This window comes from Delphinapterus leucas, chromosome X (genome assembly GCF_059928025.1).
Source record: "Delphinapterus leucas isolate spDelLeu-1000000601 "Yukka" chromosome X, BTC_Dleu_Yukka2, whole genome shotgun sequence".
NCBI classification, from domain to species: Eukaryota; Metazoa; Chordata; class Mammalia; order Artiodactyla; family Monodontidae; genus Delphinapterus; species Delphinapterus leucas.
The window spans coordinates 100579744-101733176 of NC_143150.1; the positions used below are offsets into that span (position 1 = coordinate 100579744).

The 1153433-nt window shown below is 38.3% G+C and overlaps 9 protein-coding genes, 1 non-coding gene and 5 pseudogenes across 11 annotated transcripts; 6 read left to right on the forward strand and 9 right to left on the reverse strand.

The window, feature by feature from the left end:
• Positions 1-91619: 91619 nt before the first annotated feature.
• On the reverse strand, positions 91620-92040 carry H2AL3 (H2A.L variant histone 3). The gene is given in 2 exon segments (XM_089904936.1): positions 91620-91836; positions 91838-92040. Coding segments are annotated over 2 exon segments (417 nt in total). The 5' UTR covers positions 92038-92040.
• Positions 92041-173626: 81586 nt separating this feature from the next.
• On the forward strand, positions 173627-175237 carry LOC111169582 (T-complex protein 1 subunit zeta pseudogene; annotated as a pseudogene).
• A 47363-nt stretch (positions 175238-222600) lies between these two features.
• On the reverse strand, positions 222601-769063 carry CFAP47 (cilia and flagella associated protein 47). The gene is given in 62 exon segments (XM_089904937.1): positions 222601-222839; positions 235987-236063; positions 236065-236159; positions 249340-249492; positions 252873-252967; positions 254649-254808; positions 295296-295394; positions 306261-306420; positions 310296-310400; positions 314372-314610; positions 317574-317754; positions 333981-334078; positions 340523-340663; positions 360125-360212; positions 366677-366904; positions 367656-367799; positions 368277-368473; positions 396318-396359; positions 399854-400028; positions 406072-406298; positions 407048-407159; positions 423444-423589; positions 425030-425100; positions 433265-433351; positions 445256-445344; positions 455817-455951; positions 455954-455975; positions 464442-464554; positions 468013-468147; positions 471021-471127; positions 473342-473534; positions 547467-547595; positions 548501-548587; positions 583534-583744; positions 589809-590004; positions 607330-607489; positions 613279-613373; positions 624739-624880; positions 638761-638855; positions 643181-643325; positions 646551-646628; positions 650638-650769; positions 652048-652170; positions 655202-655332; positions 666399-666629; positions 666632-666639; positions 666939-667155; positions 671992-672088; positions 672189-672372; positions 673006-673158; positions 675809-676022; positions 676760-676949; positions 747366-747601; positions 750206-750258; positions 750260-750328; positions 752357-752517; positions 752860-753088; positions 755255-755393; positions 760883-760998; positions 764646-764770; positions 764772-764798; positions 768532-769063. Coding segments are annotated over 62 exon segments (8487 nt in total). The 5' UTR covers positions 768727-769063; the 3' UTR covers positions 222601-222634.
• Positions 445719-445848, forward strand: LOC115802258 (small nucleolar RNA SNORA3/SNORA45 family). Its single transcript, XR_004022677.1, has one exon. It is a non-coding gene; the product is annotated as a small nucleolar RNA SNORA3/SNORA45 family (small nucleolar RNA).
• Positions 509695-510807, forward strand: LOC149744358 (melanoma-associated antigen B4-like). 2 transcript variants are annotated; one of them, XM_089903882.1, is made up of 2 exons: positions 509695-509815; positions 509855-510807. In XM_089903882.1, exons 1-2 carry the CDS (start codon positions 509737-509739, stop codon positions 510805-510807), a joined length of 1032 nt encoding a protein of 343 aa, XP_089760008.1. In that variant the 5' UTR covers positions 509695-509736. The 2 variants fall into 2 exon arrangements, with proteins under 2 accessions (XP_089760008.1, XP_089760007.1); XM_089903881.1 differs by having other exon boundaries at positions 509695-510807.
• Positions 539095-540141, forward strand: LOC111169586 (melanoma-associated antigen B4-like). The gene has a single exon (XM_022563898.2). The coding sequence runs from the start codon at positions 539095-539097 to the stop codon at positions 540139-540141; it is 1047 nt and encodes a 348-aa protein (XP_022419606.2).
• Positions 692635-693681, reverse strand: LOC149744359 (melanoma-associated antigen B4-like). The gene has a single exon (XM_089903883.1). The coding sequence runs from the start codon at positions 693679-693681 to the stop codon at positions 692635-692637; it is 1047 nt and encodes a 348-aa protein (XP_089760009.1).
• LOC111171090 (ubiquitin-conjugating enzyme E2 D3 pseudogene) lies at positions 702831-703353 on the forward strand (annotated as a pseudogene).
• LOC149744360 (melanoma-associated antigen B4-like) lies at positions 705074-706043 on the reverse strand (annotated as a pseudogene).
• Positions 710636-714086, reverse strand: LOC149744361 (melanoma-associated antigen B3-like). The gene has a single exon (XM_089904639.1). It carries the CDS (start codon positions 713900-713902, stop codon positions 712868-712870), a length of 1035 nt encoding a protein of 344 aa, XP_089760765.1. The 5' UTR covers positions 713903-714086; the 3' UTR covers positions 710636-712867.
• LOC149744362 (melanoma-associated antigen B4-like) lies at positions 730404-731431 on the reverse strand. Its single transcript, XM_089903884.1, is given in 2 exon segments — positions 730404-730447; positions 730450-731431. Coding segments are annotated over 2 exon segments (1026 nt in total).
• A 50285-nt stretch (positions 769064-819348) lies between the features above and the next one.
• On the forward strand, positions 819349-896990 carry LOC111169594 (serine/threonine-protein kinase MRCK beta-like; annotated as a pseudogene).
• Positions 896991-939960: 42970 nt separating this feature from the next.
• Positions 939961-941322, reverse strand: LOC111169581 (large ribosomal subunit protein uL4 pseudogene; annotated as a pseudogene).
• Positions 941323-965986: 24664 nt separating this feature from the next.
• LOC111169593 (melanoma-associated antigen B16-like) lies at positions 965987-967030 on the reverse strand. Its single transcript, XM_022563902.1, has one exon. The coding sequence runs from the start codon at positions 967028-967030 to the stop codon at positions 965987-965989; it is 1044 nt and encodes a 347-aa protein (XP_022419610.1).
• A 61601-nt stretch (positions 967031-1028631) lies between these two features.
• On the reverse strand, positions 1028632-1029431 carry LOC111169583 (small integral membrane protein 12-like). Its single transcript, XM_022563896.2, has one exon. The coding sequence runs from the start codon at positions 1029371-1029373 to the stop codon at positions 1029095-1029097; it is 279 nt and encodes a 92-aa protein (XP_022419604.1). The 5' UTR covers positions 1029374-1029431; the 3' UTR covers positions 1028632-1029094.
• Between the last annotated feature and the right edge of the window lie 124002 nt (positions 1029432-1153433).

Below are 1153433 nucleotides of genomic sequence, written 5' to 3' on the forward strand. Positions count from 1 at the left end.
GCATTTTCATTAAAGACCCTAGAGCATTTTAAATAGGCTTATTAAAATTTCCAGTTCTCTGCTCTGATTAGGGAAATGCTCACATCTTATGCCTGGTATTTCCCTCATAGTTCTAGAATAGTTACACAGAGAATTATAGAGCAAGTGAATCAGACCGCTGATTGTGAAAACAGAATTTTTCATTAGGATGACCATAGGTGAGGAATGTTGAATAAACCCAAAAATATACATACGAAATATATATTATCACCATCTGTTTTGTTCTTTGACCCTAAAAGATAAATCAAGTCTCCAGGAATGGAAAGCCTTTGTACAATGCTGTCTCTCTCAGAGTCAGCAGTCAAATGTTCTTCTAGCAATGAAAAAAAATCAGAGGACCGCCACCTCCACCCCAAACACTCAGCTCCAATAGAACATGTTAACATACAGTGTCAGAAACCCTAGTGCTCTTCCTGGTTGTGTTTTACTATCACAAATTGACACCACTATCACAATTTCTTTATCAATCACTTCTCCCTCAACTAACAAGTTAGTCTCTTGATGGCTTCCTTTGTAAACTATGATTAACTTAATTTTTCCTAGGCATCCATCTGTCTGAGGGGTGAGTGTTAACTGGTTACACAAGACTTAGGTAATATTCGTTCATTTTCTAAATTGGATTATGACACTAGGTGGCAGCCTTGCAAGACACGTATTATCTTTAGAGACTATTTTCCGAATCTTAGGCTATGAAGCATCAGCCATACAAAGCCAATTTATAGTTATTCCTTATGCCACTCATGAATGATTTTAGGCTCTTAAGTTGACTTCTCAATGGTACAAGGAAAATAGAGCATAGGGGGAGTTTAGAGAAATACTGCCCTTTTCTGGCTAAGAAATGATGTAAAGAGGAAGAAAAGAAAGGAGAGAGGAAAAGAAGGAAGCAGTCACCAATTACCCAGTTTATAGCTGCAGATTACAGGAAGGAGGTAGTTTTTAAAAAATTTAACTATAGTTGATTTACAATATTGTGTTAGTTTCAGGTGTATAGCTTCAGATTCTTTTCCATTATATGTTATTACAAGATACTGAATATAGTTTTCTGTGTTATACAGTAAGTCCTTGTTGTTTATTCTAAATATAGTAGCATGTATCTGTTAATCCCTTTCTCCTAATTTATCCCTCCCCCTCCCCTTTTCCCTTTGCTAACCCTAAGCTTGTTTTCTGTCTGCGAGTCTGTTCCCATTTTGTAAATAAGTTGATCTGTATTATTTTTTAAGATTCCACATATAAGTGATATCATATGGTATATGTCTTTCTCTTTCTGACTTCACTTAGTATGACAATCTCTAGGTGCATCCATGTTGCTGCAAATGGCAATATTTCATTCTTTTTTATGGCTGAGTAGTATTCCATTGTTTATATATACCATGTCTTCTTTATCCACTCATTTGTTGATGGACACTTAGGTTACTTCTATATCTTAGCTACTGTGAATAGTACTGCTATGAACATTGAGGTGCATGTATTTTTTCGAATTAGAGCTTTCGTCTTTTCCAGATATATGCCCAGGAGTGGGACTGCTGGATCATATGGTAACTCTATTTTTAGCTTTTTAAGGAAGTTGTATGCTGTTTTCCATAGTGGCTGTACCCATTTATATTCCCACTAACAGTGTAGGAGGGCTCCCTTTCCAGGAAGGTGGTACTTTTGATAAATAAGGATAACATTAACGACTGAGAAGGAGGATACTGCTTTTATTCTCCATTGAGGGATCTAGGAAAAGTCAGTTGTTGGGCTGTCCCTCTCCCAACAACCTTGAACAAGACCCTAAGAATTTGGCCCGATAATGAGATCTGACAGAGGGAAGCCCTGAAGTTTGCTTTTAATGAGCCAACCCTAATTCCCATATGGCACAGACTGAAATCTGAGTGGCTTGATAAGGGCGGGGGGGGGGGCACTGTAGCTGTCAAGCCAGCAGGTGTGAAGGGGCATCAGTTGCAATCAGTAACCTGCCACTGATGGAGACCAAGCTGAGGTTCACTTATTCTGACCAAGTTAAAAGAGACCAGATCATTAACTGAACCAATAAGAAATTTCTCCCACACTGTTAGCAAGGTTAACCACGCTCATGTTTACAAGGAACCTTGTCCCAGAGACCAGAGAAATAGAGGGCATCATATCTGAGGCCTCTGGATCTTTCTCATGTCAGGGAGATCCTTAAAACCCTTCTGTCCATCTATCCTGGCACCACCTGAGAGAGGGGAGCAAGGGGAAGGGAAGGCTCTCTGAAATATGAAATATTTCATTCAAAGTCTGATAATCTACACTTCTGAATGATGTTCCTCAATATTTTTGGATCACACTAATTTTATATCAGATTGAATACATAGCGATATTTTTTCTCCACTGACAAGCTGGTGGGGAAGGGGGCTCTTTGAATGATAAAATAAATTACGTTTTATTCTGAGCTACTTTACTCTGCCAGAAGAGTAGAGCACGTGTTCCCCTAAGCTGCCCTCTATAGAAAGGGTTCCTCCTGCTTTCTTCCCTATCAAGTCAGTGAGAAAGAGAGAGAACATTATAGGATCCCTGTGCTTCTGACATACTTTGTGAGTCTGAGTTGATGTGCAAATGTCTACTCATCTTGAGATACAGGAAAAGATAAGAGGCTCTAAGCTCCACCTTTAAAATAAAAAATTAGTTTTTAATCAGAGTACAGTCTACTGAGCGTGAGAAGCTGTGCTTGGGGCTGTAAATGCAAGTGTTCAGTACAGGATGTCATCCTCAGGGTGAAGACTGTCCCCTCCTTTTGTTCCCTGTCCAGTCTCTCACACACTAAACCAGTTCTCCCCCACTGCTGAGTGCTTCCTCTCTGGCCGACACGTCTATCAGTCCATCAGCTCCTTTCTAGTCTCATTGTGCCTTCCTAGCTTGGACCCCATGAGTAGCTGTGTTAAAGATGAAAGCCCAAATTTTATGCCCTAAGTTCATGCCCTCCAGAGAGAGACCACCAGGGACACTTACAGTCAACAAAGTTAAGTTTATTGTTGCAACCAGGGAGACTGAATCACGGGAACAGTGGGACACTCCAATAAGGAGCTGGGGGATTATGCTAGGATTTGGGTTTATGGTAATTGATTGTAGGGAGGCTCCAAGAAAGTGTGTCTGTTCTGGAGTGCATGTTGTCAGAAAGCAGGAATAACTTGAGGATTGGGTCACTGTAATTACTTTCTAGGTGGCAAGGAGGAAAGGAGTGCGGCTAAGGTTGTTATTGGGGAAGAAGCGGCAATTACTTATATTAGCTGAAAGAGGGAGATGTTTGTTTATTTTTGTGCTTGCATGATTATGGAGTAGGTTTGTTCTTGTCCTGTTCAATCACAGTCATGGAGAATCCTTATCTGATGATGATATCCTGTGATTTTATCTTCAGCAGAGGAACATCATGGCTTAGCTAGAAAGAACTAGACCAACTACGAGCTATCATCTCTCAGAGCTCTTATTTTCTTTTCAACAATGAAGCTTTTATGCTCTGAACCACCGGTTGGCCTTGCCACTTACCAACCTTTTGCTGTCAAGTTGATGTGAAGAAAATTATGATCATTTGCTTTGAAAATCCACTACAAATTAACGTTTCCTAACTCCAAGTGCCCCTTCACTTCTCCTTGACAATTAAAAAATACACTTCTTGTTGAATTTCTATTACAGTGACCACAGAAGCCATTTCAAACTCTTCATGCACTCCTCAGGGTATAATTTAATCACAGTATCTCTTACTCTTGATAAATGAATACATTTACAAACTACTGAAAGAATAAGACCATGTAATAAGAAAATCCTCTTTGTAATTACCTCCCTTCCTCATTGCCTGTAAATACCTCTTTGTATTCGAGTTCTTCTTCTTCCTCTCTATAAAGAAGAATTCCCACAATCCTGTCAGATCTACTGGAGCTTCTAATTCTATGTCATCTAATTGCTCATGTGACGCTGTCTAATCAGTCGTTTCCTCTCTGTCCACCATCTTCTTTTTCTTCTTTTATTTTCATATACTTATTATGGGCTGAATATTTTTGTCCTGCCAAAATTCTTATGTTGAAGCCTAACCTCCAATGTTACTATCTGGAGATAGGGCCTTTTGCGAAAGTAATTAAAGTTAAAATGAAGTCATAAAAGTATGGCCCTAATCTAATGGGATTTGTGTCCTTATAAGAGGGGGAGGAGAAACCCGAGAGCCCTCTCTCCACCATCTAAGATACAGCGACAAGGCAGGCTTCTGAAAATTGGCAAGAAAGATCTCAGCAGAACCCAACCATGATGGTATGCTAATCTTGAACTTCCAGCCTCTAAAACTTGAGAAAATAAATTTCTGCTGTTAAAGCCACCTAGTTTGTGTTATTTTGTTATGGCAGCCAGAATTAATACATACTATATACCAATATCCCCTTATACACATATATTCTCATCTTTCCCCCCCAACTAGAAATTAGCTAACCTATTCTTCCTTGTGCTCTCGTTTCTTAACAGACTCATTTACTCTCCTTGCCTTTATTTATTTTCTTTTGAAAAATGAAAAAGAAATCAGAAAATTACAGAGAAAAATAGAACACCTGTGTTTTTACTGTCAGGAATTAATAAGTATTCATGTTATGTTAAAGATTTTTTTAATCAAAAAATTTACAAAAAAATTATCAAAGTGTAACTGACACTTTGTTGTCTCATGGACACTGCAAGAATTACCCAGGCTGAAGGCCAATATAATGTTATAAATACCAAAATAATAATATAAAAGCAACTAAGTTCTTCCCTGGAATTTCTTTTTTTTTCTGTTATAATTACTTTGATCTTTAAGTCACTATAGTCTGAAATTCTGTTGTCTCCAGACGAGTTCTTTAAATCCTAATGCTTTTTCCTTCTCATAATCTCTCACAGTGGTACTATCTTTCTATGGAAAAGATCAATATCCAAACCCAAGCCTTATTTCATGCAGAAGCTAGTCCAATATTTTTCTTATTAGCCTCCAAGGTCTAATTCCAAATAATTTTAATGTGAAGTTCACATAACAAAATTAGCCATTTTAAATTGAACAACTCAATGTCATTTAGTGCGTTCACAATGCTGTGCATCCACCACCTCTGTTTAGTTCCAAAACATTTTCATCACCCTAAAAGAAAACGAGGAACCACTAAACAGCTCTTTCCATTCCCCCTTCCTCCTAGACCCTGGAAACCACCAGTTTCTTTCTGTTTCAATGGATTTACCTATTCTGAATATTTCATATATATGGAACCATATAATATGTGATCTTTTCTTTCTGGCTTCTTTCACTTAGCATAATATTTTGCAGATTCACACATGTATCCATGTATCAGTGCTTCATTCCTTGGTATGGCTTAAAAATATATATATATATATATATATATATATATATATATCTCAGGGCTTCCCTGGCGGTCCAGTGGTTAAGACTCCGTGCTTCCACTGCAGGGGGCACGGGTTCAATCCCTGTCTGGGAACTAAGATCCTGTAAGCCGCGCAGTGCGGTGCGGTGCGGTGCGTGTGTGTGTGTGTGTGTGTGTGTGTGTGTGTGTATCATAATTTATTTGCTCACCTATTGATGGATGGTTTCATTACAATGTGTCCCAGTGTATATCTTTCAATTTATCATATTTGGAGTTTGTTGAGCTTCTTGGATGGGTAGAGTCATGGCTTTCATCAAATTTGGAAAGTTATCGGCTATGATTTCTTCAAGTACTCTTTCTGCCATTTTCCTTCTCTCTTCTCCTTCTTGTACTCCCATAATATGTATTCTGGTATACCTGTTGATACTCCACAGGTCCCTTAGGCTCTGTTCATTTTTCTTAATTCTTTTTCTTTCTGTTCCTCAGACTGGATAATTTCAATTGTCCTATCAATTGCCAATTTTTTCTTCTGCTTTCTCGGATCTGCTGTTGAAACCCTCCAGTGAATTTTTCATTTTGGGTATTGTATTTTCAGCTTCAGAGTTTCTGTTTGTTTCCTTTTTATAATTTCTACCTCTTATTGATATTCTCTGTTCATACACTGGTTTCATGATTTCATTTAACTCTTGTCCATGGTTTCCTTTAGCTCCTTGAGTATATTTAAGACAGCTGATTTAAAGTCTTTGTCTAGATTGGGAGTTTGGGATTGACATCTACACACTGCTATTTTTAAAACAGATAACCAACAAGGACTTACTGTATAACACAGGGAACTCTGTTCAATACTCTGTAACAACCTAAATGGGAAAAGAATTTGAAAAAGAACAGATACATGTATATGTATAACTGAATCACTTTGCTGTACACGTGAAACTAATACGACATTGTTAATCAACTCTACTCCAATATAAAATAAAAATAAAATAAAGTCTTTGTCTAGTATGTCCCATGTCTGGGCTTCATCAGGGACAGTTTTTGGCAATTTCCTTTCTCCTGTGCATATGCCATCTTTTCCCATTTCTTTGTACACTGTGTACTTTTTTTCACTGAAAACTGGGTATTTCAAATATTTTATACAGTATGTCTGGAATGCAGATCCTCACTCTTCTCCAGTGTTTGCTGCTATTGATGGTTGTGGGCTGGAGCTGTCCATTTGTTTAGTGACTGCTCCAAACCATTTTTTCAAAGACTGAATTTTTTGTTATGTGTGGTAACTGAAGTCTCTGTCCTGTTATGAGTGGTCAGCCAGTGACCTAACAGAGATATCCTTAAGTTCCAGGAGCAAAAAAACAAAAACGTCTCCTGGTCTTTGCATATTGGCTCTGAGTTGGGGTACTCCTTCAATTTTAAGCCAGGATGCCTACAACTCTGTTTCAGCCTGAACCTCCTGTCTGTGCCATCCACAAATCAGCCCAAGGTACAAAATCTGCGTTCCTCTTACGTTTTCACTGAGCATGTGTCTTGCCCTGGGCATGAGCTTAACACTACAGCCTCTTCAGTATATACAGTAGTCCAACCGAGGCCTTATTCCCCCAAGTATCTTCCTCCTGACTCCTCCTTCCCAGACTTTTGGGTCTATCTGCTATGTGCCCTTTTATCCTGCGCTCTAGGTTACTATGAATAGTGTATATCTTTAAATGATTTCAGTAGATGCTGCCACACAGAAAGCCCCTCCAGCTGAAGTTTAGCAAAACAAAGGTCTGCTTCTGTTCTGGTCCCTCAGTGAACCACCAGACAGGAAAAACATACAACTACAGTTTTTTGAGAATAAGGTCTGCATTGACACCAGAAAGCCACACCAGGATCATGGGCTGCCATCTCTATGGACTGCTGATGCCCAGGGGAATGGGAGATGATTGGCTAGTAAGTAAAATCACCATGACACTTTTTTTTGGTTAATATTTAGCAGCCTGTTTCTTCATTAAGCACTTACCTGGTAGCTGTATCTTTTTATATTACATTCAAGAGCTCCAACAAATTTGATACTCACAATTTTTTGGACCTTAATGATTGCTTCAGTGGAAGGACTGATTCTCTGAGCCCCTACTTTGCCAATTTTTCTTCAACTCATTTTTTATATACCCAGATTGACCTTCCTGAAATACCTCAAAGAGAGTACCTCTTGTTTGTTAAAACAACAATCAGTTACTCTCAAAATGCGCCCATATTCTTTTAGGTGCCCATATTCATCAAATTTTATGAATTGCAAAAGAGAATTTCAAGCTGCTACTCTGGTGAAAGAACGCTAAAATCCAGCCAGACTCAAATACTCACCATTCTTCAATGATGCACGGTTTTTACTGTGTTAACTTCTGTTCCCATGTTTTTTATTTACCTTGTGTAGAATTCAATCTTAATTATTTCGTTATTAATATCTACCCATTCTTAAGGCTAGTTGGCTTCCTCCACCTTGGTGATTTACCTGCTTAGCCCAGGTCTTCTTAATTACAACTTGGTGTATGCCAGTTTGTGAGTCTGGTCACATACCATCATTCAGCAAAAGCAACACTAAGAGGAAATTTTATACCAATAAACATGTACATTTGAAAAGAAGAACTATCTCACGTAAACAATTTAACTTTACACGTCAAGAAGCTACAAAGAGAAGAACAAACTAAACCCAAAGTTAGCAGAAAGAAGAAAATAATAAAAATTAGATAGAGGGCTTCCCTGGTGGCGCAGTGGTTGAGAGTCCGCCTGCCGATGCAGGGGACACGGGTTCGTGCCCCGGTCCGGGAAGATCCCACATGCCTCAGAGCAGCTGGGCCCGTGAGCCATGGCTGCTGAGCCTGCGCATCCGGAGCCTGTGCTCCACAACGGGAGAGGCCACAACAGTGAGAGGCCCGCATACCGCAAAAAAAAAAAAAAAAAAAATTAGATAGAAATAAATGAATAGAGATAAGAAAAACAATACAAAAACTCAACAAAAACCAAGAGGTGGTTATTAGAAAAGATAAACAAAACTGATACAACTTCAGCTCAACTAACCAGCAAAAAAAAGAGAGACTCAAATAAATAAGAAATAAAAGAGGAGACATTATAACCATTGCCACAGACATCAAAAAGATCATAAGAGATTACTACAAACAGCTATATACTTACAAATTGGATACATTAGGAAAAATGGGTAAGTCCCTAGAAAAATACAACCCTCTAAGACTGAATCATGAAGAAACAGAAAATCTGAACAGATCTATAATGAATAAGGAGATTGAATTAGTAATCAAAAAACCGTCCAAGAAAGAAAATCCCCAAACCAGATGGCTTCATTAGTAAATTCGGCCAAATATTTAAAAAGAACACCAATACTAATCAAACAATTATAAAAAATCAAATAGGGAAAACACCTCCAAACTCATTTTATGAGGCCAGCATTATTCTGATACCAAAGACAGAAAAACACACTACAGGAAAAGAAAATTACAGGCCAATATCCCTAATGAACACTGATGAAAAATACCTCAACAAAATACTAGTAAACTGAATTTAACAGCACATCAAAAGGATCATACTCCATGATCAAGTGAGATTTATCCCTGGGATGCAAGGATGTTTCAATATATGCCAATCAATAAATGTGATGTGTACATCACATTAACAAAATATAGGATAAAAATCACAAAATCATATCAATACATGCAGAAAAATAATTTGACAAAATTCAACACCCTTTCATCATAAAAATTCTCAGCAAACTAGGTATAGATGGAATGTACCTCAACATAATAAAGGCCATATATGATAAGCCCACAGCTAACATCATGCTGAACAGTGAGAAGCTGAAAGCTTTCCCTCTAAGATCAGGAAAAAGACAAAAATGTCCACTCTTGCTACTTCTATTCAACAAAGTACTGGACATCTCAGCAAAAGCAGTTACACAAATAAAAGAAATAGCAGGCATTCAAATCAGAAAGAAAGAAAATTCTCTTTTTTCAGACAACATGATCCTATATGCACAATACCCTAAATACACACACACACACACACACACACACACACAACTGTTGGAACTAATAAACAGGTTCAGTAAAGTTGCAGCATACAAAATCAACATACAAAAATCACTGTGTTTTAGACACTAACAATCTAAAAAGGAAATTAAGAAAACAATCCCATTTACAATAGCATCAAGAAGAAAAATACTTAGGAATAAACTGACCAAAGAGGTGAAAGACTTATAAACTGAAAACTAAAAAAACATTAACAAAGAAAATTAAACGAGACACACAAAAGTGGAAAGACATCTTGTTTCATGGATGGGAAGGCTTAATATTGTTAAAATGTCCATACTAGTCAAAGTGATCTATAGAATCAACACTACTCCCAACAAAATCCCACTGGCATTTTTTACAGAAATAGAAAAAATACTCCTAAAATTCACATGGAACTACAAAAGACCCAGAATAGCCAAAGTGATCTGAAGAACGAACAAAGGTGGAAGTATCATACTCCCTAATTTAAAATATATTACAAACATAGTATTTAAAACAGCATGGTCCTGGCATAAAGACAGATATAGAGACCACTGAAACACAAAAGACAGACCAGAAATAAATCCATGCATATATGGTCAACTCATCTTTGACAAGTGTGTCAAAGAACACACAATGAGGAAAAAATAGTCTCTTCAACAAATGTTGCTAGGAAAACTGGATATCCACATACAGAAGAATGAAATTTGACTCTTACTTTACATCATAAACAAAAATCAACTCAAAATGGATTACAGACTTATATGTAAAACATGATACTCCTAGAAGAAAATTTAGGGGAAAGCCTCTTGACATTAACCTAGGCAAAGATTTCTTGGATATGATTCCAAAAACACAGGGAACAAAGCAAAAGTAGACAAGTGGGACAAAATCAAACTAAAAATCTCATGCACAGCAAAGTAAACAATCAATGGAGTAAAAAGGCAAGCTACAGAAAACATCTGCAAACCATGTATCTGATAAGGAGTTAATTTCCAAATTTATAAGGAATTCTTACAACGCAATAGCAAAAAAACTCAAATAATCTGATTAAAAACAGGCAAAGGACTTGAAAAGACATTTCTCCAAAGAAGTCGTATAAATGGCTAACATGTTCATGAATTGATGGTCAATATCATGAATTATCAGGAAAATGCAAATCAAAATTACAATGAGATATCGCTTCACACCTTTTAGGATGACTATTATTTAAAAAAAGATAGCAAGGTTGTGGACCCCAAATGTGACCTTCTTTTTATCAGGTTCTGAGGAAATACCCCAGAATGAAACAAAATGGTGGTACTAAACTTGGAAAGCCTAACTACAGCCTTGATCATGTGTGGACCACCAATAATCCCTGGGACTACCACTGTGTGGGCCACTTAGGAAGTTCACTGAAATTCCCACATCTTCCATGCTTTACTCTAGGAAGTAACCACAGCTCTGGACATCTCACCAAAACCACCAGCATCATCACCAGAGGACTGCAAGAACCCCAACGTGCAGTCCTTCACAATCATCTGGCATTGCAAATGATCTGGCTTCCCCAGAGGGTACTTACACAGTGGTTGCAAGTAACTGTTCCCCAGAATCTCTGACATCTGTACCATCGCTTAGCATATTCAGATCACAAACTGGGAAATCACTGCACCACCACAGCTGCCCTCATACCACTGACCTGAGATACTTTTGAATCCATGGCCTGGAATCCATTGAAAGATTGCCTCCTAATGTAAAGTCTTGGTTTTAACCTCTTATCCATCTACTAATCTTTCTCCTTCTCTTTATTTTTAAATGCATTCACTTGATAAAATGCCTCATCAAAGAACCATCCAACAACTATCAGTCAGGCAACACACCCAACAAAGGGTATGAATGGTCCTCCAGGAAGAAAAACACCATGTGCACTCTGGACCCGAGGACTGTTTCACTCAGCCATCCCCTACTTATCTGTGAGTTGTCCAAGAACAATCTCTTTGATCAAATGTACCCCACATAACCTTAGGCTGGCTTGAATAAGACAGCTTGACCCTAAACTCTTTACATGAACTTCCTACACTATAACCTTTTTTCTCCATATTGGGCCCAGACCCCAGCCTCACGTGCCTAAGAAAGACAACATTCTCTGCCTCGACTGTCCTGTTAATGAAATGCTTGATGCAGTTCACTGGCTTTCTAGAACTCTCCTAGCAGTATTTAGCACCCTGCTTCCTCTTTCCATACCTACTGTCTCTGAATATAAAAGTTTTGCTTCTCTACTCCTTCCATGAGATGTTTCTGACTCATGCACCACCAACTGAATCCTCACATAGGCTGGATGCTCTGACCACCCATCCACTTCCTACCTGATCCTTCCCCAGGATGACTGCTTCCTCCATTTATGCATGTCCTCCAAGTCTTCCCCTAGGTTGGAAGGCCCTAACCTTATGCACCTCATGCTGAGTCTTCCCCTAAGAGGAAGACTGCACCCACAGACATCAACTATGTCCTCCTCCAAGATCACTGCACACTCCATCCATCCACCACCCACCAAGTCCTGCCCTAGTCAAGATTCACGCTCTACACATGTACTTCCCATCAGGTCTTCCTCTAATCTGTCTGTATCCTCCACCTGTGCACTTTCTGCCAGGCTGTCTGCTAGGCTGGCTGGACCATCCACCCATTTACCTCTTGCCAAGACCATGTGTAGGCTGGATGCTTCCCACACACATGCACAGCCTGCTGCATCCTCCTTTGAAGGAATGTTCCTTCCACAGATGTACCTCCTACTGGATCCTCCCCTAGGCAGGATGCACCATTCCCTAATGAACATGCAGCAGGATCCTCCTCTAGGCTGGCTACATTCTGCATTTATGCACTCCCTGCCATTTCCACATGTGAGCTGGATACAACATGCACCCATACATCTTTAGCCATGTCCTTCTAGAGTGGATGTTCCTTAGCACTAATGGACATCATGCCATGATTTCCCATGGGATAAATATTTCTTCCTCTGGAGTCCTAACTTAGGATGACTTCACCCTACATTCATGAACCAAATGATTAGCCCTGACCCCTAGGTTGGCTGCATCTTCCACCCATGCACTTCCTGCAAGCTTCTCACCTAGGCTGAATACTCCATCTACCTACACACCTTCTGTCATGTTCTTTCCTGGGCTGGCTACACTCTCCACCCATATTCTTCCTGCCATATATCCCAAAGTGGGCTGCAACATCCACCCCTGCAGTTTCTGACAGGTCCTCCCAAAGGCTGACTACATTCTGTACCCATGCAACTCATGCTGGGTCTTCCCCAGCCATGTCCTCCCCAAGACTGGATGCTCACTCCACTCATACCATCTCCTGGCTAGTCCTCCACTAGGCAGGCTGCTTTCTCCAGCCATGTACCTTCTGCCATGTCCTCCCCTGGGCTGGATGTTCCCTCCATCCATTCACTTCCTACAGGATCCTCCTACAGGCTTTCTGCACAATTCCCCCATCCAAGGTCTGCTGAGTCCTTTGCAAGCCTGGATGCTCCTTCGACCAATCCACTTGCTGCCATTAACGCAACTAGACTAGCTGTAGCCTCCACCCATGCATTTCCTGCAGGACCTCCTCTGGGCTGGCTGCATTCAACACATATACACTTCCTGTCATATCCTCCCCTAGGCTGTATACCCTCTATCTCTGCATTTCAGCCAGGTCCTAGGATGACTGTACCATGCAGCTATACACCACCTTCCATATCCCCACCCACCAGGCTGGCTTCTCTCTCCACACAAACATCTTCTGCCAAGACCACCCTTAAGCTGGATGCTCCCTCTACACTTCCTGTTGGATCTTCCCCAAGGCAGGCCACAACCCACAAACACACACCTCCCTCCATTGACTCGACTAGGCTGGAAGCTAGCTTCACCCATGCACCCACTTAAGCTGGTTTCACTGTGCATTGAAGCATACCCTGACAAGTTCCCTCCAAGTCTTCTTGCACTTTCAACCTATTCATTTCAAAGTCCTTAGTCATTGGGGAAATGCAAATCAAAACCCAGTAAGACACCATTTCACACCCACTGGGATGGCTATAAGATAAAGAAAAGAAAAATAATAAAGTTTAAAATGGATATAGAGAATATAGAAATCTAATAACATTTCTTGGGAAAATGTAAAATGGTGCAGCCGTTCTGGAAACAGTTTGGTGGTTCCTGAAGCAGTTAAAGATAGAATTACCGTATGACCCAGCATTTTTACTCCTGGATATATACCCAAAAGAACTGAAAACAGGTGTTCAAATAAAAACTCGTACATGTCTGTTCATAGCAGCACTATTCACAATAGCCAAAAGGTCCAAATGTCCAAACAACCCAAATGTCTGTCCACTGATGAATGGATAAACAAAATGTGGTACAGATACTCAATGGAATGTTATTCAGCCATTAAAAAGGAATGGAGTACCGATTCATGCAACAACTTGGATGAACCTGAAAATGTGCTAAGTGAAAGGAGCTAGACACAAAAGGTATGATTCCATTTACATGAAATATCCAGAATAAGCAAATCCATAGAGACAGAAATCAGATTAGTGGTTGCCAGGGCCTGAAGGAGGAAGGAATGAGGATTAACTTCTTAATTGGTATGGGTTTCATTTTGCAATGATGAATATGCTCTGTTAGTAAACAGAGCTGATGATTTCACAGCATTGGGAATGCAAAAACATTCCCCCCAAATCCTAAAATTCAAGTGGATGAGGAAAAACCATCAAGAGACACATTACCTGTATGGTATCAGTGTCTGTATGTGAGTTAAAAAAAAAAAAAAAAAAGAAGCAATGGCACAGCATCTGACTAAGTTTATAATAGAGAATAGCAAACTAGTCACTAGGTACTCACTGGAAAGAACAGCTGCAGTTGGGAGGGTTTTGGCTTTTCCATAGCAGGCAAGTGCAAGGAGTACACCTCAAGAAGGACCAAAGGTACTAGAGCAGAAGACCACCGTGAACTTTCAAAACTGATACCTCAGTGTTTCCTTCTAGGGCAAGACTCCACGATTAGCAGAAGCTCTGGGGCTGGAAACAATTCAGGAGGAAATGGACAAGAGACATGAAGGAAAGGAGAAGGTGCAAAATTGTGTTGTCCACTCATGTGGCCATTGAGCACTTGAAATGAGGCTAGTCAGAGTTGAGATATGACGTAAGAGTAAAATATGTACCAGATTTCAATGATTCAGTACAAAAGAAAGAAAAATAGCTCATTAATAATCTTTATATTGCTTCCACATGGAAAATATAATATTTGGGATAGACGGAGTTAAAAACATATTATTAAAGTTAATTTCACGCTTCTTTTTACAAAGAATTTTGACTACTAGAAAACTGTTAATTACATTGTGTGGCCAGTATTACATTGCTCATGGACAGCACTCTATTATTACTGACATCTGAGATGCCTGTTAGACCTCAAGTGGAAAAACCGATTACACAGCTGTATGAATGGAAGTACAAGGGAATGAGTAAAAATGAACATACATATTTGAAATGCATCAACTTAAAGTGACATTTAAAAACACGAGTCTAGATAGGACCCCCTAGGAAATGAATGCGTGTAGAAAAAAATGACCAAAACCTAAAGCCTTGGAAATTCTAACACACAGAAGTATGGAAAATGAGGAAGTTCCAGGAGAATACAAGGTGAACACCAAGAGGGAAATCTTTAAAGACCAAGAAAGAACATGTATCAAGGAAAAGGAGTGATCAACTGTATTAAATGCTGCCAAAAGGTCAAGTAAGATGATGTCTAACATGTTTCCATTGGATTCTGCAGTGTGAAGGTCTGCTATGTGATGGTATTTGGTCCTTTCTTAAGGAGAGAGAATAGGTAGGTCTCAAGGTCAAAGGAAGGAAGAAGAGCTTGTGGCCAGCTGGGGCTATGTAGATTTTGGTGTGGAGGACCTGAGTTAAGGACACTGAATTCGTGTCCACACTCAGGCAGATCAAATGCCCAGGAGACCTATTAAAACCATAGGATGAAGTAGGATGGTTGGATCTTTGATTCCGCCTGTAATGCTGGCTCACTGAAGGAAGGAATCAGACCTAAGGCCTCAAGTACTGCTTTCCTCGGCCTCTCGTATATGAGGGGGTGTTCTGTGGTCAGGGCTACCTCCAGGAATAAAGTGTAGCTTCCTAGATATACATCCCTGGGTGTTTCTAACTCTCTGGAGCTGGGCTACAGAGCTAACGACACATACACACCCACCACTAACTTTTGCAGTGCCTATGACAAAAGTAAAATGGAGGCCACCAGCCCATGTCCTGGATCCCTTCTTCTCATGGCCATTATGTCCTACACCATGCAGTGCTTCACACCTAACACTAAGAGCACCTCAACCCACACCTCCAAGCTTTGTCTACCCCTTGCTCCCACAAACAGTGACCACCTAGCCACCTTTTGTGCCCAAGATTGAGCATATCATAGGCCCAGCTCTTCTTTCCTTCGGAATGACTTTGAGAATAGGACCTTGCTGGCCCTGGAAGTATCCTTAGGGAATTAGGGTACCTGATATATTTTCTACAAAAGTAACAGGGTGTCAGGAGCCTCATCACCTTGTCCCTGTGGACTTTTAGCTCTGGCATGAAAAGCAGATAAGGAGAGCCTAATACGGGGCTCAGCACTATGACCCTTCTTGACCAGGTCAAATGCCAGTACTGGCCATATACCAGAAAAGTAAAAAAAAAGAGAGGAGAACCTAGAGATTATCGTACTAAGTGAAGTAACTAAGAAAGCGAAAGACAAATAGCATATGATATCACTTATATGTGGAATCTAAAATATGACGCTAATGAACTTATTTACGAAACAGAAACAGACTCACAGACTTCAAAAACAAACTTATGGTTACCAAAGGGGAAAGAGAGCAGGGGATACATTAGGAGTTTGGGATTGGCAGATACAAACAACTATATATAAAAGAGATAAACAACGAGGACCAACTGTATAGCACAGGAAACTATACTCAATATCTTGTAATAAGCCATGATGGAGAAGAATATGAAAAAGAATATATATCTATGTATAACTGAATCACTGCTATACAGTAGAAACTAACATAACATTGTAAATCAACTATACTTCAATTAAAAAAAAACACTACTCAGAGTATATGTAAACCTGGCCACAAAAAAAAAAAGAGAGAGAGAGAGAGAGGAGAAACATGGAAAGGAGGGAAAGGGAGTTCATTTTACTGTTTTTTTTTTTCCACTCCACTCACTTCAATGTGGTTTCCTACCATGTTTCCACAACTTAAATTTTTGAAAAACAGCTTAGTCACATCACAGAAATGATGCTATGATCAAGGTGAAAAAACAACTGAATATATATCCTGTTCACAGCATGTTATATGCCCATCCAATTCTATACAAGTGTCTACACACACATACACAATCACACTCACATATCTGCTCACAAACTCAGTCACAACTATTTTTTTAAACGAGATTATCCATTAACATCCATTAATCTTAATATCCATTAATATTGAAGCTCAGGCAAAACGAATCATCATCACGGTACGACGGAAAAAATATTTTTTCGCTTAATATTTGACCATTTTAGCATGTCAGTCATTAACCTTGAATAGTTGCCCAGCCCCCTTCCTCCCCATCTTGTAGGCTTCAGAAGCCCCTGTTTCCTCCTCTAAAAACCAAGACCTTCCCCCCAGGCTCCTGACCTCTGTCTGCCGTTTCCTCCTTCTTGATTCTGAATCTTCCTCCCAGCCCTCCCTATTCCTATCTGGGTTATCCTCCTCTCTCATACACGTGATCATGCATTGCCTCTTCCTGACACTGGGTACCTCCATCACCCCTCCCTTTCTCTAGACACCTTGGGTTAAACTCTAGTTCTCTTGTCCAAGTTGTAAATTACCTATGCTAAGAGGGTATGAACTGTCCAAATGCGAATTTTATGGTCATAACTCCATTTCAAATAAAGGCCATAAATGATGACCCTTTGTCCCTTCTAAAGAGTCAACTAGCATGCTACTTTCTTTTAAACCTCCAAATATGACATAAAATTAACAATTTTAGAGACCACAATAAAAAAATTACATTAAAAAATGAAACCAACACTTCAAGCTTTATTTATTTAAAAAAATCATTCTATGAAGAAATAATTGCCTATAATTTTTCAAAACTGACTGAAGATATCAAGCTGCAGGATTAAGAACCCCTACAGACCTCAAGCAAGCAAGATAGATACAAAGAAAACCACACCTGGAAACATCAGAGTAAAACTAGTGGGAAAAGTATAAAAATGTCAATGAAACACACACACACACACACACACACACACATCGCAAGATAAATGGTAATATACACTATTTTCATGGACAAGAAGATTCATTATTACAATAATACAGACTTTGCAAAATAACCTATAAATTCCAAGCAATTTCAAATAAAACCCCAATGGGATATTTCATGCAATTTGACATATTAGTATGTATATGAAAAAGGAAAGGGTCATGAAATATGAATAGTATGAAAATATTCCTGAAAAAGAATGATGTGGGATATTTGCCCTACAACACAGAGGCTTTTTATAACAGTGTGGTATAAGTGCAAATAGAGACAAACGACCCAAGCTGTACAGAAAAGAGTCTAAACATAGATCCATGCATAAATTAAAACCTATTCCACTTCAGGGCTATGGTGCTAGATCATGGGAAAAGGAGGAAATTTTTATTTATTTATTTATTATAGATTTATTTATTTTATTTATTTATTTGTGTCTGGGATGGGTCTTCATTGCTGCGCGTGGGCTTTCTCTAGTCGCGGCGCGCGGAGGCTACTCTTCGTTGCTTGTAGTTGCGGTGCGCGGGCTTCTCATTGCAGTGGCTTCTCTTGTGGAGCACGGGCTCCAGGCACGCGGGCTCAGTAGTTGTTGTGGTGCACGGAAGCCCCCGAAAAGAAGGAAATTTTTAAATGCTACTGGACAATAGGTTATCCATATGGAAAAAAGGGAAAAAATGGGAATCTCTCCACTAAATTGTACACGGAAACAAATTTCAGGTAGATTATTCTGTGACAAGTAGGACTTAAAGCATATAGAAAAAAATAAGACTATCTTATATACATTGGGACTAGTAAAAGATTTCTTAGTTAAAATATAAGAAGCACGAACTATAAAAGATAGTCAAAGGGGCTTCCCTGGTGACGCAGTGGTTGAGAACCTGCCTGCTAATGCAGGGGACACGGGTTCAAGCCCTGGTCTGGGAGGATCCCACATGCCGCAGAGCAACTAGGCCCGTGAGCCACAACTACTGAGCCTGAGCGTCTGGAGCCTGTGCTCCGCAACAGGAGAGGCCGCGATAGTGAGAGGCCCGTGCACCGCGATGAAGAGTGGCCCCTGCTTGCCACAACTAGAGAAAGCCCTCGCACAGAAACGAAGACCCAACACAGCAAAAATAAATAAATAAATAAACTCCTACCTCCAACATCTGTAAAAAAAAAAAAAAAAAAAAGTCAAATTCAGCTGCATAATAATTTTTAAACTTTTAGTTATTAAAGGAGAGTACTGGGACTTCCCTGGTGGCACAGTGGTTAAGAATCTGCCTGCCAATGCAGGGGACACGGGTTCCAGCCCTGGTCTGGGAAGATCCCACATGCGGCGGAGCAACTAAACCCGTGCACCACAACTACTGAACCTGCACTCTAGGGCCCACGATCCAAAACTACTTAGCCTGTGCGCCACAACTACAGAAGCCTGCGCGCCTAGAGCCCGTGCTCCGCAACAAGAGAAGCCACGGCAATGAGAAGCCCGCGCACCGCAACTACAAGCAGCCCCCCTTGTGCAACTAGAGAAAGCCGGCGCGCAGCAACGAAGACCCAACGCAGCCAAAAATAAAATTAAAAAAAATTTAAAGAGAGTACTTATAAGGTTAAGGAACAAGACCAAACAGTGGAAGTATTTGCTCCACATGAACCAGAAAAAGGGTTATGCATAATGCACGTTTTTTTCAAATAATGAGTATAAATAGGCATTTTACAGAAACATAAATGCCCAAAGACAAGAACAAAAGAAGTGTTTACTTTTACTTGTAATTATGGAAAAGCCAGAATGAGAAACCATTAAAGAAAATTTCGTTCTATAAAAGGCAAATTGGAAAAGGGAAATTTCAGCTCAGGAGCAGAGGCAGGCCATTTTCAGGGAGCTGGGGGCTGTTAATCAAGGGTTAACAGCAGATTAAGTGCTGACTGCTGGAGCCATGGGGAGGAGATGCTTTTAAATTGCTCTGAATCTTGGTTAGAACTCTTGGAAACCTCACAGGTGAACACGAACAGGCAGCTCAACCACTGCAGTGGCTGGCTGGCTGTTCCACGTTTGCTTCTAGGAGGTTGCTTACAGAGGGTCACAGCACAGTAGGTGGGGGGTAGGGGTGTGCCTGCTCTCCTGGAGAGGCAGGGCTCGGGGCATCAAGTTCAGGCAGCAAGACGGGCCTAACTCTCGGAGGACTAGGCTTGGAGTTGAAGCTCAGGCAAAACAAATCATCATCACAGTACGACGGACAGCTGAGCACAGAAAACCCCATGAGGGAGGAGAGGGGCTCAAAGCAAGAGACCTGAAGGAGGAGATGCTCTCAACACACTGCCCAGCAAAATGAAAGGAGAATGTGCCACGAGAGCAGAAGAGGAGGCACTAATACGGATGGCATTACCACCAGGGCACAGGGGAAGAGCAGCCTTCCTCAGGTCAATCTAGGGGGGAAGCAGGACTCAGGCCAGCCGGCCCGGAGTGGAAAAAGGCAGCAGCGAAGCACCGTTCTTACCTGTGTGGCGGCTCAGGAGGGTCGGGCCTGGTGTGGGGTTGCGGCTGGGAAGACCAGGTTCTGGCCGGGATGCTGGACTCCAGACAGAAGCCTTGAGAAAGGAGTCTGCTGCTGGGCTCAGACTTTGGAGTAAACGGCAGCAAAAGCTCAGACCTCTGAGTCCTGGAAGCTCTAGGAAACGGAAAGCACGTTGGAGGATTCCGTATCCCGGCAGGCTCTTCCTGGTGGAGCTGCTTTTGGGCCCGTGTTTACCCTAAACCACGGTCCGAGCTCGTCCATGAGGGAGCCAGTGCCCCGTGTGGGTCGTCCCGTGGCGGCCTCGCTCCAGCGTGCACGTTCTTGATTCTGGTCTTTCTGGGCCCACGTACCTCTGAGGTCTGAGCGAGAACCCGTGCAGCCTCGTAGATCAGAACCTTGCCAGTCCTAAGGGTATCAGTAGCGGCAGAAACGACCTCGTTCTTAGGCCCACTGGCCACCTCACCCTGCATGAAATCAGACTGCTGCTGCTTCTCTCCTCCTCCTCGTCTGACCGGGCGGCCATAATGCCAGGTTCTCAGAAACAGAGGTACTCTGCTGCAAACGGCAGCTCAGGTAGTGCCAGGGTTAGTAGAACGAGGAAGATGGGCGGGCCCTGGTGGAATCTTCGCTTCTGATTGGTGAGCTGGATATCACATGACACTCATCTTCCCAGAGTCCAACCCAGATCCTTCTGGCAGCAAACAGGAGAGCGTGCACCACCGCTTTGGGGTCTGCCCTGGACTGGTCAGTAATATGAATTTCCTCAGTATTTAAACATAGCCCCTAAAAGTGTGTGACTGTGTGTAGGAGGGTGGGGTCTCTAGATAAACATTTTGAGTGACCCCCAAATCAGCGTGTCAGCATCACGCTGGTGGCTCAAACCGAAGAAATGACTTGAAAGAAATACCACACTGGTCAGAAAGAGATAATCCCCTAGCTAGGTCGTGCTCATGGAACTGGTCAGAACACTGGGTCCATGGATGACCCCAGACGGAACAGTCCTGGGACTCCTCCTGGCATCTGGATCACCCCACGCCGAATTGGTGTGGGTTTAAGAGTTGGAGCGTGGCTTTCTGAAAGGGGAGAAATGGGATGGGGCCCCACGCTGTTCTTGAAATGTTCAGCCCTGCTGCCTCGTGGTTCCCAGGTACCAGAGGGAGTTTTAGACAATTTCCCGGAAGACTGCTTCGGCCCACCTGGCTCCTTCAGGCAAAGGCAATGGTTGCCTGGAATTAAGAGTGGTACTGCCCTTAAATACACATCAGCATTTGTATAGGCTACATAGTAATCTAGTGATGAGTGTATGCTATGTATCTGACCTAGTCTTCATTCTTGGCCACCGATGTCTAGTTTCTGTTAATACAAATATGTTGTGATGCACAGACTTCAAGTTTAACATTCGGACATTTATTTTTAGTCATTATCACAAAAGGGTTGCATATTTAGTACCCCAAAAAGAAAAGCAAATGTAAGAAAACTTGAACCTAAATTTCCACACACCCATAGGTAACTACTGCAAATGTTTGATTATATGTTGGCAGAACAGCCATTCATTTATTTCGTAGTTTTTCTCTTGTTTTATAAAAGTAGAATTATTTATTCATACAAATTATTTTGTAACTTGTGATTTAGACCTAGAAAACCCAATTTCCATGTCAATTAATAAATTTACACAAGGCTATTCTGTAACTAGAAAATACTCCATTTACAGAAGAAACCTACATTTCTAAATATTCTTACATTGCCAACATTTGTGTTGTTTTCAACTTTTCACTCTAACACATCACTGAGACACACCCTTCTTGCTAAAATTTGCTCATAAGTTTGCCATTGTTATGCATAAATTCCCAGAAGTGGAAACTGTTTGTACATATGTAATTGTACCAACACATATGTACCAGGCACATATGTAATTCTTTGATAAAAATACTGGCAAGCTGATCTCCTGGAAGTCATTTTTATAACAATTTTGGCAAAATGGAATGGGATGTTTAATGGAATTCATGAACAACTGGAAACACAAAACAGAATGGAATGGTATTTGGAGTGTTAAATAATATGGAGTGTAAAGTGGATTTGAAATGTAGTATAGAAGGGGATGAAATGGAGACTGGTTGCAGAGGAAACTGGAATGAAATGAGGAATAGAATATGGACCTGAACAGGGTATGGAAAGGAAAATTGAATAGGATGGAAATTGAATGGAATATAATGGGAAAGTGGAACGGAAAGGAGAATGGAAATAAATACCTAATGGCATGCAGAATAAAAAATATAATGTCATATGAGAAAAGGAATGAAATGGAATATAGAATAAAATACAATTTTAAAGAAAAAGAACAAGGGCTTCCCTGGTGGTGCAGTGGTTAAGAATCTGCCTGCCAATGCAGGGGACACGGGTTCCAGCCCTGGTCGGGGAAGATCCCACATGCCGTGGAGCGACTAAGCCCACGTACCTAGAGCCCGTGCTCTGCAACAAGAGAAGCCACCGCGATGCATGAAATAAATGGACTGTGAAATATACACTGTAGACTTTTAAATAGATGAAATAGAAAAAATGGAATGGGATTTGGATTGAAATATAAAATACAACGTTTTGAAGGATGGAATAGAAATTGAATAAAAATGAAACAGAAGATGGAAAATGAAATACTGATGAATCAGAGTATGCATTAAAATGAAGAATAAATTAAAAGAATGTGTTTAAATCAGTTACTGCTCCATAATTTGGTGTTGTGAAATGACAATTATAGATTCTGTACATCTAGTATTCAGACAGAGCTTGTCTCTATTCCACTATATCTGGGGCCTCAGCTGGTAAAATTTGAATGGCTGTGAGGTCATGAGGGAAGAACAATCAGTGATGATGCCTAGACTTTGGCCAGAGAATCTGGGTGTATGATGGTACCACTTAACTGAAATAGGGAAAACTTGCTCAGTAGAGGAGCAGATCGGGAAGAATGGAAATTGGTGATTCTGTTCTGACCATGTTGACCACTACAGTCCGTGTGGTTGTGCTAGTCATTCAGAGGAATAAACACCCCCAACTTATCTCATAACATTCCATTAACTCTAGAGGGCAACTTTCACCAGTTTCATGGATCCAGTAGTCCTCTAGGGTATCATTTCAGGTTACTCTCTGATATCTATCCCTTTACTCCTTTCTGGAATCTGTCTGGGCCTTAGTTATGATCCTTGACTTACTAAGATACCTCCATTTGTCCTTGCTCTCATTTAAAGATTATATATATATATATATATATATATATATATATATTCCTATATATATATGTAAGGAGAAATATATAGAGAGAGAAAATATATATTTCTCCTTATATGTATATTTCTCCATACATATTTCTATATATAAATATATATATATAAATTATAAAATTATCTTCACATATATAAAGACAATTTTATTTTTTAAATTAAAAAAATATATATTTCTATGTTTTTGTATATAAAGAGAAACTTTATATATATTTCTCCTTTATGAATATATATAATTGCATTAAATATATACTTTTATATACTATATATAAACATAATTTCTCCATATATATATATTTCTTTAGATGAGGGCAATATATGTATTTTTTTCTTTCACTAATTGATTTGGCTAACCTCTAAGATCTCAAACTTTCTTTGATACAAGACCCTCTCCTCTTTAACTCTTCTGGTATCTTTAATGCTGTCTTCTTTCTCTTCCCCAACTGCTCCTGTTTAAACAGTATATATATATGCTTAAAGAAAAAGAAAATTCTGGAAGGAAGATTTTTTTCCTCTTCATACTTTATTTTCTGAATGTTTTCAATGAATATACATTACCCTTATATTCAGGAAAAAATACAGCTATTTACATTTTGAAAAAATATGAGTTTTAAGTGTTTAATTAGGTTTTAAGCTGTTGTAAGAAAGCAGACTCTCTCATGTACTACTAGATGGGGTTTTAAATTCATAACATTGACAGATGGAAATTTGACACTATATATTTAAAGTCATAAATATGAAATCCATTTGACACCATAATTCCTCTTCTAGACATTAATTCTGAAGGAATACTGATGTATACCCACAAAGTTGTATGCTCAAAGGTGATTATTATAGTGTCAATTTTTTTTTTTTTTTTTGCGGTACGCGGGCCTCTCACTGTTGTGGCCCCTCCCGTTGAGGAGCACAGGCTCCGGACGCGCAGGCTCAGCGGCCATGGCTCACGGGCCCAGCCGCTCCCCGGCATGTGGGATCTTCCGGACCGGGGCACGAACCCGCGTCCCCTGTATGGCAGGCGGACTCTCAACCACTGCGCCACCAGGGAAGCCCGTGTCAATTATTTTTAAAAGTCTGAAATTATCTCATTTTCCAAGAGGACCCTGGATGTCCATAAAATAAACTTACGCAGCTTCCACATTGTTGTTTCTAAGAAGTTTTAATGACATAGGGAAAAAGCTATATTATACATGTAAAAAACATGATAACTGTACATACTGATCAATATTTATATCTTTTATCTATCTATGTATCTGTCTACCTACTTACCTATCTATCCATCCATCTATCTATCTTAATTTCCTTTGGTTTCTGTAAAAAAATTACCGCAAGTTTGGTGACTTAATATAACAAATGTATTCTCTCAAAACCCTAGAGGCCAGACATACAAATTCAGTATCACTGGGACAAAATCAAGGTATGGGCAGGCCTGTAGTCCCTTTGGAGGCTCTAGGGGAAAATCTGTTCCTTGCCTCTTCCAGCTTCTAGTGGCTGCTGGCCTTCCTTAGCTCATTGCCATTATCACCCCAATCTCCACCTCTGTCTTCACATAATCCTTCTCTGTGTATTTGTATCAGATCTGTCTCTGCCTCTCTCTTATAAGAACATGTGGTTGCATTTAGGGCTTACCTGGATAACATAGAATAATCTCGTTACCTTAAGATCTGTAACTTAATCACATCTACAAAGTCCTTTTTAGCCATATAAGTTAACATTAACAGGTTCCATTGATTAGGACGTGAATATCTTTTGGTGGATCATTATTCGACCAACCACACTATCATCAATCTCTCAACCTACCTATCTTTATACCTACCTAGCTTTTCACATATATTAGGATCTCATTCCCTAAGGAGCAGTGGTTCTCAACCAGTTACATTTTGTCCCTGAGGAGACATTTGGCAATTCCTGGAGATATTTTTGGTTGTCCCACCTGGTGAGGGTGGAGGTGCTACAGGCATCTAGTGTGTAGAGAACAGAGATGCTGCTAAACCCCCTCAATGCACAGGACAATATCCTACATGGAATTATCTATCTGACCCATAACGTCAAGAGTGTCAAGGTTGACAAACCCTGATGGAGAAAATTTAGACAATTCAGAAAAGTTGATAACAAAATTTAAATCCCAAGCAATCGTGCCAGTGATTGATAACTATTGTTAAACACTTGATATGTCATCAGAGTGAAGTCACAGGAAGATGGCAGAGTAGAGAAATCAAAAAATCTATCCCTCCACAAGCAATGATTAAGTTGGCAAAACTATCAGTGTCAATTTGTTTTTGAACTCTGGAATTTAATTTTAAAAACTTAGAACAACGAGAGAGTGCTTAATGAAAAAAGATTTCTAATTTTGGTAAGAGATCTCTGTGGTGATTTTGGTTACCTGCCTACCATCCCCATTCCCCAGCTAGGCAGTGGCTATGTGGATGGCAGTCTGTATTCCTGGTTCAGCTTGCTGGTGTCAGAGGGAGAAATACAGACATAGTTCTCAGAATTGTGGTTGTGTATTTTGGCCTGTTTTGTGGTTCCCTGAGGAATCAGCTCAGAGATTTGTCTTTGCTTCACCAACCTTAGAACTGTTAGGGCTGGAGCAGCCTCCCAGGTGAGCATTTGTTGAAAGCATTTAAAAGCAAATAATACCTCTCACACAACTCAATATCTAAAGAACAACCAAACTGACTAAAAAATGGCAGAAGATCAGAATAGACATTTTTCCAAGGAAGACACACAGATGGCCAACAGGCACATGAAAAGATGCTCAACATCACTAATCATCAGGGAAATGCAAATCAAAACCACAATGAGCTCTCCTCACACCTGTCAGAATGTCTATTATCAAAAAGACAAGTATTGGCGAGGATGAGGAGAAAAGAGAACCCCTGTGCACTGTTGGTGGGAATGTTAATTGGTGCAGCCACTATAGAAAACAGTACAGAGGTTCCTCAAGAAACTAAAAATAGAACTACTATATGATCTAGCAATTCTATTCCTGGGGATATATTTGGAAAAGACGAAAACTCTAATTCGAAAAGATACATGCACCCCAGTGTTCATTGCAGCATTATTTACAATAGCCAAGATATGGAAGCAACCTGAGTGTCCATCAACAGATGAATGGATAAAGAAGATGTGGTGTATATATATACAATGGAATACAATGGAATACTCAGCCATAAAAAAGAATGAAATTTTGCCATTTGCAAGAACATGGATGGACCTGGAGGGTATGATGCTTAGTGAAGTAAGTCAGGCAAAGACAAATACTGTAGGTTATCATTTATATATGGAATATAATAAAATAAAATTAATTAATATAACAAAACAGAAACAAACTCATAGATACAGAGAATAAACTAGTGGTTACCAGTGGAGAAAGGGGTATGGGGAGAGGCAAGATAGAGGAAGGGCATTAAGAGGGCCAAACTACTACATATAAAATAAATAAGATACAAGAATGTAATGTACAGCACAGGGAATATGACCAATATTTTATAATAACTTTAAATGGAGTATCATAAAAGTGTCAAATCATGATGTTGTACACCTGAAACTAATATCACATTGTAAATCAACTATACTTCACTTAAAAAAAAATACTACCCACAAGCCCTTGAGGCAGAAGATGGTGGAAGGAGCATGGAGCATGCTGTGGATAGGTGACTTGCCCAGCCCTGAGGTAGGGAAGTCTCACTGCCAAGGAGACTGAGACTCCCAGAGCGGGCTGCTTGTTGTGCTGATGCCTGCCACCTTGGTGTCTCTGTGTAAGAAGAGTCTCACGCAGATAAAGAGGTTTCCGGGACCAAGTTGCTTGCCCTGACTGGGTCCCCTTTATCCTGTTCCTCTCCTGCCACACGCCCACCCCCACAGACCCCTGGGTCTCTGGGTAGGGAGGAGAGTCTTTGGCCCACAGGAACAAAGACTTCCTGGATCCGGCTGCATTTGTGACTTGGATTTTCACCCTTCTGATAGGCGTGCTGTGGGTCCCAGTTCACTTTTAACTACAGGTTAGTCAGACAGCCTTCATTAAAGCAGAACTGTTACACAAATGAAATCAAACATAAATGAAAAGTAAAATCTGCCAAAGGGCAAGAGCAATATTAAACATAGAATTTGGGGGTTTTAGGGCTTTTATAAGATCCCTTGAGGCTATTCACAGCCAAACCTCAAAGTTGGACCAAGAAGGAGCAAAGTCTGGGGTCTTAAAATTTCCTTTTTCCCATTAGGGAGAAAAAGCCATGTACAACTTGTATTGGAAGGTGTTTAAAGCATCCTGGAACAAATTTGGGATTTTCTGTTGTTAAAATTCACAAGCAGAGCAGGAAGAAGGTTGCGTAAAACATTAAAGGTGGGAAAAGTCAATGCAAGTAGAATACCTAGGCAGAGCACTACGGATTGTGCATATTTGGTAATCCTGGTATCTTTTTGAAAGGAAACAAAAGCTATTATAAAAGCCCTTTTTCTTTACTATAAGAGCCTCAATCTGCCAACAATTCATTCAGATGAGGTTAATTCTTCTTTTATGCCTAAAGCATCCAAGTAGGGCATTCCTGTATTTTCACCATGTAAATCCCTGTGATATTAATCTGATCAACAGTTGGGTCTACGTTGGGGAGTAAATAGGTCAGTGGGAAATCTTGAGACAGTTATGGAGAATAACGTATTTGACTCACCTGACTGAAGGATACAGGTGATACTAATTTGGGGAAACAGGACTTTCTGTATTTCATCTTTCCTGTCTTTAAAGTAGATTGGGCTCCACAAAGAGAACCTTAAGTTCTGCTGTATAATTTCAAATCTTTTTTCTATCTTCTTATTTTTATTTTGGCTGGTGAAACAGAGTCTCTGACTTTAAGGCTGCCTGAGTGTGAGTTCTAGTTTTACCTTTTAAAAATGCCACCCTGAATTCTGGAAAGACAGGTACAGCAGCCAAGATCTGCTTACATAATCATGGTTTTCCCTCCAGGAACCGCACTAAGTTCTCAGGGTAGAGAGTCAAGAAATATCCCTCCTGGCTTTGGCAGAGGGAGGGGAGACTAACCATCAGTAAACACTCCCATAACCTTCTCCATAACAAAGTCCTACTTTCCAGGATAAAATACTTCTCTAGAGCATAATTCTGAAATCTTATCCTGGCTGGAAGAGGGAATTCCTCCTCAATCCATCCCCTACAGTCTTCCTGGCCTCAGCTGTTGGGGCGAGGGAGGGAACTTTAAGAAAATGAATTGGGAATGTTGCAGTCTAAGTAGTAGGAAAGAGGCAAAAATGATATATCACTGGAGGAGGGACAGAAACCATTGTGAAGGCCACAGCACTGAATCACAGGCCCTGTAAAAGACTGACAGTTAATCAGAAGGTTATGGCATGCTTCCTGTCCTCCATACCCTACCACCAAATCCGCGAGGCTCCAATATAGTAACAATGGGTAACAACTGAAAAAGCTGTAAGATACACTCACTCTGAGGAGCAGTGTACAGAGAAGCCCCAAAGCCAAGATGGGGAACCAAATTAAGGATATTAGAGGAATCTGATGCTTCTAGTACACATAGTTATGATGAACATTTAAAACAGCCCACCTCTTAGCCAGATTAACACAACTCTTCACACTAAAAGACTATTTACCTCAATTTTATTACCCAAACATCTATCTTTCAACAAAAAAATGACAAAGCATATCAAAAGGCAAGAAAAAAAAAAAACCCACAGTCTGAAGAGACAAACCTCAGAACCATACTCATATATAGTACAGGTATTGGAATTAACAGACAATGAATTTAATATATCTATGAGTAATATGTTAAGGTCTTTCATGGGAAAAGCAAATAACATACAAGACCAAATGTGTAATGTAAGCAGAGAGACAGAAATGCTAAGAATCAAAAAGAAATTCCAGAAGTCAAAACAGAAGCAGAAATGGGAAATGCCCTTGACTGGCTCATAGTAGATTCCACATATCTGAGCAAAAATGTGAGGATAAGTCAGTGAAAACTTCCCAAAGTGAAATGCAAAGAAAATAAATATTAAAAAAAAAGTCAGAACAGAGTAACCAAGAACTGTGGGACAATATAAAAGAATGCAACATACATGTAGTTAGAATACCAGAAGGAGAAAAAAGAGAAAATGGAGCAGAAGAAATATTTGAAGTAATAATTACTAAGAACTTTTCAAAATGAAGGACAGGTAACAAATCACAGATCTGGGAATCTCCGAGAACACTAAGCAAGATAAATATAGGACAAAAAAGCTACACCTAGACATATTCAATCTGCACATAAACAAAGACAATGAAAAATTTTGAAAGAAGCCAGGAAAAGAAAGTACCTTATTTATAGAGGAATAAGGATAAGAAGAATTACAGTGGACTCCTTGTCAGAAAACATGTAAGCAAGAATAGAGGGGTATGAAATATTTAAAGCGATGAAAAGTGATGAATTTATCCTTCAAAAGTGAAGGAGAAATAAAGACTTTCTCAGAAAAGAAAAAAATGAGGGAAATCATTGCCAGTAGACCTGCCCTGCCAGTAATGTTAAAAGAATCAAATCTTTAGGTATATCTTATATATTTATATATCAGATGTATATATCTCAGAAGATTTGATTTTCATTGAGCAAAACAAGCATCTCAGAATAAGTGAAGATAAAATATTTTCTTTTTCTTAATTGACCTAAAATATAACTTTCTTTAAAGCATTAATAATAACAATGTATGGGGTGACTATATCATATAGGTAACTGAAACAAATAAATGCAAGGTTCCAAAGGAAAGCAGGCAGGAACTGAGAATATTCTGTTATAACCTTATAGTGTTATGTGAAGGTAAACTTGGACTAATTAAAAATATGTGTATTTTAAATGCTAGAGCAAGCACTGAAAATTTTTTAAATAAATATAAATAATATGTTGAGAGAGGATATAAAATAGAATAAAATAAAATGCTCAGTTAACATCAGAGAAGGCAGATAATGATGAGGAAAAAAGAAACAAAGAGGAAATTTAATAAATAGAAATCAGGGACTTCCCTGGTGGTCCAGTGGTTAAGACTCCACACTTCCAATGCAGGGGGTGTGGGTCAGATTCCTGGTCGGGGGAAACTAAGATCCCACATGCTGTGCGACACAGCCAAAAAATAAAAAACAAAAAAAGGAAATAAAAACAAATAGAAATCAGTAACACTGGTGGTAGATATAAATCCAACTATATAAATAATCACTTTATATGTGAATGGTCTAAACATCCCAACCAAAAGACAGATTGTCAGAGTGGATAGAAAAACTAGGCCGACTATATATTGTCTAAAGGAAATTCAATTTAAATATAAAGACTCAAGGAGGTTAAATATAAAGAGACAAAGATACCATGCTAACATTAATCAAAAGAAAGCTGGAGGGCTTCTTCCCTGGTGGCGTAGTGGTTGAGAGTCCGCCTGCCGATGCAGGGGACACGGGTTCGTGCCCTGGTCCGGGAAGATCCCACATGCCGCGGAGCGGCTGGGCCCGTGAGCCATGGCCGCTGAGCCTGCACGTCCGGAGCCTGTGCTCCGCAGTGGGAGAGGCCACAACAGTGAGAGGCCTGTGTACCGCAAAAAAAAAAAAAAGAAAGCTGGAGTACTATATCAATGTCAGATAAGGCAAACTTCAGAACATGAGAAATTCTCAGGGATAAAATGAGGCATTATTAAATGATAAAGGAGTCAATTCATCAAGAAGACACAGAAATCCTTAACATATATATACCTAACAACAAAGTATCAAAATTCATGAGGCAATACTACAAAGCTACAGGAATCAAGACAGTATGGTGCTGTCACAAAAACAGAAATAGAGATCAGTGGAACAGGATAGAAAGCCCAGACATAAACCCACGCATATATGGTCACCTTATCTTTGATAAAGGAGGCAAGAATATACAATGGAGAAAAGACAGCCTCTTCAATAAGTGGTGCTGGTTAAACTGGACAGCTACATGTAAAATAATGACATTAGAACACTTCGTAACACCATACACAAAAATAAACTCAAAACTGATTAGACAGCTAAATGTAAGACTGGACTCCTGATCAGAGATTGTCTGCTGCCCACATTATTCCCACTCCTCCCAGCCATAGACCTTTTGTCTCTTAATTCCTCTGGAGGCTGAGCCCTGCTCCCAGTGGAACAGACAGCCCAGAATCACCTGCCCTCCCCCTGATGGAATGTTCCAACTCCCTGCAGTCATCTCTTGACTGACCCCCATCATGGGATCCCTCTGATAGCAACAGCCCTAACTATGTAGAGTTCACATTGGACAGTAACTTTTAGACACGTGGTCATCCTCCATCAGCATCTTCATCACACTCAAGGCAGTTTTCAAATAGGCTGGTTAGTAGAGCATGATTTGGCACAGAACCTACTGGTTTCGACGATATAACTCTGAAGTTAGAAAGGGGTTTTTGAATTCACCTTGATATCTGCATTAGGATTTTAATCGAGTGTCTTATTTGAAACTGAACACATGTACCTATAAGTGAGAATACCTATGTGGTCAAAATCAAAGCCTCTTTTACAAATAGTTAATAAGGAAACACCATGGAAATCACTGTACAAGCAAACATCTAGAGAAGCTGAATTCCTAAAAATTCTGGAGTACTTCTAGAAGGTAGAAAATGGTTCCTTGGCAGTCACGTTAGCTTTGATTTAAAAAGAAAGAAAAATAATTCACCATCCTTCCAGTGCCTCTTATCTGTGTACTTTCCCCAGAAGAAAATGCTGGTTTTCAGGGTGTCTAATGGCACCTGTACAGGTGTTCCATCGTATTCAGTCAGGTGGTGTGTAGCAGGGACTCCCATGTTAAGATATTGACCACGCACCAAAAGGAAGGAGAAAATTCTCAGCCTACTGAGATTACAGAGGCTATTGCAAAGGGTAGTGTAGAGAGGTGCTACTGAGTGAAGAAGGGTGAGCCTTTCCTGCAGATATTTTTCAGGTTCCTTTTGAAAATGAAATATCGTCCTGTATTGGAAAGCACCTATCACATTTTAGGCTTTTGAAAAAGCTGGTTAATTGCAAGATGAATTTGCACTTCTCAGAAACCTCTCCAAGAAACAAAGAGGGTTGTTACCATACAAATTATATAAAAATTGCTCTGTATTGAGCACATATTATTTTAACAGTTTGTGGGAGAGACTGCAAATGTTCATCCATATCTTGGCTTCCTCTACCTCCTAGATTCCTGGAAATACTACATTGCCAAGTGCACTCATAGCTAGAAAAGATCGTGTGACTTAGCCCTTGCCACTGAAATAGAAGCGAAAGTAATATTTTTCAGTTCCAGGCTAAGACAGTTGAGAACCAGTTTGACACTTGCATGGTTTTTTGTCTATTTGGCAGCAAACATGGAGAGACTATCTTGAGATGGTGGAACTATAAAAGATGGAAGCAGCCTGGAACTCCACTTCAACTGAGAGCAGAAAGCCCCTGCCAACCACATCCACTTTATGTGCAGAATGAATAAATGTTTGTTGTTTTAAGCCATTCAAATTTCAGATTAGGAGAAACTTTATCTTATGGATACAAAGCTACTCTTTCTGGTGTCAGACATATTTAAATATTTCCATTACAAAGGTAACAGTACAAAAAGCCTTCTTCCAAAAGATAAAAAAATCTAACAAGACAGATAAATCACAATTCCACTCTTTACAAACGTTCCTCGAAAATTCAGCCCTTTTTCAGAGTTAACCACAATGAACAATCTGGTGTGTTAAAGCTGATTCTAGGCTTTTTTCATGTATAAGTATTTAATAAGCATATATTGTGATTTTTTTAACAGACATGGGTAGTGATGTATATAGTCTTCTCCCACTTGCCTTTGTTAATTAATAAATTAAATGATCAGCTAATAAAATGAAGTATTCTTCCATAGCAGGACATATATATCTACTTCACTTCTGTAACTGCTACCTGGAATTGCCACGTATGTGTGCCATAACATAACCATTCTTCCACTGATAGACACATAATTGTTTCCCACTTTATGCTATGATAAATAGAACTGAAATAAACATGTTTGAACATGAATTCTTTGGAAAATGTGCATGTTTTCTTAAAGACATAGCAGAGTGGAAACTATATTAAAGTAGAAAATGTTGTAATTTTCAAGTTCTATAAATATTGCTAAAATTTCATTCTAAAAATACCATACCAATTCATATCTGCACCAATTATTATATGTGAATACCTTACATTCTCACAGACATTTTATTTTGTCATTTGTCATAGAGTTATTTTAATTTATATATCCCTGTTTATCCCTGTTCAATCAATAAATAGATTGAACAGAAAATTAACATGGCTAGGCTACAGTTCCTGTATATTCAATCAAACAATTAATGTAGGTGTTGCTGTGAAGGTACTGATGATGGTTAATACTGTGGTTTTAATTTTATGTGTCAACTTGGCCGGGCCATGGTGTCCAGAAATGGTCAAACATTATTCTTCATGTTTCTGTGAGTGTATGTTTGGGTGAGAGTAAAATTTAAATCAATGGGCTTTGAGCAAAGCATACTGCCATCCATAATGTGTGGGGGCCTCATCCAGTTGAAGGCCTGAATAGAACAGAAAAATGACCTCCCCCGAGCAAGAAGGAATTCTGCCAACAGACGGCCTTTGAGCTAGAATGGAAACATCAGCTTTTCCCTTAGTATCCAGGCTGGTGGCCCACCCTGAATATTTTAAACTTGCCAGCTTCCATAATCACAAGAGCCCCTCTTCCTCTCTTCCTCTCTCTCTTCCTCTGGCCGGCCTTCCTTCCTTCCTTCCTTTCTTTCTTTCATCTATCTATCTATCATCTATCTATCTATCTATCTATATATCTATGTATCTATATCTCCTAGTGGTTCTGCTTTTCGGGATAACCCTTACCTATACAGAACTTTACAGATGTAATTAAATCCCTAATTAGTTGACTTTAAGTAAGAGAAATTATCCTGGATAATCTGAGTGGGCCTGTTTCATCAGTTGAAAGACCATAAAAGCAGGGTTGCGGGGATACATAACTAATTAAACATTTGAAATCAGTCAATGTAATCCACCATATTAACAGGCTAAAGAAGACAAATCACATGATCATATCAACTGATGCAGGAAAAGCATTTGAAAAAATTCAACACCCATCATGATAACAACTGTCAGAAAAACAGGAATAGGGTGTAACTTCTTCAAGTTGATAGAGACCATCTACAAAAAAATCTATAGCTAACATTATACTTAATAGTGAAAGACTGCTTTCCCCTTAACACTGAGAACAAGACAGGGATGTCTGCTCTCACCATTCTTGATCAACATAGTGCTGGAAATCCTAGCCAGTGAAATAAGGAAAGAAAGGGCAATAAAAGGCATACAGATCAGAAAGAAGAAATAAAACCATACCTGTTTGCAGATGACATGATTGTCTATATACAAAATCCCAGGGAATCTACAAAAAAAGTAAAATGCCCCCTTGGGCTAAGAAGTGTGTTCAGCAAGGTCACAGGACACAAGGTAAACATATATAAAACAACTGCATTTCTATACACTAGCAATGAACAAGTGGACACCAATATTACAAATTTAATGCCATTTACAATCACTTAAAAATTAGATACTTAGATGTACCTTTAACAAAACATGTACAGGACTTGAATGGTTAAAACTATTGAGGCTGAAATTCTGAAAGAAATCAAGGAAAATCTAAATAAATGGAGAGACATGCCATGTTCATGAATTGGAAGACTCAACATAGTAAAGATGTCAATTCTTCCCCAACTGATATATTTACTGTAATTCCTATAAAAATCCAACCAAGTTTATTGTAAAAGTTATAAGGAAATGTAAAGGAACTAGAGTAGCTAAAACAATTTTGAAAAAGAATAACATGGGAGGAATCTGTTTATCAGACTTTAAGACATTATATAGCCACAGTAACCAAGGTTGTGTGATATTGGCAGAGGGATAGACAAATAGATCAACAGAATAGAGAACCAAGAAATAGACTCACCTAAGTGTGCCCAACTTATTTTTGTCATCTGCAAAAGCAATTCAGTATAGGAAATATAGCCTTTTCAACAAATGGTGCTGGAGCATTTGGACATTCATAGGCAAAAAAAAAACTGACCTTGACTTAAGCCTAACATTATATACAAAAATTAACTCAAAATAAATCATGGACTTAAATTTGAAACTTAAAATGATACAACATTTAGAAAAAAAGGAAGGAACATTTCAGGATACAGGGTTAGGACAAGAGTGTTTAGACTTGACCCATAAAGCATGATCCATAAAAGGAAAAATTCATAAATTGGCTCACACCAAAATTAAAATCTTGTGTTCTGTAAAAGACCCTTTTAAGAAGATGAAAACACAATCTACATACTATAAGAAAATATTTGCAAACCATGTTATCTGAAAAAGAACTAATATCTAGACTATATAAAAACTCTTAAAACTCAACAAGAGAAAAACAATCCAACTAGAAAATGGGCCAAAGGCATGAACAGACATTTCACTGAAGAGGAAATGCAGATGTCAAATAAGTACATGAAAAGGTGTTCAAAATCATTAGCCATCAGAAAAATGCAAATTAAGACCACGATGAGCTATCACTACACACCTACCAGAGTAACTAAAATAAAATAGAGTGACCGAATGCTGGTGAGGATGCAGAGAAACTGGATCACTCATATGTTGCTAATGGGGATGTAAATGGTACAGCTGCTTTCAGAAAGAATTTGGCAGTTTATTATAAAACTAAATATACAACTACCACACAACCTAGCAGTTACACTCTTGAGCACTTATTCCTGGGAAATGGAAATGTCCTTTCACACAAAAATCATGCATAATTATTTATAGGAGCTTTATTCATGATAACCAAAAACTAGAAAAACCGCAGATGTCCTTCAATGGATGAAAGGTTAAACCAACTATGGTATATCCCTTCTACAGAACACTACTAAGCGATAAATAGGAATGAACTACTGATACGTGCAACAACCCAAATGAATATCCAGAGAATTATGCTGAGTATGATTCCATTTATTTAAATTTTTAAGATGATAACTTTATAAAGATGGAAAACATATTAGTGGTGGCCAGGCATTGAGAAGAGAATGTGGGTGGGAGGGGGGTGGTTGTGGCTGTAAAAGGAACAACATGAGGGATCTTTGTGGTGATGAAAAAGTTCTGTCCCTTGACTGTATCCATGTCAATATCCTGGTTGTGTTACTGTGGGTTTGCAAGACGCTGCTCTTCAGGGGAACTAGGTAAAGGGTATATGGCATCTCTCTGTATTATTTATTTATTTATTTGGCCACACCACGCAGCATACAGGATCCTAGTTCCCTGACCAGGGATCGAACCCATGCCCCCTGCAGTGAAAGCGTGGGGTCCTAACCACTGGACCTTCAGGGAAGTCACCTCTCTGTATTATTTCTACTTCTCTGGTTAAACCCTGACTGATGCACTGAGGAAAAACACTTAATAAACAAAGCAAAATGAAATAACAAGGCACTTAATTCAAGCTGTCTGTGTGAGGATGGTGAGGAGGAAACAACTTGGAGAGTTTGAGGTAGTCAGTGACTGTTGAAATAGTGTATGTGTGTGGGTGTCCATAATGAGAATTTTGTCTGACTAAATTGAAGTTATTCCCCTTAAGTGACATTTAGAATAGAGACTAGAGGAAACTGGGGATAGAGAAGGAGGGAGAGTTGGTGGCGATTTGAGTTAGAAGTAGACATGAGGAAGGGGGTGATGGTTGAGGTCAATGTGAGCCACTTAAGGTTCTGTGGGCTGTGTAGGTGGAGATGTCCAGTGTGCAGTAGAAAACATGGGTCTGGTTATCAGAAGAGGGGCCCAGGCTGTAGATTAGGCTTAGCTGCATTAGTAGAGATCGTTTAAGGCCACAAATTTAGGTAAAATCAAGTGTTGTATATATAGTAGCCCACATGCTATAGTATGTCATACTCTCTCCTGTAAACACAGTTGGAAACCCAAATTACACAGCTTATTAAAATTAAAAGCTTAAGAAATCCAGGAAGAACTTCAAAGGGGAAAGTACTCACCCAGAAACCCACCAATCAGAGAAACTTTTCCTATGTTTCCTTAAGCTTTCTTTTCTAAGCATATAACTGTGCCTTTGCATATGCCTGTGTATTTGTGGCTTATACATAAAGTTAACTACCCTGATTGTTCAATTTCACCTGTTCTACCTTGGGTGCCCTTTAGGACTCTACTCTTGACAGCCTTTGTCCAAGGTTGAGCTTACACTCCGCACCAGTACCCAGACACTTATCTGCTATCATTACTCTGTTTGTTTTAGTCAGTTAGTAGCTCTCCATTAACCCAAGTTTCTCTCCACATACAGAGCAGGGTGTTGAAAGCAACTTTGAGCACAGGTCTCTGAAGGCTGAGACTCCATGATGCACGCTGTATCTAACCGCCAGACAGTGGACATGAACATTTTTGACATGAGGCTGCTTATTCCGGCTGAAGCTTTCTCCAAAAATCCAAACTATGAACATAAGGAAGGCCGAGCAGTCTGGGTAAAGTGGGGACTGCAAGCCCACAGCCCTTTCTTCCCCCTGGGGACAGTGGGCCCTGACACCCACAGAACTCTTGGCTGCTGCCTGAACACTGCTGGGAAAGCTTGGTTCTAGAAGACCCTGCCTCAGGCATGGACTTCATCTAGGGTTGGCAGCCGTCCTGAACACACAGGACACATCCTCAATGTGATTTTGTCCTGCATTCTATATTGGCTTTGTCAGGACACCCTAAATGTCCTGTATTCAGCTTTTTCAATAAGTTACAAAAATTCAGCAGTTAGAGCTATTTTTCAACCACAGTAATTGGCGATTAAGTCACTTAAGGCAACACTAGCTGAGAAGCATACCTCCACAAATAAACATCTGGTCCCTTCTGCAGGTTTGGCTGAGGGATCAAAAGGGCGGGGGGGATTTAGAATTAAAGGAAATATTCACAAAAGAAAAAGCCTGTGTTTCTGGCCACCGTCCCAAGTTATGAACAGGTAACCACCATTAATTAGAATCAGCCCATAAATGACTGCCTTTCTCCAGTAATAGGCTTCTGAAAGACAGCAAATCAATGACAGAGCCAGGCTTCTAAAAATTCAGCCAATCACACTTCTAGTCAGCAAGTCCACAGCAGCCTTACTCTAGTGGCCACAAGATCATCCCTGAAAGTCTGTCAGTCCCTAAACGCTTCCGCTTCTGAATGATCACCAATCCTTGAATCCCCAAACTAACCAAAATCTTATACAGCATCGGCTCTGGATTGTTCTGGAAGACTGAACCTTGCAGGGACACTTCTCCCTTTAGGCAAGCAGGAAGTTCAACGTTTTGCATCAAATACCGAGTTCGGGACTTCCCTGGTGGTCCAGTGGTAAAGAATCCGCCTTCCAATGCAGGAGACACAGGTTCGATCCCTGGTCAGGGAACTAAGATCCCACATGCCGCGGGGCAACTAAGCCCACGCTCCACAACTACTGAGCTCGTGCGCCTCAACTAGAGAGGCTGTGTGCCGCGCCACAACTGCAGAGCCCACTGTGCGCGCTCTGGAGCCTGCGTGCCACAACTAGAGAAGAGAAACCCCACACGCCACAACTAGAGAGAAGCCTGCACACCGCACAGAAAGCTCCCATATGCCTCAATGCAGATCCCGCATGCCACAACTAAGACCCGATGCAGCCAAAAATAAATAAATAAAATAATAAATAAATCTTTAAAAAAAATACCGAGTTCAATTTATTTATACTTCCTAAGTTCACAGCCCTTTCAACCAATCAACCCTTGTTTACTTGTGAGTGACAGACACACTAACATGGCCTTGAAATTTTCAAATTCAGTCTTTTCAATTTTTGCAATGGTTACATTCATCTAGTTTTATCTGTGTATATTTGAACCTTGAAATGCCCAGACAAAAGTGTAAATATTGTGACGAATTTTATCAACAGTACACTTTTATTCAATGAGAAACAATTCCTTTCAAAGATATTTGTGCAGCATACAATTGTCCATTCAATATAGAAAATGGTGGAAAGTCGGTTATAGACCAGCAAATACTACAGCGCAGCATGAGAGATGGATGATTTCCTCAGCCAGTACCAAAGACAGTAAAACAAATAAACAAACAAACAAAAAAACAACTCTTTAATTAAGAGAAATTCACATGAAGAAGATAAAATAGTCACAGTGGAAGTTGTAACGGTCTTCTACACTATATATGAAAGATATCAGTCTTTCAGCTCAAATGACTGTTTGAATATACTACTACCAGAATTATTTTCTGATTCCAAAACTGAAAGCAAATTTCAAAATGCCAGGGTGAAATCATAAAAAATGTAATAGCTCCATTTACTATTACAAAGATTATCAAAGATCAAAATGGTAAATCTAAATCATCCATGCTAAGATATCTAAACCTTTTTACAGCATGGCCACAGATGCATGTGATGACAATGCAGGAAACGTTTTTTTCCTTGGCTTGTGTTTTTTTCCTTTTTCTTATGAAAAAGGCTATTGTGAGTAAAATCCCTTCCAGATGAAATTTCAGAAACAGATGATTTTTACAGAGACTCTACTTGAGTTTGGAGTGAATGAAAAAAAATGTACCGGTTTTTGTAGGGATTATACGAGTTTTGGTGGAGATTGTATATATCAATACTTGTATATAGGTGCAAAAAATTTATTCAAAGTTAAAGCAGAACATGAATGATTCTACAGAAAGTGTTGGCTGTACTTCTCATATTCTGCATAATTCTACTCAAACAGTATCTGATATCCTTTCTACTGACATTGAAATAACGGTCATAAAATTTTTCTCTTATTTCAGCATTTATACAATTTGAACATGGGAATTCCCTGGCGGTCCAGTGGTTAGGACTCTGCACTTTCACTGCCAAGGGCATGGGTTCGATCCCTGGTCACCTGGTTGGGGAATTAAGATCCCACAAGCAGTGAGGTATGACAAAGAAAAAACAAACAAACAAAAAAACCTGAACATAATGACTAAATGATTTTAGTGATTTTATTAGCATCCAGTATTTTTCAATTCTTTCTCATTCAAAAATCCATTGGCTCTCTTTGACAAGTACAATTGAAGGCTCTTCAGTTTGTTTTTTTGTTTTTTTTTTTAAACACTGAATCATACTTTAATCGTGAAGGAAAAAAAAAACCCAAATTCTTTTTGACTTATTAAATTATCTATTGAGGGAAGCCTACTTATTTCTTGTTTTTGTTTTTTGCGGTACGTGGGCCTCTCACTGTTGTGGCCTCTCCCGTTGCGTAGCACAGGCTCCGAAGGCGCAGGCTCAGCGGCCATGGCTCACGGGCCCAGCCACTCCGCGGCATGTGGGATCTTCCCGGACCCGGGCATGAACCCGTGTCCCCTGCATCGGCAGGCGGACTCTCAACCACTGCGCCACCAGGGAAGGCCCCTACTTATTTCTTGCTCAGAGTTTTCACTATCTCATTTGCAAATGGATTTTACAAAGTGAAAGAAAAACAGGGTTACTGAAGTACTCCATTGCTTAAAGGAACTTGTTGAATATGTTAAATAATTGATGAAAAAGTTCATCTCTTTAAGTGTCAAGGCTTTTCATAAAAGGGACAACATTACCTACGAAGGGGAAAGAAATTCTGACTTGAAGTGGATAATTATTATGGCACTTGCCATGAGTATCTTTTGAAATGGATTTCATTGCTTGAAGAATCTGCTTCTTTCACTCGGATATTACTATATACACTTCCAGCATGGGAACAAGTGAAATCATACGTAGCGCTAAAGAAAAAGGGGATTAAAAAATGATAACAATGTTCTGTTCTGTCAGTGGACAACAGCAAAAAAATTTGTGGATCAACAGGTACAACACAATCCGAAAGAAAGGAAAAACAAGTTCTATTATGCTTATATCAAATTTGGAGAAAAATTCTCAAAATTGTTAACTTTATGTCAGTACATGTTCAGTATGTGAACTAAAAAAGCTGCCTGCCATGTCAGTAAACAAAGGCTGTTGCAGCCATCAGCCACTATAGCTGCCCTCGACAGTGAGCCCTAAGGGAACTCAGGATGAGAAAACACAGGATTCTGTCCCCAGATAGCTGAGGCGCATATCAAAGGAATGATTTCAATGAGCCCAGACTCTTGTATCTTCTCATACACAGAAAAGCGCTAAATTATTTAACTTGAGATGTCTGGTTTTCTTTCATTAACAGTAAGCTTTTAATGTTCCCACTACGGGTCTTTGTTGCAAACACTCCTATATATCTTGGCTCCCCTAGTCGCCTCTTCAGAGCAGTCTCTCAGAGTTATCTGAGATGCTGTGTTCTGGGCTTAAGTCCTCACTTTTGTCCACCAAATAAAACATAACTCTCAACCTTTAGGTTGTGCTCTTTTTTTCAGTCGACAAGTATACTGGCTGATAATGCTAACACTGAATTTATGTTCTCATTAATGATTCTTCAATGAACAAAAGAATGAAATAAGTTGGCAGCGACCAGTGTAGAAGCTATGCTACAATGTAAATAGACTGTAGCTGTCAGGAATTTTATAAGCAAATTTTGCAAAACAAGGAACTGTTAAAGAGAAGCAAATAATCAGGGAAATATAATTAAAGAAAGCTATATAATGTACATGTTCATTATTTCAGATAACCAAAAGACAATTTTTATACATATCTTCCAAGCAATATTTTTCTTTTATCTCTGTGTATATATACACAGATGCAATTAAAAATTATTCAATTCAATTTTGAAAAAAAGAAGACACAAAAGGGCACATCCAGTTCTGTTCTGTTTATATAACGTTCAGGCTAAATTAAACAGTATATTCTTTATGATTTCGTACATATGTCATAAAACTAAAAGGAAAAGCAAGGAGGAAATTCAAGACTCAGAAGGTAACTCTAGTGGAAAGAGAAGGGGATACAGTAAGCAATGAACTCACATAGGGTATCTGATGTGTTGGTGGTCTCTTTTCTTACACATGAGGTTCACACTCTTTTCTACCTTTTAATTATTCTTTAAACTATGCATATATACATCTTCCTATACAAATATATATCTCAATAAATATTTTAAAAATATTATAAAGTTATCTCATAAATTCCAGGAAGTCTAAGAAGGAGATTTTTGAAAACTATTCAACTTACTATTGATAATAAAATGTAAAACTGCAAAACTTTGTAGACACAATCTCAAAACTTGGATTATTATCATACAGAAACTACTGACTGATATAAAACTACTGACTGGATTAATAAAGATGGGTTTTACAATGAAATATTGAATTTTAAAATAAAATCCTAAAGTTAGCTAGCATCCCTAGACACATTAAAGTTTGCCCAGCTTTACCTCTATGGAAGTCCTGGCTTTCAGAAAATTATAATGAACTATATAACTCATTATTGCAATGTGTTAATCCAACAAAGTATCCATGTTGCTGCCATAATTCTCTTTTAGTTTCACCATCACATCTTTACTCCACGCAGAGATACATTTTATTTCAATGCCTATATCAAATTGATAACTGGAAGTGATATGTCACTCTAAAATGAGGAAAGCTGTCCACAAGCAGTTGCTCGAGAAGCTAAAAATACATTTTCACAGCTGACGTGTTAATGGGGAAGTTAACTCTGCCAGCAACATGAAATGAGAAACTCAAGGCATTTTGAGCATTTGAGAGGCAGCTGATCTCCATTTCACTGGTATTTACCCTTGCTGCGCTGAGACCTCTGGCTGGGGACCAGCCTGCTACCTCTACTGTGACTGTAAGGCCCCCAGTCCATCTCTGTACTGAGGGCAGAGGACTGGAGGAACCAGCAGGGCTTTCAAGATACATCTTTCCTCCTACCTACCACGGAGAGAGAAAACAGCGCTTTTCTGTGAGGGGAAAACCTGCTACTCTATATATGAATGAGCTAGATGTTGTCAGTAAAGCCTTCGGAAAGAAGGAAGCCTAAAAATAATAACCAAATCACTTGGAAGATTTCCCAAGATATTAAAGCAGCATCCTCAGTTTCAAGGCCACCGTCTCCACCGATTTCTCCTGAAGTTCACTAGGTCAGGGAGCTCTAGTGCCGGGAGGAGCCGGTCAGGGAGGAGGAATGTGGGGGGAGAGTGAGGAAATGGCTACAGGACTCGAAGATACGAAGATACACGGGATAAGAGGCTCAGCCTTGCCTTCGAGTTACTACGGCTCTTTCTTCTTGGTCCTGAGTTATCCTTTTTGTCTATTTTCATTGATTGAATAATGGCATCCTTGCAAAAATTCACTCCACCCGTTGCTCTGTGATCACAGAAGGGCAGATGTATCGTAACTGGATCTTCATTCCTCTCTGAGGTGGAGCACACCACCGCTTTCAGAGTAAATGAAGAGGATATATTGAATTCAGAGCGAGAGTCTCCTATAAATGAGCACACCATAGTCTGGAGCACTGCCTAAGTGTAGATTGAGTGTAAATGGCCTTCGGTGGAGTATGTAAATAATTCATTAGGCAGGAAATGAGAATCGGCCATTTTACTATTAGAAACATAGTGAGACTCTTTTTTTCTTTATAAGAAAGCTTTTCATGACAGATGAGAATCAATCATCTGATCAAATGCCTTTTCGGCCTTTTGAAACAGCAGAGTGCTAATGCATTTTCCCTTCTTCCTCTTCATAAATGTGAATTCTTATTACACACAGTCTATTGTTGGTAAAGAGAAACTATCAGTCTGGCTTCAGAGTGAGCAGGACACTCTCGAGAGTTATAGCAGTGCCCCACCCCTTCTCCGGCCTGATCTGCCTCAATTTAGTTCCCTCTTCCAATATCCTGAGGTTCTGTAGCCCAACACTTCTAGGGTAGGATTTATTTCACTGTAACAGAGGATAGATTTTTCAAAGGACCTGACCTATGAAATCTGTACTTGAGCAGCACCAATCTCCTCAATTCTTCTGACAGTTTTTCCAACCAATAAGCAGTAGTTTCCCTAAAGTTCTCTGAAATGAAGTCTCACACACACACACACACACACACACACACACACCTGTAGATATTGTGGCGTAATAACATATTTCAAATTTAACTTAATTCCTGGAAGAGAATGTTTAATTGCTTAATAATAGGTTCTTATTCCTTTAAATTGAAGGGAGAAAAAGGTAAGAAACTAGAGAGAGAGAAAGAGTGAGAGAGAGAGATCAAGGTGGGGAAGACAGAGAGGTAGGGAGGGAGGGAAAGTGGAATTAGGAAAAGGTGATTTGAAAAAAATAAGTCTGAGAAAGGGGCAGCATGAAAGAATTTTCCTCTTTGGTCTGAAGAATCTATTATAGTGTTGCTGATGGTCTTGGATGAGATATTTCTGGGGAGATGGGGCTGGGAAAGTTCTGAGATGATAGCACTGCCTCTGTCTAGTCACCACCACACAACCCAGATGCATATGGTTCACAGGAGCCTCCTAGGAATTATATTACAACAAAAACGTAATGGTATCTGTCTTTGGATTTTGTGATTTTTAGCATTTTCTTTGTGCTGTTCTACACATTCCACAATGTGGAAACCATTCAAATATTAAATACTTTTAAAATGATCATTCAGACTCTTTTAGGTGTTACCATAGATCCAACTCTATGATCTATCCAACTCTTTGGGTCTAAGAGGGCCTCATCATTTAATGAGTTACTCCTCAGAATTATTAGAACCTTAAAAAGTAACACACTGATTTTTTTATGATTATACAGACAACATTATTATGGAATTTAGATAAGCTACAAGCATAAAAACAGAATTAAAAGACATACCTAAAACCTCATCACTTCATTACTCAGAGTTACTATTAATATTTTATGTATTTTAATCTTTTTTTAATATATAAAATTATTTACTTATTTTTGGCTGCATTGGGTCTTCGTTTCTGTGTGCGGGCTTTCTCTAGTTGCGGCGAGCGGGGACTACTCTTCATTGTGGTGCACGGGCTTCTCATTGCGGTGGCTTCTCTTTGTTGCAGAGCATGGGCTCTAGGCTCACGGGCTCTAGAACGCAGGCTCATAGTTGTGGCACACGGGCTTAGTTGCTCTGCGACATGTGGGATCTTCCTGGACTAGGAATTGAACCCGTGTCCCCTGCACTGGCAGGCAGATTCTTAACCACTGCGCCACCAGGGAAGTCCCCGTATTTTAATCTTTTAATTACCCAAATACTACTACTGATGATGATGATGATGATGATAATAATGGCTAAGGGCTTTCTTTGCGCTAGATCAGTTTTAAGTATTAAATGTATTAACTAATTTACCTTTCACCCAATTCCATGTGTAGATATATCATTATCTCCATTTTGCAAGTGGGGATATGGACACTTTAAAAAATTAGGTGACATGGCTAAGGTCCCAAAGTTAGAGATACAGCCAGAGTTTAACCACTCTAAACTGCCTTAATTGTGCGTGTGTGTGTGTGTGTGTGTTGGACATTTGACTTATGCATGCATCAAAACACAACTTGAGGCTTGTAGCTCACAGCTGTTTCAAAACCCAGTTAAGAGGGTGAGTGGGGGTAATCTTTCTTTGCTACTGGGTGAACATTTTGTTTATTCATATATCCATGGATGGACACTCTACCTCTTGGCTATTGTAAATAGTGCTGCTATTAACACGGGTATGTAAATCTCTTTGAGATCCTGCTTTCAATTTTTTCGAATGTATATCCAGAAATGTAATTGCTGGATCATAGGGCAATCTTAATTTTTTGAGCTGTTTTCCATACCTGCTGTATCATTACATTCCCACCAACTGTGCACAAGGGTTGCCATTTAACCACATCTTCACCAAAACCTGTTATTTGTTATTCACATATTTTTTTTAATGTTAATAGTAGCCATCCTAAGGTATGAGGCAATATCTGATTGTAGTCAGTTTAGTCTTTTGAGGGAGGCTTTCTCTCCTTCTGGGAACCTGACACTTCCATTAATCCTACAGTGTTTATAAGCGAATAGAAAATATAAACTATGTAAATTGTACTATCATTAGTGGCATGCAGATTTTAAGATAATCAGTAACAAATGCCACAAAGAGAGAACACATTAAATGCATTTAGAAATTTTTTGAAAGGAGCATATTCAGAATCTCCTATCTATATACTCCCCACAATCTTCAAGGAATCATCCACAACCAGATATCCTCAATTCTCAAGCCCTGAGATGATCTTTACATTTTAATTTCTTTCCATCCAATGAATAGCCAATTGCTATATCTAGTCATCTTTCTTTGTGGCAATGATAGATCTCATGCCAAGCCCCTTGTCTAAGTCTTGACTCTGACTTTCTCTAAACCAAAGCATAGCAAGCCCTAAATTTTAAATCATTTTCCATTTCAGATATACTGTACTTGCTCACAACGATTCAGGAGCACCCCAGGGTTAGATACAAATTTCTGACTAATCTTCAACATTTTCACCCAAAATTCAGTGTTATATGTGTCCTCACTTTTGAATGATCACCCCAAACTTATGGGTACAATTCCCACATTATCCCCAGAAAACATCTTCATCCATTTATTTTAAGAATACAATTCTGTACTTAGAATTATAGAATCTAGAATCCTTTAGAAGGATTAATAGTAGTTTAGTCCAACCATTAATATTTTATAATTTTTCTATCAAGCTTGCCCTAATCAAGCTTCAATTTCTCCAACGAGTAGAATTTTCTCTGCCCACAGTCTGCTAACCAGAGCTTCCTGTGAAGGAAATGACCTCTGATGGTAGGAATAGGAGAAGGTAGGGCTTGCTGCATGCCAAACGGTGTGGCACTACTATTAGTTCTAATTCTTGAAGCTCTGTACCAGAAGGGAAAACTAAGCCAAAACTGAGGAATCAGGAGAATAGAAGTTTGGAGGTACAAAAAAAAAAATCAAGAATATATCTTGAAGAAGTTAAGCAGAAGCAGGGAAAAGGAGAAGGGGGAAACTCAGTAATGAGGAACTGAAGCAAATTATGTACAGTGTAAAAAACTTTAGTCCTATATACTGCCCCTGTGTGCTTCACAGACTGAGAGTGGGGATGGAAAGGGGTTGCCCTCTTGTCTGGGTCTTTTGTGAGGTGCTTTTTCAGATCTGCCCATCAAAAGGCTGCTGGAGGGTGTCTATAGGCTGTCACTCCATGAGACATTGCAGGAGACCTCAGGAGTCCAGAATGGCCTAAGCATCCCTTCCTGTGTCTCAGCAGCTCTTCACTAATGACTGAGGTGGGCGGGTTGTAAAGAGGAGCCGCGCTGAACAGCTATCTGTGAGGGATTAGAATTAAGGTCCATCATCTAAAAAACAGTACAAATGAACTTATTTACAAAATAGAAACAGATTCACAGACATAGAAAACAAACATGGTTACCAAAGGGGAAGGTGGGGAGGGATAAATTGGGAGTATAGGACTAAAAGATGCACACTACAATCTACCAAACAGATAAACAACAAGGATTTTCTGTACATCACAGGGAACTATATTCAATATTTTATAATAAACTATAATGGAAAAGAATTGAAAACAATACAATAGATATATACATGTATATGCATAACGGAATCATTTTTCTGTACATCTGAAACTAACACAATATTGTAAATCAACTATACTTCAATTAAAGAAAACACAGGAAGCCATCCAGACAGATTTTTCTTAACGATGTATTTATGGAAAAGATTTCTGATTTTTCTGATTTACAGATTTATCTATAAAATATCATTGCTTATTAAAATCAAAGTTCTTCATAAAAAAAGAATTAAGGTCCATCAGGGCTTAACTGAAGAAAGGGAAACTAGCATGCAAAATAGAAAACCAGAAAGAGCCACCTCTTGTCTACAAAACTCAAAAGTAGGGAGCTGGGGCTTCCCCGGTGGCGCAGTGGCTGAGAGTCCGCCTGCCGATGCAGGGGACACGGGTTCGTGCCCCTGTCTGGGAAGATCCCACATGCCGCAGGGTGGCTGGACCCATGAGCCACGGCCGCTGAGCCTGTGCATCCGGAGCCTGTGCTACGCAACGGGAGAGGCCACAACAGTGAGAGGCCCGTGTACCGCAAAAAAAAAAAAAAAAAAAAAAAAAGTAGGGAGCTGGAAGCTTGGCAAACCCTTGGCACGTCAGATGCAAGGCTTTGAGGAGTATGACTGCCAGATCTGGGTATGAAGCTAATATGTTACCAGCCTTGGTCAAGATCTAATTAAGATCAGAAGTTAGGGACTTCCCTGGTGGCCCAGTGGTAAAGAATCCACCTTACAATGCAGGGGACGCTAGTTCGATCCCTGGTTGGGGAACTAAGATCCCACATGCCGCGGGGCAACTAAGCCCATGTGCCTCCACTAGAGAGCCCGTGTACCGCAAACTACAGAGCCTACGCACCCTGGAGCCTGTGCACCACAACTAGAGAGAAGCCCACACGCTGCAACGAAAGATCCGCATGCCACAACAAAGATCCCAAGTACCGCAACTAAGACCAGATGCAGCCAAAAAAAAAAAAAGATCAGAAGTTAGATGTGGCTTGAGCCTACAGTATGAGTGATCTCAGTGTGTGCAGCTGAATGAAATTTTGGTAAGAGAGTGATGGATATTCACTAATTAAATTGAGGAGCACACAGTGAATAGAATGATTATCGGTCAATATTCATTGGTAAACCAAATGAATACTAGCAATGTAATCACAATGCAAACTCTCCATTTTTTTTGGTGCCTTAAGAAATATGCCCTTAAAGGAACTTTTCATTCTTTTTTTTCCTACTCTCATCTCACATTTTGTCTTTTGGAACGTCAAGCTTGAGGATACCAAGTGTTTGCCTTTGGAAAGAATTTGAGTGGCTTAAGCCAGATGGGAAATTGGACCATCTGGGGTTATCTCTGCATGCAATGTAAGTTTAAATACCGTAAGAGGGACTGGCTAACTGCCCAGATAACACCACTGATTCTCTAGATTTATTGGGTTTTTCCAAGAGCTTCACTTCACCATGGGAGTTTATTTTCAAGCAGAGTACTGTTCTGATATCCTTGGAAGAAGAAAAAAAAAATTAAAGGAATGGATGAAAGAATAAGACTTAAAAATGCAATATTTTATTGTTATCATATATCTCATACTAGGCTTTCAGCTCCTAAAATTATTCAAATTAGCAATAATGGGACCTCATGAGGACCAAACCTTCTAGAAAGATATGAACACTGTAACCTTGAATATATGTAGTATCCCTTTTTCTTATCTGATGTAATATTTTTTTCCAACTAAGAAGATTCCTTTTGCAAGGTTGTCTCAGGATTGTATCAGGGGAATTCCCCTTGGATGCTGTAGTGTAGTAAAGAAAATGTGTTTCCTCTACTTTCTCGCCTGGTGAGTTCTCAAGGGGTATATAAAATCAACAGCAACAAGCACAACAAAAAAGAAGTGTAATACCTCTAGAAGGGATGTCACCAATGGGACTACTTTTGCCAATTCACCTTTAGAAAAATTCTTGCACGGTGACCCACAGGCACTTTGTCTCTTGAAAGAGTCAGGTTTTGTGATTCTAATGCATTGACCAGGTTGGATTTTAAGAGATACTCTAAGCAGAAGTCCAAATAAAAGACTCACTCAAGGATTTGTGGACAGAGACCATAACTTTCTTGTTCTTTAGCTTTGCTGAATACTTAATACACAGCTTGACACAGAGCAGTAGTTCAAAGATTAAGTGAACAAACTATTTTCTTATCTGTTCCTACCTCACTCCTAACTCCATATTTTTTATTTCTTTTGCCTAAACAACTCATTACTTTTCATTATATCATCATTTCTTTTTATTACTGTTTCTCCTGCTATATATGCTCCTAAACTTCCTGGGTGTCACATCAACTTTTCTCCATGTTTACTTTCATCTTTCCATTAGTGTTTGACACATTCATAACACTGCTAGGTAATTTCACCCTAGCCAGGTCCCAAATACTCCTTTCTGCATATGCTTACTAAAGGTTACCCCCTCCTAACATTTAAAGATTAAAGTATCGGGAACAACCTTATCTAGCTTCATAATTCCTAAAGAAGATTTAATTCTTATCGTTTAGGTTAGGGAAGAAATTCAGATTTATTTTCATATTGGGTTGGCCAAAAAGTGCCTTAGGTTTTTAAGTAAAAACAAAAGACATTTTTCATTTTCACCAAGAACTTTATTGAACAACGTATTCACCCTTTTGTTCCACTACCTTCTGCCATTTTTCAGGCAACTTCATAATTCCATCTTCCCAAAACTTTTTACCTTTTTGAGCAAAGAATTGTTCCAGGTGCCTTTTACAGTCTTCTGGGGAACTGAAATTTTTTCCATTAAGAGAATCTTGTAAAGACCGAAATAAATGGAAGGTGCAATGTCTGGTGAATATGGCGGATGAATCAGAACCTCCCATCCAAGCTATAACAGTTTTTGCCTGGTCATCAAAGAAACATGTGTTCTTGTGTTATCCTGAAGGAAGATTATGCGTTTTCTGTTGACTAATTCTGGACACTTTTCGTCAAGTGCTGCTTTCAGTTGGTCTAACTGGGAGCAGTACTTGCTGGATTTAATCGTTTGGTTTTCTGGAAGGAGCTCATCATAGAGGACTCCCTTCCAAACCCACCATACACATAACATCACTTTCTTTGGATGAAGACCGGCCTTTGGTGGGGTTGGTGGCGGTTCACTTCGCTTGCCCCACGATCTCTTCTGTTCCCCACTATTGTACAGTATCGACTTTTCATCACCCGCCACAACTGGTTTTAAAAACGGAACGTTTTCATTACGCTTCACTAGAGAATCCCATGAGTAAATACGGGGTCAAGAAGGTTTTTTTCACTTATGTGGAACCCAAACATCAAAGCGATTCACAAAACCAAGCAGGTGCAAATGATTTTTAGCATTTGATCTGGATATTTTGAGTATGTCAGCTATCTCCTGCATGGTGTAATGCTTATTGTTCTCAATTAACGCCTCGATTTGATCGCTATCCACTTCAACTGGTCCACCCGACCGTGGAGCATCCTCCAGTGAGAAATCTCCATCATGAAACTTTCGCAAACCACTTTTGACACATTCGATCAGTCACAGCACCTTCTCCATACACTGCACAAATCTTTTTTTTGCGTTTCAGTTGCATTTTTACCTTTCTTGAAATAATAAGGCATAATATGCCAAAAATGTTGCTTGTTTTCTTCCATCTTCAATATTAAAATGGCTACACAAAAATTCACCAATTTGATATGTCTTAAACGCACACTGATATGACAGCTGTCACATACAATCTAACAAAATTGTTTTGAATGAAGTTAAAGACAACTCAGTGCTACTAGAGCCATCTTATGGAAAAAAAACGGAATGAACCTTTTGGCTAACCCGATAAAATTCACTTTTTGTAATTACATAACTCCTCAACTAAAGCTAAGAACATATATGATTGAGGCCAGCTTTGAGACCCAGTGTCGTTTATTGGAACTGATTCATATGGTAGAACATGAAATGATAAATCAGCAAATGGTAATGGCCAACAATCTATGTCAGGGCATCCCTATTAATTTGCTGTTATATTTCAGCCTAAATCCTGTACATGTGTGAGTGTGGGAGTCATGGTTTATGTTGATATGAGTTACAGAAATCACACATCAGATGAATTTTCTATTGACAATTTCCTTGATCTCAGGCAAGGTAAATTCAGGCACCTTTTCAGAAATGGTTGTATCTGGCTATGTGTTGCAAATAACAGATATAAGGGAAGGATCATAGCAACAGAAATGTGTACAGAACTACCTGTTCTCTGAGTTATTATATTTTGAGATGGGGGCATTTCAGTCAAACTTATCTTTCCTTTAAGACGGAATCATAAATTCAGGCTTCTTGGTCAGTACCATGTAAATACAGGTAACCTGGTATATGCTTCATTCTTTTCTAGTTTTTCTTAGAACTAATCAGTAACTTATCAGTAACATTCTAACATCCATTTCTTTATCCATACATGGGGCTATAGTATATACTACATGTAACACAGCTAAGAAAATGACTATTGCTTTCGTCAAAAATCAGTGGATTTTCTCCACAAAGACTCCATTTGTGGAAAGACTATTCATGTGGATGGTTTTGAATAGCTTGGTTTCATACAGTGCCTTCTTCACTTTTTACCTGCTATAAACATATACGATGGCAAAAAGCAATTTATTAGTGATTTAATTAAATAAAGGTGGATCAGGAATATTCTCAAATGTTAACATGCTCTGTGGCTGACTCTACTCATTGGATGTAGTACTTTTAGCTTTGGGGCAAGTAAAAGCACAAAAAGCCAAATGCTGAATGAGAGAAGGTGAGGGAAAGGAGTTGGAATGAGAAACTGAGGAGCATCAAGAAGAATTATGTATCTGTTTGAGGAGGCCTATGGAGTGTCCCTGGATGACCCTATCCCTCTACTTCCATCCTTTGCCCACAGCTCACAATGACCCAGGCAGCATGGCGTGTCTCTGTGTGCAGTACAGCAGTGGTGCTAGACCCTTCCCCACCCACACCCCATCCCAATCTATTTGGTTTTGGAACAATCATCTGATTCATTTGTGACCCTCTTATGGCCTCATTAGAGTCAGCATATACTTTGATTCTAGGAAAAGCAGGCCAGACGGTACTGGAAATAGGTAGGAAGGGTCTCTCTACCCTTCTAAGCCATCTTCCTCTGTAGTCGACTGAGCACCCAGATGGTGAATTCCAGGAAGTAGACCAAGCACTTCTTGCTATCCCAAACCATTTATTTTAAATGACGAGCCTACTCATTGTTCAAGCTGACAATCAATTCCAGTTTTATACCAATAAATAGTCTAAAGAGGTGACCATCTGTCACCACCATTTTCTGTAATAGTCTACGCTCATTTTAAGTTTCCAGAAAAGTATCAAGTTAAGTATAAACAAAGCAAAATACTCTAAATGACTAGCTCCTTTTCAAATTCTGGTGGTATACACGCCCCTCCCCTAAACACACACACACACACACACACACACACACACACACACACACGCACGCACACACTATCAGTACCGGAAGCTGGGTAAACATATCAAGCATGTGAATGTGAGTGTGAGGGAGCCAGGGCACAAACAAACATAATCGTAATCAGTGACTAACGCGATGGAAGAATGCCTTCTCTAGACTTGAACTAGAGCGCATACTCTTTACATCAGTAGTGTCCGACCTTGACTGCCCATCAGAATCACTTGGAAAATAGTTAAAAATCCAGATGCTAAGGCCATGACCCAAACCATTAAATTAGAATCCCTGGATGTTGGGTCCAGTCATCAGAATTTTGTTTTTTTGTTGCTTTTGTTTGTTTGTTTGTTTTTGGCTGCACTTCGCAGCTAGTGGGAGGTGGGATCTTAGTTCCCCAACCAGGGAATTGAACCCGGGCCCTTAGCAGTGTGAGCACAGAGTCCTGACCGCTAGACCGCCAGGGAATTCCCTCACCAGAGTTTTATGAACTCTGCAGGTGATTCCAATGTGCAGCCAAGTTTGAGAATCACTGCTTTATACAACAGTTTGCAACTAGAAAAGCCTTGTTGAGGACTATCCGTTCATAATCGTCTATTCCAGTAGTTTGTGTTTCTATAACGGACATAGATCTGAATAGATGTGACATAACACAGACCTCCAAAGCTGCAAACTCACTTTGATAAGATATGAATTTGTGGCAGGTGTGATTCTTTCCTAAGTCAGATGTTTTAATAGGGGCTATGGTTCTAAGAGCACATGTCCTTTGTCCACAAACAGCTCTCAGAGCTAGGTGTTCTGATATGATGCATCTTTCCCGTGGTGCATATTAGCACGTGCAGTAAAAGTCCACAGAGGCAGGTGTCATTAGCAGGATGCCAGTGGAGTCAGGAGAAAAAATCAATGCGGCTCACTCACTGCCAGCATTGGGAGTATTTGATATTTAATATTCACTAAAGTGCATGCTGAAGGGCCATTTTCTATTGATTTTCACTCTGCAGTGAGGCGGTGGGAAGGCACAGCAGTCCTTTAAAGAGCTCTCACAAGCCCATCAGTGAGGTCTTCATGCTATTATAGTATTTAGTGTTGTAACTGGTTTTAGTCTTATATTCCCAAATTCTGATGGGGTTACACATGCTACTTATTACTGGAATATTAAATAAGAGTTCAGTTCTACTCCTCAAGAACCTTAGCACTTCTGTAAAATCTTTATTTCCCAAATTTATGCACTTCTGAAATCTGCATAACTTGAGATGAAGCACTGAATCATCCCAGGTGCTTACTCTGCCAAAGCAATTTCCCACTACTCTTTGCTCTTTATCCCTTATTTTTCATTTCTTTATTTCAGTGTTAGGAAATAAAGAAAGTAAAGGTGAGGAAGGAGATGGAATAGTATATTTCTTATTGACAACTCTCTTGAACACTTACCATATAAAACTTGGTTTAGCATGTAAAACACTGGTGGAGTTAGAATTTAATCAGTGCCCCATATCTCTAGAATTCATAAAAATCCCAAACTCTTACATTGCTTAGTTTTAAGGATTATAGGCTTTATTTCAGACCTACTTCTCAGGGCATGACTCAGATTCTAAACACATCATGTATCAATTCAGCTTGGGGAACCATGATTTAACCAAATGAGTTTGAACTCATTTTTCTTCTAAACTAAATCCATTCTCAACATTAAAAGGAAAATGGGGACAAAGTTGTAAAAGGAACTCTTTGTGGAAACATTTACTGTTTCCATTGTAGAGGAATAAATATGTTACAATTGGACTAGATCTCCAAAGTGTAAATGATCTTCATGAGCGCAGAAGAAATTTAGATTAAAATACATAATGTATTTCCCAAGTTTATGTTTCTGGGTCCAAAGCAGAAGTTCTTGGAAGATACACATGTGGACTGATTCAATTACTTTTGTCAGAATTATTCAATGAATACCTGGTATTTTCCAAAAATTGACCCAGGTGTGAGGATACAATATGTGTTCTCAGTACATTTCCAATATAGAGAAGAAGAAACACAAATAAATACACTCAATTGGGACTGCAACGGCTGTGTGTATGAGGATGCTATGGGACCACAGCAAAGGCCATCCCAACGCTTTCCTGATGTACTCATCAATATCTTTGTTGAGAAAAATTATATTTGAGTTGATTTTTGAAATGTGAAGGAATACAAAGGAAAGAAAGGGAAAAGGAAACTCTAGGAAGAGGGAAAAGCACATATAACCTGCAAACAGTGCAGGGGACCTGACAGAGACTCAACTCTCAGAATGAAAATTGGGGAGTTGCCTGTGATGAGGCCCAAGGAATAAGCCTTGTAAGTAAGGCTAAGGAGTCTGAACTTCATTCATTTGGGAAATCACTGCAGGCTAAGGCATGATCAGTTTTTCCATTTGAAAAGATAAATCTGACATCAGTAGGAGAGCTGGAATGACCCAAGGAGGAAAGACATTAGGAGGCCAAGGCAATAGTCCAAATAAGAATCTGAATGTCTTCAGCTAAAAACAATGCTGCATTTAAAAACAGCATGTTCGGGACTTCCCTGGTGGTCCAGCGGTTGAGACTCTGCGCTTCCAATGCAGGGGGCCCGGGTTCGATCCCTGGTCAGGGAACTAGATCCTGTGTGCCGCAACTAAGAGCCTGCATGCCGCAACTAAAGATCTCACATGCCGCAATGAAGATCCGGCAATAAAGACCCCGTGTGCCACAACTAAGACCTGGTGCACCAAAATAAATAGATAAATAAATATTAAAACAAACAAAACAGCATGTTGGGTGATGTCAGCAAGATGGCAGAGTAGGAGCTCCCAGCCTTTGTCCCCCCTCAGAAAAAGATTTAACAATTACTGGGATTTCCCTGGTGGTCCAGTGGCTAAGACTCTGTGCTCCCAATGTAGGGGGCCCAGGTGAGATCTCTGGTCAGGGAACTAGATCCCACATGCCGCAACTAAGAGTTTGCATGCCGCAAATAAAAAGATCCCTCATGCTGCAACTAAAAAGATCCTGCATGTCACAACTAAAGATCCCACATGCCACAACTAAAAGATCTCACATGCCGCAACTAAAAAGATCCCGCATGCTGCAACAAAGATCCCACGTGCAGCAACTAAGACCCGGTGCAGCCAAATAAATAAATAAATATTTTTTTAAAAAGTTAACAATTACCCACCAATGAGATAACTCTGGGAGAGTTCTGGAGTACAATGAAGAAGCTGCAGCAACCCAGGGAGCACAAAAACTGAGGATGTCCACATAGGAAAGCATAGGAATCATTTTACCTATGTCATCCTATCTCACAGCCCAGCCCAGCTTGGGGCCAAGAAGTATCACACTGGCCACGACCTCCCGTCATGGAGAATAAAGAGACCAGGAGGGCGCTAGCACCCTTTCCCACCTAGGAACTCAGCAATGCTGTGGACACTTAGAGTTTTTATCATTCAAGACCCCCTCTCAGTCTTTGACGATGCTGACCCCAGCTGATGGAGATTGCCTGGAGTCCACGCCACGGTGTCCTCCTCTGGCTGGAGATGCCAATCCTCCACTCCTTTTCCTGGTGCTGCTGCTGCTACACTCATACTAACACAACAGGCATGCAATTAACAGCAATACAATAATAGTGGGGGACTTCTATATCCCACTTACAATAATGGATGGAACATCAAGACTGAAAATCAATAAAGAACCAGCTGACTTGAACAAATTATAGACCAAACGAATGTGACAAACATACAGAATTTTCCACCCAACAGGAGAAGAATACACATTCTTCTCAAGTGCACACTGGACATTTTCCAGGATAGATCACATGTTAGATCACAAATGAAGTCTTTACAAATTCAAGAAGATTAAAATCATTCCAAGAATATTTTCTGGCCAAAATGGAATGAAATTAGAAAACAACAATAATAAAGTGGGAAAAATTCACAAATATGTGGAAACTAAACAACTCACTCTTGAACAACCAACGGGTCAGAGAAGAAATCAAGAGAGAAATTAAAAAGTGAAAACACAACATACCAAAACTTATGGGATGCAGCAAAAGCAGTACTAAGAAGGAAGTCCATAACAATAAATGCCTACATTAATAAAGAAGAAAGACCTCAAATAACTTTACACCTCAAGGAACTGGAAAAAAAGAACAAACTAAACCCAAAGTTAGAAGAAAGAAAGAATCATAATAAATCAAATGGAGAGAGCAAAAATAAAACAAATAGAGAATAAAAATAGAAAAAAATCAACAAAAGAGTTGACTTTTTTTGAAAAGTAAAATTGGAAAACCTTTAGCTAGAATAATTAAGAAGATTCAAATAAATAAAATAAAAACATGAAAGAGGAGATGTTACCACAGATGTCTCAGAAATAAAAAGGATCATAAAGGATTATTATGAACAATTATATGCCAACAAATTGGATAACCTAGAAGAAATGCATAAATTCCTAGAGATATACAACCTACAAAAACTGAATAAAGAAGAAATGTAAAACCTGAATTGACCAGTAACAAATAAGAAGACTGAATCAATAATCAAAAACCCTACAATAAAGAAAAGCAGAGGACCAAATAGCTTCATGGGTGAATTCTATCAAACATTCAAAGAAGAATTAATACTAATCCTTATTAAACTCTTTAAAGAAACAGAAGAAGAGTGAATACTAATAAACTCATTTGATGAAGTCAGCACCACCCCAATACCAAAATGAGACAAAGACACTGCAAGGAAAGAAAACTATAGACCAATATCTATGATAAACATAGATGCAAAAATCCCCAATAAAATTCTAGCAAACTGAATTCCACAATACATTAGAAGGATCATTTACCATGACTTAGTGGGGTTTATCCCTGGGATGCAGGGAAGGTTGAACATCCACAAATCAATCAATGTGATACACCACATTAACAAAATAAAAAAAAACAAAACACATGATCATCTCAATAGATTCATAAGAAACATCTGACAAAAATCAACATCCATTCATGATTAAAACTCTCAACAAAGTAGGTATAGAAGGAACTTACCTCAAAAGAATAAAGGTCATGAAAAACCCACATCTAACATCATAATCAGTGGGGAAAAACTGAAAGATTCCCCCTATGATCTTGACAAGGCAAGAATGGACATTCTTACCATGTCTATTCAGCACAGTACTGGAAGTCCTAGCCAGAACAATTAGACAAGGAAGAAATGTAAGGCACCCAAATTGGAAAGGAAGAAGTAAAAGTATCTCTGTATAAAGATGGCATGATCATATATGCAGAAAACCCTAAAGACTCAACAAAAAACTGCTAGAACTAATAAACTAATTCAGTAAAATTGCATGTCACAAAATCATCAAACAAAAGTCGCTTGTTTTTCTATACACTAACAGCAAAATATCCAAAAAAGGAATAAAGAAAACAATACCATTCACAATAACATCAAAAACAGTAAACTACTTGTGAAAAAATTTAACCAAGGAGGTGAAAGATCTATACACTAAAAACCATAAGACAGTGATGAAAGAAATTGAAGAAGAAACAAATAAATGGAAAAACATCTCATGCTCATGGATTGGAATAGTTAATATTGTTAAAATGTCCATACTACCTAAAGCCATCTATTAAATTCAATGTAATCCATATAAAAATTCCAAAGGCATTTTTCATAGAAATAGAAAAAACAATCCTAAAATTCATATGGAACCACAAAAGACACTGACTAGCCAGTGGTCCTGAGAAAGAACAAAAAGTTGGAGACATCACACTTCCTGATTTCAAACTATATTGCAAAGCCTAGCAGTCAAAACAGTATGGCACTGGCATAAAAACAGACACATAGACCAATGGAACAAAGAATAAAATCAATCAGTCCATACATCTATGTTCAATCGATCTTCAACAGGAGTCAAGAACACAAAATGTTATGGGGGAAAACTGGATATCCACATGCAGAAGAAAGAATTCAGACCATTTTCTCATACCATATACAACAATCAACTCAAAATGGATTGAAGACTTAAATGTAGACCTGAATCAGTAAAACTATTAGAGGAAAAGATGGGCAAAAGTTCTTGACATTGGCCTGGGATATGATTTTTTTGGATATGACACCAAAAGCATGGGCAACAAAACCAAAAAAGAGACAAATGGGATTGCATCAAACTAAAAATCTTCTGCACAGCAAAGGAAAAATTCCACAGAATGGAAAGGCAACCTATGGAATTAGAGAAAATATTTGTAAATCCTACATCTGATAAGAGATTAATATCCAAAGTATGTAAGGAATTCATGAAACTCAATAGCAAGAAAATAAATAACCTTATTTTAAAAAGTACAAAGGACCTGAAAAGACATTTCTCTATTAATGACATACTAATGGCCAACAGGTATATGAAAAGGTGCTCAACTTAACAAATTATCAGGGAAATGTAAACCAAAACCACAATGATATATTACCTCACATCTCTTAGAATGACTATTATCAAAAAGACAAAAGATAACAAGTGTTGATGAAGATGTAGAGAAAGGAAATCCCTTGTTGGTGAGAATGTAAATTGGTACAGCCATTATGGAAAATAGCATGGCGGTTCCTCAAATAATTTAAACATAGAACTACCATATGATCCAGCAATTCCACTTCTGGGTATATATTCAAAGGAATTGAAATCCGTATCTTGATGACACCTCTGTCAGGCCCCTGACCCCAGGAACTGTAAGATAATAACTTTGAGTTGTTTTAAGCCACTAAAATGATGGTAATTAGTTACAGCTGAAATAAGAAGATAATACATGTGCCATCGCTGGATCCTAGATTTGACTCTTACCTGAGATCAAGGCATCTCTACCCAACACCTGCTCAGAGTCAGAGTTTAATCACAAGAAAGGGATAAAGAGAGATATCTGTTGGACAGGCAGCCATAGTATCTCCTACAGAAACCTTCCAATAGCACTTATCATATATTATAAATTCATCTTTTCACATAACTGCCTCTTCCCTTAAACTATGAACTCCTCATAAACATGAACCAGGACATATTCATTTTGATATTCATATTGGCTGTTGTGGGAAATGGCCTGTTGTAGGTTTCAATAATTTTAAAATTAATGGATAGTAGAATGAATACATAATTATCAAAGTCACCATTTTGATAAACACTGGGCTAGAAAAATGGATAAATACAGTGGTCCAAAGTAAAAAATAAGCTTCTGTCAGTTATAGGTTTTCACTACTGTAGAGATATTAGAGTGCTTTTTTGTGTGGGTCTGTCACTCCTGGGCCCAATGCTCCCCATAGTCAATTGTATTAATTTTGATGATTTTTACAAGTGGACTTCTGAAATGACCCTTTATTTTACAAAGTTTAGCTGTCTTTAAGAGGAACCACAATTCAGTTTTAAACAACAAAAATGTCATTCTTCACAGTATCATCAAAATTTCATGAATATTTTATAAAATTGAGTCATGAGCACTGCAATTTTCTCTTCAAATGCTGTGAGACTGAGATACTGGAAGTCGTAATAGACTATTAAAAGTTTTGGCTTCATGTTTGAAGATCACCTAAAAGTTTACACCTTCCAAAAACTCTCAAGCAATTAATTATTCATCAAAATGTAAAACAGGTTTTTGCATGCAAAAAAGGTTTATGAATGCAAAAAGTTTTCAAATAATATATTCTTTACTTATCCTCAAAGAAACTAAACATATTAAGAATAAATCTTTCCTTTCTTCTTTGTTTTAGTTATAACCAAGGTAAATGTATAGTGTAGGTGTTATTCTGTATACACAATACCAAATTTACACTTTAGATGATCCATTTGTCAGAGAAAAAAACCTAAGATTTAGTAATGTAGTAACTTTCAATAGTTGGTTCTCTTAAAATAATTACTCAGTGAAATAAAGAATGAAATTAGAAAAGTTAGTGACTATTTTAGCACTATTTGATTTAAACTCATATTTCATTCTGGTATTGCAGGTATACTTCTCTGTTTTTCCTTTACAGCTAGTGAATATATGGTCTTAGAACACTTGAAATAATTCATGATTATTAGACCAGGAACCAACTATATCAATTAAACCCAATGGTTTAACAAACCTCTCGAGAACTTAGTATCGGGAATCACAGTGCTACTAGGGGAGCTTTCTATTTTCCAATTAGATAGAGAATAGTGGGGCCATATGTTGAAATGAAAAATTATACCATCAGTATAGTTTAAGAAGTTTTAAGGTATTAGTGATAAAGGATCTTGGTAAAAGAAAGCAGAGTAACCTCTTCCCAAAATTTTGTCACCCAAAAGAGGTAAAAGACAACAAAGGCCAATATCAAGGGCAATGAATCCAAGTGTCAGAATCAAAATTTCTGTTAGAACTAGAGTCTGAACAGCACTGAGGAGTTTGACTAGAATTCCATAGCCAGTGGGCATAGAGAAATCGTTGGATTGTCATCATTAGGAAGGATTAAAGTGTTCAGCCGCCAGATACTAGAACGACTGGATCTCGATAGAGGGGAAACAAACAGGTTTAACTGTGCCCATCAAAGTAGGCAGATATAGAGGAGGAAGCCATGCACCATGGGGTTGGCCTGGGAGTCCCAGTTTTCAACCCTGTCCAGTTTTGTGTCACTCAGTGCAGAGAAATGATTGTGGTAGTACAGCTGCCAGAGGTGGTACCCTGGTACTAATTCACACAGATCTGGTTTTCCAGCAGTATTTGAAGAACAACATTTTCAATGTGATTTTGAGAGCCAAAAGCAACCCCAAATCACCACAGTTATGTATCTATATCTATATCTATCTATCTATCTATCTATATATATATATATTTGTTTCAAATGGCTCTTTCTCAAGTATAGAAAAGTAAAATAATGTTAAGGAATGAGGCAGTTTTGTAGCATTCTGATGCCTTAAGCAAAAGTAGCCCTTTAGAATGATGGTTCTATTAAGCAGAATTACTCAGAATAGATCATTGAGAGTTGGAAAGAGAAAGTAAGAACATTTGAGTGAACACAGGAAAAGAATATTTTGAAGAGTGAAACTCTTCCTTAGTGGTAGAATCACTGGCTATGTGGAAACTACCATGGGATCACCACCCCAGTTCTCTGCCACAGTTTTATTGGTAACTTAAAGTAATGAAATACATATCAAATCTACAAAAATTCTTGTGGCCTTCAGCAATCCCTTTATTACTTTTGTGTCTCAGTTTCCCCAAATGGAGACAAAGGGCTAGAATCCAGTGATCTGTAACATCCATCAGTCTTAAACATTGTGAGCATCCTTTTTCATACTGCTCTCCCCCTTTCTGTCTTTTGTGCTCAAATCCATCTTTCTTATTCCCTCTACTCCAGTCTTGATAAATCTCCCTGCTGTTTCTTGTCACCCCTAATCTGAAGGAAACAGCTCTAGAGACTATTAGTCAGAATTACTACATGGTCATCACCAATACCAGACAAGCAGCCTTCATCAGGGAGAGAAGGGCTGAACAAGCATGAAAGCAACAGTCATTGGACTGGAATGAATGAGCAAGAAACACTGGGTATTGCACTGGATTGCCTCCGTATTCCTTTCTTTATATGCTTTTCTTTCCTGATTCTTTTTCTTTCTCATCTGAGAGTTACAGGAATGTTTTGCCCAAACTATACAGGAATGGCTAATCATAACAGCTTCCTGTTTTTTCCACCTTACCTCCTAGCTTGGAGGGTGAACACTAATTAATTTCCAATACACTGATTAGCTGGCTACACAGTGTGCCAGTTACCCCCAACCTCTGTGTTGTCTATAGAGCCTACTGCTTAAATACATACTAAAATGTGTGTGTGTCCACAAATATATATATATATATATATATATATATATATATATATATGCTTTTTTTTCTTTGTTTCAGCTTTAAGGAGAAGCTAAAGTTTTCCTGCTAGTGTGAAAAAAAAAAATAAATGATGGATCATGATATTTAATGGGTTTTTTTTTGTTTGTTTTGTTTTGTTTTGTTTTTGGCCATGCTGCATGGCTTGCAGAATCTTAGTTCCCCTACCAGGGACTGAATCCGGCCCTTGGCAGTGAAAGCACGGAGTCCTAACCACTGGACTGCCAGGGAATTCCCTAATGGCATTTAAATAGAGGAATCACTTATACTGGAGAGAGCTAAATGTAGATGATCCTAAACTTAGTGTGAATACTGTTGTTGTTCTTCCTTTTATAAAAGAAAAAAAAATCCTCAATATGCTTTGTTGTTATTGAAATGAGCCCAAACATTAACTGTGGTCATTTTCAGGAGCTCCACATTAGTCATTCCATTTAATGCCAGATATTTAGTGCAGATTAGAGAAAGATGACAAGAGGAAAAATATAGCTTTTTGTTTAATGAAAATGAGTTTGAAAGACAACCTATGAAATGGGAGAAAATATTTGCCAACAGGGCTTAATTTCCAAAATATACAAACAGCTCATACAGTTTAATATACATATAAAAAAAAACACAACCCAATCAAAAAATGGGCAGAAGATCTAAATAGACATTTCTCCAAAGAAGCCATACAGATGGTCAAAAGGCACATGAAAAGATGCTCAACATAGCTAATTATTAGAGAAATGCAAATCAAAACTACAATGAGGTATCACCTCACACCTGTCAGAATGGCCATCATTAAAAAGTCTACAAATAATAAATGCTGGAGAGGTGTGGAGAAAAGGGAACCCTCCTACACTGTTGGTGGGAATGTAAACTGGTGCAGCCACTATGGAAAACAGTATGGAGTTTCCTTAAAAAAACTAAAAATAGAGTTACCATATGATCCAGCAATCTCAATCCTGGGCATATATCTGGAGAAAACTCTAATTCAAAAAGATGCATGCACCCCAATATTTGTAGCAGCACTATTTACAAGAGACAAAACATGGAAGCAACCTAAGTGTCCATCAACAGATGAATGGATAAAGAAGCTGTGGTATATAGAGACAATGGAATATTACTCGGCCATAAAAAAGAATGAAATAATGCCATTTGCAGCAACATGCATGGCCCTAGAGATTATCATACTAAGTGAAGTCAGAGAAGGTATCATATGATATTGCTTATATTTGGAATCTAAAAAAATGATACAAATGAACTTATTTACAAAACAGAAGTTGGCTCACAGACATAGAAAACAAACTTATGGTTACCAAAGGGGAAAAGGGGGAGATAAATTAGGATTATGGGGTACATTACTACTATAAATAAAATAGATAACCAACAAGGACCTACTCTATAGAACAGGGAACTATACTCAATATCTTGTGATAACCTATAATGGAAAAGAATGTAGAAAAGAAAAGAATATATGTGTGTGTGTGTGTAACTGAATCACTTTGCTGTACACCTGAAACTAACACAACATTATAAATCAACTATATTGGTGCTGGGTTCTAAATGTCCTAACTACCTTTACCTTTTGCCACTCATGAGGTATTGAGGGCTCAGTTGTCTTGTTAAGGGTCTCCAATGAAATGCAACTTATGCATTAAGTAAGAAATCGTCAGGAAAATGGTCACTTAAGCCCGTGGTCTTCCCTGTTAGTTCCACATTTTCAAATTACTGCATTCTGATGCCTTACAGTACTTTACCATTTAGAAGTCATCTGTGACAAAAGCTAGAGTTAACTCCCAGACTCTGCCACTATCAATAAATCTGTTGTTTTCATGGATTAATAAAAGGAAAATAAAAAGATTAGCAAAAAACAAAAGTGGAAAATATGCGTTCACTCATTCATTGAGCAAACATTGCTAGATACTTCCATGTTCCATACAACTTCCTAGGGCCAGAGAGGAAATATGGTACATAGCTCCTATTCTGAAGGAACTTACAATATGTAAGTTGACAGAAGACAAATGTGTGAAAACGGGAGAAAGAACCAGTCAAGGAAGAACACAGTGCATTCATGTATTATGGGCACAATATTTGTAGTGGCCCAGTCTGGATAGTTAACATTCATTCTTGTCACAAACAAATCTGAGGGGTTTAACACAATAATGGTTTAATTCTCATTCATACAAAGTCTGGCCATGTGGTTCTTCTGCAAAGGTGATGGAAGTCTGTGTAGCTACATCCTAAACAAATGGTGTCAAGACTGCCATTACACCATCCATTTGGCAGCAAGCGTGGAGAGTGAACATGAATCACACCCACTTTTAAATGCCTCGATCCAGAAATAGCATACTACTGCCACCTGCTTTTCATTTGCAAAAACTTGTTATATGATTCCAAATAGATTCCAGGAGTCTGGGGAACACAGTTTTAGCAGCGTGCCTAAGAAGAGGGTATAGTTTTGGTGAGTATCTAGTCAGTTTCTACTAATCTACACTTCTGGTCATCATATGTCTCTTTCACTTCTTCCCCACATAGAAAACAGTCTCCCTTTCAGGGAGATACTTCAAGGTCCCTCTCATTGCTCCATTCAAATGCACATGTTCTAAGCACTTTCTGCAGTTTTGAGTGAAATAAATCTTCCCTTTGATAGCCTCATAAATTCTCCCCACTCTTCCAAACCCTTTATATCTCTTAAACATAAGGAGATTCTTTTAGTTTTCTTTTCTATTCGGATGAATCTATTCCTAATTTATGAACCCCTCGCCTCTCTAATCCAGTCTTTCTTTCTCCTGCTTTGAAAGGTGATCCTTTAAATACCTAAGAGTCTAGGATCTTATGAAAATTTGCAGTTGAGAAATGATCTTTCTTGTTGGTAAGGTAAATTATTACAGCTTCATGTACTTCTATTTACTGCTTAAGGGTTTTGCACAATCTTTCTAATTACAAACTGGAACTAAGTATATTTGAAGACTGTTGTGTTGGGGATTGATGTGGGAGCTTTATTGGCAGAGAATATTCCCAGGTGAAAAGAGAAGACAAATATCTCTAATCCCATGTTCCTTGGGCTTCACTTAATAGTACCAAGAAATTTCTCAATGACCTGCAAACCTTCCTTTTCTTAACAACTCTGTCATTTTGCCCTTTATTGCTCTTCTTATTTTTCTATATTAATTCCCTTTCTATTCTTTTTCCTTTTTTTATCTTGATCTTATATTTGAGCCAGGGATACCCATATCTTGTCCAAATTTCCTAGGAGAGAATCTAGATGTTCTGGAACAGGAAGCTAATATAATCTGGCATGGGGGACTCTTTAGGAAAAAGCATATAACATTATCATAACCAGTCAGAGCCTCGGAAGCAGCCTGCTCAAGTAAAGGGCCCTGAAGATTTAGCTTCATTAGTTTAATGGTAAATCTGCTTATCACAGTCCATCTCAGATCCGTTCTTCTTTCACATTCATTTCTTATTATATATTCACTAGAGGCTATATTAACAGAGTTTCTGCTACATTTATTCAGCATCACATTTTTACTTATTACGAAACAGCTCCTTCTACAAAGAAACAGCAGTGGACTTCTCAGAAACTCTCAGAGATTTAGTTCTTAACGTAAATCTGCCTATGAATAAAATTGGAGCTAGACGGGATTCTGAACTAGACAAGCAATGCAAATTTTCCTTTGAAGGAGGGGGAATTGAAGTTAGAGAAGCATAGATGGAGAGAGTTGACATACAGTTTTGTATTACTTATTGTGAAAAAGAATATTTAAATGCAAAGGGAATTTTGGAAGTAGTTGACAATAGTCAACTTTTTCTTTTGATCTTCAATTTCCTATTCCTATTGCTAAAGAAACACCGTGAATTGATAGAAAGTCTTCGGGCTTTAGAATTAAATAGACCTCAAAGCAAACCCTGGGTCTGACACTTACGAGCTATGAGATTATAACATCTCTGATGCACTGCTGCATCGAGTATGAATGTAGAGGAGAATATCCAGTTTGTTGTTAGGATTTCTTATAATATTTGTGGGTATGTGTGGTTACTAAGTGATACTAAATGAATCAAAGCCATCATGTAATTACTATCATTAAGCAATCAATATATGTGTATGTATATATACATATATATGATGTTAGGTATATAACGTATACATATAATTGATGATATAGTAGGCATTTAAGAAACATTAGATAAAGGTTTATAGATATTCATATTTAAGGCAGAACAATAAGCCTGTTATTTAAATGATTTTTCTCTGTAATTGAGTCTCTGAAGATTTTTTCATAAGAATTTTGCTTTATTATCATTGTAGTAATAACTTCATAAATTAACAAATGTGTCTTTCACTTCTTGAATTTCACAGCTTGAATCAGACTGCCACACCCCATCACTTGCCCCTCTCTCAAAGTTGCATGCCAGCAAATTTAAACTTATGTCCTTATTACACATTTGTTTTAGGAGAAATAGTCATCCAAGTGCCAACTGCACTTCCATTGTCATAAGCATTATTCTATTTAAAGTTACGAACCATCTTGAGTTCTGAGTCATAAGCAGAAACTGAGTTAGGCTGAGATTGAAAGGTAATTTAGTGGAATCCTATGTAGAGCTCACAGAATTGACAGCACCAGTACAGGAAAAGAAACAAAAATCTAGGTAACTCCTGAGGAATTAGCTGGAAAACCTGCATCAGAAATCCTGTATCGCTAGTAGTCTAGTCCAGTATTTTTCACACTTCAGGTAAGGGCTTATAACGAGATAGGAAGTCAATTTGTGAGTCCTGACCAGAATTTTAAAATGGAATGAAATGAAATGGAATAGAACGGAATGGAATAGAATAGAAAAGAACAGAATAGGATAGAATAGAATAGAAACAGGAACAGTACATTACATGAAAAATTGTAATGAACAGTCCACATCCTTGATGATTCACTAAAGATTCAATATACCAAGAGAGGGTCCAATTAGACAAACCTAAGTCATGATCTTGCTCTATAACATTTTCCAAAATTCATTTCATTCTACTGCAATAAACAATGAGCCCTGAATAAAGTCCAATACTACATTAAGAGGGCCCCAAAACATTGGGCTTCTGAACCAACATAACTTACCTATGCTTGGCACGAAACACACACACTGTTGGTCTGTATCCTTCATGATTCATTCTGCTATTGGAAGTTTAAAATTTTCAGCATGTATATCTGGCTGGGAAAATAACAAAAGTTCTCACTCTCAATCTCTCTTTTATTCCTTTTGCCCTATGCACAAATACTTGGAAAGTCCAAATACTCAGAAAGCTCAGCTTGTTTTGATATAGGCATTAACTAGGACTAAATGGTTTTCTTCTTCGGTCATTTAATCCTTGTGTTAGCACAGACTGCTTGGCTAAAAGCTAAGCTGATGTGGGCCAGGGTGAGGTCAACATGAAGCTCTGTTGTCTATGTTTACTGAGGCTTGTCCCACCTGAGCCACTTAAAAACCCACAAAGATCTAAAAAACAAAGAGTGGATATATGTACATATATGTATAACTGATTCACTTTGCAGTACAGCAGAAACTAACAAACATTGTAAATCAGCTATACTCCAAAAAAATTAAAAAAAAACAACCGACCAAGGTGAAAAATCACATGACTTATGAAAGCCTTGAAACCTGATGCCCCCTGCCCAGGTTGTGTCAGAAGCATGGATCTTTTCTTCCCCAAAATATCAGTTCAAGATTTCCAGCCAATGTGGCCAAGATGTTGGGGTATTAGGTTGCCGATGAATAGCACACTTATCCCTTTCACCCAAGTTAGAAACTAATTTAGTGACAGGCAAAGGAAACTAACGGAGAAAAAAAATCAAAGTAATTGTTTTATTACTGATAAGGCTGAAGGAAAGATTCAACTCCTAACAACAGAAAAATATACAAAGTATAAATTAACTTTAACAAATAGTGCATAAAAATTGAATGGATAAAATTACCAAATATTTTTAAGGTTCTAAGAACAGTTTAATACCTTGAATTATATATCACATTCTAGAAAAGATACCATATTGTGATATGTGATATCAGCTATCCCTCAATTAATCTATAATTATAAGACAGTTCCAGTAAAAATCCCATTGGTTTCTTTTTTCCATGAAACTTAATGAATATCATTTTAAACTTATTTGAAAAAGCAAGAGACTAATAATAAGACAACTTTAGGGAAAAAAGAACAATGACAGAGAATCATGCTTTCAATTATTACAACATATCACAGAAATTCATTGTGGTTAAGAAAGTAACGTTTTGGCAAAAGGAAAGAAAATCAGACAACAAAGAATACAGAGTACAGAAAGACACACAGAAATAAACAGGATCTGTACATGTGACAGAGATAGAATAATCAGTGGAACATGGGTTACTTATTTATCTGTATGAAATTAATTACCCAAATGAAGTAATAAAATTAAATTAGAATCATTACACCTTACCCATAAAGCAGTTACAGGCAGATTAAAACATGAATTTTTAAAAAAAAATCTAAAGAAGTACAGCACTGGACATGTATTTGAGACTTTAAGTTAGGGAAGGATTTCTTAATCAAGGCAAAATACGTACACTGTATCAAGGAAATCAATTTAAAATTTGACTCCCTTGATATTATACATGTCATAACAATAACCACAATAATCAAAAGGATAAAAGCTGGATCATTTTTCATGGATCACTTTTCCCAAGTTGTGGCCCACATTTCCCTCTCTGAGCTACAAACAAATTTTGGAGAGATGCCAATGGTAGACAGGAGCCACAGAAGGAATCCTTAGTGCAACTTAACTGCTTGAGAAGCACAATGGAATCGAATGCTATCCAAAACACTCCCTTCTCCGTCTCCAGAAGGATTTTTCAATTACTACTGGAAGATTCCCACATTTCTCCTGGCAAATCTACACACCTTGGATAATTTCTTATCACTAGTAACTACTGTATACTGATAATTTCTTATCAGTCTTAACTACTGCCCTTCTTTCTCAATTCCATGGATCCAAAGTGAGTTTTATGAAAATTTTTCTTCTAAAAATGACACATTAAGTTGGATATTTAAGTACAGTGAAAAGGTAGGGTTTCAAAAAACCAATAACCCCTATGTTTAATGCTCGTAGCAATGTTTTTGTCTTTTCTCTCAGAATGGTCACCTGTGTTAACCATTTCTCAGATGCTTCACCACTTGGCTGTATCCTAGTTCAACTCCCATGCGTTTGGAAGATTCATTGGAGTCACCTAAAATTTCCCCCACGGCAGCCATTGACAAATTGGTCAGGAAGCATACACTGATGCTCTGATCATTGGGATAAAAAAATGAAATCAATTCTGTGCTAAATTCGAACTTTCAAGAAATACTCTTCTAATCACATTATAGTAGAAAGAAGAAACCAGACAGCTCTTCATTTAGGTTCTAAAAGATTTAGTTCATTTTAATATGAATAAAAGGAACTCCCTTCATAGACATACATTACAATATAATCAATCCTTTACGTCATTTAATCCAGGAGAGAGTGGTAGGAAATTGGACCCTAAGGCAGTTTTCTTTTACTGTTGATGGCTGGATGATAGAGCAAACTACCTTGCAACTCTCAAAAATGATATATTAATTAACAGGTTATATACAACAACACAAAGACATGATGCTTTTCAAAGGAATGAAACAGGACATAAGAAAGCTGGAATATCCTCCCTCCCATGCACCCTCACACCTGCATTGAGCAATCTCCATTTGGGTGGTATGTGCAGTTTTAATAAGTAATGAAAGGAATAATGAAGCTTTCAATCCAGAGCATAAGAATAGCACCCATAGGGATTCAGCAGGGCCAAAGATAGCCCTAAGGCTGTGTATTATTCAATGGATCTGACTCTGTGATTACACACATGCAGTCACACTGCCTGTTACAGTTATAAAGGCTGACAGTCCTTAAGGTTAACCCACTCCATCCCCCAAACTTATTCTCCTTTCCTCCTTGAGCACCACCCCCCAGGTAAATATGTTTAAAAGTTTAGAGTTTCCAGTTGCCGCGATTGATTTGGCTTGCCTTTTTTCAAATTATTTTAACTTTGGCACATTTAATGTAGCACAGCCGTGTGGTGAGAGAGACAGCTGGCCAAAGAGAGGGCTCCATGGTGAACACCGTGCTTCTTCCCAATGTCAGGTCCACAACCTTGAACTCAAGGCAGCCCCTCCATTCCCAGAGCAGGAGGAGAAGCAGCCAGGAATGGTGAATCTTTCTGCATGTTATTCTGCTAATGTCCTGCAGCTCAGCCTGCAGGGATCGCCTCCAGGTGTAAGAGGATAATTCAGTGTTCACAGCCCGTTGATTTCCTGGCCACAGCTGCAGAAATGTCAATAAGGCGCAGACAGTAGCAGGGGTTGCTGTGTGATCCATTCTCTTTTCTGCTGAAACTCAGTTTGTCAGGGCTGCCAGATAGTCCAGGACGATGTTTTGTCACTATGGCCTGGGCTGGATTTGGGTCATCGACTTGGTTCCCACATTAGTTACCTAATGTTCTAGAGTGTAACCACTGTGCATATTTATATCAGGGTCTGTATCTTGGACAATTACGATGTTTGGAGATTTCAGGCCTCTGCTTTCAGAGTGTTCAATGATATATATTACAAGATACATGACAGGCTCTGAGCAGGACGGCAGGAGAACTGGTTTTCCAAGAACTACCTCAGTGGTGTCTGTCAGGTCCCATCACACGCTGGGAAGCAGATCGTCCATTGCGGATGAAATGCTTTATGACACTGTGACTGCAAATCACATCACACCATCTCGAAGGCATACGTGCAGTTCCCCAGGGGGCCCTGCAGAGCAGCGCTACAGCCCTTACTGACTCGGGAGGGGACTGCACTGCCTGCATCAGTGTCATCCCGGCTCTCCCCCAGGGGTCCAGGGGCAGGACCCGGGCCAGTCAGAGCGGGTAGGTAGGCGCCCCCCAGGGACTCCAACGAGTGCATGGGGCGGGGCTCCTGCTGGCTGCCTGTTTCCATATCCAGCCCAGTCTCCCCGTTGTACTAATGTTGAGGGGCTCCTATTTGCCTCAGAAGTGTCCCCTGTTAGACCCCAGCAGCCATGCTTCAGGGCTCCTCCTCTTTGCGCTGTCACACCCCCTCCCAAGTTACACATGGCCCCGGGGGTCCGCGCTGCTCCTATTCGCCTCGTTCACACCTTCAGTGGTTGCGCAGCTTCTACCTCCCGGGACAGGTCCACCATGGCCCTGAGGGGTCGCCCTCATCCTCTGGGACCTGGTCGCACCGGGTCTGGACCCATCACTGCGGTGAGTCTGGTTGTGCTCATCCTCGGCCCCGTCTCCCCTCTGGCCAAGCACAGTGACTGGGGGAGGCTCTTCCGCTTTGCTCTGCTCGCACTCCCTGTTCACTCACACAGGCGCACTGAGGACGAGCGGCTGCCCTCCTGGCAACTCTCCTTTCCCTTTGCGTCAGATTCTCCTCTAACCTGTTCACAGCCCGACCAGTTACGGAGTGCGGCGACTCTCCTCCTTGCGCTTTCACACGCCCCGTCTGTGCGCTCCAAGGTGACGCCGCCGCGAGGACGGCCCTTTGCTGCTCAGCACCCGCCGTGCACTTCCCCCGCTGCACCGACCATGCCTTCCTCTACCCGGTTCACATCACCCGCCCAGGGACCACGCTGCAGGCTGCTGCGCACACACGGGTTCCGCCCCGCTCGCATCCTGTGCAGCGTAACCACCGTGCTGGTGCTGCGGGGTTCCTCCTCGTGGCCCCGTTCACATAACCCCGCCACATTACATGGTTTGCCCTGTTCACGGAGCCTGTCACCTTCCGCCTCGGCACGAAGGGTGTGAGGATTCTCCTGTTTTGTCTGTTCATGTCCCCATGGAGGAAGGGAGGAACTCCCCCTCTTTGCCCTTCTCACCTCCCATGTCAGTCCTATCTGTGCACGCACGGACCAGGGATCACCCTCTTTCCCCATTCGCTTTTCTAGTCCAGTTGTCCCAGTGCACCGACTGTGTGGGGCTCTTTCTATTTGCCTTGTTCACATCCGTGCCCACGGACATCATGGTACTCACGGGTGGTACCTCATCCTCTTTGTCCTGGTCACATCCTCTGGCCACTGAAGCTATTATAGTTACGGTGCTGGGCTACCCTTCTTTGCACAGAATACCCTGGTCAGTTATGCCAGTGACACCAGCATATGGTTGAGGCAGGGCTCCATCTCTTTACCCCATCTGAATACTCTGCTCAGTGACATCAGTACAGTGATGCTGCCAGAATGCATCACATCCCCTGATCATACCCCTGGTCCAACTATCCTTCTACACTGATGGTGGGGGGGTTGCTCTGCTGCCCCTTTAATATTCTTGGCCAAGTCACACCACTGGTTACTGCTCAGGGCTCTTCCTCTATGCCTTGATCACATCTCTGTGCCCCGGGCCCTGTTCCCCCTCTGCTCTAGTGAGACATGGTGCTGGGTCCTTCTCTTTGCCGAGTTCACAGCGCCTGTACACTTGCAACACTCTCTGGTGCTACAGGCCCTGTTCACTTTGCCCCAATCACATACCCTGTCCATTTACAACACTGCACTAATGCAGTGATCCAGAGCTCTTCCTCGTGACCCCGTTAGCATGCCCTGCACTGTATTTTGTATTGATGAGAAAGGGAGGTTAATTCTCCTTGTGCCCTTCACATCCCTTGTCATTTATACCACCACACTGATGATGCTGGGTTCCTTTTCTTTACCATGATCCTGTTCCCTGTTCAGAGTCACCACCACATTGATGGTATGAGCATGTGTCTCACTTCCTGTACACCTCCTTCCATCCGGGAACTGATGGTGTAGGTGTCCCCCTTGCCGTACCCACAATGTTTGGAGCTTCTCATCTCTGCCCCTTTCAGAAAGCTCCTCAAGCTGCACCACTGCACTGATTGACTGGGGATCCTCCTCTATTCCCGATCACCCCACTGCTCTGATAGAGTAGGTTTCTTCCTCTTTGCCTGTCCACATCCCTTGGCCAGTTACTCCACTGCACTGATGGTGCATGGATCCTACTGACTGTCCTGGTCACTTTTCCTCCTGCCCAGCTGCACTAGTTCTCTAAAGGTTCAGGGAAGCACCTCTTTGCAGTTTCACATCACCTGTCCGGTTACATCACTGCATCTGGTTTACCCCACTCACTTACATGTCTTGTCTGGAGACCCACTGCATTTATGGGACAGTACTTCTACTACTTGCCACATTCATATCCTCTGTCCAGCTGCTCTAATGAACTGATGATGGAAGCCCCTTTTCCTTTCCCCTTTTTGCATCCCCTGGCCAAGTACATCACTATAGTGATGTGGGGGGCGGGGGCTCGTCTTCACTGCCTTGCTCATATCGACTGTTCAATTTCTCTTTGCCTTGTTCACAATCTGCCATTAATGCACTGATGGTGCACGGGTCCTCCTTGTTAGCCTGGTCAAGTAGCCTTCCTAGTTACTCCCCTGGACTGAAAGGATGGGCCTTCTCTTTCCCCGCCCACATCGTTTGCCCATTTCTGGCATTCTATTCCTAGGACAGGGCTCCTCCTCTTTGCCTTGTTCACATCCCCTCTTCCTTACAACACTGTGCACATTGGACAGAGCTCCGTTCTTTGCTCTGTTCACATACTCTAATTACACCAGTGCACTGATTGTGCAAGATCCATTTTTTCCCAATCACATCTTCTACCAAGATGCCCCAGGGCACTGATAGCACATGACTCCTCCTCTTTGTAATGTTCATATGTATTCCCTTCTTTCTTACTCCACTGCACCCATAGTGCAGGTATCCTCATTCATATTCACTGCCAGGATAAACCAATGTATTGATGGACGGCCAGTCGTCCTCCTGGCCCTGTGCACACAGTGTCATAACTCCAACACACTGATGGTGAAGGGTTCTTCTTTGCCCCCTTCACATTGCCCACCCAGTTCCTCCACTCCAGTGATACACTGGGCTTCCTCTCTGCCCTATAAAGAAATGACCAGGTGCACTCTGCATGTCATTAATAACCTCAATAATGGTTAAAAAAAAAAAGGGGGGGGTGCCTTGATGGACAGAACGACTGCACTGAGATGGAGATCATCTAGAGTTAGGTGTAATCTACACCCTAATTTGTCTGCCTTTAGCTATGGCCAGACAGGGCTATTAATAGGACAGATGGTAGGAACCATGACGTCAGCTTTAAAAAGATCTGAAGTAATGGGCCTCTGTCCAGCCGGACCTTGTTGTAACTTATCCTGAGACGTACTGACAATCTTAATGGGAGGTGGAAAGTCCACAGGTTCCCACCAAGCAAGTCCCACAGCAAGTGCTACCGATTTTGGCTTGTTCCACTTTAAGAGATTTCCCAAAATGGTGTCCATGCCTATGACTAGATGGACCAGAGACAGGGGCAACTAGCACTGGGAATTTAGTTAATTTGATAGATCTGATCATAACATTGAGCAGGACCTATATGCCCTGAATGGGGCGACATAATACGCCCTGGATTTTAACTGAGTTACCACAGTTTTTGAAAAGGGAGGAGTTACCCAGAATAACTGTGACCTGTGCCCCAGTTTCTAAAAGGGCCAGGAAAGGTTGGTTACTTTGTGGGATCCAATGGACCATAAGAGTAGTTTATGTGTGATTATCCCCAGGCAGTGGGACAAGCTCCAGGGAGCTGCCGTCATCCTAGGGGAGGTGATTAGGTGACTGCTACTGTCAAAGGGCAGGGCAGGGCATGGGGCATTAGGGCCCCTAGAACTAGGAACTGACACTGCCTCCCTCTGGCTGCGTAGGACTTCCCCTAACCAACAAAGGGAACTCCCTCCTGTATGAGTTCCAAAGATATCTAGCAGGTTTTTTAATTGTTGGATTTCATAGATGGATTAGCCCCAATTTTTTTCATGAGGGATACCCGTCTCCAAGTTGCCAACAGGTAGGTTTGTCGGGATGATAGCTGAGAGCCTCGAGGTATCTCCGCAGAAGCTGACTGTGGATTAGGAAAAGGTCCTAAATTAAGAGATGCCTCCTTTCTTAGAAAAGGGAACCCACCTACACTGTTGGTGGGCATGTACATTGGCGTAGCCACTGTGGAAAACAGTAGGGAGGTTCCTCAAGAAACTAAAAATAGAGTTGCCATATGATCCAGCCATCCTACTCCTGGGCATATAACCAGACAAAACTATAATTCGAAAAGACACATGCAGCCCTATGTTCACAGCAGTACTATTCACAATAGCCAAGACATGGAAGCAACATAAATGTCCATCAACAGATGAATGGATAAAGCAGATGTGGTACATATACACAATGGAATATTACTCAGCCATAAAAAAGAATGAAAGAATGCCATTTGCAGCAACATGGATGGACCTAGAGATTGTCACACTAAGTGAAGTAAGTCAGAGAGAGAGACAAATACCATATGATAACACTTATATGTGGAATCTGAAATATAACACAAATGAACCTGTCTATGAAAGAAAACCAGACAAAGAGAGAACAGACTTGTGGTTGCCAAGGGGGGAAGAGGTGTGGGAGAGGGATGAAGTGGGAGTTTGGGATTAGCAGATGCAAACTATTATGTATAGAATGGATAAACAACAAGGTCCTACTGTGTAGCACAGGGAACTATACTCAATATCCTGTGATAAACCACAATGGAAAAGACTATGAAAAAAAGAATGTCTGTATGTGTATAACTGAGTCACTTTGCTGTACAGCAGAAATTGATACAACATTGTAAATCAACTATACTTCAACTAAAAAACCATAATGGAAAAGAATATGAAAAAGAATGTATACGTATGTTTAACTGAATCACTTTGCTGTACAGCAGAGAGTAATACAATACTGGAAATCAACTATACTTCAATAAAATAAATTTTAAAAAGAGAAGAGAAATGCCTCCTTCTTTTCAGAGTTTGAGTTTTTGAAATGGCTGCCCAGCTATGAGGTCTTGGTGAACTACCATTACCCACTGATCCCCAAGGAGAGATTTATCTGGGGGTCCCTGAGGGAAACAGTCAGGAAGTAGAGGTCACCGCCCAGAGGGAGAAAAGACCTAGAGGGTCAAGCCAGCGCTGGCTCTGATAAACTAAAACCTGTTAATTGTTGTGTGAGTTGTTCTCAAGTCAACTGGGATAGCTATTCCCTCTAGGGTCTCCTGGACTGTGTGGGCTGAGCCATAAGAGAAACAAAGGCAGGTTTATAATTTGGTGGGAGGGGAGGGGCCTTGGAAAAGTTCCATGGACTGTGGGTCAAGGAGGGCAGACTCTGGGTTTGAAATGGCTTTATGATCTGCAGGGTCAGGGTTTTCTACAAAATAATAAACTGGCCCAACCATGCCAATTTTGTGTAATAATGTTTTGACCTCCTGTACTATTTGCCATTTATCACTGGCCTTAGCAGTGATGGTGGCTATGCTAGGGTAAGCCCATTCCCAGGCCATAAAAACCCACTGTAATAATAGAAGGGGCTTGCTCCACATAGCGATTTTCTAGGGGCTCTTCTGATCTGGCTGATCAGTGGCACTTTCATCTGTTTGACAGGTGTGCTGAGTACAGGTGCGAGTCTAGCCAGAGTGGACAGAGGATCCCTGAGTACAGTATGTATTTAGGGGTCTCAGGCTATTCCCACTGACTGCCTCATTTCTTAGACCATGAGTCCGAGTGTGCAGCCTATAGTAAAGACCCTTACAAACCATGATGTGCCCTTTTCCTGAACGCTCTGTACAAAGTCCCTTAAGATGGTTTGTATTTCTAGTCTTATGAAACTTCAACTCTCCATCTCAATTTCTTGCTCACTCCCAACAGTTTTTACCAGTTGGGTGTTTACCAGAAATACCTGCAGCAGTGGTTTGGTGTCGGCCTCCCGTTCTAAGGCATCCCAGTTGACCTCCACAGTGTTGGGGTCCGCCTGCGAGAGGGCAATTGTGGCACTGCCTGATCTGTTCCTATGCTTTGTTTCTAAAACCAGTTCTCAGAGTGCTGATACGCTACGGCACTGACAGCACTCCAGAGTGTTCTCGTGGTATTTCACAAGTAGTAATCAAATCGAGCACATCAGCAGGAGTTTCTGGAGGTGCCAGGACCAGATGTTCCATACGCTTCTGGTTTTTTTCATTCACTATTGTGCCAAAGGCCTCTAAGGATACAAACTCTTAGAGTCCACAGGGTCCGGGGACAAAGTACAATAACAGCAAAGTAGACAATAGCACAGGAGTTTGGGAGCGACACGGCAATGTTTGCAGGGAGCCATGGTCTCAGGGGAAGGAGCGGACCACATCACTGGTCACCAGGTCCTTTCAGTGTAAGGATATCTAGTTAGGCAGTTCCCTGCTACCCACAGAGATAGGCCCGTGGGCCTCACATGTATGAGGAAGGGAGTTGGTTTTAGCTGAGTAGCCTCTACGGCCTTCTGCACTAGTGAAGGTTTGGTGGATCAGATTCACTTGTTCCAGGAGAGCAGTAACCACTTCTTATTCCTTTGGGAGGACTTCCACATAGTATGATAGCTAATTGCCCTAGACTCTCCTAGGGACCGTGCCCAGATTAGCTGCATCATAAAGACTTAAGGGAACCCTCCTACACTGTTGGTGGGAATGTAAGTTGGTGCAGCCACTATAGAAAACAGAATAGAGCTTCTTCAAAACACTAAAAATAGAGTAGCCATATGATCCAGCAATCCCACTCCTGTACACATATTTGTACAAAACTATAATTCAAAAAGATACATGCACCCCCTATGTTCATAGCAGCACTATTCACAATTGCCAAAACATGGAAACAACCTACGTGTCCACTGACAGAGGAATGGATAAAGAAGATGTGGTACATATATATAATGGAATACTACTCAGTCATAAAAAAGAATGAAATAATGCCATTTGCAGCAACATGGACACAACTAGAGATTACCATACTAAGTGATGTAAGTCAGAAAGAGGAAGACAAATACCACATGATATCAATTACATGTGAATCTAAAATATAACACAAATGAACTTATCTATGAAACAGAAACTGACTCACAGACATAGAGAACAGATTTGTGGTTGCCAAGGGGAAGGGGGACGGATGGATTGGGAGTTTGGGGTTAGCAGATGCAAACTATTATATACAGGATGGATAAACAACAAGGTCCTACTGTACAACACAGGGAACTATATTCAATATCCTGGGATAAACCATTATGGAAAAGAATATATAAAAAAAGAATGTTTATATGTATATAACTGAATCACTTTGCTGTACAGCGGAAATTAACACAACATTGTAAATCAACTATACTTCAATAAAAAAAAATAAATAAAAACTTCTTTAAAAGACTTAAGGAACCAACTGGAGACCACTCTGCCCAGACCACAGCACTCTGAGCTAGACAGCTGCTCGGGGAGAACTCAGCTTTTTGGGCTCTGCTGCAACATAGACTGGAGAACCACAGCAAAACCAGACAAACATAACACAACACAATGGCCACTGAAGCACAAGCTGGCCCCAGCCACCAGTGCCTTCCCACATAGTATTTGCTGTCTAATGAATTCAGTTAGTAAACCCAGAGGCCAGGTCACCCCTGTCACCACTACCCTGCTCTCTGCACCAACCGTTTTAAAATACACTCAAGATTTGTTTTAATCGCATTTGGTAAACTATGGACATGAAGACAGCTGCCCTTCAAAGAACAGTGGATTACAAAGGGTTGCCCAGTGGACAGGAGGCCCAACATGCCACACAGGGCCACATGAGGTCATGTGCAGGGAGAAGCAGAGAGAGAGAAAGAGGAACTGGGGCTTTTATCACTACAGTAGTCAGAAGTAGCTCTACTGGGCTACTGGGCCAGAAGCAAAACAGGCTGAAGCTTGTTGTTGAAGGTTTGTAATAAGATTCCTTCATGCTCATGGAAACGCTGGGATGGTGGAGATGTAAACAACCTTGGGCCACTGGCACAGCCCAATGATTCCAAGATGTCAAATCATCAATTAGAGAATACCAAAAATAGTTAGTAAGTTATCACAGCCTGCTACACATGAACCTCCTGCTGAGTAAGCCCCTGGGCTGCATGCTCCTACCAGCCACAAATTTCCTATCAGGAACCCCCCGCCAGCTTCTCTGTACTCTCCACCCTTATACCTCTTGCTGACTGCTCCCTGAGGCTGGCTGAATCCTTCGCTTACACAGTCTTACATGATCCCCCCCTAGAATGGCTATTTCACCCATGCACCTCCCATCCACTCCTCCCATAGACTAGATGCTCCACCTTTCCATGCATCTCCCTTCTGTGTCCTTCCCTTGGGTTGGTGTTCCATCCACTGCTTAGGTCCTACCAAGTCTTCCCCGTTACAGTACTCCTTCCTCTCAGGCCTTAGCCAAAGGTATCTATCTACACCCTTCACTCAAGAACGTCTTGGAGGGTCATCTCCTAGGTTAGCTACATCGCCCGCTACTACACTTATTGTTGCATACTTCACCAGGCTGCTTTCCCTCTTCTCACTCATAGCCTAGAAGTCCTCCTGGAGGCTAGATGCTCCCTCCACTCATGCATAGCTTTCTAGGTCCTACCACAGGATGGATATTTCCGTCACTCATGAAACTCCTGCCAAATCTTCCTCTAGGCTGGTTTCTCCCTCTTCCCATTTACCTTCTAATCCATCAGCCTACAGAATGGCTGCACCTTCCACACACGCACCATCCTCCGATAGCTCCCCTAGAGTGGCTGCAGCCTCCACTCAGGAACTTCCTGGTGAGTCCTCACCTAGGCTGCCTGCTTCAAGCACCCATGCGCCTCCTGCTAGATTCTCAACTAGGCTTACTACATCTCCTCTGCCAAGACCTTTATTCACATAAAAAGTTACTGATTTTTAAATGTTAACAGATAACTAATTTTCTTTAAAAACATTTGTGTAGGACTAGCAAACCCATCTGTGGTCCAAATTAGATATGCAAGCTGCCACTCTGAAACTGGTCAGAATGGCCATCATCAAAAATTCTACAAGCGATAGATGCTAGAGAAGATGTGGAGAAAAGGGAAACTTCTTACACTGTTGGTGGGAATGTAAATTGGTACAAGCATTATGGAGAACAGAAAACTGAATACAGAACTACCATATGATCCAGCAATCCCACTCCTGGGCATATTTCCAGAAAAATCCATAATTCAAAAAGAAACATGCACCTCAGTGTTCATTGCAGTGTTATTTACAATAGCCAAGACATGGAAGCAGCCTAAATGTCCATCGACAGAGGAGTGGAAAAAGATGTGGTACACATATACAATGGAATATTACTAAGCCATAAAAAAGAATGAAATAATGCCATTTGTAGCAACATGGATGGACCTAGAGATTGTCATACTGAGTGAAGTCAGAGAAAGACAAATATATGATATTGCTTCTATGCGGAATCTAAAACCAAATGGTACAAATGAACTTACTTACAAAACAGAAATAGAGTCATAGATGTATAAAACAATCCTATGGTTAGCAGCAGAGAAAGGCGGCAGAGAAACTGGGAGATGGTATTGACATATATACACTACTATATATAAAGTAGATAACTAAGAACCTACTGTATAGCACAGGGAACTCTATTCAATACTCTGTAATGACCTATATGGGAACAGAATCTAAAAAAGAGTGGATATGTGTATATGTATAACTGACTCGCCTTGCTCTACATCTGAAACTAATACAACACTGTAAATCAACTATACCCCTCAAAAAAATTAATTAAAAAGGATAACTGTAAAATAGATAGCTAGTGGAAAGCAGCCACATAGCACAGGGAGATCACCTCGGTGCTTTGTGACCACCTAGAGGGGTGGGATAGGGAGGGTGGGAGGGAGGGAGACACAAGAGGGGGGAGATATGGGAACATATGTATGTGTATAACTGATTCACTTTGTTATAAAGCAGAAACTAACACACCATTGTAAAGCAATTATACTCCAATTTAAAAAAAAGATAACTAATAAGGAACTACTGAATAGCACAGGGAACTCGACTCAATACTCTGTAATGACCTATATAGGAAAAGAATCTAAAAAAAAGTGGAGATATGTATATGTATAACTGATTCACTCTGCAGTACCCCTGAAACTAACACAACATTGTAAATCAACTATATTCCAATAAAAAAAAATAAAGAGTCATAGCCACATGACTGTAGGACCTGTCAGACTTGGAGACCAGGGGAGCCTGGGCCTTCAAAACACCTCTCTTCTCAGAGGTTGTCTTCAGTGGGAGGCCAGCCTAGGTCCCAGGCCTCGTGTTCATGCCAACAGCAAACCGACGTTACTCTCCAAGATCTTTCCAGGCTCGACTCGTGGGCTCACGTCGTCCCACACGTGATGTTTTCCCGTGTGTTGACCTGTGTCTGGTGTCTGACCCTGGCCTGCCCTGACACTGCTTTTGATCACAGACCTCGTTTGGCAGCCACACCCTCCCCAGCCTCTGTCCCTACTCACGCCGGTTTTAGTTTTCCCACTCCCAACAGGGCACGGGTCGTTACTGGTGTTCTCTATGCAGGGCTCGCGTTAGAATAAATCCTTCTTCACCATCCCCCTTCCCACCTCTTCAAAATGTACAAAAAGCCTAAACCTGGTTGCCTCATGCTTTCCCAGGGGCAGTGGTTCTCACCCTCTGCCTGCCTTCCTCCCCTGCATGGACGATTCCCAGTCCCGTGTAGGAGGGGATTTGGCAGGGGGCGCAGTTAGACTGATGACGTGCTGGCCGGGGGGCCCCATGTCTCCTGTTAAAGCCACAGGCACAGGTGAAGCACGATTCTTAAAGGGATGGTGGTATAGCTCTGCCTGATTCTCCCATGTCCAGGTGACTGCAGAAGGTTTGCCAACACGAGGTCAGTAAAGCTCAACCTCCAAACTCGGACATCAAACAGAGAGTGTAAAAGAGCTCAGGAAGCCTGGCTCCCTGCAGGTGTCCCGGGGACCACTACTGCTGACTACGGCATGGACTGTAAGGGGACCCCCAAGCACACAGACCTGCTAATCTGATGTGGTTTACCCACCTACTATGACTTCTCTGGCCCTTAATGAATTCCTCTGGTGTGACTTCTGGTCAGGCATCCAGGAGACTATGCTTTGTGCTAAAACAAGCCACGGCCATAAGCCAAAGTAAACAGCCTTTCCTAATCAAATGCTATTTAACCAACATGGCAGGATTTGAGTATCATGATTGATTCCCTGGCACCACCCACCCTGGAGGCAACTCCCTGTTGGCTGAAGGTCACTGGAAGATGAGGAACCATGCCCTAGACACCAAGAGGCTCCACTTCAGGGACGGGGTGGCACTGTTGGTGCCATGATGTGACCAGCTGAAGGTGACTCTCCACCTGCAGTCGCTGGGGAGAGGCCTGCTGGCCACTCACGTGAGCAGAAGAGCAAGAGGGGGGTTTGGTGGAAGCCAGGAGGCCTTCACGGCTCCTCTAACGAGCCACAAATTTGTGCGGTGGACATCTTGGCAATGAGGCTTCTGTAAATATTTGGCTGAATGAGCACCAGGTGTCAAGAAAAGTGTCTTGGATTAAACAAGCACCTACTCCACTGAGCTCCAAGCACACCCGACACTGTTACTCTAGATAATGCTGTGAAGTTGGCAAAGGCTCAGTCAGCTCCAAGCTTTATTAGGTGGTACAAGGAAGCAGAGACGGTGAGTCACCGGGCAGAGGGGAGCAGACAGAGCGAGGGCTGTCTGGTTCCCGGATGCAGCCCTGGCTTCCCCCCTGCACGGAAGGCACTCTCACTCTCGTCTCCCCACGAGCTTCGAGCTTTGGCAGGCCGGGGTTTTCACAGCCAGAGGCCCAAGCATCCAGCAGTCACGGGAGAACCAGGCCTGGCGGCACCTTGGGGAAACCTGTCTGAGCATCTGGTACACGGGGAGGGAGACACAGGCAGCCATCTGTTAAGGGCGTGCCCTGTGCCAGGCTCTGTGTTAAGCCGCGGTTTACAGGCACACGGTGACTTCGTCTTTGGGAAAATCCCAAGATGGAGGAACGCTGAATATCCCCGTTTTACAGGTGAGGAAACTGCTGCCCACAGAAAATAGATGAATGTCCAAGATCATGTAGCCAGAAAGTGGGGAACTGGGATGGTGAACCCAGGTCCACTGATGCCACAGTTCAAGCCGGCTGCGCAGCCTCTGATCAGTCCTTTATGACAGGCCAAGAGGCAGCAGAGGGTGGCCCTTCAGCATATGATGCACAGGAGAAAATGCCAGATGTTGACACTGCTAGGGGAGCAATTAGTATACATCACTTGACATGACAATTTTTTTTAAACTTAGCACATAAGAGTGTTTATAAGAACTGTGTGCGCTTTCGAGTCCATCACTTGGATCAGAATTTATTTATTTATTGAATTTTAGAATTTTATTTTTTTATACAGCAGGTTCTTATTAGTTATCCATTTTATACATATTACTGTATATATGTCAATTCCAGTCTCCCAATTCATCCCACCACCTCCCCACCGGCCACTTTCCCCCCTTGGTGTCCATACATTTGTTCTCTACATCTGTGCCTCTATTTCTGCCCTGCAAACTGGCTCATCTGTACCACTTTTCTAGGTTCCACATATATGCGTTAATATATGACGATATTTTCTTTTCTTTCTGACTTACTTCACTCCGTATGACAGTCTCTAGATCCATCCATGTCTCTACAAATGACCCAATTTTGTTCCTTTCTATGGTTGAGTAATATACCATTGTATATATGAACCACATCTTCTTTATCCATTTGTCTGTCGATGGGCATTGAGGTTGCTTCCATGACCTGGCTATTGTAAATAGTGCTGCAATGAACACTGGGGTGCACGTGTCTTTCTGAATTATGGTTTTCTCTGGGTATATGCTCAGTAGTGGGACTGCTGGGTCATATGGTAATTTTATTTTTAGTTTTTTAAGGAACCTCCATACTGTTCTCCATAGTGGCTGTACCAATTCACATTCCCACCAGCAGTGCAAGAGGGTTCCCTTTTCTCCACACCCTCTCCAGCATTTGTTGTTTGTACATTTTCTGATGATGCCCATTCTAACTGGTGTGAGGTGATACCTCATTGTACTTTTGATGTGCATTTTGCTAATAATTAGTGATGTTGAGCAGCTTTTCATGTGCTTCTTGGCCATCTGTATGTCTTCTTTGGAGAAATGTCTATTTAGGTCTTCTGCCCATTTTTGGACTGGGTTGTCTGCTTTTTTAATATTGAGCTGCATAAACTGTTTATATATTTTGGAGATTAATCCTTTATCCGTTGATTCATTTGCAAATATTTTCTCCCATTCTGAGGGTTGTCTTTTTGTCTTGTTTGTAGTTTCCTTTCCTTTGCAAAAGCTTTTAAGTTTCATTCGGTCCCATTTGTTTATTTCTGTTTTTATTTCCATTACTCTAGGAGGTGGATCAAAAAAGATCTTGCCATGATTTATGTCAGAGAGTGTTCTTCCTATGTTTTGCTCTAAGAGTTTAAAGCAACTCTATGCCAATAAAATGGACAACCTGGAAGAAATGGACAAATTCACAGAAAGGTATAACCTTCTAAGACTGAACGAGGAAGAAACAGAAAATATGAACAGATGAATCACAAGTAATGAAACTGAAACTGTGATTAAAAATCTTCCAACAAACAAAAGTCCAGGACCAGATGGCTTCACAGGTGAATTCTACCAAACATTTAGAGAAGAGCTAACAACCAACCTTCTCAAACTCTTCCAAAAAATTGCAGAGGAAGGAACACTCCCAAACTCATTCTATGAGGCCACCATCACCCTGATACCAAAAACAGACAAAGATACTACTAAAAAAGAAAATTACAGACCGATATCACTGATTAATATAGATGCAAAAATCCTCAACAAAATACTAGAAAACAGAGAAGCATCAAGGTGAAGGAGGAGTAGGACATGGAGATCACCTTCCTCCCCACAGATACACCAGAAATACATCTACACGTGGAACAACTCCTACAGAACACCCACTGAACGCTGGCAGAAGACCTCAGACCTCCCAAAAGGCAAGAAACTACCCACGTACCTGGGTAGGGCAAAAGAAAAAAGAATAAACAGAGACAAAAGAATAGGGATGGGACCTGCACCAGTGGGAGGGAGCCGTGAAGGAGGAAAGTTTTCCACACACTAGGAAGCCCCTTCGCGGGCGGAGACTGCGGGTGGCAGAGAGGGGAAGCTTCGGAGCCACGGAGGAGAGCGCAGCAACAGGGGTGCAGAGGGCAAAGTGGAGAGATTCCCGCACAGAGGATCGGTGCTGACCAGCACTCACCAGCCCGAGAAGCTTGTCTGCTCACCTGCTGGGGCGGGTGGGGGGCTGGGAGCTGAGGCTCGGGCTTCAGAGGTCACATCCCAGGGAGAGAACTGGGGTTGGCTGCGTGAACACAGCCTGAAGGGGGATAGTGAGCCACAGCTAGCCGGGAGGGAGTCCGGGAAAAAGTCTGGAGCTGCCGAAGAGGCAAGAGACTTTTTCTTCCCTCTTTGTTTCCTGGTGCGCGAGGAGAGGGGATTAATAGTGCTGCTTAAACGAGCTCCAGAGACGGGCGCGAGCCACGGCTACCAGCGCGGACCCCAGAGACGGGCATGAGACGCTAAGGCTGCTGCTGCCGCCACCAAGAAGCTTGTGTGCGAGCACAGGTCACTCTCCACACCTCCCATCCCGGGAGCCTGTGCAGCCCGCCACGGCCAGGGTCCCGGGATCCAGGGACAACTTACCCGGGAGAACGCACGGCATGCCTCAGGCTGGTGCAACGTCATGCCGGCCTCTGCCGCCGCAGGCTCGCCCCACATCTGTACCCCTCCCTCCACCCGGCCTGAGTGAGCCAGAGCCCCCGAATCAGCGGCTCCTTTAGCCCCGTCCTGTCTGGGCGAACAACAGACGCCCTCAGGCGACCTACACACAGAGGCGGGGCCCAATCCAAAGGTGAACCCCGGGAGCTGTGCTAACAAAGAAGAGAAAGGGAAATCTCTCCCAGCAGCCTCAGGAGCATCCACAATCAACTTGAGGAGCCCTGCATCTGAGGAATACCTGAAGAGACAACGAATCATCCCAAATTGAGGACGTAGACTTTGGGAGCAACAATATATATATATAATTTTCCCTTTTGTTCTTTTTGTGAGTGTGTATGTGTATGCTTCTGTGTGTGATTTTGTCTGTATAGCTTTCCTTTTACCATTTGTCCTAGGGTGCTGTCTTTTTTTTTTTTTAGCGCTTTTTATCACTGGTGGATTTGTTTTTTGGTTTGGTTCCTTTTCTCTGTTTTTTTTTAATAACTTAAAGAGTTTTTTTAATAATTATTTTTTTATTTTAATAACTTTATTATATTTATTTTATTTTATCTTCTTTCAATCTTTCTTTCTTTTTCTCTCTTTTATTCTGAGCTGTGTGGATGACAGGCTCTTGGTTCTCCAGCCAGGCATCAGGGCTGTGCCCCTCAAGTGGCAGAGCCAAGTTGAGGACATTGGTCCACAAGAGACCTCCCAGCTCCATGTAATATAAAACGGCGGAAATCTCCCAGAGATCTCCATCTCAACGCCAAGACCCAGCTCCACTAAACGACAGCAAGCTCCAGTGGTGGACACCCTTCGCCAAACAACTAGCAAGACAGGAACACAACCCCACCCATTAGCAGAGAGGCTGCCTAAAATCATAATAGGGCCACAGACACCCCAAAACACACCACCAGACGTGGACCTGCCCACCAGAAAGACAAGATCCAGCCCCATCCACCAGAACACAGGCACTAGTCCCCTCTACCAGAAAGCCTACACAACCCACTGAACCAACCTTAGCCACTGGGGGCAGACACCAAAAAACAACGGGAACTATGAACCTGCAGCCTGTGAAAAGGAGACCATAAACACAGTAATCTAAGAAAAATGAGAAGACAGAGAAACACACAGCAAAGGAAGGAGCTAGGTAAAAACCCACCAGACCTAACAAATGAAGAGGAAGCAGGCAGTCTACCTGAGAAAGAATCCAGAATAATGATAGTAAACATGATCCAAAATCTTGGAAATAGAATGGAGAAAATACAAGAAACGTTTAAAAAGGACCTAGAAGAACTAAAGAACAAACAATGATGAAAAACACAATAAATGAAATCAAAAATTCTCTAGAAGGGATCAATAGCAGAATAACTGAGGCAGAAGAACAGATAAGTGACCTGGAAGATAAAATAGTGGAAATAGCTACTGCAGAACAGAATAAAGAAAAAGGAATGAAAATAATTGAGGACAGTCTCAGAGACCTCTGGGAGAACATTAAATGCACCAACATTCGAATTATAGGGGTTCCAGAAGAAGAAGAGTAAAAGAAAGGGACTGAGAAAATATTTGAAGAGACTATAGTTGAAAACATCCCTAATATGAGAAAGGAAATAGTTAATCAAGTCCAGGAAGCACAGGGAGTCCCATACAGGATAAATCCAAGGAGAAACATGCCAAGACACATATTAATCAAACTGTCAAAAATTTAGAAATCATAAAGATCACAAAGAAATCATACAGAGCAGATCAGAAATCAATGAAAAAGAAATGAAGGAAAATATAGCAAAGATCAACAAAACTAAAAGCTGGTTCTTTGAGAAGATAAACAAAATTGATAGACCATTAGCCAGACTCATCAAGAAAACAAGGGAGAAGACTCAAATCAACAGAATTAGAAATGAAAAAGGAGAAGTAACAGCTGACACTGCAGAAATACAAAGGATCATGAGAGATTGCAACAAGCAACTATATGCCCATAAAATGGACAACCTGGAAGAAATGGACAAATTCTTAGAAATGCACAACCTTCCAAGACTGAATCAGGAAGAAAGTGAAAATATGAACAGACCAATCACAAGCACTGAAATTGAAACTGTGATTAAAAATCTTCCAACAAACAAAAGCCCAGGACCAGATGGCTTCACAGGCAAATTCTATCAAACATCTAGAGAAGAGATAACACCTATCCTTCTCAAACTCTTCCAAAATATAGCAGAGGGAGGAAACACTCCCAAACTCATTCAACGAGGCCACCAACACCCTGATACCAAAACCAGACAAGGATGTCACAAAGGAAGAAAACTACAGGCCAATATCACTGATGAACATAGATGCAAAAATCCTCAACAAAATACTAGCAAACAGAATTCAACAGCACATTAAAAGGATCATACACCATGAACAAGTGGGCTTTATCCCAGGAATGCAAGGATTCTTCAATATACACAAATCAATCAATGTGATACACCATATTAACAAACTGAAGGAGAAAAAGCATATGATCATCTCAATAGATGCAGAGAAAGCTTTTGACAAAATTCAACACCCATTTATGATAAAAACCCTGAAGAAAGTAGGCATACAGGGAACTTTCCTCAACATTATAAAGGGCATATATGACAAACCCACAGCCAACATCGTCCTCAATGGTGAAAAACTGAAACCATTTCCTCTAAGATCAGGAATAAGACAAGGCTTCCCACGCTCACCACTAGTATTCAACATAGTTTTGGAAGTTTTAGCCACAGCAATCAGAGAAGAAAAAGAAATAAAAGGAATCCAAATCTGAAAAGAAGAAGTAAAGCTGTCACTGTTTGCAGATGACATGATACTATACATAGAGAATCCTAAAGATGCTACCAGAAAACTACTAGAGCTAATCAATGAATTTGGTAAACTAGCAGGATACAAAATTAATGCACAGACATCTCTGGCATTCCTATATACTAATGATGAACAATGTGAAATCAAGAAAACACTCCCATTTACCATTGCAACAAAAAGAATAAAATATCTAGGAATCAACCTACCTAAGGAGACAAAAGACCTGCATGCAGAAAATTATGAGACACTGTTGAAAGAAATTGAAGATGATACCAACAGATGGAGAGATACACCATGTTTTTGGATTGGAAGAATCAGCATTGTGAAAATGACTCTACTACCCAAAGCAATCTACAGATTCAATGCAATCCCTATCAAACTACCACTGGCATTTTCCACAGAACTAGAACAAAAAATTTCACAATTTGTATGGAGACACAGAAGATCCTAAATAGCCAAAGCAATCTTGAGGGAAACAAACAGAGCCGGAGGAATCATGCTCCTGGACGTCAGACTATACTACAACGCTACAGTAATCAGGACAGTATGGTACTGGCACAAAAACAGAAATATAGATCAATGGAACAGGATACAAAGCCCAGAGATAAACCCATGCACCTACGGTCAACTAATCTACGACAAAGGAGGGAAGGATACACAATGGAGAAATGACAGTCTCTTCAATAAGTGGTGCTGGGAAAACTGGACAGCTACATGCAAAAGGATGAAATTAGAACACTCCCTAACACCATACACAAAAATATACTGAAAATGGATTAGAGACCTAAAGGGAAGACGGGGCAGAATTTATATACTTACACATCTTAAAACATGTATTCAGCTGCTGATAACTCTGTTCCTCTATCAAATAAATGATCATAGGTTAGGTGTTTCATCTGAGAATGAGATTTATAATTGCATTTACAATGGGACACATTTAAGCATAAGTCTGGTAATATTTAGTAATCACAAGAACTGCTTGAATTGCATGTTTTAGTCCAGATGGTACGTTTATATAATATTACTATTTAATTTACCAGTGTCCACAAGAGAGGACAGAAGGATATATTCCACAGAGAGTATCACAGCACTATCTAATAAGCCCAGCCTCAAGTCCTTTTTTGGGATGAGGCAGGGTGTAAATCAACATGAAATCAACATGGCCGTAATTCCTTTTATGTGTAGGTCTTTTTGGTCTCCCCATCACTCCTCAATCTCCACGTAAAGGCCGTGTCCCATTAAGTTCACTGCCAACTGCTGTGCCACCCTGTCCACCCACCTGATTGCCATCACCTCCCACTTTTAGACATTCCCCATCATGATTAGAGCCTTCGGTTCTCCCATCATGGTTTTCAGCCCCTCGCCCATTACCACCATCATTCTGGGAATTCGACATGCTGGGGAGCCCCCGCCAACCTCCCAGCCTCCCAGGCCTGGACTCCCTCACAGCCAGTGAGGGACTAAGTCCTCTATCCCCACAACCTCGGCCAGCTACTCACCTCAGGACCCCACACCATCACCATGGGAATATGCTCCCTGAAATCAGGGGAGCAGCATCCCACCCTGACCACACCCTCCACCCCTCCAACACCCCCCCCATGAGACGGCCCCTCCTGGATGTCCCACAGGCACCTCACCTACAAATGACAAAAACGACAGGAGTCAGAAGCACAGCCATGCGTTGAAACACTTTAATAGCAGTGCTGAGGGCAGAAGGCCTCCCTCATCCGTGGGCAGTTTGGGGGCGAGAAGAGGCTGCTGATGAGGTCCGGCCGGGCTCTGGGGCCAGGGCATCACTACTCCTCCTTGGGCGGGGGCAGCTCAGCAGCGGACAGAAGGCGCCGGGCTCGAAGAGGCGGCTGAGGCACTTGTTGTTGTCCAATGCCCTCTGCACGTGCTCCAGGGTGATGCGCATATTGTGGTTGTTGAGGGCCTCCCTGCTCCACGGTGTTGACCGTCACATACTCGAGGTTGCTGGTCTGGAACACAGTAGTGGACGAGCTCAGGCATTGGGCATAGCAAGCCTCTTGCAGGAGGAGGTTCACGCGGCTCATGGGGAAATGCAGCTCGGCTCTTCTGGAGTGGAAGAGGTAGCGTTTCTTTTGACAATGATAGAACCAGAAGCTTCTTTTCCATGACATGATGTTGGCTGGGTTCTGCCCTGATCGGTCCACCTTGATTGTCCTGCTGGCCTGGGTCTCTCGAGAGGCCAGTGTGTCCTTCTGCCTGCCTATCCCTGCACTCCAGCCTTTTACTGGTCAGGGTGCTGCCTTTGTGACAGCTCAGACTTTGTGATGTCATCGGTGTCCACTGGGCCCTGATCAGGACTGGCCTAGAAATGTCTGTGATAGGAATCTGGTCTCTCTGCTGAAAGGACTCTCTTTTTCAGGGAACTCTTAACTTTGTATCAGTACTAGACTTCAGCATTCTACCTAAAAATGTGTTTCAATGGAAAACTGCTCCCTGTCTATAGGACACAACTCCCTGTTATTTTAGCCTCACACTATCTTGGAGCCCTTTTACATCCTTTTCTAAGTTGTAGGTCGCTGATAGATACCCACAACCTCCAGTGGAGGCTCAATTGTCCCCTTCACACGATAAACCAATTTTGCCCCTGTTTACATATTCATCTTACTATTCCTGATCAATATTCCTGTTTCTGTTCTTTGGTTTCTCTTGTCAACTAGTTATAATATCTGCCAAGTTCCTTATGTGATAAATAAAATGTTTTAATATGTGTTCCTATCTGGATAAGTGGTATGATTTTATACTTGTTTGATAATTATCTTTAAGTGTTTTAGAAGACACACCCATATGTCCAATTATTTCACCTATCACAGCCAGGTAACTACAATGACAGAGAAGTAACCCACATGACCATTTAAGGCCCAGGCATGTCTTTTCCTGGCTCTCCAATGTGAATTCAATGCATCAGTAACACATCGTTGACTCTTTTTATAATTTTTTGTTTTCTTCTCTACTGATTTAATGTTTCCGTTGTGTTTTTGGCTCATTTACAGCCAATAAGCTATTTCCTGCTATTGATAGCCATGGTTGGTAATTGGGTTTTCAGTTTTCTTTTTCTTTTTTTATTAAGGTAAAGTCCACATAACAAAATTCACCATTTCAGCCATTGTAAGTGTATAATTCAGCGTTTTTTAAAAAATATATTCACAATGTTGTGAGAATATCAGTTCAAATTCCAGAATAGTTTCATCACCCCCAAAAGAAACTCCATACCCTTTAAGCCATAAGGCCTTATTCCTCTCTCCCCACCAGCCTCCGACAATCTACTTTCTGTCTCCATGGGTTTACTTATTCTAGATATTTTACATAAACGGACTCATACAATAAGGGGCATCTTGTATCTGGTTTCTTTCACTTAGCATGTTTTCAAGGTTCATCCACATTATAGCATGTATCAGTACTTCAATTCATTTTTAAGGCTGAAAAACAGTCCATTTTATGTATATATCACATTTTCTTTATCTCTTCATCAGTTCATAGACATTTTGGTTTTTTCTACTTTTGGGCTATTAAAAATAATGCCGCTATAAACATTTATGTACAACTTTTTGTGTTAACATATGGCTTCAATTTTCTTGTACATATAACCTAAAAGTGCAATTGCTTGGTCACGTGGTGAGAATTTGTATTTATGATTTGCCATTTGAAGATCTCTCTAGATTGCTGGTTTGTACAGATCTAGTACCCATGGGGTGAGAGACAACACAGAATCTGGTTCATCAGTCTTTTTGTCTATTTTTGAGCTCACATCAATGAAGAATTTCATACCCTCTGGGAGGAGAAGAGCTATTTGATATCTGTACCAGGGAGGTTCACTGTTTCTGTGTTTATACTTGACCTGTTCCTGAAATTGTAGAATTGAAGCTATAAGCTCTACTTCTCCGTGCTTGTATGTCTATGTGCCTGTAATTCAGAAATGCCTTCACCTGATTGTGTATGTAAAGTTTTCCTACACAGTATTAATATAGTAGATTATAAATTATCTGAAATTAAAGGGGCTCTGTTCTGACTGGCATATCTAGATAAACAATTGCTTACATAAATTGAGTATTCCTAAAATTTCCTGAAAATAAGGAAACTGAATTTCTGACCCTTTAAATATACTCCATTATAAAAATGGAGTATAAAAAGATTCTTCCATAAAACAACTCAGATTCATTTTAAGAATTTAAACTCATATAATTTAAATATTTGGTGAAAAGGATTCGTTTCATCTTTAGTGTTTAATGAAAAGGAATATGTCCTCTCTCATTTACCAGTGTCAAGTATAATACAAACACCCTTTTTTTCTACTTGGGAATGTTTTTCCTTAACTTACACAGGTTTACTGATCAAATAAAGCAGCATTACTTTTCGTTACTATTTAACATTATGAAGATATAAATTCATTTTTAACCAAATTGAACCATCATTCAAGCCACCTTTTATTTCCACAGTAATAAGGTTTTGCAGCTTGCAGAAAGTTCAAGACAATATGAAAAGGAACACAAATCTGTGTTAAAATTTTGCCAAATCTGGCTCAGGTTTGATGGGTTCATTCATAAAATTATAAAACAGAGTTTGTGGTTCCTTTAGAATGAAATACTACAGTGATACAAACCTAAAATTTGGTGTCCTCTCTGAAAATAGTAAAGTCCTTGTAGTATTGTTCTGCTCTTAATAAGACGTTGTGAAAGTTCGCTCTTCATCTTATATGGTAATATGTTCAAAAAGAGATTCTATATCGCACCAAAATGACATTACACATTCTGTTTCTAATTTACAGGCTCACTTACCTCTTAAGATAAACAAATACCCTACGATACTGTAAGTGTTAAGGATTTGTGTTTATTTAAATACTGAGTTTATCAAATACTGTATTGTCCCTTTTATCAAAAGATAGCCTTGGTACAACCATTTGTGTTTACCTGGGTGTCTACTGGTGACTCCTCAAGGCCGGCTTCCCCTCTATCCATGTACTTCCTGCTCAATTCTGCTTTAGGTGGGATACTCCTTCCACTCTTGGCCCTCCTGGTAGATTCTTCCCTAGGCTGATGGACTGTACTCTCATGCACCTCTTGCCGTGCCCTCCCTTAGGCTGGCTGCACCTTCCACACCTGCACTTCTTGCCATATCTTCACCTAGGACAGATGCACACTCCACCTTCCACTTCCTTCGATGTCCTGCTCTAGGCTGAAGCATCCCCATCCTCTGCACTTAGCCTCTTCACACCTAGTTGCTCTCTTAACTCGTGGGGTACCTGCTGCATCCTCCTTAGACTGGCTGTCCCACCATGATGAACTTAGAACCGAGCCCTCCCCTAGCTGCACCTTCCAGCCACACACCTCCAGCTGAGTTGTCTCCTAAGTGAATGCTCACTCTCCCATACTTCTGCTGAGTCCTACCCTGGGCTGGCTGTAACCTCCACCCACGCATCACCTAACAAGTATGGCCCAAGGTTGACTACACCCTCCATCCATGCACCTCCAGGTCAGTCTTCCCCTAAACAGAATACTGCCTCCATTCGTGCACTTCCAGCCTATTCCTCCTCTAGACTGGCTGAAACCTCCACCTTTGCATCTCCTTCCGAATCTTCCTCTAGGCTAGCTGAAACCAACACTCATGCACTTTCTGCTGGGTCCTCCCTTACAATGGCTGCTTTCTGCACTGATGCCCCTCCTTTACTTCTCCCTCAGGCTAGATGCAACCTCTTTGGCTGCATAGATTGTCAGTTTATCCTCTAGGGGGACGTTCCAATCCTCACGCAACTCCTGCTGAGTCCTCCTTGAATGGATGCTTCCTCTACCCATGCAGCTCCTGCCATTTCCTCTCCTAGGCTGACTGCACTCTCCAACTATGAAGCACTTGCCACGTCCTCCCTTGGGCTAGCATAACCACCCACTGATGCACTTTCTATCAAGTCTTCCCTTAACCTAAATGAGTCCTCTTTTCATGGATCTCCTGCTTAGTCCTTGCCTAGGCTTGATTCTTCTCTCCCACTATGTACTTCCTGATGGCCTGAGCCTAGGCTGGCTCCACCCTGTGCCACACAACACGTGCTGTGCATCCTCAACCATACACACCCGGCCATATCCTCCTCTCAGCTAGGCAGTCCCTCCACCCATACACCTCCTGCCGGACTCTGCCTTAGGATGGGTTCACCTTTGTCCATTCATGCATCTCTTCCTATTCCTCCCCAGGTTAGGAAGTCACTAAAACCCTATACCTTCTGCTGTGTCCTCCACCAATTTGATGATACCCCTCACCCATGAGCCTCCTGCTGAGTCCTCACCTAGGGTGAGCGAGTCTCATTCTAGACTGGATGCTTTCTTCACTCATGCATTTCTTACAATGTCCTCCCCTCTGCTGTCTGCTGCTTCTGCCCAAGCTCTTCCTGCCTGGTTTTTCTCCAGGTTGGTTGAACACTCTATAACATGTAGTTCCTGCTAGGTCCTCTTTTACATGCCTGCGTTCCATCCATGCACTTTCTGCCAGGTCCTTCCTAGGTTGGCTGTACCCAAGTACCTCTGACTGTGTCCAACCCTAGGATGGATGCTCCCTGGACCCATGCACATAGTGCTGACTCCTCCTTGAGGCTGTCTGCACCCTCCACTCATACACTTCCTTTAATGTCACCCCCTAGGTTAGATGCTCCCTTCACCTATTTACGTCCTGCACCGTCCTCGCCAAACCTGGCTGTTACCTTGACTCATGCATTTCCTGCTGGGTCCTCCTTAAACTGGCTGCTCCCACCACCCGCGACCTTACAGCCAGATATGCCCCACACTCACCCCACCCTTGCAACTCCCGCCAAGACCTCCCCTAGGGTAGATGCTCTCTCCAGCCATGCACTTCCTGCCATGTCCTTTCCTGGGCTACATGTTCCTTCCATCTATGCACTGCCTGCCTATTCCTCCCCTTGGCTGGCTGCACGCTCCCTAGTGCATGCACCACTTGAGAATTCCTCTCCCTAGGTTGAGTGTACCCTGCTCCCTTTCACCTTCTGCCGAATCCTGTCTTATTCTTGCTGCGCCCTGTATCTATATACCTCCTAAAGATTCCTCCAGCCATGCACTTTCAGCCCGTTCCTCTAGCTGCACCCTCAATGTTTACAGATCTTTTTGATTCCTCCAATAATTTGGCTGCATCTTCCATGCACGTAGTACCTGCTGGATCCTTGCGTGGAATGGCTGCTTCCTACACACGTGAACTTCCTACCAATCCTACCTTAGGCTGAATACTACACTTCTGCCCATGAACCTTCTCCTCCCTCCACTGATTCTCATGCTGTTGGTTCTCTAAGGAGACTGGAATACTCCCTCAAGCCTTCTGCTTCCTGCCATTCCACGCTTTGACTGCATGCTCCCTCCACCCGTGCACCTCCTGCCTAGTCTTCCCTAGGCTTCCTGAATTCTCCAGATGTGCACCTGCTGATGATGGGCCCCACAAGCACTCATGCACTTCCTGCTGATTCTCACAGGCTCACTGCCTATTTTACCCATGCACTGCCTGCAGGCCTTCCTCCTAAGCTGGCTTCACTTTCCTATCTTGTAACTATTTCCATTTCTTCCTCTTGGCTAGATTCCCCCTTAACCAATGAATAGCCCACTTGATCTTACTATAAGCTGGATGTTTTCTCCACCCATGTGTTTTTTGTAATTTCCTCCTTTCTGCTGGGTCTTCCCTCTTCCCATGTGCTTCCATATATGTTGGTCCCTTGGATGGCTGCACTCTCCACCCATGGATCATCTTTCAATACCTCCCCTTGGGTGGCTGCGGTGTACACATCTGTGTACCCTGACATGTCCTATCCCAGGCTGGCTTCACCCTCCACTCATGAACTTCTGGTCTTCTCTTTGGCTGTATGCTCCCTCCACCCATGATCTGCCCACTTGGTCCTACCACAGGCTATATGTTCCCTCCTCCCTTGCATCTCTTGCTGAGATCATACTTAGTCTGGATGCTTCCTCTTCCCATGCACATCCTGGTGTATTTTTAACTCCAGCTACACGCTTCCTACCTGATCCTCCAATAGCCTGGCTACACCTTTCACCATGCACTTCCTGCCATAACTTTCCCTGTGCTGGCTGGAACCTCGTTCATGCATCTCTTGCTGGAACCCTATAAGCTAGCTTCATTCTATACCTATACCCTTCCATATGGTACATGATCTATCCACCATTCACTTCTTATTGATCCTCCCCTAGGCTAGCTGTACCATGCGCACAAGCAACTACTGCAATGTGCTGCCTTAGGCTGGCTGCCCTGTACAATAATGGGTCTCCTCCAGATTCTTATCCCAAGATTCAGGCCTTCTCCACCCATGCACATCTTACCATGTGCTCCTTTAAGCTGTCTGTAACCACCTTAACGAACTCCCAAAGCCTCTCCTAAACTGGATGCTCTCCACCTACATACTTATTGCCAGAAATCCCCTTTGGATGGCTCCCCCCACACCCCGCACCAAGCATGAAGGCTAACCTAGTCCCTCCCTAGACATAAAGTTCTTTACATCCGTGCACTTTCTACCTACTCACCCCCTAGGCTGCCTTTACATATCACCTCCTTCCAGATCCTTCACACATCACCTCCGTACAGAACTCATGCACCACTGGCCACGTCCTACCTATTCTGCCTGCACCCTCCGACGCACCTGCATCAGAATACTCTTCTAGCCTGCAATCTTTCTCCATCTATTCAACTCCATAGGCTAGTTCCAGGTTTTCCCTAGGCTAGCTACATGATTCACTCATGCACTTCCTGTGGCTTTCCTTACGCTAGATATAAACTCCCTGACTGCACCTGACGCCAGGTTCTCCACCAGGCTAGCTGCTCCCCTCTCCCATGAGCTACATTCTGGTCTACCACTTGGCTGGATGCTCACTCCACCCATAAACCACCTACTTGTCCTGCCATAGGATGAATATCCCCCCCACCCCCACCCAGGCACCTTTGGCCAAGCTCTCATCTAGTCTGAATATTCACTTGTGCCAGATCTTGCTGGTTTCTGACAGAGGCTGGCTGCAACCTCTAATGCTGCGTATTCTACCCGGTCTTACCACAGCCTGGCTACACTTTTAACTCATGCACCTTCTGGCACAATTTCCCCTACACTAGCTGAAACCTCATCCATGCATCTCATGCTGGAGGCATTCTACACCCCTGCTCTGCCTGCAATATTCTTCTATTTCAATTTTCACTAACAATACCACCAAGCAGGATGAATTGAGAAGCACATTCTCTGAACTAGAACAAGGTAGATGTTCCCAAAGATGGTATGAACCTAATTCCAGGCTTCCAGGCTACAGTGGCCAGCCGAACATGACACTTTTCCCCACCACAAGAGAACCAAACCATGAACCAATCATAGTCCTCTCCCTTCTTTCATCTACTCCCTCTTCTGCTTTATTCAAGGGCTTTACCTCCCAACTCATGAAACTCAGAAGAAAATAGCAGGAAACTAAAGGTGATTATTTGCATCCAAATACGTTTGGTTGCCTGAGAAACAAATGTGAACAAGGGCAGATATAAGAAAAGCTCTGAATGTAGTGCATGCTACAGAGGATAATATTTCATATATTTTCATATATTTCAAAAAAGAAGTGCATCTGAATTACTTGCTAATTTGTGAGAACCTGAAAATTCCCACTTCTGGATATTCCATATTGATCCAGGTGTCATACAACTCAACCTGACTTTTAGATTTAGTCCTCAGAAAGCTCACATGATTAATGTCAATATTCAGTTCACTTTGACCCAGGTCCAGGCTATGGGAACCTGTCTGAACACTAATGAGAGAGATGTTGGAGGAGGAAAGCTTAGAGTTCTAAAGCTCAAATAAGCATAGATTATAATGGAAAGGTTGTAGTAAAAATAAAAGTTACGCCTGGAAAGAGTTGGCCAAACTGTTAAAAGCATGAAACATATATAAGTTAAATCATTTTCATACATTGAGTATTTCAAAATTAAAAGCAGAAATAAGATCATGTAAAATGCCTGAGTTTACTTTTTTGAATTTTTATTTACTTGAAAAATAGAATAAAATTGTCCTCATTATAAATCTCTTGACTTTATATTACAAGATACTGTAGGAATCTGTTTATCTTAACCCAAACACATATGGAAATTTTAGACTACATTATATTGTAAGCAAAAAGAGTACTAGCTACAAGTCGTATACTTGCTTAGTTGTACGTGTGACTTGAGTCAAATCTGCGTCAGCTCCAGGCTTGGTTATGCGAGAAGGTGCCAGTTGTTATTGCAGATCTCCAGTGGGAGTGCCTCCCTTCCTAATCTATGTGAATAATGCTGCCTGCAGTGCAAATACATTCCCATATAAATGAAGAAATCAAGTTCCTGGGGACTTCAAAAAAGAAATCAGGAGCAGAAAAATGAGAAGGTGGCAGCCTAAATTCAAAAATTTGATTGACAAGAAAGAGAATTTCTGGACAAGGATTACAGTTCTAAAGAGATGGAACAATTTCCAAATGCCATAGATCTGCCCATTATCTTGACATCTTTCTTATAACTAGCCATTTCTAGAAATTGGGTCAAGCCACATACACAGTAAAATGCCATAATATGAAATATACAGCTCAACATAATGTTTTTGAGATTCACTCTTATTATTACCGAGAATTGCAAAAAACATAAAACAAAAACCCTCTTGGTACATAACTCAATTTAAACCCCTGCACTAAGAGAATTACCCAAACTCTAGCATGGCTTCTAAGAGCTTAAGGCCATGTCCCTAGGATGACTCCAGTCTCCCTTAAAATGCCTGCCTGAGAAAGCTCAAGACTGTCAGGAGAATTTACTGTTTGTTTCAGCTAAAACCTGGTAATAGGCAGATAGGCTCATAACCCTCCCCCCCCCCTTAGAGCAATTACTTTAGAAAGCTGGCAATTATAAATCCTTTCTCTGCTCCTTTGAGATATAAATCTTCCAACACCTAGAACTGTCTCCTCAATGACTTGAGAGCCATTTCTTTGAAATGCACACATTCAAGGAGATGAATTTTAATCCTGGTCTCAGTCTCCATGGGAGGGTAAGGTCCTAACTTTAGTGGGTACCTTGCTCCAATTTGTACCATTGGCTCTTTTCATAAAGGTATGAGAAGTTTGTTTCTCCTCTGGATGAGCCCCAATTAGTAAACCCTGATGGCCTCGTCGTACGGACCAAATCCCCCCTTAATGCCCTCAGTGCCTTTTCTTTAGCACACCCCAGCCTTTAAAGTCTCCTGCCTTTTGTTTTCGTGGAGTTAAATTCAGGTGACACTGTGTTCTCTCTCCTATTGCAATAGTTATTACTGAATAAAATTTGTCTTCACTGCTTTAACTAGTGCCTCTCTTTGTTCATCTTTCACCTGAGAATATTCGTACTTTCTATTTCCTTTTAAAGGGACAGTTCGTCCCATGATTTCTCCATGGCTCATTCCATCATTCCTTTAAAATTTCTACTCAAAGACCACTGTTTCAATAAGACTTTTCTTGCCTGCTCAATTTAGATTATCCTGTCCCATCCCCAACTAGACAGTGTTTTTCACATTATCCTTTTTTTGTTTTTTGCATGCATGCATCATTCTCTGGAATTAGCTTGCCCATTCCTTTGCTTACTTGTTTCTTTTCTGTCTCTTTCCACTAGAGTATAAACTTCATGAAACAAAGGCCCTTGTCTGTCTCTATCACTATTTTATTCTCAGTGCCTGGCTATCATAGCAAGTTGCTGAATAAATGAAGTATGTAGACTTGAATGGGGAATCATTATCACTTAAGTCTAAAACCAATTTATGTTTGATTTAAAAATCACTTTCCATTATTCTGCTGATTTAATATGATTATTTCTCTTCTCATATCTCAAAATGTGTTAGCTAAATCTCAAATCAGGAAAAGAAGGAAAAATGATCCATGGGTCTACATTCCTATGAAATAATCAGAAGATCTAAAAAACAAACAATAAGATATGGAGAGCACAGAGAAGGGGAAAGAGAGAGAACCCACTGATAATTTTTATCTTTTCATTTGCCATCAATAGGTGACATGAAAAGTTTTGCCAAATGATAATGTCATGAGTTAAGATCTACTGTGCTAGAAAGAAATGAAGCCTGCTATTGAAATTAAGGGTATTTGACTAGAGCAGAAGTATTCTTCCTAATTTTTGTCTACAGCTTTGAAAAATTAATAAGTTTATTAAAGCAAGGTGTGGTATAATAAAGAATATATCTGGTATTCATTTGCTACCACCCCATCCCTGCCGTTCCTGGCACAGAACTTGAAAAAAAAAAAAAAAAACCCTTGAAATTTCCTGAGTGACAGGACTGTCTTTGTGATCCTAATGAGGTGACTCACGGTGGGCCCCTAGGTAGCTTTAGGATGGGGGCTGGTCACCAGAAAGACCAACCACCATGTGAGTAGACTGTTGGAACTCTGGGCCAGTCCAACCTCCAGGGAAGGTAGTGGGCTACAGATTGAGTTCAATCATGTAGCTAATGATTTAATCAATCAGGCCTCAGTAATGAAACCTCAATAAAAACTCTGCAGTTGAAAGCTAAGTGGAACTTCTTGGCTAGTGAACACACTGATGTGCAGGGTGGGGGGGTGAAGAGCCCTTACTCCATAGGGAGAGGGTATGGAAATTCTGCGTTCTAGACCCTATCAAACCATGTCCTATATATACCCTTTATAATAAAACTATGACCATTAAAATAGAGCTTTCAGCAAGCTCTGTGAGCTGTTCTAGTGAATTATCGAACCTGACCAGGTCACGTGAATCCTCAGATTTATAGCTCGCTGCTCAGAAATGGGGTGGTCCCTGAGAATTGTTTGCTGGTGTTTGAATTAAGAACAATCTTATGGAGGACTGAACCCTTAAACCTGTGGAGTCTAATGCTAACTCCAGGTAGCTAGTGTCAGAACTGCATTGCAGTGTATCTGCTTAGGGTAGAAATAGAGCACAAAGGTTTTAGTTTTCTCTTAGACGTATAAGATGAAAAAGTCTATATTATCAGACATAATTTATGTAAATGATTCCCATTCAGCTTTAGAGACACCAAAAGTCTAGCAAGTGGTGACTTTCTTCTAAGATTCAGAATTCAGGGTACTTTTTAAGTAGTAAAAAGTACCCTGCCAGCTAGACTCGAACCCTGGCCTAAATAGGGACCAAAGTAAATAGCAGAAGGGTTTTCACTGCTATGTAGAAACATGGCACTTCTCTAATTTTAATTTTTAAAAAATGTACAGAAAAGATGATCCAGGTGATTTCTACCTCATAAAGCTTTTGGGTGTTGCCATTAAATTGTATGGCAAATACTCATGAAACAAGCTGAGGACTGGAAAACATCCATAAAGAGGGCTCACTGTGTGCAAGTTGGGCTTTATGGGACATAATCAACTCTTGGTTATTGCTCTGTGCTCCAATATTAGCTCCCCCAAAGCCACAGAATCTCGCTGAGTGCTATATCTGTAGACCTCTTAGGAGCTGGCCCGGACACATTCAGTAGATTCAGCAGACAAGCACTTCTTACTTCATCTTAGCCAAGTCCCATCCAGAGTTAAACGGGGATTCAGTTCCTTAAGAAAAATTATTTCTGTTGTGAGAGTCACTCACTGTTTTTGCTTTTGTTTTTGAATTTAGTAGATTGGATCAATGGATTGGTTGAAACAATGGGCTAGAATTATCAATTTAAAAAGACAAGAGCATTTCAGGAAAAGCAACTGACTGTTATAGAATTCATCTTGAACACAATTGGGAAGTGTAAATTTAGAATTCAGTCCTTCCTGTATTTGCTTTCATTGCTATCTCTTCTCAACTCTGAGGTTTAGAGATCTGAGTCTCCCAACACCCTCCTAGGAGAATTTATGCTCGGAACCCACAATTTTTCTCGTCATCCTCTTCACCTATCCATACTCTTGTTGAATTTGTGACTATTTCTCACTAACTGTTTGAGAAAAAAACCTTCCTGATGTACTAAATGACAAGAAAGTGCTTATTATATATCAGAAAAGACTTTCAAACTAATAGCCACATTTTGGGATAAGGGGAGAGATAGGAGGGACTTTGTGAGATTGTATCGTTCAAGTCAGAATTTCTCAAACAATAGCATGCAACAGAATCACCTGGTTTACAGCACAGATTCCTGGGTCCCACCCCTAGAGTTTCTGATCCAGTAGGTCTGGGATGGGCTTGAGATTTGCATTTCTAGTTGAGACTGATGCTGCTGATCCAGGGACCATGCCTTGAGAACCACTGCTTTAAATTAACCTGGCTCATTGCCTCATTTGTCTAGGCATACAAACGCCAGTGTAAGCAATACTTCAGCATTTTCTATCCAAACTTTCTAGCCAAAATTTGGGATTTTATACCCCCTTCATTGTAATAGTCTCAAGCTGCTATTGGGACAAGAGTATTAGGTTGGGTTAAGATCTGTATTTGGTGTCTGCTCAGCTACTCACCGGCAGTACTGTCATGAAAATTTTCTTTTAAATCTCTGAGCCTCTCTTCTGTATTGTAACAAGCAGAAAATAAATCGAGGCACTCAACTTCATTGTGGGGTTCAAAACATAAAACACATGCGAAGATGCTGGCTAAATTATCAAGTGCCCTACAAATGGTATACAGTTGGCCCTCTGTATCCATGGATTCAGAAACCGTGGGATAGAGGGCTAACTGTACTACACCAGTTTATATAAGGGACTTGAGCATCTGTGGATTTCGGTCTCTTCAGGGGTCCTGGAACCAATTCCCGCAGATACTGAGGGATGACTACAATTGTTCTAAAGTAAGTGGTTGCCCAAGTTAGCTTTCAGAATGAAAAGGCACTCTACCAGGTGCTGGGCATGTATCACTGAACAAAACAGGAAAAAAAAAAAATCCCTGTCCTCACAACAGTTTACTTTCTACTGGGTTTATAATCTGGATTTAAATCCAATCCCCAAATCTTTATTTTATATGGAAGAATGAAATGTGTTTATTCTCAGGAGGAATAAATTCTAATTAAGTCAAAATTTCTCAAAGATTTTTCTCAGAAAATCTCCATCAGAATCTCTTAACATGCTTGTCCAAAGATTAATGGGCTCCACAGCAGGCCCACTCAATTAAACTCTAGAGGGTGGGGCACAGTAACTTGAACATTCTTAGCATGAATGTCCCCTAACCTTTCAGAGGATCTGTCAAACTAAAGGGATTACATTCAAATAGTGCAGGAGATTCAGTTCTTTTGTTCAAGCTAAAGTTTGAGATCTGCTGTGCAAACCAAAGAGATAAGCTCACATGGTGGAGTTTCAGGCACCACCAGCTGCAGCAATGTTTCCTAAACTTCCTGATAAAATCACCCAGAGGCACATGTTAATACTGGAGTTTCCCAGACTCATTTCACACAGGTTCGGATCTAGTGGGTGTGGGATGCGCCCACAGGTGATTCTTGGGTTAACAGTAAAGTTTAGGAAATACAGCACTTCAGGATAAAAGAGCAAATCAGGGACATTTTGAAACATTCCATGCTCAGGGAAAACTATCCAGGAGTGATGTATTAGGCCCTCTTATTTTTTCCCCATTTTAGTGACGTTTTTTCCTAACATGAATTTGCCCCTTTGACCTCTGTGTTTTCTCTCTCTGCTGGGCATCTATTTAAATTGCAGCTATGTGAGCCCTGGGTACGAAGGATCAAGATTTCATCATAAGAGTCTTCATTAGATCTTCATGGGTGGAGACTAATCTTATCAACCCAGTACCCACCTAGGGCCTCTCCCCAGTAGGTGATCAATATATATTTACTCAATATTAGCCTGGTTAATAGTATTCTGAGGGGTTAGAAGGTGTTTGGCTCTAATTTAGACCACATCTTGCAATCCTCCTCTGACCCTGCAGTCAATTGTTTACCCTTCAGTGAATGAAGCACCAAGCATCAGTTCCTTTGCAGATCACCCTGGAACACCTCTTGATTCTCCCTGATGTCTCCTCTGCTCCCCCCACTCAACAGACAAGTACAGAGTAGAGCAGGTGGGCTGACAAATGGAGATCAGAGCTCTACTTGAAAGAGATTGTGCCTTTTAATCTGGGGGGCTGTTGATGTCAAGCTGGTTATGGCGCCATTGTAATAACATTTTACTATTAACTAAAAGTGTGCTGTTTGAAGCAAATACATTTATTTTGAAATTTCTGATACTTAAAAAAGTCAATAACCACCTCCTTTCCTCTTTATCAGTAGGGCAAACTGAGGTTTGATATTATACACGTGAGATAAATTTGGGGAAAAGATATAGGGTAAAAGACCAATACATCTAGCAAGTTCAGAAGAAGGAAACACAAAAGCAATGTGTGTTGAAGATACCGTTTATGAAAATTTCTCATGGTTTTTGTGAGCAGAAACCATGATTGAGCATACTGAGGGAAGATGCAGCTCAGATAAGGTAGGAAAGTTTGACAGGTGGGGACAGAACCTCTAAGGTAGTCAGTCCCATGAGAGAATTCAAGCTCTTACATGGAGAGACTATGTGATCTTCAGCAAGTCACCAATGCCTCAAACATTAACAAAATGTTTATATATACATGTAAATATTTGTGAGAATAAATGGCAATCCATCTTCCCTCCCCTTTAACTGAAAGAGTATCAGAGATGAATATTTGGAAAAGGAATAATACAGAACAGATATGAATTGCAAACTTTCCCCACTTAGTTCTTTTGGCTGGCAATTAAAACGATATAAGGCAGATTAACAGGAGAAAATCAGATTTATTACATGCACACAGAGAATCCACATAAGCATGAAGAATTCCAAAGACAGCAAGGCCAGATAAGGTATATATATTATTCTGGACTAAGAGAAGGAGGTAGAGGTCTGAGATCTCAAAAGGAAGCAAGCTAATTCACAGGAAGATAAAAAGAGTGAATGTTTGGTAAACAAATGTTTGCTGGGCATCCAAAGACAACGGGACACAGAGAGGACACTTACCAAACGGGCTTTGCTATGCTTCTCTCTACCAACTTTATTATAGTTACCTATGGGGATAGCTCCTTCCAGGGACAGGCCTCCTATCTTAAATTCTTTTAGGCAGTGAGAAGGAAGTACAAGGCTCTTCTTGAGTCTTTTGGGCCTTGCTTATTTTCAGCTCAAAATAATTCACATGCCAGAGTGGCACATCTGGGGGTGGCCTTCCCTGAGCCCCATCACTGGTCTACTAGCACAGAAAATATAGCCAATGTCAATCATCAGCAATGATTTCAGTTAAGCAAAGTAAACCAATCTCTATCCCAGTTGAAAATCGTTCAGCTATTAAAGTTACCATACATAAAAACAAAAAACAGAAGAAACAAGCAAAACAAAAACAAAAAAAACACCCCCAGACCTGTTTATCACAAAAGAGTTTTCTAAATAGGTTGTTTTTCACTGCATTTAGAATTAGAATTTAATTTGCATTTATCTCATGATTAAGCCTTTTGGAAAATACATTGACATTTCAATAAATTTTGAGTAGCCTTAAAGCAGAATTTCTTACACAGACTCTGAGGAGTTCATTAATCCATATCCTAAAGGACTCTGTGCCCTTGAGTAGAGACTTCCCTACATTTTTCATGCAAAAAGTCAGCAATACGTCCAAGTGCACAACGTATCAAGATGTAGGCTTGGCAAGAAAACATTGGTAAAACCCAGTCCCATTCACCAAATTTAATTTAATAGTTTGGTTTATGCTGGTAGGTGGGGGCAATTAACAGACAAAGGAATTGCTCAGAACCACACAGGAAATCTGCTTTATTTCAGTCATGTATTCCTGAATATGCTCTCATCTGACAAAAAACTGATAGGGAGGGTGGGAGGGAGACGCAAGAGGGAGGAGATATGGGGATATATGTATATGTATAGCTGATTCTTCACTTTGTTATACAGCAGAAACTAACACACCATTGTAAAGCAATTATACTCCAATAAAGATGTTAAAAAAAAAACAAACCTGACAACATAGTTCTACCCAGTTTTCTTCATTTCTGTTTTATCCAATACATTGGTAATATGAAGCACAAACAAAGGTGAAGGCTTATTTGCAAACATGAATAATTTCAAGTGAGTTGGGATGCAGGCTTCAAAGAATTCACATAAATTCAGAGTTCATAACTTGAATGAATGCTTAGCTCTGGTCTCTCTTTGGTAACTGTGATACATATTCCACCTTCACATATAAAACAGATAATAAGTAAGATTAATAGATTAGGAAGAACATTCATCTCTGCTAAATAGGTCAGTGTCATTCTGAAGACTATATGTACAAACAGGAAGTCAAAGCATGCATTTAAACAGGTAAAGCTATTCTGGTCACTAATGCCAGTGTGGTGGAGGGGAGGGGATGTGGAGCGTTTCCTCACACCAATAAGCAGCTCTCCAGACACCAGCTGGGTGTCCTACAACTCAACTCAATTCTGACACTACCAACCTTGAAATAGCATCAGATTCCACGGGTTAAGGGGTCAGTACTACAAGACTGCCACCCTCCCTACTTTGGATGTCAGTTGCAAGCCCACCTGTGCTTCTGACTTACTGGCTATAGATCTGAGGTTCCAGTGACCCCCTCCTTAGGTCCAATTAATTTGCTAGAATGGCTCACAGAACTTAGAGAAACATATTACTTACTAGGTTGCTGGTTTATTACACAAGGATATAACTCAGGAACAGCCAGATGGAAGAGATGCATAGAGAAGAGTAAGTGGGATGGGGCACGAAGCTTCCTTGCTCTTTCTAGGTGTGCCACTCCCACCACATCTCCACATGTTCTGGCTATTCAGACAGTCTTTAGTTTGCCTAGATGTGCTGTTCTTCCTGCCAGCATCTTTTCCACATTGTCCATGATGTAATCATCAAATTTCATTAGAATTTTTTATGAAAGAAAGGTACACAATGTCTATACATTGTCTTTGATTTGTTAGTCCACAAAACTAGCCATAAGGTTTTTGCGATGATTATTTCTTATAATCTAATGCCAACTCCTATTAGCACTGTCTGCTTTCATAGCTCTTTCTGTACCTGAATTTAATGTGCCCATGGTCACACACACACAGGAATTATTATATCACTTTAAGTAGTTGGTTTCAATCATACAGACATGTCTTTGTTTTCCTAGTTCCTTGGTTCCTGATGAGTGTGTGTGTGAAAAAGGACTTGAAACACTGAAAGAGTTTAGATAGGAAACTAATGCACCAGAGACATTAAATTGTGAAACAAGAAGTGGACTCTCCTCCTAATTCCAAATTATGTTGTTTTTCAAACTGAGCAGAATCCTGAGGGGTCACCCCAAGGACAAAGGCCCCTCCGAGTCCCCTGCCTCTTATTTGTAGAACAGCTGAACTCTTTCAGCTCCCCTGAGGCACAAAACAGCAGGTTCAAGCAGTTAATTATTAGGACCATAGAGTCACAGAATCTCTAGTTCCTCCTTAAAGGACCTAGGCAACAGTGTCTAAGGCACATTCCTGAGTTGTTCTATAGACATTATAACTACCACCAGAGGGAAAAAGCTAACCGCATGATGACCAGACTGTAGCCATGACATAAGCTGCTCCATCTTGAGCAGTACTAAATCTATGGCTAGCACAATTCCAAGAACTGGCCTCAAGATAAGAGAATTAACACTATTGCTCATAATAATCGGTATCTTTGTGGGCATCAAAAAAATTCTGATTTGCTCTGCGCCTATATGTAAGTGGGAAACTGATGTTATCAGCAAGGAGATGCTACACACCCATGTCGACATCCTCCGCTCAAAGACCTCAATGCCCTTTCTCAGCCTGAAGCAGCTACAGAAGATCAACCTTTGCCCCTGATCCCACAGAAACAGAATGTCTGACAGTGGGGATTTGTTAGCAGCCCCTAAAAGCTAACAGATAATAGACTCCACCAAGCCATATTTTAACTTAGCCTTCACACCAGGTGCCTCCATGCTTCACTAACCTCCAGCCCAAGCATACCTCTCAAATCTTTTGATCATACGATGCCTTGTCTAACCTGCTGACTCTTAGACTGAACAAGTAGGAATGATGAATAAGTGATTAATAATGGATGACTAGGCTTCTTCCCCAGATTCCGCCTCAGTAATCCTGTGAGCAGACTGTCTGAACAAGATAGAATATAAAGAAAGATCACAAGAAGTCAACAAGCTTGTGAATGGATACAAAAACAAGACCCATATATACGTTGTCTAAAAGAGAGCCACTTCAGACCTAGGGACACACACAGACTGAAAGTGAGGGGATGGAAAAAGATATTCCATGCAAATGGAAATCAAAAGAAAGTTGGAGTAGCAATTCTCATATCAGACACAATAGACTTTAAAATAAATACTATTACAAGAGACAAAGAAGACACTACATAACGATCAAGGGATCAACCCAAAAAGAAGATATAAGAATTGTAAATATTTATGCACCCAACACAGGGGCACCTCAATACATAAGGCAAATGCTAACAGCCATAAAAGGGGAAATCGATAGTGACACAGTCATAGAAGGGGACTTTAACACCCCACTTTCACCAATGGACAGATCATCCAGAATGAAAATAAATAAGGAAACACAAGCTTTAAATGATACATTAAACAAGATGGACTTAATTGATATTTATAGGATATTCCATCCCAAAACAACAGAATACACTTTCTCCTCAAGTGCTCATGGAACATTCTCCAGGAAAGATCATATCTAGGGTCACAAATCAAGCCTTGGTAAATTTAAGAAAATTGAAATCATATCAAGTATCTTTTCTGACCACGACACTATGAGCCTAGATATCAATTACAGGAAAAAAAATCTGTAAAAAAATAAAAACACATGGAGGCTAAACAATACACTACTAAATAAGCAAGAGATCACTGAAGAAATCAAAGAGGAAATCAAAAAATACCTAGAAACAAATGACAATGAAAACACGATGACCCAAAACCTATGGGATGCATCAAAAGCACTTCTAAGAGGGAAGTTTATAGCAATACAATCCTACCTCAAGAAACAAAAAACATCTGAAATAAACAACCTAACCTTACACCTAAAGCAATTAGAGAAAGAAGAACAAAAAACCCCCAAAGTTAGCAGAAGGAAAGAAATCATAAAGATCCGATCAGTAATCAATGAAAAATAAAGGAAGGAAACAATAGCAAAGATCAATAACACTAAAACACTCTGAATAGATAAACAAGATTGATGAACCATTAGCCAGACTTACCAAGAAAAAAGGGAGAAGACTCAAATCAATATAATCAGAAATGAAAAAGGAGAAGCAACAACTGACACTGCAGAAACACAAAGGATCATGAGAGATTACTACAAGCAACTCTATGCCAATAAAATGGACAACCTGGAAGAAATGGACAAATTCTTAGAAAAGCACAGACTTCTGAGACTGAACCAGGAAGAAATAGAAAATATAAACAGAACAATCACAAGCACTGAAATTGAAACTGTGATGAAAAATCTTCCAACAAACAAAAGCCCAGGACCAGAGGGCTTCACAGGTAAATTCTATCAAACATCTAGAGAAGAGATAACACCTATCCTTCTCAAACTCTTCCGAAATATAGCAGAGGGAGGAACACTCCCAAACTCATTCTACAAGGCCACCATCGCCCTGATAGCAAAACCAGACAAAGACAAAACAAAGAAAGAAAACTATAGGCCAATATCACTGATGAATATAGATGCAAAAATTCTCAACAAAATACTAGCAAACAGAAGCCAACAACACATTAAAAGGATCATACACCATGATCAAGGGGGGTTTATCCCAGGAATGCAAGGATTCTTCAATATACATAAATCAATCAATGTGATACAACATATTAACAAATGGAAGGATAAAAACCACAGGATCATCTCAACAGATGCAGAAAAAGCTTTTGACAAAATTCAACACCGATTTACGATAAAAACCCTCCAGAAAGTAGGCACAGAGGGAATTTACCTCAACATAATAAAGGCCATATATGACAAACCCACAGCCAACATCGTTCTCAATGGTGAAAAACTGAAACCATTTCCTCTAAGATCAGGAACAAGACAAGGTTGCCCACTCTCACCAATATTATTCAAGATAGTTTTGGAAGTTTTAGCCACAGCAATCAGAGAAGAATTAAAAATAAAAGGAATCAAAATTGGAAAAGAAGAGGTAAAGTTGTCACTGTTTGCAGATGACATGATACTATACATAGAGAATCCTAAAGATGCTACCAGAAAACTACTAGAGCTAATCAATGAATTTGGTAAAGTTGCAGGATACAAAATGAGTGCACAGAAATCTCTTGCATTTCTATACTCTAATGATGAAAAATCTGAAAGAGAAATTAAGGAAACACACTGATTTACCATTGCAAAAAAAGAATAAAATACCTAGGAATATACCTACCTAAGGAGACAAAAGACCTGTATGCAGACAACTGTAAGACAATGATGAAAAAAATTAAAGATGATATAAACAGATGAAGAGATATACCATGGTCTTGGATTGGAAGAATCAACATTGTAAAAATGACTATACTACCCAAAGCAATCTACAGATTCAATGCAATCCCTATGAAAAAACCATTGGCATTTTTCACAGAACTAGAACAAAAATTTCACAATTTGTATGGAAACACAAAAGACCGCAAATAGCCAAAGCAATCTTGACAAAGAAAAATGGAGCGGGAGGAATCACGCTCCTTGACTTCAGACTATACTACAAAGCTGCAGTAATCAAGACACTATGGTACTAGCCCAAAAACACAAATACAGATCAATGCAACAGCATAGAAAGCCCAGAGATAAACCCACACACATATGGTCACCTTATCTTTGATAAAGGAGGCAAGAATATACAATGGAGAAAAGACAGCCTCTTCAAAGAGTGGTGCTGGGAAAACTGGACAGCTACATGTAAAAGAATGAAGTTAGAACATTTCCTTACACCATACACAGAAATAAAATCAAAATGGATTAAGGACCTAAATGTAAGGCCAGATAGCATGAAACTGACAGAGGAAAATATAGGCAGAACACTCTATGACATAAGTCACAGCAAGCTGTTTTTTGACCCACATCCTAGAGAAATGGAAATAAAAACAAAAATAAACAAATGGGACCTAATGAAACTTCAAAGCTTTTGCACAGCAAACGAAACCATAAACAAGACCAAAAGACAACCCTCAGAACGGGAGAAAATATTTGCAAATGAAGCAACTGACAAAGGATTAATCTCCAAAATTTACAAGCAGCTCATGCAGCTCAATATCAAAAAAACAAACAACCCAATCCAAAAATGGGCAGAAGACCCAAATAGACATTCCTCCAAAGAAGATATACAGATTGCCAACAAACACATGAAAGGATGCCCAACATCACTAATCATTAGAGAAATACAAATCAAAACTACAATGAGATATCACCTCACACCGGTCAGAATGGCCATCATCAAAAAATCTACAAACAATAAATGCTGGAGAGGGTGTGGAGAAAAGGGAACCCACTTGCACTGTTGGTGGGAATGTAAATTGATACAGCCACTATGGAGAATAGTATGGAGGTTCCTTAAAAAACTAAAAATAGAACTACTATATGACCCAACAATCCCACTACTGGGCATATACCCAGAGAAAACCATAATTCAAAAGGAGTCATGTACCACAATGTTCATTGCAGTTTTATTTACAATAGCCAGGACATGGAAGCAACCTAAGTGTCCACTGACATATGAATGGATAAAGAAGATGTGGCTCATATATACAATGGAATATTACTCAGCCATAAAAAGAAAGAAAATTGAGTTATTTGTAGTGAGGTGGATGTACCCAGAGTCTGTCATACAGAGTGAAGTCATTCAGAAAGAGAAAAACAAATACCATATGCTAAAACATATATATGGAATCTAAAAAAAAAAAAAAAAAAAAAAAAATGTGGTTCTGAAGAACCTAGGGGCAGGGCAGGAATAAAGACGCAGATGTCGAGAATGGACTTGAGGACATGGGGAGGGGGAAGGGTAAGCTGGGACGAAGTGAGAGCGTGGCATGGACATATATACACCACCAAATGTACAATAGATAGCTAGTGGGAAGCAGCCGCATAGCACAGGGAGATCAGCTTGGTGCTTTGTGACCACCTAGAGGGGTGGGATAGGGAGGGTGGGAGGGAGGCAGACGCAAGAGGGAAGAGATATAGGAACATATGTATACGTATAGCTGATTCACTTTGTTATAAAGCAGAAACTAACACACCATTGTGCCTTCTGTGGGCAGACAGGGAAGGAATCCCCTCTCCTCATGCACCCCGGAACAGTGGTCTCTTGCCTCTTAGGCAGTTCCAGGCTTTTCCTGGACTCCCTCCCGGCTAGCTGTGGTGCACTAGCCCCCTTCAGGCTGTGTTCATGCAGCCAACCCAAGTCCTATCCCTGGGACCTGACCTCCAAAGCCCGAGCCTCAGCTCCCAGCCCCTGCCCACCCCAGCAGGTGAGCAGACAAGCCTCTCAGGGCTGGTGAGCGCTGGTCGGCACCGATCAGTGCAGGAATCTCTTCACTTTGCCCTCCGCACCCCTGTTGCTGCGCTCTCCTCTGTGGCTCCGAAGCTTCCCCCCCCGCCTACCCCCCATCCCCACCAGTGAAGGGGCTTCCTAGTGTGTGGAAACCTTTCCTCCTTCACAGCTCCCTCCCACTGGTGCAGGTCCTGTCCCTATTCTTTTGTCTCTGTTTTTTCTTTTTTCTTTTGCCCTACTGAGTTACGTGGGGATTTTCTTGCCTTTTCGGAAGTCTGGGGTCTCCTGCCCACATTCAGTATGTGTTCTGTAGGAGTTGTTCCACATGTAGATGTATTTTTGATGTATTTGTGGGGAGGATGGTGATCTCCACGTCTTACTCCTCTGCCGTCTTGAAGGTCCCCCCGATATGATTCTAAATGCACTTGTTTACAACAAAAATGAAGTTGTTTTTAAGAGTGAAGTTGTTTTGATCTAAGAATGAAGTTGTTTTTATAAGTTGTATTGATATATATATAAAATTGTTGTGTCAGGATGTCTTCACTGACATCTGTAGTTGCCAATAACCACTCAGTGGCTCAGCTTTTGATGGACACTGCTGGGGGTTTATCAATAAGAACATATGAAGTAGCAATTCTGGTGAGGGGACATTGAGACTATAAATACCCAGTGTTTGTGATGACTCTCAGAGTGCTTGGTCTGGGCAAGGCAACTCTTTGCTGATCTAAACAGCTCTTCAAAGAACTTGGGGCATTAGGTCCTGCTGTGGCAAGGCAGCCCTTTACCAGCAGTGGTGAAAACCTTGCAGCATCCACATGGAGATCATCTTGCCCAACGCTGGCACCTTCCTTCCCTAGCAACATGCTCTAGCCACAAGGAATGTTCACCTTAGCACCGGCAGCTGGACATCAGCTTGTGGTTGGCTAAACCCACTCTACCAAGAACCAACTAGAAAGGTCCACCTCAACTAAATTTGGACTTTATTCCTTTCATCTTCCCCTTGCCTGGAACAATACTGTGATTAATCTATCATTGATTTGGAGTATCTTATTTCTTTATTGGCTTATTAAGAGACATTATCCTGTATGCTACTGGATTGTGAAGTTATTACAATTCCTGCAGTGAACCTATGTTAAATAAAATGCTGGCAAAGACAATCTCAGTGTCTGAGTATAATTTTTTAAACAGAAAGAACAAAGTGTCACTCATCATCGCCTTAAACAAAGCGTTAAGTCGAAACCCACTGCAGTTGCCTGGCCCTCCAACAATGTACCTTGAGGGGAATTCAGAATGGAAAAAAAAGGATGAAGCATTCTGTGCTTTGGATATGGGCGTGAGAGAGCGAAGATGCACATCTAAGGAAGAATTTCAATGAACCAGATTCTTGCATCTTCCCTTACAGAGAAAAGCAGTAAAATCATTAACTCGAGATACCGGTTCTTTGTGATTAGCAGGAATCATTTTATGCTTCACTATAAGTATTTCCCAGCCAAAACCAATTCATATATATCCTGGCTCCTCCCCCACCTCTTCAGAGCAGTTCCTCAGAGCTACTGAGAGGCTGTCTTCCAGGCTTTAGACCTCAGTATGGTCCCTGAATAAAACTGAAACTCACTGATCTTACATTTTATGTGTTTGTGTGTGTGTCTTTTTTCTCAGTTTTGTTTGGGGCAGCAATTTGCTGCCCCAAACAAAACACTTTGGCTTGCTCTCTCTTGCTCTCAGAAATAGTCCATTAGCTGATGAAAACTCAAGTATTTTCCCTACCATAATATCAACTTTATTTTTGTTCTACAATCTAAAGCAAATATCAGTATACCCTTTTCTAATTAAGTAGAAAAGGAAATCATATAAATTCTTGTGACCTTTTTTGCTTAATAAATATGTTTTATCATATTTTGCTAGAAGGTATTTTATTTCTTTCTGAAATTCCAATTCCTTTTCTATCCTCTTTTTTATCCACTGAATATTATTAAATTTGTAGAATTCAAATAGATGAAATAGTGACATAAGATACAGTTCTATGTTCTACATCCATCCTTTTCCTTCTGCTGGATGTTTGTTCACTTTCTTCAAATACATACCACACACTGTTTCAGACTTCTACTGGGCCTCAACCACACACTTCCATAAACATGTGAGTTATCTTTATTTTCTTTTTACAAAGAGCAACACTATTTTTGTTCACAGTAAAATTTTAGAAATTAGATTTATTCATTGAGCACATATTTCCATCTACAATCTCTGCAACTTATAATGGAAATTGAAAACAAAGGGGTACAGAATTTGTCACCCCAAATATGTCCCTTTGTCATAAGGATTATTTTATGCTGATTGTTTTTAAGTAACAGCGGGCATAGGAAAAGCTCTGGAAAACTGAATAGAAGTTATCCTTTTATGAGAGACATTTACATCTATAAGGGCACTCTCCATTTGTAAGTGTGTCTCCCTCTCTGTACCAAGAAGAGAAGGATGATTATAAATCTCTAGAAATGCTTATCAGTGGAGAAGGCAACAACTTAGATCTGCAAAACAACCTTATCCTTGTTTACTGTGCCTTTGCTACTAACCTCCCGTAACTGGCCTTCTCCCACTACCCCCAGCATATTTTGTCTTTAGCTGGAGATGTTCGTGAAGGTGGCTTAGGCCATTTTGGAGAGTTACTCAGTTTTCTGGGGTATCTCCCATGTATACAGGAGGTATATATGTTATTAACCTTCTGTTTGTCCTTCTCCTGTTAATGCTTTATTGGGGTGGGGGGAGTCTCAGACAAGAACCTAGGAGAGTAAAGGGGAAATTATTTCTCTTCCCCCACAAAAATTATACAGTAAAATTCTGAAGCGGGATGCATATAAATCTAGCAAAACAAACCAAAGAAGAAGCAAACCAGAGGTTATAATATTTCTATGTTGCATTCTATGATAATTCTGGAGTCAAAGCATTCAAACAGATCTCTATAAAGATATTTCACATACAACTGTGAAATAAAATTCACATTTTATGGCAAGACAAGAAAAACTTAAACATAAAAAATTTTCTCTGCCCTTTGGACTACAACTTGGCACTTGCCATCTACCTCTATAAGGATTAAGTTGTGAGCCACTGTAGCTGCTGACCTTCAACACCCCCTGAAAGGAGTTCAGGGTGGAGGGCAGAGATGAGGCACTCCGTGCTCTGGGAAAAACTGGCAGAACAGTCTTCAGATAGTTAGATATTTTCCGGAGAAGATATGATGAGCCCAATTCTTGTATCTCCTTGTACCTAGGAAAGCACTAAAATCCTTCATGGTGACAGCTGCTCCTCGTGACTAGCAGCCACCTTCTGCAAAAAATATGTGCTTGGTTGCATGTACTCCCCCCCCTTCACCAAAATCACATATATACTAACCTTCCTTCCCTACCTCTTTGGAGCAGTTTCTCAGAGCTATCTGAAATGCTGTCTCCCAGGGTATAGTCCTCTTTTTGCCCCAAATAAAACTTAACTCACAACTCTCATGTTGCACATTTTTTTCAGTCAACAGTTATGGCGACCACAGATACGGGACCCAGAGTGGACTTCTCTGCTTTACCTGAACTGTACGAGGAACCAGAGCCTGTGCCCGTCTGCCTCCTCAGAGAGTCCAGACGAATTTGGGTAAGTCTCTCCTGGTTCTTGGATCTCCCACATTAGTTGATTATCCTGAGTTTTATTTGTTCCTGTATAACAGGTATCTGTCCCCCTCCCCCAGTTGAAAGATACCAGGGAATACCCACCCAGGTGAAACATACTGGGGGGGGTGCTTGGTTGAAAGATACCGAGGAATACGGACCCAGTTGAAAGATACTGATGGGGGGGGTGGTTGAAAGATACTCAGTTGTAGGAGACTGAGTGGTCTGGGCTGAGTGGTTAGGTAAGAGGCTGATCTGACACTTTTCCTCAACTTGGCTGCCTTAATAGAATTTGTTGGGATGAAAGTGAAGATATTACATGAGAGCCTTGCTCTGAAGAAAAGGGACAAGACTCCTCCCGGCTGGTTACGACTTTCTCAGGCGACTGAGACATTTACAGGAGTGGTGGAAGCAGAGTCCTCATACCGTGCAGTGGTCCCATAGGGAAACCCACTCATTAATTAAAAGACTTGCTAATACAGGGGTAACTATAAGAACTGGCCATTCAGTGATCCAAACACCTGCAGTGGTCTTAGACCACCGAAGGGAAAAACTGAGACACGTAAGAGGGCTGAAACCACTCTAGGGTGACACCTAGAGGAGTTAAGCTCACAAGCAGCACACTGGCGCACTACACAACTTCATTAGTAAATTTTATCCCCAAGTTCAACTTTAAAATAGGAAATAGAGCCTCTCAAACACAGAAAAAAGGGGAGTCAGAAAACCAGCCTCTGACTAACACCCCAGCCAGGTTTATGTACATACAAAACTCATACTTACAAATACCTACTTAATTTGGGAAATTATACTTAAGGAGATCTCATTTTGCCCCCAATAAAACTTAACTGACAATTCTCACATTGTGCTTTTTTTTTTTTTTTTTTTTTCAGTTGACAGTCTCCTCTCTCCCCTACACTGTGCATTGTGTTCTGCATTATGCATCCACCAAACCTCATCCAGGGGCAGAAATACCTGCTCAACCATAAAGAGCAACATTCTCCTAGCATCAACAAACCTCATCCAGGGGCAGAAATACCTGCTCAACCATAAAGAGCAACATTCTCCTAGCATCAACAAGACAACTCCTTAAGAGATAACATTCCTTCTTGATCTTGGAAGGGGCCACAATGAGGCTTAGATCTGGATTGTATAAACTGTCATTTAATGTACAGCCCTCTGTCTCAAAAACAAACAAACAAACATATAACTGTGCCCGGAGTTCTGACATTTCTTGGAGCTTTCTGAGATGCTGTTCTACGGTTATAATCCTCAGTTTGGCTCGAAAAAAGATTTCCACTTTTTTCTTAGCTCGACTGATTAAGTTTTCACTGACACAACTCACCTTCACATTTTTGTTAATTTTGTTCACATCATGTCAATAGTCCCTTATTAACTTTCCCGAGGGTGCTTACTAAAGGGGCAAGAAACCCAGAAATGGAGATGAATGGGGAACATCTAGCATGTAGCCTGCCTCTCAATTTTGCCCAGTCATGGCTCTTTCTCTCCACCTCACTGGGAAAATAATCTTCTAGCCACTTTTGTCCTCTTAACTTCAGCTAAAGGTTTTAGATTTGAACCCAGACAGGAACTGTTAAAAAAGAAATGACAGGTCCCAAAGGAGTCACTTGTGCTAAAACTAAGACTTAATACTTAACCTAACTAATTGCAGTTACAAACTTCCCCAGGAATGTAATCCTAAGTGGTCAGTCAGGAATTTTCCAGTCAGCACCAATGAGGTAACCCAGCTAATAAGACCCTTTTATCCCCAAAGGAAGATAACCTAATCAGAAATCAGTTTTTGTTTATGACTTGCCTTTAAAAACCTCTCCCTTTCTGTAGCCCTTTGGAGCTCAACTTCTACAGGCTAGTGGGGATGCTGCACAATTCATGAATTGTTCGATATAGCCAATTAGATCTTTTAAATTTACTCAGTTAATTTTTTTTTTTTAACATTTTTGATGGCAGTATCAGGATGCAAAGTGAACTTCTGGTGGTATTCAGGAACAACGAGAAACACAGGCATGGTACCTGAGAACCCTTTTTGAGTTCCCTATTTTTCTCACTGTTTCCGAGGGCTCTTGGTAAGTTTCTCTTGGTTCTGAGCTCTGCTCTCTTTGCATCAAGCTCCCAATCTAAATTGGCTTTCCAGTCCAGGGCTTGGTGGGTCAGCTTGAGCCAACACAAGGTTCCACTTGGAACCCAAGTTCCCTGGCCTTCATTCAGTCTGTAATTCCCCAGTTGTTTGGAATCCCTTTCCCCACTTCCAGTCTGCAGTCCCTATTTACTGGAGCCTGCTGGTTTTGTCCAGGCTGGAATTGCTGGTACTGTGCACAGCCTTCTACTGTCCAGTCCGTAGTAACATTTCCTTGGTTACTGCTGGTGTGTTAAGGTGCACATACTTGTTTGTCTTGTTTTGTGTCAATAAAGGCTACCTAAACGAGGTGGGATCTTTAATTTCTAAAGAGTCAAGTGCACTTACCTTCTAGCACACCTGCTTATTTTATGTCTAAGAACTATAGTCCCAGAAGCCATAAATATCTACAAAAATAGCAAAGTATTACTGAAAACAACCTAGAATTACAATGGCCATTATGGGGAATGTTCCAATTTGACAAGTTCATTTCACAAGTGTACTTGGAAATAAGGGTTCCAAAATTAAACAAACAGGATGAGATATCTATTTTAATTGGCCTGCAGGAGCCTCCAGAAGGCTTCAAAATTCCAAAATAGCTTCACTGAAAGTTTCATTGCAAAACACTAGTAAAAAATTAAAAAGGGCTTCCCTGGTGGCACAGTGGTGGAGAGTCCGCCTGCCGATGCAGGGGACGCGGGTTCGTGCCCTGGTCCGGGAAGATCCCACATGCCGCGGAGCGGCTGGACCCGTGAGCCATGGCCGCTGAGCCTGTGTGGCCGGAGCCTGTGCTCCACAACGGCAGAGGCCACAACAGTGAGAGGCCCGCGTACAGCAAAAAAAAAAATTAAAAAGATAAAGGTACCTAAAACAAAAGACTTTGAGATAGACCCAACCCCTACTAGTCCCCCTCTCCTCCTTTATTTGAGTACTCATACTAGCCATCCTCTGTTTTAATCATCTTTCCATCCTGAAGAGACTACAAGAGTATAAACAAAAGTCTTCCTGGAATTGAACAGAACACTGCAGCACGCCCCCGCACCCCAAGTACAAACTGAGCAGTTAATGCTTAGGACAATAGAGTCACAGACTCAGTGTCTGATGCTCATACCTTAGTTGTTTTACAGATATTATAATTGCCACCAGAGGAAAAAATGTTAACTGCATGATGACCAGACTATAGCCATGACATAAGCTGCTCCAATTTGAGCAGTACTGCATCTGTGACTGGCACGATTCCAAGAACTGGCTTCAAGAGAATGGAATTAACCTTATTGCTCATAATAATCTATATCTTTGTGGATATCAAAATAATTGTAGCTTGATCTGCCCATATATGTAAGTGGACAACTAAAATTGTCAGCAAAGAGATGCTACAGACCCATGTCAACATCTTCCACTCTGAGAATACGGCGCCCTATATCAGCGTGAAGAAGTTACAGAGGATAGACCTTCACCCCTCATCCAACAGAAATGGAATGTTGTCTGACAAGTGGGGATTTGTAAGCAGCTCTTTACAGGAAATCACCCACTGCAGGAAGCCCCTTTTCTTGTCACCTTAGTGAACCTATATTTTAACTAACTTTTAAACCAGGCACCCCCATTCTCTACTCATCTCCAGCCCAAGCACACCTTTCAAATCTTTTAATCACACAATACCTTGCCTAACTTGTCAGTACTTTCCGTAGATCAAAGTAGTAGAAATGAAGAATAGGTAATTAACAGATGACCAGATCTCTTCCCTTGCTCCCCTTCAGTAATCTCCTGAACTAACTGTGTGACCAAACTGTGTGAACAAGGTAGCATCTAAAGGAAAATCATTGTGGGGTCGACAAGTCTGCACACAGTGTGGGAAGGTGACGACTCTGATCCCTGATCTCAATGATTAACTGAGATTACCTCCCTGCTTCCTTTTAAAAGTTTCATGGCCAAGCAGAATCTTCAGAGGTGGTTTTTGGGGGACGCTGAGTCCACCATCTCCCCAGGTTGCCGGCATTCTGATTAAAGGCACCTTTCCTTTCTACCATTTGTGAGCAGTATAGATTCTGTAAGCAGTGAGCAGAGGGACCCCCATTCGATAACATGGCAAGTTATTGGCCTTACAGATACCTCCTGTATCTACCTCTGAAAGAGGGCCCCTGTATGGGCCCTTCCTAGAGTTGATGGGACACTGAGGAATTTTCTGTTAAATTGCTAAGTTATTCTCTTTCATAGCCAAGAGAAGGTTAAATTATAATTAACGAAAACCCTGACTCTGCAGAGGGAATCCTGGAAAACTGTCAGAAACCAGAGAAAGGTGAGAATTCTTACCAGAGTCAGCTCTCCCTAATCTCTGTCTGTAGTGCCTAGTTCAGAGAAGGAAACAAAATTTCACAGTGTACCCTCCTTTCCAAATCCAGAACCATTGCTTATTGATCCTTTCTCTCCCAAGGACAGCTACTGCCTTCTTGCTTTACATCCTACGTACCTGGACTGGCTCTCTGCCCGCCTGGGACATGCAGGTTGTGGTTCCTTCTTTGGGTTTTCTTTACGAGTGACTCTAGATCTTGTGAAGATAATACCTTTTGCACCCACTTTAGGGACACTGCTTAAGTCCAAGAGGTTTTTTGAATACTGGCAGAAATATTCACTGCTTATCCAGGTTGAAACCTGACAAGATATTTTAAAGGATTTAATAATTTTATAACCAGAAATTTGGTCAAATTTGAAGCTGATATTCAACGTCTGATAGAAAAAGAAAATGTTTATGCCAACGCCTCTAAGCTAAATGTAACCAGAGGGAAGCATTTCAACATAGGTGGATGGATGTGTCAGTCCTTTAACCTCCAGGTTACAGACCAATTCTTTGAGGAATTGAAAGCAATTGCCCTTACCTCACAAATCTTTGCAAAACTAAAAATACAGCTCTAGAGCAGGGGTCCCAACCCCCCGGCCACGGACCTGTACCAGTCTGTGGCCTGTAAGGAACTAGGCCGCCAGAGCAGGAGGCGAGTTTCAGGTGATCGAGCGAAGGTTCATTGGCCACTCCCCATCGCTCCCCATGGCTCTCATTATTGCCTGAACCGTCCCCCCAATCACCCCACCTCCTCACCCCGCCCCCGCGTCCATGGAAAAACTGTCTTCCATGAAGCCAGTCCCTGGTACCACAAAGGTTGGGGACCGCTGCTCTAGAGGACTGCAGGAAAAAGAAAAGTGGAGCGGGGAGAAGAACTTAAAAAATACTAACTGCTACAGAAGCACCCTTGCCCAAAAATCTAGTCCTAGTTCAAGGAAAATTTTTAAATGAAAACTATAAGGTCTCTGTTGACGTCTGTCTATAAGTTCATATGTGTCCATATATATATATATATATATATATATATATATATATATATATATGTCTTTGTGTGTGTGTGTGTGTGTGTGTGTGTGCTGTAAATGTATGATATTTTTCTACCTCTGGATGGTACTGGTAAAATTAATTTGTAAAACAGCTCTATTTAATTGGTTTAAACAAACAACCGCTTTTATAGATTTATTATTCAAACTAACCCAAATGCTTTTCAAGTTCATGTAATCTGGGATAATCTTCAGTAAATAAAAGCTAATTTAAGTTTGTTGGTTTAATTAAAATAGGTATGTCTTTAGAGTTATCAACACTGAATATAATGCAGACATAAAACTTTTTATTTCACCTGGGTTTATTAGTCAAACAAGTTCATGTTACCTCTTACAAAATTTGTTGGCCTGAAAAATAACCTAGGATGATGACTGACTTTGTTTAATGTCTCGTGAAGTTTTTGTTAATGGTCTAAACATAACTGTTGAAAATAAGTAAATTAAATGGATGTGAGATAAAAGTTTCTAGGTGAAATTTTAAAATAGTTTCCTAAAATCTTTCTGGAAACCTGAATCTTAAAGTTTTGCTAAATTAAGTTAAATGATGGATAGTCACTGAATATCTAGATCATTTCCAAATAAGATAAAATACTGAAACATTAAGCACGGAACATAGGTTTATCTACTTTTTGCTTCCTTTTACAGACTAATTAAAGGTATTTGGGTCCATTAGCAAACACATTTTGTGCCTCGCTAAGAAGCATGTTTCTAGAAATTATAAAAGTATTTATAAATCTGCCAATCCACAGAATGCTGATGCAAAACATAGTTGGTTTCTTCTTAGTTTTTATTAGAAATTAAAGGTTTCTAAGGGTTAAAAATTCTAATATGTAATTAAAACTACTAGAACTAATTAGGAAAAGGAATTTTATGTGTGAATAAGATTAGAATAAATTTAATTAAATAAATGAGTTTTAATTCAAAAGTCAGGTGGTGCAAAATTGAAATTTGGTTTTCTGCTTGTTAAAAAGACAAGGTTTTATTGGACTACTGGTCTCCTCTTGATACGAAATTGTGAAAGACTTTCTTTAGCTTTTAAAATAATTTGCCTAGAAAACAAAGATTCTGTATTTTGTTAAAATATTTTTTTTTCAGAAAACTGAATCTTCTCTGTTAAAAAAGTTTTGTTTTTTGTTTTTTAACTATTTACCTTTCTGTATTTGCCTTTAACATCTTCTATTGTCACTTTGGTTAAATGAATAACTAAGCACTGTTTTACAGTGACCTATGATCCTATTTGACTAGGTGTTTTAAAACCTTGTTGATAATTTTGAAAAACTTACCAAAATAAAATTCTAAATGAAGTCTTTTTTGACCTCCAACTAACTTTGAAGTTTTCCAGAGCCTCCCTGGAACATTTTAAAAGATTTGCTCTCTCTCTCCTTATAAAAAGGGAAGGTGTTAAACTACTTAGGCTTATTTGATATGGTAAATTACATGCGAAGCATTGTCAAGTAAGAAGTAATACAAAGCCTTTTAATGTTGTGCTTATATAGGTATATGTTATAAGTATTTCAGTAAATGTGTGAAATTCCTGGAAATCTATTTCCTGGTATAATGTTATCAGTCATAATTCCAGTTATTATCTTAAAATGTTGTGTGTCACAGAAATACCCAGATTTCCTTAACAATTCCACCATATCCTTAGTAATAGGCATTTTTAAGTTTTCTGTAATTTACAGAGAGTTACTGTTTTATTCTGATGCTCTGCAAAGGTGTTCCCACGAAAGTATTTCATCTTCAGAAAAATTCAGGAAAAGGACTTTTTGACAAGTGAAGGTTTCTGATAACTTTAAGATCATAAAACTGAACTGGTAAGAACAAAGACTGCCCTTGAGTCTTCTTGGAAGGGACTATACGAGGTCCTCCTCACTACCCAGATGGCAGCCAAAGTTCAGTAGTCAAGCCTTAGGTACACATTTCATAGCTAAAGAAGACTCCACTTGACATCTGGTGGCATACAAATGCTAAAAAGCGCAAATGAAATTGACTAGGAAGAGAAGTAGCTAACATTAAAGGAGACTGCTTCCTCCTAAGATGCCAGATCAAGACTTCATACTTTTATGAAACATGAAACTTTCTCTTTCTTTCCTCTACTTTGACATTGGCCTAGAAAGATACCACCATCATCTGTATCTCCCAAGCCACTGTTAAGAGGCGTGGCCTTTCAGACTGCTGCATTTGTCAACAAATCTCTTATCGATGGTATAGACTGCCTGGTTTGTTTTCCTGCCTCTGGTTAACACCCCAAACTTTGCAGCCAGGCTGTATTCAAAGAAAGGGACACAAGGCAAAAGTAACCAAAATAAAACTGCCTGTGTGGGCTACAGACCCTTAATACAAGATGGCATTCATAATTCAAAATTAGTTCCCTTTGACAGATCCCTACTTTCCTGCTTAAGAGGAAATGCAAATGAGGAATGTCTCCTTAACTCTCGAAGCTATTGCAGTTTCCGTTGCTAAGAGAACAGTTGACCAACAGAGATCCTTAGACTCTCTGGCCAAAGTTGTTCTTGATAATAGGACAGACCTTGATTATCTTTTAGCTGAGCAAGGAGGAGTCTGTGCTATGGCCAACACCACTGCTGCACCTGGATTAACACTTCTGGGGAAGTTAAATCTCAATTATATAAGGTCACTGAACAAGCCACTTGGCTTAAAAAGATGACTCCTTCATTAGGGTCTTTTCTTTGATTTTGATTGGTTTGGGTCTTGGGGACCATGGCTCCAAAATGCACTGCAAACATTGGGAATTATCCTGCTTATTACAATCATAGAAATCTCCCTGGTGCATTGTGTTCTTTCAAAAGCTTTAAATGTGTGTTTGCAGTCAGTAACCACCAAGCAAATGCTCTCCCTAAGACTAGAAGGTCAGAAGAGGAACAAAGAGAATGACCAGCTTAAAGATTATGAACCTGAAGTGGTGACCTGTGAATATGACAAGGATTAAGCAAAAACATGACCTGTGAATACCACACAGAGTATCAACAAAAGCTCTGAGAACTACAGAGCAGTAGCTGAGACTGGTGCTAACACCTTAACTTTTGATCACATCTCTCAGTTAATGTGGGAGTCTGATCAAAAGTGGGGAACTGTTCAAAAGGAGTCATGTGCTAAAACTAAGACTTAATACGTAACCTAACTGCAGTGGCAACCTTCCCCAGGAATAAGACCCTTTTGTCCCCAAAGGGAGATGACCTAGTCTGAAATAATTTGTTTCTGACTTCCTTGTCTTGCCTTTAAAACATTCTCCCTTTTTGTAGTCCTCTGAATCTCCCTTCTATTGATACTTGCTAGATGGGATGCTCTTGATTCATGATCACTGAAAAAAAGCCAATTAGATATTTAAAATTTACTCAGTTGGATTTTGTTTTTTAAAGGGAACTAAAAGGAAGGAATAAATTCTCTGGAAAAAAATCTCACTCTAAATTAGTTTGGAATCAGTCCTTAAAGCACAGTCCAACATAGCATCACTTGACCATCAGCTACTGAAGATGAAGAAGCTATTTACTCTCTGAAATTGAGATTTTTATTTGACCTTAACAACTGTCCTCTTTCTTTGAACTGTCTTTGACTTTCCAACCTAAATTTTTCTTCTATGGAGAAAAGGATAAGTAACCCAATAGAAGATCTAAAGACATGAACAGGTATTTCACAGAGGAAGAAGCACATACGGGGGAAAACTGTACAAAAGTGGTCAGCCATGAGTGTGAGCAAGGAATCACAAATCAATACAAGAATGAGGTGCCATTCCATACCCATTTTATTGGTGAAAGTGAGAAATCGGATAATTCCAAGTGTTGGGGAAGATCTGGATTGCTGTGATTTTTGGACATTGCTGGAAGAAGTATTGATTACTACAACCACTATGGAAAACACGTAGCAATATCTTGCAAAGATGAACATTCATAATCTCTACGGCCTATCAATTTCCCTGCTAATCATATATCCCAAAGAAACTTTGCACACATACACCACTACCACCACCATCATGAGATATGAACAGGAATGTCCATCGAAGCTCTTATATAGTTGTAAAAACATGAAAAAAACTCTCAGCAGGAAAATGGATAAAAAGTAATGTAGGAATGATTGAACAGCAGCTGTATGCAATAAGGATGAATGTTAGCACTATAATTTTGAATAAAAAAACTAATCCCTGGAGTTGCAGCCACTGTTGGCTGAGCCAAGTAGCTGACAGGGTCTTGGTGCTATGACCGGGTTTCAGGCCTGTGCCTCTGAGGTGGGAGACCCGAGTTCAGGACAATGGTCCACCAGAGACCTCCCAGCTCCACGTAATATCAAACAGCTAAAGCTCTCTCAGAGATCTCCATCTCAATGCTAAGACCCAGCTCCACTCAACAACCAGCAAGCTACAGTGCTGGACACCCTCTGCCAAACAACTAGCAAGACAGGAACACAACCCCACCCATTAGCAGAGAGGCTGCCTAAAATCATAATAAGGTCACAGACACCCCAAAACACACCACTGGACACGGTCCTGCCCAGGAGAAAGACAACATACAGCCTCATCCACCAGAACACAAGGCATGAGTCCCATCCACCAGGAAGCCTACACAACCCACTGAACCAAACTTAGCCACTGGGGGCAGAAACCAAAAACAATGGAAACTACAAACCTGCAGCCTGTGAAAAGGAGACCCTAAATACAGTAAGTTAATCAAAATGAGAAGACAGAGAAACACACAGCAGGTGAAGAAGTAAGGTAAAAACCCACCAGAGGAAATAAATGAAGAGGAAATATCAATACTCTGAAAGAGAATTCAGAGTAATGATAGTAAACATGATCCAAAATCTTGGAAACAGAATGGAGAAAATACAAGAAACGTTTAACAAGGACCTAAAAGAACTAAAAAAGAGCAAACCAACAATGATGAACAACACAATAAATGAAATTAAAAATTCTCTAGAAGCAATCAATAGCAGAAAAACTGCGGCAGAAGAATGGATAAGTGACCTGGAAGATAAAATAGTGGAAATAACTACTGCAGAGCAGAATAAAGAAAACAGAATGAAAAGAATTGAGGATGGTCTCAGAGACCTCTGGGACAACATTAAACACACCAACATATGAATCATAGGGGTCCCAGAAGAAGAAGAGAAAAAGAAAGGGGCTGAGAAAATATTTGAAGAGATTATAGTTGAAGACTTCCCCAATATGGGAAAGGAAATAATCAAGTCCAGGAAGCACAGAGAGTCCCATACAGGATAAATCCAAAGAGAAACATTCCAAGACACATATTAATCAAACTATCAAAAATTAAATACAAAGAAAAAATATTAAAAGCATCAAGGGAAAAGCAACAAATAACATACAAGGGAATCCCCATAAGGTTAACAGCTGATCTTTCAGCAGAAACTCTTCAAGCCAGAAGGGACTGGCAGGACATAATTAAAGTGATGAATGGGAAAAAAACTACAACCATGACTACTCTACCCAGCAAGGATCTCATTCAGACTCAATGGAGAAATTAAAACCTTTACAGACAAGCAAAAACTAAGAGAATTCAGCACCACCAAACCAGCTTTACAACAAATGCTAAAGGAATTTCTCTAGGCAGGAAAAACAAGAGAAGGAAAAGACGTACAGTAACAAACCCAAATCAATTCAAAAAATGGTAATAGGAACATAAATATCGATAACTACCTTAAATGTAAATGGTTTAATGATCCCACCAAAAGATACAGATTGGCTGAATGGATACAAAAACAAGACCCATATATATGCTGTCTACAAGAGACCCACTTCAGACCTAGAGACACATACAGACTGAAAGTAAGGGGATGGAAAAAGATATTCCATGCAAATGGAAACCAAAAGAAAGCTGGAGTAGCAATTCTCATATCAGATAAAATAGACTTTAAAATAAAGACTATTACATGAGCTAAAGAAGGACACTACATGATAATCAAGGGATCAGTCCAAGAAGAAGACATAACAATTGTAAATATTTATGCACCCAACACAGGAGTACCTCAATACAAAAGGCAAATGCTAACAGCCATAAAAGGGGAAATCGACAGTAACACAGTCATATTAGGGGACTTTAACACTCGACTTTAACCAATGGACAGATCATCCAAAATGAAAATAAATAAGGAAACACAAGCTTTAAATGACACATTAAAGAAGATGGACTTAATTGAAATTTATAGGACATTCCATGCAAAAACAACAGAATACACTTTTTTCTCAAGTGCTCCAGGATAGATCATACCTTGGGCCACAAATCAAGTCTTGGTAAATTTAAGAAAATTGAAATCGTATCACGTATCTTTTCCGACCACAATGCTATGAGAATAGATATCAATTACAGTAAAAAATCTGTAAAAAATACAAACACATCGAGGCTAAACAATACACTACTAAATAACTAAGAGATGACTGAAGAAATGAAAGGGGAAATCAAAAAATACCTAGAAGCAAATGACAATGAAAAGAAAATCTATGGGATGCAGCAAAAGCAGTTCTAAGAGGGAAGTTTATAGCAATACAATCCTACCTCAAGAAACAAGAAACATCTCAAACAAACAATCTAACCTTACACCTAAAGCAATTAGAGAAAGAAGAACAAAAAACCCCCAAAGTTAGCAGAAGGAAAGAAATCATAAAGATCAGATCAGAAATAAATGAAAAGAAATGAAGGAAACAATAGCAAAGATCAATAAAACTAAAAGCTGGTTCTTTGAGAAGATAAACATAATTGATAAACCATTAGCCAGACTCATCAAGAAAAGAAGGGAGAAGACTCAAATCAATAGAATTAGAAATGAAAAAGGAGAAGCAACAACTGACATTGCAGAAATACAAAGGATCATGAGAGATTACTACAAGCAACTCTATGCCAATAAAATGGAAAACCTAGAAGACTGGAAAATTCTTAGAAATGCACAACCTTCTGAGACTGAACCAGGAAGAAATAGAAAATATAAACAGACAAATCACAAGCACTGAAATTGAGACTGTGATTAAAAATCTTCCAACAAACAAAAGCCCAGGACCAGATGGCTTCACAGGTGAATTCTATCAAACATCTAGAGAAGAGATAACACCTATCCTTCTCAAACTCTTCCAAAATATAGCAGAGGGAGGAACACTCCCAAACTCATTCTACGAGACCACCATCACCCTGATACCAAACCCAGACAAAGATGTCACAAAGAAAGAAAACTACAGGCCAATATCACTGGTGAACAATCCTGATAGATGCAAAAATCCTCAACAAAATACTAGCAAACAGAATCCAACAGCACATTAAAAGGATCATACACCATGATCAAGTGGGGTTTAGCCCAGGAATGCAAGGCTTCTTCAATATATGCAAATCAATCAATGTGATTCACCATATTAACAAACTGAAGGAGAAAAACCATATGATCATCTCAATAGAGGCAGAAAAAGCTTTGAACAAAATTCAACACCCACTTATGATAAAAACCCTCCTGAAAGTAGGCATAGAGGGAACTTGCTTCAACATAGTAAAGGCCACATATGACAGAAACACAGCCAACATTGCTCTCAGTGGTGAAAAACTGAAACCATTTCCACTAAGATCAGGAACAATACAAAGTTGCCGACTCTCACCAATATTATTTAACATAGTTTTGGAAGTTTTAGCCACGGCAATCAGAGAAGAAAAAGAAAAGGAATCCAAACTGGAAAAGAAGTAAAGCTGTCACTGTTTGCAGATGACATGATACTATACATAGAGAGAATCCTAAAGATGCTACCAGAAAACTACTAGAGCTAATCAATGAATTTGGTAAAGTAGCAGGATACAAAATTAATGCACAGAAATCTCTTACATTCCTATACACTAATTATGAAAAAATTGAAAGAGAAATTAAGGGAACACTCCCACTTACCACTGCAACAAAAAGAATAAAATACCTAGGAATAAACCTACCTAAGGAGACAAAAGACCTGTATGCATAAAACTATAAGACACTGATGAAAGAAATTAAAGATGATACAAACAGATGGAGAGATATACCGTGTTCTTGGATTGGAAGAATCAACATTGTGAAAATGACTATAGTACCCAAAGCAATCTACAGATTCAATGCAATCCCTATCAAACTACCAATGGCATTTTTCACAGAACTGGAACAAAAAAATTCACAATTTGTATGGAAACACAAAAGACCCCCAATAGCCAAAGCAATCTTGAGATAGAAAAACAGAGCTGGAGGAATCAGGCTCCCTGACGTCAGACTATACTACAAAGCTACAGTAATCAAGACAGTATGGTACTGGCACAAAAACAGAAATACAGATCAATGGAACAGGATCGAAAGCCCAGAAGTAAACCCATGCACATATGGTCACCTTATTTTTGATAAAGGAGGTAAGACTATAAAACGGAGAAAAGACAGCCTCTTCAATAAGTCTTTCTGGGAAAACTGGACAGCTACAGTCAAAGAATGAAATTAGAACATTCCCTAACACCATACACAAAAATATACCCAAAATAGATTAGAGACCTAAATGGAAGGCCAGACACTATAAAATTCTTAGAGGAAAACATAGGCAGAACACTCTATGACATATATCACAGCAAGATCCTTTTTGACCCACTTTCTAGAGAAATGGAAATAAAAACAAAAATAAACAAATGGGACCTAATGAAACTTCAAAGCTTTTGCACAGCAAAGGAAACCATAAATAAGATGAAAAGAGAACCCTCAGAACGGGAGAAAATATTTGCAAATGAAGCAAGTGACAAAGGATTAATCTGCAAAATTTACAAGCATCTCATGCAGCTCAATATCAAAAAAACAAACCACCAAATACAAAAATGCGCAGAAGACCTAAATAGACACTTCTCCAAAGAAGATATACAGATTGCCAACAAATACATGAAAGGATGCTCAACATCACTGATCATTAGAGAAATGCAAATCAAAACTACAATGAGGTATCACCTCATACCAGTAAGAATGGCTATCATCAAAAAATCTACAAACAATAAATGCTGGAGTGGGTGTTGAGAAAAGGGAACCCTCTTGCAGTGTTGGTGGGAATGTAAATTGATACAGCCACTATGGAGAACAGTATGGAGGTTTCTTAAAAAAACAAAAAGAGAATTACCATATGACCCAACAATCCACTACTGGATGTATACCCTGAGAAAACCATAATGCAAAAAGAGTCATGTACCGCAATGTTCATTGCAGCACTATTTACAATAGCCAGGACATGGAAGCAACCTAAGTGTCCATCGACCGATGAATGGATAAAGAAGATGTGGCACATATATACAATGGAATATTACTCAGCCATAAAAAGAAGCAAAATTGAGTAATTTTTAGTGAGGTGAATGGACCTAGAGTCTGTCATACAGAGTGAAGTAAGTCAGAAAGAGAAAAACGAATACTGCATGCTAACACATATGTATGGAATCTAAAAAAAAAAAAAAATTGGTTCTGAAGAACCTAGCGGTGGGACATGAATAAAGACACAGATGGTGAGAATGGACTTGAGGACTCGGGGAGGGGGAAGGGTAAGCTGTGACAAAGTGAGAGAGAGGCATGGACATATGTACACTACCAAACGTAAAATAGATAGCTAGTGGGAAACAGCCACAGAGCACAGGGAGATCAGCTCAGTGCTTTGTGACCACCTAGAGGGGTGGGAGAGGGAGGGTGGGAGGGAGACACAGGACGGAGGAGACATGGGGATATATTTATATGTATAGCTGATTCACTTTGTTCTTAAGGAGAAACTAACACACCATTGTAAAGCAATTATACTCCAATAAAGATGTTAGAAAATAAATAAAAGTCAACTCAACGAAAAACAATATTTATTGCATATATTTGAGGAACGGAAGTAATCACAGGAAATAAAGGATTGATTTAATAAAAATAAAAGGTAGTAACATTTCATCAAGTAAATGTTTTGGATTCTACAAAAAACATTTCAGCTACGTTAATAGAAAAACTGAAAAGATCTTTGATTCAGAAAATTGATTTGGAGAGGAACAGCATCTACCAGAACAGTTTCTGTCTCCCTTTATTTTTTTTTAAAGTTAAACAAAACATCTTATTCTAATTAATTAAAAAATAATACCCCCAAGAGGGGGACAGAGGGACACAGAAGTTTGCATTCCTGCTTGCACCAAGAACCAATCCAAACTCTGTACACTACTGAAATGGAAAATGGACTACATTGGTTAAGAATAAATCAGTGAATATTTTTGTGAGTATATAGTAGGGTTAAGGCACTTTAATAATTACTGGAGGAAATGCACATTTGACAAAACTCTCAAAATTGCAAATGCACATATCCTTGCAATCACCAATTCCACATTTAGGAATTTATTCTGAAGATACACTTGCATACATTCATGGGAAATGTTACATGTAGAAGATTATTCCTACAGCATAGTTTGTAATAGCAATCTGGAAACAAATGTTCACAGATAAGGGACTGGCTCTGTAAATGACTCTGTATCCATAGAAGAAAATATTACTGAACAGAACGAACAAAGTCATGGTGTACGTGAAGGAAATAATTTCCAACTTGTTTTAGATGGAAAAGGAAATACACAGAAAATGGATGGGTAATATATGGATATAATATATATGAGTATGTAAAGATATACATGTGTATAATACTTTGTGTGATATCTTTATCTATCTATCGATCGATCTATCCATCGATCCATTCCCTGGTATAACTCTAGAAGAAACTTATGGCATTTGCTGCCTTTGATGACTGAGGGTAATGTTAGAGTAGTGTGACTGGAAACAGGTTAGAAGATAAACCTTGATTATAAAACTATTTTTTTAAATTACAAGCAGTGTGTAAGCTATTACCTATCTAACAAAAAGAGATTTAAAAAATATAAATTAGTGAAAATCCTGAAATCTGATGTGATGAAACAGGTTACTACCTCTTCACAAACTGATAATGCACAACACTGCGTACTCTCCTGGAAGAGGTTAAATTCAGCAGCTGCTTTCTGGGTGAGAACAATCCCTTTTGTTCTCTAATAGGTACCACTTCCTTTCCACTGGATATTGGCATTGCTGCCCATTGTGGAACTTAAATCTCGCAGACATCACTGATGTCAGCACTAACATCAGCAATAGCTGGCAATAAAGCCAACATCTGGGAGTTTGTTTGCAGAAAGGGAGCAGCCCACCTCAGGAAAGGAAGGCAGAGTTATTCGTTGTACAGGTCAAAATTCGCATCAAAGAAGGATGTCATATAATAATAAATGAATGAAACCTGGGGCGACATCATTAATCAGAGGAGTTATCAGACTGCCTCCCAAGTCCTTACGATCAGCTCTGCCAGAAAAATACACATATCATACAGGAAACACTGATAAAAATGCTGCATGAGCCTTGTCTCAATGTGTTTGGGATATAACATGAAGCCAGAAAATGTGAAGGTTAACCCAGAAGTCATTGCAAGGAGAAGACTCCACTTAGGCTACTAAGTGGAATGGCAAAATGCTCCATGTGACAATGACACAGAAAGGACTAACTTCATGTGGGAAGGGTGATGACAGGGTTACTTTGAAATATCTCTATCTTTTTTATAAAATTAATATGTAGAACTTCATAAAAACGTTTTACTTGTCCTAAATATATACTTCATAAAACTATACTTTTCTTTCCTGTTTTTCTGACCTGTTATCATAATAACATTTATCCCATACCCATCCCACGTGCCACTGAATGTATGGAATATTGAACTTCTCTGCAAAGGAATGCTCATTTAAAAAACTTTGACATATGAAATTCTGAAATCAAGTCATGCCAAATGAAGTCCCTTTTTTTCTGTGAATGAGTGACTTAGTTTACTACCTTATCTAAAATCTTGTAATATGATTTGAGTGTTTAGTTAAAAAAATCAAACAAGAAATAAAGCTGAAGGATAGAAAGAAAAACGGAGAACTGTACATCAGAAGATCTACGGTAAATTTAGAAATATACTGCCAAATAGAAAATCAGGACGAAAAAGTTTTAAGCATCTTGGATTGACAATTTGCAACTCTATTCACGTAATATAATTTTATCTTTAGTGAAAATAATCTGTTCACTACTGCAACAAGTTTACTGTATCAGGGTTGGTGAGATGGCATGTAGCTATACCATGAAATCACATATGAGTGACACCAAATATAATAATTAAAAACTGACAATGGTTTCCTCTCTTCCTTCCTTTTCTCTTTTTTCCTTCCCTTCCTCCTTCCGTCCTTCATTTTTTCCTTTTCTCCTTTCTTTTTTAATCTCTACTCTGAAGTACAGGCTAGTCTAGTTTATATACCATGATTTACGCAAGTAGTTTTTGGTAAGCGTGAATTAACCACCAATCCAATTCCAATTTATTTTAGTGGTGTTTTATCAAGCCCTCATACCTTGACACCCTCCAGGAATGTGTCTTGATGGGCCAATCCTCAATCAAATTCTGAGCAGTGAGAAGCATATACAGTGTTATGCAGCATGTGAGTGCTCTAATGAAGCTACGTGTAATATGCTATGGGATGATAAGAAAGGAGGCAATTGATCGAACCTGGGGGAATGTGGAAGACTTCCTCTAAGGAGTGACATTTGATCTTGCATGGAAGAGTAAATAGAAATTTGCCAGATAGACAAGATGGGGAGGCATACAGAAGGGAGTTAGGGAAAAATGCCGTTAATTCAGTCAATAACAACAGATTAGTTGATTTAGGAAATATTTTTTGATGTGAATTTCTATAGCCAGAGTCTAATCCTACTTGGTCCCTGCTGGAGTTAAGTGAGTTCATATTGAGACCACATTCAAATAATGCCAGACTTAGCCTGAAAGGACAAGAAAGTGCTGTTGACCATCTCATAATGTGGTTCGCACGGGGCTGTCAATGCCAGCGTGACCTAGACTGCCCTCAAGGTGATCAAGGAAGACTCTGGAAATGTTAGTGCACCATGATGACAAGACGTTGGGGAAACATCCTGAAAACAGGCTTCCATAAACGTATGTGCTCTAATTTGGGAGATTTCTGAAAAATCTGAAACTGTTTGCTCTCAGTCAGAATATCCAATGGCTTGTGCAGGGCACTATTTGGAGGCATTCAAATATTTCTTTGCACATCCAATAATATTGATGAAAACTCTTAACCATTTATGGAGTTTTCTTTTAGGAGCAAGGAAGAGATATTCTTTGTAGTCATATTAGACTTTTTATTTTCCCTAGACTATAGGCACCTTCATGTAAATATAATTCCCAGGTTGCATGTACTTGAGTTTATTTGTTGTATAAATCCATTTTTATATCTTTTTGGTTGTCTAAACTATATTTATCTATAAATATAGCCCAGAATTCTATTCACAGATGTGTAGGTATGTAAATTATAAAGAAAACTGATTTATTTCTATATTTTCTTTACATTGTTGATCTGAAACTTGAAAACTGTAACTTGATCCCAAATCATCTTTATGCAATGAGATTCAAATGCATTAAAGTTACAGAATTTTATAGCCTGTAGTCGTCTTAAAAATGATTTACTTCTGTCTCCTCATATTGAATAAAGGAGACTTAGGTCAGATGAGGTCATGGCTTGCTCCTGATTCCTCAGTTATTGTAAACATCCTAGAATTAGAATATCAGTTTCTGGATTCCCAGCACTTGTTCCTTCCCTTGCTCTATTATGGATACTCCTATACGCCTACCTTTTCTTTAAATATAATCATAAAATTAGAGATGTTGAGGGACACTCAAAGATCACTTAGTGCCTCTGTTCTTTGAGTGGACAGAACTACTGTGTTCTGCACAGACTTTAAGCTATTAATTTCTGAAACCGACATATAGTAAATTAGAGTATTATTCAAATGTCATCCCCAAATTATCATCTTTCTCTTTAAATAAATGAAAGTGAGTTTCATTCTTAAGGGGGATATTATTATATCTTGGCACAAATATTCTTTTATATTATAGAAAAATTCAATGGAAAATGGGATATAATTTGTCAGCAATATATCCATTCTAAAATTTTTAAAAACTCATTACTGTCTTCGAAAAAGCAGTATCATTAAAAGATGCTTATGAATTGTCTCGGTTGCCAAGGATTCATTTAATCCTAATGAGTCACTATGTGGTAGAAGGTTTTTTTGTTTGTTTTTTCTCTCTCTCTGGGATTTTTGCTGTGAAAATCAGCCTAGATATATTTCTGCAAAAGAGAAGCAGGCTACTCAATGATCTGGTGTCATCAGTTCCCAACAGTTTGTAAGCCAGCTAACAAAAGCACCAGGAACAATTTTGCTTATAAAACCAGTCATTCTCCAGGTACCACTGTGCACAGGCAGCATTACTACACAATTCAAAGGATCTACCGAGACCCTACTCCATGTGGAGCACTGTACAACAAAAGCACTTTTACAAATTGGGCCTCAGACTCTACCATCATGCTATCTTGGGCCACCCTCCCCTACGTCTTTGAGGGGGCTTTGAAAGCAGAGAATCTGGGTTCCAATCCCTGCTCTGGCACATGCTAGCTGAGCAACTCCTCTCTAATCCTCAGTTTCCTTATCTGTAAAATGGAAACAAGAATCCCTAGTTCATGAAGTTTAAAGGAAGGTCAAATAAAATAATACTTGAAAAATACTTAAGAAAATTGTCTAGTGTATATATAGTGTGGAATTGGAAATCACACCAAATATTGTGATTCACTTTGGTTAGAACAAAACCATAAACTAAATATTTCAATAGTATTTAATAAGAAAATGTTAGAGGAAATAATTGATTCTGATATAAGTGCATTGCGGAATGTACCATACAGGGCCCTTTGTTAATCTTTATTGAAAAGATAATAGAGAAGGCTGGGAAATATTTGCAAAACAATTATCATTAAGGCATAAGGTATAAAAAGCATTAGCCACGTACTGATTTAGCTTACTCTACATATATTCTTTATCCCAACATTGTAAAATTGATTTTTGGCCAAGTTTGTTGCAAATGGAAGAAACTCTCTTGTAACATTCTGTTTACTTTTACAGAGTTTTATTTTTATCCCTAGTGTAATATAATCTTTAACCTCAAGACTATAATTACAAGGGGCTTCTCGTACCTGTTTTCTATAGAAACTGTCATCTGTTAGCGTATGTATGACAGGAAATTGGATTTACTCAACAAAATTGTAAAGTACAGACTAGCCCTCTGATGTTTAACTCAGTATCTATGTGTGTCCTAGGTAAATGTGGTAACACATCTCCTATATATGTGGCATAAATTTACTTGTCCATGAGAAAGCTTTCTAAGGTTAAATTTCTCCTTTTGGGCCTGTCTGCCAAAAAAGAAATCTGTGACTCTAACACATTCATCTCAAAACAAAACACCGAGATTCTTTCTTCTACAATGAATGGTATGTACAAAGCCAATGCTGACTGTGGCTAGTTATACTTTCATTACTTGTTCTCCCTTCTACCATTTGACAACTGCTCTAAGCCTGATGGAATAATGAGAGCAGAGTCACCAGGACTCATAATTGAGTTAACTGTCCTGCTGGAACCTGGGGTTTTGTCCTAATCCTTGTCCCCACCTTTCTATAGTAATCGCCTACAAATATCAAGCCCCCCCACCCTTTAGAACTTGGGGCCGTATATACTCTCGCTATTTCACTTACTAAGTACTGGTGTCCTGACCAGAAACCCAAGATTATGGCTGGTGTCTGGCACCTGCTGAGAGTTCTCCGAGTCCCAATGTCTGCTAGTCTGTCTGCATCTCTGAACAAGATCTTCTCCAAGGTGCCCTGAGCACTTGCTTGTCAAAGAAATAACAACCAAACACCAGCTTTTATTATATTGTGTCTCGATCACATCCCACAGTGAATAAAAGTAAACATAAAATTCTGCAGTTTGAATCATGGACCAGGTGCTGCTCATCCCTTTGAGTGTAAGGATCATCCTAGGTAATGGCATCAAGACAGAAGCTGTCAGTTTAGTAACTGGTTAGCCTTGGGAACAGAAAGGTAAAGAGAATCTCAATTGGCGAAGAAATTTCTACACTCTGTTTTTTGTTTTGTTTTAAACAACGTTGAATTTTATCTGAAACTTGTGCTCCTGGAAAATACGGATGGTTAAAGAAATCTCTCCCATCCATTTGTGTTCAAGGAGATGGCTTACTGCAGAGAAATACCCTTCCCCAAACGACATGGAAAAGACTCACAATGCTCGCTTTGTTTCTGTAAGACAAGGCCAGACTCAGACCCTCCAAATTCCCATTCTCTGTCTCATAAAAGATGAGCTAAACTGATTTTTCCTACTGATCAATTAGAATAAAATGCTTGTTAACCAGACTTTGATTAAGCTTCTCTACTTCCCCAGGTCCCTAAACTTTGACCCATCCTCAGCCTGAGCTAACATATAATCCCTCCTGTGTTTACAATGGCCTCAGGGTAAAATATTCTCTGATCTAATGCCCGATTTCCCTTTCACCCAACTTCCCCACACCTAATTATTTCTAGCCATGTTTATTCCTCCCCATAAAAGAAAAACCCTTTGTGCCTAACCCTTGAGAGGCTTGCAGAGCCCATGATGAGAGCATTCTCCCTATTGCAACTGTATTCCCTCTTGCACTATCCCTTTCTTTATTCAACTTTATTCCAGATAAAGAAATTACCTTAGTATGGATTTTTTTTTTTAATTTGATGGTTTATTGGTTTGCTTTTTGGATGGGGAGCTGGGCATGAAGGGTAGGTAGGGAGTGGTTGGAAAACTAATAGAAGACAGAAGCAATGAAGGAAATGTGCAGGTTTTGTGTGTTTGTTTTCATAGACAATATTCCCCTTATGGGAATGAGAGGTGGAGTGAGAGCAGAGTCGAAGGAGGGTGCTCCAGAGGCTGTGAGGTAGAAGCTGGCTCTGGATCTCTTAGTTCCAGGTTGGGTTCTGCACTCAGATCTGTGACTATCAGGGCAATCTCACCCCTGGAGGTAGGGGCTGCCTGCAAACACTCCCCCTCCGCATCATTCCTTCCCTTGAGAGCTCAAGTGTAAATCTTCTCTAGGCTGACTTTCTGGGCAAAAATATTTCCTGTCAAAGCAGCAGGAGTCAGAGGAGAGAAAAGGAAATGAATCTTAAAACAAGCTGATTAAACAAATTTCAGCAAAGGTCAGAGGTGTACCTAAGGACTGTTTTTTTAAAATCCCAATGGCTCCTGGAGTTTATAGTTGTATTATTTTGAAATTTAGTTTTATCAGGTCCTTCTCACTTCCTGGGGAGAATATTATCTGAATAGACCATTTTCTATCGACACTATAATCACATTCTATTCTCATCATTCTTTTTACTCAATATGCATTGTAAAGACTTAACATTGACAGTGCACTTACTGTGCTCCAGGCACAACACACACAGTGTCCTATTCAGTCTTCACAGTAAATGAGGCATCAGTGAGGCATTATAATTTCCATTTTATAGATGAGGAAACTGAGATTCAGAAAAGTTAATTGCAGGAGATTCTAGATCTAGCGGGCAATGGAGCAGAAACTTAAATCCTCCAATTAATTATATCTGACTCAAAACATCCTACTATTTCTATTATACCATAACGCTTTACTATGTACCTATACATATCCTCATCTTCAGTATACACAAAAGATCTCATGTGTTACTTACCCACTTTATGAAGACTATTCACATATTTTGTTTCATTAGTATTTCTCACCAGTTCCGTGAAATAGGCCAAATTGTATTATTGTCTCCATTATAGATGAATTATTTGAAATTCAAACTGAGAAAGGAACTTTTATAAAGTGAGACCTACTAAAATGGCAGCATCTAGACCTGAATCTAAAACTTTGATTCCAAATCCATGACCCTCAAAAATACAGCACATTTTCTAGATCAATCCTGTGTATCTCTTTGTATACTGTGGTGTCTAAGGAAAACTTCATAATTTGTTAACAAACTATTTTCACTGTGAGGCAAAGTACATATCAGAAAGGAAAATACGTATGTTATACTCAACCAACAATGGAACCAGAGTAAAACTAGTATATCTAAAGAACATTAGACATAAAATTTAAAGTTATTCTTTTAAAAATATTTAATTTTATTAATTTTTGCATATAGAATTGTACAAAAAAACATAAATGTAAAGTTTAAGAAATGATTAAGGGCTTACCTGGTGGCACAGTGGTTGAGAATCTGCCTGCTAATGCAGGGGACACGGGTTCGAGCCCTGGTCTGGGAAGATCCCACATGCCGCAGAGCAACTGGTCCCGTGAGCCACAACTACAGAGCCTGCGCGTCTGGAGCTTGTGCTCCGCAACAAGAGAGGCCGCGACAGTAAGCGGCCCGCGCACTGTGATGAAGAGTGGCCCCCACTCGCCGCAACTAGAGAAAGCCCTTGCACAGAAACGAAGACCCAGCACAGCCAAAAATAAATAAATTTTAAAAAAGAAATGATTAAAATGTAAACATCTAGTCGAAACTGGAACCTTACCAGAACTTTCAGGCTAGGCTATAGGTATACTCAGAGAGGAAAAGGTTCCAGGTGGAAGATCCAAGAGGTAAGGAGGAAGAACAAAAAATAGTAAATACAAGTGTATTCACATTGACTGTGTTAAATTATTATTAATGTCTAATAGGTTTAAAAACAGAGTTAAACGTAGGGCAGCATTACATGTTAGGATGAGATTAATTCAAGTATATAAGCTTACTGTATTATCTGGGAAGATGGTAAAAATATTGCCCTTATTTTTAAATTAACTTTATTGTGAAATGTAGCAAACATATAGAAAATCCATAAAACGTTAAAGCATAGTTTCATGGAATATTGGAAGTGAATACCTGCATAACCATCCCATTTGCCTATTGATCACAATCCCTCCCCCACCCTCCCAACTTCCCCTACCAGAGTAAAGCCTTCCCTGACTTTCATGGTAATCACTTCCTTTGTTTGCTACTATAAAAATTAAGTTTGTCCACTTTGTGGTCAATATTTATAAATATTCTATGTGTGAGTGAAAATAACGTGTATCATGTTGTTGGTACATGCACACACACGCACATATCCATTAAGCTATGTTTGTTAATGGAGTTCAAATCTTCTATATCCTAATTGATTTTTTGTGTGACAATTACCAAAAGAGGCATATGTTAAAATGTCCCATCATCAACAGGAATGGATAAAGAAGATGTGGTACATATACACAATGGAATATTACTCAGCCATAGAAAAGAATGAAATAATGCCATATGCAGCTACCCGGATGGACCTAAAGATTATCATACTAAGTGAAGTAAGCCAGACAGAAAAAGACTAATATCACATGATATCTCTTATATGTAGTATCTTAAAAAATGGTACAAATGAACTTATTTACAAAACAGAAATAGAGTCACAGATATAGAAAACAGACTTATGTTTACCAGGGTGGAAATGTTGGGGAGGGATAAATCGGGAGATTGGGATTGACACATACACACTATTACATATAAAATAGATAACTAATAAGGACCCACTGTATAGCACAGGGAACTCTACTCAGCACTCTGTAATGGCCTATATGGGAAAAGAATCTAAAAAAGAGTAGACATATGTATATGTATAACTGATGCACTTTGCTGTACACCTGAAACTAACACAGCATTGTAAATCAACTATACTCCAATAAACATTTTAAAAATCCAGTAAAATACATCCTACCCCCAAAAAAAGTCCCACAGTGATTGCTGAGTTTACCCATTTCTCATTGGAATTTTGCATCTTTTAGATCTATCTGTCTATATATCTAATTTGTTTTATCTTCTTAATGAGTCTTTCATCTTTATGAACTGACTCTGTTTATTTCTCTTTATCTCCTGTAAATTTTTTTTTTTTTTTTTTTTTGCCCTGGCTAATTTACAGTAGGGCTGACTCATGACAATGTGTCCTGGATTTTTTTTTTGCTTTCCCTTTTTTTCCCACTCTGCTCAGCACCAAGATGACTTTTCTGCACCCACTGGGGATGAAATTAACTCTGGTTTACTTTAACACTAAGGTTGTAACCCTTTGGGATCCTGGACTTTCCTGCTTGGGCAGGCCCTGGGCCCTTACTTCTGTCCTTCCATCCTTCTTTCCTTTAAAGGGGGAACAGAATACATCATCGCAAAATGCACCACTTCGGCATGGTGACTGTATGGAGCTAAAGACAATGGAGACCCAGCAGACCCATGAAAAGCTTTTTACCTCTCCCTTAACTGCCTAAAAGAATTTAGATGGGGGGACCTGTACCAAGAAGAGAGCTATTACCAGAGGTAATTTTTACATCAGAAGGACTTACTGAAGAGCAGGGCAAACATTTGTTTACCAAACATTTGCTCTTCCCACCTTTCTGTGAATCATCTTCCTCCCCTTTGAAGCCCCAGACCCCTACCCCCTTCTCCTTAGCTCAGGATGGCATATAGGCCTCAATGACCTGACTATCTTTGAGTCTTCATGTCTTTAAGTTTGTTTTTCTCCTGTTTATCTGTCTTATGTCAATTAAATTATTAGACCAGCCAACAAAATGAGAAGGGAAGAAGGAAAAAAAAATTCTGCCTATGATCTCTCATCCCTACTCAAGCCAGAGAATCTAACCCCAAATGAAGGAAGCTCAAAGTCTTTGGGTATGAGGGAGGGGGAGGGGAATTGAGTGTTCTGTGTTCTGCTAAACTCCCTGGGTTCTCATTTTAAAGTATAACTTTGGCCTGGAAATTCTTCTATAGTCTTACTTGCTCTTTGATGTTTTTAAAGTGACGTTTTAAAATTTTTATCCAAAGTTTTCAGTTGTTTCTAGTGGGAGAATTCATCTAAATAATTTAGCCTACCATTACCAGAAACTAAAATTCAACAGATACAGCATTCTAGCATGGAACAAACAAACAAAAATACCTGTTTATCCATGGAATTTAAAAAACTCAGACAAAATACTCTTGATATCCAAGGCTTTTGAGTATAAGAGGTGAGCTCTCTGTATTGAGGAAATAATTAGAAACAAAATTTCCTACCAATCCAGAAAAACTCTCTACAAAAGTACAAGAGAAAGAAAACAGTTTTATTATTAAATAAGCAATAAATAAGACTGTGATGTGCATCACAGACATCAGCTCAAGTGATTAAAAAGACAGAAATCTTACCATTTTACATAGCCAAACAGATATGACCATTACATATATGTTCTTAAGATAAATGATAACTAATCCTTAAGAGGACATGACAGTGCCATTTGTTACACATAATTTATCCTAAGTTTACTTCGTAACTGAGGTGGCCATCTGTGTCAGCTAACTGCTTTTATCCAAAGAAATAATACAACTCCTCATACGTATATAACAGGTAAGTAGTTACAACCTGGTGTCAGATGCCTAGGTCAACCTCTCAGGGAGACTAGAAGATGGCGTGGTATCTTTCTTAATGCTTATATTTCAAAGAGATGTCTTCAGGCCTTGAAGAAAAATATCTCTGGGTTGTAAAATTGGCAAGAGGAATATTTAGCCTTTTTTTTTTTTTTGCGGTAAGCGGGCCTCTCACTGTTGTGGCCTCTCCCGTTGCGGAGCACAGGCTCCAGACGCGCAGGTTCAGCGGCCACGGCTCACGGGCCCAGCCGCTCTGCGGCATGCGGGATCCTCCCGGACCGGAGCACGAACCCGGGTCCCCTGCATCGGCAGGCGGACTCTCAACCACTGCGCCACCAGGGAAGCCCTATTTAGCCTTTTAAAAGCCTTATATATTTACATTTTGAAGAGCAGAAAAAAATATATACATATGTTTTACACAGGAAATATTCTAAGAAAAGGGATGGGAAAGTTTCTTTCCTTTTTTCTACCATGGAAAATTATTTTTTTCCTTATTTTGGGTTTGTGCTTACCCTAGCATTTCAAAAAGGAAACTTTTCCCCTGTCTTCCAAAATCTCCGCTTTGAACACTGAGAGGTAAGTCTCAAAGCACAGAGCAACAGGTATGGAAGAACGCATATTGATGACAGAGCGGGTCTTTCCTACCCTAGGAATATAACTCTTTGGAAGAGAAGATAGAACTGGGAAAGAAGAGAGTCACTGATGTAGGTCCAGAAGAGGATGCCACTAGGTGGAGCCAGAGCTCCCAATTCGAGATGAAATAGGCTCACAGACATGATTTATTCCCCACTTCCTACTTAGAACTCCAAGAGTGCAACATGCTAACATCTACAGCCTCACAGTAGAAATGGCCATAGGTCAAGTGTCATTGAGGAAAAATCCTGAGCCTGTCCCAAGTTGCTTGCATTCCCAAGTTTTTTTCAGTCTATGATGGCTATCTGAGAATGTTGCAGGTTTTGAACCAGAGATTTCTGGTGAACCTGAAAGGCGTATGGAGAGAGTCTGAGGAAGACTCGGTGGATGTGAAAGGACTCAGTGTTTTAGATGAGGAAGATGACGTATGCCCTTTGTAGATCTGGTATCAGAGAGCAGACATCAACATGTCTTCATGGGACTGATGACAAATTCAGAGGCATCTCAGCAGAGGTCATGGTGTGCAGGAAGTGACAGGGACAAAATACAAAGCCTAATATGACAGTATAAAGTATTCCACTGTAGGGAGAAAAAATAATTTTCCTTCTACCCTTCTAGGTTCTTGGTTGAGACTCCCCTATAATAAAAGACAGACTGACAGGAATAAAAAAAAAACAAATAGAAGTTTAATGACACGTATACTTACTTCCTTTATACATGGGAGATGCCCAGGAAAACCAGGTACCTCCCTCAAAAGGCCCAAGCCAGCATCTTAAATCCCATCTCCAGCTAAAGACAAAAGAAGATGTTGTGGGGGAGGAGTGGGGAGTCAGTTATGGGAGGTTTTGGGGGGTGAGGGGGAAGCACAGTAAACATGGATAAGATTGTTATGCAGATTTAAGTCATTGTCTTCTCCATTGATGAGAGTTTCAGAGATTTAGTCATCCTTCTCTTCCTGGTACAGAGAGGGAGACACCCTTACAAATGGAGAGTTCCCTTGTAAATGTCAATGTCTCTTACAAAAGGGTAACTTAGGTTTCACAACTTTTCCTATGTCTGCTATTTCTTGAAAATAACCAGCCTAAAATAATCCTTATGCCAAAGAGACATATGTGGGGGTGGCAAATTCTGCTCTCCTTTACCATCATCCACAGTGTAAGTATCCCAGAGGAAAAAAAGATGATGAAGGTTAAAATCCAGAATTTCCTCTCTAAATAATACTGATAGAAATCTAGAAGTGGTTGAGTTTACCATAAATGTTCAGGTTTGTTTTCTTTCCTTCACAAATTGGGAAATGGAAAATGAGGTGCACTGAAATGTAACACAAGTTGCATAAGTGTACACCAGATTTTATGATTTTAGTATTTGTAGTACCCTAAATGAGGCCTGGTCTGAGTTTCCAAAGAATTTTTATGCACTATAACAATACATCTGCCTCAAGGACTAACAGTAACAGATGGGAAGGGATGTGATTAGCTTGAGGCCAAACTCCCACCTTGTGAGAGAAATGAGACCCTCAGAAGTATTTAATGATTTGCAAACAATGGGTTGTAATGAGCCTGAGTGTAAGAGTATTGCATAATCCATCACATCTCCAGGGCTGACACAGGAATGTCAGCATAAGGAAAAACACTATGGATGGCTATGGGAAAATATCATGAAGGCCTCTATGTGAACTCAGAGTTGCTCCTGCAATTACTAAACTTCTTCTCAGAAAGGAAAAGACGTTTCAGCTCAAGGTACAAGTGTGTTACCTGACAACGTCGGTTTTCCAGGAAGAAGTAGGAGTCCACACCTGAGCTAAAAAGCCCAGTCAGTCCCTGGGTTGGGAGTTAAAGGTCTGGTCACCAATTCCAACATGTGGGTGTATGTGTGTGGGGACAGGTGTTCCCACACCAATAATCAATTCTCCAACACCAGCTGGGTGTCCTACAATTGAACTCAATTCTGACACTATCTAAGTGGGGGATAGTGTCATACAGCACAGGTTAAGGGGTCAATCCTACAAAACTGCCCCCCTCCTGCAACTGCTGTAAGCAGATAGGGTACAGGGTCCCTAGAGAAAGAGAAGCAGCATGGCTTTCTTGACATAAGAGAGGCCATTTTTGGTCTAAGTCATTTTGTGATCTAAGCCTGGCCACAATGCATGCCCTTGAACAGATCTCAGTAATTTATGATCTTAAGGGAACAAAGGAATGTGGGAAGGAAGTAAAAGCAGTCAAGAAACAATAGTTCAGTGATAAAACAGAGTCCTAGTTCCTCCTCAAGGGATATACGTAACAATCTGATACATATCTTTCAGTTATGCAGGAACAAAGGTCCCCACCCAGGTGGAGGATGGTAACTACACGTTGAGACCCCAGATTGGCCAGAATCTGAGGAATGATGATGTTGACCTTACTGATCCTCGTGACTTCAATCACCTAAAGCTTGGGCCCTGTCAACCTCTGCCCCAATTCTATGCTGAATTGTCCTCTGCTCAAGCCCCTTCATGAATATGCATGTACCCTTAGCTTAAAACTTCCCCAATTTTGCTGTTCAGGGAGACACTGCTTTGGGAAAGATCCACAGTGCTCTCTTTACTGGCTGTAAGTAATAAATCCTTCCTTTTCCTGGTCTTTGACTTGGTTGTGTCTTCTGGCTTGACACCCACCAAGAGGTGAACCAGTTTTTGGGTAATAATCCCAGTGGCAAGTCTAGGTTATCACCTGTGCTTCTGACTAGCCGGCTATAGACTGGAGGTTCCAAGGACCCCCTCCTTGGGCTCAACTAATTTACTAGAGCAGCTCAAAGAACTCAGAGAAACATTTATTGTATCACCAGTTTATTATAAAAGGATGTAACTCAGGACAGCCAGATGGAAGAGATGCACAGGACAAGGTATGGGGGAAGGATGTGAAGCTTCCATGCCCTCTCCAGAAGTACCACTTTCCAGCACCTCCATGGGTTTATTAACCCAGAAGCTCTCTGAACCCCATCTTTTTGGGTGTTTATGAAGGCTTTGTTACACAGGCATGATTAATTAAATCCTTAGCCATTGGTGATTGATTCAACCTCTAGTCCCTTTTCCCACGCCAGAGGTCAGGGTGATGAGACTAAAAGTTACAGTGCTGTAATCACATGATTGGTTCCCCTGGCAACCAGCCCCCCATCATTAGGTGCAGTTCAAAGGTCACCTCATTAGTATAACAAAAGACACCTTTATCGCTATCATCACTTAGGAAATTCCAAGGGTTTTAGGAGCTCTGCGCCAGACAGGAGACAAAGACCACACATATATTTCTTATTATAAATCACAATATCACAGAAATGGTAGAGCATTTCCACAACAACTGAAGCTCTCATTATACCACAGCACCCTACTCTCTGTATTCCCTTAAAAAAAAAAAAAAACAAAAAAACAAAAATTTATGTAATAAGCTATAACTATTAAGATAACATGACCAGTAATATGGAAGGTGAGGCAGGATTAGGAGGTCACTGAGGCCCAAGCGACTTCAGGAGTAGGGTCAACATATTACTGAGACAGCTTGAGAACTGTTCTTACCTATGTTTCTTTGGAGCCAGACAGTTAATGCCAAGAGACAGACCACAACTCTCCTCTAGACAAGAGAGCATGGCCAGAGATTTGTGTTTTGAAATCAGCTATTGTACCTGAACTTTCCAAACAAAGACAACACTCTATGCTGTTTTCTCAAGGCAATTTAAGACTAAACACTATTACCGGGATTAAAAATTCTTTGTTGAGGTGAGAGGAAGATGAAGCAAGTGCTTAGAAATGCAGTCTTCTGGGAGAAACAAATATTGACTTCCAATGGAAGAAGTTGAGAACATTCCTTCCCAGTAGAAGGAGTTGTAAATGGCACCCAGGATCCAGGCGACCTATATGATGACAGTGGGCAGGGGTGTTATACTGTCTACAATTTATTTAAAATTTTACACACAAGAAACTGAAGAAGACACAAAAAAATGGAAAGATATTTGGTGCTCATGGATTGAAAGAATTAATATCATTAAAATGTCCATACTACCCAGAGCAACCTTGGATTCAGCACAATCCCTACCAAAATCCCAATGGCATTTTTCACAGAACTAGAACAAATAAATCTAAAATTTGTATGGAATCACAAAAGATCCTGAATAGCCAAAGCACTCTTGAGAAAGAACAAAGCTAGAGGTATCACACTCGCTAATTTCAAACTTTGATGCAAAGTGATAGTAATTAAAAAGTACAGTATTGGCATAAAAACAGACACAAAGATCAGTGGAACAGAATAGAGCCCAGAAATAAACCTGCACATACATGGACAATTAATTTATGACAAAGGAGCCAAGAACATATAATGGAGAAAGGACAGTCTTTTCAATAAATACTGTTAGAAAAACTGGACAGCTACATGCAAAAGAATGAAACTAGACCACTATCCTACACCATACACAAAAGAATAACTTGAATGTAAGATTTGAAATCATAAAATTTATAGATGAAAACATAGGCAGGGAACTCCTTGACATTGGTCTTAGCAATGTTTTTGTGGATCTGACTCCAAAGGCAAAGGAAACAAAAGCAAACAAGTGGGACTATAAGCAGTTAATATCCAAAATATATAAAGAATTCATACAGCTCAACAACAAAAAGACAAATAACCTGATTAAAAAATGGGCAGAGGATCTGAATAGACATTTTTCCAAAAAAGACAACAAATGGCCAACAGACATATGAAAAGAGTTCAACATCACTACTAGGGAGACGCAAATCAAAACCACAGTGAGAAATCACCTCACACCTGTTAGACTGGTAATCATAAAGACAAGAAATAACAAGTGTTGGACAGCATGTGGAAAAAGGAACCCCTGTACACTGTTGGTGGGAATGTAAACTGGTACCGCCGTTGTGGAAAACAGTATGGAGATTCTTCAAAAAATTAAGACTAGAACTACCACATGATCCAGCTATTGCACTTCTGGGTATTTATATGAAGAACGAGAAAACACTAATTCAAAAAGATATATGAACCCCCATGTTCACTGCAGCTTTATTTACAATAGCCAAGTTATGGAAACAACCTAAATGTCCGTCAAGGTATGAACGGATGAAGAAGATGTGGTATATAGAGAGAATGGAATACTACTCAACATAAAAAAGAATGAAATCTTGCCATTTGTGACAACATGGATGGACCTTGAGGGTACTGTGCTAAATGAAATAAGTCAGATGGAGAAAGACAAATACCATATGATTCCATCATATGTTTAATGTAAAAAAATACAAAAGAAATGAATAAATAAAACAAAAACAAACTCATGGTTACAGAGAACAGAGTGGTGGTTACTAGTGGGGGAGGGAGCTGAGGAGTGGGCAAAATGGGTGAAGGGGGTCAATTGCATGATGATGGATGGTAATTAGACCTTTGGTGAAGATCACATTATAGAGTACACAGATGTCAAATTATAATGTTATACACCTGAAAACTACATAATGTTATATACTAATTTTACTTTAAAATATTCTACACACACAGATGCACACACACACACATATATTTTACATGTATTATTTTAAAAGTTAGTTCAAATACTAACTCGGGTCCAGATCTCGATGTACAGTCTAAGTATGGTCGGCTGGCACTCAAGTAGGAAGTCCATACACGAGAGGCAGCTACTGAGAGTGCCTTTGTTCCTTGTTTTTCAGTCAACAAACTACGCTTTGCAAATTAACATATTAAATGCCAGAAATGAAATTTTATTGGCGAAATGGGCATGTTGTCTAGAATGATGTTGTTTTGTAAATGGACTCGCAAAGGTGAAATAAAAAGTAATTAAGGTTTATGGACTGGCTGAATCTAGGGCGGAAGTTACTGCCCATCCCTGCACAAAGAGTTTTTAAGAATCTAATGAGGCTGATAGACTTTACCCTTTGGAATGCAGCCCAAGATCATTTCTCCTGCTACTTGTTTAGGAATGCAGTTCTTAAACTTGGCTGCACATTAGACGTACTTGGAATGCCTTAAAAAGCTGCAAATGCTCAAGCCACACCTCAGAACAATTAAATCAGAATCCCTGGGGGAGCAGTCCAGGCATTAGGGGTTTTTAAAGTTTCCTAGGTGATCCCCATGTGTACCCAAGTTTGAGAACCATGAGTCTGAGAGGATATATAGTGATAATTATTATAGTGTTTGCAGATTCCAGCCTCTGCAATGGTTTTGGATCTGTCTAGGACCCTTTCATGCAAGGAGGTAGCTGAAATACCTAGAGGGACAGAATTCTGGAATTCATGGAACCCACAGAATAGGCTGTATGAACCGTTTTATGTCTGCTTGATAATCAATGTTTGATTACTCTATGTTTGTACTTATGGCAGCATTTGTTCTAAGACTTAAGATATCCTGACAGAAAAGTTAAGAGGAAGCAATTACCCTTACCCACACCCAACTTTTGGGCAGCACTGTCTGTCAAAAATAAACTAAGCATTGGGCAAAACCCAAATAGGCCTAAGTCAGATTGCAGTGGGTGCTGGGGATGTAATCTGTCACCCAGGCAACCATGAGCTGTTTTGTCACTATTTTTTTTTTTTTTTGCGGTACGCGGGCCTCTCACTGTTGTGGCCTCTCCCATTGCGGAGCACAGGCTCTGGACGCGCGGGCTCAGCGGCCATGGCTCACAGGCCCAGCCGCTCTGCGGCATGTGGGATCCTCCCGGACCGGGGCACGAACCCGCGTCCCCTGCATCGGCAGCATCAGCAGGCGGACTCTCAACCACTGCGCCACCAGGGAAGCCCTGTTTTGTCACTATTAATACAGATAGTCACTATTTTAGGATACTAAATTATGGACAGAGACCTAATTACCATATTCATCAAAGGGTAGAGACATTAGATAATAAGTAAATAATTTGTCTCTAATGAGGAAAGTAATGCTGTCCTAGGGTAGAGAAATATTTATTGGATACAGTCACCAACCACAGGAGAGCAAACATGTCCCTATATTTTTGCCTCCGTAACTACACAAAATTTTGAACTTGCGCTTTCATTTCAACTCAGTGGTAGAAAATTTAATCTTTCAAATTCAAGGTACATTCAGTAAGTTCTGGTTTGAAACTCAGTCTCTCTTAAGGTAGAATTTCCTTTTTCCCCTTTCCTTCTATTTGTCCTGATCTATATTCCAGGGGGATTCATAAATAAGCTGGCATTTGGGATGGATGAATGGATGGGTGGGTGGATGGATGGATGGATGGGTAGATAGATAATGTATAACTTAACATTAGAATTAAGGACCCATGCTGGCTTTGGCTGAGATGTATAAGCTTAATCAATTTTAATGATTGACATCTATCAACTACCTCTGTGGCTCAAATGTCCATATTCTTTCTGCTCTGCCACGCCCAATTCATTACAAGCCGATGTGTGCCTCCATTTTCCTGTCATTTTGAGGCTTCTAAGTCTCCAGGCCACTCTTATTCATTTTTATATCCCTCTGAAGGGAAGATGCCGTTTTAGATGCTCTCTGACCTACTACATTGAGGGACATGCACTTACAACTTGCTACTCTATAGATTTCAGATGCCAAAGTGTCTTTGGGACTCCTCCAGGGGCCTTTCACTAACCCCTCTTTATGTTTGGATCCCACTAACTCTGTCTAGATTTCTCACACACACTAAACCCTGTTACATAACCCTGGAATATTTAATCCACAATTTAACTCCCTCGATTACCTCCGCCAAATACATGGGTTCTTTACCTGCCCATAGGCAGGAAACTGTTCTTACATCCTCATACAATCTTTTGAGTTAAATACATATGGCATAAAGTCTAGGTCTGCTTCCTTAAAGGCTGCATTTCTTGGCATTCCACAATGTCAGGTTTTTCACAACTTGTGTGTTCTATGAGTTTATAAAATCTACTCAGAAACTCACTTAACTTCTTTAATTCCCAGCTGAGTTAGCCCTTTCCTGACTCATGGAATACCGGCAACCCAACTGGGTGGTGTGCCCAAGATTGTTAAAAATAACAGGAAAAAGAAAACCTTGGTTATTATCAAAATATTGCCTCCTGCTATACCTGTAACAAAGACTTGTGCCTCTGAATGACTGGGATAAAATGGATAACATTTTATCAGAATATCTGTATTAGCTTGTATTTAAAGTGACTTCTTGTAAGAAAACCGAAGCTCTGATATATTAAGTGACATGTCTGAGATTGCAATGCTAATTAATAGCAACTCTGGGAACAGAAATGTGCAGTGTCTTTCTGTTGCTGGAAGCTCTAAACTTGGATTGGAGAAACAGAAAGTGGCTTCTAGCTGTACAAAATTAATAAACAGAAACCTCAATTAAATAGTCGGAAAACCAAAAGGGGACCTCTCATGCCCTACGATGATTGCAGAGTCCAGCAGGTAGAAAGAAGAAAGATTCCTGTTCTTTCACGGCAAGGACTCAGCCAATGAAAAGCCATGGACTCTGTTTACTATGGGCCTCCCAAGTTCTTTTCCCCCCCCTCTATAAAAGCAGTTTCCTTCCCTTGCTGGGCAAGCACTTGCACAAGGCTCACCATGGGTGCAGGGCCAGAATTGCAATTCTCTGCTGATCCTGAATAAACTCATATTCGCTGGAGAAAGACCTGGCAGTCTACTTGCTTTAGGTCAACACAGCTAGCTCCATATCAGTGATTCACAAACACGGCTGTGCACTAGAATCAACAACAGATCTTTTGCAAAATACATGCGACTCTGCCACAGCGTGCATGCAGTTTCACCAGGCGTGGGTTAGTTTCCATGCCTCTCTACTTAAAATCAACTTCCACAGATAATTTCTATGCTTTGTAAAATAAACAAAGCTGAAGAGCATGTGTAATACACATCCAATCGGCTTCAAATATTACCTTCCCTTGACGGCCTTCCAGTAGCTTTTTCTCAGTCTCTTCTAGCTCCTAAAGCTACATGTAAAAGAAAGAAATTAGAACATTCTCTAATACCATATACAAAAATAAACTTAAAATGGATTAAAGGCCTAAATGCAAAACCAGATACTATAAAACTCCTAAAGGAAAACATACACAGAACACTCTTTGACATAAGTCACAGCAGTATTTTTTTGGATTCATCTCTTAGCATAATGGAAATAAAAACAAAAATGAACAAATGGAACTTAAAAGGTTTTGCACAGCAAAGGAAATCATCAACAAAACGAAAAGACAACCTACAGACTGGGAGAAAATATTTGTAAACGATGCTACTGACAAGGGATTGATTTCTAAAATATACAAACAGCTGAATATCAAAAAAAAACAAACAACCCAATCAAAAAATGGGCAGAAGACCTAAATAGACATTTCTCCAAAGAAGACATACAGATGGCCAACAGGCACATCAAAAGATGCTCAATATTGCTAATTACCGGAGAAATGCAAATCAAAACTACAATGAGATAACACCTCACACCAGTCAGAATGGCCATCATTAAAAAGTCTACAAATAATAAATGCTGGAGAGGGTGTGGAGAAAGGGTATCCTCCTACATTGTTGGTGGGAGTGTAAAGTGGTGCAGCCACTATGGAGAACAGTATGGAGGTTCCTTAGATAACTAAAAATAGAGTTGCCATATGATCCTGCCATCCCACTCCTGGGCATATATCCAGAGAAAACTCTAATTCGAAAAGATACATGTACCTCAATGTTCATAGCAGCACTATTTACAACAGCCAAGACATGGAACCAACCTAAATGTCCATTGACAGATGAATGGTTAAAGAAGATGTGGAACATATATACAATGGACTATTACTCAGCCATAAAAAAGAATGAAAGAATGTCATTTGCAGCAACACGGATGGACCTAGAGATTATTATACTAAGTGAAGCAAGCCAGACAAAGACAAATATCACATGATACCATTTATATGTGGAATCTTAAAAAATGATACAAATGAACTTATTTCCAAAACAGGAAGAGACTGAAGGACATAGAAAACAAACTTATGGCTACCAAAGGGTATGTGGGGGAGATAAATTAGGAGTTTGGGATGAACATATACACACTGCCATATATAAAATAGGTAAACAACGAGGAACTACTGTATAGCACAGGGAACTATATTCAATATCTTGTAATAGCCTATAATGGAAAAGAATCTGAAAAAGAATACGTGTATATATATATATATATATATATATATATATATATGAATCACTTTGTTGTACACTCGAAATTAACACAACATTGTAAATTAACTATACTTCAATTAAAAAAAGAAAAAAAAAAAAGACCAAACAAGGGAGGGCTAAGGTAGTGATTAGCTCTGATGTAGGCACAGCTTGAGGCAGTGGTTTTAACACTGTTGTGTGCTTCAGGATCATCTAAGATGCTTGTTAAAAACGCACTTATCAGGTGCCACTCCCAAGTTGCCTGAACTGCTTTATGGACACTTGATAATGGGTAATTAATAAATGGGTATATACTAGAGTTTGATTCAAAGCTGGCTTTTAGTATGTGACCTGGAAGTGAGCTTTGGGGCTTCTTCAGCCGTCATCCACCTCAGAACTGTGCCTGCTCTTGTGTATCTACCAAAAACAAGTTAATAGCTGTGCGTGAACAAATCGGTTTAGGTTATAGGGTTTATTTATTCTATCATCTGTCTCTAATAGTTGAACCTTCCTTCCTTTGGAGGCTGCAAACAGTCTGTTTCCTGGTCTTGGCTTTGGAACATTGTCTGGCAGTGAGTAGGAAGTGAGAATTCTGTTGGGGAATTTGGCAGGATGGCACGTAAAAGCATTTCCCGAACTATTTCTGAGCCTGCTCAGAGAAATATCAACACTTCCAAATCTATAAAATGAGCTGTGATGTTTACTAAGTGGTGAGTTTGAAAGCACTGAATTTGCTGATTGATAAATGCCTGTTTGGAGAACAGAAAATACCTGCCAAGCACAATCTGCCACTCAGTAATTTTCAGGAAACACAGATGGCGGCGAATTTGGACCTTAACAGCTCTGGTGACCTAGAGAATTTGTTTGTAGTTTAATTACTTTGCAGGTAAAACAGAGGACAGATGTATCACACCAGGTCCAGCAGCACGATGAGCCTAGGTACTGGCCCAAACCATTCCTCCTTGGCTCCTTGCATGAATCCCTGGGAATACGGAGATAAAGAGTCCAAAAATCTGTGTGATGAGCTCTGCAGCCTGTGCTGCCAGACAAGGCAGGTGAGAACCATTAGGAGAAATGCCCCTGTTGGGATAACTATGAGGGCAGCCTCCTTACCAATAGATTGACATCCAGTGGGAGGAAAACCTGAGAGAATGGGCTGGGGGCAGGGTGGGGGGGAAGAGTAAGAGAAATAAGACAGAAAAAGAACTGGAAGATGAAACTGCAAAATTAAAGGTGATCCTGGCAAGGCAGTAAGGAAATCCTATTTTGGCCAATCTTATTTTGGCCTACTGATTTGCTTTGCTGTCTGCTCCAGATCCAGAGAAGCCTAAAGATAGCAGAGAAGTCAGAAAACATAAAAGATGTGATACCTGAAGAGCATGGAAAGGAAACAAAACAGAAAGTACTTTCTTATGGAAAAAAATGTCATCCTTTTTGTGACGGGTTTTATTCACAGAAGTGACAGCGATATAATTGTCTTGTTATATAAATTAATGTATATTACCCTCACTGCACTCTGAAAACTCTGAATGGAGGCAGGATGTGGTATTTATTGTGGTATTCCCAGCACAAAGCATAATGTTTACAAATGGTAGGTGTTTTTTAAGTGAATGAACATAGTGAAAATGTCTCTATTCAAGTGGAGGGGTAGTGGGCGGCTGGAGATGAGATATGAATTCTACGGGCACATGTAATAACACTCATATTTCAGAAATTGTGTCCCTTTCTTCCCTTATTGTTTCTTTCCTCTGTCCCTCTGCCATTTATTCCCTTCTCTTCCCTTCCCACATTTCTTTCTCTCCCCCCATTCATTTCCTTCCTTCCTTCCTTCCTTCCTTCCTCCCTCCTTCCCTTCCTCCCTTCCTTCCTCCCTCCCTCCCTCCTTCTCTCCTGAAATTGAAGGAACTGAGGCTAAAAAGGGCTAGCTGACATTTCCAACTTCCTCCATGAAGGTGATGATAGAACTGGGACAAAGATAATTCCTTTGGTCACCCAAGCCAGGTCTCTTGTCTCCACATCACACACACTCTCCCTAGTTTAGATTTATGTACAGTCGAAGAGAGCCAAGCTGTCACCATAACACTGAATGAAGCTCCTAATTACTCTCTCTACATGGCTCTGAAATTATGACATCAAAGGAAATTAGTGGCACTTCACACTCTGCTGTATTTCAGGCATAGGAAATACTTGGTTGTGATGGCCATTAAGAGGACAGACATGAGTGATAGGAAACAAATTTTGTTAATAAGTATGTGTCAAAAAGCACAATACGTGTAGATGATCAACACAGTAAGTGTTTTCTAAAACTGACTGCTCTGAATTTCAATTACTATCATGGGCTTTGTCACACTTCAGCTGTATGCTCACAACACCCAAATTAAAATGAAAATATGAAAAATCTGTCAGTTCGTATTTGTTTGAGTATACAATTCGATAAATGTGCATGTTGTTTTTCTAGCTAAATCCATCTGTTATTTTGGTATCGTGTAGACATATCCATAATTATAATTTTATTTTTGTATTGCCAAGTGAATATTTCAGGAGGCAGAAGACTTGAATACTCTAAGCCTCTCAGTAACCTGGAAAAAAGTTACTTAGCCATAGTCCTACCCACTAATATTAAAACTTGTAATATACACTCTTACACTATTTCACGGAGGATTATGAGCCAAATTAAATGACATTCAATGCATAGAGGAAGTTTTCCAAAGGCCAGTAAAAAGCATTATTCATTTTATTTTTTAAGTGGAGTGAAATGGTAATATTTGCCGAGGGAATAGGAAGCACTATGAGGAATCAACCAACTTTATTTTCCCTCATGCATATTCTTACTTTTCCCCAGAACTAATGAGCCCTGACTCTGCTCAGCAATAGTGAATAATCGCATCTGAAGTTCTACTGAGATTTTGCTCTAGTGTTGGTTTTTTTTCTCTTGCATTTGTACCTTCCATTTACATTTACTTTCTCATCTATGCTTTGCTTATTAGAAATTGTGCTTTAGGGAGACTTTTAATTTTTTATTCTTTTACCCTTAGCAATGACTATTACTTGATGCAATTTAATTTAAATGATTGGAAGGGAAGAAGCCGTAGGCAGGGAGGGTAATTTGGAGGCTGCTAGCTTGTGAATCAGGTATCCTTGATGAGTGATAATCAAGAAAGCCGTGACTTATAAATAAGAAACATAATATACTGTTTTGTGTGTGTGTGTGTGTGTGTGTGTGTGTGACCCAGATTTATCTTAGTTTTTATTGGATTTTTAAAAATATGATAAATGAGGTTAACATTTTTCTAAGTACTGGAACTTTAGAACAAGTATTTTACAAAGAAAATATCTGGCCAATACCCTTCAGCTTTCTCTCTCATCTTATACGAAGTGTAAAAACTGCAAAAACACAAAAAAAGAGAAAGCAAAATGAGTAATATAGAAAAAGTAGGTAGTTGAAGAAAATTTGTTGACATAATCTGCCTTAGAAATTGTTCTTATTGTTCCACCTAGGGGAAGGGTAAGAGGGAGGGATAGATTGGGAGTTTGGGATTGATATGTACACACTGCTATATTTAAAATAGATAACTGGACTTCCCTGGTGGCTCAGTAGTTAGGAATCTGCCTGCCAGTGCAGGGGACACGGGTTCAAGCCCTGGTCTGGGAAGATCCCTCATGCCGTGGAGCAACTAAGCCTGTGAGCCACAACTACTGAGCCTGTGCTCTAGAGCCCGCGAGCCACAACTACTGAGCCCGTGTACCACAACTACTGAAGCCCGCGCACCTAGAGCCCGTGCTCCGCAACAAGAGGTGCCACTGCAACGGGAAGCCCGCACACTGCAATGAAGAGTAGCCCCCACCCACTGCAACTAGAGAAAAAGCCTGCGCGCAGCAACAAAGACCCAACACAGTCAAAATCAATCAATCAGTCAATAAATGTTAAAAATGTATAAAATAGACAACCAACAAGGACCTACCGTAAAAAAAAGTACAAATATAAAAAAATTAAAAATATAAAAAAATAAAACTCATCCTGTCACTTTAAAACCAAAAAAAAAAGTAATTGTTCTTATTACTTGCAATAAAGAAAACATGGCAAAGTTGAATCTTGAGCACTGGAAGAGATAAAATTTCACAAATCACTGTGTACCATGGGAAAGTTGAATGAGATGTTAGTGAGGCGGTGATGGAACCAGCCTGTAGGGTTTTGCTGGGTTTTGGGGGGTTGAACATAAAGTTATCCTGGAGGGAGCTAATATGCCATAAATCCCTACATCTGACTGGGTTTGGAAAACTACCCCCTGAGCATGTATGGAGGTTTCCGTTGACTAAACAAATTTAGGGCTTGTTAATATGTTTTAGTCAAGGCTTTTCTAACGGGCATCTGGGATTACTTCAGAGACAGAATTATGATCCCATGCAAAAACTAGTGGAAATCAATCTCTCTTTGAATGGTATACTTAGCAGATTTAAATCAACTTTAGGTTAAACATTCTTCTTCCCTCAAAGTCTAAGAATTTCTGAAAATGTTTTGTATGTGTAGCTATGTTATTTAATGCTTTATTACCTGTGACTTTCTTGATTTCCTATGATGTTAAACAATAAAATTCATGTTAACTCACAAAACTAAATAACTTCCTGGTTTTTGTTTTGCTTTTTTGTTTGTTTGTTTTTGGCTTTTATATAATCCTACAGTTTCAAATTCTAAAGATTTTGAAGCAACTTGTTAAACCCATAGGCCATGGATTTAGATTGCCTTGGTGCAAACCCCATTCCTACTATTGACTAGAAAAGCACTCTTAGGCCACTCTCTTTTAGTTTTCTGATTGGGTAAACTGGGAGACGGAAGTGGTATTTGGAATCTTTATTGATACAGTTGTGAGAATTTTATCACACAGATCTTCCTTGACTCCTGATGGGGTTATGCCCCTATAAATCCATCGTAAGTTGAAAATATCATAAGCTGAAAATGCATTGAATGCACCTCATCTACGAAACATCATACTTTAGCCTAGCCTACCTTAAACATGCTCAGAACACTTACATTAGCCTACAGTTAGGCAAAATCATCTAAAAGAAAGCCTATTTTATAAGAAAGTGTTCATACCTCATGTAATTTATTGAACAATGTACTGGAAGTATAAAACAGAATAGATGTATGGGTACAGAATGATTATAAGTGCATTGGTTATTTACCTTCATGATGGTGTGGCTGACTGGGAGCTGTGGCCTGCTGTCGCGGCCCAGCATCACAAGAAAGTATTGTAGGGCATATCTCTAGTCTGGGAAAAGATTAATATTCAAAATTCAAAGAAGAGTTTCTACTGAATGCTTATGGCTTTTGCACCAACACAGAGTCGAAAAATCGTAAGTTGAACCATTGTTAAGTTGGGACCATCTGTATACCATGTGTCACCCTCATAGTAAGCATTAAAGAAAAGTCAACGATTATAATAATTATTCAGTATATAAAACTCATTTCTCTTCTTCCAGTGACTTGATCCTTATCATAAAACATGAATGAAGATTTAGGACTGATGTCAGTGAGATGGCAGAATAGAAACCCTCAGACCTTGCTCCCCACAGAGACACTGACTTACCAACAATATATGGCCCAGAAAGCCTTTATGAGAACTCCAGAAACCACTGAAGATGACTCAGTACCCCAGGAAAGGGGAAAGCCAAGAACAGTCACATTGAAATGGGTAAGAAAAATTGTTACATTTCACCCATGATAGTCCTTCCCCAAAGCCAGCACAGCTTGGGGTGACTGGAAGAAAACACTCAACTCAGTGCTTGTCCTTTGGAGGGTAAGAGAAAAGTGGAACGTATACCCAGTATTCCAGCCATTCAGGGGGCTGCCTGAGGGACTGGATTCTGTCTCCCCTCAGTTGGAGTGCTGATGGGGAACCAGCTTACTTTTGAACCCTGGGGGCTGCTGAGAACAAAGTAAAGCTTGGTGGCTTGTTGTAGCAACAAAGCACCTAGAGAACCATAATAGACACTGGAGGGAGCAAGACATTACAAGATCCTGAAAAGCAAACTGGAAAATCTGTACAGTTGGGAAATTATATGCACAAGCACAGAGAAGACACATCGTCAGAAAATGTTTGAGAGGTCCCCAGAACCTCTAGCCAGGTTGACTGGTGAAGGTCTTCTGTACAAAGCCAGTTTATAAAGACTGGAAGAGGTGGATTTTTTTTTTTTTTTCAAATACCCAAATCCCAGCAAAACCCAACAAGGCATATGTTGGTTTTAGGGCTTGTTAATATGTTACGGAAATATGTTAGGGAAACATGGCTCAATTAATTAAAAAAAAAAATCTCCAGAAACTAACCCCAAAGAAACAGACATCTATGAATTAATTGACAAAGAATTCAAAATAATTGTCTTTTGGAAGCTTAATGAGCTTCTGTTAAAAAAGAAAAAAAAAACAGAAAATGACGTGTTGGTGAGGATGCAGAGAAATCAGAACTCTTGTACACTGTTGGTGGGAATGTAAAATGGGGCAGCTGATGTGAAAAACAGTATGGAGGCTCCTCAATAAATTAGAAACAGAATTATCATATGACCTAGGAATCCCACTTATAGGTATATATCCAAAAGAACTGAAAACAGGATTTCAAAGAGATAATCTGCACACCTATATTCATTGCAGCATTATTCTCAAGAGCCAAGAGGTTGATATCTATCACAGATAAATGGATAGAGAAAATGTGGCACATACATGCAATGAAATATTATTCTCCCTTAAAAAAGGTGAAAATCCCGTCATATGCCACAATATGGATGAGCCTTGTGGATATTATGCTAAGTTACATAAGCCAAGAGGACAATTACTGCTTGATTCTACTTACATGTGATATCCAAATTAGTTAAATTCTTAGAAACAGAAAATAGAACGGTAGTTGCCAGGAGCTAACGGCATGGGGAAAAGGGGAGTTGTCTTTCATTAAAATCAAGACAACACCCCCAAAATGGAGTCGTTCATGCTAAGCCCCACGTCACCAAACTGAAACTTAACTGAATTATAGTTTTGGCTCTCCCACAAAAGGAATCTTAAACCAGTCAATCAGGAATCACCTAATCAGCATTAGTTAGATAATCTGCCTGAGAGACCCCAGACACTGCCTAAAGGAAAGAGACCTTGCAATAATCAACCCACTTTTTTTTTTTTTTTTTTTTTTGGCCTAGTATAACTTCCTTGTTCCCACTCGCTTCTGCCTATAAAGGTCTTTCATTTTGTACAGTTCCTGAGAGCTCCTTTCTATCTGCTGGATTGGGTGCTGCCTGATGCATGAATCATTGAATACAGCCAATAGGATCTTTAAAATTTACTCAGTTGAATTTCATTTCTTAACACTTTCAATGGGTATAAAGTTTCAGTTTTATAAGATGAAAATTTTCTAAAGATCTGTTGCACAGCAATGTGCTTATGGTTAACACTACTGTACTGCACACTTAAAAATGGTTACGATTTTAAATTTTGTTATGTGTTTTTTTGCTTTTTTTTAACACAATAAAAGCAGAAGATTTCATGCTAGGGTAAACTCTAAAAATTTATACTTCATGTATTCCCTTCTATTCCTATGCCAGCATTTTGTCACAATTTCTCTGTCTCTTCTCCTTGAACTTACCACTACTTTCATTTCCTTTGTCTTTTGAATTTTTCATTCAGGGCCAAATGTTTGAGAATAACAGAGTTCAAATTTCTTTAAGAGATGCTTATAAGAAAAGTACACAACTCTGAAGATTCAATCAACAGATGTGGTCTAAACCACAATTGTTTCTCCATGCTACACCAACCTGTAGCTATAATTAACTCTCTGAGTAATCTATTTTGGGGGAGGAAAAATAATTTTCTCTCTTCCTTTCTAGTTGCTTGGCTGTAATAAAAGACAGATTAATAGGAGAAAAATAAACAGAAGTTTAAAAACACGTATACCTGCTGTATACATGGGAAAGACCCAAGAAAACTGAGTAACTCCCTGAAATGGCCCAAGCCACCACCTTAAATACCACTTTCAGCTAAGACAAAACATATTGGGGGTGGGGTGAGACAGTTATGGGAGGTTATCAGGCAAAGCACAATAAACAGGGTATGTGTGTTCTGCAGATTTAAGTCATTCCCTTCTCTATCAATAAGAGTTTCTAGAGTTTTAGTCATTCTCTTACTGGTACAGAAAGGGAGAAACTCTTACAAACGGAGATTTCCTTTATAAATTTAAATTTACCTTACAAAAGGGTAACTTCTACTTGGTTTTCAGAGCCTCTCTTGTGTCTATTTCTTAATATTAAGCAGCTCAAAATAATCCTTATGCCAAAGAGACATATTTTGGGGTGGCACATTCTGGTCCCCTTCAGGATGCACCAATTCTAAAACTAGGGAAGGTATAGTAAAATGTACCTCCAGTGTTAGTAACGGCAAAAGTATATCACACAAAACAAAAACCAGATGAAAACAGAACAAAACATGAACTGAGTGTCCTCATCCTAACATTAGTTTCCTATCTGGGTGGTTTATCTTTTTGCCAATTGCCTCCCCTGTCTCTTTGAAGCCCATCTTGTAGATTTTCCTTATCTTGTGTGAAAACTTGCTAAAAAAGTAAAGAACGTAAGTCTGACCTTCCTTTGTAAAGTGGAATTTCCCATTTCCATTTACAAGTTATTGTTTTGCTGGGATTATCAGTGTATTTAGCACATCACTTTACAATTCATTAAAGAAAGAAGAGGCAGGGGGTCAGTATTTGAGGCCACTTTTCAATTTATTTTTTTTTTTTATGTTTTATTTTTGAGTTTGTATTCCATGCCAAACACTGTATTAAGAGCAGAAGATTAAAACAAGACAAAACAAAAAATACAGTCCATAGTTTTATGTTAAAGATCCTAGTCAGGGACTATCCTAGAAACTCAGCGTGAACAAATTGAGGCACAAAGGGACTCGATCTGCTGCAGTAACCAAGGGAAGGTGGGCAGTGGTGTGGCCAGGCCTCTGAGACAGTGGGAACAGTGGTGCTCTCTCTGCCAGGCTCTGTTTCTCTGTGGTGGGCTCCTTTATTTTCTGTAAGCCAGCGTCTTCCACAAGTTCTTCAGCCTGGCTCTCACAGCTCTTGTCCTCACAGCTTCACCATCAGAGAGGGGCTGAGCAGAGCCCAAATCCCAGAGAAGCGCTCTGACTCTCTGGCACAAAGTCTGTACCCATCACTGTGTCTAGGAAGATGCACGCCTGTAATTGGCAGCCTCTGTCAGGATCCTCTGTTGCAGTGAGAGCACAAATGACTGAGCTGTGTGTCTGTTTTGAATGTTAATAAGTATTTTGTTAGATCAAAAATAGATTTGGAAGAGAATCCCCTCCCCCAGGCCTAGGTTAGTTGAGCAAGACAAAAAGGTATGGATGGATTCATATATTATCCCCTGAGGCATTTCTCAAAATTATTTTTCACCCATCTGTTATTCTCTTTCAAAGAGAAAGTTTAAGGCAGCCTTGTTTGGAGTATATAACTACTTTTCCATCCGGACATAAGCATAACCATCTGTAAGCTCTTGGTTTAAAATTACTGCTGGTATCCTGCATTTTGCTTGTGATGTTTTATGTCTAGGCATCTATTTGGGTCAATTCTGTTAACTTACTTCTCCACAAGAAGAAGAAAACCATGTCCTGCCCTAGCACGTGGGAAGATTTTATCTCATTTTATAGAATGTTTTATATGGCATTCATTTAAATTTTCCTTCATATGATGGATTGCAGATCTCTCTTGTATAATGTCAGTTTGGTGCTAAAGTAAAATGTGAAGATTTACTGGTATCTTTCCAAAAGAAATATTATCCATGAACTCTAAAGCAATAAAAAAAAAAAAAATCCACTGGAGGATGTAGCAGAATGAGGGAGAAATCTGGACGGTGGGAAGAAAAGAATCCCAGAAATAGCATTCTGGTTTGTTTGACCGAAGGGGGATAATCTAAAATGCTGAGTAGCAGTGTGCTGAGGTATTTGCATGATGAAAGGGCACACAAAAAGGTGAAGCTCTGTATGACGGGTGTTTGAACCAGGTCATAAAGGGCCAACTTGGATGCTACAGATTGATTTCTGCATCATAGAAACATCCTCAAGGAGCTTGTGCTGAGGAAACATGCCATATAGGCTGAATCTGCAAATGCTTCACAGCTTTCACTTCTCCCCTCTCTAAGTATAATCTCTTGCGACCAATGAATCCCTGTTTTCTCCCTGGTAATCTCAAGTGGTTTTACCAGTGATGTTCTGTTACTTTACTCTTGATTTGCTACAGACGGTTGTGAAAAGATGAATCACTTGTGAGTGCAGTGAGGAGATAAAACTCAAGACTTCAGTGCCTGGTTTACTGATGACTGTACACCAAGTACAGCAGCCCCCGATGGCAGCAAATGTCCATGAGTCCTTACAGGGAAGAGAGAAAGCCCACTTCCTTCTCGATCTAGTAGATGTGAAGCTATCATCAGATGCCAACTACCAGGCTGCTGGTACCTGGTTAGGGTGGGAATTCTTGTTCATAAGAAGCAGTTGATGAATAATAAGTCATAAGAACACCCCTGCAAATACCTACCAATAAGTATGACCAGCAGATAAGGCTTCCTGTTGCTTTTCTTATAAAGACATGTAATACTCTATTCCTGGGGAATAAAACTGGATCTAAGCCTATCAATTTTGGAAACTTATGCTTTTACTTGTGTTATCAAGCCTTTTTTCCTGAAAAGGGTGTAGAAATTTAGTGGACTATCCCAAGCAAGTTTATTCGTTCCCTGTTAACTTTTTTTCTTCTTGTGGGCTTTCTGTTCCTTCATTCCAAGAGCACTTTGAAGGTTTCCCTTAACCTTCACCCACAGCTTCTCATTCCTGAGCATCACTGGCTCATGCACTCATTTCATACATATTAAAGGCCAGGCACCGAACACCCCTGACTTTCAAGATGCTCAGCATAGAGAAGAGGACATGTGGAAGAACATCAGTCATTGCCGTGCTGTATGATGAGATGAAAAGGGAGTGTCTCCTGAGTCAGCCTGAGAACTGTGAAGATACTGATGGGGACCCGTTAGCATCAAGTGAGCTGATTCTTGAGGGACAAGCAAGGATTAACCAGAAAAGTTAGCATACAGGCAGAAGAGGAGGAAAAGAAATTCCAGCAGGTAGAAGAGCATGACCAAAGACCTGGAGGTTTGAGGGATCTTATGACACTGAAAGAACTGAAGATAGACTAGCAAGTCTGAATCTGGGACCTTATAGGTCACCTGGCTCAGTACAGTGTTCAAATGTTTTCAGGGGGTAGAAGATAATCCCACTGCAAACAAGGCACAGGAAAACATCTATATTCTCCCATGAATGTGGGCATAAAATGGAAAAAAAAAAACTGAACCAAGCATGTGATTGCTTTTAAATAGGCACAAATCCAGAGAGAGATGGAAGAAGTTGAAGACTGAGGTAGAGGGGCAGTTTCTAAGCCCCTCTTGCGCTGAATCTTTTCAAGATAACTTTCTTCTTCCTCTTCCTCTTCTTCCTCCTCCTCCTCCTCTTCTTCTTCTTCTTATTATAATTATTTTTGAATTGCTGCATGTTTATACTGCTCTCAATGTCAACCCCAATATTCAACTAAAAATCCAACTCTAGAGACTGACTCCAATATGTAAATACATTATGTCCCCAAATCCCATTTCTAAATCAGCTGTTTTACTCACAATGTATTTGCCCACAGAATTAGTGTTTCAAAAGGCAGCTTTTGAAAATAGTGGTAGGTGGTGTATTTCAAGGAATTGGTCCACTTCATCCAAGTTATCAAACTTATGGGCATAGTGTTTTTTGTAGCGGTCTTTTATTATCCTTTTAATACAGGCATACCTCATTTTATTGGGCTTCACTTTACTGCACTTTGCAGATATTGCATTTTTTATAAACTGAAGGTTTGTGGCACCCCTGCATTGTTAGATGATGGTTAGCAATTTTCAACAATAAAGTATTTTTACATTAAGTCATGTACTTTTTTGGGGGGCTGCATTGGGTCTTTGTTACTGCACGTGGGCTTTCTCTAGTTGCGGCGAGCGGGGGCTACTCTTTGTTGCGGTGTGCGGGCTTCTCATTGTGGTGGCTTCTCTTGTTGTGGGGCACAGGCTCTAGACACGCGGGCTCAGTAGTTGTGGCTCGTGGGCTCTAGAGCGCAGGCTCAATAGTTGTGGCACACGGGCTTAGTTGCTCCGTGGAATGTGGGATCTTCCTGGACCAGGACTCGAACCCGTGTCCCCTACATTGGCAAGTGTATTCTTAACCACTGCACAACCAGGGAAGTCCCCAAGTTATATACTTTTTAAAAGACATAATGCTATTGCACACTTAATGGACTACAGTATAGTGTAAACATAACTTTTATATGCAGTAGGAATTTTAAAAAAAATTTTGTGCAACTCATTTTGTGATATTTGCTTTATTGCAGTGGTCTGGAACCAAACCTGCAATATCTCCAAGGTATGCCTGTATTCTTGGATAAGTAGTGATGACCTCTCTTCCTTTTCTTATATTGCTAATTTGTGTCTTCTTTTTTATTAACTTCTTCTCCAGGTAAACAGATCTTGGCTCTCTTTCTCTACATGTGCTTGTCTCTTCAGATTTAGGGGTAGCAAGTTGCCCTGTGACCTTAGTTCTTTGGTAGGTCCAAGAAAAGTCATTAATTTCCAATCTGTCCAGCTTCTTCTGATTGTAAGGATCGGTATGACAACTTGCTCTTTATGTGTTTGTGCTAAAACTAGGAGTGCAAATGTTTCTATGTATAGATTAGGCTATTTGAATCCACGAAGTCAGATAAAAAATGTATAATTTATTCACAAAATTAAAATTCAAAGTTAAAATATTTTTAGGAAGAATGTTTTACGTCCAAAGAAAACATACATGGCAGAGCTGAGATAAAACTAAGCTTGCACTAAATTTATGCTAGCATAATTGCATCTGTGTGAATTTGGTTCCCAGCAAAACACTTATATACCCCAGACTGTGTATGAAACATGATGCTGGGCTCCACCAATATAGGAAGCACAAGGATAAAACCACCAAACTCAGGGAGCTGACATTCAGTTGGAGATAGACCAGTGAATAAAGAATCTGACATATGTTATAAAAAAAATATGAGCATGGTGTTATGGGAAGAATGAGGTGATCCTCAATATGAAAGTACAATTTCAGAAATAATTTTCCATATATTCATGTAGATTTCTGTCCTCGGCACTCTGAAATGCAGTGAGTAATGGAGTTTGTCCCCTGGAGACCATGAGACTTTGGAGGATGCCAGGGACATATGTTAAAAGGAGTTCACACACAAATTGCATTAGCATCAGTGTTAATCCCCATTTCCCTAATCGGCTTATGGAAAGCCATCTCCAATACTGACATTTCTCTATTTTATCTTCTTTTCTGAAAACCTTATGATCTGGTTTTGATAGGAATAGACATATTTCATTCTCAAGAAAAATATATATGTTTGAGATTTCATAGTATTAAATGGTTTTTAAAAAAGGAGTATTATTGCATTCTTGGAGAACAAAATGCCATACATAGTCTCAGAAAGCAGAGAGAAACTCTACAAAGAATAATAGAATCACCTGACTGGCATCAGGACAGGCATTGCTTAGCAACTGTCTGTGATTTGCATTGATCAAGTCAGCAGGTTCCATGGTCCCAAGGAAGAAGGAGATCTCTACTATTCTTTAAAATATTTATTAATTTGAGGTCCAAAATTTATACTCAATTATTTCCTTTTGCTTTTATATCATCCTCCAGATCTGGGCATGGAGTGATATGTGAGTCTCCTTTGCATTTTGACAACACATACAGACCACCTGTTTACAAAAAATGCTACAACTCTGAGATATCTCTCAGGCCACTTAATAAAACTGTCATTTTCCCTATGCCTCTATTATTATTTTTAAAATTTTCCTTTTCTCACACCCTCACCTCACAGACAATATGTGCCTCATTTACAAACCACACCAAGGATACTGATTTTTCTTGATAACAGTACTGCCTCTTGGTTTTTATACTCTCTACAAGGCTAAGGAAGACTAGAGCTTAAAAGACAATACTGAAGTGCTTCCATAATTTAAACTGGAGTCACAACATCTTAGTTTTCATCTTTTGAGGGCCACCATTTGTTCTCTTGTGCTAGATCAAAGAAATGGAACAGAGATATGAGCCCAAGTGGATGATTTACTAGAGTCCTCTTCAGAGAATAGCCGTGGGCTTTCGGACTCAGCGTTCATGCCAAAGCCTAGTGAGCAGTGTCCCTTTCCTGCCCTCCCTTCTTACGGCCCTCTCATGAAGGCTGTGGAAAATTTGAGAGGACCAAACTTCTTATAATTCTCAGCACATGGTCTTCCCCTCCTGTATGTTTACAATCTTAAATGGTCTTTAAAATGTCTCTGTACCTCTGGCTTTTCCCTCTCTAAATACTCCAACATGAAACCTGAATGGCTCCCAAGGGGAGCCCTTGGCTTTGCCTTGCAAGCCCTGGCTGGCCAGCCAGTGTAGTTACAGCAGGGCCTGATGCTGGCCTCTGTGATATGCCATGCTCAAGGCTGTCACCTGTGAGCTCAGTCTCTCCATCCATAAGCACACTGGACACAGTTAAAGATGAGAAAATAAATCTTTACCTGTCAAGTTGCAAAGAGACATATTTCTCTCCTCCTTTATTAAAGGGACTTGCTCAGTAGTCCTGAAAATAAAACCCTGTAGTTCTAGTGCTTTACGCCTTGTCACATCACCACATATAAAATGAGCTAACCGTATGATCTGTTCTTCCACTGAGAAGAGAGGGCAGGTTTCCCAGTCAGAGCAGCAGAAGCCCTTCACTTTCCCTGGTGGAGTTAGGAATGGGCTAAACTCTGCAGTGAGCTCACTCCTGTTCTGTGGAGATCAGAATCGCCAATATCTGCTTCTACACAGTCTCCCTTGATCTACCAGGACATACTTGAAGTTGATTTGAAGGATGCTTAGGAACTAACATTAGCTTACAGCCTTAGAATACACTGTCTCTACCTGAGTAATTTTCTTATTAAAAAGTTTTTTGGAAGAGAGAGCACATGAAAAAAGCAGAAGCTGAATCTACCAAATGTTCACTGGGTTGTTCCAATATTTTCCTGTGAGAATAAACTAATGAATTCATGGATCACTGATATATAAGCTGCTCAAAAATCCCTTTAGTCTTTTGAAGGCCACAAAAATGAGAGGAGGACCACAATGATCCACTTATTTCTTTCATTTAGCATTCACTGATCATCTGAAACACGATACCCAATGCCCTAGACATGAGAAATACAAATACTACAAACAACTTCTTCTATAGTATATGCTTAAGAAATACACAGTCAACCAGAAACTGGCATATATTTCTCAAATCAAGTTGTAGATGTCAGTTTTCTATGCAAATTAATTCCCCGGGATGATTTAATTTCAAGTGCTTTTACTCATAAAATTACATATTTGGCTCTTCCCCACCCCATTCCACATTCTTAAGCTTATGTTATTTAAATCTGAAGAAAAAAATAAAAGTAAGTAAAGACACTACTTTCAGTAAGAAACATACACATCAGGGGAACTTGAGGGCTTGATCTGTTTCCACAAGTGAGCTACAAAATGGAGCATTTGAGCTGTTCCACACATATCAAGCTCAAAGACTATTTATCTGAAACATCCAACAAATGGAGGCTATGGTGCTTTCTTGGCTTATTTAGTCAAAGGATTTCCTCCACTTTCCATCTTGTTTTGCATCAACAGACCCAACCGAAAATCAGAGAGAAACCTCTTTGTTGCAAAGCATATCCTCCATGGTCACTGCTTCTATTGTGACTGTTGGAACTCATAAGTGCTAGTGAAGAAGGAGATAGATAGGCCCCAGGCTGAGCAGCTGGAATCTGTCCCCTATGGACAGATACTCCAAGATAAAGATAATGGCGGGAGCAAGGAGGGGCTGAGTCCTGCTTGGACAAAAAATAAAGAGACCATGTATTTCTTATTCTTGAGGTCAAGGAGACCTCCCCGACTACACATCCGCAGAAAGGCTCCTCGGGGGTCAAAAAGGGAGGGGGCACCACCCCATAATACGTGTGTCAACCTCCCCATAGTCCTCTGTGCTGAAATCCCTCTTGACAAAAGGATGCGCACGCATGTCGGGAAGGGATCTAAGACAGGTCAGGTGTGGAAAAAGAAGTGAGATAATTAGCCAAAGGTAAACAAAGACCAGGAAGAACTGCCCTATATGAGTGATTTGAGTCACCTCTCTGGTGCGCTCCTCCTCGTTAGGGAGGACGCCCACACCCTTTCTCTCTGGGTGTGTATCTCTGCCTTGCTTCTGTCTTAACCAAACAAACTGTTTCTCTGTGTGCTCTCCCACTTGTGCAGTGTCTCTAATTATAAACTCTGTATGTGTTTTTACAGTTTTTGCCTCCCTGAGAAATTCATTTTTCAACAGGGGCAAAGCCAGCAAAAGCCAACTTTGCTTCTAGCCTGTAGCCCCTGGTGGACTGGTGGCTAGGATTCCTGGTTTTCACCCAGGCTACCCAGGTTCATTTCCTGGGCAGGAACTAAGATCTCACTTCAAGCCACCACACACTGCTGTCTCTTCAAGGTCACTAGGATTGTTGATCGGGGCCATATTGTTTAAGGCAGGTTTGCAAAGGGAGATGTAAATGGTGGAAGAGCCATTTTCCTGTAGGTGGTTTGAACTCAGACTTAATTGAGGGCTTCAGAAAGGAGGGATGATTCCCCAGAGAACATTAAAAAGAACTGACCAGCCTGACTTTCAGTGAGATTAGAGGCATAAAAGATCATATTTTAAAAAATGGCACCATACTTATGCCTCCAGTCAAGATATATTAAAGGATTAGATTTACGTTTTCACATAAAACAAACTTAAAAAAAAACTGGCCAAAATAAATGAACTAGTTCTCAAGTCACCATGCAATAAAGGACAGTGATTACTGAGATTTGAAAACAAACTAGTCAACCTATTGATGAGATGTATGAGGTAAATATGATTAAAAAGTGGCAACAGATATCAAATGTTTGGAGATGGGACAGGTCATGAGCCATAAAAGTAAGGAAGGACTCAGACAAGCCAAGAATGTAAAGAAAGATGAAGGGTGATTCTTTAGTTTGGGTTTTTATTTTATTTTGATTTTTGCTTGTTTTGTTTCTGTTCTCTTCTAGACACATGCTCCAAGTTTAGAGGTGAGATGGAGAGGCCCTAAATACAATGCAATTTGTGACCAAAGTTCAGTAACTCAGGACCAAGAAAAAATGAATTAAAAAAAATCATATCGACTGGTGGCAGCTGTATTTAAAGGCGATATGAGTTCTGTAAGGGGTCTCAAACCAAAAGAATTGAACGATAAGACTGACCCATTTTCTCTACAGAGCTGTTGAGATGTATTTCATTTTATCTTATACTAGATCTTTAAAGCCCAAACTGTAGTGGAGGAGTGGCGACTGTCCACTGAGTTGAGGTAGTAAATGATTCAGCTTGAATCCTCATATGGCTTCAATTTTTACATAATAGAGGTGAAAAGCAAATGTCTAAGAAATAGTTCTCAGGGACTTCCCTGGTGGTCCAGTGGGTAACACTCTGTGCTCCCAGTGCAGGGGGTCCAGGTTCGATCCCTAGTCAGGGAACTAGATCCCACATGCATGCCTCAACTAAAGATCTCGCATGCCCCAACTAAGATCTCACATGCCGCAACTAAGACCCAGTGCAGCCAAAATAAACAAATATATAATAAAAAAAGAAGAAATAGTTCTCATTTGTCTGTATTTGGAAGATTTTCTTATTATTATCAGTGACCTAAGTAAAAAGAAATTTCACAAGCTATTAACACTATTTAAATATTCAAACAATAAAAAAGAAAACTCCCTCTCCAGAAGACCTGGATAGCGCCTCCCAGCCATGCTGAACTGGCTCTGGGCTTTCCAGACACCGGGTTCCCTCACTTTCTTCTGCTGGGTCAGCTATGGCGGCCGTGAAGACCCTGAACCTCAAGGCTGAGGTGGCCTGAGCCCACACGGCGTTGGCTGTCAACATCAGTGTGGCCTGGGGGCTGCAGTACGTGCTGAGGACCAACTTGGGGCCTAAGGGCACCATGAAGATGCTTGTTTCTGGTGCTGGAGACATCAAGCTCACTAAAGATGGAAATGTGCTGCTTCATGAAATGCAAATTCAACATGCAACAGCCTCCTTAATAGCCAAAGTAGCAACAGCCCAGGATGACATAACTGGTGATGGTATTACTTCCAATGTCCTAATCATTGGAGAGCTCCTGAAGCAGGGGGATCTCTACATTTCTGAAGGTCTTCATCCCAGAATAATTACAGAAGGATTTGAAGCTGCAAAGGAAAAGGCACTTCAGTTTTTGGAACAAGTCAAACTAAGCAAAGAGATGGACAGGGAAACACTTATAGATGTGGCCAGAACATCTCTACGTACTAAAGTTCATGCTGAACTTGCTGATGTCTTAACAGAGGCTGTAGTGGACTCCATTTTAGCCATTAAGAAACAAGATGAACCTACTGACCTCTTCATGGTTGAGATCATGGAGATGAAACAAATCTGAAACTGATGCAAGCTTAATCAGGTCTTATTTTGGACCATGGGGCATGGCATCCTGATATGAAAAAGAGAGTAGAAGATGCGCACATCCTCACGTGCAATGTGTCATTAGAATATGGAAAAACAGAAGTGAATTCTGGCTTTTTTTTTTTACAAGAGTGCAGAGGAGAGGGAGAAACTAGTGAAAGCTGAAAGAAAATTCATTGAAGACAGATTTAAAAAAATGATAGACCTGCAAACGAAAGTCTGTGGTGATTCAGATAAAGGATTTGTTGCTATTAATCAAAAGGGAATTGATCCCTTTTCCTTAGATGCTCTTTCAAAAGAAGGCATAGTAGCTCTGCACAGAGCTAAAATGAGAAATATGGAAAGGCTGACTCTTATTTGTGGTGGAGTAGCCCTAAATTCTCTTGATAACCTAAATCCTGATTGTTTGGGACATGCAGGACTTGTCTATGAATATACATTGGGAGAAGAGAAGTTCACCTTTATTGAGAAATATAACAATCCTCGCTCGGTCACATTATTGATCAAAGGACCAAATAAGCACACACTTACTCAAATCAAAGATGCAATAAGAGATGGTTTGAGAGCTGTTAAAAATGCTATTGATGATGGCTGTGTAGTTCCAGGTGCTGGTGCAGTGGAAGTGGCAATGGCAGAAGCCCTGATTAAATACAAGCCCAGTGTAAAGGGCAGGGCCCAACTTGGAGTTCAAGCATTTGCTGATGCATTGTTCATGATTCCCAAGGTTCTTGCTCAGAACTCTGTTTTTGACCTTCAGGAAACACTAGTTAAAGTTCAAGCAGAACATTCAGAATCAGGTCAACTTGTGGGTGTAGACTTGAATACAGGTGAGCCAATGGTAGCAGCAGAAGTAGGCATAAGGGATAACTATTGTATAAAGAAACAGCTTCTTCATTCCTACACTGTGATTGCCACCAACATTCTCCTGGTTGATGAGATCATGAGAGCTGGAATGTCTTCTCTGAAAAGTTGAATTGAAGCTTCCCTTGTATCATCTGAATCATAGACTCTACAGAGCGATCCTAAGAATATAGTTATGGAATTTTTGTCCAAGCTTCAAATGATTTTCAACGGATTTTTTTTCCCATATAAAAAAAGGAGAGAACACTGGCACCTATTCAGATTCTGAGGTTCTGAAATTATAATTACAGTATTTTAAAAATTGCACTGTAGTGTACACATACAGGCCATACTTGCCAATAAACAGGATGTTTTGCTTTAGCTTCAGTGATATAAAAATACATGTTAGATAAGCTACCTACCTTGTTATTAAATATTACTTGAAAAACACCACCACCAAAAAAAAAAAAAAACCTCCTTTAGTTTCAGCATAAACACACAGGCACTCCTTCCCACTAAATGCTCTCTCATCTTTATGACATCCTTTTGCTAATTTATAGCTGGGATTTCTGCCATGCTTCTAGTGAAATAAGACATGTTTATGACTAAGGCTTTCACACTTTCAAAATTTTTTCAACTAGATACTTGAGAAACTTAACAATATCTTCCTCCCCTAAAGTCAGTATAATTCATAGAGATATCAATATTGAGCAAGTTGAATTTCTTGTGGTTGTCAAACTTACAACCATATTTTACAGTGGATTAAGAACACCTTTAGTTCTCTCTTGAGTTTGTCAGAAGAGTAACTTGATTTCTTTGACCTGCTTTCATACTTTTCACCTTATGTTGTTAGACCATGGGATTTTATATCATTTCTCCCAATGGAAAATATAAGACTTCCATAAATGAGGGCTTGACATTTAAAACATTTATTGCTTATTAGGTATATGATCTGCAAATATTTTCTCTCATTCTGTAGGTTGCTTTTTCATTTTGTTGATTGTTCCTTTTGCTGTGCAGAAGCTTTTGAGTTTAATGTAGTCTCACTTGTTTATTTTTGCTCTTGTTGTCTGTGCTTTTGGTGTCATATCCAAAAATTCATTGCTAAGACCAATGTCAAGGAGCTTTTCCTGTACATTTTCTTCTAGGAATTTTATGGTTTCAAGTCTTAAATTTAAGTCTTTAATCCATTTTGAGTTGAATTTTGTGTATGGTGTATGATAAGGGTATAATTTCATTCTTTTGCATTTCTGTATACCATTTCCCAAACAACATTTACTGAAGAGACTATCCTTTCCCCGTTGTGTATCCTTTTTTTAAATTGAGATATAACTGACATAAAACATTATATTCATTTCAGCTGCACAACAGAATGATTCGATATTTGTATATATTGTGAAATCACCCACCGCAATAAATCTAGTTAGCATCTGTCATTATACATAGCTACAACATTTTTTTCTTGCAATGAGAACTTTAAAGATTTACTCTCTTATCAACTTTCAAGTATGCAATATAGTATCATTAACTACAGTCACCATTCTGTACATTACTTCTCCATGATTTATTTATTTTATAACTGGGTGAAATGGGTGAAGGTGGAAATGGATGAAGGTGGTCAAAAGGTATAAACTTCCAGGTATAAACTTCCCATTGTGTATTCCTGGTGCACATGACAAAGCAAATACTATATAATCTCACTTATATATGGAATCTTAAAAAAAAAGTCAAACTCACAGAAGGAGAGAGTAGAACAGTGGGTTACCAGGGCCTAGAGGGTGACAGAAATGGAGAGATATCAGTCAAAGTGTATAAACTTTCAGTTGTGAGGTAAATAAGTTCTGGGGATCTAACCTACAGTATGGTGACTATAGTTAATAACACTATATTGTATATTTGAAATTTGCTAAAAGAGTAGATTTTAAGTATTCTCACCACACACAAAAAATGGTAACTATGTGAGGTGATATATGTGTTAATTAGCTTCATTGTGGTAATCATTTCATACATATATATATATACACACACACACACATATAGACATATAAATATATCAAGTTGCAACGCTGTATACCTTAAATGTATACAACTTTAATTTGTCAATTATACCTCAAAAAAGCTGGAATAAAATAAAATAAAATACAGGTTCATTGCTTCATAATGTTTCCATTTGGCAGTGAGACCCAGGGTTGCACTATCAGTAGATATGCAATGTATTTGAATATAAAAATTTTCCTCAGCATGCACTGTCAACAGACATAGATAATTTGGCTTTGTTTTTGAACATGTTACAAACAGGATATTAATTCTTAGATGACTTAGCTCAAAGGTCAATTCCAGAATAGACTCTGGCAACACCCACATACTCCTATAATAGGTTCTAATAAGAAACACAAACATATCACACCTATAAACCCAAGTTTCAATCACTACTTTGGACCCAGAATTAAGGATGATGGTGAAACCAACACTATGGTGCTTCCATACAGCTTCTCTACCAGGCCTACAAACTCATCTGACAGCCCTAAGATCAGCCAGTATATCTTACTTCCTGATATGTATCAGGTATTTTAAAAATATTTTTATTGTAAAATTAATGATCCATGTAGAAAATTCAGAAAATCCAGAATTGTAAAGAAGAAAATAAAATAACCTATAGTTCTATATTCTAAAGATAACTTCCATTACTTTGGTGTGTTTCCTAGAAATAATTTTTATCTTTTTGTTATATTATCATGAACACCTTTTCATATCCTTAGACATTCTGTAAAAGGAATTTTAATGGTTGTATAATGTTTTACTGTATTCAGGTAATACATAATTTATTTAACCACATTGCTATAGTGAAGAACCTGTTTTAAACATTTTTTAATGTTGTAATGTGGTGCATGTTCTGGAATATAATCCTCTAACTCACAGGAGATACACACTTCATGCATTTCTCTTTTAAATCATCTAGCATCCTTGTCTTGGCTCACCAACACTCTCTATCACACTATCTTGGAAACAAAAATTAGTCATGGGGTGTTTTCATGACCTAAGTGCAGGTCAATCCAAGACATTTTCTGGTTTGATAGAGAGATGCTATGAAAATAGGGGAAGAAATGCTCTTTTATCTCTGGAGTTGCTAAAGCAGACAGGGTGGAAACCTGCAGCTGCTGGGGTTTATATTTTCTTCTTTGAGAGGAAACCTATCTGAAGAGTGAAGTCAAGTAAAACGAGCAGAGAGAAATGATAGATGAAGTGCAGGAATGTCCTGGCATATACTGGTCCTTGCTGCCTGAGCCTGGGCCCTGGGGATTGCAACTCCTCCTTCAATTTTGTGAATTTCCTTTGTAGTTTTTCTAGCTTTAGGAACAGCCACATTTCCACTTTTCATTTAAATTATTTTGGGCTGGGTAACTGTCACAATTGAAAAAACTTTTGTTTATTTTGGCATCTATAATTTCTTTCTGAAGACTACTTTTTAAAGTAGAACTTAGGGTTCAAAGAATAATATTTCAAAGCTCTTGATACATACTGCAAAATCGAATTACAGAGAATTAACATCAATTTGCACTGTCAGTAATGAATGTACACCATAGACAGGTTTCTGAAAAAACTCGAAATGATGATACAACTGTTGTTTTGAGGTTGCTTCTAATTCTGAATTTTTATTTTATTTATCCCACCAATATTTATAAAGCAGCTGCTACAGTGTGTCAGGAATTGTCCATGAATTAGAATGCAAAAAATGACGACACAGGCCTGACTTAAATGAGTTCACATCTGGCTGGGGAAGAAGAAGCCTTCCTATCCAAATATATCATGGACTTCCCTGGTGGCGTGGTGGTTAAGAATCCGCTTGCCAATGCAGGCGACATGGGTTCAATCCCCGGTCCAGGAAGATCCCACATGCTGTGGAGCAACTAAGCCCATACACCACATCTACTGAGTCTGCACTCTAGAGCCCATGAGCCACAACTACTGAGCCCACATGCTACAACTACTGAAGCCCGTGCATCTAGAGCCCATGCTCCGCAACAAGAGAAGCCAACGCAATGAGAAGCCCTTGCACCACAAAGAAGAGCAGCCCCTGCTTGCCACAACTAGAGAAAGACTGCACGCAGCAACGAAGACCCAATGCAGCCATAAATAAATCAATAAATCCAAATATATCATGATGCAGTGAGTAATATAACAATAACATGCTTGGAAAATGAGCAAATGGGAGGCTACCAGCACCTGGACTGGCTTTGTGGAATTGATAGAAGGTATACAAGTTTAAGAGTCTCCCCACAAGAGGGGATAAGAAGTGTGGAGCAGGCATACCCATAGAAAAGATCTGAGAAAGCTGCAGAATCCCTAATAGGGTTGAAGGAAGGTATTTTTCTCCTGAAATCAGTCAGTAGAGACTGCAGGAGGTGACTGCTTCTTCAAATGCAAAGTCAGTAATGTAAGACTTCAAGGAACATGAAAAAAATTGAGAAAGCATGATACTACCAAAGGAACACATTTTCCAGTAACTGACCCAAGAAATGGGGATATGCAATTTGCCTGATAAAGAATATAAAATACTTGTTTTAAAATACTGAACCATTACATTGTATACCTGAAATATAATGTTAAATATCAATTATGCTTGTATGAAAAAATAAAGCAAAAGAGTTGTTTTCACAAAACTCAGTGAGCTACAAGAAAACAGAAAGACAATACAATGAAATCAGGAAAGCAATACGTGAACAAAATGAGAAGGTTAATATAAAGACAGAAATAATAAAAAAGAATGAAACAAACTTGGGAGCTAAATATTACAATGAAGAAATGAAAAATGTAATAGGGAACATCAATGTCAGAGTGGATTAAGCAGAAGAAAAGAATATGTGAAGTAGAATACAAATCGTTTAAAACTATCCAGTCAGAAGAGAACAAAGGAAAATGAAAAAGAGTTCAGAAAGCCTACATGAGCTATAGGAAATTATTAAGAGAAGCAATCAACGATATCATTGAGAAATAATCTATACATTATTGGCGTCCCAGAAGGAGGAGATAGGGAAAAAGGAGTAGAAAGGTTATTTAAAGAATTAATGGCTGAGAACTTCCTAGGTCTGGGGGGAGATCTGAACATCCAAGTTTATGAAATTCATAGGTTGCCCCAAAATTTCAACAAAAGATAATCTTCTCCAAGGCACTTTATTAAAAACAAACAAACAAACAAAAAAACTGTCTAAAATCAAAGACAAAGAGAGGATTTTAAAAGTAGCAAGAGAAAAAAAATTACACACAAGGGAACTCCTGTAAGGCTATCTGCATATTTCTCAGCAGAAACTTTGCAGGCCAGGAGAGAACAGAATGACATAGCCAAAGTGCTGAAAGAAAAAAAGTAACCAGAATATTTTACCAGGCAAGGTTGCCCTTCAGAAATGAAGGAGAGACAAAGACGCTACCAAATAGACAAAAGCTGAGGGTGTTTATCACCACTACACCTGCCTTACAAGAAATGCTAAATGAAATTACCTCTGTTTGCAGATAATTTGATCTTACATATAGAAAATCCTAAAGACTCCATCAAAAAATTGTTAGAATTAATAAACAAATTACGTTGTAGGATATAAAATCAATTTAAAAAATTAGTTGCATTTCTATACATCAACAATGAAATACCTGAAAGAGAAATAAAGAAAACAATCTCAATTACAATAGCATCAAAAACAATAAAATATTTAGACATAAATTTAACCAAGGATGCAAAAAATTCATACACTGAAAATTATAAAATGTTTAAGAAAGAAATGTAGAGACACAAATAAATGGCACAATATCCCCTGTTTGTGGATCAGAAGAATTAATATTGTTCAAATGCCCATAATATTCAAGGCCATCAATAGATTTAATGCAATCTGTACCAAAATTCCAAAGACATTTTTCACAGAAACAGAAGAACAATTCTAAAATTTGTATGAGACCATAAAATCCCCAAATATTCAAGGCAATCTTGAGAAAGAACAAAGCTGAAGACATCATACTTTCTGATTTCAAAATATATTACTAAACTATAGTAACCAAAACAGTATTACTGGCAAAAGTGGACACACAGACACATGGAACAGAATTGTGAGTCCAGAAATAAATCCATTCATATATGGCCAACTAATATTTGACAAGGGAACCAAATATATTCAGTGGAGAAAGCATAGTCTCTTCAATAAATGGTGCTGGGAAAACTGGATACTCACACTCCAGAAGAACGAAATTGAACCCCTATCTTAAACCATTCACAAGAATTTACTTGAAATGGAATAAAGACTTGAATGTAAAACCTGAAACTATAAAACTACTAGAAGACAAAGGGAAAAACGTCATTGACACTGGTCTTGACAATGACTTTTTGGATGTGGTGCCAAAAGCACAAGCCACAGAAGCAAAAACAAAAAAGTGGAACTACATCAAACCAGAAAGCTTCTGCATAGCAAAAGAAACAATCAACAGAATAAAAAGGCAACCTACAGAATGGAAGAAAATATATGCAAACCACATATTGGATAAAGGATTAATATCCAAAATACATAAGGAACTCATATAACTCAGGAGCAAAACAACAAAAAACAATCCAACTAAAAAATGGGCAGAGAGGGCTTCCCTGGTGGCGCAGTGGTTGGGAGTCTGCCTGCCGATGCAGGGGACACGGGTTTGTGCCCCGGTCCGGGAGGATCCCACGTGCCGTGGGGCAGCTGGGCCCGTGAGCCATGGCCACTGAGCCTGCTCGTCCGGAGCCTGTGCTCCGCAACGGGAGAGGCAACAGCAGTGAAAGGCCCGCGTACCGCAAAAAAAAAAAAAAAAAAAAAAAAAAGGGCAGAGGACCTAAATAGACATTTTTCCAAAGACATACAGACAGCCAATAGGTACATGAAAAGATGCTCAACATCACTAATCATCAGGAAAATGCAAATCAAAACCATAATGACATATCACCTCACACATGTTAAATTGGCTTTTATAAAAAAGACAAGTGATAACAAGTGTTGGCGAGGATGTAGAGAGAAAGGAAGCCTCCTACACTGTTGGTGGGAATGTAAATTGGTGCAGCCACTATGGAAAACAGTATGGAGATTCCTCAAAAAGCTAAAAATAGAGCTACCATATGATCCAACAATCTCATTTCTGGGCATATATCCTAAAAAATGAAAGCACTATTAGAAGAGATAGCTGCACTTCCATGTTCAGTGCATCATTATTCACAATAGGCAAGATAGGAAAATAACCTAAATGTCCATTGATGGATGAATAAATGGATAAAGAAAATTATATATATATATATTATATTATATATATTATTATAATTACATAATATAATGGAATATTATTCAGCCACAAAAATGAAGGAAACCCTGCCATTTGCAACAACCTGAATGGGCCTTGAGAGAGCATTATGCTAACTGAAATACGTCAGAACAAAAAAGACAAATACTTTATAATCTCACTTATATGTAGGGATCTAAAATAGCTGAACTCATAGAAACAGAGTAAAATACTAGTTGCCAGGGGGCTGAGGGGTGTAGGAAATGCGAATATTTTGGTCAAAGGTACAAACTTGCAGTTATAAGATGAATAAGTTCTGGAGATCTAATGTACAACAGGGTTACTATAGTTAACAATACTACATCATATACTTGAAACTGCTGAGAGAATAAATCTTAAACATTCTCAACAGAAAAAGTGGTAATTACGTGAGATGATGGAGGTATTAAACAACCTTATTGTGGTAATCATTTCACAATATATATATTTACCAGAGCATCATACTGTACATGTTAAACTTACACACTGTTATATGCCATTGTGTCTCAATAAAGTTGATTTTAAAAAAATGCTAAAAAAGAAGTTGCATGACCCCTACTGTTTTTCCTTGATATGCTCTGCTGGAAAAAAAACGTGTCAGTAAAGCTCTTGGCAAGTTCCTTTTGAACCCCATCTCTTGATATCAGAAATGACTAGCTTGTATATTGTTCAGAATCTAGAACTCATCTAGTGAGAAAATGAACAATATTGTCTGCTGGGGTTTAAAAAAAAAACTTTTCTGGGAAATTTTCCCCAGCTGAAAATTTCTTTACTGATTTAACTGACCTGGTTATTTCTTTTGTTATTCATTTTATTTACTCCTATATTACATACCTCACCATTACATTTTATTTAACAGTCTTTCTGTGAGTAGTAGGCCTCAGTCTTCAATTTCACTGGCCTATAATACCTTTCTTTATATTTAATGTTACTAAAGTTCATTAAATTTCCAAATGAATCTCCTTTGTAACATCTCTATGTCTTTTTCTAACAAATATAGTCATTTTCCAAAATGGTAGCATGAAGTATCATTTACATATAATATTATTCAACAATTCTGTGATGCAAACATTTCATCAGCCTCCATAAATAGTGTATGATTTTTAAAAGTTAAAAAGAGGATGTCACCACTAAAACAGCAACACTGACCTCTATCAACCAAGCTTCCTGGGCAAGGATCCAAAAAGTCTAGGGACATTCTATCTAATAATACTGGCCTAATCAGAGATATCTGCACAAGAAAAGGAAATTCTATTTAGTGTCTGGTTAACACTAGTCCAATTAATGATATCAATTCTGTTTGTGAGAACAAAGAAGAACCTGGAGAGGAGGTGAGATAGGGAGGCACAAGGGGGCTGTGGAGGGGTCACCTTCCAACAAGGCTGTCACTCCATCCTCCCTCTTATCTGTCTACACTGGAGAAAGATAGGAAAGTAGTGAAGAGCCTGATACAGGACATTCACTATAAAGCTGTTGAGGCGTAGAGGAGTCCGTGAAATATCCAGCAGCAAAAACACAAGCTGAGAGAGAGAACGGGCTATTACATCCTCATATTTCCACTCAGAGATTTTCAGACAAGAAACTATTTAAGCCAAGTTGACTGTATTATTTTTTTACAGGATGAAGAAAAAAACCAAAAAAAAAAATACATATATATATATATATATATATATATATATATATAGTGTCAACTGGTTTTTATACCGTTTTCAAAATGGAGGCATAGCTCCCCCAAATGCAAACACTCCAAATGCAAACCATTTTTAGTCTTGAGGGTAATGGATGTGGAAGTATAATAGCTCCCATGGTCAGGGAATAACTGATAAAACTGAACACTGCAGTTTATCCCTGGCCCTGGGAGCAGTCTGTCTGCTCCAAGTGCCAGCATTAAGAAGATACATCGTCTGGAGATTTTAACAGAAACAATAACAAAACCAACTAAAAGTCTTTTACGTAAGCTGTCCATTATGTAGGATGGGCAATTCTAAATATCTGGGATAAAATATTCCTATCTGAAGAGATCTTCTATTGGTTGGTTTAAGTTCTGTGGTCATTGTTGAAATTTAATACTAGAGATGAAAGCTTTAAATTAAAACACTTTTCTTTCTTATCCTCTTATAAACATCGAGAGTTAATTGGGAAAATCCCCATTACACAGTCATCCCTCAAAAAACAGGGACTCAACTACACAGGTTGTTTGAGAGAGTCCCTAATGTTCTGAGCTCTGTGAGCTTGCTTTATTCAGAGCTCACGTCACTCATCTCCGTGCTCTTGCCTTTTCTTGCACATGAACAGGAGATTAAAATTGAACTCTGCAGGCACAGTGAGCAACCAAGCAAAGAAATATAACTTGAGTTACTTCAATTCCGTCATTTTAAGCTACCAGTTGGAATTTTCACATGTATTTAACATTTTAAACAGTGAAAAATAGTGTGAACTGCCAAGTATGATGATTTTCTTCTGTTAAGTAAACTTTTTTTTTTTTTTTTTGCAGTACGCGGGCCTCTCACTGTTGTGGCCTCTTCCGCTGCGGAGCACAGGCTCCGGACGCGCAGGCTCAGCGGCCATGGCTCACGGGCCCAGCCGCTCCGCGGCATGTGGGATCTTCCCGGACCGGGGCACGAACCTGTGTCCCCTACATCGGCAGGCGGACTCTCAACCACTGCGCCACCAGGGAAGCCCTTAAGTAAACATTTTGACTTGCACATGAACTATTTTTTATGAACTTAAATCTTTATTATTGAGATTTAGTCTTCTAAAGTTGTTCGTTCTTTAGCTTTAAAACAATTAACAAAAAATCAGTTCCCTAACTGAACTGATTTTCATGTTTCCGGATATGATTTGATATAAAAAATTCCAATAATAAGTATTCCATTCTCTGTTTTTCTATTATATATTGATATTTTTTGTTTTACGATGATTACTGAGAATATTTTTCTATGTAGATAAATGCGGTCTTAAAAATGATCTTTTCCACATATAAAATATATTAGGCATGCCACCATCTCATCCATATCATAGCTGATTTACTCCCTTTTACCTCTGTGGATTTTTGCTCATTTCTTCCACTTGTACTCCTACTGGTTAACGTCTGCCATCTTCTCTACACTCTGATGAAATCCAATACTTTATACTATATTGACACTGACTGACACCAACTGTCTGTGACACCTTTTTTTTCCCCCTTTTAATTTGGAGAATTTATGTTTGAAGTCTTGTGTTACTCTCTGATAAGTACAAACACTCTGATATGTTACAAACAAGTGAATAAACACAGTTCCTGGGTATGCTTATTCATCCAAACATTTACCCAACTGTACTTTCAGTACTTCTCTTCTGCCACTTCATCACAAACTCCCACCCTGAGACACAATAAACGGGCACCAGACCTGGTTATGGGTTATCTCTTCCGCTCATCACCTAGATGACAGCATAGCTTGTTTCTTGCTTCACTCAGATTCTCAAATGACAGTTTATCAGAAAGAATTTGTCTTTACCACCGATAAAAATAACTCCCATCCCTTTTACTCTGTTCCCTTTTCTCTACTGTAGTTTCTGCTATTTGTTCACTCATTTACTGTAATTTTCCAATATTCTGTGAGCCCCAAAGCATAAACATTGGCTGTCTTATTCACCACGATATTTGGTAACATTGCCTAAAATAGTGCCTGGCACTAGGAAGCACTCAATATTTGTTGAACAAATGCTCTGATCTCCAGGAGACTCTGGAAAGGAGGACAACTTGTAAAATGCATTGTAGGAGACCCACCTTCACCCCATTTTTGAGTTTGATGAGTGGGAAACTGGAACAAATCTTTTTAATTTGGAGATACAAAGGTAGAAAGAGAGTATAGGCCTCTGTATTAGTTTGCTAAGGCTGCTGTAACTTAAGTACCATAAACTGAGTGGCTTAAACAACAGAAATGTATTGTCTCATAGTTCTGGAGGCTAGAAGTCCGAGATCAAGGTACCAGCAGTGTTGGTTCCTTCTGAGAGCTGTGAGGGACAATCTATTCCAAGCCTCTCCCCTAGCTTCTGCTGGTTTGTGGGCAATCTGGCAATTCTAGCTTCTAAGAAGTATCACCCTGATCTCTGCCTTCATCTTCACATGGCATTCTCCCTGTATGTATGTCTGTCTCCAAAATTCCCTTTTTATAAGGATGCCAGTCATATTGGATTACAGCCCACCTTAATGACTTCACCTTAACTAATTATATCTGCAAAGACTCTATTTCCGAATAAGAACACTGAGGGTTAGGACTTCAACATATGAATTATGGGGCAACACAATTCAATGTGTAATAGCCTCCTTGGCAAATCTGAGGGAGATGGGAAGTCTTGTAGAAGGTCTCCTGAAGAATCATGGAGATCCAGCACAAGATTAGAAATGGTGGGGTGGCATGTTCCAGGCATAAGGGGCAACAGCCTTCCATTTACCCTCCTAAGGGTCCTATGGTTTCAAACAAATAACAGAACATCCAAAAGCTGAAGTGATACCCCAAGAGAATATTAGTTTAGAGAGAAATTGCCGGCAGACTTGTAAATGTCTTGAAACTAGTTCAAGGGAATGCTGCTACAGAGGGTGCATTTTGCACTGGCTTTGGGATTCAGCCAATTTTGTGAATTTCTGCTGATGGCAGGGTGAGCGGAGACAAACCCAAAGGCCAGACTGCATGAGTTATATCACTTTAGATGCCAGCAGGAGACTGACATAGAGCAAGATGGAGAAAAACGCTGACTTCCCACTGGTGACAGTGGCGTTTGTGTAAGCCAGTAGGATTTAACATCAATCCCAAAGAAAAAAAGAGTCCAAGTACAGAATTTTTCTTAGTTAAAGCTGAAATGACTGAGAAAAATCACCAAAGTAACTAGGCTTATCTGGAAGTGGTAAGATCCTAATAATAATAATAATAATAATAATAATGTTGTTATTGTATCAGAGAGAACCAGGGACTGGTATAGAGTATGTTGTGATAGAAATTAATTTGTGGAAAAGAAAGAAAAGTTACCTCTTGTCACATAAGGCCTAAATTTGTGGTCTATTAAGCCTGTACCCATCAAGTTTTCTTTAACCAAGGAGATTCTTTAACCAAGGAGAATATTGGAAGGATAACTTGCTATTGATGTACTATTATGAATAATACCTAGGCAGTACAACATAAAAATTAAAGGTTTCATATATTTTACTGGCTGGAAAAATACATATTATGGGTAAAATCCATATGTTTTTTTGGTGTCAACATGATCAATATTCCCACTAATCTCCATTAAATATCATATAATAAATGGATCACCTAAAATAATACAAGAATAAGACTTGTTCTTTTTTCTGTAATTTTAACTCCCTCTACAATATACCTTTCTAATGGTTACTTATGACCACTTGCTCACTCTTTAAGGCAGATTGGGTTCCTCTAGGAGACGTGACCACAGCCACCCTTGCATCCCACCTGCTGGTTCTTGGTCTTTCTCATAGCGAGCTGACTCAGGACAGGGTCAATTCTGCCCTCCTTTTCCTAGATGCCCTTCCAGGTTATGCACAGCCATTGTACCCATTCCCAGCTTATTGGTCATTTTTTTCCCCTTGACTGAAGTGAAAATGTTTTCTCCTGGAAAAAAACTGTGGAGGCCCTGGTTTTATAAGTTTGATGGCTCTTATAATAACATCATTTAAAACAAGCAAAAAAATGTCCTTCCTAAACCAGCTACATGCTTTACACTATTCATATATTTAGAAGTACCGCTCTCTTTAATTTTCACTTCTTTCATCCCTTCTGTAACAGGATCTTCTTTTCATTTGGGAAGTCTTACCTGCCATTTGTAAGGATGAGGCACACGAGGGTTACCGGAATCTCTCTTGGGGCTCCATGTATGCTTCCTTGCTTCAGTGCACCACAAATCAGGGTCCTGATTAATGTGCAAGTCACCCCTGACTGCTGAGTTGGACGCGCCATCTCACAGCCACCTGAGTAATAAGAACACTCTTGATGACTTGGTCCCTCACTGATGGTCCCTTCCTTCTTAGCCCGGGGGCCCATTTTGCTTCTTGTATTTTCCTAGGATATAACGACTACATTGAGGAATGTTTCCTCTCTCTCCTTATTCTCACTACCTTCTTGTAGAATTTATGGGAATCTGCACACTAAATCATCCCACAAGGATGTAAGACCCTCTCTTTCTAGGGTCTTTCTGCATTTAAAAATAAAGATTGGAACTTGTGATAGTAGTTAGGACCACTATAAAGGAGCAGATAGCCTGTGTTTACTAGACTGATGGGGCTCACTGAAGAGGTTTTTACACCAATTTGCAAGGGACAAAAGGTGCCTTTATTTTGATTTGTTTTTTATTCTTGTTAAATAAAATGAGAAATAACTTGCAAAATATTAACCTTAAGAAGAGGGTAGTTTGTTGGCAATATTTCAACATATATATGAATAAGCAAAGGTGACTTATAAAGAAAAATGTGTACTATTCTAATCAATAATTATTGTTATCATTCATACTGCCCTGCCACATAATTCTCAATTTAAGTATTTATGTACACACCCAGATAAAATTTAAACTCCTCCAAGAAAGAGGAAAGTTTTATCATGTATTATAATTTTATCTAGGACACCCAACAAGGGCTTTTCACATAGTGGGGCTTTCATATATATGTTATTGTATATGCAGAGATGTATATATACTAAATGTATCACATATATATAATATACGCATATATCTTATATATATCTTTAATATTTTCATATATTACACACATATACTAAAGCTACCACATTTATCTACCATATACTTACTCTATATCATGTATATATACTTAATATATATTTACATATTTTGTAATATACACCTTACATGTATGCATCTTGTGTAGCTTATGATATGCATGCATGTATTATAGTTCACATATATCTTATAATATCTTCGTATTTGGTGTGATTCTTATTTTAACAGACAATTTTTTTCCCTAGGAAGCGAAAGCCAAGTAAAAAGATTTGGAATCTTTAAAAGACCCATGTTTAGACTGTTAAATGTTAACGATGCTATGAATTCCTAAGCTGTGTGCTAACCAAACACATTATTAAAAGTGCTAATATTCAAATGTGAAAATCACCAGGTGGGAGCACAACAGAGGACTCTGGTTTGCAGAGGAGCCCTCATCCTGGGGACACAGGGTGAAATAAGGATGCTGGAGCAGAAGGTGATGTGATGTAATTGTGAAAATTCTTCCTGAAGCAGGATACAGATTCCTCCTTTCACTTAGTCTGATGCTGTAACAGGGTTCATTTCACCCAAACCGGAGGTCTCCTCATTATCCCTTCACACCCGGCAGACACAGCCTCTGAAGCAGTTTTCTGTGGTGCTTGCTGGTCTAGACAGGCATGATTTGCTCGGATGTTGAGAGGTGAAGGGGCAGAGCCCGGGAGGCTCCCTCGTGAATTTCGCAGGCAGGTCTCTTTAATTCAATCACTTGCTGGACCTGCCAACCGAAATGGGCGTGTGAGAGAGAAAGTCAGCTGTCCAGCAAAGGGGCTGCAGTGCCAGCTTCATCTCGGCCTTTATCAAGTGCGACTGTATTTTAATGCTGTGGCAGTAGTTCCAGAGGGAAAGATGGAGCTGTGGCAACTTGTTTGGATCTAACATGAGGCTTCAAGACGTGCCTGGAGAGACTCGTGCTGGGAGGAGCCCCCATCTCTGGCCACGGCCTGTGGAGACGCTGCGTTGGCTGCTCTCTGTGCATTTGCACATTCTCAGTAGTGCTTGTCAGCTTGTCATCCTCAGGTGTAATTGCCTCTTTTCTAGCTTATTCTCTGATCAGCATCACCTGCACTGCAAATCGGCTTCCCACTGCACGTGCTCCGTAGGCCTCTTGGTGATTTCAACACCCCAGGCGTCTTGATCAACACACTCAGAGCACCAGCATCCAGTTTCAACGCTGGACAAATGGGTTCTCCTCATCACTTTTCCCTCCCCTCCTTCCTTCTCATTTTGATGGGCTTCGTCCATACAAATACGGTCTACTTAAGGCTAAAACTACATTCCACAGCACACCTTCTGGCCCCTTCAGTATCAAAAGTGAATTATCTTTGCCTTAATTTTCCCCCTTTGGTAAGGGATAGGAGGATTAGTACAGAGAAGCCAGGCAGGACAAAAAACCAAATTCTTCCACAATCCACATTTTCCTAAATGGATTACTAAATGCATATTACCAATCACACCATTTTGTTTAGGCAAAAGAGAGAGAGAGAATATCAAGCTGTTGTTATACACTACTAATTACGGATGAAAGGATTAAATTGGAAAGAATCTGACTGCAGGAAAATGGCAAAGAAAAAAAAAAGGCTAATATTGTTATTATTCAACAGAGACAACACACAAAGAAAACAGAGTTTAAGCCTTTCTTCAAAGGAATTTTGAAGGTAATTTGATGGATTTTTACAATGCAATTATTATTAAGAATCAAAAGTACATTTTTAAACAAAAGAACTCATGGAAGGGCAAAATCTCCCCAGCATGGACAGGAGAGAAAAGGGTCTCAAAAATTTCATAGTAAGTGGTTCTTTACTATGAAATCCCTGATTTCTGTCCCATTTTGGCTACCTCCTGCCTAGTATCCTCTATTCCCTTCTAATATCGTAAGATTTACACCCAAGCCATCTAATCAGGCATACATCCCAGTATGATTTTGAAACTTCGTTGGTCAGGCTAAATGAATCTTAGCCTACAAGGTAGAATACACGTTCTCATGCCTCAGAAATGCATTTGTTCATTTCAGGTGTTTCAAGGAATAAATTACTTTGCTGCTTGATGCAACATAACAGTTCCGTGCCTCAGTGTTCTTTATGCTAATTGAACTAGTCTGCTAAGTTAACAGCCTCAGGCCTCCCAAAGCAGTGAATTCATATTATCTATCCCACAAACATGTGTGACCTGTGGAAATGACAAGGAAAAAACTTGGGCTAACTGCCAGGTTTTCAATGGATTTTCAATTTCTGTAAGTCTCCATCATTAAGGAATAAAATGATCCCTCTTTTAATTTAAACTAACAGTTTTAAAGTGGGATAGTAGAAAATAAAATTTTCTTACAATTTTTGAAATTATTTTGGCACACATACCTCATGCTTTACTTGATTTGTGTCCTATAATGTGTAATGCAGCTAGAGTAAGACTCCCATGATCCCGCAATAAATAGGGAAATATAACTAATTATGAATATTTACAAAAATGGAAATGTTTCTTTAGAGAAGTTATGATGAGCTGAGTTTTGTGGGAAAACAAGCAGAGCAAGCTAAACCCTAATGTGATGTTATTTTGTCTGCTAATGCAGATCAGTCTGCCCCTAATAAAAGCCAGAGGTTTACTGCAAAAAGCAGTGGCAGAGGAAAGTTGATTATGATTTTAGCTCAGAGGGGAAGCACAGGTAATAGAAGTCTTTAGATCATTTTCACACTTTAATTTTAGATATTCATCTCTACTTTTCCCGAAATAAATATTGTACCATATCTATAGTGTTGTGACTTTTCCATATAAATCTAATGGAAACAGAGCCACTTGGATTTAATTTCTTAGAACTGGTGATTCACTTGGATCATTTATTTCAAGTTAATTATTGAGCGTCTACTACACACCATGAGTGCTAGGGGGTTACAACTGTGATGGGACATTCACAACCAAAGCCCCAACAGAGATCACCACTTAGCGGTTTCGAGTTTGCACTATTTCTCTTTCCTCCAAGGCCGACAGTCATCCCAACCTCCTTGGACTCACAGCTGCCTCCATACTAGAGCTGTGATCTGTGGCTGTGGCACAGATTTTTCTCTTTGAGAAGAAGAGATCTTATTGGGGGTGAACAGGCCAAGGCTGCCAGCATCTCTACCCCAGAAACAAATGACACAGCAGATCCACCTGGGCAACTTAGAATACCAAAGTTTGGGCTTCAATTTCTCCTGAAGTTGGTTTGCAGGTCAGGAGGAGGTGCTAATATTCTAAGGAAAACCAAAATGCGTGTGCATCTTCCTCTTCACTCCATCTCCTTTCCTCCCAGCTAGGCTGTGACGTCCTCCCCCAGTGTTCTGCTGCAAGGCTTGCTGAGTAAGAACCTAGGTTTCAGAGGTGAGACGGTAGAAGTACTGTTCTGTTTATGTTGTCCTAGACAGGTTATGTAGCATTCTGTTTGTTTTTTCCGGCTGACATAAAATAAACTGCAGGTGTTTAAAACATAGTTTGATAAGTCTGGGCACATGTGTATATCCATAAGGCCATTATCACCATCCAGATAATAAACAAATCAATGACCTCGAAATTGTTTCCTCACCTCCATTTGGTACTTAGCATTCTAAGCCCCAGATTCTTCATCTGTAAAACCAGTATGAACATAGCAACCTCATAATGTCATGAAAAATTCACAACACACAGGTAAAGTGAACACTATACAGCAGAAGAGGGGTCTGTGTTAGGTCCTTACCCCCACTTTGCATTAGTGAATATTCATGAATTGTCAAATTCTTACTGATTCTACCATTTTATGCTTCTCATTCTTTTCCCGCAGTAAGTCAAATCTTTTCTCATGCTTATAACCAGAAATAAAAGATTCCTAGGTAAGCTCTACAGGAGGTCTGCTGAGCTAGTTGGGGAGAGGAGAAAGCTGGGCATTTTGAACTCCCCAGGCAGTGGATGGTAACTATGGACACAAGCCCTACTGCTGGCTGACAGCTGAGCAAATGTGTGTGAGAGAATCTGGAAGGGAGGGGGCACATCAAGGGCACTGATGTCTCTACCTGAAGGGAGTCTGATCTTACATCAGTAGCTGGCACCAGGGATGGGGATTCACAAAATTCTGTCAGCAAGGAAAGTGCTATCTGGTTGAACAAGATGGGGTAGAGAGACAGTTAGCTTACCTGAGTCCACATAGAATCAGTTCCTGTTTATTTCCACAGACATTCAAAGTAAAATGGCTGAGATGTGGCACTCATAGAAGAATAGATTGTTTTCCTGTACCTGTGTAGGAAAAGAAGGGAAGAAACTATCTTAAGGAATCCAGTTGCATGTGAGAAAAGGAAAACAGATGAGAACTATGTCATATTTTACAGACGTAGAAGGGAATCCATGGCTGACTAACCACTGCCTAGGTTGAAAACTGCCATTTAGAGAGTTATTCACAATTGATTCTTACTCCTTTTCTAACTATAAAAATGCACCTGTTTAAGTAATGTTTGAGCACCACATGACTTAAAGCAATAAAAGACTGTCCAAGTGGCATTTGGAAAATTTATTTGAAAAGCACCCTATGTTATTAAATGATTCATACCCCCAACACACACAGGCCTAGAAATTATTTTAATTCATTGTTTTCCAACTTGGGATCTCACATTTCTAGCATAGTCCATTTTGATACTTTTTAAAAGTCAGTATTCTGAAGAATCTTGGAGACTAGTAGAGTTGGAAATATTTTAAAAGCTTCGAAGACAGATGAAAAGCTATTCGATTCAACCATAAGAAATTGCCGGGGAGACCTTCAAGATGGCGGAGGAGTAAGAGATGGAGATCACCTTTTTCCATACAAACACATCAGAAATGCACCTACATGTGGAACAACTCCTACAGAACACCTACTGAACGCTGGCAGAAGACCTCAGACCTCCCAAAAGGCAAGAAAGTCCCCACGTACCTGGGTAGGGTAAAAGAAAAAAGAATAAACAGAGACAAAAGAATAAGGACGGGGCCTGCACCAGTGGGAGGGAGCCGTGAAGGAGGAAAGCTTTCCAAACACTAGGAAGCCCCTTCGCGGGCGGAGACTGCGGGTGGCTGAGGGGGGAAGCTTCGGAGCCGCATAGAAGAGAGCAGCAACAGCGGTGCGGAGAGTAAAGCGGACAGAGGATGGGTGCCGACCAGCACTCAGCAGCCCGAGGGGCTTGTCTGCTCACCTGCCGTGGCTGGCGGGGGCTGGGAGCTGAGGCTCGGCTTCGGTCGGAGCGCCGGGAGAGGACTGGGCTTGGAGGCGTGAATACAGCCTGCAGGGGCTAATGCGCAACGGCTAGCTGGGAGGGAGTCCGGGGAAAAGTCTGCACCTGCCGAAGAGGCAAGAGACTTTTTCTTCCCTCTTTGTTTCCTTGTGCGCGAGGAGAGGGGATTAAGAGCGCAGCCTAAACGAGCTCCAGAGACGGGCACGAGCGCGGCTATCAGCGTGGACCCCAGAGACGGGCATGAAACGCTAAGGCTGCTGCTGCCGCCACCAAGAAGCCTGTGTGCGAGCACAGCTCACTCTCCATACCTCCCCTTCCGGGAGCCTGTGCAGCCCGCCACGGCCAGGGTCCCGTGATCCAGGGACAACTTCCCCGGGAGAACGCACGGCGCGCCCTCCGTGCCCCTCCCTCCCCTCGGCCTGAGTGAGCCAGAGCCCCCGAATCAGCGGCTCCTTTAACCCCGTCCTGTTCCGGCAACCTACACGCAGAGGCAGGGCCAAATCCGAAGCTGAACCCCGCGAGCTGTGCGGACAAAGAAGAGAAAGGGAAATCTCTCCCAGCAGCCTCAGGAGCAGCGGATTAAATCTCCACAATCAATTAGATATACCCTGCATCTGTGGAATACCTGAATAGACAACAAATCATCCCAAATTGAAGTGGGGGACTTTGGGAGCAACTGTAGACTTGGGGTTGGCTGTATGTGACTGACAGGTTTCTGGTTTTATGTTTATCTTAGTTTAGTATTTAGAGTTTATTGTCATTGGTAGGTTTGTTTATTGATTTGGTTGCTCTCTTCCTTTTTTTCTTAATATATAGATATATATATTTTTTTTTTCCTTTTTCTCTTTTTGTGTGTATGTGTATGCTTCTTTGTGTGGTATTGTCTGTATAGCTTTGCTTTTACCATTTGTCCTAGGGTCTGTCTGTCCGTTTTTTTGGGTGTTTTTTTTTTTTTTAGTATAGTTTTTAGCTCTTGTTATCACTGATGAATTTGTTTTTTGGTTTGGTTGCTCTTTTCTTTCTTTTTCCTTTTTTACTACATTTTAATTTTTAATAATTTTTAAATTTTTTTAATTTAAAAAACCGTATTTCTTTTATTTATCTTTTTCCTTTCTTTCTTTTTTTCTCCCTTTTCTTCTGAGCCATGTGGCTGACAGGGTCGTGGTGCTCTGACTGGGTGTCAGGCCAGTGCCTCTGAGGTGGGACAGCCGAGTTCAGGACACTGGTCCACAAGAGACCTCCCAGCTCCACGTAATATTAAATGGTGAAAGCTCTCCCAGAGATCTCCATCTCAACACTAAGACACAGCTCCACTCAACAACCAGCAAGCTACAGTGCTAGACACGCTATGCCAAAAAACTGGCAAGATAGGAACACAACCCACCCATTAGCAGAGAGGATGCCTAAAATCATAAAAAGGTCACAACCACCACAAAACACACCGCCGTACGCAATCCTGCCCACCAGAAAGACAAGATCAAGCCTCATCCACCAGAACACAGGGACTAGTCCCCTCCACCAGGAAGCCTACACAACCCACTGAAGCAACCTTAGCCACTGGGGGCAGACACCAAAAACAACAGGAACGATGAACCTGCAGCCTGTGAAAAGGAGACCCCAAACACAGTAAGTTAAACAAAATGAGAAGACAGAGAAACACACAGCAGATGCAGGAGCAAGGTAAAAACCCACCAGACCTAATAAATGAAGAGAAAATAGGAAGTCTACCTGAGAAAGAATTCAGAGTAATGATAGTAAAGATGATCCAAAATCTTGGAAATAGAATGGAGAAAATACAAGAAACGTTTAACAAGGATCTAGAAGAACTAAAGAGGAAACAAAGAATGATGAACACCACAATAAATGGAATTAAAAATTCTCTAGAAGAATCAATAGCAGAATAACTGAGGCAGAAAATGGATAAAATAGTGGAAATAACTGCTGCAGAGCAGAATGAAGAAAAAAGAATGAAAAGAACTGAGGAGAGTCTCAGAGACCTCTGGGGCAACATTAAACTCACCAATGTTCGAATTATAGGGGTTCCAGAAGAAGAAGAGAAAAAGAAAGGGACTGAGAAAATATTTGAAGAGATTATAGTTGAAAGCTTCCCGAATATGGGAAAGGAAATATTCAATCAGGTCCAGGAAGTGCAGAGAGTCCCATACAGGATAAATACAAGGAGAAACATGCCAAGATACATATTAATCAAACCATCAAAAATTAAATACCAAGAAAAAATATTAAAAGCAGCAAGGGAAAAACAACACATAACATAAAAGGGAATCCCCATAAGGTTAACAGCTGATATTTCAGCAGAAATTCTGCAAGCCAGAAGGGAATGGCAGGACATAAAGTGATGAAAGGGAAAAAAATAAATACTGTATGCTAACACATATATATGGATCTAAAAAAAAAAGGTTCTGAAGAACCTAGGGGCAGGACAAGAAATAAGACGCAGACGTAGAGAATGCACTTGAGGACACAGGGAGGGGGAAGGGTAAGCTGGGACGAAGTGAGAGCGTGGCAGGGACATATATACACTACCAGATGTAAAATAGATAGCTAGTGGGAAGCAGCCGCATAGCACAGGGAGATCAGCTCGGTGCTTTGTGACCACCTAGAGGGGTGGGAGAGGGAGGGTGGGAGGGAGATGCGAGAGGGAGGAGATATGGGGATATATGTATATGTATAGCTGATTCACTCTGTTATAAAGCAGAAACTAACACACCATTGTAAAGCAGTTATACTCCAATAAAGATGTTAAAAAAAATTAAAGAAAAAATATTGCCATTTGCCAAGTGAAAATCATTGAAATATAGGTGATTTTACATGGCTCATCCTAAATAATTTGGATTCTTTAAGAGAATCTTAGCACAGAGTCTATTTCTAGAAAAGCACAATTTATACATTTTGGGCTTTTTTGTGAAGCTCCTATCGATTATGAAGGAAAGGCACATGAGCAAGTCCAGCGGTAGTCACACTAATTTAGTCCTGTGCAACTGTTCTTATGTTTTTTCAAGCTACTGAAATAATATCTGCTTATTTGCTTTTTCTATAATTAAAAAAATATCATTGTTATTTATGTTTATCTACATTGAGTGACATGTCCTAATTGTTATAAGACTAAAGTTTCCCAGGGATCTTGTTAAATGCTGATTTCTGGGCCATGTTCCAGACATACCGAGGGTGGAGGTGTTTTAGTCAGCTATAACAACATACTGAAGTCTGGTTGGCTTAAACAACAGAAGATTATTTTTCATAGTTCTGGAAGCTGCCAAGTCCAGGGGATCAAGGTCTTGGCCGAGTTGGTGTTTGGTGAGAACCCACTTCCTAGCTTTTAGACAACTGCCTTCTCGCACTATGTGCTCACATGGCCTTTCCTTGGCATGTAGAATAACTATGAATATCTCTCGTCCTTTTCTTGTAAGGGCACTAATTCCGTGATGAGGATCACACCCTCATGATGTAATCTAAACCTAATTACCTCTCAAAGACCCCATCTTTGTGAATTTGTGCAGATACAAACATTCAACCTATAACAGGGTAAGAACATGGAATTGCAATTTAAAACAAATTTCCTGAGTGAATATTAAATGCATATTTTTGAGACAATGTTATATACTTTTTATTTATCTTAATTTAAAATTTATAGCACTTAGATGTGGTGCATTTTACAACTGGAATTTTTAAAAAGAGGACTGAAAATTCAGCAAAGCTGAAGAATTTGCCAAGATCTGACAGCTGCAAAGTTCTGATTGATTTGAAATATGTGAATTCCCCTACATGTTTCAAGCCCTTTGTATGCCTATTAGTTGTCATCCTTGTGGAACCTTCTGCACATCAGTCTAAGTCAAATAACAGTAGCTTGACTGTATTAAGGCTGAAAAAAATATTGGCTACCTGAAAAGAACTGCTGTATTCTTGGAAAAATAGATGTGGTTGGTATTTCTAAGTATGAATCAAAAGTACAACAATAAGAAGTCACCAGGAACAACATAAGTAGAGCCATCTGGACAATCTATTCTTCATCATGATACTCTGTCTGTTAGGCATTGGCTGTTGATAGGAAGATCATAGTTCCTCTGTTTACAAAGGCTGCAGTAAACTGAACCTGGATTTAATGACATATAATTTAGTGAACTCAAATTTTTAAGGGGGGGATAAACTGGGAGACTGGGACTGACATATACACACTACTATATATAAAATAAACAACTAATAAGAACCTGCTGTATAGCACAGGGAACTCTACTCAATACTCTGTAATGGCCTATATGGGAAAAGAATCTAAAAAAGAGTGGATACATGTATAACTGATTCACTTTGCTATACACCTGAAACTAACACAACATTGTAAATCAACTATACTCCAATAAAAATTTAAAAAAAAAATCTGAACGTACACAAAAGAGAAGAACAATATTATGTGCCAATCTCAAGACTAAGGACTTCTAACACATGGTCATATTTAACTGACATAAAATACATGAAGAATTCCATCCCCTTTTGCACTGCCACAGATCAACTCCTATGCAAAGATTCTGGGGTAAACAATATAGGAAGAGAGAGCTCTGCCTGTTAGCCTCTGCTGATGATATTTGAGCTGTTTAAGAATATAATTTTTGGTATATTAGAGCCAGCACCAGGTAAAGATATGTAAGTTTATGCCCTGCACTGTTTGGCATCCAATAAGTCACCTCCCCTGACATATTTTCACTGTAAAACATGAGGGGATGGACCAGGTGATGTGTGGCATCATTTCCTGAAAAAAAAAATATTTTTAGCTATATTAAGAAAGAAGACTCAAGTTAATGAAATTAGAAATGAAAGAAGAGATTACAACTGAAGCCACAGAAATAAAGAGGATCATGAGACTATTATGAATGATTATACAGCAACCAACTGGACAACACAGAAGAAATGCATAAGTTACAGAAATATACAAACTGCCAAGACTGAGTCATGAAGAAATAGAAAATCTGAATACACCTATAACTAGCATGGAGGTTGAATCAGTAATTCAACAAAAAGAGCCCAGGACCAGAGAGCTTCCCTAGCAAAACTTGCCTAACATTTAGATAGGCATTAATGACTACAGTTAATTAAACTGTATTGTACACTTGAAATTTGCTAAGAAAGTAGATGTTAAGTGTTCTCACTAAACCAAAAAAAAAAAAAAGGTAACTATGTGAGTCTATGGGTGTATTAATTAGCTTGACTGTGGTAACAATTTCACAATGTACATGTACAGCAAATTATTCTGTTGTACGCCTTAAATATATATAATTTATATGATTTTTGTCAATTATACTTCAATAAAGCTGGAAAAAGAATTAATGCCAATCCTTCTCAAAATTTCCCAAAATTGAAGAAGGAACACTTCCAAACTCATTTTATGAAGCCAGAATCACCCCAATACCAAAACCAGACAAATAAACCATAAGAAAATAATTATAGGCCAATATCCCTGATGAATATTGATGCAAAATTTATCAACAAAATACTAGCAAACAAAATACTAGCAAAATACAGCACATTAAAAGGATCATACACCATAACCAAGGGGGATTTATCCCTGGCATGAAAATATGATTCAACATATCAAAATCAGTAAATGTGATATACCACATTAACAGAATGAAGGATAAAATTCACATGATCACCAGTAGATGCAGAAAAAGCATATAATAAAGTTCAACATTTTTTATGATAAAAATATCAACAAATTAGGTATAGAAGGATATTACCCCAACATAACAAAGGCCTTAAGTGAAAAGCCCACAGCTAACATCATACTCAATGATGAAAAACAGAAAGCTTTTCCTCTAAGATCTGAAACAAGGCAAGGATACCCCCTCCATTTATTTCTATTCAACACAGTGCTTCAAGTCCTAGCCGGAGAAATTAGGCAAGGAGGGGAAATAAATGGCATCCAAATTACAAACAAAGAAGTAAAATTGTCCCTGTTTGCAGATGATATAATAAAGAAACCCCAAAGGTTGTAGAAAAGATTGTTAGAACTGAAAAATAAATTCAGAAAAGTTTTGGAATACAAAATCAACACACCAAAAAAAAAAAAAAAAAAAATCAACACACCAAAGGCAATTGTGTTTCAATACACTAATAAACTACCTGAAAAGGCAATTAGGAAAACAATCTAATTTATAACAGTATCAAAATAAAATACTTAGTAATAAAATTAAGGAAGTGAAGGACTTGTACACTGAAAACTAAAAAACACTGATGAAAGAAATTAAAAATGACACAAATGAAGATATCCTGTGTTCATGGATTTAAAGACTTACTCTTGTTAAAATATCCGTACTACCCAATGTGATTTATAGATTCAATGCAATTCCTATCAATATCGCAATGGCACTTTTTTCCCAGAAGTAGAAAAAAAAATTCTAAAATTCATATGGAACCACAAAGACCTCAAATAGCCAAAACAAATCTTGAAAAATATGACTCAAGCTGGAGGCATCCCTGATTTCTATATGTTATAATGCTCTAGTAATCACACCAACATGCTACTGGCATAAAGACATATAAATCAATGGAACAGAATAGAGAGCCCAGAAATAAATCCATGCACATATGCTCAACTGATCTTTGACAAGTATGCCAAAAATACACAGCAGGGAAAGACTAGTCTCTTCAACCAACAGTGATGGTAAAATTGGTTATCTACATGCAAATGAATAAAATTGAAACCTTCACTTAACACCATATGCAAAAGTCAACTCAAAATAGATTAAAGATTTAAATGTAATATGTGAAACTATAGAACACTTAGAGGAAAACATAGGGGAAAAGATTCCTGACATAGATCTAATGATTTCATAGCTGTAACACTAAAAGCACAGGCAGCAAAAGCAGAAATAGACAAGACAGACTACATCAAACTGAAAAGCTTTTGTATAACAAATGAAGCAATCAACAAAATGAAAAGCCAACTTAAGGAATAGGAAAAAAATTTGTAAACCATGTATCTGATAAAGGGTTAATTTCCAAAAAACCATAAAGGACTCCTGTAACTCAGTAGCAAATAAACCCATTAATGTGATCTTAAAATGAGCTAAGAACCTGAATAGACATTTCCCCAAAAAAACATACAAGTGCCCAACACATATATGAAAAGATCCTTGACCTTGCTAATCAGGGAAACGCAAATCAAAACCACAATGCGGCATCACCCCACACCTCTTAGGATGGCTATTATCAAAAGAACAAAATACAACAAATGTTGATGAGGTTGTGAATCAACTGGAACCCTTTTACACTGATGATGGGAATGCAAAATGGTGCAGTGACTTTTGAAAACTATTTTTTGTTTTCAAAAACCTCAAACAACTTTTTGAGGTTCCTCAAAAAGTTCAAATTAGAAAAATCATCCAGCCATCCCACTTCTGGGTATTTATCCATAATAAATTGAAATCAGGGTCTTGAAGACGTATTAGCACTCCCATGTTTATTCTAGCTTATTTATAATAGCCAAAATGTGGAAACAACCTAAATGTCCATAGATAGATTAATGAATAAAGAAAATGTGGCATACACATACAATAGACTATCATTCAGGCTTTACAAAGAAGGAAATTCTGCAATACATGACAACATGAATGAACCGGGAGGGTAATTTTGCTAAGTGAAATGAGCCAGTCACAGAAGGGCAAATACTGCACAATTCCACTTATATGAGATATGGAAAACAGCCAAACCCATAGAAGTAAACCAAAGAATTGTGGTTTTCAGGGGTGAGTGGAGGGTAAATGAAGTGTTGATAATCAACAGTTATAAAATTTCAGTTATGCAAGATGGATAATTTGTAGAGATCTGCTGAACAATATTGTGTCTATGGATTATGATACTGTATTTTGCACTTAAGAATTTGTTGCGTTCTTAAGTTCTTACGTTAAATGTTAAGTGTTCTAACCACAGTAAAATTAGTAATAAAAAGAAACAGTCTTGCTGGCACCTTGATCTTGCACTGCTAGCCTCCAAAATTCTGAGAAAATAAATTTGTTGTTTAAGCCACCCAGTCTGGTCCTTTGTTAGGGCAGCCCGGATAGATTAATACACCAGGGAAATCACTGCCATGTTGTTCCTCAAGTCCCAACGTTCCTAGTCATCTCACCAGCTTTCTGCCTTTCAAAGTCTTCCTATGGTTTTCTACTGTGTCAGGTTTAGGACTTTTCATTTTAAGACTGAAGACCTAGAAGAAAGGGGGCTTCTCCAACTTGGCTGGAACCAGAAGTCTCCTGCTAAGGGTCACCAGGCAGAAGTACAGGATGACTACATTATGTAAACCCTTTCCAATTTGTAAGGATCAAATGAAATAGGCATGTGTCAGCTATGTGTCAGGATTAGCTGTTTCTTTTGTGACCCTCCTGTTCATATCACTATATGCTCAGCATGAATGGGAATAAAATAAGCATCGGATTCAGTCCCCACTTCACTGTTCTTCTCTTTTAATTTACTCTCTAAATAATACCCAACTAGAGACCCTGACCAGTTCAAACACCTAGACTTGTTTCTTCTTTGCTAGTTCGTGCATCCACGAGGATTTAACTTGCTTTACGGCACATCAATACTCATCTGTGCCTTTGTTATAAATCTCCATAGTGGCAGCATTGCAAGCCTTACATTTGCCCGTCGTGCAGCTTAATTCCAGCCTATTGCTGTCAGTATCTGCAGGGATTAAATACTGATTTTTTGTTTTTTTTAAAGTTAAGTATCTCCTTTATCTACAAGACACTTTAAATCTGTAAGTAATAGACCACTATGGGATGCAAGGTGCTTCCCGTGGATTTTTAAGGAGGATGTTTGATCTTTTTCTCAGGCCTGGATACTGTATTCTCTGGTCTCCCATTAAATTTTTGTTTAATATTGACTGAAAGGGGTGAGCAGTAACACTAAGAGGTGCCCTGGTGGCTCAAGGACTCCAGAAATGTTACTATCATCCATGGAGCTGCAGGATGTGATAACAAAGGAAGAGCTGGCCTTCTTCCTTTCAGCTGAATCACATCTGAGAAAATGAGCTTCTGGCTTCTCCTGCTTCCCAATGTGGCACTCAGCAACATACTTTCAAGTCCAGTATGCCTTTTTTATTTTTCCTCATTACTTTGCTGTTTTTAAATGCTTAGCCTCAAAAGTATCCTGGCAATTAATTGTGGCGCTTCATAGAAATTATTCTTAACCCTTGACCCCCCCCTCCCAGTTTATGTAATCTCTGCCCTCCCTAAAGATAACTCAGAGTGGCCAAAGTTTCATGACTCTAGTAAATTTTAACATCTTTTTTGTAAACCAAAGGAGGGTGATTGAATTGGGCAAATACCTGACAACGTTTGGGCAAATACCTGACAACGTTTGGTGCTAAAAAGTCCTTTATCAACACTTTGTAGATTCACAACAAACTCTTATCTATAGTTATAATTAAGAGCATACTGTTAGTTTCTTTCTTTTTTTTTTACATCTTTATTGGAGTATAATTGCTTTACAATGGTGTGTTAGTTTCTGCTTTATAACAGAGTGAATCAGCTATACATATACATATATCCCCATATCTCCTCCCTCTCGCATCTCCCTCCCACCCTCCCTCTCCCACCCCTCCAGGTGGTCACAAAGCACCGAGCTGATCTCCCTGTGCTATGCGGCTGCTTCCCACTAGCTATCTATTTTATGTTTGGTAGTGTATATATGTCCATGCTGTAAGGCCAACTGGCCCGAGGCAGGGGAACACAATCAGATTCACAGGTTGCATCAGACCGAAACTCTCCGGACCACCCAGTTCCAGAAACTGACCTGGAGACTTTCCGGACCACCCAGTTCCAGGAACTGACCTGGGGACTTTGAACCCGGCCCAGCCTTCCCGCCTTTTGAGGGGCGGGACTAACGGTCCCCCAGGATACCCGAAAAGACCACCAAATAAGGAATACCCTGCGCCTTCCCAGATTCACCACACCCCTTTCTCTTCTTCCCCTATAAAATCTTGCCCAACCCTCGCCCGGGTGCGACTTCTCTGGCCCCTTTCTCTCGGACCAGTGAACCTCGCCCGGGAGCGCTCCCTAATGAAGCTCACTTGAAGCTTTCCTCTGTTTCGCGGTGCCGTTTGTTAAGATCCGACCTTACACATGCCTCTCTCCCGCTTTGTCACAGTTTCTTAAATGTGTTTTGAAAGTCTAAAACCCTCCTCTGCAAATAGAACGCAAAGCTATAAAAACACAAGTAAATTACCCCACAAGTAAATTACCCCGTCATCTATACTTAATAACATCTAAACACCAATGACTACTGTAATGAAAAACATGAAATACTTTCTATTTGTGAAACAATATTTACACTTTCAAACTGTATTTGGAGATGAAGATGAACTCTCCCAGCTATACACAGAGAATCCATTAATTAAAGACAATTGTTTAATTATTAGCAGTTTGCATAGTTAACCAAGGCTCATAATTTTCCAAGTTCAGAGATCAGTTTCCCAGAAACCACATTTTCTCACTTAAGCTGTGTATACCAGACTCATCTTCAAAGGCCAAACTAGAAAGGGCTCAGGAGGCCATAAAACTCAGATTTCATTAAGAGGTAAGGAAACTGATGCTCAAGGTAAGTGGCTTGTCCACGGTTATAAAACCAGTTGATCCTAGACTCAAATTCCGACCTCTTAACTCCCGGACTGTTGGTTTCAAACCTTGGGCGTTCCCTGAGTAAAATGTGAAACTGGCCCCAGTACAGGGAGAGCAAAGAGAAACCAGAGAAAGAAGAAGACCACTCCAGATTGGTAGGTGGCAGGTTTAACAACAAAAAACAAGGGAACTTACATTTGAAGTTTCTCTCCGGTGGCCGCAAGATGATCTCCTCACCCGCCTGCCAGAATCTTAAGGGTTTATATAGAGCACTTCTGAACGTTTGAGAGGAAGACTCCAGGAATCTGTCCGGTGAGAGGAGAACACACGGCGTGCCTCAGGCTGTTGCAGTCACACCGGCCTCTGCTGCCACAGGCTTGTCCCGCATTCCAATTATAACTACTGTACCCCTCCCTCCCCCTGACATGAGTGAGCCAGAGCCCCCTAATCAGCCGCTCCCTTAACCCCCTCCTGTCTGGGCAAAGAACAGATGTCAGAGGGTAACCTACACACAGAGGTGGGGCCAAATCCAAAGCTGAAGTCCAGGAGCTGTGCGAACAAAGAAGGGAAAGGACATATATACACTACCAAACGTAAAATAGATAGCTAGTGGGAAGCAGCCACATAGCACAGGGAGATCAGCTCAGTGCTTTGTGACCACCTAGAGGGGTGGGATAGGGAGGGTGGGAGGGAGACACAAGAGGGAGGGGATATGGGGATATATGTATACGTATAGCTGATTCACTTTGTTATACAGCAGAAACTCACACAACATTGTAAAGCAATTATACTCCAATGAAGATGTTAAAAAAAGAAAAGTTTATATAGAGGCTTTCACGAGGTTCAGTCATGTATATGCCCAGATGGTTTCAATAACATATTATGATCTGAGGCTGCATCCTTGAAGTAGTTCCTCGGAGTGGGGGTGGGGTGTAAGGCGCCTCTGATTGCCCAAGTCTAGCCTCCATTAGGGCCAACCTCCAACACAGGCTAATCCTATTTTCATTATATTAATGATTTTCACATTTTAGTGGTATATCAGAATCACCTGGAGGGCATGTTAAAACACAGACAGCCGGCTCCCACCCTCAGAGTTTCTGATGCAATTTACCTGAGGTGGGACCCAAGAATATGCATTGGAAACAAGATTCCAGATAGCTGTTGATGCTGCTGGTCCTAGGGACCACTCTGAGAACCACAGCAGTACAGTGGTTTCCTCTTACGTTATGTAGTATTTTACTTTTAAAGGACTTTTAAAAACTTTTTATTTTGGAGAATTTTGTAAATACACAAAAGTGGACAGATATGTATAAGGAACCCTCACAAATCTATTGAGTATGGACAACCATCCAACAATGGGCCATCTAAAGGACTTCTTATCATGCCACTTTATTTTTTTCTGCACTTTCTCCTGGGAGACAGGCATTTTCATAATTTCCAAGATGCTAACAAAAATTGTTTTGTATCATTACTCTGCTAATGTTTAGTTTGCAGTGTTACTTAATGTACACTGTCTCCACAACTCTAAGTCGGAGACAGTGGTTTCCCAGCTTCCATGTTACAGTGAGGGAAATGGAGGCTCAGATGGTCATTAAGCAACTCACCCAGGACTCATACTTAAGTCCAACTCCAGAACTTATCATGACAGACACTATATTCAATTGTTTCAGTTAAAGTCAAACTTACCTGATTTTAAGGCAAAAGCACATTTCAGCTGCACTTACTTTCATATGTGTAGCCGGTAATGGTGACACAACCTAAGCACTTGTGGTCAAGTGGTAATATGGTTAGTGGCCCAGGAAGATTCAGACCTCCTGGTGGAATGGTACTGGCTGCATTTTCAATCAAACCCCCAGTGTGGTTAATTGCTATTAGGATTTAGACACCATCACCTGACTCATTCTTCATGCCAGAGTTGGAGTTCTTCCTTCCTTTAGGACCTGAGTTTCCCTGGGACTTGTCGAGGAGAAAGACATTTTCCTCTGCCCTTCGAGGTTCTTCTGGCTGTTCTAATAATTAAATTGACATGAGACAGATTAATGTGGGAAAATCAAACAAAAGTTTAATAACATGTCTAAACGGGAGAGACCCAGAAGAAATGAGTAACTCGCCAAAATGGCTGAAGCCCTCACCTTAAATACCATATTCAGCTAAAGACAAAAGATGATGTTGAGGGAGGCGAGAGTCAGGAGAGGTTACCAGGAAAAGAACAGTAAACAATCTTTATGCAGATTTAAGTCATCATCTTCTCCACTGATAAGAAATTCTAGAGATTAGAGTCATCCTCTTCTTCCTGGTACAGTAAGGCAGACATAACTTACTAATGGAGATTTCCCTTATAAATGTTCATGTTTCTTACAAAAAGGTAACTCCTATTTGGTTTTCTGAGTTTTTTCCTTATCTGTTGCTTCTTAAAAAACAACCAGCTTAAAATAATTAATGTGCCAAAGAGATATATTTTGGGGTACCAAATTTTTCTCACCTACAGACTCTTGCCTCCTGTTTTCAGAAATATGCATAGTTTTTGTCATCTGTGTGCCTCAGATGACTTGTGAGGCTCAATGAATTATTAAGAACTGTTTAGATGAATGCTCATTTATAGTAGCATGGTCTTGAAATAATTCTCTGCACTACATGTTCATATGCATATACATTATGAGTTATACATCTGCATTTATGACTCAATGCTCACACGAAATTTTAAAACATCTATGTATGTCAAATAAAATGCCACTGATCATGGTTAATGAAATCTTATCCTAAACTACTAACCTTTGCAATGTTCTAATAGTTATTACCTTTGAGACATAATTGATTTAGTCAGTGTTGTTACATGCGTCTCTATATGTGATGGACATGGTGCTCTGTACATTTTGTGATTAGAACAGAACAAACAGAAAAGGTAGAAAAAGCTCTGTCTGAGATAAAGCTTGGCAGTTACAATACTTTCTTAACACTGACCTGTGACTTTTTAAAAATGTGATTCCGGTTTCTTTTCTTCAAGTTTATTACATTGTAATAGTAAAGAATGGTTTTAGGGAATTTGTGAAATGACATCTATTTTTATCTAAGATCTATGAAGAAAAATGAAAATATTTAATTTATGATACATTTTTATTGAGATATAATTTACATATAACATTGTGTAAGTTTGAGGTGTGTTTATATATCGCAATATGATTACTACAGTTGTGTTATCGAACACCTTTATCATGTCACGTAATTATCATTTATTTTTTAGTTGAGCACAATTAAGATCTAGTCTCTTAGCAACTTTGAAGTTTATAATACAGTATTGTTGACTATAGTCACTATGTTGTGCATTTGATCCCCAAGACTTATGTATCTACTAGTTGCAAGTTTGTGCCCTTAACCAACATCTCCTCAATTTCCTCCCCTACCCCCCAGACCCTGGTAACTACAATTCTACTCTCTGTTTTTATAAGTTTAGTTTTTTAGATTATTATTTTATAATAAACCAGTAATCCAGTAAGTAAAATGTTTCTCTGAGTTCTGTGAGCTGTTCTAGCAAATTAATTGAGCCCAAGGAGGGGGTCATGGGAACCTCTGATTTAGAGCCAGTTGGTCAGAAGTGCAGGTGACAACCTGGACTGGCAGTCTGAGTTGGAGAGGGTTGTTGAGTCCTCCAGTTTTTAGATTGTCTGCCAGAAGTACAGGTAACAAACTTGGGCTTGTGCTGGTGTCTGAAGTGGAGGGTGGTCTTGTGGGACTGAGCCCTTTACCTGTGGAATCTCATTCTATTTCTGGGTAGGTAGTGTCAGAATTGAGTTGAATTCTCGGACACCTTGCTAGAGTACAAGAATTGCTTGTTGGTGTGGGAAAGCATCCACATACACACATTGGAATTGAGTCTGGGAAGCTTATTTAGCTGAATACACGACAGAAATGTCTATACATGTGCACCAAATGTCGGACAGGAATGTTCTTGGCAGTTTTGTACATAAAGACCAAAACCTGGGAACAACACAAATGTCCAACCACAAGTGAAAGGAAAAATACATATGATACATTCATACAATGTAATAATGTGATATATATAATGTGATTCATATAACGGGATATAACTCACAATGAAAAGAATAAACTACTGATAGATGCAAAAGCATGGATGAATCTCACAGACAAAATATTATGTGAAAGAAATCCAAACAGAAAAGAGGACAAACTATGTGATTCCATTTATATGAGGTTCAAAAGAGCCACAATTCTTCCATAATGACAGCATTTGAAATCATAGTGACCTAGAGCAAGTGACGCTGAAATGTAGATTTAGTATCATTTCTTTTCATTGTGAAATGTCACTCAGTCATATAACTCATTATTTTCTTCCTTTTTTAAAAAAAAATTATTTATTTATTTATATATATTTGGCTGCGTTGGGTCTTCATTAGTGCACGAGGGCTTTTCTCTAGTTGCAGCGAGTGGGGGCTACTCTTCGTTGTGGTGCGCGGGCTTCTCATTGCGGTGGCTTCTCTTGTTGCAGAGCACAGGCTCTAGGCGTGTGGGCTTCAGTAGTTGTGGCACGTGGGCTCAGTAGTTGTGGCCCACAGGCTCTAGAGCACAGGCTCAGTAGTTGTGGTGCACAGGCTTAGTTGCTCCGAGGCATGTGGGACCTTCCTGGACCAGGGCTTGAACCTGTGTCCCCTGCATTGGTAGGTGGATTCTTAGCCACTGCGCCACCAGGGAAGCCCCATTATTTTCTTTCTTACACACAAAAGTAACAACTTGAAAACAATTTAAAGCCTGTATACATCTATGTAGCCAGCACAACTTATACAACTCCTTGTAAGCTATTGTTTAAGTAACTGCAAAGGTGTATCTATTCTTGGAGGACTGCAGTATAAGTCTAAAAGAAGAGCTTTGCTTAAAAAAATATTTATCTTTTTTGAGATTTACAAAAATAAATGTCTAATAAATACCTTATTTCATAATTTTTAAATATATGCCTTATTTTCAGACACATTGTTGTTTCAAAGAATGATAAATAACATGCAGTCCTGGAAGAAAGCTACAGCCCCTATTTCCAAACCATACTCTGGATGGGACTATTTTCTACCCAAGCTGGACTATTCTACAAAGGCACACAAGGCAGGAAGGTGCTCCAGACACAGGAAATTCAGGCCACAAAGACATCTGCTGAGGTGTTGAGTTTTGGTTTTGCTAAAGTTTTGCAAAATCCTCTGTCATGGTTGTCCCAGATACAAAATTACACAGGGAATTAATTCTCAGGGAAGCAGCTGAAGTCACAAGTTTTGTCTGTCTTTGGAAATCTCAGGATTCTTTTTCAGTACTGCCTTTCTGATCTTGGAAATGGAGCAAACTTTCATACTCTGGAGATGATTTTTTACACCAGAGGACAAGCTTAAATATCATTTTTCTTTTGGGGAGTGACTTTTTAAAATGGTAACCTTGACATATTATTAAATGTGTCACCTCTCCCAATTAAAATATCCTTTTACAAGCCAGGTGCCGCTCTCAGCATTACAATGGCTGAACTAAAGTGGAATATGGAGGAAGATTTTTCACATCAGTGGAAGTGGTAAAGCCAGAAAATGAATTGGATTCCTTTTAGATGAATCTTTTATGGATCAGCAGATTTATTCAGAGTTACTTAAAAAGCAGTTAACATTCCATTAGCAACAAACTGTGATCTGTGTCAGCAATAAGACACTCTTCGGTCATTTATTTTAGCACAAGAAGTCACTTCAGAAAAAAATGCAATTATTGAATCTCTAAAAGGCAAATAAATACTGAGGCAAAACTAGGTCATTTTTCTTATAGAATTATGAACATTATGCTTGATTCTTTGCTTCATTTAATCAAAGCATTTGTTTTATTTTTGCAAGTTTATGATCAGGAAGGAAAGATAAATGATTTTTTTAAAAAAAAGAACAGTAATGTTAACATATTTTCACAAAGTTCATAGCAATGATTTCAGGAACAAATGGTTGGAGCTATTGCTTGAAGGGATGGGAGATGCTATTTGGAGTTTCCCAAGCCTGTGTTGTAGGACAGGGGTACTACCAGACATGAAGAGACGCCTGGCCTCAAGTGCTGGGGAAACTTGGAGAGGTTAGCGTTCAGAGGCTTATTAATGCAGAGTGCCCTTCACCTTGACTGCGTTGGGCCTAACCTCAAGCCCCTATACTTTAGAATCTCTTTTGGCATTAACAAGATGGAAGCAGATAGTAGAAAAATCCCAAAGGGGTCTATGAGTCATGCTGAAAGTTGGCGTCTCATAGAGGAGAGAGGTAAAGGGCCCTGAACCCCTTTTGACTTTTGAAATAAGTGGATGGCAAGGATGCTGGAATAAACTGAAAGCATTCATGTTATTTTTTTCTCTGAGTTAATTAAATGAATATGAAGCTAGATCTCCTCTTCTGGGAAAATGGAGTAAACGTATTTGTCCATTTTCCTCCCAATAAGTACAACTAAAACACACACACACACACACACACACACACACACACATATATATGTAAGTATATATATGTATGTATAAATATGTATATTACTCTAAAAGATGGAGAGAAGGCAGATGGACTAAGGACAACCTTGGAACTCAAGGAACAACATGGCTGTGAGTTCCCAAGGAAAGTCTGCTCTCTTTAGAGAAAGGACTCAGAAAAGGTCAGCCTAGCAGAGAGAAAACTTAAACAATAGCTTCTCTACTCCAGCCAAATACTACAGAAAAAACTATTGCCTCACACTCACCCTCACCAATAAAGGCCAAATGGGGGCCTAGACTTTCAGACTCACATTTGCTAGGCTGTAAGGAAGCGCCATAATTCCCCACTGGAGTGGTGTCAAAGAAGGTTGAGTAGGAGCCAGGGCTTTCATAGTCAGCCCTGCTAGGTGGTAATAAGGCTCTACCTTCAGGGGAGGTCTCTGTCAGGGAAGGCTCTGCCTTCAGGGGAGGTCTCTGTCAGGGGAGACCGCTGCGTGGAAAGCCTGAATATCTACCCACACCCTGCAGCAACAAGATGCTCCTGCCCCTCCCAACTGGGGTGGTGGAGAGACAAGACTTTCACCACCTCTCTCTCACTCATGATGAGGACACCAGCAGCACAATGGAGGGGGGCAGAAAAAAGGTTAGTGAACTGAAAGATAGAACAATTCTAATTCTAATCTGAATAACAGAGAAGAATCTAAAACATGAAGAGAGCCTCGGGGATCTGTGAGATTATAACAAAAATCTAATATTCATGTCATCAGAATCCCAGAAAGAGAGGGGAAAAAGGATAAGGCTGAAAACGTACTTGGAGAAGTAATGGAGGAAAACTTCCAAAATTTGGCAGAAGACATATACCTACAGTTTTTAAAAGCTGATACAATTCCAAATAGGATAAATCCAAAGAAATAACAACACACAATAGAGTCACACTTCTGAAAAATGAAAACAGAGTAAAAATCTTGAAAGCAGCTCAGAAAAATGACACCTTACCTACAGGGGAAAACAATTAGAATACAATGAATTCCTTATTAGTAACCATGGAGGCGACACATTTTTTTTTTTTTTCCAGTGCTGAAAGTAAAGAACTGTCCACCTAGAATCCTATATACAGTGGAAATATTGTTCAGAAAGGAAGCCCAGATATTCTTAGACAAAGGAAAATTAGTGGAATTTGTCACCTAGAGACTGACTCTAAAGGTGAGAGAATTTCTCTAAACAGAAAGAAAATTATAAAAGCAGGAATATTGGAATATAAGAAAGGAAGAAAGAATGCAGTGAGCAAACATGTGGGTAAATGCCAGAGACTTTCCTTCTTCTCTTGAGTTTTCTAAATTATGATTGATGTTGGAAGAAAAAATTATAACATTCTCTGATGTGGTTCTAAATACCTGTAGAGGAAATATTTTTTAAATTATATAATAAGCAAGGGAGCATAAAGGGAGGTAAGAATGCTGCACTCCACTCAAACTGATAGAATGACATCAGTAGACTGAGAAGTTATGAATATATAATACAATAAGTAAGCTATCGTGAAAATTTTATGCAGAGTTACTCTTAAAAAACACTTTAGATGAATCAAAGTGGGACTTAAAAAATCTACACGTAAACCACAGCAAGACAGGATCATAAACAGAGAAACAAAAAATGGAGTGAACAAAGACAAATTAAAAAAATAAAATGCTTAAAAATAGGGAGAAGATTGGCATTTTTCTATTAGGTAAGAAACGTGTTGTATCATTACAGCCCCTGTAGGCATCAGAAGGTTAATAAGGGAATAATACAAAAGTGTCTACACACATACATTTATCTACACAATTGGCAAGGATGTGCAGAAAGTGGAACCTTTGTGAATTGCTGTTGCAATCGTAAAATGGTGCATGGAAAATAGTATGGTGGTTCCTCAAAAAATTAATAATAGGATCACCATATGTTACAGCAATTCCACTTTCAGGTATATACCCATTAACTGAAAGCAAGGAATCATACACATATTTGTACACCCATTTTCTTTTTTCTTTTTAATTGAAGTATAGTTGATTTACTGGTGAACAGCACAATTATTCAGTACATATATAACATGTTCTTTTCATATTCTTTTCCATTATGGCTGATTACAGGATATTGAATATAGTTCCCTGTGCTATACAGTAGGACCCTGTTGTTAATCTATTTTATATACAGTAGTTTGTATCTGCTAATCCCAAACTCCTAATTTATCCCTCCTCTGCCCCCTTTCCCCTTTGGCAACCATGTTTGTTTTCTATGTCTGTGAGTCTGTTTGTATTTCATAAATGTTCATATGTGCCATATTTCAGATTCCACATATAAGTGACATCATATGGTATTTGTCTTTCTCTTTCTGACTTACTTCACTTAGTGTGACAATCTCTAGGTCCATCCATGTTGCTGCAAATGGCATTATTTCAGTCTTTTTTTATGGCTAGGTAATATTCCATTGTATATATGTACCACATCTTCTTTATTCATTCATCTGTTGATGGATATTTAGGTTGCTTCCACATCTTAGCTATTGTGAATAGTTCTGCTATGAACACTGGGTGCATGTATATTTTCAAATTATAGTTTTCTCTGGATATATGCCTAGGAGTGGGACTGCTAGATCATATGGAACTCTATTTTTAGTTTTTTAAGGAACCTCCATACTGTTTTCCACAGTGGCTGTACCAATTTAAATTCCTACCAACAGCATAGGAGGGTGCCCTTTTCTCTACGCCCTCCTTAGCATTTGTTATTTGTAGATTTTTTAATGATGGTCATTCTGACCATGTACACCCTTTTTCATAGCAGCATTATTCACAATAGTCAAAAGGTGGAAGCAACCCAAGTGTCCATCGATGGATGAAGGGATAAACGAGATGTGGTATATATATATAGACACACAATGGAATATTATTCAGCTCTAAAAAGAAGGAAATTCTGTCATATGCTACAACAGGGATGAACCTTGAGGACATTAGGCTAAGTGAAATAAGCTAGTCATAAAAGGACAAATACTGTATGATTCCACTTATCTGAGGTGTCTGGAGTAGTCAAATTCATAGAGGCAGAAAGTATAATGGTAGTTGCCAGGGGCTGTAGCGAGGGGAGAATAGGGAGTTATTGTTTAATGGGTACGTAGTTTCAGTTTGGAAAGGTGAAAAGTGTTCTGGGATGGATAGTGTTAATAGGTGAACAATGTGAATGTACTTAATACCACTGAACCGTAAACTTAATGGTTAAAATGGTATATTTTGTGTATTTTACCACACATAACACAAAAATGTTAAAATGAACAAAAGTACTTGACTCAGATACATAAATAAGGTACCACATAGTATTTATTTATCTCTATATCTGGTTATATACCTCATCTCCCTCACTGCAACTTGGTCTGACCTTGGTATAATGTGGAGGCCATCAACCTTCTACATCCCTTATTCCATATATCAGTGTTCTTGTGCTTTCTCTTTAAATAAGTCCAGAAGGAAATCCATCTGGCAAACACATTCAGAGTAAAGAATTAGTGCCTGAAGTTTAAGTGTAAAGGAGAAATGTCAGGATTCAGGTGTAACCCAGGGATAATCAATATAGACAGGCTTCCCCAGTGGTATGATCAAGCCACTTGAATGGTATTAGTAAGCAAGACACAGCATAGAAGCTCCAGTTTGTTTCTCTCTGTACATTTACCTTATTTCTCTATCTGGAGTTCAGCCTTATTGATGTTTTGTCTGCTGCATACACTGTCATACCTTGGCTCCCAAATTTTCCTAACTGAATAATTGAGACCGAAAGAGCTTCTCCCGTCCCAACGCCAAATTCCTAGAGAAAGAATCTGATGGCTTTTCCCAGGTGAGTTCTATGCTCTTTTTCCAATTGATTTGTGTGGTCATGTGGGAGGATGAATACGGATACTGAGGACTCATCTAGAATCCAGTGACATTTGTCTTTTGAAAGAAATGAAGCTATTGGTAAAAGAGAACCATAGGCATGAGTGAAGCAGATAACTTTGGATGAACACTTTCTTGGTGCCTCACAAATACCACTGCCTGGACAGCCTATGCATGTAGTGGGGATGCCCTCACCTCTGTGATACAGATGTCAACAGTTCCTACTTAAGTATTAGAGGATGGGAGTGATTCATCAGTTCCTGTTAGTACCTCTCCCATACTCATTCAACACTCACTGGCCAGTACATAAACGACCCTGATCCATTGCAAATTTCTGCTGAAGGGCTTTCTTTCAGATACTTGTGAATTAATGCCCTTAGAAAGTAAATGTTCCTATGGAGCAGCCCTTAGCAATGACAAATGAGTACTGGAGGATGAATATGGACCCCACTTGGCCTGAGAAAGAAGGGGGATTACTCTGAGGCATGATCTATCTTGGACTTCAGAGATCCTGAGGAGAAGTGATATCCATTTGGACACAGAACAAACCTGTTAATAACTCACCCTCTTTTGGGTTCCTCCCCTTCCACATATCATCTCACTATCTTCTTCCCCTAATGGTGCTTTCTGTGATCAACGCCCAAATAAACTACCTCCTATCACATACCATATAAAGATTTCCCTCTTTGGGATGCAACGTAAGACAGGGGCATAGGACATAAATTGCCAAATGCCTATCTTCAGGGCTGGCATGATGGAGGGAAACAGGAGAGGCCAGTCGTTGGCAAAGGTAAGAGAGAGAGGCAGGAGCCGTGAGAAAGCTTCAGGTCTAACGTGTACCTGGCTGAGTCAGGGTGCAGAGTGTGAATACAGCTTGAACACTGGAGGAAGATCTAATCTATGCAGAGAAGGGAAAAAGAAGCATTGGAGAAGAGGGGGTAACGTCCTCAGCCAGATCATGGCGCAAGATCAGTAACAGACCAGCTAAGTAAGACTCATCCCCTTGAAATCTTAGCAGATGGGAACACAAAGGGAGCAGGACCCTGCTGGCTGCCTGGAGACATGGGATTCATGTGGTCAGTGACCTGAGATGTATTAGGGAAACTTATCAGCTGAGATCCAGAGGAGTGAATTAACAATCCACTAATATATTCTTAGTTTTCACTTGAGTAATTAATTGTTAACCAGTCAATATAAAGATACTGCCTTACAAATGAAACCATTGGCTAATGTTTCACTTCAGTAAAGTGCTTCTTGTAAGAGGAAAGAATCCTTTCCTTGTAGATATAATTTTAAAAAGATAAGGCCTTCATTTGAAAACTGTATAAGACACCATATTTTAAGGCTTAAAAACAGAGAGAACTTCAGAGTTTTACTCAGGAACATGTTAATTAATAAGCAAACATATAAAGTTCCAACAATCTGATATGTATTCACTGAGACTACAGTAACTCTGACAGAAAAAAAGCATAGAAATTACTTATCTAATCCTGAACTGTAGACACCAAGGCTCTTTTCAGTGATAGCTGATGAGAAAGAACCAGTTCCAATATCCCTCACTAGTTGACTGAATTGCAAAGTTTTACATAAGTCTTTCAAAGCTAAGTACTTCCTGAAACAGAGAAAAAAAAAACAAAAAACAAACTTTAGTAACTGATTATAATCTATATAATTAAACCTCTAGAAACTCCATAGCTATTTCTACTTGAAAGTGATTGGATTTCCTTTATTAATTATATTTCCAACATTCTAATAAAATATGTAGTTAAAAATTAACCCAGAGACACTAGGAAAAAGGCACTCTGTTGCTTCTTTGATGTATACCCTTTGGCTCTAAAAACTTAGCAATATAAAAATACAGAATCAAAGAGACTTAGACAAATAAGCATTTTCGTACACAAAAGACAATATAGAAAGCTGGAGTGGTTAATGGAGCTGATGGTCTATATTCCAAAGCAGGCAGTGGGAGATGCAAATTTACCTCTTTGGGATAAGAAGGACTAGAGATCTTCCATGTGAAATGGAGAAAAGGAGTTGGCTTCACTGCTTAAATCCAGGGGCTATGATTTCTAAAAGTAGGGTGAAAAAATACTGGTAACTGCTGCTCAGAGCTGCAGGCAATGGAAGCTCGAGCTGCCTGAGGCTCACTAACCAGTCCTGTATATTTTTCATATCCCTACCAGGGAGGAGGCCCAAGCCTTCATATAAGAGCTACTTGTCAACTGAGGGCACCAGGACATTCCTGGAAGAAGCCTCATAACTCCTTGTCAGAGCCCAGAAAGTGAAAGAAAAAGAAAACAATGCAAAGCAAAAAAAAATACATATCCCCCTTAGATAAGCCTGTGATCCACCATTCCAAAATGCATGAAGAAACCTAATGCTAAGAAAGACAATCAATAAGATAAACATCAGAACAGGAATTATCTCCTCATGATATTAACTTTATGGAATATTTTGACAAATGCTTTATAGTAAACACTGCTATGATACTCAAAGATAAAATCTTATTAAGGAATGAACAAGAAAACATCAAACGAGAAGCTACATATATTTAAAAGGTGAATATAAAAAAAACTAATCAAAATACAAGAAATAAAAAACATCATCAAAATAAACAATAAAATCAATAGATAGGATAAACTCTAAACAGAACACCACTGAAAAGACTATTACTGACTTGGAAGATAGCACTGAACACTTCATCTACCACACAGCAAAGAGATAAAAAAGGTAAAATATATGTACAAGCTGTTAATATTCCCACAAGATCGATTGAGATCCTTTACACTTAAGCTTCAGGCCCTAAGCTCTTGGGATCTCTTTCCAGAATACAGAAAATGCAGGCAAGGAGGAATATTTGATAAGATATTAGCTGAGAATTTTCTGACATGGAAGAGAGATATAAGTATTCAAAATGATAGCACACTTTGAGTACCAAGCAGAATAATAACAATAACAATAATAAAATAACATAATAGACCCATTGCTAGATACATAATAGAGAAATTTTCAGGAAATCAAGAATGAAAGAAAAAAACCTTAAAAGTTAAAAAGGAAAGTCAGTTTACCTTTCAGGTAAACTTGACATAGAACAGATTTCTCATCAACAAGAAAAGTCATAGAAGATGGGGTAATAACTGCAAAATGCTGAGGGGAAAAATAGTTATGAACCCAGAAATCTATGCCTAGAGAAAGTGTAAATTGAGAGTAAGGGCAAAATGAAGACATCTCTAGAAATAAGAAGACTAAAAGAAATTGTCACAAACAAACCCTTACAATATTGATTTAGGTTAAAAGAAAAATCTTAAGTGAATGACAATTTTTTTTCTTCCTGATTGTATGTTTGAACCATGTGTTTTGTTTACAAGGAGGCTCCTCACAATCCCAGCTTAACTCTTTCCTTCCCAGGGTAAATACCCCATGTTGCCCAGTCTGTTCTCCAGGAACTATCCTTGCTATGTGGTTGTTTGGCTCAGTGGGGACAAGACCCGGGACTGCTGTACCCAACATCAGGAGCAGGATCTAGATATTCCTCTCTTTAACTAACTTCTTCTTAGTTTACACCACTGCCTCTTCTCTCTGCTTGCTACTTTTTAAATGTTTGTTTTTCAGAGTCATATCCATGGCCCTCTTCTCTTACTGAATATTTTGTCTTAACGTGTGAACATCAGAAGCACCTAAACACACGTTAAAATGTAGATTCTTGCATTTAGCCCCAAATAATGAATCAGAATGGAGGAGAGTGAACCTTGTAACTGCATTTTTAGCAATCAACTAAGACAATTCTAATGCATACTAGGATTTGAGAACCACTGCTTTTATAAGCTTACTATAAACATTATCATGCTTTCCTTTTGACTCATACCAATAAGTCACAAAATTATCAGAATCAAACCCATGTTCTGAGTTCCATATGCATATATTCACCTGCTAACTGGCCATTTCAATATAAATGTCCTTTATTTACCCATCTTCCTACCCCTTTACTCTATGTAGTCCCTTAGCTGAGAATGTGTTCCCACCAACATTTGTTCCCACATTTTCTGTTAATCCCCAGCCCATTAATCCTGAGCTCCAACCATTGCTTACTCCTGGACATGCTATGTACTGTCACATTTTTAGGCTTTGGCACATGTCCCTCCTCCCAGTCTGAGAGGCCACACTCTCCTTCTATACCCAGAAGACAACAACTCCATTAATATCCTGGTCAAATGTAATGTCTTCTGTGAAGCCTTTTCTTACTCCCCAGCCAGGTCCCCACCTCTGTCTTTCTACACCAAGGTCTCAATCACAGCATTTTCCATGTGGTCTGGAAACTACCTATTTACACCTGTCTTCCCCACCAGTCAGGGAGCACTTGCAGGAAGGTCTGACCAGTGCTCATTTGTTTTTTTTTATCTCAAGGCTCAGTACAGAACCTAGCTTGGAGTAGTACTCAGCATGTGTTTATTAAGTAAGGGCATAAACACATAAGTGAATTGATAGATACTTGGCCAACATTCACAAATTCCAAATCAGCATATGTATTTTTTAAAATGTACAGTGTCAGCTCCATATGGAACTTTCAGAATCTCAGAAAACTCTTAGATTCCATTCTTCAGAAAATTCACATACTAATGAGCAAATTGAGATCCTCAAATAAGAAACTCCAAGTAAAATCTTTTAATGCTTTTTCAGACTTCTTTTTAAATATGAAGCTACAAAAATCAACAGCATGTTCTGTGTCCTCTAGAGATAAGAAAGAAGTCTGTGGACACTGTTAGTTCTTTATCTGGTTACTCCCCCTACTCCTCATGTAACTGCTCTAGTCTCTGAATTGATTTGGTGCCCTTTGATTTTTGTAAATTGAAGTATAGTTGATTTACAATACTATCTATGATACAAAACTATCACTATAGTGATAGTTTCAGGTATACAGCATAGTGATTCAGTGATTGTTTTCTGAGTATATTCCATTATAGGTTATTATAAGATATTGAATATAATTTCCTGTGCTCTACAATAAATCCTTGTTGCTTATGTTTTATGTATAGTAGTTTGTATCTGTCCACTTCTGCTTTGTATGTAGATGCATTTGTACTATTTTTTAGATTTCACATATAAGTTATATCATGTGGTATGTCTTTCTCTGACTTACTTCACAAAGTAAAATATTCTCTAGGAACATCCGTGTTGCTGCAAATGGCAATATTTCATTCTTTTTTATGGCTGAGTAATATTTCATTTTATATATATATATATATATATATATATATATATACACATACACATTATATATGTATACCACATACTCTTAAGCCAATCATCTGTAGATGGGCACTTGGCTTGTTTCCTTGTCTTGGCTATCGTAACTAGTGCTACTATGAACATTGGGGTGCATGTATCTTTTCAAATTAGAGTTTTCATCTTTTCCAGATATATGCCCAGTAGTGGGATTACTGACTTATATGGAAACTCTTTTTTTAGTTTTTTAAGGAATTTCCCTATTGTTCTCCATAGTGGCTGCACCAATTTACATTTACATTTCCACCAACAGTGTATGAGGGTTTCCTTTCCTTCACAACGCCTCCAGCACTTAATATTTGCAGACATTTGATGATGGCCATTCTGAGTGGTTTGAGGTGATATCTCACTGTGGTTTTGATTTACATTTCTCTAATAATTAATGATATTGGGCATCTCTCTATGTGTCGTTGGCCATCTGTATGCCTTCTTTGGGAAAATGTCTATTTAGATCTTCTGCCTATTTTTTGATTGCATTGTTTGTTTTATTTTTCACACTGAGGTCCACAATTTATCTGGAGTTAATTTTTGGTTATGGTGTAAAGTAGAGGTTAAGATTTCTTTTGCTTAAAGGAACAAAACTGAGTTATTCGTAGTGAGCTGGATGGACCTAGAGTCTTTCATACAGAGTGAAGTCAGAAAGAGAAAGACAAATACCATATGCTAACACATATATATGGAATTTAAGAAAAAAAACGTGTCATGAAGAACCTAGGGGTAAGACAGGAATAAAGACACAGACCTACTAGAGAATGGACTTCAGGATATGGGGAGGGGGAAGGGTAAGCTGTGACAAAGTGAGAGAGTGGCATGGACATATATACACTACCAAACGTAAAATAGATAGCTAGTGGGAAGCAGCCGCATAGCACATGGAGATCAGCTCGGTGCTTTGTGACCACCTGGAGGGGTGGGATAGGGAGGGTGGGAGGGAGGGAGACGCAAGAGAGAAGAGATATGGGAACATATGTATATGTGTGACTGATTCACTTTGTTATAAAGCAGAAACTGAGACACCATTGTAAAGCAATTATACTCCAATAAAGATGTAAAAAAAAAAAAAAAAGAAGGAAATACATCAACATGATCATTTAAAATCAAATACTAACACAGGAGTGGGTTATGTGCAGCAAGTCTCCAGAGGCTTTATATTTTTATTACCTGTGTTGTAAGGACTCTAAGATGAAAAATAAAAATAATTTTCTCAAGCAATATCCAACATTTTTCTCTATTCATTAAAACAGTAACAACACATTTTTCTGCCAATGGTGCTGCTTAATTAATGTCTGATTCAGAAGTCTAGTAGACATTTTGGGATCAGTAGTTGTGTCTCAAAACAAGACTACAAGTCCCTTGTGCCTGTGCTACTGAAAACAGACAGTGGCAACAGGCATCTTTTCAGAAATAACTTGAAAGTTATCTTTAGCCAAAATGTTCCTAGTGGCATATATGTGGGAAATTTTATGGAGAAGTGTTGCTTACTGGATAAATTTTCGGAATTGTATTTACCTTAACTTTTAATAAGATGATCATTTTAACATTATTTTACATTAATGGTCCATTTCACATTCTTTTTTTCAATTCAAGATAAATTTTATCTTCTATTTAATTTTCTTCATTTTAGACTTTAACATTTTGACAACATCTTATCCCTTAATCAAAGGTTTCAAAATCTCTATCGCAAATCACCTAAAGTCTTTGAATAGGTTATTACAGAAAATAATATGTGACTATACAAATCACTTTACAGTCATTATTTATCTCTTCCACAATTCCTTAATATGGAAGAGAAATAATTTTCTATTTTCACTGGTGATAACAATATTTTTGGCTATACTTCACATTTAAAATTTCTTTATTGACCAAAAGGAAGTTAAAACAATACAGAACAGTTGAAATATGTTGACTTTTACAAGATAATGTTGCTATTCTTTATCTGTGATCATTGGGTGAAACCTTTTCTCCCAAAGTCATTTAATGACTTTTGTGACATCAAACATTCTTGACTACTGCCTTTGTAGAACTCACCTGTATTGCTAATGTTGCTTTGTATTTCCTGCTGTACATTTTGGGTTTAAAACCCACAACTATTAGAGTTCCTTCAGTGTCAAAAGGAAGAAGTTCTCCAACCTGAGGTTTTACAAAAAACTCAGGATCACTGCCAGGTAGGAAGTATGCCGTGAATGGCTCGGGATTTCTGGAACAAAAATATAATATCAACCTTTAAAATTGTATCATTACCCTGTTCGCTTTATGAGAACTTGATGGGTAGGGTTTGGTTTATATCCTGTTGCATAGGACTACAGTTAAACATTAATGCTGTTATGCAGCTGTGAGTCTGATACTTGTTACTTTATGGAATGCTTACAGCATAATAGTGAGGAGGCATTTTTTAAATTACCGAAAAGTGTCATTCTTTGCAGGGTGACAAAAATGGAATCTTAAAGATATTTTCAATCACATTTTATTTTTATAGTGTACAAAGAATACAATGCTGTCCCTATAATAACTGAATAACAAATGAAAATTCAATTATTTTTAAATAAATTAATATCTAAAATGCCTGACCACAGCAGCTATCATAAAGCCTTTGTTTTTACTATTATTCCAATGTGACATTTGCTCACTCTCCTTCAGTTTTCCACTTGCTAAGTAAGACATAAGTACTTTACAGGTTCATTAAAGATTCTTGGGCCTGAAGATGAGCTGCTATGATCTGAAGTGAACTGAGTGACATTTAAGATTCAAGTGACCATCTTGAAGTCAAGGTAGATTACATTTGAGATGAAGACTGTGAAAGAATTTGAGGAACTTCTTGGTAGAAGAAAGCAGGAGAGAGGCACAGTACATGGGAGGTTGTGAGGAATTTAAAATCTAAACTGACAGGGGAGATACAGGCAGAAGGTAAAGAACAGTTTCCTAGAAAAGATCCAACAGTGAAACATAGAAGAGCAGATGGGAGATTCAGGTTGGGACTCACTGATCCTTTCAGTAAATGTGTATTGAGTATCATAGTAGGTGGTCTGAGAAAGTGGACTATGGATACAGATGGCTTAGACTAGAATCTTAGCTCTACCTGGGAGCATGACTTCAGGCAACTTGCTTAGTCTTTTTGAACCTCAGTTTTCATTCTGTTAAATTAATAATACCCATAAAGATTATTATCTTTCTTGGCACATGGAAAGTACCTGACAAGGACTAATTAATATTAATATAGTCATTATGATTGTTATCATTTTAAAACATTTTATTACCAGTGCTAGGCAATGATGCATGATCCGATAAATTAGATATGTATAAAACAGAATATCCAGAGGGGTGATGTCAGGAAGATGGCAGAATAGGAAGCCCCAGATCAGTTCCATGGAGACACTGATTTAAAAATATGCAGGCCAATTTCCATTGTGAGAAATTCTGAAACCAGTTAAGAGGCTTCCGCCCTCCAGGTGAGTGCAAAATCAGCTGCTCTGAAGCTATTAGGAAAATTTGTGGATGCTGTCACCACAAGCTCTCCCTCCTGAGCACAGTACCACAGGATTAGGAGGGAATTCTCAGGTCTCACTTCTCCCAGGTGAAGAAAAGAGAAGAGTGGACCAGATGTCCAACATCTGGATATTGGAGGTGTGGGGCTGCTGGGGGACTGGCTTCCGTCTTGCCTATCTTGAAGTATTGATGAGACCTGACACACTCCAGAAGCATGGTAGTTTCTGAGAACAAAAAAGAGCTGGGCAGGGTACTGGTTCTACAGAGGTCTCATGGTATGGCAGACAGAAACTGATATAGCTCAGAAGGCTCTCCATAAGTGCAGAAAAAGAAGAGAGGAACATGCATCCAAATTTCTGGCTTTTCAGTGGGCTGCTTAAGGTTCTGATTTCTGTCTTGCTTGTCTTATGGAACTGAGAACATGACAAACTCTAGATGCCTAGAGGCTGCTGAAAAAAAGATCTGGGCAGTGTGCTATTTCAGAGTACTCACACTACAGAAGACAGACACCAGAGGGAGCAAGAGATTACAAACTCCTGAGAAAATAGAAGCTGGCAAGCCCCTCTAATTAGTAATCTTCATACACAAGATCAGAAAGACATATTCACAGAAAAGATCTGAGAGGCCCCCAGAGTCTCTAGTTGCACTGCTTGGTGAAGATCTTTCCCTGTATAAAGCCAGTCTGTAAAGAATGGGAGAGGTAGCTATTTTTTCAAATGTGTAGATACCAACACAAAGTTAAAAAGAAAATGAAGAAACAGAAAAAAATTACCCTGTTAAAGAAACAAAATAAGTCTCCAGAAACACACCATAAAGAAATGGAGGTATAGGAATTACTTGACAAATTATTCAAAATAACTGTCATGAAGATGTTCAACAATATCAGGAAAACAATGCATGAACAAAGTGAGAATTTCAACAAAGAGACAGAAAATATAAAAAAAGACCAAACAAATTTTGGAGCTGAGGAATGTAGCTGAAAATTTCACTGAAATGAAAAATTCACTAGAGGTTCAACAGATTTGATCAAGCAAAAGTAATCAGAGAATTTGAAGAAAAGTCATGTGAAATTATCCAGTCAGAGGAGCAAAAAGAAAAATAAATAAAATAGAGTGAAGAAAATCTAAGGGACTTACACAACAATATCAAGAGGACCAATATACACATTATGAGTCTCAAAAGGAAAAGAGAAAAATAGAGGCAGAAAGCTTATTTAAAGAAATAATGTCCAAAAACTTCCCAAATCTGGGGAAGGAAATGGACATCAGATTCATTAAGTTCAAAAGGCTCTAAATAGGATGAAACCAAATAACTCCACAATGAGACGCATAATCAAAATGTCAACAAAGCCAAAAAGAGAATTTGGAAATAGCAAGAGAAAAATAACTTATCACATACAAGGGAATCCTTGTAAGACTCTCAGCAGATTTCTCAGCAGAAACCTTGTAAGCCTGAAATGAGAGGGATGATATATTTAAAGTGATAAAAAACAAACTGCTAAACAGAAACACTATAACCAGAAAAACCATCCTTCAAAAATGAAGTAGATACTTCCCCTGACAAAGAAAAGCTGAGGGAGCTAATCACCATTAGACCTGCCTTACAAGGCATGCTAAAGGGAGTCCTTCAAGTTGAAATGAAAAGATGCCAAACAGCCACACAAAAGCATTCGAAAGTATAAAGCTCACTGGTAAAGGTAAATATATAGAAAAATACACAAAACTCAATAGCGTAACAGTGGTACATAAATCACTTTTAATTGTGGCATAAAAGTTAAAAAACAAAAGTATAAAAATAACTGTAATTATAAAATATATTAATGGATACACAATATAAAATATGTAATTTGTACATCACTAACAAAGTGTACAGATTTTGTATGCAACTGAAGTCAAGTTATCAGCTTGAAATGGATTGTTAAACTTATGAGGTGTTTTATGTAAGCCCTATGGTAGCCACAAAGAAAACACCTATAGAAGATACCCAAAAGAAAATGAGAAAGGAATCAAAGCATGTTACTAGAAAAAAAATCAATACAACATAAAGGAAGACAGCAAGAGAAGAAAAGATGGACAAAAGAGCTATAAGCCATACAGAAAACAACAAAATGACAATACTAAGTCCTTCCCTATCAATAATTACTTTAAATATAAATCAAACTCCCCACTCAAAAGAGACAGTAGCTGATAGAATAAAAAACAAGATCCAAGTGTATGCTGTCTATAAGAGACTAACTTTGGGTTTAAAAATACACATAAGCTGAAAGTTTTAAAGGGAAGAAAGATGGCAAATGGTAAACAAAAGAGCATGGATGGCCTTACTTATATTAGGCAAAGTAGACTTAATAAAAAACTGTCAGAGAAGACAAAGAAGGACCTTATATCAGATCAACTTGACAGAATGATATAACGATTATACATATTATAGCTATACATATGCCCCACAACAGAGTATCTAAATATATGTACCAAAGGTTAACAGAAATGAAAGGAGAAATAGAAAGCAATAGAATAATAATAGGAGATTTCAAAATCCCATTTCCAATAATGGATAGAAAACCGAGAAAGAAGATCAATAAGAAAAAAGAAGACAGGAACAATGCTATAGACAAATGGTTCTAACAAATATACGCAGAGTATTCCACTCAACAGCAACAGCATTTACATTCCTCTCAGGGGCACATGGAACATTCTCAAGGACAGACTGCATGTTAGGTCACAAATCAAGTCTAAACAAATTTAAGAAGACTGAAATCCTACCAGTTGTCTTTTCCCACCACAGTGGAATGAAACTAGATATCAATAGCAGAAGGAAAATTGGAAATACACAAATATGTGGAAATTAAAAAATCAAATTTTAATTTTAAAAAAAACAATGAAATCTTGAACTTCCAATGAACCAAAGAAAAAGTCAAAAAGATGTTAGAAAATATCTTGAGACAAACGAAAATGAAAACACAACATTGCTTGTGGAGTGCAGCAAAAGTAGTACTAAGAGGGAAGTTTATAGTGATAAATGCCTACATTTAAAAAAAAAAAAAAAAAGGAAGAAAGAACTCAAATAAACAACCTAACTCTATACCTCAAGAAACTAGAAAAAGAAGAAAAACTCAACCCAAAGTTAGCAGAAAGAAGGAAATAATAAAGAGTAGAGCAGAAATAAATCAAAGAGACAATAGAAAAAAATCAACTAAGAGTGAAACTAAGAGTTTGTTTTTTGAAAAGAACAAAATCAACAAAATTACCTAGACTAATTAAGAAAAAAAGAGAAGACAAATATATAAAATCATAAATGAAAAAGGACACATTACAATTGATGCCCCAGAAATAAAAATGATAAGAGACTGCTGTGAACAATTATATATCAAAAAATTGTATAACCTAGAAGAAATGAATAAATTCCCCCCAAAATGTAATCTACCAAGACAGAATCATGAATAAACAGAAAATCTGAACAGATCTATAAATATTAAGCACATTGAATCAATAATCAAAATCCTCCCAACAAAGAAAAGCCCAGGAACAGATGGTGAATTCTACCAAATATTTAAAGAAGAATTAACATTAATCCATCTTAAACTCTTCCAAAATATTGAAAAGGAGGGAATACTTCCAAATACTTCCAAGTATAATTTATCCTGATGCCAAAGCCAGAAAAAGACACCACAAAAAAAGAAAACTACCAGCCAATATCCTTGATGAATATAGATGCAAAAAATCCTCAACAAATGCTATCAAATTGAATTCAATGGCACATTAATAGGATCATACACCATGTCCAAATAGGATTTAACCATAGGATGCAAGGAAGGTTCCACATAAGAAAATCAATTAATATGATAAACCACTTTAACAGAATGAAGGATAAAAAACACATGATCATCTCAAGACATGTAGAAAAAAATCTGACAAAATTCAACACCCTTTTATGACAAAAAAAAAAACCTCAACAATCTAGGAATAGAAGAAAATTAGTTCAACATAATAGAGGCCACATATGCAAAGTCCACAGCTAATATCATCCTCAATGTTGAAAAAAAAAAGCTTTTCCTCTGAGATCATTATCTCTGTTAGCAGATGACATGATTTTATTTGTAGAATGATTCCAGGAAAAACTGTTATAACTAATAAATGAATTCAGTAAAGTTGCAGGATACAAAATCAACATACAAAAATCAGTTGCATTACTATATACTAACAATGAACTATTTGAAAAAAGCAATGAAAAAAAATCCTATTTAAAATAGCATGAAAAAGAATACAGTTGACCCCTGAACAACACAAGTTTGAACTGCATAGGTCCACTTATACATGGATTTTTAAAAATACATATACTACAGTACTACACGATCTGTGATTGGTTCAAATCTGTTGGTGTGGAGTCACATATAGGGAAGGCTGACTGTTGACTGCTGGAAGGTCAGCACCCCTAACTCCCATATTGTTCAAGGGTCAACTGTACTTAGACATAGATTTAACCAAGAATGTTAAGATCTGTACATTGAAAACTAACAGACAAGGATGAAAGAAATTAGAGAAGACATAAATAAATGGAAAGATATCTCCATATTCATGGACAGGAAGAATCAATATTGTTAAAACGTCCATACTATCCAAAGCAATCTACAGATTCAGTGCAATCCCCACCAAAATCCCAATGGCATTTTTTGAAGAAATAATAAAAAAAAATTGTAAAATGCATATGCAATCTTAAAGGATTCTGAATGGCCAAAACAATCTTGAGAAATAAAAACAAAGCTAGAGACCTCATATTTAGTAACTTCAAAATTTATTACAGATCTGCCGTAATCAATATGGAATGATACAGGAATAAAGACAGACATATAGACCAATGGAACAGAACAGAAAGCCTGGGGATAAATGCACACATATACAGTCAACTAATCTTCGACAAAGTTGCTGAAAATACGCAATGGGGAAAGGATAGTCTCTAATAAATGGTGCTAGGAAAGTGGTATAACCATATACAAAAAAATAAAATTGGACCCCTATCATATACCACTAACAAAAATCAACTCAAAATGGATTAAAGATATAAACATAAGACCTAAACCCTGTATAAATCAAAAGTAAAAATTTCAGAAGAAAACAAGGGAAAAGATCCTTCACCTTAGTCTTAGAAATGACTTTTTGGATATAACATCAAAAGCACTGGCAACAAAAGCAAAAATAAAGAAGTAGGACTACATCACACTAAAATTTTTCTGCACAGCAAAGGAAAAAATATCACCCAATGAAAAGGCAACCTCTGGACTGGGAGAAAATATTTGCATACCATATATCTGACAGGGGGGTAATATCTAAAATACATAAGGAACTCATACAGCTCAATAGCAAGAAAACCCACAAATAACCCTATTGGAAAATGGGCACAGGACCTCAATAGATATTTTTCTAAAGAAGACAGACAAATGGCCAACAAGTATATGAAAAGGTGCTCAACATCACTGATCATCAGGGAAATGCAAATTGAAACCACAGTGGGCCATCACCTCACACCTGTTCAAAGAGTCAAAAAATAAGTGCTGGCATGAATGTGGAAAAAAAGAAAACTACTGAACACTGTTGGTGGGATTTAAAATTGGTACAGCCATTGTGGAAAACTGTATGAAGTTTCCTCAAAAAGCTAAAGTGGAATTACCATATGATCCAACAATCCTACTTCTGGATTGTATATCTAAAGGAAATGAAATCAGTATCTCAAAGATATATCTGCATTCCCATGTTATTGTAGCATTAGTCACAAAAGCTAAGATATGGAAATAATCTAAGTGTCTGTCTACAGTTGAATGGATAAAGAAATCTGGTATATACACAGAATGGGATATTATTTAGCCATAAAAAAGAAGGAAGTCTTGGGACATTAGGGACAACATGGATGAGCCTGGAGGGCATTATGCTAAGTGAAATAAGCCAGATGAGAAAAACAAATCAGCTGCTACTTTAACCCTGTCCTGTCTGGGGAGGGAACAGACGCCCTCAGGCCATCTCCATGCAGAAGAGGGGCCAAATTCAAAGCTGAACCCCAGGAGCCGTGCGAACGAGAAAGGGAAATTTCTACCAGCAGCCTCAGGAGCAGCGGATTAAATCTCCATAATCAACTTCATGTACCCTGCATCTGTGGAATACCTGAATAGACAATGAATCATCCCAAAATTGAGGAGGTGGACTTTGGGAGCAACTGTAGGCTTGGTGTTTGCTTTCTGCATCTAATTTGTGTCTAGTCTTATGCTTATCTTAGTTTAGTACTTACAGTTTATTATCATTGGTAGATTTGTTTATTGATTCAGTTGTTCTCTTCCTTTTTTTTTATATATAATATATAGGGTTTTTTTTCTCCTTTTTCTCTTTTTGTGAGTGTATATGCGTAGGCTTCCCTGTGTCATTTTGTTTGCATTGCTTTGCTTTTACCAATTGTCCAATGGTTCTGCCTGTCGTTTATTTTATTTTTTTAGTATAGTTTTTAGCACTTGTTATCATTGGTGGATTTGTTTTTTGGTTTGGTTGATCTCTTCTTTCTTTCTTTTCCTTTTTTTTATTACTTTGTAATTTTTTTATTTTTAATAATTAAAAAAATATTTTAATAACTTTATCTTTTTCTTTATTTCTTTCTGTCTCTTTTTCTCCCCTTTCTTCTGAGCCATGTGGCTGGCAGAGTGTTAGTGCTCCGGCCGGGTGTCAGGCCTGTGCCTCTGAGGTGGGAGACCCGAGTTCAGGACATTGGTCCACCAGAGACACCCTAGCTCCATGTGATATCAAACGGTGAACGCTCTCCCAAAGATCTCCATCTCAACGCTAAGACCCAGTTTCCCTCAACGACCGCAAGCTACAGTGCTGGACACCCTATGCCAAACAACTAGCAAGACAGGAACACAAGCCCATCCATTAACAGAGAGGCTGCCTAAAATCATAATATGGTCACAGACACCCCAAAACACACCACCAGATGCGGTCCTGCCCACCAGAAAGACAAGATCCAGCCTCATCCACCAGAATACAGGCACCAGTCCCCTCCACCAGGAAGCCTACACAACCCACTGAACCACCCTTACCCACTGGGAGCAGACACCAAAAACAACGGGGACTATGAACAAGCAGGTGGTGAAAAGGAGACCCCAAACACAGTAAGTTAATCAAAATGAGAAGACAGAGAAACATACAGCAGATAAAGGAGCAAGGCAAAAACCCACCAGACCTAACAAATGAAGAGGAAATAGGCAGTCTACCTGAAAAAGAATTCAGAGTAATGATAGTAAAGATGATCCAAAATCTTGGAAATAGAATAGAGAAAATACAAGAAACATTTAACAAGGACCTAGAAGAACTAAACAGAAAACAAACAATGATGAACAACACAATAAATGAAATTAAAAACTCTCTACAAGGAATTAATAGCAGAATAACTGAGGCAGAAGAATGGATAAGTGACCTGGAAGATAAAAGAGTGGTAATAACTACTGGAGAGCAGAATAAACAAAAAATAATGAAAATAATTGAGGATAGTCTCAGAGACCTCTGGGATAACACTAAACACACCAACATTCAAACTAAAGGGGTCCCAGAAGAAGAAGAGAAAAAGAAAGAGACTGAGAAAATATTTGAAGAGATTATAGTTGAAAACTTCCCTAATATGGGAAAGGAAATAGTTAAGTCCAGGAAGCACAGAGAGTCCCATACAGGATAAATCCAAGGAGAAACATGCCAAGACACATATTAATCAAACTATCAAAAATTAAACACAAAGAAAAAATATTAAAAGCAGTAAGGCATAAACAACAAAAAACATACAAGGGAATCCTCATAAGGTTAACAGCTGATCTTTCAGCAGTAATTCTGCAAACCAGAAGGGAGTGGCAAACATATTTAAAGTGATGAAAGGGAAAAACCTACAACCAAGGTTACTCTACCCAGCGTGGATCTCATTCAGATTCAATGGAAAAATTAAAACCTTTACAGACAAGCAAAAGCTAAGAGAATTCAGCACCACCAAACCAGCTTTACAACAAATGTTAAGGAACTTCCCTAAGCAGGATACAAAAGAGAAGGAAAAGACCTACAGTAACAAATGCAAAAATATTAAGAAAATGGTAATAGTAACATACATATCGATAACTACCTTAAATGTAAATGGATTAAATGCTCCAACCAAAAGACACAGACTGGCTGAGTGGATACAAAAACAAGACCCGTATATATGCTGTCTACAAGAGAACCACTTTAGACCTAGGGAAACATACAGACTGAAAATGAGGGGATGGAAAAAGACATTCCTTGCAAATGGATATGAAAAGATAGCTGGGGTAGCAATTCTCATATCAGACAAAATTGACTTTAAAATAAACACTATTACAAGAGACAAATAAGGACACTACATAATGATCAAGGGATCAATCCAAGAAGAAGATATAACAATTGTAAATATTTATGCACCCAACATAGGAGTACCTCAATACATAAGGCAAATGATAACAGCCATAAAAGGGGAAATCGACAGTAACACAACCATAGTAGGGGACTTTAACACCCCACTTTCACCAATGGACAGATCATCCAAAATGAAAATAAATAAGGAAACACAAGCTTTAAATGATACATTAAACAAGATGGACTTAATTCATATTTATAGGACATTCCATGCAAAAACAACAGAATACACTTTCTTCTCAAGTGCTCATGGAACATTCTCCAGGATAGATCATATCTTGGGTCACAAATCAATCCTTAGTAAATTTAAGAAAATTGAAATCATATTAAGTATCTTTTTGGACCACAGTGCTATGAGACTAGATATTGTGGAGGCTAAACAATACATTACTAAGTTATCAAGAGATCACTGAAGAAATCAAAGAGGAAAACAAAAAATACCTAGAAGCAAATGACAATGAAAACACAATGACTCAACCCTATGGGATGCAGCAAAAGCACTTCTAAGAGGGAAGTTTATAGCAATACAATCCTACCTCAGGAAACAAGAAACATCTCAAATAAACAATTGAACCTTACACCTAAAGCAATCAGAGAAGGAAGAACAAAAAAAAACCCAAAGTTAGTAGAAGGAAAGAAATCATAAAGATCAGATCAGAAATAAATGAAAAACAAATGAAGGAAACAATAGTAAAGATCAATAGAACTAAAAGCTGGTTCTTTGAGAAGATACACACAATTGATAAACCATTAGCCAGACTCATCAGGAAAAAAAGGGAGAAGACTCAAATCAATAGAATTAGAAACGAAAAGGGAGAAGTAACAACTGACACTGAAGAGATACAAAGGATCATGAGAGATTACGACAAGCAACTATATGCCAATAAAATGGACAACCTGGAAGAAATGGACACATTCTTAGAAAAGCACAACCTTCCAAGACTGAACCAGAAAGAAACAGAAAACATAAACAGACCAATCGCAAGCACTAAAATTGAGACTGTGATTAAAAATTTTCCAACAAACAAAAGCCCAGGAACAGATGGCTTCACAGGTGAATTCTGTCAAACATTTAGAGAAGAGCTAACACCTATCCTTTCCAAACTCTTCCAAAACATAGCAGAGGGAGGAACACGCCCAAACTCATTCTACGAGGCCACCATCACCCTGATACCAAAACCAGACAAAGATGTCACAAAGAAAGAAAACTACAGGCCAGTATCACTGATGAACATAGATGTAAAAATCCTCAACAAAATACTAGCAAACAGAATCCAACAGCACATTAAAAGGATCATACACCATGATCAAGTGAGGTTTATACCAGGAATACAAGGATCCTTCAATATATGCAAATCAATCAACATGATACACCATATTAACAAATTGAAGGATAAAGCCATATGGTTATCTCGATGCAGAAAAAGTTTCCGACAAAATTCAACACCCATTTATGATAAAAACGTTCCAGAAAGTAGGCATAGAGGGAACTTACCTCAATATAATAAAGGCCATATATGACAAACCCACAGCCAACATCATTCTCAATGGTGAAAAACTGAAATCATTTCCTCTAAGATCAGGAAAAAGACAAGGTTGTCCGCTCTTATCACTATTATTCAACATAGTTTTGGAAGTTTTAGCCACAGCAATCAGAGAAGAAAAAGAAATAAAAGGAATCCAAATCAGAAAAGAAGAAGTAAAGCTGTCACTGTTTGTAGATGACATGATACTATACATAGACAATCCTAAAGATGCTACCAGAAAACTACTAGAGCTAATCAATGAATTTGGTACAGTAGCAGAATACAAAATTAATGCACAGAAATCTCTTGCTTTCCTATACACTAATGATGAAAATTCTGAAAGAGAAGTTAAGGAACCACTCCCATTTACCATTGCAGCAAAAAGAATGAAATACCTAGGAACATACCTACCTAAGGAGACAAAAGACCTGTATGCAGAAAATTATAAGACACTGATGAAAGAAATTAAAGACGGTACAAACAGATGGAGAGATATACCATGTTGTTGGATTGGAAGAATCAACATTGTGGAAATGACTATACTACAGATTCAATGCAATCCCTATCAAACGACCAATGGCATTTTTCACAGAACTAGAACAAAAAAATTTCCCAATTTGTATGGAAACACAAAAGACTCCGAATAGCCAAAGAAATCTTGAGAAAGAAAAATGGAGCGGGAGGAATCAGGCTCCCTGTCTTCAGACTATACTACAAAGCTACAGTAATCAAGACAATATTGTAGTGGCACCAAAACAGAGATATAGATCAATGGAACAGGATAGGAAGCCCAGAGATAAACCCACGCACATATGGTCACCTTATTTTTGAAAAAGGAGGCAAGAATATACAATGGAGAAAAGACAGCCTCTTCGATAAGTGGTGCTAGGAAAAGCTGGACAGCTACATGTAAAAGAATGAAATTAGAACACTCCCTAACACCATACACAAAAATAAACTCAAAATGGAGTAAAGTCCTAAATGTAAGGCCAGACACTATCAAACTCTTAGAGGAAAACATAGGCAGAACACTCTATAACATAAATCACAGCAAGATCCTTTTTGACCCACTTCCTAGAGAAATGGAAATAGAAATAAACAAATTCGACCTAATGAAACTTAAAAGCTTTTGCACAGCAAAGGAAACCATAAACAAGACAAAAAGACAACCCTCAGAATGGGAGAAATGATTTGCCAATGAAGCAACTGACAAAGGATTAATCTCCAAGATTTACAAGCAGCTCATGCAGCTCAATATCAAAAACAGAGACAACTGAATCCAAAAATGTGCAGAAGACCTCAAAAGACATTTCTCCAAAGAAGATATACAGATTGCCAGCAAACACATGAAAGGATGTTCAACATCACTAGTCATTAGAGAAACGCAAATCAAAACTATAATGAGGTGTCACCTCACACCAGTCAGAATGGCCATCATCAAAACATCTACAAACAATAAATGCTGGAGAGGGTGTGGAGAAAAGGGAACCCTCTTTCACTGTTGATCGGAATGTAAATTGATACAACCACTATGGAGAACAGTATGGAGGTTCCTTAAAAAACTAAAAATAGAACTACCATACGACCCAGCAATCCCGCTACTGGGCATATACCCTGAGAAAACCATAATTCAAAAAGAGTCATGTACAGGCTTCCCTGGTGGCACAGTGGTTGAGAGTCCGCCTGCCAATGCAGGGGACACGGGTTCGTGCCCCGGTCCGGGAAGATCCCACATGCCGCGGAGCGGCTGGGCCCGTGAGCCATGGCCGCTGAGCCTGCGCATCTGGAGCCTGTGCTCCACAACGGGAGAGGATGCAACAGTGAGAGGCCCGCGTACTGCAAAAAAAAAAAAAAAAAGAAAGAAAGAAAATAGGGGTGAAAGCAGGTTTACCTCAATGGTTTCTTTGGTGCAAATATCAGACTGAAGACCAATGTTACCCTTTCAGCCTTGATATTATAAGATTTTTTTTATGTAATATAAAGCCACGCAAGATTCCAAATTAGCCTTCACAGCTTCAGATTCAAATTGAATTTCATATTCAAATTCACGTTTTACAGGTATATCTAAGAAAATTAAGATTAAAATGCATTTTAATTCGATTAAATATGTATAGGTTGAAAATCAATTATGTCAGCATTAATCATGCACAAGTATTTAGAGGAAGGAAGATGGTATATGTTATTTAGCTTTGTGTTCATAATACCTATTGTATTACCAGATATATAATAGTACTCAGTATGCTTTTGTTAAAAGGTAAATAAATGAATGAACATAAAAAAAAATACATGCACCCATCATCCTTAAATCCCACTATCTTAAATCCTTAAAATTCAGACTTATAAAACAAGAAATAGCCAAGTGGAAACTAAAAATCAATATTTACTATAAAATAAAAATAATGACGTGCTCTCTACAAAAAATATATTAAAAGCCTATAGACTTGTAATTTATAAAGAACGATTTGAATTAAGTTCAAACAATATTAAAACTTCATCCCAGTCTATTAGGGCAGGATTTTCAAACACTGGTATATTTTATTTTTTATTTTTTGGCCACATTGCACGGCTTGTGGGATCTTAATTCCCGGACCAGGGATTGAACCTGTGCCCTCAGCAGTGAAAATGTGGAGTCCTAACTACTGGACCACCAGGGAATTCCCTGGTAAAGTTTAATACAAGAGAGAGTTCTTCATTAGTCTTGGGTTATTATAGACAATATGGTTAACTGTATTTTCTTAACCAATAGGTTACCAGAGGAAAGTTAATTATAGCAGGGTTTTGTTAGGTACATGTGAAAAATATCTTAAATTCAAGACTGGCATGTAGAAGAGAAGCACAATCATTTATTATATTTATGCTCCATGTCCATCTAAGGAGCCCAACTTGCAAATCAAGAAGTTTGTTGCATATAGATCATGGAAGAGAGCTCCAGAGAACCATAACTTGACCTGGTCCACAGCTGAGCTAATTTCTAAAGTCTGTCTCTAGTGTGTAAAGGTAAACGTGATCCTTGGATTCACAGAACTGACAGCCACCTCTAAGCAATCCTAACAGAAACCAGACCACCTTTCAGAAGTAACTGATTATAATTTCTGCCACAGAACTCTGAAAAATAGCTTGGCTGTAACAAGCCTGAGTCACATTTAATGATTACTCAGCAAACCTTATTAATGTAAAATAACTGACTGACCCACACCCTTACAAGATCTTTTTTTTTTTCCACGTGTAAAAATAAATCTCTGACCTCCTGAATTGCTAGTTCTCATCCTGTTGACAAAATCGGCAACTGTTGTTCCTATCAATAACCATTCTTTGTTGTAGCAAAATCAACATGTCTACTTTAATGTGTCTATTTGTTTTGGGGACAGGATATGGAAATGTATAGGAAGCAGCATTCCATACAGAGAAGCAGTATTTAAGAATTTTAGAGTGTTTAGTGGGAGATGAAATTTCCACTGCATTCAAATGACATATTTTTCAAAGTAAATACTGTATGTAGTTGAGATTTGCATCTGTTTCTGCTTAATTATTGAAGCCTTTATGGGAATGGCTGTGTTAGAATCAAGATAGGAAACGAGAAGCTAAATTTAGTTTCAGAAGCATTGAACTCCTTGTGGGGAATCGTCTCTATGGATGTCATAATTCCAATCATAAGAAAACCCACTGGTACAAAAAACAGAGATGATTATCTGCAAGGGACAGGGGGTGAGGCAACTAGGAATTTTTTCAAACTACACATAATTTTTTCAAACTACACATAATTTTTTCAAACTACACATATCCCCCTTACCTGTAACTCGAATATGTTGATATTGGCACCTAAGGGAGAGGGACAGAATTGGGTTGTACAAAATCGTAAACTGACATTCTGTATCGTGTCTTAAAGCTATCATAATAGAGTCTCTGCATTTTACTTGAAAAGTCATATTATCAAGTTAAAAACATGCCTTTTGCTAAGTGGAAGAGAATCTGTATAGTACTTTTATGTGGACATGGTTGATAAGAGCTAAATCAGTGAGGCCAGTGTAAATTAATTATCATCTGATTGTTGTATAAAATTAATCACTCATGACAAACATAGCTCATAACTTTGAGAGAGTAATTGCACATTTCTAAAAAAATATCTAAATAAATGTAGCTGCTCTTAATACAGTTTGTAATTTCAAAGTTACAGGTCAACAGTTCTTGGGACTACTGTAACAAATACAGGAGGAAAATTCGGTCCTTTTTTTAGCAGTCCCTTAAAAAGACACTTGATGATGGCCATTCTGACTGGTGTGAGATGATATCTCATTGTAGTTTTGATTTGCATTTCTCTAATAATTAATGATGTTGAGCATTCTTTCATGTGTTTCTTGGCAATCTGTATGTCTTCTTTGGAGAAATGTCTATTTAGGTCTTCTGCCCATTTTTGGGTTGGGTTGTTTGTTATTGAGCTGCATGAGCTGCTTGTAAATCTTGGAGATTAATCCTTTGTCAGTTGCTTCATTTGCAAATATTTTCTCCCATTCTGAGGGTTGTCTTTTGGTCTTGTTTATGGTTTCGTTTGCTGTGCAAAAGCTTTTAAGTTTCATTAGGTCCCATTTGTTTACTTTGGTTTTTATTTCCATTTCTCTAGGAGGTGGGTCAAAAAGGATCTTGCTGTCAAAAAATCTAGAAACAATAAATGCTGGAGAGGGTGTGGAGAAAAGGGAACCCTCTTGCACTGCTGGTGGGAATGCGAATTGGTATGGCCACCATGGAGAACAATATGGAGGTTCCTTAAAAAACTAAAAATAGAACTACCATATGACGCAGCAATCCCACTACTGGGCATATACCCTGAGAAAACCATAATTCAAAAAGAGTCATGTACCAAAATGTTCATTGCAGCTCTATTTACAATAGCCAGGAGATGGAAGCAACCTAAGTGTCCATCATCGGATGAATGGATAAAGAAGATGTGGCACATATATACAATGGAATATTACTCAGCCATAAAAAGAAACGAAATTGAGTTATTTGTGGTGAGGTGGATGGACCTAGAGTCTGTCATACAGAGTGAGGTAAGTCAGAAAGAGAAAGACAAATATCGTATGCTAACACATATATATGGAATCTAAGAAAAAAAAATGTCACGAAGAACCTAGGGGTAAGACGGGAATAAAGACACAGACCTACTAGAGAATGGACTTGAGGATATGGGGAGGGGGAAGGGTAAGCTGGGACAAAGTGAGAGAGTGGCATGGACATATATACACTACCAAACATAAAATGATAGCTAGTGGGAAGCAGCCGCATAGCACAGGGAGATCAGCTCGGTGCTTTGTGACCACCTAGAGGGGTGGGATAGGGAGGGTGGGAGGGAGGGAGACGCAAGAGGGAAGAGATATGGGAACATATGTATATGTATAATTGATTCACTTTGTTATAAAGCAGAAACTAACACACAATTGTAAAGCAATTATACTCCAATAAAGATGTTAAAAAAAAAAGACTTGAACTCATGAAATTAATAGGATAAATATATATTTAATTTCAATTGTGTTTTAACAGGTACTGAAATATTTACTAACCTTTTTTTTTGTATTTTACAATATATAATGGTTATCACAGGCTTGTCTAAAAGCACTTCCCATTTTCAATGGGCTCCCAAGATTTTCATAAACTGCTCACTAAGACCTGTAGAATTTGCCCCAGTAAAACTTCCTAGCTATGGCTAAATTCACGAATATGAGGCAGATAATTTTGTTTCCACAGCCAACATCTAAACAGACTTTAAAAACGTTTTTCTTATCATTTATATTTTCATTTCTTTATTCATTCAATGAATAATAATTGAAAGCTTTCCTTGAAATGACAAATAAGGTTCTTGTCCTCGTGGAACTTTATGATTGGGAGGGAAAAACTGCCAATAAACTACCAATTATATCACTAGTTTTTAAACGACTACTGTGATAATGGCTACTATGGAGAAGCAGAAGAGACTATGAGAGCAAAGGTCCTGGGAACTTGACTTCTAAGGTCCTGAGGAGGTGACCAGTACACCAAAGTTGAAAGGCGATAAGGGTTTCCTGCATGTAGAGAGAAAGTAAATGCCTCCTAGGCATCAGAGCAGCATGGGGAATTTTTCCATGGTGGAAACCACCTTGGCTCATTTGAGAAAGAACTTAAGCAGGTGGAGCAAAAGGGAGTAGGAAGAACTTGTCAAGAGATGAAATGGGCAAAATAGGCAAGACCATGCAGGGTACAGTGACGATTTGGGACTTCTAAGAATAACAAGAGCCTACTGAATGTTTTAAGTATGGAAGTGATGTGATTGTTGAATGGTAAATTGAGCAAAAGGGGATTAGGAGAGAAGGTAATGAAGTAAATTGAGCAAAAGGGGATTAGGAGAGAAGGTAATGAAGTAGTTCAGGCCATGTGGTGACTTTCACAAGGGTGAGAGGAAGATGTAGATTAAGCTCAAGCAATGCCCTGTGATGTGTGAAGTGGCAGCTACATGAGCAGTCCTGACTGGTAACTAGAATCATGAGCTTACCACTTCAGTACTGTATTCATACCCTTAACATATTGATACATACAAAATATTTAATCAAACAGGTTTCAGAGAATTGTAGAATATGAGATATCTATATCTATATCTTTCTATCTATCTATTGATCATCTACTGTCTCATAAAATAATGATGGTAACAATCATTTGGGTATGACAGCAAGGTCATTATATTGAATAAGAGGGGTATGTCTCCATCCAGATATTATGCCTGCATAATTATCATTCAATCTAATGCTTGTATCATGATGCCCATAAATCATGCAATGGGCACTATGTTGGCCAAGGGTGCCTATTACTTGGGTGAATTTTCTCAGGGCAATGACTGCATTTTATTCAATGTGGAAGAATATTAGTAATTTTTAAAAAGAGAACGCTTGATTAAATATGATAAATAATCAAAAATTACTGAATTTTAACCAATTTATTTGCAAAATGTACTTTGAAATTATGTATTTTATACCATATATATTTTAATCTGTAAGAAATACGTCTCATAGTAAACTGAACCAAAATGTCTCAATTATAGAGAAATGAATATCAAAGTATGAAGAACAATATTATTCATGCTCCTTCCCTAAATTTCTATAGTTGTCTCTTCATTAATAACAGGCATCTACATTTGTTTGAAAGAACATAGTAATCATACAAGGAATGAATGGAGTACTGAAGACAAATCTGAAATAGGATGACGACAACAAGGTATTCAAAGAAAAGAGGATACTGGATAAACTACCTAAAGCTATTTTCTTTGAACAGATAATGAAGAATGTGCCGTCTGCACATTCTTATTATTTTTTTACAAAATTGTGTACCTTTTTGAAGGGGTAGTTCATTTACATGCTTTACTGCACTTTCATAAGGTCATTTAATAGACCAAATATTTTGATTAACTTAAAATAACTGCATGGTCCTTTAATACAACTGCAAGCACAGTAAACTACAAAATGAAAATTGAAGAAAGTGGCCACATAGCTGATGCTCTTCTTACATGTTTCATTTTAAACAAGAAACCAGAAATAAAAGATAAAGGAACTTCTTGTAACATAAATATTTTATCTAACCTTTTAGCAATTAGCACCCAATTTCAGACTCTAAGATTTAGGTACCACATTTTTGTACTTTCTTTTTTGATAGAATATTCTTTTCTGTATTAATGACAAAACCCACTGAATGACATTGAAAGAATCATGTTTCCATCTCAACATGTCATTTGTCAGTGACTGAAGACGGGCCCTCTAGTTACATCACTGTCAGAGAATGCCCAAACAGAGCTTTAAATGATAATAATGGTAATATCTAACACTTCTGAGACACTTACTGAGAATCAGGCACTTTTAAGGATTCTATGCATTTGCACTTAATCTTAAAAAAATATCCTATGAAATAGATACCATTACTATCTCCATACTACAATTGAAGAAACAAAGTTTATAGAGAACTAAAGTAATTTTGTCAAGGCCCTACAGAGACTAAATGGAAGAACCCAAGCTGTCTGTGTTCAGGTGTCACAACCTAGGATACCAGGCCTGTCAAGTGGCACAACTGCTGAGAAGACGCCATCAGCAGCTGCATCTGGAAATGTGCAGGCCACCACCTGCGCAAGCGGGTGTGATGGCCCTCAGGGCAGAGGCCTGGGTCACTCAAACATTTAGATCCTGATCAGAGGAAGAGGAGCCAACAACAGAGATGGAGAAGGGAGAGATAAATAAAGCTAGTCATGAAAGCCAAGAACAGAAATTTCTTTAACTGGGTCAACTGGTAAATGCTGCCGATGCGTAAGCTCAGAACACAAATCTGACCACTGGATTAGGCATATTGGATAAGGTTGACAGTCTTGTCAGGGGTACTCTCATTAGAGTAGTTAGGACAGAAGGCTTAATGGAGTGAGTTGAGTAGAGAAAGCAAAATGAAGAGAAGCAGAGGAAAGGATCAAGTCTAGAGGCCAATGTGGGGTCATGGGAGGACCAATGACGAGCTTCTCAGGAGCTGTTTGTGATCACAGACCAAACCCAACATGGGTGTTTACACTCAACACGTAAACAACATGCAACAAGATGACTGGCCTGGGGGGTGAAATGGCTGCCAGTGTGACACATAAATCAGCAAATCAGGCACAAAAAAAGACAATAGATTAATCAAAGAAAAACAGCCTCAAGCTACTGAACACTGGGAAATAACAGGAAGAGGCATGAATCTGTTATGCAGTTCAATGGCAAAACTACTCTCACAGAAAAAGTCCCATAGAGAGAGCGTCACCGAACTAATCTCCAGAGAGGCACAAAGAAGGCACGGACTAGGAGTTACTTAGGAAGAATAAACACAACTATAGGGGAAATTCTGTCCACACGGTATAATTTGTAGTCTTATAGAAGTGACATTTCAAAATACAGTCTAAAAATACAAGTATTATAATATCCCAGTAGGGCAACACCAATTGATTTAAATAGTACAGGTGCATAAATCCAACATATTGGATAGATGTTTTTTGAATTCCTTCACAACAGTTTGTGTCTTGTTACATTTTGGCATCTCTGGGACTCAGCATAATACCTGGGAGCAAAGATGCTCCCTAGATTGTTGCTGAATAAAAAAGATATGAAAGCGATCAATCTTCATTAACTCAATGGTGTGTGTGAGGAGTCAGGGTGGAAAGAGAACAGAGAGGTCCTGGTATTTTCATTTAATGAGGTTTGATAGTTTTATTGGACTCTCAGGGAAAGAAGATGATGAAGATAAAGGGAAATAATGGGAAGGCAGTGGTGGGGATCCTTATTTCCTACTGATCATGTTTACATAGAGAGGCTTATTCACTCACTAGAAGGGAAAGGTATGGGAGGAAAAAAATTCTCAGCATCAATCTGTCTCCTCCATCATGATTTGCCATCCAAGGAAAAGCAACGTATCTGATCCGTGAATTTGGGTGAAGAAATGAAGCATGAGCAGATGAGCAGACCCTTTTTTTTCTTTCCCGATGTCCTGAATCCAGGATGTACACTTTCTCTTCCTTCTTCATGTGTTGGTTGTTTATTCCTATAGGGAGTCTACAACTGGCTAGGTTGGGGTTAATGCACTTGATTTTGGTGGAAGGTATTAATAAGCCCAAACAAATCCAAAGTCATTTTCCAGTTCACCTTTATATAAAGGTACCTTTTGATCTCCATCTGCTTTATTTCTACATCTATTTCTCAGATGCTTATAAATTCGGATGAGGGAATACAGGGTGTAATTAATGATCACACCTAAAAAAGCCCCATCAAAGTTCAAGCCACAGAGTGAAGTGCTCTAATTTCCACCATAAGGGATTTAAGAGACTACAGGAAGTACAAAATGGCTTAAACAACATGATTCTTTTGAATTCTATATAATGTGTTGAGTAAACTATAATTAAATGACACACGTAGGTGAAAGTAGCTGGTTTGCCTTTGCATAAAGTCTAAAATAGTATTCAGACTTGTGACCAGACTCGTCCCTCCATAAAGAAATAGGTGAGAAGGAAAGGGCGAGCAGGGAGAATTACAGAGAGTGCATGTAAGTTGGTTACATCTTTGGAATAACAGCAGTGAAAGGAATCCAGTTATTACCAGATGCTTTTAAGTAACTCAGAAAAGAGAGAGGTCAACTGATTTATTAAATATTCAGAGAAAAGACACTAAGACAGAGAAAAACATTAAAGTTGAGAGGGGACTGAACAAACGTACTTCTGTATAGCAAGACATGCTTCAGAACAGAAATAAACGTTCACCAATTAAAATGTCTTTTGCCAAAAAATAGATAGCTTCTCGCGTTCGGTGGTACTGAGCAGAGAAAAAGCTATTTTAGAGAGAATGATGGGAAGAGATAAGCCTGCAAGCCTTCCAAATAGTAATTTTCAATAGTAAGCATTACTTTTCATCATGAAAAGTAATGAAGCAGTAAAATATGAACCATATCAAAAGGTGTATTTTCAAGAGCTATTTGAGAGAGACTGTTTTCCTAACATGCCTTTCAAAGCTCTCAACATGATGTTGGCAGCTTCCTTATAGACCCTGCTTATCTATGAGGAAGCGGATTTTTTTCAGGTAATAAGATTTAATCAATTTCTATTATCAGAATTATAATTTCTTTAGCTTGCAACCTGACAAGAGTACAATTTAAGCAATTTAAAGTAGCAAGAACATAGTAAGATGAGTCCTGGATACAAGCATTTCTTTACCTTCCTTTCCACTTCATGTCATAGAAGCATCAACATTTTGCCTTCAACAGGATAGATTTCAAATAAAAATCAAGGCTTGAACACTAAACTATTAATATTCACTGAAGCGGACTTCCCTGGTAGTGCAGTGGTTAAGAATCCACCTTCCAATGCAGGAGACATGGGTTCGAGTCCTGGTCCGGGAAGATCCCACATGCCGCAGAACACCTAAGCCTGTGTGTCCCAACTACTAAGCCTGTGCTCTAGACCCTGTGAGCCACAACTACTGAGCCAGCAAACCACAACTACTGAAGCCCACGCACCTAGAGCTCGTGCTCTGCAACAAGAGAAACCACCGCAGTGAGAAGCCTGTGCACCACAACAAAGAGTTGCCTCCGCTCGCCACAACTAGAGAAAGCCCGCGTACAGCAACAAAGACCCAATGCAGCCATAAATAAATAAATTTATTTTAAATAAAGAAGCCCCCTTAAAAAAATTCACTGAAGCATAGCAGGATGACACACAAAACAATGGTTTCACTTCAGAAAGAAACTGGACATTCACTGGGGTACAATTATTATAGGTTGGCTGCTTACTAAAATTATTTTCTATTTTAATAAGAAAGTACTTACATTTATTTATCACTGGAAATTGGAAGATGTATTACACATCTGAATTCTGAGGTTAATCTACACTAATATTCTTATCCCTGGTATGTATAAACAATCAGAATTTCCTTTGAGTATTGTCTATCAGTTGAAGAAAAGAAAGCCAACAGAATTTCATTTAATTAAAGATTACATTTCCTACATTTGTCTAATGTCACTACATGATTCACTAAGGCAAAATCTATATCCAATTTATAATAACTTTTTTGAGATAAATGGAAATGCTTTATATCAGTCTGATTCCATTATTAATGGATAGTTCTTTGAAATAGAGAATAACTGAACAGGCACTGAAATGGAAAATTTCCCTCTCCTCATATAAATTTATTTCACTTTTTATAAATTTAAGCAGTTCGTGATTACACTGGCATTTTGCAATGACAAAACTAAAATTCAACCAAAGGGAACAAATAATAAGTTAATATAATTAAGAATTAAATATCTCATTGTGCAACCTAGTAACTGCATTACTATCTCCAACTCTCACATACTTCATACTCTCTATAACTAGCCAGTAAATAAAAAGAACACAGTTAGGGTGAACTAATATTTTTGGAATTCCAAAGATCTTTTGAAATACATTGGATACATATAACATAGATACTCATTTCATAATTCCATCTCCAGCTTTTCAAATATTGCCTTGCAAATTTTATAGTGAAAGTGTGTAGGGGAGATTATTCTGACATTTTTGTAATTCATTTAAGAAATATTTATTATTTCTAGTTCCTCTTCTACATTTACTCTCAGAATGTTTATTTGCAAATAATAGAACCCCAGTTTGGATAATCTTTTTTGGAAGACACCAAGGGTTTCATGAAGCAAATGGAAGTGTTGATTAAGCGTGATGGAGCCATGTGTATAAGTCAATGAGCAGGCAGAGAAAGGAGACCTGCAAAGAGAGGAGAAAGCAGGCCTGCATAGAAAAGCAGAGAAATAAATATTCCCTAGCTCTACATATTACAGTTTCAGCAAATAAAGATAAACAGGCTAGAATGACAGTAGGGAACAAATGGTGAATGTAATTCAAGATTATTTTATATAGATTGAATCACGTCAAAAACATTTTAGTAGGGCTTCCCTGGTGGCGCAGTGGTTGAGAGTCCGCCTGCCGTTGCAGGGGACACGGGTTCGTGCCCCGGTCCGGGAAGATCCCACATGCCGCGGAGCGGCTAGGCTCGTGAGCCATGGCCGCTGAGCCTGCGCGTCCGGAGCCTGTGCTCCGCAACAGGAGAGGCCGCAGCAGTGAGAGGCCCACTTACCACAAAAAAACAAAACAAAACAAAAACATTTTAGTAGGTAAAAGTGATCAAATATCATTTCATACAGAATAGATATTTTTATAGGTGAAAAATTGATGGGTATTGGTACTTTTATATGTTGCAAAGTCATTTTTTATTCAGCAAGCAATGTGTAAACACTACTACTGAAAAAAAGAGCAACAGGATAAAACAGGGTACAAAGTAAAATAGAAGAGAGTGTGATAATAAAGGGAAAGCTGAAACAACTCTTTGTTTATTGATTGGCCACTTTGTACCGGGCATTATACCTTATGCTAGGGAACCTCTTAGAAAGCTTTTCCCTTGTAAAAGTTTTTGATTTCTACAGGGCTTTAGAAGAAAAAGCAATTAGGTTAGGCCTGATGCCAATATGAATAGCTCAGAACCTACTATTTCATCTTTAGGTTTTAAATCTAAAGTATTTTTTAAAACGGTTTTAAAAAATAGTCAGGCCTGGATTCATGCATTATCCCTTCCACTGCTGCATTGTAGGACCCTGGACAAGTCACTAAACTTCTTTTACTTAGATTTCCTCACTTGTAAAATAAAAATACAGGGATACTATGTGCTTCATAGGGTTTCTTTGATGATAAGTTCTATAATAATACAATAAATACAAAACATAAAACACTTAGCACTGTTCTTGGAAGACTAAGTGCTTAATAAATAAACTGGCATGGATATCAGAAAGGTTCTAATCTGGGTTTGGGGTATGGTAGAAGGCACAGACAGAGTGACAATACTTTATATCAGATAGGTGGCTGAGAGAACTAGAGAATGGAGGGTGGTGCTCGGTTCACGGCAACAGCGGCTGTGCAGAGCCAGCCAGTTAAACCTGGATCCTCATCTCAGTAGGCGATTTGAGATGTTGACCAGAAACTGACTGGAACTCTATCCTACAGAGTGGGGATACCAGTCTGATGGTAGGAGAGGGATAGGGGTATGTGTGAATTTCCATGCCCAGGAAAACACTTGATGTATAATAGGTCCTCATTAAGTACTTTCGGATGGACTGATGATAGATTTTAACAGTTCACAGCAAATAAAATATGGCAGAGACTGCTAATTGTCTCCCCAATATTTACTTTCTCTCTTTTCCTCTTTTTTCATAATAGAATGTCCCCCAGTTTTATCTGGGTCTGTCAAGAGGCATTTCCCGGCCTCAAGTGCAGCTAGGTGTGCCCATATGACTGAGGTCTCACCAGTGGGATAGAAGTAGAAATCACATATGCATCTTCAGGTCATGGCTTTAAAGGGAACCAGCTTGCTCTTCACTGTGGACATGACTGTAGAACTGATCATGCAGATGAGGACAACTTAGTGGATGGTGGAGCAACAAGAGAAAAGGAACCTGAATCCCTGATAATCTTGAGGGGCAGAGGCACTATACTGCCTAAACCATGCACAAGTCCAGGCTTACATGTGAAAGAGAAATGTGCCTGTCTTGTTTGTCACTGTTACTTGGTCTTAGTTAAAATAACTGGTTAAATTCCTAACATGTTTCCATCACTCAAGTATGGCCGGAAGTATGAGAGGGTATATATCAAGTTTATTATAGTCTAACACCATCTGAGTGGGGCTGAATTGAGTTGAGGGGCTGCTATCCATATTACTTCAGGAATTTCTTGAACCATTTAAAATGAGCATCTATAACTTAGTAGAAATAGCTGCTATTATAAAATATTAAAAACTATTTTACTATCTCTTGTATATCCTCTCTATACTCTTGTATACTCTCTCTCTCTTCAGTTATACCTCATTTACATTCTCTTATCACTGAAATAATTAGATTAGACACAGATGATAGTAGTGAGATTAAAGTAAAAAACTATACATATAAATGAGAAAACTAGAGAAGATATTTTGTTTCTGCAAGGAATTTCATACTTAATTTTGTGGTTAATTTGCTTTTTAAATAATACATAAACATAGATTTCTCCCCTTGATTCTAATAAAACACTGCTATGGAAATTTCCCTTTCAGTGTGAATAGGAGCATTCTACTTTAGCTCATCTGGGAAATAGCTGAAAAATAAAGTTTGCATCATTGAGATTTGATTTTGCCAGACCATAATATTAACTTTTTGAAAAGTCTTATTTAAGACTCTAAATGTCAGAGGGGTAGTTGTACAAAGTATATGTGGGTATTACATCTAATTTATGTCAATTTTTCTATTTCTTTAAATAAGAAATATTTTATTCAAGGTTCTGCTTCCAAGTTTAAAGCTGAAGCCATGGCTTCAATCTTATTCCTTAAATCAGAAAAAGAGAGTAAAGGAAGAAATTAAAGTTGAAGGAAAATGAAAATTACAGTTACTGTAACTTTTTCTTTCCTCACTGATGACAAAATCACAACCTATTTTTATAAATCCACTGATAACCATAATTATTGTCGCTTTGGAGAAAACTGCTATGTGAAGAGAACAAACATAAGCGAACGCTCGTTGGGCACTATTTTAATGATATTGTATGTGAAAAATAAATGGGAATGGATTTTCATGCAACTGAGTAATCAGCAACCTGAAATTTAAGGAAAATTGAGTTTTTATTTATTATAATTTTTTATACCCATGACTGTGGTTCTCTTACCTTTGATATCTTCATAAGAATCATATGATTTTCTTTTTGGAATCACTACAAAGTCTGTCAGATCTAAGATAGGATTTTGTCCCCAAAAATCTCCATCCAATGTGACTTCCACCTCCTCTTCTACCCACTTCCTTGACTGACATTTTATGACAACTACAGGAGAGAAATACTTTCAGTTAATTTGACTATTGGGTTATATGATTGTTCTTGAGATAGAAAAAATGAATTATGTTATGAAAAATAAAAGTTCCTTTGGCATACTTTGACATGTCATTGCATCTGGTATTAACACACATACACTCATTCAGTATCAACATACATTGACACTTTGGAAGCAACATGAATATTAAATAATATGTAAAAATAGCATGACAAGAGATAAATCTAGAAGATACACACCAAAGTATAGAAGATTACATTAGGATGTAGAAATGTGATTCAGGGACTGGATTTTTCAGCTAGCTGTATACTCATTGTGGTAAATACCAAACTTTACTTATATAAAAATACTACAGCAAATACCTTCAAATAATTAAAAAAATAAGTTCTGTAATATTTATTTTGTAATAACACTTTTAAAATATATTTTATTAAAATATCTCCTAAACCAAAAATATTAGTTTATTTACATGCACCTTAAAATTCACTTAAATTAAGTAAAATATTTTGATTTCCATTTGTGAATTGCTTTTAAATTTACAAAATACACTATGTAGTAATTAAAAATTGTAATGAATTATTTAAAGTTAATATTAAAATGTTATTACATATTAATTTAGCATACAGCACTAAAACATTAAATATATAACTTTACATATTTCTCTCTATATATAATTCCAACATTTTCTTATATAAAGTGCAGAAGTTGTTAATGATCTTGTGAGCAACCAAAATATTATGTCTATATCAACTACTAATTATATAAAGGAATATTAATATATTGGCATTAGCTGTATAATATTATGGGGCCATGTATGCTAGAGTCCATATTTAAGAATATTATTTCTCCAAAATATATTAACTGTTATATTTGTATCAGTTCAGATGCATACAGGACATAAATTGAATATGAGATTAAAAAGGGAGTCATAATACTAAAAAAGCTTTGAAATGGATTACACTATGCTTTCGTGGCATCAATAATATTGATAATATGTTCATCTGAACAGCAAGATTGGATAATGTCCTCAGATTTATGTGTTTTCACAGTATAGACCACATTTATAGTAAAGAAATGTTTAAAATAAATTTATTTTTAATTCTTAAATTTACAGGTTAATACTGAACATTTTGGACTTAGAATATGTGAAATGTACAACAAGGGTACAAAGTTAGATGTAAATTAAGTGGGTTGAAATGGCTGAGGAAAATGTACAAGCTTTTCTGGTTATAATTAGCTTCAGTCCTAAAGCATTAAATTGGAAATTAGTGTGATCAAAGTTACAATTAGTATCATGTCATTGGTCTTGTCCTGTAAGTCCTTAGGAAATTACTGCCCTAGCAATGCCAGGATTACTAAACCACAATGGATTCACATTCCATTGTCTTTACACTGTGATAGGGAGTACAGTCCTTTTCTAATTATCTACCCCCAAAGGACAAGAGAAAAAGTGGTTCACAGAGCAACAAAAGTACCCTGGGCTTGAGAATAACCTGGGTTATAGATACATAGAAAAAAAAGAAACAACAAACATTGATGGTGACACAGTTGAGCAGGGAAAGCAATGGGTTATTTCTGATGTGTTCTTAAGAATGAAGAATGGACTGTACCGAAAGTAAATAATATTTACTTATAAAATCATACCCATCTGTTTCTCAAGGGCATTTGTAGAGAAAAAGAATTACTAGAATAGGTTTTAGACTTTTGGTAAAATGATTTAATAACTAGTACACAGTCTGTTCAGAACACAGATGTTACTACTTGGTTGTGCTAATGTAACACAGGCTATTTACAGAGCTCACATTTACTTTAAAAATCTAATAATTATGAAAAAAAGTGACTTGATAGAAAATTTCTATGTTTCTGGAGCATATTTAATCTTCTTTGAAGAAAACTGTGTAAGAAATTTGTTTGTATTTTCTCATAGGTTTTATTTTAGACTTTAAAAAATCTGCTTTAAGTCTTTAATCTGGGAAAAAAACAAGCAGTGTCTGGGGTAGACATGAGCAACACTGCTGTTAGAATCCCAACAGAGTAATGTCTAGGCTGTATTACATCACTTTGATCAGAAGACTATTATAAATTTTAAACTGTTCAGCTCTTTGGAAAGTATAAAAACAACTATGTTTTGAAGGAAATAAAAAATTTAAAAAAAGCATTTTGACATGTTTTTGAAGCATTCTGAAGATAATTTAGTATATATGAAATATTTATGTGTTGATAATTTTTTGTTGTTGTTGATAATTTTTTAACTCAAGAGTAAAAATATTTCAAGTAAAACAAATGACATTTATTGTCAAAGGTACTGTTAGTTATGTGGATTTTCACTCCAGTTAAAATTAAACTACACAAGGAAATATATAATCTTGGCCTTCCTTTATAACCAGTGTCTCTGGGGAAATGCTGTTATTCACAAGCAAAACTGACTATTTTCTCTTCTAAGTGTGGTGACATAATTTGTATCAGTAAAGACTAGCTCTTTTTCACTAGCAAAGATTGGTATTGGAGGGAGAAGAAAAATTCAAAATTTCAAGACTTCTTTTAGCTTATCTGTGTTGCTCAAGGTGGAGATCAAAAATAGATATCCCTTTGCTGTGCAATTCAGTGATTCTTAGTTATGAAAAACTATGCCTAGAGCCTGGTAAGAGGCTGGGATACTAAATTTCACCTTAGGGTTATCTAAGAGGAGTTGTGATTCTTACGCTGACCCTGGGAACAAAACGGGAAAATAAAAGTATGCAGAAGAAGTGAGAAGAGTGTTGAGGAAAGAGAACATACAGAAACTTGAGAGAAGCCTGGAGTATGTGGAGAAAAAAAGGGGTCATTGAGAGGAAAAAAAGGCATTTTAAGAGTAGGGATTTTACGTTGCATGTGTGGTGGCCAAGCCCACCTCCCTAAAATCTGTAGTACATTCTGACTGGTTTTTGGAGAACACCATAAAAGTTTTGTATCTGGGACAACTAATAGAGGAATCATTGCCCCCATGAGTTACACAGAAGCTGGAATATGGTGATTAAATGTGATCCAAGAACCCCAGTACCCAGGAATCTTACAGATCTAGTGCAGGGCTCTGAGCACATCAAAGAATATGAAATAAAGGGGTCTGAATTTAATGTTATTTCAATCTTAGTTGATTTGTAGGTTTTACCAACAAGGAAGACAACAGGAAACGGTATGGTTTTGTGGAAAGATCATTGGACTTATTGTTAAGAGACAAGATTCAGTCCTAGCATTTCCACCAATAGGGCTAGGTCACTTTACAACCTACTTTCTCTGGACCTGGATTTTCTTACTTGTACAAAGAAGAGATGGGATTAGAAGGCCTCTAAGATACCTAAAATCCTGGTGCTCTCTGACTCTAAGATATACCTACCCTGGGGGCATTTAGGATGTGGTGCCTGTGGGAATCCAAGAATAGGGTATATCCAGCATATTCCTGGGATTTCTTCACTGTCTATCCCCAAAGCTCTAATTAGAAATTAAATTATTAAGAGTGAACAAAAGCATAAACACTTTCAATATTAGCATGAAATGACATATTTTTTAGTAACCTAATGGTGTTTTAGCAAAGCTTGTGAATTTAAACTTTGGCAGAGAAAAACTAAGTATGAAATACAAAACATTTTCTGCAAATGTCGATTTTATAACCATTTCAAACCAAACCCTGGTAAACTGTCACAAAGAAAAATGTAACACAACCATTGTAAGATGCAAGTTAAAACTGAAGAACTTTTTTCTCTACATTCAAAGGTTAGTACAGCAGTTGGCCCTCCATATCTGTGGGTTCCGAATCCACAGATTCAACCAACTGTGAACTGAAAATATTAAAAAAAAAAAAAAAAAGAAATTCCAGAAAGTTCCAAAAAGCAAAACCTGTATTTACATAGCATTTACATTATATTAGGAATTATAAGTAATGTAGAGGTGATTTAAAGTATATGGGACGATGTGCATAGGTTATATGCAAATACTATACCATTTTATATAATGGACTTGAGCAACCATGGATATTGGTATCTGCAGGGGTCCTGGAATCGATACCCCATGGATTCTGAGGGATGACTGTATTGGTATTTAATGATGTGACTAAACTGATTAATCAGAAGTAATACAGTTTCCATAGGTTATGTTCTAAACAGGATGGGCAAAGCACAAAACACAAAAAATACCATTAAGTACAGGACTTCAGAAAGTTATCAGTAATTTACTTTTGGAGGCTATCAGTTAAAAGAAAAAGGGCATTTGTAAAATTATTCTACGTCCATCATACACCATCAGGAGAAAAGCAATACTAGAAAATGATTCTGCTCATTGTTGAAAACAGGCTTTTCTTATGAAAAATGGAACATAAGACACGACAGGCAGGACCAGCTTCATGGGCATGTGACATATGCAAGAACTCCACACTTGGAATTGCTCATGTTTGTTTAATGTCTTGAAATTCTTAATACTTTTTGAACAAGGGCCTCCTCATTTTCATTTTACCCAGATCACGTCGGCAGTCTTGATTGCAGGAGTGGTAAAAAGCATGGGAGAATGGACTCTGAGCCCACAGGAAAGAATTATTTGAACGTGAAGAAGAAATATGCACATACAGGACAAAGTAAGAATTTCTTCTTAATTAATAAGGTTTCTAGACAAGTATTTAATTAAAATTATAAAAGCAGAGAAAACATTTAAATTTTGCATCATCACTGGAATCTGCTTAAATTTCAGCAAAGCAAAGAGGGGACAAGTAACCTGCATTCTGGCAACGACAGCACACCCTAGTCATGGCAGTATCTCATCAGGACGTCATATACCTGGCACAGTGCCATCACTTAGTGAACGCGGGCATCAGAAGTCCTATGCTTTGCCCAGACAAGCTGTTCCAGGTTGTTCTCTAGATACAGACTCAAAAAGGAGTCCCTTTGCATGTATCTGACTATGATTCACTGATACGATACTTAGATTGACTTGTTCCTCACTCTGAACTTCAAATCAGCAACGATATATACAATCCCCATATATCAAATATATTTTCCCCCTCTGACCATGTAAATTTGAACACTTCATGAACTTCACATTGCATAACATATAAAAGAAACCGATCATATCAATGCCAGTCAAAATGAAATCATGTTCCTTCAATGTGCTATGTACATGTTACCTTTTCACCTCTGTGTGCAATTCTTTAAAATTGTCAACAGGCCACCTTTCTCCACTTGCCTTCTTCATTTGAACAATGACCATTGTTTTTTGTAATTTCATAACCTGGGGCATAAATAACACCTGGATATCTACAGTCCCTTTAGGAGGCAATGCAATTCCTGTAAAAAAGAAAAACACACACACAAAAATAAGTTTTAATGTGGTAAACGTTTTTAGAATATAATTTTAACCACAGAAAGTAACCTCTCCTTACTGATGACCTAAATTTTTCAAAATCACTCCTGAACAAAAAAATACATTATGCTAAATTATAAGTGCACTTCACTGGCTTCACTAATTTTCCTCAAATGTCACCAAAATTCTTTAAAAAACACATTTTATCCTGAGCCAAGGAGGTTCTCCTGAAGAGGCTGGAAGAATTGAAGAAATGTTGATAGTGATGGCTTGAGTTTCCCAGAGTGATAAAAAACCCCCATAAAACCCATGGATCTTTTCAAGTCTTACCACATTTTGCATAAGGCAAAGTACAGCAATTTCTGACCCTTCATTTCTTTGCATATTTTTGTTCTAGACCATAACAGCTCCATGTTTCTGCTTGGAGCCCCAGAATTGCTACCAGTAAACTGTTCATTTCTTTAACTGATTCACGAAGGAAGCCAAAGCTTATTTGTGAAAGAAAGGGGCATCCACTTCAGGTTGTAAAAATCAGAAGACAGAAAAACAGACAGCAATTTCTTGTGTTCTAGTGGATTAGAATTTTTCAACCTTTGCTTTGAATAAGTACCACCTGCGAAAAACTTGTTAGACATGGAGCTTGCTAAGGCCCAACTACAGAGATTCTGACTTGTTCAGTCTGGGCTGGGACCTCAAAGCTGCGTATTTAAGCAGCAGCTCATGAGATCCAGAAGCAGGTGATCATGAGACCATACTTAGAAAAAACCCTCTATCTACTGGACGAGTAGTGAGCTTCTAGCCATTTGTAACAGTGAAGATTTCCAAGTGATCGGTGTCTTCCTTTATTTTGAAGAGTAACACTCTTTACAAGAAAATGGGATTATTGCCTATATTGTTTTTTTTAAATTCTTTGTTATAAGATTGATGATATTCAAAGTCATTTTGTCTCAGATGAGAATACTGTACTAAACTATTAAGAACATCAAGAAAGAAAATAGAAAATGGCCCCTCTGCAAAATATCCCAACTCAAAATTCTTATAAATTTTCAAATTTTAAAGTTTATTCCTTCAGGAAATGAAAATTTTCTAAGGTGTACTGTCATACTTAACAATAACTAGTAATTAATATGATTACGAGTTAATATTTATTCACTACTGACTCTATGCCAGGCTCTGTGCTAAGTATTTTCCACACAATTATTTCATTCGCAGAAAATCACCATAAACAAGTGTTATTATGTTTCTCATTTTAGAGATGGAGATATTGAGACAATTTGGTTAAACAACTTCCCCAAAGTCCCAATGAAAGATCATGTTGTTTACTAAGATATCTGAAAAATTTCTATCTTCAATTTTGCCTTTATGAGTTCTGTATTTTCAACGAATCGCTGCATTCAAATAAGTAAAAACAGCAAGAGCCAGAATAAAATAGGATAAAGAGCTGGAATATGATAAAAAAAAAACGCAGAGCTGAGTCAAATAAACCATACATTGCATCTCCAAGGAAAAGTTTAGAAATGATCATTTACCCTTACAAAAGTATATTACCACTAAAAATAGATTATATAATAACTAAAAATAAACCCAGACATTTAGATGGTGTAAGGAGTCAAGACAAAGATACAAAAGGGTACTTCATTGCTAACATCATGCTTTCTTATAATATTTGAAATGAAAGATAATGCTATAACCAATAAGCCCATTTAATTAAAAATCTAGTAGGCTATTTGTGGCTGTAACTTTTTACCAGTCTACAAATAGAACTATAGTTCCCTATTGAATTCACCATACATTTCTTTAACTATTATTACATGCTTAAATAGTAAGTCACTGCAATGTTAATAAACTTCCAAGAAATCACTGAAACTTAGCAATGAAAAGAACTTTGAGAATTTATCAAATTCATTTCGTGTCTCACAAATAATTTATATTTTCTGTGGTTTTCCCATTGTCCTTTGCAACACTTTGAGTAGAGACAGAAAAGCCGTCCACACTTCTATCTTATAAAGAATCTAACCTATGTTTTCTTCTAATATCTATATATTTTCATCCTTATAGTTAAATACTCAATCCACTTGTAATTTATCCATATGTAAGGAATGAAGAACGTATCCAACGTTGTTGATTTTCTATATGAGACTAATTATCCAAAAACCACTTATTTAAAAGTTCAATGATTTGAAATGCCACCTACATGGCATTTCCTTATATATTTTGGTCTTTTTCTGGAGTCCCTAGATTTCTCTTCATGTGTAAGTACCACACTGTTTTAATTATAGATGCTTTATTTTCTACTAGAACTGTCTCCTCCCCCAGCTCATTTTTTAAAAAGAATTTTTCTAAATTTGGAATGAACAGTTAGCTCCAAGAAGGGGATGGCCTGGCAAACAGTTCTTTTAATGGGATTGCCCCACATTTACGCTTTAGGGATCACTGACATTTTTGTCCATTCACGATCTATTCAAGAGCAAGGATATGGCCTTTATTTTTCTCACTTGAGCATTATATTAGGCGCTTCTAGGTTCTTGGAATAGGTTTTCAGCCAGTGTTAGTGTTCAGTGTTGCTGGAGGCTCATTTCAGCATCTTCATATGTGTTTAGCAGGAAGCTGGGAGAAACCACATCAGTTGTTTCTATCTTCTGACTGGGAAATGTAGCTAGTGTGATGATTACTACATCTATTCGGTTAAACAATCTAGTAAAACATATTCTAAACTCAAAACATTTTCTAAGCTTATCCTTTTCTGTTTTACTCCATTTCCATATAGTAACTACACAAAGTAACTACAGATGTATTTACTTTTTTCTATTACAGTTACCATTCGGGGATTCAAAATGCTAATAAGCATCTGGGGGAAATATGCACATTTTATTTTACATAATTGATTTTAGGTACTTATATATTTTATGAGAGAAGTATACATTATTTATATAATTTTGAGACCCTGATAATACGTCATGTTTAGCATCTGAGAAATATTAAAAAGAGTGGCATTCAATGTATTATTATTATTGTTATTTTGCTTTTGAAATCTGCTATGGCCTAGCTGCACTTAATATTCAAATTTTATTCAGTGTATTCTAATACTGCTATTTTGACTGCTCTTTTGATCAAACGTAATAGAAATATTTATGCACTGATCTCCAATTTGAAATATAGAAATTGTACAATACTTTAATGGTATGAGGTTACTTGCCTTCTTAGAAGAAAATCTTCTCAAGAGCATAAAGTGAGCATAATACTCATTTTAGTAATGAAAATATTTCATTTGGAGAGATTAATTTTTAATCACTTTAGTGGTATTACACTACTGCTCCCCACAGCATAACTTCTAATATTTAGCATGGAATTAGAAATAGCCCATGTCAGGAAATCAAAGAGATACTTAAACATTCTAGCTCCCTAAGTGATGCTATTATTTTTGTTATAGTGGTTTCTTTAATTAATTAATTTATTTATACTTTTGTCAAATGTCTATTTGTTTGTTTTAAATGAAGTACAGTTGATTTACAATATTGTGTTTCAGGTGTATACCAAAGTGATTCAGTTATACGTATATATGTGTATATATCTATATTCTTTTCTTTGATTCTATCCCATTAGTTTATTACAACATATTGATTATAGTTCCCTGTGCTATACAGTAGGACCTTGTTGTTTATCTGTTTAATATATGGTAGTATGCATCTGTTAATCCCCTACTCCCAATTTATCCCTCCCCTATCTTCCCCTTGGTAACCATAAGTTTGTTTTCTATGTCTGTGAGTGTCTTTCTGTTTTGTAAATAAGTTCATTTGTACTATTTTTTTAGATTCCACATATAAGTGATATCATATAATATTTGTCCTTCTCTGTCTGACTTACTTCACTTAGTACGAGAATCTTTAGGTCCATCCATGTTGCTGCTATAGTGGTTTATTTTAAATAAGAAAGCAAGCTTTTATTTTTAAAACATCAAGTCATCAAGAATGTGACTTTTCATCAACCACTTTCACACATGAAATGTGTGCACTTTCTACTTGAATACTTTATATTTTCAATAACTGATTTAATAATCTTTAAATTATCACTAAAAAATAAAACAGAATTGTTAATGTGGTAGTTTGGAGAAGAGCCCTTTCATTGGTTCTTCAGAGATATTATAGGCTGAATTATGCCCCTCTCCCCAACTCATATGTTGAAGTTCTAATTGCCAGTGTCTCAAAAGTGACTGTATTTGAAGTTGGGGGCCTTTAAAGAGGTGGTTAAGTTAAAATAAGACTGTTAAGGTGGGCTCTAATCCAGTCGGACTGGTGTCCTTATAAAAAAAGGAAATTGTGACACACAGACAGACACCAAGGATGCCCACATACAAAGGAAAGACCATGTGAGGGCACAGTGAGAAGGCAGCCAGCTACAAGCCCAATAGAGACACCTCAGAAGAAATCAAATATCCTGGTCCCTTGATTTTGAACTTCCAGCCCCCAGAACTGTGAAAAAATAAATTTATTTTGTTTAATCCACCCAGACTGGTATTTTATTATTGCAGCCCTAGCAAACTGATACATGAAATTATCTTTCCTTCTATGTTATCTCAGAGGCTGAGGCATGGGATGCCACTGAACTTGCTTAGAGACTTTCTAATTCCAGGCTCTCAAAACAGGACAGATAGAGAAATTTGACTCTGACTGCCATTTGGCTGCTATGATCATGGAAAAGCTAGGGATGAAGCAGTATTCCCACCCAACCTGTATCTTGCTGACTGAGGTGCATGTATTGAATGGAAGCATCTATTGAAGAACAAGAAGGGCATTTCAGGGATGGAATTTTCTTCATGAAGGATTAGAGACTGCTGCTGCTTTACTCCTCCATCTTTTATAGAGCTAGCTAATGTCTGAGATTTAATAAAGAACTTGTCCAAAGAAGACACCATTAAAAGGACTAGTGTACGAAAAGTGAGCACTAAGTAGAAGGTCACATTTACTCGTATAGGTCATTGGGGAATAGATACAAATCCATGCTTCTTAGAAAAAAATGCTCAGTTTGAGACATATAATGCTTTTAAAGTAGATTTTTGGGATTATTCAACACAAATATGATTGCTAAGGTAAGTTTTACATCATGAACTAAGCACCTGTAAGTTAAAGTTTTATGTTTGCTTTTTTAAAAATCTAAGAATACATTAGCAAAAAATAAACAAATAAAACTTAAAGGAAATACTGATTCCAATGTAAACATTCCACTGCTGGGTCAAAAATGAGTGAAAAGTCCACTATCAGAGCCTCCTGACCAGAGACACAGTAAAGGACAGAGTTTTCTGTTATTGAAGGCCTTCAAGCACATGCTAATAACCACTGACAGTGATGACCAAGAGAAGGGTTTTGAGCTTTACATTAATATTTAGAATATCTTAATGTGCCTTCCAGTCTTAATATTCTGTGATAACATTTTTCCTTATAAATAGAAAAGATAACTAAGGTTTTAAAAATTAATGTCAGGAAATTGAATATTTTCTTGGAAAGTAACTAATTTTAATTTCAGTTAAAATAATATCCCTTATTGATCTATTACCATATCTTCCTTGTTCTCTGCACTGCTAAGTTATGTGTGTGTGTATGTAAAATCTCTCTCTTCACCTGCAGGAATACTCTATGATATAATGTCAAGCATTTGAGATTTACAAATTTAAATCTATGCTCTGATATTCATTAGTTCTGGGAAACTGGGAAAGTTATTTAAATTTCTAAGTGAGATTTTCCTCATATGAAAAAGGAAGCATATATATATATATATATATATATATATATGAATATAATATACATATCAAGATTTTGCTATGGCAAAGGTACTATTTCAGATCCATCCAGATAATCCCATTTTGTACAGTATACATCGATTGTACACTGTTTTATTCTTTCACTTATTCATTCAGAAAATACTCTGTGCCATGCATTGTAATAAGGGATAAAATAGTGAAGAAAATAAATCCCTTGCTTTTCTGGATCATGCATTCCAGAATGTGTTGGGGGTGAGAAGTCAAACAATAAATAAAATGTATTATATGTATGGTGTTGTTAAGTAAAACAATAAAGAGTTAGAGAGTGATGTGGATGTTAATATAGGGTGGTCCAGGAAGGCCTCTCTGATAGGTGTCATTTGAGCAAAGCACCTAAGGAAGTCTGAGAAGCCTTGTAGACATCCATGGGGGGAATACTAAGATAGCAGGTGGCTATATGTGTCTGAATTTAAGGGGAAATTGAGGCTGGGGCTATCAATTTAAAAGTTGTTTGAATTCACTTGTGACTGAATGAGAGCTCATCAGGAACAAGTATGGATAGAAATGAAAAGAGAAGACAGCGCCTCGGGCCTCTGGGAATTCAGGGGATAGGAACAGGGGAGAAAATGCAAAAAAGACTGAGGAGGTCTTACTAGAGAGATAGAAGGAGAATCAAGGGAGAATTGAATCCTGGAGGCCAATTGTTTCCAAAATGGTGAGAGATCAACTGTATCAAGTAGAGCTCATGAGCAAGATGAGGATGCACATAGATTAGATCTGGCAGTGTTATGTTACTGATGAACTTCAAAAGAGCAGAATCGGGCTTCCCTGGTGGCGCAGTGGTTGAGAGTCCGCCTGCCGATGCAGGGGACATGGGTTCGTGCCCCGGTCTGGGAAGGTCCCACATGCCGCGGAGCGGCTGGGCCCGTGAGCCATGGCCGCTGAGCCTGCACATCCAGAGCCTGTGCTCCGCAACGGGAGAGGCCACAACAGTGAGAGGTCCACGTACCACAAAAAAAAAAAAAAAAAAGCAGAATCATCTGTAGACTGATGGGGAATAAAGTAAGATTAGCTTTTGCAATAACTTATAAGGGAAAATAATCTGAAAAAGAATCTATCTATCCATATCTATATCTATATATCTGAATCACTTTGCTGTACACCTGAAACTAACACAACATTGTAAATCAACTGTACCTCAATAAAAAAAAAAAAGAAAAAAAAAGATAATGTATAAGAAATGAGGGCCATAAGTATAGACAACCTTTCAAGCTGTTTTGCCATAAAGAGGGATCAGAGAAATGGGATAGTACCTGGCAGGGATAAGGGGTAAAGAAAGGCATGTCTTTTAACATTAAGAGGTATTATTGCATGCTTGCTACGTTGATAGGCATAATCCCACAAGAATTATTACACAGAAGACAGAGGAAAGAGCTGGAGAGCTCCACATAGTTAAGTAGGCGTGGGATTCAGTGAACAGGTAGAGGGCTGGCCATAACAACACAAAGAGCTTTTCCAATGTAATGGCAGGAGAGGCAAGGCACATGGATGAAAATAAAATCAGGCTGGTCGAGGTAATGGAAGAACCAGACAATTAGATTCTGATTTGACTTTATATTCTTAATGAAATAGGAAGAAAGAATATCAGATGAGAGAAGGGGAGGAAATGCTGAATGTCAGTAGTAGTCATCAGGTTTCAATTCATTGCAGGAAATTTTACTAAAGGAAAAGAATGTGTCATCATTCACTCACAGTTTACTTATTTCTCTATCTCCCTTTCTATCTATCCATCTCTACATCCATCAACCACTTTACCTATTGTAAAAGCCCCAAACTCTCTAAATCCTAAGAAGACATTAGTCCTCTCTCTGTTAGAATATTTATCTGTATTTCTGAAGCTAAGAAAATTGTATAAAATGACAGAAAAGAGAAATGGTACTGTAAGCCTTGGGTTCCATTTTACAAGCCCAGACCATATAAAATATTTTAATTAGTTCGATTTTCATTCTCTTCATAGAAATATTCTAGTGGTAGAAGTAGGTCTAAATTTCAGGTTATAGAGATTTTTCTGAAGGGCAGGCATCCAGGCATCTTTGCATAACAAAAGCTATAGCTTTGTGTTTTACAATAAAATCAGCAGCTTCACTGACTAGCTTAGAAATCTGCTTGCTTTATGCTAAAAATCATAATTACAAATCTGTCTGATTGGAACCTGAGCTCCTGTGTGTGGAAAATTGGTCATCTGACATAATAGGAAGGGAAATTTTACAAAAAACATGAAATTATGCTCAGCTGCCAACATAATTTAATAAACATTCATGACAATTATCTGGAGAGCTGGGTATGCTTTACGTCAGGCAGCAGCACACATTAAATGCCACTAAACACTGAATTCTTGAAGACATTTTCCAATTCACAAGTAGCAACGTTTAAATTGAAAAAACATTTTTTTCTGCATACAATATTTTTATTACTCATTGCCAAACTGCATGATATATGTTAACTAAAATCAACATGAGTCTTGGGGTCATGTGTGCAAGGGTTGGGTGGAGACTGTTAAGAATTATATACCTGATTTTCCTTTGCAAATTCGGTCACATTCAATCTGTTCAATGTATCATATATTAACTTTATTTTACAACGCTAAAGTTAAATATCAGGACTAAACTATACATTAGTCAGTGATGTATTAATTAAGACTTTTGAGTAAAACTACATAATGTGTATATTCCTTTAAATTTTACAAATTACTGCTTCATTTTATTCTCCTGTATATCCTTGGTAATTGGTGTATAACAGTCTCAATAAGTGTTTCTTGAATAAATATAAGAAAAAAATAAAATAAAAAAATAAAATAAAATCAACATGAGACATAGCAATTATCTCTCATAAGGAAAAAAACATACGTCTCTTTTCTAAATGCTTATTTAGCTCTAATTATTAACAATCATATAAATTATGTATATTTTATCTTTTAAAAAGTAGATATTATAGATACCAAACACAGTGTATATCATTATCCTTCTGATTATTCTTATTATACTATGATATAATCCTTATCCATTATAAAAACATTTGAGATAATTATAAACATGCAGTTGTAAGAAATGAAAGTATGCTTTACCCAGTTATCTCCCATGGTAACACCTTGTAAAGCTATAATGCAATACAAAATCCAAAATATTTACATTGAAATAGTGAAGATATAGAAGTTTCATCACCACAAGTATCCCTCTGGTTGACCTTTTACAGACATCCCTGCCTCCCCCACTACTCTAACCCTGAATACTACTATTCTCCATTTCTGTAATTTTGTCACATCAAGAATACTCTATGAATGGAATCATATAGTATATAAATCTGGGGGACTGGCTTTTTCACTCAGAATAATACCCTGGATATTCAATCAAGTTGTTGTACTTATCAATGCTTTGCTCCTTTCTATTGCTGAATACTACACAGTGGTATAGATATAACACCGTTTGTTTAACCATTCACACTTTGAAGGGCATCTAGGTTGTTTTCAGATTTTGGCTATTACAAATACATCTGCTATGAACATTCATGCACATATTTTTGTATGACATAAATTTTTACTTTTCTGGGATAAATTCCCATGAGTGTAATTGTTGGATGGTAGGGTAATTGCATGTTTACTTTGATAAGAAACAACCAGTTTTCCAGAATGGCTATACCCTTTTACATTCCCACCAGCAATGTATGAGTGATCCAGTTTCTCTACATCTTTCCTAATACTTGATGTCACTATTTTTTATTTTAGCCATTCTGATAGGTTTGTAGTGAAAACTCCTTGTGTTTTTATTTTGCATTTCTCTAAAGATTAATGATGTTGAACATCTCTTCATGTGCTTATTAACGATCAGTATATTTTCAGTATAGGTGAAATGCCTATTCATATTCTTTGCCCACTTTCCAAAAATTGTATTTTTATTAGTGAGTTTTCAGTATGTTTTATATATTCTAGATACTAACCCTTTGTCACATATGTGGTTTGCAAACATTTTCTCCCAGTTTATAGCTTTCCACTTTATCGTCTTCTCATGGGCTTTTATGGAGAAAAATATTTTAGTTTGATGTCCAATTTATTAATTTTTCCTCTTATGGAATTTTTTATTGGTTAAAATCAAGAACTATTTGCTTAGCATTGTGTCAATTTTTGCATAAAGTCTGAGCATCCTGGCTGGAATTGCATTAAACCTATAAATCAAGTGGGATAGAACTGACATCTTTACTGTATTGAGTCTTCCAATTCATGAATAGAGTGGATCTCTCTATTTATTTAAATGTCATTTGATTTTGTCATTTTCAGCATACAAGTCCTGAACATGCTCTGTTAGATTTACTTCTAAGTAATTTATTTATTTGGAGAGATTACAAACAATATTAGATTTTAACTCTCAGTTTCCACATTTTCGTTGGTAATATATATAAATACGATTGATTCTTTGTGTGTTGTTCTTATTTACCATGACCTTGCTGAATTCACTTAATACTTCTACAAGCTTTTTTTTTTTTTTTTTTTTAAGATTCCTTGTGATTTACTGGTAGATAATCATGTGATATGAAGATAAGGACAGTTCATTTCTTTCTTTCATTCTATTTGCCTTATTGCACTGGCTGGGACTTCCAACAGTATGATAAATGCTGAGAGTGACATCCTTGTGTTGCTCCCTATTTTAGAGAGAAAGTATTCAATGTTTCATAACTGAAGGTGACATTATATTTTCTATACTGTGATTTTTTTCCTTTATTCTTTTTAAGAGAGTAGATTACATTAATGAAATTTCAAATGCTCAACCAGCCTTTACATTTGGAATAAATGCCATCTGCTCATGGGTATATTTTTTTGTTATATATTTTGATGGGTTCATTTTATTAATATTTGTTGAAGATTTTTGTGTCTAATTTCAGGAACAGTATTAGTCTGTAGCTTTCTTTAACTGTGATGTGTTTCTAGTTTTTGTATCAGGGTAATGCTGTCCTCATAGAATAAGTTGGAAGGTGTTTTTTCACCTTCTCCATCTTGGAATAATTTGAGAAAGATTGGTGTTAATTCTTTTTTACATGTTTGGTAGAATTTGCCAGTGAGGCCATTTGGGCCTAAAGATTTTGCCTTGTAAGTTTCCCAATTATTAATTTAATTTCTTTAATAGACAACTACTCATATGATCTATTTCATCTTTGGTGGATTTTGGTACTTTGGAATTTATGAGAAATGGATCAATTTCTCCTAAGTTGTTGAATTTATGTGTTTATAGTTGTTCATAATACTGCCTTATTTTTCTAATGTCTTAGGTTATCTGTAGTGATGTTGCCATGGGTTACTTGAACATATTTTAGGATTTTAACTGATTTACAGTGTTTTTGAGTCTATCACTTCATACAATTTTCTTAGTTGTTTAAAATGGTAATTCAATATACATACGCAACTTACTGCTTTCCATAGGTATCAATGTTTATTTTGAATGAAATGTATCAATATGTACCTTATGTTTTAAAATGTACTCAGGATTTGTTTTAATCAGGTATGGTGAGACATACAGACACAGAAATGACTGTCATGAAGAAAGAAGTTTTATACTCACATATCCCTAGGAATGGGAGGCATAGCTTGCCATGCAGGGTCACATGGGGAATCATCAAAATTAGTCATGGGGTGAGGGAATGGCCAAGAGCCTTTACTGTGGTTTTCATGGGAAGGCTAAGCAGGTTTAGGATAGAGGGTATTTTCCTTATGATAGATCACAAATTCTAGAAGATGGTGTGGTAAAGTTTTAGGATTTAGAAAGGAGTGAAAGTTGTGGTAAAAAAAAAAAAAAGTGGATGTACACTGCCACTGGGGATATGAATGTTGAGAATGAGGGATGACCTGGAAGAACAGGTGCTCATATGGTAACAGATACAAAGAAGGATAAATACATACTTATATACTTCCTGATGAAAGAAAGATAGATGGTGGTGGTAAGATCTCACACTCGCACTATGGGGATGAGACTTTAGAGGTGGAAAAGAACGGATAACTTAGCAAATATATATTACATATAAGGATTTTCTAATGGCTTGAAAATAATCCATCAATTATTCAACATTCTCTAACTACCTAAACATAGGCATATACTTTGCTATATATAAGCTTAGCATTCTTAAAACTCAGGCCTCATAAATAACAAACTAATGCCAAATGCTGAATTTGCTAACATACTTATGAATTGAGTGCTTGTCTGCAAGACAAATGTCTCAGCGTCTGCATTCTCCTCCTATTAGTTTCTTCCTGATAAGAAGTTTTTTTTTTTTTTTTTTTGCAGTACGCGGGCCTCTCACTGCTGTGGCCTCTCCCGTTGCGGAGCACAGGCTCCGGACGCGCAGGCTCAGCGGCCATGGCTCACGGGCCCAGCCGCTCCGCGGCATGTGGGATCTTCCCGGACCGGGGCACGAACCCGCGTCCCCTGCATCGGCAGGCGGACTCTCCACCACTGCGCCACCAGGGAAGCCCGATAAGAAGTTTTGATAAAGATTATGGCACCATTTATATTTGATAATAAGATAAATAACACTCAAAGTTGGCATCTTCTGCTGTTATCGAGGGGATAGGGATTTCAGAACATGCCCACTTGCTACAGGAAAAGAAATCAATTAGAGCTACAAGAATTCAGGAAGAATACAAGTGGCAAAAGGTAATGAATGGTTGTGCCTAGTCAAATTGGGGAAATCCTAGAATGAATATTTTCCTAAAATGCATTCACCATATTTCTTTTATGAGTTAACTGAAAAAACAGAAATCTAATCCTTTCGTAAGATTAAATTTTGACTTGTCCACAGAGCTGGTGACAGTAGAGTTTCGACTGTGTACTCATTTCCTACACATGGAGAACATGACAACTTATATCCATCTGATTTTCCTTTTAGGCTTAAATATAAATAGGGGTGTCAGCTAAAAGAAGAAGAAAAAATAACAATTTCAGTTCAGGTGTAATTGGATTTTTGACATAGAGCTCTGATTACATTTGACAGATGCATATTGATTTTCATTTTAAGCTCTTCTTCTCCAACACACTTGGTAATTTCTGGAATTTTTTGCTTTAAATTAAATAAAGGTTTGAAGTGATAGAAGATTTTAATTAACTTCACTGACAATGTAATACCTACTCTGGAATTGGAGTCTGATATTATATTTTTTCATACAAAATAAACATAATGAGAAATATCATATTTATGTAGCATAAAGCAGGAATTTTGTTTTTTAGAATGCACCAAACAGGTCATAAGGTATGGCTTAAAACATGTTCTCACTTGTCAGAGTCTAAGAATTAAAACAAAGATGTGAAGTCTACAAAACTGCATTGTTTCTCATAAGTGACCCAAATGTGCTAAAGCTGTCACCGCTGTTACTCTCTCTCCACACTGTATTTACAGCTTCCATCTCTTGAGGCTCTTGCATAGAAGCTAATGCATTGTACGTTTTTCCATACCCGTGTTCTGTGCCAGTGATCTTCAATAGTCTTACCCTGATTTCTTCTCTATCTCACACATGTGGATAAATGCCCAATGCTAAGCATGTTTTATGTTTTCCCCAAGACAGGCACTTGATACTTGATCCGAACATAATAAAAACATCATTAGATCAATAAAATGTGAAAGAGTATATTCCATTTACAAAACAAAATTTCACTCTCTAACTAACATCCTGTTGTATTCCAGAACTAGTAGAAAAGTATATAATTGACTTTTCATTTTACTTCTGAACACTTTTATCCTAAATTTTTCTTTTTTATGCCTTATCTAGCACCTAAAGAAAAAAGGGTTCCATTTTTTAAAGAAAATATTTTAAACTTAACATCAAAATTAGCATAGTTGTTCCAAAACAATTATCCTGATCCTATATAGATCAGCTTTTATTAATGTTACCAACATAGAATGATAGAATCTTTTGAGTTCTAACTTAATGGTCCTCACTTATAACCTCCCAATGAGTGTAGCAACATATTGTAAGAAGTCTATGCAAGACAGCCCCTCAGCAACCATTTGGACCCATCATCTGATGAGGAGTTCCTATTTCTTATGGTACTCAGTTCCTTCATGAAACAAAATTAGAAGGTTTTTCCTTGTTTGAGCCCCTAGTTCCACTGCTTAGAATTAACCAGTCTCTGGTTGAAGTTCTGCCCTCAGCAGGGATACAGAAAATTAAACTCTTGTCTTCCACACTTGGAGAAGCTATTTTTCCAAGCTCATTATAATTTATCCCCTAAAGCACTAGACCCAGTTCTATATGTTTGCCAGTATCTTGCTAGTTATTCAGATTTTCAAGGACTTAACATCCTGACTATCTTGTCTCTGCTGGGTCCTTTACTAGGCGGTCCAAAACCGGTAAGCTCAGCTACGTGTTACATTTCACCTATGATGAATGATTTCCTGGATCTCTAAATACTGTCCTTGAATTTCTAACTCCATGGACTACCTGCCCATTAGGACATCACCACTTATACCTAGATTATAACATGTTGTCTGTTGCTTTATCCTTAATGCAAGATTTTCCAAATTTCCAATTTCACTCTTTCCTAACAGGTATAATTATGTCTGGTTTCTGCAGCACCAGTGTAAATTCAATCAAGAGGTCTAGTTGAAGGTTTTGGCTACAAGTAGAATTGTCTAGCTATTTATCAGGTATTTACTAGCCATTTCCTAAGATATGACAAAGGATCCTTCATCAAGCAATATCTATGCAAAGAAGCAATCTATTTTCTAATACCTTAATAGATAGCATGTTTAATAGACTCAAATTATCTAGGTATGATCTAATTAGTTCATAGCAATTACCTATATTCTCATACCTGAGAAAAGCAATTTTACTATCATGATTGAAATTTACTTTACATTTGTAGATAATCTTACTACAAAGTATGTTATCAAGAATGAAGGGACCTCTCTGGTGGTGCAGTGGTTAAGAATCCGCCTGACAATGCAGGGGACACGGGTTCGAGCCCTGGTCCGAGAAAATCCCACATGCCGTGGAGAAACTAAGCCCACAAGCCACAACTACTTAGCCCACGTGCCACAACTACTGAAGCCCGTGCACCTAGAGCCTGTGCTCAGTAACAAGAGAAGCCACCACAATGAGAAGCCCACGCACCGCAACGAAGAGTAGCCCCCTCTCGCCACAACCAGGGAAAGCCCGCACGCAGCAACGAAGACCCAACACAGCCAAAAATAAATAAATTAATAAATTAATTAATTGAAAAAAAAGAAAGAAGTAAGCCAAACCCAACAATGTGCTCCCAAGCCACACACCACATATTCAATTTTTATGCTACTGGTGCTTTGAACCCACACGTGAGACATTCTGATCTCCAAAATACTATGTCTTGAAGACCAAAGTCAAACATTGTAGAATATTGAGATTAATTATACATTTGGTGTTCTAGCATACTGACTTTCTCCTTCTGTTTTTTGTAATACATAAAGTTGCTTAATAGTCTATGGTTTTACGTAAGACATAGATGACATGGACTCCAACAAGACTCTGTCAGCAATTTATTATAGCCATCAGTGCAGGTTAATTAATGCATTCACTTTTTCCCTTCGGTAAGGACTTTTCTAGCCACCCTATTCAAAATTGCACCTCCAACACTATGACTGCCTTTAACCCCTTCCCCTGCCTATTTTCTCCCCCCCATCCTATTTGATCATTGTCTGTCTCTTTCCATGAGCATGTAAATCCCAGGAAGGCAGAGATTTTTGTCTATTTGGCTCCCTGTGTATCTACAGAACTTAGAACGGGATCTTAGCATATGGTAGTTCTTAATAAATATTAGTACTTAAATGGATTCAGCAAGGAACTGTTCTAGTTGCTGGGGATACTGTAGGAAATGAGACAGAAAATATCTCTCGCATCATGGAACTTAACTTCTAGTGGAGAAAAAGAAGAGAATAAATAGATAACTGCATAATAGATTTCAAGTTAATTATTTAGGGAGAATTAGTGGAGTGTGCTTTCAGAGCAAACTTCTCTAAAGAAGTGATGTTTAGTGGAGGCTTCAAGGATTTGGAGAAAGTTAAACAAGAAGTTGGGTAAGAGTGTTGCAACCAGAAGTGTGAGCAATGTAAAAGCTTAAATAGGAATTGGCTCAGAATGTTGATACAGTCAGTAGCTCAGTGAAGGGTGGGAAAGAGTAGAGAAGGTAAGGTCAGAAAGAAAAGCAGGGACCAGATCACGGGGGACCTTTCTGACCTCACCTCCTAATGTTAAACTGGAAAACATGGGAAGGTTTTAAACAACATAGTGATACGACCCAATTTTTGTTTTACAAGAAATCGCTCTGTCTTCTGTGTGGAGATTAGAGTATGGTGTATACGACTGAAATACAGGAAGCAGTTGCAGTAGTTCGGGTGGTATAGTCTAGGGTGGAGGTGCTAAAAAGTGATCAGAATGAGATATATTTTTATGGCTTTGCTATCAGTATTTACTCAAGGGCTGGAAATTTGCAATGAGAAAATAAAAGAAATCAAGTATGACTCCTAGGTTTTTGGAAAGATAAACTGGATAAATAATGGTGCCATTGACTAAGATGAAGAATTATTCGGGGAATAAACTAGCATGGGTGAGGAGACAGGTATATCAAGCATAATATTTAGTAAGAGATACCTGTAATATATCCATGTGAAGATGAAAACATGCAGCTGAAACTCAGGAGGAAGTTTAGAGTTGGAGATATAAATTAAGAGGCCATGTATAGATGGTATACACAAGGCTGAAAAAAAAATGTCCAGGAAGATATTATAACTGGGGAAGAGACTGGGATAAGCCCTAAATCAAGCCAACATCTAGAATTCTGATAGCAGGTAAGAGACAGAAAAGAAGATTTAGAGGAACTGAACAATGACATCAGAGGAAAACTAAAACCAAGTGAATATAACATTTTAAGGAGAAAAAAAGACAACTACACCAAAGGCTACTGAGAGATAAAGTAAGATAAGGACATAGCACTGACCTACAGATAATGAAACATAAAAGTCGTGATTTCTTAGACAAAGGCAATTTCAGTCAAACTGTCAAGACTAAATCTTCACTGAAGTGAGTTTGAGAATTGGAGAAAAAGAAGTCAAGCCATTCTGTACAGCAAAGGAAACCATCAATAAAATGAAACTGCAACCTACTGAATGGGAGAAAATATTTGCAAATCATATATCTGATAAGGGATTAATATCCGAAATATATAAACAATCCATACACTCAATGGCAAAAACAAAAAACAAAAAAACCCCACAAACCCCAAAACAATCTGATCACAAATGGGCAGAATATCTGAATGGATATTTTTCCAAAGAAGACATACAGATGGCTAATAAGTACATGGAAAGATGTTGAACATCAGTAATGCAAATCAAAACCGCAATGAGATATAGCCACATTCCTGTTAGAATGGCTATCATCAAAATGATGAGATAACAAGTGTTGGTGAAAATGTGGACAAAAGGGAACCCAACACAGTGTCCTAAGTGCCCACTGATGAATGGATAAAGAAAATGTGGTATATACAATGGAATAGTACTTAGCCATAAAAAGGAATGAAATCTTGCCATTTGCAACAACATGGATGGATCTCAAGGGCATTACACTAGGTGAAATAAGTTAGACAGAGAAAGATAATACAATATTATCTCACTTATATGTGAAGTCTAAAACAAAAACAAAAACAAGCTCATAGATACAGAGAACAGATTGGTGGCTGCCAGAGGGGGGTGGGGGGGCAAAATGGGTGAAGGGGGTCAAAAGGTACAAACTTCTAGTTATATAATAAATAAGTCCTAGGGATGTAATGTACATCATGGTGACTATAGTTAATAGTACTTTACAGTATATTTGAAAGTTGCTAAGAAAGTAGATCTTAAAAGTTCTCATCACAAGAAAAAATTTATTTGTAACTATTGTGTGGTGACAGATGTTAACTAGACTTATTGTGGTAATTATTTTGCAGTGTATACAAATATCAAATCATTGTTGTACACCTGCAACTAATATAATTTTATATGTCAATTATATCTCAATTTAAACAAAGAAGTAGAGACAATGAGTATAAACAACTCTTTCCAGGAATTTTACTTCAAATAAGAAGACAAAAATGGATTGGTAGCTGCAGAGGCCAAAAGATCAAGGTGTTCATTTAAAATATATTAATATTATAACATGCTGGTAAGTACTGTGAGAATCTCCAGTCAATGGAAACACCGTAGATATAGGTGAGATGAAAGATAATTGAGAGGTAAGGTTGTTGTATAAATTAGGAGAGGTGGGATCTGGGGATCAAGTGGAGGGGCTGGCTTGTGACAGGAGCACAAACCATTTGGCCCTAGTAATGGGAGTAAAGTCAGAGTTTTTTTTGTTTTGTTTTGTTTTTTTCTTCTTCTTTGTCCTTCAGCGATAATCAGCTATATGTGTGCAAATGTAGAAAGGGCAGAGAGTTAGTGTCTGATGTAGCAGGCTAGATCATTTTTCCTGATAACTCTTTATTATAATTATATAATTATAATTCTACTCCTCTTTATTATAATTATATAATCACGGCCGTACTTTTATGTTTCCCATGTTAAGGTAGGGAAAATATATCTCCCACTTCCATTGATATTAAACATACATTAATTTGAACAGTGGAGTGTGGGTGTAGGTGAAATATGCAAATGAGATCTTAGGAAGTATTTTGTATTTCCACTTGCCCTCTTGTGCCTCTTCCAGCCACAATAAGAACATATTCTAGGTATGTTCCAGAACGAGTAAACCTATCGAGCAGTCCTGAACCTGAGGCACAATCTAAAGAAGAGCTGCCCAGCTGATCAGCAGATCCATGAGCAAGAAAAATAAATGTTTCAGGTTATAAGACATTGACATCATGGGTTTGTTTGTTATGCAGTTTTAATGCAGCAATCACTGACTAATTCACCATGGCTGTGGTTTTGCCTAGTGAACAGAAGGAGGAAGGTGGACAAAAGAGTTGAAAGCATAAAGAAGGAAGTGACTATAATGACAGACAGAAGGTTCTGACCCTTCACAGAAGTTTTGGCTGTAAGTGTTCAATATACGAAAATGCATGTACTTGTATCACAAAGATCTTATAATGGAATTTGTCCAATGCCTTGTGGAAAATGAAGAACATAATTATTACATATTTCTAAGATGTAAGAGTTTAGTAAAATAAAATTAGGTTAATGTGTTAGAACTTGCTCTTAATCTACCCATGCTGTTATTACTCTTCATGTTTGTTTTTATCGTAAATATTCTACATGATTTTAATGATATGTCAATAACTTTTTTAGGAATTAAAATAGCTGTCTAGCCTTAGAATTCTCCTTGTTCTACTTTTTGTATGGTAACAACCAAACTCAATTTATCATCACAATATCATCCTAAATTTACTTAACACAAAAGACTCACATAATCTTACAGAAATTATAAAACATGCCATAGATTTTTAGTAATAAAATTCAAAACTCTTTGGTGTTTGGAATAATTCCAGAGATTATATTATCCAACAGACTTTAAAAAAATTTTACTCAGAAATGCACAACTATAAAAACTAAGACAGTAACATTGGTACAATATGATTAACTAACCTACATACTTAATTCAGATAACATCAATTATTTCACTAATGTTATTTTATATCACAGGATCCAGTCCTAGATTCTACATAACATTTAGATCCCATGTCCCCTGAGTCTCCTTCAATTTGTGAGTCAGCCTTTCCTTGTCTTTTATGACCCTGACACTTTTGAAGAGTACTGATAAGTTGTTTCATAGAATACCCCTCAGTTCGAGTTTCTCTGATGTTTTCTCATGGTAAGATTGAGGATATATATTTGGAGGAAAATACCAGAGAGATTATTTTCCCTTCTCAGTGTCCAATAATCAGGGGATACACGGTGTTGATATATTTTATTACTGGTCATATTAATCTTTATTATTTGGTTAAGGTGATATCTGCCAGGTTCTCCAATGTAGACTTAGTATTTCCCCTTTGTTTTTAATAAACACTTTGTGGAACTACTTTGAGATGGTGCAAATATTCCCTTTTTCTTTGAATTTCACCTTCTAATTTGTTCATCCGTCAGTGGACCTTGTTTGTACCAATTATGTATTTAGTACTTCTTCAAGACCCTAAAACATCCATTTGACTATATTTGTTTGAATCTAAATCTGAGTTTTCTCTTCTGTTCATTTGACCTCTATGCCTGTTTAGCCAATACAAATTAGTGTAGTTTTTAGGTCCACAAAGGATAATTATTCAAAAGTTTCTCCAGCCTTGTCTGGAGTGCCAGTGAGTTTTTAGGGGGTTAAGCTTCTAAGAGGGTAACACTGTCCCTCTATCTTAAGCCCTTGGGATCTTTCTACTCCTTTATCAGTGCACATTCAGTATCCCAGTTCTCCAAACTTCTTAGCTGAACTCTTCTTACAAGTGTGCCACTGTAGCTTTATCCACAGATAAAACTACTTTGCCTCTAGTATCTCTCTGCAGGTACCCAGTCCTTGTTCAGATTTTGAGCCAACTGATTTCTCTGCGACTTTAACTCTGATTTTTTTTTTAAAAAATTATAACTTTTCCATTTTCCCGTCTTCATTGTTGCTATGAGTGTGAACAGTGCTTTCTTCCAATGCTAAACATTTAAACATTGCTGAGCAGACATGCAAATGCTAAGTGACAGATTTTTAAAATGAGAAAACTTAAAAGGTCTAGAAGACGTCTCTTGTCTAATTGGTGGCAGAGTAGAGTTCACAGTAACCATATCAGCAAAACACTATTTATATGAACCTTTTACTGGGTCATTAAAATATTTTATTACAAAGAAACTTTCTCTGAAACATATTTCTCTTAAATGGTATTTATGATAATGGAATTTTGTTTATACAGTGATACCTAAATATGTACTAATTTTTAATCCATTTTGGTCTGTTTCTCTTCTGGAAATACTTATTTTCTGAAGTCATATTAGTAAAAATCTGTTTTAAATGTAGCAGCTTTTATTTCTGGATGAAATGGATTTTAACTGACAAGAAATTATTTATATATTCTTTTAAGATACTGGTGTTTTATACTTCACTAAATATCCATGAATAATAACTGAGAAAACATGGTTGTTGTCATTAAAACTATTAAAATCTAAAATACAAATCCTTTGAGGATGTAACTTCTAGTGATTATAGCAAAAATTCCAAAATTAGAATAACTTCCATATTAATAATGAAAGCAGTAGCAACAACAATAAAAGCAAAATTATTATCCTATAAATTTGTATATCCTTCTACATGTATAAAATGCTTTGAGACAGAGTTTTGGCTTCACATTTATTATCTAGATTAATGCTGAATTAGAATATTGTCATAAATCATCACTAGTATAACTCATATTGCTTAAAGATATACTTTCTCATTTTGAGGATTATGCATAATACTTTATATAAAAATATAACAACATAAAAAGAAGAAAAATTGTACATTTTTATTCTGCAGAAGGATTTTGGCTTTCATTCACTGGCAATAATATAACTGAGTTGTAACTATGAAATCCTCTCTTGAGAATTTTGTGAAGCCATTATGTGAAAATAAGCATTTAAGGTGAATGGTAAGTGTCAGCATTTAAATATTATAGACTGGTAATATAACAAGAAAAATTAAATGACTTACCAAAAGCACATATAAAACTGTAAGAATTACGGTTTTAAGATGGATTAATATAGTCAATGATAGAATTGTGTTCTTACTTCCCAAATATCCTACGCTGATGATGGGCTATATTTTATGCAACATCAAAATTAATAATTTATATTGCTGGTTTCTATTGTGTCATATTGAGAATAGAGAAAGGGACTAGCCGTATTAGATATAAATACAATGCCACAAAAATCACAATTTTAAAAAAGGTACTGGCTAGTTATAACCAAATTAATTAATGAAACAACATATAGAATGACCATAAAGAGATCTGGAAGTATGTATTTATGAATATATTATCTTATTAACATATGCATGAATTAATTTACTAAAATACTGAATATATTAAAGTTAATATACTCAAATATGCATCACTATATTATAATCATCATAATACATCTTCAAATAAATTAACTTATAAATTATTATTTATTTATATAAATTTTAATAAGTAATATATAATATATAACTTATATATTAATGGTGTTTCCATTCAGTGGGAAAGGGCTGGTTTATTTCACAAATGATACTATCACAACTTGATATCTAGCTAAAGGAAAAAAACAAATGGGAAATTTTGCACACCAAATATAATACAAAGATAAATTCCAGATGAATTATATATTTAAATATATTTTTTAAACTCTACAAGTCTTGCAAAAAAATTTACTAGTCTATTTTCACAATGCTTGAAGGAGAAAATCTTTCTAACCAAGACAGGTGACCCAGGGAATATAAAAGACAGTACTATTTAATCATAAAATTGCAAAAAAACTTATGGGAAAAATGCTACAATCAAACATAATAAACAAATAATAGATTGAAAGAAATATCTCTCAGTGACATATCAAAAATGTTTTTTTTAATTGAATAGGAGGGAACACTCTCAAATTCATTCTATGAAGCCACCATCACCCTGATACCAAAACCAAAGAAACCAGAAAAAAAATTATACACCAATATTTTTGATGACTATAGATGTAAAAATCCTCAACAAAATATTAGCAAAATGAATCCAACAATACATAAAATGGATCATACACCATGATCAAGCTGGATTCATTAGGGGTTGCAAGGATGGTTTGACATACGCAAATCAATCAATGTGATACACCATATCAGCAAAAGAAAAGACAAAAACTACATGCTCATCTCAATAGATGAAGAAAAAGCATTTGACAAAATTCATATTTTTTATACTGTTAAAATGGCCATATTACCCAAAGCAATCTATAGATTTAATGTGATCCCTATCAAAATACCCATGACTTTTTTTTGTGTGTGTGTGCTGTACGCGGGCCTCTCACTGCTGTGGCCTCTCCCGTTGTGGAGCACAGGCTCTGGACGCGCAGGCTCAGCGGCCACGGCTCACAGGCCCAGCTGCTCCGTGGCACGCGGGATCCTCCCGGACCAGGGCATGAACCCGCGTCCCCTGCATTGGCAGACGGACTCTCAACCACTGCGCCACCAGAGAAGCCCCCCATGACATTTTTAATAGAACTAGTAGAACAGATAATCCTAAAGTTTATATGGAACAACAAAAGACCAGAATTGCCAAGGCAATCCTGAGGAAAAAGAACAAAGTTGGAGGCATAACCGTTCAGACTTCAGACTATACTACAAAGCTACAGTAATTAAAACAACATAGTATTGGCACAAAAACAGACACATAGATCAATGTAATATCAATAGAACAGAGAGCCCAGAAATAATCCCAACCCACACAACTATGATCAATTAATCTATGACAAAGGAGGCAAGGACATAGAATAGAGGAAAGACAGTCTATTCAACAACTGGTGTTGGGAAAACTGGAAAGCTACATGTAAATCAATGAAATTAGAACACTCCCTTACATCATATACAAAAATAAACTCAAAATGGTTTAAAGACCTAAATATAAGACATGACACCATAAAACTCCTAGAAGAGAACATAGGCAAAACATTCTCTGACATAAATCATAGCAATATTTTCTTAGATCAGTCTCCCAAGGCAAAAGAAATAAAAGTAAAAATAAACTAATGGGGCTTAATCAAACTTAAAAGCATTTGCATTGCAAAGGAACCAATCAACAAAATAAAATGACAACCTATGAAATGGGAGAAAATATTTCCAAATGATGTGACTGACATGGGATTAATCCCTAAAACATACAAACAGTTCATACAACTCAATGTTGAAAAAATAAACAACCCAACCGAAAATTGGGCAGAAGGCCTAAACAGACATTTCTCCAAAGAAGACATACAGATGGCCAACAGGCACATGAAAAGATGCTCAACATAGCTAATTATTAAGAAATGCAAATCAGAACCACAATGAGGTATCACCTCACACTGGTCAGAATGGCCATCAACAAAAAGCCTACAAATAATAAATGCTGGAGAGGATGTGGAGAAAAGGGAACCCTCCTACACTGTTGGTGGCAATGTAAATTGGTATAGCCTCTACAGAAACAGTATAGAGGTTCCTTAAAAAAATAAAAATAGAGTTTCCATATGATCTAGCAATCCCACTGCTGGGCATGCATGTGGAAAAGATACAAACTCTAATTCTAAAAGATACATGCACCCCAATGTTCACAGCAACACTATTTACAATAACCAAGATATGGAAACAACTCAAGTGTCCATCAACAGATGACTGGCTTAAGAAGATGTGGTTTAGGGGGCTTCCCTGGTGGCACAGTGGTTAAGAATCTGCCTGCCAATGCAGGAGACGTGGGTTCGAGCCCTGGTCTGGGAAGATCCCACATGCCGCAGAGCAACTAAGCCCGTGAGCCACAACTACTGAGCCTGCGCATCTGGAGCCTGTGCTCTGCAATAGGAGAGGCCGCAACAGTGAGAGGCTCGCGCACTGTGATGAAGAGTGGGCCCTGCTCGCCGCAACTGGAGAAAGCCCTCGCACAGAAATGAAGACCCAACACAGCCAAAAAATAAATAAATAAATAAATAAATAATTTTATTTTAAAAAAAGAAAAAAAAGATGTGGTTTACACACACACACACACACACACACACACACTAGAATATTACTCATCCATAAAAAAGAAAGAAATATTGCCATTTGAAGCAACATAGATGGATGTAGAGAATATTATACTTAGTGAAGTAAGTCAGACAGAGAAAAACAAATATATGGTGTCACTTATATGTGGAATCTAAAACATAATACAAATGAATCTATATAGAAAACAGAAACAGACTCACAAACATAGAAAAAAAAATTTACAGTTACCAAAGAAGAAAGGGAGGAGGGGAGGGATAAATTAGGAGTATGCGATTAATGGATACAAACTATTATACATAAAATAGATAAGCAACAAGAATTTACTATATAGCACAAGGAACTATATTCAGTATCTTATGATAACCTATAATGGAAAAAATATATATATAACTGAATCGCTTTGCTGGTACAACTGTAACTAACACAATATTGTAAATCAACTGTGCTTCAATTAAAAAGTTTTTAAATTAATGATATGGAAAAGTTTTACAAATTAATGGCAGATGTAAAACAACGTAGTATCATTAAAAATTGGCAAAAGTTATGAAAATACAATTTACAAAAAGTCAAATGTAAACATTAATGTTAGATCTGAAAGTTCTGCTTCCTGGAACCCAATGGACTTCTTACATTAGCCAACTGAATGGCTTCATGTTGACAACAGAGGCATTCATTTTCAAAGAAGGGGATGTTACCTAACATTTATCTATCTGTCTACCTACATATCTATATTTAAATAAAGCTAAAATAGAACACTGACATTTTTAAAAGTCACATAAAAATGACACTAACTAAAATTATATCTGATTAGTTTCAATTAGATATAGAAAATTATGTGGAAAAACAAAGGCCTGATGTTTTAAAGAAAAATATAAATAGAACAACACAGTTAAATGTATCTTCCCTATGTGCTTTTCTGCCAGGAATCTTTATCTAACCAGAAGTAGGATTCCCTAACATTGCAATTACTCTGTGGACAACAATCTAAATTAAGGCTCTAAATATTTTCTTTTAAATTGAAGATAAAATTTAATTAGCCCTTACAGAAATTATTTCACTGTGTAAAATGTTTTGAATAGTGTGATAATCCTTTTACCATTGCATCATGGAATATCAAGAGTACTAAAGCGATATGATAGTCATTATGTGAGTACTTTTAATTATATTACCCTTTCTCACTAAAATGACTAAAGGTTTTCTACTCTCGAGTAAAATGTTATTTTAAGCAAAGCCTTTTTTGTTATCTGGGAAGCAATAAGAGAAAATATAATAGTGAGCTGTTACACTTAAAATCAGTAATAAAATATTAAGTATAAATGATCATAAAGGTAGCTTATATTATGTGACAACAAATTGTATATTTTCTGTTGCTCTAATATCACAAAAAGAATGAGATATATTGCTAATACTGTCACTTTTTAAAAAAGGTGATCTAAAGTGGTTTTAAGCATGATTTGTCCATTAGAACACATGCAAAAAATATTTAAAAAATAAAATTTAAACGTTTTTGAAGGCACAAAGCTGCTGAACTAGTGAAAATACATAAAATGGCATTGATACAAAGATTCTCTATCACAGAAATGTCATTTCTTCTTATATGTATAGAGTTATAATTTAAATTATAAATTTAAAATAATTCCAGTAAATTTTCTATCAGGTTTTCTCTGGAGGTAGTCAAGTTTATTATAAGGTTCCTACAGATAAATAAATAGGGAAGAACAGCTAATAAAATCTTAGAAAGGAAAAGCAATATGCGAGAGCCATCTTCACCACGTATTAAAGCACATTATAAAGACTCTCTAATTAAAACAGTGTAGTTTTGGCTCTAAAAGACAGATCAGTAGAATAGTAGAGATAACCCAGAAAGGACCCAAGTACATATGGCAGTGTAGTCTATGATAATGTTGGCATGTCAAATCAGTAGGGATAAGATGGGCTTTCAAATAAATCTTGAAGAAATAGCCATTTGGGTAAATTAGGTGGAGAGAAACACCATGTTCTTGGATTGAAAGACTCAATAACTCAGTATTTCTAAGATGCCAGTTGCCCCCAAATCAAAGTATACTTTCAATACAATTCAAAGTCCTCACGGGGGTATGTGTGTGTATCTGTGTTCCTGTGTGTGTTTGGAAATTAACTAGCTGATTCTGAAATTATTATGAAAGTGCAAAGGATCTAGAATAACTAAGAAAATCTTGAAGAAGAGGAAAAATTTGAAGGATTTACGTTACTACGTGTTAAGACTTGCCATATAGCTATAGTAAAGACATACGGTATTGCTGCAAAAATATATGAATAGACAACTAGAAATGAATAGAGTACAGAAAGAGACTCATACACATTCTGCCAGTGGATTTAGGAGAAAAGTGTCACTGCAATTTAAGGAAGGAAGGGATGGCTTTTTCTTTAAATGGTGCTAGGACAATTAGGTATACATAATGAATAAAATGAACCTTGACTCTGATATCTTATCATATATTAAATTATTGATATAAGTATCAGGAAAAGTGAATAATGCTTCTAGTAAAAAGAGGAATATATCTTCATGACTTTATGTCCCAAGCTATCAAGATTATTGCCAGTATACAGTACCTAGATATCAGCTTTCTGGGAGAATTGCCTTCAGCTGAAGACAGTCACCTGACCAAGGTTAAACTCCTTTCCAGGATTAGACTACATTTCATGATGGATTGATGAGATGGGGGGTGGGAGGGTTGTGGGTGAGGAAATGAGATATAAAATTCTGGCTTCCTCATCCCAAATTGGGGAAACTCTGAAGAACTATCCTAGTTTCGGTGCTTGCCAGGGTGTGAAATGACACCTTTGTCCCCACCTCCCTCTGTTAAGCTTTGCTCCATCCTCTTCTTCCCCCAGTGCTGTGAGCCCTCATACACTTCTCCCTAATACAATTCCTGCATGCTAACCTCCTTGTCAGAGACTGCTTCCCAGGAAAACCTTTTTTGCAACAGTGACATTTAAGATACTTCTGAGTGAAAGCTGGACAGATATTTAAAATGTTTATTTTATTATTTACTGATTGACATTTTAAAGCTGTCTTCTATTTATAACAGTATTTTGTAGTTGAGTAAGAGCCCAAGCCCTACATTCAAACACAAGCTCCAGCACATACTGTGGGTGTGATCTTGGATATAACTCCTGCACGTCTCAGTATACTCATCTCTAACATAGGGTTATTAATAGAATGAATCTATCTCATAGGGTTGTTGTGAAGACTAAATGAATTAATATTTGTAAAGTGCTTAAAATAGTTCCTGGAACAGAGTACATTGCTACTGCTCATGACAAGTGACACTGCTTTCTACTAAAATACAATTAGGTAAATTATTATATAGGTGATACAAGGGAATGCCAAAATTTGTGAAAGTGGTATATGAATTTACTGATTTTTTAAAATTAAAATGTTGAATGAATAGAATACATAAAGGATTAGGGATATCGAAAGGAAGAACAAGGTTGCATTATTTTTAAAATATAGTTATAGATATCTACAAAGTTGGATACTCTTAAAATATAGATATAAATACAGAAATAGAGATCTACTGTCCTGTAAGATATCCTTTTCTAGAAAAGGTATTCACCAAGGTAACAAGAGTGTTTCATCAACGAGTAGTTGATGAAAATTAAAATCGTTTGTCTCATAACTGTTTTACCTAAAAAACAAATGGATTTCAGAAGAAAAATAACTGCTATTTATTTCTTTGCTCATTTTTCAGAAATATATTTCCTGGCATGTACTGGGAGTGTACTAGGTCTTGTTTCATCTAAAACTGAAGAAAATCAGGAATCCATCTTTGGGTTTACCTATTTTCACCTATACAAGTAATACTAATAAACAATACTTGTATATACCTTTAGTGTTTAGACATTTCTTCACATGCACAACTGTGTTTGTTCTTCAAAAAATATCCTATTAGGTGAAACTGATTTTCATTTTTTCTGATGTCCAAAACAGGGTCTAGAAAGTACAGAAACCAGCTCAAGCTAACACAGCTTTTCCACATCACAGTCAAAACCAGAACACAGATTCTCACACTGCAAGTCTAATGCCCTATCCCTGCAGCTTGACTCCTTTACTAAAGTCCTACGTCTAATTTTATACATATATAGATTTGTAAACTAGTACCTTACTCCCTAGCGCTACACCATGATATATAATAATGCTAATCCACCGCCCCCATTTTTTTAAAACTATCCCAGTCAGAGGACCCAGGAAAATGTTTCAGCTAAGACTGTTTTCTCAAGAGTTTAATCTTGATTTTGCTTCGGTGACATTTGATTACTTCCTAGTAAAAGAGAAAAGGAACACTGCAACTCTTATACATGTATCACCGTTGCAGAAGGATGGCTTCTGAGATCACAATTCACCTATACTCTTGTCTCATTTTTGGTTACTCGACCTAATTAGATGTGTACACAAGAATGAGCTTCAAACTGAAAACCTGGCAGGTTAAGATTCTTTGCTGACAGGAAGACCCTTTTTTAAAAAAATTTTTCTTTTTTAACTCCTGTCTAGTTTCTGTCACCAGTTTTGAAAGAAAGATAATGAAAAGAACAGTGAAACTACTAAAAACAAAATGAAGTATAGCCTAGTACAGAACTCATTCTAAGGAAGAAAAATTCTAGGAAAACAAAAATGTTTCCTTGGAGGAATGAAATGGACGTGAACATCTTTTTCCAATGTAAAAAAAAAGTGTCAATGGCTAGAGTTCTTGTCTTGGTATGTATGTATGTATGTATTTATGTATGTATCTATCCATCCATCCATCTATCCATCTATCGTTCCATCAACCCACCCACCCACCCATCCAATTTTTTTAAGGGATTTCAGCAATGCAAAGGAACTTAAAATTTCAGAAAGAAGTTAATATGAGGAGTATTTGCAGAAATTATTTTTATCCATGTCCTTTTGTCATATATAGAACAAAATGTTGGTAAAGTCAGCCTGTGACTGGGATGATGCATAGACTAGCTTACCATGGACTGAAGCAGCAGCATTCACATTTGAGGAATACATACTAGTCTTACCAGCTATCACTTGGTTTCCCTTTAATGCCTAGCACTTAACTGAATTGAACTGAACGCACTGTCACATTACTTGGCAAACTGGACGATACAAGTTTAGAACCTCTCCACTCAATCAATTCATCTGAGATCATGTAGATGCAGAAAGACTTGGTTTTAAGGATACAAGTGCTTTATATGGTATATGAGATTTTCCCTAGAAGCAGTTTTTACAACATGGTCAATGAATCCCAAAGTCTCTAAAAATGCCAATAGCAGTGTAAGAAACAGAGGTCCCATTTCTGTTGTACCCTTACTGTTTATGCTCCCCAAATCATCAGGGATATCCATAACACTAATATAATACCCTGTAAGAATACCAGAGCGAATAACAAATTTCTTGAAAATAAACAAACCCCTTTGGAGATTTTATTATATAGAGCAGCAGAGAATATATTTGGAACTGTCAACCCACTGCACAGTCAGGGTGGTCCATTGCTAGTTGAAAAATCTAGCAAAGACGGCATTAAATTTGAAAAACATTTGAAGACAGCAAGAACAATATAAATTATAATTAAGAAAGTACGCTTAGGGACTTCCCTGATGGTCCAGTGGCTAAGACTCTGCTCTCCCAATGCAGGGGGCCTGGGTTCGATCCCTAGTCAGGGAACTAGATCCCACATGCCACAACTAAGAGTTCGCATGCCTCAACTAAAGATCCCACATGCTGCAACTAATGATCCCACATGCTGCAACTAAAGACACTGCATGCTGCAACTAAAGATTCCGCATGCCGTAACTAAAGATCCGGCATGCCACGACGAAGACCCCGCACACGGCAATGAAGATCCCACATGCTGAACTAAGACCCAGCGCAGCCAAATAAATAAATAAATATTAAAAAATAAAAAAATATCTAGTACCAAACAGCATTGCCTTAAAATATACAAAGCAAAATTTTAAAAAGAGAAAGTACATTTATAATTTTTCAAATTTGAAGATTTTAAAATAAAACACAATGTTGGTCTCTGTGTTGCATAGAAATTACATTATATATAATTGCTAACTGGATGATTTAGTTTTTAATTTGAAAATATCTTAAAAATTACTTGCAGCAGAATAAAGAACCAGGAATTTAAAAAGAAACAAAAAATAAGCAGTCATTTCAATATATAAGTAGTCCAAAATTAGTAAACAAAGATGAAAATTTTATAAACTAATACAATAAGATTGTTGACTTTGGTAAAAGAAACAATAATTTCCAAAATTCCCATACTCTATGTTTAGAGTGGAAGATTCCCTGCCATTTTATTAATTTATTTACCCTTTGACCACCTTTACCCATTATTTGTATTATTTAAATAAAAGTACTGCCACTGGAAACTTTATGTTTTTTCATGGAAAAACGAACTTTATTAATATTTAGAAATACTGTGCTCAAAAATATTGAGGAACGGCTTCCGGGAAGATGGAGGAAGAGAAAGACGAAGAGATCACCTTCCTCCCCACAGATACACCAGAAGTACATCTACACATGGAACAACTCCTACAGAATACCTACTGAACGCTGGCAGAAGACCTCAGACCTCCCAAAAGGCAAGAAACCCCCCACGTACCTGGGTAGGGCAAAAGAAAAAACAATAACCAGAGACAAAAGAATAGGGACGGGACCTGCACCAGTGGGAGGGAGCCATGAAGGAAGAAAGGTTTCCACACACTAGGAAGTCCCTTCACAGGCGGGGACTGCAGGCGGCAGAGGGGGAAAGCTTCGGAGCTGTGGAGGAGAGCACAGCCACAGGGGTGCGAAGGGCGAAGCGGAGAGATTCCCGCACAGAGGGTCAGGGCCGACCGGCACTCACCAGCCCGGGCGGGCATCGCTGGGAGCTGAGGCTCGGGCTTCGGTTGGAACGCAAGGAGAGGACTGGGGTTAGTGGCGTGAACACAGCCTGCAGGGGGTTAGTGCGCCACGGCTAGCCGGGAGGGAGTCCGGGGAAAAGTCTGGACCTGCCAAAGAGGCAAGAGACTTTTTCTTACCTCCTTGTTTCCTGGTGCGTGAGGAGAGGGGATTAAGAGCACTGCTTAAAAGAGCTCCAGAGACGGGCGCGAGGTGCGGCTAAAAGCGAGGACCCCATAGACGGACATGAGATGCTAAGGTTGCTGCTGCCGCCACCAAGAAATCTGTGTGCGAGCACAGGTCACTATCCACACCCCACTTCCGGGGAGCCTGTGCAGCCTGCCACTGCCAGGGTCCCGGGATCCAGGGTCAACTCCTCCGGGAGAACGCATGGCGCCCCTCAGGCTGGTTCAACGTCACGCCGGCCTCTGCCGCCGCAGGCCTGCCCCGCACGCCGTGCCCCTCCCTCCCCCCATTCTGAGTGAGCCAGAGCCCCCGAATCAGCGGCTCCTTTAACCCCGCCCTGTCTGAGCGAAGAACAGATGCTCTCCAGCGACCTACATGCAGAGGCGGGTCCAAATCCAAAGCTGAGCCCCCGGGAGCTATGAGAACAAAGAAGAGAAAGGGAAATCTCTCCCAGCAGCCGCTAAAGCAGTGGATTAAAGCTCCACATTCAACCTGACGTACCCTGCATCTGTGGAATACATGAATAGACAACCCATCATCCCAAATTAAAGAGGTGGACTTTGAGAGCAATATTTATGATTTTTTTCTCCTTTTCCACTTTTTCTGAGTGTGTATGTGTATGCTTCTGTGTGAGATTTTGTCCTAGGGTTCCAAATGCTTCCACCATTTGTCCTAGGGTTCTAACCGTCCGTTTTATTTTTGTTTTTTTAATTTTTTTTCTTTCTTTTGTCTTAATAATTATATATTTATTTTAATAACTTTATTATATTTTATCTTACTTTATTTTATTTTACTTTATCTTCTTTTTTTCCTTCCTTGCCTCCTTCCTTCCTTCCTCCCTCCCTCCCTCCTCTTTCTTTCTTTCTTTCTTTCTCTCTTTCTACTTCTACTAATTCTTTCTTTCTACTGTTTCTCCCTTTTATTCTGAGCCACGTGGAGGACAGGCTCTTGGTGCAACAGCCAGGAGTCAGTGCTGTGCCTCTGAGGAGGGAGAGCCAACTTCAGGACACTGGTCCACAAGAGACCTCCCAGATCCACATAATAACAAATGGCAAAAATCTCCCAGAGATCTCCATCTCAACACCAGCACCCAGCTTCACTCAACAACCAGCAAGCTACAGTGCTGGACATCCTATGCCAAACAACTAGCAAGACAGGAACACAACACCACCCATTAGCAGAGAGGCTGCCTAAAATCATAATAAGTCCACAGACACCCCAAAACACACCACCAGACGTGGACCTGCCCACCAGAAAGACAAGATCCAGCCTCATCCACCAGAACACAGGCACTAGTCCCCTCCATCAGGAAGCCTACACAACCCACTGAACCAACCTTAGCCACTGGGAACAGACACCAAAACAACGGGAACTATGAACCTACAGCCTGCAAAAAGGAGACCCCAAACACAGTAAGATAAGCAAAATGAGAAGACAGAAAAACACACCGCAGAGAAAGGAGCAAGATAAAAACCCACCAGACCTAAAAAATGAAGAGGAAATAGGGAGTCTACCGGAAAAAGAATTCAGAATAATGATAGTAAAGATGATCCAAAATCTTGGAAATAGAATAGAGAAAATGCAAGAAACATTTAACAAGGACCTAGAAGAACTAAAGATGAAAGAAACAACGATGAACAACACAATAAATGAAATGAAAAACACTCTAGATGGGATCAATAGCAGAATAACTGAGGCAGAAGAACGGATAACTGACCTGGAAGATAAAATGGTGGAAATAACTACTGTAGAGCAGACTAAAGAAAAAAGAATGAAAAGAACTGAGGACAGTCTCAGAGACCTCTGGGACGACATCAAACACATCAACATTCCAATTATAGGGGTTCCAGAAGAAAAAGAGAAAAAGAAAGGGACTGAGAAAATATTTGAAGAGATTATAGTTGAAAACTTCCCTAATACGGGAAAGGAAAGAGTTAATCAAGTCCAGGAAGCACAGAGTCCCATACAGGATAAATCCAAGGAGAAATACGCAAAGACACATATCAATCAAACTGTCAAAAATTAAATACAAAGAAAACATATTAAAAGCAGGAAGGGAACAACAACAAATAACACACAAGGGAATCCCCATAAGGTTAACAGCTGATCTTTCAGCAGAAACTCTGCAAGCCAGAACGGACTGGCAGGACATATTTAAAGTGATGAAGGAGAAAAACTTGCAACCAAGATTACTCTACCCAGCAAGGTTCTCATTCAGATTTGATGGAGAAAGTAAAACCTTTACAGACAATCAAAAGCTGAGAGAGTTCAGCACCACCAAACCAGCTTTACAGCAAATACTAAAGGAAATTCTCTAGGCAAGAAACACAAGAGAAGGAAAAGACCTACAATAACGAACCCAAAACAATTAAGAAAATGGGAATAGGAACATACATATTGATAATCACCTTAAATGTAAATGGACTAAATGCTCCCAACAAAAGACACAGATTGGCTGAATGGATACAAAAACAAGACCCATATATTTGCTGTCTACAAGAGACCCCCTTCAGACCTAGAGACACATACAGAATGAAAGTAAGGGGATGGAAAAAGATATTTCATGCAAATGGAAACCAAAAGAAAGCTGGAGTAGCAATTCTCATATCAGACCAAATAGACTTTAAAATAAAGACTATATTAGAAGAGACAAAGAAGGACACTACATAATGATCAAGGGATCGATCCAGAAAGATATAACAATTGTAAATATTTATGTACCTAACATAGGAGCACCTCAATACATAAGGCAAATACTAACAGCCATAAAAGGGGAAATCAACAGTAACACATTCAGAGTAGGGGACTTTAACACCCCATTTTCACCAATGGACAGATCATCCAAAATGAAAATAAATAAGAAAACACAAGCTTTAAATGACACATTAAACAAGATGGACTTAATTGATATTTATAGGACATTCCATCCAAAAGCAACAGAATACACATTTCTCTCAAGTGCTCATGGAACATTCTCCAGGATAGATCATATCTTGGGTCACAAATCAAGCCTTGGTAAATTTAAGAAAACTGAAATCGTATCAAGTATCTTTTCCGACCACAACGCTATGAGACCAGATATAAATTACAGGAAAAGATCTGTAAAAAATACAAACACAGGGAGGCTAAACAATACACTACTTAATAACGAAGTGATCACTGAAGAAATCAAAAAATACCTAGAAACAAATGACAATGTAGACACGACGACCCAAAATCTATGGGATGCAGCAAAAGCAGTTCTAAGAGGGAAGTTTATAGCAATACAATCCTACCTTAAGAAACAGGAAACATCTCGAATAAACAACCTAACCTTGCACCTAAAGCAATTAGAGAAAGAAGAACAAAAAATCCCCAAAGTTAGCAGAAGGAAAGTAATCATAAAAATTAGATCAGAAATAAATGAAAAAGAAATGAAGGAAACGATAGCAAAGATCAATAAAACTAAACGGTGGTTGTTTGAGAAGATAAACAAAATTGATAAACCATTAGCCAGACTCATCAAGAAAAAAAGGGAGAAGACTCAAATCAATAGAATTAGAAATGAAAAAGGAGAAGTAACAACTGACACTGCAGAAATACAAAAGATCATGAGAGATTACTACAAGTAACTCTATGCCAATAAGGTGGACAACCTGGAAGAAATGGACAAATTCTTAGAAATGCACAACCTGCCAAGACTGAATCACGAAGAAACAGAAAATATGAACAGACCAATCACAAGCACTGAATTTGAAACTGTGATTAAAATCTTCCAACAAACAAAAGCCCAGGACCAGAGGGCTTCACAGGCGAATTCTCTCAAACATTTAGAGAAGAGCTAACACCTATCCTTCTCAAACTCTTCCAAAATATAGCAGAGGGAGGAACACTCCCAAACTCATTCTATGAGGCCACCATCACCCTGATACCAAAACCAGACAAGGATGTCACAAAGAAAGAAAACTACAGGCCAATATCACTGATGAACATAGACGCAAAAATCCTCAACAAAATACTAGCAAACAGAATCCAACAGCACATTATACGGATCATACACCATGATCAAGTGGGGTTTATTCCAGGAATGCAAGGATTCTTCAATATATGCAAATCAATCAACGTGATACACCATATTAACAAATTGAAGGAGAACAACCATATGATCATCTCAATAGATGCAGAGAAAGCTTTTGACAAAATTCAACACCCATTTATGATAAAAACCCTGCAGAAAGTAGGCATAGAGGGAACTTTCCTCAGCATAAAAGAGGCCATAAATGAGAAACCCACAGCCAACATCATCCTCAATGCTGAAAAACTGAAAGCATTTCCACTAAGATCAGGAACAAAACAAGGTTGCCCACTCTCACCACTCTTATTCAACATAGTTTTGGAAGTTTTAGCCACAGCAATCAGAGAAGAAAAGGAAATAAAAGGAATCCAAATTGGAAAAGAAGAAGTAAAGCTGTCACTGTTTGCAGATGACATGATACTATACATAGAGAATCCTAAAGATGCTACCAGAAAACTACTAGAGCTAATCAATGAATTTGGTAGAGTAGCAGGATACAAAATTAATGCACAGAAATCTCTGGCATTCGTATACACTAATGATGAAAAATCTGAAAGTGAAATCAAGAAAACACTCCCATTTACCATTGCAACAAAAAGAATAAAATATCTAGGAATAAACCTACCTAAGGACACAAAAGACCTGTATGCAGAAAATTATAAGACACTGATGAAAAATATTAAAGATGATACAAATAGATGGAGAGATATACCATGTTCTTGGATTGGAAGAATCAACATTGTGAAAATGACTCTACTACCCAAAGCAATCTACAGATTCAGTGTTATCCCTATCAAACTACCACTGGCATTTTTCACAGAACTAGAACAGAAACTTTCACAATTTGTATGGAAACACAAAAGACCCCGAATAGCCAAAGCAATCCTGAGATTGAAAAACGGAGCTGGAGGAATCAGGCTCCCTGACTTCAGACTATACTACAAAGCTACAGTAATCAAGACAGTATGGTACTGGCACAAAAACAGAAAGATAGATCAATGGAACAGGATAGAAAGCCCAGAGATAAACCCACACACATATGGTCACCTTATCTTTGATAAAGGAGGCAGGAATGTACAGTGGAGAAAGGACAGCCTCTTCAATAAGTGGTGCTGGGTAAACTGGACACATACATGTAAAAGTATGAGATTAGATCACTCCCTAACACCATACACAAAAATAAGCTCAAAATGGATTAAAGACCTAAATGTAAGGCCAGAAACTATCAAACTCTTAGAGGAAAACATAGGCAGAACACTCTATGACATAAATCACAGCAAGATCCTTTTTGACCCACCTCCTAGAGAAATGGAAATAAAAACAAAAATAAACAAATGGGACCTAATGAAACTTCATAGCTTTTGCACAGCAAAGGAAACCATAAACAAGACCAAAAGACAACCCTCAGAATGGGAGAAAATTTTTGCAAATGAAGCAACTGACAAAGGATTAACCTCCAAAATTTACAAGCAGCTCATGCAGCTCAATAACAAAAAAACAAACAACCCAATCCAAAAATGGGCAGAAGACCTAAATAGACATTTCTCCAAAGAAGATATACAGACGGCCAACAAACACATGAAAGAATGCTCAACATCATTAATCATTAGAGAAATGCAAGTCAAAACTACAATGAGATATCATCTCACACCAGTCAGAATGGCCATCATCAAAAAATCTAGAAACAATAAATGCTGGAGAGGGTGTGGAGAAAAGGGAACACTCTTGCACTGTTGGTGGGAATGTAAATTGATACAGCCACCGTGGAGAACAGTATGGGGGTTCCTTAAAAAACTACAAATAGAACTACCATATGACCCAGCAATCCCACTACTGGGCATATACCCTGAGAAAACATAATTCAAAAAGAGTCATGTACCAAAATGTTCGTTGCAGCTCTATTTACAATAGCCCAGAGATGGAAACAACCTAAGAGTCCATCATCGGATGAATGGATAAAGAAGATGTGGCACATATATACAATGGAATATTACTCAGCCATAAAAAGAAACAAAATAGAGCTATTTGTAATGAGGTGGATAGACCTAGGGTCTGTCATACAGAGTGAAGTAAGTCAGAAAGAGAAAGACAAATACCGTATGCTAACACATATATATGGAATTAAAAAAAAAATGTCATGAAGAACCTAGGGGTAAGACAGGAATAAAGACACAGACCTACTAGAGAATGGACTTGAGGATATGGGGAGGGGGAAGGGTAAGCTGTGACAAAGTGAGAGAGAGGCATGGACATATATACACTACCAAACGTAAGGTAGGTAGCTAGTGGGAAGCAGCCGCATAGCACAGGGATATCAGCTCGGTGCTTTGTGACCACCTGGAGGGGTGGGATAGGGAGGGTGGGGGGGAGGGAGACACAAGAGGGAAGAGATATGGGAATATATGTATATGTATTACTGATTCACTTTGTTATAAAGCAGAAACTAACACACCATTGTAAAGCAATTATACTCCAATAAAGATGTAAAAAAAATATTAAAAATAATGAGAAAAAAAATATTGAGGAAGTAAGTGGTCATGGATAAGAAGATTAAATATTGTAAAGATGTAGTTCTTCCCAAATTTGTCTATAGGTTTAATGTAATTTCAATCAAATGTTTACTGGGACTTTTCAGAACTTGTTAAAAAGTTGTTCTAATTTTTTTTTCCAGAAGGATAAATAGATGATAAAAGGAAAGAAATGATTTAAATGATAATGAGAAAATAGAAATAAAATAAGAAAACATAAACCTGTAGAATTTAAACCATATGGCACTGGAACAAGACCGGAAATACAGATCTATGTAACAGAGTATAGATGATTGAATATAGGATGTCACATTGCAAAAATAAATAACAAGAGAATAATAATTATTATTCAATTAAAAGATTGAAATCTTGCTAATTAATGGGGAATCAAATTAGATTGTAATTATAGAGCAAAAAAGCAAAATCTGGATGAATTAAAGGAGCAAATGAAAAAGATACCTACCTACCTATAACTCTTTCCCCATTATAAACAAAGGAGAAGAAAAAAAGAAAATAGAGGTGTAGTTTCAATTGATTCACATGTAGAAAGACTTTTAAAGTGCAGAATCAATGGAAAAAATGAAAAAAAAGAAAATGTCTCATATATTTAATGGATAAGTAAAATTAAAATATAAGCAGACATATAAATAGTTACTACAAATACAACAAAGTTGTTATTTGGCATTGAGGTGATTTCCAATTTTTTGCTGTTATAAATAATTCTATATCAAACATCTTTGTGGATAAATAATCCATCTTTTGATTATTTCTTGAAAAGATCTCAGTGGAACTGGAATTACTGGGTCAAAAAGGTGGTAATGTCTATGGTTCTTTATATACATTACACTAAGCGCTTTTCAGAAATTATGTAGTGATTTATACTCCACTAATCAGTGTTTGTTCCAATTTCATCACAGTTTAATTGAAATAGAAAAATTTTTTTTTAAAGGAAAAAGACAATTTAGCTGGCTATCATTTAAATCAAGATCTATTTGAATATTAGTTACTTTGAACATATTTTCTGTCATTCTTTGGCCATCGGTACTTCCTCTTTTGTGAACTGCAGTTCATACTCCTTTTAATACATTGCAAAGAAAGAGAAAACAGCGATGTTGAAATCAGACATATGGTAGTTTGGCTTTGCCAGTAAGCAACTGTTTTGATTTTGTGTAAGTTAATTTTTCTGAATTGCAATCTCCTTGATTCAATAATAATACTAATAACACCTATACAATGGAGTTGTTGTATCAAATGAAATAAATTAATGAGATTCAGGATGCTAATAAAAATGACTATAGTAAATATAAAAGAAAGTCATGAACTCACTTATATTGGAATGTTAGTAGTAGTTACTGATTTTAGTTATTATTGTTGTAATAATTATAATATATAATATATAATAATATATAATAATTATAATATATAAGTATATATATAAATATATATATTTATACATATTATATATAATATATAATTATTATTATTTTAAGATAATTTGTATTTTATCATATGTACAATAATTAGTTTTTTGTAATGGAAAGTATTTTAAGCAAATTCAAATTTTGTGAGCCTTAGATTTTTAAGCAAATTCATTATTTCTTATGCCTTAGATTTTTTTTCCTATTCATCAATATGCAGTTGGGATTACTAATACATGTACACCCTATAATACATTTTCAGGGAATTGTCAGCTTTGCAAAGATGGAATTATTTTCATAAGTGTGAGCAGCTTTAAAACACTAGGTTTTTTTTTTTTGTTTTTTTTTTTTTTTTTGCGGTACGCGGGCGTCTCACTGTTGTGGCCTCTCCCGTTGCAGAGCACCGGCTCCGGACGCGCAGGCTCAGCGGCCATGGCTCACGGGCCCAGCCACTCCGCGGCATGTGGGATCTTCCCGGACCGGGGCACGAACCCATGTCCACTGCATCGGCAGGCGGACTCTCAACCACTGCGCCACCAGGGAAGCCCCACACTAGGCATTTTTAATTTTCCAAAATATTCTTTGACTCACACAGTTATGTATTAAGTGGTATGACATTAAACCATTCACCATCTCAGAGATAAGATTTTCTGCAAGTTGTATTCATGTGAAAAGGAATGAAAAAAAAAAGTGAAGATAAAATGACTATATGTAAAGGTTACACTATCCATGTTTTTTTATCAACTTACTAAAATTTGTGTCAAAATTTTTAACTTATACATTTAATTTTCATTAAATATTTATTAAGACAACAAGACATATTTCATCATCTCTGAAATGTGATAGCATATAGAACGACAGAATATAAGGCAGAAATCCTGTACCTTTTGTGTGACTCTGACCACTAAGCTTGAAGGCAGAAGTCTCTACGAGGAAGCTGTCCCAGTATGGAGCCAGGACGAGACGCTTGTGCTTCCCCTGACCTAATCAAAATATAAAGAGATATTACACTTCAATGTCACATTCAAGAGGGAAAACATCAGTGGAGATTGAAATAGAATCAAAACTTCCTTCTAATGGGAAATTTCTGAGATGATCATTTTCAAAGTACATTTTAAGATGAGATTTAAATGGCATTTTTGAAGAACATATTCAACACTATTAATGATTTTCTCTATAATACTCAAAAAATATTATAAAATCAACTAATAAATTCTTGGGATTTTAATTTAAACTATTCAAATAAAAGATATTACTGAGAGCCTGTATGAACCTACCACATAAAAATGGATTGTAGTAGTTAATATTTACACATGCGCAAATATACCTTTTGCAATGTTAATAATTTAAACTAATATATGCAAAAATCAATTTTTCAAAACGTGCTTATGGGTTACATAACATGTACTTGCTTTTAGTGCTACCATGTATAAAAAGTAAAAAGCTCTGTCAGCACAGAAATTTTTAATTTTAAATATATTGAACTAGATATCAGCTGATGCCTTTGAAAGGAATGGGAGTGTTACAACTTCTAAGAAGGGGATTTTTGTAACATACAGTAAAATTGTATATATATTTACCATTTTGCCCATCAATGCAACTTGTAGAAATACACCTTAAATATACAAAGGCATTATTTGCATAGCAATATTTGTATAGCAAATTATTAGCAATAATGAAAAGATCTATGCACTGGAGACTAGATGTGTATAAACAATAGTGCAGGAAAAAAACTGAGGTACTAAAAAGTCATAAAAATCTATGAGAAAGATGTCCATTAACTATTTTACTAGGATTCCAGACATATTATTAGGTGAAGTTAGCAAGGTGCAAAAGAAATTATACAGTATCCCACCTTTGTGTAAGATAGAGGATGAAACAGAACCATGTGTGTACATACGCATTTATTCATATATACTCATTTTTGCAAAACTAAACACAGCATGGATAAATCAGAATCAAATGATGATGGTCATCTATATGATTGTTTGAGAAAGTGGTGGATGGTTGAGTTATGGGAATGGGATTTCTTTAAGTAGAACATTTTACATAGCTTTGAGTTTTGAACAATACATGTTTTACAAATTCAAAAATAAATTTAGAAAGTGTGAAAAAGCAAAGCTAAAACTGAATTCAAATTAAAAAGTAAAGAATCAATCTTTATATAAATTGACCACAAAACTATACAGAATAAAGAATTAATTAAAGAATATTTTGGCCATAGTTCTCTGACTGTTCTATTGTAGTACAATATATTCCAGGAGGAAAAATCAACTGCAAAGATAGCTTTAGATTTAGTAGTTTTCAGTTCCTTTTTCCTTTTCGCTCTCTCTCTCTCTCTTTTTCTTGGTAGTTAAGAATATAGTAATTTAGAAAATATAAGGGGTATATAGGTATTATAGAGCAAATGGGTACTGAATTGATGTGTTGGGAGTGAGGTTTTTCACATGGGAGAAGAGAAGTGAGGTGAATTGAGGAAGAACTCTATGGTGTAGGATCAGAATAGGAGGTATCAGTATGAGATAGTTGTTTTTAATAATTATTTTAATAATTATACTTCTTTGTTCTGTCCCCTGAAAGGAACATCCTAGCAGCAATGAGCACATCTAGTGCCCATATCTTGGACACTAAATACCTTATCTCTGTATAGCAAACCATTGAAAAATGCCGAATTCTAGTTTTTACAGCAAGTTGAGTGCTAGGTGAAACTAGAACATCTTATACTGCCAGAAAGTAACAAAATATTCAAAAACTAATGAAGACAATAAAAAGGACTTAGGGATTGTCTTGTAAAGCGTCCCACTGGCCAAATTTGGGAGTGTCCAAAAGAATAATAATAAAAATCCACAAAAATGAAGTAGCCCCATTCCTCCTAGGCTCCCCCTCTTACAACTAAAAATTGCCAGACATAATACACAACAGACAAGGATAGGGAGACTCTGAAATATGAAAGAAGAAGGCAGTCTACTTAGGGACCTTGGGACTTGAGGAACGACATTGTGGTGGGTTTCCAGGTTTCCATACTGCCTCTCATATATACTGGACAAGGCACTGAACAAGTCTCCAACCCAGATCAACTAAGAGGGGCAGAAAAATAAAGGCGAGGGGAGCTGATCTTCTATCTCTTGCTTGGTAGAAAGAGGTGGCACTCCAATTCTCTTGCTGGGGTAGCAGGCTGAGCGAAAGGGTAGCTAACCAGGGTAGAGTTGAAATATTTATATATAACATGGTCCGACAATGTTCTGTCTAAAATAGACTTCTCCAAATTTAATGACATAGGTAGTTTGAAAGAAAAAGGATGATAAAAGATGTACCATGAAAATGTTAATTTTAAAAAACAAAAATGGGGCTTCCCTGGTGGCGCAGTGGTTGAGAGTCCGCCTGCCAATGCAGGGGACACGGGTTCGTGCCCCGGTCCGGGAAGATCCCACGTGCTGCGGAGCGGCTGGGCCAGTGGGCCGTGGCCGCTGGGCCCGCGCGTCTGGCACCTGTGCTCCGCAGTGGGAGGGGCCGCACCGGTGAGAGGCCCGCGTACCGCAAAAAAAAAAAAAAAAAAAAAAAGGTTACATTACTATCATATAAAGCAAACTTCAGAGAAAAGAAAATTACTAGAGACAAAGAGGGGCAATACATAATTATAAAATATGGATACACCAGGAAGACATATAATACTAATGTATCTATAACAAATAACAAAGCCTCAACTTACATGAAGCAAAATTCAATAGAGGGGAAAGAAGAAATAAATACACCATTATAGTTGTGTGATTTAATATCCCCCTCTAACCAAGTGATAGGTAAAACTACTAGTCAGAAAATCAGCAAGGATACAGAAGACCCAAATAACAAAATTAACTGAGAATTTGAATGCCATATGTAAAACACTCCATAAAACAACAGCAGAATACTTATTTGTTTCAAGTCCTATGGGACATTCACCAAGAGAGACCATATACTGGGTCATAAAACAAACCTCAACAAATTTAAAATACTCTGAATCATACAGATTGTGTTCTTTCGACCATAAGGGAATCAGTAACAGAAAGAAATAAAAAAGAAAAAGGTCTGGAAATGTCTTTTCCCAGTCTGCTCTGGCACTACTCTTTTCTTTTTTCTTTTTTTTTTCCTTTTTGGCTTCATAGTAGGTCATGTGGAACTTCCCCCACCAGTGATAGAACCCATGCCCCCTGCAGTGGAAGCACAGAGTCTTAACCACTGAACCACCAGGGAAGTCCCTCTGACACTACTCTTTGAATGAATGTCTTTTCAAAAACCATAAAAATTTGCTATAATTCAAAAATGCAGCAAACAAGTTCAATAGTCTTCAATGCAAGAAGGAAAAGGAGAGATTATTATTTTCTACTGATATAATAGCTATGGATTTGTACAAATATTAGCTCTAGTATTTTTAATTGCTCGTTAAGAGCCACAAGTTCCTCCTAGAGATCTGGATACAGAGAAATCCAGAGAAGGAAGAGGTAGGTGTCAAAGTCATTTCTGTTAACATCTGGCTTTGTTTTTGTTTTTCCAAACTCAGGGACATTACTCAGAAATATAATGATAATGAAAGAAATCAAGGAGCCTCCCCTGAATAAAGAGTGGGCCATCAAACAGTACACATGCAGTGGTCAAAGAATCATAGAATCACCAGCTAGAAGCAAGCTCAGAGATTAACTGGTACCTCCCCCAGTGTTAGGAGATACAAAAGCCAAAAAAATAAAAGTTCCTTACCCAAGGTCACACAGCTTGTGTCTTCTGAATTTAGATCCCCTCACATTTTTATAAATTAAATGTTCAGTGATTAAATATGATAATGTGATGGGGATTTGAAAACAATAAATGCTGAAATATAAAAGATTTAAAAAATCCATGTATCTGTACTCGTACTTAAAAATAAAAAGAGTTGGGGGGGAGGAGAGAAGCAGAGAAAAAGCTATTTTCTTTAATTTAAAAATCTCAGCTAATAAAAAATAGCAAGGATAATGGACATAATAATTAATACTGGTAGCATATCTGAAAGGATACTAAAACCATCAAACGAAGGGTTGTAAGGGAAGAGGTTATTCACATTGTCTCAAATTATCACCCCCCACAAATTATTTATTAGTTATAAAGGGAAAAGATAATCTTTACAATATAAAGATCTGGCAGACACAATCTTAACCAAGTGATTAACTTAGTATCCCCACTAATGGGACTTTGTGTCTCCGGATGTGTTGCAATGAGAAGTACACGATATGTGATATTCTTACCAAAATGTTTAATCTGAATTGAATAATGAAGAAACAAAGATAAGGTAAATCAAAGTACGTCAATGCAGTGTAACATTATGGAGCTGTAAATATATTTAGGTAGTTTTTTATGTCTTAATATATGACTTCCAAGATATGCAATATGAAATAAAGACAAAGAAATTTTTGTACAGAAAAAAAAAAGAAATCCATAACATGCAATATTCTACAAGACAACTGGCCTGGACTCTCCAAAATACCAATATCATAAAAGACAAAACAAGGTAGAAGGGAATTTTTAGATTAAATGAGATGTAAGAGATTGGAAACCAAATGTAATGAATAATCCTTGATTGAATCCCAGACTGGAAAAAAGATAACATTTTTAAAAGTTATAAGGAACATTTCTGGGACAATTGGAAAAGTTTTACTGTGGATATTTAATATTTTAAAAATATTAATGTATCTAGGTTAAATCTTAGTGTATGATAATGGCATTGCAATTATGTTGGGGAAAGTCCTTTTTCTAAGGCCATACATACTTCAGAGACGAAATTATATGTCTACAGATAGAGATAGGATATAAAGCAAGTTCCCCAAAAGTTAACAATTGATGAAATAGATGAATCTGTATGAAAAATATAGGACTATTCATTGTACTATGCTCTTCTGTAGGTGTGACATTTTTCAAAATAAAAAGTTGTGTTTTGTGGGGAGGGGACTAAAGACTAAATGCAAAAAAAAAAAAAATTCCTATAGCTTTAATTAAATGGAAGCACATTTTGTTATCTTTAAAATGGGATTTGTGCAAGTTGAACTACTGCGTCATGGGGGAAACATTATAAATTATAGTTAATTCTTTATGGAAAGGAGATAAGCTTTACTGACATTAAATATATGAGGTGACGATGCTATATGTAAATATTTCACAAGTAAATATGCATACATTGAAGTGAATGCTGAAAAATATTTACTAATTGAGGTGTATGATATTAAAATATATTTCAAGACCATTGTGTAAAGAGCAATATTTCTGAAAGTGCTGTCTTCTGACAACCTACATTGGAATAACTTGTAATGGTAGGGTCTTACCCCAGACATAATGAATCAGAATAACTGTGAACCTGAGAATCTAAATTTTGATAAGTTTCCAATTACTGCTTACTGAATTTTGAAAGCTACTAAGTGAGAAAAAAGGAATTCCAAATATTAAGGCTCCCAAACAGTATCTAAAAATAATTAAAGTAATTATAAACAAGTTGAGTCTCAGATTACTTGTCTGAAAAGTGGCTATAACAATAATTTCACATCTACTTTTCCATAGTATGAGTGTTAGCTATTTGTTATGAGCAAACTAAGACAAATAATCCAATGAAACTAAGGTATAAATAGACTGTTATATATTTGATACTCCAACTTTCCTGCCCACCAATCTCAAATCTCCCAGTGATGTTTATTAATTCAAATATTTAAATAGACTATCTGAATTTGGGAGAGATTTTGAGAGCGTGGGACTTTTTCTTACACCTATTTATCTCTCTTATGTATTAAGCTATGCACACCTTGACTGGCAATGTACAATGATCACTACATATTTAACATAAATATTTATTCAACTCTGGAGGTACTTCAGATAAGATTCAGGGGCCTCCAAGGGCAAGATTTTCATAAACTAATTCAAACATGTGAAATCAAATGCACTGGGTATTGCCTCTCCACATCCCGTAAGTGTGATTAACTTATCGTAACTGTGTTATATTGTTTGCTTTATTACTATATTACTAGTGAACACCATGGTCATAATCAACCTGAGTCAACAACAATTCAACAGAGTACCTTGTTTATATTTTATCAACCCTCAAAATGGAAGTTGATATTTGTAAAACTAATATGTTAACTGGTATGCACACCTTTATCCCTGCTGTTATTCTGTTTTGCTCTTCAATAAAACTACTAATGTCTGGAAAAGAATCCACTTATACTTAAACATTTGAATCAAATCACTAATATTGCATTTAAATTTGTATTAAGTAAAAGGTCAAATAATCTCAAGACTACAGCTACTTTAACAGAAATAATCAAAACAACTACTCTGCATACATCTATTACTGCTTCATTCATTTATGCAACTTTTAGGTATATAACCTATAGTGATATTTCACAAGTAGAATACCACACAAAATCAAAATACAATGTGTATAAATTTTTGTGTGTACGTATATCCCACACATGAGGTAGCTTTGAAATGTGCGTATGACAGTTTTCAGCACAAAACAGATGCTCAATAAACAGTGACTGAATATTCAACTCCTGCTTTATCAATATACATGCCGACACTGAAATACTCATTTAGTTAGAAGCAAATCTATGAGTTAATATAACCCCTGACATTAGCAAGCATATAAAGTAGCAGGTGTGGAATATGGTTATATGAACAAGGGCACACACATACATATAATAGAGATGGGTCCTTAAATTCTTAATGTATACACTGGGCCCTAATTTCTAATGTTTCAACTCAGATGCTTGCTTCCCACTCACAGCTACCTTCCCTGTTTCCACTTTTACTTCCAGCTAAGTAGGAAGGAAACTTAAGAGTAGGGGGCTGGGGTGGAGGGCATAATTACTGACGAGAGAGGACTGTGGGAATTGAGTCCATGGATACCAGTCGCTGAGGAAGGGAACATGTCCTGGCCGAATAAGGCAGCCAAGATGGGAAATCCAAACATATGTGAGCTAGGGTCTGATGGCAATGTTAAAAAGAGAAAGGAGAGTCCTGAAGAGCTGAAAAAATGTGAAATGAGTGGTAGTCAGGGGCATTTCTTGAGGTCCTTTGATAGGATGCAGGGAGGCCTCTTTCCCTGAGATCTGGGGGGAGGAAGCAAAAAGAAGGGCAAGTGCCTTTCTTTAGAGGCTTATCAGTATGGGGCTTTTATTTTTTTATTTATTTTTTTAAAATTTATTTTATTGAACTATAGTTGATTTACAATGTTGTGTTAATTTCTGCTGTACAGCACAGTGATTCAGTTATACGTATATATACATTCTTTTTCATATTCTTTTCCATTATGGCTTATCACAGGATATTGAATATACTTCCCTGTGCTATATGGTAGGACCTTGTTGTTTATCCATTCTATATATAATAGTTTGCATCTGCTAATCCAGTATGGGGCTTTTAAAGCACCATCTGTAAGCAGACAACTTAGAAAGACAGTGAGGTGGTCCTGGAGAAGATGAGTTCAAGAACCTGTTCCATCACTTACCCACTGCATGGTTTTAGGAAATTTCTAAGCCTCAGGTTCCACACTGAAAAAACCTCCAAGAGTCTTTTTGTAAAGATTGGGTATAGTCACATTTATAGGGCTTAAGTGTGGTACACAGTGGATGCATAACAAATCCTAGTTTTCTACGCTATTTGAAAGCTTTTCTGTAGCATTCTGGTCCTCATGGGACTCATTAATGGTGTGCTTTGGACACATCTCTAGTACTCTCCAGGTGTTTAGGCCATCTCCTCTCTAGCCTCCCTATCTCATTACTTTTTTAAGTTGGCATAGATTCAGATATGAATAGATCCCTCAAATATAATCTTTTTGATACCTTGCCTTGCATAATGGTCAACTGAAAGAATGTATAGACAACACACAGTAGAATTAAAAGATTAAATAGAATTTAATTAAAGATAATAAATAGATTATTTGAATATCAAAGGGCAATATATCTGAGAGAAGTGATTAAAATGAAAACAGCCAAGATAGCAGAAGAAAAGACGTTAGAGAATTGGGCAATATAAAAGTTTTGATGATGAGTTTACAATTCTAAAAATGTTGCCTTCTTGGAAAAACAGTGACTTTTGAAAGATATCTTCATCTATATATCTTAAATATCTATAAAGTCTGTCTGTCTATCTATCTATCTGAAAGAGAGATGAGGAATGCAGGATCGGAAATACTGTGGGATCTCTCACACGCATCAACTAGTCTCTTGGGGCTATATTGAGTCTTCCTATCAACCTCCCTAAGGGGATTCTGTGAATTATGTAGCATCTGCAGGAACATTTACATGTTCTTTTGAAAGACAGCAAGGTATTCCATCGTCCTATCATGAAATAATTTTAAGACATTTACAAATATTTAAATGAGAAGGTATTAATGTAGTATTCTCTAATGAGTATATTTGGCATATGTATTAAATATTTTTATTCTTCTTGTCAGTCATATTTCCTTGTGGCCCTTCAACAATTCAGGTCAAATTATGAGGCCAGGTTGCCAAGAAATACGATTACAAGAAGACATGTACATGGTGGCTAGAAAAAAAAATAAGTCCACAAAAGAAAGAAGGAGGAGGTTATGACAGAGTGACAGAGAGACTCCATCACCAAGAAAAGGAAAGGAGGAATCTTTTCATAAACTAATGGAGAAAGTGGAAGAGAGAAAGATATCAGAGGTCAGTGTCTTTCTTATTCCCCAGACTCCATGGGTTGAAGGAAGAAGGAGGAGAACCTGAAAGTCTAAACATTCACCCAAGAGAGTGAGTTTACTTAAAAAAGACTGTTTTAAACTACAAGAGACTAATACATTTTTAATTATCAAGCTTACTGTTTTTTCCTGTTACATAGTAGAAAAAAATTTTGACCAATTAAAGAAAATTAAGAAGCCACAAATTATTTCACAGTTTATTTTAATGTTAAAATATTGACCTAATATGCTTTTATAACACTCTTATAGCTATGCAGCTGCCTTGAAAATTCCATTTCCTGGAAAGTTCCATTAATCAGCCTTGTGTGTTCCCACACCAGGAATTCTAAGCCCTACAACTGGTACAAAGTTTACAAACACGTATTTTCTTGGCGCCTACCTAAATTTGTGTTTTCCAATTCCAGCCAAATACAATACCTTTTCTATTTGAATTTTGTCAGTTCCACCTTCCTTTCCCTCCAGCAGTTATTTCAACCCACTGTGCCACTCTTCAAATCTCTTACTATATCTCCTTTTCTCAGCAGATGAAAATATAAATCCAACTGCTCTTAATTCCAAAGCCCCTCTACTACCTACAATTTATCTACATTCACATTTGTTTTAGCTTACCTCCACCTGTTCAAAAGTAGAAATGCCCCTGCTGTTCATAGCTCTTCCTTCTAACTCAACCCTGATACCAGTCCTCCCAGAGCCTTGGCCCATCGGTTAAACCCTATGTCCTTTATAGCTTTAACTCTTTCTCAACCCTGGCTTCTTCCTTCTGCTTATATATATGCTCAAGTCTCTTCCACATTAAAATACTGACTTCCTTGAGCCTGCAGTCAAGTTTTACTAAACAGCATGTCTCTCCTTCTCATCATAGCCAGAGTATTCATAAGGGAATTTTACATGAGATGACATTATGTTCTTAATTTTTCTTATTTCATACCACAAGCATGAAGAGATGATCAGGAAAGATGAGAACTCTAACAGGTAAATGATAGTGTTCAGCTTCAGCATTAATAAAAAATAGAAAATTTGCAATGATGATAAGATACAATTTTCCCACAATGAGACTGCTGGAAATTAAGGAGAATGCTGATACTCAGGGCTTACAAGGTTCAAGAAAATAAGTAGTTATGTCTGTAATATACTCCTGATGGCAGCATGAAGTGCAATAGGATAACCATTCAGGAGAATAAATTGGTTACTTATATAAAAAACCTTAACATATGTGTTCCTTTTAGCCCTGAAATTGAACTTTATAAAATGGATCACCGTAGTTGTAGCAGTAGTTGTAATTTTAGTAAAAGTAGTAAAAATAGTTGAAAAGTTAAAATTATTAATGTTCAACATTACATTTAAAATGTGTTTCAGAAAACTTATAATGAGTTGATTTTTATTTCAGACCCACATTATTTGGTCATTTAATACAAAGTGATCAAACATTTCACACAACTGAATTTAAAAACATGCATCTTCAATATGACACGAAAAAAGGAACAAGCTTGGTTGGAGCCAAAATTTAATCTAAATACGCTATTTATATAGAAAAGGGGCAAAGGAAACAAAATTAGAACACTGGAATTTTTATAAACTTTGAGGAATAAACATTGGCATATTTGAGTGATATCATAAGAATTGTACAAATTTACTGACTTACATATTCAGGTTTCCAGATAAAATTAGAAGAACTTGACTTGGTATACAGATTCCTAATTTCTGATCCTGGAGTTTAGAGTTGTGATTTTGGCCATGATACTTCATCTCTTACATGTATGCTTTCTCTTTAATAAAATGATGTTGTTGAACTAACAGATCCCTGAAGTGTCCACTACCTCTAAAATGCTTGGACTCTATAATAGAATAAGTGTGATTAATAATTACAAAATGGGCTTCCCTGGTGGCACAGTGGTTAGGAATCCACCTGCCAATGCAGGGGACACGGGTTCAAGCCCTGGCCCGGGCAGATCCCACATGCCGTGGAGCAGCTAAGCCCGTGCACCACAACTACCGAAGCCCGTGCACTGTGCTCCACAATAAGAGAAGCCACTGCAATGAGAAGCCCGCACACCGCAACGAAGACCCAACGCAGCCAAAAATAAATAAATTTTTAAAAATTACAAAATAACATATGTAAAGTAAAAGAAAAACAACTTACCTATTAGTATGATATCGATTAAAACATCTTCTTCTTCGGTGGGATTTTGGAAAGGTATAAGAACAGATGATTGAAGACGAAGGTATGTGGTCATTCTTTCTATTTCTAGAGGCTGGGGGAATAGTCCTATCCCAGAGATGTAGCATATCCATTCTTTAAACTATATAAAGATAAACATCCATAACATATATGTACTAATTACATACTTTTTATTTGTACCACTTAATAAATATAGTACACATAAAAATTTTGGCAGATAAGTTTTTTGTTAATATTTAACATGCACTGTTTTTATCTTTCCTTCCTTTTCCAAATTCCTTTTGATTTTATTGAAAAATCAATGTGTTTTTACACTGAAAAAAAGGCAAAAGGCCAATGTTCAAATATTAAACATATTTCAATACATACAAGCTTACTGATAACAACATAAAAGAGAAAATTTAATGAAAGCCATGCATTTCTGCTCAAGATTTAAAAAAAAATCAATTTGTCTAACAAACTGGGTACTAAATGCTCTATGAAGTTTCCAAAATATTTATCACAGGAAGGCAAAGAAGGTGAGACACAGATTGCAGTCCCATTAAAAAGAAGTGTATACAACTTATTGCCATATTATTTACGCCCATCATCTAGTACAGTGTATGTTTTATCACATGACGTGAAAAAATGGCTCAAAAATTATATGAAGAAGATTGAATGTGGCCATTGTTCTTATCCGTGTTTCATAAGCCTGCAAAGCTCTGTTTGAAAATGTTCCGTTTGTATTCATTTGGAATAAAAGTCCCTTGAGACTCTGTTCTACACCGAACACTTTGCTAATGTTACCGATGAATGACGAGGTCATCAACCAAAAACCAGCGAACAATGTCCTGGTTTATCACCTCTCAAACTACATAGATGTTTCCAAGCTTAAGTTCCAATAAAAAGAGGGAAACTTGCTTTGTTTCCAAAGTAGGATGGGTGGTGACAGGAAATTTATAAAATTCTATCTCAGTAAGTGAGGATGAAAAGGCAAGTTTTATCTGCATATGTCTTCAAATGACTGTATTACTTTTAGTTAGAGAGTCTACAAGCATAAATTCACTATATTTTCACTTATGATGTCTGAACTTGATCAAACGTAATTGACTGCTTGGAATCAAATGTCAGGGTTCAATTATAGTAACAACTGTTTTATGTAAATTACTTACTTTTTGGCTATTTTATAAAATAAATCGTGGATGACAGAAATTAGGTTAATTTAAACCACTGGAAATAAGCCAAACTACAAAAACAAGAAGGTCATGTTTTCATGTTTTGCCAAGTGGCCTGGAATACTGGAGGTTCTAAGTTAAACCATTTCCTACCATTCCTAGACACTAGTATCCAACAATTACCCTGGCATTGCTTACATTATCCACCTGGGTTCACAGAGGGAAATTAAAAAGTACCCCAGGGAACATATGCATTAAAAAAAAGGTAACATTTTTAGTCCATCTTCATCTCAAACTTCTTTGAAAGGAGACAGAGTAAAACAATTAAAGATCCAATCTCAATGTTTCTGAAAGAAGAAACAAGTGGAGGTAAAAGATAGTAGATCTGGCTTGCACACTGAGTAGAGCTCAAGGGCATTTGAGCTTGCTAAGAATCAAGAGAGTCTGCCATAGACACAGGCTGCAAGGACCATAGACACATGCTGGGTAATAAAATCACTCTGATTTTATCTCTTTTTCCTTTATTTTCACTGTTCTGACCTTTAGATGCAGTGAGTCCCACATCAAGTATAAATGAAATAAATAATGGCAACTATTTGAAAATAAAAATGAAACGACTGAAAACCAAGAGAAGATCTCAGAACATAATGTTTGATATCAGAGAAGGCCTGTTTATCACATTTGCTGCTTACTATTGTTCCTCTTATCCTGTTATGCAGTAACAATCTCATTGAGAGATTCTGGTAGCATATTATGAGTTTATGATATTTGCAGTTGTGATGCCCTAACCAAATTAATCTCAGGATTCAAAATCTATACAAACAACTTTAGCCTAAAGTTAGATTTTTTACAATGCAGAGTTCTTCACATGGATACAAACTGGAAACAAATGAAACAAATAATAAACCATAGCCATTTCCTTAAGTTCAGCAAAGAGTCATATTCAGAAATAGTTAAAACTTATCTTACAAGCACTACCACACTAGATTTTTGATTAATCAGCTACTCAGTTGTGTGTGTTAGTTCAGATATATTTATCAGTGAAATCAAGAGAGGGACAGAAATCTGTGTGAGTTTTTCCCTAGTGGTTAACCTAATTGCAAACTTTCAGACTTAGAAAAGTAAGCCCTAAAATTTTCTTCTTAAAAATATCTTCTTTAGATGCCTACACATACATAATATATACTGCATTTTCAAAAGTTCATTCAATTAATACTTTGGGATAAACCAGTTTTGCCTGCAAAGAATGTCAACTAGATGAATTAAAAGAAGAGGAAGACCTGAATTATTCAGGGATAGAAAGGAAAAAAAAATTAAAGGCAAAAAGAAAAGGCAAGAAAACCCACAAAGGTTAGGGCAACACATTGAAAAGGTTGAAGCGGTCTGGACTCAGTAGCTAAAAGAATGAATTACTGATTTAAGTCTAACCAGAGATAAAGCCTTGGAGATTTGCTACAACTTGGAAGGAGAGGCTTAGAGTGACTGAAATTAAGCCCCAGTGTTAAAGTGATTGACAAAAAGGTTTGAGTGGATTACTTACTTGTTTGAGTTCTTTTGTATTTGATAAAGAATTTTGAGTTCAGCCTCTAGGCTAGGATTTTCTAAATCTATTAAGATGGAGAACTGATCACTATCCTGCTGATGTGCCAGACCACCTTGAGTAGATGTAACTTCCACCAGAAATCCAAGCAACTAAGTTATCTCCAAGAATTAAGATGAAAGGCCTGACCCTGCTATGAAGCAATGATTTAAAAGATGAGCTGTGTTAAAATTATTTTTGTGAAAGAAAATCTCTCTACTATACCTGCCCTTCTTTATGAGAAGGATTACTGGTTTGTCTGTTTTCTTTAATATCTTTGAAAGTCAAGCATACTTCCATAGTATTGCTTCAGGTCATGTATAAGTCAGTAATCACGTAAAAAATTTATTAGCCTCAAAAACTTTTTTCTAAATTACACATTTTGGGGGAAAAAGAGGGTACTTCAGTTACATACAGGCCTTGCACTGACACAGGAACCCCTGTATTATATTTGATTTCACTCCCTCCCAGATGGCAGGATTTTGTAAGCTCCCTGGTGTCCCATAGGATATAAAGTATATACCTCGATTTACTTTACTCCCGCATCAACACCTGAAGAAGTAAAAAATAATAATAACTGTAAAATTTATGAAAAATTTTCATTGGCAGTAAGAGAGTTATGCCTAGGCATTCTGTCAGTAGCTGTAAGAACAGTCATGAAGACGGGTTGAAGCCAGATGTCCTGGGTTCAGGTCTGAGTTCGACCTCCTACTAGCTGCCTGGTCTTAATTTCTGTGTGTCTCATATTCCTGATGCATATAATGGGGTTGGCCATACTTCTTCCATAGGACTCTGGACAATGAATTGAAATAATTCTTAGAATGGCATGTACCGAGTTTAGAGATACTTAAAAAATATTTTTTTTAAATTCTTATTATTCAGATGAAAACAGAGTAAAAAAAATAACACAGTACTTGCAAGATTACATTTTATACAGTTTTATATTTAAGTTCATGAAAATTTGAGTAAGAAAATCCAAGTCAGAAAATTAAATGCTAGCAATTTAGCATTTACATTAAAGTCCTTACATTTTAAATCTGGGTGTATATTCTCTTTCAGTCAAGTGATCTAAGGATTTAAAAATGCCTTCTTAAATGCCTGCACATACATAATGCATACTGTATTTTCAAAAGTTCATTTAAATAATAATTTACAATAAATGTGTTTTGCTTGCAAAGATGTCAAGTGGACAAATTAGATTTACTTGTGTATTGACTTTAAAATTTAATTAACTTGTCTTGGTCCAAGAATACTCTATTGTACCTGAGCACAGTGGAAGGTGACAGAAGTCTGATGACCAGCTCCTCCAAGAGCAGAAGGACGAAAGTGAACAGATATGTCTTTGGTGGAGTGAGGTGGTATGATCAGCTGTGTAAATTAAGAAACAAGAAAGAGAAACAAAAATCAATACTTTTGTTTGAGTCAGCATCTTTGTGCGCTAAGTGTATACCAGGTTGATGTTCATGTGATTAACGTGTTGCCTTATACACATTAACCATTCTCAGTATGCCTGCTTGGGGAATATTGGTGAAACAGCCCATAGTAAACAGTGTTTATTAGTGCTCACACAATGTTCTTCCCCCAGGCAATAACCACATCGACCAATAAAAGGAAATCAGGATGAATTTTTTAATCTGAGTTGGAATCCCCAATAATAGAAATGTACATTTTATTTAAAGAACCCATAGCTTATTATCCATCCCAAAATACATGTCAAACCACTGGGAACCTAACTTGCAGTGTTGGCGAGGTCAAAAGAAATGAACTGAGTCTAAGTGCAGATGTAAGACATGCTTCTTTGTTGTACAATGAAGTTTTTTCTTTGTCCTATTACATAGACCCTCAAAGTGTGACCTACTAGAATAACTTGAGTCTGAAATGTATTAATCTGAGTTACCTCTTTAGAGATTGTGAAAGAAGCTAGAAACTCCATCATAATATAATGAAGGCTTGAAGATCTTAAGTAATCAAAAAGCTACACTGTGAATAATGTAATATTTATTATCAACCCTTATAGAATGACAGAATGAGTGGCACATTTGAGAAGTCAATTATTTTTTCACTAATGTATTTTGCCAGATAACTTTTGAAAAAGGACACTTGCAATTTGGCAAAGTCATTCAATCTTTGTAGAATACAGCACTTGCTCTTCAATAAACTCTGAAAACGACCATGAAAAAAAAATACAAAATTTTAGAACAGAGTTACCTCCTTATTATACATGTGGCTTATCTACAGCAAATATTTTTTATCTCAGGCTGCATGTCCCTCTGATACTTCATTATCAGTTTTGACATTATCAGTTAATGCATATTTAAGGAGTTCAAATTAATATCAGAATTAACTTTAGCAAAGAAAAAAACCAGAAAAGTTGCAGTTCATATGTTCTTTCAATTTAGCAAATGTGACAAAAATATCTCTCTCCCTCCCCCCATACATATATAAAAGAAATCAACCATTTCATCGGAAAAATGTATAATACTATATTAACTTAGATTTTTAACTCTAGTTCTACCACTGACTAATCATGTGGTTTAAATATTTTAGCCTCTCTGGCCTCAAATTCCTTTTCTATAAATATATGTCAGAGGCATGTGGTGAAAATTGAGGTAGTGTATACAACCAAGCAATAACTCAATTCCTTTATTTCCACCTAAAATTTACTGAAAAATGCATCTCCCCTGGTTTCAAGGAAAAAAAGATAAACACGGTTGGATGGAATTTAACTGTAGCAAACCTACTGGTTTAGTGTAATGGGATATATAAATAATATGTTAAACATATCAGCTTTTGAAACTTAAAAACATTTTATTACAAGCAAGTGTCATCAGGAGTACCAATTCCCATGTTTGAGCTTACACTAGATCCTAGTTCAATAGGGAAAGATATTCTTGCGACAGTTAGGTAAACTGAAATTTGGACAGGATATTAGATGATGGAGGAGACTAATATGCTCTTAAGAAATATAATCTAAAGTATTTACTGTTAAAATAGCATCTACAATTTACCTTTAAATTGAATAGTAAGAAATGTAAGAGAGAAAAGAGAGGAAAAATGTAACAAATTCTTACTATAAGAACCAAGATAGAAGGTATAAGTTTGTGCATTGTATTATTCTTTCCACTTCTGTATCTTTTTGAAATTTCTCATAATATATAGATGGAGGACAGTAAATTTTTAATATCATTATTTGCCTTGATAATCAATCTATGCTTACTTATTGAAGCATTTACATGTAATCATCAATATTTTAAAATCCTTACCTATGTAAACATGAATATTACACAACAAAACCAGGAATAAAGTTATATATACATATCTATATAAAGTATATACATATATATATAATATACTTTCCATTTATCATTACCATTAATGTATGTTCCTATTTGTTCTATAACATATAATAGTATTTTTCTCGCCTGTAAATTTATTTTTGAGTTGTTTCCAAATATTAAGTTAATTGCATATTCTGTGGTCAATAATATTTGATAAGTGTACAAAAGAATGAATGGACTAGAAAACCATGGTTGGAAATGTTAAAGCCGAGACCATCTTTTTCATTATGCAACGTTAAGATGGCATCTGTAATACAATGCATTTGTTTTCCCTTGGACCCCAGTTTACATTCTCTGTAAAAGTAGTGATACGAAGGATATGAAAACACCACTAATGAGTAATTTCTGTTAAATGTAAACTACAGCCTGAACATCATATTCTGTTTAATTTATGGAAAATATGGTGTTAAGTAATACAAACATACATGTATATTTTAAAATAATTTTTCTAAGATTGCACTATATACACCAATTTTAGCAATGTAATACTTAGCGATATCTGATTTGACACATCATGGCAGTTAAGAACTAATTTTATATCATATTAGTTGGCAACCAGTAAGTGACAAGAGACAGGTATTAAAATATAAATAAAGAAATCACATTGTAGATTCGTTAAACAATCATCAAACAGCAAATAGTAAAAGCCTTTTTCTAAATACCATGATTTACTGTGAGGTCCTCTGAAGAAAATAATCTATTGCAATTATCATTTCGAAGTTTACTTGAAAGCAGGGTTTTGGCATTCACTATACATATTTGGTATCGTATGCTTTGGAAATAGAGACAGGGATGCTGAACCTTCAGATCTTGTTTTGCTACTTGGGGGAAGATAAAGTGATTGAGGCCCATTGACTGGCTCTAGTCTCTCCCAGGAATGAAGGAATGAGAAAATGAGGTAGAGAAAAAGAGAGAGAGGCAGAGCTGTCAGCACTGTCTGTGGGGAGGGGGTGATGGGTAGGAACTAAGGAAAAGCTAAAAAGAACTGGCGTCCTGGGACCTGGACACATAGAATAACCATTGAGTCAAATCATATTCCTAAAATGCACCACTTTGGTGGGGACGTTGATAGCTGGGGAGACGCAAGAGGGAGGGTGGGTCTCCTTTGTGGACTCTTCTCACTCCTCTACACTTAAGGGTCAGTGAGGCTTGGGGTTTTCTACTTTTCTATATACACAGATCCCCCCCCCATATACTCCCCAAATTTCAGTTATCATTTTGGTGCAGATGATCCCCCAAGTCTTCATTTCTAGCTTAATATTCTACCCTGAATTTCAGAGCCACATAGCCAATTGCCTATGAATATTCCCTGAATTTATGTTCCTTTGAGATACTCTCCAAACTGTACATATCTTAAATCAGTGTTCTTAAAATGTGCTCTTTCTCCAGCTGCAGCAGCAGCAGCAGCAGCAGCAAGAGAACTTTTTAGAAAAGCAAATTCTCTGTGCCCCATGTACACTACCAAATGTAAAATAGATAGCTAGTGGGAAGCAGCTGCATAGCACAGGGAGATCAGCTCGGTGCTTTGTGACCACCTAGAGGGGTGGGATAAGGAGGGTGGGAGGGAGACTGAGGCAGGATGTATATAGGAAATCTCTGTACGTTTGGCTTAATTTTGCTGTGAACCTAAACTGCTCTAAACAATTGTCTCTTTAAAAATAAAAAAAGACCACTCCAATTAAAATCAGAAAAAAAATCATATTATTGGGAAACTATTGCAAAAACTGGTTACCAAAGTGGTCAGGAATAAAGCACAACCAATTTATTTAGGGTTCAGTGAAAATGAGCATGAATCTAGCATATATAATTTCAAAAATTTACATGAACATGATATTGATTTTCTTGATAAATTAAAATTGGCAATGCATATGTTATATTTTAAAATTTTAGCATTTGAAGCCTTATTAATAATTCAATTGCTAATACTCCATGGTGTCCCAAAATCATATTTGGAAAATGTTCTACTAGTGGTAGATTACTCGGCTTTCTGAATATACTTACCTGTGATCTGTCAATCTCCAGGACAAAATTATCAGGATTACTGTTTGTTGCTTGCAATTCTAAGGTTTCGTGTGTAGGATTATCTAAAGGAATGATCTGAGTGACAAACCTGGAAGGAAGAACAAAGGTAGTAAAGTTGTTCAATGATAATTTCACAAACTTGATGACTATTATGGGTTGAACTGCATCCCCCAAAAAGATATAGTAAAGTTCTAACACCCAGTACCTCAGAATGCGACCTTATTTGGAAACAGGGTCATTGCAGACGTAATTAGTTAAGTTGTGGTCACACTGGAGTAGAGTGGCCCTTAATCCAATATGACTGGTGTCCTTATGAGAAGATGATGTGAAGACACATGAGAAGGCCATACGAGAAAGGAGGTAGAGATTGGAATGATACATCTACAACTCAAGGAACACCAAAGATTGCTGGCAAGCACCAGAAGCCAGAAGAGCCAAGGAAGGATTCTCCCTTTTGGGTTTCAGAGGGAGCATGGTCCAGCTGAAACCCTGATTTCAAACTTCTAGCCATTCTAACAAGTGTGAAACAATATCTCAGTGTCTCCATATTGAAAGAGACCCCAACTACACAGAAAAATGTACGAAAATAGAGCCACACCAATGTATATCCTTAAGAATTTTGAGGACATTAGGTACAATTAAAGACCATGAAAACTTCAGAAGAGGAAAAAGACCCACAAGACTAGTTAGAAATACAGTAACTATCAAACATCTTTTAATATTATGCAACTTTAAATTATACACAGTATGACTTAGATAAAAAGTAGTTGTTTTAGAAAAATGTAAAGAACAACAAGAACTTGAAAGAAAAAAAGGCTAGCACTTTTAGGTAGAATGAAAAAAAACATGACTGTAAAATTGGTTGAGCCAAATATTTTCACAACACTGACTTATATTTATTAACAATTGTATATATATATATATAGTTTATAGTTTTATATATATATAGTTTTCACATATTGGTATATATTTAAAACAAGAAAAACTTAAATCTAGAAATAAATTTGTAAATAACTTGTAGCAGACACTGTCGGTGCTCCACCTAGTTTCCTGCCTCCATCCTCCAACTCCCGCATGCTTGCTGTTCATCTTCCACCTGAGACTTTCAGATGATTGCCTTGGGATCCTGAAGCCCTCAGCCCTAGAGCAGAAGTGGCTGGGAGTTTATAGCTCATCCAGAGGAAGCTTATACTGCCTAGTATGGGAGTTCAAAAGCCCAGAATCTTGGCATCGAGACAAGACAAACTCTGAGATGTGATTTATGCTCCAAAGCTTTCCACAGCAACAGACAAAGTCTGGGACTGTACCTGCAATCACATCCTTGCTTAGCTTCTTCCCTTTGCTTATTCTGCTTCCCTTGTTCTCTTACTAATTTTTCCTACTGGGATCACACCTCCTTAATAAATCACTTGCAGTGATGTTTTGGCTCAAGATCTGGCACTGGGAGACTTGAGCACTCTTTTGGTGTGCTGAGGGAGAGACATTAATGAGAAGGCACTGATTTGCCCACTGGTACACATACTCTTTAAAAGCAGGAAATGTGACTTGATTATCCCTATGCATCAGCGCCAAACTTGACCCCAGACATGTACTAGGAACTCAATCACCTAAATATAAAGGTCATATTTCAAGGGCATATGGTATTAACCAAATGACCAAGTATTCTCAATTGCCCAATGCTTACCCTCTGCTTTGCCTTGACCAAACTTTAGTCAGCTTTCTATCTTTCCCATAGGCCCCTGAATTCTGCTTGTCCCCAAGCCTGAGCAAGCACCAAAAAAGTAGAATGTGCCTCCCTTCTGGGCTTCTCTTGGGAATCAACTGACCACGGCAAAACCCTTTTTCCTATCAGTCCCCACTGGTCATTTTCCCTTCCTTGTCCAGCTTTCTCTCCAAAGATTCTGCTTATTTCTGCTTGCCCCTCCTTTAGCCTATAAAAGAAAAAGCTTGCTCGGTTTGATATTGAGTAGCTTGTAGATTTCTGAGAGGGGAATGTTCTCCGAATTGCAATAGTACCCCGCCAACTATTTCAATAGTCCCTTTTCCTCCCTTGCAATAATCATTTTGAATAAAAGCCTCTCCTTACTAAGTCCTGACTTGTTTTTCTTTTCACACAAGTTTTCCACAAGGTTGTTTAAATATCAAACCTCCCTGGAGAAGAAAATCAATTACTAAAAACATATTTATGTCTTATTTTAAAATACTAAATGCATTATAACAATATTCTTTTAGATAAACATTTTTTTCTTCCATGAAATAATTTTATCTATTAAATAGAACTTACTTTCCAAGGTCACAATGTATTTCTGTGTCTTTTAATGTATGCTGACAAAGAAAATCCAAGATTCAGTCTGTGTTCACAAAGCCTCTATAGTCACAATTCAGAGAGGAGACAAGCCCACGTTTCTAATGGTAATCTAGCAAAATAGGGTCTTGTATATACATTATGGTCTTAATTTTCATGCTTCACATTATAAAAATGTTTATCCTTTAAAATTTCACAAATATATTTATTTATTCATCATTCATTAAAATAAGAATTATTCTAACTCTGAAAGAGCATATAAACTAGCAAAAGACATTTTCATGGCGTAATGGAATGCATCGTACACACCAATACTAAGTACAGTCTTTATAACAATTGGATATTACTGTTAAAACAAAGAAAGTTGACTATTTTACTATAAACTGAGTTAATCGTGAGCATAGAGGCCATGTGTTTGTGTGTGTGTGTGAGAATACATAGTGCAAAGTTTTTCATAATTATGCCATAAGAACACTCGTCATTGCACTGTTAATATATGTGTGTATGTGATTTGCATTTAATTGAGAATATAAGATATAAATGAATTTTTATCATGAAAATTGAAAGTTTAACCCCTAGTCCTTACAGAATCATTTTCATTTGGTGCAACCCAGAAAAATATGGTTAACAAAAAGTGAAGTGAAAGAGAGTATATAGGGGCAATTTAGGAATTATTTAACTTGATATTCTAATAAATAATATCTTTGCATTAAAGAAAACAATGGTAATTCTAAATTAGTATATTTTACCAATGAATGGTATTAAACAAAGCTAAAACTATGAGCGAGTGTAATCTCAATGATTATACCATGCAAAGAAATAATTTTAAAGGTTAATTTCAAAGGATCAGCAATAAGTATAATGCCACACTCAAACCATACCTTTGTTCTCTATAGCCTGTAGTCGCTGGAGAATACCGTACAACACAGTTGAGAGAATCTAGTGGAAATAGTACAAGTTCCTTGAGTCCACTAACGGCAGCACTCGATAACTGCACATCTAAGTGAATAATTTTCTCTTCTGGATTAAAGAGACGTATTTCAATACAAACACTCTCCTAGAATTACATAAGAAATATAAAATTAGCTCTTAGCATCAGCATAGAGTCATTGTCCTATGGAAGCCATAAAACAATGGCCAAATGTATAAAAGTTTATTTTTCTCCTTGACCCACTACTGAATGTACCTCACTCTCTTTTAATCTCTTATATATTTTCTTCGTTTATCCTTGCTAAATGGTGACAATATTTTTTTCAACAACAAATGGTCCAAGAGATCCACCTAGCTAAATGCTAAGGAAACTGCAAAATTACATTTAAAATATATTTGTCTTCAGTACCATTATTATTATGAGGTCTGTCTGTCAATGTTTCTTCTTGCTGTGGTACTCAGATTTATCATCCGTAGAGGTTGCTAAAACATGGGTTACTGGCCCTCTTCCTCAAAGATTCTGATTCAGTACATCTGGGATGGGGCCCGAAAATTTATCTTTCTAAAAAGCTGTGGCTGCTTCTGCTGATTCCGAGGATACACTTTAAGTAGCTCTGTACATTAGCAGCAAATTCTAGAGAAAATATGAACTAAGAGGTCAAATTATGCTGATGACATGACTACCTTCCTGTTTAGATTCCTCCCTTCTGTAAGGTTTCTCCTGTCCTACATCCCGGGCTACATCCACTCAGCCATGGAAGGCACACTTCACATTCCAAGACATTTCCTGATTCTCATTCTGATCCATTCTGGCTAATGACTTATATCTTTTTTTTTTTTTTTTTTTTTGCGGTACGTGGGCCTTTTTTTGTGTGTGCTACGCGGGCCTCTCACTCTTGTGGCCTCTCCCGTTGTGGAGCACAGGCTCCGGACGCGCAGGCTCAGTGGCCATGGCTCACGGGCCCAGCCGCTCCACGGCATGTGGGATCTTCCCAGACCGGGGCACGAACCCGTGTCCCTTGCACTGGCAGGAGGACTCTCAACCACTGCGCCACCAGGGAAGCCCACTTATATCTTTTTTCTAAAAATTTTCTTGAAGTATAGTTGATTTACAATGTTGTGTTAATTTCTGCTGTAAAGTAATTCAGTTATACATATATTATTTTTCATATTCTTTTCCATTATGGTTTATCACAGGATATTGAATATAGTTTCCTGTGCTATACAGTAGGACCTTGTTGTTCATCCATCCTGTATATAATATTTTGCATCTGCTAATCCCAAACTCCCAATCCATCCCTCTCCCATCCGTCCTCCCCTTGGCAACCACAAGTCTGTTCTCTGTGTAGTGACTTATATCTTACTCCATTACAGCCATGATCTCCACTACAGTAAAAGCCATTAGTTGAAGGAAATGTGTAAAAGGTGATTAAATAGACAGGACATATCTCAATCTTAACAAAGACCAATTGTCTATAATGTCTTAACCTAATTAAATGGCGAATGTTGGACATTTTAGTCATAATTTAAAATTTGGTAATGGATGTACTTTGGGACATGGAGCTATTTTGAAATTTATCAAATCACATTAAAGGAGCTGGTGGGGAGAGGTGGTGATGGGGAGAGAGTTATTCACACAACGTATCTTCAAGATAGACATTACAGCTTTGTCCATGAACAAGCATTTGCTTGATTACCTCTGTATAAATAAATGAGTGGATAAGTATTATATTTTAGGGGGATGGAAAAAGCATTTAGTGTGGTGAACATCATCTGGCAAGGAAAGATGGAAATCAAGAATATACACAAGTTTATAATTACTAGATGAGAGAAGATATCATTTACTACAAATCAGATTTAATTATGAATGCAATTGAAAATGGCCATCTACAATAGTTTCAGGAGATATTAGAATCATGGATTCCTAAAATAAATGGCCATTAAATTCCTACAGTAAAATATCCATGCTCATAAAGAAGGAAAAATAAGATATAACATGCAAAAAACTCAACAGTGGCATTACATCACAAAATTTACTATTTCTTAGACAACCTGACATATTTTATAAGACTGTTACAGAACACAGACTCCTAGGAAGTTTCTGAGGGTCAAGCAAATCAACAACTAACCCAAAGGAATATGCCATGATAACAAATACCAACCACCATATATTAGCCTAGAAACTTTGCCCAGGTCTTTGGACAGAAAATTGAAATGAGACATTTCAGACTAGATATGTGTCCTGGTCTATTACTCAAATTTCTTCAGAGGAAGTGTCAGTTTAAGACACTGCTATAGCTTCCTTTTTTTTTTTTTTAAATTTTTGGCTGCATTGGGTCTTCATTGCTGCACACGGGCTTTCTCTAGTTGTGGTGAGCAGGGGCTACTCTTTGTTGTGGTGCGTGGGTTTCTCATTGTGGTGGCTTCTCTTGTTGCGGAACACGGGCTCTAGGCACACGGGCTTCAGTAGTTGTGGCACATGGGCTCAGTGTTGTGGCTCGCGGGCTGCAGAACGCAGGCTCAGTAGTTGTGATGCATGGGCTTTGCTGCTCTGTGGCATGTGGGATCTTCCCGGAGCAGGGCTCGAACCCGTGTTCCCTGCATTGGCAGGCAGATTCTTAACCACTGCGCCACCAAGGAAGTACTATAGCTTCTTCAAAGTAGTAAAAATGCTAAGATCTAAACCACTGATTATCACAGTAATTCATTTCTATATCACCATCAGCTCATCTACACATACTACTGAAAAGGAAGTTTCACAAAACAGTCCCTACTCTTACCACATGTGATTTCTATGATCTATTCTATTCTACTCTACTCTATTCTAGTCATCTCTTTAAAAAATAATGCTCATTTTTACCCAGTCACATTTTGAGACCTGTACATTGAAAAACTCTGGTCTAAAAAGGAAAAAAGTACTGGAATATGGAATTGCTTTATGTCTTATCACATGTAAACTATGAATACAAAATAAAACAAAACCACTTTAAAGCTATTGTTTCCTCTGTGAACTACAAGCCATATAACAGAAGCATGCTTTGTGTTACAAATGTGTGATGACATTCTACACAGTTGGCCAAATCTCTTGGGAAATGTGGATGGCAGCTAAGGGGCACCTCTGTCACAGCTCCTCCTTGACACATCCATTGCAAGTATCACTACCTGATCATTTCACTCTTATCCAGTAGGACTGGATGCCCCCTCAAAATTCTTCACAGAGCAGCCTTCCAGAGAGCAATCATCAATTGCTTACAAGCACTAAGTACCACTGCAGTCACTGGAGAATCCCTGCAACCAAATTCTCTGGAGTCTTGAAAATAGCAACAGACTCAATAGAAATGAAAATTTCATTATACTAAAATGACTGAAGTTTCCAATTAATTGTTCTGTACTCCTCCCATGGTAAAATATATGTCAAATTTAACTACAATATTATAAAAAATAATTTCTAACTTTCATTAAGGCTTGAATATTATTTTCTTCAAAGTTTAAACAGATAAAAATCCCTAAATGATACCTTTCATATATGGTATTATATAAATAATTTCTATTAAATATCCATCTGCCAAAATAATGTCAAAATTAATTTGGACAAGATTAATTTTCCAACTAGATTTCTTAAGGCCATAAAAATTAGATATTTCTTTAAATATCTGATGCATTCAGTAAGTTAAAGAAAGGAAATTTTTGTCATTCACCATTTTACCAAATGATCAAAATTTGTAAATTTATTCTTGGAACACCTCCTTTGAGTTATCTACGTAATCCAGAAATACATAACTATTTTGAGTAAATAACATACAAAACAAAATGTATAAAAAATTACTCTGCAAAAATGGTTAATAGTCTTGCTGCCTAAGGTATCCTACTACCTCCATTCCATTTTTTGATAAATAAGTTATTCAATAGGAAGTACAAAGTCAGTTAAATTTCTGTGAATACTTGATATATTAAAAAAGTTTGAAATAATGGGCTACTGTATATCTTGCCAATGGCATTTTACTCCACTTTGATGAGTGGATTTTTTTCAGTTTATGTTTAGAATTAAATATAAATCAGTTTTGACTGATTATTTTTTTTGAAAAATAGTAATGACTGTATATGGTGACTTCAAAAGTTGTCTTTCATCTCCACATGGCCTCTTTTAGGTTCAATGATAGAGAGTATTCCTTCATAAGTTGTCTAGTATTTTTCTCTTGATTGTACTTAAGGAATATTTTAGCTAACATAATGACTGTTTAAAGAAACTGCTTCCATTTCTCACAATCCTTTGTAGAGAGACCAAATTGGGTATATTTAATCCTGTGGAATATAGGTAAAGATTTTAAAGCATGAGAACATTCATAAGATGCTGAAATTTAGACTACTGAAAAAGTTTAAATACTCAGAGAAGTCTGGAATACTATTTTAAAATATGTACAAACAATTGAACTGAATTTTGTTAAGTTATAAACCTTTTCAGAGGGAATTTGACTGTGTTCATCTTAAAACAAATATAAAATACTTTCGGCATCTAAATACATGCTATATGTTTATTATTTTCTTAAAACAGAAGAAACATTTTGAGAGATTTAAAAACATAAATTAGATCAGGTCATTCCCTTCTTCACACCTCCTAGTGGCTTCTAATTGCACAAGGAATAAAAACTCTCATCTTGCCTTTTGAGGTCCTACAAGATGGTGTCCTATAGACACCTCTGATCGCAAATCATACCTTTACCATTTCTGTCCAAGCTCCAGCCTCACAAGCCTCTTTTCTGTTCCTGGAGTGCCTGGGCTCCTTCCTGGCAGGTCCCTTCCCACCAAGCTGATTTTGTCCCAAGGGCTTATACATTGGTTAGTCTCTCTACCTGGTTGTACTGCTTCAGTCTTTGTGTCATCCTCAATGAAACCTTGGACTATTTTCGTTTGTAGAATTAGTACTGTCTAAATTCATCTTGTCCATTTATTGTCATGGTAATGGGTTCACCTGGTGAACTAAACTTAGTGGAGTGTAATCTGAAAATGGTTTCTCTCCTCCACTGCTGCTCTCCAAACCAGGCAGGATCTCCCTTTCCCCACCCCTGTTGTTATCTTAGGATGGTTCGCAATGCTAGAGCAGTCTCACTGTCAGATATATAAAGAAATACAAAATCAATCAACACTTTCATCTCACATCCAACAAATACTTTTCCTGATTTCTCTCCCTGGCACACCGTCCCCACTTCCAGGACTATCTACTGATTTTTCAGACTGCCTGTGAAGAAGGTAGACATGATCTGTTCTTTTCAGTTCCCTGCTCTGACTTCCTCCCCTCCTGCAATCACTGTGCTAATATGGATCCTTCAGGTTACAGGATGTAGATGGGATGAGAGGTAAAAGAACAAAGGCCATTTATTTAATTGATGCTGGGTGATCTTCTCCAGCTGACTTGCTAGGTCCCTCTTTCTTACTCTTTCTAGCATTACCCCCATGTAGACTCTTCTGGGTTCTTCTCACTCTAGTAGAATGTACCTTGAGGCAGATTCTTTTAAAACAGTCCAAGCCCAGTCTCCTTCCACAGAGTAAAATCCATTTTGATCCAGAAGGTCTTATCATGTGTCAGTGGAAGTGTAGCTGCTTTCACTCTAGCCATTTTCCCTTTACATACGGTCCAATCTGTGGGCAGGAACGCACCAAAATCTAATGGGCATTAAACTGTCAGTTTCCACTCCTTAAAGAAAACACCGCCACTCTCTTTGTGTTCTGGCCGTGGCATACACAGGCTAGAAAGTGGATGATAGGCTAAAGATTTCTCATCTCCCTAGACACAGCAGAAATATCATTTCTCTAGCAAAATTCTGTGCTCCCTTTCATAATATAAAGATATCATTGGGTAGCAGCTATCCAATCAGAGGTTACATTTCCCAGACCCTCCTGCACCCAGGAATAGCTGTGTGACTAGTTCACTCCAATAGTATGTGAGTTGAAGTGATGTGTGCCACTTCTATGTGACTAGCGGGAATTCTCTCCTCTCTTTTCTCTTTCTCCACCCATGTGCAAGAACCTTTGAGTCCCTAAAGGATGATGGATTCACCATATGGGAGGAGTCTGAATCCTGGGATCTCAACATGGAGGGCGCCAGCCACTAACCAGGAACAAATGAACCACACTGTTACAATTATTAAAAACTTTGATTGTGTTAAACCATTGAAATTCTGGAGTTTGTTATATCAGCTAGAGATGCCCTAACTTATACATTTAGTGAGTCCTAATTAAGTGGCATAGCAAAACCTTTCACAGCATGGAGAAACAATTATCTATAGTTCTCAGGTTTGTATTTTACTTGAAAATCTAAGACAACAGAAAAACTTCACATAGAGTATCCCATTTCAATTTTATTTTTGTTTCCTTTCTAACGCAACTAAAATATTAGCTCCATGCAAACAGGAGCCTTGTTTGTATTGTTCATCACTTTCCTCAGCATCTAGAATAGTGCCAGGGATACAAGAGACAGTAAATATTCATTAAATAAGAAAATATGCAATTTTTAAGAGGCTTTACTGTTTGTATATAAATCTAGTTGTTAATACGTCTAATATTCTGGATAATCACAACACTGAACTAAATAATACAGCAAAAACACTCATAAAATCTGACTCAGGAGGAGTTTAAAAATATCAAGTTAACTCAGGCTGACCTCTTTCATGAAAGTTATTGGGAAAGAACAGCTACCTCAGATGGGAGAAAGACACTGAGTTAACTTTATCATTTGGTTGCTGGTTCACACCTTCTCTGAACAGGAATAATTTAATTCACTGAGTATTTCTACCGAAAACTTCATCAATTCCTATGCTTAATGGGTCATAGAAAATGAAGATTATTATTATTTTTGCCCATAAAAGCCTAATTGAGTCAATGACAATTCAATATGCACTAGCAGGAAGTATTTTTCACCATATCCTCTCCTAGAAGATAATCATGAGTTCATTATAAAAGGATTATTTCTGAGGTCCAAAACCACAATAATATTAATTTAAATAAGGCATATTATTGAGGAATTTTAATTTTATTCAACTTGAAAACATTATCAAGTCAATAAATAAATTGTACCAAAGGGGATTTTGAAGTGTACCATGTAATTCAGAAGAAGTGATAACTATAGTTTGTCCTAGTAATTTTTCTAAATTGAAAAGTCAGTGCTAGCAGTTCAGGACTCAGAGGAATCAGGTAGACAGCTGTAAACTACAAGCACCATTGTCATTCCTCTGCTACTGCCATCTACATGTCACTGTGTCTATGGAAGTCATGCCTCACATCCCCCCTCACCAACTCCAGTCCTTTGCCATCCAATCTGAGTCATACAGATTGCAGAGGTGCAATCAAAGTGGGAGATAATTCCAGGCTGGGAGTGATGTGGGGTGAGGATGCACTGACAGGCACTGAGGAGTTGTGAAAAAGCCAGAAACTCCTGCAGAGTCTATACGTTTGTTCACGTGTATTCAGACATTTCCCACAACCTTGAAGGGGGAAAAACTATGAAAAGCAGTGACAAATAGAAACATGTCTAATTACAGGGACAAATACCTAGGAAGTACCCTCCTGCTTAGCCTGTTCAATATAGGCTCTCTCTTGTCTCAAGATATAGATATAGAGGGGACCTTCAAGATGGCAGAGGAATAAGACATGGAGATCACCTTCCTCCCCACAAATACATCAGAAATGCATCTACATGTGAAACAACTCCTACAGAACACCTACTGAACGCAGGCAGAAGACCTCAGACTTCCCAAAAGGCAAGAAACTCCCCACGTACTGGGTAGGGCAAAAGAAAAAAAGAAAAAACAGAGACAAAAGAAAAGGGACGGGACCTGCACCACTGGGAGGGAGCTGTGAAGGAGAAAAGCTTTCCACACACTAGGAAGCCCCTTCGCGGGCGGAGACTGTGGGGGGCGGAGGGGGGAAGCTTCGGAGCCGCGGAGGAGAGCACAGCAACAGCGGTGCGGAGGGCAAAGCGGAGAGATTCCCACACAGAGGATCGGTGCTGACCAGCACTCACCAGCCCAAGAGGCTTGTCTGCTCACCCGCCGGGGCGGGCAGGGGCTGGGAGCTGAGGCTCGGGCTTCGGTCGGATCCCAGGGAGAGAACTGGGGTTGGCGGCGTGAACAAAGCCTGAAGGGGTTAGTGCACCACAGCTAGCTGGGAGGGAGTCCGGGAAAAAGTCTGGAGCTGCCGAAGAGGCAAGAGACCATTGTTTCCGGGTGTGTGAGGAGACGGGATTCCTTCCTCGTGTGCCCACAGAAGGCAGAGCACCACCTAAACAAGTTCCAGAGATGGGCACAAGCTGCGGCTATCAGCTCAGACCCCAGAGACTGGCATAAACCACTAAGGCTGCTACCGCTGCCACCAAGAATCTGGTTTGCAAGCACAGGTCACAACGCACACCCTTCCCAGGAGCCTGTGCAGCCCGCCACTGCCAGGGTCCCGTGATCCAGGGACAACTTCCCTGGGAGAACACATGGTGCTCCTCAGGCTGTGGCAACATCACGCTGACCTCTGACGCTGCAGGCTTGCCCCGCACTCCAATTATGACTACCGTAGCCCTCCCTCTCCCCAGCCTCTGAGCAACAGAGCCCTAATCAGCTGCTGCTTTAACCGCCTCCCGTCTGGGTGGGGAGCAGATGCCCTCAAGGCGACCTACACGCAGAGGCAGGGCCAAATCCAAAGCTGAACCCTGGCAGCTGTGCGAACAAAGAAGAGAAAGGGAAATCTCTCCCAGCAGCCTCAGGAGCAGCGGATTAAATCTCCACAATCAACCTGATGAACCCTGAGGAATACCTGAATAGACAACGAATGTTCTGAATAGACAACGAATGTTCCCAAAATTGAGGTGATGGACTTGGGGGCAACTGTAGACTTGGGGTTTGTTGCCTGTGACTGATTTGTTTCTGATTTTTATCTTTATCTTAGTTTAGTTTTTAGTGCTTGTTATCACTGGTGGATTTCTTTATTGATTTGGTTGCTCGCTTTTTTTTTTACTTTGTTATTTTATAATTTCATTATTATTTTAAAATTTTTATTATTAATTTTTTTTTTGATTTTTTTTTTTTTTTCCTTTTCTTCTGTGCCATGTGGCTGACAGGGTCTTGGTGCTCCAGCCAGGTGTCAAGCCTGAGCCTCTGAGGTGGGAGAGCTGAGTCCAGGATACTAACCACCAGAGACCTCCCAGCCCCACATAATATCAATCGGCGAGAGCTCTCCCGGAGATCTCCATCTCAACACTAAGACCCAGCTCCAGCCAACAGCCAGCAAGCTCAAGTGCTGGACGCTCATTGCCAAACAACTAGCAAGACAGGAACACAAACCCACCCATTAGCAGAGAGGCTGCCTAAAATCATAATAGGTTCACAGACACCCCAAAAAACACCACTGGAAGTGCCCTGCCCACCAGAAAGACAAGATCCACTCCCACCCACTAGAACACAGGCACCAGTCACTTGCACCAGGAAGCCTATACAAGCCACTGAACCAACCTTACCCACAGACACACAGACCAAAGGAACAGAATTGAGAGCCCACAAATAAACCCATGAATATATGGTCAATTATTTGATAAGGGAGCCCTCAGTGGGGGAAAATATTCTTCGCAATAAATGGTGTTCATCACTCCCAAACTCATACTACGAGGCCATCATCACCCTGATACCAAAACCAGACAAAATGTCACAAAAAAAGAAAACTACAGGCGAATATCACTGATGAACATAGATGCAAAACTCCTCAACAAAATACTAGCAAACAGAATCCAACAGCACATTAAGAAGGATCATACACCATGATCAAATGGGGTTTATCCCAGGAATGCAAGGATCCTTCAATATACGCAAATCAATCAATGTGATACACCATATTAACAAACTGAGGGATAAAAATCATATGATCATCTCAATAGATGCAGAAGAAGCTTTTGACAAAATTCAACACCCACTTATGATAAAAACCCTCCAGAAAGTAGGCATAGAGAAAACTTACTTCAACATAATAAAGGCCATATATGACAAACCCACAGCCAACATTGTTCTCAATGGTGAAAAACTGAAACCATTTCCTCTAAGATCAGGAACAAGACAAGGTTGTCCGCTCTCACCACTATTATTCAACATAGTTTTGGAAGTTTTAGCCACAGCAATCAGAGAAGAAAAAGAAATAAAGGAATCCAAATAAGAAAAGAAGAAGTAAAGCTGTCACTGCAGATAACATGATACTATACATAGAGAATCCTAAAGATGCTACCAGAAAACTACTAGAGCTAATCAATGAATTTGGTAAAGTAGCAGGATACAAAATTAATGCACAGAAATCTCTTGTACCCCTATACACTAGTGATGAAAAATCTGAAAGAGAAATTAGAGAAACACTCCCATTTAGCATTGCAACAAAAAGAATAAAATACCTAGGAATAAATCTACCTAAGGAGACAAAAGATGTGTATGCAGAAAACTATAAGACACTGATGAAAGAAATTAAAGATGATACAAACAGATGGATAGATATACCATGTTCTTGGATTGGAAGAATCAACATTGTGAAAATGACTCTACTACCCAAAGCAATCTACAGATTCAATGCAATCCCTATCAAAAAACCATTGGCATTTTTCACAGAACTAGAACAAAAAAATTCACAATTTGTATGGAAACACAAAAGACCCCCAATAGCCAAAGCAATCTTGAGAAAGAAAAACAGAGCTGGAGGAATCAGGCTCCCTGACGTCAGACTACACTACAAAGCTACAGTAATCAAGAAGTATGGTACTGGCACAAAAACAGAAATATAGAACAATGGAACAGGATCGAAAGCCCAGAGATAAACCCATGCACATATGGTCACCTTATTTTTGATAAAGGAGGCAAGACTATAAAATGGAGAAAAGACAGCCTCTTCAATAAGTCATTCTGGGAAAACTGGACAGCTACATGTAAAAGAATGAAATTAGAACAATCCCTAACACCATACATGAAAATAAACTCAAAATGGATTAAAGACCTAAATGTAAGGCCAGACACTATAAAACTCTTAGAGGAGGGGGTTTCCCTGGTGGCGCAGTGGTTGAGAGTCCGCCTGCCGATGCAGAGGACACGGGTTCGTGCCCCGGTCCGGGAGGATCCCACGTGCCGCGGAGCGGCTGGGCCCGTGAGCCATGGCTGCTGAGCCTGCGCGTCCGGAGCCTGTGCTCCGCAACGGGAGGGGCCACAACGGTGAGAGGCCCGCGTACCGCAAAAAAAAAAAAAAAAAAAAAAAAAAAAAAAACTCTTAGAGGAAAACATAGGCAGAACACTCTATGACATACATCACAGCAAGATCCTTGTTGACCCACCTCCTAGAGAAATGGAAATAAAAACAAAAATAAACAAATGGGACCTAGTGAAACTTCAATGCTTTTGCACAGCAAAGGAAAACATTAAGAAGACAAAAAGACAGCCCTCAGAATGGGAGAAAATTTTTGCAAGTGAAGCAAGTGACAAAGGATTAATCTCCAAAATTTACAAGCACCCCATGCAGCTCAATATCAAAAAAACAAACAACCCAATCAAAAAATGGGCAAAGACCTAAACAGACATTTCTCCAAAGAAAATATAAAGATTGCCAACAAACACATGAAAGGATTCTCAACATCACTGATCATTAGAGAAATGCAAGTCAAAACAACAATGAGGTATAACCTCACACTGGTCAGAATGGCCATCACCAAAAATCTAGAAATAATAAATGCTGGAGAGGGTGTGGAGAAAAGGGAACCCTCTTGCACTGTTGGTGGGAATGTAAGTTGATACAGCCACTATGGAGAACAGTATGGAGGTTCCTTGAAAAACTACAAATAGAACTATCATACGACCCAGCAATCCCACTACTGGGCATATACCCTGAGAAAACCATAACTGAAAAAGAGTCGTGTACCACAATGTTCATTGCAGCTCTATGTACAATAGCCACGACATGGAAGCAACCTAAGTGTCCATCGACAGATGAATGGATAAAGAAGATGTGGCACATATATACAATGGAATATTACTCAGCCATAAAAAGAAACGAAATTGAGTTATTTGTAGTGAGGTGGATGGACCTAGAGTCTGTCGTACAGAGTGAAGTAAGTCAGAAAGAGAAAAACAAATTCCGTATGCTAACATATATATATGGAATCTAAAGAAAAATGGTTCTGAAGAACCTAGGAGCAGAACAGGAATAAAGATGCAGACATAGAGAATGGACTTGAGGACTTGGGGAGGGGGAAGGGTAAGCTGTGACAAAGTAGAGAGTGGCATGGACATATATACACTACCAAACGTAAACTAGATAGCTAGTGGGAAGCAGCTGCATAGCACAGGGAGATCAGCTCGGTGCTTTGTGACCACCTAGAGGGGTGGGATTGGGGCGGGGGAAGGAGATGCAAGAGGGAGGGGATATGGGGATATATGTATATGTATAGCTGATTCACTTTGTTATACAGCAGTAACTAACACACCATTGTACAGCAATTATACTCCAATAAAGATGTTAAAAAAAAGATTTAGATATAAGGATATATTCATATCTACCTGCATATATCTATCTACCTATATATGGAGAGACAGTATCTATGTTTCTCTCTATCTATGGCACAGCTATATATATATATATATATATATATATATATATATATATATATGATTTAATATAAATAGGCCATGAGATTTTTTTTAAATCCTATTTAAGAATTTTTCACAACTTGTCAAGATAAATTCAAAGCAGAATGCTATTTTTTGCTACTTCAACATTTCATGAGGATTAAAAATTTCAATAACATGTACAAATACTCATGATATATTATTTTTAACACAGAAAAAATTAAGAATATAAAAACCTGAAGGAAAGAAGAAAATACATAAAATGAAAACCTCAAAATACAGTTTTCATATCATGGAGGCTAAAATTTTAAACTAAAAACTTATTGGAAATGGTTGGCAACTGATACATGTTGTTATATTTGATACCAAGTGGATTAATAGTGTTTTTAACTCTGCTTCTCTCTTACTAACTTGTGGAGAGGTTTCTGGGCCTCACCATTAACAATATAATGAATTTAATTGAAGGTTCATTACAGAATGAAAAAATACGTAAAGAAATGGTCATGCAATTTTCACTGACAAGAGAACAAATATTATGAAGGCTATGACTGACCTAAAATTTAAAGCCTATAAGGTTTTACTCACAAACTTAAGATTTGTTTTCAGCTCATTGCTATATATTGAAATTACTGACTGTCAATGGGAAGACAGTAGATTACGCTCATCATTCTCCCACACCCAAACTATGATACACAAGAGATTTTTGTGTTCAAAGAAAATGGAAGAGCAGCTATTACCCATTAAAATTTCCAAGACAGTAGTGGTCATTTTGTAATGTATAAAAATATTGAATCCCTATGTTGTACACCAAACAAACAAACTCATAGAAAAAGAGATCAGATTTGTGTTTACAAGAGTCAGAGGGTGGTGGGAGGGGCAAAAGGATGTAGGTGGTCAAAAGGTACAAAATTCCAGGTATAAGGTAAATAAGCACTAGGGATGTAATGTACTACCTGAGAAAGATAATTAACACTACTGTATGTTTTATAGAAAAGTTGTTAAGAAAGTAAATCCTAAGAGTTCTCATCACAATGAAAAAAATTTTCTTCTTTTACTTTTTTTTTTTTTTTAAGGAATATGAATATTTATTAAATCTCCAGATTGGCAAGGGTCTCCATGTTTAACAGGAAAAGCCAGGGAAAAAATCACGTAGGAAAAGAGCAATTTGTTTGATTACTTATAAAAGTGAAACCTAAAATTTAAAGGCAAATTCACACAACTAGAAATATAAATGCCCAACAATCGTACAGAGAGAACAATGATCAAGGTCATTAATAAGCAAAGAATTAAAAGCTCATACAGGATTCCACTTTCACACATACTCTGTATGTTTGTTTGCTTTATTTTCAGTTATACAAATCTTCTTTTTCTTTTATTTTGCATCTATCTGAGATGATGGATGTTCACTAAACTTTCATAATGTATGTAAGTCAAACCATTATCCAGTACACCTTAAACTTATACAGTGCTGTATGTCAATTATATGTTAATAAAACTGGAAGAAAAAAGATTCAAAAAGACATCCTAAATACTTTACACAAAAGAGAACAGACTACTATCAGCCAATTGTTGTTTATTATAAATATAACCTGATTTTTGGAACCTGCTGTAAGAAGTAAGCAAATTTATGTGCCTCGAGGATGTAAATATTTCTTACAAAAACCCTATTTAAAGAGATTCTAACCATTCATTCATCTCTAGGGAAGGTGTGGAAATTGAGTTGAATGTAACCAAAGCTGAGATACAGATGGAAAATCAGAGAAGACTTAGTGTCTTGAAACCTTCATTGCCACATCTGATGATCTAAGGATTAAGTATAGTATTTGTCAAAAGTTTAGCAAACACAGCAAATGCAGTCAAAAATATGAGGAAACTATACATAGGTGTGGATAGCCATTTTAGTGTACTTCTGAAAGTATTCAGAAAGCATGTTCTTCAAGAAGTGCACAAAGGTTTATTTGATGGGATTATTTAAAACAACCCATACCATCTCCAACGACTAAATCTTCATGTCTGAAAGTTATAGAGCTAACAAGTTTTTACCTTAGGTAATTACTATAAGAAAGGTGGGAAAACTTAGTAATTTGGCAACATCACTGTCATTGGTAGCCTATTTGGGCAAAGTTACTTGAAAATGACTCCCCTTCTCCACCAACTTCTGTTGAAAGTGAACATTTAATTAGTACAGCACATCTGCCTGTATTCGCAAAGAGAGCAATCTAGTGGTGCTAAGTCTTGCTCCTTATTAGTAAGGAAGCCAATGTCTCCCTTTTTGAGGTGCCACCTCATGGTCCCAATTTCTCCTGGACCCGTTTAAAATTTTTTTTTTCTCCTGTGTCCTGATAAAGAGATAACTATTGTACTCAAGCAAAATTTGCCGCCTCAAAATGTCTCTTTGGCATGTGGATTATTTCAAACTGAAACCAATCAAAGCCCAAAAGACTCAGGAAGGAACTCTGACCTTCCCCCTAACTGCCTAAAAGAATGTAGAGAGAGGACGTATTCCAGGAAGGGAGCTATCACCATAGACTAGCGTGAACTAGGTGTGTAGACAGGAGGAACCTAGCAAAGTCTGTTTGTTAAAATTTCTCTCTGTGCCCAATTGTCTCTGCATGGCCCAGCAAATACTTATTTACCAAACATTTGCTTTTCTATCTTCATGTGAATGTCCTTCCTCCTCTGAGAAGTTCCAAAACACTAACCCTAACATCCTCTTTTGCCTATAGCTAAAGATGTAAGCGGTCTCATAATTAAAGTTATGTCATTTAAAAATAATCTTTAATAAAGATTTTATTCTGCAGTGATAAAAGGGTCATGGAAATAGGACATTTTCACTGAGTGAAATGATCCTATCATCATCCCATTAAATAATTTTCTAGGTAGAAGAGAAAGCTTTTGCAAGTGGCACTTGAGTGCATTTCAATAGTTTAACCATCCATTTTCTATGCCTCAATGGAGATTTACCCAGAGATTAGGTGAGCAAATAATTGATTTACAGACAGAAATAATTTATTTTCCGTTGGAGCAAAAGTTGAAGATTCTAAATAATCATTCTATGAAGAAATTCATCTGCATATTTAAAAATGAAAATAACCATTATTTATCATAAGTTTAAATATTTGATTTAAATAAATGAGTACTAACAATAATTGAAAGTTAATTAAATCAAATTAAAATGCAATTAACAACAATTAATATTGTCCTCATATTTTATTTAAATGAAGACTCAATATTTGACTTTATCAAATAATTCTGGACATGGATTTAGTAATACTTTAATAATTCACATAAGACAATCCTATTCTTTTTCAGTATTATTTAAAACCCCAAATCTATGCCAGTTGCTCGAAATATATTTCAGAGTGAAAGGCCTGCTATAGAAACCAGGAAGAATCAATACTGAAAGAGTCCAGAGAGCACAGTCCTGCTTTTATCAGATGTGTGAGGAAAGCATGTAGGCTAAGGCTAATTTTGCTCTAGTAATTCTTGAGACATGCAGGTAAAATGCTTATCGGGGCAGCCACTATGATACCACTGAACTAAAAGATGTTTTCTATAAGCATTTAAGGTACATTTTACTGGATTTAAAATAAAATTGCTGTAATTTGAATAATTTATCCCAAAATGCTCATTTAATATAGATATTTTTTAGGAATAGCAATTTAGGTTTACAATAAATGCCCCAACTGTTTGCGAAAAGGAGTCTATGAACAATTAATGGGGTTCTTACCAGAGCAATACATTTCACTTCAATAGTGTTTAAGGGTGGTCCAGGAGCACTATGGATTTCAAGATAATACCAGATTTGTAAACTGCTAATAGCATCATCTGAAAAAAGAAAAAAAACATAGCACATCTTAATTTAGGTTTCAGAAAACCATATTTAACATAAAAATTTGAGAAACATGAATTAGATATCATTTTCAAACTCTTTCTGATGGACTCATTTGTCAAGAGAGCTGTGAGGAAGGTGAAAAGCTGATTTCATCACAGTTTGTGAGCAATAAGAGAAGCCCCAGCCTGCACGGCCATGAGAATGGGCTGTGAAAGCTCCCTGCCTCATGCCTGCCCCATAACCCACTAAGTTCCCCACGAAAATAAGAGTGTTTTACTTTTAAGGATTAATATTTCAAAAGAAATAACTAATCTTTCCCGCTTAATTCCCAAAGTATTCACATATTATACGCAGAAATACCTAACTATGGTATTACAATAAACAAGACTACATTTCTAGTACCATAAAAATTTAGCCTAAGGAAAAAATCAGAAATAGTTTATGAAATTTCTGGGTTTTTGGGAGTGTGAAAGAGGATCCTAGCAATTTAGCCCAAAAAAAGCTGAAATGGGGTATGGACTGTTAAAAAAAAAAAAAGAAGGAAGAGGAAAAAAAGGAGAAGGCGGGGAGGGGGAAAAGAAAAAGAAGAAGAAAGAAAGAACAGGCCCAAGGTGGAGCCACTTGCCTCTGGGACAGTAAACCAAGACTTAACTTCAGTTTCAACCTCTCCCAGGAATGGACTTTTTGCAATTTCCTGGTCAGCTCTAGTGAGGTAAACTTGCCTGAAACAATCCTTTCTTTTGTCCTGCTAATAACCTCCTTGTCCATACCCCACCCCCTCCGCCAGCGTTTCTATAAAACCTGGGAGTAGCTTTCTATTTGCTAGATGGGATGCCGTCTGATTAATGAATTGATGAATCAGGCCAATTAGATCTTCATATTTACTCAGCTGAATTTTGTTTTTTAACAGGACTAAGCGGTGAGAAAGTAATGTTTACATCTGGGTTTTCCAACTCTTTTTTTTTTAAAAAAAACAGGCCTTTCTGCTGCCAGTGATGTCCAAAATCACACCCTTAAATCCTGAAACCAGAACCCTGGTCAACCATAAAAGCCCTGTGTAGCAGGGTTTGTACTGGCATCAAACCCACATGTTTTCTATTTGTTCTCATCTGCTCAGCTTCTCACTTTGATATTCTTTATTCTCCAATGTTGAGCTAGATTACAGTTTAAGATGACCTTCAGTTTCAGTTAATTGTTTGCATATCATATCAGTATTGTCAAGTTTTAAAGATTCCAAGAACTGCAATGTTTGATTAACTTACTTAGGTAAATCACTAAGCCTCTCTGGGCCTTAATTTCCTTATCTATGAAATAAGGGGCCCAAACCAGTGCAGTTCTCAGACTCTCTCTTCTGAAAAAGTGTTTTGTTTTGCACTGCATTGCAATGCATTGCATTGTATTATGCTGAATTGTTGAATTACATTGAATATATTGAATTGTATTGCATGGCTCAAATAATTGGCTCAGTAAGTCCAAAATATGCAGGTTAGTCCAGCAGGTTGGAGACCCAGGGAAGAGTTGGAGTTCAAGTCCAAAGGCAGTCTATGGGTAGAATTCCTTTTTGCTCTGCAGAGGTCAGTCTTTGTTCTATTAAGACCTTCAACTGGTTAGGTAAGACCCACGCACATTATGGAGGGCAACCTTCTTTGAACGTCTAAAGATTTAAATGTAATTCTCATACAAAATCACCTTTACAAAAACATCCAGAATAATGTTTAACCTAATATCTGGGCACCATGACCCACCCAAGGTGACACATAAAATTAACAATCACGGGGACAAGAACACCTCCTATTTGTAATTGCTGTGTCTATCACATAAGGTAGTATTGTGATGAAGCTAATTTAATTCCTACAGAGCTAAAAATATACAATGAATATGAATTTATTGGTGAGAGTGGGATTAGTGATAATTTATTAATGAGATGAACAACAAAAATAATAATTATTAAACTTTGCTTAACTACAAGCTTTAAACATATTAAAACTTTGTTTCTAATTCTAAAATTAGGAGTATTCACTATAGCAATTTAAGAAATTACTGAAAAACTTTAGAAACTAAAAATTATTCACCATCTCATGACCAAGAGTACTTATTTTTTTGTATAAAATTTCAAGAGTAATATATCAATAAAGACATAGATATACAGACATATACATATATAAATACACTGGGATATACACATATATAATTAATAGATCCATATATATGTGTGCATTTGTATATACACATTTCTATCATTTAGAGAATATTCACTATTAAATTTAAATTCATTACTAGTCATTAGGGAAATGCAAATTAAAACCAAAATGAGATATCACACTTGTTAGAATGGCCATGATCAAAGAGACAAGAGATAACAAACGCTGGCTTGGATGTGGAGAAAAGGGAACCCTTGTGCACTGTTGGTGGGACTGTAAATTCATATGGCCATTATACAAAACAGTCTGGAGGATCCTCATAAAATTAAAAATAGAACTACCATACGATCCAGCAATCTCACTTCTGGGAATATATCCAAAGGAAATGAAAACACTAACTGGAAAAGATATCTGTATCTTCCTGTTCAAAGCAGCATTATTTACAATAGCCAAAACATGGGAACAACCTAAGTGTCATCAACGAATGAATGGATAAAGACGTTATAGTATATTCAATGGAATCTTATTCAGCCATTAAAAAACAAGGAAATCCTACCATGTGTGACAACGTGGATGGACTATGAAGGCATTATGCTAAGTGAAATAAGTCAGATAGAGAAGAAAAAATACTGTATGATCTCATTTATATGTGTAGTCTAAAATAAACAAACAAAACAATAACAAAAAATCCAAACTCATAGAAAAAGAGATCAGACGTGTGGTTACCAGAGGCAGAGGGTAGGGGTAGGGGGAAATGAAGGAAGGTGGTCTAAAGGTATAAACTTTCAGTTGTAAGATAAATAAGTACTAGGGATGTAATGTACAGCATGATGACTATAGTTAACACTGCTGTATGATACATAGGAAAGTTAAGAGAGTAAATTCTAAGAGTTCTCTTCATAAGTAGAAAATTGTTTTTTCTTTTTTCTTTCTTTTCTTTTTATTGTATCTATATGAGAAGATGGACGTTAGCGGAACCCATTATGGTAAGCATTTCACAATATGTGTAAATCAAACCATCAAGCTGTACACCTTAAACTTATACAGTGATGTATGACAATTATTTTTCAATAAAAATGGAAAAAAATTTATGGGCAGGTAATACCTATTCAAAAACATTTTAAATCGAGACTTCCCTGGTGTCGCATTGTTTTAGAATCTGCCTGCCAATGCAGGGGACACAGGTCGAGCTCTGGCCTGGGAAGATCCTACATGCCGCGGAGCAACTAAGCCTGTGCGCCACAACTACTGAGCCTGTGCTCTAGAGCCTGCGAGCCACAACTACTGAGCCCATGTGCCACAGCTACTGAAGCCTGTGTGCCTAGAGCCCGTGCTCCGCAACAAGAGAAGCCACCACAATGAGAAGCCCGCGCACCGCAACCAAGAGTAGCCCCGCCTCGCCGCAACTAGAGAAAGCCTGCGTGCAGCAACAAAGACCCAAAGCAGCCAAGAAAAAAAAAAATTAATCAAATTTAAAAATTAAGTTTCAATTATTCAACATAATAAATCATATAAAAAATTCTTATATTAAAATATTTGTGCATATCACTGATCATTTTATTTAAAAAAATCTAAGCTGTGTGATGACAGGTTGCAAGATAGAGTAAGAGCTAGGAAAAATGTATCTACAGGTATCCGCAGTTCTTCAGACAGGCCTTCCCATATTCCTACTCAAACAGAATTAACCTTTCCATTCCCTGTAATACTTTGGTCTTTTTCTTACTGATTGCTCCGTAGTACATTTCTTTTCAATTAGGGAAATTTCAGTTATGCAAAATGAGTAAGTTCTGGAGATCTAATGTACAGCAAGGTAATTATAGTTAATAGGGTGGTAGTGTATACTTGAAATTTGCTTAGAAGGTAGATCTTGTGTGTGTGTGTGTGTGTGTGTGTGTGTGTGTGTGTGTATGTGTCTATACAGGCTTATTAATTGTGACACATGTATCACTTTGCTGGGGGATATTAACGATGGGGGAGACAATCCATGTGTTAGGGCAGGATGTATATGGGAAAACTCTGAACCTTCCTCTCAGTTTTGCTGTGGACCTAAAACTGCTCTAAAAATTAAATATTTTTAAATATGCCATTGGGATTGTGATAGGTCATTACATTGAATATAGATCACTTTGGATAGCAGGGACATTTTAACAATATTCAGTTAGAAGGTAGATCGTTAAGTGTCTTTATCGTCTTCCATGAAAAAGTGGTAACTATGTGAGATGATAAATATGTTAATTAGGTTGATTGTGGTGATTATTTCACAATGTATACGTATATCTAATCAAGCTGTCCACCTGAAATATGTACAATTTTTAATACTCAGTTGTATTTCAGTAACGCTGGGACAGAAAGAAATGAAAACAACTAAATAAGAATTTTCTAATCTTCCAAATAGGGAAATATGAAAAATAATGGTAACACCCAGCTTTAATGAGGGTCAGGTTGAAAGAGATAATATTATACATTATAATGGAAATTTGAAGAGCGCTTTAACATGTTTAAAATGTTTAAGAATTGCTTATCCCCTTCGAGCCAATGATTTCATTCTAAGAAATTTGTTGGAATAAAATAATCGATGATATGCACAAACATTTTAATATAAGAATGTTTCTTATATGATTTATTACGTTGAATAATTGAAACTTAATTTAAAAAAATTTTAACAGCCCACACAGTCACAAGTAGATGTAATTTCTAACATGACTCCCCCAACCTCCCCTGCAAAGAACACTTTAATCAGTAGTCTTTGAGAAGCACTCTCCCCTGCCTCTCGTGCCTTCCCCTTGTGTGCCCCTTAGATAAGATCCCCAAGATACAAAGAAAACTTGTTATTCTTTGGAATCAATTCTCACTTCCTGTCTTCTCTCTCAAGAGAGTCATCTAATGCTAGTCTCTGAAATGTTTTCCATCTTTCATGGTATTTCTCTATCCCCATCACCACCCTAAAAGACATTCTCCTCTTCACTTCAAACCCAGTTAGCTGTTGCAGTGGCCTAGCTTTTGCCCCAACTGCTCTTCCCTTCCCAAACTATTTTGAATAGTGCCTAAATATCACTCTTAATCCACGTATTCTGTGATGGTACATTTTATGTGTCAACTTGGCTGGACGATGGTGTCCAGTTGTTTGATTACACACCAATCTAAATGTTGCTGGGAAGGTATTTTTTTAAAAAAATATGTGAATACTTTAATTGGTAGACTTTGAGTAAAGCAGAATACTCTGCTTAATGTGAATGGGCCAACTCCAGTCAGTTGGAGGCCCTAAGAGCAAAGACTGAAGTGACCTGAAGGAGAAGCAATTCTTAGCCAAGCCTGAAACATGGAAACCCTGCTTGAGCTTGTAGCCTGCCCAGTCTGCCCTGGGGAATCTGGACCCATGACTGCAACAGCAACTCTTACCTAATTGTCTACCCTGCTCGCTTGCCCTACAGATTTTGGACTTGCCAGTCTCCATAGTTATGTTAGCCAATTCCTTAAAATGTCTCTCTACAGATATAGGTTATTGTATTATATTGTACCATATTATATTGTATTGCATTATATTGTGTTGTATTACATTATGTTATATTATATTATATTATATTATATTATATTATATTATATTATAGTGGTATCTGTTTCTCTGAAGAATCCTGATTAAACAGAAATTCATTCAATAAAGATTTCTTCTTTGGTACACCTCTGTTTCTAGAACTTTGCCCCTGTTGACCCACTCTTCTCTATTGCCCTCTTCCATCCCTGCTACTCACCCATAAGAGAACTCATTTACCCACTCTCTAAGAAATCTGCCCTGTCTATTCCAACTCTCCATACTCTCATTTTACTTTGAATTTCTACTGAAACGATATGATGTTTAACAACATTCAAATAAAGCTTTATAAGGGAAAGGGAAATAATAGCATTTGCTTTCTTTTGCATATGAGGGAGACTGCTATCATCTCCTATATTTAAAAAAGGAGAACATATTACATTGTTAAAATAATATACTTATTAACATTTTATTAGAAATTGACTGAAATTTTTTGTTTAGTAACAGAAATATTTGTAAAGTTTTTCACTTATGAAAGATTAGGCAGCCTTCAAGCTGAAGTATTATAATCTACTAATTTTAATAGCAGTACAAATCCAGAAAGTAAACTACATCAAGTTAATCCTGAAATAATACAATTCTTATGGATGATATATGAAATACACATTTGTATACGTATTATGAAAGTAAAGTATCTATTGATTTATAAGTAAATGATGAGGGTTTATGAAAATTGATCATAAAACTCTCCATAATAATAAATTTACCTGGTTTCTCCTCATCAAACTTGTCAGATGGTTCTGATAATGACTTCTCAAAGGAGGGTATTAGATCTCTATCTTTATCTTCATTTGAGTCTTCCTGAGAATCACCATTTTTCCTGCTTTTAACGGAAAACGAAATTGTACCTACAACACATAGGTGCAAGATGTCAGATTAACCAGTGTTTCGTTTTCTAAACTAACAATTAAACAGAACAACTTAATGGAAAGTTCAAGGAAATATTTTTAAATGTCCATTAAAATGGTAATTTTTAAACTGCTTTCTCATAGTAATTAAGAAAATGCAGGAAATAATAGAACTGTAACAGCTTTCAGAAAACGTACTGGTCTTGGGTGAGTATTCTTACATATTTTCTTCTTAAGTCATTTTTAACACTCATTTATTACCTCATTAAAATACTTTGTTTAATACAATATTCTAAGCATGAACTTTCCTTTAAACATTTAATATGTAAAATACTAAATTTTGTTACAAAAAACTGTTAGTGTCAAAAATCGGCACTCTTTATCTGGAATTTTTGTTATACTAAAATTGACTTATAAAAGATTGGTATTAACTCTTAAATTGAAGCTAACATACATATGGAAATAATTCAGAAATTGGCCCTGATATCTCAATAACAGCTTGCTATATTCACAGTCTTACTATCCATGTTTAGAGGATGGTTCAAATCTTCTTTCCCCTTCAATTTCCAATACTTCCTTCTCCCTCCTCATTCCTAGCTGATTATCTTGGTTCTATTTCACTAAGAAACTGGACACTTCCAAGAAAGAATTCCTTCACAGTCCCACCACCACATTGAACAATTCTTCCACAATGGTGACCTCATCCTCTGGCTTTCCTCTTGTAAGAATGATTGATACACTTTTACCTGGGACCAGCCCTTGGACCTGTGCACTAGATCCCATCAACTCTAGTCTACCCAAGGATCTGGCTACTGTAACATTCCCCACTCCCTTCTGCATCTTCAATTCTCCCTCTGAAACATGCTGTAATAACACCCAACTTCCAAAAAGCCTTCTCTCCATCGAATGTGTATGTGTAAATCTATGTATTTTTATATGTTTTTGTGTACACACACACACACACACACACGCACACACGCACACACTGCATAATACCATGTTAGGCTTAGTACTAACATCAGGATGAAATACCCAACATAAATCACAAAAATGATTCAAGGCATAAAATATATACATTAAAAAAAACTCAAAGTGATATCTTGGCACCGATCTAAGCAGGTTTAATCAATGACTTTCAAATTGTCAAAGAATAAAATACTGTCATGATATTTAAATTTTTAGAGATAATTAAATATAAAGACAAATAGGAGATAAAGTTACAGTTCAGTTTTTTTTCGTTTTTAAAGATTTTTTTGATGTGGACCGTTTTTAAAGTCTTTATTGAATTTGTTACAATATTGCTTCTGTTTTATGTTTCGGTTTTCTGGCCACGAGGCATGTGGGATTTTAGCTTCCCGACCAGGAATTGAACCCTCACCCCCTGCATTGGAAGGCAAGGTCTTAACCACTGGACTGCCAGAGAAGTCCCACAGTTCAATGTTTAAAGCTAAAATAACACATACCAAAATTTAATAGAGATAACACATAGGAATATAGATTCAAAAATCTTATCCCCCCCAAAAAAGCCCAGGAATTAAAAGAAAAAAATGTATTGCTCTTTCAAATTGATAACTTTTAACACTTTTGATAACATTAATTTTTGATGAGAGTGCTCAGTAACAACCCCCATCTCAGATACTGCTGGCAAGAGTAAAAATTGGTACTACATATTTTGGGGGGTAATTTTTCAACATCCACCAAGTTGTTGCACATCTCCTTTGACATGTCAGTTCTGTTTTTTTATGCTATAAATACCTTATATCTTAAATCTTACCCCATAGGTAAACTAGCAGAGTTATTTACAAAGATGCTGTTGCAATATTATCGGTAATTACAAAAAAAAAAAAAAAAAAGAGGAACTTGATTTCCACCTATGCATGACTAGTTACATGAATTCAGATAAACATTTATTTGGATTATTGTTCATCTAGTCAAAAGAAAAACCTATGAAAACCGCACTGAAAATACATCCATGATAATTTGAGTGAAAGCAGCCACTTACAGAGTTTTATGTCTCATATGGCCCATTGTGTGTGTGTGGGACTGTGTGTGTGTGTATTTGTGTGTGTGTGTGTTTAAAAGATATATACAAATATGAGTTGGCATTTGGACAGAAATTTATTTTCTCACAGTTCTGGAGGCTAGATGTTTGAAATCCAGGTGCCAGCAGAGTTGGTTCCTTCTGGAAATTCTGAGGGAGATCTGTTCCATGCCCCTCTCCTAGTTTCTGCTGTTTGCCAGCAATCCTTGGCATTCCTTGGCTTGTAGACGTATCACTCCAGTCTCTTCCTTCACCTTTGTATGGTGTTTTCTCCCATATCTATCCATGTCTATTTTCCTCTTCTTATAAGGACAACAGTCATATTGGTTCAGGGCCCACCCTAATTCAGCATGACCTCATCTTAATTTGATTATATCTGCAAAGACCCTATTCTAAATAGGATCACTTTAACAGATATCAGTGGTTAAGACACTAGGTCCCTGGGCAGGCAGAACTGCTCCCAGACTGCAGCTGTGAGGGGCTGGAGCCGGATTATAGGAATGCTTCCAGATGTACAGACAGAACATAGTCAGTGGGCCTACCTCTGGGGCATGGACAAGCTTGTCTCACGGTAGGAGTGTTCCCAGACCATGGCTGAGAGTAGCTGGAGCTACGTTACAGGGTCATTTCAGGATCTGCAGTTGGAACAAAGTTGGAGGGCCTGTCACAGGGGCGCAGACAGGTGTGTCTTCCACCTGGTCCCCAAATGGGTAGAAATCATGGCTAAGAGGGGCTGAAGCTGGGTCATGGGCCACTTCAGGGTCCACACATGGGACTGAATTCTGTGGGCCTGTTATACAGGGCATGGACAGGCATGACTCCTGACAGGTTCCTTGGCAGATAGTGCTGATGGCAGGACCAAAGTCAAATGGGACTGTAACGGTCCACGGGGCTGTTTCCTGGTTGTAGCCAGGACCACATTTGGCAAGTCCGTCATCTGAGCATGAGCCTGCCTTTTCAAAATGGCCCTCCTCGGTTTTGGACTCCACCAAGGTTTCATGGACTCCTACCTGGATCGCAAAGCTCCCACAATGGCACTTTTGTCCTTGGATGGCTTCCAAATGACTGTGCTGAAGAGGGATACAATTGGTGGATCTTCTACTCTGCCATCTTGCTGATGTCACTACTATCTTATCATTTTCAATTCCTTTATTTTGAAATATGACAGTCACTTAAGTTATAGGTTAAATTTCAGGTCCTACTATAAACATGGCTTTCTTAGTTTTCACAGGAGCTTGGTATATGCTCACAAACACATTGTGGAAAGACAGGGTATCTAGTGGAAAGAACACAGGCTTCTGACAGAATGAGGATTCAAATTCTTGTTCTCCTATGGCTAACTTAGCCTTGAACATGTTACTTATCTCATTTGTAAAATGGTGCTAGTAGTTTTGAGGATTAAATGAGTGTAGTTCATGCTTATGTAGGACTTACTGTATGTCAGGCATTGTTCTAGGGATTTACAAAAATTGACAAATTTTTCCAAAACATACCTTTGAAATTAGTCCTACTATTATCCTCATTTTAAAGAAACGCAACTGTGACACAAGAAAGTTCAGTAGCTTGCTCAAGGTCAATCAGCTTGTAATAATACAGCTGGAATTTGAACATGAGCATTGTGATTTAAAGTCCATACTCTTTGTTGAATTAATATATTTTTTTTTTCAAACAGCTTTAGGTTTACAAAAAAATGAGTGTGAAGTACAGAGAGTTCCCATATACCTCCCTTAGTTTCCCCTATTATAAGCATCCTGCATCAGGTGGTACATTACTTATAAGTGATGAGTCAATAACAATACATCATTATTAACTTAAGTCCATAGCTTACATTCTGGTTCACTCTTTGTGTTATGCATCCTATGGCTTTGACAAATGTAAAACTTCATCTATCTACCATTACGGTATCATGGAGAATAGTTTCATATCCCCCAAAATCCCCTGTACCCCACTCATTCATCCCTCCCTCCCAACGTCCCCAAAGGACTGGCAACCACTGATCTTTTTCAGAATGTTGTATAGATGGCCTTTTCGGATTGGCTTCTTTCACTAAGCAACATGCATTTAAACTTCCTCCTGTCTTTTTGTCATTTATTTTTATCACTGAAAATATCCAATTGTATGGATATACCACTATTTATCCATTCACCTATTGTAGGACATCATGGTTGCCTCTACATTTTGGCAATCATGAATAAAACTGTTATAAACATTCATGTGTAGATTTCTGTGTGGACATAAATTTTCAACTCATATGGGTAAATACCAAATGGGCTTGTGATTTCTGGATCATGTTATGAATATGTTTAGTTTTGTAACATACTGCCAAAATGTCTTCTAAAGCACCTGTACCATTGTACCATTTTGTATTCTCACCATTAATGAATGAGAGTTCCAATTTTTCTACATCTTTGTCAGCATTTGGTATTGTCAGGGCTTCTGAATTTAGCCATCCTAATACGTATGTAGTGTTATCTCGTTGTTGTTTTAATTTGCAGTTCCCTAAAGATATATGATGTTGAACATCTTTTTGTATGCTTATTTGCTATCAGAATATTTTTTTTGGTGAGGTATCTCTCCAGATCTTTTGCCAATTTTTAAAGTTGAGTTATTTTACTGTTGTTGATCTTTAGTACTTTAAAACATATTTTGGATACCATTCGTTTATTAGATATCCAAAAAGTTTACAAGAGACAAATAAGGATACTATATATTAATAAAAGATTCAATTAACTAAAAAATCAAAAAACAAACAAACAAACCTGAGCTTATATATAGATACAGAGAACAGATTGGTGGTTGCCAGAGGCAGGGGTGGGATAAGTGAAATGGGTGAAGGGGGTCAAAAGGTACAAACTTCCAGTTAAAAAATAGGTCATGGGGATGTAATGTACAGTATGATGACTACAGTTAATAATACTGTATTGCATACTTGAAAGTTCCTAAGAGAATAGATCTTAAAAGTTCTCATTACAAGAAAAAAAATGTAATTATGTGTAGTGATGAATGTTAACTAGACTTATCGTGGTGATCATTTTACAATATAAACAATTATCAAATCAAAAAAAAGATTCAATTCAGCAAGAATATATAAAAATTATACACCTATACACACCTAAAAACAGAGGCCCAAAATATATGAAGCAAAAAATGACAAAACTGGAAGGAGAAATAGACAATCCTACAATAATAGCTGGAGACCTCAATACCCCACTTTCATTAATGGACAGAACAACCAGACAGAAGACAAATATGGAAATAGAGGAGGTGAACAATACTGTAACATGACTAGACCTAACTGACTTACAAAGAACATTCCACAAAACAACAGCAGAGTACACGTTCTTCTCAAATGACCAAGGAACAATGTCTAGGAGAGATCGCATGTGAGGCCACAAAGCAAATCTTAATAAATTTTAAAATACTGAAATTGTACAAAGCATTTTTTCTCATTACAATGGAAAAATTATAAATCAATAACAGAAGAATGAAATTTATGAATTTGGAAATTAAACAACATACTCTTAAACAACCAATATTTCAAAGAAGAAATCACAATGAAAATTAGAAAATATCTTGAGACAACTGAAAATGAAAACACAGTATACAAAATTTAAGGGATGCAGTAAGAGCAGTGCTAAGAGGGCAATTTATAGCAGTGAATGAATTTGTTAAAAGAAAAGAACAACCTCAAATCAACAACCTAAATGTACACTATACAAACTAGTAGAGTTCATAGAAGAGCAAATTAAACCCAAAACTAGCAGAAGGAAGGAAATAATAAAGATTAGCATGGAGGTAAATGATATAGAGAATAGAAAAACAATAGAGAAAACCAAAAAGCCCAAAAGTTGGATATTTAAAAAGATCAACATAAGTGGTAGACCATTAGCTGGAGTGACTAGGAAAAAAGGAGAGGAGACTCAAAGTAAGACATTATTATTGTTTTTACCAAAATAAAAGGCAGTATACATATGTAAAGAGAATATTATAAACAATTATGTGCCAAAAATTGGATAACTTAGACGAAATGGACAATTTCCTAAAAACACACAATATACTAAAACTGACTCACGAATAATAGAAAACTTCAATAGACATAAAATTAGCAAGAGGATTAAATCAGTAATCAAAACCCTCCCTACAAAGAAAAGCCCAGCACGAGATGGCTTCACTGTTTAATTCTACCAAATATTTAAAGAAGAATTTACAAGATTTTTTCTCAAACACTTGCAAATTATTGAAGAGGAGGGAAAACTTCCTAACTCATTCTAGGGGGCCAGCATTGCCATGATACAAAAGCCAGACAAAGACAGTGTAAGAAAACTAAAATCCAATATCCCTGGTGAACACTGATGCAAATTTTTTCAATAAAATACTAGAAAATTGGATTCAGCAGTATATCAAAAGCATTACATACCATAATCAAATGAGACTCATTTCAGGAATGAATGAATGAATGAATGAAGGGTAAATTTCTGTACACTAGCAATGAACAATTAGAAAACTAAGGAAACAATTCAGTTAAATAAAACCATTATTTGGATAACCTTATATGTGTTAATACGTGTGCACTGAATAATAAGGAAACCTAATCAATATTTCAAATACTATGAAATATTCTCAAGAATTAAAAGTACACTTTCTCCATTCTTTCTCATTTCAGTTCACTTATATACCCCGCATATTTTTCTTCCTCCAACACACCCATTTAAACATTTTTGCATTTTTATTATCCCATAGCAAATAGAAATTGGACAATCACTTGTAAAACGACCCAAAAGCCCTATATAAGACCATATATTGTTTTATTTCCCCTTCATTAGGGGACCAAAAGGCAAGGTGGAAAAACAAAATTATGTACTGATAAAAAACAGAGATAAAGAAACCCGGTGCTGTGGTCACAATTGCCATAAATAGAGCTCTTGTCTCCCACTCTTTCTAAATGCTTAATTTTTAACGATAAAATGTACAGCAGTTTAGCACCCAATGGTAGTCCTAAAGGCTCCATTTTTCTCTGTGTGTGGAATTATACTGTTTGTTCTTTCTATAATACATTTTGGCATGAGTATATCAAGACACTAAAGACAACAGGAAAGGATTATAAAGGATTATTAAAATCTATAGGATTCAGATTTCTGTTGTAGAGAATGGCTGATTACATTTTAATTTTAACAAGAACCTATGCTTTCATTTCTGGGGCAAGCAATGATAGTCTAGATTGCAATTAAAACTGCATGCTTCTTCCTGATCCATAGAAGAAAAAACTGATAAACTGCAGTTCATTAAAATTAAAAACTTCTATAATTATTTCATAATGTATACATATATCAAATCATCACATTGTGCATCTTAAATATATACAATTTTTGTCAATTATACCTCAATGAAGCTGGAAAAAATAAAAACTTCTGCTATTTAATAGACACTGTTAATCAAATTAAGAGGAAAACTACATATGGGAGAAAAACTTATAAAGCACATATCTGATAAAAGGAATATATCCAGAATATATTTTTAAAAACTTCTAAAATTTCAACAGTAAGAAAACAGACAACTCAATGGGGGGGGCTGGGCAAAAGACGTGAAAAAAAAATTAAATTAAGAAGGCATATGGATGACAAACAAGCACAAGATATTCAACATTATTTATTATTCATTATGGAAATACAGATTAAAACCACACTATAATAACACTACAACAAATTAAAATGGAAAAAATTGAAAGGACTAACCCTACTAAGTATGGTCAGTGATGTAGAGAAAGTGGAACTTTCATACACTGCTGGTGGGAATGGAAAAAGGAACAATCTCTTTGAGAAACGGTCTAGCAGTTTCTTTAAACGTTATAAATTCAATAACCATGTTACCCAGCCATCCAACATATAAGTGATTTACCCAAGAGGAATGAAAGTATATGCCTATAGAAAGACATATACATGAATGTTCATATCAGCTTTATTTGTAATTACCAAAAAATGCCAAAACCCAAATGTCCATCAATAGGTAAATAGATGAACAAAGTGTGGTATATCCATTCCATGGAGTATTAATCACTAATAAAAGGAATAAACTATTGATAGATACACTGTGTGGATGGATCTCAAAATCATTATGATGCACAAAAGAAAACAACCAAAAAAAGGGTGTACAATGTGTTATTATATAATATATATATACACAATATATATAGTGTGTATATATACACATATATACAATATACACAATACACAACATACATATACACAATATATTATTATATATATTATAATTATATTATGTATTTATAAATATTCATATTTATATATAATTTTATATAAATATATTATTTATAAATATTTATTATATATTTAGTATAATATATAAAATATTACAAATTGTGTGTATATATAGTATATATATGTATATAGTTATATATATAGTGTACGTGTGTATATATATCTCTGTGTGTGTGTGTGTGTATATATATATATATATATATATATATATATATATATATATATATATATATAAAATGCTATAAGATGCATATAAAGTGACAGAAAATAGATAAATGGTTGTCCAGGGCAATGGTGGCATTGGGCAGGAGGGGAGCAGAGGCAAAAAGATTAAAAATGGACACAAGTAAACTTCAGGGGGTAAAATATATTATTTGAATTGTGTCAATGGATTCATGGGTGTACACATGTTAAAACTTCTCAAATTGTACTTTGAATATGTACAACTTATTGTATATCAATTATACTGCAATAAAGGTGTTAAAAAAATACAGTGTATTTCAGATATTATACCCACCACTTCTGAGCAGAATATTGACAGAAGTTGAGAACTGTCACCCCAAATTGGAAGTACTGTATAAGAAGGATGTGTTTAAGAGAAGTTCACAGCCACCAATGAGTATCTTTCCAGCACAAGGCAATGTCATGTGCAAGATAATTAATACAGGATAATTAATGAAGCCATCATATTAAATAGCCAGAAGACTTTTATCTATCCATCTATCTATCTATCTAAAATCTCTATCTCCTCTTGTTCCATAAAGCCATGCATGTTTTGTTGATATCAAATATAATTGTTTGCTCATTTGTCTGGATTCACTGCACTGTGAAGGTGGCTTCTTAAGCCTCCATGTAAAGCCCTCATTTTTTTTTTCATTTTATTTTCAACTTATTTCTATGATTAATTTCTGCATGAGATAAAAATGGATTTTAGCATTAAAAAGCATCCTTAGACCCCATCCACACAATAAAAACAGGAGTCATATTTTATAAAACTGCAGAATGTTAAGAGGGAAATGTTCACCAGTATTCACAAAACTTTTTGAAGTAGATCCACGTTAAGAAAAAATATTTAAATACAGATGGCCAAGAGGCACATGAAAAAATGCTCAACATCGACAATTATTAGAGAAATGCAAATCAAAACTATAATGAGGTACCATCTCACACCGGTCAGAATGGCTATCAATAAAAAGTCTACAAATAAGAAATGCTGGAGAGGGTGTGGAGAAAAGGGAACCCTCCTACACTGTTGGTGAGAATGTAAATTGGTGCAGCCACTATGGAAAACAGTATGGATGTTCCTCAAAAAACTAAAAATAGAGTTGCCATACGATCCAGCAATCCCACTCCTGGGCATGTATCTGGACAAAAGTATAATTCAAAAAGATACATGCACCCTTATGTTCACAGTGGCATTATTCACAATAACCAAGACATGGAAACAACCTAAATGCCCACCAACAGACGAATGGATAAAGAAGATGTGGTACATATATACAATGGAACACTACTCAGCCATAAAAAAGAATGAAATAATGCCATTTGCAGCAACATGGATGGAGCTAGAGATTATCATACTAAGTGAAGTCAGAAAGAGAAAGACAAATACCATATCATATCACTTATATGTGGAATCTGAAATATGACACAAATGAACCTATCTCTGAAACAGAAACACACTCACAGACATAGAGAACAGACTTGTGGTTGCTGGGGTGGGGAGTGGGGAGGAATGGAATGGGAGTCTGGGGTTAGCAGATGCAAGCACAGGGAACTAAAATCAATATCCTGTGTTAAACCAAAATGGAAAAGAATATTAAAAAAAGAATGTATATATATGTATAACTGAATCACTTTGCTGTACAGCAGAAATTAACACAACATTGTAAATCAACTATACTTCAATAAAAAAAGAAAAAAATATTTAAAAGACAAAAAATAGTTTTAAAGTTTCAGAATTTCTGAATGTTTTTCTAACCCTTCTAATTCCAAGAGGTTATGTTTAATTCCTCACATATTAGAAAGCCTCTTTGAAGGATGCATTGAATTTGAAAATTTTTTTAAAAAGTGTATGAATAAATTATTTACAATAAAGCCCTCTCTCTGAGATTCTTCAGTAAAAGTTTTACTTGAGAAAAGCCAATGACTTGGGGGCTTCCCTGGTGGCGCAGTGGTTAAGAATCCACCTGCCAATGCAGGGGACACGGGTTCAAGCCCTGGTCCAGGAAGATCCCACATGCCGTGGAGCAACTAAGCCTGTGCACCACAACTACTGAGCCTGCGCTCTAGAGTCCGTGAGCCACAACTACTGAAGCCCGCGCACCTGGAGCCCATACTCTGCAACAAGAGAAGCCACCGCAATGAGAAGCCCGAGCACCGCAACAAAGACTAGCCCCCGCTCGCCACAACTAGAGAAAGCCCGCACACAGCAATGAAGACCCAATGCAGCCAAAAATTAAATAAATGATAAATAAATTTAACAAAAAGCCAATGACTTGCCAAATCATATTTTCATTTTACTATAAATAACTCCTTACAAAATACACAAATTCTTTTAACTAGTAAAGCAGGATACATACATACACACACACACACAGACACACACACACACACATACACACACACAACATACACAAACACAGGAGGGGGGATAAGAGAGAGAGGTGGCAAAATGAGGCAGAAAGTTTTATTTTCTTAATAACAATGATATATATGTGTGTGTGTATATACATACATATACATATATATATATATCACTCATTCAAAATTCAAATATGAAGCTTTTAACCAGAATATCATGGGTGGATTGGGAAGCCACTAGAGCCTTCTTCTGAAAGCAACTTAAATTCATATTCAATAGAGCATCTACGGCCTACCTTGCACTCCCAGGGAGAACTATATCTCTGACACATGACCCCACGGCAAACACTGGAATTGTAAGAGTGTCTTCCTTCAGTTTGACAGAATATATGCAGTTTTCAAATTTATGTTTTTCTTCAAGTTTTTAAATCTTCCTTGTTCTCATATTTTACTGCACTCCTATTACTGCACTACTAAGCAATTTTAAAAATATTTTAGAAATAATTTTATTTTTGAAATTTATTGCTTCTTCCATTTGACACTGACCGGACACCTGCTGCTATACGCCAGGTGTTGGTCTGCAGGCCAATGCTAGTCTGGCACTCAAAGGACAGATCATCCCATGTAAAGGCAGAAAATGCAGGATTTGTTGTCGCTCATTGATCTATTAACGTGCATGAATTTACCTTTAGCCAATCATCTGAGTAGACCTTGAGACTAGAGTTAATACTGATTTTGATTTTGGGGTCAGGGGCAGGAAAAACAAATCTAGTGTTCACAAGCCCCCCAGGGTAATACCATGCAGGTGGCTAGAGCTTTTACGAAACATCAGAGCAGAGGCTGTCTGGGAAAGCAGAGATGGTGAAAGCAAAGAGGAACTCCCAGAAGACCATGAGAGGATACAAACAAACCCAATTCATTCTCTCTGCAGTGCCTCAAGGCCCTGTTTTTTTTTTTGTAAACCATATTTTTCACCTAAAAGAGCATGAAAATGCTTTATGGCATTTAAAGCAGCCAACATTTGTTTTGAAAGACCAATGGCATCTAATTGGTTTTTATGCTCCTATAACTGTGCACAGTCTACAACACTGGTGGGAACAGGCCAGCAAGATCCAAATTCAGTTTTAGCCAAGCTTTTGATAGCACTTTCTCTGGCATTTTCATTGAGACAAACTAGGAGAGAGTGGAGACAAAAGAAGCCCTAAATCCTTGCATATATACATATCATGTTAGGGAATTTTTAAAAATGGGAGCTAGCATATTAAATAAGAGTGATAAACATTAGTTGAGCACCTACTAGATGAGTACTTTTCATATATTCCCATTTTTTGCCCATAACTACCCTGGGTTAAGGTTAAGGAAAGGTTAAGTATTATCTATATTTTACATGTAAGAAACCTGATAATCAGTGATGTTAAGTATACTACCAAGGTCGCCCAACCAGAGAATGATATAATTGGAGGTTGAAGTCACAAGTGACTTCAGAACGTGTTCCTTTGCAACACAATAGCAGTAAGATAAGAGATAGCAAAGGAAAAGATGTTCAATTTTGCCATTGTGATGTGCTGGTTAGCATGAACATACTGCCCAAACTTTAAATGAAAAAATGCAAATTTAAATAGCACTATTTTTGCTCAGCATCACATTCTGAAAATACACATGACAAGCAGGCTTCTCATCACATACAATATTAGAAATCAAATTTTGAACTGAATTTCTATTTCAAAGATGGCAACTGGTAATACATATCTGTCTAGATAGTGAAGAGTAGCAGGACACCAGCTATAAAAACTATTCCTATCTTGTTTAAACATAGGCCTAACATAAGAACTTTGTTATGCTCACATTAAACATTCCATTTTGACATTAAGCAGAAGTTCATCAAAAAGAAATTTTTAAAAATCTTTAGCAAAGCTGACTAAAAGCTTGTTTGCAATCATTTAGAGTAGGCTTTCTTGTGCCAATGTCATAATAGACCTCATTCTAGCATAAGGACTTCTGAATTGCAAATTTTCAGAAATAAATCTTAGCTCTAATTTACAGTTGTGCTGAACTGAATGAATGCAATCACTTTTCAGCAAGTGAAAAAGCACTTTCGGCTGCTGCTGAAAAAATACAAGGTAATTGTGGGCTACATAAAAATCACCATTGTTACCAACTTTCTAGAGCTATCAGCTTGTCAAGGGGCATGGATATAAGAGAGAATTTAAGACTACTTTATCGTGAATGTTCAGGGTAGAGACTAAATTTACTAACATGACTGGAAACCATTTAAAAACGTGGATTCTCAGCATTTAGTTTTCTACTGTAGAATAAACAGTTAAAGCGCAGTATTAACCTGTGTCCATGTAGTATCCTGAACAATTAAATACTTGACACTGTAAGTGAATGGTTTATGAAAATATCCTTTAAAATTTTAAATATTTATTCTTAATTGAGATAAAACTGACATATAACATTATATTAGTTTTAGGTGTAAAAATACTCTTGTTTAATGTTTAGAGATCATTTTAGGCTACCATGCCATGATCAACATATTAAATTATTTCAGGCTGATTTTAGTTCATAAATTTAAATGACTCATAGTTCAATAAATAGTCCTTGTGGACTTCCACGACTCTGCAGACAAAGATAAGATATTCAACTACCCAAGTTTCCCACCCCACACCCTTTTTTTTTTTTTTTTTTGCAGTACGTGGGCCTCTCACTGTTGTGGCCTCTCTCGTTGTGCAGCAACAGGCTCCGGACGCGCAGGCTCAGCGGCCATGGCTCACGGGCCCAGCCGCTCCGCAGCATGTGGGATCTTCCCGGACCGGGGCACGAAGCCGTGTCCCCTGCATCGGCAGGCAGACTCTCAACCACTGCGCCAACAGGGAAGTCCCCGCGCCCCAACTTTTTTTTGGATCACAAATAAATGTCATTAAAAATTGGAAGGATTTCTAAAGACTTCTTCCCTGGAGATGAAAGTATGTTCCTCACAACTGGGGGATCATAATGGATAATTATGAAGTCTTATGCTTAGGTTAGATAAATCAACTGCATTGGTTAACAGTAAGATAAAAGCTGTTTAAAGATATCTAGGGATCGCCATTTCCATAATATGTTGGAAGAGATGTTCAGAGAATCCTCTCTCAACCGACAAGTTTAAGTTAAACACACATACAAGCTAAGAAAGCAGGAATCCACTGCACTGAGCCATCACTGGAGATATCTGTTCTGGAATATGAACTACTCTGTGGTATCCTGGAGTCTTGCCTTTCGGGGTCATAATTGGGAATCAGAAAACAAACCTGTCAAAGAGCCCAGGCTTGCACGGTTTGGGGTCCCGATTTCACATTATATTTTTGGACTACCAAACCCCAAATTAATTATTTAGCTTCATAACTCTTCATTTCTCTTCACAGAAAGGGGGCCCTAGTGGTATCCCCACAAGTTTAGACAGTCACCTGTTTGTTTTTATTAAAATCTGCTTTTTAAAGTTATATTATCACCCTGATATTCACAAGCTGGAGGGCACTGAGCTGATTACTGTGATTTCCTCATAAGAAACTCAGAACAGTTATGCCAGAGACATATGTGTTCCATGTAGATTACTGAAGAGCAAATGGAGCAAACTATTAGAAAAAATGATATGTAGGTTACATCCAATTGTATAACCTTAATTCTTACAAGTTCATTTTCTTAGTGCTATATTAGGAGTGAGTTGCTCTATGTTGTGAACATGCATGTTTATAGACATCTCTAAATCATATTTGTGAATCATGTTATTGCAATCAAAATAAATTTAAGGATTATTGTTACTAAAGTATATGCTAACCATTAATGCCTAATCATCTTCACTAAATATTGGCCTTGTACAAAAAATCAAGTTTCTACCTGAGACGAATGGAAATTTAGTTGCATATTTCACTACTACAAATAAGCCACAGGCCATTACTACATTTCTATATTTTGTTACATACTAATCCTGTAATAATGGACAGTAATATTAGCTTTTTGCATTCTAATGACCAGAGAGGTCATTTTCTGGTTGTTAAGGAGAGAATTAGGCCATTACATTTTAATGCATTTAGTCATTAACACATTTCTGCCTTTACACACGGTGTTTTTGTTTGCTTGATTTTGTGTGTCTGTTTCCCTTTAAGGTTCTATGCTTTCATATCTAGGTTGACTGATTCAATATTTTTCCATTTTTCTGAAATTTACTGACACAAAAAAGATAATCTTCAAATCAAGATAGAACTGGGCTTTCCCTCCTTAACTAGTAAATCTATCCTGCTGATCTCTCTCTCACAGTTAATGGTATCACCTTCCTTAGAGTTGCTTACTATCAGAAGTACACCTGACTCGCCTTTCTCCCTTCTCTCTCCTTATTCGATCTTCATCAAATGCAGCTGTGATAGACATTATACTACATCAACCATTTTCCTTTTCAGGAATGAAGGACTTATTTCTGTTGCTACTAGGAATAATGCTGGAAAATGACTATTTGGTCAAGCCCTCTTTAGGCATGGCGCCTTGAGAGAAAAAACAAAAAAGCCTCACCCAAGGTCAAACCTCCTTCCACATGTAGTCCACTTTCAATGACTGATCAGCACAGCAGCATAAAGGCCCAGTCCCCTTCTCCTAACTTGGGACAAGTCCAGAGGACCATCCCAGCTTCAGAGGGCCCAGTGAGTTGACTAAAAGCCTTCACTCCGCCTGTCCGGAAACTCAACTATTCCCTCTGGTCAGTATGTTTTCTTACCTTTTCCTTTCACAAGTGTTGATCACAACACATTCCCTAATAAATGTCCTATAAACTAATCTCCCATCTCAGAGTCTGATTCCCTGGAAACCCAAGCTGCTACAGCATCATTTTCCATTGTTACTTTTCTTGAAACTTCACTTCTGTTTTTTTTAACCCACTATCACTGGCCTAGTTTGGTCTGCCCTTAATGTTCATTAAAGTGGTCAACCTTAACTTTTTGTTCCATGGCCAAAGAGGCATTCAAATTTAAACCTCCACATAGGTACGCCTGAAACATGATTGCAGTTCACTGCAGGCTCCTGTGATAATTCCAGTTCCATCCATTTCTCAAAATTTCTACCTACCAATTAATATGCCATGACACCTACTTTAGTATATGCCACATATGACTCAGTGCCCCATGAAAATCCCCTCTGCAGACAGTTCGCATTCACACCAGTGGTTTGCTATGACTATTCCAGTGGGAATTCACTGCCATGGGAATCTGCCCTAAGAACAAACTTTAATCATTGAGGGAAAGGAGGTAGAGGATGTTTACCCCAATTTCTTTACCCTTCAGTCTGACAATTCTCTCAGAAAGCTTCCAGTGAGGTTCCCCAGGTCTCAGCAGTAATCTGATATCTAGCTCATTTTCTGACTTTTTCCCTTCAGCATCTTACTTCCCCATTTGGTCAGCGTGCTTCCTGTGATCACCTCTCAAGAAAACTACTTGCAATTAAACTCTTTTCTCAGGGTCTGCTTTTGGGAGAAGAGGCACAAACTAATACTGAGAACTAATCAACCAGAATATTGCTAAAGGCCCCTAAATGATCTCTCAGATCTATGCACCCTCTCTTGTACCTCCTATCCATTTTATGTTACCTCCAGACTTTTCTTCCTAAAACTCAGTTGACTCATGCCCCTCAGACATCTTCAATGGCTCCAACTGCAGTAAGAAGTAAAACACAACTCTGTCCAGCTAAGTCTGCCTGTTTTTCTAACTGTATGTCACTCTGCATTGGCTACCACAAACACACACTCCAGACACACCCCTCTATTCATTATTTACAGAAAGTAACTTCTCTGTGTTTTCAATAAGGTTGTTTCCTCTGCTAGAATGTGCTCCCCACCGTATCGGCGGATAAATCCCAGTTCATCCTTTGAGGTCCAGATAAACCCATTATCCCCTAAGATGCCCTCTTGGACTCCCACTGTTAGGGTTAACGTTTCCCAATATCATGCTCTGCAGTGCCATGTTTAAACTCGTGGTACATCAGTGTGTACCTTGTACTGAGATGACTTATGGATATCTATTTCTATCACCAGATATGAATTCCTAGGAAGCAGGAACCATATGACATCTATCTTTGTATCCAGTGGTAATATTTGAAATAACTATCAAACCTATATTCCAGCTCTGACCAGTCAGGAAGGACACAGGATCCAAGTCCTGAGGCATGTGTTAACACTTTATTTGTTGCTGAATTGTTGGGAAGTCCGGGGGGCCAAAGGGAGGGGCTGTGGTGGCTAGAGATCAAAAGTTACACCTAAGTGGAGCTCAAACAATTGAGTATTTGCCAACATATGAGGAAAAGCATCTGTGAAAATATTTTAACAAACAGAGCGTAATTGGTTAAAGATCAGCTTTGTTTATAACTACTATATTTATCAAGACTTTCCAAATTATAGGCCTTTTGTAAATAATTGTTTATACAATTGAGGACAGAACTGAAAATGTGCACAAAGTTTTTTCTTTTTAAGATGGATGATATACATGATATACATAACCAGCACAAACAGGAACGTTCTCATATATGTATGAAAATTTTAGTCTAGTTTTCTTTATATTACAACAGATTAACAACTGTTCAGAAGCAATTACATTTATACTGCTTAAAATATTGTAGCAGCCTTCCAACAGTAATATCAATAAAAATGGACTTTGCCTTCTTTACAGGCTCAGCTTGTCCAAATCATAATGGCAACATTAATTCAAATTTAAGGGACCGCCCTGGGAAGAACAATCATGAACATGTCTTGCAAATATTTTTCAAAATTATGAAGCCTGCAAAAGCTCTTGTGTAGCCAGCAATATTTACCAATTCATCCTCACCTAACGATGTATCCTGAGTTGCCTTTAAGTTCCCCAAATTTCTTCTAAAGTCCTTCAAATCAGCATGCTAAGAGTGCTTATCTGATCAGTGAAAATACGTTTTGAAGTTTTATGGTCTCAGAAATGCTGCCAAAATCAACAAAAATGACTATACAAAGGTAAGATATATTAAATCTGATTATTTAATTCTTCTTAGCTCCCTTTCTATAACTTTAAGAGTCTGATTCATGGATAAGCAGCTCTGTTTTGCTTAAAGGAGTCATAAACACTCCTAATTCAACAATGTTCTACCGTTTGAAGTTCCTCTTACGTTCCTTCTCACACACAGCAGACCTCACTGCCTTTTATAGAACAGGAAACTCAGATTTATTACTTATATAAAAAATAATAATGGCAATTTTGATTCACTTGCTACCCTTTACAAAAGACTAGTTAAAATTCCAGAACTAAGGAACATTAGGATTGTCATTTGATGATTAAAATGAAAACTGAAATTTACATTTCTATCCTGTGAATTACATTAAAAATGGCAAAAAATATGCTACTTTATTGAAATGCCTGGAATAAGCTCACTCTAGTTCAAAATCTACCTATCACATGGAGAAATGTTAATGGGCTTTGTAAAGCCAAATGTCTGAAAAGTGACAGGAACATTTCACAAGATGCTAACAGCTATGACTATGGTGACATTTGAGGTCAAGCCAACTAGAAGTAGAGAGTGGGGATGGGCGGGTTGGCTCTTCACCCATAGCATATTCTATTACAGTGGTGGTAACTGGATCACTGTGGTTGCCATTCTGAAATTTCCCTTCTGCTTGTTAACAGCGCTGGCATTCATCCTACTCTCTATGTACTTTCTTATTTGGAGCAGCTCTCTACACCTCCTATGCTAGGTACAGACCTTTTCCTAAAACATTCTTTGTTGAGGCAAGCAAGGATGAGGGGCTAGTACTTCCAGGCAGTACAAGATTGCTACTGGCTGTATGCTTTCTACATTTTTAAATTGTATCCATTTACCAACATTTTAATAATTTCCTCAGCAGGATCTAACCACGATGGGACACTGAATTCTCTCCCGAATAGAACAATTATTCCTTTGATGAATTACAGTCCCTCAGTTCTTCCCTGTTAGTCTTCTACACCTCTCACCTCCTCTCTCATCAAAAGCTTTGTAGGAATACTCCTCACTCCCATTCCCAAGCAAGCAATTATTTTCAGGGACCATCAGGCAATTTGCATAAATGAATGTTTTACTAGAGAGAAACAAAGAAAACTTCACATATACCAAAGCCTTTAACCTATTTTTCATGTTCAATTAACTATATGTACATGTTTTTATAATACCTAGTCCTATAAAGAGATATTCTCATAGGACACTGTCTGGCTCATAAACTGATATAACTATTTGAAAGTGTTTACCACAATTTTAAATGTAAATGGCTTAACTAAATATTTCTACTTCCAGGAATTTGCCCCACAAATAAATATTAAAAAATGGACAAGAGAGTATAGCACTATAGACATAAAATGTATGCCCCAAAGCTCTGATTATTTAGAAAGGTAATGACTGAAATGGAAAACTAAATTTCCCTCTGGGTTATTTATTAGAAAGGGGAAATTTAAGTTACTTTTTTTTTTTTTAAGTTACTTTTTAATTTATTCTCATCACGCATCTTTCCCAGTATGGTAGTTAATAATATCTCATTAACAATTTTGTTACCTTTGAATACACCACGTTTCCAAGGGCATACGTGTAGAATATAGGGAATTGTGTTATCAGGGTCTATGGTGATGTGTAGGCAGGCGGACTCTCAACCATTGCACCACCAGGGAAGCCCTCCAGCTTTCCTTTGGTTTCCATTTGCATGGAATATCTTTTTTCCCCTTACTTTCAGTCTGTATGTGTCTCTAGGTCTGAAGGGGGTCTCTTGTAGACAGCATATAAACGGGTCTTGTTTTGTATCCATTCAGCCAACCTGTGTCTTTTGGTGGGAGCATTTAGTCCATTTACATTTAAGGTAATTATCGATATGTATGTTCCTATTCCCATTTTCTTAATTGTTTCGGGTTCGTTATTGTAGGTCTTTTCCTTCTCTTGTGTTTCTTGCCTAGAGAAGTTCCTTTAGCATTTGTTGTAAAGCTGGTTTGGTGGTGCTGAACTCTCTCAGCATTTGCTTGTCTGTAAAGGTTTTAATTTCTCCATCAAATCTGAATGAGATCCTTGCTGGGTAGAGTAATCTTGGTTGCACATTCTTCTCCTTCATCACTTTAAATATGTCCTGCCAGTCCCTTCTGGCTTGCAGAGTTTCTGCTGAAAGATCAGCTGTTAACCTTATGGGGATTCCCTTGTGTGTTATTTGTTGTTTTTCCCTTGCTGCTTTTAATATGTTTTCTTTGTATTTAATTTTTGAAAGTTTGATTAATATGTGTCTTGGCATATTTCTCCTTGGATTTATCCTATATGGGACTCTCTGTGCTTCCTGGACTTGATTAACTATTTCCTTTCCCATATTAGGGAAGTTTTCAACTATAATCTCTTCAAATATTTTCTCAGTCCCTTTCTTTTTCTCTTCTTCTTCTGGAATCCCTATAATTCGAGTGTTGGTGCGTTTAATGTTGTCCCAGAGGTCTCTGAGACTGTCCTCAGTTCTTTTCATTCTTTTTTCTTTATTCTGCTCTGCAGTAGTTAATTCCACTATTTTACCTTCCAGGTCACTTATCTGTTCTTCTGCCTCAGTTATTCTGCTATTGATCCCATCTAGAGTATTTTTAATTTCATATATTGTGTTGTTCATCGTTGCTTGTTTCATCTTTAGTTCTTCTAGGCCCTTGTTAAATGTTTCTTGCATTTTCTCTTTTCTATTTCCAAGATTTTGGATCATCTTTACTATCATTATTCTGAATTCTTTTTCAGGTAGACTGCCTATTTCCTCTTTATTTGTTAGGTCTGGTGGGTTTTTATCTTGCTCCTTCATCTGCTGTGTGTTTTTCTGTCTTCTCATTTTGCTTATCTTACTGTGTTTGGGATCTCCTTTTTGCAGGCTGCAGGTTCGTAGTTCCTGTTGTTTTTGGTGTCTGTCCCCAGTGGCTAAAGTTGGTTCAGTGGGTTGTGTAGGCTTCCTGGTGGAGGGGACTAGTGCCTGTGTTCTGGTGGATGAGGCTGGATCTTGTCTTTCTGGTGGGCAGGTCCACGTCTGGTGGTGTGTTTCGGGGTTTCTGTGGACTTACTATGATTTTAGGCAGCCTCTCTGCTAATGGGTGGGGTTGTGTTTCTGTCTCGCTAGTTGTTTGGCATAGGGTGTCCAGCACTGTAGCTTGCTGGTTGCTGAGTGAACCTGGGTCTTGGTGTTGAGATGGAGATCTCTGGGAGATTTTCGCCATTTGATATTATGGGGAGCTGGGAGGGCTCTTTTGGACCAGTCTCCTGAAGTTGGCTCTCCCACCTCAGAGGCACAGCACTGACTCCTGGCTGCAGCACCAAGAGCCTTTCATCCACACGGCTCAGAATAAAAGGGAGAAAAAGTAGAAAGAAAGAAAAAAAGGAGGGAGGGAGGAAGGAAGGAGGGAAGGAAAGAAAGAAAGAAGATCAAATAAAATAAAGTAAGATAAAATAAAATAAAGTTACTAAAATAAAAAAATAATTATAAAAAAACAAAAACAAAAAAAACCACAAAAACGGACGGATAGAACCCTAGGACAGATGGTGGAAGCAAAGCTATACAGACAAAATCTTACACAGAAGCATACACAAACACACTCACAAAAAGAGGAAAAGGGAAAAAAATCATAAATATTGCTCTCAAAGTCCACCTCCTCAATTTGGGATGATTCGTTGTCTATTCAGGTATTCCACAGATGCAGGGTACAGCAAGTTGATTGTGGAGCTTTAATCCGCGGCTTCTGAGGCTGCTGGGAGAGATTTCCCTTTCTCTTCTTTGTTCTCACAGCTCCTGGGGCTCAGTTTTGGATTTGGCCCCGCCTCCGCGTGTAGGTGGCCGGAGGGGGTCTGTTCTTCGCTCAGACAGGGCGGGGTTAAAGGAGCAGCTGCTTAGGGGGCTGCGGTTCACTCAGGCCGGGGGGAGGGAGGGGTACGGAGTGCGGGGCGGCATGACGTTGCACCAGCCTGAGGCGCGCCGTGCGTTCTCCTGGGGAAGTTGTCCCTGCATCCCGGGGCCCTGGCGGTGGTGGGCCGCACAGGCTCCCCGGAAGGGGGGTGTGGATAGTGACCTGTGCTCGCACACAGGCTTCTTAGCGGCGGCAGCAGCAGCCTTAGCGTCTCATGCCCGTCTCTGGAGTCCAGCGCTTTTAGCCGCGGCTTGCGCCCATCTCTGGAGCTCCTTTAAGCAGCACTCTTAATCCCCTCTCCTTGCGCAACAGGAAACAAAGGGGGAAGAAAAAGTCTCTTGCCTCTTCGGCAGGTCCAGACTTTTCCCCGGACTCCTTCCCGGCTAGCCGTGGTGCACTAACCCCCTGCAGTCTGTGTTCACGCCGCCAACCCGTCCTCTCCCTGCGCTCCGACTGAAGCCAGAGCCTCAGCTCGCAGCCCCGGCCGCCCCGGCGGGTGAGCAGACAAGCCTCTTGGGCTGGTGAGTGCTGGTTGGCACCGATCCTCTGTGCGGGAATCTCTCCGCTTTGCCCTCTGCACCCTTGTTGCTGTGCTCTCCTCCGCGGCTCCGAAGCTTCCCCCCTCTGCCACCCGCAGTCTCCGCCCGCGAAGGGGCTTCCTTGCTCGTGGGGTGGGGTGTTGCTAGAAAGCTACGAGAAAGGTCAAGTTGTGACAATGTACTGGGGATGGGAATTGTGAGGAGAGCCATACTCAGTCTGCCTCTTCCTTTGTTTGCAAGGTTACAGTTTTCATAGCTACTGTGATTGCAAGATTGCAGAGCTGAGGAGAGGGGGATAGAAATGGGTCAAGTCAAAATGTCACAAATCACCCTGCTCTTACCAGGATTCAGAGTTTTTCTTGAGTAAATACTCCTCAGATTGTTTGAAATCTTTGTTTTATTTCAAGATTTAAAAGTTTTGACAAGTTTTGTCAGTGTTTTTATTGCTTTTAAGGAGGAACAGATTTATGAAACCCCTTGCTCCACCGTTTTGGAAGTCCCAGGTCTCCTGTTTTCTTTATTGCATAACTATTTCCTACTCCTTGGTCACTTTGATAAAATGCCATAGCATTTTACCTGTATCTCAATTATATTCTCTGATTTTTTTATATTCTCTTTCTTGTTAGGGAAGTCTCAACCTTCTATTGAAAACTATTCTTGTAGCAATGAGATTAAATATATGTTAAAAGGCTTTTTAAAAAAAATACAAAGTATCATAAAAATCAATACTAACAGCAATGAAAAATAGAACAAGGAAAAGACATGAAAAGAATATAGTGAGTCTGAGTTGTCAGCAGACTGTCAAAGTGGAGGTGTACAGCAAGCAGTCAGAAATGAGGGGCTGAAGCTAATACATCTTGAGTAAAAGTATGAATTTGGCATTTGTAACTAGTTGATAGTTTGAAGCCAAGAAACTGCCAAGTGGGATGTTGTACAGACATAAGAATGCTTTAGAAGGTGGAAACTTGAAAAGAAATGAGAAGGCTAGAGGAATAAAAGGACCAGATAAGTAACAATCCAGAAATAGCATGGAAATGAGGACTATAGAATGATGTAAAATAAAGGGTGAAGAGTGTTAAGAAGGCAGACAGACAGTGCCAAACATTATAGGAGTTTTTAGGCAGATAACTTGGGAAAAGAACTGATTTTTCTTGACCAAAAGTTATGGGTGATCTTTGTGGCAGAAGCTTCAACAGAGTAGAGGAGATACAAATGGACCACCATGAAATAAGAAGTGATCATGTAAATATTGCTTTTTCAAGAAGTTTAGCAATCACAGAAAATATAGAGGGTAATAGTTGAAAGGCTATTGTTAGAGACAAGTTTTATCTTATAATGGAAAATCTTTGAGAATATTTATAGATTAAGAAAAATAATCCAACAATGAGGAAGGTATTGAAAGAGAGAGAAAGAGAGAAAGGGGTGAAAAGAATGAGAATCAGCCTTGAGTGCCCAGAGGCCAACTTCATTTTACACATTGAAGAATGAAGATGGAGAATCAGAAGCATTTCAGTAGTCTCAAAGGGAGTGCAAGATGAATCCTGACACTATAAAGCAAAGTTTCTCAGTCTAGCCTTTCTCCTTAGCAGCACCTCAGTTGTTTCTCAATAGAATTTCCATTGAAATACCAGCAATAAACTAAATATTATGAATGAAAAGAAAGGGCAAATTGGTAATGCTCATTAGTACATGCTGATTAAAAATAATGGTGATTTTCAAATTAAGAAAGGTGATATTTTATTCATAATATCTCTAGGGACAAATGTTTCTTCGGTCTTAAACATGTTTCTGTTCTTTTATAATTGTTGGTGCTACTTAAATATAGAAATATAGAAGAACTGGAATACATGAACAGTATTATTAATATCTTAATGAAATGACATTTAATTAATTTAATATGTAGTATCTTTAATTACAGAAAGGGCCTCACTGAAAACTTACACTCTAAAGGTAAAATTAACTAGATTCTTCAGTTTTACTTGTGTATTGAAACCATATAAATATAGACTTTGATTATTTCCTGTAAGTACAATTCTGCTATGAATAGAATTCCACTTCTACATTTAATTAGAAAAATATAGTTAATATAGCATAATTATTATTTTTAAAGGCCTACATTTTTTTAAAAATGCATTCATTCTGAAGAATAAAAGTTTTAAAAACCTACAGACATCACCTCTACCAAAACAACAAAATGAAATAACCAATGTTAAGAAATTAAGCAATTTTTTCTTTAACCTGTTTTCATCAAACTCATAAGACAGGATTTCTTGCTCACCAGAAAATTCTGGAAGGGGAAAGGGAGTGGTGGAAAAATGATTTTTTTCCTTAGTTATAGCAAGTGCAAGTAGTCATGCTCTTTTCTTTTCTTTTCTTTCCTTCCTTCTTTCCCTCCTTCCTTCCTTCCATTTGAAAAGCCATCCATTATGTTTGTATCCGTTCATTAAACAAATGTTTCTTGAAAAACTATTATGTGCTTGATACTATGATTTATGCTAAGTACAAAAGTATGGATACGAGGGGCATGCCCCTTTTCTCACAGTTCATAATCTGGTGGAGAAGAATAATCTGGTGGAGAACAGGTAATAGCAATAGGATGTAATGTACATGATGGTGGGAAAAGTAAAAAAAAAAATGCTGTGGAAGCACATGAAAGGCATCTAATCCAGGTTTATGGGGATGTAGAAGAAGTCTTGGAAAAGTGGCATCTAAGCTTTGTCATAAAGAATGAAAAGGAGTTAGACATACACAGAGAAGTGGAAGATAGGGAATTGGATAGAGATTTCCAGGCAGTAGTAAAAGGAAATACTATATACAATGGCCTAAGTGTGGCCGGAGCCAGGAGTGCTAAGAGAGAAAGCTGAGCAGATAGGCTTTTGAAACACGTGAAAGCCACTTCAGGGAGCCTGGACTCAATCCTGAAGGCAAGAGATGACAGTGAAGAGTTTTAGCAGGGGAGTGAGAAGATGAGATTTTCATTCATAATATTCACTCTATTTGCAATCCAGTAAGGAAAAAAGAAGAAAATCAATGCACATATTTTTCAAGATTACCAAAAAAAGCAGAGGACAAACCCAGAGAATTTCTAAACTTCTGATGTACCCTCTAAAACTAGATTCAGGCATCTATGATGGAAGATATATGAAGCTTCTTTGAGGATTCTATTGGGCACATAATTTGTAGATAAATATGGGAGTGGAGAGTAGAAAAATTTATTTTCAGATTTGCTTAAACAAATCAAGGGAGGAGGGCCAAGTACAAAACCTCATAAAAAATAAAGATGTAACTAATTATGCATTTCTTCACATTCCCACTATTATTTACACTGGTAAATGATAGGATACACTTTTGAAATTTCATGCCTGCAGATATCACATTACAATTTTAAAAGCTGTTTAAAAGTTTTTAAAAAAAATCTTTCATTGTCATGTACAATTTCTTCAAGTGAAAATACACATGACTCAAATAAGTAAATTTTAATGTGTTTTATGATTATATACTAATATTTAGATATAAAACTTGTTTGGTGCTAATTCAACTTTATAATCAAAATGGCATTTTAAAAGCTGCTGGACTAATAGGAGAATTCTAACCATCTCCTTATGTCACACTGCTTCACCTAGTTAAGTAAAATTAAATGTTTTAAAATATCATATAATTCAATATACTCCTTCTGAAAACACTTTCATACCAAAAAAAAAAAAAACAAACCAAAATCTTACCTTAAATGTTAGGATGCTTGTTGTATAATTGGGCATCATTATGGGTTTATTTGTTATCTCCCCCACTTGACAGTCTACGGTGATGTGTTCCAAGGCCAGCGGTCTTTTTCCAATCCCTTTTATGTCAAAGATATGCTCCATACCATCTACTTCATTTTGTAGAGTAAGTTTGCCCTGTGACAAATCAGCCAAATTTCAGCTCTATAGGAGTGACAGTTGGATGCCAACCATCTCTTCTATTTTAGTAATCTTGAATCTGATCGATGAAATGAGCTTTCAAGGAGGTGCTAGTCATTACTTTTTCCAGTTTATATATAAATACTTCTACTGAACGAATAAAGATGAATTTCCTGTGAAAAGCTCTTCATTTCTTTTCACTTTCTCTAAGTGACAGTTTAATAGGCATTCTCATACATAGCAATTATATGCCTGTTTACATCCTTGTCAAAGAAATATGACTTAAGAAAATATTTTCTGAAGTACAAACTTCCTTACTGAATACAAAAAAAGCAATGATTTTACTTTGTTAAACATATTATGTAAAAATAATCTAGACATAAATATTGACAGCCTATGACATTCTGACTTTCAGAATATTTATCCCTCAAGTTACAACATTTATTAAAGTTTCAAGCAGAGTGAACACTAATGATCAAATTCATGGAAAATATAACTTTTTAAAAAAATCTTTTTAGTTTAATTTTATTTTTTTTATACAGCAGGTTTTTATTAGTTACCCATTTCATACATATTAGTGTATATATGTCAATCCCAACCAATCTCCCAATTCATCACACCACCACCCCACACCCCCCAGAAAATATAACTTTTCTGCAAGAAAATTTATCACAAATTATATATGTTAACATCACACATTGGTTAATCGACATATTAAAGCTAGGGAAAAAAATCAATGAGTTCATACCATAATCTCACATTCCAAAATAGGTTTGAATGTGAGAGGATAATTCACAGTCTCACTTGGTCCAACATGTAAAACAGGAGGTCCATAAAACCATTCTCCTTCTATAGCAACTTGACATTTCCATTCATTCTTTGTTTTATTATTCTAAAGCATGAAAATAAAGACAGAAAAATATCAGATAGAAAAATATCAGTGTAAAAAATTCAAAATTCCTTACAATTATATTACCTTCCTTGATGCTATTATCACCCACTAATAGCCAAGCTACAGCCAATCACTGTTCTTAGTGCCTATGAGCACATCTTAATCAAGTGTAAAGATCACAACTGAATCTGGAGCAGAGTGATCTGAGACACCACGACTCTGCTTGGTTTGATGATAGGTTAAGGAAGTTAGAATTAATTTTTTAAGCAAAGAGATCCAGCAGGAGTGATTAATCAGGTGAGTAATATGATAACACTTATATTCGGGAATAAAAACTGTGACATCAATATGGAGAAACAAATGGCCACACATAATGTAATTAGGAATTGGTAATTCAGATGAAAGGTTTGAAGGACTTTAATTGAGACAGTGGCAGTGGGAATGAAGAAAAGTACGAAAAAAAAAGTCTGTGCTTACTATTGGAATATTCTGGGTAAGGGCTTCAAATGCTGGTGTTTCAAAATCAAATCTGGCCTCTGGACGTTCTTCATTTACCACACCTTCAATGCAATAGACATGCACATCATACCTTGATGTCAACAAGATTTTACAAGGGTAGCGTCCAGGACTGAGAGGAACAAATCGTAAAGGAACTGGAACAGATCCATCTGTAACTATCAAAACAATTAAAAAATGGTTTAATCATTTTTGATGGTATAAATCCTAAGATTCATTTTCAGGTACAGCAATATTTTATTTTTTGGATTTAATTGTATTATATAATCCAGAAGAGACTAGGTTATAGCAAGATAACACATTACCCCTCAGTCTCCTGGGCATTACAAGCAAGCTTATTTTTTATTAATGACAGAATATATCCTGCATAGGTCAGAGGAAGGTTTGCTCCATAAAGCCACTGAGGGACCCAGGCACACCACTCCTTCTTCATTTACAGGTCAGGGAAGAGTAACTGAAAGTTTGCTCAAGGGCTTTTTAGTGCTCAGCCCAAAGTTAACACACATCACAGTTAATTGGTCAGACCCAACCACAGGGTTCTTTCTCAGCTGACAGGGGCTGAGAACTGAGAGATATATGGAATATTTGGCAAGCAATATTATCTGCCACATTTCTATGACATAGAAATGCTCTGTCCCATAGCAATCAAAATAAGTTGCAACTTGACCAGCAGATAGAAATAATTTTTCATAGTTAATAACCAAGGGAAGCCAAAAGAGGCATGTCCAATGAATACTTTTCATATCACCTTGTTATACCATATACCTTAAGTTAATAGCTAATATCATTTCTTATGGTGGGCAGGCTGTCTATGCTGGTCCTTTCCTTCCAAGCAATACTACTTTTTCTCTGAAGGTCACCGTTTTCTTATTCTCCAGGAAATGAGAAAATAGTTATAAAAATCTCTCAACCCTAAAGTAGGATGCAGTATAATACTATAATACAAATTTCACTGCTAAAGCCAAAGTATTTAAGTTATAGATGAGAAACAAGTGCTAAAAAATGTTTAGAAGCCTAACTCTGTTCAAGGAAATTCTCCAAAACCAAGAAGACAAATCAAGCTTATCAACCAATGGACAAGACAAGTATTATGACATTAATTGGCTATAATTTTAATTCACTCACATTTAACACCTCCAATGTTAAAAATGGCAAACTTGTTTTCAAATACACTGAAGTCTATATGCCAAGAAGACCAGTCATTCTTGCAAGAACATTAACTGTTTTAAATCATTTTTAAAACATATTGAAGATGTGTATGTATGTGTTATACGTTCTGTGCTACACATTTTAAAAATATATTCATCATATGTTATATAGAATGTATTATGTGTTGTATATGGCATATATTATGTATAATGTCATAGTTATATGTTAAAAAACACTGACAGTGGATCACACTTGAAATCTATATTACATCTAACCAAAGTCCAAGATTCTCAGCTGGTCTAAGGAGGAAACAAAGGCTGTCAGAATGTTGTAATTTTTATTTCGTCCTTTTCAAGTACAAATCTAATTTTAGAATAAGTTTTTTTCTTGTCAAAAAGGACTCCAGGCACATTTTATCATCTGTTGTTCACTGATTACTTTCATTCTGAGAAAAGTATTTGAATTGTGGCAACACCATTAGAACAAAACAGGTGAGATAATTATTTGATTAAAATTTGTTGCTTTATTATCAGAAAGGAAGAAACCACATTTCTCTCTTACATGAACACATTGAAATGAAAATACTTAGATTAGGTAATTTAAATAAAATTAAACTTCTTAGAATACGAAATTTAATCAACTTAACAGTAATTTTTTTAACTTTATTGGAGTATAATTGCTTTACAACAGTAATTATTATTTACATCATCAATAAAGAATAACTAGCCATTTCATGGTAAACAATAACTGAAATGCACAAGCTCAAGTATAAAGTTTCTATCAAAAGCTTTATGTTATACACTATTTCCTTTTCCCTAAAAATATGCACTTCCTATTGATACTGAGTCTGAAAGTGAAAGCCAAGGACATTCTTCAGTGTACATTTTCCAACTCATGAAATGTTCATGAGCAAAGACCCTAAGAAATAAGCCATGCAAGCCCCTCTCCCTTACAAGTCCAAAAAGAAATTCATCATAATAGTGGAATTCATGGAAATGATAGTTTTGTTGAAGATATATTGATAAAACAATATTTGTTTTACTTAAACATCTGAAATAATTTAATTAATTCATGCTAGACAAAAAGAGTAGGAATATTATCATATATTACCAACATGAAGCTACTTGTGGATTAAGGTATTCATCACACAGTATCCGCATCACCTTAGATGTAAAATAGCAGAGGTAGAGACTTTTCATATTTAGAAACTTGGAAATTTTCCTGGCCACACTGTGCTACCTTAACATCATTCTCCTTTAGGGACATGTTTTCTCAAAGTCTTTTCCAATTCTGCTCTGTAGCAGATGTCATCCATGCCCTGCCATGTCCCCTTAGCATTTAATCCTCCCTGCGGGCCAGTGGCTTTATGGAAAACAGCTCCTTTCTCCTTGAGGGCTTCCTCTAGTCATAGGAAGGTGCTTAACCCTCGCATGGATCAGGCCAGAAGTGACAGTTAATGCCTGCAGTTGCAGTCCTCAACAAATAATGTATCAAACTGGTGGAAAAATAACCCAGCTTCTTTATCCTTGGGTTGGAATAACTCTGAGGTGAATTCTACACCAACTCACAGAGATTCCCCAGTGCAACTGAGCCCAAATTGCTCACAGTGGCAACTGCTCATTAACACTCCCTGAATTGGCTTCCTCTCTTTACTGTCTCTCACTCTCTCACACTTCTACCTACGGTTCCTGAGATCACTTCTCAAACTACTTGCTCTCAAGACCTGGTCTCAGGGTCTGCTGTTGGGGATCCCCAACCTAACACATACCCTTAGACCAAGGAAAGAGAGCTTGCTGTCCTGGGCCTCATGCTTTCTAGAACCTTACTCTGAATCTCCTGTCATTGTCTCTCTGCATATGCAAGGAGGACATGGGCCCACTGGGACAGGCCTATGTTGAGCCCAGCCCCATCCTTGTTCCAAGTTCATGGGATGTCACAATCCACAATCCAAAGTGCTTTGATCCCATTTCCAGTGCCTGCACAGAGCTCTTCCCTATGTCAGTCCCCCTGTTGGAAGACTCTTAGAATTGAAGAATTCTAAGTTAGAATAGCCACCTCTAACTAAGAGGTGGCTATTAACGGGAAGATGTCAACCAAGATTAATTATGTGGGCTGAGGTTCCTACAAATTTGTACACAATCCCTCTTATAATACATGCTAGATGTGAAGGAAAAAAGAGAATGGGGTGGGCACATGCCCAGGGCCCAGCTATCCTGTGTTTTCATGTTCTAGTGCAAAACTCTGAGGAGGCCAAGAATTCTAAATTCAACTTTGGTCTTCTAGGTTGGTATAAAGCTTTATTTCTCAAGGTGGAATAATAGACTATATTCTATTTAAAAATTTGTTAGTTTGATTTACCACTTTTAAAATTTAGATATATGGTATATGGGCTTCCCTTTGTACTTTTGACCTGGGCATTACAAATGTCAGGGACAATCTGGACCTGTCCCTTCCATCCTTACTCTACTAGATGTAGCTCACCTGGGGCCTTTTCTCTACAGGTGATCCTAGTAACTATGGGAGTTGCTAGGGTTCTGTAATTAAAGATAACCAAAGATAAGTAAATTTACCAGATTATAGTTACTAAAGAAAATAAAGGAACATAAACAGAGAATCTCTCTAATGAAAAAACACTTAATTTTATATAACTTTAGCTACTGGAAGAAGTCAGTGTGACCTACCGTTTTTAAAATAACCCATAAAAATGGGCATCCAGCACATATGATCTAACAATCCCACTCCTGGGTATATATCTGGAGAAAACTCTAATTTGATACATGCACCCCAATGTTCATAGCGGCACTACTTACAATAGCCAAGACATGGAAGCAACCTAACTGTCCATCGACAGATGAATGGATAAAGAAGATGTAGTATATGTATACAATGGAATACTACTCAGCTATAAAAAAGAATGAAATAATGCCATTTGCAGCAACATGGATGGACCTAGAGATTATCATACTTAGTGAAGTAAGTCAGAGAAAGACAAATATCATATGATATCACTTATATGTGGAATCTAAAAAAAATGATACAAGTGAACTTATTTACAAAACATAAACAGACTCACAGACATAGAAAACAAACTTCTGGTTACCAAAAGGGAAATGTAGGGGAGGGATAAATTAGGAGTTTGGGATTAGCAGATACAAACTACTATACATAAAACTACTATACGTAAAATAAATAAGCAACAAGGTCCTACTGTATAGCACAGGGTATTATATTCAGTATCTTGTAATCTTTTCAATGGAACAGGATAGAAAGCCCAGAGATAAACCCACGCACATATGGTCACCTTATTTTTGATAAAGGAGGCAGGGATGTACAGTGGAGAAAGGACAGCCTCTTCAATAAGTGGTGCTGGGAAAACTGGACAGGTACATGTAAAAGTATGAGATTAGATCACTCCCTAACACCATACACAAAAATAAACTCAAAATGGATTAAAGACCTAAATGTAAGGCCAGAAACTATCAAACTCTTAGAGGAAAACAGAGGCAGGACACTCTATGACATAAATCACAGCAAGATCCTTTTTGACCCACCTCCTAGAGAAATGGAAATAAAAACAAAAATAAACAAATGGGACCTAATGAAACTTCAAGGCTTTTGCACAGCAAAGGAAACCATAAACAAGACCAAAAGACAACCCTCAGAATAGGAGAAAATATTTGCAAATGAAGCAACTGACAAAGGATTAACCTCCAAAATTTATAAGCAGCTCATGCAGCTCAATAACAAAAAAACAAACAACCCAATCCAAAAATGGGCGGAAGACCTAAATAGACATTTCTCCAAAGAAGATATACAGACTGCCAACAAATACATGAAAGAATGCTCAACATCATTAATCATTAGAGAAATGAAAATCAAAACTACAATGAGATATCATCTCACACCAGTCAGAATGGCCATCATCAAAAAATCTAGAAACAATTAATGTTGGAGAGGGTGTGGAGAAAGGGGAACACTCTTGCACTGCTGGTGGGAATGTGAGTTGGTACAGCCACTATGGAGAACAGTATGGGGGTTCCTTAAAAAACTACAAACAGAGCTACCATATGACCCAGCAATCCCACTACTGGGCATATACCCTGAGAAAACCATAATTCAAAAAGAGTCATGTACCAAAATGTTCACTGCAGCTCTATTTACAATAGCCCAGAGATGGAAACAACCTAAGTGTCCATCATCGGATGAATGGATAAAGAAGATGTGGCACATATATACAATGGAATATTACTCAGCCATAAAAAGAAATGAAATTGAGCTATTTGTAATGAGATGGATAGACCTAGAGTCTGTCATACAGAGTGAAGTAAGTCACAAAGAGAAAGGCAAATACTGTATGCTAACACATATATATGTAATTTAAGAAAAAAAATGTCATGAAGAACCTAGGGGTAAGACAGAAATAAAGACACAGACCTACTAGAGAATGGACTTGAGGATATGGGGAGGGGGAAGGGTAAGCTGTGACAAAGCGAGAGAGAGGCATGGACATATATACACTACCAAACGTAAGGTAGATAGCTAGCGGGAAGCAGCCCCATAGCACAGGGAGATCAGCTCGGTGCTTTGTGACCGCCTGGAGGGGTGGGATAGGGAGGGTGGGAGAGAGAGAGGCGCAAGAGGGAAGAGATATGGGAACATATGTATATGTATAACTGATTCACTTTGTTATAAAGCAGAAACTAACACACCATTGTAAAGCAATTATACTCCAATAAAGATGTAAAAAAAAAAAAGAATATATAAAATATATATATATAAAACTAATCACTTTGCTGTACACCTGAAACTAACACAACATTGTAAATCAACTATACTTCAATATAAAAAAAAATTCAGTAAGAGAAAGAGCTTGGATTGAGGGCTGTCCATGGGTCACAGGGTTTCCAGGCATTCTCTCTATATAGAACATGCCTTTGTATTTCATGATTTTTTCCTGAAGCATGTATTGACGTTGTCAGGATTTCCTAAATTTCCTATATTCAGTCTTCTCCAACAAATTGCAAAATTTTGCTGTTAAAAAAAATGTGCAATTTCAGATCCTAGAATAGGTCATGGTTGGGACAATAAATCAATACTGCTGTTTTGGTCAGCTAAAACAGCATAACAAACTCTCCAAAACTTAGTGGTTAAAAAAAAAGCAAACACACCATTTATTTGTTCATGATTCTGTGGCCTAACCTCATTTGGGAAAGCTTACCTGCTTCATGTGGTATTGGCTGGGCTCACTCATGCATTAGGACCTCAACTGGGAATTCTGTCCATGAGCTCTCTAACCTTCTATGAGATGAGCCCAACATTTTTCATACAGTACAGAAGAATGACCAGTAGCAAAAGAATGAGAGCCTTGTGCACAAATGGTTATCATATATATCTGCTTCTTTCGAATTCCTTAACAATCCATTGGCCAAAGCAAGTCACATGGCCAAGACCAGGGAGCTGAGACCACATATAACATGTGTACAGGCAGATAGGATCCACCTGGGCTTTTACTGAAACAATCTACCATATCTTAACTCCAAAGCAAGATACATGCATTAAACTGGTGAGGTGAAAGATGCAATCAACTAACAGTTAAAAGCTCTGTTTTCTAGTTTTAGTTCCTCTTCTACATTGTGTGATCTTGGGCAAACAACTTAGAGGTCTTTTTCAGAATTCAAGTTCTTAATCTGTTTAAATTAAGGAGTGAGATTTGATCAGTAGCTTTCAAACATTTTATTTTTTGGCTTGGTGGGGCGGGGTGGGGTGGGGAATGTATCTGAACAATACCTAAGACAGAATCTCAGTATATAAAACAAATTAACCTAGAGTCAATCTGGTTGAAGTAAGACACTAGAAGCTCCGATTCACTTCCACAGCCTTCCTATAGACAAACCAAAGCACTTCAGAAGAATGTTACAGCTCTAAAGAATATAATTTGATTAACTGATCTCTTAGGTTTCTTTCTGCTTTAACATTCCATGATTATATGAAAGTACATCAGAAAAGTGGAAGAGACTAAGTAATACAGTAAATTGGTCATTATCTTCTATAGTTAATTATATAAGGATATTACTAGCAAACAATAGTCAGAAATCCTTAACTCAGAAAATGAGGTATCGGGAGAATGAATAAATTTATGATATGAATTCATTTATAAAATGAACTTATAATAAACAGATATTTGTTATAAATTAATGTATGAGTAATTATATTTTCAAATCATGTTTTGGCCTATTTGCTAATCCCACTTCCATCTACTACTGGAAAGATTTAGCGTAGTTTTTTTTCCCATTACACAAGTAAAGGACCAAATCACTTGCCAGTTGGAATTTTACCCATTTTAGTTACTTTATTATGTTCTTTTCGGCACATGAGCATCTACCTCACAAATACTCTGGCAAAGTAAGTGATAGATTCATTGTGTGCTAACAAGTTCTCATTACTGAGTTTACTCATTTAATATCAAAATCATGAAGTGTGCCAAAAGACTTCATATAAAAAAGAAAAAAGTTCAGCAATTGCAATTTAAGAGTGTGCTTGATTTATTTTGTAAAATGTTTTCATTAGCATCATCCACTCAGGTAAAACCATTTTCTGAAATGGTTCACTGCTTAAATTGTCAAATTTAGTATACTATTCAATAAAATAACAATAATTTAAAATGATAGAAACCCATACTAATTACTGACAAATTCAATTTTTGAAATATTGGTTAAAATGGGTCTTATCACTTCAAAAGAGGCTGGCTGAATTACTTTTGCTTTTCTATCACCAGGAAGATCTAAAATAATATTTAAGGGTCAAAAGAAAGAGATAGGAAGAGAGAGGGAAAGGGGAAAAGGAAAAAAAAGAAGGGGGCTTCCCTGGTGGTGCAGTGGTTGAGAGTCCTCCTGCCGATGCAGGGGACACAGGTTTGTGCCCTGGTCTGGGAAGATCCCACATGCCACGGAGCGGCTGGGCCCGTGAGCCATGGCCACTGAGCCTGCCCGTCCGGAGCCTGTGCTCCGCAACGGGAGAGGCCACAACAGTGAGAGGCCCACGTATCGCAAAAAAAAAAAAAAAAAGAAGAAGAAAGGAAGATGGAAGGAGGACAAAACTAAAGGAAAAAGGGAAGTTGGAATTGAGGAAGGAAAAAGAATGTTTGGGGGATGCTAAGAGAATGGCATGTGACCTTTCCTAACCAACTCCAAATGGTTGAGAGCATCAGACTTGTTGCCCCATGAAGTTTCTAAGTATCTGCAAGCAGAAAAGACTGGTATGCAGTTCCCTGTCAGATTTTGCTGAAAGGCAATACCTATACATCCCCCCAGGTGCTCTAAAGCACAGGAAAAAGACCAGAGAGGGATATCAAAGTGCTATAATAAGCAAATGGCAAGAACTGCCAATTATTTCCAGCACAGTCAAGCTAGGTTTAATAGGTACAGGAATACCTAATCTTATTAATTGCGTTGGTCAAGACTAGTAGGGCCTTACTAATGTTCTGTTGGCTTGATGTATCAATTACTGAGAGATGTGTAATAAAATCTCCCGCTCTGTGGATTTGTTCATTTTTCTTCCATATTTGCCAATTTTTGCTTTGTACATTTTGAGATTATGTGATTAGGTGGAAATAAGTTCAAAATTTCTCTCTACATTCAAGTATTCCTTTTTAAATTAACACATTTATTTGCCTTAAAGTCTACTTATTCTTTTTTTGTTGGCAGCACTGCATGGCTTGTGGGATCTTAATTCCCTGACCAGGGATCGAACCCGGGCCTGGCAGTGAAAGTGCTGAGTCCTAGCCACTGGACCACCAGGGGATTCTCTAAAGTCTACTTATTCTATATTTATGCCAGCTATTTTTTGATTAGCTAATACCTGGCATAAGTTTTTGGATATTTTACCAGGTAATTTTGTAAACGGCATAAAGCTGTATTTCACCTTCCATTGTGAAAATATCAACTTTTATATTTATCATGACTAATGACATATTTATGTTTAATATCTCATTTTGTGATTATTTTATTAATTACAGCTCTTTGATTCCAAGTTTTTCTTCTGAATTCAATTTCCTTCATCCATAAGTAGATCCTCCTTTGTTCTTTTAGCAACTATTTGTGAGTTTTAAATTGTCCCAATTTCACTGTTGAATTGAAAATAATTTTATTTCAATCTTACTCTTGAGTGATAGTTTTTTTTTTTTTTTGCGGTACGCGGGCCTCTCACTGTTGTGGCCTCTCCCGTTGCGGAGCACAGGCTCCGGACGCACAGGCTCAGCGGCCATGGCTCACGGGCCCAGCCGCTCCGCGGCATGTGGGATCTTCCCAGACCGGGGCGTGAACCCGCGTCCCCTGCATCGGCAGGTGGACTCTCAACCACTGCGCTACCAGGGAAGCCCTTGAGTGATAGTTTATTGGGACTTAAAATTCTAGGCTGACAGTTAATTTGCTTCAGTACTACAATACCATTGTCTTCTGGATTCTATTTTTCCTATTGGTAATTCTGCCTTCAGTATAATTTTTGTTCCTTTGAAACTAGTATGTCTTTTTCTCTTGTTGCTTTTCAGAATTTATCTTGTTTTTGCCATTCAACTGTTTCACGATAAACTAAGTATGAATTTAGGTGTCACTCTGTTAACTTCTAGCATTTAAAAAACCATTCTGTCTTTTCTTTTTCATTTGCTTCTATAAATTAGGAGAGGGTTATCTTTCCTAAGTGGTCACTTGTACAGGGTCTCACTCGCCTTTCATTCTGCAGCGATCTCTTAGATCTAAATGTGGAGGTAGCTCAATGCATACCCTTGGGTCAATTTCCTGTATCAAACAAGCATATGTCTGTTAGATGTAGGGGGGATATTTCTTATATCCACTGGCAGGTTTCAAATCACCTAAGGGAAAATTTACATCTTAGAAAATTTCATGAACTTCCTGTCACTGGATAAACTCTAATCCCACCAACAACATGTACCAAAAATCACTTGGACTCTTCCAATCTCTGTCACCAACACCAGATCTACATGGTAGATTCTATACATCCTTATGACAGAATGATGTTCTTCCACATTTTCCTCATACAGTTACAGTCATTTTAAGTTCAGGGGGTTTGTTTTCTTAAAAGAGGTGCAAACAAAGAAGTGTTAATAGAGGATCACCTTGGAGAGTATTTCACCTATATTCATTCATTAGAAAAATATTTTAAAACACCTACTATGTACCAGGAGGTATGCAATTAGGAGGCAGCTTCCTAGTTTTCTGGTATGTTGCAGAAAATAAATTTCTGAGGAAAAGGCAGATCATGGGACTAAACTGTTTTCTTTTTATACCTAAATTACGTTTTAATTGAGCATGAGCCTATGGAGGTTATTAAATGTGTTTTTCAATCAGGCCACATCCTTTCAGTGACTACTGGGAATTCCTCATAGGATTTATGCAAATGAATAGCTGTTATCTTTACTTTACATTGATATTGCATTTCTGAATTTCTGTATGTCTTCAGGGATCATTTAACGGAAAATTAGGAGAGAGCCTATCATGGAATTGTAGCTTGCCGGTATTTAAAGTAGGAAGTTGTCTTTTTCATATAACTTTTCTCAGAAGACAAAATTTCCAACAGAAGAGAACTAAAATAAGATTTCACTTTATGGGCTTCCCTGGTGGCACAGTGGTTGGGAATCTGCCTGCCAGTGCAGGGGACATGGGTTTGAGCCCTGGTCTGGGAAGATCCCACATGCCGCAGAGCAACTAAGCCTGTGAGCCACAACTACTGAGCCTGCGCGTCTGGAGCCTGTGCTCCGCAACGGGAGAGGCCACGACAGTGAGAGGCCCGTGCACCATGATGAAGAGTGGCCCCCGCTCACCGCAGCTGGAGAAAGCCCTCGCACAGAAACGAAGACCCAACACAGCCCAAAATAAATAAATAAATAAATTTAAGATTTCCCTTTCTAATTAACCCCTCCATGGGGATGGAAGCAAGAGATTGCAGACAGCAAATTAACTTTGTGTTTTGCATTTTTAATTCTGAATACCATAAACTTTCTCTAATTGTCTTGTATTAAATATAAAATGTTTTGAACAGAGTTGAGTTTTAAATAGATTGATTTACTAAGTGTGTAAATTAGTCTGAATGAACTGTTAGGAAGCCAATAAAAAGCACATTCTCTAGGACTTAGACCAGGGGAAAAGGTTATACAATTTTTGATTAAATGTCTCCCTAAACGTACTATTGCACAGCATATATTCACTATTGAACACCAAATAGGAAGAATAAGACACTGCTTAAAGTTCACATTTTTTTTTTTACTTGCAGGCTTTATGTCCACAGCTATAAAACAATAAAAGCCAAAGTAAGACATTTATCAAACTGAAAATATCTTATATTAAAACTATAAGGATAAAGAATACACACTCATGGATATTATAATTATTTTGACTTGGTTATGCAAATTATTTGACTTAAAGTATATTTTCGTTGATAACATAGGACACAAACATATCTCATTACTGCATGGTGCAGAGTAAAAAGAAAGAAGCTGGAGCTGGCAAAAACCCAAGCGTTAGGACAGGACACGTATAGGCAACTCAACAAGCTGTAAACTCTGACTATGGGAGGACAGGTATAGGAAGGTAGCCAGATAAGAAAGTCATTTTAGTCAAACAATAGTTATGACTCAGATTTTCAAAAGTAGGAAGTGAAATTATAATCACGTAAGTGGTCCAGAGAAAAGGGGAGCTAGGTCAGGCTGATGTCAGAGGCCAGTCTGCAGTCAAGAAAGACCCAGGATCCCAAGTTCAGGGGCAAGATTCTTGTCTGAGGGGCTTTGGGCTGTCAGAACAAGGGTGGATGGCAGGAAAAGTATACCAGTACCCAGGGAAGGAGTCTGGAAACAACACACTTGGATTTTAAGAAATAAAGTAGAAACCTATGCCTGGGTAGTGGAACACACCAGAAAGAGAGAGATGCATCACAAGGATGACAGCATATGAATGTGGAGCCAGGGCTGCCAGATTTAATGTCAGAATGGAACTGAGAGGGACCCTATGGGGACTTCCCAGGACAGACACCCCCCCCACCCCCCACCATGTCCTCCACCTGCCTCTTGTTTGTAGAAAAGCTTTAGTTTCCCAGGCCTGCCCTGAGTCACAAAAGGTTGGCTCAAGAATTAATGACTGAAAGTATGTGGACATATAGTAACAACAAAAAAAAAACAGCAGTTAGGCCAGGAGAACCGGTAACAATTTAAATGATAAATCGGTCATATAATGGTCACAAAATCTTTAGTTCCTCCCTAAAGGACAAAGATTACAGTCTGATGCACATTCCTGAGTTGTTTTGCAGATACTAAAACCTCCACGAGATGGAAGAAGTTAACTGCATGATGACTATGAGCACATGTCCCCAGACCAGCTGGAGCCTGAGGATTGATGACATTAATCCCTGTGACACTGCCCTGTTACCTCACCATCAACCAATCAGAGAATTGTGCACAAGCTGATCGTGTACCATGTGACTCTCTCCCTCACCTTGCCTTTAAGACCCCTTCCCTGAAACCCATCAGGGAGTTTGGGTCTTTTGAGCATGAGTTGCCTGGACTCCTTACTTGGCACCTGCAATAAATGCTGCATTTCCTTCACCACAACCTGCTGTCAGTAGATTGGCTTTACTGTGCTGGTGAACGGACTCAAGTTCAGCTCAGTAACAGAAATATTACTCATGAGACAACGTGGATGACACTGGAGACTGGGGTGGGGGTGGGAGGGTCAGCATAGATGAGCCCCTAGGTGCTGGGTCTGAGAAGAGATTTGGCTCAGGGCCTGTAATTGAACCATGTCAGCAGAGATGGTAGGGGAAAGGGAAGGAAATTGGACAGTGTCTTTCTTGAAAGCTGCAGACAGTTTATATAGTAGAATTCTCTAAAATATTAATAGTAAGATAACATTGGTATAATGGGTACATTTTATGTGCTTCCTGAGATTCCCTTGGTTCCACCACCTCCAGCAACTTCAACCACTTGTCCCACCTCTGTGTTCCTCTGCCTGAAGATGACCTGTAACTTCCTCTAGAACTAATGAAGTCAACCCCTTGGCTGCTGCTCTACACACAGGTAGATCAGTCCCAATCTCGGAATTTTGGGTTCCTCTTGCCATGATAGGGCATAGAACCTGGCATTCCATGGGGCCAGGGAATGCCACCTTGAAGCCTAGGACCTTTAACACCCATAGAGTAAAATCTGGCAAACAAGAGCAGGAGACAGGAGATATTCCTTTCCTTCCTCTCTCACACTGACTGCTCATGGGCACTTTCTTTTCACATAGATTTTCAAAAGTGACACTTGCTGAGTGACCTGTTGCATCTCATCCTAGAGGTAAGTAGTGGACACTAAGGTATTAGCCATGTGGCATTCATTGCTTCCCATTCTTCCCTTCCTTGTTTCTCTTTTTTCTCACACGCACTACCCTGAGTCTGCACAGTAGGGGAGCAGAATTTTACCACCTTAAAATATGTCTCTTTAGCATATTAATTGTTTTAAGTTGGTTATTTTCTGAGACACAGCAGACCTGCTATGGGCTCTGAAAACCAAGTAAGAATTGCCCTTTTGTAAGAAACATTTACATGGTAAGGGAAATCTCCGTTTGAAAGGGTGTCTCCCTCTCTGTAACTGGAAGAGAAGGAGATCAAATCTCTAGAAACTCTTTTATCAATGGAAAAGGCAATGACTTAAGTCTGCATCATAGTCACCCTTGCTTACTGTGTTTTTCCAGGTCACCTCACGCAACTGACTCTCCCCACCCTCAATACCCTCTTTTGTCTTTAGCTGAGGATGGTATTTAAGGGGAGGGCTTCGGCCATTTTGGTGGGTTACTCCGTTTTCCTGGGTTTCTCCCATGTCTACATGTTATCAAACTTTGATTTTCTCCTGTTAATCTGTCTCATGTTAATTTAATGCTTAGACCAGCCAGAATAACCTAGAAGAGTAAAAGAAAATTTCTTACTCCCAGATAGCACCATACAAGTAAAGCATCAGTATTTAATTCTTGCCTCAGACTTCATTTTCTAGGGGACTCAAACTAAGACAATTACTAACCTAAGAAGAAAGAGCAATGTGACTATTTTATATAGCATAGCACAATGGAAACAGCAATAGACAAAGACTTAGTAGACTTAAGTGCTTACTCAGGAGACCTGATGTGACCATCTTACATGGCCTCCTGAAGGACTTAAACTTTTTGAGTCTGACTTTCTCCACTTGTAAAGTGGTAGCATTATGCTGTGGAGCAGTGGTTTCCCAATTCTAACATGCGGATTAACAATGACAGTGATCTGGAGGGAAACTTTTAAAATACAAATTCCTATACCTTTTCCAACCTAGGATTGATTCAGTAGGTCTAGATTTGGGCCTGAAATCTGTATTTTTTAAAAGCTACCCAGGAGCCACTGATGTACAACCAGGGTTGGCAACTACTGGCAATGTGGAAAGAGCACAGGCTTTGGATTCTGCATTTCTCAAATCACTTTCATTTATAAGTGTCAGAAACCCACCCAAAACTAGCAGGAGCCACAGAGGTAATTTACTGACTCAGTAACTGGCATGTACAGATGGAATGGCCACTTTAACAATGAGAGCATCCAGGGACACACCTGAGATCATGAGATATCATCTTTCTTTCTCAGCCTTTTGACTTTGCTTTCCTCTGTGCTGACCTCATTCTTGTAGACTCTCCCAACTTATCCTACCAAAAACTGGCAAAAAAAGCGTCATTCCTTTCCCAAAGTTCCAGCAAAAGTCCCAGGTTTGCCTCTCCCTGAATCAAATGTGGTCAACTCAAGCCCTGAAACCATTTCTGTAACCAGGTGAATAAACACTCCAGTGACCAGAAAGCTAAGAAGAGATGTAAGCAGATGGGGTAGAGGGTCTCCAGAGAAAAAGAAGCAGGCATGGCTTTCTTGACATAAGAGAAGCCATTTTTGGCCTAAGCCATTTTGTGATGTAAGCCTGGCCACAATGCTTACCCTTGAACAGGTCTCCGTAATTAATTTTCTTAAGGGAAGTGAGGGAATGCAGGAACAAAGGAAAAGCAGTCAGGAAACAATAGTTCAGTGATCAGAGTTCTAGTTCCTCCTCAAGGGATATACATAACAACATAACAATATGATACATATCTTTGAGTTCCCAGGTAGAGGATGGAATAATGATGTTGACCTTTTCTTTTTTTTTTTCAAAATGATCACAACACTGTATTTGAAAGGAAAGAATCACAGATAAAAGCTTTGTGAAAATTAAAAACAAAACACACTGAAATCACCATGGTTGTCTCCCCGAGGGAGGAAGGGGGGCGGGGGGGTCCGTGGACAGCCAGATTTACCTTTTCTGACGTGACCAGTTTTCACAGCAAGTGACCACACCGCGTGGGAAGGAAGAGGACACTTCATTGGCAGGAGAGGAATTTTTCAAGTCAGGAAGAGCTTAATTGAATAAGAATAAAAACTGTTGAAAAGGCATTTCTCTTTGGCATGGGTGGGCTGCCAAAGGAGTGTTTATTGACAGCATCACTGAAGCCTGCCAGGTTGGCCCCCTCTATAGGTGCATGGAGATCACTGCAAGAGCCCGGAAATCCAGGGGGCCCCTCTGGCTGGCGAAGTGTGGACTAGTGTCCTTTAAGACAGATGTTGACCTTTTATGACTTCAGTCAACTAAAGCTTGGACTTTGTCAATCTTTGCCCAGATTTTATGCTGAATTCTCCTCTGCTCAAGCCCCTTCATGAATACGCATGTACCCTTAGCTTAAAACTTCCCCAATGTTGATGTTCAGGGAGACACTTCTTTGGGAAAGATCCCTGGTGTCTTCCTCACTTGCTGAAAGTAATAAATCCTTCCTTCTCCCATCTTTGGCTTGGCTGTGTCTTTTGACTCAACACCCACCAAGAGGTGAACCCAGTTTTTGGGTAACAGAGAAGCATTTATCACTTTGAATTGCATATTATGGTTATTATGTGCCCACTGCTGTCATTTACACTAGTCTATAAGCTTCCTGAGGATAAGAACTTAGATTTCTTCATCATTTGAATCCCCTGAAAACAAATCCAAATGAATGAATGAAACTCTTTTTAATTTCAATAAAATAAAATGAAATTTCTAACAAAAATAAGTTTTTTAAAGTAACGAAACGTGAAGAATGGAAGAGGTACAAATACTACAATTAAATGAGAAATTTTTAGGACAAATAATTAAGTGAAATGGAACACAGATTAGATATGAATATAGGTACAGATTATTGATTAAATTATTTTTATAAGTGAGATAACATGTAGTATGCCAAGTCAATCCATGTTGTCAATCCTCCACAGAAATTCTTTCCTAACTTTTTCAGTAAGCATTTCCAGTTCTTTCTTTCCTATTATCTTAAGATTTGTTGGAATCGCATAATTGCAGCTCACATATTTTGGTAAAGATTTATATATTATCGTATAACATTCATCTCAAAAATCACAATATTAACTCCAAGTCTAAAACCATTTTTTCTGAGAAACACCAAGGTTGATGGCTAGAAATAAAGTGAAAAGAACAACATGATGTTTGTAAAAGGGAGTTCATACAGAAGGGAGAAACTCAGTGTCCCCACAGGTGAGGCAAAGAAATGAAATGGAAAAGAGTAACCCTGAAATGGAAAGAGATGGGAGTGATCATTCTCAGCAGCTCAATCATTTATCTACCATTGAGGCCAGATTACAAAAGCACATGACCAATTTTCTGTCTCAGCCAAGGAATGGGTGAGCAGTGACATTAAACACCCTTGTGAATTGAGGACAATACTTTGATCAATGGGACTGACCCCTGCAACCTGAAGCATGATTAGGGAATGGGAACAGAGGATTGTCACTGCCCTTGAACATATTCTCCAAAGGTAATGCATGTCATTGACTCAGATTAGAATAAAAAGCATGACAGAAAGCAGAGTAATCACTAAAATATAAGTATCAATGGTCAGACTTTGAAATGTGTAGATAAGGTGCTCATGGTTTTACCTTTTAAGTAACTACTCACCTACCAGCTGCTGAAACTAACATCACCCCCTCTTCCACTGCATCACCAGACCCCCCTTTTCCTAATGTTAGATCCAAATACGCTTCAACATGAAGTCTAATGGTTAGGTGCACCTGGGGAAGCCCTTCACATCCCAGAGGTGGTCAAGAGGCACCTCTCTGAGGAAAGACAGCATTATGATTTCCTTCCACAAGAACTATCATGACAGTATCTGTCATGATACTTATTAAAACACGAAAGACAAAGATCAAAATGTTTGAAGCATAAAAGACAAATAAAAAGTCTCTAAGATTCTCTGTTTAGTGGTAAAATCCAGAAACTTACTAAACATAGGAATGGTAAATTATCATAGACACAATGCTTAAAAGAAACTGACTTCATATACCTTCTTTGCACTTTATGATACCCATGTGTATATTACAATGGAATGTGCCACTAGCTAGCATCCTGTGCATTCAACTGAATATACAATCACCCACAAACTTAAAAACAAAATTCTGGTTCAGCCACTATTTTTCTACTGACTTTTATTTTTAAAAAATGAAAAAAAGTTTTACACTCTGTTCACCAAAAAATAAAATGATATAGCAGTGACAAGCAAAATCAGAAGATTTTCCAAACTATGTTAATACAGTTAACTTACCTAACTACTTTTCTGATTGCTAAATGTCACTATACTAAAGTCTTGTGCATGAAATTTAATACACCTTAATTAAAATCCCTTTTGAATCACCATGCATGAAAATATAAAATGGACTTCACAAAAAATTGCACCTTCATTTTGTTTTTCTGAAAAATAAAGAGTGACTATTGCACCAGAACCTTCAAGCATTCCATGAAAAGTTGATCAAATAGGGGAAGAAGAGCATGCAGTTATTTTCAATCAGATATTATGTGGTAAAAACAACTGATTTAAAATATAAATGGCTGAGAGTTATGAACAGAGCTGATAATTATACACATATAATAGGTCAACCTAGCCACTAATAATTTGTAGACCATTTAAAATTGAAAACCAGAGGCAATACCCTTTTTATTAAAACAATATTACTACCATTGTAAAGCAATTATACTCCAATAAAGATGTTAAAAAAAAAAACAATGTTACTGAAGTAAAAATTTGGGTTAAGTTCTCATGTGGCTCATCATATTTCTCTATGCTACAACCACTTTCAGTATATCTAACTGGCTAATTATCCAAAAAAGTATACCCTCAGTCAAAAAGATGGAATGAAAGAATGAGTCACAGAAGAGCAGGAACCAATACTGAAAGTGCCATTCAAAACATATGTCCCAAGGATGGCAAACACTAGGGACAACTTTTCGTATCAAATTTCTAGAAGACAAGAACCCTCTCTATTGTGTTCACTGCTATATCTCTGGTGCCTGAACACTGCTTACACACAGCAGGCTCTCAATAAATATTTGTTGAATAAAGTATCACATCATTTAGCATCTTTGTTCAAAGAAGGTGAAGACTTATGTTCAAGAGTGAATTTGTGGGCTTCCCTGGTGGTGCAGTGGTTGAGAGTCTGCCTGCCAATGCAGGGGACACGGGTTCGTGCCCTGGTCTGGGAAGATCCCACATGCCGCCGGGCGGCTGGGCCCGTGAGCCATGGCCACTGAGCCTGCGTGTCCGGAGCCTGTGCTCCGCAACGGGAGAGGCCACAACAGTGAGAGGCCCACATACCGAAAAAAAAACAAAAAACAAACAAAAAAAAACAACAAAAAGAGTGAATTTGTAATAGGGAAGAAACTTGGTATTCTATTACAAGTTAATCACTAAAGGTATTATACCTATAAGCTTAAATTACACATAATGGCCCATCTCTGGGAACCCTGCATCCCATGTAATGAGTGTTAAGTTAAAATACCTTTGTTTGGCTCACAGGAAACATCCTGACCAGGTCCACCTGTGAATAACTGCAGGAAGGAAGAAATTAATGCATCCCCTCCTTAGGCTGACCAGAACCAGGAAATGTTTGACGTTGCTCCCTCCTCTTTCAGTATAAAAGAAGCCTGAATTCTAACTCAGGCAAGATGGTTCTTTGGAACACTAGTCCACCATCTTCTCAGTGTGCTGGCTTTCTGAATAAAGTTGCTATTCCTTTCCCCAACAACTTGTCTCTTGATTTACTGGCCTGTTGAGGGGACAGCAGCATGAGCTTGGACTTGGTAACAAATTCTGTCACTAACTACTTGATTCTAGTTAAATTGTTGAACCTCTCTGTGTTTTAATTTCCTCATCTATAAATGTGGAGGCTGGAGCAAATCAGTGGCTTAAAACCTGTATTCACCAGAACCCCAGCCTTATGAGAATCTGCTTCAAGAACCACTACTGGGGATACAATAGGAGGCAGGGAAGGACAAGCAAACAGAGCTCTGGAGCATCTTCTCTAGTTTTGAACAGAGAAGCTTTCCATTTATCTAACTTATATATTGCATGGCTCATAATATTTCAACCTGCCTTTCAAAATATCTATTATTATTCTTTTTCTTTTTTAATAAATTTATTTATTTATGGCTGAGTTGGGTCTTCGTTGCTGCGCACGGGCTTTCTCTAGCTGCAGCAAGCGGGGGCTACTCTTTGTTGTAGTGCACGGGCTTCTCATTGCGGTGGATTCTCTTGTTGCGGAGCACGGGCTCTAGGCACACAGGCTTCAGTAGTTGTGGCTCGTGGGCTCAGTAGTTGTGGCTCATGGGCTCTAGAGTGCAGGCTCAGTAGTTGTGGCACACGGGCTTAGTTGCTCCGTGGCATGTGGGATCTTCCTGGACCAGGGCTTGAACCTGTGTCCCCTGTATTGGCAGGCGGATTTTTAACAACGGCACCACCAGGGAAGTCCCTCTATTATTATTCTTAATACACTCTTAATCAATGAGTCAAGAAGAAATCGGGGAAATTAGAAAATATTTTAAAATTAATGAAAATGGAGATAGAACATACAAAAACTTATCGGATTCAGCTAAAGCAATGCTTAAGGGAAATTTACAGCTGTAAATGACTATTACAAAAAGAAGAATGATCTAAAATCTAAGCCTAACCCTCCACCTTAAGATACTGGAAAAGGAAGAACAACCTAAGCTTTAAAAAAGTAGAATGAAAAAAATAATAAAGATTAAAGGAGAAATTAATGTAATAGAGAAGATAAAACAATGGAGAAAAATCACTGAAACTATAAGATAGTTCTTTGTAAAGATAAACAAAATTGACAAACCTTTAGCTAAATGGACCAAAAAAGAGAAAATATTCAAATTATTAGAATCAGAAATGAAAGTGGGGGCATTAATTCTGTTTTACAGAAAAAAAATGGAATGTAAGAGAATGCTATAAATAACTGTATGTCAAAAATTAGATAACTTAAATGACACAAACTAGGAATAGCTGGAAAGTTCCTCTGTCTCATAAAGGGCCTCTATGAAAAACCTACAGCTATCATGAGAATTTAAAGACTGGATTCTTTCTTCTTAAGCTCAGAAAGAAGACAAGGATGTCCCCTCTTATCACCTACATTTAACATACTGGGCATATTAACCAGATCAATTAGGCAAGGAAATTAAAAGAATTCATTTTAGAAGGGGAGATGTAAGACCATCTCTATATGCATATGACATTATCTTGTATATAGAAAATCCTCAGGAATCCAGTAAAACATATTAGAATAAAAAATCAGGTCAACAAGGTCACATGATATAATTTCAATATATAAAAATCAACTGTATTTCTATACATCTGCAATGAATAATCCAAAAATGAAATTAAGAAAACAATTCCATTTAAAATGTTATGAAAAGGAATTAAATACTTAGGATGATATTTAACAAAAGGAATACAAAATTTCCACTCTTAAAACTACAAAAAAACTAAGGAGTACCTAAAGAAATGGAAAGATATTGCATGGTCATGCATCAGAAGACAATATTAAGATGACAATCCTTCCCAAATTGATCTACAAATTCAATGCAATACCTATCAGAATGCCAGCAGCTTGTTTGTAGAAACTGACAAGCTGATTCTAAAATCCATATGGAAATGTGAGGATCCCACAACAGCCAAAACAATATGGTTCAAAAAGAACAATGCAGCAGGACTCACAGTTTCTGATTTCAAAATTTACTACAAAGCAATAGTATTAAGAAAAGTGTGGTACTGGCATAAAGATAGACCTACAGATCTATGGGATAAAACAGGATTCAGGAATAAACAATGTATCTATAGCCAACTGATTTTCAACAAGGGTACCAAGATCATTTAATGCCAAAAGAACAGTGTTTTCAACAAATGGTGACAAGCCCACTGGATAGCCACATGAAAAGAATGAAGTTAGACATTACATCAAACAATATACAAATATTAACAAAAGTAGATCAAAGAACTAAATCAGGAACTAAAGCTGTAAAATTCTTAGAAGCAACAGAGGACTAAATCTTCATGACCTCAAATTTGGCAGTGGATTCTTAAATATGACATCAAAAGCAAGAACAATAGGAACAACTAAACAAGATAAACTGGACTTCATCAAAATTAAAAACTTTGTGCTTCAGAGAATACTATCAAGAGAATGAAAAGACAACCAAAAGAATGGGATAAAATATTTGAAAATCATATATCTGATAAGGTATTGTATCTAGAATACATGGAACATTTACAACTCAATAATAAAACGGCAACTCAAAGATAGGCAAAGGATCTCACTAGACATTTATACAAATAAAATATATAAGTGGCTAATAAGCACATGGAAAGATGGTCAACATCATTAGACACCAAGGAAATGCAAATCAAAATCACATGAGATTTCATTTCCACCCACAAGGACTGCAACAATAAAAAAGTCAGACGATAGCAAGTGTTACTGTTGATATGGAGATATTTGAACCCTCATACAATGCTGGTGTAATGTAAAAATGGAACTGCCACTTTGGAAAACAGTCTGGCAGTTCCTCAGATGTTTAAACATAGAGTTACCATATGATTCAACAATTCCACTCCCAGCTATGGATGTGTGCATGTGTGTGTGTGTGTATATGTATATGTATATGTATTACACCCAAGAGAAATGAAAACATCTGCACACAAAAACGTGTACACTAATGTTTATGGCAACATTATTCATGGTAGCTAAAAGGTAGAAACAACCCAAATGCCCATCAAATGATGAATGGATAAACAAAATATGGTATAGTCATACAATGAAATATTGTTTGGTCATTAAAAGGAATGAAGTTCTGATACATGATAAAACATGGATGAACTATAGAAACATTATGCTAAGTGAAAGAAGCCAGTCACAAAAATACCTCATATTATATGATGCCGTTTATATGAAATCTCCAGAATACCAAATCTATATATAGATAAAGTAAATTAACGATTGCTTAGGGCTAGCGGGAGGGATGAATGATAAGAGGTTGATAGCTAAAGGTTACTGTGTTTCTTTTTGAGGTCATATAAATGTTCTAAAATTGAATGTGGCAATGGTAACATGTATCTATAAATATACTAAAAACCACTGAATTATATACTTTAAGTTGGTAAATTGCACAGTATGTGAATGGTATCTCAATAAAGCTGCTAGAAATGGAATACCTAAATAAATAGGAGAATAAAGTTTTGAGAATGAATATAGGTGAATATCCTCTTAGTTTTCACTTGATGTAAATTCAAGTGACAGGTATTAACTTATATGACTATACTTGCAAGTATTCTCAGAAGCTAGACTATAACAGAACCTATTATATTCATAATTAAATATAAATTTAAAGACCAATAACAGAGCTGTGTGTCCCTTGCCTTTCTTGAGAGATTTCGATGTAGTATATGGATTACAAATTTCCTTCCAAAATCTATTCCCATTCTTTTATACACTGTAATCGAACTTGATGGCTTACTATTGTGGTGATCCTCTTTGGAAAATGCAGAGGATTTGAATTATATTTCTAAGTGAATTAAAGTAATTTTATTTCAAAAAGCCTTTGCAAATTTGAAAACAGTTTTTGCCAAAACCAAATGTAATATAATAATAATACAAGTTTAACTCAAGATATGTTGATGAAAATTAATTAAAGCACACTTTTGAAATTAGGTGACCACTGGCAATGCTGACAATATAGTAGATTGTTTCAATTAAGTTTAATCACTAAAACTAACATTTTAAATGATACTCTGTTAAATGAAATTTATTTTTTATTCTATTTGAAATACATTTGTGGTTATTTGATATAATGCAGATGTAGGGTTTATTTTTCAAAGAATACTTAATAAATTTTAAGCAGGAATTTAGGTTCATTCTATTGCAACAATTTTACAGTCTTTTTCATACTGAAGGATAATTTAGGCATTACAATAATGCATTTAATCTTTGTAAAATGGGTAGAACTACCTATAGTGTTAGTTATTACTAGCAAATGTTTACTACATGTTTATGATCACTTTACATGATCATTGTCATGGAAGGATTTAGTGGATATTTGTCACCTATTTGACTGCTAATTATTAGTAAATATTAGAAAATTAGGAAAACTGGAATTAGATGGGGGGAAGGAAAGAAGGAAAACACTGTTCCTACAATATGCATTTCCAATATGTCTGCCATGTATCCCTTGGGAGAGAAGAAGAAACTGGGTCAATAGCACAAAGTGCTAGAAACTGAAGTGATAATCTTTAGTAATGAGGGTATGAGCTCTGTTTAACGTGATCAGCAAAATCAGCCCAGAGCATTTTGTTTGAGTGCCCTTGAACAGAGTTTTCATGGGTGGCACAGAACACACAGGACCTTCGACATTGGGGAGCTGACTCAGATAAGTGCTCCTGGATCCACTGGAGTTTTCTTGCTTACCTATATCTATTTAAGGTCCATGGAACTCTTCCTGTTCATAAATTTCAACACCCCCAGAACCACAAGTACATGAGATTTTAAGTCAATATCTACAACCAGGGAAAAGTCCAGATTTTCTGCAGCCTGAGGCTTTCACAATTTAGGGGGCCTTCTTCAAGAGAAAGAATGTAAAATTACAAATATAAAAGTAGGTATAGGGTCTAGAAAGGGGGGTTGAAAAAGTGAAGACTCATAAAGTTTATGTTCCTTTAGAATCAGAGTAAGTCTGTACCTAAAATCACTAAATGTTTCAGTAATATTTCACAGTCAGATTTAATCATTCTTGTGCCTAGAGATGAAGTGTAAAAAGGGTGATGGGATTAGAATATTATTAATAGCCAACATTTATTAGGTATACCATAAGGCATTTACATTCTTGACATGTTATCTCCTTAAATTTGCACCAAAGAGAGAAGAGAGAGATGTGATTATTTTCTCATTTTGTGAACTGATGATGAACACCTGAATCATAACAGTGGGAGTAGAGAAAAAGAAAAGGAAATAAACTACAGAAAATTTAGGACTACAAGATGAATTTCAGGTATGGGCTCAGAAGAAAAAAGCTTCAAGTAGTGTGCCCAGATTTCTAATATAAGAGACAGGTCAAGTCCCACCATCTGAAATTATAAAGATTATGTAGTGAGAAACAAATAAATGGAGAATAATAATGCATTCATTTTGAGTTAGAGGAATATATCTCTATATCTTTCTATCTATCTATCTAATTGTATATCTATTTGCATATATATCTAGGTAGGCATGACTAGTCTGCCTCTGAATATATAAGTTGGAAACAGAAGGAAAAGGTTAGGAATAGAAATAAATACTGGTGATGTAAATGGTAGTTGTAACTATGGGAGTGTACAAAATCCCCTAGGGGATGGGTAAAAAGTAATAATAGCCCCATTAGGGCAAGAAGAACCTTGAAGACTCCCATATTGATGGGGTAAATGGAAGAACTCACAAAGAGACTAAGAAGAAATCTTGTCAAGGGGATGGAGAAGAAATGCAGGAAACAAGGATAAAGCCTTGATATCAAATGCCTAGAATTCTAAGAGTAGATGCTTAATCATCCAGGTTAAATGCTATAGAGGTCCAGTAAGATGTAGACGGAGAATGGTCCACTGAAAGCAACTAGCTGTTTTGCTACAGTGGTAGCACAAGCCAGATTTGAGAAGTTGAGAAAGTCATGCATGAATAGAAACTGCAAATGCAGATCCCTCTACTGAGAAATATGTTTGCCAAGGGAAAGGTAGGAGTTTCTTTAGCTTTTGAAGTTTGACAACACTTGGGAGCCAAAAGTGAAGGAACTATTCTCAGAGAAGACAAAGCTATGATAAATGATGGAGAAGAGCCCAAAAACAGGTTCTGAGATAAGATAAAAGATACACGTTGGAAGGCTGATAGAGTAGATTCCTATTATTCAGAGAATGGGGTGAAAGCAATAAGCGGGTTAAGGAAGAGTATATGTTCATGAAACCCGTATTCCTCCATGAGAGAATAGATGCAGTCATTGTCCAGTGGAGGCTGGAGATGGGGAAAAGACTGGAGTGAAGAGGATGTCTGAAAAGACTAATAACACTTTGGAAAGATTGCTGTGAGAAATACAAGAGTACACAAATTAGCAAATAGAAGTTAATGCCTAAATAGGGTCTGAGACAGAAATATCTATCAGGAGAATTAAATGAATAAATGTACACAGGACTTCCCTGGTGGCGCAGTGGTTAGGAATCCGCCTGCCACTGCAGGGGACACGGGTTCGAGCCCTGGTCCAGGAAGATCCCATGTGCTGCAGAGCAACTAAGCCCATGCGCCACAACTACTGAGCCTATGCTCTAGAGCCTGCGAGCCACAAGTACTGAGCCCACGTGCCACAACTACTGAAGCCTGCACACCCAGAGTCCATGCTCCGCAACAAGAGAAGCCACTGCAGTGAGAAGCCCACACACCGCAAACGAAGAGTAGCCCCCACCGCTCGCCACAACTAGAGAAAGCCCATGCACAGCAACGAAGATCCAATGCAGCCAAATATAAATAAATAAATAAATAAATAAATTTAAATAAATAAATAAATTGGAGGAAAAAAAAAAAGAAGATGTACACAAACCAACCCTTGCGGTGCTTTGTGTATTGTCGGTGTTCAACAAATGTTAGACCCACCCCAGTCCACTATCATAAAGGACTCATAGGATCTCTGAGATCCGTGAAGCGGGACAAGCGATGTCTCCTTTCTATGGGAAACTGTTGTCATATATGTATATCTGTCACATCTACAGAGATGGATGCACCTACTATGTGCACATGCACTTTCTTTACAGTTTCATTTCCTTCTGATGAAAGCATTATAATTAAATGGTAGAGTGGAAAAAAATATTTTTCTAAATGATGGGGCTGAAATAAATACAGATTTAAGTAGATTATTTTTAATAATTTTGGTAATAGCTATGTAAGCAGAATTGTGGAATTTTATTTACGAATTTCAAAAAGGTATAGACTGATAGGCAACATTAATATGAGGGGGCCGAAGACAGCCATTTTTTAATACATCAAAACTAGTTCTTTTTAATGCGTTTAGAACTTCAAGAGATTATATGACTCTACTTCCACCCCTTTCCTGAAATTAGCAGGAAGACTGGGCTACCTCTACTCCTCCACATAAACACTTGTCATTTCTTTCTTTCTCTAAGCCACCCATAAAAAAAAAATTGCTTTTACATTACTATACTTATTGCTAGGAATTTGCTGGTTTGTTCTCTTCAAATTAGTTTATACCATAAAAATAATTTTTTAAACCCTTAAATCTAATATTCTTTGCTTCAAATTCTAATAGGTTATTTATTAAAGTAAAAATGCTTACATTCTTTTCCTTTTCATTAATCAAGTCCACTGCTTCACAACAGAATGTACATTGCTAAGGGTATGTATTTATATGACCTGCTACTATCCTGAGTTAGAATATTCTGTTTATGTAAACTTACTTTATTTAAATGTATGCTGAAGGAAATGAAAACAGAAACTTGGGCTCAAAAGTTCCTCTATAAACTCAACTGCACAGACAATTAAGTTAGACATGAACCACGATTGGCTAATTACATTGTAAAAGTTTTATGATAATCCTTTAAAATTGTTTGCAGTTCTATTTTTTCTTAATTTTCACAATAATTTTCTTACCAAAATGGATAGTTAACAGTTGATATGAAAGACACATATTAGTCTTAGAAAAATATCTGAGTGAAAGACTTTCAAATATAAATCACTTCATGCTTATTTATAATTAAACAGCATCTTAATATGCCACAGTCTTCATTTGTAAGACTATACTGTGAGTTTCATGGCAAGCCTACACTATGTATCCTTAGTTATTTGTTTTCTCAAAATGAAAATTCTTTTAAATTTGAATTACCCTCTATAATCAACTGTATTAATGTTAGTTTTATTTGTAAACATACTCTATATAGGTGCCTCTCTATCAGTACTTATCCCATTGTATTACAAGAGCTACTTATCTATTAGTCCTTCAAAGGGACGAATACAGGAATTTTCATCATTTTGCCCAAAAGAATCAATGCAGAACAGTGTTGTTGAATGAACAGCTGAATAAATGAATGGCCTGAACGGACAATCCTAGCCAGGTTTATAGTGCACACAGCTTTATCCAGTTATCTCAAAAGCGATTAAAATGTTATGAAAATAAATTCTTCATTTAAAAATTTAATAGCACACAGAAAAGCTGGAGGTAATAAAGATTAAAAAAAAAGACAACAACTTAACCTGAAAGGTCTCAAACTGACAGCTGTTCAGTCAAACATGACCTCACACTTGTTTGTCTAGCTCAGGATTTTATTTTTATTTTTATTTTTGGAATTTGAATGTCTAGACAGGGCATTTACTCTTCAGTTTGTCATAGGCCCCATCATCCCTATTGCCATAGACCAGACCCAATTCATAAATCCTTGTTACCTGCTTGGCCATTTGGCATTTGAATCTGGGTTCTCAGATCTCCTAGGAAGGCAAAGTGAACAGATTACCCTGTACCTTATTATTTGCAATCACCTTTTCAGATTTAGAAAAACTTTATAGTTAACACAAAGCCATAGGAAGATAACAAATAAAAAGCCCTAGTAAAGAAATTATATTCCTACTATTATCCACCAACTAGGAAAAAAGTGAACAAAAAATGTAAATTACTTTTGAATACTTTACCCTACCAAAGTTGAATCAAGAACAAATAGATCATTTGAACAGACTGATCACAAAAGTGAAATAGAATCTATAATTTAAAAACTCCCTACAAACAAAAGTCTAGGACCAGATGGCTTCACAGGCAAATTATATCAAACACACAAATAACTTATACCAATCCTTCTCAAACTCTTCCAAAAAACTGAAGAGGAGGAAACAATCCCAAAGACATTCTATGAAACCACCATCACCCTGATACCAAAACCAGTCAAAGACACCACCAAAAAAGAAAATTACAGGCCAATACCTTTGGTGAATATAGATGTGAAAATTCTCAACAAAATGTTAGCAAACCAAATCCAACAAGACATAAAAAAGATCATACACCATAACCAATTGGGATTCATCCCAAGTTCACAAGGATGGTTCAACATTATGCAAATCAATCAATGTAATACATCACATTAACGAAAGAAAAAGACAAAAACCACATGATCCTCTCAACAGGTGTGGAAAAAGCATTTGACAAAATTCAACATCCATTCATGATAAAAACTCTTACCAAAGTATAGAGGGAACATATCTCAATATAATAAAAGCTATTTATGACAAACCCACAGCCAATATAATACACAATGGTGAAAAGCTGAAAGCCTTCTTGCTAAAATCTGGAACAAGAAAGGATGCCCACTCTCACCTCTTCTATTCACACAGTATTGGAAGCCACAGCAATCAGAAAAGAAAAAAAAAAAGAAAGGTATCCAAATTGGAAGGGAAAAGGTAAAACTGTCATTATATACAGATGATATGATACTATATATAGAAAACCCTGAAGATCCCACACAAAAAAACTACTAGAACTGATAAACAAATTCAGCAAGGCAGCAGGATACAAGATTAACATACAGAAATTGGTTGCATTGTTGGTGTAAACCAACAATGAAATATCAGAAAGGGAATGTAAAAAAACAATACCTTTTAAAATTGCACCCCCCAAAATAAAATACTTAGGAATAAACCTGACCAAGGAGGTGAAAGACTTATATGCTGAGAACTGTAAAACATTAATAAAGGAAATTGAAGACAACTCAAAAAAATGGAGAAGTATCCCATGCTCTTGGATTGGAAGAATTAATATTGTAAAAATGGACATACTGTCCAAAGCAATCTACAGATTTAATGCAATCCCTATCAAATTACCCATGACATTTTTCACAGAACTAGAACAAATAATCCTAAAACTCATATGGAACCATAAGTGACCCAGGATCACCAAAGCAATCATGAAGAAAAAGAACAAAGCAGGAGGCATAACCCTCCTGGACTTCAGACAATTCTACAAAGCTACAGTAATCAAAACAGCATGGTATTGGCACAAAAACAGACATACAGACCAATGGAACAGAATAGAGAACCCAGAAATAAACCCACACACCTACAGTCAATTAATCTTCGACAAAGTAGGCAAAAATATACAATGGAGAAAAGACAGTTTTTTCAGCAAGTGCTGTTGGGAAAGTTGGAGAGCCACATGTAAATCAATGAAGTTAGAACACACCTTCTCACCATACATGAAAATACTCAAAATTGTTTAAAGACCTAAATATAAGACATGACACCATAAAACTCCTAGAAGAGAACATAGGCAAAACATTCTCTGACATAAATCATACCAATGTTTTCTCAGGTCAGTCTCCCAAGGCAATAGAAATAAAAACAAAAATAAACAAATGGGACCTAATCAAACTTACAAGCTTTTGCACATCAAAGGAAACCATAAGCAAAATGAAAAGACAATCTACAGAATGGGAGGAAATATCTGCAAATGATGTGACTGACAAGGGCTTAATATCCAAAATATACAAATAGCACACACAATTCAACAACAAAAAAAACAAACAACCCTATCCAAAAATGGGCAGAAGACCTAAATAGACATTTCTCCAAAGAAGACATACAGATGGCCCACAGGCACATGAAAAGATGCTCAACATCGCTAATTATTAGAGAGATGCAAAACAAAACTACAATGAGGTACCACCTCATACCAGTCAGAATGCTCATCATTAAAAAGTCTACAAATAACAAATGCTGGAGAGGATGTGGACCAAAGGGAACCCTCTTACACTGTTGGTGGGAATGTAAGTTGGTGCAGCCACTGTGGAAAACATTATGGAGGTTCCTCAGAAAACTAAAAATAGAATTACCATATGATACAGTGATCCCACTCCTGGGCATATATCCAGACAAAAGTATAATTCAAAAAGATACATGCACCCAATGTTCATAGCAGCATTATTCACAATAGCCAAGACATGGAAACAACCTAAATGTCCATTGACAGATGAATGGATAAAGATGTGCAACATATATACAATGGAATACTGCTCAGCCATAAAAAAGAATGAAATAATGCCATTTGCAGCAACATGGATGCAATTAGAGATTATCATACGAAGTGAAGTAAGTCAGAAAGAGACAGACAAATACCATACGATATCACTTATTTGCGGAATCTAAAATATGACACAAATGAACCTATCTATGAAATAGAAACAGAATCACAGACATAGAGAACAGACTGGTGGTTGCCAACAGGGAGGCGGATGGGGGAGAAATGCAATGGGAAGTTGGGGTCAGCAGACGTAAGCTTTTATATATAGAATGGATAAACAACATGGTCCTACTGTATAGCACAGAGAACTATATTCAATATCCTATGAAAAACCATAATGGAAAAGAATATTAAAAAAACATACACATACACACAATCACATTGCTGTATAGCAGTAAGTAACACAAATACACAGAATAAAGGAGACCAAAAGTAGGTACTCAACTAAAAAAGGCCCTTGTCCAGATGAAAGATAAATTGCTCATAAATGGCTTTTTTCTCCTCTGATATGTTCTTGCCATCAATATCCCTCCTATCCTTTAGGGCCAGCCTAAGTCTCAACTCCAGGGCAACTTTGTAACCAAGTTCCCTGTGAAAGCAAGAGCTCACCTTCTTCAAAGAGCACTTATTGTCTTAATCAGATAACCACTCTTTACCAAAGACAGGTTGGCAAATTTCAGTAAATTTCAGTACCAGTATTTGGCACCCAAATTCAGTATGTAATTTAAATTACTATGATGTAGTACATTGGTTATTTATAATGTAAAGTACCATTCAACAATTGGTATTTATGTAGCTGGACTATCTCTTCAATTATATTACGAACATCCTATTAGTTAACATAATCTCTTCTTTGTATTTTAGTATTGCAGGTACCTGAGACAGTGCTAGATATTGCAGTGTACACATTATTGGTTACCTGTTTTTTCTGCAGATTTAATTCCTTGATATTGAATCAATTTAGCTTGAGTTTCCGGAATCCAAGGAATGCAGATTGTCTTGGGGATATCAAAATGTTCTGGAAGGCTCAGCTCTGTTTTGTATAAAATGGACTTTGGCTTCTTCAACTTTGAGATATTAAAGAGCATACAAATCTGCAAATAAATAGAAACTAAAATTGGAATGTAATCCTCTTACCCGTTGCCTCCAAAATAAACAAACAAAAAAGACAGCATTATGTACTTAGACTCCATATTTGGGTGAAAAAAATCCCTCAAGGGATTGAATTTGTTCATTTCTTTAGACATACTATTGTTTACTTGGTAGAGGACAACACTAACATGTTTCATAGACTCAAAAGAGTCATCCTTTATTGAGAGATGCTCAATGTCACCCGCTCTAATCCTTTCAGTGATGAGGAATTCATTGTCTCAGGAAGAAGTCATTCCACTAGTGAACAGTACTGAGAAAGCACTTCCCTCTGTGAGTCGAACCTGGTGTTCCTTAACATCTTCCCATCAGCTCTAGTTCTTATCAGCAGTACAGTTAGTCCCCTCTCTTTTGCTAATGACAATTTTGGGGGAAAAAATATGCATCTATAAAACTAGGTCCTATCCCTCCACAAACCTCCAAACATCCCTTTCAAATAGGTCTGATATTTTTAGTCCATTCAACCTTTACTTATATGATGTGGGTTACAACTTACCCCCATGCATATGCTTCTCTAGACACAATCTAGTTCAACACTGTCATTCCTAAAATGGGACCCTGAAGATAAACCCAGCTCCCTAAGTATGAACTAAGCAATGCAGAGCATAGAAGTAGGCAATCGTTTCGTTTTATCTGGACCTTCTACTGCTAAACACGTAGTAGAGCCTAAGGGTTAGACCAAGTCTTCTTGAAGCCAGACTGCCTGAATTTATACCCCAATTTTAAACAAGCCTGGCCAGGTTATTAACCAAAGCCACAAAGTCTTCATTTGGGAAACATGGGCAATAATAGTACACATTGCCTATCCCTGGTATATTTAAAGTATAAACAAATGCCAGGTCCTTGGAGCATATTTTAAGAGTTCAATAAATGCTGGCTGTCAGTATCATCACCATTGTTGTTCTTGTCATCAACATGATTGTAACCATGATATCATTACTCAGCAAAAATAAGCTTTAGTTCCTTTGGCAATTATCCCATTCACTAGTTCATTATCTATAAAATCCACAAGTTTTTTTTTTTTTTTTTCCTCACAAAGCCATATTTTCCACCTACTTTATTTCGGCAATTAAAATCATGTAAATGCAGAAAGGTAAATTAATTCATTTACCACTGTTTTGGCTTGGTTTATTTTTCTAGTTATCATGAAAAAATTATCTATTCATATAAGCAACTAGTTCTTTATCCCAAAGTGGATCATCTGCCTTCTATATCTGCAAGTCATTCAAAATAATATGCACGGGGCTTCCCTGGCGGCGCAGTGGTTAAAAATCCGCCTGCCAATGCAGGGGACACGGGTTCGAGCCCTGGTCGGGGATGATCCCACATGCCACGGAGCAACTAAGCCCGTGGGTTACAACTACTGAGCCTGCGCTCTAGAGCCCACGAGCTACAAATACTGAAGCCCGCGCGCCTAGAGCCTGTGCTCCGCAACAAGGGAAGCCACTGCAATGAGAAGCCCACGCAGTGCAACGAAGACCCAAGGCAGTCAAAAATAAATAAATAAATAAATTTATTAAAAAAAAAAAAAATATATATATATATATATGTACGGATACACACTCTCTTCTTGATCAAACTCTAGTCAGGCTCCTCCAAGCCATCTTCTCAACCAGGCCTCAACTTTAGCCTATAAAAAATGCAGATTCTCAGCACAAATGATTTTGTCTACCCCTTTCCCTCACACACACACACTAAGAGACTTGAACAAGCACTAACAACGTTTCTAACAGCTCAAGGCCATATCCCTAGGACGACTCCAGTCCCCCTTAAGGTCCCTATCTGGGAAAGTTCAATGCTGCAAGGATAATTTACTGTTTGTTCCAGTCAAAATCTGGTGATAGGTAGATGGGCTCCTGAACCCCTCCTAGAACAGTTACTTTAGAAAGCTTGCAATTATAACTCCCTTCTCTCTCCTTTTGAGATGTAAGTCTACCACCCAGAACTGTCTTCTTCTCATGGACCTCAGAGCCCTCCCTTTGAAATGCAAAAATTCAAGGAGATAATGCTCCCAGCCAGGTAGGTACTTAGTTCTAACTTGCATCACTACCTCCCTCCTGTCACAAAGATTCCAGAAGTTTGTTTCTCTTTATAAGCATCAATTAACAAGTCCAGATTGCTGTGACCAACTCCCTCCTGCTTCTTGTAAACTTCACGTCCCTGACACTTCTCAGGCCCCAGCTTATTCTCTCTCCTGAGTTCAGCTCATACTGGATCCTCCTCCCTGATGCAACAGTTACTGAATAAAGTCTATGCTTGTTTTAACTAGTGTCTGGCTTTGTTTATCTTTGACAGTGTCGACAGGTACTTATTTCACGATTTGAAGTGCACTTAAATTATTCAAATACAAAAACCTTTTCTCTACTCTACCGAATCCTCACCAAGGGGGATCTTTTAGATTTCCTTTTTAAAAATGTCAAATTTCAAAATTTCAATGAGTTTCCTCACCATTTATCCCAGAGTACAAAGCATGGCTTTTAAAACATAAAATTGAGGAAGTTAATAGAAAACATAAGGAAACTCCCTTGCAAGCTCTGAATCTTCCTACTACCAATGAGTATATCACTAGAGTTAGTTTATTAATGGCCAGGAGAATATGAATTCAATACATGAGCGCTAAGTGTAAAGTGCCAGCTATTCATGCTCCTGACAAAAGATCCTGTCTCTCAGAGTATATAAAGTAGATACATCATAATGCTATTACCTTATAAATATTTCAACAATTCAAATTGCACATGGCTGTATAATAAAAAATTAGACATGTCACTTTTCTTTGGTGGAAAAGTAATTACATTTATTCAATTAGATTTTGCTCTAAACAGATTTATTTCAAGGATAATTTTAGATTTTATTTGTTATATAGTTATTTTATGCTATAACAGAGAATTCTAGACTTTCATTTATTCCATTATACAATTTCATGGCAGTAAACTAAGAAATGAACATATGATCTGGAGGCTATGCAGGGCAAGGAAAAGAGTAATGGACTCTGGGAGGTAAAAACCTAGGCCCATTTCTAATCTGTCACAAATCAGTGGTGTCACCTTGGGCTACTATCTTACTATTTTGGGGTCTTGGTTAATAGGTCTGTAAAAGTAAGAGGTTGTACTATGTGTCTCTGAGTGTTCAGCATTATTTATTTTCCAGCTTTAAAATACAATAATGTCTCTACCCTGATCTAGGCTGTAATCTCTGCCCTGTCAGTGAGGGCAACTTAGGTCTTTTTATGCCTCAGTCATTCCACTTGTTTTGTATTACAAGTGTAATCCTATCTTCTCTCCACTTCTCCATGGGGTCATGGAAATAATTTGAAAAGTGTACATAAAAGTATTTGGGGAAAAAAAGGTGTCAAATACTACACAAGGAGAGAGAACTTTTAAAATCAATTCTGTTTACTGTTCTGCTGTATTAGCATTATTATATTTCAACAGTGCAGTGATAATTGCACTTGAAAAGAAAACTCTATGACTACATGTATATCAACAGAATAAGATGTGCCTATACGTTCTGATTTGGTGTAGCTGATTTTCTTAGACTGGCATATTCAACACTTCTGTAGTTATTTTTTGCATTTAGAGAGTTTTTGCCAAAATAAAAAAAAATTCATGATATTTGTAGACTTCAAAGAAAACTGTAATCTTCAAGTGAAAAAAACTTCTCATTTTAAATTTACAGACTGCTTAAAACATTTAAATTTTAAAGAAGTCAAGATTTAATCATAAATAATAATAATTATTACTATTTCCACCAACAATTTTGGAGAAGTGGAGACATACATATACCCATCCTGCAAAGGTGGGAGGGAAATAAGGATAAGTAAACAGCAAGATGACTCTGTGAAAAATCAGGCTATGAGGCAACCTGGATTGACATTAGCCTATACAACGAAGACTACAGGTTTAAAGTACCATTTGTTTGTCAGGTACATGTTCAATCCAATTAAACAATGACAGCACTTCTCATGCACAAGACACTGAGGGATAGACAAAAAAACACATGACAAAAGTTTTTAGATTTCTAGGAATTCACAATCTGATGGGGAAAATAGGTAAATTAAAAAAAATCATATACAAAACATAATTTGATAAATGCAATAAGAAACAAAAAGTGTGCTGGGTTCCAGGGCGAAAGTTAAAGAAGAGGGAGAAAGATAGAAACTACATACATGCATAAATAATAGAAAAGGGATCCACAGACAAAATCCATCTCCCTCAAGCATTTTTTCATTTACATAAAATTTTCGACAAGAGGTATGAATGAAGACAATTTAAAAGAAAAGAGAGAGAGAAAGAGAGAGAGAGAGAGCACTATAATAGGCATGAATTTTGAAAAAAGCCACCTATTGAACATTTTTATTGTAATAGTGCACTGAAAGTTGAACATAAACCTTCCCAAATGCGCTGCTCTATAGCAGAAGTAAGCATTTTGGTATGAGCTGAAGAGAGAGCCATTGGCTTCTTAGATGCACAGTGTGTACAGGTCAGTCTGGAGGATATCAGAGCCTTGGGCCTTGATATTTTTGACCTTATCAGAACTTAAAAATCCAGGTCATCCATAAAATAACAGCACAAATTGTTAGAAATTGGTGCTTAGACTATCTTCATTCTAGCATTATGACAAATAAAAAAATAAATCACCCCTACAATGCCAATGGTTTTGTTGTAACCTATGTAAATCAAGACTAACATTAAACAAGCAGGATTCTAAAAATTACTATTTATTCCTTCAGTGAACAAAGATTTAGTGACTACCTTTGGTACAGTGCACACTTTTCTAGGCACTGGTGGTATGAGAGTTAACTAAACAAATATCTTCTCACAAATTCCCTTGCTGGAGATAAAGAGTAAACACATAAATATACTACTCTCAGATGGTAAATGCTACCGACAGAGAAAACTGAAAGAAGTTTAGGGTTTGGAAAGTGGCTGGCGGAAGTAAGGGATTCTTTTAAAAATGCAAGCTGGTAAAGCAGAAGCTCAGCGGTAGCATTCCAGCAGACCTGAAGTAACTGAGGGACGCAGCCTCTCACGTCCAGAGAAAAGCAACAAAGGACAGACGTGCACAGGCCGCAGGGAGCAGGCCTTCTTCGGGCGCTGGAAGAACAGCAAGAAGGCCTGTACACAGGGAGGGACAGGAGTGAATGGGCTCCAGTGGAGATGCTGAGGTCAGGAAAGGGGATGGGCCTGACCAGGAGGGTCATGAAGACCACCGTAAAGATGTTGGTTTTCATTCTGACACAAGCTAGAAAAGCCAGGGGAGCAAAGGAGCAAAGTGTGCAGGTTTCCATTTTAGAAGAATCGCTTTTGTGGCTCTGTGGCGACTCGACTGTACCTTATTTCAATTATAAGATAGAGTTCAAGCTGTAATACAGTAGAGTCTACAGTAACAACAACAACAACAATGCCATACATCTAGAGAGCACTAATTATATACTAGGTACTACGTTAAGCATTTTATATAATTATCTCACTTAGTTTTCATTAATGACCATTATCTCCTTATTACAAATGTAAAAATCAAGGCGGGAGGAGTTTTAAGTTACCAGCTCACAGTCACATAGCTGGACAGTGTTAGAGTCTGGATTCTCAGCCTGGTAATCTGACCCCAGAAATGATCCTCTCTGGATGAACAACAGAATATCCTGGACAACTTGCAGAATATGTCCCCACTCACCCCCTTCCAGAGATTGATACTGAATTGTTCTGGTGGGGCCTGAGCACTGGGATCAGTTCTCCAGGGCATCCCAATGTAGAGGCAGAATTGAGAACTACTGTGAAATATCAACCATACTGTAATGCCTAAAATTACCTAGCAGAACAATTTGTTTCAGATTTATTATTTAATGAGGTAAAAAAGAAAAAAGCTACTGAACTGTCTTTCTAAGGAAAAGCAGCTTTCATCATTTTTATATGTAAAAACATTGTTATGATCTCTGTACATTTTTAAAGAGAGACTAATTTCAGCACATCCTCTGTCCTCCATTCCCACCTCGATCTTGGTCAGCCCCAGGAGGGCGATGGCCAAGCGGATGCTACTGCTCTCCAGAGTGCCTGTGATCAACCTTCTCTCATACTCTATCTTCGACATCTGCTGCTGTGCTGCAAAAGCCAAGGCCTTCTCCTTGGCTTCATTAGTCAGTGGCAATTTAAGGTCCACATCCAGGATTTGACGGAGCTTACATTTCAAATACAGAACTGGATCTTCCTTATTAAGCACTAGGGGAAGCAAAAACATTCATGATTCCAATGATCAGTTACACCCTTAACGTTGTTATCCAGGGTGGACTTGGGAGGTCTGAAATATAACACTGCAGTTATGGCCTTTATTAACCAGAGTAGAAAGAAATAGGCAACACATTTCTAGTAGTCCTAATTCAGTAATTCAAGAGTAAGTCTTCAGGAATTAAAGATATTTTTCTCTACAAAGAGTTCTAGTCAAGTGGTTCTTTCGTAGAAACATCATCAACTTGCTAAAAATTCAGTGGCCATTGTGCTCCTATCAGTGGTTAGAAGGTAGGAGGAACAGAAAGAAATGTAAAGAAAGACGCCTCTCAAAGACGGGCAAGAATTGCCATTTTCTTTCAGTAATAACCTTACACTTTAAACTAGGACACTGGGTAGAAGTACAGGTTATATTATAGTATATAGAATTTGACATTGTAGTTATTTCCAAGTTACTTGGAAAATGGAAAATTTTGCTGAGTAAATATTTTGAATGCCAAATTATAATATTTACCTGAAGACTAAAAGAAATAAAGATTTAAAAAAGAATCACCATCGACATTTTCTTAATTGTTAAAATGGTACTCTATTCCATGTATGCTGACATAATAAAGTTAAAAGGGAGCCTTCAGAAATGTAATCATATATTGGAAAAATGTGCTGTGAGGGTGCTTAGGTGACTATATGAGGAATGGTACCATCCTTCAACATTAGAAATGAAATAAAATGCACAGATACTCTACCTTCTTCTGGAGAACTGCTATGGTCAAGCGGAGTTGAAGAATCCATTGGAAAGAATCTGGAAGGCAAGGGGATCATACTTCTTCCTGCCAAAACATATATTAATTCTCCAATCTAAAACACAATAATATTAAATTTTAAAAGTTCAGAAAAAGATTAGGATAAATCTTTCACCTATGAGAAAAATCTTTGTACTATAAAAACATGTATAGTGCATTACTAAGCAACATAGGCCCTAAATGGGTGGAGAAAGGTAAGGATGAAATACAGCCTACCATAGTATGAGGGAAACTTTGCATGCAACTAGAACAGAGATGGATTGAGAAGGTCTCAGGGCGGCACTGACAGCAGTTGATCGTTATAGGTACAAATATCCTTGGAAGACTGTTAGCTTAAAACAAATGAATTCAAGCAAATGAGAAAATTTTTTCCTCCATTCTGTGATTTATTGTTGGAAGGGAGTGACATCATTTTTGCAGGGTGTCTGGATCCCTAAGAGTCTATATTTTAAAGTGGGGGGTTTCAAAATGTGCATGTGAGGGTCTGAAGATCTTTTAGAATAAGTGATTAGGCAAGAAGTACAAAAGACTAAACAGCATGAAAATAAAAGTGGGAACAATGCAAGGGCAACAACATGATATAGGGAAAGACCAACAGAGGTGGACAAGCCTGGTTTTAATTCTGGCACTGGCACTTACCACCTACTAATAAGCCTCAGGCAAGTTTACTGAATCTCTGAGTTCCAGTTTCTTCCTCTATAAAATGGGATGAACAACACTTTTATGTTATGAACCCAGAGATTAAATGAAAAAGGAGAGGGAGAAAGTCTCAAAAGACACATCATACAATCACAATGGATAAATATCATCTAGATCTTGATTCTTCAGTGCAGCAGACTATGCTATCCCAAAACATGACTGTAGGAGTTCAGGATGTGCCACAACAAAATATGCTGCTTTGGTATATTGATTCTTTTGAGCTGTAGGCACCTGAAAAACAGGGAGAGCTTTCTATGAACTTCCCTTATCTGCCTAAGACAGATACTCCAAAAGGAACTCGATTGTTGTAAATCCCCTCCCTGAGAGTTTCATCAACTAGGGAATATTGACTCTTGTCACACGAAGAGACTAGAAGTTGACACCACAACCAAACGTTGTCACAAACTATCATATCTTTCATCTACTCTTCTAAGAGTAGTCTTCTAAGGGCCTATTCATTTTTCCCAAAAATCATTTACTCTCCTCTAAGTGGCTGACATCCCTCCCTCCCCTTTCCTTATTAAGATGGTATTTAAGCCTGAATTCTAAGCCACCTCAAGGAATTAACTCCTTTTTCCTTGGGTATCTCCCATGTATATATGAGGTATACATGTTAATACACTTCTGTTTTTCTCTTGTTAATCTGTCTTTTATTACAGGGGTCTTAGTCAAGAAGAACTCAGAGGAGTAGAGGGAAGATTATTTTTCCTCCCCTGTATTTCAAACAAAGAAACTTAAAATGAAATGATAAAAACAAACAAACAAACATAAAAACAATAATGAGACAATCAGGGAAATACGAAGAATGCCTTGATTTTTGATGCTATTTAAAAAAATACGATATTTTTAGTAGTAATGGTATCATGGTTATGTCAAAAAAACAAAACAAAACAAAAAACAAACCCAGAGTCTTTTTGTTGTAGAGACACTTCCTGAATTATTTGTGGACAAAATGATGTGATGACTGGGATTTGCTTCATGAAACTTGCTTGGCAATGCACTGTTGAAACTGAGCAAAGGATACAGGGGGTGATATACTACAGTTTTATTTCTACAATTCTGTGTATTTTATATGTTCCATAATACAGTCTTTTCTTTGTTTCTTTTTCTTTTTTTTAAATTGAGGTATATTTGCTTTACAATATTAAGTTTCAGGTGTACAACACAGTGATTCACAATTTTTAAAGGTTATACTCCATTTATAATTATTATAAAATATTGGCTCTAGTCCTTGTGTAGTACAATATATCCTTGTAGCTTATTTATTTTATACATAGTAGTTTGTGCCTCTTAATTGCCTACCCCTATATTGCCCCTTCCCCTTCTCTCTTCCCACTGGTAACCACTAGTTTGCTCTTTGTATCTGTAAGTCTGTTTCTTTTTGTTCTATTCATTCATTTGTTGTATTTTTTAGATTCCACATACAAGTGATATCATACAGTATTTATCTTTCTCTGTCTGAAAGCCTTTTTTTTAATGCTGATATTTTAAGAAGTAGAATGATAGTAAAGATGTGGTGAGGACTACAGGAGATCATGCAACAACTGTTGCCATTTCACTTGTTATCTAAGATATTACAATTTTTTGGTATATTTTTATCATGTGATTAGTTTACTTTTATATAATTTACATATACATTGCTTGTTCAAACACAACTTTAGAATAATCTCTAACCCTTTGCCTGGCACGTACCAGGCACTTAAGAGATCCATTTAAATAGAGTGAGAGCAGGCTTCCCAAATTTCACGTGCATGTCAATCACGTGAGGGTTTAAAATAAAAATTAAATTAAGAAAAAACCAAAAAAAAGATCTAGGGTGGAGCCAAGACTTGAGAGGATGAGTGAAAACATGGACTGACAAATTTAGGTTTAAGCCACACAGTGGATAATCTTGTACCAGAATGGGCTTGTGACAGGCATGCAACTAACTACCAGGCAAGCAAAAGGAAACCTAACTTCGAAGCTGAGATTGTAACTAGTTTGAACTGTTGCACAGTCTTAAAATAATCTCAACTGTATGTTTGAGAGACTATTCCAAAGATATCTTTGAACAAGCAATACACACATAAATTATATAAAAGTAAACTGATCACATAATAAAAATATACCAAAATGTTATAAATATCTTTGATAACAAGTGAAGTAAAAATCTGGAAACAATATAAGAATGAACAATTTCTGATTGTGAGGACAATTTATTTACAGCTTCATTATCCCTCCCCAAATGAGATTTGTTTATAATAAAATTAATTTTGTCTTCTACTTTCACGATAATGTTCAATACAATTTTATTAATTACAATCCACAATTATCTTTAGTTCCTGCTGAAAAATGGAATATGGAAAACTTTGAATGTTTTAAATTGCTTAGCATTTAAATCTGTGCACTCCTAGTAATAAATAGTATGTTATATATAATTTTCATAGAGTAATTTTTACTAAGCAGCCATGTACTTTTCAAACATAAATGCAAGCTAGCAATCTGAAATGTGTTTACTGTGTATGTGTGTGTTTTACTACATACAACTGAATGATTGATACTAACGTTATAAAATTTTCAGATCCCGCAAGCTGCACAGTGCGGCCAAAAAAATTTTTTCTCAATGATAATTGGAGTGCAAATGTATCAGTTCACCAGAGACTGGAGAAAACAATATGTTAATATTTTACTTTTAATTTTTTTCTCATGTTTATTTTTATCTAAAAATCAGTTGTTTTACCCAAAGTGTAGTTGACAGAAGACATTTTCACACGTTGAGGTATGGGGAAATCATTCTGGCTTATATATGATTTGGCTCAAACTTTATGCTAACTAGAATAGCCTGTCTTATGGCCTGTGAAACACGAATTTTACATCTGCCTTAACCACTAAAGAAAAGAATAAAAATCATTGGAGTAATCGTGGTTCAGGCATTCAAAATGGATGCGGGTGGCTATTACAGATGTAGTTTCAGACACATTCCTGCATCACTGAGAAACTGACCTTTCTGAATGTTTCAAACTTAAGGACACCACTAGCCATTCTCAAAACAATACCTGCTAGCAGCTGCCAGCTGCAACCTTATGATCTCAAGGTCTCCTCTTGTAACCGTGAAAACACTTCAGAGTCCAACAAATCCTTGCTTAACAAGATCCTTACTTCTTGCCAGCTCCAATCCTAATTCTTGACAATCAACTTATGTAACTTTTTGATTTTTGCCTATATTAGCCTCCCACATTTTGTACTATGGGAGAACACAATTCAAGTGCCTCTTGAATCTGTGTCCCAGGCTACAGTCCCCAGTTTAGCTCAAATAAAACTCTTTTCCTTTCCTATTATAGATTGTTAATTGATGATTTGTGTCGACAGAGTCTTCGTAAGAAATTAGACTTGGTGAGTATAGAATTATAATAATTGCTTTTTTTTTTTACTCGGTACACGGGACTCCCACTGTTGTGGCCTCTCTCGCTGTGGAGCACAGGCTCCGGATGCACAGGCTCAGCGGCCATGGCTCACCAGCCCAGTCGTTCCGCAGCATGTGGGATCTTCGCGGACCGGGGCACGAACCCACGTCCCCTGCATTGGCATGCAGATTCTCAACCACTGCGCCACCGGGGAAGCCCATAATTGCATTTTTTGTAATGTGTACCTGAATGAAACCAGATCTATATAGCTTGTCTACTCCATAAAAATGAATACCAATTCACAGGATTTAATACAAAAGGAGTAAACTGTTATTTTCCAGAATATTTTTCTAAAATGTAAATTATAAACAGCTTCCTTGCCACTGATTAGCCACTTGAAAGGTCAGTTACTAAGACTCCATTCAATTCAGCTCTACATCTTAAACAGACAATATGTTATCATTTCTCAAAACAGTATGTCTAACTTGTTCACTTTCAAAGTTCTTTTTTATTAAAAAGAAACAATTTGATTGAACATAATGCCTGTTCCAGCAAATTATTTAGGGAAGTCATTTGTAGTATCACTTAATTATTTCCCTCCACTTTTCTTGAAATAAAATCAGACCAGGAAAGAATACAAATGCAATAAAGAACTCTTTTAAAGTGGAGATGCACTTTTCATTTCAAGTCTAGAGGCAGAGACAAGGATACTGACAGTATGCGTCAGTACCTATTATCCGATGCATAATAGGTACTTGTCAATGTGAGCTATTCTAAGAGTCACCTACTAAATTTCCTTTCTGCTCTTAATTTCATATTTTACAGTCGGCAGGTTTACTTGAATTTATATTTTCCAGAAAGATGCCAATGCCCATTGTCAACTGTAAGAAAGCCTCACAAAAGATATTTTGTTCTTCCTGTGTATCTAGTTAAATGAAGTCCTCAAACAATAAAGTTCATGCAACTTTAACACCCCACTTACACCAATGGACAGATCATCCAAAATGAAAATAAATAAGGAAACACAAGCTTTAAGTGATACATTAACCAAGACGGACTTAATTGATATTTATAGGACATTCCATCCAAAAACAACAGAATACACATTTTTCTCTAGTGCTCATGGAACATTCTCCAGGATAGATCATATCTTGGATCACAAATCAAGCCTTGGTAAACTTAAAAAATCGAAATTGTATCAAGTATCTTTTCCGACCACAACACTATGAGACTAGATATCAATTACAGGAAAAGATCTGTAAAAAATACAAACACAGGGAGGCTAAACAATACACTACTTAATAACGAAGTGATCACTGAAGAAATCAAAGAGGAATTTAAAAAGTACCTAGAAACAAATGACAATGGAGACACAACGACCCAAAATCTATGGAATGGAGCAAAAGCAGTTCTAAGAGGGAAGTTTATAGCAATACAATCCTACCTTAAGAAACAGGAAACATCTCGAATAAACAACCTAACCTTGCCCCTAAAGCAATTAGAGAAAGAAGAACAAAAAAACCCCAAAGTCAGCAGAAGGAAAGAAATCATAAAAATCAGATCAGAAATAAATGAAAAAGAAATGAAGGAAACGATAGCAAAGATCAATAAAACTAAAAGTTGGTTCCTTGAGAAGATAAACAAAATTGATAAACCATTAGCCAGACTCATCAGGAGAAAAAGGGAGAAGACTCAAATCAATAGAATTAGAAATGAAAAAGGAGAAGTAACAACCGACACTGCAGAAACACAAGAGATCATGAGAGATCACTACAAGCAACTCTATGCCAATAAGATGGACAAACTGGAAGAAATGGACAAATTCTTAGAAATGCACAACCTGCCAAGACTTAATCAGGAAGAAATAGAAAATATGAACAGACCAATCAGAAGCACTGAAATTGAAACTGTGATTAAAAATCTTCCAACAAACAAAAGCCCAGGACCAGATGGCTTCACAGGTGAATTGTATCAAACATTTAGAGAACAGCTAACAGCTATCCTTCTCAAACTCTTCCAAAATATAGCAGAGGGAGGAACACTCCCAAACTCATTCTACGAGGCCACCATCACTCTGATACCAAAACCAGACAAGGATGTCACAAAGAAAGAAAACTATAGGCCAGTATCACTGACGAACATAGATGCAAAAATCCTCAACAAAATACCAGCAAACAGAATCCAACAGCACATTAAATGGATCATACACCATGATCAAGTGGGGTTTATTCCAGGCATGCAAGGATTCTTCAACATATGCAAATCAGGGCTTCCCTGGTGGCGCAGTGGTTGAGAGTCTGCCTGTTGATGCAAGGGACATGGGTTCGTGCCCTGGTCCGGGAAGATCCCACATGCCGCGGAGTGGCTGGGCCCATGAGCCATGGCCACTGAGCCTGCACGTCCGGAGCCTGTGCTCTGCAACGGGAGAGGCCACAACAGTGAGAGGCCCCATGTACCACAAAAAAAAAAAAACCCAAAAAACGCAAATCAATCAACGTGATATACCGTATTAACAAACTGAAGGAGAAAAACCATATGATCATCTCAGTAGATGCAGAGAAAGCTTTCGACAAAATTCAACACCCATTTATGATAAAAACCATGCAGAAAGTACGCACAGAGGGAACTTTCCTCAACATATTAAAGGCCATATATGACAAACCCACAACCAACATTGTCCTCAATGGTGAAAAACTGAAAGCATTTCCACTAAGATCAGGAACAAGACAAGGTTGCCCACTCTCACCACTCTTATTCAACATAGTTTTGGAAGTTTCAGCCACAGCAATCAGAGAAGAAAAGGAAATAAAAGGAATCCAAATCAGAAAAGAAGAAGTAAAGCTGTCCCTGTTGGCAGATGACATGATACTATACATGGAGAATTCTAAAGATGCTACCAGAAAACTGCTACAGCTAATCAATGAATTTGGTAAGGTGAAAGGATACAAAATTAATGCACAGAAATCTCTGGCATTTGTATACACTAATGATGAAAAATCTGAAAGTGAAATCAAGAAAACACTCCCATTTACCATTGCAACAAAAAGAATAAAATATCTAGGAATAAACCTACCTAAGGACACAAAAGACCTGTAGGCAGAAAATTATAAGACACTGATGAAAGAAATTAAAGATGATACAAATAGATGGAAAGATATACCATGTTCTTGGATTGGAAGAATCAACATTGTGAAAATGACTCTACTACCCAAAGCAATCTACAGATTCAATGCAATCGCTATCAAACTACCACGGGCATTTTAAACAGAACTAGAACAAAAAATTTCCCAATTTGTATGGAAACACAAAACACCCCGAATAGCCAAAGCAATCTTGAGAACGAAAAATGGAGCTGGAGGAATCAGGCTCCCTGACTTCAGACTATACTACAAGGCTACAGTAATCAGGACAGTATGGTACTGGCACAAAAACAGAAAGATAGATCAATGGAACAGGATAGAAAGCCCAGAGATAAAGCCACGCCCATATGGTCACCTTATCTTTGATAAAGGAGGCAGGAATGTACACTGGAGAAAGGACAGCCTCTTCAATAAGCGGTGCTGGGAAATCTGGACAGGTACATGTGAAAGTATGAGATTAGATCACTCCCTAACACCAAACACAAAAATAAGCTCAAAATGGATTAAAGACCTAAATGTAAGGCCAGAAACTATCAAATTCTTAGAGGAAAACATAGGCAGGACACTCTATGACATAAATCACAGCAGGATCCTTTTTGACCCACCTCCTAGAGAAATGGAAATAAAAACAAAAATAAACAAATGGGACCTAATGAAACTTCAAAGCTTTTGCACAGCAAAGGAAACCATAAATAAGACCAAAAGACAACCCTCAGAATGGGAGAAAATATTTGCAAATGAAGCAACTGACAAAGGATTAATCTCCAAAATTAATAAGCATCTCATGCAGCTTAATAACAAAAAAACAAACAACCCGCTCCAAAAATGGGCAGAAGACCTAAATAGACATTTCTCCAAAGAAGATATACAGACTGCCAACAAACACATGAAAGAATGCTCAACATCACTAATCATTAGAGAAATGCAAATCAAAACTACAATGAGATATCATCTCACACCAGTCAGAATGGCCATCATCAAAAAATCTAGAAACAATAAATGCTGGAGAGGGTGTGGAGAAAAGGGAACACTCTTGCACTGTTGGTGGGAATGTAAATTGATACAGCCACCGTGGAGAACAGTATGGGGGTTCCTTAAAAAACTACAAATAGAACTACCATATGACCCAGAAATCCCACTACTGGGCATATACCCTGAGAAAACCATAATTCAAAAAGAGTCATGTACCAAAATGTTCATTGCAGCTCTATATGCAGTAGCCCGGAGATGGAAACAACCTAAGTGTCCATCATCAGATGAATGGATAAAGAAGATGTGGCACATATATACAATGGAATATTACTCAGCCATAAAAAGAAACAAAATTGAGCTATTTGTAATGAGGTGGATAGACCTAGAGTCTGTCATACAGAGTGAAGTAAGTCAGAAAGAGAGAGACAAATACCGTATGCTAACACATATGTATGGAATTTAAGAAAAAAAATGTCATGAAGAACCTTGGGGTAAGACAGGAATAAAGACACAGACCTACTAGAGAATGGACTTGAGGATATGGGGAGGGGGAAGGGTAAGCTATGACAAAGCGAGAGAGAGGCATGGACATATATACACTACCAAACGTAAGGTAGATAGCTAGTGGGAAGCAGCCCCATAGCACAGGGAGATCAGGTCGGTGCTTTGAGATCGCCTGGAGGGGTGGGATAGGGAGGGTGGGAGGGAGGGAGATGCAAGAGGGAAGAGATATGGGAACATATGTATATATATAACTGATTCATCTTGTTGTAAAGCAGAAACTAACACACCATTGTAAAGCAATTATACTCCAATAAAGATGTTAAAAAAAATACTACTTTTCATAGAATGATGGAGGTTGAAGATTCAGTGAGGGTGAGAAGAAGGCATATGAAAAGATTTATTTGCCTGCACTAAAAATTTCAACTTTTTAAACACAGTTTTAACACACTGTTAATTGCATGCCCGAGAGATTATTCCACAGACATTTTGAGGAGGCAACATATATTTAAATGGCATAAAATACGAAATGATTGATAAAAACACATGGTATATTGTAGGAAAACATCTCTCAAGTAAACAGGAAGCTGGGCCTAGACTCTAGAAGCTACTGTGGCAATGAGATTAACAATCTCTCTTTGCCTTTATCACCATATTTTTCAGAAGTTTCTATTCAAATTTTTTGCCACCAATTTGCTCTGCAAGTATTGATAAATGAAAATTTGCTTTCCCTTCAAGTGTGAACATCACTGAAACTGCCATTAAGATTGATCTTTATAACAATATTCTTCACAGTTCTCTCTTGTCCCCTCTTCTTTCCCCCAATTCCGACATCATCACCTCTTCTTTCCCCATTGCTTCTCACATCCTTTTCTTTATTTGATTGCTGGTAAGTGAAAAGCAGAGGGCAGTAAAAAATGGAGGTGTGTGGAGTAGTGTAATAGACTGCAGGAGTCTCCTAGCCAGTCTCTCGGTCTCCAGTTTCTGTCTCCAACTCTTAATTTACTCTCTGTTTTGGCTCCAGAGATGCTTTCTAAAACAAAATGAAATCAGATCACGCCTATGCTCAAAACTTTCTATTGGGTTCCCGCTTTCAATAATAATAATAATATTACTAAATTAAGTTATTCAACTTAAAATTCACTGTGCTCCTCATTATCAGTCTGACTTACCCATCCAATCCATTTTCTGTCATTTCCAACATTCCATGCTCAGAATTGGCAATTCAAGTATTCATGAAATTTCATGCTTAGTTCTTTTACCTAATGTTCTTAGAATCTTCTCCTGAGCACACTTCTCTCCCCAAACTCTGTTTATTGGCAAATTTCTACTCACCCTTCTTAACCAAACACCTCAATTAATCAATTATCCCTGCCTCTGCTATGCATTCTTCCCTCTATTCTAGAAATGGTCACAATCTATATTATAGAAATGGGTGGACATGTTCCAGGACACCACGCACACAAGAAAAGAGTATATCTTGAAAGGGGCATCTTGTTGAGGGCAAGGTCGTCCCAGCATAAGGTTGCATCCATCGAAGGAAGGAATGCGTTTTTCCAATTCTCATGAATGTGCCATATGTTCAGCAAGCATTTTTTGTAAACCTGGAGGGAGCACCTACTTCAAATTAACACAAAGTTTCTGTGTGAGCTGGGCCAGCCTTGTGCAAGTTTGTTTTCTCCACTGGAATGTAAGTCCCTTGAGTTGTGTTCTTGCCTTTTCTGTGTGTTCACTCTCTCCATACCTAGAAAATTGGCTTTATACAGTTGGTGAATTAAACTGTGTTGGGCGGAGTGAACTGAATGATAAAACGAAATTACTGAAAAAATAGCTTGAGGGTGTCATATTTTAACTTACAATAAGGGTGTCAAATTTTAACTTACAATAAGCCATACTCCATATTCTACAGTTTCCTTCAAGAAGGAGAGGGTTCCAAACCTGCAACTATCAGATAAATAAGTTCGAGAGATCTAATGCATAGCACAGTAATTATAGTCAAAATTAGTATTTTATAAACTTCAAAGTTGCTAAGACACTAGATCTTAGTTGTTCTCAACACAAAAAGAAACAATAATTGTGTGATGTAATAAAGGCATTAGCTAACGTGACTGTGGTAATCATATTGCCATATAGAAATGTATCAAACCAACATGGTGTACACCTCAAAATTATAGAATGTTATCTGTCAATTATATCTCAGTAAAAACAAAAGGATGAGAGGGTCGATAAAGTTAACATGGATTTGGGAAAATAGTAATTACTGTTTCCTCATATTTTAGATGTCATTTGAAGTGCAGTCCGCTGGAGCTAATATACTGGTACCCCAGAGATATGCAGAATCTTTACAGACTAATTGGTTGTATCATTGATAAGGAGCCCAGAGGAGACCCCCCCAAAATAAATAACTACCATTGGGTACAAAATTCTCATTTTCAGATTTTCTTCTCATAGTTTGCTTGAAAAAGGCTGCAGTGCTTATTGTATGCTGATGGTTTCACAGTAACAGGGGTAAGGAAGGTAGGTGAAGCAGGAGAAGGCCTTGCAGTGTGGAGGGGCTCAAGCTATGCATATATTTGAGAACATTCACCACATTGGTGAAAACTTCAAAGTTCACCTAACCTGCCACCATACTGCCAGCAGGCATCCTGTGGTTAATAAATGTTTCAAAGTGTTTATGAGCCAGACGGGATTTCATCTCTCTGTTTCCCAGGGAACAAATCAGGGGTATGGCCTGTGGGAAGGAGTGTAGTTACCAATAGAAAAAAAAAAAAAATGCAGTTGTAACAAATCGAAAGAAAAATCAAAGGGCGAATGAAATATGGCTTGCTGTTAAAAATCATGGAAAATAAAAGAAACCGCCCGCAAATAATACTCGGTCCCTCCAGCTATAAAAATAACTTTCATAAAACTGAAGTTAGTTTGCCTAAATGTTAAATTATACAAAGATTTTAGCATAATATAATTTAAGGTTTTTACCTTGACAGTCTGTAAAATTATGCAAAAATCAGTATTATTTAAGTCTGCATCTTAAATTATGATTGAAAAAGTTGCACACTGATTGCAGAATAGTTACAAATATACATAACAGAGACTGCCAGCTTAATCTCTGCATCAGCAGAGACAGAGAGACTGAGGGAGAATGAGACGAGTGACAGTGCAAAAAGTCACGCGAGGGGTTCCACTTATTTACACAAATCTAAGGGAGATGGACAGAGTGACATACTATATATATATATATATATATACACACACATTTTTATTTATTTAATTTTTTGCGATACGCGGGCCTCTCACTGTTGTGGCCTCTCCCTTTGCGGAGCACAGGCTCCGGACGTGCAGGCTCAGCGGCCATGGCTCACGGGTCCAGCCGCTCCGCATCATGTGGGATCTTCCCGGACCGCGGCACGAACCCGTGTCCCCCACATTGGCAGGCGGACTCTCAACCACTGCGCCACCAGGAAAGCCCCATACAATATATTTAACAACTGGTATGGCACGGCCTTAGACTAAATTGTTGTAAACCATAAATCAACAAGAAGACCTTGTGGGGTCTTCTACCAGGCAGTGGGCACCCTCGCCCTCTCAACTCTTGATTTGACCTGGCAAGGCTGGAGCTCTCTTTGGTGTGGAACAGGACCAATCTGCATTGCATAAGTTGCTCAGGGATGCTGACTCCCATTTACTCAAGTCAGCAAGATATGGACTTTGGTTTCTATTTGTTTTGGCCAAATTCTGTAGACAAAAAAAGGACAATGTAGGACTAGAAGATAAATCTACTGGGGGGGGGAGAAGGAGTCTGGTGTGGTTCAATAAAAAGGCTCATGTGTTGATGGAAAAGGGCTGGTCAGGCCACAGTAAGTAGCTACAGATGGAGTCCTCTCTTAACCCAGGCCCCACATCAAGGATCCCTGCCCGATCCCCCTGCCTCTCTCATAAGGATGATCCCAGCAATGCTGGGTGGTTTCCGACTTTGGAACGTAGGACTACACAGAGCAGATGTTCCCACGGGCACCACTGTGAAGACAGAGTCCCATGTGTCAGTACATGGCTTTGTGCTGTGCAGTGTTTGTGTGCTCTTTGTGGGTGTCTGTCAACCCCTCCTCCCGGAAAGTGCATTTCCTCAGGGACTGGGTCATGATTTTGCTCCAGCTTCCTCCATTCAATCTGCCCCTGTCTACACATGAGCAGAAATCTCTTTGGATTTCTACATTTAAGAGCATGAATTTTTAGGGCTTCTGTAGATTTTCCCCTAATTGAGGAATTTCTATGAACACTGATGGAAGTTTTGTAAAACTGTTTCTACTTTCAAACAGCTATTACATACGTCATTTCGTTTTATTTGAAAGTTCAAAAGGAACAACCAAAATGAAACAAATGGCTGACCCTTGATAGCAGTTTTAGTAGAAACGTTTCTGTTTTACACTTGGACAGCTATCAAATTGGGGCCTAATTACTTTACAGTTTTCAACAGGTGGTTCTTAATGGCAAGGCAGTTATCACACATTCAATAAGAAAAGGAGCTAACTAGGTGGACTTGGATGTTTGATTATCTATTTAAGCGTGTAATTGCATTTTTCAATATAATTAGCAATAAAATTGAATGTGTAAATTAATAGATGTGTTTCCCCACTTAAGTAATTGTAATTCAATGCAATACTTTAGATTAGGGGCATTATTTCTCAATTGATGGCAATATAATTTCATGATCATTGTTTTTCTTAATATTTTTTCTGATAAGAACAAAATATATGTAATCAAAAGACTGTTTTAATAAACTGAGATGCCACGTTAAGTGTAATTATATTTTGATTAATTTAGATAAAATTTATGGAAGATTAATACTCGAATAGTCTAATTAAAAGAATAATGGGAGTTCACTGGAGGTCCAGTGGTTAGGACTTGGTGCTTTCACTGCTGAGGGCCTGGGTTCAATCCCTGGTTGGGGAACTAAGATCCCGCAAGCCGTGAGGTGTGGGCAAAAAAAAAAAAAAAAAAAATTTGAAGAATAAAATCAAACTCCTTACCATGCTATTGAGAATTAACCCTAGCATTTTTCTAGGGCTATATAATAAACTGATATAAAAAAAGGGATTGTGAAACATTTTATTTAACTATTGGTCAACCTATAGCTATTATTTTTCACAAATTTTGATATAGATGAATTCAGTTAAATCCTAAATTTTTTTAAAAGAAATGAAGAACAAGATTTAGCATTACTATAAAATAGCATTTTTTCTTCCTAAATGGTAATTTTCAGTGTAAAATTAAACTATTTTTTACATGTTTAAGAAGCTATACTATTTTTCAGGTGTAAATAATCCTATAGAAAACAGGTCAATATAATACCTCTTTCCAGTTACCATTATTTCATTGAACATGCATTCAATACAGTACATAATTGACACATAACTTATACATTTGGGACTGTCTCCTGGGGGTTATAAATTCCTTCCTCAAATCAACACATGGCAGTGTCTTTCTCGAAGGGAATAATGCCGTAAAACGTTTCCTCTAAGCCTGTCTTCTTTCTTTCTCTCTCTCTCACTCTGTCTCTGTCTCTGTCTCTCTCCTTCCTCCCCTGCCTCCTCTCCTCTCCTCTCCCTGGCTCTCTCCTTCCCTGGCTTTAGAGAAGCAAGATGCATGGATCCCAGAGCCAGGAAATTAATTCTGTCAACAAGTTGAGAGAGCTTAGGAGCAGCTCCTTCCTCAATTGAGCCTCTGAGGAGAACCCAGCACTGGCCAATCCCTTGATTGAAGACTTGATAGACCTAAAACAGAGGACCTATCTAGGTCATGTCTGGATCTCTGATCCGTGGAAAATGTGATATAATAAACACGGATTGTTTTAAGCCCCATGTTTGGCAACTTGTTACACAGCCGTAGATAACTGATACAGATAGGGCCCAGCAGGTCAGGCTTGCCTCCACTCTGCTCCCATGGGACTTCCTTATCCAACCATTATATTGGGCTGGCCAAAGGGTTCATTTGGTTTTTTCCATAAGATGACTCTAGTAAGTGCTTAGTTGTCTTTAACTTCATTAGAAACAATTTTGTTAGATTGTATTGTGACAGCTGTCATATCAGAGTGCATTAAAAAAAAAACTTATCAAAATTGGTGAATTTTTGTGTAGCCAATTTGATATTGAAGATGGAAGAAAAAAGCAACATTTTTGGCATATTACAATTTATTATTTCAAGAAAGGTAAAAACGCAACTGTAATGCAAAAAAAATGATTTGTGCAGTGTATGGAGAAGGTGCTGTGACTGATCGAACGTGTCAAAAGTGGTTTGTGAAGTTTCGTGCTCGAGATTTCTGGCTGGACGATGCTCCAAGGTTGGGTAGAGCAGTTGAAGTTGATAGTGATCAAATCAAGACATTAATTGAGAACAATCAATGTTATACCGCACGGAAGATAGCTGACATACTCAAAATATCCAAATCAATTGTTGAAAATCACTTGCACCAGCTTGGTTATGTTAATTGCTTTGATGTTTGGGTTCCATGTAAGTTAAGCAAAAAAAACCTTCTTGACCATATTTCTGCATGTGATTCTCTACTTAAACGTAACAAAAAAGTTCCATTTTTAAAACAAATTGTGACAGGCGATGAAAAGTGGATACTGTACAACAGTGTGGAACGGAAGAGGTCGTGGGGCAAGCAAAATGAACCACCACCAACCACACCAAAGGCCCGTCTTCATCCAAAGAAGGTGATGTTGTGTACATGGTGGGATTGGAAGGGAGTCCTCTATTATGAGCTCCTTCCGGAAAACCAAACAATTCCAACAAGTATTGCTCCCAGTCAGACCAACTGAAAGCGGCACTCAATGAAAAGCATCCAGAATTAGTCAACAGAAAACGCACAATCTTCCATCAGGATAACACAAGACTACATGTTTCTTGGATGACCAGGCAAAAACTGTTATAGCATGGCTGGGAAGTTCTGATTCATCTGCCATATTCACCAGACATTGCACCTTCGGATTTACATTTATTTTGGTCTTTACAAAATTCTCTTAATGGAAAAAATTTCAGTTCCCTGTAAGACTGTAAAAGGCACCTGGAACAGTTCTTTGCTCAAAAAGATAAAAAGTTTTGGGAAGACGGGCTTCCCTGGTGGTGCAGTGGTTGAGAGTCTGTCTGCCAATGCAGGGGACACGGGTTCGTGCCCTGGTCTGGGAGGATCCCACATGTCGCGGAGCGGCTGGGCCCGTGAGTCATGGCCGCTGAGCCTGTGCGTCCCGAGCCTGTGCTCCGCGACGGTGAGAGGCCCGCGTACAGCAAAAAAAAAAAAAAAAAAAAAAAAGTTTTGGGAAGATGGAATTATGAAGTTGCCTGAAAAACGGCAGAAGGTAGTGGAACAAAACGGTGAATACGTTGTTCAATAAAGTTCTTCGTGAAAATGAAAAATGTGCCTTTTATTTTTACTTTAAAACCGAAGGAACTTTTTGGCCAACCCAATAAATTTACAACTAGTGCAACTCTTTGCTTATTCTTGAGGATAAGATCTTTGTTTAGCAACTAGAGGGCTGACATTGTTATCTACGTTCCTATAGTCTTCAGCTGCCTTCAAGTTGCCTGCATTGGTTATTCCATTAAAGTGCCAGCCCTTGATGAAAGCACACACCACAGTTCCATTCTCACCTTTTTGTCGCTGAGGATGATGACACAGTAGCCGGTGTGCATGCCAAAGGGGAGAAAGAAGACCTCCAGGCTTGAAGTCCCTTTCGCCCCCAGGTGAAGAGTATGTGTAGAGCAGAAGAACTCTTTGATGAAATTGGACTTAATTACTGCCAAAACATGAAGTAGGGCTTGTTTACGTATCATTTCATAAGTGCTGTTCAAATAAAGCAGCTGTTTCAATTAGTGATTAGAGTTTGGGGATGAATTTTTAAAATGTTCAAAGCATTAGCACACAAAATTAGATGATGCATTTGTTAATGAAAGTATGGGGGATCCCAGCCCAAGCTTGACATAATAAAAATGTGTAATTATGACCCTCTATTAAAGATTCCTTAAAAAACAAAAGGAACTTCACTAGTGTTTAAAATTAGCCTAGATATACATATAAAACTAAATAGCAAAGAGATCATTCCAGAATCTTCAGCTTTTTTGTGGACTATGCAATGATTCAAATTACAGGGTGTAACAGACAACTTAAACTGGAAATAAAGGACTGTTTATAGTTTTATCTTTTTGTTGGCTTTTAAAACATATCCACAAACTCCTCAATACTGTCTCTCTCCCCCGTTGCGGAGCACAGGCTCCGGACGCGCAGGCCCAGCAGCCATGGCTCACGGGCCCAGCCGCTCCGCGGCATGTGGGATCCTCCCGGACCGGGGCACGAACCCGTGTCCCCTGCATCGGCAGGCGGACTCCCAACCACTGCGCCACCAGGGAAGCCCCCTCAATACTGTCTTGAATGTGGAGATACGGTGGGCCAGTCTTAGTGACCTGATCCTAACGGAGAGTATGCTAGAATGCAGCAAAATCAAGCAGTATGACTTCTGACACTAGATCAGAAAATGTAATACAACTTCTTCCTAATCATCTCTCCTTCCTGGTTCACTTGCTTTTAGAACCAAGTTGCCATCCTGTGAAGAAGCCAAGGCCACATAGACAGGCTGCATATAAGCGTCCAAGACAACAGCCCCACCCTCGATCTGACAGCAGCTGCCTGAGAGACCCTGAGCAAGAGTCACCTAGCTGAGGCCAGTCACCCCCGAAGTGTGAGAGATAATAATATAAGGCATTTTTGTTATTTAATACCACTACATTTGAGGTGATTTGTTCTGTAGCTAGAGATCACCAGAACATCCCCATATCCATTTTCCTATCCATCATTCTATCTACATTTTCTAAATCTATAGTTATTTCATAAAACAAAGTAAATCTGTCTTCTGCTTAACATTTTAAACATGGTGAGACCTGTCACCTAAATAGGTTTAAACAGTTCAGAATAAGCCAAAGGAAACATAAAGGTCCCTTATTGAAATACATTCATTGTACAGGCGAGGAAACTAAAACTCAGCAGTGAAAGGCAAGATGTGGACAGAGTTTTCCAAAGGGTCATGGTGCAGAAAAAGCTGAGGACCAACACCTCGGGCTCCCATGTGGCTAGCAATCCCCAGGGCTTACCGTTCTGTCTACAGTCGCATTTACTGACTATTTCATTTCATATTATGCTCTCTATATGCAAAAAGATAAAAGCTTTTATTTGCAGCACTCACAGGTTTTTAAGGCATCTGGGGCCTGGGAACAGCCCTCAGCAACATCATGTTCACTGCTACTCACAGCACCGCTGTCATAAGGGAACAGGAAGACAACATCAACAGCACAAACAAGACTCAAAAACAATATTCTATCTTAATTCAATCTTTTACACATCCTTAAAAATTATGGCTACCTACAATATGATATGCAAAGACCACAGATGTATTTCCAAGATCATTTTTACATTTATATTGTGTTAGAAATTTTAAAAATAAGAAAAATCATTTATATCTTCACCATTGCTTTTTAAAAAATTTGGTAAAAACAATTCCTTTTTACTTGCAAATACTGTAGAGAAGTAAACAGTTGATAATAATAATAAAAACCCAAATCCTCAGACTCCAAAGGAGGGTGTCTCAACTTAGGACTACATAGGCAGTCTCTCCAAAAATGGTTCTAGAACCTGATTTCTTGAAAAATTCTCTTCTCTAAGCTAACTGTTCCCACATTTGTTTCTTTCTCATAAAGGTAGAAGGAGACTTGGGCAGCTGTTTAATCTCTTGTTGCACTTCTGAAAATTAGCTAATCACAGTCTGAAGCAAGGGCCTCCCTTGGAAGGTTCCATGTCTTCCAGAACCCATCAATTTTCTCCAAATTGCTCCTCTTGGTATACATGATTATTTTGCTGTCAATTAGGACCTAGGCTCTAAGACACTGTTTGCCTGATTTTTTTCTGAGAATATAAAAATCCCGTATTTTCTCACCTTGCCAGCTGATTTGTTTGAGTTTGATGCTGTAAAAACATACTATTTCTAAGTAATGTTCTTCCAACCATATCCATTCCTTTTCTCCAAACACTGTCTATTCTTTACACCACATTCTTAATAAGGTTATTTACCACCTCTTGTCATTATTCTGTGCTTTACTTCTACTCACAGGCATTCTATTGGTTTCAGTAATTCCCTTTTTTAAAAAGAACATTTAATACTCTTATGTCATTTGAGCATTTGATAGATCCCTAAAGGCTATGATAGACATAGTAGATGGATATTTTAGCATTTATAAGAGAGACAATACAAAGAGTGGAAAGAAAAACAAAGAATGCTTATTTCTCAATGTACCGCTCTGATGCCATCTCTTTGATAATGGAACTCTGGGTAGAATGCCTGATTAAAATGCTCAGATAATCTCCAAACCTCATTTTGTTCAATACTTGCAATCACTAGACCTTCAGTCATTTTTGTTTTTTCATAGTGAATAGAAAAGCAGAACAATTTGGGCTTCGTCTCCTTTTTCTTTTCTTTACCTATTTTGTTGGAGAACAGCTAATGAAAGTGCCTTTTTGAATAAATCAGAGTTGCCTTATCCTCAAAGGAAAGTCTCAAACCCAGAAAAATTGAGTTACCTGTACTATTTATGATAAAGACAAATAAAAATAATTTACAGATCTAAGAATTTGATTGACTTGCTCATAAAGCTAATGATTGTCATGATTAATTCAGAGACATCAGAAAATAATTTAATAAAATAATCTGGCTCAGGAAAATTCTAATTTACCTGATCAGTGTTCTTTACCCTAGAAATTTGATGACAAACCCAATTTGATTACAAAACCAGTATCTTGCATGTTCCAAAGACAGAAAAGAAAACAACTCACTTACCTTTTTGTTAATCCCCATACCTCAATCCATGCTATCACTTTCCCAAATGCTCATTGATTATTGTTGAAGCTAAGGCAGAGGGAGAATTTCAAAGCCTTGGTCTTAAGGAAGAATAGCATCAAAAGAGGCTAAAATTATACAAAACACTGTAGATCAAGTAATGGAATATTTTCTGCTAATTTAGTAGTAGGCCAAAGTCAGGGAGTAGAACCTACTTATGAGGTGGGATGGGATGGCATTACTTTTTCCTCTGCAATAGTTGTAATACAGCTCTTTTCAAGCTAAAATAATCAAAACGATATTGAACTGATTCTAGTCAGGGCATGAATAAATCAGCTCCAAGAATGGCTTCCTTCTCAAGCTTCTCCAACAGGGAAGGAAGATCTTTATTATAAGCTTTCATACTTCTGGGTTAGCATTCAGGGCTGCATCCAAACCAAACAGCAAATGATCTTGTTCAAGTCTAGTTTTTATGCATCACAGGAAGGAATATAAGAGGATCAATTTTTAGATGCATTACATCCTCCATGTTTCCATGAGTTTGTCAAAATAGGGCCCCATGGCCATCTGGAGGGCTGTTAAAATGGAATGTTTGCTGCCTTTTGTACTACCTTGGCTCCTGAACAGTTGAGGAGTCTCTAAAGCAAGGGGTGCTAACCTGTGGTACAAGGACAGAGTGAATCTGTGAATTTAAATGGGGAAAAATTCACCTTTATGTCCACTAACTCTTAATAGCAATTTAAACCAACCCACAGTAGTAGTGGTTAACTATACTATGAATTGATCACCAAACAATCACAAATATGTATACATCACATTTCAGTTCTTGCACATATCTTGAGCTGTCATTTATTTCATTGCTACTTTTAGAGTATGGTAGTTAATCTCTACCAGTAGATCTTACTATGTATTGTGTTAATGAAGAAGTATATATTTTAACATATTACAATTTTTAAATATTTTGATAATCTACTAGACTATTACTTTCTTCTATGCTATGGACTGAACTGTGTCACCCTTAAATTCATACGTTGAAGCCTTAACTCCCAAAATGACTGCATTTGGAGAGAGGGCATATTGGAAGGGAATCAAGGTTAAATAACATCATAAGGGTGGGGTGCTAATAAGACAGAATTAGCATCCTTACAGAAAGAGACACCAGTGAGCTCAACCTCTCTCTCCATGTGTGCACAAAGAAGAGGTCATGTGAGCACACAGTGAGATGGCCACCACCCATAAGTCAAAAGAAGAGGCCTCAGAATGAAACCTAACTTGCTGGCACCTTGGACTTTTCAGTCTCCAGAACTGTGAGAAATAAATTTCTGTTGTTTAAGCCACCCAGTCTATGGTATCTTGTTATGGCATCCCAAGTAGATTAAGACACTCTGTAATCCTTGCATCTTATTTTATGTATTTATAAAACACTATTCTGTGAAGTAGAATAGGTTTCATAAGACTACCAAAGAGCTTGACAACATTAAAACCTCATATGAAACCCTAATCGAGAGCAAGAGGATCATGGCAGATTGTTACTCTTAGTATATACATCTGGTTTTTGATTCACTCTGCTTTCCTTACAGACTTGCCTAATTCTAACTGTTACTAATTATTCAGTGTAGCAGAATGAAATATTTTAAAATCATGGCTCTCCAGAACCCAGCTTTTTTTTTAAAACAAGACTCAGAAACATCTCTCTACCAGGGCCTTCTTTCATTTGGGTGGCTATTCTGGGCCAAGCTATACTGGGAACAATGACAAATGATGAAACCCCTCAGTTCACAGAGTATCCAGTCTGTCATGCAAAGTAGCTCTACAAGAAATAAGTACAAAGCAGAATGATAAACACTTCAATACCTCTTCAACTTGAATTCACACTTTCCTATGCTGACCCTATAGTCCACATTTATAAGCGTATGCCTTGTACTTCCCCTTGCCTGCCTGTCCCCCACTCCCCCAAATGCTTCTGCGATTCCCTCTTCCTATGATATTTCTATATTTGTAGGATATTTGTAGGAAAGTTCTGCCCCTGCTTTAGATTCTGGCCGTCAAGATCATACTCATATTTCAGATCCCAATTTGTATATGATAAAGGAGAACATGGTGTACACATGGAAAAAAGGTTACTAGGACCTCATTTTTCTCCTTCAATGTTTTATCTTTCACGAAGATCTCAAAAATATCTACATAGTGATATTCCTTGCCAATCAGCTCACAGAGCATACACACATATATATATATATTATTTTTTGGTATAACACATACTACTGAATGCATTCTGCCCTGTACAATTGCTTCCATTTGTGTAGATTTTTTCTTCTTCTCTGCTTGATGGTTGGCAACTTTAGGGCCAGGATCTGTGACTTATTTATCCCAATATTTCTCCAGTACTAAGAACAGTACTTAAGGTGCCACTTAGTAAAAATTTATTGAGTGATAAGTAATTCAAAATTGCTGGAAAAAATTGCAAGTCATATCACTGTAGGAAATTATTTACAAATTGCCCATTTCTGAGCACTGATGATCCATCACTCAATTTTAAAGTGCGGCTAAAATCAGTCTCCTATCCTGATCCTTTCTGATAATCCTTGGGATTTAACTAGAATAAAAACTTCTTAACTACTCTTGCTTATGCTCAGGGATCATGTTCACATAAAGTAAAATATGTGATGAACATAAAGTTTCCTCATCCATGTGGTTTCAACTGTGTTGTTTTATATGTATCTGTTGCTTAAGAAGACCAGTTTACAGAGACATTTTACATTTTTAAATAGGAGATCCTTTTTTATGCCATCTAAAAGATAATTTCAGCACTTTACGGCTCATTTGAGAAGAGGTTATTTATCATGTGGGGAGATATTAACAGAAGTGACTCTGAAGAGGAGTATCAGTTAGTATACGCTAGGTCATGCTACAGTAACAACTCCACATCTCAGTGGATTAACACAATAGTTTATTTCTTGCTCACACATGTAGTGATCTTTGGTGAAGGAGGCCTCCATTTCTAAATGTGCCTCTCTAATAACTGTGGCAGGGAGAGGGGACAAGAAAAATTGCTCACTGGGTCTTAAAGCTACCACCTGGAAAAAACAGTCAGCAGTTCTCACATGCCATTGGCCGATTGAGTTATGTGTTCATGGATAACTTCAACATTAGTGGGGAAGTGCAATATTACCATGTGCCTAAAAGAAGAAAACAAGGATATTTGTAACAAAGCTCTAAAAATAATCCAGTTAGCTTATGGAGATTTTAAAAAACATTTTCTTGTTCTCTTATGTTACCTTGATGATTAAACCTAGAGACCAGACCAGGGCTTTACTGAGATAATGTAATACTTATTATATCGTGTATTACATATGAAAGTTAATCATAGAGGTACTGCACCAGACTTCCATTCTGGTCATGACTGAAATGCATGTTCTTAAATTTTGTGTCTGGAAATCTGTTCAAGACAAACATTAAGGAGAGCTTTAATAAAAACAGGATGTGTCACATTATTAAGTATTGTTTTATTAAGATTATATTTAAAGATCAAAAGGCCTCATTATGCTGATGAAGCCAGATTGATGAAATATTAGATAATGTCGTGCTATTTGGAAGAAAAACACTCTTTTGTGCTCCCCTCACGGTGGAACTTGTTGGTTGCCTATCCCAATAACCCCTGGTCCTTCCCTCCTCCCTGACAAAACCCTCATTTTCTTTTGATGTGTATGTGGAGAAGGGCAGTTTCTCAGTCTTCCTTCCAGCTAGGGTTGGTTATCTGATTAAGATTGGATCAATGGCTACAAGCAGAAGTGCTATGTGGTATTTCTGGGAAGCTTCCCTAACAGAAAAAGGGTACACTCTTATCCTTTCTGCTGCCTATAAAGTGGACTTGATTGCTGGAGTTCTGGATACTTCAGCTGATCCTTGAGAAAATGAATAAAGGCTTGCCTGTTACATGAACCGGAGCCTGGAGGTGTTACACAGAAAGCAGTCAGGACCCTAGAAGAAGGAGCCACAGTAATGCTTCTAATAAATCTGTTCAGAATTGTCAGAAAAGCAAGCTTTTTGGTGAACTTGAGACTATTCTATCACAACTCAACATATGGATTTGGGGCTCAGTATTCAATCCATGTCAATGCTGAAATGACATACCAAGGACCAGCCCTTTTCCTTGAGGAACTGTGTGGCTTTCGCCTTTGTCTCACCCTTGCCTTTGATCTGGGAGACAGTCTTTAAAGAGGTGCACAGGAGTAAATCTGCGATCCTTTAAATTAACGGCTCTGAATTTTTCTTTGAGAGCTAATCTGCCAAAGCCTGACTACTCTATGTTCTCCCTGACCCAACACTCAATGTCACTGCATCTTTATGTTTCTTTCCTCACAGGAAGACTTGAGAGAAGAACTAAGACAGTACAGTATTATAAATACAAATGGAAGAGACTATATGAGAAATAATGATCAATAAAGTTTGAGACTGTGATAGACACACTTCTTAAGCGATACTTCACGCTGAATTGGGAATTATTTTGCATGAGTATTTCCAAAGTTTCCTTCCTTTCCTAAATTAAATTACAAATGCTTTCATACTTGTTGACTCTATTTTGTTTTTGATTTAAAAGGCATAACTTAAAAAGATATCTTTACCTGTAGTTTGAGATTCTATGGCTTCAATAATTCTGGAACTTTGGGTCTAACTAAAGCCATTTCAGAACATTGCATGAAGAAAAATCATATTAAAATCTGGATACAGAATTTCCATATTGTGTTCCAAATTATGAAGGTAGACTCATTATTCTTGCTCTTCATTAAACAGATCCATTTTGAGTTACTTCTGCTCACAGATACCTACAGCATTTCTTTGAGATTTGACTCTAGTTTAATTACGTGATACTATAAATTATTTGCAATTAATGTGAAGAAACTGTTTCAAAGCCATTCAGGCAAAATCTGTGACCACAAAGCAACTTCTTGATCAAGAAGCAAGGGACTGAAAAAAGAATCCAGGAGAACTGTTTACCGAAGTTTTTTTGCCAATACTAGCATTTCACACTACAAAGAAATTAACATAAATGCCTACAATACTGCATTCCTATGATATCTATAATGCTGCTTTATAGCTCAATGTATCAACACTGCCAAATCCTTGCCTCTTGCAATATTTTTGCAGCTAAAAGGATGACACTGATGCTGTCAAGCATTACACAGAGACAATGGTATAAAATAAACTAACAACACAGTAGTAACGGTCAAATGCACTTCTATAATAGAAACCTGCATTATTTTGTTTCTGCCTGACTTTCTTCAACCTTTATAACACTGTTTTATTCTACTTCACTTTAAATAGCTATTTTATAGTTTAAAACAGATGAGACATATGAGGCAATCTAACTTTAAAAAATTCTACTTTTCTATTGAGAAGTCAAAGTTCCTTTCTAAACTAAATACAGACTTCATAACATGGGTCAAATAAGCTTAAATACAGTCAATCCTCATTATCCACCAATTCCATTTTTGCAAATTCACCTCCTCACTAAAATTGATTTGTAACCCACAAATCAATACTCATGGCACTTTCAGAATTGTTCGCAGGCATGTGCAGAACGGTGGAAAGTTCCAGTAGCTGGTCACACAAGTTCCCAGCTGAGGTCAAATAAGGTGACACTGGGCTTTTCTATTTCAGTTTTCCAGCATAGATAAGCAGAGGATGGAGACAGTAGGGGGTAGTACACAAGTACAGAAGTGCAAGCCAAGGGACTTCCCTGGCAGCTCAGTGGTTAAGAATCCACGTGACAATGCAGGGGACACGGGTTCAATCCCTGGTCCAGGAAGATCCCACATGCCGCGGAGCAATTAAGCCCGTGTGCTACAACTACTGAGACTGCACTCTAGAGCCTGAGAGCCATGACTACTGAAGCCCATGCGCTAGAGCCTGTGCTCTGCAGCAAGAGAAGCCACTGAAATAAGAAAGCCCGCGCACCACAACAAAGAGTAGCCCCCGCTCACCGCAACTAAAGAAAAAGCCCGCGCACAGCAATGAAGACCCAACGCAGCCAAAAATAAAACAAATAAATAATAAATAAATTAAAAAAAAAAAAAAAAAAGAAGCACAAAGCCGCTCTAGCTCTGAGGTCAGGAGGACAGGCTTTAAAACCTTTCTCTTATACCTGTTAGTGGGACTGCCTCAGGTAAGTCATTTAACACTTCTGAACTTCATTTTCTCTGTGTAAAGTAAAAAAAGTGGAATCTACCAGGATAGGTTGTTTTTAGGATTTACAATTATAATCTATGTGGTTAAATATACTTCTCCTCGGAGTAATGGTGCAATATTCACTAATTGAGTGTTTATGGCAACTTTATAGAAAATAACTACCATGAATAATGAGAATCCACTGCATTTAATAAAGTGCATATGTATTCAATTTTCATGCACATAAACCTAGAAATTTATAAAAAGAATAAGTGTGAATAATATAAATTATATATATAATATAAATTAAAGATTTCAAATAAATGAAAACTACTATGTAATTATATAACAAGTTTACTTGAATGCTAATTTCTCAGAAATTTGCCTCAGATAATTATGAGCATAAAATATATAGACATTTACCCATCATTCATGTGGTCAACAAATTCTCCAACTTCAGTTAATTGGGATGGCAAAGAGATAAATGTTGAGGATTCCACAAAAATGACACTAAAATAAATGAAAAAAGGATTATTTTGAATTCTACTGTAACATATTTCAGATGACCACAAAACATTCTTCTTTTAAATTATTTTCCATCATTCATAAACTATAATTAGAATCAGAATAAATTACAATTCAAAAAGTCCATGTGCTCTCATTCTGCAACTCAAAACGTATGCTAGAAAGAAAAGATCTGGAATGGAAATAGGTAAAAAATGCTATTTTTATACGGAAAGTCAACACTGAATTCTCATAACAAGGAAATTTAGAGCAAAAATGACCACCCAAATTATATTCCAGAAAGAAAGAGGAAATTACACACTGGTCTTAATACACTGTCATAGTTATATACATTTAATAATTTCTAATCCTATTTCCAGAAAAGAGAAACGTTTCTTTCAGGATTGGACATGAGATTTGGGTACCTAGTTAAATCAGTGCATTAATAACCATGCCATCATCTGGAATCACACAGAAATTCCGTCCTTCCTATATAATAATGCTCATTCCTTCAAGAAACAGTTTTGGAGACTCCATTGTGTGTTAGGTGTGGGACTAGGTACTGGAAAGTACAAACATGAATATGTTATCCTCTCAGCCCCTCACAATGTAGAGAAATGATACTCTAACGGCAGGTGAAAGATATCATGAAGAGTCATGTCAGGAATGCCTAATCCCTCCTGCAGAGTTGAACAGAATTTGTATAATATTGTTAAGAACAGATTTATCCAAACTTGATTTGTTAAAGGAAACCTTTTTTATTATGTAACAGTTATTAATATCTTACAATACTAGCTTTACAATGAAAAACACATCAGTAATAAAATTAATCAAATGTTTTAGTCTTAAAACACACACACATTCACAAATACACATATACAAACTAAACTGCAACACATTTATATATCCTAACATTTGAATGTTGACATCAGTTTTTGTCCTTTTGTTTTAACTTGATATTTCTGGTGCCTTCATATAAGGGTTGTAAGGAATTTTATAAATATTAAATAATAAAAAGTTTTAAACAGACAAAATTAACTGTAGTAAAATGTAAACTATGAACAATGCAAGCTATGTATCAAACTAGCAGATTTGCTTATATCACTGTAAAGTTACAGTTACGCAAATGTAGGAATAATTCCTCTCCAGAGAGCAATTTAAACATAAAATCATACACTAAATTCTCATTTAAATATCATAAAATTATGAGGCACAAAACATAATGTTTCCTTTTATTTCTATAAATCCATGGTGAATCATTGGGCAATTTATTTTGGTAATAATTTGTTCTGGCTAAAAAACAATCACACGGATAATATTACTTGACACACAAATAAAAAACTAAACCACTATAATATTAGATTTTTCATATACTATACATGTACCATTTTGAGATAAAATAGCATTCTGTATGCTTGTTTGAAAAGTCCCTGCTTAATTACAATGAACATGCTTTCCTCAAAATAGACATATTAATTGTAAAATGAAATATAAACTGTCATTAAAATGGAAAAAGATCCTGTTTCATTACTGCAGTTTCTAAATCAGTGGTTCTCATACTTCAATGCGCATTACTATTATCCGGAGTGCTTGTTCAAAATGCAGATTCCCAAGCTTCTATTTGCATGAATTCTGACTTAGTCTGGCATGGGTTCCATTTAAAACAAGATCTCCAGGTGTTTTTAAAATAGCCTGTCTATGGATTAAACTCTGAGTAATCTTGACTTAGACCAGCACTGCTCCAACATTAATGTACAAACAAATACTCTGGAGATGTTGTTAAACGCAGATTCTAACTCAATTGGATTGGAGTGGGCCTGAGAGTCTGTTTTTCTAATAAGCCCCCAGATGATGTTGATTTTGCTGACTCAAGGATGACATTTTGAGAAGCACGAGTATAATCTAAAACAAAAACAACCCAAATATTTTAAATAATAAAACCAGGCCACCAGAAAAAGAAAAGCAGGGAATGGTTTAGAACGACTATATATTCACTACTGTATAAAAGCAACAAAAACACTGGAAAAATTTGTCCAAATTAACTTTTTCAGAATTCTAGTTCACTAAAGAAAGGCTTGCAGCAATCTAAGTAGTGTTTATTCAAGAAAAGCTGCCAAACCTTGGCAAGAACAGTAGTTTGTGGCTTTGTAACTTTTATGTTGTAACTCTCCCTCCACCTTTCCATAGCTCTATAGTAGCCTTGAAAACTAACAGCCTTGCAACCAAGGTAGTTGTAAAAAATGCTCAGGCTTGCAGCCACAGGAGGGAACAGACTGAGACTGGAGCTCTTCAAAAAAGTCCCATCCATCCCTGATCATTGTTCCTGTGTAACCCATCTCACAGTACCCTCGAAGAGCTCAATATGCAAGGTGTTGTCTTTAATCAAACTGACTCAAAGAAAAACACCTATCCCCAAGATGTTAGTTGAAAACAATCAGTAGCAATTATGCCTGAGGCTGCAACAGCAACTGGATCAAATAAGAGCCTGACAAAGCATAAAAGGAAGATCTGGGGACAAGATGCCCATAGGCAGAGTCGCCATAGCTTAGTAGAGACCCAAAATATGTCAAAGACCTTCAACCCCACTTATGGAGACAATTAATAAAGAATATCAATAAAGAGATATTATACAAAAGAACTAATTATAAATTCTGGACTTAGAAAGTACAATACCTGAAATAAAAAAGCACTAGAGGGACTCAACTGCAGGTTTGAGGTGGCAAAAGGACCAGTACACTTGAAGATAGGTCAAGTAAAATGATTAATTCTAAAGAATGGAAAGAGAAAAGAATGAAGAAAAATTAACAGAGCCTCAGAGAACTGTGGGAAGCCTTCAAACAGACAAACATAAGCCTAATCAGAATCCTGAAAAGAGAAAAAGAGGCAGACAGAAAATGTGAAGAAATAAATGATGAAAACTTCCCAAATTTGATGAAAAATATTAATTTACACATCTAAGAAGTACAAAAAATTCTATGCAAGATAAACCCAAGGTGATCCATAGCTAGACAATAAGAGTCAAGTCACTGAAAGGCCCAGACACAGTAAGAAGCAGAACAAAATTGACTCAATACCTATGTTGCTCCTCGGTAAGATTAACAATAGAATTCCCATTTAAACCCTAAAGAACAGAATGCAATCAGATGATGTATATACAGTATGCTGAAAGAAGACTATCAATAAGGAATACTATATACAGCAAAACTATCCTTCATTAGGGAAAAATTAAGATATTACCAAACAAACAAAAAAATGAAAGAATTCATTGCTAACAGACCTACCCTACAAGAAATACTAGCAGAATTTCCTCAGGCTAAAGGAAAAGAACACTAGAAGTTAATTCTAAACCACATGATGAAATAAAAAGCATAGGTAAAGGTAACTACATAGGTAAATACATAAAACAAATAGGCTATAAATGTACTTTATTTGCAATCCTTTTTGTTCTCCTTTCTGATTTAAAATAAAATAGTGTGAGACAATAAATGTAAAACTGTTTTAAGGGCTTATAACTTATAAAGATGTAATGGGTATAACAATAATAGAACTAACAACAGGCTAGGAAAAGGAGATACACTGAAGCAAAGTTTCTGAATTATACTGAAATTAAATTGGTATCAATCTGAGCTAGATTATTTTATATTAGGGTGCTAATTATAATCTTCAGGATAACTACTGAGAAAAAAACTAAGAAAACATACAGTAAAAGAAACAAAAATTTTAAAAGGCACACTAAAAGTAAATATTTAAAACAAAATCAAGTAGTAATAAAGAAAGAGATGAACAAAGACACAGGACTTATAGGAAACAAGTATCAAAATGGCAGACATAAACCCTACTGTATCAGAGATTACATTAATTGTAAAGGGATTAACACTCTAATCAAAAGGCAGAGATTGACGAAATGGAAAAAATAGCTTAGAAAAAAGACAAACATTGGTTCAAAGACATAAACAGACTGGGAACAAAAGAATTAAACAAACCAACAAACAAAAACTACCACGCAAACAGTAAAAAAAAAAAGAGAACTGGAGTGACTATACTAATAACAGACAAAATAGAACTTAAAGCAAACATTGTTCCAGCATGACAGCATGAGAGCTCCATGGACTACTTACCAAGGAAATGAGTTAAAATATAAAAATCAACTATATAAACTCTCTGGAAATGATCTTGAGGGCATATAGCAAAAAAAAAAAAAAAACCCAAAAAACAAAAAACACACACCTCTTCAGTAATATTTACTAAATTCAGTAAGAAAAGATGCAGTCTGTGGCACCTGAACCAAGAGCACTCTCTTCCTCCTCCTTCCTCACCCAATTAAGACATAAACTCTACTCCAGACAAGTACAGCTAAGAATATAGGGCTCATTCCTCCCCTACCTCCCAGATAAAGAACTATCTTTCTGAGAGATGTGTGACATCAACATTTCTCATCCTGCCCCAAGTACACATTGCTAAGGCTAAGTTCTGGGCAAATGCAGCTGAGAGGAGCCAAGGGGCTCCCTTCTTCTGCCCAGCACCAAATCATGGACCACAGGCTCTACATGGATGTGAAATTGCCATTGCCCTACCTTATAAAGTGGTGGATCTATGCTGGAAGAAGCAAGCCAGGAAGACCTGAAGCTACTGTCCCCCATCCCACCTAGCACTCAGCTCCTAATATGGGACTGATTCTCCAAGAAAAGTGTACCAGTGTCCCCAGTTCCACCAAGAGAGCTGTGGCTCAGAGATTTTGCCTAGAGGGAGAAGCTGACCTTAAAGCATATAGTTCTTAATCTCTTCACAAAGGAACTGATTCCATTTTCAAAAACGTGAAGATCAAGGGTGCCCTTAAAAATTGTGCAGGTGGAGCTTCCCTGGTGGTGCAGTGGTTAAGAATCCACCTGCCAATGCAGGCGACACGGGTTCGAGCCCTGGTCCAGGAAGATCCCACATGCCGCGGAGCAACTAAGCTCATGCGCCACAACTACTGAGCCTGCACTCTAGAACCCATGCTCCACAACAAGAGAAGACACTGCAATGAGAAGCCCACGCACCACAACGAAGAGTAGCCCCTGCTCGTTGCAACTAGAGAAAGCCTGCGTGCAGCAATGAAGACACAACACAGCCAAAAAAATAAAAAATAGTGCAGTTGTAGTGAAAGGCAATTGGGAGGATCCCTGCTAGTTTGTTGGAGAAACCTGGGGCAAGAGACCACTGGGAGGAGCCCTCCTGGGGACAGAATAAATCTCAAACACTGACCTAACGAATTATTATTTCAAAGGACCTGGATTTGATTGAACTGGCCTGAGGAGCAATTTATGCCTTCCATAGAATTGGAATTAGGGAAATTTAATAGCTAGGTGTGGACAGAGACACAGAGAGTCAAAGAAAGCCCTGCCAAAACCACTGTTAACTCAGAGTGACTGTGAGCATACCCAAGGCTGTATCCCCTAGAAGCAACATTAGAAGGTTCACACTATGTATGTGGGTTTTTTTTTGGGGGGGGACGGGGGAATGGGGAGTAGACATCACTAAAATAAGCCAGCTACTCAGTAAACAAACAACCAAACAACATTAACAATCCTGTGGGAAGTGGGACCAGAACTCAATATATTTTCAAAAACGTCCAGTTTCCAACATAACAATTATGAAACAAGCAAAGAAACAATAAAAGAGGCATGCAAGAAAAACTGCCTGTTGGAGTGATCAACTACCATATTTAACAGAACACTAATTCAAAATAGCCATTGTAAGTGTCTTCAAAAACGAAGGAAACTATGACTACAGAAGTAAAGGAAGGCATGATGACAATGTAACATCAAATAGAGAATATCAAAACAGAATGAAATTAATAAAGAACCAAATGGAAATTGTGGATTTGGAAACAACAATAACAGATATAAAAAAAATAACTAGAGGGGCTCAAGAGATTTGAATTGGCAGGAAAAAAAGAATTAACAAACTTCAAGATTTATAGAGATTTTGCAGTCTGAAAACAGAGAGAAAAAGAAAAATAAACAGTCACATATATATGGTATACACTTAAATGGACCAACACATGTTTAACGAAATTAACAGAAAGAGAGGAGAAAGAGAAAGGAAAATAAAAACCATTTGAAAAATGAGATGGGTGAACATAGCTGTGTCACACTCCCCAATTTCAAACAATACAAAGCTAGAGTAATTAAAACAGTATGGTATTTGCATAAAGGCAGATACATAGATCAATGGAAAAGAATGGAGAGCCCAGAAATAAATTCACACTTGTATGGTCAATTATTTACAACAAAGGAGCCAAGAATATACAATGTGGTACTGACAGTCTCTTCAGTAAGTGGTTCTGGGAAAACTGGTCAGCCACATGCAAAAGAATGAAACTAGATCACTATTTTACATCATACACAAAAATTAACTCAAAAGAGATTACAGACTTGAACATAAGACTTAAAAGCATAAAACTCCTAGAAGAAAACACAGGCTTATGTAAACTCCTTGATATAGGTCTTAGTGATATTTTGAATCTGACACCAAAAGGAAAAGCAACAAAAGCAAAAATAAACAAATGGGACTACATCAAACTGAAATAAAGCTTCTGCACAGTAAAGGAAATCATCAACAAAATATAAAGGCAATCTAATGAATTGGAGAAAATATTTGCAAATCAAATATCTGATAAGGGGCTAATATCCAAAATATAAAAAACCCAATATCTAAATCACAAAAATCCAAACAATCTGATTAAAAAATGGGCAGAAGATCTGAATACACATTTTTCTAAAGAAGGCATACAGATGGCCAACTGGCACATGAAAAAATCCTTAACATCATTAATCATGAGGGAAATGCAAACCAAAACCACAATGAGATATAACTTATACCTGTTAAAATGGCTATTATCAAAAAGACAAGAAGTAATAAGTGTTGGTGAGGTTGTGGAGAAAAAGGAACCTTTCTGCACTGTTGGTGGGAATGTAAATGGGTGCAGCCACTATGGAAAATAGTTTGGAGGGTCCTCAAACAATTAAAAATAGAACTAGCATATGATCCAGCAATTCCATTTCTAGGTATTTATCTAAAGAAAACAAAAACACTAACTCTAAAAGATACATGCACCTCCATGTTCACTGCAGCTTTATTTACAGTTGTTAAGATATGGAAACAACCTAAGTGTCCATTCACAGATGAATGGATAAAGAAATTGTGGTGTATATATACAATGAAATATTACTCAGCCATAACAAACAATGAAATATTGCCATTTGCAAAACCATGATGGATCTCAAGGTCATTAAATAAAATAAGTCAGACAGAAGATGACAATGCAATATAATCTCTCTCATATGTAGAATCTTGAAATAAACGGGCTCATAGATATGGAGAACAGACTGTGGATGGCAGACTTGGGGGATGGGGTGCGTGGGATAAATGGGTGAAGGGGGTCAAAAGGTTAAAAGGAAGAAAAATAAAGGGAAACAATTAAACATTTATTTTACTTTTCTTATATGAACTGTACCACTGGATAACCAAAGAGATGAGAAGATGTTCTCCTTGTAAAAATATTCCAACTAATACATTTCATAAATGATAGAAATGGAATATCACCATTTTGTAACCACCCACGAATAATGAGGTACCCACTGAGTATCAATGGCTACTAACATTCCAAAAAGAGACAAGATATTATATGCTTCCTAAAGAAAGAATATGTCATTTCCTTTAATCTTGCCAAAGCAACTGAACCTGAGTTCCTCTGTATCCATTCCTCTGTATCCAGCTGTGAATTTAAAAAATATACAACTGAAAAAAGAACACGTGAACCTATACCATAAACATGAAATCAGCAAAATCCAGACATGGGAAACCGCAGCTCAATCAGCTCATGTTCTTCAACTGATGATTGTAAGGAAAAGAAAGAAATGGAGGAGGAACCTGTAAATCATTTAAAAGGCACATGATTTTTTTTTAATCAGCAAGAGTAAACTCCAGTGCCCAGAAATTCACACTTGTGTGTGTCACTTCCCTGATTACCATGAAAGTCAAGATAGCAGTTTATTCAAGAAAGAAAGAAGAGATTTGGGGATGGTTGACAAAGTCCTATTTCCTGACTCAAATACAAGAGTGTTTACCTTATAATAGTTTATTAAATAATACATTTGTTTTTCTGTGAAAGAGAGGAAGGAAAGAAGGGAGGGAGGAAAGGAGGGAAGGAAGGAAGGAAGGAAGGAGTGAGGTGGGTGAGAGCAAACTTGGATTGGGCTATGGAAATCATTCCAGAAGGTAACATGAATCTATAAGAACAATTAAAGAAAAACAAAAATGATAAATAAGAAGGCTAATATAATGAAGGCTATAAATACGTACTTTCTGTTATGAACTGAACTGTGCCCCCCCCCCCACAAACTTCGTATGTTGAAGCCTTAACCCCTAGTACCTCACAATGTGACTATAGTTGGACACAGGGCCTTTAAAGGTGATTAAGTTAAAATGAGTCCATTAGGGTGGGCCCTAATTCATCCTGATTGGTGTTCTTGTAAGAGGAAACGTGGACATACAAGAGACACGAGGCATGCACACATAGAGAGAAAAGACCATGTGAAGAGAGAAAAGACCATGTGAAGACACACAAAGAAGGGGGCCATCTGTGAGCCAAGGAGAGAGGCCTCAGAAGAAACCTAATCTGCCAGCACCTTGATCTTGGACTTCTAGCCTCAAGAACTGTGAGAAATAAATTTCTGTTGTTTAAGCCACCCAGTCTTACGGTATTTTGTGCTGGCAGCTCTAGCAAATTGATATACTGTCCTTTTTTCTCTCAGTTTTCTTAAAATCATAAAAAAATATACAAAAGAAATAAAAAGAAATATTCATAAATATTATGTAATATTACTGATTATTGTAACATTATTGATATAATACATATGACCAAAAGAAACACAAAATAGGGGGAAGGGAATAGAGCTATATAAGAGTAAAACTTTGTGAATCTCAGTGGAATTAAGTTACTATTTACATGAGGTATCTAAAATAGTCAAACTCATAAAGCAGAGAGTAGACTGGTGGTTGCTAGAGGCTGGGAAGAGGATGAAATGGGAGTTGTATAAAGTTTCAGTTATGCAAGATGGATAAGTACTATAGATGTTCTATGCAACATAGTGCCTATAAATGTTATAGGCAACATAGTGCCTATAACAATATGGTATTGTGCACTAAAACATTTGTTAAGAGGGCAATTCTCATGTTAAGAATTCTCACCACAAAAAAGGAAAAAAAAAAAGAGAAAAGGAACACAAGGAAACTTTTGGAAGTGATGGATGTGTTTATTGCCTTCATTGTCGTGATGGTATCATGGTATATGCATATGTCCAAGCTCATCAAATTGTATACTTTAAATGTATAGGGTTTTTTTGCATATCAAATATACCTCAAAATAAGATGTTTTTTAAAAAAAGATAAATAGAAAATATCAAGGAAACTAGAAGAAGGGTCTTTCAAAAGATCAATAAAATTAACAAATCTTTACCTAGATTGACCAAGAATAAAGGAGAGAAAAATCAAAGTAAGGGATGGAAGAAGGGCCATCACTACTGCCTTTGCAGGGGGGAAAAAAAGGATTATAAGGGAATACTGTGAAAACTTCCATGCCAACAACTTAGATAATTTAGAGGAAATGTATAAATTCCTACAATGGCACAAACTACCAAACTGATTCAAGAAGAAATGGAAAATCTGAGTATGCCATAACAAGAGATGAAATTAGTAATAAAGTTTCCACAAAGCAAAGCTCAGACCCAGATGGCTTCAATTCTACCAAACATTAGAAGAATAAATACCAATCCTTCACAAACTCTCCCCAAAAATAGAATGGAAAGGACCATTTCCCAAATCTTTCTCTGAGGGTAGTACTGATGATATAAAAAGCAGATAAAGACATCACAAGAAAAGAAAATTACACTAGTAAATCCTTTTTTTATAAATGCAAAAATTTCAACAAAATACTACTAAACCAAACCTTACAACACGTAAAAAAAGAATTATACAGCATGAAATAGTTGCATCCTGCTAAAGAGGAATTTGAGAACTACTGATCTGGTACACAGAGGTGTGGGAGCTAATCCTGTTTCTGTTAAATCTAGACTGGATAGGAGATTAAGAAGTGCAAACTACCATGTATAAAATAAATAAGCTACAAGGATATATTGTACAGCAAAGAGAATAGAACCAATATTTTATAATAACTATAAATGGAGCATTACCTTTAAAAATTGTGAATCACTGTACTGTACACCAGAATATATAATATTGTATATCAAGCACAGCTCAATAATTTTTTTTTTTTAAAATCTAGACTGGGTCACCTTATTTGTTAAAAAGAATATTAAATTTTGACAAAGTAGAATCAAATCTGATCATTGCGCTGCATATAAATTTTTGGAAAATCTATGAAATTTAAAATTTTACTTTAAAGTACATTTAATATGAGATCATTAATAATAAGCAAATCCTGATCATTTTTTTAAGTGTAATATGAAAAACTAGGTCACTTATTGTTATATTGTTTATAACATTAAAATATTCTCTATATGAATTATTTGGCTTTAAATTTCCTTTCTTATTCATTCTCATTTATTATATTTTACCTTTAAAAGTAATATATGTTTACACTAAAATATTAATTTTATAAATTTTATGATTGGCCTTAAATTTTTCAGTTCATATTCCCATTGCCTAAGTTTGAAGGCCACATTCAAATAAGAGAGGAAGGAGTCAAAAGTCCCCAATTAACAATCTTGTCCTTTACCAAACCATGCATTCCTCACAAGAAGTAACAATTTTAATTCAATCTGAGATAAACCATAAAATAACAATAAAATATTATAATTTTTTGAGAAACATACAATTATAATATTCTACCAATTCTAGGAACTTTGAGATTTACTTTCAGTTCTACCACTAGAATAAGTCTAAACATGTTTGATCCTGATTTCCTCCAAAGAACTGCAGTCATCTGGTTTACTTAAGGGCATATTTTAATACTGGATTAATGCCACATATTCTGGTATTTTTTATTCCTTACATTCTGATATAACACTTTAATGAAATTACGGTAAATAAAATTCTCCCTCACTGAACATGGGAACCATAAATTCACCAGCCGTTTTAAAAAAAGAATTTTTGTTTTGTAAACAATAAATGATATTGTTAATAAGAAATTACCAAAAGCCTAGACATATAGTGATTTAAAAACTGGAAATTATCAACTACTAAAATAATAAGCATACATACAACTTCTAGTCTCAACACAAGTACTGCTGTAAGGATCTGATTTTTAAAGCTGGTGGAAACAGAGTTCATAATTTAAGTGATACGTAAGGTAAATTTATATGTAAATTTATAGAAAGACATTTTTCTACTTGCGACCTTAAATAATACTTAAGCAATTTATTGTCTTTTAATTTCAAATATATGCTGTTGTTACTGTTGTTGCTAAATCTCAAGATGCACAAATGCACGTTTAATGTGCAGTTTGAATTAATCATGATGCTTTAGGTAAAAATAAATTTTCCGCTTGAATCAACATTTCACTTTTGGAAATTAACAGATAGGATAAAATTAGAAGTTAAAAAGTCTATTAATTATAAATTTTAAAAAATGAAAGAACTGTAAATGTCAATAAACAGAAAGCTTAGAGACAAAATTCATAAATTTGATATCGTCAGCCTTATCTTTGTAGAGATCAAATAGCATTTCAAGGAAAACTGATTTACCTTCATTATTTGTTCTATTTTACCTGCTGATGCTTATAAATTTATAGCAATGTAAATATATAAAATTTCTCCTCAAAACAGTTCATGTTGAAGAAAAATACATACTTCTCTTAAGATTCAATATGGCTAATTGCAATGAATTTATGTCAAAACAATAACTTACCTGAAGTCCCAAGCAGTGTGGAAGGGATTTTTAACATTCACAATGATTTCTTTCCATTTATAACACGGAGATCTGCATTTTATACTTGCCTAAGGTAAAAAATATATATAAAACATACAATATGATAATAACAAAAAATAATAACCTCAGTTATAAAAAACAAACTTGGGCTTCCCTGGTGGCGCAGTGGGTGAGAGTCCGTGTGCCGATGCACGGGACACGGGTTCGTGCACTGGTCCAGGAAGATCCCACGTGCCGCAGAGCGGCTAGGCCTGTGAGCCATGGCTGCTGAGTGGCTAGGCCCATGAGCCATGGCTGCTGAGCCTGTGCATCCAGAACCTGTGCTCCGCAAAGGGAGAGGCCACAATAGTGAGAGGCCCGCGTATCACAAAAAAAAATAAAAAATAAATAAAAAACAAACTTAAAGTACCTAAAAAACTGTCCATTTAAATAACATAGTGATATCAATTTTTTTTTAACATCTTTATTGGATCTTGTCCTGGTGTGCTAGAGTCCTCGGAGAGAATCTGCTGGTCTTGATTCACTGGCGAGGGCAGTCAGTGCCCCCGGGAGTGCCCAGATCAGAAACATGCTCTCCCTGGCCCCTAGATGGAGTGGATTGGGTTATTACAAAGTTCTGGGGAAGGGAAAGCTCCCAAAGCAGCCTGTCATCGTGAAAGCCAAATTCTTCAGCAGAAGAGCTGAGGAGAAGATTAAGGGTGTCGGTGGGGCTTGTGTCCTGGTAGCTTGAAGCCACGTGGTGGGAGATTCATTAAATGATAACAAGTGCTTTAAAAAAAAAACAAACAAAAAAAAAAAACATCTTTATTGGAGTATAATTGCTTTACAATGGTGTGTTAGTTTCTGCTTTATAACAAAGTAAACCAGTTAAACATATACATATGTTCCCATATCTGTTCCCTCTTGCAGCTCCCTCCCTCCCACCCTCCCTATCCCACCCCTCTAGGTGGTCACAAAGCACTGAGCTAATCTCCCTGTGCTATGCGGCTGCTTCCCACTAGCTATCTATTTTAGGTTTGGTAGTGTATATATGTCCATGCCACTCTCTCGCTTCGTCACAGCTTACCCTTCCCCCTCCCCATATCCTCAAGTCCATTCTCTACTAGGCCTGTGTCTTTATTCCTGTCCTACTCCTAGGTTCTTGATGACATTTTTTTTTTCTTAAATTCCATATATATGTGTTAGCATAGGGTATTTGTCTTTCTCTTTCTGACTTACTTCACTCTGTATGACAGACTCTAGGTCCATCCACCTCATTACAAATAGATCAATTTTGTTTCTTTTTATGGCTGAGTAATATTCCATTGTATATATGTGCCACTCTTCTTTACCCATTCACACGATGATAGACACTTAGGTTGTTTCCATCTACAGGCTACGGAAAATAGAGCTGCAATGAACATTTTGGTACATGACTCTTTTTGAATTATGGTTTTCTCAGGGTATATGCCCAGTAGTGGGATTGCTGGGTCGTATGGTAGTTCTATTTGTAGTTTTTGAAAGAACCTCCATACTGTTCTCCGTAGTGGTTGTACCAATTCACATTCCCACCAGCAGTGCAAGAGTGTTCCCTTTCCTCCACACCCTCTCCAGCATTTATAGTTTCTAGATATTTTGATAATGGCCATTCTGTCTGGTGTGAGATGATATCTCATTGTAGTTTTGATTTGCATTTCTCTAATGATTAATGATGTTGAGCATTCTTTCATGTGTTTGTTGGCAGTCTGTATATCTTCTTTGGAGAAATGTCTATTTAGGTCTTCTGCCCATTTTTGGATTGGGTTGTTTGTTTTTCTGTTATTGAGCTGCATCAGCTGCTTATAAATTTTGAAAATTAATCCTTTGTCAGTTGCTTCATTTGCGAATATTTTCTCCCATTCTGAGGGTTGTCTTTTGGTCTTGTTTATGGTTTCCTTTGCTGTGCAAAAGCCTTGAAGTTTCATTAGGTCCCATTTGTTTATTTTTGTTTTTATTTCCATTTCTCTAGGAGGTGGGTCAAAAAGGATCTTGCTGTGATTTATGTCATAGAGTGTTCTGCCTATGTTTTCCTCTAACAGTTTGATGGTTTCTGACCTTATACTTAGATCTTTAATTCATTTTGAGCTTATTTTTGTATACGGTGTTAGGAAATGACCTAATCTCATACTTTTACATGTACCTGTCCAGTTTTCCCAGCACCACTTATTGAAGAGGCTGTCCTTTCTCCACTGTACATTCCTGCCTCCTTTATCAAAGATAAGGTGACCATATGTGCGTGGGTTTATCTCTGGGCTTTCTACCCTGTTTCATTGATCTATCTTTCTCTTTTTGTACCAGTACCATACTGTCTTGACTACTGTAGCTTTCTAGTATAGTCTGAAGGCAGGGAGCCTGATTCCTCCAGCTCCGTTTGTCGTTCTCAAGATTGCTTTGGCTATTCGGGGTCTTTTGTGTTTCCATACATACTGTGAAATTTTTTCTTCTAGTTCTGTGAAAAATGCCAGTGGTAGTTTGATAGGGATTGCATTGAATCTGTAGATTGCTTTGGGTAGTATAATCGTTTACACAATGTTGATTCTTCCAATCCAAGAACATGGTATATCTCTCCATCTATTTGTATCATCTTTAATATTTTTCATCAGTGTCTTATGACTTTCTGCATACAGGTTTTTTTTGTCCTTAGGTAGGTTTATTCCTAGATATTTTATTCTTTTTGTTGCAATGGTAAATGGGAGTGTTTTCTTGATTTCACTTTCGGATTTTTTAACATTAGTGTATAGGAATGCCAGAGATTTCTGTGCATTAATTTTGTCTCCTGCTACTTTACCAAATTCATTGATTAGCTCTAGTAGTTTTCTGGTAGCATCTTTGGGATTATCTATGTATAGTATCATGTCATCTGCAAACAGTGACAGCTTTACTTCTTCTTTTCCTATTTGGATTCCTTTTATTTCCTTTTCTTCTCTGATTGCTGTGGCTTAAACTTCCAAAACTATGTTGAATAAGAGTGGTGAGAGTGGGCAATCTTGTCTTTTTCCTCATCTTAGTGGAAATGCTTTCAGTTTTTCACCATTGAGGATGATGTTGGCTGTGGATTTGTCATATATGGCCTTTAATATGTTGAGGAAAGTTCCCTCTGTGCGTACTTTCTGCATGGTTTTTATCATAAATGGGTGTTGAATTTTGTCGAAAGCTTTCTCTGCATCTATTGAGATGATCATATGGTTTTTCTCCTTCAATTTGTTAATATGGTGTATCACGTTGATTGATTTGCATATATTGAAGAATCCTTGCATTCCTGGAATAAACCCCACTTGATCATGGTGCATGATCCTTTTAATGTGCTGCTGGATTCTGTTTGCTAGTATTTTGTTGAGGATTTTTGCATCTAGGTTCATCAGTGATATTGGCCTGTAGTTTTCTTTCTTTGTGACATCTTTGTCTGGTTTTGGTATCAAGGTGATGGTGGCCTCGCAGAATAAGTTTGGGAGTGTTCCTCCCTCTGCTATATTTGGGAAGAGTTTGAGAAAGATAGGTGTTAGCTCTTCTCTAAATGTTTGATAGAATTCGCCTGTGAAGCCATCTGTTCCTGGGCTTGGTTTGTTGGAAGATTTTTAATCACAGTTTTAATTTCAGTGCTTGTGATTGGTCTGTTCATATTTTCTATTTCTTCCTGATTCAGTCTTGGCACAGGTTGTGCATTTCTAAGAATTTGTCCATTTTTTCCAGGTTGTCCGTTTTATTGGCATAGCGTTGCTTGTAGTAATCTCTCATGATCTTCTGTATCTCTGCAGTGTCATTTGTTACTTCTCCTTTTTCATTTCTAATTCTATTGATTTGAGTCTTCTCCCTTTTTCTCCTGATGAGTCTGGCTAATGGTTTATCAATATTTTTTATCTTCTCAAAGAACTAGCTTTTAGTTTTATTGATCTTTACTACTGTTTGCTTCATTTCCTTTTCATTTATTTCTGATCTGATCTTTATGATTTTTTTCCTTCTGCTAACTTTGGGGTTTTTTTGTTCTTCTTTCTCTAATTGCTTTAGGTGCAACGTTACGTTGTTTATTCGAGATGTTTCCTGTTTCTTAAGGTAGGATTGTATTGCTATAACTTCCCTCTTAGAACTGCTTTTGCTCCATCCCATAGGTTTTGGGTTGTCGTGTCTCCACTGTCATTTGTTTCTAGGTATTCTTTTATTTCCTCTTTGATTTCTTCAGTGATCACTTCGTTATTAAGTAGTGTATTGTTTAGCCTCCATGAGTTTGTATTTTTTACAGATCTTTTCCTCTAATTGATATCTAGTCTCATAGCATTGTGGTCGCAAAATATACTTGATACAATTTCAATTTTCTTAAATTTACCAAGGCTTGATCTGTGACCCAAGATATGATCTATCCTGGAGAATATTCCATGAGCACTTGAGAAAAATGTGTATTCTATTGTTTTTGGATGGAATGTCCTATAAATATCAATTAAGTCCACCTTGTTTAATGTGTCACTTAAAGCAAGTGTTTCCATATTTATTTTCATTTTGGATGATCTGTCCATTGGTGTAAGTGGGGTGTTAAAGTCCCCTACTATGAATGTGTTACTGTCGATTTCCCCTGGTATGGCTGTTAGCATTTGCCTTATGTATTGAGGTGCTCCTATGTTGGGTGCATAAATATTTACAATTGTTATATCTTCTTCTTGGATCGATCCCTTGATCATTATGTAGTGTCCTTCTTTGTCTCTTCTAATAGTCTTTATTTTAAAGTCTATTTTGTCTGATATGAGAATTGTTACTCCAGCTTTCTTTTGGTTTCCATTTGCATGGAATATTTTTCTATCCCCTTACTTTCAGTCTGTGTGTGTCTCTAGGTCTGAAGTATGTCTCTTGTAGACAGCATATATATAGGTCTCGTTTTTGTATCCATTCAGCCAATCTGTGACTTTTGGTGGGAGCATTTAATCCATTTACATTTAAGGTAATTATCGATATGTATGTTCCTATTCCTATTTTCTTAATTGTTTTGGGTTTGTTATTGTAGGTCTTTTCCTTCTCTTGTGTTTCTTGCCTAGAGAAGTTCCTTTAGCATTTGTTGTAAAGCTGGTTTGGTGGTGCTGAACTTTCTCAGCTTTTGCTTGTCTGTAAAGGTTTTAATTTCTCCATCAAATCAGAATGAGATCCTTGCTGGGTAGAGTAATCTTGTTTGTAGGTTTTCTCCTTCATCACTTTAAATATGTCCTGCCAGTCCCTTCTGGCTTGCAGAGTTTCTGCTGAAAGATCAGCTGTTAACCTTATGGGGATTTCCTTGTGTGTTATTTGTTGCTTTTCCCTTGCTGCTTTTAATAGGTTTTCTTTGTATTTAATTTTTGAAAGTTTGATTACTATGTGTCTTGGCGTGTTTATCCTTGGATTTATCCTATATGGGACTGTCTCTGCTTCCTGGAGTTGATTAACTATTTCCTTTCCCATATTAGGGAAGTTTTCAACTGTAATCTCTTCAAATATTTTCTCAGTCCCTTTTTTTTTCTCTTCTACTTCTGGAACCCCTATCACTCGAATGTTGGTGCGTTTAATGTTGTCCCAGAGGTCTCTGAGACTGTCCTCAGTTCTTTTCATTCTTTTTTCTTTATTCTGCTCTACAGTAGTTATTTTCACCATTTTATCTTCCAGGTCATTTATCCGTTCTTCTGCCTCAGTTATTCTGCTATTGATCCCATCTAGAGTATTTTTAATTTCATTTATTGTGTTGTTCATCGTTGCTTGTTTCATCTTTCGTTCTTCTAGGTCCTTGTTAAACGTTTCTTGCATTTTGTCTATTCTGTTTCCAAGATTTTTGATCATCTTTACTATCATTATTCAGAATTCTTTTTCAGGTAGACTCCCTATTTCCTCTTCATTTGTTACGTCTGGTGGGTTTTTCTCTTGCTCCATATGTTGTGTGTTTTTCTGTCTTCTCATTTTGCTTAATTTACTCTGTTTGGGGTCTCCTTTTTGTAGGCTGCAGGTTTGTAGTTCCTGTTGTTTTTGGTACCTGTCCCCAGTGGCTAAAGTTGGTTCAGTGGGTTGTGTAGGCTTCCTGGTGGAGGGGACTAGTGCCTGCGTTCTGGTGGATGAGGCTGGATCTTGTCTTTCTGGTGGGCAGGTCCACGTCTGGTGGTGTGTTTTGGGGTGTCTGTGGACTTATTATGATTTTAGGCAGCCTCTCTGCTAATGGGTGCGGTTGTGTTCCTGTCTTGCTAGTTGTTTGGCATAGGGTGTCCAGCACTATAGCTTGCTGGTTGTTGAGTGAAGCTGGGTGCTGGTGTTGAGATGGAGAACTCTGTGAGATTTTCGCCATTTGATATTATGTGGAACTGGTAGGTCTCTTGTGGACCAGTGTCCTGAAGTTGGCTCTCCCACCTCAGAGGCAGAGCGCTGAGTCTTGGCTGCAGCACCAAGAGCCTTTCATCCACATGGCTCAGAATAAAAGGGAGAAAAAGAAGAAAGAAAGAAAGAAGAAAGAAAGAGAGAAAGAAAGAGATAAAGAAAGAAAGAAAAGAAAAAGAAAGAAATAAAGAAAGAAAAGAAAACGAAAGAAAGAAAGAAAGAAAAAGAAAGAAAGAAAGAAAGGAAGGAAGGAAGGAAGGAAGGAAGGAGGGAAGGAGGGAGGGAGGGAGGGAGGAAGGAAGGAAGGAAGTAGGGAAGGAAGGAAAGAAAGAAAGAAAGATAAAGTAAAATAAAATAAGCTAAAATAAAATTGTTAAAATAAAAAATTATTATTAAGAAAAAAATTTTTTATAAAAAAAAAAAACAGATAGTACCCTAGATCAAATGGTGAAAGCAAAGCTATACAGACAAAATCTCACACAGAAGCATACACATACGCACTCACAAAAAGAGGAAAAGGGGAAAAAAATCATAAATCTTGCTCTCAAAGTCCTCCTCCTCAATTTGGGTGATTCGTTGTCTATTCAGGTATTCCACAGATGCAGGGTACATCAAGTTGATTGTGGAGCTTTAATCCGCTGCTTCTGAGGCTGCTGGGAGAGATTTCCCTTTCTCTTCTTTGTTCTCACAGCTCCCAGGGGCTCAGCTTTGGATTTGGCCCCGCCTCCGCGTGTGGGTGGCCGGATGGTGTCTGTTCTTCGCTCAGACAGGACGCGGTTAAAGGAGCAGCTGCTTAGGGGGCTGTGGTTCACTCAGGCCGGGGGGAGGGAGGGGTACGGAGTGCGGGGCAAGCCTGCGGCAGCAGAGGCCAGCGGGGCGTTGCACCAGCCTGAGGCGCGCCGTGCGTTCTCCCGGGGAAGTTGTCCCTGGATCCCAGGACGTGGGCAGTGGCGGGCTGCACAGGCTCCTGGGAGGCAAGGTGTGGAGAGTAACCTGTGCTTGCACACAGGCTTCTTGGTGGCTGTAGCAGTAGCCTTAGTGTCTCATGCCTGTCTCTGGGGTCCGCGCTTTTAGCAATGGCTCACGCCTGTCTCTGGAGCTCCTTTAAGCAGCGCCCTTAATCCCATCTCCTCGTGCATCAGGAAACAAAGAGGGAAGAAAAAGTCTCTTGCCTCTTTGGCAGGTCCAGACTTTTCCCCGGACTCCCTCCTGGCTAGCCGTGGTGCACTAACCCCTTCAGGCTGTGTTCACGCCGCCAACCCCAGTCTTCTCCCTGGGATCTGACTGAAGCCCGAGCCTCACCTCCCAGCCCTGCCCGCCCCGGCAGGTGTGGAGACAAGCCTCTCGGGCTGGTGAGTGCCGGTCGGCACCGATTCTCTGTGCGGGAATCTCTCCGCTTTGCCCTCCGCACCCCTGTGGCTGTGCTCTCCTCCGCAGCTCCGAAGCTCCCCCCTCCGCCTCCCGCAGTCTCCGCCCGCGAAGGGGCTTCTAGTGTGTGGAAACCTTTCTTCCTTCACGGCTCCCTCCCACTGGTGCAGGTCCCGTCCCTATCCTTTTGTCTCTGTTTATCCTTTTTTCTTTTGCCCTACCCAGGTACGTGGGGGGTTTCTTGCCTTTTGAGAGGTCTGAGGTCTTCTGCCAGCGTTCAGTAGGTGTTCTGTAGGAGTTGTTCCACGTGTAGATGTATTTCTGGTGTATCTGTGGGGAGGAAGGTGATCTCCGCGTCTTACTCTTCCGTCATCTTCCCCGGTGATCCGATATTAATTTATTTAAACATTATACTGTTAAAATCTGGGTGGGAAAGAATAAAAATAGATTATTCCTCATCACTGATCCATAGTACTATGCTAACCAATGAATGATATTTCACAATAGTGTCTCCCAAATTGATTTCCTTAATATTCATTTTGTTAATGACTGAGTATGATTTTCCGTTTGAAAATTAATCAATCTTATATATACCTAATACATATGACATAAGGAAGGGGCAGGTGTGTATGTGTGTGTGTGCATGTGCACACTGGTGTGTGAGTGCAAGAATATCTGTGTTGGAATGTGTGTGACTGTGGCATGCCTGGGTTTATAACGTGGTGGCTGCACTGACATATTTTAACTATAATAAAAGTACAAATATATAAAACTGAAACTCAAATTACCCAAAAGACTTCCATGAAAGAAAAGATTCTAGGAATTCCAAATTTTTAGACTAATCATATTCTTACCTTATTTCTCCATTGTTTTCCAAACTATTTCCTGGTGTGTAAGACCATGAGTAGCCAGATGGAGAAGTAAACAGAGATCACACAAGCTCCAAGTGTCAGCTTTTCTGCCCCAGAGCCATGATAATGACACGCTAACACCATCCATGGGTCTCTTAGACACGTGTGACAAAGAGATGTTTTGTTTCAGAAAATTTGTGTGAGAGGCTTGGGAAGTGTAAGAGTTCATTATTCAGGAGGAAATCAGAAGATCACAATACACATCTCAGTGACAATCAAATGCCTGCTCCCTCTCCTGGGTGCCCTTATCGAATAAGCCATTCTGTCCAGGTGAGCATCTTAATGCTCTCCTCACACAAGTGGCCTTTACTAGAGTCATTCTCTTTTCTTCCCACTCAAGCCACCGCACACCTACGATTCTTTGTAATCCATATGGAAATCGGGCAACATAAATTTACTTCTTTACCATACATCCGTGGTAGAAAATAATATTTAGACAAACTAATGGCTACACAAAGTCTATCAAAGCAATATCACAACCATTTTACAGAGGTTTAAAAATCCTTCTGCCCCATCCTTTGAGATATTAACACTTAGAACTCTGCCTGGAACATCATCAAATCTCACTAAATGCCAGTCTTAGTAATCTTTCTAATGGATTTGCTCCATAGTACACTCAAGATAAATTGATGAATGTACCTATAAGAGAAACATTTTCTATGCTGTGTAAACCACCGAACCTTAATTCAAACAAAAACAGACATAGGCCCGGGGACTGCTTTAACTTAAATCACAAGTCTCCATGGCAGAAGGGCATGTAAATTGCTATGTGTATAGTGAATGGCTCCTTGATAAAAAGCATAGATACAATCCTAAAAAGCTGAACTTAAAATAGCACTCAATACAAGTGCTTTCAAAATGCAGATGGTCAATAGACACATGAAAACAAGCTCCACCTTGCTAATCATCAGGGAAAATGCAAATCAAAACCATAATGAGATACCACCTCACACCTGTCAGAATGGCCACCATCAAAAAGAACACAAATAACAAATGTTGGTGAGGATGTAAAAAAGGAAACCCTTGTACACTGTTGGTGGGAATATAAGTTGGTGCAGCCACTGTGGAAAACAGTATGGAAGTTTCTCAAAAAACTAAAAATAGAACTACCATGTGATGAAATAGAACTACCATGTGATGCAGCAGTTCCAGTCCTGGGTACATATATGAAGAAAATGAAGACACTAATTTGAAAAGATACATGCACCCCAATGTTCATAGCAGCATTATTTACAATTGCCAAGATATGGAAGCAACCTAAGTGTCCAGCATATATATATATACACACACACACACACACGCACGTGCGCACAGTGGAATACTACTCAGCCATAAAAAAGAATGAAATTTTGCCATCTGAAGCCACGTAGATGGACTTGGAGGGCATTATGTTTAGAGAAATAAGTCAGACAGAGAAAGACAAATACTGTATGATATGACTTATAGGTGGAACCTAAAAAATATAACAAACTAGTGACGATAACACAAAAAGAAACAGACTCACAGTTACAGAGAACAAACTAATGGTTACTAGAGGTGGGGGGGAGTGGAAGGTACAAACTATTGGGTGTAAGATAGGCTCAAGGATGTATTGTGCAACACAGCAAATATAGCCAATATTTTATAATAACTATAAATGGAAAGTAACCTTTAAAATTGTATAAACATTTATAAAAACACAAGTCCCTTTAACTTCTATTATAAAATTGAGACTTATTTCCAAAGAAAGAGTATCAAAGTAAAAATATCAGAGATACAGAAGCCAAAAACTGTGCAAATGTAAGTAAGTACACATCTGTGTCTGTATACACACATGATCACAAAGAACAAGAGCTGCCAGGAGATGAAACTTAGAAGAACAGCTGTGCTTGGGACACTCCATGGCCTGAGAAAAGCAGAAACATATAAAATAGGTAACATTTACTTACGATGGCTTTAAAATTGAGGACTTCACCCTTGACAGCAAAAGTCAGCATAGTACCTCCTGTTCCACTCTTAGGTTTTGAAATTAATAGCAGTGAAGCTTCAGCAGGATGGAGGAAGCGACTGGTAAATTTCAGAGTTCAAACCAAACAGTAATTTGGTTTCTATTTAACAAAAGATAAAAACGAAAATATTGTAGTGAAAAAAGACAACAAGCATCTATTCAGTGTATGTGCCTAGTAACCACACCCTGCAAAATACTCACTTCTACAATAAAGTTAAAGATTGTTGCAGATCTTAGAAAGCCTACAATCTAGTTATTGCTGTCAGTCAAAACATCTTGATCCAGTATGTAAAACCTAAAGTTAACTTCCAAATGTATGTATAATCTACTGAATACTGGATTTTCTAAGAGCTAGCCACAGGAAATCATATATGTATTTTTGTTGTGAATTTCACAGGACATTCTGTGCTACTGTTTAGGCACATTCTTAGTTATATCAATGACTCTTTTTTTTTTTTTGGTATGCAGGCCTCTCACTGTTGTGGCCTCTCCTGTGCAGAGCACAGGCTCGGGACGCGCAGGCTCAGCGGCCATGGCTCACGGGCCCAGCCACTCCGCGGCATGTGGGATCCTCCCGGACCGGGGCACGAACCTGTGTCCCCTGCATCGGCAGGCGGACTCTCAACCACTGCGCCACCAGGGAAGCCCTATCAATGACTTTTGATTGCAGGGAGGAAAAAATGAGAAAGACAAAGAATTCAAAAAATACTTAAAACTGTGGTTGAAAATAAAATTCGAACCTCAAATCAAAATAACGGTATATAAGTAGCATGACTTTTATTTGAAAGATAGACTTAATTAAAAGAAAGAATAAGGAAAACATGTCCATCTCATTTAATCTTCAACTTTCTAGTCTAAACCATAGTAAAATGGTTAAAGAATCGATGGATTCGGAAATTTTACTTCCCAGTTTCTAGGGGAATGAGTCAACCATGGCACCCTGGCAGCCCTGCATAACAACACAGGCCACACACATGCAAGGCTTAACTGCAGTGGATATAAGTCTTGGCAGAAAGCTCTGTGATCCTCCCATAACATAAGAGCATGGAACTTCAGGAAGCACTGCTACAAGAACATTTTTCACTTGCCTCCCTATCTTCCCTGAGAGGCTGTCACCAGACAGTTTCTCACTGCCTCCTACATTCTGATGAGGTCTGAGGCTTGCTGCCTATCCTCCTACAGGGTAGAGTTACAGGCTAGAAACTGCTTAGTTGCAGCATGAAACTGGCTGTCAGCAACAGGTGTCCTACCATGCATGATGCAGTCACCTGGTCCCTGTTGTTTTGGTGTCATTCTGCATAAGGGACATGGAGATCTGGCCCCTTTGTTAACTCTTGCTTTCACTGTTTATAGAAGTAATGAGGTCTCTGAATAAAAAATGGGCTCAATGTTTCTTTAATGGCTGAGTCTTTCTGCCTTGCCTTGCTGCCACAACTGTGGGTGGTAAACCGTGGGGACCTTTTACCATTGCTTTTTCACTGGCTTTTAGCACAGTTAGCATTATACATCATATCACAGTTATTCTTTGTACAAACTATCACCTGTCACCTTCCCTTAGGATAGACACAGTTGGGAATGGAGATGGGAATAGATTCTCTCGGCATTATACTTTGGCTTAACTTCCCCAGAACCTTTGAGGAATCTCTGTTAAATGGGTGAGTTTAGGGAGCAGCATAGACTAAAATGAACGGAGGACTTTCAAAACCAATTGAAATATTCTCAAAATTGTTTCTTAGGGAAAATTACAACTCACAGCCAGCAGGAATGGGGAGGATTTTATTCAGATATAATATCACTAATCTCCTCAACCTCTGCTAAAGGATACTTTCTTGGCTATTATGAAAAGCTCATGGGCTTAAATTTAATTGAAAACAAAGAATATTTGACCTTGAGATCTTTTTTTGGGTGTATAGGCTCAAACTCTGTGTTAGGATACCTGTGAGTGACTTAGGATTTTTCTAGATATTCCAAAATTCATTACTAGATAAAGCCATTCACTCAATTAATATTTATAATTTATAATGTTCCAGACATTGTTTTAGGTTTGGGAGATGCAGTAATTGGGAAAAAAATACACTATTCCTGACCTCCTGGATCTTTCATTTTATAGGATATGGCAGACGTTAATTATGTCATCATAAAATAAATGTGAAAATTACAAATTATGTATGTGCTATGAAGTGATAGAAGGGCGCATAATGGAGAGTGTGATGTAGTCTGAAATATCAGAGGAAGTGATATGTTAGGTAGGATATGGAGGACGAGAATGAGTCAGGTAGAATTTGTAGGGGATGAAAGAAGGCATCCAAGCCAAGGCCTCTAAAATGAGAAATTATGATGTGTTTGAAGAAATTACCAAAGGCCAGTGGTGCTGAAGCTTAGAGGGCAAGGGTGTTAGTGATGCAAGATGTAGCTAAGAGCCAGCCATGAAAGGCCACATGGGCCATGTTGAGATATTCAGTCTATATCCTAATGGTGATGAAAAGCTATTGGAATATTTTAAGCAGAAGAGTAACATGACCAAATTTACATCAAAAAAATTATTGCCATTCTAATATAAAGAATGGATTGCAGAGAAACCTTTTAAGAATCTATTGTAGTAGCCCAGTTTAAAGATGATAGTACATTAAATTAGCATAGAGGAGATAGATAAGGGGAAAGATGTCAAATTTAAGATACATTGGGTAAAATCAATAGGATGAGGTAATGGATGGGCTCTCCATGGAAGGTGATGAAAAATGGAGTTCAAGAATGACCATAAGCGGGCTTCCCTGGTGGCGCAGTGGTTGAGAGTCCGCCTGCCGATGCAGGGGACACAGGTTCGTGCCCCGGTCCGGGAAGATCCCACATGCCATGGAGCGGCTGGGCCCGTGAGCCATGGCCACTGAGCCTGCACGTCTGGAGCCTGTGCTCCGCAACGGGAGAGCCCACAACAGTGAGAGGCCCGTGTACCGCAAAAAAAAAAAAAAAGAATGACCATAAGCTAAATAACATGCACTTAGTAAATAAATTTATGGAACTATACTTAAGTTTTATAAAACATTTTAAAATAGAGTATCCTTTTTATGAAGGCAACAGCTGGTTTTAGGACCATCAAGATTTGAGCTTCTCCTGAGTATAGATATTCCTTTTATAAATTTTGTAGTCATATTTAAGCATGGAAATGACCAGTATTCCTTCCTGAGAGTGTTAGAAATTTCAGAATCAAGTGGGTTGTCCTTTTCAGGTAAGTATCTTATGTCTCCAGATGCATATCATAATTATGGACTTTATCTTAATTTTTTTATCTTTTATTTTCTTTTTGTTCCAATTGCCCCCCCCTCATTCAAAAAAGTCTCCTTTATATTACATGTACCTCATAGACTACTTCAACATGGCTTTTGGATGGGATGGAAAATAAATATATGACACATCAATGTCAGTGCCCAGATGGCTCAATGAGAATAATGAGAAAAAAAGAAACAGAATGGTTTTCTAAAAGTATACTTTCACTTCTATGACAGTCACTCTATGATTAGAGCTAAATTTAGTCATCAAGTTAGATGCAGAAATGTTTTTTTATATGCTGGTATAGCTGTTTAATCTTTTCTATATAAATGATATCTCAGGGAATTTAAATCCACAACTGGCAGAAAGAGCCATTATTAATCATGATTCAGACAGAATCTAAGACAGGATATGGTGCACATAGATAATTATATAATATCTGATAATGATAAACCTATAGATTTTTTAAAGAAAATAAAATATTTTCTGAACCCTATGTGTAAAAACCAAAGTCTTCTAAATTATTTAGTCTAAAAAGATATTTTTATATCACTGAGACCAAGATAAACAAACATACTGACTGATCTCAAAGAAAATAAAAATAACACAGGTCATAGATGAGAATGTAAAAGTCAGAATACAAAAATCAGAGATGCTTATTAAGATATTATAACTCCAGTTTAAGAACAGGATGCTATAAAATAGAGATACTCAATGCAAAAGAAAGTATTCTTACAAATATATATAGGAGATCACCTATCTATTTATCTATCTATCTATCTATCTATCTATCTATCTCTCTCTCTCCTAAAGGAAACAGTTGGAAAAGAAGGCTTGTTGATAAAGAGAGAAAAAAGCAATGAGCTGAAAAATATGAGTGATAAGATAAGATATACAGAGGATCCAATTAACAGGTAGTATCCAACAACTAAAGGTTGGAAAATGAGAACAATGAAAATGGAGGGGAGAGAATGATGAAAGAAATTATTTAAGAGAACTTTTCAGAGCTTATGAAAAACAAGTTCATAATTAAAGGACTCACTGTGCACCCAGATAGTGAATTTAAAAAGTCCCTCCTTGGGCTTCCCTGGTGGCGCAGTGGTTGAGAGTCCGCCTGCTGATGCAGGGGACGCGGGTTCGTGCCCCAGTCTGGGAAGATCCTACATGCCGCAGAGCAGCTGGGCCCATGGGCCATGGCCACTGAGTCTGCGTGTCCGGAGCCTGTGCTCCGCAACGGGAGAGACCACAGCAGCGAGAGGCCCGCGTACCGCAAAAAAAAAAAAAAAAGTCCCTCCTTGATGCATTCTGGAACAATATCACAACACAATGGAAGATCCTAAAAATGTCCAGAGGTGTGGGAAAACAGAATTATAGTAGACTTTCTCATCACCAATACTGAATACCATGAGGCAAGTGGAACAATTATCTCAAGAGTTATGAGGAAAAACCTTTTCATCTTGGAAAAATATAGGAAGCAAAAAATAAATCAAGTGTAAATGTAGTCAAAAGACATGCCTAAAAATAAAAATTTTAGGAAATTTACCTCTCCCATACTTTTTATTAGAAGGTTTCATAAAGGAAGTTTTTAGTAAATAAGTGAGTACACTAAGAAAGAGAAGGATATTAGTTTCTATCCAAAGAGAAATATAGAGTGCCCAATACTAAGCTCTTCAGTAGGTCTGGAAAGCACTCAGTCCAAATAAGAATGAAAGGTAAAGTGCTCTAGAATGTGGTATACTTGAAGGAAGGATTAAATTTACTCACTTCTTTAGAATTTATTTTCTCAGCTTAAAAAAAGCATCAAAAGATGCTTTGTACACTGATTGCATAAGAAATATTTACAAAACACATTTTTACTCTTGGAACAGTAATGAACAGAGGATAAAACTAGTGATGTTTGGTGGGAGGGTGATCCATCTAGAGGAATAAGTAAGCAAGACCATCAAATATAGCTATATGTCAAGACATTATTTCTGAAGCTGACATAATAAAAACACTGGCAAAGATATATAGATTATTTATATTTATGGAGGTAACCATTGGAAGAACTAAAATTAGACATAGTTGAAAGAGTTAAAAGTAGGCACTCAAGAAGTGGATCTTTGGGCTTTCCTGGTGGCGCAGTGGTTGAGAGTCCGCCTGCTGATGCAGGGGACATGGGTTCGTGCCCCGGTCCAGGAAGATCCCACATGCCATGGAGTGGCTGGTCCCGTGAGCCATGGCCGCTGAGCCTGCGCGTCCGGGGTCTGTGCTCCGCAACGGGAGAGGCCACAACAGTGAGAGGCCCGCATACCGCAAAAAAAAAAAAAAAAGAATTGGATCTCTGGAGATGGGAATATGAGGGGAGAAGGATTTCCTTTGCATGTTAAACTCTTCTGTATCTGAGTTGTTAAAGCAGATTCAAATTAAATTTTGATTAAAAAAGATAAAGAAGTTGAAAACAAGAATATATGTACATGTACAATATGGTCAAAATATGAATACATATATTCATGATTACATGTATAAGTGTACATGGATATATGGTCAGTTAACGTTCACTTGGCATGTGTTAAAAACCTCAAGAAGCTAATATTCATAAATATGTCTATATTGATGCAGACCATTAAAGGTACAATGGTGAATAAAAAGAAAAAAGCACCGCTGAGAAATTAATGGGAATTACGTTCACCCAAGTGAGATGTTCTCACAAACCAGCTCCTGGAGAAGCAAAAATGATATAATTACATGTCATGGATCTTCAGGATTTCTTACAAATAGTCAAAGTCACATTTCACTGAATGCCAAGGGCTCTGTATGAATATGATATACACAAACACAGACACACAGTATGGCAGGTGTTAGTTTAATAAGAGTACTAACTCTGGATTTACATTGGCTGGTTTTGAATCTTTATTTCACCATTTAATAGCAGGGAAAATTGGGCAAATGATTTAATGTCTCTGTGCCCAATGTCTTGTTTTGTAAAACGAGGACACTAGTATGGTTGCAAGAATGATTAAATATGAAAAGGTACAAAAAAGTGTATGCTATATAGATTTCATACATAACAAATGTTTAACATATATTGTTTTAATATTTATATATATAATACATTTACTTTGTAAACATCTAATTATACATATGCTATAATAAACACATACTTGTTCATATAAAAAGACTGGAAAGAAATGAATAAATTAAATGTGTTTATCTGATGGAATTCTAGACAATTTTTGTTCTCCTCTTTACATTTTTCTGTTAAGTGCAAATTTTCAACAATGCAGGTATACAGGTTTTACATTTATAATAGAAACTATAAATTTAATTGTTAATTTAACTAACAAGAAAAATGGTCTTAAGCTACGACATCAGAGGTTTAGTGTGGTTGTTAGGAAGAATTTCCACATCATGAGAACTTTGAAATACTGGAAGAGGCTATCAGGTTTATGAGTGAACAAAGGGTCAGGGGGGACTTAATTCTTTTCACTTGTATCATCCTATTTGAAGGGCAGAGAAGAGATCATTTATCAAAGTCCTGAGGGAAGACAAATGGTTCTGTGACAATGTCCAAATGAATTTGTATTACCAAAGTTGTGTTTTATAACAGACGTATAAGAAATATAACTTGGAAAACAAATGGGCTGTTTTTACAAAGAGTTTTATTCTGGGATTTGATTTATAATATAGATAGAGGTGAGTGGAGAATTGTTTTTCTCATATTTAATTCAATCTGGATATAGTCTCAACAATGAATATTCAGATTTTATAAATTATATACTCCTTTAGCATGGAGCAGCAAGTGAAGAAAATGAACAGAGGCTAATGACACAAGTCAAATGTACTACTGTAACTGGGTTTCTTCGTATTTTAAATACTATTAAAGTTGTCTCCCATTTCCAATTATTTCTGTGTTTGATATATTAGAAGTAATAAAGACTACATGTGAAAAGTAATTCAGTTTAAGGTATAGTTCAAAAACCAAAAAGATAATTGGCAGTTATAGTCTGTTGCTTTGTACAAGGAAAAAGTAATTGAATACAAAGACAATGACTAAAATTTAAGACTGGTTAAAGACCATTACTGGTTATCAAATCTGTCAACTCCTGTGGTACTGACACAGCTATTCTCATATCATCGTTGTAATATGTAATAAGAGTATTTGCCATCATTAACACATTAATATATGAAGTAGGATTTGTTGATCTAGGAAGAATTATATATTATGCTCGTATTTAATTTCTTAAGACTATTCCCTGAGGCTTTCATTTGTTCCTTATTTTTTAGAATGGGCTAGTAATTGAAACATTAAACAAGTATCGTGTGAACAGAATCAAATAAAAATGAGACTATATAGAATATCATCACAATTTGGGAGTGTACATGTATGTATACATCCATACATAAATATACAATGATTATGAAGCGATAGAGAAAAATGGAAACATTGGGGGTATCTTTGAGGTAAGATTTTTAGTCTTTACTTTTATTTTTCTTCATTCTTTCATAGTTTCTAAATTTTTACAATGAGCACGAAGTGCATTTATAATCAGAAACAACTAAATATTATATATATATATATATATATATATATATATATATATATATTTAGCACACACTGGTTCCAGTTTCCTGGACTGGGACTGTAGTACATAAAGAACTTAGAGGCTATTCTCTACGGACCATATGCATGCAAAATAAACTAAAATTAAATGCATACATAAAAAGTAAATGCTTTATATTGTTAGAACTGTTTTAACAAAATTGGTGAGAAATCTCAGTAACATATGAATAACTTACCTATATCAGCAGTGGCAATCTTTTCATTACACATATATATCTGTTAAAAACAAATCCAGGGACTTCCCTGGTGGTATAGTGGTTAAGAATCCACCTGCCAATGCAGGGGACACCAGTTCGAGCCCTGGTCTGGGAAGATTCCACATGCCGCGGAACAACTAAGCCCGTGCACCACAACTACTGAGCCTGCACTCTAGAGCCTGCGAGCCACAACTACTGAGCCTGGGAGCCACAACTACTGAAGCCCATGTGCCTAGAGCCCATAATCCACAACAAGAGAAGCCACCGCAATAAGAAGCCTGTGCACCACAACGAAAAGAGTAGCCACTGCTCTCTGCAACTAGAGAAAGCTCTCAAGCAGCAATGAAGACCCAACTCGGCCAAAAATAAATAAATAAAATAAATAAATTTATTTAAAAAAAAAACAAATCCAGCTCGCTCTTTTGTAATTATAACACACATTAAATCTCTACGGTTGATATGTTCAGTGAAGCAAAATTAAAAGAAAAAAAACACTTACTTTGGAGACAATGTCACAACATTCCCTTGGGAGAGGGAGAAGTCAGTGGCATCTCTTCCGATAATTGTAGCATTATACACTAAGTTTTTCAAGCTTGAATTTTTCAGTAGAATCTATGTTGAAGAAGAGTATAAATGAGATCATGAATTTTAAAAATATATAACTTAACATTTCTTATTTTTATCAAAGAGTTATATATTTTAATCATGAAAATACTTACTCCTAGGGTAGTAACTGGAAGGAAGCAGAATTTGTGTTCAAAGATAGTGTGTGTGTGTATTATTGTTTTTTTTCCAGAAGTGGGCAGGGAGAAAGAGCTACCAGTCAAGGAAATTACAGATGTAAGAACACCTGATCTTTGAAGATATGAAATCCAAAGTTAGCAACTTGGATTTTAACTGTACTGCAAAGGGAAATCTTTAAAGAATTTGAAACAGAGAACTTACATAATCCAATTTACAAAAAGGTTACTCTGGCTGCTCAGTGTAGAAAGCATTATAAGGAGTGTAGGTTTAGTATCAGAGGTCAAGGCTGAAAACGGTGGTGGCCTCATCTAGAAGTGGTAGTAGAGCTAAGGGTTGGCTGTCCCTTCCTTCCTGATGCCAAGATATGGAGAATATTTGAGAGTGAGTTACTTCATTTTTAGAGAGCATTTCATGAAAAATGTGAGTATATAAGTGTTTATGCAGAATATAATGGGGATTAAAAAAAATACACATTAGAACGACACAGAGTTATCATGGAAAGTACTGACCCAGAGGACAGAGAAGACCTGAGGGAAGTGAATGGTTGGCCAAATTAGAGTAAGGAAAAGGTGACAGCACGTAGGCAGTCCAGGAACTATAGTCATAGATAGAATATGGTAGACATCTGTTGAAAGATAAATTAACTACTTTTATATTTCAATAAGAACTCTGGTAACCACCAAGACAAGTAAGTTGTTGCCGAAGAGTTTCCACCCTTTGTTTACCCTCAAATTTGGGGCTCTCATGTTGTTTACCTGTTTACAGATCTCAGTAACAATCGAGGCAAGACTCCTCTAGTGTCTTATTTTTAATGTACGTATGTGTGCATTTAAAGTATTAATTAACAGATCTAGTGATTTTAAGTCACAGAGAGCTAATTTCCATTTTCTGGAAGGAAATGTTGAAAATAATAGTAGATGTACTATGAACTGTTACTGGTTTATAGTTTTGGAACTTCCATAACCAGCCGTGAGATCTGAAGAAAGCTACTCATTCTCATTATGTCTCACACACACACAAATAAATTTATATATAAATAAATAAATAAATAAATGATGCAAAGGCATAGGGCCCATCTGTGGTCAGATTATTCCACCCAACTCCAGGATTTCATGTAGGGGTCATGTGAGTGGTAGATGGGGAGAAGGGAAAGCTGTTCAAGGAAAGAAAGCAAGTTTTGGAACCTCAATTCTCCTTTTGCAATGACAGCCATTCTTTAACTATTGTGCTCCTGTGTAAATTTTGTTTCAAAAAGTAAAAAAAAAAAAGATAGTTCTATTGCTTTTAAAAGTATCTCAGAAAATCACTGCACTCTACATTTTTTCACTGATCATTATACTGTTTAATGGTCCCAGTATTCTATTTGTGACACATAGCTACAAAAATACTTTTTCAATTATAGTAGCCGTTTCTTGAGATTTTTCTTTATACTGGAAGGTTGAAAGGGTTGTTAAGAATGACATTCTACTACTTAGGCACTGCCATTTACCGTGTTGATGCATATGGGCAAACTATGCCATAGATTCTCAGCAATTTCCAAATCAGTGATTTTCTTGAATGAAATTTAAAATCAAAGTATGTTGTAATTGATATTTTATTTTGCATTTCTATTTAATTTTTATTGTTTCCTTCAAAAGATGTTTATTATATTTGTGAAAAATAAAAGCTCTATGTAGAATCACATCTATAATCTTAAAGTGTGAACATTATTCTCAGTAAAAAGTGTGGAAAGAAATCATGTTTCTATTTTAATATGCTTTAATCTGATTTTTAACATCACAAATAAAATTTACGTTTAAAAATTAGCTTGTGTTATTAACTTTTTCAAAATAATAATCAAACGGCATAAAGAAATTCAAACGTATACAGAATTAGAAAACTAGTAATAATACTTAAGTGAAATAAATCACTGCTTAAATCTAATTCAGACCTCTCCTACCTTCTGCAGGCTTAAGCAAAGCATTTCTAACTCTTCAGAAATTTGATTCTGAAGTCAAAAGTCCTCTTCATTGTAATTACAGCTCTAGGCCAGTTAGTACCCAAGGCCCTTAATTATCATTGCACGTAGTGAATTACCGTACAAAATACTGTTGAAAAAGTTCTCTGAAGAGTTTTGTATCTCTTTTTCCAACAAAAAAAGGGAAAGAAATAAAATTTTTAAAAAGGGATCATATCTCAATGTTTGCTAACAGAAAATCAGGAGGAGTGGCTTTCCTTTCCCTAAACTGAGCCCTTTACACTTTGAGACAAGGACCTGAGTTTTTCCTGACTTTTAACTGAATCCTTATTAACCATCACTCATACAGTCACAGAGCCTGCACAGTTATTTTCTCAAGAAGGTTACATCTACAAAACACCAGGATGTATCTTTTGAAGACCAAATATGGACGTGTTTTGCATCAAAAGTATCAAATTACCACCCCCCCAGCTTAACATGAGGAGGAATACATAAAACAGCCTGAGGACAAGGAATAAAAATGATCTGACCAAAGAGGTAAATTAACTTCTGTACATAGTAAGATTCTAACAGCCCAGACTTTCCTGAGAAAGAAGGAGAGAACTATAAATCTGGTTGAAGATTTTATGAAAACTAGTAGAAGGAACAGTCTTAAACAAATATAAGAAATAAAACTGTACGCTCAACATATTTCACAAGTATTCATATGAAACATATTGTTTGAAAACCAAAGTGCTGTTGATGATCCCTGACAAGATATTTCTCAATCAAAGAAAACACTTGCAAAACATGGACATATTTATATAGTTTTGTCAGGGTCACAGGACTGAAAATTTCATTTTTAATTTTTCCTGCATATTAAAAAAATTCACTGTTACACATTTAGCAGCTCCAGCATATATAAAAGCCCTTAGTGGGGATTAACAGTGGCCCTGGTCAGGAGTGCTTTCATAATTACTTCCCTTTCCATACCCTCATTTGAACAAAATCCATCTGGATGTGTAAAGTTCCCTAAAGGAAAGCCAAGCATACTCCAATCACAAGTTTCTACTTACTGTGTCAGTCTTCTTGTACATGAAATGGATCTCAAGTCTCCTGAATGATTTGCCCTTCAAAGTGCTTAACTTTCATTTTCCATCTCCCCACCCTATTCCTCAAATGAATGAGGCATCATTTCATTGCAGGTAGTGATTACTATTAAGGAAAAATTCTCTTTCACTCTGCTATACCTTTAGTTTAGAAGGGAAAAACATTTAAGGCTTATTTTATCACACTGATACTTTTGTTAATTTTGGGTTGAGAAAGAAATATCTAAAACCCACTTAAATGTTTAACTCCACGTATATTTTGGCCCCAAAGATATCCTTACCTCTCTCAACACAGTGTCATGAAGAGTACAATGAAAGGGCACCACCTTCTTGGGGAGATATGCAGGAAGTCTTTCATACATGCAGACACAAAACATGAGCATCAGGATTGGATTGGGATCACAGATATCAGTAGCCTAGTTTCAAAGAAGAGAATTATAAATTACAGGAAATACAGATAAAATATATAAAAAGAGCTAAAGCACAGTACATCAATTGTTGAATTACTTAAAACATCTTAAAATGTTATTGACACTGAAATGTTGCTATGAGCAAACAAAATATTGCTGTGAATCAGAACAGCTTCACCTATGTGTTAAAAGATAAATTAGATGTATTCTAAATATAACAATGACCTCACAGCCTCAAAGATGTCATAAAAGCTAGTCAGAAGTCAGAAAAAATACTGTGCACTAAAAATACTGACTAATGTGATTAAGATACCATCCCTGACTTAAAGTATATAATATGGTAAAAGGTAATAGTAGACAAACTACTAAGGTAAAAGATGGCAAGAGATTTTCAAGCAAAAGCCCAAAGGAGGAGGTAGCAGATGGGATGGCCTTGAAGAATGCTTGGATTTTAAATAAGTTGGTGTTTGAAGTGAGAAAAAGGTATATTCTATCAGAAAGGTAAAGAACTCTAGGACAAGGATATAGGAAGTATAGTGTTCATTCGGGAAAGAAAAAGTACAATCCAAATCACGCATAAGATAAGAAGGGGCCAGTTGTGGAAGAAAAGACTAAGGATTGCCACGGCCACATAGAGGAGGGTGTGGACGCCAGGGTGAGGGACTTGATTTCAGAACAAGGAATAACACAAGAGCAACAATTCGGGCAGATCAGGTAGGGGCAGCGGGAGGTGGCTGGGGAAGTACTTTGTCTAGAACAAATCACAGTAAGGCAGAAAATGTAATTATACTGATAAACAAGATAAATTAGTACTGATTGTTGGAAGAGATCTGAGAGAAAATCCAGAATTAGAGAGGAATAACAGCAGGGACAATCAACATAGCCAGAATGTACACCAAAATGTAGAGTCAGGAGCAGAAGGAGGAAGGATTCTTTCTCTCAGTTTATGTAGTGCTTATGATCTCCTAGAGAAAGGCGGAAGTAGTGGGGAAGAATTATTCACAGCAATGAAGTATTGGGATTGGTCTGAGGCAAAGACTCAAAGACATATAAACACCACTGATCAACAAGCAGCTCTGTCATTGTTAGTCAACAGGGAGCTCCTAACATTTCCAAAAAATGAAGATCTACTATGACTTAATGGCACACATTCACATAGCAACTGAAAATGATCCGGGCCTGGCTTGCAAACACAAATAGTGGCAGAGCTAAGTATATCTAAAGTGTTACGTGGAACTAAAGCACTTGATTCTGAAATCTGGCAGCAGTTACCACAGAATAATGACAGCCCCTTTGATCATCTGCTAGTCCACATTCCCGAAAACATTATTTTCCTTCTTTGAAAGAACACAAAGGTTTATTCTTTCTTGTTCTGTCAATAAGCAGTAAGGCTAACCAATAAAGGTGCCTGGGGAGGAGATTATTAGGGGGAAAAGGGGGAGCCTTGGCAGGGTAGAAAACTGTTAGTGAGTATGATGTGAGGGAAACTGAGAAATATATCAGGACCTCAAAGTTTCTCATCAGTATTCTGTCATCTCACATTTCTTCACTAAGGACAATGTTAGTCAACATATATAGGAAAATTATTCAACATAAGGACAAACTGAAAAATGGAATACAGAGTTTAATTCCCACGAAATGAAGAATATGGGCCAGCCTCTGGGTGTGATGCAAAGAGAGCTATCTATAGTGATGGGAAATGTGTTCATTGGGGAAAGGGTAGAACTAGTGGCAGGATACTCTGGTTCCCAAGTCTGAGGCCAGTAAAAGTCTTCTGAACAGTTTTAGTGACTACAGCATAAAATATATAGGCAGCAATACAAACTTATTCCAAAAACTCACCTTTGAAAAATGTGTAATAGGATGAAGAGGCAGTATTTTGGAAATGAAAAAAAAAGTTTATCTTAATTGAAAAATACTTTTGATAGGGTATTAGAGTGAAAAACCACAGAAAAGCACAGTCTTAACCGTTATGATAAATTTCAATGAAAATAACCTGAAGAACTTTAAAGTAATCTTTAAAAATTGTATAAAAGGGCTTCCCTGGTGGCGCAGTGGTTGAGAGTCCGCCTGCCGATGCAGGGGACACGGGTTCGTGCCCCGGTCCGGGAAGATCCCACATGCCGCGGAGCGGCTGCGCCCGTGAGCCATGGCCGCTGAGCCTGCGCGTCCGGAGCCTGTTGCTCCGCAACGGGAGAGGCCACAACACTGAGATGCCCGTGTACCACAAAAAAAAAAAAAAAGGGACTTCTTTTTCAAATATAACTGGTAAATAAGTACCATTCTGTGAACAATTTAAAAGCACTAATTGCTTTTTGTGATACTATGGGCTAATTGCTTCATACATTAGAGTGCATCAGAATCACATGGAGGGTTTACTAAAACACAGATCGCTAGGCCCCATCCTCAGAGTTTCTTAATCAAAAGGTGTGAAGTGCAGCTCTATCCATCTACCCTGCACAACACCACTGCACCAAGCTGTAACCATGGTGAGACTTTACCAATGGAGAGGGATGAGTGGAGTAAGTGTCAATGTTGAGAAGTAAAAATCCAGGGCACTGAGTATGACTTTTGCTCAGTCCAAGTTAACCTAAGTAAAGCCCTTCAGAGAGCTTCTCCTCATGGACCACCATAGCTATTAACCATGCAGACCCGTACTCAGGTACATACTGAACACGGAAACTGCCTCTTTCTAATTCAACAATTCGACCTGATCCCTACATTGGTACTAGCAGGTAGAAACTAGTAAGCTAATGTACACTCAGTTGTCTGAAATAGGGTAGAGAAATATATAAAACCTGAGGGTGTCCCTTTATTCACTCATTTTTCATTCATTTATTTATTTACTCAGTATTTGATATCTGTTATTTTCCAGGCACTTTTCTGAGACTACAGCAGCGAACAACAAAACAGTATAGACTGTTCCTGTTAAGAAGCTCACATTCTACAGGAGGAGGCAGGGTATAAATATGACCGGGGATCAACACTATTGAGAAAAATAAGCAAGAAAGAGAAGGACTGAAGGATGTACTAATTTAGAGAGGGTACTGGGAAAGCTTCTCAGATAATGTGATATTTGAGCAGGGTCTTGAGTGAAGTGGGAAAAAGAATCGTGAAGATATCCAAGAAAATGAAGCTCCAAGCAGAGGGAATAGAAAGTGCAAGGGCTTTGCAAAGGCATGAGACACAGTGTTTTATAAAGCAGAAAATAGGCCAGGGCCCATAATGCATTATTCTAAAAAATGCAGCAAACTCTGTGAAAACAACTTGTGTACGTCATTTTGTTGGTAAAAAATAGAACCATAATAATTTTACAACAAAAGGACATATTCATTTCTAATATATATACATATCGTATAACACTCTGGTTAAAGTGTTACTCCTCAGTAATCAAAGTGCTTATCAATACCTTGTTTTACATTTTTTTTTTTTTTTGCGGTACGCAGGCCTCTCACTGTTGTGGCCATTTCCGTTGCGGAGCACAGGCTCCGGACGCGCAGGCTCAGCGGCCATGGCTCATGGGCCCAGCTGCTCCGTGGCACGTGGGATCTTCCCGGACCGGGGCATGAACCTGTGTCCCCTGCATCGGCAGGCGGACTCTCAACCACTGCACCACCAGGGAAGTCCTTGTTTTACATTTTTGAATAGGCCAAATACATGTTTATAAGATTTGAATCTTATTAAATTGCAGTTTCAAGGCAAATTGCTTGATATTATCAGCATGTCAATTAGAAGGTGATAAAATATTCCATGTTTACTGTTCTCTAATACCAATATATCAATATATCTCTTTCAATCTTGATGTCACTATGTTTGCTAAACTAATGCCTTTAAGTTAGGAGCAACTGTAATTCAAAGTCTCATTTTAAATCATACTTTTAATCTTCCCCTTACTTCTAAAGTTTAGATTAAACTCTGAGGGTTCTGTATAAAAAATAAAACATAACCCACTCTGAACATGACAGGTTTGTATGTACTTGGAAGAGGGTAGCTGAATGGAAGCCAAAGAAACAAACAATGTGCACATGTCCTCTTCTCAATACAAGCAATGCTTATGATGAAGAAAAAAATGCACAGCTATACTAGCCAATTGGAACTATTTCAAAGAATGTAAGCCTCTTGGGGTAGAAATTTATAAAGCCTCATTCCTCAAGGACAGAACCAGGGAGTGACCACCTGAACACTGCAGCAGGTCTATCTATGATCACCTGTTTGTCTTGGTCTTGGTATATGGACCTAATATGACCTACCCCCTCAAAATTCACACTTAGTGATTACCAATATGACTGTCACAATGACATGTAAGGTGTTTTCTAGTCAATTTTCACTTGGTCTCAACTAATTATGTACAAGGTTTCAGCAGTGTCACCTAAATTTAATACTTTATAGAGCTGAAAATGCCAGCAGTGTTAAGGCGATCTTTCATTTGTAGAGCATCTCTACATAATTTTTACCATTTATTCTTCAAAATAAATTGAAGAAGCATCTTTTATTATTTCCATTTTACATGTGTTGGGGCCCAGGGCAGGCTGCCCCAAAATGTGCCTCAATGGCATACTGATTATTTTGAATTCAAGTTACTTAAGAAACAGCCAATGCAAGAGGGACACTTTGACCCTCCTCTTTGTGTCCCTGAAAGTAGGAGATGAATCTATCACGTGAAAGGTGCACTCCCTGCATTTGAAGGCAGAAGGACACCGTTATCACAAGAGACAGGGAATTTGGGCAGAGATACCTGTATAAACAAAACATTACTTATTTAATTGACTACCCCAAGCCCAAATTCTGCTTAGATTCTTCACTAATTAAGCACCCAAAGTCCAAGTTTCTTTGTCCTGCCAATTCATCACCAATTTCTCTGTTTAAAAAGTATAAAAGCTGCCTGCTTTGGCCACTTCTTAGGTCCAATTTTTATGGGACCTCCATACACATGAATTAAAATGTGTTTCTTTTTCTCCTGTTAATCTGTCTTGTGTTAATTTTATTATTAGTCCAGCCACAAGAATTCAAGACAGGTAGAGGGGGAAATTTCCCCCTCCCTGACACATGTAAGGAAACTGATCTTGAAAATGTTATAGGACATCCTATTAAATGCTGTAGTCAGGTCTAGAATCTATGGATTCTGTGTTTGGTTCTGTGGTTCCTTCTATATTGTCAGACTACAATTTGTGATAATTTATTTAAAGAAAAAATTTCTCACCTTTGGGACAGTTTTTCCAAATAACATGTCAGCTGTTCTCATAATTTGTGTTCATCAAACTAAGCAGAATCCTTTCAGGATTAGAATATATGTTGCTGGATGCAAAACAAGGATTGACTTTTGGTGAATTTTGCCCATGTACAGGGGGCAGATTATTGATGCTATGTGGCATAACTCGGTATAGTACCAGAACCTAAAATTTGGGTAAGAGAGAGAGAAAGAAATTTTACTAGACCTGAATGGCAAAAGAAAAACTAGTATTTAAAGAGTAAATACTACCAAGCAAAGAGTAAATACACACCACCAAGCAATTCTCTGGCACCAGCTAGATGTCCTACATTCAACTCAATTCTGGTAGTATCTACACAGAAGTTGTATCAGAGTCCATAGGTTAAGAGCTCTGTCCCACAAAACTGTCCTCTACTTCAGATGTCAATCACAAGCCCAGGTTGCTACCTGTGCTTCTGACCAATGGGCTATCTGTTGGAGGTTCCAAGGACCCCTTCCTTGGGTTCAATTAATTTGTTAGAACAGCTCACAGAACTCAGGAAACCCTTTAACTCATTAGATTGCTGGTTTGTTACAAAGGAAATTAAAAGATAGGAATTAATAGCCAGATGAAGAGATACATAGGGTGAGGTCCTGAACAAAGGAGCTTCTCTCCTCGTGGAGTTTGGGAACCAGCATGGTGGCTTGTGGAAGCATTCTGGTTGGATGGTTTCTGAACCCCCCTCCTTTGGGGTTTTATGGGGGGGTTTCATTACACAGGCATGATTAATTAAATAATTAGACACTGGGAACTGATTCAACCTCCAGCTCCTATTCCCTCCCTGGAAATCAGGACATGGGAGTGAAAGTTCTCAATGCTCTACTCTTGGTTGGTTCCCCTGGCAACCAGCTCCCATCCTTAGGTGCTCTCCAAAAGTCACCTCATTAACGTAAACCTAGTTTTGGTGGAAAGGGGCTTCTTATGAATAACAAGATATCCATTTCAACTTTATGGCTCTGAAGGGATTTCAGGAACTGAGGAAAAAACACCAAATATTATAACAAAAGATGCTCCCATTGCTCTTATCACTCAGGAAATCCCAAGGGTTTGGGGAGCTATAAGCCAGGAACCGTGGATGAAGACCAAATATATATGAGAAATATACATATTTTGGACAAAATATATATGAGAAATATATATATTTGGTCAGACCAAATATATTTATTATAAATCATAATATTGCATTACCTAATTAAAAAATTAACTGATTTGAGGACAGTTTTTTTCAAGTGCCATTTCATTAAAAACATAAGGATGTGAAATTCCTTTCTCATTTCTTTGCCAGCTTATGTAACTTATAAAAGTAAAATTTAGAAAATCAAAGAATAAGTTATCAAGTCATAACTGATTGTGATAATGATATTTATTTAAGAGGTCTGTTTTTAAGACAACAAAAATGTATACAATTTTGTAATTTGGCATGTTTGTATCCTATATCATAAAATTTGGTGTCTTTACATCATAGCACCATTCACTACATATAGACCACATGTTTGATCATGAAGCTACACATCTGAGTTTAAAAATAATTAAGCAATATTAAGATTAAGTAAAGAAACCAGTGTCTGATCAGTAGTGTAATATAGCAATGAGCTATTCAAAAGTGCTGCTCTACTAGTGAGGTAGTAGATCACAAGCTGTTCATCCCACCCAGAACCTACATATATACAGGCAAGACTTTCTCAATGAAGGAGTCAGAGCATTTGGTTTACATTACTGTACAAACTCAGCTCCTTGGTTCATCCCAAACCTGGGATAGACAGGCATGGGTGTGAAGACCACAATCTGAGCCATATGCTTTAGTGATACTGTCGGTAGACTGACCATATCTCTCCAGCATTCACCTCTTATTCGGAAAGCTACTCACCTACTTACTTTGTAGGTAAAGACCTACAAATCTCTGCTGGAGGGCTTTTTCTCTGGCACATGGGAGCACACTCAGCCAGGAGTGCCAGAAGATTAATGACCCTTGAAGCAGCCCCCTACCAAGAATGGTCAGGGAACTGGTAGATAAATACTCCAGCTTCCTCATCACTCAGTTGGGATGACTCTGAGATTCATCAATCTCATTCATCTGAGATTCAGTGTTCCTACAGATCCCCTGTGGAACTGAGCCTCAGTTGCCCACAGTGGAACCTGTGTGAAACCACATCTGTTATCAGCCTTCCTCACATTCTCTGATTCAACTCCCTACTCTAATGCCCATGCTTCTTAGGATCACTTCTGAAATAAACTACTTGGACTCAAACCTTGTCTCCGAGTCTGCTTCTAGGAGAGTGCAGTCTAAGACAAGTATTGGTACTTTCCTAGTCAATATACGTTAATTCTAACCTTAGAAAAAAGTGCTCATTTCTTTACATATAACATATCTACACGATGTAGTGTCTTAAATGGCTACAGTTTAAAAAGTATTAAAATATTTACAAGAGTGCCAGAACTACTCTTAACTCTGCCACAATGAGAACTATTTTAAAATTCCATCAAAAAATCCATGTCTGAATTCTGAATAATTATCTGGCATATGTCTAGTAAGAATAGTCATTCAAAAATGTGATTTGCATCATTTAAGCATTTTTGACAGAAGTGTAACAAAACTTCTTTGCTCCTTCTTTCTGGTAGTTATGCGACTTAGGGTTCCTAGGCTTCAAATGACATATTCTGTAACCATGCAATTAAAAGCCTTTGAAAAGAACCTTTTCCCCTTCTCAGGGATTACCAAATGATGAAACACCTGAGAAGAGTTGAGATAAATGTTTGAGGCTAATAACCTGAACTGGCTCAGGATTCAACTGTCATCACTTACCTCTACTCTGCAAATAAGACAAGATCTACAAGTGACCCCTGACTACAAATATGGATTCAATGATGGACCCACACAGAGGATGCGTGTGACCTTTACCACAAGAAGAGCCACCACCCTGAGTAGTTAGTTCTACAGCAGTGCTTCTCAAACTATCGGCAGTGAAAGACCCGTTAGTTTTTACTGTGCCACAAAATGCTAATTTTGTCAAATACTCTAAAAATAAATTCCTAGACAAATGAAATGAAGAATAAAACATACAAAATATAAGACCCCATCACAAGCAAACCCAAATCCACTATGTGTAAGAAGTGTTACTATTTTTTGCTTAACATTCAATCCACATAAAGTATTTGAAAGACTCAAAACAACAGTGACAAAACTGCTAATAGTATATCTTTTGGGTCAACACCCAATTTCAGCATGTGGAGGGGGCAGAGCTTCCCCACAGAAATGAGCAATTCTCAGACACCAGCAGGGCATCCTACAATTTAATGTAAAACTGACACTATCTACCAGAAGATAGCATCAGATTCTACAGGTTAAGTACTCAGCCCTGCAAGACTGCTCCTCCCTCAATTCAAATATCAACTGCAAGCCCAGACTATTACCTATGTTTCTGACCTTCCAGCTACCCGTTGAAGGTTCCAATGACACCCTCCTTGGTAACTCAATTTATATGCCAGCTGAAAGTCCAGGTTTGCTGACAAACTAGCTATAAATCAGAGGTTCCCACGACCCGCTCCTTGAGTTCAATTAATTTGCTAGAGAGCCTCACAGAACTCAGAGAAACATTTTACTTACTAAATCATGAGTTTATTATAAAAGGATATGATGCAGGAACAGCCAGATGTAAGAGATGCTTAGGGCAAGGTATGTGGGAAAGAGTGAGGAACTTCTACGCCCCTCTGGGCTCTCCACTCTCCCCATATCTCCACGTGTTCACCAATCCGGAAGCTCTCCGAAACCTGTTTGTTTGGGGTGCTTATGGAGGCTTCATTACATAGTCATGATTGATTAAATCACTGGCCATTGAAACGAATCAATGGAAAAAGGCTTAATCTCCAAAATATATAAACAGCTCATGCAGCTCAATATTAAAAAAAACAAACAACCCAATCCAAAAATGGGCAGAAGACCTAAATAGACATTTCTCCAAAGAAGATATACAGATGGACAAGAGGCACATGAAAAGCTGATCAACATCACTAGTTATTAGAGAAATGCAAATCAAAACTATAATGAGGTATCACCTCACACCAGTCAGAATCGCCATCATCAAAAAATCTACAAACAACAAATGCTGGAGAGGGTGTGGAGAAAAGAGAACCCTCTTGCACTGTTGGTAGGAATGTAAATTGATACAGCCACTATGGAAAACAGCATGGAGGTTCCTTAAAAAACTAAAAATAGAACTACCATATGACCCAGAAATCACACTACTGGGCATATACCCTGAGAAAACCATAATTCAAAAAGATACATGCCCCCCAATGTTCACTGCAGCACTATTTACAATAGCCAGGTCATGGAAGCAACCTAAATGCCCATCAACAGACAAATGGATAAGGAAGATGTGGTACATATATATACAATGGAATATTACTCAGCCATAAAAAAAGAACGAAATTGGGTCATTTGTAGAGACGTGGATGGACCTAGAGACTGTCATACAGAATGAAGTAAGTCAGAAAGAGAAAAACAAATATCGTATGTTAATGCATATATATGGAATCTAGAAAAAATGGTACAGATGAACCGGTTTGCAAGGTAGAACTAGAGATACAGATGTAGAAAACAAACGTATGAACTGGGAGATTGTGATTGACATATATACACTAATATGTATAAAACAGATAACTAATAAGAACCTGCTATATAAAAAATAAAGTAAAATTTAAAAAGAAAAAAAAATAATCATTGGCCATTGGCAAATGATTTAACCTCCAGCTCCTCTCTGCTCCTAGGAGGTCAGGATGTGGGATGAAAGTTCCAACCCTCTAATCACATGGATAGTTCCTCTGGTGACCAGCCCACACCCTTAGGTGATCTAGAGTCTTTCCAAAAGTCACCTCATTAACATAACAAAAAACACCTTCACCACTCTCCGCGCTTAAGAAATTCCCAGGGTTTTAGGAGCTCTGTGCCAGAAATGGCAATGAAGGCCAAATCTATATTTCTTATTACAAATCACAATATCACAGTATTGTAACATGGACGAGCCAATTTTGACTCCATGTTGAATCTGTTTCTTTGACTCTAGCCTTTGCTTTTCATTGCTTTTGTTATTATAATCATACATAATGGCTTGTCTCAGGGAATCCTACCCACCTGTGAATGGCTGAAGAAATTAGCACATCCCCTCCCAGAGGCTGGCCATTCCAGGAGATGTTTTGAAAGACTGATGGTCCTTTTTACTTTACTTCCTCCCCCCTCTCCCTCTCTATTCTGCCTTTTTACTTTACTTCCCTCTCTGATTCTATCAAAGAAACTGGCATCCAGACCCCCATAAGATGGTAATTTTGAGACATCAGTCTGCCATCTTCTCACTCTGCCGGCTTTCCAAATAAAGTTGTGTTCCTTGCCTCAACACCTCATCTCCAATTTATTGGCCTATCGTGCGGTGAGCAGAGTGAGCTTGGACTCGGTAACATTCTTTCATTACATACATTGAGTGCTATCCAACCACTGTCACACGCACTTCTAGTTCCACACGACTTTCACTATAACATGTGACTTAATGTTTTTCAATGACAGATTTTTAAAATTATGTGTTGTTTTAATCTATTTTGCCAATTGACAGAGAAAAGAGATGACAATTTTCATCTTTTCACTGTCCATAAAAAATCTCTGCATTTTCTTAGATTATTCAGATAGTTTGATTTGTTCTGAAGAACCATCTCGAATTGGCTTACGTTGATCAGAAGGAAAGAATCAATTGCCAGTTTATGATGATTATGTTAGATTTAGGGATGCCTGATGGTTTAACACTTGGTTGGAGTCTCTTTACTCCATTAACTGCAGGAACTTATAGGAGTATGCCAGATCCGAGTTAACTGAGAATCCAATTGAGGATTGTGTACTGGACCAAGCACCCAGACATCATTTTCAAGACTTTGTATTAGTTAATGAATGATTAGTCATGACAGGGAACAGAATACAGGCACCCCAAGATGTGCCAGTTTTGCATGTGGATTGATTTGACTGAAAGCAACTGAGACCCAGCAAACTCAGGAAAAACTTTTTACCTCTCCCTTAACTGCCTAAAAGAATTTCAATAGGGAGCCTATACCAGGAAGAGGGCTATCACCAGAGATAACTTTTTCCATCAGAAAGACTTATCTACATGGCAGGGCAAACATTTGTTTACCAAACATTTGCTCTTCCCATCTTCCTGTGAATTGTCTTCCCCCCTTTTGAAGCCCCAGACCCCTACCCCCTTATTCTTAGTTCAGGATGGCATATAAGCCTCAACTGTCTGTCTCATATTTTTATGGGGCTTCTGTATGTATATAACTTGTTTCTCCTGTTTGTCTTATGTCAATGTAATTATTGGACCAGCTAAAGAACCTAGAAGGGAAGAAGGGAAATCTTTTCCATCCCTAAACTCATCACCCTTGAGTGTGCTGCATGTAGAAAATGGAAAGGGCCTCAGACTGAAGGCTTCCCTGAATTGAAATGGTCCATGGCCACTAGGGCTCCATCTTTGTGTACATTTCTGATTTGAGTGTGGAGTGAGTGGGACACTAGAAGTGATGATATGAGTGATAAGCCCTCTACTTTGCTGTTACTGTGCATTCTCTTTTTACTTATCTTGTACACTTCCTTAAAGCTAAGTTAACATGTTGCTATGTGAAGTTCAGTGTATTTTCCACTTTTGATTGTCAAACCAAACCCAAGGCCATGCTGCTGGTGAAGCAGACTAGGCCCTATATGACTGACTATGCAAAAGATAATATTTCCAATATATTTTTGCCTATGGACTGGGATAAGTTAGGCATTAGAGATCAGTTAGCAATGAGCTGAGTCTTCCCATAATCTTTGTGATCAACAGAGGGAAATTTTCTTGAAGGATTTAAAGAACTTGAGCATCCTTAAGTATGGCTATAAAGTAGATTTTTAAAAATCATATCTACTATGGGTTTTTACTGTGCTGCAATAAAGATGAAAATCAAAGTACATGCAGTAAATAACTCACTATCCAAATCTCAGCTACCTCTGAAAACCTCATGCAGGCAAGCCAGCAAGCACATAATACATATGTAAATATTCTGAGCTATAATCTGTGAAGTCTCAAAGTCTATAAGTTAATTTTTTTCCACTTAATTTAAAAAACCTGTTTGTGTACTTTAAGGCAGTGCCTTTTTGCTTTTATTTTATAGAAAAAAAGTAATAACCTTGGATATCTGGTTTCTTAGGCCACAAAAAGTTACAAGTACTAGGAAAAGGAACTAGTGTAAGCAGATACATTGATAATAAAAAGCGAGAGGATATAGTCATATGACATGTGAATAAAGAAACAAACTATTAAAAGCTAAAAAATAATCCAAGGGCTTCCCTGGTGGCGCAATGGTTAAGAATCTGCCCGCCAATGCAGGGGACACAGGTTTGAGCCCTTGTCCGGGAAGATCCCACATGCCGCGGAGTAACTAAGCCCGTGTGCCACAACTACTAAGCCTGCGTTCTAGAGCCCGCGAGCCACAACTACTGAGCCTGAGTGCCACTACTACTGAAGCCCATGCGCCTAGAGCCTGTGCTCTGCAACAAGAAGCTACCACAATGAGAAGCCTGCACACCGCGACAAAGAGTAGCCCCCACTCACTGCAACTAGAGAAAGCCCGCGCACAGCAATGAAGACCCAACTCAGAACACCCCTCAAAAAAGATAATAATAATCCAAGCATCTCAGCACCATTTAGAGGAGAAATAGGCTTGTATACAGTCCTGTGGACCACTATACTGGATACTGAGGTGATACAAATATTTCAACCATTTCAAACCATATTCTATTTAAGAGGAAAGAAGGTCTATGTCTACTCCTTTATTCAATTATTACACACTGAGTACATAATACAAAGCCAGTTACTGTACTTAGAAATAGAAACATGACAAATACAATAATGCAATCTCTAGTTAAAGCATATTTAGAAAGATAATTAATCCTAAATGGTTGAATTGTAAAATCTTTAAAAAAGGTAAAGTATAAAAAGTAGAATGAAAAAAAAATGCTACCAAATTTAACTCCTTTTCCAAAGTTTCCAAGGAATAAGGCCTATCACACCTGCATTTGTCAGTGTTTCTTCCTGGTCTAAAATTCAAGCTGTTATTCCACCAGGAAATGGTTCTTATATTTTTAGACCACGTTTAAAGAAAACAATATTTTTAAAATAAAGATTGGTCTCATAATGAATAAATAGAATAGAAATGAAGAAATGTGAACTACTGCTTCGTTAAAAAAAAAAAGATGTAGATCATGACATGAGCTCAAATTTTAATTTAACTAATCTGTTACAATTTCACTGAATGTTCTAACCTGTGTACAAATTATTGTAGTAAATCTTAATTCAAAAATATATTTTGGGGCACAATTATTTTCAGTAGGAGTGAGCAAGAATCAGATCAGATTTAACTTTTAGAAGTTTACATTTCCACTGATCAGATTGTTTAAGTGGAATGACATAATAAACAATGTTTGAATACACCATAAATGTTTATCACCATAACAAAACTTATTAGTCATTTAAGTCTAAATATTATCAAGATCACAAATGTGTTGCAAAGAAAATATAATTTAATTCCATAAGGTAAGAATTACAAAAAAGAAAATAACTTTTTTTAAAAAAGAAAGGAAGAGAGGGCTTCCCTGGTGGCGCAGTGGTTGAGAGTCCGCCTGCCGATGCAGGGGACACGGGTTCGTGCCCCGGTCCGGGAAGATCCCACATGCCGCAGAGCGGCTGGGCCCATGAGCCATGGCCGCTGGGCCTGTGCATCTGGAGCCTGTGCTCCGCAACGGGAGAGGCCACAACAGTGAGAGGTTGGCATACCGCAAAAAAAAAAAAAAAAAAAAGAAAGGAAGAGAGAACATTATTTTTAAAAAGCATTCAAGTTTGTTCATCAACAGCCCCTATTAAAGAGGACAACAAAAGAAGAGACTTTGAGGAGAAGATGCAAGTTTCAGTTAAGACAGGAGGTGGAGAAAAAGCTCCAAGAAGAGACTGAGGCTACAGGGAAGCTTTCTGGTGGTAGAAGACATGGCATCAATCTGATCTCAGCTCTACAGCAGTGCACAGCATCATCCAGGGGATCACTGCCAGGGGTTCCAGGAAACCTGAGAGGCACCTGTTCCTGAGTGAAAGATGAAGTCTGCAGGCCCAGAAAAATCCCCGTTTCCCTTGTCTTCTCACTCACATTATCCATGGTGGCTCCTGACTCCTTAATCATCTTTATCAAACCTCCTCCCCTCTCAGCCTACATGCTAGTTTTTCTCAGAAAATCCCTCATCTCTATGTCAAAGAGCAAAAGGATGACATCTTAATGAAAACACGTCAGTGTCCTACCACGTGTCTAAAAGTTCTTGCATTTGTGCTCACTTTTCTTCCTTCTCTACAGCCACAATGGATGAGCGCTCCCTTCTCTTGTACTAGACACCAGCCTTTCTCATCTTCTTTTTTACTGTACTACATCAGCTGTCTTTTTTAGCTTTTGGATCTTTAACTTCTCCCTCTGACCAATTCCTTTTCAGCCATATCAAAACATGCTCACTATACTCAGCTTTTAGAGAGTTCTCCCAAAATTGGATTCTCCTTGATTCTTCTGTTCCCTCTACCGGTTACAATTCTTGAAAGAGATTTCTACCCTCACTGTCTCCACTTTCATTTATTCCTTTTGTTCATCAAACCAAGGCACACCTAATGACCTTCCGTAACTCATCACTACCACCACGCCCTGAAAGTCTTTTGGCATCTTTGCTGTCCAATAACAAAAGAGTTTTTTAATCATTATCTTAAGCAACCTCTCAATTTCATCTGATACTGTTAACCACATCCTCCCCCAAAGGCTCTCTTTCGTACTTTTTCATGATATCATAAAGTGTTACTGCCATCCTTTTGCCTATTTCAGGCACATTTGCAGGATTCTCTTCCTTTTCTATTTAAATAATGGGTTTCTTTGACACTGGGTTTCTAACCTACGCTGTCTTTTCTTTTCACTTTATAGCTGTGTTTATCCCAATTTTATCCTCTATAAACCACTAAATTTGCATTAAGAAACCACACAGACCACCAATTTGCATATTCAAAAAATAGGATTCGACACAATATTTAAAATACTTGTTAGTGGTAGTAATGAGAAAAACTATAGCTTCATATCACTGAGATGAATGATATTGTTAAATCTCTATCAAATTATATATATTTATCAAGATGATGAATATATTCAGCTCTGTATCACTTTATATATTCAGTAAGTTTCTTTTCTTACTCTGTTTCCACTAAATGAGAAAATCATAACTCATAAGTTAACAGAATGGGTGCCCATTTTGATTGTTATGGACAGTCAGGCCCAATATGAAACTAGAAATAAAAGAGATATTTTTCTTTAAAATCTACTTTCAAATACTAATCAAATGCTAAGGTGGTTGATGAGCATATCACACTCAAAAGCAGGCGGTAAAAAAACTAAACTTGGAAAATAACATTAAAGCAAATAGTATAATACTCCTCAATAGCATTCATCTTGGGGAAGAGCTTCTTCAGCCTTCATTCCCAGGACCTGAATAAACTATATAGTGTTTTTGTGCAGATCAGAAAATGGCAGTCCCTCTGAGAACATGATGTCCTGATAGTACCTGCATTTAAATTAAGAGTTCCCGCCCCTCACTTTGGTGAGACACAGCATAGACCAGGGTCCCCAGTCTTAGAAAGCAGCATGTAGACTGGATTTCAGCACCCATTCAATTCAGCTGTACAGAAACTACACAATCATATTCAGTTTCTGTCCTTTCAACAACTGGATAGTTTTTTCTCCAATAAATCTTTGGAAATGGTCAAACTCTTAATGCTTAGTGATTTGTACCACATTAAAAACCATGATATTCAAATCCTATAGGTATATATGCAGTGTATCCAAGACATGGAAAGCATCATTTGATGCATCATTTCAGCCAGCCACTTAAAATAATGGAAATGGTATATACAGAAAACATCAGTGCTATGAAAATATTATTTTAAATCTCACTCCTATTGGAAAAATGCATGACAGTGATCATCCCTACATAACTAGTACATCTCAACATTGGAAAGAAGGATGTTGAATTCAGAGATCACAATAAACTTATGTAATTCAGTAGCCTTACTTTGACAGTGTTTAAAATTTTTTTCTATGTCTTTTTACACTGAATTCAGAACAGAAGCATATTTTTAATCCCACATTTCCCTATGGATAAGGGTTCATTTGCGACACCTTTTCTGTTGTGCCCAATGGCTCATTCTCTATTAATATATACCACTGGTGGATTTTCTCCAAGTACCTTACAAATTAATCTTAGTAACAAAGAATCACTCCTCATAATGCATGGGCTTTCTCTGATAAAGAGAAGAAAATGTCATCATATACTTCTTTCATATACAGTCAACCCTCCATATATACTGGTTCCCCATTGTGGGTTCCACATCCCTGGATTCAACCAACAACAGATAGAAAACATTCAGAATTCCAAAAAGCAAAACTTGAATTTGCCCCACACTGGCAACTATTTACATAACATTTAAACTGCATTTAAAACTATTTACAGAGCATTTATATTGTATTAGGTATGACAAATAACCTAGAGATGGGAGATTTAAAGCATATGGGAGCATGTGCCTGGGTAATATGCAAATACTATGCCATTGTGTATAAAAGACTTGAGTATCCTAGCATTTGGTTTCTGTGGGGGGTCCTAGAACCAATCCCCTTCCGATACCCAGAGGCAACTATATAATTATTACAGATGCGCAAAGAGTTATTCATATGTTCCCTATACATGGTTAAATCCAAATAAACTGTGCAATACTTGCTATCTCATGTGAGAATAATCATGTTTCCACACTGCATTCCAGGGACATTATGGGACATCCTACAAATCCATTTAATAAAAGAATTTCACCAATTATGCTTTCCTGCCAATCATATTTTATTGAAGCTCATTTAAAATATTCAGTAGAATTCATATCTTACCTCCTTTAGCAACAAATATTCTAATTTTATTATAGGGAGAATTTAAACTGGTATGGGGAAAATGTGTTTAATTAACCAGAAAAATTGTTGCTCTTTGTTTAAAAATATCAATATATTTGACAGAACTGTGCCACTATTAAAAAAAAACCTTTCTGACAGAAAATACACTGGGAACAAATGAATAAACAGTTTAATTAAAACTATTATTGAGATATTTATTTCTGATCATCTATTTCTCTTCCAGATTCTTGTATAAAATTATCACATTCACTTCTTTCAGCACATACATATTCATCCTTTATTCATTGGGAATATAATGCAAGAAAATAGCAACAATTAAACGTAAATTTAACAAGCAAAAGTAACACAAATGACACAAAATCAAATTGGTTAAGACAAGCTATATCCTGTTATCAAAACTATTAGCAAAGAAGAACTGACAAAGGCATTCCTGAAGTACACGAATGACCTCTAGGAAAGAGACAATTAGAACCTAAAGGGATTTGTGTGAAAATCACAATTTTCTATTTCTAACTTGTAAAACTCATCTCAACAACACAGCTTGCTTTTTTTTTAAAGTGAAATTGTCAATCCATTACTGATTTAGAAGAATGCCTAGAGCTACCCATGCTTTAGACACAATATATGGAGAAACACAGCTCTACAGGTGATCTATCGGGCAATCATCCATGCCTATGACTTTCTCAGTAAAGTCATAAAATCAGTAAAGAATCTCAACCACATGCTACCATTCAGATCAAATTCCTGACTAAAGGATCAACCCACCTGGTAATCATACACAGCACCATGATACAGTAGGACCAAAATTAATTTATCAGGCCCTCTTGCTGTGTCCCTTTGTCTTCCCCAAACAAAATCCTGTTATCATCCCTTGTCTTGTATTTCAGTGACTGGGATCAAATTCCACTAAGTCACCAGAGCAAGGAACCCACTGTGATCTTTGACTTCTCTGTCTCCTTCACCCCCATAAGATGTAGTCATTCATCAACTCCTACTGAGTTCTACTCCTAATATTTATGAAAGCTGCCCCTTTCTCATCTTTCCTACTACCACAAGCATTTCCAGCACCAGCACTATTCACAATAGCCAAGACGTGGAAACAACCTATATGTCCATCAACACATGAATGGATAAAATATGGTACATATATACAGTAGAATACTACTCAGCCATAAAAAAGAATAAAATAATGCCATTTGCAGCAGCATGGATGGACCTAGAGATTATCACGCTAAGTGAAGTAAGTCAGACAAAAAGACAAATACTACGGAGGCTGGAGAAGATGGTGGAACAGAAAGACGCGGAGATCACCTTTCTCCCAACAGATACATCAGAAATACATCTACACGTGGAACTGCTCCTATAGAACACCTACTGAACAATGGCAAAACACCTCAGACCTCCCAAAAGGCAAGAAACTCCCACGTACCTGGGTAGGGCAAAGGAAAAAAGAAAAAAACAGAGACAAAAGAATAGGGACGGGACCTGCACCAGTGGGAAAGAGCCGTGAAGGAGGAAACGTTTCCACATACTAGAAGTTCCTTCACGGGCGGAGACTGTGGGGGGGGCGGAGGGGGAAGCATTGTAGCCACAGACGAGAGTGCAGCAACGCAGATGCGGAGGGCAAAGCGGAGTGATGCCCGCACAGAGGATCGGTGCCGACCAGCACTCACCAGCCCGAGAGGATTGTCTGCTCTCCCGCAGGGGCAGGTGGGGGCTTGGGAGCTGAGGCTCGGGCTTCCGTCAGATTCCAGGGAGAGGACTGGGGTTGGCGGACTGAACACAGCCTGAAGGGGTTAGTGCACCACGGCTAGCAGGGAGGGAGTCCGGGAGAAGTTCGGAGCTGCCGAAGAGGCAAGAGACTTCTTCTTCCCTCTTTGTTTCCTGGTGAGCGAGGAGAGGGGATTAAGAGCGCCTCTACAAGGAGCTCCAGAGACGGGCGCGAGCCGCGGCAATTAGCATGGACCCCAGAGACGGGCATGACATGCTAAGCCTGCTGCTGCAGCCACTAAAAAGCCTGTGTGCAAGCACAGCTCACTCTCCACACCTCCCCTCCCGAGAGCCTGTGCAGTCCGCCACTGCCAAGGTCCCGTGATCCAGGGACAACTTCCCCAGGAGAACGCATGGCGCGCCTCAGGCTGGTGCAACGTCCCGCTGGCCTCTGCTGCCGCAGGCTCGCCCCGCACTCCGTGGCCTCCATCCTCTCTGCCTGAGTGAGCCACAGCCCCCGATTCAGCTGATCCTTTAACTCAGTCCAGTCTGAGCGAAGAACAGACGCCCTCAGGCGACCTACACACAAAGGCGGGGCCAAATACAAAACAACCCTTTGGAGGTGTGCAAACAAAGAACAGAAAGGGAAATCTCTCCCAGCAGGCTCAGGAGCAGCAAATTAAAGCTCCACAATGAACTTGATGTGCCCTGCATCTGTAGAATACCTGAACAGACAACGAATCATCCCATATTGAGGAGGTGGACTTTGGGAGCAAGACAGATTATTTTTTCCCCTTTTCCTCTTTTTGTGTGTATGTGTATGCTTCCGTGTGAGATTTTGTCTGTATAGCTTTGCTTTCACCATTTGTCCTAGGGTTCTGAACGTCTGGGTTTTTTTTGTTTTTTGTTTTTTTTAACTTAAAAAAATTTTTCTTCTTAATAATTATATTTTATTTTTTGTTTAATAACTTTATTTTATTTTATCTTACTATTTTATTTTATCCTCTTTCTTTCCTTCTATCCTTCTCTCTCTCTCTCTCACTCTCCCTCCCTCCCTCCCTTTTCTTTCTTTCTTTCTTCCCTCCTTCCTTCCTTCCTTTCTTTCTTTCTATTTTTCTCCCTTTAATTCTGAGCCATGTGGATGAAACGCTCTTGGTGCTCCAGCCAGGCATCAGGGCTGTGCCACTGAGGTGGGAGAGCCAACTTCAGGACACTGGTCCACAAGAGACCTCCCAGCTCCATGGTATATTAAACGGTGAAAATCTCCCAGAGATCTCCATCTTAACGCCAAGACCAAGCTCGACTCAACGACCAGCAAGCTACATCACTGGACACCCTATGCCAAACAATTAGCAAGACAGGAACACGACCCCACCCATTAACACAGAGGCTGCCTAAAATCATAATAACTCCACAGACACCCCAAAACACACCTGTGGACCTGCCCACAAGGAAGACAAGATCCAGCCTCATCCACCAGAACACAGGCACTAGTCCCCTCCACCAGGAAACCTACACAACCCACTGAACCAACCTTCGCCACTGGGGACAGACACCAAAAACAATGGGAATTACGAACGTGCAGCCTGTGAAAAGGAGACCCCAAACACAGTAAGATAAGCAAAGTGAGAAGACAGAAAAACACACAGCAGAGGAAGGAGCAAGGTAAACACCCATCAGGCCTAACAAAAGAAGAGGACATAGGCAGTCTACCTGAAAAAGAATTCAAAATAATGATAGTCAAGATGATCCCAAATCTTCGAAATAGAATAGAGAAAATGCAACAAACATTTAACATGTTTGTCTAGAACATTTAACATGTCTAGAACATTTAGTTCTAGAAGAACTAAACAGCAAACAAGCAACGATGAACAACACAATAAATGAAATTAAAAATACTCTAGAAGGGATCAATAGCAGAATAACTGAGGCAGAAGAACGGATAAGTGACCTGGAAGATAAAATAGTGGAAATAATTACTGCAGAGCAGAATAAAGAAAAAAGAATGAAAAGAACTGAGGACCGTCTCACAGACCTCTGGGACAACATTAAATGCAGCAACATTCGAATTATAGGGGTTCCAGAAGAAGAAGAGAAAAAGAAAGGGACTGAGAAAATATTTGAAGAGATTATAGTTGACAACTTCCCTAATATGGAAAAGAAAATAGTTAATCAAGTCCAGGAAGCACAGAGAGTCCCATACAGGATAAATCTAAGGAGATACACGCCAAGACACATATTAATCAAACTGTCAAAAATTAAATATAAAGAAAATATATTACAAGCAGCAAGGGAAAAACAACAAATAACACACAAGGGAATCCCCAAAAGGTTAACAGCTGACCTTTCAGCAGAAACTCTGCAAGCCAGAAGGGACTGGCAGGACTTATTTAAAGTGATGAAGGAGAAAAACCTGCAACCAAGATTACTCTACCCAGCAAGGATCTCATTCAGATTTGACGGGGAAATTAAAACCTTTACAGACAAGCAAAAGCTGAGAGAGTTCAGCACCACCAAACCAGCTTTACAACAAATGCTAAAGGAACTTCTCTAGGCAAGAAACACAAGACAAGGAAAAGACCTACAATAACGAACCCAAAACAATTAAGAAAATGGGAATAGGAACATACACATCGATAATTACCTTAAATGTAAATAGACTAAATTCTCCCAGAAAAAGACACAGAGTGGCTGAATGGATACAAAAACAAGACCCGTATATATGCTCTCTACAAGAGATCCACTTCAGACCTACGGACACATATAGACTGAAAGGGAGGGGATGGAAAAATATATTCCATTCAAATGTAAATCAGAAGAAAGCTGGAGTAGCAATTCTCATATCAGACAAAATAGACTTTAAAATAAAGACTATTACAAGAGACAGAGAAGGACACTACATAATGATCAAGGGATCGATCCAAGAAGAAGATTTAACAATTGTAAATATTTATGCACCCAACATAGGAGCACCTCAATACATAAGGCAAATACTAACAGCCATAAAAGGGGAAATCGACAGTAACACAATCATAGTAGGGGACGTTAACACCCCACTTTCACCAATGGACATATCATCCAAAATCAAAATAAATAAGGAAACACAAGCTTTAAATGATACATTAAACAAAATGGACTTAACTGATATTTATAGGACATTCCATCGAAAAACAACAGACAACACATTTTTCTCAAGTGAGAACTAGAACTAGAACAAAAAATTTCACAATTTGAATGGAAACACAAAAGACCCTTACCTAGGGGTAAGATGGGAATAAAGACAGACCTACTAGAGCATGGACTTGAGGATATGGGGAGGGGGAAGGGTAAGCCGTGACAAAGTGAGAGAGTGGCATGGACATATATACACTACCAAATGTAAAACAGAGAGCTAGTGGGAAGCAGCCGCATAGCACAGGGAGATCAGCTCGGTGCTTTGTGACCACCTAGAGGGGTGGGATAGGGAGGGTGGGAGGGAGGGAGACGCAAGAGGGAAGAGATATGGGGATATATGTATATGTATAACTGATTCACTTTGTTATAAAGCAGAAACTAACACACCGTGTAAAGCAATTATACTCCAATAAAGATGTTAAAAAATAAAAAAATAAATGAAAAGCCTACATACTGTAGGATTCCGTCAATATTATATTCTGGAAAAGGCAAAACTCTAGGGAGAGTAAAAAGTTCAGAGTTATTAGGGGCTCAAAGTGAGGTTTTGAGGGATGGACAGGTGGAGCACGGGAGATTTTTAGGGCAGTGAAACTCTTCTGCATGATGCTCTCTTGGTGAGTAGATGACGTCATGCCTTTGTCAGCCGCTATAGAAGTGTAAAGCACAAAAAGTGAAATGTGTTATAAACAGTGGACAGTAGTCAATAATAATGTATCACTATTAGTTGATCAATTATAACAAATGAACTTGTACCCATTGAACCAATACAAGATGTTAATAATAGGAGAAACTAACTGGAAGAAGAGAGTGGCTGTATGAGAACTCTTTGCACTATCTGCTTAATTTTCTGTAGTCCTGAATCTGTTCTTTAAAAATGTCTATTAACTTAAAAACTAGAAAAAAATCTGGACAAGAACACATAGCCAGTACAGAGCTATATACAATGCCAAATAAATAAGAGTCATGAGTAACGAAAAGCAAAAGATAACAATGCTAATAATTTGATCCTCTAATTAAAACTCTAAGGAAATAGGCACAGAAAATAGTCAAACATATAAGGAACTTCAGAAACCTGGTGGAAAAAAAAGATCACCACAGCGAAATCAAGAGACTGGGCGGAAACAAAATCAACAATTCCTTAGATCATGTTAATAGAAAATACACCAGGAGCTTCAAGATGGCGAAAGAGTAAGACACAGAGATCACCTTCCACCCACAAATACATCAGATATACAACTACACGTGGAACAACTCCTACAGAACATCTACTACTGAACGCTGGCAGAAGACCTCAGACCTCCCAAAAGGCAAGAAACTCCCCACGTACCTGGGTAGGGCAAAAGAAGAAAGAAAAAAGAGACCAAAGAATAGGGATGGGACCTGCAGCAGTGGGAGGGAGCTGTGAAGGAGGAAAGCTTTCCACACACTAGGAAGCCCCTTCGCGGGCGGAGACTGTGGGTGGCGGAGCGGGGAATATTCGGAGCCACGGAGGAGAGCGCAGCAACAGGGGAGCGAAGGGCAAAGCGGAGAGATTCCCGCACAGAGGATCAGCGCTAACCAGCACTCACCAGCCCGAGAGGCTCGTCTGCTCACCCGCCGGGTCAGGCGGGGGCTGGGAGCTGAGGTTCGGGCTTCGGAGGTCGGATCCCAGGGAGAAGACTGGGGTTGGCTGCGTGAACAGAGCCTGAAGGGGGCTAGTGTGCCACAGCTAGCTGGGACGGAGTCCGGGAAAAAGTCTGGAGCTGCCGAAGAGAAGAGACTTTTTCTTCCCCCTTTGTTTCCTGTTGCACGAGGAGAGGGGATTAAGAGCGCCGCTTAAAGGAGCTCCAGAGATGGCCGCGAGTCGCGGCTATCAGCGCGGACCCCAGAGGCCGGCATGAGACGAAAAGGCTGCTGCTGCAGCCACCAAGAAGCCTGTGTGCGAGCACAGGTCACTATCCACACCTCCCCTCCCGGGAGCCTGTGCAGCCCGCCACTGCCAGGGTCCCGTGATCCAGGGACAACTTACCTGGAAGAACACACGGCGCACATCAGGCTGGTGCAATGTCATGCTGGCCTCTGCCGCCGCAGGCTCGCCCCGCACTCAGTACCCCTTCCTCCCCCCACGGCCTGAGTGAGCCAGAGCCCCCGAGTCAGCTGCTCCTTTAACGCAGTCCTGTCTGAGCAAGGAACAGACGGCCTCAGGCGACCTACACAGAGGCGGGTCCAAATCCAAAGCTGAACCCCAGGAGCTGTGCGAACAAAGAAATGAAAGGGAAATCTCTCCCAGGAGCCTCAGGAGCAGCGGATTAAATCTCCACCATCAACTTGATGTACCCTGCATCTGTGGAATACCTGAATAGACAAAGAATCATCCCAAATTGAGGAGGTGGACTTTGGAAGCACTGATATATATATATATTTTTTTCCTTTTTCTATTTTTTGCGAGTGTGTATGTGTATGTTTCTGCATGTGATTTTGTCTGTATATCTTTGCTTTTACCATTCGTCCTAGGGTTCTGTCTGTCCATTTTTTTTTTCTTTTTATTACTTAAAAGAATTTTTTTCTTAATAATTATTTTTTATTTTAATAACTTTATTTTATTTTATCTTCTACTTTCTTTCTTGCTTTTTTTTCCCCTCCCTTTTATTCTGAGCTGTGTGGAGGACAGGCTCTTGGTTCTCTAGCCAGGTGTCAGGGCTGTGCCACTGAGGTGGGAGAGCCAACTTCAGGACACTGGTCCACAAGAGACCTCCCAGCTCCACGGTATATCAAACGGCAAAAATCTCCCAAAGATCTCCATCTCAACGCCAAGACCCAGCTCCACTCAACGACCAGCAAGCTACAGTGCTGGACACCCCATGCCAAACAGCTAGCAAGACAGGAGCACAACCCCATCCATTGCACAGAGGCTGCTGAAAATCATAGTAAGGCCACAGACACCCCAAAACACACCACCAGATGTGGACCTGCCCACCAGAAAGACAAGATCCAGCCTCATCCACCAGAACACAGGCACTAGTCCCCTCCACCAGGAAGCCTACACAACCCACTGAACCAACCTTAGCCACTGGGGACAGACACCAAAAACAACGGGAACTACGAACCTGCAGCCTGCGAAAAGGAGACCCCAAACACAGTAAATTAAGCAAAATGAGAAGACAGAAAAACACACAGCAGATGAAGGAGCAAGGCAAACACCCACCAGACCTAACAAGTGAAGAGGAAATAGGCAGTCTACCTGAAAAAGAATTCAGAATAATGATAGTAAAGATGGTCCAAAATCTTGGAAACAGAATGGAGAAAATACAAGAAACGTTTAACAAGGACCTGGAAGAACTAAAGAGCAAACAAACAGTGATGAACAGCACAATAAATGAAACTGAAAATTCTCTAGAAGGGATCAATAGCAGAATAACTGGGGCAGGAGAACGGATAAGTGACCTGGAAGATAAAATAGTGGAAATAACTACTGCAGAGCCGAGTGAAGAAAAAAGAATGAAAAGAATTGAGGACAGTCTCAGAGACCTCTGGGACAACATTAAACGCACCAACATTCGGAATTCCCTAGTGACGCAGTGGTTAAGAATCCACCTGCCAACACAGGGGACACTGGTTCAAGCCCTGGTCCAGGAAGATCCCACATACCGAAGAGTAACTAAGCCCGAGTGCCACAACTACTGAGCGTGCGGTCTAGAGCTTGCGTGCCACAACTACTGAGCCTGTGCGCCACAACTACAGAAGCCCACACGCCTAGAGCCCACTATCCACAACAAGAGAAGCTACTGCAATGAGAAGCACACACACTGCAACGAAGAGTAGCCCCCGCTCGCCGCAGCTAGAGAAAGCCTGCACTCAGCAACAAAGACCCAATGTGGCCAAAAATAAATAAATAAATTTACAAATACAAAACAAGAAACAACAACAAAAAACGCAGCAACATTCAAATTATAGGGGTCCCAGAAGAAGATGAGAAAAAGAAAGGGACTGAGAAAATATCTGAAGAGATTATGGTTGAAAACTTCCCTATTATGGGAAAGAAAATAGTTAATCAATTCCAGGAAGCACAGAGAGTCCCATACAGGATAAATCCAAGGAGGTACACGCCAAGACACGTATTAATCAAACTATCAAAAACTAAATACAAAGAATAAATATTAAAAGCAGCAAGGGAAAAACAACAAATAACACATAAGGGAATCCCCAGAAGGTTAACAGCTGATCTCTCAGCAGAATCTCAGCAAGCCAGAAGGCAGTGGCAGGACATATTTAAAATGATGAAGGAGAAAAACCTACAACCAAGATTACTCTACCCAACAAGGGTCTCATTCAGTTTTGATGGAGAAATTAAAACCTTTACAGACAAGCAAAAGCTAAGAGAATTCAGCACCACCAAACCAGCTTTACAACAAATGCCAAAGGAACTTCCCTAGGCAGGAAACACAAGAGAAGGAAAAGACCTACAATAACAAACCCAAAACAATTAAGAAAATGGGAACAGGAACATACATACCGATAATTACCTTAAATGTAAGTGGACTAAATGCTCCAACCAAAAGATATAGATCGGCTGAATGGATACAGAAACAAGATCCGTATATATGCTGTCTACAAGAGACCCACCTCGGACCCATGGACACATACAGACTGAAAGGGAGGGGATGGAAAAAGATATTCCATGCAAATGGAAATCAGAAGAAAGCTGGAGTAGCAGTTCTCATTTCAGACACAATAGACTTTAAAACACAGACTATTACAAGAGACAAGGAAGGACACTACACAATGATCAAGGGATCAATCCAAGAAGAAGATATAACAATTGTAACTATTTATGCACCCAACATAGGAGCACCTCAATACATAAGGCAAGTACTAACAGCCATAAAAGGGGAAAGCGACAGTAACGCAATCATAGTAGGGGACTTTAACACCCCACTGTCACCAATGGACAGAGCATCCAAAATGAAAATAAATAAGGAAACGCAAGCTTTAAATGATACATTAAACAAGATGGACTTAATTGATATTTATAGGACATTCCATTCAAAAACAACAGAATACACATTCCTCTCAAGTGCTCATGGAACATTCTCCAGGATAGTTCATATCTTGGGTCACAAATCAAGCCTTGGTAAATTTAAGAAAATTGAAATCGTATCACGTATCTTTTCCGACCACAACACTATGAGACTAGGTATCAATTACAAGAAAAAATCTGTAAGAAATACAAACACATGGAGGCTAAACAACACACTACTTAGTAACCAAGAGATCACTGAAGAAATCAAAGAGGAAATCAAAAAATACCTAGACACAAATGACAATGAGAGGGAGTTGGGAAGATGGCGGAAGAGTAAGACGCGGAGATCGCCTTCCTCCCCACGGATACACCAGAAATACATCTACACGTGGAACAACTCCTACAGAACACCTACTGAAGGCTGGCAGAAGACCTCAGACCTCCCAAAAGGCAAGAAACTCCCCACGTACCTGGGTAGGGCAAAAGAAAAAACAGAGACAAAAGAATAAGGACGGAACCTGCACCAGTGGGAGGGAGCTGTGAAGGAGGAAAAGTTTCCACACACTAGGAAGCCCCTCCGCGGGCGGAGACTGCGGGAGGCGGAGGGGGGAGCTTCGGAACCGCGGAGGAGAGCACAGCAACAGGGTGCGGAGGGCAAGGCGGGGAGATTCCCGCACAGAGGATTGGTGCCGACCGGCACTCACCAGCCCGAGAGGCTTGTCTGCTCACCCGCCGGGGCGGGCGGGGCTGCGAGCTGGGGCTCGGGTTTCGGTTTTGGACTGAGCGTAGGGAGAGGACTGGGGTTGGCAGCTTGAACATAGCCTGAAGGGGTTAGTGCACCACGACTAGCCGGGAGGGAGTTCGGGGAAAAGCCTGCACCTGCCGAAGAGGCAAGAGACTTTTTCTTCCCTCTTTGTTTCCTGGTGCGCGAGGAGAGGGGTTTAAGAGCGCTGCTTAAAGGAACTCCAGAGACGGGCGCGAGCCGCGGCTAAAAGCGCGAACCCCAGAGACGGGCGCGAGCCGCGGCTGAAAGCGCGGACCCAGAGACGGGCGCGAGCCGCGGCTGAAAGCGCGGACCCCAGAGACGGGCGGGAGACGCTGGGGCTGCTGCTGCCGCCACCAAGGGGCCTGTGTGCGAGCACAGGTCACTCTCCACACCCCTCTTCCGCGGAGCCTGTGCAGCCCGCCACTGCCAGGTTCCCGGGAACCAGGGACAACTTCCCCGGGAGAACGCACGGCGGGCCTCAGGCTGGTGCAACGTCACACCGGCCTCTGCCGCCACAGGCTCGCCCCGCACTCCGTGCTCCTCCCTCCCCCCGGCCTGAGTGAGCCAGAGCCCCCAAATCAGCGGCTCATTTAACCCCGTCCTGTCTGAGCAAAAAACAGACGCCCTCCAGCGACCTACACGCAGAGGCAGGGCCAAATCCAAAGCTGAGCTTCTGTGAGCTGTGAGAACAAAGAAGAGAAAGGGAAATCTCTCCCAGCAGCCTCAGAAGCAGCGGATTAAAGCTCCACAATCAACTTGATATACCCTGCATCTATGGAATACCTGAATAGACAAGGAATGATCCCAAATTGAAGAGGTGGAATTTAGGAGCGAGATCTATGATTTTTTTCCCTTTTCCTCTTTTTGTGAATGTGTACGTGTATGCTTCTGTGTGAGATCTTGTCTGTATACTCTTGCTTCCACCATTTGTCCTAGGGCTCTATCCGTCCATGGTTTTTTAAAAAAATTTTTTTTCTCAAAAATTAATTTTATTTGTAATAACTTTATTATACTTTACCTTCGTTCTTTCTTTCTTTCTTTCCTTCCTTCCCTCCTTTAGACAACGAATCACCCCAAATTGAGGAGGTGGTCTCTGAGAGCAAGATTTATGATTTTTCCCCCTTTACCTCTTTTTGTGAAGGTGTATGTGTATGCTTCTGTGTAAGATTTTCTCTGTATAGCTTTGCTTCCAACATTTGTCCTAAGGTTCTATCCGTCCCTTTTTTTTTTCTAAATATTTTTTAATTCAATAACTATATTATACTTTATTTTATTTTTACTGTATCTTCTTTCTTTCTGTCTTTTTTCCTTCTTTCCCTCCTTCCTTCCTTCCTTCCTCCCTCCCTCCCTCCCTCCTGTCTTTCCTTCTTTGCTTCTTTCTTCCTTCCTTCCTTTCCTCCTTTCCTTCTTTCTTTCCTCATACTTCTACTAATTCTCTCTACTTTTTCTCATTTTTATTCTGAGTCGTGTGGATGAAAGGCTCTTGGTGCTCCAGCCAGGAGTCAGGGCTCTGCCTCTGAGGTAGGAGAGCCAACTTCAGGACATTGGTCAACAAGAGACCTCCCAGCTCCACATAATATTAAACGGCGGAAATCTCCCAGTGACCTCCATCTTAACACCAGCACCCAGCTTCACTCAACGACCAGCAATCCACAGTACTAGACAACCTATGCCAAACAACTAGCAAAACAGGAACACAACCCCACCCATTAGCAGAGAGGCTGCCTAAAATCATAATAAGGCCACAGACACCCCAAAACACACCACCAGACATGAACCTGCCCACTAAAGAGACAAGATCCAGCCTCATCCACCACAACACAGGCACTAGTCCCCTCCACCAGGAAGCCTACACAACCCACTGAAACAACCTTAGCCACTGGAGACAGACATCAAAAACAACGGGAACTACGAACGTGCAGCCTGCAAAAAGGAGACCCCAAACACAGTAAGATAAGCAAAATGAGAAGACAGAAAAACACACAGCAGATGAAGGAGCAAGATAAAAATGCACCAGACCTAACAAATGAAAAGGAAATAGGCAGTCTACCTGAAAAAGAATTCAGAATAATGATAGTAAGGATGATCCGAAATCTTGGAAGTAGAATGGACAAAATGCAAGAAACAGTTAACAAGGACCTAGAAGAAATAAAGATGAAACAAGCAACGATGAACAATGCAATAAATGAAATTAAAAGTACTCTAGATGGGATCAATAACAGAATAACTGAGGCAGAAGAACGGATAAGTGACCTGGAAGATAAAATAGTGGAAATAACTACTGCAGAGCAGAATAAAGAAAAAAGAATGAAAAGAAGTGAGAACAGTCTCAGAGACCTCTGGGACAACATTAAACGCACCAACATTCGAATTATAGGGGTTCCAGAAGAAGAAGAGAAAAAGAAAGGGACTGAGAAAATATTTGAAGAGATTATAGTTGAAAACTTCCCTAATATGGGAAAGGAAATAGTTAATCAAGTCCAGGAAGCACAGAGAGTTCCATACAGGATAAATACAAGGAGAAATACGCCAAGACACATATTAATCAAACTGTCAAAAATTAAATACAAAGAAAGCATATTAAAAGCAGCAAGGGAAAAACAACAAATAACACACAAGGGAATCCCCATAAGGTTAACAGCTGATCTCTCAGCAGAAACCCTACAAGCCAGAAGGGAGAGGCAGGACATACTGAAAGTGATGAAGGAGAAAAACCTGCAACCAAGACTACTGTACCCAGCAAGGATCTCATTCAGATTTGATGGAGAAATTAAAACCTTTACAGACAAGCAAAAGCTGAGAGAGTTCAGCACCACCAAACCAGCTTTACAACAAATGCTAAAGGAACTTCTCTAGACAAGGAACACAAGAGAAGGAAAAGACCTATAATAACGAACCCAAAACAATATAGAAAATGGGAATAGGAACATACATATCGATAATTACCTTAAATGTAAATGGACGAAATGCTCCCACCAAAAGACACAGATTGGCTGAATGGATACAAAAACAAGACCCTTATATATGCTGTCTACAAGAGACCCACTTCAGACCTAGAGACACATACAGACTGAAAATAAAGGGATGGAAAAAGATATTCCATGCAAATGGAAACCAAAAGAAAGCTGGAGTAGCAATTCTCATATCAGACAAAATAGACTTTAAAACAAAGACTATTAGAAGAGACAAAGAAGGACACTACATAATGATCAAGGGATCGATCCAAGAAGAAGATATAACAATTGTAAATATTTATGCACCCAACATAGGAGCACCTCAATACATAAGGCAAATACTAACAGCCATAAAAGGGGAGATCGACAGTAACACATTCATAGTAGGGGACTTTAACACCCCACTTTCACCCATGGACAGATCATCCAAAATGAAAATAAATAAGGAAACACAAGCTTTAAATGATACATTAAACAAGATGGACTTAATTGATATTTATAGGACACTCCATCCAAAAACAACAGAATACACATTTTTCTCAAGTGCTCATGGAACATTCTCCAGGATAGATCATATCTTGGGTCACAAATCAAGCCTTGGTAAATTTAAGAAAATTGAAATCGTATCAAGTATCTTTTCTGACCACAACGCCATGAGACTAGATATCAATTACAGGAAAAGATCTGTAAAAAATACAAACACATGGAGGCTAAACAATACACTACTTAATAATGAAGTGATCACCGAAGAAATCAAAGAGGAAATAAAAAAATACCTAGAAACAAATGACAATGGAGACACGACGACCCAAAACCTATGGGATGCAGCAAAAGCAGTTCTAAGGGGGATGTTTATAGCAATACAAGCCCACCTTAAGAAGCAGGAAACATCTCGAATAAACAACCTAACCTTGCACCTCAAGCAATTAGAGAAAGAAGAACAAAAAAACCCCAAAGCTAGCAGAAGGAAAGAAATCATAAAAATCAGATCAGAAATAAATGAAAAAGAAATGAAGGAAACGATAGCAAAGATCAATAAAACTAAAAGCTGGTTCTTTGAGAAGATAAACAAAATAGATAAACCACTAGCCAGACTCATCAAGAAAAAAAGGGAGAAGACTCAAATCAATAGAATTAGAAATGAAAAAGGAGAAGTAACAACTGACACTGCAGAAATAAAAAAAATCATGAGAGATTACTACAAGCAACTCTATGCCAATAAAATGGACAATCTGGAAGAAATGGACAAATTCTTAGAAATGCACAAACTGCCAAGACTGAATCAGGAAGAAATAGAAAATATGAACAGACCAATCACAACCACTGAAATTGAAACTGTGATTAAAAATCTTCCAACAAACAAAAGCCCAGGACCAGATGGCTTCACAGGTGAATTCTATCAAACGTTTAGAGAAGAGCTAACACCTATCCTTCTCAAACTCTTCCAAAATATAGCAGAGGGAGGAACACTCCCAAATTCCTTCTACGAGGCCACCATCACCTTGATACCAAAACCAGACAAGGATGTCACAAAGAAAGACAACTACAGGCCAATATCACTGATGAACATAGATGCAAAAATCCTCAACAAAATACTAGCAAACAGAATCCAACAGCACATTAAAAGGTTCATACACCATGATCAAGTGGGGTTTATTCCAGGAATGCAAGGATTCTTCAATATACGCAAATCTATCAATGTGATAAACCATATTAACAAATTGAAGGAGAAAAACCATATGATCATCTCAATAGATGCAGAGAAAGCTTTCGACAAAATTCAAAACCCATTTATGATAAAAACCCTGCAGAAAGTAGGCATAGAGGGAACTTTCCTCAACATAATAAAGGCCATATATGACAAGCCCACAGCAAACATCATCCTCAATGGTGAAAAACTGAAAGCATTTCCACTAAGATCATGAACAAGACAAGGTTGCCCACTCTCACCACTCTTATTCAACATAGTTTTGGAAGTTTAAGCCACAGCAATCAGAGAAGAAAAGGAAATAAAAGGAATCCAAATCGGAAAAGAAGAAGTAAAGCTGTCACTGTTTGCAGATGACATGATACTATACATAGAGAATCCTAAAGATACTACCAGAAAACTACTAGAGCTAATCAATGAATTTGGTAAAGTAGCAGGATACAAAGTTAATGCACAGAAATCTCTGGCATTCCTATATACTAATGATGAAAAATCTGAAAGTGAAATCAAGAAAACACTCCCATTTACCATTGCAACAAAAAGAATAAAATATCTAGGAATAAACCTACCTAAGGAGACGAAAGACCTGTATGCAGAAAATTATAAGACACTGATGAAAGAAATTAAAGATGATACAAATAGATGGAGAGATATACCATGTTCTTGGATGGGAAGAATCAACATTGTGAAAATGACTCTACTACCCAAAGCAATCTACAGATTCAATGCAATCCCTATCAAACTACCACTGGCATTTTTCACAGAACTAGAACAAAAAATTTCCCAATTTGTATGGAAACACAAAAGACCCCGAATAGCCAAAGCAATCTTGAGAACAAGAAAAGGAGCTGGAGGAATCAGGCTCCCTGACTTCAGACTATACTACAAAGCTACAGTAATCAAGACAGTATGGTACTGGCACAAAAACAGAAAGATAGATCAATGGAACAGGATAGAAAGCCCAGAGATAAACCCACGCACATATGGACACCTTATCTTTGATAAAGGTGGCAGGAATGTACAGTGGAGAAAGGACAGCCTCTTCAATAAATGGTGCTGGGAAAACTGGACAGGTACATGTAAAAGTATGAGATTAGATCACTCCCTAACACCATACACAAAAATAAGCTCAAAATGGATTAAAGACCTAAATGTAAGGCCAGAAACTATCAAACTCTTAGAGGAAAACATAGGCAGAACACTCTATGACATAAATCACAGCAAGATCCTTTCTGACCCACCTCCTAGAGTAATGGAAATAAAAACAAAAATAAACAAATGGGACCTAATGAAACTTCAAAGCTTTTGCACAGCAAAGGAAACCATAATCAAGACCAAAAGACAACCCTCAGAATGGGAGAAAATATTTGCAAATGAAGCAAATGACAAAGGATTAATCTCCAAAATTTACAAGCAGCTCATGCAGCTCAATAACAAAAAAACAAACAACCCAATCCAAAAATGGGCAGAAGAACTAAATAGACATTTCTCCAAAGAAGATATACAGAATGCCAACAAACACATGAAAGAATGCTCAACATCATTAATCATTAGAGAAATGCAAATCAAAACTACAATGAGATATCATCTCACACCAGTCAGAATGGCCATCATCAAAAAATCTAGAAACAATAAATGCTGGAGAGGGTGTGGAGAAAAGGGAACACTCTTGCACTGCTGGTGGGAATGTGAATTGGTTCAGCCACTATGGAGAACAGTATGGAGGTTCCTTAAAAAACTACAAATAGAATTACCATATGACCCAGCAATCCCACTACTGGGCATATACCCTGAGAAAACCAAAATTCAAAAAGAGTCATGTACCAAAATGTTCATTGCAGCTCTATTTACAATAGCCCGGAGATGGAAACAACCTAAGCGCCCATCATCGGATGAATGGATAAAGAAAATGTGGCACATATATACAATGGAATATTACTCAGCCTTAAAAAGAAATGAAATTGAGCTATTTGTAATGAGATGGATAGACCTAGAGTCTGTCATACAGAGTGAAGTAAGTCAGAAAGAAAAAGACAAATACCGTATGCTAACACATATATATGGAATTTAAGGGGAAAAAAAATGTCATGAAGAACCTAGGGGTAAGACAGGAATAAAGACGCAGACATACTGGAGAACGGACTTGAGGATATGGGGAGGGGGAGGGGTGAGCTTTGACAGGGCGAGAGAGAGTCATGGACATACACACACTAACAAACGTAGTAAGGTAGATAGCTAGGGGGAAGCAGCCGCAAGGCACAGGGATATTAGCTCGGTGCTTTGTGACAGCCTGGAGGGGTGGGATAGGGAGAGTGGGAGGGAGGGAGGCGCAAGAGGGAAGACATATGGGAACATATGTATATGTATAACTGATTCACTTTGTTATAAAGCAGAAACTAACACACCATTGTAAAGCAATTATGCCCCAATAAAGATGTTTAAAAAAAAAGAACAAAAAAAACAAAAAAAATGGCAATGAAACACGATGACCCAAACCCTATGGGATGCAGCAAAAGCAGTTCTAAGAGGGAAGTTTGCAGCAACACAATCCTATCTCAAGAAACAAGAGAAATCTCAAATAAACAACCTAACCTTACACCTAAAGCAATTAGAGAAAGAAAACAAAAAAAGCCCAAAGTTAGCAGAAGGAAAGATATCATAAAGATCAGATCAGAAATAAATGAAAAAGAAATGAAGCAAACGATAGCAAAGATCAATAAAACTAAAAGCTGGTTCTTCGAGAAGATAAACAAAATTGATAAACCATTAGCCAGACTTATCAACAAGAAAAGGGAGAAGCCTCAAATCAATAGAATTAGAAATGGAAAAGGGGAAGTAACAACTGACACAGCAGAAATACAAAGGATCATTAGACATAACTACAAGCAACTCTATGCCAAAACAATGAACAACCTGGAAGAAATGGACAAATTCTTCGAAATGCACAAACTTGTGAGACTGAACCAGGAAGAAATAGAAAATATGAACAGACCAATCACAAGCACCGAAATTGAAACTGTGATTAAAAATCTTCCAACAAACAAAAGCCCAGGAACAGATGGCTGCACAGGCGAATTCTATCAAACATTTAGAGAAGAGCTAACACCTATCCTTCTCAAACTCTTCCAAAATATAGCAGAGGGAGGAACACTCCCAAACTCATTCTATGAGGTCACCATCACTCTGATACCAAAACCAGACAAAGATGTCACAAAGAAAGAAAACTGCAGGCCAATATCACTGATGAACATAGCCGCAAAACTCCTCAACAAAATACTAGCAAACAGAGTCCAACAGCACATCAAAAGGATCATACACTATGATCAAGTGGGGTTTATCCGAGGAATGCAAGGATTCTTCAATATACGCAAATCAATCAACGTGATACACCATATTAACAAATGGAAGGAGAAAACCCAGATGATCATCTCAATAGATGCAGAGAAAGCTTTCGACAAAATTCAACACCCATTTATGATAAAAACCCTGCAGAAAGTAGGCATAGAGGGAACTTTCCTCAACCTATTAAAGGCCATATATGGCAAACCCACAGCGACTATCATCCTCAAGGGTGAAAAACTGAAACCATTTCGACTAAGATCGGAAACAAGACAAGGCTGCCCATTCGCACAACTATTATTTAACATAGTTTTGGAAGTTTTAGCCACAACAATCAGAGAAGAAAAAGAAATAAAAGGAATCCAAATTGGAAAAGAAGAAGTAAAGCTGTCACTGTTTGCAGATGACATGAATACTATACATAGAGAATCCTAAAGATGCTACCAGAAAACTACTAGAGCTACTCAATGAATCTGGTAAAGTAGCAGGATACAAAATTAATGCACAGAAATCTCTTGCATTCCTATACACTAATGATGAAAAATCTGAAAGTGAAGCTAAGAAAACACTCCCATTCACCACTGCAACAAAAAGAATAAAATATCTAGGAATAAACCTACCTAAGGAGACGAAAGACCTGTATGCAGAAAATTATAAGACACTGATGAAAGAAATTAAAGATGATACAACTAGATGGAGAGATATACCATGTTCTTGGATCGGAAGATTCAACATTGTGAAAATGACTCTACTACCCAAAGCAATCTACAGATTCAATGCAATCCCTACCAAACTACCACTGGCATTTTTCACAGAACTAGAACAAAAAATTTCACAATATGTATGGAAACACAAAAGACCATGAATAGCCAAAGCAATCCTGAGAAAGAAAAACAGAGCTGGAGGAAGCAGGCTCCCTGACTTTAGATTACACTACAAAGCTACAGTGATCAAGACAGTATGGTACTGGCACAGAAACACAAATATAAATCAATGAAACACGATAGAAAGTCCAGAGATAAACCCACGCACATATGGTCACCTTATCTTTCATAAAGGAGGCAAGAATATACAGTGGAGAAAAGACAGCCTCTTCAATAAGTGGTGCTGGGAAAACTGGACAGCTACATGTAAAAGAATGAAATTAGAACGCTCCCTAACACCATACACAAAAATAAACTCAAAATGCATTGAAGACCTAAATGTAAGGCCCGACACCATCAACCTCTTAGAGGAAAATGTAGGCAGAACATTCTATGACATAAATCACAGCAAGGTCCTTTTTCACCCACCTCCTAGAGAAATGGAAATAAAAACAAAAATAAACAAATGGGACCTAATGAACCTTAAAAACTTTTGCACAGCAAAGGAAACCATAAACAAGACGAAAAGACAACCCTCAGAATGGGAGAAAATATTTGCAAATGAAGCAACTGACAAAGGATTAATGTCCAAAACATACAAGCAACTCATGCAGCTCAATGTGAAAAAAATAAACAACCCAATCCAAACATAGGCAGAAGACCTAAATAGACATTTCTCCAAAGAATACATACAGATTGCCAACAGACACTTGAAAGAATGCTCAACATCATTAATCATTAGAGAAATGCAAACCAAAAATACAATGAGATATCATCTCACACTGGGCAGAATGGCCATCATCAAAAAATCTACAAACAGTAAATGCTGGAGAGGGTGTGGAGAAAAGGGAACCCTCTTGCACTCTTGGTGGGAATGTAAATTGATACAGCCACTATGGAGAACAGTATGGACGTTCATGAAAAAACTAAAAATAGAACTACCATACGACCCAGCAATCCCACTACTGGGCATATACCCTGAGAAAACCATAATTCAAAAAGGGTCATGTACCAAAATGTTCATTGCAGCTCTATTTACAATAGCCAGGACATGGAAGCAACCTAAGTGTCCATCAACAGATGAATGGATAAAGAAGATGTGGCACATATATACAATGGAATATTACTCAGCCATAAAAAGGAACGAAACTGAGGTATTTGTAGCGAGGTGGATAGACCTAGAGACTGTCATACAGAATGAAGTAAGTCAGAAAGAGAAAAGCAAATACCATATGCTAACACATATAAATGGAATCTAAGGAAAAAAAAAAAGAAAAACATGGTCATGAAGACCCTAGGGGCAACACGGGAATAAAAATGCAGACCTACTAGAGAATGGACTTGAGGATACGGGGTGGGGCAAGGGTAAGCTGGGACAAAGTGAGAGAGTGGCATGGACATATATACACTACCAAACGTAAAACAGATAGCTAGTGGGAAGCAGCTGCATAGCACAGGGAGATCAGCTCGGTGCTTTGTGACCACCTAGAGGGGTGGGATAGGGAGGGTGGGAGGGAGGGAAACGCAAGAGGGAAGAGATATGGGGATATATGTATATGTATAACTGATTCACTTTGTTATAAAGCAGAAACTAACACACTGTTCTAAAGCAATTATACTCCAAAAAAGATGTTAAAAAAAATCAAAAAGAGACAAGAAAATACACCATAGACAAAAGCAATGATATAAAAACATATCTAGAAAGAAGCCATACAAATATGTATATAATCTCCATGGAGGCAACAATAAGAATTTCCTGATTGACTTAGGAAAAAGAAGTCTCAACCAGAATAGTATGTTATGTGTATTTGTGAGACACAGATACTGTAAGAATATCGATTTTCCTTAATTCATTTACAGATCTACTACCTTATCCATAGCAGCTGATGACAATCAAACATGGGCTACTGTTTCCTGTACCCAAGGTCAACCACGGAAAAATTACAGAAGGAACAAAGAAAACACATTAACAAAGGCAAAAACACAAAACTAAATAATCCCTGAAGGAAAATAAGTCTCCACTGAACTGGAACCTGAGTGTGGGCAGGTAGGGGGATGCCCTGAATTGGAGACAGGTCTGTAGCCTGCAAGAGAGGCAGATGACAGGATGGATTAGAGAAGAGCCTTTAACGTTGAGCCCTTGATTCTTCCACTGTGCTCTGGGACCATGAATCTCTACTGCTTCACTGAAGGAATCTGAGGCAGCATTTCAGAGCCCGCATGCCAGGAGCATGGCACACCAAAGATTGGGCTGGATGTGGCAGTATGGTCCACAGGCTGTGAAATAACCATCTGAAACTTTCTTAGTGCATGACAACTGGCCTTTTTAAATGATCATCTTAATAGACTATCACACACAGACTAAAAGAGAAAAGCAAGTAACACAGTAGTTGTACAAAAGGACAGAAATTCATTTCTGAACTTTTGGGCAATGCCCCTGATGTCAACAAAGAGAAACCAGTGAGAACTGTCAGGCTAAGGCACCCCTTCACTAACTCCTCTGGGATTCTGTGGGGCATGGCTGGGGACAGGGATGGATTCATACCAGAGAAGGAGGAATCGCAGGCCCTGCCAGCAGTCAATGTGAGGACCTTGAGTGAGACCTGACGGGCTCCAAACCACAGAAGAGAGTCTCGCCTCCCTTCCCCTCAGCTCACCTTACCTGCAGCAGCCATCTCTGGGAGGCTCCAGGCAGAAATGTCCAGATGAGACGTGCCTGCACTTCACACCAGCCGTCTCAGGGAGTTGATGTCTTTGACGTGAGGCCTTGGCTTCAGGTCAGCAGACGGGAGGTAGCCCAGCACCTACAGGGAGTCAAGAGAAGACACTGAGAGAGGATTGAGAGCAGCATCCGCCATAGAAGAGGGGGCCCCAAAGAGCCCTCACTGTCAGTCTCGGGGGACCCAGGCATGGCTGTGAGGCTCAGGGCCCCCGATACTTCCGGCTGGGGGTGCTGACAGAAATGCGAGCCAAGGTGTGACGCCTGCTGACTCAGCTCAGCAGAGGGAAAAGTCCCAGAACCTGCTAAGACTCAATGAAAGGCCCTCGTGCCAGGTCTGCGAGGAGGCTCCCCCGGAACCACCCCCCACCGCCCCCCCACCCGCCCCGCCCCACCCCGCCACGCCCCGCCCCGCCCCTGCTGTCCTCCTGGAGCCCAGATGCGCATGACCGGAAGTCACGTCCTCCGAACCACGCTGTGGGGGCGAGGCCATTTTTGAGAGCTGACGTCCGGCGAGGGTGAGCCGCGGGAGGAGTGCCACGTCTCGTCAGGTGTCAAGGTGTGAGGTGACCCCAGTTAGAAGTGCGGGGACACGCCCCTGACACCCCCAATCCCCATTCCCTCCGAAAAGAGGCGGCCACACAGGCCCCGCCCACCCCGCCCCTGCTCTCGGCCCCAGAGGCTCGGGCCTGGCTGTTAGGCCCGAAGTCCATCCGCTTCCCCGGCGGGGTCTCGGGCAAGGAAGACCTCGCTCTGAGGCTGCTGGACCCTGGCTCAGCTCAGTAGAGGGAGCGCTCCAGGCGCTGTGGAGTGAAGGACGGGACCCTCGTGGGGACTGAGGGGCTCCACACCCCATTATGGCGGCCACGCGGACCCCGCCCCTGACGTCGGCCTGGGAGCTTCCGGGCAGGTCTAAAGACTGAGGGGCTCCCTCAGTGCGAACACGGACGGACGGACAGACGCAGGAGACCCAGGGAGGAGGGGGCCTTGTCCTGAGGGGCTGGCCGCAGGTCAGCAGAGGGAGGATTTCCAGGGCACGGGAGGAGTCAGGGCGAGGACCGTCCTCCCCATCGCAAGGGCACCTCAGAACCCCTCCCCTGTTGTCAGCCGCTTCCTTCTGGCCACAAACGAAGGGAGGCCTGCTGTCTGAGAGGGGAGGTGCAGGCCAGCACAAGGCGCGTCCCTAAGCACTCCCAAGAGTCAGCCCAAGCCCTTGAGTGAGGGCCAGTGGGGCCGCCAGCCACAGGGCCTCGACCTGTCTGCCGCACGCTGCAGGCTTGGTAAAAAACTCTGTCACATGCGGCCGCGTGGTCACCCTCACTGCCTCCGAATGAGACTCAAGGAGGTGCCGGCACTGGTGCAAGCAGATGGCCCTCGGGGCAAGAGGAGCTCCAGGCTGCACCGGCCGTCCAGGGAGGACCCCGAGTGAGGACTAAGGGAGTCACCCACCCCGAAGAGAAGGGACAGGAGAGAATATGGCCCGTCCCCTCCTGTCAACCCTTAAACTCCCAAGAAAGGACTGTCAGGCTGAGACTGCCCGTAATTTCCTCTGCCAGGTCCAAGGGAGGTTAGAGCTTTGTTCTGAAGGGGCAGCCACCAGGCAGCAGAAGGGAGGGTCCCAGGACCCTTCGGTGGTGCGCTGAACGCTCCCTCCTTTCCTCCTCCTGGGTGTCATGGAAGATGGTGGTGTCAACTTCAGAGCAGCAGAGGGGATGGGGGGGGCGTGTCTTGCCAACAACTGTCATCCTGACTCTGAATGGGAACCGCGGAGACCTACCTCCCCTGCCAGCCCCCACTGTCACCCCCGTACCGTCCAGGCAGGGCTGGCTGGCTGTACCCCAAGGCTCACTCTACCGTTCTCCACAGGGGTCTCAGGGCACAGGCTGAGCAGGAGAACAGGAGCCCTGTGGGTCCTCGAGCAGTGCCCTCAAGGACCCTGCAGAGGCGGCCTTGGTTAAAGCCAGGGAGGAATCTCCCCGCTGAAGGTGCTCACAGCATCTCCTTGTCCCTCCCCCAGGTGCCCTCGTTGCCTGCCTTCCTGCGCACACTCCCGCCTGCTGGCCCTGACCTGTGTCATCATGCCTCGGGGCCAGAAGAGCAAGCGCCGTGCCCGCGAGAAACGCCACCAGGCCTGGGCGGAGACTCGGAGTCTCAAGGGTGCCCAGGCCACTGAGGAGTCGGTGGCGGCGGCGGCAGCAGCAGCGGCGGCAGAAGAGATAGAAGAGTCACCCTCCTCCCCCGCTTCTGTTTCTCGGGGTACTCCCCCGAGCTCCCCTGCTGCTGGCACTCGCCAGGAGCCTCAGGGAGCCCCAGCCACTACCTCTCGTGATGAAGGGGTTTCATGCCCAGGATCTGAAGAGGGTGCCCAGAGCCAAGATGAGAAAAGTGCAGGTACCTCCCAGGCAGCACCTTCCACTCGCAGCAGTTGCAGAGATCCTCTGACCAGGAAGGTCAGAATGTTGGTGCACTTCCTGCTGGAGAAGTACAAGACGAAGGAGCCCATCCCGCAGGCAGCACTGCTGAAGGCTATCAGCAGGAAGTACCAGAAGCACTTCCCTGAGATCCTCAGCAGAGCCTCTGAGGTCATGGAGGTGGTCTTTGGCCTCGAGCTGAAGGATGTCGACCCCAGCAATCACTCCTACGCCCTCATCAGCAAGATGGCCCTCCCCAGCGAGGGAAGTCCGAGTGATGAGTCGGGGCCGCCCACGTCCGGTCTCCTGATGGTTCTCCTGGGCCTGATCTTCAAGAAGGGCAACCGTGCCACCGAGGAGGAGATCTGGGAATTCCTCAGTGCGTTGGGTTTGTATGCTGGGAGGAGGCACTGGATCTTTGGGGAGCCCAGGAGGCTCATCAGCAAAGATTTCGTGCAGCAGAAGTACCTGACGTACCGCCAGGTGCCCAACAGCGATCCTCCGCGCTATGAGTTCCTGTGGGGCCCGAGAGCCCACGCTGAAACCAGCAAGATGAAAGTGCTGGAGTTTATGGCCAAGTCCACCGGTACCGTCCCCAGTGCCTTCCCAGATCTCTATGAGGAGGCTCTGAAAGATGAGGGAGAGAGAGCAGCAGTGAGAGCCGCGGCCAGGGCTGCAGCTGTTGCTGAGGGCAGAGCCCCTTCCAGGGCCAAGGCCCGCAGCTCCTCCCACATGTAGGGAGGGAGGCCGCGGGCAGTTTGCTCACTTTGTTTTGGAAGAGAGCAGTCAGGCTCCTAAATAGTGCAGAGTAGTAGGGGTGGAGGGAACAAAGTATAGATCTTATTTATCTTCCTGTTTTAAACTAGTAACTTCTATATATTATTGATTGATTTAGGTTTTTTCAAATGTTTTTTTCTTGTAATAGTGTGTTTTCTTAAGAATAGGAATTCGTGAATGACATTGCTTGCATATTTATTGCTGTTTAAAGAATTCTAAAGTTACAGTTTTGGTATATGTAAAAGAAATTCACGAACCATCTACGTTTTCTGTATGATCCAGAAGTAGAAAACATGGCACTGCAATAGACATTGTCATGGAAATGTGAAAGGCGACCACAGAAAATATTTAGAAACAAAAAATGGAGAAAACAGAGAGTAAAAGCCATTTAACTCATGGTTTGCCTTACTTCGTTTAAACTTTCTTTTGGTAGAAATAAAAGATACTTTGACTGATTTAGCTCATTTGTGAGTATTTGTTTCTTTTGCCCTAGTGCACTGCATATTCTCTGCTACCTACTGGATTAAAAATAAACTCTGATGGGAGGGTGGTATTCTGGGGGTTCATAATAATCATATCATAACTGCCATTCATCAAAAACCCAATATTTCTTAATGAGTATGCCACTGCTTTACATGTAGTACATAACATTCCAACATTCACGCAGGATAGGATTTAGCAGACTCCCTTTACAGGTGAATAACTTGCAAATTTCTCAAGTTCACAAGACTGATTAAGTGACCTTGCTGGGTCTAGTCCCCTGGTCTGGAATAGTCTAGAGCCTACACTCTTCCACTCCTCCCAGCCTAAGGCAGACCTTATGTCTTTTAATTCATTTTTCTTCTCACCACTCCAAAATGTATCTCATGGGATAAAAGGGGCCCTGTTCGCAAAGCACTGTTTTGGAATACAGTAACAGTAACGCTGAAGAAGTGAATGGTATGAATAAAAAGAAAAATTTTCGGTGACAATGGGGTCTTCTACATATGCAATGTCAGATACCCTGAAAAGATCAGCATCTCCTCACTTACTCTTCAAGTTTCTCAGGGACATAAAAGCCTTGGTTTAAGAGCTGTGTCCTCAGGTCAGTGGAGGGAGGAGTCCCAGCCTCTGATAGTTACTCAAGGTGAGGACCTTAGAACAGAAGGGGGCCCCACAAAGTCTACCCTGCTTTCTCCCTTGTGTGGCCATGCGCAGAGCTGTCTGTCTGAAGGCACCCCTTCTTTTCCTCCGGGGCAAGAGTGGAGAGGTTCTCAGGGAGGTGAGTTCCTTGGTCTTGTGGCAGCATCTCCAATTCTGCCCAAGCAGGAGATCCTAACAGGCCTTAATTTGCTTCAGGGTGAGGACACTGGGTGCTGATGAGTGGACTCCCCATAACAAAGGGGACCACACAGAGGCCCCCGGCAGGGGCAGCCCGGGAATAGGTCTCTTTTCTCCCCTTCTGGTGTCTCAGGAAGGTGAAAGCCTTGGCCTGAGGCTGGCAGACAGACAGTAGGGAGGATGGAGTCCCATATGCTACCTGAAGTCAAGGTAAGAAACCTGAGTTAGGACTGAGGGGCCACTGACTCCAGAAGAGTGGGGCCTTGGAAAGTCCTGCTCCTCAGAAGACCCCAACAGCTTTGGACAGATCTGGTTCATCCTGACTTCCAATTCAGAATTCCCAAGAAGGTAATGCCTTTGTTCTGAGGAGCACAGCTTCAGGGGAGTGGAGGGTGGAGTCCTGGGTCTGGGCAGGCATCACGATGAGGACCCTGAATGAGGAGCAAGAGGACCACTCACTCCAGAACAGAGGAGAATGCAGAGTCCCGCCCCTGAGGTCAGCCCCAGGAGGCCCAGGACAAAGCTTTCTGGCTGACCTGCCCCCTCTTTCCACTGGGGGTGGTCTCGGGGAGGCGAGGGCCTTGGTCTATGGGGAACAGCCTCACTCAGTAGAGACTGGAAATCTAGTGACTCTAAATGAGGATAAAGGGACTCCACCTAGAGCAGAGCCCTGCCACTGGATACCTCCCCTTGGCAAATCCAGGAATGTTGGCATGATGCGCCCCACGCCTTTCCTTTTAGAGCGTCTCAGGTAGATGAGGCACTTGGTCCCAGGGGCCAGCCTCAGGGGAGCACAGGGAGGAATTCCAGGTCATGCCAAGAGTCGAGCAGAGGACCGTGAGGACTGAGGGAACCACCCAAATCATAAAAGCGGGGACGCCACAGAATCCCTCCCTTACTGTTGGCCATGAGTGACCACAGGCAGTCATGCCCACGTGAGGCAACCCTCACATCCTCCTAGGTGGTCTCAGGGAAGTAAAGGCTATAGTATGAGAGCACAGGCCTCTCTAGGTCACGGGAAGAGCCAGCGTAAGGACTCTGAGTGAGGACCAAGGGGAACGCCCAACCGAAAAGAGACAGGAACAAACACATAGCCCCACCACCCTTTAGGCCCGGGGAAGCCCCAGGCAGGGGTAGTTCGATGTGTCACCCACTTGCCTCCGGCTCTGGAGGACTCAGGTCGGTAGAGGGAAGAGTCCCAGATCCTGACAGAGTGAGGACTATTGAGGTCACAAACCCCAGAAGAGCGAAGCCCGGGGAATCTTGCCCTCTGTGTTAGTCCTCAGAAGCCCCTCAGAAATAGCTGTGGCTACACGTAGCCTACTCTGACTTCTACTTCTGGGGACTCAGGGTGGTGAGGACTTTGCTCCGAGGCTGGCTGACTCAGCACAGGGGACATTTCCAGGTTGTGCTAGGAGTTGGGGTGAGGACCTAAGGCTGGAGCGGAGCATGAAAACCATAACAATGGGGGCAGCACATCATCTCTCCCCTGCTGTCAGTCCTGGGAGACGCCTGGAGAGATGTCAGGCCGAGCAGAGGCAACCCTTAACTCCTCCCAGGGTGACAGAGAAGTGGGGACAGTAATAGGTGAAGAGAGGGAGTAATTATAGGTCTTCCCAGGAGTCAAACTGAGGAAGGGCCTGAGTGAGGACCGGCGCGGCCAAGCATAATAAGGCCTGGATCTGCCGGCCCCAGCTTCCTGCCTTCAGAGACCACAGGTAGACGTGGGACATCAGGCTACCCTCACTTTCTTCTGTTGGCTCTCAGAGAGCGGTGGGCCTTTCTATGAGCACATGTCCTCAGGTAAAGAGACAGGAGCCACAGGCCTTCCCAGGAGTCAAACTGAGAACCCTGAGTGACGACTAAGGGGAACATGCCCCACCCGCTGAGCTGTGGGGACGACAAAGAGTCTAGCCTTGCCCCTGCTTTCAGCACTTGAAGGCTCAGGACAGGGCAGTCGGGCCGAGGCTCCTTTACATCAGGTCTAAGGGAGGTGAGACCCTTAGCCTGAAGGTAAAGCCATCAGAGGGCAGAAGGGTGGGTCCCAGGCCCTACGTGAAGCCAGCTGAGAGCACTGAATAGGGACTGAGGACCCAGTGATCCCAGGATAGAAAGGACTCCACAGAGCTGTCAACACTGTGTTCCCCCTGTCAGGCCGGTGAGCTGGGCCACCCCTCACTTCCTCCTCATGGGTCCCCGGGATCACTGAGGTGTCAACTGCAGAGCAACGGAGGGGAGGAAGCCCAGGCCCTGGCTGCCGTCCACCTAAAGATCCTGAAGATGAACTGAGCAGACTCCCTGCCCTAGAACACGGAAGGTCCCACTGGCAGCCCCTTCTGTCACCCCAGTGACACTCAGGTAGGCTGGCAGCCTGTAGCCCAAGGCTCACTCTACCGTCCTCCACAGGGGTCTCAGGGGACAGGCTGAGCAGGAGAACAGGAGCCCTGTGGGTCCTCGAGCAGTGCCCTCAAGGACCCTGCAGAGGCGGCCTTGGTTAAAGCCAGGGAGGAATCTCCCCGCTGAAGGTGCTCACAGCATCTCCTTGTCCCTCCCCCAGGTGCCCTCGTTGCCTGCCTTCCTGCCCACACTCCCGCCTGCTGGCCCTGACCTGTGTCATCATGCTTCGGGGCCGGAAGAGCAAGTGCCGTGCCCGCGAGAAACGCCACCAGGCCCGCGGGGAGACTCAGAGTCTCAAGGGTGCCCAGGCCACTGAGGCGGCGGCAAAAGAGATACAAGAGTCGCCCTCCTCCCCTGCCTCTGTTTCTCGGGGTACTCCCCCGAGCTCCCCTGCTGCTGGCACTCACCAGAAGCCTCAGGGAGCCCCAGACACGAGCTCTCGTGATGCAGGGGTTTCATGCCCAGGATCTGAAGAGGGTGCCCAGAGCCAAGATGAAGATAGCGAGTCACTCATGAGCGGGCCTGCCCCATCCTGGATGGTTCGCCTTTCCCTCCCCTACCTGGACACTGGTGGTTGCAGCATGCCCAGAGATCCTGCCTCTCGTGGTCAAGGACCACTGCTAGGTTTCCAGCCATACCAGGACCAAGCAAGACAAAACCGCCAGCACAGGTTGACGCAGGCGCACCAAGACCTACAAGGTGACTCAAGGTAACCCAGGGTTCATTACGCCTCATTTGTAATAACTTAGCATTGCGGCTTTTGCTTCCCCGCCCCACCCCATGGGTTCTGCTTGGGTGCTTATGGGTAAGTGCCTGCATACTAGCAGGAAAGTTATACAGCCTAAAGCTGTCAATCGATTTGTCAGTCAAATAACACAGGACACAGGGAGGGACCACCACTCTACAAAACACAGCCCTACCCCATTGCGGGGCTGCTTCTGGTTTCCAGACAGCCCGCTCTCCTGCTTTCTCGGGAGCGTACCTTTGCTCTGCTTAACTGAACTCTTGCTACTTAAAACTTCTCTACGCCTCTCGACTGAATTCTTCCTCTTTGGGAGGGCAAGAGCCCAGGAAATCGCCATTCTGCTGGTGACAGCATGGATCGCATATTCATTACTTTTATCAGGTACAAGTTAAAGTTTTGATATTTCATAAAACAAATTTAGAAACCTTCCTTTTTTTTTTTTTTTTATGACCTAGAACAAGAAAACACAGCAATGGAAGAGGGATTTCCATGGAACTGTGAATAGACTCGGCAGTAAAATCATGTGGGTCAAGTAAAAAAAGAAAAGAAAAAGAGTACATGGTGGTACATTTTTGGTTTGTTTTATTCTTTTAGTGCTTCTTTTTGTAAAACTGAAAGATGTTTTCTTAGATTATTCAAGATTGTGAGAGAAATTAAACAATAATAAAGTAGACATCCTTATCGTTGCCACTCTTATTCCCAACCATTAATTGAGCATCTACTTTTTGGAAGGCTCCGTGGCAGAACTGGGGATGGTAAGAAAAAGAAGACTGAGCCACTGTCCATAGACCTTCAGAGCCTAGGAGCTGCTGCCATATCAAGAAGATGGTGAGACACACTCTGAGACCTAAATAAATGGCAAGTTAAAACAAGGGGTGAGAAAGAGAGGAGGTTCCAGATGAGAGCAGTCAAGTGTAAATGCTCTGAAGCAAGGAAGTCTGGAGCTTTGGGACACTGCAGTTCCCTTGAGGAGGTGATTTTAAGTTAGGCGGTACGGTGGGCTAAATGAGGCTGAGTGAATTGTGGTGGGGGAGGGTGGGACCCTTAGATGGTGGGCCTCAGAGTTGACAGACTCAAGACTGGAATGGAAGCTTACCCTGAATTTTTACTTTGGGACTGTGGGTAAAACAGAGAGAATCTCCACCCGGGGCAGGAATGAAATGGCTTCCGTGTTCCTGTCCCAGTGCAGGTGAACACAGTGCACAAACTAGGTGTTTTAATCCCATCGCCTCCAGGGAGTTTCTGAGAAACAAGGATGATACTTCCTTGAAGTGAGATGTCAAGAAGCCACTGTGATAGCACTCTTTGCACTGGGGTCAAAGGGCCAGAGGCCACTCCATTAAAGGGATGTTCTACTACTTACCTTAAGTGTAATCTGGGGAACTCCAAATGAAGGCTACAATTTTTGGTGGTGGTGAAATTATAATGAAAATAGGGGTGGTTTGGATGAAAAGGCACCTGGGAGGGAAGTTGTTGGTCCTTGACGCAAATTCTAGAACCTCTGAGTAGCATCCAGCTGGGAGAGATCCCTCTACACTCAAATGACATATTTACAAATGGGGAAGATTTACATAGTTTTACTGTCTAAGCAGTTTTGTTCATTCCAAAGGTGCTGCGTATCGTATTTTCTGACATCTCATGAGATTAAAGAAAAAAATCCCAAAGAGTTGGTATTACGGTCTGGGGTCACAGTTATCGCAGTAATAGATGCCATTCTTGAAAGACCATGGTTGCAAGTGGTTTACAAACACCACGTATATTACAACAGCTCTACAAGGTAGGGCTTATCAGACTCACTTTGCACATGATGAACTTGCAATTTTCTCAAGTTCACAAGACTTGTGACAGAGCTGGGACTAGACCCTTGGTCTGAATTCGTCCAGAGGCCACACTGTTCCACTCTTCCCGGCCGGAGGCAGACCTAGTATCCTTTAATTCACTTGTCTCCTCACTACTTCAAACTGTATTTCAGGCAATTTAAAAAATAAAAAGCAAGCAAGCAGACAAAAAACCCTGTAGCCAAAGGACTATAAACAGTCCTGATGAAGGAAGGTTAACACAAGAATAAACCGTAATTTGGGGATTGTCTGTGGGCTTCATTTATCTAGAGTCCTCCTGCCCCCCGCGCCAGGGTTCCCTGAAAGCTCACTGCCCTGGTCCCAGCACGTGTGTTCAGCTCCAGCACTTTCCCACGTTAGAGCTCCTTTCTCCTGAGACTTCCCCAGTGTGCCCTCAAGTCCAACTCTGGAATCTGTTAATGGTGTGTTGAGACTGGCCTCTGAATAAATACACCAATGAGTGAGCTTACCTAGGAGGTCAATATCCAAAGCCTCCCTCATAAGTTGGAGATGAGGACCTGAATAGACATTTCTACAAAGAGGATACACCAGTGGCCAAACAGTACATGAAAAGATGCTCAATATCGTTAGTCACTAGGGAAATGTATACAAAAAAGACAGAGTGGGATACCATTTCACTAGGTTGGTTATAAAAATGGAAAATAACAAGTGTTTGCGAGGATATGAAGAAATTGGATCCCTCATACATTGCTGGCAAGAATGTCAAATGGTTCAGCCTCTTTGGAAAACAGTTTGGTAGTTCCTCAAATTTAAACAAAGAATTACCGTATGACCCAGCAATTCCAGTCCTAGGTATATAACCAAAATAACTTAAAAACTGTATTTAAACAAATCTTTGTACCCAAATATTCAAAGAAGCATTATTCATAAAAGCCAAAAAATGCAAACAACCCAAAATTTCCATCACTGAATGAACGGACAAACAAAATGTGGTATATTCTTACAATGGAATATTATTCAGTCATAAAAAGGAATGAAGTACGGATAACTGAGAGACCATGGATGAACCTTGGAGACGTTATGATAAATGATAAATGAAAGGAGTCAGAAACAAAAGGTCACATATTATATGACACCATTTACATGAATTATCCAGGATAAGCAAATTCATAGAGACAGAAAGCAGATTGATGGTTGTCCGGGGCTAGGGAGAGGTATGAATGAGAAGTAACTTTTTGAAGGGTAAGAGGTTATGTAAGCAGATAGGATAGGCGGTCCCTGGAGAAAGAGAACCAGGCATGGCTTTCTTGACATAAGAGAAGCCAGTTTTTGGCCTAAGCCATTTTGTGATCTAAGCCATTTTAAGATCATTTTGTGAACCTGGAGACAAAGTGTGCCCTTGAACACACCTCCGTAATAATGATCTTAAGGGAATAAAAGAATGCAGCAACAAAAGACTGTTATCAGGCAGGAGTAGTAACAGTAGCAAAGGTAATAAATCAGTTGTTAAGACTCCCAGTCCTTTCAAGGGTAAAGATTAGCCTGAAGCACAATCTTCAGCTGTTCTGCAGAATTCAACCCCCCCTCGAATGATCAACCACCACCAGACCAACTGGAACCCAAGGAATGAAGACGGTAATCTTCTCTGACCCTTGTGCCTTCAAACCCCTATAAAGCTCGGACTCTGTTGACCTTTGCCCCAGCTCTAGGCTGAATTCTCCTCTGCTCAATCCCCTTCATGAATATGCATGTACCCTTAGCTTGAAACTTCCCCAGTTCTGCTGTCCAGGGAAACACTGCTTTGGGGAAGATCCCCAGGGTTCTCCTTCCTTGCTGCAAGTAATAAATCCTTCCTTCTCCTGCTCTTTGACTTGGCTGTGTATTTGGCTCGACACCCACCAAGAGGCAAACCCAGGTTTCGGGTAGCAGTTACCTTTTGGAATGAGGAATATGTTTGGAGCAAGATAGAGGCGGTGATCGTACAACATTGTGAATGCAGTAATGCCACTGAATTATTCACTTTAAAATGTTATGTGGATATATATCAATGAGTTATATTTTTAGTATTATAAATAATACAATTAATAGATTGATTGATCCCACTATACATATAATATATATAATAGATAGGTATATGTATGTATGTAAAATCAATGGAATGAGAGAATCAGATAGAATGAGAGAATTACCATTCTACAGCCCCTAATGGATTAGTAGATAAGGGTGAAGATCCTCACCAACCGTCAATACCACCAGGAAGCAGAAAACAGACACTATGTATCTCCTAACGGAAGCACACAGCTTTGTCTCAGGAGTGAACTTGCCAATAAACAAACGGGTAAATCAATGAGCCTTAATCTGAACAAGCTGTTTCCTACAATTATTGAGGATTCTTGATGCTGAGGTTCCAGGTATACTGGGTTCATTATTTTATTCTCTGTAACGTTGTATATGACTTTTTATTATAAATATCATGCCTTTAAATTTGAAAACCCAAGTAAAATGGAACAATTTTTAGCAAACTATAAATCACTAAAGTGAAAATGTAGTCCAAACCCAGAGCACCATCAAAATGTTCCAGGAAAATCCAGGTTTGGAGCCCCCTCACACCAAATGATCAGGGAAAAACTAATCACCACCTTATTTGAATTCTTCCAAACCATACAAAAAGATAGAAAACGGATCAACCATTTTAATAGGTTAGCCCTCCTTGATACAAAGTCCAGATAAGAATGCCCCAATAAAAGGATACTCACACATAACCATGTGATTAAATGAAGAAATGGGCTATGACTAAGGAACACAAAGAAAGATATCATATTAGAAAATACTGACCGTTGGAAAGCACTGCATTAACAGAGAAAGGAGAAAATGCATTTCTAAAGGAAAAGAATATTTGTCTCTACACTTCTATTCTCAAGCCTGTTGACACCGAATGTATGGGTTTTTTGTTTTGTTTTCTTTTGCTCACACAAACCAATTCTCTACCACCAGCTGAGAGTATCCTACAATTCAATTCAATTCTGACAATATCTACCTGCAGTTAGCATCAGACCCCACAAGGTAAGGGCTCATTCCCACAAGATTGCCCTACACTTAATCCAAACCCAGGTCTCCCATAATTCTGACTGACTGGCTATAAATTGGGGCCTCCCACAACCCCCTCCCTGGGTTTGGTAATTTTCTAAAATGGCTCAAAGAACTCAAGGAAACAGTGTGCTTCCTAGATTACTGGATTATTATAATAGGATGTGACTCCCTAACAGCCAAATGGAAGAGATACTTAGAGTGAGGTGTGGGGAAGGGGTGTGGAGCTCTCATGCCCTCTCCAGCTGCATCACCCCCATAGCACCTACATGCGTTCAGCAAGCTGGAAGCTCTCCAGACCATTTTGGTTAGGATTCGTATGCAGGCTTCATTACACAGGCATAATTAATTAAATCATTGGCCACTGGTAATTAAGTCAATCTCCAGCCCTTCTTCCCTCAGAGGTCAGAGGGCAGGACTGAAAGTTCCTAGCCCCTGATCACATGGTGGGTCCCCCAGGCAGCCCCCCACACTTAGGGGCTTTCCAAAAGTCACCTCATTAACATAAACTCAGGTGTGGTTGAAAGGGGCTTGTTTCCAGTAAGATGAACTCCTTTCACCTTTCTTGCTCTTTTCACTTAGGAAATCCCAACAGTTTTAGCAGCTCTGGGGACAAAGACCAAACATATATTTATTAGTATAAATCACAGTATCACAATTTAATTATATGCAGGGGTAAAGAAAGGGCCTTTGATAAAAATTTTACACCAGTCCATGGTAATAACTTTTCGCAAACTCACATCAGTAGGAAATTTCTCTTCTGTAAAATCTATACGTATTAAGCGTACTTAAATGTGAAATATTATCAGAATTCCCAATAAAATAAGAAGGAAGACATGGATATATGGTACCACCTCTACTATTTGACAAGAATTTTCCTGCTCTGCCACGTGAACATCTTGGAAGTCATCACTCCCATCCTCACAATGACAAAAAGCTGAACAAACTGAAAATCAACAATTCTTCTTAGATCCATCAGAGAATTGAAGTTACAGGGAAAACCAATGCTTCAAAACTGAAGATGCAGGGAAATACAGGGAATCACAGCTCACTGGGAGCGGAAAGTCCTGCATCCAGGAAGGAGGAGAAAAATTTACATTGTACTTGATGCAACACTGGAAGCTATGTGTGACAAGCTTCAGAGCCCAAAACTCCTAGGAGCCGAGTCTTAGGGGAGCCCGCACACTTCTGTGAGTTTTACCTTCTGGGGTCCTAACAGGTTCTCACCGTAAAGATCCAAGAAAAATGTCCTCATGCTTCTGGCATGAGGGGGACATAAACCCTTTTGAAATACACCTAGGAAAAAGTAACCATTTTGAAACACAGGCCCAGATGTTTCTGCTCTGTGTACTTTCCTAAACCAACTAACTTGGATGAAGGGAAAATCCTAACTCCAGCCCCCTCCAGACTTCCAATGTCACGTAACAGGGGGGATAAAAGCTGAGAAGCATTTGTGAAGGCAATAGCCCAGGGGCACAGAGCCACTAAAACATGGACAGCTAATCACAGGATTATAGAACACTTCCCGTACACCTTACCACTGCATCGACAAGGTTCCGATATAATACCAGAGGATTCCTGCTGAAAGAACTGCAAGGCTCAGACTACTTATGAAGATGTTCCTAGGGAAAACCAAAGACAACAAGAACACTCAAGGAAATTGAAATCTCAGGCGTCTACAGTAAGAGCAAACAGTAAACACGACATAACTCTTATGCAGATAAACACAAACTCTCATGCTAAAGGCCCTTTAAATCGGTTCCTATTATCCAATACATCAAGTCCAGCCTTCAACGAAAAATTATAAGATATGCTAAAAGGCAGAAAAGCACAGTCTGATTAAACAAAGCAAGTAAATTAACCACACTCAGATGTAGGAGATAATTTGGAATATCAGACTAGGATTTTAGAATACTTATGATTCATACGCTAGGCCTCTAATGGAAAAAGTGAACAACATGCAAGAATAGTAGGTAATGTACGTAGAGAGACGGAAACTGTAGGAAAGCATCAAAAGGAACTGTGAGAAATCAAAAACATGGTAACTGACATGAAGAATACCACTGATAGGCTCACCAGTAGACTGCACATGGCCAAGGAAAGACTCAATGAAATTAAAGATATATGTTGATAGAAACCCCTCAAACTAAAAAACAAAGAGAAAACAAAATAATTTTTAAAAAAGAAAAGAGTAACCAAGGATTTTGGAACAATTACAAGAGATGTAACATATGCATAGTGGGAATAATCTGAGAAGAAACAGAGAAAGAAGCAGAATTTTCAAAGTAATAATGACTGAGAATTTCCCCAAATTAATGACAGACACTAAACCACAGATCTAGGAAGCTCAGAGAACACCAAGCAGGATAAATGGAAAAAAAAATTCTACACCTAGGCGTATCATACTCAAACTGCAGAAAACCAAACAGAAAGAGAATTCTTGAGACGAGCTAGAGAAAAAAAGAACTTACTATAGAGGAACAAGGGTAACAATTACCAAGATTTATTTTCACAAATGATGCTATCAAGAAAAGACTACAGTTAAATTTTTAAAGCAGTGAAATGAAAAAACCCAACAACAACAACAAAAACACTACCACCAACCTAGAATTCTGTAGCCAGGGGGAGAAAATCCTTCAACGGTAATGAGAAATAAAGACTTTCTCTGACAGACAAAAACTGATGGAAATTTGTCACGCAGATCTACTTTGCAAGAAATGTTAAAAGAAGTTCTTTTGGGAAAAGGAAAATGATACAGGTCAGAAGCTTTGGCCGACGTAAAGAAAGGAAGAGAGTAACACAAGGAATAAATGAAGATAAAATAAAGCCTTTTATTTTTATTATTTTCAACTGATCACAAAAGATAACTATTTCTTCAAAATAATAATATAACGGCAATGCATCCAGTGATTATACATTATGGCTAAGAGAAATGAATGGCAGAAATGGTATACTTGCACTGTTACGAGATACTTGCACTAACCGTGAAGCAGGATGGTGTTATTTGAAAGAGGACTTGAATATGTTGGAAATGTATAATGCAAATGCTACAGAAACCACTAGAAGTTTTTTAAAAGTATAACTGATATGCTAAAGAGGAGAGAAAATGGAATAACATTAAATCCTGAATTAAAACTAGAGAAGGCAGAAAGAGAGCAGCAGATTAAAAAAGAAACAAAGAGTAAGCTCAATGAGTAGAAAACAGTTACAAATGTGGTCAATGTTAATCCAACTGTATCAATAATCACTTTTAACGTGAATGGTCTAAATATACCAATTAAAAGGCAGAGATTGATAAAAAGAATGAAAACAAGGAGACCTAACACTATGCTGTTTATAAGAAATCCACTTTAAATATAAAGAGATGAAATGATTAAAAGTAAACGAATGGATACAATAGCCAGGTCATGGAAGCAACCTAAATGCCCATCGACAGATGAATGGATAAAGCAGATGTGGTACATATATACAATGGAATATTACTCAGCCATAAAAAGGAACGAAATTGGGTCATTTGTAGAGACGTGGAAGGACCTAGAGACTATCATGCAGAGTGAAGTAAGTCAGAAAGAGAAAAACAAATATCGTATATTGATGCATACATGTGGAAATAAGAAAAATGGCACAGATGAACCAGTCTGCAAGGCAGAAATAGAGACACAGATGTAGAGAACAAACGTATGGACACCAAGGGGGGCAAAGCGGGGGTAGGATGAATGGGGAGATTGGGATAGACATATATACACCAATAAGTACAAAACAGATACCTAGTAAGAACCTGCTGTATAAAAAAATAAAATAAAATAAAATTCAAAACAAAAAAAGTAAAGGGATGGACAAAACGCTACCATGCTAATATGAGTGAAAACAAAAACAAAAGCAACATCTGCTCTAGCTATATTTATTTCAGACAAAGCAGAATTCAGAACAAGAAAGTCAGGAATAAAGATGGGCATTACTTAATGATTAAGTGGCCAATACTCAAAGAAATCATGGCAATCCTTAATGTGTATGCACCAAAAAATTCTGTTAAGATACACGAGGCAAACACTGATGAGACACATCTACTCTTAGAGAAGGAGATGTCAACACATCTCTTTTCATAATTGACAAATCCACTAGGCAGAAACTCAGTAAGGTGCAGTTGAACTGAAAAGCAACATCAATTAACTAGATCTAAATGACATTCATACAATACTTGACAACAGCAGAAAGCACATTATTTTCAAGTCCACATGGAACATACACCAAGATAGATCACATTCTATGCCATAAAACACACAACATCAAACTTAAAAGAACATAAATGATACAAAGAATGATCTCATTCTGCGATGGAAATAAACTAGAAACTGATAACAAAACAATAGCAAGAAAATCAAGGGTATTTGGAGATTAAACAATATACTTCTAAATAACACATGGGCCAAAGAGTAAATCTAATGAGAAATTTTAAAATATGTTTAACTAAATGAAAACAAAATTACAACTTATCAAAAGTTGTGCAATATAGCAAAACCAGTACTTAAAGGGACATGTATAGCATTGAATGTCTATACTAGAAAAATCTAAAATCAATAATTTAAGCTTCTACCTTAGTAAACTGGTGAACGAAGAGAAAAAAAGCAGAGGAAAAAGAAATGATAAATCAAAGCAGAAATCAATTGACACTGAAGAAAGGGAAAAAAAATAGAGAAAAACAACAAAACCAGAAGCTGTTTCTTTGAACATATCCAAAAGAAGAAACAAGATAACATTCTAACCAGGCTACTCAAGGAAAATAAAAAGAGAGAAAACACCAATTAAATCGCTAATAGCAGAAATGAAGGAAGGGCCATCACTACTGATTCCACGGATATTAAAAGGATAATAAATGAATATTATAAACAACTCTAGGCCTACAAAGTTGAAAAGTTAAATTGACAAATTGCTTGAAGATACAATTTCCCCAAACTATACAAGGATAAACAGATAATCAGAATAGGTCTGTATCTATTAAAGAAATTTAATCTATAATTAATAAGCTTCCAATAAAGACAGCACCAGGCCCAGATGATTCCACTGATGAATTCTAACAAAAATTTAAGGAAGACATGAAAACAATTCTCTATGATCTCTTCCAGAAAACAGAAGCAGAGGGGACACTTCCTAATTCATTCTATGAGGCCAGCATCACTCTAATGTCAAAACCAGAAAAAGAAATTAAAAGAAAGGAGAATTGACCACCAATATCTCTCATGAACATAGATGCAAATTCCCCAACAAACTATAAGCAAAACAAATCTAAAAATGTATAAAAGGAATTATATACCACAACTAAGTGGACTTTATTTCAGGTGTGCAACATTTGAAAATCAGTAATGATAACTCATCATATCACTAGGCTAAAGAAAATAATCACACGATCATATCAATAGAAGAAAAAAAATTTGATAAAATCCAATACCCATTCATCATAAAATTTCCCAGCAAACTAGAAGTAGAGAGGCATTGGCTCAGCTTCATATACTGAATGCAACATCTACAAAAAAAAAAAAACAGGTAAAACATCCTACTTCATACTGAGAAGATAGATGCTCTCACACTAAGATCAGGAACGAGGCTAAGATATCCCTTCTCACCATGCCTATTCAACACTGTAGTGGAAGTCCTAGCCAATGCAATAAGATAAGAGAAGGAAAAGCAAAAGATATACAGATTTGAAAGGAAAAACTACAACTGTTTTTGCTCACAGATGACCTAATTGTCTATGTAGGAAATCTCAAATAATCAACAACAAGAAAACTCCTGGTATCAGTAAGCCAAGGTTAATATTCAACTATCAATTGTTTTCCAATAAACGAATGGAACTTGCAATTGAAAACCCTAATGCCATTTACATTACCACCAAAAAAAGATTGATTATACATAATTCTTAGAAAAATATGTATAAGATTCATATGAGAAATACAAATGTCACTGAAAAAAATTAAAGAAGATCTAAATAAATAGAGAAACACTCCATGTTCATGGATAGGAGAATGCAAGATTGTTGAGATGTCAGTTACTCCCAACTTGATTTATATACTCAATACAATTCTGCTCAAAACTCCAGCAAGTTATTTTGTAGATAGCAACAAACAATCTAAAGTTTATATAAAAAATGAAAAGATCCATAATAACCAACTCAAATCAATACCGAAGAAGATCAAAGTCAGAGAACTGATATTACTGGATTTCAAAACGGACTTTAAAGCTACAATAATCAAGACCACATACTATTAGCAAAAGAAGAGACAAATAGACCAAGGCACAGAATAGAAAACCTAGAAACAGACCCCTCATACAGTCAACTGATCTTTAACAAAGGAGCAAAGGCAATCCAATAGAGAAAGGAGTCTTTTAACTCACAGTGCTGGGACAACTAGACATCCACATACAACAAAAAAGAATGTTGATACAGAGTTTACATGTTGCAAAATAATTAACTCAAAATGGATCACAGACCTAAATGGAAAACTCAAAATTAAAACAAATCCAGGGACTTCCCTCGTGGTCCAGTGGTTAAGACTGCACTTCCACTGCAGGGGCCATGGGCTTGATCCCTGGTCAGGGAACTAAGATCCTGCCTGCCATGTGGAGTGGGAAAAAAAAAAAAAAAATAGAAGGTAATATAGGAGAGAGTCTTGGGTTTGGCAACGAGATTTTAGACACAACACCAAAAGCACAATCCATAAAAGAGAAAAATGATAAGGTGAACTTCATTAAAATTAAAAACTTCTACTCTGTAAAAGGTACTATTAAGAGAATGAAAAGACAAGCCACAGACTGAGAAAAAACTAATTGTAAGACACATATCTGATAATAAACATGAATCAAAAATATACAATGAACTCTTAAAAAACTCAACAATAAGAAAACAAAAAAGTCAATTTAACAGTGGTTAAAAGAGCTGAACAGACGCCTCACCAAAAATATACACAGATGGCAAATAGCATACGAAAAGATGATCAACATCACATGTCTTCAGGGACTTTGGGATTAAAACAACGAGATACCTATTAATATGGCTAAAATAAAAACAAACACCTGACAATACCAAATGCTGGCAAGAATGGGGATGAACAGGAACTCTCATTCAGTGCTAAAGGGAATGCAAAGTGATAGAGACACACTGGAAACTGTCTGGAAGTTTCTTTTAAGCTAAACATAATCTTATCATATGATCTAGCAATTAAACGCCTAGGTATTTACTCAAAAGAGTTGAAAACTTATGTCCACCCAAAAGCCTCCAAACAAATGCTAATAGTACACTAATTCATAGCTGCCAAAAACTGAAATCAACCAAGATGACCTTCAGCAGTTGAATGGGTAAACAAACTGTGGTAGTCCACATGATGGAATGCTATTCAGCCATGAAAAGAAATGACATTTCCAACCACAAACAGATATACAGAAACTTAAATGTATATCGATTAGCAAAAGGAGCTAGTTTAAAAAGCCTACTTATTGAGTTATTTGTAGTGAGGTGGATGGACCTAGAGTCTGTCATACAGAGTGAAGTAAGTCAGAAAGAGAAAAACAAATACCGTATGCTAACACATACATCTGGAATCTAAGAAAAAAAAATGGTCAAGAAGAACCTAGGGGCAAGACGGGAATAAAGATGCAGACCTACTAGAGAATGGACCTGAGGATATGGGGAGGGGGAAGGGTAAGCTGTGACAAAGTGAGAGAGTGGCATTGACATATATAAACTACCAAACGTAAAACAGATAGCTTGTGGGAAGCAGTCGCATAGCACAGGGAGATCAGCTTGGTGCTTTGTGACCACCTAGAGGGGAGGGATAGGGAGGGTGGGAGGGAGGGAGACGCAAGAGGGAAGAGATATGGGTATATATGTATAACTGATTCACTTTGTTATAAAGCAGAAACTAACACACCATTGTAAAGCAATTATACTCCAATAAAGACGCTAAAAAATAAATAAATAAATGAAAAGCCTACATACTGTAGGATTCCGTCAAAATTATACTCTGGAAAAGGCAAAACTCTAGAGAGAGTAAAAAGTTCAGAGTTGTCAGGGGCTCAAAGTGAGGTTTTGAGGGATGGACAGGTGGAGCACGGGAGATTTTTAGGGCAGTGAAACTCTTCTGCATGATGCTCTCTTGGTGAGTAGATGATGCCATGCCTTTGTCAGCCGCTATAAAAATGTAAAGCACAAAAAGTGAAATGTGTTATAAACAGTGGACAGTAGTCAATAATAATGTATCACTATTAGTTGATCAATTATAACAAATGAACTTGTACCCATTGAACCAATACAAGATGTTAATAATAGGAGAAACTAACTGGAAGAAGAGAGTGGCTGTATGGGAACTCTTTGCACTATCTGCTTAATTTTCTGTAGTCCTGAATCTGTTCTTTAAAAATGTCTATTAACTTAAAAACTAGAAAAAAATCTGGACAAGAACACATAGCCAGTACAGAGCTATATACAATGCCAAATAAATAAGAGTCATGAGTAACGAAAAGCAAAAGATAACAATGCTAATAATTTGATCCTCTAATTAAAACTCTAAGGAAATAGGCACAGAAAATAGTCAAACATATAAGGAACTTCAGAAACCTGGTGGAAAAAAAAGATCACCACAGCGAAATCAAGAGACTGGGCGGAAACAAAATCAACAATTCCTTAGATCATGTTAATAGAAAATACACCAGGAGCTTCAAGATGGCGAAAGAGTAAGACACAGAGATCACCTTCCACCCACAAATACATCAGAAATACTACATGTGGAACAACTCCTACAGAACATCTACTACTGAACGCTGGCAGAAGACCTCAGACCTCCCAAAAGGCAAGAAACTCCCCACGTACCTGGGTAGGGCAAAAGAAGAAAGAAAAAAGAGACCAAAGAATAGGGATGGGACCTGCAGCAGTGGGAGGGAGCTGTGAAGGAGGAAAGCTTTCCACACACTAGGAAGCCCCTTCGCGGGCGGAGACTGGGTGGCGGAGCGGGGAAGATTCGGAGCCACGGAGGAGAGCGCAGCAACAGGGGTGCGGAGGGCAAAGCGGAGAGATTCCCGCACAGAGGATCCATGCCGACCAGCACTCACCAGCCGGGGCAGGTGGGGGCTGGGAGCTGAGGCTTGGGCTTCGGAGGTCGGATCCCAGGGAGAGGACTGGGGTTGGCTGTGTGAACACAGCCTGAAGGGGTTAGTGCGCCACGGCTAGCCGGGATGGAGTCCGGGAACGAGTCTGGAGCTGCCAAAGAGGCAAGAGACTTTCTTCCCTCTTTGTTTAAGGGTGCGCAAGGAGAGGGGATTCAGAGCGCCGCTTAAAGGAGCTCCAGAGACGGGCGCGAGCCGCGGCTGTCAGTGCGGACCCCAGAGACGGGCATGAGACGCTAAGGCCGCTGCTGCCGCCACCAAGAAGCCTGTGAGCAAGCACAGGTCACTCTCCACACCTCCCCTCCCGGGAGACTGTGCAGCCCGCCACTGCCAGGGTCCCGTGATCCAGGGACAACTTCCCCGAGAGAACGCACGGCCCACCTCAGGCTGGTGCAATATCATGGCGGCTTCTGCTGCTGCAGGCCATCCCCGCACTCCGTGCCCCTCCCTCCCCCCAGCCTGAGTGAGCCAGAGCCCCCGAATCAGCGGCTCCATTAACCCCGTCCTGTCTGAGCGAAGTACAGACGCCCTCAGGCGACCTACACGCAGAGTCCGGTCCAAATGCAAAGCTGAACTCTGGAAGCTGTGCAAACAAAGAAGAGAAAGGGAAATCTCTCCGAGGAGGCTCAGGAGCAGCGGATTAAACTCCACAATCAACGTGATGTACCCTGCATCTGTGGAATACTTGAATAGACAATGAATCATCCCAAATTGAGGAGATGGACTTTGGGAGAAACGATAGATATATATTTTTTTCCCTTTCTCTCTTATTTGTGAGTGTGTATGTGTATGCTTCTGTGTATGATTTTGTCTGTAGAGCTTTGCTTTTACCATTTGTCCTAGGGTTCTGTCTGTTTTTTTTCTTTGTATTGCTTAAAAAATTTTTTCTTAATAATTATTTTTTATTTTAATAACTTTATTTTATTTTAATTTACTTTATTTTAGCTTCTTCTTTCTTTCTTTTTTTCCTCCCTTTTATTCTGAGCCACGTGGAGGACAGGCTCTTGGTGCTCCAGCCAGGCGTCAGGTCTGTGCCACTGAAGTGAGAGAGCCAAGTTCAGGACACTGGTCCACAAGAGACCTCCCACCTCCACGTTATATCAAATGGCAAAAATCTCCCAGAGATCTCCATCTCAATGCCAAGACCCAGCTCCACTCAACGACCAGCAAGCTACAGTGCTGGACACCCCATGCCAAACAACTAGCAAGACAGGAACACAACCCCATCCATTAGCACAGAGGCTGCCAAAAATCATAGTGAGGCCACAGACACCCCAAAACACACCACCAGACGTGGACCTGCCCACCAGAAAGACAAGAGCTAGCCTCATCCACCAGAATACAGGCACTAGTCCCCTCCACCAGGAAGCCATTGCAGCCCACTGAACCAACCTTAGCCACTGGGCACAGACACCAAAAAAAACGGGAAGTATGAACCTGCAGCCTGCGAAAAGGAGACCTAAAACACAGTAAATTAAGCAAAATGAGAAGACAGAGAAACACACAGCAGATGAAGGAGACCTAACAAATGAAGAGGAAATAGGCAGCCTACCTGATAAAGAATTCAAAATAATGATAGTAAAGATGATCCAAAATCTTGGAAACAGAATGGAGAAAATACAGGAAACGTTTGACAAGGACCTGGAAGAACTAAAGAGCAAACAAACAGTGATGAACAACACAATAAATGAAATTAAAAATTCTCTAGAAGGGATCAATAGCAGAATAACTGAGGCAGAAAAATGGATAAGTGACCTGGAAGATAAAATAGTAGAAATAACTACTGCAGAGCCGAATAAAGAAAAAAGAATGAAGAGAATTGAGGACAGTCTCAGAGACCTCTGGGACAACATTAAACACACCAACATTCGAATTATGGGGGTCCCAGAAGAAGAAGAGGAAAAGCAAGGGACTGAGAAAATATTTCAAGAGATTATAATTGAAAGCTTCCCTAATATGGGAAGGGAAATAGATAATCAAGTCCAGGAAGCACAGAGAGTCCCATACAGGATAAATCCAAGGAGAAACACGCCAAGACACATACGAATCAAACTATCAAAAATTAAATACAAAGAACAAATACTAAAAGCAGCAAGGGAAAAACAACAAATAACACATAAGGGAATCCCCAGAAGGTTAACAGCTGATCTTTCAGCAGAAACTCTGCAAGCCAGAATGGAGTGGCAGGACATATTTAAAGTGATGAAGGAGAAAAACCTACAACCAAGATTACTCTACCCAGCAAGGATCTCATTCAGATTTGATGGAGAAATTAAAACCTTTACAGACAAGCAAAAGCTAAGAGAATTCAGCACCACCAAACCAGCTTTACAACAAATGCCAAAGGAACTTCCCTAGGCAGGAAACACAAGAGAAGGAAAAGACCTACAATAATAAACCCAAAACAATTAAGAAAATGGGAACAGGAACATACATATCGATAATTACCTTAAATGTAAGTGGACTAAATGCTCCAACCAAAAGATATAGATCGGCTGAATGGATACAGAAACAAGATCCGTATATATGCTGTCTCCAAGAGACCCACTTCGGACCTAGGGACACATACAGACTGAAAGTAAGGGGATGGAAAAAGATATTCCATGCAAATGGAAATCAAAAGAAAACTGGAGTAGCAATTCTCATATCAGACACAATGGACTTTAAAACAAAGACTATTAGAAGAGACAAAGAAGGACACTACATAATGATCAAGGGATCAATCCAAGAAGAAGCTATAACAACTGTAACTATTTATGGACCCAACATAGGAGCACCTCAATACATAAGGCAAATACTAACAGCCATAAAAGGGGTAAGTGACAGTAACAAAATCATAGTAGGGGACGTTCACACCCCACTTTCACCAATGGACAGACCATCCAAAATGAAAATAAATAAGGAAACACAAGCTTTAAATGATACATTAAACAAGATGGACTTAATTGATATTTATAGGACATTCCATCCAAAAACAACAGAGTACACATTCTTCTCAAGTGCTCATGGAACATTCCGCAGGATACATCATATCTAGGGTCACAAATCAAGCCTTAGTAAATTTAAGAAAATTGAAATCGTATCATGTATCTTTTCCGACCACAACGCTATGAGGCTAGGTATCAATTACAGGAAAAAATCTGTAAGAAGTACAAACACATGGAGGCTAAACAACACACTACTTAATAACCAACAGATAACTGAAGAAATCAAAGAGGAAATAAAAAAATACCTAGACACAAATGACAATGAAACACGATGACCCAAACCCTATGGGATGCAGCAAAAGCAGTTCTAAGAGGGAAGCTTGCAGCAATACAATCCTACCTCAAGAAACAAGAGAAATCTCAAATAAACAACCTAACCTTACACCTAAAGCAATTAGAGAAAGAAAACAAAAAAAGCCCAAAGTTAGCAGAAGGAAAGAAATCTTAAAGATCATATCAGAAATAAATGAAAAAGAAATGAAAGAAATGATACCTAAGATCAATAAAATTAACAGTTGGTTCTTCGAGAAGATAAACAAAATTGATAAACCATTAGCCAGACTTTTCAAGAAAAAAAGCGAGAAGACTCAAATCAATAGAATTAGAAATGAAAGAGGGGAAGTAACAACTGACACTGCAGAAATACCAAGGATCATGAGAGATTACTACAAGCAACTCTATGCCAATAAAATGGACAACCTGGAAGAAATGGACAAATTCTTAGAAATGCACAACGTTGTGAGACTGAACCAGGAAGAAACAGAAAATATGAACAGACCAATCACAAGCACTGAAATTGAAACTGTGTTTAAAAATCTTCCAACAAACAAAAGCCCAGGAACAGATGGCTGCACAGGCGAATTCTATCAAACATTTAGAGAAGAGCTAACACCTATCCTTCTCAAACTCTTCCAAAATATAGCAGAGGGAGGAACACTCCCAAACTCATTCTATGAGGTCACCATCACTCTGATACCAAAACCAGACAAAGATGTCACAAAGAAAGAAAACTGCAGGCCATATCACTGATGAACATAGCCGCAAAACTCCTCAACAAAATACTAGCAAACAGAGTCCAGCAGCACATTAAAAGGATCATACACTATGATCCAGTGGGGTTTATCCGAGGAATGCAAGGATTCTTCAATATATGCAAATCAATCAACATGATACACCATATTAACAAACGGAAGGAGAAAAACCAGATGATCATCTCAATAGATGCACAGAAAGCTTTCGACAAAATTCAACACCCATTTATGATAAAAACCCTGCAGAAAGTAGGCATAGAGGGAACTTTCCTCAACATATTAAAGGCCATATGTGACAAACCCACAGCCCACATCGTCCTCAATGGTGAAAAACTGAAACCGTTTCCACTAAGATCGGAAACAAGACAAGGTTGCCCACTCGCACCACTATTATTCAACACAGTTTTGGAATTTTTAGCCACAGCAATCAGAGAAGGAAAAGAAATAAAGGGAATCCAAATTGGAAAAGAAGAAGTAAAGCTGTCACTCTTTGCAGATGACATGATACTCTACATAGAGAATCTTAAAGAAGCTACCAGAAAACTACTAGAGCTACTCAAAGAATCTGGTAAAGTAGCAGGATACAAAATTAATGCACAGAAATCTCTTGCATTCCTATACACTAATGATGAAAAATCTGAAAGTGAAGTTAAGAAAACACTCTCATTCACCATTGCAACAAAAAGAATAAAATATCTAGGAATAAACCTACCTAAGGAGACAAAAGACCTGTATGCAGAAAATTATAAGACACTGATGAGAGAAATTAAAGATGATACAAGTAGATGGAGAGATATACCATGTTATTGGATCGAAAGAATCAACATTGTGAAAATGACTCTACAACTTAAAGCAATCTACAGATTCAATGCAATCACTATCAAACTACCACTAGTATTTTTCACAGAACGAGAACAAAAAATTTCACAATTTCTATGGAAACACAAAACACCCCGAATAGCCAAAGTAATCTTGAGAAAGAAAAACGAAGCTGGAGGAATCAGGCTCCCGGACTTCAGACTATAATACAAAGCTACAGTAATCAAGACAGTATGGTACTGGCACAAAAACAGAAAGATCAATGGAACAGGATAGAACACCCAGAGATAAACCCACACACATATGGTCACCTTATCTTTGATAAAGGAGGCAAAAATATACAGTGGAGAAAAGACAGCCCCTTCAATAAGTGGTGCTAGGAAAACTGGACAGCTACATATAAAAGAATGAAATTAGAACACTCCCTAACACCATACACAAAAATAAACTCAATATGGATTAAAGACCTAAATGTAAGGCCAGACATCATCAAACTCTTAGAGGAAAATATAGGGAAAACACTCTATGACATAAATCACAGCAAGATCCTTTTTAACCCACCTCCTAGAGAAATGGACATAAAAACAGAAATAAACAAATGGGACCTAATGAAACTTAAAATCTTTTGCACAGCAAAGGAAACGATAAACAAGACGAAAAGACAACCCTCAGAATGGGAGAAATTATTTGCAAATGAAGCAACTAACAAAGGATTAATCTCCAGAACATACAAGCAACTCATGCAGCTCAATATGAAAAAAACAAACAACCCTATCCAAACATGGGCAGAAGAACTAAATAGACATTCTCCAAAGAACTAAAACAGATTGCCAACAGACACATCAAAGAATGCTCAACATCGTTAATCATTAGAGAAATGCAAATCAAAACTACAATGCAATATCATCTCACACTGGTCAGAATGGCCATCATCAAAAGTCTACAAACAGTAAATGCTGGAGAGGGTGTGGAGAAAAGGGAACCCTCTTGCACTGTTGGTGGGAATGTAAATTGATACAGCCACTATGGAGAACAGGATGGACATTCCTTAACAAACTAAAAACAGAACTACCATATGACCCAGCAAGCCCACTACTGGGCATATACCCTGAGAAAACCATAATTCAAAAAGAGGCATGTACCAAAATGTTCATTGCAGCTCTATTTACAATAGCCAGGACATGGAAGCAACCTAAGTGTCCATCAACAGATGAATGGATAAAGAAGTTGTGGCACATATATACAATGGAATATTACTCAGCCATAAAAAGGAACAAAACTGAGGTATTTGAAGCAAGGTGGATGGACCTAGAGACTGTCATACAGAGTGAAGTAAGTCAGAAAGAGAAAAACAAATACCGTATGCTAACACATATATAAGGAATCTTAAAAAAAAATGGTCATGAAAAAACTAGGGGCAAGATGGAAATAAAAATGCAGACCTACTAGAGAATGGACTTGAGGATACGGGGAGGAGCAAGGGTAAGCTGGGACAAAGTGAGAGAGTGGCATGGACATATATACACTACTAAACATAAAATCGATAGCTAGTGGGAAGCAGCCGCAAAGCACAGGGAGATCAGCTCGGTGCTCTGTGACCACCTAAAGTGGTGGGATAGCGAGGGAGGAAGGGAGGGAGACGCAAGAGGGAAGAGATATGGGGACATATGTATATGTATAACTGATTCACTTTGTTATAAAGCAGAAACTAACACACTGTTCTAAAGCAATTATACTCCAAAAAAGATGTTAAAAAAAGAAAAAAACAGAGAAAAAAAATACACCATAGACAAAAGCAACAATATAAAAAATATACCTAGAGAGAAACCATACAATAATGTATATAATCTACATGGAGGCCACAATAAGAATTTCTTGATTGACTTAGGAAAAAGAAGTCTCAACCAGAATAGTATGTTATGTGTATTTGTGAGACACGGATACTGTAAGAATATCGATTTTCCTTAATTCATTTACAGATCTAGTACCTTATCCATAGCAGCTGATGACAATCAAACATGGGCTACTGTTTCCTGTACCCAAGGTCAACCACGGAAAAATTACAGAAGGAACAAAGAAAACACATTAACAAAGGCAAAAACACAAAACTAAATAATCCCTGAAGGAAAATAAGTCTCCACTGAACTGGAACCTGAGTGTGGGCAGGTAGGGGGATGCCCTGAATTGGAGACAGGTCTGTAGCCTGCAAGAGAGGCAGATGACAGGATGGATTAGAGAAGAGCCTTTAACGTTGAGCCCTTGATTCTTCCACTGCGCTCTGGGACCATGAATCTCTACTGCTTCACTGAAGGAATCTGAGGCAGCATTTCAGAGCCCGCATGCCAGGAGCATGGCACACCAAAGATTGGGCTGGATGTGGCAGTATGGTCCACAGGCTGTGAAATAACCATCTGAAACTTTCTTAGTGCATGACAACTGGCCTTTTTAAATGATCATCTTAATAGACTATCACACACAGACTAAAAGAGAAAAGCAAGTAACACAGTAGTTGTACAAAAGGACAGAAATTCATTTCTGAACTTTTGCGCAATGCCCCTGATGTCAACAAACAGAGACCACAGTGAGAACTGTCAGGCTAAGGCGCCCCTTCACTAACTCCTCTGGGATTCTGTGAGGCACGGTTGGGGACAGGGATGGATTCATACCAGAGAAGGAAGGAATCGCAGGCCCTGCCAGCAGTCAATGTGAGGACCTTGAGTGAGACCTGACGGGCTCCAAACCACAGAAGAGAGTCTCGCCTCCTTTCCCCTCAGCTCACCTTACCTGCAGCAGCCATCTCTGGGAGGCTCCAGGCAGAAGTGTCCAGATGAGATGTGCCTGCACTTCACACCAGCCGTCTCAGGGAGTTGATGTCTTTGATGTGAGGCCTTGGCCTCAGGTCAGCAGACGGGAGGTAGCCCAGCACCTACAGGGAGTCAAGAGAAGACACTGAGAGAGGATTGAGAGCAGCATCCACCATAGAAGAGGGGACCCCAAAGAGCCCTCACTGTCAGTCTCGGGGGACCCAGGCATGGCTGTGAGGCTCAGGGCCGCGGATACTTCCGGCTGGGGGTGCCGACAGAAATGAGAGCCAAGGTGTAACGTCTGCTGACTCAGCTCAGCAAAGGGAAAACCCCCAGGACCTGCCAAGAGTCAATGAAAGGCCCTCATGCCAGGCCTGCCGGAAGCTCCCCCGGAACCCCTCTCTGATCCCCCGCCCCGCCCCGCCCCGCCCCGGCCACAGCCCGCCCCTGCTGTCCTCCTGGACCCCAGATGCGCATGACCGGATGTGACGTCCTCCTAAGCGCGCAGTGGGGGCGAGGCCATTGTTGAGAGCTGACGTCCGGCGAGACTGAGCTGCGGGGGGAGTGCCACGTCTCGTCAGGTGTCAAGGTGTGAGGTGACCCCAGTTAGAAGTGCGGGGACACACCCCCGACACCCCCAATCCCCATTCCCTCCGAAAAGAGGCGGCCACACAGGCCCCGCCCACCCCGCCCCTGCTCTCGGCCCCAGAGGCTCAGGCCTGGCTGTTAGGCCTGAAGTCCATCCGCTTCCCCGGCAGGGTTTCGGGCAAGGAAGGCCTCACTCTGAGGCTGGTGGACCCTGGCTCAGCTTAGTAGAGGGAGCGCCCCAGGCGCTGTGGAGTGAAGGACGGGACCCTCGTGGGGACCGAGGGGCTCCACACCCCATTATGGCGGCCACGCGGACACCGCCCCTGACGTCGGCCTGGGAGCTTCCGGGCAGGTCTAAAGACTGAGGGGCTCCCTCAGTGCGAACGCGGACGGACGGACAGACGCGGGAGACCCAGGGAGGAGGGGGCCTTGTCCTGAGGGGCTGGCCGCAGGTCAGCAGAGGGAGGATTTCCAGGGCACGGGAGGAGTCAGGGCGAGGACCGTCCTCCCCATCGCAAGGGCACCTCAGAACCCCTCCCCTGTTGTCAGCCGCTTCCTTCTGGCCACAAACGAAGGGAGGCCTGCTGTCTGAGACGGGAGGTGCAGGCCAGCATAAGGCGCGTCCCTAAGCACTCCCAAGAGTCAGCCCAAGCCCTTGAGTGAGGGCCAGTGGGGCCGCCAGCCACAGGGCCTCGACCTGTCTGCCGCACGCTGCAGGCTTGGTAAAACTGCCACATGCGGCCGCGTGGTCACCCTCACTGCCTCCGAATGAGACTCAAGGAGGTGCCGGCACTGGTGCGAGCAGATGGCCCTCGGGGCAAGAGAGGAGCTCCAGGCTGCACCGGCCGTCCAGGGAGGACCCCGAGTGAGGACTAAGGGAGTCACCCACCCCGAAGAGAAGGGACAGGAGAGAATATGGCCCGTCCCCTCCTGTCAACCCTTAAACTCCCAAGAAAGGACTGTCAGGCTGAGACTGCCCGTAATTTCCTGTGCCAGATCCAAGGGAGGTTAGAGCGTTGTTCTGAAGGGGCAGCCACCAGGCAGCAGAAGGGAGGGTCCCAGGACCCTTCGGTGGTGCGCTGAACGCTCCCTCCTTTCCTCCTCCTGGGTGTCATGGAAGATGGTGGTGTCAACTTCAGAGCAGCAGAGGGGATGGGGGGGGCGTGTCTTGCCAACAACTGTCATCCTGACTCTGAATGGGAACCGCGGAGACCTACCTCCTCTGCCAGCCCCCACTGTCACCCCCGTACCGTCCAGGCAGGGCTGGTTGGCTGTGCCCCAAGGCTCACTCTACCGTCCTCCACAGGGGTCTCAGGGGACAGGCTGAGCAGGAGAACAGGAGCCCTGTGGGTCCTCGAGCAGTGCCCTCAAGGACCCTGCAGAGGCGGCCTTGGTTAAAGCCAGGGAGGAATCTCCCCGCTGAAGGTGCTCACAGCATCTCCTTGTCCCTCCCCCAGGTGCCCTCGTTGCCTGCCTTCCTGCGCACACTCCCGCCTGCTGGCCCTGACCTGTGTCATCATGCCTCGGGGCCGGAAGAGCAAGCGCCGTTCCCGCGAGAAACGCCACCAGGCCCATGGGGAGACTCAGAGTCTCAAGGGTGCCCAGGCCACTGAGGCGGCGGCGGCAAAAGAGATAGAAGAGTCGCCCTCCTCCCCCGCTTCTGTTTCTCGGGGTACTCCCCCGAGCCCCCCTGCTGCTGACACTCGCCAGGAGCCTCAGGGAGCCCCAGCCACTACCTCTCGTGATGAAGGGGTTTCATGCCCAGGATCTGAAGAGGGTGCCCAGAGCCAAGATGAGAAAAGTGCAGGTACCTCCCAGGCAGCACCTTCCATTCACAGCTGTTGCAGAGATCTTCTGATCAGGAAGTCCACAATGTTGGTGCACTTCCTGCTGGAGAAGTACAAGACGAAGGAGCCCATCCCGCAGGCAGCACTGCTGAAGGCTATCAACAGGAAGTACGATAAACACTTCCCTGAGATCCTCAGCAGAGCCTCTGAGGTCATGGAGCTGGTCTTTGGCCTCGAGCTGAAGGAAGTCGACCCCAGCAATCACTCCTACGCCCTCATCAGCAAGATGGCCCTCCCCAGCGAGGGAAGTCCGAGTGATGAGTCGGGGCCGCCCACGTCCGGTCTCCTGATGGTTCTCCTGGGCCTGATCTTCAAGAAGGGCAACCGTGCCACCGAGGAGGAGATCTGGGAATTCCTCAGTGCGTTGGGTTTGTATGCTGGGAGGAGGCACTTGATCTTTGGGGAGCCCAGGAGGCTCATCAGCAAAGATTTCGTGCAGCAGAAGTACCTGACGTACCGCCAGGTGCCCAACAGCGATCCTCCGCGCTATGAGTTCCTGTGGGGCCCGAGAGCCCACGCTGAAACCAGCAAGATGAAAGTGCTGGAGATTTTGAGCAAGATCATTGGTACCGTCCCCAGTGCCTTCCCAGATCTCTATGAGGAGGCTCTGAAAGATGAGGAAGAGAGAGCAGCAGTGAGAGCCGCGGCCAGGGCTGCAGCTGTTGCTGAGGGCAGAGCCCCTTCCAGGGCCAAGGCCCGCAGCTCCTCCCACATGTAGGGAGGGAGGCCGCGGGCAGTTTGCTCACTTTGTTTTGGAAGAGAGCAGTCAGGCTCCTAAATAGTGCAGAGTAGTAGGGGTGGAGGGAACAAAGTATAGATCTTATTTATCTTCCTGTTTTAAACTAGTAACTTCTATATATTATTGATTGATTTAGGTTTTTTCAAATGTTTTTTTCTTGTAATAGTGTGTTTTCTTAAGAATAGGAATTCGTGAATGACATTGCTTGCATATTTATTGCTGTTTAAAGAATTCTAAAGTTACAGTTTTGGTATATGTAAAAGAAATTCACGAACCATCTACGTTTTCTGTATGATCCAGAAGTAGAAAACATGGCACTGCAATAGACATTGTCATGGAAATGTGAAAGGCGACCACAGAAAATATTTAGAAACAAAAAATGGAGAAAACAGAGAGTAAAAGCCATTTAACTCATGGTTTGCCTTACTTCGTTTAAACTTTCTTTTGGTAGAAATAAAAGATACTTTGACTGATTTAGCTCATTTGTGAGTATTTGTTTCTTTTGCCCTAGTGCACTGCATATTCTCTGCTACCTACTGGATTAAAAATAAACTCTGATGGGAGGGTGGTATTCTGGGGGTTCATAATAATCATATCATAACTGCCATTCATCAAAAACCCAATATTTCTTAATGAGTATGCCACTGCTTTACATGTAGTACATAACATTCCAACATTCACGCAGGATAGGATTTAGCAGACTCCCTTTACAGGTGAATAACTTGCAAATTTCTCAAGTTCACAAGACTGATTAAGTGACCTTGCTGGGTCTAGTCCCCTGGTCTGGAATAGTCTAGAGCCTACACTCTTCCACTCCTCCCAGCCTAAGGCAGACCTTATGTCTTTTAATTCATTTTTCTTCTCACCACTCCAAAATGTATCTCATGGGATAAAAGGGGCCCTGTTCGCAAAGCACTGTTTTGGAATACAGTAACAGTAACGCTGAAGAAGTGAATGGTATGAATAAAAAGAAAAATTTTCGGTGACAATGGGGTCTTCTACATATGCAATGTCAGATACCCTGAAAAGATCAGCATCTCCTCACTTACTCTTCAAGTTTCTCAGGGACATAAAAGCCTTGGTTTAAGAGCTGTGTCCTCAGGTCAGTGGAGGGAGGAGTCCCAGCCTCTGATAGTTACTCAAGGTGAGGACCTTAGAACAGAAGGGGGCCCCACAAAGTCTACCCTGCTTTCTCCCTTGTGTGGCCATGCGCAGAGCTGTCTGTCTGAAGGCACCCCTTCTTTTCCTCCGGGGCAAGGGTGGAGAGGTTCTCAGGGAGGTGAGTTCCTTGGTCTTGTGGCAGCATCTCCAATTCTGCCCAAGCAGGAGATCCTAACAGGCCTTAATTTGCTTCAGGGTGAGGACACTGGGTGCTGATGAGTGGACTCCCCATAACAAAGGGGACCACACAGAGGCCCCCGGCAGGGGCAGCCCGGGAATAGGTCTCTTTTCTCCCCTTCTGGTGTCTCAGGAAGGTGAAAGCCTTGGCCTGAGGCTGGCAGACAGACAGTAGGGAGGATGGAGTCCCATATGCTACCTGAAGTCAAGGTAAGAAACCTGAGTTAGGACTGAGGGGCCACTGACTCCAGAAGAGTGGGGCCTTGGAAAGTCCTGCTCCTCAGAAGACCCCAACAGCTTTGGACAGATCTGGTTCATCCTGACTTCCAATTCAGAATTCCCAAGAAGGTAATGCCTTTGTTCTGAGGAGCACAGCTTCAGGGGAGTGGAGGGTGGAGTCCTGGGTCTGGGCAGGCATCACGATGAGGACCCTGAATGAGGAGCAAGAGGACCACTCACTCCAGAACAGAGGAGAATGCAGAGTCCCGCCCCTGAGGTCAGCCCCAGGAGGCCCAGGACAAAGCTTTCTGGCTGACCTGCCCCCTCTTTCCACTGGGGGTGGTCTCGGGGAGGCGAGGGCCTTGGTCTATGGGGAACAGCCTCACTCAGTAGAGACTGGAAATCTAGTGACTCTAAATGAGGATAAAGGGACTCCACCTAGAGCAGAGCCCTGCCACTGGATACCTCCCCTTGGCAAATCCAGGAATGTTGGCATGATGCGCCCCACGCCTTTCCTTTTAGAGCGTCTCAGGTAGATGAGGCACTTGGTCCCAGGGGCCAGCCTCAGGGGAGCACAGGGAGGAATTCCAGGTCATGCCAAGAGTCGAGCAGAGGACCGTGAGGACTGAGGGAACCACCCAAATCATAAAAGCGGGGACGCCACAGAATCCCTCCCTTACTGTCGGCCATGAGTGACCACAGGCAGTCATGCCCACGTGAGGCAACCCTCACATCCTCCTAGGTGGTCTCAGGGAAGTAAAGGCTGTAGTATGAGAGCACAGGCCTCTCTAGGTCACGGGAAGAGCCAGCGTAAGGACTCTGAGTGAGGACCAAGGGGAACGCCCAACCGAAAAGAGACAGGAACAAACACATAGCCCCACCACCCTTTAGGCCCGGGGAAGCCCCAGGCAGGGGTAGTTCGATGTGTCACCCACTTGCCTCCGGCTCTGGAGGACTCAGGTCGGTAGAGGGAAGAGTCCCAGATCCTGACAGAGTGAGGACTATTGAGGTCACAAACCCCAGAAGAGCGAAGCCCGGGGAATCTTGCCCTCTGTGTTAGTCCTCAGAAGCCCCTCAGAAATAGCTGTGGCTACACGTAGCCTACTCTGACTTCTACTTCTGGGGACTCAGGGTGGTGAGGACTTTGCTCCGAGGCTGGCTGACTCAGCACAGGGGACATTTCCAGGTTGTGCTAGGAGTTGGGGTGAGGACCTAAGGCTGGAGCGGAGCATGAAAACCATAACAATGGGGGCAGCACATCATCTCTCCCCTGCTGTCAGTCCTGGGAGACGCCTGGAGAGATGTCAGGCCGAGCAGAGGCAACCCTTAACTCCTCCCAGGGTGACGGAGAAGTGGGGACAGTAATAGGTGAAGAGAGGGAGAAATATAGGTCTTCCCAGGAGTCAAACTGAGGAAGGGCCTGAGTGAGGACCGGCGCGGCCAAGCATAATAAGGCCTGGATCTGCCGGCCCCAGCTTCCTGCCTTCAGAGACCACAGGTAGACGTGGGACATCAGGCTACCCTCACTTTCTTCTGTTGGCTCTCAGAGAGCGGTGGGCCTTTCTATGAGCACATGTCCTCAGGTAAAGAGACAGGAGCCACAGGCCTTCCCAGGAGTCAAACTGAGAACCCTGAGTGACGACTAAGGGGAACATGCCCCACCCGCTGAGCTGTGGGGATGACAAAGAGTCTAGCCTTGCCCCTGCTTTCAGCACTCGAAGGCTCAGGACAGGGCACATATATACAATGGAATATTACTCAGCCATAAAAAGAAACGAAATTGATCCATTCGTAATTAGGTGCGTGGACCTAGAGTCTGTCATACAGAGTGAAGTAAGTCAGAAAGAGAAAGACAAATACCATATGCTAACACATATATATGGAATTTAAGAAAAAAAAATGTCATGAAGAACCTAGGGGTAAGACAGGAATAAAGACACAGACCTACTAGAGAATGGACTTGAGGATATGGGGTGGGAGAAAGGTAAGCTGTGACAAAGCGAGAGAGAGGCATGGACATATATACACTACCAAACATAAGGTAGATACCTAGTGGGAAGCAGCCGCATAGCACAGGGAGATCAGCTCAGTGCTTTGTGGCCGGCTGGAGGGGTGAGATAGGGAGGGTGGAAGGGAAGGTTATGCAAGAGGGAAGAGATATGGGAACATATGTATATGTATAACTGATTCACTTTGTTATAAAGCAGAAACTAACACACCATTGTAAGGCAATCATACTCCAATAAAGGTGTAAAAAAAAAAAAAAAGGGTCATGTACCAAAATGTTCATTGCAGCTCTATTTACAATAGCCAGGACATGGAAGCAACCTAAGTGTCCATCAACAGATGAATGGATAAAGAAGATGTGGCACATATATATAATGGAATATTACTCAGCCATAAAAAGAAACAAAATTGAGTTATTTGTAGTGAGGTGGATGCACCTAGAGTCTGTCATACAGAGTGAAGTAAGTCAGAAAGAGGAAAACAAATACCATATGCTAACACATATATATGGAATCTAAGAAAGAAAAAAAAAGGTCATGAAGGTCCTAGGGGTGAGACAGGAATAAAGACACAGACCTAGTAGAGAATGGACTTGAAGATATGGGGAGGGGCAAGGGTAAGCTGTGACAAAGCGAGAGAGTGGCATGGATATATATACACTACCAAACGTAAATTAGATAGCTAGTGGGAAGCAGCCGCATAGCACAGGGAGATTAGCTCGGTGCTTTGTGACCACCTAGAGGGGTGGGATAGGGAGGGTGGGAGGGAGGGAGACGCAAGAGGGAAAAGGTATGGGAACATGTGTATATGTACAACTGATTCCCTTTGTTATAAAGCAGAAACTAACACACCATTGTAAAGCAATTATACTCTAATAAAGATGTTTAAAAAAAGGACAAATACTACATAATATTGCTTATATGTGGAATCTAAAAAAATAAAAAGAATGATATAAATGAACTTATATACAAAACAGAAATAGACCCACAGACACAGAAAACAAACTTGTGGTTACCAAGGGGTAAAAGGGAGGAAAAGGGGGGATAAATTAGGAGAATGGGATTAAGATATACACACTACTATATGTAAAATCGATATCCAACAGCACCTATTGTATAGCACAGGGAGCTATACTCAATATTTTGTAATAACCTATAAGGGAAAAGAATCTGAAAAAGAAAGAAAAAAATATATATATAAAACTGAATTGCTTCGCTGTACACCTGAAACTAACATAACATTGTAAATCAACTATACTTCAATTGAAAAAAAAATCCACGAACAGTTTCCACACCGTACCAGAGTGATTTCTCTAGAATGCAAAACTGATCATATCAACCTTGTGTTTAAAATCCTTCAGGACTTCTGTACTGACCTTGTGCTAAAATCCATAAAGTCCAGATGCCTTGGTTTGGCTTATGAAGTCAACCACGGTCTAATTTCTGACTGGGCTCATAGTCCACCCCTCTTACCCACAGCCATACTGTTTTTATTCCTCAGAACGTACAATGCTCTCTATCAAACCACAGGCACTTCCACATTGAATTCCCTTTATCTGGAAAAAATGTTATTGCCCCACCCCCCCAATAAAACTCACCTATTACCTCCGTCACACAAATTGTACTATCTTTCTCTCTAACCTATGCCCCACCTTGCCTGCCAAACCCTCTTCATTGTTCAGGGCTCAGTTTAAATCCACCTTTTTCCTAGAAACCTTCTCCAAGACACAGGAAAGTTAGGTTCCTCTCTATGTCCGCTCATCCTTAGTTCTTTGGGCTTACCCTGTTATAACATTTGTCATCCTTCTCTGTAATTATATATATTTAGTTACTTACATACTCCAGGACACAAAATCCTTGAAGAGACAGACTATATCAAGTTTACTTTTATACCCCCAGAACCTATTATAGTAGCTGGACCATAATAGTTGTTGAATAAATTCATTCAACAAATATTTGTTGAGCCATCTACTATGTAGCTGACACACTATTAAGTTCTGAGTTTACAAGTGATACTTGGTATCTAAATTCACAGACTTATAAGTTGGGGAAGATGGGTTAAATGAATGAGACATATACATGAAGGCATGAGGGAGTGAATAAGTGAATGGGTGAGTGAATGAAGCCCACAAACCAAGATTAGTACTAGCTTGTCCATAAACTAGGACATGTGCAGCTCTTCTGTTTTGGAGTTGCTCCTCTTTATCAGTAGACAAAATTATATAGGAGGCAGCCTGGAGTTAAGAAAGAAAAGAAGAAAATTGTCTTTTCCCAAATCTAAGTTTGGGTGAGAGTCACAAATACCCCCATACATTCTTCTGGGGATTACTAAAAAACATACAGGATTTCTCATCTTGACATCCAGCAAGAAAGACAGGGCAGGTTACTGGGAAAAGAAAAGGTAGAGAGGGGGAGTAACTGGGAATCAAGCCACAGAAGGAACTCCCCAGAGGGTAGGCTTGGGTGGCTGGCTGCAGTGGAGGATTTAGAGTGTCAGAGGGCAACAAGAGGGACCTGGGCTCCTGGGCCCCAGCAGAGAACAACAAGGAAGAAATAAGCTTTACCTACATCAGATGGTTTTATATGGCCGAAATCAGGTGATCTTGGAAGAAAGTATGTATGCATGTGAACCTTTGTACCCACATTTCTAAACGGGGGATATTACTGGTTGTGAAGAATAAACAAGATCACATTTAAAAAGCATTTTGTGACAGAAGTCTTAAATATATTACTCACTATTTAGATTTCTATTTTATCCTTTCCTTTGAGTGACTAATTGCTGCTTCTATTTGACTTCTTCCTTCTTTTAACTCCCTACCCTACAGCTCACCCTATCTGTGGTTGTAATCTATGAGGACTGAGCAAAAGCCTCTATTGGTCTTAGTGGGCAAGATCCACAGTGCCATATTTGGAAACCTAGGGAATGATTCCAAAGACTGAAATCAGGACTTGTTTAAGCAATAAAGATATAGGGTGTGAAGGTGCAATTTATGCTATGATAATCTACCCAAATATGTAACTTAACATGAAGCAAATTGGAGAATCTCATCAACACCTGGTCTCGCCTACAGCTGTATGATTCCTAGTAAATATCTCTCCAGAATAACTTTATAGCAAGAGTCTACTAAGCATTAGAGGTGGAGACCATAATTTTCACCAACAGCTATTCTTTCTTTCTTTCCTTATTTTTTGGCTGTGCCACGCAGCATATGGGATCTTAGTTCCCCGACCAGGGATCGAACCTGTGCCCCTTGCATTGGAAGCGCAGAGTCTTAACCACTGGGTCGCCAGGGAAGTCCCCCAACATCTATTATTTAATCCTTCCTTTTATGTACCAGAATATGTCTGTACCTACCAATTTTAGAGACTACATTTCTCAACTTCCCTTGAAGCTAGGTGCAGTCATATGACTAAATTTTGCCCAATGGAATGTGAAATGGAAATGATGCATTTTACAGATGACATCCTTAAAAGGTATTTACTTGTCTTCTACTCTTTAACCTGCTCTTCCCTGTTCTGAGAAACTGATCCAGAAATGAAAGTCCAGTACTGAGGATGGAAGAGACACCCACTATTTCTAAACCACTTCTCCACAATAGATAGAAATAATATTTCTATCTTATTTGGGCCACTGTATTTTTTAATCTTTTACAGCAGCACTACCTATACCTTAACTACTACACTATTCATATAAATCAACCAAAAAAAACCCCTAGCAGTGAACAAGAGTGGAAAAGTTACCTTGTATGTCTGAAGGAATACATCTGTCCATGCCCGTTTACTCCAGGTTTCAAACTTTGTAATATCTGTAACAATAGAATGCTTTTCCTTAGGTATATTGGAAAACTTGGGCAAGGTATTAGTGGAAAACTATAAGAAATAAAATATCACAACATTAATTACAATGCAAGGCAAATGTACTACAAAGTTTTAACTACTTAGTTAGCATACAATTTTTTTCTTTTAATAAAACCTTTACATGTCTTTTTTTCCCACTCATCCAGATCTCTAATTCCCCATGTGCCAGTAATAGAAACTATCAACACAGGTAACTTTCTGGAACTCACAGCCCCTATTTCATGTTGTAGATTTATTCAAACAGTGTACCTACTAGCTCACTCTGTGGCAGAAGTGGTAGAATGAGATGCAAAATTATTCTGAATTCTAAACCCCCAAAGGAGCCACACCCTTTGGATGAAGCCACAGGAACTCAGCAGAGTACCAAAGAACAGGCCCTTGGCTCTTCTACTAATGTCATGTGGTGACTATAGTAACAGTGCCACAACTAAAGGAGCGTTGCCTCAAAGCCTACAGGCTTCTCAAGATAATTCCTTTTCTCAATAGGTTTTCATAAAATGAATTGTATAATTTGAAAAAAAATGAATATCTTGTTTAATTTCTCCCTATTCCCCTCTAAAACTAAAGAAAGGAAGTGGCAAGTGGCAGGGAAAATAAACCAGTATTTTCTTTGAAAGATATACAGTCTAAGGATGTATTTTAAGAAAAAATTTAAATTAGCACAGACCATTCTTTATTTCTAAATCCCTTAAAAGAAGCAATTACCTGTATATTTAAGAAAGCCATGTAATCATTTCTGCATGGGAACTCCACAGAGATTTTTAGACAAATACAAATATACACTGTCCAGAGAGGCATAATCCTTAGGATATTTCATAAATAAAAAATCAAAGATTCTAAAATAAAATCTAACAAAGACCAAAAACCAGTAAATTCAATAACAGTGCAGATTTTTCCAAGAAATTAAATTCGCTTACTGTAATTTCAATCCACTTCTTACAATCTTCTGGTTCAAGCAGAAATTCTGGCAGTACATGAGAAATACATGCTCCTTGAGCACTAAACTAAAAAAAGAAAAAAACATTATTATAGCATAATACGATCAATCTATTACTTGCATTTGAACTTCGATGAAATTATTTCAATGTCATATAGTTTATATATGTATTGAATTTTAATTTTCAAATTTAAAATTTATATAATTAATTTAAAACTTTCCTTAACAATGAAATGTGCATATGATGTTTCCTTTGGAGGATTAATAGTGAGAAAGAACTTACTAAGTGCCTATAGCCATACACATCTACCTTTACATGTTAATGGGACACAGACAGTTATATGACTTGGACCCTATTGTCAAGACCATTTTATTGTTGTTATAATATTATAAAACTGAAAAATACCTGCAAAAAGTATGAACACAATAGAACATCTATTAGATAGATCATTAATCACCCTATGTTCATTGAATGCCTATCACCACATATGCCCGAATATAGAAAACTCCAATGTAACATAATCCATCGCCTATTTTTCCAGAGAATATCCAAAAATTGTGGCCTCTTTGATTATATAAATTTATAGTATCTGAAGCAGCAAATATCTATTTATATTATTATATACATGTAATAGCATATACATGTGTATAATTTATATTTTAAAATATATTTTTTCACTGTCATATTTCTTGAAATGTTTTTATCTGAAGTCTTCATATGCATGTCCACTACCACCAGAACCACTCTATAGCCATCTAATACAAATTTGGCAAGAGTGTTTTTCAGTGGGGATTTGGGTGTTTAGGTCTAACTCATTTAGTGAGCAGAGAAGGCCGCTTACCGTAAGCATTTAACAGAGAATTTACCATAAGCATTTAACAGAGAATGCCAGATCTAGTACTTAACTCTATAAACACCCTCAGCAGTTTGCGGTCCTGTAACTAGTGAAAAGTGGGAAAAAGTAAAAGCAGAAAGAGGATTCTGAAAGCTCAAACCTTAAAGATAGTACAGATGAATAACAGGAAGGCCATGTTTGTGGGAGTGGAAGGAGACAGCATGGTTCCAGAGTTGTTAAGTTTGCTGTGGCCCTGGGCCAGTCAAAGCTAGTGGAAGAAATCGTGTTGCATACATAAAGCTCCTTTGTTTGGAAAACAAACATCATTCCTTCTCTTTGATTTTGATGCATTTCCCATCTGCATTTGCATTATTCCTGTGTATCTTCATTACACTGGAATCACTATAGGTTTAAATAAAATCTAATTTTAATGGTACACCACTCCTTAGCAGAAGTAGCCGCACTAAAGCCTATGTAAGAATTCAATGAGATGATGTCCATTAACTTGAAATCCTAGAGGTAAAACAAACAGCTCAGAGCCTTATGAAGAAACCGGAATACTTCCTTGCATGCAAAGCTAAGACAGGACGTCAGGAGGAAATAGTTGCTTCTATCAAATGCAACTGAGAGCCTAAGGAAAACTATCAGGGAACCACTAAACAGAGAGTTTCTTGAGGGAGACTACACGGTATTCATTTGAGTATTCCATAGTGCTCAGCAGAGAGCAGGCCCTCAGTAACACATTGAGGCCAAAGAATGCATTTTTGCATTGGTGAAGACAACAGGCCCAAAATGGAGCTGCTTATACTAAGCCCCACTTCACCAAATCAAGACTTCTTACAGTTTTGGCTCTCCCAGAAATGGAATCTTAAACCAGTCAATCAGAAATCGCCTGATCAGCACTACTTACGTTATCTGCCTGACAGACACCTGCCATTCCCTAAAGTAAGCTTGGAATAACCAATCTGCTTTTTTTGCTGTAGGGGCAGAAAACTTTTCCTTTCTTCCCTTCTAAATTTGTTGGCTGGTCGAATAATCAAATTGACATAAGACAGATTAACAGGGGAAAAAAACAAATTTAATTACATACCTATGGGAGCCCCACAAAGACATGAAGATTCAAAGGTAGTCAGGCAGTTGAGGTTTACATACTATGCTGAGCTTCGGAGAAGTGGGTAGGGATCTGGGGCTTCAAAGAGGAGGAAGGAAATTCATGGGAAGATGGGAAGTACAAGTGTTTGGTAAACAAATATTTGCCAAGCCATGAAAATAAGTCTTTCTGATGTAAAAAGTTGTTGCTGGTAATAGCTCTCTTCCTGGTACAGGCCCCCTATCTAAATTCTTTTAAGCAGTTAAGGGAGAGGTAAAATGCTTTTCATGAGTCTGCTGGTTCTCAATTGCCATTAGCTCAAAACAATCCCCACGCCAAACTGGGACATTTGGGGGTGACATATTCTGTTCCCTCTCACTGCCTCAGTTCAACTTCCTGTTCTTGCCCCCTTCTGCCTATAAAAATCTCTTGCCTTCAGAGCTCCTTTCTATCTGCTAGATTGAATGCTGACTGACTGATGAATTGCTGAAAGCCAGGAAGAGCTTTAAAATTTACTCAGCTGAATTTTGTTCTTTAACAGCACTTTACAGAGGCTGTTATGAAGTGAGGGGTAGCAGAATAAGCCACCCTAAAATATGCCTCTTTCGCATACCAATTATTTGGAGAAACTGCAGAGACAGGAGAAGCTTTGAAAACAGAGTAGAAGTTATCGATTTGTAAGGGAAATCTACATTTATAAAGCAAATTTACATTAGAAAGGGGGCCTGCACCAGGAAGGGAGCTATTACTACAGATAACTTTTCCACACAGGAGACTTATCTGGCAGGGCAATCTTTCTTTACCAAACATTGCCTCCTCTCACCTTCCAGTAAATTCCACCCCCCTGCCACCCTTTGAAGCCTTAGACCCCTATACACCTTAGGTCAGGACTGCACATAAACCTCAGTCCTCTGGCTGCCTTCTGAGTCATATCTTTCTGAGGCTACCATACTACTTACATAGGTAATTGAGTATGTTTTTTTTCCTCCTGTTAATCTTTTATTCTTGAGGTTCAGCCAAGAACTTAGAAGGGTAAAGGAATAATTAGTTTTCCTCCTCTACATGAGACTTGTTCCATTCTTTTCATTTTGAACATATCTCAAGGCCTACCTTCATCAAACGATAAGACAATATTTACAATTATGTTTTGTCAATAGATTTTATGTGTGGTTAGTTTAACAGAGTTGACTCTTATAATTGATTTGATTACATTTTACATTTGATTACATTTATGCTAGGTTTTCTATTTGAACCTTCTGAGTTTACAGAGTAGAAGAAAATTAATTGAAATGAGTTATTAAATTTTAAACTTAATCTACAAAATTATACTTTCTCATTTACTGTGTAAAACATATAATTTCACTTGTACAGAACTCCTCACTCACTGACATCAAATTTAAATGGGAAAGCTAATAACATTTATGATTATTTTGAACTTTAATACATTTATTTCCATAATGAAACATACACACATATCTTGGATTAACAACCCAATTCTATTAACCATACTGTCACTTTCTAAATGTTGAAGAATTTTATCACAGCTAACATATCCTGATAGACATGTATTTGCTGATAAAAGAGCAATAAATTTGAATAGCTTGGCTTTAATTCCAAAATCATTCTTCCATACCTGCATCCTCATACCATAAAGTGTCAAAACAGAAACCACCCATGTTAATGTTAACACTACTGGGAGCTGTGACAATAATAATGCTCCAAGAATAACATGATGAACACAAGTACCATAGAGTTTAATGACGCTGCTATCAGAAAACTGATTTTTATAATGCACAAACAATAAGGATTTATTTAAGTGACGAAACTTCCTTCTTTTGTTCACAGTTAAGACACCATTAGATTTTAAAAGCACAACGAACTTTCTAAAACAAGAAGAGCATTAGAATTTTTGCCTTACTGAATTAGAGCATTTAATTTATTGCATGAATCATCAAGGACCAAGTGTAGGAAGTGGTAAAATTAAAAGTCATGTGCTTTCTATTTTAAACTCATAAAAATTTAAATAAAATTCCCATTTTATCTAATGAAAACACAACAACCTACAGACTGGGAGAAAATATTTGCAAATGATGTAACCCACAAGAGCTTAATTTCCAAAATACACAAACAATTCACACAATTGAATAACAAAAAAGCAAACAACCCGATCAAAAAATGGGCCAAAGACCTAAATAGACAATTCTCCAAAGAAGACATACGGATGGATAACAGGCACATGAAAAGATGCTCATCATCGCTAATTATTAGAAAAATGCAAATCATATCTACAATGAGATACCACCTCACACCAGTCAGAATGGCTATCATTAAAAAGTGTACAAATAACAAATGCTGGAGAGGGTGTGGAGAAAAGGGAACCCTACTACACTGTTGGTGGGAATGAAAATTGGTGCAGCCACTACGAAAACCTCCAGTGCGGAGGTTCCTCAAAAAAGTAAAAATAAAGTTGCCATATGATCCAGCAATCCCACTCCTGGGCATATATTCAGACAAAACTATAATTTGAAAAGATACATGCACCCCAATGTCCACTGCAGCACTACTTACAATAGCCGAGACATGGAAACAACCTAAATGTCCATTGAAAGATGAATGGATAAACAAGATGTGGGATATATATACAATGGACTATTACTCAGCCATTAAAATGAATGAAATAATGCCATTTGCAGCAGCATGGATGGAACTAGATATTATCATGCTAAGTGAAGTAAGTCAGAAAGAGAAAGAAGAATACGATATATCACTTATATGTGGAATCTAAAATACGACACAGGGCTTCCCTGGTGGCACAGTGGTTAAGAATCTGCCTACCAATGCAAGGGACATGGGTTCAAGCCCTGGTCCAGGAAGATCCCACATGCCACGGAACAACTAAACCCGTGTGCCACAACTACTGAGCCTGAGCTCTAGAGCCCGCAAGCCACAATTACTGAAGCTTGTGCGCCTAGACCCCATGCTCTGCAACAAGAGAAGCCACCACAATGAGAAGCCCATGCACCAAAACAAAGAGTAGCCCCCACTCGCCACAGCTAGAGAAAGCCCACAAGCAGCAACGAACACCCAAGGCAGCGAAAAATAAATAAATAAATTTATTAAAAAATAAATAAAATAAAATACAACACAAATGAACATATCTACAAAACAGAAACAGACTCACAGACATAGAGAACAGACTTGTGGTTGCCAAGAAGGATGGGGGTGGGGGAGGGAAGGATTGGGAGTTTGGGATTGGTAGATGTAAACTATTATATACAGGATGGATAAACAACAAGGTCCTACTGTATAGCACAGGGAACTATATTCAATATCCTGTGATAAGCCATAATGGAAAAAAATATGAAAAAGTATATACATATATATGTATACAACTGAGTCACTTTGCTGTACAACAGAGATTAACACAACATTGTAAATCAACTATACTTCAGTAAAAAAATTTTTTAGGAAATAATAACTTTCATATGAGAAAGTAATGTTAAAAAAACACCAAATTGAATTCTGTCTAGAGTAATCGCTTAGAAACTTGTTAAATATGTATGTAAAATGCTGTTAACTTCTATTAAGATCTTATTTTCTGAAGAAAAGTACAGTCTTTTCCTTATGTGAAAAGTAAGTGGGATTGAATAGATGATCTTTGGGTTCATTTCCAGTTTATTTATTATTTTTAATTTGTATTGGAGTATAGTTGCTTTACAATATTGTGTTAGTTTACACAGTACAGCAAAGTGAATCAGCTATACGTATACATATATCGCCTCTTTTTGGATTTCCTTCTCATTTAGGTCATCACAGAGCACTGGGTAGAGTTCCCTGTGCTGTAGGTTCTCATTAGTTATCTATTTTATACATAGTATCAAGAGTATATATGTCAATCCCAATCTCCCCATTCATCCCACCTCCTTCAATAAATTTTTTTAAAAATAAAAGACACACTTGACAAATACTGGTTTTCTGGCATTCTTATAACAACAAAACATTTATTTCTAACAGAATAGATTTTTAAAATATTCTATTTCCTGAAATAATATCACAAGAGTCAGTTTTTAGTATGTCACTAATGGTTATCCCACTGGAATAATTTAAGAAAACATTTTGGCATATGAAAGCCATAGATCATAATTTATTTAAATAATAATCTACTATGCATCATGTAATACACATTTTATTATTTCTAATACTTTTTATCAACCAAAGAAGTTTAAGAATTATTATTGTCAATTTTACAGATATTGAAGTTGGAGCTTAAACAGGTTAAGTACTTTGTACAAGGTCACAAAAGTACAAAAGAGCTAGAATTTTAGTCTGCATCTGATTCAAAAGTCATGCTGTTTAATCCACGTCACTGCACTGTTCCAGAATCACTTCTTATGCTGTTGCTTTGAAATATTTCCATTCTTAGATGAAACTCCATTAAATAAGATACTATAGTGGTCATGCAAAAGTAAGAAAGATATAAAGTTTTTAAAGATAAAGGAAGTGAAATCACAAATGGAATTAAATTTATTGGGCTGGCCAAAAAGTTTGTTCGGTTTTAAGTAAAAATAGACATTTTTCATTTTCACCAAGAACTTTATTGAACAACGTATTCATTAACTGAATGAACTTTTTGGCCAACCCAATACTTATAAAGGGAAGAGGGTTAGTTTTTCTAAGTATATTTATTTTGGTGTATGAACAATTTGTTTAAAAATCAATGAGTCCAACAGAATGGGAATGGTTCCATAAACAACGGTATCTCTTTGTAATTAAAAGTGATGTTTGTAAAGAGTTTTTAACAAAACAGGGAAATGTTTATGTTAAGTTAATAAAGCAGGATTAAAATATGTTTAGAAGGGAATCTCAACTAAGAAATAAATATGCATAAAATTGACTTGAAGGAAATACAGTAAAATGTTAACCGAAGTTAAAAAAAAAAAAAAATCAATGGAATTAGAAAGTAAGTTATAGTAGTCTTATGTTAAGTGATATCCTACTTTACAGTTTCAATGAAGGGTACATGATGTTTATATTCTGCTTCTATTTTGAGTTTTATATTATGGAAAATACAAATCAAAAAAGTTTATTTTTCAATGAAAATCACATCATAAAAATGATTACTGGTTATAAACAAATGAAATTATATCAAAGGATGTTAGGTACTGTATTAGTCTGCTCAGGCTGTCATAACAGAATACCATAGGCTGGGTAACTTAAACAATAGAAATGTATTTTCTCACAGTTTTGGAGGCAAGAAGTCCAAGAACAAGCAAGGTGCCAGCCAATTCAGTTTCTGGTGAGACCTCTCTTCCTAAGAAGACAGCTTAGGGTCCCACCCTTATGACATCTTTAACCATAATTACATCCTAAAGGTTCTATCTCCAAATACAGTCATAATGGGGGTTAGGGCTTCAACAAGTGAATTCTAGGGAGACACAATTCATTCTATAACAGGCACAAAAGACAGGAAACATTAAGCATATTATTTCGAATACAGCAATATAAAATTTATTGTAAAATATAACACCCAATTTATATATATTTTTAATAACAGAAGACACATGGCATTGTTATGGTCTGAAATATGTGCCCCCAAAAGTCATATGTTAAAAACCTAACCCTCAGTATTCCAGAATGTAACTGTATTTGGAGTTAAGGCCTTTAAAGAGGTGATTAAGGTAAAATGAAGCTCTTAGAGTGGGCCCTAATCCAATCTGACTGGTGTCCTTATAAGAAGATGGAGTTTAGACACACAGAGAGACACCAGGGGGGTGTGCACACATAAGAAAGACCATGTAAGGACACAGAGAGAAGGCGGCCATCTGCAAGCCAAGCCAGAGGCCTCAGAAGAGAACCAATCTGCAGACACCTTCATCTTGCTCTTCTAGCCTCCAAAACTGTGAGAAAATAAATTTCTGTTGTTTAAGGCTGCCAGTCTGTGGTATTTTGTTATGGTTGTTCTAGCAAACTAATATAGGTATTATGGAATAAATGCCTTAAAGTTATTTTTAAGACTTTATAGTTTAATATTATACATAATGTTCAATGTATGACATTCATAGTACATATCCCACCTTTCTCCAACTTGACCCTCTCTCACTAGAATCTCTCCTAGAATGCAAATCCTTTACCTTTTCTTCTTTTACCCCTAATTTTTATATTTCACAAAATTTTCCTGTTTTATGACTGTCCTGAGATCCAATTTCAAAGTTTTATTTCTTTCACCACATAAGCTCAAAAACTAAAGCTCTGTGAGTGACAACATTAATAAATAAAAGTTTAATGAACATTGGCCACATTCTATGTTATCAATGACCCTGGGTGTTAGAGATGCCAGATGAATGAGATGTGCTTCCTGCCGTCAGAATGCTTAAAAATTAGTGGGGTACACAGATTCATGAATAAGTCAGTGGTGTTGAAAATAATTTACATAGTTATACACAGCTGTGCTGTTTTCCTTAACAGAATCTTCCTCATTCTCCCACTCAGACTGGCTGTAGAGGAAAAGGAGGAAATGTAGACTTGGATCTTCACATATCTTAGTCTCTTCTAACCTGAACAGTCTCTTTACAGTAACTCTGTTCTTTGGGGTAAAGAGTCAAAATTTCAGACCTTCCCATCCCCCCAACAAGATGGTATCTGGGAAGAGGTAGGTATATTTTCTACCAAATAAAGCTTCAACTTCAGGTTTCCTCACTTTCATGAGCCTCTTCTAAAGCTATGCATGTAATTTTTGTATTTAGAATTTGATATTATTTTATAAAGAAGGGATCTCCAAATTGTGTAAGGTCTCTCAGAACATGGATCAGCCCTGCAGTGGGCTTTCATGAGGGAGGGGAGACGGGTTCTTGTGTCTGTACATGCATCTGTCACTACTTTTCTGGATACTCAGTCTCTTTGGCAATGCCCCCTCTCTACCTGGAGCCTACTGACATGTTGCCATCTGCTACTGAGGCCTGAGATAGGGATCTTGAGTCTCTCCCCTTAGCCCCACCCAGGACCAAGAGGGTCTCATAAGTGACTCAGCCACTTCCCAGTCATCATATATTTTTCATTAATGCTGTGGCTGCAGAGCCAACCATCTCCGACTCTTCTACCTATTCAATGGAGTCCCTCTCATTTAGTCAGGCTCCACAACAGATTGCCTGGGTCTTAACTCAGTCACCCTCAGTGACTTTGAAACTCCTACATCCCTTTCAACCACAAGAAACTTAAGCCAGTTTTGGCTATTGACATGACAGTGAGAACCTAAGACACAAAGAAAAAATATTTTGTTCAGTACCATGTCTAATTTTTAAGACCACAGTATTGCTACGGACAGAAAAATTCTGATCTGGAAATTAAAAAATAAAAATGAACACTGAAACTTTGATTTGCATTCCTGCTGTAAGTGCCCTCTTCTTACCCTACATCCCCATTACTGCTAAAGAAGCTGAACATCTCTGGCCAACCACGGAGTAAATTCCACATGAAAAGAAACATATAAAAATATGATATTTCAAAATATATTAACCACATTACATAAATAACTACAAGTAACAAATGCTACTTTAGTGGGACAGGAGCATGGATAATGGAGTAATAAGGCTGCCTATGGATGTGGAGACTTCCAGTGGACAAGGCAGATGTAGGCAGAGGAAGTGGTATAAATTTACCAACACTCCACTGACACTTTTTTCTTATATGAACAAAACTTTTATTTAAAAAATATTTTTTAACATCTTTATTGGAGTATAATTGCTTTACAATGGTGTGTTAGTTTCTGCTGTATAACAAAGTGAATCAGCTATATGTATACATATATCCCCATATCTACTCCCTCTTCTGTCTCCCTCCCACCCTCCTTATCCCACCCCTCTAGGTGGTCACAAAGCACCACGCTGATCTCCCTGTGCTATGCAGCTGCTCCCCACTAGCCATCTATTTCACATTTGGTAGTGTATATATGTCCATGCTACTCTCTCACTTCATCCCAGCTTACCATTCCCCCTCACCATGTTCTCAAGTCCATTCTCTACATCTGCGTATTTATTCCTGTCCTGCCCCTAGGTTCATCAGAACCATTTATTTATTTACTTATTTTTTTAGATTCCATATCTTTGTGTTAGCACACAGTATTTGTTCTTCTCTTTCTGACTTACTTCACTCTGTATGACAGACTCTAGGTCCATCCACCTCACTACAAATAACTCAATTTCATTTCTTTTTATGGCTGAGTAATATTCCATTGTATATATGTGCCACATCTTCTTTATCCATTCATCTGATGATGGACACTTAGGTTGCTTCCATGTCCTGGCTATTGTAAATAGAGCTGCAATGAACATTTTGGTACATGACTCTTTTTGAATTCTGGTTCTCTCAGGGTACATGTGCAGTAGTGGGATTGCGAGGTCATATGGTAGTTCTATTTTTAGTTTTTTAAGGCATCTCCATACTGTTCTCCATAGTGGCTGTACCAATTCACATTCCCACCAGCAGTGCAAGAGGGTTCCCTCTTCTCCACACCCTCTCCAGCATTTATTGTTTCTAGATTTTTTGATGATGGCCATTCTGACCAGTGTGAGGTGATATCTCATTGTAGTTTTGATTTGCATTTCTCTAATGATTAATGATGTTGAGTATTCTTTCATGTGTTTGTTGGCAATCTGTAAACCTTCCTTGGAGAAATGTCTATTTAGGTCTTCTGCCCTTTTTTGGATTGAGTTGTTTTTTTTATTATTGAGCTGCATGAGCTTCTTATAAATTTTGGAGATTAATCCTTTGTCAGTTGCTTCATTTGCAAATATTTTCTCCCATTCTGAGGGTTGTCTTTTGGTCTTGTTTATGGTTTCCTTTGCTGTGCAAAAGCTTTGAAGTTTCATTAGGTCCCATTTGTTTATTTTTGTTTTTATTTCCATTTCTCTAGGAGGTGGGTCAAAAAAGATCTTGCTGTGATTTATGTCATAGAGTGTTCTGCCTATATTTTCCTCTAAGAGTTTTATAGTGTCTGGCCTTACATTTAGGTCTTGAATCCATGTTGAGTTTATTTTTGTGTATGGTGTTAGGAAGTATTCTAATTTCATTTTTTTACAAGTAGCTGTCCAGTTTTCCCAGCACCACTTATTGAAGAGGCTCCCTTTTCTCCACTCTATATTCTTGTGTCCTTTATCAAAGATAAGGTGACCATACGTGCGTGGGTTTATCTCTGGGCTTTCTATCCTGTTCCACTGATCTATATTTCTGTTTTTGTGCCAGTACCATACTGTCTTGATTACTGTAGCTTTGTAGTATAGTGTGAAGTCAGGGAGCCTGATTCTTCCAGCTCCGTTTTTCTTTCTCAAGACTGCTTTGGGTATTTGGAGTCTTTTTTGTTTCCATACAAATCGTGAAATTTTTTGTTCTAGCTCTGTGAAAAATGCCATTCGCAGTTTGACAGGGATTGCATTGAATCTGTAGATTGCTTTGGGTAGTACAGTCATTTTCACAATATTGATTCTTCCAATCCAAGAACATGGTACAGCTCTCCATCTGTTTGTATCATCTTTAATTTCTTTCATCAGTGTCTTATAGTTTTCTGCCTACAGGTCTTTTGTCCCCTTAGGTAGGTTTATTCCTAGGTATATTATTCTTTTGGTTGTAATGGTAAATGGGAGTGTTCCCTTAATTGCTCTTTCCAATTTTCATCATTAGTGCATAGGAATGAAAGAGATTTCTGTGCATTAATTTTGTATCCTGTTACTTTACAAAATTCATTGATTAACTCTGATAGTTTTCTGGTAGCATCCTTAGGATATTCTATGTATAGTACCATGTGATCTGCAAACAGTGACAGCTTTACTTCTTTTCTGATTTGGATTCTTTTATTTTATTTTCTTCTCTGATCGCTGTGGCTAAAACTTCCAAAACTATGCTGAATAATAATGGTGAGAGTGAGCATCCTTGTCTTGCTCCTGATTTTAGAGGAAATGGTTTCAGTTTTTCACCACTGAGAACAATGTTGGCTGTGGGTTTGTCACATATGGCCTTTATTATGTTGAGGTAAGTTCCCTCTATGTTTACTTTCTGGAGAGTTTTTATCATAACTGGGTGTTGAATTTTGTTGAAAGCTTTTTCTGCATCTATTATCACATGGTTTTTATCCTTCAGTTTGTTAATATGGTGTATCACCTTGATTTTCATATATTGAAAAATCCTTGCATTCCTGGGACAAACCCCACTTGATTATGGTGTACAATCCTTTTAATGTGATGTTGGATTCTGTTTGCTAGTATTTTGTTGAGGATTTTTGCATCTATGTTCATCAGTGATATTGGTCTGTAGTTTTTTTTTTTAATGTGTGTGACATCTTTGGTTTTGGTATCAGGGTGATGGTGGCCTCGTAGAATGAGTTTGGGAGTGTTCCTCCCTCTGCTATATTTTGGAAGTCCTTGAGAAGGATAGGTGTTAGCTCTTCTCTAAATGTTTGATAGAATTTGCCTGTGAAGCCATCTGGTCCTGGGCTTTTGTTCGTTGGAAGATTTTTAATCACAGTTTCAATTTCAGTGCTTGTGATTGGTCTGTTTTTATTTTCTATTTCTTTGTGCTTCTGTCTCGGAACATTGTGCTTTTTTAAGACTTTGTTCATTTCTTCCTGGTTGTCCATTTTACTGGCATACAGTTGCTTGTAGTAATCTCTCATGATCCTTTGTATTTCTGCAGTGTCAGTTATTCCTTCTCTGTTTTCATTTCTAATTCTGTTGATTTGAGTCTTCTCCCTTTTTTTCTTGATGAGCCTGACTAATGGTTTATCAATTTTGTTTATCTTCTCAAAGAACCAGCTTTTAGTTTTACTGATCTTTGCTATCATTTCCTTCATTTCTTTTTCATTTATTTCTGATCTGATCTTTATGATATCTTTCCTTCTGCTAACTATGGGTGTTTTTTTTTCCTCTTTCTCTAATTGCTTTAGCTGTAAGGTTAGGTTGTTTATTTGAGATGTTTGTTGATCTTAAGGTAGGATTTTATTGCTATAAACTTCCCTCTTAGAACTGCTTTTGCTGCATCCCATAGGTTTTGGGTCATCGTGTCTCCATTGTCATTTCTTTCTAGGTATTTTTTGATTTCCTCTTTGATTTCTTCAGTGATCTCTCAGTTATTTAGTAGCATACTGTCTAACCTCCATGTGTTTGTGTTTTTAAAGTTGTTTTCATGTAACTGATATCTAGTCTCATAGTGTTGTGGTTGGAAAAGATACTTGATACAATTTCAATTTTTTAAAATTTACCAAGGCTTGATTTGTGACCCAAGATATGATCTATCTGGAGAATGTTTCCATGACTACTTGAGAAGAATATGTATACTATTATATTGGGATGGAATCTCCTATAAATATCAATTAAGTCCACCTTGTTTAATGTATCACTTAAAGCTTGTGTTTCCTTATTTATTTTCATTTTGATCTGTCCATTGGTGAAAGTGGGGTGTTAAAGCCCCCTACTATGATTGTGTTACTGTCAATTTCCCTTTTTATGGCTGTTAGCATTTGCCTTATGTATTGAAGTTCTCCTATGCTGGGTGCATAAATATTTACAATTTTTATATCTCCTTCTTGGATTGATCCCTTGATCATTATGTAGTATCCTTCTCTGTCTCTTGTAATAGTCTTTATTTTGAAGTCTCCACTTTGCCCTCCGCACCCCTGTTGTTGTGCTCTCCTCCATGGCTCTGAAGCTTCCCCCATCAGCCCCCCACAGTCTCTTCCTGGGAAGGGGCTTCCTAGTGTTTGGAAACCTTTCCTCCTTCACAGCTCCCTCCCACTGGTGCAGATCCCATTCCTATTCTTTTGTCTCTGTTTATTCTTTTTTCTTTTGCCCTACCCAGGTACGTGGGGACTTTCTTGCCTTTTGGGAGGTCTGAGGTCTTCTGCCAACATTCAGTAGTAGATGTTCTGTAGGAGTTGTTCCACGTGTAGATGTATTTCTGGTGTATCTGTGGGGAGGAAGGTGATCTCTGCATCTTACTCTTCTGCCTTCTTCCCTGCCCCCCAATCGTTTTTTGTTTTTTTTTTTAAATCAAGCCTGACAATTTCTGTCTTTTGATTAGCTTGTTTAGTCCATTCACATGTAGGGTTATTACTGATATTTTTGGATTTATATCTGCTACTTTATTTGTCTTTTGTATGCTTCATATTTTTTCTTTTGTTTCTTCTTTATTGTCTTCTTCTATATTAAGTGGATTCTTTCTAGTATACCATGTTGATTCCTCAATGATTTTTAACTGCATTTTTACGTTTTTTTCTTATTGTTTGCTCTCAGGATTATAATATGCATCTCAACTTAGCATCTACTCCAGATTTATACTAACTCAATTCTACTATGTTATGAAATGCTGCTCCAATATAGTTCTATTCCTTTTCTTTACTGTCACATAGAATTACATCTTTATGTGTCACAAACCCAACAATCTAGTGTTATAATTGTTATTTTATATAACCTTATGTCTTCTAAAGATGTTAAGAGAAGAAAGGAAAAATCTATTTATATAGGTTTTTATATTACATTTCATTACCATTTCTGGTTCTCATCTTTTCTTTCTGTGGATTCAATTTACTATACAGTGTCATTTCCTTGTTCCGATATAGCTTCATTTCTATTGCCCTGCTTTGTAATGTTATTTACAAAATATCTCTATATGCTATTAGCCCAACTATACAATTTTATATTGTTTTGTGCAAGTGTTTTTAAGAATCATTTAAGAGAAGATAAGAGAATAAATATATGGCAGTACAGTCATAAAGTTCCAGAGTTCTGACTGATTTATTTTTTTGGAATGAATCAAAACTGATTCAAGTTTCAGGATCATAAAGGAACTCTCATTTAATTTCATTTCAATTATCCTCATGATGCTGTTTTGAAGTTATCTTTATTTTCTATTACCACAGAAACGATGCCTCTGAATGCTACAAGTTTAAGAACAAGATATTCCTATAGTGTCACTGGCATCATTTGATCTTTACTAAATCTGTAGGCATCATAAAAATATCTTTAAACATACCATTGACTGAAATGAAATTGCTACTATTCGTAAGTTTTCATCTATGATACTGGCAACTTCATAAAATTGGCCTAATATATCTGTCTCCCTTAATCTAATGTATACACACATAGTGCATGTGCACATGTATACACATATGCACACACACATACACACACATCACACACTATATACCTTTCTCCATACTCAAACAGCCATTATTGCCTTAGTCCTATTTGATTATTCTCCACACTACTGGATTCTAGGAAGGAAGCCACTACAAACTAACAAAGGTAAAACCAACAAAAAAGAAACGCTAAATTAGAAAAAGAAAAGTAAGTCAAATAAGAATGTTTATGTCTACATCAGAGAATAACCAATAAGATCCAAATTATATTTTTACAAATCACAATTTTGATACTGAATGGCATGGTGACCACATTAATTAATTCATAAAATAATGTGCGGAAAGTCTCATCATTCATCTCTCCAGTCATTAGCTGGTGAATAATTAATAGTCTAATTACACATCTCTAATTCTGTCCCAAGCAATAGTGAAGATAAGAGACTCTTATGTTTGTCATCCCAAATCACTCTAGAAATGAAACAGTGAAGCTCCATGATATCTTTAAGAGATAAGTATAAAATATATATATATATATAGTATATATATATATATTATATATATATATTTTTTTTAAATGAAACTAAAAGGAAAGAAGGGATATTTGTGATTTGAAACCTCTGGAATTGGTCAGAATTGGAGGCCATCTCTGTGTCATGATGGAACTTCCTCTAATAGAATTCCTTGTGAAAAATCATTTTCCCAACCATCTGGCCAAAGGCCTAAGTTCCCACCACGAAATATGTATTCTCATTGGTTAGAGGAATGCAATCCGGAAGAATATTTGTTGATTATAAATTAATAGCTTTGAAGTTAAATATTAACACCTAGGCAAGGGAACACTTATTAGTGATAAACTAGGATATGATGAAATGATCACAAGGGTTTGGGAAACCAGGAAATAGCCTGGCATTGCTTTCAAAGGGAATATGGTTGCAGAGGGTGGCATCAGCTGAGGACTCCTGGCAATAGAAAAGTGGTCCAGAGGAAGGGGAAAAGTAAACTAACCAGGAACTACAATGTAGTAAGTACAGCATAAAACACTTCTCTCATTTAATATTCCAAAGTTAGATGATCTCTATCACAATACTCCCATTGGATGTAAGTCCAGTAATAGGAAAACAGAAAAATTTTATTTGAATTTCACTGTTTTATTCCCTTCCAAAAATGTAAATAAGATTCATCCAAAGGTATCTCTTCGATATCATTAACAGACTTGGAACACTGAAACTATTAATAGGTTTCCATAATCTATGGAAATGGTTCCCGATTTTTAGGCTGCAGACTCTCACATCTGTTTTAAAAATTCACTAACAGATTTCAGTATGTGCTCTAATAGTTAATAAAAAGAAACTTTACTTTAAAATGTTCCTGAATTTAGAGTAACTTTTGGTAATATGTTTTCTCAATAAATGGAGTAAAATATAAATACTCTCATGTAGATGGTCCAGTAAATGGTTTAAATGTGCAGTCCTTGAAAAGTACGAAACCACTGCTCTTCAACTTGAACATAGTCTAAAATAGACCACAGTAGCATCCCATTAGTTCATGCAAGATAGATAAAGATCATTTAGAGCGCATGAAATACAGCTATCATGTCAAACCCTAAAGTAGAACCTTGAACCACATTTTTCATCTTAGCATGGAAGAAATGAATCCAACTTCTTGTCATTGATGCTTCTTTACATAGACTTATCTAGTAGTGATAGGTAAATACTATGTCCAGAAAGACCCTGGAAAAGATCAAATTCCAGTATCTACAAACACCCATGTGACGGCTACAAAACGCAGTTGGAGACTGACTCACACAGTCACAGGGAATATGTTATTAAGATCACAGGGCAAATATCTGCCGCTGGATTTGAAAATTAGAAAATAAAACCCTTAAAATATCATAACATTGAGGTAAACAGTTGTCAAGAGAACAATAAAGTACAAGAGTGGGAGGAAAGAAAAGCATCAAAGAGAGTATAAAACATAATAAACTTGCATGGCCATTTAAATAAATTGATAAGGTTTGGAGTTTTACTAATGACTACAAGGGCTATATGTGGGAGATTAGTAGGATAAAGGACATTTCATTTACAAATAAAAGTTTTTAAAAATTCAATTACACAAAACAAAGTACAGCCAGCTACAAAGATTGATTTGTGAAGGCGTAGCACCTAATTTACATTCATATATGCTACTTTTTAATTCTCTTTCATTTCAAAGGTTTGTTGAAGTCCAACAGTGCCATCAGTCACCATGTCCCTATATTCATCCAATCAAAATCACTCTTTTCCATTCATCGCTTTCTTTTCATTGTAACTACAACCACTATAGTTCTGTACCTCTTCACAGCATCAATCTGGGAGAGCTTATCTATTCATCTCTCTACTTCTGGCTTTTGTGTTTTCATAGTCACCTAACACATAAATTTCTTTCATCTAGCTAAAGCTCCTTAAAGGCAAAGACCAGCACAGAGCACATAAAAAAATACTTGGAAGTTTTGACTGCATACATGGGCAGATGGATGGATGGATGGAGGATGGATGGAGTGACTGACATCTGCAATCAAGATCCACCTGAACTAAAAGAAAAGACCACTTCATAGCCATCATCAGGACCCCAGAAGCATAATACCCAATCTCTAATTACCATAGATTGGGTTTACTGGAAGAAAACAGTCTGGGGTTTAAGATGTTTATTAGGATCAACATCTGTATAAGGAAGGGGAAGGAAGCAGGCTGGAGAAGAGAGTAGGGAGAAGGGGCAGGGCTGCAGGGTGTGGAGAACAGGATGATGTAGAACAGCTTTGCAGGCCTGATGAGGCCTTGGTCAACTGGGCAGGGAGCTCTGGATTGCCCTTCAGAGTTTCTAGCTTTAGGCTGAAATGCCTGGCTCTCTAAACCTGCCTCTATCAGTTAGTGGATGCCGGCTTGCCTGGTGGGGTGTAACCTCAGGCCAAGTGGTAGGTACCAAGTAGATAAGACAGATCCTGTAGGAGGTGACAAATGGAGGCAGTCGGCTGACCTCACTTCACATAGTTGAGCAGCAAATCCTGCTTTGAAGGGACACTAGGAGGTGCAGTCCCATGTCTTCCCATTTTGATCTTTTTTTTTTTTCTTTTTTCTTTTGGCCGCACAGCTTGCGGGATCTTAGTTCCCCAGCCAGGGACGGAACCTGGGCCCCCGGCATTGGAAGCTCAGAGTCCTAACCACTGGACTGCCAGGGAATTCCCAACGCACTTTGATCTTGATTTCTGAATCAGAAAACTCTAACAGGTGAGATGATCACCTGGTATAGCAAGCTCTACAAACTGCTAACCTAAAACTCTTGGTGTATTTTATGACAGAGGAGATACACATAGGTCAATACCTCATTTAAGCAGCCCTGTTTAAGTAAGGAGAGACTGAGTGACCAGTCAAGGACTTCATGTCCCCTAAATCCATGAAGCCCTTTGGAGAGCACAGAATCTTGAGGCTCTTATTGGAATTCTATTGGCTATAAATGTGAAATGCACTTCTTAGTCAATTTTCCTCATGCCCAGCATTTATTTATTAGTATGAACTCTCTGTATATATCACATATCACTCACCTTCTGCAATAACTATTATTTGAATACCTAATGACCACCAAGGTGATACAGTATGGTATTTAAATTTATGGTTTTATCAAGTGGGAACCAACTGAATGCAAGTAGACAATACTTTTCCTTCGAAAGTAAGGGCATGACAACATCCTCTAAGATTCACTATAACGACATTCATCTTTAAATAAAATCCAAGCATTTACATTATGAATTTTAAGCAGTCTGCAGAAATTCTGAAATAGTTCAATACATTTAATAAAAGTAATTAAATGAGGAGTGGAAGTAATATCATTAGCTTTAAGTTGAATAGAAATTTGTAAACAGAAAAAATATTTCAATTAGTTGTATCATATTCTGCCTTTCTTTTTAACTTGAGGGAAGTAAATGAATTTTCCTTTCTAATAACACCCTCTGTATCCATAAAAAGCATGAGTTTGAAGATCAACCTATCTAACATGAAATGCCCAAAATTACAGAAGGCAATAGTTATAGAAATCTAATGACTACAGAATTTAAACCAGGTCATGACCTGGAAGGATACATACACAAGAGATCTCTGAGGCGTCACTGATGTTCTATTTCCTGACCAGAGTGGTAAACATAAGAAGGTTTACTTTTACTTTGTTAAAACATGCAAATTAGTTTTACATAGTTTGATCTGTATTGTTTCAAGAAAAAAAAAAAGCTTCAGAACAAGCCAAACAATCCAAAAAGCAACTTGTAAACCAAATGTCCTCAAATTGATATTGCTGGGGGAGTTGAAAGTTATCACCGTGGAATTATCACTTCCTCTGAATACAAATTTAGAAGAGACTGGAAGTTTCCTTGCAAGTGTGGAATCAATGCTGGCAGTTACGAATTGGGAATGTTAGCACAAATGTCTCCCCACACTATCCCCAAACTAAGATTATAATCGGCAAAGACTGCCAGAAGCAACCTTTAGCTGTCAGTAGAGAAAAACCCCAAGCGTCATACCATGAAGTATCTGAACAAACCTCTTTTTATTAATAATAGATCAGTATACAATTATACCAGTATATTTGTTTGGAGGAATTTGAAATGCAGAATGGACAAACCCAGAAGTTAGGATATGTTTAAAAACAAATCCAAGGATTTAATACAAACACAAAAGGAGGAACATATCTGAGCAGCAAAAGGAAAATTCAGGAAAGTTGGGGCCGACATGCATTCATGCCACCCTCTTCCACACAGGCCCTGGTAAAACAACTACCAAGCCTGACGGTACAGACTGGGCACCAGTGTCAGAGGCTTGTGGGTCTTGTGGAACTTCTGGTGAAGAAGGTCAAATATGCAATTGCCTAAAGGGCCTGACTGTATGAAATGCAATTAGAACACCGAGAAGGTTTATAAAACATTAAAAAATTAAAATTTAATGAAGTATTCAAAGTACTGAAAAGGAGAAAGAGCTGTTACTACTTGCAGTAGAGTCTGCTATCACCCAGAGGCCATGCTCTTCTTTATAGAAATAGAATCCCCTTCCCAAGTGTCAGCAGAACACATAGCCACACATGTACCCACACTTGCACCTACCCGTGCCCATGGGACTAGCTTGGGTCAGTGACAGATTAGCAAAGGTAATGAGTGCTTGTTCTGGTTCATCTCCTTAAAAATTTTTGTCCTACATTCTCTGCATTCTATTCCATTAGCCTAGGAATGACAACAGCAGGAAGCCAACTCAGAAGCCGTGTGTCAAAAATGATGGAGGTGCGGGGAGCAACTAAGCCTGTGCGCCACAGTTACTGAGCCCACGGGCCACAACTACTGAAGCCTGTGCGCCTAGAGCCCATGCTCCGCAACGAGAAGCCACCACAATGAGAAGCCTGTGCACCGCAACAAAGAGTAGCCCCTGCTCATCGCAACTAGAGAAAGCCCACGCTCAGCAACGAAGACCCAACGCAGTCAAAAATAAAATATATAAATTTTTAAAAAATGATGGAGCTGGCCCCCAAGCCCCAGACTGCCTTCCCACTCCATTATATTGTGTGACATATGCAGGGGAAAAAACCCACAATTAATATGTATAATATTACATTATCTTAAAAATAATCCATATATATATATTTCTGCATACATACACACATACATAGTGTTGCATACATTTGTATAACTAAGGTAACATATGAAAAGATACCACATTTTTAATGCATGATGTGACTGTGTAAAACTGAAAGGTGGAGAAGTTAACTATTAATGGTATTTTTAAACTTTTGCATTGTGAATTGTTATAATGAGCATGTGTTCCTTTTTGTTATTTAAATGCCTGATATTCTATGCACAAAGTAAATGTTGCAATCAAATATTATAATCCCGTTAGTTTCCTGATTAATCAATTCAAATTTATAAATAGTTGAGGAACTGGGTAGACAGATAGGGTATGAGGAAGGAGAGATGGAGAGGACTCCGTCAATTGCATCCAACTTGCAGAAGCTCTGGGAAGACCAGCAATCAGGCAAGTGCTCACAATCACTAAGGGGGAGACAAAGAGCAATACACTGGAACTTCCTCCAAAATGAAAAATCTCTCAGCAGGGCAAAGGCTCTCCAACCATCACCGACTCCAAAGAGAATGGCGAGGGGAGGGGGGGAGTGGAGAAGAAAAAGGAGGAAACGAGAGAAATCACATCCTCTATGGTTAACTTTTTTAGTCTGCAACCTGGTGTTAAAAGCAGTATGATTTTAATAATCTGAGATGAGATGGTAAATATTATCTTGGAAATTTGGGGCTTTTGCAATCTCCATACAAATTTTAAACACTGCCATTTTGCCACAAGTGCATGACAAACAAATCATAATGATGAATATTTTTCTGTTTACAGTTTATTATAATACACTGCTAACCTATGTGTTAGTTAAATATAAGGAAACATTCTACATTATAATTGAGACTGTGCTACAATCCTGCGATTTGGTTTAACAGATTTACCATGAAAATAACGTTCTTCAGAGAATGAAGGTGCCGTTACACATAGCCTTCCATAAAACTAGGTCAAGCAATAAGGAACAGATGATCATATAAGGACAAAGCATGGCTCCTTATGAAGTTTACTCCCCCCCTTACTGCCTATTATATCTACACACACACCACTAAGAAAGGTGGATAACTACATGCTGTCATGCATAAGCCAGACACCCAAAACACGACAAATAATGTTTAGGGCAATATTTCAACACTACCTTCAGTTACATCTATTAGATCATTACTGAAATCCTCTTGAGATTTCCAATTACCTGCCTTTCAGCAGCCACAATGCTAAAAACTCTAGGTGGTTCATTGTCCATGGGCAGCAGGTCTGTGCTAAGAATGGAGTCTCCAGAAGACAAACACGTCCTAAATACCGCTCCTCTTAATGCACAAAGGGAGCACTAAGTAACTCAAAAGTTGCTTCTAGCTATCTGGTAGTGTCCCTTAGAGGTTCTTGACTCACTTTCCATATGTTTTTTTTTTTTTTTTGCAGTACGCAGGCCTCTCACTGTTGTGGCCTCTCCCATTGCGGAGCACAGGCTCCAGACGCGCAGGCCCAGCGGCCATGGCTCACGTGCCCAGCCACTCCACGGCATGCGGGATCCTCCCGGACCGGGGCACGAACCCGTGTCCCCTGCACCGGCAGGCGGACTCTCAACCACTGCACCACTAGGGAAGCCCTCCACATGTATTTTAAATATTTAAATATCATTTTAAATATATGTCTACATCCTTATTTTAAATATCTAAATATCCCAGAAAAGCACATTAAGAGCAGATATTAATTCACACTATAGTTACTAAGGTGGCCTTGCCAACCTGAATGCATTAATGCTCCACATGCCGCTGGGTCTGATTCATTCTCTGCTGGTTTCCTTCATGTGATGCAGGTTCCTACCCTTTCAAAAATAATAGTAAAGTCTCTGGAAGAGGCATGGTAATAATACTTTTAAAATACTGGGAACAGACCCAAAGTTGCCAAGTACACCCTACACAAATACCAAATTATGCACTAAGTAAATAATAATGAGAATCAGCTTTCATTAGTCCTCATTTCCTTTTTATTATACTGAATGCTTTCAAAAACAGGTAATTTCAATTTAAGTTATTGTCAATGCCCTATAACTTTAATGAGGTAAGCATAACTAGTTTTATTATGCATCAAAATGTTTTTTAATCCATAACAAGTTGATAAAATTCTACTGTATATAGAAAAAGAGTTGATATAATTAAGAGCTGTATGTTCTCAGTTTTAAACAACAGGTCTGCACATTATGTCCCCACCAGGAAAATGTTCACTACATTTGGAATTAAGACTATGTGCTTCATCTCTAAAGTCAGAATGGAATGGCTAACATATACCAATGAATAAGGGAGAAACTATAATTTATCATTTAATCTCTTATTAATGCATTAATTTATCTGTATGTGCAAAAAACCTTACTGCACTTGTTTAAATGTCAGAAGATACATATAACCCAGTACCTTAAAATCAGTACGGCAAAACAAAAGACTGTGACTGGTTATTTTTAAGGAAAGGCCATGAATTCTGCTAAACCATATCTTGCTCATGATTAAGAAAAGAACAAATCTGTATTGGTTTCAAGTGAGCAACTAAATCAGGCACTACCCAGGAGTTTGTGTGCCAAGAAATTTATAGAGTAGACACTTCTGTGGCAGCTTTAGAGCTAAGGACACTGAAGCTTCTGAACACCAGCCAACAGCAAATGTGCAGGACCCCTGCTCCTGATTTCTTAGAAGTAAGTTAACTATGCTTTTTGGAAAGACAATCACATTTCATATGAAAATGGGGGTGATAATCAAAATATCCATCTTTGAATATCAATGAACCCTATACTCTAAAACGGAGGTGTATATTAACATGTAGTTTAAGGGCTTGACGAGGAGCTTTCCTGATTATAGTCTAAGTGCCTCACATTAAACTTTTGATTATTGAGGCATCCACTTCAAAAACATCCGTTTAGAATAAACACACTTCATCTACACAATACATGAAGAGCCACGCTGCCCCACCCAAGAAATTCTCCTTCTTAGAAAACTCTGGTAGACCTAGATAACCAACCAGACTGATTGTCAGTTAGTTTTTCCCCTCTTGAGCTTTATTTTATTTTATTTTTTTGCAGTACGTGGGCCTCTGACTGTTGTGGCCTCTCCTGTCACGGAGCACAGGCTCCAGACACGCAGGCTCAGCGGCCATGGCTCATGGGCCCAGCCGCTCTGCGGCATGCGGGATCTTCCCAGACCAGGGCACAAACCCATGTCCCCTGCATCGGCAGGCGGACTCTCAGCCACTACGCCACAAGGGAAGCCCCCCTCCTGAGCTTTAATTCCCACACTTATGTTTTAAATTCACCAATAAAGAGTGAACGTACAAAAGCCTAGGCATCCCACCCTAGGTCCCAATAAAGGCAGAACCCAGGCCTGTGTGAACTTGCTGCCCACCTCCACCCCGCCCCCTGCCCATTTCATGGCCCTAGGCATGCAAGGTACCCTCCAGTACCTATGAGTAATAGACCTTGATTTTTCAAAGTTCCCTGATGGCTGTTGCTGAGATATATCTTGTAATCATAATAGGAACCACAAAAGCAGGTCCAGCCACAATATTGACTCTGAAAGGGTAAATGTCTGTGGGGGCTGCCATAAGTAGTAAGGGGCCAGGTGAGTGCCCCCAGCATTCTTAGCCAATGGTATCACTATTGAGAGGCTGACATGGACCCACCCATCACCAGACAAGCAAATTAAAGTTTTACTGAGCTCTGCCCACCAGAGCAATACCCAGCCCTACCCACCACCAGTACCCCCCATCAGGAAGCTTGCACAAGCCTCTGAGACAGCTTCATCCACCAGAGGGCAGACAGCAGAAGCAAGAAGAACTACAATCCTGAAGTCTATGGAACAAAAACAAAATTCACAGAAAGATAGACAAAATGAAAAGGCAGAGGACTGGGTACCAGAGGAAGGAACAAGATAAAACCCCAGAAAAACAACTAAATGAAGTGGAGATAGGCAAACTTCCAGAAAAAGAATTCACAATAGTGATAGTGAAGATGATCCAGGACCTCGGAAAAAGAATGGAGGCAAAGATAGAGAAGATGCAAGAAATATTTTTAAAAGACCTAGAAGAATTAAAGAACAAACAGACAGACATAAATGATACAATAACTGAAATGAAAAATACACTAGAAGGAATCAATAGCAGAATAACTAAGGCAGAAGAACACATAAGTGACCTGGAAGACAGAATGGTGGAATTCACTGCTGCAGAACAGAATAAAGAATGAAAAGGAATGAAAACAGCCTACAAGACCTCTCAGACAACATTAAATGCACCAACATTCGCATTGTAGGGGTTGCAGAAGGAGAAAAGACCCAAGAAAATATTTGAAGAGATTATAGTCGAAAAATTCCCTAACATGGGAAAGGAAATAGCCACCGAAGTCCAGGAAGTGCAAAGAGTCCCAGGCAGGATAAACCCAAAGAGAAACACACTGAGACACATAGTAATCAAATTGACAAAAACTAAAGACCAAGAAAAATTACTAAAAGCAAGAAGGGAAAAATGACAAACAACATACAAGGGAACTCCCATAAGGTTAACAGCTGATTTCTCAGCAGAAACTCTACAAGCCAGAAGAGAGTGGCATGATATATTTAAAGTGATGAAAGGGAAGAAACTACAACCAAGATTACTCTACCCGGCAAGCACCTCATTCAGATTCAAAGGAGATATCAAAAGCTTTACAGGACTTCCCTGGTGGTGCAGTGGATAAGAGTCTGCCTGCCAATGCAGGGGACAGGGGTTCGATCCCAAGTCTGGGAAGATCCCACATGGCACAGAGCAACTAAGCCCATGCACCACAACTACCGAGCCTGCGCTCTAGAGACCATGAGTCACAACTACTGAGCCGGCACGCTGCAACTAATGAAGCCCGTGTGTCTAGAGCCCGTACTCTGCAAAAAGAGAAGCCACCGCAATAAGAAGCCCATGCATCGCAATGAAAAATAGCCCCCGCTCGCCTGAACTAGAGAAAGCCCAAACAAAGCAATGAAAACCCAACGCAGCCAAAAATTAAATCTTTAAAATAAAAACGAAAAGCTTTACAGACAAGCAAAAACTAAGAGAATTCAGTACCACCAAACCAGCTCTACAACAAATGCTATAGGAACTTCTTTAAGTGGGAAACACAAGAGAAGAAAAGGACCCACAAAATCAAACCCAAACAATTAAGAAAATGGAAATAGGCACATACATATCGATAATTACTTTAAATGTGAATGCATTAAATGCTCCAACCAAAAGTTACAGGCTCACTGAATGGATACAAAAACAAGATCCATATATATGCTGTCTACAAGAGACCCACTTCAGACCTAGGGACACACACAGACTGAAAGTGAGGGGATGGAAAAAGATATTCCATGCAAATGGAAATCAAAAGAAAGCTAGAGTAGCAATACTCATATCAGATAAAATAGACTTTAAAATAAAGAATGTCACAAGAGACAAGGAAGGACACTACATAGTGATCAGATCAAGGGATCAATCCTAGAAGAAGATATAACAATTAAAAATATATATGTATCCAACATAGGAGCATCTCAATACATAAGGCAAATGCTGACAGCTATAAAAGACAAAAGAGACAGTAACACAATAATAGTGAGGGACTTTAACACCTCTCACCAATGGACAGATCATCCAGACAGAAAATTAATAAGGAAACACAAGCTTTAAATGACACAATAGACCAGATAGATTTAATTGATATTTATAGGACATTCCATCCAAAAACAGCAGATTACACTTTCTTCTCAAGTGCACATGGAACATTCTCCAGGATAGATCACATATTGGGTCACAAATCAAGCCTCGGTAAATTTAAGAAAATTGAAACCATATCAAGCATCTTTTCCGACCATAATACTATGAGATTAGAAATAAGTTACAGGGAAAAAACATAAAAAACACAAACACGTGGAGGTTAAACAATACGTTACTAAATAACCAAGAGGTCACTGAAGAAATCAGAGAGGAAAACAAAAAATATCTAGAGACAAATGACAATGAAAACACGACGATCCAAAACCTATGGGATGCACAAAAGCAGTTCTAAGAGGGAAGTTTATAGCAATACAATCCTACTTCAAGAAACAAGAAAAATCTCGAAAAAACAATCTAATCTTACACCTAAAGGAAGCAGAGAAAGAACAAACAAAACCCAAAGTTAGTAGAAGGAAAGAAAACATAAAGATCAGAGCAGAAATAAATGAAGTAGAAACAAAGAAAACAACAGCGAAGAGCAATAAAACTAAAAGCTGTTTCTCTGAGAAGATAAACAAAATTGATAAACCTTTAGCCAAACACATCTAGAAAAAGAGGGAGAGGACTCAAATCAATAAAATTAGAAATGAAAAAGGAGAAGTTACAAAGGACACCGCAGAAATACAAAGCATGATAAGGGACTACTACAAGCAACTCTTTGCCAATAAAATGGACAACCTGGAAGAAATGGACAAGTTCTTAGAAAGGTATAACCTTCCAAGACTGAACCAGGAAGAAATAGAAAATATGAACAGACCAATCACAAGCACCGAAATTGAAACTGTGATTAAAAATCTTCCAACAAACAAAAGTCCAGGACCCAATAGCTTCACAGGTGAATTCTATCAAACATTTAGAGAAGAGCTAACACCCATCCTTCTCAAACTCTTCCAAAAAATTGCAGAGAGAGGAACACTCCCAAACTCATTGTATGAGGCCACCAAAACGCTGATACCAAAACCAGACAAAGGTATTACCAAAAAAGAAAATTACAGACCAATATCACGGATGAATATAGATGCAAAAGCTCTCAACAAAATACTAGTAAACAGAATCCAACAACACATCAAAAGGATCATACACCATGATCAAATGGGATTTATCCTAGGGATGCAAGGATTCTTCAGTATACGCTAATCAATGTGACACACCATATTAACAAATGGAAGAATAAAAACCATATGATCAGCGCAATAGATGCAGAAAAAGATTTTGACAAAACTCAACATTTATGATAAAAACTCTCCAGAAAGTGGGCATAGAGGGAACCTACCTCAACATAATAAAGGCCATATACGACAAACTCACAGCAAACATCACTGTCAATGGTGAAAAACTGAAAGCATTTCCTCTAAGATAAGGAACAAGGCCAAGATGTCCACTTTCGTCACTCTTATTCAACATAGTTTTGGAAGTCCTAGCCACGGCAGTCAAAGAAGGAAAAGAAATAAAAGGAATACAAATAGGAAAAGAAGAACTAAAACTGTCACTGTTTGCAGATGACATAACACTATACATAGATGAACCTATAGATGCCACTAGAAAACTACTACAGCTAATCAATGAACTTAGAAAAGTTTCAGGACACAAAAATAATGCACAGAAATCTCTTGCATTCCTATACACTAACAACAAAAGATCAGAAAGAGAAGTTAAGGAAACAATCCCATTCACCATTGCCAACAAAAAGAATAAAATACCTAGGAATAAACCTACCTAAGGAGCTAAAAGACCTGTACTCAGAAAACTATAAGACACTGATGAAAGAAATCAAAGATGACACAAACAGATGGAGAGATATACCATGTTCTTGGATTGGAAGAATCAATAATGTGAAAGTGACTATACTACCCAAAGCAATCTACAGATTCAATGCAATCCTTATCAAATTACCAATGGCATTTTTACAGAACTAGAACAAAAAATCTTAAAATTTGTATGGAAACACAAAAGACCCCGAATAGCCAAAGCAATCTTGAGAACAAAAAATGGAGCTGGAGGAATCAGGCTCCCTGACTTCAGACTATACTACAAAGCTACAGTAATCAAGACAGTATGGTACTGGCACAAAAACAGAAAGATACGTCAATGGAACAGGATAGAAAGCCCAGAGATAAACCCACGCACATATGGTCACCTTATCTTTGATAAAGGAGGCAAGAATATACAGTGGAGAAAAGACAGCTTCTTCAATAAGTGGTGCTGGGAAAACTGGACAGCTACATGTAAAAGAATGAAATTAGAACACTCCCTAACACCATACACAAAAATAAACTCAAAATGGATTAAAGACGTAAATTTAAGACCAGACACCATCAAACTCTTAGAGGAAAACATAGGCAGAACACTCTATGACATAAATCACAGCAAGATACTTTTTGACCCAACTCCTAGAGTAATGGAAATAAAAACAAAAATAAACAAATGGGACCTAATGAAACTTAAAAACTTTTGCACAGCAAAGGAAACTGTAAACAACAGAAAAAGAAAACCCTCAGAATGGGAGAAAATATTTGCAAACGAATCAAAGGATAAAGGATTAATTTCCAAAATATATAAACAGCTCATGCAGCTTAATATCAAAAAAACAAACAACCCAATCCAAAAATGGGCAGAAGACCTAAATAGAAATTTCTCCAAAGAGAACATATACATGGCCAAGAGGCACATGAAACGCTGATCAACATCATTAATCATTAGAGAAATGCAAATCAAAATTACAATGCGATATCACCTCACACTGGTTAGAATGGGCATCATTAGAAAATCTACAAACAACAAATGCTGGAGAGTGCGTGGAGAAAAGGGAACCCTCTTGCACTGTTGGTGGGAATGTGAATTGGTAAAGCCACTATGGAGAACAGTATGGAGGTTCTTTAAAAAACTAAAAATAAAACTGCCATACAACCCAGCAATCACACTACCAGGCATATACCAAGAGAAAACCATAATTCAAAGAGACACATGCACCCCAATGATCAGTGCAGCACTATTTACAATAGCCAGGTCATGGAAGCAACCTAAATGCCCACTGAAAGACAAATGGATAAGGAAGATGTGGTACATATATTCAATGGAATATTACTCAGCCATAAAAAGGAACGAAATTGGGTCATTTGTAGAGACATGGATGGATCTAGAGACTATCATACAGAGTGAAGTAAGTCACAAAGAGGAAAACAAATATCATATATTAACGCATATATGTGGAATCTAGAAACATGGTACAGATGAACCGGTTTGCAAGGCAGAAAGAGAGACAGAGATGTAGAAAACAAACGTATGGACTCCGAGGGAGGAAAGCGGTGGGGGTGGGATGAATTGGGAGATTGGGATTGATGTATATACACTAATATGTAAAATACGTATAAAATAGATAACTAATAAGAACCTGCTGTATAAAAAAATAAATTAAAAAATAAATAAATAAAGAGGCTGGGCAGTCACCTGCATTCATTTTGTAAGTTCACTCATCTTATCAACATTTAACAAACGCCTCCTATTCAAGGCAGATTATTTCTCAGTATGGTTTCCACAAGTCTTATCTATGTAAGGGACTTCCTGTTATTCTATTCAGGGAACATTTATTGATTAATTCCCTAATTCTAGAGAATATAGCCTATTTAAGACTTGTAGCTCTGAATGTACTTCATATAATTATGAACTAAATACCTTGGCACATAAAGGCAATAAAAAAACTAAAATGTTAAGTTCAGAAAAAAATATATATATATTCTAGATACTCAAAAAAAAAACAAAACCCAAAGATAAGAAAACATATTCTAGCCATTTTACTCAGATAACTAATGGAGATATATATATATATATATATATATATATATATTGCTTCTCTCACTCTCCCTCTGTCTCTCTCACTAGCACACACACACACACACACACACACACACACACACACACATACCCCTATAGTATTACTTCATATGCCAAAAGTAAAAATAAGGAAAGTCAAGAAGAAAAAATTGAAGTGATGAGCACATAAGGAAGATAATCAGTTAATCTAAAATAGAGGTTAATTCGAAAAGCAGCAAGGAAGGAATTGTATTTTACTATTGGGTTCCTTGACTCCCTCAAAAACCATTCTTTTTTTTTTTTTTAACCATAAAATAATACTTTTTTATAACTTAGAAAATAGATGGAAAGGCTAGTTATTAATTTTGGAAGACAGAAATTACAACAAACCAGTGTCTTCTGTATTTAGAATATCACAGCTAATCAGATAATTCAGCATAAACAATGACATTACTTTACTGGTGCTACCCAATATCTAGGTGATGTTAAACTAAAGAAAACTCTAAATAATTTATCTTAGAAACACAGTGGCTAGGAATATCCATTCTGGTTCTGCAAACAAAGACTTTGTTTCTTTTGAAAATCACAAAAACCATTCTTCATATCACTTAAGCAACTATAAATGGACATAAAAATCCCACATAAAACCATAAACTTCTAAAATAAGATATAAATTTGTTTCAGTAATAAGTACATGCTTTTTTGTAGGAAAAGAAAATATTTTAATTTTTACAAGGAATATGTTTTTCATTTTGAAACTTTATTGATGTGAAATGTACAATTTCAAAAGAGCAGTTTAGCATTGGTTTTGGTATTGGGTTTCAATTTCATAAGTTGATTTGAAGCCTTTTGTAAACACTATTAATTTAAAATATCTAAAATAGTTATATGATATCTTACAAGTACCCATATATAATACATTTATTTATTTATTTATTTATTTATTTTTTGGGTTACGCGGGCCTCTCACTGTTGTGGCCTCTCCCGTAGCGAAGCACAGGCTCTGGACACGCAGGCTCAGTGGCCATGGCTCACGGGCCCAGCTGCTCCGCGGCATGTGGGCTCTTCCCGGACCGGGGCACGAACCCGTGTCCCCTGCATCGGCAGGCGGACTCTCAACCACTGTGCCACCAGGGAAGCCCTACATTTATTTTTAACTAAATATCTTCTGTAGAGTTTACTGATGGCAGTTGTAAAACAGGCTTCTTCATTGAAACTATAAACATTCACTTCATCCTATAACTATGGAGACAATTTATGGGTTTTTGCCTCATCAATAAATTAATATATCAATAAAAATAAATGAATAACATCTCAGTTTTTATTGAGTAACTTTAATTACTATCATTACTATGTATCAAACATGGAATATTTATTAATGTATTCTATTCAGGGGATATTTCTTGATCACTTCCCTAATTCTAGAACATATAGCCTATTTAAGACCTGCAACCCAAAATGCACTTAATTATAAACTAAATTTCTTGGTACTGAAAGGCAATATAGAAACTAAAATGTTATTTACTTTAAAATAAATTTATTATATAAGGGTACTTATAAGATAGGGGTGTGTGTGTGTGAGAGAGAGAAAGATGAGAGATGCAAAGGAATAGGAAAAGAGGAAAATGTAAAGTTTCCTTTTCTTATTCTTTGTAAAGTCTATAGCTGACATATGACAGTGTTATTCTCAAAAGAGTGTACCTATAATAAAATTTCTATATGATTCTATACAATCTAAGTGGTGTTAAAAGAATGTGACTAAGTGCATAATCTTTGGAAACAGAAATTTGGTTCAAATTCCTGGCTCTCCCACTTAATATGTGAGTAAACTTGGGCAAGTTATCTCACACTATGGGCCTTATATCTCTTCTGTAAAACAGAGATGAAGATCTAAAAACATCCACATCTCAGGGCTGTCGTGTGGAGTCCATGATATCCAGCCTATGACCTAGAATTTGACCTGTGTTAATTGACAGCTGTTGACCTCATGATTCCTGTATTTATCCAAGCTTTGATTTCCATAAAATCAGCCTATCCCCATTCTCGTCCTATGTCTTACTCATGGATAACAAAGAGAGTGTGCAAGACTCTCACAATCTGCTCCTGCTATTCTTTCACCTTCGTCTCTCAGCTTTGCCTGGCCAGTATCCGTCAAACCAAAAAAACCCCAAAATATTCCCCAAAAATAAGCCTGTTTCAGCCTCCATATGCAGTGCATTTTTTTTTTTTTTTACAACTTGTAATACTCTGCCCACATCACCATCCCTCCCATAGATATATACAACCTCAAACCCCAGATTTTTTGGAAATTTAGGGAAAAGAAAAGCAGGATGTGCAACCACCAAGCTGAAGACACATGAGTGTGGAGGATACCAGCAGCCACGTTAGCAGGCTATAATTAATAGTTCTACAGCCAGGTGAGCCAAACCAAATGTGACAAAGTCAAAAGAAGAAAACTAAATAAAAAAGCCAAGCATGTTCACCTCCAAGGTAAGCCACGGTATGAAATGGTCTTACCTAAGTAAAAAAAAACCAAAACATAAAGAAATGAGGGTTTCATTTTTTCATTGCACCATGCGCCTCAACACAGACACACCAGATGCAAATAAAGTCTTTAATTTAGGACAAACATCAGCAAGTGTAGTTTGTCCTTTGAGATTTTACTCAGAAGCCCATGCAGCCGTCCCCAGTCCCACCCCCACCCCAGGACATTATTAGTTGCTCCTTTTGTGTTGCATTTTCTCTTTACCTCTATTGGTACCAACACTTTTTTAAAGTCTACCTTCCCTACTATATTGACCTCCATCAAGGAAAAGCCACTTTCTATTTAATCCTTGCTTACCCAGTACCTTGGGCAGAGCTCACAAGGATTACTCACAAATAAATATAAACTAACAGATAAAAAGCAATAAAAGAATCAAAAGAATCAAATTTATTCCAAATAGGCTGAGGTGAAAGGGAGGCTTTTGAGGACGTTCTTGCTGGAAAACCTCATTTATCTCAATGGGATCAAAAACGTGTAGTGAGAGAAAGGCAAAGACAGCTTCGGAGAGTTGAGAAGGAAGAGCTGATCATATGCACTATGGGAAACCAGATAAGGAGTTAACAAGGCATCAGTAAAAGGATTTGTCACTATTAAGGTTCCAGGGAATGTTTCCTTATACATGGAAAAGTCTTTTGTAGCCCATTTATGATTTCCAAAGGTTCTAAATTAGTTCCAAAAGCTCTACCTTATCCCAAACCTGCTAAATGTTGAATTGGAGTTTAGGGTAAGGGAAGAAGGGTGGGGAAATCTACTGAAGAGCAAATGAGTCTCAAGGCTGAAAGGAAACACACAACAACAAAAAGACAAGAAAATCATCAAATATATGACCCTCCTCTTTCTGAAGACTGTTGTCAGGTCTCCTTACATCCTGTTTGCTGACCAGACGTCAACACACTGTAACAATGAAACCTGTTTATGCCTCTCTTAGAGGCAACTGTACCACCGTCCAAGAAGCCATCTAGCTCACACAACATTTACTGAAGCTATTTCCTTCCTCACCTTGTGAACGTGGTCTGAGCCTTCATTAGCTTGAAGACATTCATGGATAAGTTATTCATGATTTTTATTGGTGAGCTCAAAGGTACACCTTACTTAGTGCTTTTGGCATTGAATTTGTGGACTAGAGGGAAGTAAAGTTAAACTTCTATGAACAAGGTCAGTAACATACAAAAGGACAGAATACTTCCCAGGATGGAGGCATGGAGTTCAGTTCTTGAGAGGAGCCTAAAGCAACGCCATTAAAAAAAAGGGTTTTTTTTTAATGTCAACAAAAGATGGACTGTGAGCATCAAAAGAGAAAAATAGGAGTCTGAGAGGTATAATTTAGATAATTTTATCCATCAACATATGTGAGAAAGGGACATGGAAGCTGGAGCTCAGAACTCCATGAACCGTGTCCTGGATACAGCCACGCTTTGCCTTGGATGCAACATTCCAGTACCATCTGTCTCTCTCACACTTCTAATTCCTAATGCATAAATCAATCCTTAGACTATAAATATGCTATATAGTAATGACCTCACTAAAAGTTAATAAATTATCACATAGAGTACATATTCATCTTTAGTATACAATTCACTCTACACTATAAACATTTTTAACAAACTTTATTGCTCTATACATTCACCTCTTGCCCTTTGGAGAGTCAAATCATCTCAGGGTATAATGTAAAAGTGAAATTTCTGGTCCTAAAAGGTAAGAAATCCAGAAACATGGTTTAACCAAGGTGTCCTTTAATTTCCTTGAGTCTGTCAAAGGAACGTGTAACACAATCAAATTGTTTGGAAACTCATTGTGCTGATGTTTCTCATTTTCATTTAATACTGACTTAGCATTTCCTTTGTGCCAGTTCTTGTACAATTACTCAATAAAAATTAACTCAATGAATTTCTCATTATTACAGATGAGATAGGTTCTGCTATGACGCCCATTTTACAGATGAGGGAACTGAGAGGCTCAGAAGATGACATAACTTCACCAAAGTTAACAGAGCCAGGATTCAAATCCAGGCAGCCTAGTCCCAGAGTATAGGCTGGCAGCCACTATCACCCTGTTTCTCGTGAAAGCAACACTGCATTTGGAACTTTCTTAAAAAACCTTTATGTCCAAAGTCATTATTTTAGATGTCCCTCTTTTAAACATTTTATAATAGTATAGAATATAAATCTATTATTCTTCACTGTCAGATACAAAAGAATCTACATTTAAATGCCTTACCACTTACCCCTGCTATGGCAGAAAAGAACACTGGTGAAAAATGACACAGGTTTAGATGATTTGAAGCTGAGATGACAGGTGAGCGCAGCATTAATTCCACTGGGAGAGCACAAAACGACTCTGCCTTTTGGAAAATTCACAGAAAGAGGTTGAATCACGTCACCATCAAGAAGCCTTGTTGGGGAAATCTGGGCACTGAAAATTGAATCCCTGTTTAAAGTTAAAAGAAAAACTTAGCTCAAAACATGCACAAGTAATTGGATTTAAATGTGGTTTCCTCTGTTTTTTGAATCATTAGAAAAATTAAAACAATAAATATCTACAATAATATGCCCAACTACTAAAGATATTTTTGTATCATCTCTCGTTTTCTGGTCACAATATAAGTAAAATTGATAATATGTTGATTTAACCAAGAACTACATGAGGTGATCAAAAGTTCCTTTTGACCTGTCAGGATTAAAATAACAGGGTTAAAATGCCTGATTAAGTGCAATGTGTTTTTAACCACAGCCATGCTAAAAGCATTGTCCTTAAATATGTCCTGACAAAAATTTACTAGAAATTACTGCTTGAACAGCTAAAGCTTTAATGCATGTAGACTAAACATTAACAAATGCATATACAGATATTTTTCTTTAATTTGGGTACAATTAAGCACTTGTACACATATATCATGAATATTTTTTCAATCATTACTATCAAAAAAATTCTACTAAATGTTTGCATATTTCATTATATACTATAATTTATTTAGCCAATCTAAAATGTTTGTGATTTTTAGTAGCATAGTATGTAGTATTCACCTCAATTCTAATTAATACTTGGTAAATTTTAGTTGTCAATAAATATTTCACCATATTACTTTGTTTTATTATATATGTAGGTTCCTACAGCAAATAAGAAGTGCTATCAAATGGGAATCATATTTCCCTAGTACTTTAATTAGAATGAAGATTATTCAGCTAATTAACTAGAAGAAATAAAGAAAGCTCTCAACTTGAATTAGTTAAACTCATATGGTTCACTGGATAAAACATGAAAAAGCAGTTTATAAATCAGGTTTGAATCCAATTCTGTTGCTAATTGTAATCAGATAAGTCATTAATGCTATTGACTTTATTGTATATATAATGAGAATAGGTTACATCATCTCTACAGTCCCTTTTACATGCTCATTTCATTATACCATGTTTTGTAAGACTCAGCTTTTAACTTGAGGTATTTTTAAAATTGATACCATTATACATTGATTTAAAAGCTGAAAGATTAAAAGATTAATTCATATATGAGACGTTTCTTGACCAAAAAAAAGTACTTTCTAGTACAATGTAATTCAAGTCATGTCTATTTCCTATTTAAGCAACAAAGTTTAGTGTCTACTTACAAGATAGGGTCTTGGAAAAACTATGAATCCCAAAGCTGTAAAGTTAAGGTTGAGGAACTACACTCTCTCACAAAATGGCATTTAAAGCAAGCCCCCGAGGTATAAGTAAGCACTCATCATATCTTGCAGGCCAAATGTTAGAAACTAAAGGCCGTTCTATGCTCCTCAACTTGGACAATTTTCATTTATTTCCAACCATTACATCACACATGGAACTCATTTTCTCTGGATCTCAGAATGCTTAACTGTAAAATAAGGTATTGAGCTAGAGAAGCTCTGAGGTGGGTCCAAGATCTGGTAGTTTATGAAAATAATGCTAATAGGCAATTCACATCGGTATACAAATCCTCACAATTTATATAATTTTAAGATGTAAACCAGCCGCTCTTTACATCTATTTCTTTGTATATATAGGCATATATTTCTAAATAAAAATTTGTTTCACTTTCCTGCTTTGTCATTTTATATAAAGGATATCAAAATATGTAGTCTTCCTTAACTTTTTATTAATCTCAATATTTTGTTTTCTAAGATTCATAATACAGTTGTCTCATTAGTTGAAGTTCCTCCACTTCACAGGTATAGAAATATTCACATACACATATATCACAAATTATTTATCCCTTTACCTGTCACTGGACATTTGTGCAGTTCCCAGATTTTGCTATTCTGACTAATGCAACTATGACTAATTTCAAGCATACCTTGTAGTACACGTGCACTTTATTTAAGTATAGTTGATTTATAATGTTATATTAGTTTCAGATGTACAGCACAGTGATTCAATATTAAAGTTATTATAAAATATTGGCTATTTACAATAGCCAGGTCATGGAAGCAACCTAAATGTCCACTGACAGACAAATGGAAAAGGAGGATGTGGTACATATATACAATGGAATATTACTCAGCCATAAAAAGGAACGAAATTGGGTCATTTGTAGAGACATGGATGGACCTAGAGGCTGTCATACAGAGTGAAGTAAGTCACAAGAGAAAAACAAATATTGTATATTAACGCATATATGTGGAATCTAGAAACATGGTACAGATGAACTGGTTCACAAGGCAGAACTAGAGACACAGATGTAGAGAACAAACGTATGGACACCAAAGGGGGAAAGCGGGGCGGGGGTGGTGTTGGTGGGATGAACTGGGAGATTGGGATTGACATACATACACTAATATGTATAAAATAGATAACTAATAAGAACCTGCTGTATGAAAAAAAGAAATTCAAAAAACAGTTATAAAATATTGGCTATCTTCCCTGTGTTGTATAATATATCTTTGTAGCTTATTTATTTTATACATAGTAGTTTGTACCTCTTAATCCCCTTCCCCTATCTTGACCCTCCCCCTACCTCTCTCCCCTCTGGCAACCACTAGTTTGTTCTCTGTATCTATGAATCTGTTTCCCTTTTGTTATATCCATTTGTTTTATTTTTTAGATTCCACATATAAATGAAAACATAACAGTATTTGTCTTTCTCTATCTGACTTACTTCACTAAGCATAATACCTTCCATGTCCATCCATGTTGTTGCAAATGGCAAAATTTCATTCTTTTTTATGACTGGATAATATTCCATTGAATATGTAGAATATATACACATCTTCTTTATCCATTCATTTGTTGATGGACACTTAAATTGCTTCCATACACTGGCTATTGCAAATAATGCTGCTATGAATACTGGGGTGCATTAATCTTTTTGAATTAGTGTTTTTATTTTCTTTGTATATATACTCAGGACTGGAATTGCTGGATCATATGATAGCTCTAGTTTTAATCTTTTGAGGAACTGCCATGCTGTTTGCCATAGTGGCTGCACCAATATACACTCCCACCAACAGTGAACTAAGGTTCCCTTTTCTCCACATCCTCGTCAACATTTATTATTTGTTGTGTTTTTGACAACTGCCATTCTGATAGGTGTGAGGTGATATCTCATTGTGGTTTTGATTTGCATTTCCCTGATGAGTTTTTCTTGTATATACTGTGAAGTGTAAATGTTGGGCTATGAAATATGCCGATGTTACACTTTACATAGTATTATCCAGTGTGGTCCTACTCACTGACACTGTAACTAGTAACCTGATTTACTAATGTTTGCCTACCTAGGACAAGCAAAATACTATCTTATTGCAGTCACTAATTTTTACTTCCAAGTTTACAAAGAGGTCAATTATATGTTTTCATGTGTTTATTTTCCGTTTTATCTGTGAAAGTGATTGAAACTTTTTGTCAACATTTCTGTTGAGTTACTTGATATTTTTCTGATTAATTTGTATCAGCTATTTATTTTATTGTTAGCATGATTTTAAGGCTTAAGAAATCTTTCTCTACCCACAGACATTAAAATTGTTTTAATTTTTTTTTGCCTATATTCAATTGCCTATCTTTTTTTTTTAATTAATTTATTTATTTTTGGCTGCATTGGGTCTTTGTTGCTGCGTGCGGGCTTTCTCTAGTTGTGGTGAGTGGAGGCTACTCTTCATTGTGGTGTGTGGGCTTCTCATTGCGGTGGCTTCTTGTTGCAGAGCATAGGCTCTAGGCGCACGGGCTTCAGTAGTTGTGGCATGCAGGCTCAGTAGTTGTGGCTGATGGGCTCTAGAGCACAGGCTCAGTAGTTGTGGTGCACAGGCCTAGTTGCTCCATGGCATGTGGGATCTTCCTGGACCAGGGCTCGAGCCCGTGTCCCCTGCACTGGTAGGTGGATTCTTAACCACTGTGCCACCAAGGAAGTCCTCTAAGTTCTTTTTTACATTTGACCTTTCACATTTAAGCCTTCAATCCATGTGTAATGAATTTTCGTGTATTAAGACAGGAATCCAGTTTGAAATATTCCATACAATCGATTATTCCAGCACCATTTATTGAATAGTAATCTCTTTGCTCCGTAGATCTATACTACCTTTGTCATATATTCAGTATCCATCCATGTGTGGGCCTTTTTCAACTCTATTCTACTCCTTTGCACATTTTCTCTATCACTGCACCACTATCACATTGATTTATTAGTCTTGATATTTGGGAAGCCAAGCCCTTCTCACCTTATTCTTTTTCTTCAGGGGTGGCTTGGCTACTCTTGACCCTTGATTTTTTCATATAAAATTTAGAATTTTACCTGTCAATCTCTATGAAAAAATTTATTTGAATTTTTATTTCAGCTGCATGAAATATCTAAATTGATTTGTAGAAAACTGTCCTTTTTACAATATTAAATATCCCAATTCATGAATATGTATAAATCTTCATTTATTTATGAGTTCTTGGACTTAAATTTTATAATTTTCTCCATACAGTTCCATACAATTCTTCCTATTATCTTTAATTGTTAATGTTTTTATGAATAGTAGTTTTACAGTTGCACGTTCTAAATGTTGTAAGCTGAAATGCTATTGAATTTTAAATATTGGACTTATATTTGTCTATCTTGATAAATGATCTTCATAGTTTTAAATATCTACATATACATTCTTTTAATTTCCTATACAGAAATTCAGATTCCGACATACACCAAAGTTTAAGAACGACTGATCTAGAGAAGATTTGCTTGCTTCTGCTGAAAGATAGAAGGACTTACTCACGTGGAACCATTTTAGCCTCTTCCAGATTAATCCAGGAATCAGAGATTAAGTTTTCCTATCTTGAAGTTGTCCCAATTTAAGAACAAGCTTGCATTTGGCATTTTATTACAGTTCACCACTCCTACTCTGGTTTCAGCTTATAAGAATGTATTCTTCTGGTTTGGCTTGATCTGATACCCTTTAGAGACCTCCCACACTTCTCAGCAGCCCAGCAGTTTTATATATATATATATAAATACATACATACATACATATATACACACACACAAACACAAGCTCTATTTGTTTTGTAATGTGAGGGTTCATAATATATCTAAGCCAATACAGTCCTGGGAATTTGAGCTGTTCATAAATTTTTTAAAAAATGAAAACAGATTGCATTCTCTATGGTATGTGCACATGATAGGCAGAATTCTGTGATGGCCACCAAGGGTCCTGTTCCTTAGTGTACAAACTGCATAGTTCCCACTCCTTGGGTGGCAGGATCTGTAAATATGATGAGACATCACTTTGGTGATTAAGTTATGCTATATGGCAATAGTAAAGGAAATTTCCATAGGTAATGAAGGTCCCTAGTCAATGGAATTTGAGTAAGCAAAGGGAGATAATCAAGGGCAGATCCAATTTAATCAGGTGAGAGAGAAAAGTCAGAGAGATGGTGTACTTCTGGCTTTGAATGAGTTAAATGCCATGTTGTGAGGAGGGGACCACATGTCTAGGACTTGAGGGTGGCCTCTAAGAGCTGAGAGTTGTCCGAGCCAACAGCCAGCAAAAAAACGATGTCTGAGTGCTAGAACTACAAGGATTAGTTCTGCCAACAACCAGAGAGCATGGAGGAGGACTGAGCCTCAGAGGAGACTGCTGCTATAGCCCACACCTTGAGCTCTGCCTACTGAGACCGTGAGCAGTGGACACTAAACTAACCTGGACTCCTGACCCACCCACCACCTACGCCCCCAAAGAAACTGGGAGAACAAATTCATGTTTTAAGGCACTAAGTCTGTGGTAATTTGTCACACAGCAAAAGAAAACTAATACACTGAGTTTTTAAGCTTGCTTCTCATACCACATAAAGAGATATACCAAAAATTTTTACCAGAAAATTAAACGACTAATGGTGAGACAACTAAATGGGCTTTTTGGGGGTATTTTTAATTTAAATGTACAGTTAAATATTTTAGTAGTTCACTCCAACTATAGAAACAAGTCAGACACTGTTCATGACTCATATAACAGAGACAGAAAGGAAAAAGCACCTAAAGAAAATGTGGTCAATTCACATTAGGCATCTACCTGAAATAGTTTTGAGGTAAAATGTTGACATCCATCACAGTTGTTACATCCAAAGGAACAGGATTAAAAAATATGAAAGGAGGGTCAAACAATAACTTGGGTAATTTTACCTCTCCAACCAGATATAACATTCAATAGCAAACTGGATTATCATTTAAATGTATAGGAATATCAGCTGTGTATTTTCTAGGCTGTTCTAATGAAAGAAAAACATGTTTTAAGTATTTTAGATTAGTTCACACACACCAAAAAGCATTTACATAATTTAAACCTTACTAAATATTAAGATGTACTATGAAGTTACAGCTCAGTAGAGCAGAATAGATTACCCAGAAACTGGATTTATCCTGCCAAGGAACTTAAGACTTGTAATGAGGTGTCATTGAAATAAAAATCTTTTAAAGTGCACTCTGTCTAGAAATAGAGTACGTCTCCTTACAGTAGATTTTCATTATTATGGGCAAATACACATACCTTGGGGAAACAGTACAACAGGACTTCTTTTTCTAATTGTTTTCCATGCCTTAACAGGAGCTGCCCATCCCTTTAGTATATGCAGCATGAAGATGAGGTCAGATAACTGCCATAAAGATCTCAGGGAATACTGAGAAATGGATATGCTGAGATGAAAGGAATGTGCTTTCTTGCAGATTTTTAGATTTATGTAAGGCTGTCAGGGTCGACTGGCCAATTTCACCTGGTAGGAAAAGATAGGAAATTGCCACATGGCAACTCACAGGAGGAAAGGCAGTTTGTGTAGGAGAAGAAGGCTCAGCACAGAAGCAGCAGGCTGGTCTTGGACAACAGGTGCCATCAGAGCCAGTTGCCAATGCCTTTTAAGACCCAAATCCCCAAACATAAGTCTCATAGGCAGAAAAATGTGATCTCATGAGTATGAATTCAAAGTTATATTTTAGAAATCAAAAACTTACTGAATTCTGAGTTTTGAATGGATTGCTTTGAGATTATTCCTGGGTTTTAGAAGTGTTAAAGGTTTCTGGGATAATGGAGAAGGGGGTTCCTTGTGTAAACTAAGACTACTGGGGATTCAGTAACACATGTTTTTAAGCTCAGGTATGCCTTCTCTCTCATCTGAGATGTAAGTTATATAAAGGTGTTATAGGCATGTTTAATTTTTTTTTAAGAGTTAGGATGAGATCCTAAGGAAGGAGCCTATAGGTTTGACTGCTTGGGTTCAGCCCCATACTGCAGGAAAAGGCAAATGGAAATGTTTCTTATTTCCTTCTAGATGATTCAGTCCATTTCATCTGGATATAAATGTTGATAAGGACATAAAGGAGAAGCTCTGTATAGAAATACAGGTGGTGGCTTTAGCTGGACTACCTTTTATACTATTTCTTTTAGGACCAGACACATTAGAAACTAAGAAGAAATACTAAGAAATATATAATGAAACCTAATAATTTTTATAAAGTAAACTTCAGAATGCAGGGAATATTTGATGTTTTCTATCATCTTTTCAGAGTTCTAAACAGAGGTAATAAAAGATGAAACATTTAAAAAATCTACTAATCACAGTATCCTATGTACTGTCTCTCACACATAAATCTAAAGTGCATATACAAGGCCAGGCTAAGAGATGTGCTGGACATAGACTTAATGCAATACTGTGCTACCAGAATATTATGGAGAAAGCGAACACACAGCTCAATGAACTCTCTAAAAAGCTTAAAAGCGGTAATAGGTTCTTATCCTGCCTTTTCTGTTGTTAACATAGCTAGCCGCGGGTATTTTATTAGATTGCCACATGTGTAAAACATAGTAGTGTCCGAGAGATCCCAATGCAAGTGATTTACTGAGGGAGTGCTCTCAGGAGGAACCTGTGGGTAAAGGAGGGAAGCAGAACAGGGCAGGGCAAGAAGCTATGAGAAGCTGTAGTTTTAGAATCCAGATTCAACCTGATTCCACAGGGAGCTCTGGGATATCAGACAGAGCAGGGGGAGGGGGTGGGAGGGAGTGGGTTGGGTCACCTGAGGTAGTAGTGGTGGTTAGACTTAATCTCCTTGATGTCTCTTCATGAGGTATCCTCCTCCAGCCAAGGGCAATCCCCTGGAGAAAGGGACAAACATAACCTGCCAGGAACCAACAGCCACAACTGAGAGAGGGATGGAAAAGCCCAGTAATGGGAATCTGGATAGGCCCAAATAGCATATACAAGAGCCTGTAATCCTAACATTGCTTCATAAGTAAGAATAATTAGGAAGAAAAACAGGTAAGTTACTATAATACCCTTTTAAATAGAAAAATAGTCTGGAAATGACATTTGGTATGCTTTAGTTATAGTATATAAACTATAAAGGTACTTAAGCAGACGCTTTCAATTAGAGACTAATAGTAGTATAGACTTCCTCAAAGAGAGAGAAAAAAAAGCGTGCATAGATGTTTTTACAAGCACCTTCCTGCTGTTCCTTTGCTCCTGTCTGCTTAAAAAAGGTAGTTGCCATAACTTCACTTCCTAAAGCTCATTATCTGAACAATTCTATGTTTTAATGTAGCACGGATTCTCATGTGGAGAATCTTCTGCATGGATTCTCATGTTGAGAATCTTCTAAGATATGCACATCCTGGGTGTCAGGCTCAGGAAACATTGAGGGTATTTACATGAGAACTAAGAACAATCTTATCCAAGGGGAGTGAGAGTCTAGCCACACAAATTAGATTCAAGAACAGTGGTTAAGATTCAGAAGGGATTGATGATTTGCCTACATACCAGTGCGGATAACAGATACTATCACAGCCCTGCCTCTATCCCTGCGGCAGTCCAAGGAAGAGCAATAAAGGGGGAGTGAAAACTAAAACCCACCTCACTCAAACTCTTGAAAGCCCTGACAGTATAAAGGAGCCCTGCTTGGTTAGCAGTATAACAGGTTCTACCCAAAGTGGAGATAAAATATATTTGCCCTACTTTAAGTGATATTGATGGCAAAGGTTCCACCTACAAGGCAAAGGAAATAGGAGACATAAAAGCCCTGACCATGGTTTGAAATAAAAGGCTTATACCACAGTCAGATTACAAGAAGAGAAAATGGCAGAACAAAAGTGTAATCAATCACCAATGCCTGCTAGGATAAAACGGCAGATGCTACAGGATAGCACAAAGAACAAGGACAAGATCTCACTAGGTGTGATTAAAAGAAATCTTAAGTTAATTAGAGACCCACATCTCTCAAGAGGCTGGGAAAAGTAAACAAGTTGCTTTCTGTGCTGCTTATTACGCTGTCCTTCCAAAGCCCTGTGACCTGGGGGTGAGAAGTTATGTTAATAAGATTATTGGAATCATGGTTTGCACATAAGTGGGGGGGGTGTGTGTAAAAAAGTTAGACAGTGGATCAGATTTAGGACAAAGGGATTCGGTCGGGGCCAGGGGTGGAGAGAAAAACAGACTTTCAGTCAAAAATCAAAATGCTACCATTGTAACTTGTCCAAAAGGAGACTAACTTGTCCTAACAGTTTTCTGATTAAAAAAAAAGACTAGAGGAATTTTTTAGTTATTTGAAATGTACAGATGCAGAGAGATACCTCTTATCCCCACATTTAAAAAAATTTATTGTGATAAGAACACTTAATACGAGATCTACCATTTTAACACATTTTAAAGGTATATTACAGTATTTTTATATGTAGACACAATGTTGTACAGCAGATCACTAGAACTTATTCGTCTTGCATAACTGAAACTTTATACCCACTGATTAGCAGCTCTCCATTTCCCCCTTCCCTAGCCCCTGAAAAGCACCATTCTATTCCTTGTTTCTATTAGTTTGACTAATTTAGTATCTCACATAAGTAGAATCACGCAGTATTTGTCTTTCTGTGACTGGCTTATTTCACTTAGCATAGTGGAAGTGCAGAGTCTTAACCACTGGACAGACAGGGAAGTCCCCCTTTTTAACGATGAATAATATTCCATTGTAAGGATATACCATATCTTCTTTGTCCATTCATCCGTCAGTGACATGCCCCAACACATGCACAGAATCCCTCGGCAAAGTATGGGCAACTTATTGATTTAAAGCATTTAAGGAAATCACTGTTTAATCATTAGATGAGCTCTAAATTGAGAGTTCAGTGGACACATAAGAAAAAGAATACAAATCTTACAGAATTAGTTCTGTAATGTCATTAAACAAACAAACAGTAACAATAATAACAACAAACCAAAAATTGCAACAACTACTGAGTGGAAGTGAAGTTCTCATTTCCATGGTAGCCATATTACATTACTTATAATGCCCCATTTTCAAAAATAAAATTTGAGACACACAAAACACCAACAGTGAATGATCTATATGCAGGAAAAAAAATTGTCAGTAGAACCTGTCCCTGAGAAAGTTCAAACATTACACATACACACACACACATTTATATATAAATATATATTATACATAAATTGCGGAGTTGATGTACAGTAAATGAAATGAAAAATTCATTCAACATGGTTTCACCAGTAGATCTAAACTGACTAAAGAATCAGCCAACATGAAAAAAATGTCAGTTGAGTTCCTCCAGTATGAGGAACAGAAGAAAACAGAATGAAGAAAACTAAACAGAGCCTCAAAGATCTACAGGACAATATCAAGTAAACCAATATACACAAAATGAGAAGCCCAGAGATAGAGAAAGAGAGGGCAGAAAGACTATTTGAAGAAATAATGGCCAAAACCATACAAAATTTGATGAAAACCATTAAATGAAACATGTAAGAATTTCAATGAACTCCATGTAAGATAAATTCAAAGAGATCTACTCTCAGACATATTTGTCAAATGGCCAAAAACCAAAGGAAAGAGAGTCTTCAAAGCAGAAAAATAAAAGTGACTCATTATATATATGGGATCTTCAATAATGTGAACAGCTGACTTACCAAAAACCTTGAAGGCCAGAATGCAGTATGAAGACATATTTAAAGTACTGAAAGAAATAGACTGTCAACCAAGAATTCTATATCCAACAAAATTATCCTTCAGAAATGAGGAAGAAATTAGGACATTCCCAAATAAACAAAAACTGATAGACTTCATCACCAGCAGACCTTTTCTAGAAGAAATACTAAAGGGAGCCCTTGAAACTGAAATAAAAGGCAACTAGACAGTAAACTGGATCACAGAAAGAAATAAAGAGGTAAAGGTAAATATATGAGTAAATATAAATGATAATATAAAAGTAGTTTTATTTTTATTTTCCTTGACTATCTGATTTTTTTTAAATGCATACTTATTTCACTTAGCATAATGCCCTCCAAGTCCATCCATGGTGCTGCAAATAGCAAAATTTCTTTTCTTTTTATGGCTGAGTAGTATTCCATTGTATATATATATATATATACCACATCTTTATCCATTCATCTGTTAATGAACATTTAGGGTGCTTCCATATCTTGGCAATTGTAAATAATGCTGCTACAAACATTTGGGTGCATGTATCTTTTCAAATTAGTGTTTTTATTTTTTTCGCATGTATACCCAGGAGTAGAACTGCTGGGTCATATGGCAGTTCTGTTTTTAGTTTTTTGAGAAACCTCCATACTGTTTTCCACAGTGGCTGCAGCAACATGGATGCACTTCAAGGGCATTACGCTAATTTAAATAAGTCAGATGGAGAAAGACAAATACTGTATGATATCATTCATATGTGGAATCTGAAACAAAAATGCAATGAATTAGTGAATATAACAAAAAAGAAGCAGACTCACAGATATAGAGACAAACTAGTGCTTATCAGGGGTGAGGGGGGAGGGGCAATATAGGAGTAGGGGATTAAGAAGTACAAACTACTAGGTATAAAATAAGCTACAAGGATATACTGTACTGTATGGAGAATATAGCCAATATTTTATAATAACTATAAATGGTGTATACCTTTAAAAATTGTGAATCATTATATTACATGCCTGTAATGTATGCAATATCGTACAACTAAACTTCAGTAAAAGGAAAAGAAAACCTTAAAACTACACAGAAAAAAAGTATAAGAAAGTAGTATAAAACTGTGTTGATGGGATTATATTGTGCAAAGATGTAATTTGCATGACAATAATAGTACAAAGAAAGGGGATGCTATATTGGAGCAAAGTTTTTGCATACTGTTGAAATGAACTTGGTATTACTCTCAATTACATTTTAAAAAGTAAGATGTTACTAGTATTTTCCAGGGAAGTCACTAAGAAAATACCTCAGAATTTTATTAGGAAAGAAACAAAAAGGGAAGTTAAATGTTAAGCAAAAAGACAGATGTAAATCTTTCCTTAACTTCATTAGTAATTAATCAGTAAATATAAAATAATTCAGTACAGTGATGAAAAGGCTGAGATAAGTAAAATAAACTTTAAAAAATAATCCAAATTCATGTCATCTACAGGAGACACCTTTAGATTCAAAAACACAACTCAGTTGAAAATAAAAGGATGGAGAAAGGATATACATGCAAATAATAACTAAAAGAGAGCTGTGGTGGCTATGATAAATTTAGAAAAAATAAATATTAAGAAAAAAATTGCTACTATAGATAAATAAGGACATTATATGTACTGATAAGAGAACAAACCATCAAGAAGATATAACAATTTTAAGCATATATGCACTTAACAGAGCCACAAAGTACATGAAGAAAACCTGGTAGAACTGAAAGGACAAATAAATAACTAAATAATAACCCTATAAAGCTTCAATACTCCACTCCCAATTGTGGGTAAGTCAAGTAGGTAGAAGATCACTAAAGAAATAAAAGACTTAAACAACATTATAAATGAACTAGACCTAACACACATCTATGGAACATTCCACCCAACAAGAGCAAAATACATACACTTCTCAAGTGCATGTGGAACATTCTCCTGGGTAGACCATACTTTAGAGTGTAAGGTAAGCCTCAATATATTAAAAATGACTGAAACCATACAAAGTATGTTCTACAACAAAAATGGAACAAAAATAGAAATCAATAATAAAGTGAAATTTGGGAAATTCTCAAATACATGAAAATTAAACAACACACTCCCAAAAAACTAATTATTAAGAAATGGCAGGAGGAGCTTCAAGATGGCAGAAGAGTAAAACACAGAGATCAACTTCCTCCCCACAGATACCTCAGAAATACATCTACCTGTGGAACTGCTCCTATAGAACACCTACTGAATGCTGGCAGAAGACCTCAGACCTCCCAAAAGGCAAGAAATGCCCCCACGTACCTCGGTAGGTCAAAAGAAAAAAGAAAAAACAGAGACAAAAGAGTACGGACGGGACCTGCACCAGTGGGAGGGAGCTGGGAAGGAGGAAAGGTTTCTACACACTAAGAAGCCCCTTCGTGGGTGGACACTGTGGGTGGCGGAGGGGGGAAGCTTCGGAACCGCGGAGGAGAGCACAGCAACAGGGTTGCGGAGGGCAAAGCGGCGAGATTCCCGCAGAGGATCGGTGCCGACCGGCACTCACCAGCCTGAGAGGCTTGTCTGCTCACGCGCCGGGGCGGGCGGGAGCTGGGAGGTGAGGCTCGGGCTTCAGTCAGATCGCAGGGAAAGTGCTGGGGTTGGCTGCGTGAACACAGCCTGAAGGGGCTAGTGTACCACAGCTAGCCAGGAGGGAGTCGGGAAAAATGTCTGGAGCTGACGAAGAGGCAAGAGACTTTTTCTTACCTCTTTCTTTCCTGGTGCGCGAGGAAGGGGATTAAGAGCACTGCTTAAAGGAGCTCCAGAGACAGGCATGAGCTGCGGCTATCAGCGTGGACCCCAGAGACAGGCAAGAGACGCTAAGACTGCTGCTGGAGCCACCAAGAAGCCTGTGAGCAAACACAGGTCACTCTCCACACCTCCCGTCCCGGGAGCCTGTGCACCCTGCCACTGCCAGGGTCCTGTGATCCAGGGACAACTTCCCCGGGAGAACGCACTGCACGCCTCAGGCTGGTGCAACATCATGCTGCCCTCTGCCTTGGCAGGCTCGCCCCACATCTGTAGCCCTCCCTCCCGCCGGCCTGAGTGAGCCAAAGCCCCCGAATCAGCTGCTCCTTTAACCCTATCCTGTCTGAGTGAAGAATAGACGCCCTCAGGCAACCTACACGCAGAGACGGGTCCAAATCCAAAGCTGAACCCCCGGTGCTGTGCGAACAAAGAAGAGAAAGGGAAATCTCTCCCAGCAGCCTCAGGAGCAGCAGATTAAATCTCCACAGTCAACTTGATGTACCCTGCATCTGTGGAATACGTGAATACACAACGAATCATTCCAAGTTGAGAAGGTGGAATTTGGGAGCAAAGATATATTATTTTTTCCCCTTTTTCTCTTTTTGTGAGTGTGTATCTGTATTCTTCTGTGTGATTTTGTCTGTATAGCTTTGCTTTCAACATTTGTCCTAGGGTTTTGTCCATCCATTTTTGTTTCTTTTTTACTTTAAAAAATTGTTTTCTTAATAATTATTTTTTATTTTAAAAACTTTATTTTATTTTATCCTCTTTCTTTCATTCCTTCTATTTTTTCTCCCTTTTATTCTGAGCTGTGTGGATGAAAGGCTCTTGGTGCTCCAGCCAGGAGTCAGTGCTGTGCCTCTGAGATGGGAGAACCAAATTCAGGACACTGGTCAACAAGAGACCTCCCAGCTCCACGTAATATCAAATGGCAAAAATCTCCCAGAGAGCTCCATCTTAATGTCAACACCCAGCTTCACGCAATGACCAGCAAGCTACAGTGCTGAACACCCTATGCCAAACAACTAGCAACACAGGAACACAGCCCCATCCGTGAGCAGAGAGGCTGCCTAAAATAATAATAAGGCCACAGACACCCTAAAACACACCACCAGAAGTGGACCTGCGCACCAGAAAGACAAGATCCAGCCTCATCCACCAGAACACAGGCACTAATCCCCTTCTCCAGGAAACCTACACAACCCAGTGACCCAACCTTAGCCACTGGGGACAGACACCAAAAACAACGGGAACTAAGAACATGCAGCCTGTGAAAAGGAGACCCCAAACACAGTAAGTTAAGCAAAATGAGAGACAGAAAAACACACAGCAGATGAAGGAGCAAGGTAAAAACCCACCAGACCTAATAAATGAAGAGGAAATAGGCAGTCTACCTGAAAAAGAATTCAGAATAATGATAGTAAAGATGATCCAAAATCTTGGAAATAGAATAGAGAAAATACAAAAACATTTAACAAGGACCTAGAAGAACTAAAGAGCAAACAAACAATGATGAATAACACAAAAAATGAAATTAAACGTTCTCTAGAAGGGACAAATAGCAGAATAACTGAGGCAGAAGAACGGATAAGTGACCTGGAAGATAAAATAGTGAAAATAACTATTGCAGAGCAGAATAAATAAAAAAGAATGAAAAGAACTGAGGACAGTCTCAGAGACCTCTGGGACAACACTAAACACACCAACATTCAAACTAAAGGGGTCCCAGAAGAAGAAGAGAAAAAGAAAGAGACTGAGAAAATATTTGAAGAGATTATAGTTGAAAACTTCCCTAATATGGGAAAGGAAATAGTTAATCAAGTCCAGGAAGCACAGAGAATCCCATACAGGATAAATCCAAGGAGAAACATGCCAAGACACATAGTAATCAAACTATCAAAAATTAAACACAAAGAAAACATATTAAAAGCAGCAAGGGAAAAACAACAAATAACACACAAGGGAATCCCCATAAGGTTAAGAGCTAACCTTTCAGCAAAAACTCTGCAAGCCAGAAGGGACTGGCAGGACATATTTAAAGTGATGAAGGAGAAAAACCTACAACCAAGATTACTCTACCCAGCAAGGATCTCATTCAGATTAGATGGAGAAATTAAAACCTTTACAGACAAGCAAAAGCTGAGAGAGTTCAGCACCACCAAACCAGCTTTACAAAACAAATGCTAAAGGAACTTCTCTAGGCAGGGAACACAAGAGAAGGAAAAGACCTACAATAACAAACCCAAAACAATTAAGAAAATGGGAATAGGAACATACATATCAATAATTACCTTAAATGTAAATAGATTAAATGATCCCACCAAAAGACACAAGCTTGCTGAATGGATACAAAAACAAGACCCATATATATGCTGTCTACAAGACACCCACTTCAGACCCAGGGACACAAACAGACTAAAAGTGAGCGGATGGGAAAAGATATTCCATGCAAATGGAAATCAAAAGAAAGCTGGAGCAGCAACTCTCATATCAGACAAAATAGACTTTAAAATAAAGACTATTATAAGAGACACGGACACTACATAATGATCAAGGGATCAATCGAAAAAGAAGATATAACGATTGTAAATATTTATGCACCCAACACAAGAGCACCTCAGTACATAAGGCAAACACTAACAGCCATAAAAGGGGAAAGCGACAGTAACACAATCATAGTAGGGGACTTTAACACCCTACTTTCACCAATGGACAGATCATCCAAAATGAAAATAAATAAGGAAACACAAGCTTTAAATGATACATTAAACAAGATGGACTTAATTGATATTAATAGGACATACCATCCAAAAACAACAGAATACACATTCTTCTCAAGTGCTCATGGAAGATTCTCCATGATAGATCATATCTTGGGTCACAAATCAAGCCTTGGTAAATTTAAGAAAACTGAAATCGAATCAAGTATCTTCTCTGACCACAATGCTATGAGAGTAGATATCAATTACAGGAAAAGACCTGTAAAAAATAAAAACACATGGAGGCTAAACAATACACTACTTAATAATGAAGTGATCACTGAAGAAATCAAAGAGGAAATAAAAAATACCTAGAAACAAGTGACAATGGAGACACGATGACCCAAAACCTATGGGATGCAGCAAAAGCAATTCTAAGAGGGAAGTTTATAGCAATACAATCCTACATTAAGAAACAGGAAACATCTCAAATAAACAACCTAACCTTGCACCTAAAGTCATTAGAGAAAGAAGAAAAAAAAAAACGCCAAAGTTAGCAGAAGGAAAGAAATCATAAAGATCAGATCAGAAATAAATGAAAAAGAAATGAAGGAAATGATAGCAAAGATCAATAAAACTAAAAGGTGGTTCTTTGAGAAGATAAACAAAATTGATAAACCATTAGCCAGACTCATCAAGAAAAAAAGGGAGAAGACTCAAATCAATAGAATTAGAAATGAAAAAGAAGTAACAACCAACACTGCAGAAATTAAAATGATCATGGGCGATTACTACAAACAACTCTATGCCAATAAAATGGACAACCTGGAAGAAATGGACAAATTCTTCAAAATGCACAAACTTGTGAGACTGAACCAGGAAGAAATAGAAAATATGAACAGACCAATCACAAGCACTGAAACTGAAACTGATTAAAAATCTTCCAACAAAAAAAAGCCCAGGGCCAGATGGCTTCACAGGCGAATTCTATCAAACATTTAGAGAAGAGCTAACGGCTATCCTTCTCAAACTCTTCCAAAATATAGCAGAGGGAGGAACACTCCCAAACTCATTCTACGAGGCCACCATCACCCTGCTACCAAAAGCAGACAAAGATGTCACAAAGAAAGAAAACTGCAGGCCAATATCACTGATGAACATAGATGCAAAAATCCTCAACAAAATACTAGCAAACAGAATCCAACAGCACATTAAAAGGATCATACACCATGATCAAGTGGGGTTTATTCCAGGAATGCAAGGATTCTTCAGTATATGCAAATAATTCAATGTGACACACCATATTAACAAACTGAAGGAGAAAAACCCAATGATCATCTCAATCGATGCAGAGAAAGCTTTTGACAAAATTCAACACCCATTTATGACAAGAACCCGGCAGAAAGTAGGCATAGAGGGAACTTTCCTCAACATAATAAAGGCCATATATGACAAACCCACAACCAACATCGTCCTCAATGGTGAAAAACTGAAACCATTTCCACTAAGATCAGGAACAAGACAAGGTTGCCCACTTTCACCACTGTTATTCAACACAGTTTTGGAAGTTTTCACCACAGCGATCAGAAAAGAAAAAGAAATAAAAGGAATCCAAACTGGAAAAGAAGAAGTAAAGCTGTCACTGTTTGCAGATGACATGATACTATACATAGAGAATCCTAAAGATGCTACCAGAAAACTACTACAGCTAATCAATGAATTTGGAAAAGTAGCAGGATACAAAATTAATGCACAGAAATCTCTGGCATTCCTATACACTAATGATGAAAAATCTGAAAGTGAAATCAAGAAAACACTCCCATTTACCACTGCAACAAAAAGAATAAAATATCTAGGAATAAACCTACAAAAGAAGACAAAAGACCTGTATACAGAAAATTATAAGACACTGATGAAAGAAATTAAAGATGATACAAATAGATGGAGAGATACACCATGTTTTTGGATTGGAAGAATCAACATTGTGAAAATGACTCTACAACCCAAAGCAATCTACAGATTCAATGCAATCCCTATCAAACTACCACTGGCATTTTTCACAGAACTAGAACAAAAAAATTCACAATTTGTATGGAAACACAAAAGTCCCCGAATAGCCAAAGCAATCTTCAGAACGAAAAAGGGAGCTTCAGGAATCAGGCTCCTGGACTTCAGAGTATACTACAAAGCTACAGTAATCAAGACAGTATGGTACTGGCACAAAAACATAAACATAGATCAATGGAACAGGATAGAAAGCCCAGAGATAAACCCATGCACATATGGTCACCTTATCTTTTATAAAGGAGGCAAGAATATACAGTGGAGAAAAGACAGCCTCTTCAATAACTATTGCTGGGAAAACCGGACAGCAAATGTAAAAGAATGAAATTAGAACACTCCCTAACACCATACACAAAAATAAACTCAAAATGGATTAAAGATCTAAATGTAAGGCAAGACACTATCAAACTCTTAGAGGAAAACATAGGCAGAACAGTCTATGGCATAAATCACATCAAGATCCTTTTTGACCCACTTCCTAGAGAAATGGAAATAAAAACAAAAATAAACAAATGGGACCTAATGAAACTTCAAAGCTTTTGCACAGCAAAGGAAAACATAAACAAGACCAAAAGACAACCCTCAGAATGGGAGAACATATTTGCAAATGAAGCAACTGAGAAAGGGTTAATCTCCAAAACTTACAATCAGCTCATGCTGGTCAATATCAAAAAAACAAACAACCCAATCCAAAAATGGGCAGAAGAGCTAAACAGACATTTCTCCAAAGAAGATATACAGATTGCCCACAAACACATTAAAGAATGCTCAACATCATTAATCATTAGAGAAATGCAAATCAAAACTACAATGAGATATCATCTCACACCAGTCAGAATGGCCATTATCAAAAAATCTAGAAACAATAAATGCTGGAGAGGGTGTGGAGAAAAGGGAACCCTCTTGCACTGTTGGTGGGAATGTAAATTGATACAGCCACTATGGAGAACAGTATGGAGGTTCCTTAAAAAACTACAAATAGAACTACCATATGACCCAGCAATCCGACTACTGGGCATATACCCTGAGAAAACCATAATTCAAATTGAGTCATGTACCACAGTGTTCATTGCAGCTCTATTTACAATAACCAGGACATGGAATCAACCTAAGTATCCAGCGACAGATGAATGGATAAAGAAGATGTGACACATATATACAATGGAATATTACTCAGCCAGAAAAATAAACTAAATTGAGTAATTTGTAGAGAGGTGGATGGACCTAGAGTCTGTCATACAGAGTGAAGTAAGTCAGAAAGAGAAAAACAAATACCGTATGCTAACACATATATATGGAATCTAAGAAGAAAAAAAAAAGTTCATGAAGAACCTGGGACAAAACGAGAATAAAGACACTGACCTACTAGAGAATGGACTTGAGGATATGGGGTGGGGGAAGGGTAAGCTGTGACAAAGTGAGAGAGTGGCATGGACATATATACACTACCAAATGTAAAATAGATAGCTAGTGGGAAGCAGCCACATAGCACAGGGAGATCAGCTCAGTTCTTTGTGACCACCTAGAGGGGTGGGATAGGGAGGGTGGGAGGGAGGGAGACGCAAGAGGGAAGAGATATGGGAACATATGTGTATGTATAACTGATTCAGTTTGTTATAAAGCAGAAACTAACACACCATTGTAAAGGAATTATACTCCAATAAAGGTGTTAAAAAATCCAATAAAAATCAAAACAGAATACACTGCAAAGAAAGATAATCACAAAGAACAGCATAAGTATACATTACTCAACCATGAACATTTTTCTAGAATTATAAACTTTTTGATCTGATTCAGATTTGTACCTTAGATATCTATACTGGTTATAAAGTGGAAACCATGAAAAATTCATGTACGCAAAGTAGACAAATGGTCATTGGGAAGCATGGCATAAAATCTAAGCCAGAAAATTATACACACCACGTTGATCCTTTTCAGTCACCATCTCAATTAGTGATTTAATTCCAATAATTTTGTGCCCATTTTTCTGATGACAGGTATTTAGGGAGCTTAACAAACAGAAATTTGTTTGACTCTCAAACAGATTTGTTTGACTCTGAAATTTGACTCTCAAAAGTCTGAATCCAGAGACTGTTCAGACTCCCATAGAATACATCATGATGAAACAAGGTAGTCGGCCATTTTTACCAATTAAAAAATAGCTTACAATTATCATTAATATTATAAAGACATTTATGACATATTAAATGCAAAAATATAAGAGCATAAGGCAAAAGCAAAATATTATAATGTGCACGTGTTATTCCTCAAATATTATAGTACAGTATATTATAGTATATAATATACTATGTGTATTGTATATTATAGTATAATCAAGCCTTTGCTGATGCAGCTTCCATCTACTTGTGGACTTAAAGAAAGCCTATCTAGAATTATTGGATAACTGCTGGAAAGCCTATATCTTCAATGAGAAAAGTCATAACAATCTGAAAGATGAAGCTTTTGTAGTGGATATTTGAGTGAGGTCCAGCAATTCAAATGATACCTATTGCTTGGCATATCACCCACTGGACCAATGTAACCAGGCCCAATGCCTTTGTTAAAACTGGTGAGAATGAAGCAATCTCTTTTTCAACGGATCTACACATGAGAGAATGGAAGCCTATTTTAAATGACCACATGACTCTGATAATGATTTAGCAGATTTGAAAAATAAGAAAGAAACTAGGTAATCTTTAGAGCACCTGGTTCCAGCCATGCCTAAAGACAGGAAATCTATTCCTAGGTTTTTGCATTAGATGAGTCAAATAAATTAACTTTTACATTTAAGATAGTCTGAATTGTGAGAGGATCCCTACGTCCTTCAAAACATTAAGTTTAAGAATCTCTCACTGGGCTTCCCTGGTGGTGCAGTGGTTGAGAGTCCGCCTGCCAATACAGGGGACACGGGTTCGTGCCCTGGTCCGGGAAGATCCCACATGCTGTGAAGCGGCTCGGCCCATGAGCCATGGCCGCTGAGCTTGTCCGTCCAGAGCCTGTGCTCCACAATGGGAGAGGCCACAACAGTGAGAGGCCCGCGTACCGCAAAAAAAAGAATCTCTTATTAATAAGAACTGCTTAACAATGGAATGGATAAATGTAACAAATTGCTATTGGAAGCAAATGCCATAAAATAAATAAATTTGCTCTTGGGAGCAAATCTCAGATGATTTAAGGACAAACAATGTAAGACAGCAGGAAGAGCTTAGATACAATATATTGTCATGAGAATAGAAGCAAAAGAAAATACAAAAATATTTTTGAAAGAAAAGCAATGGGTGGGAGGAAGAAATAGATCAAAAATGATTATGTTTCCCCCACATTTAGTATTAAACACTTCATCTTTGTAGCTGAATAGAACTAAAAGGGAAAAATACAAGGAGTAAACACGATAGCTGCCAGATTAGTGAATCTTCCCATCAAAATGATGACAATGTGTGCCATTCTAACATTATGTAAAAAGTATTAAAATATAATCAACCTGTAGGCTAGCTCCAGATGGAGAGAACAGAACTGAATACACTGTACGATGTTTTCTCCCTTGCTCCCAAGCCCCTTGCTCAGTAGTTGTGGGTTCTCAGAATAATACCATTGAGGACACACTGTTGACCAGCAAACGTCTGAGTGAAGAAAACAAAAAAAAAGAAATGGCAAAGTAAATTTTGAAATATAATTGTAGATTAAAAGGAAAACAAAACATATCAAAATTTATGGGATGCACCTAAAGCAGTGCTCAGAGTGAAATTTATAGCTATAAATGCCTCCATCTAAAAGATATTTTAAATCAATACCTAACACCTTGCACCATAAGAGACAAGGGGAAAAAAAAAATTATAGCCAAACAAAGTAGAATAGAGAAAATAATAAATATTAGAACAGAAATTAAAGTATAGGAAAAAATTAAGGAAATCAAAAGTTGGTCTTTGAAAACATTATCAAATTTTTAAAACCGTTAGCAAGAATGACCAAGGAAAAAAAAAGAGAGAAGATTCAAATTACCAAAGTCATGAATATAAAAAAGGTAAAATAAATACTAACTTTACAGAAATTTAATAGAAAGATTATAAGGAAACACAATGTACAGCTGTATACAAACAAATTAGATAACCTAGAAGAAATGTGCAAATTTCTAGAAAGACACAAATTACTTAAACTGACCCAAGAAGAAATATAAAATCTGAATAGACTTATAGAAAGGGATCGAAGAAGGAATCAAAAGACTTCCCACTTAGAACAGCCAAAACCCAAACAACTTCATTGGTGAAATGTACCAAACATTTCATGAAGAATTAATATCAATCTTCACAAAAACAGAAATGGAGGGAATACTTCACAGGCCATTCTCTAAGACCAGGTTAAGAGAAATATACAACTCTGTTTACGGTCAACTGAATTTCAACAAGGTACCAAGATAATTTAGTGGGGAAAAGATATTCTTGTTCTTTATATAATGATGCATATAAAATGACACCTTAATTACTGTAAAAGCATGTTATTCTTTGCAGGGAAAAAACTCAATTATATGCCATTTTCTAGAAACTGGAAAAAATAATCTACAGTTCATTTAGAATAAATGTATAAGAATTGCCAAAAAGTTTTGAAATATATGTTTAGTGAAAGAAAATTTGTCATATCAATTATTAAAAGGTTCAAAAAACTTTTTGTAATTAAAAAAAAAAAAACAGAAGAGTGGAAATATAGATAAATAGACATCCTGGCCAGCTTCCCCCAAAGCAAGCAATCCAAGAGGAAAAGTCAGATATGTTGCAATGCCTTTTCTGATCTAGCCTTAGAAGTCACACACCATCACATCCATAATATCCCATGGGTCATATATTAGCTCTACTTGATGTGGGAGGGGACTATATAACAGCATGAATACCAGGAGGTAAGGATCATTGGGTGTCATTTATAATAACAACTACCACAAAATTTTAGTAAGAAATTTCTTAAAACTGTTTTAAGAACATATAACAAATAATCTAAACTTTTATATACTTGATAAAATAAAATATGTGAAGGATAAACTGATACAGAAACAACAACAAATACCGAAAAAAGTACTTACCTGGACAGAAATTTATAGAAACATTACACTCTTCAATTGGTCGCAGAGTCCCACTGAGTATGCTAAATTTGAATATGCCATCTTCGAAAAGTTTACCAGTATTACTAATATCCAAATTCCACTCTACATCTTTTTTTGAAGTATTATGTAAAACAAGATCCTGTTCACACATAAAAAATAAGAGATTTATAAAGATTATAATATGCAATATAAAATTTAGTTTGTATTGCTGTAGCAACTTGATAGTCCTAGGCACAAAGTCAAGCAATTAAATGTGGTAATCATAGATAAAATGTTTTAAAAGTGATGTTAGGCAAACAAAGGGGTATGCAAATATGTTCGCAGCCTGTCAACAACTATGAAAAGTACTCAAAGGAGCTATGCTAGTTAGCAAGGACACAGAGTAACAAGAACCTTCATTCATGATGGTGAGAATGCAAATTGGTACAGTCACTTTGGAAGACAGTTTGACAGCTTCTTATAATGTTAAACATATGTCTACCAAGTGACCCAGTAATCCTACTCTTAGGTATTTTCTTAAGTAAATTGAGAATTTATGTTCACACAAAAATCTGTATGTGAATGTTTATAATAGCTTTGTTCATAATCACCAACCAATGGAAGTAGAAACAAACAAGATTTCCATCGACAAATGAATGTATAAACAAACTGTGGTACATCCATACAATGGGATAAAATTCAGTGACAAAATAAGTAAAATATTAATTCATGCAAAAACATAAGTGAAGATTAAATATATTTTGTTAAGTGAAAGATGCCAGACCCAAATTTCTACATACTGTATAATTAAATTACCTGTCATTCTGGAAATGCACAATTTTGTGGGTGGAAAAAAAAATCAATTGCTGCCAAGTGTCAGTGGAAAGAAGGGTAGGTGATTGCTAAGGGGTTATACAGAGAATTTTTAGTGTAATGAAACTGTTCTGTATGGCACTGAAGTAGTAAATAAATTATTCTATACATTTTAAAAAACTCATACAACTGTATACTGCAAAGAGTGAACTTAAAGGTATGTAAATTAAAAACAATCAACCAAGATGCTGGGGATCCCAGCATGGACTGTAGACTGTGACAAGTTATATCACAAATGTAGGAAATAACCTCACCAAAGGTAGTGTGGGTGGTAAGGAGTGTCCTAACTAATTCTGGAAAACTGTGTTTTGACTGGAAACTATAAAGCTAAAGACAAAAAGATACTCTTTGTAAACACTGTACCCTAGTTGGAAAATATGTTAAGAATTCTAAAAGGGTACAGTGTTCAAAAAGATACTCTTTGTAAACACTGTACCCTAGTTGGAAAATATGTTAAGAATTCTAAAAGGGTACAGTGTTCAAAAAGATACTCTTTGTAAACACTGTACCCTAGTTGGAAAATATGTTAAGAATTCTAAAAGGGTACAGGTTAAAAATTCTGCAACTTCTTTACTAAGTCCACCAGGGTTAAAAAATAAGTAAATATATTATAAACAAGAGAGTCAGATTTCTCACTGTCGGAGTTAAAAATGACAAGGGCGAAAGACTGAAATGAACCTTGTGGTGCTGGATTACAGTCAGAGTTATTAGTTTGAATTCATGTTTAGATAAACAAACAGGAAAAGACATATAAAAAGATGATAGACAGGTAGATAGACAGATAGATAATTACCAATATATGTGTACTCATGGATTAGTACACATACAAATACTTCCTTTCTAGGCCAAAAGGGCCTAGAACACGTGACATCACAGTAGCAGCTAGCACACCTAGTGTACAGATCTTGGTTTCTAAATACCATTCTCCTGTAAAAGATAATGAGGTTTCTTCGAGAAAATGTTGACTCAAGAGCTGGAACAACTAAAATAAAAGTGACCCTGGGAGGGAGACCTTCAAGATGGCAGAGGAATAAGACGGAGAGATCACCATCCTCTCCACAAATACATCAAAAATACATTTACATGCGGAACAACTCCTACAGAACACATACTAAACGTGCGCAGAAGACCTCAGACTTCCCAAAAGGCAAGAAACTCCCCACGTACCTGGGTAGGGCAAAAGAAAAAAGAAAAAACAGAGACAAAACAATCGGGATGGGACCTGTACCAGTGGGAGGGAGCTGTGAAGGAGGAAAAGTTTCCACACACTAGAAAGCCCCTTCGCGGGCGGAGACTGCGGGTGGCGGAAGGGGGATGCTTCAGAGCCACGGAGGAGAGCGCAGCAACAGAGGCGCAGAGAGCAAAGCAGAGAGATTCCCACACAGAGGACTGGTGCCGACCAGCACTCACCAGCCCGAGAGGCTTGTCTGCTCACTCGCCGGGATGGGCGGGGACTGGGAGCTGAGGCTCAGGCTTCGGAGGTCAGATCCCAGGGAGAGGACTGGGGTTGGCTGCGTGAACACTGCCTGAAGGGGGCTAGTGCGCCACGGCTAGCCGGGAGGGAGTCCGGGAAAAAGTCTGGAGCTGCCAAAGAGGCAAGAGACTTTTTCTTCCCTCTTTGTTTCCTGGTGCGCGAGAAAACCATAATTCAAAGAGTCATGTACCACAATGTTCACTGCAGCTCCATTTACAATAGCCAGGACATGGAAGAAATCTAAGTGTCCATTAACAGATGAATGGATAAAGAAGATGTGGCACATATATACAATGGAATATTACTCAGCCATAAAAATAAATGAAATTGAGTAATTTGTAGTGAGGTGGATGGACCCAGAGTCTGTCATACAGAGTGAAGTAAGTGAGAAAGAGAAAAACAAATACTGTGTGCTAACACATATATATGGAATCTAAGGGAAAAAAAAAAGTTTTTTAGAACCTAGGGGCAGGACAGGAATAAAGATGCAGACGTAGAGAATGGACTTGAGGACATGGGGAGGGCGAAGTGTAAGCTGGGCCAAAGTGGGAGAGTGGCATGGACGTATATACACTATCAAATGTAAAATAGATAGCTAATGGGAGGCAGCCGCATAGCACAGGGAGATCAACTCGGTGCTTTGTGACAACCTACAGGGGTGGGATAGGGAGGGTGGGAGGGAGACACAAGACGGAGGGGATATGGGGATATATGTATACGTATAGCTGATTCACTTTGTGATACAGTAGAAACTAACACACCATTGTAAAGCAATTATACTCTAATAAAGATGCCAAAAAAAAAAAGTGACCCTGGACCATTTCATAGCAAAGGAAGTAAGAGAATGCTTTAAAATCATAAAGAAGGGAGTATATCAAAGGGCCAATCTAAAAGAGGTCCTTATGGCCAAAGCTAGAACAGTTTTAGCAACAAAATAAAAAATGTAACATTGGATTAAAACTAAAAGTATGGAATAAATATATGTGAGGTCACAGCGATATATTAAGTAAATAAATAAATAAATGGAGAGAGGAAATAACCTTTCTTACAGAAAAATTCCAAATAACATATGTAAATATCCCCTCCAGAAGGTGGAGCTTGTCCCCTACCCCTTGAGTCTGGGCTGAAATAGATGACTCACTTCCAAAGCATAGAGTGTGGAAAGGGAAAAATAGTTTCTCCAACTTTACAGTGGAGAAACCTGGCATGTATACTGATACCATGTCCTCCCTTCACATGATATGACAAAAAGCACATTTCACCTCTGTGACATTCTTCCCCAAAGTCCATGGAAAATAAGAACTGAGCCTAGTCAAGGTGGAAAATATAAGACAAACTGAAATTAAAGAACATTCTAGAAAAAAAAAAAAGCCAGACCAGTATTTTTTTAAATTAACATGGTCATAAAAAATTAGTAAGATTGAGAACCTGTCATACATTACAGGAGACTAAATGCAATATGGTATCCTGGATTGGACCCTAGTACAGTAAAAGGACCTTAGTAAATACCTGGTGAAATGTGAATAGTCTGTTGTTTAGTTAATAGTATTTTACTAATGTTAACTTCTTAGTGTTAAAAAATTGTTCTCTGGTTGTATAAGGTGTTAACATTGGGGAAAGTTGTGTAAAGTGTATGCAGAAAGTCTCTGCACTGTCTTTGTGATGATGTTCCTATAAATCTGGGAGCTATGTACATGACTTGTGTGCAAACTCATCTTTCCAGTGCAACTCGCTATGAAAATAAAAGCTTCAACCAGGTTTTTTTAAACTTTATTCTTCCAAATTGGAAGTGTGTAGAATGATCCATGCAATTGTCACCACAACAAAATAACACACTTTCTTTCTAAAGCATGACTGATTTACAATATTCAAGATAAAAAAATGAGGCAATTTTACTCCCAGATGTCTCTAAGTACTGAGACACCTATTTAGCTCTAATATTTGTGTACTTTATAACGAAGTTCATTTGCACCTAATAAAGAAAACATCTTTTAATACAGAAGGTGAGCATGGTATCATACTAGTTATATGAATGCCTCATATTTCTCATTCTGAAATTGAGGAAATGGTATAAGATCTCTAACATACTATCCACTTTCTATATCCTAAGATATCCTAAGAATTGAACTGTTCCAGTCATCTATGGAGAAACATCGTTTAATTAGTTTAGCATGTGTAGTATGGTTATTTTTCTTTATAATTTCATCAAAATGATACATGTGCATAGCTTATACCAATAGTTAAAATACACTTACAAAAAAGTTGGCCTGGGCTTCCCTGGTGGCGCAGTGGTTGAGAGTCCGCCTGCTGATGCAGGGGACACGGGTTCGTGCGGTCTGGGAAGATCCCACATGCCGTGGAGTGGCTGGGCCCGTGAGCCATGGCTGCTGAGCCTGCGCGTCCGGAGCCTGTGCTCCGCAGCGGGAGAGGCCACAACAGTGAGAAGCCCGCGTACCACCCCCCCCAAAAAAAAAAAAAAAGTTGGCCCACTCAGCTCCTCCTCATCAACAGTCCTGCTTCCCAGAAGCAACCAATTTTAACCAATTCTTATTTCAATTTTCTCTAATAGTTATAGCCTATTCTAAATGTGATACTGATATAGCTTACTTTAGGATTTTTATTGCTGCCATAACAAATTACCACAAAGTTAGTGGTTTAAAACAAAACAAATTTATCTCATTACAGTCTTGTAGATTAGAAGGTCAATGCAGATATCACTGGACTAAAACCAAGGTGTTGGAAAGAACTGTGATACTTTCCGGAGGTTCTAGAGAAGAATCTGTTTCCTCGCCAGTCTCAGTTTCTAGAGTTCAGACAAATTCTTTAGCTGGTGGCCTCCTTGCACTATCTTCAAATCCAGCAACATCACATCTCTCTGACCCCTCTTCTATCATCACATATCCTTCTGACCACTGTCAGGAAACGTTCTCTGTTCGTAACTCTTCATGTGATTAGACTGGGACCACCTACATAATCTCAGATAATCTCCCATGCTCAGGATCATTATTCTAATTACACTATGCATCAGCAAAGTATCTTTTACAATATAAGGGACTGTATTTACGAATGCAGGAAAACTGATATAAAAGACAAAAAAAGGGGCACTACCAATACAAATTTCTACAATGTATGCCTGAGCTTCTTTATTATGCAAGTCTCTCTTTTTTTTCTTTCCAGATGGATTCATAATTAGAAAAGAGGCAGAAATATAAGAAATAAAGAGTAGATTATCATAGAAGTGACTGTATTATATATCTGGACTTTTTCAATTTTTATTATTGCCTCTCCCATTTCCTCACCTGTATGGAACATATTTCACGTTAATTTTAATCACAGCTTCCATTTGTATAAAGAAAGAGGGATAACCATTCAATTTAATATATTTTGAATAGTCCTATTAAAATATACATATATAAAATAAGTGGCTCTATACATTTGTATACTTTATTACTTCTGAGAAATACGGTCTATATATACATATATATATGCAAGTTCTCTAAAATGAAAGTATTCTTAAAACACATCCTTCAGAATAATCACCTTAATAAACTGAAAACCATAATCAAAAAAAATTGTAAATTGCATCAATTCTCTATACACACCTGAGTTTTTGTGACACTTTTATTAGGATCCATAGTATGTAATGGGATTTCAAATATAAAATCAGTGCTGGAAAATGTCACTGGTGCTTGCAACACTGTGAGAGGAAAGCAAATACACTGTTAAAATACTAATAGACATAAGCTCACAGATAATTTTTACTTTACATTTAAATTTTCTACCTATTTTTGTATTTCCAGCCAGAAAACAAAATTATGTTTAAAAACATTTCAGGAATATCTTGGTTTATCACATCTGTAAGTTCCAATTTTGTAATGGTAGTTAATTACAAGTAAAATATAAAATGTACCCTTGAGTCAATAAAAGAGTATAAAATATACTAAATATTAATCTCAGGAAAAAAATAGACAAAGTTAAAATGATGTCCATAGTAAAATTTCACCAATGCAGAAGTACAGAAGTGAAAAGAAATATAGAAGGAAAAATTATTGGAATATAGGGAAAATATATAGATGGCATATCAAAAAACATTCTATACATGAAACAGAAAAGCTCTATGGAGAAAATGGCTATTCATGGAAGATTAGGAATGGAATCATATGTAAAAATACATTAGAGAAGATATTATCTGCTGGAAACTCCTATATTTTTAATAGATTTTTAGAGCAATTTTAGGTTCACAGAACTGAGCAGAGATTTCCCATATAAGCCCCTCACCACTGCCACACACACAGCCTCTTCCATTATCAACATCCTCTACCACAGCGGTACATTCGTTACACAGGAACCTGCAATGACACATCATTATAAGCTAATGCCCACTGTTTACATTAGTGATCATTCATGGTGTACATTCTCTAGGTTTGAACAAATGTATAGTGACATCTATCCACCACTATAGCTTCATACAGAGGAGATTCACTGCCCTCAAAATCCTCTGTGGTCTATTTGTCTCTCTCTCCCCACAACCCTTGGAAGCCACTGATCTTTTTTATTGCCTCCATAGTTTTACATCTTCCAAAATGTTATAGTTGGAATGATACAGTACGTAGGCTTGTGAGATTAGATTCTTTCACTTAATAATGTACATTTAAGGTTCTTCCATGTCTTTTCATGATGTGATAGCTCATTTCTTTTTAGTGCTAAATAATATCCCACTGTCTGGATGTACCACAGTTTATCCATTCACCTACTTGGATAAACAAGATTTGGAAGGACATCTTGGTTGCTTCCAAATTTTGGCAATTATGAACAAAGCTGCCATAAAATTTACATGCAGGTTTTTGTGTGAATATGAGTTTTCAACTCTTTTGGGTAAATACCAAGGAGAGTGATCTGCTGGATCATATTATAAGAGTATGTTTAGTGTTGGAAGAAACCACCAAATGCCCAACTGTCTTCCAAAGAAGTAATATTATCTTTCAATCCCATCAGCAATGCAATCTCACTAGCAATTGCATTCACATCAGTTCCTGTTGTTCACATCCTCATCAGCATTTACCATTGTCAGTGTTCTGGATTCTGGCCATGCTAATAGGTGTATAGTGGTATCTTATTGTTGTTTTAATTTGCATTTTCTTGATAACATATGATGTGGAGCATTTTTTCATGTGCTTATCTGCCATCAGTATATCTCCTTTAGTAAGGTGTATGTTCAGATCTCTGACCCATGTTTTAATTGGTTTTTCTTATTGTTGCATTTTGAATTCTCTGTATATGTCTTTTGCAAATATTTTCTCCCAGTCAGCAGCTTGTCATTTGGGATCTTAATACTGTCTTTTGCAGAGCATAAATTTTTAATATTAATTAGGTCCAGCTTATTCTTTCATAGATCTTGCCTTTGTTGTTGTACCTAAAATGTCACTGCCAAACCCAAGGTCATTTTAGAGATGTTTTCCTATGTTATTTTCCATGAGTTTTATAGTTTTGCATTTTACATTACGGTCTTCAATCCATTTTGAGTTAATTTTTGTGAAGGGTATAAAGTCTGTGTATAGATTCATTGTTTTTGCTTGTGGATGTCCAGTTATTCAGTACCATTCTTTAAAAAGGCTATTCCAAATTGTACTGCCTCTACTCCTTTGTCAAAGATGAGTTGACTATACTTATGCAGGCCTGTTTCTGGGCTCTTTTTTCTGTTCCATTGATCTATTTGTCTAGTTTTGTCAATACTAAACTCTCCTGATTATTGTACCTTTGTAGTAACTCTTGAAGTTGGGTAGTGTCTGTCCTCTAGCTTTGTTCTGTTCGTTCAATAGCATGTTGGCCACTGTGGGTCTTTTCCCTTTTCATATAAACTTTGAATCAATATGTCTGTCAATATCCACAAAATAACTTGCTGGGATTTTGACTGGGAATGCATTGAATCTCTAGATGAAGTTGGGAAGAACTGCCAACTTGACAATACTGAATCTTTCAATGCATTAACATGGAATATTGCTCCATTTATTTAATTCTTCTTTGATATCCTTCATCAGAGCTTTGTAGTGCTCCTCATATAGCTCTTATTAAGTATTTTGTTCAATTTATACCTAAGTATTTCATTTTTGTTGGGTGCTAATATAAATGGTATTTTGTATTTAATTTTAAATTCCATTTTACATTACTTGTATACAGGAAAGCAACAGACTTTTGTATATTAGCCTGTATCCTGCAACCTTACTATAATAGCTTATTAGTTCTAGTTTTGTTTTCTTTTAATTTACTCAGATTTTCTATAGACAATCATGTCACCCACAGACAAAGGCAGTTTTAGTTCTTCCTTCCTAATCTGTATACCTTTCAATTCCTTTTTGTGTCTTATTGCATTAGCTAAGTCTTCCAGTACAATGTTGAGAAATAGTGGTGAGACGGGATATCCTAGCCTGGTTTCTGTTCTTAGTGAGAAAGCTTCAAGTTTCTCACCATTAAGAATGATGTTAGCTGTGGGGGGTTTTCACAGATATTTTCTGTCAAGTTGAGAAAGTTCCCCTCCATCACTCATTTACTGAATTTTTTAAATGTATATATGGGTAATGGATTTTGTAAAATGTTTTTCTGCATCTACTGATATGATCGTGTGATATTTTCTTCTTTAGCCTGTTAATGTGATGGCTTAATTTTTTTTCTTTCTAATAAAAAAGTTGTATGTTCTTCATAAAGAAAACTGTAAGAACACAAAAAATCACCCCCCCAAATTATCTATACTCTACCCACTCAGAAATCATTACTGTTTATGTTTTGTCTACATACAATTTTTCATATACACATATATATTTCCATAACCCAAAAGTGGGGCCATATAACCACATTTTGTAATCTGCACTTTTTTTAAACAAGATATCATGAATTTTCTTAGAAGTATAGCATTCCTTAATAAACTCATAGTATAATCTAATTACCCAATCCCCTCTTGCTGGACATTTAGGTTACTCCCAGTATTTCACCATCATTGGTAATGCTCTAATGAACATCTTTACATATTCCTTTGTTTTCTTAGGATAAATTCCTAAGGAATGTTCTTAACAGAGAAAACTGATATTTGGGGGTTGTATCTATAATATATATTTCACTGGTTTAAGTTATAGTTTGCTTATTTAAAATATACCTTCAATTCCTCTAGTGCTTTTACTTTGCACAGTGCTTTCCGCTTTGCCAAGTATGCAAGGAAGCTACCAATTGTCCTTTTTTTACTGATAAGAAAACTGGTTAATTGAGTTTTGAATATGAACCAGCCTTGCATACATGAGATACCCCTATACCTATTTCCCCTTCCCACTGGTAACCACTAGTTTGTTCTCTACATATGTAAGTCTGTTCCTGTTTTGTTATATATTGGGTTGGCCAAAGAGTTCATTTGGGTTTTCCCATAAGATGTTATGGGAAAACCCAAATGAACTCTTTGGCCAACCCAATATATTCATTTATTTTTTATATTCCACATACAAGTGAAAACAGAGTATTTGTCTTTATCTGCAAGGACCTTTTTAATAACAAAATAATCCTAATTCCTCCCTACCTTCCTTAACGTACTTATAGCATAATTGTTTGATTACTGTCATTGTTTCATTATTGTCATTAATTTCACTTACATATAAGTATACATAAACATATATAAAAATAAATACTGTTGCATTATTATGTTGAATAAACTTAAACGTCAGATCAAGAATATGAAAAATAAAAAAATCTTATTTTACCTTTATTTATTTTGTCTCCAGTGCTCTTTTCTTTATATAGACCTAAGTTTCTCACCTATAACATTTTTTTCTCGCTAAAGAACTTCTTTTACTATTTCTTTCAAGGCAGGTCTATTGGCAACAAATCCCCTCAATTTTTGTTTTTCTGAAAAAGTCTTTATTTCTCCTTCACTTTTGAAGGATAATTTCTCAAGGTACAGGATTCTAGATTGGTGTTTTTTTGTCTCTCAACACTTTTTTATTTCCCTCCATTCTCTTCTTGCTTGCATAGTTTGTGAGAAGAAGTCACATATAATTCTTATCTTTGCTCCTCAATATAGTATGGTGTTTTTTCCTCTGAATTACTTCAGGATTTTTTAAAATTAATTTTTATTAGAGTATAGTTGCTTTACAATGTTGTGTTAGTTTCTGCTGTACAGCTAAGTGAATCAGTTATACATATACATATATCCACTCTTTTAGATTCCCTTTCCATCTAGGTCACCACAGAGCACTGAGTAGAATTCCCTGTGCTATACGGTAGGTTCTCATTAGTTATCTATTTTATATATAGTAGTGTATATATGTCAATCCCAATCTCCCAATTCATCCCAACACCCTTCCACCCTTGATAACTATAAGTCTGTTTTCTACATCTGTGGCTCTATTTCTGCTTTGCAAATAAGTTCATGTGTACCATTTTTCTAGATTCCACATAAATATTATATGGTATTTGTCCTTCTCTTTCTTACTTACTTCACTTCGTACGACAATCTTTAGATCTATCCATGTTGCTGAAAATGGCATTAATTCATTCCTTTTTATGGCTGAGTAATAGTCCATTGTATATATGTACCACATCTTCTTTATATATTCCTCTGTCAATGGATATTTAGGTTGTTTCCCATGTCCCGGCTACTGTAAATAGTGCCGCAATGAACATCGGGGTGCATGCATTCTCAGGATTTTTTAATCTTTGATTTTTTTGCAGTTTGAAAGTGATATGCCTAGGTGTAGTTTTTGCCATTCATCCTGTGTGGTATTCTCTGAGCTTACTGGATCCATGGTTTGGTGTCTGACTTTAATTTGGACGAAATTCCAGTCATTATGTTTCAAATATTTCTTGTTACTTTCTTTTTCTTCTTCCTCTGGTCTTTCCAGTATACATATATTACATACTTTGTAGTTGTCCCACAGTATGTAGATAGTCTGTTTTTTTTGTTTTTTTTCCTCAGTCTTTTCTATCCTTGCTTTTCTTTGGAGATATCTATTGAGATATCCTCAAGCTCATAGATTCTTTCCTCAGCCATGTCCTGTCTACTAATACTCCTATCAATGACTCTGCATTTCTGTTCCAGTGTTTTTTGATCTATAACACTTCTTCTGGATCTTTCTTAGAATTTTCATCTCTCTGCTTATATTGCCCAACTGTTCTTGCATGCTGCTTACTTTATCCATTAGAGTCCTAAGCATATTAATCATAATTTCTTTAAATTCCCAATGGGATCATTCCAACACCTCTGCCATATCAACATCTGGTTTTCAATGCTAGTTCTGTCTCTTCAAACTGTGTTTTTCACCTTTTAGTATGTCTTGTACTTTTTTCTTGATTCTTAGGCATGATGTACTGGGTAAAAGCAACTGCTGAAAACAGACCTTTAGTAATGTGGTAGTAAGTTGTGGGGAGAGGGGAAACATTCTATAATGCTATGGTTAGATCTCAGTCTTTAGGTGAGCCTGTGTCTCTAGACTTTAGCACATGAACTTTACATGTGCTTCTCAATCTGTGCCCCCCCACCACCAATCTGGGACTAAATGGCTAGAGTGGGCTGAGTTGGGTATTTCTCTTCTCCCACATAGAAGGTTACAGGACGCTGGAGTTGGATATTTCCCTTCCCTGAGATCAGTGAGGTTCTGATAAAACCCTAGCAGGACCTGGTCAAATAGTTTCTCCTGAGGGCAGACCCTGTTAAGCAGAACAGAATGCTCTGACATATTTCAAAATTATTCCTTTTCCTCACCCCTGCCAGAAACATGAGGGGATCTTTCTCCTATATTCACTGAGAGAATCAAGTCAAGCTCCTGGAGGTAAAATTCACAAAACTATTAGAGCCCCTAATGACTGGGGCTCCACGGAGATTTTCTCTCAGACTTGTTGATGCTGAACCTCCAGCAATTCATCAATTACAATACAGGTTTCCTTCCTCAGGCATTGATTCCTGAAGTAACTTCCATTCCAGCAAGTTGTGATTCTCTGTATTTGCCCATGACTCTTTCCATTTTCAGGAGCATGAATCTGCCCTGTGACCTCACTTCTCTTATAGATCTAAAAAGATTTGTTGATTTTTCAGTTTGTTTAGCTTTTTTACTTGTTGTAAGGATGGAGCAGTAACTTTCAAGCCTCTTACACAGTGAACCAGAAACCAGAATTGAAAATCTATACTTTTTGAAACTTACCTTGGAGACGTTTGTAATCCTTAATGAAAACTCAAGAATCTTACAAGTTTATGGGAATGTAAGTCCCTGGAAAGAAACCAATTTCTGATGCAAAAACTCATGTATCTTACAAGTGCTTTTGTTATACCAGTGGAATTAATAGATGCTTTGGCAGGAAGTTAGGACGTGTGGAATAGGAGAAATGTGTAGATAGTGTTCATCATTGTGTCACCGCCAACTCTTGTCATGAGAAATCCTAGGAAAAGACAATATTATGGCACACTACAAGAAATAGCACATCTAAGATGTTCTGCCTATTTGCAAACTGGCAACTGGGGATAATCACTGAAATAATAGATTGGTTATATCTTTAAAAACAAAGCACTGTTTTGCCATATTATGACACCATTTAGATATCTCAATTTCATTTATATAAAGCTACATTCTACCCAACACGTTATTAGAGAAACAGTTTCTGAAGAAACTGTTTCTCAAGATTAAAGTCTCACATACTAATATTTGGGTTCCCCCCCAAATTAAAACATTCATTGGCATCCAGATTGTCAGGAAATGATGTAACAGTTGATGCTGAAGTCAGCATTGTGAGACTCACTAAGAAACATAATAGGAAAGAATCAACAGACATTTAAGGAACTCCTCAACATGAGGGAGACAGAAATAAAGGAAAAATGATTCAGCAAAAATTGAGACAATGTAGTCAACAGAAGTTCAAATAATTTATAACATACAGATAAAAAGTGTTGCTTTCATTTAAAAAAAAAAGTCTATAAGTAAAGAAATAGAAAAAAGTTCAAAAATCTTGTCAGTTTGAAATCACCAAGATAACTTTTTAAGACATAAAATAGTCAAGTCAGAAAAAGATATCCTGGGAAATAAAATGAAAAGATGAGAAAAAGGATAATAAGGGAGAATATGTAAGATAATTAAAATATATAATATAATCAAAGAGGTACAAAATCTAACCAATATGAGTCAGAGAAAGAAATAAGAAAATAATGGGAAGGAGTTTTTCAAGGAAACAATTTAGGAAAACTTTATAGAACTGAAGGACATAAGCTTCTAGAGTGAAAAGCTCCACAAGAACTTAGGACAGTGGTAAAGATAAAAGCTTCACACCAAAGTCATCAATGGGAAATAATGGAGTACAGGGATAAAAAAGTTTCTAAAACCTTCTAAAGGGAAAACAGAGGGTAATATATGATGGATGGGAAAGAAGAATGGCATCAGACTTCTAAATGCAACAATGGGAGTTAGAAGATAATGATAGCACCTTCAAATTTTTGAGGGAAAATTATTTTGAATCTAGAATTCCACACTCAACTATCATTCAAGTGTGGGAGGAAAAACAAAGATACTTTCAGACATGGATTTTCTAAAAAGGTAACTCCCTTGCACCCTTTCTTTGGAAGCTCCTGGAAGATGTAATCTATCAGTACAATGAAGTAAACCAAGAAATAGGAAGGTGGGAAATTGAAGAAACGGGATATTCAAGGTAAAAAAGAGTCAAAAGGAATCCCCACAAGTAGAATGAAGGGAAGTCTCCAACTCTGCCACAGGGGAAGAAAGCATCTAGCCCATGTTGGAACAGGAAGTTGATGTGCTCCAGGAGGGCTGCTTGAAGAGAATAAGAAGACATATTATCTGACAGACTAGACTATGTGGAATACTGTCCTGACAAGCATATTATAGAGCTTTATAGCATGGGAGGATTTAGTCAAATACCTAAGGACAATTAAGCAATTATTAACTCCAGAAAAAAAAAAAGTTGAAATAAAGGAAATAAAATAACTGTGCATGATACATTACTTGGCTAAACAATGTACAATCCATCATCATAATAATTAAATCTGATAAAAAGTTTAATTGAAATTAAAGGTATAATTATATTAGGAAAATGGATAAGAGGAGTTAGAGTTTCCAGTGAGTCAAGTTGCCTATCATCAAATAAGTGTTTTCATTAGATAATTAACGAGGAAAATCACTGCCTCTAGGGTGCAGGATAAGCCTGAAGGAGGAGACAGATAATGGATTGCAATTCTGGATTAGCACTATTTTAATTCAAAAATGAACGCATGTAATTTGGGAGTAAAGAGATAACAGCAGGCTTGTGAGCTCCTACTTAGGTATCATCATCCTACCGAAGTGATGGCTGAGAGAGTAACGGATTTGATCATACCTCCTTGTAAACATAAAAATGGTATTGACCAGTGGCCTTATTCAAAGAAGAAACTTGACATGCATTATCTGTCCAAATAGCCAATTAAAAACATCTGGGATTTATGGGGCATTGCTCGCAGGAGAATGGGTATTTATCACATAGGCATTATCTGTATAACTATGAAGATTAGAAAACAATGCAGAGCTCCAAACAAAAACGGCATCCTTTGAGAACAAGGTTTCTACAAATATCATTCAAAAGTCATCTGTTAATTCAAAACCAAAGGCATCCTACGGTGGGATCAAAGGACAAGTTGGAAGATGCCAAGTTCTACAGGAAGAAATATTACATCTTTGTCTCATTTTACTTGTATCATTTGAGTCATTAGCAAACTTTGGTGTTGATAAGTTATATGATATAATTAAGTCTGCTTTGACGTTTCAACTGTTGGTGTAAATACAATAATATTTTTATAAATTAAGTAAGTATAAAAATTATTGAATAAATTTTAAACCATTAAAAATAGGGGAAAACACCAGAATTACATATTTACCAATCCTGTAGATGGGGAAGATGATCTAATCTTTAAAGCAACGTTGGAAATCACAGAGGAAATGATAGATTTCACCATAAAATTATTTAAAAGATCTATTGAAAAATGAATAAAACTAAAGGCAAACAACAAATCTTAGGAAACATTCACAGTAAACATGAAAAAAAATTATTATCAATAAAGAGGTCACTGACATCTATTGGATAAATACAAAACCTCAGTGATAAAGGCAAGGTTCATGAACAGATAATTTATATAACATATATATAATTAACAGCAAAGATACAAAATGTTAATTCTCATGAGCAATCAAAGAAATGAAAATTGAAGTGAAGAGCTTTTAATCACAAAGAAAGAGATCCAATTTCTTTCATTCAATGCTGGTTAGAGGTGACACTGGAGGAGGGGTGAAATGACACTGACACACCTCTTTACAAAAGTCCTTTTGCAAATATGTACTGATACATACTTTAGAAGAAATGCAGGCAATTCAGAGACTCTCACCTTCAAAAAAATCTAAATAGGGAAAAAGTATTATACACAAAAATGTTCACTACTACAGTATTTACTTTAACAAGAAAATAAAAGAAGGAAACAACCTATGCTTGTGATTATGTTTAAGTAATCTATTAGAGTGTCTTACTGCATGAAATACTCTACAATACTTGTCAGTGTTAATTTATATAATTAATAAGAGTCTATAGCATCCAAGTAAAAGTTTCTATTGAGTGATCAGATTTCAACTTAACATAGGCAGTAAGATCCCAAGTATGTTATAAATAAGCTAATAAAAGCAAAATAGAGAATAAGAGTAAGACACCAAAATATTAGTAAGAGTATGCTCCAAATATTCACATTCCAGATGATGTTTTCTGTGTTTCTACACTTTCCAATTTTCCTTAATGATGATACATTTTTTTAAAATCGGTGAATTTTATTTTCTTTTTCATTAAAATAACTTACCTAATTCAGAAAAATTACACAATAATTATTTTCTTTCCCTAAAAAGATATCTTAAAACAAGGGAGAAATTTTTAACTTCATGGAGCCTCTCCACCAGTAGTGAAAATTCTAATTCTGTATTTTAAATGGGAGTGAAATAAATCTCTATACTATATATGCTACTTTAATGAGGCTTCTCTTACTAGGTGCCAAGTACAATTATTAACTGATCACTATTTTATTATTAAAGACAATTAATGTCAGAACCATAAAAACATAGTATAATATAAACTAGACTTAACTTTTCAAGAAAAATACTTAAGCACATATAATACTATGCAAAGCCAAAGCCAGTCAAAAGTATGGTTTACAGAGGGCATCAGTTTTATACTTGAACTCTTGGAGAAAATGAATAAATATTCAATAAATAATTCAAAATTTTAATATACTTATCCTTCTTTACTTGTACTTAGTTCTTTAGTAGCCCATCCCTTTGGGGTGAAAAACATTTCCTTAAATAAAATTTTCATCATTTTATAACCAATGTATTTTATTTTAATAATTTCTATTTTGATTTAATCATTTAAATTGCCCACACAATAAACAAAGTACTAACCTGACCTTTGTTTTTTATTATATCTTGTTTTTCAAAAAATACTTATTTATTTGGCTGCACGGGGTCTTAGCTGAGGCATGCGGGATCTAGTTCCCTGACCAGGGATCAAACCTGGGCCCCCTGTATTGGGAGCACAGAGTCTTAAACCACTGGACCACCAGGCAAGTCCCTATATCCTATTTTTTTTTTTTTTTTTTTTTTTTGCGGCACGCGGGCCTCTCACTGTTGTGGCCTCTCCCACTGCAAAGCACAGGCTCCGGACGCGCAGGCTCAGCAGCCATGGCTCACAGACCCAGCCGCTCCGCGGCACGTGGGATCCTCCCAGACTGGGGCAGGAACCCGTGTCCCCTGCATCGGCAGGCAGACTCCCAACCACTGCGCCACCAGGGAAACCCTATCCTATTTCTTTAAGCAAAGGTAAATCATGTGAGATTATATCCAGGCTATTTATTAAAATTCAATCTCACAGACTCACAAACACACAAGAATCGTATCGTAAATTTACTAACATTTCTATTTTTAAAAAATAAATATCATGCTCTAATTTTTTAAACTTCTAGCTCCTTAAGCATAAATATTTGGTTTATGCACATCAATTGAATGTTTCATATTACATACCAGTAGCTTGAACGTAACATGGTCGAATAAGTGGTGCTGTTTTTGGAATCATAGGAGAGTCTGACAAACAACACTGAGTGTAAAGTTCTGAAGCTGTGAAGAAATTAATTCGAACTTGAATTCGAAAGTCATAAGTTGCCACCTGACAGACAAAAAATACATTATAAATGTGACTATTTTTGCTATAAAAATTGTGATTTTTAAAAATTCAAATACAGTTGGCATACATTATGTTAGTTTCAGTTGTGCTACACAGTGATTTGACATTTGCATATATTATGAGATGATCACCATGATAAGTCTAGTAATCAACTGTCCCCATACAAAGTTATTACAACGTTATTGACCATTTTCTCCTTATGCTGTATATTACACCCCTGTGGCTTATTTATTTTATAACTGGAGGTTTGTATCTCTTTATTCCCTTCACCTATTTCAACCAATACTATTTTTTATTGTACATATTTAAAGTTTACAACTTACATATACATAATGAAATAACACAATCAAGCTAATTAACATATCCATCACCTCACATAGTTACCTTGTTGTGTGTGTGAGAGAGACAGAGTTAGCAAATTTTAAGTATAAAGTACAATATTGTTACCAGAAGTAACATATGACCCAGCAATCTCACTTCTGGATGTTCACTTAAAGGAACTGAAATCAGGATCTCAAAGAGATACCTGCACTCCTATGTTCACTGCAGCATTATTCACAATAGTCAAGATATGGAAACAACCTACATATTCATGAATGGATAACAAAATAAGTGTGGTATACACATACAACGAAATATTTTTCAGTTTTAAAAACAGAAGGAAATCCTGCCATTTGCAACAATGTGGATGGACCTGTGGGACATTATACTAAATGAAATAAACCAGACACAGAAACACAAATAATGTATGGTCTAACTTACATGTAGAATCTAAAACAGTCAAACTCATAGAAGCAGAGAGTAGAACGGTGGTTGCCAGGGACTGGGGGGAAGGGAGATATGGGGAGATGTTGGTCAAAGGGTGCAAAGTTTCAGTTATGCAAGATGAATAAGTTCTGGAGATCTGACGAGATACTATGGATTTAGCAAAACAGCAGTTTAAAAAAAAAGTTTCAAAAAGAAAATTATCATATGACATTGAAAGAACATTTTTTTTTCAAAATAAGATGGCTTATTTTTCATTAGTCCAAAAATAATTCTTAAAAATAAAAAATAAAAATATTAAAAATAATTGCTATTAATTCAAAATGGACCAAAGACCTAAATATAAAACCTAAAACTATAAACCTTGTAGAAGAAAATGTAGGAGAAAAATCTTTCTTAAGTGCAATACAAAAATAATCATCTATAAAAAAATAAATTGTGCTTTATCAAATTTTAAATTTATTTACTTATTTATTTATTTTTGGCAGCGTTAGGTCTTCACTGCTTTGCACAGGCTTTCTCTAGTTGTGGCGAGCGGGGGTTACTCTTCGTGGTGGTGCACGGACTTCTCATTGCAGTGGCTTCTCTTGTGGAGGACGGGGTCTAAGTGCATGGGCTTCAGAACCTGCGGCGTGTGGGCTCAGCAGTTGCGGGTTGCAGGCTCTAAAGCGCAGGCTCAGTAGTTGTGGCACACGGGATTAGTTTAGCCACTGGCACATGGGATCTTCCCGGACCAGGGCTCAAACCCGTGTCTCCTGCATTGGCAGGTGGATTCTTAACCACTGCACCACCAGGGAAGCCTCTCTCAAACTTTAAATATCTGTTCTGTTAATGATAATGTTAAAAAATAAAATTACAAGCCAAAAACATATTTCTCACCAAAAAATCCATCTTACATCCAAAATATATAAAGAACATACAAAGATTAATAAAAAACAAAGTACCCAATGAAAAACTATGTATTGAAAAGACAATTCAGAAAAGAAAATGTACATATGACATATTACCACATAATTAGGTGTTTACCATCATCAGATATTAGGGAAATGCAATTTGAAATCACAGAAGATAACACTTCATACCTATCAAAATGCTTAAATAAAAATGATATTACCAAGTGCTGATAAAGATGTAAGCACCTAATACATTTATGAATTGCTGATAGGAATGCAAAATTTTATAGTCATTTTGGAAAAGTTTTCTAGTTTCTTAGAAAATTAAATACATACTTAACATAAGGCCCAGAACTCCCAACCCTAGGTGTTTACCAAAGAGCAGTGAAAACTTATTCATACACAAACCTGCATGCAAATGTTTTTAGTGGCCTTATTCATAATCGTGAAAACCTGAAAACAAGCCAAATTCCCTCCAAATAGTGAACGGATAACAAACTTTGTTAAATGCATCCAACAGCTTTCTACGATAAAATGGAATGAACTACTGTTACACAGAATAATATGGATGAATTTCAAATGTAGTATTCTAAGTGACAGAAGCCAGATTGATAAGGCAACCTATTTTATGATTTCATTCATATCATATACAAGTGAAAAGGCAAAATTATACAAACAAAATGAGATCAGTGTTTGCCCTGAACTGAAGGTGGGGGAGAAGGTGACTACAAATAAGGACAAGAAAAATTTAGGAGAGGTGATTTTCTATGAAATATCCAGAATAGATAAATCCATAGAGACTGAATGCAGATTGGTGGCTGCCAGTGGCTGGTGGGAAGAGGGCTGGGGAGAAACTGCTTAATGGGTAAAGGGTTTTTACTTTGGAGTGACGGAAATGTTTTGAAATGAGATAGATGGGGTGGTTATACCATATTGTGAAGGCACTAAATTGTTTACTTCCAAATGGTTAATTTTATGTTATAGAAATTGACACTCAATAAATTATTTTTTAAAAAATAAATGAAGGACAAATCAATCAGAGGTTTCCAGGAATTCCCCAGATATCTACCATGTGATGATCTCAAGATTCTACAGAAATAAAAAATATGTTTTAAATAAAATGAAGAGCTAAATAATAAAAAGCATATAGTTACAGCTTGCCATGCATATTACCCTACTAGGCAAACTCTTGGGCTTTTTTTTTCAGTATTAGCTGGCTGCTATGGTCTGAAAATATCCCCCCAAAATTCATATGTTGAAATCCTAACCCCCAAAGATGATACAATTAGGAGGTGGGGCTTTGGGAAGTGCTTAAGCCATGAGGATGGAGTCCTCATGACTGGGATTAGAGTCTTATAACTATAATTAGTGCCTTGTAAAAGAGACTCCAGAGAGATTCCTGGCCCCTTCCATCCTGTGAGGACACATCAAGAAGTCCGCGACTCAGAAGCGGCCCTAACCCCACCAATTCTGGTGCCATGATCCTAGACATCCAGCATCCAGAACTGTGAGAAATAAATTTCTGTTACTTATAAACCACCCAGCCTGTGGTATATTGTTATAGCAGCCTGAACAGACTAAGACAATGGCCATGTCACTGCCAATTCCATCTCCCGTCATAGAATCTTTTGCAAATAATCTGTTCCCATAACAGAATTATAGAAGTATAAAAATACTGTAACATGTTTTATTTTCATGGATGTTTCATTTACCTTGACAAATCAGAGCAAGCAACTCATTCCCATGATAATCTATTTCTGCGGTGATACCAGCACACAGGTGTCAAGGAGTAAATTGAAAAACGATATAGTTCATGTCCAAATACTACCCTTTTATATCTTTCTCAAAACAAAACAAAACTTTGTTTCATCTTATTTCTCCTGGAATTTCTCATTGTTAGTCATCAACAACCAGTTATATTTTGTCTCATTTCTATTTTTCCTCTTCTGGTTTGTTTTTTTCATTTTTTACTTGTTATATTAATAGAAATCAATACTTTTACACATATTTTAATAGTATTTATATTATTTTTTAGGTTACTATTGTATTCTTTCCTTTTTTTATATATAATATGAACTCATTTTAAACTCAAGTAATGCTATACACTGACACAGAAGACATGTGAGTGGCCCACAAGGAAAGGAGAGGGTTGAGTGACTTAGTGTAAACAAACAAGTCTAGTCAAGGATGCCAAATACAATTGTAATTGTCCACAAGCAGTTTTGATTGTACCCAAACCTGGTGCAACGTAGGAAAGGAAGGGTTACAACTAGAAATAAATCAAGTCCTTTATTGCTGATTTCACATTTTCCTGCTGCATAGGTCAACCAAGAGAGCACCCACTGGCAATTTACATCTACACACACACAAAGACAGATAACTTACAAGTAGCTATAAATATAGTGGAGGACACCTGAAATGCTGGGAAACCAGGTAATCTGCCTCACTGGCACAAATTTAGTGAGCAAAATCTCACAGGGTGTGCTGTCTCTGCAGGGTTCTTTATGTTCTTCTTATTGTCGGATTGAATTACACTTCTATACACTAGGTAAATCTCCCTTTAAACTACCTAGTAAATGTTGAACAATTCAAAATCTTAAGCAATGTGCAGCACTCCAGAAAACTATAAATATATATAATTTATTTTAATTTTATAATCAATTTTAGAACACTAGAAGAGCCACAGTCCAAACATTAAGAAATAGATTTCTAAGCTTTTAACTGTTGAAAGTGTTAAATAGTAAACTGGACTGAAAAACTATCAAATTGCATATGCATCCTCCCCAAAAGTCATGTAACATTTAAATTGGATTATGTATTTTTTCTAATTTTTAGTGACCCTTAAGCTAAATGCTTTTGTGGATAAAGGATGAAATTAAAAACACAGTTCCACTGTATGAAAACATAAAATCACAATATCGACTTAAGACAAGATATAACTTGATCTCAGCAAAATTAAAAACCTATAGATTAAATTACTGCTCAAACTCATTTATTTTCCTATTGAAGAATGTGTGTATGTGTGTGTGTCTGTCTGCATACCTCTGTACACATGAAAGATGCAGATGCAGGCACTGGATAAGAGAATGATAGACTTCAATGCTTCAAAATAATCTGTCACAAAAGGATTATTTTCTTTTAATTTTGAGGTTTTGTTTTTATCAAAATTATAAGAGTACATACTTGAGGAAATAAAAATAATCCTACAAAGCTTATTTTGAAAATCAGCATTCCCTTCCCTCCACCGATGTATACTCTCTCTCACACACACACACACACACACACACACACACACACAAACACACACAAATCCAGATGCAATCATTTTCAACTCTCCTAGTTATTTCTTTTGGATTTACCTCAACACAGCTAAATAACCTACATAGAGTGTCATAAAACAAGCTTCAATAAATTTAAACCTATTTAAATAATACAAAGAATATTCTCTAATTACAATGTAATTATATTAAAAATAAATAACAGAAGGAAATTTGGTAAATTCACAAATATGTGGAAATTAAGTAACATCCTAAATAACCAATAGGTCAAAGAAGAAATTACATGAGAAATTGCAAACTTTGATGAATGGAAAACACAAAATACCAAAACTTTTGGGATATGGGTAAAGCACTGCTTAGAGGGAAATCTATAGCTGTAAAACCTATACAAAAAATTAAGAGGGCTTCCCTGGTGGCACAGTGGTTGAGAGTCTGCCTGCCGATGCAGGGGACACGCGTTCATGCCCCAGTCCGGGAGGATCCCACATGCTGCAGAGCGGCTGGGCCCGTGGGCCATGGCCGCTGATCCTGCGCGTCCGGAGCCTGTGCTCCGCAACGGAAGAGGCCACAACAGTGACAGGCCCGTGTACCACAAAAAAAAAAAAAAATTAAGAAAAATCTCAAATCAATACCTTCTACCTTAAAAAACAAGAAAAAAGAAAAGTAAACTAAACTCAAAGAAAGCAGAAGGAAGTAAATAATAAATAAAGTGAAAATGAACAAAATCAAAAACAGTATAGAAAATCAACCAAAAGCTGAATCTTAAAAATACCAACAAAATGGACAAACCTTTAGATAGTCTAGGATGAAAGGTGAGATAATTTAATAAAATCAGAAATGAAATAGGCAACTTTACTACCTACCTTACTGAAATAAAAATAGTAAGAGAACACCATGAATAACTGTATGCCACTGAATTAGATAACCTAGACAAAATTTCTCAGGAAGAAATAGAAAATTTGATCACCTTTACCCATGAAGTGGGGAGAAGGTGGTCAAAAGGTACAAACTTCCAGTTACAAGATAAATAAGTCCTGGTGATGTAATATACAGCAGGGTGACTCTAGTTAATGATACTGTATTGTATACTTGAAAGCTGCTAAGAAAGCACATCTTAAATGTTCCCATCACAAGGAAAAATACTGTAACTATATGTGGTGATGAATGTTAACTAAACTTACTGTGGTAATCATTTCACTATATATATATCTAATCATTATGCTATACACCTAAAACTAATGCATGTTATATGTCAATTATATCTCAATAAAAAAAAGAAACATGGAGGGACTTCTGTGTCAGTCCAGTGGGTAAGACACCGCACTCCCAATACAGGGGGCCTGGGTTCGATCCCTAGTCAGGGAACTAGATCCCGCATGCATGCCACAATTAAGAAGTCCGCATGGCGCAACTAAGAGTCCACATGCCGCAACTAAGAAGCTTGCAAGCCGCAACGAAGATCCTGAGGGCCACAACACCTGGCACTGCCTGCCTAAATAAATAAATAAAATTATTAGGAAAAAGAAAGAAAATACTAGTCTCATAATTATAGGTCTCATTAAAAAAGAAAGAAAGAAAGAAAGAAACATGGAAACTCACCTGGAAGAAGTATAGAGAAAACTATTAAAATATAGATGAAGTTGGGGGGTGGGGGAGTAGGGAAGAACTATTGGCCTTAGTTTACTCAAGGGAAGTCAGAGTACTAATTCTAGCAAAACAGAAAGTTCCCAAGAGAGAAAATATAAGTACTAAAGGAACATCAGGTCATATCAGAATGAGTAACAGGAAATTAAACCAACATTCATTGGGCTCCATCCAAAGCAGGACATTAGACAGAAGAAACTCATGTGAAATCTATATAAAATCTAAGAGGCAATACTGACAAAGAAAGAATTGAGAAATGAGAAAGAAGAAGAACTCTCCTTTTGTTGCAGATGCTATAAATTTTTACTATGAGAAATATACGCAAAACTTGAAAACAGAAAAGGCTACCCATGATTTGACCTGACACAGAAATGCTATTCATGTTTAAGGACTGGGATGACAGATACACTGTATCAAGTAATAAAATCATGCCACTTTCAATGATATAGATTTGGTTTTTTGAGTTGTCTTGTTCAGATGTGTATCTTTTTAATTCAATATAGTATTTCCCAATATTCTACAAAATCCTGACAATTTCTGTCAATTTCTTTTCTTTCTTTCCATTTTATTATGGGTTATATTTTATTAGTTTCTACAAATACCCTTGTATATGTAATTAAAGGCTTGAGCATATGGTAATTATCCCCCAACCAAACTTAATCCCAGAAGAAACAAACTGTGACTGCAAATTTCCCCCCTATGGATATGCAAAGTGGAACAGAAAAAAAGGGACTATATAAAAATGGTCATTGACATTTTGATGATGGCAACCTTATGAAACTGAAGATTCTGAATGCTAATGACTAGAAGGAAAGTAATAAGCCTCAAAGAAAGGATATGAAAATTTTGTGTCTATAGGCTAAAGAAATATATACTATTCTTCATCATGTTTGGATTCCTAAGATGGCATCATGACAAGCCAGGAGGCTGAGGACATAACATTTATGGTCTAAGCTCTGCAGATCACCAGCAGCTAGCCTTGACAAGTCCCCTGGCCTCACTGTGCACTGGCTTCTACAATTGGAAAAAGGAGAAAAATCTAAGGTCTCAATGCCTGTCTTATTGGATTCATATGGAAATTAAGTGACATTGGATATTAGGGCACTTTACAAACTCTAAGTACTATATAATTATCAACTAAAGGATTGTTATTATAGTTTTAAATATAAAATTTGAATAGATCTAGTAGATTGAATTAGTAATTTAGAAAACATGACAAAGCAAAGCCTGAGATCAGATGACTTCAATGATGAAATAGATCACTAATTTAAAGAAGAATTAACACAATTCTTTCAAAAACAGAAGAGGAGAAAACACTTCTCAACTCACTCTAAGAAGTCAGTATTACCCTGATACTAAAACCAGACAAAGACAGTTGAAGAAAACTATAGACCAATATTCCTTATGAACAGGGATGCAAAACTCCTCGAGAAAACACTAGGAAACTAAATCTAGAAACATATAAAAAGGATTATACTCCATGATCAAGGGAGACTTATCCCAGGAAAGTAAGGTTGATTTAACATACAAAAATCAATCAATATAATGTACCACATTAATAGAATAATGGGCAAAATCATGTGATCATCAAACTGCATGCAAAAAAATTTTTGACAAAATGCAACCTTCTTTCATGATCAAAATACTCAAACTAGGAATAGAAGGGAACTTTCTCAACCTGATAAAGGGAATCAACAAAACATTTTTTAAAATAACACTGCTAACATCATATTTAAAAGCGAAAGACATATGCTTTCCTCCTAAGATGAGGAACAAGACAAAGATCTTTGCTCTTGCTACTTCTATTCAACATTGTACTGAAGATTCTAGAAATCAGGCAGTGAAACAAGTAAAAGGCAACCAAATTGGAAAGGAAGAAATATAATGCTCTATTTGCAGATGGCATGTTCTTGTACATAGGAAATTCTAAGGAATCTACTAACAAACCATAAGAACTAATGTATAAGTTCAACGTGGTTGCAGAAAAACTAGATCAATGTTTAAAATCAATTGTTTTTCTACACACTTGAAATGAATAATCTGAAAATAAAATTAAGAGAACAATTCCATTTACAAGAGCATCAAAAATAATTATTTAGAAATAAATTTAATAAGGAAAGAGGAAATTTGTACATTGACAACTACAAAACATTGTTGAAAAAATTAAGAAAGATTTAAATAAATGGAAAAACATCCTATGTTCATGGATTAGAAGACTTAATATTGTTAACATGGCACTACTCCCCAAATTGATCTAAAGATTCCTCATAATCCTTATCAAAATCCCACCCAGACTTTTTGCAGTAATTGACAAGGTGAGCCTAAAATTCATATGGAAATGCATGGGACACAAAGTAGTCAAAAATACTACTGGAGAACAAAATTGGTGGACTCACATTTTCCAATTATAAAAACTACAAAGTTATCATAATCAAGACGTTGTGTTATTGGAATAAGGACAGACATATAGATCAATGGAACATAATTGAATGTCCAGCAATAAACTTTTATATTTATGTTTAATTGATTTTAGACAGGAGTGTGAAGGCAATTTAATGTGGTAAAATAATATTTTCAAAAAATGGTCCTGGGACAAATGGACATCACATGCAAAAGAATGAAACTGGACTCATATCACACATACACAAAAAATAATTCAAAATGGATTACAGACCTACATGTAAAAGTTAATACTCTAAATAAAACTCTTAGAAACAAATATAGAAATCTCATGACTTGAGTTAGGTAGTAGCTTCCTAGATATGATACCAAAAAGCACAAGTGACAAATGAAAAAGAGATACATGGGACTTTTGTCACATGTGTCTTTTATATTAGCAGATTATAATACCCAGTGCGAAGACAATGTGAAGAAAATACAGCTTGGTGCCACATTAGGATGTAAGCTTTCTACTATAATCCTAAAGTCAAGAATAATGCAGGAGGGGGCTTCCCTGGTGGCGCAGTAGTTGAGAGTCCACCTGCTGATGCAGGGGACACGGGTTCGTGCCCTGGTCCAGGAAGATCCCACATGCTGCGGAGCGGCTGGGCCCATGAGCCGTGGCCACTGGGCCTGCGCGTCTGGACCCTGTGCTCCGCAAAGGGAGAGGCCACAGCAGTGAGAGGCCCGTGTACCGCAAAAAACAAAAAAAAGAAAAAAAAAAAGAATAATGCAGGATACCTAGTAGGTGCCCAATAAACATTTGTTGAATGATGATGATTGATGGAAATATAAACTGATACAAGTTTGGTGGTGACAATGTGGATATATGTACCAATAATTAAAAAGCACATAACCTTTCCTCACCAATTCCAATTCTAAATATCCAAAAGAAACAACAGAACAAGTCCTCAGAAATGAACATGCCAGTTTATTCACTGCACTTTCACTCGTCGAATACTTATTGTCTGATATGTGCCAAAAAATATATTAATGCTACAAATATAATGTTGAACTATATATCATACTGTTTTCTTCCTTTGAATAATAATATGATTGATGACATACAGATATCTGACTAGATTAAGAAACGACATCTATCCTGGGTTAAAACGTGTGTTAAATTAGTATGTGAAAGATATTTCCCAACATGGCCTTAAAGCATATTGCTTCATAGGAAATTAGGAATAAGATAAGCCAAGAAAAATAATTGATCTTGTTCTAGAAATTCTAAACAAGGTAGTATGATAAGAAAAAAGTCGTAAAAATTATCATTATTAAAATGGAAGAGACAAATATTTGCAATCTATTGTTTTGTTTTGTTTTTGTTTTTTTGCGGTACGCGGGCCTCTCACTGTTGTGGTCTCTCCCGTTGCGGAGCACAGGCTCCAGACGCGCAGGCTTAGCGGCCATGGCTCACGGGCCTAGCCGCTCTACAGCATGTGGGATCTTCCCGGACCGGGGCACGAACCCGTGTCCCCTGCATCGGCAGGCGGACTCTCAACCACTGCGCCACCAGGGAAGCCCTGCAATCTATTACAGTATTCCTAAAAAAAATCTAAAATAAATTGAAGGATAATTTAAAGTAACTGATGCTTAAAGTAAGATAAACAGTTTTACACCTCATCAACATAATTTATTTTCAAAATATTGATATGAGAGCATAAAAATAATAAAACCCAATCATTTACACTGCACAAAACAGCATAGAAAAATTATTTCAAAATATTTCAAACTTTTGCTGAGCAGTATAAAATGCTTTAATAACATAAACGGCATATCTTTTTTCTGAATATGAAGCTCAATTTTATACAGAAACCACTTCTCTCTAAATTTTTTATTAATTTAATGCAACACAAACCAAAATTACCATAGAAGTTTTAGCTATAAACTCAAGAAAAAGATTCTAAAGTTCATCAAGAAAAATGGCCAAGGGGCTTCCCTGGTGGTGCAGTGGTTGAGAATCTGCCTGCCAATGCAGGGGACACAGGTTCGAGCCCTGGTCTGGGAGGATCCCACGTGTCGCAGAGCAACTGGACCCGTGAGCCACAACTACTGAGCCTGCGTGTCTGGAGCTTGTGCTCCGCAGCAAGAGAGGCTGCGACAGTGAGAGGCCCGTGCACCATGATGAAGAGTGGCCCCCACTCGCCACAACTAGAGAAAGCCCACGTGCAGAAATGAAGACCCAACATAGCCAAAAATAAATAAATAAATAAAATTTAAAAGAAAAATGGCCAATGGTATTTTAAAAGGAAAAGAATATAGTTATCCTACCAGAGAATTAAAAGAATTTTAATAGTACCAACCAGGCCAAATTGTTAGCAAATAAATCATTACTGTTGTATGGTGGCTTGTTATGTAAGAAGAATCAAAGAATTTTAAGTGCAATTTAAAATTCACCTTTCACCTCTGAGGTTGGCAGAATATGACATACACATACATATATAATGGATGCAACCTAGTTGTACAAAGAAAGACGACAGTAAGCAACATTTTACACTGTTACTAGTGGCTAATACTACTGGTATAACCTTTTTGAAGAGCAATTTGACAACACATATCAATAGCCTAAAATATGTGCACAGAGCTTGACTCAATTATTCTACTTCTAGGATGATATAATGAACGCCTATAATGTGAAAACAAACAGTTATTTACAAGGATGTTTCTTACAGAATCATTTATAGAGTCAAAAAATGGAAAAATCTTAAGTGTACAGTAAGAAGGATTAGTTTAATAACTGTAACATAGTATAGCCATAAAATATTATCCCTAAAAAATTAAATTGCATTTAGAATACTTAATGACACAAAAAGCAATTGATAACATTTAAATTAATACACTCAGCAAAAAAAATGCAGGTTAAAAATGTTCATAAAGTATTATTTCATTATAATTATAGACATAGAAATATAAGTATAGAGATAGAAGGAGAAAAAACAAAGATACCCCAAAATATAAACAGAGGTCATTGTTATGTATTAGGATTTATTTTGTATTCTTTCGTTCTGCTTTTCTAAACTTCCCATTTAATTTTGACAAGAGACTTTAATAATCAGGAGGAGAATATCACTGATATGCAAGATTGAAATATAAGATGATGCTGAGAAAACCTGCAAATCGTTAGGATATGTGGGAGTTGAGTAGGCTTTGAAAGCTATTAAAATACTGTAAAAATTAAAAAGATAAACATCCTCTGAATCTCTTCAAATAACTTGTTAATTATGCTTTTCTCTGAATTAGAAAGACAAGTCACAGATTGTATTATTCAACAAATAATTGTAATACCTTGACAATATTTCATGCACTTCAAAATCCTTTGCTGAAAAGATAAAAGGAAAATGTAAATAATGTGTATTTTGTTATTATCTGATAGCCCAAATTAGGCCAAAGGAAACTATTCCTAAAATGACTTTCAAAAAAAGCAAAGATGTTCTCTCTCTTCTGGATAACCCTGCTAAAGAGTATCTATCTAAATGTCACTGGTTCATGAATGTAGATGAATAATTATTACACAGTAAACCTGTAGAAATCAAATATAGTATGGTATACATCTTAATTATTACACACTAAACCTGTAGAAATCAAATATAGTATGGTATACATCTTAATGTTGTATAATACAACTTAATGTTGTATATAAAATTAAAATTTTTCATTTTCTTTAATATCGGAAGAGTAACCTTTGATATCTCATCCACTATGATTGTCAAAAACTAGAACAGACAAAAGAGTGAACTCTGTAGACATTATCATTCCATGTGAACCATATGTGCACAAAACCCACAAAATACATCCCAGCTAATGTACTGCACCTAAGAAGGCAAAATTAATCTTTAGCATTTTCTTAAATCTGAATGTGTCCTTAAATTTTCTTGACTTTTTCCTCCTGAAAGCTAAATAACAGCTATTATTGTTCCTAAAATAAGATTTTAATCTCAGTAAACTCTGTAGTTTAGTAACATTACTAAAAAATGGATTATTAAAGATGTACTTTGTTAGCATTCAATACACCTTCTTGTTGTGTTTTAATTCCTTTCCTTTAGTTGATTCTATCCTACACCTACTGGGTACAAGGCATCATGCTAGTTATGCTGGAATATAAAAAATGTTTTGACATAAGAGTTTCATACTCTAATTGCCACATAGCAGTTTGATTCTTGTTTGGGAGGATGCAGCGACATGTCTTTCCATATAATAGGTAGCAAGACGCTCTCTCTTTGGCACTTCTATTGCCTTCAAAGCAAAAGCGTATCAGAGATTGCCCCTGAAATTTTGCCAGTGGTATCCCTTCCTCCTGGGCACATTCTAGGAAAGGTTTTTTTCTTTGATTTTCTTTGTTTGTTGTTTTCGTTGGTGTTTTTAAATCACCAAACATCGAGGGACACTACCCAAGAACCAGTGTTATAGCAACCCCTCTTAAATCTTCACAGCATGTCTTTGGTGATTTCAGGTGATGATTCTAAGAACATCAAGCATACCCCACTCAAATATAAGTAGAAAGCACATGCTGGCTCAAATATAAGTGATTTTGGGGTTAGCCTCAACTTTCCTCTCCTTCACAACATGTCATATCTTGAATTTTCTAGAGAGCATAACTGAGACCACAAGACCACGAAGGCTCCTTGTGTGTGCCCTCTGCACCTCTTGAGATACACTGCAAGCATGAAGCCAGACACCTCCGCGATCATTTTACTGAATTAAAGGGTATACCCAGACATGCTCACAAGTAGAAAAAGACCCACTACAAAAAGAACTTAGGTGATCTTCAATAGCTTCTTAGTTAGGATTATCTTAACTCCACAACTCTCCAGTAATGTGAGTAATAGAAAGCTTAACTTACTTCTTTGGGAGAAAATGCTAGGCCACACTCCAGAGATGTCTCTCTCTCTAACTCCAAGGAATATATGTCAGGAAATGCAGTGTCTGTGAATTCCCCTATAAGAGCAGAAAAAGGACACTTTTTTTTTTTTTAAGCCAGATACATATCTATGATTCTATTGTTAAATGTGGAAATGAAACTTTGAGAAACCTCATCAAAATGTTCACAACAATCAAAAAACAGTCGCTAAAACATCTGTGCGGGGCTGCATGAGGTTGCTAGGTTAAGGAATCACTCTTAATGCCAAGATGCTAATCAGCAAAACTGGTATCCAAAAATGGAACCAATATATATTCAATCAGCAAAACAGAGAGGATAAACCTATTTTTTAAAATCTCCAAAGTTCAAGAATGATATCACAGTCATATTCAGATGAATATAAAAAGGTATAAAGGTCAAGATCAAATAACTGACTGAATCTTAGGTCTGAGAAAATTGAGACTCCCTCTCCAGTGAAGATGGAACAGGGAGAATCCGGACCTCCTCTGATGCCTTACAGAGTTCACAAAGAAGATAAACACAATTTCGTACAAGAAAACTTTTCAACAAAATGGTATCACTCCAGATACAAAGGAATTGGGTGGAGATACAGAAACAACTGTCAAATAGTAACACAAACTTCAGGGTCAAAAATTATAACCACTTAAATAAACTTCTAAAATAAGTTCCTGAAAGATCAAATGTTAGCTACAATAGAACCTCTGCCCTCATCTAAACAATTCTAAAATTCCTTTTTTCTCCCTAAAGTTTTCTGATTAATCCAAGGAATGATAATAATTTCAATTACCCTGGCTCAAAATAAACTTAAATAACTCATTTCATTCTCCTTCACCCTACTCAATTTCTCTCAACTTGATGTATGATATAAAAACCATTAAACAAATGAACAAAAAGGATCCATTAAGTGTTTATTAACACAAACATGTTTGTGGTGTGGGAAAAAATACATATATTATACAGCAAAGAATATCCACCTAGAATGGCTATATATCTCGAATACATAAAATATAATAAAAATAGATATTCTTAAATATATTTGAAGTATATATAAACATATAGATTGTGAAATGCAATAATCCAAGACAGCATCAATAAATATTTCTTGAGCACCTATAATGTGCAGAGAACTATGTCAGACAACTCTAGCAGAAAACAAAAATTGGAACCATAGTCCTTGACCTCATGGAGCTCACAGCATAGTAAGGGAGACAAACAAGTACAAAGCTCTTTTTGATACAAGGTACAATTTGGTTAGTGCTATAATAAAACTCACCTAATGTCCTAAAGGAGCAAAGGCAAAAAAAATAATTTCAACCGACTGGATAGGGGTACGAATGGGGCTAATGATTCATAGGATGCAGGAGGTTGATGCTAATTTATAAAAGAGGGTGGAATCTCAGGCAGCAGGGACAGAAGAGGAGGAACTAGCCTAGGAGGAGGGAAGCCCAGTGCCAGAGGAAATGTGTAACACAATCTGGTTGCAGTAGAGACAGCTGATGGAGGCTACAATGGGAGAGGTGACTGGAAAGAAAAGGTGGCATCATAGCTAAATAGATCTCAGTATTTCCTCCCCCTTAAGTCATTCTTGTCCTGAAACGATAATGTGAAAAACCAAGTCTAATTTGTCACAGAAGGACATTTATGTTTTAACATACTCATAATAATAAAATACATTTTCAGGACATTTTAAGTATAAACTTTATTGCAAATTGTTAATAATTGTTAAGATCAACTTATATACATCCTAGACTGTGTCAGCAGCCTGCCGTTGAGAACCACTGCTACTGGTAACAGGAAACCAACAAAGCTTTTCAAACAGAGGGCAGATGGGATAAGATCTTTGCTTGAAGGAGATCACTCTCTGGTATAGGTATGAGGATAAAGGCTTGGAGGCAAGGAAAGCATTTTAAAAGATGATCCAGTGACCTAGAAGGAAGCTTGAGCTAGGGCTAAGGCAGAACTGTGGAAAGAAATGCATCTTGCCGAGTAGCTCTGCAGAATAACCAGGAAGAGCCTGTGGTCCATTAACAAGGTGCATGAATGCATATGAGGCAGTCAGAGTAAAGTGTTAATGCAACTAAAGTTTCAACATCCAGATTTTCCAAAAAAGAATATAAATCTCATATGGATTTCCAACTGCCTACTGTTATGATTCCTGGGCTATTCCACAGTCCCCTCAAACACAGCATGCTTGTCTAGATCTATTCCTTTCCTCACATTATATCAACTATGAATAGTCCCTCCCATCACATACGTCTTAGAGTCAAAAACTGGGAGCGATCAAAGACTTCCTCCTCTTCCTTAATACTGATGTCCGCTTGGTAACCACATCGAAGCATTTCTAATTTCTCAGCACCTCTGTATTCTCCTCCTTCCTGTCCCTGGTATCAATGTCTGAGCTCAGGCTCTCATCACTTCTCCCCTGTATGGCCACCATACCTAACTGATCCCCCTGTCTCTGTTTTTGCCCCTCCCATACCCACCTTTTCCCCCAGCCCATTTTCAACTTTGCTCCAAAAGGAAAATTAGTGAAGGGCAAGCTTACTCATACCATTGCCTGGATATCAATCCTTTAATTGTGCTGCCTAACCTCTAGGATAAATGTCCAGAAAAAACTATTAGTTACCTGGGTCTCACTTGCCCCTCTATACTCTAGATAGTCCAAACTACTTGCCACATTGACTCATTTCTAGGCCTTTACTTGCATTCTTTCATATCACCTTCTCTGTTTCTCTCCTTATTCTTCTAAATTCAGATTAGGCATCAACTTCTCCAAGAAATCTTTCCTGTTGGTGATTCTCAGCTAGTTTCCCTTAGCATATGCTTCCTTAGCACCAGGTACTGACCTGTCTTGTAGCATCCACATGCTATACGGTAATAACCCAATTCTTTTTTTTTTTTGCGGTACACGGGCCTCTCACTGTTGTGGCCTCTCCCGTTGCGGAGCACAGGCTCCAGACGCGCAGGCTCAGCGGCCATGGCTCACGGACCCAGCCGCTCCGCGGCATGTGGGATCTTCCCGGACCGGGGCACGAACCTGTGTCCCCTGCATCGGCAGGCGGACTCTCAACCACTGCACCACCAGGGAAGCCCCTAACCCAATTCTTTGTCTCTCTCTCCTACTGTTATATAGGTGGTCTCCATTTATCATTTAGATCCAATAGCCATCTTTCTCTGCTCTCCTCTGTCCTGACCTCTACAGACTGATTCATCTAGGTCCCTTGCTCTGTCTCTGATTTGGTTCAACCACAGGGAAATGTCAGCAAGATATCAGAGAGTAGGAGGTATTTATGCCCTCACGTCTTCCCTGCCTTGGCTGCAATTCTGGCAAGGACAGCATTTTTTTTTTTTTTTTACAGTTATAGCTTTTATTAGATGGCCCCTCTTTCAGAGTTTCACCACTCACAGGGCTTCAATAATATCTTGCCTCCTCTTGCTCCTTCCAGCCTAGAGGTAGAAGCAGCTTCCATCCCTTGTCAGTTTTTTTTAACCTGGCTCCCAGGTCCATACATAATTCCTTCACTAAATCATCTTCAGTTAAATGCTTTGAGTCATCTGTTTACTACTAAGACCCTGACTGATAAACTTACTGTTAACTTTTGGAGAACAAGTAAGATGTCTTATTATCTTTATACATTCAAAGTCTAGTATCTGGCCTATAATTGGTATTCAACAAATATGTACTGAAGAAGAAATGACTAAACCAATGGTTGGCAAACATTTTTCTGTAAGGGTTTAGACAGTAACTATTTTAGGCTTTGCAAGCCATAAGGTTTCTGTCACAACTATTCAACCCTGCCATTATAGCATGAAAGCATCCAGAAACAATATACAAACAAATGAGTGTAACTGCGTTCTAATAAAACCTTCTTTATAAAAAAACAGGTGTCAGGCCAGATTTGGCCCATAGACTTTAGTTTGCCAACACCTGGAGTAAACAAATGAAATACATTTATAAAAGTGCATTTTTTTCAAACTTAATTTAACATAAAGATACCTAATATATAGGTAAACACAGAGAGAGAATTCTCCAAAACATTCACCTGAAATTCTTAAGCAATTAAATCTAGCAATTAATAATTTTATTTTCATTTATAGTATATACTTATGTATAACATACTTAACCTACTATATTATATCAATTAATAAGCACAGTTATATGTCATGCATTATCAAAGTCTTCTGATATATATACATGTATTTCTAGAAATAGAACCATTATGGTTTATAGGATATAAGAAAAATATGCATTGAGTCATAAGTCAAAAATACTTAAGAATAATTGCCCTTGACTTACAGTATTTGCTTAACATTATTCCTTAGAGCAAACTTAAAACTGTTTTACTTTTACAATAATATCATAATGGTATAAAATATATACCTGATTTGTCTTTAAAATCCATAGAAAAACCTTCAAAGTCTTCCAGATTAAACTCTACTCTGGCACGTGTTGTACCTTTGCTTTTTACTAAAAATGGAATAATCTGGGTAGCGCCAACATAGGTGCCACTGAAGTTAAATACATCCTAAAACATAAAAAAAGAAATCATAATTAGAAGGTAGAGTAACAATTTATGAAAATAATGTAAACGAAAAATTACATTGCAAAACAGTAGATCTTAAAAGTCCTCATTATGAGAAAAAAATTGGTATGTCTGGTGACCAATGATAATTAGACTTACCATGGTGACCATTTCACAATATATACAAATATTGAATCATTATATTGTACACCTGAAACTAACATGTTATATGTCAATTATACCTCAATAAAAAATTATACTCATGTTTATCAAGGACATTATTACAGCAGTATTCTATACAAATTAGTTACATTTTCCTTCTTCCCCCTCCCTCCTACATGTAATCAGTTACCAAATCCCATTAATTCTGACTCCTTCACCTCTTAACTTTATTGTAATTGTATAAAGTTAGTAACTCATCACTTTTTTTTTTTTTTTTTTTTTTTTCTGTACGCGGGCCTCTCACTGTTGTGGCCTCTCCCGTTGTGGAGCACAGGCTCCGGAAACGCAGGCTCAGCGGCCATGGCTCACAGGCCCAGCTGCTCTGCAGCATGTGGGATCTTCCTGGACCGGGGCACAAACCGCGTCCCCTGCACCAGCAGGTGGCCTCTCAACCACTGCGCCACCAGGGAAGCCCAGTAACTCATCACTTTTCATTTCATTGCTAGATTTGACTTTCTCCAATTCTCCCCTCCACATCTAAGTCACAATTAAACTAATTAAAAATCTGACCACATCATTTCCTGTCTTAAAATTTGATGATTCTCCTCTACAGGAGATCTACAGGACAATGTCAAGTTTGTTAGCAGGGCTCATAAAGTTCACCATGACCTTCCCCTGCCTCATGTTCCAGCCTTACCTAGCTCCACTCTCACCCCTATGACTTCATATTTCAGCAAGCTGTATGACTTGTCATTTCCAACCAGTACCTGGCACTTCTCCCTTCTGTGTCTTTATCAAGGTGTCTCTTCTGTCAGAAGGCCCTTCTCTAACTTGTAATTGCCTGATAAAATACTATGCATCCTTCAAATACCAGTTGGATAAGCCACAATTAATTACAGTATGATCGGGACTACTTCTGTTCCTTATGTTTATTCACATTATGACATCATAATGTCCGTTTATTTGTCTATTTATGTCTCTTCTAGTGGACCTTAAGTCCCATTCATTTTTACATCTCTAGCACCTATCTGACATCTAGCTTAAATACATAAGGAATGTTTACTGAATGTATCTTAATTTTAGCTTATATGCCAGGCATGTGTACCCCACAAAACTCTGCAGGATTCCTCTTCTGGTAGAGTAACTATATATACTCTACAGTTCCTTAGTAAAAGAATCACATACACCATTAAAAGAGAAAGAGGCAACAGTATCCTAATGCTGAGAAAAACATGGCATTAAGGTCAACTGTCCACTATTTGCTTCACTTAAAATATCAACCCAGTTCTACAGGTGAAATTTGTGAAATCCAAAACAGGTAGTGAAAGTTTGATGCTTCGTATGCAAAAAATCACTCCTCTTATCCCATTTCTGGTCTTTCCCATAGGTTAATTTGGATAAAATTTCCTAATTGTTATTAAGACACACAGTCAATGCCACACAGTTATTAGATATATTGCTAACCATATCTGGTAATACTAGAATATTGTTTTTAAAAGGTAACTGGGCAGCAATGTTTAAAAATTCAACATAATTAAGAAATATTGATAAATATATATTAAAGTCCTATAAATTACTCAGTTATACCATAACATGCAAAGCCTGCCACAAATATCTTAGGACGAGGAAATGCAGTATTTAAAGTCTCTATCTTTGTCTAACATTGTTCAAGGAGGGACACCATATCAACTGAAAAAAAGCACTCTGGATACTACAGGAATCACCACTGTCTTGGACAAGCTAGCTTAGTATCCATCAGTCTATCTGGACTTACCATGCCTTCAACACTGAATAAAAGAAAGGTTAGAAAATTGTAACTTAAAGCCTAGAATTGTGGTGATGCCGTTAAAGTGCAGACTAGTGGTAAGGCCCTACCTGAGGCAACCAGCAGCCTCATCGATTTCTACTCAATTTAGTTCAGCACCAGAATGGTACTAGGTACTGGGGATAGAAAAACAAAAGGGCAGATAACCTGAAAATAATATGACAATTGCTACAATGGAGATGTTCCCAGAGTTTAAGATGTTTGTGACATCTAATAAATGTCACAAGAGAGGGGAATATGGGCTTGCTTTGAAGGATCAGGGAAAGTTTCTTTAGGTAGGTAAGACCAGATCTAACTCTGAAAGCTTGGACAGAAAAAAAAAAAAAAAAAAAAGCATGTATGTGCACTCTATCAACTGTAGAACAAAATTTCATTTGGGTACAGAACAATAATTCAAAAAATAAATTTGATTATAGTTCAGAAAATGTAAATCAAGACCACAGTGAGGTATTTTACACTCAATAGATTGGCAAACATTGTGTCTTATAATACAACTTATGGAGCAACAGAATGTGGATCAATGGAAACTTGAGAAGAAAATATGGAAATTATCCTGTGAAGTCAAATATGTACATTATCTGCATCTCAGCAACTCCATTCCTAAAGAAGCTATTTCATAAGTACCTTAGAAGATATGTACATGAATGTTCATAGCTATAGTATTTGTAATACCAAAAAAACAGACACTAATTGGATGGACAATGCAATGAGTCTACAAATTACAGTATGTCTACATAATGGACTATTAAGCAGCAGGGAAAATGAATAACATACAGCTACACATAACCTAGATGAAGTTTAAAAACATGATATTCAATTAAAAGTAACCCACCAAAGATAATATATCTTTGTTATAAAGCTCAGAAATGAACAAACTAAATAATGAACCGTAAGGAATTCATACATATGTGGTAACCTAATTAGAAAAAGTAAAGGGAGAACAATGACAAAATTCAGGAAAGTAGTTATCTCTTAAGACGGGTAGGATCATGATGAAGCCTACAGATAATTTAACGGTACTGGTACTGTTCTGCTACTTAAGTTCAGTGGTGAATTCTTAAACTTTCATTAATTGGCTTAATACTCTGCTTCATCACTTATATTTATATTACATATATTAATTTCTATGTGACAAATTACTACATAATAAAAAAATTTTAACCTAAATGGGCTGACTAGGGACACATAAATAAAAATCACCACACTCATAAATTGATTATACAAATAGGTAACATACTCACAGGATTGATTTCAACATCAGCAATCTCAATAGATCCACCAGTCCTAAGGTCTATGTCTTTTGCACGGTGAATAGCAATCTATTTAGGAAAAACATAAAACTCTGTAGAAACCACACTAAAATATACTCATATACTGCTGAAGTATTACCTGGCATTTATATAACATTTTATAATTTAAATAATCATAACTTATTATAAATGTCACAAGACTTATTCTGGCAGTTATCATCCCATTTCTTGTGATGTAGAATTGATATTCCTAAAGGAGTGAATTTTCAACTCTTAAAAACTTCCATCACAAATGGGACCTCATGAATTTGACTGAAGAGTTCTACCCATTTGCCTTGACATTATTGCTTCAAACTCTGTGTGAGCCTTTTGTATTTACCTAATTCCAAAGGAATATTCAAAATTAAAACAAGCAAGAAACTGAGTGCAAACACAGAAAGATACTAATATCCAAAACAACCATAATTCTAATGAGAGCAGCTAAAAATTGCTGAGTATATGGCCCAAGTATACTGCTAAATACATTATCTCCTTTTTAATCTTCAGTATTCTGTTAATACCCTAATTTCCAAGTGAGGAAAACTGGGGCTTAAGGTCACAAAACTTGAAAGCAGCAGTGGCTAAACTTGAACCAAGAACTGCCTGAGCACTCAATTTCTTCCAAGAAATTTAAGACAGTGAAATAAGAATTTAGTCATGTAACTCCTACAAAATAAGAACTATAGATTACATGAACATATAATTGTCTAATCAAAATCTCAGAAGCACAAAAATATCATTCCCTGAAAGCCCTACCTGTACAAGAACAGGTTAGCAGTCAACTTCGAGATTTAAATCTAAATGTATATTAAAAAAAGAGATATGAGTGTATTTCACTCTTTTGATAGAATCAGTGGCATTGTTTATGGGTAAAGAAAACACAAAATACCATTTTTTCAGAATTATTAAGGAAAGTGAGTGCCATCTAGACAATCTTATTAACCGAATTGCTTAATTCATACTACTATATGATTTCTGTATTTTATTTACAGAATATATAGTACCTAAAATACTTGACTAAAATCATAAGAAGCATAACTTAATGCTTCAGAGGTAATTACAAGTCAATATATGCTTCACTGATGAACGCCATATGTAAGTCTCAACACCCCCATGGCTGCCTTTTACTCACTTCTCCTTTCGTGGGTAACTGAAGATTCCAGGCTGCCATAACCCATTTACTACCCTCACCAATTGCTCGCTTGACCTTTTCATCTCCTGAGACTTAATCTGTACCCTGGACAATATCACCCGTCACAAATCCATGGCCTCAGAAACCATACATTCATCCGTCCCTCTCTTTCTCACAACCCTCTCTCATCCCTGCTTTCTCACCCATTTTCAGAGACTAGAGTTCCACGATGTCACATGTGTGATGTTTCCCTGATCAGCCCCAATTAACCTGTCCCCATTTTCTCCGTTATTCAACAAAGTTTATCATTCCAACTTCTCATCAATATATTCGATCCACTTATACTCATCTTGATTTTCACAGGGGTAACAGAAATAACCTCTATCATCTCTAAGATTAATCCTTAGCCTTCAGACCAACATGTATAAGCAATGGCCTCTTTACTAGACACCTCTACATAGGGATGCAAAAGGTGCCTCAAACTCATGATTTCCCTCTAAAATATGCTACTCATCCTCTAATCTTTCTTCGAATGTTGTTACCACCTGTCTCACACTTGACTTACCTGTTTTATTTATATGTGACCCTTTTCAATCATCAAACCCTAAACATTCACCTCCTAAATTTGACTAGAATTTGTCTAGAATCCTACCTCCTGAGAACACGATCTTCTCCTGCCTGGACATCATCAGCGGACTAATAACTCTGCACTGGTCGCAGTTTAACACTGCTCTATAACCAAAGTGATGTCTGAAAAATGCAAATCTGAGTGTGAAACTCTCCGTGCTTAAAAACTCCAAGCTCTTAAGATGAAATTTTGACTTCCTAAGTTGTTGCTAAGGACCTGTATGACTAAAATTTATACAGGCCTCTAAATACATCTTTCCCCACTATCATCCATTCAATCTATAACCAAGTCATGTTAAACTAAGTTTTTCATATCTGCCTTGTAGCTCTCCCTCTCCTCCCATATGCCTGAACACATTCAATTTTGTCTTCCTTGAATACTCTTTCCTCCTCTCCTCCCTCACCCCACTACTACCCCTTTCCTCTGGCTGATTCTTAACTCTGGTGTCTTTCAGATTTATCTTCCCCTAGGAAACTGCCCCTGACCAGTTAAGCATGGGTTGCAAACCTCTCCCGTATATGCCCCCAGCCTACTGTATTTCTCCATCATAGTACTTATTACATTATCTTTTAATTTTGAGTTGTTTGCATCCCCCATCATATTGTACATTCTTAGAGACCAAGGACCCTAGTTACCTTGTTCAATTTTGCATTCCTAGCAACTGCAGCAGAGCCTAACACATAATATATGCCCAGTAAGTACGCATGGAATGGATGAATAAAGGAATCTCATTATAATATACTGTTAAAAAGGTAAGCTTTGTAAAAACAGCATGGTTCTCTAAAATACAGTGGAAACTAATCTCAGTAAAACCTATATTTTAGTGGCTATGTTTTTTATTTTTTCCAAAATAATATACAAAAATTCTGCCCAAATATCAGACCGTATACCACAATATACACTTTATAAACATCTTTCAATCTATACTTTTGTTTTTGTAATTTATTTGTTTTACTTATTTATTTTTGGCCGTGCTGGGTCTTCGTTGCTGCGCATGGGCCTTCTCTAGCTGTGGCGAGCGGGGGCTACTCTTCCTTGTGGTGCACGGGCTTCTCATCGCGGTGGCCTCTCTTGTTGTGGGGCAGGGGCTCTAGGCGCATGGGCTTCAGTAGTTGTGGCGCGTGGGATCTAGAGCCCAGGCTCAGTAGTTGTGGCGCACGGGCTTAGTTGCTCCGTGGCTTGTGGGATCTTCCCAGACCAGGGCTCGAACCCATGTCCCCTGCATTGACAGGCGGATTCGTAACCACTGAACCACCAGGGAAGCCCCCTATACTTCTTTATAAAAGTAAGATATAATTATTAGGTTGTTTATTTGGGGGCCAGGCAAATTGGTGTTTATTATATTAAGCTAAATATTATTTAAGAACTAATGATTATGGGAAATTGAAGGATAAAATGGAGGATATCTCTTAAGCCGTTCATTTTGATCTGATGATAGTGCACATATTACTTTTTTAATGTGAGTAAATGTACACAGTTGATCATCAAATTGAAGATTAAGAGCATTCCGTTCCATGAGTTTATAATAAGTAAAATTTACTACAGACTGGTCTTACATGTTTTATTTATTCTGTTTAATGAACACTTAGAGAAGTCCCTAAAATCAAGGTAATACCTTTTCATTTACATAATTCCCAGAACATAAAATAGTAAAACATTTTATGTGTGCTATAAAATACAGATATTAACGTCATATACAATTTTCCTATAATTCCTATAGTCATTAAAGCTATTTAAAATTAGCATTCCAAAACTGATTATTTTTTCCTTAGGTATCTAATTAACACCATGGAAAAAACAATCCTTTGCTCTGTGACTAGTGAGGGCTTGTCACAAGTTAGAGATGCCAAATATTCCAAGTTCATGTGAAAAATGCCTCATATCAATGAAATGTATCCATTTCAACTTAGTAGAAACTTCCATTAGCAACTTTCATCAAAAATATTTTCTACAAATCCTCTTGCCAAGTTCTGCTAACCATTTTTACAACCGATGTATAAGTAAGGTTGTTTATTTTTTAGATTTCTAAAAACTGCACCTCTTTAGAGCTAACTCAATTAGAAATTTAGAATAGAAAAATAACAGAAATTTTTAAAATTACTCTTTAGTGTCATAATATTAAAACCCATCCCCATTAGAAGAAATCATTAAAATAAGCTTTCTAAGAATAAACATGTATATAACATTTTATAGAATTATACCTACTATTATAAATATCATAACCAAACAAATCCACAGACACATATATAAGGAGAAAACACACATATGCATAAACATACCTTTGCTCCTGTATCAAATTTTCCTGCTACAGTAGGAGTACAGGAGGTATTGAGAACAGTTAGCCCCCCCAATGGAATGATTCCTTGTGATGGAACAACATCAATCACAGACAAAAGACTCTGGTCACAAACCTATAATCAAAAATTTGTAGAAATGTCACTTATCCTTTAAAGTTACTGTTCCAAAGCTTTCATAGGAAAACTTCTAGACCAGTACATAGAGAGAGGACCTACAGGCACACAGCATGAGATGGTTTTGAAATAGATTTTCGAACACCAGACAAACAATTTGAACTTCAACAAGGATTTGCACCCCTAACCCAGCAAACAGAACTTTTAGCAATGGCATCTTCCAATTCAAACAGGACGATGAAGCTTATTATCTGAAGTGTTTTCAAGACTTTGCAAAACTTACAAGGAAAGGATGAGATGTATCTGTTGGAGAGATGCCAAAATTCTAGATACTATTTTGATAGCCTGTCTTTTCCCTGATCCTAAAAAACTGAAAGCAAAGTTAGTGGGGAGGCAAGATGATAAAGTAACCTACTCTTCTTTATTATTTCCTTTATAGCCTAATGTCTAAGATATCATTTTGACCTTCAAAAAAGTAACTTACCAAAAGAGTTAAGGTGTGGTTTGTCAGAGGCCAATTTAGGCTTATCTATCATGCCTTAAGTCAGAATAATTTGAAGGGAAATTGGTTAACATATTTTAGGGGATGAGGGAACAAACAGACTTCAGAACTAATTCTGAAGCAACAGAGTAGAAAAGGGTATCCTCCTTTGCTTGTTTGGGCAGAAGACATGTAAATACAAGCTTGAAAGAAAGATCTCAAATGCTAACCTCTACTGTCACTATTTATTAAGAGATGTTAATGTTTCTCAGTTAAAAAAAAAAAAACCTCTATTACCAATTTAAACACCACCCGCCCCACAATTTAAATCAGGAGTAACAACTATAAATAGAATATCTTTAGAATGGTCTTGATCTAGGTCCCAGTTGCTACCATAACAGTCTTGATGACAGAGTGAAAACGAGGAAAAAAAGGAAAAGCATGTAATTAAATACTGGATGTAACATAAACACTGCATATTTTTTTTAATGTTAGTTTTTTTGAAATCATCTTTTTTTCCCAATAAAACAAAATAACAGAAGGAAAGCAAAAGAGGGGTAAGAGGAGAAGGAAGGGAGAGATTAAGGAAGGAAGGGAGAGATAGAGACAAATTTTATGGGAAACTAAAAGGATAAAGTAGGTGAAATGTATTCAGATAAATCTGATATGAAATACCTAAATATTAGCATTAGTCAATCTATAAAGACTAAAGTATTCATGGCATAGAACTCATGGCAATAAATAGTTCAAATTATAATGTGATCTGATCCAAGTAAGATTTCCAGATTCTACATTACCTTGAAATAAGCATGGGTTGGTCCTACATTGTGAAGAATGGCTTTTCTCCAAGTTCTTAAACCTTGAGGGCTATCACTGAAGAGTATCCTTGGCTCTAAAAGAACGACCTTGGTGTGACCAAGCTAATAAGAGGAAGAAAGGGAACATGAAATTGAAATAACAGTAAACATTTTTTTATCCCCCACCAGATAACTCAAACTTTTTCAGCTTCATAGAAATTTCTAAAATACGAAGCGTTATCAGATTTTATGGTGTGCTTAAGAGAAAGGAAAAGAGTGGAATATTTACAATGTACTCCTAAACTGAGGAAGGCAGAGAGAGTAAGATAACTCTAAGGACGAAGTAAATCCATGACTGAGAATGATGTAGATTAGTCACTGAAGGGGATATTAGAGACCATCTGCCCCACTACATACAAGGTGTTACCATGTGCTACACAAAAGGAAAAAGTTCAAGGGTCATGTAAGTATGGGAAATAACATGCCAAGAGAGATTATCCAGGCATGTTTCTACTAGAAGTCTTCTCAAAGGGCTTAATATGCTGATAATGTACACTTTGCTTATCTGAGAATGGGGAGGTAGTACACTGTGATTCACAGAATTACTTAGGCACAGGACTCCCTCGCCCTGTCCTACACAAACCACTTCACAGAACTACAGCAACATAAAACACTTTTTGGAAACGTTGATATTATCCACCTCTCCCATTTTACAGGAAAGCAAACAGTAACCAAGGTGAACTAGAACCCAAGATTTCTAATTCCTCATTCAGTGCTCTTTACAATAGACCCTACTATAAATAATACATATTATTTCTTATTGTCTTAGGAGATTTTAATACATTCGTATAATTAGTTGAAGAACATGATTCGGATAACTGGAAAAATAAACTTTCAAACAAAGCTAACAAAAGATGAAATGGTCAAGTAAGTCCTTCATAATTAATGAAAAAACTTAAATGAACATTTTATTTAATTGTTTCACATTCCTCCTTCTTTACTTTCTTAAGAGTAACACTTCACTTACTCTTAGGTAAGTTCACTTAAACTCAAGGGCTTGAAAAATTGGCCAAAAATAATCTAGTTCAGTACACTGACATCTCAGAGTTTAATTCTTAACCAATCCTAGTGTAGGGAAAGTGGAAATCAAATTTTATGAGAGGGTAATGGCAAAGGCTGTGGAGGCAGATCACTTTGGATATAAATTCCAATAGGGCATTAACTGCACGTGTGAACTTGTACTAGATAATTAACCATTCTAATGCTCCATTTCCTCACCCATCAATTGAGTTATTAATACATTCCTTAAAGAGTTGCTGTAAGGATTAAATGAGATAATACAAGAACGTCATTTTGCATCGTACCTGAGACACAATAATTAATAAATGATACCTTATGGTTATCAGGGGATAAGCGGGGGAGGGATAAATTGGGAGACTGGGACTGACATATACACACTACTATATATAAAACAGATAACTAATAAGAACCTGCTGCATAGCGCAGGGAACTCTACTCAATACTCTGTAATGGCCTATATGGAAAAAGAATCTTAAAAAAAAAAAGACTGGATACATGTATACATATAACTGATTCACTTTGCTGTACACCTGAAACTAATACAACATTGTAAATCAACTATACTCCAATAATATTTTTTAAAAAAATGATACTTATTATTAAAGCTAAGTCTACATTACTAAATTGCTCATCTTTTATTTGTTAGAAAAAATACACATGGGGTGAGTATATGAGCAAATTTATATTAGTAAACTTGTCAAACACAGTTATGTAAATAACAGTTAAAGAACTGTATACATATGTTCACCAAAAGACAGAGAATGTTAACAGAAGCACTATTACATTAGCCAAAAATCTGAAACAATCCAAACCCTCATCAGCTGTGTGATGGAAAACTGATTGTATAGTCTAACCAAATGGAATGCTATTCAGGAGTGAGAATGAATAATCTGTCACCACATGTATCAGCATAGATGCATCCCACAAACCTAATTATGAAAAAAAGAAGACAGGCATAGAAGAGAACATATGGTGTGATGACATTTATATAACGTTTAAAACCAAAATTAATCTATGCTCTTAGAAGTAACGATTGTGATGATCCTGGGAGGGACACAGAGTGACTGGAAGTGTGGACTAGAGGGGTTCTTTTGTGATGCTAGTCATGTTCTGTTTCTTGATCAGGTTGATCTGGGTGTGAGTTACAAGGGTGTTACTAGTTTATAAAAAATAATTGAGTGATACATACTTTATAATATGTGCACCTTTCTGTAGTATACTATACTTCAATACAAAGTTGTAAAAAGAATTAATAAGTGATTTAAACATAGTGAAAGCAGCAGCTTATTTCAAGCCTGGGGCAAAGGAAAGACCCTATTGATTTCTGACTGCCACTTGCCATCATAAAAGTGGATGGATCTCTTATATCTTAAGGCTATAAGCTTCTTCATAGCTAAAATATGTAAGAACATGATCATGGCCTGAAGACAGAGATGGGATTTAGTAAAACAGCACTGGGTTGTGTTAAATTACTAAGAACGTTGGGAAGGGAATTTGGTACACATGTAAAGCATATCCTTGGTAATTAAGAGCCATGAAGTTAAGGTCTTCTGGGTTCTACCACAGAAAGAAAGTTAAAATTACATATTGCAGCCTTCACTTTACTTACATTTTTATTATAAGTATATTCCATATGGAATATGGAAAAATTTTCTATATTTCCTTGCTATATAAATCACATGATCCATTTCATACTGAATTATTAATTACAACTAAATACGAAAAATGCAATAATATAATTTTCTTCAGTTTTCTTTGGCACTTATTAAAGAAATAATTTAATTTCAAGTGGCTCCCATGGTATTATAGTCTCTAATAACAATCTAGTATTGTTGGCACAAAAGTCTTGGATTTCTGAGTGAATTCTAGATAATACAACACATTTTTTAGCAAAGTCTTCATTTATGGTAGAGAAGTGGCTCCAAGAAGATGCTAAGACACTTTAGTTAACTAAGTATTACATGTAAAATCAGTTTTTACTAACATAGTATATATACGCAACTATATACGTATATGCATACTCAACCAATTTATAGCCCTCAAAATAAAAATAATATTCAAGGGAAATCATTACACGTGCAAGACATTTCAGTGTCAGCATGTTTCCTTCATTGATGTGAAGAATAAATTCTCCCCTTTCCGGAGAATCAAATCCCAGCTGCCATGTCACTTCACATTCCAATAGGGAGTATGGCTCAACAGTGCCTACAGAGAATTTAGAGAGAACAAGAAATTTACCACATTTTAACTATATTTATTTTTTAATATCCAAAATAAGAGATGGCATAAACATGTAATGACATTTTATAACAAATTATTTAAATTAAACAAAATACAGGGAATACCTTATGCTCCAACTTTAATAGGCAGATCAAAATATCTGACAAAAAGTATGCCAATATATAGCAAAAAATTTTAAATTTATCAATGAAGCAACACTCTAGGACTAGAGATAACTTTACATCTAGACAGTAGAAAACCATCTGCGATCCCTGATCAAATGTCCCCTCCACATTTCTCAACACTCTGAAACACACCGGACACTCATTCAGTTTCTGGAGGAAGGAATTATCATTACCAGAGGCTTTTTTTTGTTTGTTTTAATGTTCAACTCCCTAGAGATATAACTTCTGATGTAGCTATTAGCAATTAGCACATTTCTATAATTCAAATGTATTTAGAACCCAGGAGGGTATAAGGCACATTTACTGTGAGGTGCTTTACCTGTTTAAATTCATCATCTCCTTTGGTCTAAGAAAATAATACTTGATGGAAAGAATGACTTAGAAGCTCTTCCCTCAGGAAGAGGGGATCATCTGAGATTCAAAGGCACAGGATACTGAACAGAGAGATGCGTGACCATCACAACAAACTTTGCCTTGAGTCAGGCTGACTCACATGCAACAGTAGTTTTCTCAACCTTGAAAAAGGTATAGTGCCTACCTCCTAGTTTTTCAGTGGCCATGTAGGGAGATAACAACACACATAAAGGGATTAACATAGTGTGTAATTCCCAGAAAGCACCCAGTGTCAGATATTATTATTAATACTCTTGAATGCCAATACTATAGTTGGCACAATAATTTATAAAAAGAAGAGAAACTACTCGTGGAAGAGCTAACAGTCTAGTTGGGATCCATCAGAATTATATTTGTCTATAAGTAACAATAAGTCCTGTTACAGTGGGTTAGGTAGATAAGAGTTTATTTATCTTATGCAATCAGAAGTCCATGGGCAGGTATTCCAGGGCTCCCTTAACAGGTTGACAATGCCTTGAAGGAGCAATGCTCCTAGCTTCCCACACTGCCATTCCTTATCACGTGGCCTTCCTCAGTGTGGAAAGGTATCAAAGCACAGTCGTTAAAAAGAGCACAAATTCAACGGTCAGACTCCCTGGTTCAAATTTCAGCTCTGACACTTACTAGCTGAGACTTTGGACGATTTACTAAACCTATGTAACACAGATTCCTCATACATAAAGTGGGGATAACAACTGTTTCTTAGAGAATTGATAAAGGGAATAAATAAGCTAATATAAGCAGAAGTACTTCAAACAGTACCTGGCATATAGAAGGAGGATGAAGCTAAAAGAAATTTCTGTCCATATCTCATTGGCAAGGAAGGCTGGGGAAAAGAGATACGTAAATAAGAACATTGCTTCCCCAAACAAAATGAGGGTCCCATAAGGAAGGGGAATGGATATCAGATATGGGCTTAGTAACATCTACCACAACAGGAGATGGACATAAACAAATAACTGTAGGTGATGTAACAAATACACAATGGGAGTGGAAAAGAGGTTGGGTGGGGAGTTCTAAATTAGCCCAAGAAAGTGGAGGAAACTTCATCATAAGGAGATGGCATTTGAGTTGTGACTGAAGAATGAGCAGGAACTCTGCAGGAGGACAAAGTCTGCGGGAAATGTAGAAGTCAAGTGATGGTACTAGAAGTGAGTGATGTGTAGAGAAGACTGTGATGGGAAGTAACTCTGACAAAGAAGAGTCAATGCTATTTATAAAGACACATAAGCTTTCAGAGAAGAGTTGAGAGCAGCAAAAGGATTACAGATCCATGTTGAGAGGGTTAGCTCGAGGTCAATACTTTCCCTTCAACCAGCATGGCTATATATTTTTCTCCAGGAATATTATGTATATCGTGGGACAGGAGAAATAAGTTGGATGGCTGAATTGAGCATGGCTGGGATTGGCAGGGAAGGTACTACAAACGGCCAAGGAGTGACAGAATTGAGAAAGACGATGAGAGTGAACTGACTGAAGACAAGGCTGAGGACTGAGTGGACTCAAGAGTTCCGTATGGTTAAAGACAACAAGGATGAACACATAAGAAAACAAGCAGAAACATAAACAATATCTAATGAAAAAGTCATATGAGAAACCAATTCTATCTTAGAAAAATCAATCCACTCTTCCATTCTCCCCTTATAATATCCACTATCCAAATACAAATCCAAAATGTATCATGCCTCAGGAAAAAAGGACAATCACAACATAAAATTTAAATTATAACTCTTCACTTTAGTTTACAAAAAAATAGAGAGGGATATGATTAAATGCATTATGTAGGATGTAAAACCAATTCTAGGGGCACAAAAATTTGCTACCCCAAAATGTGTCTCTTTGGCATGAGGATTAATTTAAGCTGATTATTATTATTATTTTTTTTATTGCAGTACGCAGGCCTCTCACTGTTGTAGCCTCTCCCGCTGCGGAGCAACAGGCTCCAGACGTGCAGGCTCAACGGCCATGGCTCACGGGCCCAGCCGCTCCATGGCATATGGGATCTTCCCAGACCGGGGCACGAACCCATGTCCCCTGCATCGGCAGGCGGACTCTCAACAACTGCGCCACCGGGGAAGCCCTAAGCTGATTATTTTTAAGAAACAGAAGAAGACTCAGGAAGTTTTTTCTTGTTACCTCTTCCTTAACTGCCTAAAAGAATTTAGATAAAGGGCTAGTTCCCAGAATAGAGCTATCACCAGAGATACATGCAAAGAATATGGGCTGGCTATCATAGGGGAGACTCAGCTGGGCCTAGAGACCAAGTCTACTCTGTGTACCACGACCCAGGAAACATCTGTTTACCAAACATTTGCTTTTCCATCTGCATGTGAATTCCCTTTCTCACCTTTGCAGCCCCAATCCACTACCCCCAACATCCTCTTTTGTCTTTAGCTGAAGATGACATTTAAGGTGAGGATTTGGCCACTCTGGCAAGTTATGGGGTTTTCCTGGGTCTGTCTCACGGATACATGTTATTAAACTTTTGTGTGATTTTCTCCTGTTAATCTGTCCCATGTCAGTTTAATTCTTATACCAACTAGAAGAACCTAAGGGTAGAAGAAAACTTCTTCTTTTCCAACACGATATAACAAAAGGGATGTAAGAAAAATAACTCAATAAAAAGATTTACACAGGAGACCTTCAAGATGGTGGAGGAGTAAGACATGGAGATCACCTTCCTCCCCACAAATACATCAGAAATACATCTACATGTGGAACAACTCCTACAGAACACCTACTGAATGCTGGAAAAAGACCTCAGACCTCCCGAAAGTTATATATATATTTTTCCGTTTTCTCTTTTTGGGAGTATGTATACGTATGCTTAGTTGTGCAATTTTGTCTGTATAGCTTTGCTTTCACCATTTGTCCTAGGGTGCTGTCTGTCTTTGTTTTGTTGTTTTTTTCCTTACTATAGTTTTTAGAGCTTGTTACCATTGGTGGATTTTTTTATTGGTTTGGTTGCTCTCCTCTTTCTTCTTCCTTTAATGACTTTTTAATTTTTTTTCTTTTTTTTTTTTGCGGTACGCGGGCCTCTCACTGCTGTGGCCTCTCCTGTTGCAGAGCACGCAGGCTCAGCGTCCATGGCTCGTGGGCCTAGCCACTCCGCGGCATGTGGGATCTTCCTGGACCGTGACACGAACCCGTATCCCCTGCATTGGCAGGCGGACTCTCAACCACTGCGCCACCAGGGAAGCCCTGACTTTTTAATTTTTTAAAATATTTTCTTTTATTTTAATAACTTTATTTTATTTTATTCCTTCTTTCTTTCTTTCTTTTTTTCTCCTCCCTTTTCTTCTGAGCTGTGTGGCTGACAGGGTCTTGGTGTTCCGGCCAGGTGTCAGGCCTGTGCCTCTGAGGAGGGAGAGCCAAGTTCAGGACACTGGTTCACCAAAGACCTCCCAGCTCCACAAAATATCAAATGGCTAAAGCTCTCCCAGAGATCTCCATCTCAAAGCTAAGACCCAGCTCCACTCAACAAACAGCAAGCTACAGTGCTGGACACCCTATGCCAAACAACTAGCAAGACAGGAACAAAACCACACCCCATACCAGAGAAGCTGCTTAAAATCATACTAAGGTCAGAGATACCCCAAAACACACCACCAGATGTGGTCCTGCTCACCACAAAGGCAAGATCCAGCCTCATCCACCAGAACGTAGGCATCAGTCCCCTCCAGCAGTAAGCCTACACAACCTAGTGACCCAACCTTAGCCACTGGGGGCAAACACCAAAAACAATGGGAACGAGAACCTGCAGCCCGTGAAAAGGAGACCCCAAACACAGTAAGTTAAGCAAAATGAGGAGACAGAGAAACACACAGCAGATGAAGGAGCAAGGTAAAAACTCAACAGACTAAACAAATGAAGAAAAAATAGGCAGTCTACCTGAAAAAGAATTTACAGTAATGATAGTAAAGATGATCCACAATCTTGGAAATAGAATGGAGAAAATACAAGAAACGTTTAACAAGGACCTAGAAGAACTAAAGAGCAAATAACAATGATGAACAACATAATAAACAAAATTTAAAATTCTCTAGAAGGAATCAATAGCAGAATAACTGAGACAGAACAGATAAGTGACCTGGAAGATAAAATAGTGGAAATAACTACTGCAGAGCAGAATAAAGAAAAAAGAATGAAAAGAACTGAGGACAGTCTCAGAGACCTCTCAGACAACATTAAACGCACCAACATTCGAATTATAGGGGTTCCCAAAAAAGAAGAGAAAAAGAAAGGGACTGAGAAAATATTTGAAGAGATTATAGTTGAAAACTTCCCTAATATGGAAAAAGAAATAGTTAATCAAGTCCAGGAAGCACAGAGAGTCCCATACAGGGTAAATCCAAGGAGAAATACACCAAGACATATATTAATCAAACTGTCAAAAATTAAATACAAAGAAAGCATATTAAAAGCAGCAAGGGAAAAACAACAAATAACACACAAGGGAATCCCCATAAGGTTAACAGCTGATCTCTCAGCAGAAACTCTGCAAGCCAGAAGGGACTGGCAGGACATATTTAAAGTGATGAAGGACAAAAACCTGCAACCAAGATTACTCTACCCAGCAAGGATCTCATTCAGATTTGATGGAGAAATTAAAACCTTTACAGACAACCAAAAGCTGAGAGAGTTCAGCACCACCAAACCAGCTTTACAACAAATGCTAAAGGAACTTCTCTGGGCAGGAAACACAAGAAAGGAAAAGATCAAAAATAACAAACACAAAATAATTAAGAAAATGGTAACAGGAATATACATATTGATAAATACCTTAAATGTAAATGTATTAAATGCTCCAACCAAAAGACACAGACTGGCTGAATGCTTATAAAAACAAGACCCGTATATACGCTGTCTAAAAAAGACCCACTTCAGACCTAGGGACACATACAGACTGAAAGTGAGGGGATGGAAAAAGATACTCCATGCAAATGGAAATCAAAAGAAAGCTGGAGTAGCAATTCTCATATAAGACAAAATGGACTTTAAAATAAAGACTATTACAAGAGACAAAGAAGGACACTACATAATGATCAAGGGATAAATCCAAGAAGATGATATAACAATTGTAAATATTTATACACCCAACATAGGAGCACCTCAATACACAAGGCAAATGCTAACAGCCACAAAAGGGGAAAACGACAGTAACACAATCATAGTAGGGGACTTTAACACCCCACTTTCACCAAAGGACAGATCATCCAAAATGAAAATAAATAAGGAAACACAAGCTTTAAATGATACATTAAACAAGATGGACTTAATTGATATTAATAGGACATTCCATTCAAAAACAACAGAATACAATTTCTTCTCAAATGCTCATGGAACATTCTCCAGGATAGATCATATATTGGGTCACAAATCAAGCCTTGGTAAATTTAAGAAAACTGAAATTGCATCAAGTATCTTTTCCGACCACAATGCTATGAGACTAAATATCAATTACAGGAAAAAATCTGTAACAAATACAAACACATGGAGGCTAAACAATACACTACTAAATAACCAAGAGATTACTGAAGAAATCAAAGAGGAAATCAAAAAATACCTAGAAACAAATGACAATGAAAACACGACAACCCAAAACCTATGGGATGCAGCAAAAGCAGTTCTAAGAGAGAAGTTAATAGCAATACAATACTACCTCAAGAAACAAGAAACATCTCAAATAAACAACCTAACCTTACAGCTAAAGCAATTAGAGAAAGAACAATAATAAAGCCCCAAAGTTAGCAGAAGGAAAGAAATCATAAAGATCAGATCAGAGAGAAATGAAGGAAACAATAGCAAAGATCAATAAAACTAAAAGCTGGTTCTTTGAGAAGATGAACAAAATTGATAAACCATTAGCCACACTCATCAAGAAAAAAAGGGAAAAGACTCAAATCAATAGAACTAGAAAATAAAAAGAAATAACAACTGACACTGCAGAAATACAAAGGGTCATGAGAGATTACAACAAGCAACTATATGCCAATAAAATGGACGACCTGGAAGAAATGGACAAATTCTTAGAAGAACACAATCTTCCAAGACTGAACCAGGAAGAAAGAGAAAATATAAACAGACCAATCACAAGAACTGAAACTGAGACTGTGATTAAAAATCTTCTAGCAAACAAAAGCCCAGGAGCAGATGGCTTCACAGGCAAATTCTATCAAACATTTAGAGAAGACCTAATACCCATCCTTCTCAAACTCTTCCAAAATATACCAGAGGTAGGAACACTCCCAAACTCATTCTACAAGGCCACCATCACCCTGATACCAAAACCAGAAAAAGATGTCACAAAGAAAGAAAACTACAGGCCAATATCACTGATGAACACAGATGCAAAAATCCTCCACAAAATACGAGCAAACAGAATTCAACAGCACATTAAAAGGATCATACACCATGAACAAGTGGGCTTTATCCCAGGAATGCAAGGATTCTTCAATATACACAAATCAATCAATGTGATACACCATATTAACAAACTGAAGGAGAAAAAGCATATGATCATCTCAATAGATGCAGAGAAAGTTTTGACAAAATTAACACCCATTTATGATAAAAACCCTGAAGAAAGTAGGCATACAGGGAACTTTCCTCAATATTATAAAGGGCATATATGACAAACCCACAGCCAACATCGTCCTCAATGGTGAAAAACTGAAACCATTTCCTCTAAGATCGGGAACAAGACAAGGCTTCCCACGCTCACCACTAGTATTCAACATAGTTTTGGAAGTTTTAGTCACAGCAATCAGAAAAGAAAAAGAAATAAAAGGAATCCAAATTGGAAAAGAAGAAGTAAAGCTTTCACTGTTTGCAGATGACATGATACTATACATAGAGAATCCTAAAGATGCTACCAGAAAACAACTAGAGCTAATCAATGAATTTGGTAAAGTAGCAGGATACAAAATTAATGCACAGAAATCTCTTGCATTCCTATGCACTAGTGATGAAAAATCTGAAAGAGAAATTAGGAAAACACTCCCATTTACCACTGCAACAAAAAGAATAAAATATCTAGGAATAAACCTACCTGAGGAGACAAAAGACCTGTATGCAGAAAATTATAAGACACTGATCTAAGAAATTAAAGATGATGCAAACAGATGGAGAGATACACCATGTTCTTGGATTGGAAGAATCAACTGTGTGAAAATGACTATACTACCCAAAGCAATCTACAGATTCAATGCAATCTCTATCAAACTACGTATGGCATTTTCCACATAACTAGATCAAAATATTTCACAATTTGTTTGGAAACACAAAAGACCTCGAATAGCCAAAGCAATCTTGAGAAAGAAAAACGGAGCTGGAGGAATCAGGCTCCCTGACTTCAGACTATACTACAAAGCTACAGTAATCAAGACAGTATGGTACTGACACAAAAACAGAAATATAGATCAATGGAATAGGATAGAAAGCCCAGAGATAAACCCATGCACATATGGTCACCTGATTTTTGATAAAGGAGGCAGGAATGGACAGTGGAGAAAAGACAGCCCCTTCAATAAGTGGTGCCGGGAAAACTGGACAGCTACATGTAATAGAATGAAATTAGAACATGCCCTAGTGCCATACACAAAAATAAACTCAAAATGGATTGAAGACCTAAATTTAAGGCCAGACACTATCAAACTCTTAGAGGAAAACATAGGCAGAACACTCTATGACATACATCACAGCAAGATCCTTTTTGACCCACCTCCTAGAGAAATGGAAATAAAAGTACAAATAAACAAATGGGACCTAATGAAAATTAAAAGCTTTTGCACAGCAAAGGAAACCAGAAACAAGACAAAAAGACAACCCTCAGAATGGGAGAAAGTATTTGCAAATGAATCAATAGACAAAGGATTCATCTCCAACATTTATAAGCAGCTCATGCAGCTCAATATCAAAAAAACAAATAACCCAATCCAAAAATGGGCAGAAGACCTAAACAGACATTTCTCCAAAGAAGATATACAGATTGCCAGCAGACACATAAAAGGATGCTCAACATCACTAGTCATTAGAGAAATGCAAATCAAAACTACAATGAGGTATCACCTCACACCGGTCAGAATGGCCATCATCAAAAAATCTACAAACAATAAATGCTGGAGAGGGTGTGGAGAAAAGGGAACCCTCTTGCACTGTTGGTGGGAATGTAAATTGATACAGCCACTATGGAGAAAAGTATGGAGGTTCCTTAAAAAACTAAAAATAGAACTACCATACGACCCAGCAATCCCACTACTGGGAATATACCCTGAGAAAACCATAATTCAGAAAGAGTCAGGGACCACAATGTTCATTGCAGCTCTATTTACAATAGCCAGGACATGGAAGCAACCTAAGTGTCCACTGACAGATGAATGGATAAAGAAGATGTGGTACATATATTTAATGGAATATTACTCAGCCATAAAAAGAAATGAAATTGAGTTATTTGTAGTGAGGTGGATGGACCTAGCGTTTGTCATACAGAGTGAAGTGAGTCCCAAAGAGAAAAACAAATACCATAAGCTAACACATATATATGGAATCTAAGAAAAATAAAATAAAAATGGTTCTGAAGAACCTAAGGGGAGGACAGAAATAAAGATGCAGACGTAGAGAATGGACTTGAGGGCTTGGGGAGGGGGAAGGGTAAGCTGGGACGAAGTGAGAGAGTAGCATTGACATATATATACACTACCAAATGTAAAATAGATAGCTAGTGGGAAGCAGCCACATAGCACAGGGACATCAGCTCCATACTTTGTGGCCACCTAGAGGGGTGCGATAGTGAGGGTGGGAGGGAGACGCAACAGGGAGGAGATGTGGGGATATATGTATATGTATAGCTGATTCACTTTGTTATAAAGCAGAAACTAACACACCATTGTAAAGCAATTATACTCCAATAAAGATGTTAAAAGAAAAAGATTTTTACAAAGAGGCAAAAACAAAAGTAATTATTATATGAATATTCTGAGCAGCAGAAGGAAAATGACATTAGAGAAATCTAGGTATATAATATAAATTATGCATACTTTCCTCGATGCTATATCAAATAGATTCAAGTATTGTATCATTTGTGTTCTAAAAAAATTACAAGTACTTAAAGGATGGGCTTCCCTGGTGGCGCAGTGGTTGAGAGTCCGCCTGCCAATGCAGGGGTCACGGGTTCATGCCCCGGTTCAGGGGGATCCCACGTGCCGCGGAGCAGCTGGGCCCGTGAGCCACGGCCGCTGAGCCTGCGCGTCCGGAGCCTGTGCTCCGCAGCGGGAGAGGCCACAACAGTGAGAGGCCCGCATACCGCAAAAAAAAAAAAAAAAAGTACTTAAAGGCTAATGGTATTCATATTAACACTATATTCGGAATTAAATGTCTTTGTGTTTTTTGCTTTGATTTAAAAAAATGTAAGAGGTGTTATGAGCAACCCAAAGAAAAGAAAACTAAATACTAAAATCTCCCTGTAAAAATAGAGTACTAAAAACCATGAGAAGTTTATAACATTGCAATTCCACTTTTGACAAATGAAGGATTTTCACGGCATTTCCATGGCAGCCACAAGGGGGAAGCCCAGCCACTCAACACTGGCTAGGATGCAGAAATACAAGGAAAAGTACCTGTGCACTGTGCTTTTCTGACACCCTTAGTGTCATATCACGTGCTTGATCAGAACCTATAGCTGGAATGCAGATAATGTAACTACAACTGATACCTCCTGTTCAAAAAAACTGGAGAAGGTTTATCTAGAATCTCTGAAATCTGCAGAAATATTTTCTTTTTCTTCTCTGATCATTTACTCCACTTCTTTCTAGTTTGGGGCGGGACCCAGTATTTTCAGTATTAATAACAACAACAACAACAAAGAGCTTGGTCAAATGAATCTGCTAAATATTGATAGAAGTATACCTCAAATGCTTAATAAATTATAATCTGGGATTGTGCTAAATCTATCCAGATTAATAAAACGATTAAATATGGTTATATCAATGATCTCCAGCCATAATAAAGGGACAGTCCTCCACTTCCACTTGTTAAATTTGTCAACATCTCCACCTATATCTGCACTAAAATTAAGTGAACTTAAATTAATACTCGAGCTTGTTTATAACACTCCCTGGTACCAACACTGGTAGAGTTACATAGAAGTCACGATTTGGAAATGACTGATATTCACAGGAAAAGCACCTAAGGCAAGAATTCAATGAACCAGGACTCCTCAGTGACCTGAAGTATAGTCTACTTAGATCTCAAATGAAGACTATCTCTAAATTAGAGATAAAGAGGGAGGGAGGGGGAGAGGAAGGGAAGGACATAGGGAAGGAAGGAGGGAAGGAATGTCCCATTGTCCCAAGACCATTTGTGATTTACTTCTACGTTCTTATCACCGTTATACAGTACACACTCCAGATATGATTAATGCCTGAATACATGAATAAATGAATGTCTAAATCAAACAACAGAATAAACTATTACCTTTAGCTGGACGAATGGAAAATGCCATCCCTTTTCCTGTATTTATCAGTTGCCATTCAAATTTGACAAGATAATTCTGATGATTATACAACCTAACCATCCCCCTAAAACATGTTTTCACCAAGAAGCCTTGTGGTCTCAGTACTAGCTCATTAGCAGATAGCTCAAGTTTTACTGGCAAGACAACTGCCATCACTAGGATGTGCCCACCAGGCATACTGTTCACTGACAGGTGAAAGACCTGTAACACAGCAAAGGCATCCAAATTTAACTAACACCTCTTAACTGAATGGTAGAATTCAGTTACATGTAAAATGTATATATTATTGATTGACATCAACAATTCTTAGTAAACAATATCAAAATAATTATGAAAGGTAATTAGACTACCATTGAAATATGAATCTACAAATCTACAAATTGCTGCACATATAGTTTCTATGTTTGGGGACCAAACATAATATATACTACAATAATTGGGGTAAATATACAAAACGACATTTTGATTCTAGCAAACAGAAATTTGAAAATAAATCTTACTTCCAAAATTTTCCAATGGTGGGAGATTCAAATATCATTGAAACAGAAGTACTAGCTGTAGGTGGAATCACATATGAAAATTGGTTGGTTTTCCGAAGTTCTTGCAAATTGACATCTAACTGGATCAAAATATGAATAGGTAGCATATTAATAACATGTAGTAGACGAGTATTTGTTGAGTTCACACAAACATCACCAAAGTTAAGGACAGAGAGCCCTGAAAAAATGAACAGTTACTAAGCTTAATGTTGACAAATGTGTTCATTGACTTATTTAAGTTTTCATACTATATGCTGATCGATTAATTCGTTAAAAATAGTACTTAAAATAGTTACTATATATCAGAAATTATTAACAGAGCTTTTTATCTAAATGTCCATAATTTGAGGTGATTGGCCAAAATTCAATACATATTGTGATTATATGGAAAATTTCATGACAAAATTATTAGCACTAATTATAACTCAGTACATGAATTTGCATACTCCTACACCCTCTCCACTCCCATAAATGCATTTATGTTCACTTATCCAGAACTTACAGAAATTGGTAACTTCCCATGACTCACTGTTTAAATTTTCCCCTTTAAATGCCAGAAGTTTTTATATCATAACAATCTTAATTATGTCTTATCCTGCTTTTTTAACAGCTTAATTTAATTTTAACTGGTATACAGCAAACTGTACATGTTTAAAGTACAGAATTTCATAAGCATTGACATACGTATACACCTGAATACAGGTGAAATACCTGAAACGATCACCGCAATGAAGAGAGTGAACATCCATCACTCCAAAAAATATACTTGGCCCCTTTATAGTTTCTCCCTACCACCATCCTCTGTATTCCCCCTTTCCAGACAACCACTCATCTGCTTTATGTCATTATAGATCAGTTTGCATTTTCTAGACTTTAATATGAGTGGAATAATATAGCATGTATGGTTTTTCTCTGATTTCTTTCACTCAGCAAACTCTCTAGAGATCCATTTAAGATGTTTCGTGTGTCAACAGTTCATTCCTTTATATTACTAAGTAGTAGTCTATTATAGGTGAATGTTTATGTATCACCTGTTAACACTTCGATTCTTCCCAGGTATGGCCTGTTAAAATTAAGGATGCTAAAACATTTGCGAACAAGTATTTGTTTGAAAATATGCCCTCATTTCTTTTGGATAAATATCTAGGAGTATAATCGATGGGTAATATGGTACATGTGTGTTTAAATGTTTAAGAAACTGCCAAACTGCTTTAAAGTGGTTGTATAACTTCATATTCCCACTAGCAGTGTACAAGAGTCCCAGTTTCCTCACATCTTCAGCAATAATTGAAATGGTAAGTTTTTCAGCCATTCTAATAGATTTATAGCAGTATCTCATTGTGGTGTTATTTTGTGTTTCCCTTACAATGAACAATGTTGTGCATCTTTCCATGTGCTTATTTGTCATTATATCTTCTATAAGGAAGGAAGCACATGGCTTATGATCTATTTTGATTTAGTTTTGGCACATGATGTAACTAGCACTACTTTTTTTTTTTTTTTTAATCACAGCCATACTAACACGTGACGTGGTATCTCATTGTGGTTTTGATTTACATTTCACTAATGACTAATGATATTGAGCATCTTTTCATGTGCTTACAGAGCATTTTTATGTCTTCTTGGGAGAAATGTCTATTCAAGTCTTGTGCATTTTTAATTGTGTTTCTTGTTGTTGAGTTGTAGGAGTTCTTTATACATCCTGGATATTAATCACTTATCAAATATATTATTTGCAAATACTTTTTCATATTACGAAGGTTGTCTTTTCACTCTATTGATTGTGTTCTTTGATGCACAAAAAAGTTTTTCATTTTGATGAAATCTGGTTTATTTTTTCCTTTGTTGCCTATGCTTTTGGTGTCATATCCAAGAAATCATTGCCAAACCCAATGCCATGAAAAATTTCACCTGTTTTCTTCCAAGAGTTTTATAGTTTTAGCTCTTAAGTTTAGATCTTTGATCCATATTGAGTTAATTTTTGTATATGGTCACATTCGATTTTTGCTTTTTGTTTTTGTTTTTGTTTTTAACGTCTTTATTGTAGTATAATTGCATTACAATGGTGTGTTAGTTTCTGCTTTATAACAAAGTGAATCAGTTATACATATACATATGTTCCCATATCTCTTCCCTCTTGCATCTCCCTCCCTCCCACCCTTCCTATCCCACCTCTGTAGGTGGTCACAAACCACCTACCTGATCTCCCTGTGCTATGCGGCTGCTTCCCACTAGCTATCTATTTTACATTTAGTAGTGTATATATGTCCATGCCACTCTCTCACTTTGTCACAGCTTGCCCTTCCCCCTCCCCATATCCTCAAGTCCATTCTCTAGTAGGTCTGTAGCATTACTTATTGAAAAGACTATGCTTTCTGCACCTTTTTGGACCTCACTGCCTTTTACCTTTGTCAAAATTCATTTGTCCAATATATATAGGTCTATTTCTGAACCTTACTTATGTTTCATTGTTCTATATTTATGCCAATAACATACGGTTTGGTTTACTATAGCTTTAAAATAAATCTTGAAATTAAGCAGTGTTTTATCTCCAACATGTTTTCCTTTTTCAAAACTGTTTTGACTATTCTAATTACATTGCATTTCCACATGAATTTTAAAATGAGCCTGTCAATTTCTACAAAAGATCCTGATGGAATTTTGGTTGGAACTGTGGTGAATCTGTAGATTATATGGATCGTTTTTGCATATCTTCTATGACTCTGCATAACTTTTTTTTTTTACATCTTTATTGGAGTATAATTGCTCTGCATAACTTTTTGAATAAATGGAATACAGGTACAATAACTGTTTTAGTGTCATTGTCTGATAATTCTAACCTATGTATCAGTATTAATCAGATTTAACTGATTAATAATTCTCTTTATTATGGGTTATATTTTCCTGCTTCTTATGTATTGTAATCTTTGTTTGGATGTCAATATAGTAAATTTTACCTCATTAGGTACTGGATATTTTTTCATATTCCTATAATATTCTTGAGCTCTGCTCTGGAAGGAAGTTACCTCAAAACAGACTGGTCCCTCCAGATCTTTCTTTTATGAATGTTACCCGGGTCCAGAGCCGTGCTCTAAATAGTAACAATTATTCTCCACTACTGAGGCAAGAACTTCCTGAGTACTCTGCCTCAATGTCCCATGAAGTATGAGGTTTCAGTACTGGTTGAGGCAAGCAATACAGAGGTGAGCCAGAAATATTAAAACAGAGATACAAGAACAAGACAAAGTGGGTCTAATAAGATCCTATTTATACCTAGAATAACCAAAGCAATCCTGAAAAAGAAGAGCAAGTTTGGAGGACTTGCACTTACTGATTTCAAAACTTACCATAAAGCTACTTATCGACAGTATAGAATTGTCATTGGGATAGAAATACATATCAATGGAACAGAATTAAGAATCCAGAAACAAACCCTGACACATTTGGTCATTTGATTTTCGACAAAGGTGTCAAGGCAATTCAATGAGAAATGATAGTATTTTCAACAAATGGTGCTAGGACCATTGAATATCCATATATTATAATATAAATTTAGACTCAACTCATACCATAAACAAAAATTTTTAAAACATAAAAAGGAATTGTAGGGGCTTCCCTGGTGGCTCAGTGGTTGAGAGTCCGCCTGCCAATGCAGGGGACACGGGTTCGTGCCCCGGTCCGGGAGGATCCCACATGCCGCGGAGCGGCTGTGCCCGTGAGCCATGGCCACTGAGCCTACGCGTCCGGAGCCTGAGCTCTGCAACGGGAGAGGCCACAACAGTGAGAGGTCCGCGTACCACAAAAAAAAAAAAAAAAAAAAGGAACTGTAGTCCTAAACATAAGATCTAAAAATATAAACTGTTTAAAAGAAAATAGGAGAAAATATTTGTGACCTTGAGCTAGCTAAAGATTGTTGGGCATGATATCAAAAGCATGATCTATAAAAGTAAAAAATTTAGTAAATTCAATTTCATTTAAATTAAAAAATTCTGTGCTTTAAACAACATTATTAAGAATATGAAAAGGAAAAAAAGCCACAGACTTAGGGAAAATATTTGGAAATCATATATCTGATAAAAAACTTGTACTCAGAATACATAAACAATTCCTACAACTCTATAATGAGAAGGTAAATATTCAAATTAAAAATTGGGCAAAGACATTTCTCCAAGATATACAATTTAAATAGTTGTACCTCTAAGTAAATGCATGAAAATATATTCAACACCTTAGTCAAAAAGGAAATGCAAATCAAAATCACAATGAGAGAACATTTTGCACCCGCTAGGATGGCTGTAATCAAAAAGACAGAAAATAATAATTGCTGGTGAAAATGTGGAGAAACTGTAACCCTCATACACTGTTGGAGGGATTGTAACTTGGTGCAGTCACTGTGGAAAATTTTTGGCAATTTCTTTAAAAGTTAGACACAAACTTACCATATGACTCAGCAATTCTACTCCTAGGAATCTAACCAAAAGAAATAAAAACATATGTCCACTCGAAGAATTATATGTGAGTGTTTATAGCAGCAATATTCACAATAGCCTCAAACTGGAAATAGCTCAATGTCCATCAACTGGTAAATGGATAAACAAAATGTGGTATTCCTAATAAAATGAGATACTATTTAGATACAAAAAGGAACAAAATATTTATACCTACTACCACAAGGATGAACCTTACCATTATGCTAAGCTACAGAAACAATATAAGGGAAACCACATATTATGATTTATTTCACATGAAATGTTCAGAATAGGCAAATCTATAGAGATAGAAAGCTAAATAATGGTTGCCTGGGGCTAGGGCTGGGAATTGGAAGTAACTTGCATATAGACATGAGGGTGATGGCAGCACTGTAAAACTGAATTGTGATGACAGTTGCATAAACCTGTAAATTCACTGAAATTCATTGATTTTCGTGCTTTGACCTGGTGAATTTTATGTAATATAAATTATACTTCAATAAATCTGTTAAAAAATTGTTCAGTAGGTTTTTATAGATTCTTACCAACAATTACTTGATGAATTTGCTTTGGTGTCAAGATTAAGCTGCAATCATGTTTTTCATGGGGTGAGGATGGGTCTGATTTAAGTCCTTTGAGAACCTGTGAGAAATCACATTATTCCAAAATTAATTGTTCAATATTAGCAAAAGGTATTTTAAGAATTCTCATGGTATAATAAAATGTAAAATATTGCACATGCCTTTCTTCTCAAAGACTTTGTCTCCGTGGATGCTATATTTCTGGTACTTAGCAATTGGTTACACTTGATCCGATGCTGTGCTGAAGATAACTCTTCTATTTCCGCTACTGAGAATGTGGGTGACTTTAGACCCGATGCTGGCTGTAATCCTATGTCTGTATCATTATATGAGTACATGTGTTTCCTAGTGAAATCATAATAATAATTAACTGAGGCTAGGTCTTTTAGAAAATACATCAGTAAATCGAAATATTCCCCACAGTACATGCTGTTACTGACCCACTCAGATCCACTGAAGCAGACGGAAGCACTAATCTGCATAAAATTGCCGTCTGTTAAGGGACCCCATTCTCAAACACCTACTCAAGGAAGCTATGCCCACCCTACCATACCCAAGGACAGCTCACAGTCAATGACTCAAGGCAGGAACAACAATATGGTATAATTTATGCTCAAAAGACCCTAGGTATCAGGCTGAGAGTAAACTTTATTTGAAACACATTATTTCTGAGTTCTCTCTTCTGCCCTCTCCTGCTTTCCTCATATTGTGCAGGTTTCTCCCAAAAGAACATTCTCCAAAAATCACATGTGCTGGAATTCCTGTCTCAGAATCTGCTTCTGGGGAAGCCCACCCAAGACATTCCCAAATCAGAAGTAAAAAAGGAAATAAATGCAGTTAAAGTAGTTCAATGTTTTGCTATTTTCATACATGAAAAGTCATTTAAATCACTAAAAAGAACCTAAAGAGTAAAGAAAAAAATTCTGGCTCTACAGGCACCATGCTCTGTTTCATACTGTTTGAGGAAGTGAACTTTACCTCTGTTCTTCTTTCTGCAGGTGCACATTTCTTAAATATTTAATGTATCCTGCATAATGCTTTTCATGTGCTTTCTTTTCTATTTTTTCAAATTTAGTATATGCAAAATCAGGATCCACATAGTTATATCTTGGAATCTTTGTGAAAATCGTCCTACAATATGAGCAAGACATGTTAATATTTAGGTGTATATATATATGCATTTATTCAATCAGTATTTACTGAGTGCCTCCTATGCCAGGAGTTGGGCACAGAATGGTGAACAGGACAGATTCTAGTCCTTTTATATACCAAGACATTATTACATGTAGAAATAGAATGATATCTAATTTTCTTCTTAACCTAATCACAGGAAATCCCTAAGGTCATTGGGAAGAAGTAGGACCTACCCTAAACCCACTCGTGGAGTATTAGTCAAGTAGGCAATTTGGGCAGTTCTAGATTACAGATGGAACTAGGTCTGAATCTGATTAGTGTTTCCTAATAGTTAATTACTTTTAGATCACTGTGATCAAAATCATAAAAGAATATATAGAATAATGAATCCTTTTGTTAAATCATGCTTTCTTAATATCTCAGAGCTTATGAAATAACCATCAGCAATAAATCTATACAGAGAAAAAAAATCCAAAGAAGAACTGCAAACTACTCTACATCTCACATTCACTCAACTAGTGCATGCACTTCCTTTCACCTACCACATATTTTCCATAAAAACAAAAAGTACAATTATTCACATCTTTTGGCCTTAGGCTACCTCAGTCTTCAGCAAATTTTATTAATCATTGAGATTCTCACCCTTAATAATTAACTCCTAAGTATAAACCTAGTAGTCATATACAGTCAAATGAAATTTAATCTAATATCTAATATTTCTTCCTGTTTTTGATAATTCCTCAGTGGTAACAGTAATACAGCTTGAACTGAGTTAAAGACTTTAAGAGAGTGAGGCAATAAGAGAGAAACAAATGCTTTGTTACTCAGATAGTTGTTGATATATTTAAATCTCCCTTCAGGCTCTGGGATCCTTAACCACCTTTAGAACCTAGAAATAATTCCTATATCTGAAGTCCCTCTCTCTGTAACAAGGAGAAAAGGAGGGACTTAATAAGAAGTAGTACAGGAGGTGCCTAAAGTGACACAGAGCTGGTTACTAACATATCTAAATGCTTATCAGCTCCTTAAAGAATAAACTTTAAGAAATACCTCTGCAACTCTGAGTAGGTGATTTTTTTTAAATGTGCAAAGTACAGACAACAAAAATTACTATGTAAATAAAGCATTTTTCCTCACTTATTTATTAAAAAAATTTTTACTGAATGCCTAATATAACACACTATTCTGAACACAAGACATATACTGCATTAAATAAAACTAGACAAAAATTCTTACCTTATTTTCTTCTCAAAAATTGAAAAGGTAAAAAGCATTAAAAAATAAAACAGCAATTATAATTACAACAACTTAATACACTATAAAATTTCATTACTTAAATGTTCATTACTATTTGTTAGCCAGAAAATAACTGGACTAAATTTTGTATTTCTATTAGCATGGAAAAGAGTAAATTGAGAAAAAAAATTATGGCCATGGGATGCTTACGTTAGCCTTCTTCAAAAAAATCCTGGCATTTTGAGATCATCTGATTAATACTTAGACAGGAACAAAATGTTAATGTTAAATTAACACATTATATCTCTATATAGATATATTTGTATAAGCATAAGGAATAATTGAAAATGATACATTTAAAAATTATTTCCAGCAGCTACCTCTGCAGGGTGGGATGAGTTTTCCTCTTTTTATACTGTATAATTATTTTAAATGGAGTCTGCATAATTTTTATGCGTGTGTGTTTTATGGTACTTGTCAAGTAAAAAAAGAGAGATAAAGACTGCTGTGGATGGAATCTGTAAAATAAAATCATAAAATAGACTACATAAAAACCCAGAATTTTCCAATTGTGGATAATAAAACAATTATGGACTAAAAAATCAAATGGTATTTTAAGAAAATGACTATAAAAGTAAGTGAACTTGAAGACTCACCAAAGGTAAAGAGACAAGTAGAGAAAGCCCAGGGACATGGTCAAGTTTAGACAGTTAAACAAGCAGGCAGAAAAGAAACCCAGTTCATCCTCAAATGTATAAAAACCATTCCTGAGCTAATGGCCCAAATAAAGATGTCAGGTTGACTGGGTTTATTCTCACTAAGCATTGACATGGTAGTAATTTCTTTGAAAATGGGGTAATTTTTAAATTGAGGCTTACTATCACTCATAGTCCTTATAATTGGGGAGGTTTTAGTTCACTTTGGTAAAGGTTATTGAAAATGTGACTTTGAGGGGACTGAACAAAGATGATAGCACAGGGATGAAGATAATGACAATGAACCAATGAAGACGAGAACAACTTGTTTATCACAGTTTAAAATTTTTAATCTTAGATAAATTCAGGCTCTCAGCCATAATTAATGAACATGACTACTCTGAGGACTGTATACATTTCCAAAAGTGATTATTTCTATTATTCTTCTCTACTTGTTAACAGCATATTTTAAGAATCATCTGGTAAACCATTCACAAGTCCTGGCAAGTACGCAATAGAGATGAGAGGTTAGATGATAGCATTCAGCAACCACTCCTCTGATGTACAAGAAAAAAAAAAAAGAGAGAGAAAATTAAATTTTGCTATTATTATTATTACCATCACTAATTTGTTACAGCAGGATCTGATAAGATCTCTGCATGTCATGCTGGTTATTGTATCTTACAAAATTTCAGGTATTTAATATAGCATATTACCTGAAATGTTTATGCTCTTCTCCAAACCGGATACTTGCAGCTCGGTCATTGGGAAAGGCTATCAGAGCATCCTTTATTAACTCCTTACTTGTGTTATGATTGTGAATGTGTGTCGTGGTTGATTGAAGCATTGCGACAGGTGCATGGTCCTTGTATTTTGCCAAGTCTTTCACCACAAACTGTCCCACAGGATTACTGATCAAAGGGGATATACCTTTTAGAGAATTGAATATTAAATGTAACTATGTTTTTTTTTCAATTTCCATGAATTAATTACTACACTAGACCACTGGTTCCAACTTAAAGCTAAATCCCTAAGCAAATTCAGAAAATATGAATAATTCATTTAATAAATGGATCTACATAAAACAATTTAGCAAAATAATGCATGCATAAGTAATAAAAATGCATGCAAAAAAACTAAAACATGGTAACTTGAAGGACTGGGTTGGCACACATGAAACTGCAATTTTTATACGTTAAAGAGAGTTGAATATCAACAATTTCATATGGTTCAATGTATAAGAGATAACTGAGAATTAGTTGAAACAGCAGCAACCAGAAAATCCATGGAATGGTCAAAACCAGTTTACATTATAGACTCAAACAAAGAAGTAAAAGAATAAAATATAAAAACCATTAAAATATTTAATAAATTTTATAGATCACTAAACCAGTGCTAGTCAAAGTGAGATCCTCAAAATGGCAGCATCAGCATCTACCGGAAACATGTTAGAAATACAAATCTTTGGGCTCCAACAAAGACCTACTTAATAATCAACGCTGGGACATAGGACAGTGATATGTTTTAACAGGCCTAGATGCACGCAAAAGTTGAGAACCATTAGATTAGACCACATTTGATATATACAGCTAAGCATTAGTATGTTAAGATAATCCTGTATTAACCAAAAATAGATAAATAAATGGTAAGCACCCCCAATAGCATACCAGGATTAATTTTCATCACAACTTTCTTGGTGGAAGGTTTGCAGACACTACTGAAATATAAACGTATCTGATGGAAAGGCTTCAGGGACGAAGACTGCAAATTTTCATCTGTCACTGAGCCAATAATCTCTATAAATTGCTTCACTTTAAAGACTCCAACTTGATGTGGAATGAATAAACATGCCACATTCTGAAAAAAGAAGAAAAGTGACCAATTGCTATAGGCTGAATGTTTGTGAACACCTAAAACTCATATTTTGTTTTTTGCCTTTTTTTTTGCCACACCGCACGGTACACGGGATCTTAGCTCCTCAACAAGGGATTGAACCCGCACCCCCTGAAGTGCAACTGTGGAGTCTCAACCACTGGACTGCCAGGGAAGTCCCTGAAACTCATGTTAAAAACTCATATGTTAATGCCCTATGGCAGGGGTCCCCAACCCCTGGGCCAGAGACCAGTACCAGTCCCAGTCCGGTCCATAGCCTGTTAGGAACCGGGCTGCACAGCAGGAAGTGAGCGGCGGGCAAGCAAGCGAAGCTTCATCTGTATTTACAGCTGTTCCTCATCACTCACATTACCGCCTGAACTCCACCTCCTGTCAGATCAGCAGCGGCATTTGATTCTCATAGGAGCCCGAATTCTACAGTAAACTGTGCATGCGAAGGATCTAGGTTGCAGGCTTCTTATGAGAATCTAATGCCTGATGATCTGAGGTGGAGCTGAGGCAGTGATGCTAGCACTGGGGAGCGGCTGCAGATACAGATTATCATTAGCAGAGAGGTTTCACTGCACAGAGACCATAAAAAATTAATTGCTTGCAGACTCATATCAAAACCCTATCAGTGAGTGGCAAGTAAAAACAAGCTCAGGGCTCCCACTGATTCTGCATTATGATGAGTTGTATAATTATTTCATTATATATTACAACATAATAATAATAGAAATAAAGTGCACAATGAATGTAATGCACTTGAATCATCCTGAAACCATCCTCCCCACCCTGATCTGTGGAAAAATTATCTTCCACGAAACCGGTCCCTGGTGCCAAAATGGTTGGGGACCGCTGCCCTATAGGATAGAATTAGGAGATCAGAGCCCTTGTTAAAGAGGGTCCACAGATCTCCCTAGCCCCTTCCACCATGGGAGGATACCACAAGAAGTCTGTGACCAGGAAGAGGGCCCACACCTGACCATGCTGGCACCCCAATCTGGGACGTCCAGCCTCCAGAACTGTTAGAAATAAATTTCTGTTGTTTATAAATTGTGCAGTCTATGGTATTTTCTTACAGCAGCCCAAATGGATTAAGAAAAACTATTGTACTGTTAGGACAAAATAAAAAGCAAATCAAAAAATATTGCTTATAAAACTTTAAGGAAAGCTAATTTATCGTGTTGATATGAAAGTCTTTAGAAATATCATATACAGAATTGACAAACCTTCAAGATACACATTACTGGAAAATTATCTAAGAAAAAATTAAGATTAATGGTACTGAAGCACTTCCAGAACGGCAGATTAAAGACCTCCAAATAGTTACTCATCCACAAACAGAAAGAGAACACTAGGAAAATTGTCAAAATCAACTTCTCGGATATTTGAAAATTACCTAAAATACTGCAAAAGTCCAAAGAGTATTTATTTTTTTTAAATGGCTGAATTCTAAACAAAGAACAGGCTTTGTGGCATTTTTACCTACTGTAATCACATCCTCTTATTCCAACTTCGTGCTCTCCTTGAAAAACAACAGCCTTGCAACTATGGTAACTGTGAAAATGATTAGCCTAGCAGCCATCGAGGGAGAATGGGTTTAAAACTCTCCGAAAACCCCATCCCCAGAGAAGTGCTCATATGTGTTCTGTCTGAAAGCTAGCTGAAAAGCCTAGTTTGAGAGCATGGCTTTAACTGACCTGATTCAGAGCTCACTCTGTGTGAACAGCTCTCTCCCTAGGGTTTTGCCACCCTCCCCTTGAAAAAGAATCAGCTGCAACTGTTGAACATCACAGCAACCTGAGATAGCATTAGCATTTAAGGCTAATAAGAAATAAGAGAAAAAACAAACAAAGCCAAAAATGTTCAGAGGGTATTAGAAAAGCTCTGACATATTCCTGGCAATCTAGATTGCCACACACATGTGCAAGAGAGTGTATATCCCCAGAAAAGATTTGAGAAAGATCTAATCTGTCACCTCTGGCTGACATTGGGACTCGGTACAAGGAGGACCTGAAGCCAGAAAGAGTTGTAAACTACCTGGTAGAACACTGAAGTCATGGCCCACCCAACACATTTATACAGAGGTACTCAGCAAAGGCTGTGAGACATATGGAATCAAGGAATTTAAGGGAGTCTCTGCCCAATCAATAGCTGACCACTAAATTAATTGAGCAACACTTGATTGTCTGCACACAGCAAAGAAAACAACCTTTTCAGAATTAGTCTAGAAAGTCACTAAACAAATAAAACAACAACAAAGAGCAAAAATCCTATGGAAGATCTGATTTTCAGAGTTCTCAAATTATATTATTTAAAATGCTCAGTTTTCAACAAAAACTTACTGGACACTCAAAGAACTAGGAAGTTACGGCCAATACACAAGAGAGAGGCAATAAACAGAAACTGTCCCTGAGGAAAAACAACTGTTGGACCTATTAAACAAAGACAGTAAGTACAGTACTATAAATATGTTCAAAGGACTGAAGAAAAACATGTCTAAAGACTTAAAGGAAACATAAGAACAACATCTCACAAAATGGAGCATATCAATAAAGTACAGAAATTGTTAAAAAGAACAAATAAAGGCAAGGGAATGTAGGAAACTCACAAGTATGTGGAAATTAAACAATACACTCCTAAGCAACTAATGGGTCAAAGAAGAAGTCTCAAAGGAAATTAGAAAATACTCTGAGATGAAGAAAAACTAAAACTCAACATACCAAAACTTATGGAATGCAGCAAAAGCACTGATTAGAAGTAAATTTATAGCAGTAAGCACCTATATTAAAAAAGACAAAGGCCTTTGTCATGTAATACATGAAATAGAGAATAGAAAATCAACAAACCTGAAAGTATGTCTTTGAAATGATTAATGATATTGAAAAAAAACTTGAGCTAGACAAACCAAGCCAACAACAACAACAATAAAAACTCAATTTCTTAAAATCAGGAATAAAAGAGAGGACATCTTTACCAACTCTACATCAATAAAAAGGAGTATGAAGGAATACAATGAACAATCATATGCCAACCAATTAGATAACCTATATGACATGGACAAATCCTCAGAAAGACACAAACTTCTGAAAATGGTTCTAGAAGAAACAGAAAATCTGAATAGCCTAGGATAACAAGTAAAGAGATTAAAGTAGGAATTTTTAAACTTCTGACAAAGAGAAGTCCAGAACCAGATGGCTTTGATGAATTTTACTGAACATTTAAAGAATTAGCACCAATTCTACAAAAACTACTCCAAAAATTAAAGGGAACACTTTCCAAATCCTTCCATACCAGTTTTAGTCTAATGTAAAAAGTAAAGACATTCAAGAAAATAAAACTACAGACTAATGTCCTTTATGAATATATATGCAAAACTCTACCAAATATTATCAAATTGAATTCAGCAACACATACAAAGGATTATCCACACTATATACAACTATGTAAAACTCCTTTGCCATGTAACATCGCATATTCGGTCTTGGGAAGAATTTTTTGGATTAGACTTCAAAAGCACATACAACAAAAGTAAAAGATAGACAAGACTGCATCAAACTAAAAACCTTCTGTTGAGCAAAAGAAACAGTCAACATAGTGAAGAGACAGCCTACAGAATGGGAAAAATACTTGTGAACCATCTAACTGATACAGGGTTAATATGCAAAATATATAAGGAGCTCATACAAATCAAAAGCAAACTAATAACCTGGTTAAAAAAATGGGCAGGTGCAGCGGAAACTAGGTGGCAGGTAGGGAGTGAGCAGCTCCGCGTCGCCACTGCACCTACAGTGTGCCTCGGTAGTGGTGAGTCCTGGTACAAGACCACAGTTTGATAAGCCGTCTCCTACTGCATTAAGGATGGCCAACCTCAGCATGAGATAGACCTCTGGACATTGATGGCTTAAAGTCTTTCTATAAAAATCTACTACTGTACAGATCTTCAAGATGGCAGAAGAGTAAGAGGTGGAGATCACCCTCTGCCCCACAAATACATCAGAAATACATCTACATGTGGAACAGCTCCTACAGAACACCTACTGAACACTGGCAGAAGACCTCAGACCTCCCAAAAGGCAAGAAACTCCCCACGTACCTGGGTAAGGCAAAAGAAAAAAGGAATAAACAGAGACAAAAGGATAGGGACGGGACCTGCACCAGTGGGAGGGAGCTGTGAAGGAGGAAAGGTTTCCACACACTAGTAAGCCCCTTCGCGAGTGGAGACTGCGGGGGGTGGAGGGGGGAAGCTTCGGAGCCGAGGAGGAGAGCACAGCAACAGCGGTGCGGAGGGCAAAGCGGGGAAATTCCCGCACAGAGGATCGGTACCGACCACTCACCAGGCCGAGAGGCTTACGCACCGGGGCAGGCAGGGGCTGAGAGCTGAGGCTCGGGCTTCAGAGGTCGGATCCCTGGGAGAGGACTGGGGTGGGGAGCGTGAACACAGCCTGAAGGGGGCTAGTGCGCCACGGCTAGCCCAGAGGGAGTCCGGGAAAAACTCTGGAGCTGCCGAAGAGGCAAGAGACTTTTTCTTGCCTCTTTGCTTCCTGGTGCGCGAGGAGAGGGGATTAAGAGCACTGCTTAAAGGAGCTCCAGAGACAGGCTAACAGCGCGGACCCCAGAGACGGGCATGAGACGCTAAGGCCACTGCTGCTGCCAACAAGAAGCCTGTCTGCAAGCACAGCTCACTCTCCACACCTCCCCGCCCGGGAGCCTGTGCAGCCCACCACTGCCAGGGTCCCGTAATCCAGAGACAACTTACCCGGAAGAACACACGATGCGCCTCAGGCTGGTGCAACGTCATGCCAGCCTCTCCCGCCACAGGCTTGCCCAGCACTCCGTACCCCTCCCTGCCCCCGGCCTGAGTGAGCCAGAGCCCCCAAATCACCTGCTCCTTTAACCCCGTCCTGTCTGAGTGAAGAAGAGACGCCCTCCGGCGACCTACACACAGAGGCAGGGCCAAATCCAAAGCTGAGCCCCTGGGAGCTGTGAGAACAAAGAAGAGAAAGGGAAATCTCTCCCAGCAGCCTCAGGAGCAGCGGATTAAAGCTCCACAATCAACTTGATGTACCCTGCATCTGTGGAATACCTGAATAGACAACTAATCATCCCAAATTGAGGAGGTGGACTTTGAGAGCAAGGTTTATTATTTTTTCCTCTTTTCCTCTTTTGGTGAGTGTGTATGTGTATGCTTTTCTGTGAGATTTTATCTGTATAGCTTTGCTTTCACCATTTGTCCTAGGCTTATGTCCGTCCCTTTCTTTTTCTAAATAATTATTTTTTAATTTAATAACTTTATTATATTTTACTTTATTTTATTCTACTGTATCTTCTTTCTTTCTTTTTTCTTCCTTCCCTCCTTCCTTCCTTCCTTGCTCTCTCCTTCCCTCCCTCCTTTCTTTCCTTCTTTTCTTCTTTCTTCCTTCCTTCCCTCCCTCCCTTCCTCCCTCCTTTCCTTCTTTCTTTCTTTCTTTCTTTCTTTCTTTACTTTCTTTCTTCTTACTTCTACTAATTCTTTCTCTCTACTTTTACTCCCTTTTATTCTGAGCCGTGTTAATGAAAGGCTCTTGGTGCTGCAGCCAGGAGTCAGTGCTGTGCCTCTAAGGTGGGAGAGCCAACTTCAGGACACTGGTCAACAAGACACCTCCAGGCTCCACATAATATCAAACGGCTAAAATCTCCCAGAGATCTCCATCTAAACACCAGCACCCAGCTTCACTCAATGACCGGCAAGCTACTGTGCTGGGCAACCTATGCCAAACAACTAGCAAAACAGGAACACAACCACACCCATTAGCAGAGAGGCTGCCTAAAATCATGATAAGTCCACAGACACCCCAAAACACACCACCAGACGTGGACCTGCCCACTAGAGAGACAAGATCCAGCCTCATCCACCAGAACACAGGCACTAGTCCCCTACACTAGGAAGCCTACATAACCCACTGAACCAACCTTGGCCACTGGGGACAGACATCAAAAACAACGGGAACTACGGACCTGCAGCCTGCAAAAAGGAGACCCCAAACACACTAAGATAAGCAGAATGAGAAGACAGCAAAGCACACAGCAGATGAAGGAGCAAGATAAAAACCCACCAGACCTAACAAATGAAGAGGAAATAGGAGCCTACCTGAAAAAGAATTCAGAGTAATGATAGTAAAGATGATCCAAAATCTTGGAAACAGAATGGACAAAATGCAAGAAACATTTAACAAGGACCTAGAAGAACTAAAGATGAAACAAACAATGATGAACAACACAATAAATGAAATGAAAAAGACTCTAGATGGGATCAATAGCAGAATAACTGAGGCAGAAGGACGGATAAGTGACCTGGAAGATAAAATAGTGGAAATAACTACTGCAGAGCAGAATAAAGAAAAAAGAATGAAAAGAACTGAGGACAGTCTCAGAAACCTCTGGGACAGCATTAAACGCACCAACATTCGAATTATAGGGGTTCCAGAAGAAGAAGAGAAAAAGAAAGGGACGCAGAAAATATTTGAAGAGATTATAGTTGAAAATTTCCCTAATATGGGAAAGGAAATACTTAATCAAGTCCAGGAAGCACAGAGAGTCCCATACAGGATAAATCCAAGGAGAATTACGCCAAGACACATATTAATCAAACTGTCAAAAATTAAATACAAAGAAAGCATATTAAAAGCAGCAAGGGAAAAACAACAAATAACACACAAGGGAATCCCCATAAGGTTAACAGCTGATCTCTCAGCAGAAACTCTGCAAGCCAGAAGGGAGTGGCAGGACATACTGAAAGTGATGAAGGAGAAGAACCTGCAACCAAGTTTATTCTACCCAGCAAGGATCTCATTCAGATCAGATGGAGAAATTAAAACCTTTACAGACAAGCAAAAGCTGAGAGAGTTCAGCACCACCAAACCAGCTTTACAACAAATGCTAAAGGAACTTCTCTAGGCAAGAAACACAAGAGAAGGAAAAGACCTATAATAACGAGCCCAAAACAATTTAAGAAATGGAAATAGGAACATACATATCGATAATTATCTTAAATGTAAATGGACTAAATGCTGCCACCAAAAGACACAGATTGGCTGAATGGATACAAAAACAAGACCCATATATATGCTGTCTACAAGAGACCCACTTCAGACCTAGACACACATACATACTGAAAGTAAGGGGATGGAAAAAGATATTCCATGCAAATGGAAACCAAAAGAAAGCTGGAGAAGCAATTCTCATATAAGAGAAAATAGACTTTAAAATAAAGACTATTAGAAGAAACAAAGAAGGACACTACATAATGATCAAGGGATCGATCCAAGAAGAAGATATAACAATTGTAAATATTTATGCACCCAACAAAGGAGCACCTCAATACATGAGGCAAATACTAACAGCCATAAAAGGGGAAATTGACAGTAACATATTCATAGTAGGGGACTTTAACACCTGATTTTCACCAATGGACAGATCATCCAAAATGAAAATAAATAAGGAAACACAAGCTTTAAATGATACATTAAACAAGATGGACTTAATTGATATTTATAGGACACTCCATCCAAAAACAACAGAATACACATTTTTCTCAAGTGCTCATGGAACATTCTCCAGGATAGATCATATCTTGGGTCACAAACCAAGCCTTGGTAAATTTAAGAAAACTGAAATTGTATCAAGTATCTTTTCCGACCACAACGCCATGAGACTAGATATCAATTACAGGAAAAAATCTGTAAAAAATACAAACACATGGAGGCTAAACAATACACTAATTAATACCGAAGTGATCACTGAAGAAATGAAAGAGGAAATAAAAAAATACCTAGAAACAAATGACAATGGAGACACAACGACCCAAAACCAATAGGATGCAGCAAAAGCAGTTCTAAGAGGGAAGTTAATAGCAATATAAGCCTACCTTAAGAAGCAGGAAACATCTCGAATAAACAACCTAACCTTGCACCTCAAGCAATTAGAGAAAGAAGAACAAAAAAACCCCAAAGTTAGCAGAAGGAAAGAAACCATAAAAATTAGATCAGAAATAAATGAAAAAGAAATGAAGGAAACAATAGCAAAGATCAATAAAACTAAAAGCTGGTTCTTTGAGACGATAAACAAAATAGATAACCCATTAGCCAGACTCATCAAGAAAAAAAGGGAGAAGACTCAAAGCAATAGAATTAGAAATGAAAAAGGAAAAGTAACAACTGACACTGCAGAAATACAAAAGATCATGAGAGATTACTACAAGCAACTCTATGCCAATAAAATGGACAACGTGGAAGAAATGGGCAAATTCTTAGAAATGCACAACCTTGTGAGACTGAACCAGGAGGAAGAAATAGAAAATATGAACAGACCAATCACAAGCACCAAAATGGAAGCTGTGATTAAAAATCTTCCAACAAACAAAAGCCCAAGACCAGATGGCTTCACAGGCGAATTCTATCAAACATTTAGAGAAGAGCTAACACCTATTCTGCTCAAACTCTTTCAAAATATAGCAGAGGGAGGAACACTCCCAAATTCCTCCTATGAGGCCTCCATCACCTTGATACCAAAACCAGACAAGGATGTCACAAAGAAAGAAAACTACAGGCCAATATCACTGATGAACACAGATGCAAAAATCCTCAACAAAATACTAGCAAACAAAAACCAACAGCACATTAAAAGGATCATACACCATGATCAAGCGGGGTTTATTCCAGGAATGCAAGGATTCTTCAATATACACAAATCTATCAATGTGATAAACCATATTAACAAATTGAAGGAGAAAAACCATATGATCATCTCAATATATGCAGAGAAAGCTTTTGACAAAATTCAACACCCATTTATGGTAAAAACCCTGAAGAAAGTAGGCATACAGGGAACTTTCCTCAACATAATAAAGGCCATATATGACAAGCCCACAGCCAACATCACCCTCAATGGTGAAAAACTGAAACCATTTCCACTAAGATCAGGAACAAGACAAGGTTGCCCACTCTCACCACTCTTAGTCAATATAATTTTGGAAGTTTTAGCCACAGCAATCAGAGAAGAAAAGGAAATAAAAGGAATCCAAATTGGAAAAAAAGAAGTAAAGCTGTCACTGTTTGCAGATGACATGATACTATACATAGAGAATCCTAAAGATGCTACCAGAAAACGACTAGTCAATGAATTTGAATGAATTTCAGCTAATCAATGAATTTGGTAAAGTAGCAGGATACAAAATTAATGCACAGAAATCTCTGGCATTCCTATAGACTAATGATGAAAAATCTGAAAGTGAAATCAAGAAAACACTCCCATTAACCACTGCAACAAAAAGAATAAAATATCTAGGAATAAACCTACCTAAGGAGACAAAAGACCTGTATGCAGAAAATCATAAGACACTGATGAAAGAAATTAAAGATGATACAATTAGATGGAGAGATATACCATGTTCTTGGATTGGAAGAATCAACAATGTGAAAATGACTCCACTACCCAAAGCAATCTATAGATTCAATGCAATCCCTATCAAACTACCACTGGCATTTTTCACAGAACTAGAACAAAAAATTTCACAATTTGTATGGAAACACAAAAGACCCCGAATAGCCAAAGCAATCTTGAGAACGAAAAATGGAGCTGGAGGAATCAGGCTCCCTGACTTCAGACTATACTACAAAGCTACAGTAATCAAGACAGTATGGTACTGGCACAAAAACAGAAAGATAGATCAATGGAACAGGATGGAAAGCCCAGAGATAAACCCACGCACATATGGTCACCTTATCTTTGATAAAGGAGGCAGGAATATACAGTGGAGAAAGAACAGCCTCTTCAATAAGTGGTACTGGGAAAACTGGACAGGTACATGTAAAAGTATGAGATTAGATCACTCCCTAACACCATACACAAAAATAAGCTCAAAATGGATTAAAGACCTAAATGTAAGGCCAGAAACTATCAAACTCTTAGAGGAAAACACAGGCAGGACACTCTATGACGTAAATCACAGCAAGATCCTTTTTGACCCACCTCCTAGAGAAATGGAAATAAAAACAAAAATAAACAAATGGGACCTAATGAAACTTCAAAGCTTTTGCACAGCAAAGGAAACCATAAATAAGACAAAAAGACAACCCTCAGAATGGGAGAAAATATTTGCAAATGAAGCAACTGACAAAGGATTAATTTCCAAAATTTACAAGCAGCTCATTCAGCTCAATAACAAAAAAACAAACAACCCAATCCAAAAATGGGCAGAAGACCTAAACAGACATTTCTCCAAAGAAGATACACAGACTGCCAACAAGCACATGAAAGAATGCTCAACATCATTAATCATTAGAGAAATGCAAATCAAAACTACAAGGACATATCATCTCACACCAGTCAGAATGGCCATCATCAAAAAATCTAGAAACAATAAATGCTGGAGAGGGTGGGGAAAAAAGGGAACCCTCTTGCAGTGCTGGTGGGAATGTGAATTGGTTCAGCCACTATGGAGAACAGTATGGAGGTTCCTTAAAAAACTACAAATAGAACTACCATATGAGCCAGCAATCCCACTACTGGGCATATACCCTGCAAAAACCAAAATTCAAAAACAGTCATGTACCAAAATGTTCACTGCAGCTCTATTTAAAATAGCCCGGAGCTGGAAACAACCTAAGTGCCCATCATCGGATGAATGGATAAAGAAGATGTGGCACATATATACAATGGAATATTACTCAGCCATAAAAAGAAACGAAATTGAGCTATTTGTAATGAGGTGGATAGACCTAGAGTCTGTCATACGGAGTGAAGTAAGTCAGAAAGAGAAAGACAAATCCCGTATGCTAACACATATATATGGAATTTAAGAAAAAAAAATGTCATGAAGATCCTAGCGGTAAGACAGGAATAAAGACACAGACCTACTAGAGAACGGACTTGAGGACATGGGGAGGGGGAAGGGTGAGCTGTGACAAAGTGAGAGAGAGACATGGACATATATACACTAACAAATGTAAGGTACATAGCTAGTGGGAAGCAGCCCCATAGCACAGGGAGATCAGCTCGGTGCTTTGTGACCCCCTGGAGGGGTGGGATAGGGAGGGTGGGAGGGAGCGAGACGCAAGAGAGAAGAGATATGGGAACATATGTATATGTATAACTAATTCACTTTGTTATAGAGCAGAAACTAGCACACCATTGTAAAGCAATTATACCCCAATAAAGATGTTTAAAAAAAAATTTATCTTTATCAATCCACCATCTGGAGAGAAAATAGTCTATAGGTAATCTTTTTGTTTTCATTCTGTAGGAGAAATAATCATGCGTCACTTCACTCTTCTTTTGTAAATTATTTGCTTATTTTTCCCATTTTAAAGGCTTCCCTAACGTCTGTAATTAGAATTTCCCATGCCTTTTGAAGTTTATTTTTCTTAACCTTAAAAATATTTTTAGGAATAGTATGTGCTCCCGTAGAAGACAAAGAACATAAAAAATTAAAATATGAACTGCTAGCCCTTAATGTACTTATTAGTAAACTTACACTGCCCAATGAAGAGCCACAAAACTTAGCATCCTAACACAACAACTGTTTGTTCTCACAGATCTACAGGTTGGCTGAGGGGCTCTACTTCACGCTGTAGCTTAGGACCAGAGGGCTGGCTGGGACCTTTTCTAACGGTGATGACAGTTTTAAAAAGTGAGGGGGGTCTTATAAGTGCTGTCACAGAAAGATCTTGCATTCACTTCCATTAAGTTACAAGAGCAAGTCACAGAACAATATGTACACTGTGGCCCCTGTGTGTTAAAAATTCAACATATTTTTGTAGCACATCTATGTACAAAGAAGCCTCAAATCAGCTTTAGAATGACACACACCAGACAGTTAATTGTGGTTACTTTTGAAAAGGGGGCTGAATTTTCGAGCAATGTTGTAAGGGGGGAGATTGTGATTTATGTGTGTAAGAAGTTTTTATAAGAAGAATATATATGCTACGATTAGCTCTGTCATTAAAATATTTAAATGAGCCTAAGAGTAGAAATAGTAGTTGTGTATCACTCGGATTAAGTAACTGCTAACTGATGCAACAGAGAAAACCTGATATCTGAATGACTTAACACAACAAAAGTCTGTTTCTTGTGCACATAAAATCTGATGAAGGTTGGCAGAGGCTCACCTCTCAAACATGACTCCGAGATCCCGGCTATGTACGTCACGTGGCTCCACACCTCAACACGGGCTCTCTCTGTTTGCTGCTGAATGGAAGAGAAAGCACAGAGGTGCCATACTGACTCCCTCGTGCCTTGGTCTGGAAATGACCCTTCCTAATTACAAGTGGACTGGGAATATAGTCTCCCCAGGAACCCAAGGAGAGCAAGACAGGATGTGGATGAGGTCTGCAGTCTCCCATAAACTGGTATATAGTATGTGCTCAATAAAGAGCAACTATTACAACTGGTTATGACAACAACCCTCTTAGTTAGTTGGAGGAGTTGCTGAGAAGGCCAAATTTACCTTGAAATTCACCAATTTTTTCTTGTGCATACTATGTAAGACATGTTTTCAAATATAGGATTCCATCTAATTTCCAAAAGTACCCTGTACATCTCAGCAGAGAGGGCTTTCACCAGTACCTTTCTGCATTGCCAATTGCAATAACCTGTGTAATCTCAGTAGGCTGGGAATTTTCTCCTAACTTTTGGTTGCACGGTCAAAATCATAGCCACCCACCACCTGACTGAACATACCTGAACACCCGAACAGGTGCCATTAAGCATACTGAACAAACAGCATCTCCCCTGGGACAGATACAGACAAGAATTACTGGGAGGATGGTGAATTACTTTTCCTTGTTATTCAAAGCTAGCATGTCTGCCAAAGAACCATTTTCCACCTCCAAGAAGGACTCCAAGATGGGTTTTTAGGAATTCAGCCTCAGCAGATGTTTGTTTACACAGTGATTTCCTTGGTCCCTCCTCCTTTACCACTTAGGAAGAAGGCTTTGGTTTTGGACCCCTTAATTAAGCTCACTCATCAGTGTATGGATTCAGTGGCCAGATTCAAAGAAGACACTTCATTAAAATCCTACTGCAAATATCACGTTGTTTCAAACAAGGCCTCCCTAGCCTTGGGGTTATAAGCCAAGGCCCTGTAGAGTCCGTACCAAATCAGAGTCTCGTCACCAGCAGGTTTGCAAACACTGAGAATGTGGTGGAGGCACCCAGTGGGGATGAGGAGGTGTGTAAACGTCACTGTCTGAAGTGAACAGATACATGGAAAGGGCAGCTGCTGTCCCAGGGGTCCACGGTGATGAACGGGATTCTGCAGGGAGTCGGGATGCTCCGAGTCAGGGGAGGGCAGGGCATATGGGCTGTCTGTTCCTCCGGGAGCTGAGTGCAGCCTCCAGAGGAAGATGCAGAGAAGAGCTGGCCAGCAGGTCAGCTTCCAGTCTGGACACGAGGGCACACTGGGGAAGACCCAGGGGCAGGGCGCTGTGATGCCAAAAAGTGCTGGGACTGGACCCCCGTGCTGGGACCGGGGCAATCAGCTCTCAGGGAAGCCTGGGGCGAGGGGCAGGAGGATCCTAGGTAAACGAAGCCCACAGACAATCCCCAAATGGTGTCTGATTCTCATGTTCACCTTCCTTCTTTAGGCCTGCTTTTAATATTTTGGCTACAAGTTCCTCTTTCTTATTGCCTGAGAGACGTCATGGAGCAGTGAGAGGAGAAATGGATTCAGAGACAGAAGGGCTGCCTCAGGCTGGGAGGAGTGGAACAGTATGGGCTCTGGAGGAATTCAGACCGGGCTGTACTCCCGGTTCTGTCACTTTACCAGTCCGGAGAATACTGCAAGTTCTTTGTCTGCCAAGTGGGTTTGATAAGCCTCATCTTATAGAACTGTCAGAACATATGTGATACATGTAAAGCACCTGGCACAGTGGCTGGCGATGTTTGGGTCTTACATGCATGGCAGTTATTATGATGCTTGTTTTCATACCAGAAGAGACTGGTCTTCTCTGTCCTAGAGATACCCTCATCTCTAGGAATTTTTCATTTTATCCAGGAGGTGTCAGAGACTATGCGGGCCTCTAGGACAAAGAAAGCTGAATTAACCAAAGTGCTCCTTAGCAAGTAACCCTGAGTACATTTTCCCTATCAGAGAATATGTTGTTTCATTTGTGGAGGCAGGGGTTTCACCAGGATGCAAATCAAACCTTATAGAATTTGTGTCAAGGACCAATAATTCCCCTGCTTCCCAAAACCCCCCCGATTTTCACGTGTTTCATCACCACCAAAATCTGGGCCCATTTAGGAGTTCTGCCAGATTACACTCAAGACAAACAAATCTCATATATTAACGCATATATGTGGAATCTAGATAACTGGTACAGTTGAACCTCTTTGCAGGGCAGAACAGAGATGCAGACATAGAGAACGGACATGTGGACACGGGAGAAGTGGGGGTGGGATGAACTGGGAGATTAGGATTGACCTATGTACACTACCGTGTGTCAAATAGATAGCTAATGGGAACCTGCTGTACAGCACAGGGAGCTCAGCTTGGTGCTCTGTGACCACCTAGATGGGTGGGGGGAAGTCCAGCAGGGAGGGGATATATGTATACGTGTAGATGATTCACTTCGTTGCACAGCAGAAACTAACACAACATTGTAAAGCAATTATACTCCAATTAAAAAAACCCGATAACTAATTAACGGAGCGGGCTGGGGCTCCTCCAGCCCAGGGCACAGAGTGCCAGCACAGGGGCTTCTCAGCATCCCACCACAAAGGAGACAATATGCATAAAACACCTGGTTTGTTTGGGCACTGTTTTCACCTGCACCGGGGCAAAAGCACTGGACCCCTGCTCACCATTATCACGGCCTCATCTAGCCCACCATGCAGCCAACTTAAAATTACCTCCCAAGGAGGGATTTGCAAAATAACCAAACCTCAAAGTGTTCTGGCTAAGAGAATTTATACTTCACTGCTCTCATCTGGACTCTCTCCCCACCATCCTCACTGGGTTTTTTCATCACACCACCTTCCTTATATAATCGCTGCTCTTATACTCTCAACATCTACAGGCAGGTGCAGGGTCTTTTTTATCTTAGCATCATCACTACCAGCACAGAACCTTCCAAAGAGCAGATGCTCAATTACAGATGGGAATCAGTGAGGCACTGGGTGAGGAATGTAATTTATTACTATTTAATTTTGTCGGCATTCTTGAATAAGCTAAGGACATCTAGGTGTATATCTTTGAATTTTACAAAGAGAAAGACAAAGGTGAACAAGACAAACCAAAATTTGACTAAACTTTACTTTGCTTTTCATTTTAAAACCACAGCATTCTTTCACATTTCCAAGAAAATTCCTATTCCAAAGCCATATTATCTCAGTCCAGAACCCCAGAAAGATGCAAGGGGTTTTCACATCGTACTACACACTACCTAAACTCTTACGCTTAAACCTGATAAACAACAACAAATATGTGATCCATGTCATTTATAAACTTGGATTCTGAATCTGAAGACACATTCTAGTAAAAGAAACAACATTTGAAAGATACTAGTGTAAAACAGGAACACAAAGAAGATATATATTATGATCTTTCCAGCCCCAGCTTAGCCTCTCACTACTGAAAAGGTTGGCAGCGTTGGTCAAACACAAAGTGAAGAAGCTGCCTCAGACCTCACTAAGGGTGGGAGGAACTGCTAGACATGACCTTGGAAGGCGCACTGGCCTTGACGCGAGTACCAGCCCTGGCTGCAGCTCTGGCTCGGGCTCGGGCTTGGGCTCTCTCTTCCTCATCTTTCAGAGCCTCCTCATAGAGATCTGGTAAGGCACTGGGGACGGTACCAGTCACCTTGGCCATAAACTCCAGGACTTTCATCTTGCTGGTTTCAGCGTGGGCTCTCCGGCCCCACAGGAGCTCATAGCACGGGAGATCACTGTCGCGCACCTGACGATACACCAGGTACTTTTCCTGCACCAGATCTTCTGTGATAAGCTTCCTGGGCTCCCCAAAGATTATGTGCCTCCTTCCAACATAAACACCCAAACCATTCAGGAATTCCCAGATCTCCTCCTCAGAGGCGCAGTCGCCATGCAAGAAGATCACACCGAGGACAAGCATCAGAAGCCCATTCTTCCGAAACCGCCCGCCACTGCTCTGACGCCCATCATCGCTGACATGTAGCTTGCTGACAAGGGCATAGGAATCACCACCCGGCTTGACTTCCTTCAACGCAAGACCAAAGACCAGCTGAACGCACTCAGCAACTCTCCTGAGGATCTCAGGGAACTTCCTCTTGTACCTTTTGTTCACAAGCTTCAGCAAGTCTGCCTTTATAATGGGCTCTTCCATTGTATACTTCTCCAGCAGGAATTCTATCAACATTCCCACTGTCTTGATCAGAGGATCTGTCTGAAAGCTCTCACCGGAGGCTGAGGCCCGGCAAGAACTTTTCCTTGCCTGAACCGGGCCCTTGGCACGTACATCAGATCCTGGGCCTGAAACCCCTGCAGCACGAGAGCTAGTGGCTGGGGCTCCCTGAGGCTCCTGGCGAGTGTCAGCAGCAGGGGAGTTCGGAGGAGTACCCCGAGAAAGAGAAGAGGGGCACGAGGGCGACTCTTCTATCTGTGCTGCAGTGGCCTGAGCACCCCCGAGATTCTGGGTCTCCCTCCGGGCCTGGCGGCGCTTCTCACGGGCACGGAGCTTACTCTTCTGCCCCCGAGGCATGACTATGGGCAGGGACAGCAAGCGGGGGAGTGGGCAGGAGAGCAGGTGATGCTGGAACCTGGAGGAGGGAAGGTGAGAGGGTGTGAGCACCTTCAGCAGGGAGGTCCCACCCTGACTTGAAGAAGGCCGCTCTGCACGTTTCCTTGAGGGCACTGCTCTAGGAACCACTAGGCTCTTGTTCTTGGTCAGCCTGTCCCCTGAGAACCCAGTGTATGAAGCGAGAGTGAGTGAGCCTCAGGCTACAGCCTGCCAGCCCTGCCTGTGGCTGACGGCGGTGACCACAGATCCTGGTAGGGTAGGCCCTCTCTGGGTTCCAAGGGTCCCTTTCGTTCACAAACAGGATTGTCACATCGACTCTTGGCAGGGCCGGGACCTCTTTCCTGTGCTGCTCTAAAGGCGACACCTCAAAGCTCCCTGGGGCCCACGAGAAGGAACTGAGTCATGGACACTGTCGGGGTGCACAGCGCTGACAGTTGTGTGGGGCCTGCTCTGTCCTGAACTCGTTGGTCCTCAACCATTCAGCGTCCTCATCTTGTCGATACCAAGGGTCTGGGACCCCTCCTGCTGCCCCTGGTGTGGCACCTTCAGACGAAGGATCTCGTCTCCCTTAGAAATGATACAAAGAAATGAGGAGCCTCCGCCTGACAACCATGCTCTGGGCCTTCAAGGGCTGAGCAGAGGCCTGGGCAGGACTCTTTATTATGCCTTTGATTCGGTGGAAGGGGGGTGTGCTACCTTCAGTCGTCATTCACAGTCCCCACTGGGTCTCCTGGGAGGACCTGGGGGCTCCTTTCTCTCTTGACTTGAGGACATTTCCTCACAGTAAGGCCCACAGCTCCCTGAGACCGAACAGTGGAAGTGAGGATGGCCTTACCTGGCCACAGCGCCCCTAGTCTCCAGAGGCTGAAAGCTGCAGCAGGCAGGCTGAGGCCCTATAACGTGTGGTCCTCCCTCACGGTCCCCATTTCTCACTCAGGGGAGGGTCTACGGTTCCTCCCTCTGCTGACCCATCACACCAAGATGCTGACTTCCCTGTGAGTTCCGAGTGGGGAACTGATGGGCACTTCGGCCTCACATCTGTGCCCGGGGGCGCCTCTAGGAACGACAATGGAGAGGGACTCTGCGCCGTCCCCGCTGGCACGGGGTGGACTTCCCCCCCACAGTCCTCAGCATCTTCTCCGTGAGTCCTGGCAAATCCCGGAAATCCTCCCTCCGCCGATCCGAGTTCGCTTGCATTACATTAAGATTCTCACCTTCCTGAGATCCCCGAGATGAAAGAAAGGGCGAGCCACTGCCAGTCACCCCCGTCCATGCCCTCCCTGGGTTGGTAGCAGGGGCTGGACTCCGCGGGACCCCACTGTTGCGGCATCGTTGGCCTCTTTCGCCCTCACTCAGACGGCATCTACGCTCCTCCCTCAGCCCACCTGAGTCTTCTGGCCTCAGATCAAGGCCCACATCTGCCTGGGTCCCTGGGGCCCGAAGTGAGGGGTGACACATCAGGCTACCTCTACCTGGGGTTTCCCAGGGCTGAGGGGGGGTGGGAGTTTGTGGGCCCCCACTGCTTTGGGTGGGTGTGCCTCTACATCATCCCTCAGTGTCCTCACCCTGACGCACAGCAGGACTTGGACATCCTCTGTGTCTTGACTTGACGTCTATCCCCTCATACTAAGGCCCCCAACTCCCCGAGACCCGCTAGAAAGAAAATGTTCTTGTCTCTCTGGCTACAACTGTGTGTGGACTTGCAATGCTGACAGGCAGGAAGAGATTCTGTGGCCCTCACTATGGTGGTGTAGGTGGTCCCCTCAATTCTCAGGGTCCTCTCCTTGGTTCCTGGCATTACCTGGAAATCCTCCGGCTGCTCACCTGAGCCCATACTCCCATCAAGGAGGTTCCTCACCTCCCTGCCATGGTCCGGGAAAACGTGAGTGATATTCATCAGGTCACCATGCCTGAGTCTCCCTCCCAGGTCTGAGAGTAGGGGTGAGATTCTATGTGGCTCACTTCTTTCTGGGTGGGGCTCCCTCATGTTCACTCGGTGTTACCACCTTGACTCTCATTAGGAACCAGGCTTCTTCCCTATGTTGAATGAGGCCTCTCTCATTAGACCCAAACCCTGACGTCCCTGAGACCACCCTTGGAGGAACTGAGAGGGCAATTCAGCCTGAGAGCGCTAAACCTGGCTTCCCAGGGCGAAGGCAGAGGTGGCACTTTGTGGGGTCTCCTCTGTTCTGGGGGAGTCGGCTGTCTCATTCCTCACATAGAATTTGTGCCTTGACATCGATCATGGCCTGGGACTCCTCTTCTGCTGAACCAGGCAGCCAGCCCTTAAACCAAGGCCCTCATCTCCCTCAGACCCCACAGGCAGAAGTTAGGGGGCACCTGAGCCTGCCAGCTCTGCCCTGGGCCTCCCGGGGCTAACGGCAGGGGCGGCATGAGATGCAGCTCTCTCCACTGTGTATGGAGCAGTCTCCATTTCCTCACTCAGGATCTTCACCTTGACTCTGCACCTTGCCTGGGACTTTGCCCTCTGCTGACGTGAGCCCATGACCGTCAGAAAAGGTCCTCATCTTCCTGGGACCTGAGCTTACAGTCAGAGTGAGCCTCATTCTGCCAAAGCTGATCTGGGGCTCGGCTACGCCTGGTAACAGCAAGGGTGGGACTCTCCGACCCCACTGTTCTGGAGTTGGTGGCTTCCTCAGTCCTCATTCAGGACTCTGGCGTCCAGTCCGGGTAGGGTTTGGGATTCCTCCCTCCACTGACCCGAATCTACATGCCTCAGGCCGAAGCACTCACCTCCCTGAGTAGCTAGAAGAGAAGTCGGGGGCTCCGCATCCCGGCTACCTTATCTGGGGACTCCCAGGTCTGAGAGCAGGGCTGCTGATTTGTGCAGTTCCCTGTTTTCACGAGAGGTCTGCTTACTAACACCGATGGTCCTACCTCTGCTTCTTTTAGGGCCAAGTCTCCTCCCTAAGCTTAATGGGGTTGCCTTATCTATCATCCATCCATCCATCCATCCATCCATCCATCCAACTACCTGTTGTTTTACATTTCACACCCATTACGCATTTACTTCGTAACTGGTAGTTTGTATCTCTTAATTGTCCTCACCTAATTTCTCTCCTCCCCCCAACCACGTTTGCTCTCTGTATCTATAACTGTTTCTGTTCTGTTGTTTGTTCATTTGTTTTGTTTTTCAGCTTCCACGTGTAAGTGAAATCATACAGTAATCATACAGTTTTTCTCTGTCTGACTTATTTCACTTAGCGTACATAACACCCTCTTGGTCCACGCCCCCGCCCTTTCTTTTTGGCCGCACCATGTGGCATGTGGGATCTTAGTTCCCCTACCAGGGATCGAAGGTGCGCCCCCTGCAGTGGAAGCGAGGAGTCTTAACCACTGGACCGCCAGGGAAGTCCTGCCCCCTTTCCATAAAGGCCTTTCTCTACCCGAACGTCCCCTAGCCCCCAACCCCACTTCCCACCCCAGGCAGAAATGAGGGGTTCTCTCAGCCTGAATTACTCTAGAGCATCGCACGAGTGAAGGCGGGAGGGGGCCCCGTGCAGTCACGCCTTTCGGAAGGAGGGGCCCTCGTCAGCTCTGAAGGTCCCACTTTTCACCTGCTGGGGACAAGACTACACCCTTTGCCTAAGAAGCCGCCCCCTCTAGACAAAGGCCCTCCACTCTCTGAGGCCCTCCAGACGGCAACTCCTCTGGCATATAGGTCAGATCAGGGTCCCACGCTGCTGATGGCAGGCAGGGGCGGGAGGCAGGGGGTCACCTTTGTTATGGGGGGAGGGGGGAGGGAAGGTCCCTGCAGGCTACATTCAGGTCCTCACCGTGGCTCCGGACGAGTCCTGAAAACCCACGCTCGGACGAACAAACGCCGCAGCTCCCGCTCGGGCTCCTCGCTTCCGAATCGGAAATCCGGGGGAGCCGCATCCGGCGCTGCGTGGGGTATCTGAGGGCTGATGGTAGGGGCGGGACTCTGTGGGGACGCCCACTGTTCGGGGTTCAGCGGCCCCTGCGTCCTGCCGGTGCCGTCTATCAGAGCCCGGGAACCCCTCCCTCTATGGTCCCGGGTCCTCCAGCCTCCGAACCAAGCCCTCACCTCCCCGAGGCCCTAGTGGGGGGAAGTCAGGGCGCTGCTCCGACCATCTCTGCCTGACAAGACGGGCGCCACCCTGTGAGCCTCCCTCCTTGGGGGAGAGACCCCCTCATTAGCACTGAGGGTCCTCACCTTGACTCTGGTTATGGCCAAGACGTCCCCCTCTGCAGAACTGGAGTCTGATTCTGCTAGATGAGGCCCTTCCCTCCCTGAGATCACACGGGTGGAATGAGGGGATGACTCAGCAGTACCTCTTCTGGGTCTCCCAGGGCTAAGAACTGTACAGAATTCTATTTGGCCCCCTCTGCTTTTGGGGGGTCCCCTCATAACACTCAGCATCATCACATGAATTCTTGTTAGGGCTCAGGTCTCCATCTCTCTCTCTGCAAAACTGAGGCCAACCCCATTAGACAGAGATCCTCACCTCACCGAGACTTTCCAGGCTGAAATCAACCTGACATCTATGGCCAGAGCTTCCTGGGGATGACAGCATCAGAGATTTTTCCGGGGCCTCCTTTTATGCTGTGCGTGCTACCCTTAGTCCACATTCAGATCCTCACCTTGACACATGATCAATCCTGTAACTCCACTCTCTGCTCTCCTGAAGCTGCTTGTCTTACATCAAGGTCCTACTCTTGTAAGAATTCCAAGTTGAAACTCAGGGTGATCCTCATATGACCATAGTCCATTGGGGCCTCCAAGAACAGGCAGCAGGGATGCAACTCTATTGGACCTCACTGTTCTGGCTGGGTCCTTCCATGATTCCTCACTCAACATGCTCACTACATCTAACAAAGCCTGGCACTCCTTCTACGGAACTGAGGTCACTCTCCTTAGTCTTTGGATAACTCCTATATTCAGGGGTGATTGTCTCCTCGGTCCTCATTCATGGGGGTTCTTATATCAGCTTCTGTCTCTTGATTAAAAGCTTCCTGGGAAACGCATATTCCTACAAACATGTGACCGGTTACCCTATTGCAAATCTTGGGAGAAAATGGGTCTCTGTCCCGAAACTGATGTAAGATTAGGAAAATGCAGCAGAAATTAAGGAACTCAGGACAGATGTTACGCTGCCAGAGAAAAAAAGCTGATATATTCCTTCTCTTCACCAGCCAGACTTAGGGTAGTTCTAAAGTATTTACTTTCTACACAGAAGGACAGAGCCAGGTAATCTTGTAAGCCCCTGATCACTTGAGGGTATCTGATTTTGCACACGCAGATGATCATATTGTTACCGAGCATTCTCTCTTTCTCTCCTTTATTCATATCTCTTGTTTATTTCGGTATTCGTACTGCTGTGGGTATGTATTCCAATCCCGTGTTTTGGTCACAGAGTCCTTCTTCTCATCACTCAAGATACATTTTGAAGTGGTAGAAGACAGTGAATTAACTGACTCATGATCAGCCTCAGGCTGGGAGGAGTGGAATGGCGCGAGCTCTGGACAAATTCAGACCAGAGGTCCAGTCCCAGCCATGTGACCTATTAGCTGTGTGAACTCAGGTCCATCACCAAGCTCTGTGAGCCTCAGGTGAAGTGGCTTTGTTAAGCCCTATTTTGCAGGGCTAGTGGCATGCAGGTAATGTACGTAGAACACCTGGCACAGCGCCTGGACCACACTGAGACTTTACACAATGTCTGTTTTTACCATGATCATGATTATTTTGGCTGCAGACGATACCACCCACCCTGAAGGAATTTTTAAATCCAGGAGATATCAGAGAATATGTGGCATTCTAGGACCTGGAACACCAAATCAGTCCAAAATGCTGTTTACAAAGAATCTTTAATTTCCCCAATAAATCAAATATGAAAATTATATTTTCCTTCCAACTGAATGAAATTCAAATATTCTAGAATTTGCTTCCAAGACTAACTCTTTCTTCCTTCCAAGCTGCCCTTTCATCTAAACTAAACAACCCCTATCGTCATTAATTTTACCGTCACCGAAAATCTACACCTCTCGTAGACTTTGCGGAATTACAACCAAAAAAAAAAAAAAAAAAAACTGAATGCGAATGCTCTTTTAATAGAATGGGCTCTGACTCCTTGTCCCCCAGCAAAGAGTATCAGCCCACTGGCTTCTGAGTTTCCAGTTTCAGACTCCTGTCATCTTTATTTCAAAGACACTCCTTGGAGATGATGTGCATAAAACACCTAGGTTGTGCACTGTGTTCACCTGCACTGGGACAGGAGCACGGGGCACGTTCCGTCCCTGCCCCGGGTGGAGATTTTTCTCTGGCTTACTCATGATTTCAAAGTAACTGTTAAGGGCAGTTTTCCATTCCAGGCTTAAGTCTCTCAACTCTGAGACCCACCATCTGAGGGTCTGGCCCCTGTTCAGTGTTTCCACAGCCTCACTGGCTGGCTCACCATACGGCCTAACTTAAAATTATCTCCCACTTCAGGACTTTTATATTGTCCTGAAGTCTCAAAGTGCCTTGCATCAGGACATTTACACTAGACTCCTCATGAGGAACCCCTCAACCCCCACTTCTTACCCCTTATTTTTATTGGTCCTTTAGATCTTTGTTCACCAGCTGCTTTCTATGAATGCTGCTCTTAGACTCTAGAATTCTACAGGCAGGGGTTGGGTCTATGTTTCTTAGCATCCCCAGTACCATCCAAAAGCCTTCTGAAGAGCAGACGCTAAATTGATATTTGAACAATTAAAGATCAGGGCTTCCCTGGTGGCACAGTGGTTAAGAATCCGCCTGCCAATGCAGGGGACACGGGTTCGAGCCCTGGTCCGGGAAGATCCCACATACCGCGGGGCAACTACGCCCGTGCGCCACAGCTACTGAGCCTGCGCTCTAGAGCCCGCGAGCCACAACTGCTGAAGCCCACGTGCCACAACTACTGAAGCCCACGTGCCTAGAGCCCGTGCTCTGCAACAAGAGAAGCCACCGCAGTGAGGAGCCCACGCACCGCAATGAAGAGTAGACCCACTCGCCGCAACTAAAGAAAGCCCTTGCAGCAACCAAGACCCAACGCAGCTAAAAATTAATAAATTTAAAAAAAAAAGATTAATAAAAAAAAAAGAGCACATGTGCAAGAAGGCAAAATACTGTGATTTCACTTCTCCCACATTCTTAAATAAGCAAATCCAGGTATATATACTTCAATTTTACAAAGAAAGACTAAAAGGAATAAAACAAACAAGAAGTGAATACCTCTTCAGATTGTTTTTTTCTGTATTTCATGATCACACAGACTTTACTGTGGAATAATTTCCTTTTTCACAAAAAATCCATATTCCAATGTTCCGAATGACAAGAAATGATTCAAGGATTTCCAGTTTGTGTTACATAATACCAAAATTCTTATTTTTCAACCTGATAAGCTGCACTAAATGTGTGAGTCATATCATTAATAAACTTAAACTCTGAAGCTAAACACATCTTTAATTGAAAGGAACAACATTTAAAAATAGAAAAAAGAAAAATCTCCGATTTGTGCATGTTGTCTAGGAACACAAATATATTATATGTTGTGTTCCCATGAGCCACACCTTGGCCCTCCACTAGTTGGAAGACTGACTGCTTTCTTTAAATACAATGTGAAGTATCTGCTCAGCCTTCACTAGGGACCGGAGGAGCTTTGGGACATGCCCTGGAACACCCACTGGCCAGCGTAGCAGTATGAGCCCTGGCTGCAGCTCTGGCTCAGGCTCTCTCTTCCTCATCTCTCAAAGCCTCTTCATACCAGGATGGGAAGGCACTGGGCTTGGTATCATTGACATTAGCCCCAAACTCACACATTCTTTTATACATCTATATCCATAACTATCCTGCAAGCACCCCATACTAGTTTACAAAGATCATGCTCATTCTTTTTTATAGCTACATAGTATAGTGCTCCACTCTGTGAATATACCATGTTTTTATCAATTAATATATTCACGGACATTGCAGTATTTTCACATCGTTGTGGATGTGTCTTCGGGGTTAATTTCTGAAAAACTGGAGTTACTGGCTCAAATGTAAATGCATATTTCCTTTTGTTGTATCGCCAAATTCTGTTTATGTTCTAATCTCATTCTTTGACGTGTAGCTGGACAGCTACACGTCAAAGAATGAGATTAGAACATTCTCTAACACCACATACAAAAATATACTCAAAACCAATTAAAGACCTAAATATACGAGTGGAAACCATAATGCTCCTAGAAGATAACATGGGTGGAACACTCTTTGACATAAATCATAGCAATATTTTTTTGGATCTGTCTCCTAAAGCAAAGGAAATAAAAGCAGAAATAAATAAATGGAATATAATTAAAGTTAAAAGCTTTTGCACAGCAAAGGAAACCATTGACAAAATGAAAAGACAACCTGTGGAATGGGAGAAAATATTTGAAAATGATATGCTCATTAAGGGGTTAACATCCAAAATATATAAACAGCTCATATAACTCAACAGTTTAAAAAAAAAAAAAACAAATAACCCAATCGAAAAAATGGGCAGAAGACCTAAACAGACATTTTTCCAAAGAAGACATACAGATGGCCAACAGGCAAATGAAAAGACGGTCAACATCATTAATCATCAGATAAATGCAAATTAAAACTACCATGAGATATTACCTCACACCTATCAGAATGGCCATCATCAAAAAGAACAGAAATAACAAATGCTGGCAAGCACGTGGAGATGTGTACACTGTTGGTGGGAATGTAAATAGGTGTAGCCACTATGGAAAACAGTATGGAGGTTCCTCCAGAAAGTAAAAATAGAGCTACCATATGACCCAGCAATTCCACTCCTGGGTATGTATCCAAAAGAAACAAACAAACAAACAAACAAAAAACAACAACCCCACCCCCTCACTAAGTTGGATGGTCTCCTTCAGGTTCTCGATGGTTCTCTGAGCCTGAGGGTTTCCACCGCTCATCTACCCTTCCCCCCAGCTTCTTCTACATGCCTCTGACCCCACCCCCTCCCAGTCCAACCTCTCTGTTTAGTAAGAAGGTGCCTGCGTCTGGCAGAGCCAGGATACGATGAAGAGACAGTCCTTCCCAGCCGCCCGGATAATCAAGACTTTTGACCAGATCTTTGAGCACACACCAGGACTGTGAGGGGCCAGAGGAAAAGCACAGACTATGGTGCTGAAAGGGATTAATAAGGAACTTAGTGATTTGGCCCGTGACCCTCCAGCACGCTGCTCTGCAGGTCCAGCTGGGGATAATATGGTTCATTGGCAAGCCACAATTATGGAAGCTAATGAAAACCCATATCAAGGTGGTGTATTCCTTTTGACCATTCATTTTCCTACAGACTACCCCTTCAAACTACCTAAGGTTGCATTTGCAACAAGAATTTATCATTCAGACATTAACACTAATGGCAGCATTTGTCTCAATATTCTAAGATCACAGTGGTCTCCTCCTTTAATTGTTTCTAACGTTCCTTCATCCGTTTGTTCGCTGCTATATGATCCAAACCCAGATGACCCCCCCTAGTGCCATAGACTGCATGGATCTATAAAACAGAGAGAGAGAAGTACAAAAGAATTTCTCAGGAACGGACTCAGAAGTATGCCAGGTATGATACCTTAAAGTCAGAATAACCTGCATTATAGCCAGAATAAACTTTAAATTACTGTTAAAAAAGGAAAAAAACACTAATTCGAAAAGATGCACGCACCCCAATGTTCACAGCAACATTACCGACAATTGCCAAGATGTATATACCACATCTTCTTTACACACACACACACACACAATGGAATACTAGTCAGCCATAAAAAAAGAATGAACTTTTGCCATTTTGCAACAACATGGATGGAGTTGGAGGGTATTATGCTAAGTGAAATAAGTGAGGTAGAGGAAGAAAAACACTGTATGATACCACTTATATGGAGAATTTCAAAAATAAAGCAAACTAGGGAAATATGACAGACTCACAGATATAGAGAACAAACTAGTGGTTACCAGTGGGAAGAGGGAAGGGGGAGGGGCAGGGGAAGGATAGGGGATTAAGAGATACAAAATACTATGTATAAAATAAATAAGCGGGCTTCCCTGGTGGCGCAGTGGTTGAGAGTCCGCCTGCTGATGCAGGGGACACGGGTTCGTGCCCCGGTCTGGGAAGATCCCACGTGCCGCGGAGCTGCTGGGCCCGTGAGCCATGGCCACTGAGCCTGCGCGTCCGGAGCCTGTGCTCCGCAACGGGAGAGGCCACAACAGTGAGAGGCCGGCATACCGCAAAAATATTAAAAATAAATAAAACTTAAAAATAAATAAAAATAAATAAGTTACAAGGATATATTGCACAACCAAGGGTATATAGCCAATATTTTATAATAACTGTAAATGGAATATAACTTTTAAAAATTGTGAATCACTCTGTTGTGTACATGAAACTTATAAAATATTGTACATCAACTATACCTCAATTAAAAAAGATCTACTCTCTTAACAACTTTCAAATAGACAATACAGTATTATTAACTATAGTCGCCATGCTGTACATTACATCCCCAGGACTTCTTTATTTTGTAAATGGTTTGTACCGTTTGGCCATTTACACCCATTTTATCCATCCTCCACCCCACACCTGTGGGAACCACCAATCTGTTCTCTGGGTGTGTTGTGTTTTTTTTTTAATTTCCACATATAAGTGAGATCATATAGTATTTGTCTTTGTCTGTCCCTCTGTGTTGTTGCAAATGGCAGGATTTCCTTTTGTTTTTTTTTTAAATGGCTGAATAATATCCGAGGGAGAATGAGAGTATGACTGTGTGTGTGAGTGTGTGTGTATCACATTTTCTTTATCCATTCATCCATTAATGAACACTTACGTTGTTTTCATGTCTTGGTTATGGTAAATAAATGAATATGGGGGGTGCAGATATCTTTTCAAAACAGTTGTTGTTCTCTTTTCCTTCAGATAAATTTCCGGGAGTGGAATTGCTGGATCACACGGTAGTTCTATTTTCAATATTTTGATGAACCTCTATAGTGTTTTCCATAGTGGCTGCATCAATTTACAGTCCCATAAACTCATATTTTCTTGAATAATTTAAGCACATCCTAAATGCAAAAGGTATATATCTTTTCCTAACTTTAAAAGGTGTATATCTTTTAAATTTTGGAAAAGAAAGACTGAATGGAGTACGCCAAACCCACAGGTGAACAATTTTAATTTGTTTTCTCTATCTTCTTATCCTATTTTACTGTGGAGTTCTTTCACATTACCAAGGATATCCCTGTTCCAATTCCATGCAGTCTTGTTCTGGATCCCATAGATGATTTAAAATTTTTCAATTTGTATTTCAAAAAACAAAATTCTTACTTCTAAATCTGATAAAGAGCAATAAGTGTGTGACCCATGTCATTCATAAGCTTGCTCTGAATCTAAATAAACTTTCTTTTGAAAAGAAAATCACTTGAAAATTACACAAAAAATAAGTCAACAGGAATTTATGCATATCAGGAACACTGGTTAACAGGCTTTTCCAACCACAAAGTGAAGAATCGGCCTCTACCTCACTCGGGGTGACAGGAGCGACTGGATGTGGCCCTGGAATGTGCACTGGCCGTGGCAGTAGTGCCAGCCCTGGCTGCAGCCCTGGCTCGGGCTCTCTCTCCCTCATCTCTCAAAGCCTCTTCATACCAGGCTGGGAAGGCAGTGGGGACCCTATCATCGACCTTGGCCAAAAACTCCAGGACTCTCATCTTGCTGGTTTCAGCTTGGGCTCTCGATCGCTGTCGCGCATCTGATGATACACCAGGTATTTTCCTGCACCAAATCTTCTGTGATAAGCTTCCTGGGCTCCACCAAGATGAAGTGCCTCCTTCCATCAAAAACACCCAAAATATTCAGGAATTCCCAGATCTCCTCCTCAGAGGCACGGTCGCCATGCAAGAAGATCACACCGAGGAGAGGCATCAGGAGCCCATTCTTCCAAAACCGCCCGCCACTGCTCCGACGCCCATCATCGGTGAGATCTAGCTTGCTGACAAGGGCATAGGAATCACCACCCGGCTTGACTTCCTTCAAGTCAAGGCCGCAGACCAGTTCCACGTGCTCAGTGGCTCTCCTTAGGATCTCAGGGAATTGTTCCCTGTACATTTTGTTGACAACCTTCAGCCTGTCCACCTTCATGATGGGTTCTTTTATATTTCTGCAGTAGGAATTGCATCAACATCCCTGCCTTCATGGTTAGAAGGTCCTTCCGTAAGCTCTCAGTGGAGGTTGAGGCTTTAGAGCGACGTGCACTTTCTCATCTTGGCTCTTGACATCTTTTTCAGACATTGCGCATGAAATAGCTGAGAAGTAACAATGGTGGATGTGGATCTCTGAGGCTCCTAGGAATGCCAGCCACAGGGGAGTCCAAGGAAACATCCCCAAAACAGGAGAGGAAGAGAAGGGGGACTCTTCCCTGCTGAGTGGTTTGAGCACCCTGGAGATCCTGGGTCTCACCCCGGGCATGCTGGCATTTCTCACGAGCACTGAGTTTACTCTTGTGACCCTAGGGAATGATGAGTGTGATCAGGAACAGCAGGCGGGAGTGTGGGTGATGCCCGCACTTGGAGGAGGGAGGAGGAGGGGGAATGAGATGGTGTGAGGACCTTCAGCAGGGAGATTCCACATAAGCTTTAACCAAGTCCATCTCTGCAGGTTTCCTTGAGGGCACTGCCCTAGGACTCTGCAGGGCTCTTGTTCTCCTGGTCGACCTGTCCCTGAGAACCCAGTGGAGAAACGGTGAGCCTTAGGCTGTAGCCTGCCTGCCCTGTGTTTTACTGACTAGGGTGATAGCATGGTTGATAGTGGAGCCACTTGTGTTTTTCAGTGTAGGGAGTCTTCTATGTTTAGCTTCAGGATTATCATGACAGCTCTTAGCAAGGCCTGGAAACTCCCCTCTCTGTTACTCTAAAGTTGACACCCCAAAGCTCTCCGGGACCCACAAGAAGGAAGTGAGAGGGGCACCTCAGCCCACCACTCTTATCAGGGAGAACCCAGTAGTTAAAGCTCTGTGGGTACCTCTCTGTCCTGAGCTTGTTAGATCCTAAGTCATCATTTGGAGTCCTCACTTGGATACCACACAGGGTCATGGACTCTTCCTTTTGCTGACTGGGGGCTGGACCTTCAGACCAAGGATCTCACCTCCTTCCAGAACTCATATAAAATGGGATGGGGATCCATGAAAGAAATAATTGATAAGCTAGATTTCATTCCCTTAAATTTCTAATCTGCAAAAATACACCATCAAGAGAACAAGAAGATGAGCTACAGTCTCAGAGGAAATATTTGCAAAAGACAGATCTGATGAAGGCTTTTATCCAAAGTATACAAGGAACTCTTAAAATTCAATAAGAAGGAAACTAACAACCCGATAAAAAAAATGGACAAAAGATATGAACAGATACAGATATGAACAGGATATGGACAAATGGAAAAATGGACAAAAGATATGAACAGGAAGATATACAGATGGCAAACAAGCATATGAAAAGATGCTCACCATCATGTACCATTAGGGAACTGCAAATTAAAATTACAACCAGAAACCACTACGTGCCAAAATCCAGAGGACTGACAGCGCCAAATGCTGGTGAGGATGGGATTCAACAAGAACGCTTTCATTGTTGGTGGTGATGCAGATGGTATAGCCACTTTGGAGGCCAGTTTGCAAGCTTCTCAGTAAACTAAACATATTCTATACTGTCGGTGGGAATGTAAATTGGTCCAGCCACTATGGGAAACAGTATGGAGGCTCCTCAAAAAATCAAAAATAGGGCTTCCCTGGTGGTGCAGTGGTTGAGAGTCCGCCTGCCGATGCGGGGGACGTGGCTTCGTGCCCGGGTCCGGGAGGATCCCATGTGCCGCGGAGCGGCTGGGCCCGTGAGCCATGGCCGCTGAGCCTGCGCGTCTGGAGCCTGTGCTCCGCAGCGGGAGAGGCCGCAGCAGTGAGAGGCCCGCGTACCGCAAAAAAAAAAAAAATCAAAAATGACATATGATATTGTCGGCAATCCCACTACTATCCAAAGGAATTGAAATCAGGACCTTGAAGAGATATCTGCATTCCCATGTTCATTGCAGCATTATTCATAATAGCCAAGCTATGGAAGCAACCTAAATGTCCACCGATGGATGAATGGATAAAGAAAGTGTAAAGTATACATACAATGGAATATCATTCAGCTTTAAAAAGAAGCTAACTTCTCCAGCTATGACAGCGTGAATAAATCTAGAGAACATTATGTTCCAGTGAAATAAGCCAGACACAGAAGGACAAATACTACATGATGTCATTTATATGAGGAATCTAAAATAGTCAAAGTCAGAGAAGCAGAGAGTAGAGTGGTGGTTGCCAGGGGCTATGGAGATGGGGAAAATGAGAAGGTTTTAATCAAAAGTTACAAAGTTTCAGTTATGCAAGGTAAATCCTAGGGATCTACTATATAGCATACAGTTTATAGTTAAGAATACTACATTGTACACTTTCTAACAGGTTAAATCTTATGGTAAGTGTTCTTATCACACACACAAAATAAAAAGGGTGGGAGGAAACATTTGGAGGTCATAGATATGTTTATGGCATAAACTGTGGTGACTGATAGCTTCACAAGTGGATACTTATCTCCGAACTCATCAATTTGTATACATTAAATATGTACGGTTTTTGTACGTCCATCCTACCTCAATAAATTGTTTTTTTTTTAAAAAAACAACTAAACATACTCTTACCATACAATCTAGTAATCATGCTCCTTGGTATTTACCAAAATGAGTTGGAAACTTACCTCCACACAAAAACCTGCACACCGATGTTTATAGCAGCTTTACTCATAATTGCCAAAACTTAAAAGCAACAAAGGTGTCCTTCAGCAGGTAAACGGATAAATAATGGAATACTGTTCAGTGCTAGAAATAAATATCAAACCATGAAAAGACATGGAGGAACCTTAGACGTGTATTACTAAGTGAAAGAAACTAATCTTAAAAGGCTACATGCTGCGTGATTCCAACAACATGACATCCTGGAAAAAGGCAAAACTATAGAAAAAGCAAAAAGACCAGTGGTTGCCAGGGGTTGGGGGCAGGGAGGGATGAATAGAGCACAGAGAATTTTTAGGGTAGTGAAATTACTCTGTATGACACTATAATGGTAAATACAAGTCATCATACGTTCGTCGGAACCCACAAAGTGTACAACACCAAGAATGAAGCCTAATGTAACTCTGGACTTTGTGTGCTAATGATGTGTCAATGTAGCTTCATAGATCGTAGCAAACGGCCCACTCTGATGGGGGATGTTGATAGTGGGGGAGGTGTGAGCTGCGTCGGGGAAGAGGGTACATGGGAACTCTTTGTACTTTCTGCTCCATTTTGCTGTGAACCCAAAACTGCTTTAAAAAAAATTAAAGTGAACTAAAAAAAAAAAACTGATGGGGGGTGGTGGTTGTTGCTCAGCCTCACACCCTTCCCTGGGGATTTAAGTCTTGAGTGCAGGCGCAGGGCCAGTTTTCCCCTCTATGCAAGAGTGGGTGGGCCTCTCAGTCCTCACTCAGTTTCCTTGATTTGACTCCTGGCAGGGCCTGAGGCTCCCCTCTTTCTCAACCTGAGGACATTTCTTCAGAGAAAGGCTCTTATTTCCCTGAGATCCAATAGGAGGAGGTGAGGGTGGCCTTACTTGGCCACACCTGCCACGCCGTGAGTGACAACTGTATCAGGCAGGTTGAGACCATATGATGGTGATCCCACTCAGGGTTCTAACTCAGTACCCTAAATCTGACTCACGTGAAGGCCTAAGATTCCCCCCTCTGCTGCCCTGGGACCTCCCCCTCAAACCAAGTTCCTCACTTTTCTGTGATCCCCGAGAAGGATATGAGGCCGTCTCTTCCTGACATTTACACCAGGATCTGTCACGGCAACAGGGAGGATTCTGTGAGGTCTCCGCTGATATGGGTTTGGTGGGCCCTGAACTCTTCAGGGTGCTCACCTTCCTCCTGACACACCTTGGAAATCCTATCTCTACTGACCTGAGTTGGCCAACCTCAGGCCAAAGTCTTCACTTTCTCAACCTCTTACGTGGAAATCAGGTTCAGCCACATCTTGCCAAGGCTGTCTGGGGACTCTGAGGGCTGACGGCAGGGTCAGGAGTCCATGGGACACACTGTTCGGGGGTGGCAGGTGTGCTTCCTTCATTCCTCATTCAGGGTCCTGACCACCACATGTGGCAGAGACTGGGACTCCTCCCTCTACTGACCTGAGCTCATCCTCCTAGGTGGGACTCACAAGTCCCTGAGGACCCTGAAGAGTTAAGTGAGGGCATGCTCAGGCTGACAACTTTGCCTGGCATGTTGCTCTCCCCAGGCCACCCGTAAGGGGCCCTTCATCGTGGCTCCTGTTTCTTGATTAAAGGCTTCCTGGGAAAGGGCCCATCCCTGCAAACTCTTGACTGGTTTCCCTATTGCAAACCCTTCAGAGACTGGGTCTCCGTCCCAGGAGTGATGTGAAGTAGGGAAGTTGTAATGCAAGGCAGGATGGATGTGCTGTCAAAGAAAGAAAATACATTGGTTTTTCCCTTCTCTTTACCAGCAACACGTAGCCTTTTATGTAACTCCTCTTTGAATAGATTGAACTTCCAAATGCGAAGGGCTGTCCAGCATGATTTTCTGAGCCCTTGATCTTTTGAGGTCATCTGACTTTGGATATGTAGATGGTCATACTGTGACTAAATATCTTCCTCTGCTTTCTTCACCCTTTTCAACTACTTTGATACGCTTATTGCTGTGCTTATGTATTCCCATCCAGTGTTTTGGGCACAGAGTCCTCCTTTTTATCACCTGAGATATATTTTGTAGTGAGTGAGAAGTAAGGTGAATTAAGGAACACAAAGTTGGCCTCGGGCTGGGAGGAATGGAAAAGTGTGGGCGTCAGACTTAGTTAGGCCAGGAGTCTAGTTCCAACACTGTCACTTAACAGCTGTGTGAAACTGAACACATCACCAAACTCTGTGAGCCTCGGTCTTTTCATCTGTGAAATGGGTTTGAGAAGCTCTGCCTTGGGGACTGATAGAATTTATATAATGCCTGTGAAGTGCCTGGCCCATTGCCTGGCCGGTACTGAGACTTTCAAGGATGCCAGTTCTTACTATGATTAATTTGTCCCCTGGAGCTTCAACCCACTACACTGAGATTTAACTTTCAATCCAGGAGATGCCAGAGAATAAGCAGGGCTCTAGGGCAAAGAAACCCCTATCAGGCAAAATCCTGCTTAGCAAGGAAAACTAGTATTTCCCTGTTAGAGTATGTCATTCAAGGTCAACATGAGGTAGACTTCCTCAGTAGATGCAACACGAAGCTCTAAAATGTTTCATGGACCTAAAACTTACCTCCCTCTCAGTTGCCCTTCTTTATAAACCACTCCCACTTTCATTCATTTAACCACCCACGAATATCTACTCCTTGCCTAGAGTTTGCCAAATTACAATCAAGATAACCTAATTTGAATGATTGTTTTTCGTGGAGTGGGCTCTGGCTCCCCCAACTAGGGCAAAGAGTGCCAGTCCAGTGGCTTCTGGGCATCCCCCCTCAGGGGAGTACCACCCTTATTTCTCAGAAACTCCCTGGAGACATGACAGCGTGAATAAAACATCTAATTTGCATAGTGTTCACCTGCACTGGGACAGGAGCACAGGACACATTCTATTCCTGCCTCAGGTGATTTCTCTCTGATTTACCCACAACCCCAAAGTACAAGGAGACCTCGAAGATATTGCAGGTTTGGTTCCAGGCCCCCAAAATAAAGTGAATAGCACAATAAAGCGAGTCACAAGAATTTTTTGGTTTCCCAGTGCTCTTATAAAATTTATGTTTACACTATACCGCAGCCTATTAAGCGTGCAATAGCATTATGTCAAGGAACAATGTACATGCCTTAATTAAAAGATACCTTGCTGCTAAAAACTGCTAACCATCATCTGAGCCTTCAGCGAGTCCATCTTTTTGCTGGTGGAAGGTGTGAAATATTGTGAGAATTACCAAAATGTGACACAGAGACATGACGTGAGAATACCTTGTTGGAAAAATGGTGCTGAAAGACTTGCTGGAAGCAAGGTTGACACAAACCTTCAATTTGTTAAAAAAGAAAAGAAAAAGCACTATCTGTGAAATACAATAAAGCAAAGCGCAACAAAATGAAGTGTGCCTGTAACTGCTAAGGGCAGTTTCCCATTCCAGGCTTTGTCTTTCAACTGTACGGCCCACCATCTGAGGATCTGGCCCCTGCTCAAAATTATCAGTCTCATCTAGCCCACCACGCACCTAACTTATAATTACCTCCCACTGAAGGACTTACATTTTTCCCAAGGCCCACCACTGCCTTGCATCAGGGAATTTACATTTGACTGCTATCATGTGAAACCACCCCTCTCCTTTCTTATCCTGTCTTTTCATTTGTCCTTTTGGTCTTAGAGTATACATCACCATTTTCTTTATATGATAGCTGCTTCTCGGCTCTATAATTTTATGGTCAGTGGCTAGGTCTTCTTCTTCTCAGCTCTCACAGTACTAGCAAGGAGCCTTCTAAGAGCAGATGCTCAATTAATGTTTGGGGAATAAACGAGCCTGTGAGCACGAGGTCTAATTTATTATGATTTAATTCTACATTTTTGAATGAGCCAAGCACATACTGTTATTTCTAATTTTATAAAACAGAGTAAAAGGAATTAGTAAACCAAAGATTGACCATCTTACTTTTTCTATACTATACTACATCCAGTATACTATACTATACTTAACTTTTTCACATTTTCAAGGAATTGCATATTGCAATGCCATGTTATCTTCCACCAAATTACTAAATAAGATGGAAGTTTTCCCAATATGTTTTACAAAACAGCAAAACTCTTATTCTTAAACCTGATAAACAACAGTAAGTATGACTGATGTAATTCATAAACTTACATTCTAACGCTAAATAAAATTTCATTTAGGAGTAACGTTTGAAAAACAGCAAAAAACAAAGACGTATTTCCAAATTCCCCATACAGAACAGGAACACAAAGGTATTATACAGTGTTCCCTCTGTCACACCCAGCCCTACACTACTTGAAATAGTGAATGCTCTCTTCAGCCACAAAGTGCAGAATTTGCCTCAGATTCTGTGTGGGAGGAGCTGGACAGAACACTGGAACATCCACTGGCTTGGGCTCTCTCCTCCTCATCTTTCAAAGCCTCTTCATACCAAGACTGGAAGGCACTGGGGACGGTGTGATTGACCTTGGCCAGGAACTCCAGGACTTTCATCTTGCTGGTTTCGGCATGGGCTCTCGGGCCCCACAGGAACTCGTAGCGCGCTGGATCACTGTTGGCCACTTGCCGGTATTCCAAATACTTCAGCTTCACCAAATCTTGGGTGATGAGCTTCTTGGGCTCCCCAAATATGAAGTGCCTCTTCCCAGCATAGACTCTCATCTTATTCAGGAACTCCCAGATATTCTCCTCTGTGGCGCAGTTGCCCTTCATGAGGATCACACCCAGGATGTACATCAGGATACCGGTCTTGGGTAACCCGCTGCCACGGCTCACGGTCCCATCGTTGGGGAGAGCCATTTTGCTGACAAAGGTATAAGTATGCTTGGTACGGTCGACCTCCTTTAAGTCAACACCAAATAGCATCTCCATGCTGAAAGAAGCTCTTCTGAGGATCTCAGGGAATCGATTTTGGTACTTCTTATCGATAAGCTTCAGCATATGTGCTTTCCTAACAGGCTTTTTCATTTTATACATGTGCACCAGGAACTGCACCAACACACTCGCTATCCTCCTTAGAGGGCCTTTTCGAGACCGCACGGCGGAGACGGGGGCCTGAGAGGAACTGTGCTTTTTCTTCATTTGGCCTTTGGCTCCTTTGTTTGATCTTGCGGGAGAAACACCTGCAGGCTGAGTGGTGGTGGCTAGGGCCCTCTGAGGACTCTTGAGAGTGCTACGTGACTTAGCACCCGGCTTTCTCCGAGTAGTAACCCCAGGAAGAGAAGGACATGAAGACGAGGCGGCTTCCTCCTCAGCTGCAGTGGCCTGAGCACCCGTCAGACCCTGGGTCCCACTTTGGGCCTGGTGGCGTCTCTCACGGGTGCGGAGCTTACTCTTCTGCCCCCGAGGCATGGTGACTGTGGTCAGGGACAAAAGGCAGGAGCGCAGGTAGGACAGCGGGGTGATCTGGCAGAGATGCGAGAGGATGAGAGGGTGTGAGCGCCTACAGCAGGGAGGTACCACCCTGCCTTTAAGAGGGCCGCTCTTCAGGTTTCCATGTGGGTCCTGCTCTACGAACACACAGGACTCCTGTTCTGATCACCCTGTCCTCTAAGAACCCTGTGGAAATAATTAAAGTGAGCCTCAGGCTGCAGCCTGCCAGCCCTGCCTGGTGCTTACTGGGGCTGAGAGCAGCAGTGGGCAATTATCTAGTCCTTGTGGAGCCCCCTCTACTCTGGAGCATTGGTGTCCCCTCAGTTCATATGCAGGACCATCATATCAACTTTGGGCAGGGCCTGGGCCCCCTCCTCTGTGCTGCTCTAAATTTATACCTCAGACCCAGGTCCTCATCTTCCTGGGATACCTTAAGAAGACGTGAAGGGGCACCTCAGCCCAGCACCCCTGCCAGGGGGCACCCACAGCTGACAACTCTATGGGACTCTGTCCTGGGCTCCTTGGGGTCCTCAGTCCTCATTCAGGGTCCTTGCCTTGGCTCTCACCAATCTGATACCATCAGAAATAAAGGAGGGGAAACCCGGGAGCTGTGCAAACAAAGAAGAGAAAGGGAAATCTCTCCCAGCAGCCTCAGGAGCAGCGGATTAAATCTCCACAATCAACTTGATGGACCCCGCATCTGTGGAATACCTGAACAGACAACGAACCATCCCAAACTGAGGAGCCGTGTGGATGAAAGGCTCTTGGTGCTGCGGCCAGGAGTCAGTGCTGTGCCTCTGAGGTAGGAGAGCCAACTTCAGGACACTGGTCAACAAGAGACCTCCAGGCTCCACATAATATCAAATGGGGAAAATCTCCCAGAGATCTCCATCTCAACACCAGCACCCAGCTTCACTCAACGACCAGCAAGCTACAGTGCTGGACACACTATGCCAAACAACTAGCAAAACAGGTACACAAGCCCACCCATTGGCAGAGAGGCTGCCTAAAATCATAATGAGGCCAAAGACACCCCAAAACACACCACCAGACGTGGAACTGCCCACCAGAAAGACAAGGTCCAGCCTCATCCACCATAACACAGGCACTAGTCCCCTCCACCAGGAAGCCTACACAACCCACTGAACCAACCTTAGCCACTGGGGACAGACATCAAAAACAATGGGAACTACGAACCTGCAGCCTGCAAAAAGGAGACCCCAAACACAGTAAGATAAGCAGATTGAGAAGACAGAAAAACACACGGCAGATGAAGGAGCAAGATAAAAATGCACCAGACCTGACAAGTGAAGAGGGAATAGGCAGTCTACCTGAAAAAGAATTCACAATAATGATAGTAAAGATGATCCAAAATCTTGGAAACAGAATGGACAAAATGCAAGAAACATTTAACAAGGACCTAGAAGAACTAAAGATGAAACAAACAATGATGAACAACACAATAAATGAAATGAAAAAGACTCTAGATGGGATCAATAGCAGAATAACTGAGGCAGAAGGACGGATAAGTGACCTGGAAGATAAAATAGTGGAAATAACTACTGCAGAGCAGAATAAAGAAAAAAGAATGAAAAGAACTGAGGACAGTCTCAGAGACCTCTGGGACAACATTAAATGCACCAACATTCGAATTATAGGGGTTCCAGAAGAAGAAGAGAAAAAGAAAGGGATGCAGAAAATATTTGAAGAGATTATAGTTGAAAACTTCCCTAATATGGGAAAGGAAATAGTTAATCAAGTCCAGGAAGCACAGAGAGTCCCATACAGGATAAATCCAAGGAGAAACACGCCAAGACACATATTAATCAAACTGTCAAAAATTAAATACAAAGAAAGCATATTAAAAGCAGCAAGGGAAAAACAACAAATAACACACAAGGGAATCCCCATAAGGTTAACAGCTGATCTCTCAGCAGAAACTCTGCAAGCCAGAAGGGAGTGGCAGGACATACTGAAAGTGATGAAGGAGAAGAACCTGCAACCAAGATTACTCTACCCAGCAAGGATCTCATTCAGATTAGATGGAGAAATTAAAACCTTTACAGACAAGCAAAAGCTGAGAGAGTTCAGCACCACCAAACCAGCTTTACAACAACTGCTAAAGAAACTTCTCTAGGCAAGAAACACAAGAGAAGGAAAAGGCCTACAATAATGAGCCCAAAACAATGTAGAAAATGGGAATAGGAACATACATATCGATAATTACCTTAAATGTAAATGGACTAAATGCTCCCACCAAAAGACACAGATTGGCTAAATGGATACAAAAACTAGACCCATATATATGCTGTCTACAAGAGACCCACTTCAGACCTAGAGACACATACAGACTGAAAGTAAGGGGATGGAAAAAGATATTCCATGCAAATGGAAACCAAAAGAAAGCTGGAGTAGCAATTCTCATATCAGACAAAACAGACTTTAAAATAAAGACTATTAGAAGAAACAAAGAAGGACACTACATAATGATCAAGGGATCGATCCAAGAAGAAGATGTAACAATTGTAAATATTTATGCACCCAACATAAGAGCACCTCAATACATAAGGCAAATACTAACAGCCTTAAAAGGGGAAATTGACAGTAACACATTCATAGTAGGGGACTTTAACACCCCACTTTCACCCATGGACAGATCATCCAAAATGAAAACAAATAAGGAAACACAAGCTTTAAATGATACATTAAACAAGTTGGACTTAATTGATATTAATAGGACACTCCATCCAAAAACAACAGAATACACATTTTTCTCAAGTGCTCATGGAACATTCTCCAAGATAGATCATATCTTGGGTCACAAATCAAGCCTTGGTAAATTTAAGAAAATTGAAATTGCATCAAGTATCTTTTCCGAACACAACACCATGAGACTAGATATCAATTACAGGAAAAGATCTGTAAAAAATACAAACACATGGAGGCTAAACAATACACTACTTAATAACAAAGTGATCACTGAAGAAAACAAAGAGGAAATAAAAAAATACCTTGAAACAAATGACAATGGAGACACGACGACCCAAAACCTATGGGATGCAGCAAAAGCAGTTCTAAGAGGGAAGTTTATAGCAATACAAGCCCACCTTAAGAAACAGGAAACAACTCAAATAAACAACCTAACCTTGCACCTAAAGCAGTTACAAAAAGAAGAAAAAGAAACCACAAAGTTATCAGAAGGAAAGAAATCATAAAAATCAGATCAGAAATAAATGAAAAAGAAATGAAGGAAACAATAGCAAAGATCAATAAAACTAAAAGCTGGTTCTTTGAGAAGATAAACAAAATTGATAAACCATTAGCCGGACTCATCAAGAAAAAAAGGGAGAAGACTCAAATCAACAGAATTAGAAATGAAAAAGGAGAAGTAACAACTGACACTGCAGAAATACAGAAGGTCATGAGCGATTACTACAAGCAACTCTATGCCAATAAAATGGACAACCTGGAAGAAATGGACAAATTCTTAGAATTGCACAACCTGCCAAGACTGAATCAGGAAGAAATAGAAAATATGAACAGACGAATCACAAGCAGTGAAATTGAAACTATGATTAAAAATCTTCCAACAAACAAAAGCCCAGGACCAGATGGCTTCACAGGCGAATTCTATCAAACATTTAGAGAAGAGCTAACACCTATTCTGCTCAAACTCTTTCAAAATATAGCAGAGGGAGGAACACTCCCAAGTTCATTTTACGAGGCCACCATCACCTTGATACCAAAACCAGACAAGGATGTCACAAAGAAAGAAAACTACAGGCCAATATCACTGATGAACATAGATGCAAAAATCCTCAACAAAATACTAGCAAACAGAATCCAACAGCACATTAAAAGGATCATACACCATGATCAAGTGGGGTTTATTCCAGGAATGCAAGGATTCTGCAATATACGCAAATCAATCAATGTGATAAACCATATTAACAAATTGAAGGAGAAAAACCATATGATCATCTCAATAGATGCAGAGAAAGCTTTTGACAAAATTCAACACCTATTTATGATAAAAACCCTGAAGAAAGTAGGCATACAGGGAACTTTCCTCAACATAATAAAGGCCATATATGACAAACCCACAGCCAACATCATCCTCAATGGTGAAAAACTGAAAGCATTTCCGCTAAGATCAGGAACAAGACAAGGTTGCCCACTCTCACCACTCTTAGTCAATATAATTTTGGAAGTTTTAGCCACAGCAATCAGAGAAGAAAAGGAAATAAAAGGAATCCAAATTGGAAAAAAAGAAGTAAAGCTGTCACTGTTTGCAGAGGACATGATACTATACATAGAGAATCCTAAAGATGCTACCAGAAAACTACTAGAGCTAATCAGTGAATTTGGTAAAGTTGCAGGATACAAAATTAATGCACAGAAATCTCTGGCATTCCTATAGGCTAATGATGAAAAATCTGAAAGTGAAATCAAGAAAACACTCCCATTAACCACTGCAACAAAAAGAATAAAATATCTAGGAATAAACCTACCTAAGGAGACACAAGACCTGTATTCAGAAAATTATAAGACACTGATGAGAGAAATTAAAGATGATACAAATAGATGGAGAGATATACCATGTTCTTGGATTGGAAGAATCAACATTGTGAAAATGACTCTACTACCCAAAGCAATCTACAGATTCAATGCAATCCCTATCCAACTACCACTGGCATTTTTCACAGAACTAGAACAAAAAATTTCACAATTTGTATGGAAGCACAAAAGACCCCGAACAGCCAAAGCAATCTTGAGAACAAAAAACGGAGCTGGAGGAATCAGGCTCCCTGACTTCAGACTATACTACAAAGCTACAGTGATCAAGACAGTATGGTACTGGCACAAAAACAGAAAGCTACATCAATGGAACAGGATAGAAAGCCCAGAGATAAACCCACGCACATATGGTCACCTTATCTTTGATAAAGGAGGCAGGAATGTGCAGTGGAGAAAGGACAGCCTCTTCAATAAATGGTGCTGGGAAAACTGGACAGGTACCTGTAAAAGTATGAGATTAGATCACTCCCTAACACCATACACAAAAATAAGCTCAAAATGGATTAAAGACCTAAATGTAAGGCCAGAAACTATCAAACTCTTAGAGGAAAACATAGGCAGAACACTCTATGACATAAATCACAGCAAGATCCTTTTTGACCTGCCTCCTAGAGAAATGGAAATAAAAACAAAAATAAACAAACGGGACCTAATGAAACTTCAAAGCTTTTGCGCAGCAAAGGAAACCATAAACAAGACCAAAAGACAACCCTCAGAATGGGAGAAAATATTTTCAAATGAAGCAACTGACAAAGGATTAATTTTCAAAATTTACAAGCAGCTCATGCAGCTCAATAACAAAAAAACAAGCAACCCAATCCAAAAATGGGCAGAAGACCTAAACAGACATTTCTCCAAAGAAGATACACAGACTGCCAACAAACACATGAAAGAATGCTCAACATCATTAATCATTAGAGAAATGCAAATCAAAACTACAATGAGATATCATCTCACACCAGTCAGAATGGCCATCATCAAAAAATCTAGAAACAATAAATGCTGGAGAGGGTGTGGAGAAACGGGAACACTCCTGCACTTGCTGGTGGGAATGTGAATTGGTACAGCCACTATGGAGAACAGTATGGAGGTTCCTTAAAACACTACAAATAGAACTACCATATGACCCAGCAATCCCACTACTGGGCATATACCCTGAGAAAACCAGAATTCAAAAAGAGTCATGTACCAAAATGTTCATTGCAGCTCTGTTTACAATAGCCCGGAGATGGAAACAACCTAAGTGCCCATCATCGGATGAATGGATAAAGAAGATGTGGCACATATGTACAATGGAATATTACTCAGCCATAAAAAGAAATGCAATTCAGCTATTTGTAATGAGGTGGATAGACCTACAGTCTGTCATACAGAGTGAAGTAAGTCAGAAAGAGAAAGACAAATACCATATGCTAACACATATATATGGAATTTAAAAAAAAAATGTCATTAAGAACCTAGGCGTAAGACAGGAATAAAGAAACAGACCTACTGGAGCACGGACTTGAGGATATGGGGAGAGGGAAGGGTGAGCTGTGACAAAGCGAGAGAGAGGCATGGACATATATACACTACCAAACGTAAAATAGATAGCTAGTGGGAAGCAGCCGCATAGCACAGGGAGATCAGCTCGGTGCTTTGTGACCACCTAGAGGGGTGGGATAGGGAGGGTAGGAGGGAGGGAGACGCAAGAAGGAAGAGATATAGGAACATATGTATATGTATAACTGATTCACTTTGTTATAAAGCAGAAACTAACACACCATTGTAAAGTAATTATACCCCAATAAAGATGTTAAAAAAATAAAAAATAAAGGAGGGCTCACACACACCTGACTTCCATACCTGGGCTACCCAGCGCTGCAAGCAAGGAGGGGGGCACTCTCTGTTGTCTCCTCTGTTTGTGGGTGAGTGGTATCATCACTGTTCTTTCAGGGTCCTCACCCTGACTCCTATAAAGCCCTGGGTCTCTTCCCTCTGCAGAATTGAGGCTATTCAATTAGTCCAACACCCGCACATCTCTGAACTCTCCAGACAAATGAGAAGAGTGCTTCAGCTTGACCGATACTCTTGGTTTCTACTCAGAACACGGGCAGAATTTATGAGACCCTACATTTTAGAGTCGGTGTTCACCTTAGTCCTCACTCAGGTCTCCGACCCGAACTCTGTGTAGGACTTAGGACTCCTCCCACCAATAGCCTGGGTAGTCCAGCCTCAGAGCAAAGCCCTCAATTCCCTGAGTCCCTAGAGGGGGAAGTCAGGGTCCTACATATATGACTACCCCTGGCTGGAGCCTCCCACAAGTGTAGGGGCGCTGCTTTGTGATGCCACCCCTAAATGGGGAGAGGGCCCCTCATCAGTATTTAGGGCCCTCCCCTTCACCTCAGTTAGGACCTAGGTATCCTCCATCTGCAAGATGGAGCTACTCCCTAGACCAAGGCCCTCCCAGCCCCGAGACATCTCAGGCAGAACTCAGTTTGATGGCTCTGTTGGGGCTTCCCAGGGCCTACAGCAGCAGCGAGACTTAGTGCAGTTTGTTATGGGCTGAGTGGCACCTCTCACTCCCCACTCAAAGTCTTCACCTTGACCCCAGACCAGTACTGGGAATTTTCTCTTGGCTGGCCGGAGGCATGGCCCTCAGATGAAAATTCTCACTTCCTGGAACCTCTGAAGCCGAAGTCAGGATGACTCACATCCGGCCACAACTACTCAGGGTCTCTGACAGCTGACAGCAGGGGCGGGGGTCTGTGGTACTCCACTGTTCTGGAGCCGGTGGTTCCCTAGGTCCTACATACAGGGTGTCCATCTTGGAATCTGTCAGAGCCTGGGACTTCTCCCTTTACTGAACTGTGCCCACAAGCTTCACCTCCTTGAGCTCCTGGGGGTGGGGGGGAAGACTGGGCCTGCTACAGACGACCACCCCGGCCTGGAGGCTCCGGGAACTGAGTGCATGGGTGCGGCTTTGTTGCCATCTCTACGCCCTCATTAGCACTCAGGCCCCGCCCCCACCCCACCCCCACCCCCACCCCCGCCTTGACTTCAGTCAGGGCCTAGGTTTCCTTGATTTACAGAATCAGGAAATTCTCTCTTAGATTAAGGCTTTCCCCCTTGAGAATTTCCAGGCAGAACTCAGCCTAACAGCTTTTCGGGAACCTTCCACTTTCGATCACAGAGGCGGGATTTGTGGGGGTCACCTTTGTTACGGGAGGGGGGAAGGATCCCTTGGGTCCACATTCAGGTCCTCACCTCGACTGCAGATCAGTCCTGGGAATCCGCCCTTTGCCGAACAAACACCGTGAACAACCGTCCGGCTCCTCGCCCCCGGAGCGGAAGTGTGGGGGCCACTACCGGCTGCGGCTGCCTCGTGTGGGGTTCCAACGGCTGACGGGACGCGCGGGGCTCTATGGGATCCCGGGGTTCAGAGGTCAGCCGTCCCATGATCCTCCCTCGCGGGCCTCTCCGTGCCATCTATTAGAGCCCGTGACTCCTCCCTCTGTGGTCCCGAGTCCTTCAGCCTCCAAACAAAGCCCTCACCTCCCCGAGTCCCTAGTGGGGAAGGCAGGGCGTTGCTCTGACCATCTCTGCCTGACAAGACGGGCGCCACCCTGTGAGCCTCCCTCCTTGGGAGAGAGACGCTCTCATTAGCACTGAGGTCCTCACCTTGACCCTGGTTTGTCTGGTTATGGCCAAGACCCCTTCCCTTGCAGAACTGGGACCTGATCCTGATAGACAAAGCCCTTCCCTCGCCGAGACCAGACAGACAGAAATGAGGAGGCTTCTCATCCCTATGGCTCTGCCTGGGGCCTCTCGTGGTTAAGAATGGGGGCAGGGGTCTGTAAAGCCCCCTCATTTGTGGGTCTAGCGATGCCTCTTTCCTCACTCAGGGACCCCACCATAATCCTGGCCAGTCCCGGGACCGGATCCTCCCTGACCCTCCAACCTGAGCTTCTCCCTCTACTGAACTGAGGCTGTTCTTCTTAGACCAAGACTTTGACCTCACTGAAAACTATGAGACTTATAAGAGAGGATGCCCTGCCTGGGCATTCTAGGTCTGAGAGCACGTTTGGGCAGGTCTCTGAATGACCTATATCTTGGCGTGGTTGTCTCTCCAGTCCTCACTCATTTTGGGGGGAGGGGTGTGTTCCTTTTTGTCTATCTCTTGGATTAAAAGGTTCCTGGGGAATGCCACATCCCTGCAAACTCTTGAGCAGCGTACCTAATGCAAACCTTGTAGTTTCATGTCCCAGACTTGACGTGAGATGGGGAAAATGCAACATAAGGCAGGGGGCCCAGGACAGGGGTGGGCTCCCAGAGAAAAATAATGCTAATCTGTCCTTTTCAACAGCCAGAATTAGCCTCTTCTGTGACTTGTTTTAATTGATTTATAGGCATACCTCTTTTTATCGTATTTCACTTAATCATGCTTCACAGATATTCGTTTTATTATGAATTGTAAGTTTGTGGTTACCATGCATTGAACATGTGAATGGGTGCCGTTTTCCCAACACCATGTGTTCACGTGGGGTCCCTGTGCCACATTTTGTTAATTCTTGAAATATTTTAAACTTTTTCATTATTTTCTTATGGTTCTCTGCTCAGTTATCTTTGTTATTCTTGTAACTGTTTTTGTTTTTTGTTTGTTTGTTTGTTTTTTGCGGTACGCGGGACTCTCACTGTTGGTGGCCTCTCCCGTTGCAGAGCACAGGCTCCGGACACGCAGGCTCAGCGGCCATGGCTCACGGGCCCAGCCGCTCCGCGGCATGTGGGATCTTCCCGGACCGGGGCACGAACCCGTGTCCCCTGCATCGGCAGGCGGACTCTCAACCACTGCGCCACCAGGGAAGCCCACTGTTTTGTATTTTTAAATTAAGATGTGTACATTTTTTTTTAGACACTGTCTAGTAAGTGTACAATAGGATTAACAACTTTTATAAGCACTGGGAAACCCAAAATTTCGTGCGATTTACTTTATTGCAATATTCGCATTATTGCGGTGACCTAGAACCCAACCCACAGTGTCTGAGATATGCGCATACTTCTAAAGGAAAGGAGCTGTCCAGGATGGTTTTGTGCTTCCCCTGATTGAGGTTATGTGACACTGCATATAGAGATGATCCTATTGTCACTGAGCAGCATCTGTTTCTTCTCCTTATTCCTGTTCCTCCTTCTTATTCCTAACTGGCATTTACTGAGGTATTCTTCAATGCTTTGGATAGATTCCAATCCCGTTCTTTAGCCACACAGTCCTTATCTTTATCCCAAGATACATTTGAGTGTCAAGGAATACAAGCTCTGCTTTAGGCCAAGAGGAGTATAACAGTGTGAGATCTAGAGGAATTCAGACCAGGAGTCCAGTCCCAGGCCTGTCATTTACTAGTGTTACCCAGCAAGGGCTCACTGCCTGACATGCATAGAAGCCAATACTATCGCACTGCCTTCTGAGATAAAAACTTTATTCCGGGACTTCCCTGGTGGTGCAGTGGTTAAGAATCTGCCTGCCAATGCAGGGGACATGCAAGAGGGAAGAGATATGGGGCTATATGTATATGTATAGCTGATTCACTTTGTTATAAAGCAGAAACTAACATACCATCATAAAGCAATTATACTCCAATAAAGATGTTTAAAAAATGTGTTGAAAAAGAAAATGACACAAATGAACTTATTTACAAAACAGAAACAGACTTACAGATATCTAAAACAAACTTATGGTTACCAAAGGGGAAACGTGGGGCGGGGGGGAATGGATAAATCAGGAGCTTGGGATTAACACGCCCACTACTATATATAAGACAGATAACCAACGAGGACCTACTGTATAGCACAGGGGACTCTGCTCAATATTCTGTGATAATCTGTATGAGAAAAGAATCTGAAAATGAACGAATATACGTATATGTGTGACTGAATCACTATGCTGTACACCTAAAACTAACACATTGTAAATCAACTATACTCCAGTAAAATAAAATAAAAAATACCATGTGATCCAGCAATCCCACTCCTGTGCACATATCCATTGAAAACCATAATTTGCAAAGGTACACGCACCCCAATGTTCACTGCAGCACTATTTGCAATAGCCAAGACATGGAAGCAACCTAAATGTCCATCGACAGAGGAATGGATAAAAACTACGTGGTACATATATACAACGGAATATTACTCAGTCATAAAAAAAGAAAGAAAGAATGCCATCTGCAGCAACGTGGACGGACCTAGAGATTATCACACTAAGTGAAATAAGTCAGACAGAAAGACAAATATCATATATCACTCACATGTGGAATCTAATTTTTAAAAATGACACAAATGAACTTACTTACAAAACAGAAACAGACTTACAGATATCGAAAACAAACTTATGGTTACCAAAGGGGAAACGTGGGGCGGGGGGGAATGGATAAATCAGGAGCTTGGGATTAACATACACACTGCTATATATAAGACAGATAACCAACGAGGACCTACTGTATAGCACAGGGGACTCTGCTCAATATTCTGTGATAATCTGTATGAGAAAAGAACCTGAAAATGAACGAATATATGTATATGTATAACTGACTCACTTTGCTGTACACCTGAAACTAACACAACATTGTAAATCAACTATTCTCCAATAAAGCAACAAAAAAACAAAAAAGGAATATAGACGTGTAACACCACCTCCGGGCAATCATCTTAGGCATGGGTGAAAAACCCCATCACCCTGTAAAGCAAGGTTTCCAGTCCAGGAGCAAGGTCTTTTATCTCCTGAGTCAGAGGACCCTCATTAATATCAATCAGGTTTAATAAAGTTTTGCCACAGTCATCCAATAGCCAACTCCCATTAGCCAATCCTGACAGATATAACAGTCAGACCTGAACAAACATAGGCAAACAAATCCAAAGGCCTGGGACTTTAACCCAATCCTTTGAGTACCTCAGCAGCTGTAACCTTTTGTACTGTCTCTCTTAGGGTGGGACTCTAGCCCACGATCCTAGCCTTAGGACTCTAACCTGGACTGTATCCCGAGCAAAAAAAACTCCCCCAGGCAGGACTCTAACCCACAATTCCGCTGAGATTATTAGACAATTTAGGTACAGGCACATTTTAACAAGGTTACTCACCCAAAAGACGTCTGATCCAGGAGCTGTTTCTTTTCTCAAAAGTGAAAGTAGCCCGAGGAGCCTCGAGTGCCATGGCGGTGAAGCAGGAACCCAAGAGCCGACCTTCTAGACAAATTCAGTCTAGGTGGCTACTCAAGGTTGGTGCTGAGGGCCCACACTCTGCCAGGGGCTACAGTGCCTCAGGCAGGCGGTCACAAGACCTAAATCTCACCTGGGTTGCCAAAACTTACTGAACAAGGGCTCACTGCACTGTGTGCACAGGAGCCAACACTACGGCAACAGTTTTTGAGAAAAGAGCTTTACTGCAAGGCCGACTAACACAGGAGACAAGGCTCTCAAATCTCACCTCAACCCAGCGGTCTGGGTGAAATTTAAGGGGTCAGGGTAATTTCAAACTTGGAAGCTAATTGGCTAGTCTTGAATTAGTCCATATAAGCTACTCATGCTGCTGGAGGCCAGATTTTCCTTAATTGAAGGATTGTCACGGGCTCTCCAGGCAACATTTCTATTCTCTGAGTTCTGCAGACTGAAGATCTTGGTTCCAGGGTCATCCTGGGGTCATGGGTTGCTTCTTGGAGATGTGCAGTTCTGTCTCTGTAAAATAACACAAGGTTTGATTAATCAACAACCTATTTAAGGAGGCAAAACCAGTTTAAGCTGATCAATTGTTGTACGTGCTGTTTCACTAGCCCCGTGAGCTTGAGCACATTAACCAAACAGCAAGACAAAGAAATCGCAACTAACTAAAATGCTGCCTAGCAAGGACAATCATGTAATATCCACACCAGAGGATATAATACATAATGCGCTTGTGGGAGAATCTTTCCTAGTTGGAAACAACTCAAAGTCCTTAGAATTTTTGTCATTGACCAGTATCTTCCCAGAATTTTTGTCACTGACCAGTATCTTCCCTACCAGCTACCCTTTCTTCTAAATAACCATTATTTCCACTTATTTAACTACCAACAAAAATCTAGAACTTGCCTAGAATTTGCCAAATTACACACAAGATAGAATAATTGAGTACGCTTTTAATGGCGAGGTCTCTGGCTCCCCCAACCCAGGGTAAAGACTGCCAGCCCAGTGGATTCTGGATTCTCTGAGGCCCTCCATCTGAGGCTCTGGCCGGGCTCACCACTCCCACAGTCTCATCTAGCCCACCAGGCAACCTCACTTAAAATTACTTCTCACTGAAGGCTTTGCATTTTCCTAAGGCGCCAAACTGCCTTGCCTCAGGCCATTTACACTTGATTGCTTTCAGCTCCAACTGCCTGCCCTCTTTAACCCTACTTTTTACTTGTTCTTTAGGTCATAGAGTGCATCCCACCATCTTTTTATATAATAGCAGCTCCTAGACTCTAAAATTCAATGGGCAGGGGCCAGATCTTGTTTTTGTGGTGGTTGTTGTTTGGGGGCTTTTTTTGGGGGGTGGCGGGGGGAAGCATCCACAGTACTAGTATGATGCCTTCCAAAGAGCTCATTCTCAATTAATGACTGGGAAATTAAAAAGGAGTAAGCATGTGGCCTAATCCATTAAAATTTAATTTATCTTACACTCCTGAATAATCTAAGCAAATCCAGGTGTATGACTTCCACTTGTACAAGAAGAAACATGAGAAGGATTTAGGCAAACCACAAATTGACGATCTTTCCCTTATTTATAGTCTTTCTTTCGGCGTTTATTGATTAAATATAAGGTACCTACTGTATACTATGCACTATGCTCAGACTACAACCCCAAATAAAACAAAATATGAGCTTTTTTTTTTTTTTTTTTTGCGGTACGCGGGCCTCTCACTGTTGTGGCCTCTCCCGTTGCGGAGCACAGGCTCGGGACGCGCAGGCTCAGCGGCCATGGCTCACGGGCCCAGCCGCTCCGCGGCATATGGGACCTTCCCGGACAGGGGCACGACCCCGTGTCCCCTGCATCGGCAGGCAATTCCTACTGCAGAAATATGAAAGAGCCCATTATGGAGGTAGACATGCTGAAGGTTGTCAACAAAATGTACAGGGAACAATTCCCTGAGATCCTAAGGAGAGCCACTGAGCACACTGGTTTTTAATGAGGTTCCTTACCTCCATGAGAGCTCTGGGAGGAAGTGAGTATGACGCATCATGTCACCATGCCTAAGTGACATAGCCTCAGGTCTGACAACAGGGACAGTGCTCTATGTGGTCCCCTTCTTTCTGGGAGAGATCCTTTCATTGTCAGTCAGTGTCATCATGTTGACTCCTGTTAGGAACTGGGTACCCTTCCTCTGCTGAATGAGGCCTCCCCCATCAGTCCAAGGACTTTAAGTCCCTGAAACCATCCTCCTTCAGGCAATAAGGGATAAACTTAGTCTGAAAGCCCTGTCTATTGCCTCCCCAGGCCAATTACAGACGCGGGACTTTCTAAGGATGTATCTGTAACGGGGTATTTGGTTGCCCCACTCCTCATACAGGACTTTTACTTTGACACTGTCACGCCTGGGATTCCACTCTCTGCTGAACAGCCAGCCTATAAACCAAGGTCCTCCCCTCCCTGACACCCTCCAGGCAGAAGTCAGGGGGCACTTGACCTTGCCAGCTCTTGCCTATGCCTCCCAGGGCTAACAGCAGAGGAGGGGCTAAGTGTAGCCCTGACAGTGGTGGACTGAGTGGTCCCCATGTCCACAGACAGGGTCTTCACTATGACTCTGCACACTTCCTGGGACTCCATTCTCTGCTGATCTAAGGCTGAGGGCTCTGCTGATCCCCAGAGTCCCCACCTTCCCGCGACCTGAGTTGAAAGTGTTAGTCACAAGCAGCCAGGACTGTTCTGGACCTCAGGGGGCTGCCAAAGGGGATGGGACTTTATGGGGTCCTACTGTTCTGGCTGGGTCTTTATTCAGGTTTATCACTGTCATTTCTGTGAGAGACTCACACTCTCTCCTCTACCAACCTGAGAACTCTGCCCGTAGACAAGTTTCTTATGGCCCCAAGAAGCCTGAAGAATAAGTGAGGGTACGGTTAGCCTAACAGGTCTGCCTGAGACCCTCTGTGTCTGATAGCAGACAGGACTGGTGTCCCAATGACCACCCCCCAATATTCTGGGCTTTGGTCTCCTCAGTCCTCCTATACGGGGCCCTCATCTTGCTTTCTATCACTTGGATTAAAGCCTGCTTAGGAAATTCCACATCTCTGCAAACTCTTGAGCAGTTTTCGCTCTGCAAACCTTACAGAGAATGGGTCCCTGGCCCAGGAGTAATGTGAGATGGGGAAGCTGTAGCACAAGGCAGGAGTCCCAGAACAGGTGGTGGTAGCCTGTCAGGGAAAAAAAGTACACTGATCTATTCTATCTCATCAGCCAGATGAAGATTCCCACGTCACTTCTGTTCTGATAGATTTACTTTCTACAGGGAAGAGACTGTGAGGATGATTTTGAGAGCCCCTAGCCTTTTGAGGTTATCTAACATCACAAATGTAGATGCTTATACTGTCAGCGAATATTGTCTCTTTCATTTATTTATTTATACCTCTCAAATATTTTGGTATTCTTACTGCTCTGGCTACGTATTCCAATCCAGTAGTTTGAGCACAAGGCCATTCTTTTTATCACCTAAGACAAAGTTTGAAGTACTGAGAAAACAACTGAAATGAAAGACACAGGATGTGTCTCAGGGTAGGAGGAGGAGAACAGTACGAGCTCTACAGTAATTTAGACCAGGAGTCTAGTCCCACCCCTGTCATTTACTAGCCTTATGAAATTTGGCACATTACCAAACTCTAACTCTATGAGCCTCAGGATCTTCGCTGTGAAGTGAGTTTGATAAGACCTGTCTTGTAGGACTGGTGGAATATATGTAATGTATGGAAAGCATCTGTCACTGTGCCTGTCTTGTATTGAGACGTTAGGGAATGGCAGTTATTACTATGATTATCTTGACCTCAGACGTTACCATCGATCCAGCTGGGATTTTTTTTTTTTTTTTACATCTAAGATATGTCAGAGAATATGCAGCATTCTAGCCGGAAAAAATCCTCCCAATCAGCCAAAATTCTGCTTTTAACAATGAAAACTAAGGAATATGTTCTCTCCACCCTCTCTTTACCCTGCTTTTTTACTTGCTCTTCTTGAAGTAGAGAGTATCTCACCCCTTTCCATACAATAATAGCTTCTCTGAGAAACTGTAATTGCATGGGCAGAGGCTAGGACTTTTTTGATTAAACATCCCCAGTACGAGCACAGAGACTTCTTAAGAGCAGATGCTCAGTTAATGTTTGTGTAAAATAAGAGTCATGAACAAATCATTTGCTATAATTTGTATTCTCAAACATTCTTGAAAACCATAAGCAAATCCAGGATATATCTTTTAAATTTACAAAAGAAAGACTAAATGGAGTAAGGCAAACCAAGAATTGATCAACTTTGACTTTAGCTCTCTAGCTGTCTTATCTATCTTATCTCTCCATCTAGCTACTACCTAGCTATCTTCTGATCCTATTTTAGCGTGGTGTTCTTTCATGTTTCCAAGGATATTCTTATTCTAAAGTGATGTTATTCTTGTTCTGGACCACAAAAGTGATTTAAGGATTTCCAATTTGTATTTCAAAAAACAAAATTCTTACTCCTAAATCTGACAAACAGCAATAAGTGTGTGATCCATGTCATTCATATACTTATATTCTGAATCTAAATAAACTTTCTGTTGAAAGGAACACCAATTAAAAATGCAGGAAAAAAGTCAACAAGTTATTTAAGCATATCAGGAACACTGGTTAACAGGCTTTTCCTACCACAAAGTGAAGAATGGGTGGGCTTCAGACCTCACTAGGGGTGTGAGGAGAGGCTGGATGTGGCCCTGGAATGCGCACAGCAGTGGCAGTAGTGCCAGCCCTGGCTGCAGCCCTGGCTCGGGCTCTCTCTCCCTCATCTCTCAAAGCCTCTTCATTGTGGGGTGGGAAGGCAGTGGGGACCGTATCATGGATCTTGGCCAGAACCTCCAGCACTTTCACCTTGCTGGTTTCAGCGCGGGCTCTCGGGCCCCACAGGAACTCAGAGCATGGCGGACCGCTGCTGGGCACCTGGCGGTACTCCAGGCACCTTTCCTGCACCAAATCTTCTGTGATAAGCTTCCTGGGCTCCACCAAGATGAAGTGCCTCCTTCCATCAAACACACCCAAAATATTCAGGAATTCCCAGATCTCCTCCTCAGAGGCACGGTCGCCATGCAAGAAGATCACACCGAGGAGAGGCATCAGGAGCCCATTCTTCCAAAACCGCCCGCCACTGCTCCGACGCCCATCATCGGTGAGATCTAGCTTGCCGACAAGGGCATAGGAATGACTGTTGGCCTTGACTTCCTTCAATTCTAGGCCAAAGACCAGCTCCATGCACTCGGAGGCTCTCCTGGGGATCTCGGGGAAGTGCTCCCTATACCTTTTGTTGACAATCTTCAGTTTTTCTCCCTTTTTAATGGGCTCCTTTATCTTATATTTATACAGTATGAACTGCACCAACATCCCTGCCTTCCTGGTTACAAGATCCTTTCCAGGATCACTGGAGGCTGAGGCCTGGGAGGAATTTTTACTTTCCTCAACTTGGCCCTTGGCACGTACATCATATCCTGGGCATGAAACCCCTGCGTCACGAGAGCTAGAGGCTGGGGCTCCCTGAGGCTCCTGGCGAGTGCCAGCAGCAGCGGAGCTCGGGGGAGTACCCTGAGAAACAGAAGCGGGTGAGGAAGTGGTCTCTTCTACCCCTGCTGTGGTGGCCTGAGCATGAAGACCCTGGGTCTCACCTCTGTTACGGCGGCGTTCCTCACGAGCACGGAGCTTACTCTTCTGACCACGAGGCATGGTGGCTGTGGTCAGGGACAGCAGACAGGAGTGTGGGCCAATGACAGGTGATTTGGACACCTGAAGGCTGGAGAATGAGATGACGTGAGCACCTTAAAGTAGGGAGATTCCACCTTGGCTTTATCAAAGGCTGCCTCTGCAAGTTTCCTTGAGGGCACTGCTCTGGGAACCCACAAGGTTCCTGTTTTCCCGGTCAGCCTGTCCTCCCAGAATCCCATAGAGGAACCACAGAGGCCTTAGAGTTTTACTCTGCATCCTATCAGCCCTGCCTTGGATTTACTCAGGTGACAACAGGTGCTGGCAGTGGGGTCCTCTCGGTTCATCTTCAATATTATCATGTCAGGTCTCGGCAGAGCCTGGGCACCCTCCCCGCTGCTACTCTTCAGCTGACACCTCAAACCTCCCTGCGATCCAGGAGAAGGAAGTGAAGGGGTGCCTCAGTCCACCTCCCTGCCAGGGGACACCAGAGCCGCGAGCCCAGTAGGGTCCTTTCTATCCTGAGTTCGTCGCGATCATCATTCGAGGCCCTCACCTTGGCTCCTTAAAAGGCTTGGAACCACTCTCCATTTGCTGACTGGTGGATGCACCTTCAGACTAAGGACCTCACCTCTCTTAGATGTGATATAAAGAAGTGAAGCAGACGCTCTACCTGACAGTCCTTCCCAGAGATTTCTTGGGCTGAAATCCAAGCGTTGGGCTGGACACTTTGAGTCCTCACTCAGGTTCCTCAGTTGGGCTCCTGGTAGAGAAGCTCAACTTTTGCCTGAATTGATGCCTATATGACAGTAAGAGCCAACCAGCCTCTGTCCCAATAGGAGGAAGTGAAGATGACCGTATCTAACTAAACGTGGTCTCCCAAGAATGAAAGCTGTTGCAGGCAGGTTGAAGTCCTTGTGGTCCCACACAAGATCCCAATTCAAGGTCTAAATGTGCCTCCTGATAGGGTCTAAGATTTCTCCCTCTGCTGACATGGGACCACTCTCCTCAGACCAAGACCCTTATCTCCCTGTTAGCCTGTAGTGGGAACTGATGGGCATTTCTGCCTGACATCTATGCTTGAGGTCTCCCAGGGATGCTAATAGTGAGGATTCTTTGTGGCCTGAATGCTTTCATGTGGGACATCCCCACAGTCCTCAAGGTTCTCACCATGACACCTGGCATAACCTGAAATCCTCCCTTGCCAACCCGAGGCTGCCCCCTTTGACCTGGTCTCTCACCTCCCTGAGATGTCCTGGGAATAAGTGAATGCAACTCATGTCAAAATACCCAATTCTCCCAAGCCTGAAAACAGGGCTGGTGCTTTACGCTGCCCCGTTTCTTGTGGGAGGGGCCCCCATCCTCACTCGGTGTCACAACCATGAATGCTGCTGAGGACTAGGTCCCTTTGCTGAATTGGGCTTATTCCATTAGACCAAGGCTCTCATCTCCCTGAGACCATCTCCAGAGGAGATGAGGGGGCACCACAGCCTGCCAGCTCCGCCCGGAGCCTCCTCTCCTGAGTTTGGGAGTCACGAGATAGCCCTCATTTCCCTTCGTCACTAGAGGGGAATTTAGGTCACTCAACATCTGTCTACCTTGCTAGGGCCTCCTAGAGCTGAGAGCAGGGGCGCTGCTCAGTGTGGCCCGCTTTGGGGGTCGAGGTCTGCTCACTAGCACTCAGGACCGTCATCTAGGACTCAGATCTTCTCCATTTGTAGAATCAGCGCTAGTCTCACAAACCAAGGCCTTCTGCCTGAGGCATCCTAGGCCGAAGTCAGCCCGATAGCTCTGCTGGGGCCTCCAAGAACAAGATCGCAGGGGTGGGATGCAGGTGGGTCACCTTTGTTATGGGGGGAGGGGGGAGGGAAGGTCCCTGCAGGCTACATTCAGGTCCTCACCGTGGCTCCGGACGAGTCCTGAAAACCCACGCTTGGCTGAACAACCGCCGCGGCTCCTGGTCAGGCTTCTCGCTTCTGAAGCGGAAGTCGGGGGGAGCCGCATCCGGCGCAGCGTGGGGTCTCCGAGGGGTGACGGCAGGGGCGGGACTCTGCGGGCACGCCCACTGGTCAGGGGTCAGGGGTCAGCGGTCCCTGCGTCCTGCTGGTGCCGTCTATCAGAGCCTGGGACCCCTCCCTCTATGGTCCCGAGTCCTCCAGCCTCCGAACAAAGCCCTCACCTCCCCGAGGCCCTAGCTGGGGGAAGTCAGGGCGCTGAAATTCATAGAGCAAGCCAGTAGGTTAGAAACTCAGATGTTACAGTCTTGAGTCCAAGGTCTGTATAGCAGGGCAGGCATACTGGAAACTCAGGCAGGGTTTCTGTGTTGCAGTCCTTTTTTTTTTTTTTTTTTTTTTTAATATTTATATATTTATTTTGGCTGCACTGGGTCCTCGTTGTGGCAGGCGGGATCTTTAGTCGCGGCATGGGAACTCTTACTTGCAGCATGCATGTGGGATCTAGTTCCCTGACCAGGGATCGAACCGGGGCCCCCGGAATTGGGAGCACGGAGTCTTAGCCACTGGACCACCAGGGAAGTCCCTGTGTTGCAGTCTTGAGGCTGAATTCCTTCAGGAAACCTCAGTCCTTGGTCTTGGGGCCCTCAACTGATTGCACGAGGCCCAGTCACACTACGGGTGGTCATCTGCTTTACTCAAAGCCTACAGATGTATCTATTAATCGCATCTAAAAAATACCTTCACGGTGGACATCTAGACTGATAACTGACTAAACAACTGTGCAGCACAGCCTAGCTGAGATGGCGTACAAAATTAGGAGGTGGGAATGATAGGGAGGAATCTAGACTTGGAAATACGATGCTGCCGCTAACTGGGACAAAGAATACAGGAAGAGGACGAATGAGGTTGGGGGAAAAACTCATGTGTTTATATTTTTTCACATGGAGTTTGAGATATCCTCGAATCAGTCATGGTTGGATTTATGTTTGAAGCTTTGTGGGTAGGTCAGGGCTTGGGATAATAGATCTGCAAGTCAGCAGCAGACAGTCTGCAGTTAGAGCTGGAGGAGTGGATGAAGTCACCTGGGGATAGTGGTGGGGAGAACAACAATAGTGGACCGGATGTGGTAACTTGGGGAGCACCCGTTCCCCAAGGGGTGACGGAAAAGAAGTCCATTGAGGAGGCAGAGAAAAAGCAGGTTGAGAGGCAGAAGAACCAGGACAGGGCAGTGTCTTAAAAACTGTAGCAGACAGGGCTGTGCTCGCCAAACCCAATTCTATATTCCTTCTTCTCAGGCACACGGAAAGCTCCATTTTTCAGACCCCTTGAGGCTAACCGAGGATTTATGACTGGTTTCAGCCAATGAAATGGGAGAAGAAGTGATGGGTTTGGCTGAATCAGAGAAGAGTCCTTTAGAGACTCTCTGTCCACTCTCCCCTGCCTCAGTGAATAGGTAAGCCCCAGAGAAAACCCCCAAATGTCCCTGCCTCCCCCATACCCATTGAACATGTAGTGTGGTTGAGAAATAAACCTTTGTTGTGGTAAAACACTGAGATTTCAGGATTAATTTGACACTCTAACATAACCTAGCTTATCTTGACTAATACAGAAGCCAAGGCAGTAGAATATTTTGCAAAGGAGAGAACAGTCACAACAGTCTCACATGCATCAGTGTTCCAGAAAAGAGACCCTTCCATGGATTCCCAAATGTGGAATAATTAAGCCAATAAGTCCAAACAATTTAGGGGGTCTCTCAATCATAACAGTCTGACAGGGAACCTGCATTGTCTTCTGGCTTTAGCAAACAAATGTGCTCATCAGATCAATAAAATGTAGAGTTAACTTGAATTGGACATTGACATCACAACACATATACACATTACAGTGTACTAGTCTTGTGGTTTGGCTTGAAATATCTTTGCCTTAGTTCTCCATTTATGTTTTGCAAAAAGAGTGGTCTTAATATTTCCCCTTAGTACAAGAGACCCCAATTTATAAACAACTTTATCCTATATATTTAGTTACAAAGTTGATTTTTTAGCGTTCTGGGTGTCCTCTTCCAAGTGGAAAGAAATGATAAAGGATGATTAGCTTCCCAGGCCATATCCCACCACCTACAGTGCAGCCAGACTAGAAATGCATATTATTCCAGGACATAATTATGACTTATGTTATTGATTCTAATCAATGAGAAGCAAACTAAATGTCATTTTACATAAGGCACAACAATAGAGTCAAGCAGGAAGCTGTGCCAGATATATATGCATTATACTTGAAAAAGGAGAATACCAAATTCCAAAAGTACATTGATGTAAAATAAAGGAAGTCCAACTGGCCTAAATGCACACATCTAATCATAGATTCCAAATATTTGTAAAAATAAAAATGAAATCTCTGATGAGACTAGTAATTATGACATAAAATGTTCCAGCTAGAAAACATTAAGCTAAAAAAAAATCACTTAAAAACTATAAAATATACATGAAAACAATGCTTTGATTAGGCAGCATTTCCAATGTATTCCAGTCCTTCTTCCACATACTACTCTCAAATGAGATCATCACAATCTCTTTTCTTCTCAGATTTATAGAAATTACATTAAGAGGTATCCTTGGGGCTTCCCTGGTGGCGCAGTGGTTGGGAGTCCGCCTGCCAATGCAGGGGACATGGGTTCGTGACCCGGTCCGGGAGGATCCCACATGCCGCGGAGCGGCTGGCCCCGTGAGCCATGGCTGCTGAGCCTGTGCATCCGGAGCCTGTGCTCCGCAACAGGAGAGGCCGCAGCGGTGAGAGGCCCGCGTACCGCAAAAAAAAAAAAAGAGGTATCCTTGGATACCAAACAACCCTTAAATCTCACTTAGTCCAAGATGTGGTCAAAGCTGAGTTCCTCAGTTCTTCACTGCTTAGCTATTTACTAATGATAAAAAATAAAATCTCTCTCTTTTGAATTACCTCATTTATCCTATACAAATGGGGAGTGAAGTATTAAGGCTAATAAATTTTTCTGATAACCATGGCTTGTATTTAAACATTAATACTTTTTATTGACCTAATTAATATTAATGGAAATCATCCGATAGTGCTTTAGGGACTACAGATGTGACAGATTCCCTCTCAGAGGGTTAGTATTTCTACATTGTAGTTTTTAAGTGTTAAGGTTATCTATAGGGCCCATATTCTTCCTGTATTAAATGTCAATTAATCCTTCAATGAAAGCAAAATGCTTTGATAATAAAATAATAGTTAACATATATATAACGATTATGAATTCGTGGGCACCGTGCTGAATGCCCTACACTTAATTCTCAAAATAATCTTATAATTAGGTATTATTATCATCACAATTTTACAGATAAGAAAAGAGGCACAAAGAGGTTACGGATTTACCCAAGATTACACAACTAGTAAATGGTAGCGCTGGGATTGAAAGACCAGGTGTCTGGTTCCAGAAACTCATGCTCTTACGTACTACATATTGCCTTTCTAGATGGTGTGAGATAAACATGCTCCAGAACTATGTTGAAACTCATGAACTATCAGGAACTTATCCTCTGATATAAAATTTCTCTTTATCAGACGGAGGGGAAGATGGCGGAAGAGTAAGACGCGGAGATCACCTTCCTCCCCACAGATACACCAGAAATACATCTATACGTGGAGCAACTCCTACAGAACGCCTACTGAATGCTGGCAGAATACCTCAGAAGTCCCAAAAGGCAAGAAACTCCCCACGTACCTGGGTGGGGCAAAAGAAAAAAAGAAAAAACAGAGACAAAAGAATAGGGACGGGACCTGTACCAGTGGGAGGGAGATGTGAAGGAGGAAAGGATTCCACACACTAGGAAGCCCCTTCGCGGGCGGAGACTGCGGGAGGCGGATGGGGGAGCTTCGGAGCCGCGGAGGAGAGCACAGCAACAGGGGTGCGGAGGGCAAAGCGGGGAGATTCCCGCACAGAGGATCGGTGCCGACCGGCACTCACCAGCTCGAGAGGCTTGTCTGCTCACCCGCCGGAGCGGGCCGGGCTGCGAGCTGAGGCTTGGGCTTTGGTCGGAGCGCAGGGAGAGGACTGGGGTTGGCTGCGCGAACACAGCCTGAAGGGGTTAGTGCACCACGGCTAGCCGGGAGGTAGTCCAGGAAAAGGTCTGCAGCTGCCGAAGAGGCAAGGGGCTTTTTCTTCCCTCTTTGTTTCCTGGTGCGCGAGGAGAGGGGTTTCAGAGCGCTGCTTAAAAGAACTCCAGAGACGGGCGCGAGCCGCGGCTAAAAGCGCGGACCCCAGAGACGCGCGGGAGCCGCAGCTAAAAGCACGGAACCGAAACGGGCGCGAGCTGCGGTAAAAGCGTGGACCCCAGAGGCGGGCGCAAGCCGCGGCTAAAAGCGCGGACCCCAGAGACAGGCGTGAACCGCGGCTAAAAGCGCGGAACCCAGAGACAGGCACGAGCCGCAGCTAAAAGCACAGACCCCAGAGACGGGCGGGAGACGCTAAGGCTGCTGCTGCCGCCACCGAGGGGCCTGTGTGCGAGCACAGGTCACTATCCACACCCCTCTTCCGGGGAGCCTGTGCAACCCGCCACTGCCAGGGTCCTGGGATCCAGGGACAACTTCCCCGGGAGAACGCACGGCGGGCCTCAGGCTGGTGCAACGTCACCCCGGCCTCTGCCGCCACAGGCTCGCCCCGCACTCCGTGCTCCTCCCTCCCCCCGGCCTGAGTGAGCCAGAGCCCCCGAATCAGCGGCTCCTTTAACCCCGTCCTGTCTGAGCAAAAAACAGACGCCCTCCAGCGACCTACACGCAGAGGCGAGGCCAAATCCAAAGCTGAGCCCCTGGGAGCTGTGAGAACAAAGAAGAGAAAGGGAAATCTCTCCCAGCAGCCTCAGGAGCAGCGGATTACAGCTCCACAATCAACTTGATGTACCCTGCATCTGTGGAATACATGAATAGACAACGAATCATCCCAAATTGAGGAGGTGGACTTCGAGAGCAATATTTATGATTTTTTCCCCTTTTCCTCTTTTGGTGAGTGTGTATGTGTATGCTTCTGTGTGAGATTTTGTCTGTATAGCTTTGCTTCCACCATCTGTCCTATGGTTCTATCTGTCCGTTTTTTAAAATTTTTTTCTTAATAATTAATTTTAATTTTAATAACTTTATTATACTTTACCTTCTTTCTTTCTTTCTTTCTTTCTTTCTATCTTTCTTTCTTTCTATCTTTCTTTCTTTCTTTCCCTCCTTTAGAAAACGAATCATCCCAAACTGAGGAGGTGGACTTTGAGAGCAAGATATATGATTTTTTCCCCTTTACCTCTTTTTGTGAGGGTGTATGTGTATGCTTCTGTGTAAGATTTTGTCTGTATAGCTCTGCTCCCACCATCTGTCCTAAGGTTCTATCCGTCCCTTTTTTTTCTAAATAATTATTTTTTAAGTTAATAACTTTATTATATTTTACTTTATTCTACTGTATCTTCTTTCTTTCTTTTTTCCTTCCCTCCTTCCTTCCTCCCTTTCTTTCCTTCTTTCCTTTTCTTCTTCCTTTCTTCCTTCCCTTCCTTCCTTCCTCCTTTCTTTCCTTCTTTCCTTATTTTCTTTCTTTCTTCCTTCCTTCCCTCCTTTCCTTCTTTCTTTCTTCCTTTCTTTCTTCCTACTTCTACTAATTCTTTCTCTCTTTTTCTCCCTTTTATTCTGAGCCGTGTGGATGAAAGGCTCTTGGTGCTGCGGCCAGGAGTCAGTGCTGTGCCTCTGAGGTGGGAGAGCCAACTTCAGGACACTGGTCAACAAGAGACCTTCAGGCTCCACATAATATCAAGCGGCGAAAATCTCCCAGAGATCTCCATCTCAACACCAGCACCCAGCTTCACTCAACGACCAGCAAGCTACAGTACTGGACAACCTATGCCAAACAACTAGCAAAACAGGAACACAACCACACCCATTAGCAGAGAGGCTGCCTAAAATCATAAGTCCACAGACACCCCAAAACACACCACCAGACGTGGACCTGCCCACTAGAGAGACAAGATCCAGCCTCATCCACCAGAACACAGGCACTAGTCCCCTCCACTAGGAAGCCTACATAACCCACTGAACCAACCTTAGCCACTGGGGACAGACATCAAAAACAACGGGAACTACGAACCTGCAGCCTGCAAAAAGGAGACCCCAAACACAGTAAGTTAAGCAAAATGAGAAGACAGAAAAACACACAGCAGATAAAGGAGCAAGATAAAAACACACGAGACCTAACAAATGAAGAGGAAATAGGCAGTCTACCTGAAAAAGAATTCAGAATAATGATAGTAAAGATGATCCAAAATCTTGGAAACAGAATGGACAAAATGCAAGAAACATTTACAAGGACCTAGAAGAACTAAACATGAAACAAACAATGATGAACAACACAATAAATGAAATGAAAAAGACTCTAGATGGGATCAATAGCAGAATAACTGAGGCAGAAGAACGGATAAGTGACCTGAAAGATAAAATAGTGGAAATAACTACTGCAGAGCAGAATAAAGAAAAAAGAATGAAAAGAACTGAGGACAGTCTCAGAGACCTCTGGGACAACATTAAATGCACCAGCATTCAAATTATACGGGGCCCAGAAGAAGAAGAGAAAAAGAAAGGGACGGAGAAAATATTTGAAGAGATTATAGTTGAAAACTTCCCTAATATGGGAAAGGAAATAGTTAATCAAGTCCAGGAAGCACAGAGAGTCCCATACAGGATAAATCCAAGGAGAAATACACCAAGATACATATTAATCAAACTGTCAAAAATTAAATACAAAGAAAGCATATTAAAAGCAAGGGAAAAACAATGAATAACACACAAGGGAATCCCCATAAGGTTAACAGCTGATCTTTCAGCAGAAACTCTGCAAGGCAGAAGGGACTGGCAGGACATATTTAAAGTGATAAAGGAGAAAAACCTGCAACCAAGATTAGTCTACCCAGCAAGGATCTCATTCAGATTTGATGGAGAAATCAAAACCTTTACAGACAAGCAAAAGCTGAGAGAGTTCAGCACCACCAAACCAGCTTTACAACAAATGCTAAAGGAACTTCTCTAGGCAAGAAACACAAGAGAAGGAAAAGACCTACAATAACGAACACAAAACAATTCAGAAAATGGGAATAGGAACATACATATCGATAATTACCTTAAATGTAAATGGACTAAATGCTCCCACCAAAAGACACAGATTGGCTGAATGGATACAAAAACAAGACCCATATATATGCTGTCTACAAGAGACCCACTTCAGACCTAGAGATACATAGACTGAAAGTAAGGGGATGGAAAAAGATATTCCATGCAAATGGAAACCAAAAGAAAGCTGGAGTAGCAATTCTCATATCAGACAAAATAGACTTTAAAATAAAGACTATTACAAGAGACAAAGAAGGACACTACATACTGAACAAGGGATCGATCCAAGAAGAAGATATAACAATTGTAAATATTTATGCACCCAACATAGGAGCACCTCAATAGATAAGACAAATACTAACAGCCATAAAAGGGGAAATTGACAGTAATACATTCATAGTAAGGGACGTTAACACCCGATTTTCACCAATGGACAGATCATCCAAAATGAAAATAAATAAGGAAACACAAGCTTTAAATGATACATTAAACAAGATGGACTTAATTGATATTTATAGGACATTCCATCCAAATACAACAGAATACACATTTTTCTCAGGTGCTCATGGAACATTCTCCAGGATAGATCGTATTTTGGGTCACGAATCAAGCCTTGGTAAATTTAAGGAAACTGAAAATGTATAAAGTATCTTTTCTGACCACAACGCTATGAGACTAGATATCAATTACAGGAAAAGATCTGTAAAAAATACAAACACATGGAGGCTAAACAATACACTACTTAATAACAAAGTGATCACTGAAGAAAACCATAATTCAAAAAGAGCCATGGACCACAGTGTTCATTGCAGCTCTGTTTCCTATAGCAAGGACATGGAAGCAACCTAAGTGTCTATCGACACATGAATGGATAAAGAAGATGTGGCACATATATACAACAGAATATTACTGAGCCATGAAAAGAAACGAAATTGAGTTATCTGTAGTGAGGTGGATGGACCTAGAGACTGTCATACAGAGTGAAGTAAGTCAGAAAGAGCGAAACAAATACCGTATGCTAACACATATATATGGAATCTAAAAAAAATAAAATAAAATGGTTATGAAGGACCTAGGGTCAGGATGGGAATAAAGACGCAGACCTACTACAGAATGGACTTGAGGACTTGAGGACACAGGGATGGGGAAGGGTAATCTGGGACAAAGTGAGAGTGTGGCATGGACATATATACACTACCAAACGTAAATATAGTAAAACCAAATATAAAATCGATAGCTAGTGGGAAGCAGCCGCATAGCACAGGGAGATCAGCTTGGTGGTTTGTGACCATCTAGGTGGGATGGGGGGGTAGGAGGGAGATGCAAGAGCGAAGAGATATGGGGTATGTGTATATGTATAGCTGATTCACTTTGTTATAAAGCAGAAACTAACACACCATTGTAAAGCAATTATACTCCAATAAAGATGTTAAAAAAAAAATCTACTAAAAAAAAAGTGGGCAGAGGACCTGAATAGACATTTCTCTGAAGAAGACATATGAATGACAAACAGTATATGAAAAGGTGCTCAACATTACTAAGCATCAGGGAAATGCAAATCAAAACCTCAATGAGCTATTACTTCACACCTGTTGAAATGGTCATTTATCGAAAAAGTAAGATAACAAAGGTTGGTGAGATTACGGAGAAAAGGGAACCTCTTATTTTCTGTTGTTGGGAATGTAAACTGATACAGCAATTAGGTAAAATAGCATGAAGGCTCCTCAAAAGATTAGAAATAGAACTACCTTATGATCCAGCAATCCCCCTTTTGAGTATATAACCAAAGGAAATGAAATCAGTATCTCCAAGATGTATCTGCATTCTCATGTTCATTGCAGCATTATTTGCCATAGCCAAGAGTCAAAAACAATCTCAATGTTCACCAATTAATGAATACAAATAATATAGTACACACACAATGGAATATTATTCCGCCTTAAAAAAGAAGGAAATCCTGCCATTTGTGACAACATGGATGAACCTGGAGGATATTATGCTCAGTGAAACAAGCCAGACACAGGAAGACAAATAGTACATGAATTTTATATGTGGCATATACGTGGAATCTAAAATAGTCAAACTCATAGAAGGAGAGAGTAGAATGGTGGCTGCTGGGGCAGGGAGGGGGTGGAAATTGGGAGATGTTGGTCAAAAGAGTACAAAGTTTCAGTTACTCAAGATGAGTAGGGCTTCCCTAGTGGCGCAGTGGTTGAGAGTCCGCCTGCTGATACAGGGGACACGGGTTCGTTCCCTGGTCCGGGAAGATCCCACATGCCGCAGAGTGGCTGGGCCGGTGAGCCATGGCCACTGGGCCTGCGTGTCCGGAGCCTGTGCTCCGCAACGGGAGAGGCCACAACAGTGAGAGGCCCGCGTACCGGAAAAAAAAAAAAGAAAAAAAAAAATAGATGAGTAAATTTTGCAGATCTAATGTAGAGCATGATGACTATAGTTAACAATACTATATTGTATACCTGCAATTTGGTAAGAGGTTAAAAACAAGCTAACAATGTGAGGTGATGAATATGTTAGTTAGCTTGATTGTGGTGATCATTACACAATGTACACATATATCCAAACAGTTGTACACCTTAAATATATACAATTCCTATTTGTCAATTATACCTCAATAAAGCTGAGGACAAAAAAAAAAATGTTGAGGATAAGACTGGGGAAGTGTGGGGCAATTATAATCTATGTATTTACTGCCACATCCCTTCAGAGCACCTTGATCTGTATTAGAAGTTCTAAAGTTTCCTTTTGTTTTATTACGTAACTTTTTCTATAGTAAAAACTACATACATACATACATAAGGAAACTTACCCATACAAAAACTTCTACATGAATGTTTATAGCAGCATTCTTCACAACAGCCAAAAGGTGGAACAAATGCAAATGGCCATCAACTGATGAATGGATAAACAAAAGGTAGTATAGCCATACCATGGAATATAATTTGGCCATAAAAAGGAATGAGGTAATGAGACCTATTTCAACATTGACGAATATTGAAGATATTATGCTAAATCAAAGAAACCAAAGTCCACATATTATATGATTGTATTTATATGCCATGTCAAGAACAGGGGAATTTAGAGGGATAGAAAATAGATTAGTGGTTACCAGGGGCTAAGAAATGGGGAGCAAGGGGAGTGACCACTAATGGACATTGTGTTTCTTTTTGGAGTGATGAGAATGTTGTGGAATTCGTGCTGATAGCCACACAATTCTGTGAATATACTAATTACCACTGAATTGTATACTTTAAATGTGTAAATTTTATGGTGTGTGAATTATGCTCCAATAAAGCTGGTATTAAAAGAAAAGAATAATCTTACCACACTTCCAAATACTCAAAGGCTATTTGACCAGCCTGTGGAAGTCATACTTCTCCAGTGTCCCCCACATTCCCTACATTCACTTTTTAGTAATTTGAAACTTACAAGTGCTCAAGAAATCCAGAAATGTAGAGGGCTAAAATTTATGTTAAGAAATTAACTATCAGCTATGGGGGTTTTGTTTTTGGTTTTTTGGTATTTTGGGTTTTTTTGGGCCAAGCCACGCAGCATGCAGGATATCTTAGTTCCCCGACCAGGGATTGAACCCATGTCCCCTGCAGTGGAAGCACAGACTCTTAACCACTGGACCACCAGGGAAGTCCCTTATGGGGTTCTTTTTTGAGTTTGAAAATTTTATATAGCATATGGTGTTCCCAGGAGCCCCTCTCAATGTGAAATTCCCAAATTGGTTTCAGAGATGCACAAAAGTATATATTTCTTTTTATGCCCAAAAGATTATATGATGACCTAAATTTAAGTGGCAAATATACTTCAGGTCTGTCTTGCATTACAGAAATTAAAAACCTTTGTGAACAGAACAGTTTTCATTTAATAATGAAAGGAAAGACCCTTTATTATACCCTCTTTAAATGTTCCTTTCTCAACAGTGATTCATTATCTGCTCAGCCACATATTTATCAGCTGTCACCCATGTATCTTCTCTAAACACTCAGACTCCCCCTCTACACTCAAACTGAATTAACCTTTTCATATCATGTCCACTTAAATTGTTGGCCATTCTACACATTTTCTCAACATAACCACTAGGAACAGCCCATCCCTAATCTACTGTTACTAATTTTATGCCTACCGTATATTAAAAAACATCCTATTGCTATCATTTTCCACTATATATTTCATGCTGTAAATTTTCTCTTGTTTCCTGGGTACTTAGCCCTTTCTTAAGATAATGCTAATCAAATTGAGGTTGGATGCCACAACAGGTTCTGAAACATTTTAGCTAGCAAAAGTAAAGCAACACAAAGGATGTAGGACATATCCTTCCACATTATAAATTCACCTTAACCTTTGTTTCCTTTGTGCTATTATTTCCCATCTTTTCTGTAGCACTGCTATTTTCAGTCTTTCACTCATTTTGCTCCTCTCACCACTTTCTTTCTCAACTTCCGCCTCCACTCTCTTATCCTGGTGTGAAGAGCTTCTGTAGGAAATTGGTAATCGTGTCTTTCAAAGTCGTTAACACTTGGAGCTGACTGCTAAGAGAAATTGACCAGATTCCTGTGATCCTTGTCAGTTTCTCTGATCAGAGAAAATCAGCTATGTTTTGAAAGATATGCAGGTTACTGGAGAAAATGAATTATGCTGGTAGGACTAAGAGACTTAGACTAAAGTCTAAGAAACCATTAAAAAGAAAGCGTTTTGCATAAAGTGGTTAACACTTGTTATTCTGTGAAGACTAATTAGCTCTATTAAAACTGTGGGAGGAGTGTCATTCTAATGAAGCAGGAAGAGTTATACATATGAATTGCATGCATTTAAACATGTATACAACATTTCTTAACTGCAACTGGGAGAAAGCTTCCATCAATAACTTTATGAACCATATCACTATGCATTGGAGGAAAGATGATAACATAAGAACCTGAGGTGAAACTGAAGGCACTCATGTTTGCTACTGTTTAGAGCAAGGCTCAGCAAACTTTTTCTGTTAATTACCAGACAGTAAATATTTTAGGCTTTATGAAACCATACAACTCTCACAACTATTCAACTCTGCCCCTGTAGCATTAAAGCATCTATAGACAATAGGCAACAAATAAGAGGGGCTACGTTCCAATAGCAGTTTACTTAAAATAAACAACAACAACAACAAAAAGAAACAGGCGGCAGGCTGCCTGTGGACCATAGTCCGCCAACCCCTGGTTTAGAGGATCTGGGAAAGAGCTGTCTGAGTAGTGAGAAAGAGCAAAGCAGACTCTGACATCCATAAGCTGGCCTGGTGCTCACAGGTGTGCTTCGTCATTCAACTTTTCTGCTCTGCACCAGCAGTACAAGGCCTCGGTCAATTAAGTTATCATCTGTTTCCAATTAGAAAATTCTACTGAACCTTCAAGGTCTGGCTCATATGTTACTATGATGGAAGACCTTTCTACCTGGCTGGAGTTTCTGTATCACCTTGTTACAGATCTGTTTTAAGATACCTTGCATTCTTGAACCCTACCTGTTTGTATGTCTTACGCTTCCTTAATGCATTAAAAAATTCTTACCTGGCGGAGCGCTGGAGGGAAGGAGGCGGCATAGAAGTTCATCCGCCGGGCCATGACGGGCTGCTCCTGGCCGAGGCGCCGGTCGGCGCGAGCTGCGTCCGGGCCAGGCTACCGCGCGGCCTCATAGGTTTGCTCACCGCGCAGGGCTCGTGGCCGGAGCTGGGGCGCATCCACAGCCCACGCAGCCGCAGCCGCAACCAGCGGGCCCAAGCCTCCGGCGTCCGGGACCAGCCCCTGTACGCCGCCCACCTTGACCCCGCCTGCCGCGCTGCCTTAGGCGGCGGTGGGCGGACGCGTCCCTGCTGTGCCAGCTGGGGGCGCTGTACGAGTCAATCCTGAACTATTGAAAGCACCTGTGACAAGACTGGCCCTCCCTACACTCAGCTCCTACCCACCCGACACTGGCCTATCTGACGACGACGAGCCTCCTGATACCAGCCTGCCCCTCAACCTGCCACCCTTCACTGTGCCCCAGAGGCACTATGCCCATGACCAGTGGTTGCAGGGCGCCTTCCACACCAGCCTCTGAAGAGCTGGCCTTGGGGGATGCATCCCTCAGCAAGTAAGCAAGTACTCAGACTATAGTGCCCGCTTTCCCCCCTACCACCTCACCTCACAGGAGTGTTAAGACCTGGGCCTCTTGGTGGCAAAACTGCCACCACCCCCTCTCTCCTGTCTTGAGTTAGCTGGCACTGGGGCGGACACCTGGGTTCCAGCCTTTGCACATGGCACTGGACTTCCAATTCTCCCACATGTGTGAACCCAAGCTTGACCAACCTTCGGCAGCTCTGCGGTTGGGATGAGTTCCTGGTTCCCACCTCCTTTTCACCTTTTGCTGCTATCAGCAGCCGCTGGCTCAGGTGCATCCCATCTCTGGTTCCTGGGTTCTACTGCCCTAGACAAGGGCTCCAGGACCCATTCCTGCATCCACCCTCGTGTGGGAGGGCCAAAGCTCCATGCTGGATATTTAAGTTTAGGGGCCAACCTCCTGGGCACATAGGTAAATAAATATTCTCTCAGAAAAAAAAAAAAATCCTTAGAAGCAGTAACTATGTTTTGTACTTTACATTCCCTACGGTGTCAAGTGGTTTTCCTGGCATATGAAAGGCACTTAACAAATAATTATGGGTATTGTATAGGTACCAATACAAAAGTATTCATAACTAGGTCACAAAAGAGAGAAAATTTATAAGCACTGGTACAACAAATGTAGCTTTTAATCCTCTGCATGGTTTTTTAGCCAACCTTAAAATATTTAAAGCATGTGAAAGCACAGAATGATTATCTTACCTGCATACATCCTTCATCTATCTTGCCCTTTTGAGGATCAACTTTAAAATGTGCAGTTTTTTTAAAGCGGTACATCACAGGAAGTGATTTGGATCGATTTTGCATAATACACTGAATCTCTGAACGTCCACGCATGAAACAAGGTGCAAAATTAAGGACCCTTCCCGGATCAAACTGTAATAAGACAGGAAGTCCTGAGCCTGTCAGGGCTAATTCCACTTTCTGAAATCGATCACCTGTAAAAGCAATAATAGCTTTTTAACATTAAAAGTGTTTTGGGACTCCAGGATATATTTGCTCAGTCCAAATAGTGTCATCTGAAAGACTTGATGAGACATGGGTAGCTCATTCAATCTTTCATTCAACAAAGTTATTGAGTGCCAGGGCCTTCTTTGTGCCAGGGACTTTTCTAGGCCTTGGGGGTACAGCAGTGAATAAAACAGACAATGTCCTTGCTCTCATGGGTTTTACATTCTAGTGAGGTGACACTGACAATAAAATAAATAGATAAGGTAGAGTAAGACAGCGTACAATGTCTTGGGGCTGCTCATTGATATGGGGAAGTCCCAAAAGACCTCTCTGATAGGGAGACGTGTGAGCAAAGATATAAGGGACTCTGGAAGAAAATCATGTGAAAAATCCAGAAAAAAAGTGTATTCTAAACAGAGAAAACAGCAAGTACAGAGACTCTAAGTTAGGAATGGCTTGGCATGCTCAAAAAAAACCCCCAGGAACGAAGTATGGCTGCGGAAGAGCAGTAGAAGAATGGTGAGAAATGATCAGACTTAAGATATACTTTTGAGGGTACAGTTAACAAAATTTGCTGACGGATTGCATGTAGAATAGGAGATTGAACATGATAAATGATAATGCTAAGGTTTTTGGCATAAGCAATTGAAGTGATGGAATTTTCATTTCTTGAGACAGGAAAGACTTCAGGAGGGATAGGTTATAGGGAAACCAATAGTTCTTTTTTTGGACATGTTAAGTTTGAGATGTCTAGTAGACATCCAAGTGGAAATGTCTTAATAGGTCACTTAATATATTTGTAACCTTAGAGTGAAGATGAAGGAGGAAGGACTGGAGTTTTGAGGGGAGAAGAGAAGCTGTGTGACACTAATCTCAAATCGAAAGAAAGTGAATGCATGCAGGAACACAGCAGGAATGGCAAACACCAGGACTCAGTTGGGATTAGTGGTTATAGATATAAAGTGAAACCTCACAGCCTGGTTTTGTGTTTTTCGCCAGCGCAATTAGCTTCCCAGGTGCAGCGCTAGAGTAGGCTAAGAGTTGAATTTAATCAGATTAGAGGTTTTCCACTCATCCAAAATGGGAGTTGAGCCAAGAGATTTACATATACTTGGGAAAAGGTGATTAAAATAATGGATGATGGAATATAAGCTGAGCAATAACATAAATATGAAGTTTAGGAGATACTAGAAAGAAGCTAGTACCTATGAATTGTGAGCTCTAATTGAGTGAAAGAACTGTTTTGCAGAGAAAGCAATGTAACTAGAATCCCATAAACAGAGTTTATATTTCTTCACTCTTGGTCTTACTAGCCAATCCTAGACTCTAAGGAAAACCTAGCATCTGTATCTCTAGCCATTGAAAACTAGATTAACTTGCAAGCCTAGAATAAATGTTCTGTCTATGATCAGCAGACAGAGCTCCATATCACGAACCACGGCATAAACAGTAACAGAGCAATCAATTTCTGCCCTAGGAACACAGTTCAACTCTGCTCAATTACATCACTTGTACCAACATGTAAACCTTCTAGACTCTTGACTTACCATGGCTCATCTTTCTGGATTTCATCTGTCTTCTGCCTATATTTTTCTCTTTGATCTTTCTTGCTAAACTGAAGACCAGTTCCATTTTCCTCACTGCAACGCATCCAACGTTACCCAAAAATGTAAAAAGTGCCTTGCATCTTTACGTGTGGCCTGCAAAGCACACGCACTTATCAATATCCTATAGCAGGATATTACGCTCTATTTACTAGAGCTCTAGTAAATAGGGTGACTAGTAAATAAAGTGACTGTCTCTTTATATAGCTTCTAAGAGAGCAAAAGGTTTGGTAAAGATGAAATAGGTCATTTGTTCCCATATTAATCTCTAAGAGATAACCTAGGCTTACAAAGAAAAGAAAGCAGGGTTTTTTTTGTGTGTTTTCTTTTTTTATTCCCTTAACTCTACATCATCATGTTTATCTAATGTTATTTTAAAATAATAAAGTTGGGACTTCCCTGGTTAAGTGGTTAAGAATCTGCCTGCCAATGCAGGGGACACGGGTTCGAGCCCTGGTCCGGGAAGATCCCGTAAGTCGCAGAGCAACTAAGCCCATGCGTCACAACTACTGAGCCTGCACTCTAGAGCCTGCAAGCCACAACTATTGAGCCCATGTGCCACAGCTACTGAAGCCCGTGCACCTAGAGCCCATGCTCCGCAACAAGAGAAGCCACCGCAATGAGAAGCCCGTGCACAGCAACGAAGAGTAGCCCCCGCTCGCTGCAACTAGAGGAAGCCCGTGTGCAGCAACCAAGACCCAATGCAGCCAAAACTAACTAAATAAATAAATAATTTTAAAAAATAATAATAAAATAAAATAATAAAGTCATCTAAATTCTAACTTGGAAAATTATCATGTAAATGATGCTGAGGCTGACTTTTCTCAACGTGCCACAGAAGACATGTTAAGGTCTCTCGAATGTTTGCATTTTTATTCTAGTCCAGAATTATATATTTTTATTAAACTGCCTCTACAAATATTGCTGTCCAAACTTTTAAACAATAAACAGCTATACATTTGATGATAATGTTCATTTCGTATTTACTTTTGATGGTTTTATTGTTATCATCTCTCAAAAATCCATCTTTACTTCCTACACTCAAATCTCAAAAAGAGAGCATAGTCTTGCCTGTGTGAAGGATCATCCTTTTGACCATTAATGATTAGCCTGTAAAAAATCACAGTCAGTTATTTCTAAAGCAAAGATGATAACTTTATTATCTCTCAAAAGGGAATTTCAACCCAATACTTAAATCTATGCAAACAGACGAAATTCAGGAATAAAAAGGTGACTGTGATCCATTTTCCAAAATTACTGCACAAGACATTGAGACTTGCCAAGAAGAAGATGATACTCATATTATGTGAAGATCCAAAAAATGACTTCATGATGATATTTGTAAGATAAGAGGAATTTAAATATACTAAGTTGTCAAGGTCTTGCCTGCAACGCCACTTTCTATGTAAAGGATTTTCCTTCCAGGCAAACTTCATTGCTAGCTAAGGTCTCTGTTCAATTCTCTACAATAGTCCTTCTTACACCAGGGTGAAACTGCAAACCTCTCGTACGTACCTGTCTCCTCCCATGGACTAGGCACATATTGCTAGCCACATTCTTGCTAGAGGAGAACAAGTAATTTGGAGAATAAGATTTGGTAACAGCCTAATCTTGGCAGAGGAGAAAAGCAAAGGAAAGATGAGAAGAAGGGAAGTAGGACCAAAGACAGAGATGGGTTACATCACAGGCTTGTGCACTAGCAATCTTTACTTGCCTTACCTAGAGCTCAGCTTTTTAGCAGCGGATACTCAAACATACACACAAAAGGCTGATGTGAAATATTACACAGGTAACAAAATAGCATAGTGAGAACATCTTTAACTAAGACTACAAATCATATTTATTCCTATGTGTTCATGCTAGACTCTCAAATAAAATGAACATGTTGCCATGAAAAGAATATTTAGAATTTCAAAGATTGTGTATTAAACAGACTCTTACAGATTCACCAAAGAAGTTTCCTGCATGAAGAGATGTTTAATAAGGCAATTATAGGTTGTACAAATAGAACAATTACTTGATTTACTACCCTCCTTAAATTAAACCACAACTCAGTCTTCATCGGACAGTTGGTATCACCAAGTGACCCTGTTGCCACAGAGAGAAGTACATTAAACATTGCCTTCTTACAAACAAGGGTAAGCATACTGACAATTGGATCGGTTATTGTCACACACTGCAACCTCTCAAGTGTAGCTGAAATTGCTACTATATATTTAAAACAGCATTGCCAAATATATTTTCAAACTAAATAATCAAACCAAGTACAGGGAAAAATATACATTGGCAAAAGTCCTAAACGTCTGTATGAGTTTCAGCAAGCAAGTGTGGTTGATCCCAGCAGCTGCTATAGGCTTAATATTCCTGATACTCAGTAAGCATTTGGCCCTGGCAGGAGCAACTGCATCCTCTTTGGAGGCATCTAGAACATACTGCATGCCCCTGGCCATCACCTGACTATTTCTGCAGGGACAACAAGGTCTTGGTTGAACAGATTGGTTTGCAGCCAAAATCCAAAGCAACCCAAAACTTCCATCACCTCATTTCCACAAGGTCTGGAGAGATTTTTAATTTAAAATGAAGTATTTAGAAACATTTTTAAATATTGGAAATAATATTAACCAGGTTAGAAATATTTAGAACCATAATAAGAAAAACCCAATTTGTGCCTTCTGCCAAGTTTTTTTTTTATTATTATTAAATTTATTTATTTTATTTATCTATTTTTGGCTGTGTTGGGTCTTCGTTGCTGTACACGGGCTTTCTCTGGTTGCGGCGAGCAGGTGCTACTCTTCATTGTGGTGTGTGGGCTTCGCATTGCGGTGGCCTCTCCTGTTGCACAGTACAGGCTCTAGGCACGCGGGCTTCAGCAGTTGTGGCACACGGGCTCAGTAGTTGTGGCTCACAGGCTCTAGAGCACAGGCTCAGCAGCTGTGGCGGCCTCGCTGCTCCGTGGCATGTGGGATCTTCCCGGACCAGGGCTCTAACCCGTGTCCCCTGTATTGGCGGGCAGATTCTCAACCACTGCACCACCAGGGAAGCCCACCAAGTTTTACTATTAAAATCAATCTGATGAATGTATGGTTAATATACTTTCCATTAATAAGTAACATCATGTTGGAATTAATTTTTGCTTACTTTGGGCTGAAACAAAATGTAATTAAAATCTTTTGATAAGGCTGTAACCTCCCTTCATTAGGAACATAGGAGATAAATGTGGTAATATCTATGTTCTTTATTTTCCTTAAGTAGGTTAGATTATTTAAAGCAACATCTGTTCTTTGTTGAATATTTGTACCCTGTAATATAAAATCAGAAATAAAAGAATATTCAGGCAAAACACAAAATAAAATATTTTAAGATGAGGTCATAAAATAATTATTGAAATTCCAGAGTCTAGATATAGAGAATATGTATGTTCATACATAAATTTGATCAAGGCACCTCATAAAATTAAAAGAACTATTGAAAAATGGATAAGAACAGATATAGATTACTCTCAATGTCAGCTGAATTTACTGAACTTTTTTAGGTCACCCTTGGAGACACATGAAATGAAATCATATCTATCTTCATGTTAAAACATATTTAGAAAACTTAAACAGCTTGTTGGTTATTAGTAAGTTGCACTACTTACTTACCAATTCTTCTCCAACAGAATCATCTTGCATTATGGCTACCCAATTTATAGGTTCTGGGCTATTATTGTATAGAAGTGCATGTTCAATCTTTGACATTCCAAAGAAAACAGGACCAAAGCTTATGCTTTCCAACTTTTTATCATTACTCATGTTTAACAATTCAATAATCTGCTCAACAACATGAGCTTTGATATTCAAGAATATGTCTGGACGATCTCGCAAACTCACTCTACAAGATAATGAATTATACATACATATTTTAATTAGAATTCTACATATTTTATTTTTCTCCTAAATGTTTATATAAACAGAAATTTTATAAAATCACATAATAATTAAAATACAAAGGACTAAGAGCAGTTCCTTTCACGTATGTGCCAGAGACTGTCGTGTCCTTCTGTCTGTCTGAATCTGCAAAGTAGAATAGCATATGTGCAACCTAATTCATTGTCTCCAGGAAGCAACAAAGATGGAAAACAACTGCATGAATTGACCCCAAAAATCACTTACTGATATTTCCATATCACCAATGATTTACATGGTCACCTCTAGTTCTAGAATTCTGAGATTCTTTTCTAACTCATCCCATCCCCCCAAGTCCAACAGCCAACTTCATCCCCATCCTAATAACCCAATTCCCTACAAAGTAAAGTATCTCAGCAAAACTCCACTTCTTTGCTGAAATGAATATCCTCCCTCATAAAACTTCACTTTCCAGACTAATTTGAATTCACTGTTGCAACTTCTCTCCATCCCGCATTTATCCCTCTCTGGCATAAATGCAATCCTTTTGAATCTCTCCCTGTCAGATACCACAGATCACTGACCAATTCACAGCCATCACCAAAGTCATTAACTTTGTATCTCTGTGTATCTCTGTCACATTGGGCACGGTTGATACCATCTCTTTCCACATCTCCCCTCCCTTAGCTTTCTTGACACCATACTTTCATGGCTTTCCTTCTAACTTATTTAGACTCTGCCTTCTCATTCTTCTAAGACTTGGATATTTTGTAAACTCCATGAATAATGCTGTTTCTCTCCTACTTTTTTTATACTCTACCCTCCTTCAACATTTCATGCTTCATCTACAACTTATGAACTGACAACTCTCAAACCAATATACCTAGACCAAATTTTTTTCTGGGAGTCAAGATAAGTAAATATAATAGGCTCCACAGGATTCTGCAAAGCAAATCAATTCCAGCATTCCAAAACAGAACTCAAGATCTTCTCTCACAGACCTGAACCTCCTCTTACCTTCCCTTTCTATAACCAGTCACTAAATATAGTCAAATCTACCTCCATAACATTATCTCCAATCTGCACACTTCTCTCCCTCCATACTCCCAATTTGTACCTTAAATGAGGCCTTCGTTATTTCTCTTCTGCTTTACTATTAGAATTTCTAGTCAGGCTATCCACTCCACATCTGTACTCCTCGATTTTGTACACTGCTATCAACATGACCTTTCTAAAATGCAAACTAATCAAGACACTCCCATCTTAAAACCTTCCTGAGATTCCACAGCCTTTACAATAGAACCCAAGCTCCTATCAGGGCTCACAACTGTTTCTCAAACATTTTTTTAATTGTGACCTTCAGTTAGAAATGCATTTTACATTACAATGCAGGACAAACACACACACACACACACACACACACACACACACACGAAACAAATTTTACAAAACGCCACTTGCCCTTACCATGTGAGATGCATTCTGATGTTTTCTATTTCATTGTTTTAATACTGGTGGTAACCCATTATAGTGATTGCACATTCTGCTAATGAACTGAGACATATAGCATTAAAAAATGCTGTCTTATGAGGTCCTTAACTGGACCCTGCACCATTCTGTTTTTCTGGTCTCATCTCTCAACACTCCTCACCTCCATCTCTTTGCCTCAGATCTCTTGATGTGTAACACTGTCTATTAACCTGTAGGAATTCAAGTCTTCTACTTGCACTGCCTGAAATCACTCATTTAACCCACTCTCATCACCAATACCCACTTCCCCTGCACACAGACACACATACATACACACACACACTCAGCCCAAATCACACCACTGCTCTTTGCCTGGCTAATTTCTACTCAACCACAGGTGTTTGGTTCAACTATCACCTCCTTAGTGGAGCTCTTTCTTGATCCACTCCCTCACTCCAACAAAATCCAAACTAGGAGCTCCTGTTAGGTGTACCCATATGCCATTCTCTGGTTCTTCCCATTTTTCAGTCCCTAGTGCTTGGCAAATAGTAGATACTCAATAAATGAATGCTGACTGAAAGAAGAAGCTAACGTACATTCAAATACAACAGGCATATACGAAAAGTGAAATAGGAAAGTATTAAGCACTACACTAGAATTAAGAACCATAGTATATACTCACTTTGGCACTTCATTTACAATTATGGGCCAGTCTGCACAGAAATCCACTTTAATAACCATTGATGACTTAGGCTGCACAATACCACTGGTTGGAAAAGTGACAATGGGTAACTGGCCCTGGTATTCTGTTTTAAACATACCTAAGGAGAACAAGAGCAGATGGTTTACATTTGGATCCTTATAATGTTAACGTTCACACTCTTAGTAGAGGACAGAGACACATTACAGAGTTTATGGTCTATTGTGGACCAAGAATCACAGCTTTGATTGTCAGTCCTGTCTCTAGGGTCATCCAATAAATGTGAGCCTCGTGTTAGGACTCAACCCTCATCAATAGCTAAAATTTTCTGTCTGCTTACTGTGTTCAGACACTTATGCTAAGAGCTGTGCATATGTTATTCTATTTAGTCCTCATAATGAAATCTATAATACAGGCTCAATCATTACCTCTATTTTATAAATAAGGAAACAGACACTTAGAAAGGTTGTGTAACTTGTCCAAAAATACACAACTGTTATGATAGATTAGATCATCAACTCCAATTCTTTAACCTTCTCTGCATCCTCACTGTTACCCTCCTGTGGACTAAGTATGTTTTCCTACCCCTTGACGGGGCCTGATCATGTGATTTACTTTGGCAAATAGCATGGGACTAGAAGTGACAACATGTCAGCTTCATCTCCAGATGTTCTCTTGCTCTTCTACCATGGAAAGTGTTTCTTTTAAGAAACTGCTGTCCCGTTGGCCTGTGCCTCAGCATTGGCAAATGTGAAGCAGAGCCACCCAGCTGACTCAGAGACCTGCAGTGAGTAACAGATCAGCCCCAGCTGCCTCAGCTTGAAGCAGAGTCATGCAGCTTAGATTAGTCAAATTCCAGCTATTCTGCATAAAAATGAGAAACTAAAAAAATAATTATTTTTTTAAGATATAGAATTATGGAGTGGTTTGTTACATAGCAATAGTTGACTACTACAGCTAGTAACTAACTAATAGAGCTGGGATTTTCACTTGGATGTTTCTGACCACAGGGCTCACTACCACTACTCTATAAACGAATTAATGCAGTTCACATAGGGAAAGGGTGAAAGAAATGGGTTTCTAGACTCAAATAGCATATGAGGAGGCCACAAAAATTTCTTGTTCTGAAAGCAGAAATGGTCCATAATTTATGGTAATGTTTGGTGCCTATCTTAGAGCATGCAGGTGAGATCAGATACTACCTCTTTTTCATCGTTGTGGTCCTGGCACCCCACATGGTGCCTAGCACCAAGCAGTGTTCAAAATGTCCAATAAATGGGAGGTAACCAGTCATGAGTTTCTTTGATATCATTATACAATATTAACACAAATGAGCATGCTGCCAACATAAACAACTTTGAAAATTCCTAATTTACCAGTTTTAAATCACATTTGATGACATTTTCCAAAATTATTCAGTTAACTTAGGAGAATGTAATATTAGCATAATAAAAGTACTGAAAATATAAAAGATAATAAAACTTTAGGTTCAGAGATGACCAGATGAAAAAGGCAAACAGTAACAAAATTTGTTAATCCAATCATTTTTAGAGACTTGCTAATGACATAATATTTAAGGCTTATTTTTTTCTGTCATAATATAAAACAAAACTCTGTAAAATTATATCCATTATGAATAAATATTATTGACTCAATTCTCCAGGAAAAGAAAACTATATGAGTTAAGTCTGAGTCAGTGAAATAGTTTCTATACTGTAACCACTTTTCTGTAGTTTGACAAAAGAGCTTTCTGTAGTTTGACAAAAGAGTTTTAAGTGAATGGTTCAAAAGCTTATTCAGGAACAACCCCTAACAAAAGAACATTGTTCAATCTTTTAAATATATTAAAACAGCGAGCTCACAAACATTACTGTGTCTTATGTAACTTTAATATCATTAGTAATAATGAAATATTTGACTGGTTTTTTAATTGCTCACAACAGGAGCAAGAACATCATCCTAGGAGAAGGGTGTCATTGAAGAATTTTTTGTCATCAAATTTTCATTTCTTTTTAGATGTGAAACTGGCTGATGTGTGGAGAATGAACTAGAAGGAGATAAGAGGTGACTCCAGACAAATAATTTAGGTTGATGTAATTTTAAGGGAAGAGAAGATTATGGACTGTTGTAAAAAAGTGACAGTGGGACAGAGAAAAGTAGGATTACTCACACTATAAGGAAGTGAACAGACAGGATTTAATAGTTGACTGAGTAAGGCGGTAGAGGGTGAAAAGGAGGGAGGTGTCAAGGATTTGCCAAATTTCTGACTTGGCCATATACATGGTGGTGACATTCAATGAAAAACAGAAAAGGAGAAGTTTGGGGGAGACATTGAGGAGTTTAGTTTTAGACGTGTTAACTCTGAAAATCCTGAAGGAAATGCAAAGTCTTGTACAGACTTCAGTGAAGTAACAGGAATGGAAGTGATTGCCTAGGGAAAGCAGGGTGACTGAGGAAACATGAGGGTCTATGACAAATCCTAAGGAACACTCACTTCTAATGTACTGAAAAAAGGGACAGCAGTCCACAAAAGAGAATTAAGGAGGAGGGAGAAGAAGAATAATTCTAACATCAATAATGAATATTTACTGAACACTTAATATATGTCAGAGAGTGTGCTAAGCATTTTATTAATCATTACCACAATTATAGGAGGAAGGCGCTATGTTTATCTTTAATGTATAAGGGAGGCAATGAATGTTCGGGAAGTGTAAATTCCTTGTCTGGGGCCTCCCAGCCAGTTAATATTGTAACCAAGATTTGGGACCTGGAACACCTCGCTCCAGGTCAAATCAGTTAAATGAAGGCTTACTGAATGCCTGGTATATGCCTAACATTGTGTTATGCATGAAAAGTGTGTTGAGATTTCATGACATCAGTTTCCATGAAAACAAAACAAAAAAAATGCGTTGACAATAAGTAGTGGGTGCTTCTCTGGGTAGTTAGAGAGGATTCTGAGGACCACTCCTGGGTCTGGTCCAATTTAGCAAATGTTCTGGTTTACAGATGATGCCAGGCTTTTCTAGACAGTGATGTAGAGAGATGATGCTGATGATCAGGGGAAGGAGGACAGCAGACATTAAGAGCAAGAGAAAGGTCATATATTTGGGGCAAAATAACCCCCCAAAACCTAAAGGAGTCCTAAGGTAGCTGTTCAAACCCAGAAATGGTGTGTAAAGATCACACTAGAGACTTTAAAGACTATTCTACATCATAACACAGTAGTATAAAAAGTACCCAAAGATTCAAGAGGGGAAGAGGGAAATGTGTGCAATTCAAGGCATGCTAAAATAATGTTTTTTCAATCTTCAATGATAAAAACCGAGAAACAATAAAGACATAAAAGAGAACATGGAGTTCCCCAGCTCACAAAACACTAATATTAGAAACATCTTAAAGATTAAACCATGTCTTTTCAAGATGAAAAGACAAGCACTACTTTGTAAATTTAGGGAACATTCTTATAAGGGGCAAGACAACAAAATGTATTCAACAACTTTCAGCTAAATCTAGGGATGGTTACTCCATAATAGACTATTAAAATAAAACATCATGAAGTTGTTACATAAACTCTGGCTTCTATAAAACTGAAGATAATAACCTCAGTGACACTACCAGAGAGAGAAAACAAAGCTACACAAATCATGAATCTGCTGAATGTGGCTTTTTAATGTCCTCTTAAGTACACATATACGTTTGTAAACACTTGATCTTTGACTCTAAAACTATAAAATATTTGTCACATAAAATCCTTTTTGAAAATTTTATTAAAATCATCTTTGGTTGCTGAATCTATTTTCTGCCTAAGTGTTTTTCTTCATGAAAATGCATTATAATTCTCATGAATATTTATATATTGTGCTTGTGGGTAATGAGGACTTTATGACACTTTACGGGCACTTGCTACTGTGAATATAAAACATACTATCAATTTTGGTAAGGGTGGAAAAAATAATATCATTCAACTCCAAAAATGAGGGACAAAGTCGGCACTAAGAAAATGTGTTTCATTGATAACAATTTGTTTCAGTTAGTAAGGTAAGAGTAATTAACATTTCATAATACTCAATTATAATTTACCAATATAGTATTAACTACAAATGCTATGCACACACAAAATATTAATACAATACTAAAAGTCAATGTGGATTACTTTTCCTAAAATGTAGGGACTCAGGTCCACACATATACTTTTATTAAGTAAAATAATATTAAATATTCAATTAAAATTATGTATTTTTTACTTATAGAGAGTTTTTATAAGTAATAAAACTGTAAAATTTGGTGAGATTTTAGAATAAAGAGAGGATATGATCAAAACTTTAAAGGTTTTGGAATGGACAACAGTTAAGAGAGATTTTGGAAAGTAAAAGAATACAAATAAAATTCTCTCCATTACATATCACTGCTCTATAACCAGACAATCTAAAGGACCATACAGCCCATAGTCAATCACCATAAAAGAGTTCATCCTTAACACTGGAGTCAGCCCACAAATGAGCCTAATATTCCACAGTCTGACAGGCATCAGAAATTCAGCCATTTAAAAACCAAAGCATGGAAAGTGATATGAATAACATTCAGTGAGGAACAACTATCAGTTTTATTTGTTCATATCCCAGAAGAAATCAGTAAAGTGACAGATTGTCTTTGTCTTAATAATTCCCACTGCTCATTCAAGCAACCCCAAAGAATGTCCTCACTTACTGTAAAACGGGTTTGGATTTAAGACCTGTTTTATGTATCCAACAAGCAGTCTCAGAGAGAAATGCCCTCCCTGTCTGGAGCTAGTCCTCTTCTCAGCTTGGGGAAAATGTGAGTCTTAGCATCCCAGATGCTGACCATCCAATCAAGTGAATGAAAGGATAAGTGATTTTATGCCTACAGTATATCATCAATGAAGAGTGTGCATACACACATGCATGTGCGCACACACACATAGACACAGGCACACTTATGCCTTTATGGAAACTCTTAGGTCACAGTAAGAATGTCTAGAAATAATCCAGTATGGAGAAGAGAGAAGCACTTTTCCTTTCAACAAAATGTTAGTAAGAGCCTTCTAGGGATCATCATGTGAATTCAAAGTTGAATATGATCGAGAAAAAGAACAAATATTTACTGAGTGCTTGTGATAAGTCAAGCACCATATTACAACCTTAAGTACATACATAATTAACACAGTATATTTTATCAGCCAGTTTATAAATGAGGAATCTGAAGTTCAATGTCCTTAAAGATACTTGCCCCAGATCACACAGCTAGTAAGGCACTGTGTCCTGATTCTATCTCTGGAAAGCTCTAAGGACTATGTCACTTCCATGACACCACCTTGCCTCCTATCCTCAGGGAGATCATCAGTCATCTGAGAGTCAGGTTGTATTAATAAGAATCATAAGGATGTAGATTCATCTTTCCTGATATTACCTATCAGTCTTTTACAGTCATCCTACTTAAGGACCTTCAGTTTTGAGCCTTTTCAAATAACATAATTCTTCTGGAGGGGTAGGGTGAATCAGAGAATCCATTAACTGCAGAAGGTATATATTTCAAACAGTACCAATTTTCTTCCAAAAGTGTAAGTTAATTTATATGACAGAAAGTATTTACCTGGTACTCTGCCATGGTTAATGATATTAATCTCTTTACAATATACTTTACTATTGGCAACCAATGTCCCAAAATTAACTTCTGACTCAATTTCCAGTTGACAGGATAGAATCAACCTAGAAGAGGAGAAAAGAGGACGATATGATGAATTTTTTTTTCTTTTTTTTTTTTACAGTATGCGGGCCTCTCACTGTTGTGGCCTCTCCCATTGTGGAGCACAGGCTCCGGACGCGCAGGCTCAGCGGCCATGGCTCACGGGCCCAGCCGCTCCGCGGCATGTGGGATCTTCCCGGACCGGGGCACGAACCCGTGTCCCCTGCATCGGCAGGCGGACTCTCAACCACTGCCCCACCAGGGAAGCCCCATATGATGAATTTTAACAACTATAACCTCATGGTTAAATCCACAGGGGGATATATATAGATATTTTTATCTTAACTCCTAAAAAGATATTTCAGTTTCCTTATAGGTCTGCTGGTGGCACATCTGTCAGTAAAACAAACTGTAAAATAAAGACACGAAAAAAAGATAATGAGACACATTTTAAATAAAGAAATCAGACTTTATGCATAAGTACATGGTATGCCTTCCCAAGTACTCACCTTGAGAGGTTACCCACACATCTCAATATTTTTGTAGCTCAAAATGTATTTGGAACTCTGTTTTGGAATCTCCTACTAAGCCTATAATACATTCTTTTGCCCCCCCCGACCCCCAAAGGGTGCAAGTTATCTGAACAAAGTAAACTAGTTTGGATGGTCCAAATCTGATGAAATAAAAGGAGCTATGATACTATAAAATATCACTTGGGGACTAAAACAAGGCCTAAGAACAAAAGGATATAATTGATTTTCCATGTGTGTCGCCAATTTAAAGGACTCACTGTAGCGTATCTGTAGCATATGTTTTCATAAGCATTTAAAAAATCCATTCTAATCCTAAATACACATCTCATAATGATATATATATACATATATATCTGGATAATAATTTATAGTTTATAAAGCACCATTAAGTATATTATTCTGTTTGATATTAACAAATTTCCTGAAAGGTAGGTAAATATTACGGCTCCTAGGTTACAGATGAAAAGCCAAAGACTTAAAAAGCTTAAATGATTTATCTAAGGAATTATCTGGATATAACGCTGGGGAACTTAAACTTGAATCCATTTTGTTAGACTTCAAGTACATTACCTTGGAAACCTAACAACGATAACAACAGCATCAGTAATAAATATAGTAATAACTAATCTTTATTGAGCCCTAAGGTTATGTGCCAGACACATGAATTAAGTAATTTACTCCACTTAGGATACAACCTCCAAAGCATAAATGCATACATACATACAATCATATATACATACAAACACACTAAAATTCATAAATAAAAATACCTGAACAAAACATTTACAAATACTGCCTATACATTGGTGGTCTGGGCCTTCTTTCTGGGATCTGTGTTTATATGTGTTTGTGTATTACTGGATAGGTACAGACATTCCAGAGATCAGCCAGGAATGTCCTACTTATGCTGCATAGTCTAAGAAATACCCATGTTCTTCTCATAGAGATTGTAATTTTGTGACAGGAAAAGATCAATGACCTTGTACATCTCCTTACAATATATTTATATGTGTATACATAATTGCATTAATAGTTTACAGGATCTAAAAGAGGAACCAGTCACACAAACAATATAAGATGTGAAGCTGAACGTTTTTTCACACTTTTTCTCTAGCTAGATGTGGAAAAGTACCTTAAGAAGAATTTCTTAAGAATCTTCACACATACACACACATATACATGTACATACGTGCATACACATATATATGGTTTAACCTTAGCAGTAAGGGTGTGGTAAAATGGCAATATATAACAGTTTCTCTGGCTTTCCTACTGGTTTCTCTTCTCCTCGTATAAAAAACATTTTCTGGCCCCATATGCACCACAACACGTCAGGACAGTTGACCTCTAAGGACAATAAAGTATCTAGCCACCTATCAGAAGTGCCTCTTGACTCCAAATGCCTTCTGCAAGATGAGTTACCAGTTGAACCCTGACTAAGGATCAGAGTTGAAGGAAATTCTGGAGAGGGGAATGACCAACACACTCATGCCAAGTACCAGTGGTCTCCAAACTCGGGGATGCTCTGATAGCTAAATAAATACCTTCCAATGACGCAAAGGAGTAGCTTATTCCTTTCCTAACATGTGTCAGCTGTTTGATTCCTATGCAGAATGTGATGTTGTGAGAAAGCAGAACTTCTCAACAACACTGAGAACCCAAATAATTGCACATCTAAATTTAGTTTATGAAAATAAAAAAATGCAAGGGAAATTATAAAAAGACTTATATCTAATACCAATATTAATATTAAATATTAATATTCTAATATTAATTCTGCTGGTGCCAGATAAACAGAGACAAAAGAATAACACCTATGGAATCATATTTTGCTGGGGAAAAGAAGGATCATGCATGTATGTATGTGAAAAAAAACACAAAAATTTTAACAGCAGCTCTAACGGGTAATTTTATAATGAACAGAACTATACTTATTTCAATATAAAATGAAAAGCACAATGTCCTGGTCAAATAAATTATTAGTATTAAAAAAATTATTTGTATTAAAGTTAATCTGCAAACCAGTTACTTAGTTCTGTATTCATTATATCAGTCCATATTTTTCAGCCAATCTCAAAAAAACACCATTTTGAGTTTTTGAAGCCAAACATCTGCATTATTTAAAATTCTGTGAAGTAAATATGACAATAATTTAAAATTAAATTAAAATGTGAATATGGGTTCACAATAATTAATTTAGGAATGCATCCATCATAAAAACAGAAAGTAGAAGGGTAGTTACCAGAGGCTGGAGGGTAGAAGAATTGGAGAGATACTGTTTAAGGGTACAAGCTGGGAACTAGTAGATAAGTAAGTCCCAGAGAGCTAACATACAGCATAGTGATCATAGGCAACAAAAATGTATTATAAACTTCAAAGTTGCTAACAGACTAGATCTTAATTGTTCCCACCACAGGAAAGAAATGATGACTATGTAATGTGATACTGGTGTTAGCCAACCCTATGGTAGTAATATATTGCAATATATAAATGTATCACATCAACATGTACACCTTCAACTTACACAATGTTATATGTCAATTGTATTTCAATTAAAAAAAAAATAACATAGGATGAGAAGGAACAATCATTGAAGAGGTGTAGTAGCAAGGAAATCAAGAGAATAAAGTGACCCACAAAGGCAGTAATGGTTAATTGTGTCTAATGCTTCTGAGAAATGGAGTAAGATAAAGGCAAAGGAGGTACCAACAGACTGGCAATATGCAAGAGCTACTTCACTGGAAAGCTGGGGAAAACAGCCCCTCTGGAGTTTGCTGGAGTGAGAATGGAAAGTAAGATTGTAGAGACAGCAAAAATAGCATTCTTTAATAAATCTTGCTATCAAAAGGTACAGAAAATATGGTGGAAATAAAATAGGGTGCGAGTTCAACGGGAAAAAAAGAAAACATGCAATTGTTGGACATTTTTTAATGATTTTAATAAAAAAATAATGGAAAACTAGTTTTCCATTTGTTTTGAACACTACAATTTGCTAAAAATTTGTTCTTTAAGTTCAGTTGTAAGGAAACTCTAGATAAAAAAAGCCCTATTAGTCATAGAAAATACAAAATATTACTATGACCCTTAATATTTGAAGAGTGCTCAAAATATTAGCATGAAATATGAAGAATACATACCCAATTAGAGGGATCTCTATTGTTTTATTTCCTATTGAAATAAGAAGTTGGTCAAAAGTGTCTTCATTCTTATCAGGATGATACTCCACCATAGCTGTCGTCTGAAGGCCAGAAGCAAGTGCTTTAATCCAGATTGGTCAAAATCAGTTTGAACTTCAGTGGTAGGGAAAAAAAATCAAATTATACATCTTAAGTCCTAATAAGAAAATAGTATGAGCAACTGTAGTTAGGAGTATACATTATTTCAAGAGATATATCAAGACATAGGCAATATTCCTGCCCTAAAGGCAAAGACTTAATGACCATATCTATACCTATCAGATTCTAGATGCTTCAGATATGCTTTTAATGGTACACAAACTGAAACTGAAAATGCAGTCAGTCAAGAAATATGTAAATGCTTGTGGGCTCCTTTAGAAGTATGAGGTACTAGAATACAGAAAAAAAGGGAAGAGCAATCTAATGAAAATGTTACTCAGTCTAAATACATACACAATATAAACATGCACACATACATACAATCATAAATACATACATCATTTTATATACTTTCTGCATAAGGACTTGGACTTCATAACTTGGAGGAAATATAAAAAGGAATAGACCAATGAGGAAAAAGAACTTTTGTTCTTGAAAAACATTTGCTAGACTCCAGGAAAAATCTGAAGGGGGAAAGAGAAGAACTGCTTTGTGTTGAGTACGTCTGGTAGGTAAAGCATTTGATGTCTATCAGCTCACTTAATACACTTCTACAGCCCTGTAAGGCTGATATTAAGGCTCCCAGTGTAGAGATGAGAAACTGGGACCTGTAGGTGCAATTAATACCTAAGGTCACTGTGTCAGTGAGAACTCAAAACACACATCTGTCTGACTCTAAAACTTAAGCTCTTTCCCCACAACTAGAAAGAATCTCCTGAGTATATAATCTCTTTAAAGAAGCAGACTATATACCCCTTGAAAATTAAATAATGTAAGCCAGGGACTAATCAAGTGTCATACGAGTGATGCAGACATAAGTATCATGAAAATCCATGAGAGAACATGATTACTGTGGGCTAAGAAGGAGTACACTCAACGCAGGCTTAGAGGATGGATGTAAAAGGTAGAGAAGAAGCAAGAAAGGTGCTCCCTATGGAGGCGGGAATATCTCAGGCACACGCAGAGAAAAGAATAAGCAAAATAATCTCTCAGCAGGCAGCTAATAAGCTAGCCTTGCTGGGCAAAGAGCTTCAGTGAGTAACAATGGAGGTCAAGTTGAAATTAATTATTCAGGGCTTTTAATGTCAGACTGAGTCTAAGCAGGGCTTTCCAGCAATGAGAGCTACAGAGAACTGGAGTGATGTGTTGATACCACTGGTCTGAAAGCATCATACTTCGAGCAAACAATGATTCTGACACCTCATAACTACCACAGCCCAACTCTCAACCCCCATCCATCACCAAACAGTAAGAAAACAAGGGATAGATTATTCCCCACATAGGTCTTTGGGTGCTGGAAGTCCACATAACAGGTTTGACCGTCTTCCTTTAAATAAGAAGGGCAACTAGTACTTCAGCAGCATGTGCCCAAACCACAAGTTTCTCAGCACTCTGAGTGGTCTGCAAAGGTGTGTAAGGCACCACCCCTTCTCTTAGGAGCTTATGAACTGACCATTGAGGTGAAAGTAACAGTTACCAGGAGCCATCTGGATTCAAGTCCAAGCTATAATGAATGTCTGTAAATGCAATTAGTATCCAGTAGGGGAGAAATAATTTGGAGATAATATAAGAGAAGACTTGTTTCAGAAAATGAGAACTCACTTTGACCCTAAAAGATGGGTGGGATTTGGAAGGCGGTGATTCTTGCAGGAGGAAGGAATGAAAACATGGGTCAAAAGAAAAGGAAGTCTGAGCCATGGGGGTAAGAGGACAATTACAAGTAAGACTGGCCTGACAGAACCAAAGGCCACACAAGTCAGCAAAACACTGAAGATAAAGACTGTGTCTTAATTTTCTAACAGCAACCCACAGTAGGTGGCATTAGCACTGCATATGGCACATAGTGGGTACTCAATACATAGGCAAGGCAGGATCTTGGAAAACGGGGTGGAAAACAAGCACTGCTGTGTGTTAAGAGAATCATTTCCTAAATAATTACAATAGTGATGATGACAATGCCCTTTACGTAGCACCCTGTTTTTATTTTTTCTTTCTTCCTCCAAGACAGTTAATATACTTTTTGCTAATCTATCCCTTCCCTAATTCCCTTTATGCCTGTGAAGGACCAGGAGTGCATATCATGATCTTACAACAGATATTGAACTCATGGCCTTGGCCTCTAACTAGTAAACCTGTCTGGCCATTCTCTTGCCAATGTCAAGACCTCTAAATAAAAACCACAGTAAAACTAATTATATTATTTTTCTTCTGACTTCATAAAAACCACCCATACAAGTGCCTCCTGGACATCCATAAACTAGTGTTTGCCCACATCTGGGATTTGCTTCCAGCCTGAGTTTTAAAAGAAAATATTTTCAGATATACATTCAATTATTCAATAAATATGTAGTGAGTTAATGAAATAATAAACTTTTCCCCGAATTTTACAGTGTTTGGAGTAATCAGGTACTTCTTGATTTAAAGAGTAGTTAATAGTCCCTGTGATGTACACTTTTATTACAAAATAAACACATCACTATTGTTAAAACATGTACACACAAAAGTCAATAAAGAATGATTCCATTTACATGAAACTCAAGAACTGACAAAATTAATCTGGTTCATTACAAATTAGTGTAGTGGTCACCTCCATGGGGTAATTACTCCACGTACTATAGGGAACCTTCTGGAGTGCTGGAAATATTCTATGATTTGATCCAAGTGGTGGCTACGTGGAGATATATGTATATAAAAATTCATCAAGGTTTGCTTTCAAGATTTGTGCACTTTAGTGTAGGTAAACAGTACATCAATTTTCTAAGTGTAAAAAGTAGAACATAAAAGTCCTTTTTCTCATTGCCCTCCTAATCACTACCATACATTTATCTATATGTATACAAACAAATATGTGTGATTTTAATTAAATCATAGATACCTTTCCATTTCTGCATATAGAAGTCCAGCTGCATTCAGTATCATTATCATTAGAACTATCCCACAAAAAATGCAGTTATTCATCACGTACATATCAAAAATTCGTTTCACCTGTCCTATATCAACTTTCCCTAAGAACAGATGATCACAGTAAACTAATAGCCATCCATTTACACAGATAATCTAAAATAACAGTGAGATAGAGATGAAGTTCTGTCAACTTTTAAATCAGAAGATAGGCATAGCCTCTCAGAACATTAATTTTGCTGATTATTACTACTAATTCCCTCATTAGTTTCTAAGTCTTATGAGGGCAGGACTCTCTCCATTTTACATCCCTAACACTTACTCCCTATTTTGTAGCAGGTTCTCAACAAATGTTTGTTAGAATACGAAATAATAAACCTTTCCACTATCCTACAGTATCTGGAGTAACAGGCACTTTATGATCCAAAGGGTAGTTAATAGAGAATCTGTTGCCATAATTCTACAGTATCATGAAGCATAGATTCTGGGCTGTTAAGAGGAGACAGACGTGAAATCCTCTTCCCTTCTTTCCAAACTCCCAATGAAGAAATTGGGAGGTTCCAGATCGACTTTTCTCCACCCTGTCTCCCAGCCCCAAGCAGAAAGGAAAAAACATCAAAACAAAACAAAAAGCCAGCACACTAAATCGCTGCTCCCCAGGAAGCTCAATCCTGCCCGCAGGAGCCGGGCGCCTACTCCCCAGGACAAAGCAGGTGCCCAGGTGGGTAGGCATTCTCGGATGGCGGCCCTCCTGAGGTCCTGCTCTCAACACCCCTGGGTGTGTTACCTGTGGCTTGACAGGCTCCTGAAACCGGATCTTCTGGCTGTATCGGCCGAGATTGTGCACGGTAATTGGGAGGAGGTAGACCCTCCCTGCCATCGCGTCCAGGAACTTCACTTCCGACGGGGTCACCCGCAGCTACATATCCTTCTTTGGGGTCTCCAAGTCCCAGGCCATGAGTGAGCTCCTCTCGGACTCCATAGCCGTGCTCTAGGTATCCCGCAAACCTTTGCAGATTTAACCGAGGATTAGCGTGGACCCCGTCGCTCGGCAACCGCCAGACGCTGATCGCTAGCCTCCAGCCCAGCCGGCTTTGGCGCCGCCCAAGCTGGCGAGTTGGCAACCTCAACCGAAGCTGCAGGCGTCTGGCGAAAGAACCCCAGGATCGCAGGTGTCATCAGAGGAACCAGAAAACTTGCTTTGGTCGCGGAAATCCCAGAGGAATCTCACTTTGCCATTGGCTGGCAGGATTTTAAGATGTCACTGGCGGGTTGGGCACTTTCCTAGACCTCTCTTAAGATTAACCTTAAAGAGCTGTGGAAGTAATGTGCCCATGGGGTCTATCAAAGCAGCAAGATATAACAGTAACGGAGGAATTCAATGGAAGCAGAGTCAGAGCCCCCTAGGTGTACGGCTCAGTTACCTTCAGGCTAGCGTTTCCAAAAATCTAATAGCAATCCTCTGGGTCTTTTGTTAAAATGCAGAGTCTGTTTTCAGTAGATCTGGGGCAGGGCCTAAGAATCTGAAATACAGTCCCAGGTGAATCCAGTGCTGCAGGTCCAGGGACCACACACTGCATAGAGAGGCTAGGAACTTTAACTATTCTAGGTGTAGAAGCTATAGGAATTTTAACTACTCTAGGTGTAGAGGCTATAGGAACTTTTTTTTTTTTTACCCTTTAAATTTATTTATTTACTTCATTTTTTTTGGCTGTGTTGGGTCTTCGTCTCTGTGCGAGGGCTTTCTCTAGTTGCGGCAAGCGGGGGCCACTCTTCATCGCGGTACGCGGGCCTCTCACTATCGCGGCCTCTCTTGTTACGGAGCACAGGCTCCAGACGCGCAGGCTCAGTAGTTGTGGCTCACGGGCTCAGCTGCTTCGCAGCATGTGGGATCTTCCCAGACCAGGGCTCGAACCCGTGTCCCCTGCATTGGCAGGCAGATTCTCAACCACTGCGCCACCAGGGAAGCCCCTATAGGAACTTTAACTATTCTAGGTGTTAAGTTCCTTCATTTGTGAAACAAGGTGCTGCTCAGAAGAGTGAGATCAAACATCTTCATAGCTAGATGAGCACCTTTCCAACAGGTCCAAATTCACACTGCCCAATCCCTACTGTCATCATCCTTCATCTGCTGTGATGGTCCTTGGTTTCTAAGCATATTAGATGAGTGGTATTTCCCTACCTTAAATTTGCCTCTTATCATAACTTTACAACAGTTTCTTCCACTGACCTTTATTATCTGGAGCCAAGCACTGCAGAAATGGCTTTTCTCCCCCTTGTTTTAAAAACTATATAGAATTCCCCACTCACATTAAAATTTGTATGTAATTCGGTGCTTTCATTTCCTCCTTGCCATGGCACATGATTTTCACTCTGAGGGCACTAGCTTTTCCATCTGTTAGCCAAACAGTTACTCATCCTTCAAGATCTAAATATCCTTTTAGAAAACTTTCCCACAATTGTTTTACAAGATTCTCACAGTACCAAGATGATCGATAAGTTATTACTTCACTATAAAGTAACTATAAAGAGAAGCTTTAAAATTTCTTGGAATTGTTGTCGTCAATAGTTGAGAACAGTGGAAGTAGTGGTGGTGGACATTATTATTTGCAAATTCTTATGAAATGATTGATTAAAAGCATCTGCATCATTTTTCAAAATTCTATATATTCTGACTTAAGAAGTGGGAGATGTGAGTCACACCTGGATTTTTATGCTAATTGCTACTATGATATCACAGTACAAACCCAGTGCATATCTTTGAGCCCCTATGCAGGACAATTTTACAGCACTAAGAGGACAACAGTGGCCCAAAGAACTTGACTGCCCATTCTGGGCAGTAGGCAATTTTGGGGTTCAAGTCTAGACTTCTGTGTAGATCCTAAAAGATATAGTGATGCAAATCAAATGGAGAACAATTTTCTTTCCCTGTCCTGTTCATACTCTCATCAACTGTGTCCCATAGCTCTCTCCAAGTTCCCCAAGCCTAGAGCTGAATCCATTGCCCTTAGTAACTATAATTAAGCCTTCTTGATTTTTTACCTACTTTATCTACCTTAAATGTAAACTTTAGATGAAGTACTCTAACATTTGCATTACTTGTTTAACTCCAAAATGTCTTGTCCAATTTCCATTACCAAACAATGGCCATATAAAGGCATATTTTGGTGAACTGTAAGCTGTTTTTAGCCAAAATTTTCAACTATGCATGATTATGTAGTTACTTTAAGGCTGGACAAATAACATAACAACAAGAGATTTTTACATAACAGTAATTCAAAAGATAAATAGTACCTTATATATATCATTTTCTAATATCATTTTCTTATATATATCATTTTCTAATATAGCTTCATGGAGAATAATGCTCGTTATGTATCATGGATGAAATGTCTGTGTTCATCTTTGTTCAGATTTCCAAGGCAGTACGGTTGGCAGGGCTTCTGTATAAAAATCAAAGTAGGCATTCTGACTGGAATACTTTATATATTGTAAACAAGGTTAAATTTTATTCCTCATTATAATAAATGGTGAACTATACTATAGTGGGGACTTGAAGGTTAAGCAGAGACATGCTAAACGTCCACTGCAGACTTGCCATTCTTCTACTCTGAATTAATTTAAGAGAAAAAACGTAACTCCTATCAATTAACTATAAATTTTGCCATGTGAAATAGACATCAGAAGTCCTACTTCATACTTAACTAGTGGAAACTCTAATGGTGGGTAGAGTTTCTGAACACTAAGGAAGGGGTAACAATGAGGAAGCAAGCGAAAGGATCCCTAGTACAATTTTTGGATGTTTACTTCTAGACATGTTTAAGGGACTGAAAAAGTTGACGAAAAAGGGAAAACAGTGGATATTACTTTCACAATTTAAAATCTTCAAAAGTTCAAATTATTTTTTGAAAAGAGTCTGAATGAAGTCCAGGAAAATCTATTACAGTGGTTAGAGTACTGACTTAGAAACAGGTGTTACTGAAAGAGGGCAAAAAGAACTTCTTTAAGCAGAAGAGTATTAAAAGTGTGGTAACCATCGTGTTTATAAAATAATTTAAAAGTGGAAAGTATAAAATGAAATTCACTAAGATTACAGAGGATTAAAAGTTCTTCCAGATAATGAAGAGCCATGCCAATAAGAATAGATTGATGAGACTAATGTCTGGATATAGTAGAATAGCATGAACTGGATGGCAGTAACATAAAGTAACAGAAAAATTATCCATTATTTTCACAAGGCATTTAGTGAATGACAGAAAGCCACCAACTGACCCAGGTCAAAGGACACAAGTTTCTCTATAATTAATAACAAGTGTGTCTTACTACACACAGACATCATTGCAGAGATTGCCAATTGTGCCTTGGTATCCATTTTCCTTTTCTTTAGTGGTAGAATTTTTAGATATACATACGACTGTACACATTAAGACTACATTTTCTACATTTTACAGCCTCCTTTCCTGCTGAATATGGCCATGCAAATAAGTTCTGAGTATGAGGAGAACTGATGTGCGCTGCTTCTAAATTATTCCCTTAAAGTAGTGCCTTAAAATCAGGGGAGATGCTTTCTCCTTCCTCTTATCCTGCTTTTCTGGCTCAGTGTAAATATGACAGTGGTTCATCTGATCACTTTAAGGTAAATATAGTAAGAAGATAGAAGAAGCCTGGGCCCTGAAATTGGATAGCAAAGCCACCAACCCAGCTGGGATTTTTATTTGGGAGACAGTTAAAACTAAATGTTGTTTAATCCACTACTGGTTTGAGTCCCTTTAGAATAGCTGAACCAATACAGACAACAACACAGGGCAGGAACTCAGAAGGACATGTTCCCATGAAGAGGGCCAGTTTCAATAACACTATGCTAATAGACAGAGCTTTGTAACTTTTGCAAAACCTTGTTTTAGCCATCTAAAACTCCTACCAACCCTTCTCACCACCAAACTGCTGTGGTGACTCTGCCTTTGCCCCTCATGCTTACTGGGCACAAATACCTGGTGTCAAATAATACCTTGCTTTCTGAGTAATTATAGGTTACTGAGTGAAACAATGAATTAAAAGTCAATTACCCAGTATCATACACCTCAGCAGAACAGGCCTCACTTGACAGTAACAGGATAGTCACTACTGCATTATCTCACCCTCCTTCAGGACCACCTCCCATCCTACCTGAAGTGATGTTGATCAATCTCAAGAAAGATTCAGCAGAGTTGGATAAGGACATCTAAAGGAATCAAGGAGAAGACAAACAATCTAAAATAAAACAATCTAAAATCATGAATTTCCATTATGAAAATATGAAGGGTTAGGAAAGAACTCGGCTGAATTTATAATATATTTTTGCTTTTTAATACTTTTTAATGCTCTCTGCTTTATGGCTTCAGGATTTTAAAAAGTATTCTTATTTGCTCTTAGAAAAGCCTTCCTTATACACAAGTTCTTCCATGGTTTCTTCTGGCATTTTATTGTTTTGTTTACAACATTTACATCTTATATCCATATGAAATTTATCCTGGTATAAAAGTTAGATATCAATCCAGAAAACCCCAACATCATTTACTGAATAATTTCCAATAAGAATTTCAAAATACAGGCTTCCCTGGTGGCGCAGTGGTTGAGAATCTGCCTGCTAATGCAGGGGACACGGGTTCGAGCCCTGGTCTGGGAGGATCCCACATGCCGTGAAGCAACTAGGCCCGTGAGCCACAACTACTGAGCCTGCACGTCTGGAGCCTGTGCTCTGCAACGAGAGGCCGCGATAGTGAGAGGCCCACGCACCGCGATGAAGAGTGGCCCCCACTTGCCACAACTAGAGAAAGCCCTCGCACAGAAACGAAGACCCAATACAGCAAAAATAAACTAATTAATAAACTCCTACCCCCAACATCTTTAAAAAAAAAAAAAAGAATTTCAAACTATGGTCCCTCAAAAGTTTTATTTAATGCTGGGTTAGCTGCAGTTAACAACTAAACATAAATTCTCTCGATAGCACTTTCCCTTGTTTTTTATTTTTTGTTTTTTTTTTTTTTTGCGGTATGCGGGCCTCTCACTGCTGTGGCCTCTCCCGTTGTGGAGCACAGGCTCCGGATGCGCAGACTCAGCGGCCATGGCTCATGGGCCCAGCCGCTCCGCGGCATGTGGGATCCTCCCGAACCGGGGCACGAACCCGTGTCCCCTGCATCGGCAGGTGGACTCTCAACCACTGCACCACCAGGGAAGCCCTTTCCCTTGTTTTTATCCTGGGAATTTCTTGTTGAGATTCAGTACTTCTGTCAAATACATTATCACTTTTGTACACTGATTTATCTATTTTTTTCTCTTCCATTTGTATTCATAATTGTATTTCTCTGTTATCATTTAGTATATCTAGGAAACTGCTTGAAATTTTTTATTAATAATAATTACTATTAATTATTTTCCACTCTTTCTTCACAGTTTCAACATACTCTGCATTTCTGCCCATTCCCTTTGTCCTACATTTTCAATTCCATTTTTGTCATTTCTCCCTTTAAGTTTATGCTTTTGCTGAAGTAAAAACTGCCATTTCTTTCTGTTCTTTTATTTGAGTTCAGTATTTGATCAGTGAACCACATAACACCAGGGCTTTAGACAGGGCTAGTCTCATAGTATAGGCTTTGTATCAAATTTTATTGGGCTATAAGATATTGATGTTTATTGAAGTATAAAATGTAACCACCATCAAATCAGGACCTGATAAACGTGACTAGTTGATGGCTGAAATCAATGTGAAAAAAAGTTCCAAAGGGGTGATTATAAAAGGTATTGTTCATCAAATGATTTAAGATTCTTTCATTCCTCAACTCATTTATATCTCTATATGTACTTTATTTTCCTGTTTGACCCCAGTGAATCCCAAAACCCCTTTGGTATTACTTATTTGAAATAGAATTTTAAAAAATCTGTTTCTAAAGGGCTTATGAGGCTGGCAAAATGAATGAGAACATTTAAAAAACCCATTCTGTAACCAAAGGGGAGGAAAAACCTGTAAAACAGATAATGAAAATATCTTTTCAATTACTGGTTCTAAAAGAAATACGTATCTATGTATATATGATTTGGTATATTCATTTTCAGTATACTTTCTTTATCTATAAATTTATAAATAGCTGATTTTTCATAATAAAGAGCAAGTCTCTAAAAGGGCACTTTTGAGGGACTTGCTTGGTGGTCCAGTGGCTAAGACTCCATGCTCCCAGTGCAGGGGCCCCAGGTTCGATCCCTGATCAGGGAACTAGATCCCACATGCCACAACTAAGAGTTCACATGCCGCAACTAAAGGATCCCACATGCCACAACAAAGATCCCGCAGGCCGCAACTAAGACCCAGCCCAGCCAAATAAATAAATATGAAAAATATGTATAAATAAAAGGACACTTTTGAGACTAAAGTCTGCCAGGAATTCCAGCAATTACAACTTCGGGGCAGGCATGGGGAGGTGAGGGTGAGAAAAGGAAGTTCTGTTCCTGTTAAATAGTTGGAGAAAATATAACTTGTAGTGTATCCAATTCCATCATATAAGTCAATGTTGTATAAACTAACTTTTTCAACCCTGTAAGCATATAGCAGAAACTCTCTCCTCTGTCCTCCCACCCCCATGAAGGAGCTTTTGAAAGTTTTCTTATTTTGTCTCTCCTTCCTCATCTCCCCAACCCTCCCACTCCCCCTTCTCCTCCTTATTACCCTTTCTTTTTTAGCTTAACCTTCAATAATCTCTCTTGCTACCAGATTTACATGCAGTTTTCACAAATGACAGACATTTCTTTTATATTAATAAAATAAAAAAAGAAATTATGATACCAAGACTTTCTTGATGTAATGTGAAGGGATCCTATGATACATGTTAAGTAAAATAATTTTAAAATTTCTGATAAGAGAAAAGCTGCTGGAAAAAGAGAAAGAAATGTTTCTGGGTTCAGAAGCTTTAAAATTTAGTTCTCACTCAATCTCCAGTGTTCCACAGAAACATATGTGTGTGTGTATGTGTTGCATGTTCGTATGTACACACACAAAGAGAAAGAGAATAGGGGAGAGGAGAGGGAGTCGAATTACCCACTGACAAGAATGTTTTTATTCAGGGTATCACATCTCAAAGTGACTTACAGATAGTACTTTCTATGTGTGCCACAATATGAAAATAAATTGGAAAGCCTCTTTGCAGGGAATTTCTGAACCAGTGAAATAATCCTTCTTCAAACTGAGATGTTAATTTCTTTATTTAGTGATGGGAATTAGGTGGATCTGCCCCTCCTAAAATGGAATTTTTCCCCTATAATCGGTCCTTTACCTGAAAAATTGTGTTCATTATTGGGAAACTTGTATGTGCGTGTGTGTGCTCTTATCCAACTATTTGATTAGAGATAAAGATATCTGAGTAGCGCATTTCAAAGTATGGTCCATGGAAGGGCCTCAGTGCATGAACATTTTGTTCCTGGTCCATGATAAGTACAGAAATTGAAAGGAAGAGTTTAGACACATTAATAGCAATTTGATATCATCAGACTTCATGTTCTCTCTCCTCATGATGAAGGGAATCTTCTGACAAGTTATTTCACTTCATTTGCCACAGGACATCATGTTCTGAACTGTTGATGTTCCGCACATGGTTTCATTTAAAGCTGAATAAGCCAGATTTTTGGAAATGCGTTGTTGATCATTGTGACTGACCTGGTCAACCCATGAATGGGCCAAGCCACATCCCATTGAAGAGTGAGATGTACTTAAACATTTATAATCCTAGTATAGAGGAGGAGGTGAGTTCTGACAGCAGAGAGGGAAGAATTTACATCTTTCTGTAGGGCCAAAGAACAGATAGACCTGGCCTCCCACATGGGTGAGGCTTCCTGGAGAATCCCATGTGTGAGAGCGGAGCCAGCACCCTGTGTGAAGACCTGAGGGAATGAGGCTGAAGCTTAAGAACAAGACCGGTTCTTGGGGCCCTAAAAGTGGCTTCTTTAAGAAAACAGGAAAGCAATCTCCACTAACAATAAGCCTTCAGTAGAGTCTAGTTAAAAACACAGCCTGGATCTCCTTTGTGCTGCTGGGAATTAATTTATCTGGAACTAAACTTCAGTCTTCACGTACCCATAGGGGATTCATTCCAACTGGCATCCATTCTGATTGATTGGTAACCTTTCTGTACCACAGTTAAATATTCCAAATATCACCTATGGCAATGTTCCTCCTCCAGGTCTTCAGAGTAGGTACAGCACACACCAGCTGTTCTCTCTTGGAGTTATACTCAACCTTGACAAGAAGAATGGAAGCAAGACTTTAGGAAAAGAAACTAAGACATTGTTTGGGAGCATAGGAGGCAGTATATTTGTCAATTCTGAAAAAAAGCTGGAGAAGAGATACTTTTACAGGAAATTGTCTTAGCTTAGGTTCTTACTCCACAATCAACAAGTGGCTATGTTCTGGGAACTGGGTTCTTTTTGGGGTGTGTGTGTGAATGCATGCACGTGCACTAAGATAATTTTGATATAAATTTTCACTGGTTTCATTATCCTTTAAAAAGAGTATATATGTCATGTCATATGTCTTTGGCTAATGATTCTCCTGAGATTCCCAGATCGCCCTCCCTTCACCTCCTCTGTCCCCTTATGGAATTTTTCAGCCATAGACATAAACTTAAAGGCCTATAGAACTGGGGTCCTCTGAGACCCTAAATTCACATCTAGGGAATAAGTAAGGTGATTACCCACAACATTTTAATAAGTCTGATTTCAGTGGACTGAAAGAGTTATTCCACTTAAATGTCCGTTGTATTGGGAGGACATGGAAGAGAGTTCACTACATTCTTTTAATTCTTATTTAATCATATGTTGCAGATGAACGCAATCAGTTGAGGAAATTAGTGTTCTTGGCAAGTCACTAATATAGTCCAAATGCAATCTACATAAATGAGAAATAAATACTGTCTCTTTCTAAGGCTAGCACCCTATGAAAGCCAACTTTTTCAACTGCAATTTGACCCCAATTTGTAGGTGGGTAATGGGATAAGCACTCAACCAGGAGGTCCCAATAACTGACTGTATACCTTAATATTGCCACCAATTATTTAATGAAATTTTAAATTTTATTTTTTAACAAATATTTATATGGTACCTACTGTGCATCAGACATTTATTTAAGTACTTTATGAAAAAATAATTACTTTACTCTTCCATAAAACCCCATAGAAGTACTGTTATTATCCCTATATTACAGAAGAGGAAACTGAGGCACAAAGAGGTTAAATACATTGCTCCAGGTCACACTGCTAGTAAGTAGCAAAGCCAGGATTTGTACCTGGATGGTATGGCTCTAGACTTTGTTCTCCATAATCACTACATTATGCTGCCTACCATAGGACAACCACTATGTCAGAGGAGAGAAGGAGCATCCTATTAAAATCTCATAAATCATGCTATGTAGGTAGCTAGCCACTTATCCGATGAATAAGACCAGTTGGAGAGATCAATATATTCTTATACATTATAAATATATACACTATAATATGCATTCATAATATGTTTTTAAGTATATTCTCAATACATATATCAATACATAGTCTTAATACATATTCTTATGCATTAAAATATATATTATAGGGCTTCCCTGGTGGGGCAGTGGTTGAGAGTACGCCTGCCGATGCAGGGGACACGGGTTCATGCCCCGGTCCGGGAAGATCTCACATGCCGCGGAGCGGCTGGGCCCGTGAGCCATGGCCGCTGAGCCTGCGCGTCCGGAGCCTGTGCTCCACCATGGGAGAGGCCACAACAGTGAGAGGCCCGCATGCCGCAAAAAAAAAAAAAAAAAAAAAAAAATATATATATATATAAAATACTACCCTTGATCACTTAACATGATTATAACAGCCTTTGTTCCTACTTAGATATTTTAAGGTTTTAATATATTAAAGCTCAAGCCCACCAAACTATGGTCAGAAATAGTGCTCAAATCTTACTGAACTTTTTCTACATTTTCCTGCCTTGAATTACATGTTATGCATGTCATGTCTTATTGTGTTGGACAGAGGTCATAAAATGTAATACATGTAATTTTTGACCACTATTTATGATATACAATAGGCTTACTTGATGCTTGTTAAGATAACATATTGTAGTAATATGTTATTATTACTTATTATGTTTTATACTTATTAACATGAGTAACCTAAGCCATTTATTTTATACACACAAATCCAGGTTAAGAATTTATCTTCCCTTCTCTAACCACTTTTGAATAAAATATTTGTCTGCGCTTACCATGACCCAACTAGATGAAAGTTATGAAAGCCCCTGGAATTTAGCCCTACTCAGTACCTGAGCAAAAGTCGCCAACATTGTTATTTGCTTACCCAATAGTTATTAATTAATAACAAACTTCTTCATTGTTAAATTTTTATTTGCTTAAAAAAAAAAAAAAAGAATTAGATGAAGAGTTGCTTGGGGATAAAGTTCCCAAGCCCTAGTAAATGACTGACGATTGGTCATAGACTGTGCAACTATGACAAACATATTCTTTAGATCACCAATTCTCCAGCCTACCTTGCATCTAGGCTTGACCTATGAGACCAGTTTGAGTTAATACCATTTAAGAGTAAATCTGGGGGCTTCCCTGGTGGCGCAGTGGTTGAGAGTCCGCCTGCCGATGCAGGGGACACGGGTTCATGCCCCAGTCTGGGAAGATCCCACATGCCACGGAGCGGCTGGGCCCATGAGCCACGGCCACTAAGCCTGCGCGTCCGGAGCCTGTGCTCCGCAACGGGAGAGGCCACAACAGTGAGAGGCCCGCGTACCACAAAAAAAAAAAAAAAAAAGAAAGAGTAAATCCGGAAGAAATATAGAGGCCTCTGGGAAAGTTTTGCTTATGAAAGGGTCAAATTTGACTGGCGTCACTCTTCCTCATCCTTCCTGCCTTAAGATGGGGTACAGTGGGTCTTTCAGCCATGAGTCAACAAGCATAACGAAAAAAGATGAATACACTAAGTATGGGAGAGCAGAAAGATAGAAATTGCATGAATCTTTGATGGAATAGTTTAGCAGATGAATCAATGCCAGCATGGCCTACTCCAGAGTTCATGCTCCTTGAGAAAACCCACACTTGTTTAAGACCCTGTTAGTATGGATTTCTGTTACTTATATCAGAAAACATATGCAATCAATACCACCAAAGAGATCCGAGGCACTCAATATATTGAATTTAATTACCCAATTAATAAAATGGTAACCAACCAGTTATGTCCCTAGCTCATTCACTACCTTCATCCCATTCTACACACATCCCTAGATCACCACTATGCATAATAGATGGCAATAGCATCTCATCAACAACTTGTCATTCATTAATTCAAAAATATATATTTAATGTTACTGAACACTTTCTATGTGCCTGATACTCTGCTAAACAGTTGTGAAAAAAATGTTCAGAAGCAGGCTAGGAACATTCTCACCCTAATAAAACTTTACAGTCTAGTGTGGGAGAAAGATTCTAATTACATATTATCATAAAATAAATACATTTGATATAAGTCTAATGAAGAAGAGGTATGTGTTGCTACAAGACTATAAATTAAGGAGATTTAACTAGTCAAAGAAATCACAAAGGCTGCCCTAAAGAGGTGATTAATGTTTTTCTGAAAGCTAAAGAATGAATAAATAAGTTCATAAGAGATATAGGCCTATAATTTTCTTTCTTATGGTATCTTTCTCTAGTTTTTGGTAACAGATTAACGCTGACCTCATAGAATGAGTTGAGAAGAATTCCCTCCTCTTCAATTTGTGGAAAGAGTTCTTGCATAATTGGTATTATTGATATTGGTTTTATTTCTTCTTTAAATGTTTGAGAATTCACCAGGGAACTGATGTTAACCTGGGATTTTCATTGTGGGAAGCTTTTTAACTACAAATTCCATAACTACAAATAACCCTAGATATAGGGTTATTCGGGTTATATTTTTCTTGTGTGAGCTTTGGTAGTTTCTGTCTTTCAGGAACTTATAGAATCATATAAGTTATTGAGTTTATTAGCATAAAGTTGCTTATAATAACTCCTTATCATTTTAATATCTGTAGAGTTTGTAGTGATGCCACCTTTCTCATTCTTGACACTGGAAATTTGTGTCTTTTCTATTTTTCTGATCGGCCTGGATACAAATTTATCATTTTTGTTAAGCATCTCAAATAACCAGCTTTTAGTTTCACTGGTTTTCTCTAATTTTTTTCTGTTTTAAATTTCATTGATTTCTGTTCTGATATTATTTCCTTTCTTCTGCTTACTTTATGATTCATTAGCTTTTCTTTTTCTAGTTTCTTAAAGTGGAAGCTGAAGACATTGATTTGAGACATTTTTTTTCTTTTCTAATATAGGAATTTAATAAGTTTCCCACTAAATAGGGCTTTAGCTGCATCACACAAGTATAATACATTTTTTTTCATTTTCATAAAGGTCAAAATACTTTCTAATTTCTCTTTTGATTTCTTCTTTGATACATGGATTATGTATATTACTTAGTTTTCAAATATTTGGAGATTTTCAAGACTTTTTGTTTTTGATTTCTAACAATTTTATGGTGGTCAGAGGACATACTTTGTGTGAATGGAATCCTTTAAATTGAATAAAATTTGTTTTATGACCCATAATATGGCCTATCTTGGTAAATATTTCACGTGCACATGAAGAAAAATTAGCAATCTGCTGTTGGGTAGATTGTTCTATAAATGTCAATTAGCACAAGTTGGCTGATAGCACTCCTCAGGGCTTCTATATCCTTACCAATTTTCTGCCTACATGGTCTATCAATTATTGGCCAAGAGGTGTTAAAATGTTCACCTATAATTGTTGATTTGGAGAAAGATGGGGAGTAAAGTGAATATTGTCATTACTCCCAAAAATACATTTCCCTCTACCCCACTGTGCCACGGTATAAAAATCACATGGTTTGGAAGGGATTGAACCTATCCAAGGCTCTAAGACCAGACAGTGATTGGTGAAAGCCAATCAGGATTATTCTGCTTCCTTGCCAAAGTGACTGAGTCAGATATCCCAAGGAAAGTCAATTAATCTGTGATATTCTCCTAGTTGACAAGATTGGTTCAGCACTCTATTTGGGTCATTAAGTTTCAACTAGTGGTTTGCTGAGGGCCTCTTGGAATACAATGTCTATGATATTTGAAAGAATTACCAGAAGGGATCATTGCTCTTCCCTTTTGGATTTTGTGGTGGGTGGATGTGATGACTGGAGCTGCTCTAGACATTTTGTCACCAAGAAGAAAGGCATTCTAAAGACGCAATTGACATCATGAAGCTGGGGCTGAAATAAGTTACATATATTTATTGTAATCTTTGATCTACTGAATCAAATAAAAAAATAGGGCTATATTATAGCTGGTCAGTAATGCCCTTTGTTTAATTTTGCCTGCATTGAATTTTCTGATACTTGGAATTGAATGTGTCCTGGTTTAGGAGGGTAGTGGTAGCATCATTCAGGTTTAACATACTATAAGTTTAAAACCTGGATAAAATACTTTGAAAAATGTTAATATTGGAGAAAAAATATTTAACAAAATATTTGGTAAAATAAAACAGGCCAACAAAATATGATCTATTGATTTGTCTAAATCTAGGGATTTACAAGACTTAGATCTCCTGACCCTGACCCATATTCAGGCATAAGATTGAATATTTATTTCCAGAGGAGTATAAAACAGAGACTTCCCAACTGAGGGGCACCAGGCATTGCTGAGGGCAGAGTACTGTACTAAAAAGAGTGTTAAAAGCTCTCAGTCCTCTTACCTCATTTGGATATCATGGCAGCAAGCTTATAAAAGCTGGAAGGTATCTGACTACTCCAAGGGGAAATACTGCCATTGGGCATTGCCTTTGAGTACAGCATTTCCCTAAGAAAACACTCTTACTAGACTGCCATTCTGGAAAGCTCACAAGTTACAAAATTCATCTATGTGTACAGAAATTTCAGCATTTTAGTGCCTCACTCTTAAATATGAGCAAGTAGTCAAGGCTCTCCTATAATCATTTTAAAAGTGCTAACATTACAGAGACCAAAGACATAAGGCATAAACAACTTAAAGGAAAGAGAGACCATACTGGATGATAAAATCTTAAGAACAGAGAAGAGATTATTTATATCTTCAGAAAGATAATAGAGAATATTATAGCCATGACTTAAGAACAGGATGCTATAAATAGAATTAATGGAAGTTGAAAATATGAACATAGATATGAGAAATTCAATAGAAAATCTGGAAGACAAAATTGAAAAAAAAATCTCTTAGAAGAGATGTCAATAAACTTTGTATTAAATGACCAGATATTACATATTTTAGGCCTGCAAGGCATATTGTCTCTGTTGCAGCTCAACTCTGCAGTTATAACAGAATGGATGTGGCTGGGTTCCCATAAAACTTTACTTAGAAAAATGGGTGGCTAACCCATGGACCGCAGTTTGCTAATCTTTAACCTAGAAGATACTTTCAAAAGCCTAAGGGATGGAAAAAAAGGGCAGAAAAACAAAAAGATTAGAAGACATCCATATGTCCAATGGCCACATAGTAGGTGTTCCAAGAAGGGAAAAACAAAACAAAAAAGGCCATAATCAAAGGCATATTCAAGACAATTTTATGGAATTTAGGGATATGATTTTCCTGATTGAAAGGTCTCATTATTTCTCAACACCATGGATCCAAACACATCTATGACTAGGTAAAACTGTGGAAATTTCTAAGAAAAGAAGTTAAGAGAAAATCCCAAGAGTTTCCGAAGTGGGTGGTAGGGGGAAAAGTATACATGCAAAGAACAAGAAATCAAAATGGCTTTGGTCTTCTTCAGCAGAATATTGAATACTAGAAAATGCTGCAGCAACAGCTTCAAGATTTAAGAGATAATTATATATGAAATTAAACTACTGATTAAATGTGTGGGTAAACTGATAATATTTTCTGTCAATCAAGGCCTTAACTTTACCTCACAGGCCCTTTTCCCAGGAAACCAACTAAGAGATTATGTTCTACTCAAATGAGGCCAAGGAAAACAAAAATAGTATTCAGGAAATAAGGCGTCCAACTTAAGAGAGTGGTGATAGAAAACCTCAGGGAGATGACAGATATGCAACAAACCTAGCAAGCATCCAGTGAAGACTGAAGGTCAGAGGGCAACAGAACAGATGTCTCCAAGAAGAGTGAATGAATAGAATGCTTGATGAGTTTTAATGTGTTGAGAAATTATTTAAACAACTAGGGGAGGTTTGGGAGGAATACATTAGTGAAAAACACATAGAAGCAAACTAAAAACATAAAAATAACATTAATTACTTGGAAAAATGAAAAGCTTAGTATGAAAATGAAAATATTACTTAAAAGTGATTATTATTTATTGAGATATAATAATATAAAAGAAGAATATTGATCCAAACGAAATTACAATATAACTATATCAGGAAAATGGCATATGTATGTGCTGGTGAGCTGGTTGATGAGATTACTAAATCATCACCTTCTAAAATAAAAAATGACAACACAAAATGCTGGTGCGAATAGAGCAACTGAATCATTCATAAATTTCTGGTGGGAATATAAAAGAGTATAGCCACTCTGGAGAACAGTTTGGCATTTTCTTATTAAACTAAACATGTAACTACCATATGACCAACAAATTGCATTCATAGGCATTCATCCTAGAGAAATGCAAACTTAGGCTCACACAATAACTGAATGTTCATACTAGCATTATTCATAATAGTTAGAAACAGTCCAGATGCCTTCAACAGGCAAAGAAACTCTGATATATCCATACTGTGGAATACTACTCAACAGTGAAAAGAAACAAACTATTGATACACACAACAACTTGGGAAAAATCTTCAGAGGATTATGGTAAGTGAAATAAATCCATTCCAAAAGGTTACATAGTATATGCAACCTTTACATAACATGTTTAAAGTGATAACAGAAATACAGGGCATATCAGTGGTTAGGTATGGGATAAGGCAGAAGAGAGCTGGGTGTGGTTCTAAAAGGGCAAGAGGAGGGATCCTTGTGGTGTTGGAACTGTTCAATATCTTGACTGTAGCAGTAGATACATGAACCTACACAGGTGATAGAATTATACAGAACTGAATACACATACACACACATACACACACAAATGAATATGGGTAAAACTGGCAATCTGAATAATATCAATGCCTTATATCAATGTCAACATGCTGGTCATGATATTATAGTTTTGCAAAATGTTACCATTGAGGAAAACTAGGAAAATATTACACAGACATCTCTGTATTATTTCTTACAATTGCATGTGACTCTACAAATCTCTTAACACAAAATTTAAATTTTAAAGAAAATTTAAACAAAACAGAATTTTAAATAAATGCAAATAAGTAAAAGTTTTATGGAATTCCCTACCCCACCCCAAAATGTTACCATTGGGATATCTGGATAAAGTGTACGTGAGATCTAAAAACAAAATAAAGAAACTCAATGCGTTTGTTTATAATACTTTGTATGGCAAGTGTCACACTTTTACTCAAAATTCTAAATCATTCCATTTTTTGTTGTGCATCTAGAGGGAGATTTACTTCATGTATAAGAGTGTAATTCAGCCAGACAGTGAGAAGAACATATAAAATCCTGCAGAGACAGCACACCCTGTGAGAATTTGCTCACTAAATTTGTGCCAGTGAGGCAAATTGATGATCTGGTTTCTAGTCGTTTCAGATGTCCTTCATTATATTTATAGCTAGCTATAAGTTGTCTGTTGTTTTCTTGTGGAAGTGTAAATGGCCAGTGGGTGCTCTCTTGGTTGACCTGTGTAGCAGGAAAATGACACATCAGCAATAAAGGACTTGATTTATTTCTCGTTGTAACCTTTCGTTTCCTACGCTACATCAGGTTTGGGTACAATCAAAAGGGCTGGTGGACAACTGCAGTTGTATTTGGTGTTGTGGCTAGACTGGCTTGTTTACTCTAAGTTACTCAAGCCCCTCCTTTCCTTGTGGGTCACTCGCATGTCTCCTGGGTCAGTGTATAGAGTTGTGCGTCCTTACATGGTAGCCACTGGCCATGTGTGACAATTTAAATGAAAGCTTAGATTAAGTACAATTACATGAAAAAAAAATGTAGTTCCTCCATCGCAATAGACATATTTTAAGAACTATATAACTAGTAATAAGTGCACTGATATTTTATGTTTCTATAACTCTGTTATGAGAACAAACTATTTCCAAAAAATTCTATGACAAGAGAAGGAATTGACCAGTTCATGTTAAATAAAAACAAAAATGAAAACTCAGCTGTTTTGCCCAGTAGGCAATACATTTGACTGGAGCTGAAAGTATTCCCTTTATATTATTTAGCTCTTCATTTTATTAAAAAAATTTTCAGGAAGTTAGCATGGAATTTATGAGTATAGCACAACACTAGTTATATGTATCTCTGAACCCATCAAAGCTTATTATGATCTTGAAGGCTTAGATGTGTCAGCTGTATTATTATTCTTCCTTTTCCCACTCTTGAAATATGTGTCATTCTTTCTCATTTTCCTCCTCCTACTTTTAGACTCTGACCAAGGAACCATGAAGGAAGACTTACAGAGTTGATTTTTTTTTAACTTAATTTTAACATAGCCTAAATGTGTTAGGTTTAAATAAAACTAGCACATGCATAAGAAAATTAAGTCAGTCACCAGAATAGTGGGTCTGGTAAATGGTATTAACTTTCCAAAGTTGAGATTTGGGGATAGAATTCCTCTCTAGTCCTCACATAGAGAAAGAGAAAGAATATTCACCTTCATCTTTCCCCCAGTGTCAAGGCAGACTAATAGGCTTTTGTTACTCTGACTGCCTAATTCCTCAATTATTAATTCTTCTCTAAGGAGCTTGGAGTGTGGAAGGGAATTTCCGGTCAGAATTTGGGGATTGAGACCAACTCATATTTTAAAGAGCTATTAGAGATGAATCCTTACATTTTGTAGAAGCATACTCAATATTGGTTTTTTCATATGTATCACTGGGTTATGTTTGCTCTTTGATGTTTGTAAGATTTTCTTATAAATTAGATGCCATTGATTTTTAGTATTTTGTATTTTAAAGTATTTTTAATATATTTTTGAATTACTAATCCATTACTTCAACTATAGAGTAACAGAATTAATATTTAATGACAAACTCTAGTATAATAATTACTCATTTTCTTTGTTTTAAATACATGTCTCACTAAAAAATAGTAATGCAACATTAAAAAAAAGCAGAAAAGAAAAATTTTTATCTACCCATAATCCCACCCTAAAATATAATCATTTGAATTTCTTCATTTTACCTCAATCTTTGTCTGCTGATCACTTGAAACAGTAGGTAATAGCCTATATATTAATATTTATTTATATGTATGTTTATTTACCTTATATTAATTTTAAAATATTTTCTCTATAATTATCACTTTTAATAATTTCAGTTGATGCATAAGGTTCATCAGTTTGCTATGCTTGTATAACATAAATATTCTATATCTTACGATTTTTAGAAATTTCTTTAATTTTTATTTTTCTTTATATAATTATGTTAGCTTCCAAGATGGCTCCCAATAATCCTCACCTCCCAACATTTATGCCTTTATGTAGTCCCCTCCAGTATTGACTAGGGCAAACCTGTGACCCAGGGGGTACTTTGGATACAACACTGTGACTTCCAAGCTAAGCCATAAAAGGCGTTGCAGCTTCTTCCTTGTGCTCTTGGATTGCTCACTGTGGGAGAAGCTGGCAGGCATATGCTGAGGACACATAAGCAGCCCTGTGGAAAATGCCATGAGGAAAGGAACTAAGGTCTTTTTCCAGTAGCCAGCACCCTCTTCCCAGCCACGTGAGTGAGTCACCTTGGAATCTGGTCTTTCAGTCCAGGTCAAGCCTTCACATGACTGAAGCTCTGCAATCTGAGTCCTGACTGAGACAACATAGGAGACCCAAATGCAGAAGTGACCATCTAGGCCACTCCCGAATTTCTGATCCATAGTAACTATGATAGATAGTAATTGATTATTTTGGGATAATTTGTTATGCAGCAATATCTAACTAATACAAATATTTTCTTTACAGATAATCTGAAATGCAGCTTTTGTTAATGGACAAAAATGGTTTCTATATAATGTATTACTGTCATTTATAAAATAAATTTACTTCATATAAATGAAAAGTTATGTCAAAAAATATAAGGGAGAAATTGCACAAATATCACAGGCATTATATCACTATCAGCATTCTGAATTGTAATCACTATCAGCATTTGAATTTTTTCTAAACATACTTTAATATATACATTTTTATAAAAATGTGTATATATACATATCTAAATAATCATTTTGATGGCTCTATATTATTCAGTTTTATAGATATACCCTAATATATTTCACCAATTCACTCTTTGGACATTTAGGCTGTCTCCATCTATTTAGTGTTATACTAGAACCACGATCAGTAGCTTTTTATTGACACCTGTTTTCATAATCCCTATATGTTTTTCTTATGACTAATTTCTTAGAACTTAGAGGAAACTCATACACATACACATTTATAATAGAAATATTGAAATCTATTCTTATGGAGGCTGTGGGGTGGGGATCTAGCAATATTTGTTCCTTAAATTTTCTCTGATATTCCCACACTATTTATAGAATAACATTCAGTGTCTACAGTAATTTAAAATGACTCCTTTATGATACACTAAATTCTCTTATGTACTTAGGTCTGTTTATAGAATCTGAATTAATTATATCTTTTCATCTATCAGTCCACTGAAATCCTGGCATTTCAATTTTTCGTTTTGAATTACAGCAATTTTAGACTCTTCTTCGCTACTTGGTACAAAAATTCTTACCTCAAAGACATCCATTACACAGATTTCTTGACTCTTCTCACCCATTTACTTGTCTAGATGAAAGAGATAAACAATAGAATATTTTTTTCCTGTTTCAAGAAAAAAGGCTCTTTATGATATTGAATTGGGATGACCTTATGTATGTATAAGTTTGGAAAAACTGATATATTTAAAATACTGAGTTTTCCCATTCAAGAAAGCATGTTTTTCCATTTAAGTTTATCTTTATATGCATAAGTGTTGAGAGAATATTTTTCCGTTATTCTTTTAAATTAGTTATTCCTAGTCCAAAAGACAGCTTAATTTATTTATTTCCATTTCATCGTGCATCTGATTCTCTTACTGAACTTCTCTGATTAGTTCTGGCATATTTTCAGTTATTCTTCAAGGTTTTCTAAGTAAACAGTTTATCAGTCTCATAAAATGGTAACTAACTAATGTTTCTTCTCCTCCTCCTCCTTATTCTGCCTCTTCTTCCCCTTCTTCTCTCCTGCTTCGTCTTTATGGTTAGAATATCTAGAATTATGTTGAATCCTTGTGTTAATGTTAGGCATCCTGACCTTGTTCCTTCCTGAAAGGAAATGCTTATAGTGTTTCAGAATTACTGTGCCAGTTGAAGAAACATGTGGCAAACTCAAAGGGAGTATTTATCACAGCTGGGTTAATTTTCTATAGTCTGGATCCCTATCTCCTCATCTCTCATTCCACCCTCTACTCCACTCTCCTCAAACTACTCTTGCAAAAGTCACCAAGGGCAAATCCAGGGGATACTTTTCAGTCTTTTCGCTAATGGAGTTTACTGCGGTATTTGATACCATTGACCCCTTCTATGATTTGTAAACACCCTCCTACCTTGTTTTCCACAAGATCCCTTTCTCCTATTTCATCTTATTTCTCTGCCCCCCTCAGGGTTCTTCCTCCACTTATCCTACAGAGGACAGGTCTCTTTTCTCTTCACGAGAGATGCACTCTCTCAGAGTTTTCTTATCCACTGACAAGTTTCTGGAACTGATCCTATAAGGTGATACCTTCCACCTCTGAAAATGTTGAAAGAGCATTACAGGTAAAGTCTGTAGCCTATGGTCCCTTTCATCACATGCACCTCCAAGCCTGGTTTGTTGGCTCTTGCCCACAGGTTTCGTGATGGATGCTTTAGAAAGCCCAAGGCTGGGGTTCAAGATGGTCAGTTTCATATGGATCCAGCCTATTGTTTTCACTCCAAGTTTCAGGATCCCATTCTTTGTCAATCAGTGCCCAGACTTTCACATGAGAAACTTAGTAAGCCTCTGACTAACTGTCAGTGTGATTCAGTAACCCACACAATGAAATTTTGCATTTGATTTTAAGCAGCATCAGCCCTGTGACCACAGAAGTAAAAGCTTCTTTTAGGAATGACAAGGAAACTCTCATCATTTTCTCTTTGTGAGCACGCAAGCGAACTCAAAAGAATCTATCCCATATCATAGTCCCTTCAGTAGTCATTACTCCCATAATAATCAAGTGCAGCAGCCACTTGAGCCCCCAAAGCACAAGTTTCATTTGGTATTTCATCACAATCAACCACAAGCGAAAGCTGGATTAATTGTGAAGCCACTGCATGCTGTTTTACTAGCATCCTGTTTCCCACTGGCAAAGAACTCAGCACTGTGCCCAAGCCCAAAGGCATGACCAAACCAAAATCCTATCTTTGAGGATCTATCTCCTGGGATCACTACCAAGTACCAAGTATGTATCAGTCTGGATTCAACCAAGAGAAGGAGACAAGACAGTAATTTGAACAGGGAAAGATTAATATAAAGAATCATTAACTATAACGGGATTGGTGTGATGATGGATTAGCTAGTAAAGAGGAAAGATAACTAAAAAATATAACAATTTATATATAAATTTCAGCCACTATGCTAAAAAAATCAGCCACTACGCTAAGGCTAAGATAGAGCACACCAGGAAGTTGCCTCTCCCCCAGGGCTGAGATCCAGACCTTCTTGGAGAGAGTGCAGGCATGGGTCACTAAATGGCAGAGAATCTGCTGTTGTAGGACACTGGCAGAAACACTTGCTGGAAATCTTCCCTCTAGGGTGAGGAGAAAAGTAGTTCATGGCTTAGTGGCTCTTCAGACACTCTGCTACACAACTGCTTGAGGGAGGGTGCGGGGAACTACTTACTGCTGCCTTCTGCTGCCCACCACATACTGCAAGAGCTGGGCGCTGGAGAAACAGCCTGTGCTGTAGTTACAGGAGCCAGAGGACCCAGCACACTGGAACCCGGAAGCAAAACGGTTCCTCCTGCAGTGTATCTCTAGCGCCCTCTGTTGAGAAAGATTCTGTGTCAGCCGGCAAAAGAAAAATTACCCACATTCATTTTCCCAGAGCAGTCTAAAATGGTGCATCCGGAACTGAGAGGTAATAAACTGATAATCGGCACTAGAACATAAAACATAGAAAGGATTAGATTTAATCCCATCGAGCTACTGAAACTCTTGGAGTTTCAATTTTCTCCTCTTCAATAGGGAGATGATAATACCTAATAGGGCTATTATGAGGATTAGATATATTTTATATAAAACACTTATTAGAGTACTTGGCACATATTAGGAGGCCTAATATAAAGTGTTGATTACGGGGTTTTAGCAATAGTTAACATTACTATTAGCATTGAGTTCATAACATATGTATAAAATTTTGCATCTTATATTTTTAACTGAAAATCATGTTATTATTTAAAATATTTCCTAAATGTAATTGTTTAAAATTAATTTTTTAAAAATACTGAATTTCATAGATTACATAAGACACTAATTTTGATAAAAAGATAGCTAAGACAATATTACTGATTACAAAGAAAATTTTGTAGGCATTTTTCACAATATCATTTTCCTGTTTTTAAAAAATCTCAAAACCATAAGATATGTTATCCCAGAATTCAATTTCTGCCCCATCTTGTACACACACAATGATTAAATAACATTCTTCATTTTCAACTAACATTTTCAACATGATCTATTCTCTGATACAATTTTGATACTTGGCTTTGAAATATTTGAAATAAAATATTTATTAGCAGTAAATTTTGTATTAGATTATTCAGTGTGTTGTCTTTTGGATGTGTCAAGTTGGCTAGGCTAATGTCCCCATTTATCTAAACATTAATCTAGATGTTGTTATAAAGGTAGTTCGTAGATGTGATTTAAGTCCATAAACAGATGATTTTTAAATAATGTAGATTAGCAAAGATAATTGGGATGGGCCTGATTTAATCAGCTGAAAGGCCTTAAAAGCAGAGCTCGGCCTTCCATCAAGAAGAACAAATTCTGCCTGCATACAGCAGCTTCAGGTCATGTTCCAGAGTTTCAGTCTGCCTTTCCTAATGGTCGGCCCTTTTGATTTCGAATTTGCCAAGCCAACTCCCACAACTGTGTAAGCCAATTCCTTGCAATAAATCTCTTAACATTAATTCCTATTGGTCCTGCCTCTCTGGTTGGACCTTGACTGACACACCAGAAAAGATGGAGTATTTTACTTCTTTAAATATATCAACGTTCTCAAAAGAAAAATCAGCTGTGAGCTGCTAAACAGAGAAGTTGGCACTAGTGGTAGGAAAGTAAGCAAAGCTGAGTCTAGCTAAAGAGTATTTAGATGAATAAAAACCATAAAACACACTTTGGAAGCACATTATAAATATGTCCAAACTCATCAAACCATATACACTAAAATATGTGCAGTTTTCTATACATCAATTATACGTCAATAAAGTGGTTTTTAAAAAAAGAAATTTAATTTTGTCTTCTTTGAAGTAATGTAAATGCCATGGTAAAACGTTGGTAAAAGGGAAGAATCATCTTGCCACTCTAACAAAACCACTGTTAACAGCTCTCCTTACGTGCACCTCTGTGTGTGTGAGCTGTCATCAAAGGGAAAATATAATTTTGTTTCTAAAAGCAAGTTTGGACTTCCAATTCTGGAAAAGATAAAATGGACTTATTTCTCTCTGTTCTTCCTACAGCTAAAACCCCTATATATAATACATAAAACAAACATAAAAAGACCTTCCAAAATGTTGGGGAGACTGAGGCAAATTTGCTAGGGTCCTTGGGACTTGAAGAACAGCATGGCAGGGAGCTCCCTGGGTTTTCGTTTTCATTTTGCCTCCTGTGTTCCCCAGACAGGGTGCTAGAGAAGTTCACAGCCCAGAAAAGCCAACAGGTACAGACAAAAAGTTAAATACTGTGTGATTACAGTTATATAACATTCTTGAAATGACAAAATTTTACAGATGAAGAACTGATTAATGGTTGCCAGGGGTTAGGGATGTAGGCAAGAATATGACTATAATGGGGTAGTAAAAGGGAATTTCTTTGTCATGATGGGATTTTCTGAATCTTGATTGTTATCGTAGTTATATGAATCTATACATTTGAAAAAATGCATAGAACTGCATACATACATACACACACATACCACAAATCTATGTATGTAAAAGTAGGTGAAATCTGAATAAACCTGTAGTGTCCTTAATTGCATGGTACCAATGTCAATTTTGTGGTTTTGATATTGAATTATAATCATGTGAGATAGGGTCATTGTGGGAATCTGGAGGGAGGAAGGGTACACAGACCTCTGTATTATTCCTGTGACTTCTTGTGTGTCTATAATTATTTCCAAACAAAAATTTAAAAAATAAAAGCATATTGCTTGTTCATGTATTCAGGCCATAGCAATTGTCACTTGAACATCATTATATGTTCAAAATTAAACACTATCATCTATCTTAAGATACTCTAACAAATGCCCAAATCACAGAGATATTACAAATAACCTAATGATATATATAGAGATGCAATGAAGATACTTTAAGTCCGAAAAGTCAAATATAAAATATACGTTCTCAGCCTTAGGAAATGAGATGTCATGGTAGCTTTATACCTGAATAATTTTGGAACCTATTAGCAACTCAGTTTGTTAGATTCTAATACAGAATTTTGTCAGATATAAACATAGAATAAAATTAATTTGTGATTATTGTGAATGATAAATTATCCAAGATCTTAGTCACTTACACCTTATAGTGTCCAGTGATTTGTTTAGTTTCTTGTGTGCATGTGTATGAGTGTCTAAGTATGGGGTCTGTGTGTACGTGTAGAGAGAGAGAAGGAGAGAGAGAGAGAGAATTTTATTTTGGCTTTATTAATGTTCATAATTCAATTCTATTGCTAGGCAGAGTAAATGCAATTCAAGTTAAGTGTCTATCAATGAGTTTATTAAAAAAGAAATGTGATATATAATGGAATATTATTCAGCCATAAAAAAGAAGGAAATACTGCCACTGTGACGATATGGATGAATCTGGAGGACATTATGGTAAGTGAAATAAGCCAGACACAGAAGGACAAGTATTGCATGATTTCACTTATATGTAAAATCTAAAGAAGTCAAACTCATAGAACTGGAGACTAGAATGGTGGTAGTCAGCGACTGGGGGGTGGGGGAAATGAGGAGATGTTGGGCAAAGGGTACAAACTTTCAGTAATAAAACGAATAAGTTCTGGGGATCTACGATGACTATAGCTAACAATACTGTATTGTATACCTGAAATCTGTTGAGAATAAATCTTTTATATATATATATAAATTTATTTATTTGTTTATTTATTTATTTTTTATTTTTGGCTGCGTTGGGTCTTCACTGCTGCATGCAGGCTTTTCATCGCAGTGGCTTCTCTTGTTGCGGAGCACAGGCTCTACGTGCAAGGGCTTCAGTAGTTGTGGCACGCAGGCTCAGTAGTTGTGGCTCACGGGCTCTAGAGCACAGGCTCAGTAGTTGTGCTGCACAAGCTTAGTTGCTCTGTGGCATGTGGGATCTTCCCAGACCAAGGATCGAACCCGTGTCACCTGCACTGGCAGGCAGATTCTTAACCACTGTGCCACCAGGGAAGTCCCAAGAGAGTAAATCTTAGGTATTCTTACTAAGTGCGCACAGACACAAATGTTAACTATGTAAGGTGATGATGTGTTAAATAACCTGATTGTGGTAGTTACTTCACAATACAGTATATATATTTTAAATTATCATGCTGTGCACCTTAAATATATATAAATTTTAATTGTCAATTATACCTCAAGAAAGCTAAGGAAAAAAAGTGCAACTTAAATCTCAAATTTGCAGATGCTGGAGAGCTTGGCAGGCTACCTAATAAAATAGATGGATGAGAGAATCAAGATTCAAATCTTCTTGATGGACTGGAATAATGGACTGAAACTAACAAGGCAAAATTGAATTAAAAAAAAAAGACAAAATCCTGGCAAGATAATTTTTTGTCTTGTGTGTTAGAGTACAGGTTTAGTGATCAGTCTGACAGGGTTTGAATACTGGTGCTAACACTATCTGACAATGAGTCCTTGGCAATGACACATCTCTTTGTGCATCAGTTTCTTCATTTGTTGAGTGTGAATGATGGTGTTAACAATGATGCATGGTGATGCCTACATTGAAGGTTGACTGTGAACATTAAACAAAAGAACACTGAAGGGGCTTCCCTGGTGGCGCAGTGGTTGAGAGTCCGCCTGCCGATGCAGGGGACACAGGTTCGTGTCCCGGTCTGGGAAGATCCCACATGCCACGGAGCGTCTGGGCCCATGAGCCATGGCCGCTGAGCCTGCGCGTCCAGAGCCTGTGCTTCGCAACGGGAGAAGCCACAGCAGTGAGAGGCCCGCGTACCGCAAAAAAAAAAAAAAAAAAAAAAAAAAGAACACTGGAAAAGTACCTATAATTGTAACAGAGCAGAACTCTATGAGGCCTTCCCAGGATAGACGCCTCCCCCATATCCTCTGCTTAGCTCCTCTCTGAAGTACCTAGATGATATCTGATGCACATTTCCTAAGTTGTTTAACAGATGTTAATACCCCACCAAATGGAAGATGTTAACTACTTCATGACCGAGAGCACATAGCCCCCAGGCCTACTGAGCCTAAGGATTGATAATGTTAACCTCTGTGACACCACCCTATTACCTCACCATCAACCAATCAGAAAACTGTGCACAAGCTGGTCACATACCCTGCACCCACCCACCCCACCCACCCCCACCCCCCACCCCCGTCCCTCACCTTGCCTTTAGATATGCTTTGCTGAAACACATAAGGGAGTTCGGGCTTTTTGAGCACTAGGTCTCCTGGACTCCTTATATGGTACCTTACAATAAATGCTGCACTTTCCTTCACCACAACCTGGTGTCAGTTGTAAGGTCCGGGGGGGGGGGGGGGGTAAGAGAAAACATCGACCAGTATGAGGAAGGAGAGGCATTGGGACATAACGACCTCACCTGTTCTGGGAATCAACAAGAGACTCTAACTTCCTGCCCAGAAAACAATGGGGCTGACGGGAAGGGAAAATGGGCTTACGCCCCACAACAGACCAACCAACACCTGGCCCTGCTGTATTCTCACCAAATAAGGAATTACCCTGTATAGCAACCCCCTCCCCCCGCAAACCACCCTTCCCTTACACCCCAATAAAAATCTCCCACGCCCAGGACTGGGCGTGACTTCTCTGGCCCCTTTCTCTCGGACCAGTGAACCTCGCCCGGGAGCGCTCCCTAACAAAGCTCACTTGAAGCTTTCCTCTGTTTCGCGGTGCCGTTTGTTAAGATCCGACCTTACATCAGTAGATTGGTTTTACTTTGTGCGGTTGAGTGGACCCAAGTTTGGTTCAGTAACATTATCATCTCTGGCACACAGTAAGTCTCAATAAATGTTTGTTATTGTTATTGCTGCTTGAAAAACTTGCATAAACGTAAAGCCTTTAAAGTCACATATAGATAAAGATGAGAAAAATGAAGAAACCATGAGCAGTGGGGCATCACAATTTCCGTTTGAGCCAATCATCTGATACAACTTGGCAAGTGTAATAACTGCAGTTTAACGCACAGGCTTTGGAGGAGGACTGACCTAGAATCAAGTCCTGCCTCTAATATTTACCAGCTATGTGACTACAGGAAAATTACTAAACCTCTGTAAACCAGGCTTTGTTTCTTCATTTATAATAGGGAGTAATAGTAGTGACTGCATCTTAGAGGTGTTGTGAGGATTCAGAGACATTGCACAGATCTGGAACAGAGTGATAGCTCAGCAATGAAATATAATTTTATTACTATTATGTGACTGCTGTAAACACTGTCCTTTATTTCTAGAATATAGTCCAAGACTTGAATGTCATAACACTCTGGGAAACTTCTCCAATTTTCTAATCAAGAGAAGAAATATTTCCCTTAGCTTAGTGCTAATCTCTTAGCTGTGCTAAGCAGTACTTCTGGAACAGCAAGCCCTGTCCTTTCTTCCTTTGTTGACTTTCTTGGTTCCATTCCTTATGTCTACTCCTAATGTTATCTCCTGTGTTCCAGTTCTTGACAACCTTGACCAGGACTGTGGCAAATAAATGCCTTCTAAATATTTCCCCCAATGTGGAGGGCAGGCTGGAGTTGCTTGTGAGAATCATAATTTTTCAGTGGAGAGGGTTTACTGATATCAGATTACGTATATCCATATAACCACCTCCATTCTTCTCACATCTGTCAGATTCTGTCCCCAGAGCATCTCTGAGCAAAGCAGTAGGTATGTATTACCTGTTGAGGTTGTGGTAAAAGTCTCTTTTCACCTGCAACTGGACCAGGCTTTTAAAAACAATGCTTTCAATTGTGTCTTTATAGGCTACTAAGAGCACATTTATTGACCACTCATTATTTGTCAGGCATACAGTGTCACATTATATCATCAGATGAGAATAGGTCTTATGCCCATTTTAATTATGAGGAAGCTGTAACTTGGAGACATAACACCACTAAAAGGAAGAAGCTAAAAAGTCAAGTGCTAGGTCTGTAAGGAATGAAAGCCCAGAAAAATGATTATTTCCTATGTGTATCTTATACTGGAGGAAAAAATAATTATCCCTCTACCCTTCTAGGTTCTTGGCTGAGACCCCCTTGTAATAAAAGACGGATTAACAGAAGAAAAACAAACAAGTTGAATAACATGTATATCTGCTGTATACATGGGAGAAACTCAACCTTAAGTATCTTCTCTAGCTAATTGACAAGGGTAGATGTTGGGAAAAGGGAAGGCCAGTTATGGGAGGTGGCCAGGAAAACCACAGTAAACAAAGGTATGGTTGTTATGTAGATTTAAATCCCTTGCCTTCTCCATTGATAAAGCTTTTCCAGAGATTTAGTCATCCTCCTCTTCCTTACAAATGGAGATTTCCCTTCTAAACGTGAATGTCTCCTTCAGAATGGCAACTTCTACTCAGTTTCCAGCGTTTCCTGTGTCTGCTATTTCTCAAAAATAAACAGCTCAAGATTATCCTTATGGCCAAAAGGCATATTTGGTGGTGACATTCTGCTCCCCTTCAATACAGTGGATCTTGCACTGTGTTGGGCTTCATATAGATTGTGACAAACGTGTAAGATATAGTCTTTGTCCTTGTCCTCCAATTGTTTTTAAAGAAATTGGTGCGTACGTAACCAAGTAAACTTGAAACACTCAGACTACTTACTTGTTATTGTGTGTGGTATTTCCTCATAACCACAGAGGAAGTACAGGGAAGTGTCAGGGAGGAAGAAATTTCCCTCTACCCTTCTAAGTTCTTCTGGCTGGCCTAAGAATTAAGTTGACATGAGACAGACTAACAGGAGAAAATCAAACAGGTTTAATAACTTATATACATGTGAGGGACTCAGGAGAACTATCTCACCAAAATGGCTGAAATCCTCACCTTTAATACCATCTTCACCTAAGAGGATGTTGGGGTTAGTGGTTTGGGGATTCAAAGGGGAGAAAGGCAATTCACATGGAGATGGAAAAGCAAATGTTTGGTAAACAAATGTTTGCTGGACCATGTAGAGACAATGAGACACAGGGTGGACTCTCATCTCTAGGCCCTGCTGAGTTTTCTCCACCATACCTAGCCCATGTACTTTGCATATTTCTCTGATGATAGCTCTATTCTGGGAAATTCTTTTAGGCAGTTAGGGGGATGGTCAAAGTTTCTTCCTGCTTCTTTCGGGCCTTGATTTTTTTCACCTCAAAATAATCTGCAGGCCAAAGAGACACATTTTGAGGTAGCAAATTTTGCTCCCCTACAGTATAAAGAGCCCAGCTTATCAGAGATGATCCACTGAAAAAAGGGGGGTTTGGACAAGATTTAGAGGTGGAGGGAAAAGGTTGGGCAAGTTTTTAAACAGTCCTAAAAGTGGAATAGGTGGAAGCAACTTTGCAATGGACTTGGTGGAAATGAATATAAGGGGCTAGGAAATGGGAAATACATTTGATTAGGAATTATCAAGCCATTTATTTGCCATAATTGATTAGTAAGCACTTAGGAGCCATTTCAAGTTCTTGAGCAAGAGACTGAAAGATTCATGGTATGCTTTCAGAAAAGTAGTCTGGTAGTTGAAGTGTTGGAGAAATAGGGCAGGGAACAGGATGGCAGCGGCACTGGCGGAAGCAGTCATAATAAACTACCTTGGTTACCATGGTGATGGCAAGGCAAGGATACCTCCTAGATTCAGGATGGAGTGACCTGGGTGTTGCCCTTTCTCACCAAACTCTGTACTATTGCCATAGATGAACAACCTGAACATTAATTTTTTATTTAACATGTAATTATAACTCACTTTAGGATTTTGAAAAATGCATCATCTTTCATGTTACAAATTGGAGCAGTCATTCCCTTGTAAAAAGCATAGAAACCAGAAATATTTCTGTGCATTTGCACACCTCAGATGAATCAAAATTTTTCCAATTGTTTGTTTTGGGAAATAGAACCAAAGCTCTTAGACTAGACCAATTCTCTACTTAACAACCTTCAACAGCACCATTTTACTTTTTAAAATTAAAATTCAGTTTTCCAGTTCCCTTAAATCTTATCCCTCCCCAGTCCCTTTACATGACATCCCACTTGTGTTCAAACCATGACTCCAATAATATTATGAATATAACTTTGCCTTTTCACTCCCAGGTCACAAGAGCCTGGGAGTAAAAATAGTGTCATAAATAGCACAGAAAAGAGCTTGTGTATTTTCTCCCTTCCCCTTGTGACTGAGAACTGTGCATCTCTAATTGACTTAAACATTCCTTCCACTTACACGTGGTGGAGTCTTACCCTTGTTCTTTGAGCTATCACATATCATCTGCCATTTCCCTCTGGCATGTATTGATGAGTGATTACGCTTCTGTTTTGCCATTATCTCCTCTCCTAATCTGGCTGTGATGTGAACCTCCTGTCCCATGCCATGATCAAGGCCTTGATGTCCCCTTAAATGGAAATGTTCCATTTCCTTTGCCTTGTAGACACAACCTTTGCTATGTAGATGCAACCTTTGCCATTAATATTATCCTTAAGGGGGCCAGATACACTTTATCTCCACTTTGACTAGACTGTTAGACTGGCCACCAAGCAGGGCTGCCTTATACTCTCAGGCCTTTCAGGAGTTTAACTGTGGTAGGTTTTATTTTTCACTCCTTCTTTCTTGCCCTTCATTGGATTCCCATGGGGGCCAGAATGCTGGGACAGGGATATATACGTGACTGTGGGGAAGGAGAAAACTTTCCTCTACCCTCCTGCATTTTTCTGGCTGGTCTAAGAATTAAGTTGACATGATACAGAGTAGTAAGAGAAAATCAAAGTTAATTTTGTAGTATGGGAATCCCACGTATACAAGAGGTTCAGAGACACAAAGCTAAAATGAGGTATACAGAGCAACCTTAGCTAAGGAAAGGGATAGGGGACTGGAGCTTCCAAGGACAGCAGTGTCACTCACAGGATGATAAGAATAAGAGCATATGTTTGGTAATTAGATATTTGCCCTGCCATATAGCTGGGGCACTTAGATAAAATTTATCTCTGGTAATAACTCTTTTCTGGAAAATATTTCCAATTTAAATTCTAGGTAGCTAAGGGAGGGGCAGTAGTTTCTCTTGAACCCACAAGGTCTCAATTGCCTTTAGCTCAAAATAATCCTCATGTAAAAGTGACACATTTTGGGGAGGCTTCTTATGAACCCCTATATGACCCACCTTGAGCCGTATCCAAATCTCCAACCTCTTCCATTTCTGAGCTATTGTTCTTGAATCACATTTGCGTGGCTAGACTTTCATACCCCTTGGAAAGCTTGTTCTCAGAGCTCCTTAGTTCTCTTGTAAATAGCCCCAATGTTTCACAAGCCAAACACCTAGGGTGCATATAGCTTAGAAAATTCTCAAGCTGAGAAATCCTGCTACATAAAGATACAGAATTTCCCATGTAATAATCCTCAGACAGTGACAGCACTGACAACTAGCTACTTTAAGCAAACCAGAGCAAAAGAGCAGCAGGAAGTAGCTGGGAAAAAGCATCTAGGAGAGTTTTTTTCCTCTTTTTTGATGAAGTCCTTACTGGTATGTATCTTTTATTTAAAGCACCTTCCTCAATCCTTTCAAAGTTTATAGCCCATACCAGAATAAGCATATTAAATGCCATTTTCAGACTATTTTTTTATACATAAAGGAGTGGTATAACAACTTATTTGTTATTCTTCATAGTTAGGCTTACTTTTGAAGTGATATTTGGAACACCACCTCCTGCATATGCTCTTTGAACCTGTCATATTTCCATTATTGGTCTTCTAAAATCTGAAGGATGGTAGACTATGCCACCCCAAAATATGCCTCTTTGGCATAGGATTATTTTGAGCTGATTATTTTGAGAAACAACATATACAGGAGGAGCTCTGAAAACAAAGTAGAAGTCACCCTTTTGTAAGGGACATTTATATTAACGAGGGAAATTTCCATTTGTAAGGGTGTCTCCCTCTCTATACCAGGAAGAGGATAACTCTAAATCTCTAGAAAGTCTTATCAATGGAGGAAGTACCAACTTAGATCTGCGTAACAACCTTACCCTAATTTACTGTGCATTGTTTGGTAACCTTCCATAACTGGTCTCCCTGTCTCCCCCTCATTTTCCTTTGTCTTTAGCCAGAGATGGTATTTAAGGTGGTGACTTGGGCCATTCAGGGAGTTACTCAGTTTTTCTGGGTATTTCCCATGTACACAGGAGGTATACATGTTATTAAAATTCTGTTTGTTTTTCTCCTATTAATCTGTCTTTTATTACAGGGGGGTCTCAGCCAAGAACCTAGAAGGATAAAGGAAAAATTATTTTGCCCCCTAAAGTTTTATGTTTATTAAGAGTGTTATAGGGAATACTCCCTCACACCATATCCAAAAATAAACTCAAAATGGTTTAAAGACTTAAATATAAGACATAACATCATAAAACTCCTAGAAGAGAACATAGGCAAAACATTCTCGGACTTATTATCACAGAAATATTTTCTTAGATCGGTCTCCCAAGGCAAAAGAAATAAAAGCAAAAATAAACAAACATGACCTAATCAAACTTATAAGCGTTTGCAAGGCAAAGGACACCACAAACAAAACAAAAAGACAACCTATGGACTGGGAGAAAATATTTGCAAATAATGTAACCAACAAGGGGTTAATTTCCAAAATACACAAACAGCTCATACAACTCAATATCAAAAAACAAAACAACCCAATCAAAAAAATAGGCAGAAGAGCTAAATAGACATTTCTCCAGAGAAGAGATATAGATGGCCGACAGGCACATGAAAATATGCTCAACATTGCTAATTATTAGAGAAATGCAAATGAAAACTACAATGAGGTATCACCTCACACCAGTCAGAATGGCCATCATCAAAAAGTCTACAAGTAATAAATGCTGGAGTGGGTATATATAAAAGGGAATCCTCCTGTACTGTTAATGGGAATGTAAATTGGAGCAGCTACTATGGAAAGGAATATGGAGGTTCCTTCAAAAACTAAAAATAGAGCTACCATATGATCCAGCACTCCCACTCCTGGGCATATATTCAGAAAATACAAAAACTATAATTCAAAAAGATATATGCACCCCAATTGTCATAGCAGCACTACTTACAAAAGCCAAGACATGGAAGCAACCTAAGTGTCAATCAACAGATGAATGGATAAAGAAGATGTGACATATATGTGTGTGTGTGTGTACACACACACACACACACACAAAAGAGAACATCACTCGGCCATAAAGAAAATGAAGTGCTACCATTTGCCGCAACATGGATGGACCTACAGATTATCATACTGGGTGAAATAAGACAGAGAAAGACAAATATATGATGTCACTTATATGTGGAATCTAAAAAATAACACAAATGGGTTTATTTACAAAACAGAAACAGACTCACAGACATAGAAAACAAACTTATGGTTACCAAAGGGTGAAAGAGGGGGAATAAATTGGGGGGTTGGGATTAACATATACACACCACTCTATATAAAATAGATAACCAACAAGGACCTACTGTATAGCACAGAGAACTATATTCAATATTTTGCAATAACCTATAATGGAAAAAAATCTGAAAAATAAATATGCATGTATAACTGAAGCACTTTGCTGTACACCTGAAACTAACACAATATTGTAAATCAACTATACTTTGATTTTTAAAAAAAGAGTGTTAGAGGAAATCAATTTTTTCTTTACTTCTCTCAGGTTAAAAATAAAGATAGAATATGATACAACTGAAAGAAATATTTGGCTCTATAAGTATCTATTCAATATAAAACAATGTATTTCACTTTTTATTTAATTACTTTTATTAAGGATATTGAACTATCTTATTTTAAAACCTTTAATTTTATTTAATAACAGTGTTTAATTTTGTTTCACCTTCACCTATAGCCTGAACAGTTTCAGCATTCCAACTGAATAGAAATCAATACAAAAAATGCTTTAATAAAAGAGTTTCAGAATTTCAGCAGACTACTTAAAATTCATTATTTAAATCCTTGGATTTTACTCAAAGATGAATGTCAATTTAAAGAACCTCGGAGGACTTATTCATGCCCTTACTTTCAGAATAAAAGTATTCTCTATTTGCATAAGTTTTTTCCCACTTAATAAAACCATCAGTTTAAAATACTACACTGGACCACTTCAGTTATTAAGTATCCAAATAATACTTACTGTAATAGCTGAGTGATATGTGACATATACAGTGGGGCTGACTTAAGTGGGGGAGGAAAAATAATATAGTAGATGATCATCTCATGGGTTAGATTTTTCTGATTTGGAAATAAAGATAAAAATGGGTTTATTAGTATGGAAGACATGGAGCTGTACCTTCTAGAGCTCCTTCAAGGTAGGACATGCTGCCATGTGGGGTGTGATCAGATGACTGCCTCCATTTGTCAACAGTGGGTGTCTCAGCCACCTGGCCCTAGGTTACACCCCACCATGCAAGCCTGCATCCTCTGCCTGATTGTCAGGGTTTAGAAGTTCAGACAGTTCAGACTGGTGCCAAATATTTTGAAGGGCAATCCAGAGCTCCCTGTCATGTTGGCCAAGGCCTCGTGGGGTCTGTGTAGCTGTTTTATTTCTTAATCTGCCCCAATCTGCTTCCTCTCTACTCCTTACACAGAAATTGATCCCTAATAAACTTCTTACACCTCAAACTCTCTCTGCTTGCAGTAAACTCAATTTGTGACAATTGGGGATTAGATGTTATACTTTTGGGGTTCCCTACTGATGGTTACAAAGCAGTCTTTTCTACTAGTTCAAATTTATCTTGAATGACGATGTCAGACTCCAACCATCCATCCATCCACCTTTGATACATTTTGCAAATATCTTTATCTTGTGCTGGTCTTTCACTTTAAGGAGCTTTCAGCCAGATGGAAGAGATATTTATGTGCAAGTTGACTAAGAAAGGACAAAGGGCAGTAGTAGAGATATCTGTAAATAAATAAGCAAGATTGATAGCAAATAAACCAGACTGATGCTGGAAAGAGGGACAGAACTACAGTGGTGGTAGTTAACCTCAGAGTTTATTATATTTTAAGGGTTTTATTCTCCAGTTTCCAAGTTCAGCAAAAGTTAGCTCCCTGATGTTAAAAAACATATCCCCTGTAACTGTGGGTATCAGTCTCCAACTGCATTTTGTAGCCAGCACATAAATGTTTGTAGATATCGGAATCTGACTTTTCCCAATAACTTGCTAGACATAGTACTGCTTTCCTGTTACTACTAGATATGTCAGAAAGAAACCTCAATGGAAAGAAGTTGAATTCATCTCTCCCCTACTAAAATACAAAAGGTAGTTCAGAATTCCACGTTAATCCTTGTGATGACACTTATCTTCATTCTATTCTAAATGATCTTTATCTCAGATTTCCATAAATTAGTGGAATTCTATAGTGCTTTATTTTAGACTAGATTCACACTGAAGAGCAGTGGTGCCATGTTTTTCAAGTTCTATAAGCACTTTTAGCCTCAAATCATTTACTGGACCCTCTACATTAGAATGCTTCCATTTTACTCTGTTGTTTGAAGAAACATAGGCCAAAAGTTACTCTAAATTCATCAGCACTTAAAATTTTCATTTTATTAACTATTAGAGCAGGCACTGATACTTTGTAACATCATGTTTAAAAACATGTATTTGATAAATTATTTTTTTGACTGTTAAATTATTTTTTTGACTATTTGTTGTGCCTAACTAAGGACATAAAGATCCTCAACTGGTTATATTTCTATTGCCCCTCATTTGTCTGCAGCCTAGAGTTAGGGCTCCATATTCATAGATGATGGAAACCTGTTGGTAATTTTACCATTACAAGTCTGTTATTGAGTAGAGATATTTTGGATGGATTTCATTGACACCTTATTAGGAATGTACAAAACAATGCAATACAAATGAATTTGTCTAGTTTCCTAACATTGGACTTACATACAATGGGAGTATTCTGAAAGAGATCATGTAACTTGAAATATTATTGATAAATAAGCTAAGAATGTCTTATGCTTGTGTCTTATGCCAATGTCTTGGTACATCATAGTTCGTTCTTAATTTACCTTTTCCCTTTCCTTGTGAGCCACTCCTCTGTTATGAGGGGTCCCCAGCTGCCCTCATCCTTTGCAATCATACTCCTTATGAAAGTGATGCCAGACAGTCTTCTGGTTTCCCAGGTCCCTGTGCTCATTTCATCATGGCCCAGTTGTTCCCTTGCTTAGGCATTCACATTTTAACCTTCAAGCTAGTAATTTACAGTCAACTAAAAATTCATCTTTAGCATTGCTCTAACTAATGAGAACATACATTTTATGGTGATATTTCAGATATTTGCCCAGATGATTAAGGAAATACATTTTAACAAGGGATTCCATCAGAGGGAACTCCATCTTAACACCTTGTTGCTGGTCTCCTTTAAGTCCAGCTCTGACATTAGTCTGTGTTACTACCTGTTTCTAAAAATCTCTGCATTAGAATAAACTGATTCCAGGTATTTCAAAACATAACTATCCCTTCTTCTGTGCTTACTGAAGACATCCTGAAACCTAAGAGGTAAGATGAAAATAAACTATGAAAAGTACCTAGTCTATGTTTTAGCTAGTTCATGGCTGTCTTCTAAAATTAAAGTACATTATATATTTCTAAAGATAGCTTAATGAAAATGAGCTTGCTGTGTTTATGTGTTCATGCCATCACAGTGGAAGTTTCAGCTTTTTGTTATCAGCAGGGTGAGGATGTTGATTCACATAATATATTTAAAGGCTGCTGCCTCTGCTCAGAATTCTTTGGAATTAACCATTAAAGATGTAAACAGCAGAACGGCTAATGGTTCATATGGTTTACAAATAACTTTTCGACTCAGCTTTATTGGATGTTATAAGGTTGATTGCATTACGAGAGCAATCTACCATATATAGAAGTTCTACTCTTTGAGAGCTAAGGCAATGATATTTACTGTTTTGCAGTAATCTGTATGTCTTTCTGAATATGTTTTGCCCTTGCATATTTTTGTAATCATATTTATTTATAAATATCCATTACATTAAGCCAAAAGGTTTATAAATTTAGAGTATAAATACAAGTACATACACACATGTACAGGATTTGGCCCAAACTTAAGTATGTTTAAGAAACGGTAATTTTTCAGTTTTGCCACAATTCATTCCTGGGAACTATTTTAAACTGTTAACAGTAGATTACGAATTTTTCCCATAAGTATACTCTCTTGGAAAGAAAATATGCACTGATAGATGTTAATCAAAGGTAATAATTTAAAACAGTGAAAGTAGGGACTTCCCTGGTGGTACAGTGGTTAAGAATCTGCCTGTCAATGCAGGGGACATAGGTTCGATCCCTGGTCCGGGAAGATCCCACATGCCACGAAGCAACTAAAAGCCTGTGTGCCACAGCTACTGAGCCTGTGCTCTAGAGCCTGTGAGCCACAACTACTGAGCCCACATGCTGCAACTACTGAAGCCTGCACACCTAGAGCCGGTGCTCCGCAACAAGAGAAGACACCGCAATGAGAAGCCCGCGCACCACAATGAAAAGTAGCCCCGCTCGCTGCAACTAGAGAAAGCCCATGCACAGCAACAAAGACCCAACGCAGCCAAAAAATAATAATATTAAAAAAAAAAAAACAGTGAAAGTAGGCCCTAACAGAGATTTTACAATTTCTCAAATGTTTTACATAAATTGTAGTCTTTTCTTATCAGGTTATTAGGTATCCAACACAAGAGATGATTTGTGTGAAAATAATTTATAGTTTTGATAAGTGGACATATATTACTATACATGGTGAATATTTATAGAACTTGTAGATGGTTTAAAGACATGTTCTAAGATCTTTTCTGCTGTAATGAAGTCATTGGAAGATTTTCACTTGCAGGGACTTAAATGAAGTCATTGGAAGATTTTCACTTGCAGGGACTTAGGCACACTTAGATCAAACTTAAAAACAATTTTAGGGCACTAACTTAGTACATTAACACTTAGTCAAGAAATGTTCATGTTCATAAACAACAGTGATCTTTTGGGCTCCGCATAACATATAGTCTGGGTTATTGTAATGCCTAGAAGAGTAGCTGTAACTCTACTCTTATCTCCCTCATGCAAGGATACTGAAACACAAATGAGTAACAGTTACATTATGACAGGGAATCTTATGAGTGTCTTTAATGCATTAAAAAGAAATAAACGTACTGAAACTCTGAAAGATTATCACTGACTAAAAAGCAAGTTTTGATGTCCTTACACATGATAGGTACACTCTTGCATGTTACAACATCGTGGATGAGCTGTACAGTTATAAATATAAAAAGTACATCACCAGCATTAAAATTCATTTGTCCCATAGATTGACCTAACCAACAAAAATATACTAGCTACATTAAATATTTAAAGAAACATGAGCTCTTTTATGTAAATAAAGTTAGATGCAAATAATATTGTCACCAGTTATTAAAGTAAGAAATTTGGATAGGTATAGATATAAAAGAAGCTTTAGAAAGCTTGCTAAACAAGTTTGTCTAATGTAATTACACTCCCTTAAGTAAGTACAGCCATTCAGAATCATTCCATTGATTGTAAGTCTTTACTTAAAACTATATGGATAGTAAAAAGCAACTTGTTTTTTAGATGGTTTTGTTGGTAGCAGTGGGTCTCACAGTGAATAGCAATTTCAAAGGGCTGACCCAGCATTTTCTCTATTTTCCTATTTTTCACTGTTTTCAATTCTATAAATAGAGTTGTAAATTATTAATCCAAAGCAGTGTTAGCAGTAAACTCTTTCATTAATCCTTCACAGCCACGGGCAATTCTGCCAACATGTAATTTTTGATTTGGCAGCCTTGAGGAAAAAGGTTTATACCGGCAATTGTATTAAGACCAGAGAGACGTGTTTCTAGAAGCTGCACCATGAAACCCTGTTCCTTTCTTTTCTCTGTTTTTATGAATTAAAACCATTTTCAGTAGAACTATTTTTTGAACACAAGATCTGTTTTCTAACAGTATATGTAGGAGAATAAACTTAGTTAAGATCAGAAAGATAAACATACCCAAACAATCTTATGGAACTTGGCATATTGTGGGCAGTACATCACAGGACTTCATATGATATTGTAATTGCCATTTATCATAGAAATTCAATATAAAACTTCAAAATTCCATCCCTAAAATAATTTGCAAAGACAAAGTCTCTTATCTTCACTAATCATGAAGAAAGGATGGGAGATCTGAGATTAGAGAGCTAGTATTCCTCTGGCAATGAGTGAAGTGATGAATAGAGAGACTTTATGAGATTTCTGTAATGTTTTATACATAGGAGAGAAAAAATAATTTTCCCTCTATCCTTCTAGGTTCTTGTCTGAGACCTGCCTGTAATAAAAAGACAGATTAACAGGAGAAAACAGAAATTTAATAACATGTATACACACCATATACATGGCAGAGATCCAGTAAAACTGAGTAACTCCCTGAGATGGCCTAAGCCACCACCATAAATAGCATCTCCAGCTAAAGACTAAGGAAAATGGAGGGAGAAAGGGAGTCCAGTTATAGGAGGTTTTCAGGCAAAGCACAGTAAACATGGTTGTTATGCAGATTTAAGTCCCTGTCTTTTCCACTGATAAGGATTTCTAGAGATTTAATCATCTTCCTCTTCCTGGCACAGAGAGGGAGACACCCTTACAAATGGAGATTTCCCCTATAAATGTAAATGTCTCTCACAAAAGGGTAACTTTTACTATGTTCTCAGAGCTTCTCCAGTGTCTGCTATTTCTTAAAAATAATCAGCCCCCCAAAATCCTCAAGCCAAAGAGGCATATTTAAGGGTGGCATATTCTGTTCCCCCTCATTTCCACCTCTGAAACTCCCAAGAAGTTTCACAATACAGAAGCTGAGTTGGTAAATCACTCCATATTTTCATTAAACCATTCTCTTAGTCTTGAGAAAATAGGTCAGTTCAGTTAAACAGTTGTGTCTCATTTCAGAAGGCAGTATTACAGGTGGGCTCCCAAAGTTAGGCCTATATGGTGCTAGCAGTGAGGTATTTAATAAGAGATATTTCTATGGAAACAAAAGAAAAACAAAGATTAAGGTTTGGAGCAAAGTATAAACCCAGTCTGAATATCTCTGGTGATGTCATCCAGTGTTCCAATGAACATTCTGAGTGGCCCACACAGCAATGGGCATGAAGGCTGTCTACACATGAGCCGCTGTGGTGTTTTCTCTATGCTCTAATTGGCTTCATTCAATGATTCATGAATTGAGCAGCATCTAATCCAGCAGATAAAAAGGAGCTCCAAGGAGTTGTACAGAATGAAAGGCTTTTATAGGTAGAAGGGAGCAGGAACAAGGAAGTTATACTAGGCAAAAAGCAAATTGATTATTGCAAGGTTATTTTCATTTAGGGGATAGCAGGGGTCCATCAGGCAGATTACCTAACTAGTACTGATCAAGTGATTCATGATTGCCTGGTTTAAGATTCCATTTCTGGGACTTCCCTGGTGGTGCAGTGGTTAAGAATCCGCCTGCCAATGCAGAGGACACAGGTTCAATCCCTGGTCCCGGAAGATCTCACATGCCGCGGAGCAACTAAGCCCATGTGCCACAACTACTGAGCCTGCGCTCTAGAGCCCATGAGCCACAACTACTGAGCCCGTGTGTCACAGCTACTGAAGCCTGTGTGCCTATATGCCTATATGCCTACATATATGCCTATATGCATATATGCCTATATGCCTACATATAGATACAGATATAGGCATATATATCTATATGCCTATAGAACATATAGCTTTTCTGTATCATTGCTGGGGATTCAAACTCAAGTTTGTCCACACTCAAATGTTAGCTCTTTTCACTAAAGGGCATTAAAAGAATAATGAAAGAAAAGTTGAATGAAAGTCCACTAATGTATGGATTGTTCTGTCCTATGCCACTGTGAGTCTCTGTCTCTAGTCTGGACATCAAAGTTTGAAGATTTTAAATCAGTATAATGGAAAAATTTATAACAGAAACATGTCTAATGGACTGTGTAGAGACTCCTTGAAAGAGGTAAACTTTGTAGTTAAACAGAAGTGAGTGGCTCTCTATCAATAAACAAAAACAAACAAACAAAAAAAATTGTCTGGGACTCTGGTGGGTTTCCTGCAACTGCTCCAGTGCATGCCCCAGCCCATGCTAAGTGCCTGCTACAGCCCCTCTAGCTCTAGTGCAGCTACACACGAAGGCAAAGACTGATGCTGCTGAGGAGAGTTCGTAGCTGTGGGGCACAGGGCTGGCTTGAACCCAGCACAGCATCCAAATGGGGTGAGGGCAGCCATTACTGGAGTTCACAGAGGTGACAATTGGGAGTGGTATGGAACTCTGAATGATGTACCAGGATCGCCCCAGCACACGCCCTGGCCCATGCTGAGTGCCCACTCCAGGCCTTCTTGCTCCACTGCAGCTCCCTAACATGGTAAAGGCTGCTGTTGCTGAAGAGAGTGCACAGTTGCAGGGGACAGAGCTGGCTATGACCTGATATGGCATCTGAACAGAGTGAGAGCAGCCATTACACTTGTGTGTACAGAGGTGGTGAACTGGGAGCTGTCTCAAGCGCTAACTGGTGTGACCTGGCCCACACTGAGTCTGTCTTGCTCCAGCCCTGCTCCCCTCAGGGGCACAGGTGCTGTTGTAGGGAGAGGGAATTATTAAATCAACTAAAACTACAACAAACAGTTAATGGATAAAGATGAAGATATAAAATATGACATCAAAAACACAAAATGTGTGGGAGGGGAGTAAAAAATGTAGATGTTTTAGAATGTGTTTGAACTTAAATGACTACCAGTTGAAAACAAGTAGATATAGTAATAGGTCAACATATATGAACCCCATGGTAACCACAAATCAAAAACCTACAATAGATATATAAGAATAAGAGGGAAAGGAACACAAGCATACCACTAAAGGAAATCATCAAACCACAAGGGAAGAAACTAAAAGAAGAACAGAAGGACTAAAACAACCAGAAAACAAGTAACAAAATGAAAATAACTACATACCAATCAATAATCACTTTAAACATCAATGAACTAAATGTTCCAATTCAAAGACAGAGGGTGGCTGATTGGATTAAAAAAAAAAAAAAGACCCATCTATATGTTGCTTACAAGAAGCTCAGTTCAAAGCTAAAGACATACCACACAGACTGAAAGTGAGTGAATGGAAAAATATATTTCATGCAAATGGTAAAAACAAGAAAGCTGGGGTAGCAATACTCATATGAGACCAAATAAACTTTAAAACAAAGTCTACAATAAAAGACAAAGAAGGGCAGTACATAATGATAAAGAGGATATAACATACATTATCATATATGCACCAAATATAGGAGCACCTAAATATATAAAACAAATATTAACAGACATAATGGAGAAACTGATAACAATAAAACAGTAAGAGGGGACATTAATATCCCACTTATATCAATGGACAGATCACCCAGACAGAAAATCAATAAGGAAAAAGTGGTCTTAAATGACACATTAGACTAGTTGGATTTAATATATCTACAGAACATTCCATCCAAAAACAGCAGAATACACATTCTTTTCAAGTGAACATGGAATATTCTCCAGGATAGATGACATGCTAGGCCACAAAACAAGTCTCAACAAATTCAACAGGATAGAAATTATATCAAGCATCTTTTCTGACCACAGCAGTATGAAACTAGAAATCAATTGCAGGAAGAAAAGTGGGAAAAAAACACAAACACGTGGAGACTAAACAACATGCTACCAAAAAAAACAATGGGTCAATGAAAAAATGAAAGAGTAAATCAGAAAATGCCTTGACACAAATGAAAATAAAAACATAACTTTCCAAAATCTATATGATGCAGCAAAAGCAGGTCTAAGAGCAAAGTTTATAGGAATACAGGCTCAAGAAACAAGAAAAATCTCTACCTAACCTTCCATCTAAAGGAATTAGAAAGATTAGAACAAAGAAACCCCAAAGTCAGCAGAAGGAAGGCAATAATAAGATCAGGGAGGAAATGAATAAACAGGGACCAAAAAAATAGAAAACATTAATGAAAACAAGAGGTGTTTTTTTATTTTCTTTTAAGAGAAACTAAATTGATAAACCTTTACTCAGGCTCATCAAGAAGAAAAAGAGAGAGGACCCAAATAAGCAAAATAAGAAATGAAAGAGGAAAAATTACAACCGATATCACAGAGATACAAAAAAATCATGAGAGTACTATGAAGAGTTATTTGCCAAGACATTGGATAACCTAGAAGAAATGGATACATTTCTAGAAGTACAATCTTCCAAGACTGGGTCAGGAAGAAATATACCATATAAACAGACTGATCACTAGTAGTAAAATTGAATTTGTGATTAAAAAACTCCCAGCAAACAAAAATCAAGGACCTCTTGGCTGCATAGGAGAATTTTACCTAACACATAAACAAAAGCTAACACCAATCCTTCTAAAACTATTCCAAAAAATTGAAGAGCTAGGGATACTCCCAAATTAACTCTATGAGGCCACAATTATCAAAACCAGACAAAGACACCACACAAAAAGAAAATTACAGGCCAATATCTCCAGTGAATATAGATGCAAAAGTCCTCAAAGAAATATTAGCAAACTGAATCCAACAATACATAAAAAGGATCATACACCTTGAATGAGTTGGATTCATTCCAGGGTCACAAGGATGGTTCAACATATGCAAATCAATCAATGTGATACAACACATTAAAAAAAAAGAGACAAAAACCACATGATCATCTCAATAGATGCAGAAAAAAAAGCATTTGACAAAATTCAACATCCATTCATGATAAAAACTCTCACCAAAGTGGGTACAGAGGGAATATATCCTAACATAATAAAGGCCATTTACACAAACCCACAGCCAACATAATACTCAACGGTGAAAAGCTGAAAGCCTTCCTACTAAACTCAGGAACAAGACAAGGATGCCCACTCTCACTGCTTCTATTCAACATAGTATTGAAAGTCTTAGCCACAGAAATCAAACAAGAAAAAGAAATAAAAGGTACCCAAATTGGAAGGGAAGAGGTAAAACTTTCATTATTTGCAGATGACATGATACTCTATTATAGATAACCCTACAGACTCCACACAAAAACTATTAGAACTAATAAGTGAATTCCATAAGAAAGTATGATAGATTAATATATAGAAATCTGTTGCATTTCTTGATACTAATAATGAAATATTAGGAAGAGGAGGTAAAAAAATCTCGTTTAACAACATACAACACCCCCCAAAAAAATGCCTAGAAATAAACTTAACCAAGGAGGTAAAAGACCTATACACTGAAAAATATAAAACAGTGATAAAGGAAACTGAAGATGATACAAAGAAATAGAAAGATATCCCATGCTCTTGGATTGGAAGAATTAATATTGCTAAACGACCACACTACCCAAAGCAGTCTACAGATTTATTGCAATTCCTATCAAAATACCCATGACATTTTCCACAGAACTAGAGCAAATAATCCTAAAATTTATATGGAACCACAAAAGATCCAGAATTGTCAAAGTGTTCTTGAGAAATAAAAACAAAGCTGGAGTTATCACCCTCCCAGACTTCAGACTATACTACAAAGCTATAGTAATCAAAACAGTACTGTACTGGCACAAAAACAGACACATAGATCAATGGAACAGGATAGAGAGCCCAGAAATAAACCTATGCACTTATGGTCAATTAATCTACAACAAAGGAGGCAAGAATATACAATGTAGAAAAGACAGTCTCCTCAATAAGTGGTGCTGGGAAAACTGGACAACTACATGTAAAAGAATGAAATTAGAACATTCTCTCACACTACATACAAAAATAAACTCAAAATGGATTAAAGGCCTAAATGTAAGACTGGAAACCCCAAAACTCCTGGAAGGAAACAAAAGCAGAAAACTCTTGGACATAAACTGTAGCAATATTTTTTGGATCTGTCTCCTAGAGTAATGGAAACAAAAACAAAAATAAACACATGGGACCTAATCAAACTTAAAAGCTTTTGCACAGCAAAGGAAACCACTGACAAAATGAAAAGACAACCTCCTGAATGGGAGAAAATATTTGCAACTGCTAAGACCAATATGTAGTTAATATCCAAAATATATAAACAGCTCATACAACTCAATATCAAAGATACAAAAAACCCAATTAAAAAATGGGCAGAAAATATGAATGGGCATTTTTCCAAAGAAGATATACAACAGACACATGAAAAGATGCTTCACTTCACTAATCATCAAAGAAATGCAAACCAAAACCAAATGAAATATCACCTCACACCTGTCAGAATGGCTATCACCAAAAACACCACAAATAACAAATGCTGGGGAGGATGTGGAGAAAAAGGAACTCTAGTACACTGGGAATGTAAATTGGCACAGCCACTATGGAAATCAGTGTGGAACTTCATCAAAAAACTAAAAATCGAGTTCCCATATGATCCAGCCATTCCACTCGTGGGTATATATCTGAAGAAAATGAAAACACTCATTTGAAAAGATACATGTATCCCAAAGTTCATAGCATTATTATTTACAAAAGGCCAAATACAGAAGCAACCTAAATGTCTATCAACAGATTAATGGATAAAGAAGAAACGGTATACACACACACACACACAAATGGAATATTACCCAGCATAAAAAAGAATGAAATTTTGCCATTTGCAACAACTTTGATGGACCTGGAGGGTATTATGCTTAGTGAAATAAATCAGACAGAGGAAGACATCACTTTTATGATAAAAGTATATCACTTTTATGTGGAATCTAAAAAATCAAAAAATGAATGAATATAACAAAACAGATATAGAAAACAAACTACTGGTTACCAGTGGGGAAAGGGAAGGCGGGAGGGACAAGATAGTGGTAGGGGATTAAGAGGAACTACAAGGATATATTGTACAGCACAGGGAGTATAGCTAATATTTTATAATAACTTTAAATGGAATATAATCTATAAAAATACTGAATCTAATATTTGAAACTTGAAACTAATATAATATTGTAAATCATCTGTACTTCAATTAAAAAGGAAATAAACTTTAAAAATGTACAGTTTTTGGTAAAGATTTTCATAGACGTTAGAACAATATGTTAAAATAATAAGTTCTATAGATAAAAATGAAGCAAAGAAATCAGATTTTCATAATAGCAGTATACAATGACCTACTGATTTATATAGCTCTTAAATTTCATTCAGAAACCATGTGTTACTGACGCTATTTGAAATATATTTGTATTTTCATATTTTAATTTCTTCTTGCATTATTTATGTAAAAAAATAACTACTTTAAGGCATGCGAGTTCTAAAAGCAGTGTTCATTAATTCTAGCTTTCTGAGTTTCACAGGAGATGGAGAGCATCCATGCTGTGAAAAAGTAAGAATTATAAAAGTACATTTTTAGAACTGTGATATTAGGACTATCATCCCAACTGTGAGTCAATGGCATTTATTGTGTACTGATTTATACTGGAAATCAACAGATTCTTGTCAATGAATTCTTAGCAGAACTTAGCCAAATGATTTGGTTGGATGAACTAACTCTGATCCTATAAAATATTAACCAGCAAAAGATTAACACAATATATTTGGAAGTGAAGTTATACAGAAAGGATGTATCATAGTAAACGTGTTAACATAAGAATAATTGATTTGCATAGACATAGATCAATTATCACTATAATTCTTAGCTTTATATGGTTCTAAAATATTACTATTCTTAGACAACCTGTTGGAGGAAAGTAGAGAAATTGCAGGGTCTACATGCAGGGCCTGAAGTTCATAAAAAGAGTAATAATAATTTCTGGCTGTTTTACTTAAAAGATGTACGGATTCTGTAAATTTTTTTTTTTTTAAGGGAACGCTATTTATTTATTTATTTAGTCTGCACTGGGTCTTCGTTTCTGGCGAGGGCTTTCTCTAATTGTGGCGAGCAGGGGCCACTCTTCACTGCAGTGCGCAGGCCTCTCACTGTCGTGGCCTCTTTTGTTGTGGAGCACAAGCTCCTGACACGAAGGCTCAGTAGCTGTGGCTCACGAGCCTAGTTGCTCCGCGGCATGTGGGATCTTCCCAGACCAGGGCTTGAACCCATGTCCCCTGCATTGGTAGGCAGATTCTCAACCACTGTGCCACCAGGGAAGCCTGATTCTGTAAATTTATAATGCATAAAACAAATTTACACACTCACTTCCTCACACTGCTATAAAACGCATCTGGTTTCTTTTATTTTTTTAATTAATTTATTATTTTTGTTGGCTGCACTGTGGGGCTTGTGGGATCTTAGCTCCCCGACCAGGGATCAAACCCAGGCCCCCTGCAATGGAAGCACAGATTCCTAACCACTGGACCGCCAGGGAATTCCCAAAAAGCATCTGGTTTCTTTCCCATCTTCTGATGCTGCTGTCCTGCACTTTTCAGTTTTGGAGTCTGACTGGGTAGTTTTCAGCCTGGAGAACCACTGACCTAGCTGCTTGGAGGAACCCTTCCAGAAGGCTTTAAACCACCCAGACACAGAGTATATACTTTATATGCAGGACCCCTGAGGCAAAAGTTGATAAGGAAGTGGATGTTCACACAGTCTCAAAGTCTCATCCACATGTTAGTTATTAATTACCAAGAGAAAAGATAGCTTTAATATGAAGGTATCTGTTATCTTATACCATAACCAGATAACTGTGGGGGAGGAAAGATAATTTTTCCTCTACCTTTCTAGGTTCTTGGCTGAGACACCCTTGTAATAAAGGACAAGTTAACAGGTGTCAACCTAAACAAAGAGGTAAACTGAGGGAAGCTCAAATGACCTGAAACCAAGTTTATCTGGGAAGAGCTGAGGAATTGCAATTTGGGAAAAGCATGCTGTAGCAAGTAACAGGCAAGTCTGTTGAGGGTTTGGGGTCAGCTGTATTTATGGGCAAGAAGCAAAAAGAAGGGAAAGTCCAGCCAAAGTGTAAGCAGTAAGTTCACTGGCTTCAGGATGGGGAGAGATTTTTGGTGGATGTTCACTGGTCAAGAGATAAGGCTTAGTCTTCTGTAAATCAGGCATTAATGGGAAATCAGTCTCTCAGCTCTTAAACTCTATTCTTCTGAGGATGCATGCGTGACATTCTCCATATCAAATCCTGTGGTTCCATTTTAGATAGAAATCCTTTCATAGAGGAGAAAAACAGAAGCTTAATAACATGTATACCTCCTGTATACATGGGAGAGACCCAGGAAAACAGTAACTCCCTGAAATGGTCTGAGCCACCACTTTAAATACCATCTCCAGCTAAAGACAAAAGAAGATGCTGGGGTGGGGTGGGGTGGATGCCAGGTATGGGAAGTTGCTGGGAAAAGCACACTAAACAAGGGTAAGGTTGTTATACAGATTTAAGTCCCAGCCTTCTCCACAGATAAGAGATTCTAGCGATTTAGAGCCACCCTTCTCTTTCTGGTACAGTGAGGGAGACACCCTTACAAAATAGAGATTTCCTTTATAAATACATTATAAAGGTCTCTTACAAAAGGGAAACTTCTAGTCTGTTTTCAGAGCTTCTCCTGTGTTTACTGTTTATTAAAAATAATCAGCCTAAAATAATCCTTATTCCAAAGAGGAATCTTTTGGGGTGGCAAATTCTGCTCCCCTCATGACAAAACTCAGCATCACTAATAATGTGGCACTCTGACCTGCAGTACTTCCTGATGAGATGCTATGTGAATTTTACCATAGCCCATAGGGAATTTTCTTGCCATGAAAGTTTAAACTCATCCAGTCATGAGAGGAAAATCAGAGCACTGGCTTCATCTCTTCAAGAATGTCAATGCCATGAAAGATCAAACAATTGACTGTACTGCATTAAAGGAAACTAAATTCAAAGATATGGAAGCAACCTAAGTGCCCATTGATCGGTGAGTGGATAAAGATGTGGTACATATATACAATGGAACATTGCTCATCCATAAAAGAGAATGAAATCCTGCCATTTTTGACAACATGGATGGATCTTAGAGGGTATTATGCTAAGTGAAATAAGTCAGACAGAGAAAGACAAATACCATATGATTTCACTTATATGTGGAATTGAAAAAATAAAACAAATGAACAAACATTACAAAACAGAAATAGAGTCATAGGTACGGAGAATAAACAAGGGGGGGTGTGAGTGAAATAGGTGAGGGAAATTAAGAGGTACAAACTTCCAATTATAACATAAATGAGTCCCAAGATGAAAGGTACAGTGGGGAATATAGTCAGTAAATGGGTGCAGCCACTCTGGAAAACAGTGTGGGGGGTTCTCAAAAAACTAAAAATAGACCTACCATATGACCCAGCAATCCCACTCCTGAGTATATATCCGAAAAAAACAAAAACACTAATTCGAAAAGATACATCCACCCCACTGTTCACAACAACATTATTTACAACTGCCAAGATATGGAAGCAACCTAAGTGTCCATCAACAGATGAATGGATAAAGATGTGGTACAGGGGACGGAGTCAAGATGGCAGAGTAGGATGACATGGAATTCGCATCTCCTCACAACTAGGGCAGCTACTAGGGGCTGGTGGGGGACATCGAACACTTAAGGGGACAGGAGGAACCCCTGAGCGACCAGGTAGGATGTGGAGGGAGTGAAGGGGGAGGAGATGTGGAGGCAGGATGGGAGTGGCGCCCCTGAGGGGTGGCTAGGGGAGGGGAGGGGAGGGGTTCCCACGCTCAGAGGGACCCACTTAGAGTGAAGGGATCAACAGGGACAGGGAGAGACCCTTGGGGGATCAGAGGATCGGAAGGGAACATGGCCAGTGTTTCCCCTGCCCACTCAGGCCCTGAGGAGCCAGCTGAGGTCCCAGGCCTGATCCTCTACCCTCCAAGGGCCCCTCCAGCTGCAAGGGTACTGCGGGAGTGGGAGGGATGGAGGGGGCGGGAGGAAAAGTAGAGGCAAGACCAGATCTCTGACCCTGAGGGGCATCTTGGGGAGAGGAGGGGCCACGCTCAGGAAGGGCCCACTCAGGGTGAGGGGAATCAGCAGTGACTGGAAGGGAATGCCCACTTGGGCCCCAGTGAGCCTGCTGGGGTCCCGGGCCTAAACATCCGCAGTCTGAGGCCCCCTCTGGCCACACTGGGTCTAAGCCCCACCCCTGAGAGTCTTTTCCAGCTCTGTGGGTCCTGACATAGGCCCCACACCTATGTAAACACCACCCCCGCCTAAGCCACGCCCCCGCCTAAGCCCCACCCCCTCACAGCCAAGGCCTTTTCTGGCCTTTTTTTTTCTTGCTATCGTGACTCTGTTTTACCTTGCTGCTGTTGTTTCACTTATATTTTTATTTTTTCTAATATATTTTTATTTTTCTATTTGTACTTTATTTTTCATTCTTTGTTATTGTTCTGCTCTTTTTTTTTTTTTTTGCCATGCCATGCGACTTGCAGGATATTGGTTCACAGGCTGGGAGTTGGGCTTGAGCTCCTGTGGCGGGAGTGCTGAGCCCAAACCACTGAACTAACAGAGTACCTCAGACCCCAGGGAATATTAATCAGAGTGAGGTCTCCTGGAGGACCCTATCTCAGCACCAAGACCTGGCTTTACACAACTGCCTACAAATTCCAGTGCTGGAAGGCTCAGGCCAAACAACCAGTAAGACAGGAACACAGCCCCACCCATCAAAAAAAACGAGATGAGGGATTCCCTGGTGGCGTAGTGCTTGAGAGTCCGCCTGTCGATGCAGGGGACACGGGTTCGTGCCCCAGTCCGGGAAGATCCTACATGCCACGGAGCGGCTAGGCCCGTGAGCCATGGCCACTGAGTCTGCGCGTCCGGAGCCTATGCTCTGCAATGGAAGAGGCCGCAGCAGTGAGAGGCCCACATACCGCAAAAAAAAAAAACCCAAAAAAAAAACGAGATGACAAAAAAAATATGTTACAGATGAAGGAGCAAGGCAAAATCTTACACGACCAAATAAATGAAGAGGAAATAGGAAACCTACCTGAAAAAGAATTCAGAGAAATGACAGTAAAAATGATTCAAAATCTCAGAAATAGAATGGAAGCATGGACTGAGAAAATATAAGAAATGTTTAACAAAGACCTAGAATAATTAAAGACAAAAAAACTGATAAACAACACTATAACTGAAATGAAAAACACACGAGAAGGAATGAATAGCAGAATAACTGAGGCAGAAGAACGAATAAGTGAGCTGGAAGGAAGAATGGTGGAAATAACTGCTGAGGAGAAGAATAAAGAAAAAAGAATGAAAAGAATTGAGGACAGTCTCAGAGACCTCTGGGACAACATTAAACACAACAACATTCGAATTATAGGAGTCCGAGAAGAAGAAGAGAAAGAGAAAGGGTCTGAGAAAATATTTGAAGACATTATAGTCGAAAATGAGCCTAAATGGGAAAGGATCTAGCCACCCAACTCCAGGAAGTGCAGAGAGTTCCATACAGGATAAATCCTAGGAGAAACACACCTAGACACATAGTAGGCAAACTAACATAAATTAAATTCAAAGAAAAAATACTAAAAGCAGCAAGGGAAAAGCAACAAAGAACATACAAGGGATTCCCTATAAGGTTGTCAGCTGATTTTTCAGCAGAAACTCTGGAGAACAGAAGGGAGTGGCAGGATATATTTAAAGTGATGAAAGGAAAAAACCTACAACCAAGATTACTCTACCCAGCAAGGATCTCATACAGATTAGACGGAAAAATGAAAAACTTTACAGACAAGCAAAAGCTAAGACAATTCAGCACCACCATACCAGCTTTACAACAAATGGTAAAGGAACTTCTCTAGGTGGGAAACACAAGAGAAGAAAAAGACCTACAAAAACAAACCCAAAACAATTAAGAATATGGTAATAGGAAAATACATACCGATAATAACCTTGAATGTAAATGGATTAAATGCTCCAACCAAAAGACACAGACTGGCTGAATGGATTCAAAACAAGACCCGTACATATGCTGTCTACAGGAGACCCACTTCAGACCTAGGGACACATACAGACTGAAAGTGAGGGGATGGACAAAGATATTCCATGGAAATGGAAATCAAAAGAAAGGTGGAGTGGCAGATAAAAGATAAAACAGACTTTAAAATAAAGACTGTTACAAGAGACAAAGAAGGACACTACATAATGATCAAGGGATCAATCCAAGAAGAAGATATAACAATTGTAAATATTTATGCACCCGACATAGGAGCACCTCAGTACATAAGGCAAATGCTATAACAGCCATACCAGGGGAAATCGACAGTAACACAATCATAGTAGGGGACTTTAACACCCCACTTTCACCAGTGGACAGATCATCCAGACAGAAATTTAATAAGGAAACACAAGCTTTAAGTGACACAACAGACCAGATAGATTTAATTGATATTTTCGGACATTCCGCCCAAAAGCAGAAGAATACACTTTCTTCTCAAGTGCACACGGAACATTCTACAGAATAGATCACACCTTGGGTCACAAATCAAGCCTTGGAAAATTTAAGAAAATTGGAATTGTATTAGCATCTTTTCCAACCACAACTCTATGAGATTAGAAATTAATTACAGGAAAAAAAATGTAAAAAACACAAACTCTTAGAGGATAAACAGTGCTCTGCTAAATAACCAAGATGTCACTGAAGAAATCAAAGAGGATACAAAAAAATACATAGAAACAAATGACAGTGAAAACACAATGACCCCAAACCTATGGACACAGAAAAACAGTTCTAAGAGGGAAGTTTATAGCAATTCAGTTTCATCTCAAGAAACAAGAAACATCTCAAATAAACAATCTAACCTTACACTTAAAGCAATTAGAGAAAGAAGAACAAAGAAAACCCGAAGTTAGTAGAAGGAAAGAAATCATAAAGATCAGAGCAGAAACAAATGAAAGAGAAACAAAGAAAACAATAGCAAAGGTTAATAAACCCAAAGTTGGTTCTTTGAGAAGATAAAGAAAATTGATAAACCTTTATCCAGACTCACCAAAAAAAAAAGGGAGAGGACTCTAATCAATAAAATTAGAAATGAAAAAGGAGCAATTATGACTGACACCACAGAAATACAAAGGAACATAAGAGACTACTTCAAGTAACTATATGCCCATAAAATGGACAACCTGGAAGAACCAGACACATAACTAGGAAGAATTAGAAAATGTAAACAGACCAATCACAAGTAATGAAATTGAAACTGTAATAAAATATCTTCCAACAAACAAAAGCCCAGGACCAGATGGCTTCACAGGCAAATTCTATCAAACATTTAGAGAAGAGCTAACACCTATCCTTCTCAAACTCTTCCAAAATATAGCAGACGGAGGAACACTCCCAAATTCATTCTACGAGGCCACCATCACCTTGATACCAAAACCAGACAAGGATGTCACAAAGAAAGAAAACTACATGCCAATATCACTGATGAACATAGATGCAAAAATCCTCAACAAAATACTAGCAAACAGAATCCAACAGCACATTAAAAGGATCATACACCATGATCAAGTGGGGTTTATTCCAGGAATGCAAGGATTCTGCAATATACGCAAATCAATCAATGTGATAAACCATATTAACAAATTGAAGGAGAAAAACCATATGATCATCTCAATAGATGCAAAGAAAGCTTTTGACAAAATTCAACACCCATTTATGATAAAAACTCTCCAGAAAGTGGGCATAGAGGGAACTTACCTCAACATAATAAAGGCCATATATGACAAACCCACAGCACACATCATTCTCAATGGTGAACCTGAAAGCATTTCCTCTAAGATCAGGAACAAGACAAGGATGTCCACTCTCACCAGTCTTATTCAACATAGTTTTGGAAGTCCTAGCCATGGCAATCAGAGAAGAAAGAGAAATAAAAGGAATCCAAATAGGATAAGAAGAAGGAAACTGTCACTGTTTGCAAATGACATGATACTATCCATTGAAAATGCTAAAGATGCCACCAGAAAACTACTAGAGCTAATCAATGAATGTAGTAAAGTTGCAGGATACAAAATTAATACACAGAAACCTCTTGCATTCCTATATATTAACAACAAAAGATCAGAAAGAGAAATTTAGGAAACAATCTCACTTACCATCACACACACACAAAAAAGAATAAAATACCTAGGAATAAACCTACCTAAGAAGGCCAAAGACCTGTACTCAGAAAACTATAAAACACTGATGAAAGAAATCAAAGATGATACGAAGAGATGGAGAGATATACCATGTTCTTGGATTGGAAGAATCAATAATGTGAAAATGACTCTACTACCCAAAGCAATCTACAGATTCAATGCAATCCCTATCAAATTACCAATGGCATTCTCTACAGAATTAGAACAAAAAATTTTACAATTTGTATAGAAACACAAAAGACCCCAAATAGCCAAAGCAATCTTGAGAAAGAAAAACGGAGCTGGAGGAATCAGGCTCCCTGACTTCAGACTATACTACAAAGCTACAGTAATCAAGACAGTATGGTACTGGCACAAAAACAGAAATATAGATCAATGGTACAGGATAAAAGCCCAGAGATAAACCCATGCACCTATGGTCACCTAATCAATGACAAAGGAGGCAAGAATATAAAATGGAAAAGAGACAGCCTGTTCGATATGTGGTGCTGGGAAAAATGGACAGCTACATGTGAAAGAATCAAATTAGAACACTACCTAACACCATACACAGAAATAAACTCAAAATGGATTAAAGACCTAAATGTAAGACCAGACACTATAAAACTCTTAGAGGAAAACACAGGCAGAACACTCTTTGACATAAATCACAGCAAGATCTTTTTTGACTCACCTCCTAAAGTCAGAAACAAGATGAAAAGGCAACTGTCAGAAAGGGAGAAAATATTTGCTAGTGAAGCAACAGACAGAGGATTAATCTCCAAAATATACAAACAGCTCATGCAGCTCAATATCAAAAAAAAAGAAACAGCCCAATCAAAAAATGGGTGGAAGATCTAAATAGATATTTCTCCAAAGAAGACATACAGATGGCCAAGAGGCACATGAAAAGATACTCAACATCACTAATTATTAGAGAAATGCAAATCAAAACCACAATGAGGTATCACTTCATACCAGTCAGAATGGCCATCATCAAAATATCTACAAACAATAAATGCTGGAGAGGGTGTGGAGAAAAGCAAACCCTCCTACACTGTTGGTGGCAATGTAAATTGATACAGCCACTGTGGAGAACAGTATGGAGGTTCCTTAAAAAACTAAAAATAGAACTACCATATGACCCAGCAATCCCACTTCTGGGCATATACCCTGAGAAAACCATAATTCAAAAAGAGTCATGTACCACAATGTTCACTGCAGCACTATTTACAATAGCCAGGACATGGAAGCAACCTAAATGCAGACAGACGAATGGATAAAGAAGATGTGGCACATATATACAATGGAATATTACTCAACCATAAAAATGAATGAAATTGGGTCATTTGTAGAGACATGCATCAACCTAGAGTTTTTCATGCAGAGTGAAGTAAGTCAGAAAGAGAAAAACAAATATCATATATTAACACACGTATGTGGAATGTAGAAAATGGTACAGATGAACCTATTTCCAGGGCAGGAATAGAGATGCCGATGTAAAGAACGGTCATGTGGCCATGGGGGGCAGGGCAGGGAAGGAGAGGGTGGGACAAATTGGGAGATTAAGATTGAAATATATACACTACCATGTGTAAAAGAGATAGCTAATGGGAACCTGCTGTATGGCACAGGGAGCTCATCTCAGTGTTTTGTGATGACCTAGATTGTTGATATGGGGGGGTGTGGGTGGGAGGGAAGTCCACGAGGGAGGGGATATATGTATGCATATAGCTGATTCACTTTGTTGTACAGCAGAAACTAACACAACATTGTAAAGCAATTATACTCCAATAAAAAAAAAGATATGGTATATATATACAATGAAATACTACATCCATAAAAAAGAATGAAATTTTGCCATTGGCAGCAACATGGATGGACTTGGAGGGCTATATTTTGTAATAACTTTAAAGTAATCTTTAAAAATTGTATAAAAGGGCTTCCCTGGTGGCGCAGTGGTTGGGAGTCCGCCTGCCGGTGCAGGGGACACAGGTTCGTGTCCCGGTTTGGGAAGATCCCACATGCCGCAGAGCAGCTAGGCTCGTGAGCCATGGCCGCTGAGCCTGCGCGTCCGGAGCCTGTTCTCCGCAACAGAAGAGGCCACAACAATGAGAGGCCCGCGTACCATCAAAAAAAAAAAAAAAAAAAAAAAAAAATTGTATAAAAAGTTTGAAATAAATTTTAAAAATGTAATATCTTTGTATGGTGATGAAGGTAGTCAAAAGATACAAACTTCCAGTTATAGGAGAAAAAAGTACTAGGGATGTAATATACAACATGATTAATATAATTAACACTGCTATATATTGCATATGAAATTTGTTAATAGAGTAAATCCTGAGTTCTCAACACAAGAAAAAATAATTTTCTTTCTTTTATTTTGTGTCTGTAAGAGATTATAGATAACCACTAAACTTACTGTGGCAATCATTTCATAATGTATGTAAGTCAAATCATTATGTTATACACTTTAAACTTGTTCAGTGATGTATGTCAATAATATCTCAATAAAATTGAAAGAAAAAAGAAAGCATATTATACATAGCTAAAAAAAAAGGAGACTAAATTTATAGGGTGATTCTAATTTGGACCCTGACATAATTGGGTCTCTTGAATATGGACTATAAATTAGACAATGTTGTCATATCATTGTTAAATTTCTTGGTTGTGATGATGGGATTATTATTATATAGGAAAATGTTCTCATTCTTAGTAGATACATGCTGAATATTTGGGTGTGAATCTGTGTGCGTGCATGTGCACACATGCATATACATTAAGAAAATAAACTACAAATAAAAGAGAGAGAGGAGAGAGAACAGATGTGGCAAAATGTTAATTGGTGTACTAGTGAAGGATATATGTGTGTTTATTATACTACTCTTTCAATTTTTCTTTAAGTTTGGAGTATTTTAAACTACATAGCTGGGATGGGGGAATATTAATAACAAGTGTTGCGTATGCTTAAATGGTAAAGGATAAAAAATAAATAGTGCGCTTGATATATGTCTGTTTTTTACAGTATTTGTTCTTTGAATTTTATGCTAAAATATCAGTAACTGGCTCATGAGAATTGTATCTGAAGCAGTGTGACATGGGAATTGGCCATGATTTCCTCTGTATTTATTTAACAATGTTCCGTATGGTTATGGTGTACCTCTTTTTTCTGTATAAAACTTCAAACTTTCCACCTCTGTAAGAATTTATCATGTGCTCCATATAAATATTTGGCCAAGTCGGTTTTGTATTTGCCACTTCCTGTTTACTATGGGGAGCATCTGAAATCAAATATGTTTCTTCCTGAGCACCTAGAACAATATTTATAGCTTCCAAAAATGAAGCTTTAATTTAAACTACTTTCTAATATGAACAAATAAGATTGTACACTATTAGAACAGGGATAAATTATTAAAATGTATTTTGTTTAATGACAAATTGATAAGTTAGTGAAAAGTTTTAAGTGCTTAAATTCATCGTCTATACGGCTTTGTACAGACTTCCTAAATTTGAGCAGATGCACAAGACAGATCTGGTAGCTTACCATTCCCATGCAGTAGTTAAGAATATAAACTCTTTCAAACAGGCTGATACTGAACCTGGCTCCTTTATTTTCTAATTGTGTGACTTTTTCTTTCCTTCCTTCCTCCCTTCCTTCCTTTCTATTGTGTGACTTTTTCAGGACCTTGGTATCATAACTAAAGGCTGAGAAAGATAATAATACATAATTTCTAAGATTGTTGAGAGGATTTATGGAAATGAAGTAATATATGTTCAGTGCTCAGCACAGTACCTGGCATGAATCATACAAGCACATTTCCATCACTTTCATTAACATCTTGTCAAATCATCAACCCTCTTGTCACCCAAAATGTCCAACTTGATTTATGCACAGTGGAACCATTCTAAATCATTAATGGTTGAAAGTTGATACTTAAATTCCAGAATGGTATTGAAACCCACAGTGTCAGAGTATCCTCTTATTTCACTGTCACTCTAAATTGAGTATTTTTACAGTAAAGACCATACTGCTAGCGTTCCTATCTGTTTGGAAAGGCAAAGGGAATCCATTCATATTATCACTGTTTCCTGAATGAGGTATCATATATTTTCCAGGAAATATTTTTATTTAAATATAGAATATTAGTATTACCAACTACAGGTCACTTTTCTGTTTTAATATATTATTAATACTAATGACACCAACGTATAAAATGGCCATATAGCCATGCTGTATAACTTGTTCAATTTCTGTATCATGTGCTACATGGAAGAATAGGGCCAAGTCAATTTTGTATATGTCAATCATTTTCTACTCTGAGGGGGCATCTGAAATCAAATGCAATCATCTTCAAGAAAGTAGTTTTCTATGAAAACCAAAACAACATATTAGTATATTATTCCCCATTTGATACTCAGAATAAATTCTTATTTTTACCATTATTTTCATTAATCCTTTAACGTTTTATAAATGATTGAATTTCCAAAGCTTCTTTTGTTTGCTCATTTTGTATTTTTCTTAGACAGGATTGTCCTCAAGCTGATCTTTAGATGAGGATTCAATGATATGTGATTTATTAAGGAAATGATTCCAGGAAAAACAAGTAAGTGGGCATGGAAGCAGAAGAGCAAATCAGATATTCCAAAGAAATGTGGGATTTAAGGCAATGTATCAGCCCTAGCCTGATTCCATTGTGTTCTCTGGAGCTGAAACGACACCAGTGGCTTTTTTTTTTTTTTCTTTTCTGTTAGAGGCAAGGGAGCTGGGCTTTCAAACTCCCACCCCACATAGCCTTTGGTTCTGGTCCTGCCCCAGGAGACATCAACTACCAGCTACTTCTGGTTTTGAGCAACCTCAGCAGTGCAACGATAGTTCCCTGAAGAAAGTTATAGGTAACCCACTAAAGGGGAGCAGAATTTCTCACCCCAAAATATGCCTCTTTGGCATAAGAATTATTTTAGGCTGATTATTTTTAATAAACAGCGGGCACAGGAGAAGCTCTGAAAACAAGAGTAGAAGTTGACCTTTTGTGAGAGACATTTGCAAAGGAAATCCCCAGTTGTAAGGGTGTTTCCTTCTCTGTACCAGGGAGAGGAGGATGACTCTAAATCTCTAAATACTCTTATCAATGGAGAAGGCAATGATTTAAATCTGCAGAACAAACATACCCTTGTTTACTGTGCTTTTCCTGATAACCTCCATAATTGGCCTCCTCACTTCCCCCAGTCTTCAGCTGGAAATGGTACAGGTGACCCTCCATATGTGTAGGTTCTGCATCTGTGAATTCAATTAACCATGGATCAAAAATATTAAAAAAAAAAAAATTCCAGAAAATTCCAAAAAGTAAAACTTGAATTTGCCTTGTTCTGGTAACTATTTATATAGTAATCTAGAGATGATTTAAAGTATACAGGAGGATGTTCATATGTTATAGGCAAATACTATGCTATTTTATATAAGGGACTTGAGCATTCAAAGATTTTGGTTTCCAAGGGGGTCCTGAAAACAAACTCCTGCAGGTACTGGGGGACAAATGTATTTAAGTTGATGATGTGGGCCATTTTGGAGAGTTACTCAGTACCTGCACAGTGGAACCACTGAAGCCCCAGGCCCCTGTCCCATTCCTTAGCTTGGGATGACATATATATCTCATTTTACCCTTCTGTCTCTGACCCTCTCATGCATGTGGGATTCCTGTACATATAAAATTAAATTTGTTTTTCTTCTGTTTATCTGTCTCATGTTGGTTTGATTATTAGACCTGCCAAAAGAACCTTTGAATGGTAGAGGAAAATTCTTCCTCCCCAATAAAAGGACAGCACAAGTAAACTGGATGCCAGAGGATAAGTGTATAAGAGCAGAGTATCCAAAGCATTTACTAAAATTGTCCTTCTTGTTTTCCCCCCCTTCTTCTGGAATCACTGTTAAAACCAAAATAATACTTTTGAGTCTACGATATCAATGATGATGATGTCTGTGAATAAGAAACTGTATATAATCGAGGTAATTATTGGTTAAACAGTTGGGTCAGTTAATAGAATTTTTGATCTATCAGTATTTAGCATAAACACACAACTTGTTTAAGCAATAATTCCTGCTATCGAAGAATTTCAAGTTTCATTTTTAAATAGGAGAACACACAAAATAATTACACATATGTATTATTTTTCTTTTGCTTCCATACCAAATTAGCATAATTTTTTTTTTTCAAATTAGCACAAATTTAATGGCTGAAAGCAATGCCCACTTATTATCTCACAGTTCTGTAGGTCAGAAGTCCAGTGTGGCATGGCTGCATTCTCTGCTCAGGTTCCACAGGCTGAAGTCAAGTTATCAACCAGGCTACAATGCTCATCTGAGGCTTGGATCTTTTTCCAGACACTGTGGGTGTTGCCAGAATTTTTTCTTTGTGTTGGTAGAACTGAGGCCCCATTTTCTTGTTGGCTGTCAAGCTGGGGTGGCTGTCAGCTATTAAAGGCCTCCTACTCACAAGCCATCTTACAACATGGCATTTTATTCCTTCTTCCTTTAGGTCAGCAGGAGCACATCTCTCTCTGACTTCTGTACATCCAGAGAAACTCTGCTGTTTAGCCTCTCACCTGATTGAGTCAGGCCCACCCAGATAATCTCCATATTTAAGCTAAACTGATTTGGGACTTTAATTATATCTATAAAATCTCTTTCCAGCAGGATATACATCACTGATTGAATAGCCAGGGGGCTAGAATCTTAGGGGACCATCTCTAGAATTCTGCCTATTACAGTATGCAAATGCAAATTAGCACTCAACAACGAAATCTGATGTATGTGCTTAGGCTGCAGTGAATAGAATGATTGGTTTGGATAAATGGTTTAAAAGGAAAACTTTAAGTATGTGGATTTTGCAAAGATTTTTAAATGTTAAAAATAAATGAATAATGTATTCTACAAGGAAGAAATATTTGCCAGACCAAGGGGGAAATAACAATTCAGTTATATGGAATACATGTATAGTTTTAATATCCTTGAGAACTATTTATATTTGAGCTAAGATATTTTTCTTCGTTCTGTGATAGGTGGGCTTAATATAGTGCTAGGAAATTAGATTAATTTAGTTTTTAAATTACTAGATAGAATAAGCTTAAATCACTTTCCTTCTGTATTATGTGTACTAATCTCTCTCCTCCTCTTTTTCTCACAGACATACGCCAGTTGTGTGTGTATGTACACATACATGTGGATAGATGCGTACACGTGCATGTACATGCACACACATACACCTACACTAACTGGAACACAAAGGAAGTTTCTTAGCCCACCAATTATACAACTACAGTAAGACATCCAGTTGCAGAATCACTCAGTGAACCATTTTAATAAATACATTATTTCTATGTGCAGTTACAAAATCCATCAACTAGTACCCGATATACTCCAGTACTGGCAAAACAGACGTTGCTCACATAAGGAGAAAGAGGAAATAGAGGTATCAAAGGCATGCTCTAGAGGGACAGTGTGAACAGAATTTGACATTTTTCATCATGACAGTATCAATATCTCTTAAAATATCTGGAAGCTGAATGATTCGTTATTCAACAAAGAGGAACTTACTAGCTATCATCCAAAGGAGTGTGAGGAATGGAATAGAACCTGTCTCCAAATTGAGGACAAGCAAATGGCAGGGAAATAAAGGAGAGCAATGAAATCACTAAAAGCTCAGTGTGAACTGCTTCTTTCAAATAATTATGATGGTGTGAAATCTGGCTAATGTGTAAGCCTATGTCTTAATGTAAACTAGTTAATAAAACAATTCTTGCAAAATTCAATCGACTAGTAGTAATTGGAGGGGATTTGAAGACAATATTGAATCAGGGATACAAGATGAACTGTTGGAATTAAGAATTTGGTTGTTAAAGGAAGGGGAGGCCCTACAAAATAACTGACTACTTTGATCTGCTGTGGTAAGTTCTATTTCTGTGAACCATCTGTTTAATTTTATTTTTCTAACCAAGACATATTATTACCATAAAATATAAATTTAAATTCTCATGCATTTTTTTTCTTTCTTAAGAACAAATCTTTAATGGAAAGGTAAAGCCAGGGTGATTTAATTCAGTTGACAGAAAAAGAAAAAAAAAATAGATGTCATACGTGAAAAAGAGAATAGGAAATTTGGTGATATAATAGCAAAATGCTAGGATCCAGATGCTATAATAGCAAAGGTCAGGAATAACAGGTTTTCAATTTCTGGGTTAATTTTGTAATAAGCTATGTTCATTAGCACTCGATACTCTACAGACACAATTACAACATCTATATTGAGTTTAAATGAATGGTTTTCATTAATTAGAGAGCATCCCCATCTTCATCCTAGTGATCATAAAAAATGAAAAATATTTTTATAAAGCACCTGAAGTGTACTGGTCATGTTCATGTCTGAAGGATGGCTTAGCATACTTAAGTCATTAAGGGCTTTGGAGACCAGAAGTATGCAAAGAGAAAGAATAGGTTAACCAAAGAATGCAAATGATTTATTTTGTAATTATAAATATTAAATGTAATATATTCCCTGAGTAATTTACAAGTATATATAGATTTGTACTATTTGGATGGCATTTATCATACACCCTCTTGTAAACCACATCCAAATCAAGTACTTTTGATTTAGTTAGAACAAATTTAAAGTAACCGATCTTGTTCATGATATTGCTATGGAAACTCATAAATATAAACTGAGAAAAAAAAACGCTGGCATTACTTTTCTGGTTGTAAAAGTAGTATATATTCATTGTAAACAATCTGGAAGTTACAGAAAAGTATAGAGGAAAAGTGCACCATAACACCACCTTTCTAAGATACCCACTGTTAATATTTTAGTATTTTGGATTATCTCTGCCTATCTGTATATAGTTATCTACATATACAGTGCCTATGGGCACACAAAGCTATTGAATTTTAAAATATACATGTGTGTGCGAACCAACTCAGTCCTCAATTTTTATGGAAAGCTCCTTCCACGCCCCTTCCCCAGCTCCTCTACAAAGTCACGCGCCATCTTTTCATGAGGTGAGCACTTTGTTTCCCAAACTTCAGATATCTTATGTCACGAAGTGGGATCAGCTTCCCCTTTAAACTCCACTGCTACTTCCACACAAACTCACCTCTAATGTTATCTAAATTCTCCTGTTGCATTTTGTCTCAAGCCCTCTGACTCTACTGCCCTCTACAAATCTCATTCCTGGATTCAACCAACTCAGTCTCTTCACTCCATTCATTGAATGACTAGCTGCACATTTGCTCTGTGTCTTTATGCTGATTCCTGCCACACTCCAGATGACAGCAACTTTTAGGACTCTAAACACAGTTCCTCAATTTATTAACTCTCAATGTTTTACTTCACCACCAATTCCATGGCTGTATCGTAGATCACACCTCTCCCCAGAACTGCTCTATTTCTGACATCATACATTCATACTTTATTTTTTTAACATCTTTATTGGAGTGTAATTGCTTTACAATGGTGTGTTAGTTTCTGCTTTATAACAAGGCAGGTCAGTTATACATATACATATATCCCCCATATCTCTTCCCTCTTGCGTCTCCCTCCCTCCCACCCTCCCTATCCCACCCCTCTAGGTGGTCACAAAGCACTGAGCTGACCTCCCTGTGCTATGCAGCTGCTTCCCACTAGCTAGCTATTTTACGTTTGGTAGTATATATATGTCCATGCCACTCTCTCACTTCATCCCAGCTTACCCTTCCTCCTCCCCGTGTCCTCAAGTCCATTCCATCTGCATCTTTATTCCTGTCCTGGCCCTAGGTTCTTCAGAACCTTTTTTTTTTTCTTTTTTTAGATTCCATATATATGTGTTAGCATACGGTATTTGTTTTTCTCTTTCTGACTTACTTCACTCTGTATGACAGACTACATTCATACTTTATACCTTCATACTTATGACTCCAAACCCTTGTCCTCTCACTCTCATTGGGCAATTCCCAGTTTTCCAGTTCTCTTACCTATGAATCCCTAGCTTCTAACACCATTTCTTGCCAAGTTAGATTCCATTGCCTATCACTTTACTGTCTCTCTTTACAGTACATGAGTCCCCTTTATTCACAGTTTTTACTCACATTTGTCTGGTAAAACTCCACCCATGGATCTTTGAAAATTTAGACCTTCTCCCAGCTGCTGAGAATGTAGATTGTCAAGGCCTGAATGTTCAGTGTTGATTGGAAGGTGTCTGTATTCTTATCCAGTTTTCTCTGATTGTCCATACTTTCTTCAACTCTTTACCACTCTTACGAAATTTCTTTCATCCTTCTTCCTCAAGCTCAGGGGATGCCCTTTTCTCTAAATTTTAGAACAAATAAAGACCACTAGGCAGGAATACTCTGAATTTTCAACTACCAAATACTAATTGAAACCTATGATCTGTCCTTTGGCTTTTGTCACAAAGCAGGGAGCTGAACTGTCTGTTGCCTTAGACCATTCCTTCCCCTAATGGAATGAATGCCTTTACCCAAAGCCCTCGTTTCAAATCATTGCTTACTCTTAACTTTCAACTTCTGCTTCCATCTAGGCTTCTTTGGGAGAGTGTCCAGATATAGCAGCAGGAAGGACAGAAGTGACTTTCTTCTCTCGGTGGACAGGCTCATTCCCAGACAGGAAAGGGGGCTGATTCAAACCATACATGCCCAATTTACTCTTTCCAAATTTACCAATCAAATAAATCACTGTATTTCCCAGGAAGAAAGAGGAAGCGAGCAGAGGAACGAGGCAGTTAGAGTACATACTTTAGCTCCCCTTTAACTGGAAGGAAATGTTAGACGTAAGGATAACACATCCCTCCATTATAACTTGACTTCTGAGCAGCATTTGATACTGTGACTATTCTTTCTTCAAAATCTCTCTGGGCTTCCACATATCATACTGCCTTGGGGTTCCTCTCATCTCTCTGACTATTCCTCTGAGCATCCCTCATGGGATCCACTTTCTCTACCTGCCCTTTTAAATTCTTTATGTCAATGTGAATTCTCTCCTAGCTCCTTTTCTCTTCTCCCTTCCATGATCTCAGTTATAATTTCTGGGCTATATCTCCAACCTAGATCCCAATCCAGAGATTCAGGAATCTATAGTCAACTGCCTTCTGGATATCTTTCCTTGGATTCCCATAGGCATTTCAACAACATGGCACAAAGCGAATTCCCCTTTCTGAAACCATCTTCTTCCAAACACCCCAACCCTGTGTTTATACCTACTATCCCTCCTGGTATCCAATCCAGAAAGCTGAGTGCCATCCTAAACAATGTCTTCTCTCTCCCACTCCACTTCCAGTCCGCAATTCCCATCCCTTTTGTCTCCTAAATACCTATCAAATGCATTCACTTCTCTCCCTCTCCACTGCAACTCCCCACATTTAGGCAGGCCAGGATCACTGTAAAGGTCTTCAAACTGTTCTACTGCCATCTACGATGTTCCCCACATTTCCCACACCATCCTTCACACTCTGGACACAGTGATCTTTCTAAATTGAAATCCAGTCTTGTCATTACCACGCCTAAAATCTGTCCACAGAGGCTCACTGCTAATAGGATGAAGTCTACAAGGCCCTAATGGCATGGCCCCAGCCAATGACTTCATTCTCACTTCTGGTTACCTTCCTCTATGTCGAAGCCACATTATACTTCACTGAGTTCTTCCAGCATCTATATTTTTGCTGATGGTCTTTCTTATAACTGGGGCATTTTCCCCTACCACAACCTATACATATACAAGAGAACCATACCTCTGCACGTAGGGGTCTTATGTTTCCCTGGTGCACCCTCATAGCTCTGCAATTCTCCTGTCATGGCCCTTAACCACATTGTGACTTAACCGTCCTATTATCCATATCCATTCTAAATAATGAAATCTGTAAGTTCAGTGACAGCAGGAACTGTATCTCCCCTTTTCACCCTTGTATCCATAGTGCTTAGCACCATGCCCAGCATATAAAATGTATTCAATCAATGCTATAGAATGGATAGTCTGAATTATGGACTACCAGGAAGGAATATTTTAGCAATGCAGTTTCATAAGGGAGTGGATTTTATGTGGAATAGTGTGTTCTGAATGACAGGACATTGATTTTAAAGTAATTTATTGAATAATCCTGCTGGCAGGAGGGGACTTTTATATCTATATATCTATTCCTATCATAATTTTACAAACATTGTCAAAATAAAAAGGATTTTCTGACTAATCCTAATGTTGTATTCTAATATACTAGAAGGAAGATTTCAGGTAACAGTGATAAGAGCAATAGATGAAGAGCTACAGAATCTGGATGGAAATTCTATCTTGTGTGCTCACCTCACCAATCTGCTGTATAATTTTATCTGTATCCCTTAGAGCCTCAAATTTATCATCTGTTATTAAAACAAGATGTGCACATTGGTAGGTAGGGTAACAGGATATTTATAATGTTTGTTTTATTTATTTGAAGGCTTTTGTGAGGACTCATAGACTGTAAAAAGTTGGAAGGTGTTATTACTATAATTTTATTATTATTGCTGCTATAACTGTTATTATTGCTTTTTTACTGTTACATTTTTCATAAGATGCTTCCACAAAAACAAATGAGGAATTGCACTACAATAAATAATATTCTTATATGAATAAAATCTTTTTCTTTGATTATTGGGAAAGAAGTCTAGGGGTTAAAAATAATGCATCCATTTGGAGAAATACTTCTAAAGATGGACATGATGATTCTTAAATATTTTAAAATAACTTTAGAAATACATGTAATAATAATCACTAATATATATTTAGTGTTTTCCTGGTATGAGGTGCTCTGCTATGTGCCTTACATTTATTGGTTCACTTAGCCCTCCCAACAGCTCTGAATTAGATGACCTTATTGATCCCACTTTACAGACTAAGAAACTACATCCTAGAGAGGTTGAGAAGCTTATACTTATAGCTACTATGAGTTAGCTACATAGGAGATTGCTTGTCTTGTGAAGAGATGGACATATGTGTGTGTGTGTGTGCATGTACATTGTGATTAAATCATACTTTGGTCTAGAAAATATTGTTAACTCAGAAAATGTTCTGTTTCAACTATTTTATTTGGATATAAACTTATTTTGAATCTGAAGCTGCTTTTGCCTCTGTCATGTCTGCAGCTAAAGTCTTATTCAGGCTAATTAAGAATGCTAGAAAAAAAAATAATAAATAAATAAAAAGAATGCTAGGAAGTTTCAAGATGTTTTGAAAGTACTTGAATGTCAAAGAATATTTTGGAGGGGATGTTTCTACATACTATTATGATGATAAGAAAAATTAAATGGTTTTGTTTGTTAAAATTAACCTGTTTTCTGGACATTTCTGTTAGATCTTTGAAAAGAGATATATTCCTTTTAAGATACAGCTGACTTAGAATTTCTTCTTAAAGAACATAGAATAAGTATAATGGGATCTATTTGTAACATACAAGTAGTAATGACAGAATATTTTATAATATTCAAGGAACCTTATTTGACCAATACTTATGAGTACTTAGTTGTTGATACATTAAATGAAAATTTGAATTTGGAGGAAAATAAATCATCAAAGAAAGAAGGTGACAGATATATGGAAGAGGTGGAGAAAAGAGACAAAAAAAGGCATATAATTTCTTTCAGAATCTTGTAGATGCAGCTCAGTCCTGATTTAGTCACTTAAGGTGGCCCCAAAGACTCCACTCCCTTTCTATTCCAGAGCCAATAAGAAGGTGACTATTACACCTTTCTCCGAATCTCTTGCTTTGTGTCATATAATAAAATATAGTGTATCCTTTGGAATCATCTTAAACATATATTGTTTTCTTTTCTTTTTATTATTCTATTCTATATTTATTCTGTGCTAAACTATAAATTATGAGGGAGTTGTTAAGAAGACCAAAAATTTGCAAATATAAATTGTTTAATATCCACATACTTTTCATTTTTTCTAAACATCTTGTGACTTAGGCAAGCAATGAAAAATTGAGTTTCAGTTTCCTCACTTGTAAAATGAGAAAGTTGAACTAGAACTAAGAAGAGTCCATTTAGACATGCAAAATTTAGAAGCTGCACATTTCTATAGAAATAAAATATCCACCTTAAATCTAACATATAGTCAAGTAGACACATAATAGTATTAATGAACAGGGAGCAGTCACTTTTTTTGATATTATCTTCTTTTTGACAATATATTTACCTCAATTAATTAATTGTGTTGTTTTATTACTTAGCATGTCAAAAATAATTACATTGTATTGGTTACATCAAGCCATGTATATTTATTGTTAATTTAAATAGGAATTTGGGTCCCATTGATAGTTACAAGATGGCAGGTGTGGTGGGTTGTCAGAGATTCTCTACCATAATTTTAACCACCAAGGTAATCTGCTGACACGTTAGATGTGAGTCTTGATGACTATAAATAGAATGGCTATATTTAGAATTTCTGCATCTATATTCAAGAGCAAGCTAAACTGAGCTAGTTCTATATGTTTCTTATATATTATTCTTTTCCATTTTTGAATAATAAGACAAACCCAGCTCCATGGATTTAATGCACTAATATTTCAAGTTTCTATACAGTGGGAAATTTAACCAGCAAGTATCTTGAAAATTTAAAGACTTGATAATAAAAATGCCTTAATCTGGGAATTTTTTCCCCAGGAATTAATTCTAACTTCAATTTTCTGTCTGATTTATTCAAATTTTAACATATTTTAAGTAGCTTTTAATAATGTACTTTCATTTTGGAGGAAATCATTCATTGGGCATTCAGAATTCATTACCCAACAGTTGTGACTTAGAGTCTCTTTTAAAAAAATCACTTTATATATATATATATATATATATATATATATATATTTACCTAATACAGGGGATGAGAGGGAAAAATTAGAAACATTTTATTATTATAACGTACCTGCACTACCTGTAGAGTGGTATAGTGTTATTTGAAAGTGGACTTGGATTAATTATAAATGTGTATTGCAAACTCAAGGCAAACACTAAAAAATAAAAGAAGTACAGTTGATATGCTAAGGAAAAAAAGTAAATCATATAAAATGCTCAATTAGAACCATGAGAGGTCACCTCACACCTGTTAGAATGGGTATTATCAAAAAGACAAGAGATAATAAGTGTTGGTGAGGATATGGAGAAAAAGGAACTCTTAGGCACTGTTGGTGGGAATGTGAAGTGGTACAGCCACTATGGAAAATAGTATGTTGGTTCCTCAAAAATCTAAAAACTGAACTACCATATGATCAGCAATCTCACGGGTATTTATCCAAAGGAAATGAAATCACTAATTTGAAAAGATATCTGTACCCCAGGTTCATTGCAGCATTATTTACAATAGCCAAGACACAGAAACAACCTAAGTGTCCATCAACAGACAAATGGGTAAAGATGATGTGATATATATATACACACACACACACACACACACACACACACACATGAATATTATTCAGTCATAAAAAAGGACATCCTGACATTTGTGACAACATGGATGAATATTGAAGACCTCATACTAAGCAAAATAAGCCAGATACAGAAGGACAAAAAAATACTACATGAGGAACTTATATGAGGAATCTAAAATAGTCAAACTCATGGAAGCAGAGAGTAGAATGGTGGTTGCCAGGGCCTGGGAGAGGGAAAAATGGGGAGGTATTAATCAAAGAGTACAAAGTTTGCTACACAAGATGAGTAAGTCCTATGGAACTTATTCTGTGTACAGCATAGTGCCTGTAGTTAACAATATTGTATTGTACACTTAAAAATTTGCTAGAGGGTAGAACTTATGTTTTCTTATCACACAAAAATAATTACAAATAAAGAGGGCAGGAGAAAACTTTTAGAGGTGTTGGATATGTTTCTGGCATAGACTGTGATGACGATTGCATGGATCAAGTTGTATACATCAAATGTCCAAGTTTTTGCATATCACACTTCAATAAGTGATTCTAAGAAAAAGACATGGAATGTTGTGATTTTGACACAAATCCTTTTAAGTTCTAACCGTCTCTTTCCTAGTGATCATGCATGCCTTCCAGGGCTGTCTTTGCAGTTCTCCTTGACTAATAGTTTAGATAACAGGATACAGCTTGTCTCACCCAATTTGATTTTGTGTCATTTGGTTATTTTTGCTTGTTCAATTTGCTTGTTCAATTACAGCCATTGTCTTGCATTATATTCCAGAATTCATCAAAAAACACATTGATAACTGAAAAATTTTTCATGAAGCACAAGTGAGATGAAAAAAGGATAATAGAAACACATGAATTCAGAATGTAAATGTAAATAGAGCTACCACATGAATACAAAGGATAAATCTGCATGTGATTAAAGAAGAGCATCTGTGCCTATGATGATTTTACAGAGGGAGCTAGAAAAGAAAAATGTGATAGGGAATATAGCAATAAATATCTGAAAGGCAGGTTTAATTAGATTGTTGACTAATTTCTTCCACGTATTGTCTGCTATAAAGTTTTGTCAAATAGTGGCACAATTCCATCGTAAAGTTAGATATTTTCAAACAAAGAATAGGGATCCTTCAGGTAAATCAATGAAATTTCCTCAGAACCAGTATTAAATTATGCTTTATAGAATTAAATTGATGCATTTTGTTGCTGAACATAGGGAGATGAGACAAAAACTCTAACAGGGAAGAGCTAAATGGACTCCACGTTGGATCTGTTTCTTTGACTTTAACCTTTGCTTTACATTGCTTTGGTTATTCTAATCATACATAATGGCCTGCCTCAGGGAACCCTGCCCCTCTGCTGTTCAGCTCACAGGGAGACAATCTGACCCCGCCCACCTGTGGATGGCTGCCAGAAAGAAGAAACTAACACATCCCCTCACCCAGGCTGGCCATTCCAGGGGATATTTGCAAAACTTACGGCCTTTTTACTTTACTTCCTCATCTCCGCCCCATCTCTGTGCTATTAAAGAAACTAGCATCCAGATCCTGATAAGATGGTTTCTCAGAGACACTAGTCTGCCATCTTCTCTGTCTGCTGGCTTTCCGAATAAAGTCGTATTCCCTGCATCAACAACACCTTGTCTTCGATTCATTAGCCTGTAGAGAGGCAAGCAGAGCGAGCTTGGACTCGGTAACAAAACTACAGAGGCACACTGAGGTTTATAAAAATGCAGCAAAAATGAAATGAAGCAAAATAAAATAAAAATAACACATAGGCCTCATATTGCAATATCAATTCCAAAATATAATTCTGAAGAAGATGAAATTGGTGAAAGCATTTTCTTAAATGTCTCTGTAAGATGTTCCACAATACTATTGACATACAATGTGGAAGAACAACTATTCACATATGATACCAGTCATTTCTGTCACGAAGTTAAAAATGAACGCACGATACAGAGAAGAGACTTCGGGATAAGTATGATAGAGCATGAACCATGAGGCTAGAAAGGAAGAGAGTGTTTATGTGAATAAGGGAGGTTGCAATTGAAACCTTATCCACAGGAAAATGTTGGCTATTAGTTTTCTCTATTTGGTGTTAATGAAATGGTGAAATTGAGAATACTGAGTTACATATTTTCATTTGCTCTTTGAAGATATAGGTTACAAATTCCAAATACTTAATAGACATAACTGTTATTTATCGGTATGTCATTCATTCACAACTGAGGTTATAAATGTTGATATCTAGCCTACATGTTATTTGCTAAGTCAATAAACATATTTAAAGCTGTGCCTGACTAGAGGAACAGATGAATCTTTCTTTGCACAAAGATACCATCAGGTAAAACCAGGTACAATAGACCTTTGAGCAACACTGACGCTCTGCACAATGGAAAATCTGCATGTTATTTTACAGTCAGCCCTTTATATCTATGGCCCCACATCTGCAGATTCAATCAACTGTGGATCCTGCAGTACTGCAGTATGTATTCATTGAAAAAAATCTGCATATAAATGGACGCATCAGTTCAAACTTGTGTTGTTCAAGGGTCAACTGTAAATACAGGATTATGGCAATTCTGAGAGGACTGAGGCACATTAAAAAAAATTATATAAGGGTTTTGTACAGGTTAATAAAGTTCTGGTAACAGAATCTGAAGAAACTTTGAATAACACTGAAAATTATTCTTATCTTTGCCACTCTATCCCTATTTTATCTATCCCGCTCTATTTTACCTTCTGCTATTGAGCTTGTCATCACAGCTTAGCATCTGATGGAATCTGGATAGTAGATTTCCATGAGAAACCTCCACAGAATTCTTCACTTCATGTTTCATTTGAATATCCAGAACTATCTTCCAGAACCACCAATTTTGTTAACCCATAATTGTGAGAGAGTATTTTCTCATGCTTAGTAGAAATAGAGTATGGAAACATAAACATTGAATATGTACAGTGGTCTACAAGCTCAATGTATCCACCACCTAGGTAAATAAATATGTTCTGTTTTGAGACTCTAACGATATCATTCCTCCCACTGATATGAAGCCATTATTATTATTATCACTATTTTTATAATAATGCTTTTCCCTAATATTTAAAATTATATTGAATCTTGTTTTAATTACCAAAATTGACAATCTCTGTGGTTGTTGAATGCATATTAAGTGACCTATGGTTATACAATTTGGTAAGCACACAGAATGCACAACAATTGAAAAGTGGAGTGTGCTTCACTCAAGGCATAGCTTTCAGGGTCTTATTCACTCCATTCTCAAGTCACAAATGATCACAAGAGATGGGGGCATGGATCATTTCAACTCAGGAATGCCTTCAAGTCTGACATCCTTTCAGTTTTTATTTTTACATAGTCAAGCAACACCCTTGGGGTAATGAGTAATTATCCATTACTCAATAAACAATCTTGAAAATGAAGTATGGTTGCTGGGCCCAGTACACAATCCTCAACTGCGTTCTCAACTTAGATCTGGCATACTCCTATAAGTTCCTGGAGTTAAAGGTGTAAAGAGATTCCAACTAAATGCCAAGCCCTCAGGCATTCCCAAGTCTAAAAGAAAGGTCACAAACTGGCAATTAATCATTTCCTCTGGCCAGAATGAGACTATTCAAGATAATACTGTAAAATCAAGCCAACTACTTAAATAGTCTAAGTAAAAGTAGAGATTTTTTTGACAATGCAAAGATTCAAATTATCATCTTTTTTCTTTGTGTAGGGGAGGAAAACTTTTCCCTTCTTTCCTTCTAGGCTCTTTGGCTGGCCTGATAGTTGAATTGACATAAAATACATTAAAAGGAGAAAAACAAATTAAATTTCGTATGTACGGGAGCACCCAAAATATAAAGTTCCCTGTCAGGCACTTGAGGTTTATATGCCACCCTGAGCTAAGGAGAAGAGGGCAGGCAAGGATCTGGAACTTCAAAGGGAGGAAAGCAATCCACAGGAAGATGGGAACAGCAAATGTTTGCCCTGTCATGAGGTTAAATCTTTCTAAAGTAAAGTTTCATCTGGTAATAGCTCTCTTTCTGGTATAAGCTCCTTTTCTAAAGTCTACTTAGGCAGTTAAGGGAGAGGTAAAAAGCTCTTCTTAAGTCTGTTGGGCCTTGATTGCCTTCAGCTCAAAATAATCCACATGCCAAAGTGGCACATTCTAGGGCAGCCTGCCCTGAACCCCATCAGTTGCCTGTTCACAAAACAGATCTGAATTAACTGAACATAAACAAACCTATAATAAGCAAAGAGATTAACTCAGCATTCAAATAATTTCAAACAAAGAAAAACCCAGGACCAGATAGATGGCTTTTCTAGTCAAACATTTAAAGAAGAACTAACATCAATCCTTCTCAAATTCTCCCTAAAAATAGTGGAGTGATTACTTCTAACTCATTTTATGAGACTACTATTACCCTGGTACAAAAGCTAGACAAAGACATCATTAAAAACAAACAAAAAACTACAAACCAATGTCCCCTAAGAATATGATGCAAAAATCCTCAACATAATACTGGCAAACTGAATTCAGCAGCATATTGAAAGGATTATACACCATGACCAAGCAGGATTTATCCCTGGAATACAAGGGTGAGTTAACATACGAAAATAAATTTAATACACCGTATTAATAAAATGAAAGAAAAAAGATCATTTCAATTGCTGCAGAAGAAACATTTGACAAAGTGCAACACCCTTTATTGATAAGAAAACACTCAATAAAATAGGAATAGAAGGCAACATCCTTAATCAGTAAAAGGCATCTCTGAAAAACCCACAGCTAACAACATATTAAATTGAGAAAGATGGAAAGTTCCCTCCCTAGTATCAGGATCAAAATAAGGATGTCCATTTTGTTATTTCTGTTCAACATTGCACTGGAAGTTTTAGGCAGGTAAATGAAGTAATCAAAAGAAAGTCATTAGCAAATTGGAAAGTAAAAAAATTTCTATATGCAAGTGACATGATATCATATAGAGGAAATCCTAAAGTTTACTAAGAAACTGTCAGAGATAATAGATAAATTCAGCATAGTTGCAGTACATAAGATCAACATACAAAAATAAGTTTTATTTCTACAGTAGTTAACAATCTGAAATGAAATGAAGAAAACTATTTCATTTACAATAACACCACGGAATACTTAGGAATACATTTACAATGAATGTGCACAACTGGTACACTGAAAACTACCAAACACTGTTGAAATAAATGAAAGAACTAAATGAAAAGAAAGACATTCCACATTCATCGATTAATATTGTTAAAATGGTAATACGCTCCAAAACTGATCTGTAGCTTCTATGTAATCTGTACCAAAAATCCCACTGCCTTTTTGTCAGAAATGGACAAGCTGATCTTAAAATTTATGTGGAATTACCAGAGACCCCAAATAACTAAAATAATCTTTAAAAGAAGAATGCTGTTAGATGACATATATGTCTCAATTTTAAAACTTACTACAAAGCTACAATAATCAAAACAGTGTGGTATTGGCATAAGGTAAACATATAGATCAAAAGAATTGGGAGCCCACAAATAAAGCCATACATCTATGGTTGACTGATTTTCCACAAGAGTGACAAGACAATTTAATGGGGAAAGAATAGTCTTTTTAATGAAATGTTGCTGAGACAACCAATATTCACATGGAAAAGAATGAAGTTGGACCCTTACCTCATACCGTATACAAAAATTAACTCAAGATAGATAAAGGTAATAGCTAAAACTATAAAACTCTTAGAAAAAATAGGTGTTAATATTCAAGACAATGGATGTGACAATGGATTCTTAGATATGACACTAAAAGCACAAGTGACTAAAGAAAACTAGGTAAAAATGGATCTGCTGATTTAATCAAAATCATACATTTTTGTACATTAAGGGATACTACTATCAAGAGAGTGAAAAAACAATCCATGGAATGTGAGAAAATATTTGCAAATCATATATTTGATAATGATCTAGTATCCAGAATATATTAAATATTCTTCCAATTCAACAACAAAAGCCAGTCACAGAAAGACAAATATTGCTTGGTTCCACTTATATGAGGTACATAAAATTGTCAAGATTCATAAAAGCAGAGATTAGAACCATGATAACCAGGAACGGGGGGGATGAGGGGGAAATGGGGAGTTGTTTTTTCAATTTGTATGAAATTTCAGTTATGCAAGATAAATTTTTCTCGAAATCTGCTCTATGGCATAGTGCAGTAGTCAACAGTACTGTACTGTGCACTTAAAAATTTGTTAAGAGGGTAGATTTCATGTTAACTATTCTTATGATAAAAAAATTCGAAAGGACACAAGGAAACTTTTGGGGATGATATATATGTCTATTACCTTGATTGTGGTGATAGTTTCACAGGTGTATGCATACATCCAAACTCATAAAATTGTATACATTAAATATGTGCAGTTTTTTGTATATTAGTTATACCTCAATTTTTAAAATGACAAAAATGCCAATTAAATTTTATTTAAAAAAAAAAGACAAACAAATAGAGTCACAGATGTAGAAAACAAACTTATGGTTACCAGGGAGAAAGCAGGGGGTGGGGGGAAGGACAAATTGGGAGACTGGAATTGACACATACACACTACTATATATAAAAGAGATAACTAATAAGGACCTACTGTATAGCACAGAGAACTTTTCTCAGTACTCTGTAATGACCTATATGGGAAAAGAATCTAAAAAGGAGTGGATATGTGTATATGTATAACTGATTCACTTTGCTGTACAGCAGAAACTAACACAACATTGTAAATCAACTATACTCCAATAAAAATCTCAAAAAAAAGGGAAAAATGCTAATTAAACATGGGCAAAGGACTTAAATAAACATTTCTCCAAAGAAGATACACAAATTGCCCAAAAACACATAAAAAGATGCTCAACAATATTTGCCATTGAGGAAAAGCAAGTAATCAAAACCACAATGAGATCCTACTCCACACCCATTAGGGTGGCTACAATAATTAAAAACATAAAATGAAAATAACAGGTGCTGGTGAGGATGTAGAGAAATTGGAACACTAATGCATTGCTGCTGGTGGGAATGTAAAATGGTGAAGTGCTCTGCAAATTTTGGAATTCCCTCAAAAGGTTAACCAGAGAATTACCATATGACTCAGAAACTCTACTTCTAGGTATATACCCCAAAACAGGAGCTCAAACAAAAATGTTCATAGCAGCATTATGAATAATAACCAAAAAGTAGAAACAACTCAACTGATAAATGAGTAAACAAAATGTGGTATATTCCCACAGTGGAATATTATCCAACCATAACAAGGAATGAAGTACTGATACATGCTACAACATGGATCAATCTTAGAAACACTGTGCTAAGTGAAAGAATCTAGAAGACCAAAGGACACATAACTTATGATTCTGTTTATATGAAATGTCCATAAGGGGCAAATTCACAGATGTAAAATACAGATTAGTGGTCACAAGTAGCTGAGGGGAGGGGAGGGGAGGAATAGTGAGTGACTGTTTAATGAGTATGGGTTGTCTTTCTGGGGTGATGAAAATATTCTTGAATTGGATGGTGATGATGGTTACACAACATTTTGAATGTATTAAAAGCCACTGAATTGTGTACTTTAAAATTGTTAAAATAGTGAATTGTAGGTAAGTTTTAGCTCAGTTAAAATAAATTATCAAAAATTTCAAAGAACAATTTTACATCTCCTGGGTGTCCCTCCTTTAAAAAAATACTATGAGGATAACAAACATTAAACAAGTCAATATTATTTGGCAAGGTATTGCACCAGCACAGTATCTTTGACGAGAAGGTAATGGAGTAAAATTTGACGTGTTATGGGCAGACAGGCAAATTTGGAAGGTGGCATTGCCATGGTGAAATTATGGTTTATCTTTGTTGAGAATATCTACAAATGGCAGGAAATAAAGAATAATATTACAAACAAGTTTAGCTGTAAAAAAAAAAGTTGACCGTTAAACCGTGGATTTATATATAAAGGGGTTAACAGATATAAAATTAGGATAATTATTATCTTTACTGAAGCCATTGATAGCATTCTTGTGAACTTAAAATGTGACTGTCCTCAAAAAAATTCATTCATCACAGATTTTGCAGAAAAATAAGTACATGTAATAAGAGATAAATCTGTAGTTTCCCATCTGGAGATCAAGATCAAATAACTCTGTGACCTTTTCTTTAAAGTCAGAACAAATCTCAGTCAATCTCTCTCTTTCTTCTCTCTTTTCTCCTCTCCCTTGTCAAATACTTTATTTTGACATAGGCCATGTAGTATATATTAGGTAAAATTTGTTCACAGCCAGAACTGTTGCAATTTTATAATAAGTTTCAATAGACATGTCATTAAAATATATTTAACTATGTACTGATTAAAGAGCCTGGGTGTGTTGGCTAGATGCCAGTGGAGGTACCATGGACTGCATTACAAAATAAAATGATCAGGTAGCTCAGAATTCTTGTTCAGTGGACATTTTAAAATGTTATGGAATGATATTAAAATTGGTTCTTTCTGAACATTTTTCCATGGCCAAAAACCAAATATAGTTCCAATGACATAAAGTAAAAAGCCCCAAATCAGGTCTGTGGCCAACACTAGCTGTACCTCTTGCGCATTTTAGAGCAAAATTACTGAAGGTGATTTAGAGCACACAAATGGAGAGATTTTTAATAAATTCATCAGAATATTCAGTGGAGTCCAGGTTAAAAAATTAAACCTATGATATATCTTCATGTAAATGGAATGGTTTCTGTTATTGAACTATGCCTCTAGGACTTAGGAGGTGCTGATGTGGGAATTAGTGCAAGGCCAGAACCTAAAATAATTTTAACTCAAAATATGCACCACAGACTTCAGGCACAGAATCACTTGAGAATGCTTGTTAAAATGCAATTCTGAGGCTTTACCCAGGACGGTCTAAATTAGACATTCTGGGTTTATCACCTGGTAATCTCCTTTTTAACAAATTTACCATTGTGTTACTAATGTACATTAAACCCTGAGAACCATTTTCCCCCCAGATGTGACAGTATTCTCATTCATTCTCATTCTTTCTTTCTCTCTCTCATGTGCTCTCTCTCTACCCCTCCCCCACTCTCTCTCTCAGCACCCCTTCCTTATCTTCAGTCAGTCGCTAATGTTACCACTGGTTTCACTGCTGATAATCTCCCTTAACCTGTGGTCATGTTCCAGATTTCATGGCAGAACAGGAAATTATTATCTTTTCTTTTACAATAATTGTAGGAGAAAGGGTTTTGATGTTTTTTTAAAATAAGGTGTACAGTGGTACTCTTATTAAATGAACTGAGACCACATAGTACTGGAGAAGAAAAGTGGGTGCATATTCAATGTCAAATAACCTCAAAACATCAGGGGCTTTCAAAATCTTTCATCTCAGTCTCTCACTGTAGAAAATTAATTTTTAGAAAAGAATTTATGAACAGGCTACGTCTGACTGGTGAAGAGAAGGAATAAATCACTGTGATTTTTTTTTTTTTTAGGACTAGAATATATTTTTGCTTAGAAACAGCCAGGATTAAAACTGTGTGCCAGGGCTTCCCTGGTGGTGCAGTGGTTGAGAGTCCGCCTGCCGATGCAGGGGACACGGGTTCATGCCCCGGTCCGGGAAGATCCCACATGCCGCGGAGCGGCTGGGCCTGTGAGCCATGGCTGCTGAGCCTGCGCATCCGGAGCCTATGCTCCACAACAGGAGAGGCCACAACAGTGAGCAGTCCATGTACGGCAAAACCAAAAAGAACAAAACAGAACAAAAAAAACTGTGTGCCAAGATATGATTGCTTAGAAGGACAGATTTTAATGATTGAAAACTCAGGAACTCTCGATCACAAGTGCATTCTAAAGAACAAAGCACGATCTACATTTAACAAACCTACTTTTGCTACATGATTCTCTCACCATCTCTCACTTGCCTTAAACATGCAATGGTATAATTGCTTTAGATGAGCTTTTGGTTTGGCAGGCCAAGTGACACACTTTATGGCCCTATGCCTTCTAATTTTTGCCTCTAACTCTTCCTTCTGACAAAAAGCCTTTCATTTTCCTTTTGAAGTACAGGGTATTCATCATCTGTTCTCCTAGTATACTTTTAGTATCTTCAATTTCAATATAATAACATCTTCCATATGTGAGGAAATATATGCAAGGTCCTCCAGAGTCTAGAAAAATGAGTAAGTTTGTCTCTGGCCCCAAACACCCCTATCAGAAAAATAAAAACCCAGGATAAAGTATTTACCTGGGAAATATACAGAAAACACAATGACTGCTGAAAGTGTAGAAACAAGGAACTATAGGATTAAAGGAGAGATGCCTGGATGTGGAAATATCTGGAAGGAGCCCCAGTGGCATCTTGACATGTGGGGATTACATGGAAATCATTTGAGGTAGAAAAATAAGTATAAGCAAAGAGCAGGTGGTAAATGAAGTTGCATCACATTTAATTGGCAGCTTAGAATACAGATTGATTCAATCATTTCACAAATATGGGAAGTAGTGAGATAGATTTTAAAGATCAGTTAAGACTACATTATGGAGACTGCTAAAGAGATTTTTTCACTAACTCATTAGGAAGGTACAGGATCAGAGTCATATTATAGGTTAACTACTCCACTGGCAGTAAGAAGGAGCATTTGGATGGGGCTTGTAGCAATCAGCTCAACAACTATTACATAAGTGAGCATATTGATAGAGGGCTCATGGTAGAACTAGAAACAGGAAAGAGAAAACCAATATGGACCTGGTTGTAAGTCCAGATCTATGGAACATCACCACTGTTGGGAGGCAGAATATGAAGGAGAGTCAAAGATTTGCTTGAGCTATCTGGAGTAAGTCACTGGAAGGAGTGAAAGGAAGGAACTGACTTGGGGCTGAAGATGATGAGCTCCATTTGGACTATGTTGAATTGGAGCTAGAGCCATGCAGCAACAGTTTGAAAGGTGGGACTGAGGTTGAAGTTATTGGGATGGGTTTGGGAGTCATTTGATAAACACCAAGGAAAGATTCTAGGATGAATATAGAGTGAGAATGGAAAAGCTGGAGAGGATAATTCCATGAAGGAGCAAGAAAGAAAAGACAGAGTGGTAGAAGGAGGAAGGGAAGGGAAGAGTAGTCTCATAGGACACAAGAGATAATGTGTCAAAAAAGAAGAGTACAGACTGAGGAAGGTGACTATTAAAAACAAAAACAGCTGCATCAAAAATCCTGATCTTAGATTTATTTTGAATAACACTTCAAATTGTAGAGATAGATTAAAAAAATAATAATATATGGTCTCCACTGTTTGCAATTCAATCAGGAACTTAACTGTACACAGGAAACAGATAAGTGGTCGCTCAGGGCTGTTTATTTGTTAAGTCTCTAAAGCAAGTGGTAGAAATGATAAACACTGAAGAAATCTAAAGATTGGAGATGATCAGTATGGATAAGAAAGTTGAGAGGATGTCTCTTGAAGAGAAGGGGGGAGGAGTAGATTTAAAAAAAAGAAAAGATAGTTTGGAATGTCAAAGAATAACTCATAGACCTACAGTTATTTTAAGCAAACTGTTTACTTCTAAATAAAGAAAACCAACTGTTAAAAGATCAGCATTGAAAAGTCATGGGAGATGAATGAGCTGGAGACTGTGATAGAACCAGTGTTCCAGCTGGCAGCTGAACTGAGAACCAATTGAAATATCTTAGTCCTGAGCCTTCCGTGGACTTGCCCAAGAGCACAAGGTACCAGGCAGTCAAATCCATTTTGGAGAAATTTCCTTTCCTAACTACAGATGGTTGCTGGGAACCATGTTAAGAAACAAATAAATAAGAAAAAAAACACTAAAAACCTAGTCTATGTTTCAAAATTCATAACATGTGGTGATTTGTTTTAACTGTGGCAAAAGTCAAAACATACGTTCTATTTAATAAAGAGACCACTGCTAATGTGAGTAAGGGGCCTTTGTTTTTTTGTTGCTGCTGTTAGTTTCTACTTTATAACAAAGTGAATCAGCCATACATATACATATATCCCCATATCTACTCACTCTTGCATAAATTTCTGGTTATTTTAGCCACCAAATGTGTGGTACTTGTCTTGGCAGTCCTAGAAGCTAATACACCTAGGGAGGAAGTTACACGGAGTCTTAGGATGAGGCCTTCCAGCCCTGCCTGAGGTACACTGGGGTGAGAGCAGGGGCTGGCATTCGGGGCCCCTCTGTTCTAGAGTGAGTCACTCTTAGTTCACATTCAAGATCATCATATTAACTATTAACTAGGCTTGTGTCCCCTCCTCTCTGCTGCTGTGAAGTTGACACTTCAAACCAAAGCAGTTAACTTCCATGGGGCCCCAGGAAAAGGAAGTGAGGGGTGTGTCAGCCACCACCCCTACAATGGGATACCTAGTACTGACTATTCTGTTGTTCCCTCTCTGTCCTTGTCCTGGGATACTTGGTTCCTAATTATTGAAGAAGCATCCTCACCTTGGCTCCTGGGACTACTCCATTTGGTGACCAATGGCTACACCATCATCCCCTTTGACCTGATATAAAGAAGTGAATAGGACGCTTAGCCTGACAGTCTGGCCCAGGGTCTTCAAGGGCTGACCACAGAAATTATAAAGGCACAACAATCCTAATACGTAGGCCCTCAAAGAAGAGCTTAAAAAACTACAACAAAAACTGAGGGGGCTTCCCTGGTGGCGCAGTGGTTGAGAGTCCACCTGCCAATGCAGGGGACGCGGGTTCGTGCCCTGGTCCAGGAAGATCCCACATGCCGCGGAGCGGCTGGGCCCGTGAGCCATGGCCGCTGGGCCTGCACGCCCAGAGCCTGTGCTCTGCAACAGGAGAGGCCGCGACAGTGAGAGGCCTGCGTACCGCAAAAAAAAAAAAAAAAAAAAAAAATCTGAGGGAACTGAACGGATGGACTTGTAGACAAATCCACACTTGGAGTCAGGGATTTAAACACCTTTCCCTAAGGGATCAACAGTAACAGTAGAAAAGAACTCATCAAGGATTTAGAGGATATAAATATAGTATAAAAGATATAGAACTGAACAGCATCATAATCTAACAGGATACAATTAGTGTTTATAGAACACGACCCAACACAACAGAACACACATTGTTTTCAAGCACACATAGAATATTCACAAGCTAGACCCTGTGTAATAAAAAAACCTTACCAAAGGTAAAAGAATGAAATCACACAGAGTGTGATTGGACTCTGAATGTAATGGGCTGAAACTAGAAATCAATAACAGAAACTCAACAGGGAACTCTTCAAATTATCGAAAATTAACTAACATAACCCTAAAGAATATATGGGTCAAAGAGGATTTCTCAAGGTAAATTTAAAAAATATGTTCAAATGAATCAATGAAAATTAAAATGCAATATATCAAAATCTATGGGATGCAAGTAAGGCAGTGATTAGAAGAATTTATAGCACTAATTGCTTATACTAGCATATTAGTTTTCCTTTCCTGCTTTATCAAATACCACTGATTTAGCAGTTTAAAACAACACAAATTATTATTTTATGGTTCTGTAGTTCCAAAGTCTGACATAAGTATTGTGAGGCAAAAATCAATGTGTTGACAGGACTACATTACTTTCTGCAAGTTTTAGGGTCAATCTACCAAAAAGATACTGCAGTGTTCATTGTAGATTCACTAAACTATAGAGCTGAAAAATATGTGAAACAAAACCGGATACAACTGGAAAGAAAAATAGATAAATCTATAATTATGTTTAGAGTTATTAAAGATTAGCTAAGCTATTCCATGGTATTACTGCCTTGGCATCCATTTTGTTTGGCCAAGCAGCCTTCAGAGACCTTAAACTGACACTAGCCCCTCATGCACGTGCATGCTCTAGATAGCATCCCACAGAGTCACAAGCAAATTAAGTTCCTCATATGACTTCTGCAATAGACCTTGTGATCAACAGTCTCCTCTGCCTCCCAGGGCCACCCCCTTATATGTCCCTTAGATGAGATCCCATGTAACTTACCAAAACTCTACTCCTTTGTTTTGAATTGACCAATCCGGCCTTAGCCTGGGAATCCCAAAGCACTCCACCCACAGACCCTAATAAAGGCATGTGTCCCAGGTTCTGCCTCTGTCTGCACTCTGCCTTGATCTCCCCCATGTGGCCCCTGAAGGCTTGGATGTACTTCCCCCAGGACCTGCGAGTAACGAACTTCTCTATTTCAATTTCTCCGGTGGTCTGTTGTTGGACCACTGCTCACCATTCAGCACCCTTAACTTGTGTTCCTTTTAACATATGTTAATTTAACAAAGACATACCAGGAGTGTTGAACACTCTTCTCTCTCAACAAATGATAAAACAACCAGGTACAAAATCAGCAAGGATATAGAAGAACCAACAACCAATAGAATCTAATAAACATTTATAGAACATTCTACACAAAAAAAGGAGAATGCATATTCTTTTCAAGACATCATGCAACATACACCAAGACAGACCATATCCTAGTTAATGAAACAAACCGTAACAAATTGAAAATAATTACAATCATATAGAGTGCACTCTCTAATGATCATGGAGCCAATACTGAAATCAATAACAGAAGGACAACAGGAAAACTCTAAATATTTGGAAACTAAAAAGCACTTTTAAATAATCCATGAGTCAGAGAAGTCTCAAAAGAAATTTAAAAATATGCTGAACTGAATTAAAATGAAAATACAATATTTCAAAATTTGTGGGGCACAGCTAAAGCAGTGCTGAGACTGAACTTTATAGCACTAACATAGTAAATTAAATAAGCAGAAAAGTCTCAGTTTAGTAATTTAAACTCACACCACAAGAACCTAGATAAAGAAGAGCAAAATAAACCAAAAGCAAGAGAAGAAAGAAAATGATAAAGAGCAGAACTTAATGAAACTGTAAACAAAAAAACAAAAAAAAATGGAGACAATCAATGAAACTAAAAGCTTGTGTTTTTTTTGTGTGGGTTTTTTTTTGTTTGGAAGGACCAATAAAATTGACACACCTCTAGTAAGACTGACAGAGAAAAAAAGAGAGAAGACAGAAGTTACCAAAGTCCTAAATGAATAGCAGAATGTCATACAGACAGAAAATAATGATGATGATAATTATTATTACTGACAAAATTCAACACCTATGTATAACAAAATAACTCTTAGGATATAACAGAGGCAAATTCCCTCAACTTGATAATGAACATCTAAAAATACCTGAATTTGACATTATACTTAATGGTGAAAGACTGAATGACTTTCCATAAGATCAGGAACAAGGCAAGAATGTTCACTCTCACCACTGCTATTTAACATAGTACTAGAATGTCTAGCCAGCACAATAAGGTAATAAAAGAAATAAAAGTCTTAAGAATCATATATGAATAGATAATACTCTCCCTCTTTGAAGAAGTCATGACTGTGTATATTTAAAAACCCAAGAAATCTACAAAACAACTCCTAGATCTAGTAAGTGAACATAGCAAGGTTGCAGACTTTAAGATCAATATGCAAAAATCAGTTGTATTTCTATATAGTAGTAATGAACACATGGAAACTATAAATGCAATATCACTGACACTCAAAAAACAACACAACTCTGAAATACCTAAGTATAAATCTAAAAAAATATGTACAGGCATTGTATGCAGAAAAGTACAAAACACTAATGAATGATATAAAAGAATATCTAAATAAATGGAGAGATATAATATGTTCATGGATTAAAAGACTCAATATAGTAATAATCTCAATTTTTGTCAAATTGATAAAACAGGTTTAACATAATACCTATAAAAATTTCAGCAAGATTTTTTTCCATGTCTAGTTAATCTCATCTAAAAATTTATATGGAAAGGCAAAGGAACTAGAATGGCTAAAACAATGTTCTAAAAAGAAGAGTAAAAATGGGAGGAATCTCTTTATCAGATTTCAAGACATTGATTAGCTGTAGTAATCGAGACTGTGATATTGGTGGTTGGGTGGACATACAGACGAATAGATCAGAAAAGAGACCACAGAAATACCCCCATATAAGTATGGAAATTATTTTCAACAAAGTTGCAAAAGCAATTAAATGGAGGAAGGAAAGACTTTACAAAAACTGGTGCTGGAGCAATTGAACATCCACTGGGAAAAAATGCATTTTGACCTAAATCTCAGATCTTATACAAAAATAAATTCAATGTTACAGAAGAGTTAAATATAAAATGTAAAGCTATAAAACTTTTAGAAGAAAATGTAGGAGCAAGCTTTGGGGATCTACTGAAGATTTCAGACATTATACCAAGAACACCATCCATAAAAGAAAAGATTGATAAATTAGACTTCATCAAAATAAAAAGAAATTATTCATGAAAAATCTTTTCGAGAGTATGAAAATACAAGCCAAAGAAAATATTTGCCAAACCAAATATGTACAAAGCATTCATATGTAGAATATCTAAAGACATCTGAAAAAATTTAAAAAAAGAAACAATTAGAAAATGGACAAAAGACATTACGAAGTAATAAATAAATTTTATATATATATATATATATATATATATATATATATATATATATATATATATAGGTCTCTGCCCCCAGTTCCTGGCAGAGTTCCTAAAACCCTTATAATTTCCTAAGTGGTAAGAACACCAGGAACATCTCCTGTTCTAATATTTGTCTTTGACTCCATCCCTGACCCAGGACTCCTAAAACTCTTGTGAATTCCTAAGTAATAAGAGCACTAGAAGCATCGTTTGTGCTACTGAGGTGAGTCTGGGGGGCTCCTGGATGGAGGCTGGTCACCAGAAAGACCAAGCCATGATTAGAAGCTTGGAAGTTTCAGCCCCATCCCTCATCCTCCAGAGAGGGGAGAGGGACTGTAAATGGAGTTAATAATTGATCCTGCTTACATGAGGAAGACTTCATAAAATCCTAGTAGTACAGGGTTTGGGGAGCTTCCAGGCTGGAGAACACATCTGCACTGGGAGGGTGATGCACCCCAACTCCATGGGGACAGAAGTGCCTATGCTCAGGACCCTCCCAGGCCTTGCCCTATGTACTGATATTTTTTCATCTGGCTGTTCATCTAGATCTTTTATCAAATCCTTTAATACACCAGTAAGTGTAAGTAAGTGGTTCCTTGAGTTCTGTGAGTCATTCTAGCAAATTAATCAAATCCAAGGAAGGGGTCTTTGGAACCTCTGATCTATAGCCGGTTAGTCAGAAGCACAAGTGATAGCCTGGGCTTGTAACTGGCATCTGGAGTTGCGGGGATGGGCACGCTTGTGGGACTGAGCCCTTAACCTGTGGGATCCGATGCTCTCTCCAGGTAGATAGTGTCCTGGTTAAACTGTAGGATACCTAGCTGGTGTCATCACAGAGAATTGCTTTTTGAGGGGGAAAAAACTTCCAAACATTTGGTGACCAGAAATGTCAGAAGTATGAGTGTTCTATGTGAGTAGTAAAGGAGACACATAGGAAAGAAACACACAGTAGGGACAAACAGGGTTTTTCCTCACACAAGAAGGTGGAAAACTGAGTTTTTTCTTATAGAGACATGAAGAAAGATTTCACTGAAAAGGACATAGAGATATCAAATAAGCACATTAAAAGAAGTTCAACTTCACTAGATTTCAGGGAAATGTGAATTAAGGATGATGATGAGATATCACTACATACTTATCAGAACAGCTTAAAAAAAAAAAGTAAAGCATCAAATGTTGGCAATGATGCAGAGAAACTGGATCATTCATACACTGCTGGTGGAAATAGATGGAAGACATTTTCACATGTTGAGGTATGAAGTTGTTCAGGTTTATACATGGTTTAACTTAAACTTATGATAATTAGAACAGCCTGCTTTGTGGCCTATCAAACATACAATGTACATCCTTTTTAACCACTAAAGAAAAGAATGCATTTAAAAATCAAAATGGAGCAACTGTGGTTCGGGTATCCAAAATGGAGCTGAGTGGCCACTGTGGATGTGGTTTCAGACACGTTCCTGCATCACTGAGAACTTGAATTTTCTGGACTGTATCAGACTCAAGGACACCACCAGCCATTCTCAAAACTATATCTGCTGGCAGCTTCCAGCTGCAACTTTGTGGTCTCAGGGCCTCCCCGTGTAACTATGCAACCATTTCAGACCCCAATCCTTGCTTAACAAGCACCGTTACTTCTTGCCAGCTCCAATTATAATTCATGACAAACAACTTATGTAATTTTGTGAGTTTTTGCCTTTATAAGCCTCCCCCATTTGTAGTCCAGTGGAACACAATTTAAGTGCTTCTTGAATCATGTCTCCTGGGCTATAGGCCTCAGTTTGGCTCAAATAAAACTCTTTTCTATTCCTACTATATATTGGTTTATTGATTATTTCTGTCAACACAATGTAAAACGGCACAGTGACTCTAAAAAACAGTTGAAAAGTTAAAAAAAAAAAAACTAAACATACACTCACCATATGAACTAGAAATTGCACAACTGGATGTTTATCCTAGAAAATGAAATCTTATGCCCACAAAGAAACCTGCACACAACTGTTCATGGCAGCTTTGTTTGTAATAGCTGAAAACGCGAAACAACCAAAATGTCCTGTAGTAGGTAAACGTTTAAAAAAAACTGGGACATTTATGCAATGGAATGAAAAAGGGAAAAAAACCACTATTGATACATGCAACAATTTGGATAGATCTAAAGGCCATACTTGCTCAGTGAAAGAAAAAATCAGTCTCAAAAGGTCACATACTATATGATCCATTTTCATAGCATTCCCTAAATGATAAAATGATAGCAATGGAGAACAAATTAGTTGCTGCTATGTATTAGGCATGGTTGGGCGAAGGGGGTTGGCACCACTATTAAGGGGTAACACTAGGTAACCGTACTGAATTTTGACTGCAGTGATAGTCACATAAATGTACATGCATGATAAAAGGACATAGGTCTAAACCAATACATTATACTGAAGTACTATAGTTATGTAAGATAACACCATTGGGGGAAACTGGGTAAAATTTACCTGAGAACTCTGTACAATCTTTGCAATTTCTTTTGCAATAATATGTAATTATTTCAAAATAAATGGTTACATTCAGTATGATTCTATTTATATAACATGCTTGAGATGACAAAATACAGAGATGGGTAACAGATCAGTTGTTGCCATGAGTTAGTAAAGTAGGAAGGAGTGAGTGACTATAAAGTGATAATATGAGGGAGCTTCTTTGTACCAGTGGATCAGCTCTGTATTTCGAATGTGGTGGGAGTTATATGAATTAACACATATATAGATATACATATGAACCTAGACATACATTGTAGAATTATACAAAAAAACATCCCCAAAACAAGAGATGCAAGCAAAAACTGGCAAACTGTGTGCATCATTTCTAGTGTAGTTAATTTCATTATACTAATATCAATTTCCTGGTTTGGATAAATGTACTATAGCTACTACATAAGATGTCACTACTGGGGAAACTGGGTGATTGTATACTACTGAGAGAAGCTGAGAGATGGATTAAGCTTAGTGACTGTAATACTCTGTACTGTTTTTGCAACATCTCTTGAGTCTATTTTTTAATGAATTTTTTAAAAAAGCTATGAATAATGTGAAAAGATAAGTCATAGTCCAAGAAAAACTATTTTTAATGAACATAACTAAAAATGGCTTGATGTCCAAAGTATACAAAGATCTAAAAATCAATTCAGAAAAAGACAAACAATCCCATAGCAAAAGATAGGCTAAAGACATGAACAGTTACCAAAGAAGAAACCCCAATGGCAAGTCTGATAACAATAGGTATTGGTAAAGGATATTGTTGATGGTGAGTAAACTGATACGAACATTTGCCAATAACATGTTCATTTGAATATGCAAATTCCTATGACATATTAAATTCACCTTGCGGTATGTATACCAATTATGGCATATGTGCACATAGAGAATGTATCAGAATGTTCCTAGCAGCACTCTTTGTGATACTAAAAAACTTGGAAACAAAGTAAGTATCCTTTATATGGAGAATGTGCTACAATTATATAATGGGATATTAAATACAGAGAAAATTAATTAATTGGAGCACCCATAGTCAACATGGATGATGGCTGTAACATAATATCAATGGAGAAGTCAAACCCCAGAAAAATAGAGTATAGAAACGTTCAAATACTATGTATAATTTATGGACATTTTCACATATAGTAAAAGTATAAAAATACAATGGGAATATTTAACACAAAATCCAAGAAAATACTTTCCTTTGACAAGGTGGCCAGGGGACAGGGTATTATTGGGGAGAGGTACAGTGGGTGCTTAAATAATATTGGCAATGTTTTATTTCTTAATTTTAGTGTTGGTTACACAGGTGCTTATTAAATTATTCTGTATATGTATTTGTGTCTTGAATATTTCATAAGTTGCAACAAAAGAGCAAATTCATAAAAATGCAAAATGTATACAATTAAACTAATAAAAATCAAATAAATTAAAAAATAAAGTATGCATAAGAATCCCAGAGAATAGTCATATTTACATAAATATGAGCAAAATATATATTCCTTCCAGGATCAATAAATCCCAAATGATGTACCAATGGATGTTAAACATGACAAATACTCTTCTTAAATAATACAAGCAGTGTCAGTACCAGAAGAGTTGACAAATTTCATAAGCACTTATGATCTTTAACCAGTTGTAACTTTTAGAATTTTTTGCATTCAATTATTTTTACCAGTTCAAAACGACAGAATGGGGAAAAAAAAGTACTTTTCCTAGTTGTCTCTTTGGTCTTTATATATTAGGCTCTATTTATTTCTAAACTGTAATCTTTATTACTTATAGTAGATCAAATGCAGAAATTATTGGATTGGGTCAAGCTTATTTAAATTATATTTGAAATACCCAGGATCCAATTGAAATGATCTTCTTGGTTTGTGTCTTTAAACTGTGGTTGTTTTCTTCAGTAAATGCTCCCTGCTAAAGGGTATATATATGATCAAATCTGAATATTCATGGCTGGAAGTATATCCATTCTGAGTTAAATATGAGGGGAAAAAATGTTCACCTGCTTCCTTATTATCAATCAATTCTGAAGAAAACTCCTTGGAAAAAAGAACATCAATTTCCCAGGTACTTTAGTAGTTCTGCTTCCTTATGTGCTGATTGATAAAACATAACTTTTTTTTTTTTGGCCACACCATGTGGCATGCTGGATCTTGGTTCCCCGACCAGGGATCAAACCCATGCCCCCTGCAGTGGAAGAGGGGAGTCTTAACCACTGGACCGCCAGGGAAGTCCCAAAACATACCTTTTGTAATAGAAGTTAACTTGTTTGTAACCACAGAACTATTTGTCATGCTGTCAAGGCTTTGAAAACCTGAGATGTACTCTTCCTCCTTCAATTAGGATTAAAAAGGAGAAGAGTGTTAAGGTTTCCAAAAAGCAAAACTCCATAGACCTAGTAGTCTATTCCAGTATTTAAAAGATCTCGTTATGAAGAAATTATTCTTGATAACCACACCAGCTCTCTGATGTGTCAGACCATTCTTTTCCAAGTGAATAAATATTGATCATTTTTCTCTGATTATAAATGTGATAAATGCACACTGTTGAAAATTTGAAATTTGCAGCAAAGTATAAAAAAGAATGAAAACTCCCATCAGATAAACATAGTTGTACTAACATTGGTTAATTTCTTTCTGGTCCTTTTATATGTACATTTGTGTTTATTACACATACGTATATGCATATATACACATGACAACATGTTATATATACACATTAATATCTATTATTTAACATTTACTGCATACTGAACATTAAGAATATGCACTTTATGTACATTTGCATATTTAACCCTCATTATAAGCATATTTGCATCCACATGTTTAAAAGAAAACTGAAGCACAGAAACATTTAAAAAATTGCCTGGTATCACATAGCTCTTAAGTTACTAAGTGCTGGAGTAGAGGTTCCGACTAGCACTCTTATTAGCCTGCTTGCCATACAGTAGACATATAACTACAATATAAATACACACATTTACAGACACACACGTGAATATATCACAAAAGCCTTGGCATTAATTAACAAACTGTTGATTTGACTATCTGTAGGAAGTCCTAAAGGTCCGTGGTCCCTGACAAGTAATTTATGGAAACAAAACTTACTCATATTCTTTGCAGAGCTGTTTTCTGAGAACAGATCGCTTACGTGAACCTAACAGACTGAATCCCACCAAATGTGTCATGGATGTAGAGGGAAAGTTATTCAGAGCTGAGAATGAAGCCATGAGCTGGGGACATGCAATGGGGGCTTGTAATAAAGGGAAGCCATGGACATAACAAACATTAGCCATGTTGAGATATATGATAAATGCCATCCAAGTGGAAAACATCTATATGAACTTTTAAATTATACAAGGAATGGATTATATTTTGTATTTATAATTACAAAATAAATCATAAATTATCTGCATCTTTTGGTTAACCTAATTGATTTTTTTTGCATACTTCCAGTTTCCAAAGGCCCTGATGATTTAAATATTCCAAGTCATCCATCAGCTAATAAACATGACCAGTCAACTCAGGTATTTTATAAAAACATTTTTCTTTCTTAATGATCATTGGGACGGATATGGGGACAGTCTAATCATTGAAAGCTACTCATTTAAACTCAATCTTGGTATTTTAATAATCTTCAGGATATTGAGTGCTTGTCAACATTACTTATTACAGAATTAGCCCGGATATTCAAAATGTGTTATTCCTGACCTTTGCTGTCATAACCTCTGGATGCAATTGCATCACACAGTGTCTATTTGCTTTTTTATGTTTGACATCTATTTTTTTTGTTTTTAGTCAACTAAATTTATTTGCCCTTGCTTTATCTTTACTTCAGATTTCTTAAGGAAGCTATAATGTATGAGAACTTTATACTTCATGAAATAAAATGATTTGGTTAGAAAAATGTAATTAATATGATGGATCACGGAAACAGAGACTTATCACAACAGATAAAATCAGTCATTTCTTTTCTAGGGCCTCCTCTTTTAACAACCCAATTCTAATTCTATTCTATGGCTTTATTGACTTCTAACAGTAGGACCCTGTGAGGCTCTTCTGGGTACAAAAGCCTTTCTGTGTCCCCCATTTGTTGTTTGTAGAAAAAGACTTTAGTCTCCTAGACTTTCCCTGAGTTCCAAACAGCAGATTCAAGCAGTTACTAATTAGGGAAGTGAGGGAATGCAGAAACAAAGGAAAAGCAATAGAGAAACAATAGTTCAGTGATAAAAACAGTCTTAGTTCCTTCTCAAAGGATATACATAACAATCTGATGTATATCTTTGAGTTCTGCAGGAACTAAGGCCCCCACCCAGGTGGAGAATGTTAACTACATGCTGAGACCCCAGAACCAGAAGATTGAGATTCCTGGAACCCACCCTGTTACCTCACCATCAACCAATCAGACGAAAGTCATAACACCCTGCAGCAGTCACCCTGTAACTGAGCAGGACCCTATAAGGCCTTCCCTGGACAGACCTCTCCCCATATCTTCTGCTGTAAGCTCCTCTCTGAAGTACCCAGATGATAGCATCTTCTGCATATTTCCTGAGTTTTTCAGATGCTAAAAATCACCATCAAATGGAAGAAATTAACTACTTGATGAATCATGAGCACATAGCCCCCAGACCTTCTGATACCTAAGGATTGATAATGTTAACCCTTGTGACACAGCCCTGTTACCTCACCATCAACCAGAGAATTGTGCATGAACTGATCACATACCCTGGGATGCCCCTCTCTCATCTTGCCTTTAAAAATGCTTTGCTGAGGGCTTCCCTGGTGGCGCAGTGGTTGAGAGTCCACCTGCCAATGCAGGGGACATGGGTTTGTGCTCCGGTCCGGGAAGATCCCACATGCCGCGGAACGGCTAGGCCCGTGAGCCATGGCCGCTGAGCCTGCGCGTCCAGAGCCTGTGCTCCGCAACGGGAGAGGCCACGACAGTGAGAGGCCCGCGTACTGCAAAAAACAAAAACCAAAACCAAAACGCTTTGCTGAAACCCTTGGGGGTGTTTGGGGCTTGGGGGGGACATAAGCCACCCGTTCTCCTTGCATGGCCCTGCAATGAACCTTTCTCTGCTCCAAACTCTGAGGTTTTGGTTTGTTTGGCTTCACTGTGCATCAGGCACACAAACTTGCATTTGGTAACAACTCTAAATGTTGACTTTAAAAACTCTTCCCTGAAAACCATCAGGGAATTTGGGTCTTTTGAGAACAAGCTGCCCATTCTCCTTACTTGGCCCATGCAATAAACCTTTTCCTGCTCCAAACTGAGATATTGATACTGAGCAGGGCCCTGTGGGGCTCCTCGGCACAAAGCCTTTCTGTATTCCCCATTCCTTTGCAGGAAATAGGCTTCATTCAGTCTCCATGACCTTCCCTGAGTTCCAACAGGCAGGTTCAAGCAGATGTTAATTAGGGAAGGGAGGGGATGCAAGACAAGGGAGAAACAAACAGTCAAGAGAAACAATAGTGCAGCCTTGGGGCAAGATTCTGGTTCCCCATCAAAGGATACACACAACAATATCTTTGAGCTGTTTTGCAGATAATGAAACCCCCTCCAGGGGTGAGAAATTAACGTGCTGCCCAGAAGCACACAGACACCAGACCAGTTGGAACCAGAAGGTTGATGATGTTGACTCCTACTTAACTCACCACCAACCCATCAGAAGAATGTCCATGAACTGATTACGTCCCTCTTTGAACCATTACTATAAAACTTCTGACTATGTTTTTCGAGGCAGGAGCCCACTGTGTCCCCCTTTGCTTGGCAAAGTAATAAAGCTATCCTTTTTACTTCACTCAGAACTCTGTCTCTGAGATTTGATTTGGCACTGGTGTACAGAGAAGCTGAGCTTTTGGCATCAACATTTAGGTCTATTTGACCTCACTGTGTGTCTGGCACAGGGACCTGGACTCGAAAACAATTATTGATTCACCATTGTCCTCCAATATCTTCCAATCAGTCCACTGAATTTTACAGTAATTGGTCTATAAACTAATTTACATTAAGACATAAGATACATTAGCCAGATTGAAACAATTCAGACATTTTAGTAATTTCATTGCCCTCCTCCAATTAACTGATGGTTCCTTCCCCTGCCATTATCTTGTCCTTAATTTTAAGCCAGATTTTATTCCAGTCCTCATATTCATTGGATGATAAAAAATTCTTTGCTGAATGAATTATTTGCTGAATAATTTTCCCCCTACCCTTCTGAATTCTTGGCTAAGATTCCCTGTAATAAAGATGGATTAACAAGAGAAAAACAAACAGTTTATTAACATGTATACCTCCTGCATACATAGGAGATATCCAGGAAAAGAGTAACTACCTCAAATTGCCCAAGTCACCACCTTAAATTCCATCTTCAGCTAAAAACAAAAGAAATACGTTGTTGGGGGTTGGGGAGAGGCAATTCATGGAAACGAGATAGGAGAAAATGTGTGGTAAACAAAGGTTGCCCTGCCCTGCGGGTAAGTCACTCAGGTGAAAAATTTATCTCTGATAATAACTCTTTCCAGTAATTCCCCCCTTTTAATGCAAATTTCCTTTATAAATGTAGATTCCCCTTACAAAAGAGTAAATTCTACTCTGTTTTCAGAGCTTCTCCTGTGTCTGCAATTTCTCAAAACAATCAGCTCAAAATAATCCTTATGCCAAAGAGGCATATTTTGTGGTGGCATATTCTGATACCCTTTAGAAACATCATTCAATTTTCAAATATTTACAATGTTGTTGCTGCCATGATGAAAAATTTCAAATTCTGTTTACGTTGCTCCTCTAGAACTTTCCTTTGATTCCTATCATTCCTCTTTTTCCTTACATAAGAACAATCTTTTTTCAGTTGTGGATTATGCCATCCACTGGTTGACAAATTTTGTAACTGAGCAGATAAACAATCTATTTATTGAACTATTTCACTGAATGATTTTCCAACTGGATGCCTTGTGATAGATGTGTAATCAATGGACTAAGAAACTTCTTTTGTGTTACAGTTAGTGAATGTGTATGTGTGTACAGATGTATGCAAGTATCCACATTTGCGTGCACATGCACATATGATTGGCATATGTGGGAAAGAAAGGAGGAAGTCAGTACACATACTGCAGAAGGAAAGTGATGTAAACTTACTTTATCAATTTTAAAACTAAATTCATGTCACCAACTTCCTACCATTGCGTACAGTCACCCATCACAGAACCAAAAAAAAAAAAATCTTAGCTCAAATATAAGTTCTCAGGGATATTCAACCTATACATCTGCTTCATATAACTAAATTGTTATTTCTTTCATGGTCCTACATATGCTATTTCTTCCTTACAAAGTGCATTATCCATTTATCTTTTTTTTTTTTAAAGGATGTACTCTATTTTATATTTTTTTAAAGATTTAATTTTATTTATTTTTGGCTGCGTTGGGCCTTCGTTGCTGTGCACGGGCTTTCTCTAGTCAAGCGGGGGTTTCTCTTGTTGCGGAGCACGGGCTCTAGGTGTGTGGGCTCAGTAGTTGTGGCATGCAGGCTCTAGAGCGCAGGCTCGGTAGTTGTGGCGCACGGTCTTAGTTTCCCCGCAGCATGTGGGATCTTCCCAGACCAGGGATCGAACCTGTGTCCCCTACATTGGCAGGCGGATTCTTATCCACTGCGCCACCAGGGAAGTCCCTATCCATTTATCTTTAACATTTAAAATTCTTCAAAATTTTGTGCAAAATCCACAAACTCAATTTTTTTTAAAACCCTTTAGCCAAACCATTCATTCTATTCTCTGCATCCTAAGCACATACATCAAACTTCCTTGTTGTGTTAATTTGCATTTGTATACTGTGACAGGGAGAATTCTAAAGATGGTCCCCCAAGATTCCAGTCCACTGGTTGTTCAAACACTAATTTATGTCCTCCTGGTGAAGATTTTACAGAAGTAATTAAAGTCTCAAGTCAGTTTATCTTAAGATATGGAGATTATCTGGGTGGGCCCAACTCAATCAGGTGAGAAGCTAAACAGAAGAATTTCTCTGGATGTGCAGAAGTCAGAGAGAGATGTGTTCCTGCTGGCTTAAAGGAAGAAGAAATAAAGTACCATGTTGTGGGATAACTTGTGAGTATGAGACCTTTAAGAGATGAGAGCCACCTCTACCTGAGAGCCAGCAAGAAAATGGGGCCTCAGTCCTACAAACACAAGAAAACAAATTCTAGCAACAGCCACTGTGTTTAGTAAAGGACCTACCCAAGCCTCAGATAAGCATTGCAGTTTTAGCTAATCCCTTGATTTCAGCTTGTGGGACCTGAGCAGAGAACACAGCCATGCTCTATTGGACTTTTGACATATAGAACTGTGAGATAGTAAGCGGGCATTGTTTTAAGCCATTGAGTTTATGCTTATTTGGTATGGTAGCAATAGGAAACTAACAAATATATGTAGTTATTTCATGTGTTGTTCTCTTTACAAATAAAGCTTAAAGTTCCTTGACATCAGGAATTACTACTTTTGCTTACTGTATATTTATGCTAAACATAATGATTAAACATTCTACTACCTGAGCATGTTTTTAACCATAATTATCTAGATCAAATAAAATATTTTATTCATGGCATCATCATCATTGCTATCATGGAATCAAAAAATTTTGTTTTACCAATTTCAGGAAAAAAAAGAGCACTCTAGTAAATGCTATCAATATTCAGCCCAGATCACCTGTGATATGCTCCTATCCTCCAGCTTCCACAAGCTTAGCCCTATAAAATAAAATTAATATTTTATGGCAGAAGAAGAAATAAAATTTAAACATAAAAAATTTTCTCTGCTCTTTGGCCTCCTCTTTCCTCTACTGTGCACTGTGTATCTGCATCGACCAAACCTCCCCCATCAGCAGGAATACCTGCTCAACCATAAACAAACAACATTCCTTCTGAATCTTGAAAGGGGCCATGATGACGCATGACCCACCACTCCCTAGATTGTGTAAACTGTCAATAGTAAGTCATTTAATGTACAGCCCTCTGTCTCAAAAACTTATATAAATGTGCTTTGACTTTTAAATGGTGGAACAGTTCTCGGAGCTTTCTGAGAGGCTGTTCTTGGGTTATAATCCTAATATGGCTTGAATAAAATTTTCATTTCTTTCTTAGATTGACTGATTAATTTTTTGTCGACAGTCCTAAGTGGGTACCTCTAACCTTCTTCAGAGAACTTCCCTTTGGCTACTGTAGCTGTTCAAAGCCTGAAATGCCTGAAAGTTTATGTGCCCTGTAGCAAGTCCAAGCCAATGCTCATGTAGTATGGGAGTTTAAAAGTCCAGCTCCATTGCCTCAAATAGTCCAAAAACTCAGTGGTGCAATTTCAGTTCTTGAGAACCCCAAGTATGAGGGTGAGGCTTGAGCTTTGACTGAAATGTCACTTTTATTTAGGGTGACTGATTCTTTGTCCTGTTTCCCCTACTCCATTACTTCTTTTTTCCCCTGGGATCATTTCCTTAACAAACCACATACCCATGAATCCTCCAACACTTAGGAACAAATCACAAGCAGCTACCCATGACAATTATCAAATGAATGAATGGAAGAAGCACTATTGAATGGATGTAAAATGGTAAAGGACTAAAGGAAAAAAGTTGAAAATTTTATTGTGAGAATAAAATTTCACAAAATCGGTTTATTAATTAAGATAGCATTTGATTTCAGATGCTCCTCAGAGTAAGAATAACTGATGCCAAAAACTCAGCCTCTGTGCACTGGTGCCAAATTGAATCTTGGAGACAGAGTTTTGGGTGAAGTAAAAAAGAATAGTTTTATTGCTTTGCCAGGCAAAGGGTGGCACAGAGGGCCTGTGCCCTGAAAAACTGTGTGTCCCAACCTGGAGGGATTTGGTGAGGAGTTTAATAGTAATGGTTCAAGGGCGGGGCTGCTGGTAAGGATCAGGGTGTGTGCAGAACCTGCACTGCCTTTAATCTGGCCTCAGGTGGTCTCCTCCCTGTCTCTGCATCCCTCCCTTCCCTGATTAGCAATTGCTCGAATCTGCCTTTTGGAATTCAGGGAAGGTCATGGAGGCTGGCTGGAAATGGGGGACACAGAAAGGCTTCCGTGCCCAGGAGCTCCACAGGGTCCTGCTCAGTTTCATAACCAACACATACATAATTGACTTGACCACATTTTTCCATGAAGCACATGATACAGAAATTTAACAAGTTATACTGCACGGCTACATGGGCACTTTATACATTGGTATCATTATTAAAAATATGTTAGAAAAGGGACATGCAGATGGTAATACTAATACTGTATGTTTTAATATTATATTTTAATTTTAAATGAATTATAATTTAATTTATATTAAATAAAAATAAATTTATATTTATTTTACATATTATGCCATAATAATATATCATTATAAATTATAATAAATATTGTTAAATTAAAAAACTTAAAGTAAAATATTTTATTTTAGTAAAAATATTTCCTGGAATATAGGATAATTTATGGTACCTCATCAGGAAACAATGGTAACATTTATGGATTTCCTATGCCAATCTGTACAGAAAGGAACAATTAGTGGTAAGGAATTTATTCCAAAAATACTCAATATTAGAGTGACAGTAAAATGAAAAGGCACATGACACCATGGTTTTCAACTCCATTCTGGGATTTAAATAACACACTTCTGGCATAAATGATTTAGAGTGTTTCTACTCGGCATAAATCAGGATGGACATTCCTGATGACAACAAGGAGGATGATCTGGCGTGGATATGCATAAAAGTGGTGGTAATGCACTTGTACTATTTGTGTCAGATACTGTTTTGAATACATAATGTGCACTATCTCATTTCTATAAATCCTCTTAACAGTCTCAGAGAGCAGATGGTAATATCTTCCTCGGACTTTTTTTATGATAACAAGGCCCTGAAAAGTCATTAATTGTTTAAAGTCCCACAAGTAGAAAATTGTGGGGCTAGGTTCAAGTTCAACCTGCCTGAAACAAAGCTATGTTCTTAGTCACTGCATGAAAATGGTTAGTTTCCAGACCTGTGGCTGCACAGATGCTTAAATTTAGGAGGTCTGAATAAAACCATATAGACAATGATGAATGTCAACACTTATAACCTTTTTGCACTAACTTATTTTCTCAACTTTATCATTAACTAACATGCATTTTAATAATTTCTAGCTGTTCTAAAAATATGCAACTGTATATGTTCATAGTAAAAAGTAGTTTAAACAGTAGCATTTTTTGGAAGCTATAAATATTCTCCTGGTTCCCAGGAAGAAAACACATTTGCTTTAAATGCTCCCCAGAGGAAAGAATAACCAATACTTACAAAACTGACTTGACCAAATACTTCTATGGAGCACATGATAAATTCTTACAAAGATAGAAAGTTCGAAGAAAAAAAGGTACTCTAGTTCTCGAAGTACTAAGAAATGCTATAAAATGTGACTATGAGAAGATATTCTGGCCAATTTCTGTCTAATGCTGATTCACATATGATTCTCACGTACAAACTCTTGATAGTTCAGTGTAATAACTCAAATGATAAATACCAAAATCCATAGGAAGACATATCCAGAATGCACTATTTAGTTTTTATGCTTTTCATGTTCAGACCCATCCAATACTTATTAATGATTTCTTCTTCCCACCCCAACCTTGTACTTTAAAATATTCCAAATTTCCGTAAGGGTTGAAGACTAGAACAGGAAACACATATAATCCTCCATTAGTTCACCAGTTGACATTTTGCCACATCTACTTTCTCCCTCACTCTCTCTTGTCTTCTTTCATTTGTGATTTATTTTCTTAAGGTATTTTCATGTGTGCATGTGCACATGTGCACACATACACAGGCACATACACCCCTAAATATTCAACATGCATCTTCTAAGAAAAAAAAGTCTCCTATATAACAGCAATTCCATCATTACAACCAACACATTTAACAATTACATAACAACATTATCTAAATTACAGTCCATGTTCAAGAGTCCCAATAATGTCAGGATTACCCATTGGATTTAGGCTCCTTTAATCCAGGACAGTCCCCCAAACTTGTTTGGGTCCTTCATGGCACTGACATTTTTTAAGAGTTGAGGCCAGTTATCTGAAATCTCTGGTTGTCCCTTCATGACTAGAGGAGTTTAAACTTTTCTGCAAGAAAACTGTATATGTACTGTGGTATAGTTCTCAGTGTGTCCCAGAAGCACAGCAGGTCAGAGTGCCAAGTTATTTGGGATGCTAAGTTTGGTCATCTGGTTATGGCGGTGTCCACCAGATGTCTTCATGTTAAAGCTAGCTTTCTCCCTCAGTAGTTAATAACTAACCTCTACGTGAAACTTTGAGACTGTGTGAACATTCATTTCCTTATCAGCCTTTTCCTTAATAGTCTGCATATAAAGTATACACTCTGTGTTTGGGTTGTATAAAACCCTTTGGAAGGGCTCCTCCAAGCAGCTAGGTCAGTGGTTCTCAGGGCTAAACACTACTGAGCCAGATCCCCAAACTGAAAAGCGCAGCGCAGGACAGCAGCATCAGAAGACGGAAAAGAAAACAGGTGCTTTTTATAGCAGTATGAAGAAGTGAGTGTGTAAACTGGCTCTATGTCCTATAAATACAAATTTACAGAATCAGTATATCTGCTTTCAAGTAACAGTCAGAAATTATTGCCTTTTTCTACCTACTTCAGGCCATGCACATAGTCCTCTGGTGGAGAACTATAGGAAATCACCTCCTTTACACTCCTCCAAGGGATTAAGAATAGCAGTCTTTCAGAACCACATGAAACTAAGAATTATGAAGATAACTCATCTTGTTCACTACAAATCAATTATTCTTATGTTAATATTTTTAATATGCGCCCTTTTTATATAACTTCATTTCTAAAAACGTTGTATTAATCTTTTGTCAGTTCCCATTTTATAGGATTTAAGTTAGTTATCCAACAAAATCATGTGGCTACTTCTGCTAAAGATTCTATGACAAAAATCACAGTATAAATCAGTACTCAATAGATGTCATTGATTTACAGTTGGGATGATTGTTCTAATATCATGATTCTAAAAATATATACTTCTAATGATTACATTTTCAGAGCATGGATGCCTTCAATCTCCTATTAAACACAGAAAATTAGGATTATGAGACACTGCCTTTATAATTCCCATGCCTTAGAGTGTTTTGTTGTTTCTTTTATATAAGTAAAGGAAGTCATTAAAGAATGATAATTCAGGTCTGTTTCAGATTAGAATACTTTATTAGCACAGTTTCTGAATGAAATTTAAGAGCTATATAAATTAGTAAATCATTTAAAAATACTACTATGAAAGTGAAAATGTATTTACTTCAATTTTATTTGTAAAGATTTCAGTTATTTAATATATTGTTCTAATGTCTGTGTAATTTTTAACCAAAACTAATATATAGAGATACTAATATTTTCTTTCAATCAGTTTATCAGTTTAATCCTAGGTAAGTATTAATAGTTTTTGATTGTTGCAATATTCAAACACATCTCAAAATCTTGATGGTACCACAATTCATTTTTTTAGTCAGTAATAAAGTATCAGAGTTTTTGAAGTATGTATTTATTTTTATTGAATTGAAGCAGACTCAAAAGTTTCCTGATAATAGTGCAACTCTCATTCACTTGTATTTTAATACCCTCACGATATTATTTTCGGCTTCTATTTCCTCTTATTAAAAAATGATACTTCTGGATACTACAATTATGAACTATCCCTGAAGCTGCAGTGGTACTTATTACATCAGTGCTAAGGCTGTTTGCATCAAATGAATGTTTAAATATTGGGTTGAACCATATGAAATTGCCAACTGTGTAAACAGCAATTTAATTTGATTCATCTAACACATTTGTCTCCCCAACATACTGCACACACACACAGACTTGATGCACACATAAATACCACATCCCTCTCCCCAGGCCCAGGCACACAATACTGTCTTAATTCTATTTTCCATTTCTCCTCATTGCCAGATTGTAGGAAAGAAGTCACTATCTTTCCTATGAGGCGAAAGTAAACAAACAAAAACATCATTTAAAGGTAAAAATAAACATCAGTCACTCAAAAAATTTTAACTTACAGTAGAGAATAACCGATACAATGCAAATGATGATTTTAAGCACCATGATTTTGAAGTTGAATGACATGATGAGTATATGTAACACGTTAGAGAAGGTATGTAAAGTCTCACCATTTATCATTCAGTCATTAACTGGGTAACAATAACACTCAAATTTTATATCTGTCTTTCCCCAACATTAGTGAAGATAATGACCCTTATCCTTGTCTTTCCAAATTATGTTAGGATTAGGGTTGAAATTTTGAAGCTTTATAGTAAATATTTGTGATAAAGGGCTTAGTAACTGCAGTATTTTATTGCTTTCCAATAGCATATAAAGTACTGTGATGGCCTACTGAAAATATGTATCATAACATTGTGATATTCTTTATATCTTTCTGCTCTTAACTACAGTTCTGTTCCTATACGAATTAATGAAAGACAGATCTTGTGTTCAAAAAGAAGTTCAACTGAACATGGCTTTAATTCATAGAAATAGGGTCAGAGCAAGAGGAAGGGGCAAGGCTCCAGGATGTGGTTTCTAGGAGCAAACCTCTAGTCTTAATATGATTGTGTGTCTAAACTTTCTCCACAAGGCAACTCAACCAAAAATTAAGGGTGACAAAACCAGCAGTGGCAATGAATGGTTAATGGAGAGTTCACTGCTAACACTGCTTCACTGATACACCACAAGTTTTTCTATAGGGCTAAATAAACTCATAAATAGGAGAAGGAAAAGAAAAAATTCTGGGTCAACCCTTTGAAAATGCCTTATATTATGAAATTTACTACCACCAACATCACCATCCAAAACAAATGCTTATTACTATCCATCTACTATTTAAGTAAAAATGTAAAATTAATGGAATGATTTTGAATGACTGTCTTTGCTTCAGAGAAAGTGATTACAGAAAACAAATTTTGTTCAGGAAGCTTTCTAAAGCAGACTGTACTACTCACATTTATTTAAGATATTTCTCAGTTTAATAACTAGCAGCAAATATGCACATGCAAAATTACTTTCACACAAAAGTGTTAATTAATGTTTATTTAAATATGTAATGCTTACTATAGATAGTATATTTAAGTTAGGTCAATTGATGAGACAAGTAAATTTTAATTTGGGTGCAGCAATGTATATTTATAATGATAGAATTCATCTATGATATAAAACATTAGAATGTCTCCATCACAATTCATTTTGTTAATGAGGAATGAAGTCCCAGAGTTTTAATTTCTTTCATTTATTTTCAAGAATCAAAGCAGGCTCAAATATTCCTGATGATAATGTGACTCTCGCTTATTTATCTTTCAATATCCCTTCTTTAGTGGGAGGAAAAAACAGAGTAGAGTTATAGCTACTCTTCTAGGTACTGCAATAACTCAGAATATATGTTACCTGCAGGCCATAAAGTCACTGTTATTTATGAAAATTACTAATTCTAGCTAATATACATTAACTAATTTAGTGCCTCAATATAGATTTTTGGTTTAATCTAAAACTTCCTAAATCCACTGAAGTATGTTGCATATGTGAAAGTCTTCCATTGATTTGTATCACAGCAAAATAAGGGCAGAGAATTATTTTTTTAGATCACATAAGAGATCTGTAGATATTCATCAAGTATAGAAATATATATCCATTTAGCAATAACTTAAATTTATATGTTATTTTCACATGAATCATCTCAGTTGCTGGATACCCAATAATCTGGTAAAAGAAGCATAAACTGCAATTTCTATAAAACATTTGAGAAACCTGGATATCTTAGAGCCTATTTTAAGTATTTTAAAACATTACCTTTGATTAATATCTACCAATATATATTTTCTTTTCAAGAAAGTGTTCCTGGAGAAAAATACTATAATCTATTGTTAACAAAGTTCAAAATGTGGTTTCTAGGAATGAAATGTGACAAAAAGGAGAAATTGCCAATCCCTAAACATGTTTATGTTTGGGCGAAACCCCATATGTATGTGTATGTATTTTATGTAGGTGTATGTGTACACTCTAAATTTACAAATTTTTTCTTTGTCTGTAAATAACTATCATTACAGAGAGATACAAAGGCAAAATCTAAACTTTAAGTATTTGGAAAGCTATATAGAATACTTTAAGACAGTACTAAATAGTACTGCCTTCATGCCCAAAGAGTAGAAATGTGATCTATGGTAGACTGCTCTGGTAACATGATCAGCCTTATGACACCTAATAAAGCTGACTCTGAAAATTATTTGTAAACTGTATGATCCAATAGCTTTTCTTTTGTTTGCATCCTTATATCTTTAATGGTTAATCCCAAAGAATTCTGAGCACAGGCAAAAGCCAGTAAATATATTATGTGAATCAATATCAGTATCCTGCTGGTAACCTAAAACTAAGGCTCCCTCTGTGCTGACATAAACTCATATGAACACAGTAAGCTCATTTTCATTAAACTATTCCTTCATATGTATAATGCATTTTATTTTAAGGCAGGTATGATCTAGCTAAAACACAGGCTAGGTAATATTTATAGAATATCCCCCTTTTATCTCTTAGAAGATTTTTGGATTTTTTTTTTTAATGAACATAACAAAAAGAATCATAGTTACACCTGAAATACCTGGAATCAAGCTATTCTGTTGAAGAAGCTTTTAGGAACAAACAATAGCACAGGCTAAGGTCAGAGCAGGCCTTACAAGTTATTAAAGCGAGTCATCACTGACTTCTGTGTCATAATAGACCTCCCCCTGATAGAAACCCCTATTAAAATACATTTCCCAACCATTCAGTCAAATGTCTCTGAAATCCCACCATGTGTGTGTTCTCATTGATTAGAGCAATGCTAAAGATGTATTGATTATAAATTTGTAGCTTGAAGGTTAAATGTTGATGCCTAAGCAAGGGAATGAGATCAGTTAGGCTGTAACAAATGACTCCAGCAGCTTGGGCAGCTTGAGAAGCCAGAAGATGGTCTGGCATCAGTTTCAGAGGGACTACAATTGCAGATGGTGGGATTACCCAGGGACTCCTGACCTTATAGAAGTGGCTTAGAAGGGAGATTAAAAAATAAAATTAACTGGGAACTACGATGTGCCAAGTATAGCATAAGGCAGCCTTATCTCACTTAATTTTTAAAAGATAAATGATCTTTTCCAGACTATTCCCATTGGATGTAAGGCCAATGATAGGAAAACAGACAAACTATGTTTGTATTGCATTGTTTTGTTGCTTTCCAATAAGAGGTCAGTGACATGTATCCAAAATATCTCTGCTCAATGTCAATTATAGACTTGCAATGGTAAAATTATCAGCAGATTTCCATCATCTTTGAAAACAGTTCCTGATCCCTGGGCTGTGGATACCTGAGGGGCAGTGGAAACACAGCAAACAGTTTTGGTTCTGTATTGCCTTATGAACATCAAACAGTCTGACAAACAATTTGCTTAAAACTTTTTTTTAAAAAATAAATTTATTTATTTATTTTTGGCTGTGTTGGGTCTTCGTTGCTGCACACGGACTTTTCTCTAGTCGCGGCGAGTGGAGGCTACACTTCGTTGCAGTGCACAGGCTTCTCATTGCAGTGGCTTCTCTTGTTGTGGAGCACAGGCTCTAGGCATGCGGGCTTCAGTAGCTGTGGCACATGGGCCCAGTAGTTGTGGCTCACGGGCTCTAGAGCACAGGCTCAGTAGTTGTGGTGCACAGGTTTAGTTGCTCCGCGGCATGTGGGATCTTCCCCGACCAGGGCTCAAACCCGTGTCCCTTGCCTTGGCAGGCGGATTTTTAACCACTGCGCCACCAGGGAAGTTCCCCTAACACATGTTTTTAAACATGATCTTACAGATGTCAATGTACGCTCTAATAGCTAATAAAATGAAATTTTTACTTTAAAGAGTTGCTGAATTTAAAGTAACTTTTGGTCATATGTTTTCTCATGTAGAGGATCTGGTAAATGGTTTGAGGTTAAAAGAGTCTGCAGTACTTGAAAAGTATGAAACCACTGCCCTTCAGTTGGAATGAAGGCTAGGATAGAGCACAGGAGGATCCCATTAGTTTATGTAAGACTGAGATAAGGATCATTTAAAGTGCATGGAAGATCACTGTACCTTCAAGCCCAAAATTAGAATTCTTAACTACATTTTGCATTTCAACAGGGGTGAAATGAATTTAACTTCCGTCGATTGATGCTTTTTTTTAGTAGACCTTTCTGATATTTATAAGAAAGCACTAAGTCTAGCAAGTCACTGAAAAAGGTCAGATGTGAAAGTTTACAAACACCCAAGTGATCAATGGTTACAAAATCCAGTTGGAGACTGACTCTCATGGCTACAGGGAATAGGTTATTAAAATCATGGAGCTAAGATTTACTGCTGAACTGAGAAATTGGAAAATAATCACTTAAACACTGAAGTTAACAGTTATCAAGAGAATAACAGAGAGTACAGGTGGGAGAAAGAGAGGCATCAAAAAGAATATAAAACCAAATTAGAGCTTCCCTGGTGGCACAGTGGTTGAGAGTCCACCTGCCGATGCAGGGGACACGGGTTCGTGCCCTGGTCCGGGAAGATCCCACATGCCGCGGAGTGGCTGGGCCCGTAAGCCATGGGCCTGCGCATTCGGAACATGTGCTGCGCAACGGGAGAGGCCACGACAGTGAGAGGCCCGCGTACCGCAAAAAAAAAAAAAAAATCAATTTGTACAACCATTTCAAACAATTGAAAGATAAGGTTTGAAGTTTTACTACTCACTACAAGGGTTTTATTTAGGAATTTAGTAAGATATATGGTATGTTATTAACAAAAAAAATATAAGAAATACTCATTAATCACAACAAACAAACAAGAAAAAAGTCCTACCATTTTTGAAACCATGTACTGATTAGAAACAGAATGTGACTTGCGTTATCAAGACTTGAAGGTCTTTTTTTTAAATACTAAATTTTTCAGATGTTTAAAGCCAGCTACAGAGATTGGTCTATGAATGCATAGGGCCCTACTCACATGCATATATGATGCTTTTTTAGTTCTTTCAAAGGATTTTAGATGTCCTACATTGCCATCAATCCTATTATTTATTCTATCAAAAATGACTCTTGGGCTTCCCTGGTGGCACAGTGGTTGAGAGTCTGCCTGCCAGTGCAGGGGACACGGGTTCGAGCCCTGATCTGGGAAGATCCCACATAGCACGGAGCGGCTAGGCCCGTGCGCCACAGCTACTGAGCCTGCGCGTCTGGAGCTTGTGCTCCACAATGAGAGGCCGCGACAGTGAGAGGCCCGTGCATGGCGACGAAGAGTGGCTCCCGCTCGCCGCAACTAGAGAAAGCCCACGCACAGAAACGAAGACCCAACACAGCCAAAAATAAATAAATAAAATTTAAAAAGACTCTTTTCTCCATCCATCCCATTTTTATTCATTCTAACTCCCACTCCTGTAGATCCTGTACCTCTTCACAGCATCAATCTGGTAGAGTTTATTTACTGCTCTGACTTCTGCATTTTCTCCCTTCATAGTCACTTTGTTCTTCAAAATCTTATCATTTCCATCTGGTTAGAAATTCCTTGAAGGCAGAGACCAGCACACAGCACATAAAAGTTACTTGGAAATTTTGAATGCAATATGGAATTAGATATATGGATGGATGGATGGAAGGATGCATGGAAGGATGGACAGACAGATGAAGAGAGCGTGACACCCTCATTTAAGAAAAATTTGAAATACCAGAAAAGATTGTTTGTAGTCATCAGCAAGGAACCCCCCCAAAGTGTAACCTTCAGCCTCACAGGAGGTTGCATGAGTAGGACGTAACTTCAGGCTAGGTGGCTGAGACAGACTTTGTAAGAGGTGAAAAATAGAGGCAGTCAGCTGACAACACTCCACATAGTTGGACAACGTGTCCTACCTTGAAGAGGCACTGGGGGGTGCAGCTCATGTCTTCCACACTAATCAACTTTTTTTTAATTGTGAAAGAAAACACATAACACTGATTTACCCTCAACAATTTTCAAGCATACAGTATAGTATTGTTAACTCTGTGCACAGTATTGTACAACAGATCTCTAGAACTTTTTCATCTTGCATGACCCAAACTCTATACCCAATGAACAACTGTTTCCCTTTCCCCCATACCCTAGCAATCAGCATTCTACTTTGTTTCAATGAGTTTATTTTAGATATCTTAAAGAAGTGCAATCATGCATTATTTGTCTTTCTGTGATTGATTTTTTTACTTAGTATAATGTTTGCAAGTTTCGTCCATCATGTAGCATATGCCAGGAATTATTTTTTTCAGGCTGAATAACATTCTATTGTATTTATATACCACATTTTCTTTATACATTCATCCATCAATGCACTTTTGGGTTGCTTCCACATCTTATCTGTTATGGATAATGCTACATGAATATGGGTGTACAAATATCCCTTCAGAATTCTGTTTTTAATCCTTTTGGATATATACCAAGAAGTGGGATCATATGGTAGTTTTATTTTTTGAGGAAACGCCATACTCTTTTCCATAGTGGCTACACCATTTTACAATCCCTCCAACAGTGCACAATTCCAATTTCTCCACGTCCTCAATGAAACTTCTTTTTTTAAACCAGTGGCAATACTGATGGGTGTAAGGTGATATCTCATTGTGATTTTGATTTGCATTTCCCTAGTGATTAGTGATGTTCAACATTTTTTCATATTTTTTTGGCCATTTGTTTATCCTTTTTGGAGAAACATCTATTAAAATTTTTTGGCAATTTTTAAATCAGATTATTTGGTTTTCTGTTGTTGATTTGCAGAAGTTTTGAAAATATATTCTGGATATTAACACCTTATCTGGTAGATGGTCTGTGAATACTTTCTCCCATTTTTTAGGCTGACTTTTCACTCTGTTGATTACTTCATTTGCTGTGCAAAAATTATGAATTTTGATGTAGCCCCATTTGTCTATTTTTGCTTTTGTTGTCTGTACTTTTTGGAGTAATATCTCAGAAACCATTGCACACTCCAATGTCATGAAGGTTTTCTCCTATTTTTCTTCAAGGAGTTTTATAGTTTCAATTCTTACATTCAATTCTTACGGTCTTCAGTTGATTTAGAGTTCATTTTTTTATACAGTGTAAGATAAAAGAGCTTCATTTTTTTTGCATGTTTACCCAGTTTTCCCAACACCATTTGTTGAAAAGACTATCCTTTCCCAATTGTTTAGTCAATGGCAGCATTTTCAAAGCTCGCTTGATATAAGGGTTGCTTTCTGAGCTGTCTCTTCTGTTCCTTTGGTCTATTTATCTATCTATATGCCAGTATTATACTGGTTTGATTACTGTAGCTTTGTACAATATGTTTTGGAATCAGGAAGTAGGAGGCCTCCAGCTTTGTTCTTTCTCAAGATTCTTTTGGCTATTTGGGATCCTTTGAGATTTCATATAAATTTTAGGATTTTTTTTCTATTTCTGCACAAAATGTCAATTAACTTTGTTTTTATTGACAATTTTTTTAGAGCAGTTTTAGCTTCACAGCAAAATTAAGAGGATGATACAGAGGTTTCCCATATATCCCCTGCCTCCAAACATGTATACCCTCCCCTATTATCAAAATCTCTTACCAAAGGATACATTTGTTATAATTGATAGACCTATGATGATACACCATAATCACCCAAAGTCCATAGTTTATCTTATTTACTTGGTGTTATACATTCTGTGAGCTTGGACAAATATATGACATGTATCCATCAAATCCTGACTAATACATTACCTCTCTAATGTGAAATGCCCCAAATTATAGAAAAAATAATTATAGATAATCAATGACTATAGAATTTAAAGCATGTTTGATGGGGAAGCGATATACAGTAGAGATATGGGGTGCCAGTAATGTTCTATTTCCTGACAAGAGTTGTGGATACAGGAGGGTTTATTTGACAATATGATTTGTTAAAATGTTTTGAGTCATTTTCTCTATGTTGTTTCAAGGAAAAAAACTTTTAAAAATAAGCAAAAAATATTCAACAGACGGACAGTAAACCAAGATGTCCTTAATTCATACTCCTCTGTAGTAGAAAATTAAAATTAGTATGGTTTCCACTAAGTATAAATTTGGAAGTGACTGGAAATTTCTTTGCCAATGTGAAATTATTTCTGGGAGTTTAGAATTGGGGATTTTAGCATAAATATATCCCTACATTATTCCTAAATCAAGATTATAATCAAAAGCCATAGACAAAACACATAGACATTAGGTTTATAGCTAATCTCAGTGGTCAACGGAGGAAGACCCCAATAGGCCCTACCTGATGTATCTGAACAAAGCTGTCTCTTTTTTACGAATAATGGATCAACAAAACCAAGTAACACACCTGGAGGAATTTGAAATGTAGAATGAACAAACCTAGAAGCCAGGATATGTTTAAAAGCAAATATAAATATTCAATACATTCTGGGTTTGCACTATGAATGAATGGAGCTTCCAAAAGATGAAAACATCCCAGAGTATTGCTCTTCTTAATCCTTAAGCCAGCTCTGAATAACTCAAAAGTTGCTTATAGCTATGGGGTAGTGTTCCTTAGATGTACTTAACTCACGTTACATATTTTAAAAATGTATTTTTAATCCACATATCGTAGAATGGCACATAAGAACCAGGTATGGCTTTGTTTACTTTTTGTCTTCTAATATTTTAAGCATTGAAATATAGTTGATTTCCAATACTGTGTTAGTTTTAGGTGTACAACAAAGTGATTCAGTTATACATATATACATTTTTTTCAGATTCTTTTCCATTATAGGTTATTACAAGATATTGAATATAGTTCCCTGTGCTATACAGTAAATCCTTTTGCTTATCTATTTTAGATATAGTAGTATGTATCTGTTGATCCCGAACTCCTAATTTATATATCCCCCTCCCCATTCCCCTTTGGTAACCATAAGATTGTTTCCTATGTCTGTGAATCTGTTTATGATTTGTAAACAAGTTCATTTGTATTTATTTTTTAGATTCCACATGTAAGTGATATCATATTTGTCTTCCTCTGTCTGAATTATTTCTCTCTCTATGATAACCTCTAGGTTCATCCATATTGCTGCAAATGGCAATATTTCATTCTTTTTTATGGCTGAGTAATATTCCACTACAGACACAGACACACACACACACACACACACACGTATATGCCACATTTTCTTTACCCATTCATCTGTTGATAGATACTTAGGTTGCTTCCATATCTTGGCTATTGTAAACAGTGCTGCTATGAACATTGGGGTGCATATATCTTTTTGAATTAGAGTTTTCATCTTTTCTGTATATATGCCCAGGAGTGGGATTGCTGGATCATACGGTAACTCTACTTTTAGCTTTTTAAGGAACATTCATACTGGTTTCCATAATGGCTGTACCAATTTACATTCCCACTAACAGTGTAGGAGGGTTCCCTTTTCTCCACACTTTCCCCAGCATTTATTATTTGTAGACTTTTTGATGATAGCCATTCTGACCCGTGTGAGGTGACACCTCACTATAGTTTTGATTTGCATTTCTCTAATAATTAGCAATGTTGAGCATCTTTTCATGTGCCTGTTGGCCATTTGTATGCCTTCTTTGGAGAAATGTCTTTTTAGGTCTTCTGCCCGTTTTTGATTGGGTTGTTTTTTGTTATTGAGCTGTATGAGCTGTTTGTATATTTTGGAAATAAACCCTTTGCTGGTCACATCGTTTACAAATATTTTCTCCCAGTCCGTAGGTTGTTTTTTCATTTGGTTGATGGTTTCCTTTGCTGTGCAAAAGCTTGTAAGTTTGATTAGGTCCCATTTGTTTATTTTTGCTTTTATTTCTTTGCCTTGGGAGGCTGACCTAAGAAAATAATGCTGTGATTTATGTCCTAGAATGTTTTACCTATGTTCTCTTCTAGGAGTTTTATGGCATAGTGTCTTATACTTAAGTTTTTAAACCATTTTAAGTTTATTTCTGTATATGATGTGAGGGAGTGTTCTAACTTCATTGATTTACATGAGGCTGTCCAGCTTTCCCAATATCACTTGCTGAAGAGGCTTTTTCTCCATTGTATATTCTTGCCACCTCTGTTGAAGATAAACTGACTATAGGCATGTAGGTTTATTTCTGGGCTCTCCATTCTGTTCCATTGATCTATATGTCTGTTTTTGTGCGAATACCACATTGTTTTGATTACTGTGTAGTATCCTCTGAAGTCTTGGGAGGTTATGCCTCCAGCTTAGTTCTTTTTCCTCAGGATTGTTTTGGCAATTCTGGGTCTTTTATGGTTCCATATGAATTTCAGGATTATTTGTTCTAGTTCTATGAAAAATGTCATGGGTAATTTGATAAAATCCCATTAAATCTGCAGATTGCTTTTGGTATTATGGCCATTGTAACAATATTAATTCTTCCAATCCAAGAGCATGGGATATCTTTCCATTTCTTTGAATCAATTTCCTTTATCAATGTTTTATAGTTCTCAGTGTATAAGTCTTTCACCTCCTTGGTTAGGTTTATTCCTATTCTAAGTTGTTTTTTTGGTCAATCTTAAATGGATTATTTTAGTTTCTCTTAAATGGATTATTTTACTTTCTCTTTTTGATATTTCACTGTTAGTGTAAAGAAATGCTACAGATTTCTGTATATTTATCTTGTATTCTGCTATGTTGCTGAATTCATTTATTAGTTCTAATAGTTTTTGTGTGGAGTCTTTAGGGTTTTCTATATAAAGTACCCTGTCATCTGCATGTAATGACAATTTTACCTCTTCCCTTCCAATTTGGATGTCTTTTATTTCTTTTTCTTGTCTGACTTCTGTGGCTAGGACATGTAATACTATGTTGAATAGAAGTGTTGAAAGTGAGCATCCTTGTCTGTTCCAGAATTTGGTCAGAAGACTTTCAGCTTTTCAACTTTGAGTATTATATTAGCTGTGAGTTTGTCATAAATGGCTTATATTCTGTTGAGATATACTCCTTATATACCCACTTTGGTAAGTTTTTATCATGAACTGATGTTGATTTTTATCAAATAGTTTGTCTGCATCTAATGAGATGATCATGTGGTTTCTGTCTCTTCTTTTGTTGATGTGGTGTATCACATTGATTGATTTGCATATGTTGAACCATCCTTGTGACTCTGGGATGAAGCCAACTTGATCATGTTTTATGATCCTTTTTATGTGTTATTGGATTTGGTTTGCTAATATTTTGTTGACGATTTCTGCATCTATATTTATCAAAGATATTGGCCTGTAATTTCCTTTTTTTGTAATGTCTTTGTCTGGTTTGGTATTAGGGCGATGGTGGCTTTATAGAATGATTATGGGAATGTTCCCTCCTCTTCAATCTTTTGAAATAGTTTGAGAAGGACAGGTATAAGTTTTTCTTTGTATGTTTGGTAGAATTCCCCAGTGCAGCCATAGACTCCTGGACTTTTGTTTGTAGGGATTTTTTTAAATTACAGATTCTATTTCACTTCTAGTGATCGGTCTGTTCAAATTATTTGTTTCTTCTTGACTCAGTTTTGGCAGACTTTGTGTTTCTAGAAACTTGTGCATTTCTTCTAGGTTGTTCATTTTGTCCATTTATTGGATTTCTGTGGTGTCAGTTATTATTTCTCCTTTTTAATTTCTTATTTTGTTTATTTGGTTCCTCCTTCCTTCTTGGTGAGCTTGGGTAGAGGTCTGTCAATTTTATTTATCCCTTAAAAAAACCAACTCTTGGATTTATTGATTTTTCTATTGTTTTTATCTCTTATTTATTTCTTCTCTGATCTTTGTTATTTCCTTCCTTCTGCTGAATTTGGGTTTTGTTTGTTCTTATTTTTCTAATTATTTTAGGTGGCAGGTTAGGTTATTTATTTGAAATTTTTCTTGTTTTTTGAAGGCCTGTATTGCTATGGACTTCCCTCTTAGAACTGGTTTTGCTGTGTTCCATAGATTTTGTGAGGTTGTGTTTTCAATGTCATTTGTCTCCAGATATTTTCTGATTTCCTCATTGACCCATTTATTTTATAGTAGCATGTTGTTTAGTCTCCCATAATCTTTTTCTCGTTTTTCTTTCTGTGGTTGATTTCTAGTTTCATACCACTGTGGTCAGAAAAGATGCCTGAAATAATTTCTATCCTCTTAAATTTGTTAAGGCTTGTTTTATGCCCTACTATGTGGTCTATCCTAAAGAATATTCCATGCATGTTTGAAAAGAAGGTGTATTCTGGAGTTTTTGGAATATAGTGTCCTGTAGATATCAATTAAGACCAACTGTGTATTGTATCATTTAGGATCTCTGTTGCTTTATTGATCTGTCTGCAAAATCTGTCCACTGATGTCAGTGGGGTGTTAAAGTCTCCTACTATTATTTTCTTCCTGCCAATTTCTCTCTTTGTGTCTGTTAGCATTTGCTTTATGTATTTAGTTGCTCCTATATTGGGTGCATATATGTTAACAAGTATAATATTATCTTCTTGTATTGATTCCTTTATCATTATATACTATCCTTCTTTGTCTTTCTTTATGGATCTCTTCTTTTGTGGAATTTGTTTTAAAGTCTATTTTGTCTGATATGAGTATTGCTGCCCCTGCTTTCTTGTCATTTCCATTTGCATGAAATATCTTTTTCTATCCACTCACTTTCGATCTGTGTGTCACTTCTGCCCTACAGTGGGTCTCTTGTAGACAGCATATTGTAGGTTCTTATTTTTTATCCAATCTGCCACTCTGTCTTTTTATCAGAACATTTAGTCCATTGACATTTAAAGTAATTATTGATAAGTATGTATTTACTGCCACTTTAAATCTTGTTTTCCAGGTGATTTTGTAGTTTGTTCCTTTCTTCTTTTGTTTTTTCTTTTGTGGTTTGATGGTTTTCTTTTCTATCAATATTATGCTTGCATTCCTTTCTTTTTGGTTTTTGTGAATCTATTTTATGTTTTTGATTTGTGATTACCCTGATTTTCAAGTATGTTAACCCATAACTATATCTACTTGCTTTAAACTGGTAATCATGTAAGTTCCAACACATTCTAAAACATCTACATTTTTTACACTCCCCCCTGACATTTTGTGATTTTGCTGTCCTATTTCACATCGTTATGTTTATCCTTTTGCTGTTCATTGTAGTTATAATTCCTTTTACAAAAATTTTTTGATTTTGTTTTTAAATCCACACACTGGCTTATTAAAGTGATCTTCATTTTTTAATATATTTGCCTTTACTATTGTGTCTTTCCCTTTCCTATAGATTTCTGCTTCCTTACTATTTAGAGAAGACCTTTCAATATTTCTTTTAGGATAGGTTTAGCATTTCTGCATCCTTTTAGTTTTTGCTTATCTGAGAAATTCGTATTCTCTCTTACTACTCTTAATGATCATATTTCTTGGTAGAGTATCCTACGTGGCAGTTTCTTCTCTTTCAGGACTTTGAATATATCATGCCATTCCTTTCTGGCCTACAAAATTTCTGTAGAGAAACCAGCTGATAGCCTTATGGGGGTTCCCTTGTAACTGACTCTTCTCTTGCCATCTTCAGAATCCTCTCTTTATCTTTAACTTTTGCCATTTTAATTTTGATATGTCTTGGTGTGGGTGTGTTTGAGTTCATTTTGTTTGAGATCCTCTGTGCTTTCTGTACCTGGATATCTGTTTCCTTCCTTAGGTTTAGGAAGGTTTCTGCCATAATTTCTTCAAGTACATTTTCAATCCCCCTTTCTCGTTTTTGTTCTTCTGGGATCCCTATTATGCATAGGTTGGCACGCTTAATACTATCCCATAGATCTCATATGTTGCTTTCATTTTTAAAAAATCTCTCTTTCTGTCTGTTCTGATTGGGTGATTTCCATTATTCTATCTTCCAGATGAGTTATTCATTCTTCTTCATTATTTAATTTCCTATTCATTGCCTTTAGCTTGGTTTTTAATCTCTGCAATTGACTTGACTAATTTTGATTGGTTCCTCCTTATAGTTTCTAGTTCCTTGTTCCAGTGATCTGCATTTTTTTTTTTTTTTTTTTTTTTTTTTTTTTTTTTTTTTGGCCATGCTGCATGGCTTGTGGGATCTTAGTTCCCCGACCAGGGATTTAACATGGGCCCCGGCAGTGAGAGCGCTGAATACAAGTCCCAACCACTGGACTGCCAGGGAATTCCCTGATCTGCATTGCTATCAAGAGTTTTTCTTAATCCCTTTAGCATTTTTATTACCTCCTTTTTGAACTCAGAGTATGGTATACTGGAGAGGTCTGTTTCATTGTTTGTTCTTTCAGGGTACTTCTCTTGTTCTTTTAATTGGGAGTAGTTCCTCTGCTTTTTCATTTTATTGAACTTTCTCTGACTCTATGAATTGAGGGGAAACAATTATCTACTATGGTCTTGAAGGGCTGTTTTTATGTGGGAGCATCCCTGTGTAGACTGTACGAGTCCAATATTTTTGGTGAGAGGGTTGTTTTTGGTATGGATGCCTGCCATGTCTTTCCTCAGAGTGTGCTGGCCGTTGTTCCCTTGATAGAGGGTGTGTTTGGCTTTTGTGGTATCTGCACTGGATGTTGGGCAGGGCATCCTCTTTGGTCTGTGGCTGTCAGCGTCTTATTGGGGGCAGGGTCTGCTCCCCAGTTTTTGAAGTAGAAGCCCCCAGATCCACTTCTAAGCTGTAGTGTGAGGTAGGCAGGACCACAGTGCTCCTGTTGGGAAAGGAGCCACTGTGTATTCCTTCCCAGGAGCTGTCCACTGGGGACATGTGATTCTGTGATACCATCCACCACCCAGTGTGTGTGTCCACAAGGTCTGCTGCTGCTGGCACCGCCCCTGGACCTACCCACACTGTGGGAGCCCTGATAACTGGCTTAGCTGTCAGTTCCACTTCCAGTGTATATGGGCACCCAAAGCCCACCACTGCCACAGCTGCACATTGGGAGCTCATTGGGAGCATGCTGAGAATGGCACTTCTGTGGCAGACCCGCACTCTATCTGGTGTGCACCAGCAATGGTGGCCCAGACCACACACTAGGCCGTTCAGGTTGTCTCCATGCAGCCAAACAGAGTCCTCTCCACAGATCTGTCCTCTGAAGCCTGAGGTTCAGCACCCAGCTGCTGTGTGCACCAGCAGGCACATGTCTTGGCCTGGGAAGAGTGACAACGATGTGGCAGCCATCAGTGCTGATCCCTCTCTATCCCACCTGCCAGCAAGCTAGCAGCTGCACATTCCTCTCGAGCAAAGCCCAGGCCACTCCATTTCCCTATCTGTTCCAGCAGACCTCCTAGCCAGCAAAGGGGGTCCCAGGGTGATGGAACCTTTCCTCTTTTGGAGTTCCCTCCAGGGGCACAGGTCCCATCCTGATACCTTTTTTTCCTTCTTTTTCCTTTTGTCCTACCCAGTTATGTGAGCATCTTTCTTGTAGCTTTGGTTGTATAAGAGATCTTCTGCCAGCTTTCAGTTGGTATTCTGTGAGAACTGTTCCACATGTAGATGTATTTTTGATGTGTTTGTGGGGGGAGATGAGCTCCACCTCCTTATACTCTGCCATCTTGACCTCCTCCCCAGGAACTAGATATTACTTTACCTACATTACAGTTACTATGCTGTTGCCCACCTGAGTGCATTCCAAGTGGTTTAAATCTGGGTCTGATTCATTTTCTGCTGGTCTGCTCTATGTGATGCAGGCTCTTCCTCTTTCAAAAACAGTAAAGTATCTAGAAGAGGAATGCTTAAAATACTTTAATAAATACTAGAATCCAACCCAATATACCCATATGCACCCTGCACAAATACCATGGTATGCACTGACATTTTTTTTAATAGCATAATTTCCATTTGAGTGGCAATGCCTTATCATATTAATGAGACAAGCATAAGAAGGTTTGTTATGCATCCAGAAGTTTTATGATTCTATAACAAGGATGACAAAATGTCTGCCATATAAGAAAACAGTAAATATAATTAAGAGCTTTACATTCTCAGTTTTAACGTCAGATTTACATATTTTAAAATATACTTCTCATAAACATAATATTCTACACTTTTATGATACTTTTAAGCACTGCTTTAACTTTAAAACCAGAACAGAATACTTAATTATCATATCAACAAATGAAGTCTAAATTATAATTTAATTATTTATCATTTAAACTCCCTATTAACATATTAAAATATATGTGCAAAGTTCCATTTACATGTGTTTTAAAGTCAGAAAAAATTTATATAATCCAGTACCTTAACACCAGCAACTCCAAAATGAACAAGATTGTGTCATATATTTTTTTAAGAAAAAGTCCAAGAATTCTGCTAAAATATATCTCACCCATGAATAGGGAAAGCACTAATGACATTAGTTTAGAGTGGGTAATTAAATTAAGCACAACCCAAGAGTTGTGTGGCAAGAAATTCATAGAGGAGACATTTCAGTGACAGCTTTGCTGTTAATGACACTGAAGCTACTGCACACCAGCCAACTGCGAATGTGCAGGGCCACTGCTCCTGATGGCATTAGAAATATAACTACTATGTCTTTGGAAACATGATCATGTATCATATGGAAAAGGGTCATATTCAGAATAGTTAGCTTCTAATGCTAATAAATCCTCCAATGTAAAAGGGAACTATAGAAAAATAGATAAATAGCATAGGACCCCAAAGAATCCTGACTATGCCAGGTATTAAGCCTTTGGTTACTAGGTCTTGAGTAGGTATGAAGTCCAGAGGGAGTGGGTAGACAGCCCAGGCATAAGGTGTGGGCACTAAGGACAGAGGCTAGTTACCGACTAACAAAGAAGTATGTCAAGATTTTATCCACTGGCAAATATATACCATTTTGTGTCAGTTGAAAACCGTCCCTGAGTTTAGTTCACTGTCAGCTACCAAACATTGCCTATATGATTCTTACTGTGCATCTCTAATTGGTCCCTCATTTGGAACATAATCCACTAAAACACTGAAGCCTTACTATATAAGTAATGGATTTTCACAACTCAAAAATAATTTTATACAAGTTTCTTAGTAAACTGGTCATGTAAAAGCAGTAAAAAATCTGGTTGATAAAGTTGGTTCTCATAGTGGTGCAGGTTACCAACACTGAAAGTACTATACACGTAAACCAAATTTAACAATTAAATAAACAGATGGAAAATGATGGATACAGGTCTCTCATTGTTGGACTGGGAGGTTACAGAAAAGCAATGGGGAAAGGTCAGAATGACTCGTGGTACTGGATTAGAATTGAAGATACCAGAAAGAACTCATGTTTTAGCTTAATACAGATATGGATGGATACATACACAAGTATTTATAGGGATGTATATGTGTAGGGGTTCGTATACACACATATATTTCCTTGCTCCGTCAGCTGAGAGGGCCTAGAAGCATTGACACACCAGTTGCAATAAGCACACCTGGCACCCATTCTCCAAAAAATAAAAACATTCTCAAACAAAAGGAACCAGGACTCCTTGGAGAAATGGCCAACTCTAGGCTTGGGACAAGAAATATACACAGTGACTGTGGACCATATTGCAGTGATAGAAATTATAGAAATTCTCAGAAACAAACACGAAGATAAGGATGTGTCAAAGGGACAAAAGGAATCCAAAAAATAAAGAGTTCTCAATAGACAAAGCTGGAACAATTTGAGCAAGAAAATACAGAAAGCAGTATAAAATTATAATCCAATGTATAAAATAAATATCCAAGAGTCCACAGTCAATGGACTATGGTCAGATAAATAAAGAAAGATCATAGTCAATGGTCAAATAAATAAGTAAACTAAAGAAAATAGACAAATCTCCTTTGCAGAACAATTTCAAATAATTTATGTGAATACTCAGGGCTCTCAAAGAGGTAGCACTTAAATCCCACTCCTTAACTGGAGGCAGAGTGTAATGACTTCATTCCAAAGAGTACAGTATAGAAAGTGAGGAAAAGTAACTCTGGTGGAGAAACCTGATAAACAATATCTCAGGTAAGTGATCAATGTTAACACTGAGTCCTGCTGATAGCATGTTCCCTTGATATGATGGGATGATAATGGTATTTTACCTCAGTGGTCTTCTACACCAAAATCTATAACTCAAGTTTAATCATGAGAAACGCATTAGAGAAAACCAAATTGAGGAATACCGTACAAAAGAGCTGACAAGTACTCCTCAAAACTGTCAAGGTCATCTCATCTAAAACAAGGTAAATCTGAGAAACTGTCATAACCAAGTGGAGTCTAAAGAGACATGATAACTAAATGTAATGTGGGATCCCAGTGAGGATCCTCAAAGAGTAAAATAACATTAGGGAAAAATCTGAGGAAATCTCGAAAAAGTAGAAACTTTAGTTAGCAATAATGTATCCATATACATTTATTAGTCATGACAAATGTGCCATACTAATGTAATATGCTAACAATAGAGGAAACTAGGTGTGAGGGGTATAGGAACTCTCTGTACTATTTCTAAAACTTTTCTGCACATCTAAAGCTATTATAAAATTTTACTAAGATAAAGAAGTTAGAAGGAGGCAAAATGTTGTACTAGATATAATAACGTGATTTCAAATCTAGCTTCGCTCATCTAAGAGCTGGTTGAAAGTATAAGAGGTAAATAGTCTAATAATGTTTCTGTTTTCTCTGTAATTTGGGGACTATATGCTTTACAACGTGGAGTTATTTGAAGGGTAAAGTTAAGTAATACTTGCTTTTGTATTTCATTAGTTTATATACAAAGACAGAATTACGAGTAGCAGAAACAAAATCTACTCTAATGTTATAAAGATATGTATCAAGCCTAAAGAGTCCCAGAGCAACATCATTTCTAGTATTAATGTCATTTTCTGTCAAAATGTTTAATCTGATCCCTCCTGATGGCATTTTCCCTTATCCAGTCTTTCTAGGTCCCCAAGCTTCACTAACTTTACTGAGAACCTGAATCACCCAGGGATATTTTTAAAATACAGATGCTGTTGATTCCTTAGATCTGGAGTAGGACCTGAAATTCTCTTTCAAACAAGCTCAAAGTCTCTCCTCAAACTAGCGACCTCAGCAGGCAAATTTACAGGTCCCACCAAAGACTTGCTAAACCAGGAGTTCAGGAGGTGGGACTCAGAAGCTGTTTTAACAAGCCCTCCAGGTAAGTCATATGCATGATAAAGTTTGAGAACCAGTGTTCTAGAGCAAGGGTTCTCAACTTTGGCTTTCCATTAGAAAAATCTGGGAAGCAGTTAAAACTTTCAGCACTCTCGGTCACCCTTCAGATCATTCATATCAGCATTTTGGGGTAGCAAGAAGACATTTGTAGTTTTTTTTTTTTTTTTTTTTGCAGTACGTGGGCCTCTCACTGTTGCAGCCTCTCCCATTGCAGAGCACAGGCTCCGGACACGCAGGCTCAGCGGCCATGGCTCATGGGCCCAGCCGCTCCGCGGCACGTGGGATCTTCCCAGACTGGGGCACGAACCCACGTCCCCTGCATCGGCAGGCGGACTCTTAACCACTGCGCCACCAGGGAAGCCCGACATTTGTAGTTTTAAAATTCCCCAGGCGATTCCAATGTCCAGCCAAGCCAAAGTTGAGACCATTTCTCTAGAATGGGAAAACAGTTATTATCTGAACAACCATCCCATATATATGCTTTATATTATCTAGTCAAATAATCTAGAATTCTATCATTTACTTTAAATTTTATTTTCCAATAACTTATTTAGTTCTCTTAAAAAACACCTCAAATTTTTCTTTTGGTCTACATTTACTCACTCGAAACCTGGGTACTAAAATGTAGGGATTATATAAGCTGTTTTCAATATAATGAATATATCTTAAAAGTCTGTGGGATGAAGAATATAATGAGTTGTAAACCTTCGTGTTCTTACCTCCCCTCTGCTAATTATGAACACTTGACTTGTGCTTGCATTTTAACATGGAAGCACTCCTAATTCAGGTTACCCTCATGGTACCTGAAACACACAGCTGAAATCAACTCTCGACTTTTCAAAATTGTGAAAACACCCTAGGTTTGGGGTTAATTATCAGAAAATATTATGCTTTCTTTGGAAATTTTAGAATTCTGCTAAAAATAATCACCCAGAGATATTACTTGAGTCCTTTGTAAGGTCTAACCAAAGTACCAGTCAGGCAGTGAACTTATTATAAAATAGGAGGAGGCAGAAAGACTTCATTCTGATTATTACATGCTCCTTCAGGATACAATGTTTCCTTCCCTTGTCTTTAGTGGAAACCACAGTGCAAAATCGGGGATTTCAACACTCTGGCATCTGTTAAACCATGTGATCTTGGTGCATTCCCAAATCAGATACATTTTCCCAACATAAAAACAAACAAATTCTGAAACACAATGTAAATGATTTGGAGGTTATCCAAAGCACTCCTCACTCCCCATGAATTGCATTCCTGCCTCTGCCCCTTCTTCCCTTCCTGCCCAAACTCTCTGTCCCTATGACAGTGTCTCTTATAATCCAGGGTGGACCCAATAATACTCTCAATAGTAAAAAGCCCATATCTCTATAGTAGCCATTGAGATCATTCTGGAAAGCTGAAATCCTAATTCTATTACTAATGACAATATTAGAACATTGACTCAGTTATTACAACTAGCCAGGGACTGTTAATAGCACTTTGAAAGGAATTCTCATTAAATTTCACAATAGCCAATTGCTTAAATATATCCGCAGGATGCCTCATCTGTCTGCCACACAGAGCTATTATCCCTTACTCTCTTTCTCCTTGAACTCACTTATTTTCCTTTTTAGACTGTTATATCATATTATTTACCTATTTATTTGTTGTTGTTTTCTCTGTTATAGCCACTGGAACAGAAGCTCCATGAGGGCAGGGGCTCCTCTCTCTTGTTTACTGCCCTGACTTCAGTGCCAAAAAAACCAGCCAGGTCTATAGCAGTCAAGAATTAAAGATAGAAGGATGAAAGACGAGTATGAAAACTAGACCAAGAGAAACTGGAACTGAATAGGAAGTTACAAGAATGCACAGACTCTACATTGTTCACTTCATGCCATAGAAATTCAAACCAAGAAAAAGGAAATTAAAAAATTAAATGAATAAAGTATATATTTAAAGGATAAATAGCTGATTCAACTAGGCTCAAGCAACAACTTGAGAATATAGTAACACTTTGCCAAGAACATGAAGATCCACACTTAGACTGAAAGGCCTAGAAAACCAGTACCACATCATGAGGCAGGAAAAATAAGATTTTTTAGAAGCAATTGGTTGAACCTTCAGACAGTCCAAAATCCCAAGCCAAAAAACCACAAAGATACCCATCAGCAATAAAAGCTGACCCTGCAGGAATTCTCAGAGATAGAAGCATGCATGGCTTACAGAAGCAGAAGATTTCCTGAAAGCTTAATGACAAAGAGGAAGAGATGGAAGTGGCCATGTCGAAAAGTAACTCCATGGAACAGGAAATCTCTGAAACCAAGACGTTCAGGAAAGACCTGGAAGCTCAGCTTGAGGATACTTTTGTTGAGGCTTCACAGGAACACAAGCCTCATGAAAGCAGAGAGAACCTCTCTAAACAAACAGAAAGTGAGCTTGAGGTCCCCCTAACGAGCCAAGGAGGTTAAATTCCAGGTTCCACTTCAGAATACCAGCAAGAGATTTCTGAAATAAAATCTGAACTTGAGGAGAAAGTCTTGTTTTATATAAAGGAATGTGTTGGACATGAAATGTTCTATGTCTTAGAAGCCAAAAAAAAAAAAAAAAAAAACCCCACAAAAACCAAACAAACAAAAAACGCAGAAAAACAAGGTGTGTGATTCAGAGAGCCATCAGCTTATCCTGCAGGAAAAAAAAAAAAATTAAAAGAGAAATAACAAGAGTAAAAACAAGAATGTCATAATGAAATGGAAGAGGCAGAAGACACGGTGAAAGATGTATTTTTGAAAAAGAAAGTGCAATGAGGTGCGAAGAAAACAAGAAATTACTGGTGAAAATGAAAGGCTTTGACCTGTTGTGGATAACCTAAGAGCTCAAAATACACAATATGAAGTTGAGGTTATGGATTTGGCAGCTACGAGTAGGCGGCCTGCTGAGAAGCTTAGATTGCAGAAACCATGAATTGGATCAGCAATGAAAAAGATGTCCAGCAGTATTTTGAAGCTCTTGTTTCTAAAATGACCAAAGAGTTTGAAACCGAAAAGGTCTAGTCTGGCATCATGAATGCTGGATCCACTTTGGAAAGGCCATCATAGTAAGAAGCTGAGCATGTCTGCAGGGCTTTCAGTCTGCTTTTGAGGTAAGCAACCAGGCCAAGGAACTTGTTCAAAATTAACTGAGAAACTTTTAAATACAAACCTCTCTTCTGGAAGCAAACTAAAGGATTCTGAAGCAACAAGGAGAGAATTATTAGATGATATGGAAATTTTGTATAAAACGAGATAAATTTAGGATAAATACAGAACCCAAAACTCTAGATTCTTGTGATTCTATTTTTAACTATTTCAACACTGCATCTCCTGCACTGATTTGAAACTTAGAACTAGCTGAGCTAGTAAGAAACACAAACTCCAAACCCGGAAGTGTCCCCATCAATTTTCATGCCCATAAGCCCAGAACAGCAAGAAGACATGTCTCGGCTGCAGCAAAGGCCAGCTGCTGTGCCACTGTCACCACACAGGCCGTCTTGTTGGTTGAACCAAAGCCAAAAGGTCATTGATTTAGCATCAAGTTTTTTTCCAGTCCTACTTGCTGTAGCCATTGCACCTCACTCATGGTTGGACTAATTTAACAAGGCTATCGCTTGGAGGTGTGTATCCCACAAAGACAGTGCTCCCAAGGTCTGTACAACTTCTAGGCAGTCCCAGGGGCCTCTTAAAGTGGATGTGCAGAAAGGCCTAGGAACACCCTACAAAGTTTACCTTAAGGTGCAAAACATACCAGTGTGGAGAAAGGATGACAAAGATTTATGTATTGGTATATAACTGTCTACTCTTTGTATGATTTGCCTGAAGGAAAACCCACCCAGCCTGGAGTTATTGTGAGCCAATCTTGTATCTTAGAGGTGAGGATTTTTTGATGAGCTTCATCCTCGCTTTAGCTGTTATACGTGATCCGAGCTGATATTCCTTGTATATTCAGGGTGACAGCTTCTCTCTTAAGTACAACTTAAAGACTAGTTCTTTACTAATTCTAACAGAAAATGAGAAAGAAAAGAGGAAATTGGCTAGGTTTCTAGAAGGACTCCAATCCAACCTGCATAAAAACAGACTGAAAAATCATGTTGTGCATATTCCACTAGAAGCCTATGACAGGATACTGTCTCTTATTAAAGCAATTCTGACACCTGTTATGGAAAATCATCTAAGATTGCAGTCGGTTTAAAGCTAAGTGTGTACATAATAGAGATTACCTGTGATGTGATCATTCAAGCTACTGTTTGTAAGAAAGTGTACCATACTGAACTTTCTCTCCCCAAAAAGAAAACTACAACGCTTTTCTGTTATTGGAATAGCTTTGTTGCTGGGACTGTTGACTTTTAAAAAATGCACAACGTGAGAGCTGTGAGTTAAGTCTTATTTGGGGCAAAATGAGGGCTGCAGCCCAGGGGGCGAGGGGAGGGGCCAGGATATATAGGAGTTTTGCAATAAAGAGCACGTAATTGGGAAGGTCAAACGATTACTGTTAAATAAAGAAAACCAGATACCTCAAGTTAAGGAATTTAGCGCTTTTCTATGTATGGGAAGATGCAAGGGCCTGGACTCACTGAAATCATTTCTCTGATATGCACCTTAGCTATCTAGGGCCTGTATTTTCACACCCTGAGTTTCCTCAGGGCTCACCGCAGGGAGTGGCTGCAGTCTGATGGTTGCTAGATGGCAGGTATTCTTTTCAGCCCTGAGTTTCCTCAGGGCTCACCAGCTCACGTTGGAGGGTTGCAATCATTGGTGACTGTGACATCCTTTGTTTATTGATATGGCAGGAAATATTCCATTTATAAATATTCCATTTATAGGACCATGCTCCATTTTATCCATACTCTTCCTTTGAGGCAGTGGAAGGGAGTTTTGACATCAAGCTTCCAGAAATAAAGGGCTGCCTAGACATCCTAAGTTCAACACGTAGGAAGAGTTCTTCAACCTGTCTGCTTGTAGCAGTGAAATGCCTGATCTTTTGCTACGAAATCCATAGAACTAAACCTTCTCACAGACAGTTCAATGAAACTGTGGCTCCAGGAACTGTACAGTGCATGACAATGTTCAAGGAAAAGCTCTGTGTTGGCTACTCTTCTGGGTTCTCTCTGTTGAGTATCCATGAAGATGGGCAATGTCTAAGCCTGGTAAATTCCAGCAGCCCCTCAGTTATGTTCCTCTCACTGTAATCTTTTGATGACATTTGTTCTGTGGAGGTCAATAATGAGGAATACCTGTTTTGCTTTAGCCATATGGGATTGCACGTAGACTCACATCAAAGGTCAAGCATGCAGGAGCTAATATGGCCCTCAAACTATAGTTACTTATAGTTACTCCTCTCTCCATGTCACAGTATACAGTGAGTGTGATATCAATACACCTTAATGATGATGTTAAGACTATGGAATGGGTCCAAATAACTGGTCTGAGAAAGATAAGACCACTAAACTCTTAATGTACCATCAAACCTCCTCAACTGTGAGCTTCCATGCTTAATCTACTTTAACAACAAGTCCTCTGGAGATGTTAAGGGTGTCAGATACTTGCAAAAGTTCCAGAGCAAGAGAGATTACAATGTGGGTGAGCAATGCCTAGAGACCCAGAATGAGCAACAAAACTATATCAACCTAGCCATTTTCAATTAAATGACTCACATGCGGCCTAGAGATGGAATGCAAGTCGTCAGGCCTCTCATTCTGAATGTTTTGCTTCCCTCACTGGAGGAAAGGCTAGGTCCTGCTCCAGCCAATCTTTCTCAGTAGGCTCAGTCCAGAAAAAAAAAAGATGTACATTTCAAGGTGCTCATTGAATGGATCAGAGATAGGAGTGTCCACACCTCTGAGAAGCATGTCTAATCCTGACCAGGAATTTGACAAAGAGCTTCATTCATATTCCAACAAACACTCAACTCCAACCTCAGCAGCCCACTAAGGTCCACCCTTTCCTAGAAGAGCCAGCTCCCACTAGAAAGGCCTGCAGCAGTTGTCCTGTGACACCTGTAGCTCCTTGATCTATGGCCCCTCATGGTCAGGTCAGTGACAAGGCTGATGCTGAACCTTTATTATTGTTTAAGGAAATGTAGAATTGATTTGTAAATATGAAAAGGAAGAAAATATTTATTATATTATTGTAATGATCAGTTTTAGGTCATACTGCTCAATAGTGGTAGACAAGATCCATTCTTCTGCATAGCTACGAGGCAACACTGTTACGTTTGCCCTTAAAAGGCCACCATTCAGCCTACCTCCTATTCAGAACAAACTGAGATACCTATTAGGGCTTGTGCTCAACTATGCCTATGGATGATTCCATATCTCATTTGAAGGAAGCTTTTTTATATACAATGTGGCCTCTCTGGATAATGCCTCAGACAATATAATTTTTCCTATTTTCTGAAGCTATTTTCCTGAAGTCTTAGGAGAATAAGAAAGTGTTTACTGTTCTCATGAACACAAGAATTTTGAAGACAGAGCAAAATAGAGGTTAGTTTGTGGTATTTTTATTCACTTAGCTATTGCATATTAAGCTGCAGAAGTCTTTCTAACAATTCTTTAGTCATGGGTAGAGGCCCACCAACAGTGGGCTTTATAGTCATCCCTACCTCCTAGCCCACTCTTCCGGGTCCCTTGCATGTATTTGTCCATCCTTCATCACAATCAGGAAGTTTCACTACTCCTTGCTATTGGGAAGTCTGGCTGCATTCTCTGCTTCTCAGTCACTCCCACAGCTTCTGATTTCTGTCATAAAAATACCCATTCTTAGCCAATGAATATCCCAGGGGTCTTAGAGGACTCCTGGGGCTAGAAGGTGGCCAGAGCCCAAGGGAGCCATGAAGCAGATGATAGGACATTTCACTGCCCACACTGCTCCCTGGTCCCTGGCTGTGAATGAAGATGCCATGATTGGTAACCCAGCACTGACCATGTGGAATCATCTAACATACTCCTCTATATTGCCCCACAGCCCTTGGTCAGCAGTGATATTCTGCACATGTATTAATATCATCCCTCCATGTATTACATGTTTAGTAATCAGATTTTTTACCATATCTCATTAAAAGTTGGTAATTTACTGTGGCCAGCAGACACAGCTTGTTATCTGTGGCCTCAGGACCTCTGAGCAAGTGTGAGGACAGTGGGGTGTCATTTTCTTAAATTTGTATTTTCTTAAGATTTTTTCTGCTCTCCAACTGGTTGACATATTCTTGGCAACACTGTATAGCATGTGCACTTACCATGACTAGGCACTGAGTGATGCGGGTGCCATCAATTCTGTGCCTGAGAGTGTTCCACACCTGGCACCTGCCTGCCCTACCCTGATCTACTGGACCTTCTGTGGGTCTGGCATGTGTTTAGGATTCTAGCTTTTACTTTTTAAATGTAAATTGTGTTTTTGTAATTATTGAATCATGCAATCATTTTTAAACAACTTACCCCTCAATAAATCAGCAGACAACAGTTTAAGTTAAAGCAGTTAATTTTTTTAAGTAATCACTTATATAGATATAAATATAGATGATATAGATATAAATTGGTGGCCGCCTCATTCTTTCTCAAGCTCAGAACCATGCAATAGCTCCTCATTTCATTCATGGTAAAAAAATCCTTAAGAGAGCCAGGCTCAAAGTCCCTACAGGGTCCAATGCTCAGTTATCTTTCTAACCTTTTCTCCTACTTTCCTCTCTCTTTGCTCATTCCACTTATGCCACACTGGCCTCCTTATAACATCCCCCTTGATGATCTCATAACAACTGTTCCCTCTTTCTGGAAGACACTTCCACCAGATATCTAACTAACTTACTCCTTTTCTTCACATCCCTCAGTTCCCATCCTCTTAAGGGATCCTGCCTTACCACCCTACATCATACTGCCAACTACACACACTCCCTGGCACTCCCCATTACCTTACACTGCTCCTTTTCTTTTTTCTTCTGGTGTTTATCACTTCCCACATACAAGAAAATTTATCTTTTATTATGTGTACTGTTTATTGTCTGTAACCCCTTTGCCAGACTCTAAGCTCTACAGGGCAGGGATTTTTGTTTTGGTCTCTGATGTAATCTGAGTGCTTAAAACACAGTCTGGCACACAATACACGATAAATATTTGTTGAATGAATAAATGACTCAAATATTTATCCACAATTTCAGATTAATAACTGAGAATAGTGTTACAGTAAAGAGATTTGGGTGACTGAATTGGAAACTTGCATTCAATGTTTAAAGCTGCTCTTGACTTTAGGCTGTGCTGAACTGAACACCTGGACATTCTTATTATTCAGCTCCAGTTTAAATGTTCATCACTTATCCAAAGCACCTGTCATTACAGACATAATGTAATTTCCCAAACTATACCTTTTCCCTAGTTATTTTATATTGATGACTTCATTTTTAAGGAGGCACTGAAGGCCACCTGGAGACATTCAACATGTTCACACCAATGTTATCTACAATTAGAGTAAATTATTTACTAGGACACTTTCCACAAATCTTATCTCTGTATCTAGGAATCCCTGTTATCCTAGTCAAGTAGATATTTCTGGATGCATTCCCTAATTCTTGAGTCTAGTCTATTTGAGGCCTGTAGCAGAAGTCAGACAAAGTCTGGTAGGACAACTGCAGTTTTACATTTTTCAAGTTTAAAAACAAAAATCAAACCAAACCAAACAAACAAAAACCAACTGATGAGGGATACCAAACTGGCAGCTGGTGAGCTAAATATGACTCCATCATTGTTTGGCTGCCCCAAGCATTTAGTTTTTCTTTTAATTTGAACATTCAGTCAGGGCATCTACTTTCCAATCTGCCATTTGCCCTAGGCTACATCACCCCTATTGCTTATACTAGGCCTAATATTAACATCTTTGTTACCTACCTGGCCACTTAGCATTTGAATCTAGGATCTCACTTCTCTGGGAAGTTCAAGTGAACAGAATACCCTGTAACTTATAATCTGTAGCCTTCACTCTTTCAGACTTAGAAACTATACTATATTTAACATAACTCATCCTAGAAAAACAAATGAAAATTTAACAAGACCAAATGTAGCGAAAACATAGCTTAGAATCCATAACACTATATATACTGTACAGTCTAGGAGTAGCCCAAGAAAATAAATTTTGTTTCTGTTATTATGCAGCAGTCTGGAAGGAAGTGTAAGAAAAAAGAAAGGAATTTTGAATTGTTAAAAATATTTGGCCACATTGTTTATGTATTATCACTTGTATTTAATAATATATCAACATTTATATTAAATCTGGCTTATTCCTTCTAGATTACAAAAAACAGAATAAAGGGGCACCAGGAGACCATAAGTAAGTAATCAATAAATAAAAGCTCTAGTCCAGATCAAAGATAAATTACTCAAAAATAACCCATCATTCTCCTCTGATACACTCTTGCCATCAAAATCCCTCCTATCCTTTAGAGCCAGCCTAAGCCTGAACTCCAGCGCAACTTCTGTAACCAAGTTCCCTGTCAGATCAAGAACTCACTTCTCTTAAAATGTACTCATGGTCTTTATCAGATAACTATTCTCTAAGAAAGACAAATCTTTAAATTTTAATACCAGTATTTAGCACTCAAATTTAGTATATAATTTAGGTTATTGTGATGTAATGTGTTGCTTATTTATAATGTAAAATATCATTCAGTAATTGGCATTCAGGGCTTCCCTGGTGGCGCAGTGGTTGAGAGTCCACCTGCCGATGCAGGGGACACGGGTTCCTGCCCCTGTCCGGTAAGATCCCACATGCCGCGGAGCGGCTGGGCCCGTGAGCCATGGCCGCTGAGCCTGAGCGTCCGGAGCCTGTGCTCCGCAACGGGAGAGGCCACAACAGTGAGAGGCCCGCGTACCGCAAAAAAAAATAATAATAATAAATAATTGGCATTCAGGTAGCTGAATCTCTCCTCAATTATATTACGAACTCCTGTTAGTGAAGATAATCTCTCCTTTCTTAGTACTTTGCAGTACCAGGGACAGTACTAGGTACTGCATTATGCATGTTACTAATAACCTGTTTTCTTTGAAGTTTAACTCCTTGGTATTGAGACAAGGCAGCTTGAATTTCCAGAATCTGAGGGATGTAGATTTTCTTGGGGATACTGAAATATCCTAGAAGGCTCAGTTCTATCATGTATAAAATGAGCTTAGGCTTCCTCAACTTTGAGATATTAAAGAGGATAAAGGACTGCAAAAAAACAGAGTAAAATCAGAATGGAATTCTCTTAACTTTTACTTACAAAACAAAAAAGAGCATTATGTATTTAGACTTCATATTTGGAGAAAAGATCCATCAAGAGGTTAAACTGGTTAATTTCTTTAGCCAAAATTTTATTTAATTATTGGAAGATAACACCAACACATTTCACAGAACTAATGGAGTCACGCTTTATCAAGAGGTGCTTAATGTTCCTGCTCTAATGTTTTCAGTGTTGAGGAATTCATTGACTTGGGAGGAAACCATTCTACTGATGAATGGTACTGTGAAAGTGCTTTCTTGCTTGAGGTGAAACTTGTGCTCCTTAATATCTACCCAACAGATATATTCTTATTAGCAGTACACAGTGGGTCCCCCTCTTTCACTAATGACAATTTTATAAATATGTAAAAGCAACTAGTTCCCACCCCTCCATAGCTGTTCAAAATTCTTATCTAGGTTAGACATTTTTACTTCTGTCCACCATTCCATCCACCATTTTTATTTCCATCCACATAATGCCCCCATGCATAATGCTTCTTTAGACATAATCTAGTTCAAAAACGTTCCGACATTGCAGATAAATCCAGCCCAAAGAGTATGAGTCAAGTAGGTTAAAAGAGCCATTTTTTGTTCAGGCATATGTTCAATTCAATTAAACAATGACAGAGCACATATCATGCACAAAACATTGAGAGAGAGACAAAAAAATACGTAAGAAAAGCTCTTTAGATTTCTAGGAATTCACAACCTGGTGGGCAGCACAGGTAAATGTAAAAGCAAATCAACAGAAAACATAATTTGATCAATGCAATGACACAGTAATTAACACAATAAGTGTACGGGGTTCCAGGGAGAGAGCCAAAGACAGAGTGAGAAAATTCAGAGTGTAAGTACATTCATCATAGAAAGTTGGTCCTTGTACAAAATTATCTCCATCAACCCTTTTCCATTTCAATAAAATCTCTTGAAAAGAGATAAGAATGAAGAAAATGAATTTAAAAGGAGAGTGAGAAAGCACTCTAAGATAGGCTTAAAGTTTAAAATGGCCACTCATTGAACATTTTTACTGTAATAGTGCACTGAAAGTTGAACATAAACCTTCCCAAATGCACTATTCTATAGTAGAAGTAGGCTTTTACATATAAGCTGAAGAGAGCCATCAGCTTCTTAGAAGCACAGAATGGATGGATCAATCAAGAGGACATCAGAACCTGAGGCCTTGATACTTTGGGACATTCTTAAAAAGCCATCATTAATAGTTGGTAAACTTGTTTTCCCCCTGTACTGATTCTGGTATTCTCACAAATACAAAAGAAACTATGCCTAAAATGCCAAGGGTTTTGTTGTAACCTATGTAGATTAAGGCTAACGTTAAACTAGTAGGAGTTTTAAAATTACTATTTATTTCTTAAGTGAACAAAGATTTAGTGACTACCTTTGGCACAGTGCACACTTTTCTAGGCACTAGTGATATGAGAATTAACTAAACAAATATCTTCTCACAAATTCCCTTGCTGGAGATAAACAGTAAACACATAAATATACTACTCTCAGATGGTAAATGCTAACTATAGAGAAAATTGAAAGAAATTTAGGCTTTGGGGAGTGGCTGGTGGAAGTAGGGATTTTTGAAGAAATGTAAGTTGGTACTGAAATTGAAATGTGATTTAAAAACTCCCAACAAACAAATTCCAGGACCAGATGGCTTCACAGGTGAATTCTATCAAACATTTAGAGAAGAGCTAACACCTATTCTTCTCAAACTCTTCCAAATTATAGCAGAGGGAGGAACACTCCCAAACTCATTCTACGAGGCCACCATCACCTTGATATCAAAACCAGACAAGGATGTCACAAAGAAAGAAAACTACAGGCCAATATCACTGATGAACATAGATGCAAAAATCCTCCACAAAATACTAGCAAACAGAATCCAACAGCACATTAAAAGGATCATACACCATGATCAAGTGGGGTTTATTACAGGAATGCAAGGATTCTGCAATATGCGCAAATCAATCAACGTGATAAACCATATTAACAAATTGAAGGAGAAAAACCATATGATTATCTCAATAGATGCAGAGAAAGCTTTTGACAAAATTCAACACCCATTTATGATAAAAACCCTCCAGAAAGTAGGCACAGAGGGAACTTTCGTCAACAAAATAAAGGCTATATATGACAAACCCACAGCCAACATCGTCCTCAATGGTGAAAAACTGAAAGCATTTCCACTAAGATCAGGAACAAGACAAAGTTACCCACTCTCACCACTCTTATTCAATGTAGTTTTGGAAGTTTTAGCCACAGCAATCAGAGAAGAAAACGAAATAAAAGGAATGCAAATGGGGAAAGAAGAAGTAACGCTGTCACTGTTTGCAGATGACATGATACTATACACAGAGAATCCTAAAGATGCTACCAGAAAACTACTAGAGCTAATCAATGAATCTGGTAAAGTAGCAGGATACAAAATTAATGCACAGAAATCTCTGGCATTCCTATACATTAATGATGAAATATCTGAAAGTGAAATTAAGGAAACACTCCCGTTTACCACTGCAACAAAAAGAATAAAATATCTAGGAATAAACCTACCTAGGGAGACAAAAGACCTGTATGCAGAAAATTATAAGACACTCATGAAAGAAATTAAAGATGATACAAATAGATGGAGAGATATATACCATGTTCTTGGATTGGAAGAATCAACATTGTGAAAATGACTATACTATCCAAAGCAATCTACAGATTCAATGCAATCCCTATCAAACTACCACTGGCATTTTTCACAGAACTAGAACAAAAAATTTCACAATTTGTATGGAAACACAAAAGACACCGAATAGCCAAAGCAATCTTGAGAACAAAAAACGGAGCTGGAGGAATCAGGCTCCCTGACTTCAGACTATACTAGAAAGCTACAGTAATCAAGACAGTATGGTAGTGGCACAGAAACAGAAAGACAGATCAATGGAACAGGATAGAAAGCCCAGAGAAAAAACCCACGCACATATGGTCACCTTACCTTTGATAAAGGACACAAGAATATACAGTGGAGAAAAGGGAGCCTCTTCAATAAGTGGTGCTGGGAAAACTGGACAGCTACTTGTAAAAAAATGAAATTAGTATATTTCCTAACACCATACACAAAAATAAGCTCAACATGGATTCAAGACCTAAATGTAAGGCCAGACACTATAAAACTCTTAGAGGAAAATATAGGCAGAACACTCTATGACATAAATCACGCAAGATCTTTTTTGACCCACCTCCTAGAGAAATGGAAATAAAAACAAAAATAAACAAATGGGACCTAATGAAACTTCAAAGCTTTTGCACAGCAAAGGAAACCATAAACAACACGAAAAGACAACCCTCAGAATGGGATAAAATATTTGCAAATGAAGCAACTGACAAAGGATTAATCTCCAAAATTTATAAGCAGCTCATGCAGCTCAATTACAAAAAAACAAACAACCCAATCCAAAAATGGGCAGAAGACCTAAATAGACATTTCTCCAAAGAAGATATACAGCCTGCCAACAAACACATGAAATAATGCTCAACATCATTAATCGTTAGAGAAATGCAAATCAAAACTACAATGAGATATCACCTCACACCAGTCAGAATGGCCATCATCAAAAAATCTAGAAACAATAAATGCTGGAGAGGGTGTGGAGAAACGGGAACACTCCTGCACTGCTGGTGGGAATGTGAATTGGTACAGCCACTATGGAGAACAGTATGGAGGTCCTTAAAAAACTACAAATAGAACTACCGTATGACCCAGCAATCCCACTACTGGGCATATACCCTGAGCAAACCATAATTCCAAAAGAGTCATGTACCAAAATGTTCATTGCAGCTCTACTTACAATAGCCCGGAGATGGAAACAACCTAAGTGTCCATCATCAGATGAATGGATAAAGAAGATGTGGCACATATATACAATGGAATATTACTCAGCCATAAAAGGAAACAAAATTGAGCTATTTGTAATGAGGTGGATAGACCTAGAGTCTGTCATACAGAGTGAAGTGAGTCAGAAAGAGAAAGACAAATACAGTATGCTAACACACATATATGGAATTTAAGGAAAAAAATGTCATGAAAAACCTAGGGGTATGACAGGAATAAAGATACAGACCTACTAGAGAATGGACTTGAGGATATGGGGAAGGGTAAGCTGTGACAAAGCAAGAGAGAGGCATGGACATATATACACTACCAAATGTAAGGTAGATAGCTAATGGGAAGCAGTCGCGTAGCTCGGGGAGATCAGCTCGGTGCTTTGTGACTGCCTGGAGGGGTGGGAGGGAGGGAGACGCAAGAGGGAGGGGATGTGGGAACATGTGTGTATGTGTGGGTGATTCGCTTTGTTGTGGGGCAGGGGCTAGCGCACCATTGTGAGGCAGTTATACTCTAATAAAGATGTAAAAAAAAAAAATTAATGATCCAGAAAGCAATCAAAACATACGCATACATACACACACACACACATACATACACACACACACACACACACACACACACACACACACACAGCCCTTTTTCCTCATTCTGTAACTTATTGTTGGAGGGTAGTGACATCATTTCAGCGTGTGTCTGACTTCCCAGGAAACTAGACTTTAACCTGTGGACTTCCTAAATGGACATGTGTGGATACAAAACAATTTTTAAGAATGAAAAGGCAAGAAGTCAATGAGCTACATGAGAGTGAAGAAATAAAACTGGGACAATGTAAGGGCAGTAACATGATGTAGAGAAGAATTAATGGAAGCGGACAGGCCTGGTTTCAATTCTGGCACTGCCATTACATAATCTCAGGCAATGTAGTTAATTTGAGTTCCAGTTTTGTCCTCTGTAAATTGGAATAAAAAATGCCTTCCTTTGTAGTAACCCAGAAATTAAATGAGATTTAGGGAGAGTATTTAGATTCTACATGCCCAATTCTAATGTATGGAGGGGGTGTTTTCCCCCATAACACCAAGCAAATACTTGGGACACCAGCTGGGTATTCTAAAATTTAACTCAATTCTGACACTATCTACTGGGAGATAGCATCATATTCCACAGGTTAAGGGCTCAATCCTACAAGACTGTCCCCACTCCCAAACACAACCATACTGCAGACACCAGTGGAAAGCCCAGTTTGTCACTTGTCCTGGGTAAGCATAGATGGGGGGTTCCAACAACCGCCTCCTAGGGTTGGATTAATTTAGAGTGGCTCACAGAACCCAGAGAAACATTTTACTTACTAGATTACCAGTTTATTATAAAAGGATACAACTCAGGAACAGCCAGATGAAAGAGATGCCTAGGGCAAAGTATAGGGAAATTGCTTGGAGCTTCCATGCTCTCTCTAGGTGCTCCCCTGTCCCCACATCTCCATGTGTTCACCAACCCAGAAGCTCTCCAAACTCTGTCCTTTGGGGGTTTTATGGAGGCTTCATTACATAGGCATGACTAATTAAGTCATGGCCATTAGCAACTGATTCAGCCTGCAGCCTCTCTCCCCACCCAGGAGGTCAGGGGGTGAGACTGAAAGTTTCACCCCTCTATTCATGACTAGTTCTCCTGGGAACCAGCCCCCATCCTTAGGTGCTTTCCAAACCTCATTAACATAAACCTGGCTGTGGTGAAATGGGCTTGTTATTGATCGGGTTCAGGACAGGCCATCCCCAAATACACCACTTTGGCATATTGATTATTTTGAATTAAAGTTACTCAAGAAACAGCCAGTGCAAGAAGGGCACTCTGACCCTCCTTTGTCTCCCTGAAAGCAGGAAATAAATCTCCAATGTGAAAGGTACCCTCCCTGTACCAGGAGGGTAGAAGACATCCATATCAACACAGGCAGGGAATTTAGAGCCAAGAAGACTGTATAAACGAACCTTGTTAATTCTTCGCCATTTACTACCCCTAGTCCAAATGCCTTTGTCAATTCTTCACAAAAAAATTGTTTCTTTCATTAAAAGGTATAAAAGCTGCCTGCTTTAGTCACTCCTTTGAGCTCCTATTTCTATGAGCTCCTGTACATACAAAATTAAACTTGGTTTTTCCTGTTAACCTGTCTTATGTCAATTTAATTATTAGACCAGACAAAGAACCTAGAAGGGAAAAAAGGAAAAGTTTTCCTCCCCTACATAATGAATAATAAGATAGTCATTTCATCCTTATGACTCTGAAGCATTTTGAGGAACTGAGGACAAGAGGCCAAATATTTTAACAAAAGATGTTCCCAATTCGTCTTATCATTCAGGAAATTCCAAGGGTTTTGGGAGCTCTGAGCCAGGAACTGTGGATGAAGACCAAATATATACAAGAAATAGATTTTGACCATCTGAACGTTAGGCAGGAAGTTAGCCATGAGCGACAAGAGGCGGCCCCGTCGGCTGAACATCCAGTAGCCGCCTAAATCCTGCCAAGCTATTTGCCAACCCCGCCCCAAACACACCCCCATCAGTACACCAACATGGTCAGGGGACCAGAAAAATCTCCCAATGGCCGACTGGAGGGACTTCCCCACTCTGGCACATGTGCACACCTCACGCTATCATGTTCATAGATAACCTTTGGTGGCCTTTAGGCTCATTAAATGTTCATAAATATTCTATGAATACATACATCTGATTATAACAGACAATTATGGGAAGGACATGCACAGCAGAGCCTCTTGTTATATAACCTGCAGCTGTCACTGTCAATCAAAGACCTTGCCTTAAAAACTCTACATCCCAGGGCTTCCCTGGGAGCGCAGCGGTTGAGAGTCTGCCTGCCGATGCAGGGGACACGGCTTCGTGCCCCGGTCCGGGAAGATCCCACATGCCGCGGAGCGGCTGGGCCCGTGAGCCATGGCCGCTGAGCCTGCGCGTCCGGAGCCTGTGCTCCGCAACGGGAGAGGCCACAACAGTGAGAGGCCCGCGTACCGCAAAAAAAACCCCAAAAAACTCTACATCCCAGCCTCCAGGGCCATTGCCTTCCTTGGCCTGGCCCACCTCTCTCTTGACGTGTTCTCTCCGTTCTCTCCTTATCTTCAATAAACTCTCTTGCAACCGGTAAGACCTCAGATTCTTCTTTGAGACCTTACCAGGAACAGAGGCCCTGGCAGGAGGGGTCCCCAGACTCTCTTCTGCTAAACATGAATGACAAAATGTATATTTCTTATAAATCACCATATTGCAGAGAGAGACAGAGACAAAGACAAAACATACAATCACAATAGATGAACTTTATTTAGATGCTAATTGAAACAGTTACTTAAAAAGAAGCATCAGCAACAAGAGAAACACAATTATGAGACAATTAGGGAGGTATGAACAATGCCTGGATGTTTGAGGATACTAAGGAATAACTTAAGAAATATTTTTAGTAGTAATGGCATCATGGCTGTGTCAAAAACAGAGAGACTGTTTTAGAAACACAGCACTATTTAAGGATAAAATGGTGTGATGGTTAGGATTTGCTTCAAAATAATCATGAAAAATGTGTTGCCATGCAATGGAATCTGGTTAGAGGGTACAACAGAGGTTTCTCGTTATTTTATCTCTACAATTATATATATTTTATATTTTCAATAATTAACTTAAAAAATCCTTAAATCTTAAGAAGCAGAATGATAGTAAGGATGTGGTAAGGACTACATGAAGTAACACATATTAGAAACCTAACCCTTTTCCAGGCACGTATGAGGTATTTAGGGATCCGTTTAAATAGACTGGAACCATTCTTTGAGAGCAGGGCTTCATAAACTTTCATGAGCACACACATCACTTGGGGATCTTGTGAAATGCAGATTCTGACACACAAGGTCTAGAAGGACCAAGATTAGAAAGGATCAATGAAAATAAAGGCTGGAAAATTTACGTTTGGGCCTACAGTGTAGAATCGTGCAACTACATGGGCTTGTAACAGGCATACAAATAACTATTATAGGAGGGAACCAACAGAGTATCAAATCCAACTCTGAGGAGGGCTTTTAACTCATTTGAAGTGCCCTGAGGCAATCTTAAAACACTATTAACTGCATGCCTAAGAGAGTATTCCATGGATATCTTTAAGTATGCAATCTAGTTTTTTTTTTTTTTTTTTTTTGTGGTACGCAGGCTTCTCACTGTTGTGGCCTCTCCCATTGCGGAGCACAGGCTCCGGACGCGCAGGCCCAGCGGCCATGGCTCACGGACCCAGCTGCTCCACGGCATGTGGGATCTTCCCAGACCGGGGCACGAACCCGTGTCCCCTGCATTGGCAGGCGGACTCTCAACCACCGCGCCACCAGGGAAGCCCTGCAATCTATTTTTAAATATTCCACAGTAGTATAAATATATTAGATAAGAAGTAAAACACAGGAAACTGAAAATTAAATAGGAAGACAATGTAGAAAATAAATAATTTGTTTGTAAGGTCATATTCCTAGCTTCCTTTCCTTCTTCCCAAACTGATACTTGCTGATATTAGAATTTATTTAGTGGTCTACTTACATAGGATCAAGTTTCCTAGAATTTCATTAATTAAGATACACAATTTGTCTTCAGTTCAGCTACTCCAGGAAATACATAGTATTTTTATATAATTTGAATATAGAATATTTCCTAAGCAGCCATGTATTTTGCAGGGTGCAAAAACCATTTTTTTAAAGTACAAATATAGCTGACTGATCAATGCTAATGATGGAAAATTTTCAATAGTAATTAGAATAGAGAAGTATCAGCTCAACAAAGCAGAGACCTGAGAAAACAAGAAATAGTTCTTTTACTTTTATTTGAATTGTCACGGCATCCCTATTCTAATTTAAAGTTCAGTTGTTTTTCTCCAAAATATACTATTCATAAGCATTTAGACTCAGTGATTAAAATATTATCCTAATTTTCAGTGTTTTTGTGTGTGGCTGAATGAAACCTGAAGTTTGTCTACCTCATGCAAATGAGTATCAAACCATGACTGTCTATATAAAAGGAGTAAACTGTTATTTCCAAAATCTAATACAAATGATAAACTCCTTCCCAGCCATTGATTAGCCAATTTTTATGAAGATATCAATAAATTAGTCTCCATTCAATTCCATTTCTTACACAGATAGTATATTACCATTTCTCTAAAAATTATTTTACCTAACTTGTTCATCTTGAATATGTTCTCCTTATTGTATAACAACACTTAAAATAAATGAAAACAATTCTTGTTTTGCTTATGTTAGAGAAGTTATTCAGGCAACTTTAATCTGTAGTCTGACGTAATTATTTTTCTCTACTATTCTTGAAATAAGATCAGACTAAGAAGGGAATGCAAATGTAAAAAAGGACAGTTGGAAGTTATGAGATTAATAAGTTCTGGGGATGTAGGACTTCCCTGGTGGTGCAGTGGTTAAGAATCCACCTGCCAACGCAGGGGACACGGGTTCAAGCCCTGGTCTGGGAAGATCCCACATGCCGCCGATCAACTAAGCCCGCGAGCCACAACTACTGAGCCTGTGTGCCACAACTACTGAAGCCCGTGCACCTAGAGCCCGTGCTCTGCAACAAAAGAAGCCACTGCAATGAGAAGCCTGCGCACTGCAATGAAGAGTAGCCCCCGCTCGCCTCAACTAGAGAAAGCCCATGAGCAGCAACAAAGACCCAATGCAGCCAAAAATAAAATAAATTAATTAATTGATTAGAAAAAAAGTTCTGGGGATGTAATGTACAGTATGGTGGTTATAGTTTAAAATACTGTATTGTATCAAAAAATGGGCAGAAGACCAAAACAGACATTTCTCCAAAGAAGACATACAGATGGTCAACAGGCACATGAAAAGATGCTCAACACTGCTAATTATTAGAAGAATGAAAATCAAAACTACAAGATATCATCTCACACCAGTCAGAATGGCCATCATCAAAAAGTCTACAAATAATAAATGCTGGAGAGGGTGTGGAGAAAAGGAAACTCTCCTACACTGTTGGTGTGAAGGTAAATTGGTACAGCTACTATGGAGAACAGTGTGGAGGTTCCTTAAAAAACTAACAATAGAGCTACCATATGAGCCAACAATCCCACTCCTGGGCATATATCTGGAAAAAACAAAAACTCTAACTTGAAAAGATACATGCAGCCAATGTTCATAACAGCACTATTCACAACAGTCAAGACATGGCAGCAACCTAAGTATCCATCAACAGATGAATGGATAAAGAAGGTGTGGTATACCATGGAATATTACTCAGCCATAGAAAGAATGAAATAATGCCATTTGCAGCAACATAGATGGATTTAGAGATTATCATACTAAGTGAAGTCAGACAGAGAAAGACAAATATGATATCACTTACATGCAGAATCTAAAAAACTAATACAAATTAATTTATTTACAAAACAGAAACAGACTCACAGACATAGAAAACAAACTTATGGTTACCAAAGGGGGAAGAGGAGAGGGAGGCATAAATTAGGAGTTTGGGATTAACAGGTATACACCACTATATATAAAATAACAAAGATTTACTGTATAGCACAGACAACTACATTCAATATTTTGCAATAACTTATAAGAGAAAATAATCTGAAGCTGTACACCTGAAACTAACATAATACTGTAAATCAAATATAGTTCAATAAAAAATTTTTTTAAAATACTGCATTGTATATTTGAAAGTTGCTATGAGTAAATGTTAAAAGTTTTCAACGCACACACACACATTGTAACTATGTGAGGTGATAGATGTGTAAACTAATCTTACTGTAACAATTATTTTGCAAGATATAAATTTATCACATCACCACACTGTAAACCTTAAACATACTCAGTGTTGCATGTCAATTATATCTCAGTAATGCTGGGAAAAAAGTTCCTTAATTTATAAGTCTAGAGATCATGGCCAGAGAAATGAAATTCTCTTAAATATAGCAGACACTTGCCACTGTGAGCTGTCCTTAGAGTCACCTGTACAAATTCCTTCCTGCTCTTAATTTCATATTTTTATTGTACTTGATTATTGTAATTATATTATCCGGGGAGAAGCTAAGAAACACTCAGAAAATATTTTGTTCATTCTGTGTATCTAGGTAACTGCATTCCTCAAATAGCACAGCTGCATGCAACTTTGCAAGAAGACCAACTATTAATGACCCAGAAAGGAAGGACACAAAATTTAATGGGCAGAAAAGGTCTAATCCTAGCTCTAACTAATTATCTGGGTAACCTTGGACATGTTGTGAATGCCCTCTAGATACAAATAACGTCAATCTTATAAAAAGATACTGTCCTAGACAGATATCCATATTGTCTTACAGATCTTAAATTCTACTTATTCTCTTACCTTGAGCCTAGATCCTGTGGGCAAATTACATGAGTCTGAAGGCTAGATAGGCAAATGAGAGCTAAACTGAAATTATAAAATTTTAAATTGCGTACTCTAGGAAAAGGCCATTAATCATTCAAGATGACTATTTGACTTTAAAAAATTATACATAACATGACCAGGGCAGAATAATTGCTGTTATTTTGAAAAGAATAACTGTAATTGAATTGAATTATTAATAATAATTAACTCAGGGGAATGTGTTGGAAAACTCAGTGCAGGTGAAAGATTCATAAAAAAATTTGTAAGCCTGCAGTGAAAAATTCAGTCATTTGAACACAATCTTAACCCAACTTAATTGCATGCATCAGAGATGATTCCACAGACATTTTGAGAAGGTAACATATACTTAAATGGAAAAACATACAAATGGGTTTCCTAATAAAAATGTAGTGTGCTGTATGACATTATCTCAGCAAATACCAGGAAACTGTGTCTAGACTGCAGAAGTCATTGTGGTGATAAAATTAATACTTTTCCTCCCCACTGTTGCCATTTCTTGGGGGGGGGGAAAAAAGTTTCTATTTTTAAAAATGCCACCAATTTGCTCTGCAAGTAAACTAAAATTTGCTTTCTTTCAACTGTGAATATCAACCAAACCGATATTAAGATTAATCTTTTTAAAAATTAATTTTTATTGGAGTATAGCTGCTTTACAATGTTGTGTTAGTTTCTACTGTACAGCAAGGTGAATCAGCCATACGTATACATATATCCCCCCTTTTTTTTTAACAGCTTTATTGGAGTATAATTGCTTTACAATGGTGTGTTAGTTTCTGCTTTATAACAAAGTGAACCAGCTATACGTATATACATATCCCCATATCCCCTCCCTCTTGCGTCTCCCTCCCTCCCACCCTCCCTATCCCAGCCCTCTAGGTGGACACAAAGCACCGAGCTGATCTCCCTGTGCTATGCGGCTGCTTCCCACTAGCTATCTATTTTACATTTGGTAGTATATATAAGTCCATGCCACTCTCTCACTTCGTCCCAGCTATCCCCTCCTTTTTGGATTTCCTTCCCATTTAGGTTACCACAGAGCATTGAGTAGAGTTCCCTGTTCTATACGGTTGGTTCTCATTAGTTATCTATTTTATACATAGTATCAATAATGTATATATGTCAATCCCAATCTCCCAGTTCATCCCACCCTCCCTTTCCCCCTTGGTATCCATACACTTGTTCCCTGCATCTGTGTCTCTAGTTCTGCTTTGCACATAAGATCATCTATGCCATTTTTCTTGATTCCATATATATGTGTTAACATACGATATTTGTTTTTCTCTTTCTGACTTACTTCACTCTGTATGACAGTCTCTAGGTCCAGCTATGTCTCTACAAATGACCCAATTTCATTCCTTTTTATGGCTGAGTAACATTCCATTGTATATATGTACCACATCTTCTTTATCCATTCGTCTGTCAATGGGTATTTAGGTTGCTTCCATGTCCTGGCTATTGTAAATAGTGCTGCAATGAACACTGGGGTGCATGTGTCTTTATGAATTATGGTTCTCTCTAGGTATATGCCCAGGAGTAGGATTGCTGGGTCTTATGGAATATTAATCTTTATATCCAGATTCATCTTTACAGTTGTCCCTTGTTCCTCTGTCCTTCTTCCTATTCCTTTCTCCAAGTGCAATACTGTCACTGCTTTTTTCACTATTGTTCCTCACATCCTTCTTTGTTTTTACTGCTAGTAATCAAATTGTGGCCCTTGCCAGAATCACAGAAGGAAAACCAAAGGGCAGTAGAAATAGAATGCCTGAGCTTCTTAGCCAGTATGCCTGACTCTGATTTCTTTCTCCAAACTTTTAATGTACTCTCAACATGGGATCCAGAGACCCTTTCTAAAACACAGATTTTGCCTATGATCAATACCTTCCACTGAGTTCCTGCTTTCAGTAAAACAAAACCTGTTATTCAATTTAAAATTTACTGGTCTCCTCAATTCCATTTTGTCCTACCCATGCAACCAATTTATTGACACTTCTTGTAAACCATTCTCAGAATTATCCACTCAAGCGTCCATGGAATTTCATGCTTAGCTACTCTTTTTACAGTCTTCTCCCAAGCACATCTGCCCCTTGCCATCTCAGTATTTTATTGGCAAATTTCTACTCACCTTCCTTGATCAAACTCTGTTAATCAACTATCCCCATCTCTACCATCATACAGAAATACATTCTTCTATTCCAGAAATTGTCAGTCTGTCTGGTTGACTGTATTACAGAAATTAGTAACCATGTTCTGGGATGCCATGTACACTAGTAAAGATTATGCCTAACAAGGGACATCTTGTTGAGGGCAAGGTTGTCCCAGCACAAGGCTCCATCCAACGAAACAAGAGATGCATTTTTCTTATTCTTGCAAATTTGATATATGCTCAGCAAGCTGTTCTCATCCACCTGGAGGAGGCACCTACTCCATGGGGAAGCACTATGTAAGTTTGCCCTCTTCACTTGATTGTGACAAACTTAAGCGCAGGTTTCATGCTCTTTCTCATTCATTAACATTCCCTATTTAATTAATTAAATTTTGTTGGGAGGAGTGAACACAATGATACATTTATTGAGAATTCAACTTGAAATGGCAAACTTAAAAATTTGCAACAGTCTTTCCCCATATTCTATGGTTTGCTTCAAGAGTACATGGGTCCATAAAATTAACATCAGTGTGGGAAAATAGGAACTAATGTTCTTTAATCTAGTATAAGGTATTTGAGGTACTGCCGTTATGGAAAGCAGTATGGAGGTTCCTTAAAAAATTAAAAATAGAACTACCACTGATCCTACAATCCCACTTCTGGGTATATATCTAAAAGAATTGAAATCAAGATCTCAAAGAGATATCTGCACTCCTATGTTTATTGGAGCATTATTCACAATGGCCAAGATGTGAAAACAAGCTTAATGTCCATTGATGGATAAACGGATAAAGAAAATGATGTATATTCATACAACGGAATATTATTGCTTAAATAAGAAGGAAACCTTAAAAATAAGAATTAAACCTTATAAAAGAAGGAAATGCTAGAATCGGAGACAACATGGAAATGCTGGATATGAGACAACATGGATAAACCTTGAGGGCATTATGATAAGTGAAAGAAGCCAGTCACAAAAAGACAAATATTGTACGGTTCCACTTATATGAAGTATCTAAAATAGTCAAATTCATGGAAGCAAAGAACATAATGGAATTGTTTCTGACAACCATTTGTAGACAGAAAAGGCACGGAAGAGAAATCTACTAGGGGGAAAGGCGAGTCTAGTTATACCTCAGAGATAGGCCCAAGATTTGGTGGGAAAGGGCTGGTTAGGCCACAGCAAATGGCTCGAACTGGAACCCTCTCTTAACCCAGCCCAAACTCAAGGATCCCTTGCCTTCCCCACATACAGATAATAATTGATGCCCATACTTGATCCCTCTACCTTCCCCATAGAGATAAGCCCAGCAATGTGGGTGGCTTCCAACTTTGGAACCCAGGACTACACAGAGCAGATGTTCCATGGGCACCAAAAGCGAGGACAGAGTCCCAGGGTTGTGTCAGTACATGGCTTTGTGCTGTGCACTGTTTGTGTGCTCTGTGTGTGGGTCTGTCAATACCTCCTCCCAGAAAGTGCATTTCCTCAGGGACTGGGTCATGATTCTGCTCCAGGTTCCTCTATTCAATCTGCCCCTGTCTACACATGAGCAGAAATTTGTTTCAATTTGTAGCATCTGAGAGTATGAATTTTCAGGGCTTTTGTAGGTTTTCCCTTAATTTTAGAATTTCTATGAATCTCAGTGGGAGTTCTGTAGAACCACTTCTAATTTCAAAGAGCTTTTAAATAAATTATTTCAATATTATTTGAAAGTTCAAATAGAAGAGCTAAAATGAAACAAATGGCCTTTCCTTAGAGCAGTGTAAAGTAGAAATGTTTCTGTTATACATATGTAAAGGTATCAAAAAGAGGCCTAATTACTTTACAGGTTTCAACATGTGGTTCTTAATAGCAAAGAAGTTATTGCACATTTAATTAGAATAAGAGCCAACTAGGTGGACTTAGATGTTGATTTGATTATATATTTAAGTGCATTATTGCATTTTTCAATATGCTTACCAATATAATTGAGTACATACATTAGTAGATACATTTCCCACATAAGTATTTGTAATTCAATATAATCCATTAGATTGAGAGCAGTATTTCTTATTTGACAGCAATATAATTTTATGATTGTCGCTTTTTCCTAACATTTTTTCTACCAAGACAAAGTATATGTGATCAAGACATGTTTTAATACATTTAGATGCCAAAATAAGTGTAATTATATTTTGACTGATATAAAGTTAGGGAGTAAAATATTAATATTCCAACTGTCTAACTGAAAGAATAAAATTGACTTCATTACTATGCCACTGAGCATTAGCTAAGCTATTAGCATTTTTCTGAGGCTATATTATGAATAAACACAACAAGGGGATTCAGAAGCGTCTGATTAAACCACTGATCACAGTGTAGTTTATTTTTTTCACAAAGTTTTATATAGGAGAATTTAGTTAAGTCATATGTTACTTTAAAGGAGAAGATAAACAAGATTTACTATTACCATACAACATCATTGTATGTGTAAAATTAAAGTTTATTTTACATATCTAATATTCTGTATTATTTTTCATGTATAAATGATCCTCTATATACTAGGTAAGTCTGGCTGATGCTTTGATTGAAAATGTGTGAGATCTTAAGCAGATGACTCAGCCAAGTCTTGTTTGGACTCTTAATCCAAGGAAACTGTGAGATAATAAAGTGCATTGTTTTAAAATGCTAAATTTGTGTTAACTTGTTACACAGCTATAAATAACTAACACAGATAAGATCAAGGTAAGATTAGGCATGGTGCCACTCTGCTCCCACAAGGCTTTGTATGTAGTCAGTCATTTAGAATTTACACACAACTAGTGTAACTCTTTGCTTACCTGCCTTCCTCACTAGTCTATCTGCAACCTGATGACAGAGATTGTTATCTATAATTCTAGAGCCTCAAAGAGTGCCTGATACATAGTAAGCACTCAAAAAATATTTGTTTTCAGATTAAATTAGGATTCTTAAGGAGGCCATCATGACAGTGAAGTGATGCGAAAGTGCTTGGAAAATCTGTTTACAAAAAGGATAGGATTTGGTTCTTAAAAGAATGGTTAAGTTACTGTATGATATCTTTGAATTTTGAGCTCCTCAGGCTGAAAAAAAAAATCATTAATATACTATATGTGACTTCAAAACAATAAGAATAATCATATATCCACAACTGAAAATTAGTTTCATTGATTTATAATAAAGTTTCCAATATTCCTCTGCGATGAGAATAATGGAGGCAAATATATATATACATTCACACACACATATATATATACACACACATATATACACACACACACACACATACATACACACATACATTTACACACACATACACACACACATATATATATACCAATAAACTCTGAGGTATGTACAAATACATGGGACTATAAAATACTTTTTCAAAAGTGACTGAAAGATACAGGTAACAGAGAGAGCGAGAAGAAGAGAGAGGATAAATTGCTTAATACCTACAAACCTGCATTTCATCTTAACAGAACTAGGTTCAATATTATTTAGGTTCACACAGTGATGACAGCAAGCAGGGATGGTATATTTTGAGGACACAGTCTATACCTACTGCTAACATTCACTATCACCTTCCTGTCATATGTAAAGGCCTTAAAAAGCTAGTAAATTGCTCTTTTCAAATCAAAAAGGCATTTTTGTTTTCACTATACAGAAAATGAATGCTGGCTACACAGTGAAACTCTCAATTGTTATTGAAAGCCATGGATATTGATTACACATTAAAAGAAACATGTAGTTCATAGATATTAGGCCAAATAGAAATAAGAATGTTAAAATCATTTCCTTTGAGATGCATTATATCTTAGACATAAAAATATTAATAGGTTTCTAGTAGGAAAAAATTATAAACACAGAAAGTATAGAATTTCAACTAATTTTGTATATTAGCTGAAGACTTCTAGTGATCTTTTTTTAATTTTTACTTTATATTGGGGTATAGCTGATTACCAATGTTGTGTTAGTTTCAGGTGTACAGCAAAGTGATTCAGTTATACATATACATGTATTTATTCTTTTTCAAATTCTTTTCCCATTTAGGTTATTACAGAATATTGAGCAGAGTTCCCTATTGTGTAGGTCTTGTTGGTATTCTATTTTAACTTCTATTTGAGTAGACGGATTTTGAAATGATATGTTATAAAAATTCTCAAGGGTGTGGCACCTCAGATGAAAAAGTAACCAGTACTGCTTTTGGAAGCATCCAAGACATTTGGGGTTCTAGAGAAAACTAAATCTTCAAATTTCAGGGGTAAAGCAATCCTCGTTTGTGAAGTTAATACACATGTAAGGGTTCTGGTCACCCAGTTTCCAATGTGTGGGGAAATACCAACAGTTCTCTGATAGTAGCTGGGTATCTTAGAATTTAACTAATGTCTGACACTATCTACCCAGAGACAGCATTAGATCCCACAGGTTAAGGGCTCAGTCCCACAAGACTGCCCTCCACTTCAGATGCCAATTGCAAAGCCAAGTTGTTACCTGTGCTTCTGACCCACCAGCTACGGACTGGAGGTTCCCATGACCTCCTCGAGTTTGATTAATTTGCTAGAGCGGCTCACAGAACTCAGGAAACCTGTTTACTCACTGGATTACTGATTTAGTACAAAGGATATTAACGGATAGGAATCAACAGCCAGACGAAGAGATACATAGGGCAAAGTCCTGAACAAAGGAGCTTCAGTCCTCATGGAGTGTGAGACCTGGCATGGTGGCACATGGAGGCATTCTGGTTCCCCAGTGCAGAAGCTCTCTGAACTCCCTCCCTTTGGGTTTTTTGTGGAGCTTCATTACGTGGGCATGAATGATTAAATTATTGGCCATTGATGATGGATTCAGCCTTCAACCCTTCTCCCCTCAGGGAGTAGGACTGAAAGTTCCAACCTTCTAATCACATGGTTGATTCCCCTGGCAACAAGCCCTCCCCCCCCTCCCCCCCGCCCCCTCCTTGGGTGCTTTCTGAAAGTCATCTCATGGACATAAACCAGTTTTGGTGGAAAGAGGCTTGTTATGAACAACAGGATACCCATTTCACCTTCATGGCTTTGAAGCATTTTCAGGAACTGAGGACAAGAGACCAAATATTTTAACAAAAGATGTTCCCATTTCTCTTATCCTTCAGGAAATTCCAAGGGTTTTAGGAGCTGTGAGCCTGGAACTCCAATGAAGACCAAATATGTATTTCTTATAAATCACAATATCACAACATGGGATGAGTATATTCTATCGTTTTTCCCTCACAGCAAGTAGGGTTCATGGGATTTGTGTGGCTATATGAAGATCAACCACTTGTCTCCTTCACATTCATATAAGAAATCATCTCATCCCACTGAGAAACTAGGCTAATTTGGAAACTCTTTAACTACTGAGATGCCCCCACTCAACTCGGCAGTAATTTCCACTATTTAAGTTACCCTCCCTCCACTCAGATATTTATTTAATATTCAGAAGGTTTCATTTTTTGTTCCAATCTCTATGTAGTGATACTTTCTGTAATTGAGAATTCCTTTTATTTTCCTTAATTTTGCCTTGTCTTTCGTAAGTCAAATAATTCTGCCTTCCTTAAGCCATAAAATTTCTCTTAATTATGCCAAGCCTTCCATATACTTACTCTACATATATGAAAATTTGCTCAACAAAGACAGAAATCGACAATGAAACTTTAGAGTTAACAAGTAACTCATCCTTTCTGAGACTCCATACACACTTTTTCTTCCAGTTTTATTGAGTTACGATTGACATACAGCACTGTATAAGTTTAAGGTATGCAGCAAAATGATGTGACTTACATACACCATGAAATGATTATCACAATAAGCTTAGTGAACATTCATCATCTCATATAGATACAAAATTAAAGAAACAGAAAAAAATATTTTTCCTTGTCATGAAAACTCTTAGGATTTACTCTCTTAACTTTCATATATAACATAGAGCCGTGTTAATGATATTTATCATGTTGTACATTATATCCAAAGTACTTATTTATAACTGGAAATTTGGAGGGTAAACAGTACATGACTAAAGAAGCAATGAATCACCGAAAAAATCAAATAAATCAAAACATATCTGGAGACAAATGAAAATGAAAACACAATGATCCAAAATCTACGGTATGCAACAAAAGCAGTTCTAAAAGGGTAGTTTACAGCAATACAAGTCTACCTCAGGAAACAAGAAAAATTTCAGATAAACAACCTAAACTTACACTTAAAAGAATCAGAAAAAGAACAAACAAAACCCAAAGTTAGTAGAATGAGAGAAATAATAAAGATCAGAAGTAAATGAAATAGAGACTAAAAAAAAAGAGAAAAGATCAACGACTCAACATAATAAAAGTTATTTATGACAAACTCACAGCCAGTATAATACTCAATGGTGAAAAGCTAAAAGCCTTCCTGCTAAAATCTGGAACAAGACAAGGATGCCCACTCTCACCACTTCTCTTCAACATAGTATTGGAAGTCTTAGCCACAGTAATCAGACAAGAAAAAGCAATAAAAGGTATCCAAATTGGAAGGGAAGAGGTAAAATTGCAATTATATGCAAATAACAGAATATTATATATAGAAAACCCTAAAGACTCCACACAAAAACTACTATAACTGATAAAAGAATTCAGGAAGGTAGCAGGATACAAGATTAACATACAGAAATTGGTTGCATTTCTTTACACTAACAATGAAATATCAGAAAGGAAATGTAAAAAAAAATCCCTTTTAAAATCACATCAAAAAAATAGCAGCACTATTCACAATAGCCAAGACATGAAAACAACCTAAATGTCCATCAACAGATGAATGGATAAAAAAGATATGGTACATATATACAATGGAATAGTACTCAGCCATAAAAAAATATATGAAATGCCATTTGCAGCAACATGGATGGACCTGGAGATTATCATACTAAGTGGAAGTAAGTCAGAAAGAGAAAGACAAATACCATATGATATCACTTATATATGGAATCTAAAATACGACGCAAATTAACTTACCTATGAAACAGAAAGAGACTCACAGACATACAGAACAGACTTGTGGTTGCCAAGGGTAATGGGGGTAGAGGAGGGAAGGATTGGGAGTTTGGGATTAGCAGAGGCAAACTATTATATATACAATGGATAAACAACAAAGTCCTACTGTATAGCACAGGGAACTATATTCAATATCCTGTGATAAACCATAATGGAAAAGAAAATGAAAAATAATGTATATATATGTATAACTGAATCACTTTGCCATACAGCATAAATTAACACAACACTGTAAATCAACTATACTTGAATAAATTTAAAAAATAAAAAAAACTTGCAACAAAGAAAGATTAATGAAACTAAGAGCTGATTCTTTGAAAAGATAAAAAAAATTGAGATCGGGCCTAAATCAATAAAATCAGAAATGTAAAAGGAGAAGTTACAACCAACACCACAAAAATATGAAAGATCATAAGAGATTACTATGAACAATTATATGCCAATGAAACAGACAACCTAGAAGAAAGGGACCAGTTCCTAGAAATGCAAGTTTCCTAAGACTGAACCAAAAAGAAATGGAAAATATGAACAGACCAATTATCAGTAATGAAATTGAATCAGTAATTTAAAAAACCCGACCAACAAAAGTCCAGGACTAGATGGCTTCACAGGTGAATTCTACCAAACACACAGTTCTTCTCAAACTATGCTATCAATGCTTTTTAATTTATTCTTGCATTTTGCATTTAATGTATCAATAAATGGCCTGAGTGTTAACCTTCAAATACCTTTTCAATGAACTACAGAGAAAGCTAATGAAGTAGCAATTTGCTTCTATTACTAAAAGATTGAATATTGTATTTCCCAGACGCTCATTTGGTAGATATATGCAAAAGGCTGAACTGTCCTAAACAGTATCTGCACAATTGCCTGATCATTGTACGGAGAGCAGAATTTATCCCAAAATACGCCTCTCTGACGTGAGGATGATTTTAAGCTGATTTTTTTTTTGATCATTTTTTTAAAAAGCAGACATGAGAGAGGCTCTGATAACCACGCAGAACTTACCCTTTAGTAAGAGATATTTATAAGGGAAATCTCCATTTGTAAGGGTATCGCCCTTGCTGTACAGGAAGAGGGAGATGACTCAATCTTTACAAACCTATTTACCTATGCAGGAGGTGTGGGCCTAAATCTGCATAACAACCTTACCCTTGTTTACTGTGTTTTCCTGGTGACCTTCTGCCCAGCCCCCAACATCTTTTGTTTTAAGCTGGAGGTAATATTTAAGGTGGTGGCTTGGGCCATTTCAGAGAGTTACTCAATTTTCCTGTGTATCTCCCATGTACACTGCAGGTATACATATTATTAAACTTCTGTTTTTCTCCATTTAATCTGTCTTTTTATTACTGGGGTGTCTCGTCCAAGAACCCTAGAAGGGAAAATTATTTTTCTTCCCCCACAGTGTGAACACTCTATGTGAAATTTACTTTGACACAGACATACAGGTGTATTCTTTATATCATGCAATCTATAAACATTTTATGAGTATCTTGTTACTTTATTTCTTTACAATAATACTTTGCTCATAAACTGTAAAAGTCTGAATTGAAACATATTTCATAATCAAATAGTTAGCTTAGAAACCCCATTAGGGGATTGTAGATAGAGAGGGAACTTCAGGGGGCTTTGGGAGACCACAATAAGATTAATGATCACTCAAGAAAGTAATGGGAAAATCCTGAAACAATGTGGGCTTGCTTGACTCATAAAGCAGAACAAGTTGGTTAGCATCAAAGCCAGATTGGCTTGCTTAACAACAAAATCAAGCCAACTTGATTAGCAACAAAACCATGTTAACAGAAGCACGAGACATGCCCCCAAACAATAAAACAATGCTGGCATGAGACCTATATCCTGCCCAGTGAGCTCAGTAAGTTAATGACCCCCAAAACATGCTCTTTGACCCCTAGAACATGCTCTTTGCACAATGCCCCCAAAACAATAAAACAATAGTGGAGAATAAGGCCTACAACCTGCTGGTGGTGTCATCAAGTTAATGACCCCCAGGATATGCTCTGTGTACGCACACCAAAAAACAGTCATTTATGGAAAGGTGACATTTCAAAGTGAAAGACCCTGATTGTACTGAGACCTGAAATAATTTTTCCAAAGTGCCATGACAGTCCTGGCCTGACCATGTAGGGACAAGAAAACTCCCCTGTCCACCCTGGAGAAGGAGCTGATGATGGAAATGTGACGTCTACTCAAGAAAGACAAAGAAGGTCTTCTTCCCCTCCCCTCTCTTCCTTTGATTATAAAAATGTGACCCACTAAGTACTCGGGGCAGTGCAATGCTTGCCTGCCCGTTTGTAAGCCTCACAAGCATCCTATTGTAATAAATCACTTCTTATCTATCACTTTGCCTCTCACTGAATTCTTTCTGCCATGAGACATAAAGGACCAGGCTCCTTGGAGACCCCAAGACCACACCTATTGGTTTCAATAGGATATTACTATAGTATAGATACTGAAAAATGATTCCACAGAAATTGACTGCATTACAAAAAATGTGTGTGTGTGTATGTATGTGTGTGTGTGTATTTACTCAACTGTAAATAATAAGGAAGCCATTCTGTTGAAAGGTCCAGGTATCATATAACATATAAATGAAGTGTGAGTGTTTTATTAACATTAACACAACTCTATGAATGAATTTACAGAGCAGAGCTGTACACATATAGATTTTAAAATTATTTCCTAATTCAGTAGAAAAAAATTAAAATATCAGTTTTCTCATTTATATTTTTAAGTTAACATGTGTGGAGATCTCTACAGTAATAGTATGTTTCATTTTATTTGGGCCTCTGAGTTATAATTCTGTTTGGGCTTTCACATCCAGTACACAATTGCAATGACCTAAAATATTTTGTATACTTACTGTATTTTGAACCATCTACTTTTTTACTTTCCCTTAATGCAATGATATACAACAAGCTGTTCCCTTGAGGAAGAGAAAACTCATTGCAAATATCCTGCATTGTGTTTCATTCCTTTGCTTTTTTTTTTCACCTATAGGTGTCAGTTTGCAACCTATGTGTCTTACCAGTTTTTTGATTCTTTTATTTTTTTTTAAACATCTTTATTGGAGTATAATTGCTTTACAATGGTGTACTCCTTTGCTTTTTAATAAAATTCTGCAGATATGTTGACTGAAGATATGTTTATTTTATTGTGTAGCCAACATTTTAAATTAAAAAATGAGTATATTTTGTTGAATTTTAGGAGTTCTTTAAATACTTTGGATAACACTCTTTTATCAGATAAGTCTTGAGGATATATTTTCTCCCAGTCTGTGGCTTATCTTCTACTTCTCTTGACAACGTTTTTTACCGAGCAAAAATTTTTTTTTTTTTTCCCCTGGTACACAGGCCTCTCACTGTTGTGGCCTCTCCCATTGCGGAGCACAGGCTCCGGACGTGCAGGCCCAGCAGCCATGGCTCATGGGCCCAGCTGCTCCGCAGCATGTGGGATCTTCCTAGACCGGGGCATGAACCCGTGTCCCCTGCATCAGCAGGTGGACTCTCAACCACTGTGCCACCAGGGAAGCCCCCGAGCAAAAATTTTTAAGTTTAATGAAGTCCAGCTTATCATCTCCTTCATGTATCAATCCTTTGCTGTTGTATCTTAATTTTATTACCACACTAAAGACCACCTTGCTTTCCTCTTATATTATCATCTAGGAGTTTTACAGCTTTTTGTTTTACATTTACCCATTTTTAATAAATTTTTGGGACAGGTATAAGGCCTAGGTCGTCTAGATTTTTTTTTTTTTGGGGTGGATGTCCAGTTTTTCCAGAAACACTTGTTGCAAAGACTATCTCTGCTCCATTGTATTGCCTTTGCTTCTTTGTTAAAGATCAACTGTCTATATTACATGTGCCTATTTCTGGGCTTTCTAATCTGTTCCTTTGATCTATTTGACTATTCTTTCATCAATATTGCACTGACTTGATTATTGTAGCTTCACAGTAATCGAAGTAAGTTAGTGTCAGTCCTCTATCTTTGCTCTTCTCCTTCGATATTTTGCTGGCTATCTTTTGCCTCTCCATATAAACTTTAGAATCAGTTTGTCAATATCTGCAAAATAACTTACTGGAATTCTTACCAGGATTGCATTGAGGCTATAGATCAAGCTGGGAAGAACTGACATCATGACATTATTGAGTCTTCCTATCCATGAACATGGACTATCTCTCCTCTTATTTAGTTCTCCTTTGATTTCTTTCATCACAGTTGTAGCTTTCCTCATACAAATCTTGTACTTATTTTGTTAGATTTATACCTAAGTATTTCATTTTGGGGGTGCTCCTGTAAATGATACTGATTTTTTAATTTCAAATTCCACTTATTCATTGCTAATTCATACTTTAAGAGAAAAAAATTCATCAAAATATTCTGATTCACCATAGAAGGTATGGATACACAAAATGCATGAAGAAAGATATAAAAATAAATAAGCATTTACACAGATTTTAGTAAACAGTACATGCTGATCACTGGGTACTGTTAAAGGTAGATACTTAGATACTCTAACTTTGCCCTTAAAGATCTGTCTATTTTTGTTTTTGTCACTTAGGATTTTTCATCCAAAATAGCAGAACTCATGATTACAAGTGGTTTAAAAATAAGGAAAATTCAATACTTTGTATTTAATTCAATATTAAATCAGGTGGTAGAAGTAATCAGGTGAGTATTTATCATAAAAATAAGGGATTTATTTTTGTCCAGCTATTCCCAGCCTGATGGCTTTGTTCTAAATACATACACTAATAAATCAAAAAAAATCTACCAAAGTTCTTACATAACACCTTCATTCAGCTATGCCTAGTGAAAGACAAACAGCATCTCTCCTTGTGCTTCTATTTTTCCAGAAGGCAAACCTCTCCCAGTAGCCATGCAGCAGAGTTCCCCTTGCATCTCACTGTTCAGAATTGTGTACCATGTCTGTGGAAAAAAAAGGCTTTGACAAAGGAAATGGTACATCTACAAAAAGTGGGATTATTAGTGAAGAAGAAAGGAGAAATGGCTGTTAAAAAGGCAATCAGGGGGCTTCCCTGGTGGCGCAGTGGTTGAGAGTCCGCCTGCCGATGCACGGGACACGGTTCGTGCCCCGGTCCGGGAAGATCCCACATGCTGCGGAGCGGCTGGGCCCGTGAGCCATGGCCGCTGAGCCTGCGCGTCCGGAGCCCGTGCTCCGCAACGGGAGAGGCCACAACAGCGAGAGGCCCGCGTACCGCAAAAAAAAAAAAAAAAAAAAAAGGCAATCAACAGAGTCCTCTCTAGGATTACAGTATATCAATGGGTACTGGTAGTTATAATTCAGGTAAAGTGTGAAAGCTGGTGATATCATGAAATCATAGCAAATTAAATCCACCATGAAGCTCATGATCATCTTTCCTTTTCTAGTTACTGATGAGGAAATCGAGACCTAGGAAACCCAATTCAATACCACCCAATCCAAGGTCATGGTACTGTGTAGTAGTAGGACTTGCTTCAAGTTTACCAGATTTTGACTCCAGCATCTTTTCTATTAAGAAGATTTTTTCCCCCTCATTTGTTGGTTCAATTTTCTGTCTTTCACTAGTTCAGCAGCAAAACACTATCTTCAAGAAGAAAAAAGTCAAAGATCTAAACAACTTAGTTCTTTTTGGATAAAGAACTTCTTTTTGGATAAAGAGAGATAGGGAAATTTTATGCTTCGAAAGATAATTCACAAGCGAATTGTGTTTAGGAAAAACCTGGGTTTATTTTAATATTTTTTAAATGTAGGAGAAAAATGTAATTTCTTTTGCTTCTTTCATTGAAATGTATCATAAGGAAAGTTATGAATGTTCTTTCATTTAAAGAGTTTTATCTGGTTATTCACTGTATAGTCTTAATTATCAAGTATATTTTTCCTTTAAGATAAACTTTTCTTTCATTTACCAAATTACTGCATGCTCACAATATATATCTTTTCAAAGATTCGTTTTTGAACTAAGTTTTATATTGTTATCTATTTTAAGTCATGTATACTAAGACAAGTTTCAAAAGAATTTTATTAGCCCCAGGCTTGAGCCCAGAGTTTTCTGCTACTGGTTCTCCCCATTTCCCCAATAAACACTTTTCCCATCACCCCAAACAGACCTCTTAGGATCAAACCTATAGGCTGGTCCATCACACTGGGCCAAGCAGGGACATATTTTTCATTTTGAAATTTACATGCTTAGGCTACAAAAGTGAACTTCAGAATCAAATTCTTTTATTTTGTTTTTGATTTTGTTCATCTCTGCAATCATTTCCCTATGTCTGTTGCCTAATATTGTCTCTACTGGAGAAATGTGGAATCCCAGAATACTGATGAGAAACTCTGGGGTCCTGGTATGCATCTTAGTTTTTCTCAAACCATAATCACAAGCAGCTTTCTACTCTGCTGAGGCAGGCCAGCTACCTTATTTATTTATTTATTTATTTATTTACTAACAATCCTTTCCCCAGGCACTTTTATTGGTAAACCTTACTGCTTATTGACAAAAAAAAGTGAAAGAACTCTTTCCTTCTTCACAAGAAGGGGCGGAGTTTATAAGAATGTGTGAAATACTGGATTATCAGGGAGAATAGTGTTATTCTCTAATAACTGCTACCAAACATCATCAAGTGCATTCCTTCCACATGGCACTTTAGGTCTCCTCTAACATTTTACCATTTGCATTTCCAGGCTAGGCCCAGATCATTTTCAGTTGCTAATTTGAAAGTATGCTTTTAAGTCATAGCAAATCTTCATTTCATCGAAGTGCACAGAGATGATGGCTCACTTAGTGTCCACGTGTGTCTTAATCCTTACCTCACAGCAACCTCAGTACTTCTTCACTATGAATAATCCTCCCCCAGTACCTCCACCCTTTTCTAGATCTTAGACACTACATCAATTGATAGAAAGAACCCATCCTTTTTCTGACCCTCATTATATTTTTGGCTCCAACTTACATTTGGCTATATTTATTGGCCATGCTGTTTGTTATTCCTCTATATTGGTTTTTATCTCAAAGTTATTCATACTCCATCTTTATTTATTTATTTATTTTTGGCTGCATTGGGTCTTTGTTGCTGCACACGGGCTTTCTCTAGTTGTGGCGAGTGGGGGTTACTCTTCCTTGCGGTGCATGGGCCTCTCATTGCGGTGGCTTCTCTTTTTGTAGAGCACAGGCTCTAGGCGCACGGGCTTCAGTAGTTGTGGCAGGTGGGTTCAGTAATTGTGGCTCGTGGACTCTAGAGCGCAGGCTCAGTAGTTGTGGCACATGAGCTTGGTTGCTCCATGGCATGTGGGATCTTCCCAGACCAGGGCTCGAACCCACGTCCCCTGCATTGGCAGGTAGATTCTTAACCACTGCACCACCAGGGAAGTCCCCCCATCTTTAGTTTATCTGTTTTTTAATATAATTATCATGTCTACCTTGTTACAATGTGTCTTTCCTGGGAAAAGTACTTTCCCCAACCACTTCTGTTTGATCTGCCTGAACTGTTACTCTTGTTGTTATCCCTTGTTCACATACCAAGTCCCTCACTCTGACATCCAGCCCTCCACAATAAGGCCCTAATACTCCTTTGTTTTTTCACCCACTACTTGTCCCCTCTTATCTTTTGCACGATTCAAGTTCTACTTTCTTTTGTTTCCTGAACAAACATTGTGCTTACCTATCTCCTTGCCTTAAAGTGCTTTATACAGCTTATGCAGTTTTATACATCTTTATATATTATCCTACACAGCTTTTCCTTTCTGTTAGAATTCGCAATTTTCCTTGCCCCAAACACAACCTATTCAGTAACGTAGCATTCTTCAAGGCACATCTCAAATGCAGCCTCCTCTAATGGGCTTTTCCTCGAAAATCTCTTGCCATCCTTCCTTCATTGCACAACAGTTTGTCTACTTGCCATTTGTATTTTACTCTACTATACGATTCTCTAAGATAGGGATAGTGTCTTAGTCACTTTATAGTTGTTTCTAAAGTCTAGCATTCTTCTGCCCTCTGACTAGCTATTATAGTCTTTGAGGCTGTGAGGTCAGTGTTCTACTTAGAACACAACTAATTTATCACTTAGTAATTCTAATTAATCTTTCAACACAGAAGGCAGTATCTTCTGATTTACTTCAATTTGCAGTTTGCTGTTTCTACAGGTCAGCACTATTGACTACTAGTAACTTAAAAAAACTGATTGCTGTACTATGCTTTAACTCATTTTTATACATTTAAATTAATCTGTATATCCTCTAAATTTATATTTTTCTTTTATGAATGTGGGTCACTGACATTTGTGACCCAAATTCAATCCCAATGCTCATGCTTTCTGTCTACATGTGTGAATTATTACTAATACATCTCCCGAAGAAGGTGACATTCTTTCATTGTACTCTACATGACACTGTGATGAGACAGGCATGGGTACCTTTGGGACCAAAATACATGTGACTCAAGCACTTAAGTTGGATTTTAGATTGTTCCTTCATATTCCTAAATTAACAATTATTAATATAAGTTTCATAAAAATTGAATGACTTAGCAAATATGCTTCTTCTAGACGCAGGATTTATAAAAGAAACATTTACATTTAATTATAATAACCACTAACAATGAATCACAGTCCTTTGCAATTCATGAAATTAATGGGGTTTGGTGACATGGGAAATGAGAGTTAAGTACTTTTGAAGGTCCAATGCTTCCAGGCTTCTTGAGATCTATTTCATGTTTGAAAGGACTGACACTCTAAGGGGAATCTAGTGATCTGAGAGTGTTCAGCTTTTCTTTAGACATTTACAACTCTAGATGAATTTGTTTTTCAAATGAGGATGTAAAAAGGGATGTAATAAAAATAATTCTCCTGACCAGGACCACCTGATTTCCACTAAAGGTTTTTGTATACGCTGGAACTACTAAAAGTGTAACTTTATATTTATCAACTTGCAGAAGAAATTGAAAATGAAATTTCTGAGCCTGGTGTGCTGATAACATTTCTAAATAATTATGTCAAGTCTTCCAAGTATCATCTTCGATGGGAAAATAACTTGTCAGGGTACACTGAACTCATTTTTTCCCAAATTATTTGTTCCATATTAGGACTTAAGAAATATTTTCTAGCACATGATTTTAAATTGCTTATATTTATCTAAGACTATCCCTTCTACTAGTTTTTATAAAATCTTCAACCAGGTTTTTTTTCTCAGCACATTATGGGATGATACAATCTTATTTTGTATAATAAATATTTTGCCACTTTAATCTGATTCATCTTAATTTCTTCAGGCTGTTCTATGTACTCTTATTCACATTTTTATTAGGATAAAATAATTTTATTCTTATGTTGAAAACTTATTCATACTGGTCTTTAGAAGTATGTTCTGGTAAACTTTAAGTTGTAACTGTAATCTCCTTGAGAAAAAAAAAAAACTGTGTAGGCTGCAAGAGGGTTTGAGTAATGCTTGATAAGGATTCAGTTATAAATTGGAAAAAACCTAAATTCTTGTCTCGAAGGGTAAAGGGCTCAGATTAGAGAAAGAAAAGCATCTCCCTCCCCATTTTCTGCTAAGAAATATTGAGATGTGTTCTCTTGTACTTGATTTTATTTTTCTGTTTTTCTCAGAAGAGATATAAAGGTTACATGAAAATTTCTTCAGCAGTATTTACTAAAATAATTCCCTAACTGCAATGCCATTCAAGGACTGAGGATGCTAACAGGCTTAGAGCTGTAATTACATTGCAGTGACTTTTGACTTCAAGATAAGTTTCATAAGCACAAGAATTTATGCTAGCTAATATTTAAACACAAATTTTAATTATGATGTAAAAATCAAATTAAAGCATATTTGACTGGAAACATGCTTTCTTAATTTATTTAGCCCTTTACTAGAAATAATGTTTAGACCTAAAAAATATGGACAAGATTATAGGGACAATAATTTTCACAAATGTAAGGTAAGATTCTTTAAAGGAAGGAAATTAGAAATAAATGCAATAGAAAATATGAATTACTGTTAAGTTTATTAAATTTCACTTACGAAAATCACTAATATGGAATTGCTGAGATTCTTTGGCACAGTTTACCTCTGTGAACCAATATCATGAGATGGTAGTGCGTAAATCACAGAATGTCATTCTCACCAACACTTTCAAACCCCTTAAACAGATTAAAAAGAAACCTCAAGTAATAGCTATTAAAACTGACGGAACAGGGGCTTCCCTGGTGGCGCAGTGGTTGAGAGTCCGCCTGCTGATGCAGGGGACACGGGTTTGTGCCCTGGTCTGCGAAGATCCCACATGCCGCGGAGCGGCTGGGCCCGTGAGCCATGGCCGCTGAGCCCGTGAGCCATGGCCGCTGAGCCTGCGCGTCCGGAGCCTGTGCTCCACAACGGGAGAGGCCACAGTGGTGAGAGGCCCGCGTACCAAAAAAAAAAAACAAACAAAAAACCCCAAAAAACCTGATGGAACAGTTTGAAGAGAGGTGAGCACAATACCTCTGTGTCACAGACACAATCAGACAGAGTGGCTTCCTTAAGGTCTTAGGAGTGGTTATGGACTACCCAACAGCAGTAGTTCATGTTGGGTTTAGTATGATTACCAAAACTTCCTGAAAATAGAAATTAGCAACCTAAATAATGTTGCAAATAAATGTCTGAGGCTTAAAATTACTTGGTCTCTTAATGAACACCAGAGAAAAATAGTTAATTAACTGAAAGGAAAAAAACCTGCTGGGGTAGCCTTGTCCCCTTTTTAATTGATATGTACAAGTGAGCAGCCTAAGATGCCCAAATCCCCAAGAAAATGAAGGTAGAAATTTTGATAACACACTTTTTTTTCGGAAGTTGCCAGCGTTCTTGTGAAACTGTGAAAGTAGTTAAGTTTTGATAACACACTTTTTTTTCGGAAGTTGCCAGCGTTCTTGTGAAACTGTGAAAGTAGTTAAGTTCCTTTTTCTACACCTGCTGATCACATTGTCTATGTTTCACTCTCAGCATATAATCAGTGTTTGCTGAATGAATCAATCAATCAGTCAATCAAAGTACTAAAGGGTCACATTCCCTGATTCAAAATGTAGAGGCTTACCTCTGCCTCCACTGAAAAAACTCAAAGTGCTACAGCTGAGATAGGAGGGAAGGGGGCAGGACACAAATGTTAGGTAAATGAAGAAGGGGCGCAGCTGTTGGGATGCGATAAAAACCTAGAACCAACTGGCTGGAACCAACTGAAACCAGGGTGGCTTTGAGAAGAGTCCTGCCATTGAGATTTAGCTCATTATACCTTCATTGTAGTGTTCAAAATTACTCCCCCTTATGCCCATGACAGTTCCGAAATGAAACATAAAAGGCCAAAAAGTTGGCAGTGGCCCAATTCCTGGGAAATCCCCACCCTTCCCTGAAATAGCAAGACTATTCCTCCCACTCATTAGGTATGAAATTACTCAGCCCATAAAAACCAATGATCCCATACCCCAGGGCCGCTCTCACTTTCTGAGATGACCCCCACACCCTGGGGCTGCTCTCACCTTCTAAGGTCTGCATTCTGCCTATGGAGTGTGTATCCCTCTATTTTATCAAATAAACTTGCTTTCGCTTTTCTTTGGCTTGCTCTTGAATTCTTTTCTGCACGAAGCCAAGGAGCCTCACTTGGCTGTCTGTCCTAAGGACTCCCACAGGTCCCAGGATGTGACATTTCCCTCTCCTGCAACACAGCTGCTCATCTAACTTGAGAATCCCATGTGAAACTATCACACTGAATGTCATAATGGACATCTCATTCCCAGGCCCTAAACTCTTCATCTTAGAGGTGGGAGTGTGCACAACAGGATGATATATTATGCTTTCTGCATTTCACTACACACATCCTTGTTACCCCAGTCAATTTAAGAAGAACATGTGCCATCTTCATGGGTTCTGCATCCAACCTGCAAAGTCTATACCTTGAGCCAACTTCCTACTCCAGGCAGTAACTGGTGCCAATGTAGGCCAGCAATCAAAGCCACAGAACACCTACTCTGTAGTGTGCCAAGCTCTCAGAAACCATGGAAAGGAGTCTGAGCTGAAGACACCATCTGGATTGATTCAGAAGACATGTCTTCCACATCCAGTCTTTCATCTGTTGAGTTACTGAGGTAATTAGCACCCATGTATCCCCCCTTCTAATTTCCAAGTGGAAAAACAAGACATACTTGAACCTGCACACCCACTTCCACTACTCATGGGACTCCTGGCCTGTCTTCCCTGTCATCACTCACCAATATCAACTATTACGTAGCCCCAGCATCAGGGGAGGAGGGCCACTGTCCACATGAGAAGAAATACCCATCTCCAGCAGGCAATAAGACAATCCCCAGCAACAACTGAAACATCCATGGGTAGATGAATGGATAAATATGTGTCACCAGCAATGCCCACTGGGGTCCCTGAGAAAAATAAGATGGAATCTAGGTGATAAGATAAAGTTTAACTTCTTTTGTGCTTAGTCTAGTTTCACTTGCCAGTAGAGGGCCATGTGCAGAGGCCTTGCTCCTAACATGTCGGATTAAAGCTCCTAGTACAGAACCTTCATGCCTGATACCCCAACTGGCATGCTGTGTGCAAAAGTACTGAGCAATACACGTCAATTCAAGATGGCAGTAGCATACCGTGTGCAGAGATGCTGCACCCAGTGCTTCAGTCTGAAGTGCCATGAGGAGAACAGCTGCACCTGACCCTCAAGGACTCTGCCCCTCCCTCCACAGATGAGAACCCTATAAAGCAGCCCTACTGATGGCCTTTTGGGGACAGTGTGTAATCTGGAGTGAGAGTGCACCTCTCCATTCTTTAATCAAAGAATAAAGCTTTCCTTTGTTTCTGAACCAAACTTGTTCTCCTTCTATTGGAGCAAGTGACATCAGGCAGGAGGACCCTTATTGGGGCCTGACTCGAAAGGGTCAGTAACAAGTTTTGGTGATCCAGATGGGATGGACCATGGCCTTTTTGCCTCCACCTATCCACTAGGCTCTGGGCTCATCCCAGCTCCAGTGGGAGGAAGGCAGAGGCTTTGGGAGGTTCACGTGAGGATGAATGACTGTGTGATCTTTGACTACACTCTGATGGGGTAAAATGGCGGTAGCCTTTGGCCGAATTCAGAACAACTCTGCCCAGCAACCCAATAGCCGGATGTGGTGTGCACACAGCGTAGCTCCCAGAGTAATCCAGACTGTGACCCCTTGAGGAGATCATACTCTGGCATCCTTGGGGATCAGAGACTGAAACTCAATAATGAGTATCTTCCTGCTGCCTCTGGCTGGCCTTCCCTTGGTACCGGACGCCTGGGGACGGTGAGGATCTGTGGACTAGAGGGAACCACGGCAGTCTTGCCCGCTGTCTCACCAGTAGTGCTGACCTCTTGACCCATGTACAAGGCAGTAACAGTAACACCAGGGCTTTTTGCCCTCCTACCCAACCTCCAGGGGTCAACAGTAGCATTCTCCATAGTCACATTCAGTTTGGTAAGGGAAAGTGGGCAGCCCCATGAGCCAAGAGGTGAGACCAGAACAAGGCCCAGGTAATAAGAACCACCTGACAAAACAGAATGAGGACGCTCGATCTGAGTTCAGGAAAAGGCATCGAAGACGCCCAAATGCAAACGGGTCCCAAGGTAGGTATGCGACCGGGGTCTTGACCTCTTCTGGTCAGTGCTAGTTTGTCTGAACTGGGATGGGGAGCCCTGTGAGCCACTCACAAGATCATTACTGGGAAGCCCTGTGAGCTGCTGGCAAGAATAGGAAAAACCCACTGCCCGACCTCTCCTCCCCACTCTGCTTAGGAGGCGAACCTTGGGTGATTCTTTACCAACTGAGGCTCCACGGGCTCTCCTCCCGGTATCAGCACAGAATACCAGCTACTCCAGTGATCTGGTGAGTACCCTGTGGGAATCCCTCATGCTTTTAGCTCTCACCCGGCAAGAAGCCTGAAAACTCCTCCTCTTCAGCCAAAAGGAGGAAAGAGAAGAGCCCTGTCTCAGACAGCTGTGCCACTCCCTAAGGGACTAAGGTGGTCAGGAGCCAACATGGCTAAGCTGTTCTGGCCTGGAGGCACTCCTGTCCAACCTCCTGTGGGACATTCTGACTGAGGAAGGACTGAGTATTTCAAGCACAGGCCATTATGAATTCAAAGGGAACCCCCAACTGTATCAGATCCCATGCCTATTTGGGTCTCTTAAGGAATCCATTAATGGTTTGGTTGCTGGTTCCAAATTTCCCAAACCAGAAATTTATTTGGGTCAAACCTTGGGGCATTTGTGTGCCAACAAATCACTCCAACCGCCCCCTCGGTAACCGGTAACAAATCCAAAACAGAACATCTAATGTATGGGGAACCAAACATCTGCCATGTTGAAGGGTAGCCCATTAGGGTGTATCCTGCAGAACTGGAAGTTTTTCAGGTATCACCCCCTAACTGAAAACATTTAATCTTCCTACGTAATACAGCCTGCCTCCAATACCAGCTGAGAGATGGGTAAAGTTGGCCTGTCTATGGGTCTACTAATTACCAGCCAAGGTCCAACAACCCACCAAGAAAAGTACTCTCTTTGAGTCAGGTCCCCGATGGAGAAGAAGAACTCATCCAGGTATATGTCCCATTTACCACTTTTGATCTGTATAAACACTGGAAAAGTCACAGTAAGGGGTTGATGGAAGATCCAGAGGAGTTCCTAAATCTGATTATGGGAAACTTTCAGACCCATGACCCCACCTGCGCTGACCTGTAGAGCCCCCTCAATGTACTCTTAATGGGGGAAGAAAAGGCCAAGGTCTTTTTAAAAGCCAGAGAGGAAGCAAACAGAGAGAACACAAACAATGTAGTTTGTGTTATTTTCAGACCAGGGAATTAAGTGGTCCCAGATAACGAACCCACCTGGGACCACGGAGACAATGGAAAAGAAACAGAACCAGATACCACTACCTCTTGCCTCGTTAAGGTTGCCCACTGGCTGTTTAAAAACTGAGATACAGAGGAGAAAAAGTCAAAATAAAAAGGCCTGGCCGCAAGCCCATTTACTGCCTATTGCCCTCCAATGTCAACTGGTCGGCAAGGGAATCTGGACTAACAGCCCATGGAGACTCGCAACTCTGTTGCAGGGGATTACTCCGTGGGTACATCACTTGAGAGTAAACAACCCAAGACAATGGACCCTTCTGACTCCTCTGCTGAACCTTTCTCCAACCTAAAATTCCTTTTCTTAAAAACGGCAAACGATAAGTAACCCTATGCCTTGCTGAGCAGTAGAGATTTGAAAATCTCTTAGCTGACCAGGGAAGGGTCTGTGTGCTGGCCAATACGTCATGTTGCTTTTACTTCAGTGCAAGTGGCCTGACTGAAGACAGTGCAGACAGGCTACCGGAAACAGCAACTTGCCAAACAGAAGGCAGCCAGCCTCATCCGGCCGAACAAATGTGGAGCCGGGTAAAACAAGGCCTCTCCTGGGTCGCCGGTTTCTACTTTTCCTGAGCCCCTTAGTAACCATTGTTCTCTTGCTGACACTTGGGCCATGTATCAAATTGTCTTGCGTCTTTTCTCTCCAAAAGGTTAGAATCTATAAAATGTCCAAGGGTAGTCGCTCAGGAACGCAAACTGTGCTAAGGCCTGGGGAAAATCAAAAATAACTAAAGGCAGCTGTGGGAAGCTCTGCTCCTCTCCCTGGGGTTATGACGACCCCCCAAATCAGCAGAAAACAGTCACAGAAGACAGACCGTCGCCCCTCAGCGCCCCTCAAGAATGAGAAGCTGGCCAAAAGGCAGAGGAGGGAATTGTCACCAGCAAAGTTATTAACAATTCCTGGGAAATAGAATCTGGGTAATACAATAAAGTCTAACCTTTTTTTGTTGTTTCTTTTCCTCTGTGCTTCGTATGGTGCTACGTGCAGAGGTCTTGTACCTGGCACTTCAGACCAGATTCTTAGTTCAAGATGGCTGCACCGGACACCTCAGCTCAGCGGGCTGCGTGCAGAGACGCCGCACCCACGCTGGGATCTGGAGCATGAGCAACACGTCTGCGCCTCCTGTGCGAACTCCGCCCCCTCCCCGTTGATCCCAATAAAGCAGCCCCGCCCCTGGCCTGGCCTGTCAGGGAGAGCAGGTGCTCTAGAGCACAAGCACACACCTCTCCACTCTTTGATTAAAGAATAAAGCTTTCCTTTGCTTCTGAACCGAACTCCGCCTCGTATTGACTTGAAGGACACTAGGCAGAAGGACCCTTGTTGGGGCCCGACTCTAAAGGGTCAGTAACATATGTGGTATAGACATACAATAGAATACTATTCAACCTTAAAAAAAGAAGAAAATTCTGCCAAATGCAACAATATGGATGAGCATCATGGATATTATGCTAAGTGAAGTAAACCAGTTACAGAAAGAAATACTGCATGATTCCACTTGTATGAGTTATTTAAAATAGTCAAATTCACATAATTAAAGACTGGAATGGTGGTTGCAAGGGGCTGAGGGGAAGGGGAAATGAGTTACCAATCAACGAACATAAAGTTTCAGTTAAGCAAGATGATAAGATCTAGGATCTGCTGTACAACATTGTACCTATAATCAAAAAATAATGTACACTTTAAAATGTTTTAAGACAATAGATTTCACGTTAAGTGCTATTATTACACACATACATACACACACACACATACACACGACAGCCACAAGCCCTGGAACACCAAGAGGGGTGCACTGGACTCCCAGTATGTAGGGGGTATTCTAAGGTAACGTGGCTGTCTTTCATGTCTCTATTCCTTTCATTCAGTAGACTCACCACACTGAGATGTCCCTACTGCTCAGCTGGCAATGGTGATATTTCCCAAACGTATTCATGTAATTTGTCCTGGACCCTCCCCACCCCCCTGCCCCCAAATTCCCCATCTTCTCTACTTCCTGTGCTTTCTCCACATAATGCTGAGCTCTGGATTCAGAATCCTGACAGCTGTCCTACACTGGGGTCCCTGGACTTGCTTTGTATGTGACTCTCATGGACCCTGGATAATGCTGTCCTCTTGGATCCTCACTAGCTAAGATTTTCCTGTCTGGCCCTATTTCTTGACACTTGGTCATTCTGATCGAATCCTTGCTTCTCACATGAAGGAGAAATACCATGTTGGCATAGCAGAATTTTAAAGCATTCCAAGAAATATCCTGTTACTCAGGAAATCACTGTATAAATTCAGCTTAATATGAGTGAGGTTGTAATATAATTTTCGGCTAAACTTAATTAGAAAACAGGGAAATACAAAATATTAGTGAGACAATATTTTCTCACTCTTAAGTTTGACTATAATTTAAAGGATTGGTAAATTAAAGTGTCCGTAAATGTGTAGGGTATTAAAATACATTAATTTGTGAGACAGAACTAGAAGAAAAATGTTGGAAATAGATTTGGGCTATATTTATAAAAATATACAATCTTCTCCACTTTAACCCAATTTACATTTTGCATTATCTTTCCTTTGAGAAAGCATGCACATGGGCCCTATAATGCGTTTCCAAAATGTTGACTTCAGTTCTGTAAATCATATTAATAAATGGGAAACAACTTAGTTTCTAATTAGTAGGAGAACAGTTAAACTCATTATGACACATACTTGCTTTGGGTATAGTTAGATAAGTGAGGTTATCTATATGTGTTATCATGGAAAGATCCACATTCATTTTATTAAGTGGCAAGGGCAAGAAGAAAAACATGTTACTTTTATCCATTAAATTAAATATAGAACGTATTTCTATACTACATCTCTATATTGGAAATCCTAGACTCATCTTTTTTTTTTTTTTTTATGTTTCTCACTGCCTCTTTGATCAGGTCTTTATTCAAAATTAGCTGTCCAAAATGATTTGACCTTTACCGAATAAACGAATTTAAGTTTATGCAGCAGCCTTTTCCTCTGTGGTGGGTTTCTTTTCTGTGGGTTTCTTTTTAGCAGGCTTCTTTTCAGCTGCTGGTTTCTTGGTCACTGCAGCCTTTTTTCCCACCAAAGGCTTCTTTGGCTTCTTCAGCTTCTTAAGGCAAACAGCCTCCTTTCCCTTCTTTCCCACCACAGGCTTCTTGCCTGGAACCCCCTTCTCAACTGATTTGGCTTCTAGTGCTGCTGCTGCCCTATCCATGCGGATTTTGTGGTTCTTGGCCTGGCGAAGAATGGTGTTCCGGCGCGTGGTCTTTGCATATGGGTTTAGCTTCAACATGATTCTCAGGTTTTTCAGTGGATTCTTCTTCAGGACTCTGCGATGAATCTTCTTGCGTGGTGCTCGGAGGGCTCTTTGGATCTCTGGGTTTTTCAAGATTCTGCTAAGGTCTGTATTGAGCATCTTGTGCATGGGGAGGTTGTAGTTACTCTTGAGGGAGGCAGCTTTACGCCAAGTGCCATACAGCTCATCTAACTTGCGGAAAGCACTTTCAGCCCAAATGCAGAAACGTCCCACATGCCCACCAGGAGCAAGTTTCAAAATGTTCAGTTTGCTTACATTAAGCAGAGTAATTCCAGGGATGTTTCTGAAGGCCTTGATGATACCACTGTCCTCATTATAAATGATGCAGGGTCCCCTGCACTTGATACGGCGACGGTTTCTCATTTTGCCTTTGCCAGCTCTCATTCGCTGTGAGGCGTAGACCTTTTTGATATCATTCCAAGCCTTAAGTTTCTTCAGGAGCAAAACAGTCTCCTCGGTCTTCTTGTAGCCTTCAACTTTATCTTCAACCACCAAAGAAAGTTCAGGAACTTCCTCTATACGATGACCTTTAGACATGACCGGCGCTGGTAAAGCCGAGGCAGCCAACGCAGAGCAGATGGCATATCGCTTCTGCGTTGTATTCACTCTGCGGTGCCAACGTCACCAGGTCTTGGTTGGTGCAAACATGCAGCCCCCACGACACATAATTCCAAAAGCACCCTGGCCAGAATGGTGAGTGCCACCACCTCGAACCCTGGGAATTCAAGCCATAGCTCTGCCAGTACCCCAAGACTCAGCACTGGTTTGATGACCTGCTAATTCACTGACAGCATAGGGCTGTCTGTTGTTTTTGCGCAAGTTGGTGTGAACAAAGTTCACAATATCTGGTCGAATGGGAGCCTTGAACACAGCAGGCAAAGTGACATTTTTGCCAGATGACTCCCCCTTTTCAGAGTACACTGATATCAGTGGACGAGCACACGCCATGGCGGGGAGAGGAGAAGGCCACGCTCCTCTCAACCCAGCGGCTCCCACAGGAAAAGCTAGAGTCATCTTTTAAATTATACACACTAGACTCTCATTTGTGGTAACCTCTCAGTGAGGGCATGAATTTTGGAGAAATACTGTAAAGCAGAGAACTTTGATTTATGTATATTGTTAAAACTCTTTTGCCACAAAAATATATGCATCAGTAGCTTTCTTATTAAGATATTAAAATAGGCCAAACAAAGAAAGTAGCTAATAAGATAGAGTGTGTTAATAAGATAGAATGATTGCTGCATGATACAACACACAAAACCTGAATTTTGAATGGCTTAACACAAAGACATTTATTTTTGTGAAGATGAAACCTGATGTACATTGTCCTGGCCACACTACTATCAGGTGACCCATGGATCCAGGCTGTTCCACCTTCTAGTTCCACCATCACAACACAAACTCTCCGGGATGTTGCTGCACGAAAGAGAAAGCATAGAGGTGGCATACTGACTCCCATATTCTTTGGCCTGAAAGTGGCAAACTGCTTTTTCTCATATGTCAGCAGCAAGGGCTAGTCCAATGACATGTGATGGGGACAAAAACTATACATACCATTAAATTATACTTTATTCTCATTTTCATCTTCCTATTTTAAGCCTGCATAAAGTACTTTGGTGATAGAGTCCTTCTTTTTATCACCTGGGACACATTATGGAATAGTGTGTAGTGAAATAACTGAGGACACGGAAAGGAGACGTGACCCATGAGCCCCCCCGCCCCAGCAAACTGGGGGCTGGCAAATAAGCCAGAACTGCAAACAGTCCTGATTGCTTTGAGCCCCCCCAGCAAACCGGGGTCATGCAAATAAGCCGGAACTGTAAACAGTCCTGAATGCTTTGAGCACCCCCCCGGCAAACCGGGGGCCTATGAATAAGCATTGAGTGCTTTGGGCACTGATCCATGAGATGTCCTCAGTATAATCAGAATGGTGGGAGCGCAACGAAATGTCCTTGTGTTGCTTTTGCGCTCAAGGACAAAACACGGCATGTTTTCAAAAAAGCCCATTATTACTTGTATAATCAATAAAAACATATGTTACTACTTTAAAATTTCTAAAATGTTAAAAAAACAAGTCTTAAAATATAAACATAGATAATACTTTAATAAAAACTACCACAACAAAACAAACGGCACTATTTTACCTGAGCGAGTGTCAACCCTCTACTGCTATACTTCGACACAATTCATCTCATATAATAAACTTACTTTCGACCCTGTCATAAAAAAAACTACAACAATAGTGGGAAGAGAAATGAATTATTGATAAAAGACAGAAGGTTTACCTCTGGCTGGCAGGAGTGGAACAGTGTGGGCTCTAGACCAGTTCAGATCAGGGGTTTAGTCCCAGTATAGTCACAAACTATTCTGTTAATTCAGGCACATCCCAAGCTCTATGAACCTCAGTGTCCTCATCTCTGCAGTTGGTCTAATAATATGTCAAAAGTCTGTTGGAATGCATGTAATGTATGTAAAACGCCTGGCACAGTGCTTGGTATATCTTAAATCTTTATGAATGGGAATTATTACTCTGGTTATTTTGACCACAAACGGAACCACCTTTACCTATTTTTTTAATTAAAAAATTAATCAAGGATGTATCAGAGTACATGAATCGCTGTAGGACATGAAATATCGAATCAGATAAAAATTGTTACTTGGCAAGTAAAAATCAAATAAAAATTTCCCCTCAAATAGTCTATTATATAATTTAGGTGTGGAGGTGTCATCCCAACTGGATGAAACTCAATGATCCTAGAATTTGTGTCAAGGACTAACTCCTTCCCTGCATGCCATGCAAACCACCATTTTCATTCATTTCACCCTTACCAAAAATCTAGCCCCAGATTAGATTTGCCAACATACATTCAAGATAACCTGATTAAAATGTTCTATGAATGTAGTGGACTCTGGCCCTCCAAGCCCTACATATACAGTGCCAGCCCAGTGTGTTCTGCACATATCATCTCAAGGGACTATCATACTTATTTCTCAAACACTCCTTGGAGATAATGTGCATAAATCATTTAGGTTGCAATGTGTTCAACTGTGCTGGGACAAAAGCACAGGACACCTTCCATTCTTGCCTTTCTTCATGATCTCAAAGTAACGGCTAGAAATTCTCCCTCCAGGTTTTTATCTCTGAACGCTGAGTTATACCATCTGAGAATGTGGCTCCCGCTCACCTCTCCCATAGCTGTATCTTCTCCACCACCCAGCTTAACAACAAATCACCTCATACAACTCAAAAGCAAATGAACAAACACTCCAATTAAAAAATGGGCAGAGAACCTGAATAGGCCTGAAGACATACACATGGCCAACAGGTACATGAAAAGGTGCGGAACATCACTAATTATCAGGGAAATACAAATCAAAATCACAATCAGGTATCACCTCACATCTGTTAGAATGGCTAACATCAAAAAGACAAGGCATAAAAGTGTTGGCAAAGATGTGGAGAAAAAGGAACGCTTGTGTACTGTTGGTGGAAATATACTTTGGTGCAGTCACTATGGAAAACAGTATGAAGATTCCTGAGAAAAAAATAACAATAGAACTAACATATGATCCAGCAATTCAACTTCTGGGCACATATGTAAAGAAATGGAATCACTATCTTGAAGAGATGTCTGCATTCCCTTGTTCATCACATCATTATTTCACAACAGGCAAATATGGAAGTGACCCAAGTATCTGTCTGCAGATGAATGGATAAAGATGTGATGTGTGTGTGTGTGTGTGTGTGTGTGTGTGTGTACAGACACATAGATGAGTACATACCTACATGTGCACAATTCTTGGCTTTTGTGTCTCTGATATTCTTACTCTGCTACTCTTCCTGTGGAAATAAGTCTCCAGTTTTATAAAAGAAGTTGAAAGAACTTGCACTGAGGGACTTCCCTTGTGGTCCAGTGGTTAAGACTCTGCGCTCCCAATGCAGGGGGCCTGGGTTCGATCCCTGGTCAGGGAACTAGATCCCGTGTGCCGCAGCTAAGAGAGTCCACATGCCACAACTAAGACCTGGTGCAGCCACATAAATAAATAAATAAATAAATAAATAAATAAATAAATAAATAAATAAATAAATAAATAAATAAATAAATAAATAAAAGAACTTGCATTGAGTGTTATTTTAAAGTCAGCTTTTTAGGATTACATTTGTGCTTTTCATGAAGGAGTCTTTCCCTATACACATAGCAACTTATATTTCCTTTTGTCACGGAGACTTGTGATTTAAGTTAAAGCAGTCCCTGAGCCTGTCTGTGTTTTTGTGTGGATTAAGAGTTGGAGGTTTAAGCAGAAAAGAAGACTTTTCTCTTCTTTGACAGGAGCGTTCATCAATTTATCTTGAGTGTCCTGTAGAGCAAATCCATTATAAATATAACGCTAATGCTGGCATTTAGGCAGAAGTGATGATGTTCCAGGCAGAGTTCTAATGTTTATAGCTCAAGGAGGGGTGGATTTTAAAATCTTAATAAAATTACTGTGACATTATCATGATTGACTTTTGTAGCCATCATCTTGTCTAAATATTATTTTCTACCATGGATGTGTACGGTAAAAAACAAGTAAATTCATTATGTTACTGGATTCTCATATAGATTTATAAAGAATTTTAGGTAGGCAGGTGCAAGAATGGGAAACAGAGAGGACGACACTGGGAGGGTTGAATAGTGGCCAGATGTGTGAGGAAAGTGTTAAAATTCTCATGTGAGCAGACTGTCTGATTAGATAATGACAGAACCGGAAGTGGGCATTTGATTGTTACTGAGATATGTGTTGTGATCTTCTGATTTCCTCCTGAATAATGAACACTTATACTTCTCAACCCTCTCTAAGAAATTCTCTGAAACAAGACGTTGCTTTGCAACATGTGGCTAAGAGACATAGCTGATTTTAGCCTGTCATTAACATGGTTCTGGGGCAGTAAGGCTGACACCTGAAGATGACACCCGAAGATTTTAGACATGATCAGTCTAAAAATACAGAAGTCCTCAAAGGTTTCCCTCCATGGAAGTCATTTGGGTAATCTGAAGTTTTAATTTTATATCTGTGCTTTTATTACAGTACAAATACGCCAATGTAGCCACATTATAAGCACGGGCATGCCATGCTCACACACAGAGGTATTCATACACATACACACACACATCAGCTTCTTTCTTATGTCATACATATTAGGGATATACAGATATAGATATAGATGCTTGATTAATTACAAATTCAAAATCATGTTCATTCATTAACAAAATCAGTTTTAAAGGACGTCAATTTGGGAGAAATCATTTGTTATTTGGCAAGTTACAAAATGCAAAACACCACAATGGAAAGGAATCACTGTGAATGTCAAAACCCCTTCCAAACTGCTGAGGACTTAAGTTGTCTTGGTATAAACTCACTGAAATTAGCATTCTTCACTCTTAAGAGAAATATGTAATTTTCTTCATCTCTTTGAAAAGGAATTATATGTATTTATAGCTCTATAACCTTATAAGCATCATCAGATAAAAATGAATAAATAATCATGACAAATCAATTTTCCTTGAAATGTTGTTTGATCTGTACAAAGCAGACTACTTCAGATTTATAAATCGTGTCTTTCTGCTAATTGAGATTCAGCGTTCTGTCAATATTTAAAATTTTATAACTAATAGCCTTTTTTCTTCTAAGTTTACTTCATCTGTTAAACATGAAAACTGAAATACTGATTGAAACAGGAAATGAACTTTTACTTAGGGCATCATGATTAATTAGTACGGCACATTCAATGTACATGTGCCTGTCTTGAGATTAACAACAACAACAAAACAATAGATTTGAGATGAAAAAACACTAAAATGCTTGAATATTATTTATGGACACAATGTAAAAAATAACTTATCTATTCTTAATGAATTTGTCAAAATTCCTACAGTTTTACATGCTGAGGGAGAATATAGATTATAAGTGAAAATATCAAATGTTAATACTATGAACTCTATTTCACTCAGCTTCAGAAATCAGATCCTCAGATCAATACTTTTGTTGAGACCTGGAAGTTACACATATATCTAATACTTGGTATTTGACATTTTCCATCCCTTCATTTATATGCCCCACATACCCGGCTTGCCAAAGAAACCCGGGGCAGCTACTCACCTGTCTGCCCACTCTCCTTCTGAGAGTGTATTCTTGCTTAAATAAATCCTCACTTTACTTTCTTGACCTCCCTGTCTCGTTTCTGAATTCTTTCTGTGATGGGACAAGAACCTTACATTCACCAGGAGCATTTGTGCCTAGACAACTCAGGGGACAGACAAAGAACACAACTTAATATGATTTTCCAACCTTTCCTCTCATGGCCTCCTCCTTCCCACCTGCAGCCTCTCACCTGACCCTCCATCCCCAAACAGTCCCAAACAATCTTCCCTCTCTCCAGGTTTATTGTGATGGTTAATTTCCTGAAATACATGTTTCTACTCTTTATACTTTTTCCAGGATTGATATTGGCTAAGAGAGTCAGCAGAACACTTTGCTGAAAAACTATCACTACACAACAAAACTTATGTTTACTAACATTAGCTAAAGTCCTTGGTATTGCATAAAATTATTGGTTAAACTTAGCATCTGTATTTCATGGATTTCCAAAAGAACCATGGATTTCACACACTCTGGCAACTGAACGTGTTTAAAAGACTTAAGTGTCTTTCAAACATGTCTGCTTGGTGCAACTTAAGGAAATAAATGGTAAGCTGAGAGTTCCTTCTCTACCGTACACATAATACTCAGCATTAAGTCTGTTTATTGTTTGAATCCAGGGACTGACACTGAATTCTAGCAACTGTTGAATCTATTACTTAATGTAAGATGAAAACAGAATTAATAATGTTGGAAAAAAGGCACTTGAGAAAATAAATCTGCTAACCAAACTTTTATGACTTCATAATCATCTATCTACCCTGTTTTGCTGGGCAAATTCTCCACTAGTAGTGTTAAAAGGAAAAATCCCTACCTGTAGCAGCATTTGTCTAGGTGGTATAAAACTGAACACTGTGCTCCATCAAAAATGTTCTAAACAGCTGAAGCTGAAAAAATACCATTATCTTTTAATGACTCTTACTGGACCTAACTGAAGGGGCTTCTCTGTCCAACAAATAGCAGGATTTATTTTTTACCCAAAATACATACAGACCTAGGGACAATTCAAGTTCTCTCTAAAGTGTTAGTTTTCAATCCTTAATTAGCATAATCACTAAGTAACCCCCTTTCTAGCTAAAAACCTCCAAATCACCTCCACCACCACCACCAGTACTTTGTTAATTTACTTACTGGTAAGTATTATAGCTGTCATATCTCATATCTCTGAGAGTCTTGGTTTATGTTTAACAAAGGTTTAGGTTTTAAAACCTTGCTTCTCAAAGTGTGGTCCACGGACCATAAGCACTGATCTCACCTGGGAACATGTTAGAATCCTCAGACACTTCCCCCAAGAACTACTGAATCAGAACTTGCGCAATAACAACATCCCCAGGGGATTTTTATGCAGAATTAAGTTAGAGAGGGGCAGGTCGAGGGCAGGATTTATCAGGGGTGAATCCGTGGACAAGTAACATCAAAAGCACCTGAAGAGTACTGGCACAAAAACAGAAATATAGATCAATGGAACAGGATAGAAAGCTCAGAGATAAACCCATGCACATATGGTCACTCTTTGACAAAGAAGGCAAGAATATACAATGAAGAAAAGACAGCCTCTTCAATAAGTGGTGCTGGGAAAACTGGACAGCTACATGTAAAAGAATGAAATTAGAACACTCCCTAACACCATACACAAAAATAAACTCAAAATGGATTAAAGACCTAAATGCAAGGCCAGACACTATAAAACTCTTAGAGGAAAACATGGGCAGAACACTCTATGCCATACATCACAGAAAGATCCTTTTTGACCCACCCCCCTAGAGAAATGGAAATAAAAACAAAAATAAACAAATGGGACCTAATGAAACTTCAAAGCTTTTGCACAGCAAAGGAAAGCATAAACAACACGAAAAGACAACCCTCAGAATGGGAGAAAATATTTGCAAATGAAGCAACTGACAAAGGATTAATCTCCAAAATTTACAAGCGGCTCATGCAACTCAATATCAAAAAAACAAACAACCCAATACAAAAATGGGCTGAAGACCTACATAGACATTTCTCCAAAGAAGATATACAGACTGCCAACAAACACATGAAAGGATGCTCAACATCACTAATTATTAGAGAAATGCAAATCAAAACCACAATGAGGTATTACCTCACACCAGTCAGAATGGCCATCATCAAAAAATCTACAAACAATAAATGCTAGAGAGGGTGTGGAGAAAAGGGAACCCTCTTGCACTGTTGGCAGGAATGTAAATAGATACAGCCACTATGGAGGACAGTATAGAGGTTCCTTAAAAAACTAAAAATAGAACTACTATATGACCCAGCAATCCCACTATTGGGCATGTACCCTGAGAAAACCATAATTCAAAAAGAGACATGGACCACAACGTTTATTGCAGCACTATTTACAATAGCCAGGACATGGAAGCAACCTAAGTGTCCATCCACAGATGAATGGATAAAGAAGATGTGGCACATATATACAATGCAATATTACTCGGCCATAAAAAGAAATGAAATTGAGTGATTTGTAGTGATGGTGGATGGACCTAGAGTCTGTCATACAGAGTGAAGTAAGTCAGAAAGAGAAAAACAAATACCATATGCTAACACATATATATGGAATCTAAAAAAAAAAAAAGGTTCTGATGAACCTAGGGGCAGGACAGGAATAGAGATGCAGACATAGAAAATGGACTTGACGACACGGGGAGGGGAAGGGTAAGCTGGGACGAAGTGAGAGAGTGGCATGGACATATATACACTACCAAATGTAAAACAGACAGCTAGTGGGAAGCAGCCGCATAGCACAGGGAGATCAACTCGGTGCTTTGTGACCACCTAGAGGGGTGCCATGGGGGTGTGGGAGGGAGATGCAAGAGGGAGGAGATATGGGGATATATTTATACATATAGCTGATTCACTTTGTTATAAAGCAGAAACTAACACACAATTGTAAAGCAATTATACTCCAATAAAGATGTTAAAAAATTTAAAAAAAAATGCACCTAGAGAGCTTGTTTTAAATGCAGGGTCCTGGGACCCATGTCAGATTTATCTGTTCAGAACCCTGTCAGGTAAAACCTTGGGAATCTGAACTTCAAACAAGCAGCCCAGGTGATTATTATGTACATTGAAATGTGAGAACTACTGCCTTAGAAATTGCAGTCATGAAGTAGGTTTTTTTTTTTAAATCAAGAGAAGCATTGGAGACTTTTTTTGCCTCATAATTTTATGAAATTTAAATGAGAATTCAGTGCCTGGTTTTAAACTTAAATTACTCTGTGGAGAGGATCACTTCCTTATATATTTGCCTAACTGTAACTTTACAGTGATATAGGTACCTCTGAAATTCTGTCATGTGTCTTGCATCATTCATAGATTGCCTTTTACTATGATTAATTTTATATATTGGACATTTTCTGGTATACACTATTGGTACATCTTACAAGTCAAATAGGAAAGCATTAGAAATATCAAGTTAAAACAAAAGGAGAGAATCTGCTGTTAGTTTTCAAGTGTCAGGATATACAAAAATATTGCAGTTGTGCAGGTGTGGGTGTGCATGCACATGTGTGTGTTAAGAAGGGTGAAAAAATCTTTAACCTTATTACTGGCTTGGTTTTTGATTCAATTTTTCTACATTCAGAAGTCATATTACTTATTCTAAATGTTTGCTAGTACAGCTATTAAAGAATATACAATATAAACTGGTGATATGAGTAATTCAACATTTAAGTGTCTTGGTATAGCATAACATCATGTATATATATGTTACTGCTTCTCCTTCCCCGTTTTCTTTTCTTTTTTCTTTTTCTTTGAATACTGGCTTGAGGAATAGTGAAATGACTATGAGAAACTTGGCTGGAAAAAGCAACTTTCTCCACTTACCCTTAAATCTTTCTTCTGGCAGGAGTGAACAAGGCGAGGAGTGATTGTCTGAGGCACAGAGGTGGCTTTTGGCATTCTAAGCACGGGGGAGCTTGTCTTTTGGAATCCTGGGTCAGGTAGATTATGGGTTTTCCCAGAACGTCCTCTTGAGGCTAGCTCGTTTTTTCTTAACTTTCTCTGATAAGGCTATTTTACGATATATCTTTTATTTTTACTTCTTTTTTTTTTTTTTAAAGAAGCTGATATGGCTTTTTAAACAAATAATTAATTAATTAATTTTGGGCTGCATAGGGTCTTCATTGCTGCGAGTGGGGCCTACTCTTCGTCACGGTGCGTGGGCTTCTCATTGTGGTGACTTCACTTGTTGCGGATCACGGGCTCTAGGCACACGGGCTTCAGTAGTTGTGGCACGTGGGCTCAGTAGCTGTGGTTCACAGGCTCTGGAGTGCAGGCTCAGTAGTTGTGGTGCACGGGCTTAGCTGCTGCGCGGCATGTGGGATCTTCCCAGACCAGGGCTCGAACCTATGTCCCCTGCATTGGCAGGCAGATTCTTAACCACTGCGCCACCAGGGAAGTCCTGATGTCTATTTTTTAAAAAAATTTCTAGGTCCCGTTCTCCACCAATTGAATCAGACTTCCCAGAAAGGGGCCTGGGAATCTGTGCTTTCTCTTCTTCTAACATAAGTTTTGAGTGGTAGAATGAGAAGACTTAGACTCCTTAAACTGTAATTTATTCTGACTACAATTAATTTTCATGAATGGTGGAAAAAAAGGGAAGAATTTTTTTGTGGTTGTGTGGATTTCTGTGAAGCAGAATTCTAAATAATTCTTTTTAAAATTTTTTTAACATCTTTATTGGAGTATAATTGCTTTACAATGGTGTGTTAGTTTCTGCTTTATAACAAAGTGAATCAGTTATACATATACATATGTTCCCATATCTCTTCCCTCTTGCATCTAATCTTGTTTCGTTTATTTTGGTGTCATTTTGGTGGAATCCTCAACGTTTTTAACTTTACTATAACAATTAACTAAACCTGGCCAATTAGTTAACCACATGAACCACTGTAAATATTTGTATTTTATAAATTCTTAATTATCAGAGGGAATTCACTATAATTTGCACTGAATAAATTTACTATAAATTTGCATATTTGTTTTAATTTATTCAAAATGGTTAATTTATATTATTCACATTTTTATTCAAATATATCTCTTTATGTGTTACTAGGTTCATGTGCATGGTACTTGAATAAATATGCACTCGACAGCATTAATATTTAAATTTCTTCCATCTAATTTGTGAGGTCAATGTTTATAGATTTTTTTAAAGAGTCTGAATTCAGGATATAGAAGCAAAGTTTTTAAAACTTAGATTGCTTTATAATTCTAATATCTTTTAAACTACAGAAATCTATTGACAGTAAAGCAATAAAAAGTAGTGCTATGACAGTTAAGGAATGTCAGGGCAAAAGAAAATAATGCAGATTTATATTAATGAAATGGATTTATATATTAACCTTTACTGCTATACTGTTAGTTTACATTACACTTTTGTTTGCCTCTGTCTGTGTGATCCTTTTAGGTGTAAAGAAGGCTCAGCAGGTAAAAATTGGGGCAATTTTGACAACATGGGTTGTGAAAGTTATCTGAAATCATTACAATGCTTGGGCCAATCTTGCTAAGATTGAAATAAATGTATTTTAATTTCCAAAAGTGAAGTGTACTCAAGCCAATATTTTTAAGAAAGTATAAAAATTATATATATTATGTTTGATTTCCTTATTGGTTGTTCTGTGAGAAAAGTTGTGAAAGAAGATGCCATTTGGTCTCACTGTATTTGTTTTATCAATGGTCATGTTATGCTTAACTTGGGCATTCAAAGCCTTGTTTTCTCACTCAGCTTTAATAATCAGTACAACACGAATTGATGAGCTGACCTTTAATACTATACCACATTGCTGGGGAGGAGGAAATTTCCCCCTCTACCCCTCTTGAGCCCTTGTGACTGGACTAACTAATAATAAAATTAACACAAGACAGATTAACAGGAGAAAAAAGAAACAAATTTTCATTTGTGCACACTGAGGTCTCATAGAAACAGGACCTAAGAAGTGGCCAAAGTAGGCAACTTTTATACTTTTTAGACAAAGCAATGATAAAGTTGTGAGGAATTTACAGGACAAAGAAACCCAAAGGACAAAGAAACTTAGGCTTTGGGTGCTTAATTACTGAAGGATCTAAATAGAGTTTGGGCTTTGAGTAGTCAAAGAAGTAACAAGGTTTGTTTACACAGGATTCTTGGCCTGAATTCCCTGTCTCTGGTGATAAGGGTGTCCTTCTACCTCCAAATGCAGGGAGAGCACCTTTCACCTGATAGATTCATCTCCTGCTTTCAGGGAGACAAAGAGGAGGGTCAAAGTGTCCCTCTCACATTGGCCATTTCTTAAGTAACTTTAATTCAAAATGATTAATATGCCACTGAGGCAACATGTGGGGCAGCCTGCCTTCCGCCCCTATAATACCATACCATACCATACCATACCATACCATATCATACCAGGCAATTCTAGGCATCTTATTTTAACTTATTTGTAGATATCAAATATTATTATTGCCAAGCACTAGTAAACAGTTCTTCTAGAAATCTAACTTTTTAGTCCCTTGCATCTTCTTGATTAAACAGTTGCTTTGTCATGTAGATTTTGCCTGAATTGTCTCAAAAGATTTTCTTTACTTTTTATTTTGAATAATTTATGATATCTCTTATTAAACTAGAGGTGAACTTCAAAGCAACGCTGTAGGTATCTGTGAGCACAAGTAACAAAAAAATTGACTCAGTTTAATGAACAGCAAAATTGAGTCTACTTTCAAAATTTGGAATGCAATATAAGAATTCTGTCTCACAGACTGTAACATTTTTTTTCTTTACATAATGTTCTGGAATGTGTTTGACTAGATCCAAAGTCCAAAGTTACTGAAACCATAGACAGTAAAGTTACAGGTAGAGGTATGTTTCTTTTTATGGCATATGTGCCAAGTTAAAACCAAAATGGAGTATAAAAACATTTATAATGTAATTTTGGCAGGAAAGGAAACCTTAGAAGTATTTATCTAAAATAATTACAAACTCAGTTTAAAGTACAGGTTAAGAAGTGCATCTACTATGGTCTCAAGATTTATTGATTATTCTTTCTCATATAGTCTCTTCCATTTACAGTGATAATACTGAATATCTCAGTTCTTCTCTCAACCCTCCCTGAGACAAAAGAAACATAAAGTTGCTGAAACACTGAGTGAAGGAGTCATGATCTAACAGAAGTCAGAAAGAACATGATCCAACACAGAGGAGTCACTATTCTGCAAAATAACCCCCAGAGAATAAGTCAGAGCCATCAGTTTAAAGGATTGAGGATTTATTCCATATACCTTTGTGAAGACTGTCCCCCAGATCAAAGGCAAGGGTGGGACTTACAGAGGCAAAAGCCACAGGAGGATTTCTCAAGGAAAAGGCGTTGGTGAATTTATACAAATCCTTGATTTGTCATTTGGCAACTGGCATAGATTGCTGAGCCCGAAATCCATAAGATGAATTAAGATAGAGTAGTCCCAAGTTCACTAAAAAGGCTGGCTAAAGAGTCTCTTTTTTTTTCTGGGATCCTGACTATTTTTTTATGGCACCTCCAGGCTCTGGGTCATGTAACAGGAAAAGTCCTATGTACCTACTCAAGGCTCAGTGAAAATTTCCAGAACTCCAACAATAATAACACAGCCCTTCTGCTTGTAGCCAATGGGCTAAATCTTAATCAGATGACTGAACCTATGCTCACATGCCTAAATAAAGTCAAAGTTTTGTCAGTGAGGGGGAAAGGTAAAATGGTTAGTGGGGTATCTGGTCATGTAGGCATAATGAGACCTTCTGATATTTAAATATTTCTTAATAAAATAACAGTAATGTTACAAGATCACATTTTTCTCAAAGCTCTCATTATTATTTTTGAAGAGAATTCCAGGCACAAATAAAATATAAGAACGCACATTTAAAATCATAATTAGAATGGAAGTCCTGCATAGTACCTCTATAGTTAACTTTCTTACGTAATCTAAAATGTAATAACATGACACTGTCTCATTAATAACCCCAGGTCTGGTCTCTAGGTTTAACCAGCAGGGTTACGCTGGGAGACAAGAAAAGGTTAAAAAAAAATTCCCCACAAACTGACTGGATTGCTTCTGGTGCTTTTAAAAAATATTCATGTTCTTCTCTTTTTAGGCACATGGTAATATTGCATTTCCTCACCAATGCTCAAGTTATGTGTGAACATAAAATTTATTTGGCCAAAAACATGTGAGAAGTGCTGTACATTATTTTCCACGTTTAAGTGCCACTGGGCAATTTTTCAGATTCCTTTCGCCAGCTGTAATGAGTTTTGAAGCACATGCAGAAATTGAGTCTCCCTCAGCATAGGTCTCCGATTGTACCCTCTCCATCTATAATGGACATGTAGTATGAGGAAGAAATCAACTACTATGCAAATCCACTGATTTGGGATGTTGTTTGTTACTGCAACATAATGTGTCTCAAAAGAATAAATTTTCTCTTCCCAAATGAGCCTTATGGTATTGAAATTATCTTTCAGGTGCTGTTACAAATATAATAGAAGCCATTATTAAGAAAACTTTTAAAGTCTCTATCTGTAACCTGTTCTTTATTAAATGGTGTGGGAGGTAAACTTTATAGTCATCACACATTTTACTTTATGAGAATATGAAGCATTAGCATAAGCAAGAACAATTAGCAAATTCTTATTCTAATTAATCCCCAAAGAACTGGCTGGCAAGGATCAGTATAAAATACTGGTTTTAGCCACAATTTAAAATTGATCGATGGATGAGCTGTTCTCAGAAATGAATCCTTTGAAAAGTATTTCCTACACTGATACGATCTGCTGTTCTTACCAGCAATATTGAGTTATGTACTCATTCAACAGATACATACTAGATGGCACCCCAAGCACTCTTTTTAGTACTGGAAACATATAGTGTGATGAATAAGTCAGATCTGGTCCTCAAATAGCCCACCATCAAGTAGAAAAACAATTACACAATGTTTTCATTTGTACAAGGCAGGATGCATCTGGTATCATACGTTATACGAAAAAAAATGCTCTATGAGTTGATAGGAGAAGAATATCACTATTTAGATCCGATAGAGAACTTCATGGAAGAGGAGAGGACATTTAAGAAGAATTAAGAGGTACTAAGCCTTTTTCTCACATATACACTGTACTCTGTTCCTTTTATTTGTCATATACAAATCGGGCTCCAAAAAACGAATAAGCTCTTGATGGTCATAGTCTAGAGAAGGGGAGTAAGTTCCATACAATAAAAGGGAACATGGAAAGAGGGGATGACAGAAGCATTGGGGGTAGCCAAAGGGAAGCACGAGCCATATGTGTGTACATATGGACCACAGGGTCAACATAGGAGAGTGTGAATGAAGGTTGAAAAGATATTAAAGTATTTATCATTCGGCATTGTAATTATTTCTTGCAGGCCTGCATTTTATGGCAGACAGTATGGTACATGAACTTAGGGGCTTCATCATTCAGGCTTGTATCCCAGAGTAGGTTGATCCAGAATACTCAGTCAACTGAAAAAAGGCCCTCATGGAGATATTTTTGTGGGCCCTGATCCTCACTAAAAGCTCACCAAAAGCTGGATTCTGGAGAGCCACAATTTTAAAATATTTCATTCTATTGCACTGAGTTAGCAATTTGAATTAGGCAAGTCTCTAAGTTAACCAGAACAAATCACAGGCAAGTATATATACTAAGTGGTAAGCTGCCTTGATCCTCTCACTCCAGATCAGAGTTACTTAATTATTTTTTATGCCATCAGCCTCTTTGGTAGTTTGATGAAGCCTATGCTTCTTCACAGTATAGGGTGTTTAAAATACATAAAATAAGAGGCAAGAATTATGGAAGAAGCTAATATTCCAATAGACTATCAAAAAGTAAAAAAATATATAAAATGTAGACTTCTTCATTAACACAATGCATAAGATCTAATGGTGGATCTAATGACTGTCGTACTTTCAAAGTAGTGATGAATATAAACAATATTTCAAACAACAGAAATGTGATATAAACATTTGTGATTCTTCGGTGGCCAAGTTATAGGTACAACTAATAATACTGTGGTTTGGGAATGCTATAATGCAATTAAAAGTCAGTAAAAATGAAGTTGGAATTTCACATATCCACTTTGTTCTTAGACTACAGGTTAGGGCTCCTTGCTTAAGATACTCCTCAATTTCCTAGAGGTAAAGCAGTACAAAATGCAGCAAACATCCATTTTTACTGTCCTCTAGATGGCTACTTGTCTCTTTTCTGAACTCTTGGACACGTAAAAGATGGGATGAATCTAAAACTTCATCTCATATCACTATTCAAGAAGGTGTTTTCTGTTTCACCTTCAGGGTACATATGATACTGGTTTTATAAACAAGATATGTTCATTACTGACATTCTAGACCCAGGAACATTAATCAAGTAAAAACAGAATTTTCCCAAGACAAAATATTTCATCAAGTTTTATTCTGGCATCTCTTAAGTAACACTAATGATAATAATTAGCTTTGTAAACAGGTAAATACAAATTCTTAGGTTCTCAAAGATTTTCTAACCTGTTTTTGCTATAGTACACTTAATTCTGTTTCCTGGGTTTGAGAGGCTCCTTTGGGGTTGAAGCAATTTTTTGATTTATTCAAAAAACCACTTTCATTAGCTGCTTGCCAAAAAAATAGGTAAAGAAAAGTAATGGAGATAAAGCTTAAGTTAGTCTGGTTTTCTACTCATTATGATAAAAAAGACTGAAGTAATGGAGATTGCAAGTGTTGAACAAACTGAGCTTTGGAGATTTTATCAGTCTCCTATGGCTACTTAGCAAATTATCTCAAGCAGGGATTGTTTGCCTGGATACTTACAGGTGGCCTCTCCATGTAGCCCGGGCTATTTCACAGCATGGCAATTTGGTTCTAAAGTCAAGTAAGCCAAAAAGATAGAAGACTAGGCAGAAATTTTGTAAAATTTCCTGACCTAGTATCAGAAATCACATTGCTTCACTTCTGCTGAATTCTAGCATACTATTTGTTAGGATGTTCTAGCATACTATTTGTCACTAAAGCTGGCCCAGCATATCACCACATTCAAGGCAGTATTAAAGAAATTGTGGATATATTTTCAAACCACTCCAAAGATGTGTATGTATATACTAAGACATAGAACAGTCCTTTATTTCCAGTTCAAATTTTCCATTATATCTTGTACTATGAACTATTATAGTACATAAAAAAAATTGAAGATTCATTGGTGACTCCTTTGCTATGTATTTAACTGGCTTTTTTTTTTTTTTTTTAAACTGGCTATTTTTTAACCACAGTCAAGCTCTCTTTGTAATGAAATTCTTTACTAGAGGGTAGCCATTATGCATTCTTTTAAAAGTTGAGCTGGGGTCACCGATACTTCCTTTAACAAATGTATGTATCCTCTTTTAATCTTGTGTGCTAATGCTTTGAGCAATTTTATTGATCCCCAAATGTTCATCACTAATTGAAACAGCTGCTTTATTTAAACAGTACTTACGAAATGACATTCAGACAAGCTCTGCTTCATGTTTTGTCCAGGAGTTAAGTCCAATTTGATCAGAGAGTTCATCTGTTCCATACATACACTCTTTTCCTGGGAGTGAAAGGGACTTCAAGACTGGAGCTCCACTTTCTTCCCTTTGACATCCACGTGTGCCCCTGTGGTGAGAGCAACAAAGAGTTGAGAACAGAATTCTGGTCTGTACTTTCAGCATGGGCTGCCACCTTAGTGGAGTAACCAGTACAGGTGACTTGAAGGCAGCAGGAAGTCTTAGGAAGTATGGGATTATACCTTGTGACCAACAGTGTCCTCAAATAGAAGTTGCTCTGGAAGCCCGCAGGTGAAAGCCATAATTCAGACAATACGTCTGCATTTCTGTTTCCAGGATTCACAAGAGTCAAAAAGTCAGTAGCCTTGATTGTCCCTACTTGGTTCAGTTATATTTAAGACAGCTAACAACAGAGATAAGGGTGACACTGAGATACCACTGATTGAAAAGCTCAATCATTCCCATGCCTCATCCCAACTTCTATTTCTGACCGATCCTGCTTCCTTTTATATTCTTTATTTTTTTCAGATTATTGAGATATTGATAACATATGTAAGTTAAAGGTGTACAATGTGATGATTAGTTACATGTATATATTGCAAAATGATTACTAAAATAATTGGCTAACACCTCCATCCCATCACATAATTGCCAGTTTTCTTGTGTGTGTGGTGATAACATTTAAGATCTACCCTCTTAACAACATTCAAGTAAATAACACAGCACCAGTTACTATAGTGACCATGCTGTGCATTAAAGCCCCAGATCTTATTCATCTTATAGCTGGGAGTTTGTACCCTTTGATCAACACTCCCCATTTCCTCCACACCCCCAGCTCCTGGCAACCACTATTCTACCCTTTATTTCACTTAGCATAGTGTATTCAAGGTCCATCCATGTTGTCGCAAAAGGCAGGATTTCCTTCTTTCTTGAGGTTGAATAATATTCCATTGTGTGTGTATATATGTATGTGTGTATACACACATCTTTATCCACTCACGCACTGATGGACACTTAGGTAGTTCCCACATTTTGACTCTTGTAAATAATGCTGCAATAAACATTGGGGTACAGATATTTCTCTTCGAGATAAGTGTTTTCATTTCCTTCAGGTATATACCGAGAAGTGGGATTGCTCAATCATATAGTAGTCCTATTTTTAATTTTTGAGGAATTTGCATACTTTTTTCCCTAGTGACTATACTAATTTACGTTCTTACGAACATTGCACAAGGGTTGCCTTTTCTCCACATCCTCACCAATACTTGCTACCTATTGTCTCTATGATAATAGCTATTCTAACAGGGGTAAGGTAATATCTCATTGTGGTTTTTATTTGTATTTCCCTGATGATTAGGGACATTAAGCACCTTTTCCTATACTTCTTGGCCATAGGTATGTCTTTGGAAAAACGTCTTCTAAGCCCTCCGTGCATTTTTAAATCAAATTGTTTTTTGCTATTGATTGTATGAATTTCTTAAATATTGTGGATACTGACCCGTTACAGATGTATGTTTTGGAAATACTTTCTCCCATTCCATAGATTGCCTTTTCATTTTTTAAGAAAACCCTATAAATAAATCTACCCAGTCTTAACCCCCAGAAATAACAACAGGGGCTTCCCTGGTGGTGCACTGGTTGAGAATCTGCCTGCTAATGCAGGGGACACAGGTTCAAGCCCTGGTCAGGGAGGATCCTACATGCCGCGGAGCAACTAGGCCCGTGAGCCACAACTACTGAGCCTGCGCATCTGGAGCCTGTGCCCCGCAACAGGAGAGGCCGCGATAGTGAGAGGCCCGCGCACCGCAACGAAGAGTGGCCCTCTCTTGCCACCACTAGAGAAAGCCCTCGCACAGAAACGAAGACCCAACACAGCAAAAATAAATAAATTAATAAACTCCTACCCCCAACATCTTGTTAAAAAAAACCCAAAAAACAAAAAAAGCAAATACAAAATAAGTAAGCCTCAGAGATATAATCTACAGCATAAGGAGTATGGTCAACAATATTGTAATAATTTTCTATCAGGACACAAGGTTACTAGACTTTTCATGGTGATCATCTCCTAACATATGTAAATGTCAACTCACTATGTAGTTCACCTGAAACTAACATAATATTGTATGTAAACCATATTTCAGATTAAAAAAAATGTTTAATGTGTATTAGTTCTCGACAAATGTGAACAGGGTGAATCACAATTTCACAATCTCTGGCATCCTATCAAATATTACCAGGCATGCAAAGAAGCAGCAGTATGTAACCAAAAATTAGGAGAAAATTAATCTCTCATAATTGACCTGGAAATAACACAGTTGACAGAATGAGTAAATAAAGACATCAAAACAGTTATTATAACTATACTTCATATGTTCAAAAAACAAAAAGACTTCAACTGGTTAGAGACATAGAAGATATAAAAAGACTCAAAGTGAACCTAAAGAGGTGAAAACGTCTCAGATATGTTTTTATGTTGGATATTGAAACAATAAAAAAGATTAGTGAAGACATGTATGTGAAAATACTCAACATATTTTTATAGTACACATATGTATGGAATAAAAACTAGGATCAGGTTTAAAATAATATATACCAGATGTTAGTTGTATTTACCTTTGAGGAAGGGGCAGAATTTCTGAGTTATAAAGAGGGACAACTGTGATTTCTCAGTATTGTTAGAATTTCTTACAATAACAACATATGCAGTTATTGCAGTAATTAAAATATTTGAATAAGCCCAACGCCAGAAAGAGTAGCTGTGTCTTAGCCAGGAAAGTGACTGATAAATAACAGAGCCTGAAATATGAACTTAATACAATAAACATCTCTCTCCACGTAGACTAGCAGATGTTCTGTACTAACAGGTGATGCAGGGGTCCAGGCTATGTCCTTCTTGTACGTTCACCCATAAACCCATGATTTCCATGTTTACTGATGAATGCAAGGAAAAACATGGAAAGTGGTAAAGTGGATATCAAATGTTTGGCCTGAAATTGACAAATACTGCTTCTGCTCACAGATCAATGGCAAGAGCTAGGGCACATGATCCTTTGTAACTACAAGTGCACTTGGTAATATAATCTCCTGATGAGCCCAGGAAGGAGAGGAAAGCAAAATATGGATAAGCACTTGTAGTCTCCCCCATTAAGTGTTACAAAGTAAGTGCTCAATAGAAGAAATGCAACTAGTAAAATTTATGCAACGCCCTCTTCATTTCCTGTTAGTTTCTGAGGAGGCCCAATTTCCTTGAAATTCTTCAACTTTTTTGAGGTCCTACTATGTGACAGTTGCTTCCAGACACAGACTCACATCAAATTTTCAAAAAGGATCCTGTAGAATACCAGAAGAAAGATTTTGCCTTCTTCACTCAGTAGTACCTTCCTGCGACCTAAACCTTAACTTTTTGTTTGTTTGTTTTTACATCTTTACCGGAGTATAATTGCTTTACAATGGTGTGTTAGTTTCTGCTTTATGACAAAGCAAGTCAGTTATACATATACATATGTTCCCATATCTCTTCCCTCTTGCATCTCGCTCCCTCCCACCCTCCCTATCCCACGCCTCTAGGTGGTCACAAAGCACCAAGCTGATCTCCCTGTGCTATGCGGCTGCTTCCCACTAGCTATCTATTTTACGTTCGGTAGTGTATATATGTCTATGCCACTCTCTCGCTTCGTCACAGCTTACCCTTCCCCCTCCCCGTGTCCTCAAGTCCATTCTCTAGTAGGTCTGTGTCTTTATTCCTGTCTTACCCCTAGGTTCTTCATGACATTTTTTTTCCTTAAATTCCATATATATGTGTTAGCATACGGTATTTGTCTTTCTATTTCTGACTTACTTCACTCTGTATGACAGACTCTATAAACCTTAACTTTTAAAATCTTAATGGGATGAGAGTTTTCTTCTTCCTGTTGGTGCCTGGTCAAAATCTATGAATTTCTGCCACCTTCAAGATGACTGAATATAGCTCAACACTGTACAAGTGTCATTAGGCGCAAGGAAAAACCATAATTTTCTCGCGGATCACGCAGTTAGACAAGAGGCAGTAGAAGGATGCTGAATTATTTTTATCTCTGCCACCCAAAGTTAGCACGTCTGTCAGTAAACAAATTTTCACCTCCTGGAAGGGCTGCAGGTCTTTAAGGAAGTTAATCCTCTGTAGATGCTTACTTTGCGGTGATTTCCATGGTCTTTAATTCTCTTGCACTTCTCACTTATGAAGAGAACTTTTTTTTTTTGATATGGACAATTTTTAAAGTCTTTATTGAATTTGTTACAATATTGCTTGTTTTATGTTTTGGTTTTTTGGCCACGAGGCATGTGGGTTCTTAGCTCCCTGACCAGGGATTGAATACGCACCCCCTGCATTGGAAGGCAAAGTCTTAACCACTGGACCACCAAGGAAGTCCCAAGAAAGCTTTGATTATTAACCACATAGGTAACTACATATGTGTATGTGTTCAATGGCCAGTCTCAAAAAAATATATACTCATCAAAATTCTTTTGCAATATCAAGGTAGTTTCAAAATTCCTTCTCCAACTTCAGGGTTCTATCCCCCAAATTAGTAGATTTTATGACAAATTGGACTAAATTCACCAGCACTTTGGAAAACGTTTTGAGACTGAGGCAGAGATGCTCAAAACTGGTGGCCAGGTCTAACTTTCAACATCAGGTTACCTTTTATGTGGAACAGGATGTTGCTATCACAGGGGTACAGGTGAGGGAGGGGACCACCAGGGAACTGGAATGCTCCAAGTCAGGGGGAGGCAGGTGAATTTTGCCCTATTTGTTCCAACGGGAGCAGGTACAGCTTTCAGAGGAGGACTGCAGAGCTAGCCAGCAGGTCAGGTTCCAGTGTGAACAAGAAGGCTCACTGGAGAAGACCCAGGAGAAAGGCACTATGTTGCAGAGAGAGCAGAAGTTGATAGAAATGCCAGCCCCTAGGCAGAGTCAGCTCTCAAGACATTGGTAAATGAAGCTCAGAGACAATCCCCAAATTGTGTTTCTTATTTCAAACTTCCTTCTTTATACCTGCTTTAAGTTCCTGGCTACTACATTCTTTCTGTATCCTGAGAGGTATTAAGGAGTAGTGAGAAGACAGATAAAGGGTCAGAAGGTCTGACTCAGGCTGGGAAGAGTGGAACCTAGTGAGTTCCAGATGAATTCAGAGAAGAGGTCTAGTGGCAGCTCTGTCACAGTCTAGTCATGTGAAATCAGGTACGATCACAAGGTCTTTGAGCCTGAGGATCTTCTTTGATGTGAATTTGGTTTGATAAGTCCTGTCTTCTGGGACTATTGTAATGTGTATTAAGTATACAAAACACATGGCACAGTGTCTGGCATATCACAGGGCTTTAATGAATGAGAGTTATTGCTGTGACTGTTGATTCCAAATCCTACCCCCTCACCTGTGTATGTGTGTGTATGAGTGTTTCTCTAAATCTACACTTTCTCAGAAAACATATAGTGCTATGGTATATCAAATCAGACAAAAATGTTCCTCAGCAAAAAAAAAAAAAAAAAATTGTAAAAATTTACCCTCAGAGTTTATGTTCTTGAATTTGGGTGTTGGAATGTCTTCCCCATCTGGATGTAATTCAGATGTCCTAGATACCGTGTCAAGGACAAACTCCTTGCCTCCCTCCCAGCTGCTGTTTGTAGGGGTTCATAATACAGCAGTCCCCCCCTTCTCAGTGTGGGATATGTTCCAAGACCTCAGTGGATGACTGAAACTGTGGATAGAACTGAACCCTATATATACTATGTTTCTTCCTATACATTCATACCTATGATCAAGTTTCATTTATAAATTAGGCACAGTAAGAGACTATCCAAATTGCCAGCATCACTTCTCTTGTACTTTGGGGCTGTTATTAAATAAAATAAGGGTTACTTGAACACAAGTGCTGAAAAACCTTGATAGTCAATCTCATAAAAGAGAAAGCTACTAAGTGACTAACAGATTGGATACGCTGGACAAAGGGATGATTCACATCTCAGGCTGGATGGAGCAGGACCACATGAAACTTAATCACAGCACTTAGAACAGCATAAAATTTAAAATGTGTGAATTGTTATTTCTGGAATTTTCCATTTAATATTTTCAAACCATGGTGGACTGCAGTAAGTAAAACTTTGGACAGCAAAACTGGGGTAAGGAAGGGCTACTGTATGTCACCCTCAAATATGCCACTTTGGCATACAGGTTGCTTTGAATTAAAGGTACTTGAGAAACAGTTAGTGAAAGGAGGACACTCTGACCCTCCTTTGTTCCCCTGAAAGCAGGAGATAAATATCCCATGTGAAAGGTACCCTCCCTGCACCAGGAGGGTAGAAGGCATTCTTACCACCAGAAACAGAGAATTTAGGGCCAATAGGGCTATATAAACAAACCCTCTTACTGTTTCACTCTTGACTTGCCCTGGTTTAAACCCCTTTGTCAGTTCTTTTCAATTCATTGTTTCTTTGTCTAAAAGGTATAAAAAGCTTCCTGCTCTGGTACTTCTTTGAGTCTCATATATTTGTGGGGCTCCCATACAGACATAGAAAACTAAATTTGTTTTTCCCCTGTTACTCTTTTTATTACAAGAGGGTCTCAGCCAAGAACAAGAAGGATAGAGGGAAAATTACTTTTCCTCCCTTACACCTTGCTTGCAACCCTGCCCCACTTTTTCATTCATTTCATCCCCACCAAAAATTAAGCTTTAGCTTATTTTTTTCCAAATTAGACTGAAGACAGCTTAATTAAATTTTCTTTTGAATGAAGTAAGCACTGGCTCTCCTAGGCGATGGCCAACTGTCAGCCCAGTAGCTTCTGGGTGTCTGATCTCAAAGAAGTATTTATATTTCTCAGAAACTCCTTAGAGGTGACATATACAAAAAAACTTTGTGCATGCGTTCAGCTACACAGGAATAAGATTCAGGTAACCTTCCATTCCTGTCCCAGGTGAGAATTTCTCTCTGGTTTACTTGTGATCCAAAAGTAACAGCTAACAGCAGTTTACCACTCCAGACATTTGGGTTTCAACTCAGACAGACCATTAGAGGGTCTGGTCCCTGTCATAATGCCCTCAGCCTCATGTTGCTCACCACCCAGTTTCATGTAAAATTAACTCCCACTGAAAAGACTCGAAGTTTCCCAAAGCCCCAAACGGCCACGCCTAACTGCATTACCACGCTGACAGTCTCACAGGACTGTCCACCTCTACCTACTCACTTCTTCATTTTACTTGTCCCTTAGGAATTAGAAGATCTCATTATTGTCCATGAAGGATTCTTTCTCCTATATGTTAAAACGCTATGCGCAGGCCCTGAGTCATTAATCCTAGCATTCCCAATACTATCTACAGTTCTTTTCAAAGAGCAGCTGTTCAATAAAGGTTTGTGGAATAAATGATCCAGTGAATATGAGGTCTAATTCATTAACATGTTATACATTCTTTAAAGAGCTTAAGCAAATCCACGCATATATCATTTAATTTTACAGAACAAGAACTAAAAGGAATACGAAAGGCAAATTTTGAATATCTTTTAGAGATTCTTTATTTTTTCTATTGATCCCAGCTACCTTAAAGCTGACCTTTCACATGTACAAGGAAATAAATGCCTATAGCAACGCCATCTTCTTATTCCAGAAGATAAAATGGATAGTTTCACAATTTGTTTCACAAAACAACAAAGTTCTTGCTTTAAACATCATGAGTAGTAAATGTATGATCAGTATCATTCATAAATCTTTATATTTTGAAACAGTTAAATTCATATTAAAAAATATGAGTAATACATACATCAAAAAAGAGAATAAACTTACAAGTTATACATACAAAACAGGAACACACAGGCAAATACACTGTCTTCCTTTCTGCCCCCACCTCAGAACTAAATTCTACCAGCACTAACTGCGTCTTCCAACAATGCATGAAGAAAGTATCCCTGGCTCCCCTAGGTGTGGGAGAAGCTGCTAGCCTTGGCACTAGAACTGGCAGTGGCTACAGAAGGAGAGACAGCCCTGCCTGAAATTCTGGCTCGGGCTCTCTCTTCTTCATCTTGCAGAGCCTCCTCATACTGAGATGGGAAAGAACTTGGGTCAGTCCCATGAACCTTGGCCAGAAACTCCAGGACCTTCATCTTGGTGGTTTCAGCGTGGGCTCTGGGGCCCCACAGGAACTTAAACTGCGCAGGATCAGTGTTGGTCACCCGCCGGTACTCCAGGTATTTTTCCTTCACGAATTCTTTGGTGATGAGCTCCCTGGGCTCCCCAGAGATGAAGTGCTTCATCCCGGCATATATCCCGGTCACATTCAGAACTTTCCAAACTTCGTCTTCGGTAGCACAGTTGCCCTTCATGAAGATCACACCCAGGATAAGTATCAGGATGCCCGTCTTGGGCATGCCCACTTCACGGTGCAGCATCCCATCATAGGTGAGGCCCAATTTGATGAAGAGGCCATAGTGGTGATTGGTGTGGTCCACTTCCATCAAATCAAGGCCAAAGACCATCTCCATGCACTCAGAGGCTCTCAGGAAGATCTCAGGAAAGTGCACTTCACACTCTTTGATGACAATCTTCAACATATCTGCCTTTGTTATTGGCTCTTTCATTTGATACTTGAATAGCAAGAAATTTACCAACATAGATACTTTCTTATCTAGAGCATCTATAGGCACATTCTTGGGGCCTAGCACAGCCTGTGAGGTGCTCAGAGTATACTCTCTTTCTTGGCTATTGGACCCCTCATCCGATTTGGTGGGTGAGGTGGCTTTGATAGCAATGGAAGAGGAGTAGAAACACTGAGGACCCTCAGGAGTGCTGGATATAGCAGCCCCAGGAGCCTCCTTCAAATCGCCAGGCATTAGAGGATGGCAGGAGAGATGGGTCTCCTCCAGAGCCTTGGAGACCTGTGCAACCTCCAGGCCCTGGGACTTACTGAAGGTCTGATGGCATTGATCATATGAGTGCTGAGGACGCTTCTGACGCTGAGACATGATGACTCTTGTGGGTAGCAGTACGTGGACAGGAGGGTGGGCAATGAGATTCACCACCTAAGATAAACAGGGCATATGTGAGTGGCTTCAGCTAGTAAACTTAACTGTGGCGGCTCTTCCTGAGACCCAGAGGAGGAAGGGAGGGGTGGCCTCTGCCAGCTTCACTCCCTGGACCTCTCAGGGCTGTGGAGCCCCCTCTGCCATGGGTTGGTTAGCCCCACAATCCTCACATACGCTTCTCAAATTAGATCCTGGTTGGTAAGGTGCCCACCGCCATCTATTGCCTGAGGCCCCCCTCCAGTCAAGGCCGCATCTCCGTGAGACTCCCAAAATGGAAGTGAGGAGAACCTCATGACGGGAAATCCACAGCTGACAACAGGGACGAATGCTGTGCACATCCTCCGTCCTGGGGTCTGAGGATCCCTAAGGCTTCACTCGGGGTCCTCACCAGGACTCCTGCAGGGCCTGAGATGCCTTCCTTTGGTGACATAACAACGCCTGTCCCAGACTGAGGCCTCCCCTCCCTCAGACTCCGGTGGCCAAGGTCATTAGCACCACTTCCGGCCGCTCCTGCCTGGGGCCTCCCAAGGCCGACCTCCCGGCCGAGGCTCAGTGAGTCGCTACTATTGTGGGGGACAGTCCCCTCAGATCTCACTCACGGGCCTTTGCTTGAGGACTCGTAGGTCGGGGACCCTGAGCCCCACGCACAAAGGCCACCACCTCAATCAGATGGCCCAACAGGTAGTGTGTGGTAAGTCAGCCTGAACCTGTCCACGCCTCCTGGGGTCGGGGTGGGGCTCTGATCAGGTGGGCATCCCCCTTTCTGGGGCCGGCGGTCCCCCTCAGTCTTCATTTAGAGTCTCACCTGACACCGAGCGGCACCTGGGGCTCCTCCCACTGCTGACTGGAGTCTGCACCTCAAACTGAAGCCCTCACAGCTGTTAGCTCTGGAGGCGGAAGTCAGGGGGCGTGGCATCCGGTGAGGCCTGCTTGGGTCCTGCCGGGGTCACCAGTAGCGGGGGCACGCTGTGCACGTAGCGCTCAGTTTCAGAGGGGTGGTGCCTGCTGGTCCGGCTCCCAGCCCTCACTTCGGCTGCCACGCTCTAGCTGCCTCCCTCTGTTGAGCTGAGGCCTTGACCCTCATGCCAAGGTCCTCTTGCCATTGAGAACCCTGAAGAGTAACTGAGGGCGTATCTCAACCAGACAGACCTGCCTGGCCTTTAAGGTGAAAAGCAGCCGCTAGCCCATCTTCGTGTGACCCCCACCGCCACCCCTTTATTCTTTGTTGTTGTTCTCCTGGGTCCTCATTTATGGGGTTCTCTTTTTGGCTCCTTTTTCATGACTTCAAGCTTTCAGGGAAATGCCTGATCCCAGCAAAGCCTTGATGAGTTCACTTACTGCAATCCTTGCAGCGCTTAGAATGGGTCATGTTCCAGCCTAAATGGAAAATGGGGAAGTTGGAGCACAAGGCAGGAAGGCGGCAGGACAGGGGGGTGAGCTGTCAGAGAAAAGTCATAGCCATCTATTCCTGCGTTCACCAGGCAGACTTAGCCACTTTCATAGGTTATCCACTAAAAAGTTTACTTTGTACATGGAGGAACTGAGACGAATGATTTTGAAAGCCCCTGTTTTATGACGTTGTTCCACACTGTAACATGCAGTAATCATATGAAGATGATGAATGGTATCTATTTGCATTTTTATACTTCTGGTTTATTTTCCTATTCTTATCTCTGTGGCTTTGTTTTCTAGTCCAGTTTAAAACAGTGGCTTAAATATTCTTTTCTTGAGTCTCCTCATCTATTTGGTTTTTGTATCAAGGGGAGCCTGCTTGTTAAAATGTGTGGAGTAATTTCAAATATTTTTGTGTGATTTGGAAAAGTTTACAGAACATGCTGATTAGTTTTCCCTGATTATATGGTGCAAGTAGCCTCTAAGCCTTATGTGATCTGTGTGGCTTTGGCCTACTGTTTCAGTTTGTGATTGCTGATTTCAATTTTCTATTATTAATGGGCCTCCCTTGCAGTATATGTTTTGCTGAAAAACAGCATTTCTCTTCATTTCTCTTGGGTATTCAAAGTTAAAGGCATGATATTTATAATAAATAATTTTGCATAGAAATTCTCTGACATTTAGTGTACTACACAAAACAGTACTATGAACCCTGTTTCCCTGACACTCATCATAACCATCATCAATAGTTATAAGTCTGATCATATCAGTACTTTTTTGGTCAATGTGTTTGTTTTTTTGGCAAGAGCACTCCACAGGTGATACTTCATACTTCCATTAGGAGATATATAATGTCTATGTGTCTTCCTTTTTTGTGATCTTCACACTCTGATAATTATGACCATTCTCCATTCTCCACTATGGGCTAGCATGGTAATTTTCTCATTCTACCATATCTTTAAATTATTAACAGAAATTTTCTATAGGCATAAACCTTTCCTTGTTGCCACTTTTTGCTGAGGTATTGTTTTAAAATACTGTTAGTGTTCTCTTAAAATACTTAACTCTCTGCACCTATATTTCATACACTATTTTTAACTATTATTACTTATTTCTGTTTCTTTTGTAATTGGTAATACTTATAAATTATTGGTCATATAGATCTTACATAACAGAAGAAACAACATACAAAATCTTCACATGTTCTATCAAGTAAAGAGCTGGCAACATTGGTCATCGAGCACATCAATAAATCTGGAGGAGAAAGAATGAAAAGTCTGGGAACATCTATCAGGTCAGTAACGTAAGCACGTGAGATGGCATGAGTTGGACAGAAGAAGAAATGCCAGCTCTTCTTCCTCATGTGCCACACGTAGTTTTTCTTCTTGGGCCTTTACTTTCAAAATGTGACAACTGGGACTTGGGAGAATGCTGCACTGGGAGAATGCTATCTGAGCCAATGATATGTTCATTTCACCTCCCACTACATCATCCCCCATGCTGACTTGTGTTGCTCTGCACCTCCAAGAATTATATGCTCTGAACTGTACTGTTCCAGAGAAGAGACACCAGGGAATAGCCTGTTGATTACAGACACACTGAGAACCAAGAGGTCACTACTGACCTAGATGCAGTGCCACGCCAGGGTGTCCAGATATGATGGGAATAGAATCCCACCTGTTGTTCCACCAGGATGAGTGTTCCTTCTGGAAGTTAGGAATTTGGGGGACTGGGCCTCTCTATTTTCCAAGTGAAAGTGTCCTGAAGATTCTGCTGTTTAGCACAGAGACCTCCTTATAGAGGCCCCTGACTGGGCTATGGAGTATTTTAATGTGAAAGACACAGGTCTCTCTACTTGCTGACGTTAAGGAGAGTCTGATTTAAGAGAGGGCAGGACTCAGGAACCCTGAGCTAATTCCAAAGTGGGCAGGCAGCTCTTAGTGAACCCAGAGGGAGGGACTCTTCATCCATAAAGTAAATTATCACCACTCCTGACAGGCCAGGTCCTGAAAGTGCCTAAATGAGAAACTTCCACCATCTAAATGGTTTTCTGGGTTCCTGGTTTGAGAGTTTAGTCTGACAGTCAATGCTGAAATGTCAAAGGGGACTCCAAGAAATAATTCCACAGAGTCCTAAGCTGAGGGGAACTTGAAGAGGAGGGACACCATCTAGATCATCGTCAATCATGATAATTACTAGCCCAGAGCAAGGCACACACCCATCTCTACTCCACACACTTCATTCCAGCTCCCTTCACCCTTGAGATCAAGGAACAATCCTTACTTACTCAAACATTATATGAATCTATTTCTGCTCGTCACGAGATAACCACTTTAGGTTTGAAACATGAAATATAGGAATGAAGAAAGAGAAAAAAGAAGAGTTTATATCCAGAAGAATATCATACACTATTCTTCATGCATTGGTTCTGTTTTGCTGCGTAACAAATTACCACAAACATACCAGTTAAAAAAACACACACAATTTAATTCTCTCATGGTTTTTGTGTATCAGGAGTGCAAGAATAGCTCAACTGCCTTCTGTGATTCAGGGTTTCTCCTAGTTGACATTAACGTATTTACTGAGCTCTGCTCTAATCTGAAGGCTTGACTAGAGAAAAATCCAGTATCAAGCTCACTCAGTTTGTTGGCAGAATTCATTTCCTCTTGTCTGAAGAACTAACAGCTTAATTAAAAAAAAAAAAAAAACAACCCTTGCAAAATCAGTTTAAATGGTTAAAAGTAGCCTGTAGTTCCAGGCCGGTGACCCTCTCCACAGGAAGTTCTCAACATAGCAGATTTCTTCTTCAGTGCCACCAGGAAAGTGAGAGCAAGTCTTTAGCAAAACACAGTCATATATGGTATCTGTAATCAAATGAATGATGTCCCATCTTTTTTGGCATCAAATGTAATGTAATCATGGGTGTGACATATCAGTTTTCCATATTCTGTTGGTTACAGTCAAGTCCCAGGCCTTGCCCATACTCAAGAGGAGTAGTATACAGATGCGTGAATACCAAAAGGTCAAGATCATGGTAACTACTTTAGACTCTGTCTACCACAATTTATTTCTGAACTCCATGAACCAAGTCTCTTCCCCATCCAAAATACATTAATATTCTCCCAAGATTCCCCCAAATCTGAATCTACTACAACAGCAATTTAAAATCTAAATCTCATCACCTAAAATAGGCTCCTATGCAGATGAGGCTCTTGGGGAACATACAGTTAAGTATACCAACTGGGGCACAATACTTCTCTCTCTGTGGACCTGTGAAATAAAAGAAACAAATAATCAGGCCCCAACACACCCTATATATAATAGTGGGACAGGGAAAGGACAGCAACTATAGACATTCTTATTCAAAACAGGAAAAGTGGAAGGTATAAACATTCCCTGGCCCATAGCATTGTGAAAGCCTGTTGGGCATATATTGTGAATTCCTTGATTAGATTTTAAGGCCTTCAGATAAATTTCCAAATGCCACTCTCTGGGTTCTAGGTTTCTCCTTGAAGTCATCCTTCATTTGTTATGGTAGGGAATATGTGTTTATAACTGATTATCCAATGCAATTACTTTGCAAACTGTCCTCAAATGTACTGAGACAGGGGCCAAACTCCTACCCCTCTAGTGTATCCAGGATTCAAGACTAATTGCTGAGACCCATTTTGCATTCCAGGCTTTAGTCTCTCAACTGTGAGATACCATCTGAGGGACCTGTTATCTGTTGAACAATCCAACACCTTTGATTTGCCCACTCCAAAGCTAAATTTAAACTTCACTCTCACGAAGAACATGCAGCTTACTGAATGTGCAAAAGGCCATGCAATGGGACATTTATAGATGACTATTCTAACTTGAACTCATGCCTCCTAACTCCTTTTTAAAAATTGTCCCTCTGGTTTACCGTGCTACCTCACTTCTTCCAACTTCTACACACAAAAATCTGAGCAACTCAAGCAATGGTACAGTGTCTCCCAAAGAGCAGATGTTCAATGTTTTGGAGATAAATGAACGAATGAGCTTGGTATCTAATTATTAATATTTAATTTCTCCAATATTCTTTATAACTAAATACAAATAGATACCTTTGGTTTTACAAAATGACAGTAAAAAGCATTAGGAAAGACAAGAATTGACCAACATTTAATTTATTTGCATCAATTTCTTGGGGTAAATGATTTTACCACTGAGTTCTTTCAGATTTCCTAAGAAACATGGACTGCAATACTAGGTTACCCTGTTCTGGATTGCAAACATTGTTTTACAGTCACAAAAGTCCTACTCAATCTTGATACAAAGCAGTAAATATTCAACCAAAATTATACATAAACATAGGTTCTAAAGCTATTTAAACATGTATAAAAAGAACAGCACTTGAAAAATAAATGAAAGAAGAAAGCAAGGCTACATGGGAAGTAGGGATGGAGAGAGAGAGGAGAAAAGGAAGAAAGGGAGGAAGTGTGAAAAGAAAGGAAGGAAGGAAGGAAAAACTCCAAGTTACCACATAAATCAGGAATACAAAAATGACATAAAATTTTCCCTCCAGCCCTATGCTGGACCTCAGCTACTTAGAGTATTGACCTTAGTATTTAAACACTAAATGAAAAGTCTGCCTCAGGAGAAGCTGTTGAACTTTGCCCTGTAATGTACACTGACTATATGGCAGTAGAGCCAACCCTGGCTGCAATTTTGCCTTGGGATTTCCCCTCCTCATCTCATAGAGCCTCTTCATATCAGGAAGGGAGTGCAGTGGGGACTATAACATGGGCCCTGGTGGAAAATACCAAGACTTTCATGTGTTGATTTCGGCATGGACTGTTGGAATCCACACGTATTCAACAGCATGCAGATCACTGCTGAGAATCTTCCAGCGCATCAGGTATTTTCTTCCATCCATGAATCAGATGAGATTCATGGGCTCTTAGTAGAGAAGTGATTCCTCTCAACACATACCTTCATTACATTAATCTCTTCCCAGATTTCCTCCTCAGTGACTCAGTTGTCCTTAGTAATCTAGTGGCCGGCCTTGGGCACGTCCTTGTCATTACTCAGTTTCCTATCAAAGGTGAGGTCCATTTTGCTAATAAGGGCATGGAAGCACTCCATGGAGACAACTTTCTTCAAATCAGTGATAAAACCCAGTTCCATCTACTCAGAAGCTATCCTGATTTCAGGGAAGTGGTCCTGTTGTTGACATTCGTTAGCATATGTGTCTTTGTGATGGGCGCTTTCATTTTATCAATGAGCAACAGAAATGACACTAAAAAAGTCACCTTGTTAGATACAGGGTCTGCACACAAGCACTTATTGTCAGGCAGGGCCTATGAGGTGCTAGAATTTTCCTTTTCTTGACTCTGTTAGCTCCTTTATTGCTTCTTGTGCATGATACAGCTACAGCAGTAGTGATGGTGGATGGGGGCTCTCAGAGGGCCCTGGAGAATCACAGGTGTCCCCAAAACAGGTAAGTCTGGGGAATACCCTTGAAAAGATAAGAGCCAGAAGAGTGGGACTCTTCTTCAGCTACAGTGGTAGTCTGAAACCCGCCCCCGCCCCCCAAACTCTACATGTCACTTCAGCTATATCTAGGAAGCCTACAGCTTCTGGAGCAGCCCACAGCCTCTCCAGGCTGAAAGCAGGAACAGATCTCTGCTCCTTGCTACCCAAGTTCTGGAGCACGTGGTCCTTTCAGATCTTTCTCATGGTGGTCTATATCTGTATTTGGAATTCCGGCTCCTTAATTAGTTTATTCTGTTGATAATATTACCTTCCTGCCTGCTCTGAGACTTTTGCCCAACTCTTACACAAAATGGATCAGGATCTAAGCACAATGGAGGAGCTGCAGCACAGGGTAGGAGCCTTAGAATGGAGGATGGGCTGTCAGAGAAAAAACAGGCTGATCTATTCCTTCCATTTACCCTGTAGAATTAGCCTCTTGAGGACCTTCAGTTCTTAAAGATGTACTTACTATACGGAAGAATCTGATAGTCAGGATTTTGTGAGCCCCTAAATTTTGGGCATTATCTTACATTGCATTGTCTAGTGTAGTGACTTTTTTTTTTTTTTACCATCCTTCATAATGAGAATATATATAAACTATTAAGCAATGTCTAACAAGAGTTTGTCTGTGTGTGTATGTATACATATATTATCTGAGTTTCATAAAAAAAAAACCTACCCTTATTGTGTGCGATTTACTCTGATATCCTCAATTCTATTCCTAGTCTATTCTTTACATTTTATTAAAATAAAAATAATGGCCAGTTCTCACCCATTAAAGAGGCTTTAGGTGGTTATTGTACACTCCGGAGTCATACCGCCTCAAGCAACTCAAACTTTTATGCTTTACTGAAATGACCTTACTGATGGTTGATGGCAGCTGTGGTTTCCTGCAGTGAAGCAATAGAAATCCACTGAACCAAGTCACACTTGGAATAACTAAGGGAGAACTTTAAAATGTTCCCTCTAATCTATCTTGTCTTCTCTCTTCTATTGTAGATTACAGACTCACCACAATTGCATAGCATGCCTGGTCCATCCATTGTGAAAAGTTCTCACACCTGACTTTAATCCATAAAATCAAACCTATCTATATTAGACTTATTTTTTTTGAACTTTTGAATTTTATTTATTTTTTTATGCAGCAGGTTCTTATTAGTTATCTATTAGTGTATATATGTCAATCCCAATCTCCCAATTCATCCCACTATATTAGACTTAATCAAATTTAAAACATTTTTTGCTCTGTGAACGGCAATGATAAGAAAAAGAAATTACCATACAAAGACTGCGAGAAATATTTGCAAATCACATATCTGAAAAAGGGCTTGTTCCCTAAATAGAAAGAACTCTCTAAACTCAACAGTAATAGACACAGTTCAGTTAGAAAATTGGCATAAAACTTGAATACATGCTGACCAAAGAGGATTTATGGCTGCCAAATAAGGAGATGAGAATACATTAAACATCATTACACCTAAAGAAAATGTAAATTTAAACTGCTATGAGATGCCACTACGTATCTATTAGAATGGCTAAAAAAGACAATACTAAAAATACCAAGTCCTGGTGAGGTTGTGGAGCTATCAGATCTCTCATACATTGATTTGGGAATGCAAAATGAGCTAGGCTCTTTGGAAAACCATTTGGATGTTTCTGATAAAACTAACTTATTACTTAAGTCTGAAAAGGCCCCTTCTGGATATTTTCATGGAGAAATGAAAACTTACACTCACACAAAAAAAACAGCATCTGAATTTTATAGAAGCTTTGTTTGTAATAGCCAAAAAGCAGAAGCAAGCCAAACAACCTATGATGAGGAATTGATAAAAGACTGTGATTCATATTATACCACAACAAAAAGGAAGGGGACAAACATACATATTACAATGGGAATCGATCTTCAGAAATAATGCTGAATGAAAAAAGCCAATCTTAAAGGTCAACCTTATCTACTCTATAATTTCATTTACATAAAATTCTCAAAAGGCTAAAATTATATAGGTATATGTGTTTGTGTGTTTGCCAGTCTTTCATATTCCAATTTTAATTTTAATGTGTTTGGAATGCTGGTTTACTTTTTCATGACATTTGTGTGCTGCAACAATTTAGATCTTACTTATGACTTTTACAACTTCTAGTATGCTGAAGATGGAGTAACTGGGACTGGATTTTCCCACTTGTCTGAAACAATTTTAAAAAATAGATAAAATACACGACAACATTATTCAATATACTGGACTTCAGACCATGAAAACAGTGATCCCTGAGACATGGGAAAGAATGGATCTGAGCCTGTAATTACCCCAGCTTGCTGCCTGGAGCTCAAGTGGAGCCTGTGGTATCTCTGAGTTGGTAAGATGAAGCTGAGAGTGGTGAGAGGACGATGCAGCTAGAGCTCCTAAGAAAGAGTACCAGAGAGGAGAGAGCTGCCCAGAGAAAGAACTGTGGAGCCCACACAGGGCAGGGAGTACTTCCTGTCAAAGTGATAAACCCTTATCATTCATGGGGCATCAGGGAGAGTACTCAGAAGTGAGGTGAGGTAAGCCATGGTTCATGCTGTTCTAGTCCCAACTAACAAAGCTGGAAAGCAAGAACTGACAAGATTATTTTGTTTCTAAGTAACTTAATATTCACTACAAAACAGAGCTTAAGAATACTGATATATTGAAATTAAAAAAAAAAAACCTGTGCATTTGTTCTGGACAAGTGTAAACAAGGCAAAATCACAATTGCACAAGGTCTGGCATCCAATCACATATCGCCAGGCATGCAAAGAAGCAGGAATATATAACCAATAATTAGGAAAAAATTAAGCAATCAAAACTGACCTGGAAATGATACACGTGATAAAATGCATAGACAAGGACATTGAAACAGTTATCGTAACTATATTTCATATGCCCAATAAACAACATAAAAATTAAGTGGGTTGGAGACACAGAAGATACGAGAAGATTCAGAATGAATGTGAAGAGGTAAAGCTACTGTGTCTGAGATAAAAGTATACATTGGTTTGGATACTGAAACAATAAAAAGGATCAGTGAACCCATGTATGTGAAAAACAGCACAACATATTTTTATGGTATATCTATGTATGAAAAACCAAATAACTAGAATGAGCTTTAAATTAATATATTTCAGATGTTAAATGTGTTTACCTTTGAGGAAGGAACAGAATTTTTGAGTTGTGAAGGGAGACAATTGTTAGAATTTCTTGCAACAAGAATGTATTTACAGTTACCTTAGTAATTAAAATATTAAATAAGCCTAACACCAGAAAGAGTAGCTGTGTTTTAGCCAGAAAAAGTGACTGCTAAATGATATAATAGACAAAATTTGAAATATAAAGAGCTTAATACAATAAAAGTTTATTCCGCCATGTGAACTGGTAGACATTCTGTACTAAGAGTGAAGAGAAGAGACTAATTCAATGGGTGTTAATGAGCAGGTTACCACCGTGGGCAGCTGGGGCTTATTCCCATTGTGGACCTCTGGAATAATTCACCTCAGAGTTATTCCAACCAAAGGGCAAGGAAGATGGGTTACTTTTCCACCAATTTCCATCCATCATTGGTTGAGGACTGCTCCTAGGGGCTTTAACTGCAACTTCTGGCCTGAGGCCTGTGAGGACTGAGCACCCTCCTGAGAACAGAGAAAGCCCTCAAGGAGAAAGGAGCAGTTTTTCATGAAGCCACTGACCTACAGGGAAGATTTAAATGTGAAGGGACATGGCAGGGCATGGATGACATCTGCTACAGATCAGAATTGGAAAGGACTTTGAGAAAACATGTCCCTAAAAGAGATGATGGTATGGTGGCACAATGTGGCCAGGAAAAATTTCCAAGCTTCGAAGGATCAAAATAGTTTCTACCTTTGCTATTTTACATCTGAGGGGATGTGGATACTGGCTGATGAATCTCTTAACCCAGAAGTGGCTTCTGATTTATAACATAGGAAAATCTTCCTATTTATGTTTTTTATATGAATCAAATTATTTTGGATTTTAAGAAAAGAAATATTGTTTTATCAATACATCTTCAAAGACAGAACCATCTTTTCCATGAAATCCACTATTATGATGGATTTCTTTATGGACTTGTAAGGGAGGGGGCTGGTATTGTGCATTCCTTTGGGTCTTTGCTCACGAACATTTCATGAGTTGGAAAATGTACACTTAAGAAGGTCGTTGGCTTTCACTTTCAGATTCCATATCATTAGGAAATGAATATTTTCAGGGAAAAGGAAATAGTGTATAACATAAAGCTTTTGACAGAGACTTTATACTTGAGCTTGTACATTTCTATTTTTGTATACTATGAAAAAGATAGTGATTCTTTGTCTTTGATAACATTAATAATTGCTGTTGAGTTGTTTAAATTTCCTATTCTAAACATTTCATTTTATTTAAATTTCCTATTCTGAATGTTTTTTTTTCAATCTGTTCAAGCACAAGAAAAATCAGGCATTTTTTCCCTAGATTTCTACTAATAAAACAACACATTTTGATCAAACAATTCTTTCTCCTGATTTGCTCTAATGAGATTGCCACAACCCAAATACTTCTCTGAGAATGAAAGTAATCAGTGAACAAAGATGACAAAATGTACCTGGAGTCCTTTTTTGCCAAGAGAAAATTATATCCTAAAATTATATTTATACTTGAGTAGGATGGAATAAAAATAGCAATATTCTGACAATCTTTGAGAGTAACTCTTTCTTTGCCCCATAGCCAGCTGAGAGTCTTGGGGTTTTGATTAGACACAGTATGAATTTCAACTATGGTCCACTGCCAATGTGTTTTAGTATATAATATAAAATTATAATATGGAATATGTATATAGCAGCACATCATATATAATATGTGCTATATAATGTATAATTAATGTGTATAATGTAATTAATTTGTGATAAAATATAGTACATATATAAAACATAAACACACAGAAACCCTCAATTTGTCTTACGAAGGATTTAACATACTTAATATTCTTGCAGGAGTGACCTATTTTCTTGACACATAGACTTCAGTGCATTTGAAAACAAAGGTGCCATCTTTAAAATTTGATTTGTTAAATGCTTCTCACAGTAGTCAATTAAAATCATATCCATTTAGTTTCATTGTCATGATACTTGTCTGGTTGATACGCTTGACTTGTTTTTCTAGTTTTCTGGAGAATTTCCTTACATGGAATTAAGCCTTAGGACACTTTTTTCTTATTTGTTGTTATGTATTGATTACTTACGTATATTGGCAACAAATGGAAAGATAAGTGCAATAGTGAAATTTGTATTATGCTTTTATACTGCATCCTACCTTAGGGTTGAGAAGGTTTTTATAACTATGCTCTGATTTCATTAAGATTAGAAAAATGGAAACCTTCAGAGAAAAGTGACATTGCTTGAAAGGAAAAGACCAGCATAGATAAATGAAACAAAGGATAGCCTGCCTAACCAGCTCCAGGGCCTTAAAGAAACAGGAACGCTCTCCATGGATAAACAGCAGGGTAACAAAAAAGTCTTCAGTAGAGCAAGATAACTTTTTATAGTTATGTTGTCCAGCTGTTACACCTTCTACCCTTTTTAGCAACATGCTCCGCTCCCTCTGGCAAATTCCATGTTCGTTAAAGGAAAGGGATCATTATTCAGTAATCTGAGACATTCAGATAGTCTGTTGTAGACTTAGACTTGAAGAAAACTGGAAAGTGAACAAAGCACTTTTTATGACCAAATTTATATGCTTCATTCTCTATCATCCAAGATTTAACATATTTCAGCTCAGCAGCTTAGCTGGGCTTAACAAGTATGCATGTTTCTGAGTTCTTCAGGATGGTGAATAACAGTTACTTAAATGGAGGAGGCTTACTGGCTTCTTGCCATAAATTCTTTGACAGTTTCCTTGCTTAGTATGGAATTAGATAATACAAAATATAAAAAACTATCAAGGAGGAAGAACTTCATTTGAGTATCTCTGGATACATACTGGATATAAATTATGTATTAGTTAAGATATATTTGCAGGAAAGAATACATACACTCATGTCTGCAGAGACTGGACATCCTGTGAGTGGTCTAGAAGTGAGACTTGAAGACAGAGTTTCTCCTTAAAATAAATAATAGCACACTTTAATAAAAACAGATCATTAAATTGTTCTTGTCTCCTGCTCTCAGTTGGATTAAACCAGCATTTTAAATTATTTATGTGCTATCCTCAAAAGTATAGTTTGCATAGATATAAGAGGGAAAACAAGAATCTGGAGTGGAGGAAAAGTAAAATCTCCTAAGATATTATGGTGAAGATAAAGTAGGACAGTGGCGGGGTGGGGGAGATCAATGCCAAAGTCACTGGGAAATTGTAGAAAGGGTTTATCTTATAGGTGCTGGAGGATCCTTTGGGGCCACAGTCCAATTAGAAAATTGTATAACAAAGATCAGACCAGGGGGCAGAAATTTCTGAATGCAGTGCTAAAATGCTGAAAATCAACTATTCATGCATTCATTTATTATTTATTCTTTCATTCAATTAATGTTGGTGAGTCCTTATATGTGCCAGAGTCTGTGTTTGGCACTAGACATGCCAAAACGTACAATGAGGACAAATGGTGGGAATCAGAAATTGTGTCTGAGAAAACAGCAATTGCCAAGATTTTGCTGCACAGATGGGAGATTTTAAAAAAGTCAGACATATTGAACTTTAAGCACTTTCAAGAAACTAAACTGTATAATTATGATAGGTTAATCCAGGGGCAATAAAGGTAGGCAATAATTCTCCATATTCTCTCTAGGGAAAGAAGGAACTAAGAACTGAAGATGGCAAACTGAGTGATGCACATCCTGCAATTAGGAAGAAGAATACGAAGAAACTCAAGAGTGTGACGATGAAAAAAGATCATATTTGGTGAGGAAGGAAATGTTGTTTGGAGTTTTCAAACACCCCTTTTAGTGTACCTATTTAATAACATTTTCTATTCTTCCTCTTCGAGAGAAACATGTTTTCTTTATCTTATCTGACTACATTTAACTATATGCTTAATTTTAAACACAGGGCAATATCATCGCATGGTGAATTTCATAACACCGTAAATTTTTTCTTTAAAATGAAACGCACACACTGAAGCAAAATTTGAGTATGGTGCTCATGTTTAGTGTTTCCTGTACTACTCTAATTGGATGAAACTGCATACAGAAAAATATACTCATGAATTTTGGTTAAAGGTAAATTTTTTTAATTAAGAGTAATTATGTGCAAAAAACGACATACTTAAAATAACATTCCACAATACGTATAACATTTTGCTCAACAAAAGCAGATAAAATAATAATTTTCAAATTAACAGATCATTAATCTTGACCTTATGAGAGAACAAAGCAACTTATTTCGAAGTTAGTTAAACCTAATATGTGAAACCTAATAAAGTTGAAATATTAGTAATGTAACTTCTCCTTTTAAATTTGGGTCAAGTTTATAATGTAATGAGAGAGCAAACAAGGAGAATATTAACTTCATAAAAGCTAACAGCAGGATGTTTCCTTTTGCTTGGCAGACAGTAAAGCAGAACAGAAGCAGGAAAAGGTTCAAACCTGAGCACCAGCACTTACTATCCCTGGGACAAGTCCGTTTTCTCATATGGGGACAGGGATTGTTCAATGAAGAACATGTGATGATATACTTAATGCACTTAAGCCAGCGTCTGGACCATGATAAATGCTAATTCAATGTTATTATTGTTGTTGCTGCTGTTATTATTACTAATTCATCAGAGTAAAAAGAAAACACCTAAGCATATAAGGAAGGATACTATGCTGTATTTGATTTATCACAAAGATTTCAAAGCACTGACCTTGGAGCCAAATACTAGTTATATAATTTGAAACAATTTACTTGCCCTCTCTCAGCCTCAGTTTCACAGGTTACTTTTCCCCCAGGCATCAATGGTTGAGCTGACTTCGAATATTCCAATAGTAATGCAATTTTTTAATCTTATGCTAACTAAAGAAATATAACAAATGCTTCTCAGGGATGCTCATGCTCCAGTAAACTATATTACTATATTTCTAAATAGAGAGTTCAAGTGCCAAACTACCGAGTTTCTTCCGGCCAGCCAATATTACAGCCTGTCTTAAGTAGGTATATCAGTGTTACCAAAACATCTTTGTATAAATCTACTTCTCCAACAAGCTTCAAGAGATCTTAAAATGTCCATGTTTCCTTTGGATTAAAGCACTGATGGCTTCAGAGGAAAGCAAGTTGGTTAGGTGAGTAATGCAATAAAACATATAACCTTGAAAGAGCCTTAGGGACTGAGATCAAAGGCTGGTCAAAGTTAATAGAGGCAAACTTGTAATGTGAGAAACACACATCTAGCAGCAATTCCGGGTGAGTGCTGTCTCTTCATCCCCACTTGCCTGAATATTTGTTAAAGTCCAAATATTGTTTTTATGCACCAGAATAAGTGGCCAAGAGTCCTTTAGAGTACTGTTCTGTTGAAGCTCCCTAGAAAAAGGCAAGTGCCATAGAAGTGATAAATGTTAAGAATCCATAAGATGATGAATCTCTTTTAGTTAGACTATTAGGGAAAGACTATCTAAAAAAGCTACCATCGTAACTGAGACTTAGAGAACGAGTAGTACATTTATACGTGAAGTTGGATGTGGTTACAAATTCAGGGAAGGTAGACGACAAAGCAAATTCTCAGAATATGGAGTTTTCCCAATTAACCGGGACACTGACCCTTTGGGAAACTTGGGGAGTTGGAGCTGTAAAGGTAGGCTTGTGTCAGTGATTTTTTGCATCATTCAACGAGTAGTGAGGAGTCATGGGAAATTTTTATGTGGAAGTATAACATAAAAATATTTTTCCAGAAGTTAATATAGCAGTCTAACATTAGAGAGAAACTATTTTGAGTTTATGGAATCGATGTGGTAGATGTTTTTAGTAGTCTAGCCATGAAGTCACAAAGTCATGGACAAGAGTGGTGAGGACAGATATGGACAAATAGGGGCAGAGGCAAACAAACAAACAAACAAATAAATAAATAAAAGTATATTTGGTAGGAGTATATTTGCCAGGCCAGCCTACAAACACTAATCCAGTTATAAAGACTCTCAAAATGATTACTTAAACCAAGTTTGTTTTACTTTCACATAAGTTAAATAATTCAAAGGACATAAACTGGATTGAGGATACAAATATGAGTATAAATATTTCCTCAAGGTTTTCAGAGTTTCTCAGAGGTCCACCAGCTTGGGGGTTAATGCAACCCATGCTGAGAGAGATCAGGTCTAGTCTGTGGAAACGTGTGTGTGTATGAAGGGAACTTCTTATTCTTTAAACCAACTGTCCAGAGTTAAGGCCAGGTAAACATTCACGTACAAAATCTTGCATATCTGTAATTACTACAGAAAATAGGTAGCAAAACCATTTCTTCAACGTGATAAGAAGAGATGACACTTGGGAACTAAAGGGCCTTAGGGAAAGATGTGAAGAGCCCTTTGGAAAATGCCATGTTAGGGCAATATGAGATTGATAAAATACAGCTAAGCAGGAGTAAAAAGGGTAGTTAGAGCACCCCAAATTTTAGGGCTAACCCCTATTTGTGACTTCCTTACCATTTTGTAGGAATTATGAAAAAATCAATGGGAGGGTAAGGTCAGCCTAGACTAGATAAGTTCCATGGCATCAATGAAACAGATCAAATAAGTAGGAGATTTAAGGGCAGTTTTAGAATAGCTGGCCATGAGATCCATGTTAATTATCAAGGCGACTGTCAGAAATTTTTATTACTACATTATCTTGAATTTCCAAGGATGATGGCAGGAGACAAGTCAAGGAAAACCTTGATTCTGGGCTTGGATTTTGTGTTTTTTAAAAAAATGAGTGGTAGAGAAGTAAATACATGATAAAGAAAGGGATAATCTCAGGTTATGAATTTCTAAAGTCTTTGATGAATGACAGTGGAAGAATAATGGTCTGAAATTATCTATGAAGGTCCATGCATATCCTGTTTGCCTTCTTTTGAGTCTGGAAGGGTAGAAAACAGATTATATTTTGGAGAGGACTGAGGAAATGTTTGAGGAAATAGCAGTTCAAGCTTAAGTGGGAAGATATGGGTGACTCGGAACAAAGTTACATGGCGTATTGAGCAGGATGAGCAGGAAGATACCAGAGAACTGAGGAACTGAACTAGGTAAGAATGGGAGAACCAAAGATTGTTTGAGGGCACAGTCCACACCTGGTATAAAAGGTGTAGAGAACCAGAGCAAAGAAAGAAGTGCAAAGATAGCAGACTGAATCTAAATACTATTAGCAAGTAGAAAGGAAATTCTTAAAAGGCATAAACTTGGCATAAAGTTGGAGCTCTGCTTGACTCCATGATTCACTGCCACTGCAACAAAACATACTGTGATGGAAGAGTCCACTGGCTCATTCCTCAGCTTCTAGTGTGCTTGACGTCAAATATCACTACAGCAATAGTCATTAGTATCTTCTGAAATCTTCCCATCACTTTCAAGAATTTTGCTTTACAAAGTCCATTACGAATTCATCATAGATTATAGTAAACCTATTCCAAATATTTCAATGAAGTAGTATATTTCACCATTTTGCATATAATCTGGGATATAAAATTAATTAAATTAACCCAAGTTTTGGGAGGAGATCAAGATGGTGAAGTAGAAGGGCATGAATCTCACCTCCTCCCACAAATACATCAAAAATATATTGACGCGTTGAACAATTCTTACAGAATACTTACTGAAAGCTGGCAGAGGATTTCATACAACCAAAGCTGCAAGAAAGATCCCCATGTAACTGGGTAGGATAAAAGAAAAAAAGAAAGAATTGGGATGGGACCTGTGCCCCTGGGAAGGAGTTGTGAAAGAGGAAAGGTCCCCTCACCCTGGGAACCTCCTTCACTGGCTGGGAGGTCTGCAGGGATAGATAGGGACCTTCAGAGGCTTAAGAGGACAGTATGAGAGGTGGCTTCTGGCCAGGCAGTGTACAAAGAGACCAGTACAGACAGTCCTTGCCACATTGCCACACTTCCCAGACCAAAACACATGCCTGGGTGCTGAAACTCAGGCTTCACTGGAAGCCTGTTCGTGTTCAAAACAGCTGGGTGCTGAAACTCAGGCCTCACTGGACAAACCTGGGGAGAGGACTCAGTTTGGCTGCATGGAGACAGACTGAAGGGCTGGGAGTGTGGTCTGGGCTGAAACTGACGGTACAAGAGGACACAGCATGGGTCTGTCACAGAAGCCCAATTATCAACGTGTGAAGGGAGGGGCATGGATCCACCACAGCAGTCTCACTGCCAGCATTCTCACATCAGGGCATGGCTCTGACAGCAGCGGGTTTTGGAAGTGCATGTGTGGAAGTGGGGCTGAAATACGAGCCGACTACAAGAGCTCCCCTGGTGGGTTCAGGGGCGTGGTTTCAGTGGGTTTTCCCACCAGCAGACTTTGGGAGTGTACACATACCTGAGCCAATTACCAGCACTCCCACAGCAACAGTGGACTTTGTGGGTGCACACACCAGGTGGCAGGTGATATCACAGAGTCACATGTCCCTGTCGACAGCTCCTGCAGAGGAATATGCAGCAGCTCCTTTCTCAGTGGGAGTGCTCCAGTCCTGCTTACCTCAACTGTAGCTTAGAACTGGATCTGGGGCTTCTACTTCAAGAACTGGGAAGCAGATCCTGTCCCCAACAGGGCTGTGACAACCACAGAGCAAAGAGGAGGCTCCACCAAATATCCAGTACAGGTTCTGATAACCACAACAATAAACACACCCCCTATCAAGGGGACAATGGCCAGCACATGATAAAGAAAGACATGGGAGGCATCCATACCAAAAACAGTTCTCACACCAAGTATTTCAGACTCACACAGTCTACATAGGGATGCTCCCACATAAAAACAGCCCTTCAAGACCACAGTAGGGAGTTCCCTGGTGGTCTAGTGGTTAGGATTCAACACTTTCTCTGCTGTGGCCCAGGTTCAATCCCTGGTTGGGGAACTGAGATCCTGTAAGCTGCGTGTGGTGTGGCAAAAAAAAAAAAAAAAAGACCACAGTAGATAAATGTTTTTCCTCAATTCATAGAGTCAAAGAAATATAAGTTAAATTAAAAAGCAGAGTAACTATTCCCAATTAAAAGACTAAGAGAAATACCCTGAAAGAACAAACAATCAAATAGACTTCTCCAGTCTACCACATGCTGAGTTCAAAACGGAGGTAACAAAAATGCTAAAGAATTAGAGAAGATTCTCAATGGAAATGCAGATCACTGGAACAAGGAACTAGAAGCTATAAAGAGGAGCCAATCAAAATTAGACAACTCAATTGCTGAAATAAATCCTAGCTAAAGGCAACGAATAGCAAACTAAATAATGAAGAAGAATGGATAACTCATCTGGAAGATAGAATAATGAAAATCACCCAATCAGAAGAGCAGAGAGAAAGACTTAAAAAAAAACAACAAAAAAAGAAAGCAATATACAACACCTACGGAATAATATTAAGTGTGCCAATCTACACATAATAGGGATCCCAGAAGGAGTAGAAAGAGAAAAGGGGATCAAAAACGCACTTGAAGAAATTATGGCTGAAAACTTCCCAAACCTAAAAAGGAAACAGATATCCAGGTATGAGAAGCACAGAGGGTCCCAAACAATATGAACCCAAACAGACCCACACCAAGACATATCATAATTAAAACGGCAAAAGTTAAAGATAAAGAGAGGATTCTGAAGATGGCAAGAGAAAAACAAAGAGTCAGTTACGAGGGAACCCCTTACAGCTATCAGCTGATTTCTCTACAGAAACTCTGCAGGCCGGAAGGGAGTGGCAGGACATATTCAAATTCCTGAAAGACAAAAAACTGCAACCCAGAATATTCTCCCCAGCAAGATTATCATTTAGAATAGAAGGAGAAACTAAGAATTTCTCAGATAAGCAAAAACTAACAGAATACAGCAATACTGAACCTATCCTAAAAGAATATTGAAAGGTCTTCTCTAAATGGAAAAGAAGCAAGAATCTATAGGAAAGGGAAAATCACAATAGTAAAGGCAAATATATAAAAGGATTGAAGATCACTTAAATAAGCCAGCACATATATTAACAAAACAATAAAAACAATTCAGTGAAAGTGATTATACCTACAATGAACAGCAAAAAGATAAACATGAAGATGTAAAATAGGACATCAAAATCACAAAATGCAGGGGAGGAGAGTAAGGAAATGTAGACCTTTTAGAATGTGCTTGAGGTTATATGACTACCAGTCTAAAACAAGTAGACATAGTAATGGGTCAACATACTTGGAAACCAGGGTAACCTCAAATCAAAAGCATACAACAAAGAGGCAAAAATCAAAAAGAAAGGAATTCAAGAATAGTACAAAAGAAAACCATAAAACCACAAAAGGAAAAACAAAAAGAAGAAAGGAACAAAGAAGAAATACAAAATCAACTGGAAAACAAAATTTTAAATGGCAGTAAATACATACTTATCAATAATTACTTTAAATGTCAATGAACTAAATGCTCCAATCAAAAGACACAGAGTGGCAGATTGGATAATAAGACAAGAACCTACAATAGGCTGCCTACAAAAGATCCACTTTACTGTGAAAGACACACATAGATTGAAAGTGAGAGGATGAAGAAAGATATTTAATGCAAGTGGGAATGACAAGAAAGCAGGGGTAGCAATACTAATATCTGACAAAACAGACTTCAAAATAAAGGCCATAAAGAAAGACAAAGAAGGACACTATATAATGATAAAAGTATCAATACAAACAAAGGATATTACACTGATTAACATATATGCATCCAATATAGGAGCACCTAAATATATAAAACAAATACTAACAGACATAAAGGGAGAAATTTACCAGAATACAGTAACAGTAGGAGACTTTAAGACCCCAGTGACATCAATGGACAGAACTTCAAGACAGAAAATCAATGAGGCAACAGAGATCCTAAATGACACAACAGAACAGGTAGACTTAATTGACATCTACAGGACACGATATTCCCCCCAAAACAGAATACACATTCTTTTCAAGTGCATATGGAGCATTCTCTGGGAGACACCACATACCAGGACACAAAACAAGCCTCAACAAATTTAAGAGGATAGAAATTATTTCAGGCAACTTTTCTGACCACAGAAGTATTAAACTAGAAATTGACCACAGAAAGAGAAACAAGAAGAAAACCACATACCAGGACACAAAACAAGCCTCAACAAATTTAAGAGGATAGGAATTATTTCAGGCAACTTTTCTGACCACAGCAGTATTAAACTAGAAATTGACCACAGAAAGAGAAACAAGAAGAAAACAATTACATGGAGACTAAACAACATGCTACCAAAAAAAACCCAATTGGTCAAAGAGGAAATCAAAAAACACCTCAAGACAAATGACAATGAAAACACAACAAAACAAAATCTATGGGATGCAGCATAAGCAGTCCTAAGATGGAAGTTCATAGCAATACAGGCCTTCCTCAAAGAACAAGAAAAATCTCAAGTAAGCAACCTAACCTACCACCTAAAAGAATTAGAAAAAGAAGAACAACCTAAACCTAAAATCAGCAGAAGGAAGGAAATAATAAAGATCAAAGAGGATATAAATAAAATAGCAATTAAAAAATAGAAAAAAAAATCAATAAAACTAAGAGCTGGTTTTTTGAAAGAATAAACAAAATCAACACACCTCTGGCCAGGCTCACCAAAAAGAAGAGAGGACCCAAATAAACAAAATAAGAAATGAAAGAAGGAGAAAGAACAACCGATACCACAGAAATACAAAAAATCATAAGAGAATACTATGAACAATTATATGCCAACAAAATGGACAACCTACAGGAAATGAACGAGTTTCTAGGAACATACAACCTGCCAAAGCTTAGTCAAGAAGAAACAGATAATTTGAACAGACAGGTCACTAGAAGTGAAATAAAATCTGTGTGGGGGGGGGGGAACCTCCCTGCAAGCAAAAGTCCAGGACTAGATGGCTTCACTGTGGAATCCTACCAAACATACAAAGAAGAACTTATACCTACCCTTCTCAAACTCTTCCAAAAGACTGAAGAGTAGGGAACACTCCCAAAGTCATTCCATGAAGCCACCATCACCCTGATACAAAAATCAGACAAAGACACTACCAAAAGAGAAAATTACAGGCCAATACCTTTGATGAATATAGATGCAATTATTACAATATCTGGTAATAACCTATAATGGAAAAGAATCTAAAAAACAATATAGGGGAATTCCCTGGCAGTCCAGTTGTTAAGACTCTGTGCTTCCAGTGCAGGTGACATGGGTTCAATCCCTGGTTGGGGAACTAAGACCCCACATGCCGCAAGGTGTGGCCAAAATAAATAAATAAAAATTAAAAACAATATATATATAAAACTGAATTGCTGTGCTGTACACCTGAAACTAACACAATATTGTAAATCAACTATACTTCAATAAAAAAAATTTTTTAAAAAGCAAAACTCAAAACTCAGGGTTCACTACGCAACAAATTTTTCTGTATATTAAAAAAAAAAAAAAAATTCATCAAGTGACTCCAGGGAAACTGCTCTTTCACTTGGTTTTCTGCCTCAGAAGATTTTTCACTTAGTAAATAGTACAATGTATTTTTTAATTACAAAGAAATATTTTATCCAATGTTTTAATTAAAAATAAAATAAAATAAAATGAAGGAATATTTTATAAGAAACAAAAAAATTAACCTATATTTCAATTTTAATCTTGATCATCAAATGACAGCTGTGCAATTTAACTATTCTTTTGTAATGAACAACATGTCCCTCAGAATTGGCATGATTATTTTTAGACAAAACATAGTGAATGAACTTCAGTATCCTACTGTATATAAGGCAGCAAGGTCTGCTACTTAGAAGAAACATAAGAGGCATCGTGAACTGTGCAACATTATTGAATTAGGAATGTTTATGACAACCTTGAAAGAAACTCCTGGGCTAGGAGTTATTGAAATAAATAGAGGAATTAAATAAGTGGATTTGATATGCTTTTCCTTTGTATAACCTTGTTTGTATTGGTCTTACCAGCAATTGTGAGGCTCTACATTTCAAGATATATTTACAGTAAGCAAATATGTGCTCTTTTAACATAATTGTATGAAAGATTTTACAAGGAATTTAGGGAACTAAAGGCGAATCAGGGCCCAACGCAAAGTGAGGATGGATTAGGGTAAATGCTGGTGGTTACATAAGAGGTTTTACAGGCTTCATCATTTTGAAAAACATTTGCAAAACATGTTTACGATAGCTGTGCCCAGAGTTTTCCCTCAGAGTTGAATTAATGTTGCCATTATGCTCTGGAAAAAGAGAGCTAGTCAAGGAAGGGCTAATTCCATTTTTATTGATGTTACCATTGGAAGACTTGTACAAGTTTTTAAACACTGTAAGTGTAATTGTTTTTGAACAGCTGTTAACTAATCTGAAATAATATAAGGAAAATTACACTATAAATTTTTCACACATATGTGAAATTTTCCCTATTCATGCTAGTCAAAGATATGCATCAGCTTGTGTGTGTGTGTGTGGGGGGGGGAGCAGTTTTTTTAAAAAAGTGCTCATTTTCAGTTCTGTTCTTAAGTATACAACAGTTATTTACTGAGGGCCTATAATTAGGAAATCCTTGATAAGCATAGCAGTTATAAACAAGGCTGGCATTCAAGCATTATGCTCTGCTTGTTAAAATAACGTAACAGTGGCTTTTACTACAGTATAACCCTTGGCCCTCTAACTACTTTGTCCCCTCCCCCAGAGCCCCCTGCATCTCCCAATAATTCAGTGACAGCTAAGGAGCTAACACATAGTATATCAGGGAGTCTCAGGACTTTGATCAGGCACCCTTTCAGATTGGTAAGAACTCTAATCTGTGTTTGTTAATTATTTCAAATATTTGCAATGGATACAAAAATAGATATGATATGGCTCCTGCCTCCCAGGAATTCATATCTGGTGGTGGAAACAGACATCCATAAATCTTCTGAATACAAAGTACACTCCGACAGACTGAAAATTTCAACATGATGCTGTGGAGCATGGTGGAAAGAGATTAATCGCAACAGTGGGGGTCTGAGAGGGCTTCTTAGGAGATAGTGGGTTTTATCTGGACCTTGAATGATGAGCCAATATGGGTGGAGGAGAGCATTTTAGCAGATGAAACAACCTTATTGTAGAATAAGACAATTTCTATTACAATTACAGGGAAGACAATTTCTATAGATAATGACTAGAAGGGTGCATCTGGAGTGTGTGTGTGGTAGCAAATGCAGAGTGACATCAGTTAGGAATACAGGCAGAATTTGTAGGGAAGTTTTGTTTTACTTCTTATTGCACTGGGAACCATTGAAGATTTTGGAGGAGGCAAAAGGCATGAGTCAATAGTTTCTGAAAGATAAATCTATAGGTAATATATAAAACAAATGGGCTGGGAGAAGTAAGGCAGCTAGATCTGGGTGATCATTTAGGGCCCTTTGGCAATAATTCAGATCAGGTAACAATTTTTTTTTTTTTTTCTGTAAAGGCCCAGATAGTAAATATTTTGTGCTTGTGGGTCATCTGGTCTCTAATGCAACTACTGAACTCTGCTGTTACAGTGTGAAAGCAGCCACAGAGAGTACCTAAATGAATGTGAGTGGCTGTGTTCCAATACTTACAAAAATAAGTGGCAGGTCAGATTTGGCACACAGGCCTGTTGACTCCTGTCCTAGGTCATCATTTATCAACATAAGTAACTTATTTGGTTTCCCCAGAAAGCAAACTCTGAAACAAGGATCTGTTTATCTGGAAGGTAATCTTAGGAAACCCTTTGAAGTGGGAAATTAAGACAGTGAAGAGTGAAAGACAATAAAGGATAGAATTACAAACAGATTGCTACTGAAACGTGGGGTACCTCACTGAGGACCTTGTTAGAGACTATGTAGAATATCCCTATGCAGAACTGTCACATCGTAGGGTGAGGAAGCTGGGTATGTATTCACTATATCCATGCCTCATTATTTGAGAAACACTCTTGAGATATTATCTCCCAGATGTTTCTGACATAAACAGACTAAGTATGTTCCCATGACAAACAATGCCTTCAAGCAGAGATGCAGGAAGACATGAGTGTGTATGGGAACCATTATGGAGGATATATGGGCTAAGAACAGTACAGTTGCCCCTCGGTATCTGCAAGGGATTGGTTCCAGGACCCCCATGGAAATCAAAATCCTTGGATGCTCAAGTGCCTTATATAAAATGGCATAGTACTTGCATCAACCTACGCACATCTTCCCATATACTTTAAATCACCTCCAGATTACTTATAATACCTAATACAATGTAAATGCTATGTAAATAGTTGTAAATACAATGTAAATGCTATATAAATAGTTGTGGCCTGTGGCAAAAAGTTTTGGTTTTTGGAACTTTCTGGATTAAAAAATTTATTTTTGATTTACGGTCAGTTGAATCCGCAGATGCAGAACCCACAGATGTAGAACCCATGGATAGAGAGAACCAACTGTATATGCTTCAGTGGGTGTAATGCCATATAGGTGAGTAGGGAAATGTTTTAAGAAAAGGGTGAAGTTGAAATGTATGCCTTCAATGAGCTCCAGTCAAAATTCATGTGTCTGTGGGACCAATATTTATTTTAAAGCCCACTTGGCAAGGAATAAAATTAAAGAATGACCATTCAAAATGAAAGTTAATGGTAGACTGAACTAGATCAGTGAGAAAAAGGAAGAGAATTTCAAGAGAAATAAAAAGGTAAAATGGTTCTGTCACAGGTTGGGTTCCATGGGAATTTAGCACTCAGGATGTTTATTAGGAAGTGCTACTGGTATCAACAAGTACGTGTGTTGGGGGAAGAGGGTGTAACATAGAACTGGAGAAAGTAAATGTTGAGCTGTGATGCAGCCCCAATAAAGGGCTCAGCCAACCTCATGGGGAATGTTATAGCTGAGCTGACCCTTCAGGATTATCCTGAGCTGGGGCAAGGGGGTCAGGTCTTTATACCCCTCTGTTGTTTGGTCACTGGAAGCTGGTTAGCTTTGGAAGGAAGCATGATTTTGGGTGAAGCAGTTTTCTTCAGCTAAGGAAACCCTGAGAGAAGACTGACAGCCAAAAGCTATCTTTCCACAGGACCCCACCAGCTGAGGAGATAATTCCTGGTTGATGGCTGAGAGTATCCACCACAGGTACATTTGGTGATAACTGGATATAGGGAGATGAGGAAGAAAAAAGAGGTAAATATGATAATGATATTGAGAAATCCTAGGAAGGTGACACAATATAAAGAGGGAAAAAGGGATTAAAAACCCAGTTAAATATTGAGATCAAAATTACCTTTTTTTGCCAACACATTTCAGAAAAAAAATTAAGTAAGTTGATCTAGACATGAGAATATGGAAACTAATTTTATAAACCTAACATTATCTCCATGAGAAAAAGAAGCAAAAGCAAGCAAACAAATACACTATGTGTGAAGTCTATTTTTCTTAAGGTCATAATAGAAATAATGTTAATGATATTATGCTTTGAGACATGAGGAAAGTTAAGATTCTTTCCTGCATAACCACACAGATAGCTCTCTGGTCTGGATAAAAATTATAATTTGAAAAGCTCATTTTACCATACATTATTACAGGACTGATATGTAACAAAGTGTAGAAATGCAATGCTGTGGCCAGTTGTTTAGATGAAGTAGTGAAATATGCAAGTCCATTTCTACTTTTCTTCAGGAAGAAGTTTGTTTTGCACAGACTGAAATTTAGATGAAGATAATTTGTCCTAAGTGGTTAACTTATATTTTAGTAACAGCAATTCTTAAATTTATTTTGATTGCAATAATACGATTCATAAATAGAATTTAGAGATAGCTATAAAACACGCATGTTCATAAGATAGAGACAACTCACTCCTAATGCAGTATTATGAAAATTAACTTGTACCAATTAAAGGTTGTATAATGCGGTATAACTTGCACATCATTTTTCTAATAATTTTTTCTAGCTGCTCTTTAATAATATATATAAAAGCCATATGTCTGAGGTGTAGCTCTGGCATGACGGTTCTAAATTTCTTAGGAGGATGTCACTCCAATCTGCTCAAGGCCCTCCAGCTTGTGAATATCAGGTCCATAATATATCCTTAAAAATAAAATTTTAATAACAACAATCAGATAAATTTAATGGGTTTAAATTTATAGAACCACCTCCAGAACCACTCTTGTGTGTTATCAGTTACCTACTTCTGGACCATGCCGTATAGAGTGTAGCAGTTTTGAACCTATTTTCTGACACAGACACCTTTGGAAGTCTAAAAAAATATACTCAGAATACTGTTTGTATATAAATAATAATATATAAGATAGCAAAAAAAAAAAATCTTAAAAAACCCTAAAAATAGAGCTATCATATGATACGGCAATCCCACTCCTGGGCATATATCCACAGAAAACCATACTTCAGAAAGATACATGTGGCCTTCCCTGGTGGCACAGTGGTTAAGAATCCACCTGCCAATGCAGGGGACATGGGTTCGAGCCCTGGTCTGGGGAGATCCCACATGCCATGGAACAGCTAAGCCCGCGTGCTACAACTACTGAAGCCTGCACGCCTAGAGTCCGTGCTCCACAACGAGAGAAGCCACCACAATGAGAAAGCCTGTGCACCGCAACGAAGAGTAGCCCCCACTCACTGCAACTAGAGAAAGGCTGTGTGCAGCAACGAAGACCCAATGCAGCCAAAAATAAATAAATAAAAATAAATTTATTAAAAAAAAAAGATACATGCACCCCAATGTTCATTGTAGCACTATTTACAATATCCAAGACATGGAAACAACCTAAATGTCCATCAGTGGATGAATGGATAAAGAAGATATGGTACATATATACAATGGAATATTACTCAGTCATAAAAATGAATGAAATAATGCCATTTGCAGCAATATGCATTGATCTAGAGATTATCATACTAAGTGAAGTAAGTCAGAGAAAGACAAATATCATATGATATCACTTGTATGTTGAATCTAAAAAAATAATACAAATGAACTTATTTACAAAACAGGAACAGACTCACACACTTTAAAAACAAACTTATGGTTATCAAAGGGGAAAGGTGGTAGGGGAGGGGTAAATTAGGAGGCTGAGATTAACAATATACACACTACTATATATAAGGTAGATGATCAATAAGGACCTACTGTATAGCAGGAGGACCTACTGTATAACAGTTCCCACTCTACTCAGTACTCTGTAATAACCTATATGGGAAAAGAATCTGAAAAAGAATTAATATATATACATGTACAACTGATTCACTTTGCTGTACACCTGAAACTAACACAACTTTGTAAATCAACTACACTGTAATATAAAATAAAAATTTTTTAAAAAGATAGCAAAGGAAACCAGTAATTTTAAAATAGTGCTGTCAAAAAAACTATGAAATGCATCTGTGATGTAGGAGCATATATGCTCCTTAATGCACTGAGCAACAAGATATAGTGGGTGATTTCATAATTTTCATAATCTCAATATGTGTGATATGACTGCTGCATGGTTTAAAAATACCTGGGATGTTTACTGGTGACCTGGTCATAGGTACTTCTTACCTATTAGGTTGGTTGCCCATATTCATACTTGAAGGGAATGACACATTTCAGTAAGGCATTCATGAAAATATAAAAGTCATTTTTTTCCATCCAGCTCTTCATCCTCCCCATCCCCTGAATTTTATACATGGGAACCTCTGGGGGACCATGGCTGCTAGGTGAGAAACCCATGGCACACCCTGCTCTATTGCCCTCTGCCAGAGCCACATGTGTGGTGAGTTTGGTGTTGACAAGTCAGTCCAGTGGTTCTTTTGCACAGTCTACTTTGATGAAATCCTTCCCCTGAAGGCATTTCTTTGATGTAAGTGAGACCAGATGGTGAAGGAATGTAAATTCGAGAACAAGAAGCTTAGACTTCAATCCATAGACATTTTCCAGCCTTTGATACTTTTCTGAGAGCATGCTAGTATGATCCGAGCAGTGGTTTAGCTTTATAACCCTGTTAGTGGTGAACAAGATGGCTTGAAACTGAGGCGGGGGTTGAGTAAAGCGTGAGAAGGAAGTATGGGTTGAGTTATCACTGTCACTGTCCCCCCTTAAGAAGGAGGGGTAAATTACCAGGTAGTGTGATGTATTACCAAGACTTGATGAATGTGGAATTTGGATAAAGAATCAAAGTTCTCATTAATAATGTTTTCTAGTCAGGCAATATGAAAATTATTTCAATGTAAACAGAAGCAGAGAAGTCAGTCAAAATATATTTGGGGAGGACACATTATGTCTTTTATTTTAAATGTTCACTATTTGCTATCATGGCTGAGGAAATGTCCAACAGGTACTTGTTAGTCTTGAACTGAAGTTCTGGGTGGGAGGCTGGGAATTATATGGAACAAGATGATATTTGGATTTGTGAGTGAATGTGGTAAGGCGTCTGAAGGACAATGTGCAGAGTGAGAGAAGAGCAGAGAGGTAAAAACAAAACTTTGGGGGAGTGCTACATGGAGAAGGAGCAGAGAAGTAGTGAAAGAAAATCCCAAAACACAAGAGACAAAGTAATAGTATAGTTTCACATAAGGTAAGCAGTTATGAGTAAATTCTAGGGTCTAATGTATAATATGGTGACTATAATTAATAGTACTGTATTGTATACATGAAAATTACCCGAGAGTAAATCTTAAAAGTTCTCACCATGAAAATAAATAATGGTAACTACGTGAGGTGATAGATGTGTTAACTAACCTTATTGTGGCAATAATTTTGCAATATATACGTATATCAAATCATCACACTGTACACCTTACGTTGACACAATGTTATATGTCAATTATATCTCAATAAAGCTGGGAAAAAAGACAAAGAATTTGCCAAATTGTCTTCCAAAGTGACCATACCATTTTGCATTCCCACCAGCAATGAATGAGAGTTCCTGTTGCTCCACAATCTTGCCAGTATTTTGGTGTTGTCAGTGTTCTGAATTTTGGCCATTCTAGTAGGTGCATAGTGATATCTCATTGTTTTAATATGCATTCCCAGATGACAATTGATGTGGAGTATCTTTTCGTATGCTTATTTGCCACCTGTATTTCTGTTTTGGTGGGGTGTCTATTATGATCGTTGGTCCATTTTTCAATTCAGTTGTTTTCTTACTGTATAGTTTTAAGAGTTCTTTTTATATTTTTGGTAACAGTCCTTCATCTAATGTGACTTTTGCAAATATTTTCTCCCAGTCGGTGGCTTGTCTTATTCTCTTGACTTGTTTTCACAGAGCAGAAGTTTTTAATTTTAATGAAGTCCAGTTTATCATACATTTGGTGTTTATCTAAAAAGTCATTGCCATACCTAAGGTCATTTAGGTTTCTGTCAATGTTATTTTCTAGATTTACAGTTTTGTGTTTTACATTTTGGTCTGTGATCTATTTTGAGTTCATTTTTTTGAAGGGTGTATGGTCTGTGTCTAGATTCTTTTTTTTGTGTGTGACTGTCTAGTGGTTCCCATACCATTTTTTGAAAAGACTGTCTTTGCTCCACTGCATTACCTTTACTCCTTCATAAGAGATCAGTTGACAATATTCACATGAGTCTATTTCTAGGCTCTGTATTCTGTTCCATCGAACTATTTGTTTTTCTTTCGCCAATATCATACTGTCTTAATTACTGTAGTTTTATAGTAAGTCTTGAGGTTACACAGTGTCAGTCTTTCAGCTTTGCTCTGCTTCAATATTGTGTTAGCTATTCTGGATTTTTTGCCTCTCCATATAAATTTTAGAATCAGTTTGTCGATATCCAAAAAATAACTTGCTTAGGTTTGATTGGGATTATACTGAACCTGTAGATTATTTTGGAAAAGGACATACTCTAAGAATTTAATATGTTGATATTGGCTGGTGGCCTAAAATAATTTCCAAACATTGAACAACAAGAATATTTTTATATAGCACTTACTTACAGGGGCAAATCTTTAGATGTTACAGAACATTACATGGACATAGTTCAATGCAGTCATCAAGGTGCTTTAACTGTTTACTCCTCATTAGAAAACTAAATACTGAGAATTTACAATTAAGGTGGTTTCTAGTCGTATTAGTAAATTTAATCTCTACCCTGAACATTCTTAATATACTAGTCTGAAGTTCAATCCTATTATTCATGACCTTTGACAGTAACAAATAGTCAATTAAGCTTGTAGCTCCTGAAAATAAGTAACAATGATGTTTTAACATCGTCAACAAATACACTGTATTTCTGTTCAATAGCAGCTATAAGTGCTTTTTTACTTGCTGGAAAGTGATTGTATTCATTTACTTCTTACAAGTGTGACTTATAGCTAAGACACATTTCTAAAAATTTGCAATTCAGAAATTAGCACACTGGAAAGAAATCTTTTATGACAGTAGCACAAGAAAGCCTCATCCAAACCACTGCAAACAAGCTTTTATTCAGCTTTGGTAAAGCCTCGATATCAGAAAACTTCTGTTTAATGTCTAAATAAAATGTTTAATGTGAACACAAAAAAGTTGTTCTTATGCTAGGCCTATATTAAAGCAAGACAGAAATAGTTTTTATAGTCAACATTCTGCCACTCTCTGAAATAATACACTTTCCAGAAACACAGTTATTACCAGTTGCCATCTTTAAAATGACAAATTCAGTTCAAAATTTGATTTCTAGTATTATGTGTGATATGAAGTACTACTTGCCCTGTACTTTTTTAGAAAGCAATGCCAACAAAAGTATTACCATTTAATTTTGCATTTTCATTTAACTTTGGGAAGGAATATTTATTCTATCCACCACATTGTAACAGGAAAATTGCACATCTTGTATTTCACAATTTCCTATTTAACTGTTATTGCAAAAAGAACTTATTCAGAAGTCAAATAATTCATTTTCAATGCCTTAAAATATCCCTTTGAAAACATTTCAAGGTAAAGCCAAGGTTATATATTCCAATCGATTTTTAGCCTTATTCTTTTTCTTAAGACAATATTCCATAACCAAAATAGTTGGCCTGAGAAAGGCTTTTTTAAAAAACATAAAGCATATATAATAGGCTTATTCCATTTTTACTTTTATAAAATATATTTTAAATATTTTATAAAATATCAATAAATCAGTAAACTTTCTTTTTAATGAGAGATTTCTCTCTTGAATATAAGCCACACTAATTTTTATATCTTGAGCAAGCCATCCTTTGATTTCTGTCATTTAAATTGACATACAGCTATTTCAAGGTTTCCAACAATATTGTAACAACAAAAAATCACTTTACATAAAATCTAGTTTTAGTTTGTTTTATGTATCATAAGAATATATAGTATTGTCTCAAAGATGTAGCTTTTGAAAAATCAAAAGACATCATCAAAATATGATCACTTTTTATAATTCCGTGTTACATGAAGAACAGACTCTGAATCTCCTACCTACTACTTCCTGTCTCTGGGACCTGATAACATAAATGATAACATAAATACTCCCTACGTCATCAGCTGTTATACCGTCAATGGATGATAGTGCTATGAAGCCCCTAACACAGAACATGCAGAAGGTACTAAATAAATGCTAGGTCTCCTCATTATTTTACACCATCAAATAAACATGACTTCAGTTCCCAATTATGTCATTCTCTGGTTGTGTGACCTTGGGTTACTAATTAACCTCACTAAATGTCAGGTTTCTTATTTGTCAAATACAGATAATATTTAACCTTTCAGGATGGGTATGGGCAGTAAATGAGAATAAGTGAAATGCACACAACTACTAGGGCTCAATTAATGTTTATCACTCTTATTTAACATGCTAACTCCCATCTCCACCCCATCTCTGGCCCTCACATTTGGTAACACAGTCTTTTTCAACATGGAAAAAAAAATCATGTAGGGGGCATCCTTTGCATGCTAACACTGGGTTAACTGAAATTTACTCTTTAATTTTTAAATAAAGTAAGCCCTAGAGAAAATCTATTTGGAAACTGGCTTAGAAGATGCATGGTACAAATGTAAAACTACCACTTACTTGTACCGCTGAAAAAAACTCTGTGTATCATTTGAAGCTCATGAGAAATCTGCTTATGATGATCAGTTTCACTTTTTCATGTGTTCTAATAACTAACTTTGAACAACACATGGCTCCTTTATTAACAATAACTACTAACACTATATCTGTATCTACCTTACTAATCCCCACAAACATTTGATATAGGTAAGATTATTTCCACTGTTTTAAAGAGGATGAAACTGAGGCACAAAAGAACTTAAGTGAGTTGTTGACATTCACGTAACTCATCAGTGGGAGAAATAAGATTTGAACCATGGCAGTTTGTCTCCACAGTCTTTGCTCTGCATCTATGTGCCATATTGTCTCTCTTTAATGTTGAAAGAAAGCTGTGACCACAGACCACAGAAAATGATAAGGTATTATCTAATGTAAACTTCTGTTTTTTCTATCTTCTTCTCCTCACTATTCTTTTCTTAGTTTGGCAAACAAACACCTAAAAGGTATGGCCAGATGGCTATACATCCTTTTTATGAAAACTCTCTAACATGATATAAGTATATGGTAGATTTTGGACTCCGTTTGTCTTCCACCCTCTCCTAGCTTGTCTCAATAAGAAAGCCAGGAAGCATAATGTCAAGATTTGGCTGAAATCAAATTTGTATTTTGCTGTATTGTCCCTATTACCAGTGTGGTCTGTCACATAGATGTAGGAGCATAAAAACCAATCAGGTGCCACTACTCTTTGAAGTATCAGTTGGTACAAACCATTTCATGCTTTTGTAGAGGACAAGAATGGTTTGCAAAAGCAGGGCTTTGAAGAACTTCAGAGAGACTAGAATAGGTATGCTTGGATCCTGCCATGGTCCTCTGGACCCTCCTCTTTGCTTTTACCATCTCTTCTTTCTCAGGTGGCTCTGATGTCTTATGATAGCTCTAGCCACCTTCATGATGGTGTTATCCTCCAGAGTTTGTGAGCACTAGAACTTTTCCTCCTGCCCTTGTCCGTCAAATCAAGATGTATACCAACTGTAACCCAACTTCAACTCAGATGACCAGCTAGAGATAAATTCATTCATGTTAATTAATCAGTGAGTGATGATGTATCCTGCAGTTTCTGTTTTTACATAAGATGATCTGTCCTTTATCTACTAGTCCAGCATTGGCCTCTAGACCAACACCTGGCATACAGCAGCAGGTATCCAGTCAATATTAAGTGAAAGAAAAAATACAGTTCAAAAATAAAATTGTTTCTAAATATTAAAAGATGTATTCAGTAGTGCAGTAATGGGAGGGCAATAAAATACAAGAACACGATCAAGGAAGATTTGTAAACTTGGAGAAAAGCATAAATTTGACAACTGCATCTACTCTGTCCAGCTGAAGGGAAAGACAGTCCTGCAATTCTAGTGTTTACTGTGAAACCCACATTTAACTGGCACACTATTAATTTGTAATTCTTGATCATGTGTTAGGGACATAGCTCTTCTTGGGAGTGCAAGGCAGGCTGTAGATGCTCTACTGAATATAAATTCAGGTTGCTTTAGGAAGAAGGTTCTAGTGGCTGATGACTCAATCCTAGACATTCTGCTTAAAGTCTTTATATCGGAATGCTGAACTGCCAATATATGTTTTGCAATTATATTGAGTAGATAAAACTGTTTGTGTGTGTGTGCATGCATGCATGTGTGTGTATATGTGTATGTGTGTGTGTCCTGCACAGCCAATCCAAAAAAAAATTGTGACTTATTTCAAGCATCTTTTCTGACCACAATGGTACAAAACTAGAAATCAACCACAAACAAAAACAGAAAACCAAATGAACACATGGAGACTAACACCATGCTACTAAAAAATCAATGGGTCAACAAAGAAACCAAAGAGGAAATGAGAAAATATCTTGAGACAAACAACACTGAAAACACAACCTTACAAAATCTATGGGATGCAGCAAAAGCAGTTCTAAGAGGGAAGTTTATAGCGATACAGGCCTTCCTCAAAAAAACAAGAAAAATCTAAACTAAACAACCTAACCCACCACCTAAAAGAATTAGAAAAAGAAGAACAAATAAAACCCAATCAGCAGAAGGAAGGAAATAATACATATCAGAGAGGATATAAATAAAATAGAGATCAAGAAAACAATACTAAAGATCAATAAAACCAAGTGCTGGTTTTTTTGAAATATAAACAAAATCTACAAACTTCTAGTCAGGCTTACCAAGAAGAAAAGAGAGAGGACCCAGATAAACAAAATAAGAAATGAAAGAGGAGAAATAATAACTAATACCACAGAAATACAAAAAATCATAAGAGAATACTATGAACAGTTATATGCCAACAAAACGGACAACCTACAGAAAATGAACGAGTTTCTAAAAACAGCCTGTCAAAATTGAGTTAAGATGAAACAGATAATTTGAACAGACAAACAGGTCACTAGAAGTGAAACAGAATCTGTAATTGAAAAAAACCCAAAAAACCAAAAAACAACTCCCTGCAAACAAAAGTCCAAAACTGGATGGCTTCACTGGGCAATCCTACCAAACATACAAAGAAGAACTTATACCTGTCCTTCTCAAACTCTTCCAAAAGACTGAAGAGTAGGGAACACGCCCAAAGTCATTCTACGAAGCCAACATCACCCTGGTACCAAAACCAGACAAAGACACTACTAAAACAGAAAATTACAAGCCAATATCTTTGATGAATGTAGATGTGAAAATCCTCCACAAAATATTAGCAAACGAAATCCAACAATATATAAAAAGAATCATACACCGTGATCAAGTTAGACTCATCCCAGGGTTGCAAGCATGGTTCAACATACGCAAATTAATCAATGTGATATACCGCATTAATAAAAGAAAAGACAAAAACCACATGATCATCTCAACAGATGCAGAAAAAGCATTTGATAAAAGTCAACATCCATTCATGATAAAAACTCTCATCAAAGTGAGTATAGAGGGAACATATCTCAACATAATAAAACCAGTTATGACAAATCCACAGCCAACATAATACTCAATGGTGAAAAGCTATAAGCCTTCCTGCTAAACTCTGGAATAAGATAAGGATGCCCACTCTCATCACTTCTATTCAACATAGTATTGGAAGTTTAGCAACATCAATCAGACAAGAAAAAGAAATAAAAGGTATCCAAAATGGAAGGTAAAACTGTCACTATATTTGCAGATGGCATGATACTCTATATAGAAGACCCAAAAAATTCCACAGAAAAACTATTAGAACTAATAAATGAATTCAGCAACGTAGCAGTATACAAGATTAATATACAAAAATCTGTTTCATTTCTTAAACTAACAATGAAATATCAAAAAGAGAAAGTAAAAAAGAATCCTGTTTAAAATCATGTCAAAAAAAATTAAAATACCTAGGAATAAACTTAACCAAGGAGATAAAGACCTATACACTGAAACTATAAAACATTGATAAAGGAAACTGAAGATGATTCAAAGAAATGAAAAGATATCCCATGTCCTTGGATCAGAAGAATTAATATTGTTAAAATGACCATACTACCTAAAGCAATCTACAAATTTAATACAATCCCTATCAAAACACCCATGACATTCTTCACAGAACTAAAACAAATAATACTAAAATTTACATGGAACCACAAAAGACACAGAATTGCCAAAGCAATCTCGAGGAAAAAGAACAAAGATGGAGACACAACCCTCTCAGACTTCAGACGATGCTACAAAGCTACAGTAATCAAAACAGCATGACATACAGAGTGAAGTAAGTCAGAAAGAGAAAAACAAATACTGTATGCTAACACATATATATGGAATCTAAAAAAAAAAAAAAAAAAGGCTCTGAAGAACCTATGGGTAGGACAGGAATAAAGACACAGACATAGAGAATGGACTTGAGGACACGGGGAGGGGGAAGTGTAAGCTGGGACAAAGTGAGAGAGTGGCATGGGCGTATATACACTACCAAATGTAAAATAGATAGCTAGTGGGAAGCAGCCGCATAGCACAGGGAGATCAGCTCCGTGCTTTGTGACCACCTGGGGGGGGATGGGGGGGTGGGAGGGAGATGCAAGAGGGAGGAGATATGGGGATATATGTATACATATAGCTGATTCACTTTGTTATAAAGCAGAAACTAACACACCATTGTAAAGCAATTATACTCCAATAAAGATGTTAAAATAAAATTTAAAAAAAACAGCATGGGGCTTCCCTGGTGGCGCAGTGGTTGAGAGTCCGCCTACCGATGCAGGGGATATGGGTTCATGCCCCTGTCCGGGAAGATCCCACATGCCACGGAGCGGCTAGGCCCGTGAGCCATGGCCGCTGAGCCTGCACGTCCGGAGCCTGTGCTCCGCAACGGGAGAGGCCACAACAGCGAGAGGCCCGCGTACTGCCAAAAAAAAAGCAAAAAAAAAAAAAAAACCAGCATGACATTGGCACAAAAGCAGACATGCAGATCAATGGAACAGAATAGAGAGCCCAGAAATAAACCCATACACCTACAGTCAATCAATCTACGACAATGGAGGCAAGAATATACAATGGAGAAAAGGCAGTCTCTTCAGCAAGTGGTGTTAGGAAAGCTGGACAGCCTCATAGAAACAAATGAAGTTAGAACACTCCCTCATATCGTATACAAAAATAAACTCAAAATAGTTTGAAAACTTAAATATAAGACAATATGCCATAAAACTCCTAGAAGAGAAAATAGGCCAAACATTTTCTGACATAAATCATAGCAACATTTTCTTAGGTCAGTCTCCCAAGGCAATGGAAATAAAAGCAAAAAATAAACAAATGGGACCTAATTAAACTCACAAGCTTTTGCACAGCAAAGGAAACTGTCAACAAAACAAAAAGACAACCTACGTACCGGGAGAAAATATCCGCAAATGATACAACCAACTAGGCGTTAATTTCCAAAATATATAATCAGCTCATACAACTCAATATCACAAAAACAAACAACCCAATCAAAAAATGGGCAGAAGACCTAAATAGACATTTCTCTAAATAACGCATACAGATGGCCAACAGGCTCATGAAAAGATGCTCAACATCGCTAATTGTTAGAGAAATGCAAATCAAAACTGCAATGAAGTATCACCTCACACTGGTGGCCATCATCAGAAACTTTACAAATAATAAATGCTGGAGAGGGTGTGGAGAAAAGGAAACCCTCTGTTACATTTCTACACTGTTGGTAGCAGTGTAAATTGGTGCAGCCAGTATGTAAAACAGTATGGAGGTTCCTTAAAAAACTAAAAATAGGGATACCATATGATCCAGCAGTCCCACTCCTGGGTATGTACCTAGAAAAAACAAAACCTCTAATTTGAAAAGATACATGCACCCCCAGTGTTCATAGCAGCACTGTTTACAATAGCCAAGACATGAAAACAACCCTAGTGCCAATCAACAGGTGATTGGTTTACGGAAAAAAAAAATATATATACACACACACACACACACACACACACACAATGGAATATTATTCAGCCATAAAAATATGAAATATTATCATTTGCAGCAATATGGCTAGATTTAGATTATATTATACTAAGTGAAGGAAGTCAGAGAAAGACAAATATTATATGAAAGCAGTTATGTGTGGAATCTAATAAATAATACAAATGAATCTCTATACAAAACAGAAACAGACTCACAGACATAGAAAACAAACTTATGGTTATCAACGAGGAAGGGGGGAGGAAAAATCAGGAGTATGGGATTAACAGATACAAACTACTGTACATAAAATAGATAAGCATCAACTATTTACTGTGTAGCCCAAGGAACTATATTCAATATCTTGTAATAACCTGTAAAAGAAAACGATCTGAAAAAAAAAAAAAGAATTTTTTATGTTGTGACCAGTTATTTACAGTTAAATGAAAATCTGATTTGATAAACTTTTCTGATGTAAAGCATTTACTTAAGAATCTCAGATATAGGGGTTTATTATAAACTATTTTATTCATACATCATCCTTTTTTTAGATACTCTTTCAAATTCAAAGCACTCTTCAAAAATGCTTTCCTAATACATGAGAAATTAAACATAGCCTATTGGAATCAGTAAGGTTGGAAGATTCTTCAACAATTTTGAAACTTTAAAACTTTACATGGAAGCTTAGGAAGCCATCACCACAGTGCAGTGGGGCTCCAAACAGATGAGCACTATTGCATTCAATACTCATGAAATATACCTGACTAAAACATATTTGACAAGTTAGTCATGCTAGTGGAATGACTGGTGTATTAGACAGGATCCTCTAGAGAAACAGAACAAATAGGATATACATAGATAGATAGATAGGTAGATAGATATACAGAAAGAAATTTATTATGAGGGATTGGCTCATGCAGTTATGAAGGGTGAGAAGTCCCACAATCTGCCATCTGCAAAATGGAGACTCAGGAAGGCTGGCGGTGTAGTTCCAGTCCAAACCCGAAGACCTGAGAACCAGAGGAGCCAGTGGTGTATGCCTCAGTCCCAGGAATGCCAGAGAACAAGGAGCACCAATTTCTGAGTGCAGGAAAGACGGGCGTTCCAGCTCAAGCAGAGACCAAAGTCACCCTTCCTCCAAATTTTAGTTCTATTCAGGCCCTCAGTGGATTGGATGATGCCCACATAGAAAGGTGAAAGCAATCTCTTTCACTCAGGCTACCAATTCAAATGCTAATCTCTTCTAGAAACACCCTCACAGACACAGCTATCTGGGCATCTCTTAGTCCATTCAAGTTGACATATAAAATTAACCAGCACAAGTGGAATATGTTTAGAAAATGATACCACAAAACCATTGCCATGGGAATCAAAAAGTACATAGATAAGAAATAACAAATATAAAAGCATTTCACAGGTATCTCAAGTAGTTGATCAAGTTATATTATTTTTCTGAACTTTGTGGTGCTTGCAGTATTTATCACCTTTCAAAATTTATAATTCGTCGTGATTTCTTTTCCCATTTTCATAGTCCTTTTAATACCTAATTTTTTAGTTTCAATTTTATATTCTCTTCTCTTAAAGAAGCTGTGCAAATCATACAAGTTTCAAGCGCCACAAAACCTGAATTTCTCCCCGAGTGCACCTAATTACAAGTGTGAGAACAGCCTTACTTACCTTTGTTATAACATCCGCTGCATAGTTAAGCTCCTAAACAGAACTGCCAATTTTCCAGATACATACTGTGCTTTTCATCTCGTAGCCATTTCATTGCCACTGCTGGGACAAGGATGGAACTAGGCTGAAAGCAAAGAGAGATGGTGTAGTTAAGTCTATAATTTAAGTAAGTGACTTGAGAGTAGCGTAACTATACCATAGTAAATCTTGTAAAAATGTCGATCTTGATTTTACTTTTTCTTTTAGTCCATTTTGTAAAACGTTTATAATAGCATTGAATGACAATCTGTACATTTTAAGCTGTGTATGTTATTTTTTATAACCAACAAGGAGAATCTATTATGTTCTCATCAGTACAGTGACAAACATTGAGTATTTTAATATACGGGATAGAATATTAGCTTTGAATCAGGCAGATCTTGTTCAGAACTGGGTTATACCTCTTACTCATTTTGCTTTGAGCAAGTTGTTTTATTCCCAAGCCTTTGTTTTATCCTCTATAAAATGGGAACTAAAAAATAGCTATCTTAAAGAATGGTTGAGAATGTTAAAAGAGATTTTATAAATGATTCCATTGCTTGGTTGTGACCCATGATAGGCACTGATGTATACGTTCTGGGTGTTACTATTATCAAAGATTCTTTCCATCATGGAATTAGTAAGTCATTTTATTATTACTTTGTATCTGCAGGGGATGTCCCTACTTTACAGGCAGAAGCAAAGGTTTGCTTACTGTAGGCTGCCAAATAATTCTTTTACCTTTGTCCTGGAAAATAGTTTTATGTTGTTACCAGTGAAGAAGACATTGTGAGAGGATCATCTAACTAGAATAACTTGTAATATGATAAGCAATTAAAGTTGCACCATTGTTTTGATGCCTAGCTTCTATACTAAAAGATTTATGGTATGTACTACTGTCCTATTCTTGGCAGGCCAGTGCTTGGTGCTATTCACAATAGCTTAGCATCAATTCACATAATTAAGGTTCAATGAATTAGCTGTAGCTGAGCAACACAATACACATTGTACCTATAAAAATATACTCACCGTGTAAATACGCTTATAAAATATCTGTAGGTCAAACTTATACCATTGGCTCAGCTGTCATCCCTTCTTATAAAAGATTCTGTCTTAGCCATATTTGGGGTAAATGATTCTATCTCTGTGGCTACAGCTGATCGGATCAAGAGTGGACACTTGACAACCGGAATACCTCTCTGGGGAATCTGGAATAAGAACATTTTAGGCTGTGTCTGCAGATATCAGACCTGCCATAATGAATCAAGACTAGATTTGGCAGTATAGAAGTTTAAAGCTCTATACAAACCTAAGTAATGGGGTAGCAAATCCTAAGTATCTTCAGGGCAAGTCAGTGTTCAGAAAGGAGGCTGGGGTAGGCTTGCAGAATAAAAACAAAGGTATGGCACACTGTGGATGAGAAAGAGGGAACATGATAAGGGAGTGTGAGCAAGAAAAAGAGCCAGAGAGTGAAAGAGTAAGTGTAAGGCTATATGCTTGATGATTTTTTAGTTTCTGTAAAATTCCGCTACACTTCCAAATATTGGGCCCTGTAAGATTCTCCTCCTACTAGAGAGTAAAATAAATTCCCTATATATTTTAAGTAGTTTGAGTGTTTTTTATAACCATGTGATTGCTAATTAGAATTCTAACAATTATATATTTCATATCTGTACAGGGTCTGAATCAAGCTAAGCAAGATATCTTTAGAAATATAAAAAACTGCTACTGTAATATGGAAGGTTTAATTCCTCTATCTATAGTAGTTTGCTATTGCTGCTGTAACAAATCATCACAAATTTGTTACTTAAAACAACAGAAATTTATTATTTTACAATTCAGGAGGTCAGAAATCACAACAGGTCTCATAGCACTAAGATTAAGGTGTCAGCAGGGCTGCATTCCTTCTGGAGAATCCATCCCTTGCCTCCCCCAGTTTCAAGAGGCTGCCTGCATTCCTTGGCATGGGCAGCATCATTTCAATCTCTACTTCCATCATCACATCTCCTTCCCTAACTCTGATTCTTCTGCTTCTCTCTTATAAGGAAACTTGTGATCACATTGGGTCCAGTCAGATAATTCAGGATAATCTTCCCATCTCAGAATCCTCTACTTAATCATATCTGAAAGATATGCCATATAAAGGAACATATTCACAGGTTTGGGAGATTAAGTCATAGGCATCTTTGGGGGAATATTACTCTACTTGCCACACCATCCAGGATAATAGTATTTGAATGGTTTTGTAATCCATCTTTTCACTCATGTTTATATGCTTAAAATTATCAGAGTTTATGGTAAGATAAGAGTAATAAATCTAAACTTTATAGTGTTTATAAACTTTGCATATCTGTTGGAGGGTAATATAGCATACAAAAAGATAGATGCTCTACCTTTAAACATATTTTAATGATGAAATATTTGGTAATCTTTCAAAAATTCTTGACTGGATGCAGCTAACATTGTGATCTTAATCATTACCATATGTCTTGAAGATACTTTTAAAATATGACATTTGTTTTTTTTTTAATTAATACTTGATTTCCAGGTATTTACAATTTTGATCCCAAAGTGTTTCACTTCCCTGTAATACTTTGAAATATACAACATGAATATGAAATTAGACAAAGAAGACGCTGGTCATCTATAACTCACCTTCAATTTATTTAGTCACCAGCCAGACATCTCTTGTTTTTTATGAAACATGAAATAGCATCCCTGCTTTTATGTAGATGTCCACTAATAATTTCAACTAATGACTGTATTTTATTTAGTAATTTTCCAAATTTTAATTCTTTCTACACTTACATCATGAGTTTATAACTTCAGAATATTTGTTTTGAATATTTATCATGCTTTTTTAACAGAATATTGTGCTATAAAAATATTAAAAGAAGAAATACATTCTCCATCTTCCTGCTAAAGGTCCCAGAGGTATTTGTTTATTCAAAGAAATGAAGTTGTTGGCTGGGAATTTTAGCCAATATATAAAAGCAGCTCTAACACTCCCCATTTATTTTGAATGGGCTTTTTTTTTTTTTTTTTTTTCTTTTCTGTACTCGGGCCTCTCACTGTTGTGGCCTCTCCCGTTGCGGAGCACAGGCTCCGGACGCGCAGGCTCAGCGGCCATGGCTCACGGGCCTAGCCGCTCTGCGGCATGTGGGATCCTCCCGGACCGGGGCACGAACCCATGTCCCATACATCAGCAGGCAGACTCTCAACCATTGCGCCACCAGGGAAGCCCTGAATGGGCTATTTTGAGGGTAAAAAAGAACATAAAATCAAGGAGTATTTAGGAGATATAGATATATTTCCTTTTGGTATAAAGCAGAATTAGAGTCCCATAGGTATTTTTCACAAAATAAAACCAGGACTATAGAAGATTATAGGTCAGTGAGGAACTTACTCAATCTTATTGGAAATTAAAGTAGACTGCATGTGTCAGGGTTCTCCAGAGGAACAGTACCTATAGAATGTGTGTGGGTGTATAATTTTTTTTTTTTTTAAAGCAATTGGCTAACTTGATTATGGAAGCAGAGAAGTCCAGACCCAGGAGAGCTGATAGTGCAAATTCCAAGCTGAGTTCAAGACTGAGTCCCAAGGCAAGAGAAGACTGATATTACAGCTCAGAAACAGGCAGAGGGAGAGAATTCTTCCTTACTTAGCCTTTTATTCTATTCAGGCCTTAAACTGATTGGATGGGTCCCACCCACATTGGGGAGGGCAATCTGCTTTGCTTAGCCTACTGATTTAAACGTTAATCCCATCCAGAAACCCCCTCACAGACACACACAGAAATAATGTTTAATCTACTATCTGGGCACCTTGTGGCTCAGTTAAGTTGACAGCTAAAATTAACCACCACATAGAGATTTTTAAAATATTCTGAAGATTGTAGAAAATTTAGTTGGTTGCATTTAAAATTAATTGATACTGCTTTCTAATAGTTCACAGTCTAATATGGATCGAGGTTGGGAAAGAAAAAGTAGAAATTCAAATATCTTTCTACAGTAGAATATGAAAAATATCATGAAAACAAAGGAAAGCTAGGTAAATACATAATGCCAAATCCCAATTTTAATAATGGTGGCCAGGGCAAGGCAGATGCTAGCGGACGTGGACTTGTTAAATTCGGTGTCCTGCATGTTAGGGTGGAAGAATCTGTCTTGAGAAGTTAGAGGAATTAAAGGATCATAGAACTGATGAGAGAAGCCTGGCCTTGCTCTGAAGAATAGAGTGGGTAAGCACTTTGTTGCAATACAACCCAGCAAACAAAAAGGCACTGATGGACCAGAGTGACTTATTACCCCCTATGCCATACCTCAAATTTAATTCTACTCACAAGGGCATAGTAATACACACTGTGGCAGATACTGTTACTGTCTGGACCACATCTCCTCCGCTCACCTCTCACCTCATCTAAAGCTATAGTGGACTACACTTTACAAACTCCCAGGATGCCAATTTAAGGGCACCATTGTCTCTGCTTTTCTGCCTCAAGGTTTCCTCCTGACTGATGATAAGTCCAATCAGGGTTTTAGTGCTCTCAAGGAAACACATCAACCAGCATAGGATGGGAGTCTGTAGTGAAATGCTCCAGCCTCCACTCCTATGCAGGAAACCAATTCCATAGGGAATTCTGTATAATTCCTCATAAGGTACACAGGGAGACAGCATATTTGTTCATGGGGAAAACCGGCTCCTTATTGGTTTTCCAGCCTGACATTACATTCCCTGCTCTCTCCTTTATCCTTCCATGGATAACCTGCCAAATAAATATCCTATTCCCTCAAATTGCTGCATGCTCTGCTGTTAGGAAGATCCAAACTAAGATACACACTCAATTTAATGCATATAGTTCTACTGTTTTATGCTCCTAAATGCCCTCTGAGAGATGTAGGGTGTGGTGGGGATTGAGGGACAAGCTCTGGAGTTGTTGTCAACTCCATTTTACTGATGAAGAAAAGACTTTAGATAATCTGAGTAATTCTCCCGAAGTCTAATAATTGGCAAAGTCTTCTTTGATGTGCTAAATAGAACCTTGGCAACACACAAAAAAAGAATGAATCATTTCCCAAAGGAGTTCTGTGTGCTTTAATTTTATGTATAATTTCAATTTAATGTGTCAGATCTTGCTAGCTTAACATATTTCAGCTAAACCTCATTAACTTGGACTCCATTAATTTATGCTTTGTGATAACTCGTAAATGTAGGAGTGAAATTTATATTCTCTGTAAAAATATTATTATCTAATCTAAGGTATAAATTTTTAATAAGACCAAATCATTTCCTCAATCCCCACCTTGCCATCATCATTTAATGTTCTATGATATCCAATAAAAAAAACAACGGACATTAGGCACACTGAATTTTAGGATGCTTTATTGCTCTCAATGCTCTCCAGGACCATGAAATCAAGCTCTGCCCCATTTCAAGTTACATTCAGAGAAGGAATATAACTTTGTATATTTTTTCCAATTTTTAGTTTGGTATATTTTTTCCAATTTATTTTGTATATTTGTATATTTTTTCCAATTTTTAGTTTTTATCAATATTTAATATGTATTTATACAGCACTAACTATATGCCAAACACTATTCTAAATGTTCTACAAATAGTAACTCATTTAATTCTTCCAATAACCCTTTGAGGTAATACCCTTATCCTCATTTTACAGATGAGAAAACTGGGGCACAGGGAAATTAAGTGATTTGATCAGTGTCACACAACTAGTAAATGGCTAAGCCTGGATTCAAACTCAGGGAACTTGGCTCTGAAGTCAGAAGTCAGTGCTCTTAGCTACTAACAATGCCTTGAAAATCTTTAAATCCTACCTCATTCAGTCACCATGACAACCCACATTCCACAATAAGCAGTCCTTTGTAAGGAAAAGCTGAAGAGGAGGGTTTTAAAGTACACTTTTCAGGGATGCTCTTGAGTCCTAATTCCACAGAAGTGATTAAGTTATTTAGGTACCAGTTGCTTGTAGATGCCTTCATGTGCCTTTTAAGACTTTTTAAGTCCATGTCACAGCCCTTTGATGAGGAAACACTGTGACCAAGAAAGGCTTTTGTAACAACAAAGAGAATGGATAAGAACTACTACGAGGTTTTGGAGTGTATCATCTGAAAAATGAATGACAAAGAAGGGAAAGCCAGCAGATTCAATAGTCATTTGCCCATTCAAATCATGTGTAAATATTAGGCCTTCATAGGTTAGTCAAAATTTCCACCAGTATAAGGATTTGGTAGAGCCAGTCAGAGAGAGAAGAATTTTGCAGTTGTTTCTAGAGCTGAGCTAGAAGAACTGTCAAACTGAAAGGAGTTATTTTCCAGACTAACTCCCCTTGCCCCAAAATGCTTTTGTGGATTTTATAACATGTGTTGGGGAGGAAATATTTTCCCTTCCTCCCTTCTAGGTTCACTGGCTGGTCTAATAATGAAATTGACATAAGAAAGGTTAAACAGGAGAAAAATAAACTTAACTATGTACCTATGGGAGCCCCACAAAGATATAAGACCCCCAGGAAGTCTGGTAATTGAAGCCTACATACCATCCTGAGCTATGGAGAAGGGGGGTAGGGTTTTAGAACTTCAAAGGAGAGGAAGACAATTCACAAGAAGATGAGAGGAGTAAATGTTTGGTATACAAATGTTTGCCATGCCATGCAGGTAAGTATTTCTAAAAAAAAAAAAAAAATCTCTGGTAATAGTTCTCTTTCTGGTACAGGCCACCTATTTAAATGCTTTTAGGATGTTAAAGGAGAGCTAAAAACCTCTTCCTGAACCTGCAGTGTCTTGATTGCTTTCAGCTCAAAATAATCCCCATGCCAAAGTGGCATATTTTGTGGGTGGTGTATTCTGTTTCCCTTCATATGTCAGTGTTCTTATTTGCAAAAGTTCTTATTAAAAGGCTTAGATTTTCTAAAATAAATTATCCAGCTTTATTGTTTTATCAACAGTTTTTCTATACATTATTTTAAGAAAAAAAAATTGCTTTCCTCCTTAAATGTTCTTGCTGACTGTTTTCATAAGCCTCAATGACATTTCTCCACACTTAAAGAAATTTGATTGTACAAATTAAGGCCACTAGAATATCATTTACCCTCCTAGAACATTATTTTCCTGAATAAATGATTCCCTAGAGTTCTGAAAGAAGATTAACACACTGAGCAGAACACCTTAGCTCACAAGGGAGTCTGATTATTTACTCATTAGGATTTACTTAGAAGATACTACAAAGACTAAAAATCCTCAAGATGGAACAGAATTATGTGATGGTACAATAACACTCATTTTATTGATTTGACTTTGATTTTCTAACCCTGTGTCTTGTGATTGTCTCTTTTTCTTATTAAGGTTACAACATCATAATGTTAGAAGCTGTGACAAGAATAATGAAGCCCAGCTTCCTCATTTTACATCTAATGAAACAAAAGCCCTTGCTTCCAATCCAGTGCTCTGTCCAGTAAACATCTCCCATTAATCATGACATGTTTATCTTCAGACATAAACTCCTTGGTGAGAGAAGGGTGTGTTTCAAAAATATATGCACATATAAAATATTCACAAATGTTAATTATGGTGTTGATGGAATAAACATCAGTAGTTTTATATTTGACTTATTAATGTAAGGCCAACTGGCCCGAGGCAGGGGAACGCAATCAGACTCACAGGTTGCATCAGACCGAAACTTTCCGGACCACCCAGTTCCAGAAACTGACTTGGAGACTTTCCAGACCACCCAGTTCCAGAAACTGACCTGGGGACTTTCCACCCGGCCCAGCCTTCCCGCCTTTCGAGGGGCGGGACTAACAGTCCCAAGACTGATGCAAGCGGCACCGGATATTGCCAGGATACCCGAAGAGACCACCAAATAAGGAATAACCTGCGCCCTCCCGGATTCACCACACCCCTTTCCCTTTTTCCCCTTCTTCCCCTATAAATTCTGCCCAAACCCTCGCCCGGGCGTGACTTCTCTGGCCCCTTTCTCTCGGAGCACTGAACCTCGCCCGGGAGCGCTCCCTAATAAAGCTCCTTGAAGCTTTCCTGTTTCGCGGTGCCGTTTGTTAAGATCCAATCTTACAATTAAGAAACACAGACTGTTGATCTTAGTTGAAATACCAGATCTCAAGGAAAATTTTCAGAAGTGTCTATTTTATAATTTGATACTGATTTTATAAATACATCCCTCTTTTGGGCAGCACTGACACTTTTATTATACTTTCCACTGGAGAAGTTATTTGGATATATGTGTATGCAGAGCAGAAGTGGAGGAGTTTTATAAGCAACCATGCATTTGTTCTGAGAGGTAGCATAAAGGCAACATAAAACAAATTAGAGATAGAAAAAGTTCTACGAAAGAAAGAAAATGTGTTTGTGGTGAAAACCAAAATAACAAAGTTGCTTGCACAGAGAAAGACTATTCCATTCAAAAGGCAGAGAACTCTGACAAGAATCAGATGACCACAGTGTCTATCAAAGCACAAGGTGATGCCCCTCTCCCCCCGCCCCCTCCAGCAAGTGGATACAGAATCCCAACTGGCCTGACTAGATGTGCATATTAATCTATCAGAGACTGATGTCATCAAATGCCTGTATCAAGCCACTGTCTCCTCTTGAACTTGATCTTGTATTGATCAAGCAACCTTCAGACAATTTGCCTTCCATCTAAAGAAAGGGGATGTGCTAATCTTATCATTCAGTGCAAATCTCTGTTTCACTGGACAGTTTTTTTTTCCTCATAATATGTTGCTGGGGAGGAAAATTTTTCATTTTACCTTTCCAGGTTCTGTGGAAGGTCAAACAATTAAAATGTTATTAACAGGAAGAAAACAAATGTAATTTCATACACATGGGATTCCCATAAAAATAAGAGACCCAAAAGGCAGCCAGGTGATTGAAGCTTATATAACATCCTTAGCTAATAAGGAAAGGAGTGGGGTCTGGGGATACAAAGAAAAGAAGGCCATTCACAGGAAGGCAGAGGAGGTGTCTGGAAAACAAAGGTTGCCCTGTTATGCAGATAAGTTTCTTAAGTAAAAAGGTATTTCTAATAATTCTCTCCCTGGTATAGGCCCCCTTTCCAATGCAAATTTTGGCAGTTGAGGATGGGGAGGTAAAGGATTTTTCCTGAATGTGCTGGGTTTTCATTGTCTTTAGCTCAAAATAATCTGTAACTGAGCAGGACCCTATGGGGCCTTCCTGGGACAGGCCTTCCACCATATCCTCTGCTTTAGCTCCTCTCTGAAGTACCTAGATAATAGTATTTGATGCACATTTCCTGAGTTGTTTTGCGGATGTGAAAACCCCACCACCAAATGGAAGATGTTAACTACTTGATGACCATGAGTACATAGCCCCAGGCCTCCTGCAGCCTAAGGACTGGTAATGTTAACCCCTGTGAGGCCACCCTGCTGCCTCACCATCAACCAATCAGAGAATTGTGCACAAGCTGATCATATACCCTGCGACCCTCCTTCTCCTGGCCTTTAAAAATGTTTTGCTGAAACGCTTAGGGGAGCTTGAGGCTTTTCAGGCCATGAGCCATCCATCTCCTCGCATGGCCCTGAAATAAACCTTTCTTTGCTCCAAACTCCGACGTTTTAGTTTGTTTGGCCTCACTGTGCATCGGGCACACGAACTTGCATTAACAAATCTCATGCCGATGTGGGATGTGGCATATTTTGGAGTGGAAAAATTCTGTTCCCCTTCATTGCCATCAGAGTCTTGTGAGTTGACCTAGCAAATTTAGTCTCTGTGATTTTAAATATTTCTATAGTGAGTCTAAATATTTATATGTTGTAAAACCAAGGGGCATAGGTAATACTGTAGTTAATTCACCAAGATAAAAGATATATCATGAGGCATTTTGGAAACTGGACATCTACCTTTCTTCATGGGCAAAGAAAGTTTTTCAACTGTTTTACTTTCAGGTTTCCAGAATAGATACTTATTCTACTTTTAAGTATGCTTTTGTTTTTCAGATCTATATTATTAATTCATAAGTACACCACCACTATATTTATCACTATGGTTCTATGCCTACAGTTGTGTAAAATCATCCAAATTAATGTTTGACACTATGTTACTTATAGCTGAAAGCTTTAGACTGTTGGCAAACTTCCAAGTTTGAGATTTACTAGTATCTTGAAGGTTCTGGTTACCTGAGATGTTGTCCTTGGTAGGTAGACACAGGACCTAAAGATGGATATAATACCTTTTTTCTTTTTTCTTGATGGATCACCACTAGTTTCTTAAACTTCCTTTGGAGGAAAGAATCAATGTATTTATAAGAGTGAATATATTTTGTCAAGACTCTCGTATTATTTATAATAAAATCTGATGTCCAATTAAGAGCTCGTATAAAACTTTACCTGTAAAATTAAATTATGTTCCCAAGTAATGGAAATTTGTGAATTCTATACTCTGCAACTGTAATATTGTGACTTATAAGAAATATATATTTGGTCATTCAGATGACCAAATTCTATTTCTCTCATATATTTGGTCTTCATCCACAGTTCCTGCCTCACAGCTCTCAAAATCCTTGGAATTTCCTGAGAAAATAGCAATGGAATATCTTTTGTTATAATATTTGGTCTCTTGCCCTCAGTTCCTAAAATCCCTTCAGAGCCATAAAAGTGAAATAGGTGTGTTATCATTCATAACAAGTCCCTTTCTACCACAACTGGGTTTATGTTAGAAAAATGACTTTTGGAAAGCACCTAAGGATGGATGGAGGCTGGTTGCCAGGGGAACCAACCACAAATAGAGGGGTGGAACTTTCAGTCCCACCCCCTGATTTTTGGGGAGGGGAGAGGGGCAGGAGGTTGAATCAATTACCAATAGCCAATGATTTAATCATTCATGCCTCTATAATGAAGCCTCCACAAAAACCCAAAAGGACTGAGCCCAGAGCTTCCAGTTAGTGAACACGTGGAGATTTGAGGAGAGTGGCACTCAAAGAGAGCATGGAAGCTTCGTGCTCTTTACCTTACCTTGCTATACTCCTCTCTTCACCCTGGCTGTTTCTGAGTTATATCTTTTTATAATAAACCATAATAAATCAGTGATTTAGTGAGTACAAGGTTTCTCTGAGTTCTGTGAGCCACTCTAACAAATTAATCAAACCCAAGGAGGGGGCTGTGGGAACCTCAGCTTTATAGCCAGTCAGAAGTACAGATAACAACCTGGATTTGCAAGTGGTGTCAGAAGTGTGTGTGTGTGTGTGTATGTGTGTGTGTGTGTATGCACACAAATGCGCAGGGGGGTGGGCAGTCTGCTGGGACTGAGCACTTAACCTGTGGAATCTGATGCTATCTCTGGGTAAATAGTGTCAGAATTGAGTTGTTTGGTGGTGTGAGGGCACCCCCCACACACATCAGAATTGAGTACTGATCCAAACAGCAATACATCAGAAAAATCTTACATTGTTATTAATAGCTATAAACATGCATTAAAACGTATTGTTCATATGCCTAGATTATCACTAAATCAACTCTATAGCATCACTTTCTAACAGAAATTTCTGTGATGATGAAAGTGTTCACATAAAACATTGTATCACCTAAGGATGCTACCAGCGAACTACTAGGGCTCTTTAATGAATTCGGTACAGTCGCAGGACACAAAATTAATATACAGAAATCTGTTGCATTTCTATCACCAACAACAAAGTATTGTAAGGAAAAATTAAGGAAACAATCCCATTTACCTTCACATCAAAAAGAATAAAATACCTAGGAATAAACCCACCTACAGAGGCAAAAGACCTGTACTCCAAAAAGTATAAGATGCTGATGAAAGAAACCAAAGATGACACAAACAGATGGAAAGATATATGGTGTTCTTGGATTGGAGGGATCAAAACTGTTAAAATCACCATACTATCTAACGCAATCAACAGATTCAATGCAATTCCTATCAAAATACCAATGGCATTTTTCAAAGAACTGGAAGAAATAATTTTAAAATTTATATGGAAACACAAAAGACCCTGAATAACCAAAACAATCTTGAGAAAGAAGAACGCAGCTTGAGGAATCAGGCTCCCTGATGTCAGACTATACTATAAAACTACAGTCATCAAAACAGTATGGTACTGGCACAAAAACAGACACACAGATCAATGGAACAGGACAGAGAGCCCAGATATAAGCCCACACACATATGGTCACCTTATCTTTGACAAAGGAGGCAAAAATATACAATGGAGAAAAGACAGTCTCTTTGTTAAGTGGTGCTGGGAAAACTAGACAGCTACATGTAAAAGAATGAAATTACAACATTCTTTAACGCCATATACAAAACTAAACTCAAAATGGATTAAAGACCTAAATGTAAGACCAAATACTATAAAACTGCTAGAGGAAAACATACGCAGAATTCTCTCTGACATAAATCGCAGCAATAACTTTTTGGATCCATCTCCTAAAGTAAAGGAAATGAAAGCAAAAATAAACAAATGGGACTTAAAAGCTTCTGTACAGGAAAGAAACCATTGTCAAAATGAAAAGACAACCTACAGAATGGGAGGAAATATTTGCAAATAATATGACAGATAAGGGATTAATATCCAAAATATATAAACAGCTCATACAACTCAACATCAAAAAACCAAACAACCTGATTAAAAAATGGGTAGAAAAACTGAATAGACATTTTTCCAAAGAGGAAATGCAGATGGCCAACAGGCACATGAAAAGATACTCAACATCACTAATCATCAGGGAAATGCAAATCAAAACCACAATGAGATATCACCTCACACCTGCCAGAATGGCTATCATCAAAAAGAACACAAATAGCAAATGCTGGTGAGGATGTGGAGAAAAGGGAACCCCTTGTATACTGTTGGTGGGAATATAAACTGGTACAGCCACTGTGGAAAACAGTATGGAGGTTTCTCAAAAAACTAAAAAGATAACCGTTATATGACCCAGCAATTCCACTCCTGGGCATATATCCGAAAAAAACCAAAAACACTGATTTGAAAAGATACATGCACCACGATGTTCATAGCAGCATTATTTACAATTGCCAAGATATGGAAGCAACCTAAGTGTACATCGACAGATGAATGGATAAAGAAGTGGTATATATACACAATGGAATATTAGTCATAAAAAGAACAAAATTTGGGCTTCTCTGGTGGCGCAGTGGTTGAGAGTCCGCCTGCCGATGTTGGGGACATGGGTTCGTGCCCCGGTCCGGGAAGATCCCACATACCGCGGAGCGGCTAGGCCCGTGAGCCATGGCCACTGAGCCTGTGCGTCCGGAGCCTGTGCTCCGCAACGGGAGAGGCCACAGCAGTGAGAGGCCCGTGTACCGCAAAAAAAAGAACAAAATTTTGCCATCTGCAGCACCATGGATGGACTTGGAGGGCATTATGCTAAGTGAAATAAGTCAGACAGAGAAAGACAAATACTGTGTGATCTCACTTATATGTGGAATCTAAAAAGTACAACAAACTAGTGAATATAACAAAAAACAAGCAGACTCACAGATATAGAGAACAAACTAGTGGTTATCAGTGGGGAGGGGAGGGAGGTGGAAGATAGGGTGGGGGAATGGGAGGCACAAACTCTTGGGTGTAAGATGGGCTACAAGGATGTATTATACAACACGGGGAATATAGCCAATATTTTGTAATAACTGTAAATTGAAAGTAACCTTTAAAATTGTATAAAAAATATAAAACAACAACAAAAATACAGTATCACCAAAATGGTTGCCCTAGCTACTTATCACTATTGAGCACCTGAAATGTGGCTAAGGCAACAGAATAACTGAATTTTAAATTTTACTTATTTTTATTAATTTAAATGTATATTGTTATATGTGGCTAGGGGCTCCAGTATTAGACAGTACAGCTCTATAGTACATATAGGGAGACTAGAATTTTGTCTTATAAATGTACTGATTAATTTGAAGAAAAAAAAGTGAGCAAGTTAGAACTAACATGTGTTTGTAAACAACTGAGTGAAATCCTTACAGATATCAAACTATATGTTTCATTAATTGAAACTGCCTTAAGATTAAGTACTATAAATGTCTAGTTTTGGTACTCCTTTATTTTGAAAAGATAGCATTCATTACTTCTTATATTACTTTTCAATCATTTGTTATATTAATCATGGGGATCTCTGTCAACTAAAATTATGTTTTAAAACTTAAATTATATTTCCTAATCTTCATGGTGTATAGAATTTTTGTTAGCAATCTAGAAAACGTTGTTGATGATTACCAACTGTAATAAGTGAAAGGGCTTCCCATTACCCAACGTAACATAATATCGAATAATATCTCCTTCTTCTCTCTCTCTCTCTATATATATATGTATGTTATAATCCTGATGATTTTTTTAAAAAACTATCTTCTACATGCTAAATGTCAATGTGTGTATTTATATATGGTAAATCCTAGCCATTTTTGCAAATGTTTTGATCCCACAGGCTTCTAAATAAAAATGTTATCAAAATAAACAGCAAAAGTGAGGAGATGGTAGGAAATTAGAAAATATATGTTTATTTCCCCTGCTTGTTTTTTCTTCCTAGTTAGATGAGCCAGGTATTAGAGGAGAGAAAAAAAATAGGCTAAACATGAAAGGTTGGACTGAACTGGTATATACTAGATTGAGAGAACTGAGTTGCATAATATTGAAGCTTCCCAGAATATCACCGATTACTTAACTCTGGAATCTACATAGCAACTGCTATAGTGCCAATTACAAAAGTGCAAAGCACGAGATGCAATGCCTAGATAGTACTGTAGTGGCTTCACTCAACCTTGAAATCCATTTTTCCTATTTTTGCAGGAGTACCCAGGAGGAGGGTAGGAAATTGTCAGTAAGAATACTGCATTACCTGTTCCCAGAGGAAAATTTCTGTGATAAATAAAATCCAGCTTCTAAAGGTTTATATAAAAAGTGCATAGCTAAAATTGTCACCCTATAAACCAATTTATGATGCAATTTATGACAGGCTTGAAAAGAATGAGAAGGGAAAGTGGAACAGGTTGCCCATCTAATTGGTACCATTCACTGGAGACTATCTTAGGGCCCGAATAATCCTTCCTAAATCAGAAACAGAGTTCAAATTATACATTTTTTCCCAGTGTTATTGAAAAATAATCGGCACACCTCTCTCTATAAGTTTAAGGAATGACAGTTTGATCTACACATTGTGAAATGATTACCACAATAGGTGCAGCTAACGTTCATTTTCTCACACAGATACAATAAAAAAAAAAAGAAAAAAGAAGAGAAAAAAATTCCCCTTGTGTTGAGAACTCAAGATTTACTCGCAACAACTTTCCTATATATTGTATAGCAGTGGTAGCTATGGTCATCATATTGTACATTGCATCCCTAGTACTTATTTATCTTACAACTGGAAGTTTGTATCATTTGATCATCTTTCTCCAATTCCCCTTCCCCCCACCGTCCACCTCTAGTAACCACAAGTCTGGTCTTTTTTCTATGAGTTTGTTTGGTTTTTTTTCAGATTCCACATATTAGTGAGATCATACAATATTTGTCTTTCTCTGTCTGACTTATTTCACTTAGCACAATACCTTAAAGGTCCATCCATGTTGTCACAAACGGTACGATTTTCTCAATTTTTTATGGCTGAATTATATATATCGATATCAATTTCTTGAAGGATTTATGCATCTGTGGACACATCTATAGACACAGGTTTTTGCACACCTTGGCTATTGTTTTGTTTTTTTTTTCTCTTAATTCATTTAACATGTATTAGAAATGACTCTGTGCAAGGCTTGGTCCCTGCCCTCAAGGAACTCACAGTCTAGGGAAACAGACACATGACCATCACAGTGCCTTGTGTAAATGCTGCAGGAGAGCAGACACAGGGTTAGAGAGGCAGAGGGAATGGCAGTCTCTGCTTAGCTACCTAGGCTGTCTTGTGGTGTAATGGAGTTCACCAGGCAGCCAAGGAGGCCCGATGCATAGTGCACCCGGAAGCATCAGGATCTGAACGAGCATAACGTGTTCAGGAAATGGTATCAATACAAAGTAGGTTCTGTCCTGGGGATGACGGGAGGGAGGCTAGGGCAAGATGATGAAAGAATCTGCATGGCACACAAGGGGCTTTGGTGAGAGAAGCCATGGAGGTCTTTAAGGAGTGAGCTCATTAAAGATGTGTTTTAGAGAGAAAATGCTGCCAGAAACGGGAAGAATTTTCAGGAAGAGACCAAAAGTTTAGGAAAGAGATTATGAGGGCAGGGAAGTGAGATGGAGAACAGAGGATGAATTCCAGATGAAGAAGAAGTGGGTCACCACAGGTTGGGGGAAGGGGGAGTCAGAACCAAGTTGAGCAACAGGAGAGAGGAGACGGAATCCATGCCAAACACCAGGCCGGGTATTTTACAAACACTCTCCATCTTCACAGGAATCGTCTTCATTGTACAGATGACACTTAGAGAAGTTAAGTGACTTTTCTGGTCACGCAACTAGATTACAGAGTTAAACTTCAAACCCAGGTCAATACCTTTAACTGTCATACACATCTAGACAAAGATATATAGTGAGCTGTTTCGGAGCTTGGGGGGAAACTCACGACTACAGATAAGACATCTGGTAGTCCTCAAGGTAGATCAGCAGGTGGTTGAAGCCACAGGTGAGGCTAAAACTGTGCAGCAAGAAAAAAGCCAAGGATGAAACTGGAAGAGCACTCACAGTTAGGAGAACAGGAGGAGCCAGTGGCAGAGGAGACAGCTGGAAAAGGAAACAGAGGTGGTGGTGAAGTCAAGACAGAATTCAGTCAAGAGTGCCAGACACTGCAAAGCATTAGTATGACTGGGAATGGATACCACATTTGCAATCACAAAGGCTTTTAGCCAAACTGGCTTCACCACTTTAGTGGTGGAAGCGGAGAGCAAGCAGCAAGGGCTAAGAGGAACGCAGGGATGGGGCTGAGGGCTTGACAACCTTGGTTGAAAAAAGAAATCAGGGACTTCCCTGGCGGTCCAGTGGTTAAGGCTCCACACTCCCAATGCAGGAGGCACGGGTTTGATCCCTGGTCGGGGAACTAAGATCCTGCATGCCATGCGGCATGGTCAAAAAAGACAAATAAATAAGAAATCACCTTGAAGGTTGCATCTGAACCCATATACGGAGAGTGTCAGGCCACACAGTTATGCAAAATTCTCTAGCTGCACTGGGCAGTTCAGGCCCAGAAGCAAACAGAAATGGACAGTGGACCTGGGGTTGGAAGTGAAGGAAAAGGGGCAGTAGAGAGGGGAATAAGGGTACAAGGGACTTTGGACTCTTCTAGAGAGAAGAACTTCCCTTTCTGGGACACCAGTAAAGATGTTTAAAAATCTCAAAAAGATTTGGAGGACCCATTTGGAATTTTTAAACAAAAAAAACAAAGCCAAGGTTCATCTCTTCATTGTGTAAAAGGGATTTGATAAACAGATAACTAATGTTAACCAATTTAATTATAAAAGAATAGACTGTTTTTAAGTACATCAAGGTACCACTGGAACAGGATGCAAAATGATACACACTAATTACTCCTCTTTACTCTTAAAGCTGATTCCCCAAAGACTTCTACTTAGTAAATACTTAAAGAGACTGCTCAGAAAAAGAATAAAGGAGCATTTAGGTCTATTCCATTATTCAGACTGGCTGCCATCCTGATTCGATAAAAGGGAGATTTTACTGGGATAGAACAGCACTTGCATGTTTTTGAAGCTCTAAGCTGGCTTCTCACTCTTTTTACACTACAGCAGGAAGGACATCAGTACCCCTATTCTTCCAAGGCCAGAAGAGGTGAAGGGGCATGTCCCAGGCCACCCGTCTCTTGCCTCCAAGTCCAAGGTTCTCACCTCCACCCATCCGGACGTATGCTACTCTCGGGCGTTCCCCCACACCTTGCTCCGCCCGTCTTGTCTCTGACCCTGAGACGGCACCGATGCGGCTACTACTTAGCAGCACAGGTTGAAGCCTGCACCCCCGTGGCCAGCCTGGTTCTTGGACAAGGCAGCCTTTCCTGTAAAATACTCCTAAGAAGCCCTCAACCACCAGGCCTGAGAGGGTCCCTGTGAGGGTGGGTCCCTGTGATCACCCTCCCAACCACGGCTGCTCTCCCCTCCGGATCCCTAGCTCACTAGGATCACAAGGCTACATGGAACTGTTTTTCCTGCAATAAAACTCCAGCAGCCAACATTTATCGAGCACCTACTTGTTGCCATGGACTCTGCTAAGAACTTTACATATGTTACCTTAACTTTGCAACAACCCAGCAAAAATAGGTACTCTTATCCCTGTTTTACAGATGAGGATAACAGATACCTGAGGCTCAGAAAGGCTATGTGACTTGCCCAAGGTCATTCAGCTAGTGGTTGAGGCAGTACTCATAAGTCTGTCAGGCTCGAGAATCCACTTTATTTTCACTGTACCATACCACCCTGGCTCACCACTCTACAAATGCCTAGTGACCCACACCAGAGTGGAAAAGGAAAAGTGAGGCAAGGCACGAGCCTTTTCATTTTCACTGCCTGGCTCCCAAGCGACTCTGGGGACGCTGATCCCATGGTGTTTCACTCGGCCGACGGCCTCACCAGCCTGGGGCCCTGGGAAGCTGACAGGAGTCAAAGGGCCCCCTAGCAGGATTGTCCTGGCAGCTGCCCAACTGACTTGAGCTAACACAGCAACAGGCACAGGAAAGGCTCGAGAGAGAGTGGAAAAGCACCAGACCCTGGGCCACTGAGGGCAGAGAAGTGATCCCGGCCATGCTCAGACGGGTTAACGCAGTTCTAAAGCCACTACTATCACCAGGCTGGGAAAAGACCCGGGGCGGGGGCAGGGAGGGGTGGGTAAAAGCCCCAAGCCCCAAGCACATCTACTTACTACTGTGTTTCAGTGAATCGTGACTGCTGGGCCAACCCAAAAGAGGGTCACGCGCCTCCAAGGTGAATCAGCAAGAGTGGAAGAAAACCAGTCTATGCCTTGTTGGTCCCAGCAAGCCTGGCCCACCTTTGCCCCACCCACAGAAACCCTGCTGCCTGATGACACCTGAGCAGAGGCAAGAAAGCACGCTCTATCTCATAGCCCCACGGTAGCAGCAGAGCTCAGCCAGCCCTGGGAAAGAAAGAGCCAGCTGAGAATACTAATAGACTTGCTGGAGGCAAAAATTCAGTGAGGGCAAGCCCGAGGAAATAAAATTATTTAAAAGAGGCACAAAGTGAGACTAGAAAAAGGGAGCAACTTGGACTTCCAAACATAGTGCTTCTTCCATCAGGCACTGGGAGGACGTACATCAGTGGTGGCAGGGTTATTCTAAAATATCTGAAAACCCAAAAATGTCTTAGTCTGTGGGAAAACTTTTTGTGTGTTATTTCTGTAGGTTTTCTGTCCTGTAATGTTTTGCTTAGCCTGATATTAAACTACATATGTGCAGGATGCCCAAAAGTGTTTCGAGGGAAACCAATCCTGGGATCTAATGTTTGCCACAGTTGTTAGATTGCTTAAAAACAAAGCATATCTCTCAGATTTCATAAGAAGGCAAGGGGCAGCTTGACAGGTGGCATATTGGCTGCCACTGGGTCAAATTAACCCTATGGGTATGTTAGCATGCTTAGAATTTTTTAAAAAATAAATTGTCAACATTTAAAAATCAGAAGTTCAATCTGGTATCTCTGGGCAAGCAGCACAAATTGGAAGAAGCTGCACAGCCACTGCCCACTTTAGGCAGGCCTGTGCTTTCTAGTACCTGGCCTGGCCGCTCATTTAAGCCACCTGACTGACCCCTGTAGGCAAGAGAGTCTGCTACTGGTGGTTTCGCCTAGTGAAGGGATCCCAGGCTTGGTCGTCCTCAGGACTGCCACAGGGGAGCAGCACTGGTCTGCCCATGAGGCCTGCGTCAGCCTGAGCCTGTGACCAAGCTAAGCTTATTAGCACATCCTTTCAGAACCAGAAACCTCATCCTCACTTCAGCAGCAGACCCTGCTTCCCCACACTCCCCACTGGATATATGCCCTGAGAAGCAACAGCAGCTCATCTCAACATTCCCAGCAGGGCTCGGCGACTGAGGGGAAGCCACCGACTCGACTTGCCCCTCCTTCTCTAGCTACCACTTTCCACGTCCCCCCACTCCTCCCACTCCACAGCCGGCATCTCTACCTGTTCAGGAATTCCACCTTCACCCACCTGTTAACACCACTGGGCCTCAGATCCTGAGGTAAGAGGCAGGGCAAACAGCCTCCCCCTTTTAAGGCAGCTTCATTCTTCATCAAATACTCATCACTTGCCTTTGCTCACTCAGGTTAAAGGTCAGCTGACTTCGTGAGGCAACAGGTCTGCTCTCTACTCTCACCCCTTCCAACCTCACCGACAACATCCTTAGTGGCAGCATTTAGTATAAGCTCCTACTGCCCTTCAGGAAAGACATTTAGTATTATGCATTGAGGCCCTTAAAACCGTTCGTCCCATTTCATCCAAAATGCCATTTACTGTTCCTACCGTTTAGTCCAAAAATGCAGGAAAATCCTTATATAAGATACTCTTTGCAATATTTCTCCTAGTGAACAACCAGAAACAACCCAAATGTCCAGCAATAGGGAAACTGTTAAAAACAAACTATGCTATATTCCCACTTGATGGGCAATTATACAGCTAATGAAAACAATTAGGATTATGAAGGCCATGTGATAAGATAGGAAAGTGATTATGATATGAAACACTATGTAAAAAAAAGAATATAAAATTAAATGTACAGTAATAAATATCTAAAAATACTAGTCCAAGAATTGCTGAAAGATACCAAAATGTTAACATTTTATCTGTACTAGAGCCCTCCGAGTGTGGGTAACCTTTTTTAAACCCCTACCAAATTTAACGTACATATACTACTTTTATAGGGAAAAGTATGTGTACATGTGTGTATGAAGTTGGAAAATTTGATAGCAATTGTTAAGCTCCCTGGTCTACTCTTAATGTAGACTTTGAAAGTATATAAGCCTCATGTTATCATGATAAAAAGGCCCTTGGGAACCTGCGCCTCCAGGACTCACCGCCTCCAGGATCCAGTGCAGCCACGCTAGTAAAACAAAGCTTCCAGGGCCCCAAAGTCCTTAGTTAAAGGCCAATTTTATCCTACCCGGAGATGACTGCTTTGCATAACTCCTAGGAGACCCCAGCACCACCTAGAAGACAGGATTAGATCAAAATGGTTCTCAGACGCCACTTTAATCAAGTTTTGCACTACACAGTAATGGGGTGGGGGTGAAAGACGGTGATTGTTTTCAAGCAAATTCACCTGCCCCAAGGTGAACAGCCTGGGCTCCCAAGAACAGAAAACTGCTTTCCTTCCCAGGGGAATCCCCTTCCTGAGCTGACAGGACAGGATTTCAGGGAGAATGAGCACAAAGGACAAAGCAAGCTAGTTAAGGGAGCCAGGTAGATTTCTGAACTCTTCCCAGTGCAAACTAGAACCAGGCATGTAGGTACCCCTCCTAAAGGCATCACCCCAATCCCAGCCACTCCCACCTGAGGCCAAACTGCCTCCCCACAGGGACTGACGGCCAATGTTCACTTCATCACTCTCCTCCCAGTGGTGCACCTAGCAGCGCAGAAGCCTGAGCAGCTGTGGCCACCATCCAGCAGAGGCAGCCTTCAGGCCAGAACCCTCACGGGCCTTCCTCTTCACTGGCCCCTCAGCTACTAGTGTGTCTGCCTGGCCATAGCAGAGCAGCCAGTATGTGTGTGGCTGTGTGGGGCGGGAGGGGCCAGAAGAAGCGATAAAGCAAATCAGATGTGGGTTCTGGTTGCTGGGTCGACATGGTGGCAGGACCACTCTTGGCCCCCAGAAGGACCCATAGGGCCCTGTGTCCTCCATTAGTTCTTCTCCGGGCGGTTCCTGTTCAGGACAGCTTTAGGGGCAAATTCCAGCTTGTCCTTAAGGCTCACGACCTGGGTGTGGTCCTTGCCTAGCAGCTCATCCAGCTTGCGGTCCTCCCGGCGCTCCGAGATGCTCTTCTCCTCCTCCACAGGCTGGGGATCCTTCCCCCGGATGAACCATTCCAGGTGGTAGCCCAGAGCCCCAACCACGAAGGCCACGGGAAAGGTGACATAAGGAGCATAGGTACTCACCACAGTCCAAAGCGCAGGCCACATGACATCTGCGCCGCAGCTCACACCCCGCTGTCTGGCCCCCACCCTCCGCCTGTGCTCTCACTTCCGTAGCACCGAAGCCGCCAGTCCCAGCGGCCCTCAGGGCCTCGCCCCAGACCCCGCCCACTGGCGCCCGCGATCTTGTATATTGTAAATAATGCTGCTGTGAACATGGAGGTACAGATATCTTTTCCAGTTAGTGTTTTTGTTTCTTTTGGATGTACTCCCAGAGGTGGAATTGCGGGATCGTATGATTGATAGTGCTCTTTTTAACTTACATTTTTCTCTCTCAAAATGAATTAGTGTTTTGGAAATATCAGCTAACACGGTGAGGGATTATCACTTTTTTATTCTTCAGTTCATTCAACAAGTATTTCCTGATCACAAACTAAGAGCCGAGCATTGTGCTAGATGGTCTGGAACGTCAAAAAAAAAAAAAGAAAAAAGCGAAACAGATACCTTACCTTCATGGAAGTTAAGGTTTAGTTGGAGAGAAATTCAATAAGGAAATAAATACAAAATAAATACAGAATCATAAATTGCAATAAGTGTTTTGAAAGAATATACAATGGAAGAGGATATCAGAAAAAAAATGGTTATATTTGGGGGCTAAGAAAAATGCCAATTTGAGAAAGTGACAACAGGTTGAGATCAGAAAGATGAGAAGGAGTTAATCTGGGGAAGAGTGAAACATATGGAACCTTCCAGAAAGAAAAAAAAGCAATTTGATAATAAGAGCAATTCAGAGGTATTATCCAAATATTTTGCATTACAGGGCATTAGTTTAGAATTGTTTTAAATAATGGAAATCAGTAGTTTTTTCAAGAATCTGTCAACATTTTTTTATTATTAAACCATCATATTAATTATTTAAGTATTCTTTATAAAATCAAGAATCAGGCCTTTTTTATTGTAATGAATTGATTGCATCATTTGCTCAATTTTGAGTTAGCATTTAATATTGAAATCTTCTTTTTTAATATTTATTTTTATTTATTTATTATTTTAGTCTGTGTTGGGTCTTCGTTGCTGCACGCGGGCTTTCTCTAGTTGCCACGAGCAGGGGCTACTCTCATTGCGGTGCGCGGGCTTCTCTTTGCAGTGGCTTCTCGTTGCGGAGCATGGGCTCTAGAGCAGGCGGGCTTCAGTAGATGCAGCAAGTGGGCGCAGTAGTTGTGGCTCATGGGCTCTAGAGCGCAGGCTCAGTAGTTGTGGCGCATGGGCTTAGTTGCTCCGCAGCATGTGGGTCTTCCCAGACCAGGCCTCAAACCTATGTCTCCTGCATTGGCAGGTGGATTCTTAACCACTGCGCCACCACGGAAGCCCTTGAAATCTTCTCTTCTAATTATTTCCTTGTCATTAGATTAGTAGAATGTCTTCCTAGCTACTCATTCAAAAAATTTTACAGACTTTTATAGTGTTAAGTGACCACTTATTTAAACTGATTTACAGTAGAGAGTCCATCTGTTAGAAATTTTTAAATTCTATCAGATTATCTAGAAAAAAAGAAAATAGGCATTCCAGGCTGGAACCAAGTTGTTCTTTGTAGAGAACACTTTTGTTTTTTTCAAAGAGTTTTTCCTTAGCTAAAATTTTCTTAAAATTATTTCTTTCTAGTATCAGGAAACTAAAGCCAAGTCTACTTTTGATGTAGGGTGGAGGAGGTGGCATTTGGCCTTGCACAGCACTTTGTTAACCAGTTTTCTTCGAGCGGCATTTTCTTTTGTTCTGAGGTGGCAGATTTGTAGCAGAGTGGCATCCAGAAATCATTGTAATTGCAGCAGTATTTCATGCAATTGCTGAAGAGTACTCTCTGTTCAAGGATTTCAAAACACTTTTCTAATGGTAAATTACCTTCACAGTATTCTTTTTTGTAAACTGCAAAAAAACTGAAGCACAGAGAGCCATAGTTTATCAAGGTCTAGTGCTGATTTTCTTAGGCAACATATTTGTTAGACATCTTCTGAATGCTGAACCCTTTGCTGGATGCAGTGAAGAGTTTCAAGGGAAATAAAAGATAAGTTTCCTGAAGTCAGTTGTTTGGCTTAATGAGAGAGATACAAGAACCAAAGAAAATTATGCATATGTAGAAAACATTTATAGAGCCAATTATAGATGTTCCCATTAAGTGCTTAAGTGTTTAGACTGGTGAAAAGGCTGGATAAAGAGGTTTCATTGTATAATTAGGATCATTGGCCTTGAGAAAGTTTTTAATGAGTGAGGCAGATGATTTGACACTGCAAAATGGGGATGACATTCTAGGCAAATTAAGTGGCATATTCAGTGATATAGAGGCCAAAGAGAGGACAGTTTATATGGGGGTTGGCTTGCAGTACTGCCAAATACAGTAAGAGCTGGATGGTCCCAAATCAAGTAGAATAAGAGGCCCTTTGGTTAAGGGAAGAGTTTCTGGCAACAGGAACACCTGGAGTAATTTTAAGTGAAAAGCTCAAAATGACATCAAGGTAAAGTCCTCACTACATTATATGTCAAAAATTGGACAATAGAAGGGGAAGGAGAAATACAGAGGAAGGGCCATCAGCAAGAATTCTCTGGAGACACTTTATGCATTGGGTAGCAATGGGAATGGAGAATCAAATCTTTAGAGAAAAATCTTAGAATCATAGTCATTAAAGAAATCTTGGAGATCATTCAATTCACTCTTTATCAAATTCTAACTGGAAATGAAATACAGGTTTAGGTACTGTTGTATTAATTCCGAGATACTTCTAAGAAACAGATGGAAGCAGAAACATATAAAGAAGATGTGGCACATATATACAATGGAATATTACTCAGCCATAAAAAGAAACGAAACTGAGCTATTTGTAATGAGGTGGATGGACCTAGAGTCTGTCATACAGAGTGAAGTGAGTCAGAAAGAGAAAGACAAATACTGTATGCTAACACATATATATGGAATTTAAGAAAAAGAAATGTCATGAAGAACCTAGGGGTAAGACAGGAATAAAGACACAGACCTACTAGAGAATGGACTTGAGGACATGGGGAGGGGGAAGGGTAAGCTGTGACAAAGCAAGAGAGTGGCATGGACATATATACACTACCAAACGTAAAATAGATAGCTAGTGGGAAGCAGCCGCGTAGCACAGGGAGATGAGCTCGGTGCTTTGTGACCACCTAGAGGGGTGGGATAGGGAGGGTGGCAGGGAGGGAGACGCAAGAGATATGGGAACATATGTATATGTATAACTGATTTACTTTGTTATAAAGCAGAAACTAACACACCATTGTAAAGCAATTATACTCCAATAAAGATGTAAAAAAAATTTTTTTTAAATGTTACTGTGTAGGTTCAACTGATTATATTTTAATAGAACTAGAAATTTTACTATGACATAATTCCCTCTGTCTCTGTTCAGCTCACCAAGTCCCTCTCTCTTGTCTCATTATATACTCATGGATCACCTGACTGACATTAAAAGCATTGGTCTGAAGCAAAAATCCTTAGAATTCAAACAAAAAAACAAGAATCCCCATGACAAACTATTTTTATACTTGTCATTACTACAGTTTGATCTTATGTACAAATTATTCACACATTTACTAACTCAAACAATTCTCATACATACCCTATCATAGTACATTCATGGCGTATTAACAATAGCCTTGGGTAGTAGATTAAGTAAAACAGAACTACAGGCTATGGATTTTCTTAAAAAAACTTCCTTGGCAACAAAAATATTTTATGTTTAACAACTCTAGAAATAAATATTATTATCAGCAGTATTGGTGTATGCTATTATCAATTAACGATAATAATTCTTATACTTTTTTCATAAAATATATGCAGTTGAGAACTAGTGCTTTATATAAAGTTGTCTAAGTTTTACTTTCCTGTATCAAACTTTTGATGGGGGCTGAATAGCAGAGAATTTGAGATTGTACTTCTTGATGGGAGCTTCTATTGAAGAATTTTATGCCAGGTGTAGGGTTGACATTCTATTATGAAAATTGAGTTCCCCAGATAACGTTACTACCTGCATGAAAAACTCCCTTACTTCTGCATAGGAGCGGGCCATATAAACTCAAAGGTAGAGAAGTTACCAAGCTTAATGTATCCACATGTATCAGATGGTGAGATGAGTTGACCAAGGTCATTTTATTAATATTGGTAAGATCATACATCTGTCAAAGGAGTTCTGATGTCAGGATCAGACTGTCTTCTTTACCATCACAGCAACGAAGCGACAGCTATGTTACGAGAGGTAATTTCTACTATCACATTCTTTGTTAGAGTATTTACCCAACAGTCAGAATGAAAAGTACACAAAGTCTTCAGCATTGGAAAAGCTATGACAAAGTTTCCTAATTAAAATATCTGTGCGAACAATTTATTAACTAAAATATGCATTTTATTCTGTTTGCACACATATGCTTCTCACCTCGAATCAAGGAGATATTTAAAGATAAAATGGTAAACTCTTGGGATTACTATCAGAATTAAAATATACATAATTTTGAAGAGGACATTTTCATGAAAAATATCTCTAGGTATTAACATAATTCATGTAGATGCATTTATTATGCTTCATGTATGTATATAAACATTGTAAGAGCACTAGTATAAACCAACAATTGGGCATGATGGTGTATAAGGCACAGCTTGAAGAAAAGTAGGGGCCTCTTTTTTTATCCTTTGTGCCTTCTAGAACAGTATTACCCAATAAAAATATAATTTAATATGTAATTTTAAATTTTCTAGTAGCTACAATTAAAAAGTAAAAATTAACAAGTGAAATTAATTTCAAAAAACACTTTACCCCAACATAACCAAAATATTATAATTTCAATATAACACTGCTATAATTTCACTATAATATTAATATATATTAATAATATAATCCAATATGATGTTGATTACGTTAAAATTATTCAGCAGATGGTTTACATTCCTATTTCATACTAAGTCTTTGAAATTCAGTGTGTATTTGGACTTATGATACATCTCAATTTTGTCATGTTTCAAATGCTAAGAATTAAAAGATAAACTGAGGCATATTAAAAATTTTATTTGAGCAAAAATCAGTCCAAATTGGGCAGCAGCTAGTACAGCAGAAAGGAGCTCAGAGGAGCTATACAAAATGAAAAACTTTTATAGACAGAAGGGAGCAAAAATAGGGAAGCTACACTAGGAAAAAAAGCAGGTCAGTTATTGCAAGGTTACTTTCCTTTAGGGGATGGCAGGTGTCTATGAGGCAGATTACCTAACTAGTGCTGATCAGGCTATTCCTGATTGACTGGTTTAAGATTCCATTTCTGGGAAAGCTGAAATTGTAATTATGTTGTCTGGGTTTGGTTATATGGGGCTTAGCATAAGTGACTCCATTTTGGGCCTGTTGTCTCAATTTTAACAGAGCATATGGCTACAGTATTGGATAGCACATCCTCAGAATTTATGATCTTTACCAACAATTTAAAAAAGGTAAAACAATCCCTGACTGTGTGTGTTTGTTTATTTTTGAGGAGTCACAGTTTATTGGCTCTACTTTCTCTACCAACGTCCACATGCAAAAAATCAAAGTGATTTTTCTACTGTTCCAACTTGAACATGTAACTACCTTTTTTGAGGGCTATACAAGTTTCTGGGTAACAATTTGGAGTGGGAACAATGGTTCTTTGAGAGCTTAGTACTAACACCAGTAAATATAATTCCTTTCAGTCATCTGGAGGGATAATAACAAAAATTAATATTCTGTAAAGATCTGTACAGCTTAATATCCCTTAAAGGTAGGTATTGTGTTCAAATCAGGAAACTGTGGTTCACATATACTGTGCAACTACTGTTACCGAGGCTTTCTGACTGTGATTGCTATGCTTTGAGTTCTATGTTGTTTTTATTAGAGGGAGAAAAAAATAGTGTAAAAAACACACTTGCTTCATTTATTTGTTTGTCAAATGTTTATAGAGTACCAAATTGGCTATTTTAGGGATAACATGAATTTATCTGAACATACAATAGAATTTTTAAGGAAAACAAATGTTTAGAGAGAAAAAACTTCATGGAACTATAAGTGATATAATATTGGGATATTAATTTTTTAAAGCGAAGTAGTTTGAAAATTTACTTTTCTTTGGATCCTATGCCGTAATTTTTAAACTTGTAATTTTTAATTAGAAATGACTTCTTCAGTGACCTCTAAAGTCATTGTTAAATGCAGTGTTAATATGGCTTCATATAGCTTTGTTTAATTTTATAAAAATAATAGACACAATATTTTTAGTGCAAAAATGATTAAGTTCTTTTTTAGGAAAAGTATCCCCTCTCGAGAGGCTTAATTAGTTGAAGTGAATATTAAGCAAGCAGAAATTTTCAGAAGAAGCGTCTCCTTTTAAAAACAAGATTATTATGGAATATGGTTTATTCAGCCTTTCAGTGTCCTCCTTGATTGGAATTTTCATAGCAGAATGAATAGAGAAATCAGTTATACCTTTACTTTGTCTCTTTAACTTGCTTTTAAAATAGTCATTATTCTAAGCCTTTACCTGTTTCCTCAAAATTATTCCCACTATTCCCATCTCGGCAAGAGATACAGCTATTCAATGAAATTCACCAGCCTGGTCTTATATCCAGGAGGTTCACACTTATGCTGCCATGATTATTGTTTATTGGTGATATCTGTTCTGATTGGTAGCACCCATGGACCAATCATTAAATATTTTGAATTGGACCCTTCTCCTGACCATCTACATCCAATCAAATCAGTCTTGCCTCCTTGCAACTCATCTTCCATGTAGCATTCATTATACTGCTTCAAAATAATCCATCTAATGATGAGGGTCTCCTCCTTAAGACACTGCAATGACTTTGCATTGTTCTTGGGATAAACATCAAACTCTTTTATATATCCTAAAAGCCCCTGCCCATCTCACCAACATAATATCTTGTGATCATTCCCCCTTGTCTCCAACTCTACCCACAGCACCTTTATGGAGCTTTTCCTAGAAATGAATGTTCTTCTTAACTCTGCTCTAATTTTCCCTGCTCCCTACTACTTTTTTTTTTTTTGCGGTACGCGGGCCTCTCACTGTTGCGGCCTCTCCCGTTGCGGAGCACAGGTTCCGGACACGCAGGCTCAGCGGCCATGGCTCACGGGCCTAGCCGCTCCGCGGCATGTGGGATCCTCCCGGACCGGGGCACAAACCCGCGTCCCCTGCATTGGCAGGCGGACTCTCAACCACTGTGCCACCAGGGAAGCCCTCCCTACTACTTTTTTGTGTACTATTCATCCTTTAGAGGTCCGTTCCTCAAAGAGGCCGTTCCTAACTCTCCAGCTTATTCAGCATCCCCTGTTGAATGCCCTCATACCAGCCTGCACTTTTCCTTTGTAATTTATCACTGCTCTAGTTAAATAATTCCAATTATAATTAAACTAATCATTATATTTAATGTTTCTCTTGCTAGTATGTAAGTGCCACTAACACAGGGTCATTACTGTCCAGTTGATTTGCTCTATTCTGAGTGTCTATCACAACACCTTGCACAGAGCAGAATTCAATAAATATTTACTGACTAAACAAATGAATAAATATGATAATATATTTAAAATAACACAATTATAATTTATATGTCCACATAACCATGGTTATGTAACAATATTTATCATCATGCATGAAAGAGCAATTACATGTAATTAGCAAAGTGATAAAGTGGCAGAAAATAAATGTGAAATACCAAAAGCAGTTTTGCCACAGATGAAAATTCCAATCTGCTCTTCTAACAGCTTAGAATTCTTTGTTAAAACTTTTAAACAATGTGGAGTAGCAGGAAGATCCCTGGCCTGGGAATATAGGAACCTGGGTTTTAATCTGGCTGTGGTACAAAAAACTTGCATGATGAAGAAGTCACATTCACTTCTATTAAAATGAACTCAACTTAAAAAAAAAAAATCCTAGCACAGGATTTCCTTAACTGTGTTCCCTGGAACTGTAGCTGGGTAATTTAATTCAATATGTGTCTAGAGTCTGCTACCTCTCAAATGTTTCTGGTCTTTAAGAAAATAATAACAAAAATTATACTATTTTAATTGCTGCAAATACCTTACATCTATTTAAAAATGTATAAGGTATTAAAATTTCTACTGAAAAGGTTTATAGCTTGCAAAGTTTGATACATGTCTGTTCATATTTTAAAACAGTATCCCAATCTTTTCTGATTACTTGAATTTTTTTCAATTTTCTAAATTTCAACATCTTTTGAATGTCCTTGTTTTAAAATCTGCCCTTCTATGCCACAATATTGAATATACATGGTATAGTCCTTTAATTAAGGATTATGAGAAATGGAGGCAATTTCTTTGAACAAGCAGAAATTCTTTCACACAGAATGTTAAGTCATTATGCTGGTTAATTTACTCTTCAAGTACATGTAAGAGAAAAACGCTTTATAAAGGAATGTTCACGATGAGGAGCCGGAAATTTCCCCCTCTGCCCCCCTTGAGTTCTCATAGCTGGACTGATAATAAAATTGATACAAGACAGATTAACGGGAGAAAAAGAAATAAATTTTAATTCAAACTCATGGAGGTCTCATAGAAATAGGACCTAAGAAGTGGCCAAAGTAGACAGCTTTTATACTTATCAAACAAAGAAACAAAAAATTTATGAGGAATTGACAGGACAAACAAACTTAGGTTTTGGGTGTTCAATTAGTGAAGAATCTAAACAGAGTGTGAGCTTGGGGTAGTCAATTAAAGAAGTAGCAAGGTTTGTTTATACAGGCTTCTCTGCCTGAATTCCCCATCTCTGGCAATAAGGGTGTCCTTCTACCTCCAGATGCAGGGAGTGCACCTTTCACATGGGAGATTTATTTCCTGCTTTCAGGGAGACAAAGGAGAATCAGCGTGCCCCTTCTGCACTGGTTGTTTCTTAAGTAACTTTAATTCAAAATAATCAATATGTCATTGCAGCATATTTTGGGGCAGCCCACCCTGAGCCCCAACATACTCTATCATTGAACCTAAAAGAGTCCATATGAAGATGAAATACACTTTCTGAAGTCACCACATACAGTCATTATTATTCTACCTGTATTAAAAAAAATTGGTCTAACAGTCATAAACATAAATTAACAATAAAAGCCCACTCATCAAATGGAAGAATAAAAGCCCACTCATCAAAGTGAGCCAAGATACTAGCCAAATATTCAAACATATTAAACTTTTCACAGAAATTCAAAAGACTGTATTTGGTGTACTTCCTGTGTGAGACCCATTTCTCTTAAATGGGATGGAGGCAGGATACCTTAGACAACAAGATAAACTGTTTTTGCATATGGAATTTTCTTTATAAATTTTATTTTGCATGGTGTTTGCTCAAGATACTTCTGCATTTCTGGAATGATATAGTTAACATAAGGGAGACGTTCCAAGAATGAATTTATATGTATTTTGGCCATCTCATAAAATGATGAATAACAAAATGTCATTCTCATTTACTTACTGAGTCTAATAAATACATTAAACTAAAGGGTCTATTTTTTTAGAATTAAAAATATTGTTCGTTAGGAAACTAACATTGCCTAAATTAGTTTTGATGTGAGAATGTTTTGGCAGATGGATATTTATTATAAAAGTTATTAGTATAATAACATAGTTTAAAAGTGTGATTTAGATACGTTTACATATTCAAACTTGGAAGAAAATAATATTCAAACCATAATTAAATTTAGAAATTATTTTTATAATATTATAGTTAAGTTTGACTTTTTTTTTTAGCCTCATAGAGATTCATTAGGGTTAATTAGAAGGAATAAACTTTTTTTTCTAATTGTAGAAAACGCATTGCATATTTACCATTGTCAAGAGTTTAGCTAAGCTACGCCATGGTATTGCTGCTTCAGCCTCCATTTTGTTTGGTCAAGTGGCCTACAATGGCCTTAAGCTGGCACTAGCCCCTCATGCAAGCACATGCCCTATGTAGCAGCCAGAAGAGTCACAAGTAAATACGTTTCTGATATGACTTCCCCAACAACCACTGTGATCGACAGTCTCCCCAGCCTTCTGGCACCTATATGCCTTACGCATCCCTAAGATAAGAGCCCTATGGGTCTTACCAAAACCCTGCTCTTTTGGTTTGAATTGACTAGTCCAGCCTTAGCCAAGAAACCTCAGAGCACTCCACCCATGGACCGTAATAAAAGCATATGCCCAAAAAAAAAGCATATGCTCCAGGTCCTGCCTCTCTCTGTCTGCCCTCTGTCTTGACTTCCCTGTGTGGGCCCTAGAGGTTGCCAGGTATTGTGAATAGTGAATTTCTCTATTTCAATTCCTCTTGTGGTCTATTACTGAACTACAGCTCACCATCTGGTACCCTATGCTTCACATAATAATAAGTGCTAATTTGACAAAATCACAACAACCATCTTAAACATTTTCAAGTGTACAGTTCAGCAGTGTTAAGTATATTCACATTGTTGTGCAACAGATCTCTAGCATTTTTCATCTTATAAAACTGAAGCTCTATACCCATTAAACACTAATTCTCCTTTTCTCCCAGCCCTTGGCACCCACCTACCTATGTATTTTCTGTTTCTATGATTTTGACTTTTAGGTACTTCACATGAGTGGAATCATATAGTCTATGTCCTTTCATGACTGGCTTACTACTTCACTTAGCATAATGTCCTCATGGTTCACTCATGTCGTAGCATGTAACATTATTTTCATCTTTTTTAAATGCTGCATAATATTTCATTGTATGTTTATACCACATTTTCTTTATCCATTTGTTCCTTTATGGACATTTGGGTTACTTTCACCTCTTGGCCATTGTGAATAATGCTGCAGAAAACATGGGTGTGTAAACATCTTTTCGAGATCCTCCTTCAAATTGTTTTGGATATGTACCCAGAAGTAGGATTGCTGGATCATATGGTAATTCTAGTTTTAATTTTTTGAGGAAACACCTTAATTTCTTCCATAATGGCTGCACCATTTTACATTCCCAGGAACAGTGCACACGGGTTCCAATTTCTCCACATCCTTGCCAATACTTGTTATTGTCTCTTCCTTTGATAGTGGCTATCCTAATGGGTATGTGGTGATATTCACTGCAGTTTTGATTTGCTTTTCTCATACGATTAGTCATGTTGAGCATCTTTGTATATGCTCTTTAGTCATTTATATATCATCTTTGGAGAAATGTCTATTAAAGTCATTTGTCAATTTTTTAATTGGGTTATTTAAATTTCTGTTGAGTTGTAGGAGTTCCTTACATACTCTGGTTATTAACCCCTTATCAGATTATGATTTGCAAATATGTTCTCCCATTCCACAGGGAGCCTTTTCATTTTATCAATTGTTCCTTTGATCTAATTCGTTTTTAAGTTCAAGGTAGTCTTATTTATCTATTTTTACTTTGGTTGCCTATGCTTTTGATGTCATATCCAAGAAATCCCTGCCAAACCCAATACTGTGAAGCTTCTTCCTTATGCTTTTTTTCTATGAATTTAACAGTTTGGGGCCTTATGTTTAGGTTTTTAATTCATTTTGAGTTAATTTTTGTATATGGTTTGAGATAAGGGTCCATCTTCATTCTTTTGCATGTGGATATCCATTTTTCCTAACACCATTTGTCCTTCCCCATTGTATAGCACCCCTGTTGCAGATCATTTAACCACATGACACAAGGGTTTATTTCTGAACTGTTTTGTTCCATTGGCCTATCTGTGCCAGTAGCACACCATCTTGATTACTGTTATTTTGTAGTATGTTTTCAAAACAGGAAGTGTGAGGGCTCCGACTATCATCTCTTTCAAACTTGTTTTGGCTAGTGTGTGTCTGTGGTACTGCAGGCTCTCTGGTGCTAGTCTAAGGTGCAATGATCTTATTCCTCAGAAGCCCCCAACCTGTTGCATGTTCCTGTCAGCACTTAGGTTCAGGCAAGACTGAAACTAGTCCCTTAGGCAGGCACTCAAAAAGTAAGAATGTTGAATGTTGGATGTATGTTCCACTCTTCTCTTTCCCCCTCTAGTGAGAAGCTGGGAATTGGGAATTTCTTCCCAATCATGTAGTGCTATCCTGTGGTGAGGCACTATAGAGAGTAAATGCCACAACTTTTCCTACTGGACCCAACATGGTTCTTCTTGTCTATGTCACCTGAGGTGCAGGAACTTCTTAACCGGTTACTGGATTTCTCCTAAAGGCGATTAGCATTGTTATTAAATTGTTGTTAAACTGTTGTTTCCATGGGGAGAGAGCTTCCTATTCTACCAAATGCTGACGTCACTGTAATTAGAAGCTTAAACTTTTTTGTTGTTATTTATTTATTTATTTTTGTGGTACGCGGGCCTCTCACTGTTGTGGCCTCTCCCATTGCGGAGCACAGGCTCTGGACGCGCAGGCTCAGCGGCCATGGCTCACGGGTCCAGCCGCTCTGCGGCATGTGGGATCTTCCCGGACCAGGGCACGAACCCGTGTCCCCTGCATTTGGCAGGCGGACTCTCAACCACTGCGCCACCAGGGAAGCCCAATGTAAAGTTTTTTTTTTTTTTTTTTTTTTTTTTGCGGTACGCGGGCCTCTCACTGTTGTGGCCTCTCCCGTTGCGGAGCACAGGCTCTGGACGCACAGGCTCAGCGGCATGGCTCACGGGCCCAGCTGCTCTGCGGCATGTGGGATCCTCCCGGACCGGGGCAAGAACCCGCGTCCCCTGCATCGGCAGGCGGACTCTCAACCACTGCGCCACCAGGGAAGCCCAACTTTTAATTATAATGAAAAATTTTCTTTCTAGTGAGTCTCTTTCTTATTTAGAAACCCTAGAGAATTAGATTCCAGGGATTCCCAAGAGATTGCTGTGCTGGCAGCTCTAATAATCAACACTGGCTATCTGAAGGGCTGCTGTGTGAAGGACTTTGAAGGGGTAACCAGACCTATTGATTAGAGTGATCAGTTAGTGATGTTTGCCATGGATGTGGCAAGGATGCCAAGGAACAGCTGTGACATAAGTGCCCCATAGCTGCTATCCCCATTTCCTACTCTTAAGATTCAGCCAACCATAGAATGTTGTAACACCTTTGTACCATGAGGGCATGCTCCTATTAAATAGGTTGCAGCTCACAGAGAAAAGAGTAGATTTTAGTGGTTTTATTTTGTGTTCAAGGCTTATAAAAGTGATGATAAGACCTAAGTCAATTCTATATTCCAGTATTTTATTCCTCTTTCGACGAGGATTTTACAATATGCAGGTGTCAATTCATGAGTGAATCAAAAGTAGCATTATTTTTGAAGAAATAGACTACAGTAAAAGAGAATAGAAAATATCAGAGAACATCACATGTGGTAAGGGTAGGAATTATTTTGTGATACTTCTGGGGTGAAAACATTTTGAAAATCATTGGCATTTTCACTTTCGTGAAGAAGCTGTAGCATTCTCTTGAACTGACACTGCTCTTCTCTAATAAATATCTGAATATTAGACCAGAACAAATGCCTAGGCACAAATATATCATTTTAATTTTCTCATTTTCTCTCTTAAACCCTAGGCAAAGTTTCTAGGGCAATATATGGTTGATGGTGTTTGTTATTCTGGCATATTCCTTTGCTTTAGTTGTTGATTTGCTTGACCATTGAAATACTCCTTGGAGGCCTAATCCTATACGAGTTTTATAAAATATGCTATGTTGACGAGGAAATTAGTCATTGCCCAGTGTTTTGCCTTTTATAGTTTTATTTTTGCTTCTTTACAATTATAAGCATTGAATATTTTACTGTAGTTCTTTGAGTGCCCATTTATCTTATGAACCCATGATTCTAATATCACCTATAACTATTATAGAAAGCACTTTTCCATTGTTTTTAAAATTAAAACTTATTTATAATAAATTATAATTGCTCAAGTTGAATTGTAGACTTATGTATATTCTTGATTTCCATCTATCCTCGCCAGATGTTATTCACTGCCCTAAATTTTGTCTCTAATCTCCTAAAACGTATTATTCGCCCACTTATTTATTTGCAGAGGTAACCAAGCACATTTTCTGGGAGTTGGGCCTTCTGAAATACCTACGGACCAAGCTGTAATGGTCATTTTGAAGATGTGCTTTGTGAATATCTCTTCTGTCACCACCTTATTATCAACGTTGTCTTGTCACCTCTGTAATGTTATTTGATAAATGTCAAAATATCTCTTTGTTCTAAATTATATCCATTACCACTTCTGATTTATATCCAAAATGCCACTCTTCTTTATTTCTTAGGTTAAAATGTTATTTATGTACAACTGGTCTTTCTTAAAATTAAAATGATTTCTGCCTAATAATAGCCTTATGGAATACTGAATTAAATAATTCCTAAATTTCTATTTATGCCCCCCCCTTTTTTCCATTTCACTTTCTGAGAATGAAAAATAGAACCAAATGAAAATTATTATATGAGAAGGATGAGACTATTCAATTCCCTTAATGAAAATTAATTTCCACTTAAAATTCTCCAGTAATCAGACAGTGCCCGTTTAGAGAACAAAAAAAAATTTAAATAAAAAATGTTAGCAGGTGATCTTTTAGCATATAATTTGTTTGTGAAAAATTTACTTGTGAAAAGACACACACACATATATATGTGTGTATATACACGTGAGTAATTCAATTACTTTAATAAAATCAACTTTATGATATGTGTTTCAAAATTAATCTCTAAATTAGTTACTGCTATTTTAAAGTCCACAAGTGACTTAGGTATGATTTGTACATTGAATTTAATTTTATTCCACGAAAACACCCTTTGTTAGATTATAAGCTCTTTCAGAATAATAATAATTCATATCTATTCCCCTAGCACTGATCTGTCATATTATCAGAACCACGTAATTACCACTTAAATGCACGAATAAATGACTTAATTTGCCAAGTTTTAAAGGCTAAAACTAGCTCGTAATTTGAAGCAAAAAAACCCCCAAGGATATAACTTATTATAATGGGCACTCTGATAAATTGCCACTAGAAATATAGCCTTGTCTCATCTCCCATATTAGTTTCCTAGAGCTGCCACAAGCTGGGTGACTCAAAAGAACTGAACTTTATTGTCTCCCAGTGAGGGGTCCTCATGGTGATGGAATGTGGAATGATGAAATGGTCTATATTTTGACTGTATCAATGTCGGTTTCCTGGTTGTGATATTATACTAAAGTTTTGTAACATGTTACCATTGGGGGAGATTGGGTGAAGGGTATATAGGATCTTTCTGTATTATTTCTTACAACTGCATGGAAATCAACAATTATCTCAAAATAAAAAATTTAATTAAAAAAATTATTTTCTCCCAGTTCTGGAGGCCAACAGTCTCAAATCAAGGTGTCAGCAGGGTCACACTCCCTCAGAAGGCACTAAGGGAGAGTCTACTGCTTCTGGCTTCTGTTGGCTGCAGGCATTTCTTGGCTTGCATCTCCAGCACTCCAATCTGTCTCATGGTCACACTGCCTCAACCTCTTTTCTCTCTGTTTTCCCTACTATCTCAAATATCCCTCTGCCTTTCTTTTATAAGGACTCTTATAGTATTAAAGGCCTAGAGGGATAATTCAAGAGGATCTCCTTATCTTAAGACCTTAATTACATCTGTAAATATCCTTTTTCCAAATAAGGTAACATTCACAGGTTCCAGGAATTTGACACAGATATATCATTGGGCTGGGGGGGGGGCTTTCAACTGCATCTCCCCAATGTGATTGTATGAACTTTGTGAGCAAAGACCAAATCTTGTATTTTCTTTATCAGCCTACATTAAGATACAGTTTTACCTAATACTTATCGACTGTCTACTCTGTTATCTTCATTGTGGCACATATTTTACACATACACACACAGAAAATTCCCACAGCACTCATAAGAGGTATGAATGCATCATCCCATTTTATAGATGATGGAACTGAGGCTTGTAGATCTTAATTTACTTGTCCAAATTTGTACAAATAAATAGTGATGGAGCTGGGATACCAGCACAGTTAAGATTTTAGTGTGTCACAGGCTCTCTCCACTGGAGCTGAACACATGTTGACTATAAATGGAGCCCTCCAGAAATATATGTCACTTGATAACATTCACATAAATGCATATACATGCATTCAATTCAAGAAACCAAATTTGATTTAATTACATTTCCTGTGTTAGTTCAGACAATACATTAAAATTCCTTAAGTTTAACAAGTGTTAATGCCAAGTTCACTATTTTTCTTAAATAAGAAATGATGAAGTAATCTCCTCACCATAAAATAAATGTTAAAAAATACATCACAGTGAGCACCGTGTCACAGTGCATTTACCAACAGTGTACCTTAAACCATATAATTCTAACAATTTTTCATTTTTATATCAAAATTATTATGAAAACTACATGTAATGAGAAGATTATATACATGTATCTCCCCTAGTTTTGTTTTCAGCCTGATAAAGGTTTAGAGTTGAGATATTTACTGAGATTGACTCCTGAAATACGACAACCAACCACAATACCAGAAGTAACTTGTGACCTTGGAGAATAGTTTCTTTTCATGCCATAAAAAAAAAAATAATAATGCAACAGAGCAATCAGCTAAGAGAGGTGAGCCAGCAGTCCAAATCACATAAATCCAATCAGGAATTGAGATGCTTTGAAGTTTATACTGTTAATCTCAGAGGGGATTATTTCATGGTTCCAGTGGAAAGTCTGAAGTCGCTTCTAGGACTCATCCTCCATGACTGACCCTGAAATCATGCCTTCCCCTACGCCACAGACTTATGAGTTAGCTGAAAGTGCTTCCCTGGTGGTGCAGTGATTGAGAGTCTGCCTGCCGTTGCAGGGGACGCGGGTTCGTGCCCCGGTCCGGGAGGATCCCACATGCCGCAGAGCAGCTGGGCCCGTGAGCCATGGCCGCTGAGCCTGTGCGTCCAGAGCCTGTGCTCCGCAACGGGAGAGGCCACAACAGTGAGAGGCCCGCGTACCGAAAAAAAAATAAAAACAAACTTTACATTGGGCTTCCCTGGTGGCGCAGTGGTTGAGAGTCCGTCTGCCAAATGCAGGGGACACGGGTTCGTGCCCTGGTCCGGGAGGATCCTGCATGCCGCGGAGCGGCTGGGCCCGTGAGCCATGGCCGCTGAGCCTGCGCGTCTGGAGCCTGTGCTCCGCGGCGGGAGAGGCCACAACAGTGAGAGGCCCGCATACCGCAAAAAATAAATAAATAAATAAATAAAATAAAATAATGTCTACCCTCTGAACAAATTTTTAAGGGTACAATACACTATTGTTAACTATAGGCACAATGTGCTACAGCAGATTTCTAGAATTTACTCATCTTGTATAACTGAAACTGTATACACTTTGAACAACAACTTCCCATTTTCCCTTTCCCTCAGCCCCTGGCAACCACCATTCTACTCTCTGCATCTCTGAATTTGACTATTTTAGATAACTCATATAAATGGAGTCAGGCAGTATTTGTCCTTCTGTCACTGGCTTATTTCGTTTAGCATAATGATTCAGCAATTCCACTTCTGGGTATATATCCACAAAAGCTGGGGCACCAGAGGCATGTATAAGCTCCTTTCAGGGAGAAACTGGTGACTTGGACCAGGCTAGATAGAGAGGGCAGGGGAGGTGTGCATAGGCTTCCCTAGTCTCTGGGGAGCATCACAGTGAGCCAGTAGATGTATGCTAAATTAGAAGCCAAACCCTCAGGTAGCGGTTTTGATAGGGATAGAGTAGGATAATTAAATAGTCAGTTTAGAAATCACACTAGGGGATTAAAGACAGAAAGGGAATTTTAAGGGAGTTTGGGAGACTGTTGTAAGCTAATGACCACTCAAGAAAAGAATCCAGTAACCTAGCAACAATCTATACTACCTTGAAGGAAGACCAGGTGCATCCAAGTGCCAGACACATTCAAGCCACAAACCCTGACAGTTAAAACACAAGACAACAGATATGGGGTCCGATTCTTGTTACATGAAGTCAGGGAGTTAATAGTCCTTGAAGAGTAGCATTTCTGCACGTAGCCAAGACAAAAATATAGGTGAAAGGGGAAAAAAAATAGGTGAAAGGGGACATTATACCAAATCCTGAGATGAATTACCATATTTTAGTATATGTTACCACCCTTCTGCTAATTTACATATGATTTAAATAGCGACAAGACAGTCCTGGCTAAACCATATAGGGTCAAAGGAGAAACTAATGATATAAGCCTTGACATTTACCCAAGAACAAGGAAGAAGGTGGTCTTCTCCCCCTCCCCATTTTTTTGTTTATAAAGTCCTCTCTCTACACAATGGAGGAAAGACAGTCTCTTCAATAAATGGTGCTGGGAAAACTGGTCAGCTACATGTAAAAAAAATGAAATTAGAACAATCTTTAACACCATACACAAAAATAAACTCAAAATGGATTAAAGACCTAAATGTAAGACCAGACACTATAAAACTCTTAGAGGAAAATATAGGAAGAACACTTTGACATAAATTGCAGCAACATCTTTTTCAAGCCGCCTCCTAGAGCAATGGAAATAAAAACAAAAATAAAGCAAATGGGACCTAATGAAACTCAAAAGCCTTTGCACAGCAAAGGAAACCATAGACAAAATGAAAAGACAACCCACAGAATGGGAGAAAATATTTGCAAACAATGCGACCGACAAGGGATTTAGTCTCCAAAATTTACAAATAGTTCATGCAGCTCAATATCAAAAAAACAAACAATGCAACCAAAAAATGGGCAGAAGATCTAAATAGACATTTCTCCAAAGAAGACATACAGATGGCTAAGAAGCACATGAAAAGATGCTCAACATTGCTAATTATTAGAGAAATGCAAATCAAAACTACAATGAGATATCACCGCACGCCCATCAGAACGGCCATCATCAAAAAAACCTACAAACAATAAATGTTGGAGAGGGTGTAGAGAAATGGGAACCCTCCTACACTGTTGGTGGGAATGTAAATTGGTACAGCCACTATGAAGAACAGTATGGAGCTTCCTTAAGAAACTAAAAATACAGCTACCATATGATCCAGCAATCCCACTACTGGGCATATACCCAGAGAAAAACATGGTTTGAAAGGATACATGCACCCCAATGTTCATTGCAGTGCTGTTTACAATAGCTAAGATATGGAAGCAACCTAAATGTCCATTGACAGAGGAATGGATAAAAAAGATGTGATACATATATACAATGGAATATTAGTCATTAAAAAGAATGAAATAATGCCATTTGCAGCGACATGGATGAAACTGGAGATTATCATACTAAGTGAAGTAAGTCAGACAATGAAAGACAAATATCATGATATCCTTTTATGTGGAAACTAAAAAGAAATGATACAAATTAACAAATGAACTTATTTACAAAACAGAAACAGACTCACAAACTTAGACAATGAACTTATGGTTACCAGAGGGGAAGGGTGGGGGGAAGGGATAGTTAGGGAGCTTGGGATTGACATGTACACATTGCTATATTTAAAATGGTAAGCTGTGACAAAGCGAGAGAGTGGCATGGACATATATACACAACCAAATGTAAAACAGATAGCTAGTGGGAAGCAGCCACATAGCACAGGGAGATCAGCTCGGTGCTTTGTGACCACCTAGAGGGGTGGGATAGGGAGGGTGGGAGGGAGGGAGACGCAAGAGGGAAGAGAGATGGGAACATATGTATATGTATAACTGATTCACTTTGTTATAAAGCAGAAACTAGCACACGATTGTAAAGCAATTATACTCCAATAAAGATGTAAAAAAAAAAGGATAACCAACAAGGACCTACTACTGTATAGCACAGGGAACTCTGCTCAATGTTATGTGGCAGCCTGGATGGGAGGGGAATTTGGGGGAGAATGGATACATGTATATGTATGGCTGAGTCGCTTGCTGTGCACCTGAAACCATTATAACATTGTTAAGCAGTTATACTCCAATATAAAATAAAAAGTTAAAAAAAAGAATGAAATAATGCCATTTGCAATAACATGGATGAACCTGGAGATTATCATACTAAGCAAAGTAAGTCAGAGAAAGACAAATATATGATATCGCTTATATGAGGAATCTAAAAAAAAAAGATACAAAAAATAAAGTCCTCTCAGTCTTCAGCACAGAGCTGTCTGTTTGTATCTCTCACTAGTGTGCTATGCTAATAAACTCACTCTTTGCCTGCCACTTTGCCTCATGCTGAATTCTTTCTGCAATTAGACAAAAAGTACCTGAGCTTCAGTAAGCCCTGACACCAGATGAGCAGTTTCCATTAAAAGATAGTGGGTTTCACATGCCGCAGAGCAACTAAGCCCATGTGCCGCAACTACTGAGCCTGTGCTCTAGAGCCCGCGAGCCACAACTACTGAGCCCGTGTGCCACAACTACTGAAGTCCGTGCGCCTAGAGCCCGTGCTCCACAACAAGAGAAGCCATCACACTGAGAAGCCCGAGCACCGCAACAAAGAGTAGCCCCCGCTCATCACAACTAGAGAAAGCCCAGGCGCAGCAACAAAGACCCAATGCAGCCATAAATAAATAAATATTAAAAAAAAAAAAAGACAGTGGGTTTGAGTCCCCTCCTAAGTCAGGATCCTGGGTTCAAGTCCCAATCTGAGGTGCGGGTGGGTTCAAGTCCCAGCCCCAAACTGAGTTTTGGCTGGGTTGAGTCCCGCCTTAGGAGTGAAGTTTCACTTTAAGGTATGCAAATAGGCCTCTTTCAGGGAAAGAATGTTCCCCCTCCCAAGCCCTGTAAGGATAGCTGATTAAGAACTCTTTTCTTTGTTTGCCATAGTCCTATGGGACTGGTGAATGCAAGCCCCATTGCCTATCAGCCAGGTGATCTAGGGGTCCATCCTTTGGGCAGCAGGTACAAAAGCTGGGCTGCCAGATGTGTGCAAGCTCCTTTCAGAAAGATATTGGAGACTTGGGGCAGGTTCAAGGGAGAAGGCAAAGGTGGAGTTCGCTGTCTTCCTCGGTTTCTTGGGAGAATCACACTTAGTCCCTAGATGCATATTAAATTAGAAGTCTAAGCCTCAGGCAGTAGCGCTCCGAGCCTTGAGGTTAGAGCCCCAGCAAGTCCTCATGAGCCCTTCTGAGAACTGTTTCTTTGTTTGCTACAGCCTTGTGGGCCTCATTGACACAAGCCCCATGGGCTTTCAGAGCTAAGTGCTTTGGGGTCCTGTCCCTAAGATGGGAGTTTTAAAAGTTGGGCCTCTCTAGATGTGGTGCCCAAAATTCTTCACTCCTCGGGGAGGCACTTGGAGTTGGGAGTCTTCTGTCAATTGTGTGGCACTATGCTGAGAAAGGGTTTTATGGTGAGTGTCTTAGGCTTTTTTCTCCATTTTGATGTGGGTGATGTGGGTATATTCTCATTTACCAGATGTATAAGACTGAGTGAGTGAGTGAGTGTGAGTGTGTGTGTGTGTGTGTGTGTGTGGTCACCTTGGAGCTTACATAAAATACTTTACAGTTATAACAATCTACTTTAGTTGAAAAACACAAGTTCAAGTTCAATCTTGTATACAAATTCTGCATTTAACTTCTCCCCCATCTATATTTTATCTTATTGTTGGCACCATTTACACTATTCATATTATCTTTTAATATACTTTTTTAGTTATAGTAATGTTTAATACTTTTGTGCTTTAACTTTAAATTTGAATTAAAACTCATTTACTGATTACAATTACATTAGTACAGTATTATGTATCTGTCTATATACTTACTTTTATCAGTGAGTTTTATACTCATTCATACTATCATGTTGCTGTTTAGTGCCCTTTCCTTTTCAACCTGAAGAACTTTTAGCATTTCATTTAAGGTAGGTCCATCGATCTATGCTGCTCAACCCCTCTAGTAAATTTTTCAGTTCAATTATCGTGTTCAGCTCCATGATTTCTGTTTGGTACCTTTTAATATTTTCTATATCTTTGCTGACATTTTTTACAATGTTCATGCATTGTTCTCTTAGCCTCAGTGAGCATCTTTATGACAGTTATTCTGAATTCTCTGCCAGGTACATCATAACTTTCATTGGATTGGTTTCTGGAGATTTATCTTGTTCCTTTGTTTGGAACATTTTTGCCTGATTCTTCAATTTTCTTGACTTTCTGTATTGATCTCTGCAAATTAGACAAAACAGGCACCTCTCCCAGCCGTCCTGGCCTCATACAGGACAAGATCTTCACCAATCAGTCCAGCCAGAGATTCTGCCCACCCCCTCCAAACTCCTTCCCTCTCCAGGGGGAAGCAGGTAGCTGTGGTCATGTCTCTCTGTGCTGATCACTCTGTGCATTCACTCTGTGCTGATCCAGTGGTTGGGGACCTATGGCATCTACCTGTCTAAACCATCATCTATGTTCTCCCCAGGTGTCTAGATTTTGCCATATGTATCAGAGTTCCAAGATGCCAGTTCACATGCAAGCCAGCAGACAATTCTTTGGGCAGCTCTGGAGAAATTGGGACACAGGACATCTAGATCAACCCTTTCCCTCCCAAGGGAAAAGCTGAGAGATGGGAGTTTTCATCTTTTCTTTCTTTGCTAAGCAGAGAAAGGGGTGATCTATGACATCTACCAGCCCCAGCCACCACCTATATTCTACCCTGAGTGGCTAGACTGTGCTGTACTCATCAGAGCTCCAAGACTGGCAAAACATAAGCCAGTCCTCTAGGGAGCCCTCTGGGAAAAGTTGGGGTACTGGACATGTGAACCAGCCCCCCTCCTCCCCTGGTGAATCTGGGAGATAGGGAGTCTCTTCCTGATTGTATGGTACTATGCCAGGGGAAAGGACTCCAGTGAGGGGGTGTCCTGAATATCTCTGCTGGCTTTGAAGACTGGTTTTGCATTCACTTGGGACATAGGATCCTTTCAATTAGTTTCTGGATTTTTCCGGAAGGGAGAAAGTTCCAAAGGGAACTGCCCTTGAATTGGTATGTTTGTGGGAGGAAGGAGGGTCCAGGTCTTCTTACTCTACCATCTTTTGATGTCACTTCTTGACACTTATTTTTAACAAAATATTTTTAAAGGTTTGAAAATTTCCTACATTTAGCACCTGAAATATAGCCCATTTCAATAATCCAGTAGTTTGCTGCCAATGGTATTTATCTTTCTTTCCTTGAAACCATGGAAGATATATTTTCAGTGAATTTCAATGAATTTTTAGCAAAAATAAAGGATTTTGATTGAACTACTGATTGGTTATATACACTACTTCAGGTAATCTACACCATAGGCCTCTCACATACAGTTATAGAGGAGGCACTTGAGGCCATAGAGGGTAAAGTACTTAAACTGCATGGTTGACAAGTGGCAGAACTAGAATAAAATACAGGTTCATGTAGTAATTTATCTTCTTTGCAATGAAATAGATGGCTCCCTATAAGTAAATATAGATAGATATGGACAGAAAAACAAAGAGACAGAGACAGAGAAAGACACCTACACACACAACTTTCTTTTTCATATTAGCTAAGCTGCAAGAATATATGGAGTGCAATTATTTTCTTATTTACTTTTTTTGGCTAAGACTGATATGAAAATTAATTTATATTCCTGAAGTGTATACTAACTGATAACCCTGTAATATTTGAGGTGTCAGAGGGAGGCCAGCATGAGGTAAAAATACTTGCTGTAGATAAACCACTCATATACATAATGACACGGCTATAAATAAAAAATTTAGTTTCCTTTGTATTTCATGATAATTATCAAAGTTTCTTGAGTATCAAGTGCTATATTCTACAAAGATTGAATTATACTTTTAAATTGTAATTTTATTTTTTGAAACGTTATCTGACAAAACACATTAGTGAAAAATAATTGGCTTACTTTTCAAACATGTATCACTCATTCTGTAAATGTTCATATTAAATATTACATTATGCCCACTGTAGCATTTTTTTTTTTTTTTTTTTTGCGGTACGCGGGCCTCTCACTGTTGTGGCCTCTCCTGTTGCGGAGCACAGGCTCTGGACGTGCAGGCTCAGCGGCCATGGCTCATGGGCCCAACCGCTCCGCGGCATGTGGGATCTTCCCGGACCAGGGCACGAACCCGTGTCCCCTGCATCGGCAGGCAGACTCTCAACCACTGTGCCACCAGGGAAGCCCCCCACTGTAGCATTTTGATGACAGAAGATACTCTCGCTCTCATTATGTTGTGATGGAGTTGCTGGCTTCTTTCACAACTTCTAAAGTAGTAACTTAATTTAACACCATACAGTCTCAATTTATTCCAGCTGATCACATTTGCACCCTGAATGTGTATGTGATAGGAGAATAAGGAAAACTTCATTGCATAGTAAAAAAGGAAGTCATATCTATGCTTAGAATCTTTTGACTTCATCAAGCCTTTGGTTCCCAGTGCTTTGATATGTACCATTGTATGAATGATGCAGTCATCCCTTGGTATCCACAGGGGATTGGTTCCAGGACCCCCAAGGATACCAAAATCTGCAGATACTCAAGTCCCTTATATAATATGCTGTAGCATTTGCATATAGCTTATGCTTTTCTTTCTGTATACTTTAAATCATCTCTAGATAACTTAGAATACCTGATAAAATGTAAATGCTATTTAAATAGCTGTGAATACAATGTATATGCTATATAAACAGCTGTAAACTCAAGTTTTGCTTTTTTGGAACTTTCTGGAATTTATTTTCTTAATAGTTTCAACCCACTGTTGATTCAGTCCACAGACATAGAACCCATGGATATGAAGAACCAGTGGTGCACTATGGGCTTCAAAATAAAAGGTACATTTCTATTGGGGCCTCTGAATCAGCTTAAAAAAATTAATCCTGACTTCCTTTTATATATCCAGTAATTCTGGGTGGTCAGTGTGCTTCGAACACCACTAAACACTGTTTTCCAAGGGCTGCTTTACCAATATCCTGAGCAGGCCTGCTGAGAATGAAGAATGTGTGCAAGGCAAGACATTAATCACATGAACATCATCAACCTTGCCTATACCTAGTACACAAAGATGCTGACACAAACAAAAGTATTGATTTTTGTTCTCTTTTGCTTCTCTGCATAGTTGCACAGTTGCTCATACTTCTTCACTTCACTGTAGAGGTATCTGTTCAGTTTCATCCTTTTGTACTCAGGAAGGTTATTCATCAGGCTCCAATCAACTTCCACTATGCTAAGATATGATAATGTATTCTTAGACCAAGTCAATTAATTAAATTTTAAAATCAATAAATATTTGTATCACTAGATTGCTTGAATCAACCAGAATCTATACTCAGATTTAAAAGATAGGTATTATAATGTAAATGCAAAATTGCTGGCATTTATGTTAATTTTCTGGCTTGGGTTTTACTATTCAACTTTTTATGAACACAAATATAAAAATGTAGAGAGTGTGATTTTGCACTCCATTTCTTTTTTTTTTGCGGTACGCGGGCCTCTCACTGTTGTAGCCTCTTCCGTTGCGGAGCACAGGCTCCGCACACGCAGGCTCAGCGGCCATGGCTCACGGGCCCAGCCGCTCCGCGGCACGTGGGATCTTTCCGGACCGGGGCACGAACCCGTGCCCCCTGCATCGGCAGGCGGACTCTCAACCACTGCGCCACCAGGGAAGCCCTTTCACTCCATTTCTTCTGCACAGTATGCTTGAATAATAATTTTTAAAAACAACAATAGTTAATCAGTTTTTGAGCATCTCTAAAGGTGCTACATACCAGCCTAAGAATTTTCTCAGTGCATTCTCACTATAATCCTATACTGGAAGTATTGTTTTCAACCCCATTTTATGGATCAGGAAACTGAGACACAGAGAAATTAAGATCAGGCAGCAAGTAAGAGTCTGAGCCAAGACCTGAACCCAGGATATCTGACTTAAGTTTGTCTTCACTACTACTTTTCACAGGTACCTGCAGTTTGCCAAGCGATTGTAACTCTCTTACTGCCAATGAAAAATGTAGACAGTACTTAAAGGTATTATTATTCATTTTTTTCTTTAAATCTTGATGGGGAAGAAAGTCAATGGAGGAATGCACTTTATATCTCGGAGAACACCAAAGAACTCTAATAACTCTGCCATCTGAGAGGCAGTGCAATCAAATATAATACAGGAGTCCTAAAATCAGTGTACAGCTTGTGGGTAATTGAAATGTTGCCTTTTCCAAATTATGTTTTAGAAGAATTGTTTTGAGACTAACAGATAACTGATTTATACATGACCTCAACCAAATATTTTAGAAATATTCTTGATTGTCCAAAAATAAAACAATAAAACAGTAATCCTCATACAGAAGGGAAAATATAGAAGAGATTACTTTTTTATACAAATAGATCAGCAGGGTGATTATCAGTTCTGAATATTAATAGCATTAGGAGATCCTAGTCTGGAAGCTGAAATTCTCTACCAAACACAAAAGAAATCAAACAAGTAAATAATCAACTCAAATCTTTTGTGGACCAGTTGAGTACTGGTACTTGATTTCATTGAGTATCTTTCTCATGAGTTGTAACAAATCTCCAACAATTCATCTGAAGCTGGACTTGAATCAATAACTCATCCTTTCAGCTGCTGTATGCAAACTCCTTCAACCTTTTCAATGTATTGCTCTAACCTTTGCAATCTGTCCTGCCCTTTTCATCCCTGAATCATTCTGGTCTTCTTCTTTTATTTAATTCATTTAGTTGGCATTCTTTTCAAACAAAAAGCAGTTCATTGCAAAGTGTTAACTGAATGAACTTTTGAAAATATAGTATATATCATGTAAGTGCAGACATCTAATGGAGCTTTTTAAAATAAAATTTCAGGGTTTATTTTTCTAGATCTAAGAGTCTGAAATAACTTTTAGCCATTATAAAAAAAAAACTCATTCAGATTGTATTTCTTCTCTTGATTTCACTGATTAAATGTATCTGAACTGACACATACATCTGAATCACTGACTAATCTAAAATCAACAAATGGCAATGCTTACAGGATAAGCTTTAACTATTTCTGATCATGCCTCTTGCCTGAACTAGGGAAAATGGCTATGGGTTACTATTCGCTTCATTTGTTTCTGGCTTGGATTCATGTAAAGATGTCTGCATTGCAAAATCTTTAGGCTAGAGTTGTTTTGTGTAGATTTTGAATCTTGAAATTGATTTGGTTAAGATATCACAAGTGCAAATATCATGAACTCCTATTATGCTACCAGAGTCTCTAAATTAGACTGCATTACTGCATAACAGGGTAAAAGGAACAGTAATAAACAACAAATGTGGGAATTGAGGGCTCTCTTTGGTCTGAAACACTATATTCTGATATTTTCTTTCTTGGTCTTCAGTTGTTCCATTTTTAATTTTCAAAGAGTTGGCATTATTTATTTGATTCTTACTTGATTGTTTCACTCTCTTCACCTAAAGGTCAGAATAGCAAAAATGAGGGAAGAAGATATACAATCAAAGTGTTTTGATAACCCAGCTTGAGTCTATGGTCCTCACAGCCTGTGTCTATGCAAAGCTCTGTTGATTTTCAGCACCTTTTGACATCCTGGAGCTCTGCTCAATGTGTAAGCCAGATTTGCTCTCTCTGCCTCTACTTGTTTTAGCTTTTAGAAACAATGGAATTGAAGCTTTAAAGATTTTACTGCCTCTCCTTTAGAAGACTGCAATTAAGATGGGCTAAAAATGTTACTTGATTTTTTAAAAATGCACATGCTCACCGGGCTACTTTTTAATTTTCTTCTCTACACCCAAGTGGATAATTTAAGCAATGGCTAGGGCATTAGTGGATATTAGTGTTCCACTGCTTATTGTGTTCAATTGCAGAATGTGTCTTAGCAGAGAAGCACAGAAAAACTCCATTATACCAGGACACTTGGGGAAACAAGAAAACATGACTTTCTTCGTTTTGTAGCTTGTCATCGTGATGGTTTCAAGTTACGTGATTTCTGTTATACAGGATTTATTTCATAAAATACCCAAAAAGTAAGTAACCATTTGTTATCTAATTATACCTAAGCCTTTACATAATTATGCAGATACTCAGTGTGCTTCTAAAAATATCTTAACATATTTGTGAGTTAAGGCTCCTTAACAAATAGAAGCTGCAGAGACAGACTTGGTATTGCAATAAAATAAAAATATGTCAAATATAAAATATGTCAAATAAAATATGTCAAATAAAAATATGTCAAATATCTGCAATGACTGATTCCTCATGCCAGGGCTCAACAAATAGTAAATATTTTTGGCTTTGCAGCCCACATGGTCTCTGTTGCAACTACTCTGCTGTTTTAGTGCAAAAGCAGACATAGACAATATTTAAACAGATGATCATGGCTACATTCCAATAAAACTTTATTTACAAAAACCAGCAGTGGGCTGGATTTGACCCCTGGGCCCTAGTGTGCCAGCTCCTTCCTTATTCTCTTGATGGTGGACATCTCACTTATACATGTTACTTTATAAATGCACACTTAGCATCATATACACAAATAATTTAAACTATCTGATAGTAACCAAATATGATTTACTATCTTAAATGTTTTAGATGTTTTGTGGGGAAACTTTTAACAAAGAGATCAAATACTTAATAAAGCATTATACGGATATGAAATTTATGAAAATACAGTTGGATCACTATGTTAACATTAAAAATAAATTGGGAAATAGTTTGTCTTTTTAATTTCTCACAATTGGTTTAAACTGCTTTCTACTTCATAGCTAGAAAAAAGAGTAAACTTGCCAATCAAAAGAATACCAATGTTTTTCAAGTTCAAAAGTTTCTTTCCAGTAAACTCACTATCTCTAGGGTAAATGCTCAGACTCCCAGAGTTTCTCCTCCCTTTTTCTTCATATAGTGGTGTGGGTAGGAATGAACAGTGTACTGCTGGAGTGTTTTTCTGGTGATGGGAGAGGTAGCTCTAGATTCATAGCTGAATCCTCTTACTATTCTTGTGGTCCTTGGTGGTCTTCTCTCTTTAAATCCAAGGCTGGTGAAAGGTTTGAGTTATTCCCTTGTCATAGACAAGTTCTAAGGGCTGAGCAGGCTTTATCTCAGCATGAGAAATCCCATGAGGTTGACTATAACGCCCATCGGAACCACTGAACAGGCATGAACTGGCCCAGTAGCTTTCAAACAGATGGGCTCTTTGATGCACTCTGTTGATCTCCCTGCACCTTTAGCCTACACCATCAGCTATTTTAATATGACCTCAATATGGCAATAAGGAACTCATGGATCAATTGCACACAGCTGCCACAGGAGACCCTTCGGTTCTATTTCATCTTCCTTCTGCCTGAAATTCTACTTTTCACACTTTACTTTCACTCTGATGTGGGTACCATGTGTTCACAGGGTGCTCACCGTGAGGTGCTCCTCACCTAGATTCGCAAACTCAATGTGGCACAAAATTGCCTCTGAGGTCTGTTTTTCTGCAACAATTATCTTGTTTTTCTAATCTTCTCATTTGCCTTCCCCCTCTTAAATTCACTATAAGGAATGGGAGAAAAGACACCAACCTCCGATACCTTCTCTCTCTCTTCTATATGAAAAGGAACTTCCTTACCTTTTCTTGGTAATGATATCTCCCTCTCTCTAATAACTTACTTTCTGTCTTTTGTTTTTTCTTTAGGCACCAACTACATATCGTGTTGTATTCATATTCTTTGGTGACAAAGCCTCATAATGTGGCCTGCATTGTCAAAGGGCTATAGGGAAACATGATGCCAGGAAGAATAAACATGTTTAACATATATGCCAAATGTACTCATTACAAAAGCTACTAAATTAATCACTTCTCATTTAAATACTTGTAAATGTCTTAACATTATTTCAAGAGAGGACTATGTTCTCTCTTGCTGTCTTTCAACAGACAATATGAATGTGCCTTTAGATGGTACAGAAATCACAGAATCTCTGTTAGTGGCAGGTTGATAGTAAGGTTCATGATATATCAGCAAATGGGAAATTTGTGGATGTGAGTGATCTCACAGTACTTCAGATCCTGCATCTTGCCTGACTGCCCCCCTTCTACACACACACACACACACACACACACACACACACACACACACATCCACACACACACCACTATTTTTCCAAGAAAACAATCTTTGGAGTTGCAAACTCATTATCAAACTTTTAGATTCCATATTTCTCTAACATCTTTTTTCCTCCTGACATCTTGGCTATTTCCACTTTTATCACCTGTCCCAGAAATACTGCCCTTTGAAAATCAAGTAATCTTTTTCACTTTATTTCTATTTTGTTAACTCTAAGTTCTAGATATTTATAATACTTTATTCATGGTCCAGTCATCCAGCAGAGAAGTACTGTAGGACTGCTCTCTCCCATCTGCTATACAAGTGCCTAATACACAAACCCTGCCTTCAAAAGATCTCACAATATGGTGGGAAAGACAAACATTAACTATAATAACAGTGACAAATATTGCAATAAAGGTGTGTATCAGCTGCCACATGATTCCAATAAGGGAACTAATCATTCCAGGCTTAGCAGATGCAGAGAAGATCTGGAGAGAGATGTCATGTACCTTAAGACAGGATGGTACCTGAAAACAGGATGGTACCTGAAGACAGGGTGACTAAAGTTAGGCAGATGAAAATGTGGGGAAAAGAACTGAAGGCAGAAGAAGAGCATGAGTAGGTATATGAGAAAGATGCACAGGTCATTTGGGGAAAAGAGAGAGAAAGAGAGAATTTACCATTCAATGGGGAAGAGGTAGTCTTTTCAACAAATGGTGCTGAGAGAAAAGGATATCCACATGCAATAGAATGAATTTGGAACTCTACCTTATAGTACTGTATATACAAAAAAATAACTCAAAATGGACCAATAACCTAAGTATTAGAGCTAAAAATATAAAAATATTAGAAGAAATCCTAGTGATGGATTATTAGATAAGACCTTAAAACATGAGCAAAAAAAGAAAAAAAATAGATAAATTGGACCTTAACAAAAATTTTTAAAAATTGTGTATCACAAGATATTATCAAGAAGGTGAAAAGGCAACCTAAAGAATAGAAGAAAATATCTGCAAATCATATATGTGATAAGATATACAAATGGCCAACAAGCAAATGAAAAGATGATTTATGTCAACTGCCATTAGGGAAATGCAAATCAAAAACACAATGATATGCCATTTCATGTAATTTAAAAAGAATAGAATATAACAAGTATTGGTGAGGATGTGGAGAGATTGGAACCCTTGTAAACAGATGGTGGAAATGTAAAATGGAGCAGCCACTCGGGAAAACAGTTTAGCTGCTCTTATAAACCTAAACATAGAATGCCATATGACCCAAGAATTCCACTTCCAGGTTTAAATACAAAACAATTAAAAAAGGATACACAAAAAAATACTTGATACACGTGTTCACGTAGCACTATTCACAATAGTCAAAAGGTGGAAACAGCCCAAATGCCCATCAATGGATAAATAAACAAAGTGTGGCATTACTTTGCAGCCATAGAAGGAAAAGAGGTACTGATAAATGCTACAACATAAACGTGCCTTGCAAACATTAAGTGAAGGAAGCCAGATATAAAAGATCAGATATTGTATGATTCCATTTATATGAAATGTCCAGCAGAGGTAAATCCATAGTACAGAAAGCATATTGGTGCATGCCAGAAGCTGGAGGAGAGGAACTAGGGAGTAACTGCTTAATGGGTACAAGATCTCCTTTTGTAGAAGTGACAGTTTTGGAGTTAGATAGAGATGGTGGCTGTACTACATTGTGAATGTGCTAAATACCAACCAGATGTACACTTTAAAAATTGTTAATTTTATGTTATGTCAATTTCACCACAATTAAAAAAAAATATCCCAAGTTAAAAATTTTCCTGGCTATGCTTTTGGAGCAGAAATTGGAGACCTTGGTCACACACTGGTCTGTGCATTAAAGCAGGCTCACAATTATGTCCTAAGGAGAATTTTGACCCCATTTACAAGAACTTCCTGAGTGGGGTGGGTTGCCTTCCACTCACGCATAAATCCTTATCATGCACCTCAATTTCCACAGGAGGATGTGAACTCAACCTCTAACTCAACTGTTAGTTACGGTATATATTGTTTACATGTAACTGAACGGCTGTAATTTAGGTGATATACAATAGCTGATATTTAAGATGGGAATTATGACAGGCACTCTACAGAGCCCTTTATTTTCATCCTAGGACATTTTTGGCTTCCTGCATGGAAGTTATCTGGGCCATCTTCCAACTGCCAAGAACCACAACTCATTTCCTAGGAGCTTTCTCAGGATGTCAAAGCCTGCTCAGCCTACCCAGGGCACGAACCCTTTCCAACAGGCAGTATCTCTGTTTTTACAGATAAGAAAACTGAGGCATAGCGAGGCTTAACAACTGGCTCAAGATCACAGAGGTATTAAGTGATGTTGCTGGCATAAAAACCCAAGACTGCAAAGCTGGGTCTCTGAATCACTTTGCACATGGTCTCTCAGTAAACAGACAGCACACTATCTCACTAACTGCTCACCTAGGTATACACAAAACCTAAAATCTCTACTGAAAAAGTAATACTAGTAAATGATTAGAGGAAAGTCTTGCAATCTATCTATTCCTCTAGGTGCTCTAAAATCTACTCAATGATTACATCAACTGAGCCAAAAGCCCTGCACCTAAAATCTACTATGTCTTCTCCCAACCACACTAAGATTTCATTCAGTGAATACTGTGTTGTGATGTCATCTACCCACAACTTCAGATGACACAGAAATATTCTAAGGGATTCATCTTGATGTTTAGGTAAGGATGTTATCAAAGGCTTTCCAGTCTTTTCAATGAAAACTTAGGGAGAAATGGCTTTCAGATGTTAGTGTCAGGAAGAGTAGTTGACTCTTTGAAGCAATTAGTTGGCTTTTATCCCACGGAGCATGATTGTGCCACTCTTCATTTTTCCTCCATACACTGGCTGCTAGAAAAACATTTTGGCTTCTCCAGAGTAAGTGACATGACCATACTATATCTCATCCCTGACTGCACGTGATGTCTCTAATCTTGTTTCAACTTTCTAAAAAATCACTTGTAATTCATTTTTTCTTGTGTTTTATATCTTTGTGATACCTTTAAAAGTTTTTGTAACAGATGAAGCATAAGTAAATGCATATATGAGCCAAGAACCACCACAGTTTATTTCAAAACTTTTGATTGCTGTGGAAATATCCTACCCATGACATGATAAACCAATAGGAGTGGACTGCAGCTCTCAACTTCTTTTTGATTTTTCCTGTCTTATTCACTTTAGGAACAGAAGACTCCAGGCAAGGACATGTACAAACTAAAGCAAAAGAAACATAGCAAGCTCTTGAAAGAAATTTCAGTTGAGCATTATGCAAGGCAATGTATAGAAAAGATTATGTTTCAGGGGTCCACACATGCCTTAATGCCTACCAATTACAAAACATGAATGGGATGGGGTGCCTGGATGGAGATTCAAGGACGCATCAATAAGCCATAACCAAATATTTATCTTCTGGACTATCCATTTGGGGGATTTCGCTTCCAAGCTGGTTGTGGTGCTGAAACATGACAGAATGCATGCAAAGCTTCTTGCTCTTGGATGACCACTAGGTGTAATCATTTAAGTGCATAAACCTCATTTTATCTTACGTTATTAGTGCGGGGTGTGTGTGTGTGCATGTGCGTTTGTGTGTATACATCAAGTTATAAGCGTGTGCCTACTTACAGGCCCGAAAATAGGCTGGGTAGACAGCACAGAACTTTGTTTATAATAGCTGTATAATAATTTTTGATAATCTAGCTAGCTATAAGTGCTCAAAATACATTCTTATATTATTTATGGTAATCACTGATGTGCTTTATTAATCTCAGCAATTATCAAAATGCCAGGAAGTTACACATTGAGTCATGTGTGTAATCGGTGAGCGTTTGGCTATGCTGTCAAACCTATTTTCTTAAATTCTAACTGCCAGTCTGATTTTAACAGACGTAATGTACAGGGTGCCAATCAGAGTACAAGAAATTACTTTTAAACTAGTTAATACTTCCATCACAACTTAATCACTTTATGTTTCTCTGTAATTGCCTTCCTGGGTTTTTAATTGTATCCCCATTTATGAAGTCAGCAGTATGCAGAAAAATATTTTGGTAAAAATGAATGACAGCTATTTGTCATATTTTGTGCTTAATTATGGCATGCCAAGCATGCTGATTCACAGTGACATAGGCCCTTAGGGCCCATAGAAATAATCTGGCACTGGAAAAGTCATGATTTGAACATCAATTAAAAGCATAAGATAGCATTACCAGTCCTGTGCAACTTCAGAATTCCAACAATATTGCTAACTAAAGTTCTGTCATTGAATCTGCTGAACTATTTTTGAAATCTGCATGAGGCACAAGATGAAAAAAGTGATAACTGGACTTCATTAAAAGCTTTTGTCCCTCGAAAGACATTATTAAGGAAGTGAAAATACCCACAAAATGAGAGAAAATTCTTATAAATCATGTATTGGATAAAGTTTTAATATCTAGAACATATATGTTTGTATGTGTATATATATATATACAGCTTTATAATATATATATACACAAACAATATTACAATTCAACAAAAAGACAAACAACTCAACTAAAAAAATGTGCAAAGGGCTTGAATACTTAAAACATAAACATAGTATTATTATACTACCCATAAATTCCACTTTTAGTTATATACACAAAATCACTAAAAACACTCATACACTGTGTGCCATTGTTCATTGTACCATCATTCATAATAGGCAAAGGTAGAAAAACCCTAAATGTTCATCCACAGATGAAAGGATAAACAAATGTGGGATGTACATACAATGGAATATTATTCAGCCCTAAATAATAAAAAAATGAAGTTCTGATACATGCTATAACATGGACAAATACTGAAAATATTATGCTAAGTGAAGCCAAACACAAAGGTATAAATATTATATGATTCATTTATATGAAATATCTGGAAAAGAAAAAAAAATCATATAATCAGAATGTAGATTAGAAGTTACCAGGAGCTGGGTGGAGGGGGAATCAGAATTATTGATTAATGGTTACATAATTTATGTTTGAGGTGAAAACAGCGATAATAAATATGCAGCATTGTGAATGTAATTAATGCCACTGAACTGTACATTAACAATGGATAAAATGGCAAATTTCATGTTATATATATATTTCATGACAGTAAAAATAAAATGTATAAAATGGTCTGCATATTGCAATGTAACAGTTCACAACTCTTTTTCAACCAAGATGACCTTTATTTTGATTTTTCCTGGTGTTCTGAAAGATGTTGGCTTTCAAAAAAGTTGTGTTTACTGATTAATCCTCATTTACCTATTCTTATTATAATATGAAATCATTCAATAGAGTTTCTCTCAAGAGTAAGGGAATAGCTATGTTCCTCACTGAGTTCCTGTAATTCCAGCTGCCACACTTCACCTTTTCATTTACCCACATGGCCTTTTTATGGGGAAATGGATAACTGATTTCTACTTGAGCTTTTGAAATAATGCCCATATTTCTTCCTTCAAGTACCCCTAGACATCCAGGGTTCTAAGGATCCAGGGCTGGAAGCCACTGATAGAGTTACAAGGAGCACTTGACTAGGAGTCAAAAAATGTTCAAATTCAACTCTGTCAGAAACACTATGGGCTTAACACATGTATTAAATATAATATCCAATCTGACTTACAATCTAAGATACAAGTATATTCTGTATTAAACAAAGTGATTCATAAAGGCCAAAATAAAGGAATATGCTAAGATGTACTAGGCAAAAGGAAACAATAAGCAATCAAAGATTTAATAAAGTATAATTTGAGTCAAAAGCATTATTCATGGGAAAGAATGGCACTTTTTAATACTAAAGTCACAATCAAATTGTATATATAATAGTTATGAATAACTATGCACTAAAAACAGAGCAACCACAGGGGATACGAGGAGAAAATAAAAGATAAAAACACACTAATATTATGATACTTTAATACTTCAATAAGGCTCTAGTACATGAAACACCAAATCAATAATGTAGATCATACGGATACATAGCAAAATTTACACTTTATAATAGAGAATACAACTTAAGCCACATGGCATATTCATTTGTAGCATTTTAAAAAATATTTTGATGTCATTACATTGGTTGTATTTTCATATTAAATTTAAAAATACAGGAATTGTATTCCACTAAGTTGAATGTCGTACATATGGTGGTCTTGTTATATAGGCTTTTGTACCTGTATAAAGGCCATGGCAGGTATTATTTAAATGAGTCAAAGATGGCTTATGCGCCTTAGCTCTGCATTGTTTGCTTCTTACAGTAGCCAAAAGCCTATCGGCACCAAACTTAAATTTTTATACATCTGATTATTTTTAAAATACCACAAATAAAGCAGACTGTTAGCCATTGAGAGCTTTCCTGTTTTGCATACCTCCACAAAACTGCACCCAGCATCTGTTATATCTAGATAAGCTCTGTAGCTCTAGAAGACCCTAGTCACTGCTGCCCTTCAGAGTTCTCTGAGTGAAAGACTCCCCACCTTGCTGCTGAGCAATCAGTATCACCTACACACATAAACCTCCTGATTCCCCATCTCCCCCAGGAGTTCCCATGTCCTTTTCCCCTTCTGGGGGCAGCCCTTGCACTGCTGCCTCTGGAAGGTGGCCTGCAGTAAGGGACTTCCCCTTGAATCCAACCTATCCAAATGCTGCCTGAATACAGCTCCTTGTATGCTACTGCCACCTATCGATCAGATCCTTTTCGGTCAGCCTCGAAATCCCTCAAACTCACTACCCCCGTGTAAAAAAGGGTGGTTAACAAAATACAGATTACTCTTGACCTGGTGTGATATAGTGTTCTAAAAGATCATGGCTTAGGCCAACGCTACCCAAAATGTGTTTCCTATACCTGTGGAAGTTGTAGTGGAGGCTATTATGTACCACCCAGCAAACTCTTCAAAATGGAAACCCAGCTAGTGGGAAGTACTATCTGTTGAGAGAGAACTTGCAGTTGTCAGCCCTTTTGGAGAATTGCCCTTGATTGAAGAGAGCAGCCTTGCACAAGATTAGGACTTTTTTCCACCGGCAGACTGTATCCAAGGACTGGTTGAGGCAGGGATATAAAATCTTGATTCCAACACCTCAATTTAGGACTACTTTGAAGAGTCTTTGTACATTCAGAGCTTCTTCACGTGAGGTCAGCTAAGACTTTTTTGCGTGTGACTGCATCACAGACCACCTTCTGCCTAATCCTGTTTCATTCTCTTCCCCAACAGGTGCTGCTCCTTAATAAACTTCTTGGAAACTAATCTCCTTTTCAGTGCATGCTCCCTGACATGGAACAGTGTTAATTAAGATAATTCTGAGTGATACACAGACTAATGTTTTACATTTTTATTTTATTAGTTATTTACCCACTTTTACTGTTATATTTTATTTATAACAGTATTGTTTATTGGGTAAGAGCCCAGATCCTGAAGCCAGACTGCCTGTACTCAAACCCAGCTTCAATACTTAATATCTGATTACTTTAGACAAACTGCTTAAACTTATGAGCCTCAGTTTAATTATCTTTAGAATAAAAATGATAACAACACCTAACACAGACAATTCTATGAGGAGGAAATCAATATTTTTATGGTTACTTAGAAGAGTATCTAATATATAAGCTCAATATAAATGTTTAATAAAACAAAAAATAAAGTTAGCCAGTAATATACGTACAAAATTATCAGATAAAAAAGGGTAACATTTTCTAACTCAGATACTTATATAATGGACATGAATAGTATTTAATTAAGGAACATTGTAGCTGGGGTACAATTCAAGGGCATTATTTATATTAGAGATGTGATTCCTGGAATCACAACTGGTGTTAGTTAAATGTGGAAGCTAAGTTTTAATTTTTTAATTGTTCATTCGTTTAGTCATCAGGCCTCTACAGAAGAGCACTGTGTGTGGAATACTGTAGGTATCTCAATAGTAAGATCACGTCCCCCCAGTGGCTCCATCAGTTATTGCTACAAATGTGCTACAAAAAATTTTAAAAACACCTTAAAACTGTGATTTAGAACGACAAGACTTTACACTAACCCATAAGTGTGGGTTAGCTGGGGTTTAGATAACAGAGGTTTGGCTTTTTGTGTCGTATCTAAGAATTCACACAAATTACAAATTCTACCATCACCAGCTCTGTGAGCAAGTCAACTTAATCTTACAAAATGGATTAGTTTCACATTTTTTTAGCCATCTCATATAAGGGAAATAGTGAATACATTTTATTTTTTAAAAATCTATTCTCAGATTTCCCTCCTATGGGCACAACGACTCATGACTTTTTGTTCCTGTTTATTCTTCCTTAATTATGGTAGCTAAAATAGATGTCCTTTCCTATAGAAACTGGGCAGGTACTGGGACGCCTGCCTCCTTGTTAGAAGTAGACAGAGTAATCATTGAGTTGTATTTATCTTTTTACCACATGTAAATGATGTGCTGATATTTACCACAAATTCTATCATAAGGAAAATTGATAGGAGGAAAAGGACAAATGGTGAGACATTCATCTTGTACCAAGCACTCAATTCCTGGGTACATTAGCTAACTCTCCACATACATATATATATATATATAATATAGAACCATTAATAATTACATAATATATAATTATATATACACATATTTCTCTATATGTATATACATAATTTTTATACAGATTTTTATATACATAATACATAGAATTCTATAAAGTATATAATATATATTTGTATATATTGTATAATCTATATCAGGTGTCAAATGACACCTTACAATCATATCACATTTCCTGAGCTTTCTCCCTCTGACCATTTCACACCTTTTCCTCTCTCCTCATACAGCTAAAACCTCTTCCCACATCCTCAGTCTCAACAGTTGAGAGTTCTAACTTACTGAGAATACAGAGGCAATCAAATGAGAACATCTAAAAACGCTCACAGTCTCAGTAACTCAGACACATGTACCTGTGACCATATGGTCTTTCTCCTTTTATAGTGGAGAAACTTTCAGAACTTCTGTTTAGGTCACTCTCTCGACCTGTCCACTAGATACCATCCTTACTGGCTCCAGTGATTCTCCTTTAACATTAGCTTCATCAATTTCCCCCCCTTCTAAATCATTCTTATTTGCATATAAAATGCTATAATTACCCCTATCTTTAAAAAGAACTCATACCCACTGCATCTCCTTCAAGATACCTCCTCATTTCCTAACCCCTCATTTATAGCAAAGTTCCTCAAAAGAGTTGAAGAGACCTCAAGAGCTGAGAGCTCTAATTTCTCACCTCTCATTTCCTGTTGAGCCTGCATTCAGTCAAGATTTGTTACATTTCATCAAACCAACTATTGTTAAGGTCACTATGATTCCCATGTTGGCAAATTCAATTATTAAATCATACTTATCTTATTTCACAGATGATCATCTCTTTTACTCTGGAGCTACATTAGTGAAATGAAGGGGAAAAAATAACCCATGATGTTTTCTAGATTGATGCAGAAAGCGTATTTGACTAACTCCAACACTCTTTCTTGATAAAAACAGTCCACAAACTAGGGAATAGAAGGGAACTTCCTCAAAATGATAAAGTGCATTTATGAAAAACGTACAGCTAACATCATACTTAATGGTGAAAGCTTCTCCTCTAAGATCAAGATGAGGAACTTCACCTCATCACTTCTATTCAGTATTATACTGGAAGTTCAAGACAGAGCAATTAGGAAAGAAAAAGTAGTCAAAGGCATCCAAGTTGGATAGGAAGTAGGAAAACTATTTCTATTCACAGATGATATGACCGTATATACAGAAAATCCTAAAGAATGCACACACAAAAAAAAACCCGTTAGAGCTAATAAATAAATTCAGTGAAGTTGCAGGATATAATAGTAGCACACAAAAACTCAGTTGCATTTCTGTATACCGTCAATGAACTATCTGAAAAGGAAGGTAACAAAACAGTTCTATTTATAACAGCAACCAAAATAATACAGTACTTAGAAATAAACTTAGCCAAGTAGATGTAAGACTTGTACACTGAAAACTACAAAAAAATGGGAAAGAAATTAAAGAAGACCTAGATAAACTGAAAGACACCCTGGGTTCACGGACTGAAAACTTAATATTGTTAAGATAGCAATATTCCTCACAGTTATCTTCAGATTCTTTGCAATTCCCATAAAATCCTAATGATCTTTTTTCAGAAATGGAAAACTTGACCCTAAAATTCATATGGAATTCATAAGGAATCCTAAATATCCAAAACTGTCTTGAAAAAGAAAAAATTTGGAGGGCTCACTCTCCCAGACTTCTAAACTTACTACAAAGCTACAGTAACAAAAACAGCTTCATACTGTCATAAGGATAGACCTATTGACCTACAGAATAGAGTCCAGAAATAAATCCATACATACAATGATTTTTGACAATACTGCCAAGACCATTCAATGGGGGAAAAATAGTCTCTTCAACAAATGGCACCGGAACAACAGGATATCCACATGAAAAAGAATAAAGTGGGACCTCTAGCTCACACTATGTACAAACATTAATTCGAAATGGATCAAAGACCCAAATGAACTAGCTAAACCTGCAAATGTCTTATAAGAAAATATAGGGGTAAATTTTCAAGACCTTAGATTTGGCAACAGATTTTTTTTTAAACATCTTTATTGGAGTACAATTGTTTTACAATGGTGTGTTAGTTTCTGCTGTATAACAAAGTGAATCAGCTATACATATACATATATCCCCATATGTCCTCCCTCTTGCGTCTCCCTCCTACCCTCCCTATCCCACCCCTCTAGATGGACACAAAGCACCGAGCTGATCTCCCTGTACTGTGCAGGTGCTTCCCACTAGCTATCTATTTTACATTTGGTAGTGTATATATGTCCATGCCACTCTCTCACTTCATCCCAGCTTACCCTTTCCCCTCCCTGTGTCCTCAAGTCCATTCCCTCTGTCTGCATCTTTATTCCTGTCCTGTGGCAACAGATTTTTTAAAAAATATCCAGCCTTCCTTTTCTCACATAAAAAACAATTCCTCTTTTCGCTCTCCCTCTAGCCCCTGATAATCAACATTTGGAGATTTTTGCCTCTAATTTTGTTACTGATTCTTACTGCAATTGCACTGCAATCAGAAAATTACTCTGAGTTTTGTCTCTTGAAATTGTTTGAGACTTGCTATATGGAGACATATATGACAAATTTTTGTTAATACTACCTATGTGCTTATAAAGCATGAATTCAATAATTGTTGGGTATGGTATTCCATACAGATATATTAGGTTATATTTCTCAATACCATTGTTTATATCTTCTAAACACTTAGTAATTTAAAAAATTTTTTTATTTTAGTATTGATTTTGGTTGTGCTGGTGGTCTTACTTGCAGCAGGTGGGCTCCTCAGTTGTGGCTCACCGGCTCTTTCAGTTGCGGCTCACCGGCTCCTTTACTTGCGGCTCACCGGCTCCTTTACTTGCGACACGTGTGCTTCTTAGTTGCAGCTGGTGGGCTCCTTAGTTGTGGCTCATGGGCTCCTTAGCTGTGGCTCATGGGCTCCTTAGCTGTGGCATGTGAACTCTTAGTTGCGGCATGCATGTGGGATCTAGTTCCCTGACCAGGGATCAAACCCATGTCCCCTGCATTGGAAGGCAGATTCTTAACCACTGTGCCATCAGGGAAGTCCCAACCCTTAGTAATTTTTAACTTGCTGGTTGTATGTGTTACTGAGAGGTTTTTTTAAAAAATTTTATAAATTTATTTATTTATTTAATTTATTTTTGGCTGCACTGGGTCTTCGTTGCTGCACGTGGACTTTTCTCTAGTTGTGGTGAGAGGGTGCTACTCTTTGTTGTGGTGCATGGGCTTATTGCTATGGCTTCTCTTGTTGTGGAGCATGGGCTCTAGGTGCACAGGCTTCAGTAGTTGTGGCACGCGGGCTCAGTAGTTGTGACTTGCGGGCTCTAGAGTGTAGGCTCAGTAGTTGTGGCTCACAGGCTTAGTTGCTCCACGGCATGTGGGATCTTCCTGGACCAGGACTTGAACCTGTGTCTCCTGCATTGGCAGGCGGATTCTTATCCACTGCGCCACCAGGGAAGCCTGCTGAGAGAGGTTTGTTAATATATTCCAACCTCATTATGTATGTATCTATGTATCCTGATAGTTTTGTTAAGTTTTTTACAGATATTGATTTTTTAATAAATGAGAATTATATCTTCATCAATTTAGTCTTTAATAACTATAAAATAGTCCCATTTATTTCCAGTAATCATTTTTCCTTAAAGTCTATTTTGTCTTCTATAAATTTAACTTTACAAACTCTTTTTGGTTCATATTTACAGAGAATTTTTTAACCTATACATTGACTTTCAACTTTTCTGTATCCATATATGTTAGATGTATCTCTTGTAAACAGTATATAGGTTGTGTTTTTTTAAATCCCATCTGACAATCTTCATTTTGATTTGTTCATTTCATCTCTTTCCATTTAATTTCTTCATTCCAATTTCCACAGTTTGCATGCAGCATGCAGACTACTTTCCTATCCAACAGTACTTCCTCAATTCCCTGAAGTCTCCTTCCCAAGCCTGGAATTATAAAGCCAGGCATACAGTATTACTGTAGGTAGATTAATGTGCATTATCCAAAATGTAGGTGAGCCTCCCTTACTTCTGGTTGCTGTCTTCTCCACCCAAGGATTCTTTTTTTTTTTCTTCCAGTTTTACTGAGATTCTTAAGGTGAAACAACTTAAATACATTCATATTTAAAGTACAAGTTAGAGGAAGAGACACTTTTCAGGATCTTCATTCACTCCTGTAATTCTCATTGTGACCCTGGTTTTCTGGAGATAATAACCATGCTCAACAGTGAGTTTATTTATTTTAGTGTGACTTTCAAGCCAGGTAGAACGTAAACATCACTTATTATGAGAATTTTGCCTGTGTAATTACTGTGTGGTGATCTACATCCTCCATTCCCACATTACATTAATACATATTTATAATTTAGGAAGTTTATTTGCTATTTTACCAGGTCTTAATTAGTTTTTATGCATCTGTCTTCTTAGGAATACAATCTAAATGATGTTCATAATGATGAAGATGAGATAATGAAAGATCTCAAAAGCATTCTGAAATTTCCAAATACTATTCCAATTTCTTTCTCCAAACTCTGCCAGTATCAGGTTGATCTCACATAGGCAGAGCTCTCATGAATTCATTCATCCATTTATTGTTTCAGGGCATACTATGTGCCATACTCTGACCTGAAAGACTTTAAAACAGCTAAGAAGACATGCTTTCCCTTGAAAAAGCATATTTTACTTTGAAAAAAAAATCATAACATGTCTCAGATTAATTCTTTCAACTCTTTTTTAGTTTGCAATCTCTTTGATTTACAATTTTCAATGTCTTTCAAATAGCATTTCAGGATCTCCATGTTGTCCTGTGGCTTTTGTTATTCACTGTTAGAACACATGCATGCCTACTGGCTTCTTCCATTTTTATTACATCAAAATTATCCCCATCTCCACTTTCCTGTTCAGAATGTTGCCAAGAAGAACAGAAAATACACAGGTGTTATGGAATATTTATTAGTGAGATATTAAATGAATTTGATAAAATCTCAAAGTTATCTTCAGTTTTAAGACTATTATTTCTCAGAAGTTATGAACATTGAACTACAGTTTCACAGGTTAGCAAGAAGACTGACTCTTACCCTTTAAGAGTATAATTAAAACTAAAGAAGTCTTATGGTAAATTCAGGGGAAAACTATGATTCTCCTTTTAGATGTGGCAAATAGATATAGGCACAAACGTTACTGGATTTTTACTTAAATGAGCTTATTTGTCTTGACATCATCATATCCTGCTTTTTAATTAAACTATTACAAGCAAGCATGGTATAAAGAATGGATAACCTTCTTATCTATGCTTTGTCTCCTTAGATTAAATAAATGTCAAAGTATGTTTTTAGTGAAAAATAGCTCTTGTCAGTTTAAATGATATTTTCTAAACTTGATTATTTTGAGATGCATGGTTTACTTGAATCAGCTCTTGCTGTTTTGTGTTCCAAAAATATTTTAAAAAGAACCGATCTATTATTGTAGTATAATGAAAAAAGAAGAGGCGGATTTTCTCACAAACTATATACTTCATCAGATTTGTACTTGTGACCTTTGAAATATGAAGTCAACTACGTTATTCTTTCATAACTCTGCAAGGGAATTTATAGACTTTAAATTATTAACAAAAGGGCTTTCTTATTTTGCTATGAATGATCAAGAATCATAAGTAAAATGTTGATTAAAATGGAAAAAAAAGGTTTAAGAGTCAAATGGGTCTTACAGATCTATACCAAGATTTTAGTGCATGTATAATTTAATGACAAACATATTATTTAATACCATGTTTATTTTTCAGAAAAAAATGTTCCCTTTTTATTAACTGTATGGTATCTCACAAAACAATGATTCATGAAAAATATAGAGCTTATAAAGACAAATTGGAAGATAAAAAGCCTTATATAGATATGCTAGTTAACCTCATACTCTTTTATTGATATCTCTGGAAAAACTATATAATTACTGTATCTTACAAGATTTGTGACATTATGCAAATGTTTTAATCTTACTATCTCAATTTCCTATTTACAAAATGGGAATAATTATAGCACTTAACTCATACGAAGTTTTCTGATAATTAAATGAGATGATGTAAGTCAAATACCTAGAACAGAGACCAGCACATATTAAGGACTTAATAATTAGTTACTATTAATTACTATCTGTGGTATATTTAGTAATAGTGAACTTGATAAATTCGCATTTATTAAGGAATAAAGTTAACACTTAGGGGGATTATAAGAGTGTTAAGTTGGGGAAAATTTCTCTTTCTTTTTTTGACTTTATTAACGGTTTAGTAAAAGGTATCACCTTTGGTGAAATGTCTCTGAATACCGTATGTCTTATTAGAAAGAATAAGAGAAGAATACAGTCAACAGTACTTTAGTATCATAAAGGAAGATGTCATTCTTTTTTAATTTCCCACTGTTACTGACAGTAAAAAAACTCCTAACTTCTGCAACCTCTAAATACCTGTCAAAAACATGTTGTTTTTCACAGTACGCCCCCATGATCATTTGATTCTGAATCTCTTAGCCTGTAATTAAATTTGCGCCTTAAAATGGCAGCTTCAGGACTTCCCAGGTGGCGCAGTGGTTAAGAATCCGCCTGCCAATGCAGGGGACACAGGTTAGAGCCCTGGTCCAGGAAGATCCCACATGCCACAGAGCTACTAAGTCCGTGCACCACAACTACTGAGCCTGCGCTCTAGAGCCCACAAGCCACAACTACTGAGCCCGTGTGCCACAAGTACTGAAACCTGCATGCCTAGAGCCCGTGCTCCACAAGAGAAGCCACTGCAATGAGAAGCCCACACACCACAATGAAGAGTAGCTCCTGCTCTCTGCAACTAGAGAAAGCCCGCACGCAGCAAAACAAGACCCAACACAGCCAAAAACAAATAAGTAAAGAAAAATTTTTTAAAAATGTCAGCTTCCTGGACACCAGCCAGATTGAATGAATCAGAATCTCAGGAGGTGGGACTCATCAGGCTTTCTTTTTAGCAAGCTCCATAGGTGATTTTTATACATAGTAAAGTTTAAGAAACCTTAATCTAGTATGACATAAGAAACTGCTATCAGGGCCTCTCACTGCTGTGGCCTCTCCCGCTGCGGAGCACAGGCTCCGGACGCGCAGGCTCCACGGCACGTGGGGTCCTCTCAGACCGGGGCACAAACCCGCGTCCCCTGCATCGGCAGGCGGACTCCCAACCACTGCGCCACCAGGGAAGCCCTACAAATAACCTTTGATCTCCATCTTGGATCAGTCAAGGAAATGAACAGTGATACTGACAGCAATTTTGAGGCTTCAAATGGAGACCCAGACCTGTTTTAGAGTGGAAATACATACACCAGAAACGAAAGTTTTTTCTTTAATGCATTCGGATGAAATTTCTCTTTCTGTGAAGTGAGATAGACTCATGAGTTTTACGATTCCTTATCTCAGAAACCCCAGCTGTCCCTTATGACATTTCCCAGAGAAATAAGGGTTGACTCTTTTCTAATAGGGCTGATTGATATCTTTTGAGATAAAATGGTAACAGAACACCTGCAATTTATCATACTGTAATTTTTGTTTAAAACCAATTTCTTAAAAAAATATTATTTTATTATGGTAAGGATACTTAATATGAGATCTACCCTCTTAACCAATTTTTAAGTGCACAACACATTATTATTGTTGACTATAGTTGCATTATTGTATGGAAAATCTCTAGAGTTTATTCATCTTGCTTAAGCGAAATTTTATGCCCATGGATTAGTAACTCCCTATTTCCCCCTTCTCCCAGCCCCTGGCAACCATTTCACACTTTGGTTCTATGAATCTATTTCAGACACCTTATATAAGTGGAATTATGCAGTATTTGTCTTTCTGTGACTGTCTCATTTTACTTAGCATAATGTCCTCAACGTTCCTCCATGTTGGTGCACATGGCATAATTTCCTACTTTTTTAAGGCTGAATATTATTCCATTGTTGTATATAGCCCAATTTCTCTATCCAATCATCCATCAATGGACATTTAGATTGTTTCTATACCTTGGCTACGGTGAATAGTGCCGCAATGAACATAGTCATGCTAATATCTCTTCAAGATCCTGATTTCTATTCTTTTGGATAAATATCCAGATGAATCTAAAAGTGATTTTGATACACTGATAATCTCTAAAGGAAGTAGATTACTTACTACTGCTGCTAGATTTGTATTCTGCAAATATTTATCACATTAAAATTAATTTTTAATGCTTTACAGATGTAAATGTACTACCTCCAAGAATACAGATACTCTGGTATTATTTAGCTCCAACTTTATGAAATTATACAAAACACTGGTAGTTATTCAGATGATGAGTGCAAATGGTAAATTTACAATTGTGATGAACTGGATATAGAGATAAAACATTTAAATAAGAATATCGAGGTGAAATTATTTTAACTAACACTGATCTGATTGGTTTCTTTTACATGCTATGCATATACAATATAAAATTCATGATTTTGTGGTGATGAATTTATTTCATGATGTCTTAAATGATGAGATTTATATTCTCAGAAGGGGAAAATATGTTATTTTGAGTATAGTATATTCCATTGCTGATTTTAAGTTTGAAATGATGAACAAGTTCAACTGTCAGTATCATTCCCAATAAATCATAGTCAGAGACATGCAAGAAGATTCCTTTTAAACTGGGATATTAGTGTCTACTAAGACAATAAATAATCAGTATCCAGAGAACAACCTCAAACAGGTATGTCTGGGAAAAGTATAAGACTTCTGATGCTGGCATTCACCAAGTGATGGAAATCCTAATGAAACACTGCCATGACTAGGGGATACTGTGTCACTTTGTGACTCAGAGAAAGTTTCTTTGCACACTTATTCCTCTCCTGTCCTATTCCAGCTGTAGTCCGCTGTCACTTGTTACTTAAAATGTCTTACCGTGGCAATGGGGGTGGTGCTGTTGTGACTAAGGGTCAGAGGCATGTACAATTTACTCGAGTGCCAGGGATGTGGTTTCTTGGTTATCCTGCCTGTCTCCAAATTGCAGCTGTTAAGTTGAATGTGTAATCATTCCTCTTCTCCATGAGTAGGGTTTTTACACCTATTCAATTATTCCACATGTCATGACTGTCTGCCAGTTCTTTAAGATCAACAGTGCTTGTTGCCCTTCTCCTCACAGAGGCAGGCTATTGTTCTGTATAGGAGCTCCAGGAAAAGAACACTGGTAGAGTTTCTTGCCCCTCCCATATGACTGTTGCTTCCCTCTAGGGCCTGCACTGCAGTGGATATTCCTCAGGGCTCTTTCCAGTCTTTTCTGCAAGCACCTGTTGGGGTCTGTTGAGAAAGGACATGCAAGGGGACATGGACTCCTCCAATTTCCAATGCTCTCAGGAGTTTCACACTGTCCCAACAGGCCACACTTGGTCTTCACCAATTGTCCTTGCTTATAGCTGAACTCTTCTTATTGGGACCTGATTATGTCTACCCCAGGTGAGTGCATGTTCATCTCTTCTCTTTCCCTGCAGTCATGGTCTTTCCTTGTATTTGCGACCAGTGACATCAGCTTTCTGGTAGCTCAAGAAATGCCTTGTAATTTGAAGTTGTTCTGGCTCTTTTTTATTGTAAGGGTTTCCGGAAGCAGCACTCCTTTCAACTTCTCTAAAAGCCAGCGTGGATGGAAGCCAAAACCATTGCTTATATAGTTTTAATTTTAACAAATGGAGTGAAAATCCACATTTCTAGCAGTACTTTTGACAATAATATCACTTTTTTTACTTGTAGTACTCTTACTTTTGGGCTAAAAAAACATATAGCATATATAAATATTTCATAACTACTAGATTATTTTCAAGATGTTTCAGAAACAGGTCAAAATGTTTTTCTTTTTTCTCTAGAAGATAACTGTATAGTTTCCACAGAGAAGAAGTTTTAAATTTATAATACTGAGTCATCTAATCAAAGTGATATAATAGACCCTAGCTATAGCTCTACTGGAATTTTAACAGTAATGTTGCTTGTGTCTTCTGCAGACACTGTTTTTCCCATATTAAAAATGAAAAGAGAAAATTTCCATCTAAAACAAGGCCAATGAGAACACAAAAGTATAAATTTCTTGCACATCATTTTACATTAAAGTTTCAGCACAAGGTCCAGAAAGTTATAGGTAATGTAGACATGTTCCCTTTACTCACTTGGCTTGGTAATTACTTGATTATAAAATTAAATGTGAGGTCTTTATCAAGGCTATGCTGGATTATAGTAGCAAAAACAAGCATTAATGGCAGTGTTGTGAAATAGATTGTGTACTAGATATTAAATCATTTTATCAAAGAACTGAAAGATATATTATTAATTTTTAATCTACAAATGTCCTTAAGAAGCACATTGATGTAACTGTACAGATATGTATCATAGACATTCTGTAGAGCCCAGTCCCCAGTATTTACTTAGTAGATCACTGGAGATTAGCTGTGTACTTTTCCTTTTCAATTGGATCATCTGTTGATATTTTATTTATTTATTTATTTCTATGTATCTATCACGTACGTTGTCTGCAAACATGGGGTCCAAGGTCCCTTTTTGGTTTTATTTCGTTTTGTTTTGTGAGCCACCTTTTCTCTTTGTGCATTCTTATCTTCTGCCCACTGGGAGAGATTATTGGAAAAGGACCTATTCCCTGGAAATACAATGAAACATGAATTCATTATGACTGAGTGGATGCTTTCATTGTCAGGGCACTAATTTCTTAAGGACTTACAGGAAAAGATCAGTGACATGATACTAACTGTAACTTTCATCACACTAATTTTCAATTTAATGCTTTAAGCCAGTGAAGCTAATTATAATCAGAAAAGCTTATACATATTCTCAGCCATTCCAATCCTCCCAAATTACATATAACTGTATCTTTATTGTTTATTTCACATATTTAATCTAGGTCTAGAGTGTTCTATATCAACCTGTAAATTTTAGAATATAAATTTTAGATATTATATTACAAATGTGCTACATATTGCAAATACGCGTAAATTTGAGCACACTTAGCAACTTTGCAGTTTAGATGGATATATGATTATTTATGCCACAAAACATAGTATAATAAATTCAAAATCTCTTATCTGTATAATAATTCCCCTTTTCCCACAGAATGAATTTATATTTTCTGTGCATCTGACTTAATAAAAGTATAATACCTGACATATTGGTGAGGAACCATATTCGTATTTATTTGAACTCTAACATGGCTCCAGAATACTTGAGAGCTAAGGCACAAGGAAAATATTAATACGTCTTTGCGTAATTACTGTCTGTCCAGATAAATTATGTTTTTATTTCTCACAAGATCACTGACAATTTCTCCTCCATCTACATAGAAATATATATATGCATTCCCTAAAACTGTAATCTTGTGGATCTCCCTGGCGGTCCAGTGGTTAAGACTCCGTGCCTCCACTGCAGGGGGTATGGGTTCAATCCCTGGTCAGGGAAGATCCCGCATGCTGCAAGGTACAGCCAAAAAACAAGACAAATCAAAAAACAGAAAATGTAATCTTGTATGTAAGCTTACTTTTGAGATAATTAATTACAACTATGTTTGCTTCTTCACAATTAAAAACATAATAGTCTGTTAATTTTATAAATGGAAGAGCAATTCAAAAAATAAAAAGTTAAAATATTTTACAAAATTAGTTTAAATAAACATTAATACGGTACATTTGAATAAGTAGTTTGAGTAATTATTTGAATAAGAAAAATATTTAAAGCATAAAAACACAAAGCACATTTGTTATAGTGTCACACTAAGCAATGCAAAGTTATTACAAAAATAGAGGTTATTACTTTCACAATGACAAAATTCATATGTTCACAGTGACCAGTTGAATTAGTCATATAATTATACTTTTGGACCAGATTTCCTATGTACTAATCTGGTCTTCTTTAATCTAGTCCATATCTTTCATACATATTTTTTGTAGTAGCATCTTTTTAATATATTATTTAGTATTCATCTCCATAATCCTGTATATTCTTTACCAGTTACCAGTTATCCCTTTTTTTGCAGGCAGAATGTGTGTGTGTGTTCATATATTTATATATAAATTTATATTTATATATATATTGGGTGGGCCAAAAAGTGCCTTTGGTTTTTAAGTAAAAATAAAAGACACATTTTTCATTTTCACCAAGAACTTTATTGAACAACACATTCACCCTTTTGCTCTACTACCTTCGGCCATTTTTCAGGCAACTTCATAATTCTATCTTCCCAAAACTTTTTATCTTTTTGAGCAAAGAACTGTTCCAGGTGCTAAACAGTCTTCCAGAGAATTGAAATTTTTTCCATTAAGAGAATTTTGTTAAGACCAAAGTAAATGGAAATCTGAAGGTGCAATATCTGATGAATACGGCAGATGAATCAGAACTTCACAGCCAAGCTGTAACAGTTTTTGCCTGGGCATCAAAGAAACATGTGGTCTTGCGTTATCCTGATGGAAGATTATGCGTTTTCTGTGGATTAATTCTGGACGCTTTTTGTCAAGTGCTGCTTTCAGTTGGTCTAATTGGGAGCAGTGCTTGTTGGATTTAATCGTCTGGTTTTCTGGAAGGAGCTCATAATAGAGGACTCCCTTCCAATCCCACCATATACACAACATCACCTTCTTTGGATGAAGATGGGCCTTTGGTGTGGTTGGTGGTAGTTCATTTCGCTTGCCCCACCATCTCTTCTATTCCACATGGTTGTACAGTATCCACTTTTCATCGCCCGTCACAATTTGTTTTAAAAACGGAACGTTTTCATTACGTTTAAGTAGAGAATCGCGTGCGAAAATACGAAGGTTTTTTTCGCTTAACTTACGTGGAACCCAAACAACAAAGCGATTGACATAACCAAGCTGGTGCAAATGATTTTCAGCACTTGATTTGGATATTTTGAGTATGTCAGCTATCTCTTGCGTGGTATAATGTTGATTGTTGTCAATTAATGTCTTGATTTGATTGCTATCAACTTCAACTGGTCTACCCCACCGTGGAGCATCATCCAGCAAGAAATCTCCAGCACGAAACTTCGCAAACCACTTTTGACAGGTTCAATCAGTCACAGCACCTTCTCCATACACTGCACAAATCTTTTTTTTGCATTTCCATTGCATTTTCACCTTTCTTGAAATAATAAAGCGTAATATGCCAAAAATGTTGCTTTTTTTCTTCCAACTTCAATATTAAAATGGCTACACAAAGATCCACCAATTCTGATGTCTTTTTCTAAATGCATTTTGATATGACAGCTGTCACACACAATCTAACAAAATTGTTTTGACTGAAGTTAAAGACAACTAAGTACTACTGGAGCCATCTTACAGAAAACACTGGATGAAACTTTTGGCCCACTATTATACTTGTATAATAGTTATTTGTGTACTTATGTATAAATACCACAGGAAATGACCAGATAACACATATTAAGGAAGTTTTATATTTCATGACATAGTTTATTTTCTGATATCTCAAGTATGATCATATAAACTAAGAGTCAAAGTAACTGGAAAAATTTCTCTCCTAGGAATCAGGTGGAGAATACTGTAGAAGTCACACTGGTGAATTATTTTTTGAACAATTTTATCTCAGAACTGACAGATTTGTGCAGTGTTTTTTAAAGGAGTTCAGATAATTGTAATGAAGATGTAATGAAGGGTAAGAGAATCACAATCATGAATCTTCTTTTAAGCCATTAAAAACAGTTTGCTTGAGTTGCAGAGTGCTGTCCATTTACTTTTTTTATATAATACATCATTTGAGTAATGCTTAATGAGTGCTCAGTTCTTACATTTGCTGTCTTCACTTCATGGTCACACCCCCAAATGACAGCAATTAAAATTATTAACAGGTTTATAAGACACAGACTGTGATTCTGTCAGCAGTGAAAAGAGGAAAATCTAATAACTGCAATTTCTACTTCCAGCCTACTTTAATTTCTTCCTTTCTCTTTGTGATTTCCTTTTGATTTTAAGGAACATGATTGAGGCCATATGTCGCAGCCTTAATTTTAGAAATACAAGCTTGGACAAAATGCCTCTTATTTAACGAAATAGAAAAATGGACACAAATTAGATATAACGCCCAAACATTTTTTATAATTAAGTATAAGGCATACATTACATTTAAATTATAGCTTTTTACTCATAAAGTTGGTATCTAATTTTGACTCTAAATAATTTGAAATACTTTACCGAATTTTCCAAATATGAGATTTTTCACTTGAAATAAAAAAATATACCACCAACCACATGGAAGACAAAGCATTTTGAACAAGCTATTGATTGCTCTTATAGTTTTGTACTTTTGAATATATATCAAGATATTGATTTGGGGCACTTCATCTTTTCAGGTAAGCATTTTGGTAATGAAATGTTTTGACCCTGGGAGTAGTGGAGTGATTTATGTTTGTGGAAGTCATTATTGCTAGATGTGCCCGATGCCTGCTAGGAAGTCAAGCTTAATACCATAATGTTTGTGTTTAGTATCATACCAGTAAAAAGGTAAATAAAAGTCAAAGTGCTAAGATACCAGCAAGGCAATCACTTTCTCCCTCTGGTATCTAAACTGATCATTCTTCTGAGGTCTGTATAGTGCTCAGCAAGCAGCATTTGTTTTTAAGCTACAGATAGAAGCTACTAATTAGTTAAAGGTCTGTTTTAAACAAATTCAGCTTTAGGATTCAGGGTTTTTGGCCAAACTTGACTAAAAGTGAATTTAGTAATGACAGAAACCACACACGAGTACAGAAAGACAAAACCATCTTGATTTGAATTTCAGACAGAGAACTTGGTCCCCCATAATCCCTCTGACATTTAGTCTTAAGACTTCTCAAAAAGTTAATATAATCATCTGGCAAAATCAAATCCCAATGATGCAAACTTTATTTTTCAATTGATTTCCAGATGAACTACACTGGAATGAGCCTAATCCACACCAAAAGGGATATTCTTATAGCAGTATTTCATTAAATTCAAGGGGAAAAAAATCCATGGTTATATATTATGTAAAAAGCAAGCTGACCATAAAATTGAACATACAATTCCTTGCAAGAACACAAGTATCTTCCCTACTTTGCTTCACTTGTATCTATTTTGTTTTACTTTGACCTTAGTTTTATTAACACTGTCTCTAAGTATTTCAACGATAAAAGAAAATAAATGAGACATAACTGAAGGAGTTATGAGAGATAGTAGTTTTAATATTTTATAATAATGGCGACTTCTATTACTCTACTAAAATTTTCATTTTTAACAATTCAAGAAGTTGCTGAAGTAATATGGATAGCTCCCTCCTCCCACAACTCAATCCAGTCCAACTCAGATAATGTTACACCATAAAGAATTAGGCACATGATCTTCCATGCTTCCATGAATACTTGAGAGGCAGGAACATTTTTTAAACAGAAAACAAATAAGTCACGGTACATGTTGGTTAGGAATGTACTTCAGCTATTTTAAGTGACCAAAAACCAGTGACAAATAAGACAGGCTTATTTCTTTTTCACACCAAAGCCTGGACTTGTGCATGGGTTAGGGAATGTAGTGCCTCTGCCCCTTGAGATTTTCAGGGATTCTAGTTCCTCTTCTCGTATTGCTCCACCACCTACTAAGTTGTCCTCATCCACATGATCAATTGTACAGTCACATCTGCAGTGAAGAGCAAGCTGGTTCCCTTTAAACTATGACCTGAAGAAGCATACATCATTTCTACCTGCATCCCATTGGTCTGAACTCAGTCATATGGATGCTCCTAGCTGCAACTGAGGCTGGGAAATGTTGTCTCTTGGCATGCCCTCATATATATAAATATAGAGGGACCCTCTATATTTAAAAAGGGGAAGGAAGGAAATAAATATTGGGGAAACATTTAGCAGAATCTGTCATACTTTATTTACTATGGATTTTAAAAATCTATATATCTATCCAAAAGTACTTATTAAGAAGCTATTATACATGAAGTATTTTTCTGTGCCTGGTGACATGATGGTGAGGGAAGCTTTTGCCTTCACAAACTCCCACCTTGCTCCAACCATCAAAGTTGGTGTCCCCATTCTTTAGGATACAGCCCCAGTCAGTTTCTGGTCAGTATGTCAAATCCCTTACTGAGATGAGAAATCTTTTCTAAGCTCCAGTGTACTGGAATAGGAATAGGGTGACTAGTAATCCCAGTTTCCTCGTGACTAAAACGTTTCCCAGGACACAGAACTTTCAGTGGGTGCTGTCTCTTGCAAACTATACTCTTGACAATACACATGGCAGAGTTTAGGAACTATTAAATTTCGTTAAGTAAATAAATGAAAAAAGTTGTCAGAATAATTCTCTTCCCATCTTTACTGAAACAGATAATTATTTTTTCTTAAAAGTGGAGAATCATGAAATGAAAATCTCCTATTATATGCACCCAATTATAACCCATAGGTTCTTAGAAATTTCACAAAAAGTTTGATAACTCACACAAATTACATTCTTTTTATTTACCAACTAAATAGTAATACACATTTTGCAAAAGGAAACAGTATTGTTAGGTTGTACAATTAAATTTTAATAGTTGTTATTTCTTTTAATCTGTTTGAGTAAATAGGGCCAAATTAATCACATAGGGCTTAAATTTATAAATAAAATTGGACTATATCCAGATGGAAAGTACAGACTATTCTATTGCCAACTTTCTCACTTACTCTTTAATGTATGGAATTATTTCCTCAAATTAAAATTGGACAGATAGAAACCAATCCCTCCTATCTTGGAAATATTATAACCTGGATCCAGAACTGGCTTTAGTAAAATAATTAGAGAAATTTTATAAATACAATATTTAATAAATGGAACCCTGTAAGCCTTCCTTTCTTCAACTAACACCAAAAACGGATTAATAGGCAAATCAGGGAAGCAGATATTAGAGTGGATTGCCTCCTAGTTCAAATGTATAACACTTGACTGCCAATTATACAGGCTAAAACAAATCTAAGTATTTTATGATTAAAATGGAACAAATTTTAATAAGCAGACAAACGACATTTATAGTACCCCAGGAATGACCAGTCTCATTCAGATGTGAAAAGATTGTTTTGTGTCATCCTGCTACACCTAAGTGCAGTTTAATGGTTGATTAAATTTCATTATAGAAACTTAACTGGGGTTAAGTGTTCAAGGCTTTATTTCTATTGGAAACCTATCCTGATGAAGGAAAACAGTTCTATATGTAAAGGAAGGTAGAATGAATGTTTGTATGTAGGAACCATTGTAACTCACTACTGCCTTGTATGCTTCCAGGTTGTAAACTAAAGAAATATTAAATCTGATAAATTGATTAAAAGTTACTACCTAAAATATTTGAAAGTTGCTAAGAGAGTAGTAGGATCCTGAAAGTTCTCATCAAAAGGAAAAAAAAACTGTAACTATATAAGATGATAGATGTTAACTAAACTTATTGTGGTAATCATTTTGCAAATATATTTAACTCAAATCATTATGCTGTGCACCTTAAACTTACACAGTACTGTATGTCAATTATATTCTGTTGGGGCCCACGGTAGGCCACCCCCGAATGTACCTCAATGTCATATTTACTATTTTGAATTACAGTTACTGAAGAAACGGCCAATGCAAGAAGGACACTCTGACACTTCTGTCTCCCTGAAAGCAGGAAACAAAATCTCTCATGTGAAAGATGCACTCCCTGCATCTGCAGGTAAAAGAACATCCTTATCACCAGAGATGGGGAATTCGGGCTGAGAAGCCTATATATACAAACCTTGTTACTTGTTTAATTGACTACCCCAAACCCAAACTCTGTTTAGATTCTTCACTAATTAAGCACCCAAAACCTAAGTTTCTTTGTCTGGTCAATTCATCACAAACTCTTTTGTCTAAAAAGTATAAAAGCTGTCTGCTTTGGTCACTTCTTTGGTCCAATTTTTATCGATCTCCATGCTCATGTGTTAAAATTTGCTTCTTTTTCTCCTGTTAATCTGTCTTGTGTCAATTTTATTATTAGTCCAACCACAAGAACTCAAGAGGGGAAATGGGGAAATTTTTCCCTCCCCAGCAATCTCAATAAAACTTAAAAAAAATTTTTTTATGTTACTACCTAAAAAACACTGTACTTTCTCCTAGATAACAGGATCTATAAGGAAAATTCCAGTATCATTTTTGAAAATTTGAAAGGCAAAACAGAAAAATAATCTCTCTCAAATAGCTCTTGAAAATATATGTTTTGATGTCCTAATTTTACTGCTTCATTGCTTTTCATAATGAAAAATAATACTAAATGCTAAAAATAACTATATGGAAAGAGTACACGCATATCTTCACCCATAATTCCCTCTGAAATACTTCTTTCTCTGCCTGGTGCTACCAAATTCAACAAGCTCATTATTTTATGGCTAAAGACACTTTAATTTGTGAATGTTTTTGTTCTCCTGAATTATGTCTTGCCATATGGAAGTAGATTTGATCAGTCCCCACCTGACTTTATTATTTTTCTCTGTCTTAATGGTGCCTGAATATTTGATAAATCAGTTGACCTCTGCCTCGTCTGGGTTCCTTAAAGGCACTTGGCAATAATGTGATTCCTTTCCCTACCCTTATTCTAAGGGTGTGATCAACTTGCCTGCACTCTTAGTAAGTCCCCCTGCTACCCTTCCCTTATGATCCCCACCCCCCACCAACTGGTTTATTTCTTCTTCTTTTTTTTTTTAATAAATTTATTTATTTAGTTACTTTTGGCTGCATTGGGTCTTCGTTGCTGCACGCGGGCTTTCTCTTTGAAAGAGTAGGGGCTACTCTTTGTTGTGGTGCACGGGCTTCTCATTGTGGTGGCTTCTCTTGTTGTGGAGCAGGGCTCTAGGCACGCGGGCTTCAGTAGCTGCGGCTCCCGGGCTCTAGAGCACAGGCTCAGTAGTTGTGGTGCACAGGCTTAGCTGCTCCACGGTATGAGGGATCTTCCTGGCCTAGGGCTTGAAGCCGTGTCCCCTGTATTAGCAGGTGGATTCTTAACCACTGCGCCACCAGGGAAGTCCTATTTTTTCTTTCAATTAAAGTACAGTTGACCTACAATGTTATATTAGTTTCAGGTGTACAACAGAGTAATTTGATATTTTTTATGGATTACACTCCATACAAAGTTATTATAAAATACTGACCATATTCCCTGTGCTGTGCATTACATCTTGTAAATTATTTATTTTGTAACTCGTAGTCTGTACCTCTTAATAATCCCTTTCACCTATTTTTCCCATCCCCCCACTGCTCTCCCCTCTGGTAACCACTCTTTTGTTCTCTGTATCTTTGAGTCTGTTTCTATTTTGTCAAATTTTTTGTTTTTTAGATTCCACACATAAGTTGAAACATACGGTATTTATCTTTCTCTGTCTGCCTTATGTCACTAAGTATAATACCCTCCAGGTCCATTCATGTTGTCAGGGAAATGCCTATCAAAATATCAATCATATTTTTCATAGAACTAGAAAAAATAATTCAAAAATTTGTATGGAAACACAAAAGACCTCGAATAGCCAAAACAATCTTGAGAAGGAAGAGCAGAGCTGGAGAAATCACGCTCCCTGACTTCAGACTATTTTACAAAGCTATAGTAATCAGAACAGTATGGTACTGGCACAAAAACAGAGACATAGAACAATGGCAAAGGATAGAGCCTAGAAATAAACCCACACACTTACGGTCAATTAATCTACAACAAAGGAGGCAAGAATATACAATGGAGAAAATACAGTCTCTTCAACAAGTGATGCTGGGAAAACTGGACAGTTACATGTAAAAGAATGAAATCAGAACACTCCTTAACACCATACACAAAAATAAACTCAAAATTGACTGAAGACCTAAATGTAAGACCAGACACTATAAAACTCATAGAGGAAAACATAGGCAGAACACTCTTTGACATAAATCGCAGCAATATTTTTTTGGATCTGTCTCCTAGAGTAATGGAAATAAAAGCAAAAATAAACAAATGGGACATAATTAAACTTAAAAGCCTTTGCACAGCAAAGGAAACCAGCAACAAAATGAAAAGACAACCTACAGAATGGGAGAAAATATTGGTAGATGATATGACTGATAAGGGGTTCACATCCAAAATACATAAATAGCTCATACAACTCAACATCAAAAAAACACAAACAACCTGATTTAAAAATGGGTAGAAGAACTGAATAAACATTTTTCCAAAGAGGAAATGCAGATGGCCAACAGGCACATGAAAAGACGCTCAATATCACTAATCATCAGGGAAATGCAAATCAAAACCACAGTGAGATATGACCTCACACCTGTCATAATGGATATTGCCAAAAAGAACACAAATAACAAACACTGCGAGGATGTGGAGAAAAGAGAACTCTCCTACACTACTGGTGGGAATGTAAATTGGTGCAGCCACTGTGGAAAACACTATGGAGGTTCCTCAAAAAACTAAAAATAGAACCATCATATGACCCAGCAATTCCACTCCTGGGTATATATCAAAAAAAACCCCCAAAAACCATAAACACTAATTAGAAAAGATGTATGCACTCCAATGTTCATAGCGGCATTATTTACTATAGCTAAGATATAGAAGCAATCTCAGTGTGCATCAAGAGATGAATGGATCAAAGGAGATATGGTATATATATATATATATATATATATATACACAATGGAATAAACCCATGAACAATAAAAGAATGAAATTTTGCCATTTGCAACAACACGGATGGACCTGGAGGGTATTATGCTAAGTGAAATAAGTCAGACAGAGAAAGACAAATACTGTATATTTTTGCTTAGATGTGGAAACTAAAATACCTATTTTTTGTATGAAGGGACAAGTTTGGTCACAACTCTAAATATGATTTTATTCTTTAGTATATGCAGAGGCAAACCAGCTATATTCCCCCTTGAGTATAACTTAATTACAGTTTATTCAGCACATTAGTGTCCAAAAGGGTAATGTTGTCTATGCAATTTTGTACTTTTTATAGTTTCTTAAATGCCTTATGGTAGAAATTAAAATACTTCACTCTGTGGCTTGGACTGTGATTAGGTGTTACGACTAACTAATGACACCCTTACCTCATCTGAGTGTAAAACCAACTGACAAGTAGATGTAGAAATAAGGCAGAGGAAGATTAAAATGTCAGCTAATTATTTATAAAGATGAATTGGATGGTGGTTTGGCACTTTGGACACAACTGGCTTCTTAATACTTTCCACCAAAATTGAAAGTACTCACACCAAACTGGCCAGTTGTAGACTTCTTGCAGGAAGAAAAAAACAAAAACCTGCACATGAAGGAGGAGGAGGAGAAAAGATAGATTCCTGGATTCAAGTTACTGGGAAAGAAATAGAAGGCTCCGATCATCCGCTCATGTTTCATTCCTTCACCCAAATTCACTGAACTGATATGTAGCTTTTTCTCCCATGGGGAATCATGAGGGAGGAGGCAGGTTGAAGCTGGGATTTTTTTTTCTCCTATACTTTTCCCCCTCCTGAGCGAACAGGCTCTTATATGTAAACGTGGTGAGCAGGAGATAAGAATCCTCACCACTCCTTTTCCATCAGCCTCCCTTTATCTTCATCATCTTTGTTCCATCTGTCCAGTAAAACTAACAAGCCTCATTTAATGAAAATGCCAGGACCCCTCTTCTCTCTCTCCATTCCCACTCCTCACACACATGTGCTTGCACTAACCAGGATAGATCATTTTAACACTGTTATCATTCAACAACAGTTGAGTGTGCATCTTTGCTGCCAGATACTATGCTCAGCCTCAGATGCTAAAATGAACAAAACACAGACTCTGTTGTCAAGAGGTTTGATGAACATCTTCCCAACATGTTTTACTTATGCATCCGTTCTATTTAAATCAGTTGGCATTTCCTTGCCAGGATATTATTCTCGGTAGACATTTAGACTTTGTTTCGCCATGTCACTTCTTTAAGATTACAAATCATTCTCTGCAGGCAAAATTTCCCCTATACTTGTATTTCTTCTTCCTAAGCAACTCTTGGTCCAGGTGTTCTTTGTGCCTCCCTGGGGATTAGTTCAGTTACTTTTCTCTGTGGGATGTTCTCTGTGGGAGTGGTTTTACTGTTTAACTGTATGTCAGATTCATGACTCTTCTTTCATTTCCCAGGTGTTCTGTAGCTTGAGGACATTGTTCTTTGATTAATTTGTTGTCTTTTTTTGTGTCTGATTTGCTGATTTATGAGTCATGCTGGTCTCATTTCACTCAAGGCCAGTCATCTTCTTGTGCTTTGTTTGCAAGCTGAATGTAATCTCCAACATCGGGTTTGGTCTGTAATCACAAACAGCTCCTGAGAAACTTGTCATTGGTCCTCCCATGACCCCACATTGGCCTCCAGACTGTGACCCTTTGCTCTACTCCCCCTCACGTTGTTTCCTCTCATCAATTCACTTTGTTAAGGTTCCCGTCCTCCTCATTTTAGTAGGACTGCCCTTGACAAGACTGCCAACTTTGTCTATTATGCCTCTAATCCAAGGGTCAGATATGTGTTCTGAGCTCACTCAACCCATCAGCAGTATTTACTGTTTGACCAGCTGAAGTTCTTTCTGTTCTTGGCTTTCATGACTAGCTTTATTAATTATCACCCTGGCTGTGCCTTCTCCATTTCTATTCCTCTTCCTCTGATCTCAGACCTCTTCCTCTGATCTCTGATCCTGAGGGCCACCATACTCCATTGCACAGGTTACAGGTTACATCCTGCACATTTAATGATGATGCTGATGGCATCTTCTTAGCAGTCGTGCCATATGACAGGCCTGGTATCCTAGGTTGTGACATCTGAAGTCAGACGCCTTGGGTTCTTCCATTTGGTCTCTGTAGGACCTTAAGAAAATTTCTTCACTATAAACTCAGTTTCTTCAACTGTAATGGGGAGATGATGATAGAATCTGTTACAAAGATTATTTTTGGATATTCAAGGTGCAAATGCATATGGAATCCTTAGAAAGTCCTGGTTCCCAGTGAGTGTTCCATAAGTGTTACATATTACCATTATTATCATTTAAGCTCTAGTTTGGTAATCTGTGACAGTGATGTAGTAGAGTGCCCACCTTCCAATTTTGGTAAGTTTTCTCAGAATTACACAAAAGAATACTCTATGAAAATAAAGTACAAAACATGAAGCCTAAGTCGTGGATAGAGTCTGAAATTGGATGCTAATCGCTAAAAGCTCAGATAAAATATTTATGTTTCAGAAGTCCCCGTATCTTTCATTTCTAGTATCTTTTTTTAGAAGAAAACATGTAAGAAGAGCATTAGATGTGTAGCAACTTTTCTCTCTCAATTTTTATTGTGTTGTTTACTGTTCTTACAGCCATAGCAGAGGAAAATGTAGTTATTTTAAGTTAATCAAAATGTCTGGTCTTTCAAATGACCTTATGAAAGTGAAGTAAAAACATGTAAATGAAATACCTCTTGAAAAAGATACACAACTTTGTAAAGATGATAAGAGTATATAGGTGGCATTACTTAATTATATATTCAAAGAAAATAACTTCTTGTAGTTCATCCACCATCCTCTATTTTCTCTGAATACCTTGTAATCTTTACCTTATTTCAAATGTGCCTTCAGTGATTCCATTCTTTTCTTATATGCCTATTAAGTTCTCCTGTTAAACAAATGTATATGCTTTATATTACAGCATAGAAAACAACAGAAATTCAGGGAAATTACATGGATAACAATTTCCATTACACCTTGACATTTATTTCTCCATCATTGAGATATTTTTGTTGTTTGCTATAAAAAATATTTATTACAGATTAAAATGTTTAGTGATTTTGTAAATAATTTTTTTATAATTCAGTAGAAATTTAAATTATTTATCACAGGGACTTCCCTGGTGGTGCAGTGGTTAAGAATCCGCCTGCCAATGCAGCGGACACGGGTTTGATCCCTGGTCTGGGAAGATATCACATGCTGCGGAGCAACTAAGCCTGTGCACCACAACTACTGAGCCCAAGTGCCACAACTACTGAAGCCCACACACCTAGAGCCCATTCTCCACAACAAGAGAAGCCACAGCAATGAGAAGCCCATGCACCACAACAAAGAGTAGCCCCCGTTCGCCACAACTAGAGAAAGCCTGTGCACAGCAATAAAGACCCAAAGCAGCCAAAAATAAATTAAAAATAAATAAAAGTTAACAAAATTATTTATCATGTTTAATCAAGTACTGTGTTTTTTAAAATTACTAATATTTTACTGTATTGATTAAAACTCAATCACACTTCCAGATTCACCCAAGTAAGAGGCACTCTTGGCCAATATAGCTCCTACTGCATGATATGTTGGCACTATGATATACACATTAGGTTGAATACTAATTATGCAGGGACAATATCTGGATGGGAGACTTACCCCTTTTGTGCAGTATAATGAGTTGGCTGGCACATCCAAATGATTATTACCATTATTGTTTTATGACACTATTTTGTTAGATAGATAGGTAGATATATAACTCTGCAATTCTCTGAAACCTGTTTGACTAAAAAAAATATATATATATATATAAAGGGTGTGAATTCAGTACTGAAGTGATAAGTTCATGATGATTGATGATTCTAGTTACCGGTCATGACTGCTCACGTAGCACCTGCTTCATACATAGCAGGGCATCACTTGATCTTAATTAACATGTTCCTCTCACCCTTGTGCAAGCCACTACCTGGCCTGAACTACTGTGGAAACCTCATTAACTTTTCTCCTTGAATCTCCTTTACTCAATTTACTATTAAAAGAACCTATTATTTTCATATTTAAAACATTCTGTGGCCCCCACTATTATTAGAAGTCCCAAATCTTTACCATACCCTGCGTGGTCTTGCCAACTTTGCCTACTTTATCTCTCTCTTTTTTAAAAAAATAAATTTATTTATTTATGGCTGCATTGGGTCTTTGTTGCTGTGCGCAGGCTTTCTCTCTAGTTGCGGCGAGCGGGGGCTCCTCTTCGTTGCGGTGCACGGGCTTCTCATTGCGGTGGCTTCTCTTTGCTGTGGAGCATAGGCTCTAGGCGCATGGGCTTCAGTAGTTGTGGTGTGCAGGCTCAGCAGTTGTGGCACACGGGCTTAGTTGCTCCGCGGCATGTGGGATCTTCCCAGACCAGGGCTTGAACCCATGTCCACTGCACTGGCAGGCGGATTCTTAACCACTGCGCCACCAGGGAAGTCCCTGCCTACTTTATCTCTTGACAAGTTCTTTCTATTCCCTCTGCTCCACCCACATAAGTTCTTGCTCAAATGGGCCAAGCTGGTTTCCACCATGAAAAATTCCCACATGCTTCTCTGATGCCTAGAAGGCTATTTTTTCTGTCTCTATATCCAGCTAACTCTGACTCACCCTTCAGGTTTGGTGTACTGGTCTTCTCATGGTGGATCTTTAGTAGTCAGCGTCCCAGGACCTATGCTCTCATAGCCTCCTTGACTTGTTCATGGTAACATTTATCACAGTAATCTTATTTATTTATTTATTTCCACAGTAATCATTCTAAAACAAGTTGCGTTACTGGCAGTTTATTGTCACTTCTTTTCTAGTGATCATAAGCTCCATGAGGGCAAGAATGATACTTCTCATTTCAATGAAAGTCCTCAATTACTATCGGCTGAATGAATAAAGGAATGAAAATATAAATCATAAGAAATATGTTTTTAAAGTATGTTTAGATATTGGCTGTAGAAACAGAATTATCTATCCCATATTTATGAATTTAGCTACAATAAGAAAGTTTAACTGTGGTGGAATCTATAGGTCTTAGTCAGTGGTTCCTGAAGCTCTTCAGAGAATGGGAGACAACTGACAATGGGAGGTGCTTTGAGGAGAGAAGCCAGTGCTAATCATTCTATATTGTAAGATAGAAAAACAAAGAAGTTGTTAAATATTTATACCCCTGTTCAAACACAACTGAGGTTAAATATATACTTATTCTGAGTACATATTTCATGAAGTGTCTTTCTAAGGATTTGCTAAAGATGGGCAGAAATTTTTTCTCCAATATTAAAAGGTTTGTTAACAGTAGTACTAAGGACTGTTGAGCTGTAATTGAATTTTAAAAGTACTATTTTAGAAACCTACATTTATTCTCTTAAAGTTGTCAGCTATGTTTATCATAAAAGATTGATTTTATCTAACAACCAGACGATAATTCAATGACAACTGTTATCAATCCAATCCACACACTATATAGATTCTGCCAAATTAGAAATACAGTGAATGGCATACATCTTAAGTAAGAATATGACTTTTCAAATAAAATACTGAAACTCTGTAACGATCAGTTTTAAAACATAATGTGAAATGTCAGTTTATCATAAGTTTTGTCAATTGTGATGCTGTCCTTCTTTCTTAGGGGTTTATATCCAATATATTTGAGTTATAGACAAGGGGGATGTATGTATCATGAAAATATACTCGCTTGGTTATTACTTGCCTCACCCTCTGCCCGCAGCTGGCAATCACATCTCTACTCTTGCCAGTGGATATTCTTATAATCAGAATTATTACAGCCATAGAGACAGATCCCCACAGGAGGTTCAATACTTCTGAAACTAAAATTAGCTTCTCATTTCTTAGCTTCATTTTGACACTGCCCATAAAGGCTTCAATAATTAAACAGAAATACATGCAGATATCAACTATATAAAGTACTTATGTCTCTGGAAGTAGATTAGTATATCCAATAGAAATATTAGGCTGAAGGGAAATGGAAAGATCCAGAAGTAAGAGAGAGGAAGAAAATGAGGGAGTGGTTGATTTTTTTGTGGAGGTTTTCTCAATTTCAAAATATTTTTCTATAGAGAGTGAGAAAGTTATCTCCTAAAAACAGGATTTTGTACAATCCATTTTTGGAGAAACAAAGATAAAGGATCTTAAAATTTTTTCAAGTATAAAATATATACACATTCTTTGAGAAGCAGAGATGTAAACTTCATGCGTTAGTTATCATAGCACAGTACTTTCATAAAAAAGTTTATATTTTTCTGATGTTTTATGTGTTAGCTGTTTTTCATAAACATTTGAAAAGATTTTGGGCTCCAAGTACAGTGATCACATGTGCAAATCATACAGCTCACAATTTTCAGTGAAGGTACATGACCTCTTTGCCTCAAGCTGCTGTCACTTTGTTTAGGCAGCATTTGTATCAAGGAACCCTCCAGAAATGTTTAAATATTCACAGAAAGGAAACTCTGATATAGTAACATAGTACCCTTTAGACTGTGTATCTGATGAAAATCTAATTGTACTTTGCTGATTTCAAAGCTTTAAATTAGATTTACAGTGCAGGGATACAAAAAGCTAAGTAAGAGGCAGCAAGTAAATGCTTACAATTGCTTTTGTTTTGGCACGTAGACTTTATTCCCCCTTGAGATGCTGTAATTATTAAAATATTTTAACTTACTAGATATTTCTTCTGCTTTATGTTTTTTTTGGCCCTGAGGCATGTGGAATCTTAGCTCCCTGAGCAGGGACTGAACCTGCACCCCCTGCATTGGAAGGTGAAGTCTTATCCACTGGACCACCAGGGAAGTCCCTTACTAGATATTTTTAATCTAAGTTCACAGTTATCACAGAGGAATCAAAGCAAAACAAACCTAAACCATAAATGCTGACTAGAACCGTAAAAGCTGTCCCTAAAATCTGAAAGCAAAACAGAAGATATGAATTATAGAAAGTAGCATAGTTTATCATACAAATAAAAGGATTGATCTATATCAGGATTTCTCAACTTTGGCACTACTGATATTTGGGACAGGTAATTCTTTGTTCGGGGGGCTAGTTTATGCATTGGACGATGTTTAGCAGCAGCCCTGGCCTCTGCCCACCAGATACGAATAGCACCCCCTCCTCTATTTGTAGCAGCCAAAAAAGTCTCCACTCTTCACCAAATATTCCCTGGGGGAAGGCAAAAATCACCTCCCCCTCCTTTCAGAATTATTGATCTAGCTAAAAGCCTGTCAATTGGCGCATATGCAGATGTATCTGTAGGGTAGACTTTTAGAAGTAGGATTGCTGGATCAAATGGTAGTTTTGATAAATATTGAAAGATTTTCTTCCATAGGGATGCACCACTTTGCACTGACACTAGCAATGTACGACAGTGCCTAGTACTTCATAATGTCACAGAAAGGTGAATGGTCAAACTTTGATTATTTTTTTGCCAATCTGATAGGTGAGGGAAAATGTCTCAGTGTTATTTGTATTTTCAAGCTTGTTTTAGCAGGACAATTTTTTATTATTCTGTTGTCAAGGGGACCATCTTAATAGCATTTGTCACTTTTTGAAAGCCACGCTTCTCAAACTTGGTCACTTTTCAGACAATTTAAGGAAAAGAAAAAAGTTATTTTCGTCTCCCTCTGTGGGCTTCAATTATTTTTACTAGCCAATTACTAAATTTGTTCAAACAAATATATTAAAAAAGCATATCTTTAGCTTACAGCTTTTATGCGGCTATAAAAATAATCAGTTTATGAATTCAATAAAAAGAAAACAACCAAACCAAAACATTCAAATTAAGAACCCTAATTTAATATGGCCAATGATACACTGTGAACACTTAATCACCACAGACAACATGAATATGGGACTGTTAAGGAAGATACTTATGTGATTTCCTTTGCCTTTCCTACAGAGTGTCACAGGATATGGCAAGCTGTCCTCCATTACTGAGCCATTCTATCACTTTAGGTGTCATGAAAAGATCCATGGATGCATCTGGCCTTCTTTGGGTACAAAATTATCATTTATGTCTAAGTCCTTTCTTCTCAGAACCCTCCTCCTCCAAGAGCAGAAGAATTTCTGGTAGCTTTGTCCCCCAGGCTCAGGGATATGCGACCTGTCCTGACCTGTTCAATGGAGGGAACTCATTCTCACCTGTACTTTTTTTTTTTTTCTCTAATTAAAGTATAGTTGACTTACAATATACAATTAGTTTCAAGTGTACAAAATAATTAGATATTTTTATAGATTACACATTATACAAAGTTATTATAAAATATTAACTATATTCTCTGTGTTGTACATTATATTCTTATAACTCAGCTATTTTATAACTAGTAGTTTGTACCTGCTAATCCCATTCACCTATTTTGTCTCTACCCCTACCCCTCTCTCCTCTGGTAACCCCTAGTTTGTTCTCTTTATTTGTGATCTGTTTCTGTTTTGTTATATTTGTTCATTTGCTTCATTTTTTAGATTCCCCATATTAGTGAAAACATGCAGTATTTGTCTCTCTCTGTCTGACTTATCTCACTAAGCATAATGCCCTGATATATTTTGTGATGTGGTATTTTATCTTTTCTGAAAAGTAAGTGGTAGGATTGGTGGGCAAGAACTTTCCTATCCCCTAAAACATCAAAAGTATCTATTGTGTTTTTCAATTATGACTATAAAGTATCTATTAATGTGGTCATGAATGTACTTAAAATGGCCTTAATATATATACCTAATTACTAAATGATACCAGAATAATATTTAGAAAGCATCAATAAAATCAAGTTTCAAGAACATAAATTATATGAAAACAAAAGCAAAAATAAATGGGGCTAAACTTAAAAGCTTTTTATGGCAAAGGAAACCATAAACAAAATGAAAAGACAACCTATGGACTGGAAGAAAATACTTGCAAAGGATGCAACTGACAAGGGATTAATTTCCAAAATATATAAACAACTCCTACAGCTCAATATCAAAACACAAACAACCCAGTCAAACAATGGACAGAGGACCTACACATACATTACCCCAAAGAGGACATACAGATGGCCAACAGGCACATGAAAAGATGTTCAACATCGCTAATAATTAGAGAAATGCAAATCAAAAACCACAATGAGGGGACTTACCCGGTGGTCCAGTGGCTGAGATTCCCACTACCACTGGACCTGCACTCCCAATGCAGGGGGCCCGGGTTCGTTCCCTGGTCAGGGAACTAGATCCCACATGCCGCAACTAAAAGTCTGCATGCCACAACTAAAGAGCCTGCATGCCACAACTAAGACCCGACACAGCAAAATAAATAAATAATATTTTAAAAAAAAACAAAAACACATGAGATATCACCTCACACCAGTCAGAATGGCCATCATTAAAAAGTCTACAATAATAAATGCTGGAGAGTGTGTGGAGAAAAGGGAACCCTCCTACACTGTTAGTGGGAATGTAAGCTGGTGCAGCCACTATGGAAAACAGTATGGAGGTTCATTAAAAAACTAAAAATAGAGTTACCATATGAGCCAGCAATCCCACTCCTGGACATATTTCTGGAAAAGATGAAAATTCCAATTCGAAAAGATACATGTACCCCAATGTTCATAGCAGCACTATTTACAATAGCCAAGACATAGAAGCAACCTAAGTGTCCATCCACAGATGAATGGATAAAGAAGATGTGGGGTGTGTGTGTGTGTGTGTGTGTGTATATATATATATATATATATATATATACACACACACACACAATGGACTATTACTCAGCCATAAAAAAGAATGAAATAATGCCATTTGCAGCAACATGGATGAGCCTAGAGATTATCATACTAAGTGAAGTAAGTCAGACAGAAAAAGACAAATATCATATGATATCACTTATATGTGTATCTAAAAAAAAAGATACAAATGAACTTATTTACAAAACAAAAATAGACTCACAGACATAGAAAACCAACTTGTAGTTACCAAAGGGGAAAAGGCAGAGGAGGGAAAATTGGGAATTTGGAAGTAACACATATACGCTACTATATATAAAATACATAACCAACAAGGACCTACTGTATAGCATAGGGAGCTATATTCAATATCTTGTAATAACCTGTAATGGAAAAGAATCTGAAAAAGAATGTTACACATATATATAACAATCACTTTGCTGTACATCTGAAACACTGTAACTCAACTATACTTCAAGAAGGAAGGAAGAGAGGGAAGGAGGGAGGAAGGACGGAAGGGTAAGGCAACAAAGTATAATAATAAACTATTACAGTACAAACTGGCTCTAATTCTGCCCCTGGTGTTCCCACTGACTTTGGTGCGCCAGGGAACATCTGCCGGGCTTTGTCTTCTTCATCTAACAGAATGAGGGGATTAACTGCAGAATTTCTAACATGTCTTTCTGTTCTAACACTCTGTGAATCACACTCTTTCAGAAAATAGGTAATTCAAACACACACACACAAAGAACTTAAGTTATAAATATCAGTATTACCCCCATTTTTAAAATTTTATTTTTATTTAATTAATTTATTTTTAAGTTTGAAAATTTTTTTTTTTTTTTGGTACACGGGCCTCTCACTGTTGTGGCCTCTCCCATTGCAGAGCACAGGCAGATGTACTGGATAAAGCCAGTACATCTATATATATGAAGTCTTTTCAAAGTATATTGTTTATCATAAACAACAGGATTTTTTAATGGGTTAATCAGCTCCAAAGAAATACAGCTATGGGCATGAATGAGAGCTCTGCTCCTTCACTAATTGATGAAATGTTCTGCATAACTTTCCCAAGTTTGTTCAGGTTGAAAATATTCCCTTTGCAATCAGGAGTGCAAAAATGAATTTCTACTTATTTGGCAGTCAGTGGATTGTACTATACTTGTTTACTCTGAGAAATATGCCTCTTGGGTGGGAAATCGATTTTCCTTCATTCAGTTCTGTATGTTCATCTGGCCTACATAACACTTGGGATTTTGTTCAGAGAGTTTGCTAGTAGGAGTGTATTTTAGATGTTCCATATCACAAGTTTCTAGTGTAGGTGAAAATTAACTAAACATATACCAGATGTATTCCACCTAAAATATAATAAAATAAACTGATTTCATAACTTTTATGGGTCTTTAACAAGTAAAAATTTCTTTATTCTTTCCTGGTTGTAGAAAATAATCCATAGAGTTCAGAGTAACTGAGCTATTATATTGTGTCCTTGTTAATTAATCATCCTGTAATAGTATACTGCATGTAATTTGATGAAAACAGAGCAACCAAATAATTTCTATTAAAATAACACAAGTTCCATCCTCTATTGCTTCCTTGTGATTGCTTTTGACAGATAAAACTAAGTAACTCAATCATCAGTGATAAGAGATCACAATCAACACAAGTCTCAAAATTCTGGTTGACACAAAGGAAAACTCTCAATAAAGATTTGAAATGAAATGTTTTTTTCTGCAAGGATGCTATCGTGATTATTTTTAAGTTGAAAAAAATACATTAGTCTAATTTGTCTTTAAATGTGACTGGGAACTCTGCCTGGAGTTAGTTAACTGGAGACATAGAACACAGGCCCATATTTAGGTTTAGAAAGAAGATGAGGAAGAACGGGGGCATATCACATCCTATTGAATATATAATTTAATTCAGATTCCAGTAAGACTTGCTTTCAATTTGGGGGGGTATCATCCTAATTTTGATAGACTCTACTGTAGTAGTAATAATACTGATGTTAATATTTTACAGATATGCTGAACATATTATTTTCTATGATAAATGATAATTTTGAATCCATGTCTTGATCAGTTTTTTCAGAGTAATAAATTAGAAGCTCAACTTTTGCTTTCTTTATTCTCATACATTTATTCATTTCTTCTCAATCCAATTCTAAGTTGACTTTCGGATTACCTTTCTACATTCCCTAAGCTTTCAAGAGAACACTAAGACAATTAAAAATTAATTTCTTCAGATTGGCATTTGGTTTAATTTTATATTTTCACTGAATATCTTCATGTTTTTAATGTCCTTGTGGTACCTTAGTTATGGGTACCACTGGAAAATATATGACACAAGATTCAGTTTCTGATGCAATAACGTCTGCTTCCTTATGCCCTTGGTATCATTTTAAAAGAATAAAAGAAGCAAGTATGACAAAATATTTGTATGGAAGAAACAAAAAGAAAGCAACAATTTTGTTTCATACTTAATGGCTGAGTTCATTTTTAATTAATATCCCTAATATACTGTGAGGTGTTTGTTTCAAATTAGAAGCAACTTTTATCTTTTATTCTGGGGTATTTATGCAAGTGCTAATTTTAAAAACACTCTCAAAAGAAATATGAAATAGACCTACTTCATTAATTTTCAATAAACATTTTCCTAGGGAAAGAATGCATTTATCAGGAATTCTATGATATCAAATCATATATGTCAAAGGAATTCAAAATATGAAAGAAAATTGTTTCTTCTGCCCTGAACTCTGATAATCCTTTTATACTGAGTGAATTACTTAGAATTACCAAGTAATCCAGAGTGCCAGCAGAATATTTTATAAAGACTTTAATTTTGTATAACTTTGGCTCTGAGAATGTAATAATGCAAGCCTTATACTGATACTGGTAGACTAAAAAATATTCAGTAGCAAATGGGATTTTCCTCATTAACTACATTCAATGCGTAGGCTTGGGGTGCATTTTCATTAGTGAGGTTCTTTCATAATTAGGGTTGCAATCCCTTGTTGGTCATGTCCACAGTTAGGTTAAGGTTTGACTGGCTAACTCTCATGAATGGCAGTTTATGCTGGTCGTTGGCTGCCAGCTCAGCTGGGACTGTCAACAAAAATGCCTACATATAGTCTAACATGTATTCATCCTTCAGGTAGATGCATTTTCTACATGATGACTGGTTTCCCATAGAGTATATTTCCCAAGAGAACCAGGTAGAAGACACAGGACATTGTCGGACCTAGACACAGAAGTTAGGCAGCATCACTTAAGCCACATTCTATAAGTTACAATGAAGGGAAGGAACATAGGGCCCACCTTTCAATGAGAAAAGAGTTAAGGATATGCAGGCCTGCTACAATGGAGTATGCTCACTTTAGTGAAGTTTGGCCCAGGGTTGCCAAAGATTCTGTGCATGAAAAAGTCTTACTGAGAGGTAGGAAAAGGGGAAGGAGTAGAGGGAGGAGCAGAAAATCTTAAATTTAGGGGCAGAAAAATGAAGTTTAAGGTGAGGAAAGGTCATGTTGAAGGTAGAAAGTTATTGTGGGTAGAAACACATCTTGATAAAAGAATTAGAAAGAGCAGGAGAATCTCTAGGCAAATGACAAGGAAAAAGAAGCAGGGGATACGGAAGGGGAATCCAGGTGAGTCTTGTTCTCTGACCTTGGGCAGAAGCTGACTACCTTATGATATCAGTCTACTTATTCGGAGGTTCCTGGGATGACTGACTGCTTCTGGCTGTTGTCTGCTTCTGGAACTCCTGATATAGCCTCAGTTTCAGGTCTCTGGTTAGAATACTTCTCCAGTCTGAATAGCTCTTGTATTTCTTTAACTGTGAAACATGAATGCAAGGTTGAATAACTGATAATTTGACAGGAGTTTTAGCAGAGTAAACTGGAATAAGATCCCTTCCATCTGGGCTCAAGGTGGGTTTTCCAGTGGTGGCATTTCAAGAATACCAGATCACCTATTTGTAAGTCATGTAAAGGATAATCAGGAAATTCTAAGGGGAAGGCAGCCTTCATTTGCTGATATAGGATTGAGTATATTTTATTAACCCTTGAGAGTATCTAAGGATGACAGACTGTGTCAAGATAGAATCTTCTGCAGGCCAAAATGAATAAGGCATCCTCATGGGCCTTCCCATGATAATTTCGAAAGGAGATAGCTTATGCATAGATAGGGGTGAAATTCTGAGAGTCATAAGAGCAAGAGGAAGCTCTCATGGCCATAGTAAGTTCCATTCTTCAGATATTTTAGCTAGTTTGGTCTCGAGGTACTGTTGGCTCTTTCTGTGGTGCCTGATTACCGAGAATGGTAAGAGCAGCGGAGACTTTGACTAATGCGTGTTGCCTTTTCAATTTCCTGTATAATTCTGTCAATGAAATGGGATCTTCTGTCACTAGATATATTAGAGGGGAAGATTCATTCTACAAAAACTTTGGCAGCTGATGTTGCTGAGGTATTGTGGCAGGGGGCAGCCTCTATTTAGAAAACATGCAGATTAGAGTAGTATACATGGGTAGCCTTGTGCTTTTCGTAATTTGATGTAATCTATTTGCAAATGAAGGAAGGTCTGGTGGGGGAAGATCTACTTCCCTTCCTTGCTCCACAAAGGACACACAGTTTTTCCAGGATTATGCTTCTGTCATATGAAGCAAGTGGCAACTATTTGGTTCAAATAAAAGCTAAATGGCCCAAACTATTGTTTGTCTAATATATCCAGCATTTTGTCCTTTCTGTGGTGAGTCATATCACGTAAACTATACACAACAACTTGCGCAGCAGACTTAAGAGCCATCCAGTGGCCATCTTGGTGTTTCCAAAGCCTATCCAAGTAGACCGAACATCCCACTTTTCCCATCCAGTTCTTTTTGAGGCTGAAGCTGTTATATGAGTCATGCAGATATCTGCTATTATTTCCTTGGGAGTCATTCTAAAGAATTTGTTTTCCTCAAGGAAAGGTGAATAATTCCACCAGGCAGGGCCTTGAAACAGACTCCAGGGGCATAGTCCCAAGTCGGAAGCCACTTGAATATCTCAGGTGGTATGGGAAGAGGCTGCTAGTTTAGCATATTTATCAGACAATTTGTTTTCCTGGGCCTTGTCTAAGTTTTTTATACCATGTCCCTCAGTTTTAACCATAGCAATATGCTGGGGTAATAACAAGGCTTCTAAAAGTTCTATTACTTCGGGTCTATTTTTGACTGGGATACCAGCTGTCGTCTTGAATCCTTTGTTTCCATAACATACCAAAATCATAAACTACCCTAAAGGCATAGCGGCTGTCAGTATAAATGTGAACCTTCTTTCCCTCTGCTTTTATGCAAGTCTGAGTGATGTCAATTAATTCAGCCATCCGAGCTGATTTAACATTTAGCAGGGCTTTATATTCAAGAGATTTGTGTTGATCATTGAGGGCATACCCAACCTGGAAGGTCCCATATTCCTTCTGGAGGGAAGTACCACGAACATAAATAATGAGATCAACTTGCGGGACATTTTCTGATAAATCTAGCCTACAATAAGATAATTATCTGGTATTAGTGAAGCAATCATGGAGGTTCTGTCAGTGGGTAAAGCAAACAGGGTGGCAAGGTTAAGCTTCTAACAGGAATGTACGGTGATGACAGAGACGAAGAAATAGTAAGTCAAGATGTGGAATAGTACTGTGTATATTCATTAAGAAATTGGGTTTATATACCATGAGGAACACTTACGTCAAGCAGATGACCTAATACTAAATCAGAGGTAGCATGGACAATTTCGGCAGTTGTGGCCACAGCTCACAGGCAACAGGGCTGCCTCAGCTACTGGGTCTAAGGCCAAGCTATAATACCCCATGGGTCTCTGGTATCCATTATGCCTCTGGGATAATACTACAATGGCATGACCTTCTCATTCATCAACAAACAAGGGAAAAGGCAGAGAGCAATTGGGAAGTCCAAGGGTGGGAGGTGAAAGCAGAGATCCCATAAGGTTCTCACAAGCATCTTCGGATAGGAGATTCGAGATTATTGGGTCTGGGGATGACTCCCTAGTCACAGCATAGAGAGGTGAAGCAATCATAGGGAAATTAGGTATCTATACCTTATAATATCTCACAAGACCCCCAAAATCTCTCAGATGTCATTTTGTTTCAGGGAGAAAAAAAATGTTGGATGGTAAATTCTTGGTCTGCGGAGATAGTTTTTCCTGTGGCTGAGATGTCATGGCCAAGATATCAGACATACAGAGAGCATAACTGAATTTTGTCTCTAGACATCTTGTGACCCATTCTTGCTAATGTCTTAAGAAGGTATTCAGTGTCCAGAAGGGACCTGTCATAACTGTCAGAACATATAAGGGAGTCATTTATGTACTGGATTACTGTGGAGTCTCCTGGGATTTTTTTCAAGTCTTTCAAATTGACATTTAGGGTATGCAAGAGAAGGTAGAGGCCTCAGTAAATTCTTCAGGCATAACAGGCCAGGTATATTGTTGGTTTCCCCAGTGAAGGCAAGCAAGTGTTAGGATTCCTTGTGAAAGGGAATACAAAAAATGCTGAACATAATCAACGGCTGTGAAATATTGGGTGCTGTAAGGGATAGCAGAGAGGATGGTGTTAGCATTAGGCAACAAGGAAAATCTAAATTTGACGATTTTATTGACAGATGTTAACCTTGAACTAACTGATAACCTTTCCCATTAGTTTTCTTAATAGCCAAAATGGAAGTATTGCATGGACCAAAAGTGAAGACAAAGTTTTTTGTCTAATAAAGTCTGGAATATTGGGCAAAGCCTCTCAAGCCCTTCTGGTTTTCGATGATATTAAGGAATCCTGGGGAAGAGTGTGAAAGAATATATTTCCACTTTGAGGGATTCTGCATCCTGCATGTGTCCAATATTAGTGGAATTTGTTGCCCATAAATAAGAAGGAATTTTATCTAACAGTTGATTTAAATCTTCGCTCAAATAAATTAGGTTGAAGGGGGCAAAGAAACTCAGGCAAGTTGGACAAAGCCCTTAGGGGACATACACATGAAGGGGAGGAATTGAGGACCTGTAGGAAGGAGTCTTTTAGAGGCACAATAAATTTTGATACCATAATTCATGAGATGATCCCTCCCTAACAGATTTACTTGGGTGGTAGAACTGAGAAGGAAGTTGTTTTGAGCTTTAAAAGGTCCTGTAGAAATATTAAGAGGTTGCAACACAAGAAATCATGAGGTAAATTATCAAACCCATCACTGTTAAAGTTTTGGACTCTGAGGAAGGGGGGCAGGAAATGAAGTGATGTTAAAAGTGGAACATGCTGCTCCTATATCAATGAGCAACTTGGCAGGGTGCCCTTCAACTTGCAGGGTTATTTTTCTCTTGCAAGTTTAGTGATAGTTGAGGGCAGTGGGCACTTACTTCCTCCGAGGACAGTCAATCATGCTCTGATGAGAAAAAGACTCCAGCTTCCCCCTCCTCTTGAGGTCTAGACAATCGCAGACTCAGTGTCTTTTTTCCTTAAAATTTTGGGAAGTGTCTTGATCAGCGAGAAACTGTGATTTTGCAGCTTGCCATAGATTAAATTTTTCAGGTTTTTCTGACTGTTTTAATTGCAAGGCCAAAAGGTTGCATTGTGTTTATTCTCTGTTTTCAGAAACACTGTTTTCGTAATGCTGGGCTAATGTCTGGACCTCAGATGTGTTTGCATTTTGCCAGTTAATATTTTCCTATAATGTGCCATGGAGCTCTGGTCTGACACCATTTATGAAGTTTGTGGTCAGAGGCTGTTTGGGAAGTCATTTCTAGCTCTGAATGCCTTTCCATGTTCTCTTCAATCAATGGTGATAGCCATAGTTTTATCTCTTTGTTGTGGAATGTCCCCTAGTAATTTTTCTTTTACCTCCCTCAGTTTCCAATGGGAATCGAGTAGTCTGAGACCTCTGAAGGTCTTTAAAGGTGGGCCTTTTGGCTTTTTAAACCAAAGGGAGGCATCTCCAGGTCCAACCAATAGGTGTATAAGTTGATATAAATTGGGGAATCCAGGAGAACATGTTCCTAGAACAATTCTAAATTGTTCAGTAAATCTTTCCCTTTCCTTTCAGAAGTCAGAGAAGCCCTTGGTGATGGCATGTAATTCAAAGCAAAACCAAGGTCCCTAGGCTTCATGTGCAAAAGATGGGGGCCTTGTGAACCTCATGGTTACAGGGAGTTGAAGGGCTGGAGTGTGAATGATGGAGGATATTCTGGGGAAAAGAAGGATTCAGAGGAGAAGTAGGAGGGAACTATTTGGGTGCCAAGGGGAAGGGAGTCTAGACAGCTTACTGGGTCAGAAAAACTTTTTCTGTAGAAATTTCAATAGTTTGAGGGAGGCGTGAATTATTTAGCCATTTTTCAGCTTCTTCATACCAAGAGAAATAAGCAGACCATTTTGTGTCCAAGATTTTTGTACCTTTTACTCTAGGGCTCCTTTCAGGTGGTTTAATTTGGAGATATCCCAGAAACCCCAGAGGGGCCACTGCAGCTCAAATGAGTGTCTAGTAAACTTTGCCAGGGAGAAAGAAAGTGGATAGTATTAGAGTGTAGTGGTTAAGCATATAGTCAGCAAGAGTTTGAGAAGGGGGGGTGGTTTTTAATAATTTAAGAATATTCCATGTTCTTGACTAATGATATCTTTATGCTTATGGACAGAGAGGCCTAGGACTAGCTTTTATTTGCCTGAGACTCTAATGCAACTTCTAGAGTATATTTGATTCTTAAAATCCATCTGTTCTCACCATGCTTGGATGGATATTTATCTGGAACACTGGGATTTGGAATCAGATTCACCACCGGACACCAAAATAAGCAAGCAGACTGGAGACAAAAGGCCTTGGTGCATGCTGAGAGGTCTGGTTGTCATGTCTGAGGATCCAATGGTGGTTCCAATCCAGATCCGAGTCACAACACCAAGAAATTGTTAGAGAACCAGAGCTAGATACTAGTTAAAGTGGTAAAGACCAATTTTATTCAGAAACTATTGCAATAGGGAAAAAGATAATTCGGTATAGAAATGAGCTCAATTACAAATACAAGTGGGAATTGATAGACAAAGAGCAAGGTGACAGGGTCAGTGGATGAAGAATTACTAAGAGGAGACATCAAGGGTATGGGGATTTTTGCTAAATTGACTTAACAGGGTTCTTACTGAAGGCAGGCCAAGGTGATGAGATAGCAAGGGTGGAAGATTCTCTCTAAACCAACTTAGCAGGATTCTTTCTAGGATTGGACTCAGCAAGGATGGATGTGGAAGCCCAAGGTAAAGTCCTAGCTGAGAAAAGGGCACAGAGGAACCTGTCTAAAGTTTGGTCAAGGACTGTCTTTGTCACCTCCCTCCAGCTCCATTTCAATAGAAACACCCCTATTCACATCCCTACTCTAGCTTAGTGTTCTGTGAATTTCAGATTCAGACCATTCTTATCTGTAGTAGACTAAAGAACACAGGAGATCTGCCAGCTATCTTTTCAATACCAAAATCACCGAGAAAGCTATTAAGCATCCCTGTTCCATTAGAGGTATCTCCAGCATTAGCTTTGGCAGATGTTGGCAGAACAGGTATCCTGCTGAGCAGTATAATTTAAGGAATATCACATAGAGGAAGGGATAATTTCTATAAGTATTTGTCATCACATACTGTGTCTGCAATTCTTCTTTCGGAGTGTAATCTTTTGTATTAAGGTTGCTATTTTAAAAAACTGCTACCCTATTCTCTCCCCCAACCAACCCCCCACACCACCAAAACACAAACAAACCATTAGTATTTAAAAATAAAAGCTCTATTTCATTTGTTTTATTCATTTGTCTTCTATATAACTTGTTTGAACAAAGGAGTCCATGACTAAAAATGTAAATCAATAAAACAGAAGTCTTGCAAAACACCAGGTGAAAAAAGGAGAATCTCCCGGAAACCATGCCAACCCCAATTAAAACAGACTGTTGCTGCTATGTAAAAATAATCTTGGTGTAGATGTGCACAGAACTGTACAAGTTTGAAAAGGTCACAGAGCTGAGGCAGTGCCAACAAAAAGCGAGCAAATGAACTTTGGAACTAGGTCCCGTGGTTTTCAACCAGGGGTCATTATACCCCTCTTAGAGGGTACTTAAAAATTCTTGGGAGAGTGTTTAGTTGGGTATTACAGACATTTAAAGCCTTGGAGGAGGAGTATTAAACCTCCCATCCCCATGACTCCAAGATCACTGGGCCTGGTGTTGGGCAGGTAACTTCACTCTACATTGTCTCCCACCTCTACTCTTTCTTGATACTGTCATTTTAAAGACACTGTAATAACTCCCTCTTAGCACCTAGTTCAATGTCACTCCCCTGAACCATCCCTGGCATGGTTCTCCATGACTTCAACATCCCCTGTGATGAGGCATCCAAGTACCACTGCATCTTGGGCTGTTGTACTCTCTCCACGCTTTCAATAAAAGATCAATTCTTTCTCCTCATCTCACTTAACTTGTGTCCATCATCTGGTACCATTCACCACTCCTCCTTTCTTGAACCACTGTGCTCATATCACCCTCAAAGCATCACACTTTCTTGGATTTCCTCCTCTGTTACTGCCACTCTTGCTCAGATTCCATCAGTTATCCTTTCCTGTTTCCCTAATTTTGTAATATTGTAATGCCCCATGGCTTAATTTCAGACTTTTGTTTTATCCACATTCCCTCTCTAGGTGATTTCACCAGTCTAATGACTTTATCATCTGTACTCTGGAGAAACAAAAAATCCTACTTGCAGTCTAGGCCTCTTCGCTGAACTTCAGGCTCATATAACCAATTACCTATTCAACATCACTATCTGTATGCTAATATTCATCTTTATCAATAACATGCCCCAAAACAGATTCTTGAATTTTTCCCCAAAGTGATTTTTTAAAAAAGTCCTCCCATCTCAGTAAATGGCAATTTTATTATTGCATTCTAAGATACTTTGAGCAAACTTTGATACTCCCCATCTGATCCATTAGCAAATTTGTCGACGTAAGCTACAAAATAGAAACGAAACCCAAGTACTTTTCACCACTACTACTACTGCCATCTTGATCTAACAACCAACATCTTCAGCCTGTATTACTGCAAAGTTTCTTCACTGTTCTTTTTCTACCTAGTCTATTCTTGGAATAGCCAGAGTGATTCTTTTAAAGTATAAGTTTCTACTATTTCTTTGACCAGTCTACCTCATAGATTCCTTTCTCCTGTGAGTTCCTAAAATCCTTATTTTCTATAGCATTTATTTAGTTGTTGATATATGGTATCTTTTCAAATTCTAATTGGTTCTTTTTTTATAGGTATTTGTCTACATGGCTCGTTTTCCCAAGTAGAGTCCAAGCTACTTGAATACAGGAACTATTTGTTACACTTCTATTTGTTACTATCCCCCATTAGGGATATGTAACAAATGTAGGGACTCAGTATATTTGGCAATAAATGAAATAACTAGAGGTAATACATGCCCTTAATATTCTAGATGCGGATGTCTTAAGTTCTTGCATTTCCAATATTGTGACCATAACTCCAGCTTATCATTTCCCCCATAAATTATGGTAACATGTAAGCAAAACAAACAAAAAAAATCAATCTCTGAAAACTCTCAATGATTCTATAAATATAGAATACATTTTCTATAAATCGATTGAAACGAATTTTGCCACTTTCATACCCAATCTTATAGCATATTATAACTCTAGTGAGGTTAAAGATGAACTTAGCTGATTGTAATGAAGTAGAAGTAATGATGATAGAGGAATACCTGCTGAGTGTCTCTGGAATTGTACTTCTCTTGAAAAGTTATACATTTCCCGAACTTCAATTAAAATGACTCTCCAATTTTCTTTAATGCTTTGTTTTTTTTAATTGGATGAGCATATTTTGCATAGACCAGAGCATCCACCAAAGTCATTTCAGAAAACCCCCTATTTTTTTGTTTCCTCACTATAACTGCAGGAGGCCCATTCACATCATACATAACAAGTTGAAGCTACTGCTTCAACACTGCATTATCTAATGCAACCAGCATTTCTGTATTTCTTCTAAAAGTCAAATTTGACTAATTGCTTCGATTTTTACCCTCTCCCATCATCGGCAATAGCTGACATCTTTAATTTTTGACGTACTTTCAAAATAAAACCCTGATTTATTATTGCATATGAGACGACTAAGACAGAACATTATTTTGCTAGGGTTGCTCTAGGATAGGACAGGCTCAGTGACTTGTTACTTTTCCCTCAGTCTGTATAATTCAAATGTTTGTCTCTATTCAAATCACTCTGCTAGTACAATGTCAACGCTGCTCATGAATCCCTGAGACTACACAAACCATATCTGTCAGTACTAGGGAACAAATGTGTGTAAATTGGGAAGTCAGTTTAAAAGCAGGTATTTAAAAAGATTTGTCTCACAAAGGAAATCTAGATAATTCTATCATTAAGCAATTAGGTCTGAACGTCATAATGGAAAAACTATAATAATAACTAATATGCTGGTAGCTGTCTGTGTGACAGGGATCTGTGTAAAACCTGAATTTAAGATTATAGGCTGGATATATATTTATAACACATCTATTTTCGTGAGTCTGGGCTCCTTCTGTTTCTTCTCTCTAGCTCTAAAAGGGAGGGGAATTTTGAGGTGTCTCATATTTGCCATCCTCTTCCCCTTCCCATGCTGCCTTTGGGGGATGGACATGGCTCTGAGGCCCTGTGAGCTTCCTGAAGAGTCCTTTGTCTGTTCATATTTCTGCCTTCCTCAAGGCCAATGCCACCCCTGCTCAGGCTTTCTCCTCATTTGACAGGAGCCAAGGATTCCAGTGGAGCCTGGAGAAGCTTGCATACATGCATAACCACAGAGGAGATGAAACCAAGCATGACCCTGTGGGGCCCTCCCACATACAAATCCTTTCCATGTCCCCTGTTTCTTGTTTGTAGGAAATAGGCTTCATTCAGCTTCCTTGACCTTCCCTGAGTTCCAAAGGGCAGATTCAAACAGTTGCTAATCAAGGAACGGAGGGAAAGCAGAAACAAGGGAAGAGCAGTCAAGAAACAATAGTGCAGTAATTAAAGCAGGATCCTGGTTCCTCCTCAAGGAATATACATAACAATATCTTTGAGCTCTTCTTCAGCAACTAAGGCCCCTACCCAGGTGGAGGAAGGTAACTTCAGGCTGAGCACAAGATCCCTAGAGCACTGCCCTGTTACCTCACCACTAACCAATCAGAAGAAAGTCTGCACACACTGTAAGATAACGAAGATTCTGACGCCCTCCCCAAATGATTAACTGCAATTAACTTCCCCTTTCTCCCTTTTAAAAACGTCCACAGTCAAGCAGAATCTTCAGAGTTGGGTTTTGGACACGAGTCCACCTTCTCCCTGGTTGCCGACCTCCTAAACAAAGCAAACATTCTTTTCCAAGCAACACTTGTCTCTTGAGTATTGGCTTTCCAGCAGTAAGCAGCCGAACCTCAGTTCAATAATGGAGAGAGTAATGGAACACTGTGCTACCACTGTTAGGTAATGACTTCTCCCCAGGTGGTGATGACTGCTTTCACAACCAGCAGGTGCTATTGTGTGTCAAGGGCGGACAACCGCATCTAGCCTGGGACTAAATCTCCCAATCCATCAGCCCATCTCACTCATTATCAAGAGAGTATACTTGTAGTTTCTTCTATTCCCCTAGGAAATATAGTTCTAGACCCCAGGCTTCTGTCTGCCCTTCTCCCTCCTGAAAACTAGTCTAAATTGTCCCCATTTCAGGTTAAAGCTTTCTTCCAAGTTCATTTAAGAGATGTGATTAAAATCTGATGTGACAGAAGTTTAATAAATGATGGCTATTACTTTTATTATCCATGCATAGAGTCATTCATCAATGATGTTTTTTCTCAGTTCCAGGCATAGCCTTAATGTTCTGCTTGGATTTTGTTTAAAAAACAAAATAGCAGAATGTATTAAAGAAGAACAAACTGCATAGCTCACTGATGTCCATTGTTTGAAAAAAGAAACCACAGGGCCCAAATGGAGTCACTAGTACTAAGCCCCATGTCAGCAAACCACAACTTAATACCTAACATAATTGCAGTTTTAGTCTTTACACAAGTGAAATTTTAAACCAATCAGTCTGGAATTTCCTAATCAACACTAGTGAGGTAATCTGCATGACAGACTCCCACCCTTCCCCCAAAGGAAGGTGACCTTGCCTGAAATAGTCCTTTCTTTTGTTTTTACTTTCTTGCTCCATTCCCTTTCTGCCTTTAAAAATCTTCATTTTGTACAGCTCCTTGGAGCACCTATCTACTTGCTAGATGTAATGCTTCCTGATTCACATATTGTTGAATAAAGCAAATTAGATCCTCAGATTTACTCAGCTGAATTTTGTTTTTAACATCATAAACATTTTTTTCCTGAAGATCCCGGACTTGGTTTCTGTGCCTCAACTTTAAGAAATACGGAAGAATGGGTCATAGTTTTCTAAAAACAGTTACTTTTTAGAATTATACCGAATTTTAAGTTTCTGCTAAAATAACACAAAGCTTCCTTATTAATGAAGGGGAAGAAAATATATCACTCCAAAATATGCCTTTTTGGCATGAGGATTACTTTAGGTAACTTGATTACTTTAAAAAAAATTAGCAGATACAGGATAAGATCTGAAAACTGAGTACAAGTTCCCATTTTGTAAGAGATATTTACATTTATAAGGGAAATGTCCATTTGTAAGGGGGTCTCCCTCTCTGTACCAGGAAGAAAAGGGTGACTCTTACCCTTGTTTACTGTGCTTTTCCTGGTTACCTCCCCAAACTGGTTTCCCCCCCACTCCCCCCCCCCACCATCTTCTTTGTCTTTAGCTAAAGATGGTATTTAAGGTGGTGGCCTGGGCCATTTCAGAGTTACCCAGTTTTCCTAGGGCTCTCCCATGTATACAGGAGGTATACATGTTATTAAACTTCTGTTTTTCTCTTTTTAATCTTTTATTACAGGGTGTCTCAGCCAATAACCGAGAAGGGTAGAGGGAAAATTACTTTTCCTCCTGCATGTTAACATGTTAATTTTTAAAACTGTTAATAAAGAAGCCTTATTATTCATGAACCTATTATAGAGATGTGCTACAGAACCCATGGGTATCTGAATATAGTTCTGATATCAGTAATTCTTATATCACTAATACTTATGTACTAGATCTATGGGACTTTTCAGTTCCTAATTTTTTGTAGTTAAGATTTTATTTGTTTAAGTTTCTTGGATATTTTGCATATTTTTCTGTTGGACTGTAAAAGATTGGAAATCACACATAGTGAAATTAGTCAGAGACAGGAAACTTCTTACACCCGGATTATGAAAACATCTCAGCAAAATACTAGGAAGCACTAGGTTACCCCAAGCCACAAACTCTATTCTTAATGACTAGATAACTAGAAAACAAATAAACATTACAACAACATCTCCTGATTGGATCCCTATTACAACTTTAATGGCAACAATTCACTTATACTTTACATACCTTACATTTATCTTTTACATTTTAGATATGTATGTAAGAAATTTTTTGGTCATTTGCTTTTAAATCAATGATTTAAAATACTGCACTAGATTGAGCTTCTTGAGAATGGACACTCTGTCTTATTCATCTCTCATTTATTAGATCATGCGTCATTGCCTAGCACTGGTAATGAAATGTTAAAACAATAACAACAATAATGACCATAGTAATATTGGTTAATCCTCGATACTTTTCACATCAAGCACTAATGTGGATGGCTTTACATGGGTTGTTAAGTTCATTTAACAGGTGAGAAAACTGAGGTACACGTTAAGTAAATGACCTGAAGTCATGCCTCTTGATAGAACTAGGGTTCCAATCCAGGCCATCCATATCCACAGTCCACTATCAAAACCTCTGCCATAATACTCAACACACATTTGCTCAATGGATCAGAGTCCCAACATAAATGTCCTCTGTCTCTTTTTCTATGTTTCACTATTGTGCCCATTCTTGAAGGCTGCACTTTACCTTCTACCTACATCTCCCATTAGTTTGAATTTTAAGTTCCTTTGTGTACAACCTCCCACACAGTATGCTCCTCCCCTGCTTTATTTGACAAAGAAGTTCCTCAACTTCTTTCACAGTCTTCATCCCAAATGTAATTAACCTTGGCATGAAGATGGTCACTTGAGTCTTAAATGTCACTCACTTCACTTCAGATCATTTTAACCTATCTTCAGGCCCAAGAATTCTCAAGTAGCCTGTAAAGTGCTTCCATCTCAGTTAGCAAATGGAAAGCTAAAGGGAAGTGAGTAAATATCACAATGGAATAGTAGTAAAAACAAAAATCTTATTGAAACTGAGCAGGACCCTGTGGGGCCTTCCTGGGTACCAATCCTTTCCATGGTCCCATTTCTTGTTTGTAGGAAACAGGCTTCATGCAGTCTCCTTGACCTTCCCTGAATTCCAAAGGTCAGATTCAAACAGTTGCTAATCAGGGAAGGGAGGGACTGCAGAAACAAAGGAGGAGCAGTCAAGAAACAATAGTGCAGCCATTAAAGCAGGATCCTGGTTCCTCCTCAAGGAATATACATGACAGATATATCTTTGAGTTCTTCTACAGGAACTAAGGCCCCCACACAGGTGGAAGATGGTAACTTCAGGCTGAGCACAAGAGTCCTAGAGCACTGCCCTGTTACCTCACCACCCACAAATCAGAAGAAAGTCACACACCCTGCAGTCCTCTCCCCAGATTTTGACTATAAAAACTTCTCCCTCAAAACCATCCTGGAGATCAGGATTTTGGAGCATGAGCCACCTATTCTCCTTGCTCAGCCCTGCCATAAATCTTTCTCTGCTCCAAACTTGAATGCTTCCATTTGTTTGGCCTCACCGTGCGTCGGGCACAGGAACTTGTGTTTGGCAACACTACAATAGCTGTTGTGGTCAGTCATTTTATATATGAATTCACAAATGACTGAATTTTCATATAGGACATTGAGTTCTTCCCACTTTTACAGGGACATTTTTTCTCTGTACACTATAAGTACGTGAAAAAATCTTTAGGATTCCATTTTGTTACACTGGCAAGAATAACACCTTTCAGTAATTTAAAAAACGCCTCTTGACTGTTATTCTGTAAGTATCCCATAAAGTAATGAAACCAAGCAGGACCCTCTGGGGCTCCTGGGCATGGAAGCCTTTCTTTGTCCCCTATTTCTTGTGTGTAGGGAATAGACTCCAGCCTCCATGACCTTCCCTGAGTTCCAAAGGGCATGTTTGAACAGTTGCTAATCAGGGAAAGGAGGGGATGCAGAGACAAGGGAGGAACAGTCAAGAAACTATAGTGCAGCCTTGGGACACGATCCTGGTTCCACCTCAAGGGATACACATAACAGTAACTTTGAGCTCTTCTGCAGAACTATAACCCCCAACAAATGGAAGATGTTAACTACTTGATGAAGCATTGTTCATTCCAGAGAGAAGGTCACAGTTGGATAACCTCGAGAACCACAGAAGCTCATCAGAAGACCACCTGAGGCCAGATTAAAGGAATGCAGGCCCTGCACACATCCTGACCTTTATCAGTAACCCCACCCTTGAACCACTGCTATAAAACTCCTCACCAAATCCCCCTGGGTTGAGACACACAATTTGAGGGCACAAGCCTGCTGAGGTCCCCTTTGCCTGGCAAAGCAATACAACTATTCTTTTCTACTTCACCCAAAACTCTGTATCTGATATTAAACTTGGCACTGATGCACAGAGGCTGAATTTTCGGCATCAGTAACAAGTATCAGGCTCACAGCTGCTGCAGCAGGATACAGTCTCCAGCCATCAAGGTCTCACAAAGAGAATGGGGTAATGATCAAATCTAACAGGTCAATATTTACACTTTTTTTTATAGACTTGCTAAGCAATTCACCACAAACTTCCTACCTGGTAGCGATCTGGAGTTTTGGTAAAGCCTCAGGTTGGAGAACTTCTTCCATTTGACACTGAAGGAACTCTCATCAATGTGGGTTTTAAACCTTGAATGTACAATAGAAAATACAAAGCAACATTAGTAATACAGGGGACTTCTATAAAGGCAATAGTCAAGTATGTTTGATGTCACTAAAAGCATTAAACAAACTAGGGGGGAAAGGTTTAATATTAAAATATGATCTTTCTATAACATATGTTTTCAAGGACTTTATTAAGTATAGATGATTTGAGATATAGATTTTGGAATCTTTTTTTAAGGCATAGGGTATTGTAAGCAAAAAATTGAGTCTGAAATGTTGAGGAAAATTAAATACAAGATTACATTTTTTTGAATTGAAATAATAAGTATAAAATGAGCCATTAATATAAAAGTCTGCTAAACTATCATTTCATTATTAGCAAAGGAAAATACAGGGTTTTTTTTTGTTTTTTTGGTACACGGGCCTCTCACTGTTGTGGCCGCTCCCGTTGCGGAGCACAGGCTCTGGACGCACAGGCTCAGCGGCCATGGCGCACGGGCCCAGCCGCGCTGCAGCATGTGGGATCTTCCCGGACCGGGGCACGAACCCGCGACCCCTGTATCGGCAGGCGGACCCTCAACCACTGCGCCACCAGGGAAGCCCGGAAAATACAGTTTTGCAGACTCCACAAGTGGGCAAAATTTCTGTATAAAATTTCCCACATATGTTCTACTAAGAACTTTTAAGTTAAAGATAACTTTCAAATTAATTCTGAAAAGATGCCTATTGCCTGTGTCTACTTTCAGTAGCATAGGCACAAAAGACATGTTTCAGGATATAACTCTTGGTGCCAAAGTGATTACCAAACTGTTAGACACTAATTAGGCAGTGCCATGGGCAGAAAAATATGTTGTTACTGTTTTCATGAACAGAGAAAATAAAAATGTTGAAATAGCTTGAGAAAATTATTGCTGTTTTTCATGTTTCTAAGAGTTCTTACAAACCAGGTAATAAAAATATAAAACCTCTGGAGCCTTGTTGCAAATAGCCCTTTGCCTGCACTGATACTTGATTTAAAGTGATCATGTTGTACTTGGTGGTTAAGAAAAGAGGATATACTTTCCTTCTAAGGAGCTTAAATAATCTCTTAAAGATAGATTTGCAAACTAAAGTGATGTTTATTTTATCTAACACACAATGGACATTTCTAAAATTAACTACTTATGAGGATTTATTAATATGTTCCTGGCTTCCCTGTATTGATATGACAATTTAATCACCGGCAGCAGAAATGAAGGTTTCCTGTGAGACAATAAGTTGGTATATGGTATTGACTGAGGAACATGACGTTTGCAGTTAGTGTGAAGTTGAACAATTTGAAAAAAGCTTATGTGGGGAAAATTGAGACTGAAACATGCTTAAGGAATTACTATTTTGTTGATTCTATTTTTTTATGGAAAACCAAATATGTACAGAAATAATTAATCTCCAAACACCAATCATCCAGTATGAATACTTATGAACTCATGGCCAATCCTGCTTCAGATACCCACTCCCTTCCCTACCTTCCATATTATTTTGAAGAACATTCCAGACATCCTATCACTTGCAAAAATTTCCTAATTTCTAAAAGTTAAAAATCACAACCATAACCAATATCACATCTAAAAATTAACAATAATTACTTAATATTAACACATAAAATACACATTTAGTGTTCAAATTTTCAATTGTTTTATAATTCTCACATTTTTTAAGCTTCAGTTTAGAATAAGTATAGACTCATAGGAAGTTGCAAAAATAGTAGAGTCCTGTGAACTCTTACCCTAATGTTGTCCCCAATGGTGACATGTTGTATAACTGTAGTACAATACCAAAACAAGGAAATTTACATTGGTAAAATACCATTAACTGGACTACAGACTTCATACCATTTTCATCATTTTTTACATGCATTTGTTTGTGAGTGTATACGTGTTTCTAGTCAATTTGAACTCACATATGGATCTGTTTAATGACAACCACAACAGAGATACAGAACTGTAACAGAGCAGGACCCTATGGGACCTTCCCGCCCCTCCATGTCCTCTGCTTTAGTTCCTCTCTGAAGTACCTAGATAATAGTATCTGATGCACATTTCCTGAGTTGTTTTACAGATGCTAAAACCCCCACAAAATTGAAGAAGTTAACTATTTGATGACCATGAGGACCTAGCCCCCAAACTCCTGTGACACCACCCTGTTACCCTACTGTCAACCAATCAGAGAATTGTGTATGAGGTGATTGCGTACTAGTGACTTCCCTCCATCACCTCACCTTTAAAAAGGCCTCCCTAAAACTCATTGGGGAGTTTGGGCTTTTTGAGCATTAGCTGTCCTGGACTCCTTGTATGATGCCTTACAATAAACACTGCACTCTCCTTCACCACAACCCGGTGTCAGCAGATTAGCTTTACTGCACGAGGGCAAGCAGACCCAAGTTTTCTGTTCAGTAACTGAACTATTTTATTACCACAGAGGAATTATCTCGTGCTAACTCTTTACAGTCCAATCCAACCCAGTAACTGCCTACCTATCCCTAGAAACCATTAATCTATTCTCTATCTCTATACTCTTGTCTTTTTGAGAAGTTCATATAAATGGAATCATATACTATGTAACCTTTTAAGATTAGCTTTTTAAAACTAAACATACCACCCTTGAAATTCATTCAAGTTATTATGTATATCAAAACCAAGAATCATAAAAATCAGGGTTCAAAGTTTGTCTGACCCTAAAGCCTGCTCTTAACAATACCATGCTGTCTCAGAAGACAAATAAGAACACACATTTAAAAACTAAATCACTATCTAATGAATATTACTGTATATATTATAATCCTTATTTTTCTTCTAATTTTATTGAGATATAATTGACATACAGCACTGTATAAGTTTAAGGTGTACAGCATAATGATGTGTTGTAGATACATCATGAAATGATTATCACAATAAGTTTAGTGAGGAGAGATTTGAGAAGATGGCAGAAGAGTAAGACGCAGAGATAACCTTCCTCCCCACAAGTTTAGTGAACATCCATGATCTCATATAGATACATAATAAAGGAAAAAAAAATTCATTGTGATAAGAACTTTTAGTATTTATCCTTAACTATTTCCATACAGCAGTGTTAATTATATGTATCATGTTGTACATGACATCCCTGGCATTATTTATGACTGGAAGTTTGTACCTTTTGATCACCTTCTTCCAATTCCCCCTCCTCCATCCTGCCTCTGGTAACCACAAACCTTATCTCTTTTTCTACGAGTTTGTTTGTTTTTGAAGTATAATTGACCTATAACACTATGTTAGTTCCTGGTGCACAACATAGTGATTCAATATTTCAATATATTACAAAATGGTCACCACAATCTTTCATTTTAATCTGTCTTGTGCAGTTTTGAAACTAAGCAAGACCCTGTGGGGCCCTCCTAGGTATAAAAGCCTTTCTGTGTCCCCAATTTTTTGGTTTGCAGGAAAAAGGCTTCAGCCTCCTAGACCTTCCCTATGCAGATTCAAACAGTTGCTAATTAGGGAAGGGAGGGGACACAGAAACAAAGGAGAAGCAGAGAAGAAACAATAGTGCAGAGATGGGGCAGGGTCCTAGTTCCTCCTCAAAGGATACACATAACAATATCTTTGAGTTCTTCTGCAGGAACTAAGGACCCCACCCAGGTGGAGAATGGTAACTTCAGGCTGAGCATGAGATTCCTGGAGCACCACCCTGTTACCTCACCACCAACCAATCGGAAGAAAGTCACACACCCTGCAGCCCTCACCCCAAATTTTGCTTATAAAAACTTCTCCCTGAAAACCAACTGGTAGCTCAGGTCTTTTGAGCACGAACCATCCGTTCTCCTTGCTTGGGCTGCAATACACCTTTCTCTGCTCCAAATTCCGACATTTCTGTTTGTTTGGCCTCACTGTGCACAGAACCCATAAACTTGCGTTCAGCAACATTTTGTCAGTAATTAACTGATTGTAATTTTTCCTCCCACTCTCCTGACTTGGTGTCACTAAAAACTGAAACCTAACTTCCCAGATCCTTACTGAGTCATTTGAAGTTTATATCAAGTCATGTAGCTTCAGTTTGTAGGCCTTCAGGCAAAGGGCAGCTACAAGGCAATCTAGACTTCAAATGACTTACCAACACAACAGTTCGGGCCACTTAAGAAGTTCACCAGATCATCCACATCTTCCATGCTCTGCTCTGGGAAATAACCATGACTGTGACACTGATGCCTCACACCACCATTTAAAGATGTTTCAAGCCCAACATCTAGATATCTTCTCAACTGGCTTCCCTACGTGAGACAGGAAGGAGGCAGGGCACAATCTTAAAAGAATGACATAGTTTTTGAGGACACAACATAAACTGGTCAGAAATAACCAGGTCTAAGATGGAGGAATATTCAACTTCCAGTAGAGCTTGAGCCTCATTATATGCTCATTGGAATACATTAGCATATGTGAAATGACACACCCACAGGTGCCATGACAGTTCCGAGGCTAACCATAAAAGGTCAAAAAGTGGGTGCTGACCCAGTTGCTGGAAATCTCCTCCCACTCCCCCAAATAGTTGGAATAATCCCCCCACTCATTAGCTGATGAAATCACCCAGCCCATAAAAACTAACCACCCCATATTTTGGGGCCTCTTGCCTTTTGAGTTGGCCCATACTCTGTCTGTGGAGTGTGTTTATCCCAGGGTTGTTCTCACTTTCTGAGATGGACCGCATTCTGTCTATGGAATGTGCATCTCTCTAAATAAACCTGCTTTCACTTTACTATGGCTAGCTCTTGAATTCTTTCCTGCATGAAGCCAAGAACCCACACCTGTTGGCCTGTCCCAGGGACTTACCTGAGACCTGGGATGTGACCATCCTCTCATGCCCCACTCTTTCCTGCAATATGTGGACTCTGAAACTTGTTTTACAGTCGATTCCAATCATTAATCTTTGTTTTTCTTCCTATTTCCTTGTTCTAATTTCTATTCATCTTGCCCTTCACAGATCTCTTACCTCCTAACTTCCAACCCAAGTCTTCTCTCCACAGCAATCCATCCAGCAACTTGTTTTGAGACTTTCAGAGAAATTTCAGATGGGGGAAATATTGGGATTCATAGTCCACCAAAGTGGTACGAAAATTACTTTAAACTGAAAATATCTAAATCATCAGCCACTAAAGAAGCATCATCTAAACTTAAGGAGAGTCTCCCCAAAATGCAGCTGCTATTGCCATATCCCTCCCCACCGACCCCAAGGCAGTTTCCTGATTGGGCAAAGACTGACTTTTAGCACGGGGAAGGGCGAATTAAGCTGTGCATTAGCATCAAAAAGCCCAACAGAAGCTTTTACATTTCCCACTGAAGCCCTACCTCAGAGTTTTGTTAAACTGGCAGATGGAACTTTAGCTCTCCTTGTTCATCAAAATTGCTCATTACTGAGCAACCCCCATGTGCACATGTAAATGAACCTTATGAACCTTGTCTTTTCTCCTGTTAATCTCTCTATGGTCAGTTTATTCTCAGGCTCCCAACTATTTGAGCCAAACATGGTAGAGGAAAATATTTCCTTCCCCAAAATGCATGAATGGGAGTGATGTTCTTTTATTTATAATTTGATTAAAGAATGTTAAATATCAGTATAAGAACTATGACTTGGAGGGGTTAATAAAAGTAGGGAGTGGTTGGCATCATCCCCGTGTGTGTGTGTGTGTGTGTGTGTGTGTCTGTGTCTGTGTCTCTGTGTGTGTGCATGTGTGAGATTCACAGTGACTGGCTAGGCCCCAGAGCATTGGACGGGCCAGAGGACCTGAAGTTCTGCTGGAAGCCCTGCCTGCTGCCATGGACATATCTGAAATTCCCAAGTGATATGTCTTTATATTCTGTCCCCTACCCCCTTCCAAAAGCACAGACTAAAAAAGGGCATAATAGAGGTCAAGTAAGTATACATATTTATTTACCACATTTCTATATCACACAAGTTATTTATATATTCCCTATCTCTTTTCCTCTCCCATAGTCATTTTGCTCCAGGACCAGGGCTAACACAAAAGGGAAATTACACAGTGATATTGCTCCAAGGGCACCACACCAGGAACCCCTAGAGCAGGAGTATCATTACTCTTCTCTGGCAACAGGCTGCCTGGTTATCACTGCCCACAGATGTCTGTCCAACTGACATCTCAAAGGGCTTGGAGAAGTGTTTATGAGTAATAGGATTACATTTGAAACCCTATAGGTGAACTGGTGGGAAAGGTGAATCTCTCTGATAACTAGCTGAAAGGCATATAAGACGTTTTATTTCATTTTTTTAACTTTAGTTTTATAAATTAAACCTTATATTGCTTATTAGCACATACTGTATTGGATTAATGACATGGTCGACTTTCTATTAACTCATTTTGTGACTCCACCACTGCAAGTCATTCCTTCTAATAATATGAGAAAATGAAATACCCTGGTCTATTTTGAACTCCATTTTATGCTTAGCGTCATCTGCTACCATATCTAGCACATCATATCATATAAATAGAAAAATAAATATATATAGATAGATGTAAAATATAGCTCTCTTAATGTAAAATCAGTTGAAACTTAACTGAAATGCACACAATTCACGCTTTAAAATTAGAATATTTATAGGTTATTATTTCCAATGGGCCCTTGCAGATAGTTTCATATATTAATCCCCAAAAGTATGTTATTCAAATTGATCAGGAAATATTCTATGCAGCAACATACTTTATGTTAAGATACTAATGTATTAAAAATTTTGGCATCTGCAACTCCATATAATGTTCTCACTTTTATTTTTTATTTTTTTAATTTTATTTTTTTATACAGAAGGTTCTTACTAGAAATCTATTTTATACGTATTAGTGTGTATATGTCAATCCCACTCTCCCAATTCATCCCACCACCACTACACCCCTGCCAGTTTCACCCCTTGGTGTCCATACTTTTGTTCTCTACATCTGTGGCTCTATTTCTGCCCTGCAAACTGGTTCATCTGTATCATGTTTCTAGGTTCCACATATATGCGTTAATATACGATATTTGTTTTTCTCTTTCTGACTTACTTCACTGTGTATAACAGTCTCTAGATCCATCCACGTCTCAACAAATGACCCAATTTCATTCCTTTTTACGGGTGAGTAACATTCCATTGTATATATTTACCACAGCTTTTTTTTTATATATTTATTGAAGTATAATTGCTTTACAATGGTGTGATAGTTTCTGCTTTATAACAAAGTGAATCAGTTATACACATACATATGTTCCCATATGTCTTCCCTCTTGCATCTCCCTCCCTCCCACCCTCCCTGTCCCACCCCTCTAGGCGGTCACAAAGCACCGAGCTGATCTCCCTGTGCTATGCGGCTGCTTCCCACTAGCTATCTATTTTACGTTTGGTAGTGTATATATGTCCATGCCACTCTCTCACTTTGTCACAGCTTACCCTTCCCCCTCCCCATATCCTCAAGTCCATTCTCTAGAAGGTCTGTGTCTTTATTCCTGTCTTACACCTAGGTTCTTCACAACATGCTTTTTTCTTAGATTCCATATATATGTGTTAGCATATGGTATTTGTCTTTCTCTTTCTGACTTACTTCACTCTGTATGACAGACTCTAGGTCCATCCACCTCACTACAAATAACTCAATTTCATTTCTTTTTATGGCTGAGCAATATTCCATTGTATATATGTGTCACATCTTCTTTATCCATTCATCTGTTGATGGACACTTAGGTTGTTTCCATCTCCGGGCTATTGTAAATAGAGCTGCAATGAACATTTTGGTACATGACTCTTTTTTTTTTTTAACATCTTTATTGGGGTATGATTGCTTTACAATGGTGTGTTAGTTTCTGCTTTATAACAAAGTGAATCAGTTATACATATACATATGTTCCCATATCTCTTCCCTCTTGCATCTCCCTCCCTACCACCCTCCCTATCCCACCCCTCCAGGCGGTCACAAAGCACCGAGCCGATATCCCTGTGCCATGCGGCTGCTTACCACTAGCTATTTACCTTACGTTTGTTAGTGTATATATGTCCATGACTCTCTCTCGCCCTGTCACAGCTCACCCTTCCCCCTCCCCATATCCTCAAGTCCGTTCTCCAGTAGGTCTGTGTCTTTATTCCTTTCTTACCCCCAGGTTCTTCATGACATTTTTTTTTCTTAAATTCCATATATATGTGTTAGCATACGGTATTTGTCTTTCTCTTTCTGACTTACTTCACTCTGTATGACAGACTCTAGGTCTATCCACCTCATTACAAATATCTCAATTTTGTTTCTTTTTATGGTTGAGTAATATTCCATTGTATATATGTGCCACATCTTCTTTATCCATTTATCCGATGATGGGCACTTAGGTTGTTTTCATCTCCGGGCTATTGTAAATAGAGCTGCAATGAACATTTTGGTACATGACTCTTTTTAAATTATGGTTTTCTCAGGGTATATGCCCAGTAGTGGGATTGCTGGGTCATATGGTAGTTCTATTTGTAGATTTTTAAGGAACCTCCATACTGTTCTCCAAAGTGGCTGTACCAATACACATTCCCACCAGCAGTACAAGAGTGTTCCCTTTTATCCACACCCTCTCCAGCATTTATTGTTTCTAGGTTTTATGATGATGGCATTCTGACTGGTGTGAGATGATATCTCATTGTAGTTTTGATTTGCATTTCTCTAATGATTAATGATGTTGAGCATTCTTTCATGCGCCTCTTGGCCATCTGTAGTCTTCTACAGAGAAATGTGTATTTACACCTTCTGCCCATTTTTTGATTGGGTTATTTTTCTTTAATATTGAGCTGCATGAGCTGTTTATATATTTTGGAGATTAATCCTTTGTCTGTTGATTCGTTTGCAAATATTTTCTGTGGGTTGTCTTTTCATCTTGTTTGTATTTTCCTTTGCTTTGCCAAAGCTATTAAATTTCATTAGGTCCAAGTTATTTATTTTTGTTTTTATTTCCATTACTCTAGGAGGTGGATCAAAAAAGATCTTGCTGTGATTTATGTCAAAGAGAATTTTTCCTATGTTTTCCTCTAAGAGTTCTACAGTGTCTGGTCTTACATTTAAGTCTCTAGTCCTTTTTGAGTTTATTTTTGTGTATGGTGTTAGGGAGTATTGTAATTTCATTCTTTTACATGTAGCTGTGCAGTTTTCCCAGCACCACTTACTGAAGAGACTGTCTTTTCTCCACTGTATATCCTTGCCTCCTATGTCATAGGTTAGTTGACCACAGGTGTGTGGGTTTATCTCTGGGCTTTCTATCCTGTTCCATTGATCTATATTTCTGTTTTTGTGCCATTACCACATTGTCTTGATTACTGTATCTTTGTAGTACAGTTTGAAGTCAGGAAGCCTGATTTCTCCTGCTCCATTTTTTTCCTTCAAGACTGCTTTGGCTATTTGGGGTCTTTTGTGTCTCCATACAAATTTTAAGATCTTCTGTTCCAGTTCTGTAAAAAATGCCACCGTTAATTTGATAGGCATTGCACTGAATCTGTAGATTGCTTTGGGTAGGATAGTCATTTTCACAATAGTGATTCTTCCAATCCAAGAACATGGTATATCTCTCCGTTTGTGTCACCTTTGATTTCTTTCATCAGTGTCTTAGAGTTTTCTGCATTCAGTTCCTTTGTCTCCCTAGGTAAGTTTATTCCTAGGTATTTTATTATTTTTGTTGCAGGGGTAAATGGGGAGTGTTTCCTTAATTTCTCTTTCAGATTTTTCATCATTAGTGTATAGGAATGCAAGAGATTTCTGTGCATTAATTTTGTACCCTGCAACTTTACCAAATTCATTTATTACCTCTAGTAGTTTTAGGATTCTCTATGTATGGTATCACGTCATCTGCAAACACTGACAGCTTTACTTCTTCTTTTCCGATTTGGATTCCTTTTAGTTCTTTTTCAACTCTGACTGCCGTGGCTAGGACTTCCAAAACTATGTTGAATAAGAGTGGTGAGAGCAGACATCCTTGTCTTGTTCCTGATCTTAGAAGAAATGCTTTCAGTTTTTCACCATTGAGAATGATGTATGCTGTGAGTCTGTCATATATAGCCTTTATTATGTTGAGGTAGGTTCCCCCTATACCCACTTTCTGGAGAGTTTTTATCATAAATGGGTGCTGAATTTTGTCAAAAGCTTTTTCTGCATCTATTGAGATGATCATATGGTTTTTATTCTTCAATTTAATATGGTGTATCACACTGATTGATTTGCATATATTGAAAAATCATCACATCCCTGGGATAAATCCCACTTGGTCATGGTGTATGATCCTTTTAATGTGCTGTTGGATTCTGTTTGCTAGTATTTTGTTGAGGATTTTTGCATCTATGTTCATCAGTGATATTGGCCTGTAGTTTTCTTTCTTTGTGACATCTTTGTCTGGTTTTGGTACCAGGGTGATGGTGGCCTCATAGAATGAGTTTGGGAGTGTTCCTCCCTCTGCTATGTTTTGGAAGAGTTTGAGAAGGATAGGTGTTATCTCTTCTCTAAATCTGTGATAGAATTCGCCTGTGAAGCAGTCTGGTCCTGGGCTTTTGTTTGTTGGAAGATTTTAAATCACAGTCTCAATTTCAGTGCTTATGATTGGTCTGTTCATATTTTCTATTTCTTCGGGTTCAGTCTCGGAAGATTATACCTTCCTAAGAATTTTCCCATTTCTTCCAGGCTGTCCGTTTTATTGGCAAAGAGTTGCTTGTAGTAGTCTCTGATGATGCTTTGTATTTCTGTGGTGTCCTTTTTAACTTTTCATTTCTAATTTCATTGATTCAAGTCCTCTCCCTCTTTTTCTAGATGAGTCTGGCTAATGATTTACCAATTTTGTTTATCTTCTCAAAGAACCAGCTTTTAGTTTTATTGATCTTTTTTATTGTTCTCTGTTTCTATTTCATTTATTTCTTCTCTGATCTTTATGATTTCTTTCTATTAACTTTTGGTTTTGTTTGTTCTTCTTTCTCTAGTTCCTTTAGGTGTAAAGTTAGATTGTTTATATGAGATTTTTCTTGTTTCTTGAGGTAGGCTTGTATTGCTATAAACTTCCCTCTTAGAACTGCTTTTGCTGTACACCACAGGTTTTGAATCATTGTGTTTTTGTTGTAATTTGTCTCTAGTTATTTTTTGATCTCCTCTTTTATTTCTTCAGTGATCTCTTGGTTATTTAGTAACGTATTGTTTAGCCTCCATGTGTTTGTGTTTTTTACATTTTTTTCCCTGTAATTCATTTCTAATCTCATATCGTTGTGGCCAGAAAAGATGCTGGATGTGATATCAATTTTCTTAGCTTTACCGAGGCTTGGTTTGTGACCCGAGATGAGATCTATCCTGGAGAATGTTCTGTGTGCACTTGAGAAAAAAGTGTAATCTGCTGTTTTTGGATGGAATGTCTTATAAATATCAATTATATTTATCTGGTCTATTGTGTCATTTAAAGCTTATGTGTCGTTATTAATATTCTGTCTGGATGATCTGTCCATTGCTGTGAGGTGGTACAGTTCCCCATTATTATTGTGTTAGGTCAATTTCCTCTTTTTTAGCTGTTAGCCGATGCCTTATATACTGAGGTGCTCCTATGTTGGGTGCATATATATTTAAAATACTTACATCTTCTTCTTGGATTGATTCCTTGATCATTTTGTCCTTCCTTGTCTCTTGTACCATTCTTTATTTTAAAGTCTATTTAATCTGATATGAGTATCGGTACTCCAGCTTTCTTTTGATTTCCATTTGCATGGAATATCTTTTTCCATCCCCTCACTTCCAGTCTGTATGTGTCCCTAGATCTGAAGTGGGTCTCTTGTAGACAGCATATATATGGATCTTGTTTTTGTATCCATTCACTGAGCCTGTGTCTTTTGGTTGGAGCATTTAATCCATTCACATTTAAGGTAATTATTGATATGTATGTTCCTATTACCATTGTCTTAATTGTTATGGGTTTGTTTTTGTAGGTCGTTTTCTTCTCTTGCGTTTCCCATTTAGAGAAGTTCCTTTAGCATTTATTGTAGAGCTGGTTTGGTGGTGCTGAATTCTCTTAGCTTTTGCTTGTCTGTAAAGCTTTTGATTTCTTCATTGAATCTGAATGAGATCCTTGCCAGGTAGAGTAATCTTGGTTGTAGGATCTTCCCTTTCATCACTTTCAATATGTCCTTCCACTCCCTTCTGGCTTGTAGTTTCTGCTGAGAAATCAGCTGTTAACCTTATGGGAGTTCCCTCGTATGTTATTTGTCATTTTTCCCCTGTTGCTTTCAATAATTTTTCTTCGTCTTTAATTTTTTTTCAATTTGATTACTATGTGTCTTGGAATGTTTCTCCTTGGGTTTGTCCTGTATGGGTCTCTCTGCACTTCCTGGACTTGGGTGGCTATTTCCTTTCCCATGTTAGGGAAGTTTTTGACAGTAATCTCTTCAAATATTTTCTCGTGTCCTTTTTCTCTCTCTTCTCCTTCTGGGACCCCTATAATGCGAATGTTGTTGCGTTTAATTTGTCCCAGAGGTCTCTTAGGTTGTCTTCATTTCTTTTCATTCTTTTTTCTTTATTCTGTTCTGCAGCAGTGAATTCCTCCATTCTGTCTTCCAGGTCACTTATCCATTCTTCTGCCGCAGTTATTCTGCTACTGATTCCTTCTAGTGTATTTTTCATTTCAGTTACTGTATTGTTCGTCTCTGTTTGCTCGTTCTTTAATTCTTCTGGTTCTTTGTTAAACATTTCTTGCATCTTCTTGATCTTTGCCTCCATTCTTTTTCTGAGGTCCTGGATCATCTTCACTATCATTTTTCTGAATTCTTTTGCTGGAAGGTTGCCTATCTCCACTTCATTTAGTTGTTTTTTCTGGGGTTTTATCTTGTTCCTTCATCTGATACAAAGTCCTCTGCCTTTTCATTTTTTCTATCTTTCTGTGAATGTGGTTTTCCTTCCACAGGGTACAAAATTATAGTTCTTGCTTCTGCTCTCACTTCTAACTTACGCACAATTAATTTAATAGAAATTTGCATTTGAGCATTTGTTCTGTACATATTAGTACCACCACATGTAATCATTTAACAAAAATTGACCCTTTTTAGTAACTGCTAATTATGAAGCAGTTCCTAAGGATATGAGCTATTTGGAATGCTTAGAATTACTGAAAATATAGGAATATATAAAACACTTCAATGGTTAAACATTCAGCTGGGCAGTAGTTTGTAATGTAGTTATCTTCATCCTCAAATTTTGTGCAGTACAGCCATTGCTGTTAACTAAAAATGACATGACTTGAGCAATAATATTATTCACATCAAAGACATTAGTCACTCGGCACCATGATAACATAGCTATTAAACCGGAGGAATACTGCTTGTCTTGCACTACTTCCAGAAATCCTGTGTGCGGTCAGATGTAGCAGGTCACTCATTTGTACTAACTTTGTGGTGTGGACGCAGGTCTTTCTCTGCATCTCATTCATTTATACCCACTAAATGCCAGGTGTGGGTGCTGATCCCTTTACTTAGCTCCTGCATTAAAGCTTCACAACAACTCTAGGAGGGAGCTAGTATTAGTGTTCGCTTTTAGATAAAGAAACAAAGTTTAAAGGAAAAATTACTTTTCATTTTCATGTAGTAAGTGACTGTGTGGGAATCTGAAACTGGTTCTTAACTATGTTATCAAGAGCAGATGTTAAAAAAACAAACAACCCAATCCAAAAATGAGCAGAAGACCTAAATAGACATTTCTCCAAAGAAGATATACAGACTGCCAACAAACACATGAAAGAATGCTCAACATCATTAATCATTAGAGAAATGCAAATCAAAACTACAATGAGATATCATCTCACACCGGTCAGAATGGCCATCATCAAAAAATCTAGAAACAATAAATGCTGGAGAGCGTGTGGAGAAAAGGGAACCCTCTTGCACTGTTGGTGGGAATGTAAATTGATACAGCCACTGTGGAGAACAGTATGGAGGTTTCTTAAAAAACTACAAATAGAACTGCCATATGACCCAGCAATCCCACTACTGGGCATATACCCTGAGAAAACCATAATTCAAAAAGAGTCATGTACCAAAATGTTCACTGCAGCTCCATTTACAATAGCCCGGAGATGGAAACAACCTAAGTGTCCATCATCAGATGAATGGATAAAGAAGATGTGGCATATATATACAATGGAATATTACTCAGCCATAAAAAGAAATGAAACTGAGTTATTTGTAGTGAGGTGGATGGACCTAGAGTCTGTCATACAGAGTGAAGTAAGTCAGAAAGAGAGAGACAAATACCGTATGCTAACACATATATATGGAATCTAAGAAAAAAAATGTCATGAAAAACCTAGGGGTAAAACAGGAATAAAGACACAGACCTACTAGAGAATATGGGGAGGGGGAAGGGTAAGCTGTGACAAAGCGAGAGAGAGGCAGGGACATATATACACTACCAAACGTAAGGTAGATAGCTAGTGGGAAGCAGCCGCATAACACAGGGAGATCAGCTCGGTGCTTTGTGACCGCCTGGAGGGGTGGGATAGGGAGGGTGGGAGGGAGGGAGACTCGAGAGGGAAGAGATATGGGAACATATGTATATGTATAACTGATTCACTTTGTTATAAAGCAGAAACTAACACACCATTGTAAAGCAATTATACTCCAATAAAAACGTTAAAAAAAAGATGTTATTTTAGTTACAGTAAACAAGTACAAATGAATATTATTTTTTGCTGCTTTTAATGGACCCAGAAGCATCAAGAGCACTGTAGTAAATGTCTAAACTTAGTCACTTACTTTATTTTAAAATAGTTCACTATTATTAATCTAAAGTCAAAATGTATTGATATCATTGTCTTTTCTTGCAAATTATTTTTTTAGTTCATAAATGATTTCAAATGTAATCACTGTACTTTAGATAATTTACCTTAATTCTTTAATGTTTTCTTTTTAAATAAATTACTACTCTTCACTAAAATGAAAGTGGCAATATGCACTACACTAAAAGACACGAAAACAATAATACCAAACATTTACATAATACATATTAAGTCAAAATTCTTTACTTTCATAAATATCAGGGTTACTGAATAATTTTTATTTTCACTCAGTGGTGGATCACTTTCTGTTAAATTCCTACAATTTGTACTGGACTTTTTAGTTAATGTTTTCCTCACAGTGTAACAGGCAAGAGCTAAATCAGACTCCACACTGGATCTGTTTTTTTGAGTTTAACCTTTGATTTTTATTGCTTTTGTTATTCTAATCATACATCTTGTCCTGCCTCAGGGAACCCTGCCCCTCTACTGCTCAGCTCACAGGGAGATAATCTGACCCTCTCCACCTGTGGATGGTCTCAAGAAAGAAGAAACACAATCCCTCATGGAGGCTGGCCATTCCAGGGGATATTTGCAAAACTTATGGCCTTTTTACTTTACTTCCTCATCTCCTCTCCCTCTCTGTGCTATAAAAGAAACTGGCATCCAAACCCCGATAAGATGGTTTTTCAGAGACACTAGTCTGCCATCTCCTAGGTCTGCCGGCTTTCCGAATAAAGTCACGTTCCTTGCCTCAACACCTCATCTCCGATTCATTGGCCTGTCGTGCTGCAAGCAGAGTGAGCTTGGACTTGGTAACAACAGTTCATATTTTCTCAGTTATGAAGAAATATTAGCACAAAAGGAAATTTTCTTCTCCACTTCCTCAAAACATATTCCTCCTTCCTCCTATTCCCACCTCAAGTTAATAATGCCACACGCACCCTCCACTGTACAAGAAACTTCTTTATTCTAAAGTCCACCTATGACTGCATTTAATTGGCTCTATCTGCTACATATCTCTTATATTCCCATCCCTCAACTTTCTCTTATCTGATTCTACCATAATATTTAAATTTGGGTTCATACAATGTTTACCTTTTTTTTTTTTTTTTTCTTTTTTGGCCACACCACAGGGCATGCAGGATCCTAGCTCCCCATCCAGGGATCGAACCCATGCCTCCTGCAGTGGAAGTATGGCATCTTAACCACTGGACCGTCAAGGAAGTCCTCACACCATGTTTGCTGACTTAATGCAAAAGCCTCCAAACCAATATACCAGATTGTGGTTTCTCCCCATCACCCGTCCCCATCCAACCTCTACACCACCACCAGATTTAACTTACTGAAACATAGCCATGATTACGTTATTCCTCTGGTTAAAAATGTTACAGAATCCAAGCTCGCTCTGCTTGCTGCCATGCCAGATGTGGAACCTCAGTTTGCTCCAACAATCCCACTTTTGCATATATCTAAAGGAACTGAAATCACTATCTTGGACAGATACCTGTACTCCCATTTTCATTGCAGCATTATTCACAATAGCCAAGACATGGAAACAACTTAACTGTTCATCAATATATGAATGAGTAAAGAAAATATAGTAGATATATAATAATAATAAAATGAAATTTTATTCAGCCATAAAAAAGATTTTGCCATTTGTGACATGAATGGACCTTGAGTATATTAATGCTAAGTAAAATACATTAGACAAAGAAAGACAAATAGGGTATGATCTCACCTATAATGAGGAATCTATAAAGCCAACTCATTGAAATAGAGAGCAGTATGGTGGCTGTCAGAGGCCAGGGGGTAGGGTTAATGGGGACATGTTGATCAAAGGGTACAAACTTCCACTTATAAGATGAATACATTCTAGGGATCTAATGTACAGCATGGATGACTATAGTTAACAATACTGTATTATATACTTGAAATTTGCCAAGAGAATAGATCTTAAATGTTCTCACTCCCTCAAATAACAACAAAAAATATAATTATGTAAGTTTATAGAGGTGTTTACTAATCTTACTGTGGTAATCATTTCACTAAGTATATATACATATATATATATATACACATATATATATATACATATATAGGTATCAAATCATCATGTTGTACATTTTAAACTTATACATGTTATATTTCTATTATATCTCAATAAAGCCGGGGAAAAATAAAGCAACAATGAGATATTAGTATATACCAATTAGAATGGCCAAAATTCAGAACACTGACAACACCAAAGGCTGGCCAGGGATGTGGGGCAAAGAGAACTCTCCTTCATTGCTGGTGGGAATGCAAAATGGTACAGCCACATTGGAATACAGTTGGCAGTTTCTCACAAAACTAAACATACTCTTACCATATGATCCACAAATTGTGCTCCTTGGTATTTACCCAAAGGGGGTGAAAACTTATATCCACACACAAAATCTGCACATGGATGTTTAAAGTAGCTTTATTCATAATTGCCAAAGCTTAGAAGCAACGAAGCTGTCTTTCAGTAGGTGAATGGATAAATAAACTGTGGTACATCAAGAGAATGGATAATTTTTAAAAAAATAATTGTGTATACTCTTTTTTAAAAAATTAATTAATTTATTTTTGGCTGCTTTGGGTATTTGTTGCTGCGCACGGGCTTATTCTAGTTCCAGTGAGCGGGGGCTATTCTTCGTTGTGGTACGCGGGCTTCTCATTGTGGTGGCTTTTCTTGTTACAGAGCACAGGCTCTAGGTACACGGGCTTCAGTAGTTGTGGCACATGGGCTCAGTAGTTGTGGCTTGCGGGCTCTAGAGCACTGGCCCAGCAGTTGTGGCACATGGGTTTAGCTGCTCTGCAGCATGTGGCATCTTCTCAGACCAGGGATTGAGCCCGTGTCCCCCTGCATTGGCAGGCGGATTCTTAACCACTGCGCCACCAGGGAAGTCCAAGAATGGATTATTAAGCACTAAAAAGAAATGAGCTATCAAGCCAAGAAAAAACATGCAGGGAACTTTAATGCCTAATACTAAGTAAAAGAAGCCAATCTGAAATAATTGGTTCCATCTGTATGGCATTCAGAAAATAAGCAAAAATAAAGAGACAGTAAAAAGGTCAGCATTTTCCAGGGGTTAGGAAGGGAGGGAGGAATGACTAGGTAAAGCACAGAGATTTTTTAGGGCAGTGAAACTATCCTGTATGATACTATAATGGTGGACACATGTCATTATATTTTCTCCCATGCCCACAGAATGTATAAAACCAAGAGTGAATGCTAATGTATAAACTACGGACTGTGGGTGACAAGGATGTGTCAATATTGATTCACTGACTGTAACAAAGGTACCACCTTGATACAGAATGTTGATGGTGGGGAGGCCATGCATGTGTAGTGGGCAGGGGATATGTGAGAAGTTTCTATATCTTCCATTCAACTTTGCTCTGAACTCTAAAAACTAAAGTCTATATGAAAAATAAGAGAGATTTTAGTTCAATATGGCAGAGTAGAAGGAGATGCTCTCACTCCCTCTTGCGAGAGCACTGGAATCACAACTGACTGCTGAACAATCATCAACAGGAAGACACTGGAACTCACCAAAAAAAGATACTCCACATGGAAAGACAAAGGAGAAGCCACAATGAGACGGTAGGAGGGGCGCAATCACAATAAAATCAAATCCCATAACTGCTGGGTGGGCGACTCACAAACTGGAGAACAATTATATCACAGAAGTCCACCCACTGGAGTGAAGGTTCTGAGCCCCACGTCAGGCTTCCCAACCTGGGTATCCAGCAACGGGAGGAGGAATACCTAGAGAATCAGAATTTGAAGGCAAGTGGGATTTGATTGCAAGACTTTGACAGGACTGGGGGAAACAGAGACTCCACTCTTAGAGGACACACGCAAAGTAGTGCGTGCATCGTGACCCAAAGAAAGGAGCAGTGACCCCATAGGAGACTGAACCACACCTACCTGTTAGTGTTGGAGGGTCTCCTGCAGAGGCATGGGGTGGCTCTGTATCACCGTGAGGACACGGACACTGGCAGCAGAAGTTCTAGGAAGTATTTGTTGGCATGAGCGTTCCCAGAGTATGCCATTAGCCCCATAAAGAGCCCAGTAGGCTCCAGAGTTGGACTGCCTCAAGCCAAACAACCAACTGGGAGGGAACCCAGCCCCACCCACCAGCAGACAAGTGGATTAAAGTTTTACTGAGCTCTGCCCACAAGAGCAACAAGCTCTACCCACCACCAGTCCGTCCCATCAGGAAACTTACACAAGCCTCAAAGATAGCCTCATCCACCAGAAGGCAGGCAGCAGAAGCAAGAAGAACTACAATCCTGCAGCTTGTGGAACAAAACCCACACTCACAGAAAGATAGACAAGATGAAAAGGCACAGGGCTATGTACCAGATGAAGGAACAAGATAAAACCTAAGAAAAACAACTAAATGAAGTGGAGATAGGCAACCTTCCAGAAAAAGAATTCAGAATAATGATAGGGAAGATGATCCAGGACCTCGGAAAAAGAATGGAGGCAAAGATCGAGAAGATGCAAGAAATGTTTAACAAAGACCTAAAGAATTAAAGAACAAACAAATGGAGATGAACAATACAATAACTGAAATGAAAAACACAGTAGGAGGAATCAATAGCAGAATAGCTGAGGCAGAAGAACAGATAAGTGACCAGGAAGACAGGATGGTGGAATTCACTGCTGCATAACAGAATAAAGAAAAAAGAATGAAAAGAAATGAAGACAGCCTAAGAGACCTCTGGGACAACATTAAACACAACAACATTCGCATTATAGGGGTCCCAGAATGAGAACAGAGAGAGAAAGGACCCAAGACAATATTTGAAGAGATTACAGTCAAAGACTTCCCTAACATGGGAAAGGAAATAGCCACCCAAGTCCAGGAAGTGCAGAGAGACCCATACAGGACAAACCCAAGGAGAAACACGCTGAGACACACAGTAATCAAATTGGCAAAACTTAAAGACAAAGAAAAATTATTGAAAGCAGCAAGGGAAAAATGACAAATAACATACAAGACAACTCCCATAAGGTTAACAGCTGATTTCTCAGCAGAAACTCTACAAGACAGAAGGAAGTGGAAAGTATATTGAAAGTGATAAAAGGGAAGAACCTATAACAAAGATTACTCTACCCAGCAAGGATCTCATTCAGATTCGATGGAGAAATCAAAAGCTTTACAGACAAGCAAAAGCTAAGAGAATTCAGCACCAACAAACCAGCTCTACAACAAATGCTAAAGGAACTTCTCTAAGTGGGAGACAAAAGAGAAAAAAAGGACCTACAAAAACAAACCCGAAATAATTAAGAAAATGGTAATAGGAACATACATATAGATAATTACCTTAAACGTGAATGGCTGAAATGCTCCAACCAAAAGACACAGGCTTGCTGAATGGATACAAAATCAAGACCCATATATATGCTGTCTACAAGAGACCCACTTCAGATGTAGGGACACATACAGACTGAAAGTGAGGGGATGGAAAAAGATATTCCATGCTAATGGAAATCAAAAGAAAGCTGGAGTACCAATATTCACATCAGATTAAATAGACTTTAAAATAAACAATGTTACAAGAGACAAGGAAGGACACTGCATAATGATCAAGGGATCAATCCAAGAAGAAGATAAAAAATTATAAATATATATGCACCCAACATAGGAGCATCTCAGTACATAAGGCAACTGCTAACAGCTATAAAAGAGGAAATCGATTGTAACAAAATAATAGTGGGGAACTTTAAAACCTCACTTACAGCAATGGACAGATCATGCAGACAAAAAATTAATAAGGAAACACAAGCTTTAAATGACACAATAGACCAGAAAAATTTTACTGATATTTATAAGACATTGCATCCAAAAACAGCAGATTATACTTTCTTCTCAAGTCTGCACGGAACATTCTCCAAGATAGATCACATCTTGGGGCACAATTCAAGCCTCAGTAAATTTAAGAAAACTGAAATCATATCAAGCATCTTTTTTGACCACAAGGCTATCAGATTAGAAATCAATTACAAGGAAAAAAACGTAAAAGACACAAACACATGGAGGCTAAACAATACGTTACTAAATAACCAAGAGATCACTGAAGGAATCAAAGAGGAAATTTTAAAAAACCTAGAGACAAATGACAATGAAAACACGATGGTCCAAAACCTATGGGATGCAGCAGAAACAGTTCTAAGAAGGAAGTTTATAGCAATACAAGCCTACCTCAAGAAACAAGAAAAATCTCAAATAGACAATCTAACCTTACACCTAAAGAACTAGAGAAAAAAGAACAAACAAAACCCAAAGTTAGCAGAAGGAAAGAAATCATAAGATCGGAGCAGAAATAAATGAAATAGAAACAAAGTAAACAGTAGCAAAAATCAGTAAAACTAAAAGCTGGTTCTTTGAGAAGATAAACAAAATTGATAAACCATTAGCAAGACTCATCAAGAAAAAGAGGGAGAAGACTCAAATCAATAGAATTAGAAATGAAAAATGAAAAGTTACAAAGGACACTGCAGAAATACAAAGCATCATAAGAGACTACTACAAGCAACTCTTTGCCAATAAAATGGACAGCCTGGAAGAAATGGGAAAATTCTTAGGAAGGTATAATCTTCCAAGACTGAACCAGGAAGAAAGAGAAAATATGAACAGACCAATCACAAGGAATGAAATTAAAAGTGTGATTAAACATCTTCCAACAAACAAAAGTCCAGGACAAGATGTCTTCACAGGTGAATTCTATCAATCATTTAGAGAAGAGGTAATACCCATCCTTCTCAAACTTCCACAAAATTGGAGAGGAAGGAACACTCCCAAACTCATTCTATGAGGCCACCATCACCTGGATACCAAATTCATACAAAGATGTCACAAAGAAAGGAAACTACAGGCCAATATCACTGATGAACATAGATGCAAAAATCCTCAACAAAATACTAGCAAACAGAATCCAACAGCACATTAAAGGGGTTATACACCGTGATCAAGTGGGGTTTATCCTAGGAATGCAAGGATTCTTCAATATACACAAATCAATCAATGTGATACACCATATTAACCAACTGAAGAATAAAAACCATATGATCACCTCAATAGATGCAGAAAAAACTTTTGACAAAATTCAACACCCATTTATGATAAAAAACCCTTCAGAAAGTAGGCATAGAGGGAACTTACCTCAACATAATAAAGACCATATATGACAAACCCACAGCAAACATCATTCTCAATGGTGAAAAACATGGTGAAAGCATTTCCTCTAAGATCAGGAAAAAGACAAGGATGTCCACTTTCACTACTATTATTCAACATAGTTTAGGAAGTCCTAGCCATGGCAATCAGAGAAGAAAAAGAAATAAAAGGAATACAAATTGGAAAAGAAGAAGTAAAACCGTCACTGTTTGCAGATGGCATGATACTATACATAGACAATCCTAAAGATGCCACCAGAAAACTACTAGAGCTAATCAATGAATTTGTTAAAGTTGCAGGAGACAAAATTAATGCACAGAAATCTCTTGTATTCCTATACACTAATGATGAAAAATCTGAAACAGAAATTAGGAAACACTCCCATTTACCATCGCAACAAAAATAATAAAATATCTAGGAATAAACCTACCTAGAGAGACAAAAGACCTGAATGCAGAAAAGTATAAGACACTGATGAAAGCAATTAAAGATAATACAAACAGATGGAGAGATACACCATGTTCTTGGACTGGAAGAATCAATACTGTGAAAATGACTATACTACCCAAAGCAATCTACAGATTCAATGCAAACCCTATCAAATTACCCATGGCATTTTTTACAGAACTAGAACAAAAAATCTTAAAATTTGTATGGAGACACAAAATACCCCGAATAGCCAAAGCAGTCTTGAGGGAAAAAAATGGAGCTGGAGGAATCAGAGTCCCTGACTTCAGACTATACTACAAAGCTACAGTAATCAAGACAATATGGTACTGGCACAAAAACAGAAATATAGATCAATGGAACACAATAGAAAGTCCAGAGATAAACCAACACACCTATGGTCAACTAATCTATGACAAAGGAGGCAAGAATATAGAATGGAGAAAAGACAGTCTCTTCAATAAGTGGTGCTGGGAAAACTGGACAGCTACATGTAAAAGAATGAAATTAGGACACTTGCTAACACCATACACAAAAATAAACTCAAAATGGATTAGAGACCTAAATGTAAGATTGGACACTATAAAACTCTTAGAGGAAAACCTAGGAAGAACACTCTCTGACATAAATCTCAGCAAGGTCTTTTTTGATCCACCTCCTAGAGTAATGGAAATAAAAACAAAAATAAACAAATGGGACCTAATTAATCTTAAAAGCTTCTGCAAAGCAAAGGAAACTACAAACAAGATGAAAAGACCACCCTCAGAATGGGAGAAAATATTTGCAAACGAATCAACAGACAAAGGATTAATCTCCAAAATATATAAACAGCTCATGCAGCTCAATATTAAGGAAACAAACAACCCAATCCAAAAATGGGCAGAAGACCTAAATAGACATTTCTCCAAAGAAGACATACAGATAGCCAAGAAGCACATGAAAAGCTGCTCAACATCACTAATTATTAGAGAAATGCAAATCGAAACTACAATGAGGTATCATCTCACACCAGTTAGAATGGATGTCATCAGAAAATCTACGAACAACAAATGCTGGAGAGGGTGTGGAGAAAAGGGAACCTTTTTGCACTGTTGGTGGGAATGTAAATTGATACAGCCACTATGGAGAACAGTATGGAGGTTCCTTAAAAAACTAGAAATAGAATTACCATATGACCCAGCAATCCCACTACTGGGGATATACGCAGAGAAAACGATAATTCAAAAAGGCACATGCACCCCAATGTTCACTGCAGCACTATTTACAATAGCTAGGTCATGGAAGCAACCTAAATGCCCATCGACAGACGAATGGATAAAAAAGATGTGGTACATATAAACAATGGAATATTACTCAGCCATAAAAAGGAACGAAATTGGGTCATTTGTAGAGACTGTCATGCAGAGCGAAATAAGTCAGAAAGAGAAAAACAAGTATTGTATATTAACGCACATATGTGGAACCTAGAAAAATGGTATCGATGAACCGGTTTGCAGGGCAGAAATTGAGACCCAGATGTAGAGAACAAACGTATGGACACCAATGGGAGAAAGCGGCGGGGCAGGTGGTGGTGGTGTGATGAATTGGGAAATTGGGATTGACATATATATACTAATATGTATAAAATGGATAACTAATAAGAACCTGCTGTATAAAAAATTAATAAAATAAAATTCAAAAATCCAAAAAAAAAGAATGTAAAAATTGAATTAAAATCCCCTAATGCTTAATATTGGTTCTAGTCTCCTAAGATTCACATACAAAGACATATCAACCTAGTTTTAGTCTATTTTCTTTATTTTCTTCCATATTCCCTTTAATATACTAAATTTGACCCACAAGGCACTACTTGCCATTTTTGGAGTACAATCTTGTATGTCCCCCCTATTTTTTTTTTTTTTTTTTTTTTTTTACTTTGCTCACAGTGTTGTCTCCATTCCTTTCCCTTTCTGTCAAGAAATTCTTATTAACCATTTTTTTTAACTTGAAGTATAGCTGATTTACAATGTTGTGTTAATTTCTGCTGTACAGCAAAGTGATTCAGTTATACATATATATATATATATATATGCTTTTTTATATTCTTTTCCATTATGGTTTTTCACAGGGTATTGAATATAGCTCCCTGTGCTATACAGTAGGACCTTGTTGCTTATTTATTCTATATGTAATAGTCTGCATCTTATTTACCATTTTTGATTCAGCTTATTTCCTTCCATGTGAAGCTGACTATATCATGACAAAGTCTTTTCTTTTCACTCTTCCATATTTTAGTTTCAATTTATATGCATCTATAATAATGCAACAAAAATCATTGCATTGTAACTGCTAGTTTATATGTCTATTTTTCCCACCTGATCATTTATTTTTTTCTTAACCAGCTTTGTTCACCAATGCTTAACACTTTATCACATAGTAAAATGTTTTGAATGCACACTTGAATAATATGAATACATTGAAATATCCCTGTTGAATATCTACTGATATGTACTGAACAACTAATTGTGTGCTTTCATAATCTCTTTCTTCATAAAAACACTAATCTCAGATATTCTATTATCCTCATTTTACAAGTGAGGAAACAATGACACAGATAGTAAAAGTAGCTTTCCCAAGGCCATAGAGTCAGTGTTTGACACAGCCAGGATTTCACTGAGTCCCAATACTTACTATCTTATAGAACACTATCACGGTGATATCAATAATGATAACTGACACACATTATACCTTTTATTTTCAGCAAAACTGAACATCCTGTTTATCTTCTCTGAGCTTTGCTCATGCCTTGTTTATAATAAAAATAAACATAATTTCACATCACCAGCTTTCAACTGGGTGACTTCTATGCCATATCTTAAAATCTAGCTACATTCAACTAATTGTAGTTCTTGAAATTTTGTTTAAAATTTTTCTAACTTTTGCACTTATGGCTTATTTTTTCATTTGTTTATTTTTGTTTGTGATCTGGTGTTTAGAGGTACTCTGTGGGAATACTGCATGACCTTGGTTGAAGATGTGTCCCATTAGAAAGAATTTGCTTTTAACATTGTTAACCTGAGTCAAATCTATGGTACTATCTTACTTTGGGCACTTCTCAAATCCTAGTGATATTGTACGTTCAAGCAACAGTACAACATGAGGATTTGCATGTGGTTATAAATTCTCAATTTTCCTAATCATACTTTTCTGGCATATAGACTGTATCTAGTCTACACTTTCACTGAGGGTATAGCCCTCCAAGGCCCTTGGCTTTAAATTAGAGGCTCATCTTTGACTCCCTGCCGTGTGCAGACTTGCTTCTCTATTGACACAGCTGTTAAAATCTGGTTACTAAGATCAGCAAAAAGCCCCCAACATAGACTTAGCATCTGCCCTACGTTATCTCTCTGTTTTTTCTAATCTTCATTTTTGTTTATTTCTGACATTTCTTATGAGATTCTTTTATCTCTTTATTTAATGTGCTCATCTCTGCATTTGTTATATTTTTTAACCAAGTATTGATAGATGCTTAGCTAATAATTTTTATTTTCTTTCTTTTTCCAGGGCATCTACTCTGCCATATTGATGGAAAAAATTAAATGTGTTTTAAACCTAATTCTGATGAAGCAGGCATAAGGAAAAGAACTACCATTTAATAAGTACTTGAATTGTTCTATGACAGACATATTTTCTTATTTATTCACTGTGAAAAATAGATGTGATTTACCCTGAGGGAAAGAGCCAATTCAAAGACATAAAGTAGTTTTTCTATGATCACATAGCTTGTGAGTGGCAGAGCAGGAAACTTAACTGAGGCTTATATGAATGTTAAGTCAGAGTTTATTACAATATACAGGGTATTCATCAATCTAAGATCAAGTGTTAGAACATCTGGTAGACCCAACTAGTGTTATTGCTTCACAAACACCATGCAAGTAACATGGATGTGTATTTTCAAAGGTTGTTTCAGAGCTCTCCTTGCCTTCTTATTCTAACATCTATTTATTCTGGTGAATTACTAAATCAGAGAATTGGCCTTAACAGGAAATATTATAGCTCTATTTAAATAAAAGAAATCATAACATTTTTAAAGTAACTAAAAAAACAGAAACTTTATCATCTGTAACATGCTCAGCGTGTTTAAGAGCCCACTTAATTAGGGGGCTATTTAAAATAAATCATACAAATTCTATTGTGGTTGTACCAACATCCAAGTGTCTTATGTTATCACTTCTAATTTCTCTCAATCAGGTGACAAAATTCAGGAAGGCAGAGTCTTTTCCTTAAAGATTTTTTGCATGCCTTACAACTACATAGTTCTGGGCCTATAGTAGGATCTGTACAATCTCTTTTAGATTTTTTGCTTATTGGTTATTTATAGGCTTTGGTCTGACAATGTTATTAAGCATACTTTTCCAAGTGTACTTGAACTACTTTTGCCTTCATATTTATTATTCATAGTAAAGTGGCTAAGTAACGATTCAGAGAGGAATAACTAATTTTTTTTTAACATGCATTACTGAGCTACACTAAGTTTTGATCAAATGCAACTCTGGTCCCCATTAACTCAATGGTTAAAAAGTGGCCTAATTCCAACCTTAGTTTGCTAATTTTTATTTCCTTGAACTGTTGTGGCTGAACATTACCTCAGCTGATTTGCGCTGTTCTTCCTCTTTTATTTGCTATCTTGCCATTCAAAAAAAAATGAAGGCTGAAAATCGTGAGCTATTAATTCAAATATGAGGTGTTGACTACCTAAGCATCTAATGCAAAATGAAGATGCTTTTGGCTTGATATTAGTAGTGCTAAGATATACAGAAATTTTGAGAATCATAGCTATTCTTTTTTTTTTTTTTAATAAATTTATTTATTTTTATTTTTAGCTGCATTGGGTCTTCGTTGCTGCACACGGGCTTTGTCTAGTTGCGGAGAGCAGGGGCTACTTTTCGTTGCAGTGCGTGGGCTTCTCATTGCACTGGCTTCTCTTGCTGCAGAGCAGGGGCTCTAGGTGCATGGGCTTCAGTAGTTGTGACACGCGAGCTCTAGAGCGCAGGCTCAGTAGTTGTGGCACACAGGATTTGTTGCTCTGAGGCATGTGGGATCATCCCAGACCAGGGCTCGAACCCGTGACCCCTGCACTGGCAGGCGGATTCTTAACCACTGAGCCACCAGGGAAGCCTGAAAATATTGCTTTTTACACTGCACATTTCTGATGTGTCATAAGACTATTCCACTCAAGTAATTTTAGTAAGGAATAGGTGTTATTTTTGTAGAAAAACTTACATATTATAAGAAATTTGAATTTGGGTTCGTATTAAAATTTTTTCTGCATTATATTTTCAAGGAAGTAGAAAAATTGAAATAATTATACATGGAATATACATATACCTATCACTTAATCTATAACTAACATTTACCATTGCTTATCACACTCATCAATCCATCAATCCATCTTATTTTGAAATCATCCCTCATTCTAGGAAGGACTTTCTGTCAACTTAAAATTAAAAGGAAGCATGGGGAAATAGATCCCCATTACTGATGTTGTTCAAACTCAGGTTGACTTTGGCAGTGAGAGTGTAAAAAATATCCAAGTCTCAGGTGAATAGCTGGATTATATAAATAGTTCTTGTAATTGTGATAACCTTCATGTAAATATATGAGGTCAAACCTTTATTTAAGTAGTTTATGAATGAGGGGACCAATACAATTTTGAGACTCATTTAAAAGAGAAATTGAGCAACTATATAGAAATAATTTAATAAAGGAATATAAAAATTGCTAGATTACATACACAATTGGTTATTGACTCAAATGGTTATAAACTATAACTTCTGTTATCTTTTCTACCAATTAATTGAACCTATACTAAAAGAAAATCTATAATTTAACATCATCATGTCTGGGAACCTTAATCAATGGTAAACAGTGAGTCAACATTCATTCTTCTAAATAATCTTTAGGTGGACCTGTGATCCCTATAATATGCAAAGGACATTAAACACCTGCCAAGACACACACACACACATTTTTCCTTTTTTCTTCTAATTTTGGATAATTCATACACACACACACACATATATACACACCAGATAAAATGTATGTCAAGTACCCTGCAAAGCTCTAAAGCCTGGGTTGAGACAAGTAGATATGTGTAGTTATTTATGTGAAAATGTGGCATTTCCAAACACAAAACCAATCTGTGGTAGGCAGAATTCTAATATGGACTCTGAAATTCCTCTTCTTGCACTATGTACACAGACCCTCTATAATCCCTTCCACTTGACTGTGTGTGTAGGACTTAGAAATATAATGAGATGTCTCTCCTTGATTAGGTTACCCGGTATCACAAAGGTGAAGCGATTTTGCAGATGTAATCAAGCTCCTAATAACTTGTCTTTCATAAGTGAGGTTTTCCTGGCTGAGCTTGACTTAATCCTGGAGCCCTTTTTGTTCATTTGTTTGCTTTTTTTTTTTAACACCTTTATTGGAGTATAATTGCTTTACAGTGGTGTGTTAGTTTCTGCTTTATAACGAAGTGAATCAGCTATACATATGCATATATCCCCATATCTCCTCCCTCTAGCATCTCCCTCCCACCCTCCGTATCCCACCCTTCTAGGTGGTCACAAAGCACCGAGCTGCTCTCCCTGTGCTACGCAGCTGGTCTATTTTACATTTGGTAGTGTATATACGACCATGCCACTCTCTCACTTCGTCCCAGCTTACCCTTTCCCCTCCCTGTGGCCGCAAGTCCATTCTTTACGTCTGCATCTTTATTCCTGTCCTGCCCCTAGGTTCGTCAGAACCATTTTTTTTTTTTAGATTCCATATATACGTGTTAGCATACGGTATTTGTTTTCCTCTTTCTGACTTACTTCACTCTGTATGAGACTCTAGGTCCATCCACCTCACTACAAATAACTCAATTTCATTTCTTTTTATGGCTGAGTAATATTCCATTGTATATATGTGCCACATCATCTTTATCCATTCATCTGTCGATGGACACTTAGGTTGCTTCCATGTCCTGGCTATTGTAAATAGAGCTGCAATGAACATTGTGGTACATGACTCTCTTTGAATTATGGTTTTCTTAGGTTATATGCCCAGTAGTGGGATTGCTGGCTCATATGGTAGTTCTATTTTTATTTTTATTTTTTTAAGGAACCTCTATACTGTTCAATCCTGGAGCCCTTTAAAAGAGAATCTAGGTCTTCTTTCAAGAGAGGAATTCAGAGCAAGAAAGATTCAAAATAAGAGAGATTCTTCTGCTGGTTTTAAATAAGCAAATACCATATTGTGAGCAGACTGTGGAGATGCCAGACTGCAAAGACCTGAAGGCAATCTATAGCAGCTGAGAGTGGTACCCAGCCAACGATCAGCAATAAAATGGGGACTCTGTTCTCCAACCACATGGCAGTGATTTTGCCAACAGCCAGAGTAAGTTTGGAAATGGATTCCTCACTAGTCACATTTCCAGATAATACTGCATTCCAGACAACAGCTTAATTTCAGTCTTGTGAAACCCTGAGCAGAGGACCCAATTAAAATATGCTTGGACATCTAACCTACATAAGCTATGAGACAATATATGTATTTGGTTTTAAGCTGGTAAAATTGTAGTAATTTATTACACAGCAATAGAAAACTAATACCCGAGAGATTTTAAGGGCCATGATTCCTCGATAAAGCCAATTACTTTCATAACTCTAACAGGGTAGTATTTCTCAATACATAACAAAATAAATACACGCCAGCAAGTGTTTGCTCAGCATTTCCAAATAAATGCTAAAATTATGAATCAACCAGAGGGCCAGATTATTCTTTCATCTCGATGCTTTCAATGAATCATACTGTCAAATTAACCCTGGGTTTAGACTTTTTTTTTTTAACATCTTTACTGGAGTATCAATGTTGTGTCAGTTTCTGCTATATAACAAAGTGAATCAGCTATACATATACATATATCCCAATATGCCCTCCCTCTTGCGCCTCCCTCCCTCACTCTCTATCCCACCCCTCTAGGTGGTCACAAAGAGCCAAGGTGAACTCCCTGTGCTATGCGGGTTCCCACGAGCTATCTATTTCACATTTGGTAGTGTATATATGTTAATGCCACTCTCTCACTTCTTCCCAGCTTATCTTTCCCTCTCCCTGTGTCAAGCCCATTTTCTAACTCTGCATCTTTACTCTTGTCCTGCCCCTAGGTTCTTCAGAACCATTTCTTTTTTAGATTCCATATATACATGTTAGCATATGGTATTTGTTTTTCTCTTTCTGACTTACTTCACTCTGTATGACAGACTCTAGGTCCATCCACCTCACTACAAATGACCCAATTTCTTTCCTTTTGATGGCTGAATAATATTCCATTGTATATATGTTCCACATCTTCTTTATCCATTCATCTGTTGATAGACATTTAGGTTGCTTCCATGTCCTGGCTACTGTAAATAGTGCTGCAATGAACATTGCGGTACATGATGCTATTTGAATTATGGTTTTCTCATGGTATATGCCCAGTAGTGGGACTGCTGGACTATAAGAACACTCAATTTTTAACTTTTTAAGGAACCTCCATACTGTTCTCCATAGTGGCTGTATCAATTTACATTCCCACCAACAGTGCAAGAGTGTTCCCTTTTCTCCACGCCCTCTCCAGCATTTATTGTTTCTAGATTTTTTGATGATGGCCATTCTAACTGGTGTGAGGTGATACCTCCTTGTGGTTTTGATTTGCATTTCTCTAATGATTAGTGATGTTGAGCATCTTTTCATGTGTTTCTTGGCAATGTGTATAACTTCTTTGGAGAAATGTCTATTTAGGTCTTCTGCCCATTTTTGGATTGGGTTGTTTTTTTTTTGATATTGAGCTGCAGGAGCTGCTTGCAAATTTTAGAGATTAATCCTTTGTCAGTTGCTTCATTTGCAAATATTTTCTGCAATTCTGAGGGTTGTCTTTTCGTCTTGTTTATGATTTCTTTTGCTGTGCAAAAGCTTTTAATTTTCATTAGATCCCATTTGTTTATTTTTGTTTTTATTTCCATTACTCTAGGAGGTGGATCACAAAGGATCTTGCTGTGATTTATGTAATAGAGTGTTCTGCCTATGTTTTCCTCTAAGAGTTTTAGAGTGCCTGGCCTTACATTTAGGTCTTTATTCCATTTTGAGTTTGTTTTTGTGTATGGTGTTAGGGAGTGTTCTAATTTCATTCTTTTACATGCAGTTGCCCAGTTTTCCCAGCACCACTTATTGAAGAGGCTGTCTTTTCTCCATTGTATACTCTTGCCTCGTTATCAAAAACAAGGTGACCATCTGTGCATGGGTTTATCTCTGGGCTTTCTATCCTGTTCCATTGATCTATATTTCTGTTTTTGTGCCAGTACCATACTGTCTTGATTACTGTAGATTTGTAGTGTAGTCTGAAGTCAGGGAGCCTGATTTTTCTTTCTCCAGCTCCGTTTTTCTTTCTCAAGACTGCTTTGGCTATTCGAGGTCTTTTGTGTTTCCATACAAATTGTGAAATTTTTTGTTCTAGTTCTGTGAAAGATGCCATTGGTAGTTTGATAGGGATTGCACTGAATCTGTAGATTGCTTTGGGTAGTAGAGTCATTTCCACAATGTCGATTCTTCCAATCCAAGAACATAGAATATTTCTCCATCTGTTTGTATCATCTTTAATTTCTTTCATCAGTGTCTTAGTTTTCTGCATACAGGTCTTTTGTCTTCTTAGGTAGGTTTACTCCTAGGTATTTTATTCTTTTTTGTAGCAATGGTAAATGGGAGTGTTTTGTTAATTTCTCTTTCAGATTATTCATTGTTAGTGTATAGGAATGTAAGAGATTTCTGTGCATTAATTTTGTATCCTGCTACTTTTGCAAATTCATTGTTTAGCTCTAGTAGTTTTCTGATAGCATCTTTAGGATTCTCTCTATATAGTATCATGTCATCGGCAAAAAGCAACAGTTTTACTTCTTTTCCGATTTGAATTCCTTTTATTTCTTTTTCTTCTCTGATTGCTATGGCTAAAACTTCCAAAACGATAATGAATAACAGTGGTGAGTGGGCAACCTTGTCTTATTCCTGGTCTTAGTGGAAATGGTTTCAGTTTTTCACCATTGAGAACGATGTTGGCTGTGGATTTGTTATATATGGCCTTTATTACGTTGAGGCATGTCCCCTTTATGCCTACGTTCTGTATAGTTTTTATCATAAATGGATGTTGAATTTTGTCAAAAGCTTTCTCTGCATCTACTGAGATTACGATATGGTTTTCTTTTTTATTGTTCAATTTGTTAATACAGTGTATCACATTGATTGATTTGCATATATTGAAGAATCCTTGCATTCCTGGGATAAACCACACTTGACCATGGTGTATAATCCTTTTAATGTGCTGTTGGATTCTGTTTGCTAGTATTTTATTAATGATTTCTGCATCTATGTTCATCAGTGATACTGGCCTGTAGTTTTCTTTCTTTAGGACATCTCTGTCTGGTTTTAGTATCAGGGTGATGGTGGCCTCGTAGGATGAGTTTGGGAGTGTTCCTCCCTCTGTTATATTTTGGAAGAGTTTGAGAAGGATAGGTGTTAGCTCTTCTCTAAATATTTGATACAATTAACCTGTGAAGCCATCTTGTCCTGGGCTTTTGTTTGTTGGAAGATTTTTAATTATAGGTTTAATTTCAGTGCTTGTGATTGGTCTGTTCATATGTTCCACTTCTTCCTGGTTCAGTCTTCGAAGCTTGTGATTTTCTAAGAATTTGTCCATTTCTTCCAGGTTGTCCATTTTATTGGTATATAGTTGCTTGTAGTAATCTGTCATGATCCTTTGTATTTCTGCAGTGTCAGTTGTTACTTCTTTTTCATTTCAAATTCTGTTAATTTGAGTCTTTTCTCTTTTTTTCTTGATGAGTCTGGCTAATGGTTTATCAATTTTATTTATCTTCTCAAGAAGCAGCTTTTAGTTTTAATGATCTTTGCTATCACTTCCTTCATTTCTTTTTCATTTATTTCTGACGTGATTTTTATGATTTCTTTCCTTCTGCTAACTCAGGGTAATTTTTGTTCTTCTTTCTCTAATTGCTTTAGGTGTAAGGTTAGGTTGTTTATTTCAGATCTTTGTTTCTTGAGGTAGGATTGTATTGCTATAAACTTCCCTCTTAGAACGGCTTTTGCTGCATCCCATAGGTTTTAGGTTGTCGTGTTTTCATTGTCATTTGTTTCTAGGTATTTTTTGTTTCCTCTTTGATTTTTTTTTTCTTTTTTTTTTGCGGTACGTGGGCCTCTCACTGTTGTGGCCTCTCCCATTGCAGAGCACAGGCTCTGGACGTGCACACTCAGCAGCCATGGTTCACGGGCCTAGACGCTCTGCGACATGTGCCATCTTCCCGGACCGGGGCACGAACCCGTGCCCCCTGCATCGGCAGGTGGACTCTCAACCACTGCGCCACCAGGGAAACCCTCCTCTTTGATTTCTTCAGTGATCTCTTGGTTATTTAGTACTGTATTGTTTAGTCTCCATGTGTTTGCATTTTTTACAGTTTTTTTTCCTGTAATTGATATCCAGTCTCATAGCGTTGTGTTTGGAAAAGACACTTGATACGACTTCAATTTTCTTAAATGTATCAAGGCATGATTTGTGACCTAAGATATGATCCTAGAGAATGTTGCATGAGCACTTGAAAGTGTATTCTGTTGTTTTTGGATGGAAGGTCCTATAAATATCAATTAAGTCCATCTTATTTTATGTGCCATTTAAAGCTTGTGTTTCCTTATTTATTTTCATTTTGGATGATCTGTCCATTGGTGAAAGTGGGGTGTTAACGTCCCCAATTATTATTATTACAGTAAATTTCTCCCTTTATGGCTGTTAGCATTTGCATTATGTACTGAGGAGCTCCTATGTCAGTTGCATATATATTTATAATTGTTATATCTTCTTCTTGGATTGATCCCTTGATCACTGTGTAATATCTTTCCTTGTCTCCTGTAACAGTCTTTTTTAAAAGTCTATGTTGTCTGATATGAGTACTGCTACTCCAGCTTTCTTTTGATTTCCATTTGCATGGAACACCTTTTTCCATCCCCTCATTTTCAGTCTGTATGTGTCCACAGGTCTGAACTGGGTCTCTTGTAGACAGCATATATACAGGTCTTGCTTTTGTATCCATTCGGCGAGCCTGTGTCTTTCGCTTGGTGCATTTAATCCATTCACATTTAAGGTAATTATCTATATGTATGTTTCTATTACCATTGTCTTAATTGTTTTCGGTTTGTTTTTTTAGGTCCTTTTCTTCTCTTGAGTTTCCCACTTAAAGAAGTTCCTTTAACATTTGTTATAGAGCTGGTGGTGTTGAATCCTCTTAGCTTTTGCTTGCTTATAAAGGTTTTAATTTCTCTGTCAAATCTGAATGAGATCCTTGCTGGGTAATCTTGGTTGTAGGTTTTTCCCTTTCATCACTTTAAATATGTCCTGTCACTCCCTTCTGGCTTGCAGAGTTTCTGCTGAAAGATCAGATGTTAACCTTATGGGGATTCCCTTGTGTATTATTTGTTGTTTTTCCCTTGCTGCTTTTAGTATGTTTTCTTTGTATTTAATTTTTGATAGTTTGAATAATACATTTCTTGGCGTGTTTCTCCTTGGATTTATCCTGTATGGGACTCTCTGTGCTTCCTGGACTTGATTAACTATCTCCTTTCCCATATTAGGGAAGTTTTCACTATAATCTCTTCAAATATTTTCTCAGTTCTTTTCTTTTTCTCTTCTTCTTCTGGGACCCCTATAATGCGAATGTTGTGCATTTAATATTGTCCCAGAGGTCTCTGAGACTGTCCTCAGTTCTTTTCATTCTTTTTTCTTTATTCTGCTCTGTGGCAGTTATTTCCACCATTTTATCTTCCAGGTCACTTATCTGTTTTCTGCCTCAGATATTCTGCTATTAATTCCTCCTAGAGAATTTTTGATTTCATTTATTGTGTCGTTCATCATTGTTTGTTTGCTCTTTAATTCTTCTAGGTCCTTGTTAAACGTTAAACGTGGGTTTTTACTTTGCTCTTTCATCTGCTGCGTATTTCTCTGTCTTCTCATTTTGCTTAACCTACTGTGTTTGGGGTCTTCTTTTCGCAGGCTGTAGGTTCACAGTTACCATTGTTTTTGGCGTCTGCCCCCAGTGGGTAAGGTTGGTTCAGTGGGTTGTGTAGGCTCCCTGGTGGAGGGGACTGGTGCCTGTGTTGTGGTGGATGAGGCTGGATCTTGTCTTTCTGGTGGGCAGGTCCACCTCCCGTGGTGTGTTTTGGGGTGTCTGTGACCTTATTATGATTTTAGGCAGCCTCTCTGCTAATGGATGGGGTTGTGTGCCTGTCTTGCTAGTTGTTTGGCACGGGGTGTCCAGCACCAGAGCTTGCTGGTCGTTGAGTGGAGCTGGGTTTTAGCATTGTGATGGAGATCTCTGGGAGAGCTCCCACCAATTGATATTACGTGGGGCCAGGAGGTCTCTGGTGGTCCAACGTCCTGAACTTGGCTCTGCCACCTCAGAGGCTTAGGCGTGACAGCCAGCCAGAGCACCAAGACCCTGTCAGCCACGTCTCAGAAAAAAAGGGAGAAAAAAGAATGAAAAATATAAAAAATACAATAAAATTATTAAAATAAAAAAATTATTAAAGATTAAAGTCATAAAAAACAGAGAGCAACCAAACCAATAAAAATCCACCAATGATAACAAGCACTAAAAACTATACTAAAAAACCCCCAAAAAACCGAACAGACAGAACCCTAGGATAAATGGTGGTAAAAGCAAAGCTATACAGACAAAATCACAGAAAGAAGCATACACATACACACTCACAAAAAGAGAAAAAGGAAAAAAAAATGTAACTTTTCGGAAGTCTGAGGTCTTCTGCCAGCATTCAGTAGGTGTTTTGTAGGAGTTGTTTCACATGTAGATGTATTTTTGATGTATTTGTGGGTAGGAAGGTGATCTCCATGTCTTACTCCTCCGCCATCTTGAATGTCCTCTCGGGTTTAAACTTTCAATTCCATAAATTTGTTCTCACATATAGAAGAAAAATGTATTTCAATTTCTGCTTCAGTTATTAAGGTAATTAGCCAACTCTTGAGGAAGATAAAGTTTATTTTTTAATGACAATTGCTGTGAGTTGAGTCCTGTGGAAAGCAGATACTGAGATGGGGTTTACCATGCAGGAGATAGTAAGGAGTACCTTTAGACTCAAGACACGTGTAAGTAAAGGGAAGGAAGCAGGACCAGATAAAGGAAGAAGTTAGGATGCAACGCAGTCCCAAAGACAACGTTGATCAACCTCGTGAGGATCTCTGCTGCTAGAATATACCTTTAGAGTTGTCTGGAGTAGGGCTGATATGGCCAGGAATTTACACCATTATAATGACCTGATATTTGATGTAGATCAATCTGGAAAGGGATGCAACCTTAGAGGAGGTCGTTCTCTGCAGTTGAGGCAAGTCCTTAAGGGAATGACAGCCAAAGACATTCTTTCTACAGCACTTT

What these genes read in the sequence shown, in the direction of transcription:
- LOC149744359 (XM_089903883.1), bottom strand. Translation starts at nt 693,681, where the DNA reads ATGCCTCGGGGGCAGAAGAGTAAGCTCCGTGCCCGTGAGAAGCGCCGC.
- LOC149744361 (XM_089904639.1), bottom strand. Translation starts at nt 713,902, where the DNA reads ATGCCTCGGGGGCAGAAGAGTAAGCTCCGCACCCGTGAGAGACGCCAC.
- LOC111169583 (XM_022563896.2), bottom strand. Translation starts at nt 1,029,373, where the DNA reads ATGTGGCCTGCGCTTTGGACTGTGGTGAGTACCTATGCTCCTTATGTC.
- LOC149744358 (XM_089903881.1), top strand. Translation starts at nt 509,737, where the DNA reads ATGCCTCGGGGCCAGAAGAGCAAGCGCCGTGCCCGCGAGAAACGCCAC.
- LOC111169586 (XM_022563898.2), top strand. Translation starts at nt 539,095, where the DNA reads ATGCCTCGGGGCCGGAAGAGCAAGCGCCGTTCCCGCGAGAAACGCCAC.
- LOC111169593 (XM_022563902.1), bottom strand. Translation starts at nt 967,030, where the DNA reads ATGTCTCAGCGTCAGAAGCGTCCTCAGCACTCATATGATCAATGCCAT.